The 1037390-nt window shown below is 39.7% G+C and overlaps 1 protein-coding gene, 4 long non-coding RNA genes and 2 other non-coding genes across 20 annotated transcripts; 5 read left to right on the top strand and 2 right to left on the bottom strand.

Moving 5' to 3' along the window:
• Positions 1-19521: 19521 nt before the first annotated feature.
• LOC140848689 (uncharacterized) lies at positions 19522-24269 on the bottom strand. The gene is made up of 3 exons (XR_012129791.1): positions 24191-24269; positions 22327-22455; positions 19522-19734 (listed from the first exon to the last, which is right to left on the bottom strand). It is a non-coding gene; the product is annotated as an uncharacterized lncRNA (long non-coding RNA).
• Positions 24270-45995: 21726 nt separating this feature from the next.
• On the top strand, positions 45996-54966 carry LOC118973529 (uncharacterized). Its single transcript, XR_005062928.2, has 3 exons — positions 45996-46568; positions 47214-47303; positions 49352-54966. It is a non-coding gene; the product is annotated as an uncharacterized lncRNA (long non-coding RNA).
• Positions 54967-105949: 50983 nt separating this feature from the next.
• NFIA (nuclear factor I A) lies at positions 105950-648890 on the bottom strand. 13 transcript variants are annotated; one of them, XM_073234025.1, is made up of 13 exons: positions 648390-648888; positions 446421-446952; positions 439917-439973; positions 276246-276311; positions 226777-226851; positions 210016-210133; positions 203946-204073; positions 181784-181912; positions 179489-179542; positions 162219-162397; positions 159788-159953; positions 142159-142250; positions 105950-113316 (listed from the first exon to the last, which is right to left on the bottom strand). In XM_073234025.1, exons 1-13 carry the CDS (start codon positions 648483-648485, stop codon positions 113299-113301), a joined length of 1710 nt encoding a protein of 569 aa, XP_073090126.1. In that variant the 5' UTR covers positions 648486-648888; the 3' UTR covers positions 105950-113298. The 13 variants fall into 13 exon arrangements, with proteins under 13 accessions (XP_073090126.1, XP_073090131.1, XP_073090130.1 ...); XM_073234030.1 differs by lacking the exon at positions 648390-648888 and adding an exon at positions 457404-457929; XM_073234029.1 differs by lacking the exon at positions 648390-648888 and adding an exon at positions 452270-452717.
• Positions 645567-862991, top strand: LOC108391468 (uncharacterized). 2 transcript variants are annotated; one of them, XR_012130187.1, is made up of 7 exons: positions 645567-645931; positions 748471-748537; positions 776846-776967; positions 855064-855363; positions 855977-856203; positions 859060-862022; positions 862325-862991. It is a non-coding gene; the product is annotated as an uncharacterized lncRNA (long non-coding RNA). The 2 variants fall into 2 exon arrangements; XR_012130186.1 differs by having other exon boundaries at positions 855977-862022.
• LOC118973552 (U6 spliceosomal RNA) lies at positions 718824-718927 on the top strand. Its single transcript, XR_005062957.1, has one exon. It is a non-coding gene; the product is annotated as a U6 spliceosomal RNA (small nuclear RNA).
• Positions 862992-912686: 49695 nt separating the features above from the next.
• LOC140848688 (uncharacterized) lies at positions 912687-916073 on the top strand. Its single transcript, XR_012129790.1, has 3 exons — positions 912687-913133; positions 913563-913647; positions 915940-916073. It is a non-coding gene; the product is annotated as an uncharacterized lncRNA (long non-coding RNA).
• Positions 916074-917971: 1898 nt separating this feature from the next.
• LOC118973551 (U6 spliceosomal RNA) lies at positions 917972-918075 on the top strand. Its single transcript, XR_005062956.1, has one exon. It is a non-coding gene; the product is annotated as a U6 spliceosomal RNA (small nuclear RNA).
• The last annotated feature ends 119315 nt before the right edge of the window (positions 918076-1037390 follow it).

Here is a 1037390-nt window from a genome sequence, read left to right as displayed (position 1 = left end):
TTGTATCATTCAAAATGGGAGATAAACTGTAGTGAGCTGAGAAGTTAATGAAATGAAGCTATATAAACAGCAAATACGGTGTGCCTTTTAAAAGAAGTTTATATACACAGAGGAGAGAGATGAAATGGTAATTATGGGAGAATTCAGAGGAAAGGGACAATTTCTATTTAGACTTAAGAGATTCAAACATTGTTATGGACTGAAGGGGAGGAAAGAGTAGAGAAAAGGGGATTGGTTGAGGATTTAGAATAGGACACTAGTGGAATTAATCATACAAGGTCTAGAGAAGGTGGGAAGGTAGGACTCAAAAGTTAGAGGAATGAAGGTTGGCCCCGAACAGAGAAGCAAGAGGAGCAGGGCTACTGCCAGGACCTTGAATATGCAAGGTATAACAGATGCAAGGACCCTGCCAGATGTAAGACATCAGGCGGCCTGATGATAGATGAACCCATGCCTGGTCAGTCATACAGGAGAGGTTTGTGTAAAGTAGATGACTAATGTGCATGTAGTTTTAGTTTTGTTAGATGAAGAACTTACTCGGGGGCATCTCATCTTGCAAATACTTTATATTGCATGTTGTCAGATAAGTGCTTAGAACAGGTACAATCCAACCTGTATTGTGTGAAATAGGAACACTATTCCACAACCACTCTGAATGCAGCGTTCTTCACTCTTGCACATGTGTGAAATGATCAACATAGATCAGTGGATTGGTCAGGACTCTGCAATTAATCATACAATGTCTGGAGGAGGTGGGAAGGTAGGACTCAAAGTCTGCAGTACTCCACTCCAGCCTAGGTCTTCCACAGAGTCCTTCGTGTCTGCCAGCCAGCAGATCTCCATAACTCTAGCCATAGTTAATGTGGCCCTTTGTAAGCCCCTGAAAAGTAAGTTAGCTTTGATTGGGAAAAAGAATACAACACTGAGATTATAGCCTCATGTCTACCCTTAGGAGTGAATATGATCAGCACAGAGATTTTTAACTAGGTTATGATAAAGACCAAGAGTAGAATAAGTGATTAGGGCAAATGTGACCTGTCTTCACATTTGTCTTTTGCTAGGGCTGCTAGGTGTAAAACTGATGGGACTGGGTCTTCCGAGGTGGCAGCAGAGGGATGGAGGTAGAGCAGACTACTTGAGGGGAGTGGTGATTCAGAGGGAGCTTTGCAAGGGAAAGTAAGGATTTCCAATTTCCTTCTTTTTTGGTCAGTGTTTGGGATCAAGTGGTCAATTGGGTGGACCTTAAGCTGTTCCATACAATCTCACCCTCAGTTCCCCTACACATGTTATCCTAAATAAACCTACAACTCAGTTAAGAATGGTTTGTGTGAATGTCATACAGATGTGCCCCAAATACAGTCTCTGAGCAGCCCTTTTCAGCCAGCAGTTGCCCCAAGCCCTCCCTTTGTGGACAGTCTGCAGCTAACAGTCTGTTGTTAATGTGGTCACATAGGCATGTTCTAATGGTTTATTCTGTAAACAAAGTTGAAAAACAATTTCCTATAATGTGTTAAAAGTTTTGTCTGTGATTCTCCTTTCTCCCTGACACATCCCCTACATGCCAAATGCCATTCACTGCCTCTCTTTGCCAACATCTCTTATTCTTTTACCCACCACATCTAGGGCCCTTCCTCCCTATTTCCCCATTTTTGAGATGAATCCTACCTATGTTCTTTTTTCTCAGGGCTCTGCAAGGTGACTGGCTAGCAAATTTGATTAACTAATGCACAATAAAGTCTCTCTGGGTTCATGCATCATTCCTTGAGGATAACATTTGCATTTTAAATGAAGCTTCTTACATTGTCAAGCTCAGCAAGCAGCTTGTAGATCATCAGGACAAATGCTCTGATTTTACAGAGGTGGCCACTGAGGGGAGCCCCCAGGACTCACTCAAGTTTGCAGGAACAGTAAGGGGCAGAGTCACAGCTGGGGCTGGTTTGAGGTCTAATGCATCTTGCACCATTACAAGTTCTCACAACATGATTTGTTAATGAAATAATTTTCAGCTACTAAGGGAGAAAAATATTTTGAATTGTGTATTTATTTAATATTCAGCTTATGTTTACATACAAATTTGTTACTTCTTCCCTAGAATTCCTATTCTCCCCAGTATTTGTCTCTGCAGTGCACTTAGCACAGAAAACTGCAATTACTTTTATGTCTCCCCAGCTGGACTCTGGGCTTCAAGGACAGGGCGGAGCATTATTTGTCATTGTATCCCAGCACCCAGACCAAGGTAGGGCAGAGTATATTCAATATACATTGCTGAAAAAATGAATGAATAGCAAAGAATCGCCAGGCACGGGGGATTGATTCTGAGGTACCGTGCTTTCATGGTGCTGACAAAGTTATTCTATTGGTGAGGCATCGTTTCTAACATTCTTCAAATCACATTAGATACTCACCTTCCTCCTCTATTTCCTCTTCAGGCTGGTTGCTGCCTTTAAATAATGTTTACTTTTGTGCCATATGACTGTCAGACACTGAAGTCATTACCTTTCTGGTTTCTTCTACTCCATAACATTTATTTTCCTCCTACATTTATCATCTTCCTTTTGCAAGATTGAGAAATGACATACTTAAAGAATACCACATGAATCTGTTCTGATTTTTTTTCTCAGCGAGGGATAAAAAAAGAGCCTTTTGAAGAGCCTTCAAATCAACAGTAATTTCAAATTTTCACAACTTAAAGAGGCAGAACACGAATTGAATTTGACACTTTGAAAAATGCTGTAAACCTCCCAGTAGACAGATGAACATGCTTCCACTTCATGAATGCTTGTTTCATAAGTATTCCATAAATATCAATGTCAGGGTTGTTAAGTAATTAATAGTAACCTATTGAGAAAGTGTTTCTTTTCTACGTGGTTGATTTCCAGTGGGGAGACTAATTAAATATTAAAGACCATAGGAGATGTTTTCTATAATTAACAATTTGTAGCTATATTTACAAATGATGTGGCTACATGCAGAGTGCAATAATAATGTGGGTATGAATCCATTTTTATTCTTGTACATAATATATACACTTTTTTTCAGTCTGGACCTGCTCTGCCCAGGCCTGGCTATACTTACTTTTTACTCTTCACAATTGCCCTTTTAGACTCTTTCCTTCCTATTTCTACCATGATTTGCAGGGCTATCATTCTGTGTTTGTATGCCTGTTTTCTAGTTTTTCTCTTCTGTCATCTCGAGTTATTTCTGTCAGTTCCTATTACTTCTGTTATTTATAGAGTAAACTCATTTTGTGTCTTCAGTATGACTAATCCTCACTTAGCTGTGTGCTTAGACCTTGGGTTTTGGGAGAACGCATATCATGTAAATAGTTATATAATCCTAGTGTTATCTGGGGCATCCTTGTCCCTTAACATCTTCCTAGAACTAACCTGAACCACATTTCACACACCATGGGAAAACCTAATGTCCTCCTAACATTTGTGCAACCCTCAGGGACCTCAGTTTCTTAGTCATCTTGGAATCCAGTCTCATATTTCTACTCAATTTTTATTTTTCATTCTACCTTTTTGCGATTGGTCACACTTCTCTGCTTCACTTTGGTATTGACCCCAAAAGAATTCAAACACACTTTCTTTACCACACACATACATATACATAAATATATATGTAATACATGCATACATATGTGTGTATATGTAATATATGTGTGTGTATATGTATTTTATATATTATATATATATATATATATTTAAATCATCAAAGGCAAACTAAGGTTCAGTAAGACAAATGGGAGATAAACAATAGAGACAGATCAAAAGAAATCATAGAGCAGTCTAGTCATCGATCTGCTTGCCCATTGCTTCCCTTCTCCATACCCTACTTTCCTCCCAAGAACAAAAAGGCTTTTCAAATTCTTTGCAATATCTACACAGAGCAATTTAACCCTCTTCACCCTATTCCAAATCTCCACAACCTCTGGCTTTTCTTTGCAATTATAGGAACTCTGACAAAGCTTAAAATCATTGTGTTTAAGAGCCTACACCACCATATTCTTTGATAATCCCTTCATTCTCTGCTGGGGGATGGGTCATGCCTGGTTGGGCTCTTGCATTATACATAATGTTCAAGCAGAAACCATCAGATACTTTCAATTTTCCTAACCACTCAAGAGCACATGAATAAGGCAGTTCTATTCGTTGCTTTCATTTTTCTTTATCTTTTGCCCTAAAAAATACATCACACTTTTGCTGATTTTCAATTATTGACCTTAAGGAATAATTGAAAGGAAAAAGTTCAGAAGCATCCTTGCTGGCCTTGCTAAATATTTATATGAGTTAAGTAGATTCATGCAGGATTGTTTCTGATGCAAAGAACCTTGAATTGTTTTTAGTATCTAAAATGCTATGACTTTCACGTGTATGTTGAAAGAGGGTTAGATTTGCTGTGTTTAAAAAGGGAGAAATAACTTTGGATAGGACATTTACTTATATATATGGATAAAGTGTTTCAAAATCAAATAAGATTTGCTCATTAAAAGAAAAAAACCCGCTTTTTATTCTCCAAAGAACAAGGAAGGGGATTAATCTACTAACAGGTTAAAAACTCTAGTTCCTTCCATTCAAGACAGAGTCCTCAGTAGCTACACACTTCAGGAGTGGCCCAGCTGATACCTGCAAGAGGGAAAGTCACCCAGGCTCATTCACCCACAGGCACAAAGCTCAAGCACATATAAGTCAAGGTTCCTTTTACATACAAAGTCCGATGTCAGGTGGAGAGCTCTTAAATCTTTTTGTTCAGTGAATTGGACGAGGTATGATGGATTTTCTGATAAGAGCTTTCCTAACTATAGGTTCATTTTAACACTTTGAACTAGGAAAATAAGAGTACAAAATGGAGTCTTTCCAAGTGTTTACAGATTAGTAGACATTTTAGGCACTTGCTAACTAGGAAAATACTGTTTAAGAAGAAACTACATGTTGACACAGGTGATGTGGCTGCTACATCAGGATGCAAGAAGTGGGTGCACTTTTGAACAGCAGACCCTAAACAGTTTTGGGGGCAGAAGGAACTCATTTTACACAGAGGTAACTCCTAAACCTTTTGCTAAGTTATTTTGTTCATCCATGTCATATGTTTTTTTGTAATTAAGGTATCATTGATATACAATCTTCTGAAGATTTCACATGAATATTGTGGTTTCAACATTTACCCATATTATTAAGTCCTCACCCCACCCCATTGCAGTCACTGTCAATCCACGTAGTAAAATGCTATAGTCATTACTTATCTTCTCTGCGCTGTGCTGCCTTCCCCGTGACCTACCTGTACTGTGAGTGCTAATTATAATACCCCTTAATCCCCTTCTCCCTCCCTCCCACACCTACCCTGCCTCACCCCTCCCCTTTGGTAACCTCTATCTAGTCCCTTCTTGGAGTCTGTTGCTGTTCTGTTCCTTCAGTTTTGCTTTGTTGTTGTTTTTTTAAAATTTTTATTAAGGTATTATTGATACACACTCTTATGAAAGTTTCACATGAAAAAACAATGTGGTTACTACATTTACCCATATTATCAGGTCCCCACTCATACCCCAATGCAGTCACTGTCCATCAGTGTAGTAAGATGCCACAGATTCACTATTTGCCTTCTCTGTGCTACACTATTTTCCCCGTGATCCCCCACACCATGTGTACTAAACATAATACCCCTCAATCCCCTTCTCCCTCCCTCCCCACCCGCTCTCCCACACCCCTCCCCTTTGGTAACCACTAGTTCCTTCTTGGAGTCTCTGAGTCTCCTTATATTTTGTTCCTTCAGTTTTGCTTTGTTGTTAGAATCCACAAATGAGTGAAATCATTTGGTACTTGTCTTTTTCCACTTGGTTTATTTCACTGAGCATAAAACCCTCTAGCTTCATCCATGTTGTTGCAAATGGTAGGATTTGTTCTCTTTTTATGGCTGAATAATATTCCATTGCATATAGGTATCACCGCTTCTTTATCCGTTCATCTGTTGATGTACACTTAGGTTGCTTCCATATCTTGGCTACTATAAATAGTGCTAAGATAAACATAGGGGTGCATATGTCTTTTTGAATCGGGGATCTTGTTTTCTTTGAGTAAATTCCTAGGAGTGGAATTCCTGGGTCAAACGGTATTTCTATTTTTAGTTTTTGAGGAACCTCCATGTTGCTTTCCACAATGGTTGAACTAGTTTACATTCCCACCAGCAGTATAGGAGGGTTCCCCTTTCTCCACATCCTCGCCAACATTTGTTGTTGTTTGTCTTTTGGATGGTGGCCATCCTAACTGGTGTGAGGTGATATCTCATTGTGGTTTTAATTTGCATTTCTCTGATGATTAGCGACGTGGAGCATCTTTTCATGTGTCTGTTGGCCATCTGAATTTCTTCTTTGGAGAATTGTCTGTTCATATCCTCCACCCATTTTTTAATCAGGTTATTTGTTTTTTGGGTGTTGACGCATTTGAGTTCTTCATATATTTTAGATGTTAACCCCTTATTGGATACGTCATTTACAAATATATTCTCCCATACTGTAGGATGCCTTTTTGTTCTGCTGATAGTGTCCTTTGTTGTACAGAAGCTTTTTAGTTTGATGTAGTCCCATTTGTTCATTTTTGCTTTTATTTCCCTTGCCTGAGGAGATGTGTTCAGAAAAAGTTGCTCATGTTTATAAAGGGGGTTGTTTTCTTGATATATTTTTCTGCTAGTTCTTTGTTAGTATATAGGAATTCAATAGGTATTAACCAAATTCAATGGGTGCCTTCAGATCTTACTTTATTTCTTTGCTAGTATTAATGCTTTAATCCTTTGCTGTTTATGACACCACTCTTTCCTGGTTCTCTTCCCTACCTCTCTTTCTATTTCTTCTCAGTCAACTCGGTAGCCTCCTCATGGAGGTCCCAGCTTATCTCTGATTAATTTTCCAATTTATTCCTGCAGAGACCAGGTGCTTCCTGGGTGATGACAATAAATTACTGAACTACTTTTTGCCATCCCTCTGGGCTGTGATATTACTTCTGACTTACCCTTTTGGATGGGCTGAAGGTAGGGCATTTTCAGAGACTCCATTTGACATTTCCCACTGTGGTAGATTTTCTTTTTTTTCTTATTTTGTATCATTAATGTACAATTACATGAGCAACATTATGGTTATTAGACTCCCTCCCATTATCAAGTCTCCACCACATACCCAATTATAGTCACTGTCCATCAGCATAGTAAGATGCTGTAGAATCACTACTTGTCTTCTCCGTGTTGCACTGCCCTCCCTGTGCCCTCCCACATACCATGTGTGCTAATTGTAATGCCCCTTTTCCCCCTTTCCCCCTCCCTTCCCACCCATCCTCCCCAGTCCCTTTCCCTTTGGTAACTGTTAGTCCATTCCTGGGTTCTGTGAGTCTGCTGCTGTTTTGTTCCTTCAGTTTATTGTTTGTTCTTATACTCCACAGATGAGTGAAATAATTTGATGCTTGTCTTTCTCCACGTGGCTTATTTTCACTGAGCATAATACCCTCTAGCTCTATCCCTGTTGTTGCAAATGGTAGTATTTATTGTCTTCTTATGGCTGAATAATATACCATTGTGTATATGTACCACCTCTTTTTTATCCATTCATCTACTGATGGACACTCAGGTTGCTTCCATGTCTTGGCTATTGTAAATAGTGCTGTGATAAACATAGAGGTGCATATGTCTTTTTGAAACTGGACTCCTGCATTCTTAGGGTAAATTCTTAGGAGTGGAATTCCTGGGTCAAATGGTATTTCTATTTTTAGTTTTTTGAGGAACCTCCATACTGCTTTCCATAATGGTTGCACTAATTTACATTCCCACCAGTGGTGTAGGAGGGTTCCCCTTTCTCCACATCCTTGCCAACATTTGTTGTTGTTTGTCTTTTGGATGGTGGCCATCCTATCTCGTGTGAGTTGATATCTCATTGTAGTTTTAATTTGCATTTCTCTGATGATTAGTGATGTGGAGCATCTTTTCATGTGCCTGTTGACCATCTGAATTTCTTCTTTGAAGAAGTGTCTGTTTAGATCCTCTGCCCATTTTTTAATTGGATTATTTGCTTTTTGTTTGTTGAGGTGCATGAGCTCTTTATATATTTTGGATGTCAACCCCTTATCGAATATGTCATTTATGAATCTATTTTCCCATACTGTAGGATGTATTTTTGTTCTACTGATGGTGTCCTTTACTGTACAGAAGCTTTTCAGCTTGATATAGTTCCAATTGTTCATTTTTGCTTTTGTTTCCCTTGCCCAGGGAGGTATGTTCATGAAGAAGTTGCTCATGTTTGTGTCCAAGAGATTTTTACCTATGCTTTTTTCTAAAAGTTTTATGGTTTCATGACTTATATTCAGGTCTTTGATCAATTTTGAATTTACTTTTGTGTATGGGGTTAGACAATGATCCAGTTTCATTCTCTTACATGTAGCTGTCCAGTTTTGCCAACACCAGCTGTTGAAGAGGCTGTCATTTCCCCATTGTATGTCCATGGCTCCTTTATCATATATTATTTGACCATATATGTTTGGGTTAATATCTGGAGTCTCTATTCTCTTCCACTGGTCTATAGCTCTGTTCTTGTGCCAGTACCAAATTGTCTTGATTACTGTGGCTTTGTAGTAGAGCTTGAAGTTGGGAAGCGAGATCCTTCCCCCCACTTTATTTTTCCTTCTCATGATTGCTTTGGCTATTTGGGGTCTTTAGTGGTTCCATATGAATTTTAGAACTATTTGCTCCAATTCATTGAAGAATGCTGTTGGTATTTTGATAGGGATTGTATTGAATCAGTAAATTGCTTTAGACAGGATGGCCATTTTGACAATATTAATTCTTCCTAGCCAAGAGCATGGGATGAGTTTCCATTTGTTAGTGTCCTCTTTAATTTCTCTTAAGAGAGTCTTGTAGTTTTCAGGGTATAGGTCTTTCACTTCCTTGGTTAGGTTTATTCCTAGGTATTTTATTCTTTTTGATGCAATTGTGAATGGATTTGTTTTCCTGATTTCTCTTTCTGGAGTTCATTGTTAGTGTATAGGAAAGCAACAGATTTCTGTGTATTAATTTTGTATCCTGCAACTATACTGAATTCAGATATTAGTTCCATTAGTTTTGGAGTGGATTCTTTAGGGTTTTTTTGTGTACAATATCATGTCATCTGCAAATAGCGACAGTTTGACTTCTTATTTACCAATCTGGATGTCTTGTATTTCTTTGTTTTTTTTCTAATTGCCATGGTGAGGACCTCCCATACTATGTTGAATAACACTAGGGAGAGTGGGCATCCCTGTCTTGTTCCTGATCTCAGAAGAAAAGCTTTCAGCTTCTCGCTGTTCAGTATGATGTTGGCTGTGGGTTTATCATATATGGCTTTTATTATGTTGACGTACTTGCCCTCTATACCCATTTTGCTGAGAGTTTTTATCATGAATAGATGTTGAATTTTGTTGAATGCTTTTTCAGCATCTATGGATATGATCATGTGGTTTTTGTCCTTTTTGTTTATGTGGTGGATGATGTTGATGGATTTTTGAATGTTGTACCATCCTTGCATCCCTGGGATGAATCCCACTTGGTCGTGGTAAATGATCCTTTTGATGTATTTTTGAATTTAGTTTGCTAATATTTTGTTGAGTATTTTTGCATCTACATTCATCAGGGATATTGGTCTGTAATTTTCTTTTTTGGTTGGGTCTTTGCCTGGTTTTGGTATTAGGGTGATGTTAGCTTCATAGAATGAGTTTGCGAGTATTCCCTCCTGTTCTATTTTTTGGAAAACTTTAAGGAGAATGGGTATTATGTCTTCTCTAAATGCTTGATAAAATTAAGCAGTGAATCCATATGGCCTGGAAGTTTTGTTCTTGGGTAGTTTTTTGATTACTGCTTCAATTTTGTTGCTGGTAATTGGTTTGCTTAGATTTTGTGTTTCTTCCTTGGTCCATCTTGGAAGGTTGTATTTTTCTAGGAAGTTGTCCATTTCTTCTAGGTTTTCCAGCTTGTCAGCATATAGGTTTTCATAGTATTCTCTAATAATTCTTTGTATTTCTGTGGGGTCCGTTGTGATGTTTCCTTTCTCGTTTCTGATTCTGTTGATGTGTGTTGATTCTCTTTTTCTCTTAATAAGTCTGGGTAGAGGCTTATCTATTTTGTTTATTTTCTCAAAGAACCAGCTCTTGGTTTCATTGATTTTTTCTATTGTTTTGTTCTTCTCAATTTTATTTATTTTTTCTCTGATCTTTATTATGTCCCTCCTGCTGACTTTGGGCCTCATTTTTTCTTTTTTTTCCAATTTCAATAATTGCTAATTTAGACTATTCATTTGGGATTGTTCTTCCTTCTTGAAAAAGGCCTGGATTGCTATATACTTTCTTCTTAGAACTGCCTTTGCTGTGTCCCACCTAAGTTGGGGCATTGTGCTGTTGTTGTCATTTGTCTTCATATATTGCTTGACCTCTGTTTTAATTTGGTCATAGATCCATTGATTATTTAGTAGCATGTTGTTAAACCTCCATGTGCTTGTGAGCCTTTTTGTTTTCTTTGTACAATTTATTTCTAGTTTCATACCTTTGTGATCTGAGAAGTTGGTTGGTAGAATTTCCATCTTTTTGAATTTACTGAGGCTCTTTTTGTGGTCTATTCTGGAACATGTTCCATGTACACTTGAGAAGAATGTGTATTCTGCTGCTTTTGGGTGTAGAGTTCTGTAGATGTCTGTTAGGTCCATCTGTTCTAGTGTGTTGTTCAGTGCCTCTGTGTCCTTACTTATTTTCTGTCTGGTGGATCTGTCATTTGGAGTGAGTGGTGTGTTGAAGTCTCCTAAAATGAATGCATTGCATTCTATTTCCTCCTTTATTTCGGTTAGTATTTGTTTCACATATGTAGGTGTTCCTGTGTTGGGCACATAGATATTTATAATGGTTATATCCTCTTGTTAGACTGACCCCTTTATCATTATGTAATGTCCTTCTGTATCTTTTGTTACTTTCTCTGGTTTGAAGTCTATTTTGTCTGATACTAGTACTGCAACACCTGCTTTTTTCTCCTTGTTGTTTGCATGAAATATCTTTTTCCATCCCTTGACTTTTAGTCTGTGCATGTCTTTGGGTTTGAGGTGAGTCTCTTGTAAGCAGCATATAGATGGGTCTTGCTTTTTTATCCATTCTATTACTCTTTGTCTTTTGATTGGTGCATTCAGTCCATTTACATTTAGGGTGATTATTGAAAGATATGTACTTATTGCCATTGCAGGCCTTGGATTTGTGGTTACCAAAGGTTCAAGTTTAATTTCCTTACTATCTAAGAGTCTAACTTAACTCACTTAGTATGCTGTTGCAAATACAATCTAAGGGTTCTTTTCTGTTTCTCTTCCTTTTTCTTCCTCCTCCATTCTTTATATATTAGGTATCATATTTTGTACTTTTTGTCTATCCCTTGATTGACTTTGGAGATTATTAATTTAATTTTGCATTTGCTTAGTAATTAGCTGTTCTACTTTCTTTACTATGGTTTTATTACCTCTGGTGATAGCTCTTCAACCTTAGGAACACTTCCATCTATAGCAGTCCCTCCAAAATAGACTGTAGAGATGGTTTGTGGGAAGTAAATTCCCTCAGTTTTTGTTTATCTACAAATTGTTTAATCACTCCTTTAAATTTAGATGATAATCTTGCTGGATAACATAATCTTGGTTCCAGGCCCTTCTGCTTCATGGTATTAAATACATCATGCTACTCCCTTCTGGCCTGTAAGGTTTCTGCTGAGAAGTCTGATGTTAGCCTGATGGGCTTTCCTTTGTATGTGATCTTATTTCTGTCTCTGGCTGCTTTTAGCAGTCTGTCCTTATCTTTGATCTTTTCCATTTTAATTACTATGTGTCTTGGTGTTGTCTTCCTTGGGTCCCTTGTTTTGGTAGATCTGTGGATCTCCATGGCCTGAGAGACTATCTCCTTCCCCAGATTGGGGAAGTTTTCAGCAACTACCTCCTCAAAGATACTTTCTATCCCTTTCTCTCTCTCTTCTTCTTCTGGTATCCCTGTAATGTGAATATTGTTCCGCTTGGATTGGTCACACAGTTCTCTCAATATTCTTTCATTCTTGGAGGTCCTTTTTTCTCTCTGTGCCTCAGCTTCTTTGTATTCCTCTTCTCTAATTTTGTATTTCATTTATTGTCTCCTCCACCGTATCCAACCTGCTTTTAATACCCTCCATCATGGTCTTCAACGATTGGATCTCCAACCTGAATTCATTCCTGAGTTCTTGGATATCTTTCTGTACCTCCATTAGCATGTTGATGATTTTTATTTTGAGCTCCCTTTCAAGAAGAGTCATGAGGTCCATATCATTTAAAACTTTCTCTGGAGTTGTATTAATAATTTTACTCTGGACCAGGTTTCTTTGGCATTTCATATTTGTATGTGGCACCCTCTAGTGTCCAGAAGCTCTATTCTGGATCTGTTCAGCCCCTGAAGCAATGTTGGGGGTCACAGGGGAGTGGTATTATTGCCTGGGGAGAGGAAAGAGCTGTTCCCCACTTTCCGGCTGCTGTGCCTGTCTCCACTGCCTGAACCAGTGGGCCAGACACACAGGTATAAGCTTTTGTCCCAGAGCAGCTGGATATGGATTTCTGCTTTCCACAAGCAGCCGGAATCCCAGTCTCCTCAGGAACTATGCCTGTTCCAGCTTTCCAACCCTGTAATCAGAAGAGTATGATGAAAGCACTATGAAATATAGGTTTGTGCTCCCAGAGCAGATCTCCGGAGCTAGGTGTTCAGCAGTCCCAAGCCTTCCACTCCCTCCCTGCTCCATTTCTCTTCCTCCCACTGGTGAGCTGGGGTGGAGGAAGGACTCGGGTCCCACCAAGCCACAGCTCTGGTACTTTACCCCGTTTGGTGAGGTCTGCTCTTTTATGCAGTTGTATGCAGTCTGGTGTCATCCTCTTTCCTGTTGGTCTCTCAGGAGTAGTTTTGCCAACTATATTTTCTAATTGTATCCAGCTTTAGGAGGAAGCCTCTGTCTCTCCTCTCACACTGCCACCTTTAATCTAATTCAGAATCTTGCTTTTTTATCCATTCTGTTATCTGTGTCTTTTGATTGTTGTGTTCAATCCATTTACATTTAGGGTGGTTATTGTAATATATGTACTTATTGCCATTACGGGCTTTAGATTCATCCTTACCAAAGGTTCAAGGGTAGCTTCTTTACTATCTGTCTAACTTAACTCACTTATTAAGCTATTATAAACACAGTCTGGTGACTCTTTATTTCTCTCCCTTCTTATTCCTCCTCCATTCTTTATATATTAGGTGTTTTATTCTGTTCTCTTTTGTGTTTCCTTTGACTGCTTTTGTGAGTAGTTGATTTTATTTTTTGCCTTTAGTTAGTATTTGGTTGGTCTGCTTTCTTTGGTGTGATTTTATTTTTTGTGTGTGACATCTATTTAGCCTTAGGAGTGCTTCCATCTAGAGAAGTCCCTCTAAAATACCCTGTGGAGGTGGTTTGTGGGAGGCAAACTTCCTCAACTTTTGCTTCTCTGGGAATTGTTTAATCCCTCCATCATATTTAAATGATAATCATGCTGGATACATTATTCTTGGTTCAAGGCCCTTCTCTTTCATTGCATTAAATATATCATGCCATTCTCTTCTGGCCTGTAAGGTTTCTGTTGAGAAGTCTGATGATAGCCTGACGGGCTTTCCTTTGTAGGTGACCTTTTTTCTCTCTCTCACTGCCTTTAGTACTCTTTCCTTGTCCTTGATCTTTACCATTTTAATTATTATGTGTCTTGGTGTTGTCCTCTTTGGGTCCCTTGTGGTGGCAGTTCTGTGGTCTTCCACGGTCTGAGAGACTATTTCCTCCCCCAGTTTGGGGAAGTTTTGAGCAATTATTTCTTCAAAGACACTCCCTATCCCTTTTTCTCTCTCTCGTCTTCTTCTGGTACCCCTATAATCCAAATATTGTTCCGTTTGGATTGGCCCACAGTTCTCTTAATATTCTTTCATTCCTGGAGATCCTTTTATCTCTCTCTGCTTCAGCTTCTCTGCATTCCTGTTCTCTGATTTCTATTCCATTAGTGGCCTCTTGGACCTCATCCAGTTTGCTGTTAAGTCCTTCCAGAGATTGTTTTATTTCTGTATTCTCCCTCCCAACTTTATCTGTTAGCTCTTGCATATTTCTCTGCAGCTCCATCAGCATGGTTATGACCTTTATTTTGAATTCTTTTTCAGGAATATTGGTTAGATCTATCACCCCAGGCTCCTTCTTAGGGGTTTTCTGGGTAATTCTGGACTGGATCACATTCTTATGCCTTTCATGGTGATAGAGGTAGTCATAGGCAGTTGGTGCATGTGTTAGCCAGGAGAACAACATCCCTTCCTGCATCTTGCCCTCCTCCACTGTCTGTGCCAGTTACCCGCACACTGGGAGCAGCTTCCAGTTTTATTTCCTGAGCTGTCATGGGTGGGACAGCTGTCAGGGCAACCCAGAGACCTGCAGGGAGTGGCAGGCACACCAGGTGTCATCTCCTGCAAGAATGGCTACCTTTCGTGCCCTGTCCCAGCTTCCTCTGACTGTACTTGGCTGCCATGCACTGGCAGGGCCTCTGAGTTTGGCCCAGGCAGCTGCAGAGGAGGCTCTGGGTGGCCACTGTTGACACAGCTGCTCCCAGGTCCCTCCCCTGCTATGGTAGGGCCGTACTGGATGGGGAATGGACAGGAGGCTGTTTATCGCTGTGAGGGGCTTTGGAGCTGCACTGTTGCCCAGGGGATTAGGGTGCCTAGAGTTCCCCAGGATTCCTAGCTGCTAGGCTGAGTGTGCTGGGATGATTCCACCCAGCTGTGAGGCCCCTGTCCCTTTAAGACTTTCAAAAAATCACTCACTTTTCTTTTGTCCCAGGAGTGCTGGCTGCGGGGATGTGCTTGCAGGTTTTAATGTTCTGTTTCCCTAATATCCAGCACACCATGCAGTGTGTGTCTGTGCTCCCAGTGCGGATGACTAAGGCTGGGTATTTAGCAGTCCTGGGCTCCCACTCTGACTCCTCTCCTCCTGCTGGGGAGTTGGGATGGGGGTGCACTCGGGTCCCGTTGGGCCATGGCTTGTATCTTACCCCCTTCATGAGGTGCTGAGTTCTCACAGATGTAGATGTAGCCTGGCTATTATACTGTATCCTCTGGTCTCTCTTTTAGGAATAGTTGTATTTGTTGTATTTTCAAAATATATGGTTTTGGGAGATTTCTGCTGCCCTACTCATGGTACCATCTTGGCTCCTCCCCCCAGTTCTATGTATTTTGACAAATGTATACAACCATGTAATCACCACCACCAGCACAGAAAATATTTCCCTCACCCCGAAAGTCCCTTTTGCACACAGTATTCTGAATCCTTTACTGGGAACATAAGGTGGTATCACCTGCTTAGATGACTCAGAAATCTTGGATTCAGCAGATTGATCTCAGATACTTTAGATGCAGCCCATCTCAGAAAGAAGTTGCAAGTTCCAGACTCTTATGTTTCTTATAATAATAATTTATAAGCAACATTTATTGAACAGTTAGTGTATGTCAGACCCTATGCCAAGCACTTTAATGGACTATGTATATTATTTAATTTTTATAGCAACACTTTTAAATAAGTATATTGTTATCCCCATCTTATAGATGTAGAATTTGAGGCACAGCTAGTAGGTGACAGAGTGAGATTTGAAAATGGCAGTCTGAGTCTTAACCACTATGTGCGATCTGGGATGAAAATGCACTACACAAATTCTCTCAGTTCATAAATTCTCCACTGGACTTAGTTGTGAGTGGCATTCATCCCCATTGGATTATTGTATGTAGCCCATGTTTTCTTGGTCACAGTGGAAAGGCTCCTGGCATTCAACTCTACTTTGTGATTTTTCATGTGTGTAAATAATAAGAATCTACTAGATAGTCTCCTAGAACCCATTTATTCTATGAGTATTATTACCCTCACCAGCTTTGTGTTAAAAAATCAGTGATATCCTACTGTCTTACGTGATATCCTTACTTGTCTTAAATGAAATCTTACTGAAAGAAGAAAGGTATTTGAAGGCAATGAGCTTCAGGGAATTGTCCGGTGTCTGGGAATATCAAAGTCTTTATGAAATATTCTTGTTGCCTGTGGGTTATGTGAGCCCAAAATGCATGGCACCCTTCCCGTGGGAGTCTCTGCCTTCCCCAACAGAACTGAGATCCTCTCTGAGAACATTTCCTTGACTCTGGCTATCTCACACCAGTACTCTATGCATGGTTCTAAAATATTCCCCTTCAAAAAAGCAAGGAAGAAGCCCAGGATTCCAAGATGAGGTGCTGAGAGCCCACTGCTGAGCACCTGAGCATGTGGGGTTGAATTTTAGGTATACCTGCTAGGAAGGAACAGGTCGTCATGCTAAGAGTCTGCCAAGTTGGATTGGCTCTCTGGAAAACAACTGGACATGGGACTGGTCTTTATTACAGTTTCCACAGACTGAAAAAAGTTGTTTGTACAACAAATGCAACATACAATTTGGTATGGTAACAGTTTTTAGAATTCTGTTTTTGCACAGCGGAACCAGTGCTGATGTGGTCATGGTGGAAATGGAGCCAGTTCTGTTACCCTAAAGTACCTCTCCTAAAGCATGAATCTGAGTAAGCCAGGCCTGACCTTGCCAGGAACAGCCAGCATTATGTGGCTCTTTGGAGAGACTTCCGGGACAAAATGGTCCTAACAACCAGAGCAAAGCCCCAGGCTGTGCAGCAGAGTGTGCATGGCACACCTCGGCTCCAGCGCGCAGTTCAGTAGCAGAGGAAAGCCTCCCAGAGCCCCTCCTTTCTTCCAGTCCAGTGAGAGTTAATCACAGTCATTGTTTTCTAGACAATATCGTGGTGTATGTGGTTCTCGCCTTCCCTCACCACCAAGACATCCTGGACAGACGGAGACACCTCTCTTGTTTGCAGCTCTTCAGCTCTCAGTCAGTGAAGGACGCCAAATGAAACGTCCAAGTTTCCTAATGTTTGAGCCAGATCATGTGAAAACTAAAGAAAATCCATGTTTGCTGGCTTTGGGAACAGGAGTAAGAAAATACTTTCTAAGCTCAAAGGAAGAGACTTACAGAAGTTCCAGACTCCTGGTGAGAAAGTAAAACGTGTAGGTATTTTATTAAAATTGAGGCATTGAGAGACTTTCTATTGGCTGTCATAGTCCATGTGACTATAATGATTTTTTTCCCCTCTTCCCACCATTCTGTGATGAAAAATTAGATTCAGAGCTGCAGAAAAAATTTGAGGGGAAAGACTTATTTGGAGACTACTGTACTATAGAAACCATTTGGATAGTTTTTATATGTATATTTTTCCTAGGAAAATGAAAAACAGATACTTCATTTGTTTGATTCCTTCTAAGGCATGGTGACTCAGGACAGTACAAGAACAGACAAGGCTCCTGCCCTCAGGAGCTCACAAAGGATAAGTGAGGGAGATAGACAATACATTTGTAAACTCAGAAATATATCATGTAATTTCTGACACTGATAAGGCCTTGAGGAAAAATAGAAAGAGAGGTAGAAAATGAATAGGCAAGGTGGTTAGGGGAGGCCTGTAGGAAGAGGAAATATTTGGAGTACTGAAGGACTGGGAGGGGTGAGCCATTCACAGTTCTAGAGGAAGGAGGGTCAAAACTGAGCACAGGGAGGAAGGCAGTGGCGGCTGAGACTAGAAAGGAAGGCAGAGGCCCAGGCCAGGTAGGCTCCTGTTCACTATAATCCCAGTGTTATGGGAAGCCTTTGAGGGACTTTGCTTACTGTCAGCTTATTCTCCACAATTCCAAAAAGAGGAGGAATTTTATCCCTTCATTCGACAGGTATGTATTGAGCAGTGACCTTATATCGGGCTGGCTCCCATGCTTAAAAAGTTGTGACCTCTGTCAACAAATAAGGGGATACAAAAACAACATGAACAACCAGAGCAAAAAGCAGAATGAAGAAAGTTCCAGAAGAGAGGGAAACTACTACTACTACTACTAGTATAGTAAGAGCACCAATTCCAAATATCAGTGCTGATTAATTAATAGGAATGCTGTGTACTCGGTACTGTTCGTGTATTTTTTTGCAAAGACTCAATATCTTATGAACTGTTATTGTTATTCCCTATAAATGAGGAAACTGAAGTTAGGTCAAAAGGCAATTACGCTAAGAAGCTAGAATTTTAATCCAGATTTGCATGATTCTAAAGTACAAGGTTTACCTCCTCAGAGGAAGGAGCTGAGTAACTCAGTATGTATAGCTGCTACTTCTAGAGACAAAATATTTTATCTACTGGAACTGGGTCAGACTGGTTCCAGAATATATTACAACGTTAAACAAGAGTGGCACTATGAAGTTGGGTATTAAGATCTTTTTTTTTGTTTTGAGAGGGCATCTCTCATATTTATTGATCAAATGGTTGTTAACAACAATAAAATTCAGTATAGGGGGGTCAATGCTCAATGTACAATCATTAATCCATCTCAAGCCTAACTCTCGCCAGTCTCCAATCTTCTGAAGCATAACGAACAAGTTCTTACATGGTGAACGAATTCTTACATAGTGAATAAATTCTTAAATGGTGAACAGTACAAGGGCATTCATCACAGAAACTTTCGGTTTTGATCACGCATTATGAACTATAAACAATCAGGTCAAATATGAATATTCGTTTGATTTTTATACTTGATTTATATGTTGATCCCACATTTCTCCCTTTATTATTATTATTATTTTTATTTTTAATAAAATGCTGAAGTGGTAGGTAGATGCAAGATAAAGGTAGAAAACATAGTTTAGTGTTGTAAGAGAGCAATTGTAGATGATCAGGTGTGTGCCTGTAGACTATGTGTTAATCCAAGCTAGACAGGTATTAAGATCTTTTTAAAAAATAATTCTAAATGCAAGGAGAAGAGCCCACAAACGGCTTTTTCCTTCATGTTACAACCTGTAATAATAGTGTTCTGTTTGTTTGTTGCTCATTTTTTCCCGTCTCCCCTACTGCCCAGTAGCTGCCCTAAGGGTGAAAACCAGGTTTGAATGTTCACCATTTTATCTGCAGAGCCTAGCACACTGCCTAGAATGCAGTATGGGCTTAATTAATATTTGTTGACTGACTGAATGAATTAAACCTCATTCCGACTCCTTTTCAAGGCCTGCCTTTACTGCCATGTACCCCTCCAGACAGCATGCAGACATGGCAGAGAGTATAATAAACCTCGGCGGTATTTTGCAATTCATGGCTGACCCAGGCTGACCCTTTATTTAATTAAATCTTTCACTTGTGAATGAATCATTTCTTCCATTAATTAAAATAGGATACACATATGTCTCTGTAAAGTATGTGTCAAAAGAAAGCATTCCACCTAAAATATACAGGAGGCACTGACCACTGTGGCGAGTCATCCATCATAATCTGCTAAAAAGATCGGCTCTGGAATTAGAACCAGCATAATCATCTCTTATGTCCTCAGATATATTAGTTGCAGCTTCTCAGCCAATCTGTCAGCTCCTGTGTTAATAGAAGGAGTAACGCATAGTGTGAAGCTGTAAGAGAACCGTTTATTTGGGAGGACAGAGTGTGCGGCCCCAGCACGCCAGGAATGCCATCATGTCTAATGAGCGCGTGAAGCCAAGCCCTCTGGAGACTTGTATCTTGATTGTGAGCGCTGGAAGGCCGCTGGGATTGCACTGGGACTGTGAGGCCCCTTCGATTCCTCTGGAAGCCAGAATGATAGCTGCAAGAAAACCGACAGTGCTGTTTAAGGGGCAACAGCGAGTTTGTGTTTCCATTCACCCTTCAGTCTCCCCCTGGCAGAAAATAATCCATTTGCAGTCTTTAGCTCCAGTTAACAGTGAACATAGCTAGCTATTGTTTAAAATATTTTGCCTGAGAGTAAGCTATGCATGGCCCAAACTCCAAAGGACTCTATTAAGTACCTAAACATGTTTAAAAATCACCACTAGGGATTCTCCAAACCAGATGAAGAGGAAGGAGGAATAAAGCATTGGGTAACTCAGCTTGAACGTGCCCCAGGTCCTCTAAAACAGCTTCAAATGCCCTGCAAGATTTCAAATACAGCAATTTTTGAAAAAGTAAGAAATTGTAAAGCCTAATTTCTCTACCAGGTGTCTGGCTCTGCCAGGACAGGGATGATAAACACTCTCCCTGCATATTTAGGAGGTTGTTTCAAAAGAGTCCAAGTAATTGCTGAGGCAATTGTGGTATTTGAAGGTGTTTTATTACCATACTTTTATGTCAAATACTAACTGCTCTTGTTTTTTTCCTTCAAATGGATTCTGGAAGGCAGGCACAAAAATGTTGTAAAGATCTTTGCAATTATCAGGGCTATTTCCAATGGTAGAATGAAGTCCCCGAAAGGTGAAGTGACCGTTCCAAGGCTGCAGTGCAGGTTAATGGCAGAGCCGGGACTCCCACCTGTGTCTCCTGCCTCGTAGGCCTGGGCTCTTTCCCAGGTTTCTGTACTGACAGAGAGTCACAGGTAATTTATTCTGGTAGCACAGTGCTAGGTACGCTGCCAGGGCAGGATTAATGTGTTAACACCAACAGAGGAAGAGAGTCAGAATTACTTGGCAGATCTCTCAAGTACTCAGGAAAAAAATTAATAGCTTTTCTTAGACTTCAAGTTGGGTTATTTGCATTATTTCTGAGGTTAGGCTCAGTCATGGTTATCTTCAATTCCTCAGTACTTTTCTCCTGCTGTCAACATTTCTCTGATACATGCATTCTGATTCAGTGGTTTATCTCCTGGGTAGAGATGCATAAAACTGAAAGGAAGAGGTATGTAAGAGATTTAACATTTCGTAGAGATGGACAACAGCATTGGAGAATTGTCTATGTCATGGAGTGCTGATGACGAGCACAGACTCTAGAGTCAGGTTGTCTTGGGTTCAAATGCTCTGTGACCTTTAGATGTGTAATCTAAGATCACTGCTCTTGGGCTTTTTAAATTGCTGAGCCTCAGTTTTCTCTTTTGTAGAATGGGACTTATAGCACCTTCCTTCTGGTATGTCAAGAGGATAAATGTAAAGATCTGATGTTATTCTTGGAGGTCCCATTTATATGTGTAATTTGATGACATAGGAACATATTCAAATAATAATATTAGAACACAGACAATGAACAGAATCAGACTATTGAATTTGCTGGGTATTGATTGAAGCCCTAATGATAGGTCATTTTTGAGAGAAGAGCATCCTTGTGCTATATAGTGATGTTATGCCCTCTCTGCCTGCCTCCTCCTCACACCATCCCAGTTCAGGTGCCCAGTTTCTTGTCTGCACCGTTGCAGCAGGTCTGCTGTCCTGACTCTTTCTCTTGTTCTCTCTCTCCAATCTCATTCAAAGGCACATATTTGGCCCCATCATGCTCTAGCTTAAAAGCCTTCAACGTGTCCTACGGTTTATAGGATAAAGCAGTACCGTCTGGTCCCAGCCCACTACTACAACTCACTCCTACCAGACATCATCTCCACACCACAGGTTCTATTAAAACAGGACGACTCACCATTCCCTCAACACCTCACATACTCACACACCTCTGTGCCTTTGCTCATGTGTTTTTGGCCTGAAATTTTATTTCCCTGCTTCATCACCTACTAAACTCCTGGCCATCCATCAAGGCCCAGCTACAGTCTCGCCTCTTCAGTTACGCCTTCCTGGGCAAAGCTAATACTCCACGCTCTAGGTTTCTTGCCACTTTGTTCCTAGCTCACAAACGGCACCTATGATATCACATTACATTTTGTTGAGTATGTGTCTGTCCCAGCTACGCCTGGACTAGCAGACATTCAAAGCCATTCCTTCTTTCCGTGGCTCTGGCTCTTCTCCCTGCTAAGAACCCCTGCTGCCTAGAGCTGTTTTTAACCAGTGGTGTGGGCAGCCCTCTGAAACCATCTGAGTTGTCACCAGAGTGACACATATTCGCCAATCTTAGCCCAACTATGACTGCCATGAGTGCAGGCCCACGTTCTATGCATCCCTCCACTTCTAGTCCTGAACTAATACCTAGTCCTTAATAAATGTTTGTTAAATATGTGAAGGCAAAGTATGACAGTACTGAACTAGTAGATGTGAATTCTGAGGAACAGTTCTGGGCACCAGCAAGTCTGGGTATGGGGTTAGAGACTCAGACTGTTGACACTTGGCATTAGATCTCATATCCTAGACTCTAGGATACAGAAATGTAAATCCTGTTTGTAAAAGGAGCTCAGATTTAGGAACTTGGTACAAAGTAACTCAGAACTGTTTTACACACACACACATGCACACACACACACAGAGATAGGCTTGCTTAGTAGAAAACATACCTCCCACACACAAGAAACTTCTAATAACGTGGAATTCATCAGCCATGTGATTGGATATTTATCTTCATCCTTCTTCACCAAATATTTCCAAGTGAGTCTTTATATCCAGTTTTATAGGAAAAATATATCCTGTTTTTTATAGTGTAAGTTAACAGGAAAGTAAGATTCACTTTATAAAATTACAATTACTATTATTGTTAATAATAGCAAACATTTATTGGATCCTTGCTATGTACTAGAAACTATCTTAGCTGCTTGGAATGTATTACCACATTAGGTCTACAAAACAGTCCTGTCAGGTTGGTACCATGATTATCTCCACTTTGCAGATGAGGAAATAGAGTCTCAGAGAGGTTAAGTAAATTGCTTACCATTTTACATCTAGCAAATAACAGAAGTGAGATTCAAAACAAGATGTGTCAAATTTCACAAACCATACTCTTAGCCATGTTATATCTCGTGGACCCACGCTGAATTCTGTATTAGCTTTTTCACAGTAATGCTCTGTACCTCAAAACTACCTAAAAATTCAGTGCCTTCAAATGGCAAGCATTTATTCCTCATGCTCAAAGGTCTGCAGATCAACTGTGATTCAGCTGAGTTAGGCTGAGTTCAGCTGGAAAGGTCTGTGGGTTCAGTTTATATTTGCTCCATGTTTTTTATTTTGGAGTCTAGGCTAAAGGGACAGTAGTTACCCAGGGCATCTCATGGCAGGTCACCAGTGCACAAGATCAAAGCAAAAGTGAGAAAGCACATTTAAGGTACATGTCTTGTCCACAACATTTCATCAGCCAAAGCAAATTGCATGGCCAAACCCAATCTATGGGGGAGGGAGATGAAGGCCCCAAGGGGAAATGGAAGGGAGTACATATTTACAAAGTATCACACTGTTCTTTACTTATTTTTTAAAACATCTAGGATACTTAATCCTTTGTGTTTAGGTAGGTATTATTTCATGTTTGCCCCTGTGCAGAGACAAAATTCCCAAGCTACCACTGAGGATTTCAGCCCCCCGAGCCCTATGTAGTTTTATATGGAGTCTAAAATGCTGGCTACTGAACTCTTCAGCATAGCACCATTGCTGTCAGATTGCAGATCCACACTCTTCTCCACCTGATTCTTTGCCAAGTTCATAAAGGTGTTTATGTCTTTTAAAAAACTTTGCAATAAAACTTTGATTTCCTCAAGAGCAATGTATTTGCAGTTCTTGTGAATTTGTTGTGAACAACTCTTATAAAGAATCATAGAATAAGGTCATAGAGTATTAGAACAGCCATAGAGGGCTCTTAGTTTATCCTCCTCATTTTAAAGATAAAGAAACAAATAGTTTTCAGTCTAAACTTCCACTATTGCATACAGTGGGCTACTTTCTCATGTAAAGAAAGCAGTAAGAAAAAAATTTGGGGGCAATCTTTATGTCCTATGGCCATGGCCACGGTAATTCTGTAATGGGTACCTCCATTCAGTTTATTTTATGAGAACCCTCAGATGCTAACTTTATCACTATAACCAACTTCCCCAACTGCCTATGAAAAACAGAATTTAGGTCTTCCCCTTTCTCTTTATAATCTTTTGGCTCTTCTGCTTTTCCAGCAGAGGAAGCTGAGAGACTCCTGGTCACCAGCTCTGGTGTTCTGAGGACATCTAGAATTTTTTTCCACAAAGGAAACAGAGGGAGAGGCACCAAGTCCAGTTTTCCAGAAAGGGAATTACAAATATCTTTCCAGGCCAAACACTTTTGATATTTCTTTAATACTCTCTCCTGTTAGAAGAGTAGATTTAGAATAGAGAGTATAAGGGGGTGACGGGGGGAGCAAAGATTAATAAAATCCAAGGTGAAAAGTATAACTGATTAAATAAATACCTGTTGAAACCTTCTGTGTCAGGCCTGGTGCTAGGTGCTAGGATTATGGCTGAATAAGACAGAAAAAGATCCTGTGCTCTTGATGCCTCCAGTCTAGCCTGGACATGTAATTAAAATGTTATCAAAGCAGAAGTACAACATGCCATGGGAGTGTGTAATGCAGGGTTTAACCTAGTACATATGAGGAGGAGCTGAGAGATAGTCAAAGATCTGCTTGGGAAAAGGATGTTCTCCCAATAAAGCCTTTGCAGGGGCTGGGGTGGAGTGCTTTCCAGGCAGAGGAAAGAGCATGTGCAAAGGCCTGATGGAACTGAGAAATAGCCAAGGAAGCCAGCTCAGCCAGGGAGGGGAGACCAATATGAGACTGGACAGTTCTTCAGGGCCCAGATTGCGTATGGGGCTTATTGGACGAGAGTAAGAGTGTGGATTATTATTCTAAGGGCCAAGAGAAGACATTGAAGCCTTTGAAGTAAGAAAATCACATATGATCATAGGATTTCCATTTTTAAAGGGAGCACTTTGGCTGTACTGTCGAGGACAAATTGGAGGGCAGGGTAAAGAGAATTGGGAAAATGTAAGAAAATTACACAGAACACAAAATAAGAATGCAGAACTGGAGAACCCAAACATCTCATCCCGGTTGGCTGTAAATTGGCTGCAGAGTGAATGACTGGGATGAGTGTGTATCAGTGTGTATATGTGCACATGTGCATGTTTGTAGAGTACACAGAGCATATGAAGGCCCTCTCTTCTTCCTGAACTCACCCCTCAGCTTCTAGATAGCCCAGGAATAAGATCCCTCCTTTGGGGTTTCAAAATGTTTCCAGAACATGCTGGTTAAAGGACAAGAGTGGCATAAGAGTTAAAACTGGAAAATTGGACACATATATTTATCTCTCTTCCTGAAAACCATTAAACACCAAAAACAAAACAGAAAAGAAGAAAACATCAAAACCTCAAAAACTGAAATGCCCTGAAAGACTGGTGATGGACCTGGCAGACTGGGTCAAAAGAGCGCCTGCAGTGGGGAAGCTCCAAAGCAACTTGGGTTACATTTAGAGCAGAGAACTGGCGCAGGAATTAGTGGCACCTGGTACTTCTTGACGGGTGAGTGAAGGTGGGGCTGAAAGAGTGGAGGGGCAGAGGAAGGGTTTTAGAAGTAGGCAGATGTCCCTTGAACACACCCCCTCCCCCTCCATGCAGCCATTCCTCCTTCACCACAGTAAGTGACAGGAGAGATGGTAAACAGGATTTCTGAACTGGAGATGCCAGGGATTTGAGGTAGGGAGGATGCTGTCCTGAACACAGAGGGATATAAGGAGCACTGATGGGCTGACTGAATATTTGGGCTCCATCCTTCTTTCCACACTCAGCTCCCAGGACCCAGCATCCAGCTATGGACTCGTCACACAGGGGACTGAGGAGTCTTCTCTGGGCTTCTGACCAGTCCAAGAGGAAAGGTCTAAAGGGAGGGGTCCCTAGAAACAGTCTAGTCAGTCATTTGGTCTTCAGTGGCAGGTGGGAACAGGTCAGAAGGCTCTGGGAGAGAGCTCAAGAAGATGAAATCAGTAGTTACCAATGTGTTTGAATGTATTAAGAGAGACTTTCATGGAACTGGGGAAGAATTTGGATTTGACTGGTGATAAGTATACTAAAAAACCAAGCAAGTGGAAAGGCAAGCCAATTATTCACTGCAGGCAGGAAAAACATTGAACAAGAAAGAAAAAGTGCTCTGGCTATCTTCCATGACTTAGATATCTACAGTACGAACATAGGCATGGTGATGTAAACCCTGGATTTTGATGTAAATGAATCACACCAACACTGTAGTCAGCCGATGAGATACTGGAAGTGTGGGTGCGTGTGTGAGGGGGAGGAGGGGTGGATCCACAGAGAGCTCAATCCCCATCTTTCACACAAGGAAGCCAATAGGTACCTATCTATCTATAATTGAAAGATCATGTAGCAACATGAATCTATTATTTGGAAATCTGCAGTTAAATATTAACAGAATCAGGAGAGTTGAAAGTAATTTCCTTTGAGAGTGTGCAATGGAGGTGGGGAGCATTGCAAGGCTTGTTGACTCCTGTATTTTATAATAAGCCTTGTAAAACCACTTGACCCCTATATGTGTATGAATGTATAATATTAATTAAAATGAACATTATATTCAAAAAGGAAAATAAAAAAGTAATTATGTGAATACATCCCATTATTGGGTTTTTTGGTACTTCCTCCAATACTACTACAGTACCAAGGACACACAGCTGTTGCTTTATCTGGAATCACGGGTTCAGTTGTGTCCCTCAAAAGATCAGTTGAAGGTCTAACTGAAAGTACTTCACAATGTGACCTTATATGGAGAAATGATCTTGATAGCAATAACCGAGTCAAAGTAAGGTTATCACAATGCGTCCTGATTGTGTATGACTGGCGTCCTTACAATAAGGAGAAGTTTGGACACAGAAACAGACATGGGAAGAGAATCCCATGTGAAGGTGAAGGTGGAGATCAGGTGCTGCATCTACAAGCCAAGGGACTCCAGAGATTGCCAGCAAACCATCAGAAACCCGGAAGGGGCATGGAATAGAGTGTTCCTCATAGGCCTTAGACAGAACCAGCTCTGTAACTCCTTGATCTTGGACTTCCAGCCTCCAGAACTGTGAGATAGAACCTTTCTGTTGTCCACGCCATTGAATCTGTGGTATTTGGTATGGCAGCCCTAGGAAACCAATGCGCATGATATGTGATGGCTCATTTCTGGGCACTCCATGCGCAACAAGACTATGTTTCTGAATCTTCCCATGAAGGAAAGAGAAAAGGAAGGGAGGAAAGCAAAGAGGGAGGAAGGGAAGGAGAGGAGAAGGGCTGCCAAAAGGTGCCTAGATCGACCTTGACCCCAGCTAGGAAACCTGCCTTTGAGCAAGAGCGGTTATACTTCTGTCATTAATTCTTTTATAACTAAAACATATGTATGTGTTGTATTTGTAGTTGAAAAAATAAATTAAGTACAAACATATACACATACCAAAGAAAAATGGAGAGGAAAATTTTTCCTCCTCAGTTCTTCAATATCTCCAAATGGGAGAATAACTAATTGGTAATGTTGAGGTTAATAAAGGATTAAAAATGTTGTATATTAATTTTTTTGTTCTTTTTCCCTAACAAAGTAAAATAACTTCATTGGGGCAGGCTGGCTCTTACTTTTCCTTCAGAACAAACAAAATTGGGGGGACACTGACCCACTTCTTGGGCTTGCTTGGGGACATTTAGAAAACTTTCCAAAGATTGACCCTCAAAGGATAAAAGGTAATTGCTGCCACCTCCATCCAGTTGTCCAGGCTCCTGTCCATGATACACAAACTACATGCAGCCTCTCTGTGGTCCACGAGGTTAAAAGTTATTAACTGAAATCAATGGAAATAAAAAGAATCACATCTGCCTTGGTACACAATTCACTTCTCCAGACGGCTTTGGCCTGCGCGGCAGGGGACACACACACACACACATACACACATACACACTAAGTAACCCTGGGGGAGAGCAGAGGCAGCTGCAGAAGCCAAAAACCTCCCCAGTCCTAATTAAACCTGCCAAGTTTCCAGGCAACACAGCCAAGGAAAAAATCATTTCCAAGCTGAAGACCCCCAGCCCCCAGCCCCTAGTCCAGGAAAGGAAACGGGTCATTTGGTTTAATCAGCCCACGTGCACATTCTCTCTCCCCAGGTTGCCAAGAAGGGGCCTGTACCTAGCAGAGGTATTTGTGTAATCAAAGCTTCTGGAACTTTCCCTGCCAAGGCTACCAATGTGAATAGGCTCCTGAGGTAAAAATGTTCCCCCTGCTGGGGACGGCGCCCTTGAAGTCTACATCAAAATCAAGCCAGGGTCACAGCTGTTGCGGCACCCCATGGCGGAAAACTTGCAAGAAATCCTAGCTTGAACTACTGCTTTGCCTCAAGTCTAGAGGAAACAGGCCCCAGTTGCAAGGTGGGGGTGGGGAGGGGGAGAGAGAGGGAGAAAGGAGGGAGGGAGAGAGAGGGGCAGAGAAGAATATGCTTTCAAAAAGCCAGCCTTTCTAACTAGTACTCTGGGGTGGAAAACAAAGCCACTCCGGAACCTTGCCCCCTTCACCAGGGCAACCCCACCCCAGTCACCGTCACTCATTCCTTTTCTGTGAGCCTCGTGGTCCGGCAGGTTGGCTTTGAGCCACTAGGTGGCAGCAGATTAACTCTTCAAATGCCAGAATGGGCTCAGCAAAGTCAGTAGGGTCAGAACCCTGCAACTGGTCAGGTTTTCTGATTCACTGACACTTGGTTCACTTTTGGCTCAAGGGACTGAAAGATTCTTTGAGAAATTTATGCTCATTTTCAATTCACTTTAACGAATACTAAATACAGTAAGAAGTGAGTATTTTGTTTCCCAGCAACAGCACTAATGGCGGGGCGCCCGCCTTTGGGGATTGTGGGGAATGGAGGCATTAAATGGATGGTATTCCTGTAGCTAACCACCTTGGATGAGCAAAGGAATCAAGACTCTAATTTGCTATAAGTAAAAGAGAAAGACTTACGTAAGTTAAGGGAAAACAGTCTGTGAAGATCATTTTACAAGCTTCTCTGATATGGGAAGCCTTAGGTTTTCAGGGTCAGTATAGCCTAAAATATGAGAGACAACAGAAAAAAGCTTGGCCAGTAGGGGCTTAAATGCTTGCTGTTTAGATGACAAGCAAAACAAATCATTCTCCTCTGTATTCTAGCTTCTACAATGTATCCCCCAATTCTGCCTGTGGAACTTTTGCTACAAATATAAAAATTGGACTAGTGGCTGGAAAGGTGAAATTGATGTACTTTAGAAAGGGGAGAGAGAGCTACCAGCCATAGGAGGAATATATTTAGAAAGGGGGAAGGGAGCTGGGGCTGAGAAGACAAGTGTTCTTGTAGTGGGGTTTAAGAAAGTTTGGAGGAACAGGGAGAAGGGGAAGAATTAGGAGGAGGGAGCTATAAATGTGTGATATATATATGACTAGAGAGATAGGGGAAGGCAATTTTAAGATGTTTTGCTGTGCATTTGGGATTGTCTCTGATGTACTTCAAGAGCCTCACAATTATTTTTATTTCTTGGACTGGAAGGCCTCCCAAGACACAAGCAAGCACCATTGATGGTATCACCCCCTTCCTTTTCCGCCTGTCTAGGTGGTAGGACAGTATTCAGATTGTAATTTCCTTCAGGAAAGCCATCAAAACACAAGTGGTTATTATGTTAATCCTAACATGCAATTTCTCATTCTCGAACGGGCAGCCTCAGAACCTACATTTTACTCTACAATTTCACCATAAGGACAGGAAACTTCACAGCAAGATAACTCTCTGATGATCAAGTAAGTTTGGATGGTGATGTTCTATTGCTTTCTTGAATCATCTACCATACTTATGCTGGGTGCATGGTGGGACTAATAGGTGTTTGATGGAATTGGGGCTCATAGTTCACTTGCCTGGCTTCGTATTTGGGAAAAGAACTGTTAGGTCTTTGAGAACTTTAAATGTTAGGTCTCAGGGTCTTGATCATGCTACCGTCTTTTCCCTGGGCTGGATTCCCCTGACCTCAATCACCCCTTTACCACTGAAGCATGTCTGGGCAGCTTAGCAGATTCCTACTCTAACGTGAAGACTGTTGAGACATTTTGGCCCCTGCAAAACCTGCCCTGACCGCTCACTCACCCTCTTGTACATAAGCCGCTCACTGGTACCGCAGTATAGTTTTCATGTCTACCTCTAACTAGACTGGAGACAAAAATGATCTTTGTATCTTCAATGCCCAGAATAGTGCCTGGCACACAGTGATGTTCAATAAACTGCTGGACAGAGAGCTGTCATATAACTTGTCATTCCATGCTGAGAAAACCCAGTTTTTGAAAACCCATCATTTTCTAAGAACTTAACCTTAAACTCAGAGTGCAGTAGGTGCTAGGGAATTCATCCCTCTATTATAATATGTATTTTCCATTCTTTAAGTGGCCATTTCAAAACAAAGCTTACTGGAATTCACAGAAAGTGGAGGAAAATGCCCCTAAAAGATGACTTTCTGATCATCCAAGCTGTAGGAAGATGGTTCTCAAAGCCTTTGATAATAGAAGTTTCTGTGCCTACAGAAATACTTCTGTTTTTGACAGGGAACACATATTCTCTTTAAAAAAATGTTTCCTTTTTTAGTATAAAAATATTTCCTGCTTACTAAAATTTGCAAAATAGAGAAAAAGCAAAAAAGAACAAGACAGTTTTCAATCAGAATCATGCCATGTAAATAGTGACCCTGTGACATTTTTGGAGTATGAATTACTCACCTACTTATGGAATTTAATAAAAACCAGATGACAGCTCATGCTGTCTGCTAAAATCAGAGTCAGCTTCCACAGAAAATGCATAGGTGGATTTCACAGCTGGTCCTTGCAGCACACATGCAAGGAGCTCCAGTAGGCACACCCTGGTAGGCAGCGCTGGAGAGGGGGCTGTGGCGATTGAGTTACCAGAATGGGTGAAGTAGCATGGTTGGGTGCATGTGCTTGATCCTATGGAGGTTTCTACATTGCCAACCACTTTTCTGTTCTCTTCAAATCTGCCGGAGTTGTGACAAGCCTCAGGCTGCAGTTGCTTCCAGTTCTTATTCGTGCAATTACTGGTCAGTCCTCTCAGGCTGCAGTGATGGTCCTGAAGCCCTTCATAAAAATCAGAGGGCCTCCCTGGCAGCTGCATGAGCTTCACTGCTTGTTTCCTTGACTGAACTTGCCTTGAGCAGCCCTAAGACTTGAATGGACCCTTAGTGGCAACCCTAGCGCTGTCACTCATTAGTGTAAGGGGACAAACAGCTCACCAGAATTGTAAGATCATGGCAGAAAGATGACACTTTGATGAAATTAATAAACAGATAAAGGCAGCTTTCAGACAAAGGAGGGTAGACAATCAGGATGCCTTGTCAGAGCGCTGGCCCTCCTTCATCTGCATGGAATGACCAGCCCCAAGAAAAGCATACACTGACTCCTTGATATTGGAGTGGATATTTACATGTGCATATATATTTGTTTCATTTAATATAAAAAGTATTTCTGGGCACAGAGTGACGAATCAGCTCTGTAAGTAAACAGGGTTTACCTCTTCTCTTTGCCAGGCACCAAGTTCGTTGCTGAGGCCCAACATATACATATGACAGTACAACTGGGGGGGCAACCATGTGCTCATATGGAGGGGAAGGAATTTAATGTTTACTCAATGCTTACTCTGTTAGGCATTGTACTAGGTGTTTTTAAAAAAATGAACACATTTAATATCAATACAGTGTGAATTAGGGGTATTTCTTTCCATTTTACACTAGAAGAAACTGGGCTCGAGAAGCTATTTACTTCCCTAACTCACACTGCTGGAATTTTGAACAAAAACTCAAAACCCACTTCCAAGTCAGCTTGATAGAGCAGCAGGGAGAAGGGTTTTGGCCAGGGTGGGTGGGGTCCGGGAGTGCAACCTCCTGCTAGGCTGCTGTGCCTTGTTTTCTGAGTCAGCCATGACTCAGAAGTGACATGGTCCACAGAGTAACTGCCCATGTCAGCTGCAGCAGGCTGCCTGGAAGTCAGGTGGGGCTGTTCTGCTTTGTAGACCTCCAGCTCTGAGGAGGCACTTAAATCTCTGTTCTTCCAGCTAAGGTTCAGTCTTACGTCCTTCTTCACTGACAATGCAAAGGAGGCAATGGAAGAATTAATCTGATGGGCAGATTCAGATAGACTTGTACTACTATCGGTGGTGTGGCCTCAAGTATGTTTCTTGGTATTTTTGAGCTCATCTGTACAATGGTACAATGGCTACCTTACGGAGTTGTGATGATAATTCAGAGATATTAGAAGTGGTGGCTCACACAGCACATGGAATATTTCAGTACTCAATAAACATTAGCTCTTGCCCCTTCATGGATTTCCAAGCTCCACTAACACAGACTCCACTAACACAACACTGATCCACGTTCTAAAATAATCTCTATTTTTTCTGTGTGTGTTAATCTTTGTCCCCCAACTCATTCCCCTCCCCTCAGTTGGTCTTAAGTTTTTTGAGGGAAAAGACCACGTCATATACTCACACTTTTCAGAGTGTGTGAGCCATGGCAAACATTTTAAAATTTAATTGATTCTCTCTTGCTGACACCACATTCTGACTACTAAGTGATATGCCAGCTGGGGTGTTCTGGAGCCAGCTCATACTGGCTTCTGAGAGCCATGTTAAATTTTCAGGAATGAGCCAGTTGTTAGACTGTGGGTAGCTTAAATTTTGCTATGGTAGGAGTATTTACACCACAGAAATTGACAAACATCACAAATTAGGGCTTTGCTCCCTCTTCACCTCTTCTTCTTGACATGCAGAGAGCCAGTGTGTGCTTGGTTTCTTGACAGTCTGTGCTCTGGTGCATCATCATCTGCAAGAAGCTTCCAGACAATATTTAGCTTGATTTCACCAAAGCAGATGCCTGTATTGTAATTTAAGGTTCCCTATACAGAGAATGGGATTTCCTGCCTTAGAATTGGAAATTTAAAAATCTCACTTTCCCCTTGCTTGCAATGTAGAAGTACCTTCTTCCAATCCAGGAGTATCAACATCCCTGAAAAATGCCATCTGACCCCTTCTGAACACTCTTCAGGATAGGGAGCTCATTTATGTTCCAGGAAGTCTTTCCCACGGAGTGCTCCAAGATTACTCAAAAATTCTTCTTCATAAAGATCCGTTCCTACCTTTCCTATAACTTCCACCAATTGTTCTTGCATCTGCCTGGGTTTTTTTCTCCTTCTTCTTCTTTTCTTTTTTTGCAGCAAAGCAGAATATATTGCATTGAGCTCACTATCAGGTCAGTCTTGGAGCCCCTCTTTGTTAGGCTGTGTGGCCTTCATTTTCCAGCTGTTAAGAACCCTCACCATTGTGGTTACCCAAGAACCGAATAATATATTCTTGATTTGGCCAGTTCAGCACAGTAAAGTGAGACTAATACCTCCTATGATATTTTTCCACAAGTGTATTACACACTTAGTTTGTGTCATACTTAAAAATAAATAAATTCCTTCCAGGGGCATTATTTTCAAGCTGAATCACTTTAGGGCTGTACCTACACAATTCATTTTATGAACTTAACGTTTATGATGGTTATATGTCATATTCTCATTATTGATGCATTATTTTTTGAATACTGATTTTGGTAACCATCACATCGATTTAGTTAATTTAAAATTTTGTGACTTCTCCTATAAGCTTTCCTATAGATATATTTTCAAGACTGAATACAAATATTCAAACAGTTGTGATTTTACCTAGTTACTATTATCCAATACAAGTTTCTGAAATTTGGCTACAAGGATGCCATGAAACATTCTGTCCAATAGTTTTCTGAAATCAGTTTTGTTTATGTAATTCCCTAGATTTGTCAGTCCAGTCACTTAATCAAAAATGGTAGTAAATTCAATGAGATATGTCTTGTTTTAATGAACTTAGCCAGTTTCCTGTAATCATCTACTTGTTTCTTAATTTGCTTATAAATACTGTATTCAATAATTGGGTCTATAATTTTATACTGGAGAAAAAACTTACCCATCAGTAGTTTCTGACAGCCACCTTTTCCTGTTTGTTGAAATTCAAGATGACATCTTCTCAATACATCTTTTGATTCCTCTCCTATTCACTTTGATGTCATATAGGATCCCCAAGTCATGGGAATCTTGCAGGTCCTATTCATATCTTGTTAAATAATTTTTCTGGTCCATTAGCACACTGCCATCCAATAGGAACATGATGCAATCCATGAAGGCCAGCCACTTACATAAGTAAAACATTTCTGATACCATATTTAAAAGTTAAAGAAGAGTTAAAATTAATTATAATGCTATAGCTCTAGATTATTATTTCAACATATAACCTATATTAAAATTATTAAGATATTTTACATTTTTTATATTAAGTTTTCCAAGTCTAGTGTGTTTTACACTCACAGTAAATCTTAATATGTACTAGTCACAGTTCAAGCACTTGGAAGCCACAAGTAGAGAGCCATTATCATATTGAATTGAGCAGGGATAGACTTATACTCATTTCAAGTGCCTGGACATATTGTTGTTGTTATTATTATTATTATGGATTCTTTTATCTTGTACTTCATTCCCATTTTCATGATATTCTTCAACATGAAGATCTTGCCGTCAAGAAGGCAGGAGCTAAATAGAGTGGAGTGGCTCTGCTTTCTCCTTTATTAATATTAACGAGGGTACCTTTTACAGTTAAAAACCATAAAGAAAGCTCGTTACAGGCCACAACATCTCCTAGCACACAGCTCTCCCTAGAACCACAAAATGGGTATGTTACAGGGCCTGGGAGCTAATCCTCTCCAGATGTTGGCAAAGCGAGCAAGACCAAAAGGTGGAAACTGAAATTACTAAGCACTTAATAAGGAGCTGATGGACCCAAGGCTCCAGGGTTGGCTAAGCAATAAGTGGAACACAGAGACCCTGTCTGTTCAGAGGAACTTCAAAGCCCCCTATAAACTGCAGGAAAGGTGAGAGGCAAAAACTCTATGAGAATCCAGCATTCTTGCAAAGTCAAACTGGAGACTAACTGGAGATGCTTCCCTTGGTGTTTAAGAAGAAAACTGAGGGGCAGATCTGGTGAGCAGATGTTGGACTTTTGTTTATGCCTGTTCTTACGTACAGTATGTGTGTTTTGGATATAGGCATTCCTCCAGATAGGCCAAAGGGGACACACCAATTTAAACATTTGGTTAAAACAAATAGAATGAGAAAAGACCTTTTCTGTACTAAGTGTTAGTTACTCTGCACCAAAATCACAGACTTGCTAATGAGACATCCCAGATTCAAAATACGTTGGTTATATTTATCTTCATTTCTTTCTTCCTTTCCTCCCTTCAGTGGTGGAACAAACAGCAGGGAGTCTGGACTAAGACCATAATTAAAGAAGAGGAAGAAAGACTAATTAATCAAATGTGGTATCAGTTGAGAAAGTCTGATAAGTTATCTCTTTGGTCACCAGTTACCTGGCAAGAGAAAGGCTTCTGAGATCCAAGCCTGTTACTCTTCTATTAATTTTTTCCCCCATTGCTCATCCCTGTGACCTGCCAGGTATGTGCTGTTTGCCTTTGATGTCTTTTTTAGGGGTTCAGAGAAAGAATGAAACAATGGCAGCCTGAAAGGAAGACAAGAGAAGTGATCCAAAGTGACCTCATCCCCTAAGTAGAGGCAAGGGAGGACGACTCATTAAATAATTACTAAGGAAGAGAAAAGCAGTCCTGGTGTTAGAAACGGAGGCAAAATCTCATCTTCTCCTTGGAGAATCAACCAAGTGGATCCACCACGTTTTGATTTGTGTTTTTAAGAACAGAATTGTGGAGTAGTCCATTCCGAATATAATGGTTAGTTAAATGCATGGTCCCTCTGAACTGGGGTAGACCTAGGTTTCCAGCTCAGCTACTTAGTAGGTGCGGAAACTTGTAGGTTGTTGAGCCTCTCTTGAGTCTCCGTTTCATCTACTACATACAGGGCATGAAAACAGTACCTCCTTCTTAGGACTATTGTGAGGATTGTATACAAAACTGAGGTATGTATGCAAAATCTTTACTTTTTCTAGCCTAGCTCCTGGCACCAGGTAAGAAAGAACTACTACTACACAAGGTGAGAGCCGATCACTCACCTTCCCAGGCTTCTGTTCAGCTCTCCTCCTGCAGGAAGGCGTTCTTTGGTATTCACAGCCTTTGGCAGCTTGCACATTTTGCAGAACCATTTTTATTCTAACCTCCAAAGGGGATGTTCATCAAGGTTTGTTCCATGTGCTAGTTTTCTTCATACAGAAAAGGGACAGTCTCAACTGTGTAATGTACTTGGTGAGTTTCTTAACTGAGCGTGAGCTGGAAGTGTGGCTCTCAGAAATGGTTTTCTGAGATGGATCATTGGCTAAGGAGCCATGTGTCACCCTGGGCCCATGCTTCCCTGAGTACCCTTGTCAGTACTTTTTAAAAAATGCTCAATTGCTATAATAAAGCATTTCATAAAGTGCTGATCTGACATGAAAAAGATATATGTAAACACTACACAGACAAACACTGTAAGGAGAAACATCTGGATGTCCACTGCTTGTTTCCTGTTGAGAGACTTCGGGAACTTGGGGATTTTAACAGTCGGATAGGGCTAATTTTGGAAATGACTTCACATTTGTACAAGAAAGAAAAGCACACATTTATTATACTTCACTCATCAGATGAGGGAAGTTGGCGGTCAACTTCCCAGGCCTCTCAAAGAACAAAAGGGTTTAAATTGGAAATGGAGCAGAGGTTTTTCCTTCCATTCCACTCTCACTTCTAGGGCACCCCTTCTCCTTCATCATGATTTTGGATGCCTGCATTTCTTCCTTTCCTTCTTACATTTGTTTCCTCTTAGTTTCTAGGCATCTCAACTTTGAATTCAGGCTTTACCACTGACTGACTCATTGATCTTAGACAAATATCTTCATCTATCTAAACCTCAGTTTCCTCTTTTGAAAATAAAATTTATGATAATACTAATAATGACAGTTATGAGTACTCACTCTTGAATTTCACAGGATTGTGTAGATCAAGTCTCCACCCCTTCTGCCAGTTCCCAGAACAGTTCTTTCTTGCTTATATTATCTTTTAATATGAGGCTTCCCTCTTCTCTCCCACAGAAAACTGTGACTCACCCTTTTAGATGCAGCCCAAATATTACTGATGCTGTGAGACATTCTTGTCTCCCTCTCACAGATATTAAAAATAATATTTCAAAGCACATTTAGTAGCATGGGGAATTTTACCACACATCTTTGAGAAAATGCAAGTTATAAAATAATACCATCCAAATCTGGTAAAATATATATATACATATTTACATTTTTTTTTAACAGAATGATAAATGGGGGCTCTTCTATTCTTGGCTCTCAGCTACAGCTGCAAAGCTGAAAGAACCTGCACATTCTAAGGAGGAGATGCTAGGTGAACACCTGCAGATGCTATTAACAGGCAGGCCAGAGTCTTCCTACCCCCCCATCCACCCCCACAAGCCTGCATAAGAGGAGAAATGAAAGTTCAATTTGCTACATCGTAACTTGATACTCGTGAGGTATTGGTTGGATAGGGACTTGTGTGTCATTTTGCCTCCATTGTCCTGAGTTACCCACCTCCCAGGCCCAATGAGAGTAGCTCTGTGAGGACAGGTCCAAGACCCTGGGGCTGCCTACAGGAGGGAATGCTGCCTTTCGGCTCCTTGCTGGCTGCTGACTGAGGTGCAGACACGCCCAGGACCCTGGAGATGCTGCCTCCCAAGCGGAGTAGAGGGAGAACGTTTTAAGGATCTTGGCTGGTACTCATTCTCTACAGGTGGGGGCACGTGTAAACCCGGGGACTCCTACCAGCTTCTTGCCTGAGTGCCCTGAAGGTGGGAGCCCGGAGGAGCAGTTTGCAAGGGCCGAGCTGGAGAAGCGGCAGAGGGCCAGTCTGCCCCCATCGTCAGCACGGAAGGGGTGTCTGGGTTTCCTCAGCCCAAGGGGCTATTTAGGAGAGTAAGGGGATTTAAAGCTCCTTGATGGTCCTGCCAGCAGGAGTGGTGGTAAGCTAAGTGCAGAAGCTGGAGTGTGCGCACTTCGTCGGCGTCCTCAGGGTATCCCGCTATCCGCTCTTCCTACCCGGCAGGGATCTGAGCGTGGTGGCTGCCAGTCTGAGCCTGTGGCGTGAGCCAAGAAACACCTAAAGCAGGAAGAGCAGTGGCCAAGGAAGGATGCTTCTCGCACTTTCCGGCCCTCCCACCCCAGTGCTGGAGAGCCTCTAGGAGGAGGAGGCAGGCCCAGGTGCACAGCTCCTGTGGTTCCTGACCGCCACTCAGGCCTGTGGGAGGTTGCCAACTGGGGGATGTTGGACAGAGCATAAGTTTTAATGGGGAGCAAGATTGAAACTGATTTAGACTCACTGGCACTTGCCATTAAAATGGAAAATGACAGTTTCCTTGTGGACCCATTTTGTTCTCAAGATCCCATTCCTGATGACAGAGTGTGAAGAATAATGCAATCTTTCCACATTTACCCAGCGAGGGGTCCACCGTTGCTGGTTCTCACCGTAACTCAAGAGAAGTTTTCACACCGCCTGGAGTCCTCGGTGTCCTGCAGATGAAGGCGGAGGACGCCCTCAAATCCCCTACAGCAGGAACCCACTTCGGCAGCACCAACCCTAACTTCCAAAGGAGCAGCACATGGGCAAAAGGACAGGTGATGGCACCTGCAGCACAGACCTGAAGGGGACCCGGGAGGAGCTTGCATGGAAAGCCCGCTGACGTCCGTGTCCCGCGCCCCAGGAGCACCGGCCTGCAAGCTGTGCCGACGTTCGCCGCCGGAGCTGCCCCCACTGGCCGCCCCACTCCCACGACCTCCCCTAGCCAGGCCCAGGCAGCCTTCGGGGAGCCTCCCCTGCTGGTGCCCCCGGGTCCAGGGGCACCACAGCCTCTCCCAGAGGTGACTGACGTTAGCCGCTCCGTGTAACCCCGAATCTCCTCTGCGTGTGTGGACTCTGCCGTCCACGCCACAGCAGGTGAGCCCCTGGGGGGTCTGCCGCGGATGAAAGCTCTGCGAGTGCGTGGCACCACCCCTCGTGAACACCCGTGGGAGGCCATGCCTGATCTCTGTTTCCGCAGAGATCTTGAAGACACTGAAAAGGAAGAACAGGCTGCTGAGGAAAATGCCACAACCGAGGACTTTCAGGGTGAAGGGCCTGCTCCAGCTGCTGGGCTCACTGCTACTCACCCCAAGGCTGCAGACTGGTCTGAGGCGCGCTGGTGCCCTGCGCCCGCCCGGCAGCTCCCTACCGGGAACGGGAGCCTCTGCCCATCTCTGAGGGCTGGTCCGCAGCACCCACTGCTCAGGCCACGGCACGGGAGGAGCAACACGGACAGGCTAAAGCTGTTCTTCCGCAGGCTCTTAAATAGAAGATGGAAATAAGACTGACAGAAAGTAGTTTCTTAAAAAAAAAAGGTAATATTTCTAGGTGTAAAACTGTCCCAGATAAAATATTAGGTGGATTCTGTTAGTAGGACTCTGAGGACCACATCTTCCTTCTCAAGTCACTTTACCTTTTCCTTCTTACTTCTGTGACAGCATCTAAATTTAGGCAGACGCTTACCTACCCTCTTCACAGTGGAGCAGAAGTCTGTAGTCCACATACTGCATCCTCATTTCACGGATGAGAAAACAGAGGTTAGGGAGCCTGTAAGGGCATAGAGCTTGCAAGGGGTGGAACTACCTCTGTGAGTGAGCTGAGGTTGATATACACAAATGCAGGACCACCAGGTAAATGGATTAGGCAGTTGACATGTTATCTTAGAAAAATGATGGGTTTGGGTTGAGTGGACGAGGTGTCAGATCTTGACACACTTGTTAAGATATTGTCAGACCCATATAAAACGCACTAGCCTAATATAATTGAGTTGCTCCTGTATTTCTGAAAAATGAACATGGTTCAGTAAGGACATAAGGTTTCCCATGGTTCAAAGCATGATTTGTACTGTTTGTTCCATTTACTTATTCCTCATTTATTTATTACATATCTATTTTGTGTGTTTTACAAATGAAATACTGTTTAAGGCACTAGGGATAAAGAATATAAACAAGACAGCCCCTGCACACATAAAGCTTTTATTCTAAAAAGGAAGGTAAAGAATAAAACGAATATACAACTCACACCTTATTATAGTTCTTGGTAAATGCTATGATGGAGAAATTTATGGTCCCCTGAGACCATAAAATAAAGACATGACCTATTTGGTGGGTCAGAGAATCTTTTCTTGAAGGAATAGCACTGGAGCTAAGCTGTAAAAGATGAATGGAAGCCAGCCAAGGGGAAGGGGAGAGCCGTCAGAACGTTCCAGACTGAATGCAAGCTATTCCCCTGGGGACAGAGCATGGCTCTGCCACAGATGTGAAAAAGTTCCGGGATGACTGGGCATTAGTAGGGTCAATTGTACAAGATTTTAGATGAAGTAGGTATTGGATTCATCCACGGTGTACCAGGCAATGTATGGAGGAATACTGAAGACCTTACTGAGAGTTTCTGGGAGAATCCAGGAATTGGAAGAGGTAGCTGAAATGTAGCTGTATGATTTCAGCATGCTCTCAGTATGATATAACAAAAAAACCCAACTAATGGTATTTAAAACTGAGATTTGCAAACTTTTCTTTAAATTAAAATATCATTGATATACAATTTTATGAAGGTTTCACATGAGCAACATTGTGGTTTCAACATTCACCCATATTATCAAGTACTCACCTCCCCATTGCCATCACTGTCTATCAGTGTAGTAAGATGCTGTATTGTGATTCCCAATTATAGTGCCCCTTCATCCCCTTCTCCTTCCTCAACCCCTTCCCTTTGCTAACTGCTAGTCCCTTCTTGGAGTCTGTGAGTCTGCTACTGTTTTGTTCCTTCAGTTTTACATTAACAAACTTTTACTGTAAAGGGTCAGATAGTAAATATTTTAGGCTTTGCAGGCCGTGCTCTCTCTGTTCCAGTGATTCAGCTGTGCAGGTGTAGCATGAAAGTAGCAATAGACAATATATGAACAAGTGAGCATGCTATGTTCCAACAAGGCTCTATTTATTGGCCCATGGGTTGTAGTTTGTCAGTCCCTGGCAAAAAGTAGCATATTTAAGGTTCACTTAGCAAGAAGTCTAGCTGTGGTGGCTTCAGGGTTGGTTCAGCAATATCCTGGGGGGACTGAGAATTGGTTCTGTGATTCCCTTTATGTTCATGTAAGCAAATAAAACAAACACACCAAGTTATTTTTTATTTTTTAATACAAGTTTATTAAATTCATAGTGAAGGAGATATGTATCAGTGAAGAAGTTCATTGAGAAGTTTCTTTAAGTTGGAATTAGAAGACTGTTACTCTACTGGCCACATTCATATTAAGCATTTGAAATATGTAACACATACATAGATTCTTTTTTTTGCTAAAGTATCCTTGATATATAATCTTATATTGGTTTCACATGTACAGCACAGTGGTTCAACAGTTACCCATATTATTAAATCCTCACTCCCTCTAGTGCACTTCCTATCTGTCAATGTAGAAAGATATTACAGAATCATTGACTATGTTCTCCACACATGCATAGATCTTTTAGCCTGAAATATTGATATTAAAGCATTCTGTATTTGTCCATACAAACACCACTGAGAGTCACTGAGATTATTTCAACCAAGAAACCTGGAGCTTCAGCTACCTGGAGTTACACCTTTCCTAGGAAACTAGTGTATCTTCTCATGTAATACATGGATTGGCTTTCTGAGTTTACTTTCTGTTACTGAACACTAGAGATTTCAGCCAGGATGCAGGATTTCAACTGGATTCTTGCTGACTCTGCTTGGATTTGCTGCACTTTATTTATAGCTGCAGATCAATTTCAAGTTGCAGCTGTTTGTGTCATCCTGGTCCCTGGAGGCCAGATTCCTATGTGTAAACTCTAGGAAGCCTGAAACTCCTGCCCAAGTCAGTCTCTTGGTTGGGGTTTTCTTTTCTTGGCAAACCTCAAGATGTTTAAGTGCCTCCCCATTTCTTCCAGGTTCCTGTACTCATGTAACACTTATTATTGATATTGAATACATGTATTGTTTACTGGATATTGAAATGATAACTGAATTTCAAATATCACTCATGGTCTCACTTGTGGTCACAATATGTGAGGTCAGTCTATTAGCAAGCTATACATTTGGAATTTTAACACCTACCTTGTAGGGTTTTTGTGAATTAGCATTAATTAATGTGAAACACCTACCCCAGTGGTAGAAGGCACTCAGCCAGCCATAGCCACTACTGTTTTTACAATCCATGCATCCTAATGCATTTTCTTAATAACATACCCTGCTCATTACCTCACTTCCCTCCATTGTGTGCTTAAATTCCATTGTTAATTACAGTATCATCACACCCTGGCATAAATTCTCAACTGTCTTGCCTCTTTCTATCCTCATCATATTACTGTAGCAAAACACCCACTGTGTAAACCCTTCTCTACCTGCTCCGTGCCTGCTCCCACACAGCTGAATGTGGCCTGAGAAAACCACACAGCCATGCTCATTGGTCTCCTTTAAATTCATGTTCACTCACTTTAATGCTGCCTGGAAATCATAGTATATTTTCCTAATCCACTCACTTTCCTTCTCTCTTCAACAGTAGTTTATACCTTCTCATGTCCCTTCAGATTGCTACCCTTACTCTGACCCATGAACCTGCTTCCAATGTCACTAAGAAAATAGAAGCACTCAGATGATTGCTCCCACATTCTACCAGCTCCATATACAACCACCTCCCTGCATTTATGCCCATTTCTCCTGGATGAACCCTGACCAAAGACAACTCCTCTGTGCACTAGATCTCATCTCCTCTTGTCTATTTGAGGACATTACTCCAGCAATCTCCCCTTTCTATCCAGCATTATCAAATTTTTCCTCTTTCCATTTGCCTACAAAATTGCTATTGATTTTATCTATTTCCCATTCTTCTCTTGACTCCATTTGTTGCCCAATAAAGCTCCATTTCTTTACTTCCTTTTGCAATAAAACTCCTTAAATGACGTGTTTCCATTTCTTTTGTTCCATTATCTCTTGAGTGTAGTCCAGTCAGGCTGCCGGCACTCCACTCCAGGGAAACTGCTCTTATCAAGGTTAGAGATGACCTCCATTTTCTCAATCCCATGGTCAATTCTCAGGCCTCTTCTTACTTGACCTCTCTGAGGAATTTAACACTCTTTCTTCAACACATTTTCCTGTTTTGTTTTGTTTGTTTTTCTGCTTCCCCATTGGCAGCTCCCTCTCAGCCTTCTTCACTGTTTCTTCTCTTCTCCCTGATCTCTTAATATTCATTAATCTCACTCCTTAGACCTCTGTGTTTTTCTCTCTACACTTTTCTCCTTGTTGCTACCACTGAGTCTCATGGTTTCAAACACTATCTATATATATATCAATGTCTCCCAAGTTTCTATCTCCATTATGGACTTGTCTGCCTTACATCTCCACTGGGTAGTCTAATGGGCATCCCAAACTTAACACTGCCCAATATTTTGAGGTCCTATGCATTCCCCAACACATTTACTGTTATCTTCTCCATTTTAGGAAATTACAGTTTTCTCTTATTTACTTAGGGCAAAAACCTTAGAGTCATTCTGGACTCTATTCTTTTTCTTTCAACCATTTCTGATCCATTGGCAAATCCTATCAACTTTCAATAAAAAAATATCTGGAATCCAACCACTACATGATTAAAACAACTCTTCTCTTTCACCTGGATGTAAGGCAACAGCCTCCCTACTGTTCTTCCTGATCCTATCTTACCCCCACCCCAATTTATTCCCAACAAACAAACAGAATGTTTAAAAAGTCTTTAAGTCAGATCATGTTACTCTTCCTCATTACTCATTTCTTGCTGAAAAAAAAAAGTTAAAGTCCTTACAATGGCACTTAAACCCTACCTCATCACGTCTTGGATTGAGTCTTCTATTACTGTTCTCTCCATTCATTTGAGTCTAAAATGCCACACATACTCCCATTTGGAGGCCTTTGCTCTATCACCCTTGCTGGGAGTGCTCTTCCCTAGAAATACGCTATTCTCGCTCCCTCACTTCCTTCAGGTCTTTCTGTAATCAGTTGCCATCGTATCAGACAGGATGGCTAGGTTATGCTACAATAACAAGCAACCTCAAAACCTTAGTAACTTAAAACACGTCATAGTACACGTCCGTTTTGGGGTTGCTGGGCTCTGCTCCATGTTGTCCTCACTCTAGGTTGCCAGCTGACAGAACAGCCACTATTAGAAAACTGCTGTGGCTGAGGAAAAGAAAGAGCATAAAGAATCATATACTAGCACTTAAAGCTTCCATCCAAAACCCATACATCACTTCTACTACATTTAATCAGCCAAAGCAAATACTGGGCATCTCTGATTCCAGTGTAGCAAGGAAATGCAATCCTATCATGGGCCCAGATGAATAACCAGAAATATTGATGAACAGTACTATAATATTAATGGTTATCACAGTCATCAGCTAACTGAGACCTTCCTGCTATAAAAAATTACATGCCTTCCCAATTCCCCTATATCCTTACCTACTTTATTTCTCTCCTTAGTGTCTTTCACCATGTAAACATACTGTGTATACTACCTGTTAATCTTGTTTGTTTTATATCATTCCCCATTAGGATGTAAACTCCAAGAGAAAAGGGATGTTTGGCGTTTATTCAATGTTGTGTTCCTAGGCCTACAATAGTAACCTGCTATATAGAGGCCTTAGATAAAAACTTGTTGAATAAATGAACAGATGAGAAGAAGGGCACAAGTAGTGATCCATGTAAAATATACAGTGTTTTTCAGTTGCCCAGGCTTGTGATTTGGCTTAAACTAGGGTTGGTATTCATTTACCCAACAAATTTGAGTACGTACCAACGAGTGCAGGGCTGTAAGCATCCAGGAAAACATCCCCACCCTCAAGCATACCGGATTCATGGGAACTTACTACCTTTGGGTTCTGTACTGTTTTTGCCAAATGGAGGAGAAGGAGCAGCTTGACTTTCATGGAAACAGAAGTAATAATCCTCCTTTTCTCAGTTAAGATCTGGCTGAAATAAAGCCTTCTTGTTCAGAAATACTAAAAAATCTCATATGTGACAAGCACACTTCCTAATTTCTCCTTCTTGATCCATTTGCATTTCATCACATGTGCAGGTCCCCCAGAACTTAAACTTCAATAATGAAGCTCCCAGCATCTTAATCTGAGAAGTTTTCATCAGCTTGAGGTCAGCCTCTTTGCACCACGGTCTTCTTTAATGAATCAAAGAATGCATTTCTCATTTGTAATTAAATAGTACCTTAACTAGCTCTGCCTTCCTCTAAAGATTCACATGGAATTCATTTCACACAGAGACAATTACAATCAGCATTGAAGATAGACACTGTAGTGCAGGAATATGGATATTCACCAGCTCCTTGAAGGCAAATCATAAAGGAACTTAGTACAAAAGCTAAAAAAAAGGTTTTAGTCAGTAGAAAAAGAAGTCATAAGATGTAAATACTCAATCCAAGGCTAGTTTGCTTTCCCACTTAGAGATATTGTTGCTGAGTCAATTATTTCCACCAAGATTTTTTTTTTTGAAAAGACCATATCCAGTTATGTAAAATATTTGAGGGAGCTATAAGTACATTTTCTTGTGCTGTGTATATAATTTGCATAGGATTACACACTGTCTTTAGGAAAATTCTGAAGTTAAGATGAAATTAGTGGTATTTCCCTTATGTTTTCCTCAGCTTTTGTGCCTCAGTCTTCATGGCTCCCCACTGCCTGCAGGAAAAGGTGCATGTCCTCCGCCTGGTATGTCTGATCCCGTCCAGTCTGACCCCAGTCCACCTGTTCTGCCATTGCCATCTCTTTTCCTGTTCCCTGCATTATATAATGCATCAGTCACACAGAACTCTCTTGCCTGGGCAGGTTCATTATGGATTCAGTGAGACTGAAAAAATGACAACTGAACATTCTTGGGGTAAAAGGGCTTATATCTGGCTTTATTCTCACGGCAGTAGGCCGAGCACTAGAATCATGTCTGCATTTAGCAGTCTGCAGGTCATTAATCCACCTCTGTCTCTGCCTCTGCCCAGAGCACTGGGCAGAGGTCTGTATCTAGTAACACAGGCAATACTGGCTTATTGCCAATGGGTGTGGAAGCAGTAGCCTAGCAGTAGGCCAATTATACCATCAAGTAGTTTAGGGTCAAGTGAGGATGCTGGCCATAGGAACTTCCATTTTCCGCACAACTACTTATTGTTTTCTAAGAGTGAGAAGTCACTATTAGCTGACTATCCATTAGCCACTTTGCCACTTTCTTCCTTCCTAATAGAACCATGATTTTCTTTCTTCTGGCATTTGTATACCGTATGCTTCAGGGGCCCTCACAAACCTCCAGGGTAAAGGTTTTGATTAGTCTACAGTAGAGCTGGTAGATACAACCCCTTGGTCAGTGACTGGTTTAGGCATGGATATGTGACATAATCCTGGCCAATGAGAAGTAAAGAGAAGCCTGCTAGGGGATTTCTTGGAAAGTTTCTTGCATTAAAAGAGCAGACAGAGCAAGTCAGAGACTCACCTCTTTTCTGCTTCTAGGAAGGCTAATGGAAAGAGGTGATGCCTAGAAGAGCTTCAGCATCATGTAACAATGGCGTGGATGAGATGACAGAATAGAAAGACGGAAAGAACCTGGGATCTTGAAGGGTTACTGTGTCCCCCGGCTTAAGCAATCATCTTAAGTGTCAGGCACTGTGAGCATTTTATATATGTTAACTCACTGAATCATCATAACTCTCTTATGACATGGGTATCTTTATTATTTCCATTTTACAACTGAGCAAACAGAACCAGAGAGGGGTTGAATGTGCCAAGGTCATCCTCTTTTATTTGTTTGTTTTTTTAGCTTTTTATTACAGAAAATTTAAAGTTTATAGTAAAGTAGAGAAAAGTGCAATGAATCCCCACATACCCATCAATCATCCAGTTTAAACAATTAGCAACTAAGGGTCAGTCTCAATTCATCAGTGCCTCTGCCCACTTTTTCTCAGCTCTGCATTATTTTGAAGCAAATCCCAGACCTCATATTTCATTCTGGGTTATATCATGCATGACAAAAACTAAAAGCTACTTTTACTTGGGTCTTCTGTTATAATTAAAACTAATTTCTAAATATTAATAACTTTCTTCTTATAAAAATTTGAAAATGTAGATAAGCTGACAGAAAAATATAAAAATCATCTTCAATATGATTATCTAGCAACAACTATTAATAATTTAGCGTACTTCCTTAAAATATTTTGTGTATGCTTGTTTTGAAATTGAGATAGCATTTTTTGAATATTAGGTTGTGTTTTTTCTGCTTATTATAACCTGAACATTTTCTGTCCTCATTTCAGCCTGCTGACCTTTGGATGTGCAGCTCCCTCTATCCTTCTAGAAACTTGGAGAAGTGCTTGCTTTGCACCTTGTACAACACCTCCACCGTGGTATCTTAATAACATAAAACAATTATCTATTTATCTCTGTCCCTGACTAGAACCAGGGCATACTGCTGGCAGACACTGTGTTTTTTCTTTTTTTAATCCCATGTGACTATATTGTTGTAAGAAACAATCTGACGAAACTCATTATTGTAGGGATGATGTTAAACATGGGGTGGCCTGTATCATGCAGTGTCCCCTTTATAAGGATCCGGTGGAGAAAATTTCTTCTCATTCCAGGGACAGTAAAACCATGTTGTGCCTAAAAAAATAGGTGTTCTTTCTCTGGTGGATGTGGTGAGCCATTGAAATGTTACTTTGTGTGTCTGCATTTGCTTTGATCTCTAGATAGCTCAGAGCTGAAGTCATGGTTCGAACTTTGGAAAAGTGTTAACAGTTTTTCAAAGCATGAACTTTGTCACTAGTTTTATTTCCCCTTCACCATGAATTATTATATTTAAAATGCTCATTTATCATGACAAGACCATTTTTGACATATTAATTCATGGGTTTTCTTCTCTTCTTTCTTCCATGAAAGTAGCTTTCAGGTTCTGTGCCTTCTTGCTTCAGGGGTGATAAGATTATGGTTGACTTCTCTTCCTGGATTTGTTTAGAAAAGTCTAAAGTCTTGAAGAAGGATGATTTAAGGGCCTTGCATGGAGAGAAAGGGCTGAGGAGGGAAACTTGGGAACAGGAGGGTTTCCTCAAGAATGACAGAGATTCCCCAAGTTTCTTTCAATCTGTGGGTTTAGAGGAAGCAGAGGGAAGCCGAGCTTGCAAAAGTGACAAGAGCCCAGGCGGGAAGGGTGGTCAGCCACTTACCCAGTAGGAGTGGGCTCACATTGGAAATTAAGTCTGATATATAGAAAACAAAGAAATACAGTATTTCTTGTGCACCTGAATTTGTGGACTGGTTTCATATTCATGATAGTATACATGAGGCTGGATACAAACAGAAGAAAACCATTGCTATCATAGGAAGAATGTGAGCCTTGGGAACATTCCGATTTTTTCCTTTAGATTTCTCAAATTGCCTACCAACTGTTCTAGCAGCACCAAATTTGCCTGTTTCAATGCATCCTTCACCCAGCTGTCACAGTTGTCTTTTGCAAAGGCAGATAGGTTTGCATCACTCCCCTGCATAAAGTTCTCCATTAAATCCCATTTGCCCCCAGGATAAAGTTCAAGTCTACATGGGCCTTACCATTTGTTTCTTGCTTGCCTCTGTAAGCCTCATCTTCTAAAAACATCCCCCATTCCTGCCCAAACTTGACTCTCAAGCATTGCTGTCCTGCTGGCTATTCTGCAAATGCTCCATCTTCCTCTTCCCTTCTGGTTCTTGTACATGCTCTTCTTGTTGCTCCTATTGCCTTTCCATTGACTGACTCCTACTCTTCGAGAACTCTTCCTGGACATCACTATGGTCCAGGCAGCCTTCTCCAAGTCTTCCCTCTCCAAATGGACATTGGAGAGGTATCTCTGCTCTGTTCCCAGAGCATCCTGAGGTTACACCTTATATCATAAGTCATGTATGTGATATGTCATATATGACTTACACCATATGTCACATATCATAGTGATTTGAACTGCATGTGTCATAGTAAGAACATGGAAACTTGTTTACAATTGAGATTCCAGTATCTGCAGATTTGTTTGACACATGGTAAATTGGTAGCAGGAAGACACTGCAGGGAGTCTAGAGGAAATGAAGAAGTCTGGTACTGTGGTCCACACTTTGCAACAGGGCCCAAGGACAAAGTCTGGAGTCCAATGTGAGGATGTACTCACAAATGGCTGAGGCAGAGACTGCCAAACTCTGCCCCAATACTCATTCTGTTTTCTTTTTAGTGATAAAAACGTCTCCAGGGTTTCAGGTGTTCACGTGGCGACCCAGCCAAAGATTACATTTTCCCAGCTTTCCTTGAAGCTAGGTATAGTTCTGTGACTAAGTCCAGGTCAATAGGATGGAAGTGGAAGTGATGTATGGAAACTTCCAGGTTATCCCTTTAAAGAAAAAGCTGCTTACATTGACTTCCTTTTTCCCTTCCCTGCAGGCTGAAATGCGGAGATGGATGAGGAAACCTTGATTACTGGATGATCCTGTGGAACACAGCTTCCCACCCAGACCAGCAGCTCACCTAGTTTAATTATGCTGCATGAGAATGAAACAAACTTCTGCTATGCATGGCGAAGGTGATCATATAAGTCTTAAGCTATTTTCCAGGTATTCCATCCAGAAAAACACTGTGGGATTTACCAGTGGGTATGGGAACTCGGGAATCATGCCAGAAGGCATGTCCCACAGCAGGCACTGCACAGTGTGTGGCCCCTGCAGGATCCCATGAAGGACTCACTTGGAGCCCATCGGGGACTCAGCATTTAGAGTTTTGCCAGGCGTGGGTACTGACTTCCAAGGAAGCAGGGACCAAGCACCACTTAAATAGAAGAATTTTGCTTTCCTCCCATGACAGAGAGAATGGAAGAAAAGCAGAAGAGAGAAGCACACTCCCTTCTAGTGGACAGTGAGTCTCCTGAGTTAGGAGGAAGATAACTCAGTTGGACATAAGTTTGAACCTTTAAGCCAGATCAAGTATATTATATTACATTCTTTAATATCTGAAAATGACTGTAAAGTTTTACCTAAGATGTCAGTTAGGGGAGGGCAAGTGAGACTCAGCAGAGGTTCTTTAGGGGCAGCCACTGGAAGAAATAATATTGTTTATGTTTGAACTCTACTGAGTTTAGGCCATTCAATAAACTGGTTGCAAACTGAAAAAAACAACACACAAAAATGTTGGAATTGTAAGTCTAACCCTGCTCCTGGCCTAATTTGGCGGTGGCCCTCTTCCCTAGGAAAAGAACAGTTTAAAAAGGGGAAAGGGAGAAAGGTGAAGTGGTAAGAGGTGGGGGTGAATGCTGGAGATCTAGACTTAGAGCCCAAGAGGCGTGAGAGCCAGGGGCAGATGGGCATCACCCGGGGCACATGGCAAAACCCTGCAGGGTATAGAGGGTAATTGCGTCTCCACCACCCAGCATGTTTCCATCTGTGTGAGAGAAGCTCATTGAGAGTAATGCTGTTGGCCTCTTTCTGCCCCTTTATTCACACCTTCCCAGGACAGGTGGAAAAACTTAACTGATTGGTATTTTGGGGAAAAATAAACAGCACCATCAGCTCAATTCCTTGATCCCTTCTGAGAGCTGCCCCGGGGTCCAGGCATTCTACTCGAACTCTGCCTACAAGTGGCTTGGGAAACTGACTCCACCTGGGATACCTGCATGGGGACAGTGGTCCCTAGGACGAGGTAGCAAAGGAAAGGATTAGCATTACTGGGCCCTCCAGTCCACTCCGCAGGGCATTGATGTGGCTGAGTGGGAAAACAGCACACCCTAGACCCAGACACAGCAGCTAGAGGACAGGGAAAGGAGAGATGATTGGAAAGTGGCCCAAATTATATGTGAGACATCCCAGCCCCACCTGGAACCTCCAGAGACGTGCAAAACAAGAAAGTCTGAATAAGCCACGTGTCAGGTGAGGACTGGCATTAGAGCAGATTTAGGGGCTGTGGGGAAGTTGGGGTTCCTGTGGCCAGGATCCTCACTGAATTTAAACCACCTGATGATGTAACTGGCCTGTTGCTAGGCTCCTGCTTCCACACCTTTAGGCAATAAACTATTTATTGCGCTATATAGAGAGCTCGCCCAGTGCTATGGGTGGAGGCAGAGATGCTAGCGCTCCACCTACCATTGAGAAAACAAGCTGGGTTATAAACCCTTTCACCCCAAAGAACATTCTACTGTCATTTCTTTGGTCACACTGAATCCATAGTGAACTTGCCTGGACTGAAACCCCTTGGCAAGACAGGGGCAAACCATAAAGCGACTTATCCCTGCTTCTTTCAACTATGGCAATGAAGGGACAGTAAGGCTGTAATAATCAACTAATACTTGAAAGACCTCCTGCTATGTAAATACTACTATTACAGGGGTTTTGTGAAACTTAGGGGAGAAGCAGCCTAACATCTAAATAAAATACGATTTAGTGAAATGTCAGCTTTTCTTTCTGTCATGGGAGGAAAAAAAAAAAAACCCAGATTTTCTCAGAAGTTTCCACTCAAATTCTTCCCAGTTTTACCCCTCCTGGTTTTATTGATTCTTCAGCTTGGTGGAGAAGGTATGAAATTAGATAAGCTTAAAGGAACCAGCCAGTGAGATTCAACTGCACTACTCAAATCCCAGCGAAGGACTAAAGATTCTTAGGGTGCAGGGTTTGAAGATGCTCATTTCAAACCAGTTTTTAAAAAGTAGAGGTGTAGCTACATTTCACCACTCCTACCAGGCTTCTTTTTTTTTTTCTGGAGAAAATTCTGAATTCAGCACAGTTTTTCTGCTATGTAAGTGTTTCATAATGATATTCGTTCATACAAGTTCTTATTATAACACAGCCAACAAGGGCCAGATTGGTCGTGGTTGAGTCATACCTGCCATTTTGTGGGCTACATCTTTCTAAATAAGTTGGGTCATTGCCTTAATTGGGGTCATGTTGGAGTGGGGGCGGTGCACCGGGTCAGTCAGTCCTTTTCACCCGTGTGGTTCTTTCGGCGTCCTGGGCGCCAAGTGCAGCAAGCCAGAGGAGGCCGGAGCACAGATTTGCTGTGGGAAAAGCAGCAGGCTCCCAAAGCGTCTGATATTGTAGATGACTCAGTGTGTTGACAATAATTTTTCTTAAACTTGGCGTCATTCTCTTCCCTTAGAAGTTGAGAATACTAACCTCAGGGCAGACAGGCTGGAGGACCGGAAATGGCTTTGGAACTGGGAAGTTCTATGCGCAGAGCAGAGCTCTGCCACTCAGCTCGCAGTAACTCTGAGCAGTCATTAGCCCTTCTGGGTCTCGGGTTTCTCATCTGAGAATGGGATAAGAATACTTCAACCACAGATTGATGCTAGCATTCATGAGATTGCATATGTAAAGGCTTAATGGATGTTAGGCACTTGAAAATGGTAGCAAAATGACTTTGATTTCAAAGATAAATAGTAGAAAATCCAAAGCGATTTTCTAAAACAGGCAAGAGAAAATGAGCGCTTTAGAAAGATACAGGTTTGAAAATGTGATGTCAGTCAAGCAGGGACATTAAGGAGGAATGAATTGAACAAAAGCATTAACTATACATCCCACTTTGTACTAAGTGCCACAGAGATTTACTAAGACCAAATAGACATGGCCTCTTCCATGGAGGCTCGCAGGATCCCGTTGGACATATGAGGGCTAAATACACATAAGCCTGAAGCAGTAGGTGAACAGGAGAAGTCAACCAGCAACAAAATCATGGCCTGCCATAGAGCTAATACGCCATAAATGTTTGCCAGGCAAATGGATAGAGCCTCTCTCTAACCAAATAATAGGTTGGGTGGATACAAACCTTTCAGAATGAAGGGATAACTAAGTAGACTTTCTCCCCAGAAAAACAAGTGTGCTGGTGAAAATTAAAAATGATGATTATTTAAAGGCCTGAAAATGGTCCTACAGGCATACAGCAAATGGAGAAAGATTCTAAATCTTGGTAAGAACAGCAAGAGTCTGTGGATTTGAGCCAGAACTCACTCCTTTCCCCCTCTCCCCAGCTTCCTGCTATAGAAGCTCTACTCCAGGCCAGTGCAGCCAAGAAGAGAGGGGCTCCTCTCCCTCCACCACCTGTTTGCAGCTACAGCTTCCCCTGGGGAGAGGCAGGCTGCCATTCTGTATCTCTCCCAGACTCACATTGCAGAAACTCTGTTCTAAGCAGGCATGCCCAAAGGATGGGGTTTCCCTTCCTCACCAAGCTCTAACTCAGGATGCAAGCTCTACTCCAGATGCAGAGGCTGAGCACACTGGAACCCTACTATGCCCATCCAGCGTGCTCTTCGGGTGGAAGTTCCATGCCAGGGGCGGCAAGAAAAGATCAGGGGCTGCTACCTCCCTGCTGCCACCCCCACAACCAGTGCTCACTCAGAGCCATAGAGCAGGGAGAAGCCCTCTGGTAGAAGGCTGTTCCCGGGCTTCTGCCCAGGGAAATGCAGACTGAAGGACTGAAGAGCTCCACAGCTCTGCCCCAGGGACTGACTTCCTCTGGAGCAGTGTGGGGGCCTCTGTACCTAAAGCCATCGTTGATCCTGTAGGAAAGAGAGGAGGCTTGTAGCTCTGTAACTCCATTATAGAAGAAAAATGGCAGAGCAAAAGTTTAGCAGAAAGAAACCAGAGAAAAAGATGAGCTAAGAGGAGCCCTCCCGGGATCGCAGTAAATTCTGGAGTCAGGAAGGATGGTCACATGTGCTAGGTTATGCCTACTCAGGAAAAATTGGAGTGGATGTGAGGCCGACTTGAAAGTGTTACTCACACTGCACATGGCTATTTGTTAATGTTTAGGGCAGGAGCTGTCCTGGCACAAGGGGCTTAAACACAGCTGCTGAGCAAATGCTCACTGGGGACTGCATGGCTCTGACCCTAGGGAGCCAGGTTTACAATGAAAGCACATTCACCCCTGACCACCTGGAAGCCTGCGGGAATGCCCAGACTGCACCCTCTCAAGCGTGATCAGAGAGGGGGCCTCCACACTACATGCCTCACCGAATGTGGGTCAAAAAATGTAAACTCCCTGAATGGTGAGAGAAACATTCAAGCCACCCCAACATCCATTGTCAGAGGGTAAACACCTGGCTAGCATCTTGGGTTTCTAGTCCAGTCCTTTGTTACCTCTCTGGCCAATCCCTTTGGAGTGAGGTTTTATTGGGATTTTTCCCATGGACACTGTCCTTGGGGTCTCCCTGGGCTTCACCCTCAATAGGGGACCCATCCCACTCTCCCCATGGCCTCAGACAGGGAGGAGAAGCCCAGGTGTTACTTCCCGGCGATGGTGTCAGATCTGGAACGGGACCTGTACTGGGGGAAAATGCCTTCTCCTCTCAAGTAGTGCTTCCTTGGAACAAGGGAGAGGGAGCTTATCTCTGAGGTCCCTGGGGCTGCAGTGGCATCAACCATGTCAGTTTGAAGTTTGGAATCGACAAGGGATGGGTGGTGGGAATGGAGACCAGTCAGGAGAGGCCAAGCAAATCAGGACCACCCAAAACACTCTAACCTTCTCTGGAATGTCTCTGAGGGCGGGGGTGAGCTATCAGTGCCAAGCCATCAGGAGCAAAACATGGAGGAAACCAATGTAACAGTGGCCTCTAGAGTGGCGAAATTCTGCCAGTTCAAATGTGGTGATAAGCTCAGGGAGAAACACCTGGGTTCCCTGCGGCTGAGGTGGTACCCCAGCAGCAAATAGACTGACGAGTGGAAATGGGCAGGGAGAGGGGTACACTGTATAGGCTGAAAACATCCTAGTATGTGTTGCTATTTTTGTTTTTCTGCTAATAACAGTGTGGAGAAAGTGAAGGTTCCTGTGGCCAGGATTATCCCCTGGCCCTGGTCAGCTTGCTGTCTACACACATGTGGGCAATATGTTGTTATTGACTCTATATAAAGAGCTCTGCCCAGTGCTCTAGGCTGCCCAGCTGTAGGAGAGCCGAGACTGGCGTGGTGGCAGCGCTGAGGACAGAGACCGAGACAGGGGTGGGGGTGGAGAGGCACAGAGGCAGAGACCGGCTTGCTGCATATGCTTACTTGCTCTAAGGTGGACAGGATTCTTGTGCTTGAACTGACACTGTGGGAATAAAGTTGGGTATCAACCCTTTCACCCCAAAAATGTTCCATTGTCATTTTTTCAGTCTCATCAATTCCATAATGAACTTGTTCAGGGCTGAAACCTGTTGACAAGACAAGCAGACTAGAAGTAAAGGAAGCAAAAGAAAGAAAGAGAGAAGTGAAGGCTGGTAGAACCGGAGGAGCTGTTATCACGTGACATGTACATGTAGGCAGTGAGGAAATTAACAGGGAAACTGAAGACTTAATTCATTCAACAAATATTTTGAGCACCTACTATGTGCCAGCCTCTATTCTGGGTATCTAGGATATATCAGATAAAGATATGTCTGAACAAATCAGAGATCTCTGTCCTCATGAAGCTTATACTCTAGCAAGTTCCTAGTTCTTACAGCAAATGGGTGCATTTAGAATACTGGCATGTGCCTCACAGGTTTTGGTACTTGCTTCAGGCTTCACTACATCACAGCCCATTCAGCACAGTAATAATGATGATAATAATGAAAAGCTGTTCTGAGACCACCACATGGCAAGCGCTGTTCACCTGCTTTCTGTACATTAGCTTCTTTAACTCTCACCAAAACCCTACGGTTATTTTTTTTCCCTTGAACCAGTCACTGTGGCCAAGTGGCAGGTGTGATCTGCTTGGGCGGGCCTGATGCCCGTGACTGCCCTCCCTCCCTTTCACCCTCTGCAGCCCCCTTACCTCTTGTGGGATGAAACAAATGTTTAGGTCCCATCAGTGCCACATAGATTGAGCAGGATAACTGGAATTGGGGGAAGGTTGGCTAGCCCAGGAAGTGATGCTGGGCAGACAAATGCATATCTACCAAGTTACATAATTGACCATTCTAGAAAGGGAGTGGCTTCAGCACTCAAAGTCCGAAATGCAGGACAGAGCAGAATATGACTACTATTAACCCCATTTTAGAAATGAGAAAGCCCAGGCACAAAGAGGGGGTATAACTTGCTCAGGTTCACACACCTAATAAATGATGGAGATGGGATTTTGGTGTGACTCCAGAGCTCATGCTGTAGTCACAGCATTATTCTGATAAAGTAATAAGGGCAATTTTAGTTACAATAGTTCAGGGATTCTAAGAAGCCCATCTTTCCCATTTTAACATCTCTACAATTGGGATGTGTCCTACAAGAGATATAAGAATATGTAGTGTAAGTTTAATTGGCAGCATTTTTTCTTCCTTAGTGGTACATAAAATAATAGTGCATCTCACAAAAAAGTCATGTTAGAGTTGATGAAGCACTGTATTCTTTCAACACAGACTGGTAATGCTTCTGCTCTAAACGAGGCAGCTGTGCTAGGCTCACTGTGCAGGGTGGTGCACAGTGACACAGATACTAATTACCCACAATGCCATGTGAAGTGTGCAGTGCAAGTCACATGCTGGAGGGTGTGGGAATACAGGAGAGGAACCCTAGGGAAGGGGTAGTCAGGGAACCCTTCCCAGAGGGGTAGAAATAGATGGTTAGGGGAAGAAGAGGGGTCTGGTGGGGACAAAGTGGCCTCCATCTTGATGGAGGATAAGCTATAGAGAGTGGTTCAAGATGAGGTTTAAGGTGTTTTGTAGCATTTGATATAATGATGCCTGACGCAGCTGGACTGTAAATGTCATAGTATAAACACAGCAAGCAATAAGGATTACCGTAGGGGACTGTGAGTAGCCATGGCCTCATTGCGTTTGGGAAAATTCCCCTAGGCGCTGGGTGCCTGATGGATTAAACTGCAGCTCAGGGGCTTGGTGGCACACAGAAGGGCAATGTCGAGGGCTTGAACTCTGGGAGTGAGCATCGGCATGCAGAAGAGGAGGTAGGTTTGAAAAAACTTTTAGAGATAAAACTGGACTGGCTTGGCAACTGGATTTGAGAGTGAGGGAGAGAGAAAAGTCAGGGATTTCTTGTTCTGGGTTTGGGCAGTTGGCTGGGTGAGATGCTAACAATAAGGGCAGAGAAGAAAGGAAAAAGAATGGAGTTAGGAAGAAAGATGAGGTGTGATTGTGTGCATGTTGAGTGTGAGGGTTCTTAAAATAAGGAGGTGGCAAATGTAACTAAGTGGAGTACTTGGGTTTGAAGGCAGAGTTAGCAGTCAATGACATCAGGAGTTAGGTAAAACTGTGAGCTCCTTCAGGGCAGGGACATTATTCTGTTTTCCACCTATTTTTAGTGCCGAGTGGAAACTGACACATAATCAATGCTTGATAAATGTTTGCTCTCAGATAAGTGTAATAATTATAATAATCTATGTGTTTCTATAAGAATGTGTATGTGAAAGTATGTCTGATTATTAATGTTCAGATGAGCGATTACAATGCTTTGTATATGCAAGGCGCTGTTTTAAAATCCATGCAGGCATTAACTCTCATTTGCTTCCTACAATGATATACAAGACATGTACTATTACTACCCTATTGTAAAGATAGGAAATCGAGGCAGAGAGCGGTTAACTAGGTTGACTAAGTTTCCAGAGCTAGGAGATGGTAGAACTAGCGTTTAAAGCTAGGTAGTCTGGCTTCAGGATTTGTTCTCTATGCCTTTGGTGTAGACCTTTTGTTTTTGTTTTTAATAAGATTTTCCTTCTTTCAAGAAAAGATTTTCCTTCTTTCAAGAAGGAAGTTTCAGCAGACAAAAGGTTAACATAGTTGTTTGGAAATTTATATATTTTTACTTAGCAAAAGCACTTTCACGTGACAAGATTCACCCTAAACATCACCGACCTTGTGAAATTTTACTTGCCCCATGTCTTTTCTTCCAGAATTAAACTTGCCTTCCTCTGGGCGCCCTCGTATCCTTAGGATGATGGCATTAAGATATTTACCATGCTGTGCTGACTCTTTTCTTTTTCAGCTTCATTCCTTCTTGGGCAGAGACTTTGCATTTTATGCCTTTCTATATCCTCTAATGGCTAACATCATGCATAGTATACGATTAAATACCCAGTGAATATTTGCTAATAGAATGAATGGAGAAAAAATTATTATCTTACTAACATTTGACAAATATGATGTGCTGCAGACAGCACACTTCCTGCTCTCCCTCTGAGCTTCCAGTGCAGCTGCAAAGATGATCACAGAAGGCCCATCCTCCCACTGGGTGCAGACCTTGGATTAAGATGTGTCCATCACAGGTCATCAGCCATAGCCGCCTCCTTGGAGCAACCACAGGGCCTCCACTCACACCAGTTTCCAAGGAGAAGTCCAGAAAGGTGCTCCTCCAGGGTTCCTGGAGAACATTCCACGTGCTTCCCCAAAAGCTGGAGTACAGCATGGATGCCAGTTCAGGTTTCCTGTGCCCATGCCAATATTGGAACTCTCCTGGGAATTCCTTTAATATTTACTATCTCAATTTCTTCTTTTTGATGTAACGGGATCTAGGAATGTTCAAAACACCCTCTTCAACCCCTGTTTTCTAAAGACCTATTTATATTAGTTCTTGCTATGTATTTGCTTAGGAATAAAATCAACATTGGGAATTACTGCAGCATATGGTTAGTGTTTTCTGCAAGGGGTGCGGTATCCATTTCTCCATTATGTGGCGAAAGTGCAGCAGCTGTAATATCTCATTACAGGGCTTCACTTTATTTAATAAAAAAATAGTATTGCTCTACTTAACAAAATTATCCTCATCCACCACCACACCCCCTCCCTGATCCCCCAAAACCTGATCTGTGGTTTCAGTGCCTCTTTGCCATAATAGCGTTAGGTGGTTTGCATGTGATATTAGTTAGCTCCAGAATCTGCTTTCAATTCAGTTGCTTCAGATTGTATTTTCACTGTGAGCTATTAGTCACCAAATGTTGACAAGCATTTGTAAGGATGCCATCTCTCCCTTTGTTTATATGCAAGTGCAGCAACCAAAATGATTTATTTATGCTTTAATTAAAATTTGTGGATAGACCAGTGATTTTTAGCAGTGACTTTTCTAATTTGTGGGCTCCAGAAAGAAAAAAAATCAATAACCTGATACCATTTATGTTTTTATAGTTACCCCCGGGCATTTATAATGCAGACCTGCCACTCACCTGCAGTCTTACTCTGAGGAGAGTGATCCTTGCCACATAAATCTTCCCCAGAGGCCGAGAGGGTCTATATTTCAGAGTCACTTCCCTTCTGTGTCAGCTGTAAGTGAGATGTTACATGCTTTCCATTCTCATGGTTTTCATGGCAAGGCACAAGGTTAAAATTAATATTGAAAGTAAATTGATGGACTGAAAGTTTTATAATACCTGACCTGATATGTAACTACTGCTTAGAATTTTAATAATTTAAGCCCATTGATTTTGGTTCTTGCATATTACTCTCCACTTCGAAAAATGTACCCTATAGGGTCTTTGGAAAGAACATACCCCAAATGCTGAGCTTTTATGGGAACTTAATATATTTGACATAGCAGGTGCATAAATCTCCGTAAAATTGCACCAAGTTAACATATTTACTGGTGCACACAATTTAGTAACTACTTTGTAAAAGTCTAAATAAAGATAGATAAGACAGGTAGATATGGAAAAATAATGAGTAAATGTTCCAATGTGTATTAGCAAGATTAGTTCATTGCCTTCACAAAGCTATCAGCCTAACTGGAAAAGAATTCAGTAATTTTCAAGGTGTTTGGGATAGTTTTAATTGCTGTTTTTCAAAGTCTGGGAAATGAACTCTTTTTGCATTTTCTGCCAAATTCAAATTATCCTCTCCCTAACAGTCAGGGCTGGGGGACAAGGGGGTACTGATGGTAAGGAGGATGGGATGAGAAATATTCAGTTTCACACACCATTTTGGCCCCCTGACATCAAGGCACAAGTAACAGGGAAAAGCTTGGTTTAGTTCAGAAAGTCATTTCAAGAAGGATCCCATTTGGATTTCTACAACTTCCCCTCTTTCAGAACGCATATTTCCCAAGGTCTCTGCAAACACTGACTCACATGTTTGACTTTTCCCTTTTCTCTTGTTCCTCCCCCTTCTCTTAGTTTTTGCAACTCAGCTCTGGGAACATTCAAGTCAGGTTTTCATTGCAGCATGTTGGAAACATCTGGCCATTCAACCAAGAAGACCCCCACCCCTGCTTACCTTTGAAGGACAGAGTTTGTGTCCTTTCCTAGGCGCGGGGTTTTTTAGTGCCTGGAGATCATGGTCCATTTCTTGGGAACTATCATTTATCTATCTCTATCTCTACGTCTATCTCTATGTCTATGTCTATCTCTATCTATCTCTATATAACTATATATATAATTTTAAGCAGCAGAATCTTTTCTTCGGGTGAAATATTATACAGGAGCTCATTTTATAAATCAAATAAGTGTGAAACTACTGCTCTGGTTGAAATGGTGGTTTAAAAATAGATGATGAGGGGGAGGGGCTTGTCCTTCCAATCTGATGTGGTCTATGGGCATCTAAGCAGAACTCCTGGAAAGCAGAGATGGAAACATCACTGAACTAACACTACTTCAGTACCAGTCACAATATCAATATCTGTTAATGTGAGCAAGAAATGAAAAAGCCAACCAAACAAATCTTACGATGGCCTCCCCCCTTCATGAGCAGGTCTCCACTGCTCTCCGCACTGACTCTCTTGCCTTGTATTTCAGATATACTGAATGTCTTTCAATTCCTGGCACAGAGATGGTTCTCCTCTACCTCTAGGCCTTTGAACATGTTCTTTACTCTGCTTGGAAACACTGTGTCCCCTTCCCATTTTACCATCGACTGGCTTGCTCCTACTAACCTTTAACTTAGGTTTCTTTTCTGATGTGAAAGCTTCTCTGACTCTCAGACACTAAGTTGACTATCCTTAAGGTATGTTCTCCTATAATACCAAGTCCTTTCACAGTCAGCACATGACACTCTGAATTGATAGTCTTGTTTAGTTTCTCTTATGCCCATGAACATAGATGCAAAATTCCCAAATGAAATAGTGCAAACCAAGTTGGATTTATTCTAGTAAAAATGTTGACAAAATTCTGTATCTCTTTATGATAACAATGAACAAAAAACCCCAGCAAATTACAAATAAGAACATCCTTAGTCATTTAAAATTTTTCTTTAGAAAAACAAAAACAACCTAAAGGAGATACACTTACAGGTGAAATATTAAAACCTTTTTCCTGAAAGTGGGAATGAAATGCCCTCTGTGAACAACTTTACTTGGCATCATACTGAAGGGTCTAGTCAGTGCACTAAAACAAGAATGAAAGAGGATAAAGACTCTAAAGGCATAAAATTGTCATTATGCACAGACAACCTTATAGTGTACATAGAGAGCCCAAAAGAATCTAAGATAAGCATAATCAAGCAGTTAATTTAATGGTGCTCTGAATGCAAATATATAAGTATCAGTAGACTTTTTGTACCAGCAGCAACTAATTGAAAAATTATATTTCTAAAAGACACCATTTATATTTTTTATGAATGCATATATATATAGAGAGAAGTACAATACTACTTGGCCATAAACATTATTTAGAGAAGTCAAAGACAGGATATACCATGTTCCTGGATTGAAAGAACCAGTATCTATCTATCATCTATCTATCTATCTATCTATCTATCTATCTATCTATCTATCTATCTATCTATCTATCTATCTATATCTATCTATATCTATCATCTATCTATATCTATCTATCATCTATCTATCTATCATCTATCTATCTATCTATCTATCTATCTATCTATCTATCTATCATCTATCTAGTTATCTATCTGTATCTATCATCTATCATCTATCTATATCTATCTATCATCTATCATCTATCATCTATCTATATCTATGTATCTATGTATCTATGTATCTATCTATCTGTCTATCTATCTATATCTATCATCTATCTATCTATCATCTATCCTCCCCAACATGATCAAGAGTTCAATGCAACCTTATTCAGAATCCCAGGAAGTTTTTTTGGAAATTGACAGATGAGTCTAAAATTTATGCAAAAATATAAATTGCCACAAATAGCTAAAATAATTTTGAAGAGAAAAATTTGAGGATTTATACTACCCTATATAAAATTTATTATAAATGTTCAAAGTACACTTGAAAAGAATGTATATTCTATCATTGTTGATTGTAATGTTCCATGTGTATCCCTAGGATATGTTCTTTTACAATATTAAGTCCTTTCATAGTTAGCATAAGAAGTTAAATTTAAAGTCTTGTTTAGTTTCTCTCTTGCCCAAGAACATAGACACAAAATTCCCAAATGAAATGTTGGGTTAATTTTTTCAATCATGTAATTCATTTCTTTTGTACCTTTTCTGATTTTATTTTTGGTCTGCCTCTTATCATTTATTCAGAATGTGTGTTAAATCTCCCACTATGGAATCCATTCAACAATAAATATGCAAGACTTATACTATGAACACTAAAAAATGTAATTAAAAGAAATTAAAGAAGAACTGAATAAATGAAGAGATATTTCATGCTCATGGATTAGGCAATTTAATATTGTTAAAATGGCAATACTCTCCAAATTTGTCTACAGATTCAACACAATTTATATCAACATCTCAGATGGCTTTTCCCCCAGAAATCAATAAACTGATTAAAAAATTCACATAGAAATGTAAGGGCCTCAAATAGCCAAAACAATTTTGAAAAAAGAAGAACAAAGTTGGAAGACTATTCACACTTCCTGATTTTTTAACTTACTACCAAACTGCAGTAATTAAAACAGTGTGGTATTTGAAAAAAGATAGGTATATAAATTAGTGGAATAGAATTGCAAGTCCAGAAATTAACCCTTACATTTATGGTCTATTATTTTTCAGCAGGGGGACCAAGACAATTCAATGGAGAAGAATAGTGTTTTCAAAAAATGGTGCTTGGACAACTGGTAACAACAACAAAAGAATGATGCTGGACCCCTAACCCACATCATATACAAAAATGAACTCAAAAGGCTTTATAGATCTAAATGTAGAAGATGAAACTGAAACACCCTTAAAAGAAGACAGAAGTAAATCTTTGTGACATTGGATTAAGCAATGGTCTTGTGCAAATGACAAAAGTTCAAGTGATAAAAGAAAAAATAGATAAATCAAAGTTAAGCAGATTTTTAAATAGATTCATTAAAATAAAAAAGTTATGTGTTTCAAAGGACACCATCACAAAAGTGAAATTGAAAATATATCTTTGGATACAATGTTGGTTGTATCCAGAATGTGTAAAGAACTCTTTCAACTCAACAATAAAAAGATAAATAACCTACTTTAAAAATAGGCCAAGTATTTGAATAGACATTTCTCCAAAAAATATAAACAATAGCCAATAATTATATGAAAAGATGTTCAACACCATTATCATTAGGGAAATGTAAATAAAAACACAATGAGATATCACTTCACACTTATTAGGATGGATATGAAACACATACACACACACACACACACACACACACACACAGAAAATAACAAGTGTTGTCAAAGATATAAGGAAATTGGGAGCCCCATACATTGCTGGTAGGAATGTAAAATGGTGCAGCCACTATGAGAAACAGTTTGGCAATTCCTCAAAAAGTGAAACATAGTTACTATATGACCCAGAAATTCCACTCCTATACATATACCCAAAGGCATGGAAAACAAGGACTCTAACAGATATTCATACGTCAGTGGTCATTGCAGTATTGTTCACAATAGCCAAAAGGTGGAACAGCCCAAGTGTCCATCAGCCAATGAATGGATAAACAAAATCTGGTGCGTGTGTGTATATATATATATGTATATATATAGCTTTTGTTTTTGAAATGCTTTTTTGATTCAGAGTTGCTGGTTACAGTTTCTATTCTAATATATTTTATTTTAAGAAGTTGTATGTAACTCATTATATTGATTTCACACATCAGTGTGTTGAAGTGACTTGAAGTCCACCACAAATCATTGGAAACCTATAGATTGAAAAACACAGTTATAGAATGTGCCTCCTATCACCCAGTTATTCCAAGTTACCCTGATAACTAGAGTGGTTCCTATAGTGAAAAATCTCCCATAAGCTTGCCCAAATACTAACCACTACTCCCAAGAAGGCCTTTGGAATAGTCATTCAGTCCTCAGCTTCTCAGACTCCATGGGCTGGGTCTGAGCCACCCTAGAAGAGTTACAAGAAAGTTTCTACCCAATAAAGGAACCAGGAATCAAACTGCTCATGCTATCACTCCAAGCACAGGATGAGAAGATGCATATCTAGAGAACAATAACTTATAAAATCATCAACCAACCTTAGCTTTCAGAACATGAGTAGAATTGGCTGGAGGCAGGCTGAGGCAGCTATTAAATTCTTGGGTTTTTAAGCATCTGTTAGTATCTACTCTGCACACATACTTGAGATGAAAAGATAAGATATTCATCTCCACAGCTGATGAGATTCCCATCAATACCTGCTGCGACCTTAACAGTCCTTCCTCTCCCCAAAGCACTGTTGGGTGAACAACTTTGCCTCCATGCCTCTCCTGTTCTATTGTCCAAAGCCACCTTCTGCATGGCCCCATATGTTTGAGTTACTCTAATGCTCTCAGTCAGGCCATAGTCAAGGCTTAGAATACTGGGAACCATTCTTCCATTCATTCAACAAATATTAGTTATGCGTCTATTAATTGTCAGGTACTATTCTAATTTGTGGAGATACAGGTCCTACAGTTGTAAAACCCTATGGAGTAAAAACAACAAATAACAAATAAACAAGCAAATAAATGCCTAATCTGATGTCAGGCTATGAATAAGGGTAACAGGAAAGGGAAACTGAATATGATGGGGATATCTTAGAAAGTGTGGTTCTCTCTGAGGAGGTGAGATATGAGCAAAGATCTCAGTGAGGAGGGAAAATGAATCATGAAAAAACTTGATGGACAACCACTTCCAAACTGAGGAGCAGTTCATACAAAAATCCCCCAACTGGAGCATGCTTGGCACACTCAGAGAAGAGCAAGAAGGCCAGTGAGGCTGAAGCACTGTGAGCAGGAGGGGGGCTCTTAGGAAATTAGGCCAGACAGGTGGTCAGGAGCCTGAGCATAGTGCCAAGGGTCAATTCTGTGTCTTTTAGGTGATTTGAGTAAATAGATTATTAATTTAATGAGTGTGAGTAAATGTTTCTCTTTCTTTTTATATAACTAATATGTCGTTTTATTTCTCTAGAGTTCCTTAATCATTAGTTTAGAAGTCTGAACATAAGCAAGTTTAATTCAAACTACAGCCCTAGGAATAGCATGGGTGTTGGGTCAAATTGGTTTAACATTAAGCCCTATCTGTAAAATGAGGCTATGCAGCTCTGTCCCCACCTGGTTACTGTGAGGATTAAATGACATAATGTATAAAGCAAAGGCATTTAGCACGGTGCCTTGCCCTCAGACAGCACTCAAATTTTAGTTTAGTGTCATTAGAACAAAAGATAGGGAGGGGTGGGAGGCGAGACTCCTCCCGGAGACCAGGATTAGCTCATACGGGGCCTGGCTGGCTTGCTGAATAGATTAGATTCTATCCATAGGAGGAGGCCCTTGGAAGGGTCTTTGAAGAGAAGAGGAGTGCAAATGAGATTATTCAGGAGAGGATGGCTTTGGGGAGGTGGTGCCTGTAGTGGGGTAGGTTGCTAGTGGCCCAGGAGACAGTACCAGCAAGGATGTCACTGCAGTATTTGAGGCGAGAAGTGGTGAGAGCCTGGCCTTGCTCACTGGCAGGAAGGTGGTGGTGGAATTGGGGGAAATGGATTTAAGAGCAGCTCATGGTTCCCAGAGCTGTCTATGCATTGGTGCCATTGAGAAAGCCTCCTCCTCTGCCTAGATTGCTCTTCTCCTGTGTGCCTGCTAGCTCCTTTCTCATCTTGAGATTTTTTTGCCTGGGGAAGCCCTCCATTGCCTGAAAGCAGGCCTTCGATGCCCTTCCTTACGCTCTCTCCATTGTAGCTCCCCAACTCCCCTGGACAGACATTTTTCTTGTGTCTCTCCCCACCTCCCTCCCTGGGAGGACAGCAGGGACTCTGGCCCCCTTTTCTTTGTACTTTTAGTCCCTTAGGGATGCTCAGCCAATGCTGGTTGTTCACATTCACCACGGCACTGTGATTTCCAAACAGAAGTTGATTAAGCCCCGGGAATGTTTCCGTTTTCACTAAGAGCCATTCATCCCTTGTAATTACAAGGTCCCAGGTTTCAAGACCAATCTACATTCTTTTCATTTCAGAGCAGCATGTTTCCCAGAACAATGCTATGTCCTACTGCCCAGACTTCTTAGAATTAAGGTTTATAAGGGGAAGCTGGGTTTGGTGCTCGGTAACCAAGTTACTGTTGTTTGGCCTCAATCTTTGAAAACTTATAATTTATTAATTCTGATATTTATGTTGTGTCCCATCACAGGATGTGCAGAAAACAGAGGCAAGCCTGAGGTTAAGAATGGCCTGGAGAATGATCCTAATAATTAAAGCAGCTCTTCGGGTAACTCCGTGGGCCTTGTTACTCTGGGAGTCTATTGTGTATAAATATAGGTGAACGAATTACCAACCAGGAGTGCCTTTCAGGGAGCTCCAAGAAGACAGTTACTTATAGCACAACCAGTGAGTGGGGAGGAGACAGTATATCAAACCCATAACAAAGAAAAATGTGGAGGCCAGCAATGAGGGGCCCTGTCAGTAGAGCTGGCACAGCCGTTTGCTTTCATTAGAGACATGTGGCTCTCTGCTCAGTTCCAGTGTTCTAGGAGCAAGATGGACTGGGAATGGCAGGAAGAGGCTTTTCAGGTGGGGGAGATAGGGCACACGGCATGGGCAGGCTTTGGAATCAGAAATATTAATACCATTTCTAGTAATAATACTAGCATTAATGACAGTAATAGAAGACACTTATATAGGCCTTACTGTTCATCAGACACTGTTCTAAACATTTTACATATATTTACCCATTTAATTCTCACAGCCACCCTATGGGATAGGTATGATTATTATCTTCATTGTACAGAGGGGGAAACAGGCTTAGAGAGATTAAGGGACATGCCCAAGGTGACATAGGTGGGAAGTGGTGGAGGCAGGAAGCATATCCAGGCAGCCTGACTCCAAACTCACATTTTTTTCTTAACTACTCTGCTAATCAGCTAGTCACTTTGGACAATTCATTTAAGGTCCTTGAATGAAAATTCTCTCCACTATAAAATGAGAATAGTGGTACTCATGTAGCAGGGTTATTTTGAGGGGTCAAACAGTAGGCACTCAATAAATAGTAGAAAAAAATTAGAAAATAGTGTAGTGAAAAGAATCCTGAACCAAAAAAATCTTGTGACAGTTTTTGATTGGAAGCAACAGAAACGGACTGATTGACCTAGGTTGGAAGGGATCTAGGATATCTTAACTTGAGCTCCCCTGCCCTGCAGAAAACCCGCCTCTCAGATGGAGATCTTTCTGCAGGATGTTCACTGGAGAGGGCAACTGGCAATGAATTCGCGAGGGAAGCAGGAAGGGCAGGAGTTGACCTTGATCCCACAGGCCAGCCTCTCAGGGTTGCCCCACGGGAAGCCACGCTGGGGAGGGTGCATAGCCCTGGGAGAGGGAGCACTCCTGCCAAGGGGCAGGTCTTGGGATGAGACTTATCTGGGGCCACCAAGCAAGCAACACTCCCAGCAGCTGCGGGACGAGTGCCTCAGTCCCGGAGGGGCATCTGCACAGTGCCCCAAAGCAGCCACTGGGGAGGTAGTGCACAGAACCGAAGCAAAGCTCAGCAGCTGGGCCTGAGAAGGGAAGAGGCTCCTCTGCACTAGGGAAGCAAGGAGGCAGGAGCCAAGGGAGAGGCTTTCTGGAGTCATAACGTCATTCTGCTGGGTCCTTTCAGTTAACGTTCAAGCCCCAGGCAGAGTCCCCGGACAAGTCTAATGGGTTGCATGCCTACCTGTTGGCCAGGATGGGTGGAGTCTTTGATCAAAAGTTCTAGAGTATTCAGAGTACAATTATAATTAACAGAAGATGAAATAGATACAAGGTGGGCAAAACAACAGATACCTATTACACCTCAAAATCAGGAGACTTAGGGAGAATTCCTGGATAGATTCAGGATTAGTTGCAAAAACCCCTGTCATTTCCATCCTTGTATTCTGCCCTTTTGAAATGTGACTTTAAAGCTCCTCCCATCAAGAGATGGAGACTCTAGATGGGGACACTCTATTCCCCACTGCTTGAGTCTGTGCTGGTCTTGTCCCTTGCTTTTACCAATAGGATACAACAGAAATGATGTTGTACTAGTTCTGAACCTGACCTAAGGAGTCTTCATACTTCCATTCTCTCATGGAGCCCTGCCCTGCTGCCATGTGGGCAGATGTGGATGAGCTGGAGGAGGACAGACTGTGAGGAGCAGGGATGAACCATCTTGATTAAGGCCATCATAGGCCAGCCAACCCCTAGCTGACTGTGCATCTAACCGCACATGCATGAGTGAACCCAGTCGAGCACATGAGCATAGCCCCAAATCTTGATCCACTGAACAATGAGTTAAATATGTGGTCACTGCCACTAAGTATTGGCGTGGTTGGTGACTTAGCAAATGTGAACTGATATGGACTATTAAAACACAGTGTGATGTTAAATAAGGAACATCCCCTCTCTGGGTTTTCCTATCTGAGGAATGAAGGGATTACACACATGAGGATCCTTCCTTAGCATGTGAGATGGGCCAGAAAGGGGGCCAAGCCTTCCAGAAAGCAGAACTTGAAGCTGCTATAGACCTAAACTGCCAGCTTTCTAATGTAGAGGGGCCCCTGCGCTGAGATCTCTTCAGGATCTCTAATAAAGTGTGAAATACCATCAGGTGAGGATGGGAAAGGGACGGAGTTGCTGATGCAGTTATTTTTGATGATCAGTGAGTCGCAGGCTGGAGACCTCTACCACGGTCCCAGATAGCAAGGGTACATGACTGTGCCCCCCATCCTGGTGGCTAAGGAAACCTCATGCCCCACTCCATCTGGCAGTTACTGATGGGGATCACACATGCTTTCTTCCAGGCCAGGTTTTGTCATTCACACTGGTACCGCCTTTCCTGTACATCTGCTTTTCCTTAACTGAAGGCAAGGGGGTAGAGTTGGGGAGACAGTTAATCCCAGATTCCTTGTCATATTCAAATCCAGACTGGCCATTTGCTTCTCAAATGAGGCCTGTGGCCCAGAATGAGCTGGTATGTATGCGTGCATGTGGTTTTTAGTTAGCGAATTAGTTAGTTGGCTTTTGCAGTTTTCCCATTCTTATTAACAATTTGTTAGCTCTTGAAGCATTTATTGAAAACATGTTAGGTACCAGGCATTATATCAGCTGCTTTCATGCATATTACCTTGTGATCATCCCCATTTTCCAAATGAGGAAAAGGAGGCTCAGAGAAGGTAAATAACTTTCCCAAGGCCACACAGATGGTAAGTGGCAGAGCTGGAACCAGTGCCAAGGGTTTTGAAGTCCCATATAAATATTCTTTGTCCTGTTAAGGGCGACCAGCAAGCCCTGGCTTCTGCCTAGGCGGTGTGACCACTCCTACAGAAAGATGTGGGTTTTGTATCCACCAAGCAGAAGCAACAGATAACTTAAAATGAAAGAGAGCTCATCTTCGACCAAAACTCGAGATATTGACATTGTTACAGAACTATAGAACCATAACTTGTGTTTGATAATGTTTCTCCCATGAGAAGACCAGGGATGTATAAAAACCTTAAGGAGGGAGAATGAGGGGCAGGAGGAGGAAGGGGAAGATGGCAAATGCTCCTGACTTGTACTTGTTGAACCAGATGGGGACAGGAGGTGAGGCAGGGAGGGTGTGGGTGGGCAGGCCCTTCTGCTCCACAGCCACCACCTCACTCTGAATCCTGGGCCAGCTCAGAGAAAGAAGAGGGCCAGACTCTCCCCAGGAAATCTGGAAGACCTCCAGGCAGATCCTAATCTGCTGGTTGAGAGGTTGGTTCATGTTCCTGCTTGGTAATTTTCCAGGTATGTAACTTCGAGCATGTTATTTAAATTCCTTGGACCTCTCTTTCTTCAGTTCTAAAGATTAAATTAGATAAATGCATGTAAATTGTCTTAACTTGAACATGCATCAGAGTCACTTGGAGGACTTATTAAAACATAGAGTGCTTAATTATTATAACTTTTTGCCAGGCCCCACCCCAGAGGCCCCAGTCCTAGGGTTTGATTCCATTAGGTCTGGAGTGGACTCATGAATTCACCCTTTGACTAGTTTCCAGGTCAGACTGCTGCTTGCTATTGGTGGGGACCACACTTTGAGTAGCATGGATAGAAGTTAAAGGGCTTTGTAATTTGTAAAGTATATGCCTTAATTAATTTAAATGAAGTAATCCATTCTGTGTTAAAATAATGATGTGTTCATGGGATAAGGTTTATATCTTACCACCTCTGTGCTTTTGGAAGGAAATGCTTTTGTTTCTATGTCAGAGGAGTGATTCCCATGGTCGAAGTTTCAGGAAAGCATCTGGGGACCTGGCAGCCTCTATGACATTACATGGGCATGTATTGCTCTGGCTATGGGCTATCAGTCCCCCAGATATTCCCCTGAGAGAACAGAGGTCATCTGTCATCTCCAGAGAAGCAGATTGACTAAGACACCACTTTGCTGACTGTGGGACTCTTGTCCCTCAAGATGTCCTGTGGAAAATACTTTTCTGTGATTGTATCCCCTTGAGTATATTCTATTTCCTCTTTGAAGATTCACAATACTCACTAATACATAAAGGCTCTGAGAAATCCTGCAGGAAAGAAATCTATTCAACTTTCCTATGGTGGTTAGAAGCACAGGGTCTTGACTGTGGAATCCACTATAGTTGCTGCTAGCCACAAGTAGACAGTTAAATTTAAATAAAATAAAAAATTCCACTCCACTGTCCCACTAGCCACATTTCAAGTATTCAATGGCCACATGTGGCTAGTGTCTATCATTTGAAGAGTGCAGATATAGCATAGTTCCTTCATTACAGAAAGTTCTACTGGGACCAGATGCAGGGTTTCACAACCCATCTGCACCACCTCCCACCTGTGGGAACTCAGACAAGTTCCTTAAGCTCTTGGTGCCCAAGTTTTCTAGCCTACCCATCTACCAAAATGGTATATACCTCAAAAGGTTGTTTAAAGAATTAAACAAGTTAATATATATATATATATATATATATATATATATATATATGGCACTTAGAATAGTGCCTGGCACATTGCAAACCCTCAATAAATATACCTAGTATTATAATTTGTTTGACTTATTGTTTTTAAGCTGACTGTTATGTGGAACTCTTATTTATGTAATACAATTTATTTCATGGAACTAATGTTCTATGGAATATAATTTGGAAAACATTGCCTTATATTTCAAAGCAGGTTTCAAGAAGTCAGGGAAGTTCTTTACATTGCAGTTCTGAATACAGCCACGGAAAGTCCCCAGGAAGAATAACATGACTCCGTAAAAGCTGGTTCAGACTCCTTAGACTACAAGAAATAGAGCCTACTTGAAAATGGCTGCAAAGAAAAAAGGAATTTTTTGGAAGGACTGGTTGGTATCCAAAGAGAAGTTGAACAGCTTGGCTTCAGGCAGGGGAAGGACAAGGTAACTCCAAGACTGTAACGGCAGGAGATGGAGGCCTTTTGTTCCAGAGTTCTGCCAATGACAGTTTTTAGCCCAACTCCAGACTCTGTCTTTCAAGTATAGTTTTTCTATAGAGAGACTCTTACAAGCCCAGTGTGGGTCAGTCACTAAACTCTGGTCCAATCAACTATGGCTGCAGAGGCCTAGTCCATCTGTGTGATGGGGAGGAGGGCAGTTCTCAGAGAAAAGATGTCATCAAGCAACCCAGAGAAGTGACTTGCCCCAGACCTCCCAGATCGCTGACGTGAAGAGCCCTTGTAATTGCTGGGCAAGGCTCCCTGGACTGGAAAACTCACAATATGGATTTTGTCTTGTCCTGCGTGTGCAGCGTAATCCACACTCAACAGGCCTGTTATTGCTTGAAGAGTGTTCATCTACCTTTGGCATATCCAGTAAGGCCACGAAAGTCAGAAAAGAGCATAAGCAGACTGGGAATAACAGCCCCACGTGGTAGCCCATGGTTTATAGACCTTCAAAGAGTGACATGTGCATTTCTCATCAGAGCATCTGAAGATAAGTGGATAGTAGTTGTGACTTCCATTGCACAGAGAAACTGAGGCTCAGAAAAGATAAGTTCATGCATGGAGAAATCAAAGTTTTCTAATAATGCCTCAACTCCCATACCCTGCCACCTCTCAAGGAATGCTCATATTTAGCTTTCTCATGAATATCTCAGTGATCCTGTGATGGAGGCACGATGGAGGTATTATCTTCCTTTTCCTATTGTGATGACATTTTTGAGCAGGGGCAGACCAAACAGCCCAATTTTCTTATTTCACAGATGAGAACATCAAAGGTCAGAGAGAAGGGGCTTGCCCCAAATCACAGTTAGCATGCATCTCTTCATTCACTGGGAGAGAGTTTGCTCGAAGACTTATGTCTAAAGCTATAATGGGCAGCAGGCTAAGTTCACTTAACCAATATTTCTTGAACAATAGCTGTGTGCTGGGTGCAGGGTGTACAACATTCCCCCACCGCCCCTCATCCTTGCTCATTCTACTGGCTGCTGCTGTGCCTCAGACCTCCTGGTACAACCACACCGTGGGACCTTTGCTCGGGTTCTTCTCTTATCATACACATGTATGTATGGATGGATATCCTTATATTTATACCCAGTTAATTATTATTATTCCTTTTTTCAGATGAACAAATTGAGACTCAGAAGCACGCAGTAAATTTTTCAGGTTCACAGAATCAGCAAGGGAATGAGAATGGAAATCCAAGTCTGTCTGCCTCTAAAAAGTTGCTCTTTCAATTATGCTATCATCAGAGAAGCTGTCAGAGCCTCCCAAGCCTTAGAAGTGGCAGCAGTAACTCAGAGATGGCATGTTCCTTTTCTTTTTCAGTTCAGCCCCTCTTGCTGCACAAACCCTCTTTAAAAGGAATAATAGAGACACAGATTCCAAGGGCTGCACAAGCACAGCAGAACCTACGGTGTGGGCCATAATTAATCGAGATGCCAAGTGCCAACTAGCCAGGAAAACGCCAGCATCATAAATCTGTCCCCTGGCTTCTCGCAAGAACTGATGGATGAGGAATTCAGTTTAAATATTTAACAATCAATAATTCAAATACCTATCCAACCATTTGCAAGTTGGCATGTTTATAAATACAAGGACTACACTTTCCTGCATTTTACATGAAACTTACTTAGAGTTGAGTGGAGAGGATAGAAATGCCCCATACCTTATGGGAAATATTGTGGGAGAGGAGTTGGAAATATCCTCCCAGTCTGGGCTCAACTTGAATCTATAAAACCTCCAGCTCCGATGTGTACCATTGCTCATGCCCTCTCATTGCTGGTGAGCATATCAGCTACAGACACCGTGCTGGAAGGCCCAGTTCTGCAGCTGGAGAAAGATGCCAGGGCCTGATGTTTCCATCAGCAGCTCCAGGGATGAACCCTACTTCACAGCCGGCAGGACAATGAATTATTCACCATGAGCTTCCACGATTGCTCTGTCACTAGAATGGGCCATCTCTCAGGCTGTAACTCAACCTCCTTTCTCCTTCCCCACTTCCCCACAGATGGCCAGGAATGAGGCCTGGCTTTGGGAAGACATTCGAGCCTGGTGGCCAGGGGCTGTGAGCCATGTACGTCTGGATGCTGGGTAGGCGTATTGCTGTTTGAATTGAACTGTTTTGAATGAATAAAGTCTAAGTCAGCATTGACAGCAGTGATTTATCTGCACTTCACAATTATTGAATTTAGATGCTCCATCCACTTGCTGATTTATTAAACTGCTCTCCCCTCTGAGGGAGAATCAAAGCGCCTCCTTTGGCTCTAATGGATAGACACTTTGGAAGCACTTAGGCAAGCCACTGTTGATAAGACTTACTATCTAAAAGAACCCAGCCTCATGTTGTCTCTGCAAGGAAATAACATCTATTGTTTGTGTTTCCTTCACAGTCAATAAGTCACCCTTTCCAAAGAAGGGTGGGGCTATTGGCAATTGCCTCTGATGCTGTAGGGGCTGGAAGTGTCAGGCTTGTGCAATGAGCTGCCTGATACATTTGCCTCCTTTCGCCCACACTTCCCAGCTGTGTCTCCTCCCAGCTGCACAGCTCAAGGTTCCCCAGGTTGAGGAGAGACCCACAGCTCTGGCCACCAGCTGCCTATAGTCCCTGTTCACAGATTCTACCTCCCCATGGCTGCCCCTAGAAACAGTTGCAGACATGGGGAGGCTGTATTATCCCTTTCTCAAAACAATGCAGATTCGGAAACCTACCAGTGGGAACAGGGAGGAGAGAGAAATGAATCCAAGCCTGGTATGCCCACCACCCTCCTGGTTGGGAAGGACTATGGCTTCTCTGTGCCACCAATAATTGACAATTCCCAGTGGTGGGTGGCTTAATGAAATTAATGCCAGGAAGAAGCATATCAAGTCTGGAACTTTGGCTCTGCTCTGGGGAAACAAAACTAGCTGATGGGGAAAAAAAAGGGACAGTGCAATGAAAGCCAAGTTCTCCTTGTGGAGGCACCAGCTGTAGGTCTGTCTTGCATTCATGTTTCAAGGGTTATAGAGGACTGGATGAGGCGTAGGTTAGTTATGTTTGAGAGAAGGCAGAGGAAAAACAACACTGATCTAAGCTATGATGAATGAATGTCAGGAGGTATGGCATGTAGAATTTCTAGAAATTTTCATAGTATTGTATGAAAGATACAATAACAGTAATTAACATCTAAACAGTTTGAGATAATTTCAAAGCATATTCATGATCATTTTCACTGAATGGGGCAGTACTGGTCCGATGGGGAATCTGGAGAAAGACTGTTATGGGAGGAGGGAAAGACCTAACATTTAGTTATTAGAAACAAGGTAAGCTATTAACACGTTTAAGAGAAAGCGGACTAGTCAGTAAGACCTTATGGAGAACATCTGGGGTCCTGTGGGCTTGTGGTTTCTCTCAGCGACAGGAAAAAGTCAGTATGGATCATAAATCTTACGGTTGCACATCCAAGTTTTCAGTGTCTTTATTTACCCATTGGCATTGCTGCCTAGAAGGAGCCTCCAGCAGAAGTTCCTTCTCACCTGTGCACCGTGGCTTGGGCTGAAAGCAATCACAATGACTACCCTTACTCTTGCCCAGGAAACATGGGCTTGCTGGGAGCAGGGTGATGAACGTAAACCAAGGGGCTCAAACTCTTTCCAGGAAGTAAATATCATTGGTTCTATCTTTCAAGCAAGCTCACAGAGGCAAAGAGGGGCTGAGTACCCTTCTCAAGGTCATGGATATTATTTCTTGCAGAGCATGATTTTAGTCCATGTGTTGCCATCTTTCTCCCTAGCTCTTTTCCTGTGTCCTACAAAGAGGAGAATCAGGAGCTGGGGTGAAGAGAAGGCCAAGTGGGTCAGACCTGGGGCTCCTGCCTCTAGAGTAACCACGATATTCTCCTCTCTTTCACACATGATGATACAGTCTTAGAGAAAAGACCTTGTGCTATTAAAGGACAACTTGCAGACCACTAAAATAGACAACCTAATTTTCCTTTCTTGATGATTTGACACGAAGATGATATGAAAAATTTGGAGGTTACCTGAATATCTGGTACTTATATATTAGCCATTTTCCACATAAATAATGCCTCTCATTAAATTTATACTAACATAAACTGGAACATCAGGCTCAAACAGACTACTGAATCTTGTATATGACAAGGTTTCAGAAATACTGATTAAATGGAATCAAAGTCTCAAATACATTGGCAACCATATCATGGGTGAAGACCCTGCTGCTTCTCTCAGGGTCAGCCAAGACCAGACGCTTATTTATTTGAAATTCAGTATGAGGGGAGAAGAGGCCAGATTGAGATTGTTACTTCTTGAAGGACAGAAACCTTTCAGCATTTTGGCAATTATTATGGAGAAACCACCCAGGGAGAAGGTAGTTTTAAACACGATTAGGATCCTATTTTAAGGGGAAATCAGAAACTACCCATTTAACGCTAATGTTTGATCTTCTGTGAAACAGGGAAGGGAGAAGCTATTACAAATTTGCTAATACCATCAAAACTTATAAAGTGATAAAATGAGGCTACATCAAGGAAAGGCAGTCATCCCAGGCATGCGGCATGCTAATGGCTGTGAACATATAAGACAGCAGAGAATTATTCTGAAAATCAGTGAAATAGATAGGGCTGTTTAATGGGCACTCCGCCTGGTGACCGGAGAACACTCCTGGTTCTCCACCCATTGGAGTGATCTCCACACCCGGGAACTAGTGTAATTAGGAATTCTATTTGCATTTATTTTTATTTCTTCTATTAAAAATGACTATTCTGTGATTTTCATAATGTCCACAACATACTAGTACAGAAGTACACAAATATAATTTTAAATAAATATGTAGCTGTTTCCATTACCCAAACGCTTGCTATATGAATGCAGGAGCTGAATCAATTCAGATGAGTTACAGGCTGACTGTTTTGTTATCCAAACTCTGACTTCTTGCCATTGGAAACCAAATACATTTGGATAACCTGGTATTCCTCACTATTAAGATACACTATACTGATTCAGATACCAATATATTTAGATAGTGGATTATAATTGTGTGTAATTATGGAAGTGCAAGGGTGTTTTTGTTTTTTAACTAAGATGCACTATCAAAAGAATTTAGGAGACCTCCGTTGCGCTGGTAGGGCTGACTTTGAGTCACAGGCAGAGAGGGCTTGCAAAACCTGAGGTTGTTTCTAACAGCCTGCAACAAAGCAAATGCTTCTTTGTGTTCCCATGTATAATGAAGTTGTATTCTTCTTGAGGATTTGAATTGATTCTGATATCAGTGTATAATGTGGAAATTTCATATAGTCAAAATTCCCATCGAAAATCCCTTAGGAAAATACTATTTCAGAGATTGATGTGTCATCCCTTAGTAAGTGTGCTGTGGTCAGTCTTCCTTCAGTTTGGGAGGGAAAAAAATCACTATTTCTCAACTGAACCACAGCGAAAATACTGGGTTGCACTTTGGGGCCATGTGGTACCAGGAATACTTTAAGTATTTATTTTTAAATATTAGTATCTTTAAATATTAGAATCAAACTCAGTGCAATGGCACAGTTTGTGAGAGGCCATGGAGGAGAGAGGTGACCTGAAAAAGGGCCAGTTCCAGGCTCCCTTTCTCAGGATCCCTGTGAGCTGGACGTGTGGAGTGGAAAAAGAGTGGAATTCCCCCTGCTACTGAAAAGGAAGTCAACTGAGTGTGGTGATGGTTGTCCAACTCTGTGACTATACTAAAAACCATTGAACTGTATACTTTACATGGGAAAATTGCATGGTATGTCAATTATATCTCAATAAAGCAATTTTTTTAAAGCCTATCATCCTAGGCACCCATTTCTAAAGAATAAGTTTCAAGAGATGAGATAAATACTACTCTCAGGCCCAGGTTCCTCTCCTGGGTCCCACACTTTAGAGGTTCCTTTCTTTGGCCCTCCTACAGCAGCCCCCTCCCCACAGGCTGAGTGTCCATGGGGCTGAAGGGGACATGCTCAACAAGATCCCTCACTGCCCCTTATAGGCCATGCAACTGGTACTAGGCACCTTGGAATTGCCTCCCAAATGGCTCCAATCTGCTTTCATGGCTTGTAGAGTCTCTACCTCTCCCAATGACAATGGTCAGGTGAATATATACTCCTATTTTTGAGAGGACTTGGGTAGACTAGGGGCTACTCTTTGCATTTGTAGCCATTATGTGTAGACAGAGCTTGGACATTCAAGTTGGAATGTCCTCATAGTGCAGGACTGACTTGGTGGTAAGAAAAGAAGGGGATTAGTCTTGAGCCAGGGGTCTCTGTTTGTACTCTTGTTCCAGGACCCTCATATATTGGAATATGCCAGCCATAATGGCACAACATCTAAAAGCAGAATAAGTATCAACATACCCTGTTACTTCTTCAATATAAGTTCATTCTTCTTTCTCAGAAGTCCAAAAACAGTGATGGCTAATATGTATTAAATCTGTTAGGTTCTTTTTTATGCATTTAGCATGCATTAACTCATTTCTTTTTTACAATGGGGTATGTACTATTGTCACCTCAACTTTCCTCATGAGAATACAGAAGTTTGCAGAGGTTAATAGTTGAGTCAAAATTTAGTAAGAGGACAATCTGACAAAATCCCACCAAGTCATACCATCTCTCTCTAGGACGCCAAGCTCACAGATAAGATTGTGTGAGCAAGAAACAGGCCTATTTTTTGACATCTAACAATTCTGAGAGTGATACAAAAAGAAAAAATTGTATATCTCCCAGCAGAATTGTTGACTAAGTTCCTTTCACTCAAACAAGACCAGATAGCATAGAATGTGCGTAAGTATTATAATATGAATCACATTTGTAGAGGACATTTTCATTTTCTCTGCAGCCTGAAGCAATGGGTTGTCAGTTATTCCTTCTAAGATTAATCTTTCTGCATCAGAGATGTGGAGATTAAGTGTTCAGGCTATGATGACTTATGCACACATGAATATGATTTTCTATATGTTACTAAGAATTTGGTTCACAAAGCATTCCTTACATCTGAAATCTCAGGGCCATGGTTATTTGAAACTTACTGATGGGCCTAGGGTTGTTTTCTCAAGGTTGTGAAGACCTCCGGATTTACCAGCCTAAACTGGTTTTATAACAGTTGACTCAATTCCAGCCTGGATTCAGTTAAAAGCAATTTATAATAAATGGATATTTGTGAGCATGTCCCATTATTAGGTAGCACCCCCATTCCACAAATGAGGAAACCAAATTTCAGAGAAGTTATATAAATTGTCCAAAGCAGTAAGTAGGGCCAGAAATCAAATCAGTCCCCTGATGCTGCTGAGCTTGTTGGAGTCTGGCATTTTTACAGGTATGAGGCTCTGCCTTTCACAATCATGTGACTTTTGTATATATAATTTTTTTTTCATTTTAAGGTTTTAATTTAATTTATTTTATTATTTTTTTTATTAAGATATCATTGATATACAATATTATGCTCAGGTTTCACATGAGCAACATTGTGGTTACTACATTCCCCCTATTATCAAATCCCCACCACATACCCCATTACAGTCACCGTCCATCAGTGTAGTGAGATGCTATAGAGTCACTACTTGTCCTCTCTGTGCTATACTACCTTCCCTGTGCCCCCACCCCCATATTATGTGCATTAATCATAATGCCCCTTAATCCTCTTATCCCTCCCTCCCCACCCACCCTCCCCAGTCCCTTTCCCTTTGGTAACTGTTAGTCCATTCTTGGGTTCTGTGAGTCTGCTGCTGTTTTGTTCCTTCCGTTTTTGCTTTGTTGTTACATTCCACAGATGAGTGAAATCATTTGGTACTTGTCATGTGACTTTTATATTAACCTAGAGAGTTGAGTATAAATAGGGGCCATCTAGGGGGTACTTCCTCAGCCTCCATTTCTCCATCTTCCTCTCCCAGAAATAGTGCCCCAACCTTCGGAGTGGAGTTCCTTCCTAGCTTAGCTCTCTTCTCTGGAGGGGCTGGCCTCCACTTCATCTCCAGCGACCTTGGTTGGCTTAAGCTGTTCAGCTCTGCCCACTCCAGCCCACCAGGATCTGTCTGGATGGGCATGGGAGCCAGTTGGGCAGGTGAGGTGTGCTGGGCACAGCTGATGGGACTTCCAAGAAAGAAGTTCCCTTTGTCATCCATGGTAACTACTGGAAGAGACCAGCCTTTTCCTTTGGAGCATGTGGTATGTGGAGGAGCAGCCTGAAAACGCTGCTGTCGTTTTTGCTGCCACAAGGGGAAGCAGCCTGGGGAGGGGGCTGACCCCTAGAGGGGGAAGAGTAGAGAGAATGGCAAAAAAAATGGGGAGGGAGGCATGATATTGTGGCCTCTAAATTATATCACGCTTGGACGTGTCATTTTTGTTTTTGGTTGAGTTGATACAGCCTACTATCTCTTGCCACTTTACATATGAGAAACTGAGTCTCAGAGAGTTCAAATAACTTTTCAGGTACCCATAGCTAGAAAGAGCTGTGTGTAGGACTGAAATTCATGTTCCTTTACTTCAAGTCTTGGGCTTTATCAGTGTTTTAGTAGATGCTTTCCCCGAACTTGGGACAGAGCAATACTTTTCTTTTTTACCCAGGAAAAATAAGCAAACACCAACTCCACAGAAGATTAATGGAGAAAAGTCCAGAAGAAATTGAAAAGAACAATAAAGCCATTGTAATGGAGAGTTGTACCAATGCCAGTAGAACCAACAGAACTCGAAATAGCCAATCTTGGGCATTCAAAACGAATTCTATTAGAAATGTTGACTGATTTATTAGAAGACAAGGGAGGACATTTTAAATGATTGTAACTAATAAGGACTTAAGAATAGTTCTATTAAGATGCCAAAATCTGTGGTGCAAAGAAGAAATGTAATAAAAAATAAGTTAAAGCATAAAATATTAACTTTAGAGTAGATCTTAGACATTATTTCATCTTACCTCCCACAAATGGAAAAGTTCCTTCTATTACATCCCTAACAGATGGTCATCCTGCTTCTGTCTGAATACTTCCATTGGTGGAGAGCTCGTTGTCTCATTAGGTAAGCAATTTTGTTTTTATAGTACACTGTAGTCTGATTAAATTAATGAAAAATAAAAAAATACAGATAAGCAAAAACAGTAAGGTTGCAGGATAATTTTTATATTATTATTTTAATTTATCATATATTATATTATATATATTTTTGCTTCTCACCTGTTATCCTATATATCTTCCCATGAATTGGCCGGGGAATACAGCTTGTGCATTGTATGGTTTCTGCTTTGGAAGAGGGGTGGACAAGCAGAATTCAGAGAACAGAGGAAAGGCAGGGCATAAGTAATAGGTTTAGGAATATAGATGTAAAACCAGACTATCTGCCTTCAGAACAAAACAATTCTTAGGTCTGGAGAAAGTAAAAATGCCCCAGGAGAAACATGAAGAGCTTAGACATAGTGGAGTGCCTAGAAATGTGCCCTGTATCCCACCTTTCCTTAGGTTAAGATGGGTGAAAGGGGAGAGCAGAAATTCCAGACAGGTTTGAGGAAGTCAAGAGCCCTCTTCCCTTTTCTGGGGAGAGTCTGTGTAAGAAGGGAAATACACCAGGGTAGAAAGAGCCACACAGATCATCTAGGAAAACAGATCTGCCCTGCAGACTTCCTGTATTCCAGCATGGTAAAGGGTGGAGGGATGTGTCCCAAGCACAGAGAGAGAGAGAGAGAAGGATGTGGTACAGAGTTCTTGCCCACGGGAGGCGGCAGAGTCCATGGGGGCCTGTATGGGCTCCTGATACAAGACCACATAGAAGCTGCAGCATCTCAGTGAGCTGATGGGGATGAATAATGACCAAGGGCCAGGCTTCCCCTGCCTGTCTGCCAACACTATGGTACTATGTAACCCCCTGAAAGGAAACATAACCCCACAATATTGGTCATTTGTCATTCTTTGGTTTCTCAAAACCAAATCCCTTTCTGGGGTTTTGGTGAAAGCCCTAGGGCGAAGCATTCCCTCTCTCCATTACGCCTCCCCTGCTGAAGTGAGCGCACGTGACTTACTAGCTGAATGCTTCTACCGGAAGTCGGACTCAGGGGCGAGTGGAGCAAAGACAGGAGGATGATAAGCCCAGCTTGGCTCTGTTGCTGGCTGTGGCTGACTCCTGGCCAGTTTTTCCCTGCTCCTTATCCTTGCTTGGTTTCTGACAATTTTCCAAACCTGTGAGCTACCCAGCGCCTTCCAATGAATCCCTCTTTTGTGGAAGCTAGTCAGAATGTGCTTCTGTTTATGGCGGTTTCCTAAGGCAGAAACCTGTACCAGCAAGTATGCTACAGGCTCTTCAAATCATAAGAGCTTTAGGATAGAAATCTGGAATTGATCATGGTGCCTCAGTGGGGAGTTAATGACAATGATCAGCTTTTTAAGATTCTGAGATAAGACTCTGGAAGCCCATGGTTCACAGCAGCAGAACATCTTAATTATCACCTGCGGTCATCTGTATCAAATGCTCATGAAAAGCAAGGTTTCCTTCAGGACCCCCACCCACTGTCCTGGAACAATATGAAAGGAGGAGTCCAAGGACTATAGGTTAGAGTGGCTGCCTCTACCGTTCCTAGTTAGCTTCTTAAAAGAGAATGACAGATTTAAACCTCTGAATTTTCAATTTAAAGCATATGTTAATGCCCAGGAACTTACTGTGGAAGCGCCCAGTGAATTTCCAACCTCTGAAAGCCACACAGCTGAGAGAATGGAAAACCAGCTCAAAGTTGGACTCCGAAGTAGATTGAATTGTATCAGTTGAGCTCTCAGCCTTGTCATGCCTCCTACTAGAAAGTTAAGGCACAGACAGAATAAGACTTAGAATGGGGCATGTAGGACGACTCAGAGAACCCACCGCCCCTCCTGTGCCAGCCAAAGCAGCCCTCCTTCTGTTGACTCACTTGGTTTTTTCCTCAGAAATACAGTAACTGCTGTACCCAAAAGAATCACACTGAAAGGAGTCTGTGTTTACCATCTGCATTGCAGCAACCCTCCCTGTCTTCAGGAGCAAACCTAGATTATTCGTGGGGAAGGTGGGTAGTAAAAAGGCAAACCTGGGAGCAGAAGGCATGTTTAGCAAGTAATTTGCAAAACTGCTAATTTATACTTTCGAAGATCTGGGGAATACGTGTAGGAATGGATTCTACAGGCTCTTGACTAAGGACAGAGGAGTATAATCGTCAACTAAGTTGAGTCATTGATACCAATGCACTTAGACTCCAGATTCTGTTGCAAAATCGAGCAGCTGGGAGTAGACACTGTTGTTTGTTCAGTTGCTTGACAGAAATCTGGACTCTTTGGTGGCCAATACAAAACAGAGTTGAGAAGTCAAATTCCTTGATATCAAGTAAAGGAAAGAATCCAAAGACTCAGAGATAGGAATGCTGGCGTGAATTTTTCATGTGCAACTTACCCTTTCACTCCCTAACTGTGTCTCCCAGGAGAGCAGAGCAGACATCTCCCTTGCCAAAGTCTTGAGAAATGGGAACTCCAGTGTCTTTGCCATAGCCACTGCTCTTGGGAGGCTGGGGATCCTGAAGGGAGCTGCAGTTGACATGGGGTTTGGATTCAGTGGGGATGGGAGGAACCCAGGGCAGCAGAGGCCACATAGTAGCTTTTTAATGGCAGAGGTGGGAACTGAAGGGGTAATCATTCCTGCTCCCTCCCTAGGGACACGTGGCTTCAATTCAGCCAATGAGATTTTCCAACCCAGAGCTCTAAATCTTTTATTAGATGTTTCTTTCACAAATATTTTCTCCTAGTCAATGGCTTACCTTCTCATTCTCTTGACAAGTGGAGATTTTGAAAAGTGGAGGTTTTTAATTTTAATGCATTCCAGTTTATCGATTATTCTTTCATGGATTGTGCCTTTGGTGTTATGTCTAAAAAGACCTCACCAATGCCAAGGTCATCTAGGTCTTCTCCTGCATTTTCTTACAGAAGTTTTATCGTTCTATGTTTTGCATTTAGGCTTATGATTCACTTTGAGCTAATTTTTGTGAAGGGTATAAGGTCTGTGTAGAGATTCATGGTTTTATTTGCATGTGGCCATGCAGTTGTTCTAACACCATTTGTTGAAAAGACTATCTTTGTTTCATTGTATTGCCGTGGCTCTCTTGTCAAAGGTCAGTTGACTATATTTATATGAGTCTGTTTCTGAGCTCTCCATTGTGTTCCACTTATTATGTGTCTATTTTTATACCACTACCACTCTGTCTTGATTTTTGTAGACTTAGAGTAAGTCTTGAAGTGGGGTACTATCACTCCTCCACATTTGTTCTTGTTCTTGACCAAGTCAAACAAAAATGACAGATGGTGAGATTATACTGAAGGATCCATAAGTATAGACCCAACTAGTCAACCCTACTTAATTTGACTTTTGATATTTTACCAGTCAGTATGACCAAACCCTTATTATCCCTCCAATTTTATTTGGCTCCATTCTCCCACTCATCCACTAGGCTCCAACCACTTTGGTCTAGTTCAAGTTCCTTAAACTTGTCAAGATTTCCCTCTTCTCACAGCTTTCACACACAATCTCCTCTGCTTTAAATACTCTTCTCTCACTCCAGCCTGGCTAACTCCACTCATCCTTTAGCTTTTAAGTAAAATAGCCCTTTCTTATTAGGTCTTTGCTGTCATGCTCTCCTTTTTCCTCTATCACTCTTATCAGAATGTTAATCACATTTTAACTTGTATATTTTTCCTGTCATGTCTGTGTGTTCATGATCCTCTAGCTTTTATGAGGGGAGGGATCATTTCTGCTTTGTTTCTTGCTGTGTTTGCTGCTCCCTGACTCCTGATAGGGGCTTACCAGAGAGAGTGTGCTCAGAAAATATATGCTATGTGGATGATGCTTCATGTATGCTGTCTTGATTGTTTTTCCTCACTTGTATAATGGGAATATCTTTTCATATCAATAACTAGAAATCTATGAAGTCTTTTTTAATAGCAGCATAGTATTCTACAACAGGGAAGACAATAATAATAATAATAGCTATCTTTACTTGAGCATTACTATTTGCCAGGCCCTGTTTTAAGGACTGATCATATATTAACTCATTTAACCTTCCCTGTGGGGTAGACATTTATATTATTCATATTTTACAAATGTGAACAACACTGAGGCATGGAAAAGTTAAGTAACCTTTCTCTGCCTCTCATAGCCAGTAGTATATGCAGCCAGGACTTGAACCTAGGCATTTCGACTCCACAGATTTTAATCTTATTGTTACATTGCACATAAAATTCATTTTCATTTCACCAATCCCCTCATTGATGTACATATAAGCTGTTTTTGGCTTTGAGCCATTGCAAATACTGGAATTAATTCCCATTGCCTTGAACAATTACCGATTCTATTTGAAAATATTTTCAAATTCCTCACCAGATTGAACATTTTTCCATCAGCAGCGGGAGTATGCTCTCTCCATATCCTTCGTGCTATTTACAAATTGAACAGGAGAAACTGGGCCACCTGATTTAGCAAATAAAAATACGAGGTGCCCACTGAAATTCGAATTTCAGGTAAAAATTAAAAAAATGTCTTTAGTATAAGCATGTCTCATGACACAGTTGAGACACATGCTGCTTAGTGTAAGTATGCCCATGTAACATTTGGGACATATTTAAACTGAAAAGAGTATTCATTGTGTAACTGAAATTTAAAACTGAATTCAAATTTCCATATAACTGGCTGTTCTCTGTTTATCCGGTAATCCTAGGGAGAGAAATATTTCACTTAAATTTATCTGCCTACCTTTCAGGAACAAATCATTACAAAATATATTTATGAACCAGTAGCTAAGTACTGGATCCTTTGATTATAAAAAGGAGTACATAGTCCCTGACATAAACTAGTGTACTGTCTACTGAGGAAAAGATATACTTAAATTTAACAGAAGGTGATAAGCACAATGATAGAGGCACACAAGGTCACCCTTGAGGGACATCTAATGACAAAAGGGGAGGCAAAGAAGGATTCCTAAAGACTCTCTCTTAAAGAATGAATAGAATTTAGCTACCCTAAGGGGTGGTGGAGTATTTCAAGCAGGGCTGTATAATCAAAGCAAAAGCTAGCAGGCAGCTTGTATGTGGAGGCAATCACAGGCATGCTGCTGATAATGATGCTATAGCCCAAAGTTTAAGGGAGGGAATGATAAGAAATGAACTTGGGGATTGAGGTAGAGGCCACATCATGAGTGTGGTTCATTGTATGCATCACGTTACTGAGAAGAACATGATTTCGGGCAGGACGGTGATGGGGCATCCTCATCTCGATTGGCTGCCACTTGCTTCTACGTCTCATTTCTGCCACCTTTTTCATGAACCTTCTCCAGCCATCGTTTAATGGCCTGGGTGCCTCTCCTCAGTGCTGCTTTGTGAACAAACACTGATTATGTGCCACAGATGGATGTCCACTGTCTCCCACACATCACTTTGGCATCTCTGTGTCCTCATTTTCCAATTCCACTTGGGTTTCCCCGAATCGTAAATATTTGCACCTGTCGGTGCTAGAGCAACGATCTCCAGCCAAATCACATTCTCTGTACTACTAAAGTGCATTTTATCTCTGGATGACCTCCATTGCCTTAACCCTACTGTCAGTAGCTTCCCTGCTGCTGAGGGTCCTCTGTTAATTCCATGGCCTGGAATTAACTTTCTTCCCTAGATCCTTGTTATGATCCCCACCAGTCTTCCTGTGGCAGGATGACTTCTGCTTTAGAAAATGGCCAATGTGCATAACTTCTATTCACAACTTCCTGTGGCAGAGTCTCAGGTGCAGGCAGTGTCCTGTTCACCCCAAGAAAACTATTTAGGGTGTCCCATGGCCACCAATTTTGACTTTCTTATCCCCCAATCTTCCTTCCAGAAGAAATATATTAGTCCATCTTCAAGTATGCCTGGCTGCTGACCTGGCTACCACACTTCCCAGCACAAATAATTCTGCTCTAGCTTCAACCCTCCATAAATCCAAGCCCTGCATAGGACCTGAGTGGGTCCCACTCTCAGGCCAAGTCCCTGCTTGCCTCCTCAGCAGCTCTGGATTTGGCAGCCTGCCTTGGCCTCTGTGTCTCTCCAGGGTTGTGAGCTTCTATGGTTTAGTTATAAGAACTTTGAAATCTGAAAACCTGGTTTGAAATCCCAGTCCAGCAGACTTTCATTTTATTATTTAATTTACAAACCCAAGAATCCTATCATGTTTGTGTTACCACCTTCTGTTGACAAATGACAAATGCTGTGGGCATAGAAGGGTTAAATACTTTTCTCAAAATCACTCAGTTAGTAAATGGGACATTCAAACTCTGGCTTCTGTGGTTCCAGAACCCAGATTGTCCCTTTTCCATGGTCTCCACATGCACATGCACAGGCCCAGGAAAAGCCACTTGATGCTTTAGGAGTTTCAGCTTCCTCCTATCTAAAACTGTAAATAACAGGTTAATAAGAGCTATCTTTCAAGACTGTTGTAGAGATTACATGGAATTATGTATATTAGGCACCTAGCCCAGAGAGACAACAGCTGCGGGAGAGATATTTCCTTCCCTCCGTGCTGTGTCCCTCTGGACAGACTCTCCCACTGTCTTTCAAAGGGGCAGCTCTGAGGAAAGACCTGTTGTGTTGGCGAGCCGGCCGGGCAGGAGCTGCTTTTCAGAAGCACGGCTTCTTTTCCACAGCCATCAGTATGAAATGGGCTTAGTCCCGACAGGCACCCAGGAAATGCCCTCTCACAGGTTGGGAAGGATTTCATCAGCAGGATGGCCCAAGACCTGCACCCCGACACCTGGGAGGCAAGGTCTCCACCCACCTGTGGCATCCCAGAAAGTGACTGCTAAAGGGCTCAGCAAAGATTTGGGAAAAAGTCTCTCTTTGGAATTTGGGATAAAGCTTCTTTTTTTGGTATTGCTTATCTCCCCACCCCATCTGAGCATGCCCAGGGCCCTGCTCTGAGTTATGAGGATATAAATCTCCGTCACAAATTTATTGCCATCATTTATCAGCTCCTATTGCTCAATGGCCAAGCAGTTAATTTTAAAATGAAGTGGGGCTGTTTTCATTAATACCCTCGCACTAAATACCTATCAAAACACTCAAAGACAATTAATACCATGTTGCTGAAGTACTGAACCAATAAATATCTCCAGTCTTGGCTTGTCTGGCAGATAAAAGACATTAGACTCATCCCCTATTTTAATAATATTCTCCATTCTCTTCCTCTCCATAGCATCAGAAACATTTACATTTAGGAAAGAGATTAAGTAGCCAGACCAGCCCATAACATGAATTTAAGAGGCTATTGTTTCATGACACTTAAGTAATGACTTCGGGATATAGAGCTAATGACAATATGCCTGAGAAGAAGAGGGAACATTTCTGAGGATGATATATCACCAATACCAAAGCCTTTTGGCCTCAGAGGCTTTCTGGAAAGCAAATGTCTAATGCCTGATGGGGTCTGGAGTCCAGGCTGTTCCAAAGTCTGAAGGAGGGCAGAGAGTTAAAATCTACATCCTCACAGATTCAAAAGCTTTATAGAAAGAATATTCTAGACTGTGACAATTCTGGAACCACATCAGGGATTCATGGCATGTGGTCATTTGTTATTTTATTAAGACGTGGCTTTACACCTTGTATGGAGGCTGTGTGAGGGTGAGTTTTCACTTTGGGGGAAGCCTGGGTTCCCTCACTGCCCGTAGCACCTCACCCAACCATTTTCCCTCAGTTGTTTATTTGCAGGCCTACTGTGTGCTCGCTGCTGTCCCAGCCGCAGGGGTGCAGCACGAGCATTAAAATCTGCAGGGAGCAGCTCATATCTCTTTTATTATTTTCTACATGCCAGCATCATTTACACAACAACTCCTAAGAGGTAATAAAAAAAAAAGTAGGTTTCTTTATGGAAAAGAATCCTGAGAAGAAATCCAGGTGGTGGATTAAAAAAAAATTTTTTTTATTACTTTTCCCCTTCATCTTGCTTAAATAATATATTCACTGTGGCAAAAATTAGAAACAATAGGCAAGCAAACTTAAATAATTAGCTCCTTAAATCCCACCCCCGAGAGATCACCATAGTTAACCTTTGCCTCACACACACACACACACACACACACACACACACACACACGAGCTGTCTTTCCTCTTTCATATGTATGCACTACCTTTTTATAAAGCACGATTATTCTTTGTCTTTCCCCCCCTCTCCTCACACAGGGCTAGACTATCCCATCATTTGATTGTAATAAGCATACTTCTGTAACTAATGGCTGCAGACACGCTCAGGGTTTTACTAACGTGGTTGCATTTGAGGAACAGTTTGAACTATCCCTCCATGTTTGGAGATTGAGGTTATCTTCTCTCCCTTTTTAATTATAAAAACAGTTCTGTTTATCTAGTCATTCTTATTACTACGTCCTGGTGCACACCCCTAATTATTTCCTTGGGATAAATTCATTGAAGTGGAATTTCTAGGTCAATTTAACTGCACATTTTTAAAGTTTTTAACACATGTGGCCAAACTGCACTCAAAATGGTTCCAGTTTATGCTCCCAGAAACTCTTTTTTCCTCTGTCATGTGAAGACAGCAGCTTCTCACAATTGAATTACAGAGAAACAGACCACAGCCCCTCCATCTTATTCCCTCCCTCCATTTATGGCAGCAGAAGCCTCTCTCCTCCTGCCCAGGAACCCTCTTTACCTTGGGCTCTGCACCCCATCCCTCTCCTGGCTTTAGGGCTTTCCCCCTGTTGTCCTCTCTCTCTCTCTCTGTATGCTCTTTCCACAACATTTAAAAATGCTGTCTCTTGCATATTAAAGGAAAAAAGATGTCGTTGGCCTCTGTCGTGGGCCGAATTGTGTCCTTCCAAAACTCCTGTGTTGCAGTACCTCAGAATGTGACTGCATTTGGAGATCGGGCCTGTAAAGAGGTAGTTTAGTTAACATGAGGTCTTTAATGGGGACATAATCTAATCTGACTGGTGTCCTGTGTATCCACAGTAGGATGTGTGTCCACAGAGGGAAGACCACTGAGCACCAGTGAGAGGTGGTCATCTGCATGCCCAGGAGGGAGGCCTCCAAAGGAGTCAAACCTGCTGACACCTTGGCCTTAGGCTTCTAGCCTCAGAACCATGAGAAAATCAATCCCTGTTGTGTCAGCCACCAGTCTGTGGTCTTGTGTTACGGCAGCCTGAGCAAACAGATGCAGCCTCCTTATAGAAAACCTTTCCTGCGGCTGGCCTAATAAAGCCAGACTTCTTGAACAAGGCTGCACTTATCTTCTGCTCCCTTGTCCCGTCTCACTGTTGAGCCCTCTGCAATCTGAGCACTGCCCGCACTTCAACAGACAGCTCCTGCCAAGGCTCCCACCAGCTCCACATACCGATCAGCGCGCCCCATGCCTGGCCCCTAGAGGCCCTGGCCTCGCGTAGTAGGAGTTGCTGCTGCTGTGAAAGTTATTTGAGTAAGAGGTGCCAGCTTAGTCTGCAAAATTAGACCTCAGGCTAATAAGTATGTCCATGCTATTTCTTTATGAACTGTATATCGGTATTTTTCAAGATCTAGGTAGAAGAGGCATTATAAACCGATTTGGAAAAGAGAATAAGCATACACATGATAGACTGTTTGGAAGATACGGTGTGATGTTTTGGCCCGTTTTCTCTAGGTCTTTTTCTTTCTTCTATGCACAGGTTGTTCACCTCTGCTATAGTCTGCAACATATTCTGTCCAAATATTTCGTATCCCTCTTTCTTCCTTTTTGAGCAACATTATAACTCTGTCTTCTCCAGCTATATTCAGGTCATTTAAAAGGAGCATATGGCTAACCAATCTTCCTGATTCTCCTCAGTTTCAAAGAGAGTCAGATGTGGAGCCATTTCTGGGGGTGCCTTGACCTCCATGAGGTTTGAAAGCAAACAGGTCAAGAAGCACCCCCAAGTCTGAGCCTAGTGCGCACCCTGCTCTGGCCCTGCCCCCAGGTGTCCAGGTGTGTGACAGGGCTCCCAAGGAGATGGCGGGGTGACGCACGTTGGGGTGAGTCAGGCAGCAGCCCTTGCAGTGCACACCTGGTGTGGGCACGGGCTTTGGCTGCAGCGGGAAAGTTTCTTTCATCAGCTGGGTGGCTGTTTTCCTCTGGAAGGAGGGACTTGAGGCGATCTTTCAGAGAGCCAGGGAGAGGTGGCGCAAGGCATTTGAGCTGGTTTATGGCACAGAGACACCTGAACTTGCACCAGCAGAGCTGATGTGGCCCTGATGACAAAAGAGGCAGGAATTTGGATCCTGCGTTAGGGTGTGGGTTTTCACACCATATCCTCATGGGCCCCAGGGCCAGAGGGCAGGAGGGTGGGGTGGCAGGAGATGGAGGGACGTCCCCACCAATCCATCAACCACACGGTGCCCCTGAGGACCAGACCTGGCAGGAAGAGGGCAGTCTTGGCCCAGCTGGAACCTCTGCCCCTCTGAAGGCTGCATTCCCAGCAGCATTCCCCCTGCGGCATCCCAGGGTGCTCCTTAGAAGTCCAGCTCTCCTTTTTCCAACCCAAACTGCCCACTTACCCAGGCTCACCTGCTTTTCCATCATGTCTGTATCTTGACCAAATTTCTCCCTTATCTGACTGCGGTTTGACAAAGTTACCAACAGCTCAATAGCTTGTTTGTGGAGTATCTTTCCTGTACCCAGCACTGAGGATACAGAAATGTTTTCTGCCCAGAGTCTAGAGGGAAAGACAGACACATAAGTGGAAAATGCCAATATTAATGGGGAGAGTGCTCCTAGTAGAGGACAGCACAGAGTGCCAGGAGGTTCAAGCACCTGAAGACAGTTTTAAACCCAGTCAATATGCCAGATTCCCAAGTTTCAATCTCTACTTTACCTTTTATTCCCTGTTCTTCAGACATTTAACAACCAACTGCCTACTTGACTTCAATGTCTCACAACCCCCACCTGCTGGGCCACCTCAGATTCATTAGGTGCCACCACTATGTTCTCAGCGTCTACTCTTTCTAAGTGAGGATTTCTCTTTCTTCCTAGCAAGCTCAGCTGTACAATTTCTTAATACTGCATATTTCTAGGATCTCTGGTTGTAAAAGGTGTATGGATTTCAAGGTAGCCTAGACTGCTTTAATTGCTTCATTATATTAATTTCTTAAATTGTGAAGTATAACACAAATAAGTGTTATAGAGAACAAATAAATTATATAGATAAGTGCACAGAATAAAAATCTATAGCTCAGTGATTTATCACAAGCCAACATTCTCCTTCATCCTGTTGATGTGGTGAATTACTTTGACTTTTGAATGCCAAGTCAATCACACATCACTGGATTAAAACCAAGTTGGTTGTGCTCTATGTCCTTTTACTCGAAAGCTGAATTCAGTGTTTATGTTTTGTTTAGGATTTTTGCATTTGTGTTCATGAATAAGCCTGTAATTTCTCTTTCTCGTAATACCCTTGTTAAGTTTTGGTATCAAGGTAAAAGACTTAGAGGGGTCTTTCTTTTTCTATTTCCTAACAGAGTTATGAATGATTAGCATAATTTCTTCCTTAAGTGTTCGGTAGAGGTCACTGTTGGAGATGTTAGGGCTGAAGTTTTCCTGGTGGGAAGGTTCTTAAATTTCTTTCATTTTGATAGGACAGTTCATATTTTGTCTTTTGAGTGTCAGGAATTTTAAGGAATTTCTCCAATATTCATTTGGCCAATAGCTTCTAGCTTATTGGATAAAACTATTTCATAAGCTTCTCTTATTATATTATTTTTAATGACTACCTTATCTGTAGTTACGGCCTCTTTCATTCCTGACATTTTTTGTCATTATTTGTGCGTTTAAGTTCCTCCTTTTTTATGGGTCATTCTCCTCAAAGTATTCAATTTTACTGTTTAAAAAAACCGATTTTTGGCTCTGTTGACCTCTGTTGTAATCTTTGCTTTGGCTCTCACTATTTTTCTTTCTGCTATCTTTCCCTTCTTTATGCTTTCTTTGAACATAATAGTGTTTTTTAAAAAATTGAGTTGGGTCCTTTGTGCATTGACTTCATCCTTTTTTATTTGCTAACATATGCATTCAAAACTATAAAATGTTGTAAAAGTATGGTTTAGTTAAATCCCTTAAGTTTTCAAAAATTTATTTTAAATTTACATGCAGTAAAATGTATTGTTCTTCACTTCCAACATCAGCACTCTCTGGAAGAGTCATACCAGAAGATGATCATCAAAAAACCTCAACAAAGATCCAGGCGATGCTACAGTTGTAGCTGCATTCATCCCACCGGTTCCTGGACTTGCCATGGGAATGAAGAAGGAGATATCTAAGCTGGCCTGTGCATACAGTAAAACAACCAATTTGACTGGATCTATACTGTTGGAACTCAACCAAGAATTAGGAGAAGTGCAAGTTGTAGTGCCCCAAAATCTTACAACTACAAACTATCTACTGTTAAAAGAACATATGGGATGTGAACAGTTCCCAGGAATGGGTTGTTTTAATTTGTCTGATTTCTCTCAGACTGTTCAAGTACAGTTGGACAATATCCATCATATCATAGATAAATTTTCACAAATGCCTAGGGTACCTAACTGGTTTTCTTGGTTTCACTGGAGATGGCTGATAATTATAGGTCTGCTTTGTTTATGTCACCGTATTCCTATTATGTTAATATGTGTGCGTAATTTAATTAGTAGTTTAAAACCTACACATGCTTAAGTTACTCTACAAAAATCTTCCCATGTTTTCTTCCGTCTGCCACCCCTATAGCTTTTCTTCTTCCTTCCTAATTACAACCCTTAAATAGAATTCGTGCCTCATATCGAATTTACCAAGTATCATAATTCTTCCAAGTGGTAAAGATACCTCAAGACAAATGCTGGGCATAGAAGCCACAGGGCATAAATCTGCAAAGAAGTAAAAAGCTAACCCTTTCAAACAATATTGCTTCTCTCTCACTTACCAACTTTATATTTCCCTGTATGGCCCTGGAAGATGACTGGTTAGCCAGAGACGGGTAAGATTCCTCAAGGGAGGAACAACCTAAGACAGTCGCAGGGGGGCCATCAGGTGAGAAATTGGGGATCAACAGAGGTGAGGCTTAGAACCTTACCCCCCCTGTTTTGAGAGAAATCTTCTGCATCCATGGATGTTTTATTGCCCTTGTCTAGCTTGGATTAACACTTAGTCTACAGGCATACACCTGATCATCTACATTTGCTCTCTTACAACACTAAAGTATGTTTTCTACCTTTATCTTGCATCTACCTACCACTTCAGCATTTTATTTAAAAAAAAAAAAAATAAAAAAATAATAATAATAATAAGGGAGAAATGTGGGATTCACATATAAATCAAGTATAAAAATCAAATGAATATTCATATTTGACCTGATTGTTTATAGTTCATAATGTGTGATCAAAACCGAAAGTTTCTGTGATGACTGCCCTTGTACTGTTCACCATGTAAGAACTTATTCACTATGTAAGAATTTGTTCACCATGTAAGAACTTGTTTGCTATGCTTCAGAAGATTGGAGACTGATGAGAATTAGGCTTGGGGTGGATTAATGATTGTGTATTGAGCAGTGAGTCCCCTATACAGAATTTTATTGTTGTTAACAACCATTTGATCAATAAATATGAGAGATGCCTTCTCAAAAAAAAAAAAAGATACTAAAAAAAAAAAAGTATTGTTCTTCATGGATAAAGTGTCTGTTTAAACTTTTGCCTGTTTTTAGTTGGGTTGTTAGTTTTATTATTGTTGGTTTTTAAAAGTTCTTTATATATTCTGAGCACAAGTTCCTTGTCAGGTACATACTTTGAAAATATTTTACCCAGTCTGTGGCTTTTCTTTTCCTTCACTTAACAGTTTCTTTTGACAAGCAAAATATTTAAATTTTCATTTCAATAAAAGCTATTGTATTGTTTTTTTTAATGGGTCATGCCTTTGCTGTTGTATCTAAGAACTCATTGCAAAACTCGTCATAAAGATTTTCTAGTATATCTTATTCTAGAAGTTTTACACATTTAAGTTATACATCTAGTTCAAACATACATGTTTTATTTTGAGTTGCATTTTGTACAATGGGTGAAGTACATTGGGGTTGTTTTCCTTCTTTTTTGCATGTGGATATCTGATTTTCTAGTATCATATGTTGAAAATTTATACATTTTCCATTGAATTGCCCTTGTGGCTTTGTCAAAAATAAGTACTGCATTTGTATGAATCTATTTCTGCATTCTATTCTGTTTCATTGATCACATATCATATTTTTTTGCTAATACTGTGCTGTTTTGATTAATTAGCTTTACAGAAGTCTTGAAATCAGATACTATGAAACCTCCTATTTCTCTCTTTCAAAATTGTTCTGCCTTTTCTAGTCACTTGGCCTTTATGTAAAAATTTGAAATCAGATTGGGGACATCTACAAAAAATTTTGCTGGGATTTTTATTGAGGTTGCATTGACCCTCCAGATTTGGAAAAAACTGACTTTTAAAAAAATTATTAAAATATCATTGATATACAATCTTACATAGGTTTCAATTATACAACACAGTGGTTCACCAGTTACCCATATTAATAAATCCTCACCCCCTCTAGGGTAGTCACTATCTCCTCAATGTAGTAAGATGTTACAGGATCAGAGAATTCACATTTTAACATTATTGAGCATTCCTACCTAAGAGCAGTGTATATCTCTGAATTTATTTAGGTCTTCTCTAATTTTTTCATCAGTATTTTATAATTTTTAGCATACAGATGCTGGACATATTATACTAGACTTGAACTTCAGTATTTTTTTTGGGTGCTGTTGTAAATGGTGCTTTAAAAATTGAATTCCAGTTGTTCATTACTATTACATAGAAATAGAATTTATTTTTTGTATATTGACCATATATCCTGTGATCTGGCTGTTATGGACTTTGTGTCCCACCAAAATGCATATGTTGAAACCCTAGCCCATGCCCAGTGTGGTGGTGTTTGACAGTAATTAAGGTTACATGAGGTCGTGAAGGTGGGACCTTCCTGATGGGATTAATGCCCTTATAAGAAGAGACCCCAGAGGGCCTGGACAAGAACAGCTCATGTGAGTACCCAGAGAGAAGGTGTCCACCTACAAGCAAGAGAAGAGACCTCAGGTGAAACCCACCTTGCTGGCACCTTGTTCTTGGACTTTCAGCCTCTAGAAATGTGAGAAGTAAATTACTGCTATTTAAGTCACCCAGTCATGGTATTTTGTTATAGCAGCTGGAGTAGGCTAATACACTTGCTTATTTCATTTATTAGTTGTAGGAATTTTTTTTATAGATTATTTTAGGCTTCCTTCATAGACAACCATTGGCCTGTGAATACAGTTTTCTTCCATTTTTTAAGGACCAGTATAGTGACATGCTGCACCATACCAGAGCCTAAGACAAAAGGAAAAATCAGTAATACAGACTCTGTCTTATTTAAGATTGTGTTAGCTTATTCCTCATGAGTATTTTCACATTAATTTTTTTATTTAAAAAAACATTTGCACTACAATATTATTTATTTTGATTACTGAGTATTTATGTTTTATGTATGCCTTAGCAAGAGCCTAGCTTGCCATGCCCCAGCCCTGGCCCTTGGTCTACTGAACTCCATCTGGGAGCCAGTGTGTAGGGGTCCCGTTTTTCAGAAGGGCAGAGTAATGAATGGGGAAGTACCCATGGTAGGAATCTCATACCTCCATGCCCCTGGTCTCTAGTCATGACCTTTCCACTTCAGGTTAGCTGATAGGGATTCTCCGCCACCAAGCTTGGTAGCAGCAAATAAATAAATGGATGGCACAGTTTGATTTCCCACCTAAGTCATGAGGAATAACATCTCTGGTTTAAATAAAATAATATTGGTAAACGGCTGGCACACAGTTCTCAGTTTTGGTAACAATCGTTGTTGCTATTTTTATTATTGTTACAAGAGAGTTCACTCATGTTCTTCATGGTTTGTTCTTGCTGCTACAGGAAAGTCAAAACAGTGAGAGGTTTTTGACCTTCCCCCATGCCAAGAAGGGAGTCAGCCTCTGGGTTCCAGGTCAGGGCTCTCTTGACTCAGTCACTAATAGCTGTGGAGGGTCTGCAGCGTCACAGTCAGTATGTGGATGTGTAGGAGATGTAACCCTCTTTCATTCCTGATTCTTCACTTCCACGCTGTCTTCCAGCAGGCAATTCCATCTAGACACTTTTGCATAAATTCAGGCCCATCGGTGATTTCTGTCAAATTTAGGATTATTTGGTTCATGTCCAGTTCAAAACCATTTCTGATATCTTCCTGCCCCCACTCTGAGGTTGGTTCCAACACCGGGAACACTGAGGCAACTGCAGCTGGGCAGCAGTGGGTGAGGGGGTGACTGTTCTAACCTCCCTTGGTCTTGCTGGTGTTGTCAGAAAGGCTGCCACCCCCAAGGTCTCATCTCTCGTGGCAGACTCTGCTTGGGGGTTGCTCTGTCTAGGGGCAGCTTTGGCGGGAAGCCCCTGGGGTGAGTGGCTCACACGGAGGATGCCTTTTCCTCCCTCTCGCTCCTGTGGGTCAGTTCCCAGGCCTGCCTCTCTGTTGTGCATCCTTTTTCCCCAGCAGGTGGCCTCTTGTGGATGGCACACAGGCCCACTCTCCCAATGCCCACGCCCCCATCAGGGAAGGATGGGGTTGCCTCTCTCAAATTGTGCCTCCCTCTTCCCTCAGGACTTTCTCATATTTATTTCCCTACCTCCCCTCCCACAAGTCCCCTCCCCCTTCATCTTTTGGGAAAGGGGGACACAAGATGGGCAAATTCTCAACCCTTCTCTTTCTTCCAGAACTCTGCCTCTCCCTTCTTAGAGCCCATTTATCATTTCTCCCCTGGACAAGGGAGGAAGACAGTTTGGACTATTCAGGAGTCTGTACAGACTGGTTAAGTCAGACAATGGGCGCAGGGTTCTTTGAGCTTCATGTGTGAAAGACAAAGTCTTGGCTTCAGTAATGGGCTCTGTTCATAGTAATCAATTCACTTCCAGCTTAATTTATGGATTTTTCTTTTTTGCGGGGGAGGAGTCATAAGCAATGAATGGCCCCAAGAGAGCAGATGGGAGGACATGTCATTAATGTTGCTGTAATCTCTGTTACAATGCACAGATTATTTTATTACTTTTAATTCAAATGAGCTAATAGTTGTAAAGGAAGCTGTTGGCATAGTGTGTGGCATTTAGTCTTCATGAATGCAGGCCAATGTATAGAGATACTAATTTGAGGTTTGTTCTCATTATTATAATAGATCCAGAAATAAGGAAGATACTCTTGGTTCTCCCATTCCAAGAAGCTGGTAGAACCTCCGTGTTCTGAGTTCCCTTGCCTCAGAGGGTCAGTATCATTTTTTGTATTTCAAGGCCAGGAAACATAGTTGCTAGGCACCCAGGAAGAAGCCTTCTATCCATCTAATTATTGGGAATCCAGCCTCAGGAGTTAAGGAAGAAGGCATAGACTTTTGACGGAACCTCACTCCGTCAAAAGAAAGAAGAAGCCACTCTGCTGTTGTTCTGTTGCCTGGGAGCCTTTGGCCAGAACCATGAAAATGGAGAAAAGCTCCCCATGTTGTAGAGCAGGCTGGCCTCTACACACATCTCCAAAACCTTGGCTAAAGCGTCCAGGCCCAGCTTGGCCTGGAGGTAACAGACTGCCCACTTTATGAAGGGACAAGCTGTGTTTGGCCAACTAATACCTCAGTAGATGCAAAACACATATTAATAGCAGGGGACCCTTTCTTTGTTTCCTGGACTGAGCAAGCTGGGCCATCAGGCTATAGGGAGAAGGCATGAGGAGCCTCATGATGTCTTTCCCTGGCAGAGGCCAGCCCTTTGTTTACTAATGACTTTTTTCACCCTTGTGAACCCCATTTTACAAATGAGCAGTGCTGAGTCTCAGAGATGAAATGGTTAAGATGAATTATCATGTAAAAGTGTTAGAAGCTCAAACCCAGGCCTGTGCAGCCAGTATCAAGGCACCACACTGGACCAACAGTGCAGGTCCTGGGTATTCTTGATCTCAGGAGACCTAAGGTACAAACTACAAGGGGTGGCGGGCCACAGAGTGTGAATCTCTGACTTCCTCTTGCTGTGCATTGGCGAATACTTGGCTTTTTGTGCTATGATGGAGGATTTGCCTGGCTTACCTTCTGGGGAGCTTCCGAAGGACTAGGACTCCACTCACTCTGTGTGTTACACATGGCTCTGTGTCCTCAGGACTCATGCTCCCTACTCAGCCCTCTGCAGACCGTACACTCCCTGTAAATGGTGCTCAGGTTTACCAATGGTTCCTCGATGGTTCATGTATACTGACCACCCATTCTCAAAAGACAAGAATTGTTTAAAAAAATTAGCACATTCAAGGAATGTTAAAATTATTCAGATTTCTCTGATCATTTTGAAAGAAGTTAAGCGTTGTGAGGGGCCTACAAGTCCTAATTATGAGAGTATAAATCTTAAAATGCCACCAAAAGTCCATATGCATAAAAATGCCACCAAAAGTCCATTATATCAGTTGCCAGCACCTCTCTGTCTAACGGATTTCACTCGGCTTTCAGAACTTAGAGGTGAACCCTTGTGGTTCACTCTTACTAGCTGGATGGTTTTAATCTTTCTGTGTTTTATAGTTTCTGGTACTAATAGCATATACCTTCCTGGGTTACCGGGAGGATTAAATAATTAAATGGGTGACCCAATGACACAAGCCAAGCCCCTACTGTTGTGCTGACTCTTGGGCTTCATGGGTGGGCATCTAATCAATGTATAGCAATCATTTATGTCTTTTTGGGAGTGAGGCAAAGGCCTTGTGTGAATATGTTTACCAATCTAAGATTGAGAAACAATAGAGTCTATTAGGTTGGAGAATACTTTAAAGATCTAGGCGAATGGTTTAAAATATAATTTTTTTTAATTTAATTTTTTTGTGTGTATCAGAGTTTGGAGGAGAAACTTTTAAAATTCAGCAAAACTTATTTTAAAACAATAGTTGGTGGGTATTGAGGTTTATCTGATCCTGGGGTATACCAGTTGCTGGCTCCCGGCTGGCCCAGTTCAAGTGCAGCTAGAGCCTGGCTGGGTGGAGAGCAACAGAGGGAAGAAGCGGGGGCTGAAGTGGACTTCTGTCTACAGAGCAGCTGTGTGTGCCAGGGCGGGGAACTACCAGCAAACCAGCACCTTCCAGAATTTGGGTTAGGATTACAGGCGGGATAAATGGCCACATAGACAAATAAATCAAAGGAGCAGGAGAATCCCCATCACTCCTTGCAGGAACCCAGCCAGCTGTCTTTCGGGCGAGGGTTGGGCTCCATTTTTCCCTCCTTCCCCTGATAAACCTCTTAGAGCTCATTCTTGTAATAGTTTGTTAGATCAGGGTCCCCCAGAATGTCCAGGTTGATGACTTTTGAGACTGACATGGGCAGATTATCTGCTTTCATTGATCTGCACTTTGGAGCTAAAGAAGAGTGAAGATGATTCAAACCCTGTTTTCAAAGAATGAAGGATCTTTTGTTCAGCTCTTGTCGGGAAGCAGACAAAGGAAACAGGCTTCACCTGTACCAGGAGAGGGTTGTGTTCAACAGCAGAGAGATTTATCAGGCAGGGAGTATGAAACACTGGGATGAATTATAGTATCTCCTTACCTGGAGATCTTCAAAGTAAGATATACGTTCCCCTGACAGGAGCAGTCAGGAGTGGGGGTGGGGGTGGGATTCCAAGCTGGAGGCAGGGAAATGGACTTAGTGACCTTTGAAGGTTGAGCCCAGCCTTCTGAGTCTAGGATAAACTAAGATGGGAAAATTTATCATTTCGACATTCATCATATGAATAAATCTAAGCCTCTGCTGGAATTTGAGGAGAAAGAAGATTCCAGAAACCTTCTCTGGCTTGACCACTCCATCAAGTCAGGCTTCCAGCAGGAAACTGAGGGCACAGTTAACTCAAGATCTTTTGAGAGGGGTTTAATAAAGAAGATATTTACCAAGGTGTGGGCAAGATGTGGAGAAATTACAAAGGACAGAGCAGTCACCCAAAGCTCCCTCCACCCTATGCCTACAGGGATGAGGGGAGGGAGCAGTGATCAGAACCTAGGAAGAGGAATTAGGGTAGAAAGCCATCTTGAGAGGAGCTGTGACCTTCTGTGGAGGAGAAGCCAGAGGGGACCAGGGGAGAGAGCCACGGAAATAAGCACCGTGACGTCACTGTCCTCCCTCCCACCAGTCTACTGTCAGGCTTCTGATGGGCTGCTCCCAGCTGGAATCCTGAGGTCAAGGAAGCCTATTGATATGGTCCATGCAGATCAGCCTCCTGAGCACAGAGCAGTCTGGAGCAGGGTGGAGAGTAGATCCCAAGGGGCAAGTAAAAGCTGACAGCCACGACCCCGGCTTGCGTCCCCACAGTATGAAGTGCCCTTGATGTACCGAGCACAGTGCTAGGCACTGGAAAGAGGGCAGTGACCCTGACTTGCATTCGGACTGATTTAGAAATGTATTCCACCCCATAAGTCCCTGAAGGTTTGTACCTTAAGGTCACACACAGGTAGTTATTAATACAAGTAAGAAAAGTTACTGAACTCTGAGCCTCAGTATCCTCATCTCTAACGTGGAAATAACAATTGTCTCTCCTTCGTGGGGTTGGGTATGCATCCGAGTGCAGGTGAAGCACTTAGAACAATGTGTGGGGTGACATTAGGGCTCGCTCAGTATGTGTTAGCACTTATCACTGTATTTATCACTATCGATATTTGTATCCTCTAGCCAGTCTCTTGAACTTCTCCTCATCCTTGAACACTGGGATGGTGCAGCCCCTTCCTGTCGCTCCCTCCCCTATTTTCTTCTCCCTCAGGTATCTCCGGTCCCAGATTACCTGGTACATGATGCCTTCCTGGTTCTTGTAAGGCCACAGCGCAATCATTTGGTTTGCATGTCTGTTTCCTCTGCTGGACTCTGTGCTCTTCCGGGATGATCTCAGCTCCACTTACTTCACCAGCCTCTAGTACTCAATGATGTTGGCTGAGTTTGTTTTAAATGACTTTCTATAATGAGATTTTGTAGTTTCACGGAAAAGAGTGTGGGCCAGGCTAGTGTTCAGAATCCATGGTGATGGAAGTGGTGGTAGCAAATGGGCTGGGTGAAGTGATCTTCTGGCCCTTAAGAAGCCAGCCCCATGGCTCCCTACAGCCTGGTTTGAGAGCCCCTTCTCCCTGCCCCAGGACTGACCTCTGCCCGTAAGGGCATACATTTGCAAGGGAAGAGGATACCTACTGAACAAGGACGAAAGACCAGAGAGACTTATCTGAGTTTTCAACCGAAATTACTCATCTCCTTTCAGTTGAAAGAAGCTGGCTTTGTTTTTTGTTTGTTAGCAGCAGGTAGCCAAGGAGAAGGAATTCTTTGTCATTCACTTAGACGCTCCCTTGCCTCCACTGTCCCTGTAGAGAAAAAAGTCAGCTAGGGACAGAGTCAGTGAATGGCTCCTGGAGCACCTTTCACTTTGGCCCAGTTATTTCCCCCACAGCTTGCAGAGTCAGGGCACAAACTTGCTCCATCCCAGAACAGTTGTGAAGCAGCCTTGGGATTCTGTTCCATGGGGTGAATTTCCAGGCTCAGGAATATGCTTCTAATTTAGCAGTAGAAGGTGTTTGTGCCACAAGGATGCAAGACACAAAACTGAGACTGTGGAAAACTCTTCAGGACAAACGACCCAATTCTTCAGCACATAAATAAGGAAAATAGAAGAGAAGGAGGGGGAGCCTCCAGATTTTTAAAGATTTAAGATACATGTAAATCACTCAGTGTATGGACCTTATTTGAATAAACTATTAAAATCATAAGATGCTTGGCAATATTTGAACACTGGTTGATATAGGATGATATTAAGGAATTTCAATATTTGGGGGCATGAAATGGTATTTTGAGTATGTTTTGTAAGTGAGTCTTTGTCTTTCAGAAATGTAGTCTGAAATATTTATGGATGCAATATATGACACCTGAGGTTTGCTTCCAGATAATCTGGAGGTGGTCAAAAGGTCAATAGGGTATGGGGGCAGATAGGAGTTCCTTGTTAGTGATGGCTAGTAGATACACAGGAGTGCACTAATGAAGTCTATTTTGTACACATGGTATTTTTTCACAACAGACAAAAATTTAAATGTGATAGCAAAAATAAATGTACTTCTTGTTAGTTTTACTGGGGCCGCCTGTACTGAACTTGAAGTCTAAACTGACTGTACCAGACAGAAGGTGAATGCAGAAAGGGCTTATGTGTTTCATAGATGAATTAGAAGCTAGTTCATCCCTCATAGATCAAGGGAAGCTCTGTTTTTCCCTAAAGGCTGGTAAGATCTTTACAATTTAGCTGTGTTCTTTTACCAAAGAGCCAGAACATGGAGGGTTAAAACGATGACCAGTATCACTTCTCTTGGCCTACTCTCCCTGCCTGATGAGAAGGATTTCCCTGGTAGTTAACTCTGTTGGGGGAGATCAGAACTAGAACCAGGTGGGACCCTCTAGCTGGGTTCTATTTGGTCTAGCTTAGTGCCTGGTGCTTGCAGTTGTGCTTCCCAGTACATGTGCATCATCTGTATTCACTGAGCCACCGGGCCTCTTTCTCGACTGAGAGGAAGGTATAATAACTTGTTAATATCATATGGCCCATAAATAGTGGATGTGGGACTCACAAGTCAGATGCAAGTCCTCTGGTTTCAAGCCAGGCTTCTTTCCACTGTACACTATTGCTGTCCCAGGCATCATGGTTGCAAGTAATAATAGTTATGTGGATAGTAGATACATTGTATACACTAATTCATTTACCCACATCATATTCTCATAAGGTAAGTACTATTCTTATTCCCACTTTATAGACAGGAACATCGAGGCCCCTAGCATTGCAGAACTAACATGAGAAACTGAAATTTAAGCCCAGTTGTGTCTATTGTAAAACCTTTTACTATATTTTTTTAATGCTATTTCTCCCTACTTGGTTGAGGCAGGTGTTGGATGCAAGTTTTTTCAGAATTTACCTGAATAGAGACTTGGAAATGACATGGAAGATGGTTTATGCCACCAGTGCACTGAAAGATTTTGGAGCCACTTACTTATTTTTGTAGTTACAACATTCGTGTAGCATTTACAATGAATGTGCCAGGCCCCTGCTAACTATATTACCAACATTAACTTACCAAATATTCACAACAGTCCTGTGAGTACTTCAGTGATACCCTTATTATGATCATCTTACCACTGGGGAAACTGAGGCACTTGCCAACACCACAGAGCTATTAAAATAGAGCCAAGATTAAACCCAGGCATTCTTGCACCTCAGTATGCTTTTGATCTCTACGTCACCTTCACCTCTGACCCCTACACAGGACCTGTCCTAGAGTAGGTCAGTAAAGGTGAGGTGTTGACAGGCTTTAATTCCAACTTCTTCACTCCAAATAGTAAAGACGGAAGTGCCTACTCTTGGCCAAAGTAGTAACCGAAAGGTACTAACTGATTCTGCCTAACCTAAACCCTGAGGCACACACATATGACATTGTTCTCTTCACCTGAGTCAGAAATGTGTTTGGGGGACTGCTGATTATACCTTTTTGAGAGCTGCAATAGTAAGCGATAAAATATTAAACTTAATGGGATAAATCACCTATAGCACTTGGCACATAAATAGCTCACTACACAGTAGCAATTAATATCCTTATTAATCTCTCTGATCTGCCCCCTCCTCATGGCCACCATGGCCCCGCGGATGTCCTCACTGATGACTGCAGTAGTGTTCTCACTGGGCATTGCCACTCTGCATACCCCACCTCCTATCCAAAAGCTAAGCTGTAATAATGCTCTCTAGCTTTCCTTCACGGAGGACTATCCACCTGGGATTATGGAACAGGGGCATGGCCTTGTGACATGCTCTGGCCACTGAAATGTGAGTGGAAGTGGTGTCAATCCAGATGGAAGTGTTCAAAGTCAGTGCATGACTTGCTATGTGCCATTTTCCTTTGCGCTAACACATTCAGCAATGGTCCCCATGGTCGCTGCCTGATGGGTCCCAGAACGAGGAAATTCTATACACAGGCCCCAGATAATTCTTGACAGACATGCAAAAATAAGATGTAAACCTTCGTTGTAAACTGCTGACATTTTGGACTTGTGTCACAGCATCAATCTGGCCTAATCTGATTGATAAATGTTTTATGATGCCTTTAGAGGGTAGGACAGAAGTCCCTTATTTTGTTTATTTTGCCCACTAGACTGCATCCTTTTAAGAATAGTTGCCCAGTATTTACTTCCCATCTCTAGCCCCTGGCAGTCTCTGGCACATATGGGTACTCAAAACTAATATATTGCAGCGATCATAGGATGGGAGTTGAATTGAATCCCCCTCTGCCGTTTATTTGTTGTATGACCCTGGGCAAATTAGTGAATCTCTGCCTCAGCTTTCTCATCCGTAAAATGAGGATAAAAATAGTACCTATCTTATAGGGTAAACATATGGCATTTAATGAGGATTAAATAGACTAAGATATGTACGTTGTTTGTTTACTTATTGTCCCCAGTCTCCAAGCCCACCGGTTCCATGCCCCGTTCTGTGAAGTTGGTGGCTTTTTTCACTACATTTTAGACTCCCTTGCTAGATGGTTAGATGGAGCCAGGGAGAGGACACTGGCAGAAGCCTAGGAGTAGGAAGGAAGGGAGAGAAAGGACTTCCTTCCAGCTTCAGTTCTTGTCTGCACCATTACAGCCGCGGAGGATGGACGCTCCCACACCCTCCAGCATCCATGTTCCCGGCACCGGAATGCCTTGCTTCCGCTCAAGCACTAATGCTGTTGGCTGAATCTTCCTCAGTGATCCTAGACCAGCCACCCCACAACCTCTCAGAAGTCTGAGTGACAGCCGTGAGCTGCCCCTGCCCTCATCATGACCCCTCTCAGTAAAGATGCAGATGCCAGCTATGTGGGGCCTCTCCTCGGAGCTCCTCGGTCCTGGGGACTAACCTCCCCCTTTGGTTTTCTCAGCTCCGGCGCTGGCGGCTGTGTCCTACAGTTGATTCCATCTCCACTATTTCAGAGACCCTGTTGGAGCCACTCCTGATTCCTGCTTGGGCCCTAACTGATACAATACCTTCGGCACTTACACCAGTAACAGGTGCACGGTAAGCACTAGGGTGGTGCACGTCCTGTATCTGTCTGTCCAAGTAGGTGAAAAAAACATTGCCCACCGAACCCATGAAGGGTGTGGAGTGTTTGACATCCATCCGGGAGAGTGCAAACTCCACGGTCCGGGAAGACTGTCTTCTGGGGGAACCTCCAATCCACGCTCATAGCTGTCACTCAAGTATGAAGACTCAGGCATGATTTACAGCAAATGATGACACAGTTTCCATAGCATTAGCAATTTTTTATTTTTCCTTTTTTGTTGCATAGGAAATGCAGTACTTGTTTCCAGTAATTGTATTGTAATGTGAGAAGGTGGTAGCACTAATGGTTGAATACAAGAGTTAAACTAATCCACACCAGCTCAAAAAACCTGTGGAGATTTAGTTGAATAAGAATGGACGCCCACAGTGATTCTCAACCAATTACAAATTTTCACAGAACACAGTAAAACTAAAAGGGTAGCTATGAGAGTCAATACAAGCATATGAGAGGCACAGGGGGCCCGGCTCATAAAAACAAACGTCAAACCAAGTTATTAACACGGGGGGTGTCTGGTTTCACAACAGACGTCTAATCATCCCTGGAGGTGTTCAATCCCCTCCCCCCACAAGCTGAAATGACAAACCAAGGTACCTTGAGTGGACAGGTTTCCAAGGGTGGTGGGAAAAGCCCCCAGTGCACTTCGTTCTGGGTAAGAGGTCAGGGCTGTGGGGTGAGGGGATCATGATTTTGCCTTTGAAAGTCTTCCGTAAGGATCTCTTAGGGCCTGATAAAGCTCTGGTTCCAGGGCTAGTCCTAGCTCAGTGGGGACACTCCCACATGCCTTTGCAGTGCAGACACTGGTCTGAGCCCAGGGAGGAAGAACGGAGCTGGCAGCTCTCTCAGATCTCCATCCCATTGCAGCTAGTGTGGCCTTGTCACCTTTGATAGAGATGTTAAAAAAAAAGTGCTAATATATGTATTAAAAAAAAATTTAAGAACAACACAAATAGAATCAAAGGGAAAAAACTCCTGCCATTCTGAGAAGTTGAGCATAAAGACAGTAGGAAAAATGGCCCAATTTATTGGAAACTATTTGTCCTTAAAACCGCCACGGAGATATAGAATTCACATGGCCTGACCCAGTGTTTTCCACTGTGAAGGTGCTGTGGCTAAAGTGGGGGGTGGGGGGGGCACTACCACCATATACTCTTGGGGTACAGACACATTTTGGAAATTGTGTGTTTTGAATGAAAAGCACTGGGATCCTGCAGGGGGAGCTCGTGATGCCTCGCATGTAGGCGGCGCCCTGCTCCCAATGCTGCTGCCTCCCTGTTCACATCCCCCATGGCAGGTGGTCCCCTCACCCTTCTGAGCGCTTCCCTTTCTGCTCCCTACTGCCCCCATCCAGTCATGTAACCAACCCTTTGAGGCAGGAAAAGCAGATGGGTGCTGTTGTAGGGGAAAAATAAAATGAGATGAAACTTACTTAATTTGGGAAGCAAGTAGTTTCAAATTTAGGCCAAAAAAAAAAGTATATTTTTAAAATCCCGTGTTAATAGCAAACTTCTTTTTCTTATGAATCGGGCCCAAAGTTTGTACAGAGTTTTATTTTTGAAGAACATATTGCAACTGTGCATGAAACTAAATAGCCATGTGATTTCTTAAAGATTATTTTTTTTCGTTTTTTTCTCTTTTAATATGAGGAAGTCTGGTGTGAAGATGGATCAAGCATGGGTACCTGGCTGAACATTGTCCATTAAGAACACGCTGCAGGTTCAGCATAGCTTCAGTCGAGGGTCAAGGAAAATGTCCCTCACTTGGAAATGTTCTCAAAGTGTCTTCATAGCAGAGTTCTTGAAATTCAAACAGTCGTTTTGAGACAAAAGTCTTGCCAGGGACTGATTTCTGAAATCAAACAACCCATGCTTGTCCCCTAGGAAGAAAGAAAACAAAAAAACAAAACAAAAACAAAAACACAAGTAATACTGAATTTAAGTACATGTATACCTCCAAAATACTGAAAACAGCCGAAATCAAGAAAAGACAGAATTTGCATTCTCAGTGAAATACCTTTAAACCTAGCCGACAAGAACCAAGTCAGAAAAAAAGACTAACATAACTCTGAGTAATATTCATACAGTTCACTAAGCATTATGGAATAGCATGCATTAATATTGTACGGTTATTTTACATCACCTATACCAGAAGGTCCTGACTGACAGACAGCGAAGGCTACCGGTGTAGAAAAATCTTACTTCAGAAGAGCAATATAATACAGATTTCACAGGCACTACATTTTAATATATCAGGTATTATGCTGGTTTTCTTATAATTCTTTCTGTCCTAAAGCTGGCATTATAACAATGACCAAAAAGGCAAGGATTGAAGTAAACGGAAAGAAGATACCAAAGTTGATATAGTTTTTTCTTCAGATAGATTAGTGCATAGTTCTCATGCAGATAAACACTGCTATGCATTTACACTGTTGGAAAGCAGAGTGAATTGAGCCCAAGTTGTCACATTTGTGTAAATCATTTTGTCAGCCTGTAATAGCACCATGTAATGGATTTGCATTAAACATTAAATTGATTTCAGAATTGGTGACACAGTATTCACTACAGTTAAGTGCTATGGAATAGCTTCAATGTTACCTGCTATATATCAAAGCAATTTTCATCCCACTGTTTTTTTATTGGAAAAAATAAAAGGAAAACATACACGACACTAATTAGACGAATGCACAGCCTTGGACGTGGAGAAGGCAGAGCGGGTTTACTGTCAAACAGTAAGTACATGCATTGACTTCAGGACGACATTGGCCTTGGAAACCAATTTGAACGAAAGCTCTGCCGGTGGGCCGTGCAGCTTTCTGACACTGTCTGGCGACAGGTCTCGGAGGGTGGGTGGTGAGGTGCCACTGAAGCTCTCCTTACATTACCATGCCAGTTGTGTTTTAAATTTGTTCTATGGAGGCCTGCTACCGGGAAAAAAGAGAGAAAGAAAGAAAGAACAGATAAGAGAGAAAGAGAGACAGATACACAGAAAGAAGGAAAGAGTGAGAGAGAGAGAGAGAGACCACCACCACTATGGACAAAGATATTTCCAGAGACATGATGCAAAGTACATTAAATGCCATTCTTAGAAACCCCACCCCCCAAAAACAATCACAAGGGAAAAAATGTCTTTCTTAATGTAAATTTTATAAATACTTCATGATACTGGAACTACAGGATTCCAAGTATATGGGCATGAGTTTGAAGAGTGAAAGACAAACTTTTTGAGATGGGTTTTGCACATTCCTGTGGGCTGACTGAATACCTGACTCTGGAAAGTTTGGGTTCCTTTAACACTTCGACTGTCAGAAAAAGAAAGACAGAAACTTCCGGAAGTGTACCTTGTCGGTAGCCCACACCTGGCTTCCGGGTCGGGGTGGGTAGCACTGATACTAAGTAACTGTCATGCCAGGGTGTGAAGAAACAGAAAGGTGGGTTCAGAACGCAAAGGAAGGAAAAGGCTCTGGGATGAACAGAGTGGGATGAGGAAGGGGGCCTCTGCCCATGAATGATTAGAAAAGGAGTGGCTTGGTGACAGGGGGATGGGCCAGAAAAAAGTATATAGGAAAATGGTAAGACTTAGTGTTTGTGCCTCTGACTTCAATTCCCAAAGAAAAAAATATGGGGAGTTATTTGAGGGACTTATCTTGGCCAATATTGTTAATGCCATTTGATGGAAGAAAAAAAATTCAAATGTGTCTCAGAATCAAGGTTTGGGCCTTCAAATGCTGATAGTCCTCAGTCTGTCTGTCTACACATCCCCCCGGTAGCAAAGTCTTCCTCAAATGTCTTCTCTTGGCTTTAATCTAAAAAGGTAAACACTCATACTGTTGGTGTTTCTTTTTTCCTGCTTGATCACAACTCAACTACAGTTTCCTGCTGCTTTCTGGACAATGAAACATGAACAAAAATGTAACTTAGTGTATTTAATACTTAACCCCTGTTCATTATCACCCTAGACTGCCTCCCTAATGTTTTAAAGCCTTTAAAACATTTTTTTTCCTGCAAATCTGTTCAGAGTTCCCTAATTTTAGCTTCATCAAACTTAATACAACAAAATACCTTCAAAAATACAGCATACCTGTAACGTCCATTTACAATGGTTTTTCAGTAGACCTATACTTCTCAAGCATAGGAATATGCTATACCATTGAGAGAAAAAAAAACTGTATTTAAATACTTACAAAAAAAAAAGGAAACAGGAAAGTTTTAAACTTAAATCCAGTTCCCAAAGTTGCGGGGAGGAGGTGGGGGTGGGGGAAGAAAGAAAAGCAATTCTATGAACGCTGCCTTTTATAATGAACAATCAGAAATTTCACTAGGCTAATTTGACAGAAATTTTTCCTCATTTAAACAACATTACAAAAGTCCTGCATTATAAAATAGGGTAGAATAAATCAGTGTAATCAATAAAACTATACAACAATACAAATTACATATCTTCTGAGTGGGCAGTTTATTCTCTCTCTTTGCAGTCATGACTATAACATGCTCACTAAAAACAACTAAAACTGCCCAACTATTGCTTAGTTTGTTTTGTTTTAAAAAAAGGGTGCAATTTTACTGTATATACAACCAATTTACTGGTAATACCTTGGCTTATCGCAAGGTTCTGACAAAATGTTTGTCTAGGCTTTTTTCCCTTCACTGTGAAGCACTGAAAGCTGCTATTTTTTCTTTTTTTTTCTCTTTTTTCTTTTTTTTTAGTGCACATATGTCATAATAAAGTAATGCCCAGCTAAGTGCTATAGGGGAAGGCAAAGTATGCTGGCTGGCTATAGGAAGTGACACCATATACTGACAATCACACCATACAACAGCGCCAAACGACTATTCAACCACTTATCAGACACATATGAAAATCCAAAATGTTTTATTTTATTTTTTTTTCCTTAAATAGAGATAACCAGTAAACAATTTTCAGAACTTGGAAGTTTAAAAACGTGCATATAAAAATGGGCATTATATACTTTTTATTGAATGTGGATTGACTGCAGTCTGCTAAGAAAAATGGGGTGTGGGAGCTGAAGAAAAAGGAAGTTGTCTTTTTTTTTTTTTAAGGCTTGCTTGTGAAAGGAACAGTTGTAAAAACAAAATTGCTTGAAGCAGGGTCAGCTTAGTGCTTCACAGTTTGACTGCTTCTCTAAGAGGAGCCCTTCCTGCGCACGTGCATTCAAAAATCACAAAAAAGTACAAAGACAAACACCTAAAACACACTGCGTCAAGTGCAGCACCGACTTTGGTCAAATAAAAAAAATAAAAGAAAAATTAATAATCGCTAAGCTTTTCTACACGATATAAGCAGGTATTGCATATTTTCATATATCTGGGGGGGGGGAATAAAGGAAGACTCCAAATAAATTGTAAAATGCAGCAACATCCAAAATACTGATATTCTAAGCGTCTACAGATCTCAGAATAGCACTGCCACTGACCACAGAGGACAATAAAGACTACTGCTATCTGCGGAACGACTAACTCTCTATTTAGTTCTAGATGTTGAAACTGACAATGGCTGACATAAAAGTCACATTTACAAAAAGTGTCTCCAAATGCTTGACTAGGGAAAACCCCCTTTCAATAGAGGAGCATGTGCAACAATTCCACAAATAATCGCTATCCAGGGCAAGGCACATTGATATGGAATTTTTGTTTTCGTGCAAATTAAGGAAAAAAAACAAAACGAAAGTTTCGGGGGAAAGATGAGGAGCAAAGTGTCTTCCCAAGAATTTCAGTTACTTGATTGTATAGGACAGTAGTAGAACCCTTCTGAAGGGCTGAAAAACATAGTTTAAAGGCAAGTGCCTAGAGTAGGGATTACAATATTGTGTCTTAATGCACTCTACTTTATCCTACATTAACTATATAAAAATTAGTTACTAACACTAGAACATGCAGAGACTTTCTCTGGTCAGCAAGGCTTGCTAACCAGAACATATATATATGTATAGTATAGGAAACCTTCTTGAAGTTGCATGGGAAGCAAAGGGGTGCTTCGCTGTCTGGTAGAAAAATCACTTGCACTTTTTTTGTTTTTTTTTTTTGTTGTTCTTGGTATTTTGTGTTTTTTTTTCTTTACATAAGATACAGGACATTTGGGGGTGCAAACTTTTTCTTTTTCCCTAACAAGTACCCTTGAACTGAATGGGTACCAGCATTTGTGTCAGTATTGGTTTCATTATTATTTATCATATTTTTTCCCATAGCCCAGCTCAGGGGCACAAAGGTCTTAAAAATTTCTGGACAATCTCTGGTACAATGAAGTGTCTGATAACTGATAAATCCTATGATGCCGGATACATGTAAAAATTTTCAGACTTGGCATAATCCATTATAGTGACTTCTAGCTTATAAAATTAACAGATACCATGATTTCATTTTAGTTATGTGCTTTGATAACAGAAAATAATTAATTAGCATTTAATGTAGTTAACATATTGTGGTAAAGCACCATTAGATTTGTTTTTTTGTTTTTTTTTAATTTTCCTTCAGTTTTTAAAGGGATACAAGTTTAACAATAAAAAACATAAAAAGCAAAAATAGCTCCCCTTTTTCTTGCAAGGCTGTTTTTTTACCCCAATAATTTAGAGTCCTGGGGTGGAAGGACTTGAAAAACAAAAATAGAATTTTCAACAATCTCTATCTTACAAAGATATTTAGCTATCCAATGAAATTGCACTTTACTCAATTCAAAATTCGATTGTTTTGATTGATTCCTGTCAGTTTCTGTCAAAACAGACCATCTTCCCCATTTCCATGTGAATTTGTGTGTCATTGTTGAAATTGTTGAAAAAAATGTTTTTTTTTTTTTAAATGTAAGTGCAGCATCTCAAAACTTTTAAAAAACTGAATAGTAGTAGTAGTAGTTTGCCATTTTCGGAATTGTTCTGCAACGTGAGTGGATTCACTGTCCTTGCGGGCCATGTTATATATTTAACTGCTGACTGCTGACTGCTGACTGCTGAACCAAACCAAACTAAAAGAAAAAATAAAAAAGGAACATAAACTGCATTTTCTTCTTCCAATATGTTACAGAAAAACATTGCCCTTTGACTGTCCCGTAAGTTATATATTGCAGATCTCAGCTACTACAAAAGATTTAGTTCTCCATGTGCCCCCCAGTTGCTCAAGGAGGCTCATACCTGTGTGGGTAAATTCATGAAATACTGTGAAACAGCCAGGCTCCGTAAGGAAAGTGTGTTACAACGGGAAGTCAGTGAGCAAGGGTAAACCTCCTCTAGCCACATCACCTAATGCTCACGATACCACAGACACACTTCAAATGGTACAAAGCCCAACCATTTCCAGCACCATATGAGAAAATTACAACAGTCCCTAAAGTATTAAAAAAAAAAATCCCAAAGGTTATGGCCATTGCTGTTTGACCATAATGCTTGCTGTTTCCATGTACAAGTTGATTTGATTCTCCCCTTCCACTGACAGTGAAGGTGTAACCGCGCTGGGTTGGGGATGCGTCCATGTTACAGAGTTGAGAAGGGGTCAGGTGGTCTGTCTGGTGGATGGTGGGATGCTGTGACTTTTATCCCAGGTACCAGGACTGGAAGACAAAAGGAAAGTGCCATTAGAGATCCGATTTGGAAAATAACGTACTTCAGAAGTTGCCCTTCCAACGGTGAAATTGGGATCTGTGTTGGAGGGAGGGCAGGTATTCACTGGGAAAAATAAAGGAAGGACCAACAGTAGTTAAGTCTTCAGACACTGAAGCTGATCATACTCGTCTGAAACTGAAATTCAGCATTTTCAGTGGGGTCTGCCAACATTCCGAGTGCGTCTTACAGCATAAAGTATTTATGTCCAATTGAAATGCAAGTTTGTTTTGTGAATTCTCATGGGGTCAGCTATAGGAGGATGGGAAGCTACATCATCTTGTTTTCATTGAAGCTTCAGGGCCTAGCACAGTGCCCAGAACAGAAGGTTCTCATGAAGAAAGAGCTGAATGATTGGAGAGGGGGTGAGGGGAGAAGTTCCACGTGCTGATGAGTGTCTACTCTGACAGCTTTCCCATCTCCTCTTCAGTGAGATGTAGACACTGACGATATTATTGTGACATTCTCTTAACAAGCAGAGATGATCAATAGTGGCATAAGAATAAGCGGATGTACAGCGTGAAAAGTGCTACACCAAGAGTCCTGGGCGATTTTGGACAAGTCACAGCATCTTTCTGATGCTCAATTTCCTCAAATGTACATGAGGTAGATTTTGTGATATACAATGCTCTTTTTGGCTCAATATTTCTAAAATAATATTTTCAAGAACAACATAAAATAATCAGGTGGTACCAGATGTCTATTAGCTACTACGAAGTACAAGGGGGAAAAAAATGACACCACTGTGTAGCCCTTGATCATGCTTTTGTTCGTTCCACATTTATTTAGAGCCTTCTGTATGCCTGTTGGGCCCAGTGACCAGTTCATGAATCCTTAGGTGATCAGCTTTAGGCAATAGTCTTGTGATACATCATTTTATACACTGGCATTTCTTTCTGTGATAGCTAAGCCAAGTAACCAATTACCGTCTAGTATCAGAGTCAGTTTTTCAAGTGAAATAACAAAGTATATGGCTTTTGACAACTTTTCTCTAGAGATATCCTGCTAAATTGTCAGAAAAATCACCAATGTCCTACAAAAGTGAATGCTTCTGCCATCTCTGAGTTTACAGCATTAGACAGGGGTGTACTGGGGTTGATTCAGTCATAGGAGGGCTCATCCATGCCCAAGAGATCCAGTCAGGTAAGGTAAGGACGCATTTGATCACAGGGATCAATGATGAAATGACAGCTACATAGATGTAGGGTTAGGATCTCCTGGTCACACAAGCTGCAATTGATTTCCAGAGGACTTGGAAAACACCTAAGCCTAACCGAAAAACTACTCATCCTGTATAATTTTAGTTGTTATTTTTTGACCACACGCTTTGAGGAACACAATAAAGCCTCTTGTGTTCTGAAAGGAAATCATCCTGGCAAATGCACGTGGCCTAAATCTAATGGGACAAAACAAAAAAGAAGGGGAGAGAATGGAGGAGAGGCAAACTCCAAACTGTATTTTTTGCAGGCTTTTCCTAAGAGCTGACTCTGATCCATGTTCTCCCTTTAAAAAAGATAATTTCAGACGTGAGGTGCAGCAAATAATGATGATGCTTACAATTTCTGCTCTCACACTTTCTGAGTCAGTTGTGAAATTCCAGACTTCTTACATCTGACATTGAGCAGTAAGTTCTCGAAGCTAACGCCTTCCATCCAGTGAGTCAGCAGGGGGAGCAGTTTTCCATACCACAGTTTCTGGACACAACCTCCACTCACTACAAAAAGCTGCAGTGCCTCTGCACTTCTCTTAAAAAGCAAAGCAAAAAAAAAAAGTTTCTTCACACATTTTACTATTCAGTGTGTGCCTTGCAGACAAGGTTACCCCAGAGCAGCTCTGTAATCCTTCACTGAAATAGGCTTTATTGATTGCTCTGGTCTATTGTTCTCTTTTCAAGTCCCCCAAGTTCAAGTTCATCCTGGTGTTACATCATGTCTGGTTGCTAAGAGCAACCAGACAGACCCAGACGTGACTATCATTAGCAAGAAACCCTCCACTCTCCTCCCACCAACCTTGCAGTGGCTCTGACGTAGCAGGCTCACTGCAAACACATTGAAGTATTTATTCTGCCTAATTTATGACCTACACAGCACGCAAGACCCCCACTCCAAAAACCAACACTGTTGTATATTTAATTAATCTGTCTTTCTCTGGCACTTGGGAAAGTTAGACAAAGGACTAATTATTGTGTTGCACTCTCCACACTTTTCTTTTGGGGGGTGGGTATTTGCATGGGAAAGAAAACTACAAGGCCTGGTGTTGCCCCCCACCCTTCCCCTCCCCACCTTTTCTTTTTGCCCTATTGACATTTTGTGAAATACTTTAGCTGCTTAAGGGAATTAGAAAAAAAATGTGATGTGAATGTTACTCCTTCTGAGTTGGTATTCAGTAACACAAATCAACTCATGACATGTTTAAATTTAAATGCTAACCACACACTCTCAGAGTTACTTTAAAGGTTAGTTTTTAATCAATAGAAGTTGCTGACTCTGGGTTTTTGAGCTGCGCACTGCAGCCCTTGGGCTTTTGTCTACCACTAAAGCTTTCAAACTTTTTTTTTCCTTGAGATGATTTTAGCAATGATTTTCAGACACAGAAGGCTATTGTGCTCTGACCAGCAACATGTCAATAGAGGAGCCAGTTGCCCTGTGGTGGGGTGTCAATATGACTCCTGAAGGCATGGGTTGGGGGTCTTTAATAACCCGTGAATAAAACTTAATTAACCCTTTCAGGCCCAAACCAAAACCTATTCTTAAACTTTTTCACTCCTGTAATTTGACTATTAGTACTTATTTCAACATCACACTAATCTTCATGACAATTAACCCAGCTACTTATCCAAAGGCTTTCCAGAAGGGGAAGTCAGTCGGTTAGGGGAGCTACACAGGGATTTGGTGTGTGTGTGTGTGTGTAAAATGAGTGGTCTCTTTGATTAAATCACTTATTTGTAGCGATGGCAGATAGTTATAATAATAAGAATAAATTCATTCATTTTCACCAGATTTTCTCATGTCCGGTATGAAGCTGAAGACACTCCTAATTCTGTAATGATAAGTGTGATAGTTGCACATGTATAAGCCACTTGATTTCTATAAGCTTCCATGAACTACTTACTAATAACTGCAAGTGGACAAGGTAATGTTTGGAAAAGCCCATTTTTCTCTTGTGGTATTTTCCTGAATAATCCATTGTTCAAGCAGTGAAACTTTCGAAACATTGTTTGAAGAATGGTCCTGATCATTTTCTTTTTGAGACATAGAAGAAAAATATGGAAGAAATCTGAGATTTTCAACTGTCGGGGTTGAGTAGCAAATCACTGCGAAAATGTTGCCACATTAAACAGAATTCATTTACAGAGAGTAAAAAAGTTGTCTTCAGACATTTACTGACATAGCTTAGGTTTCCTATGGTTTCTGCCTTCATACTTTATAGCCCCTTAATCTAACCTACTGTATCCAGATGGACTACAAAGGAATGTCTGTCCCTTATCTGCAGTGAGTCTCAATATTACAATACAATATAGGATGATGTTATCTTGAGACATTTACATTAAGGAAGTAAACAGAGCTTTGATCTTTTTTTTCTTCAGGAACTTTCAGCTAGAGTTGTTTGGAGGTCCATAAATCCACACTCCCACAAAGGCCCCGGTTAAGTAAAGTTACTCTCTTGTATTCACAATTTCTACAGTTTGCGATGTACTGGGGGGAGAGGAAGCGGGTGGTGGTGGTGGTGGTAATTGTCCTTTCTCAGTGTTCAAGGTGAAACATCAAAAGAAACCTGCAGTCCAGGACCAGAGCTCAGCTTTCCTTTTCTCCAGTCAAATGAAGTAGTAATCTCATCAGGTTGGAAAGTGCTGACTAAGGATTTAATAAAGTGCCTGCAGATGTGCCGTCTCTAAGGTATTCAACTCATGTAATGCAAAACAGCTCCACACAGAACGTGCTTATAAAATTTCATTTAACCATTGCAGTGCAATTTTTTTCCCACCATTCTCTAAGGAATTTTATCGCACTTCCCGCCCCTTAATTTACAGCTCCATGAAAGTTCGAATCCGGTTCTTCTGGGACTCTGGAATACTCACAGTAGTCAGGTTTATGAACCATAAACAGTATCTATCCGGCTGCATCCTAAACAGGAAGGCTGAACCGGCAGTAGGTGCCTTTGACCATGCCAGGCTCTTTCCTTTTCTTACTCTGCATGGACCGCAATTAGGAAACTGAGGGAAGTTTGGTCATGAGCTTGCCATTGACATGGTTGATGAAGAGACAACTCTTCTGTTAACGACAAACATGCTAGTGCAAAGGACAACTTTTTAAAAAGACCTTTTACATACCCTTTCACTAAGAGGGCAGGATGTATATTTTAACAACAAAAGGAAATACAAGTCTTTTTGAGATAGCTATATTTTACTTTAGCCACCAAAACAGAGGGTGCTTGGGGTGAGGGTGGGGGAGGGGAGGGCGGAACAGACTGTGACGCTGCAGAATCTGTTTTTCAAATTAAGAAGTTAAACAAAAGGCCTCAAGGGCAAAGTTGAACACCGGAAGGAGGTTGTTAATGTGGAATCCAGGCCTGGGCGTGACACTTTGCTTTCTTCTCCAGGCAAGGTGGGTTATTTAAGGACATTCACACCCATAAAACTCAAACATGCCCATCCAGGGAGGCCTCGGCCCCACGCCCCCACAGGCTGACTTGCCAGTCAGCCCCCAGAAAGGACATTGCCAAGCAGTACTGAATGAGTTAGGGTCACCATTTGGACTTCTCTCTTGAGGTGCTGTCTCCACTGGGTCTCACTAATCCAGTTAGTCATTTCTGGCTTCCTGCTTCAGAGCATTTCTTCACTTACTCAACCAGTACCGGGGACCTACTGTGTGCTCAGCACTATGTATGCTAGGCTCTGGGGATATAATGAGTACAGTAAATAGGGTCCCTGCTCTTGAGTTATGCAGAAAGAAGCACTGGATTTTAGACTTCAATACATTTCAAAATATCAGGTACCCTGCTTTTCTCACAGTAGGATCTTTATAACTTATGTCAACTGATGAAGCTGAGGATCCAGCGTCTGTGGGGCCCAGGATTGAGTCCGACTTTTTCTAATGACTAGTTGTGCAGTGTCAAGTAAGTGGGTCCCTGTCCCCAGGCCTCCAGAGGACTGCTGTGAGGGTCATTCTGTATTACGTGAGAGGAAAGCAGTTTTCCACACTGGTTTCTCCTGAAAAAGGTGACATGCTATACACAGGTGTCAGTTATTGGTAACGCCAGCCACAGGCTTTGATCTCTGCAGTCATTTTTCTTGTCTGATTTTGTTAATTAAAGAAAGCCTGTTTTCAATAACACTAAACCAAGACTTGTTTATTGTACAGGAAACTATTAAAACATTAATGGGCCATGATTGGCCCTGCTTACCTTTGTGGCCTTATCTTTCCACTGCTTGTGCTCAACACTTGTGCTGTGTTAAACTTCTTCCAGGTCCCCTAAAGCCAACTGCTTTCTCCCTGCGGGGCCTTGGCACAGGCTGCACCCCTCTCCCTGGCTTTGCTGACACTTGCTGGTCCTCAGGTGCTCAGATGAGCAGTCCCTTCTGCCAAGGGGTCTTTCTCCAGGCCTTTTATCCTGGGGTTTACCTCTCATAGCCAGTGAACTGTCATTACCTGTTTTCTCCCCAAAACTGTCTTCGTGCCTGTGGCATCCCAGCGTCTTGCCCAGTGGCTGGCACTGGATAGGCACTTAATCACTACTGCTGAGTAGAAAAAGGGAGGAAGGAAGAAACAAGCCAACTCCAAGTTTCCCAAAGCCTGTGGCAGTCACCCCAGCAAGACGTTTAGCATGGCTGTGCCACCTCCATGCTCATGTCATGTGTCCTTGTCTCCCCAAATGACAGGTGCTCCTGAGAGAGACACAGGTCTCCAAAAGCTGCCCCAGGCAGCTCTGACTGAAGAGTTGTTGCAAACAGGCCAACTGCATCAGTAGCATGTGCGATGGTTTTGTAACATGGACTGCTGCCTACTTACTACAAGCACAGAGGAGATGTCCAAACCACCGCTCCCTGGAGAGTGACCAGGCTGCTCCCGGCCAAGACCTACGTTTGGTTCAAACCTCAAGACGGGAAAACACTAATCTTTTTACCCAATAAGCCATCCAGCCCCACCTCCAAACCTTGAGAGTACATACACAATCCAATTATTCCAACTGTTGTTCCAAAGTCTGAATCTTTCACTGTGTTCCACTCACCCTAGTGTCTGCCTCACCATCAAGTACATTTTTTTTTTGGTCTCCTGTTATATTTTCATCCAAGTAATTTTACCTCATAAAGGCAAGACTTCTGAGTTAAAAATTGCATGCTGGCCCACTCACACTTGCTGTACAGGCGTAGCAGAGGGCTGTATGCATAGTGGTAAGAAATAGGGCTCTGGAGTCTGAGTTAACAGAATCTGTCATTTAACCAGTACTCTATCATGTGCTAGTGAAATGATCCTAGGCAAGTTAGTTAGCACCCTGAGACTCAGTTTTAAACTCCATAAAATGGGGATAACAACACTATCAGTTTTTCTGGGGATTAGAGGGGCTACTGCCTGGGCAGATGCAAATACAGAAGGCCAGAAACTCAGGGCAAGTAGGTTCTCTAACTGTAAAATGTGTGCAGACCCTTAAGGTCCACGTAAGACCTAAGGAGGACCAGTGCCCCTGGAAAGAAATCTCTTAACACGGCAGATTTCTCTTATTTAATGATACAATTCCTTAGTTAAAAGTAGCAGCTGCATCAGTTCCATTTCCCCAGTTGCAAGAGAAAGTTCTTGAGAAAATAAAAATCTGTCTTTAATTGCAGTATTAAAATCAGAGCAGCGAAACCAACCACACAAAAGGAACTGGCTCAAGTTTATGAAAGGCATTTGGGCCCTTGCCTTGCACGCCTTGGAAGTTGGGGGTGAGGGGGAGAAGGGAGGGGGGAGGGAGGGAGTAGTCAGGCAACCAAGTGGGACAGAAACAATCCTATTTTGGTTTTTTGTTAGGGAATGGCATACTACATAGATCAGAGACTTCTTATAAAATACAAACCCCCACTGTACACAAAGCACAGGAAAATGTGAGGGAAAAAGGGAAAAACTGAAAGCAGCTTAGGGTGTGTTAGCGCTGCTATTCTGTCAGCTTAAAGAGTATTTTATGCTTGATCAACAGCTCTTTTTTATGGTGCTTTTCTTTCATTCATTCAAGACATCAAAGCTGGGCACCACCAGTGTACCTGCCCTTCTGGAGCCACTTGTAAGGGGGTTCTAATGAAGCACGACTCTGGGAGCGGGAGACCCCCATGGACACGGCAGTTCAAAGGGAATATTTCAACAATGATTACATTTTGTAAATCTTTTTATGAAAGAGACAGCTTATTTCCTGCTTTTTCATGAAAAATAGATTCTGTCCATTAAAGTGAGCCCGTGCCACGGAAGCTGCTTGGGATCTGAGGTGCAGCGTGGAGATGAAGGGGACTAGGCCCTGATGAAATCGCCCAGAGTTCCTATCTCTGTGGCCGTGATGGCACGGTCCGAATTCTCTGGGTGGAGCCCAGACAGGGCCCGGGGTGGCTCTGCTGCAGAAAATGCAGTGACCATGGTGTTTCAAGGTTCGTTTTCCAGTGAGGGGGCCCTGTGCTTCCTATTTGCACTTTTGGATTCTACAAAGTCCAACCAAATATCAGAAGGTTCTGGGCAACCCCTTTTACTGCACAGAAGAAAGATGAAAGATTTTAGTTACAGATTCATTAAATGCTATATTTTAATGCCCTGAAATGGGACAAACCCTTTTCCATATGGGAAGTTAGTCATAAAAAAGCTGGGTCTGGCCTGAAGATACAACACAGGCTTTATTATTGGCTGATGTCAGCCCTAAAGGCAAAAAATAAAGTAGCAGCCTAGCCCTTTGTAATTTTTGACTTTCAACATTAAAATAATCTTTCCTGTAGTCTTTTTCTTTCTTTCTTTGCGGTCAGAAGAGTTGAGAGAGTAGGAAAGGAAGAGAGTATGATTTCCTGGGGAGCTATGAAATGAGAAAAAAAAACCTGTATGTGTTCTACACATCAGAGTCCAATTTTAATTAAATGCCTGTTGTCTAACTAGTGCAGACAGCCACACTTGGGGTTGGCCCAAGAGTGGCCCAGGGAGGTAACCTTTCTTGTTTAAAAAGAGAGGCGTGGGAGTGGAGGTCAGAGCTCAGCAGAGCGCGGCCACATTATGATAATCATTCCACTGTGTGCCTCCCCACTCCTGCTCTTCTTCCGAAGCTGAAAGTCTGACTCAGGTTCACAGAGAATCATGTAGACTGAATGTTCGGATTGTGTAGGTAGACGAAGTCTACTAAGGGGCAAACTAAGTGAACAGTCCAGTCATCTCAAAAATTTTCCCAGAGACATTCTGCAATAAAGGACAGAAGATCAGGTACTCTGCCAGAAACAAATGTCCAAACTAAAGTTTTCAGCCAAGGAGCCCTCCAGGCACTGGGTGGCATGTGCCACCTTTGGACATTTCCACTACAGCTGGCACCACCTTGCAAGGCCTCGAGCGCAGGTCTTTGCTTCTTAGTCCTTTAATCCTCCCAGTTTCACTGTCCCGGGTCCTTCCTCCTGTCCTTTCCAGACCTGTTACCTGCCTCCTCCCACCCCTCAAGCCCATCTCCCTCTCCCTCCCTCCCTCTCCACCTGTGTTTGGTCCCCCGCCCTCCCCCAACCGCTGCAGGAATTGGGACAGACTCCTACTCTCTCAAAGGCCAGACATGCTAACAGTCCATCCTAAACCCCTCTGACTGGTTTAGAAAGAAAATGAAGGAGAACACACTCAACTGCCACCACAGCCACCCACTTTGCAGCTGGAACCCAAGTTTCCCTAGTGAGCCAAAGAAACCTGGCTTAGGAGCAGAGTTTGCACAGAATGTGGAGAAGTAGCATCTCACTTCCCAGACTAGGGAGAAAAGAGAAGAGAGTGAGATGCCCTGTGGCAGTGGACTGTGAGTCAGGGACCCTGGTACAAGCCCAGCTCCAACACTAGCCGCCGTGGGCTGCAGGCATCCAAGAGGCCGCTCTGATCATCTTAGGAAGATCCCAGTCCCACATCTACTTTATCTATGGGGGAGCCTGCTCGGTAATGCTACTGGTTCCAGGAGTCATCTTTCTCTCATTCACAGAGTAGCTGTGGTATCAGCAGGGGTAAAACTTCGTATCTCTCACTGAGGTTAGGGGAAGCTTGACTGTGGAAAAAGTCAGACCTGAATTCTAACCTGTGTGATGACAGGGTCCAACCGAACTATGTGCAAAGTAGGCCTCAGTATACCAGTACTCACAGCATTTGGGGAAGGGGAGAACAAACATAAAAAGACAAAGACTCTGAATACTGGCCTAAAGGTAAGCCGCATCACTACGGGAGGCACCTATGTGATCTAGATGGCATGGGACGGGGTCAGGGTTTCATCTGAGCCAATTGCTCTGGATGAAAATGGAATGATTTCCCTGAGCCCAGGCAAAGCTCTATGTGACATCCCTGAAAAGTGTGAACCAGGGACCAGTGAACAATGATTTCCTCCTCCTCCTGAAGATGTGGTTGGATTTAGGGTTTTATGGCAACAAAACTTGTCTTTGTTAAGACGTGACTTGCAAAACAAACCCACAGGGGGGAGATGGCAGTTTCAAATGACAGTACTTTCTTTTTTTAATGCTGAAACAGCAAATGCTTTTTACGTTCAGATTTTATTTCCTTCTAAATTTGTAGATTAAATTTACAACTCAGCAGTATTCATTACTACAAACATTTAGGTTCTTCCTGAATATTTCCAGGGGAGGTGGGCGAGAAGCTTCTTAATGGGGGCATGGTGGGGAGCTGGACTAAGGGGATGATCCCACAGCATTAACAGTCTGTATGGAAGGCCTTAGCAATGATTTGGACACACACATAATCTACATGGCTGGCACAGTTCCTTGGCTGTCCTGTCAGGAATCTGTGCTTCTTGGAGAGAGGTGATATTACTCTAACAGAGAAAATTTAATTCATTTTTACCTCTTTAGTAATGACTTCAGAGATGGCAGAGATTTCACAAGGAGAGATCACTGAAGACAGATTCAATGATGGGTTTAATAAAATCAAGCATGTAAACAAAATCACTTACTTTGTTTTCAGATAAATTCTACTTGGTAGTGCTCTCCCAGTAACAGATTTTTAGGAACAAACTTAGAACTCACAACAGTGCTAATTTGGAAGTTACCCACTTCTCTGATCACTTTATTTTATTTTAATGAAACCAGTTATAGATTGGATGATTGTTATATGTTCATTGGCTCTATTAATATCCTTTTCTCTTGTTAAATTGGCATATGGATAGGAGATCCTATCATTTATTTTGCAAGGATGGTGAGAGATTAAATGACAGATTAACTTTCATCTGGATTCTGCAATCACAAAAATCTTGCAGATATGAGGTCTTGTGCAATCTTAGAGAGTTCAGTTAAAACAAAACTCGAAGATTTTTTTCTTTTTTTTAGAGAAGCGAATTGTCTGTGCTAAAATATGGCTTCCTGTTCTACTGCATCAGCCTTTGTGTGTTACCCTTCAGGAACACGTTTACGAGTTCAAGTTCAGGTTTAAACTAAATAAAACACTCCTCAGGAGTTTATAACTGAGCCTCATTTACATGTGCCCCCTCTGAACTCTGCCGGCCTCAGGATGCTAGTTTCCAAGGGTCGGTGAAGGAATGTTTTACAGTTGGAATCTGTACTGCTTTCTCAGGCATTTCAGCTTGGGCCTGAGCAGCACCAAGCTTTAGTTAGTATTAAAAGTTTCCTCAGATCTACTGTAAAGTCAAAGAGGAAGGAAGATAAGATTGGGGCCAAGAAAATGCTATCTTCTTAATTTTCCCTATAAAACTTTAGAGTGAACAGTTCCAGTTAAAGAGGCGGTACAGATTCTGGATATACATCCTAGAATGACATAGCCATGACTTGGATCTTCCCTGTGTTCATTTTCAGCTCTCTGTGGAAACGGGCAATGCCTACTTATTCTCTTCAGATATACTTTCCTCTAAATGTGAGTTTATCTAGCAAGAAAGTGGGTACAGCAGCAGTAAACCAATGAGGCAACAGCTGAGAGTTACTTCATAGCATCTGTTTACATGGGAGCCGTTCCTTCCTGATAGGTGCGCATACCCAGCACAACTGCAGGTTACCTGGTGCTCCACTTCAGCAGCTGCCTCCCTGCAGGTGAGATGTGATGAGTCAGATAAATAGTTCAAGAATAAGCGCTGCTGTGGGGCGCTCAGAGATGACCTGGTTGAGGGTGGATGGACTGAAGGCCCACAGTGAATGTGGGTCTCAGCTGATGCCTCTAAGAAGGGATTAAGATCAGCTTCCTAGTGTGGTGGTTTTAAGGATGAAATGGAATAACATATGAAAGCGTTTGTTTTTTAACTACAGAGAGCCAATGTTTATTTTTATGGTATTCTTAAATGGAAACACAGAACCCCATCTTTACATGCTAGCTCATGGTCCCTCTTGGCCTAGTGCAATAATGGACATTCATTTTTCTTGAATAAATATAGCAACAGCACAAGTATGCTGGCTATGTACTCTTTTCTCTCAATCCCCTGAATTTAGCCTAGCTCAAATGCTGAAAAGCATTAAGGATTTTCTAAAATCAAATTAAATGTGGATATGCTTCCAAATAAAACCCTTTGCTGTGAAAATATGAAGCTCCTTCTACGGATAAATACATGAGTAGAGGTTGAATCCATTTATCTGATATTCTGAAGAAATGGATGGTAAGCTTTCTTCTTGGGCAGCAGCTCACTGCGACAATGGAGTGGAATCAGGCAGGGCGCACAACCCTAAGAGTGTCTCAACATCGGCCAGGAATGATTGGCCGATTTGCAGAAAGATGATCCCTTGCAGATAAGACAGTCTCTAGTATATTACTGGTCAGTCAGCCCCAAATCACTGAGAATCATGTGTTCCTGCTGTGGTTTATCTTGGTCTCTCTTCTTTCTTTTTCATAGACATCTTTTTCATGACATAGCCATGACTTGGAGAATTTGACTCATTCTGCACTACCTTTTGGACTCTGTTGTTAAAGGTTGCTATAGGAAACAAGTTAAACCTAACGGCCAACATTACCTTTTTTTAAGCAACTCTGGCAAAACGGTGGATGGGAGGAACTCAAAACGTGCAACCGTTTGCAGATTTTTCCTGAGGATTTAATTTATCCATGTGGACCTTAATTTTCTGAAGACAAAATAATTTGATAGTTGACTTGATAGTTCAAGAAGTTTTACATTCGTTAATATGTTGGTAGGTAGATGCAGCTCTCATGTTACTTAATTTATATGCTGAATCTTATGGTAAGACAGTGGCCTCATCCTGTCATTTTCTTTAAGAAACACAGGGTACCCAATTTGTAAATAGCCTCCCTTGATGGAGCTACGCGGAAGACGAAGGATGAAGAGGGCAAGCTATTTCCTAGAAGCAAAGTAAGCACTTGGAGAAGCTGCCTTCTCTCTCCCACTCCTTTAGAGTGTGTCATTCTGTGGTTATCTTACAATGGAGTTTAATTCTGTGCCTGCTTCTTACTCAAAACAAGCAGTTAGGAAGGGGTGCAAAGGGACAGTCCAGATATGACAGCCCTGATCCCAGGGCTGAGGAGCATTAGTGAATTCCATAAGGAGTGTCATTCAGCAGTTCTTGGTTTACAGAGGTCATTGTGATACAAGGCCCTAGGGAAGAGGCAAGCAAATAGCCTTCCAGGAAGATGGTGGGGGTGGGGGAAAGGGGAAGAATGATGTCTTTAGGAGGGTGGGGTGAGGAGAATTTGGTACATCTTTTGACTGACAGGAAAAAAAATTTGGGAAGAGGCCAACTTGGAGATACAGCATGGCACAGACTGGATGGAAATGATGTAATAAACAGCAACATTCAGAGCTACCCACATACTAGAGAGAACCACTGGCAGATATTAAAATCACTATGAGATGTGAAATTATACCTCTCACTGCTTCATTATCACTATATTTCATAATATTTGTCTAGAAAGGCACACAAAGCCTATCAGGTTAAATTAATCCTAATGATCAATTTTAGTTTTATTCTAATTAAACAATTTCAATTTAATTAATGCAAGCATAGAAATTAGTCAAAATTACAAATGTAAATGTTGAACTTTAAATCAAAGGTCCTCCCTACTCCCTGCCTCCTCTAGAAGCACATTAAAGTGTTTGCCTGTGAAAAGTAGATGGGAATTTTAACCTTGTCTGCACATGAAGGACAGAACTTAGAAAAATGTCCAACCAAAAGATATCCAGGAGCACAGAGAGAAGTGGTTTAATATCCACCCACCCCACCCACCCAACCGCCTGAACAGACACACAGTAGCGCACAGCAGTCTATGAAGATTAATTCTACAAGGTGAACTTTTGAGTTACAGGATTTTTTTCCTTAGGGTTCCAGTGCATTTGGGTCAATCTAATGGATATTGAGCTTTTATAAAACACCTTCCTAAAGTAGGAACCATGTACCAACTTCCTAAGCCATATGTTAAATTACCAGTCCCTTCCCTCCCTGCAGACAGATACTCTGCATGTCAGTCCTGCCTTGCATCTGGTTAGCTGTGGGGTCTCACAAGTGTTCCACCTGCCTGGGCTTGGGCTCTCTCATTTGGAGGTGCTGCCTTATTAAAATGATACACATTTTATGCCAAAATGCATGCAAAGTCATATCTGAAAAATGAAGGAGTCTGGAGTAGATAATCTTCAAGGAAATGACCAGCTTCAGGATTCTGTATTTACACAACTTCAAATGGTACTGGCATCTCAGAGTGGATTTCAATGTGGTATGGGGTATATGTGTCCGAGTCATCCTATGAAGACGTTGAAATAACCTTTCTTTTCTCTTAATAAAAACCCAAAGTAGATGGGATCCAGAGCTCCAAAACTTCGAGGAAGAAAAGGGCCTGGCAAATGGAATTTGTTATTTCTAAAGAGAAGAAAGGGAGTGTGTGTGTGTACATGTGGTCTGTGTGCACATGTACACGCACGGGCAAAAATGTGAAATAGAAAAAAACATAAACGCATGTTCAATATTTTGTATTTAAAAAATTTTGCACTGGTGAAACACACTTAATAACAGGTCTGTGCTGTCACAGATTCTTGGTTTTAGAAGATTGTCATAGACAGCCCAAGATTCTATGTTATCACGCTTTTCCACAAAATAGCCACAACCCACCTGGAAGCCTTCATCCATGATCCTCCATCTTGACTTGTTCGTAATTGTATGTGAGAATTATTTGACAGCAATCAATCTATGATCACTGTTTGGGGACATTATAGGAGAACAGCAGACTAATTTTACAATAAAGTTGATTAGTATAATAATTATCATTAAATTTAGTAATGATGGTGGGATTCCCCTTACCTTAGTTAATGACCATGGACGATTCATTTCTTGACTGCCAGTGGTAGAAATAGTTTTTGAAATATTAACTTCTGCCCCATGGGAATGACACTTAGCCCATCACATTTAATTTCTGACCTTCACTGAACAGCATGATCCTAATCCCTTGATTTTATAATCTTAACTAGGAAACATTAAAATATGGATTGACTCCAGTTGGCAGGAATCTTTATGTTCTTTTCACTAAAAAAGCTATAAATCCAATGGTTGACCTTTTATTTCCAGGTCACAAATGACACCCACTCACTTTTGTCCATTCACAGAGGATTTATGTTAGGGTCTACAGGTATAAGCCATGAAAGTTGAACTTTAATGAAATGTCTTTCAAAGATGTGCACTTAACCAAAAATTTCTCACAAAAAATTAGCAGATGGCCTTTTAAAAACAGCTATTATATTCTCTGGTTCATTGCTGGCCTCAACTAAATCTACATTTCACTTTTAGTAAGTTTCTTCTAGTAGTATCATTTTTCTGAGGATACAGGTTAGGCTTGTGTTTGGGATGACAATAGTACCTTAGTTCCCAATTTAGATTTTAACTGAAAGAAGACTTCTGAAATGTTCTCTTTGCCATCACCACAGTTCATCTATCTCCAGCTGAAAAATGTTCACTGTCCTTTTTCACAAAATCAATTGTATTGATGGGAGGCGTTCTGTGATGTCAATCAGGGAAATGTGATTTGATGGGACCCCAAAGCAGGGAGATAAGGGAAGGAATACCAAACCTGCTCGGGTCCACGCCATCTGAGTGAGATCAATGCTTCCCAGAATACCCTTCCTGTCATGTAGCACCCTAACTGTCACAATTAATAATGTAGAAGGAGCTGATTGACTGAAGTCAAGTGCTCTCTGCTGTGTAAACACATAAAGATCTATGAGGCAAAAATAAATAAATAAAAAAGTAGGGAAGGGGAGCAGGAAAGAACAAAACGTCATTTTTATTTTTCATGTGGACACGTTCTCACTTTCCATTCTTCTCTTGTAACAATTACAGTACCAGCCACTCTGACAGAGTCAATAAATTGATCTGGGTCTTGATGCAGTAGCAAAGCAGACTGATCTGGTACACTATTATCTACAATGGAGAGCATGGGGGGTGCACTCGGGTGGCAGAGGGCATGGGGGAGAAGTCAGTAAAGGCAAGTAGGTGTTGCCTGAGATAGGTAATTAATGCTGTACATGGAGCTTCTGGAATAGGTAGATGCATGCGAAGCATGCATGTGTGTGTGTGTGTGTTGGGGATGGACAGAGAAAAAGAAACCTTCAACTTGGCTAAAGGATGCAGCCTAAGTAATACAGTATGCACCACTTATTTAAGTCCCTGTGGTATTTCAGTCACTCACACCAATCTGCAATTCAATGAGGATCACCACCCCATTAGAACTAATCATGTCAGCTGTGTATGTGACAAAATAAACATTCAGAAACTGTGCTCCTAGGTTCATAACTTGTTTTTGCACTGGGATTTTTTTTCTTCTCTCCCTCATCCAGCATAAAGTTTAATAGTTTTTTAATATGAAATTATAAACATACATAGAAACTCTCCTCATGCATTCTTCAGTGTATTTTGTCTCACAACTAGAAACTGCAGCTGTTAGCTGAGCTTTAACTTGCTCCTTGGGAGTATGCTAAGTATGTTCTTAATAAATAAATATCATTCCACTAGCTAATGAGAGAATTAATGGAACAACTTATGGAAAAGGGATGTGGGAGGATGAGGGGAGAACAGCCTCAGCTTAGGGGGAATATTACCAGATTATCTCTGGGGCTTTTGCCATATTAACACTTCTATGTTTCTGCTGGCAATCACACGTCCCTGGTCCTAGAGATGAAAGAGATGCATCCTGCTTTGCCTCTGGTGCTTACAGAGGTTCAGTGCTGAGGGGTGAAAAAGCAGCAGCATGCATCAGCTTTCTATGTGGCAGGGTGGGGTGCTGGGGCCTCTAAATTCTAACCATATTGAATCTTTATAAAACTTTAAGTGGAATGCAGGAATTAATTTATAATTTTATAAATGTGACATCTAAGGGTCAGAAAGGCTGAAAATTACCCCAAAGGTCACTGCACTAGTCTGCTTGGGCTGCCATAACACAATACCATAGACTGGATGGCTTAAACTACAGAGTTTTCTCACAGTTCTGGAGATGGGGAAGTCCACGATCAAGGTTCCAGCTGATGCAGTCTCTGATTTGGTAGCTGAGGGTCCTCGTCCTGGTTGACAGACAGCTGCCCTCCCACTGAGCTCTCACATGACATGACAGGTTCTCTGGTGTCTCTACTCATAAAGACACTAATCTCCTCCTGAGGCTCCATCCTCATTGTGGATAAAATGAGAGTTCCTGTGGCCAGAATTCTCACCTGGCCCTGGCTGACTAGCTCACTACACACCTGTGGGCAATACATGGCTGTTGACTCTATATAAAGAGCTCCGCCCAGTGCTCTGCAGGACATGGTGACAAGGCTGCAAAGCTGCATGAGAGCAGAGGCTCGAGGGGTGGCAGTGCTGAGGACAGAGGCCCAGGGGACGGCTGTGCAGAGAGGCCTGGAGGATGGGCTGTGAGGGACGGCTGTGCAGACAGAGGGGCCCAGAGGCAGAGACTGGCTTGCTGCATACAGTCTCGCTCTGAGTGAATGGGCTTCTAGTGACTGAGCTGCCACCTGGAAATAAAGTTGGATATAACCCTTTCACCCCCAAGAACCTTTTGCTGTCATTTTCTTTGGTACATTGAATCCATGGCGAACTTGCCAGGGGCTGAAACCCATTGGCAAGACACTCATGCACACCTGAATACTTTCCAGAAGCCCCGTCACAAACACCATCACACTGAGGGGTAGGGTTTCAACCTATCAATTTGATGGGGAGTGGAGGGAGAACACCATTCAGCTCAAGAAATCTTACGCTGAGATAAATCAAAATCAGGTCCGTCTGGCTCCAAAGCTTTTGTTTTCTTTGCTACATGACACCCAAGAGAAGAGGGTACCTCATGACCATAGGTCTTAATGCTACTGCTACCTGTGAAATCTTGTACCTAATGAGTGTTAAAGCAAGCTAGGTGAAGGTTTCTTCACACATAGAGATCCCACTGCGCCTCCACCTCTTCCCCACCACCACAGAATAAAGTCCAATTGTCTCACCATTGCATAAAGCCATGGATTTATTTATGATGGATCCTAACTTTCCAGTCTCATTATTCAACATTCTCTGTCATTTACATCCAGATACACCAAATATAGCAGAGTTCTCCAAACACACAGCATTGCTCCTTTGCAGGTGCTATTCCCTTTCTTGGAAGGGAGTATTTTATCCCCCAGGTGTCTGCCTCCTTCAAAATCAGCCCATATGTCATCTTCTCTTGAAAATCTTCTGTGATACCTCTGCTTCTTCCCAGAGTTAATTACCTACCCTCTGTACTACCTGTAGATTATACATACTTCAATTGTTTCACTTACCATACCTTGCTATAATTTGCTTCCTTTTCTCCTGAAGAAATTTGTGAGCAAGATATGTCAGGGATTGGATAATACATATCAACAGTTCTCTTTCAGCCTAGTGTGGTGCCAGGAATATAGCAGGTGTTTGGTAAATTCTGGTTTCTTTTTCCTCCCTAAAATGAATCATATAGCTAATGAGTGGGGAAGACAAGCTAGTTATCCAGGTATTTTGGCTCCTGGTCCAGTGATCCCTCTATTCTACAAAGATGGTCAGTTTTATTCCGACCCTACAATGGTCAGTTTCCTTACTGGATCTTTCTATTGCACTGTCCTCCCATGCCCCCAGTACTATCCCTTACACACACACACACACACACTGGATCTTTCTATTGCACTGTCCTCCCATGCCCCCAGTACTATCCCTTACACACACACACACACACACACACACACACACACACACACACAGAGTCAGAGATCCATGGAAGGGGGATTGTGCTTGAAATGGGCAGAAGCGGTGTGCCAGGCAGGCTGGCCTTACATTACCCTAAACTACTCAAGGCAACAGGAGACAAGACAGCACCTCCTGCCTTGGAAGGCAGCACTGGGGGCTCCCCACATCGTTAGGGCAGTGCGGCAGGGGCCTGAGATTGCCCTGTGCTGAGAACGTTTGTGCCTGGGCTGCAGAACCAATATCCCAACACCTACAGACTGTGGGGAGGGAGGGTGAGGAGCACAGGGCCAGGACAACCTGACCTAACCCAGTGTCTCAGCTCCAACACTGGATCCAGTTTATCACAAGCTCCTGTGATTCATTAGTTAATGTGAAAAGCATTTGGAAATTGAAACGCTAATTAGAAGTGCTAAATTGTTTCATCTCTGCTGTAAAGGAAACAATGTGAAGCCTAAGGAAAAATTCTCATGCAAATATTTTGGGGAGGCATGTGCTGGGAATGTAACTCAATGAATAGGCTCCATTGAAAGGCTATATCCCCAAATGAGGTCACCGATAAGGGAATGTGCCTGTGTCCTCAATAAACAAACAGGAAGGTAAACAAGTGGGTGTGAGAAACGTGAACAGGAAGAATCAGTGAGAACTCACGTGAAATACCACTTTAGACAATAGGTCCCCGGCCTTGAACTTGTGTGTGTCAATAGAACCTTCACGGTCTTAGACTCATTAGAAACCCTGGGAAAACCTGTGTCCAAAAGGAACCTCTCCTAATGTGAATGGTAATTACTCGGAGTGCAGAAACATTTGGTAAGGCAGACTCCCAAGGCATGGGGTTTTCACGTGCAGGGGCTTTGTGAAAAGTGGGAACAGCACCTGTACCTCCTCCTCTCCTCACAGTTCACAAAGCAGGGCCAATCAACTCATTTTCCTGTTCTCTGAACTCTGTTGACTCAAGCTCAGCAAAACCAGGCTCTTTTCTTTTGCAAAGGAAGCATCTGGTTCCAAGTCATAAAAGAGAAACCCAGAACCTATTGGGAACAGTTTGATAAGCACCTGGGAGGGCACAGGGAGGGCACTGTTTCTCTCAGTTCCCCTGCAGTTTCAAAGGCACATGTTCTCCAACTCTGCCTTTTCAGAGTTCTAGTCCACCCGGAGAAGGTGGACCCAGCCCTGTGGGGAAGCTGTACAGAACTCTGGTACTTCTGCCCAAATCCTGGACTCAAATGGAGGGCTGAAATGAGATGAAGCAGTACACACTCACATACAAACACAGTAAATATGTGTCCTAAACTCACAGGGAGCAAGTGTGGAATAAAGGCTCTGGAAGCAGACAAACATCAAGAGATGAAGGAAGTCAGGTGCAGTAATAGGAGTTGAAAAGTACGTGAAACCTATTAGGGAATGGGAACAAGGAATATGGCAGATAGTATAAACAGTTTACTCCCTATTAATTGCCCCTTATTGGGGCAATTTTGTTTAGGGAGGATTACATAACCAGCCCTGGGTAATATCATGATTTAGCCAATCAAAGATAATTCTATGCTAGTTTCCCCAGCATCCTTTGAAGCTTTAGTGCTATGTGATCCACCTTTAGTCAACAAGACCTACATAAAAATTTGCCTACAGGAAACAGGAGAGAAGTATGGCAGGGCCTTTGTTTCTGTGATAGAGGAGGAATAATGGAGTATGGTATGGGCATGATGTCTGGAGCTGCAGCAGCCATTTTGCAATCAGAGGTACAAAGCATAAGGATGAAAAGACAACATGCTGAGGATGGTAAAGCAGAATGTTAGAAGGAGCATGAGCTCCTGCTGGCACCATGGAACAGCTGAAGCAATGCCAACAACCACTCAGATTTTGTATTTTGTGAGAAAAATAACCCTGATTGGCTTAAGCTACATGTAAGTGGGTTTTCTTTCATGAGGTATAATTGTTGCCTTCATGACATAGATGAGGAAACTGAATTTTAGGGTCACATTGTCCAAGATCACTGATGAATGGCACAGTCAGGATGGGAAAACAGGTCTAGCCTACTCTTCAACTCATGACTTTTTCCCTGGTCCTCTCAAAAAATCAGACCATGAGTACCAAGTGTATTTCCCTTAGAACCCTGGAACTTATATTACTCAGAAGCATCATTATCAAGATCGATCTAAGGACTGGAATTTTGATGGCAATTCTGCAGTTGATGCTATGGTGTTCTGACTTCATTGCAAGGTTATCATCAAACTGTTTAACTCTCCTCAGTTCTCCACACAGATTCTCAGCTTCTTTTTGCAAGCTTTCCCCCACTTCATTTTCTGCCCCGTTTTCCCATATCCCAAGGACTAATTTAATGAATACCAGATTTTTTACCCTTCTTCCATGAAATCTAAAATTTCCTGTGAAATATCCCTTTTATTTTACCCTTCTTTGTTGCCACAAATCAGTCTTGATTTTACAGATGCATCTGATTTTAATACTGGAAGAGAGACAAGCAGAAAGGAACCAATATTTATTGAGCACCTATTGTATACCAGATTCCAAGTAGATGCCTTCATTCTTTCAACAATCATCAGTTTGCTTCAACTAAGAGGCTTCCCCAGAACTTCTTGGAGCAAGGCCAAAAACAAACAGCAATGCTAAAACCAAACCAAAATATGTCTAAGGTCACAGGATGGCTGAAGTGTAAGAATGGAGGGACAAAAAAGAGACCCAGAACTGGAACTAACTGACGCTCTCACTTTGTCCAGGAGTGAAGTTTGTGGCTGAGGACGTCTGAAATGTGCTGCCAAGTTAAAACTTGAAAGACAAAGATTCTGTTTATTGAAAAATTTATTTTAAGAGTGTCTCATAGCCTGTCAGTGAGTCAGCTGCCAAGTGCATGTGAAGAGAACGTGTCAAGAACTTACAGGTTGTTGTGGGAGATGGGAAGCTGGGAGAATTCACTCCTACCCACAGTAGTACAGAGGGAGAGGAAGCAGACTGCATGAGTAACTCATCTTGGTGATGTGTTGCTTACAGTTCAACACCTATGACTGGAGCTGAGCAATAAGGGAAAAAATGGCCAGGCACCGCCTTTCCCTCCAGAGTCCAGGTGGGCCCGTCCTTACCACCCTCAGAGATGTTCTCCTTGGGAAGTGTCTTCTTCCCTGGGGCATAATTTAGCTTAGGGAGAAATGGTGCACAGGGGAAGAAGACCTGTGCCCAATTTAATCAGGCTTTGGGGGTACCTTTAGGGCAGATGCTCAGTGAAAGAATCCATGGGGTTATGATCTTGGGTGGGGAAGGTCCTAGTTTGCCAGATGATTGCTTTAAATCCAGCATGTGGCAGGTAGGTTCTACCCATAACCATACAGCAACACAGGAGGATGTGCTGAAAGGCTCACCCAAGACCTTTCCTGACAGGGTACACTGAAGGGGGCATGGAGGACTGTGCAATCAGAAGTGGTTTGTGTCTCAGCTCTACTGACTCCTGGCTATGTGGTTCTGGGGAAGTCACTTGCTCTCTTTAACCCACAGTTTTTAAACCTGTAAAATGAGGATAACAATAATGGATAATGGCTCTGCTTACTTCAAGGGTGACTCTCAGGATCACATGAGAGAAAACTTTGTAATCCAGAAAATACTGTTTAAATGTAAGTTTAGTTATCAACCAAACAATAAAAGCTATTATTTGTGGAGTATTTTGTAGGTGTCAAACATTTATTTTCTCTACACTAACAGAATTTAAGACTCAAAACAACCATAGGAGATTATATATATTTATCACCATTTTGCTGTTAAATAAACCAGCCTAGACAAAGAAAAAAGAAAAAATAGCAAAAAATGAAACACGTATACTGCTTCTAAGTGATGGAATAAAGTTCCAACCAAGACCTGAAAAGAAAGCCCGTGATCTCAGCTGCTCTTCTCTCTGGTCTCTGGGCACAGGCTAGCTGTTCTCACAGATGCAGACTAATATCATTAGTAAAGGTCTTTTTCCCAGGCAGGATGAGAGAATGAGCTCAGTCTTGATTTTACAGATACATGAACTAATAGGAAACCAGGGCAGGTCTTTGAAGAACCAACTGCGGCATCAGTTCTATCCCGCAGGACCCTATTTCTAGGCTCTTGATGTAAGGGGATGAGTCAATCTTAGACCATCTTAAGGAGAAAATGGTCAGTAACCATTCACTATAAACATTTAGGGATGCAGATGGTATTTGAGAAAGAGAGGCATTTGGGAGGCAATCGGGTTCCCATCCTGCCTACCTCATTGCCACCGGACAAATGCTCTCTTCTGAAACCTCAGTTTCCTCATCTATAAAATGGGGACAATAGCCCCACCTCAGAGGCTTCTGAGACTGCAGTGAGGGTGGCATGGAACAGGCACACAGGGGTGCTTAATACAGAGTACTGATTTGACCAATAAGACTTTTAACATTTGTCAAAGTCAGGAGTAGATGGAGTTTTAGCTGCTATTTCTCCCCAGTCTTGAGAGTTTTCAGTTATGTGGGCTTGTAGCTAACATGCTCAAATCCAGATCTAACGGGAAGGGGGAGGATACTTTTTTTTTTTCTCTAAGGAAATCTTAGTTTCCTGCCTTCCTAGTTCCTGCTGCTCCTGGAACTTCTGTGTCATGCCTACCCTCCTATAGGCAGGTGGCACAGGTCAGGGTGGAGAGAGGCCAGGGAATGGCTAACTGCAGGGCGTTCTCAAATGAACTTGGGAATCTGGGTGAGGGCATTACACAATGAGGGGGCATTTCTTGGAAATGAGGGGTAAGGGGACTTCTGGGTGACATGCCTGCAGCAGGAAAGGAATATAATGTTTTCTGTTTGATCCAGAGAAAACAGAACTCCACATGCCTCTCTCCTTAGGATAGGCTAAAGCCTTATCACCCAGCTCATGGGTAAACAGGCAAAAATTAAAAGTATGATAAAAACTCTGTGATCCTGCAGCCTCTTGGGGAAATTGTTATTGCAACTGCATCACTGCATTGCTAATAGTATTCCTCTCTTTCCTCTAGTAGACTCTGAGCGACTTGAGGAGCATGTTCTGTAGGTATTGGGAATGTAGGAAGAAATGACAAATGACTGAAGAAATTACTTTAAGGAATAGTTTTGCACACTGTCTAAGCTTCGGTTTCTCAGGCAAAGCTTCAGGAATATGACACAGAATGGCAATAGCTCCAAATGCCTTCCATATTCATGGTCTTCCCTCATTCTGGGAGCACCCCCACCAATGGTGGACAATGGGTGATTTGCCCATAATTTAGCTCTTCAGAGTCCTCTCTAGATCAGCTGGTTTCCAACACAGCGAAGTGGGTGGCTTGCGCCTATGTTTGCCAATATTGGGAGGCAAAGGCAATCTCTCAGTTTGTGAGTCAGGCAGCTAAAATGATTTATTAAGCAAAGGTTACAGCACCTGTGCCTTTTTGTCAACAAATCAGGCCCATGTCATGCCAAGTGATTCTTCTAATAACCTGAATGGTAATTTGGTTTTAAATAGCATTTCACATGCCACAATTCTGTTGATGCAGAACAGTGATAGATTTGGGTGGTGGGGAAGAAATGCCTGTTTTTAATATTGTTTGCACTCATTTTTCATTTTAAAGAATTAGTCCTCATTGGAGTTCTGCAGGTTAAGCATTTTATTTGAACATTCTGATTAAACTAGAACCTGAATCAAAATGAGTTCTTTGCTCAATCCCCCTGTGTGGGAATTGGTATTTCTATTTATTACCTGATGATGAAATATTAACTTTTTTTCTCTAAATAAATGCCTCCTCTTGATGGTTCTCATTTACAGGGATCATATTAAATTATGGGATACAACTGAAATGGCCATTGGCTTTCTGCTGTTTGAGATGATGGCGTGTGCTTTATTATATTACATCATTCAGTGGGCGTGCAGGGGACATTAATAGTGTCCAAAGTGAAGTAAACACTTTATGCCCCAGACACTTTTCTATATGTTACTATTAACTGTATTGGGATGATGTTGAAAATAAGAGATTTGGGGTGGCACAAGCGGTCATGGTTTCTCAGAATGGATGGGTGTTCTAAAGGCTGTGGGGAGGTGGCCAGCACCCACGTTAGCTGTGAGTGACAAAATGGAGGAGGAGGAGGAAAATGAGAAGCAAATAATGACAGCGGTCGGGGTAGCAGACATGTGAGGTAGAAGAATGGGACAGGTAACTTGGCAGGAATGTTTAAATAGAGCCAAAAGCTGGGGTGAGATATACAATGCAATCGGAAGGCAGTTTGAAAGAAAACTAGCTCAGGGCAAGGCTAAAGAGAAGGCAGTTCTGTCTCAGTGAAGGAGGAATTCTCTGGAGAAAAAAAATAGGCTGGAAAGGAAGGAGGAGGAAAAATGGCTTTCAATTATCCATGTTATCTTTCCCTACCAATCATTACAGATGATGAATAGGTGCAATAAAAGCCAATATTCAATTTTTCCAATTTACATGGAAAGAAGGCCATAATATATAGTTAAGGGGAAGAAACAGCAGGTTACCAAACAGTGTATATAATATGATCTCATTTTTGCAATATACTTGTATGCATAGAAACAGTCTGGATGGATTTATATGGAAATGTTAACAGTAGGACTACAAGTGATTTTTATTATTTTTCCCATCTGTATTTTCCACAATTAACATGTATCATGGTTGTAATAAGAAAAAAGTCATTATTTTTAAACTTCCTTATGAATCATTAAGATTCACCAAATACATGCTGACTACCCACTATGTGCCAGGCATGAGAATTAGTTCTCACAAAGCGGTCAGCACACAATTACAGTGGATTCTGTTGATAAACAGTCCACTTTCTCTGGCTGTTTTACAGAATTTGACTCTTAAAAGATGAAAGGGCCATTAGAGTTTATCTAATGATTACATTTTTTTCAATTGTTGGGAAATACACATAACATAAAAGTTGCCAGCTTAACCATATTTAAGCGGACAGTTTAGTGGTATTTAGTATATTTACATTGTTGTACAACCATCACCACCATCCATCTCCAGAACTCTTTCCATCTTGCAAAACCAAAACTCTATACCATTAAACAGTAACTCTCCATTTCAACCTCTCCCCAGCCCCTGACAACCTCCATTCTGCTTTTGTTTCTATGAATCTGACTACTCTGGGTTCCTCACATAAGAGGAATTTTATAGTATTTGCCCTTTTATGGCTGGTGTATTTCACCTAGCTTAATGTCTTCAAGGTTCATTCATGTTGTGGAATATTGCAGGATTTCCTTTCTTTTTAAGGCTGAATGATTATGTGTTATTAAAATGATACATACACAATAACATGTACTTACAACATTTTATTTTTTTATTTTTCCATTTATCTGTTGATGTACACTTGGGTTGCTTCCACCCTTTGACTCATGAAAAATGCTTAAATGAAAAATGTACATGATGTACAAGTATCTCTTTGAGACCTTGCTTTCAATTCTTTTGCATGTAGTGATTAGACTTTAATGCAATCTCAGATTTAAAAGCAGGGAATATGCCAGTAGTAAGTATCCTGAGAGTTGAGCTTCAGTCTCTGAATGTCTGCTGGGAAAGGTGCTCACCAGCACATGAGACACACAGTGGTTAGAGTACAGGCCTGGAGCCAGACAGAATTGGGTACAAATTCTTGCTCCACTCCTCACTGCTTATGGCCCTGGGAAAATCAACAATCTCTTTAGGTCTCAGCTTCCACATCTATGAAGTAGAGATAATTATACATACCCTACTGGGGGGCTGTAAAGATTAGTTGGATAATGTACCTAAGGCACTTAGTACATAGAAAATACTCAATAAATAGAGGCTATGTACAATCAAATAATTCTTTTTATAAAGAAAGGTCTTATGATAGCTGAAAGCTGCATACTTAAAATGTCTATGCATTAGTTCAAGTTCTATCTGCTAGAAAAAACAGACCATATCTAATCCATTTCCTCTAGGTTGACGCTTCAGGCATTTGAAGAGATTTCCATTGGAAACTGGTCTTTGGGAGGCAAGGAGGCCATTTTATTTTGTAATTGCTTATGAATTTCTGTGCAGGACATCTCTTTTGCATTTATAAAAGCCAAGTATCTACTTGGGTGACTCTTCAAGTTTTGCTTCTCCAAAGGTAGAAAGCAAAATTTTGTTTTCCCAGGAAACATTTCCTGTCATTCAATTAATACAAATTTCATGCCTTATTAACAAAAGTATCAATACAGAAAAAATGCAAGCTTGCCTAGGAAATTACTAATCTGGAGGCCATGTTCAAACTGTTTGAAAAAATGCCTGTAAAAAAATTTCTCTTCTGATAATGTCTTCTCTAAAAGGAGTTTATTTTTTTAAGTATATTCTCATTGTCTATATCTGTATATGTCTAAGTGGTTTCAATGGATACAAAAAGTAATTCCTAATACATTTAAATGGTTGCAGAAAGTAATTCCTATTAAAAAAAAGTTAATACGTGCATCTTAAAATTAAAATAGAGCACATGATTTTTACCTCAGGATATATATATATATATATATATTTTTTTTTTGAAAAAATTATAACTCCATTAGCTCCATTTGGGGATGGTTTTCTTCAAGCCAAATATGGCAGGTGTGTCACTGTGATGAGAAACATTTAAGCTGTTGTCCCTGTAATGCCAAATATTTAACAGAAAAACCCCCAAATTCAGTTCCAGATGCCAATATCAGATCTAAATGACATCATTTATCCAGATGTGTGGAAAATCTGGATTTTAAAGAATTGAATTTTTGTGCTCCACATCATGAAGACTCAGTTTCTGAGTTAAATAAAGTATTTGTGAAACAAAACCATATTGGAATATAACATGGTTTGATTACGGAGAAACACACTGGATGGAACACAGGGCACAATTTCAGGGCTGTGAATCATAGCTTATATAAAAAATACTATGTAAAATACAAATAGGCACTTTCCAAACTGCATTTTTGAGGTTCTTAATGAAGTAACCTGAGTACACTGGCACTTGGAGAAAAGCAATCATCCACTCTAGGGCCATTGTCCCCAGTTCTCCCCTCCCACTGAACTTGAAACACCTGAGCCGAAAGTACACCATGAAATGATGCTCTTCTACTTTAATGCAGTCAAGGTACTTATTCAAGTTCAAATCCACCAGTTAAGTATTTGAAGGCATGGGAAAATAGCAATCAACTTGAACCATTTTATGGGAGGTACTGAATAGGAGATGTTAAGCCCAGAAAACATGTACATGTGTTTCAGGAGAAACAGCAGCAAGTGGGACATTGAAGAGTTAACTTTCTCCCTCCCTTTTTGCTCCTTGTCTCCTCCCAGCTGCCTCCGCTGAGGCTGTACTTTCTGTGACCCTGCATCAGTGTAAGAAAGGCTTCAGATGCTATGCAGTTTAACTAGGGCTGGCGACACAGCAATAAACTAAAACCCTTTACAGAGGGAGGAAACGGACCCAGGAAGGCAAGTCTACCCCGTTAGTGAGCACCTGGTCGCAGTCTTACAAACAAAGATGAGTGGTCATAAATTTGGCATCTGGAGATTACACACCCAGGCATATGCACAGAATATCTTGGGGTTTTTTTTTCTTCCAAACACCGTGCTGAGAACCTCACAGGGAAAATACTTTCTATATGCCAATTATAATAAGATATGTAGGAAGTAGTAAGTCAGAGAGTAGTTTCTTTCAAAATTTCACAAACCTCTGAATATCTCTACAGTCACTACCTTTGAACTCCAAAGGTCTTTTATTGTTTCTCAATTAAGAGCAGCCATTTCAAAACTTTGAAGAGATTTCTTCTCGAACTATAGCAGCACAAAACACAACTACCTATTGTAAAACAAGCCCTAGATGTCCTGATACACTCTTCCCTCAATCACCCACTTCAAAATAAGACGTTATGTTCACATACATGCCCTCCCACCCCCCGCACCTTGCTTCCTAGAGGCCAGCACAGCCAGTAACAAACTCCTCCTATTCTTGCACCAGCACCAGCATTAACAGGGCTCATAAACCCTTTCTGTTCCTTTCTTTTAGAAAGTTTGCCAGGTTCCTGGGGACCTTCAATGAATACAGAAGAGTGGCTGGTTCCCTCATTCCCAGCGTGCACTCTGATATCGTGGGCGACCAGGGCTTTGTGCTTACTTTCCTGTCTGCTTGCACTTAGAGACGCACGGATTCCTAGAACAGGGAACAACACGATCTAGCACTGGGAAACCTTTCTTGTCATTGCAAAAGCAGTACTGGCACAGAAGCCCTCCTCTTCTACCCCCTTAACACAAGAAGCAAAAATTGCAGGCAGAGTTTTTCACGATTTCTGAGGACACATGGGAATATGGCTGTTGGGCCAGGATGGGTGGGGTTGGGAGGAAAGGGGACCGAACAGGGGCTGGGAAATGCAGCCTGTTGTGCCAAAAGACAAGTTACAATGCACCTGATGAATAAAACAAGCTGCACCACATACAGAAAAGATGAGAGCGGCCCACCTGTGTCTGTTGAGGGATATTTACAAAGCTTGGATCCCGTGGTCCAACACTGACGAATCGGTTTGCGGGGGAGGTGCTGGGTGTCGAGTAGGCTGTGAAGGGAAGGGACACATGCGTTCAGGAAGCAGCACGAGATTGCACACACAAACAACACCAAAACACACAGTCTCCGAGCCTACACAGCTGATTAACAAGGAAATGTGCAAACACTGTAGCTAGCAAAGGAATCTGGCTAGCAAGGGCATTTTAGGCAGTCAAAAAAGGGAAAGGGTGTTGGCTTCCAAAGACTGTTGGAATAAAACGATGTCAAATAGGTGCTCAGATGAGCTTTCTTCTTCTATCATACAAATTAGAACATGCAGGACGTTTAAAAAGTACTCTTTCTGACTTAAGTGTGAGTTCTGAGGTCAGAAAGAGCTATCCTAGTCTTTAGAGCACAGGGAGAAAGACATTAGGTAGAAAGGGGAAGAAAGCAGTTCATTTTACAACCTTGCTTTTCATACTATTAAACTCCTAAAAACCCTGGAATGTTGCTCTGCCTTTATAGCTAAATATCAAAGAGGAATCTTTATAGAAGGAAGTAATGGGTTCTACAGAATGCAGGTGGAAAAACATTTAGAATAAGCTGTTTTTATAGGCCTGGTAGAGTGTCTAGAACCTTTGTGATGCACAAAATGTGCTTGAAATATGAACATTTGTGGTCTTCCTATCCTAGAACCCTGCCATTAAGGCACAAAATATCAAAACCCCATGTAAACCAGGATGTCACACTGGAACCTCAGGTACCACACTTGAGTTCACTATCTTTTTCGCATTATGTGGAAGTTTTATTACGTTTTCTTATATTTATATTTAAGAGCTTCACTCTACTTTAACAAGAAAAAAAAATTCAGTGGCTTTGGTGTTTCATTGGCTGATAAATCCAAATGGATCTTTTGTTTTGGTGCCCTACACTTCATCTCTTTACCACAAACTACAAAGATTTATTCACATTATTTCTTGTACTAGAACTTTCATGTAGACTATTGCTTAATTTCAAATTTTTTTTCAATTTAAAATTCCTTAGTAGTACTTGTAAAAGGTCTAAGTTTTTTTGACTAACTCTATATACACACCATCTGAATGATGAAAAGGACTTGCAAATTTTAAAAACACAAATAACTGAGGGAATACCCAATTGCTTTGCCAGATTTTTTTTTCCTCCTTGTTTAACATCATCTACTTCTCTCACTCTGATGTTCAATTTTACAGAGAACTGCTCAGATCTCTTATTTCCCTTGTTAAGCACATCAAGAGATAAAAACTCTACCAATCTGGCCCATATCCTGTTGGTCATCTTTGGTAAGAGCTAAGTCACCCTCAGCGGTCTGTGATGGTCATATAGTTGTGGCTGTTAAACCAGTATGGGACAGAGGATAACATGAGGGTTCTCAGCTGGCTATTAATAAGAAATTTTTGTTGTCTTAGTATTTGTTTTGGAAGAATTTGTCCAATCACAGCTTTATATAAAACAATCTAAATGTATGATGTGTTGTACTGTCGAGCAATGTGAATCTACTGATTTTCTCTCTGGCCCATCCTATGTCAGACTAACTTGATGGATTTGAGAAATCCCTCTGCATGTAGGCATTTGTATGTGCCTCTCACTCACTAGTAGGGTGGAAATTTAATTTTTTAAAAGGTTAGTTAAATACTCTTTATTGGTTACTCCACTAAGCCTACTGTTTTACTTTGATAGGCTTTAAAAAGTCTCAACAGAAAGTTATATATTGAAAATGATGGACAGTATAATTACCTGGTAGTGAATTTGCCTGCTCCTAGGGCACAAAGAGGATGTGGGAGAGAGAAAGAGGAAGCTAGTAGATGAAATAACCTGTTAAACCTGTTAGCAGTTAGGAGAAAAATGTGTCCTTTCATATGTGAATAGGTAGGAGGTTGAGAAGAACAAAAAGGCATGAAGAGTAGGCTAGGTCACTGAGACTCAGAGATGGATGACAGATGCTGAGAGCCGGGCGCTGGGTTTGCTGGTCCTACTAGAAATGTGTGCACTGGCCCACACTGGCCATCACAGGCACACAAACGCTCTCCTATGATATTTTTACTATACCGGTGACATCAGAAACCAGCATGCTGATTAATCCTGGGATATACAGCATTTTTTTTCACTTTTTTCTTTTTTTTTTTTTTCTGCGAAGATAGTTCTCTGTTGACCATAGCAAGTTTACTAAATCTGGACAAGTTTGTATTACATCCCATTCTCTAATTTTTGCCGGACCTAAATTTGCTATTTGAAAGAATGTTTAACATACAAATACTTTAGCTACTCAAAATTACCGAGGCTAACAACTGACTATTTTTCCTTCTTTAATCATGAGACAAATCTTGCAGTCTTGGAACCAGAACATCCCACAAAGCCTTTAAGTGCTCTCACAGGCTACAAAGCTGATCCACAGTTTATTCTGTTTTTTTTTAAAAAGAAAGCAATGGTGAAAGAGGCGGTAAAGTGTTTGTGTTAAAAAAAGAGAAAAGAATATCATAACTGCAAAAGTCTGGGCATCTCTGAGTAACCAAGTTACCAAATGAAACAAATGGTGCCCAGGGAAAATTTATTCTATAGAAAGCTAGCTTCTGGGAAAAAATCAAGGACACAGAAAAAGCAAGGGAAGGAAGAATGAAAGTCTGACTCATCTTCTATTATTGTAGTTACAACAGGCAGAGTGTCACCTATAACAGGATGTAGTACTAGAAGGGATATGACATACGCTGAATTTGATTTTCCCAAAGAAACAGTGGCATAAGGGAGTTACACTATTGAACGAAAACCTCAACTGAAACTTTTTATTAAAATAACCACATATACTACAGTGAATCAGCTATATACATGTACAGTTAAGAACTTTCAGTATGAATATAAAATCGAGTAAAGGGGGCGATGTGGTAATTAATTACATACAACTGCACCTACTATGCTCACATCACATTAATATCTTTCTTAATTATAATTCTTGCCTCATTTATAACAGCAATAGTCAAATGCTGCAGGAAAAGCTTCAAGAAATCATGAAATCCACAAAAGAATTTTCTGGGAAGATTGCTGTAGGCATTTCTGAGGATTCTGGAGGGAAGATTGAGGGGCATTTCATGATTTTCTGATAAGTCAATAGGGAAATCAGTTTGCATATATAATCTCATTGTAAAAGTCTTTATGTCAAATAAGGCTATTAGAAATCACATTATTGATTATTTGGCTGCTTTAAAACAGAAAGTGTTTGCTTTTTTTTAGCAGCCATCTTATTCACATGGCAATACTGCCATGGACCATTTTCCTAACGTTATGGATGAACATTCCTATAAGAAGCTTCCACCAGCTCTTGTTTGCTCTAATGTGATCATATTTTTCTCTTTTCTAATGTATTTCTTCAAAAGTCTCAGTCGGGCCTTAGCCACAGTGATTTTAAAAACTCCATGTGAGGAAACGATTCTATATTCTGAAAACCCCATTCTTCTGGGTTCCCCACTTACACAGGCACTGCTAGGTATCTATCCCTTCATTTAGATGGCACAAGTCCTGCCTCAGGGTAAGGTGAGGGAATGTTTTAAGAACAGGCTTCTCTATAAACAATAGTTTTACAAGGCCTCTAAGGATACTGGGATCCATCTCCAGGGGGACTGTAGGGTGGATAGGTATAGAGGGAGAAATAACCCATTACGGCCGTGCAGGCGTGCCCTGGGAGAACTGAGCCTCCATGTCCTCTGAAGTGGATGTAACTGATTGCCTGCGAGCAAAAGAGAATTCCAACTTTTGTTGTCCCCAAGGTGTCAGGTTTTCTTTTCCTGAAGAGGAATCATGATATTTCCAGATGAATCAGTTTTGATTCTATAGCAGCCTTTACCTAACAGTCCTACCCTGACCACGGTGTTAAGAAGGTGGTCAGATTGTTTTGAATAAAGATGCTTGGAGCTTGTCTGTTTTGGGAAAGAAATATGACCGAAGATAAAGACAGTAAGGTGTTAAAATATCTGTATCAATGCCAGTTGATGTTTCTTTAAGACAAAAACCACATCAGTAAAATCACTCAAATCTGATAAACAGGAATACTGAAAGCAGGCAGAGAGGTCTGAGGTCTAGTTCAAATTTAGCAACCACTGAACTATATATAATCACTGAAAGGGAGAAAAGGGAGAGAATGCAGACGTGTGTCTGTGTGGGTGGGATGTGAGCATGAACACAGGCCTGCCTTCAGACGGAGCCCATCCAGTGCCCTCGGAACGCCCACGGGGAGGCGCTGCCCAGCTGGAGGGCTGGCCCGCCTCTCTGCACGGCTGCCGGCTGCCGGGGGTGACACAGTGAGGCACTGTGGCAGGGAAGAAAGTAGGGGAACCTGGTGAGCTTTGAGTTTCTGAATTTATTTCCAGGTACAGGAAACAACTAAAGGTCCCTAATCCTTGGCCGCCTGGCCTACAACTGACACGAAGTTTGAAGAGAGATTTGTGTTCTGTTTCATCAGAGACTCCAACGGCATGAAAGGAGTGAACACCACTTCTTCATTCTCTTAAGCTCTGCCAAGTCTAACCCCTGAAGTGTATCGAAAAGAGATAATTTAATGTGTTCATATTCATTCCCTTCCTTTGTCTCTATTTCTGTTTGTCTCTGTCTCCCTTTCTGTGCGGGTGTGTGTCTCTCTCTGCCTGTCCTTCTCTCTGTCTCTCTCCTGTCAACACTCACTCTGTGCCAGGCTCTGTACTGAGCATTATGGGAGATACAAAGGTGAGCAGGACACACTGCTGCCCAGGCAGTATTAGAGCCTATGGGGGAGAGAGGAATGCAGAAAATGAAAATAGGAGTGCCTAAAAGTAATATAAATAAAAATCTGTGAGGTATTAAAGGATGGAAAAGTGACATGTGGCGGGAGCACTGAAAAAGCTCTGCAGAGGAGATGGAGATGGCTGGGACAGGCTGTACAAGACGTGTCGGCTGACAAGTTCCGATGAACTGATGGGTCACAGAGCAGCACAGGCAAATGGACAGAAGCAGGAATCAGAGGTGTCAGCTGCTGACGAAAAGGAGAAGAGATGGAAATGCTGCCAATGCCATTTTGCCAAACATCAAGGGAAGGTCACATTTTTAAAGATCAGAGACCTGACTGTTTTAAAATGGAGGGGTAAAGTCTATTGAATTAATTTTTCCTTTAAGAAGAAGAAATAACTTACTGAGTAAACAAAGATATTAAATCTCCATTCTAAACACCATTAAGACAACTGTATATCCTCACACTCTAAACCTTTCCCTTCGTATCTCAAGTATCGACAGGCACTTCATGTGTTCCCTTGTTTTCGGGAACTCAGACGTGTTCAAGTGCGGGGATTACCCTCTAAAAACAACCAGTCAAAACTCCAGTTTTATTCAACATAGACTTACTATGATTCTACCACCTGCCCAGGAATGTCCTAGTTACTGGACAGAAGTCATCAAAATGAGTTCAGGGACGCAGACTTAAACAGATCCCTGGGAGTCAAGTTGTGGTTTCATTAAATGTTTGTCAGTGACACCTGACAGTGAAGGACAAGGGCCTGGAAAGCCTTGGGATGCAAATAGCAACTGTGAGATGACTAAAGACCAATTGAAATCGTTTCTAGAATCGTTTCTTAACTGCACTATCACATGCTATTTTTAAAAAAAGTAGCTCTGTGACCAAACTTTTCATTTCTGAAAAAAAGAAAAATACAGAGATTATCAGAAAATAGACTGGTTAATTTTGAAACGAAACCCATTACAATTAAGCTCATTTAGGAACTTGAACAGTATTATTTCTAATACAAGGTCCCAAAAGAAATGTTAGAGGATACTGGAGTGTTTCTCCTTCAATGAAATCTATTAGTATTGACAAGTTTACAGGGGCTGGGTTAGCATCGTTACTATCATTATACAGCCTTTGCTTACACAAGATCCAGGATTCAGAGATTTAGAAATTCCCATATGAGTGAATGCATGCTGCAGTTTTCATCCAGATGTTTGGAATCTAGAAGATAACTACACTGAATTTTCATTGTTTTGATCACGTCTGTGAATTCTGTTACCTCATTCTATTATCTCTGTAAATCTTTTGTTTCTACAAACAAGTTACCACCACCACCACCAAAAGGATACAGCCCTCAGGGCATGATAGTAAAGCCTACTTATTGCTAGTAAATTATTACAGAACAGCCCACTCACGAGCTTTCTTCCTGAAAAGCTAATGAATTCTAGCTTTAATATATTAGCATTACTTAACATGTATGGTAACAATTTGCATGACATGTCTAATGTGCCAATAGTTCACAAAAATCATGAAAAGAATCAATTTCACTAATGGCTTTGCTCTGCTAGTATTTCTACTTGTATTAGGCATCTTCAGGGAGGTAGGGGCTTCTAGCTCCACCATAATCTGGGGTAAAATGTGCATAAAGGAAGGCATAAGACAATCATATGGGCACTCAGAGAGAAGAGGGTCAGAGCAACTTGTAAACTGAGCATGCTTTGACCTAATGTTATCAAAATCTGTGTGATAAGGAGGCACTTTACAATGCTCCTGCATACAGTCTGTTTCAACTGTCTATAATGTTCTTTTTCATAATAACTTTAAAGGATAAGAATACAGCTTGTGTCAGTTCATTTAAATGTATTTTTGATGGCTAATCCAAATACTATAACTGTCATTTACTTATATGTGTATGCTGTGTGTTGTTCAATTGATAGAACATACTTATTGATCAGAAGCAACAATGTATATGGGTAGGCACAGGTGAAAGTTATATTAAATAGCCACAGGGAATCAACCCTAGATTCAGCTGGGGTTTACTAAAAAAAGAAACTTAGATCAATATATTGGATTGCTCCCTCTTGAAAGGCTTCTGCAGCCTCTCAAAAGGCAGTGTAAATCCGGAAACCTACTTCTGGGAATTTATCCTCAACAAATATTTAAAAGTACAGATAAAGATTTATGCTCCAAGATGTTCATTATGGCATTACTTACAAAAGCAACAAACTGGAGCCAACTTATAAGTTAATGCTTCATTCATACGCTGAAATATTTTGCAGCCACTGAAAACTTTTAAAATAATAATGACATCATGACATGTTTATACTCTAAAATGAATAGTTATTTACAAAACTATATATGTGTATACATAAATACATATATGCACACATATATATTATGATCAACCATGTTTAAAATATGCACCGAAAATGGTTGGAAAGTATGCACAGAAAGTGATTATTTCTGAAGAGAGGGATATAGGTGATTTAAAAATACATTCCAATAATTTTTAATTTTAAATAAAATAAGCAGAAGTGGAACCTGAAAACTCCAAATGATAATTTCATTTTTGTGGCTATGCAATGTAGTAAACAGAAAATGAATTTTAGAACCAGAAAATCCTGGACTGAATCGGTTCAATCTCTTACTAAAAATGTGATCTTGGCAAGCCAGTTAACCTCTCTGAGATTCTTTTTCTATGAAGAGTCCAGCATAATAAATACCACTTACTCCAGTGCACCTATCCCTTTAACTAAGGCCTCACTCTGTGAATGTCTAATGGACTACCCTCTCCACAGAAGCAGTCCAGAGAGTGACCCCTAAGGAGAGGCTCAGCCACCAAGATGGGAAATCCCTGGAATTCCACTGTGCTTTATATTGAAACATTTGAAGAAAAATGATGCCCAAACCATCCAGTCAGGGACTACTGATTCCAATATCTGATTAAGGGTATTCCACCCCAAGATATTTGCCTTCCAACAATTAAAAAGAAATACTCAACCCCCTCATCAAACTCACAAATAATTTGTAAGGGTGTAAATTGGCACAACCTTTCTGAAAAACAATTTGGTAACATGTACCAAGAATATTCATGTTGGTGGTTCTAGTAATTCTAGAAATCTATCCTAATGCAATTATTGAAGTTGGAACAAAATGTATGTTCAAAAATATGCTGGGGCATATAGGTTGGGACAAAAGTTAATGTCCTATAGTAAAGGAATGGGTAAGAATTGTTTAAAATCACATTTCCTAACTTTTTGTGAAATCAGAAATGGTATAGCACACAAAATACTATATTCATTATGGTCACAATCAACTTATATAAATGTGTGTGTGTGCATACACACAAATAAGCACATAAACATGCATTAAGAAAAGAGGAGTGGGGGAGAACCAGGCCAAAATGTTAACAGTAGTTGATTACAGGGGAACAGAAGAGAATTTTCTCTTTTACTGTATGTTTTCTGTTTCCTGCACTGCCATACGTTACCTTTAGAAAGAAAATCCTAAATCTCATCCGTCATTTTTGTCACCTGAAGAAGTAAAAAACTGAGTAAAAAACAAGACCTGGTCATGATAAACCTACATGTTCCCTTTTGTCACTTCTCTGTTCCTCTGTTTTTCATCCAATTCAATGTATCCAAAAATCCATTATTCTTAGAATAATGTTAAAGTTCTTTATAAGTGTCTTAGGATTTCCAGAGGCAAGGTGTACATACAATATTATATACCTCCAAAAAAGTATTATATCCTGGTAGAATACAAAGCACTGGGCTTTGGAGTCCACAGACCCAGTTTGTATCCTGGCTCAGTCTCAATTTCCTCTTTTTAAAATAGGGCTAACAATTCCAGTTTTGCAGACTTATAATAATCATCAGATGCAACTAAGGTAATGCATATAAAAATACCTATCAGACTACATGGTTTTCCATAACTTTCTTTTTCCTTTGCAAAAGGAAAACATAAAAATTGGATTGTAAGCAAGGTAGAAATGTGCTGCAAGAAAAATTGAAAAATTATGATTTAAGATGGCATGTGTATGTTTGTATTCAGTGGGTTACTACAGCAGCACTTGTGTCCAAATAATTGCTACAGAGAATGAATAAACTCACACTAAACTCCATGCTGTATGTGAGGAAAAAAGAATATTGTTCTTCTTCAGAAAAATCATAGGTTTTTGCTATCATACCCAAAGTTTGGGTAGGTACAGGGAAAATCTAGATGTATAAAAATTGCCATGGATTTTATGGAAGACCGCCCCACACCAGCCCCCATATCTGAGTTTTGGTCACTATAACAAATAAGATACAGAGTTTTAGATCATTAGACAAATATTTTTCAAAATGAATAAATCATTATATTTGCTATAAAAGGAGGATTTAAAATTCAATAACATATTTCATTGTCCCTGCATAAAGTGCCCGAGAGCTCTTCCCTGACAAACCAGTTTCTATCTTTCAACATGCAAGCCACTGTGTATAGATATCCTTCCACTCTTCGATAGTAATCTCTTCTATACACACTTCTTAGCACTCCCCTTTGTTGACTTAACATAACTCTGATTATTCCATGAATTCATATAGACTTCTCTCTTTATTTTAAAGGGTTCCCAATATACATCATATTGGTAGATATTTGAGTTATTACCAATGTTTTATTATAATCAATGTTCCCATGAATATTTTATATACATCTTTGTTTACATATCTAACATATTTGTCACTTAGATTTAAAATTTATACACATAAAAATAGGTAAAATAGGTAAAAAAAGCTAAATTGTTTTCTGAAGTGGTTGAACCAATTTACAGTCCTCTAATAGGGCAGGAAAGGGTCTGTTTTCTACACACTTACCAAGACTGGGTCAAGATGCTTGTTGATCTTTGCTAATCTGATGGGTAAAAATATCATTCAAGTTTTATTTTGTCTTTCTTTAATGCTACATGAGTATCTTTCAAATGTTTTTCATTTCTCTATGCTTATACTCTTTTTTTGTCTTTTTATTGGATTGTTGGCCTCTTACTGATTTTTAAAAACTATTTATGTATCAGATAATTTAGTCCTCTGTCATATGTATTATATTCTTCCTACTGTATTGTTTGTCCTTTGACTTTTTATGTTTTTTTCTATGCATAAATTTTTAATACTCTTAGAGTAGAATTTGTCAGTCTTTCCTTTTGTGGATTCTGTTTTGTATTATTTAGAAAGGCCCTCCTCACTACAATATTATCAAAAAATCGTCTGTATTTTCATGCATTATTCTAGGGCTTAACATTTGCATTTTTCTGTTTGTTTTTTGGCTGCAGCTAGAATTTATTTTGTGTGAGGAATTTTCTATTTTTCTGGATGGCTACTCAGTTGTCCCAATATACTGTACTGAATAAACCTTTTCCATCCTAAATTACAAAATGCCACTATTGCCATATACTGAAATATTTTATATATATAGGCCCTTTCTAGTTCAGAATATAAAAAATTGAAATATAATGGGAACAGCAGCAGAGCTGGTAGAGAAATTCAAACTACTGTGGAGACAGAGTGAAGTAAAATAAGTTCCCTGGCGCTAAGTGACATCAGACATTAACTTAAGAATAGGTAAGGATGAGGAGGAAGTTCTTCGGAATTGTTCTGTATCCTATCTGTGGTGTTGGCTGCAAGAATCAATGATGTTATAAAAACTCATAGAACTGTGCACCACAGAATGAATTTTCTTGAATGTAGTTTTTAAAACTAAAAAAAGAAAAAAAAGAATAATGGAGTATTCCAGGCATCAGTAATGAAAGTGTTCTGTAAAAGAAACCACTAATTTTTTGTTTATTCTCTCTTGTAATTACCACTGGGTCTTCTCTGAAGGAGGAAACACAGTCCTTATGTCATCTAAAAAATTATGTAAATATGGTATATCATTCACTGGCTTGCTCTTAATCCAATGACTGATTAAAACTATGTGCTACACACTTTAAAAAAATGTGTTGGTGAAAGGGAGATTATTTGGGTGACAACTCAGAAAGTAATTCTTCAAAGCATTCATCAACTGTCTAAGCTCTGAGGAGCCCTAGAGAATAAAAGAAATCTGCCTTTATCAAAATCTCCCATTTTCCACTTTTTTGCTGTTATTATTTTATCTCCCTCCAAATCTGCCCTCTTCCTTTCCCTGATAATAAGAATTACTCTCAACATAAATCGACTTATGCTAAAGTATAAATGACCACTAACATTTTTTCCTAAATTTCTCCCATAGGGTTTTCACTGCAAAAATATAGAAGCTTTGGGCTAACGCAGATACTCATAGGATGCTATGGCCAAGCGTATTAACTCCAGGTTCAAGGTGGCTGGGTGTGACTCATGATGCTGTTAAACTGGGCTGAGTGACCTTGAGAAAATTACCTCTTTTATGCCTTGTCTTTCTCAATTAGGACAATTTAAGTATTTACTTCATAGGATTATTGAAAGGACTAAAACAAAGTAATATGTATAAAACATTTAAAAAGTGCTTTGACACATTAATAAAAGCTCAATACTTTGTTGTGTTAATAATTTCAGATGCAAGCAGGCAGTTGAGGCTCCCTAGTAACCATGTCCCATTGCTTTGTAATTTGCTCAGTTGCAGTAGAGGCAGTAGAAAGAGCATGGGAAGGTCTGCATTTGAGTCCCTACCAGTCTACTCCAGGAGTATAATCTTGGGATTAGCACAGTAACCTACACTTTCTAATTTTAGTTTCCTTGTCCAGAAAATTCTGACCTCATAGGACTCCTAGGAAGACAGAAAAAGATAATGTGTATGTATAAAGACCTTTTCTAACCAAAAAGCATTGATCATATGTTAATTATTATACTAGAGTGATTCCATCCTGGTCATAGATTATTTTTATATTCTTCGTTAATAGGTTCACAATCATTCATGTAATGAATATATACAAGATTCATCAGATATAAAAATAAATAATAAAGGAAATTGTTATTCCATGCTTCTATTTTAAGAGAATTCTAGTTTTAAAAAATCAGAAGTTCATGGCTAAGAAGGCCTGGGGAAAAATATTTGTAAGTCTTGTATATATTTTTAAATTGAGATCTTGTGTTCTAATTAATTTAAAACAAGAAAAATATGTATGTTTTATCTTCCATCATAATTTAAAAGTGTTTTTTTCTTTCCATTATAACTCTAGGCTAAGATACCAATCTTCAACTTCTTCTTTGGAGAAGTCCGTTTTTATAGTATGATCTTGGTGTCAACCTCTTACATAAAAATTGGATCGCACAATTCAATTAAGAAAAAAAAAGAGTGCATTTTGAATAATCATACCACAAATAGACCCAAACCTACTGAGAGATTTCTCCTACTCTTGGTTTGTTCTCAGGACTCTTAGAAATATCCATTTATTCTATTACATGTTTGACAAGGAGTTCGTTCCCAATTAGTGAAAAGATGCACATGGAAACACTCAGTAAACTGCAAAGAGCTGCTATAGGTAGGATGTTATGATAGTTAGTCTCACCAGTAAGAATCTAGTAGGCATCGCAAACATAATTCGGTCAAACCAGACTTCTGATCCCCATCCCTTGCCCAGAACTGCCCTTTCAGCAGTCCTTCCATCTCAGTTCAGGGAACTCCATCCTTGCAGTTGCTCAGGTCAAAAACTAGGAGTCATCAATGATTTCTCTTATTTTTTTTTTTTCTCAACCCACATCTAAGGTGTCAGCAAATCCTGAAAGCTGCAACCCATCAGCTGTTTCTAGTAAAACACAGGTAGTTACCACTTCTCTGCTTGCCACCTCAGAGTGAATGCCAAGGTCCTTACAATGACTTAGAATAACTTACATTACTTGTCTCACTCCCAACACCCAGTTCCCAAGCTCATCCCCAGCATTTCCTCTCGGACTGTGCCTCCTCCTGGTTCCTCACCCTCACCCTGTTCTCAGCACACCGACCTCTGGGCTGTTCTCAAACATGCCAAGATGCACTGGCTGTTCCTTCTGCTTGGAAAGCTCTTCCCCTAGAGTCTCATGGTTCAACCTCTCACTTCTGTCAGGTCTTTGTGCAAATTTCCCCTTCTCTCATCACCCTCTTTCTAGCTGTATCCCATTTCCACTACTCCCCACCCTCTGAGCTCCATTTTCCTACGCAACTTATGCATCACAAACTTACTTCATTCGTCCCTGGTATATCTCAAATAAGGGCTCCAGACGATCAGGAATTTTTTATTTCTCTCATTTCCTGCTGAATCCTAGCACCCAGTGATTGGTCAATGACTATTGAATTTAGATGATCTTGCTGGGTATCTAAACCCACAAAGGTAGTTGGTTCATCAGCAGGAATGGAACACATCTGTTGTGACTTCCTTTTCCAGGTTATCCCTTCTGTTTGTCATGGTGTCCTAAAGAGGCCTGGTGCAGTTTAATCCATCTTTCTCCAAACAAATTAACAAGAGAGTTCTCTGTGAGAGAGAGCAGAACTGTTATCTCCACCTCCACTCCCTTGTTTTTTAGGCCACTGGTAAGGATTTTTCTCATTCACAGGCAAATTTTTCCTCAAATCTGCCTTACCCCTGTTTTTTTGGCTGCAGATGCAAAGTTGAGTGCTGGTGCCAGAGGCAACTGATCAGCTTAAAAACACATAGTCTGCTTTAGGCTGGCGGCCATTTGTATTTCATTATGAGATGGTATTAAAAATGATGTCTTGGACTCTTCCCTGTATGCAGCACAGCGCACCTGCCGCCCCAGTTCATTTTGGCGTCTGCCTAGGAGAGCAGGTAGTTCAGTCAGGGTAATCCCACTAAGAAGTAAGGGGGGCGAGGTCCAGGAAAGCGGGTGATAGAGGACACCCTTGGCAGGATTTCCTGTTTTATTTTTAAAATCTTATTTTATTGCAAATTATCTCAAGCCACTAAATAGAAAGGCTGTCTCTGGTTAGATGATTAGTGTTCTTAAAAAAGCCTCCCCTTAGGATCTACTGTTGGGATGTTGAACATCTGTACATAATACGCTGTCATGACGTTTCTCCTTGCCAAAGCTGAGCTCTAATAAACGGACAAAGACAAACGGGATCTATCCATCCTGTGGTCTGAATTTCTAAAAAAGCACATAATTTATGAACTCTCTCTCTCTCTCTCTCTCTCTCTCTCTCTCTCTCTATATATATATATATATATATATATATATATATATATATATATTTTGCCCTAAAATTTTTATCCACTGGTAATCTAATTTTAGATATCCTCCCTCCTCCTAAGCTGGTTACTGAAGTTCTACCTTCTCTCACAGACTTAAAACACCAGAATGTAATCCCTACTAAATGGCTTAGTAGTCACCCTCTCTTAAATAATCTTCACCTGAGGCCTCACACCTGGACCTAGTCCACCCAAGTCCACCCTGTAGAACCCGGCAAGTCTTTGCCCCAGGGTTGTCCTACGCATTTGCCAGCTGTCCGCCTCAATAAATCCCACATTTCTTTAGACTAGGGATTAATCATGTCTAAAGACATTGTACACATGTCTAAAGACATGTAGACATGTCTACAGACATTAATCATGTCTGTATTCCAAGCAGTTAACACAGTCCTTAGCACATGGCAGGTGCTCAGTGTATGAAGGCTGAAGCAGTGAATGGAAGAAGGTAGTCATCAAAGATGAATGTTAAGGGAGGGAGAGGTGACTTCTCTCTGATACCTGTTTCCTTCCATACGCTCTTGGCCTCTATTCACACCTCACTTTCTACTTTCTAGATTGTAGAGGTTGGAAGGAGAAACTGGATGTTACTTGTCCTGCCCCTTTGGTGCTGGCAGGGAGCACCCAGCCATCTGGGCTTCCATACCATCAGCAGACCCTGCTTGGGAAGGCCAGTGGGGGTCCAGCACTGCCAGCGACTGGCTGGACTTGACGGAGTAATGTGGAGGTTTAGCATTAGAAAGCACATTTTCCCGAAGTTATAAATCAAATTCTCAATAGCAGAGTTGATTGTCTGATCTTCCATCTGTTTTTTTCTTCTATTTTATTTATTGATTGGTCAAAAAACCAGGGCATGGAAGAGTCTTTTTTTTTCTTGTTAGTGGGGGCAGGGTGGGCAGGGTCCTTAAGTCCTCTCCCATTGTGGACTGGTGGGCTTTGAGATTTTTAATTTCAGAGGCTTCTCTGTGCTATCAATTACAAGTCTCCCAGACTATCACTGTCTTGTTAATAAAGTAGATGATAAGGTGAGATATTGCTGTGAAACAACATATTATTGTGAATTCTGCAACCCCCAGAAAAGCCCAGAAATAAGGGCTAAAACTTATGATGATAAAACCTTTCTACACCATCAGTAGAACATTTTGTTCGGTCTACATTTTTAGAATCCTGCGGTTCAAAAAAATAAACATCGAATTACTTAGATCAAACTTTGGACCTCTCTCTCCTGATACTCTCCTTTTTATAAAGACCCTTGAACACTGCTCTAATGGACATGCAACCATATAAACTGGATCTGCCACAACCCCCTCCACACTTCTCCCCATGTTGAAAGAGTGGTTGAGGCTGAGCACAAGAGGATGACCAGTACTTCCTTACACAAGGCATTTGATTCAGTCTGTGGCATGGAGTCCAGAGGATAGACCCGAAGGCGTTAACTTGATTTAGGGGTTGAGGAGCTTCCACATGTCCTACAGACATATTTCATCATTACCTAGAACCTTTCACTAGCTGAGAGTTTTGGCAGATAATAAATCCTCCAATTTATTTGGTGGTGGTGCTATCATGGCTGACTTCACACCATCCTGTCAAGTAGGTATTACCACTCATATTCTATAGATGAGGAAACTGTAATTTGAGGAGACAGCTCATAATTTGAATGGTAGGGATTTGAGCCCCTATCTTTTAGACTTCAATAGCTGCACATGGCATTTCCACTTGTCCACAGTGCCTCAGAAAGCCCCATCCTTATTACTGCAAAACATACTATGGAGGCATGAGACATGATGGTGGGCGTGAGGATGTGTTTACATGGAATAGGTAGGATTGTACTACAAGGCTTTAAAGGGCTGTGCCCTTGTCCTCTACAGAGGGAGGAGAGGAACAGGAAAGTGGTACACAGAGGCATATACAGGGCACAAGAAGCATGTGGCTACCAACCATAGACCAATATCCCCAGTGACTAGATACAATAGGATTTGGGGATGGTTATTTCTATGGCTGGTTTGCAGATGTTGCATTAATACACAATAAGCAGGACACATCTAGGAGTCTCTACTTCTCAGAAGCTCCTTTTCTAAGCTGAGCTTCAAAGATCCATAGACAAGCCTAATTTTCTCCCTTTGTCACTGGACATCAGGTTTTCTCCTTTGCTGACAAATGTTGAACCACCTCTTACTAAGAGAAGTAGATCTCCCCAGATTGCCCTTGGACCCTCACTCTTTTGCTATAATACCAGAATCCACGCATAATGCCACTCACCTCTATCTGAATTATTATAATAATGGAAGGAATACTAGATAACTCAAAGCTCACCCTCAGACACATGTCCATGAGGGACTCCAGGCATTTTGGATTTAGGTCTCCAGAATTAAATCTAATGAACACAGTGTCAACAGAGGTTCATTTATCCTTTTTGGCCCCTTCCCTTCTGCACCAAACACCATTATGTCCCCAACACTGAAAGTAAGGAACCTGAGAGGCCTGGAATCATCTCTCACTATATTCACCTAAATGGCTGTCCAATCCCAAAGCTTATGTCTACACAACATCCCTCTTGTGGTCCCTCCATTTAACTTTTATAACTGTTGCTCAAGTTCTTGATCTTAACACTTCTTTCCTGTCTACTCTAATCTTTTCCTTGGTAGATTCCTTGCATCTAGTCTCATGTCCTTTGAAAGGACCTTCTCCTTAGGGTCACTGTCACAGTTCCACTCCTTTCCTACACTTGGAGTCCTCTATTAAGCTTTAGGGTAAATGCTCAACACACCCTCTGTCCGGTTAGGTAGTCCATCCACCACCTGGGACCTCTGCCTCTAGTCATCACTCCTTTTTGACATTGTTCCAGGTACTAATAAAAGCCGCATTTGTGTGTTCAAACTATTTCTAGCCCCTTGCCATCTCTAAATTATCAGGAGATATCTGGAGAATTGTTCTCTCTCTAATTTAATAAGCAGTCATTTCTATTATCTAAAAAGGTTTTAGAATTCCATGTTGTCTGTTCACATGTTCTCAGAATATTCAGAGAAAAGCGGAGAGTTCTTTTCTCTTTCCATTCAATTCTACTTTCTATTTCCTCCCCTGCCAAGCCTAGCCACGCGGCTGCCACAGTTACTAGCTTTGATCTTGTGCCAGGTTCTTACTCTTGGTGAATGTTCAACGTACATACCTTTGAATTCTTACTCTGGCCTAAACTGTTCTTTTCTATTTGATGTACAAGGTGTGTAGCCATTACAGGTCATCAAGTACATTTCTCTTTGATTGGAAGTTACTGAAAGGCAGGACTACTCAGAAATATGAAGGACTTTTTAGTAATAAGAATTTATGCAAGTAGATGCTGTTTGATGATATGAGGATGGCATTCAAAGCTACTCAAAAAATATACAAGATCTAATTAATACCTCATATCTTGATTTCAGTCTTGGGCAGGTACCTACACCATGTTACCCACTCAAACACCCAGTCATTTCCACAGCTGGTATAGTTGATGGTCCCCCAGAGGGGTCTCCACCTGAGTCTGGCCTTGGCTCTGCCAACTCATGCTACCACCACGGCTCGGGATCTGTGCCTATTACTGGAGTCTATGCAGTGAGGGACCAAGCTTAGATGAGGTTGAAAGTGCGTAGAGCTTTATCAGTGACCGGCGCTTTGTCCCAGGCATACTTACTTGGTGAGGTGGGGGAGGCTGCACCTCCTTCTGTGGACGTGGCCGGAGGCTTTGTGTCTGGCACTGGCAAAGGCACAGGCCTGGCCATCGGTGGGGGCGGCGGTGGCGGCAACATTGGGGTGGGGAGGAATGGGTTGTGCACTTTGCCTTGGCTGCTCCCGTTGGGCTGTGAGGGTGGGAACAAAACAAAACATGCACAAGAAAAAGAAGAAATGCATCAACCGTTAGCTGCTTCTGAAAACAAAGGATTTACCAGCCAGCTTTTATGTAAATTACTAAATATTCTAGCTGCTTGATTTCTTCCGTAAGAGCATGTGGATGAAGAACTGTTAGGCGGTACTCCAGGCAGGCCACAGAAGCACAGTCCGAGGAACACACATTCAGTGCATTTTAATTTTATCTCGTGAATTACTTTGACCTTATTTGCATCCTGATTCCATAAAGTGATCTGTCAAAATTTTGCTTAGAATGTTTTGTTTCTGTTTTATTTGCTATCTCCCCTATCACTCTCATGATTATTAAATATTTATTTAATATATAAGTGTTTTACAGATTGCAGAATTATTCCATCCTATCTATTTATATAGATATAATGAAGTTTCCTAAATATGCATTTGAGATTTTAAAAAAATATTTTATTTTCACTCTTCAAAGTTGATATTATATAACATTTAATAAATATGTTAAGTGAACATAAAAAATTTCTTTCACATATTGTATAACATCAGGCACGGAAACTTTCGAATTCAGCTGTCAAAATTCTGCTAGGGAAAAATATCACTTCTAATTTTGATTTAAATTATATAAGCATATGCCATAAGAGTCATATTTATTTGGCTGTCTGATGTTAGAACAACCAAATAACAGGTTTTTAACAAAAGAAAGTTTCCTATGAAGAGAGCAATCAAATCCATTTTATTTTCAAATTTCTCAAAATAGTCCCATGAAGAGACCTGCCTTAAACTCTATAAAATGTTGGTCAGAATGCAAAACTGGGCATTTGACAGCTAGAGTGAATGATGTCAGGATTATCTTTAAAAAGTTAGATATTTAGAAGTCAGACGCTTGATGCCCGTGCTCATGTCATTTTTTTCATGGTTTCCCAAGTGGCCTGATTCCAGACTTCAGTGACACTGGACAACAAATAATAACTCATATTTAGGCTATAGTCTCAAATCAAATTGCAGTTGGAGATTCTGTTGTCCTAGGCTTTTAAGTGTAAGCTTAGTAATTCTGCAGAGGCAGTCTCGCTTCCTCATCAGCATTCACTTACATATTTAGTATTGTTCCTTAAAGACTATCTTGTCTGACAATCAGAATGGTATGCTTTCTTGCCAGCAAACTCGCCTGTGTGTTATTTCTGAGTGGGCTAAAAGTCCATAAGTGAATGCTTTAGAATAAGCCAAGCAAATAAATACACAGGCAAAAAGAAAAAAGGCACCATATTGATTTGTTGTCTAGACAGAAACGTATCTGCTAACACATCACCATGCATTAGTCAAAGCTGCCTGTTTTGTCTCAGATATGCAAAATCAGGTATTTCTGCAAGGGGAGAAATCAAGTTACAGAGCAGGGTGATATAACGTTCTACATTAGGCAATAATAATTACAGCTAATCTGTGGCTTCATGTGCAGTTATTAGGAGAAAAAGAAAATCACATTTAGCTTTATGCTAGTCATTATTTACCATTATTATTATTGTTGGCCTGGAGATACAGCTATCCATTGCAAACATTTTGTTCCATATTTGAAATGGAATTTGTGATTTTTAAAAATCACTTCTACATTGGAAGTATTATTTCAAATTATGATTATTTGGTTTATTTGAGAAAAAAATGAAAACATTTCATTTGAAGCTATTGAATGCTGTTTAGCTTTATACAAAGATAAGTGGGAAAGATAACTAGTTGCAGAAATAACAAACTATAATAAACTGTACTTCTAGCATCTTGAGTTCAAGTACTGGTCAACTTGATCTAAAGTGTTAGAAGACTATATTTTTAAAAAATTTCAACTTAGTTGATCTGAAACATCTGTGCTCCCTCATCTCTCTACCTCTCCCTACCACCCCAAATCATTATTTAAAATGATTTGGTCTTTCTATTTTGTTAACTGTGTGAGCCCTAGGGTTGGTATGCGCAAGGTGGAATTATCAGTCCTCAGACCTTAGAAGGTTATAGAGTTCACCCTTGAGATGATTTATATCCATAAACTTGACAGTTGCGAACTTAAGACAAACACTGTTTTTAAACCCTGGCCAATCACTCTTAGAGCAAGTTAACTTTCCCACAATCTAGAATAAATAGGACATTTGCCTGCAGTCAGTCAGCACAACATTAGAGCACAATGTCACATGGCATAAGGTCTTCCCTTGTTATTTTTACATTCAGTTAATATTTCTAAAGGAATTGAAAAAAAGAGGTTTCCTTACATTGAGGAACCCCACCTGTCCAGCCTGCTGACCAGCATCAGGGCAGACAAGTTGGACAAACTCTTTCAGCGTCTCCTGAGGATGATAGCGGATGGCTGGGTGTGAGAAGTAAGGCCCAGGCTGCTGGATGATGGGTGATGTCGGAAAATGAAGAGTCGATGGTGTTGCGTGTGGACTTGCTGTGGAAGAGAAAACATCAGCGTTATGACGAGAAAACCTTGCTTTATCACAGCTTCTAAATCTGGTTCAACTTCCTGTTTTATTTCTTCTCTTGACCCCATTCACAGTATAGCTCGTGTGACTGAATTTAACACAGGATAGGTCTGAAGGATTTTCTTCCTTAAGGCTCTAAGACAAACATGGAGGTTAGATTAGGGTAGGGTTTCAAGCTGTCTTTCTATTTTCAGTGGACATGAGTTATAAAGGCATTAATAATCCTTGTTGAAGCTGAAGATTATTCATTACCTTAAGAGCCTTTTTAATGAAGCAAGCAATAAAAAATGTATTTGGTAGATTAGACCTGATTTAACTGACATTACATATGACAAATTCTAGTTTGCACATATGGATCCTCTTTCATGCTGAGCTATCCACAGACAATAATTCATTGTTAAAGCTCTTATGCCCCTTTCAAGGAAATTTCTAGGGACTAATTCAGGATGAAATTTTTTGAAGTATGTAGTAAATGATCACTTAATGAACCTGTGTAACTTGGGTGCCTCCCTTCATATGGAAGGCTTATGGAGTCTTTTTTTTTTTTGCCATTTGAAAGCCAAATTTAGAAATGCATAAATGTTAGAGCAGGGGGAACCCACAGGATGAGTAGGCAGTGACCTCTGCTATACTGCTGGCCCTCTGCCCATAAAAAGTGATAAAAGACCCAGACAACTATTACTCCCTTATATTTGAACCCTGCTAAATATGATTTGTGCAAGAAGATTACATTAGATTAAAAAACTTATGTGAGGTACTTAATAATCTTTCTGAGAGAACTTTGGCCCTGGAGTTGGAAGGGTGATTGATAAGATCTGCTGGAGGATAAGAGCAGCACATGGGAAGGGTTGAAGATGCTCAAACCAAATTAGGCGAAGATAGCAGCTCTGACTTCTCAAGGAGGGCCGGAGAAAACATCTCCCAAATAAAAGCAGATCAGAGTATTTATCTTTCCTTACTCTTTGCACTTTAAATCTTTAAACTCAAGGAGTCCTTGCAGAGAGAAAACAAAGGAATGTCCACATTTTTGGAGAATAAGAACTTTCCTCAAACCAAGAAGAGGCTCATAAAATTGAAGGGTAATCTAAACATGAAGGCCATGTGTTCCGCCACTCCCCATGGGCATGGCTGAGGACTGTGGAAAAGTATGCACCCCCACTGATCACTGGGGCAGGGGCTGTTGGTTCCCTACTGGATCTTTAAGATTGGGGCATTTTCTCGCCAATGACTGAAATGTCTAGGATTTTGACGTTCAGAATGGCATCTGTAGTTTTTAAAGGCTGGAAATGTGGGTTTGGAGTAGAAGTGACATGTCTTAAAGATGACCTAATGGGACCCTTTCATTCATGCAACCTTTAATTTTTCCAGTAAATATTGCTAGGCTTTGACTCTGAGCTTGGGATACGATATTGAGCCAACACAAAGTTCCTGTCTTCAGCATATAATTGAGAGCATCTGAAACAATAATCCATTCAAACCAGGATTCTTGTCATCTTCTACCTTCATATTTGCTCTTCTCCCAGTCTTTCCCACTTCAGTTAATAGTTTTTCCATCCATTTACTGGCTCACTGTCATATTCCCAGCACAGTGCCTGGCACTTGGTAAATAATTGTTGAATGTACAATGAATGACTTAATACATGAATAGTACAGAAATTAATAAAACAACCTTACAAATAAACATAGACTTCAAATTTTGTGGTTTTTTTTTCACCTATAAAGAACTGGGGAGCTTACAGAAAAACTGCTAAAACTTAGGATTCAAACAATGAAAGTAAATCTTGGAACCCATTATTGTCTCTGATTTAAAATGGCTCTGGTCACCTCTTACTTGACAAATTGTGCCACTGGCTTTAAGGAACCAAATACATTTTTTCATCTAATATGGTATGGCCGTCTGTGCTGGCAGCAGGAAACTATGACCCAGTACCCTGCATCTGAGCGAATAGTTTCTAGGGAGGGATGGAATGTGGCATTTCCCAAACAAGGCTGGGAATGTACTGAGCGTAATGAAATGATGCACTCAACTTCTGCAGCATGTCAAGCACAAAGGTGACAGCTCCATTGTCAAGAGCTCCCGGGAAGTAGACCTGAATGATACAGAGGCAATGCCTCAGGTGCTCAAAGCAAAGTGATGAATGACTGTTAGATTACTGAACTGTGATGGCCGATAGAGGATGCTGCCCGAGGGAAAAAATTCACTTGAGCAAATATCAGGCAGCCAAAAGTTAAAAGAAACTTGATGGAGGAAATAATTCAATAGGATTTTGGAATCCCTCCCTTAATTGTTAGTAAACATCCTGTCAACCCCCTTTTGTTGTTCAACATGTAAAAGTAAATTTGGACCTTAGTTTCTTTATTATATTTTACTAAAAAACCATTTATTGATCTGTTCCTTGTGGCCTAGAATTTATTTTAACACAAACTTAAGAACACACGGTACTATATGGGATTGATTCTATAATGACTGGCTTACAAGGATCAATTAATTCTTAATTAATACCAGGAAATCATTTAGCCTGTAGTTTCAGATTAGACAATTGCTGAGTCTGCATTTCAAAGGGTCATCCTTCACAACCCCTACTTGGATTTTCTGGTTCAGCCACTGGTTAATTATAGAACTGGATATAAATCATTCAAGATCCTCAGCTTTAATTTCTTCAAACGAAAAATAGTTGTGTTACAGACATTGCAAAGTTCTATTTTATATATGCGATTTCTTTTAATAACCTGCTAGTATTACTCTTCTACTGGACAACGAGACCCACCTGGTTCTTCTGTTCTAACGCTCAGACTTCAGCAATCTCTAAATTTGTTTTTCCTTCTTTCCTATTTTGTGTTTTCTCTATTTTACCATGGATTAGATGTTTATGTGTGCCTAAATTTTTGTGTAAGTAGTCTCAAATCATTTTAGAAAGTGTCACTGGGGTTGAATCAATAATTCAATCAGTAGAATTCATGAAATGTATATTGAGATCCCTGATCGGCCCTAGAGAAGAAACTACCATTCTGAGTCTGGCATGGTGCTAATGTAATGCACGAAGAATGGTAGGAGTCCAAATTTTTGATGGAGAAAAACATCTCTTATGGATGTGTGTGTGTGTGTGAGTAGTTGACACAATAAAAAATTACAGCACATTATGTAAATGCATATTTAGATCCTTTAAAATGTGCATTATTTACTTGAGAGTCAATAAAGGCTTTTCTCAAGCGGTTACAGTTTATTGCAGTGCATCCATCTGTAAACATGTTGATGTTCATACAGTTTTGTATATTAAAAGGCACTACAAAACTGGCTGCTTCTGGGGTCTGACACTCTCGGTACCCGAGGCCAGGAGCAACACAGTGTCGGACCACTCCACTCTGGATATGTCTCACTACTGGTTTGCACTTTAATCAGAGACCAGACTTGTTTAGAAGAACTGCTTGGGCTTTTTATAAAAAATACATATAAAATGGGAAAGAAGGAAATTTGATCAGGTTTCTTTGGCTGGAATGGCACTGCCTACATGTTCTAAACAACGTAGCCGCAATTCAAGAAACAGGGAACAAGAATTTCCCAAAGAGTGCAGTGCTCAGTTATTTATTACCAAATGACCATATTACTGGATACTTAAAAAGAAGAAAGCAGGTCAGGCAGGTTGGTTTACATGTTTATAAACCACCTACCCACCCCCAGTTCATTAAAAGATTGTGTGGGTTTTAGTTTGAAAGAGAAAAAGTTAAAAACGCCAACACAACTGAATATGTTTTTTAATGTGAAAATGTTTCCTCTTTTAGAGTAAAATTAAGACCGAGGACAGAGAAGGTCAAGGTTGTTACTGTATTATTCTGTATGTTCACAGACTCATACGCTCCCACAAGTAACCCCTGTGGTCTGCAAGTCCACCATAGGGAGGAGGCCTCATAAGCTCAAAGAAGATGATAACAGGAAGTCATGGCCAGATAGATTTGGAAACTTGTATTTCACTCTTCTGTAAGTCTCAGGAAAGGGAAAGAGATAGAAGGAAGTAATCCCTTCTTACCATTTCCAGTGGTTTTGCCCAAACTTGGCCTCCAAAAATTCTAATAACCCTCCCATATTTTATCTCAAACCAAAATTTCATGAGTTGAAATATGTTATTGTATTTAACCCTGACATTGCTTTATTTGCTTTATTCCTTGTCCACGAACCATTGAAGATTCTTGTATAGTGGACAGAGATTTGAATTCTTTTCATGTTAGCTTTTGCTTTGCAGCACCAGCCCTTAAATCCTAGTTTCTCTTCTGCAGGAGGCTCCGAAGAAGAGCCATTGAGAGAGCAGTGTGAACAATGAAACCTGACCCTCCTTCAGGTGCAGTCGACTCTTAAGACAGCGTTGCAGGCAGCCTTCTTCCCTCACAGAACGAAGGATCACTCCCGAGTCCTGGCATTTGCAAAACTCCACAGTCTTACCATTAATCAATGCTGAGTTAATGGCAACAAGTGAGAGTCCCTGTCAGCACCATTACAAGAAAAAGCTACTCATTTGTCTTTAGCAGAAAGATGTTCCGCAGACAAAAAGAACCATTTCTGCAGAGTAAAAGGTGGCATTGAGAACTCCTGCCTACCCATATTTATAGGTAAAGATTTTAATAAGGCAGACCTCTATAAGGAGAAGAAAGTGGGAGAAAAAGGTCACACTTAAGAAAATAAAGCTTTCCATAAGGCAAAGGGAACTTGAATTATTTGTCAACTACTATGTACTGTGCTTCCTCAGAAATTCAAAACCACAGTGTGTAACTCCATTATAACCTGCCTAAAGCTGAGGAATCTATCTTAGTGGTCCATAGCTATCATTAATAAATCATGCATGAGTCAGACCTGCCATTTATGAAAGCGTAGAAGTTTGGAGTTATGGGATTTAGTTTAACAAAGAAACAAAGAAAGGGGAGTTGGCAATGGTTCTCAAAACTTGAGGAGGTGGAGCCTCTTCTAAGTAATAAACCTTTGACTCAAGGCAAGCCAATGTTTTCAAAACATAAAGGATATACCTTTAACATCACTGAGTTGCAAATCAAAGGACCTGGATTTGTTAAATGAGAGAAATGCATGACATTGCATGATGACTTGATAAACACCAGTAGTTTTATATTATTGCTACCAAAGTAAGTTTATGCTACACATTTCCAAGGTGGTTGATTTATTCTATTGCATTTGAGTTAAGGGGATCTTCAGGTTGAAAATCAAATTACAGTTTCTTCTAGAAAATACAGACCCCTCTACCCGAGAAGAAAAACAGAGAGAAAGACCAAGGTCCTTAAAAATTTTTATTTAGATGAATTTTAGCTACTTCACGACCTTTCTTGTTCAAAGAACCTGGCTTAGTCTAGACCAGGGGCTGACAAACATTTTCTGGAGAAGCCAGAGAGTGAACAGTTTCAACTTTGCAGGCCTCCTGGTCTCTGTTGCAATTACTCAACTCTGCTACAACAGTGCCAGAGTGGCCACAGATATTACAGACACAATGAGTGTGGCAGTGTTACAATAAAATTTTATTTTCAAAAACAGGCAGAATACTGGATTTGACTCACGGGCCATAGTGTGCCAGCCCCTGGTGTAAATCCACATCATTTCTGCTCACTCTCCAAGCACCTGGCATGTTCTGCTTGAGTCGAGCACCTGTAAATCCCTGCTCATTCCACCCCTCCTTACCAAACCAAGACCTTGTTCTAGCCATCCTTTCTGCAGAAGCCTCGCTTTTTTAACCCTTTACAAGCAATCTGCTTGTCTTCTGTATCTCCTCTAACTTGTTGCTCTTTTTCTGTCTACTGGGAGTTTATACATTTTGACCATCTTCACCCATGCTCGCCTGTCCTCCACCCCACCCCAAGCTCTCTGACTGGCCCTCTTAACCATCATTTCATATACCCCTGTCTGTGCTGGTTTCCCATACCTGTGTATGTATCATTTCAAGTTAAACGCATAGTCGAAAAAGTAGAGAGGTACAATATGAGGACCATGGGCTTTGGAGTCAGACATAGATTTAAATTTCAGCTCTTTCACTTACTAGCTATGCTTCATAAGTTTCTGGGCTTATGACTCAGTTTTGCCATCTGTATAATGGGGCTAATAATACTTCATAGATTCATTGTTAGGATCAAACGAGACTATATGTATATGTGTGTATATCTATGTCTGTCTGTCTCTCTCTCTCTCTATCTACCTATCTGGCACACAGTATAGTTTCTGACCATATGCTTGTGATCAATAAATAGCTTCACTTTTTAATAACACTGAAATTTAAAAAAACCTGAAACAAAGGAGCATGATACTACTACTATAGATAAGGAAGGGAATGAGAAATGAATAAATTGAAGTTTGCTCCTCTGTGCTACGACCTGTTCTGATGGTAGAGTATACAGAGAAAAGAATGGTAAGTAAAGAGGAAGAAGTAGCTGTTACAAACTGTTTCTTGGAGAAATGAATACATAAACACTGATGAGAGAGTATGTACTATCGGTATGCATATGACATGAGGGTCTTGAAAAAATTCCATAAACTACAAAATGCAAAGCCAAAGCAGCAATACCAACAATCGGGATCTGATAGTCATAGATGATACCACAGATACAACAGATATAGATACCATAGGTATCATGACCTCTAAAGGCTGTTTTGGCCAAATACACTTTGAATCCCTACCTTTGCTTACATCTCAGGCACTGACACTTAAGCTAGAACTTACTGGCTGTCCCCCTCTAGACTCTCAATTTTTAGTTTAGACCTATAATCCTTGAGCATCCATACTGCCCTCCCCTTCTACCATGCAGACCCCTGCTACTCAGGCACTCTTCTGACCTACCCAGAATCTAAGCACAGCCTCCTCATGACCTCCTCAAACCTAAATATAGTGGAAACCTCCATCATTTCCTTTGAAAGGCCCATTATGTTAGTTATTGAGAGTTGCTTATTAGAGATCTAATACATGCTAAATGTTAAAAAAGAAGTTTTTTAGAAGATTTAGAGTACTTTTAAGGAAAATTTTCTAATTAGATAAAGAGACTTGGGTTTTAGTTTTATTTCTGCCACAACCTGGCTTATAAATGTGAGCAAATTCTCTTTCTTCTAGGCCTTTCATCTGCAAAATGATGAGTTTGAACTACACAATTGCTGAAGCTCATGCAGTTTTAAATTCCAGTGGTATTCAGTCTCTGGGATTACATTTACAAATAACTCAGTACAACTGATTCATAGTAATAACACTGAAATTAAAAAAAAATCTGAAACAAGGGAGCATGTGCCTTTTAAAAGAAATTATTTTTTTACATGTTTCTGAGATAGTAAGTTATAGGGTTTATGAACATTCACTCTCTAAGATGTCTTCATTTTGGGAAGGCTGTAATGTTTAGCGTCTTAGAAGCTCTGAGTATGTTGGTTCAAGCTGTGGGATACTGTCCCAACCTTTTAGGTCCTGAAAGGACTTGAATATACTACATTTGTGTGCTAATTGCCTACGCTGTCATGATGGCTAATGTGGAAAGCATTCAACCACGCAACAACTGTGATTATTGGAAATATGAAGAGTGACTATTTAATAAGCAAAGTTGACAAGAATTTGGTTCCATGAAGGGAACTTGAGCTGCTGAGTAATATGCAAGCAATACTCTGAGACAAGAGATGAAGAATAAAACACAACCCAAAATATCTAAGGAAAAAACCACCACCCACAATAGACTGGATGATAATAGAGGTTAACAGAAATAGGCAGCAAATCCTCTAATCACTTGTCGAAAGAGCACTGGAATTCCAAACTACAGTCCTGCAGAAGAGAACTGCAAAAAGTAAGAAGGGCTGAGTTGCTCTAGCCTGTGACGGATTACCAAGTGCTGGGCCCTGGGCTGTTTGCAGGTCTTTGCTGACATTTAGAAGAAAAAAAGGCAAAAAGTGAGCAAGTAAACAAAAGAATCCCAGACCAACATGGAGGCACAGGTTGATTTGAGGCCTTAGACCTGCCCAACTGTCAGGGATACCTTGCAGGTTAAGGCCCTGTTTCTCAGCAACATGATTACTAAAGCATATGCTACTTTCAATGTAGCCTCCTGAATTCAGTCTATCTTCATGAATTTACCCCATAGGATTTAATGATTTATTCCTACTTTTGGAAGATTTCACAAGGGCATGAAGTATGAGCAAAATCAGCCCTGTGTTTGAAGTCAGGGGATCAAGTTTCTATCCCAGGTTGGGTATCAACTAACTGCATCAGCCTCCCAGGTTCCTCTACTGCAAAATAAAAATTATAAGTCTTGTGTGGGTTTCTGAGCTGGACTACTCTAGGTCTGAAATCATTCATTCCCTATGTTAATCTCTAGGCACAGTTACTTAATGAATCTGGGCTTGCATTTCCTTATCTATAAATTGGGTAATACAGCACTAATTTAAAATATTTCTCTGAGGATTAGAATTCTCTTTCCTCTAGGTCTTTCATCTGTAAAAATTCTAGTAATTCTAGAACATAATGGGTTTACTCATTTTAAGAGTGTGTATTGAGAACCTACTGTGTGTCAGATAGCATGTCAGACTGTGAGTCTAGCAGTCACTTTACTAAGACCTGGAATTGACTTGTGCTCTGCAAGCCTGATCTGCAGGAATGAATCACCTGGGTAGGGAGAAAATCACAGGTTTGCTCGGATCTCCTGCAGTGGTCAGCTCTTAGTTCAGCCTGCCTCGTGGTCGTTCCCCCTTTCCTCTAGAAACACTGCACTCATGTTTTCTTGGGTACCTTCCCTTCCCTCAGCCTCAATCGACATGGTTAGGATGGACTTAACCCTACCCCCAGCTCTGTGGATAGGCATGTACCCAGCACACCAACCAGAAACACCATTCATTCTCTTTTAAATATAAGGATTATTTGAAAAGTGAGCAAATGACCTAAACCAGGCCAATCAGAGCCATGAGCATCCAGAAGTAGGACCTTTCCTAGATCTTTTTAAAAAAAGCCATTCTCTTTCCCTTAAGATTGTTAAATCAGTGGGAATTAAGCTGAGAGCTGCTCACATCAATAGTGCCACAGTCTAAGGAGACTTTGCCTAAAAATCAGGACAGAAGGATCTCACTGAGGTTCACACAGACAGAAGAGCTGAGAGAAAGAAAGAGAGAAATAGATTTCTGAAGGTTTCACGTGAGCCTCTGGATCCAGCTCTACCTGAAGCCATAAACCCCTGGCTTTTCAGTTACATGCACAAATCCATGATTTTCTTTTTGGGAAGTAGAGGGATGGTTAAGCTCTTTGGTTGGGTTTCTTTCACTTTTAAGTATATTTCACTTGAAAGAGTCCTTATTAACCTATCTTCTGCTCATTACTGAGTATGCAGCAACTCAACAACTCTTATAATGGTATTCAGGAATTGGGAGGAGATTCATGAAAATTTAGAGATATTCCTTAGGGATGCCAAGGTTTTCTAAATTCAGATTGCATGCCAGTAAAAGGGACTCATACAAACAGACACAAATAAATTCAAATCCTCACAAATATTCTAAATACCTGTACATACTATTCCTTTCTTGAATTCCCCCTTGTTAATCTCGCCATAGTAATAACTATTTGTTTAATGTCTGTTCTGCTAGACTGTAGGGTCAGACCAGCTTGTCTGGTTTGTTCATTAGGGTCTAGCACAGTGCTTAGCAGATGATAAGTGCCCAATAATTATTTGCTAAACTGACTCTTGTGAACAACAGACTCTGGTAAACAACAGAAGTACCTTTTAGCAAGAGTCATGCCTGAATGGAAGACCAGGCCAACTGACATCTCCACCATGGCTAAGGGCTACCCATCATGGGAAAAGACCACTTGCCCCACTGGGGAGACTCCCCTGTTCTTCCAACTGTGTAAGAATGATGGGATGGGGTAATCAAGCTTGCTTACTTCTCTGAGACCACATCTCTGCTTGTATGCATAGGAGAAACTCACATTCCTTCTGGACCCACAAAAACAAGTAGGAAAAGAGAACTGGGGATGAGGAGGGAGGAATGAAGGGAGAATCCTCTTAGGAGAACCACATACAAAGAAACCAAATAAGGATATGGGGATAAAGGGAATCTGAGAGATAATTAACATTTAGTAACATACTTACTAAGTATCAATTTCACTTCCTCCTCCTAGGAAGGGTGGGAGAAAAAGGCAGGTAAGAGGATAAGTGAATTGCACAAGCATTCACAGATCCCAAGGGGCCGTCAGGATTTGAGCTCAACTGTGGCTCACTCCACACTGCCCATGCTGTTTCCACTGCTCTCTGCTGCTTCCATCTGAATTATTTTTCAGAGGTCAAATGGTTTCTCTCCTTAAAGAATTTTTTGCTCATAGGTCCCTTATTATTGTATTACAACCTGGCACCTCTGATGTTCCTTACATGGGTTTTGCACACAAGAAAAAGGAATTGTTTAGGGGAAAAAAAGCAACCACCATTTCATAAAATGAAATGGCAAATGACGAATGTAAATTTCCTGCAGAAATACACATCTTAAAGACATTTCATACATGTGATTAAATACACTAGTTTCAACAATACAAAGGATGCGGCTTGAAATGGGTGACTCTCTGTGATATTGCAACCATATTAATAGGACTGCACATTCCCATTTCAAATACCAGGGCTTACCCTCCTTTGCCTACATGGATGATAAGCTGATCCTACATAAACAATGTTAAAGCTACAGTTCCACGGTACAGTAATTCACTTAACTTGAACATGATTTATGGTTCTGTCAATAGGGGAGGTTGAAACCCAGCACTGAAGCTTAAATGTGAGCTTCATATTTAAAACAGCAATTAGGGGTGTGTGTGTGTGTGTGTGTGTGTGTTGTATGTTTGTGACAGAAGAAAACATTCTACATAACAAGGAAATATAAGTCTGATATTGACCTTTTTATTCTACTCTGAAAAAAGGAAAATAAAGAATGAAAGAATGAGTCTAAACATGGATTCAACAATCTATGAAGCTAAACCAGAAAGAACGAACTGCTAGGGATTTATCTGACGACGTGATTAATAGTACAAGAGATACCAGGAAGTCTTGGCAATGAGAGGATTTTAAAGACTTCAAAGACACCGGGGCTTCATCGGGTCCGCGTCTGTGGGTCTCTGGTGTGTGTGTGTGGGTCTCTGGTGTGTGTGGGGGTGGGGTGGGGTGGGGAGCGAGGGAGAAAGAGAAGGCGGGGAGATGGGGAGAGGTAGAGAGAGAAAGGGGTAAGAACTCCAAGGAGGAACAGCTTCTTTGACCAGGATGAGTTTAAATCTAGGTCCACGCGGTTGATCACTCTATTCTTCTCTCGGGCACTCACCCTGGGGGCGTTTGCCTCTTTAAGAGATTAAGGAGCCAATTGGTCTGACTGCTCTAACCTGTCCTCCTTGGGACAGCATGTTAACACGATTCTGGCAGAAGAGCTCTCTTTAGAAGTTTGCTTTGGGGATAACAAATTAACCCAGCAGGGTGTCCCACACATCTATCTCAGTCCAAATTATTAGTGTAATAGAGCTTTAGTTATGCATTTATCTAGTAATTATTGAATGGTTACACAGAACCAAGCTGAGCAGCCATGGCCTTTTATGAGGTTTGCTCGGTGGGTGGCCTTAGAGTTAATTTAGGATAGTTTTCCACTAAGCAGTTCACTTGCAGACAAATTAGCTAAACAGCCTTCTCCTTTAAATATTTTCCATGTCATAGTGAAACTCTTTACAATACAATAAAGGTACAGTTTTAATTACACGCTTCCTGACTTTTGTTTAGTTGTAGTTTTAAAACATTTGCTGGCACTGTTTTTTCCTTTAGCTGGGCAGTAATAGCTGGTTGTAAGTATCTGGCTAATGAATTTAATAATTTCCTGAACAGGGACTTAAAGGGCCTTTGCTCAAAAGCTGCTTTTCCTATTTACTATCCAGTTCCTTCAAACCCCATCGGCGATGTTCCCCATCAGGCCGGGTACTGGCACTTGAGCTAACCTTGACCCATGTTCACAAGCCCTCTTCCTTCTCTTTTCAGTGCTCCTCAAAGGTGGTACTTGTTGAGTCTCGATGCCTGCGTGGGAAGATCAGTGCTGGCAGTTCTTATTTTAGAAAGGCAATGTAACGTTTTTTCAAATGACATACTCTGATAATAAACAAACACCTTGGGTCTGTTAGCAGATTATTTCAGCACTTTGTTAGCAACAGGTACTTAATTGCTTCTCATTTTCCTGAGATGATTCAATTGCTCTAAACCAGAAATTAGATTCAGCTCTACTGAAAGGAGCACCAGCAGGTTCTACTCCTGAGTTAAAAGCTCTCCTAAGAGGCAAAAGAGTTTGCAGATACAAGAAAGCTGAAGAAACCAATCACTCGGGTATAGGGGGGGTCTTTGCTCTGGAAGGGAGGGGTGCCATGGGTATGGTAGTGAGGAAGCACCAGGGAATATTCCTTCTTCAGATCTTTAGTTTAGACAGAAGAGTGTTTAATACTACAGGAAATATTCTATAAAAATGGAATCAAATCTGTTTTAGCTCAGTATTTTTCTTAATGCTTATCAGGTAGAAGTCTTACTTAAAAACAAAACAAATATCTATTGAGCACTTATTCAGCATACTATGCATTTCCCAACATGATGCCAAATACATGCACTTGAATATTATATTATCATTACACACAGGGCTTGGAAATAACTCCCTTTTATTCCCAAACTTTCCATGTGCCTTCAACCAAATCCATGCACCCATGTATTTGTGCAACAAATTCTGAGCTGAGTGCTTTCCTTACTCCAGGCATAAGGTGTGGGACACAGGCAGGAACAGTGAAGACGTGGTTCCTGCCCCACCGGGCCCTGCTAGTGATAGCTGTGCCTTCACATTTCACTGCTTTTTCCTTCCTCCTCTATTATTGTCTATGACTCTATGCTCCTCCGACCTTTCCTGGTGACCTCAGCTTCCTGGAAGGTGATCTTAATTCTCATAATTCTCTGCAGTATATTTTTCTTGGCCAAACTGGGAGATACTGTTAACTACAGACCCTCAGATGTTCCACCACTACGGGCAGACTCCCTATTTGGGCCATGAGGATCATGGACTTAGAGTGGTTTATAGAGCATATAAACTTCTGACTACCTCCCCAAACAGAAACCGGCATGAGTCTTTGAAAGCTGCACAATAAATCTCTGGTTTATTTGGCTATTGTTTCAGCATATCTTAAGTATATTTTCAGTATCAGGACAATTTTACTTCCAGACTCCGTGTGTGTGTGTGTGTGTGTGTGTGTGTGTGTGTGTGTGTGTACTTCTGACCCATAAGGAGTGGAGGCTCAAGCCTCATGCTTACATTTTGTGTCTTGATTTCTCAGTACTTGGTTATCTGAAAGCATGACTTGTTTGCTGTTGCTTCATTTTGCATACTTACTTTTAGAAGGTGCTCTATTTGAGAATGGGGGTGAATTGTATGCTTGTATGAACGTCAGCAGCACCAAATACCACAGTAGCTCCCCATCAGGATGCCCCTGTCCTTACCACACACCATGTTCTTCCTATCACAGTAATACAGCTGCTGGTTTTCTAATCTTGTCATCCATCGGGAGGTAAGCACTCTGAGGCCATAATCCAAGCTTCTCTTGTCCACTCTATTGCAACTTACAGAGCACCCTGTACATTGTTAAGTACTTGATAAGTATTTGTGGAAAAATTCCTGTGTCCCCAGATGGTTATGGGGACTGCAAGCTAGTTTCAATATTGAAAAAGCCAAACTGACCCCAAAAATTATTTTTATTTTAAGTGACTGGCATCTCTCAGAAATGCTGCATGACTAGTAGCAAGGATTCATAGGCTAACAAAAAAAAATCAAGTGACTTGTTTATGGCTGTTATTTTTAAAACACTCAGTGTGATATCATGGATTGTATTATGCTTATCAAAAGATCTAAATAGCTATGTTATATCTTATACTAATAAAAAATGTGAAAACAAACTGTTTATATAAATGCAGTTTATTTCTCCCAGTGGGAAAGAGAAAGGTAGAAATGACTAATATATAGGGGAAAAGGCACTGAACTTGAGACTTGATTCCTAGTCTTGACTCTGGCCAGCTCACATTTCTTATCTGTAAGAATAATGTGGAATATGTTGCTAACTGCTAGCCAGCATATTTATCCCCCTATTTACTTACTTAAAAAGCCTTAATTTTATACAGACTGGCAATATGCTCAGCTAAAAATCTTGATTTTCCAGCCTCCCTTGCAGCTAGACATGATCATGTGCCAGAGTTCTGACTATGTTATGTCAGATGCTATAAAAGGTGGCAGAATAAGCCAGCAAGCACTTTCTGGCCTTGCCCTTTCCCTACCTTCTGCTTGGAATGGTGATGTGAAGCAGGAGTGCAGTGGCCACGCTGTGACCATGAGGTTGCAGAGCAAGGATGAATACAGCCCACACAAGTATGGCTAAGAGAAGAAATCTTAACACTTGACGGCGTCATGATGCCGCCATAATGGTCCTGAATCACATACTAGTTTCTGTATGAGAAAAAAATGTGACCTGTTCAGTCAGGCTTTCTATTAGTTGCAGCAAATGCATTCTTAGCTGGTACAGGGAACTAATTAGACCAGAGGATTGTCAGTGTAATTCTGAAATTCTATGGTTCTAGGTGAAACTCAATAAATACTTATTTGTCAATTACTTTGAACCTCCAATGTCTATAGTAAGGGCTCCTCCCCATTTCAAAATCCCCGAAGCACGGACTTGCTGTACTTAGGGCAGAGCATTTAAACTGAGCATTATTCATGACCTCGGATTTTCTTTTCTTTTTTTTTTTGAAAATAGCAAAACTTTAGAGAAACATAAGTTTCAAGAAGACAAACCTCCAAGAAACTCTAAAATAGCATTGACGATTACTACAAATAATTCACAGAAGAGTTAGACCCTTTAAATAGTCAAACTTCCAACTCTTGAAAAGGAAAAGGAACAAAGTTTTCCAGTTATCATGAATTAGATAAATTGTTGTGATTACATAGTTTATTATGGTTAAAATTTTAAATGCTGATAAAACAAAGTTTTTGAAACCCAGTATTTTAGCTCAAAGTGCACAGTAATTGTAATAATGTATAATGACATACAAATCTTTCCTGAAACTTATCTTCCTCACTCCCAAGAATATTTCAAAATGCTTTAACCCCTTTACCTAACTTTACCTACATAACTGGCCAAGTATTATCAGCATGATACAGATGGCCAAACTGAGGCCATAAGGTTGAATGATTTATCAAAGCCATAAAGCAAGCCAATATCACAGAGGGATTCATTGTTAGAGACCACACATCTCTATGTTCATGATGTAAATAGGGAAGTGATTAGAATAGCACAAACTAGGAAAAACCATAGCTTTTAATATCAAAGTTTTGTATATATAAACTTGCAAAAGTTTTCTTTGAATGAAAAGCCATGTTTCTTCCCATCTTGGATGTTCCTTATAAAGAAGTGCTGCATAAACTGTAATGCATCTTTCACACTTAGTTCATCTGAAGCAATGAGAACTTACCAGTGTGGGGGAAGGGATGACTGTCTTTTGTGTACATTTATGTGCATTTTTAGTACTTTTTTTCATTCAACCAACATTTGACCATAAAACCCACTGTGTGAGGCACAATGAAGATAACCAAAAAGTGTAAGTTAGAGATTCTTCCTTTCAGAGATTCCATTCTAGGAGAGCAATGAGACATGTACATTCATTAACAGAGCAAGACGTTGGTGGAGGAAAAGTGCAGAGAGGAAAGGTTACAGGAGTGTGAGGAGTGTGTCATGATGCCTGGGTGGAGCCCAGGAGGTCCGAATCCTCCTCTAGCTGCTCTTGGAATGGGTAGAATGTCCACAGGTGAAGGCAGTTAGGGAAACCATGAGGTTTTTCGAAGCCTGGATAAAAAGGGGTGACTTAATTGTTTGCATGACTTGAGTAATATTTTATTTCCAGGCACTGTGCAAACAACTACAAATACATGATTTCATTTACTCCTTAGATAATACTATTCTCTTGAGGTGGAGATTATGATCTCCAATTTATACCTGAGGAAACTATTGCTTGGAGAAGAAGTAAAGCAATGTGCTAGGTTCACACAGCTGGTGTAAGTGGTGGAGACAGGATTCAAACACTGGTCCATTCGACCCCTGGGCTTTTGCATGTAACCATTATGCTGACTGCCTCCCTTCAAGACCCTATTTTTCTGCTTTTGCTTTGCAGTCTTCAAAGAGAGGTTTTCGCTGTAAAAGATGAACACCAAATTTCCAAATACAGCTTATGTTTGCAATCAAATATAGGGTCATTGTTTTCTCGTGAGGTGACCTTGTTTTGTTGAAGCTCTGTTAAAATATCACCTCTAGCTTGGACACTGAGATATATTACGCAGTTATTGCTCGTAAATGCTGTTTGTCTAGTCAAGGCATTCCCATGAGAAATTTCAAGGAAGGGAGCAGAAATCTTGCAATCTGGGTGCTATTCAGAAGTGAACATACCACGTGCCTCTGAGTAAGAGTGAAGTAAGAGGACTCCTGCCCTTCCTACCGCCCCACTTCATCCATGCCCCAGGACCCTGATAAAGGACACACCTTTCTCTTCTCCCAGGCCCTTTTGAAGTTTGATTATTTTTTGATTGTCCATCTGGCTCTCTAATGATTTACCAGTTTGGGTTGTAACAACTCTTTACAAGAAAAGAGACAAGTGAGGTTGAATTCCCCTTAATGTGCACATCATATTTATTCCGCACTGGCTCCCTCAGTCAGACTGTCTTGCCTTAAATCTGGGTTCATCTTCCTAAAATAACAACTCTTAGTCCTAGATTTGATGCCATTCCAAGCATTAGCTTTCCAACTGGTTCAGAGAAGAATTAAAGGGAATATGGTACTGGTACAAATATTTCTTAGATAACAAGAGTCTGCACACCAACCTTTTAAAAATATCTTAGCCCAAGACTGTCTTATGTTAGCCTATCTCAACTCTATGATTCTTACCAAAAAGATGCCACTGAAGAGTTTCATCTCAACTACTCCAATTCCTTTCATCAGACCACTAAGGGGGGCAGGTGCAATAAGACTGGGTACCTGAGTAGATTTTCCAGAAAGGAGAACCGAGGATGCTGGGAACCATCTTGAATTCTGGTGAAAACAAAGAATCTTTGATATTCCATAATTCTTAGACTAGGCATTCTTCCCTTTTCCTCCTAAACATTTTCATGAATATGAATAGGAGATCAAAACTCATTGTTCTGTAGGCTAAGGAAGTCCTCTCTGGTTCAAGCCAGTGTGTGAGTAGTTTTAGCAAATGTGCTTAACTGTCTAGCACAAAGAAGCTCCCAATCATGGCATCCATGGGTAAATGATAGAATCATTATAATAATTTCTAGAACTATGGTTTTAAGGCAAGATACATGAAAGACACTCAATATTTATTGAATAAATGATAACATATACACATTGTTTTATACTCCTCAAAGATTCTCTACAAATATTGTTTTATTGTAGTTTCAGTATAACAATATGAGATTGGGAGAAAAAGTTCATTCAACAGTGAGACTGTCCCCATTTTATTGGTGAGGACATTACAAAATCCAGAAGGTAAGTGGAAAGGCAAAAGGGCAACTTACCCAGATATCCTGATTGCTAGTATATTGTCCTTCCCAATCCTTATTACTATGCTACACCATGAATGTTTCTTTCTTTTGCTTGGAATGCCCTCCATTCTTGTAAACACCTTACATGATTTGACTTCAATGTTACCTATGCTTTTAAGACTCTTTATTTGATAGAAAGTAGCAAGTAAAAGCACATTTCCCATCCTCTTCTAACTGCTTATTGTCTTGTGTGACTCTCCTGAACTAGATTCTGCTCTATGAGGATAGGAACCACTGAATTCCAGTGACAGGCAGTCAGTATATCCCTGTTTAATGAATGAGCGAACATCCACAGTCCCTTCCTCTGCAGGAATTTTTGCTTTTAACATTTGTTTAGAATTTAGAATATTTTAACCTGACCATAAAAAGATGAGAATCACCACATGCCTTATTTCCCTGAGACCAAAATCTTCTCACTATAAAGGCTTCATATCTCTTATATTTCACTGCACTTTAGATGCTTAATGAATGTTGACTATGAGGAGAATATCATACTACTACCCCACTTGAAGAGACTCATCTGGGACTATATACTCCAATTCAGATGCAAGGTTTTCAGATGAGAACTATATATATATGTATATATATCCTCTCTGAGTATAACATACACGCACATGCACACATGAAATAAAAAGGGACCTTGAGAAAGTTCTGTCAATGATCACAAGATGTTTAAAGATGGAGCAAGTAAGTTTTCATAATTGTGTATATAAAAATTGCTTTGTACAACAGAACACTTATCTTTTCCAATGTGATTTTTGCATGCATGCATTTGGACAGCCCTCTCAATTGCCTTATTTCCCTGAGATACACACAGGGTATTTATAAAGAGGTTCAAATTTGTGGGACTAACACTGAGATTAATACAAGAAATATCAGTTTCCCCAGGCATATGTCAAAGTAGACAACAGGCCATAACTTTCTAGGATGTTTTATGGTACCAGCTAGTAGGTCACAGACCTACCTAAACAAAAATCTGATGGAAGAAAGCAAACGGGGTTACAATTATTCATACTCCTACTGTAGGAGTTTCAAAAACAAACTAATAAATATTTTCATCTTGCAATAAGATCAAGTAAAGTGATTTGCTGACATTCTCTTGAGGTTTAAAGCTTGTCTTTAATGCAAAATACAAATCATATTTCTTGTGGGCACGTTTTAATAATAAACTTAAAAGCACATGAGACAAAAATAATGAAAACATTGCGATGAAAACCAGACAAACTATCTACCACTTCAAAAGGAGTGAATGAAGAGTGCTCGTCAACTCTGTGAAGCAAACAGCTTCAATGTAAAATGCCACATAATGAAATCAGGTTTCAAGGAAGGAGAATCGGCAGAGATGAGAGAATGAAAATAGTGATCACTTGAAAACAGGTAACTGACTACAGGAAAATATATTCACCTAACACACACACACTCACCCCTCTCATACAATATGTAGGACCGATTTGATTGTGGTTCCATTCAAATTACCTCCCACCTCTTTGCAACATTCCATGAGCAGAGAAAGAGGATTGGTCCCTCTTTTGCCTAGGTAAGGATCAAGGATTTGATGCCCAATCTCTTCAGTCCCTAACATTCTAAAACTGTCCCCAGGGATCAGAAATTGGAACACTCACTGCCTTGAGGCGCATTCTAGGGGAGTCCTCATTGCCTCTCGTTTTGCTACGCTGGCCCAAAGGCCATGACCTAACACAAGCAAGGGGCCCGAGGAGCAGCTCACCTCTGGGCCCTGTGATGACGGGTCGGTGATGCTGTGTGAATGCCGTTCCCAGGGAGGAGGTCTGAGAAGGGGAGGGGCTGCTGAAACCGGACTTCTCCGACTTCTTCAGTGTGGTTGGGGATGGCATTCCTGGCAAGAAGGATGCATTGATGAGCACACTTTTATTTCATGGAACAACAGCTTGTGCAACCTAAAAGACAACACTTAAAGAATTAAAAAAAGAAATCAACTTGTGAATGGAAACCCATTTGAAAGTGTTTTGAATTTGTCGCAGAGCAAACAGGTGAGAGATGGACTCCTGGTAAGCCAGCCTATAATTGATTTCAACTTACTCAACTAAATCACAGCTCATGTTGGCCTTACTGCTCTTCTTTAATTATGGAGTGCTGCTTGCCCAGTGTATCCTGAAAGTTGCATGTGCTTTTGGCGTCCAGGACCCTTCCTGAAAGGAGGCCGTAGAAGCACAGGAAGACACCCACTATGACTTCATCTTGCCAGTTACCTTACTTAGGCACCAAGGCACTGGCTTCACATTTTAAATAATTTAGCTACTTTAGCATTTTTAAAACCCTCAACAATGACAACTTAGTTGCTCATCCAATAAATTATTTATAATAGAAAAAAGAGAAAAGATTAAAGTAAAAAAATCCTTAAGTGCCCAACAATTAGGGACTGGTTAAATAAATATGGTAGAGCCAATGCAAATAATGAACAACAACATGGCAAGCTGTTTATTTAACAACACAGAATAAAAACATGGAAAGCAATTAAAAACATGGGATGTTAGGCTATGATGCCATTTAAAAATATATTTCCATTTACACAGAAAGAACTGGGAGGAAATACGCATAAATGGTAACAGTTGCCTCTGTGTGTCGGATTCGGGTGATTTCCATTGCCCCTTTTTGCTCACTTCTCTTTTCTATGATGAATATATATTACTTTTAAGTTAAGAAAATACAATAAAGTGTTTTTTTAAAAATAGTGTTTTTACTATAGTTTCTAAGGTTTCCACAGCATTTCGAACCCAGAAAATGTTTGAGTAAGAAAATAATGGGAAAAGAGTTCCTTGTAATTACTGGATTTATAATGTTCTCAGCAACCATGCTGACATACACAACTGGAGGCACCTATCAGTTTGGTAGGGTGCCAATTAAAATAATGAAAACTTGGAAATAAAAATAAAGGAAATGACTCCTTGTCTCCACACCACAGGACAAATTTGGGCTCTCTTAAGTTTGCAGCACAAAACCGGTCTGCACTCATGTCAAAAGGACCAAATCTCCTTTTACTTATGTATGTGTACATGTGTTGTGTTCTGCCTAGGACCAGAGTAAGCAGGAAAAATCAGTGATAAAAATAATAATGATATTAGCATGTACCTGTTACTGAGTGGCTGCTAACTACTGTGCACTGTGCCAACTGCTCTGTGGCATAGATCTGTTCCGAAATTTAGTGTGGCCTCTGTCTACATATATCTAAATGTCTGTATCTAAATAAACAAATGTCCTGGTTATTTCTGATTACAGATTTCCTTGGTGAGATTCTGCAACACAAGTTTCAGGTGTCACTACAGATTCTATAAGGATGGAGACCATGTCTGCTTTGCCCCGTCCATTTTCAGTTTATCTACCAAAGGGTCTGGAACACAGCAAGTGGTCTGAAAAGACGTTTAAGCTACTTGTACAAGTCTCAGCTTTATTGTGGCTTTACTAATAGATGCTTGGACAGAGCTAAACTTGGGGATTTGACCCCAAGAAAGAAACAAATTGCAAAGTGGTAAGCACATCTGCATAGTCAGACATCAGGACAATATGAAGTGGCATGTGATTTTCCCCCTAACTTGACATATCTGGATCAGATCCATTCTAGATTAATATCTATATGATTTTAATTTAAAAAGAAGTCACTAAGTGACTTTAGCTGTATTTCTTTCCTTGTTGAATCAGTAACCAAAGTCACCCACACCAGTGTTTTAACATTAGGATGGACTGAGGTTTTGGATCAACATTCATTGCAAGCAACCTAACCTAAGGTATAATCATGTAATTACATTAGAGAAGAGAGTTCAAATTAAAAAATTAAGGGAAAGAGTAAGAGTCTACCAAAATGTAAACAAACCTCCCACTTCACTGAAACCTCTTCTGTGCAGATTTTTAGGCTGCCAACCAGTCCACTGATTTAAACTCAGTCAAATGCCGAAAATATGTGTCATTAAATAGAAACAGAATAGAAAATGAAAGTGTCAAAACTTTTAAGATGGCAGAATTTTTTTCAGATAGTAGAATCACTGTTGAAATGCAGTATCTGAACTAAACTTATTAAAGAAAGCAAAAGGTTGGACTCAAGGAAAAGTTATCATTTCTCTGAAAAGTTCATGTGTTCCAACCCATGCCATTCTAAATACTATAGAAATATTGGCATGATTTAAATCCACCATTTATCCTTTTAAAAAGGGAAGTAAAATTTAGGCTCTAACAAGCATCAAGATGATCAAATTGGTAAATGAGTTAAAAAAGCCACACAATCAAATCCTTTTTGAAAGGGTTAAAGAGAGAAGAACCAGTGTCTGTGTGTAAGAACAAGCCAAACTGTGTATAACAATCTTCTAAATTTATCACAGTCAAGTAATATGAGCCCTAAGGCTGTCATGAATCTCAAAATTACTTTGTGTTTTCAATTTTGAAGGACTCACATTGAGCACATTTCCTTATTATATACTTTAATATTTTCTCCATATGCATAATGTATGTTTTGGTTAATTTGCTTCATATACTTAATTGATCAGCTGAAATTTCAAAACATTAGTATACTGCTTTACATTTAAAGGGAGAGAACATTAATCTTGCCTTTTATTTTTGAAATCAAAAGTGTTTTCTGCAGGTTACTTTAAAAATAAACTGCTTGCTAAAATTTCTTTTACCAATTAGCTGCGCACACTGTTACACAATTACTGTACAGAATAATGACTGACTGGCTTTCTCTTAAAGAATCAAAACTTTAATTTCAAAGTGTTTTTTAGAAGTATCAAATTTTTTTAAAAAGATTATAAAGTAATGTTACCTCCTTTTCTGGAACAAACAAAATATTACCGCAAAATTCTTCCCAGTATGTAAAAATAAAGAATTTTATAGAATGGGAAGCAGAAATTTACCATCATGCTTCGTTTCAATGGGACACTTCCTCCTACCAATTGCTATACAAAACCCATTGGTGGTACACAGAACTGGAGATGGAGTTCAAGACACATATTGCCTTATCACTGGTTTTTCTAACCATCAGATTTTCTGAACTTTTCTCCATTTTTCCATTTTTCTTGGCTATCTGAGTCATTTCAAATAGTGTTCAGAGGACAAAGGCAAACATACATGAAATTCTAGTCATTCAGAGACAGATCCCTGGAGGCAGTTGTGAGTGAGAAACCCAAAAGGGAAACCCTGTATGTAGAACCAAACATGTATTGACAAAGATCCCATTAGAGTCATCATTAATATGTGTGGTAGTCAGAATTCTAAGATGGCCCCAAAGTTCCTGGCCCCTGGGGTACATACTTTGTATAGTCTCCTCACCTTGAATGTGGGCAGTACCTGCAAATATAGCAGATGTCATTCTTGTGGTTAGGTAGTTATATTGCAAAAGTGAATGGACTTCTGTAGATGTAATTAAGGTCGCTAAGCAGGTGACTTTGAGGTAAGTAAAGGGTTACTATCTGGGTGGGCCTGGCCTAATCAGGTGAGCCCTTTAAGAGAGAGACTAGAAATCAGAGAGATTTTCCTGCTGGCTTTGAAGAAGTAAGCTGCCATTTTGTAAAAGGGCATGTGAGAGGGTCACATGGTTAGTAACTGCAGGGTTCTGTAGGGTTCAGTGGAGCCTCCAGCTGACAGCCAGCTTTAAGAAAGCTGGACCTTTGTCTTAAAGTTATAAGCAGCTATATTCTGCCAACAATCATGAGAGTTTGCAAGAGGATCCCAAGCTCCAGATAGGAATGCCGCCTGGACAGAATTTTGATTGTAGCCTTGTGAGACCCTAAGCAGAGGGACGGCTAATCTGTGGCTAGACTCTTGACCCATAGAAACTTGAATAACAAATGTGTGTTGTTTTAAGCTAAGTTTTTGGTAATCTGTTATACAGCAATAGTAGCCTAACATGATATTCAAATATAAGACCATTGTCAATGCTAGAAATGTGTGTACTAAGGATGCCTACTGTGCACTAATTACTCTCTAGGATTCCAGAAGTTTCCATTATTTTTAGCAAATTCATCCTAGGTGTGAGGTTTTCTACTTGGCTTACATTCACCCATACAGCTGCTTAGGACAGAGACCAATAAATGGTTATTTCCAATGGTATAAACACTTTTGAAAATTTCTATTTCCCTGTGATTCTTTCAAGAGACATTAGTAACAAAGTCAAATCAAATCATATTTTAAAAATCTCAAAAATAATTACTGGGGTCTCCTATAACAAATCAAGATTTCTTTTGCTAACTTTCTGCTGCAACCTGAAGCTATAGAAAGTAAAAAGGAGATACAGGGGAAAAAAGTAATTTCAACTTGACTCTCTCCCAAATTATGAGATTTACCAAACACTTTGACCAAGAACTTTACAGGGACAGTCATGGAGCAAATGCTGCAGGAATGAGAAGTACAAAGCTGTTCTCTGCTTGAGAAAATTTCTTAAAGGAGATGTTTTAGGAGTCAAGGAGCTACAATATTAATGGGAAGCAGGGGCAAAGGGAGATATTACAATAAACTACATTCTGGTGACAATGGGACGACATGCTGGATTTTTAAAATGGAAAACTGTGACAAGTCTGGGTTCGTGCTTATTGTTGGGAGACTCACTAAAAAATTCAGTATCCTGTGAAAATTATGCCCGGTAAATGCTGCTCTGGACAGCGGGAACTTGTCTGTTGTAGGAGTTTGGGTGCTGTAATACAAGTTGGCAGAGAAGATTCTACTGGTATATCTCTTTCTTCAAGGTATAAAAGTCAAGACCAGAAACTAGTTTCAATAATGTTCATTTATACTCACAATCTGTTTGGAAGAAGCTGTGGAATAAAACAAAGTCTGCACTTTAGTTTTAAAATCCCATATGTGGGCAGGTTAGAGAGGACCATAAAATACACTTAAGTCTGGTTGTTCATATTTGACTTTAGATATTCTCCTGTCCATTGTCACCATTTAGTTCCCAATGACCCATCTTTATTGCTGCTTTGCCATAGCAACTATTATACTAAACCTAAAGGCCACTGGCAGTCTTCATTCATCTATCAGCCTTAAGAGAGCCAGGAGGCTGCTGAAGAGATGGTCATCAAATCTCTGCATATTGATCATTTCCAAAAAACAGCCTAGAAATAATAAAAGCTACAAATTATGGAGTACCTGCTATGTGCTGTGTACTTACAAATATCTCAACTACTTACACTTTCATCTCAGGTAGGTAGGTACTATTATCCTGCCTGTCTATAACTTAATGTCACAGAAACTAGGTATCAAGAGATGTCAAGCAACTTGCTCAAGATCATCCAGCTATTAAGTAGTATTTCAGACCCAGGTCCCTCTGGTCCTAAAGCTTATATGTTTTATAAAACATCACACTCCCTCACAAAGTTTCTCTTGCATAATATAAGAACAGTGTCCTATTTAAGTCAGTAAACTATATTTATAAGTGAAGTCTCACATTTGTTATCTAAAGAAAAAATTCAAAGAAAGGTTGAATCAGCTGCAAAAGATTATGCAAAAAATAAGAAAATTTCTGAAGTATACTAAGAATCATCTTGTCTTACATACAACAGGTTTTTCTTGGCCTTCGTAGGGATCACTTAGGATTTTATTAAGCATACTGAATGTATTATCAGTAATTCTAACAGAACCTCCAAGAAATAAATATTCTAATAGGCTTAGAAGAAGATAATGACCCAGAGATGCTAAGTTGTAAAATAGTAACTATATACATCTAATATTCACAATAGGCCTCTTGCCTAGTCAATGGGTTGTTTTCTCTATAAAACCTTTGGCAGACATAAGCAGAAAGGATCAAAATTCTTCTTTTAAGACTCACTGACATCTTCCAAGCCTAGTTGATAATTATAATACCTCACTTATCCAGAGGTAAAGTCTGATACACACAATTATTTAGAATTCGGTGAGTCTTGACATCAAGAGAGTCCTCTGAGTTAATAAAATCAGCATCAAGATAGTCAACTAAGTAGAGGCATTTAACTCACAGGAAAGTATTAGTCTACAGAAATTAAGAAAAGTATTTCAAGGAAAAGGCTGTGATCAAGCGAGTTGAATGCTATCAAGAGGTCAGGTATAATGAGAATAAATGAGCTCCAGGAGAGTCAGGCACATGGAAGATAAGTGAGAATAGTTTACAAAATCAATGGGAAGTGAAGAAGTAGGGGAAATGGGTGTAGTCAACTCTTTCATGAAATTGGTCTATAGAGGGAAGCAGAAAAGCAGGGTAGTAGCTGTGGGTTGATGGAGGGAAGCAAGGCAGAGCTTTTTGAAGATGAGAGACAGGAAAGTGTGTTTATCTACTGATGGGAAAAGTCCAGCAGTGGGCAGTAAGCAGTGACCCAGACAGAGGATAACCGAGGGAGTGAAGTCCTGCAGAATGTGAGGCCACACCATTAGTACATGGAGGAGCCAGGGTTTGAACTCCAGTGCGCCAGACCTCTTCCTCCTCTCAGTGATTCTCCACCAAGGTGCCCATTTCTGAAAAAGGTTCTGATTATTGATCTACCATACTGATATAAACCAATCATAAGCTGGTTTAGTATAGAGCTTATTAATGATACATATTTTTCTTTAGCCTAAATGCTAACTGCTATTGTAACAGTTCTCTTTAGATTCGGGCATTTCGATTCTCTTACATCTCCAGGTCTAAGAGTAGGTACCCCCAGTCATGGCTGTCCCATCGGTGGTGCCAGCGTCAGTTTCAGTGCCATTTCTCAAGCACGGGATGGAGGTTGAGTACCAGTACAATATTTTGCAAGTCATCTGCCAGAACACATGTATGCTTAGACTCATCTCTTCCAGAGGGAGAGCTATGCAGCACCGCAGCCATCACTCCACAGGCAAGCACAGGACGTCTCTAGGACCTTCCCAGTTGCACCTTGGGATGAGATCGTCTCCAACCATGATGCTAAATAAAGGCTGTGGTGGGACAGATTAACCCCGTGGTTAAAGGACCATTCAGTTCCTGTGGGTATAAATAGATGCTCTTTGACTTGGGGAAGTAGTTCAAGGTACTGCACTCATCTTAGCTTTGTGTTCTAATGATAAAATCCATTAGGGTTCATTCTAATGTAATTTATTATGATTCACAGACTCAACAATAAAAAAAAGTAGAACAGTCTGACTATTTTGACTTTTAACCTTTTTGAGTGAATAAAAACGTTTTAAAATCACTTTTATGATGGAGAGAATAAGATGAGTTAATATATCTTCTGAGGTTTTTCCTTCTTACTCTATAGGCAACCATTTAAAATGAGCTAAAAGGACCCCCAAAAGAATTATCACATCATAAAGAAGTTCAGGTAATTTAAAAGGCTTGCATGTAAGTGATTTCTTCAATTTTTAAAAATGGGAGAATGAAGTAGAAATGATATGGATTATTCAGGAGAAAAGAAACCATGAGTTCTCTAATATATTCCAAATGTTCATTTGTGAGTGAAAATTTACAACCAGAGAGAGTAAAGAATAGACACAAGGAAAATGTTATATCAAAATCTCATTCCTGGGCCAACAATAAACTCTTTTGAGTTTTTAGGGGATTTCTTCTCCTTTCAGGGTAAATACAGACACCCCAGTGTTAGGACTGCAATTCAAAAATTATATTTCATGGTCCATATTATACTTAAAAGTTGGAGATTCCCTACCCATCCCATCCTCCCTCATGCCACCCCATCCTCCCAAGTGTTTATGGAAGGATTGATTTTGGCTCAACAAAGTAATTGCACAGATTCATAGAGGATGGAGAATAAAGAAGAAATTACTGAGAAAATCAAACTATTTCCTTTGTATGAAAAATAAATATAATATAATATAGCATAATGTTTTATTCATTCTGCCTAGATACCCAGCTGAACAGTGAAAAACTCGATCATACGCACGCTGGGTTTTTATCTGCCCTGTCTAATATAGTAGCTACTAGCCATGTGTGGCTACTTAATATTAAATTAATTAAAATTAAATGGATTTTAAAAATGGAGTTGTTCAGCATAACCACACTTGAAGTGCTCAATAGCCATATTTAACTAGCTGCTACTTACGGGACAGTGCAGATACAGAACATTTCCATCCCTGCAGAAAGTTCCATTAGTTCTTGTGTATATACCACCAAACAACCTTTTACTTTTTGGGTTGTGCTGTGGAACAGCAGGTAAAATCTTACATACATATATATGTAATGTGTGTGTGTGTGTGTGTGTGTGTATGCATATATATTTATGTTTATATTACTTTTATACATTTTATATTTGTAAGTTAAAAAAGCAAAATGTATGTACTATACAAATAGAGAATGTATAAAAGGGGAGAAAAAAATGAAAGCCCTTTCTTCCCCATGTCCAAAAAGCCATGGGAGTAGCTCAGTGCTCAAGCTCAGTAAATAACTTAACACATACTTTTCTCCACCTCTAATACGAGTTTCAGTGATATGAAGTTAAGTGCTTATTAAAATATGTTCACTTCTGTCGGTTAAAACTTGCTTGAAAGCTTGGAGTTTAAGGTCCTACTGGTAAAATTTCATATAAGAGATGCATCGTCGTGAAGTTCCATGTTTGGGATATGCTGGCACCAGGGATCTATTAGTCCCAGTGCTCTTTGGATACAAGCAGAGCACCCATCATTTTATTTAAAGTAAAATTGGAAACTGATTGGAACATTTCAGAGGGGGAAAAAGAAATATAATTTTAGGTCTCTTCAAATTGCTTGAACTGTGAAATCAAGTAACGAACACTAGAAAAGGTTCTGTCAGCTAGAATCTAAGCTTAGTGTAGTCAGCATTTTCTTGCTAAACCTTATTACGGCTAAGCATTTGATTTTTCATCTCTGCACTTTGTTTGTCCCCACAAATAAACTACTTTGACCTCCACCCGTTACTCAGTGAAATCTGCTTGCCATTCTTCCATAACGCTATTCTTTGCTTTCAAATGCCTTTGAATCTCTGTGAAAGTAGGAAAATAGAGCTGTGTAATGAACTGAACTGATACCACTTCGTAACTAGGCAGTAATTCATAGTTCAAGCTAGAAGCTACGTAGCAAAAGTAAATGGGGTTTTTTATAAGGCTATGCTTGGGCATGTTGGAAGGGGGCAACACATTTCATCATTTTAATATGAACTTTTTCACAGAAAGAGGCTCCCTCTTGAGCTTTTATTTTATTTTATTTTTATTTTTTTAATTTTTTATTAATGTATGATTGATATACACTCTTATGAAGGTTTCACATGAAAAAACAATGTGGTTACTACATTCACCCATATTATCAAGTCCCCACCCACACCCCAATGCAGTCACTGTCCGTCAGTGCAGCAAGTTGCCAGAGATCCACTATGTGCCTTCTCTGTGATACACTGTTCTCCCTGTGATCCCCCACACCATGTGTACTAAACATAATACCCTCTTGAGCTTTTATTTAATGCAGAAAACTTCTGGCCCTTTCCTTGTAAGAAAACCCTCCCTCTAAAAGAGTCATGCCTTCATTTTAGACAGATGAGCCAACAGGTCCGTTCAAAGCTTAAAAATACTTCATTATTCTGTTATTTTTCTGTATATTCATTATTCTGATATTTTCCAAAACAAAATGAACCACTAACCTCAAATGCAGCTTTATATTGCAAAAGGACCAGTTATCAAATGCAATTAAAACAAAAAGAAAAGGGGAAATAACTGTACATAACTACATGAGTCATTTTCTGAAGCACAATATTTGACAAAATATTTTTTAATATTTATTAAAATATTTTTTATACTGAGGTACGCACAATAAAATGCACAAATCTTAGTGCATAGCTTGATGAATTTTGATATGCATATACAAACCATCCCCCAGATCAAGATATCAACCATTCTCACTATTATTTCCCCTCCTTCACCTATACAAAACAGATTTTTTTAACAGGGACATATCAGAAAAAAATTTCTATGTAAAGCTGCACCTCTCCTGATTAATGCTATACTCAAGAGAAGAAATGGTGCCTGTCTAATTACACTGAATACTTATCTGAGAGGGATATGCAGGGTGTTTCTGTTCACTGTCACTCTTTGTGACAACGTAATGATAGATCCGCTTACTTGTGAGTGCAATTATTAAAAACTGTGCTGTTTTCTTAACTGTCTTCATATCTTGGAAATATTTTATTAAAAATTACTTATCTGACACAAAGGGTAAATTCCTGGCAAAGGTTTTCCTATCAATTAAGTAAATGAGATAGTTCATTCAGTCACAGCCTTTGTTGAATGAATGTCTTATTCCAGTTTGGTGAAATTGATCACCACAATGCTTTTATATTGGAGTTCATGATTCACTCTTTTTTTTCCCCTTGTCTTACTTGTCCAAATCCTAAAGTCTGGTTTTCACTTAAACTAAAAACTGCTCAAGGCCGACATTTTCTCTGGAGTCATGATTTAGCACTTCTCCCTCATATTCACACCTTTTTTTTTTCCCAACACAAGATCCAATTTTATACAGACAACTCCCCACAGAGCCATCAGAATGGCTAGCGATATACCATCGCGTGCAGCTATTTCTACTCATATAATTAACTCTATCCAGCACCTGTTACGAAAAAGTATTTATACAAGATTAAAAACAAAAAACAAACCATGTTGGGTGCTCTAGAAGTAGGCTGGCTACCCTCAAACCAAAGGACTATTTCCATGTGTGTCTAAACAGACAAAACTAGGTTCCTCTCTCTTTTTTTTTTCTTTCACTGACCAGCCCTCAAATGACACCTGTTACCAGCTGAGTTTCTGAATGTGAAAAACAACCAGATATGCATATGGAATGTAAGCTGCTGAACCACTCCCACAAGGGAGTTTATTTCTCTGGCTTTAGTCAACTTAAGACATCTATCAAGTAGTCCAATTAGCAGACTAATGACATTTATAATAAATTATATCTCTGCAAAATCTCCAAATGTGTGATAAGGACATAAATTTGTGACCCAATATAATGATTATGTGTTATAAAGATTTTGTTTTTAAACTAAAGGCCTGTTAAGGCTTCAGTGCTGATGGACAAACTCACAAAAACATCAAGCACATCAAAAGGAGAAAAATGACCAGTTAAGTCTTCTGAGGATAGGATTTCTCTTCTGAAGAGAAAAAAATATTGAGCACAGAAAAAAAAGAACTCTTAAAATTAGAGGCAGATGTTACCACTATGAAGTGATAAATATCAAAGAATGACTGGCCCTGAAAAGCACTTTTACACGTCCCCATACTACTTTTAATCCTTACACATGTATTTTGACATAGAACATTTAAGTGCTGCTGATATCAGGCCCTAAAGAGCATTAAAACACAAGATCTGTTGCATGGCCAGTTTGAGAAACCCTCTCTTTAGTTGGGTTTGCAAAATGGCTGGAAGGCAGATGGCAAATTCTGACTGGCTTTGAGTCCTAAGTAATCATGACATCCTAGAATTCATTTATCCTGGAAGCTAATCACGGCAAAGTGATTTTTGGGTTGGGACAGCTCGTGTGGTAGAGTAATCTGGTGCTATATAGGATGTTCCAGATCAGAAATGGGATATGGGTTGTCATTCCTTGAATTTCTAATGACCTGAGTGCATTTCCACCTATGCAAATGAAAACTTAAACTACCTCTCATTACATACGAAGTGGAAAATCCTGAGAGATTGGAACACTTCTTCAAAATGTTTCTTCAAGAGGTTTGAACCATATTAAAACCCGGAAGGGCTGGAGTATTAGCTGAATGAATCCTGAATGTTCACAGCTGTCTGTAAAGGTTGTTCTCGGCAGTGGGCTGAAGGCACTGGACTACAGCACGGAGTCCTCACTCCAAACAGACCAGAGCACAAGCACCTAAGTAACCCAGTATTTAAACATCTGGGAGTTTCAGAGGGGTTTTTAATTATTAGAAAAGGAGATTGGTAATACTTTACTCTGAAGAGGCAAGTTAGTGAACTCTATTTTAATGGATTCAGTCATTTTACTGCAGTTTAGTTTTTTATCCAATTTAAGAGATGTGTTGAAATGCAGTGACTTTTTTATACCTGAAGTTTTCTATTTGAGAGACACACTCTGTGGCTCAGAGCTGGAGAAAATCCTCTCATTTTAGCACTTGGTATGTTGCTCAGGAATCCATCAGGAAACAATCCCTGATTTACTATGTCGATGTGAGCATTTCTCGTAATCTTCTAGGATGTAATTCACACATCATCTCGAAATGGGTGCCATGCCTTTGATTAATTGATGAGTTTATGATGTATTTGAAGTCCTTGGATGGATAGTTGGACAAATAGGCATCATTGTAATCCTCTGCCAAGCAGGAAAGCAACTGGATGTGCACAGCTGTGTCAGCGGCCACAGTACAGCACGGGCAGAAAAGCTTTCGACTCTGGAGATCTGTGCGGACCAGAAGCTTTCTTACTTCCTTCTCTCCCCTATTCCCCATTTAAAGCCCCTTATTCTGGAGTAGTAAAAAATTACTTTATTAAAAATATTTTGGCTAAAAAAAGATAGGACTTTATTCCCATATAGACCAATGGTGTTATACTTGATTATTTAACATTTAAATAGAATCATCAGTATGTAGGAAAAATATAAACATATGAGGAAGGGAAATAAGTCTACAAATAGTATTATTAGTGATTGGTATCAATTTTTACACATTAAATGTATACACATATGTGCACACATTTATACACATATACACGCACACATCTTAGAACAATGTATGGCCAATAATAAATGCTCAATAAACATTAGCTATTGACTATAAAACACTGATCTACTTAAAATTTCAACAGTATTCCAATGATAAAACATGAATAAATTTATCTTCTTTTGTTAATCAAAGTGTGGCATTACTTGAGTCTATGAAATATCTACATCGTGTTCACAGAATAGAATACAGAAAGTAAGAACACTAAGGAAGTAATTTTTCCCCTTTACATTAGAGGTCGAAACCAGCTTGCATTTGAGTTCTGCAAGTATTTAATAATATTTATAAGATAAGTAAAATTTATTAGATACAGGAAAACCAACACAGCTAACTCCTAGGTAAGTCTGACATCTGTCTATCTTTTATTTCTCCTCTTCCAACTACATTTTCTGGTTATTTTTTCTCTTTGGTGAATGTAATCCCAATTTAGAATAATTTTGTTTTGTCTGAGTCAATATTTGTTTAGAGTCTGCCCAACTATATTACCCACAAGTCAGAACACTGTCTGCTTTAGGAAAGGCAGACCTGAATCCATGGGGGCAGAGAGACACGTTCTGCTGGAGTAGGATGGCACTGCACGTCCTAAGGGTTTCCTAGCATACTGGCTTGCTACATGCTTTTTAGAGATGAAGAAAAGTAAGTCTGATATTATAAAGGGAAGGAAACAGCAACCAACATTTATTGCTGCTCCTTTAATAACAGAAGAGCTGATGAACCAGCTCTTCCAAATAGTCACAGTAGAGGACTGTGGTCTAAGTCAGTGAATAAACTCCTCATCTACATGATTGTTGGCTTCCTTTATACCTTGTATGACAGCCACTGGGTACCTGTTCAACCAGTTCCCCCTCCTTCCCTCACTGGGCTGTAAGCACTTTGAGGGCAAGGTCTGTCTTGGTTTATTTGTTTTTCTCTATCATCCTCTATAGTGTCTTGCATATAAAAGATGGCAGATTTGTACAATGTTTTCAATTTACTTTCACAGTATCTTAAACTCATATAGCATTTCAGAATTTTCAAAGTATTTACCAAAAAATAAGAATATATGATATTTGTATAAATTTTTATGGCTAAGTATACTTTATATATATTAAAAATACTCTATGTCCAGTGCCACATGCAGTACTTGCACACAGCTGGTGCTTAGTAAGTGGGAGCTCCTGTTTTTTGTTATCATCCCATTTGGTCTTTTAACAACTATAAATTAAGAAGGCTGGGTTGTCTTTTTGTCTTCAACATTTACATATGAGGAAATGAAAACTCAGAAGAGTCATATGCTAACAATCCCAGGCTTATTCTTGGCAGAATGCAAGAATTGTAGAGTTTTGATTTTTAATTTGTCCTATTTCTTCTCTATAATACACTCTATTTCTCTCTTATTTTCTCCCTCCCCAGCAAGCCTATGAACATTGTTATGGTGGGAATGAAATTTGCCTTAAAGTTCCTGCTCATACCATGCTACATAAAGCCATACAATATGCCAGCCCATTGCTAACTGAGGCCACAGAGGCTGTGACGGGAATGGGGTAGAGAGGATGATTTCGCTTATAAACCTAAGGTATAAGCTACATCTCTTCCTTTCTTCCTTCTTGAATATTTACATGGTCTTGTTTTCAAACATTAACTCTAAAATTTGGAGATTTGGGTAATTTATTTACTCAGACAAGACTGGCTGAAATGCAGGTCTGTTTTCTTGGGAAACTCTGGGTTCACATAATTGTGCATCTGGGTTTTCTGGTATAACTGGAGTTGCACTCATTCACACAACAAATGTATACAGGGCTCTGAGTCTTGAGCCCTTTGCCCTACTCAGAGGGCAAGATCAGAAATGTGTGGTTTTCATCTTATTATTCATGCAGTTATGCCACAATTATTGAATGGATACCATATGCAGGTACTATGCGAGGCTTCAGGAATATGATAGTAACTTTTTGGACCATATTTTCTCATATATATGTATATCAAACACATACACCCACATACACGAGTATATATGTATGTGTATGAGAGGAGTTTTCTTCTAATAGGTAACCTTTGAGGCTCCAGTTACAATAGGTTGTTACAGGCTCCTTGTTTGGCATTAAAAAAAAGTAATCCTTATAAAGGATGTAAGGACACTTTTGAAGGATGGTTAGAGTACTCGTTTGTAGTTTTCCTGCCATAACTTTTTATTGGGAGAGAATTTCTCTGATAAAGGAGGGTCACCAAAGAACAGGCCCCTTGTTCCTGTACCAATGCTCCCTGGTACACCAGCGTCTAATGAACAGGTGCCAATATTAAAGAGATAATGGCAGAGAATTGTGTCACAGAGTGATGCTTTCCTACTGCTCCACAAATGCATAAGAAAAGTGAAGGAATCGATCCTGTGGCAGTGTTCTGTATTAGAGCAAACTGCGGGAGATTGAATCATTTTCCCTAATATATGCTAGTGCGGCAGAGTGTCCATGATCAGTGTGCCATTGTTACCAGTCCACTGCCTTTTTATTGGCCTTGAGAATGAGCCTCCTCCGATGTGTCTCGACTCTAAGTTTAAGGTGGTAAACTTCCTCCCTCTTACAACTGACGAATGACTGCTGGTGGTCAAATGAGGGCCAGGGGAGGTGGGAATCCAAGGGAGCCTAATATGCAGTTTTTAAAATTACAGTGAATGAATGAACACAAGTCCAAAAATCCAACTGTGGTCCTTGGAGTTGCAACACTGAGCTCTGGTTCTAAATGTCCTGGGCTAGTGGTTGACCAGATGCTTATCAAAATATTCTTCAATAGATGCCTTTTAAAAATGTATTTCTTTACTTACTAACTGTGATAAGAATGGAGAGCATGCTATTGCAGTGCTTAATTTGGACCTTCCAAAGTGAGGATTACTTATACTTAGTCTTCAGGAAGAAGTTTCTCCCTGAAAGTTTTAAAGAAAATGACTATAACTAAACTTGCTACTTATCAAATTTGACCTAAAAACTTTTCACTGAACTAGTTAGAAATTCCAACATCTTGGCTAATGCAACTGTGTCTGTTACTAAAGAGTTACAATCACCATATAATTGTAGGCATGCTATTTATGAATATTTTTCTACATGAGAAAATGAAGCAGCCTATTTTCAGTCACACTACTAAATTTCACTGAGAAGCCTTATAATTTTATGTTGTCACAATGAAAAATTATCTTTACTTCTGCTGAAGCTGACTTATATGTTCCTTATATGACTTAGCACACATGTGACTGATATGTGCTCAGTGTAGGTGAGGTCCAAATGCAGGAAGTGTTGTCACTCAATAATCCCTGAAGCCCACTGGACTCTTGGATGAGTCAATTCTGGGGACACAGACAATCTGAGAAGGTTCACAAGACAGCCACAAAGTACCTTGCAACTTAGGAAGAAAGATATATGAAGAACACTTAAATGTATATTTACTAATGATTAAAAGGCTAAGAGACATCAAGTCTCACTTTCAAGTATGTGAATGTTTTTCACTTGGGTTCCAAACAAAACCCAGCTTCATTGCCACCTTATAAGGAAAGTGTCCCTAATTCTGCAAAGGACTCTTTTACTCCCGCAGTACTTAATCCCATCTTTCAACCACCAGCTGGGGAAGGTCTGTCTCCCTTATTAATTCTAATGGTATCTCACATGATTAGAGAATATTAACTTTTACAAAAGTCTTTGGCACTTGGAGAAGGAGTTCCAGTTCATTATCTCATTTGATTGTTGTAACTTTAAGACAGAGGTAGGGCAGAAACAATAGTTCCCATCTTATAGACAGTGACTGACAACTGAGGAATTTAGTTTGCCTCCAAGGACAGACTTGGCAAGGTCACTTCTGTCCCTACTCTATATGGCACATAGCCACACTCACTAAAGATCTAATGACTTGGCTTGACTTAAATTATACTGATTAGATGTCAGCCATTCTTCATGCATTTCAACTGGAGGAAGATAAGAGAGACAAGAGAATTCTCTTTCTTGTAGTGAGCTATCTAAACATGGGGTGAGTCACTTTATGAGGGCACCATATTCTCTGATCTGTTTGAAAACAGGTTAGATGGCATTAAATGCATTCCTGCCTAAAGTAGGGAGAAAGGTTGGGGAACAAGACACTGAAGTCGAGGTCCCATCTGGACAAAAACTGAGTGGTGAGAACCCACATGAAGGAATAGATCAGTGCTTTTCAATCCCTGATGTGCATAAATAGCACCCAGAGATCTTGTCAAAATTCAGGTGGTCTAGGAAGGGTCTGAAATCCTGCATTTTTAACAAGCTCCTAGGTGGTACCATGTTGCTAGTCCTTGGACCACATTTTGAGTAGCAAGATCAGAACTCACATATGACAGAGACCTTGTTGTGTCTTAGATGGCGGTTCTTTATAGTTGGATAAGACAAAATCTGATCTGGAAATCTGTAAAACTTAGACATAAATCAGGGAGGTGACATAAAACATTTTATAAAAGATTCATTATAGGGATTCCTGATATAAACCTTGTAATAATGAATTATCTTAAAAAACAATAAGCAGTATCTTTTTTTTTTAAAAAAAAAGGCATGATTCACTTAAAGGAATACTGTTTAAGGTAAGGGATACATGTAATTAAGTCTGCTACACTACTACTTATCAAAAAGGACTGTGGTTGAGAATCAGTAATCATTTTGCTTACTATTTGTTAATAAGTGGACTTGACTGAATAACAGCTGACAGATTAAAAATATAGTAAACATCAATTCTGAGAGGTTTATTGGTGGGAAATTACACTTTCAGATTTATTGAAAGCACCCTAAATTCTCTGCTTTATAGGCTTCATTCATTCAGTCAATATTCATCGAGTCCCTGTTATGTGCCGGACACTGGTACAGATGCTGGGTGTACAGCAATAGGAGAGCCAGACTAAGTTGCTCTGCTTGAGGAGAGTATATTCTAGAGGGTGAAGAGACAATAACAGCAGGCAGGGGTGTGAAGAAAGGAAAGCAGGCTTATGATTATAGAATGATGGAGGAGAAACAGCAGCTATTTCAGATCACAGGGAACCTCGCTGATGATGTTTTATTTGCACAAATATCTGAATGCTAAGGATTATGGGCAACAAACCTACTTTGGTAACAGTTAATACTATTTGCTTATATGTGGTGTCCTACATGTATTTAATAATCTACCTTCCTTCTCTTTCCTAGGTGGCGTGACAAGGGTTTGGGATAAAGAGGGTGGGTGAGCTGTCAGGTCTTTCTGATGAGCTATTTTGTTTTTTACTATTATGTTTTCAATTTCAATCCAAGCTCAGGATGTGAGACTGAAAATACAAGCATAAATGTTTATGTAAAAAGAGGTTACTGAGTAAGGAAGACAAAACTCATACTCTGAAATCAGATTTAGGTAAAAATGTGGATTCTGGATCCACAGGTTTACTACCTGTGTGGCCCTGGGCAAGTCACTTAACATCTTATAATTCTCAGTTTTCATTTCTACAGAGACAAGATCATTCTATCTTGCATAAGTAAGGGTAATTTAAAAAACCTGGTGCACAGTAGGTACTCAAACAATTGTAACTATAATTTTTACCATAGATATGAAAGTGCCATGCGTGGTGTTGAGCCAGTGTAGGTGCCTGCCTCTTATTTCCTTCCTATTTATTTGCATGATTAGTTTCTCTGCAATTTTTAATTTGTGCAGATAAACAAGAGTTGATGGTATGTGCATTTTGGCTTGATAGAATTTCATAGGACTCATTTCATCAGTGCATGATTAGCTAGCTTCAAAGCTTCAAATTGCACCCTGTTTTGAGATAACTGGGAAACGAAACTAAGTGGAGGGAACAAATGCAGCATTGTAAGAGAAGCAAAAGTCAGCTTGAGGTTGTCTGATGTTTTTAAACTAACATCATCTTTAATCTTCTATGCCCTTCTTCCCAGATAATAAGAGCTGTGCACTAAAAGTGCTGAGATAAACTAATGGGGAACAGGATACTACAAAAGACGTTTGAAAGAGCCCATGTAATTTACTGCATGTCTGGTTTGTTTTACTTTCCAAAGCCTTCCTGTTGCTCAAGGAAATTTGTCTCTTCTGGCAACCTTCGGCCCTCTTTTGGCTGGGAGTCCTGAAAAAGCATTTGAGGGCAGGTAAACAGATGCAAAGCTCTCTAAGTGAGGAGTAAGTACAGGCCTTGCTTCCTGTGGCACATGTGAGGCACAAAAGTTTCCTTTAGTATTTGTTTGAGAGAATTATCCCAAATGCAGGCAACCCAGAGGCTGCTGGTGCATTCAGAGATACAGAACTCCCAACATGTTCTGATGGTGATTTACATGAGTGAACCACTAAAAGCCTCCTACTCAATGAACTGTACCTCTGGGGAAAAGCCATGCAGGCCCGGATCAGTGTGGGAACAACATAAGGGTGTTCTCTGTGCCAAAAAGGGGATTGGGCTAGATGGAAAATCCCCAAAAAGGACCATCTGGCAGCATAAATTACCCATTTAAAATGGCTGGTGTGAGTTAATGACACCAAAGTCGCCACGGACATGTACAACATCTTTCTGTTGAGTTTTAAGGTCCCCTCAGGCCCCGTTTCAATTATGACTTTCTATGCTGAATATGGCCAAATGTAAATTCATCCTCTGTCCTTGCCCCCCACCCTGCAATGTACCATGGCACTGCATTTATCAGCAGTGAAATAGGGATAGGAAATGGAGAATCAGTCCAGAAATATACATACGTATTTATACACGTATATTTCTTAGAGCAATCCCCTATAATTACACATAATACATGTAGTACAGTTATCCTCCCTCTATATATCTACCACCTCCCCAAAAGGATACAGCCATAAACTTTAGTTATTAAATGACTGCAAGGGATAGAGGTATTCAGATGTTAAAATTTAGGATCATTGGAATCAAAACATGCAGATGCGGATAGAATTATTCTGAATGAGTCGGTTGGTTGGTCAACATCCCTATATTCAACCCACGTCCACTATCCCCAGATATGCCCCAAAGAAATCTACTTAAGGACCCAGAGAACAGTTTCCTGGCGGAGGGGTTTCAGGTCCCTCAACACAATAAAACAGCTTCAATATGTCTAAAACTGCATGAGTCTACTAATCCAGCACAATGTTCCAAACCTATGTATGTGATTCTGATTTTCACTGAAGCAGGTAAACTGGTGAGGACTCTAATGAGCCTTTTTAAAAGGGTTCAACGAAGTCTTACATCTTTTAATTTTTTAACAGCACATAAACTTTTCATTGGCACTGTACTGAGGCTGTGCTGATAATGCAGCAGTGGTAATGCGCTGTCAGCATCTCCCTTTTCATTTTGGCCTGGGTTTACTTCTTAGCCCCTTAGGGTGAACTGGCATGATCATGAGTGTGGAGTGGTGCTGATGGGCGACCTCACAGGATGGGCTGGTGCCACCCCATGTGCGGTGTTGGTAATAATCAGAAAACAGTGATGCCGGAGGCTCGGATCCCCATCCTGTGCTCCCGTACCGCCATATAATGGCCTCTGAGTCTGAGTCCACCCTGACTGTGACTTCCTGGAAATCAAGGAGTCACCGCCTTCCCCTTCACCCTTGAGTTCCCAGAACCAGGCGCAGTGTCTCATCCAAAGTTCCTGATGAAGGCTGCTGAATGAGTGAATGCATGAATGAGTTTAGTGAGAGGATTAGGTAGAAGCAAGGCAAAGTGAAACTTGTGCATTTTAGTAAAGGGAGCAAGATAGAGGACTCAGCCATCGGGCCCTGAGTTTTGTTTTATTTTGAGTTATTATACAGTAAAACTGCTTGGGAGTTGGGGTGAAAGGTGTATGTTCCTATGAACGTTAACACCTGAATAGATTCCTGTAACCACAACTAGTTAGGATACACGATAGCTCCATCACCCCCCAAGATCTCCTTCATGCTATTCCTTTATATTCACACCCTTTGAGGACTGTCTTTTGATATATATATACATATAAGGTAGGAGAGAGAGGAGTTAAGATTTGAAGACAGATAGGGGTTAGTTCAGAGATCTTCCTGGTGATTGCCTGTTCTTTTAGGGAATTACTCGGAGACATGGGTTGGGGAGAATGGTCAGAAAACATTTTTTTCAAACTTACTCTGTGCTAGGTATAATTCTGAGGCGGGTTATAATATGTTACTTAATTTAACACTGAAATAGCTATTGGAATAGCTCCTAGGTGGTGGTAAGTTGCTAGTCCTTGGACCACACTTTGAGTAGCAAGATCAGAACTCACATATAACAGAAACCTTGTCGTGTCTTAGATGGCTCTTCCTTACAGTTGGATAAGACAAAATCTGATCTGGAAATCTGTAAAACTTAGACATAAATCAGGGAGGTGACATAAAACATTTTACAAAAGATTCCTTATAGGGATTCCTGATATAAACCTTGTAATAATGAATTATCTTAAAAAACAATACAGCACTATGTTTTTTATGAAATGGGGACACTTAGGCTCAGAGGGGTTAGGTAATTTGCCCATAATCACACAGCCAGCAGGAGCTGGAGCAGGATTGCATTCTGCCTGTCTACCCCAAAGCCCATGCTCTATCTCCTCTATCCATTTGACTTTACATATTGAGGCGAAGGCACTAGAGAAGATTTCCCCTTGTCCATGTGGAGGTTAGATATTGAGAAACATTTCAAAAAGCTTCTACTATGAGAATTATTCACATTACTCTCAAGACTGCAGAGCCCAAACCAGACCATCCAGGAGGAAAGACAGTCAGTCATGATTTGCTCAGTTCACTAAAGATGGGCATAAATACAGTTGCTCCATTTAAACAGAAAAACAATCATGAGATATCCAGTAATAGGAACAAATTTAAATGTCTCCTCATTTTATAAAAACCCAACTATGAACTGGAGCACAGGGAACTCATTCTCTTTCTAACACTACCAATCTAGTTGAACAAGCTGATAGGTTTTTGTTTAAGGTTAAATAAAAGATGACCCAAAAAAACCAATCCTAAAAGGCAGTCAGTCAAAAACAAAAGCAATGGCAAATGGAACACTGGATTGTAGTGTAGGTGAGACCCTGTCAGTGCCGGAATCCTACACCACTCCCCCAGTTGCGCATGTCAGCTCACCCGCTGCGTTAGACTGCCACCCTCTTATTAAAGCAGCATTCAGGTACAAACAAGTGTTCATGGTGAAGAAAGCAACTGCTTTGAGCTCGCTGTCTCTGCATGGTACGGGCCCCCACGTGCATTTTAGACTTCACGGTGTTGGCCCCGTGCCCATTCCCACCCTGCTTACCTGGCTCCACTTCATGCCAGCCACTGGACTGACTGCCACTTCCCGGGGAGCGCCCTTGGCCTGTGTAAAATGGCTCTTCACCGGGACTGTCCATTTCATCCTCCACAGACTTGAGGCGCTTTGTGGAGCTGAAATAATAAATGGGGATATGTTTAAAAACCACCCAAACCACCTTTCTCTTGGATATTGCATCTCTGGTTGAAAGAAAGCCAAGGGAGGATGCAGTTGGGCAGCCCAGTGTAGTTCTAGGGCTGTTCTTAGGCCCTTGTTGAGTTTACTGAGTCCCTGGATGTGCACCCGAATCTTGGGTCTGTGTTCTAAGTGTCTGGGCTGGATTTTCCCTGTCACTCCCATTGCTGTGGCCCCTGCACCCCATTCCCTCTCCCTCTGAGGAACTGAGTTGGCTCTTGCTCCTGTCTCCACCTGAACTGTAGGCCGTAAGACCACATCTCGCACCTCCTCCAGCTGGGCTGGGACATGGCCATCAGCACTGTTCCCAGAACATCAATCCAGTCCCTTCTGGCACCTCAGAAAGGATAAAAATCAGGGCCCATGACCATTCAAGAAAAGCTTTGATTGCTTTTTTTTTGTCCATATTTTCTCTCATCTTCCCCTCAGACCTGTTCATTCAAAAAATATTCACTGCACGGCTACAGTGGTCCAGGTACTGATGCAGACACCAGAGGAAGGAGTGCGTTGCCCTGTGAGGGCAAGGGACTGGGCTGGAAGAGGAGCCTGGTGATTTCTGATGCTTCCCTCTTTTTATGCCTCCACAGAGATGACCAAAATGAAGTTCTGGATGGTTTTATTTCTGGAGATTTTTTATTTTTGGAGAGGCCTGTTTGAGAAACTTCTAGAATGTATCCCATTTCTTCCAGTGAAGGACTGAATTTTTTCCCCAATGTGAGGCTTCAGGAGTACAAAGGCGGTGAAATGCTACATGTTGCCAACACATTCTAACTGTCTTAATTGATTCTGTCACTAACATGCCACCAGAAGAGGTACATTTCATACCTCACGGGAGTGCTTGTTGGGAAAACTCTTCTTTATATGACAGGGTATAGATGTTTAATGTATTTTCATTTTTCCAGCACTTACTGTGTACCTCCTATGTGCTAGGGGCTGTGCTAAATGCTGGGATATGGAGAGGAATCAGACCAGCCTGTGTCTCTGTGGAGCTCACAGTCTAGTGGATGGAGACAGAGAGGTAAATAGAATTAGAAAAAGAGAAACACAAGTAGTATGATATAGGATGCAGCATATAGGAGATTCCTTGATGGAGGAAGAAAACAGTAATACATCTGGGAGGTCAGGAAACACTTCCCCATGAAGATGGTTTCTGGGAAGAAGATGGTTGTCCATAAGAGTGGGCATCAAGGAGATGGGACAGAAAGAACAAAAGGGCAGAGGTAGGTTGTCATTCAGCTGATGTACCACTCAGGCAGCCATTTTCAATGTTCAAATATTGAAATACTTCTTTACCAATTAGCAAAGTGCCATTAACTCAAGCCCTGCAAGTTTCCCTCAGCCTTGCCACCCCATCTTTGGCTCCAGAACACCCTCATGATTCAAAACGAAAGGGTTAATGTCTGGTGCATCAGGAGCTTTCCAGGACTTGGCCTGAGCACTGTGGCAGGCAGCATCTGCTCTAATTGGTCTGTTCATGTCACGCCAGTTATCGGGTATTTTGAACATCACTCCCAGGAGGGAGGCACATATCAGGCAGAAACAACATCATGCAGAGAAGTGCCAAGTGTTTGGTGTGGCTGAAGCCGAAGGAGGGGCACAGAAAAAGAAGCAGGTAGAGGTTAGAGAAGATACTTTATTTCTGTACTTTATCATAGAAGCAATGGAGACTCCCTGAAAAACTTGTAAACGGGGAGTGATGTCAGAGTCATACTGAGAAGAGTCACTCTGGCAGCTGTGCAGATTGACAGCTGTGGAAAAGCACAGGGAAAAGGAGAGGGTGAAACTTAGAGGCAGGAGACAGGTAAGAGGCTAGCACAGCAATCTGAATAAAAAAAACACTGAGGGCCCAAATTAAGGCAAGAAATTCTATTTATTAAAGTTGGTATTCCAATGTTCTTGGCCTTTAAGTTCTATTCTCATTAAAGCCAGACCACAGGAAACGTTTCTGTAGCATGCTAGCTTAATACCCAAAGGAACCTTAAGAAGTTTATTTAATGTTCTTTGCTTGGCTTTCCTAGAAATTCAATGAAAACGAGCAACTTGAAGAACTCTTCTTTATTTTATGTGGCACTGTATCTTATAGAAATCCTTTGCAAAAGGATATATGCAAAAAAAATTCCTTCTAATACATGAAACCAAAAAAATAAAGTCCCTTTGAGTGAATTTCTATTGTTTCCTTTTTTTAGAAAGCACAGATCATATAATCTAGTGCTTCCTCTTCTTGCTTGGCAGCCAGGAATCTCAGGACTAAATGTAAGACATAACTCTGGGCTCTGGTTCTTGATATTACAATCTCTCTTATCTTTCCATATGGTTTCTCCTTCTACATTTAGTATTAATAATTCTGTTTTAAAACTGAAAGCCTTTTGAAATCATTTTGAAAGTTGGAAGAATACAAACTAGAAACAAAATAAATACTTCCACTATGTTCCCTGGCAAATAAAATGCAAGACTTATATATTCTGATGGGACTGTCGGAAATGTGGGGAAAAACATATTTTCATCTCTGGTGCCTACCACAGAGTCTGGCTAATAGCAAGAACTGTTGATTTGGGCTACTGGCTTAGAATCAGCCCCATGAGTACTTGTGAAAGGGATTCACCCAAGTGTCATGATTCAATGCGACCCAGTCCAAAAGACTGACTTCGTTGCCCATCATTCTCCCTTTATTAATATTGTTCTGAGTTCTAAAGCATTTGGTTTCCTTGGTGTCCTTCACTGAAATGCAAATATTCCCATGCAGTTTCAAATTCTAAAGGTGAAAGAGTCTGTAGTTACTAGCTGACACCTTAGTTGAAAGCAAGGAATTCCAGTGATTGATACAGGATAAATGTCTGGCGGGTAAAGGGGAGAAAAAGATCCAGGAGTGAAGAAAGTTAGAAATGCTAGGATGGACCGGTGGTGTGCTTCCAAGACAAAGTTCACTGACTTTCCAACCTTGACAGTTGCTTTATCTTGGTGAAGTTCCTTCAGATGAAAAAGTAGATTTCATCCTAATTTTACACTATCCATTCTATGATTTTAGAGATGTTTATTATGAAGGGGTTCAGAACCTACAGTTAAATGCCTATTAACCTCCTTTATTATTATTTGTTAATTTAGAAATGAATCAGTCATTGATATTGGTTTCTTGCTCTTGACTTTCTAACGCACTGGTCCTATTCTCCTAGAAACATTTAAGGAACACAGGAAAATGCCAGCAAGATCTTTACGTAAGCTTGAGAATACATACTCTTCTAAGTAAAGACACACCATTTCTTCTTGTGTTCCTAGCAATTCTATCCATAAATTAAGGTAAGACTACTACCTTAATTTCAAATATTTGCTTAATTCCAACTATTAAATCCTAGAAACCTTAGTTTGAACCCAAAAAACTGCAAAATGCCTCTTTCCTGAGTGTTCATAGTACCTTGAACTAAAAATTTCCATTTACTTCTCAGTCTCTACCATTAGATTGTAAACTCCTGTAACTTGACTTTTTATCCACTGAGGACAATATCCTAGTACCTAGGAAAATATCTCTGATAATTAATAAATGTTAGTGGATGAATTGGGAGACTCAGTCACTGTCCTCTAAGGGACTTCCAGGGCTTACTAGTTGGGAGCAGGACCCGGATGTACCTGGAAGATGGTAATAATAATAATTCAACATAGCAAATGCTAAGTACCCAGGAAAAGTAGAGATGCTAGATATGCATTTTTTTGGGCTTCATATTCTATTGCCCCTTACTGAAAGAGTGAGCCCCATTCCATTCCTAAGAGGATTCAGTGTGAAAATAACATGCTTTCTGAAGTTCTGATAGACCAGAATTTGAATATAGACTCTGCCATTTACTATGTCTGGACCTTGGGCAAATTACTAACTTAACTTCTCTGAGCCCTGGGTTGATCCACTGTTAAGTGGCAAAACTCTCTATATTGTAAATTGCTGTGAAGATTAGATTATGTCAGGGATACAAAGCACCTAGTATGGAATATGCCACAAAGCAGGCTGACCAAGTAATATTGGCACAGTGTGAGCAAATATGGATTGGTTGATGAACTTTTTTATATGTAAATCTAGGGTACTCTTCTGGGCATTTTTCTAACCTGTGTACAGATAATTCTGCTGAGTCTATATATCTAATGAATAACTTTAAAAAATCATCCTAGGAGAGCCTAATGAGAGTAAAACAAACATATTACTGACTTATTAGCTACTGCTGCTGTTTATAATTAGCTCCTTATCAGGGTTAGTTATTTGCAGAACACAAGAATGACACTAGCCTTTTAAGTGACATTAATAACCAGGTTTCCATGCAGAGTCACAGGTTTCAGGTTTCAGAACAGAAGGCAACAGAACAGCTGGAGAAGTCTAAAGGATGGGGGTGAGGAGCCCTGTTTGGGACGTCAGCAGTACATGCACAGCACACGCATCAAAAACAAACAGCCCATCAACTCTTAAATGAATCACTGCCCACAAGTGTTTGCAAAGCTTTTTCCTGTTGACTGAGTGCAGTTCTACATGGTGTCTCTCCCATCAGCAAACATCCAAAATTCTCAAAATGTATAAACACCCAAATGTGTTCACAATCTCATTCTTTTATTATAAATGTACTATGGATTTGATACCTTTTCCCCACCCCCCACCCCCCCGTTTCTGAAGAGCTGACACTACAGTGAACTAAAGGGAACATTTAAACAACATGAAAGACGATGGTAGGATTTGGTGGTTATCTCTGGGAACTAACTGTTTCTCTAACTGTCTTCAAGGCATTACTAATGACAAAGCTGACTTTTTTATTTTTAAGTAACAATGATTAAAATACATAAAGTCAAGGCAAGAATGAGTCTATACCAGAGAAAATTTCTATAACCTGGCCTTTATTTTAAAACATAAACTCTAGTACCTGCTTTAGGGAGAATATACCTCTGTCAAAGGTTTTTCTGCAAAGCACACAAATATTAAAGATTGCTCGGCACCATTCTTTTCTTTGCTGTCACAGTCCAGTGCGAAAGCCAATTTGTAACAGAATACTGTGGGTTTAATGCCTGATCCCTTTCCCTCTGGTGCAGGTTATCTAGAGACAACAGGATGTTGCAAAACGCTTCATTTTGACTTTGGCTTTGTGGCCTCAAGGGGACCAAGAACCCTGGAATCGTTATCAGGTTGTGCTCTTCCAGCTTTGCTTTTTTAAAGGTCTCTGGGTGCAGTGGAGCTTATGAGCCCGCCCCACCCCGCCAGAGGACTGCTTTCACTCCTATAACCTCACACCAGGATGTCAAATAGGTTTCATCCCATAGTGTGACTCCAATAGACTGGATTTTGAGACCTTTGGTGGCTCAGTAGGAAAAGAGCCAACACTGAGCTATAACGTCTTCTGTGGGACATGCGGACTGGGACTGATGTCACCATTTTTTTTGCCAAACAAGCCAAGATTCATGCCCTTTTCCCTAGTCAAGCCCTGTTAATTTCCCAAGGACATGCTATGTTCATCTACCCATTCTCCAGGCCTTTGCTCACGCCTTCACCCCACCCAGAGGCCATTTTTTTTTTCCTTTTTGTCTTGCCAACTCCAGCCAAGGTTTACAGCTGAGCACAAGTCACTCTTCTGGGATAGAGCCTTGTTTAACTATTTTTAGCCTATGCTCCACAATTAGCTCACTGTTTTATTACTGTCTGATATATATTTCTCTGTGTATGTGTGTGCATGTGTGTGTAAGATACAGAATATATATATGTATTTTTGCTGCATGTGCATTTGCAAAGAAGTGGCTGAACCCACTTCTTTAGTATTATTTACTACTATAGGCACATTGCAAGGGCCTAGCAAGTCCAGAATTAAAATCAAGGTGTGTAACTATGAAGCATAACCTCTTTAAGAGCCAACAATAAAATTACCTGGTAGAGGATGTGCTGGGTAAAGACCTCCTCATTGCTCCTGGACTCATGCTGTAGTATGAAGAACTTTCCAAATCTGAGAGAGAAAAATTTGGGCCAGTTCCTGCAGCTATTGGTGCTAGAATAAACAACAACAACAAAAAAAGGAACCATCAGTTGCCTTTATTCTGTGAATAAAGGATCAGTGAGATATTTCAGTGTTGCATTTAACACATTTTATTCTTGAATTTATATGTAAGCTTATCCAAAACAATCAGTAATAAACTCTGACCTCAAAAGAATGTTGAAATTAAAAATCATATACACCAGAAAGACACATTTTTTTCCCCTAATACACCTTTTATTTTTTGCCTTTTTGCAATGGTAAATTGCCACCAAGGTTGAACATTCCTGGATGCTTTTAACAAAAATACCTCTATGTTTTTCTCTGAATCTTCTCTTGAATGACCAACCAAAATATTTCCTGGGATTTTCTGACTTTGTCTGATTCTGATAGCTCCTACTCATCTGTACTTGGGAATTTGTCTTAACCTACAAATTCATCTTTCTAGGCTGCCCATTCCCAGTTCCTAACAACGAGATATGTGTGATCCCTCTTCATTCTGAATCAGCTCAGCACCTGTATAGGATTTTAGTTTGCTATTTGTCCCACCTTCTCCTTTAAGGCAGGGTCTTCAAACTATGACCCCCAAGCCAGTTTTCATAAATAAAGTTTTACTGGAACACAGCCACACCCATTCCTTTAGGTATTGTCTCTGTTTCTACACTATGACAGCAGAGACAAGTAGCTGCAACAGGGGAACATGTGGCTCACAAAGCCGAAAATACATATATAGAATTTGCTGACATCGAATTGAAGAGATTGTTAAGGATAACTTGACTGTATGTGATTTTCAGAGCTGACCTTAGTGTGACATGAATTTCCTGTGTTTTTTATGAACTGGAGCCTCCAGATACCTTGTTTACAGTAGTAGCTTAACAATATTTTTGAATGAACAAATAATACCTATAAATCTTGTAAAACAATTCTGTAAAATTAGTGATGCAACTATATTTGTGCAAATCTCTTCTTTTGAAAGATCATGCAAAACGGGAGCAAGAGATGCATATATACTCCTGTACTGAGGCACTGGTTTGAGAGTTAAGCCCAATATATAAGCGGATATACAAATAAATTAAATAAGGGCTAATATCCATACGCAGAGAGGATAATTAGGAATATCATGAACCAGGAATTTCATTCTTTCAACAAATGATTGCTAAGAGTTTGCTATTATTAAGAACTGTGCTGGGTAAGGAAGACACTTAGATAAAAGACATGATGCCTACCCTGAAGGGAAGGATGGCAGGATAATTTCAATACAGTCTGGTAAGTTCTTTGCCAGAGTTATTCCTAAATTGATATGGCTACAAAGAAGTAGGTATTTAACCCAGTTGGGAGTAAGAGGTTTAAGGTTGTAAAAGGGCCTCAGAAAATGTGATACCTGGGAAGAATGTTAAAAGGACAAAGGGGAATCACCCAATAACTTGGTATGATGTGTTATGCAGCACACGGAGAAAGAGTGGAGAGGCAAGGTAAGGTCGTGAGGAGTCTGGTAAGTTTCCTTAAGGAACATGAATTTGAGTCCAGCTGATTTCCAAGCTTGTAAGTTATTAAAGTGCTTATCACTCTACTATCATTGGGGGCAGCTGGGGTTACAGTACCAGCATCTGATATAATCCTTGACACTAGGAGGCAGTTAGCAGGCATTGGTCAAGTGGACTTGATTGCTAGTCAAAGGAGAGCCAATGAAATATGAGAATGCATCATCAAATTTGTCTGTATAACCTAGAAACATCACTCTGTCATGAGGGGAGTTGGTAGGGGCGGGGGTGGCAGTCAAAGATTATAAATCAGTAAAAACATAGAGACCAGTGGAGTCATTTAAATAAGCTAAAACAGAGGTAAGATCTAAATTCAAGGGATGGGGAGAGGAACCTGGTGTAAGTTTTTTAGGAGTTAGAATCAATAAAATGTATTGACTTCTTGAGTGTAATAATAATGGAAAGAGGGAGTGTGGGATGATTCCCAAGATTATTGCTTGGAAAAACTGGGTGAATTGTTGTCATACTAAAACTATGGAATCAAGGAAAGGTATGAGGGGACATAGTAATTTCTACATGTTTATTCTTATAAGTGTGATATAGTAATTTCTAAGAATAAACATAGTTGTTTGATTAATAGCAATGGCTGAACCTTAATCATAATGGCCATTATATAAAAACAGTTCATTGCTAAGAAATGGAAAACTCTGAAATTCACATATCTTTTTTGAAATTCAAACATGTCTCTTAATGACAGGCTGTAATGGAGGAAGAGCCTTTAGCTTGAAAACAAATGGTTAGATTTGACAGTACGTGCAAGCAGAGCTCTAATTAACAATTTTGCTAGTCATTCCTTAATTTTATTTTTATATTAAATTTATTTGCATAATTTCCCCCTTTATTTCATAATATTTTATGTATGACATAGGCCATGGGGATGGGGTGGGGAAGAGATTACTCAAATACGGGCCTGGATCACCCACCATGCCTCTTAGTAGCCTGACATATAATAGGTAGTTGTTCATGTTTGTGCCTCCATGGAGCTTAGAGATTCACACACCTCCCATTAATAAAAGAAGGAGGACAAGGCTGATCAGTACCAAGGATCTCAGTTTAGATTTTCTTCACAAGTTTCGGGATAGGGTTGAGGATCAGCTGGATGGAGCAGCTGCTTCATTCCTGAGCACCAACGATACCCCATGACTCCCACTCCCCCACTCTTGGAAGGAGAAGCAGAGCAAGCTGTGAGTGAGGCAGGCTTGTCTGGACGAGAGGAGAGGTCTGAGACATGATGCCTAATGGGCAGCATCCAGATGCACTTGTATTTAGTACTTTATCTATCACATTCTATGCTAGAAAAATGTCTTTTACCTTGAGCCTCTTTTTAAAATGTCAAGGGAGCTGGAAAAGGTAAAGCAAGAAAAATACACGCATAAATATGGTGTGCCCAACTCTCAGAGAGATTTAAAAAATCATTAAGCCCACAGATATGTTCCCTAACTTGCCCATATATTTATTTCCTGTGAACCACTTAGTACACTGTATTTGTAATTGGGCCAATAGCATGAAGTGGCCTGGCAGCACTGTGATGCTTCCCAAAGCTTCTCTTGGGCCTGTGGTGAGGAATGTCAGGATTTGACATATTGGTTACAAGTGTCTTGGATGTTATAACATCACTGAATTTCTGAAATGAGAATGGGTTTCACAACCTGGGTTAAATAATCCTAATAAAGCACAGACCCAAACTCTGCCTTCTTCAAAGCTGTCTTGTAAGGAAACATCTGCAGCTATCCCATGCAGATCAGCCTAGTGGGAGGGACTTTGATTAGTGATGCTATGACAGCTCAAGGGAAAGCCTCACCCCAGCTGGTAGGGGTCACTATCCAAGTGTCCCTGCAGGGGGTTGGGCTTTCTCAGTGTCTTCTAAGCTGGAGAACAGGAAGACCCTTTGACAGGTAACCAAGAACTCAAAAGGTGGGCTTCTGGCAGGCTTTTCTGAGTACTATGGAGCCATGGTTTGATTAGCTAGGTTTCATAAGTTAGGTTTATATATTACACCTAACTTAATCCTCAAAACAACCTTTTTAGGAAAGCACTTTTTCTAGATGAGAAGGACTAGGCACTGGAATGAGGTTAAATCATTTGTCCTGGGTCACTGAAAGGCAAGATTAAAATTCAAGGATGTCTGACCCCAAAACCTGTGCTTTCTTCCTATGCCACTCTGACTCTAATATGTGATATTTGCCTTCACACCACCCTGACTCTCATATACAATATTTGCCTTCAACTTGAGATGATAAAAAGGCATATAGTGTCTTTTGTCCCCACAAGATTTACAACCAAGTGGAATGATAAAATAATATCTGAATGTCTAATGCAATGTTCAATGTGTTCTATCTCTCTGGATAAATGCAAAAGATGTGTTAGGAAAGTTCAAAGGAGTTAGAGCTCACAGTGGGTTGTGGGGTCAGAAAAAGGTTTGATTCCAGGAGGAGTTGGCACATAATCTAAGCCTTCGAGGATGGTTAGGATTTAAAGAGGCAAAGGAGGAGATAGAACAGGCTTTCTAGGCAAAGGACAGAGTCTGTGCTCATGTTTGGAGGTCGGAAGTAAAGTAAGTGATCTGTGGGATTCATCACAGTTTTCAGAGAGTAAGGGAGTGATAAGATAATTATTGAATCCAAGGAATATTAACATGATAACAGCATACAGAATGTATAAAGGGGACTAAGGTGGATAAATCAGTTGGAAGGTTGACATAGAGGTCCTGGCAAAGGGAATGGGGGTCTGAATCATGCTGTTAAGAAAGAAAATAGAATTTTCACAATAGATATCTCTCACTGTCATCTCTTCCAGGATAGGAAACAAGCAGAGAAGACCTGTTTTCAATTGCACACTATGAAAGGGTATAAACAGCAAATGGTCATATTATCTAACAAATATAAAATGAGTAAGATGTATATAATGCAATGTGCTTCTTAACTAATAATAATGGCAATAAGTTCCTTTTGCACATTAGGGAACTAAGAGTTGTCAAGGGTTAAATGATTTGTCCAGTGTCTGCCCAGGATGTCATGTTGGGCTTCTGAAGCTAAAGACTGACAGCCTACTGGTGTGGTACCGAGATCACGTGGCCAGTGCCAATCAAATGTGGGGATGTTAGGAAGGACTGGACCAGCCACAACACTTCCGGTCTGTTTCATATATTGTGAAACCTGATTTTGCCCCATTTGTACTTGACTATAGGCTTTATCATTCTTAAATTATCTCACACAAAACAGTTTCTACCCAACTAGATTGAGTGCATTTTGAGGGCTGTACAGATCAACATCCTAGGGCATAAAAAAAGTGCTAGTCTGGGCCTGGGAGAGATTGTCTGGGGTCCCAGCTCTGCCAATAACCCTTGGTGCAACAAGTCATTTAAATACTTTGGACTTCATAATTCTAATAATAATTATGACAAAAATGAAAACTCACCATCACCACCTACCACTATGGCCATCACCATCACAATAACAAGGACTGACACTTATGAAGCTTTGTTTATGGGCCAGATGCTGGGCTAAGAGCTTTAAACACATCATCCCATTTAATCCTCCCAACATACTAGAAAGGAACTGAGGCACGAAGAGGTTAAGTAGCTTTCCTAGGTCATGAAGGCAGGAGGGTTACCCCAGATGACCTTTAATCCTACAGATCGCGTAGCCTTCCTCCTTTGTGTTCCCAAGAAGCTCACTAGAGTTTTGTATACACAGTTGGTGATCAATAAATATGCTTTGAATTAAGGAGGATAAATAGTTATCCTCTCTATTTGTCCTCTGCCTCCCAACTTCAAGCAATATAAAATCTATAAATATACTGAAGCGGTGAGGACTGGCTCTTCAACTTGTTTAAGCGGTAATTGCAATTATTCTAACCTACAATTGTTGTGGATCTGTTCCACTGAGTTTTTCTCAAAAGGCTAACTTTTGGGAATTGTCTCTCCAGAGGCTATCACTAAGTCATTTGTGCTCCTACTCCTTTCTTTCCTGTTATGAATAGAACGTAGACTTTGTGTCACTTCTTAATAAATGGTTTGCTATTAAGGGATCATTATAGTAATGTAGGCTATTGGAAGAAAGGGGTTACTTTAGTAGCCAACCCTCTTAATGACCTGCTCTTCTGTACACATTAGTAGTTGGAGAAGGCTGTGGTTATTGAACTTCTGCCATCCACCACAGACAATCTGCTCAGACTTGCATTGTTGGAAAGAGAGGGCAATGGAAAAAAATTTCTATCCAAAATTTGGAGCTACTCTGCCTGGTGGATGACAGTGCACTGAGTTTACAACTTGTTCATCGGGAATTAGCAGAACTGTTAACTAAATGACGAGTGCGGCCAGTCAGCTGCTAATGGCACATATTCTCTGAGAGGCTGCATTCAGTGGAACTCAACAAATATTTATGGAGCACTTGTAATGTGCCAAGCACTGTTGCAGATGCTTGAGACCCATCAGCGCACAAGATAATAAAAGCCCCTGCCCTCGTGGGGCTTACGTTTTGGAGATTAACAGTCAAAGGCGTCCCTTCCTCAAGTTAGCCTGGCAACTAAAGAATGTGGAATTATGACCCATAGGCACCTCCCCTCCCCAAACCCTATAGGATTTAGTGCTCAATTTCCCACTTACAAAATAACTATTAAAAGAAGAGAGAGATGTTTTTCTCTAGATTATATAACTGAATGTACTCACTGGGACTTTGGGAACTTGTACTTTGAGACTGGGGAGAAAAGTCCAAGAACAGCACCCGGTCCTATGGGGCCTGGCACAGTTTAGTGTTGTTTTGCATTCTAGTGGCAAAGATCTTGTAAGAAAGTCCATGTTACTGGCACAAAAGGAGTGAGCATGGGAAAACCCTTGTTCTTCTTTCTATCAAAGGCATAGTTGTGAAATGCAAGATGCGATGATTACACAAGCAAATCTGGAATCATCGTTAAAGGGAATTAACTTGGAAAGTAATTTATGTCAAGAAAATTAAACTCCTTTGTTATCTTCCTTTTACTGTAATATGCTTCCTGAACACTGCCTATGAGAGAAGGCTTTTAGAAGGGCAAAATAAGTATAGCAAAATTAACTCATTTTATCAATTTGTGCTCTCGGACAGAGTTTCCTGACTGTGGCTATGAGGGGCTGTAAAACTGATGAATTTGCATGGAAAAAGAAACCAGTGTAAGTAATTTGTGTAAGAGGTAACACAGACATAGACTGCTATAATTCAGACACCCTGCACATAGTAGCCTGCTACAGTATGAGCAGTTATGGGTTAGAAAAATGGCCACACTGCACTCAGTCTGACTTGAATGAAATCAATCATAAAGGTACTTTCTCTCAGCTCCTATGCCACAGGCTTCAGCAACTCCTTTGCCAAGCAGATTTCTGGTCTGTAAACCATGTGCTGATCTCCTTTTTCAACCCTTCCTTCCTAAAAGGTCTGACCAAATATAAGCTGAGTATGGTTTTCCAAAATGGGCCATGTAAGAAAGGCACTGAATTAAATGAAGATTTCCCTCTATGTGAAAAGGAACTTCCTGCTCTTGGAAGATTTAAGCAATGCTTTTTATGAAATGTAGTATTAAGTGCCAAAAGCCAGCAGAATGTTTTAACCCCATCAAAGGCATCTAAAGCATACAGAGCCCTGTTTCCACACATCCCTATTTTGTGGACACAAGTTAAGGAATATGTGCGTTTGTGGTGGCAGAGGGATAGAAGGAGGTGAATTAGAGGAATTTTTCTTCCTGAAAAAGTGTTTTCCTTGTTTGAATAGGAACAATTCACTGATACCCTCCCCTTCCCCATTCTGAATCATGAGGATGGCTTATCTTTGACAGTTAATTATTGCGAGTTCAATTTGTAAATGAAGGGTATTCAGGTACTTTATTGCCATAAAGAAAACTCAGTCATGGATCTCAGGAAACCTTGATATCTACTCTATAAAGGAAGGAACTTATTTCTGTGTTTTCCTCAGCACACACTGCAGGATGTTCCATGTATTACACACCCAACAAATGTTTATTACATCAAACTAAAGTTATATGACCTTGTTAATGGCCAATGCTAAGAACTGACATTTATTGAGCACCTACTATGTGCCAGGCGTCTCCCTGAATTACCTCATTTCATCCCTGCCATATCCCTAGGGAGCATGGATTTGTTTTTTTTCCTTTACAAATGTGAAAATTAGTGTAAAGTTAAGTAACATGATCAGAATCACAAAGCAAGGTCATAAGAGGGATTTGAACCCAGATATCTCCAGATATATGCCCAAACAAACAGGTAAAGCCCACAGACAGATCTACTCTCCCTCTCTTTGCTTCATCATCAATGACTGGGGAGAGGAATTCAACAAGATTTAAATAGAAAAATATGATCACCTACCACTTACCTAGCAACACTTCTGTCTCATTATCCTCCTCTCACTGCTCTGTGTTTATAGGTCATTAGAGCCAAGTGTCAGCCAGTGCTTCTCTGGATGAAGGGCTGACACTTGGTCTGGAAGAGCCATCCATGCAGGGCTAGCAATGCTGACTGATCTCCTGCATTAGTGGCTTCTGCCTTGGGACTGAAATTGATTTTCTGCATTTTAGAGTATCATCCCATCTTAGCTTTTGGTTGAGGTCAAATGTGGTACTTGTGCACTATCTGATACAGCCTCAGCCATGGGATTAAGTCTTCCCTGACAGGGGATGGATTTGATGGCCTAAGAGGTCTTTTCACAACATGATCTATAAACCAGGGAAGGGCTTCTAAACATAAGCTCCTTAACCAAGAGTGCACTGGAACTTTATGATTATTAGCTCTTAGGAAACCAAACTGTATCAATAGAGCCTCATCCCAACAACCTACATGGCCAGCTGTCTATAGTAATAGTTCTCAATATCTTCACCAAGAACTGTTTGTTGTTTTCTCCTCCATCCATTGAAAAATCCTGGGTATTAATATATACTCTAATCAATCACATACTGGATTAACTCAGTTTCAGTGTTTGACCTAATGTATGGCTTTGCTGAGTGTAGACTTTACCAATTTCACTCCAGACATGCTTACAGGGTCACCAGCAACAGTCTTTCCAACAGAAAGAGTTAACTAGGATAATATATTCCAGCCCAAATCTCATTATCTGTGGTCCTATTGTGGGAAATATAGGATTTCTGCCAGTCTTTGGGAAACCCCTAAAATGCCTTTTAGTTCCCCAGTGTTACCTACTGAATATGAATATCTGCTTTTAAAAGAATTGAAGCTATGAGTGCATAAATAAAGGTTTATTAAAAAACCACATTGTCAGTAATGACCTCCAGCATGCTCCATGTTGCTCATGGGAAATTCTTATGCCCTTAACATAAGAGAAAGCAAACTTTTCAAATACTATAGAACTAAGTGCTACTTTAAAACTCTAATAAAAATAACCAAGTTGTGTTCAAAATGCAAGAACTTGTTCATTATGCTTCAGAAGATTGGAGACTGTTGAGAATTAGGCTTGGGGTTGATTAATGATTGTGCATTGAGTCCCCTATTACATAATTTTATTGTTGTTAGCAACCATTTGATCAATAAATATGAGAGATGCCCTCTCAAAAACAAACAAAAAAAAACAAAACAAAAATAACCAAGTTGTGGCTATCCACTTAAAAAGTTGTTAATCTGTCAGTGTTAAGTTGAGAATTTTAAGACATCTTGTTACCCATTAGCTACCCTGGAACAGAAATTCCCAAAATAATGCAGAAGTACAGGTTTGGGCTGAAAACTTGAGGAATAAGAACTTTCTGGCTTCCTAAAGCAGATGAATTAGAGTTAGTATTGGCATGCTCTTACTCTATCAGAATTATTAATTATGAAGGGGTCACTAGACTGGTCCTTCTAATAAACTCATTTTTAGAACACGAATCTAAAATTCATTCTTCTTAATTTAAACACCCACACAATACATACAGACACATTTTTAATAAATTTGCTGATTTGGTCAGCTCAAGGATCATCTCTGAGCACCTAGTGAAGATCAGGAACAGAGGCTTTAATAATAATCATGGTAGTTATCACTGTTGAGCATCTACTATATGCTAGACACATAGTTGGTATTTAATAAACATTTGTTGATTGAATAAATGATTGTTACCTATGAGGAAAATGCAGCTAAGATTTGGGTTACCGTGACCCAAAGTTATACAGTGGACAAGTGGCAGAGCCAAATCCCCAACTCTATATCTGGGACCACTTTATGATACCATGCTGCCATCTTAAATACATATTTTATATAATATATTATATCAGGACACATAACATGAATTACCTAGAAAAGATTAGAAATAGATGAACATACAAATAGAGATCATGATAACAAATTAGCGCTATATCAAGGCATTACATGTCTGTTTCTCCCTGAGTCAAATCTTTATAGTAAGAATGGTCAGTTTGATAAATTCAGCAGCATCTTCAGCTAAGCACAGAGAACAAAAGGCTGCCTAAATGCTGCCAGGAGAACTCTTTCTGCCAGCTCTAACCAGGAAGGGGGTAGGAGTATGAGCGTAACAGAAAGGCCTGGACCTTCATGGACAACACTGACCAATGGATCTACTGATGTCATAAGCTTGTTCTTACCACAGTTCTAATTTCAGCTGACATAGGGGTCATAACACCACGGCCAGGGCACACATCAAGTACATGGGATATGCACATTTCAATTTATGGGTTAAGAGATGGGACCACTCGTATTTTATATGGCTCTTTTTCTACTGGTGAGGAGAGTAGGATAAGAAAAATCATTTTTGGCCACCCACACTGTGAGCTAGGATCCAGAGGAAAGGGTAGCTTGATGAAAATTTCTATTGCTGCCAGTCCGTTCTGTTAACTGCTGGCGTAACTGTCCAAATATTCACCCTAAATATGTCAAGAAAATTAAAAGAAAAAAATTACATAACAAAACATCCTTTTGAATCAATTCAATTTCAGTACTTATTTTGAACATTTCTTGAATTATAGTAGAGGAAAGCCACTAATTAAGGCAACCACATCTTCCTAAGAGTACAGCAATATTTACTATTATGTCTCTCTATGAGGAGCTGATGAAAACTAGAAAATGAAACATCTGCAATGTCATAATATATTCAGAATAAGGTGGTATAGACAGGCAAGATGGAAACATACACAGGGCCAGTCAGTAGTTTCTATTCTATAACTGAACAGATTTTCTTTAAAACTGCATTTTGGAGGTTGGAATTACGATTTTTTAAAGGGGACTCCCATTTTTGTCTGCTGCACACCATACTCTCACTCTGTTAGAGGTACCATGGACTTCTGCAGATAGAAACGTGTGACGTTCATTTTAAAATTACTAGTAGCGCCTGTTATTGACCATCTAATTATGCCGAGTTCCATTTATAAACATAGCTAACCACTAAGTTTATGGAGACTTTTTGTGCTGCTTTAATAGGATATTGATCGAGAGCATAGTTTGAGTGGACTGCCATTGAATTGTGTAATGGCAAACAAAAGGCAAGGTCACAGCCACTGTTCATGTGAGGGCTGCAGTGTATTTTTTATTATAATCCTTTTGTTTCTTTCTTTAATGCTCAAGTCCAAATGGTTTCTTTTGAAAGAAGAGCTTACTTAATAATATAACCTATTTTTAAAATTAATTTCATGCAGTGATCATAGCTCTCATGTTACTTAACAGAGGAGAACCAACAGGCCACTTGCCTAGAAGAGAAAGTTTCAAACCTATTCCACTTTTACAGAGATCTAAAATCCTGCAGCTATTTAAATGGCACCACAAAGGACTGGATGCCTGGCATCTCTTATCCTATACCAATTTCCTTATGAGTCCTTCTCTGCAAGAACATTTTGTAATAGTCAAGTTTGGGCTTGTTCCTATCAAAGAGCTTCATTTTCTTATTGTCCCTTGGAGCTGAGTTAATTCTGCTGTAGTAGTTCCATCATGTCAGGTTAGAATCCTGCCAACAGTTCTACTAAATAGCTGGCCAGAAAATCCGAGCGTATGGATATGCGTACTCAAAGACAAACAAAGGCCCTTCAGACTTAAAAAAGTTTAAAAATGAACTGCAGTTTGGATCTTAAAGATGATTCTTGTGTGAAAATATAGAAAGAGTGAATATTTCTAAGGCAGAAAACAGCCACTAGGGTGCCACCTCATGCCAGGCTGCAGCATTTGCCCGGCTCCATTCGCTCCCCTTCTCCACTGACAAGCAGCTCAGGAATCCTGCAGCCGCCCAGGCAGCCTAGCTTTGTGGCGGAGCCAGGACAGTTCAGCTGCTGGATTTTAATGGATTCTGCAGCAGGGCAACAGGAACCAGAAATCAGTCTGGGTAGCTGAGAGTGGTTTTTACACCCAAGGACTCTCAGGCTGGCCACAGCGCACTGAGAACCCTGGCTTTTCAAAATTCCAGAGCCATGAAGTCATCGCCAGCCACGAAGTTTACTTAACCCTTGCAGCCAGCTCGGATGTACAAACCACTGCTAGAAACTTAGAACTCGCCAGGCCAGAGTCACAATGGCCTGTGTGTGTTTGTGGTTTTCCTCTTTCCCAGTGAAGTATTTAAAGTTTCAGAGTCACCCACCAACTTCAAGTAAAACAGTCAGCACTTTAGAAGGAAATGGGCAGAAGTAGTGGATTTTTTGAGAGGATTTTCTGGGTTCATACCGGGAAGGATGTTTGGCAGTCTTAAAGCACACACCTTGAGGAAAACATGGATACAGAGTGAACAGGGGGGCGCGCTGACAGAGACGGCTATCGCGGCAGCATCCTTTGGCAGCTGGAAGAGCGGGCTCCTTTTGCAACAACTTCAGGGGAAAGAGACCCATCTGAAAATGCTTCTAGAAGGCTTTGTTTGAAAATGCAGCATCATGTAAGAACCATTTCAACAGATGGTTCCTGTCTCTTTCCTCATGGTTTTACGCTAAAACAACTTTAGTGATTCTGAATCGCACTGTTAGCACTTGTAAACCCCTTCCCCCAAAGCAGAGAAGACTTCTTTCTCTCTGGCACAGAGTCTAGAGGTCTGTATCACTCCCAACCCCAACCCCCAGCCTCCCCCAGAACAAAGTAATAAACAACTAGGAATGACTTTCAGATGGTCCTATCACATGGGGGAAAAGGTAGGGAAAGCACAAATACACATTTACTTTTATGCTACAATACTTCCTTTGCTGCTAAGAGAAACAGAACTCTCATTTCTTACCTATCATGGGCTCTAAATAATGCAAAAAATTAAAAGATACGTAGCCAGGCGAGGGTGAGAGGGGCATGCAGTAGAAGACCACCAGGAGCCCCTGATTTCAACAGGTTCATGCATCTGATCAGCATAATTTAATGTCTCACAACCTTGTTGCTTGACTCTCACCTTTGAATGTGTGAAGCTAAGCCAGCAGCTTTCTCTTGAGTTTCCCTGTCGTTGCCACCCAGTAGTAACACGATTTTAAACAACAAACTTAGCACATAGTTATTTCAGTGAATCCTCATGAGAAAATACTGAAATAGTACCTCCCTCCTCTATTAAATTTAAAAGGAAGAAGACTAAAAACAGAAACTAGCTGGAAACCTGGGGAAAGTAAATATTTATATTAGCATTTTAAATATTGAATATTAAAGATTCATAAAGAGGAAACAATTTCAAGCAAAGGCTACCATTTAGGGGGAAATTTCCAGGCCACATATGTGGTCCTAGTTATGTGGGACTGGGGGGACTGGATGGGGCTGAGATACCCAAGAGGAGGCGAAGAGGGAATGTGCAACACAGTGGAAGAAATTCTAAGACACTGAGGCCACCAAAAACTGCCAGGTAAAGGGCTAAACTATGCAAAGAGTAAAAAGATCACTGGTGGCGAGCATGCAGACATGACGAATTGGAGCACATGTGTTTCTTAGGCAAGTGAGACTATTCTGTATGATACTGTAATAGTGGACACATTTGTCAAAACACATAGAATGTACCCCAATGTGAACTATGGACTTCAGTTAATAATAATGTATCAATCTCAGATCATCTAGTACTAACAAATGCACCACACTAACAAATGATGTTAATGACAGGGGAAACTATATGGGGCAGAGGTTATATTGAAACTCTGTACTTTCTGTTAACCTAAAATTGTTCTAAAAAATGAAGTTTATAAAACTGCTCTAAAAAAACGAAGTTCAGTCATTAAAAAAAAACCTAAAAACAAATCCAGTAAAAAAAATTAATCAAGTATTTTACTTGTTTTGGTTTACATAAAAATAGTTTTAATCTTCTTTTATGCACAAATCAATAATCTAAAAGTTTGTCAACCCTAACAAGAAATGATTATTTAATAAAAGCACAGAATGTTTGTATTCTGTTTGGGTCTATAATGCAGTTACAGGAGAGGTCATGGCAAAAATGTCCGCAGTCAGCTTGTTGAGGACTCCAGAGTTAAAAAGAGCAACTTTCTTAATCTCTTTGAGTGCCATGGTCTCCATCGCCTATAAAAAGGGACAATAACATCAGCCATGGGAGGGCTGAATGAGACCACGCTTACAAAGTGCCCAGCACAAAGCCTGGTACAGGGTGTATATGTAATCAATGCTAGCTACTATAATTTCTAATAGCAGTGTTCATGTTCCTAACAGGACTAACATCACGTGTTTAATAAACTTATGTGCCAGTTAGCTTATTCCTATTTCAAGGTTGCAGAATGCACCCCAGCCCCATCTGTCTGTAGAAAGCATCTGCTGCACCTCGGAATGGATGCTTAGCTCTTCTAGTGTTGGAAAGAGGGCAGTGCTGTAAGGAATGGTTAAGGATTTTGACTCCATCGTGTGGCCCGAGTGTTAAGTCTGTTAGAAAGGTGTGTGGAAACCATTGCTGGGGGATCGTTACCCCAGCAGTCAAGGCAATCTTCTGACATGTACCCTGGAAAACCTGGATGAGAGTCTGCAAGAGGAAGGAGGCAGCTTGGCTAGAAGCTGCAATTGAGCTGACACCGCCCAGTCCCACTCTTGCCAAACCGTTTCAGTCAGCATGAGGCCATGTGTGAGTGGGTCCTAGAGTGATGACACAGCAGTGTGCAGAATCGAAAGGCACTCCAGAGCCAAAGGATGCTCCTGATGCCAGGCATCAGCAACACAACCCCCTCAAAAGCAGGTTCACAATTCACTTGGTAACTATGCTGGCACAGACTGAATGTAGGTCTAATCAAGCTTGGAACTGATAAGCCTTGGCATATAAGACCTTAAACATACAGAAAGCATAACAGGGGCAAGATTCTGGGGATGGTTCTGAGCAGTGTGAGCCTTCTCATACAACCCACAGGCCGTGGAGCACCGATGGCGATGACGGGCACATGTAAGCATTACAGCAGCCAAGGTAGAAGAAAAGGGCCTAGTGCTCCAATCGAATGAGGATTCTCTTCAAGACTATGTTTAGATACCAACAGGGCTCAATGGATGTATTTCCCTGTAATGCCACGATGACAGTTTTACTCTGATACATATGTGTAATAGTCTATGTGACTATTATTATTAAAATTACAAGAAAAATGTGGGATTGTGGTCATTTTTAAAGACCTTAAAAAGTCAACACACACACACAGCCCCGCATGTGTGTGCACATGCTTTATTATTTGTCTGTGGCAAATAACTGGCTAATCAGCTGTGCTGGGGCAGCAACTATCCTCCAAGTTGACAGGTGATCTAGATTTTTCAGTGGTAGTTACTTAAAGAAAGCACACTTCATGACGTAGCAGCAATTTCTCCATCCCTGTTCACAACCTGCTGCTCCTGATGCCTCATTCCTTAGGGTTCCAGCTCCCCTATGCCGAACACCCTCACATCAACCAAGGTCCCCTGACTCCCAGATTTCTAACACTCATAGTTACCTTCCTGCTATTTTCCCTATCATCTAGTCTAACACTGTAAATTTCTTCAAGTTTCAGTCTAAGAATACAGACTCCAGCATTACACAGACTTAGCTTAACCATTTACCCACTGTGTGACTTGGGATAAACAAATTAAATAGACCCATTAACTTAACTCATTTGGATAAATGAGAGTAACTTCTTATCTGACAAGTTTACTGCAAGGATTAATTTATGTAACACACATGCAACCCTAGCACAGTGCCTGGCAGATAATGAATGCTCAATAGTCATTATATTTTCTATCTGTCCCTCAACCCCAGACCCCCTAACCCTGTATCCCTCTTTCTGGATTCTTCAGTCTTCCAGCTATAAGAAAAAAGAACAGACAGCATCTGGGCCTGTGAGAACAGAATGGCATGGCTTGCTTGACCCAACATCTTGTCATGAGATTGACTGGTCTACTTGGTCAATCTTGCAAGACTGTAATGCAGTGAATAGCAGGCATGAACCTGAAATGAAAATTTTTATTTTTACTCCACCTCATTCCACAAAGGATTTGATACAGCTTGAAATCCATGATAATGTAAATTTTATCTGTAAGTGGTATTCTGAAGAAGGTGGGGGGTTAAAAATAAAAATTTTAATATTGGGTATTTACCTTTTCATCTTGTTATTGGGACCTAGAACATTATAGTTATTGTAGGCATGCTTTTAAATAAAAACAAAGATGTTTTTGAGGGAAGGCATCAGTGTGTGTATGTGCATGTCTGTGAGAGAGAAATAGAGGGAGAAAGGGGGAATCCTATACCTTCTCCTTGAACTATCTGTATTATGTCATAGCAAAAATATAATCAGTGACCCCTCCGATCAATGGGACAGGGTGATGACAGGCACTCTTTATTCACTGTTGTTGGTGATTATTGACAAGCTGGTAATGATCACGCTGTACTGTGTCACTCAGGCTGAGGGCATTAGCATTCTTTAAAGGTCAAAGCCAAATTCTTTTAAAATGTAGAATTTCTTAGAAATGAGGGAAGCCTAAGAATTTTTTAAAATCAGGTTCACACCATAAACTAGGGACTATGTGAGATACTCAGGACTTCAGTTCTTTCCCTATACCTCACATGAAGATGTTATTTCATTTTTCCTGATTTAAATTTTTGGCTGTCAAACAAACTGTGTGGTGAAATTCTTCCAATGGGTGAATGAAAAAGGGGTTCTGAAAGCTTATCTATATCTCTAGAAGGCCTAGGCAGAAAGTTAGCAAAGACTCAAGGCAAACCTGTATGAAATCAAAGCAAAGTTATACTTACTCTGTGACACTCTTACTAGCTCGGTCACGCTAAAAACACCTGATGTGACAAAACTGTCCTGGAAGCCCAAATGTCCTGGGGAAACAGAAACAAAAGGAGGAAAGTGTCATAAATAGAGGACATCTGATGACAGAATTCTAACTATTAGTTACAATGTGATTAAAAAATGTGATGTCTAATATCATACTCTGTGCTAGTCCGCGTGTAGGTGGGAGGGTACAGTCATTCAGTGATGTAGATGGCTTTTTATTTGAATCTGGAGGTTATGGAAAGCTACAACACAACAACTGGGTGATTCTCGAAATGGTTAAAAAAAAAATTAACAGGAAATCAGAAACAAAAGATGATTTAAAATAAATGGCTACCTTGGCTGACCTCTGAGACCTTAACAAACGGCATGAAAACAGCCTACCTAAGAATTAGCCAGGATAGCTAAATTCCGTAACAGTTTTTAAACATTATTTTCTAAAGAAACATCTGATCAGGATTGGTGATCCATTCATTCAAATCAAACAAGATTTAAAGATGTTCCCTTCACTTCTAGAGGCACCACAGAGTGACTCTTTAAAAAGCCAGATGAGAAAAAGTGAGCCTCAACCCTCAGAGCACAGGAACAAATTCTTTTGAGCACAGACAGGATTTAGATTTGTTTTGAGAACACAAGCTTTTTGTGAGTGGATGGGTTGATTCTCCCTTTTTTTTTTTTGAGAAAAGATAATAAATCAATGGTTCAAAACAACTTAATCTCTGAATTTTATATTTGCTTCTTTCTTGCTGGATATAATTTCCTTTAAATTACCTGATATTACACCTATTATCAATTGCTTGTTTATTTTAATGGCATATTCAGAAACATAAAACTTATAAATATCAAGGATTACATAATTTATGATATGTTGTTACCCTCTCGACCTCTGAAGTTTTCTGACTCTCTAAATCTCAGGTAGAATCTAGTTGAGAGATCCAGCTATTGGGTTAGTCCGATTGTCACCTGCTTTAAGATTAGAGCCAAAGAAGTTGTTGGTAGAAGAGGTTTTCGAAATAACTATTCTTTGATTAAGAAACACACCTTTAAGGAACGCAACATAAGAAAACAGGGCAATCTGAATATGTAACAAGCAATCCATAAATAAGGTTTTATAGTATTGATAAAAAATAGATTTTGTCCACTACTAAGGAGAAGCAAGTTTACCTACGACATAGTTTATGCACCCATAAATTTATTCAATGTCATGCACATAAACCCATGCAAAAAAATCACCATGTTTTAGAGGATTGTAAATGGACCTACAAATTACTCTTTTTTGTTGTTTGTTGTTACATTGGACTTTTGCATAAGAAAGCTTTTATTTTTTTACTGAGATTTAGAAGAAAATTATCAGTTAATTTTTATATCAAACAAACAATGATATTTTAGATAAATCAGTTCTAGTTTCTAGGATATGCAATAAATATAAATAGATTTTTAACATCAAATGACAAAATTTACTTTGAAGAAGTGCTTCAGAAATTTCACCTCTCAAAACAACCCACACTCAGGTATTCAGTTGACTATTATTTGGTAAGTGCCTGAGGTGTTTCTTGGATTAAGAGAACTGAGAAGTAAAACAGACAAACAAATAAGCAAATAAAAATTCTCTCAAACCGTCTTGGTAAAGGGTATAACATTTCTATTGTGACAACATTAAATCACACTTATCCCACAGATCATAACAGAGGAAATCCAGCCACAATGTACATTACATTTGACTTAAAACACATACAACAATAACAAGGAAATACACAGTTAAAAGGGAAAACCTGGGTTGACCTCCAACTCTTGCTCATCTCTGTCCGCGTTACTTACTTGCGGGCTGATACTTGTCTCAGTTCCCACCTTTGAAATTCCTTATTTTAAGGATGACTAAACATGAATTTCTGTACAGAGGGTATGTGGACACATGTCCTTTCATCCTGCCACCAAAAAAAGCAAGGAATATATTTTGAAAACTACGTTTACTTTGGCACACGGGTTTGGGAGGGCAAAACACCTGCACCGCTCATCCAAATGATCCTCCTCTCTTGTGTACCACCTACACGGTGTTCTTCAGGGTTTGTGCTCATCTCTCCACACACACGTAAAAAAAAATATATCCTAAGTTATATTGTCTGTTTTCACAGGTATCACAGTCTGGACTGTGATATCTGTGAAAACTTGACCGTGAAATAGTTTCATTCACCACTGTATTTAATGTCTGGGACAAAGAAGTTAGCAAGTGAATATTTCTTGAATGAGTGGACGAATGAATCTGTAGGCCAGTGACTCTCAGATCTTTATCTTTTGCCAAGATCTCTCTCTCCTGGGTTCCAAACCCATAAATAAAAAGGTTTATTGGATATTCCTACCAAGATAGCCCACGGGTATCCTCAGACCCAACATGTCTAACATGTCCAAAGCAGAGCTCATTTACTTCTCCTCAAAAAAATCTGTTCTTACTCTTTTACATTCCCTGCTTCAATGAACGATCCACCATTCATCATGTTTTCTATGTTCTGGTGTCATCTCTAACTCCCACCTCTTACAAACACTCACATCTAACTAATCCTCAGGGATTCTGTGTTTTACTATTGACTCCATCCACGTGTGCCTCCATCTTCCCCCATGGCTGTGGCTGCCCCAGTTCTCACCAGCATGTCGGGACAGCCTCCTAACTCTGCTCTCTAGCACCTGTCCTGGCTTCTCCCTCATTCATTCTCCACTTGGCAGCCACAGCTGTCTCACCAACAGGCAAACCTGACGACTCATCATTTATTCAACAAATATTTACTGAGCACCTACCAGATGTCAGGCATTGTGCTAAGGGTTCAAAATATTCAGGCCCTACCTTCAGGGAATTTATAGTTTGGGGTTACAGAAAGCTGTAAACATAAAACAAACAAATTATTTTAAAAATTATAAATGTTATAAATAATATGAAGAAAGAAACAGGAAAAGCTTTAGAAAGGGTGGTCAGGGAAGGTCTCTCTTAGGACCTGACATAGCTGTCTCTAAGGAGACAGCTATGAAAAGAAAGGGAAACAGCTGCATTCAGACAGAGAGGGGTTAGCATGTGCAAAGTTCCTGAGGTAGGAAATACTATGGTATTGGGGAATATGAAATTCATCCAATGTGTTCAGAGCCCACTGTCTAGTCAGAAATCTTGCAGTGGTCCTACAGAAAGTTCAGGGCACACAACTAACTCCTTTCCATGGCATATAACCTCAATATGGCTTCTGTTTTCCCTCCAGGCTCATTTTATACCTCTTATCACTTGCCTCTGGCCCCACCCCTTGGCCTAAGGGAGTCCATGCTCCTCTATGGCTCTGGTTCACACACCCAACCCCCACCCCTGCTTCTCCTCCTGCACTGCCTGGCCTTCCTACTCTTTGCTTGGCCACCTCCTACCTGTCCTTTAGGAATCAGCTTTGTTATCATTTCTATCAAAAGCCTTCCCTGGTTACGCCACCACTGGCAAAGGCTCCTTTTCTCTTTTCTCAATATTGACCTAGTGTCCTATGTACAGCTCTAATCTGAGACTCAGCACTCTGAATTGTAGTTCTGTCTTTTTCTCATATTAGAGTTTGAGTTCTTTGGGAAAGAACATCTCTCTCTGACTCTCCGGGTGCTAACATGGTGCCTGATAGGCAGTCAACACAATAGAGATGCCTCTGAGTAAAACACAACTCAAATGGGACTCAAGTGTGTTAATTTTCCTTTTTATAAAAACATTGGCTGAACTTATTTCTGTCGCTCTCTCACCTCTCTAGCAATATAATCTGAACTAAAATTGAGCCAATGTGCATCTGAAAACTATTAAAATGAACCATCCAAATAGTCCCTCCACACTAAACAGGGCAAGGACGGGAGAGACAGCTCCTTTAGATGGAACTTCCAATCAAGAAGGTACCATCAGGTTCTCTGATGAAAAGTACCCGGGGGGGGAGGTTGTCCTACTGTTCTACTGTGATTAAGGTTCATGTTTTGGGAGACCAAGTAAAAACAGAGATCAAGGGCAGCATTATTTCATGGGTATGATGGGCCAAAAAGAAAAAGTAAAAAAAAAAAAGAGTTTTTTCCCAAGCTTAAACTAGGATCTTGTGTGATTTGAGAAAGTCACTGCAAAAAGAACAATCAGATACTCCCTCCTCTCCTGACAGCCTGCCTCCTAAGGCATATTTCACTAAGACGGTGAAATATATGTGGATATACAATAATCAGAAAAATAAAAAGAGTAGAATGATTTCACAAGTCCTGATGTGACCACCTCTTTAAAGTATTATGAGATTATCAGATTGCCTTGACTAGGTCATGTTTACAATGTGCCCCCAAAGAAAAGTCTGTGTAACTCTAAATGACTATGAAACTGGTTTTGTTCCTTCACTATTTATTTGGAAACTCACTGATGTACTCTAAAAGAAGACAGCAATGAGAAATGAAACTGAAGAAATGACGGAAACAATGACATCGCTAATGTAATTACTAAGCGAACCTGAGAAGATTAGTATTTTGTTCTTACTAACACAAACCAAATCATAAAAATGACTTTCAGGGAAATAACACTAACCTGGGTGTTCTACTTTGTTGCAAGATGAGAGAAAAATGGAAAAGAAAATAAAAAGGTAAATTTAAGTAATTCCGAGTTTAAATGTTAGCATTAAAAGATCCTCAGTTGGAAAGCTGATTAAACATTCCCTAAAGGTCCCAAGATTTACATTTTGAATAGGGCCTCTCAGAAATGAGTGCAAAACACATACTTTTGTTAAGTAAAGTCTTAGATGGAAAGCCAGATTTGGCAATGATCTCTCTCTCCAATTTTGAACTACTGTTCAAGAGCAATTGTATTGGAGATTGAAATGAGGAACAGATCCTTTTTCATTTTATATAAAATGGCTAAAAATGTTCACTCACTGAAGTCTTGTTCAATGAATTCCCAATTAGAGTACAGATTTCAATACCTCGGAGTCAGTCATACTCACGGGGGGGGGAGAGATTAGGTTTTCTAAGAGAGGCAGAAATATAAAAAGCTAAATTCTTTTATGGGTGGTTAGGAAAAGCAGCTCTTACCTCCATGATATCAGCAGTTATTATGGAAAATGCCATTACATGGGAACCAAATCTCATCAGCTGAAGGGACTGAACATCTATCTACCTTTTAATGGGCAGATAAAGAAAAAAGTTTGATTTGCAGAGAGACACATAACCTTGCAGAAATGTTCAGAGGTCGGAGGAAGAAACAGTTGGGAACAAACCATCCAAAGGATCGGTCTTTTAAAGAAAGTTGGAATCTCCTCAAAGCAGAAAATGTATCTGAGGAGGGAAGTTGATACCTGGATGGCATGTTGGTTTGCCCCACTGAGATAGCACAGGGCTCTCAGCTCTAAATGATCAAATCTCGTCTAGCTAACGGATGCAAGCAAACATGTCATTTTATCAAAAAGAACATATCTCTATTCTATTTGCCCCTTGGGAAGTAAAGTTCCATCACCAGTAAAAGACAGGCCAATGCTCGGCCTTCCCATGCATGTGCGTGCGGCCCACCTCATGAGGAAAGGACATCCTCACTTGCCCACCATTTATATTCCACAAGTATTTGGGATTGCTGGCCAGGTGTGGGCCAGCTCTGAAGCCTGAGGACACTGTTCTCACAGAGTTGACACTCCCTTCCTTCTAAAGAAACGCTGGTCTCATCAACACTGCTCCTCCCTAGAATTTCAATTCCTTCCTGGGTGAACTCCCCACAGGTTTATGAGCCATCTGAGCGGGGAGAACATGGCCGGCTCTTTCATTTTCCCCTTGCCTCCTAGGTACATTTCAGGCATTCTCAGTCAGTATCTTTAGGTAGAACTCCCTTCCACTCTACTTGGCCTATGTCATAGCCTCTTCCTACTTATTTGACAGTTGTTTACCTGTCTTAGCTCTGTACTTTTACAACAAATCAGGCAAAGGCAGGGTTGTGTCTCATGATCCTACATTGTCCTCAGGGCCTGGCACAATCCCTGTTCTGGGCATGTAAGAAGTATTTACTCAGTTCAGATGAGTGACTTGAGATACCCTACATTAGTACCCCTTGAGAGCACTGTAAATTACTATTAGCTCACCTCCAGGGATATGTTACTTCTACAATCTTAATTAGGGATATTTTAGAAAATGGATTTTTTGGACTTGGAGTAGAGGTATATTTTTGCTGATCCATTAAGCTCAAATTCTAAAATTTTTTGTCTGAGTTTTGATTATACATTGACTATTTAAATTATCCTGTCATTCTTTGATGAGGTTTGGGATACTATTTTTAGAATTCCTTACATTAAAACAAATGCTAAAAAGTCAGGCATCTATTAAAAAAGAACATAGCAATAAAAATGATACCATTCGTTTGCGTGATCAATCTTTTTGATGGTGGAGGAAATTTCATTTGGAAGTCTGTTTACAGTAAACATTAAAAGATTGGCATACAGAGCTGGACTGACAGTAAGACTGAAGCACTTTTGTATCTAGAAAGTTGTGTCTGAGAATCTGTAAAACCAAGAAATGATATTTGTCAACTAATAATATGGATGAGGTGTTCTGAGATTCAGATGAAAAGGAATGTTATAAATGCATTTGTAATATGGTTATGATTGTCATTCTGGTTTATCATAACACATCAAAGGACTGTCACTCGTATGGGAATAATGTAGTCTTAGCTGAAAAGGAGGATGAGTCAAAAAGAGATTTTAGAAGTATGTGTCATGGGGCTTATGTATTACTGATTCCTTTTTTTGTTGCCCCAAATTTCCCTGACTGGCTCAGGCACCGTTATTCAATACAGGTACCTAATCTGTGTTCTTAGTTTGTTTTGCTCTAGCCATAAAGACAAAGTCAATATTTGATTTATTACTTTCAATCATCAAATTACTGAATGCCTATTATGTAACAAGCACATTCCTAGGTCCTGGAAAGACAAGAAATAACATGAAGCTTTTACTCTCGGGGGCTTACATTCCCAGTTAGGGAAAATGTTTATACCAAGATTTCCAGTAATGTATTGATCTACAACTGGGTCTTTGTATAAGACCTTTCTAGGAAATTAGCAACTAGGGGTGAGTACTGCAATGTCCTCTAGCGCCAGGTCTGCTGGGGTCCTCACATGCCCAGGGCGGACAGCTCCAGAACACACTTCCCAGCTTCTCGTACAGGTAGGAGTGGCCACTACTGGAAAGTGAATGGAAGTGATTCAGTCAACTTCTATCCCACCTGTTTCAAAAAAAAATTTCTGACCTAGACACTTTCTTCCCCTTTTTAAGCTAGAATAGTTTTGACCATTCAGACAAAGACAGTGCCTATGGGATAGGATGGGGCAGAGAAGTAAGACAGAGGGAACCTAAGACCCTGAATGACAGTGTAAAATAGGACCACCCTGATGACTTAACCTGCTCATCTGGAAGAGTAACCAAAAAGAAAAACAGAAGTCAGTGTACTTTACCCATTGTAATTTTGGGGTCTCTTTGTTACAGAAGCCTACTACTTAAATTAACATTAAGTGTCAGACTTCCCCATTAGCATCTAAAGTGCCATAAATTAGCAGCCCACAGGCCAATTCAAGTTTGCAAACATATTTTGCTTGGCTAGCACCGTACTAATTTTTTTGGATATCAATGTTTTCAAACTGGGCTTGAGCTTACAAATGTACCACACTCTCCAACTCTCCAATACTCTTATTGTATTTCATTTATTTAAATGACCTGTAAGGCCCCTGTAGGTACATAAATTTGTGACGCCTGCTAGATACATTCTCTTCAGTTTAATCTACTCACATGTAAGGGAGAGAATGGATAGAAGGCTGGTGTCTTCTGTCTAATAAAAAGCCCACCAGTATTTCATGATTTCTTTGAGAATTAAGTCTAGACTTTTTAGCTAGGTACTTAAAACCCTTCAAAATCTGGTCTCTAGCACTTTTCAGCATTTCAGCAGTATTTCTGAGACTATGCAAATATGCACTATGTTGCAGCTCACATGTCCCACCTGCTATTCTCCAATTACTACTATGTCCCATCCTCCATAGCAGGGTTCATATCAGTGCTTCCCAAAACGTGTTATGTAGAACAGTCCCCTGAAATGCTCCACCACAAATAAAAACAAACATATGAATATATAAATAAGGATTTCCATAGTAAAATAAGTTTGGAAAGCACTATGACATGCACCCTTGGAGAAACGCAAGGAACACTTACATATTAAAGCTTTTGAGAGTTCCTGCAATAAATAAACTTTCTTAATATTATCTAACTCACAATTTCCCAAGTAATTAGACAAGGAAACTATTTGTTTTTGGCAAATACTGTTCTGCAGATACATTGTTCTGTTTCTTTTCCTATTTTCCCCATTTGGTTTACGTACTTATTTGCTGAGAGGGAAGCAGAATCTCTTTGAGCTAATTAACTCTGCTCAGGGATGCTCCACATCTTAACTTGCTATCATTTTAACAAATCTACATTAGAAAAATGGACCAAGCTGGTGAAAGGTATTATAAAGTTAGGCTACCTATCTGAGAAATTTACCCATGGAACCTCTTTCTAGGTAAGTATTCATTTTCATCAAAAGTATAGCTTTCATTTATCCAGTATTTACTATGTGTTGGTCACTCTGCTCAGCACTTGGGACATATTAGCTCTAATTCTTCCTGCAACTCTGTGTAGTTGGCAATATTCTGATTTTACAGAAAATCAAGCTGAAGCTCAGAGGGGTTAAGTGACTTTCCTAAGGTCACAGAGCTAGTGGCAGTTTTAGAACACAGGTTTGTTTAGTTCTCTTTATATAATAAATTATATTGCATTTTCATTCATTGTATATACTACCAGAGACTTGATCATCCAGTCTAAGTCAAAAACCTTGTCACATTTTTTCACCAAAGAAAAATTCTTACAGTTAATAAGGGAAGAGAAGTATTTCATTAAATTAAATTTCCTCAATGATTTTAAATAAGAGGGTTTATTAATTTAAGTTACATGTGATTAAACAATTAAAGGACTATCTAATATATATCAAAACATGTAAATAAAATGTGAAAAAAGATGTTTACATTTAGAAATACTGGATGAGTGACACCATGGAGTGAACTGGATATGAAGTGATGTTAAAGATCATCTAGTAATGGAGTAATTATCATTATGTCATAACAAAGAATTTTAGACTATAAAATACTGAGGTTTGATTTTAAAAAATTCATTTAATATGTTTACCGTCCTATATATTTTCCTCATTTGCCTTGATTTTATCCTCTGAAACAGGCAAAATACATCTAATCTCTCTTCCATTTTGCTACCCTTCAAATAACTGAAGACAGTCCTTCAGCCCCTAATTTTCTCTCCTACAGGTGAAAAATCCTTTTTTTTCAATCTTTAGTCATGTAAACAAATTAATTTCCATTCCCCCATTGCCCCTAAACACTTAGAATCATACATTTATTAGGTCTACAACAAGCAGAATAGGTATTTTGCAGGTGGACCTGACTACAAATTCATTCTGAACAACAATAGAGAAAACTTGCTTTAGGGAATTTTTTTAAAGCACCATAAAAAATATTTTTTAGAGGAGAAAGAAAAAGTTTTGTTTCATGTTAGGAAAAGTAAGTTCCAGTATAAGTAGTATAATAAGATCAGTATAATATAAATATTTTAAAATTAATTTTGTTATTTTTTAACATACTGTGAACCTACAAGTATTTTTTAATTAACCTGGCTTTGAACTAAGAGGATTTTTTTAAGCAATCTCATTGTTTTTATGTTCTGAATCAGTTTTCTCTAAAACTTGGACACTAACATTTGGACAGTAAAAACTAATGTAATAATAGCTTTAGTTTCTGCTTATACACTTTCACATGTACTGGAGAAAAAAAAGGAAACTTATTCTCTGAATACATCAGAAGCTGATTACCTTAAATGAAACAGACATGAAACTGGATCACCTGAGGGCTACCCTGGTTTATGGATGTAAAATAGCAAAAACCCTTAATGCCCATCTTCCTGTTCTTCCTTTTTCAGTGAGAGACCATGTACTGAACTCTGCTTGCTGAACTAACTACCTGAGGACACATGCAGTGACAAGGAAAGATGAGCAGACGCCATATGCGAATATTAAGACACTCATTGCTAATTTTTGTTCTCCAAGCACAGAAAGAAAATCACTGATGAACTGAAGCAATAGATTTTAAAAGAATCCTTGTAATTACTTCTCCAAGACTACAAAAAAAAAAAATTACAGATAGGTAGATGTAGTTTTCCACATACATAATACAATTAGTTAATGTTTAGAACCACAAATACAAAGAGCTTTCAATTGCTTTGCGCAATTCTTGCTCATTTGCCTGGCAATTACTTAGTTACAGACACCATAATTCACAGCATTTATTAAATTACAGAATCTGTATTATACATTTCTGCGGATACTATGGCATGCCACAAATCGGGTGGGCTGCTATACTTTGAAGTTTGCTGGCTTAGCACAAACACAAAGTATTTTAGAAGTACCAGAAAATTCTTTGTGAAATAATAACAGAATGAATTAGACTGTTCAGGCCATGTCGTGTTAGCACAATGGAGGAACACTTTTAAGACTTTAAAGTCATGTAATACAATTCTAGGCTGGATTTTTCTTGTTAAAAAAAGTAGAACGGGAGTGATTGGAAGAGAAAAGGGCCAATATTTGACAACAGAAATCAGCATAACCTTTTAACTGCAGCAGCCATGGGTGACTGCCCTTTGACCTTGAAAGATTATGTGGGATTTCAATGACAACAGCTGGAAGTGAGCATGTGTGAATAGAGAACACAGATCTGAGGCCTGGTACAAAAGACTTCACAATCTTTGCCCAGATCAGAGTGCTGATTAGAAATTGTTTCCTGGTCCTGGCTTAATAGAGTGTGATAATGAAAGGGTTTTTTGGTTTTGTTTTTTTTAAATTCTGCCAGCAAGAAATCATTGGTAGATTTCTCCCATACCCACTCTGCCCTTCAGCCCCTCAAATCTTCTGGACTTTAATATGTAACAGACCCATACTTCCTAAAGATATGGTTAGAAACAAAACTGTTCTACAAGATACAGTTTCTTTAAGTTCCTGTGTTTCTCTTCTAAGTTTTAAAATAACCTCTATTATGGCACTTCACATAAGGTATCTTTATTTTTTGTTTAAGGATCTGTCACACAGACTCACACAACTTAAATGAGAGCTCAATGAAAGTGGGAACTGTATCTCTCTTATCTTTTAAATTCTACCATTTGTACAGTGTATAACATGTGGTAGGTCCTTACTATGTCTGACAAATGAACACAGAAATGAAACATTTATTCTTACCCGCTTTTTAAAAAATACATCTTGAGATATAAAGGTGGATTCCTACACACACATTTAATAATTCCATCTTTTTCTTCAACCAATTGCACATACACATTAGCAATTTTTTAGTTAAGTATCTAATTGTGTTTACCCAACAAGAACAGATGAAAAGGTAATTACTTTCCTTTCAAAGATAAGGTAACTTAACCTAGAGATATAGAGATTAGACTGCCTGGTTAATGTGGTCATTTTGATCCATAAGACCCTCAATGAATGACATCCACTGAGCTAAAATGCACATTAAACTGACACAAATGCAATCTCAAACTCCTGTGTAGGATCCCTGTACTTGCTGACTTTGCTCCGAAACCACCAGAATGATGCACATGATTACTGAAAGGACATCAGGTTATGATTCATTTATGTTGTTTTGGTTTTACCATGCACTCTATCTTACCTTCCATTGCTCCAGATTTTACTAACTCCTCTAGATCTGGATTTTGCTAAGTACTCTAGTTTCTATATAAAATTAGCAATTCCCTAACTTTAGTAGAAGGTGGCCTTTCCTTTATGCAAATAATAACCTGAGTTGGGCAAAAACCGACCTGGCTGTGCAGTATGGGACAAGCAGAGGCTGGTGAAAATGACTTCCAAACCAGACACAGGTCGTCTGCCTACATCCTTCTATAGCAACTCTAGATGTTATTCCAAACAAGCCATGGGACAGATTGTTTTTCAGAACAGACCGAATCCATTTGCTCTTTCAAAATTCTATAAACAGAGTATTAAGGAATTCAATTCCCACAGCAACTATATGAGCTTTGGCTTCAGTTTTATGGGAGTTTCTGCCAAGCTCACATATTTGTAGAACTATTGGTTTAGAGTTTCCTTTGCAACTCAGAGTGGAGAGACCATTGCTTGTGATCTCAGTTCACTTTAAGGACTGGGTCTTGCTGGTGACAGGTATACATGATAAATGTTCCAGAAGGCTGACCTAATTTCCGCTGAAGTGAGTGTTTTGCTAAGAACATTCCCTCAAACTGTCAGCTTGCAACCAAGGATTCAAACCTGCCAGTCAGTGTCCCATTCTTCTTAGAGAGTTATTACCATTGCTTATGAAATTTCACTCAGAGTAAAGCTAATTCTGCCTTACTGATAAAGCTTCTCCAGACTTTTGAATTTAAGTAAGTTATATACCTGCCTTAAAATAGTAGTTCTCAAACCTAATGAGTTTCACAGCTTTTAGTCATTTGTGATCAGAAAAACCAAACACTCTAGGCTAAATATAAATCAAGGTGAACCGGCAATGTATTTGTCTTTTCTTCTGTAAAGGAATCAAAATGGCAACATGTTTACATTTTTTTGCCCTTCAAAAATTATATTTAAGGTATTACTTACATATAATATAATACAGTAGAAGGGATAGTATTATGGAAATTAGAATTCTAAATATCCTAGGCCTCCATTTCCTTATCTGTAAAATGGCACTAATGGGTGTACTTACCTTGTAACTTTATTGTTAGGAATGATGAAATAACACACTTAATGTTCAAAAAATGGTAACCATTTTTATAAATAATAAACATATAATTTATGTTTTAGTCTTGAATCATAGAGGAAATTTTTAAAAGGAAAAAAGGTAGAAATAACAATTTCTTTTGATGTGGAATAGTAAATAATAAAGGTATTCATATAAAAGTTATGTATATAGAAATGTTGATAATATAATTGTGTGCATTTTTTAGTATAAATGAAATTATTTTCTCAAGCAAAGAACACAAAACATTCAAAACAAATCTGTCAGTTCTTAGTGAAATATAACAGCACTAAATTTGCAAATAATTTAAAACAAATTAAGTGTAAATTTTAGGAATATAATTCCCTTATTTTATTATTAAAATATATTTATAATTTCAAAAATGATTTTAAACAAATCTATTCTTTAAATGCACATTGACCATCTATACGGGCCAAGCATTAGCCCAGACACAGAGATACAAATTTTAGTCTTATATTTTTGTGGTGACAACTATTAGATATTCAACTTAGAAACTGACCCTAGATCAATCTTTTTTTTCCAGCAGATCAAGTTTTACTTAGTTTTTCAAGGACAATGTATAAGAATATTTAGAGAAAGAGAGGATGAAAAATGACTTTTTTCAGTTATACTTTATTTTTTAAAAGAACTTGGTTTGCTGAAAATTCTTGCTAGTAACTAAATGTATCTTTCTTGTTCTAGAAAACAGGTATTTAGAAATCTCATTTTGTTTCTCAATATTTTTCAAATGAAAACTACTTAAAACTTTTTAAAATGTGAAAATATTTTGGACGGTATATAAAAATGCATACAAAGAAAGCAATGTTAACATTAAATGTAGAAATATCTTTTTGAAATGAACTACCTTCTAGTTCAGGGCCTTCATACTTCTCCTTATTTCAAGATAAATGGAGAGCCATCAGGAAGCATCATTAAAGAATGGGTCTCAGTTCCTCAGAGCTTTAAATCAATGCTAAAAGAATTTGTCCTTTTAGGCAGAGGAATGATCGACATGTTTCACTTTACTGACTTTGATCATTGAAGCACTTTCTGATGCAGGCCATTTCCTTGATTTTAGGGAACAGAACCATTGTTTGACTCACAGAATGGACAGAGTACATTTCAGAATCAGCTTTAGTTAGGTCAGAGCACTCAAGTTCTCGGCATTTCTGCAGTATTTCTCATCAGGGTTGTCAGCATTTTGAGGAAGAATCCTTCCAATGTTCAGAGCTACCACGTGCATCCTAGGATACTCGGCATCCCAGACCTCCACTACTGAATGCCCCTCCCTGTGACAACTAAAAATGCTCTTCTATATTTCTGAACACCCTTCAAGGGTGTTGCTCAGTGAGAAATACTCTCTAGTGTATAAACACTGTCTTCAGATCTCATTAGGTATTAAATACTACGCAATTTTGCTCACTACCGAACTGGCTTATTGTCTCTATAATGAATGCAAACTCCTATAAGCCAGGGACTGATTATTACAGTTCTTTTGAAATTCCCCTTCATCCTCAGTCATGCCCTCTGCCCTTGCCCCTTACCCAATTATCTATTCATATATCATAGTTAGAACTTGATTTTTAAAAATTAAACTACTGTATGTTTGAACTACTGTTATGTTTTATTTGGCTTTTCTTTTGGTAGCGGGGGGAGGTTCCAGACATATGGTCCATAAATGTAAAGAAGACATTTTGGACATTCCGGAAGTCTTGATTTCAAATATTGGCTCATCAGTCTGTACATGTATGTGAACATGTTAGCCAAATCTCCCTGATCACCTCTTGTTGGTGAGAAGGTATTTTCATCTTTAAATAAACTCCCAACAATCACATAAATAGTATCTTGTTTCTTCATGACAGCATCATTGTACTTAAAAGTCCACAGACTCTACAGAAGTGTGAAATAAAATGTAAAGCTTAAAAATAAATATTCCTTCTGTTTTCTCATCTCAGTGAAATGATGTAGGTGAAGTAAGAAGAGACACAGGGCCAAAAGACGCAAGTGCTGTTGTTAAAACCAAACCAGAAACACTCTGAAAATCGACAGGAAACAATACTAAGCAACAGCAGCCTACATGTTGTCAACCAACAGGAATTCCACAGAGTGCCTTTGTCTTAACTGCTTGTTCAGCCTGAGGGCATCTCCTCCAGCTCGCTCTCATTTTTTTCTCTAGTCTTTCTGACACTTTACTGAACACTTGTCATTCTTCCAAAAGTAGGAGCCAAGAGCAGCTACCCAGCACTAGGCTGCATGGAAGTAGTTCTGCTTTGTGATCACCATGGGACATTCCCTTAGCTCAATTCCCACCTGAACACTAGGAAATACAGAAAATCTATCCAGGTTGTAGGGTAGTCACAGACCAGGTGGGAGCCCTGCGTGCATGCACGTGTATGTGTACAGATATGTGTGTATGTGTAATTCAGTTTACTCTCTCAAAAACCCAGACAGCAGAAAGTACTTCCGTGTGTAGGTGTAAACTGTCAGGGGCATTTGAATAAAACATTTCTCACTACCAGGCATTTCTGGTCTTCAGTGCTGCCATTAGCAACAATGCCACGAGGGGCATGATCTGTGGCTAATGTGAACATGGAGTCTTTCTGGACACAGCTGGTGAAGCCAATGGCATTCTCCTCTATTAGACAGTAAATCACTTTAAAAAGTCAGGAAGCTTGATGGCCAATTTCTGAGGTTCCAAGTACCATCAAAAGACTAAGAGAGAAGTTAAGTGTGGTTGGGATTTTTTTTTAGTGTGCTTTAATTATAAACCTAAAGTTTTCTCTTTGTTTTGTTCATTCAACAAACATTTCTTGATGCCACCCTGTGAGCTAAGTATAATGAACTCAAAACAAATACCAACATACTCCCTGTCCTCAAGGCCTTACCATCTCACAAAAATACCTTTCAAAGAAGAACTTGCAAGACTTGATTCACCCCTGTGAACCCAGTTCACACGTCACTACTTTCTGATATCATGTCTGTTCCCTTAGAGCATCATAGGCCTCTACATTGTAGGGTTAATAAATATTGATGATTGCCTGACAGAAGAAGACAAAAATGTAAGAAACTTACAGGGATCGTCATGGATAATCCTATAGTTGAGGAGCTGGGGACAAGGGAGACAGTACTGTTGTTTGATAAAGGTTTGAAAGGATGATAAGACCAAAATTTGAAGAGTATCAATAAACTTGGATAATATTCTGTAAGTCATTGTTAGGGCTGAATCATAATTTAATATATTACAATTATTAGGGGAATATTTTCTATAGCTTATAATTTATTTTTATAAGTCAGAAATGGTTCTCATTCAATTATTAGCTTTGAGACCCTAAGTGCACTAATTCAACTTTCATTAATTTATCCAAAAAACATTTGTTGAATACCTATTCTATTCCACACACTACAGCAGGCATTGGGGTGTCTGTCTTTGACCTTCCAGCACTTGTAGTCCAACCAGAGAAGCAGGCTAATACGGGCACTTACGGTGCAACAGGATCAGGGTCCCAGTGGCGGAAGCAGGCTTGTAGAGCACAAGGGAGGGCACCAGACTAGTTTGGGAGGGTTAGGGGATGCTTGCTGGAAGAGCAGTGATGTACTACGTAGCCTCTGATGCCCAGCAGGATTAGCACCAGTAAGTGGAGGCAAGTGGCAGTTTCTTTTTGGGTCTAAGAAGAACCATACAGTGCCAATAGCTCATATTTACTGAATGATCACTATGTGCCAGCTATTTTTCTCAGCCTTTTCATGTGTTACTTTGAGGTAGTACTGTTGTGCCCTCATCTTACAGATCAGGCAGTTGAAGCATGGAGAGTCTAAGCAACTAAGTCAGGATCACACAGTTGAGATTGCAACTCAAGCAATCTAACTGAAGAACCCATATTCTTTTTTTTTTTATTTTTTATTAAGGTATGATTGATATACACTCTTATGAAGGTTTCACATGAAAAAACAATGTGGTTACTACATTTACCCATATTATCAAGTCCCCACCCATACCCCAATGCAGTCACTGTCCATCAGTACAGCAAGATGCCAGAGATCCACTATGTCCCTTCTCTGTGATACACTGAAGAACCCATATTCTTAATCATGGCACCATCTGTAATTACATGGATCAGAATGTCTATTCCAGAGGTCCAGGCACTGAGAATGGGCTCTTAGACGATGATATAATTATGAGTACTATTACTGTTAACAGAGTATACATGCAAATCCTTGATCTGCAGATCTAACTACAGTTTTTCCTCCCACATGCTGGGCCCAGTGGATTCTACCCAAATTGAAACTCCAACTTTCCAGTCAAAGGGAAATGTCCCTCACCAAACAACCCTGTGGGAAGGTTATTTCTTCCATATCAGTACCACTAAAACCACGATCTCTCAAAACAATTTGTATCCTCTTAACACCACTTCCCTCCAACCTCTTCCCCATACATATGGTTTTGATCCATCCTTGCCTACTAAAGTTACTGTATTTTTGTTCCTATGTGAAAACTTCAAGCTATATCAATTAATAATAAAGCTATGACTTAACACTCGGGGGACAGCATTATCAAAAATATTTTATTTTTTTGTTCATCAAATGAGACTCTATATAGAATAAATCTCATTGTTAAAGAAGTCTCGATTTGACTTTTTTTTTTTTTTTGCCAAGTCAAAATGTTTAGAAGGGGTCAGCAGTGAATTACAGAGTACTTTTAAGATACTCAATTTGAGAATTCATCTGGCTCTGCCAATCAAATTAGATAATAAAGAATTCTAATAAAGAACAACCTTGGAACAATGCTGATATCTCTGTTTTCATCTGAAAGCCCATTAAGAGATGTGGCCACTGCACTTAAAAAGATCTGGTGTAGATAAAAGATGAGGGAGATTACAAATCTCTTGTTCAGCAATGGTTCACTTCCATGAACACTACTTCCCAATGCCCAAAGTAAAAGCCAATTATATAACCACAGCTATGTTGCAACTTTATACCCACAAGTCTATGTAGCAAGACTTATCATTATCAAATTAGGTTGGCAAATGATATAAAGAGTGCAGGTGTTACTAAACAGAAGAGGTAACCTATGGCTCTCCACACCTCAATAGCAGCCAACCTCTAGAAAGAAGTGGGCAACCTCTAATTCCCTGCAGGCTGAAAGATTCATCTGAGAGGCAGGCAGCATAGGAGAGAGCCTAGGCCTTGCTGCCAGGCAGACAAGCACTCGCATCCAAGCTCTTCTCTACTTAATTACTGACGGCCTTGAACAAGCTATTTGGGGCCTCAATTTCTTATTCTGTTGCTAACGTGAGGATTAAATGAAATAATGCATAAACCCCAGCCCAGTATCTGGCAAAGGCTGTAGACATAGGAGCCCAATGGATTGGGCACCATTTCCTAATATTTCTGATGCTGTGTCTAGTCACCTAAGACTTCAGCAGAATTCCAAAGGGCTCTTCACCATGTATGTAGGGACTTCAAGCATAGAGAGGTGACTGGATTATTCTATAATACTGAAATTTTGCCAGCAGTAAATGCTCATAGAATACTTAAGCACAACAGACTGCAAGGCCCAATAATCTGAAGAGAGCTCTGTACGTGTTTACTAAATGGATTAGTGAGCTATTGATGACATGACATATGTACACTTGGCTTATTAAATTAATGGAATTCAATGCATGTCCTTCTACTTTAATTTAATGGTTCTCAGTTGGGAGTGATTTTGCCCTAAGGTGACATTAGGCCATGACTGGATACATTTTTGGTTTTCACAACTGGGTGGGGGTAGGGAGTGTTTGGGAGGAGGGGGCAGGAGGAGGGGCAGTAGTGCTCCTGGCTTCTAATGGGTACAGACAACAGTACAGCTAATATTCTACAATGCACAAGACAGTGATCCAGAAGAAAGGGTATCCAGCCCAGAGTGTCAGCAGCGCTGAGGTCGAGAAACACTGACCAAATTTTTATTCAGATCCAGCATGGTGTGTGTATGTCGCATATATATTAAATTACTTTCAGAAAATGCAATGCAACACAAACTATATATTGACTATTCATTAATTCATTTCATTGAAACTTACTGACAGCCCACAATATGCCAGGATTGAGTTAGTGCTAGGGGTACAGAGATGAAGACTTGAGAGATGAAGGCAGATATAAGTACCTGCCCGCCAGGAGCTTATACAGGCATGTAGAAGTAGAATCCTCAGGCAAGGGAATCATCACCAAGATGGAGTCATGTATATGGAAGCAACCAAAGTGTTCATCAATAGATGAACAGATAAAGAAGGTGTGGAATGGAATATTATTCAGCCATTAAAAAGAAAGACCTCTTGCCATTTGCAACAACATGGATGAACCTAGGGGGTTATGCTAAGTGAAATAAACTAGTCAAATAAAGACAAATACTGTATGATTTCACTTGTATGTGGAATCTAAAAAAACAAGGCAAAACAAAACAAATTAACAAAACAGAAATAGACTCAAAGACACTGAGAAGTGACTGGTGGTTACCATTGGGGAGGGATGGGATGGGTGGGTAAAATAGGTGAATGGGATAAAGAGGCACAAAACCTCAATCATAATATAAATTAGTCATGGGGGATGAAAGTACGGCATTGAGAATATTGTCAGTAGTTCTGTCACATCTTTCTATGTTGACAGATAGCAACCACGCTAGTTGGGGTGAGCATTTAATAATGTAGATAACAGCTGAATCACTATGTTGTACACTTGAAACCAACATAATATTGTATGTCAACTATGCTTTAATAATAAAAAAGGTTGTGGGGAAAAAGTAAAACGATGTAGTTATGTATGTACAGAGGGCGATGGGGACAAGAGGACACAGCGTCAAGACACATGGGGGTGTCAGGAAGGCCTCACAGAGGTGGAAACACTTGTGTTGATGCTTGAAAGAGGTATTGGAGATTCAGGAGGGGGAAGGAAGGAAGGAAGGAAGGAAGGAAGGAAGGAAGGAAGGAAGGAAGGAAGGAAGGAAGGAAGGAAGGAAGGGAGGGAGGGAGGGAGGGAGGGAGGGAGGGAGGGAGGGAGGGAGGGAGGGAGGGAGGAAGGGAGGGAGGGAGGTGTCTGGGTAAGCATGGGAGGCAGAGAGATGGAGGAAAGAAAGTAAAGGGGAAGAAAGCAGGTGGGCCGTCGGGCCTGGGAGGCTGGAGCTAGGATATGGGAGCCTGGCTGAGGCCTGGGGAGTCCAGCAGCCCCTTTCATAAAGGGACACTACTGGCATTTGGGGCAAGTTACTTCTTTACCAGGCAGGTCTGTCCAGCATTACAAGATAGTTAGCGCCCCTGCCTCCCTCTTCTTCATCCCCCCAACACTAAGGGTAGTAAGATGCCTCCTCCCCAGGCACTGTGACAAGGGGGGGAAGCTTCTACTTACCTCAATACCGCGAAGTACCAGCCCTACCTCTTCCACTCATGATTGGTCAGAGTGTTACAGAGCTCCTGAAGAATATCAAGCTTGCAGTCATGTGGCCAGGCAGAAGGCGAAAATGGCAATTCAAACTGGAAGGAGGTTGAGCCCCTACGTTTCCAGTGGTTTTTTTCCTTCAGATGCACCTCAGTCTTAGCCTTGCTGCCATAGACTTGTTATAGCCTGATACCACATCTATACCACCAGAAAATGTGGCCGCCAGCCCAGCACACTAAAGAGATTTCCAAGACACAAAGAAGCGCTGAATGGATTAACATTTCACCCGAGACACATCTTGACTGAGCAACTCCAACAGGGTCTTCTTTTGTAAAACATCTCTGTCCCCATGAAACTCTCTGGATGTTCTTATGTATTCAAAGCAAATTGATTTAAAAGCAGACTTCCACTTTATTAAAAAGTAAGAAGGAAGAAATTGCTTCTACTTCATGCAATCATTCTGTAGAATAGAAAGGAAGAAGGAAACATCCACCTACATTTCTATCCTTTTGAGGTTTTCTTTCACTCCTTGAACTGTGGAGAACTTATAACCACGTTTTTACATACATAAATCTCCACGTGAATTTTCCTGGTTTTCTCTCATAGTTGAATGCAAGAGAAAGAAAAATATGGAGGAAGAGAGGAGCGAGAATATACCCAGAAACATGAAGTTTTAAGTAAGAAAGATTCACGTATAGGTTTGTGGGTCAGGGAACATTTTAGGTGGGGTTGCGGGGAGGGTGCTCACATTTTGCCCAAAATGAAACATGATGGATAGACACCGAAGAAGGAGATAAAGATTCATGGAGTAAATGTAGGGAAGAATGACTTAGTGGTCTCTCTGTTTAACCCTGATGAAACCCTTTTATGTGGACTCTTTGGCACTGGGCTCCTCATAATTAACATGACATACTGAGTATTAGATCTCAGATGAAAGCAGTAAATGTCTTGTGAGGAAAATTACAGGAATGAAGAGGAAGATGGGGAAGACTATAGAGTATTTACAAAGAGATAAGGAGCATTTATTTTTTTATCTCCTCTGATGGCTGTGCAAGTAGAAAATGGTTTAAGAGCTGGGCCCTGAAGTATGGATTACTAAACAATGGGGTAGATTTCTTACAGCTCCCGCAGAAACTCTGGGTTTGGGGAGCTTCACATCAACATTGACGTACAATCATTCAAAGTAATTAAGTGTGCGCCCTGCTTGGAATAAAGCATAACGTTGCCACCAGGGCTCTTCAATTGCAACAATAACAACATTATCCAGGGAACACCAACAACAATGATTTATTGAAGACTTAGTAGGTACTTGACACTAAAACATCCAAAAATATCTGAGAGTGAGGTGTTCATTTATTTGTTTCCTAAGAAAACTAAGACAGATTTGCTTAAATGATTTAAATGATGTAAACCTAAATAATTCCAAGCCTACCTTCTCCCCACAGGGACACCTGTCTCATTATACCACAGCTTGCCTCTGCGCAAACCTACAACTTACTACCCCCAACAACTCACTAGTATAAGACAGTTCTATTTTATATGTAGTCTTTAAAGCATGAACTCAGATTATACACACCTGGGAGGGAAATCTCATCTCATTCATTAAAAAAATCTGCTTTTTCCTAGAGTGTAACACTCCATGAGACCTCAAGTAATTTCTGTTATCAATGATGATGGTGACGGCCTATGGATTTTTTTTCCATTCATTTAATCCCTTGACTCAGACACGAAAATGGCAAAATGGCAAATCATATGAGAAAGTGCTCTCATTGTTTTGTTAAAGACTGTGACTACCACGTGCTTTCTACTATTACCAGAAAGAAAATGTGACTTCCTTCATCTCTGTCCCTCTCTGCAACATTCATATAGAGATAACCTGGCCACTGCTGCATTTTTCCAGCTTAAAATTCTAGAGCCAATAAGTCCCAAGTACCACCAGGTTATTCTGTTAGACTTGTCCTTCCTCCAGTTCGCTACAGAAGGGGATAATGATCTGCCATAAAGGTAAATTCATTACCACAAGATAGTATCATCATACTCCTACTGCCCATTTTCACAGCAGAGAGCTCTCTCTCTGTGATGCTGTATCACAGCTCTCCAGGGAGCAGTTTCCTACTGACATAATAATAATAATAACAACAACAACTTACATTTATAGGGAAGACAAGACTGCCTATATTTTCTAACTCTTGACAAAGAATAGCTCCCAGTTCTACTTCACATGCATCAGTTATCACCATCACAGGCTCAGGGAAATCTGGAGTCTTCAAGACGCCTGCCAATGGATCTGTGAAAGGTTCATAAAAGTTTAGCTATCACAAACAGGTGACTCAATTGCCAACTTAGTGGGCTGGGGAAACACTCCCCATGGTATTACTCCAGAGCAACTTAATAAAAACACAAAAAGGAAACATGATCACATGGGGGTCTGGGAAATGATTCTTTATGGATTAATGGCTGATTCACTCGGTCATTCAACAGACTTATCCAGGTGACTGATTTTCATTATAGTTTAAAAAAAAATCACGCTCTCTGTTGTGGGATTAATGGTGTGGTTCTTGTTGAATGTATAAGTCCTTCTGTGCTCATGCCCCTCCAACAGAGTTTCTTTCTAAAGACACTGCTTTAGTCTAAAATGGGTAATCTATTCTCAACTAATCACCTCAGTACTTTCTGAACTCCTTCAGTGGGTGGGTACATACGTGTTAGACACGGTAGCTGAAGGCAAGATAAATAAGGAAAGGAGAGCCCTCAGAAAGACACACAGGGGGAGAACGGTTCCTAAACTTAGGCAGAGGATGGCCCCTCTTGACATCCTAAGAGTTCTGCATACCTTGATATGGCAGGATAGATGATGCCTGGATGAACACAGGCTTGGTGGCCCTACAGAATAACTCCCTGTAGGCCTCCTAGGCCAAAGGTGGGCCCTCCACGTTAGTGAGTTTGGGTGGAACAAACGAAGAACCTCCACAAACTAGGGGATGCCGGGGCCAACATCATTTTGGGGGTAACGTAATAATCAATAATAGTGGTAAAGAAGGGGTTGGTGAGGGAAAGAAAGCGCTCTAGATACAACCACTGAGGGGAAAAAAGAAACTCTATGTCAAATCCTATGGTTTCTATTAGAGAACAGTTCAAGGTGTCCAGGGCGCTAGATGAAACAGCCAAAAGGCAAGCAGGGGGAGAGAGACAGAGAGGCAAGAAAATAAACAGGCTGAACAACGAATCCCTGAAATCAGTCAAAAGAGTTTCTTGCTAAGAGAAAGGCAGTCCTCTGCAGCCAGTCTCTGGGCTGGAATTCCAGCTCTCTGCCTTTACAAACAGAGCCTCAGGGTCTTCATCTGCTAAAGGAAACTAACGCCGCCCATCTCAGGGTTGAAAAAGATGCGGGCCCTGAAGGGATGATGGTTGTCCCATTTCCATTCCTGAGAGGAGTCAGTCACCCAGGGTTCGTCTCCAGGATGCGCAGAGGGAGGAATCCTGGTCCTCAAATGCTTACACGGGGACTTGTAAAAACTGTCTGGGTTCTCAGATTATTTGCCTAAAAAGCCTGTGTTTCACCAGTCCACCTGTCACAGACACCAGAGCCAAGGACAGTCTCTGAAGTCTAACCTGCATTCTGTCTGACACTTCTCTTGCTTTCTGCTGCCCCTCTAAAACTCAGAGACTTCTGCAGGGCCAGCCGACGGCCACCTCCTGTGTAGTGGCAGCTCTGGAAGGTACACCTGCCCGGATGCCTCTTGGCGCATGGTAAAGAGTTGCCTCAGAGTTACCCTCTGCTCTGCTAACCACTTCCAAGAACTTCCAGTCATGCCTACTTCGCCACTCTTTCTTATTCCCTCCTTCTTTTCATGTCGCCCTGGCTGTCTGTCTTACTACCTCTCCTTCCTGTTCTCCAAGACTTCTCCATTCACCCCTTGCCTTTTTTTCCTTGTCTGTCCTTCAAAGGGGTTCCTGCTCCTCACTCCCCCATGCCCTCCATGCATCTTAACATCCACAGCATTTCCGCTGTTTACCCCTTTGCCCCTAACTTTACTTTACACTCTGCTATTTTGGTGTGCAGTGGGAATTTTGGTACAGGACCATGTGGTGTCAGACTGGAGAAACCAGTGGAAATCTACTTAAATGTCACTGTGATCAGGATGAGAGTTACCACTGACATTTGAGGAGTAGCCTTGCTCTACTCCTGCTGTGAGGCCAGCACTACAATTACTTCTACTTTCTGATGAGACTAAGTGAGCTCGGCAAAGCTGCACAGTTATTAGTGACTGGTGATGCCACATTCAGCTTTCTGTCCCCTCACCTCTTCCCTCATTTTGCATATCAGGAAGGAAACCAAGGCAGGACCATATTTTAGTTCTCTGTCCTTATTTAATTTCTGTCCTTTTCACAAACTTGTAGACCAGCAGCTCTTTGGAAAGGAATTCACATACTTATTCAAGCTAAAGATGTAAACAAAGGAATATTAGCTAAAATGTAACTAAGGGGTAGTATGCTTTTGCTTGAGAGGACAACCTCAGGCTCACAATGGAGAGAACAGCCTAATGGTACTGCCAGGACCACTTACCGTGATTACCGCAGCAGTGCCCCGATCGGCATCCCTCCCTCCACCATCGGCTCCCATGTTCTGCTCTGTACAGCACAGAGTCCTGTCTCTTCTATGCTCAGATCTTGCCAATGGCATCCAGGCAATTGAGAGTAAAAACCAGAGTCCTTCTTACTCCAGCCTCAGTAGATCTCGGAGTGTGACTCCTGGACTGACAGTGCCGGCATCACTGGGAACCTTGCTCTAAATGCAAACTCCAGAATTTGGAAACTGAGGCTGGTGCCCAGCACTGTGCATCTTAGCAAATCCTCCAAGGGATTCTGATGCTGAGAACTGCTGTCCTGCACCCCTTATCCTCACCCTTTGCCCGAGTCCCCCTCCTTCTACTCGCCTTCTTATGTACTTCATTCCATCCACACTAGTCTTTCCTCAGATACCTGCATGTGCCACTCCCTCAACTCCTTTGGGTCTTTGTTCAAATGTCAACTTCTCAGTTACACGTCTGTGGCATCTTCTTTAAAAGCAAACTACCTCTGACTCCCCACTCTTCTTCTTTTCTTGGTCTTTCTCTACAGCACTTCTCACCATATGACACACCATCCATTTTTCTGACTTATGGTTTGATTCTCTGTCTCCACTAACCAGAATGTACGTTCCTTGGGGGCAGGGATTCACTTCACTCACTGATCTATTCTGGGCAACTAGAAAAGTCTCCAGCACAAAATAGGTGCTCATATACTCATATATTTGTTGAATGTTGAAGGAATGAATGATTACATTTGCCACTTAGTAACCATTGACTTGCACATTGTATTTAACATCTCTGAGCTTCAGTTTCCTCATCAATAAAAAGAGGATTAAGTGAAAGGAAAAGCATACACAGTGTTCAGCTCATTTGTGTAGTAACTGTGATCATCAGAATAGGAAAAAAACCCTTTCATTAGAACCAAATGAAAGGATTGGTTTGAACTTTTTTAAGCATTTTTAAAGTTTGGAGAACATTTATGAAGATAGCTGGGGGGCTAAAATACACTCCCCTTTCTAAGAACAGGTTGTTGGGAAGAGGAATAAATAATCTTTCTATGCTGAAATTGTTTTCCCAAAAGGCAGCATTTTGATGAATTAAGAACAAAGGAATTATAAATGTACAATTTAATTATCCTTCAAAACCAAAATACATATTGAATAGAAAACATATTGAAAACTTCAGTTTGTTTGTAGACGTTTTTTCCAAAATATTGCAATAAAATGTTTGGGAACATCTAATAAAACTAATATGTAGCTGGATTGTCTTGCCCCAAAACTAATTTGTGCTGATTACAGAATAGGTCACAGGTCTGCATGCTTTATTTTTGATGCATTCATTATAGTTGTTACTATGGACAAAGACTAAACACAAAAAATAAAACATCCTGTTGGGGAATGATCTACCCAACACACACATGTTTTCTCTTCTATCATTAGTCTAAGGGGGATTTCCACAAAAATGCAATTCTTAGAAACTAAGCTTTCACTCATCATTGCTGCATATTCCGGCTTAGTCACTGTCCTGGGACCTCCCAGTTGCTCTCTGATGAAATAAATCTGAGGCTGCACACTAAAAAATAACTGTAGCTAGGAATTAGGTATTTGGAGAACAAAACCCTCATTTTGTAGTGTTATGTTTAGCAGTATATTGTGCTGTACAGCACAATAACATATGAAGATGATCACATTCCACCTGGTTTCTCCTATGAACAAATCTTTTCAAGAGTTCCCATCCCAAGTATATAGGACTGGGCTTTCTGCAATGCATAAACAAGGTCAGAAAAGACCTTGATCACTGCATGGGGCAATAGCAGTTGTCAAAATACATACCTTCACACCTACTGTGTTATCACATATGTAAACAACCCCTTTGCTCCTAAACAACCAAAGTGTGTCCACATAATACTATAAATGGGAACATTTTCTCTTAAAGGAGATCTATGGATGAAATTCAGAGATGAGGTCACTGGGCCAGCAGCGACCTAGAGCTGCCAACAAGAACTTGAAGAGGTGGCATTGCTGTTTGCTTTCGTAGGTGACCTGGCTCGGAGAGAACCTTTCACTCCCTTTGAAGAACCCAAAGTTCTTTCCTCCTGGAGAAAGCGCTTTCAGACAAGAGTCTATTGTTAATCACTTTTATCTGGAGAAGAATTAAATCAGTGTATTCTCATTCATTCTCTCAAAAGGCCCTGCATTCTAAATCTCACTTCTTTTTTACCAACAATAAACTTTACCCACTGCTAACAGAATCTTCAAGCATTTGGGAAGATACTTGAGAGGGCATTTTAAAAATACATTTTTAAATAGCCACAAGGGCAAATACCAGTTCTCTCTTCACCCCAGTAAGAATCTTCTTGAAAAGCCTCAGTTTCTACCTTGTGAGGTCAACTCTGCTTGTTTGCTCTGTTAAGTACATGGATCCAGGCTTTAAGAAAATACCAATTCTTAAAAAAAAAAAAAAAAAATCAAAGAGGACTGTCTATGGCCCAGGTTTAATCAAAAGTCTAGCTGTGAGAAATATTTTAAATCATTTGAAGGCTATGAGAACTACCTACTTCTATAGATTCTGTAAAGATTATAATGCAAATTTCTCTGGCTTTTATAAATTTCTTGATGGATTAGAAGCAAGTTACTTTCATGGATCATTAAGAATTATTTTCACTGAGTTAACACATTTGCATTAGGTTCTCAGCTTCTAGTTAGTGGGCCCCAAAAGAAACTATCTTTTAAAATCCTTTTCAAACTTCAAAATCGGCAACAACTTCAAAAACACTGAATGCCACTATATCCTTCAGTGTCCGTCTGTTGAAGTTTTTTATTAAAAATATCAGAACTAAGTGCCAGGAAAAGCTTTCTTCCCTTAAGGAACTGGTATGTATCATTCCATATTTAATGAGAATCACATAATCAATCATGTATGTTTCTCTTTTTCCTTTGGCTGCCAGGAAATTCAGAATCAAACATATCTCATTGTTATTAACTACACAGAACCATATGGCAGAATCTTTGTTCAAATGTTTTCTCTGATTTTACCTTTCTACTTTAACTTATGTATTTCCCAATCCTCATTTTTTAAAGCTTGTTTTAAAAACTCCATTTTACTGTACTTATTATTTGTAAGACATCTATCTGATCTTAATAAAATAAAGGTTTATGTATATAAAAACTATATGCACACACTTTTATATATGATTGCTATAAGATTAGAGTTTTAATAGTATATTTTCATGGGAAATAAATGTAACATGAAAGAACATAATGTTGGTTGTATTGGATTATTTATTGTAGAAAATTATTTCAATAATCTCAACAAATCTCTCTGGGCTACCTACCAATATACAGAAATAAGTGTATCTCACACTGTAACGGCATTTTCTATAATGTTATTTTACCTAAATAACATTATAAATAGTTCTTGGAATCTAATTTCTAAATGGCCTTGTACTAAAAAATTTCAAGCAGGTGTAAATTTTTTTAAAACTCAATATGATTATTACTCATACTCCCATAAACTGGGTGTAGATCTGTTTGAATACCATGTAATTATACTTAGAAGAGGACCTGCAAGACACCCTAGGCAGGAGAAAATGCATAGGAAAGTGTTTGGCAAAACTCTAGGGTATAATAGAAATGTTACCTATAATTGTCATTGCCCATAGCCCATCAAATATGAGATCAGAGATGGACTCCATTTCACTGCTAAGCATGGTAGGAGATGTGGAGTTGGACATAATAAAGGAAAACATTTTTTTCAAGTAATCCTTAGTTCATTCCCTTGTTGCAAGGACAGGGTCTACTAATGAGTTCAAGTTTTTATAAGTGACAGAGTCACTTACTGAGACTCTACAAAACAAGGATACACTCAAGAACCTTCAGTTATATGAAAACTCGTTGATCTCATGAGCGTAGGACTCAGTATCTAATTTTAAAACATTCTTCATTCTGAAGTAAAAACTGAAGAAATGAGAAATATTCTTAGTGAAGTTATTTCTCTGTTCGTTTCTTTCTTTCTGGCTATTAAATCCAACTGAGCTATTCACTCATAATACAGGAAGCACAGAACTATGAAGTTAACTGGCTTGTGTTCCAAACTAAAAGGAGGTTAAAGACACAGCATTGTAATACAAACACAGCTTACAAGTACAGCGTGTGTACCTGCTGTTCTGCCATTTAAACTTTGAGTAGCTGTACAAACAAGTCTATCTTGAGGAAACAGACCGGGTAATTTTCCATTTGGACTGTTTGAGATTTCACCAAGAGCTTCAAATTTGCAGAAGTCTGTGTTGCCATTTTTCTCAAATTCATTATCTATAGTTCTCCCCATTAAGACTTTCCTTTAACAAAATACTTTTCTTTAAGGTTGTGCTTTTTAATGAAAACTTCTATTCTACAGACATAGAGGTTAGAGGTTAAATTTAAAGAAAAATTAAAGAGGTAGTAGTCTCATTTGGGGAATATAAGTTAAAACTCTTTTCTCCACAGCCTAAGACACACCCAGATCAAGCTTTCAAACATTTGGGTCTTTTCAAAGTTCCAAGGAGAATTCAAAAGATTGAAAAGGAAAGTAAAATACTAATCAATGAAAGATCGAGGCAAAATTGCTGTAATCAGTAAATGCTCATAGTGATATGAGGGACCTTTAAAGGCTTTTGACACAGGATGGGAATCTGTAAGAAAACGAAAACTTCAGCACCTAGTATGTAACTAGAGAAAACCATCTTCTCTTAGTGTCTACAAACTCACCGGAACACTTAGGAACACATGTCAAGCAACAGAAAAATGATCTACTAGGCAATTATTATAGATATGCAAGTCCCATTTCATAAGCTTCATTCAGGTTTCAACATTTTCAAAATACCTGTTCCACAAATACAAGTGAGCACTTTTCCAGAGTGATTTTTATAGGGAAGGAAATTAACAGAATCTTAATTCCAAATTAATGCGACCACTTTGAATAAAGGGATTTTCCTCCAATGTGTTCTAGGTTATCAATAACTAAAATATCTAAGTCCAGCTCATTTAAGATGGGCCATAAGGTATCAAAATATCATTTAAAAATCACTAGTTTCCAGTTTTTGAGCACTAGCTATATGCTGAACACTGTGTATTTTCTCATTTAAGACTCTTAACAACCTTGAGGTAGCTGCTGTTATTATTCCAATTTACACAAAAGTGAATCAAGGCTCAGAAAAGAACAGTTACTTATCCAAGATCCAAGTTTTTGGGACTCTGAAATTAATGCCTTTTCCCACACTCTGACTGACTGAGTGATCGTGGGTGGGGGTGGTTAAGACATAAATTCTGATGATAGCAAGTCCTCCGACAAATGTGATACTGATAGGGTCTTTGATTTGCACGGCAAGGATCTCCTGAAAGGGAAGGCTGAGACACCAATGCCCTGGGGGGGATGCTGCGCCTTCCTGTCACGCCTTGTTTTACCTTGCTCAAGTCACACCAGACTGCATGGCTATTTTCCAAGCTCACCGTAAACTTTCAGTCCACACAGCACCTTTGGCGGCTGTGTTTCACTGATCTGGGATATGCTCCCTCTTCTACCTTCCTCACTCTTTGTGAAATCTAACTTCCCACTCCCTGTGCCTGAAGTCTGAATGAAAGCATTCTCTCCTCTACATTCTCAGAGCACTTTGTCTCCTTCTCAGAACACTTAGCATATTTACTCTGCACTATTTTTAGCACCATACATGTCTATCACCTGCAGAAAAATGCATGTCTCTTGAAGGACTGAATCCAAACCATCTCTGTATCACCCGGGTAATTTAAACCACACCTTGAACACAGCAGGCACTCAATAAATGTTTCATGCAGAGTTAAAATAGGAAATGCAAGTTCTACTACTGCAACATTTATATATCGAAGAAAGGACTATTCCCAGAGGAAGTAGGGAGTATTTTCCCTCACTCTTCTTTTTGAAAGGATTTTTCAGACAGGTTATTGCCATTCCAAGGAAGGTAATGGGGCTATTTTTCTGTTTAGGAACCAGTGGTTTAAGTAATGTAGGCTATGGATCAGTGGTTTGCAATGATGGGGCTGGTCGAAAGACAATCACGCTCAGCATTGCTAAGGTTAATGGCATTGCCTCTTATAGGGGAAATATAAAAGTAGAAGACAGGGAAGAAACCAATAAAAACATTTACACACACCTTTAATGGTATGCAGAGTAGAACCCACTTAAATGAATACCAACTAATGAAAACATCTTGAAAAGACACTGATTTTTAGAGAAACCTTTTATTTACAGGTCCTATATTTATAGAGCAAACCTTGTAATTGAATACAGGGTAAAAAAAAAAAAGAATTAAACTAGTAATTGTTGTGATACATTGTGGTTCATATAACTTTCATCAGGCCAGGGAAATGAATGAGCCATTTAACAAAGGAGGCTCCTCTCCACCAATTTCTGTCCCATGTGTCAGATTAGAAATAAGAGCCTCCTCAGTAGGTACCACAAAGCAAAAACACAGTTTTGGGAGTGACTGAACCTTTCTTGTTCTGCACCTCAATACAGGCACAACTGAAGTCTTTTCTGAGAAGGGGAGGTACAAGAATTCGTTTCAACCAGAAAAATGCATAAAAAGGCAAACATATCATAGCCCTCCCAATATATATTGGACATTTCCTATCTAGGAAACATTCTTCTCTTTTTTAACATGAGCGTTCATGTCTTGAAGACACAAGCATTTGTTGGACATGGATTATGAGTGGATAGACATGCAGGCTCAAAAGCAGGGCTAAGAGCTGGAATCACAAGGTGCTCAAAACTTGTTTCTAAAACCTTAGAAATAATTTATCAAGTACTTAAATTCTACACTTAATAGAGCCATCAGTTATGAAAAAGAACACAAACATTTCCTTTACAGACCACCAAATACACCTAAGAATTACTGGAAACAACTGTATTCCTACAACTCTCACCATCAAGAGGAATCTCTCTTTTTTTGCCAAAATAATAGATGCACATGGTTCAAGGCTATTTCATTTCTGAGCTGACTGTCCCAGAAGAAGAAGAGTTGGGTAAAAGCAAACTAGAAGTGGATCTAAGTGCCACTGGGGTGAATACACTAAGTACAAATAAGACAAAAGGCTGGGGACTCAAGGGAGTTCAAGAATGAAGGCAAACAGTGATATATTTACATTCCTTAAATGTAGTCTGGAATATCATTATTAGAAATTATGGGTTTTACTTATTTGTTTGGGCTATTTGAGGTCACTGTGGACACTTTTACATGTATAAAATTCATCTTTGAAAATTTTAGTACCCCAGCTTAGTTCAGAAGAGAGGGTGAGAGTGGCACCAGGGTGAACACAGAAAGAATACCTTTCAGTATCGTCAGGACTGTGTAGACAGTCAGCGTGAGGTGTATGCCGAATGGTACAGTGCGCCCCATAAGCAAGAACATTCATTTTCCATGCAACAGCTCTGTACTCACATTCATTTGAAAATGAGTACTGTTTGCTTGAGAGAAAAAAAAATGTGACATATACTCACTCATTGGTCTCCTAGCATTTTTTAGGGGACCAGGGATGGAAATGAAGGAATTCCTGATGATCTGAAATGATTACAACAGCTCATTTTACATATGGCTTGATTTCCTAGACAGTGCTTTCAGACACACTACCTCACTAAATCCTTACTAAATCCTTGGGAGCCAAAAAGATAAACATCATTAGTCCCATTTCATAGATGAGGAAGCCAAGGCACAGAGAGTATACGCACCTTCCTCAACGTCAGTTGCAACGGTTAAGTAGGGAAGTCTGGGTCTGCATGTTTTAAAGCATTTCACAGTCGGGCAGGGGACAAAGTCAAGGCTCTGGCCCTGATTTCCCTCCCCGCTTCCACCCATGCACTGTCAAAGCTCAAATTAGAGGACTACATTCTTCCTCTCAAAGAACAATTTCTCCCAATAAGAAAAATCATCAAATTCATCACTTCTCAAATCTCACTCACATTCCATACCCTACAAGATAATGAAAAAGAACAGTAAGCAAGAGTGACATCATGCCTTCTATTTATGCTCTTCCAGAAAATGTAGTTTGAGACACTTGTTCAAGTGATGTGAGCAGGCCTTTCTCTTCAAACAGGAACTTGACTAAATGCTGACACAGAGCCCACTTCTACTTTCTTTTTGCTTTCCTTTGCTCTGCTCAACCTCTCACAGAGCAAAGATCCTTTCGGGTCAAAGTCAGCTTTGCTGAATTCAGAGGCCCACTGAATATGTACAACATTATTTATAGTCTTACAAGCAGCAGACTTACATTTATCTACTTTGACTAGTTAGCCCCAGTTCTGCTTCACACGAAATTTTCTGTCAGAGGGCTGCACTCATGAAAGCTGATGGCCATGGGCAGATGAGGATGGTGGTGGGTGGGAAAAATCAAGTCTAGCAAATGTGGAGCCTGAAGTCCTGCTCATCCCAGCCAAGTCCCAGAGAACAACCTTGCCTCCCTCATTGGCAGCAAACTTTTCATGCCTTGCCACAGAAGTTACCTTGGTGCGACTGCTGCTTGCCGGCCTCCAGGTCCCTATCACAGGCTCTTGCCACAGTGTGGTGAGCACTACTCAGGCTGCTTGACTGGCCATTGAAGCATCAAATACAGGAGAAGACGGGCTAGGGATGCCATGCTCTAAGCAGAGGTCCACTGAACAGGGACAACATCATTTATAATCCTACAAGCAGCAGACTTACCTGGAGAGCTCAGGCTGCATGCCCACGACACCAGCCGACAGAGATATCATAAGGCATAAAAGATTAATTTAGTTCTGCATTTACAACAGATGTATTTATCAACACACACTACATGGCGGGCACTGTGCCAAGGAGAAAATGGTGAGTGAGAAAGGATAAACAGTGCTTGCCTTCGTGAAGTTTGTAATCCAACTTATAGTAATGTTGGCCTTTGCAGAAATCACACAAATAATCTAATACTAAAATTGCAATAATTTGATTCAAAGTTCTAAACAAATGACTTTCAAGTAAACTTTAAAATTTGTTGGCCAATTAAGAGAAGGATTTCAATAGCCTTTCAAGTAACTTTCCAATTTCAGTTTATCCTGGGGGAAGAAGTAGTAAGTTTAAGACAAGTTGAGCAATAATGTGGTAGAAAGAATGCTGGAGAAGGGACAGGACATCAGGGGTCTCAGTTCTACTAGTAATCCCAGCGGTGTTTTAGGCAGACAACTTTACTTCTGGGCTTTATCTATCCTGTCCTGTAATTAATGGAACAGTATCTGGCATATAGCAGATGTTTACTAAATAAATATTGGTTGAATGAGTGAATATAATATGTGAAGGCTGAGTGTGAATATTTCTGTAGTTCTCTGTAAACATCAAGAAATTAGAGATAAGAACAGGTGAATATAATATGTGAAGGCTGAGTGTGAATATTTCTGTAGTTCTCTGTAAACATCTAGAAATTAGAGATAAGAACAGTCAAGTAACATAGATTCGTGTAATGTGTTTATGCCGCAGACGACACTGCCCCACTGAACAGTGTCAAGGTGGCTCAGTGGCCAGCAGAAAAATGCAGGACTCTGACTGCTTTTAATACTATTTCATTTCATCCCTCAGGCCTGAATTTTCTAACAACTTACACTCGACAAATGGATTTTTCTGCAATTCCAGCCCAGCAGGCTAGTACTGTGGCTAGCAAATTCACTGGTGCTGTACTAAGCCTTCTTTTCAATATTTACAGAATAAAAGGCAATTTCTGTTTTAGCTTTGAGAGCATCGGATTTTGACAGCTTGGAAATGTCATTCTCAGAGCAAGGACTTTCCACATTCACAGAATTCTGGCTCTAGCTATTCTATAAATGCAAATGCAAATATCCTTGACCGGAAAACCTTGAGCATCATGTTCTAAGAATGTTAGTGAGATTACATGGAGTTCTTTTTAACTGTATTAGTTTCCATCCAACATCTACTAAATTGAATTAGAGTAAAGTGGGAAGGCCTAGGTTCGAAAGGTGGATGCCAAAGAAGTCACATTTTAATTCATCTCCATTTCTCACTTAGGGATGCTTTCTATCTGTCAGCCAGTCAGCAAGCTTCTTTCCAAGGTAAACATGCTGGATGACTGGCTATTCAAGAAATAAACATGTTTGACTTGTGTTGTATTAGAAACTGTTCATAAACACTATGCCTTAGCCAGACAGCTTTACATGGTAGGTCTAATGTTCTTTTTGTTTATGAAGGACCCTGCATCTTCTCTCTCACACATACAAAAACTGCGAATCCCATGTGTTATTTTATCAAGAGTACCAGAATTCACTGATGAGGAAACTACTCCGATGGTATACTTTCTATTAATAAAGGTCACCAAGAACATAAACTAAAGTTCAAAGAAATAAGACATAGTGACACTCCTCTACATTTAGATCTAAACAAGAACAACAAGAGGCTCAGAGAGGAGCTGTTAGAGAGAGAAGAGAGGGCAACTGTGACACGCACAGCGGCCTAAGTGTTTCTAAGAACAGTGCTGCTTAAAATCATGTCAAGTTGTTTGTTTCTTCTGAGACACAGCCTAAGTGCTCCCTCCCCCGCCCCATCCCCTACGACTTCATTACTTACATAATTCTACATGCACATAGTGTAGAAATGTGGGGAAGGGGGGAACCTAACATCTGGGGGACGGGGTGTGGGAGGGAACATTGTATGGCTTAGGAGACTTCCTATCAATTAGACTAACTCAGCAGATGCAGGAACCAAGAACCAGGAGGAACTGTAGCCTGAAAACCCTCCCAGAAATATACATAAGTCCTCGGATCGATTTCCTCAGTGTGTAGAATGGGGGATTTGAGCTAATGCTAAAGGTCAGGAGGCTCTCTAGGTAGTATCTCAGAACATACAAACACCTCAATATTTAAATATCTAATATATTTCATCTATGATCCACTCTCAGCTACTTTTGCCTATTGCATAACTTCTATTATCTTTACCTGCCTCCAGCACGTGCCCCAAACACTAGCTGCCAAGTACCTTCAGTAAAAAAAAAATCACATTTTATGGCTAGTATCTGTTTAAATATTTATCTCTGTTGATAGAATATGTACCCAATGAGCATCGGGGTCTGCATCTCTTTTGTCTTTATATCCCCATTGCCTAACACAAGGATTAACACATATATTAATAAGTACATTAAAGAAAGGATGAATTGGAAGGAGGAGGAATTATCTATAATTATGTATCATATTCCCATCAACAGACTTTAAATTCTTAAAATGGTGGTTACCAGGAGCTGGGGGATCGGGGAATAGAAGCAATGTTAAGGGTACTACACACTTGCAATAAGTGGATAAATAAGTCCTGGAGACTTATGACACAGTACAGTTATTATAGACAACAAAATTGTATTATAAATATTAAACTTGCTAAGAGACTAGGTCTTAATTGTTCATAGCACTATAAGAAATGATAATTATGTGACCAGACAGAAGTCACCTAATGCTACAACGGCAATCATATTGAAATATAAATGTTTCAAATCAATACGCTGTACACAGTAAACTTACACAATGTTAAACTTACAGGAGTTAAAAAAACTTTTAAACTCCTGAGGACAGGATCTATTCAGTTGCTCATTTACTCATTCATTCACTTCAAAAATATTTATTGAGTTTCAGACACTATGTGTGGAACATAATACACACATTAGTTTCTGCCTCAAGGAGTATGTAATTAGAGTAGAGGTCTCCTCAAAACACACATTGGAGGTCAGCATAGAAAACACTGGAACTTCTATGTCTATTTATTTTGCATCTTGTACAAAATACAATGAATTAGTTCTTGATAATACCATCTCCCTCACTTGGTACCTGTGTCAGATAGTCACATGTCACCTACAGTATGTAAGGTATCCTTAAAGAAATGTGGAATAATTATGCAGACCCTCTCTTATTAGTTTCAATTTTAGCATATTGTAACATATTACTGTGTTCACTTGCCAGTGTTCAGTTAAAAAGACTGACAGATTATCTAGTCATAACTATTTTTTTTTATTAAGGAATCATTGATATACACACTTATGAAGGCTTCACATGAAAAACATTGTGGTTACTACATTCACCCATATTATCAAGTTCTCCCCATGCCCCATAGAAGTCACTGTCCATCAGTGTAGTAAGATGCCACAGAGTCATCTAGTCTTAACTAATTAACTACCACCAAATAAGTATATCATCACCATTGCTATTCTCTAACCTCAAGTTTGCGATTTCCCCAGGTAGAGGGGACAGCACACTAGAAAATACACTGAAAACCTACCAATAAAATCGAGATCATTGAAGTTGCAGAGTGCAGAGCCTTCCAAACATGTCAAAGCATGTGGCAATCCACTATTCCTGTTTACTCTCCTCTTGTCCTGGACGCTGAAGCAGTACTTTGTCTGCCACTCACCCGCTGTTGGCCATGGCCATGTGCCTCAGCCTCCTGGAATTTCACTTTGCTCATCCCCTACCACTTAGAATTACTATGACAAACTAAGATGACATAGCCACATGATTTAAATGTCTAGTATATAGTATTATTCAACCATGGTCAGTTTTCTTGCCTCTTTTATTCATTCATAGAAAAAATCCACATAGAAAGAGATTAGAGAGCAGAGCTCAAATATTCCACACAATTATGTATGATCAGGTTATCTTGTTGAGATCTTGTATGCAAAAGTGTGCTTTCCTGGTCAATGTATGTAGAGAAGTGCTGCCCATGTCTCCTCTTTTAGGCTGCTTTTCCCCACTGACTAGCATTAGTAATCTTGTTCAGACAGAACTGAATTGGAGGATATCTCCTGAAAGAATGAATGGAGGAATTTATTATGGAGATGATGGGCAGCCCTGGGCACAACCAGACATTCCTGGCTCTTACTGGCACCTGTTTTTCTCTTCTTCCCCCTCCTTCCATGAGAGAAAGTTAAAGGCTTTCATTTAACTGGTCTATAGCAGAGGCTTCTGTATCTTTTCTCCATTAGGGATATCTTGTAATATTTTCCTCTCATGGAGCCTGTTTCACAAAGTATTTAATTTGCCATCTTTATTAAATAACGGATAATTCATCTCTCCTCACCTTTTATTAAGTGAATCCACTCTAACTGCCAAACAGAATCTCTGTTAAGATAATCATCAAGTTCACAAACACAGAGATGAAAGCAAAAATCTTTAGCCTGTGCAGCTTTTTCAACAGGGAAAAATGCATATAATTTCTTTTATGATATTTACTTTGACCCTCTTCACACGCTACCAGTTGGCAACCACTGGTTGAGAGTGTATATTAGCATGTGCTGATTTCTGCTTATAAGTATTTCATGATCTGAATTTGCAAACGCACCAGAACTCACGGGACATGCATGCTCTGGGCACTGTGACTTTTAGAACTGGCTGATGCTCTGACAACAAGGTGCCTCATTGTCCCCCTCTCCACTGTTAAGGTTCTTACTTATAGTCCAGAGCTGTAAGAATGCATTAAATGGAAAAGTTTTCCATTTGGGCAGCATTTGCAATTTTAAAAGAAGAGATACCTCTCTATGGAGTTAACATGATCTGTGAATGTGGGACGTTTTAGGAATCAGATATCCTAATGAACTTTGTCTTGCTCACTTGAAATGGAGAATTAACCAATTCTTTTAAATAATTCAGAAATCTAAAATCAAAGGGATGAGATACAAGTTTCTACTGTACTGCACAAAAAGTGGACAATGGAAATAAACATTCTATGTCTTCTATAAACCTACACTCCTACATCTTTTGTAATTCAAATACTTTCAACTGTATTGGAATCATAATGTTTTATGCCATCAAACAAGCATAATGGTATCTGGTATAAATACCTTACAACTAATCTCATTTTATACTCTCTACCTCCAGCAGAAAAATTATATGAAAATTTAGTCTATTGTTTAAAAACATCTATTAAGGAACCATACACTCATAATATTTGAGATTGTAGGAAAAAAAGAGTAAAGAATGTTCATAAGAATAATATGAACGTAATTTTGTTCAGAAAAATCTAAAACAAGAAAAAGATGTGTTCAAGATCGCCCCTTAGCATTTGGCTCATGTCCATGAGGCAATGAGGCGGATGAAAGAGACGGTGGGCAACACTTTCTTCAGTATCTACTACGGATTGTTACAAGTTCTGGGTACTTTATACATACACACATGCATATGTTCACACATATAATCTGCACTGTGGCAGTCCTGATAGTGTGAGGACATAATTAAGCCTGTGGATGCCTGAACAAAGCTGAGGCAAATACCTGGGAGGATGAGATAAGGAATAAAGGAAGAGATGACATCCTAGATGAGAGAAAAACACGAGGAAGGAAAAGGAACTAGCATTGTTTAAGCTCAAAACAAAACAGCAACAAAAACACATTTCCTGGGGAGGTGATGACATCCCACCTTATAAATGAGGAAGCACAAGCCCAAGAGTTTAAATTATTTGCTCAAATTTGCATAATCAATAAGTTACAGAAGCAGAGTTTGATTACCATTCTTCCTGTATCTTCCTATAATACAGTGTAATGGTTAAGCAATTAGACTCTGGAGTTAGAGTAAGTTTAAGTACCTTTCTGCCTTCTTGACTGTGGGCAAGCTATTTAAATTCTTTTATGGCTCAGTTTCCTTATATGCAAAATGACCACCCCAATAGTATCTGTCTTCTTAGGGTTGTATTAGGGTTAGCTATGATCAGGAACAAAGAACTCTTCGCCAGTGCCTTACTGTGGCAGCCGTAAAGGTGAGCACTCAGATCCTTGCTGCGGAGAGAGGAACTGCCTGACAATCCCAGCTGCCACCCCTCTGTTCAAAGGTCATGGTCCCTCCAGCTCCCAGCCAATGACAAAGGGGACAGAACAATGCAGACCCATTCCTGTGTGGCAAAGAACTCTTAAACAATAGGTGACTTGGGCTCAAAGACTCTCCCCTGGCCTGTACAAAACTTTCTTCCGAGCTCGCTTCCATCTGGGACTCTTCCTAGCCAATCGTTCTTCTTTCCTTTCTCCTCTCACAGCTATCAGATCAATATTGTGGTCTGAAGACTTTCCCAGCCTGCTCTTGCTCCCACACTTATTATATTCATCGGTTATACCCCAAAAAGGCCCTGCAAATCTAATTCTATCAGGGCACATTCTTCTTGGAGGACCCAAACTAACCTACCAAAACACAGTCAACAATGAATATAAGCTATTACCATGACTATTACTTCCAAAATCATCATTTTTTTCATTGTCTGGTTCTAAAGCCCAATAGAGCTTAACCCTACTTTCTGAAATTACTTTCCTTGCATCTATGAACATCAGTCTTTTTTAAAGTAGGAGGGTTCAAAGATCACACCATGTTCTGCAATATATTCAGACAAGTTTCGTCATACCTAGCAAAATAGTCCTCAAATTACAAATGAAAACATAAGCTTCCTATATAGCACATGAAAAGTATGGTATCTTCTATTTTCAAGTCTACCTGAAATGCCTTTTCTCTGTTTCATCTCTGAATAGTGAACTTCCCCAGTGCTTATTATTTGTCTGGTTTTTTACTTTCATCATCTTTCATGAGGCAAACAGTCTGTGAATAACTGGATCTTGTGACTAGGTATGTTTCTTTTGCGTTTGCTTTGAGGAAGTGACTTACATACTTATTTATTAAGTCCCAACAGCTTACTCAATTAATATCCCACTAATTAAACTTACACACTTAACTTGCATAGGTTGAGTGGCTCTTAACTACTAATACTGTACTTACTGACTGTGTCTTACAAGGGGCTTAATTGTTCCAAGGTAACTACGGAGCTAGGTAGTAGGTACCAGAAGATGCAGGAAGAATGAAACAGAAGCAGTCAGAACTTCAGTACTCTGTGGTACTCTTCCCAGGCTTCATCTTCAGTGAGTTAAATGCCCGTTGTCTGACCCTTTATGATCAGTGAAATCATCACAGACTAACCAGACCTTTTCATGTTGCTATTACTACAGCCTGTGGAACCTCCATGGGACTGTGCAGAGAATTAGGACGGGCTGCCAGATAAAATATGGGACTTGGTTTAGATAAACAATGAATACTCTTTTTGTGTAGTATATCCCATGTAATAATAAAAAATTATTCATTATTTATCTGAAATTCAAATTTAACTTTGTGTCTCATATTTTTATTTGTTCAATCTAGCAATTATTGGAGAGAAAAATTAAACTTCACAGTAAATGTACTTGAGACCTGGGGGCTTATGATCTAAGTGGCATCATGAGATAAGGGATAACCTGAAATCCACAGGTTCAGGGTTCCATTAAATGAAAAAGGAATCGTTTGCACAAGTGGGTGTATGAAGTCAAAAATACCATGCAAATAACTCAGCTTTTACCAATATGTGCATAAGGGAAAACTGGGGATACTAAAAGATGTTGCCATGGCAGATGAGAGAGTCTCTGCCTTTGACTACAAATTAGGTGTTTGTCTACAACTCCATGCTGGACTCTACACTTGCTTTGCTCCAATGAACATTAAGGATCTAATACATTTTAGGGGCTCAAGACATATCTACTGTATCTAGAAATGAATGGATTTTGTATATGTGTTACCCCTGCAGAGCATATTATGGCTTATCAAGGATTTACCAAGCCCTTTCATTGGCCTAAAGGTCCAATATCATTTGACTTCCTCCTAAGCCACCTCCAATTGCTCTCTCCATTCATGTCCCTCAAGCCACACTGACCCTCTTGCTATTCCTCCAACATGCCTCCAGTCTTTAAAATAACTGTTCTCTCTTTCTAGACTAAAGGTCCCTAATATCTCCACAGTTTTCTTCATGTTCTTCAGGTTTTAGCTCAAATGTCAATAGGTCAAAAAAGCCTTTGCTGACCACTCGATGTAAAATAGCACCTGTATCCTCCACTGCTTATCCCCTTATCTTGCTTTATTTTCTTCATAATATTTACTACCACTTAGCATATTACAACATATGTATTGTTTGTCTTTTCCCACCAGAAAGTAAGAGCCATAACAGTTTCTGTATGTTTTGCTCAGTGCAGTGCTGGTTCTTAGAAGGCACTAGATAAACATTTGCTGAATGAATGAATGATACGCCTTGTCCCCTTCCTAGACTATCAGGTCCTCAAGAACAGGATGTTTGATCCACCATTGTATTCCCTCAATGCATTGAGTACATAATACAAATGTACCAGCAGATTCTTAATAACTGTCTGTTGAATTATTCACAAGAAAATTGAGGTACAAATCTTTAAGTGACTTCGACAACTCATTTTCCCTTACCAGATGTTCAGTGTCGGGCTTGTAATGGCAACTCTCCTTTGCTAATTTGACCTGTTCAGAAGCTCTGATTTGGCTTCTCCTTGTTCATCTCTTGAGTTTACAAATGCTGCTTGCTGAGAAGCTCTCTGGTTGCAAAATACCTACAGAGATCTAAGGAAACACTGACTTTCCTTCATGGAGAGATTGTTGGAAGCCTATTCCTATTTTGTTGGGCCACACCACAACATCCTGCACACTTCTGTCTTTGGATATTCGCCATGTGACGCCTGCGGATAAGGCATATGAGACTCCCTTGTTTCCTTTGGATTGAAATCAATTGAGTATAGAAATAAACAGCTGAGATGGGGCAGAGTAATCGGCAGTAAATATTACCCCTCCCCCCACCTCAATTTGAGATATCCCAGTAGATTTCCTTAACGACAAGCTAATGCCAAGGGAACAGAGTTGCCTGGAGCTGAGTAAAACCTGAAGAAGAGAAAAAGAACAAGGAAGCTGTAGGGAGAAAAGGTGCCAAAAATCCTTGCGGCCACATGACTTTTTCTAGCAGACGCCTAATCAATCTGGATTAGTGACTTCAAATCCCCAAATACATTATTTATATTACATTCAGTTTATGAATATTATCCATAAATGGAGAATTCCTTCCAAAAATGTAATATATAGGCTTTAAATCAACAAATTCACACTCAAGTGTCAAATGAGACCCCGTTATTTGTGACAAGGAATGCTCATACACTATTGGTGACCCAGACTGGCCTGATATTCACTATGCTGAATGTTAACTGATGGAGAAGTATGTGGAAGTGACCATAAGAGGTGCATTGCAGGTCCTTTGAAGGCCCTTCTCTGTCAAAGGGTCCTATTAGAGTTGTCCTATCAGGCTTACGTCACAGGGAAAACAGAACAATAACAGATGGAGCTTCTGCCAAACACCAGGTGTACCATCTACCATACTGTGATTTGATGTCAGCTCCTCATTTTTACCTCTTTTTTGAGCCCAATTCACATACTACAAAGATGGCATTGCTTTGGGTTTCTAGAATCAAGTTCTATAGATATATTTATACAATCCCATATAAATCATAAACACTTAAAAAAATCCTTCACTACTTGGAATGTTACATCCAATGGGCACTCAAATGGCTGTCCCTACTGGGACCAGAGTCGCCGGCACAGATGAATTTGAGGACCAGAAAGAAGCCCCTTTATTTCTTCTTTATTCTATCACTATTTGTGTGTGAAGGGTTGGAGGTGGGGTTGCAGGGGAGGGAAAGACATCTGAAATAGATCACTCAGACAGACCATTTTAGAATTTGGAAATCGGGGGAATGGGGGTCTAAAACATGCCCTTTTGGGCTACTGGCCAACCACTTAAAGTCTATACAACTTCATTATCCTCTGAATGTGGACAATAAAATACCCATACTGTCTGAGGTAAAACCACTTCTTTAAAATGACTACCGATGTCCTCTGTTTTTCAGTTGAAAAAGGTCCATAACTACACTGCGCCCTGTGGTAAAGCTCAGTATACTCTGCCCTGCAGGATGCATGTGGGGAAGCCCCCAGCCTCACCTGGGACCTCATCTTTCAAAAGGCAAGATCCAAGAATTTCCTTTGTCTGGAGGCATTTCTGAAGAGCCTCTGCAAACAACAATGGGTCACATCTGCTAACAATATTTAAGAAAGCACAATTCACCTGGTCTCACACTGACATTTTTAAATCAAACCAAAGTCTAGTTCCCTAGTCTCTTAAAGAAGAGGCTAGCTATATCACACTGCTGAAAATTCATCAGTCGGAATTTAATTATACAGATCTGGAAAGCAGAAGGCATTTAGGTTTTAATGTCTCCCTGAGTTGGGACCTTTACATATTTTAGAATATTGATCATTACTGTTATTGCTGCTATTTTGGTGGTCACTCTACTGTGTCTGTCCCTGCAGGGTATTTTGAAAGAACACAGCAGAGAGTAACTGTTGCTAGGTAATTGTAAAAGAAAATCTTGCAAATTATGAAATATTGATAAATTGTATTTACAAGTCAATAGCGCTAGAATGCTCCTGCTTTCCCAACAAAAATGCAAACTATAAGGCTGCTTTGCCTCCAAAATTCCTAAAATGACCCAATTAAAATGACACATTAATCAAAGCAGTTCCTAAAATGGGCAGTCCATCCAGTAGTAAGAGGTAATTCTTCGAGTTTGGAATTATGAATTTTACTTTGCCTTTCCAGTATGTTTTAACATTATAATATTGTAATGTGCCTACTATATATTTGAGGAGGGAGTGAAAAAAAGTTAAAGCAGAGGGCTTGCAATTTTTAAGGACAGTATTATCAGATAAAAGAACGTTTATCCAAAAGAGAAATGGAAATTTATAGCTCTCTTATCTCACTCCCAAATCACAGAGTGAACCCTACATATAAATTTAAGTCAGTAACCTTGGAAGCTATTTCATAAATATTGATATATTCAAAAAGCTCACAGGAATGAGATATTAACTAATGAGAGACTGACAATTGTGGTTGAAAAAAGTACATTCCTTGTTCATCTAACCACATTTAGCAATGATATCTAGTTTAGTGGTACAGTATGGGAATGACATAAATGAAGATGGCGAACATGAGAGCTAGATTCAACCAATACTCCAGGGTGATTTTCAAATTGGCAGGTAGAGCTGGAAATTTTCAAAATCTGGGGCAAGCACAGTGATTAATGGCCTTCCACTGATTGCAAAAGCCCAGCTGAGGCTTTATGTCACCAACATATGTGCAACTACCAAATAAGGAAGAACAAACATGATTAAACCTAAAGAAAATAATCTAAATACCAACTCTGACTTCCTGTTATAAATTTCATTTTCAAAACCACTAAGATGAAGTTATTAGTAATAAGAGTCTGAGCAGGTGATGAGAGACAGTAAATAGAAAAAAAATAAAAGGTGAACACAGCTTTTCCTCTTCTGGCAAGGGAACCTCACATTTTCTTTCTTTCTTTTTTTAAGTAAGGGTGCTTTCACAGTGAGCCCAGTGGGGACTGTGCCTGCCGAGAGCCAGTGCTGAACTATGCTGTTCCCTCAGCCCCTGACTCAGCGTGGCCCTAGAAAAGCGTGACTTGAATCTAAGCAGGAGGGCTGGCACATGAGCTTTCCCCTCATTAATGACTGACCTGATGTGCCACAGAAAGCAAGCTCTGGAGGACTGTTCACCAACCCTGTAAATATCGAGCAGGCATTTCAAATATTCTGTCCCATAAATACTTGTAACAGAGTTAAAGTACCTCCTGGAAATGCACAAAGGTAGTCTGAGTAGATGTTTTAAGTCAAAGTCCAACAAAGAAGGTTAAAACCTTCAGGAGCTCCTGAGAAGCCAGAAAGGGGGTTTCAGTAATTTGCAAAAGGTTTCAACAAATAATACCAGCAGAGAGAACTTTATCAGGATCCCATTCACTATGGTGATCAAGCATAAGCTAACATGATGGTATTCCACATCTTTGATCATACCTACTCATTGGGGTGGGGTGGAGGTACAACTTGATCTACAATGGACATCAGTATAGCCCCTAGCTTTGGCCTCCTAGCATTATCAGTCATATGTGTATATGTATGTCCATGTGTCTGCATACAACTTTCTTTTTATTGTTTTTTTTTTGTTTTTCAGCTTCTCCAGGAATTTGTTTTTTCTTAAAAGCCTCTTAATAAATCAACAGTCAGTGGATACTCAAACAATATTTCAGAAAATGACAACATATATGTGACTTACTAATTTTATTCATTAATCATATAAATACTGGGTACCTACTTAAGTTCAAGGCATAGAGCTATACACTGTGTAAGACTGTTTTAAAAGGAATTTGCCATGAATCGTACCTTAATCAGCTTAACATATTTAATAAGCCATATTCTATTTGGTTTGTGCCAAGGAAAAACTCAGCGAAAACAACATATGTCGAGGTGGAGTCCCTTCCTTTCAGAATCACCTCCTTCTTGAACACTCATTCTGAAGGTTCTAGTGACTCTGAGTCACTTTTCTAGAAAGTCCTCAACTGCTGGGAGGAGGACAGAATGTGAGGAACAGAACTAAACAGTAAAAGAGATGTGGCACTGTGAGGATTATGGGCAGATTTAAGGAGACTTCTGATATTTCAGAACAGAGTAGGTATCTACAAAAGATGTCTCTAAAAGTCTTGGTTTATGTCTGATACCACACTCCTTCCACACCAACGCTCCCAGCTTCTGATCTGTCAAACAGGTATACTCATTACAGATAGGGACTTTAACTGGAGAGTAGTCATGGCTACCTTTTTTGAGTCCTTACTATGAACTAGGCATTATGCTGTTTCATATGCATATTCTCAATTTAATATTCATGAGTATATTCTCTTTGTGTACCTATTTTACTGATAAGAAAACTGAGATGGAGGCAATAGCTTATTCAAAGTTGCCCAGCCATTATTTCATCTGAACTCAGAAGAGTTCTTGTTCAACTCTAGAGAAAGAGTTTGTACTCATTATATTATACCAATTTTGAGTTTTAGCAATTCTGGTATTTTATCTCTGGGCTTCAGATAATTCTTTCAAAATTCCCATCTAATACACTAATTGGACAAAGATTTGTTTCCTTTTACAGTTGAGTCTTAAGAGAGTATGAGAAAAGAAAGCAAAAATTCCACAGAAAAAAACAGGCTAGTTGGACAGGGAAGAAACAGCTGCATCCACTTTAGGTAGAGTTACATGGCCTCATTTATGGTTTTGGATGAAACAGCATGTTACCATTTGTCTATTCATTCTCCATGGTTTACTAGGAAAATACCATTCGTTTCCCATTACCTTTCTCCTCAAGAGCTTGGATAAAAAGAATATTATTTCCCCTTGCATATACATATAAAGAGGGAGTAACGTGGTCCCACTGTATTTGAAGACCAGAGTCTGTCACTTCTTCATCCACCAAGATTCCAAAAGTTCTTAGACTTTTGTTGATACATTTATGAGAGACCTCCCTTTGAAAACAAAAATGAAACAAACAAAAACCTTTCAGGAATTCATCTTCCATAATTTGGGTAGTGAAAGAGTGCTCTTGATCAAAGGAACACCAGAAAGTCGTCTGATACATGTAAAGACCCAGTCCTGAGATCTTCACTTCTTTTCCTTTAGGAATATGTCTTTGGGGAGGAGATAAAATCCTTTTTCAACCAATGACTTCATAGGAGATTGACAAAAGACTGTAGCCCGAGTAGGCCAACCTTCCTCTAGTCTGAGCTTCAGTGCGAGTTATCTACAACAAAGCAGCTTCCACATCTTTTTCTTCGAAATAAATAGAGATTTGAAGCAGAAGTTTGTCTACTAGATATTAATACTTTCTTTCTCTGAACTCACATGATTCCCCCAAAATGACATCGTGAATCCTTGAAGTCGTACCAAGTAATTTGGGGTTAAAAGTGAATTTGGCTAGTATCTCTGAGCCTTTGGCCGAAAAATCCAGGCTTAATCTTGGTTGCTTTTTGGAATGGAAATGCACAATTTCAGTATTACAGACAGCTCCAGAAAGGCATGCCAGGCCTCTCATGCTTTCAGTTTGTATTTGCATGTGAACAGCTTGTCGGCCATTTTATGAAGACAGATGAATCTCGGGCCTGCGAGAGGAGCAGCCAGACCTGAATACGTGAACCACATACCCTTACAGCCCACAAAACTTAAAAAATCAAAATAAAATGAATATCTCTAGGCGCAACTTCAGGCAGATTATGTGTAAGTATAATATACGAAAAAATGGGACATTTAAGGCATCACCTATAAGTCAAGTGGGAAATCAAGAATGAAATGAATCTATAAATATCACTTTAAAATGGCAACAAAAAATAAGATGTAGCTGCTTATGACACTAAAACAAGCCTTCAAGAGGTCTCTCTCTCTCTCTCTTTTTTTTTTAATGCTTGCTTTGAAAAGGCAACTTTGATAAGGAAAATACCACCCAAATGCCAGAATGCAAAGGAATAGCAGGATAGTCCATATTTAATGCTGGAGCCCAGCAATGTTACAAAGAATTTCCCAGGCAGGGGAAATGAAACAAATCCTGGGAAATTAGCATTAGGTTATCTAATGTGGTAATCTCAATCCTCCACCCCACAACACTAACAAAATTCAGTTTACCTATCTATTCCAAAAGATCAGACAGAGATCAAAATGGAAAAATGTACAGAATGAAAGGAAGTGAGACCCAAGCAATGAGGTCATTCTAAGTAGGTAAAAAACAATAGGATTATACTGACAAGAAAAATAACGAGTAATATTGAACAATAGCCAACAATTTTTTAAGTATAAACTTTATGAGTATGCACATATTACCCTATTGACTTCTTCAACAGGTAGGCAATATTATTGCCATACTATTTTAAGGATGAGAAATAAAACTATACTGAGCGAGACTAAATAACCTATTCAATATTACAAAGGTAAGAAACAATAGAGGCAGAATTTGAACACAGGTCTGACACCACACTCTGAGCTTTTTAACCACGATACCATACTCCCCTGAGAGGCCCCTCAAGGTCAAGCATTCCCGTTAGAGCCTTTAGTTCTATCACTAAGGAAGTGTACTTTGGAATTTTATGCTATGATATCTGTAAAAGTACATAATACAATGTTTAGCATATAATAGGTACTATTAGCTCACGTCTCAGTTTTTATTGAAATGATGGCCTTAATCATAAATTCCAACCTATGACAATCTTTTGTACTTGGATTGCATACCACAGATTTAATATTTTACTGGACACTATTATATTCACATATAAAGTGTGCATTCTATGTTAATCAAGTTTCTACACAGAAAGTTTATATAATTACGCAACTGAGGAACTTAATACTGCACGTACTCTGTTTCATTTCAGACAATTTGAAGTGGAACATCTTTCAAAGGCAGAGGTTCTCTCTTAAAGCAATTAGCAAAGGGCTAAGCTCTGAATAGGCCTCAGAAATATTTGTTAGTGACCTTAAATCACTAGTGAAGATCGTGGGGCATTTCCATCTTTAAAATAACTAAAATGAAATGAAAAGGCTAGAGCTTCTAGTTTAGTGCTGTAAATAAAAGTCTAATTGGGTAAATCAAACCCACCTCTCAGAGTAATCAACTTTCTTGGGAATTAAGGTTCTCCTGGCACCATGGTAGTGTTTGGGAGGTGGTGGGGAAGAGAGTTTGGGGCTTCTGAAGAGATCCACGGATCCAGACAACTCCTTGGGTCCTCAAAGATGTTCCTACTGTGGGCTGCCCAGAGGGCAGACCCCCAAATCCTTGTACTTGGCTGGCTGGCTGCTGGCTACTTGGACTCTCAGGGCAGCAGCTGGAGTCCCCAACTAAACTTACCATTTTCTGGCTGGTCCTTAATGTCAGCGTCACTTGGCTGGCTGGGACTTTCAGATTGACTTGAATCTGAAAAACATAAAAATACAGCCAAAAATTACAGGGTCTGTGAGGGAAAGTGGATCAGAGGCACCAAACTTTCTCAAGAGGTTCAGCGTATAAACTAGGAATGAGAACGTTACAGAAGTGACATGATGAATGAAAAAAAAAAAGAAAAGGAAGGGGGGAAGGGAGCAGCAGCAGCCTTTGGAGAGGATGCTCTGTTTTGTTTTCACCTCCAGTGGTGTTTGGCTTGTGCCAGATCAGAATGTGAAACTCTTCAGAAACCATTCCCTCACAGAGAGACCATTTCCAAACTGCTCGACTCCATTATTTATACACTAAAGTCTGATAAAGACTTCATCCTTCATTACACACATCTGAAGCTTGATTCAGAACATAATAAAGTGTCAAAACATATTTTGAAGCTGGTATATAAAAGCAACCCAAACAACAGTAACAAGTTCTGTTGATATTTAGCTCTGTATTTCAGCAACAGACTATGCAGACTAACACCATTAAAGTCTAGCGTCCTAATATTCTAGTGTGTTCGCTTGAAATGACAGGATAACTCAAAGATGTCTTTCTGAAAGGTATGCATTTCCCCTACCTTCTAAGTATTATTTTTCTCTTGTGCTGATGAATTTGGGAGATCCTAACAGGACTTTTTAGAAAAAACAGGTTCTTGAACACCTTTATTGACTTCTGTTTATTTTTTAAATTTTTAAAAAATATTTTCCAACTAAAAAAAAAATTAATTCGATTAATTTAACTTCAATACTAGCATTTAATTTTAAAAGGAGATAAAATTAAATTAAATCAAAAGAATTTCACAGAATTAAAAATACACATACTATGATACAGTTTTTGGAGGAGACAAAAATTCAGGCAAAATATTTCCAGGGGAAACTTTAATGTGAAGCATTTTTTGAGACTTGAAACAGTATATAACATTAGCTAAAAGCAAACAAATACATTATTTCTGGAAAAACCTCTCAATCTATGGAAAGCTTGGATCCTAACTTCACCTTCACTTCACAGGGTTAGAATTGGTTCGCTGAAATTTGACCACATTTCAGCAAGAAGTTCACGCAAGATCAAAAGGTCATGACACTTAACTGTGGTTAAATTAATAATATTACTTCTATTTCAACAGTGTGATAGCATTACCATTGTCTTTCTTGGAAATATTGCAAAAAGAAGTAGCACTCCTAGTGCCCTAGGTCGATAAATGTTATTTTATTATTTTAGAAAGACTCCCTGCTTTTAAGCAAATGAAGATTTTAATTATAGGGAAGTACTATAAAGAAAATGTCTAATTTTAAGTTTTCAGGTTATCTTAACCTGGTGACTGTAGCACAAAAATTCTATGTTGATGGAGAAGTTCAAATAGCAAAAGATGTGAAAACATGTATTTTTATGTAAGTCTGGCAAAAAGATAGCTTTTGTCATCTTATAACAATCGCCATAGTGGAAACACAAAGGGAGCATTACAGGTCAAAAAACTTTAAAGAAATCCTTCAGAATGAACCACAAATTAAAATAAGGCTCTGAAAATTGGAAATGCAAATTTAGATCGAACCATATTTGACATTTTAACTCCATAAATTAGTATTATTTTAATACCAAAAGACTTAAAAATATGGAATGACTATCTCCTCTTTTTTCTAAAGAAAAGACCCTATAATTTTGCCCTTAAAAATTATAAATCAAATACTCTGAGAAGGAATTCAACATGTTTTATGAGAAAGGCTTATCTTTATTATTTTTTGTCCTGGAAAATTTTAAGCCTTTATATCCATAATTAAAATTAAATGAATTATCTAATTTTGTTTTAGAGAAAGTTAATATTCTACCTGATCATGTCCCAAAACAGAAACATAAAATTTTTCCAAATAGAATATTTTCTTCGGAGTAATGCTGGCAAACCTAACTCTTTCTATGACAGCTTAGCTGATGTTCTCCTAGGAGAAACAGCTTTATGATGAGTCACCACTTCTAAACAAATGGAAAACCATTTTTCATCTCAATCAATTGAAATAAACAACAGCAATTACTTTTCTGGTATTTATTAATATTAAGGCAAAAAGGATAAGGAGAGATTTAAAAAAATTTTTAATAATCTAAAAGTGGACTTGCTCTTTTTAGTTTTGTTTTACATTTGGTTCACCACTGTCTTTATAGAACTATCACATGATGACAGAAAACATGATCAGAAACAAGAGAAGGCAATAGGTATGTGCAAAGGAAGTTTAAAATTCCAAACCACAAAAAAGAAGCAAATAAACAGCCAACGTTCGAGCAGCAGGAAAATACTCAGAGCTGGTTTGAAAGGGGCCGCAGAGCTCTTGTGAAAGGTCCGATACAAACACTGGAAGAGGCATCTAGCCAAAGTGAAAACGGAATTTAATTTATCCACTTTTATTCAAAAGCTGGAGACACTGTTATCCATCCGAGGACTACATACTAAAATACACCATCCTGGTAAGGGATAGGCAAAAGCCACAGATCTGTAAGGAAATTCAAATGATCTAAAAACTTCAATAATTACTTTCTATCATGCCATTTAATGCTGTTCCTTTATTTGAACCAGCAAGGAACAAAACTACCCAGTCCCAGGGGCTATTCTATGCTGAGGATGCATGGACGCTTTCTCTGGGGTTGGAAAAAGTTACTGATGTTGTTAGGTATGGAGCCAACCAGAAGACCAGAATTATACATTAATTTCTACCCATTCGTAACTGAGACAAATGGAAGATTTTTCTGAAGCATGTGTGCTGAAACACTTCCATGAAGGTTAACAATTAATTTATTTTTCTCTATTTTTCTACTTCGTAGAGACCTGTCAGAAGCCCATGTAACTTTCTCACTTTTTTGGACAATTATCACATGGTCAGTTGATTACCACCACCTGAAAAAACTACAGACCCCCAGAAAATGAACTTAACTGCATAGAATTGGATGTCATATCTTTTATATCTGGCAGTGACTTTCTCTGGTTCCCTGGTTGAAAGTCACATTTGTGTATTACAATGAAGCGAATGTTATTTAAAGTGTGTTTAAATGATGGAGTTGGAAATGCTATTGAGAGAAAGTACATTAGGATTATCCATTATTTTCCCACCTAGGGATTTGCTTTTTGTTTAAGGAAACTTAGACTTCAACCTTACCTTGAAAAGCAATGTTTCTTTTGGTTTTTAAAAAATTTATGAGCAGAAATTTAAACCTAAAATAGACAGGGTTTGCATAGGGGGCTGAGTTGAGACCTCTTAATTGAACTGGTAACCATCTATCTATGCATTTTTATGGCGCCTACAGCTAAATTGCTGGAGTACTCAAAGATATTTCACTATCAATATAATCACAGGGAAAGGAACAAAATAAATTCTAATGCGTACATATTAGTCTCTGCTCCCGTAAGTTTGTACAATGCAACAACAAAAGCCTTGTGCTGGATTTGCTATTTATCCTTGTATTCAGTTTTCCCCAAACACGATTCTGCTGCCCTTCTACATGGGAACCCTCCTTTTGGGAGAACCCTCCTTTTGGGAGGGTGAAAAATGACAAAATCATGTCAACATGGTAAAACTGATCAGGCAAAAATATAGACATCCATGTATTTTATGTTCTTTAGGCATGAAGCAAAGAAGGAATGTTGCAAACTTTTCCCTGTGCCCAACCTAGAATTAAACTGTCTCCTCTCCAGTACTTCTTTCATTGTACATACACCTCTTATGGTGTGATTTCTATTATGCTGTACTCAGGTGATTTTAAATGATCCCCTGAGAATTTGAGCTCAATAAGAAAAAAGTTCCTTTCTTCCTTTTGTCTTATCCCTAGTCCCTTCCAAGGGTGTCTGGCCCAGTCAACCATTCAGTAACTGCTGACTAAGAGATGGATTTTCACTTGTTCAGCTTTCTCACCAAACCACTGCCAGCGACCGAAGAATATACTAAGTTCACACCTAAAAGGGAATTGCGACCTAGAAAATGAAAAAGGGGGAAGGGGCTGAGAAGGCCTTTATTTCTGCCTGAAGTTCCTCTTCGTGGGACTGGCAAGGGAGAGAGAGGCATATCCCTCTGGTTCATGGATGGGAAATGTTGCATAGTGTTTAGAAGTCACAGACAATCACCTCTTATGATCCCCTGGCCGACACGCCGCAAGACGCTCCTCAGAATAATGAGAGTTGAGGACAGTGTCTGACACATAGGAGGCCCCCAGAAATGTGTACAGGCTAAAATGATGGGACGACAGAGGAACACTTCATGCATTCAAAAAATACAAAGATAAGAGAAATCTGTTATGTCTGATATCCAAAGAGTGCCTCAAAATCCTAACAAGTGCTGTGTGACTAGCTGATAAAGGATGAACAGACGCGCAGGGGATACAGGACCCTTCCCACCGGACGCAAACCAGTGTGATTCCTGTTCACTCAACACGGTATCAACAAAAGTCTATGGACCATAAAAGTACAAATTTTGGATCCACTAGAAAAATCATTTAGCTTAAGTTTCAACCTCCCTACATGCATAATGTTTTGGCTAAAGACTTTGTTGTAATTTTGTGTCCAGTTTTTAATCTCCCAAATTAAAAGGCGATATGAAGGAACCAGAAGGCATCCAGAAACAAAAATGAGTTAGTCGAGTGAAAGAAATGAGGTGGAAATTCTGCCTAAAAAAGTTGAAATTGTTTATAGTGTGAAAAAGAAAAGGCAAAGACAAGAATGAATACTTTCCTGCAAATAAGTGAGGAGTTTGGAGCATTCCTGTGGTAAAAGAAAATAAGGAATAGGGGTGATTATACTCTGAATATAATAAAGTTACAGTCCAGAATTGTTAACCCTTAAGGATGTTCAAATTTTAGGTAAGTTTCTGTTTGTCATGGTTTAGGAAGATGAATTCTTTGCAAAAGACTGAAGCCCAAGAAGACCAAGATTTGTTTCTCTACATCCATGATGTTGTGATAGAAAAAGAATTCCCCTTCTGATTGGTAGTGGGTGGTTTAGAATCACCCTATTTTCATCATCCAGTATCACAGCATGTTTATTATAGTAAGGAAATCTAGAAAATCAAATGGCCATGATAGCTACATTTTGCTTATTTGTCTCATAGCTACAGTTATAAAAGAAATATTAACATTTAGGAATATTGTCTATTGTTTCTAGTATGACCATGGCCTTAAAGACTGAGGTGTGACGAAATTTTTGCAGAACCTTTATTTGAGAATGTATAATGTCAGTGCACAGATGTGCATATATGTATATATAATTTGTAGCTTACATGAAAATACTGATGAAAACAATACCATCAGCTAAATATAACATTATTCATCATGGGCAGAAAACAAACATAAAATTTGTAATACCATCATTAAATCTGGACTACTAAAATTGGTCCATTACTATTAGCATTTCCACAGAATGGATAAAATCCTTTAAGTTCAGTGAATAATCAAGCCAGTCTTAAGTATACAATATGGATCACTTAATAAAAAATTAACATACAATAACCTAGTTTTTAAAACAGATGAGTTTATGCAGTAAGTCACACCATAAAAGTTTTCCATTTAAAAATGGCTTTTTAAATGGGAAGTTTCATCTTTATTGCATTTAAAATACAATAAATATTTGCTCTGAATAACTTTCCCAGTAAGCTAGAATTGAGTGTAGGGACATGTGTGTGTGTGTGCGATAACCGCCGTGATCAAGGAAGCCAAGCAAGTCCTTCTTAGGAAGGGAGATGGGCAGACACGGCAGAGGAATAGCCCTCGTTCCAAAAGGACCAGGCTAGTTTGCACACGTTGGTCCTTGTCAGAGCGCGAAGGCTGTGTTCATGCAGAAGTGACTTGGAAGAGCTCCACCAGACCACCCTGGGGGCTGCCAGCTGCTCGGGAGAGCCACCTCTCAGCCACTCCCGTGTGTCGCATTTTCAGGGCACACTTAAGAGTATTACATAACCTAGGCTTCTACCATTTTTCTTTCTTGAAACTTTTTTAAAAAACACTTTTCTGAAAAAGAATTTGTGAAATATTAAATTTACAGGAATTGGAGTTTTTGGCATTAGTGCTGGTATCAAGGCCCATCTGTTTAGGAGGGACTATGTATGATGACGAGACTGTTTAGGTTGAAGAGTGATTCAGCTGTCTTATCACCTACTCATAAATGTGTTATTTTTCTATGTGCACCAGGAGGTTGCAGAATGATCCAGTTTTAACACGTTGAGAAAAAACAAAATGGCGTAACTATTGTGCTGACAGTAAGGGGGAATCATTTCTAAGCCTTAAAAATTACAAATTCAGTCGCTCTGAAAGTAATGATAAAATGACTCAATCTTTAAATCTTTGGTCTTTGCATGAGGCTGATTTCAGGTAGTGGCTAGCTTTTTCTGTGAAATTATAAATGAAGTCGATGGCAAGAATATGGTCACTATGAAAGACATGCAAGTGTGGTAACTTTGAGTAAGTTTACAATTTCTCCACATCTCCTCTGGCAAGGGTCTGTGACTAAAATAAACTAAAATGTTTAAAATAAACTAAAATCATCTTGAATTTTGTTTTTCCTATAATAGAAGATGTGCTGATATGTGATGGTAACCTGGTGACATCAATTCTGAACCCAAGTTATTGAGTCAACCAGGTCACCTACCCACTCATATATAAACAAGGCCCTGCTTAAAACGCCATAATAACATCATTGCATATCAGAATTGTGCTTAGTTTCCCCCTTTGACTCACTTTTTTCACAAACAAAATTAATTATAACAGTAAGTTCTTGTAGTTCTTAAACAAAGTAATATATAAAGATCACTCATACAGTAATCTATACAACTTAAAGTAAAAATTTTCCCTGTAGGCCTTCATGTTATAAAAATACATGTGTCAAATAAAAACAATTCATAATTGAGTTATAGACTATATGCATTGTTTTAATGTATCTGGATATCTGTAAAGAAATTCATTAAAATAATAAAATGCCCTCTGTTAAGGGCAACCATGCTATTTAAGTTCAAGTAGTACTCTAAGTGTTAGTATTCATAATTCACTATTGAAAGGAGTATAAAGTAGTTAAAAAAAACAGATGTCCTAAAAAAAATCTCAGCTATATAATTTAACCACTCTGGACCTCAGTTTCTTCATCTGTAAAATGGGGACATTAATGGCTACTTTGCCTAACTTAACAGGATTGTTGTGGGGATCAAATAAAATAATGCAAGAAAACCAGGTTTTGAAAGTATAAGGTGCCAAAAAAAGAAATGTATGTTTACCACCACAATATAAATCTTCCTATCCAAATAAGTTTTTGCTTCTTTTTAAAAATCAATCCCTACCCACACATAACATGATTCTGGTATAAAACATCAGCATCACAGACCTGGTTTTAAAGAAAAGGTTCTTAATTCCCTTATACTGGGAAAGAGATTATCTCTGATAATGGAAATGTAAATCTCAGCTTGCCGTTGTTTATTCCAGACAGACATTTGTGTGTTAAGTCTGTTTATCAGGCAACACTTTGTCTAAGCCAGGAAGTAGTCAGTCTTTGTAACAAGATGTATGCAAATGAATTTCCCATGAGTCTCTGCAGCAAATTGTAGCAAAAAAAAAAAAAAAAAAATTTCTCGTTAACTTTACCAGTAAGAAGCCACCTCAGAAGTAGACTAGAGACAGAGAACTATGAGCTAGACAATGCTGATGAGTTTAAATGAGTCCCAAACATGTGCTCACAGTCTGTTGCTCTTTATTCTAAGCAGACTTGGTGCATTACATCTGTTTATCAGACAACACTCCTGTCTGGGTATTCAGGCTTTGTAACCTGTGTGAAAATGAACAGTGACCATAATCCCATGAAATAACCTTTCTGAGGCAAAACTCCAAACCTGCTGTCACTTTAAGCTTAATCTCCACCAACAGAAGTTCCCACAAAAATCTTTGAAACTTTAAAAAAATACATCTAGCTCCAACTTTTTGCCTACCTCCCATCTTAAAAACTTTTCTACGTTCATTCCCCAATAGCATGATAGACTCAGGACAGAATGGTGAATTTTATCTGGCAAATTGGACTTGTAAATAAAAAATTTGCTAACATGCCTTATCTAATGATCAAAACAGAGTTTTTAAAAGAAAATATTTTTCTATCATAAACACGAAAGTATTTATTCTTTAATTCCATTATTATTTACCTTGGGATCCTCTTCTCACTTTATCCTAATATAACCAACTCTTTATTTTAAAAAATCCATACGTAAGGAGTTGAATAGTGTATTCTTTTCCTTTCGTTTTTCTTGTTGCTTTTCTACAGGGTTTGAGAATCTTACCAAAGGAATCGAATTGGTTTAGCTTTCTTCCTAGACAAAATAAACACTTTAGGACTCTACTTGTTTGTATTCTCCTCAGTGGCGCTGTATGCATCAGCAGCTAAAAACAAAGAAACTTTTTAGCTGCTCAGACAAAATGCAGAAGCTTCCCAAACAAGGAGGCAAGGGAGGGGGCACGGAGTGAGGGGAGGGTGGGGGAGGAGAAGTGTGCAGAAAGTCTGACAGTCCATTCAATATAGGGATGATGGCTATAATGCATCCAGGGTCCCCTTGCTAATTAAATATGCATTGGCACAGTTTTGATCGATGCAAGCCATGGATCAGATGACACACCTGCAAAATCTTGAGCCCAGAGCTCCCAGGAAAAGGGAAAATACAGTCTTGTCTCCTTATCTTTGTTTTCAAAGGCTCTCAATTTCTGTGCTTAGATATCTAATTTAATTCTCTCACCCCTCAGCAAACTGGATTAGGGAAGTCAATACTGCCTTTGTGCATCGACAGGAAAACACAGCTTTCCTTTTATTCGATTTAGCTATGACCTTTAGACAAAGATAATGACAACTGTCTAAAAGTAAGGTTAAGGCCTCAAGAAGAGGACCCCGAGAGCTAAGGCTCCCCATGGAATTTTGGGTGACAAGGTGGTGGGGTTTACTGTGACATTTTCCTGCTTGGAAAGGAAAAAAAGGGGGAAAGGGACTTAAGAATTGGTCATGGAGGGAGGGAAGAAGGGATGGGAACGGCGAGAAATCACATCTGAAGAGATTTAAATTCACTAACTAAAGGACCCAACTCAAAAATCAAAGGAATGAGAATGGCATAGTAACAATTTGCTTAAAAAATGCAGACGCCTTAATGAGAAGGTTGAAGATCCTGTGGTTGGGTAAATCAGGAAGTTTGGGGTTTTTCTGTGTCCTTTTTTTTTTGTTTCTCTCCTGAAGCATTTGAGAACACAGGCCCATCAGTGTGTTCATGAGTTCCACCACTGGTGAGAGATACATAACTGGAGATTTTGGACCAACCTGGGATTCTGCAGCATTAGCTATGCGCATACCGCTACTCCTGACCCAACAGAGAAATGACACTGGAACATTTTCCAGTAATAGCACTGCCTCTTTTTAATTTCCTTGTTTTTGGGCATACTCATTTCATTCACTAATTCACTGCACTCATTAATGCATCTCCTATGTGCCTTTCACCCTATATACCTGGAGATACAAAATTGAAAAAGGGAGGGTCTCTGATCTCAAGAAGCTCTCAGGCAAGCAGCATAATTACAGTAAAATCAAGACTCTGTGGCACCTGTCTTGATTAAGTCCTGTCTCCTGGCGAAATTCGTGTACAGCAACATGTTACCATGCACATTTGTAATCTCCTTTATTCTCTTACTATTAGCATAATCAGTAACACTAACTGTAGCCTTATAACAGAATTTACAGTAGCCTGGATACTAACTGCTGGTGGTAATGGTTGGGATTAGGCTTTTCTAGCTAGATATAGGACATTTAAGCAGAGTTCTTTCAAGAGAAATATGGAGCTTTTATCACATAATTAGCATTGTTGGGAATGGTGTAAAATAGCAAAATAGTTTTGAAAAATCAGATATTCCCCTCATAAACAATTTTGTAGATAGCACCAAATGTTAGTCCTAATCCAGCCTAGTGTCCTCCCTTTAACAGATGTGACAGTTCTAACAGAAACAGCCATGGTACGAGTAAAAGAGGTCAGGGATTTGGTATTGGAAAACCTGTGTTTGAATCCCTTCTTTGCAATTGGGCAAATTCCTTTGCTTCTGGGAACTTCAATTTACTCATTTGCCAAATGCCTGACTTTCAAGATTATGAAAACTGAATGGCATCATTTAAAATGCCCTGTAAATTACAGGAGCTATAATTCTCTAACTCTATGCTGCATGGAAGCGGGTTTTCTGAAGTACATAAACTGGTCAAAGAATCCCACTGACTACCTTTATTTCCTGCCTCATTATTTTTATTGCCAGATAGCACAGTATCTGGAACATGTAAGTACTAATAGATGTTTGTTGAAATGGAATTGAAATCAGAAGGTGAAAAAACGGCTTTCAGGAACATGAAATACAACAGGTCCTATCTTGGGAGATGTCAACAGATGTTTTGGGGTGGATTTTCTGGCTGTGGGGAGGTGGTATATTCCACATGGAAAGGAAAGGCCCTGTGAAAGTCCACAGCCTGCTTTCTGGTCCTCAATTCAGGGGCAGAATCAGGAGGGCTGGGTGTTCAGTAATGGTGCATTCCAGCCCTAGAGTTCTAATTTGACACAGACCAATACAATCCATCCAGTTGTTGGTCTTCTGGCTGCAGTCAAGGCTGGGCCTCCCATTTCATCAAAAGGGACTGGAGGCTATTTTATCTGTCACTGATCCTAAGTGCAACTAGAAATAACATGAGTATGATAATCATTTTAAGTCAAAGATGGTCTCTTCTTCCTTTATAAATGACTGCAAATAGTTCACTAAGAGTTGCAAATGTTTATCTTCTAGCGAGTGACTTGGCCAACCCTGACCACAGAGGCCCATAAGCAATATTTTCTGTTTATATCTTGATCCATCATGTCATCCAGAACACCAGAAAACTTTATGTTTTGGGAACTACTGAGTGAGGTATCCTTAGAGAATTTTGTTTAGGTCCTAGGTCCTACCATTTAGGACAATATCTTCTCTTGCTCTCTTTCTCATGAGCTTCCAGTTTCCACATGGACAATAACTTTTCCCCAATAACTTGATTTCTGAACCTACAACAAAGATGCATGAATATAGGGAGTTACCACTTGCTCAACTAAAAAAAGGTCTTCAGACTCCTTATATTATCATAATAAAGCTCAAGTGATATCTGATTCATACGAAATTCACCCAAGCCTTTTGCAAGTAGAACTAATCTTGTATGTTTTGCTTCTATGTCTTTATGATAGATAAAATGATTTAAATGTACTGAATCATTTCACTTCTAGGCGTTTCCATTTGGATTCTATCATGGCTTTCTCCTTGACATATGCAGTGCTAAGTTATTTAAAATTAATTGCAGTACAATATTTTAAAATTTCTTCACATAGTGCTAATCTCAAGTGCTTTGGATGTTTGAGCCACACTTGGAAGCCATCATCAAGTTCTTTATACCATGGAGCAGTTGAACATGCTAAAAAGATTACTCAGTGAACTTTAATCTATAAGCAAAACTATACTGAATTATAAAATTTCATGTGAACTGATACAAATGAGAAAACTGCAAACATCCTACATAACAAGAAAAAAAACAAACCTATATATATAATTAAAACACATGAATTCACTTAGGTAGCTTTGAAATTGGGAAAAGCTTTCAGAAATCCACCATAGATCATGGCGTTCTACACACTTAAACCCAATTAGGTACCAGCTGAGTTTATATGCTCTCCCCTTCATCTAAAGTTCATTTTATCTTTTTTTTTTCCATTTTAGAACACGATCTACATTCTTTTCTGTGGTTATGTTGTGAGGCAGGATAAGCATTTTTCATTTCAGTAACTCAGTATGGATGAGTAATTTGCTTGGTAATAATCCTAAAATTAAATTGTCTTCCATACAATGCCTAGTAATAGTTTGTGTAGGATTAGCCCAATGAACTATATTCAGAATGTGCTTTAAGTAAAGTTTATTTGTCACTTGGATTTATTCCTATTAAAAAAAAATCCTGTTTTCTGAAAAGTCTCTAATACAGGTGCTATTTCAACAGCTTCTCAACAAAGTCTAAGTAGGTGATTAGAACTACTCTGACTCACGTTTCAAAAACTATTTTATCACTAAAGAATTATTCTCAGGAGGAAGAAACTTATTTCCTCCATCAAACATTTATTGATCACCTACTGTGTGCAGAGCATTATGAGCTTTTATGTAGTCCTGAAGTAGTCCATAATGTTGACTAAGCATTCTGCTCATTCAAATCTGCACCATTTATAAGAGTGCACATTGTTTGTTTCTTAAGAATAGCTAATTTCCACTAGTAGTGGTAACCTCGTTTCTCTAAGTTAGAACCCTTTCCAAAGTCTACAGGGATTTCTATAAATACAAAACGGATCATCTGCTTGTTTTATATTCAACAAAAATGACAAATCTCTGGGATCCATGGTTTTTCCAGGTTTTTGGTCATTGGAGGAAGCCAATGTACAAACAAAAGCTTAAAGGGAAGAGGGGACCAGTGTGTAAAACAAAAGCCAGCAGTTCTGCCTGCCAATCATGCCCCTCATTTCCACACGACTTCACCCAAACACCCTACCCCCACTGGGCTTCACAGAACAGTGTTTAAACCCCTGCAGCCCTCACACAGCCAAGGCCCCACCCATGGTAGTGAGTGATTTCAGTATCACCTATATCATTTCAGATGTACCATCTTAAAATAAGCAAACAATAAACAGTAACTAAGTCATTTTGGTTGAAATCTCCGAATGCCCATCCTAAATGCTGATCTGTTTTATTTTTTTATTTTTTGGTATTGGAAAAGATAAAAACAAATTACAAGTGGGAAAAATAACAACAAAAACAAAAGACAGTGGAAAAAAAATAAAGAATGCAGTAACAAAAGAAGCAGTATCATCTGAACAGGGACTGGAAATAGCAGTTCTTTAAATGAGATGAGAATTTTATTCACAGTAGACGTGGGGAAAGTTGTGAGTAAAAATCAGAGTTTATTCAGGGGTTGCAGGTGATACAATACCCTGCATAGCTTCTCTGACTTGCCATGTTAGTACTGGGGATGCATGGAACAATAGCAGCAGAACTTAACGTGGGAATGATGTAAAAGAAAGGATGAAGGGCTTTCTTTCATTTCCTTTGATTCTGGCTATCGCCTCCCAAAACAGTACATAATTTCCTAAGACTTCTCTGTGTAATAACTTTGGGAGAATTCTTTCTTGTTAACATTTACCCAAATGATTTCAAGAAAAATCAGAGTTGGCTTTCATGCTCCATTTGTATTTTTATACTTTTACAACTCATCTAATGATTTCATGATTTCCTTTTCTCCTCTAAATGGAGATCCTGGAAAAAGGGAAAATTTTCTTCAGTCTTGAGTCAACAAAGCCATAAGTCTTTACCATACAAAACAGCCTCATGGCTACACAGTGCAGTCACATATTCTCCCAACTGGCCTTAAAATCAGAGAGCACTTTGTTTTTAACGCTGCCATTTTGGTGTTGTACGAACATGCTTAGAGACTTAAAGACTTCAGGGGAAGACTTTCAACAAGCATATTTGCATGGAATTTCACAAAAACATTAGTCTAAAAGGAAATTTAAAATTAACAGAAAGAGTAACATCTCACCAGTAGTAGATACGGAAATGAATTATTCAAAACTATACAGACACTGATGTCATAATGAATAGCGGCAGGCTCTTAGGAACCTAACTGAGAAAAGCTGGTATTTACACAGTAATTGGAAACAAAACAGAACAAAACAAAAAGATTTCCACGTAAAGCAAATCTACGTTGCTTTTCATAACCTCATCAAAACTCCCAATTGTGGCATTCTCAAGGCACAAACTCTTGATTTCCTTAAGGAGAGAAAGTAGAGAACAATATAAAAAAGTCCCAAGACTCTTCAAGAAGAAATTCATGCAGAACAGCAAATGTTACTCAACATTTTCAAGTAACCATGATATGTCAAACAGGCCACATGACGCAAGTACATTTAAATATAATCTTCTATTTCTATTTAAAAATAAGAAAGATCAGAAATCTGAATCTGGAAAAGCAAAATCTCTTGCAGGTTTAGAAAGCATATACAAAACCTGGCAAAAGAAAAACACTGCTCACTGCCACCATCTGCTTTCTGGCACACTGAGGAAACTTTTACTAACAGCAACATTTTCTTACATTAGAAAATCCACTAATTAGTCTTGTTGTAATAAGAAAAATAACCTTTTGCATGGAAGGCAGAGTGCCAGCTCACTTTTTCTTGTTGACTGCACCTTATGGGTAGGCCTGTAACATTTCCACATGAAGCTTACCTCTGAATTCTCCTCTACTGGAAATACCTTATTATTCTCTGTCTGGTCTAAAGAAAGTATTCACAAATGAGAGATCAAAAGTGTGAGCAAACAAAGAGGAAAAACTTTAAGGTTAATATCCAAAAGAACACCCTGTTCAGAATTAGGCAATCTGGGATTCAGAATCAACTGCTAAAAGCTTGGTCAACCTAGGTCCCTTTTACATCATCCTGAAGGCTATTAAAGTAAAGAAGCTCTAGATTTCCCCTAAAAGTCCTAAATTCTTTAAGTCTAACTCATTTTCTCCTATGGACTGCAAAACCAAGAGACTAATGATTGAAAAAGAGTGAATGGAGTTTCAGATGTCACTGATCAATCTGAAACAATTTTAGAAATTTTGCCATAGGGTGATAAACTACTGCAAATCTAGCAACCAAGGAAATGGAAACTCAACTAAAGTTCCTTAATAGTATGCTCTAATCATTTAGTCAGCTTGTTATGCCACACATAAAACCAACAAATATGTATAGAGCACCTACTGTGTGCCAAGCACTCTTGTGAGCCCTGGAGGCAGAGAGGTGAATGGAAGACCCATGGAGCTCTGTGGCCATCACACGCCTGCATTACAAATTATAGTAAGTCTGCGATCCAGGGGACTGATGTCCATCCTCTGCAGAATTCACAAAGTGCAAGTCACCACACTGCTCAGAACAGGGCAGTACCAGCGCAAGAGAAATGTGGTCCCTGGTGCTTGTGCTCACCACACATTGAAAAATCTGCTTGCAAGTTCCTTGAGAAAATAAAATAAATGGGTACAGATATTTTCTGAAAAACTGTATGCAGAATAGATGTCATGGCCTTAGAAGCAAAGCAAAGCAGAAAACTGAGGCCATGACTGAAAGTAGACACAGCCCTTTTGTGAAATATATCTGAAGCTTATTAAATTGTTCAAACTGGCCCTCTGCCTTGACTGGACAAATTCATTAGTTCAAAAACTCACCTCTTCCATTCTCTTGATTCTTTTCTGTGGGCTCAAACTTACCTAAATTTAAAAACAAAACTGCAACACATGATGACATTGCAAACTCAAAAGTCCCTCTGCCTAAGGAATAAGTGACAGACTATATTGCAAAGCGTAATTAACCCACAGTTTTGCACAAACAGGCCCATACTACTATTCTCAGGTGTATGGCAACAACATGGTGATTGGGCAAATGCCCATTGAGTTTTTTAACCCTCAACTTCCATTAAAATACACTAAAACTGTAACACATCATCCACTGCTCTCTATCAAATATTTGAAAAGATTTTGGTCAATCTGTACAGTTCTGGCTTCACTTTTACCCTCTGTTTTCATCAACATGCTTCTTAGACTTAGAAAATCAACTGCATTCTTGCCCAGTCTGTTAATCACATTTATACAGTGTGGATCCCTGTCCTGAATTTAGAAGGTAAATCAGCATAGAAGAGGATGAAGACAGAACCTTTTCCCTTGCTCTAGGCAGGATTAACCACTCCTTCTCTGGCTCCCAATAGCCTGGTTACTAAGAACAGGGCTCAGCTCCTTTTTCATTTCTCCATGTGTATATTCCCCATCTGCCTTCCCAACAAGTTATAAACCCATGAGGGCACAAAGCTCCTATTTGCCCAAAGAAAGGCTTGCACATAGCAAATGCTCAATAAGTGACCTTGAGTAGAAGAACACAGGCAAGGGAACAGGCTATCCAAGACTTTGAAGCAAGGGCTATCCCAGCAACAGCCTACAGACCTTTTATCTCATAGCATAAATGAAGTCCAGTTAGAAAACATGCTGGATCTTCTAATTAAGGCTGAAATTCCTGTAGGCTTCACATAAGAGAGCAACTTCCCTCAGTCTATCAGAGTCGGGCAAATGTCTACTGCTCACACTAATCCTATTAGATAACATAATATGTGAAATAAAAAACAACAAAAAATAGAAGTTAAAAGGGAAGTGGATTACTCGAATCATGAGACAACTCTGATAATTCTTTGCAAATGTTTTGGGACCAGAATCTTTAAAAACATTTCCTGTTATCTGTAGGGGAAGGAGTAAGGTTAAGCTTACAAATTTTGTCTCATGTCAATCTTTTTAGGTTCTTACTACAGAAAATTCCTGCAATATGTAATGATAGGCTTCTGCATTTGTGTTTTCATAAGTACTAGAGATTCCTTGATATATTTCAGAGAGCAAGAACACCTTGCAAAGGACATGAAGGAGCAGCATAAGCATGTTTGGACTACTGTCAGTAAAGCTGCCGGCACTGAGAAGAGAAAAGCAACACCAAAAAGGTGCGTAAGAAGCTACATTTCGATAATTAAAAATAAGATATGAAAAATTCCTTTTTGGTTTTCATTCTAGCATGCATTTCAGAAGATGGATATTGAAACTGTGTTCAAAATGTTGCAGACTGGAGACCAGGCCTCACCTGCGGCCTGGGCGCCACACCCTGTTTCACTCTGCAGAAGAGCTTTTACCTTGGCTTGCTGTAGGCATAACCTCAGATGCCTCAGATGCTCTTAAATGCTTTTTTTTTTTTTTTAAACCTGGGTTAAAATTGAGAATGCTCTTTCTAATATTGGCCCAAAGTCCTGAAAATGGCATTTTAAAATATATTTACCTTTTATTAGGTACTATGTGCTAACAAACTATATTTAGAATATCCGTGAAGTGATATGATTTTGTACAGATGATAAAACAATTTAATACATACTTTCAAGGCAGGGAAGGACATATCATAAAGGAGGATGAACTACGAATAAAGATTAAGAAAGCAGTATTCAAATAATATCAGAGAGCAAAAAAACACTTCATAAGTAAAAAAACAGAAAATTCATGATGTGGGTCAATTTTTTACCTCTGCACACTTAGACTGTTGCAGAAATTGATGATTAGTAGCTAGCCTTAGGTGGCAGGACAAACAAATTCCTGCCATGTTCCCCAACCTATTCTTCTTTCATTTCTCTGGGTAACTGAGGTAAAATTCTGGTAAGGATATTGGGTTTCCCTCTAGCTGAATAAAAGAACGGACTTTGAGAAATAGAAGTAAAAAGAAATTAATTACTTGCAAATCTGCTAAAATAGATGGACTATAATTTAAAAAACAACTAGTAGTCTCTTAATAACAATCTTGAATGCAGCTCTGAAGTTGGATGGTTTTATTTACCAAATTCATAAAAATGGCGGATCTTTTATCTCGGACACCTTGCAGCTGTCTTCCCAGCCTAGCATGAGCATATGCACACGGTCACACACAAGCAGACACACATCTACTGTTAACCTTCCTCTCTTGACCAAAAAATAAAACACATAAAAATGGGATAATCTCGGTTCAGAGAATTCTTATTTTCTGATTTAAACTGAACACCACCTAGGGACGAATAATGTATGCTAGGTATCTGTGGGGCTACACATACTTCCTACTGGGCTTACATTTGGTTTTCCTAAGGGCAGACTAGTGGCAGCCGTGTCGGTTCACGTGGGCAGTTTGAGTCCCAAGTTCAAAATCAACTACTGAAGGATCTGTATTACCCAAGTTAAGCAACAGAATACCATACTTTCCATTTCTGTGATGTGGAAACTCCATGACGGTAAGAAGTCTATGATCCAATGTGAGGTGCTGAGAAAAAAAGATACACCTTTTCAACTCACTCCAGCAATCGCTAGTCAGGTTCCAAGATGACTAAAGACAAAACTGTCCACCCAAACCAAAACTTCAGTGGCCGGGGCACAGAGCGGAGGGGGAAGGGGGTGGGCGTCTATACTCACTCTTGAATGCAATAAAAATCTACTCTTAAGAGGTTCTGAACCTCCTCAAGTGGTATACCTTTAATGTGAACACATTTCAAATGGTTTACCCATCATAGTAAGAACTGAAATACATATGGTGTGTCTCCTTGGTCTGTCTCCTTTGTTATTCACGTGGTTTCACCTTTCTAAATTTGGACTTCTACCCCATTCTAAAAGGTGAAGATAACATAAGGCACATTGCAAAGATATTTAAAGCAAATCCTATGATATCTATACTTGATAATTTTTCATGGTTTTGTACCAGAAAATCACTACATGTGGAGGATGAAACATTTTTGAAACGCTAGAACACTGAGCCTTCCTTTCAAACAATTCAAAGCCAGGGGCATACTGCTGACGCAGCAACCCTGTGGTCTCAGAGAGACTGTGGGAAATGTCAAATTTATGGTCCTGTGGGTGATTGGTGGATGGTTTTGTGGTGTGTATGGTGTTTTGTTTTGTTTTCTGTGTGCTTTTTCTTCTCTCTTTTGAGCCTTTGACAGAAACAGAGCTCTACAAACTTTCTGGCGACCTCCCAGGAAAACAGAAGGAAGCTGTATCCTGTCCTTCCCCTGGGATCTAATGAAATATACAGCCTCTGGGCTTCTTTCAATTTGGACCTTCAGATTGCTAAGCCAGGGAAAAGGGGATCCTAGCTGTCACAAGCGTCACACACCCGGGGTCACCTGCTGCTCGGGGGTTCTCATGCCAGTTGTTGACATAATAAGCACCCCTTACACTTTAATTACAATTCACAGTGTGCAAACTATGCAATCTGCTTTAAGGCAGACTGTCTTTTAAATCAACACTAAAATTCTATTACTAATATGGCAAGGAAATGTAGCAGGGGAAGGGTGTGTCCAGATGACTAACTACATGCAGATATCTGCCATTTGGGAAAGATATGGGCAACATTTGCCAAAAAACAAAATGGTGTTGCTGCCCTTAATTCCGGGAGCTGGAGCTTTAATCTAACTCCGCTCAGAGACCTCCTCTGTATGAATCGACCACAAAAACGAAATACAATATCTTCATGTGCAGCATTTTTACATTTGTATAACTACTATATATATATTTTTTCCACATGGGGGCTTAGTTATTTTATGTCATATCTTGCCTATCCAACAGGATTTATCAACTGTTAAAGAACAAGGAATTTCTACTTCCCCCATCATCTCCCCCCTCTAAACCCAAGGCAGTGCTAGAGATACTTAACAAACACTTCTAGAGTTGTGTTGACACTCTGTCATTTACTAGATCCTTGTATTTTGCTAACTACAGACCAGGGTAAGCCATATTCTTGCAATCAAAACAAGAAAGGCTATTTTAAAACAGAGCCCATTTAAAACAATATGACAATGCAGGGAGCTGTTTAAGAAGTGCTAACACATAATTACAGTCTACAGTTTTCTCCAAAAACAACAGTGGAAATTAGTTACAATTATATTACAGAGAACTGCTATAAACATAGGTGGGCTAACCTTTGCATGAACTGTCCCAACACTCTGGGATTTACAGTCTCACTTACCATGCCACAAATGACGTAAAATGAAACGCATGAATAAACTCATGCAAAGAACATCTATGTTTAGGAAGTCTGACTCAGACACCTTTGTTGAGCTACAGGTAAGCCCCACTGTAAAAGACCACCCAAACCCACCACCAACACTGGCAACAATAAATAATCAAATAAAATAGAAATCAAAATTTCTAAAAAATAAGTAGATTAAAAAAAAACAACAACCTGTACTTGCTTTATGAAGGATGTATCTGAATTACAAATGCTATCAAGACAGGTCAAATTAACCAACAATTATTCATTGCTTCTTTTTGGTGCCAGGTAATAGTAGATGTCAGGACAAAAAAAACACCACTACCACCACCACCAAAAGACCAAGAGTTTCTCTTGTTTCAGTTTAGTTATACTAACATAGCAAGCAGATGCACCTTCCACTGTCCTTTCAAAATAGCAGTTTCTTGGGAAAAGCTTTCAGTCCTGTGGCTAGTGGATGTTGTCTTCATGAAGACAAACACAGAGGAATTTAATTTTCTTCCTGTTTGAACACTTTCAGTTCTCAGCTGGCTCTCTGCCACCCCAGTTAAACCATTTGATGTCAAAATGCATAAGTCCCGATCTATAAGTACATCCACCCTCAGGGAACAGAGGGCTATGAGAAGCTCAGTTTTACCATGGGTCTCAGCATCAAGCCAACCCCTAACATCTGAACTCTTGCTCCAGTTTTGGCACCGAAAATTTGTGTCATGTTCTCCAACAGCTGAGCTCTACCTTAAGTGTCAGCTCCTGTACCTATGTTAGTCAAGTCCTCTGGCTTGCTTACCTCTGTCATTCCTTACCTGCTTCCAGCCTAGTACAGATTCCAGCCTGAAATCAGACCAGCACCTGGAGCCCTGCTACCTGCTGACAGACTGCTCTGATGATAATCATGTGCTGGACAAATGTCACCGGACCATGAACTCTAGTTCTTGGTTCTGCCAAATTTTAGGGACACTCACCTTCTGCCAGTTAGACCTCCATGCTGTCCATTGCTCCACTAAGCTACCACCCAATGCCTATCATCAGAGCACCTTAACACTCTTCTGGCTGGGCTGAATTTTTTAATGGAACCCCAAAACTAGGCCAACCTTAGAATATCAACTCCCACATAATAATTTCAGGTCTTGGCCCTTTATGAGTCTCATATCCCAAGATATGAACTCCATCTGCCAATTCCCTCTTCTTTCTCTTGGTAGGAAGCAGACAGTACCTCTATAATTCTGAAAATAATATGAACAAGGAATAAAGCAGAGGCACTCTTACCCAATACTGTTGGGGCTCGTGGTTTATTAGTTAACAAACTGGATAAAGATTTTTTATGAAAAATATATACCTTAAAACATTTTAACTTCAAACATGCATGTACACATTCCTTGGCCAGTTTTTTATGTAGAGACAAGGCCTTAACTTTAATGTCTGTTAATTACAGCATCTTTCTTAAATAAATCACACCTCTAATGCACCATGTAAGATTTCTAGTTTTATTTTGTAAAGTACAGGGAGAATCTAAAGATACTTCTAAAATAATTTGAGTACAGAATCCTCATATATTATCAGAAATTTCCCATCTTGCAACAAACACACTTGATCTGACAGCGGTTCTTGAAACTCACCCTTAATGGGTCTCTCCAAAGGACTGGCTTAGTTTCACAGAAATAAAACTTCCTTGTTCATTTCAAAGTTGCATGTCATCAATTCACAGGAATTTGATTACATAATTTTGCTATCTCTATCCACCTTCTAGATGAGACAATATTTAAAGTGATCTCAATGTACTTAAAGAACAATAATTGGACAGCTTAGCTCCTAGCACAGTATTTTTAAATTTTAAACTATGTTTATATTCTGCTATCTTATACAGCTATCAGAATATCACTACTTCCCTTTTGATTTAAATTTGTGATCAATGATTTTTTTTAATTGGAGACATTAATTAAATGAGTTAATGGAAAAAATAATTCCCATTTTAACATCAGTTGGTTTGACAATTGAGAACATTTACAAAGATAATACTGTTGTAGTTTTTAAAATATTTTATTATTTGCAGGTTAATTTAATTATCATTTCTTATGTGATTGTACTTAATTTTTTAACAACAAAAAGCATTAATCTCAACTGTCTCCTTCTTATTAGTTTACTTATTATCAGTTTCAATGTATTACTTATGTACACATGTGATATGATGATGGTGATGGTGGCAGCAATCATTTACTACCTACCGAAAAACAGTAAGAATAGTCAGCACTGAAAGCTAAGTAATTTACATACATTTAACTTTCCCAGCAGCTTCTGTGAAGTAAGAATTATTCTTATTTCAGGTTGAGGGAATTGAGATAGCACCAAGAGAAAAATTGGATCTCAAAAAATGATTGACTCCAGGCTTAGGCTTTCTCACATCAACAAGTTGTATGTGTGGGTTTAAAGTAAACCAAACATCATAGACTTTCTTTTCCAGCGAAAATTTTATTTGCAGATGTGTGCGCGCGTGCGCGCACGCGCACACACACGTTTTCGTAAAATCAATTTCATATGCAAAAGAAAAGTGAGCCAGGACTAAGTTATTAAAAGAAGGCTTTGAAGCAAGGAGCGACGACGTGCAAAGGACATGCCACAGAAGTTTATTTAAACAAAGAACAAGCACAGAGGGATGGAACAAAGGTGAAAATGAGGGAAATGAAAGCTCTCTGTCTTTTGCATCTTTTCTCTCGTGTATGAATTTCTCACACATAAGAAAGACAGAAAGACGTCTGGAACTTATGGAATATATGGAAGTAAAATGAGTTTAATTATAATTCAGTTGAACCAAATCCACACAGATCTGCAGTGAGTTTTTCCATGTTAAACACAATTAGGTTATCCTCTAGCAAGGTCCATAATTTTTAACATAATTCATTATTTGGAAGAAAAAAATGTCAAGGTAATATCTTATAAAATATTTTCATAGTATCTTTTCAATACTATGTTATGATAACAAACTTTTTTACTTGGCTTCAGAAAAGTGATAAAGCCTTTCAATTTACACTCATAAGACTCTACAAAACACTTCAACATAGTGTACATTTCAATAGGCATTGAACTGACATGTCATTTTCTCATAATTTCAAATTTTGTGTAGTCATGTATGCTCACTATAAAAGTTTAAATTCAAATCATGGAAAGAAACTTTATTATATGGCACAGGCCATTTAATTTCTAAACCTGAAACTGTATATAGATGATGGAACTTTGTAATTCAACTGTTAAATTTATACTATCAGAGCTATTCTTAAAAGTAAGGTAATAAATCTTTAGACTGCAATGGACATCTTAACTAAAAGTGAAAAATTTGACCAATCATATCAAAACTATATTTATGACACACACCATCCAGATAATATAGAACTGGCATGGTGCTTGTAGCAATAAATATTCTCTTGTTAGCAAAACAAAGAGCACATTTTAAATTACTCTTGGGAGCAGAAACAGAGTGGCCAGAAAGTTGCAAGTTGCAAGTTGGTCCTCTAGTCTGAAGTTAAAAATGATTTTTGTCTGTTTGCATTTCAAGAGACAGTATTATAAAGTTTTATAAAGACTCTGCTTACAGAAGGCATTATTGCCTTTGCATATAAATGAAAGCACATTCTAGCACTTATATTATTACAAATATTGAAAGTAGCTTCCAGAAGCTTTTAGCAATGTACTCTTTGTCTTGTTTCCAAAGCAGCAATCCAATTAAATGATGATTTTCAGCATTAAAGGACTAGGACAAGGACCTATGTACTGTACCCAGCATCTTACAAACTCTGTGGAAAACAGATTGAAAACTTCTAAATGGTTTCCATGTAGTTGTACTAACCAAACATCATTTACAAGTATTTTCCTAGGAAAGGCGCTGTGTGTTTTTTCTGCCCCTTCTAGTTAAGTGTCCATCCATGATGATTCTAACCTATACTGTGCCTGTTTCCTTGAATTCATCATTTCACTAATGTTTCTTGTGTACTTAAGCTTGTCAAGAGGAACACGATAATGAATATCATTCATTTCTGACACATTTCCTCCACTCCCCCAGCCACACTTCCCATATTAAGCACACACAAGACACTTAATAAATGTGTTGGCCTAATTAATTTTCTTACAGTGTGATTATTTCATTGTTCATCCCAACTATAACATTTGGTTTCCTTCAGAAAAGAATTTATTCATTTATTTGTCATGTTTTTATGTTCTAATTCTTTTCCCACACTTAATTTCATAAATTTAGTTCCTGTAGCCATTTTTTTCCAATCAAAAATATTTATTGGGCATCTTGTATAAGCTGTGTTTTTAAATGGTTTGCATTATAAAGAATAGTAATGAAATTATTAAATACATTATTGTTTTATATCTTTCAGTATGTCTGTCATGTAAGAGACGGATGCCTTCCTTTCAAGATACTTGAATGGATCACTAAATGATCACCCACTTTTCTCTCACAGCTTAGATAAATAATTAAAAGGATATGTACACAGATTGGTTGCATATCTAAGAGTCAGAATCAATTAAAACAAAGTTGTATGAATGCTCTTCCAATAACATATCACTTCAGGGACCATGAAATGCTACCTTTACATTTGCAAAATCACTAAGGTCAGATTAGAGCCTTAATGCTCTTTCTCTATGAGCATTTAGAGTGGGGGAATGCATAGAGATACACTGAAATGGGTGGGGGGGGAGTGGGGCTTTAATTGCCAATTTTTTAGTTACTAATATATTTGTAATTAAGTGGTTTAAAAGTGTCTTACAATACCCCAGAAATGGTCATTGAATATTTATTGAACACACCTAAAGTCAAGTTTCTTGTTTAAGTTGGTATTTAAGTTAGGACTGCAGAATGGGCATCTTATGCAAAAGAACACTTTGTGACTGCTTTGAAATGAACATCTATACACTCTTTGTGAATTATCTCAGAGCTTTCCTATGCAACTGAATGACAGGCTGCAGCTCTGCAGCAAAGGAATACAGGGCCTTAGGAAGATGTCACTACTGAGAAACAAATGATTACAAGGAGAGGTGGTTACTTTTAATTTAGTTCTGTGGCCACGCTCAAGTTTGGGGACTGCAGATAGCATGCAACTCTCCCTCTTGAGAGTGTTTCAGTATTAAGGAGCTGTCTCATTTGTGCATTGAGAAGTTTTGTGCATGAAGCTTTCCAAAATCCACCTCACTCAAGCATCTCATTAAAAGCAGCATCTTGCCTTGTTGGGCACCTAGGTCATAACTGTACTTGCATCCTTACACATCTTACTTCATTTTCAGTTTGAATGGCAGTCTGCCCAGTATAATGGTTAATTGTGCATAAGTTTGATTCTCCAGCTGGAGGGAGAGCTGGTTAAGGTTAGGCCTTTATTTCCCCAGCACTAGGTCAGTGGCTGACACACAAATGCTTGGTAAATGCTGGCTAAATAAGATTTTTCAGAACTTCCTCAGATCAATGTTTGTTATCACCCTACATACATAGCCAGAAATATTTGAAACTCTTGAAGAGGAAATTTAGTCCTTTAAGTGTTCAGAAGTAATGATGAAAGATAACATTCTCACAAAAACACAAAAAGTTCAAAACCAGGAAACAATAAGGGAGGTCATGAGGATACTTATTTTCTCATTTAATAAACATAAGAAAGTTCTCAGGGTCGTGTTGGCAGTAGGCTGTTTTGGGCCCTGAGTTAAATACCCCTTTTCCAAGTTAAAATCATTGCCATGCTGTAAAACAATGATTGCTTCAAGGAGTCCATGGTGACAGCAAGCGCAACACCAAGCCGTATGTGTAGGCACCAAGTCGACACTGCAGTGAAGGGGCCGCGCTGACCAGATGTCAGCAATGGCCTGAGGGCATCCTCTCACCTCCCCCACCCAGGATGCTCCTTCGCCCCCTGCCCATTAAGGGTGGCATCAAGAGCAATTACAGCATGCCCCCAGTGGACTGTGCCAGCCTGGCAGCTGTAACACCTGTCACAGGCGGCACGACATTAACAAAGACCCAGAAAGTAGCTTTAATGAGCTGACCCTGCAACAGACAGAGCCCAGGGTGATGCCGTGTGTGTAGTGACTGCTTCAACGATACTGCTCACTGAGTGACAAAGGACTATTTCAGCAACCATTTACTTTCTAAAGAAAGTAGCACATAGGACTGGGCTAAACACATACATGCTAATGGCCTGGTTTCTCACAGTGCCACCTCTTATCTGGAAATGAAACTGCACTGTCAGCTCCACGTTTTGCCCAGCTGAAAATATTTATCATTATCATTTAGGTGATGAACTGCTGGTGTGTTTTGACACTTTTTTTGTGGCAGGTGAGTAACTTGGGGAGCTGAAGCTCTTGAAGACTTCTCCAGTCGCTTTCCCCAGTGTGCAAAAGGCTACATGTACACACTGGGTGGAATGGATGGATGGATGGATGGATGGATGGATGGATGGACAGACAGATGGAAGGAAGGATAGTTGTGTGAATGTATAAAAATTCCTTAATCTTTATAAAACTTTTTGTGAGACAAATAGCCAAAAAAGCAAAATGGTTCAGAGACTCAAAGAGCTCTCATTTCATTTAACTCTCAACATTAACAGGCAAAGGGAATGATTTCAGGATTCTTGAACACTCAAGGACACTGGCCAAAAAAACAGTCATATAAAATGCTTACTCTATTTAATAAAATCACTAATACTAAGGAATTAAGGTTATTAATGAAGACCTACCGAAGAACCAGTGAGCTAATTCATGGAAAGGATGGAACACATGATGTCTCAGATGGAGTAAGCACTCAGTATGTGATAGTGATGATTATACTTCTGATTAAGGTGATTAATAAGGGAAGTTAGGCTCGTGATTTATAATGTGTTCTCCATGGATCAGTCATCTCATCTTCAAAAGGGATATGATGAACAATGACACAAAGACTGCTGCCATCTGGGGATAGGCCTTCTAAACCTATAGTAGTAGTACTTCCAGGTTATTTTTAATAGCTGATAGGAATCTAAGAAGTCATTTTACTTCAGTCTCCTCATTTTTCAGGAGACTGATGCTTCCAGAGATTAATATACCTGTATCTGAAGTCATGTACCTAGTTGGAAGCCAAGTGACTTAACTAATCAGTGATTCTGTTTCTCTTTTGCATAAAGGGACCAATGATGCCTGGCTCTTATTAACTCACACTATCATAATACATGATAGATCAAGAGACTTAATTTTATGTATTTGGCACAAAGGCTCAGTATAAACTCAGGATAGTATTACTCCTATGAAAAAATATTGATGAAGGTCTCTACTGAAACAATAACCATTACTACTACTATACTTATGTCCTTGATGACTTCATGAGAGATTCTGGGAATATTAATACTTGAAATAGAGTTTCAGTTCCTCTTCTGAAACAGAATTACTACCAGATATTCACAACAGGATAACTATACTAAATACTAAGGAGCTTGTAATTCTACCTTCCAAACTTCCAAAGTTTGTCTTCAAATATTGGACACATAAAGCCACCACTAGAAAACAGTGGGTTTTAATTAAATGCACCAGGCTTAGTTATTTTGATTCTTTGGTGTTCACACAAGGTTTACAGAACTTCACTTAGTTTATGGGGTTCAGACGAGGCTCAAAGTGAACTTCACCTGGAATTTTTCACATGGTTTGAGCATTAACCAGGGATTGATTGAGTGGTTTACAGATCATCCAAGATTCCAAGAATTTCTGTCTTGGAATCTTGCCGTGACCTCAAAGTACTTAAATTCAGAATGAATTTATATCACAAAGTGACTACAGGGCCTTAGTAATTGTGTCTGTTTTCTTATTTTTGCTACTTAAAATGATAATCTGAAGTTTAAGGAAACAAAAAAAGAAAGAAAAATATAAAGAGCTTGAGGTTTACATAATATCATAGTTTACAAAGGGCTTTCATATACATTAACTCGCCTGAATGCTAACCACTGAACTTTGTAGGATGTGATTAGATCCGTTTTTATCCTAATATCTCAGACTCTTCACCTACGTAATTATATATTTTCTAACTAAAATATTTATGAGGACTAATCATCAATTATTAATAGCACTTATTTTGTAAGCAAAGTGTTAAATAAAGTCATTTTATAGCATTTTTTTTCTTGAGGAGCAAAGGCTTGGACCATAATAGGTGGAAAATATTTTTGGCACCCCACAGTTAGGACTTTGAACTTGGAAAATATGCTTTATATTTATGGAAATGTTTTCAGGGGATATCATAATGAAGTTTTACTGTGTAGACCATGTTTAAAGATCTAACAAAATGAATGAATACTCAACAACATAAAAACTACACCCCTCAGTTTAGTTCTGCAAACACAGTTAATTGGATTTTAGGATGGTGTCATAGCTTTACTTAAGAAAAAGCCATCTGAATTTATGGAGTCCAACCAAGTCCTCTTCATATTAATTTATCAAATAACATTTTTGTTTACATTTGAAGATTCAAATTTATCCCAGCCATCTTTCTATATACATGGCGCATATTTGACTTGGAAGAATTTAGTCCAACTTATTTCAATCTAATGAAAGTATTTAAGGAAGGCAGTATTTAAATCTCTAATATATCTTAGACAAGAGCAACTCATCTCTGAGTCCACTTACTGGTGACAATTTAAATCTAGAGAGGTAGAAATAATTTCTTTAGGATTATTCCTTGAGAATTATTAGGTGTGTGAACAAAATACTTTATGTGAGGCAAAATAGTATGGCATTTAAAAGGAGGGGGGTAGTACTCTTTTCTTTGAGGAAAAAAACAGATTTGGGCCCATAGCCAGAATTCATGAATAATCTAAGATTTTTAAACAATCAATTATGAAAAGCACTAGAACACTGTCACATTATTCGAAGGCTCCCTAAAAGTATATAATAACCACCCTTCTGAGGATTTCTGCCCCTAATCCAGGTGACTATAGTGTACTAGATGATCCAAGTCCATAATTATTCTTACAACTCATAAATATATAATTAAACTCACATTCACTCAAAGGGCACACCAGCTAAACCCCAAGCCCACAGTTTCACTGCACACTGGCATTCAGTGAAGGGTAGCCAGCTTCTCTCACCTATCCTGGCAGACCCGGGCCTCTGGCTGTGAAGAAAACCACAATGTGGGGAGGAAAGCCTACGAAAGAATGAAAACAGAAAGTGTCTAAGGCCTTGGCAGAAGGACACTAAATAAAATAGAGAGTGGTGACTCATTTTGGCAGTGAATCCACCTCAACCCCTTCAAAGCCTTTGGCAAGAGCCCTCGGAGGAGACCCCAGCCTTTTGCCAAGCCACAAAACACCACAATTATTATCGCAGCAGTCATCAACAAAACAGATTTTGTAAACTGACTTGTTGGCACATAGATTAAAGAAGCTATAAAAAGGAATAACAGCTGTTTGGGTTGCCCTATGCAGAAAGCTACTATATGGAAAGCAAATTTTATATCTCTATACATACTTGGGTAGACACAAGCAGACACATACACCCCATGTACTGATTAGCCATGTATACTACGTAGGAAAGGGTAAAAAGCCAAATATACTGCTCCGTAAGTTTAAAACACAAACAATCTTTTACATTACCATTCTCACTTTGGAAGGACTAATAGAAAAATTGCCTGAAGACAAGATTTTATACTTCATTAACCTAAAATACAGATTATGTCTAACAGTGGCAAAATGAGTCCATAATTATACTTATAACTCATAACTAGTTTTTCTTAAAATACTAAATTATACTTAGAACTCAAAGTTTTTCTTAAAATACTAAAAAGTACTATGCAATGACATAAGGAAGAACGCTGATGAATTCCTTGGGAATCTGAAAAAATATGTCTTACTCTACCTCTCTAAACATTGCTTGGTTGGCATTTTATACTATAAATTAAAATTTATACAATTTAGAATTACCTCATGGTCCAGGCAACTTGAAAAAAAATCCTACTTGCTTACATATTCATGGATATAAAACCCATTAGGAACAAGATAACAATAGCATATTTTTAAATGATTTAATTTTTACCTTTGCTACATTATTCACCTAAATAAATTGCCAATGAATAATATGTAATAGAAGAGAACAGAAAAAATTGACAGGTAGTAATCAGTACTACTTATACATTCCTAATTTGAAAATTAATAATGTACTCTGATTTATTGTAAAGAGACATGGACTGTGATTTTTAATTTAAAAAGAAAGGTTTTATTCAAGTTCCTTGTCAGTAATTCACAGTAGGATATGTGAGAATTAGCAAGAAAGACTTCTAATGAACTACTTCACATTTGTGGTATCATTTACCATTACCATGTAATCTGTAAATGTGCATTAAGAGACTTGCTATGCAACTTTCATATCACACATTTGTCTAGCTAACCTCTAAATGCCTATGTAGCTCTATATATGCTGAAATTTTCAGAGTTGAAGCATCTTAATAGGCATTGATCTTTTACACTGAAGGATGCAGAGTTCAAAGTTCAGCACTGTCAATAACATTTGGTTTCAACTATTGAATGACTGGGCCTTGGTAGACAATTCCTACTATGAGAGAAAAGATTGGAAATGAGCTTACAAGAGTCTTAGCTACAAACATGTTGGCTAAACTGGAAGATAATATCAGTAAAAAAGGACTGAAAAGTCACGTTTCTCAGCTACCTCTTACAACAGAATATATATACCAAGTGCACATCTTCAAGTATACATATACACCAAGTGTACCACCTAAGAGCTCCATGACTTAACAAATCCTAAAACTGTAGATTTCCAAAAACTCAAACAAATATAGACTGCATTATTATAACAGTATCACTAGCTGATTCCACTACTGACTGACATAAAACAAAACACCACCACCTTCATGACAACCAGCATTCTCGAATAATACTTAAGTATTAAATAAAATGTTTTTTCAACTAAAAATTGTCTTTCGGAATTCAGGTTTTAGTCAGAAAAACCTAGTCCATAGCTGCTTTGAAACAGAAGGCCTATTTAAAGAATTCACTGAGTAAACTACTTGCCTGGAGAAGTTAATTCACCAGTATATTTTTTAAAGTGTCACATAGAGAAAAATTCTAGCAAGTTGTGGAAATATATTCTCTATTAGATCATTCTTCAAAATATCACAGATGCTACAGTTTCTCAACTTAGTTGAATATTAGTTATTTATATCTAATAACCAGAGCACACAATACAAATTGCACAGGGTTTAATTAAAACCCTTTTTTTCCAGGTTTCTCTTTTTATGTTTAAACTATGTTCCCTTATTTTAATTTCCCCATTTTCCCTATCTACCTTGGAGCCCGAGCACATTATGCAGCCAGCACAATGAACTACCGTGCCAGCAGAAGTAGTATGCTCCACCTATCCAAGAATTTTAAAAGCATCCAAGCACACACACACTGTCTCCTGTGTAGCCTGGAGATCCCTATTGAGCACATGCCAAGTGTCTGAAAAGTTGGACCCTGCATCCAGTATTTACACTAAGCTAAAATTCTAATCAGCACTAACAGCAGTATGTTTTAATTCACCCTTATGATTTTATTTCAATCTGCTAAGTAGCACAACTGCCAGAAAGCAATTGCTATAAACTTAAGTAAACAAATGCAAAACTAAAATAAATCTTAAACCTGTTGTATATAAAGTTTGTGCCACTTTAGGCGAGCAGTACAAAAAGGCACAGCCTGGAGTCTTGATTAACACCCTTACCCTTCCAAAGAACTGCCTTGTCTAGTCTTCCCCATGACCCCTTTCTGAAGAACTATTTGGTGCATATTAGATCACATAGAGAAAACGGCCGTGTTACTTTACAGCGGTGTTCTCACCTCCTGTATTCCCCTGAATAGTCTTCTGCCAAGCACGTGAAACAAGTAGTACACGGTGACGGCTTGAATGTCTGGATGACACTACATCCACTCATGCCAAGAAGATGGTGCCAAGTCTTGCATCTTTGGGGCTTTTCTTTCTTTCCTTTTTGGGTGGTAGTTGTGTGGTCGGGGGGTGAGGGTGTGTGGGGCAGAGCGGCCGTGGGGGAATCTGACCAACAAATCCTGAGAAGTTGGTCACCGTTTCGAACCTGCTCCATGTGCTCAGACCTTGGCAGCCATCTTACAGCTTGGCAACCATTTTGGGAATGTGCTTGGCAAGCTCTCAGAATTGCTACGCTGTTTAAATAGAATCTCGTTAAAAATAGTCCACATTACACAATACAACTGATATCAGGTAGTATAACCCTCAACAAATTTTGCCGACCAAACAATTGGTAGCATCTTCACCAAGGTAAATGACATCTCAATTGTCTTAACCTAAATACATCACACTAAAAGCAGCTTAAAATCTGACTCCTTAACCCTTTAGCCGACAAGTTCCTCAAAATCAGTACTGGAGGGGCACCAACGAGTAGGAAAGTGGAAGGCATAAGGGAAGAGATAGCCAAAAACATAACCACAATTTATTAATTTACACTGAAATGTTAATAAGCACATTCAAATTCAAAATATAAAATGTATGGGAGAAGTGCTGTCATCACATGCATGGCATATAACCTAGAAAATGATCTCAAAATTTCAGATTATGTCCCACTTAATGTTTTAGGAGCTCATGGGAACTATCTTAAGGAGCCATGTAGTATGTAGTACAGAGCTCTTCCTTAGAGTAAACTACCTTAAAAAAAAAAAACCCAAACAAACAAAAAACGTAATCTTAAGAACTAGTCTAAAAGCAAACAAAAAGGAAAACTTGTACACAATGACATTTTTTCAAAACCAAGAGTTACGTTTTCCGACAATGCTATTGTAGCCATTCCTCCATAGGTCTCAGTGTTTCTCCTCAATGAGAAGTAAGGTCTGTCCTTAAAAACGTTTCTAGATGGCTACAAATCTGAAATACAAATGATGATTTTGCATTGGTGTGACTCTGGCAGCATTACCAGATTTCTACAGTTTTGTAGAAGGTTCAATTAGCTAAAATGACACTGGATGATAATTTTACCACCATATGGAAAAGGAAAATGACAATCTAATAATCTGAAATATCTTCTCCACTGTAAAATGAATAACATCTTAATATACAATTTAGTACCTTCCCTTCAAAATTATGAATATTTAATACCATATTAGTATCATGGGATGGTTTATGGTAAAAAGGCCATACTATTTATGGTTTTTGTAGAGAAAAATCTAAATGAAATAATCTTTCTATAAATCTACTGTTATAAAGCATAAATACGATAATAACTGAAGAATTTTGAATCTTGTGATGTTAAAAGACAAAAATTTGGTGTCACTAAATGACATTCCTAGCCACATATTCGCTTTTTAAATTTGAATGCAGCTTGGGGCATGATGGGCACCTGGCTTGTATTCTAGTTCCAACTATGACACAAATAATGGCATCTAAAAAAAGGCTAACCCCATGCAATGTTTCCAGTGTTTTTAACACTGCAGTGCTTCTGAAGAACTGAAGCTTTGAATTTCTATTGAAATACAATTCAGCAAGTATTTTATATTTACATATACAATTTCCAAATTACACATAGTGAAACAATTAATTAAACCATGATCAAAACTAGAACATTACAGGGGAAAACATTATGCTGAAATGGATCAGTGTGAAGTCTTAATACTATTAGATGTCTCTGTATTGAATGACAGTATCTGCAGCAGATGACGTAAACGGTGCTAGAATCGCCTGGAATGCATTGATAAATTGCTCTATTGATTCCGTTCTGCTTCACTTACCATAATTATAGCACAGTAATGGAAGACATGAATGACATATTTTTACTAGAGAGGAAAGCCCAGAGTTTGCTTGTTTCTTTATGAGATTATATCAAATCCTTTCAATTAGTACAGTTTGATGGATATCTAACACTGTCTGAAAATAAGAGGCCTGATTCTAGTGTTCTTGCTTAAATATTATTGTTCAAATATTTGACATATATTTCAAGTAAATGTATTTAGCATTTAAAAAATGTAGCATTTCCAACACAATTTTATAGAAACATTTCTTTCCACTTAGAAATTTATTTTTCAAAACTTGAAGACATCTTATAAACAACTTTATCATCTTGTATGCACTGAACATATTAGATGTTACCCTAAAGCTTTTCAAGGATAATTCTAATAAGAGTTATTATACTGAGGAAGAACAAATGTTAAAATGAAAGAGAATATAGGCAAGCAACTTAAAATATTTTTAGAAGAGAATATTCAATAATTTGCCAATGCTGAGAGGTATTTAACAGAAAGGACGCCAATAAAAATTTAAAATTTTTAATAGACATTTATAATAATTACTCATTATCCATAAAAGCCACCATATAGTTTCAAAGAAACAGAAATCTGCATTAAAAACACACAGCACTTTAGCTGACACTAGGCCACTTCCTTCCTGATATCACCATTCCAGAGTATTGCTAAGAAAGGACACCAGGTTTTCCCAGATGGATACATCTAAAATTAAAAGTGTCATTCCAAGTCATGCAAAAGAAATTTGAGCAATTTTGAACAGGATGCAACTGGGTCTTAAAATTTCAGAACAAGGCTTGAATTGCTTTTTGAAATATTCTTTAATGAAAAGTCCTCATTTTATCAGCCTTTACTATTTAGAAGAAAAATACATAAATTGGTAAATTTTTAAGTGAACAATCAGTTCATGGGAAAAAATTGCCCCTAACAACTAAACAGCATACAAATTGATCTGTACTTCCCCTCTCACCTTACAAAGGCCGTCACGGGGAATAAAAAGGAGCACCTTGGCAGCTATCAAACCTTCCCTGACACATTATAATGTCTGAAGCCCAGACACCAAAGGTTTACATCAGAAAAACTCCAGCAGGTAGTGAACAACTCAAAACCAACTATCGACCACACTATTGATTTTTATAGTGGGGAAACCAAGAGAGGAAAGGCACCAGAAAAGATAGAATTTCCCTTTTCTTTTGTCATCCCCAACTTAGTGGGCTGCCAGCCTTTGGTCTTCAGGCTTGAGCCCTCTGAGTTTATGCAGCTAGCCAGGATGTCTGCGTGAGATAATTCAAGCTATAGGCATACGATCTGCAGTGGAAGCTGATTCTCCATTGACTTGCAACATTACCTAACAGACTCAAAAGCACTTCTTGACAGAAGGGTTCAGGAGTAGACAAGGGAACAACTAGAAAAACAAAACATATGATTATCTTTTCAGATGGCATTTGAAGATACATGACTTTGGAGGTTCACAAATTATACTTGACTCGATAACTGATAGGAAGCTAAGCCAATCACATTTGAAACAATGTGTATATTAAGGACAAGGTGTTACAGATAGATTTATCTGGAAATTAGGGGACGACCCACCCACTCTGAAATTCCCAACTAATTACAGAGAAAAGTCCAAGTAATTAAAAAAAAGTAATTTTTCGCTTTCACATAAATTAACACAAAATTGGTTATTTGAGAAGTTGAAAGGTAACAAAGCAAAGTGCTTGCTTTAGCTCCTTGGGGTCTTAATCACAGAATTGTGAATTGGTTGAGGATCATTTACTTGGATCATTATAATCATATCCTACAAGTATTCTGCCACTTAATTTGTGAAATACATGACCACAGACCATGTACATGGAAAGAATTATCAGATGCATTCATTTTACTACTAAATTTAGAGATGGCCCTGAGCCATTTCAAAATAACAACAATAATAATAATGATTAATAACAATGAACTTCCATTCTGACTCACAGATCTATCTCAGGGGGTTTTCCAGCTGTTTGCTAATTAAGTCTCCTACCCCTCCCTTGCTAGCAGATGAGGCACTCACTGGCAGACCAATTTTACACCTGGGAAAGCTGAGGCACAGCCAAGTGTTAAGAATAAACCAAGATCCTTGGGCACACACACAGATGAAATAAGAATGTGGGAAACATACAGAATATTCTACCTTTTGAAATTTGAAACTAAAGGCAGTGACAGGAAAGAAAAAGAAACTTGTGTAACTAATGAAAAAGCAATCTGGCTTAGCTCCTGTTATTTGTCTTGCTAAAAAACAAAACAAAACAAAATGGGTCTTGTGTGTTTGCATTTAGTTATTCTTCCAATGAGGAGAAAAATTAGTTTGAATTTTGGGAATTTTATTTCTAATGTACCTAAGCACAATATTTTGCTCACAATAGAGATTTAGGTATTTATCAATTGGTGGTGAAAACAGTTCATTCTTCTACCATTAATACAACCGAACAAAAATGAGTTTCTCTTATTATTTGTTAGAACACTACTTGGAAACTATAAAAATAAGCAAATATTGGCAAAACTGGGCAGCTACATGCAAGAGAATTAAACTGGATTACTGTCTAACCCCATAGGCAAAAGTAAATTCAAAATGGATCAAAGACCTGAATGTAAGTCATGCAATCATAAAACTCTTAGAAGAAAACATGGGCAAAAATCTTCTAAATATAAACATGAGCAACTTTTTCCTGAACGCATCTCCTCAGTCAAGGGAAACAAAATAAAAAATGAACAAATGGGACTATATCATGCTAAAAAGCTTCTGTGCAGCAAAGGACGTTATCAGTAGAACAAAAAGGCACCCTACAGTATGAGAGAATATATTTGTAAATGACATATCTGACAAGGGGTTAACATCCAAAATATACAAAGAACTCACATGCCTCAACACCCAAAAAGCAAATAACCTGATTAAAAAATAGGCAGAGGGTCTGAACAGACACTTCTCCAAAGAAGAAATTCAGATGGCCAACAGGCACATGAAAAGATGCTCCACATCGCTAATCATGAGGGAAATGAAAATTAAAACCACAGTGAGATATCACCTCACACCAGTTAGGATGGCCAACATCCAAAAGACAAGGAACAACAAATGCTGGCAAGGATGAGAAAGGGGAACCCTCCTACACTGCTGGTGGGAATGTAAATTAGGTCAACCATTGTGGAAAGCAATATGGAGGTTCCTCAAAAAACTAAAAATAGAAATACCATTTGACCCAGGAATTCCACTCCTAGGAATTTACCCAAAGGAAATGAGATCCCAGATTCAAAAAGACATATGCACCCCTATGTTTATCGCAGAACTATTTACAATAGCCAAGAAGTGGAAGCAACCTAAGTGTCCATCAGTAGATGAATGGATAAAGAAGATGTGGTACATATACACAATGGAATATATTCAGCCATAAGAAGAAAACAAATCCTACCATTTGCAACAACATGGATGGAGCAAGAGGGTATTATGCTCAGTGAAATAAGCCAGGTGGAGAAAGACAAGTACCAAATTATTTCACTCATCTGTGGAGCATAAGAACAAAGCAAAAACTGAAGGAACAAAACAGCAGCAGACTCACAGAATCCAAGAATGGACTAACAGTTGCCAAAGGGAAAGGGACTGGGGGGTGGGGGTTAGGAATGGAATGAGAAGGGAAATAAGGGGCATTATGATTAGCACTCATAATATAGCAGGGGGGAGGCATGGGAAGCCAGTATAGCACAGAGAAGACAAATAGTGACTCTATAGCATCTTACTATGCTGATGGACAGTGACTGTAATGGGATATGTGGTGGGGACTTAATAATGGGGGGAATTTAGTAACCACATGTTGCTCATGTAATTGTATATTAATGATACCAAAATTAAAAAAAATTGTTTAAAAAGCATATATTTTACAGAATTGCGAGAATGCTTTTACTTGAAACATGGCTAGGTCAGCCTGAGGGTCTCAATAATATGACATAATATGAATTAGGAATAACCATATCAGTACCTATTTTGAGGGCTAAAGAATGCTTTGAACTCAGTGAGTCATTCATTCATTCAACAGTGGGGATGGTAAGAAGAGACACATCTATGGATTATTCAGCGTGCTAGGTGCTAAGGATATAGCAGTGAATGAAAGAGACAAATCTTCCTGTCCTCTGAGAGTTAATATTAGACTGGAGTTGAGAAGTAGGATTCTAGATACATATTAATTCAACCATGCAACAATTATTAAACCCCTAGACACTGGGATGAAAACACGAAAAAGTCATTGGCTGTGGCTTCAAAGAGTTGTTTTGTTTTCTTTTTCCAAAGGTTAATTTTTTTAAGATTTTCTCATTGATGAAATGCAAGAGTGATGGCCTTTGGGTTGGACATGATGCAAGACACGGGCTCTATCTACCTGTAGTCTATAAAACACACAACCCTTGGTTGTGTCCTTTGCACATCAATGCAACAAATAAATTCAGTGAGTCATTTTAAACTAACTGACAACAGGGAAAAGAAAGAAGTCACACACAAAGAAGAAACTGAATGATCAGAAACCAGAAGGAGGTCCTTTATAGAAAAACTCCTTTCTAATAGCAGTTAAAAACATATCCAAGGTAGACCAGTAGGCCGAGGTGTGGCTTGTTTTTTAGCCCTACAACTTTAAGCTTCCCTATTTCTTTGTTTATGAAACATTTTTGTAGGTGAAGGTCACAATTTTTAGTCTGGATGTGATAAAGTACATTGTGATGACTCACATCAAAGAAAGAAAGTAAAAATTACACACAACACCTGCCTTAAGAGCACAGAGCACACTGTCTATTATTTTGTTCCAGAATATCTTGTGCTAGTTAGGGTTCCAGGGACCCTAACTAGCAGTTCTGTCAAGATACCCCCTCTACTTCACACCTATTTAGCCGAGGAACTCTCTCGAATGATGATTGTGCTTGTCAGTTCTAAAACAGAATAGCTGTTTCCATGCTGACACTGATCTAGAAAAAATTACTTCTCTGCCCCCTTTTCCCACCTTTTTCTTAAAGATGGATATTCTCTGAAATAATAAGTATAGCCTGAATTGGATGCAGATTAACTGGCCATTTCAGGATGCTTTAAATGTATTCTGAAGCAGCATTGGAACATAAGAACAGCCCCAGTGTTCTGTCATGAGGTAGGGGCTAAAGGGAGGGACGAGAAGGTCAGAAACCATATGAATAAAAGAACATCATTCCCTACTATCTATAATCTACAGGGTCAGACACTGAACTATAAAAACAGAGACTACAAAACAGCAAAGTAATCTTCATCTGAGTGGGGGGAACCAGCCCTCTTGCTTTCTTACAGATGAAATAACAAGCTGATACATCTACCTTTTTCATTTTTTAAAATTGCTTGTGATATAGTAGTTTCATTCCTTTATCCACTCAACAGATCCCAGCAATCCTATCTACCATGCCCTTTATCACAAACTGTGACTTCCTTTTGTGGGAAGGGCTTCTTGCTTGAGAGTTGAGTTCTAAAGAGTGTATAAAGGCTTGACTTGGTTCAAGATGGCACACGTCAGAGACGAGGGGGGGACTTAAATCCTGAAACCGGGGAAACCAAAAACAGATGGCACAGCCTTCACAACTGTGTAGAAAGCTGAGGTGGCTGTCACAGTTATGGTTATATTTTCAAGAAAGCATCCTGTTGTGGTCATCTTTAAAAACAAAGAAAGTAAAAATACTTTAATACAAAATGTACTTCTTCTTGTCTTTAATAAAAATCCCAATCTGGAGTGCCAGAAGTCAAAATACATATTCAGTCTTCTTGAATAACTTTTAAGTCATCAGGTCTCTGACCAGTAAAGCAGCACAGCTAAAAAGGTGGGAATATCGGCAGTTTTATGGCATTATGAAAAGCTCAAACTTTTTCGCTTAAAGTGGTTAGATACTGCATCTAGTGCTGGCTATGGGGGCCTCTCTGAGGGAACCAATGCATTGATATGCCACTATTTTTTTAGAGACTACAAAGGGCAAAGTAGCATTGATAGGTATGTAGAGAAAAGAGAACAGATAATTCTAGCTCACAAAAGAGCTGGCAGTAAGAGAACAGAGGAGGCAGACACATGTCCCCATCATGCACAGATGGATCAGCATCAAGCATTCAAAACTGCAGTATAGGGTTACTATCTGAGGGACCACTTTTTATATTAGGTCCCCATGAAACAGGCCCTTAGAGGCACTGGGCATGAGGGCAGCACTCCCTGTCCCCTCCTGTCCACATTGCTTAAAATGAGAGTTAAGAGTTCAAAATTGTTTTTTCACAGCTCTCCATACATCGACCTATGAACTCGCAGTGGAAAATAAAAAACAATTATGCCAAGCAACTGTTGAAACCGACTTAATGGAACTAGACCTGAGGATACAGAAACCTGTGGTCATTCTACTCAGGCTCAGAGAAGTTAAGGAATTTGCTCAAGATCCTAAAGCCCAGGATTCCAACTACCTCAGTCTAGCCATCAATTGAAACATTCATTTGTTTATTCAGACAGCAAGTACTAAGCAGCAGCTATGACACTGCTCCTCTGCCTTTCCCAGCTTCAGTAACTGTGCCTCCACCGGGCTCCTTGAACACCTGGAGCATGTTGCTGCCATAGGACTGTTTTTAAATCCAGTGCATAGCATTGTGATGATCAGCTTATGGAGCTTTCTCCCATCACCTGTAAAGTGTGGTTTCTCAAAGTCTGTGGCCTCCCTGCATCTGAATCACCTGTTGCTTAGAAGTATAGATCTTTGGTTCCCAGCTCAGAGTCTCTGGGTATAAAGGCTTGGGAAATTACTTCCTTAACAATCACCCAAGGGGACTGTTTTACACACAGTAGTTAGAGAATCATTTCTATAAACTCTTTTCTATGCTGCCTTTCATCTTCAAAATCCAATGCATAGCTTAGACATGAAAATGATAGGCACTCTGTCAATGTTTGGGGAAGGAAGGGAAGGAAGGAAAGGGCATTAAAAACAAATCAACAAATAAAAACACCGTCTTAGAGACCAGGGACAACATAAAAGCATTGAATACACTCTCTAGGAGCTTAGAACTCATTTGGTTAAGAGAGTATACACTCAACTAAAAGTTATTATATAATAATGATAAACTTGACATTAATAGTTTAATAATAAACTACAACTAAGGGAGTAGTTGAAAAAACTACTTAAAAAATTGCCAAATGAATTCGTAGGCAAGCAGGGAAAGCAAATGTTCAGAAAAATTAGAGCAAATTTAGGAGTGAGGTTAAGTACACATGGAGAGCTCCTTGGAGATGGGACTAGAGGTGGCTTTTGGAAAGAGAAAAAGATTTACATAAAAAGGAAAGAAAGAATAAAGTATTTTTGCTTAAAACCAGAAAAAAATGAACTAAACTTGAAAGAAACATAATTTAAGAAGAGACACCTATTTCAAGTGCTTTTTTTTAATCTCTGTGCATTAATTTTTGCCACAATTAATGGAAGTAATATTTACAGGCCAGCAAGTTTGAAATATAGTGCCAATAAAAACTTTGACAACTCTGGAAATTTCTAAAATCGGTTCTCTTTAAATTTTTAGCATAGACAGAGCACTGGATGATGTGGTAGATTAAAACATTTTATTGGCATTTAGTTGAGATGACCTGCATAACTCACTTGTGGCTTTACCACTTACAACATGTCATCCCAAACTCATGGAAATAAAACTTTGATGTAAGTTTGCTTTATTATGCTTTATATAAATGTGTACATACATAATATATGTGGCTTAATTTCCCTTTTATTGAAAATGGACCCAGCCCAATCACTCAGAGAAATATCTGCAAACTTGGATAATTAGTGTTTCTGGAGTACTTACAAAATATAAGCACCACCCAAATATCATGCTTCATTATTCAGATATAGCGCATGCATATTTATCTTTACAAATGTACAATATAAGGGGAAAAATTGAAAAATCATAAGTTATTCTGTTTCTTGCTCTTTGTGGACTTACTTTACATTTTCCAAGTTCACTAAATTCCTTCATAGAATATTGAGCCCTGTTTTAAGTACATCAAGAGACTGAAAATCTACGTCCTAGCCTCAAACCCACCACTAATAGCTGGGTGTAATGCTAGTAAAGTCACCGAACTTCTTTGAAACTCAGTTTCCTTATCTATAAAATGGGGATGATAATATTTGGTTTCTCAGGATGAAATACTCTCTTGTTTTTAGCTTGGCCTGGCTGTTACATAAGCACATCTTATGTTTTATACAACCTTTTGAAAGACTGCACTGTTTTATGCCTTTCTGAAAAGCAGTAGCACCAAGTTCATCCTCAGCATATAAAAGAATCTGGATAAATATTTTTAATTGGATATGAATTTTACATAGCTATGATTTTGTGTCATTTATTAGTTTAAATAAAATGTTGTTAAATGATCGTAAATGCCAGCAAGTAAGCTAATGACCTTAACCTAGGCATCTAATAAATAAATGATTAGCACTGACAACATAAACACAAATTACAGCCTAATTCATAAAACTTTATTATTATTTATTCCTGAACAAACATTAAACATCTGTCAAACTTTAGCTGTGACTTAAAATATGTGTACTTACATGTTATGCCCAGTCATTCTTTAGTTCCAAGATGCCGAAGAACTGGGTAATTTTAAAGCAATTGTTACAGAAAACAATTGTATAACCATAAAATTATCTGAGAAACATAAAGCTTCATGAATTTCAAATTGAAGAGATTTTTTGATATTCATTTCAACAAATAATACTGTGCACCTATTATGTTCTAGACACTGTGCTACATGTTAGAGATGCAATGGGCTTCACACTAACGGGGGTTCCAATGGTTACAGCCTAGTGTTGTTAAGTGCAAAGGCAGAAGCATATAATGATGCTAAGGGAACAGGCCAAGTAGGTTGCTAACTTTGCAAGAAGATGTCTGCAGTGATTTTCCAAACAATATAATGCTTACATTGAGTGTTGCAAAAGGACCTAGAGTTTTCCAGGCTATGGAGCCATGTGGATGAAGGAACTAGAGTAAGTGATATTGCCAATGAAGGAACAGGAGGCTGGGCTGAAAGTAATTTTCTCCTATCCTGTCCTCTGACCTGTGAGGCACAAACCTGTCCCCCTCAGTCCCTTGGCACTTCTCCCTTCCCCAACACAGTCTGCACTGTTCTTCACTTTATACAAAAGACACTGTCCAACCAAATAAAGTCAGTTTCTCTAAAATGAAAAAAAAGCATAGTGTATCCAAGTGTGAAAAGCGGGTGGCAGTAATGAAACCAGAGGGGTAAGGAAGGGCCAGATCATGAAGAACCTTGTATGGACTGCTGAGAAATGTGGAATTTATGTGGCAGCTGATGGGAGCCCTTGAAGGAATGTCGGTAAAGGAGTAATAATGCTTTTGTTTTTTGGAAAGATAATTCTTTTTTGGCAGTAGTGTAATGAATGGATGGAAGGGATGGATGATAGGGAAAGAATGGGGCAAAGCGAACAGCCTGCAGAGATAGCCTTGGGTGGAAATAATAAGGGTTTAAAATTAAAGGAAGCCTGAGCTAAGGTGGGAATCAATCTGTACGCTAATAAGAAGGCTGAACTGGCAGAACTTGGGGGTGATAGGAAGCATGGTGAAGAGGAGTAAGAACTTCTGGTTACAAACCAAGAGAAATGTTTAAGGGGTAACCCTATTAGAGGACATTTTTTCCCATTGCTCTAACCCTCATAATTCAGAAACACTTTACAGCAAGCTTTTTCATCAAATTACTGCCAAATTATTTAAGGTTATTCCTAGATTATTTTGTGCTGTTTTTATTTTCCTGAATGAGAGGATTTGTCCATTATAGTTTCTTATTGGAGATGATTGTATGATGGAAATGTATTGCTTTGGGGTATTCCTCTTTTCATCAGATATTCTACCAAATTTTCTTATTAATTCCACATGGTTTTGGTTGAACCCTTTGTTTATCTAAGTAGATAATTCTATCACTTGTAAATAGGGATAATTTTGTCTCTTCTTTTCCAATAGTTGGAACTCTTATTTCTGATTAATATATTATTACACTGGCCAAAATTTCTAGGAGAGCATTAAATAATAATGGTCATAACAGTCCTTTCTGTATTATTCCTGATGTTAGTGAGGATGACTCTAATATTTCCTAATTCCGTGTGATTTCTCCTGTTAATATGACAGATACTTTTATCACATTAAGGATATTGTTCTCCCTTGTTGTTGGTTATCAGAGAGTTTTTAAAAGTCTGAAATCAGTGTTAATTTTATCAAATCTGTTTTTCCCAAAATTATTTTTAATAAGGTTTTTGTGTTGCATCCTAGGTTTTAATAAGAAGTTCAACATTTAAGCAGTTTTCAAGAAAAGGTTGGTTGAAAGGCTAATAAATCAAGGTTGGGAAGGAAGGAAAGACACATGGCTCTTCACTCAATTATATTTTAGTCTTTCAGAGAGCAAGGATGTCTGGTTTAGCACTTCATTTTTGCTTGATAAACTCATCTAGTTTAGTGAAGTCAAGTAAAGAGAATTCTTGAAAACAATACCCAAGGATCTTGCCTAGGACAGCAATGATATTTGGGGGTCTTGGAGTATGGGAAAGTATTTAAGAAATGGGATATAAACTTCACTGCACTGGAAATGCATAACAAATTTTCAAGCATAAAAACAAAAGATATTTCTTTTCCTTAAGAATATATAGTTGAATAGTTGGATGGGGAGTTATACTGGGGGAAATGGCTTAGTAACATTTTTTCAAGAATACCTTTTAAGTGATATGTTCTTTAATTTAGCTCTTTTAATTCAAGAGCTTGTATTATGTAGAGGAATTATGAAATTTTTGATCCAGTAAAAGAATCTTGCAAGGGTTCATTTTATTCTGACCTTAATAATGACTTATTTTAGATGATTCACATAAAACATATTATTTGTTTATTCCAAACATATGTACACATAAATATCATAAATGTAAATGATATATATCATTTGCCTTTATCAAAAAGAGGGGGAGAATTTTTTATTATATTGGGAGAATATTTGTATTCTTGATTATTAATGGGTTATTATAAGGTTCTTTTAAGGTTTTATAAAGAACCTTAAAAAAGTACAAATAATTAAGAGTCTTTCCTTTGCCCAGCATCATTTAACTTATTATTGCATACAAATGTTTTTAAAAGAAAACTGTGGGTCAAAATGAATGAAGAAATAATAAATGCTCAGGAGCAATGACACTTAAGATGGCTACCTAATATAGAAAGCTGAACTCAAAAGATAAAAATATGACTCAGGGAAGATACTATGAATATGGTTGTCAGAGTTCTTTTGGATTTAACATCATGCCAAAGATATTCATATACACATGAAAAAAATCAAACTGAAAGCACAGCATTTCTTTCCAGTACAATCCAGAAAGCAAGCAATGGAATGATACTGCAGAAGTTTTAGAATTTTAGAAATGCCAATGGTTAATCTTACAATTTGTAGAATATAACAGTTTTCCTCTCCAAACATTAATCCTTTTACATTTTGGTCATTATTATTTGAACCATACCATCCATTCCTTTTGAGCATTTTTCTTCAGGGTAAGTGTTCAATACTGAAGCCCAGTCCAAGCCAAGGATGCACAGATGGGTGGTTACAGCTGCGGCTCCTCTGACAGACTGCAAAAACCCGCTGGGACACTTACCCCAGCTCTGTCTACACATCTTGTGAGCTGGTGTAACTCCACCTTGCTCAGGGCATTGTTGAGGGTGTCACAGGACTTTGGCCAAAATGCTACAATCCAAACGGATCTTATTAATGGAATGAAAAATGCCCCCCTCACACATACACACACATGCACACAGATCACATGTTTTTCCTGAAATGACTGACAATTCTAATCAAAAAGAACATTATAATAGTTTTTCTTAAAACCCTCAGAAATAGTGTATTCAGACTCTCTCTTCAGAAGGGTGAATGAGTCAAGTTACTCAATAGGATCCATTCAGACTGATTAAATTGGAATCAAGCCAAAACAGATCTTCAAGATCTGAGAGATAGTGGTCATTGAGCCAGGAAGAGGGAAACAGCATCAATTGAGACTGTACAGACCACAATACTGATGGGAAATAATAAATTGGCCAGTTCCATTATTTATAACAATGAAAAATCCAGGCCTAAATCATCACAGCTTCCTTTATTTAAAACATGGGATAATTAATCTGAGGCATCTGCTTATTATATCATCAAAGTCCATTTAAAGATTTTAGTTGGGAATAAACTTAACTTTTTACACCAAATTTATAGTTACTTATCAGTTATCACACCTACCTTCCAAAAATGATGCGAGATGATACACAAGCATATATTAAATGCACACATACAAACACATGCAAATTTAATGCCTAAAAGAAAAAAATGTGAAGAAAAACAATAGGGGTTAAAAACAAGAAGTTATAGGGGCAAACACCTAAACTGATGTGTTTACTGAAGTTAAAAATTAAATTCTCTCTGAGTTTCTTGGGAGCCAGAGCAAAAAGGGAAACAAGATATTACGCAAATCTTATGGTTTGATTAAAGAAAGAATAGCACCTTCGAGGAGTAAAACTTGCTCTATTATGACTTTTGAAAAGAACCCATCAGTCTTCAAGATTCCATCAACAGCCTTAAATTCGCCTGTTCCACTCAATTCCTGACCCACATTGCCAAAGATTATGAAATCGGGCTTGATAAATAAATTATGAAAGAGCACAACCAATTTCTAAACTAAACAAAACGGGAAAAGCAAATGAACAAACGTTTCCAAACATTTAAAAGTTCAAAGCACCCAAAATAAAAATCGAAACCAGTGGCAAATAAAGTCAACCCAAAGCTCAGCAAATCAGAATCACAAAATCCTGTCACTACAGGCTTGGGAATAAAATGCTGCTTGTCAGTCAAAGTGTCTGTCTATGGCATATGGGTAAAGGTTTCAGTCTGCTATCTCCAGACTCATCTTATGGCACTGGTTCAACACCAGTGAATGGTGCTTTAAACAAAAGGAGAGCTCATTCAAAAAGGGCATTTGTGAGTTACCGGTCAGTGCAGCACTGCAGTTTTTCTGAGTGCAAACTATTGGCCTGGGAGACATGAAGTGCAGCTCCCAAGCCTTTGGAGTTTCCTAAGCAATGAAAAGCAGCCGGAGGTTAAAGCTGGCTGGTCGGAATGGCATACTTGGCTGAATGCACAGCCAGGTGGCTTGGGCATATTGGCAAACAACTGGCAACCTGCCCAATACATATGGCTTAGATTGCTTTGCTCTTCCCATGAAGCTTTCTTAGACTCTTGAGCAAGCATTCGTTTTAGAACAAAATGCATCTGAGTGTTAAATAAAATCTTTTAATAATATCTGTCTGATGTAAAATTCTTTTACCAAAAATAAAAATAAAAAGATGGTGGGGGGTGGTTGCCAAATGCATAAACTAAAGCATTTCTTGTTGTTGAGAGAGACTTAGCAGATCCCTTCTCAACTGTCTTTGGACTCAATTATTTGGGACTTTGATTTTCACAGGGCTAAAATGACCTTTGCAATCCCTGGGAAGTAGGATTAATGTGAAGTTTATGGAAAGCTGCTAAGAGGTCAGGTGACCAGGAATTCTTAATGAATACAGAAAAACACAAAATAAGTAGGGTGACTCAATGAAAATGAACACCAGATACATTTTATCAGGGAACATTATTAAATCTTGATTGACAGATAACACTAAAAGGTGTTAGTATGGTCTATCATGTAAATACATATCTGGAGACTTGTTAAAGCATGGTCTCTAAGCGCTAACTACCGAGGCACATGTTACTTTCCAAGCTTTACCAAGTGGATGTCTAATGTTGATAACATGAGGAAAACTTGAGGTTTATAACCCCAGCTGGTCACTAATCTCCCATAATGCTACTATAGTGCCACATTATATATTCCACAAATACTGTTTTCCTGCTGGAGTTGGATTTTCTTCTGTCACACATGTCTGCTAGGTGTCCGATGTTTCATTCTAGTTTACTGGATATCTTGAAAGTATTAACAACTGATAGCTAATTAGATTATATGAACTATTATCAAAATCCTGTTTCATTTATAATAAATTATAAAGGTATGTTTATGATCTCTCAAAATTGCAAGTCATTTATCTAATAAACTGTGTTAAACCCTCTGGAATTATGATAGTCTACTTGGTAAGAAGATTACAGAATTGGTGTATTATGTGGTTGGTTTTTTGTTTTTGTTTGAAGATTTTTAGCTCTGTAATAACTTAAACACTGAGAAATTCATCCCTCATACTAACAAAGGCTCCAGAGTTAACAAACCTAAAATCTTAAATAGATGCAAACATATATATTATGACAGAAATACAATCATTTGTGCTTATTCAGCAAATACTGAAGATGTCAATCTAGATGAGAACAACAAACTTCTTTCTGGTGATTAAAAAATATATAATTTCCTGTACAGTCACTCTCTTTCCCATGCAAAAAAGATACTAACTACATAAAAAGTCATATAATGGTTTTATATTTAATATTTACTGAGTTTTAGGTTGAAAATCTTCAAATCAATTTCCTGCTGATGGACTTCTTTTTTTTTTCCTCAAAAAAATAGAGGTGATGACATTTTTTGAGAAATGGGCAAATTAAAACAGAAGTAGTCAATGGATTCCTATATCATGAATTCTGAAAATATTTTTTAAAAGTCTGTTTCTTGGTAGGATAACAGAAAAGAGAGCTTCATTAACAACCCTTTCCAATACTCAATATTATGGGGTGAGAGGAAAGGAGACATTTTAAAAATGGACTTCATAGTCATATGAAATGACCTTTATAGCATCACATTGTCACCCTTCTTACCCTCTCCTCTTGATCAGCAAGGAGTACCACTTAGAGCTTTATTAGAACATCTCTTTGCCAACTTGGAATGGCTCCAGGCAAAACTGCCTTCCAAGGACACAGTTTGAAGTACTTAGAGTAAATTGCAATAGACTGGATGGAGGAGGTAGAGCAACAGAATCATGTAGCATTGCTTCTGAGATAAGTCCCCCTCCAGGGGGCACTTGGTACCCAAATAGAGACTGGAAAATACTCATTTTCAAGGGTTCCTGATGAGCAGAAGGGTCAACAGGAAGATAATTTTTACACCAAAAGGGCCTGAAATCCTAAGTTTCTTTACTTAAATGTGGAGAAAAAAAATGAGGGCATAATTCTGCAAAATGTGTTTTGGGGGATCCACAGGGGTTACAAGCAAAAATGGGTTCCACTGACAAATCAATTTGGAAACTCTTTGGCGAAACAAATTCTCAGACCCTTTAATATATTTAATGTGCATTTTACTCTTCAAGAGGGACAACAGTATGCATTTATATTTTAAGTGTATTTCACCAAAAAACACCCTTTTTCCATGGAGCATATATCATAAGATGCAAGTACTGAAAAAATGTACTTTCGTTTGTAGAAACTTGAGGCTTTTAAAACTTAGATTTAAGGACACCAGTTTGAAAACTAATTTGAAGAGCGGAATTCAGGACAATAAACTAACTTGAAATCTTTTTGAAAACCAATTGAAAGTCTTTAACGATTTCTCTATTTTACATACACTATCTAACGGATCTTACTGTTTTATACTTCAATAAATAAAATGCAAGTCTATGTGCAGTAAAAATCTCTCCTCCTCCCAACGAAAGCTCTGATTCAAGCTTTTCTCTTCATATTAGGCAAGAACCATCTGGTAATTTTAAGTGTAGAGGCCAGTTTTCAAACAGGCTGGTTTCTGAATATGGGCTTTAAATTATTTATAACAAAATTTAAAGGTAATTTCCTTTTGTAAGGTTCCTCTGATGAAGGTTTCCTTGGTATCCTTAGGAAACCTCAGAGTAAATGCTCACAGAGTTTAACACTCCTGATGCCCTTGATTTTGGCTACACAGTTGATTTAAAAGATGTGAATTTGAATAAATAGAAATACAGAGGAAGGGGTGGGGGATAATAACCATTATTTTAAATAAAATTACTGCTTACTAGCAAATGAGAAATCCACACACTCAGACAACAAAAAATAGAACCAACAATTCCTGGAATTATGTGGAATCTAAGAAAATAGTCAAAAAGTGATTACAAGAATATTTTTTAAAATACAATTCACAATGTTGATCTTACATTCTACAAATATGTTAAATTTAAAGGGGCGTCCAAGTAAACAATGTCATTTTATATTCTCAATTCTGCTATCGAATTTTAAAAAGTGTAAGTTTGTACAGGTAAAGAGTCAAAATTCAAATTGTATTTCCTCACAGAAATCCAGGGACAGGTTCTGCTGCTCATAGCTGCATGTGGTACCACTCATAAAAGCTAGTTTTAAAAAATGATACAAGACTCTGCTTGGATCACAGCACGTTTTCCTGGTAAACATCTGTTCTGTTTTATTTTTGCTTCTGGACTCTGCCTATTTCCTGCCCAAAGACTAGTCGAATCTAGTGGTAATAAAGGAGTTATTTCTTGGTTCGAACTCTTCAAGAAAATTCCTTTAAATCTTGTAATTTTATTTAACTTAATTTTAAAAGAACTGCTATTAAAAAATTCCAGTTAAAAAGAAAAATTAAACAGTTCTAAAAATAAACAATTTTGGTTAAATAAATACACAGATTTAAAGCATATGGGTAAAAATGAATGTTAGTGTAAACATACGGCAACATTTTTTTCCCTTCAAAAAATCTCAGAGAAGAAACAAAAAAAAGCTATTTGGGTTTAAACTGTGAAGCCATTTTTAATAATTAATCTTTTTTACTCAAGAAAAAACATTTGTATAGCCTCAGAAATCTGTTTTATTTCAGTCTTTGTGTAAAACTGAACATGAGAAGTATATTTATAAAAGAAATACCAGACTTGGAAGTACTTACGTCAATGTAGCATATATATAATAAATGAGAGCTCACTAGAGATATACATATCTTACATACATAATGGTTAAATTCTGCCCTAAAACTTATTCAAAGAAGTTTTCTAATTGAATCAGACTTTAAAGTTTTAAAGAAGCATTATTTCAACATAACAGTGTGTTAGCTACACTTTGGCAAAGTGGGATCTAACTTTTTTACCAGATGTATTACCAACTCTCAAAGCCTACCATTAAAGTTTGTAAGTTTTTAAATATACCACTCTTGGTTAGGGGTTCAGTTCTCTTATCCTAAGTTCAAGGAAGGCTTTGAGGCCTCAAATCTTAAGCTTCCAGTAACATTCACCCCAATATGGGTAACCAGAATTGTATAAATCTGCATTTAACATAGGTTTCGAGAATGAAAACAAACAGGTAGAAAATAGACAAATAAGAAAAGACAAGGTACATAGAAACCAAGCTACCAAGACTCTTTGGGGTGTATTGGAAACCTTAGAAACAAAATGCAAATTACTTCACGTTCTTTGTAACCTGACGCTCTTAGTTGTACATGCAATATTTTACATCCCTTCTGAAGAGAATGTTCTTTGAAGGTATGGCTTCTGCCAACTAAATTAAAAAGACATGAGAAGAAACACGTGAAACTTTACACTTCTCTGTAAAGAAAAAGGGCTCATACTATCCATTTCTAGAGTAAAAATTAAAACAAGCAGATCATTTAAAAACTTATAGTAATGCTGCTTGATATAACTTTCAAAAAAAAGTATCTTGTTTTAGGAAAAATTTTGAATAAAAATGTTGTACTGAGTTCAGAGTGCTTTTGAAGCCCAAAGACCAACTGTTCAGTTTTAACAAACCAACAATGTCTGTTCATTTTGCCCAAATCTTTTTAGCTTAAATATTCACAATGTGCCATTATTACCGAATCATTATCTGCCTTTAGCTCTGACAACAGCATCATACGGGCTATGAAAGGCTCCTTTCTTCTCATGATTAGTCCCTAAAACATTTCCTCATCTTACAGTGCTTTTCAACTTCCCAGAATGCATTGCTCAATTACAGTGCTGAAATTAACTGTATGCCACTCTTATTTATTGAGAAAAGAATAATCAAGTACTCTAAACCATGTCATGGGTTGCCCACAATTTTATATCAAATTTCAAGTAATAAAAATATTAACCCTTTCTGGATGTCAACTTTTAAAATCCACTATTTGTTTACCTTGACTTTTTGGGCTGTGTCTTACAAAAAACGAACAGTGTGGATTTCTAATGGTTTTTATAATAGATCGCTGTTAGAATTAATTCTAAATGTCTATGGGAACGGCTACTTATTCATAAAATAAAGACCTATCTGAAATTTTATAAGTATGTTTTTATCAGCACGAACTTTAAACTTAAGTTCCTTCCTTCTTTACTTAGATTTCCTTCCACTTTTACAAATGCACAGCATGAAACTTCGGCAAATTATCTTTCTAAAAGCAGGAAGCAGAAATAAATAAAAGCCCTGAGATTAAAATGTAGAAATGTCCCAGTTCCACAGTAATTTTGTTTATACCACTAGACAGCACTTCTTTCTCAATAGTAATAGTAATCTTATTAAACAGAGAATGTTAGTAATATTTTTGCATATGCTCTTCAAATAAGTGTGATTCTAGGAGGCATTCTTTTAAACACAACATTATAAATTAAATTTGCCAGTCTTCTAATATCATTAAATTGAGTATTTCTATAATTTGGGGAAGCTATATTCAAAGTAGTTAGCAAATTTAAAAATGGATTACATGTCAAATACTACATTATATATCAAATATAATTAAAGGGTATGCATTGGGTAAACAAGAACAAAAAGGACAGAAAAATGAAAAAGCTGTGATTGTACTCATGCTGCAAAAACTTATATGAAAAAGGATGGGAATATTTAACACATGTGGGTTTGTATTTATTTGTTTTATACCTTCAGCCAGCAGAAGAATGTAAATAAAAACACTTTTTAAACCTCAAAGATACTTACTAACCCCTGCATACATTAATCATTCATACTGCATGATTATTGTTCAGTATTTTCTGCAATAACAAATTGGAGGGTGTGGGGGTTATTGTGGGTTTCAGCAGACCACATTCTATTTAGGCAAAGCCAAGTATTAAAGAAAGGCCTAACTTGCCAAACCAAGATAAATACATGCCATTATTATGATTACATAAAAGCCACTGTTCTCAGCGTTACAATTTCTCTTATAATTGGCACTATTATAATTAAATGGATTCATATGTTTACAATTCTTCTTTGAATTGTAAAGTGATTTAGCAATGATAGTGTCTCTAATTTCTTTTAACTATACTGACAGACTTCACTTAATCAGTGGTCTAAATACCACATTGCCACAATAAATTAGGTAAATACCCAGTAAGGACTGAATTGCTATTGAGTTTAAGTATGTTATAATAAGGTAGCAAGTAACTTCTCCAAAGCCTGCTGCTGGACTAGCCCACAAACCCACAAATTGGAGGGGATGGGGTAAAGTATTCCAATGGCATTTAAGATATTCTATGATGGATACAGAGGCATACAGGCAGGGAAAAACACATGCAAGTACACACACACACACACACACACAAAGTTAAAACCCCACAGGTTTTGAAAACAAGCAAAAAAGATTCTTTTAAAAACATAAATACTAATATTGTGGATTTTGTGGTCCCTCTTCTTGCATAAGACTGAAGAAATTCCTCACTTCTCATGATGGAGACAGAGGCATAAAACATGCCCCCATATTACTGGTGGAAAATGCCAATGGAATATGTCCTGGTTTATCTGCCACCCCCAAATGGAAGCTATTATACTCTGATCTAGTAGTGAAAATAATGTGAGATAATTGGTATCTCCTTAAATTTAAGATAAATGTAAGCTTAAGGCTAGGTTACTCATGCAACATGTCAAAACTACACAGTTAATAAATGTTCAAAAACAGTTTAAAATAATTAAGGTTAGTAGTTTGGAAAATAATTCTTTACAGAGGGTAAAAACTATAAGAAAGTATACAAGGGAGAAACTGATCAATTTCATACCACTTCATTTTCAGTTTTGTCTAAAAAATGTTCTTAAATCACAAGCTAATGTTGCTTTTTTATAAAGATGATTTATAAATACTTAATTGTGGATTGTATTACATAGACATTAATTGCCACATTAATTATAATAGCAAAACTCTGCAAAGACGGTATCAATGCAGAATTGATTTAACAAATAACGTCCCATCCATATTATAAAATAGGATGTAGCCATTAAAATAATGCTATAGGAAAATATATAATGACAGGAAAAGGTGTTTGCAATATAGTTACTAAATTTTTAAGAAGAACTTAAAAAATGTAACATATATTTGGAAGGACTAAATTTTTAAAAAGGATTTTAAAAATATATACATATATTTGGAAGGCTAAACCCCAAAATATAAAAATTTAAATAATGGTTTTCTCTTGGTGATTTTTATTTTCCTTTCTCCTAGGTGATTTTTATTTTTTTCTTTTTATTGGGATGTACGATGCAAATTATGATGATGGCAGATAAATCCTATAATAATAAACAGAAGTAAGTTTTTGTTTCTTTAAAAAAGATATTATGACATAAGACCCTTGTGCTCTAGGCATTTAAATCACTCCTATGAAATTCAATCCTAATAGTAAATATATTTTAGAAATGTTCTCAGTTTTTTATGTGTACTAGTGCTAATAATTCCTTGCTAAACTGTGCTGAACTCCCAAATGCTACGAGGAAGAGAAGTTCAGAGAGACAGTAGATATAGACTGTTATTAGATCACTACCATGAAATTATCTTACAGAAAATTAAGTAGAAGGAAGAGTCTTAAAATTTAAAAACTGCCAAGAAGTAGACTGAGAGCCAGAAAGGTTATGTGACTTTGCCCAATCATCCCTAATTTAGTTAACACTCCTACTTGAAAAGGATATGATTATTAAGCTCAGGTTTGTACTTTCCTCAATGGTTTTCTAAGTAACTTATTTGTAACAGAGTTCATAAGAAGCAAGTAAAGTCAGTCTTACTCAGTAGGAAGTTACAACAAACAAAATATAATAAATGTGCAGAATTAGGACAAAATTGGCTTTTTCACTTTTATGTTCTTTGACATTCTCAGTGATGGATGAGAAACCAAAGCTGTCTGGTTTAGTTTCAAAGTTTCAATGGAGACACCAAATTTCTAGCCAAAATGAAGCAAATCCTTTTAAATCCCTTAAAAACTCAAAATCTTTTGAAAAATTGTCTGAAGACTTAGATGTGGACTTTAGAACACATCAATTCTATTACAGACACTTTACAATGCATGCTAGATGTAAAACTGTAGGGGATCGTGTGGTCAGGAAAAGGTATAGCCCAGACTTGTATTTCTATTTGACATTCATCATTCTGATGCTTGAACACTGACGAAAATTACTGAATTTCCTTGTTCTCTTCCATCTTTTTCCTCTAGATAAAACACAGTCATAATTCTAAAACAATGTCCAGACGTGCACTCTTAAAAGCAATGAAATAATACTTGGAACACAGAACAATGTCTTACACATAATAGCTGTTCAATCCTTAGACACTGGATGAGTAAAGTGAATTAATGAAATTCAAGGGCAAGTCTATAGAAACCCTAAGAACTGCGTAACAGACGAACGAATTCTACCAGGTATCTGAATTGTGCTTAGAACAAAAGTAACCAGCTGACTGAGACGACTAGCACCACTAAAACTGACTTTTCAGTGGTGCTATGACTGTATTATTAACAATGTTTAAGACACAATAGACATGAACATACCCCAGTACAAAAGGGCTAGTGCAGGAGATGTCCAGTAAGGCTGGACAACAGTTCTGATCAAGGAAAAAACAACCCGACCCTCTGACTCACAAGGTTTGATCATGTACATATCATGTTGGGTAACTGAACAACAAACTAAGAATTTGCTAAGACCCTATATTAAAGATTTCCTCAGACTGGCCAGGGCCCAGCTATTTGGCAATATGTGTTGTTCCTAATTTTCCCAGCTGTAACTGGGACACTTTGAGGCAAAAGGCTTCTTGCTGTGGGTTTTCTAACCAGTCTGAATCTTCCATAGATTATCTCCTCTCCTCACTCCCATAGAGGGATGAAGAACGGGTGGACCTAGTCTTTCTGGCAATGGCAGAGCCTGATTAAATCAGTCAATCAATCAATCAATCAATCCCCCAAAAAACTGAGGTTGGTGGTCTAAGATGTATTCCATATACCATGATTCATGAAATGATCATTTTAACATCATACCCTCTCAATACTTAAAAAAAATACATCTTTGACACATGGTATAAAAATATAACACTCTTATTAAATCTTAATATTCACATAGTTTAGAAATTATGTGTAAAACAAATAGCAAGATTAATTGTCTGTCCCTGGCTTTGGCTTACTACAGTGGTAAGGCCAGCTGTGCCTTGCTTCCCATTCCTGAGTGCTCTAAGGCATCACTGTGGGCTTGAGGTTCATAAAGGCCCAGTTTCCTTGGGATAAAACATATAATGAGCTTCTACCTCGACACAGTAAATCTTCAGCAGATATCAGTAGCAACATTTTTTTATTCTTGGACCAAAAAATGCAAGCAGAAGGTCATCATTAGGAGCAATATTAACTTTTGGGGTTCCCTATATCGTTTGGATGTGAGGAAAAAAAAACAGCCCCTCTTCCCAAGGAAATACACATACTCACAAAGAGACATCGCTTCGTGTCAATCAAGTGATTCTCAGATATCCTGAGGTCAGCAAATAGACAGAGGTGTAGAATCGCTATTTCAATCAGAAGACCCCCAGGTGAGCTTAAAAACATACCTTAAAATCATAGAATTTTCAGAGATGCAGGGGCAAAGTGAGAACGCTCAATGCATTACAAAAAAGAGTGGTTCCTCAGTTATTAACTATGTCTCTGCATATTTAGATATGTGTCTTTCTGTTTTAATTACTTAGCAACGAGATAAGTATGTTCGGCAAATGCTACTAGAGTAATGAAATAAATAAAGATCTTCACCAGCTTTCTTCTTAAGCTTTTGCTGCACAAGAAGGAAATCAACATTTATTATGTACCTTCTATATGCCAGGGACTGGGTTAAACAATTTTAGACATTATCTCATTTCTGCTTAATAACAATGCCATAATATAGATATTATCATTACCCTTTGAAGAGTGGAAGAAATTGGGTTAATAGATAATAAACAGCCTGCCTGAAGTCCCAGAGTTTTTAAGTGGCAGAGCACAGATCAAACACAGTGCTGCTCTTAAGCCTTTATTCTGTTACATTTATGAGTTTATAAACCACTGAAGTCAGGTTTATTCTAATTCTATTCTTATTTGGTAAGACCAAGAAACCTTTCCTCTCCAAAGTAAAGGTTAATCATGTATGGGGCTGTGGGGCAGATATTTCATATTCTCCTTTGACCTGTGCCTCCAAAGTTCTATTTCCCAATCTTGCTTGAGCTTTTCCCAACAAGATCCAGCTTAGGTCCTGTGGGAACATCCCTTCCTGACTTTAGCTCAGACACAGATTATTAACCAAAACTTGTACTGAACAGTTCTAAAAACACAGCTAAAAGGTTAAAAATATAGATCACCTGTCCTAACTATAAATTTTATAATTACTTATGTTCTCTTCCAGACATAATTATGCACATTAATATAGTTTATACAATAGATACAAGCTATTTCAAAGTTTAATCAACCTCCTTTCTAAAGAACATACAATTAAACAAAATAGGACAAAAAAGATTATTGCTACACACAGATACCAGAGATAGTACATGAATAATTGTTCCAAACATTTGTCTCAGTGGCAATTAATTCACCTGAGCAATCAATCACATCTTGTTGAATTGACTGGTTTTTTAAAAACCAAACTGAGTATTCAATTCAGCTGAAACAGTGAAACTCTTTCAAGTTTCTAGAGCCAAATGGAACAACTCCCATGTTCCACCATGACATTCCGTCTTCCTGTCACCAGAACAAGAAGCAGATGCCTTTCTTTCAAAGTCCTATACGCACCTTAATACTTTTCTTTTTTTTTTCTTTTTTAGGGATTGTGGAGGTGGTGAGCCCACAGTACTGGCTTGGGCATCCCAAGAAGCTAAAAGTTATTGAAGTTACGTAGATGCATCTTCCAAAGACTAGATGAGGACAGCACTGGATAATATTCCATTATATCCTGATTATTATTACTTCACAGACCTAGAAATGTGAACTACTTATCACCGTGAACTGCATACAGTGATGCTCAATAAAGGCCTGTGCACTCTGATAGAGTAAATGGAAAATGAGCCAAGAAGGTTTAATTGAGCAAATATCACTGTAAGAGTGTACCAGCACCATGCAAAGTTCACAGCCAGCAATATTTCTCCTTGCACTTGGTAATGTCAGCAATTTGGGGAAATTATCAAATTCTTGGCAAATAAGTCATCAAATATTATCAAGGGTTTTCTTTTCCAAGGCAAGATACATGAGTGATGACCACATGTACCTAAGTTTGCATCTTCACGTCCTCCTGGTCCAGCTTACCTGTACAGGTCAGACTAACCTTAGCAGAGCAGAAGGCAGAATTTGATTCTGAGTCACATGGAAAAGGGATGCATAGGTCTTGAAATAGTTCAGACCATCATGTTACCAAAATAAGTTAATAAACGTTATTTTGTAGTGATCTGACTTGTACAGGCAATATAAAATAGAAATCATTGAAAGGTTGGATCTTATCATCCTTGTTCAATTACAGCTTGATAGATGATGAGTTGGTTTATCTCACCTCCCTGATTAAGTTCCTCTTCTACAATGATGATGGGGTGTACTATAAAAGCCTTTTATGTACAGTGGTCATTATTGGAAAGGACCTTATATTAATCACCTACAAAGGAACTAAATTTTTATCAGTGGGGTTAGTCTTCTGATTCCTGATCGAGTCTTTTGATTTTTTTTTTTACCCAGTGCCCTAACGATGGTGGGTAACTTTAAAGCTTCTGTTTTCAGAACAGGGAAACTTGGAACATGCTTATAAAAAATTTACAGCATTACACAATCTGTAATTGTGCAGATATGGTCCCATTAGAATTTTCCAGCTGTGTTACATATAATGGAAATATTCGTATAAATGATATAAAAAAATTTATACCTCAAGTAACAGAACAATCATTTTTTGCAGTTTGGCGTTGTTGAATAATCCATAAAATGTACTTTTTAATTCTCTCCATTAAAAACCCATTTTAAAGTAGTGCTACAAAGTCTGTCTCGATACCATTATTTTTTCAAAGTTAACAGAAATTTATCACTAAGAAACACATAAATTTCAATAAATATTTCACTGCGGGCCAGTTTTTCTGTTGAAGACTCCATACATAGCTGTAATACTATCTGGTGTTAGGAAAGGGAAAAGGTGTATTTCTTAATCTTTGCAGTGCTTTGCAAACTTTATTATAATAATATAGGAGTTAAGTTTGAGGGAGCGAGACGGCTAAGGGAGCTAATACGAGCTAAGGCCTATTTCATAAATGGTGCAGATTGTAACAAGCAATATATGTAACTTCAGTGCCATTTCCTATATTGGCTATGGAAGTATTAAATAAACTCTGCATTTATAAAACATCTTCAGTTCTGCTAGCATATCAATGCCAAGTATGAAATATAAAAGACAGAGCAGTCCTTAGAAAGCTAGGCTTAGCAACAGTGTACTTCAGACAAAAACACAGGATCTGGGGTCAAAGATCTTGTCATATACCTAGATCCAGAAGTAACAGTTTAGTAATTTGGGAAAAATATTTCTTAAATTCTCACAGCATCAATTTTATCATTTATAAAATGGAAGGTTATGCTGATGATAATAATAATACTACTACTAATAATAGCTATTCTTCCTCAGTGAGCAATTATAAAACTCAAATAAGATCATATGTGTGAGGCAGTTTGCAAGCTGTTAACTGATATGCAAATATAATTTATTATTAACCCAACTTTTAACTTCTATCAACTGAACACCACTCCCTAGTTTCTGGTCTCAATTCCCATCATTGAGATCCTATACAAAGTAATGGTAAAACTCTTACTTTCCAGGATTTTGTTTTTTTACTTGCAAGGCTTAGAGTGGAGCACCACTTAACTTAATGTGGTTCTGTCGAAACCAGGAGCAAGTGCCAGCAAGGATGACCCCTACAGAACTGCCCTAGCAGAACATAAGAGGGAAGTCACTTTTGACAACAAGGTGGAATCCTTTCTCTCTGATCCTATCCATGAATTTATATCTTATAAACTACTGTCCACTCAAACCTAGGTGGAGCCATGAAATGGTGTCCTCCACACACCCGTAAGAAAAGAGCAGCCCAATTGTGGCTGACCACCTGCAGGTTTAGGCTTGATTTGGAGGGCTGGGGGGTTGGGTACCTCTAAACTCCCATACTTCCAGTGAAATGTAATGGGGCTTAATTTAAGTCAGGTAGGTCAATAGTTTGACTATCTTTTTCCTGGCATACATCCTTTCTCTGCTAGAGGCATGAAAGCTATAACCAAGTCCCTACACATGCCTGAGGCATCAGCAGGCCCTACTGCTTGACTGGCAGGGAGTGGGCACCATCTGTGTGCAGTGTAAAAGAACAGGGGCAGCCAGAAGCTGAGTAAAGTATACTCTCTGACCATATTCCAAGCCACCCAAACAGCGAGGTTGTTGGTAAATGTTAGAGGGAAAAGAGGATTTCCCTATTCCTTTATGAAACCCTTTATGTATTTGTTACATAAGATAAAGTCCTTTAAAACCATAAGCAGATACTTAAAGTAAATGACAGAAGAAAACTTTATAATATTTCCAAGAAACTGTACTCTAGCACTAACAAATATTCAGCATACAGTTATTTGGTATCAAGTACATTTTCTCTAGGAAAAACTGTGAAATAAGAACAACATAGAGCTGAACTTCTAACTCAGATTCAACTTGGGTAGGAAACTATGCCCATGTCAAAGTGCAGATGTAAATGATTTAACTATCATCAACTTGAGATGAAAATGGGAAAAAAAGAACCCATGCCCACTGAAGTTATGAACACCAGCTAATCCTTGGAAACTAGGATCTGCAGTTCATCCCATGTGAACACAGATCTTCACACCCTTCTTCTCCTGTTGACATTGAAACATTCACACATCAGCAGCAGCAGGCACACTGCACCTCTAACTAAAATAGTACTCAAGTCTGGAACATCCAGACTGATACATTAGTGGACTCAAATGTCAACTGCCCACCATCAGTTTCTAAGGGTCTGAATCAAAACATGTTGGAGGAGCCAGAAGCACTTCATATGCTGTAAATACGTATACACAAACCCACGCTATGTTAAATGTAAAAGTTCATTATCGTTATCCTTGGGGTGATACTTCCTTGATTTTTGTCTTTCTTTTCCTTCTCTTGCACTCACTGAAACTGATCCAACTCCCTGATGCCAGAGAGCATGGCCATGTCAGGGAAAACACCAGAACCGGGGAACCATTAGGCCACGGTGAGCCTCCCCAGATGCTCTTCCAGGTCGCCAATGGAGGGCAGGCCACAGTGTGAAGACAGCCAGGGAAAACTGCACACTTGAGAAGAAAGCTAATGCAGCTGCCAAATTGAAAATAAGTATGGTCGACTTTCAATTATCCCAAGTGGGTTAACCACACGGCTTTCCTTCTTCTCACTGCCCAAACTCAGTCTGGGCTGCAGCCCAGATGCTAAGCAGGGTGGGGGTCTGCAAGGCTGAATGGAGTGTCTGTGTATGAAGGTGTGGTCTCAACTCCACTGAATTGTTAATTTTCTTTTATGAACCTAGCTACAAAGTTCTCTTTGTATAAGAGACAATGGCAATAGATATGAATGAATATTGTTAATAAAAGCTATGGTACATACTCTCTCTTTAACGTTACATAAGATAAAGTCCTTTAAAACCATAAGCAAATACTTCATAAATGAGAGAAGAAAACTTTATAATATTTGTTGATTCATTCCTTCACTCATTCATTTATTCAAAAAACTTTATGGAGTCGTTTCATTTTATCTGTTGGGCACTATCCCAAGCACTCTGGACATAAAATGAAGATAATTCAGTACCTGCATATGGGGCTCACAGTCCCTATTGGATAATAGATACTTACAATTCTCACTTCATGCTTTCTAAATCTAAAATATCCTTTTAGATTAATATTTCACTATCCTCGAAGTAAATGTAATGTCTTGGTAGCTCTATAGACCAGTAAGTTTTAGTGTGTGTTGTGACACAGAAAATTTTTCACTGGAGTAAAATGTGAGATTACAGCAGTAGGTGGAATCTGTCTCTGATGTTCTCTGCCACCTTGTGCCCTTGAACAGTCAGCTTGCTTGTCCTTCTTTAAAAAACAAACTTCTGTTAATCATCACCCTTCCAATCACACACAAACAGACAGCCCCATCCTACAACTACAAATACAACAACCCAATTTGTTCATTCAAATTCACACCATAAGTGTGTTTTATTAATGAAGACTAAACCTCAACCAGGATTTTCCCTTTTTTAAAAACAGGTCCCTGTTCCAAAAATCTCTAATTGATGGAATATGTGGCAGAAAACATATTTAGTTGAGGGGAGTGTTTTCTAGTGTCACTTACTTATTCTAGATATTTATGACCTGCAGTCTAACAGATGTTATTTAAGCCCTCAAAAAACTAGGTTTCTTCATCTATGAAATGGGAATAATGATAAAAATCTAAGACTCAAAACGTTGTTGACAGAATTAAGGGAGCTAATTCATGAAAGCATTTAGCTTGGTATCTGTCTCTTAAAAAATAAGCTGCTACTATTTATCATCACCACCATTTAAATATTATTGCTATTAATTAAACAGTAATTTGGCAGTTCATTTCTGAACTGTAACCAATTACTGATTCAAAAAGCAATGTAACCATGGAACCAAACTGTTCTCAATATTATTAAAGCTTCATAAGATCTCAACAACTGGGAAATATAATTTTATTGTATCATTGTAATCTTATTTTTAAAATGGGTACTATTTTTTTTTAAGTTAACATATATACAAGTCATCACAAAGCCCTAGAATGTAGTAGCTGTGGAGGCAGCAATCATTAGAGGTTATCTTCAGGCTCTTAGAATGAGTATGTATGTATGTATGTATGTATGTATGTATGTATGTATGTATGTATGTATGTGTGTGTGTGTGTGTGTGTGAGAGAGAGAGAGAGAGAGAGAGAGAGAGAGAGAGAGAGAGAGAGAGAGAGAGAGAGAGAGAGAGAGAGAGAGAGAGAGAGAGAGAGAGAAACAGACTGGGGGGATTTCTTTAAAAGAAAGTCACAAACAACCAAGCAATAATTCAGGGAGCACAGTTTAGTTGTTGCTGTTTTTTTTTTTAAAGTTTACTGCTTAACTGCCCAGACACATAAAGAACATTCAAAAGGCTTCTGAACTTATCTGTTTCAGTTCACTCAACCAGGGATATGAGAAAAAGGTTATACTAAGATACCAATAAGCCACAAAAATATACAAACTTCCTTCCTAATACAGGCTACTCCTTGAGATCTATTTCCTTGCCTGAAATTTACTGCTATAAGTACAAAGCATGAAAAATGTGAAATGATGCCAGTTCAGCCATCACTTTGGCCCTGATCCTTTGCTAAATTTATGCATCTCTCTAGCTTGTTTAAATGCCAGAGAGCTGGGCAAACTAGAAGATTATGCTCTTCTACTCAGAAAAGAAGTTTACCTGAGCACTGAATGCAGGTGGAGACAAGAGAGCCATGGGAAAAGGAATAAAAATGTTCACTTTGCAGATGAGAATAACAGATTTGAGATCACCAATCATGAAAGATTATAATGAAATCATAAGTCAATACAAGGGATGTTTGGAAATCTTGTGCATTTCCTAATGTGCATCCACTCCCCAGTCTTTGCCCAACAATGGAGATATACATATTTAAGAGAGAGAGAAAAAAGTATGACTCAGCATGAGAAAAGTCAGAGATGCATGGGCCATACTAGAAAGCATCTATAAATAAAAATATAACTCAATAGAAAATAGTCTCTCATGATTCAGGACTGAGAGATCATACAAAAATTTGTAGATACCAATAATTCTCAATTTTCCCATGTTTTTGTCTCCCCTCCACATTTGAAGTTAATGATAATTTAAGACCTAGCGAGAAGTGCTTAGAGTAGGAAAAGTTACATTCAAAACTTAGACTTGTTGAAATAAATGATTTTTTTTCTGAATACAGGAACACCATGGCACAGCAAAACGGTTGTTATCTTGCCCTTGTACCTACCATACGGGCAACCTAAAGATTGATGTCTTTTGAGTTTGCCTACCTTGCCTTTATAGTCTTTTGCTTGAGGAAAACCACATTTCCTGATCTAGAGATGGGAAAGCCCTGGGCTGAGTAATCCAGGGGTGTTACACCTCTCCTTGTGATTCTGTCATCCTCATTATGTCTACACACTTCCTGGCTACATGTCAAATAACACCTGGCCTCAGGACAAGAGGATCCTTGAGGATCTTACATGTGTATTCATAATCATGAGTATCTACCATAGTGTTTTGCATGAACAGAAAAAAAAATCTGGCGGGAAATACACCAAGATGCTAATGATAGTTATTTTTAGATGGTAGAACTGTACATGATTTCTCTTCCTTCTATTTCTCTTCCTTCTATGTTCTAAATGTCCATAATAATCTCATATTACTTTCTATAATAGAAATCTTTAAACATAAAGACACATACATTAATTTTGAGTCCAAGTGCCTACAGCTTTTTGATCCTTGCCCTCAAAGAGATTATATGGAAAAATGAATTAAAAATAAATAAATAATATACAAAAATCAATTAGGGGAGAGAAAAGTGTTTAACCCTGAGTGGCTAATATGGCCTCTGGCATCTGAATACAAATAACTGTTTGTATAGACAGGCTTAAGTTTCTCAAAAATGAAATATATAGAGTTGACCCTTGAACAACACACAGATTAGCAGCACCAATCCCTCATAAGGGCCCTACCTCATCCATCTGTGAAAAAATACCCCATGTAGTCAGCTTCTGATGCCCCAAAAAACTTAACTACAAATAGCCTAATGTTGACTGAAAACCTTACTGATAATATAAACAATTGACACCTATTTTTTATATTATATGTATTAAGTACTGTATTCTTACAATAAAGTTAGAGAAAAGATGTTTTTCAAATTGTTGCACATCTTTGAACATTTTTTCAATATATCCATTGAAAAAAATCTGCATGTAAGTGGGCACACACTGCTCAAACCTGTGTTGTTCAAGGATCAACTATAAGTCTGACAGACAATGCAGCTCTCTTAAGTATTTCTTTTCCTCTGAAAAATCAACTTCTACTTAATATCATTAGAATGCAATAGACCAATTTCTGACAGAAAAAAAAAAGCTTGCAGTTTTTTAGTTCCAAGTTCCCTTAATTCAGGAATTCCTTGGGGTCCTTTACCCAGGGCTGCTCCAGTGCAGGAAATGCAGGCTGCAGGAAATCCACCCCCCTCGCAGGCTGTACTGGGAATGGTTCCTCTTTCTGGTCCTTTCATTAAAGAGGATATTATTAATATGACCTTCATTCAGGACTTTCTTCTAAACATCATTAAAAAAGTATCTTTCAATTGCCCACTACTTAATCACCAAGAAACCAATCACGTCTGAGCCCTTTTTAAAGTCTTAAATCTTAGACTCTAGATGCATTTATCAAAATTTTAAATCACATTCAATCATAAAGCTTAATGTATATTTTATGAAAATTAACAATGGGAAGAAATACCAGGAGAACTGTGTTAATACAAGAATCATAACAAGCCACTTACTATGTGCAAACCCTGTGCTATAGACCTTACCTGCAGTGTCTCACTTAGTCCTCATACCAACCCATAGGTGACATACTACTGCTACTCCTATTTTACAGACAGCACACTGGACCTTAGAAAAACTAGGGAATCTGTCTAAAGTCACAGAGCACAGCTACAGAGGCAGATCTGGACTCCAAACACCATGATTCCACCAGATCAAAATGCTTCCCTCTGAATGAAAAAAGTGGGAGTTTGGGTCTTTTCAAAACTAAAAAACATAACAAACACAAAGACAGAAAAACCACCAGAATACTCTTTTCCTCTTCATGCTTTTAAAAGACTATATATTTCTCCTTCTCTGCTGAGCTCACTCTCAGCCTGGCGTGAACCATGATGCACTCGGGCAGAGCAGGGCAGAATGACAACTTGGCCAGAACTTGCTTACAGCAGGATGTTCAGGTGCGAGGTCTTACTGGGGTACAAGAGCAAGAGCTCGATCACAACAGTGTGAACAGAAAAAGAGGGATTGTAGGGCAGGCTCTGGAATAGCTAAGTGGTCTCTCTTGGCAAAGCAGTCAAGAAAGAAGACACCTGACCTGCCCCTGCTCTGCCATGGCTCTCCAGGGAGTTCTCACTTTTTAAGAAGTACTTCACACATTGCAGATAGTGCCTCACCTTATCCATTTGTGAAAAGCTGAGCCAGTACATTTACAAGGCATACCATCTATCCATGCTGAGTAAAACTTTTCCACTTCTCTATTTGTTTTCCTCTGCAAAACCCCCAACAAACACTGAAGTGAAATGTGCACATCCCCCCACCCCAAAGTGATAACTCATGGGATGTTAATAACATGGAAGTATGTTCTTGTCTTTTTAAAATTTGTGTGTGAATAAATAAAAGGCCTATGCCTACTGAAAGCAAAAGGAGACAGAAACAGGAAATGCAATGGTGATACCAGAGACGGCTTTTCATTCATGATCACTTTGCTGTTGGTGCCACAGAAGTCCCACTTCATAGACGAGAGGTTCGCAGGAATGCCATCCGGGCACATCTTAACAGTGCCTCTATGGTCAAAGATGAGTGCTCACAGCTACATATTTCCCTGGACTCCTCCCACACCTCCAGGCTATCTACTGAGCTCTCCATGTCCAATGAGCACCCAGGCTTCTTTAATGACAGCTACCAGGTTGGGGAGGGAGGCACATGGCAGTGGAATTTGTACATTTTGTAGGACAGAATCAGGAAGGGAAGGAAAGGAAAACAAGCATATAATTCAGTTTCTGGCTAAACAGTTTAAAATTGCCTTGTGGTCTTGTTTTTGAATTTTTAAATCATAGGGAAAGAACAAATGTGAATATATGTGAAATAGGTCTATTGCTTATCACCCAAGAATAATTTCCCTGTGCCTAGTTAGATCTGAGAAAAATAAAGTGGTTGCTGGTTGAATAGTATAAAACTATAACTGTGTGTAAATACTGAACCTGTGTCAGCACTAAAACCCTGGAATAAACACTGGACCATAAGAGTTCTCTTCAGCTCACTCAACAAACCTCATGATCCTGCCTCTTCTGATAACCAAGTGTTTGAACTCTGCCAGTTTTACAACTTTCTGATTTTCAACTTCCACATTTTCAAAATGAGGAATCCACTGACTAGATCATCTCTAGGGGCTATAAATTTGCATGATTCTAAATTTTCTATTTTTTTATATCATCATTACAATACCTATGAGAAAACCTCACTCTGAGAGTTAACTTATAAGACAGTCTTTTAAATAAACCTTCAGAGAAATTGAAATGCTGTATATCATTTAGGCTAAGCCTTGCTAAAAGTCTTAGGCAACTTAGTATAATATATTAAGAGAACAGACTCAGAGGTTAAGACAAGCTAGGTTCAAATCCCAGTTCTATAATTTCTATACTAGCAGTATGGCCATGGGTAAAGGGCTCACCTCTTTGTGCTTCATTTTCCTCATCTACAGAACAGGGATAATATCCATAAAATAATTCATAGAGTAGCCATTAAGGACCTAAATGAATCAACACCAAAGTAAATTCATAATTGGCAATGGACTTTAATTCAATGACTCTGTCCTTGCACTTTACTGTGCCTTCTCAACTGAGAAAATCACATTTGAGCTAACAGGATACAACCCTGTGCCTGGCACAGTAGGTACTAAGTAAATGTTGTTGAGTGAATGAATGAGCAAGCTCCAAGAAAAAAAAGCTGAATGCTCACCCAGTAGCAGGGTCAGCTGTAGTCCTCAAGTCACCGCCCCTGGTAGGGAAGAAGAGCAGCTGAGTTTGTTCTACTAAGAGAAGGTCAATGTCCAGTCTCCAGATGCTCCATTATCTTCAGTAAATGCATCAGCCCGAGGGGCCATAAGGTAGACTAAGACAGATACAGCATAGTCAAACATCTACAACTAGAAATTAAATCAAACTTTAGTGCATTTCTGCTTGTCTTTCCAAGGAATGAAGGTAATATGAACAAAAGGAAACTCACTTAACAAACCACCTAGTATTACACTGTAAAGGCATTTGTCTTAAAGATAGGTCTTCTTTTGTTTTATGCCTTTGGGCCATTTATATGCATGCTTTAAATCCAAATAGAAGCATGGATCAGACTGACTATAGGAAGTTTTGTGGCTCAGCATAACCTCCTAAGAACTAGGAGTGAATCAGTTCAGCCCAACTAACTTGCAATCCATTCCGGGGATGGCTTCAGTTCCCATCCTTTGAGCCTGTGCCTAAGTAGATAAAATCTTAAGATAATAAACTAATCAGAGGTTCTTCTAGACTAGGTCCACTTCAAGAAGGCCATACTAAAAGCAGAGGTCATTTTGATGCAAACGATCCAGATTCAGAAAGGGCCCTGCTCCAGTTCACCATTTCATAAATTGCTAGGCAGTTGATGGCCAAAAACAAACAAACAAACAAACCTCCTGAATCTGCAGAAGAGGGATTCACAGAAACATCTGTAAAAAAACAACTTTTTCTTTGGTCAAAAATGAGTATTCACAGACCACAACAGAGACACCTTAAAATTTACCCTGAAACATGCAGCCAGATTGTCACACAGTCCAGTTGCAACCTGGCAACTGGCCGTGATTCTGGAGATGTACAGATTCCCCTAAATGTATCCACAGCACTTTATGGCCTAGCTCCTACTACAGTGAATTTCTCCAACTTTTTCCTTTAATTCAGTCCACAATTCTTGAGCATTCACTGTTATAAAGAACTGCCATAAGCACTGAGAAAAGAGAGTCCAGCCTAGAAGACTGATTCTCATACAACTAATTATAAAAGCAAATCAGACTTCACTATCATAAGACAGGGTAAACCATGTGCAATGGGTAAAAGGATGAGGAAGAAGGCTAATCAAGGAAGGCTGGGCAGAGGAGGGAGGAGGTATTACCTGCCTTATTCCACAGAAGATTGGAGGGAGCTTGACTGATGAGCAGGCTTTCACCAGGCCTGGGCACCCCATACAGGAGAACAGGCATTGAAAAGGGGAAGAGGTCAGGTTATGGACAAATGATGTTATCTGTTTTATAAATAAGCAAGGATAGTGAACTGTCCCATATAATTGTATGCTTTAATTTTGACATGTACACTTGAACATTTGAAGTGTTGGCATTCACACGTTCTCCCTATTAATAATATTACAGATAGGTTCAAAGTATTCTTGAACTCACTCTAGTATAAAATTCGCCTGCCTATTAGGTCTTTTCTACCACTTGACTACTTCATTCAGACAGGGCAGGCTTTAACATGTAGCTCATAGAGAAAAGTGAAACCATAGGCATCAATGGATCTCAGAATAAAAAACACATTTTGAAATAAAATAAAGGTTAAGCTTTCATACCCACAGACCTTGCTAGAACAGCAAAAATGTAGGTGTTACAGGAAATCGCTATATTGTGTAATCCCCATTTCACTCTCCAGCAAATTACACTATAATTCAAAATAAGTGAAGCAACAATTGGATGGATGACCAGTTTTTGTTGTTTACATAGTTTAATGCACAAATGTGCAGTTTCCATGACTTTTAGAATGACGTGATTTACATGAATCTTTAACAATAAATAAACTTGCAGTGCTGTATATAGTTAGCATATGGTGAAAGTTTTAAGCAAAACTCTTTCTTCCACTCCCTGCAAGACATTTAAAAAATCTCCCCTATTGAGGTTTTAATTTATACCCTGCTAATTCCCCTCCTGGGCAAATGAAAATTTTTTTGTTTTATAAATAAAATCTAAGGGTGGAAAATAAAATGAAACAAAAAACATGTTCTTTACACATTAATACAAGAATCAGTAACAACTGCATATAGACTTTACAGATATGTATAACTTTGCCATTTTAAAAGTTAGTAATGGATACCACAAACACTTATATTACTAGGTAATGATTTATGGCAATTCCATAGACCTGTTATCTATCATCCTTCTTTAACTACCTGGTATGTCAGAATATCTAGGAAAAGATTAACAGAATTATTTGCAATAAATCCCAAAAACGTATCTCTGAGAAACAGATACAAATCCTTAAACAATGAAGTATTCCTTTGTCAACTTTTTAAAAACCTGCCACATGAATCTTACACATAAGATTCCCTGGAGTCTCAGGGAACGTATTTTGATCAAAGTTAAGTTCATGCCTTTATTGCATCCTCTTTCACCCAATTTCACCATAGTGTTTTCCTTTCCCTTTACCTACTTGGATATTATTTAAAGACTCCTGATAAAGTTTATGACCACAACTGCATTATAAGGAGATAACACCTCAATTCCATATTACCAGAAATAGGAAACACACCATAGAGGCAACATTTTATATCTGAAGTCACAACTGGCACCTATCCTTCTGGAATACCAAAGCTATCAGTGAGTTAGCAATGAGCCAGGTGTGATAACACGTGTCCCAGGCGACAGTCAAGCAGGCATGGAGCTGCAGTTTGATATTGACTAACTGAAGAATGCTCTGGGGTTTGATTTTTAAAAAGGAAATTAGGATTCTCTTGCCCGTGATAGTTGTTGACTAAAATCATCATTAAGAAGTACCAATATCCAAGTATTTTACTGAATACTCTTAATTCAGCAATTGCCACTGGAGCCACCTGACAGTTTTGTTTTGAGCTACATTTCTATTCCCACCTACTACAAACCTTTTACCTGAAATACTTTGTGTGGAAACTCATTAACATGCTCTTGAGAAAGGAGATCACAACATGACTGCCTTCCCTTTGTCTAATGGCACAGGACCTCTCTCTCATAAATTCATTCTAATTAAATTATGCTTCTCAAGGTGCTCCCTCTCATGCAATCCTTATGTAACTGTACCTAATATTTTCTCCACAATTGATATTACATTAAACAGGCTTTTACTACCTGCTATCCTCCTAATGGCTCTTACTCTTCTTTTCTTTTTTTTTTTTTTTTACCTCAAAGGAGGCAGGAATTTGACATCACAAACTCTATTTTAAGTTTGCCTTAAGCTTTCATCAATTTCCTTCTAATTTTCCTAATGCTACATAATATACACAAAGTCTCAAATAAATAACTCTTTGGATACCAGAGAGAGCAGTGCATTTTAAAGCTCAATGAAAAAAAGGAAACAGATCAGTTAATGGATCATGAGCCAGTTTTACTGCAAGGCAGTGATGTTATAGGTAAGAGGATGGATTGATTGAAGTGAGTATAATGAATCTTACAAAAATTTTCAACAATCATTGTATTTCCGCAGATATAGTGAGGATATTGAATCTTCGAACTATCAGGATACGTTTTCATATGATACTTGGGGTTAAAAAGGAAGGCCCAATCAGAGAAAGGATGTGAGATCTTAATACAGATCTTGGCATGTGTTGCAGATTCTCATCAGAATTTTCTATTTTTAAATAAAATGTAGAGGGAGTCATTGTTTTCTTTTTCACACTTTGCTGTGTTTCAGCAACCCTGTGAATACATGGGAGTTTTACAAGAAATGAATAGTTTGTGGTTAAAAATATTATAGATGATAGAATTTCATAACTTTGCTAAGTATGTAAATAACTTGTCTAGAGCCATAATGCCATAATGGAAGCTACTTATATGTGTACTGCTGGCTTCTACTACTGTTACTATCATTGTTAGAAATACTACTATTAACATCATGTACAGTATTAAAATTCTGGGCATTTTTATTTGCATGCTCACTTTTCTTCATCCTTTCTATCATTACTTGAGAATGAGTATATATTTAATTACGTGGCTGTGACAATATACTGTACTGAATATATAAATACTCTAGAGCACTAGTTGAAATAAGTGGATACATCTTATCTATCCAACATGATTGATATTTTTTTAAGGTTTGCAATAATATATTTTTATTTTGGAGATTCCATATACTTTTCAACAGCAGAAACGCCATCGACATGGTCGATGGGCAGTCAAGAGGGTGACTTGTGTTATTTAGTCAGATGCCTTAAAAAGGTCAATGTTTCAATATTAGAATTTTCTGTAGAACTGATCAGTTAATTCTCCTGAAAAGTAACTTCTTTTTCTGTGTCGTGTTAAATATGATAATTAATTTTAGCTAATATCTATTGAGTGCCTCCAATGTTCCAGGAACAACATTCTCAAGTGTTTTACATGGGTTAACTCATAATATTATTATCTTATACAGATGAGGAAACTGAGGCACAGAGAGGTCAAGTGGATTGCTCAAGATTATAATGCTAGCAAAAGGGGAAACTGAGATTTGATCTGGCAAGAGAGTCCACATGAATGCCCATGCTGCCTCCTTGGGGAGGCGCCAGCCTCTTAGGTAATGAGAAAGAACAGCATGTGTACTCCTGTTTCTGTACATCAGTGACACCTTTGCCAATAGCATCTTCATAAAGCTCAATGTCAGAGTTTGTCAGAGATTAAAAGAAATCACAGGCATATTTCACCATGAGACAGTATGTGCCCAACCTGGCTGTAGTTGAAAATACCCTGGCTCATCACCACTGCAAATGGCGACTAGGGTTCAGTATGAAATGAATCACATAATTCTAGCTCAACATTTTGAACTCATGAGCAAAGTTGCTAAGACTACCTGCAAAAGGATACATTTGCAGGTATACCCCATACCTAGGAAGCCAGAATTAGAATGAACCAGAAAAACACTTGTGTTTTCTTCACAGACAAGAAGCAGTATAATATGCACAGCCTCCAAAACAGATCTGGGTTCAGATTTCATTGCTATTACACACTATTAACACACAGGGTATGTTACCTTGGGAAAGCTTCGTAAGCCACAGTACACTCACCTCTGAATCAAGGATGTTGTTGCTATATAGGAGGGGAGGTATGAACATTAAACCAGGTGAGGGAGTTGAATAATTTGCATTTTCCTTAGCATTTTGTGGATAATCAATAAATGGTAGCTATTAATAGATGACATCCCCAACCAGCAGTATGCCTTCCATGCTGGGAACAGAGAGCAGGACTTACTTCCATAGTATTTTGTTGTTATTATTTTCCAGGAGGGCACAAGCTAATCCATTTTTAAAACGTCAAATGTAAACATAAACAATAGTAAAGAGCTATATGTGTGTGTGTGTGTATACATGCACAAAGACAGAATAGTACCAAAGAAATTCATGCACTTATTACCACCACATTCCACTGTCTAATCCTAAAGTATAAATGTTTATTATAATGAACAAGCTTCAATTTTAAAAATGATATACTATGTTTCAGGGACAGTAATATTCATTTTTTCCAATTGAGAAATGAGAGGTATAAACCAAAGTGTAATCTGAATGAGCCATTGGTAAAAGCAACCACATTTCCAATCTTTAGAATTCCAGTCAAGGGCATCAGCCACATTTTCTCCCACAACCTTCTTCTCCCTTATAACAGGGACTATTCTTACTTTAAAATGGGAGATGAGAGAATAAGACAGTGCTGATTTTTAAGTGGGGAAAGGCTGTTCCCCAACCCCTGCCCACGGATGGCAAACATAATACCTAAGAGTGATGGAGGGGGAGGGGCAAGCTGGGGTGGTGAGGTCTCTGCCTTTTAAGCAAGCCAGCCAGCAAACACAAATGCATGCAATTTAAAATTTTAATTAGGGTGCCATGTGCTGGTGACATATGGCGACACACTGACAGCTGGGCGTCCAGGTTCAGGAACAGACCTGGGTTCTGAAGTCACAGTTGGCAGAAGCAAAGTTCTCCGCTTGTGCGCTAGGTGCTAGCATGCCTGGAAAGTGCTCTGCCAACACCACCCCACTAGGCAGCCTGGCCTCCCGGCAGCTCCTGGACGCTGCCTGCTGGGCGACCACGAGTGCAGCTCAGATAGAGAGTGAAGAGAACACAAAGAAGTAAGGGAGATGAAAGCCCCCAGAGCCATTCCCCATTTCAAGCCAGCAAACACTCAAAACAGCATAGCCACTGAGTTTTTGTGACATCTCGGAGACCCTGAGACTTTCCCGCTAGATCGTCCTTGCAGGAGGCGCTCGCTCTGGATCTGTGACAGGACACACATCAGGGAATGGTGATTAAGAACTGTGTGCAACCTACTCCAGCTAAGTCCATAGCGTTAAAGCCCTTACATAAAACCGAATATGATTTAAAAGTCACATTTACATAGATTAGAAGATGAATCATGTTCACAAAGTATCAAGATCGAATAAAAACATTTTAAGACAACTTGTTAAGCATTAAAGGTCACCATGGCTAACTTTTTTCTTCTACTGGACTTTTTTTCTGTGATGAATTAAAGGTTGGTCAGTTTGACCTTTGAAGCTTAAGAAGTTGCCTGAAAATGTCTTAAAATGGGTTAATGAATTGCCTTGCGGCTTCTTCATTCGCTTTTCCTTGTCCCACTTTGCCTACTTAGTCCACAAAGGCAAAATATGAAGTGGAATAGTCCACCCAAGCAAGTCTGCTGTTTCTAGGCACGTGTAGGACCCACAGGTAACAGAATAATAGGAAAGTTTCGTAGTCAAATCACACAACAGAAAGAGAACCATACTTTAGACACTTCTCTACCTACAGACTCCTTCTTGGTTATAAATCTTTGACTGTGAAGAACTACAATAAATGTACATGCCAAATTTTACCATCTACAACTCTGTGGGAAATCTGAATTTCTAGCCAATAAGCAATAAATTTATTCAGGTATATTATAAATATGAGGTCCAAATTCTTATCTCTTCCTTGCATTCCAAATATTGCCATCAAGTCAGCCAGATGACTTTAAGGTGGAGCTATCACTGAAGTAGAAATGCAAAATTCATCAATTTTATTAAAAGCCAACAATTTATGGCTTCCCACTACTCAGTTAAACACATAACCGTCCCTGAAAGTTTTTAAACAGTGTACATATAGGAAATTCTGCTTTATATTTTACTATGAGCATTATTATTTTTGTGTGGAGAAATTGACTTATATCACATTTATTCTACTTCAACTTAATTTTTGGAAAGCAACACAACAAGCTGAAGATTAACAGCAGGCTTCAGACAACACTGCTGCAAGCTGGAAAATACAGACACTACAATTTACACCCTCCACTTGTAAGCCCATTAACTGGTTTGGACAGCAAAAATGCATTCTGCATACAGCTACCCATAAAAAATAAAGCATGCTAATAAAACAAACAAAAAACCATAGTCTCCTATATACTAGCATGAGCTCTTTGAAATAAAATACCACTGGTCAGTCATATTGCCATAAAATTTGCTCTATAATAAGGAATACACTAAAGTGTATCTTTAACAGTAACAGAGAAAACCAAAGGTAAATATTTTCTCAATTCTAGATGTTTTCCAAATTTCCCTTAAACTAGCTTTTAACTGGTTCAAGTGAAGATTCCTTACCTTTTGTAAGAGCCATAGCCATGACCTAGGAGTTCACGAAGCAGTACTGAATACTGCCTTGGGGATGCAAAAATTTTGCCCTGCTACAATTTTCTATACAGTTTATACAGACTTTTTGTCCAAATCAAGTGTTAGGTATTGATTCCCAACCCTAGGTTTTCACTAGCACACACAGTTATAATTTTCTTAAAGTATACCACTATTTCATTTAAAACCTCCCTACAGCACCTACGAACAAACGGAAAACAAGCAAACATACTTTTAATTATTTTTATAAAATTAAAATTTAGAAAAGTGTGAACTACAGAGTTTAAGATGCACTATCCAATCAATATTAGTAGAATCAGACTCCACATGTGGACAAAGTAAAATCTGTCCAGAAAGATCACATCTCTGTTACAGAATAATTCAGTTACTCTGTAAAAAAAAAAAAAAAGGCTCATTTAAAACTGTTAAAAATAGTTGTTTTTTACTGTTTGATTTATACATGAATTTTTTTTCTGACCACATAACTAGGTTAAAAAAAATGAAATTGACTTTCTAGTCTTGAATGTTGGTTTCTGAAATAATATTATAAACAAGTAACATTTAAAAGAAATATTTCTTGTATTTTCAAAAAAAGTCTGTTAACGTAAATTTTCACTGAGTTTTTCACAGAATGGCAATTTACAGAACATTTATGAAAAACAAGTGTCACCTCTGAATAGGTTAACAATGTCAGGGGATAAAAGAATAAATAAATCTAATGCAAAAGTAAAATGTTTAAATACAGCTTAAATACAGAACATGAATAAGGCAGTAAAGCATACTTTAAAATTTCTTAACTTTTAATGACTTTTAAGCAAAAATAAGGAAAAAGTAATGCATAGAAGAGGGCATGCAAGAAAGGTCAGGAGAACAATATTGTTTATTGGAGTAAATTACAGACTAGACCTTGAAACACAAAGAATTCAAGAAAATTAAGGTTTCGGTGAAAGACTTATGGCCCCTTAGGTTGCATTTCACATACAAGTTTTGTGTATTGGTCATTTTTTATGTGGCTAAGATAGTATTATTTACTAGGGGAACATATTCATGATCGCATAAGACCCTGTGATCAGTTTTGCAAAGGAATCTCAGTTGAACAAAATTAACATTCCATAAAATAGAAGAGAAAAAGAAAAATATGCAAATGCATACCTAGAAACCCTGTAGTGTCCATATTGCAGAAAAAGTAAGAATTAGTGGAAAATATTTCAGTATATATTCCTAGCTATCATTATTTCAAATGTGGCAGTTACAGTCAGAAGAGCATATGTGACAAGACATGGTGAGAGAAAGCAGCAGAGGTCTACAGATTGATTTCTCAGAGGGCTACAGAAAAAGAGCCAAGATTTTAAAAAGAGGAAATTGAGAGAAACTTGTTTCAGATTCTGTGCTGTACTTACTTAGGTGTCTCTGAAACCCAAAGGAGCTCTATATAGTCAGAGTACCTGGATTTAATCCAGATATGCTCATTAAACAGTTTTGAGAACTCTAGAAAAATAAGAGCTATGAGCAACTTGTCAATAAGAGGTTAGGAATAGGGCATTTTTAATTAAAAAGAGAAGTGATCAGCATGAAGTAGAGGAAAGGGCACTGAACTCAGATCTGCTTTGCTACTTGATGCACACAGAACTCAAACACAGCACTGCTCCACCCACAAATGATGGTGGAATCAAGGCCACATTTCCTTCCACTTTGAAAATTCTCTCTCTGACTTATTGCTACTTTGACTACCTTATAGGGTTTTTGTGAAAATAAGTTTGTGCAGAAACTATTAAACATTTTTTTTAATATAAGAACTATTATTATGACCTAAAGTTGATGTGAATAAGGCAGGGAAGAATGCCCCAAGTGAAAAAAGGTGTTGAAAATCCAGAAACAACATGGTGCTTATATGACTGATGGCTTCAGAAAATGAAGTGGCTCTCTGTTCACTCAAAAGGAAATCTGACACATCTGAGACATGTTGTCTTTCAGAGGATACATCTTTTGAAATTCTAGAACATAACAAAAAGCACTACTGTCCATGTGACTTTGAGCCAGGTGTTGTGCTAAGCCCTTTATATGACTGATTTAATCAATTCTCAGCACTCTTATGAGGTATGTGCTATTCTGCCATTTTAACAGTGGGGGAAAAATATGACACTTAAGTGTTGAAGGCAAGGTCGGCTAGCTAGTATGGATTTGAACCCAGGTCTCTGACTGACACTAAATTATCTTGTTCATCAAATCATCAAATTAATTATCAAATCAAATCAATCTTGTTAATCTTAACTACCACATTATACTAATGCTGTTCCTCTCTGCACAAGCACTTCCCTTATTTTAATTAAATTCATCAGGCCAATCAGTTAATTGGGTCAAAATGTTAAGTTGACTTTGGATGTATGCAGACAAAGCCCTGAAGAAAAAGGTATGCAAGCCTAAGGAGACATACTCTTAGGAATCTATACCCGAATAATCAGGCCTGTTACAGTAGGCTGTTTGCCTTTGGTATTTCCACTGCAGGCAATAAGAACATTAGTGGGGAAATTTTTAAAGGGAAAATTGGGCAGATTATAAAACAAATGTATTAACCATCAGTAACTTTGGGATATTAACATGTTCACAGCTTGTCCAGTGAATATATCACATTTGTGTATCATCTTTGGTTGAAGCAAACACACAACTGACTACAGATGGTGATACTTCATTGTCCTTTGTCTACCACATCAATAGAGAAAATATTTGCAGAGTAACATTGAAAAGCTCCTACTGTGCATTTTGTCAATAGAGAAGGAATTATTAATTTTGACTATATAGAGAGCCTGCTTTCTGTTATACCAAATTCAGAAGCTACTCTATCTTCCTTTGGATAGGGAGGAGTTGGGGGGGGGGGTCATGGAGGAGAGAGAAGAACACCGGACTGAGTAAGTTCCAGTTGTTCTAGATGTGTGACTCTACCTCAGACTTCTGTAAGTGGAGAGGCTGGAAATGAAAAAGACTTCTCATAGCACTCAGTGATCAAAAGAGAAATACTGGAAGTATTTCTTTACGTATGCTTTTTTCTTACATTTTTCTGCTCAGTTGTATACTCAGTTATTCTGATGAGGAGAAATAGAAATTTTCACAAGCACACAAACATTTAGTAAATTGGTTCAAACCAAACACATGGTCAGCTGCCAACTTTGGTAGGTTTTAGAAGTACATTCAATGATAATAGCCATGTATTTTTCCTGTATCAGAGGATTCTGACAGTGATTGCCAGTTTTGAATTCTATACTAAGCTAATCTGAAAATATTTAATGAAAGACGTTAAGAATCTGAGTATAAAACTTCTCAAGAGTGAAAAACACAAGTGTTCAAATTTTGAAATCCAGGGTAGGGCCAGGTATGTGGTCAAATTCAGAATGCATGATGGAAATGGCCTACACCCCCCTTGAATACCAAATGATACAGGTTACCATTGATTTCCGGAATTTCCTCTTCAGATTAGAAATACTTCTAAAGCTACCTCCCACTTGGTGCTTTAGCACTTCCAGTAAATGAAGTCAAAGTGAAAATATACACAAATCCCTCCTGATTTTGACATTTCAAACCTCAATAAAGGCTCAGTTCCACATGGTGACCTAAAATTAGACAAAGTTTAGTAGACTGAAGAAAGAAAAGGAAGTTTTTTGTTAGATGATTTTTAATATGCTTCAAAGCTTGTTCAGTCCTTTTTTGTAAATTTTCAGACACAGTTTAGAGAAAGGAAAGTCCCCTGCAAGGGCAAGCTAAAGTCCAAACTCTGGTGTTCAGAGGGGTGCTATAATTACTTAGCATTTAAAAGAGAATGAATGGCTTCTTAATGATTTACCAATATTTGTGAACCAAAACAGATCTTGGGTTTGATCAGTGCAATCACCCCATGTGTGTGATAAGAACAGAGAGATACAGAGAGAGAGGGATAGAGAAAAAAGGGTGGGAGAAAGGGATGAAAAGGAGAAAGGGAGGGAAACTGATAGATTTGAAAGTCATGAGACTGTGAAGGGATCCAAATCCAGAAAGATGCACATCACAACACCCGCACAAAGTTTTTCAAAATGGAGCTACTGTCTACACACTAGAAGCTGATGGAATAAAAAACCCTTCAGCATTATCTCCTGCCTAATTGAATTGGTACATGTGTAATGGGAGGAAGCTGTTTCTCAGAACCGAAATAAGTGATGCTGGGAAAAGGAGGAGGCCAGCAAGGCAGGCTAGAGGTACAGAGAATTGGTGGAACAGGCACCCAGAGTCTCTGGAAAGCAAATCCTGTTTAGCCCTTATCCATCCAGGTCACGGTGAAGCCTGTATCATAGCAACTTGCAGCTTTAAAAACTACCATTCATCTGGTCATTAGTTTCTCTTGCTTCTCTTCACTTACTGGTATTTTTGATAGCCAAATCCCTACATGAAAGCAGAGTCTATGAGAATGTTGTCAAATTTCAATAACGCTCAAAGGGTAAAACATCGCCAATCTCCTAATGGTTTGGTCTAACATTCTTTCCGGAGTTACCCAGTAACAGATTAATGTAGCTAAGCATTGTAACATTGAGCTGAAGCACTAAGAAAACATGCCTGAAATTTACAAGTAGGCCTCACTAGTTTGAAAAAAAAAAAAACCGCTTCCCACATTTTCACTGCCATGTTTCTTTATTTATTTATCTTTAATTTATTGCAGTGTCAAAACCCATGTCTGGTCTTGGGAAAATTTTGGCACAAAGTTGGCTTTTTATAGTACCAGATCATTAAAACTACAAAACTTCAATTAAAGTACTGCCAGGAGAGTTTGCTGCTCAGTACCAAAAATGATATAAAGCCCATGATGGGGAAGGGAAGAAAAGGAGTTACTCTTGCAAGGTAGGCACACCTAAGTCACGTGACTAAAATCCTTGGTGCTTGGGCAACCAAAGATAGTCTACATTTTAAATATATAACCCAACTCATTATTCTGAGTCCTGACTTCCCACATATTCAGATTCCAACCTTTGTAACTCTCTTAAGGTCAGAAAATGTTCTGTTTGTTTGTTTTGGTGAATACTAAGTTGGACTCAATCAATTTTACATCAGATGTGTAAATGATGCAATTTGTAACAAATCCTGAGTCAGATTAGCTACCACTCTGCCCTACTTGTGTCTGATTAAATGTAAATCACTTTTTGAGGCATAACTATAAAAATGGGATAAGGTATGTGTGTCCATTTTACAAGCACAAAACCAGAAGCCATGAATTTGGAACTTTAAATTCCAATTCTGACAGCAGCCCTACTGAGGAAAATGACCTGGCCCCTGGGAGTGAGTCCACATTCTGATCCATGCTTAGCCTAATACTGGTATCACAGAAATAAAAAAATATGTGGCAAATGAAGGCATTAACCAACCTCATGGTATTGGGGTGAGAATTAATTAGTCCAAAGTACCATGAATGAAGATGGGACTATTCTGAGTGGAAACAGTGTCATGTGATGATTAAGGAGGTGGTGTCTGGAGTCACCTGACTAGTGCCAATCTCCTGTCAGTAAAATGGGAGATATGACTGTACCTCACTCAAAGGATATTGTGAGGATTAAATAAGATAATTGACACAGAGGCTGAGAACACTGCTGCCACACAGCAGCAATGAATAAATGCTGTCAATATTATTAAAATTCAATAGTATTATAATGACAAACAGCAATATGTGACATTTTCCCTTATCCTAAAACCATACATGTGAACGAGAGTTGCCCCATCCCAGATGTAATCCATACCCAATCAATCCACCACCAAGTATCCGATGGGTGACTGTGTTGAATATTCCTAGCACTCTTGTTGGCCAGCTCTTCTTACACGTAAGAAAACAAGGAAGCCTTTTTTAATAGGGGAAAATTGATTCGGTATAACCAAACATGAGTAGTGAACTTACTGATTTAGATAAATTTACTTGAAAACTGGGGAAGCAACTTAAGGTGTATCTTTGAACCACAATTTAGAGCCTTCTCTTTAAACCTGTACTCCAGGTTCTGAAGCCATGGACTGCCCAGGCAGAGAACAGAAAGAGAAGTAAAGCCCAAGAGCCACTGCCCAAATCTCACATACCTCACCTTCAGGACTCTTGGCCTTGTCTTCCTTGGCTTCCAAATCCAACTCCTTTTCCTCTTGCCCATCCTTGACCTGCTTTGTCCTGGCCACAAAAGACCATCTACCTCCTGACCCCTTATCCTGCCTATACATCCTGACTCTAGGACTTTGAACTGATCACAGATCATCTGTTTGCTCCTTACTATAGCCTGATTGCCTAGCCAGCTGTAATGCCCCAGATATTTGAAAGGCAATGAATTGGCCATTTTTTTAAATATATATCACATGACATCTTCACAATGAGCCTGTTATGAATCTGTTTTATAGATATTACTATCCTTATTTTACAGAAAAGGAAATATACTATATCTAAATTCAATAATTTGCCTCTAGCTGGAATCAGAATACAAGCTTATGCTTGTATTCAAATTTAATTTGAATATATGCTTGTATTCAATTACTATGACTTTAAGTAATTTATTTAACATGGAGAAAACACAAACTAGGTATGGCCTACTAGCAAGAGTTAAAGCAATAACTAAAACTCCCTAATTGTTAAAGAAGGAAGATTTTAGGTACTGAATGATTGATTACTAAAAACAGATTTATATCCATCATAGATGCCCTAGAAGATTAATTACAAAATTCATTTAATAATAATAACAACAATAACCACCACTACAACAATGGCAATGAGTTAAATAATTTGCCTAAAATCAAACAGCTGCAAAGTGGCGGGGCCAGGATTTGAACCCACATTATCAAATTATCCTATTTCAAGACCCAAGAGGAAATGAATAATTCATATGAGGAAAGCAAATTTCTCAAGCTAAAACTTAAAAAAAGAAAGAAACGTCTAGTATCTTGTTTAGTTTCCAATATACATCTTGCTTTGCAATACACCACACAACAGACACTTTTGTTCAACTCAGCAGGGCTATTCATACATTGTAACTCTGTGCTTTTGGGGACTGAGTTCTTCCTTCTCTGAAATCTAGAGATGGGCATGCAAGAAAGCTTCCAGGATAAGCTACCTCTATTTCGGTTAAACAGCGCCACCAGGCCCTCCACCTCTGGGAACACAGAGCCCACCACTACCAGGAGAGCAAGGGAGAGAGGCTCCTTGCTTCCTCCATGCAAGACTGCCTTCTTCCAACCACAGAAGAGGGGGTCCAGTCTACTCTCACAGAGACCCACTTTGACAAAAGGGAAATGGAAAGTGGGCTATGAAGAGCATAACCTGGTTTTTAGCAGGCACAGAACACCACTTCTGTGAAACAGGGGCATCCATAGAGTTCTGAAGTCTTGAAGGAAGGGAAACATTAGACACCTTTTTAAAAATGTGCCCGGGAGAAACAAGAAACAGAGGCAAGATGTGGGAGAGCAATACTTTGCTACTCCTGTAGATAAGGAAAGTCACGGTGGCTAGGCCCGTCTGTGGTACCAAGCCTGTGAGGGGAAGGAACAGATCTTTCCCCGACTGTGCTCTGACACCGCTGAGGGAGTGGGTGGCAATATTGAGTCTAAACGGAGCGCGTCTCCATACCACCACCACAGCTCTTACATTTCCCCAGGAAAACAAACTGCCTCACAGATGCATCGATTTCTGAGTTGAAAGATAAAATGGGAAGAGTAATTTTTAAATTACTAAGGCAGTTATGGCAGTTGGAGAGACAGCTGAGGAATGATGCTAGCAACCTGGATAGCACACCATTTCCACTACAGGGAACCTGCTCCCTTCAGAGGAGGACATCCCAGTAGGGAGGCTGACCTGAGGAGAGGGAATCAGGTGGGGCACAAGGGATCACAGATCTCATTTCAGTGTGGCTAGACAATAAGAACACTAGTTATGCTGAACATTTGTTAAATGCTTACCATATGCTAAGCAATATGCTCAAGCACTCTACCTGAATTATCTCCTGTTATTCTCATCATCATCCCACATGGAAGGTGGACACTATTATAGCTGACATTTTACCAGGAAGGCAGCAAGGGCTAACAGGGCAGACCGGGCTCTTTACAGAATCCCTTTATACGTTATGAAAGCAAAAGCAGAGCACCACGGAATGCCGGGGTGACTAAGCAGGGGTAACACTTCACGTTCTAACCGCAAAAACCCATGCAATTCCAGGATAAACATTTCATCGCTGTGCTACCTTGGGCATGCCACTTAACTTCCCTTTGGCTCAGTTTCGTTCTCTGTAAGATGGGGATGACAATAATAGTACTGCTTCCCAGGGTCACTGAGAGGATTAAATGATGTAATATATGCAAAGCACTCAGAGTCTTGTGAATCAGTAAAAGAATTGTATGGGAGCTAGCTGCTGTAATTTTATTATTATCACTAAGGAACATATGTAACCTGCAGGGCAACTTAATCTTGCTCAAATGCTACTTCCCCTAAAGCACCTCTGCTGTCTGCAGAGAGCTGCTGTCTGCGTCTTTTAATGCTCTGTTCACACATTGTTAGAGCTCTCGGCACAAGGTATTTTAGGTAATTCATGTACAACAGGTAATTTACATATGTCTCCTTCTACTGGCTTGACTATGGAGAGGACTGTTTTGAGCCTACCACATTGTTCCTAATTAATAGCAGCAGTAGCAGTAGTAATAGTTAACATTTTGTGATGAGTTTTACATATGACATCATATACAAACTTTACAATAATCCTGTAAAGTAGAAACTGTTCTGAATCCTTTACAGATGAGGAAACTGAGGTGGAGAGTGGCTGAGTCACCTGCTATAGTTCACGCACCTGAGTCAGCAGGGGAGCCAAGATTCAGGTCCAGGCCAACTGGAGAGCCACAGCTTTGTCTTCCCCGAACCAATGTTCTACTGACTCTCAATGGAGAACTGAAAGCATTTGTCTAACAAGGTATTTTATAATAAAAGCTTTCTGAGTATAGATAACAAAACACAGGATTCTTCAGCAAAATTAAGGTAAATGAAGTATGCACTTTGGAGTCTTCACCTTGCCCAACATTTCATTCCCTATGTGCTTAGTACTGTACAAAAAGTAGACAACAGAGTGGTGAAATGATTCCTGTCATTGTGGGACTGAACACAGGTATAAAATGAGTAGTCAAATCAACATGACCATTTCAGATTGCTAAAAGTGTCAGGGAAAAATATAAATATGAAGGCCAACTTTAGAATGTTTCTCTACAGAGATACCATTTGAAATGAAAGCTGAAGGACAAAAATAAGCCAGCCACAGGAAGAGCTGGGAAAGATGCATTCTAAGCAGCAAACAAGTGGCAAAGGGGTTGGCAGTTTATGAAATTTAAAAGACCACTAAGACACTCAGGAGTCAGCTGTAGAAAGTGAGGCTGGAGAAGGAGACCATGCAGTTTCTGTAGGCCATGGCAACAAGCTCGGATTTTATTCTAAATCCATGGGTAACCATGAAAGGTTTGTAAGCAGAGGAGTGATAAAAATTAATTAAATTATTTCAGGACCAGCCTGGCTGTTGCATGAAGGAGCAAGAATGGAAAAAGAGGGAACACTTGGGAAAACTGAAGTAGTTTGAGTAAGGATGATGGTGGGTGAGATATTATTTTTACACTTTGATTGAAAAATTTCCATACAAAACTGGAGATGTTTTATGCTTACTCAAGTTGTTTATTCAAATTCAACTTCTAGTGTCTTTAGCATTCAAAGAGATCTTAACTACCTTCTTTAATGTCTTCATTGTACATTATGTGGAAAATATACAGTTGAGTGAACCTAACTTGCTAATGTCACACAAGTAATTTATAGTGACCTCACTCAAAGTCAGTGTCAGGGGGGCAAAGGCATAATAAAACATCCAAGTTCATGAAGTTTTTTATTGCTCCTAAAAACCCTGTCAAGATCCCATACTGCGATTTGCAGCCATCCTTAAGATTTGAAAAGTCTTTTCAAAATGCTTAAATCTCATATCAATTCTCTTTGGAATATTAAGTCCAGCATTCAGTTCAGGCACACAGTTGGAGCCTACAGGGTTAAAAGAGTGTAAGTGAAGTCAGGACAGAGAGCTGTGGGTTGCATCTGGTAAAAGTTCATGTAAGTAATTTTAAACGCCTGTTTTCTTTCAGTTCCTTCCTTCATGTTTACGTGCAAATTATACCTTACTCTCTAGGTTGCATTTTGCCATTTTCCTATCGTTTCCCAAAGAAAGCTCCCCAAAGTGACAATGCTTTTAAAAAAGAGCTAGTATGAAGTTCCTCCGAGTTCCTGCTCTCTGTGAGCACGGCTCCTATCACACAATAATGTGTTATTTTGTTGAATTTTGGCATCCATCTAGCTTGTTTGGTCAGAAGCCAAAAAATTAGAGTGTGTCGGTCCACCAGTTTCTCAGCAGAGAAGCTCTCTTCTCACCCAGCGAGTGTGCTGTACCCTTGGCCTTGGGCCAAGAAGGGAAATCCATTTTACATAAAGAATGCACAAAGCTCAAGTGCTCAGAGTTTTTACCTACTAAAATAACTTTATGGACAAATGCCAGTCGGCTAGACACATTCTGCAGGAACATTTGGCATGCAAAGCAAGGTAAAGTGCTCTGCGGAGGTAGCAAGTTTTTTAGAAACAAGGAAATGGCTGTGCGTGCCCTCGTGGCATGTCACGTGGCCTGGCACGGCCGGCGTGATTGGCTGCGGCCGGGTAAATACAGCCGCCATGTAAGGAGCGGAACGTCGCCCTTCGCTGGCTTCTTAAAATGGCGGCCTGAGTCCGCACCAGAAGCAGGCTGAGTCCCCCACTCTTCATTTCCCCCTGAAGTTTTTTTGTTTTTGTTTTTGTTTTTAAATAAACCTTACGGATTTGAGTAGAAACAGATTTCTCACAACTTGCTTCTCCGGCTCAATTTCACAGTTCGGCATACACTCAGGCTCTGTCAAAAGCTTGACAATGTTCCAGGGAAAATATTAACTGTAAACTTTCCAACAGGAATTAAAGGAGCAGGCAGAAAAACGCCCTGTCTTTGGAAAGCACATCCCCGGTTTGCGCCTGTATACGTTTTGGAAAGAAACACATGCAGCCTGAGTTCAAATGACCTCCAGGATGGTCCCACTTCACCATGTCACACAGTGGGAAGGGGGTGGGGGGACATCCTCTTTGGCAAGAAGGCACGGAGGTCTCTCCCTCTCTCAGGCCTGACCAGTTGAACACTGCACACTCTGATGTATAAATATTTGCCTCTGGCTAAAGTTCAAGCAGCCCAGTGTGGCTGCCAGACACAACAGAAAACCAACATCCAAGGGAAAGTGTTTACTGCAGTGGTGGCCAAAGGAGCCACCGCCAGCGAAAGATCACATCTGATTGGCTGGGTCGGCCTGTGGTGTTACCATAAAGCCACTGGCCACTGGCCACGGGGGTGTTCTCACCCTTTCAGTAATGGTTATGTTCACTAATGCACAGCCTTGCCGCAGTTCACACAAGACCAGCAGTCATGCTGATGGTTTTATGTGCGTTTGCCCAGAGTGAGGGGCCTGAGAGAGCCAAACCACCCATATTCCTGCTCCCACTACTGCAAAACAAGTGTTTGCTCTAGAACTACCTAGCAAGGGCCTGTGACCTTTGCACACACTCCCACTTCACAAAGCAACTGGTGTGTCTCAGGTCCAGGGTCTCCTGCACACTTTCCAATTCTCATCCTGAAAATATTTCCTTCAAGATCCTTCTCTTATTCAGTTCCTTTATTCCAATTAGAGATCTTAAGCTTTTGATGGGCAGCTTCTCTTATTTCTGTCTTTTTCAGAACTACAGTGCTGGTAAAATAGCACAATGAGTTCTGGAGAGAGAATTTGAAGGATGCATTGCTTAATTTAAAATATCCTATTGCAGCTACCTATCACAGGTCTCTCTTGCTTATTTTCATGCAGGAATTTCAAAGATGCTTACATTCATCAAATGATGACTGAGGAATTTAATTATAGAGAAGGATCTTGAAGGAAATATTTTCAGAAAAGTTATGAATTCATAGTTTATGCTAAGCATGTAGCTAGCAGGGCAAAGTCTTTTCATGGTTTTTGGTATTCAGGACAGTTTGAATACAATCAAAATAAGTCATAGTATGTTTAAATCATTTGTCATCCACACAACACTTCTGTCTTCATAAACAATAATGCATGAATCAAACTTTTCCTTGGGGTTGGGAATGCAGTGTTTCTGTTTAGTTGAACCAAAAAGTGTATACAGAAAATGGGACAGAAAAATCAAGGAATATGAAGATAAGAACTTATTTTAAGTAAAAGTTTTGATATTACAGAACAATAATTTATGTAAAGCAGGCCAAGCTGTTATGATTTCATCTATTTCAAATAAAATACACATTCGCTTAATTGAAACATTTGTTGTTTGTTGAAAATGAAGATATTGCATCTGTACACAATATAGACCTCTAACCTTTTCAATTTTTCAAGGTCCTGAATCTTGATTGAATTTAGGGTTAAATAAGTTTCTACACTTGAATTTGTTGCAAACTAAAATAATTCACCAACTAATTCCATTTTCAATGCTTGCGAAACTTCAACAAGTACATTGGTCTTGTCCAATCTAATTCTTAACCAAATGTGTCACTAAAGTTGATCTGTGTTTGACCTCAGAAGCCCAGGACTTATAGTATCAAGTTTGGCTTCCAAGAGATCCCAGCGAATCGTGGGCAAGAGGACCACAGAGGAATGTTCTGTTCCCAGCTGTGAAAAGACAGAACTAACTCTGAAATGCTTCCTCCTGCTGCCCTGGCGGACAGAAAGGTCAAGATGGTTAGCTCTTGTAGTCTCAGGGCCAACCGTCAAAACAACATGCATATTAAAAATAGACTGTCTGTAGGCAACCAAAATACAAATGAGGAAGAATTTAAAAGAAAAATAGTTTTAATATATTTAAATTTCACTTCAAGTATTTTAAAGATTGTAACATGAAGCCAAGGAGAAAAAGGACAGAACAATAGTTTTCCCAAGTGCATTAACTTCACAAACTTTGAGTCTTAAAACGTTAAAAACAACTATTCTGACCCATGGATGACACTTTTTCTTAGGAAATTCCTTGGATTCACAAGTAATTCATTGGGAATTACAGCACCAGAGGCAAATTTGCCACTTTTATTTGTTTATATTTTGATAACTGCATTTTTCTCAGCTCAATTTCTATGGAAATAAAAATACTGTTTACTGTCAGAGGAATTTCTTTATCTATCAGTGGGGAATAGAATTGAAATACTATTAAGTTTTTTTGTAAAGCAATGAAATAATCAAGACATTCCAAGATGCTATGATACATCAATTCTATCATAACCATGTAGAAAACTAGGGGCAGCTGCTGTGTTATATATAAGTAGATACTTAAGACTTATCACCAAGCAGCATGTTTAATAAAGTCTGTGGCATTCGTATGATAAAACGTTAAAACATTAATAAAAGTAAACTGGTAATAGAAGTAATTCCATCTCACAGACTCTCACAATGAACAAAAATGTACCTTCTCAATAAAAATAATGCTGGAAATGTAAATATTCCTTTTAAAGCTGCTGAATGCATCACTTTACTAGGAAAGGCTTAGTTATGTTATTTGCAATTCCCTCATTGCACAACAATGTACATTACTGTCTGTAAGCTCTAATTTGGCATGGCGCATCATTAATGACCTGAATGGTGGCTGTTTCACACATACATATTTAATTACAACAGCTGAACAAATTACATATTTATGCTTTATAAAGGGGATTGCCAGTCTAATTCATTTGCTATGCATGCAGGTACAGGACTCCATCTGCACCAGCATCTGCACAACAAGAGCTAACAATTATCCATTGTACAGCCAGGAAGCATATCTGGGGAAACCTGTAAGGGAGGCAGCCGTCTTAACCATTTCACTGCCTAAGGCCTTGTGTTTTTTCCAGGGGTCAAAATCTTTTAAAACAAAAATTGTAGCTCTTACACACTTACCCAGTCATTTATCAGAATTAATCAACCCTCTCATCCATTCTAATTTACAATGGGTTTAGAATGAGAGCAAGAAATAAAGATTCATAAATCCTCTACTACAGTGGGTTTATACTTCCTGTGGCTTCTTCTAATTGAGGCACATTTTCTTAGGAGACCTGCAGTCCAGAATTCAAGCATTGGTCCTTAACAGCCCAGTAACAGTCTGTGCCAAGATGTCAATGGGGCTTGTCTTTAGCCAGGACAGAAGTTAAGCCTTCATTACCACACCCTCTATCACACCATAGGCCTGGGTGCTTATAGAGGATGGGCCTAAAGAACTTCCTTAACAGAAAGCACACTCTGAAGCCCCTTCTGAGAGTCCTAGGATGGCTGCTGAGCCATTCTTATCATCAATACACTTTCCAGCTAAGCCACAACTAAAAGCTACTGTTCCCTCTTTTGGTAATAAAGTTGTATTCACCAGTGCTGCAACCTGATCTTAAATGGCTTCAGGACTTTCGTATGTTTAATTTAATATATCCAACAAGTAATATAAATATCCTGGACCATCACTTCTACTTCAAAACCTAAAGAGGAAGAATTAAGAGTAGCCAATCAATAGTGAGGTTTCCCATTATCATTTAAGGCTCTTGCTAGGCAATAAAGAGGCTCCATGGTGATGGCCCCTAAAAGCTCCTTACGGCGTCTTTGCCTCTTTAGGCCGCAAAATCAAAGCATGAGTCAGAGGTGTGGGTTTTTTAATGTTCCCTCTTGAGTGATGGGAGTTCAAGCCAGGGGCTGGCTGGGTGGGTGAGGTGAAGGAATACAGTCCTGGGCACTGCTCTGGATGCAAGTGGGTACAGTCAGGCCCACGTGCCCTCCTGGGGAGTGTGATTCCTGGGGAGCCAGGGGGTACTGAACAGTGGACATCAAATGTGCTCCCAAGTATCCCTGCAGTTGGTTATGTTGGGGCCAAATTCACATGTGGAGAGAATGCTGATTTGCTTGACATCAGCCACCTGTGGAAGAGTCAGCCTTTGGTCAGAAACCAAACTGCGAGTGAAAGAGATAAAGCCTCTCTGACATCTTCTAAAGGCCTATGGACTATGGGGTTGCAAATCCAAATCGACTTTCACCGGAAGAAAATTTGAATTCCACAGGGAGTTATAAGAAATACAAACTTACTGTGGTGCAGAACTGGGGTGACCAACTCTACATTGGACAGAAACCACACTGAGAAATAGGGCTTAAATTCACCAGTCCTTAATGAACCTACTCCTTCCCCATACTTCCTGGGATCACCTCCCAAATAAACTACTCGCACCCAAGGTTTCAGGGTTTCCTTGTGAGAAAACCCACACTATAAAAACAAGCATCAGCACTATAAGCAATATAAGCTGGGCCTCGGGGTCTGCTAACCATAACCTCATACTAGTATTCTGCCTTGATTAATCTGTTACCAGAATGTTAACACTGGGCGATTCAATAAAGCTGCAGCTTTGCCAGAAGATGCTCACAGAGGCAAAGGCTGAAGACACTTCGTTTTGAATCCTGATTCTGCCATTCTGGTTATCTATTCTTCAGCAAGGTATTTAATCTCAGTGACGATCAACTCCTCATATAAGAAATGAGGATAACGGCTCCTATGTCATGGGAGGATTGGTAGGGGGAAAAAAATAGGGCATTTGTAAAAGCACCTAGCATATAGCTTAGATACATAAAAGTTCATCATTATCATCAATATTGAATTAACCATGAAGCCAAAATGCCAATATGATTTAGACAAATGTTAAAGAGGGAAAAATTCTCTAATGGCAAGATACAAGGTAACAAAGTTTTTCCACTAATGTTTTGTCTGTCCTCTAGCCACCTTTAGTTAACCAAGTGCAATCTGAATGCGTGAGCAAACTCCTTTGCTGGTGTGGGTGATATCACCCTAAAAGTTATGGGTGATACTCAGTACCAGCTCGTTGTAAGTCAATGCCATAGGCACCTCTGCTGACCTTGGCAACTTTCAAAGCACAAAGCCACGCTCTTCTGCACTTCTGCCTTGATCTCCAGCGATCTAGGGGAAGTGGGCACAGGGAATAACTAGGGACCCACGTAAGATAAATGAGCTCTTGTAAGGTGCCATATACCAATTCATGCGCTTGAAGGAAGAGATGAATGGTGCCTTGAAAGAGCTGATTTACTGTCTAAGGGGAAAGTCTCCTATAGATCTTCATTAAGAATGCTAACTTCCCAAGGTTGATTTGCAAGAGTGGCTACTGTGTGGGACAAAAGACAAAAAATAAAGTTTGCAAATGTCAAGGTCTTACAGAACCAATAATAGAGATGGTTTATTAAAGTGCCTCTTTATTCAGGATGGTTTACATTTGAGGAGGGGGATTATGGAATGGGAACCAGCTTAAAACCAAGAGACCTATAAAAAATCAATGGTTTTCCAAAACACATACACAGATGATAGAAAACATTCTTAGTATAAATACTATACTAAATATAACATAACCTTCTTTAATGATTTGAAACATACCTGAGGATCACGGTATAGGGCTAATATCTGCATGCTTCAATTTTCTTGTCTTTAGAATAGTGGCAACAATAGCAAATTTTAAGAATAAGATAATGGACATAACATCACTAGGTAAATGGTGTTATAGGTAATTCTTTTTTTGAAATCAGTTATTATGACTGTCATCAAGAATGCACTAAATACTGTTTAAAATATACATAGAAGACGGAGGAGATGGGGATAACTTGACCCTGTAACATACATTTGAAGTTATTTTGAAACAACTCCTGATAAGCTTCTTTGATTTTTTTTCAAAGAGAGAACTAAATATAGGAATGGCTGAAATATAGTTACTTCTACTTTTGTGGTTTGGATATTCCCAATAATTCCAAGACTTCCCAACAGAGGATTTACAAAGTATGTTTTGCCACAGAAACATAATACAAATATCTCTTGGATAAATGGATTTTAAAATTAGTTTATTATGGTATGATCCTGCAATTATTTTTAAATGCATAGAAGGAAAGAATGGAAGAAGAAAATAGGGGGAGGGAGTCAAAACTAGAGTTAATTTTAATATCCATGTATGTATTTTTTCTAGCTCTTCTACGAAGGAGATATTATTACCTGTTTACAATAAGAAATAGAGTATTTTTAATATCAACACATTTTATATGGAAAAAAACCTTTAAGTGGAAGTAACAATTAAAAGGAAACATCCATGATTGTACTTCTCTCCTATAAAATATCTACTGAGATGAAAGGAGGAACTTGGTAGGGCTGCTTTTATAAAGAAATTTAGAGGCCTTTTTCCATTCACTAATTCATGTCGGAGTTCTCAACCTGCAAAGTTTATGACCTAACTTAAAATAATAACACTTACGATAAAACCAATGGCAACAATTATAGAAAGGATATAGAAGTACGGGGAAAAGCATTAAGTATGGCCCTTCTGGTAGTCCTTGTAGTTTCCACTCTGGGGGACAGAGCAGTTGGCCAAAGGCCTTGAAGGCTGGATAAAGCCTTCGCAGCAGACTTGCCTCCTCGCCGTCCCCATGCTGACCGCTCGCAGTCCCGGTACATATACCCTGTCCCCTCCATCCTCTCTGCTTTTCCTCCTGTGAGCTTCTCATTCTACCTCCTCCCTGAAGCCCTTTGCCTCTTAGTTTCCACTCATCCTCTAAAACTCAGCTTTGAGGAAACCTCTTTCAGAGAGACAGTCTGAACGTCTGCGTTTACTCTAGCTCAAATCAAGTCTTACCACATTCACTCTCCTGTCTCTTCACTGGGCAGTGAGCTAGATGACAGGAACATGGCACATAGTAGGCGTCCACAAATTGTTGAATGACTAAGTAAGGAAATGACTGAGTATTTAACTGTAAGTCAAGGAAGAAACAGAGACACTTGACAGAAGGTAACCCCATGAAGATGTAATTACCCATGAAATAATTCACATAGACTATGATATGTAACAATAAATACATGTGAGAATCCTCTGCATAAGTACTGACCTACTACAATAAGGCTTTCCATCACATAGGTCCTTTTTTTTTTTAATACTGTCTTTAGCATGTGTGAACGGAGATAAGGTATCATGTGGATTTAGAAAAACCATGACTAATACCACTTTGTACTCTCCCGAACAGTGATAATGGTGGGGGTGGAGGGTGGAATTCAGTATGAGTTCTTCCTGTTTCTAGATATGGGACATTCCCCACAATCTTAAAATGATAGTAAACATCAACAAAGAAAGGCTTAGCTTAAAATTCAACAATGAATAATATTCGGGGTGACTGGTCTGTTAATACCCAATAAACAACAAGTCTTGAGACGTATTTTTTGAAACGCTGTACACTGGCATTAGGGAGGAAGCCACACTTCCAAAAGTTGCAATATTTGAACACGTTCTAGCTACAGAGAGTACTCCTCACTGCATGCTAAGGTGACCCTCAAAAAAGCAAATTGTCTCCTGTTGGTGCCCTGTCAAAAGTTCATCCAGACATCCTAACTTTTCCAATTTAAAGCATTATTTCAGCCCCATCAAATGTGGATCAAATGAACATTCTTAAAGACAAGATACGTATTTTCCCTTCTTATTCCCTGGGCACCTAACACAGTGCCTGGCACATCAGAGGTGCTCAAATGTTATTAAATGGAACCAAATCAATCTGCCCTTCCTCTTTATCATGTGGGGTCAAAAGCAGAAATATGCTCCTTTCCTTCTTCTTGGTTTTCAGAGCAAATGGCAGGTGCCTGGCTACTCAGTAGTTTCAGACAACAGAGTAGCAGCTTCATTCACTCACTTCCTCACCCCACCGCCAGACGAAACTTAGGAGTAACAAATTCTTTCAAAAGCTGTGGTGTACCGTATCTCTGTCCTTGCACAAGAGTCGTAATAGACTGTGGAATTCCCCAACCTGTTCCATTAAAAGTCCATTTCATTTTTAGACCACATGGAAAATAAAAGAAACCATCTGCCTCATGAAGTGTGCGTAGGCATGCGTGTCACTTTCAGAGCAGGTAATACTGCCTGGGTAAAGCCTCCCCAACAGCTTTGCAAATGCCCTGGCCTGCTGAGAGCCCATGTGTTTCAAAATCAAGAAAGGCTGGGAACAGTCTCAGGGCAGAGCTTCTATAAGTACATTTAGCCACGGACCTCTCCATCTGCGTAGCGCCCTCACCTCCTACGTTGTCTTTTCCTTTAAGACACCTCACATCTGAGAGGAAAATTAAAGATAATGAAAGCTGAAAGATGTTATAACAAACAGTGCTTAAAGTAGAGAAGATGGCCACTTCCCCCAGCCAGCCCTCTCTCCTTCTGCTCCTCTTATTAGCCCTGACCCCCTCATCAATCTCTACTCACTTTTCCTAACAGAATATGTATTAAGAGTACTGAGTGCTGGTCACTATGCATCCATTACCTCACATAATCCCCTTATGTACCACCCTTATCCCTGCTTGACAGAATAGAAACTGAAGCTGAGAGAAGTTAAACGGCTTGTGCAAGGTCACACAGCTGGAACATGGTGGGGCTGCGCTATCTGGCTACAAATCTGAAGTTCCTTCCATGGCACAGCCTCACCTCTCACAGAAAATGCTTAGGACACTGTCACAGTCCTGCCCAGAGATGTGAGAGAGAGGAAATAAAAGGGGATTAGGAAGAGTGAGGGATTGAGAGCAAATAAAGCAATGTTTTATCAATCGTCCCTTTGAGGCCCCTATAAAGGGAAAAGATTGCTTTTCCAGCTCACACCCCAAACTCAAAGACTAACATGCATTTTGATACCAACGTTTGTACATATAATATATAACTTCCAAGGAACCCACATAAATAAAACTACTTCTCTATCATCTTTGTCATGGATCTGCAGGATGGCTAAGATTATCACCTCTGAAGAAATTAAAAGAGAACTCTCAGACATGGAGAAGTTACGGGACTTGCCCACGATCACACACACTCCGTTCTTTCTCACTGTACTTATTAGCCAGCAGAGCTCTCTTGAATCTGTCTCTCCCAGCAGACTTCTATGTTCCTCCCCAAGAGCTGCCAATTTTTCTTTCCTAGATGAGCAATGAACCTTCCAAGGGTATCAAAACAAACAGTGGAAAGAGCACTGGTCTTTGAGCCAGAATAAAATCTCAGGGACTCGAGTCCCAGGCCTTTCTTTACTGGTTGTGAAACCCTGGGCAGGACTTACAAGAGCTCAGGCTTTGGGCTCCTCATTGGCAATTTGGAGGTAACAGCACCTGCCCGCTCCCCCCTCATGGGGTTGTCCAAAAAAGCAAATGAGAGAATGGATGCGAAGAGTTCCTTATAAAACTGCAAATACTGTACAAATATAAAGGATTATTATTTTTGGATTCAATAGACTTTGTCAATTCAAAGAAGCCCTGTGTAGCTGGATGGTCAAGTTATGCTATAAATAACCAAGAAAAATGTTCTGGTTCCTGAAACAATTTTACCAGCCTGCTTGCTCCCATGAAAGGACACTGGTTGTAAAATGAATTAAATCAGCACTCTTTGCTATCTTCAGGACATAAATTGTTACTAGCTGAGGATAGGTAGGGGAATGGCTATTTTCAAAGGCACACACACAGACCTCTTGCTATAAAAAGCTGACCTTCCCTGGTCTAGAACACAGGGCACAGGGCAAGATGGAAAGCCAAAGGGGTTGCCTGCTGGTTTTACAACAAGAATTATCTAATGTGGACTGCCTTATCTTCAACAATAGTTGAAAGAGCTTGTATACTAAACTCAGCTTTTTGTTAAATACTTCAAGGATGCTAATGGAACCAAAAGATCAACTGCGTTATGCATCAACAGGCTGGCTTTATCCTAAAACCAATTATAAACTTCTAAATACAGCCTGCTTTAAGTATGCATTTAAAAAAACACATCCAACCTTCATGCCATCCATTACCAGCACATATGTGACTCATCTAAAACCCCCTGGCTTCGGGGACCCAGTCCTGTGCCTCTGTGACCATTTGCCTTCGGAATCTCGGCTAGTACAGCAGCATTTCTAATAACTTCTAAAGGTTCCTTTCTCTTTAGGAAGCAGAAATTCGCTGCCAAACACATTGCTTCCATTCACAAGGTTATTTATGGCACTGATAATTGAATTCCGGTCACATGACTAAGGAAGACTGGGTTCAGAGGGAAAAGAACCTAACCGTAATTTCTAGAGAGATCCATAAATTACTGCTTTTCTCCCCTGGAGGTTGAAGTCCTTGAAGCTCTATGGATTCTTCCCTAGCATTTATTCTAAGTTTGGAATAATCAAAGAAATTCCTCTCTCAGCACTCAGTGTCAAAGATCCTAAGGTAAATCCTTTGAAATTACCCTTTGCATCAACTCCTGAGAACCCCTAAGGGGTGCATAGGAAACCCTCCCTCTCTTCAAGAATCCATTGTTGCTGTCTATATCAGAGCACACAGTTCCTAAGGTTAGAGCAGATTAGAATTAAGGGTACATAACCCTATTTCACTGTTCTCTTTCCCCACCAAAAGCACAGAGTCACATCTACACCCACACGAAGACCGACTGCGGGCATGGTGGCCATGTCAAGGTAGATTCTCAGATTCCTTCTCAAATTACGACAACAGGACATGTCTTTCACTTCTTTAAGGAAGGCCTAACAAAAATCCTTCCTAAATAAGGAACTCCTCCTCCTCCCAAATCCTGTATTCAATGTTTTAATAAAGATGGGGATTTAATGACTCAAACCGTTGCCTGCATTACAGATAACATTCACCTCTTACTATCCTTTGGCTCAATCAGAGAAGAAATGTCACTATAGTTACTTTCAAAACATTTTCAAATTATGCTTAAAATAAAAATACAGGGAATAATATCAACCTAGAAGAACATCAAACATTTTCTTTTCCCTCTAAGAAGTGTCCTCTAGAATATATCACATTTCCATTTGCTTGGCTTCTTATGTCAAGTAGATGGGTTAAACAGCATCATCCCACTGTATATTAACACTTTTAGCCTGGAATAAATTTAGCATTTTAGAATGTTTTTCCCACAGGCCCTTTTATTAAACAGTTTCAGAGAACATAATAAACAGTATTTGATAAAAGATAGGGAATAAAAGAAATTGGGAGAGTAAATAAATCTTCCAAGGTTACACAGACAATCTGGAATCCATTCAAAGGCCTTACACTAAGTATGAACACAAGCAGCCATATGCACACGCATGCACGTGCACACACACACACATACACACGTGCACATATCACACAGCAAAGGCAACACTAGGTTAGCAAATTAGGCATTATTTCCTATAGACTTTCTGTCCTTTTGTATTTAGAACGTTTCCCTCTCTATCTTTTTATGAAACTGAAACAGAGTCCAACAGCTGTTTCAAAACAAACAAACAAACAAACAAAGTCTGCTTCTTTAGAAGCTTATCAAGACCAAACACCTTTGTAAGTGCACCATCACTGATGTTGGCACAGCCTGGTGATAAGTGTCCAGCCGTTAGAAAGGCAGGGACGCTATTTTTTTCTCAGCTCAGACTATCTTCTAAAGTTCTAAAGTAATGAAATACATTGTATTACACTCAGTGAAGAACACCACTTTGCAGGGAAGTTGAAAATGTTCCTAATAGTTACACCTGTCACTTAGATGGCAAAAGTGGGTTGAGGAGTAGGGGGAGCATATTCCAGGCAAGAGTTCAGGTTAGGGTAAATCCTAACCATCCAGAAATCCTGCCATGGCTAGAGTACAGGGAAAATGCCAAGTGCTATGAGGAGGCTGTTAGCTGCCTTCCAAGATCATTTACCGGCAAGCTGGGTTTCTGGACTTAATAACATAGGTCTTGGCCATAATTTACCCAAGAGCCCTAAAAGTTCCAGAGGCCATCTCAAGTTTTTACCCACATTTATAGGTGTTCCTCCTCTCCCATCTAGGTAAAAGGGAATTCTGGGACACTGCTATGGATCAGAGCAGCTGTCCAAATGCCACCTACATTTCAGATCCTTCAGGGAGATAAGTGTGAACTTGCTCATTCACTTAACCTTTTTTGGGTCATGCATGCCTTTGGGAACTTGATGAAAGCTGCAGCTGACAGTGTCCAGAAGTTGTGGTCAGAAAGCCATCTATGCATGAGGATCCCTAGGGTAGCTCCACAGGGCAGGACAAGGAGGCCAACACTGTGCCTACTAATACTCAATAAAATTCTGATTGCTTGGCCTATGCTAATTGTTACAATGCCTTCCAAGGTAAACAGCAAACACCCAAAGAGTACAGGGCAGGGAGAGTGGTAAAATCTTCCTTTATATACTACAAAAAATATCAAGGTATAATTGCAAATGGCATAAATAACACTACTTTTATTCAAATCCCAAAGAGAAAAGACAATCTTTGCTGTTCAAATTCAATCAGAATAAAGCTGGCTTAGTAAACTAATTTGACTCAGTGAATCAAGCAGCTACTATGTGCAAGAAGCCAGGATTTGGAAAGGAGGCCAAAGAATCATAGGACTGTTCTATCCATTGGGAATTCAGAGCCAAGCTGGGGAAGGGAAAGACCAAGAGGTTGATGATATCACAGGCCATGTTTTAAGTATTTTGGTTTCTCCAATAAGTAATATATCATCTGGCAAAAGCAAGCATAAACAACTGCTGACCACTGAACACTACAAAGTACACAAACACCTAAAATGCAAGGCAGAGAAAGAATAATACAGAACCTAGCCAAAAAGCAGGTAAGGTAATGGCATTGGAAAAGAGTGACCCCCTTTCCAAGGTTATGACATTCAATTGGGGAGTCCGTAAAAACTTCAGGAAGAAACGGCATTTAAAATGCCGATTGAGAATAGATAGGATACCTTTGGACAGAGATGTGAGGGTAAAAAGAAGGGCATTCCTGGAGGAACAAACTGAGAGAGCACAGTGTGACAAGTGTCCTGGAAATAAACAGCAAGTAATGAAGTCTGACTGGAACACAGGAGAGCACTGGGGACAGCAGGGGAGTGGGGGAGACAAATATTTAGAATCCTCTATTCCATGCTTGTTACACAGCTGGAAAAACCAGGCTTTAGACTGTCTGTGTGGCTTTTTTAAGCTTGCAGCAGCAGGGGAAAAAAACTTGGGAATATTTATCTAAAAGCTTTTAAGATCCACTAAAATTACTTTTCTTTTTTTTTTTTTTAGCTGCTTTAGGGAGGAATCGACTCAATTTTGTAAATAAAAGATCCTCTTAAACAGTTAGAGCTAACAGAGTTGAACAAGTTGCTATTTTATTCATTTAAACTTCCCACAAACAGAGGCTTGATATGAGGAGAAAGAGATTCACAGGTTTGTTCTTTGTTTTATGTAGCTGTGTCTTGTCTCCAACAAAATTATGATAAAGATGGACTTTGTTTTCTAAACAAAGTTGGGGCCTTCCATAAGCAAAGGTAGAAGTCTTGCTGCAAAAAAAAAAAAAAAGAAAGAAAAAAAAGGAAATGCTGATAAGTGGGTAAAAAGAAAACTATTTAACAGCCATTCATAATTAAACTTTCAAAAAAGTCTGATCAAAGCCGTGAGCTTATAGAAATCACCAAGTTTGCCATAGCCAGGGCTTAATTTTTCAACCTCTAGAAAAGAGATACTGAAACCACTATTCTGGAGGCATGAAATAGTCCTAGGGCAACACAAGTATAATGTCATAAATATAAAAAATATAACAGGATAAGTTTTCATTGAGTATCTTCAAGAAACACAGCTGCTCCAAAATTAGACTATTCCATAGTCTCCATGTATCTGCAGTTTGGGAAACTAAAACTATTCCTTAAAGGGATATAAAAAAAAAATATCATTTCAGGCTTATGTAGCTGTATATTATGTTATAAATAATGTTGTTTTATTTTTATTTAACTTTCCCTATCATAAAAATAAAAGTATTATTTACTGCAGTACTTTTCAGGTCTAAACGATTATCTTTTCAACTAAATCTCTCCCTATATGCTTCTATATGTACACACAGAGACAGAACACTTTAGCAGATGTACTTGATATTGAAAAAATAACATAAACACAAATCAATTCTTGTACTTCCACAAACACACTTGTTGTTAAAGGTCTTGCAATCAGTATTTGTACTATCGGTTAAGACCGTAGGTATGTCAGTATGAGTTAATTCTATGACTTTGACTGTTAAAGCCTCTATATTTAACATAAAGGTGCTTGTCAAACTTGGCTTAAAGATGTACATATGAGGTAACACAGGAACCTTTTAGTAAAAGGCCCTGACGATGTTTCCCACAAGCTCCAATCAAAGCCCAGACCTATTAGCCCTCCCACAGCCCTTTGTCTGATCCATCATGTATATGCAAAGTATCAATTAGCATGAAATCTTCATAATTTTATTAAGTTTACATCAAAATCTGGATATGTAGAGAGCATCCAATACTGGAATTTAAGCAACGTTTGTTTAGGATTTTAGCTCTGGGCTTTTCCAGGCACACCCAGAAATCTCCTGGAGATAAGGATAAACTGTGACATGTTTTTGAACGATTGGAGGTAGAGCAAATGAAATTAAAACTAAAAGGATCATAACACCTAAAACCTGCAAATGTTTTAATGGGAGAAAACACCATTTCTGTTCCACAGAAATACAGGATTAATAGTTGCAGATTTGTCCCTTCTACTAAAATACCTTTGCAAACTATTTCAAAAGAATACATGAAGGATTGATTTTTAAACCCATGTAAATTCTTAGAGACAATGCAGACTGACTTAATTATAATCAATAAAATCTACAGACATTGATGCAACCCAGCTGAAACACTGCTACCAAAAAGCATGGCATAAAAATCACTCCATGGCTCCCTTTGTACGCAACAGTGATATGACCTTAATAAATATTTCATTCCTTTCAGTGAATAACCAAGCATCAAGATGGCACATTTTAATAGCTAGGAAATAATATCATAATGATGCTGCTAAGAAAATGCCTCATTTTTATCAAAGTAAACTTACTCCAATTTCTGGTCTTCATTTCCAAAATATACTCCAAATTAGTATAAAACCTGAAGAGTACATTTACTATGTTTTCCATACACTGATAGATGTATCACTTTATGAGGTTTTACAGGGGACCTTTCTCACTACAGCAACACAAGACAAGTCATATAGGAAAAGATGGAAGTTCTTCAAGAATAAGAACATTTTCTTTCTCTGTACACAAAGTAAATGTTCAACAAATATTCTTGGATTAACTGACTTAAGGGAATAGTCGATAGGTCAAGTGACAGCCTATATACAGTGACTACCAGCTTTCTTTCATGAGTTGTAAAGTAGTAGCTAAGAGCCCATATCCTGTAAGTAATTTGGAGTGTTCCTTTGATAAGTACATTATGTGCTTACCTACAGGTAAGTCCATCTGCTACTTGTCTTCTCATTCACTCAAGGTGGGTGATCTTCTGGAGCAGAGCAAAGAGAATGAGTGTGGAACAGACACTGCTGGGTTCAAAGCTCAACTCCAAACTGAACTGACTGTACCTCAGGCAAGGCACTTGGAGGATTTAGAGACTTGGTGGCTTCATCATGGAAACATGTAGAACAATACCCAATTATTAAACTGTTACAAGGATTAAAGAGAGCAAGTTTAATGCACCTGGCACAGTATCTCTCTCACATTATAGAGACACACTAAATAGAACCACACTTTATTTTCCCATACAGATACATCCCTGTTCTTTTCCTTGTCTCTAAAATAGTCCCACATTTCAACTCCACTCTAGATTTTGATAGATTTGAACAGTATTTTTACTTTTAATCCTAAATAGACTATTTAAGGTAGTAGACTGGTTGACATATCTATTTACTCCCTTAAATAATTCTGAAATATTTCTCTCAGCATAGATGCTCTGATAAAAAACAATTTTGCCTTTTACCTCATAGCTTATGGTTACTGAAATACTTAATCATCCTAGTATTATTAGAGATTTCACTAACTGGCTGGGCCTGACAAGGCAATTATATATTGGAATTATATGAATGCTATAAAGGTTTCCATGCTTCTACATGCTTAGGAGCTGGCCAGTTTCAGCCCCTACAGTATATTCCTATATGAAGTAAACTTCAAATTATCTAGAACTGCTGTTTTAGTTTGGTTTGGTTTTTTGAATTTATTTTTAATTAACATCTACATCATGAAAACCTAAATTTATAACCATGAAAAGAAATGATCAGGATCAAATTGACAGAAATATATTCTCTCAATTTATGTACACATCGAAGCTTCCTGAATTTGTCAAGGGTGCTAAAGAATAGCTAACTCAGCAGTAAGCTTCAAAAGGTGTAAGCAAAAATATTACAGATGAGTTAATTGGCTGGAATCAAATAGATATGATTTTCCTTTAGTGCATGCTTTCCTGTGATTAAGAGTTCCTCAAACTTCCATAATCCTTGAGTTTAGTTTACTAAATATATACCTGGTCTGGTAGCATTACAACAACATATGTACATACATATAAAACATGCTTTTAATCAGCTTCAAATGGTTGTTTCTGTAAAGGATTTTGGAAGAGTTTCCCAGTGTTTGAGTTACATATACAAATAAAAAGATTTCTTTCTGATAAAAGTTATCAACAATCAGATGAGAATGATTTATAAAACATAGATTTTCTTTAGAATAAAAATAATTTAAGGGAATTATTGTTTATCCATGAATCTTAAAAAAAGAAAATACGGGGTAATTAAGATATCTTACTATAATGTAGTAGTAAAGAAATAACATTAAATGGTATGTTCTTTTCTATCTTCTCTACTAAAACTCTAAGTAAACTTTTCCAAGATTAAATAAATTCACTTAATGTTCCCTCAACAGTTTGCTCATCATTGCCAATAACCTATGCTATATAATGCAAATGCATTTAATTAAAAAATAAAGCACTGGCCTTCCCCCAAGTGATACTTTTTCCTTTAGAACGCTTAAATCTGGAGATGTCTGATATATTTTGGAGATCACAAGGTCTCCAGACCCTTCAGCTGTATTTCCTGTTGAGTTAGTTGTTGTGTCCCTGGCAAACTCCACAGCCTTTATGACCTCATCATCATTGCCCAGTACAGGGACTGGATGGCTGCATACCCATTTCCCTAAGTCCCTTACAGCAAGCAATCCATTTAACCAGTGAATCATAAGGAGACGTCACCTATGTGATTTCCAGGGAAGTTTTTCCTTCCCTGATAAATGGAACAAATTAGGCTAGCATATACATATGGCAACCATACCATGACAAGAATTACAAAAAAATAAGTTAACAAATAAAGCATGTCAGGGCAAAAAAATGGAGAATGCCTGAATTCTTGCTGGTATAAGTGAGCAAATAAACCAACACTACTACTAGCTCTGGACTTATTGTTATATAAGAAAAATAATCTTTGTTTAGACCACTGTTTCTTGTTTCTTGCAGCCTACAGCATTCTCAAGATAACAGTTGCCATTATTTAAAACATTCTTTGATTCATATACAAATCTGGATTTCCAGATCCTTTTGAAAATGAACCAGGACATGGGCCTTGATTTTCATAAAACACCCAAAACCAACAGGCTAGAGCAAAGGGGCCTTTTCATGAGACACAGTAGCTCTCAACGGGATGTGGGCTCTGTCCACAACCTACTTCATGCCTTTAATTACCTTTCTACCTGCTGAAATGCAGGCATCGGAATTTGAAACCCTAGTATACAGCATACAAAAATATACACTATGCACTATAAAAACAAAGTACCATTATAACCAACAAAATAATTACTTTTTGCTTGCCTAAAATCCAGGTATCTGGCATTGATAATCATGGTCTCACTTATGTAACTATATCTTTCTCACTACTTTTTCAACAGGCACACCAATTGGGTTTTACTTGCATAGCACACCTATACAGAGGGCAGAGAGACACCATGTCAACCAAAAGGCTATATTATATTGGTTAGGACTAAAGACAATGTCATGGTGAAAATGATAATAATAATAGCTGCTATTTACTGAGATTTTATGAGAGTCTAGGCAGTGTGCCAAGTGCTTTACAAATACTATGCCACTTAATCCTGAAAAGAAAAAGTATTAGGTAGGTATGTTCATTTTAAAAATAAAGTGAGTCTCAGGGAAAATAGCTGATCCAAAATCACATAACTAACAAGGAGTAGACAGAAGAATTTGAATCTGTCTTTCTGACTCTGAAACACATACTATTAACCACAAGTTTTACTGATTCACAAAGAAAAGACTAAAAAAATCTGGTATTTTTGAGAAATGTTCCATAAAATTTTCTCAGATCCTACAGCTCATTCCTATGTAACTACATTTTAACATGAATAGTATGTCAAATATTTTATTTTTAATACCCATTAGTATAAGTCTTGATTACGGTATAGGATTTTTTTTTTCTTCAAAAGGCACTTCCTTCTTAAGTATAACTGACCTGGTACAGTAAATTCTCAAGATTCAAAAGTGACTCATTTCCAAGGCTCCACACATTAGCAGTGGGTATTATTCAATCTGAGATTTAAATTTATAATGTACTCTTGATAATGTACTCCCAATACATTTTTCACTTCTCTATCTCTTGAATGACACAGGATAAAAGATCTTTAAGGTATAAATATTTTATATAAACTTTCACTCTGTTTTTCCTCAGCCACTTTCCATTTGCAAACACTAGACATCATGCAAAAAAAAAAAAAAAAGGTTGAAAGAGTTTTATGGATTAGGTGGAGATGGGGGTGGGGCAGAGAACTGCTTATCCATTCTGCTGTGGCAGCAGACACCACAGCTACCGGACTAACGGCCTTGCTGGCTAATCAGAATGTTCCACCTTAAATGGGGTCTGACTCAAAGTACTATTTTCCACAGGGCAGAGGGTGGACCAGAAGGGAACAGATTCCCAGCATCACCTATAGCAGTAAACTAAGTTTGTATATGGCACAGTAATGCCAATGGAACCCTGATACGGGGACACCTCATTCAGCTGGAAGGTTTAGGACACAGCCATTCCTGCTATGCATGATACAGAAGAATGGAGGCACACCAGGATCAGAAGACCCTGAAGAGGCACGTGGGTTTTGGCAAGTCATTTATTATGTCCAAGTCTTTCTTTTCACATTTGTAAACTGAAAAGGGTGCCCTGTCAAAGGTTTTCAAACTATCTGCACAGATCCCCCAGGTCCTTGCTATTCAAACTATGGTTCGTCCGTGTTTGACCTCAGGAGTTTATTAAAATGCATAGTCCCACAGTTTATATTGCTTTGGTAAGGCATCATATTTGCCACTCCTGAAAGTTCTGTCGGAAGTTAAAAGTTAAGCAAGTATGGCCTTTGCACTGTGATAGTTATTGGGCATAAGTAACTCCTGCAGCCTCATAGGAAAGGCCATTTTCTGCCATGTTTCCCAATGAACATCTTGTCTGATAACTGCACACATGGACACATAGCTGCACACAGATATACTATAATTTACTTCCTCTTTTAATACTTATTAACCAATATCCCATTTTATCATAGTCCTCTTTACACATCACACGTGCAAAGAATGAGTTCTTTTCAGATTTCAGAGTGGCAGTGGCATGCCCTCTCAGTCTACAAGCAACTCTAGTCTTTAAAATTCTAATGGTCTTAACAACTGCAGGATTTTTTGTTATCTCAGCATTTCCTCATTTTGCTACTTGCAAAAGAACTCCACAGAGAAAGAAAATAAAAAGTATCTTTGCTTCAGAAAAAAAAAAAAATTGCATAGTCCCAGGCCCCCACCCCTGACCTACAGAAGCATAATGTGCATGTTAACAAGTTTCCCAGGTGATTCCTTATCGCAGGGTTTGCTTCCAATGGGGCTGCTTTTGGAAGAAAGAATAGAAAGGCCAAAGCTAATGGGGGATCCGGGACCCTCATACTTTCTCAACTTAGAAAAATACATATATTTAGTTAAGAAAAGATCTGTTTAAAGAAAATCTGAAACCACTCAATAAAATTATCTATAAGGTTCTTCATAACCACAGATATCCATGTTTTTCTGAATTTGCAAAAGTGCTTTATATCTATCACTTTTAGGACTATTTGTTTCCTACATTAACTCTTTTTTGGGAGAAATCTTCTATAATTTGTAACTACTATTCTTATATACAGAAACATAATTTGATATTTTCTTGAATATATCATTAAGGACATGAGTCACATGAAAGTGTTCCATTATAGTGAATACCCAAAGAACTATTTAGGACTATTAGTATTTAGGATATGCATGTGTATGTGTATGTGCATGCATATAAATAAATAATACATATATGCAAAATAAGTAGGTATATATGCATATATATACATACAGATATATATAGATACACCTGCATATATTATTTCTATATATGCACACACATATACACTGTACATGTACATCTTTATATTTTACATAGATATATACATATGTATGTATCTATATGAGAGAGGGAAGGAAACAGGTGATCTCAGGCTACCATCCATCTCGACCTCGTATCTACTCTACTTCTGACTATGCCTCCATGTCTTCTCTTGCTATTCAGCTGCCAAGTAATGCCTCTTATTTGTTCCCACTTCCCAGACTCAAGCAGCTGTGTGACTTCATTTGCTGCTCTGGAAAGAAAAAACAGATTTGTGTGTAAGTTGTTAGGCTTCACTGGGGATCTCTTCTGAATGTAAAGATCATAAGCTCTAGTATTTCAACTTAATAAATCAATTTGGACAAATGGAGGATGGTTGTGCTTTTCTGTAGTCTTCAGATGTATTATCAAATGCAAAAACAAAAACAAAAACAAAAAACAGAAGTGCAGGCATGTGAAGTCTGTGACTTGAAGAAAAATAGTATTTTACTTTCTCAGGTCTCCTCATAGCACACCAACCTACCTTATGCACTCAGACTGTGATCATCTTTGTGGAAGTGCTTGAGAATTCTGAAAAATGTTAGGTGGTGCCGCATCATGATGACAACCATCAGGGGAACAGGAGAGTAAAGAGGGGAATGGATGAGAACTTCTTCTGCCTGCAAGTTGTGCTCTGTCTTAGTCAGCTTTCATGGGCCACTAAAACAGCCCCAAAGCAGGGATAAGCTAGGAAGATGTAGGTCAATGCATATATATATAATCTGCTCTGACTTTCAGGGAGGCAGGCTTAAACCCCCAGATGTTCATCCTCCCTTCCACGAACTCACTGAATAGACTTGGAGAACATTCCACCTCAATTCTTCTCCTCCTATGAGATAGGACAGTCTCTCTAGATCACACAGGAAGGCATTTCCATGGCTAAACACATAGAGAGAATTCTTAAATATCCCATTTCAAAGTGGGATGACACTTCCGACTGGTTCTCAAAATTTATCATGTATCCGAATCACCTTGAAATCCTTGTTAAAAACCTAAAGAGCTCCACCCCAAAAGTTCCCATTCACTAGGTCTAGGAAGAGACTAGCAATCTGTACATCAGGCAAGCTGCCAAGGGAGGCTGATGTTCCTGGTCTTGCAACCACACTTTGAGATTTCCCTAATCCAGGTCAAGCCCTTATTTTAAAGATAAGAAAATGAGGGACCAGAAGGGTGAAGTGATTTGGCCAAAGGAACATGAGAGGAGCAAGGATTCCAGTCCTCCACTCCTGCCTCACAGTCCACGGTGCGTCCCATCACAGAACAGCTCACACTGATTGGATGGAAGGTATTCAAAGAATGTCTTTATCTATAAACAAAGATCCTCAGTGTCTTATACTTATGCAGACTTTAAAATTTCATCTACATTATCTCATTTGACTCTCATAACAACCTGATGAGGTAGGCAAAGCAAAGACTAACATCCCTGTTTTAGAGATTAGGAAACTGAGATGCAGAGTTGTTTGACAGCATATCGAAAGCCACAAAGTTAGCTCAATGCTGTAATGGATCACTGCTATGCAGGAGGTGGTCTAAGGATCTACAGCATGGATGTCCTAGGAAGCTTACTAGGGATGCAGAATCTCAGGCTGTACCACAGACCTACCGAATCTAAATCTGCAGTTTAACAATATCCCTAGCTGACTCATATGCACATTAAAGCTTGAAAAGCATTGGTATAGACAGGGCTAGAAACCAGGTCATCTGATGCTAAGATCAATGCTTTTTCTCCCCTCTTTTATCTCCCTCTCTGAAAGTACTAGTCGTGTCATATTTTGACATGTCTTCCAACATAACTGATTAAGAAGTTAACTTTCATCAGGTAAAGGGCACTTACAATGTTTTGCCCTTAAAAAAATATTAAACTAGGTTAAATTACCTTTATTACCAGCCTCAGTAATTCCTTTGCAGTCATTTTCTTGACTGATATATAGACCCCTATGAAATGAATCCTCTGAGAAGATGGAAAAAAAAAAAACCAACAAGACAGTGATCAATGGATTCAATTAGTTACAGTATAATTCTACAAAGATGAAAAAAGATCAAGATGCAGTGCAACTTCTCCAGGGTGGCTGAAATACTTTACCCAGAGAGCACACCACTTCTTTCCCACATTCTTCAACTATTAACTTCAGGGAAGCACAAAACATCTGCTCTTAAGACACCTGGGAAAATAACCACAATAAATGCAAGATCCTCACAACTGGAAGTATTTAAATACTGTTTAAATGGTCAAGGCAAGATGACAACTGTATTTCTTCACATACAGGAAGTGTTACACAGACCAATCGCTGTAATGATGGCAGATAAACCCCTCTCGCAACATACAGTCAACCAAGTATTAGCTCAGTGGTTATTTTAAGACCACAGTTTTGAAACATGTATAAAGGTTTCTTTCCTTCAACTTTTTCAATCAATTCTTTCGATTGAGATTCTTTGTTGAACAGAAAGGAAAATGCTGATACAGTGCCCCTGTGAAAAGCTGCTTAATGCAGCATGGCAAAATGTAAATTAAATACAAATGACTTCTTTTAAAATATATCAATCCTAGGCATTCAAATGAGGAAATAAAAATACAAACACACATGGGTTTTTTGCTTGTGCTTTTGTTTGTTTTTGTTCATTTCAGAGTTGCCTTGTGCAAACACATGATTAGTTTATCACAGTAGTAAGACTCCAGTCATTAAAATAATGCTCAGGACACAGAAACAACCATTTATATAATACCTGAGTAGGTCAGCATATTAAAAAGCACCTGTACAATGCAAAAATTATTTTAGTAAAGATGCACATCTATTAGAAGGAATTTTTCTTCCTTAGTTTAAAAATAATGTGATGAATTAATAAAGCTGATCAAGTGATTAATAGAATCTACAATCTTCATCTTATTATTTTCAAAGATGAAAAGGCTTTTCTACCAAGAGCCAACTGTCTCCATTTGCTTACGAATAATAATATCTGATTGACTATGATCTACCTACTCTATCTTAGATAATTTGGCATACCTTTAATTCTCCTTGTATTTCTTTATCAAGATACGCAAAGCTGTTAGTGGTTTATCCCTCTGAAACCTGGGGATTCATGTAAATAACTTTGAACAGTGGGATTGCACATAACAATTTACAGAGCACTGTGGCATAATGCAATTCAAAGTTGTTCTTGATTTAAAATGTTTAAAGTCCAACCACAGTGTCAGTCTGCCCAGAGAAATCTCTTATAAAAGTTTTCACACTCTGTTGGGTTAAGAGACGGTGGGTATTAATCTTATGGCTTCTAAGCCAAGCTTCCTTTCTGTGGTCTGCAGAGAAGCTGTGTGGTTGGTCTGAAGGAGTCCAAAGTCTTTTTTTCTGTGTTAAAACAAGGGAAAGTGGGCCGGTTACAGAGTAAAAGAAAAACCACAGCCAGCTCACTCTGCTGTAGCTTTTCCCTTAAATGTGGCCTAGAGCTACTCTGCTTTCCAAAAAAAGGTTTAATTTAAACCATACACAGTGCTGCAGGCTGCCACGTTTCCAAACTCAACATTCCTTTCTGATCTGTGCACTTCAGAACCAGCATACTCTGTTTCCAATGGTACTCAGATGAGCTTTAATAAATAAAATATCACTGCCCATCCATTACTTAATTTGATAATAATACACCCTTTTTTTCCTTCCTCTATTGACATTATTCTAAGTGCTTATTCGAGTGTGTTGAACTGTTGTAAACATTACCTCTAAAAAATCAGTTCAGGGAAGCAAAAGGGGACTCCAAAGTGATGGAACTTAAGAATTTACAAGTGGTCCAGAGCTCAAGAAAACTACCAGTCTGTGAAGAGGCGGTATAGGCCAAAAATAGCTTATTATCTTCATGTTTAAAAAAAAAATAAAAAAACACTTGTGTGTTTATTCCTTGGCCACTAGAATCTACATTATTATTTAAAATGTCACTAGGAAAGACCACAGTCACCCTAGCTTACAGCTACAAAACAGCCACATGACTAACACGGGTCTCTCTGGTCATCAGTGTGGCTGGTGCTGATGACCACGCTGGCCAGAGAGAACAGAATGAATACGCCACAGTTGGGGTGCTTTACATTTTTGCCTCAATGTATTCATTTGTATGTTCATTAAGAACTCCAGCCCCAGCAGGAAGTCTGGCCCATGGTTGTCAATGTGAGTGGCCATGCTCTACACACTGTCAATTAAAGAGGAAACCCTTTTAAAGCAAACTGAAGTTAAGCTGGTACTTTCTTCAACATCTGATTTACTGCTGCTGTTATCATCCAAGAGGAGGTTTGTTTCAGAACAACGATAGCAGTAGTGACCCTCCTATTTCAGTAGTGAGGGATTTAAACACATTCAGGGCACTATGGACCAGTCAAAAGGTTTCTTTCAACAGAACTATGTATTTTCAGTAGTAAAAAGAAGGTCTTACTGATGGGATAACTGCCAAGATTAGACAATTTTTCAGCCTCACAGTTTAGAGAATATCATTTTAAACTACCTGGTATAATACAAATGTGGCACAATAGATCAATGCAATGAATTCTCTGTAGTCAGTAAAATGCTCTCCCAAATAATGGAATCCATTAATAATGATTACTGTCCCCATGCCTTTGCCACAAAAGTAATGTCCAATGCCACAGCTCAACGGTCTCCGAGAAATACATACAAGTCCCACAATAAGAATGTAATCCCAACATGGCAAATGAGTGCAGATTCCAGTGACAGTACAAATTAAAATAGTCCCTGTTCAAAACTTATTTCGCCTTGTAAAGTACACTTTCCTTATCTGTCAAATGGGGCTTAGAGGAGATGATCTCTTAGGTCCCTTCCAGAGCTATGAATCCTTGAGGTTTTAACGTTTTCTCAAGGGTTTCAAATCTTAATGCATTTACTTCAGGACGTTCCCCAGAACACCAATAACAAGCAGTGCTAATAAGGGTCCATGAAACTTTGCAATGAAACTTTAATTGGGATTGGTCTGGTGGGAAAAGAAAATGTAAGAGAGAAGATTTCAACTTCAGAATTTTAAAGTTGAACATCATTTGTTTCCTGAAACACTAAATGCAACACATTTGGACTGCTGAAACATACAATTTCCTGGAAATGTAGGTAGGTGGCCCAGCATGTATGGACACTAAGAAAGTACACCTTTAAACCCTTAAAAAGAAAAACTCAAAGCTCAAAAATGGATGCCTGTAATGTCCCAGCTAATAAAGATAATATTCATTATTCTGTGACTGATAAATCCTTTGTGTGAATTACTCTCATTTAATTCTCACAACAAGCTACTATTATTCCCAACTTACAAAACTGAGTCTTATGGAAGAAACTGAGTCTTATGGAGACTGAAGTAGTCCCTCCCAGGTGAGATCTGATAAGGAACCAAGACACAGCTAAATTCAAATCAGTTGAACCCCCCAGCCTAAACTAGTGCCACAGTGTGGACACTGCCTCTGGTTAAACTGTACCCAAGGGGTAATCTGGTTAAACCAGGTTATCTTCAAAAGCCCTTTCTTTTTGTGAGATGATGACTATAATAAGTGCTGAAGGTTGGGCCTCAAGATTGGTTTATAAGCGTATTACTTCATGCTATAGAGCTTTATTTGCTTTACTTAAATGTGTGCTTTTAGAGTCTGAATCTACAGTATTCACTAACAGCCTGAGTTGAGACGAAAGAAAGGATTCTCCTAAATTTGGGAATCAAGTATCAAATTGTCTCCCACTCCTTTTAACAAACCTTACAAAACGATCTCAACTAAAGGGAGAAAATGTAACAAAGGGCCTTTGGGGAAACTCATATTAGGAAACACTTTTCCTCCCATCAAATGTAAAACCCAGGTTTTATAGAGACTTCCTTCCTTAAACTGACCAATAAGAAAACCAAAAGACGTGGACTGCTAATGGAGACAAAAACTTACTTGGAGCTCTGAGGGCAAGGGTAGCCAAGCATCTCAAGAAAACTTAGCATTCACCTAGAGTCCTTGGAACTTCATATGTCTAAAAAAGCAGGAAGATCTAGGAGCTATTTTTAGTATATCACAACTTCAAATAGAAACTATACACGTACCTATGAAACAACCGCATAAGCTTGCTAAAACACCACCCAACTCATTACACAAAAACTATTTCTTACTCGTTCTACTGATGGCTCATTTATATCTGTGTGCTCAGTTATAGATGTCTGTTTGCTTTAAAAATGGGAAAACAAATTAATTATTAACCAATGCAGTTTCTCTAGAAGTCAAAAGTTTTTAAAACATGGCATGAAAAGTAATAGTTAAGGTTCTTGTTGATGAAATAATTGGAAGTTAGAGAATTAAAATTGCAGTCAAAAGCATACCCAGATAACCTGAATCTCAGATTTAGACCCTTATAATAACAATAAAATGAAAGATCACATTATAAAGATGTAACTACAGGAATCATGAACACAGACAGACCATGCAGGCAGATGACTAAAGTAGGCTGCTGATGCAATAATAGGGAACGGTGGGGATTATGGCAAACTAGAAAGCCCAGATTTCAGATTTAATGGGGCTTTAAGATTTAAGTGCTTTAAAACACTGTGCTGGTAGCATTCAACTCACAAAACATCAATTTACCAGCCTGAACCCAACAGACTGATTTCACTGATAAGAAAACTTGTTTTGAGAGATGAGGCCTAAATTCACTGCCTGACTTTATTACCCACTTTAAATGACTATCTCAGAACGTGAAAGGAAGTTTCCTGATTCCCATTCTGAGTGCACTTACTGAATAAACCCACTGCTTACACTGGGCTAGGTTCTTTGGTAAAAGCAAGGCTAGAAAGACAATTGATTCAAGATCTCTGTCCTCACTCTCCTTAGGGTAGGAGACACAGACCAGGAAACAAACATTACAAGACAGCATGAACAATCCAAGGATTCTCTCTCTTTTCATAATTGCAGTGAGAACACAGAAGAGGTGAACAGAAGCCACCTTAGGGGGTGCGGTGCTCAAATACTGAAGTGCCCAACCTTTGTAGATATGTACTACCATGTGACATTTCTGGACTTTACAATTTCACCTTTAAAGAAACACATTCTGCAAAAAGGAAAAAAAAAAGTTCTCAGATCATAACACTCTTGTAAAGTCTTAGCCCAAGAAAACTTTAATGGTCCAGTTATAAATCTTCTAAAATGAGAATTTATAATAGAAATCCTGACAGATATTTAATTATGGCAGCACTATAGGGCTTTGTATAATAAAGCCCACATATTTTCAGCTTAGATCATTATTTATAGAATGCCTTGCAAAGGATTTTATTTGCAGGTGCCTGCCTGAATCAGTGAGGTGAAGTTTTACACGAGCAAAGGAAGTGCAAAGTACACTATTTGAAAAAGCAGGGATTTACCTCCTGCGGCTCAGGAGGCCCAGCGACCAGGGCCTTCGGGCAGTGAATGATGGTTTTGACTCCTCTGGTTTGTATAAAAGGTTGAAGTTCAGCCTGGTGTAGTGCAGCATTCCACAAGACCTGCTGCCTCTTTGAGCAGGCGATTAATCTCATGATCGATAGACCATATGATTAGGCACTAATAGCTGATAGGAGGAGAGAATAAACAACCATAAATTTGCTTTGTACCGAGTAATCCAAGTGTAAGCAGGGTCATTTAATGGCCACATTGGGTCATGTTACTTAAGGGGCCATATGGAATAAAAATGGAAGATACGTACATTTTTTAACATGTTCAATTATTATCTCAGGGTTATGGGACCAGGGTGGGGCTATCTGAGCAACACCTATCAGTTTAGTATTCGTTGGTTACAGATGCAAAGGTTTCCAGGTTCTGACTGTGGAGGGCTGGTTGCAGAGAGAATAGTGGGAAAGTCCTATTATTGAAATAATTCCTCTATAAGCACCATTGTCAATCACCCACAGTATAATATGAGTGGCCCTGGGTGGTCTGTCTCATCAGTCTGCCTAACACTGGATTCTGTGCCTAGGGGACAAACTAAAGGGAAGCAGCACTGAGGACGGAGGGTGCTCACTGTGTGTGTCTCTCAATCAAAACAGTTGCTGGACTGTTTAATTTTGCCTTTGCATGCAGATCACTGCTCTGAGCTCCAGGGCTGTTTCTCAGGGTGTCATGAACTTCCAGCATTGGGAATGGTTACAAGACATAAAAGCTGGGATCCAGAAGGTCATAAATCTCATTCTTTCTTTTCTCCTTTTCTCTGGCTTCCTCCCTAAGACTCTGACCTCCTCTATCAGCCCCTTGAAAGGAAGAAATCAATCACCCCCAGACTAAAATGAAAACCTGAGCCTTCCCTACACATTGGATGGTCTTCTCTTGTCTGTGACAAAATTCAAGAAAACCTGCAAAATGTCAATTCCCTCTTCTGTGTGTCCGTCTCTCTGCCCCACCCTGAGCCCTGTTAAGCAAAAAGTCCTTAAGCTCTTGCTATCAATGACCATTTAAAAGGAAAGGAAGACACTTTGTTAGCCTAAAAGGAATGTGCCAGAGAAAGTAATTGTTGTATGAAAAAGAACATCAACTGGTCTTGCTCTGTATTCTCAGCCCCAGAGCAAACTACACAACTCTCTTTTCTTTGAAAACTATCTGGGAAACAAACCCCTCCAATCACCCTCTCCACTGAATTGTTCCTCCCAGACCCCATTCTTTTCATACCCCTCCCTCCTCAGTCTTACTAATATGGCCTTTGTTAATCCACAAGCCTTTATGGAACAACTGTTCACAACTATTCCTTCTAGTCTAATTGTTCAATACTGCTGATAGCCCTTGAGCTGACAGAAGAGTATTCGATCGGCTCTTTGAGAAGAAAGCGGGTGCTCCAGATATCCTGTGGCTTGTTGGAGGGATTTTGTTATTATTCCCAGGAAGCTGGGAACTTCTTTCCCCATTCAAATACAGGCATTATCAGTACCCCTGAAGACGTCTGGTGTGATAAGCAGTTGCTATATCTAAGCCACATGAGAATTTTAAAATTTACCCTGAAATCCTCTTGCCTCACATTTATTAAATGAGTTGTCTCCTGCAGGATCTCTGAGCTAAGACTTTTGGGCCAGGTACAGTGTGCCATAAAAGGATGCCCCGAAATGTCAAATCACAAGGGATGCCCCAAAGTCTAGCCATTTCCATGCTGACACTTTTTGGAACAATAAAAACAGTCCAGCTGAGGCCACCCATATTAGCTCCTGGTCAGGACTAAGTACTTGCCTGGGAAGGAAACAAACCAGATTTCCAGGATAACCGTCCAGTCTGACCTGCTGGGCTCTCAAGGGGGTATGCAGAGCACAGTGATAGAGCTGGCCGAGAACCCGGAGCTGAGCCTATTAGTGGAGTGGAGCTTTTTCTGGCTGTTAGTGGAGTGGAAGAGCCTTCACCCCGGGGAACACAGGTCAGTGCTCTGTCCTCCATATCAGCCTGCCTACTAATATAGGTACTTCTTGAAGATCTTCCTTTTTAACTAGTATCAATTTCTAGCCATCTCTGAAACATCCGGAGCATAGGGAAGACAGTCAGTTCCCTTCTTAAATCAATTTGAATTCTCTCCAGAGGAAAAAAAGGAATTTTCCTTTGTAGGCATACACAGACTGGTTAGATGTCACTCAGCTGTCTCACTCTGATCTTGGTGGTTACCTGTCCTTGTCCTCAATGTGGAGGACTTACAGCTGACCTGGTTCCTAGCAGTGACTGTAGTCAGAATAATCACAACCACTGACTGGACACTGAATTTAGACTAGGACACTTAAAATGTCATTTCTAATTGCCAAATAATCCTGAGTTAATATTGTGTCCCCATTTTACAAGTGAAAAAAACAGAGAGGAAGAAACCCAGAGATGTTAAACAACTTGCCCAACATCACACAGCTTGTCAGCAGCAGAAACAAGATTTGATTTGAATCACATGTATCATAAAGGCTGATTAGTTTTCCAGTAGACGTATGACGTTTTCCTCGTTACTTTAAGAATTTAAGGAAAATACTGCCCCTATAGCTCTCAGGAATCAGGTGGCACCCGTACCAAGTGATGGCCCTTCTGGTTTCCAAGCATGAAAGCAACAATCTCACTCCATTCCAGCGGATACCAGACTTTCATATCATTAAAGCAATCAGAAACAAGACAAGTCAGTCTTAGCAAAAGCACTCGAGTATCGACTGACACTAGGGCTCTGTGGGCAGAAAGGAGTGGAGTGGAAAAGACTTCCTATCTAACAATTTTTTTTTAAATCTTATTACATAGCCAGAAAAACAGAAAAAGAAAAAAGAAAAAAAACTTGATTATTCTTTCATCCTTGGCAAATGCTGGCTGAGTCCCTACTAGGCACCAAACTTTCCTAAATTGAATCAGAAAGGAAATGGTTTGGTCTTTCAAGCTTTTTCTGCCTATCTAGACCCTTTGGTACCAGTTATACTAAAGGCAATTCATCAATGGTTCTCCTTCATTGCCCAGTTTACCCTGATACTGATGCTCTACAAACACAATAGAATCTGCTGATGGCTTGACTATTTCTGTTTCTGTTACTAAAGATTCATGTTTTGCCCATTTCTAAATGGCAAGTACTAATTTAGTAGGGTTTGGGAGCTAAAATCCACATGATTCAAGCATTTGACAGTATTCCCATTCTCCTGAAAAGAAAGTTCAGATACACAGATTTCAATGGTTCCACTAGTCTATAGCTTCCTGCTGTTATCCAAAGGTTCAGAAAGGTATGAAAAATGAACCAGGCCTTCAATCAGATACCAGCAATGATGCCTCCTAAATGTCTTCTAAAAGGTGGTAAGTCATAAAGAACAAGCAGGAATTAGCCAGGCAAAGGAGATAGGGAGGGTGTGGTTAGGGGCAGAGGGAATGAAGATTACAGAGGACCAAAGGCAAGGAGAAAAAAAAAAGGAATATTTAACAAATATCATACTGGGGCTATAAGGTGGGAGTTGGAAGGAAGGACAGAGAGGTAAACAGGGGCCCATATTTTTAAGGGATCTTGCAATAGTGACCATTCATTCATTCTTTTACTTATTTCACAAATGCTAATGAGCACAGTCAATGTACCAGGCATGATGCTAGACCCTGGAGATACCCAGGGGAGTTAGCAATGTCTCAGGATCCTGTTACCACCACTCAAAGATGAGCTGCACCTTATGCGTCTGGTTACTCTTCAACATGTAATGTAAACTGGAACACAAGAAAATACCCTTTGCTTTTCCTAATCCACCTACTAAATTAAACTATTCACACCTGCAGGGAAAGGACTCACTTGCATTGGTTTACAATGAGCATTAGCCAATTCCCTAGGATAATGTTGGACTTTTGCCCACTCATCAATATTAATTGCAACACATATAGATGCAACTCTGTGTTCTCCCATTTCTCCAATTTCAGCCCTCGCACTACGGTACACTCTTAATTCAACTGAAGTTTCAGGGCACACACTTCCGTGCAGCTGGGACCATAAAAATTCACATGGTATCATTAAGCACCACTAGGTGAAAAAAGCAAATGAAAATTACATGCTTTAGAACAACATAGAAGGCCCAAGGTGTATTTACAAGGGAAAAAAAAATCAGCGTGGATGCTGTAAAAAAAGGTAAAATGATTTTCCAACTATACAGGGCTCACGGATTTTTCCACGTGGTAAGATTCTACTTTTAAAAATTGAGATCAAATAAAATATCCCAATTACCACAGACCTGGCTCCATCTGAATAACCATAAAAGTTAGTAGAGCACAGAATCTGTTATTTGATGAGTGACACTAATTTTGGAATTTAAAGATTCACTCAGTCATTCACCTTAATTTACATTATTATTTCCCAATACTAAGAATCTATCTCATTTATAGTAGCTTTATGGTAACCCTAGGAAAGGACAGTGCATAGCTTCAGGATTCTATTCATGTAAAAGAACCACCCACAAGATCCACTGACTCACAACCTGGTCAGGTGTCCTACCGATATGATGCTGGTCCTTCCTGAACCCAGACTAGCTTGACTTTTAACTTCAGTAAATACCTTGTTAAGTGAAATTGAGTAAAATACACATAAAATGATTTTTTTCATCTATGAGAGAAGAGCATCCATTCATATAAACTTTTATCAAATATCTTATGTGTGCCCAGCAGAAGCAGTCCTTTCCTACAAAGAGCACACCATCTAGGGGAAGGAGAGAGGATGTAATGGCAGTGGGCAGCAAGTAAGCCTGAAGAATTACAACAGGAAAGCGGTGGTCATGTAGTCACTTACACACAGAACGCCACACACTTACCAATGGGGAGCATCAAAAAAGCCAAGGGAGGCTTCCTGGGGGAGGGGTTGTTGAGCTGAGTCTTGTATAAAAAACAGGAATGATTAAGGAGGTTATCAGAAATTAGGCATGTATAACTGACTTGGCTAAGTTGGCAATATCTGAATTTTAGAGTGTGCTCTGTTGGGCTGGATTTCATTGAATGGAATAAACTACTCCACAAAACCTGCTTATTAGCCAATGAACCCAAGGACACTGGAATCTCTGACAAAATGTGGTTGGATGAATAATGACATCCCCCCACCCCCCACCACCCCCAGAATGTCCTAATTCAAGATCCTGTGAATATGGCAAAAAGTCTTTCACATATATGATCAAATTAAGGATCCTGAGGTAGGGAGATTATCCTGCATTATTTGGGGAGGCCCAATGATGCAATCACAAGGCTTCTTATAAGAGAGAGGCAGCGGATCAAAGACCTGGGAGGAGAAAGCAGAGACTGGAATGGCATAGCTGTGAGCCAAGGAATGCCCCACCCGCCTCTTGGAAGCTGGAAGGGGCAAGGAACAAGGTTCTCCCCTGGACCCTCCAAAAGGAACCAGCCCTGCTGACACCAGGCTGGTTCGGGGACTTCCCACCTCTGAACTATAAGAAAACAAATGTGTTGTTTTAAAAACCTAAATTTGTGCTAATCTGTTACAGTAGCAATAGGAAACTGTAAGATAGGCCTTGCAGTAATATGAACAGTTAAATTAGCACTGACTTGACCCTACAAATCCCGGGCCTCAGGATATGCCAGAGAGGGAAACAATGACAGCGACAAGGACAGCATTCATTACTGAAGGAGTTAAACATCACACAAAACTTAAAACAGGTGCAAAAGACTACAAATGGTTCAACTTGCTTATCTGACTGAAAGTGAGCAATCATCTAGTGTCCAGGGAATTAAGGTTTGAGTGCCACTGCCATGCCCAGCCCACCCCAGGCTCTGCTTCTGCCGGTGTAACACTACTCCAGAGACGCCTAACCACGCTCCCCCCGCATGAGAAAGAAAGAAACCAAACACCTGGTGGGCAGGGCTTTTTGTCCCATTTGTTCACCCTGTCACCCCAGCACCTAGAATGCTTGACACATAGTAGGTGCTCAATAATATTTCATGAACTAATAGAAGTCTGAATATAAAAGATAACCTAGTTGTGAATAACAACTAAGTCTCTGGTGGATAACGTTTCTTCTGAAAGGTTATCTGATTGGCCAGACTCTGCAGATTTTGAAAAAACATCCTCTTCTAATTGCACTTCTGGTTTTAGCCATACAATGTGACATGTAATAAAAATGGCAAAATAAAGTTTCGGGAAGAAAGTCAGAAAAACCAGGTTATCTGGCAATATGTCAGCTCCATGTTTCTACCACACTTGATAGAAGCAATTCATTTCCTCAAGAGTTGTTCTCCTTGGTTTAGTGCTGAAATGCACAAAACAGGCAAGGGTTTGTTTATCTTAGATTTACTATTAATGCCACCAGCATTTCAAGAATAAAATATCTACAAGCAGATATAGAAGCTCCTTAATTAAATGAAATTTATAGGCATTTGAAATACCTAAAGTTAAGGGCTAGAGCGGAAGACATCATCACTCTTAGACTGATGAAAATTGAGTAACAGCAGTGGCTAAACTGAGGCAGGTTATTACACATTTCCAAAAGGACCTTGTATGTCAGGTAGGCTCTGATGTTGAGCCTCATTATTCCAGTGTCTTCTGCTAGAGATGGACAAATAGTAGGAATTAAATAGCTCTGCAGGCTTTAGGCTAATGGCTAACACAAAGGAAAATAAACATCCATCCATTTTCTCAAAGAACGTTTCCTGAGTACCTACCCTGTGCCAAGCCCAGTGATAAACCCTAGAAACAGAAAAACAATTGCAACTATTTACTGGGCATTTTCTTTGTACCAAGCAACTGTGCTAGGTATGAGGCATGGTCCCATTGCTGTCATCCTCATTTTCACAGTGAGAAAACTAAGGCTTAGAGAGTTTTTGTAATTCTCCCAAGTTCATGTGGCTAGTGCCTGGCAAAGTAACAATCTCTGGGATACATTAGGAGACAACATTTTTCACAGAGCTACCTGCCACAGGAACACAAAATGGTCACGTTAAGTCTTCTAGAAGAGTGGTTCTTGAGCACGCGTCTGAATCACCTAGAGGGCTTGTTTAAAAACAGACTACTGGGCCTCAGCCCATAAGTTTCTGATTCACTGGGGCTGGGGTAGAGACCAAGGATTTGTATTTCCAACAAGTTCCATGTAAGCCTGATGCTGCTGATCGAGGGACCATGTATTGAGAACCACTTATGTATAAATCTGTCATCTCTCTAAGGGCAAGGATTCTGATTTACTTGTTTGTTGTATCTAGAATATCTGGCATATAGTCAATATTCAGAAAATATTTACTGAATGAATCTGCTATGTACTTGAAAGCCAGATAACCAACTTTATTAAAATTGTGCACAAATTTAAGTGTAAATAGGTTCTGACTGCAACCAGGGAGATTATCTCATGATTAAGGGTGTATCTCATTGAATATTGTGACATATCCTTTGGCCACTCAGAGGCATGGCATCGGTGTATGGATACTGTTACCACAAGCATCTCAGTCATAGCGACATGGCCTAACAGAAAGAACATGGAATCAGAGCTCTGCTATACTTACTAAACACAGTCTCTTTATGGCTAATTCTATACAGCTGATTGTCCTGTGGCAAGTTCCTAATGCAGTAAAGCTTAGTTCTCTCTTCCGTAAAATGGGTTCCTGAGAAGATCAGAAATAACATACATGAAGTGTTCAAGTATGTATCTAGCACACAGTATGGCTCTTCAATGGTAGCTATGATTACCGTAATCACAAACATACCTCTGTCAGGGTCATCACAGAAATCTTGATATTCAATAAACATTCACTCAATGATATTTAGCAAATATTTACCATGTTATTCACATGTCTGTGGGACATGTTTGATTCTCAGGGTTAAAAAAAAACCCTCCCTAGATTTCTTGCCACCCCAAAGGGCTTGTTCTAAAATCCTAGGGGGGAAGGGCCCAGAAGAGTGCTCTGGAAGAGCTCCCAGGGCAAGAATCAACAAGAGTTCTGTAAAGAGGTGAAGCCAGGTGTTCCTCCTCTCTGAAGAGGCATAAGAGGGTTGAGTCAACAACCCTACTTGCTCTTGGACCAAACTGTCACCACACAAGTGGGTCTCCTGGCAGGTGTGAATCTGGCAGAAGAGACGCAGTACTGTCTGGTAGCTACACTGAGAGATTCAATCCCAGGCTTTCTCTTAAGCTCCTGGCACATGCGCAGACACCCTTTGTATGCTGGAAGAGTCTGTCTGTGTCCTCCAGTCTTCATACCTGAAATATCAAAGACAACACCAAATGCCCCTCCCTTTGGAAAACACTTCACTGGAAGTTAGTATGTACTACATATGTTTACATCAAGTTCTACCGTTAGGAACACTAAAATCACAAGTAAGGGAACCACACGGCAGAAAGTAACTTTTACAGTTTTATACTCCCATGTTCATTCATAATGTGAAAGACTTAGAAAGGTACCCATTTGGACTCTTGGGAACAGGAAAATCCCAAAACCATAGTTTACTATTTTCAAAGGAGTTTCAATATGGGCAGAAATCAAGAATACTGTTCTTCAGGCTAAGTTTATATCCTGAAATATGCTTCTTGTAAGAAATAATTTTAAAATGTGGAATCTAAAATTAAGCAAAAATAACATACAGTATGTTCAGCTTTGAAATTTGCCGGGACTCAGCCAAGTTTACCATAAACAGAAGGCAGAATTGTCTATTTTTAACTTTACAGCCCTTGGGTGATTAAAATTTTGAGCCATAATAAACAACTTTTTCTTCTTTGCAACATAATTTCTCATTTGAAATTGCAGTCTTTTTAGTTGTTTAGGAGATATGGATTGAGCACTTTATGTTTTTAAATTCTTTCTTAAACGAAATTTCTTGCAGAGACTAAATGCATGCATTAGCATGCCAAAAGCACAGATAAAAAAAAAAAAAAAAGAAAAGGAAAAGAACTCACAGAGGCCCAAAACTAAACTGCCTTCTCCAATTGTAACTCTTGAACAATTAGCATCTTTGGCCGGTTGAGTTTTAGGAGAACCCAGTAACAGATCCCACGGTTCTGCCTTGTATTAGTGGAACCACCACGAACACCTCACCATTACCTAAGCAGATCATTTGGCAATTTGGCATGTTGGCCCATCTATTATGTCAGCAGAAAGTATATCATCCCACCAGGAAAGACAGTTGCATATGCAATAAACCAATAGCCTTTGACACATCAGTTAATTACATCAGTTAGCTGCTATCTCCTGTGCATGATCACAGCACTAATGAAACTATTTTGGTGTGGAAATGAAACAAGTCAAGACAAGCAGATTGGGAAACAGAAGGGATTTAGGGTCATATAGAATGTCATTGTGCTGAGTCACATGGAACTTAACCTTGGCCCCCAAAAAGAATATAAAATTTTTCCCTGTGCTATGAATAATGCTAGTATTCTTTTCCTTTGGCATCACTTAGTACTAAAGAGCTCAAAACTCCTTAGAAATTATCAAGTTTAACAGGATTGCCTACTTACCAAAGCTATTAGCAGAAGAATTATTGGAGATAAGCTGAAGCCCAGTACCATAGGTACTGACTTTGAGTGCAATGGGTTTGCCCCTGTGGGAAAGGGATGATGGAAAAATGGTGCCTGATTTCTGGTTTGGATGACAGGGTGGAGAATGGTGACAACCATTCATTTTGAAACATGGGAAGATGAGCAGATCTGTTGGAAAAATCGGTCAGGCAGAGCAAGATGTTAACTGGGTTCTTATCTCTGGTTTTTCATGTCAAGTGTGGGTTTGAGGCTCCAGAGAAAGACCTAACTCCCACTTTAGTGTTCTAGGGCTAAAGAGAATACCCCACCAGACACTTAAATATTTAAGTTGTCCTTAAGGTCATTCTAACGAATATCTTCTCTAGACTTCATAGCCATGCTTTTCTCAACTGCCTCTCCTATGATAGGATTTGCTGATCCACGAGCATCTGGGTCTCCATTTTGCTGGCGTTCTTTTTAGCATTTTGTACCCAAAACTGGGCAAAAAAATCCAGTTGTGGTCAGACCACAGCCCAACACAGCATTAGCTCTTCAAACAGCAAATGTCACACTGCTGGCCCCTATTAATCTTGTGGTCAACTTACACTCTTGGGTTATTTTCACATGAACTGCTGTCAAATTAGGTTTCCTCCACTGTGCCTTTGTAGAATGAAGTTTCTAGTTCTAAATGAAGGCTGCCCCATTCCTAGCCGATGTTTAACAGAAAATGGGAATTTTCACCCCATTTTCATTTCATTCTTGCCAGTTCTCCCCAACTTTGCCAGTATGCCCAGAAATACAGCCTTTTGGAAAGAGCCTGCTTCTCCATGTGACATTCCAAAAGAATAAAACAGTCTGAAAGTGTGCTTATCCCTTTTATCACACGATTCTCCATATTCCAGGCTATTTTATAAATAGCATTTTTCCCTACAGAAAAGATGTAAAGCCGCTGGGCATGGGGACCTGTACATAGAGAACAACTTAACTTTAGCATTGTAACAATGCAGGTCTACTATAAATTATTTATTTCTTATTTTTGAGTATAAAATTTGTATTTTATAAAGTAAATTTAGATACTTTACATTCCCTGGCCTTCCGGTCTTCCCACTTTCCCCCATCAAAAAACAGAAGAAAACAAAACAAAAAAAACCCCAGCTAGATATTTACCAACATTCTGGAAGCCAGTAAACAATTTAGGTTCTTCTCTGGAGGCAGTGGTAGGGAATGTTGATTGCATGCACTTAGCTATCAGTATGTAACAGGCTGTGTAGCCTTCAGGGCAGAGGTACAGAAAAGTGTAAAGGAGGGAGCTTCACTTAAAACAAAAAAAAAGCACCCTGGCCAATTTTCAGCACTTATCTCAGCCTTGCAGCCCCACTGCCTGGCTGTCTCAGGGTCATATAAGGATTCGGAGCTTATGGAGTGAGTACTCCCAAGGCTTCTGCCTCTGTGGATATCCCTATCATCATTTATTGGGGTATCATTCAAGTTTGGTGGAACCTAATGTCTGCATTTCCACCAGGTCATGGCAGGGCAAGGAGAGTTCATCTTTTCCTGAGTCCTCAAAACATCCTGCAGATTCAACCCACTAGCACATAACAAAATTCTCTTTGTAAAAATCTTTAAGTCAAAAATATGAAAGCAATTATATACCTCTCTGGAAGATGGTAGGCATAGAAACCTGCTTCACCTGATGCTTATCAATGTTAGAAATTAGAATGAACTTAACAGTTAAGCTCATTACACAGTCTTTTAAAGAAGAATGGGAATACATTTGTTTGGGGTAATTTAGGTATATAGCTGTGCCTGAAGGCAGGAGGAAAGACAAGCTCACTTCCCAGCGACTGTAAATTCATTAACAATGTCACCAAGGAAGGCACCAATGACTCAGAGTTGAGACAAGAGAGGATATTATGAAATTTCAAGTTAGGGAGTACTGATTCCTATCAGCTACTAACTCCCCAGACTAGCTTTGGGGGAAGCTACCCTAACTTCTTTATTTCCTGGTCTGTAAAAGAGATACCTGGGAATCTCTAAAGGAAAGAAAAGGTCCCTTTGAATAGCAGCCTCCCAGACTAAGAGTCAAAGGTCAGCCTCCTTGCTCTGCAGAACCAAGAAGCCTCACGGAGCTCTCCCAAGAAATGCCAAGGTGCTTATGTCTCAGTGACCTGACAAGAGGAGCTACAAAGATCAGGTTCTGGACTGTCCTTTGCAAATGGTTCTTCTTTATTTTACCCTCAGTTAACTAAATGAGATAAGAATTATTTCTGTTTTACAGATTAGGAAACCAAGACTCTGAGGGTTTTAAATGACTAATTCTTTATTAGAAAGTGAGAGCCCAGGCTCCACCACAAATCGGTCTGACCACAAAGATTCTTTCCACCTCTAAGGGAGCAGGGGTAAGGCCAGTGTACTTTGAAAATAATTTTTGTTTTACTAAAAATAAACAGAGAATGCTTTTGCTCTTTAGTTCTCTGAGGGGAGAAATTGCCACAACCACTTTTCACTTGTTTGCCATAACCTTCGCTCCACTGAATTTGGCCTCCTTGAGCTGGAAAAAAGAAAATGGGCTAACAGCAAGAACAGAGCACATTTCGTTTTTTTACATGCTAATTACTATGTAAGCCACATCTACCACAACCGCAGAAGATGTGTTTTTCTGAAAAATGCCATCTTTCTTCCTCTAAACAAGCCGGAGGATCATGATCAACTCTGACAAGTCACTGCAGACACTTAGGCTTAAAGCTGTGGGCAACGAAAATACCTATGCCTGAGGCATGTGTCACTGAACACAGGCTCTTTGCCCGGTGGCACAGCTGGAATCATCAGGGGAGCTTTAGGAAATGCCAGTGCCCCACCCCATCCCATCCCATCCTATCCCATCCCAGGTGATGCTAAACATACAGCCAAGGCTGAAAACCACAATCCAAAAGCAATGTAACTGAGGATTAAACACAGCACAGAATAGGTTTATTTGGCATTCCTGCAATAGTGAAAAGGGAGAGAGAACTGTGTATCCCAGTAACTTAAACAGCAAGTCTAATTTTAAAAGTGATACACACATCTGCACTAGCCTGCCACTCAACAGCCCCAGGAGAGAGTACTCTGGAGCCAAGCCAACCCCGAGTTCCAATTCTGACTCTTCCATGGTTACGCACAAGTCACTTAGTCTTTCTCAATCTCTTTTTCCTTGTCTGTCAATAATACCTACCTTGCACACTTGTCTTCAACAATAACTGAGGTAACAAGGTATACAAGATGCTGAGCATGTAGCACTTAATAAATGTTTCAACCTTCTGAAATGTTTCTCCATTTGGCTCCTCTGGGCTTCAAACAATTCACTTATGATGTCTGACTTAACTATTCTTTCCAAAAACTGTAAGCTTCTCCCCTCTAGCATTTTCCCTTAATATGATCTTGATCCATGTGTAGAATATTTGTATTCATAATCCAATTCTCAAACATTCATAGGATAGTTCACTTGAAACCACCTTGAACTAAGTGGAAGTTTCTTTTAAATATGGGGCACCTATTTCTGAGCATGTATTATGTGCCAAGTATTACGCCAAGCATTCTATACATACAATCTAATTTAACTCTTATAAGCCTCTTTAGGAAAATAATTATTTTGCTCACTTTATGTATGACGAAATTGTATTTCACAGAGGAAGTAACTTGCACACACACACACACATACACACAAACACATACACACAAAGAGCTAACAACGAACTTGCTAGAATTTGAACCCAGGCCTGTCAAAACTCCAAAGTCAGACCATAATTGTGCCTCCCGGTATATAAAATGCTTCATGTGTAACGTGTATGTGAATACTTTAAATACAAAGTATTCAAAAAATATTTTGTGCTTGTGTGTACATGCCAAACTTTAAAAGATTTAGGTATAAAATGTATTTTGTACTTAGAACCGCATCATAGAATTAATTTCTAAATCGATATTGAAATTCACCTAATTTCTATGTTTAGCAATTGGTGTTAATTTACCTTTCTTAAGTGTTAGAAAAGGTCTATGACATCTCCCCCCACTCCCCAGCCCTTTTATACTATTCAAGCTTTTTATTAGCCCTAATGTTGATTGCCTTCCCCGGGCATCTACTGGTTTTCATATAATTTGACTCATTAAATCTAAAAAAGAGATGTACTGGGGAGCACCATTTCATCATTTCCTCTTCTACTCCATTCTGTAGACTTTAATGAGGACCGAAACTCCATCTTAACTCAGCTTTACTTTCAGCAAAGATGAACTGTGCTTGTTAAGACAGTCTTCAGTTGTCGGGAAAACCAGCTTTATTAAGGTCATGGAATGTGGAGAGTTTGATTAAAGCTAATCAAGGAAGAAAGCCAGGCCTCAGCTCCCGTGAATCAAGCCTCAGTACAGCATGTTTAACATAACTTAACCTCGCCTATCTGTTAGAAGCAGACGTAAATAAGATTGGGTTTCCAAAAAGAATGCATGGACAAATGTAGGCATATTACATGGTGTAATGTATCTCCTGAGTCAAAGTTGAACAACTCTTTCAATAAGCAGTGTACACTTTAAGACACATGGATGCAAGTGACAGTGGAGGGTTGTCAATAGCCTCTATCATTTAAAAGCAGGCAGGGGAGAATTACTTTTATTTTTTCAGATTTAAAGCATGTACTCTATGGATACATCCAGCCAGTGATGACATGTAGACATCACTGTCTTCATGATCTGAAAGTGAGGCTTCTAGCTCAAACAAGTGTGAGTAACTGTTACTAGCAAATGTAATGGCTAAGACATGTAAATAACCCTAACAATGTTTTGGAAAGCCATTCTAAGTAGGGTTTATAATATTATTTTAGGTTTAAGGAAGTTAAGCAGTTGGGTAACAGGAAGGAATAGTAGGTACCTGGAAATCTGAAGACCTAGGCTAACATCCTGACTCTAATGTAAATGGTCACATGCTTTCCCAAGAGCTCTTGGCCTGGGCTATCAGGGCCTCCATTCTCCCAAGACCAAATCAGAGTAGTTGGGCTAAATGATCTCTTCAGACCTAAAAGCTCTATGATGCTAACTTAAAGTTCTACGACACACACTCTTAAAGTCTACTGCAGGCTTCATACCACTTTCTTCCTAATTTAAAGCAATATGTTGTTACCAAGGGCTACCTTAAGTGGTTACTTGATTCTTATAATTCATAATCTGAATCCAAAAAATAACTGTGGAGGATGAATGACAGTAAAGCTTTAAGGAGTTTTGAAAAAGAAAAATAATTGTTCCGATGATGATGAAAGACCTCTTTTCTCTTTGTTACTACCATCGTAGTTACTTTTTACTTTCTGTCCTTTTCTCTTACAAATGTGCAGCTTCAGGACATATTATTATTATTAAAATACACATACATACACTTCTAAAAAATATTTACAACTAATTCTGTGACACTAATTTTAGACAGATTGTGTTAAGTTCATGATTAACTATCTACAGTATTAACAAACTAATAAGTACTTTAACTTGGTCATCAAAGAATCTTGACATGGTCATATCTAAAAGATTCCAAGTCATATATTGTATCTTGCACAGCTGAAACAGGTAAAAAATTTCATGAGACATATGCACTCAAGATTTTAGAGCTCCACAGATAAAGTGGACGTAAGAGAACAGCAGACCTTGCCTTCCACAATAGACTGACTCACCACCTTTTTCTGATTTACTGGAGGTAATGGAATACAGAGGCTTAGGAGGAACAGAGAGGAGCTGTGCATAATGGGATTTAAATAATCTGATTTTCCTAAGAAAAGAAATTGAGAAGCAAAGAGATAAAGGATTTTCTGTTGTACACACACAACACACACACACTCACACACACTTTAAAGCACCTTGTAGTTTTCAAAGCACTTTTGCTAGGTATCATTTAATCACTATTTTAAAAACAAACAAACAAACAAAATGAAGGCGAGAAAAACAGAAACTTCTGTTTCCAATTTTTAAAAGACCACAGAGCAAAGAAAGTGACTTGGGCAACTTTACACACTTTGTTAATGGCAGCTCTGGAAGTAGACTCCAGGTCTCCTGAATTCTAAGCTAATGCTATATCACTATACAAGACACTGCCTATTCACATTCATTCTTTTCAACTCAACAAATATTTATTAAGTAACAGTTACGTGTCAGGCATTCTTCTAAATGCTAGGAAAACAACACTGAACAAGTCCAATAAGATCCTTTCCCTCCTAAAACATTCTAGGGTGCATATGCATGTATTTAAAATACATATAGTTTAATATATATGGCTTTTCATACACTTTTCTATACCAGCCAGTTTATGAGACTCATTAAAAATTAAGATCATATATAAATATTTATTATTTTTTAAGAACTGCACTCATTAGGTCAACACAGAACAAATAAACACCAGCCAATCCTGCCTCTCCCTTCCTTCTTCATTCTTCCACCCAGCTAGCCTTTTAAAACAATCTAAGTAAATAGCAAAGTAACATCTAGTGGAGTTGCTCACATGCTGAGAAGGAAAAAAAATGGCTATAAAAGTCTTCAGAAAAAGGAGAGGCTCAAAATTATGGCGAGGGCTTTTTTTAAGGCTCACTTTAAGCACACACACACAGGATCTTAAAGAATGCACGTGGACAGCTTGTTTGGAAAAACTTTGTGCTTTTTCCTTCTTCTTTTTAATCTACACAAAGCACAGTCTTAAAAAGCCAGAGGAGGGGGTGTCTGCTCCCCATCTCTAGTTCTGTTGCTGAATGAAAGATCGACAGGAAATTAACACAGTGGTAGGGAGTTTCTTGCCAAGAGTGAACTCTGAAACAAAAGACCCACTATTGTGTAAGAAAATCTGACATCTATACTCTCAGCCATGTTCTAAACTTTAATCCATTAGTATGATCTCTGATTTGTTGTAAATTGTTAACATATATATATCCAGCATGTTATATTACTGCACATCTTCCTAGGTCCTCCAAAAAAAGAGAGTTCAGGTTCTTTGTTCCACCTTTCTCTCCTTGTTTCTCTTTCTAGCCAGCAACAGAGTTAATGAATTCGGCTAGCTTCCTTCTTTCGCCATTTCAAAAGTACACTCCCTTTGAGGTTTACAGGATTCCAATTGCCACCAAGTTACCTGAGATTATGACATGAACCTTTGTTGTTTTGAGCTGATGTTACAGAGAAATGATCATTTCCTGATAAATTTGTGACCCTGACACTGTTGATATTTCCTCATTTCTAACAGCCTTTACAACATTAATACCCTGAGAAGAATACTAAAACATGATGGTGGGAGCCAGCAGTCTTAAGAATTTAAAATCAAGTCAAGTGCTTCAGGTAGAGTCACTGAGTAGGATCCCTTTATGGCAACGAGTTAAAAGAATAGATTATTTTAGGAGTAGTGGTAGATTGTGTTGCTTGACATTCAGTGCTAATCTCTGAGAGAACTGTAGACAGCTTTTCTTGATTCGTTTTTGTGCAAAATGACATTACCAAAGCTGGTCATATCTTCACTGCTGTTATTGAAAAGCAAACTGGGTTTACTTCATTTTTATCAACTGGCTTACATATATTTAATTACCTCTAGAGAATTGTATAAACTTGTGACCTACCAACACAAAATCATGTTCCTCTGCAGTTTAAATAGGTGCCACTAAAGCCTGAAGGAGGAGCAAGTCACCGAAGTATCAGATGTAGAAGTTTTCTGGGCACATTCCAAAAGTCTACATCTGCTTGGCAACAACTCGGAAAAGAGATACAGTTACTCTTTTTACAGTAACATAGCTTTCCCAGGCTTCAATGTATGAAAAACAGCTTGCTCTGTATCAGAAGAAAATCCAACCAGATTTACAAAAATCACATACTCACTATTCTGTCCCATCAACTTAAAAATTACTTCCACACATAAAACCAAAATCATCAATGACATGGTTAATCATATATTGTCCTGTTCATGTGGTCTGAGAGTCCAATGGGAATCTTTTTTCCTTTTTCTTTTTGCAACATAAACACTTAAGCATTTAGTGATAAAATATTAAAAGCATGAGGCTCCAGAACCAGTGAGTACAAGTTGCTGATATAGCACCAGGCACTGAGGAAAGGTGTCAAGTATGTTAAAATATGGCTGTAGCTTAGACATTAGGAGCCCTATTCTTTCCCTAATATGCTTGCCTTGTTCCTACTGTCCACAGTTAAATGTGCATATCAGCACTAAAATGCAGCCCCTTAAAATCTAGGGAGGAAATTCAACACATCTATGTCAATGAACAAAGTAATTGTCACATTTGTTCACCACAAACAACAGATCTAGACACTGTTTTTAATTATAACATTAATTGATCTTTTGTCACCACTAATTACAGTGATAACATCACATTTAGTTACTTTACTAGCAAGAGTCAACTTTGAGTTGCTGGAAAATCCATCAATGGGGAAGAGGCTAAAGTGGACTGAAAAAAGAGAATTTAGGGAAAAAAGTCATATTATTTTTTAAAAAGAATGTTTATCACAGGTATGTTTTTATATTTTAACTGGCCTTGTTTCTTATGAAAACTTCAACTGGTCTCTTTGCGATTAGAGCTTACCCTGCTATTACCTAAAATGTTCCCTCATTGTTGGGAAATTATGAACAAGGAAGAATAGGTTGATGACCGTAAAAGCTACCTTTGTGCCTTGTAAAAAAAAGCCACATGGATCTGTCACAGCCCTCGTCTGTAAGAAATGTAAGGGACTTTAATGGGTATTTTAGTAGAACCACTTAAAATTAAGTGATGAATTGGAATGGGAAAAGTTATTCCAATAAAAGCAAACAAATTAACTAACCTGACCTCGGTCCACATAAAAGATTCATTTTCTTAATGGAAACAAACTCTTTGAGTCTAGCTCAGGTTTAACCACTGAAGTGTATGTGGAACCTAAATTAAGCTATAGAGACAGACGCCTCCAGAAACTCAGGTGTACATGCACAAGTAGGTAAGAGTTCTTACAGCTGCGGGATGCACCGCTGGCATGGTCTGGTATGACCCACTTCTACAATGATTACCACATGAGTCAGAAACCTGTTAAGACCCAATTAACAAAAATGTTGTGCATCACTGATGCATGCTTTGTCCAGAGCTTAATTCCACTGTTTTCCTAAGTAAATTCTGTCTTTTCTATTCATTAACTTCCTCTTCCCCTGGGTACAAGAAGCAACTTCTCTGTTTAAAAAGGTTACAGAAGTTCTGAAAGTTACAGGGCAATGGGTATGTCTTTTGTCCATTACTCTAAAAGACTAAGATAACAGCTGTCTTCTTCACACATTTGGCATCTTTGATGCTGTAAAAACCATGAATCTTACTGATTTTACTAGCAGTCTGAAACATAACATCAATGTAGCCCAAGCAAACTGAAAATGGGTTGGACTTTCCTCTTCTTCCTACCTCAACAACCAGACCTGTTTTAATACAAAGTAGAAGTAATTACTGAGTAAGTCATTCTGGGTGCAGAAGAAAAGCTTAGATTCTAGGCTAGTGGACACCATTCTCAGGTTTTGAAGCAATCAAGGACATTGGCTTTTGGGAGAAGAGAGTCACAGAACGTTTATCATAACAATATAAGAACCATTACACTGGGTCAATTCCCTTGTCTGTCAAGCCAGGCTTCTCACTATAATGGAACCCCCAAGAGACAGCTTGTAGGGAGGCATGGCTATGCGCTTTCACCATCCCTAGCTTCATTAGGGGTCCTTAACATACTCATTATCTCTAAACTCCCATTGGAAAATGTCTCTATTGTGAATTACAGCCAAGAACTCACAACTTCAGATGAGAAAATATGACTTTGGTCTTTCTGTGGGTATACTTCCTTTAATAAAAAATGTCCTTTAAAAACCAAGTTGTATTGATTTATGCTCTTACTCTGTAAGATAACAGCAGATATACATATAATAAACTAATCCTGGGGCAACTGGGCTACTTCATATGGTCTAGAAATGACCTTTATTTAATCTTATACTTTAACATTTAGAAGATTTAAAAAAGAAAAGAAAAAATGCATAGGGACATTTGTTGGAAAGAGTACTGCTGTCCTGAGTGTGTGACCTTGGGAAAGTCACTTCACCATCAACACCTGAGTTTTCTTATCTGGAAAGGGTAGGGGATTATATCAGCTCATGTCTAAAATTCTCTTTTTAGTACATAAAAATCATCAATTTCCCTTTCATGCAGGCCAATGCCCATCTTAAACAACAACATATGAGAGGGTTATGTTAATCAACACTTTTACTGAGACTACATATTTTTTATTTCACACATAATAAAGCTCATCATTTTCAACTGGGCTCCTCACTTCCTTGCAGGTCACATTTCATTATGGTCCATTATTCTGCCTCTTCATTATTAACTAAATTAATTAGGTGCTTAACACAATTGCACTTTTATGCCATTCACCCAAAATACACATGGAATAAAGTTGGCTAAAATAAACAGCCCTGTCCAGAAATATTAAATAACAGGCAGTGTCATCTAAATTATGTCATTCAATTCATAAACCTTAAGAGACAGTATTTGCCACATGCTGGGCTTAGTGCACGGAGTTGTGGACTTGCAAAGGCACCCCGCAACCCCTGCCCTTGAGGAGCTCTCACCCTTCTTAGGAGGCCAGCACTTATTCTGCAATAGGTAAGTGCTGGCTGTATACAGGATATTCATCAATATCCCTCATTTTCAAAGTTTCCTGCAGAGTAAAGGTAAGGTTTTGGTGAATAATACTTGGGCTTATAATTTAAAACAAAGAAAAATGAAAAAGAAATGCAAACTCTTTAATATTTATGTATTTTCCCCCCTTTTAAAGGACTTTTTTTTTCTAACAGCCCACTTGCTACTTAAGAATATTGCAGTCTCTTTTCCACTTTAATGGACATAATTACTGTTTGCAATATACAGGTTATCAAAAGATTGCAGCAAACCCTGCAAAGTTTAATTTTACACAGGCATCTTACATGTCTTCTGGGCAAAATAACATGACCTAGATGATGTTTATGTGAATTTATAGTCACTTGGGAAGCCCTCCTCCAAGAAGCTAGTTAATTCAAACTGAAGGGAGTTCTCTACTTCGAGTAGTTCTTAACTTTTTAAGGGAATGGATTCCTTTAAAATTTTGACAATTGTTACCAGCCCTCTACCCAGAAAAAGTCACAAGTAGTCTAAATTCTGCATTCTATTTCAGAAATGAATACACAGACCACAGCTAACTGGCCCTGTGTGCCCTGTTCACCATTTTCATAATGGTTTGAATGATCGCATATTAACAACTGGTTGATGAATCAGGTAGGGCAGGAGGAAACTAAGGTAACTTCTAACACTCACATTCTTTGAGTCTAGACCTCCAGGGTCCAAGAAGAGCTCCATATGTTGAAAGGTGAATTGCAGTCAACAAGAGGACGTGTGTATGTGTGTGTTTTCATTTTTTTAAAAACCAACGAAGTACGAGATGGCAGAGACCATATGGGCAGCAGTGGTTGTTAACATACCTGCATGAGGAAAGAGAGTTCTATCAACTCTGTGATGTTGCTGAGGTAGAATTAAGACCAAGGAGAGACGTTAATGAGAGGCAGGTTTCATCTAAATAAAGCAAGCATTTTCAAACAATGTATTCTATTAAGACAGGAGAGGCTGCCTTATGAGGAAGGGAACTCTGCTTCAACCTGGGAGGCAGTTTAGTGTAGGGCCAGATGATGAAAGTAGGTTCTAATTTCAGTTTTGCCTTAAGCTACACACATGAGCTGAGGCAAGATTCCTTATGCTTATATAACTTAGTTTCCTCATCTGTAAACTGGAGGTTATAAAGCAGACACACAAGTCAGATGAGATGGCGAGAATGTGCCAACTCCAGTATCTTGCAGATATTCGGCATTCAATGTGAGTTCTTGCCAACTTTCATCCCCACACACACCCCCTCACTTTTCTCTGGAAGTGTTTAAGCAGAGGCTGTTGGGGGTATCACACAGGAGGTTCCTAGAGAGGAAGGCGGTTAGACATGAAGGCCTCTAACATCCTTTAAAGTCTAGGGTTTGGTTAGCAAGACTATTCTTAGGTGATAGCTCTTCTACATAAGGTGTATGAAGTTGAAAATGATTTACTTTCATTTATCTCCCTTCCTCAAGCAGCCACCTGAAAACAGAATGAATGCTCTTATTTTTCTTCTTAGGTATTATATGCTTGCTAGCTTATTCCACTTTATTTCAAAGAATTTTCCATAAGCTCTTAAATGTTTCCATATGACACTATATTCAGCAGGTAACCTGAGTTCATACCATTCCCCAAACACAAGTCCTTATAAAACGTTCCAGGATCTCTTTGTGTGCTCTGAATAGAATTTGTTAGGCTGCCAAATCTTTCCGTCTTCTCCAGATAGCCTTGTCATTCCTTACTTGGTTATCAAATTCTTTTATCAGTGTATTTTAATCAAAGCCTTTCAAAACAGTCCAAGGGTTAGGAAATACCGTAAGGTTTAAATAAAAAAGGCGGGAGGTAAAATATAACAACCAATGGGGAGAAAAGCAAAGGGCTAGTCTCACTTTGCTTCAGGATACAACAGCAGAAGCTACTGTCATCTTAGGAGGAAAAAAAATGCCAGCTCAAATGTCACATGTGAATAAATTATTGGCCTTTGATAAACAACAACAACAAAAAGAGGTATTTCTAGTTTGTTCCTAACCCACAAATTTACACAAGATGTTTCGGTGGGATGGTTTAGAGAGAGGGAATCTCTCTTTTGTCAATAAATCATCATTCACCACTCAAAAATCTTAAAAATAAAATTAAAAATTAAAAAAGGAAGAAAAGTCCCAGGCTCCACCATGCCTCCGAAAGCAGCAGAGATTCACTCCTCTCCTAGTGAGAAGCAGAGATGGTGGGCGCGATCCAGAGTCACAGCTGCTTTGGAAGCTGCTGGGCTCTCCTGTCATTTCAGAAGCCTTGCTGCACACAGACACATTTGAACACGGCCACCTGGATTCCCTCCTTTCATGGCGGGAGGCCAGGTTACAGTGGTTCTATCTGTGGCTGCTCCCCACAAGGAAGAAGGCAGGCCTCCACACAGTGTTAGCCACTACCCTAGATGCAGGTTGATTTTTCAAATAGGGCAATAATGAAAATAATAACACTAGCTGCCTCCTCCCATCCAGCCCCATTTTATAACTAAAGGAAATCATTGTTTCTTTCACTATTATTTTCTTTCAACCATGACAATAAACACTCAGTGAATAACTCATCAGTGGAAAGCTATTCAAAGAATTTTACATTGATAACACTATAAATGTGGAACTCGAAAGAACTTTGCTGATAATTTGTTCTCACTATTCAGTTACCTGGAATGTCTGCTCCTCAGCTGGTCAAAATAGAAAATCCTTATGAAAGATTTGTAACACAAATCTCCCTGTCCAGTCCAGACAGAAGAAATCTTTCCTTCCTTTGTGAGCCTGTATGTCATATGCAACACTCACGATGTTGTTCAGTGATGATGGCTATCACCATTGCAAGACCTTAAACTTCCCGGGAGTAGGACCCCAAGTCTTATTCATGTGTGGATCCATAATGCCTAGCATAATAGTTGGCTCAGAGAAAATTCTCACGGTTGCCTCAAGAAATGATTGCTGAATTAACTTGGACCAAAGGACACTGAAGGGCAAGAAGCTAAAACGACTGGCCAAAGATCACTTGGCTAGACCAAGAACTAAATCCCCCAGCCGTGCATTCTCTATTTATCCACAGGGATGCTCCCATGTTAAAAAAAGATGCTGGTAATGGCTTATTATTTTACTGTCTCTCAAAACCCAACTGTTCTTCCTTCAGCACTGAAACAACTTTTCCTCCAGTAAGGCTCTCAGATTTAAGAAAAAGGAATCTGTTTTGCCTAGTATTAGTTTGATAAAAAGCTGGTAAAACAGAAAGGTTTTACACATGCAAATCTGCCCTTGCACCCAATTGCAATTCTCTTATTTTCCTGATCTATATTCCTGCTCTCCAGATGGACCATCAGCGTTATACCAATGCCAGCAACAGCTTGTGTATTGTTTGTTTAAAACAAAGATGATGGATTAAATATCATATGCAATGTGAGGAAAGAGGTTAAGGCTAATATTCCTGTACTGAAATATATCATAAACCCAGTCTATGTAGCTTTTTCCCCTCAGTGGATTCATATAAATAAAGATTTAATTTTATTTTTCAGACTCATAGGAGGAAGCATGCATTCATCTAGAATATGGAGCCTTTCCATTGCTCCAGATTTATTCTCATTCTAAGGCATCATTACCCTCCAAATTATACAGACTTATGTCATTTCATTGAAACATTCATTCACCCATCACATGCCCAGATCCAACAGTAACACTTTTGTTTTAAAAGTATGCCAAAATGAGCAAACTTGAAATTCTTTCACCTATATTTGAGTACTCTGCAAAATGTCTTTAATCATCTCAAATAAATTCCAACAAAAAAATCTACAATTTCAATGCAAAATATATAAACCAAAGAAACCACAGCAGAGCTCTCTTTTTGTACCCTTGCATAATTATCTGAAGCTGCTCACCAAGCAGCTGCCAGTAGGTGGACTGTGTACCAAACCTGGCCCTACTGTGTGGGATTCCTGCCATAACTATGGATTCTGTCCTACATATTAATATGTCATCTCCATTAGGAAAATGATTTAAGGAGAGGGGGAAAAACACTTGTAGAAGCCAGGATGGAAGAACTGTGCAAAATGCAAAGGTGACTCTACAAAGGGATTCTGACACTAGGATATCATTTAAGTAGATTATCATCAAGAAAAGAACTACTGATTAGGGTCTAGGAGTCCCATGGGGAACACCACTAGAAGAAAAGCCATAGGTGGAGCTCTCTGTCTCCTTCTGGCTACAAGGATATGTGTACTGAGTAGAAAGGAGGCGGCATCTGGAGCAATCACAAATACACAGTCTAATGCTACACACAGTCCAGGCATCGGGTTCTTGACCAAAAACTGTATTACTCTGCCATTTCTATCAACTAGTTAGGTTGAAACTTTAAGGCTGGAATTTGGCCCTCCCCAATTGCACCATGAAGAGAAAATATTTAAAGAAAGGCGTTTTGCAATTCCTATGTTTGGAATGAGTGATAAAACCTGTAATGTTACCAATGCTTTCTAGCTGCCAGTTTGATGACATCCATTTTATATGACAGGACAGAATAGCAGGCAGATTGTATGTCTCATGAGATACACAGCAACACTGTGCAAACTCTAGGATACATGAGAGTTAGTCTGAAACTTTAAAATATGACCCTATGACAACTTGACTGCCAAAAGCATAATTAATCCAGTACCACTGCACTATAACTCTTTCTCCATGTTACAATACCAGATTGCCATTTTCTCTCATTTGTTGGTTATGGGAGAATATTAGCTCATGTGAGACTAACAGACATATACAAGTATTCTGACAAATAAAAGAAGGTATAATAGAGAGCATGTTCCCCTTAGTAATATTTTTAAAAATAGCCACAAATATAGCATGGACAAACAAGCGGATACATTAATAAATTTAACTTTTAAATACTAAAAAGTCCCATCCACAATTAGAGAATATACTTTTTATCTAGGATCTGGAAAGCTAAAATTCGAGTTAAATGAAACCTAAGGTCCCTGACACCTATAACATTCCATTGATTCTTTGAGTCTATTTTTATTTATTTGTTCACTTGAATTTTTTCTTGTCAGGGAAGGTAGTTCTAGCCTCTCTTTAGAGTATCTTTCCACCTACACATATTCCTACTGCAGTCACAGAAGCTGAGCTGAACGCACAGTTATGTAACTTTAAGATCAAAAGAAAATGGAAAAGAGAGTTCTACTCCAGTCCCACGTGGTATCGCCACTGAAGCCCTGCTGGTGAACAGTTCATTTTACCAATATACTAAAGCTGCACTGAAATATTTTCCAACAGATTAAAAATTCTCCTTTCTTTGGATAGATGGCAGGTTTGTGCTGAACGTATATTCACCATTTCCTGCTAATGAGGTAAAAACTGATTCCAGATGAGTAAAAAATGTCTTAGTTTTCACTGAAAATTAATTCCAGGGCAAAAATGTAAGAAAGTTTTTTAGAAAAATCTATAACTCTGTAGATCAATTTCTGGTTTCTTGTTTATAAATGTTACTAGAATTTTTTCTAGAGGAGGGTCAGTTTACTTTCACATTCTAAGCATAAGGTTGCTCATTTCCAGTGAGAATCCAGAGAGAGCCTGTACGTTCTCTTGCCCAGAAGAGAAGACTTTTTTAAAAGAGCAATATATATTACAGCAAAAAATATCACCTGAAAAATAGGAGTTCAAAAAGCCCCAGGGAAAGCAGAGTTAACGATGATCTTTTAATCAACCTTAACTCACACTAGAATATTTAGCTATTGCATCATTTGCAGAACACAAGTCACAGGCTGTCCTCAGTCCACTCCATTGAGTAACAGACAATGTAATGCTTTAAATTCGATTTCTTCATGTCCTAGAGGTCAGCTTAAGAACTTACCATTTGTTTACACATTTACAGTAAATTTATTTGAGGTTTTAAAAACTGGAACCTGGTATTATGGCTAATACATATTGTTAACAAAATATACTACAAGGAACAAATTAGATATCATAAAATGTAAAGCACTGCAGCATTCAAGTTTTAAATCTGATTTGGGCAGTTACAAACTTAAAAGCATCTTCTGCCCTATAACTATGGCTAGTAATTTCCAGTATTTCCATTTTCCTTAAATTTAGAATGAGTTACAGTGTTTAAAAATTAATTTTTTTGTGTAGGAGCCACTTTTCAGTTTGAAATGGATTTAACTACAGGTTGTTAATAACTTCAAAATCCTCAACTGTACAGAGGGTCTGAAATGTGTTACTTGATCATTTTTTAAAAACATTTTCAGTAATGTCCTTTGATACCGAATACAGAAATGACTTTATTACTTTCCCAAAGGCTTCACTCACAAGCTTATCACTCTTTTGATGGCAGCTGTGTGTTACTGAAACCTGTCACTGTCATGGCAGATGTGAAATTAAGTGGACATAAGAATAACACCAATAAAAACGACCAGAGTTTGCATGGAATGCCCAACCCTGCATGGCAACAAACGTTGATTTTGATTCTAACAGTATTTCCAAACAATCCTTAAATCTGGCAGACAGAAAGCATACTAATCACCTAGATAAATGTGTTTCTTCTCCATTCTGGAGAAGTGCCATAAGAATATATCAAGTTTAGAAAGCTTATGTGAGTGGAGCACTGTCCCACTTGGCATTACTTATTGGATTTCATATTATTTTATTAGGTAGTTGGTGCAAACACTATGTAAAAACTCTACAATTAAGTTAATTCATTCTTGCCATCTCACATACTTACAAATACTACAGAACCTACACCAAACCTAAGGCCAAGTACACACCACATGATTTAGGGCAAAGAAATCCAGTTTGACCTTTAGGAGTAAAAAATTTAAAGTGGAGGGGGATATTCCTTTTCTTTGCTCTTGATGATCCAAATAAGCAATCTATATAGATTAGGTTCCCTTTGAGATGTAAGTATACCCTACTTGAAGGGAATGAACTACCAACCCTCTAAATATGCTTTTTCCTTCAGATGTCTATTTTTTTAAAACTATCAAAGTTGACAAGTTTGCAAATAAGATGAGCAGAGGCAAACCTGTTAAAATTCAAAGGCATCAAGCACAAATATCTACTCACCAGGTACAAATTCACTTTATGATTACTAGTGTTTCATTGGAAATTTATATACTCTTATGAAATATATTTCTTTCCCAACAATAAGGCAAGAAAACATCCATAATGAATGTGTATTTCCACAACAAAGATATTCGTCAATAAAGATTAAATGGCTTAAACCTTCAAAACTGGAGAAGGAATTTTTTTAACTTTAGAGAGTTTTAGTCTGAATAGATGCAAAAATTTAGCAAGAAATATCACAAGAGTTATTTCAGCCATACAAACTATTTAATGAGCTCGCAGGCAACCTATGCCAAATAAAAACAAGGGACACAGTGCAACGCCAGCTTCTCTGATTAATGCATCCTTCGCTTACATTTTCATACAGTTTCTCTTAATTAAAGACAAACAAATTTCCTCTCACCAAACTCTTTTAGGCTCAGGTTTACGTTCCAGAGCTACTTCTAAAAGTGTGTATCATTTGTTTTGCTGAGTAACTGAATCGCCTCACACGATAAAGCGTTCATTATGTGGATGGACCTGGTACAAAGGAAGGGCGCTTGGCAGAGGAGCAGAGGCGGGAAAGTTGACCAGCACCATGCCTCTGGGGGTTTGGTAAGCAAGATTTTCTAAGTGTCACTAGGGGGAAAAATACTTAAATAAAAGCAGAAATCATCAAATTATATGTACAAATATTTAAGGTTTCACAAGAAAAGATTACTAATAAAAAAAAAGGCTTATCGATTCTATTTCTTTCAACTGGAGATCACAATTTATCTGAAAATTAACTTGAATAATTTCCTTTCTTTCATGTCCGCACCTTTTTTTTCACCCCCAGAGAATCCTGTGATTTCTTCTTGATCAAAGTGATTTTCCTCATGTCTGGATACCTGTAGCGATTATTTCCTCTACTACTCTTTAGCACTTACCCTCTGGTGCTTAGGGCATGGGGCGTATCCAGCACAGTCTGAAGTCAGACAGACCTGGGTTCAAATGCTACCTTCAGTCCCACTGACTTGCTGGGAGATCTTGTGGCAAGCTGCTCTTCCTCCCGCAAGGAACTTAGTTACCTCTCTTTAGGTCCTTCTGTCCTAGGAAACCATGGCCCAACCACAACGGTCTTCCTTTCTTCAGATCTGGGGTTTTACACACACACACACACACACACACACACACACTTATTCCCACCAAGTTCTCTGTACTTGGTCTTCTCTCTGCTTGGATGTTCGGGGTGAGCAAGGCGATATCCTCCACATCCTCATCTAAAGCAGGTCCCCACATTTATTCTCCATCACTGTGTCTGCTTCCTTTAGCAATCTATCACACTTAGAAATTATTTTGTTTACCTATGCCTCACAGTAACCCTATGAGAACAGGGCTCTATCTGCCTTGTCCATTGGTGCATTTCCAATACCTAGCACAGTGCCTGATATATAATAGGCAGCCAATCATAACTGGCTGAATAAATGAACTATCTAAAACAATGTTAATTGAAAACATCATTACATATCTAATTATTTTCTCTAAAGATTCCCATAAGTGATTATTACTGATTCTGAATTTCTTCACTTTTTCTTAACCTGGGAAGTTTCATAGTTTGTGGCCCAAGGGAAGGTGCCTTGGGGATGGGGTCTACTTTCATTAGAAGATGACAGGCAATTTGAGATAGGGATTACATCATATGCATTAAGCTCAGAGCCTAATACACAGTAGGTATTTAATAAATATATTTGAGAGCATTCATACCCGATAAACCACAATGTATCAGGAAAATGAATTATTAGGTAACTATTATTATTGAAGAACATGATGACTTCCTAAAACATTCAATTTATGTCTAGCAAATAACATGAAATAAAAGGAAAACAAAATTATATAGGTGCTATATCACTACATAAAAGAAAAACTATGCCTACCCATGAATCTACATTTTTTTCTATTCTTAACATTACTGCAGACTTGATAACAAAGGATTAGTATGCACAAAAACTAGTTACTAAATATAAGTAAGACCTTAAACTTTTAGGAGGAAAAATATGGTATTGGGAAAACAGTGAATCCTGTATCACAACCCAGTGATTCATTATAAACATTCTTTTCTCTGGGGCTCATTCTTCCATCACTATGGAGGGATTTATATCCATAACCTCCATTAACATTAATGGACGGTAGCCACATAATTTCACCGGAAGTCCACTAGAGAAATCAGGCCTATAAGAGAAAAAGCTTTCATTTATTAAGTTTATAAAGAATTCCTAATATAATACAAATACCAGTGTCTCTGTTAACTGACATGATGGGTGCAATCATGCTAGAGAAGGTGAAATAAAACAAACAAATTCTGCTATATCCACAAACTAATTCTGCTATATTTAAACTAATTGAAAAAATAAACTAATAAAACAAACTAATCCTGCTATATTTAAACTAATTAAAAAATATAGTTTATGCTTCTAACACCTTCTAGCCCCCTCCACTGTCAGCAAGAGACTACCCTTTGATACTCTACTGCAATTCCAAAAGCAAATCGTATTTTTAAGTATTTTTTATCATCACACAAAAAATCATGTTTTAATATATTCTAACAAAATACATTCATACATGCAAGAAATAAGAAATTTACAAGCCAACACAAGGTCATTACTTAATTTTTAATTAGGTTTCACCTAACAATGGAAAACTAAGTCTTCCTTCATCCATTTAACAAAATGCTCATTTAGAATACTCCATGGCTTAGAAAGCTTCTGAACAGATGTCTAAAATGAGAATTCAAGACTCAGGAAAATATGAAACTCACTTTACTCTGTTCTCAAGTGATCTGATAAACAAACAGCCTCACCCACTGCAGTCATGGTTGATAATTTATTTCTAGAGTCTGATGACTATATGGCAATTCGCTTTGCTGATGAAACACTCTTTATTTGGGTGGGATGCACACAGATACCAACTTAACGAATGTCATTCCCACAAGATAATAGACCATAGAGAAGATGCATGCCAGGCAGTACTGCACTGAAAAACCACTTTTAACCTATCAGAAGATGCCTTAACAACTGACAGTGTTTATCAAATTCACAAAACCTCCTTCCTGCTAGGCAAAGTTCCAGAGTCAAATTTGTTTCTTCATTAAGGTCATCTAAACTCTCTAATGTTCATGTTTTCTGCATCTTTGCAGTCACTAAAAACCCTACCTTTGCAATTATTTATAGCAGCACTGGCAGTGGTAGATATGTACTGTGAAGATATTTTAAATTAACTTAGGGTCTCATTTTTCCACATATAAGGGCTTCCCTCCTCAAATCCATAAGACAATTCTACTGATAACTAAAGAATTCTCCTTCTCCAGTATTATTTTGGGATCTCTAATTTGGGCCTTGCGTTTATATCACAGAACACTGTCACAACTGGGCAGCCCTTATCTGAGCAGAAATGGGCATCAGATTCAAACTGTCTCAGGGGAGAAAAAACGGGACTCCTCAAACCAAGGAAAAAGCAGAAGATACGGCAGAAACGTTTCAGACCACCCTTGGAAGGAAGGCAGAATCTGGCTGCAAGTGAAAGAAGGGGAAGAGCAGGGAGAACTTAAGGTCCTCATCATCCTTTTAGAAGCTCGAAAGTTTTCTATTTTAGTTAAGGTAATGTGAAATTTTAAATGTATACTTGAAGCAAACTCTAACTATGCCAGGGGATAATATGTCAAAGGCACTGTATGTGGACCTTCTCTTTCTTTGGGTCAAGGGCACCTGGAAAATCCTTTCAACTTTGTCAGCCAAGAGGTTTGTGACTTCCCTACAGGTAGCCTAGCTCAATGTTGGTACAAAGTGAGGGGTGGGTGCATATTGAATGATGAGGACAGAAGTGAAAACATTACACACTCAACACACCCTGTGCTCCATTCTCAGCCATGTGCTGTTTCCCAAATACAAGACATACATTCCATCTCCAAGCTCTGTCCCTTCATTTTCCTTGTCAACTTTCAAGGCCCTGCTTTTGTATTATCCCCTTCACAGAAGTCTTTCTCATTCTCCTTAACTCAGAATCAATACTGCCTTCTCTTGGGCCATCTACGCCCTTTTTACTTTATGTATGACATAGCGATAACATGTTTTGCTTCTTCCTCTACTTATCTATGAGCATCTGAAGGGAAAGACAGATTTCCAATTTTCTGTATTATTCTTCTTTAACATATGCCATGGAACCTTATGTCTAATAAATGATTTATATTTGTTGAATGTTTAAAAGCAGTAGTTTCATCTATGCCAATGTATTCTACCTTCCTATCTAAATATAATATAACACCCAATTTTCTCCTGATTATAATATCCAAATTGTGGTGTCTGAGGCCAAATCTTTTCCAGTCTCTATGACACTCTCAGATTACATACTATGAACAAGGTAAATATAGAAAAGTGACAAGAAATGATAAAAGATACCATGTACAAGCCACGTCCAACCTTATCAAAGATAAGCCTTGAAAAGATAAAAAGAAAAGTCCAGAATATTCTCCTGGAAGTAACTCTGACATGCCCTCAACTTCCAATAAAGATCAAATATTGACAATGGAACAATTTGGCCACACTCAAAAGAAACAGAAATATATTCTCTTAAAATCAACTTTTAAAAACATAGATGGGGAAATAATCTGGAAATCATTTTCCTCTGAAAAAAGAAAGAAAATAATGAGGTTTTTTCCATATATATCTTCCTAAAGATATATATATATATATATATATAATTAACCATGATTAAAAATAAAAAGAAATAAAATTTTTAATATACAGAAATGTCTTTCTAACTTCTAAGTACTCAGAATCAGAAACCATTTATTTTTTCAATAGCACCCTTGACATGTCATATATTCAGTTCACTATATTATTCAGGGCAGAGGAAATAAAAAACACTATGTAATTTTGTCCTGAGACAACTATAAAAGTTACTGCTCACTGTCCCTAACTCCACTCTACCCTCTTTTTGAAGGCTCCCTACAAGATTAATCTTGCCAAAATACTTCCTGAAATGTCATATTCCTGTTCAAAATCCTTACATGACTTTTTATTGCCTAAATCCTTAAATTGGCACTCAACACCCTCCTCTACATGAACCTCCATTTGAAGCAAACTTGTTAGCTTTCCTGACCTGGGACAAATCTTGCATATTCCTGATTCTGTGGTTTCACTCATATCTCTTTCCCTTACTCTCCAAGTCTACTAATCCTTACCATCACCCCTCCTCACCAACTAATTTCCAAACAATGCTTCAATCCAGAACTCAAATTTAATTTCATCCAAAAGCCTTCTAGAATGTCCCAATTCCTCATAATTTCTCTTCTAGAAGCTTACAAAACATTCTTACTTGCTATTTATTTATATATATTCCCCCAAAATAATGTATGTTTCATACAAGCAAGGACTACACTGTATATATATGATGGCATCCTTCACCAAACCCAGCACAATGGCTCACATGCTGTGACATTCAATTCGTATTTGAAAATTAACCATTCTAAGACAGTAATTTATAGTCTTTAGATCTTACAAATTTACAAGATCAAATTAAAGAATACATTTCAAGTGACAGCATAACGATTAGATTAGTATAAACTATATATACTATAAACAAATAAAATGCTTTCAAGACATATAATTTAAAAGTAAAACTTTCATTCTAATCTTATCCCTAATCTTGTCACATTTTTGGAACTAATAAAACATTGGGAACACTAACTAAGCAGACTAATTTTAATTCCTCAACCCAAAATTACTATAAAAATTAGCAATGAGAAACCCTAAGTTCTGCCAGTAACATTTTATTTCCATATATGAATGATGTAATTAACGCAAACTCAATGGTAACAACTGCACATGAAACGAATGAATGTTAGACTTACAAAGGAGAGTACAGCAGAGTTTTGTGGGTTAGTATGAAAACTTCATTAATTCACTGTATGCAAATATGTGCCTAATTTCAAATGGGTCTTAGAGAAGGAGATAGTTTACTATACTAAATCACCCCCTAGGAACCTAACTGCATTTGGGTGGCCATTACAAAAGGAGTTTTCTAACTAGAGATGAGACCTAGCCCACCTATAGAAGACTTAGGTAAAAACTACCTTTAACATATACTTAATCCACAACAACAACAAAGGCAAAGATAAGACATTAAAAACACCTGGACAATATAAAAGAGAGCAGCCAATACTTAAAAACTGTAGCTGGCCATAGATAAACTATAGGGACAGTTTACAAATTCCTACACACATGCAGACATGCGTGCACACACACACACACACACACACACACACACACATATTCTCCACCACACTTCTAATGAGTCATGTTACTCTACTACATATAAATGACACTGTATCTTGATTTTAATCCCTTGTTATCATTAATTTAGGAACCAGAGTGTACTGCTTTTCTTTTTTACTTAAAAAGCAAACTAATAATGGGAGATTTTAAAATTTAAGAAAAAAGAAGGGAGAAATACATTCATAAACACACAGAAAGCATTTATTTTTTAAATAGCACAGTTCAACATACTAAAGACATACTCCAAGCTGCCAATTTTTAGAGCATGTTTTTTTAAAAAATCTTTCTATTTTGGACAAATAGGATTAAGCATCTTAGACAATTCTTTGTTGTTTTGACTTCAACAATTTATGCAAATGAGATGTTAATTAGTGTAATTGTAACTTAAATTATGCTTGTGTAAACCTCTCCATTGGTAGAAAAGTGTGGGAATCTACACAACTGGTATTTAAAGTAGCTGTACTAACTCCCTTCTGAAAGCCCAGCATAGCAAGATCACTTTCATGTCTTTACAATTTGTTTTTATGAGGTGATAACATTTTTACAAATACCATCATTTTTGGTTTTTTATATTGTAAGTGACAGTCTGACATTTTACAACTGGCTTATTGAAAACAAGAATTGAGCACTCTAGCAGTAACGGACATTAACTGCTGAATAGAGATTCAGATGCTAATGAGGTGAGAGGGGCTCCAGAAAGTTTTGATAAATGCTACACACACTCTAACTAGCTGTGAATGTGGGTTGACAAAGAACATCTACACCAGGGTTCAATAAAATGTAACCCTTTAAATTAATCATACTGGCAGTATTTAATAGAATGCACACAACAATCTCCTTTTCTGTTGGCTATAAAGCTGGAGAAATGCAAAGTCTCCACAAATGAACGCTCCCACATTTCCCACTCCACATTGCTACTTTCATTTGAACATCTACAGCTGTTTCAAAAGTACTTACTGTAAATAGCAAAGTATAAGCAGATTACAGAGTCTGACTCTTTCACAACATAGAATATTTTTTTCTTCATTTTTATGCCCAACTTTAAATAAAATCTCTTAAGAAAGAAAAAAATTGAATATTTGAGTGCCTGGTACAGAACCCAGTACATAGTAGTTTCTCAATAAATGACAGTTATTGTTATAGGAAAGATCTGGCAACTTATAAAAAGAAAAACCATCTGCTCACACAGGAAAAAATAAGAAAATTCAGGAAGTAAGGCCTTCTGTCTTCAAATTCACAAACTTAAAGTAGGCCTTTGTTCTTCAGGAGCTGTTGGGAAACCTATTTCATAGCTTTTGTGAAGAATTCTTCTTATACAGAAGAAAAATAATAATGTGCTATTAAGTGAAACTATAATGAGTCTTATTATTATAAATGTTAGAGACCCTCAACTTACTTCATTTAATTTTTAATGCTTACACTAATCAAATTCTTCTATTGATTGCAAATCTGTAGATTTCAACAGACTACAGTTCAAGGGATCACCCTTACATTTCTTAAGCAAATGCAGAACATTAACATGTTATTTCTTCTTAAAGTGACAATCCCTAATATCCTTTTTGGTTTTTGCCAATTTTAATCTTGGCAGGAAGCAGAAATCTGTGCACTCAGCAACACTGCAATCTTGCTGGCTGTCAAAATTATGTGTCAGCCAATGCCTGAGTGGTATTCTTGTCATTTCACCATGGTAAGAAACTTATCAGTCTGACATATAAAGCCTCTAAAAGTAGTGATTTATGCCAAAATGTAGATACACTTACCTACCAACTAAATTTTATTTTTATAACTCCCACAATTATTACATAACTTCAACCAATTATATATCCAGATTGTAGTTATAACTTCAAGGATGCTTTAAAAATTTCAAAGAATAATTATGAATTAAATAGCTTTAGATTAAAAGACAACTAAATTTTAAAATATATGCATTTATGCATATTGACACATATGTATACATTGTTAATATGCTTCTCTACAGATACTGTATGTTTTTTTTAAAAAATTCATTTTCTCCCAAATATTCTTCATTGTGAACTACACAATTCTGAACCAACAAACTAATCATTTCTCAATAGACTACATAAAAATTATACCTTTACCCTTCGGTGAACACTGGTTACTCTTTGACTTTTTAAGAGTAAAACTCTCACTTAAAAAAAAAAGTGAACAAGTAGAGAAATGTGTGCTATGGTTTAGAAATGGCCATTTAGCCAAATTGCATACTTGTGCTGTGTCAGCGTCCTGGCAGAGTCATCTCATTCCACCGGTCTAATGGATGGCAATTGAATTTAATTAGCAAAACTCCTTTGACTTAGTTTCATACTGTGCTGAATGTAATGGAATCTCTCCTCTCCCTCTATCCCTCCCTCTCTCTCTCTCTCTCCTTTTCTCTCTTTCTTATATTCAGCTAAAAATGTCCTTAACTGCCATCTACTTTAAGAATATTAAAGGCTATACATTATACTTAAAAGAGATAATACAGTCATCTCCTTCCCCATGACTTAAATTTAGTTACTGCATTATATAACATAAAATAATTAAAAAGATACTTTGATAGTGATACACAGTATAGATTCAATTACCACAATGTATCCATTAAAGGTACTTTTATAGTATGAATAAAATGCAAATCCTCTTTATGGATCAATACCAGAACATAATTCTCTTCTTTCTCCTCAAAAAAGGAAGTTAACTATTATAAATCATCTTCACATGAAAATGGTAAAAAGGTATTCCTTTGAAAGTGTTCTGTTAATCTCAATATATATTAAGAATGTTTCTTTCTCTACTGTATATCTAAATTTCAGCAATATTTGATAACCAATGAAAAGAAGATTTATTGACCAGTTTTATATTCATTTAAATGTCTGACACTAATTCAGAGAACTCTTTCTATTAATTAAATAATCCTTTCTAACTAAAATCAAGCATACACACACACACACACACACACACACGTTCCTAAGGGATTCCAAGTAAATATTACTACCCTGCCTAACTTTTGCCTGGCTGGGCACTCTGAGACAAGTTCCTATGATTGATTATTGTGGTATCTCTGAATCTTTGACTTTGAACCATAACCTTTTTTGCGAACAATGACAGTTGGGAACTACCATTTGCCATCTGTAGAGATGAGGGGGGAAAGGACTTCATGTACATTAATCAACCAATTAAGAACAGACTTAAACAAAACACTAAAGCATAATAAACCCCTGACTGTTTAATAGCTTTCTACTTTTAATAGTTGTCTTTCTGCAGTCTGTTCACAAGATTAGGAGTAATCTGTTCAAGACTTAACAAAAATTGCATGAAGAAAAGGGAAAAAAGTATACCCATCTGAACCAGGCATTTTAAACTGTGACAAATGATACTTATGGATTCTTAAGTTCAAATCAAAATTGAAGAGGTTGATCCACACACCACAGTATAAAAGAATCTCAAGTCAATAGAAAACTTTTGGCACTTGTCTTCAAAAACATCTAAAATGGTTAGTACATAGAAATGAACCTCTTATTTTGAAATTTTAGATGACTACATTCTTAAAAACACCATTTACCCAATAATTTGTACTATACCACTTGACAAAAAGCAATTTGGCAGGAGAATTTGAGGTTTTAATGATCAGTAACATAGAGCAAACCTAGTAAGAAAGACAGGAAAAAATAACAAAACTAGGTAAGGACTTGCTCTTTCTCTGATTAAAACATTATCAGTAAATGTAATATTTAAGTAGTAATAAGGCATTAACAGAGTCTCATTCACAAATAAAAAATAAATAGTAAATCAAGGAAAAAAGCCAAGGATTCCCAGGCTCACAGATTAATTCAACACTGAATTGTAGGTACCAGCAGTACAGTGAGAAGTTTAAGGAAAACAAAGCATAAGATTAGAATAGCAGAAATTGAAATGTTATTGTTTGCTTTTGATATGATTATCTATGCAGTAACCACAAAATAATTTGCAGACAAATTACTGACTGAAAATATGTAAACAGAGCTGGATGTACGATCATCATACAAAAATTAACTGTATTTCTATACTAGAAAAACACAGCTTAAAAATATACTTAAAAGAACACAATTTACAAAAGCAGCTTCACAAAAAATGTTCACAACCTGAGTGAAAAATAATTTATGGAAAGATAACATCTAAATAAATGGAGAGGCATACCATGTTCATAGATGTGGTAAGATCTGATAGGAAAAATATGTCAATTTTCATCAAATTCATCTGTAGATTCAACACATTACTGAAAGAGATCCATACAAGATTTTTCATGAAACTTGACCAAATTATTCTATCACCTCACACCTGTTAGAAGGGCTGTTACCAAAAGAAAAAGACAATAAATAAATGTTGGTGAGGATGTAGAGAAAAGGAAATCCTTGTGTACTGTTGATGGAAATGTAAACTGGTATAACACTATGGAAAACAATATGAAGGTTCCTCAAAATATTAAAAATAGTACTACTATATGACTGGTAGTCAATACAAGATACAATATAACTGGTAGTCAATGCAAAATATGACAATATTTATCCAAAAAAAGCAAAAGCACAAATTCAAAAAGACTTATGTGCCCCCATGTTCACTGCAGTTATTTACAATAGCCAAAGTATGGAAACAAGTGTCCATTAATGGATAAAGGGATAAAGAAATTGTGACATACACACACACACACACAGAGGAATACTATTCAGCCACAAGAAAGAATGAACTCTTGCCATGTGCAACAACATGGATAGACCCTGAGAACATTATGCTAAGTGTTGTAATTTAAATGAAGAAAGACAAATGAACTTTTGTGATCTCTCCTAGATGTGGAATGTAAGGGGGGAAAAAGCACACAGATACAGAGACAGATTGGTGATCGTCAGAAGCTGGAGAGGGGAGGGGTTGGAGGAGACTGGGAGAAATGGCTTGAGGGGGTCAAGAGGTAAAAAGAAATTCAATATTAACAATCTATTTGAAACCACAGCTCTATGGTACATCTTGATAAATATAAAAGGACATTAAAAAAATAAATAAAATATATATGGAATAAAAGTGTCAAGAATAACAAAAAACACCTTTTAAAAAGGTGTGAAGGGTTTGCCCTATCAGGTATCAAGACTAACTATAAGGGCTTAGCAACTGAAAAAACATGCTGTTGGTACAGGGTAAACAAACTGATCACTGGAACAGAATAAAGAATCCAGAAACAAACCCACACAAATATGAAAGCTTAATAAATGATAGAAGTAGCATTGAGGATCATCTGGAGAATAGAGAAACTATTCAATAAACAGAGTGAAACTATTATTCACAGACAAAAAAAATTACATTAGATCCCTCTCTCACACCCTACACAAAAATAACTCCACATGGTGTACAAACTTGGGAGATGAACATTTAAAGATGTATAAAAATATATATATATTTCTAAACTCAGAGCAAAGAAGGATATTTAAAGCACAACACAAAAACACTAACCACAAAACAAAGGAATAATAAACTTTACTATATTATAATTATGATATTTTGTTCTTCAAACATACATAATGAAAAGACAAGCCACATACTATGAAAAGATATTTACAAACACTTAATACAAAGGAGTAGAATTCAAGATATATAAGGAACACTGAACAAACCAAGAAGAAAGAGACAAGTAACAAAATAGAAAAAAAATGAGTAAAAAACATAAGTATTTATTTCACAGACAAGGAAAGATAGTGGCTCTTAGATATAAAAAAATTTGTTTAATTTCATTATTAGTTAAATTAGAAATACAAATTAAGACCATAGTGAAATACCATTTTGTAGTCACCAGAGTGGGAAAAATTAAAAATCTGGCAATCATTAAGTGTTGGAGAGGATATCAATGGGATTTTTTGTATACTGCTACTGCCAGTGAGAGTGTAAACAGGTACAACTACTTAATAAAATAAAATAACATTATTTTTTTTTAAATGTAACATTCATACACGCTGTGATTCCACAATTACACTCTTAAAGTATATACCCTAAAGAAACTCACACACATGCTCTAGAAGACATGTTACCATTTATAAGGCTTGTTAGTAGCAAGAAAATAGAAACATCCCATAGCTCCATCACACAATGGCATATTATGCAAGAGAGAAGAAAAAAATTATGCTACATGCAGCAACATTAGAAACATAATGTTGAGTGAAAATGAAATTTCTAGAAGCATATATATGTATATATAATTTTTGTAAAATTTAGTAACAAGCAAAACTAACAATGTATTTAGTACAGGTATCTGTGATGAAAACATTTCTTTTATAGGAGGGGAATAATAAAGGCAATACTTAAGATAATAGGTGATATCTTCAGGAAACAAGTAAATGCAAGATATTGGTAATGTTCTCTTTCTTGGGTGAAGTGGTAGGTTTATAGGTCTTCATTATTATGTGTTATAACACATATATTCTTACGTTGAAAAATAAAGTGAAAATAAATAAGAAGTCAAACCAACAATGCTTATCAAAACAAAAAGAATTTTTCACAATGACCCTTTCAGCAACAGGCCTGAAAAAGTTTTAAGGAAATACATCTGAATTTCTATTTTGAATTATTTTAATAATGATGTCCCTTTTTCCCCCAAGAAAATAAATGAATAGTCAAATTAAGGGGAGAAAAATCTTCATTCTTTTTTACTTGACTGATGTGAACAATCTGTATTTTAAACCCAAACTCAGCTCCCCATGCAAACAGGAAGGATGCATATAAGTGATATAGGAGGTAGCTCTAGTGTACAGACAGCAGATAGTCCACCTCTCTGTTTTACTTAAAATGCATCAGTCAGTCTTTTAACATTCCATTTCACGTCCTGATTATGCTTGGTTTCAAAGAAACTTTTATTCCTGGGAAGGGGCTAAAAAAGGATGATCCAGGTTTGTTGGAAATAGCTGGTCAGAAAAACATATATACACACACACACACCACATAACATGTATCTTTATATATCATATACATGTGTATATGTATATATACATCTGTATACATACATGAAGAAATCAACAAGGTTGGATTTTTGTGGTTTTGCAGATAGGGGATGATATATAAATATAAAGTTTCCTTCCAATGATAATATTTAATATCGGATTATAGAACAGAATTTCTATGAATAATCTCAAATGTTTTTTAAACCTGACTGAACATGAGTGGCATGCAGCACTCAAAGATGAATTTCACTGAATTGCAGAGTTCCTCATTTCATCACAAGCCCAGTCAGAATTTCACCGCATCCATTTTTGAAGGTACATAGATAGACTATTCTCTAAAAAGGTATTCTACTTCAAAATGCCTTCCCAAGCATGCTGAACTAAGAACTCAAAATAATAATGTCTGTCCATCTAACTATACTTTGCCAGAATGAAGGTGCTCATCTTCTCTCAGATACAAAAGTACAATAAGAGAATTAAGTAATAATTAAATGAGTTAGGATTTCACTGATAAGCATAATAGTGGCTGATATCAAGTTACTCTCTACCAGTCAAGATCCCTCCATTATATGCCGTCTAAACATATACTGCTCACAACCTGAGAGGTGTTCGACCAGTCACACCGAATAGAAGATTAATACTACAAGACAGGCCACGAATTCACTGCTGTAGCATCAACTACATTATGAAGTTAGAAAATAACCAATTTTTCTAAGATGCTATCATTTCATTAAATATCCTTTAGAGATCAATAATATTCTAAGGAAGAGGAAAATTAGAGGGCTTCCTAAATCATGTTCTTGACATTAAACAGTTTTAGTATAATTTTAAGATAGGAAACAGAGATATTTACCTCTTTAATACCTGAATAGTATTTTTGCATTTAAAGATAATCCCAAATTACTGTATAAAAGTCTACAACACTGAATAGATATTTCTACTTCTGAAGATTCTTACTACTTTATAAGCAACTAAGCTATACACTGACCTTTACTTAAATCTTACATTTCAGAAATATTAAAAAAATGCAAGTTTTCTTATTATTTAAGTAGTCATAAAATGTCCCAATCCTAGGAAGTACAATGGAAACTCCCTTGCTTTATACCACTTTGCAAAGGGCAAGCTGGTACACTATCCTCTCTGCAGCTTTGAGATCCAGTTAGAATGTAAGTGAAAAAAAATTACATTCTAGCTTTCATTCCCCACTCAAATATTTTTGGTGACTGCTCACCAAACAAGATGGCCCAAATCTGGTCCCTTTCAGCATTCTATGAAAACACAAAAGAAGACTTATTCTCAGCCCTTTAAAGCAATTTAATTTTCATACAATTTTGTTTTGTTTCTCATTATCTTTAATTTTTTAGTTTTTTTATAAAAAAAGGAAGAAAGAAATGTATATTCCATCAAAATGTTTCCACTATCTTTTGCTGAAACCAGTAGGAGCTTTTAGATATAAAGACAGGGCAAGACAGAAACACTTTACGGGAAAATCTGCAGTGGAATGGTTTTGATAATGAGCATGCCTAGAGAAATAAAATCATGAATGCTGTATGTGCTGGGGGGAAGAAACTCTTATCTTCAGTTGGGTTCTGTTTCCCTTAGAGAGGCTTATGTTACCTACAATCAATAGGTCTCCAATTAAACAAAGAAGATTTACATATGCTGGTGCATTCTGGAGCTAACGAAATTGGTCTAACAGTTTTAATGAGAGTAAAGAACTGGATAGGAAGGGGGAACTGAGGAGTTCACCATACATAATTGGTCCAACTTCTTAATGCTGATCTTTAACTTTACTACTACTACTGCCTTTGGCCTCTCCCAACTTTGGTTAAGTAACCATGCCCAAACAGACCCTATTCAGTGAGGGTAGACATATAAACCTGCAAACATTCAAGAGAGAGAAGGATATGCCTGACAGACACTTTCCCTGCAGAACAAGAGAGTATGTGATCCAAACCAAAAAAAGTATGTGTCGAGCCTGAGGAAAGGGTTCCATTTTTAATCAAGATTGCATTCTTTTAAAACTCAACACAATGAAATGAAAATCCTTAATTTATCCTCCTGGCAGGGTACCTAGCACATAGTAGGTACTTGATAAGGGACTGTGGGTATAAAGGTGATTTCCTCACGTATATGCTGGAACAAAGGCTGTATTGCTCCAACACCTCCAGATCATCTTTTCTAAGTAAACAGTTCAGATAAAAGTTAAGACCAGGATCTTAGATGGGAAAACAAATAGCCTGAACAGTTTTCTATTAAAAAGTCTAGCATCATAAGACCTTTACTTTCAGAAGTATAATTAATTCACATGTCAAAAACCCCTTTAGGTTAATAGGAAACTTTATATTTTGGTGAAGAAACAAAAATCAGTTAACATGACAGGGTAAGGGGGGGAAATCATTCTGACAAAAAAAAAAAAAAAAATTAGGGTTAAATTCAGTCCTGAGGTGAACACCCAAAACCTATATTATGTTACTTAGTTTTAAAATTCATATTATAAACAAAACATTGTTTGTTTTGTTCAACCCAGATTCTCCATTAACAAAGACACTGAGCACATATTGAATGCCAGGTCCTATGTGCCCCTATGGGGGGGTCCACAAAAATGAATATAATGAATATAACCCAGTCCCAGCTTATAAAAAAAAATCACAGCCCAATTTGAAGGCAGATTATTTTAGTGAAATACAGGAAGTGATAATTCTGAGTACTAATCTGTGGCTAACAGGATGCTATAGGACTGTAGGGAAGAAGCCCTTGGCCCAATGCTGGATTGAAAAGAAAACAAAGGTGGGTAAGGACATTCTGAGTAGCAGGAATAACACAAGAAAGGAACAAAAAATACATAAATATACAGCATGGGCATATACTATAATATAAAGTGTGGGTGGAGACTTAGGTGAGACAGGCAGGAAAACAGGTTGCCCCTGTACATTCCATGCACCAAAATTTTCATTTATGTCTTTGCATGTATACTTTCCACTTTTGAGGTTAGTTGTGTTCACTGGTTAACTCAATCCAGAAAGGTGATTTATTCACTTTAATTATTCCTCAATTGTCTAAATACATCTTACCCTTTGCATCTACTATCTTGATTACAAATAAGAACATTCAACAACGCATGGCTCAGTGAAAGGGGCCTTGTCAGAGGCCCGAGTCACTCCACACTTTGTTCCTTAAGTCCTGAAAGTGCTTCTCAGAGTTCATTTCGGCTCCTGCCTCCGAAAGTTCAAGGATCCAAGGCTGATTCATTAGAGTTTATTGAAATATCACTCTGGTGGGAATCTGGCTTTGGGGATTCATTTCAAATTTAAAGACAAGCAATCCTTTTCCCAGATGTTGGACTCAGACAATCAGAATATTCTGAAACAAATCCCTTCTAAATAATGGATTATAAAACAGAAAGGCTGTTAGACTGTAGACTCCTAATTTTAACCTGAATATATATAATTAAAAATATATGGCCTTAATGAAGGCTATCATTAACATGTTCAGTTTTATTCATATTACATGAATAAACAGATTCAAGAACAGAATAAGCCTATATCTGTAAAAATGCTATTCAAAATCATAAGGAAAAAAAGGTGTGCTTGGGGGAGAGAAAGAGAAGCAGTGAATCTAAAGATTAGGAGCAAAAAACAGATTTTCAAATTTGCTAAACTTGGAAATAAGACTCTTAAAGGAAACATCAAGTATTGCTGAAATCATCAGGTATATTCTGATTATTTATATCCAGGTGGCTTATTTAATCTAGAGACAACATGGTTTTCCCTGGATAAATAGAAACACTAATATCCCATGAACTCTATCAAGTTTGCCTCCCTTCTCTTTCTGACTGTAAAACAAAGAAATCTGTCTTGAGTTTCATGATGTCCCACATGGTACTGTGACTAATCTCCAACCATTTTTATTTACAGTGTTCAGAATAAGTTTCTATGACAATCCCATGCCATTCTCAATGTAACACACACATTTTCTGCCTTTTGAAAATAATTACAGAACAAATCACTTTTATGCACTCTATACAAAGAAAAGCACACATATTAATAGCTGGAGAAAGAGATTTCACTTTCAGATTAAACAACAAGAGATAGAGAACAAAAAAAAATTGCAGTGTACATTGTTTCAGACCACCAGCTTTTTGTCGCTGTTGTTTGAATTCCATTGATCAGATATGCAATAGTCCTCCTTCCTATCACCATCTGCACACACTTCCCAAAAGACCCCCACAGCTGTCCCATTAACACACTAATACACACTCACACACGTGGGACCTCTTCTTCCCCACACACATGGGACCTCCTCTTCCCATGCTTTCTATCTGAATGCAATACATATTTGTTTTCGGGTTAACAAGAGAAAAAAAGGCAAAAAGCTTGAGAACTCGGACAATTTTACAATCCATCTCAATGTACAAGTCTTAAGATTGCTAACTTTCTTCGGATACGGAGCAAAATAGAGAATTTAGGTGGCTTTGCTACTGGGACTTGGCTGTGTTTTAGGAACTACTACCAACTGCCAAATGAATTCACCATGGTTTGCTCTCCAAGGCCTTGCCTTCCTTTCTGTTTGTTACTCCCTCATTCTCCTGCTGGTTAGTTTTCCTGTAACTGTTTTCTACTTCAGCATTACTAGAAGGATGTCCATAGAAAAAAGAAATAGAACTTCCTTGTGCACCACCAGCTTTCTTCAGAGAAAACAGGCTACAGTGAACTATTAAATAATGGAAACCACCTGTGCCCTGTCCTGTCTGCTTGGATTTTCTTTCCATTTACATAGATATCTTTTACATAAGAAAAGAAAAAAATGTAATACTTAGTAAAAGTATCATCATATGATAGAATTCCTCCATGTGCACCAACTATACAGTAAAAAGAACACCTGGTTCTGTAGACGTTTAAAACCTCATACAGGGTACCAATTGGAAAGATCCTAATTATAAAACATCAGAAGTTTTTAAGTCCTAAGATGGCATCAACTCATCTCATAGTATTTTCTCCAGTTTGCTTCTTTGGCACCTAGCACAGTGCCTAATAGGTAGTAAGTGTGTAAAAACATGTTTCCTAAACTGAGTCGTCAATAACATGGTAGAAACTGTCAAGAAAGGCAACCGAAATAAATCTCCTGTATCAACACCAACCTTGATGCAAGTGATCATAAGAGGCTTACAACTGCTCTTCAATCTACACAAGAATTTCCCATCTCCAGGGGTCCTGATATGCTCCTGTAAAATGAAGGTTTCCTCTAACTTTCCTTCAAGGTATAAAACCCTGAGTCTATCAACAAACCAGAAAAAGCTCTAGATGCTCACTACTCTTTAAACTTTAGAGAAACCAATGGCTTTCAGCAGTATTGTGTACTTGCAGAGAACACATTTTTACCCTGTCCACAAATTCAGAGGTGGAGTTTAGAGAATCTGATACAGGGGAACACCTTAGAGAAAAAAAACAGGCTACAGAAGGGTGTGACCCAATTACTAACCCAACCACTTACCAACCATGTACCATGGACCCATTACTCAGCTTTTGGGTTTCCGCACCTGCATAAAGGCAATTATAAAAGTCCCCCTACATAAAGTTTAAGGTTTATATGAAAAGCTGAAAAAACAATATATAAAAAAAAGCCAATTTAAATATTACAAAGGTTAGCAACACAAGTCTGGGGTCTGAGGGATCTGGCTTTAATTCTGGCTTAGCCACTTAACACTGGTGCAACCCTGAGTGATTTACTAACTCTTTGAACCTCTGTTACCTGAATAATAGGGGTAACCCATCAACCATCTCTACTGGTGCCCACCACCACCACCACCACCACCCAATATGAAAAAATCAACTTGGAGAAGTCCAAAAGGAAAACAAAATAGAAACAAAGAAACCCACATAAACCAAAGAAACCCATATCCACAATTCAGAAAACCAACAAAATCAATCCTAAGAAATGGCACCCAGATATTGTAAACTTCTTGAAGTGCCCGAAGTGACTAGAGTGTCAGAGAATGCTCTGGAACAAAGCGAAATGCACTGTCCTCACAGCTGCTCTGTCTTCACTTTTAAACAAGGTAATTAGTAATAAAGGACCAAAAATGTGACTCTCTAATGTGACTCTACATTGCTCTCCAATTTGTTTCCCCCAAATCTGCTGTCTCATGACATGGTTCTGCTTACTCAGCATCACCCCAACCCCAGCACCTCCGAGGCTCAACTGCAAATAAAGTAAAAAGCTATGCATAATCATTCTTTATATAGCAAAATTGAAAATGTCTCTCTTTGAAGAATTACAAAGCTTTCTGTCTGAAACCTCTGACCTTTCTAGAGAAATCAGAGTCACTATAGTTTAAAAATGTAGGTGGTAAAAGTACAAAGGCTTACATTTATCCATCTTGCATGTTTGCGGTCTTTTCTGAGAAGAGGGGCAAATATCTTTAGAACAATTAGTTCTTCAACCCTAACATTTCAGACTGCAATATCATTCTCCATTGAACTGTATACATCCTGGACCCAGTGAGATGGTACTTACTGTTTATTTCTATTCCCACTTTACAGAAAATCTAAAATACCTAAGTCCGCCATCTCTTTTTAAAAATAAGACTTTTGTCTATACAGCGAGTGAGCCAAGAAAATAAAAATCCATTTGCATCTTCCTAAAAACTACTGTAATTCTTAATTTGGTGGGGAGGGAGGAACTTTCAAAAGTACACTGAAAAGAAAAAAGAATTCTTAATAAAAGTCCTTGTCACATATTAAGAAGCCATACAATAAAAGTATTGCAGTGACTATCTTTCCCTGACAGGAACATACAACAATAGCTATGCTGTGGAACAGCATCAAGTTACAAAGACTTCATTCTCAGAAGTTACTTGAAACTACTCTACAAAAGAGAACCTCTACCACTGAAAAGAAGGGGAGAAAAAGGCAACTAAATGAATCAGTCAGAAATCTTAGTAACTTAATAATCTTTATAAATATGCATCCATGCAAAAATCTTGCCACAGTCATCCAAAGATGCAGACAAACTTTTGCCAAATTCTTATCCAGAATCCTTGCTTCATCTTAAATGCTTGTAACCCACTTATCTTTAACTTCAATTACTTAATGCTAAAAATATACTCTCAGGTGTATGTTGTTTTCCATCAACATTTTTAATATCTAATATTATTTATGAGTGTATTCAGCCTAAAATATATTGATGAGTTTCCTTGCTAATCTGCTAATTATATCTGAGCCCATGCAGCTCTGTTTAATAGTATGCTATGAAGGTTTACAGGCAGATACACAGTATCTTAATTACTCATTCTGTAGCAAGCTCTTAAAGCTCTCCATTTCTCATTCACTTGGAATGTTTAAAAATGCCATGAAGAAGGGCTTGATGTCATGTCAACACTGAGATCCATCTGTTTGTGGCCTTCTTTTGACTATTCCTTCTGCAGCCAAAATTTTCATGAAAGTTGAGAATTTGTCAACCTAAAGACTTGTAATGTCAGCTCCTTTGAAAGGCAATGGCAAATTTGAGAGTGACAATGATGGGTCCCATACCTACAGTATTCACTTTACAGAGGAGCTTAAAATTAAATAACCAACCCCTTCAACAACATACAGGATTCCGAATGCTTCTAATAGGACGAGAGGGAAGAGGTAGGCATGAAACACTGGATAGTTTCAAGTTTCCCATATTAAGTAATATGTCCCTAATTTTGAAAATTAAGTGAAAATCGACATAGTAGCACTGCAGTTCCTATTATTCACTGACAAGTACCTTTCCCAACCAACAATTACCACTCAGATCAAGCTATATGACTCATCACAGATACATCTTCCCCAAACAGCGTGACCATGTTGCACTATCCAATCATGGGCTGGCAAAATTACAAAACGAAATAAAATCACCCAAACCCTAGCAACAAAGACAACAGCCTGACAATGGCAGATGCTGAACAGGCATAATACAAATTTTTAAAGATATTCATTTTTTAAATATATTTTATTGTTATTTTTATTTCATATCAATTTGTTAACCCATAAAACATTTCAAAAATAGCCATTAAAATATTTACATGACTATATGTGCCATGGAAACTGTTTATGTCTAGAAATTCATTGGTTATGGGGACCACCACACACACTCATCAGGGACATCAAAAGACAGACACTAAGGAACTTGATGAAGAGGACAAACAGCGTATAGTCCTATTCTTTTAATTGAAATTCTTTTTTATTTTCAATTTTATCACTTACCAAACACCTCAGTTTTCCCTCTAAAGCCAGTCACATTTCTATTTTATTCAGTATAAGTTCAGTTCAGCAGCTTATTTTTTAAAATAGACCTCAGAAGAATTAATATTTGTAATTAATTGATGTAGTAGAAGTTATAATTACCAGTCTTTTTTTTTCTATTTACAACTACGACAATTTAGATTTTTGCACCAAAGTCATTAAGAACTAATCTTGCCTAAGTTTAAAGAAATGAAGATAAGGGCATTAAATAAATCCATCAATAAATCAGCTATTTAAGGGCAACAAGATGAAATGTTCTTATTTTCAATTTTTCTCCTTTCTCTTTTAAATTTAAAAACTATTTTTAACTAATAAAATTCCATTTTTGCTTTCCTTTAAATAATAACACATAAGACCATAATAAAAAATATATTTTTGGAGCAAAATAAATCTAAATTGTTAAATCTAATCACTAAGGGAAATTACAAATATGTATTTCTTATGCACATAGAAAATATGTACAAAAATCTACCTAGTTAAATATTATATGCAATTCTTATTTTTAGAATAATGATGGCTTTAATTCCCAATGGCTCTCCAAAGCATCTAGAACCAATTCATCTAAATTTATCTTTTAAAAAAAAATTTTTTTTTTGACCTGGGTCATAATGCTTCTATTCACTAAACTTAAACATTCTAAAAACAAGAAAGAACAAGTCATTCCGGATTTTTTACCTCAACACTGACAAGAACAAGACCATTTCTCTCTGTTATCCAAGTATAGCTTATTCTGTGCTAAGAACTGAACTACACAGTAAAATACCTCCATGGAAAGGATTGGATTGTGACTTTTTATTTCCCTTTGATTCAAGCTAGGTGTATGACACCACTTAAATGACATCCCTTCCCAGACAAAAGGGTATAAAGACAGATAGAAAATGGATCTGAATTTTATTCTTAAGAGCATTGGATTTGGAATCAGAAGGCCTGGGTTTACTCTTGCTCTGCACGAATCACTTGGCCACTCTGATATGTTTTTTTCACCTGTACAAATGGAGAGGGCATTACTTAGTCACAAGAATAAGAAAGATAGAAAAAGAAAGCTTCAATGATAGCAAATCTTAGTATAGTGTTTGCCACAAAATAGACACTCAGTAATACTAAGTTACTTGCCTTCCTTCCTTCCTACCTTTCATGCATCTCTTTTTCTCTGTTCTCAATCGATCTAGGTCCAAAATATTTACCCCTGGAAAAGTATGTGAAAGACATGGAGAGAAATAAGTTTAAAGTTCTTAAAGAACATTAAAGCTATTCTACTTCAGGCTCCAGTTACTAGGATCATCCTAACCCTTTCTGAGTTTGAGATTAGCAATATGTTACATGTTAAAGAAGACCAACACTCACTGAAATACGTAACATAAATGAACTTCTGTCTCTCAATTTTATCTTGTTTAGCTTCTTTTATAAACAAAACAGAGTAAATATCTTCTCTATGGAGTTGCCACAATTTGTCATTTGTAAACTTATTTCACTGCTTCATAAGCCATGTATTTTTAACTATAATATTAATGGGGAGCCTAATTCTCTTAGATAAAATATACTTTCACATTGTGAAATTATCAGAAGAAAACATGAAGCATTGTTTTCTGTTATTTTGAGAAAAATCCTAGGGAAAAACTAATTTCTGTCTTAGCAGCAGCTACAGAATTCTGGTAAATTAGGGGACACTAAAGTTTAGACTAGTAATTTGTATCTTACAGTTGCCTTAATGGGAGACAGCCAAAATGCTGACCCATAAGTTATCCCCTTAAAAAGCAAAATGATAATAATAAACATCACAATATCCCCCTTTAAAAGTTTATGCATACCACAGTGCCCCTAACTGGACCCCTAAAATATAAACAAGACTTTTTGTAAAACTTGTCTTTCTAAAATACTGAATAGAAACTCTAAAAGCCCCAAATAGTCTCTTAGCCTAAAACAAGCTATGTGAAAAATTGTAGTGATTATTAAGTTCTCCACTTGGTATCTCGCTGCTCAGGATCCTTTTACAGTCATTACTTAAACCAAAACACTTTTTAGACCATCTCCATTTGCGATTAAGTTCACGGTTTTATGTTTCTCTTAACAAAGCATGTCAGTTTGTTTATTTGCTTCCTCCTCCACCTGACTTCTTCTTTCCCCTTAGCCCACTTCCCAAGGATTTATAATGTACAGTACATTTAAAAGCAAGATCTAACTTCTAAATAACCATGGGGAAAATCATTGCTGAAGTGATAATAAACTAGTGTTTAGTAAGTACATTGACTTCAATTTGTATTTTGTTTTTTCTATTCCAATCACAAAATTGTTTTCAATAATCTATATTAACATTTGAGAATAATTAGAATTGCTGCTGTTTCTGGGCAAGTTTTAAACACTGAAAGGCTGTTATGCATCCTCTGAAAGCAGCTTGAGGTCTTGACCAAGTGGAACACCCAGTCCTACTGTGTACAGCAGTACCACAAAAAGGCTGTGGCTCCTCCCACACTAGCCCTCAATAGGCTTAAAGTAATGCCATTCATCACTGGGGGGGAAAAGAAGAAAAGGCGAACCCAAGCCAGCAGCTCTGGAAATTTCTTACCAACACTCAAATCTCTTGGCCCTAAATGAGGTGACCTCCGTTCGTAGATTTACTCTAGAACAACTCTTTCTCCCTATTCTTAAGCAGGCTCTGCCTTGAATTTCCATCTCTTTCACCATTCCAGATAAAAGATATTGTTACTACTTTCTAGAGGAAGAATATTGTTACTATCCTCAGGGTACTCAGAGAACATTCAGGATATAAAAGCCATATTTATCTCCTTTGTTGATTGTTAGTGCTGTCTCCTTTGAAGTATTGAAAGATAAATAAAAAGATACGTGAAACTTTTTCTAAAACTGTGTGCATATACCAATAATTTACAACACGACAATCAGCCACAAAATCTACCCTGAATTTAGCGTACGGTTAAAGTTAGAATTTGCAATAGGGTGGTATTTACTCTCTTAATTTTAAATATCATGTATATTAATCTTACTCCTTTTTTCCAATACAGTTATTATAAATCACAGGAACTAACTGCACAACCTTCTACTAGGGAGTTTATTAAGGTATTAAAAAAGTTTAATTATAAAACCTATAGTCTTCAACTGGAGTGTAAACACATACACATGTATGCCTGGCACTGGAATATATTGAACATATTTTATATATGCAGTACTGCCACAAATGACATGGTAAGCTACCTAAAAATTGCAAAATTATCATAATTAATTTGGCCTAAAATCATAAACTATAAAATCTAACATTATTCATTTAAAATATTTCATAGTTATTCTGTATGCAATATAACCTTCAGCAGGTAGTTACACTGTACTTAAAGTATCAGCTTTTTAAAAAAGAAATTATTCCCCATCAGGAAGCAGCACTCTGTGTGCAGTCTACATGTGCACACACATGCACACAAAGCACACACACACTCATACGGACATTCCTAATCTTACACCTGCTCTGAAGCAGTAGGAAGTGAATTCTCAATCTGTCAACATGACCATCTGGTCTATCTGCATATCACGGCTTACTCTATTATTGTATGAAGGAATGGCAAGCACAAAGCCAAAATAAAACTAAAATGCACCTGAATGGGAGACTCTTTCTCTCTGTTGAAATGTAAGAATACGTGGCATTGCAGAGGAAAACGAGCAGTAATGTAAATAATTTTAAATGAGCATTCATGACAGCATAATTAAGTGAACAATATGGTACAGGTAATGTGGTAATCAGTAATGCTGCCAATACAGGTTTACAGAACAGGTACCAGAGTTTGGAGAAACTGCAATAGCTCTTTCAGTGAGTGATGGGAGACTTTTACCACTCGTAGTCCAAACAAAACTAAGTAAAGGGAATAGCAGGGTGACATAGAAGCAATCACTAACTATCCTACCAAACATTACTGCACAAAACCACTCACTTTCTAGACTAACAAATTAACAAGTACTTGTGCTACCATTAGGACAAATTCAATTCGCTCTGTCACTGGCTAATTAACAATTACAGCAAATACCTGACAAATTTTGCTCATTTATTGGTATTTCAAAGTGAACTCTAAGACCACTAAAAATACTTCGATTAGAAAACTTGTCACCTGCGAAAAGTGAGGATGCTCATTGTGGATTTAGTTTTTGGGCCTAATGCCACTTGGAAACTAGCAGAGGCATTAGTTGAATTAAACATAATTCTTTTTGTATAATTTAAGTTTTTTAATATCTCCGCACAGCTACCACAGAGCTTTCATTCTACACCACAGCAGGTCATAGCTATCAAAAATAAATTTTGATGCTATCATCCTGTGGCCTAGATATAGCAACCTACCTCTATTTAAGAGATTAGTCCTTAAAAAGTCTAAACTCTTACAAAATTTAACTAACACAACAGAGAATCTTTCTAGACTCTGATTACATTACCAAAAGTTATACAGAAGCAGCTAAACAAAAAAAAACTCTCCAGAAAGTTCTCGGTTGAGTGCCTACTAATGAACAAAGGTTAACTTTATCTAAAAGGTCAAATGCCTGGTGGCTAAGGTTATGACCTTAACAACTTAAATTGTGACCTTGCCACGTGCCGGGTATATTGTAGATTCTGATACAGATCATCTGGTAAAGACTGGTCATAAATTAGCTTTACTGTTACACGCCCACAAAGAAAACCATGTGCAACAATAACGTAATATCTCCAAGTTGTCATATGATACATATGGAAGGACGACTCACATAGAGACGAAACTGAGGGCATAAAATGGTTTTACTCTTTTATACTTTTAACGAGATGAAATTCTCAGGCTTATGGAATCACTCCGATTTCATTACACTTGTTACTATTTATCAGCCACAAAATTCACATAGTTCTAATGCCACTGGATTTAGAGAAAAAAAAACCTGACATGTCACTTATTTTATTTTAGTGTCTCAATAAGTCAGAACAAATCAGCTCTGCTTTTAAAAAATGACTGATTCTGCATTAGCTTTCAGTATTTACATGTGTGTTCTGAGATTTCAATTTCCTACAAAGAAAAGGCCAAGACATGAGGCAATAATTATTGTACACATTTTTAGAAGGAAACAAGGATCTCATTTTTGGCCATTTAGAGAAAAAAATCACATTTTGGAAAAATAGAAAATAAAACATTTTAAAAGAAAGAGAGATAAAAACCACACTATAGGTGAAAAGGCCACAATGGTTTTGGCATGTTTCTTGAAGCACGTTTCAGAGTCTCTGCCTCCTGCCAATACTGGCAAGTTCTCAAAACTTTTAAGGAGGTAAAAACATTGTTTAGTGTTTACAAATCTTCAGTATTATAGCAGATGCTTGTCAAATCAGTTGCATGTAAGTTGACCAATCTACCTCATATTTGTATTGGCAGCTTCTTTTCCACAAATAACAGGTCTCTAAAGCTCTTAAATCAAATTGAAATATTTTCAGACAAAAGGCCCTTAATATTTTCTTTCACCATGGTTCTGTTATGTGCATAGAGAAGCAGCCATTACTGCACTCCGGTGAAAGCCAATGGCCTAACACTTGGCCAGTATTCAGGCCTAACAAGGGATTCTGGGAAACACCAGGAAAACCAAACAGAAAGGCAGTCTGACCCATGTTGCCATCAATAAATCTTTCATAAGCAATAAGGATGCTAACCCTCCTAAGCAACCTTCTACATATCATTTTATCAACATAACCCTTCAAGTATTGAAACCACCAACAGCTGTGTTAGCTGGAGAATCTGGCACAACAGCACAGTAACAAACTGTCCACTAAAGAGAATACATGTAATGGCAACAGCTAGAAAGGTAGCATGTCTTTAAATCTAAGAGAAATGTTTACATCTAAAGCCTGGAATGGATGCTGCCATGAAAACATAACAGGTATTTCATTTTGATGTTACCTCGTGAGGAAGCACACACCACGATGATGTGCCTCTCCTGTTCACACCCTTAATTTTCAACATTGATCAATTAGAACATTCATTACAATTTATAACTATTCAGTTTTGTAAATGTCGGAAAGATTCAACACAAGATTTTAAAGAGTGTGACCTGAAAGCACTGATAACACTCCTTTTTTTGCACCTTGCCTTTTCCTATCAGAATCTCCATTCTCATATGCGAATAAATGTTTTAAAATTTCAACTTTGCTTTTTCAATAGACAAAGTAACAACAATAGGATGAAAAGGGGGCTTAAAAAGGCTACTTGTTGCTGTTTAGAGGTCATTCGAGACTTGTTGTCTTTTCATTTTTGCTACCCAGAATTGGCCAAACCAACAGGCACTTATAATCAAGTATACATTTTCAAAAACCCAAATATTTGAAACACTTACAGATCACATCCTCTACTAAAATACTCATCTATCCCCTGCCAGCCAGAATGCAAGTGATGATGTGACATGCTTGCAAAGTTAATTTTTCTAGTTTCTTCATAAGGACAGATGGATAACAAAAGTTCTCTTTCTAAAACATATATTGAGAAAAATAATAGAGAATAAAGAGGGTATCAGCTCACATCTATAAAAAACAGCTCACATTTTTAGAATTACATGTTTGCAAAACAGTGTTGATTTTACAGGTAACAACTTCTCTCCCCTTTATGAAAAAAAATACATAGCTACATGAACCCCAAAACAACCTACTGGTAGGATTCAACAACCTTCTTCCTTCCATCTGGCTCAAGTAACTGCCATGAAGGTATAATCTAGCAAGACCGATACGTACATATAAAAAGTCAACAACTTACACAAGACCTGAGCTTTCACATTAACACAATGAGCCTTTTGTCTAAAACAAGAAGGAACGAAGTAGAAATGCATTATTTTAGCCAGTCCCCAAAAGTTTTATCCTGAATGCTACTCGAAATGCTGTCACATGCACAGGTAAAACATGCCTTGAAAATGGCCTTGAAACAATAAAAAATTCTATTACCAATCAAAGCAACTCACTAAATCAGTTATCATTATTGATTTCTTACTGCGTTCATACACTATACAGGTAGGTTACTCTTAAGTTTAACTTTGCCACCAATTGCTTAAGGAGTTGGTTCGTTTTTCTCCCCTTGGCTATCTTAGGCAACACTAAGAAATCCTAAATACAAAGCGACAAAGTTGGCATATTAATGGCATTCTTTTTCCTTCACAAATGATCAGCAATTTGCTAGTAATCTTAAAACCTCTTCTTAATTAGCAGGGGGTTCAAGAGGCCCTAATAGATTACAAACACTCCCAGAAGAAAAGCAACTAAAAATACTGTCTCACTACCAAACTAAATGCTTTTTTTAATTAGATCACTAGTACACTTATCTAGTACTAGGGTTTTTATGAACCATTTCTCTCACCCGTCATGATTTAAACGTACCACATAACTGACACCTTTGATAACACTCCTTGCCAAAAGGACTGAACTTAGTGAGAATTCTCTCAAAGGCATGCTTTTCCACCTGAAATGAAGGTGGCACCTCAGACACTGAGGCTTCTGGTGGTTCCAACTTTGGCCTACCTTTGAAACCACACTGTCTATATGCACGTGGCCTGCAATTTAGGGCGCTCCGGAATGGCCCTACATATACAGAGGACATCAGGAAAGAAACACATACAACAAAGTGGAACGACTTCTCACCATCGCACTTACCTGCTGCATGCACAAAGTATGCCAAATATAAATCGAGTTCCTTAACAGAAACCCCTATGTGATGGGGCTGGACACAGAGCCCTGGATTAGAGCACTGCGGGGACTTTACAAGGCGCTCGCCATCAGTACTTTCAAGCGGAATACCTTTAAATAAAATCACCATAACAAGGTCCAACCTCCAGACTTTATCTGCCTGGCGGAGGCAGTCAATTCTTCGCATCTTGCCTTTCTGGTCTGGGTTGGAAAGAACACAACATGGAGGCTTTTTCCCTGTAACTGTAAGAACAAAATCCTCTCGGTACTCAGGTCGGATATCTTTCCGTAACTTGGCCAGAAGTCGAGATGCCCACTTTTGCTTGACCTCTGGTTTTTCACTGAGCAACTCATCCTTTACTGCTCTCTCTTCTTCTTTTGACATACGCTTTTCATGTTTTTTGAAGTATTTTCGTTTTCGGGCCTGCAAGTTGAACCATGTGTAGGCGAAGGCTCGGACGTGAGGCAGAAGTGCTTCAATGAAAGGATGAAATTCATCCTAGGTAGACGAACAAAAACAAAAGCATAACTATAATGATAACAAAAGGAAACTTTTCTTCAGATGGTCACCTTAAAAAAAAATCCTTATTTCATTTGAAGTTTGATTCAAGCCTTACATTTCCAAAGTCATACACAGGACACCCTATGGGAAGTCTCAGAGGGAAAAAAAAGAAAACTCAGTATCATTTCTCACAATCTCAAAGAAGAAAGTTGTTAAAAAAAATTTTAATGCTCTGATATGTTCACCAAAGTCTACCAGGTCCTATTGTTGTGCCTAGGTCCCAAATCTTTAGATAGTAAGTGAAGTTTAATGAAATGTTTATAACAATATATAATCTTAACCCTATTTCAAGGAAGGCATATCTAATTTGCTCCAGCCCTGACCTCACTGCTTGTAGTGCAGCCAGGGTTCGGCCGCCAGATTGGCAAATCCTAAACATTTAGATGCCAGTCAGTGTTTATAGAAGTCTAGGAGCAAAAATCATCTCCACGATCAATGAAAACAAAGACTTCCCTTCTAAAAATATTACATGTAGACTCTGACCTGTTTCTTAGTCATTTTGGTAAGATCTTAATTCCTTTTTAAGTATTGTAGTTGCACACAATTTCTTTTAGTCAAAAGTCTTAGAAAATTTTGACAGGTTGATATACAAAAGAGAGGAATTTGATATTCAACAGACTAAAATAAAAGATCTATGTCTAAGACATAATTACTGATAATGGAATGAAACAAAAAGAAAAAAAAGGAAAAAACAAAGAAAAGCATACAGGCCAGAGTGAACAGAATGCGCCATTGTGGCCACACTATTGCAACTAAATACATTTAATTTACTAATATGATTGTGAAATGCCTTCAAATAATAATCATCCATAAACACAGAATAATTATTTAGTTTTTGAAAATAATATTTCAGGCTTTTGCTCACAGGGAAACAGAACCTGGTATATTTAATGTTTAAGAAACTACAGGAAAACCCTCCAGTTGGCTCAAAATTCAAATAATTTTAGAATAAAACTGAATTTAAAACATTCACATTTTTCTTCCTGTTTTATTGAAAATGTTTGATTCTTTTACTTGACATTTTCTTAAGAAATATAATTATAAAATTAAAGAAAAATTAAACAGTAACCTCCACAAAGCTTTCTGAGTACATCTAACTTTTGATTAACCAAACCACACTAATCTTACATAACTTCCCTTTGCCGTACAACCCTCAGAAGATAAATTATTTACTTTCAAATAAATGAGGATAAGAAAACCAGAGATATCTGATGACTTTTTTAAAAGGGCATAGGGCAGACAAATATTATAAAATAATTTTTTTTGGTTTGTAATATCCATCTAAGTATATACTTTGGAGGCACAAGTACCAGTACTGTCAAAATATTATTACTATTAAAGTAATTTAAAATTTTTTTAATGTTCAGAAGTAAACTGAGTGGTTAAAATTGGTAACACATTTAACAATAAGGTCTGTTAAATATTGTTAAGTCATAATCATCTGAATACTACATGTGACTGATTTTTAAAGGTAGGTATATATCCATGTAATACATAATAAATCATTTCAATAATTGACATTTGTTTTTTTTCCCTCTCTGAACAAATTTCAGGCTCTGTATTTCAAGTTCAGCTTTGAAAACTGCTCTTTTTCAATAAAGGAATCCGAAAGAAAAGTCAGCTTTTATAACATGTACATTCTTTAAGTGGAGAGGGTACAGAGAAAATTACAAGGATGATATTATTCTTTACTATAAACCATAAGCATTTCTAAATTTCTCATGTTTAAGAATCTTTATTGCCATACTTTAGAAGAAATGGGGCAAGGGGAGGGGGCATTTTTCAAGTTGCAGTTTATCTAATACAGTACATGCCAAACCGCAAAGCATTTAAACATTACTAAATTCTGAGCTCATCCTCGAAGTGCTCTAAAATACATAAATTTTGGGTTTGAAACAGTCCTTCACATTGACTGATTTTCTTATATACACAGGACATGCTAGGGACCAAGGCTCTGTGGTATTATGCAAAGAACTCCTGGAGTCTATCTTAACTACAAAGTGAGCTTTCACCAAAAAAGGATTTCATTTTAAAGTCTCAGCCCCATTTTATAATGCAAAGAACAACTTAGCTCCAAATAATATGGGTGTGAACATGTTATTGTATTTAAAAGCTTTATTAATAATAAGCATTTTAAATAAGCATTGTAATACAGCATTTAAGTGTTCGAAGATTCTCCCAATATACTTCTCATAGAACAGCGAACCGTCTTCATGCGTGTTCAGAAGGATTTTGTTTACCTGCCAACAAAATGCCCATATATCTCATCATAAAATCCTTAAATGAGGCCAACTATGTCAACTAATCATGAAAAATAATCTAAGCCCCCAATTTTGCATCAAAAGTATTCACAACTTACTACTCCCCAATGCTTTTAAGAATGTGCCAATAAAAGGGCACAGTATTTTGTGTAACTTTACTCATGTGCAATATTAAGCGCTAGTGATCTTTCTCAACTCACGGTTAGAAATATTCCAGGTCATCAAAACTAAAAAATACCATTAACTTATAGGAAATGTCCAGATGTAGCATAAATGAGTTTTTTAAAAAAATATGCCCTTATAAATCATGTTGCTGCACATATCGCCATAAGCTATGTAATATTTCAAAATATACAGGAGGAAACAGAATATTTTATGTATATACTCAGTGAGAAAGTTACAGGCCACCAATAAAAATAAACCTGAAAACCTGTTTCAAAAGCAGTATGACTTTGAATCAGCATCTTAAATGTTGATCTGTTTGTTAAGTAAGCCAAGTTGAAGAACCACTGAATGCTGATATTTCTAGAACTACTTCTTTTAAAGTTTCACTATAAATTTCTACTGGGTTATCATTCTATGGTCAGGTAAATGACTTGGTTATGATATGCCTATATGGATTAAAACAAGGTATCTGGCATTTTCTTGATAAAGTTTTTAAAAATTGCATGCCTATATGTAGAGTTTATTTTTCATTTAGACAACTTTTATCACTGTGCTTACTGGACTTTAAGGACCAATAAAATACCTTTTTCTTTTTAAACTGGCTCTAAAGCTTTACAAATATTCTGTAAGTTAAATAAATTGTAAATCAATTTTCAGAAGAACTCATAAAATATATGGCCCTCATTCACTATTTAGTGTACATTTTCTTCACAAACTATTACACTAGGTAAGCATTTCTTTTAGTAATGTTTCCAGAAGAAGGCCTAGTGAGTGTATCAATCACACTGCCAAATACGTTTTTCTAAAAAAACAACTTTCATATTATGATAGTAGCTCATGAACCAAGAGAATCTAACTTTGTTAAATACCTGACTATGCCCTGGGCCTGCATGGATACACAGGTATCTTTATATATACATTACTCCAAAATATAAATCCATCTTTTAAGAGCTCACTTGAGAAGACATTCATGTGTTTGTTAAGGTCCTTTTCCACTATTGCCGCACACTGGTATCATCTACAAGTTCTGTGTGTTGCAAACTTTTGCCAACAAGAACTTCAGCCTTCGAATCTCAGCATTTTCACTGTAGTCATAACTCATTCAAATTATCTTACACTTTGCATCTTATCCATATGCAATTGTGAACCCTGCCAGAAGTGGTTGGAAAAGTTTCATTCCATACTTCCACAAGTTACAAAAATAGGAACTTTGGAAGTTTGTTAGGAAAAAATAAAAAACTTTTACAATCACTAAACGCAACTGCTATCCATTATTAATGCTAGGCCTAAAGCCCAAACAGACTATAAATAAAAGATGCATTTAAGAATCTTCTAAGATAAAATAATCTGTATTATTACTATTAGATATTCCAGTAAGAAGGGATGTCATATGGGAAATAAACCCAGAAACTAGAGTGGAAAGAGAAAACTACTGATACTTTCTAGCCTTCCACAAAGTGATCGGGTTAAACCGTTATCTCCTGCGAAATGAAGGCAAGAAGTGGTAGCAGGTTTAAGGGAGTGGTGAATAAACATTTTATATGAAGCATACAACTTCATGTAGGTGATTAATGGTCAGATCATAATGTACCAAAACAGAATGAAGGCTCACACTTTTTTTTCAAATTTTTTTTTAGAGCACAATCACTTTGACTTAATGCCTTTAACTCAAAGAAAATAAATAATATATCAAAAGGGACCAGATTTGGAGCCATGAAGCAGCAGTATTTTGCCTAGGGGTGGTGCAGACAGGAGAGGGATGGAAAGGGAGGGCACGGAGAGGAGGGGCGGTGAGGCGAGAGAGACCCTCGCCCCGAGTTGAGGAGGAAGGGAAAAGCTGCCCCCGTCCTGCGCGCGGAGCGGCCCGACTAGCGCGGCGCGGCGGCGGCGGCGGCGGCGGCGGGGGGAGCCGCGTCCGGCCAGGGTCGCCGCTCAGGCTTGCGGCCGGGGGCCCAGCTCCGCCCGGCGCTCCGCGGCCCGCGGCCTCCTCCGCTTGCCGCCCTGCGCAGCGTGGGCTCGTCCCGGCACCGAAACTTTCACTCGGGAAAGCGAGCGGGCGGCGGGCGAAGCGGACGCAGGCTCCACCCGGCCCGCGCGGGGGACGCGCGGCCACGCAGTCCCGCTCCGCCGAGCCCAGGGGCCGCCTCGCCGCTGGCCGCCAGCGTCCGCGGGGCGCTGTCCCGACCGGGGACCCGGACGCCGGCCCGCGTCCCTCCCGCGGCCGGACCCCAAAGGCTGACAAACAATAAGCAAAAGTGAGAGTTTGGGGAGGCTGCCGCGGCGCGAGCTCCGCAAGCGGGCCGTGAGCACGGGGACGCGAGTTCTCCCGCACCCGGGGGTCTCAGCCGCCCCGAGCGTGCGGTCTGTGCGGGGGGCTCCGTCGGCGGTCCCCTCCGCGGGAGCCGCGCAACTACAGAAACGGGCTTCCCGGCTGTAGAAACGCTGAGTCCAGATTTCAGCGTGTCATGGGCTGCAGCCCCGCCGGAACACGTGCGGGGCGTCCGCGAACACCGCCGTTCCGCAGTCAATCGCCCCGATATTAATTAACGCATTAATAAGAGGGCGCCATTAGCCATGTGCCCACACAAATGGCCGTGCAAGAGGAATGCACCCGCATGGAAACAAAGTTACTTTCTTAAAGCTGTTTCTACCCCCCCCACCCCAAGAGCACACGCGCACACACACAGAAATACGCGCAGACTCGGGCACACACCAAGACACATGCCCCGGGCCCAGCCCGCGCGACGGTCCCCAACACCCCCTGCCCAGCCCCAGGTTTGCCCCCGCACCCCTGCCCCTCACCCGCTCCGCATCAAACAGCTGCTTACCTGGGTGAGACAGAGCGGAGAATACATAACTGCCGGGCGGTGAGGTGTGCGTGTGCGTCTAGATGTGCGGTTTGGAGGTGTGCGTGAGTGCGGGTGAGAGAGGAGAAAGAGGGAGAGAGGAAGAGAGAGAGACAGAAGGGGGGAGAAAAAAAAATCAAGCCTGCTTCTTGCGTTCACATTTCCAACTCGGCTCAACTGCAGCCAGCCAGCCAGCGCTATTGCCGCTCCATGAGCTGAACTTTAACCCCGCCTAGAGTTTCCCTACACTCCACTATACATGTCTACTGTACGCGGGCGTTAAAGGCATAGCGCACCCTTTCCCGCTCCCGCGCCCGCCCGGCCGGGTGCCCGCGAGCTGCCCGCGCGCCCGCCTCCGCCTCCGCTCTGCACCGCACCGCACGGCCGCCGCCCGCTCGCGCCGCCGCCGGGGGGAGGGGGCGTGGGGGAGGGGGCGTGGGGGAGGGGGCGGCTGCGGCGCCGCGCGGCCAGCCGGGTCCCGAGCCTCCGCGGCCGCTCGCGCTCGCTCCCTCGCTCGCTCCCTCTCGCTCCCTCGCTCGCTGGCTCCCTCGCTCCCTCGCACCACCCCCCGCCCCCGCTTCCCCCGCTCAGCGCATTACTGGGTAACGCAGTGAGGAGCAGTTACAGTCTGTCCTCCCGGGCAGCTATAGGCTGCCACAGGATGTGCTTAAGCAAACAAAACTACTTTTCCTCATCCCCATCCCCCCACCCCCGCCGCAGACCTTCGCGGACCTCGGTGGAGAATTTGGGCAACTTTGCCAGGTTGCCCTGCACTCCCCGCTCACTGTGCGGGCAGGTAGAGAACCCAGGAGAAGGCCGGGGGGCAAATTTGCATGTATGCAAATTTCTTTTAAAAATTAGACCTCCTAGGTAACTTTTTTTTCGCCTCTGAAATGCGGTACGGCTCAAAGCATTGTAATCTCTCCAACGGAGCTTTCTGTGGGAATAGATCGTCGGTAGGGGTAATTATGCACAAAATCCTGCAAACTTTGTGCAGCTTTAGTCCTATGGCATTCAGAAGCGGGGGTAGTGGGGAATAATTTCACACAGAAGATTCACCGAATTTGGAGGGAGGAGGCTTGTCTGGAGAAAGAGAGATGGAGATTAATGAGCGTTCTCCCTCCCAGGACTGTGAAACTAGTGGGTTTGAATACAGACGCCATGGAAAAAGTTCTATCACGTTCAGCACCAACAGTGGCTTAGCTGTGACATCTTTTTCATTTTGGGAGGGGAAAAAAAATGGGATGTCCCCTAAGGGAAGGGAGATACTATGGTCCACAAACGCGTGCCCAGAACTGGACAGTTTTCATTACTATCCCTGTTCAAGGGACACCTCTGGAAGGGTGCCTTTTAAGAATCCCCTCTTTTTCTCTCCCCCAGGTAATAGTTCTTAAAATGGAAAAGAGCTTCCTGCAATTATTTTAGGTTTGCTAAAGTATTGTTTTGGCAGTAAAGGGGGGTGGTTTTTAGGGTTTGGCAAGTTGCCAATAAGCCTGCTTTTCCAGTTTTTTTTAACCTCATATTTTCTCTCTAGGTTCTCCTCCTTGCTGGAGGGTTGGGGGGAATATACCTCCTTACTCCAGGCCCCCATCTCATCTCTTCTTCCTCCTCTCCACCACTCTAGTTTGTAACCTGCTGCATTTGTGAATCCTTCCCAAAATTCCAAAAGGAAAGATGAGTGTGTATCATTTTGAAAGACACTGGCACGGAGACAGGGAAGTCCGCTCTCTGCTCCTTGGTAAAGGTTAGCTACAGAACCTCTGAAAAGAGGTAGCTCCTGTAGGAATGCCCACTCCTCAGGTAAGGGTGAGGTGATGTTTTAAGGTGACTCTCATTCAGATACTCCCCCATCACCCCCTTTTAAAGCAAGGGCAAGAAATATGCTACTGGAAAAAGCAAAACGAACTCCTCTTAAATATTCTGCATCTGTCTAAAGTTATTTTATGTTTGTTCTCCAGTTACTTTATTGCTAAAATAATTCCTGAATACTCAAGAGACCATTTTCACACATCCCGCTCCTAAGTATCCTTGGAAATCTCTCACATAGCTTATTAAGGGGGGAGGGAAAATAAAGATTTAAATCTTTAATGAAATAGTCCTATTTTTCCAAACTAAACAACTGCTTTTCCTTGGGTTCCTGTTGGATTGCAATGGGGAGAAATGTCCTAAAAGCCAAGCCGAGTTACAAAGACAACCTCCCTGGCCACGAAAACCTTTGCTGGGATCTATAACTTCAACTCGCTCCAAGTTTCCTCGATAGAAGTTTCTGGCTGACGGTCCCAACATGTAACTGAGGCACAGTGAGAAGTTATTGTTCCGACTGTGCACTCTCGGGAAGCTCTCTTCCAGAGCAGATTAAAATCTTTCTTTTGGTGTATTAAAAGGTAGACTTCACATCCGCCTCTTTCTAAAAAAGCAGACTCTTACTTTTAATTGACTCTCAAGCACAGAAAAAGAATTTTTTAAAAAGGACTGGCACGTCTCCCTGGTGTATAAAAAATGGGGGGGGAAGTAATTTAATGCTGATATTTCTGCTTTAAAAACTTCTTTTGTTGCAGCAGTGAATGTGCCCGCGATTTCCAGCTTTCTGCGGTTAGCAGTATTATCTTAAGTAACTTTTGGCGCCCTTCGTAAGACTTTTGGATCTGGGACGATTGTTTGCGCCCTCTAGGCAAGGGCTGGATCCAAGTTCAGCACCAAAGCCCTTCACATCCGCTCCTGCTTTCTCTCCTATCTCCGCCAGCTCCCGCTCCCTCCCCCGCGGGAAGGAGGGCGGGGGAAGGCGGGGGAAACACTACAAAGCACATTTCCAACTACAGCCTTTGGAAACATGACTGAGAAAAATACAGTAGAAGAGTTACAGTTACAGAAAGGCTTCTGGTAACTTTCTCTCCAACAGGCATAAATTTACACACACACACAAAGAAACAGATGTTCCTCAAAGGGCAGTCTGGGGGTAAAAAACATTTTCAACTCTCTCCCCTGTTTCCAAGTTGCAAAAGTAAATCCTTGTTCAGAGTTCTTAAAGATACTGAGGCACTCGAGAGAGAGCAGAGATAGAGGGAAGAGACAAGAAAGGATAGTAGAGAGCAGTATAGGAAACAGGTGAAATAGGAAACTAGTTCAGTGCAATCATATAAACGATCCATTGTTAGGAAGGGTAAACCCCTTATTGGAAATAACTGCTCTGATCATTTATTTTGCAAGTGCTAGGAGGCTGCCTTGAAATGGGATTGTCTCTGCGCAAAGGAGTCTCCTGTCATGCTCTCTGCTATCCATATTCTTCCTGGCACAGAGCCCAGCCTTGCATTTACTGTTTTATTTGCAGAAATGTTACCTTGCCAGCTTTAGTGAAATCCTCTTAGATATATAAATTACGTCAATAAGGTTTCACTTATATGTACATCTCAAATACCTCTCATCTCAGAGGTTACTCAATAGGAATATCTTATTAATATGATTTAGATTTTAATGCCCAAAGCAGTGAAGATAAAATTGGGGTTCATAAGTGACAATGCCATTAACTCTGTAGTTCTTACCAAGACTAACTTTGTCACTAGCATTTTCCAACATTTTCCTCCTCTAGTTTTTTGACCTCCTGGTCACCTGTGTGCAGATTTTTCTTATATACATATAATGTTAAATTGAATCATGTTGCTGAACTGAGCATCCAAGTCGATTCTTACATCAAATTTCCAAACTAAATTTGATTAGAAGGCCTAAAGCCTTGGGAAATAGCTGAATGGGAATTTAATCCAAACATGGGAAAGAGCCCATATTATTTTCCATTCACTTCCCAACAGAATTAGGTGTCTACAGTGCTCAGAGGGAAGGAAGAGATGGATGTATTTTAGTCAGAAGCTGCCAGTTACTGTCTCCAAGACAAGCTACTGCAGTTGGTTTCCACTGGATTGGTGTCAAAGACTTGTCCAAAGAGGCCAGACTCCCGCTAAGAGTTAGCAAGTCAGCTATCTTCCACACACACCCTCCACGGGGGTTGTTGTGGAAACAAGAAGAAATGTGAACTTGGCCAGTCTTAATACCTTATTCGCTACTGACCGTATATTTAAACAGCAGAATTCAAGAAAAAACACTTTCTGCCCCTTTTCCTTTCAAATATGTATGAAACAGCTTTCAGTCCACCTGTGTAACATTCTCTTTCCCTTAAAACTGTTGTTAGAGTTCAAGAAGAAAGGTTGCCTATTCCTTCAAAGTACGAAAAGCCAAAGCTTCTAAGACAAAGTAAGAAGTTTTGTAATGCAAAGCTCACTATAGTCCCAGAGCTCAAGCAAGTTAAGTCACACTTTAAAAGTTGAACGCTGCCTTCCACACCAGTTAACAGCTTCTCTGAATTTAAAAATAACAAAGCAAAGTTAAATATTTATCTATCAGAATTTTCTAACTCTTTCCAAAAGTCAATGAAAAAGGCGTACAATTCACGCAAAAATCCCCCAATCGGTTGGAGGTTTGTTTTGTTTTTCTTAAACGCGAAAACTCTTTCCTATTGTGCTTGCTAAATCCGGAAGAGCTCGGAGCTTTGACAGCTTGAACCACACCATCCCCTTCAGAGCCTCAGAGAACTTCAGATCTTCTCTGCCCCGCCCTCTCTGGCGACTGAGAACCATTGTACACCCACGCTTCCTCATGATTGGATAAAGGTTTTGTCAATCTCCCCATGTTATCCCATTGATTAGAGGATCGAATCGTCAATTATTTTCCCGGTCCAGACATTTCTTTTCGGGTTAGGTTGACTGCTGAGGCCAGACGTCTTTTTACAGATCCGAGCACAGGATTTTTTCCCCCTTTCTGGAACGGAGCAAGCGCTAGGAGGAAAAAAGTCTGTCAAGCTCAGCAATTTTTTCAAATCTCGGGAAAAAAAAGGAAACCCAGTCTCTGATGCCCACAGCTAAAAGAAAAAGAAAAGAAAACCATCCACAAAGCTACATGTTTAAAAAAAAACATCACAATAGACATTTACCCAGCAATCACTTAAAACACATGCAAGCTAGAGTAATTTTAAAATCTTATTCATTAAACAAAATCATTCTATCATTATTGTTGTTTATAAAACACATCGCATAAACGCAAAATAGAAAGTTTAAGATGTGCCACGTACCATTGCAATGTAAAAAGAGTACGTGAGAAACTTTAAAATGTTCAGACGAATTGCTTCATTTGCTGTCCCCTTTTTTTTGCATTAAGAAAATATCTAAATAAACTTGGAACCGTTGAAAACCCGGAAGAGATTTTTTTTAAAGCTGTTGGCCAATTGCAGGCTTCTTGGGGAATTTTTTTTTTTTTTTTTTTTTTTTACTCCAAATCAGAAGGCTTTTGCAAATGCAATGCGCGCGCTCTGCCTCTCACTGTCTCTCTCTCTCTCTCTCTCTTCTCTTTTGAAAGCGATTCAACCCGGGCTGCTGGTTCTCAGATTCTCTCTGGTTTTGCCTGGTGTGCTTTGGAGTGTACGAGACTTTGCAGAAGTTGCAATCGATTCGCAGCCCTCTCTCCTCTCCCTATTCCCTTGTTTATTTCCGCAATCGCTGCAATTTGCATAGTAACCACGCACGAGGCGCCGGCTGCTGCCTGCGGAGGGGGCCGGGAGGGGGCTGCGAAAAGGCCTTGCCCCCTTCTCCCCTCCTCCCGTCTCTCTCCCCGCCAGTCTCCTCCTCTCCCACGGCGCGTGGCCAATAGGAGACCCGGCATTCAGCGCAAGCTCCTGTCAGGGCACCGTTGGGAAGAAAAGCCCCTGTGTTACTAGGCCCCGCTCCCGGGATTGTGTTGTTGGCGCGGTAGAAGTTCCCCTGCTTGTGGACCTCTCAGCCTGCACTAGGGCAACGTGAGGATATACTACCTTTGCCTGCGGTTGTGCGAGTTTTGCATGTTTTAAGACTTCAAGTCTGCACACCTGCTTTCTCGGTTTCTTTTTCCATAGCCTCTCGTGAGTTATTAGGCTAGTTCATGATGGTTAGTGAGAGATTTAACCTTTATTTGCACTGGTGTAGACCAAGAGTTAAAGATCCTCTTTGGTGCATTAAATCATGAGAGCGCAAAATGTCACGGAGAACTTGCAGTGAAATAAGGCTCTAGGATCGGAAAGGAAAAGACATTGGCTGTACTCTGGAGATGACTGAACATAAAATTATTAGATGGGTTCTTTCAAGAATAAACCTGCTCCTTTAAAGCAGGAGATTCAGTGAAATTCTAGTTTAATTGCCAAACATCTAATTTGTCGATATCTTTACAAAACCTGGGTTCTGCAAAGTTTAACGCATCACTCCACCTCCCATCCCGCGCCACCTCCACCCCGCCCCCACCACCAGACAAGGGCTGTATTTTGACATTTAAAAGGAGGGGTTTTGAAAGATAGTTATTGGAACATTAAGTCCTTCGTCTCACTGATTCATCTCATTTCATTAACCCAGCCTCTTTAAAACCATTTCAATGTCAACCTTTTATGGGTTTGTTTTAAAAACAAACTAGCCATTGGTGCAGTGGTGGTGCAGGGAAAGACAATTCTAAAGGGAGGGAATGTCTCTTTAAATTCAGGCTATGGTTTTTTAAAATACGTGTTTGCTATTGAATTAGTTAAGCAGTTTAGGACATTTTACCGAAAAACTGAGTTACAGGAAAATGTGTGATTAGCTCACTTGATAAAAATTATTAAGTAAGTCAGGAGGAATAGGAAGCAACCTGGCAGTTGTCTGCTTTTCCTAACCGTCCTTGGTGAAGGTGCCTAATTAATTAATAACAGGAAGTTGCACAGTTAAATTAGAGGTAGAGAAAACTTCTGTATTATTATGAACCAAATATTTGGTTGTAGGCTTGCGTTTTTCAACTAGCTAACTGATGCAGTATTACTGGGAGATACAGACTGTGACTGCCTTTGGTGTTAAATAAGCTTTGCTGTTTTGGTATGCCTCTTATACATTCAGATATTGTCTTGCTCTAGAAAATCTGTGACATGTAACCCTGGCTTCCTCCATTGAGCATCCATTTCCATTTGGCATACTACTTTCACCTAGAAATACACTTGATGGAATGTAGTGGCTAAGAAAAAAGGGAAAAAAATTTAGTAACCAAAAAAGTTCTAGGCAAGTTCTAGGCCTACTTCAGCTGTGAGCTAGGCTCTGTGACCTTGAAATGGTTACATAACAACTGTGAAATAGGACATAAACGTATTGTGCGAATGGAGGACTGTTTTGTCAAGAGCTAAGAGCTTTTGAAGTACACAAGAATTATCAGCTTGTATTGAGTTGCTCTGTAGATACCTTGGTCTGAAAAATACCCAAAGCTAAGCAAGCCAGGCCATGCCAGTAAGTGGTAACAGTGGGTTTTGCATGCATTGTCTGCAGTTCACTAACTCAGTTTAATGTGATAGGTTAGTACCATTTCCAAAGTTATGTTTTAAATCTCCTTGTAACCAAGAATAACATAGTATAGGCTTTGGAGTCCAACTTAGATATTAATATTGGTACTGCTATGTGATTACAGGCAAATTAATCTCTGTAAGCTTTAGGTTCCTCATGTGGAAAATGAAAGATATTCAGAAAATGTATATATATTACCTAGTACATTATGTGTCCTCAATATATGGTAGCTAAAATACTAATAATACTGTTTAATATGTACTATGTTCTAGGTCCATTGGGTGTGCCAAGGGCTGGGGATACAGAGAGTAAGACATTATCCCTCCCTCCAAGAAGCATTTGGTTCAATGGGGAAGACAAAACACCAACTTAAGTATACAAAAAGGGCAGTCAGAAATCAGATGGTAGAATGACTGATTTTGCCTGAAAGTGCAGATAGAGTCACAGAAAGTTAAAAGAGAAGAAATGACATTTGTGTTGGGCCAGAGGATGCATTTGTCAGAGGGACAGGAAAAGAGCAAGGCATTCCTGTCCAAAGAAGTGCAGTGATGTCCGGGTATGCAGTGGGCCAGAGAATGGGAGGTATCCAAACGTGGCTAGCTGCTCTAGTTAGTATTAGCTTATGAGTACCTAGAGATGAATTAGAAAGGAAGGCTGAGGCAAGGTGGTAGAAAACCTTGTGAGCCATTTAAACTTCCCTTGGGGGACTGGTATTTAACCAAAATATATACAAAGTAAGATTTGCAAATGAAAAAGATCATTCTAGCAATGGAGGCAAAGCTAGAAAGAAGTGAAGATGAAGTCCTGAACTATGCAGAGCAGGAATGAGTAAGAGAGAAAGGGTGGAAAGAATAGAAGGTAGGAGGTGAGGAAGGAAGGGGGACCCACATAACTTTTCAGGGACTTTGATCAACAGGAACCAAAGGAATGCAGTTTTTCCATACTCTCCCCAAAGTCCAAATACCTACAATATGTATAAGACCTATATGTGAAAGAACCTTTCCTTACCTTACAAATTGTCACTTCTATATCCTTGAGGCTACCAATATTAAGTAATTCTTAAATAATACCAGTAACAATCATGATAACTTGAATGGATTGAGTGTTTACTCTTTATTGGCTCTTCCAACCCTGTGAATTTGTATTCCAGTAACTTCAGCCCCCACATGCCACCAAAAATCAGCTGCACACTGCATAGGGTGACTTTGGGTTGTCAACCCCCTGAAAGCTTCATGTTTCCAGGTAGCCTGGCTTTATGCCTTGAAAAACGTAGGCTCTTCCAGGAATTCCAGGAATTGGTCTTTGTTGACCCAAATAAAAACTTAAACCTCTTGCAGGGCATTGGTACGGAGACTAGAACATCAGAGTCTTACCTAGACTTTACTATAAGTAATAATCAGTATGATAAAACAATCTCATGGCAACTTTGGATTGTTTTCTCTCCAAAAGTTTATGACTTTTCCCCAACTTGATACAAAATACATTTGATTTCTTTTTAATAAAAAAATCAATTTATTAGACTAAAAGAAGTTCACCCATTTTTCCTGCTGATTTTATTATCAACTTCCTTTTCCAGACTGTCTTCCAGCCTAATCTCTCTTTACCATCCCCTTATCCCAGCCACACTAAATGAGTCACTTTTCTATTTTTATCACTTTCAGAACACACTATACATGTCCAGCCCTCTCATCTCTTGTTTGTGTGATATTTTTCGTGCCCAGAAGTCCCTGAAGTTTTCTCCTTGTTCCACCCATTTTTTTTTCAAGAACCAGTTTAATGCTGCTTTCCAGCTCCCTTAGCAGAAGTGGCTAACCCCACCGGCTTATGCTTATCTCTAGGACAGCCCTTTTCATAACATGTATCAGTTATTGCTTTGTGTGTTCATCAACTAGATATGAGCTCCTTGAAAGTGCAGTGACTTCATTCATCCTTGTATCCCTATAAGCAAGGTGCTATCGTAGAGCCTCAAAAATTAATGTGAATTACTAGATGAACAAATGGCCATCTTTTCTAGCCTTAGACCCTGATGGAATCAGGGTCAGGCGTGTGACTGAAGCAAGACATGGCATTATCACTGGAGGGAGATATAAACAGTAGGACATCAAGTTTGCTTTTTATAGGCCTTCCACACATTTTATTACTTTTAACTCTCCTTCTGGACAGGTAGTCAGACATTGTCATTCTCACCAAAGAAATGAGGAAACCAAGGCTCAGGAAACTATAGGGAGTTATTCATGGTTATTCATGTAGAATGTGGCTGAAGAGAATTCAGTTCATTTAGCATTCATCCCTATGGCACTAACTGTGATGTCTCGCTTAGGAAAGAGTTCAGCCTAAATTTCTTGAACTACCATTTTAATGGTTAGCTGGCTCTAATCATAATCAAAGGTAAACACATGGACCCATGTTATTTATTTATTTATTTAAAGTATCATTGATAGACAGTCTTACGAAGGTTTCAGGATCCATGTTTTATAAAAACTGAACCAGCTTTATTGAGGTACAATTGATACACAAAGAACTGCACATACTAATGGGTACAATTTGATCAGTTCGGACATACACAAACATCCATGGTTCCATCACCACGATCAATGTAAAAGACAAATCCAGTACCTTCCAGAGTTTCCTTATCCCCCACCCACCATGACAAGAACATTTAGCATGAGATCTAGTCTCTTAACAAATCTTAAAGGGCACAATACTATATTGTTGTAGAGGCACTATAGACACTATGTTGCAAAGCTTCCAGAACTTACTCATCTAGCATAGCTGAACTTCACACCTATCTGCATTTCTTTCACCCTGCAGACCCATCCTTCTTATCTTGGACACACACCACAGTTGTGAAGACCAAAGATGATGTCACACAACTGAGCTGTGAGGACCAGAAAGAGGAAATCTTGTTTCTTTACTTAAGTGAAGGTAGCAAAGTATGAGTTTGCAGTTCACAGAAAGAGAGCTCCAAGGGAACTCAGAAGTCTCCAACCACCACACTTTACAGATGCTAAAACTGACACTAGCAGTGCAAAATAGCCAGCTCATGGCCACACCGCTGGTAAAGAATTAACCCCCAGCCCAGTGCCAGTTTCATTCCATCATGCAAAAGATATTTTGCAGGAATGGGAAAGGAGTAAATAACTATCTCCAGTATCAAAGCTGAAAAGAGGCCTGGAAAAGTGAAGAAATACTGTTAGTGAATCTGATAAGAGAAAAAAAACAGTTAATTATCTAACCTGAAGGGATGGCTATAAAATCCAGGCTGGTACCTGAAAGATTTACCCAAATGTGGTCAGAGAGTTAAAGAATAAATTTTAGGAAAAATAAATGAGGGTCAGGGGGAAAACAACAGCTAGAACTGTAACTTGGTGTTAAGAGTTATGAGAGGACCTGGTTCTCTATTCTCTCCTTTTTGTGGTCTTCGGCAGTCCAATCTCTTCCTCTAGCTCCTTCTCTGTAAAATACAAGAATCAGCTTCACTTACTTCTTGAGGTTTTGTGATGATTCAATGAAATCATGAATGTGGAACTATTTGAAAATTTAGATTTCTATTCTGTGAAGGCCTATACTACCAACAATCAATAATAATGCATCACAGAATAAGGAATATGGATATTTAGTTAATCATATTTTTCCTGCCTCTACTCAAAAAGGTTTTGGAGTGGAGATGTGTGTAGATAGACAGGTAGGTAAGAATAATAGATAGATAGATAGATAGATAGATAGATAGATAGATAGATAGATAGATAGATAGAAAGACAGATATACACATACACTCCAAAACCTTTTTGAAGAGGGGCAGAATAAATATGATTAACAAATGAAATATATATATATAGTATATATCTGGTGTGCTTATATGTATTTTTATAGAGAGAAAGAGAGAGAGAGATAGTAGCAGGCTATTAAAAATAAGGTGAAATCAAAGCCAAGATTATATCCAAAATAAATGCAATGAATGTGATGAGGTGCTATAGACTTTCTAGGGTTGACTTGCAATTTTGATTTTGAGTTTCTTAGAAATCAATTTAAACAAGAAAAGGTAAAAACTTATGAAATACACAATATTAATATGATAATATAATTCAAATTCAAACACAGACATTTTGAGGCCTGAAAAAAATTAACACATAACCTCCCACCAGCACCCATACCACCACTGTCTTACACACAAACAGACCAGTCACACTATGACACAGTGAACCACGTACTCAATCCCTGGGTGGGATTCTAGCCAGCATAAGGACATGGGCATGGAAAGTATGGCATCTTCTAAAATGATTCTCTTAGGAACTCCTCAACTATAACCTGAGTGCCCTTAGCTAGTCCTACCAGCACTCCTGATACTGCTAAATTACAATATACCTTGGTGACATCAATGTCTATAGGCCCAGAAAAATCAGCAGCAAAGAAAGGAGAGAACCAGTTGAGGCTGACCCTTTGGACCCTGGGGTTTTTCACACTCACTCTAACATTCCTAAGATCACAATCTACTCCCAAAATATAGTATGGAGAGGAAGGAAACCAGAACTGGAAATGGCATAGACACTTTGAGTTCACACTGCCCTTTCAGTCCCTATCTTTTAGCTCTCCGTCCTCTCCTGACCTCTCTCTTTCCTAAATGTGACTCAAAATGGGGTCAGCAAAGGGAATCCCAGCAAGGAAAGTTATAGAACTGGGGCTGTTGTTGTGTTGGATACACAAGCAGCGACAGGTGGGTGGCTAGCTTCAAAGCCCAAGTAGTAGATGAAGAATCAGGATTCTGAGTCAACCACATTACAGAAAAAAAAAAGCCTGTGTGGGTCAGAGTAGAGGGAGGGCAGAATCTGACACTGTACTGGGAGATCCCTTAAAGAAATGGCAATCTTTTTCTTTTAATTGTAATAAAATATACCTAACATTTACCATTTTAACCATTTTTAAATGCACTGTTCAGTGGCATTAAGTATATTCACATTGTTATGCAGCCATCATGGCTATTTCCAGGACTTTTTCATCATCCCAACCTGAAACTCTTTAAGCAAAAACTTTTAAACCCATTAAACAAAAATTTTCCATTCCCTTCTACCTGCAGCCCCTAGCAACGACCATTCTGTTTTCTGTCTCCATGAATTTGACTACTTTATGGACCTTGTATAAGTGGAATTATTCAGTGTTTGTTCTTTTATGAGGGGTTTATGTCATTGAGCATCAGGTCTTCAAGGTCCATGCATGTTGTGACATGTCCAGGATTTCCTTCCTATTTTAGGCTGAATACTATTCAATTGTGATAATAGACTACATCTTGTTTATCCATTCATCCATTGATGGAAAATTGAGTTGCTTCCACCTTTTGGCTATTATGAATAACGCTGCTATGAACATGGTATATAAATATGTTTGAGTCCTGCTTTCAAAGTTTATGGATATATACTCAGAAGTGGAATTGCTGAATTAGATGGTAATTCTACTTATCATTTTTTGAGGAAGAAAAATAGCAGTTTTAGTTAATCTTTGGAGAAAAAGGTTAAATAAATTCTTTAATCCTTTGTTTCCCTTACGGGTTGATTTCATGAGCATCAGGAATCTTGGATTCTAGTCCTAGTTCTTTTATTAACTGTCTGATCTTTGAAAGTCACTTGAATTACCAGGACCACTCAGTTTCCTCATCTGAAAAACAGTATCTTTAAATCTAGTTGATAGTCAAGGTTCTTTAAAACTCTAAAGGTCTGTATAATTCTGCATATTTCTTTTGGTACATGATGGGTTCATTCACTCAAGTCTTCATTCGTTCATTTTGGAAAGGTTGATGAATGCCAGAGCACATTTTTTTTTCTTAAAGATAAGTTATTCCCTGGGGGAGGAGGAAGCCTGGGGTGACAGCTAAAAGGAGAAGTGTAATGGACTGCAAGCTAGTAGGACGGCAGGTACCAAGAGGAGGCTGAAGAGGTAAATATGGGTTGAAACACTCTGGGCCTAGTAACCAACTTTTAAGATTTTAGAATTTATCCTGACATTAATAGAGAGCTACTGAAGGATTTGGTGGTAACAAGATCAATTTTGTTTAGGAAAAAATCACTCTGAAAAAACAATGTGGAGAATGGATTGTGTGGATTCAAAACAAGTAACCTAACCTTTCTTCATTCTATGATCTCATTTTTCTCCCCTTTGCTTTGAAAATGGGAAAATTAGCCAAGATGTCCCAGAGTCTAACCTGGGACAAAAGACATCTAGATAAAACTTATTTCAGCTTAATAAATAATACTGTACTGTACTTCTTATAATGAAAAATAATCGGCCACCATTTTCCACAAACTGAAACTACTCACCATGTTTGGTAATGTATTAATGTTCTCTGGCCATTAGTTTGCCAATTAGTATTTTAGTACTATGACATTAGAGCAAATTTTTTTTCAAGTTCTGATAAGAGATTATATCCCTTTATTTGCAATGTTAAAAATTAAATATCACATATTAATGTAATACCCTATATTTTATGAGAAAGCTTAAGAAAATTCATATTTGATTAATTTTTCCTTAATTGGGATGCAAGTAGTCTAGTTCTAGCTTTATATAATATTCTTTATATAAATAATGTAATATTATAAAATCATAAAATTATGCAGTGATGTTGTTTTCCTTTTTTAATATACCTCTTACTTTCTTTACTATGAAAGTTATGAGCTGTGCTGCATCAGCAGATTGTATACCTATGAAAATGAATGATCCCTGAAGGACATTATTTTTAATGGCTGAAGAAAAGAAGTTGGTTTCTATCTTGGATCACATGAATGCAGAAATGGGTTGTTTGGAAAAATACTCTAAGTTTTAATGTGCAAGAATAATGCCTTGGTTTACTGCAGATATTAAGATTTATTCAGTCAGTAATGCCTTGTTCAGTAAAGTAATGCTGAAAAAATGGCATTTACATTCAATAAATTTTGCAAGTTTGGCATAGTTTTTACTTTGTGTTTACCAAAGAAAGAAAACCAAAATGAGAGCAAGGAGAACCAATTATAAAGAGTGCTTTTGTTTGGCAATTATGCTTGAAATGGTCAGTGTGTAGTAAGCAGGGCCAGGCTGAGAGCTGAAAAATTAAAGTTCGTAAGGTACTTGCTATGTTTTGGGTGTATTAAAATAAGAAGTGCTTTTTCAAGCAAGAGGCCAAAGAATGGTGTTTCTGGTTTTAACATTATTCCTGTTAGTTTGCTATTCCTCCCAGAAGCTATAAAGTTGACAATAAATCAAACATATTTTAATTTGTCACGAGATAGCAGATAGAAACAAAATTTTCCCAACTGGTCTTCTGCCAAAGTATTCCTACTAGCCCTATTCACTTACAAAATTTATACTCACTATCAAAAATCAAGAAGAAAATTGAACTATCAAATGCATTCAAGTCTGGAAAACATTTACTGACTACTTCTGTAGCCAGGCCCTACAGTAGGTTCTAGGGATGCAATAAGTGGTGATCTGTACTTCAAAGAGGCAAGTGACTCCAGGCAAGGCTGAGTTATCTTATTTGCCAGCAGAAAGGCCAGAGCAGAATAGCCTTCTCCAGGTCAGTAAAAACATACGACATTGTACCAAGTAACAAGGCAAATCCTACCTCACTGCTCTTCCTCCAAATTCCATGATGTATATTTGTAGAACTATCTTCTGAAAGTCTATTTGAACATCAGATTGCAGTAAATCCTGAGTCCTTATGTGACAGTATAATATTTGGGTAAATTCTGAAAATAGGTATGATACTAGCCTTAGAGTATGTTAAAAAATATAACTATTAGTGTTCAATTTAGTTTCTGAAAGTAAAAATTTGAGAAAACAGTTCAATTTTATGTTACAGATAATTGAAAGAAAGATGTTTTGCAACATCTACATCAGGTGCTATTAAAATGCTATGATTATTTTTTTGGTAACATGACCAGGAGAGAGCTTTTCTTAGTAGATAATAACAGTGATACAGACACCTGTTATTTCCCAAGATAAATTTTCTTAATTGGGAAAGGCTTTAAAGGGCTCATACAACTCATCCTCCCTTTTCTTTTTTATTTATAAATTTGAATGTAAAGTATGACTCAAATCCATAGTTTTACAAGTGTCTGTATTATTTTGACATTGCTACTTGATCATCCCAGTTGTTTCAATTTGTTCAAGTCCTTTGCTTTAATTTTTTAAAATGTATTATATAACATAACTGTCTTGATGAGTTTGCTAGTTATTTGTAATAGACTTACTAATAGAGATAAAATAATTGAATAAACTTTGAAGTCCCCCAATCCTCCATTTTTACAGTTTGTGATATGAAAGTTTAACATAATTCTAAATTGAAAATTAAAAAGTACTTCACAGAGAGCATAATACTAATATGAGAAAATCTGAAGTTTTTATTATCATATTTTTTGGTTCTTTAAAAATAAAAACATGATAAATTAAGATGATAATTAATATTTATAGTAATCAGATATTTAATATCAAACAAAATGCCTGTTACTTTAGTTCTAAACAACACCACATAAAGAATTTTACTAAATTTTCCTATAATAAGAAAGCTTAGTTTGTAATTTTTCCCCTTAAAGAAACTTTAATACCACCAAAGTTTTAAAAAGCTAACTCTTTTGCCTGAATAGGGCCTCCATAAATGGCAAATCCTGGTTATGTTGAAGACATCACAAAAATAATTAATTCAGATAAACTTTAGGGGAGCATTTCCTAAGTTTGGAGACCTGCCTAATGGCCAACAAGACTTCTTTATTTGTTAGTTTTTCTTATATTCATATATGAATCAATACATTTTGATTTATCATTTTTATAGTTATAAATCAGATTCATGTCCAACTCTGAGGTGCGGTAATCTGGGTTTTAAGAAAAAAGGACAGTGAAGGTGTTGCTGCCTGGGAGAGTGTGGGTTTCTCTGAGTTGGTAGCCATTTTCCTGTGGACCTAGATGTTAACCTACTTTCATTTGTCTCTACTGTAATGACTGAATTAAAATACCCATCTATCTTCAAGTCATTATAACGTGGAAACTGCACTGTCTACACATCATGGGCTGTGAAACAGCAGCCTAGACACATGACCAACTGAGTATATTTTAAATACTGGAGCAAATGATATGGTTGTTTTTTTATTCATTTGCACTCACTTCTGCTCTGAGACATGCTATTTAAAAAGCTCTATGTGCACTATGTTACATGTTCATATTTAACTGAGCTGGATTTTCACTGTACTGCTGCATCTGGCTTTTTAATTTACCTTGAACAGGAGTATTCTTTCATATCATAGAAACTTCAAGCAGACTTTATCAAGTAAAATTAAGTCAGCTTGGCCTCTTCCTTCCCAATCTCCCCAAGGAAAATGGGGTTCTTAGCCACCCTGCCTCTGGTACCTACAGGTTAGGATTGCAGATAAAGATGGGGACTGCAGAACCCAACCTGGAGGGCTGAATCCTGCTCACTTTCTTCTGGGCAGCTACTCATTTGCATCATTTGCAATCCTCTCTGCGCTTAAACCATTAAAGCTACAAACAAACTTTGGGAAAGTTACATCACTGTAAACAAAGACACAGTTGTTTAAATTATTACTATGCAACACTGTGTCATTACTCACACTTCCACACCACAGTTATCTTCCCAATTTGGCAAACTATAGCTTTGTCGGCAGCTTGTGGAGAAGCAAAAAATCAAGATAAATATATCAGTGCCACCTTTATGAATGAAAAAGGTTTCCCACCTCCTTGAAAAAGACTCAGGTTTTATCCTGCAAACAAAGTGGGACGCCAAAGCTGTCTCCCAGGTCTTTGCAATCCCATATTTTAAATGTAAATAGTCTCTTTGATATGATCCATATGCTCAGTTATAGAGAAGAGTAATACAATAATAAATATGTAAAAGTGAAATTTTGTGCTTTTTTAAAGCTAGCAAGCATCAATACACATTTGGTATTTAATTTGCTAATCAGCCATCCCCCTCAAGAAAAAAAGAAAAGGTGTTTGTAACCTTTTCTAGGTTGTGTCTGTCCCAGGTGATCTACACAGATCTGGTGAGGAGATTGCCCCCACCCCCACCCGACACTGCTATCAACCGCTTCATCGCCTGGTGTTTAAGTAGAAGACAAATCAAACATATTTCCAGACATATTTTTATTAAAAATGTCAACAAGATAAAAAGGATCCGTTTGTAAAAAGAAAAAAAGTAGTTAACTATTTATCAGAAGAAAATAGCGAGACTGAGGACAAATGACCCGCACAGGCGCCTGTGACCATTTTCTCCCTTGGCTTGTCGCAGAGCTGACAGTAGGAGGATGGTGGGGAGGAAGGGATAGAGGAAAGAAAGAGGATTTAAAGCATCATCTCCCTAACTGCAAAGGTCTGGCCTCCCCAGTGCTCAGGAAGCTGTGGTAGCCATTTTTCTTTTTCTTTTTCTTTAAAGAGCGTAAAAGGAAAATAAAACAGAAAAGATGTATCTTCCTGCCTGCACGAAGAGCTCGGCTCCTCCCTCCAAAGGAAAAAAAATTATTAAAAAAAAAATCTCAGGTACAAAACCAATCCACGTGCATCCTGGGAGGCTTCTGCAGTCAACTCCATTGGATTTGCAGAGTTTCACTGAAGGAGACGTGATCTTGAAAAATCAATCCGTGCTCGCGCCCCCGCGCCGCCGCCGCAGCCGCCACAGCCGCCGCAGTGGCCACAAAATTAGCGGCTCCGAGGACATTTTTGCCGCAGTGCACGTCTGCCGTAACCACCGAGCGCTCGGCTGAATAATGGAAGTACAGTGTGGAGACAATCAAGTTGATTTATCACGCAAAATAATTCACTGCTTCAGTCCAGCCCTTGGTCCTGTCGCTTTAAATCACAAACGCGCGTATACACAGATCCATAGGCGCCCACACATGCACGGTTCACGTGTGTTGGGGGGGGGGGTTGGTGGGCGCACGCGCGCAGACCCAAGTACAATAATTCCAGATTACTTCACATATACGAAGGAGGATAAAGGAGCAAAAGGGCCCGTCACCCCAACCCCTACCTCCGCCTTTTTCAATGTGGACAAGTGGCTTGTAATGCAGCTCGGAGCAAAATAAAGTCTGAACAAAACTAGACTGTGAGACTGGCACGTCCCAGAGTGAAAGTGAGTGACGTTAACGCAGATTCTGTAAAGACTCGGATCACTTGCAGGCAAAACTAAAATTCCCTTTTTTATAAAAGAGAGAAAAGAAAATCATTAATTGGGTTCAGATCTAAAATGCTGCTTTTAAAATGCTCGCACATGTTGAAGACTCTGCGACTGTAATTTCTTGGGTAAACATCTGGTGAAGACATTCCAGGAACACATCTGAAAGGAAGAAAGGCGTAAGACAGCCCCTTCTTTATATATCTTGGGTCAAAAAAGGGTTGTTAAACTTTTTTTTTTAAGTGTGCCCTTAGTCAAAATACCTTTAAAGGGTCAATTTGGTTTGGGAGAAGAAAGCTGAACTGGGAGAGGGCATCCTGGGATCCAGCCACTGCATGGTGTGTAAGGTTGAGCTTGTCTTTTTCTATGGACCTTTTCTCATCTGCAAAATTGCAGAGGGTAAATGATATGTTTTCTAAGATCTTCTTTGCACTGCTACTCCAAGACTCTACCTAGGAGGGAATGATGATGGGGGGTAGAGGGTAACAGTTAACATACAGAGAAAAAGAGGTCACATTCTTCAGGTGGCATCAGTTTAAACTGATGGTGATGAAAGTGATGAGTCCAGCATACTTCAGTCCTTAACAATAAAGATTGTTAATTGTCTATATTAAGAGCCGCTACTGTCCCAGCTCTGAAGTATATATAGCATATAACAGGTGTTTTTTTGACAATGACAATGTAATCTTACAATTATATTTTGGGGGGAAAGGGAAAAGATTATTTTCAAGGGTCAGCCAAAAGAATTTTGGGATTGGAACAGTTTTCAATGTTCTGTTTATTTCTAATCTGTATGTGAAATGCACTAAATCACTTGGGTAATTCAGACAAAATAACTTTTTAAGTGGGTAAAAATTCTTCTGTGCTGGGTTGGCTGTCTAGATTGACCAAGTTAACGGGATTAATTACTCCCTGTTTACTTTTTCTGAAAACAACCCCAATGGGGTAGCAGGCAGGAACCTCTGTTTGAAACCCCTCTTATCTGTGTAGTGAGTGGTCAAGAGTTGTGGGTGGTAGAGTTAAACCACTAGCTAGTTTTGACATGCACTGGCTGAGTTATCATAGACAAATTATTTAGTTTAGTTGTGCCTATTTCCCACATTTATAAAATGGGGACCATAATAGCAATGAATTCATAGGGATGTTGTCAGGATAAATGAGTTATCATATTTGAAATGCTTGGAACAGAGCATGGCACATGTACACACAGCTCAATAAAAGTGAGAGGTTATTATTACTCCAGTGTAAATACAGGGAAACTAAGGTTAGATATAATAGAGTGATCTTTGAACTGCTCCTGGATTTCAAGTAAGGCCTCTAAGCACTTTATTTTATCCAGCTTTTATGATGTCAGCTTAAAGCAAGGAGCTCAGCAGTCTTTATTGTTATTAAGAATAGGCCAGAACATTTCCTACCAAAACTCCATTCCCTTACATTCAGTAGTTGAAGCTGGAGAATTCTCCATTTGACAGATGAATGCAAATATATCATATTGGCTCTGTATGTTGAATGCATTTGTATTAATGTGTGTCTTGACTATTCAGGTCAGAGGAAGGTAAGATCTGCTTTGGAGAGAAGTTTCCAAGGCATCAGTTCCTGCCTGTTCCTGTTGTGATACTTTCTTTCCTACACTACTTGTTACCTCAGGCCTAATCACTGTCATTGAATTATGAAGTCAAAACAATCCCAAAACTCTGGCATGCTCCCTTTGTGCCATTATTAGCTTAAAGGGGAAGAGAGAAATTCGGAATTTCTTTCCTCTCTTAGTGACCCCTGCAGTGCAGACTTGAGGGAGATTTTGGAAGGGTCACAGGCATGGAATGCTTAAGGGAGCAATTCAGCTAGCGTTTGCAATTAGGGATTTTGCAGTTAAGCTTTATAGCGGAAGTAGAGATTTAGGTGTTTTTTCCTGAACAAGGTAGACGCTGGCAGGCTTGAGTCACTGCTTGTTGGAAAGTAGTGTCCCATTTCTTTCCTCCTGTGGCACCTGAAGCCCCAGGTGCACTAACTGACCTACCGGGGGCCTGCGAGACCGCCCATTTAGTGCTGGCAGGCCTGGGACGCTCGGGTTGGAGTCTGATACCAAGTTTAGAAGGCTGCGGACGCCGGGGTTAAGTTCTCTGTTAGCCAGAAACCGTCTTGCTTACAGCGCCGGCAGAAGAGTTCATTGGTTCCAAGCGCTAACACGAGCGCTGGAATCCGCTTGAACAATCTGATTAACACGATATCCTATACAAATCAATCAGTAGAAGAGGGTGCGCGGCCTTCCATTCCACCTGCTTGCCTTCCTCGTTTATGGGGCGCAATGAGGTTCAGCGTGTGCGCCTTAAGGGACTCCCACCGCTCTCCATCATCACCACAGGCGCACACCGCTTCTTCTGAACCGGCGCTCTAAGGTGCCGGAAAGGAAACGCAAGGTGCCTATAGTTGAGAACAATTTCGGGAGCCAAAGGTGGGAAACCTGGCGAGTTTCATTTCTCCCGGCGCGCAGCAACTTGGCTCTGAGAAGCCACGGGCGCCTGGCCCCCCGAGCACTCCGGGACCTCCGGCGTCCCGGTGAGGACTTCGCTGGTCACGGTCCCTAACAGCGCGCGGACGCTCCCAGTTTCAGAGGTACTGGGGGCGGGGAGGATTTGAGAGTAAATAATTCAGTTCTACTCTCTCCATCACCACCGACCCAGACGACAGGGATCTCCCACTCCAGGACGTGATGAGGGGCTGGGGCGAGGGCGGGTCTAGGGACCGAGCCGGGGGCGCGGGCGCTGCCCGGCGAGGTCGCGACCGCGAGGCGGCCAGACGAGGCCGCGAGCGCAGCGGCCGGGCGCCGCCCTCTGGCCCCGGAGCTGACCCCGCGCCGCGCCCTGGTCTCGGCAGCCAGCCTGGCGCATCCCTTGGGGAGGGTAGGAGCGACGCGGCAGAACCGACCCTTACTACCCTGGTGGAAGCTGAAACCCGCGGGGCCCCCGAGCGAGTTGTCCAGGAAGGAAGATCAGATGTCCAGCACAACTGAACTTTAGAAGGGGTTCTCTGCATTGGTCCCCCTCTGTAGTGGCGACCTGTGAGAAACTTTTGTCCCCTCCCCTCCGTGTCTTCTTGTCCGGAGAACTTGGCCCAGAAGGCCCAGTTCTCCACATTAATTCGTGGTTCCACCAACTCTATAGCCTCTTCTTTCAGACAAACTTCTAGGGTGTCTTGAAACGAAGAGAACAAGTTCAGTGCTTTTCCTTTCGGAGGGAGTATTGTGTGAAGTTAAAATCTCCTAGGCATTAAAAACCGAACCAAATAACACAACCAAAAACAAAACATGCGGTTTTCATGTGAGTGGATAGTGGAGTCAATCCAAACCTTTCTTGGGCCAGTCCTTTGCTCAGATAGCCGAGTTCCTGAATCTTTCAGGAAAACAGAGCCCCTTTCACACACTTCTGGAGGGAGACTTAGAAAGACTGCAATATATTACCATGTTTAAAACGTTTTGCAGAGGCAAGATGTCCTTAAAGCAACTTGGCCAGCAATACATGGAAAAAAGCAAATCGGCTTATAGAGAGGGGCCACTGAAGAGAAAGAGGGAAAGGCAAGACCCAGCCTCAGTTAAAAACCACAGTTTCCAACTTTTGAACCACAGCCCGGATACTGTGGGGCTGGTGGGATGTAGTGGCTGCCCCTGGAGCTGACAGGTTGCAGACCTCCAGGCTATTTTTCATTGCTTGCTGGAAGTTCCTAGACTTCTGTTGGGGTAGCCCTTCCCCCCTATGCCTAGAGTTAGTCCCCCTGCTCCTTTGTGTTTTCTGGGCATGGGTTTGGACCCTGTATCAGCCTTTCTCCTCACACACTTTAAGTGGATAAGCTCTTGTTTTACAGCTGGCTGTGCGTGGACCTGGGGTAGGAATGTGGGTGCAGGTGAAAGTGTGTATGCCCAGTTTGTTGTCTCACCCCCCAGGCCACTGCTAAGGAATGGGCTCTAACATAGCCTCATCTCCAGAAACTTACCCTGGAGTTTCTTTCTGGGGGGAACCACCACCTTAATTATTTTGCAGTCATGGTTTTTGTGTTTTGTATAATGACTTGAGATAAAAGTTGCAGAGTTTGCTAGTTTTGTGATTTCTCACAAGGTCAAGAGAACTTATGAACATATTAGACGCCATAACTCTGGGGGGAAACCACTGAGAATTTTGCCAGAAAGTGTAGCCTTCCAGTGTCATGACAATGAAGATAAGGACTGCTTTCCCTAAAATAAAAGCATTCAAACAAAAATGCACCATGTCTCAACCATCTCGCTTTGCAAACACAAATGCACCCCCAATTATTTCTGGTACTCTGTGGTTAGCAGGCTATTTTGTAGCACCTTCTCAAACTATCTCTTGGAATGGTGATTCCAACTTTTACAAAGTTTCTTGTTGCTTACCCTGATAAGTCGTGCTTGTGCTGTGAGCAACACAAGCTTGCCTTTGAGCCCTTGACATGCTTTCAACCCTGTACCGGGAGTGTTTTAAAGGCTACATTTTAGTCTTAAGGGATAAAAATATTGCTTTCATCCTAGAGTGCTGGGTGCAAAGTGGCCAAGTTCATAGGAAACCCGATCTCTCAGCTTTGCTAACATGAAGAGAATAGTTTCAACATGCCAGTCCTTGTCTGCTGAAATGCCTGGGTAAGGTACTCAAGACACATGGCAGATGGGTCATGGGTTTCTCCCAAACACTAAGACCCGCCTCCAGCGCCCAGGATGGCTGTTGGAGCTGTTGCGGACACCTGGCGATTTGAAACCTGTTAAGTCGGCTCAGGCCACAGAGAACAAGGGGATCCCCCTTTCCTTTGGGGCTATTCTATGAAGCAAGTGCTAGACCTTTGCAAAAAGGGAGAACGTTGTGCTTAAGTCTGTCCTTTCTTAGGAAGCGCTTGGAGACCAGACCCACCAATATTCTGGGTAAAGTTAAGGCTACCAGAAATGTGCAGTGCATTAGGACTCCGACTTGGGACTCATTGAAGACCAGACTGTTACAGTTAATCTCGCCTCTCTCTTTTTGTTTCCACTGCTCTACTTTTCCATATGTCTCTTAACCTGTCAGTGTTCCTTCCCTTCTAAAGTATGAGTTAATTAACACAGTACGTTATTTTTTTACAAAATAAAGTTGACACTAAATGAATGTTGCAACTAACCTCTCCAGGAGTCTACCAATCTGTTCCCTACACCTCTGCTGCTTGTTCTTAAAATTCACTAAGATAATTCTTTCAAGGCCTTTGAGAAAGCATATAAAACGCTAATTGGAAAAAAAAAAACACCCCACCCCACTATCATGTATTTTGCTTAGATCAAGGGAAAGGATTCCAAGCAAAATAATAAAGTTCATGTCATTTATTTTTTCACTACTCTATTTTCAGTAGCTATTCCTCCTTCACGAAATCACGCAGCTTCCATTCGATTCTACTTCTACTTCTTCGCTCTTGTCTTCAACCAACCCACTCAACACTGAGTCTCACGCAGCGAGACCACAGGGAGTGGAAACTCTCCGAGAGGGGCCTCAGCGTTTCTGCTCCCCGGCTAAAGTGCTCAATTTCAGAAGATCTGAGAAAATGTCTGCTTCAGAAAATATGAATGGAGCAAATCATTTACCTAATTCATTCAAGAGCCTCTATGGGAAGACTTGGGAGGACGATGATCCTCGTAGTGCGGTACTAATGAAACCCCCCTGTTCGCCTCTCTCGGGCCTCGAGGGACGGCAGCGTCCGGTACTAATGAAACCCCACTGTTCGCCTCTCTCGGGCCTCGAGGGACGGCAGCGTCCGTTCGCTCTCTGCAGCTGAGAAACCCTGGCCCGCGGCGGCCCAGGCCCGCCTGCCCAGACCGCCCCGGCCGCGCGCACAGCCCTCGCGGCGACTCCCGACGCCGCCGCCGCCTCTAATCGTGCGCCCCTTCCACCCGCTGTCCTGCAGCGCAGACGCCTCCTCCGGCTTTCCCTTCCTTCCCACCCTCCCCAGTGACTTTTTTCGGGGGTAGAAGGTAAAAACGGGACGTTTCCTCCATCTCAATGCTCACGTCCTCAGCCGTCTCTCACCCGGCTGGACTGGAATAAAATCCGGGAATTGAATTTTGCAGCAAAATCTCGCGTTCCGAAGGAGGGGCCGGAGGGAAGGAAGACCCTGCGGGGAACATGCGGTCCAAAGAAGCCCCCACCCCGCCTCGTTGCTGTCCCGTGGGGAAGATGAAAGCGAAGGGCTCCGGGAGGGGCCGCACCGGGCACCCCCCGAGGGGACGGGGCTTTGGGGAGGAGGAGGCCGAGGCCAGGCAGCGAGTGCGAGGCGGGGGCTTCAGGGCTCGCGGGTAACCCGACCCCCTTTTACAAGCAGGGGCGCTCTTGGTCCTGCAGGTGCACCCCCGCCCCCTTTTAGGCCCCTCAGTGGAAACCGCCTTCCGGCCTAAGTTCGGTCCTTTGAGGCTTTGAACGAGGCCTTTCAGAAGTTTTTAAAGCTGTCCCGCCCCGCCCAGCACACACGGGGTCACAGTCACACTCTTCCCCATCCCTCCACCCCCGCTACAGCTGCTGGCAAAAGGGGGTGCAGGCAGGGAGCGGAGAAGGGTAAGCGCAAGGCTCTGTGATGGAAGCCCCGCCCAGGAGCGGCCGGCTGGGCCTGGAGTGCTTGGAGATCCCGCTCTCGAGCCCCTACCCGAGGAAGCTCAGACTAACCGCTCCCCCACCGCGCAAGCCCTGAGGGGGGAGGGGAGGAGAGGTGGGGAGAATGGGGGGATCGGCCACATTACCAAGGTTCCTGTGCTGAGCTGAAGCCAAGAGACTATTTAAATTGGCCTTCTGGGGAGGCAGCTGGTGACCCGTGTCCTCACCCTCCACGTTCCCCTGAGCGAATCAGGGCGCCACCTACAGACAAGTTCCAGATAGCAGGAGGGAGAAGAGAGGCCTGCTAAGCAAAGCGGAGTTGTGGAAGCAGCGCCCAATTTTGTTCAGAGCCATGTCTCAGCCTCTGAGTCTGAGTTCTGAGCCCCAGAGTTACAGGTCTGTTGGCAGCAGCAAGAGTCCTGAGGGCACTAAGAATGAACTTTGGGAGAGCGGGGAACTGGGGGACTCCAGTACCAAAGAAGTATCTCCTACAGGTCAGCCAATGGGGTGAATCATATTTCCCTGAGAATAGGAGCTGTGCGGTCTTGCATAAGCCACTTAATCTTTCTGAGTCCCTGTTTCCTCATCCTTTAAAAGGGAATAGTGGCACTGCTAACTTCCTTTCCCCCCTTTCAAAAGTTCATGCTCCACCACTTGTTTTTGGGGAAAGCCCTTCATTAGTACATGTTCACTTACACAAACTGGAAGAAATCTGAAGAGGATTTTCATTTTTATCAAAGAAAGCCACCTTCATTAATTACCTTTGCAGCCAGCCTCTAAAGGCAGGGCCCAGCTGCCAAGCCCCTTCCCCCAGAACTGCACTCAGCATGTCAGCGTCAAGCTGCCACAGCTTTTAGCTGTGTCTGTGAGCTTCTGTGCTTCATCGTGGTTTGTTCTATGCACCCATGAGCAAGATGCATCCTAAGGCATCAGAAAAGCCTAAGGGAGATAATTTTTGGTGTCTAGGAATGCTAAAAACATTTTCCATGTAAGTTAATGGAAATTGCTTCTGTGCTTTATGTCATTTCACCTTAGGTATGGTGTCATAGGAATGTTCTTTTGACTAGTGGGGAGAAACCCGTACCTGTCTGAATTAAGTGAGATAATGTAGGTAAGAAACTATGGTTGCCTTGTAAGGAGTATTCATCTATTTCTAATAAAAATACTTAAGTCGTTTATGCTAAGAAATCTAACTTGCAAGACAAGCTAGTTGTTTTCTGTTCCTTAAAGATTACAGCCTTAGAAGAGGGTAGAGGGCTCCAAAGAGGCTTGAGTGTCTGATTAGGTTAGCAAGATAGAAGGGTGGGTTAGTAGAAGTTTTGATAACTACTCTCTAGCTAATCCCCTTCTCATAGACAGATAGTAACATTATATTATATTACATACTTATGGATCACTTGTTGTTACTATTTACTATTACCTCATTTAATTTTTAATTGTTACCACTTTATATGGTATACATTGTCCCCACTTTAAAGATGAAATAAAGACATGGGTGTACAAGGCATAGTTGGTACTTTAAAAATATTTTCCTGCTCCAGCAGATATTTCAGAATCTATAACATCAACTTATTAAGCACTTACTATGTGGTTACTATATTAGGAGTTTTACCTATGAGGTCTCCTGTAATTCTCACACCACCTCTGTGAAGTAGGACTTCAAGTTCCCTCTTCACAGAAGAGGCAACATTGGTTTGGGAAGTTCTGAGTCATTACTTAAAGCTGTACAGAGAAGTGGTGGAGCCGGGTCATGGAAAGCCCAGACCTCTGTTTACATATCTGGGTGCCTTCTGTTGTACCACAATTTAGGATTGTCCCATCTGGTTCCAGGGAACTTTTAAAGTTATTGTTAAAGGTCAGACAGGAGAAGTGGACACCTTAGTGGTTTTGCCACCACTGAGGGTGAGGTAAAGGATAGTGTTTATAGCTTTAAGTAATGGTCGAGTTTACAGCGTTTCTAAAGGCAATATTAATGGTGGAAGAAGGGGGCAAGAGTAGCCCAGTAACAAGTTGATTTATGCTTTTATAAATATGATAACATACATATTTAATGACTGAATCAAACAAATATCATTATAACCATTACAAGGAAAAGTGTGGTATAATGTAGCTATTACCAAATCCTGGCATCTGACCTATAGCCATAGTGCTGTGTTGATTTGGTCATAAAAATTATTTACAAAAAGTATTTTTGTTTATTAAATATTTTTGCTAAATTAATGATTAAGTGGTCTGTATTACATGGTCTGTATCCATGTAATACTAACATTTTATGGTGAAAGGACAGGATTTTTCAGGGAGGAAAATTATACTCCTTTCAATGCTTTTTTTTTCCCATTGTTTAATAGTTACTCATTAGTTTCCCTTCTTCTTCACTACCTAAGAACCAAATCAAACTATCATTCCTACCCAAAACATCTCCTTTAAATGATTGAGAATAAATATGTCAAAAGGCTTGGGACCTAATGGAAGGCTTTGGGTTGGGGTGCTGGATATAAATGTGTGTATCTGACCCTTTCTCCTCTAGGCCCAGCACTATGGCTTGTCAATGCATTATCAAGAGCTCAGACTTTAACTGCATTTTACCTCTAGCTTTTATACACTGAGTATTTCTAATAATATAATAGATTTTCGTTTTGAAACAGATGCCACAGGAGATTCATTAGCAGGAAAATCCCACTGTGAAACTAACACTATAAGTTATCAAATTTAAGGTCAGATAGCTCTGGATTGTCAGCTTTTGGGAACCAGTTGATAATCAGGTAGGAGTGCTTCGTGAAGAAAAACCTCTCGAAACAATACATATTTGTGGAATGTATTTTATGTATTCTACACTGTCCTAGGCACTAGCAGGGACATGAATAAATATAGGAGTATTACTCTTGAAGTTTACATTCGAAGCATTAGTTTGAAACTTCTCTCTCTCTCCCACTCCCCAAGTCCATGCCTTAGTGTTATAATAAAGTGATGGGATTAATTTTCAAAGAGCATATGATCTACCTTAAATATGTTGAGTGGACATACTGCCCTTCTGAAATTACAATCTTCATCCTAGAATTTTAATGTTACCTTATTTCATCATCCTCAGGTATAGTTATATAAATGAATGAATTGAGAAAAGACTTTAGGAAAGATGAGAACTATAGTCTATGGCTTAATTTTACACAGTCACTCACCTACACATTTATGAGACTGCATTGTACTTTGGAGTCACACATTTTATTCTGTGATGCATAATTGTGCTTCTGTGTCATGGAAACATATTGGTCAGCCAAAGTGTGTGTATGAGTGTATATCTGGAGATCTTAGCTGTTTTTTTTTTTTTTTGGTCCCTTTCCCCAAAAGTGAGCAATCCAGGGCTCTTTTTAGTAATTGAAGGGCAGAGCTGGAATCCAATCGATAGGCTACTTTGAAACTCATTAGTGTTTTTCATATCACCTGTGTTCAATTGGAACATTGACCTTCCCAAGTCCCAGCCCCAGAACTTTTCTGAATGTGGGCATCTCCTCAAGTGAATTATGGGTCAGAGGGTTGCCATGTGTAGGCTCAGCTCTGGGAAAGAAGATACTTAATAAAATGAAATGGCTTTTTGCAACAGACAGGTGTGGGGTTGTTTGAGAAGCTGAACTGCTGTTCCTGATCATGGGGAATTGAGTTGTTAGCAAAAGCCATTGGTGAGAGTCTTAACAAACCAATGTTACAAATTACTGGCATTAGATAGGCCAGTCTGATGGGGTAGTTGCTCAGAAAGTCAATGACTAAAAGCTTGTAGCAAAAACAGTATTTAAAAATAATTTAGGTCCTACAAAGGATAGCAGTATAGCATGGACTCCTGCCTGGAGACAACAGAGATGGCTGAATTTAGGCAAGAGGGGCATAACCACTTGTTTATTTGAAGAATCTTTAAAGATACCCTGAAAATAGAGGTCATGCAATGATTTTGAAATAATTGAAAGGGAAGAAGGAGTTATATTAATACTGACTATATTTAGAGTCAAGGACATTGTCTCATTCAACCCTGTGTAATCCTCATATGATTGAGGCATAATTATCCCATTTCACAGAGGGAAACAGAGACTCATAATTACAATTTGCAAGAGGCATAGATGAGATTTAGACAGTCCAGTCTGGACCCAAAGCACATGCTTTCCCTACTTTATCTACTCACTTCCAGGCTCCTTAGCTCTTTCAATCTGGCCTTGATTTACTCATCCAACTTTCTCTACCAACATGAATGGGCTCTTTTTCTTGTCACCATCTTCTCAAACTTTATTATCTGTTTCCTGTGCTGAGCCTACACAGTATAACCTCTGACCTGCAATTCACTTGCAGGGATGTCCAGGTACAGAAGTTCTGAAACTCCAACAGCCAGTTCTAATTTTACCTACCCTATTTGTACACCCAGCCTGGCTGCACTATTTGAACATTTACTCAAACCCATTTATACAGTTTTTGAATTTTACCCTCTAATCAGTTTGCAAATTTCTACTTTCATTCTCAGTAAGTGCGGGTGCCTGGCTCAGTGCTTCACACACTGGGGTCTATCTAGAAATATTTGCTGGTTGCTTGTAAGGCATCCAACCAGCCCTCGCTTCCTCCTACCCCTCCCCCATGCTCCAAAAAAGATCGGTGCAGAAACATGACAAAGGGGAGGGGGGGTCCGGTTCAGCCAGGTTCTTCCCCCTCGGTCCCCTGGCTGTCCCCTTTAGGCCCCGAATATAAAAGGCCAAAGGCGCCTCAGCAGTCAGAGCTCCAGGGGCTACTCCTGGCCTCGGTCCCACAAACCCACGCTAGGGAGCGGTCAGAAGTTCTTTCCCTACACAACTCTTGGAGCTGAACCTAGGCTCTCCTGGCACGCCGAGTGGGAAAGAGGAAACAGTGTGTGCTGTGGTATGTGTTTGCGCTTACACAGGAGATGGTAGCAATGCTTGGGGCACGGTGGGGTGGAGGAAGAACGTTTCCCAGGGAAGACGAGAGCCACACTACTCGCAACTGACGACTCCCAATTCTCCCGAAGAAAGCCGCGGGCCTGGCTCCTTGGTCAGTGTCCCACTTCAACGGCAGCGCGGGGCTGCCGAACCTTTCCGGGATGGCTCGGCCCGTCGGCATTCAGACAGAACCAGCCAACAGAGTTTCAACGGCAGCCACCCGGCAGGGGGAGGCTGAGCAACACCCAGACGCCTCTGCCGGGCTCGCAGGCCTGCTACTCCCGGGAGCCTCGCCGCCGCCGGCCACAGGGCAGGTGCGGGGCTGAGTCGGGCTGCGGTGGCCGGGCCCGACGCCGACCCGCGCCGCGCTCTCGCCCTGACTGGAGCTTTCTTCCCCTTCTGCCTTCAGAGACCAGGCCTCCCTCGCCCTCCCCGCTGGTTCCGCGGAGGGCGCCGCAGGGGGCCCTGTACCCCGGCCGGGGCCGCGCGCGCGCTCCGACCCGCCGGAACCGGTGTCCGCGCGCGCCCGGGAGACGGAGGCTGGCTCCCTATCCCTGCCCCAGCCTCGCTCAACGGTGGGGCCCGCGCACAGACACAGCGGCCGCAGCTGCACGACGCTTTTTAGGGTTGGGCTTCCAGTTTGTCAGCGGGGTGAAAAGTTTATCCGGCCCTGAACGGCTGTACTTTTACCCGGCTGCTGCGAGCGGACACCAGAGGGCGCCGTTCTAATGCGCTTCAGTCGGGCACCCGCGCTCCGGGAGCGGAGGCGCAGGTCCCGCCGGACGCGGTTTCCCCGCGGGGCAGCTGCCCCCTTGCGCAGGCGCCGCGGCGCCCCTGCCCCTTCGCGAGTGGAAAGCGGGTGTGGGGGGTGCTGACTCCGCGTGGCTCAGAAGGCCGTGCAGCGGGGTTCCCCTTTCACTCTTCACGAGAGGCCGTGTAAGGTAGCGGTTCACTCCTTGACTTTTTTTTTTTTTTTTTTAATCCAAAGAGGGTTCTTGGCCGCCTGAGGAGGAATGGCTCCTAACTGAAGCCGTGCCCCCCTCTAACTAAGGAACACGTCTGCAGGCGTTGTTCAATTGCAAACGACTAATTAATTTTCCAGCACTTGTGCAGAATACTTTAAAATGGAAAAATGAAGCTTGATAGTGTGCACCTGCCACTAATGTACGGTGCACGGTAACTTCCCCTCATTAGAGAGATGACTGGGGTTGAGAACAAGTCATATAGTGAAAATCACTTCAACACGTGCCTGTTCATATGCATAAACTCCTGTGTACCAGATGGCAAAATATAATGACATCTTAAACAGCTAATTGCATAAACCTTGTAATGCAGATAATTGCTGTACCAAAGTAGGAGTTAATAATTTCCCACTGTATTGCCTGGCTTCAGAGTAATCCTTAAGGAAAGTTGTGACAATTCTAACACACTAAAGTTCACCAAGCGGTAATTAAAACTAGCACTTAAATCATTTGACTTTCAAACCCTTAATTATGATTCGGAAGAACTGCTTTGTGGAAATGCAGAATTTATGGATAGTTGTGTGATAACATTTAATGCCTCTGTTTCATCAAGTTTTCTTTCATGGGTCTCATATAATGTAATATTGTAGGAAGTCAATGGGGATTAATCCATTCTCTAAAATTAATCCAATAGCAGCAGCTTTTGCATTTTGGGGCATGAGTAGTTAAACTTCACTCCCAGTTGCATGTGTTGATTCTTTTCAACTTACATTTATTTACAGAGCCCCCACTATAATAACTCACTCTAAGCCTTACCGTGTGCCTGCCATTGTTCTAAGCACTTTACAGGTATTATCTCATTTAATCTTCAAAAGAGCCATCTGAAACATGTATTAACATCCCCATTGTGCAGATGAAAAAGCCCAGGCACAGAGATGCTTAGTAATTTGCTCAAAGTCAGCTGCAAGTCATTGATTCAAACTCAAGACAATTTGGCTCCGGAGCCCCTGCTATTTACTGCCGCCTGGGCTGAATCATGGCCTTAGTATTACAATTATTTCCTACTAGTTTATTTTGTAATAAAAATTAGAAATAAAACTAAAATAACATAACTGGAGTTATAAAAGGCAGTTGGCAGACAGATATCTTTGTTGATTTTTAACTTATCAGCTGATGTCATAATATATTTCAGAAACAGGTATCTGCTATTTCTGTAGGGTAGACCTATAACAGTAAATAAGCCAAGACAAGTAAAACTTTGAAACTCAGTTTTGATTAGATCAAGCTCTAGTTTAAAAAGTACATACAACGTAGTGTTTCTACTCCTCCATCTTCTAAAGGACTAAGATTGGGTTTTGACACCTTAATGAGGATGTACAATAATGACCATAGAACAAAATCCTCTTTATAAAATATATAGTGAAGCATGTATTATGGCTTTGTTCTCCATGTTAATATTGTAGAGGTTTCCTTTCCTCCGTTTGAGTAGACATATGCGATGTAAAATGAGAGATGCCAGCTTTTTCCCTTGTATGGTGGCCACAGCATCTGAAATCCCACTAGTAGAGATTCCTTTCTGTGAGTTAAGTCCCATCTCCTCTGGGTTGCTGCTTCTAAGATCCTTAATTTAGTGGGAAGCTAAATTAAGGAATTAAGATCCTTAATTTAATGTCTAGAAATCAGGAGACTGGCATTCTCATTCTAGTTTGTCTATGAACTTGCAGTATAACCTTAGACAAGTCACTGTATCTCCCTGAAATTTAGTTCATTTGCCATAAAAAGAAAGGACTTGGCTTGTGGTTACTTACATCCCTCCCAGTTTTATCAGTCTAGAATGATATTCAGCTTCATCCCACTATCACCTTAGTGGGAACGATATTTCCCACTAAGTCCTGAATTTGGGGGAATGAGTGGAAAAATGTCTATAGGGGGAGAAAAGGCTTAATTTAAGGTAACATTTTTCCAGGTGCAGTGCTCAGGGTATAAGGAGAAATAAGACATAGTCCCTGAAATCTTGAGTTCTTAATGTAGCAGGTGACACTGATGAGTAAGCAGAGGAGTACAGTGTACAGTGACAGGGGCTGTGATAGAGAGGAACACAAAATAGCATCCTATGTCAGGCTGTGGGAGTCAGGGGAGATTTCCTAGCAGAGGTGACACCAGAGCTGAATTTTGAAGGATAAATCAGTTGAGAGTGAATAAAAGGAAATTCCACATGAAGGACACTATATTCATGGTATAGAGGAAAAGAGAAAGTATGGCTCTATCTGGGAATTGAGAGGGGGTCAGTATTCTGGCTGTTAAGGTGTAAGATCAGAGAAGAGAAAGTCTAGGCAAGAGAAGTCGGCACAGGTCAGATCTTGAAAGGCCTTGTTAAGGAGTTTGGACTTTACTTTGTTAGTACAGGGGAATTCAAAACAGAGTTTGTCTATTTTAGAGGGTTGCTTAGGTATAATGTTAATTTCTGAGTTACCAGAAAGAAATTTTCTACTCATTTACTTTGTCTGCCTTTTAAAAGCATGTATATGGGTACCAACCAGAAGGACGAGCCCTGTGGCGGCCACTGGAGGGCCAGAAGTCAGTTGTCATCCCTGATGATCCTCCGTACACCAGCTTTTGTATAGCCTGTATCCTGCCATCCCCCTAGAGGAAATGACTGTCTCTAGTACTAAGCTCCTAAATCTCTCCAGTCCCCAAGCCAATGGCTTATTTTACACACTAAAGAAGAAATCAAACTCACAATGATGGCAAAAAGCAGGACAGAGAATATTTAGAATGCTTTTTTAATTGTTTTAAAATGGCAAATCTCACCTATGTTGGTAAGGAAATATTTGCTCAGAAGTTCGAATCTGATTTTAGGAGTGAACAGTACTGCTCTCAAACACTGTTGATAGAAGTGTGCATTGCTAATGCTCTTTTGGAGGACATTTTGGCAATATATATAATGCCTTGTGTGTTTTGACAACTCCACTTCTAAGAACTTATCCTAAGGAAAAAAAAAATCAACAACTGTTTGACAAGATAATATTTGTGACAGTGGTTTTATAATGTTGACTAGTTGAAAAAACTTTGATAGCCAATTCTAGAGAATTCTTTGAATGAATTATGGTATACACATACTCTAGAGAACCATGAAGGTATCAAGGTATTGTGATATATTAAATGAATATATTCTATTATAAAATAAGTATCGTGTGATCTCACTTTTGGTAAAAATGTACATATGCATAGAAAACTACGAGGGAATATGTTTCAGAATGGTAAGATTATAACTGATTTTAATTTTCTTCCTCTTATGTTTATATTGTCTACATTTTTGAAAGTGGGAATATATAAATTTCATAATAAGAAAAGCAATCAGAATAAGAAAGTATACTAGGAAAGTAAATTATTATTATTTACTTTCCTCCTGATTTTATCATAACAAATAAAATAGGCTTGTATGTCTCTGTAGTAACGGTAGACAAGACGATTTGGTCTGATCATCTTGCTGAGGACAATGAGAAAAGCTAATAAAAATGTAAAAATAACTGCCTTAAGACCTTGCAGAACTAACAAGGTGGTGGAGAAAGACTTGGCTAGGATCTAGAGAGTGAAGCCAAGAGGTAAGCTCAGCAGTTGGGCCTATGTTCCCTCTCGGGATTGCTGTCCGTGCTAGAGAGGGCACCTGAGTGCTGGAACCAAGGAGGGAGAAGCTGGAGATCAGGAGCTGCCAGGTGGGGAATCCCAGGTTACAACTTTGAAGGGTCTGAATCCTGGGAGTATAGGTGAACAAGAAGTATAGAGGCCCAGCAGGGACTAAGACCAGCTCTGAATCACCTTTATATTGGATTGAAGTGATTACAGCATGAGGGCAGAGACAAATATAAATCCTCTCTGGGGGATTTACAGTCATCCTAGGCCTCAAATTAATTCTATAAACAAATTCTCAATTGCAATGATAATCATGTAATAAAAGAAAACAAGTAGGCATATGAAGAGAGAAGATGGACAAATGAAAACTAACAAAACTAATAGGCAACAGAAATACACCCATGAGGGTTTCAGATACAGGAATTTTTTAAAAATTTTATTTTGGTATCATTAATCTACAATTACATGAAGGACCTTATGTTTACTAGGCTCCCCCTTCACCAAGTTTCCCCCATATCCCCGTTCACAGTCACTGTCCATCAACATAGTAAGATGCTGTAAAATCACTACTTGTCTTCTCTGTGTTGCACAGTCGTCCCCATGCCCCCCCCACACTATACATGCTAATTAGATACAGGAATTTTGACACACAAGCTTTAAAATTACTATGCATAGCATATTTATGAGACTTACCAAGCATGAAAACACAGAAAAGTTGAAGGAAAGGAGAGGAAAAATATACATAATACACGTTCTAGCCTGTGCTTTATAAATGGAACAACAAAGCCTGGATGACAGCACATCTGCTTACAACATGGTTTACAGAATATTTTAAGCCCACTGTTGAGACCTACTGCTCAGAAAAAAATTGCTTTCAAAATATTACTGCTCACTGACATTGTACTGGGTCACCCCAGAGCTCGGATGGAGATGTACAATGAGATAAATGTTGTATTCATACCTGCTAACACAACATCCATTCTACAGCCCACAGGTGAAGGAGTTATTTTAACTCTAAGTCTTATTATTTAAAAAATACATTTTGTAAGGCTACAGCTTCCTTAGATAGTGATTCCTCTGATGGATCTGGGCAAAGTCGATTGAAAACCTGGAAAGGATTCACCATTCCAGATGCCATTAAGAACATTAGTGATTCATGGGAAGAGGTCAAAATGTCAACATTACCAGGAGTTTGGAAGAAGTTGATTCAACCCTCCTGGATGATTTTGAGGGGTTCAAGACTTCAGTGGAGGAAATAACTGCAGATGTGGTGGGAATAGAGAACTAGAATTAGAAGTAGAGCCTCAAGATGTGACAGAGTTGCTGCAATGCCATAATAAAACTTCAATGGATGAGGAGTTGCTTCTTATGGATGAGCCAAGAAAGTGGTTTCTTGGAATAAAATCTACTCCTGGTGAAGATGCTATGACAATTGTTGAAATGAAAACAAAGGATTCAAAATATTACATAAACTTAGTAGATAAAGCAGCAGCAGGTTCGAGAGAATTGACTCCAGTTTTGAAAGAAGTTCTATTGTGATAAAATGCTATAGAGAAATGCTGCCCATTTCCTCACACATAAACATTCATAAGTTACAGAGAAATTATTCATGAAAGAAAAGTCAATTGATAGGGCAGACTTCACTGTTGTCTTATTTTAAGAAATTGCCGTAGCAGCCCCCAGCCTTCAGCAACCCCCACTGATCAGTCAGCAGCCATCAACAATGAGGCAACACTGCCAGCAAAAAGATTATAACTCACTGCAAATTCAGATGGTTAACATTTTTTTAGCAATTAAGTTTTTAAAAATTAAGGTTTGTATGTCTTTTTAGACATGATGCCATTGCATACTTAATAAATTACATCTAATGTCAACATAACTTTTAGGTATACTGGAAAACCAAAAAATTAATTGAACTGTTTATTCCATTAGCCACTTGATTGTAATGGCAAAAGACACATTTTTTCCTAAGTATATGCACAACTTCTAGACCATATAGAATCAAAACCTTTTTGAAAATGTTCCCTCCATGCTATTAAACTAGAAATCAATAATAAAAAGATAACTGGAAAATGCCAAAATATATAGAAATTAATAAGTGTAGTTCAAAGTTCCATAGTTCAAAGAAGAAATAGCAATCAGAATAAGAAAATAATTTAAGCTGAAAAATAATGAAAATATGTGTAAAGACTTGTAGGACACAACTGAAGCCATGCTGTGAGGGAAATCTGTAGCTTTAGGTGCTTATATTAGAAAAGAAGAAAGGCTGAAAATCAATGAGCTAATATCTACTTCAATAATTTAGAGATAGAGCTACAAATTAAACTAAAATAAGATAGAAGGTAGGAAACAAAGAGCAGAAACAAATGAAATAGAAAACAAATATAGAGTAGAAAGTATCAATAAATCCAAGTTAATTTGAAAAGGCTAATAAAGTTGACAAATTCTTCATGAGGCTAATCAAGGACAAAAAGAAAATAGAAATACCAGCAACCAACATCATAAATAAGGGAACATGATTACAGATACTTCACACATTAGAAAAAATTTAATGAAAGGAAGGTATCAAATAGCTTTATGCAAATACATTTGAACATTTGCATGAAATAGGTAAAATTCCTGAAAAATAAAACTTAGCAAAATAGACAAAAGTAGAAACAGAAAGTGTGACTAATTTGATAAATTATTAGAGACATTGAATCCATACTTAAAAACCATTTTACAAAGAAAATCTAGAATTAGATTGCTTCCTTAGCAAATTCTACCTGTCATCGGAAGAAGATATATTGCCCATCTTCCAAAAGCTCTTGCAGGGAATAGAAAAAGGGAGAATTTGATTTTTGAGGTCAGTATGACTTTAATACCAAAATTTGATGAGGACAGTTTAAGAAAATAAAATGACATGCCTACCTCTTTCATGAATATAAATGTAAAACTTCTAACAAAATATTAGGAGATAAAATTCAGCAATATGTAAAAAGATGATAAGTTATGACCAATTTGGATTTATTTCATAAATGCAAGGTTGGTTTGATATTCAAAACTCAACAAATATACTGCATTCACTAAGCACAGGAGGCAAATCATGTGGTCACTTAAATACATGCAGAAAAAGGATCTGACAAATTCAAAATCCATTTGTGATATTAAAAAACCCCTAGTGTGTTAGGAATACAAGGGAACTTCCTTAAACACAAAAAGAGTAGCTTCCAAAAACCAACAGCAAACACCATACTTAAAGGTAAAATGCTAAAAGCTCTGAGATTGTGGGCACACACAAGGATGACTATTACCACTTCTATTCAATATCTTACTAAGCCTAGCTAGTGTAGCAAGGCAGCAAAAGAAATAAATGTGTAATGATTGGAAGGGAAAAAATGAACTCTCATTACTTGTATATGATATGATTGGGTATGTAGAAAATCCAAAATATGTATGAATTATTGGAATTAATAAGTGATATTAGCAGATTACTGGATACTAAATCAACATATAAAAAGCATTGCATTTCTATATACCAGCCTCAAACAATTATAAAATGAAAATTTTAAAATATGTTCCTGTTACTAGTAACAAAACTTTCAAATACTCAGGCATAAACCTCAAGAAAATAATAACTGCATAAAAACTATCTAGATAAAAAGAGGGATATGCCATGTTTGTATATCATGTTTGTATATAATATTGTATTGTAATACAATATTATAAATGTTATTTTCTCCAAAGTGATCCATAGATTCAGTGTATTCCCAATCAAAATCTCAACAGGAATTTTAAAATGGATTGAAGATTATTCTAAGTGCCTATTAATGCAAATGGCCAAGAATAACCAAGACACTTGATGGAGAACTGTTCAAAGATTTGCTCTACTGGGTATGAAGACTGTAGAAACTGATATTTGTCACTTGAATAAAAAGACAGAATATGTGTCTCAGAAAGAGACCTATGCATACGTGGACACTTGATTTAAAACAAAAAGCAGTCTTTCCCCAAACTGGGTCAGCTGGCTATCCTTATGGGAAAAATGAAATGATTTACTGCTTTACACTAGACCCAAAACCAAGAAACAAACAAATAAATTTGAGGTGGCTGTAGTTCTAAAAGTGAAAAATAAAACACTGAAGCCTCTAGAAGATAATATAGCACATTGTCACACTCTTGGGAAAAGGGAAATTATTTTAAGCTGGGCACAATAAAGCCAAACTTTAAAAAGAAATATTTCTTTAATGGATTCCATAAAATTAAGAACGTTTCCACTGAAGACACCATTAGGAGAGTAGAAAGGAAGCCACCAAATCAGAGAGGATATTTGTAATATATATAACAGATAAAGCTTTTGTCCACAATAGATGAAAATAACCCTTATAATTTAAAAAAGAAAATGATGAATCTGACACAAAGCCCTGAATAGGCACTTTGTAAGAGCAAATATTCAAATGATCAAAAAATACATAAAAGATGCCCATTAGTCAACAGGGAATAAAAATTAAAACCACAATAAAATATCCCACACACTTTAGAAAGGCTAAAATTACTAGACTACAAAACCAATTTTTGGTGAGAACATGGAGCAACTGACGTTCTCACACACTGCTGGTGGACATGAAATTAATGCAACTGCTACATTATCTATTAATGTGGGACATAAGAATACCCATGACCCAACAGGTTCTCTCTAGGCACAGATTAAACAGAAATGTGTACTCTAAGAAATGTGTGTAAGACAGTAGCAACATTATTCAATCTAGCTAAAAATTGGTAACAATCTAAATAGCCATTACCCATGGATTGGATAAATAAAACTGTCATATAGTCACACTTTTTAATACTACACAACAATGAAAAATGAATGAGTTACAATTATCCACAGCAAAATCAATCGAACTCACAAACATAATATTGATCAAAAAAAGCCAAACAGAAAAGAATGTAGAGCATATGATTCAATCTATATAAAGTTCCAGAAAGGAAAATAAACAAATCAAAACTAAGCTGTAGTGCTTAGGGATACACTTAGGTGATAAAATTATAAAGGAGAGCAAGGATATGATATTCTTAAAAGTGAGGATTGGGAGGGTACAACAGAAAGAGGTTTGTAGGAGACTAATCATGTTCTATTTCTTGACCTGGGGGGTGGTATCACACATGTTCACTTTGGAGAAATTGTTGAACTGTATATGTATATCTTATATATATTTTATTAGTAATGTGCTTTAGATATATATGTTTTATTTCATAAAATAAGATTAAAGAAAAGGTGGAGTCACAGGCACACAGTTTACAAGGTGAGAGATGATGCTGAGCATTCAGATTGTGCCAAAAATTCTAAGAAATTCACATTGAAGGCAATGTTTGTCAGGATGGCTTCCCAATCACCACATGCTTCACTTGTGGCCAATAGACATCACCAATAGATTGTGCCTCATTCTCCCACAGAGCCCACCCAGCCATTCTCAATCAATCTGACTAACTTGACATGGAAATTCCAATCTATTTTCCACCCATTGTCTATGTATCCTGACTTTACATATATAGTAAAATAATCATACCAGTTTGTGTATGAACCCAGCTTGGCAGACCCCCTGAAGCTCACTATATCTTCACTTGTCTAAAGAAATTGTGTATAAAATTCACAGAGGTAAAAAGTTGATTATGCAGATGAGGGAGTAACTGAATAATGGTTGCGGAGAGTTTGCTAAGAGCGATGGAAAGATCTGGAAACAGTGGTGATGGTTGCACAACAGTGTCAATTTAATTAATGTCACTTAATTATATACTTAAAAAAAAAGAAATTGTGTGCATAAAATTAATTGCAGCTCACAGACTCAGGAACCTAAACTAAGAACTCCAAAGCATATTCTATCCTTGGAAAATAAGACTGAACATACCCATAGTAAGCATGACTTACAGTTCTCCTGAGAAGAGTGGAACACATTTTATTTATTTTATCAAAAGATAAAACTAGGCAGCAGAACAAATAGGCACCCTACAGTATGGGAGAATATATTTGTAAATGACTGATCTGGTAAGGGAGAAGAGTCTGTTCATCCAAAATTTATTAAAAACTCACATGCCTCAATGTGCCCAAAACAAATAGCCGATTAAAAAATGGGTGGAGGGTATGAACAGACACTTCTCCAAAGAAGAAATTCGGATGGACAACAGGCTCATGAAAAGATGCTCCACATTGCTAATTATCAGGGAAATGCAAATTAAAACCATAATGAGATACTGCGTCACACCAGTTAGGATGGCCAACATCCAAAAGACGAGAAACAACAAATGCTGGTGAAGATGCAGAGAAAGGGGAACCTTCCTACACTGTTAGTGGGAATGTAAATTAGTTCAACCACTGTGGAAAGCAACATGGAGTTTCCTAAAAAAACTAAAAATAGAAATACCATTTGATCTAGTAATTCCACTCCTAGGAATTTATCTGAAGAAAACAAGATCTCTGATTCAAAAAGACATATGCACCCCTATGTTTATCACAGCACTATTTGCAATAGTCAAGATAAGGAAGCAACCTAAGTGTCCATCAATGGATGAATGGATAAAGAAGGTGGTACATATACACAATAGAATGTTATTCAGACATAAAAAGAGAAGTCCTGCCATTTGCAACAACATGGATGGAGCTAGAGGGTATTATGCTCAGTGAAATAAGCCAGGTGGAGAAAGACAAGTACCAAATGATTTCACTCATTTATGGAGTATAACAACAAAGCAAAACTGAAGGAACCAAACAGCAGCAGACTCACAGACTCCGAGAAGGGACTAGCAGTTACCAAAGGGCAGGGGTTGGTAAGGGTGGGTGGAGAGGGAGGGAGGAGGGGACTCAGGGGCACTATAATTGCCAATCACAATATAGGTAGGTCACAGAGAAGGCAGTGTAGCACAGAGAAGACAAGTAATGACTCTAGAGCATCTTACTACTCTGATAGACAGTTACTGCAATGGTAGGGGTGGGACTTGATAAAATGAGCGAATGTTGAAACCACAATGTTGTTCATGTGAAATCTTCATAAGATTGTATATCAATGATATTTTGATAAAAACAAAACAGAACTAGGCACTCCTCTAGTCACATAGCACAAAGAGAGAACATTATAAATACGATCCCTACCCTCATGGCATTTCCCTCCTAGTCTTCCAGCCCCCTCACTCTGTGTGCCCTTTTCTCTGGTTAGAACCCTCTCTCTCCCACTGCTAATGTTGGTCATTCATTGCTGCTGCCTCCATTCAATTCATTAAGGATTTGCGCACTACCTTCTTGGTTCTTACAACTCTACAAGATGGCATGAGGGACATAGTGGGAACTGAGCCATAGTTTCAGCCTTCAGTGCCCTTCCATGAATCGAAGGATCACAGATACAGTACACATGAATAAGGCAAACATATAACAGTATGTGGTGGTTAAGAGGCAAACTGCCTCTGGGATGGAGAAGAAGTGCTGTAGGATTTAGAAGGCAGGAGGGATTGGTGAAAGTTGAGGTGGATAGGAAGACTTCATGGGCAGAGTCCTTCATTTTACTATTTATTATAGTTTATAAACTATTAATATAGTTTACTATTATTAATATAAAATCCAGTCTTCTCAAGTAGTGACTCTATAGCATCTTACTATGCCGATAGACAGGGACTACAATGGGTGGGGGGACTTGATAATATGAGTGAAGGTTGAAACCACAATGCTGTTCATATGAAACCTTCATAGGATTGTATATCAATGATACCTTAATTTAAAAAGAAAATAAATAAATAAAAATCCAGTCCTCTAACATGGCTCAGGGGCTTTGTGACCTTAGCACATGACAGTCTCTCCACTCCACTCCTGGTCTGGCCAATCCATGCTTGACCTTCACATTTGACTCAGACACCACTTCCTTTAGGAAGTCTTCCTGACTTCTTACCACCCAGTATAGTTATGTGTCTTCCTCTCGTTCTCCCTTATTGTCTCTCAAGTAGCATTTATTATATGATGCAGATCAGTTTAATTGTTCATTTTTCTCAATTCTAGCAACCCCAGCCCAAATGCACAGTGATTTTTACTTAAAAGATAATCAATAAATATTTATTGACTATCAAGACAATAAATAATAGAGGTTAAGTAAGTATATGAAAAGGTACATCAAACGTGGTGATAATAACACCAGTGCATCTGCCCGAATGTGGCACCTTGGAGATTATTAGGAGAAGGATGGGACAGTATTTTTTTTTAAATTTTTTATTAAGGTATGATTGATTTACACTCTTATGAAGGTTTCACATGAAAAAACAATGTGGTTACTACATTTATCCATATTATCAAGTCCCCACCTATACCCCAATGCAGTCACTGACCATCAGTGCAGCAAGATGCCACAGATCCACTATGTGCCTTCTCTGTGCTACACTGTTCTCCTGATCCCCCACACCATGTGTACTAAACATAATACCCCTCAATCCCCTTCTCCCTCCCTCCCCACCTGCCCTCCCACACCCCTCCTCTTTGGTAACCACTAGTTCATTTTTGGAGTCTCTTGAGTCTGCTGCTATTTTGTTCCTTCAGTTTTGCTTCATTGTTATACTCCACAAATGAGGAAAATCATTTGGCATTTGTCTTTCTCTGCCTGGCTTATTTCACTGAGCATAATGTCCTCCAGCTCCATCCATATTATTGCAAATGGTAGGATTTGTTTCTTTCTTATGGTCGAATAGTATTCCATTGTGTATATGTACCACATTTCTTTATCCATTCATCTACTGATGGACACTTAGGTTGCTTCCATAGCTTGGCTATTGTAAAAAGTGCTGCAATAAACATAGGGGTGCATATGTCTTTTTGAATCTGAGAAGTTATATCCTTTGGGTAAATTCCAAGGAGTGGGATTCCTGGGTCAAATGGTATTTCTATTTTTAGTTTTTTGAGAAACCTCCATATTATTTTCCACAATGGTTGAACTAGCTTACATTCCCACCAGCAGTATAGGAGGGTTCCCTTTCTCTGCATCCTCGCCAGCATTTGTTGTTCTTAGTCTTTCTGATGCTGGCCATCCTTACTGGTGTGAGGTGATATCTCATTGTGGTTTTAATTTGCATTTCCCTGATGATTAGTGATGTGGAGCATCTTTTCATGTGTCTGCTGGCCATCTGAATTTCTTCTTTGGAGAACTGTGGGACAGTATTTTCAATGGTGCATTCTGGGGTCAATTCTAGGGACTAAATTCTCATCCTCATGCTCAGTCCAGTACTATACTTCTTCCTAAAAAAAGTCCCTCCTATCATACCATCTATACTTGGTTTTGTGCAATTCAACATTTCTATCAATTATTTGCATGAGGAATGGATGTTTTATTTAATAAAATCTATAGATGACAGAAAGCTGGGAGGAATAGCTAATACCACAGATGATAGAATCCAGATTTAAAATATTCTTGACAAGCTACAACATTGGTCCAAAACCACAAGATGAAATCCCACAGGGATATATATGCAAAGTTCTGTATTGGATAAAAAAAATCAATATTGCACAAATATACAAGCCTAGCATTATATCAGTAGAGTAGAAAAGTATTAAGGAGTTGTAGCTGATCATTAGAGGAAGTTCCAGGCATCAGCAAGAAACCTTCCCTTCACCAAACTTAAGTTACAGAACCATCACAAAATGGATTAGATTAGACATATGGCAAAGCAGAGAAACTGGAAACACAAATGGAATTTGATGTCAATGGCTGGTATTATGTTCAAAAAGAGAAGGTGTCAGTGAGAAGGGGAATTGATTGGTCAGCATTAAACATAGAAAGTGAAGAGCCAGTGTGGATGGATTCGTACCGTGTTAGAGCGTAAGACCCTTTCACTGTGGTGTAGTCTGCTGGGGTGAGCCAGCCTTCTGGGCTTTAAAGCCAAGTTTGCAAAGCACTAATTATGACACGTTTAGCAAATTACTAATGCTTTGGCAATTCTCATCGATAAAATGGGTAGAATGTCAGATGTCTACTTCTGGAGTCCTGCATATTAAAATAGTGTGTGATGGTGCTTGGCCCTTAGCCAGGGCTCAATACATGTTAGTTATTATGATCATTTTCACCACTGTAGGCAGATACACTGACTTTTTTAGTTTCTACATTCCTCTTTTGTGAGATTCCACAGATGTTTTTTTTCCCACAAAATCTGCTTCATTTTTGGAGAGCTGAGAAAAACAAAAAATCGAATTCCTAAATGTTTGTTCCTGGAACTACAGTCATTGTTAAAAAAGAAAAAATTTCTATATAACTATGTTGAAAAGATGATAGTGGAATATTTCATTAATTCATAAAAATCTATACTCTAAAAATGACACAGACAAACTGAAATACATCCAGCTGCCATGGCCTAAAATAGCTAAGAACTAAGAATGCTGAAGGGAGCCATATAGTTGTCTTTAAGTCCTGAAGATGCCCAGGTGGAAGAGGACACACAGCTTGCTCAGCTCCATGCAAGGGGAGCCTTGCCGGTATTGAATGGAGCTGCCTCAGTGCACAGGGAGCTCCCATCCCTGACTGCACATACTGCAGGCCCCGGACAGGAAGGCCAGGGAAGAGTAGCCTTTTGGGCCTTTCTGTAAGTTTGGGCATAGGTAAATAACTTTATCAGCCATTATATCTTTTAAGTCCTCTTGAAAATCTTGAGAAATAAAGAGTATCTAGAACTCAGTATTTGGCCTCTAAATCCAGTATTTTTAAAAAGTGTGTTATGAGGTCACAGGGATCAGAATCACTCACCTGAGGTGTTTATTAAACATCCAGGTACCTAGGACACATTTTAGAGACTCTGATTCAGTAAATCTGGAATAGGGCCCAGGAAACTGCATTGGTCTAGTGGAAGGTGCTTTCAGCTCTTCTACTAAAATTTCTGCTACTAAATATAACTTACATCAATAATTTATAATTATTGGTAATTCCAATCATGTGCCAGACCTGTAGGTCCCTTTTAATTGGAGCTTATAGCTAGTGGAAGGACACATTTGGTCAATGAGCAGGCCAATTATCATCAAGAATGATATTAGACAGTGAGAAGAGCTCTGCTGAGAATGAAATAAGGTGCTATGCAGAGTGACTGGGGGCTCTCCCGGACTGGGGCACCTGTCTCAGAAGGCGATGTTAAGCTGAGAGCTCAGTGATGAGGCCAGCGTGCAGAAGGCAGGGGCACAGCATTCCAGCCAAGGAGCTGTCTAGTGCCAAGGCCCTATGGGGAGATTGTGCCTCTTGTGGTTGAGGAATAGAAACCGGGCATTGTGGCTGGAGCATCCTCAGTGAGGGGAAAGTCAGAATCAGGTCAGACAGGTTGACAGTGCCCAGATCACACATAGCTTTGATCTTATTTTAAGTGGGGTGGGAAGCCATTAGCGAGTTTAAGCCAGGGAGTAAATAAACTGATTTACATTTTAGAAAGGTCCCTCTTGTTGTTGTGCGGAAGCTATAGGTGTGTGACACCTAGCTATTAAATATACCATCACTAGCCCTGGAGAGAACTCACTTCTTATGGGTTTCTCTGTTAATACCTATACAGCATTTTATAGTTTACAAAGCATTTTTGTGTATGTATTTCAACTGACCTTCTAAAAAGTATCCTAGGGGACTCCTCTTCTTATAATTCTGATATTACTGATGGAGGAACTGAGATTTACAAAGAATGAAATTCTTCTTAGGCCACATATCTTTTAAGGGTAGACACTTGAAAATGAGATTTTACATAAAAATCCAGATGTTTTTGCTTTAAAAAAAAGAAGATGTGTTCCCATTGAATCCACATTGCTCATGGAGACAGTGGGCTGGAGCTGCTGAGGGGTAGCTCCTTAGGATGAGAGCTGTCCCCTTCTGTCCCACTACACCGGTTTACTTCCATCTTTGTGTTACCTGCCAACCCCTGGATGTGTCTGAATTCTGGACTCCTGCTCTCGGGTGGTCTCAGCCTGCTCCCCTGGTACCTCCTCAAGTGCCATTTTTCTCTTGTCCCATCAAACCTGTTTCCAGAAAGAGAAAGAGAGAGGGAGCCTTGTTCCCCCTAGTCAGGGAACTGTGGCTTATTCCCTGAAGACTTAGCCCGTGCAACCTGTGCAACATAGAAATTTCTTTGTTGTATGTGCTTTAGCTTAGAAATTTATGCAAAAGTGGCCTTCACTCTAAAACATGGCTACTTGAGATACTGATGCACCAGGAAAAAAATTATCCACATTATTCTCTAGGTGGCTGGGAAACCCCCAAAGAGTATATGTAAAATTTTATGTTTTTGTGTATTTCTCAAGGGTTCCGGTTCATGTTCATAACTTTATTTAGACTGTCAAAGGGATTCATCTTCCAAAGAATGTTATTTCTGGTATGGGGATTAAGGGTTAGCCTGCACAGTGTCAGATCCCAGCTGGGACCCTAATTAATGCTGAAGTTCCCCAAGTTTGGGACCCTAGGTTTCCTCATTGAAAAAACGGATGTAATAGGCTTATATAGCATTGATTAAAAGTGCTTAGCTCAGTGTTCCCAGCACATAGGAGCCATCCACCAAATGGCAGGAGTTTCTGTTGTCACTGCTGCTGCTGGACCCGCCTTCTCCCATGACATCTAAGTGCCTGCTATGCATGGAATTGTGTCCATAGATTATTCCCTGGAGACTTAGTCCGTGTAACCTGTGCAACATAGAAATTTGTTGCACCCCTCTGTTTCCTAGAGTGACTGTATTTGGAGGTAGGGCTTTTAGGAGATAAATGAAGTTAGTTGAGGTCATAAGGATGAGATCCAGATCTGACGGGACTGGTGGCCCTGTAAGAAGAGGAGGACAGAGTGACCTCTCTCTTTATGCACAGGCACTAGGGAAAGGCGACATGAGCTGGGCAAGCCAGCATGTTGACCTCAGGCTTCCCACCTCCAGAACTTCAAGAAAATTTTATGTTGTGTAAGCCACCTAGCCTACAGCATTTTGTTACAGTAGCCTGAGCCAGGACATTGCCTGACCACCTTCTTTCCCTAGCCAGTTTCTTCTGGAGCAGGGATGACAGGAGTTGCCCTGTGGCCGTCCCAAGGGGCAAGGTAGGTTTGGAGTGAGCCTTGCTGCTGTGCGGTCTCGGATTCATGGTGCCTGAAGCGTCTTCATGCTCACCAAGATGCAGCTTTCTTTAATGGCTGGTGGGCAGGCCTGTGCACACACCCAGGCATGCCCCTGCTGACCAGAGTACCACCATCCATCCTTCTGAAGAGGCAGTGTGATTTAATGAGTATGGGTGTGGGTTCCAGAGTCACCCTGGTTCTGAATCCAGGTCAGTACTCACCTTCTGTGTGAACTTGGACAAGCTACTTAACCCCTTTGGGCTTTAGTTGCCTCATCTGCAAAATGGTGTTAATAGTGTGCCTATGTAAAAAGGCCACTATCAAGATTCAATGATTTAATACATGGAAAGTGCTTGGAACAGTGCTTGGCACATAGTAAGCCCTACACAGGCTAGCTAGTATTACAGTTACTTGAATTGGACTCTCACCCAACTTTGGCTGACCCCCTCCCCTAATGGTTTTAGACTTTATCCTATTAGAGCAGCTACTTGCTGGAGTGTTAGACCAGCGGGATGTATCAGGTGCTTGATGTTGACTATCACCTCCCTTGGAGACTCCAGCCATTGGAGCACATTCACTAAACTTGAACCCTTTGTTACTTGAATGTTGAATTACTTTTCCTTATAATGCAATGCCCTACCTAACCCAAATAATAAGATAAAGGTGTGAAATTAATGTTGACAACTTGAGGCTTTTCTCTGTTCCTAAGTAACAATAAAGGAGAGGTACTGTTTAGGAGAAGTACAATAATACCTCTATAGAAGGGCTCATCTCCCAGCAGGGCTTATGCATCATTCTGACTGATGGGAGTGGAGGGGGAGGAATAGAATTCAGGGACTCCCAGATGTGGTGGTTAAGGATCAAAATCATTTGTGGAACTTATTACCAACATGGATCCATGGATTCTGCAACCTGAGCTGCTTCTGGTTCAGTAGATCAGGGGTAAGGTGTGGAAAACTATATTTTTTAATCCCTCGGGTAATTCTAATGCAGCTGTTTAATTGACCTTTTTTGAGAACTACTTGGCCAGATGTTCTTTCAAGGTCCTTTTTAGCCTTCAGCATCTAAGATTCTAGAGTGAATATAAAGACTGGGGCAGATAAGGACTCACTTAGAACAAGGTTCTGCTTCCTCAAAGCATCTCCTAGGTCAGTACCTGGCTGGCAAAACCACACCTAGGTATGCTTATGTTTTGTCTAGATTTTCATCTAAGCATGGTGCTAGGTATCTCTAGTTTACAGTGACCAAAGGATTAGCAGTGCAAGTGTAAGAAAATGGAATCACATAGTAAGTTATCACAGCTCAATTTGCAAAGAGTCATTCTCCAAAGGCTTTAACCATGCATTCCAGGAAGGGTTTCTGGAATGGTGGTCCTACTTAATTTGCTTTAAATTACCTTCTCGGCAAAATGGATAGCTGACACCTGTGGCAACATTTATTTGCAAGAATGAATGGTCTGTGATGGCTAAGATGTTCCAGGTACTAACTAGAATTTCAGAGTAGTGGGAACAAGAAGCATCCTTTTAGGGAAGACTTAAATCTTAGAAATGACTGCTTAGGAGATAAAATGCCATCCTCATGTACTCAGTGAAGACAGTTTGGGATTCATTGAGGAAGCTAGTTAGTGTCAAGGAGGCTGTGGCCTGCTCTGTAAAAGGCATTTCCCCTTTGACGAGAGTTTAATTTGGCCTTGCAAAGTGTCTGAAGTGCAGGAATTTAATTTGTTTGACAGAGCAAGCCCAAAGCACCTCCTGTAATAGTGTGCCGCAGGGTTTTGTGAGTCTTACCACATGTTCGGCATAGTCTGGGAGTCTGTATTAAATAAGCTTCAAGTCAAAACACTAGTGTGCCAAAGGTCTGTTTAATTAAAAGACACAAACCTCTCTCCTCTGAGCTGGGCAGAGGGACATAAAGGAGTGAGCCATTCACCATCCCATCCCAAGGAGCACCTTGCCCTTTTCTGTGAAAGGCCAAGATTCCTTGGGGCAGGCAGGTAGGAATCAGTCAGTGGGTCCTGGGATGTCTGGGGTTCCTGGCCTCCTGTAACATTCTCTACCTTTCATCAGCTCTGGCTGTCTGCCACAATATCAGTTATCTCTAGCTGAGACAGTAATGATCTGGGTTACCACTTCTTTCATGTTATGTTTTAACAAACCAGAATTAGGAAACTGCAAAATTCACACACTTTGACATCCTGTGCATTAATATCCAACTGATCATAAATCAACCACATCCATCAAGTTTTTCTGCCTCCAGCATGTTATGTGACCATGTTTTAACAATGTATTTAATATGCCCCCATCTGAGTGTTGTGCTACTTACTTCTGTGTTACCTGCTTAAGTTATTCTATTCCTTTTAAAGATGTAATAGGAGATGAGAAAGGAGGCTAGGTCTAATTTGAAATACTTATATGGCTCTTTTTTTGGGATTGTAAACTCTGCATTTCTATTTCTCAAGGCAGGGCCCAATCTTCCCTTTCCACCTCATTTCCAGCCATTTTCCCCTTGTTCTCTTTTCTATGCTTCAGATGAGTTCCTTCATCTAAGCTCCTTCTTGAGTTCCTTCAACACTTGATATATTCTCCTGTGCCAGGACCTTTGAAAGAGGGATCTCTCTACTGAGAAATGCCCCCCTTTTTGCTGGTCCTTATATACCCAAAGTTGTTTCACTAGTTTCTTTGTTCATTCATTCATTCAACAAATATTTATTGTCTAAATGTGTCAAACACTTGAGTGAATGAAACTGATTTAAAAACCCTCATAGAACTTACATTCTAGTTAGGAGTAGTACTCAGATAAAAAAATAACAATCAGGGGGCGTGAGCCAAGATGGCGGCGTGAGTAGAGCAGTGGAAATCTCCTCCCAAAAACACATAGAGCTATGAAAATATAACAAAGAAAAATCTTCCTAAAATAGAGACCACAGGACACAGGACAACATCCAGACCACATCCACACCTGCAAGAACCCAGCGCCTTGTGAAGGGGGTAAGATACAAGCCCCAGCCCGGCGGGACCCGAGCGCCCCTCCCCCCGGCTCCCGGCGGGTGGAGAGAAACCGGAGCAGTTTTTTTTTTTTGGCGAGCGCTTTTTGGAAGCCTTAGAGGGACGGGCCCCCGTTGCTGGGGAGGCAGGGTGGCGGGACCGGTGAGGAGGTGCCTGGGAACGGCGCCGGAGGACAAAGAATATCCCGCGTTTCTCCCTGCGAGACCTGGGGGCGGGTGCCTGAGACCGGTGCCTGAGGACGGAGGAGGTCGCGCGTTTTTCCCCTTTTTTTTTTTTCTCTTTTTGGCGAGCGCTTTTTGGAAGCCTTGAAGGGACGGGGACCCCAGTGCTAGGGAGGCACGGTGGCGGGACTGGTGAGCGGGTGGCTGGGACCGGCGCCTGAGGACAAAGAATATCCCCCGTTTTTCCCTGCGGGACCGGTGGGCGGGTGCCTGAGACCGGCACTTGAGGACAGAGGAAATCGCGCGTTTTTCCCCTTTTTTTTTTCTCTTTTCTGCGAGTGCTTTTTGGAAGCCTAAAAGGGACAGGGACCCCGGTGCTAGGGAGGCAGGGCGGCGGGACTGGTGAGCGGGTGCCTGGGACCGGCACCTGAGGACAAAGAATATCCCGCATTTTTCCCTGTGGGACCGGTGGGTGGGTGCCTGAGACCAGCACCTGAGGACGGAAGAAATCGCGCGTTTTTCCCCTTTTTTTTCTCTCTTTTTGCCAAGTGCTTTTTGGAAGCCTTGAAGGGACAGGGACCCCGGTGCTAGGGAGGCAGGGCGGCGGGACTGGTGAGCGGGTGCGTGGGACCAGTGCCTGAGGACCAAGAATATTGAGCGTTCCTTCCCTGCGGGACCGGTGGGTGGGTGCTTTTTGGAAGCCTTGAAAGGACAGGGACCCTGGTGCTAGGGAGACAGGGCAGCAGGACCAGTGCGCGGGTGCCTGGGACCGGCACCTGAGGAAAAAAAAAAAAAAATCGCGTGTTTTTTCTTTTTTTTTTCCTTTCTGTTCCCTCTCTCATTGTTGCTGTTGTTGTTTTGGTTTGGAGAGTGCTTTTTGGAAATCTTAAAGGGGCAGGACAGGTCACTTAGACCAGAAGCAGGGAATCTGGGGATCTCTGGGCACTCTAACCCCCTGGGCAGCAGGGAGCACAGAGGCCCCTTACGGAGATAAATAGTCTCCTGGCTGCTCCCCCTCTAACGGGGCTCCACCATTTTGGAGGAACAGCCCCAGCCAGGCCAAGCCCACAGCAACAGTGGAGATAAACCCCAAAGCAACTGGGCAGGAAGCAGAAGCCCTGTCTGCGCACAGCTGCCCAGCACAAGCCACTAGAGGTCGCTATTCTCCCAGGAAAAGGCTACAAACCAACAAGAAGGGAAGCTCTTCCAGCGGTCACTTGTACCAGCTCTGCAGACTATCTCTATCACCATGAAAAGGCAAAACTACAGGCAGACAAAGATCACAGAGACAACACCTGAGAAGGAGACAGACCTAACTAGTCCTCCTGAAAAAGAATTCAAAATAAAAATCATGAACATGCTGACAGAGATGCAGAAAAAAATGCAAGAGCAATGGGATGAGATGCAGAGAAAAATGCAAGAGCAGTGGGATGAGATGCAGAGAAAAATGCAAGAGCAGTGGGATGAAGTCCGGAAGGAGATCACAGATGTCAGGAAAGAGATCACAGAAGTGAAACAATCCCTGGAAGGATTTATAAGCAGAATGGATAAGATGCAAGAGGCCATTGAAGGAATAGAAGCCAGAGAACAGGAACGTATAGAAGCTGACATAGAGAGAGATAAAAGGATCTCCAGGAATGAAACAACACTAAGAGAAATATGTGACCAATACAAAAGGAAAAACATTCGTATTATAGGGATACCAGAAGAGGAAGAAAGAGGAAAAGGGATAGAAAGTGTCTTTGAAGAAATAATTGCTGAAAACTTCCCCAAACTGGGGGAGGAAATAATCGAACAGACCATGGAATTATACAGAACCCCCAACAGAAAGGATCCAAGGAGGACAACACCAAGACACATAATAATTAAAATGGCAAGGATCAAGGACAAGGAAAGAGTTTTAAAGGCAGCTAGAGAGAAAAAGGTCACCTATAAAGGAAAACCAATCAGGCTAACATCAGACTTCTCAACAGAAACCCTACAGGCCAGAAGAGAATGGCATGATATACTTAATGCAATGAAACAGAAGGGCCTTGAACCAAGGATACTGTATCCAGCACGACTATCATTTAAATATGATGGTGGGATCAAACAATTCCCAGACAAGCAAAAGCTGAGGGAATTTGCTTCCCACAAACCACCTCTACAGGGCATCCTACAGGGACTGCTCTAGATGGGAGCACCCCTAAAAAGAGCACAGAACAAAACACACAACATATGAAGAAGGGAGGAGGAGGAATAAGAAGGGAGAGAAGAAAAGACTCTCCAGACAGTGTATATAACAGCTCAATAAGCGAGCTAAGTTAGGCAGTAAGATACTAAAGAAGCTAACCTTGAACCTTTGGTAACCACGAATCTAAAGCCTGCAATGGCAATAAGTACATATCTTTCAATAGTCACCCTAAATGTAAATGGACTTAATGCACCAATCAAAAGACATAGAGTAATAGAATGGATAAAAAAGCAAGACCCATCTATATGCTGCTTACAAGAAACTCACCTTAAACCCAAAGATAAGCATAGACTAAAAGTCAAGGGATGGAAAAACATATTTCAGGCAAACAACAGTGAGAAGAAAGCAGGGGTTGCAGTACTAATATCAGACAAAATAGACTTCAAAACAAAGAAAGTAACAAGAGATAAAGAAGGCCACTACATAATGATAAAGGGCTTAGTCCAACAAGAGGATATAACCATTCTAAATATATATGCACCCAATACAGGAGCACCAGCATATGTGAAGCAAATACTAACAGAACTAAAGAGGGAAATAGACTGCAATGCATTCATTGTAGGAGACTTCAACACACCACTCACCCCAAAGGATAGATCCACCGGGCAGAAAATAAGTAAAGACACACAGGCACTGAACAACACACTAGAACAGATGGACCTAATAGACATCTATAGAACTTTACATCCAAAAGCAACAGGATATACATTCTTCTCAAGTGCACATGGAACATTCTCCAGAATAGACCACATACTAGCTCACAAAAAGAGCCTCAGTAAATTCCACAATATTGAAATTCTACCAACCAATTTTTCAGACCACAAAGGTATGAAAGTAGAAATAAATTCTACAAAGAAAACAAAAAGGCTCACAAACACATGGAGGCTTCACAACATGCTACTAAATAATCAATGGATCAATGAACAAATCAAAATAGAGATCAAGGAATATATAGAAACAAATGACAACAACAACACTAAGCCCCAACTTCTGTGGGATGCAGCGAAAGCAGTCTTAAGAGGAAAGTATATAGCAATCCAGGCACACTTGAAGAAGGAAGAACAATCCCAAATGAATAGTCTAACATCACAATTATTAAAACTGGAAAAAGAAGAACAAATGAGGCCTAAAGTCAGCAGAAGGAGGGACATAATAAAGATCAGAGAAGAAATAAACAAAATTGAGAAGAATAAAACAATAGCAAAAATCAACGAAACCAAGAGCTGGTTCTTTGAGAAAATAAACAAAATAGATAAGCCTCTAGCCCAACTTATTAAGAGAAAAAGAGAGTCAACACAAATCAACATAATCAGAAATGAGAATGGAAAAATCACGACAGACTCCACAGAAATACAAAGAATTATTAAAGACTACTATGAAAACCTATATGCCAACAAGCTGGAAAACCTAGAAGAAATGGACAACTTCCTAGAAAAATACAACCTCCCAAGACTGACCAAGGAAGAAACACAAAAGTTAAACAAACCAATTACAAGCAAAGAAATTGAAACAGTAATCAAAAAACTACCCAAGAACAAAACCCCGGGGCCGGACGGATTTACCTCGGAATTTTATCAGACACACAGAGAAGACATAATACCCATTCTCCTTAAAGTGTTCCACAAAATAGAAGAAGAGGGAATACTCCCAAACTCATTCTATGAAGCCAACATCACCCTAATACCAAAACCAGGCAAAGACCCCACCAAAAAAGAAAATTACAGACCAATATCCCTGATGAACGTAGATGCAAAAATACTCAATAAAATATTAGCAAACAGAATTCAACAGTATATCAAAAGGATCATACACCATGACCAAGTGGGGTTCATCCCAGGGATGCAAGGATGGTACAACATTCGAAAATCCATCAACATCATCCACCACATCAACAAAAAGAAAGACAAAAACCACATGATCATCTCCATAGATGCTGAAAAAGCATTTGACAAAATTCAACATCCATTCATGATAAAAACTCTCAGCAAAATGGGAATAGAGGGCAAGTACCTCAACATAATAAAGGCCATATATGATAAACCCACAGCCAGCATTATACTGAACAGCGAGAAGCTGAAAGCATTTCCACTGAGATCGGGAACCAGACAGGGATGCCCACTCTCCCCACTGTTATTTAACATAGTACTGGAGGTCCTAGCCACGGCAATCAGACAAAACAAAGAAATACAAGGAATCCAGATTGGTAAAGAAGAAGTTAAACTGTCACTATTTGCAGATGATATGATACTGTACATAAAAAACCCTAAAGACTCCACTCCAAAACTACTAGAACTGATATCGGAATACAGCAAAGTTGCAGGATACAAAATCAACACACAGAAATCTGTAGCTTTCCTATACACTAACAACGAATCAATAGAAAGAGAAATCAGGAAAACAATTCCATTCACCATTGCATCAAAAAGAATAAAATACCTAGGAATAAACCTAACCAAGGAAGTGAAAGACTTATACTCTGAAAACTACAAGTCACTCTTAAGAGAAATTAAAGGGGACACTAATAAATGGAAACTCATCCCATGCTCATGGCTAGGAAGAATTAATATCGTCAAAATGGCCATCCTGCCGAAAGCAATATACAAATTTGATGCAATCCCTCTCAAATTACCAGCAACATTCTTCAATGAATTGGAACAAATAATTCAAAAATTCATATGGAAACACCAAAGACCCCGAATAGCCAAAGCAATCCTGAAAAAGAAGAATAAAGTAGGGGGGATCTCACTCCCCAACTTCAAGCTCTACTACAAAGCCATAGTAATCAAGACAATTTGGTACTGGCACAAGAACAGAGCCATAGACCAGTGGAACAGATTAGAGACCCCAGAAATTAACCCAAACATATATGGTCAATTAATATTTGATAAAGGAGCCATGGACATACAATGGCAAAATGACAGTCTCTTCAACAGATGGTGCTGGCAAAACTGGACAGCTACATGTAGGAGAATGAAACTGGACCATTGTCTAACCCCATATACAAAGGTAAACTCAAAATGGATCAAAGACCTGAATGTAAGTCACGAAACCATTAAACTCTTGGAAAAAAACATAGGCAAAAACCTCTTAGACATAAACATGAGTGATCTCTTCTTGAACATATCTCCCCGGGCAAGGAAAACAACAGCAAAAATGAGCAAGTGGGACTACATTAAGCTGAAAAGCTTCTGTACAGCGAAAGACACCATCAATAGAACAAAAAGGAACCCTACAGTATGGGAGAATATATTTGAAAATGACAGATCTGATAAAGGCTTGACGTCCAGAATATATAAAGAGCTCACACGCCTCAACAAACAAAAAACAAATAACCCAATTAAAAAATGGGCAGAGGAACTGAACAGACAGTTCTCCAAAAAAGAAATACAGATGGCCAAGAGACACATGAAAAGATGCTCCACATCGCTAATTATCAGAGAAATGCAAATTAAAACTACAATGAGGTATCACCTCACACCAGTAAGGATAGCTGCCATCCAAAAGACAAACAACAACAAATGTTGGCGAGGCTGTGGAGAAAGGGGAACCCTCCTACACTGCTGGTGGGAATGTAAATTAGTTCAACCATTGTGGAAAGCAGTATGGAGGTGCATCAAAATGCTCAAAACAGACCTACCATTTGACCCAGGAATTCCACTCCTAGGAATTTACCCTAAGAACGCAGCAATCAAGTTTGAGAAAGACAGATGCACTCCTATGTTTATCGCAGCACTATTTACAATAGCCAAGAATTGGAAGCAACCTAAATGTCCATCTGTAGATGAATGGATAAAGAAGATGTGGTACATATACACAATGGAATACTACTCAGCCATAAGAAGTGGAAAAATCCAACCATTTGCAGCAACATGGATGGAGCTGGAGAGTATTATGCTCAGTGAAATAAGCCAAGCGGAGAAAGAGAAATACCAAATGATTTCACTCATCTGAGGAGTATAGGAACAAAGGAAAAACTGAAGGAACAAAACAGCAGCAGAATTACAGAACCCAAAAATGGACTAACAGGTACCAAAGGGAAAGGAACTGGGGAGGATGGGTGGGCAGGGAGGGATAAGGGGGGGGAAGAAGAAGGGGGGTATTAAGATTAGCATGCATGGGGGGGAGGGAGAAAGGGGAGGGTGGGCTGCACAACACAGAGAGGACAAGTAGTGACTCTACAACATTTTGCTAAGCTGATGGATAGTAACCGTAATGTGGTTGTTAGGGGGGACCTGATATAGGGGAGAGCATAGTAAACATAGTATTCTTCAGGTAAGTGTAGATTAAAAATTTAAAAAAAAAAAAAAGAAAGAAAGAAAGAAAAGGGGGATTACTCCTTAACAGGATAAAACTATTGGTAAATCAAAGATCAACGCATGCTTTAAATATCCTTAATGTTGATCACTTAAAGGGTGTCAGATGATCAGCTATGGAGGTACTCTTTTCTGATAATATTCCTTTCTCTTAATTAAAAAAAAAAAAAAAAGCAGTTACTGTGTGCTGACCTCCAATGAGTTCTGCACAGTGGTATAGAGGGCATGTCAAAGTGTGGGCAAAGGGTCTATTTGTTTCTACGCAGAAGATCAAGGCCTAGCTTGGATACCCAGAAAATGAACTAAGATACGATATGAGGAGGAGCTTCCGGCATCAGCACTCTCTGGAGGACTCGTGCCGGGGGATGATCATCAAAAAGCCTCCACAGGGATCCGGACGATGCTGCGGTTGTGGCTGCATCCAGCCCACCATCTCCTGGACTTGCCATGAGAAGGAGGAGGGAGATGTCTAGGCTGGCATGTGCATACAGTGAGACAACGAATTTGACTGGATCTGTACTGTTGGAACTCAACCAGGAGTTGGGAGGGGTGCAAGTTGTAGCACCCCAAAATCTCATGACTATAGACTATCTATGGTTAAAAGAACATATGGGATGTGAACAGATCCCAGAAATGGGCTGCTTTAATTTGTCTGATGGTTCAAGTACAGTTGGAAAATATCCATCATATCATAGATAAATTTTCACAAATGCCTAGGGTGCCTAAATGGTTTTCTTGGCTTCACTGGAGATGGCTGGTAATTATAGATTTGCTTTGTTTATGTCACCGTATTCCTATTATGTCAATATGTGTGTGCAAATTAGTTAGTAGTTTAAAACCTATACATACTTAAGGTACTATACAAGAAGATATGTCAAAGAAATAATCAATCCTCCCAAGTTTCCTTCATATGCTACATCTATAGCTTTTCTTCTTCCTTCCTAATTACAAACTTTAAATAGAATTCATGCCTCATATCGAATTTACCGAGTATCATAATTCCTCCAGGTGGTAAAGATACCTCGAGACAAGTGCTGGGCATAGAAGCCACAGGGCATAAATCTGCAAAGAAGTAAAAAGCTAACCTTTGCAAACAATATGGCTTCTCTCTCACTTACCAACTTTACATTTCCCTGTATGGCCCCGGAAGATGACTGGTTAGCCAGAGACGGGTAAGATTCCTCAAGGGAGGAACAACCTAAGACAGGCACAGTCGCAGGGGGGCCATCAGGTGAGAATTTGGGGATCAACAGAGGTGAGGCTCAGAACCTCACCCCCCCTGCTTTGAGAGAAATCTTCTGCATCCGTGGATGTCTTGCTGCCCTTGTCTAGCCTGGATTAATACTTAGTCCATAGGCACACACCTGATCATCTGATCATCTACATTTGCCTTCTTACAGCACTAAACTATGTTTTCTACCTTTATCTTGCATCTACCTACCACTTCAGCATTTTATTAAAAATAAAAATAATAATAATAATAGGAGAAATGTGGGATCAACATATAAATCAAGTACAAAAATCAAATGAATATTCATATTTGACCTGATGGTTTATAGGTCATATTGCATGATCAAAACCGAAAGTTTCTGTGATGACTGCCCTTGTACTGTTCACCATGTAAGAATTTATTCACTCTGTAAGAATTCGTTCACCATGTAAGAACTTGTTCGTTATGCTTCAGAAGATTGGAGACTGACGAGAATTAGGCTTGAGATGGATTAATGATTGTACATTGAGCATTGACCCCCCTATACTGAATTTTATTGTTGTTAACAACCATTTGATCAATAAATATGAGAGATGCCCTCTCAAAAAAAAAATAAAAATAAAAAAATAAACCAATGTTACCCACCATAAAAAAAAAAAAAAAAAAAAAAATAACAATCATAAATAAGTAATTAAATGTTAGAAAATGATAATTTGTATGGAAAAGTAGAAAGGAGTAAGGTATGTGAAATGTGCTTGCAATTTTTAAAAGGATGGAAGAGAAGTTTTTACTGATGTGATGGAATTTTAAATAATTCTCAAGTGTCTTTAGAATTTAGCTCAATTAACTTTGGGGCTGTTTTCCAGACTAGATCTATCAGTGAGTCTTTGAATGTCTGACCAGGTCACCCTCTATTGCACACTCTCATAATTCTCAAAACTTTTCATTCATAAGCTCTTAGCACCATTTGTAATCATTTATTCATCTTGTTAATTATTATTATTTTTTAAATTGAAGTATCGTTGATATACAATCTTATCTTGGTTTCAAATAATACAACACAGTGCTTCAACAGTTACCCATATTATTAAATCCTCACCCCCTCTAGTGCAGTTACTGTCTGTTAACATAGGAAGATGTTACAGAATCATTGGCTATATTTTCCATGCTGTACTGCTATCCCTATGACCAGCCTACATTATAACTGAAAATTTTTGTGTCCCTTTATCCCCCTCTCCCTCCCCACCCACCCCCAAACCCTCCCCTGGGATAACCACAAGTCACTTCTTAGTGTCTGTGAGTCTACTGCTCTTTTGTTCATTCTGTTTTGCTTGATTTTTATATTCCACAAAAAAGTGAAGTCATATGGTATTTTTCTTTCCCTGCCTGGCTTATTTCACTCAGCATAATACCCTCTAGTTCCATTCATGTTGTTGCAAAGGGTAGGATTTTTTTAAATGGCTGAATAATATTCCGTTGTATATATGTACCACCTCTTCTTTATCCGTTCACCTACTGATGGATACTTAGGTTGCTTCCATATATTGGCTATTATAAATAATGTGGCATAAACATAGGGGTACATATATTTTTTGAATTAGGGATTTTGTTTTCTTCAGGTAAATTCCTAGAAGTGGAATTACTGGGTTGAACAGTATTTCTATTTTTAGTTTTATGAGGAACCTCCATACTGCTTTGCATGGTGGCTACACCAATTAACGTTCTCAGCATCTGGTTAATTTTTAAAGAATGTCCTGCCCACTATATTATAAGCTCTATAATGAAGACAAGGATAAGATCATTTTTGATGACTTCTCCAACTCCAAAGCTAGCTTAAAACAAGTGCTCAATATAAATTTTCTGAATGAACCTGTTCAATATGGATAAAGCTGTACATTCAGGTTACATTAAGAGAACCAATTGACAAAATGAATAATGAATGAACAATAGGAATGATAATAAAGTCCTTTTTTATAAATTGCAAGGATCTATAAACATGCAGGCACTATTATTTCTGTGGATAAAAGATCCTCTTATGTCAGCATGGTTCTGTGTTCATTGATATTGAATGAGCTGGAATCACCTTTATGGAGGTGATGTTATTTAGTGGATTTAAGAGTACGGGTGCTGAAACCAGACCACCTAGGTTGATTCTTAGTTCTGTCTCTTAGCTTACAACTTCACTGTACCTCTACCTTCTCATCAGTAAAATGGGATGACAGTGGTACAAACCTCACAGAGATGTTATAGGGTTAAAAGAGTTAATATGCCTAAGGTGTTTAGCAGAAGGCCTGGCATATAGTAAGTACTCAATAGGTATTATAATGATTATAGTTGTTATTATCTGCCAAATTTTCAACTATAATCCAGGAATTTGTCTATTGACTGAAATCTTTTTTCCCAGAGATGAACAAACTGTTAATTTCTAGTTCTGTGATGTTTCCTTTAACATAAGTGAAAGAGTAAGGATGACTCTTTCAGGTCCCATCCTGCAGGTTTTAGTATCTGCTCTAGTTCATCGATGACTTTTGTTTTATCTTGGTGGTCCATTTCCAGTCATCTTGGTTGATGAAAGTTATTGATGGCTGAGAAAACTGAGTGCAAATCCTGCTTCTGCCACTTACTGGTGGAAAGGCCACTGCAAGATATTAAATTCGTTGAGGTTACACTCTCATCTTTAAAATGGGACTCATAATTTCTCCCTCATGGGGCTGCTGGGAGGACAGAGTGAGATAATGTCCATGAAGGGCAGCTCAGAGAGGAGTTCTACAAATACTAGTTCTGCCTCCCTTGCCCTTTGCTCAGGAACAAATCTGCATTTTAAAAGAAACCTTCTGGAGACACAATGACACTGTGGTTTGTGATGAAGCTTCTGACAAGCGTTGTAAATCAGGAAGCCAAAGTCAACACAGTTGGAACTCACCACACATGCCCTGAAATGATTCATATTACTGGCATAGATGAGTGCAACAGTATTCATTAGTTGTCCTATAATCAGGCAGAAATGGTTATTTAAAAAATATTCCTTTTAATGTCAGAAATGTATCAGTTTATATAGAACTAACTAGCTCACTAGAAGTGTCATATCAAATATATTTTGTGGACTGCAGAAAATTTTACAAAACAACTTCTTATTGTTGATTAACAACTATTAGTTAGGAATATTTGATAGCATAATAGACAGAGGAACTAAGGAGAATCTTTCTGAATGCTCAAAGTTATTGCTTGATAATTGTAATTAGGTATTGCCCCTGGGTTGTGTGTGTGTTTGTGGTTGGGACAAAAATGAAAATAAGTCCAAAACATTCTCTTCACATGCATAAAGGCTCTAGATTTTCTTTTTTCTCTCTGGACAATTTTGCTAACCCTAGCTGATGATTTTCACCATTGTTCATTTGCAAAATATACTTTTCAATGTCACAGTAAAACTCTTCAAATTATGTTCCACTTCAAAAGAACTAGTTTTAGTTTCAAAATATTGTTTTTCCCTGTGTTTGGGTTTTTGATCAACAAAAGTTTATCAAGTCACCGCTGTGCAAGTGGCAAGCTCCCAGAATGACTTTTCCAATGCCTTGGTGTTCCAGATGTTGGATAAATGGGAAATCTATGAATTTGAATTTAAAGCAGATTTAAAATTATGTGTGAACATGAACTGAGCACTTAGAAGGCAACATGCTGTTCACAACTGGTAGTGCAGGATTGGGAGGTTTATTTTCTACTTATTGGCTTAAAATATGAAATCTGAATGTGAAGAGGACTTGCCTACCTGTCCTTAGGGAATCGTCATGCCAAAGCTACTCACTCTGATTTATCTGACATTCTTTGCTTGGTGGATGCTTAAGCCATTCACACTGTTCTAGTCAGTGCCTTTGATAGCACTTCATGGTCTATAAAATCAAACTTGGCATTCAAGGCTGTTCATGGCATGGATTCTGTGTACTTTTCTAGGCCTATTTCCTTTTGCTCCTTTGCTAGTTCCTAATGGTCCAGCTTTTTGCTCTTCCTCCTCATATTCTTGGCCAAGCATTGCTTTGTTAACTGAAGAATATTTTATCCCCTCAGTTTTTCTGGGAGGTAGTTATTGTTATCCCCACTTTATAGATAAAGATTCTGAGGCTCAGAAATACTAAGTGACTTGTTCAAATTCATGGATGAGTGAGCACATGGATGAGTTATTTATTACGTGAACTCAGGTCTCTAACTTCAAAGCCAATGTGGAAAGGGCTCTTTCTATTATATTATGATGCTTAAAATGCCTCAACACTGTCTCATTCTGCACCCTTCCTCCATGTAGTGGCAGAATAATGCCAACCCCTACCCCCAACTTCCAAGATGTTTGTATCACAATTCTTGGAATGTGTGAATATGTTCCTTTACATGGCAAAGGGGAATTAAGGTTGCAGATCAGCTGACTTTAGGATGGCAAGGTGATCCTGGATTACCCAAGTGACCCAATGTAATAATGAAAGTCCTTAAAAGTAGAAAAGGGGGGCTGAAGAAGAGAGTTAGAGAAGGAGAAACGACAATAGACCAATGGTAAGAGGCAAGCAGTGTTGCTGACTTTGGAGGTAGAGTAAGGGACCAGGATGCTAGGGCTCTAGGTGGCCTCTAGACACTGGAAAAGGTGAGAAAATAGAAAAAATTCTCTTCTAGAGCCTCTGGAAGGAAATACCAGAAAAAGATGTTACCCTGCAAACACCTTGATTTTTAATGTAGTGAGATTCATGTTGGACTTCTAACCTGCAGAACTGTAAGATAATAAGTTTATGTTATTTTAACAGACCAAAGTTTTGGTAATTTGTTATAGCAGCAATGGGAAACTAATACAGTCCATGTAGCATTAATTTTCTGCATATTTCAGCTGTCTCTATGTCCTGTCCAGGGCTGAAACTCACCATTCTGACCAGCTCCCTTCATTTTCAGAACCTACTCTTGGGGTAGCTATGCAGTTGACCTTGATTAATTCTACTGTCCTAGACAGAGCTGACAGAAGCTGTCTAAACCAAGCTCCTTATCTCAGAGAGATTGAATGACTTCTCCAAGGTCACATAAATAGCAGTGACAGGGCAAGAGCTCAAATCCATAGCTTTTAACTTCCGCTTCTAACAGTTTACGAGGAAAACTTATTTAAAAACATCAACAATTTTTAGGGAGCAGTGCTCTGAGATTTATTTATCTATTGAAGCATAGTTGATATACAATATTATATTGGTTTCAGATGCACAACATAGTGACTTGATAATTGTATACATTGATAATTATATACATTACCAAATGCTCACCATGGTAAGTGTAATTTCCTCGTTACCATACCAAGATATTACAACACAGTTGGTTATATTCTCTATGTTGTACTTCCATTCCTATGACTAATTTATTTTATAATTTGAAGTTTGTATCTCTTTATCTCCTTCACCTATTTCACCCATCCCCTCCATCCTGCTCCCCTAGGGTAACCAACAGGCTGTTGTCAGTATTTATGTGTCTATTTCTTTTGTTTGTTTTGTTTCTTAGAGTCCACATATAAGTGAAATCATTTGGTATTTGTCTTTCTCTGTCTGACTTACTTAGTACAACACATGGATTTGACAGTTATCCACTTTATTAAATGCTCACCCCAACTAGTTTAGTTATCATTTGTCAGCATAGAAAGATGTTACAGAATTATTGAATATATTTTCTATGCTGCATTTTCATCCCTGTGACTAATTTATATTATGATTGAGATTTTGTGCCTCTTTATCCCCTTCACCTATTCTACCCACCCATTCCAACCCCTCCTCCATGGTAACCACCAGTCACTTCTTAGTGTCTATGAGTCGATTGCTGTTTTGTTCATTTTGTTTCGATTTTAGATAATCATAGGACATTTGTCTTTTTCTGCCTGGCTTATTTCACAGCATAATACCCTCTAGGTCTATCTATGTTGTGGCAAATAGCAAGATTTCTTTCTTTCTTTTTTTTGGCTGAATAGTATTCCATTGTGCATATGGACCATATCTTTTTTACCCATTCAACTAGTAATGGACACTTTGGCTGCTTTCATATCTTGGCTATCATAAATAATGCAATAATAAACATAGAAGAGCACATATCTTTGAATCAGTGATTTTGTTTCCTTTGGGTAAATTCCCCAAAGTGGAATTACTGGTGGATGTGTGGTATTTCCATTGTTAGTTTCTTGAGGAACCTCTCAGGTTTAGTTATTAATTGTTCATATAAGAATTTCCAGATCTACAATACAGATTGAATCCTTGGAAATCACACTAAATAAGTCAATGAAAAAAAACCTGTGACCACTGGAATTAACCTATCCACTACCATCTTGTTTACTCTTTCATTCAACCAATAGTGTATACTAGGTAGTGTGCTAAGTACTGAGAATTAAAAGTGAGTAAAACACAGTCATTGGCCATCAGAAACTCTTAAGTTTGGTGGGACTAGGGGAATAGCCAGGGTTGGGGGAACAGATTTAATAAATGGGATTTGCAATGCCTTGTGATACGTGATCTGAAGAAGTGAAGTGAAGAAACAGAATTACTAGGCAACTGGGAGCAAAGGGCTTCAGTCAAGTCTCGGGCTTCTGGATGAGGCAATGCCTTGGCTGAGTTTTGAAGCAGGAGTAGGAGTTAGCTCATGGAGAAGCAGAGATCATTTCAACCTGAAGGAACGGTAGGATTGGACCAGACACGTTAGTTAAATAAACCATAGATGTTTGCTGTTCTCTACCAAAGACTTCAAAGTCAACTCAAAGAGTTGTTTGATAATTCATTAAGTTACAGAATGGTCCAGCTTCATTTGTGAAGGAGGGCCCAGCCTCAGCTAGTCAGTGTGTAGTGTAGAGGAGCAGAAAGAACTACTAGGCATGGGTATGAATTTTGACACTGCACCTTCCTAGGCGTATCAACTTTAAGAGTGTCCCTTTGTGCCTTAGTGCTCTTGTTTCTGAAATAGGAAAATAAACCCTTCCTTTGTAGGGTTGATGGGAAGACTAAAGCAATGCAGGTGAAAGCATTTGTGGTCGAGTGTTATGTAAAGGCAGCTATTATTCTCAGGCTTAAGGAGAGGGCTCAGATACTCTCAGATACTGGCTATGTCCTATTTTCTTGTTAGCATTGTGTTGCTCCACAGTTCTTTCCAGTCTGCAGAGAATTCTAATCTGAATCCAGGTGTTTCTCACTGCTGGTCGATAGCAGGTTGGGGAAAGTGGGGCTAGAGATCTGGCTTCAGCTAGAAGCATGAAGTCTACTGTGCTGTAGTCCATTTCCCATACAGCTGCTGGGGTCATCTTTCTGAAGCTTAAAGCTGACCGTACCTAAAATCAGAAAGCTTTCTGGTCTCCTGCTCCCTCTCTAGTGTTTGACTAGCTGCTCCTCCACCTCATACACTCTGTGCTTTAGCTGCTCCTTTCTTCCTCGTGGGGATATATCTGCTCTGCTGGTTATATTGCCTGGAATGCCCTTACTCTACCTTGTCTGCTATACTCCTATCCCCTTTAAAACCCAACTCATTTCACTCTGTGAAGCCTTCCCTAACTTCTCCCTGAGTCAGCCCTGCCCTCCTTATGGTTACCATGGTATTTGATACAGATCTCTTAGTTCATTGTGCATATTGCACTAAATTAAGTATTTATTCCTCTACTTCCTGCATCAGATTGGGTGCTCCTGGAGAGCAGTTTTGTGTATTATTCATCTCTGTATTTCTAGCATATAATAGGGACTCAACAAATGTTTGTTGAATGACTGATTGACTAAGTGAATGAAAGGCAGACATGTCTTCAGAATTTTCTAGCAGCTAACTCTTTTAAAAAGGTTGGATAGGGAGTTCTATAAGTAATTACACTATCACACTCTGTAACGGATTGGTATTAGACGGGGAATGACAATATGTCCAAAATGTAATGAATTAAAACCTTGCTTTGGCATATCCTCTTTCAGAAATGGGGGCAGTCTTTCAAGTGACTTGAAAAATAGGCTTCAGTAAAAGTGTAAGAAAATATATGCAATTACACTCAATCAATAAAGTTGTCCTTGAATAATGTCTACATTTAAAGGAGTTTAATTAAATTATGAAAAAGGCCTTTCTGATTTAACTGTCAGTCTGCTTTATCATGTTTGTACATGAGCTCTGCAGAGAGTTTTCTTTGAAGATTTCCAGACGCCCCCAGCCAACACAAGATACAGAGAAGTATCAACACATTGCTTAAAAGGGGAACATCTTGTAGGTGAGTTTGAGAAAGCAGGGAAGCCAAAGCAATTTGTCCTGGTAGGCTGACAGAAGTAGAAATTCTGCAAAATGCTTTTTTCCTCCTCATTCATTCATTTAGAAAATATTTACTCAGCACCAACTATATGTCAGAGACTGCACTAATGACATGCTGGCAATGCACTGGAGTGGAAAAAACAGATAACCAAACACACACACACACACACACACACACACACACACATATATATATATATATAAATTATGCTTATTATGTTTATGCTTTCCCTAAACCCTGAATGCCCTATCTTCTTTGTTTCTATAAATTCAATGTACTTGAAATAAACAGGAGGTAAGAAATAATATATGTGTGTCAGACATTGTGCCAGGTACTGGAGACACCAATTCTTCAAGAAGCTTATAGCTCCAGTGAGGGAAACAGACACTTGAACAACAACAAAAAATAATGCAGCATGAAAAGTTTAGTGATAAACACAGTCACTGCCAGAGGAACATGATATCATGGAACTTCTTCCTCCCATCTGCACAGGTACAAGCACTGGGCATGGGATTGGTAGAAATGGAATAATATTGGCAACAATTTTTCCTAAGGAGAGCTAGCTTTGAATGGAGCTCTGCACCTCTGTCTACCTTCTGTCTGATGAAAGCAGAAGAAGGGAGAGGTTGGGCAGATGAGAGAGAAAATCTGCTACAATTGGGAGCTCATGGACAGAGCGGAGGAGCTGCCCAGAGGCAGTGGTCCTGAAACTGCATTCAGGAACAAACCCTACAGGAGAGGTCAGAGCCCAACTGTTCCATCACACTCTGTCACTCCAAGGTGTCCCAGGCCGAAGAGACTGCTGTCAAAGGCAGCAACAGAGCCAGTAATGGCTTAGGGGTGCTCAGTTAAAATTTTATATTTGAAATATATTTAATTTCACTGATTTTATTTAAAACATTCTAAATACCAACAGTATCATTTTCCTTTGAGACTGTAATCACTAGCTTGAGCTCACAACTAGCAGTCACTGGAAGAATTCAGATTGCAGACACATTTTGCTGTTTAAGCAGATTTTAAAGTTTTAGAATGAAACTGCCTTTGTAGGTGGAGCAGACTTTCTCTGTTTCCCATTGTTCTGAATACTCTCTGTCGGCTGCTATTGTTGCATGGATTCCTGCCTGGCCTGGATGGCAGCTGAGGTTGCAACCTCTCATCTAGGTTGACCCCCTTCATGTCTCAGACAAGGAAGATATGATTTGGAGGGAAAAGTGACTATAATACAGCAGAACTAGGTCTGGTATCTCAGGGTCTCCTACCTCATCGGGCTTTTTGCCTGACTACCTCTCAAGAAGCACTTGGTGAGTATAGTGTGCCTGGGCTTCAGGAAGCAGCCATCCCAAGGGGCCTTCAGCAAGGGAAAAATCTCTGTTAGCACCCATTAATGCAGGTAATGGGGCTCAGGAGGTAATGGGACTGTGGAGACATTAAAATGTCAAGGTCTCTGCAATCTACACAACTGTTTGACCTTGACCCTGAGATACGTGGTGGGCTACTCTGCATAGGATGGGAGTACCCCTGTCTGCCTTTATGGTGCCACGCAGGTGAGGGAGAGCTGGGTGTCTATGGAATGGAACTCAGGGCAGGGTTTGGCTGGAGAGAACACATCACTGCAGAAAACCCCCTGAGCCAGGGTCACTTTAAAATGCCTATTTGCAAACTCAGATGTGGATGGGTGGGGGAAGATTATGCATTAGGGCTTATCTCTCCTTTTCAGCTGGGTTTCTGTTGTCCCCAGGCCCCTGTGGTGGGGGCCGACAAAGGCGCTGACCTTTCTGCTTGGCAGGTTTGATCGGCCTGTTCTCATTTTCACCACTCTTGAGGAGTGTGCCTGGGGACCGTGGTGGGGTGAGGGGAGGTGGAATAAATTTGATCAGAAGTCAGATGAGAAAAAGAGGTCAAATCCACAAATCTAAACATGAGCTTACAAAATATAGACTAACTGGTTGGCCCTAACTATTTGAGTAAGCCAGGCCAACCAGTTAGGAGGGATATTCTTCTGGGAGGAAACTAATAAACAGCCTTTTCCCCAGTGCCAAAGCAGACCCTTTCCTTGGGGCATTAAGTTCAACTAACACAGAATGTTCTCAGCTGGCCTATGCACTGCCATTAGCCATAGAGGGGTGTGTGTCCCTGGACAGGATTTCTAAGGTTGTGACTCCCTGAAATTAAGGGCAAAATCTAGAGATTTCCTACCTACATGGGTGTCCTGAAAGGTGATACGGAATCAGCCCATGTGCTGTCACATTTCTCAGAGGGTCCTGGGAAGACTGTCACCTATTTTGCAGAGACCTGATAAGTCACTGCTGGTCTTCTCCTTCAGCCCCACCACACCTGCATTCAAGAAGAGCTCGAGGGTGTCCCCCCACCCCTATAAAAAGGCCTGGATATTTAAGCTCACACTCTCACTCTCATGTTGACAGCTTCTGAGGCAGCCTCTGTTGTTAAGAGCTCTGGCTTGGAGTATGGAGACCTAGATTCTATCCCAGTGACATTTTTGCCCTCTCTATAGAGATGTCTCAGTGTTTACCTTACTAGATTAACAAAGGACCTTCTAGTTTCAAAAAATGGTAAAGAACCCTTGTCCTAGGCTATGCCATTATTAAGGGAAGAAATGAGGTCACATATATAAATCTTTGTTTTATAGGACCTTTGCCTCGTGTAACACATGGTTGGTGCATGGCAAAGAATTCTTGAGTAGATTTACAGAGTGCTAATTGCAGAGCATAATATTATTACACTGTGCCAACAAGAAAACAAGTAAGACATATGCTTCACCCACAAAGAACTTAAAATTTAATGGGGGAAATATACAAATAAGGAGTTCCCTATCCAGAAGGAAGGGAAGATAACTCTCTGTTGAGTGGAAGAGCATGAGCAAGGGTATGGAGACCAACCATTTGTCCTGACATTGCCCTTCTGCATGGACATCTCTTTGACTTACTAATGAAGAAATAGCACAAACCTTGCACTTTGAATTTCTCATTTCCTAGCAGAACTAGGACAGGCCACAGGTAACACGTCTTATATACCTGGGCTCAGGCCCACTTGCTGTTCCCTAGAAATAGTCACTCAGCCACTTGACCTACTCCTGGGGATCAGATTCACTCTGGGGAAAAGTTTTTCAGATGTCTTTTAGAGTTTATTTTTGAAAGATGGTCCACCTGGTGCCTGCTCCCCCACTCTGGATGGAGGCCAGAGGATGACAGCAGCATGAACTCGCTGTGGATAACAAGTCCTCTGTTATGACTGGGAGCGTTTGCAATGCTATAAATAACTCTATCAATATTGTGATAATGGCACTTTAAAGAGGTCTATTTTACAAGTGCTGAATGTAAGAGAGACCGCAGCTGCGCTCATTAATTCTGAAGTGTGCCTCCCTCTATGTATGACTTGCAGGTGTAACAATAGGCATGTTGACTCAATGGAAGTCTAGATAATGTTTAGATTAAGAAAAAGGTTAGAGTAACATTGTTAGTTTTTCCATTGTGTTTGGCATAATGAAAACAAATTTTAATAGCTTAATTGGAAATGGAGAAAAAAAGGGCAAAACATAACTTTGTTATGGATTTCAGAGGCTTTCAAATAGCTCCTCCCCCCTCAAGAGCAAGTATCATAATTGACAGCAGTAGATCTTTTGATAATTAATTGCAGTAAATTATCACTTGGCACAAAGAAGGCATAATTGTAATTAATTTGCAACCTTCCCAGCATAACACTGAATTAGAAATGGCACTGCCGTCATTTTTCCAAGGGAGAGAGTGGAGGGGAAGAACAGTGCAGCCTCATTCTTTGATGTGCAGAGTTTTTACGCTAGCCCTGGTTGTAATTTTTCTGATATGATCATGACATCTCTGTGACTCTCTTGGGTTAGGGGTGTTTAATTTAGATTGTGATTGTTGGCTCTGGGCTAGGATAGTTAACAAGAGGAGTCCCCTGTGGAGTTCTGCCATGGCTTCCCATCACTTTAGGCTCCAGTACTTAACCTCAGCACCTTTCTGTATTTGTCCCATTGACCCAGCATGCTGAAAGACCCAGTTAATTCAGATAAAAGGTATTGTTTCAGTTCAAAATATTATTACACTTTTAATTGAATTAACTAAGAAAGATTTTTCCCTACCTCTTTTTCCAGTGCATCTTTCTTTTGGGGTGATGTAAATCATTATTAAGAATCTTTGCCATGGTTTAGTTTTTTTTTTAATTGAAGTATCATTGATATATAATCTTATATTGGTTTCAAATGTACAACACAGTGGTTCAACAGGTACCCATATTATTAAATCTTCATCCCCTCTAGTGCGGTTACTACCTATCAACGAAGAAAGATGTTACAGAATCACCCACTATTTTCTCTGCCATAGTTTGATTTTATAGTGATTGCCACAGATCAAGGTTCAATCTAATTGCCCAACAATTAATTAGAAACAGAAATGATGAATAAGAACTATTTTCACTGGATTCTAGGGAGCTGTTTATATTTCACTGGAGTGCCTGGAAGAACAAATCATTAAGCTATAAAAGATTACATCTGGGTCAGAATTCACATCAAGTGGATTCATTAAGCCAAACAGTGGCCCAGAGATTACTGCCACGGTGTGCCATGCTGCTGACCAAAGGCTTCGAGGGGCCGCCGACTCTTCCTTGTCTTGCTACGTATGTCACCTGAGAGAGTGGGAGGGTCATAATTCTGACAATAGGGCAAGATATTGTTCTGAGTAGTGGTTGGTCATAAAAAGAAGATAAAGATCATGGTCCTATTTTAAGAAGATCCATATAACAAAACTAAGTTTTATTAAATTATTTTGGACACTTTTTGAAGTTCTCCTTAGTCCCATTGTTATAAATGCTGAAATAAGGGGAATTTATAGCCAGAGCCCTTCACCACTGCTGCCCTGCCAATGAACTCAGGCTTGACCTGTATGTAACACATTCTCTGGGGGTTAACAAATCATTTGATCTTCATGCAAGTTTCCTTTCTCAAAAAGCAACGCCTTAAGTAACCCCTGCTACCCTGCACCTCGCCAATAACTCCCTCCAGTTGGGTTGAATTAGTCATGATAGTTTAGCTGTGTGAGCTAATATTCACAAGTGCTGGAGTTCAAACAACCCAACATAATTCACAGAAGACTTCAGACTGAACTCAAACCTTAGCCCTTGTTGCCAAAGGTTCTGAAATTTATTTTACTGAACTCCCTATATGAAGACTTGATGCATAAGGGTGCACAGACACCACCTACCAACACTGTTTGGTGCCCATGAATCTGGGACATTAGAATCTTCACTGGGCACAGAATTCCGATTTTCTGATCTACAACTGAAACAAGATTTCCATGGAGGCAAATGGAGGGAAGAAATTCTGACAGGCTCTTGTTTGAAAAAGGAAGTAGAGGTCTGTGTATTCTCATAAGAGTAGAACTAAGGTTCTTGAAGAGAGGCTTTAGAGAGGTAGGTTTCTGCTTAAGGAAGAATCATGTTAACGTTTGTAGTTGTCTGAGAGACAAAAAGATCCCCATTGCATGAAGAGCTGTAAGTAGAGACTGGAGGTCGGTAGGTAGGGAGGGTGAAAGAGACTTTGGTATGGGATTTGGGAGGAGAAATTAAAGGCTTGAGACTACATGCTTCTAAAGGTCTTTTCTAACTTAGAAAATTTTAATAGATATTTGATTGCATGACCTATGAAAGTAAGTTAAAATGAAAGATAAATACTGAAGCCCAGGAATTTTTCTATGCTATGGAGGGTGGGGTGGGGTGGGTAGTGCTCTGTGGGTGAGGGTATAGCCCAAAGTGGAGGGCCTTACGAGCTAGTCTCCAGTTCTTTGGGCAGAATCATGGATAAATTCATAATTAAGCTGAAGGTCATTCATTCATCCATTCATTCATGCAAGAAAGGTTTCTGTAGCATCCCAATGTGCCAGGCCCTAGTGTCCCGCTGCTCTGGAATTATTCAGGTATAAGTCCTGCCCCCGGGCTGTTCTTGGTCAGGCTGGCCAGTATGCCTTGATATTTTAGTATTTTTATTTCTCATTCTGACTAGTATCCAAATGAAAGAAAATACATTAGCTAATGAGAAAAAAAAGAGAAGCAAAACTTTCTGAATCCTATATAAGGTTCAGCTTGGTCATAAAAGCCTGGTCTGGCTCCTGCCTACTTGCCTTGCTGACCTCATCTCAGGACTCTCTCCCTCTGGCCACACAGACCTTACTTTCTTCCACTTCTTTAAATACTCTCTATTTTTTCCTGTGGTAAGGTCTCCTCTCATGCTGTGCTCTGGCCTTCTGCGGCCCACATCTTTTATTTCTCAAAGGTAACTTCCTTAAGCCAGTCTTTCCTGCTTCACAAATCCAAAACAGCCACTCCCACCACTGACTGTTTTCCAGGCATCTTGTAGATATAGCACTTAATAATAGTTTAAAAACATTTGAATTTATTAAAAAATTGAAATGTGATTCCACTGTTTGTGGAATTCCTGAAACAGCAACTGAATCACAGTTTGAAATTCTGTGATATAGAAGATTGGGCTAAAATGCATGGCACCTCTAAGAAGATATCAAATTAAAAAAATATAATAATAATAATAAATTAGATATATGTTAGGTTTACATGTATTTTAACACATATTTCTTTTCTGTTCCTCCAAACAGACTTGTATGGCAGGCATTCATTTCTCTCCCATTTCACAGATAAATTGTTAGAGGCTGCAGAGCTGGTAAGTGGAAGAAGTGGCCTGAGAAATCAGACTTCCTGACTGGTTCCAGATTCATTTTGTTCATGCTGTCAATCTCTTCCTTCAGTGTGTTTTACATTTAAATCAAGGTATACATACATAACCAAGCACTTAATATGGGCATTGATTTTTTTCTTTCCACTTCTTTTTATCCTCTTCTTTCATCTGAAATTTCTCAGACTCTAGTCTCCTGGGGTGCAACCAGGCAAAGTTGGGGCAATGGAGGAGAACTGGGGTAAGCTCTGTGACTGGTCTAGTTAGGAGTGAGCATATTCCTATAGTCTGTTGGAACTAGAAGGGGATTTTTTTGTTTGGTGAGCTTTTAAACCATGCTCTGTGGAGCTTTGAAGTTAGTACTGCACTTTTGCATAACTCCAGATGGGCACTTCCACCTGGCATTCTATGTGAAGGGTGCCCCTGCAGCACCATGTGTCTGTGGTGGCTTAGGGACCCCTATGGTCCCCTTTATTTTATTCCCACCAGCTCTGCTTTGATCTCTTTTGTATATTGAGCTTCTGAATAAAGTTTTACTTGAAGAAAGGGTTCTGCTCCTTAAAACAGAAGCCCTTGAGACCTTATTATTTAATGATGTACCAGCTGAGGCCTGGTAGCAGAGTGACCTATTCATGGTCGTACAAGCAGAGAAGAGCAGAGTTGAGGCTTGCATACAAACATCTGGAGTCAAGGCTACCACTGTGATCTCTACCCTGGGCTGCCGGTCTAGAGGTATGGCTGATTAGAGAGACGTTAGAGTGGGTAGTGAATCTGGGCTGCCTATTGGAAGAAATCTCATGAAATGGAGAGATAAAGGTTGGGATGCTTCAAACTAGCCACACTCTGGGGCCCTACCTGCCTTGATTAGACATGTGTATTCCTTTGATCCTCCCTGAAAATAAAAACACCCTCCCCTCATCCCAGCTACCTGCTAATCCCTCTCCACCTCTACCCTGATGTCTTAGGAAAGCCTTTTCTCCTTTAACTTTGAGAATTGGAGATGAACACCGAGGTCTTTTTTATTTCCCATAATTTCTGGGTGTACAGTTTCCTCATATTCTCTGGTTTTGACCTGATTTAAACCTCTTACCTGGCAGTACCTGTGTCTGTCTGTAGGATGTTTCAACAGCTCAGATGATCTCTTTCAAAGAATGAGAATGTTTGTTATTCCTGTTGTTCTTGATCACTAGTATTAATGAAAAGGTTAAATACTAGGAGAACCTGTTTTATGTTTTTTACCTTGGAGTGAAACAGTCATTCTCTCTTGATCTCACGACTTCACCTAACCCAGGGGCCCTAGGAGAGCTGGTGGGATTGGGCTAAAGAAAGATTTCTGGTAGTATTCAAAGCCAGGCAAGCACAAAAATACTAAACAGAAAGAAAGTTACTCTCAATGTGTTTAGCTTGTAGTCAGAGTCAGCAAATGCTACCTGTGTGAATTAACGACTATTACTCTATCTTAACTCCCCGAATTCCCTGATGGTGCCAGCAAGATCTGTGTTTCTATAGTGTTAGATGTGCTGGCTGGGAAATATATAAATTGGACATCAGATGGTACCTCCCTATCCATTAAAGTGGAAACAGGGCAGATTCAAATGTCCATTTCATGGAGTTTGCGAGAACTGTACCCTCCATAAGATCATGAGCCTTGCTTGGAACCTTCTGTTCTTCTGGTTAACTTCTGGCTTTGGGCTACAGTTTTAATTTAATCACCTCCCTTTGTGGATTTTCTTGCCACTCTGCTCATGTGTCTGATTCCCCATCACACCAACAGAGATGTGAACTCAGCTCTTTCTCCTGATTTCTGCTAGGAAACCCACCTACAACAGGCACTTCGGTATACAGAAGGCTTTCCTGAAAGTGAAAAATGGGATGGATTTTGACTACAGCAACACAGATAACTTAAAAATTTCATATTAGGCATTTTTGATTCTAAAATCTCTGTAGTCAATTTGACAAATTGGACTCCAGCATTCTGCTGGTAGCAGAGCCCTTTAAACCCTCATCTCCCTCCTGTCCACTCCCTCACCTCTAGCAAACAAAACAAAACAAAGTCATTCCTATTTCCTCATGCAGTAAAGTTGAGCTCTCTTAAGGCTTTTACCCCCAAAATTCAGGCCTAAATTCACCCCAGTCTTTAGCAGAACAAAAGACCTTTCATGGAACAAGATGCCACTCTGCTTAGAAATAAAAAAATGTGAGCAAAAAGCGCCCTTGGTTCCATGTAGAATCAATGTGGGGTAGGGACCGTGAGAAAAGGCCTTTGGTGGGGGTTGGCTGGCACGGGGTACCCTGGTTCCCAAGAAAAAAGGCTTTCAGACATGACAAGGAGGGCCAAAGGGTGTGGGGTCTCTGTGAGGCCTTTGCAGGCAAATTGGCTTCCTTTTGCCTACTCTGCATTCCAGGCTGCTGTCACCATTTGCTCTTTGGAAAGGGGACCGCAGAGCAACGTGCCCTGCCTAGAAATGACAAGCTCATGAAGCCTTGGTGGAGACTGGGGATGGCTGCCGAGCAGCAGGGACATCCTAATGATGTCTCTGCCCAGAGCCTGTAGCCTGGTCAACCCTGATTATTGTCACTAATGTGAATGAGTATGATTCTATGCTGTATTCCTCAAGAGAGGGGAGTTTGAAAGACAGGTGACAGATGTATAGTAGAATGGCCAGGGCGAGTGCAAGAAGCAGCTAGGGCTCATGGGATGTACAGAGGTTGGGTCAGGAGGTGCTGTCCTGCTCCTGGTCCTGCCTCATACTTGCTGAGTGACCTTGGGTAAGTCATGACTCACCCTCTGGCCTCAGTTCTCTTACTGTAAAATGAGGGGTCTTGGTTTACAAAGTATGTTCCTCAGGAATTCTGTGAGGCTTTGCATGCGGGTAGAGAGGTGAGGGAACAAGAGGTTCCCATCAGAGCAGCTCCAGTTTTTCCTGTTTTATTGCTAGTGGTGCTAAGATATTCTTTGCATAAAGCATTTGTCCATAAAAGAACTGAAAACTACTGCTCTAAAGGATGGCTACCTATAGCCTCTTCTACAGAGCTGACATTACACAATTCTAGATGGAGGCATGGAAGAAGAATGGATGCTGGGAAAGACGCAAGCATAAGAAAAAGAGATTCCTGCTACAAATAAATCCCTAGCCAATCTCTCTTCATCAGTTCCGAAAGTTTAAAGATTTAAAATCTGCTTCTTTTTTTTTTAAACTGCAGTTCTCAGCAAATAAAGACTACTTTAAGTTATTCAGGTTTGTTACATCCACAAATCATTCATACAGTACATTCTAAATAAAAAACTAATAACTCTCTTTGCAAGAAGTGTCCCTTCCAGAGGCCGTGTATAAGGCATTAACCTGCACTGGGAGAAAATAATACTAGTGATTTCCAAATTACACTTATTTTAGGAAATAACTTAAATAAATGAATTTGGCCAAATGTAGCCTGCTTATTTCCTCTGCACTGAAATGCAGAGGTAATATTTTTCTGCCAGCAAGTATTGGAAACAAAATAATTTAGAGCCATACTTAAAGAACATTTTAGAATCTTTTACAAAATTAGTTTAGTTACATTTCCAAAGACTTTTGCTTTTTGTAGGCTCAGAAAGAGTTGGGGAAGGGTTGGGATAGAGAGGCTGGAAGAGGGACCCCAGGCTATGGGCTCAGGGCTCCAAATTCAGAGACTTTAGCGTTCACCTAAGGAACCCCCTGCCACTGCCCCTCAAATCCATCAATCTCTGCTTGTCACATTCCTGCCAGGGGCTCACCCTGCCTTCAACGGACCCCTACCAAGAATGGTCCACAGTCTATTTTGTTTTCTGATAGATAGATTTAGTTACTGGGAAATGCCTGGCACAGAGTAATTAACAATGTTTGTGATTTAATGCAAATATTCTACCCTCTGGTTTTCACCCACTGGTCCTGGTCAGCCCTCTGAGGACAACCTTCCTTCAAAGGTGATCCACAAGAGTCTGTTCCGGAGAGATGTTTGAGGCATGCTGATTGGAGGGGTGGGCAGAGCCAGGGATACACTCTTTCTCCTGCCTTGGATGGTGCTGAGAGGCAGGGCTAGCTTGGCGTATAGCTCAGGTCGGAAAAGCAGAGGTCAGATGAAACATCCAAGACTGAATCAGGCAGTGGGGGCAAGGACATAGGACATGGGCTGTGGCCTGGAAGCTGGAATCTATTTCTGGTCCTTGCTCGGAATGCCCCTAAAGGCTTGGTGGTGAACAGGTATTCAGTGTGTCTGAGCTTCTGTTTCCTCATTTGTAAAGTGAGGTTAACAGTGGTCACTGTACAGGCTAGTAGAGGAGATTTAGCCCAGGAACACATTTTGAGCACCTGCTGTTTTACCCAGAACTCTGTGATCTCCCTGCCTTTAAAGAGTTAACAGTCTGAAGAGGAAGCAGACAAGTAAACAGATGAGAGTACTGTAGTGTGGAAAGTGCTGCAGCGAGAGTGCGAACACAGTGCTGCTAGACTGCAGAGCAGGAGCCTTAACCCAGCCAGAGAGGCGGGTGTGGGTCAGAGCTGACTTCCTGGAGGACAGAGAGATGAAGTGAGGGTTGTGATCTGTGCTGGGAGGAGATAAAAACCAAAGCAATAGATAGGGTCAAGATCATGAGGACCTTTGTATAATATGCTAAGAACCTAGGTTTCCTTCTGGGCGATGGGGAGCCATGGAGAGGTTTGATGTAGTGATAAAGTTTGCTGGTATATTGGAAAGCACCTGGCACATAGGAGAGTCTCAGTTGATATTCATTTAAAAATTCTGAGCTGAGATCATTCCCATCCCCCAGGAGAGCCTCTGCATTTCTTTGCTTTATGCATATGAAGAAATTCATGCTAAAAGAGAGTTAACACTGTAAAAAGAGCACTGAACCAAGAGTTAGGAGACATGAGTTAGCTCAGACTCCACTATTTACTGTCTGCATGATCTGGGGAAATTCACTTACTATTTTTGATGCTCAGTGTCCTGATCTCTAAACTGGGATAAACAGCACCCACCCTATCTACTGAGAGTGCTGTGAAGGGTAACTGGCTGTGTCAGTATCAGAGGTTTATGTTGTATTTTTTTGTGGCTCCCCAGAGGATGCTGGGAATTGAAGGTCATAGGACAGGGAAGGAGCATGCAGGAAAGGGTGTGAAAACAGTTTGGGAGGGGGTAAATACATATCTTCCTTTACTTTGTCAACCTGTACCTCCCAAGCGAGTGAAATGTACGCTGTGTGCAGCTTGAGATGGCTGAGTAGAGTGGCTGAGGGCGGAAATAGCCCTGCTGATTTATGAGCAGGAGGCAGATTTGCTTTAATATCGCAACACAAGAGAGTCAGGTCTCTTAAATAATACGGCCCACAGATTTACGGCTGTGCTGCGTGTTCGCTTCGCTGCTGTCTCTGACCAAGGATGGTGCTTTACTCTGGAAAGGCTGCAGTCAGCAACTTCCGAGACACTGGGAAATAGCCAGTCCACTGGGTCAGCTGTTTTCAGCGGGGCCCCCCTCCCTCCCACACTTCGTTATGTGTTGTCAGGACTCAGGGGACCCTCCCAGCATGCCTGGGGCTGGTTTGGGTCTTGTGAAGCCAGAGGTGTAGCAGGGAGAAAGGGCTGGTGCTTGTAGGATGCTCTCAGGGCAATCCCAGGAGCGCCAATATTACCTCTACCCATGTCCATTGGTGTAGGCAAATGGGGTGAGGATGGCTGTCCCCTTGGACCTTTTGAAAAAATGCAAGTATCTCAGGAAGGGTGGGAGGGACACAATAAGTCACTGGTTCCTTAATAATAATTAGATAGCACTTATTGAAACCCAGGCACTATTCTCAGTGCCTTACGATTATTGTCTACTTAAATTTTCACAACATCCTTCTGAGGTAAGTCTGTTATTATCTCCATTGTATACCTGAGGAAATTCAGGTAAGTGCATGAGGTAAGTAACAGGGCCAGTGAGAGGCAGAGACAGAGTGTGAATCTGGCTCCATTGTCTGTGTTCATAACCACTATGCCATAAGCAAGAACATAGCACCAATTACAATCACTCTGAACATTCACCGAGTACTACACGCTAGGCATTTTACTACATGCTTTTTACACATCTCATGTCATCCTCCCACAACCCTGTGAGGTACTACTGTTATCATCCCCATTTTATAGAAGAGAAAGCTGAGCATACAACTTGCCGTAGATCACATAGGTAGCAGGCGGCACAGTTGGGATTTAAACTAAAACAGTCTGACTCAAGAGCTTGTTTGTTAAATGTCAATGTGGTGACTGAATTTCTTTCCTTATACTTCTAGGAGAAGAAGTGATTAAAAGAGGGAGAATGCTGTTCAGGGTAAATGTGGTAATAAAGCCATACCCACTGTAGTGTTGGCTAGGGCTGTCCCTGTTGGTCCTGCCAGTAGTAAGCCCATTCCAGGGTTGGTGGGCACAGGCTAGCTGAGCCACCACGGGAACTACACAATGTAATGAGTGGCCAGGCTCCTGTTACCCTTTTGTTCTTGTCAACAGGGGTGATTTGCCTTCTCTTACATCCTCCGCCCCTCCTCATAGTTCAAGAGCTCTCTTGGCTATCGAAAGTCATTCCTCTCTTGGGGTCTTTGGCCTGGTCCTTGAGTCCTGTCCCACCTTTTTTCCTCCTTTCTGTTACCTGAGTCTATGACTTCTTCCATGTACTTAAGCATCTTTTTTGATACCTGTCCGAGTCCCACGTCCCGTAAGACCAGCCCCCACTCTGCTTTCTCCAGCCTCCCAAATGCTGGAGGTTTGACTCAGAGCTCCAGGCCTGTGAATGTGGCTTGCTCAATACCTGCTCTCAAACGTTCTTCTTATTGATGGAACACCTGTTTCCATTCTTTCATTCATTGGGTGCCTGTGACAGAGCTGAGAGAGCACCTACCCTATGCCTAGTGCTGTGTTAGATGCTGGCACCACAGGAACGCACAAGAAGCTGACCCTGCCAGCCCAGTGGGGATAAAGCAATGAGCTGCTAGAGGACAGTGAATGAAGTGGTGGGACAGTGTGAGCATGTGGCAGGAGAAGCAGAGAGGAGATCTTCAACCACATGGGGTGTGTGCAAGTGTGTGGAATGGGGGTGAAGGGGCAGGGGGGGATGGAGAAAGATTCAGTGTCACACAGCTGACTGCTGAATGTTGAGGGAATGAGTAAAGGGGAGTGGGCTCAGCGTTCTGCACAGAGGAAATAGCGAATGTGAAGGTTCTCAAGTGTGGAACAGCATGACCAGTTGGGTAACTCTTAGCAGGCTGGTATGGCTAGAGACAGGGTACACAGGAAGGGACCCAGGAGGGCATGGGATCCATAACTGGAATGTAGGTGAGAGAGCGGGGTGGGCCTTGTGCACTGAGCTAGGAATTCAGAAGTTTGATGGAGAGCCAATAGGAGACTGGCATGCTCATTGTCACCTTTCAACATTGCCCACTCAGTGGTCCATGGCTTGCTGAGATGAGACGTGAACTTCTGCTCAACCCTCCTGTTCTCTCTGAATGTCCCGTATTGTTGTTCTCTGTGTACTCCAGACAAGCTGTGTCCTACCCTTTCTGAGGCACTCCGCCTGGCTGGGCTTTGCTTCTGTGGCCCACTCCTTCCGGGCATGCTGAGGGACAGCAAGGGACCATGGAGGCAGGCCCCAAGAGAGTGGGGGAGAAAAGTTCCGATGCATGCTGGGAAAGGTAAGGAAGCGCCCGCTGTGAGGATGTTGTGGGCCAGTGCAAGGATTTTATGCTCACATGGAGATGGACAGCCACTGGAAGGTTTAAGCACAGACATGACGCAATCTGATTAACGTTTTAGTAGGACCATGTCAGCTGCAGTGTTGAAAAACCCTGTAGACTGGCAAGAATGAAGCAGGGTTACTAGTTGGGAGGCTGTTGCCTAATTCAGATGAGAGGGGATGGCAGCTTGGGTGAGGGGGCGAGCAGTGGAGATGGCTGGCCTCTGGGCATGTTTAGGAAGTAGAGGTAATAGAATTTCCTGCTGTGTTGGGTATGGGTTGTGAGAAAAGAGGGGAGCAAAGCGCGGCTCCCAAATCTGTGGTCTATGTGAGTGGAATGACAGGGCTCCGGCTACCTGAGATGGGCAAGACACCTGAATCACAACCTGTCTGTCAGTGTCCCTAGCCATACTGTGTAAGTGTGGCAGGACAAGGAGACCGCAGGAGAGACCCAGGAGATAGCAGCAGCACTGGGAGTGGCTGTCTGGCTTGTAGCTCCCAGAGCTGGGTCTTAGGTTTGGAATTTCACTACAGAAAACCTTCATTTCTGGAAAATACAAGTAAGTAATACATAAGCCACTTAAGTCTATTGTCCATACTTAGATATTTCTGAGCACAGCATGTTGCCTCTGAAACCCTATTGTATCTCTCAGAAGGTGCTGTCTTCTCTTACCTCTTGCTAAATAACAGGATTTACTGTAGTCTCTTGTGTTAAGCTTAAATCAGGCTTGGTGATGTTGACATTTTGCTAAGCAGGAACTCTGGTACAGGAACTCAGTAATGAATAGGTCTCTCCAGAAGCCTGGTGTATTTAATAACTGCCAGGTTATCCCCAAGTGATTTTCGTGGGAGTGGATCTAAAATTGCCTATCAGTCCAAATGAAGTATGCCACAATTTCCCCTGCTTTCCAGTTACTTTTTAATTTCAGCACCACCTGCTCCTAGTTTCACCAGGGCTGACTCTGCCAGCTTCATCATTAAGGGTTTTGTCTTTCTGTGATGTGTAACTCATCATGTCATGGGCCTGTCCCTGCTCAGTGGCAAAAAGAAGTATTTGCTAATGTATCAACATCTCTGGCCTGAAAGGCATAAAATGTGCTGCCCCTCTTATATCCAGACCAGACTTTGAACCTATTGGCAAAAGCATACCACATCATTATATTGTGAGTGTGAATTATTCTTGGTGTTAGGATGGTATATGGAAAAAGAGGGAGAGTTTGGTGTCAGAAAAACTGGGCTCAAATCCTAGCTTTATAACTTCCTACGCTGGTGACTTTAGCTAAGTTAGTTATGTTAATTCTGTGCTTTGAGTCTCCTCAGCTGTAACACAGGCATGGTAATGCCCCATGGGATTGCCATAAGCACTAGGACAGTATATGGGAAGCATGAGGGCTGGCTTGGAACATGGTGGTCTCCTGGTTCACGTTAGTCGCCTCCCACTGCCTTATGGGTGTAGTTTCACGAGTTCCCTCATCTGTAAAATGGGGATACATTGAGCATCACTAGAGGTCAAGAGCTCCAACTTTGGCACCTGGGTACTAGGGTCAAGTCTCTTGCTAGTTGTGTGATCTTGGGAAATTATTTAATCTCCTTGTACTCAGTTCCTCACTTGAAAAATAGACATAATAATAGGTTTCAAAAGATGGCTGTAGGGATTGGGCAATTAATTAATTCCTGGAAAAGCACTTGAACCAGTGCTGGACACAGAGTAAGCCCTCTGCAAAACATTAGCTATCATTCTCTACGGTCCCTTATCCATCAAGGAGATCAGCTTAGTTTGTAGTTAATAAGCCCCTACATCAACTTTGTTAGGTCAACTCTGATACTTGATTTCACTTGAATAACATAATCCTGGGAAGCAGGAGAAGAGCTTTTTATTTATTTTTAACTAGCATTTAACATATGGGAAACTGAGACACAGAGTAGTGAGTTGAATTGTTTAGGTCACAGACTAAGTTAGTGGCAAAGCCCAAGTCAGACCCTGTCTCCTCAACCCCTGTTTCAACTCTGCCCTCTGGATGATACTGACTCCCATCCCCAGCTGGGTGGTGGTGCATGCGGGCCAAGTCCTTGGAGCAGTGCGGAGTCTGGTGGCCAGTGTAACTCTTAAATCTATGACCCTATCCTCATTTGGAGTGACAGAATCACTACACATTCATTGAGCATCTTCTTGTGTCAGGAGCTTTACATATATTATCTTGTGAAATGACCACCCATTCTTTATGTCCTTGATAATCATATAAAAAAGAGTTTGCTAACAGGAACATGCTTAACAACTCTAATCTTCTAATATTTTTGAGATATAATTCACATACCTTAAAATTCAATATTTCAAAGTGTGTAATTTAGTGGGTTTTAGTATATTCACAAGGTTGTGCAACTATCACCTCAATCTAATTCCCGAACATTTTCATCATCCCCCTGAGAAAGCTTGTAGCCATTAGAAGTCATTCAGCCCCCTGGTAATCATTTACCTACTTTCTGTCTGTGTGGGGTATCTACTCTTGACTTTTCATATAAATGGAATCCTGCAAGATGAGGCCTTTCTGAGTGTGGCCTTCTCTGATACTACCTAGTTGTCAAACTTTCTCCCTTCCCCCACTTGTCACTATCTAACATATGACTTTATAATGTGCCTGTGTCTGTCTCCTCCATTTGAACACATGCCTCATGAGTTTTGTTCATAGCCTTAGTGTCTAGAGCAGCCTGGCACATAGTAGATGTGTGATAAATTTTTCTTGAATGAAAGGCAAACTGAGCGTATGTGGTTCCATTCCTAATCCCTGCTCATTTTCTTTTTCTGAAGTTCTGTTCTCAGGATGCACACAATCTTTGTTCCCATGCATGCTAAATTTTTAGGTAGCTATTCATTATCTCTGTCCTGCCAAGTTTATTTGCCATGGAGCTAACAGGCATCCCTTACATCTCAGCTTCAATGTGAACTCTTTAGTGGTGCCTTCCCTGGCTACCCTTCCAGAGTAGATCGCCCTCACTGAAGTTACTCTCTTGAGCCGTATCCTTTTGCTTTCTTTCTTCATGGGGCTTGTATTTGCTCAGTTACTTGTTTGCTTTGTACTGTAGATTCTCTTATTACAGCCAAACAATCTGTACCAAAGAACTGTACCAGGCCCTTGGAGACCTGATATGGCCATTGCACCCAAATAGTCTCTAGTATAATGGAGGGGCAGAGGAAACAAGACAGAGAGACATCACTGCAGCAGAATTCTGAGGTGTAGAAGCCAAGACAGGAAACATTTGTTGTTCATACCAACTAAGCTAAATTCACTTACATCTGAAGGAAAGCATAAAACACAGCTCTGCCATGGACTCACTACATAATCTGCTTCCATGTCTATAAGTGTAAAAATAACAATGGCACCTGCCCTATTGGGATAAGGATGAAATGAAACCGTATATATGGAAGAAAAACCACAGAGCGCTGTGATTAGGTAAGATTTGCATTGGTTTGCAATGCTTGGTGTTGAAAACAAAATCTTGTTATTTCAAGGAGAATTTGATTCTTTCCCTTCCTGTTATTGGTACTGCCAGCTTAGTATGTATTTGTAGGTTCTTGTGGCTGCGAGCCAGGCTGGTTATGAAGGCACAGTGGTGCAAAGCTTCCTCTCTTTCCCCACCCTATAGGCACCCTTGCCCTGGAGCTTGCCTGACCTCTTGGATAGCTGACCCAAATGTGTCCCTTGTCAGAACCAGGAGTGCAGGCCTGCCGGTAAGCTCTGCACAAATTGGGAAGAGCCAATAGAACAAAGTAACTGAGGCCAAACAAGAGTGCATGCTGCTCTGGAGGGCCCATAGGTGGGCACACAGATTGGCGAAATCAGGCACTTTGCCCAACCTTGGTGCAAGAGGTTCCAGAGGATAGTTTGCAAATTCAGACAACATTATTTGGTAGTCTGTTCAGTATCTAAACAGTCTCATAAGTGAGATCAAGTTTTCTTTTCATTTTTGCAAATATTGAGCACTTATTCCACGTCAGGCTTTCTTCTAGGAACTGGGGTTACAATAAAGAAAATATACAAAGATCCTTGTTCTCATGTAACACATGTGGTAGTGTGGGAGACAGACAAAAAATATCACAAGTAAATTAGGTGGCCACGATGCAGCTTTAAATAGAGTAGTCAGGGACAGTGAAACTCAAGTAAAGAGTAGAAGATGGGTGAATAACCAGGCATACATCTGAGCGAAGGGCTGTGGAGGGCATGAGAAGGGCCCGAGCGAGGCTCAGGGTGGGGAGTGTGTGCTGCGGGCTTGAGGAGCCCCAGGGTGTGTCTTGGGGAGTGTGAGCAAGGTGAAGAGTGGTGGGAGATGTCAGGGAGGAGGTGGGCACCTGGTCGGATCATGTAGGGCCCTGTGGAGAGTCCTGAGACTGGCTTCTACTCACATGACAGGGGTGCCATAACGGGAAGGTTTGATCAGCAGAGTAGCGTGACATGTTTAAAGGATCATGACTAGATGCTGGGCAGAGAGTGGATTACGGAGGAGGAGGCAGGCGTGGGAAAGAGGATTACTGGGGAATTATTCCAATATGGATGGAAAGTGATGCTGGATTGGACCCTGATGGGGGGGCAGTGGAGCAGGTAAGAAGTAGACAGATTCTCAGTGTGTTAGGAAAACAGGATTTTCTCCAAATTATTGTTGATTAAGCAGAGTTAACGTGCTTAAGAAAACTATTTCTTTTGTGGATTAAAAAAAACCCATTTCAGTATATTATTTCATGGGATCCTAGGAAGATCTTGTGTTGGAGGAGGGGCTGGCGGCTCCATGCCCACCACCATGTGGTAAAGCAGTTCTCCTGGGTCACCCAGCATGGGGGTCCACTGAACTGGGGCCCCCAGCAACTCAGACTCTGGCTCCTTTTCCAGTCTCTCTTTCCTGCTGGTGGCCTTTGGATCTGAGTTGTCATTAGATCTCACTCCTTTCTAGTTTCTGAGCTCCTGCTGGACTTCACCATCTTTAAGGACCTCACTTGTATCCACCCAAACCTCGAAAGGCAGCGACTCCACAAGGACAAACGGGCGTCAACAAAGACTTCCCGGCTCCCAGGCCCTGCATGCCTCCCTTCCCCTTCACCTCCCTCTCAGTTCTCTCCCCCTCTGATACTGTTGGTCTGGACTGAATTCAATTATTTCTCCCACTCTCATTACAGTCTGACCAAGATTTATGAGTTGATAATTGTCTGCAAGTAAGACCACAAAGTATCATTTGTGTTTGGAGCTAACCTTCCTGGTGACCTTTAGGATTAAAGGCAAAATGAAAAGTGTGATTTCTGCAGAGCCGAACAGGGTAATGTGATCCCACTCGGCTAATAATCCAAAGCCTTGGATTTCCCTGGTCGAGGACACATTAAAGCTGGCACAAAGGGAGACAACTGATCCTGCAGGTTCATGTCACAGATTAATTTTTTGAAGGTGCCACAGCCTCCCACTCTTGCTTTTGGGTGGATTCTGAGTGACATTTTCCAAACAGGATGATGACAACAGCTCACACCTTTAAGGCCTTTATTGGATTATTTTTTACAGGCTATTTAAAAACACTTTCTTGAGAAGCCCTAATTGAAAACAGACATCTCTCCTCATCTGAGTTAGTAAACGGAGCATCACAGACGGTGAGAAAAAAATGAATTAATGGAAACTTTCCCAGGTGGGTGGGTGAGACCTGATGGCTCCCTTCCCTGAAGTACTGCATGCACAATAAGGGCCCTTCCTCATAGCTCTTCCTCACGTTCCCCCAGCATGCAACGGCAGAGAAAACACTGCTAGAGACTCAGCAGAAAGCTTCCAGCCAGCTTGAAATATTTGTGAGACATTTGTGGTTTCCTCCTAGGGATGTGCAATACTGTGTCATTGTGTGTTAGAAGGCCGCTTCCTAAGGGAAGAGGGGCAGCTGGCCTGTGTCCCATGCAGTGAATCATAAAATGAGAAGGCCTATTAAATATGAAATGGTGACAGTTCACAACAGCTTCCCTCTGCTCCAGCAGCTCTTATGTTCAGTTCAATGCATATTTATTGTATCAGGCACTGTGCTAGGTCCTCTGGAAAAAATTTCTGTGAATCATTAAGGAACTCACAGGCTGAAACTCCCCTCAGAGGCAAGCAAGGACCCAGGACTCTGCTCAGGTTGGGGTTAGGCCCTGCTTGGGCTGACTCACAGTCGGAACTGGCCTTGGGGCGAGGGGATCTAAATCACTGTCCCTGGAGAAAGGAGACTCAGGAAGCATGGACCGCTCACAGTGTCAGAGAAGAGGGGCAGTTGGGCGGGGAACTGAAAGAGTAAACACTGGAGCTTCATGAAGGCACAGAGACTATTTGTCTTTTGCTCTGTGCACTCACTGTACATCCGGTTCACCAAAAGCTACGATCCACCATTGCTTAGCTTAACCATCCTCCCTCTCCCCTCAGAGACAATGGGTGGTGATCTCTCTGAACACATATAGTATTTTGGACCAAGTATTTGAATACAGTCTGGGAAACATGTATTCATCCCATGTTGAAGTGTTTCCTCATGTATATTGTTTGTTTTCCATTTAGCGTTTTTAATCAGCCTAACACACACATGTATCATACTGCTTCACAGGCACAACCATAGGCTCTGAAGCTAGGCTGTGTGTCCCATCTGTAAAATGGGAATGAAGCCTGTAAAGCCCTTAAAACAGTACCTAGTCTATGTTAAGTGCTCCATAATGACTATGAAGTGCTTGTAAATAATGATTCATTAGTTCATTCAAGATTATTCATGAACAAATAAAAGCAATACAGTCTCTCAGATAATTGAGGCACATTCCAAAAACCTCTTCCTTCTCTTGTTCCTGCCCTGTTCTCTTTGTTCTCTTTCTGAACAAAAAGACTGTGGGACTTGGTCTCATATCAGCTCCCCTCTACACCTTCTCTGTAGCCTGGTGTTAGTACTCTGTCTAATCTGTGTCTGGCCTTCAGCTCCCTTTAAATGCTGGCTTGGCCTGCACCTCTAGCTCTTGCCATTCCAGATGGCTCCTGCTAAGCTCTCAGCTCACATCTGGCCTCTTGAATCCGTACCCTGTCACTTGTGCCCAGTCCTCTGTCCAAGAGAGATCTATCCAGTGGGGCACTAGAATGCGCTGCAACCACTAGTGAAAGCCTATTGTTAACAGTTGTGGAATTTTGCAAGCTGGTTGTTAAACACAGCCACTAAAACTTAAATTACATCAATTTGCAATCAAATAAATATTTAAACAGAGTTAGTAAGTACAAAAAATCCATTGCTTCCAAATGATTTTATTACATTTTACTATGATCTATACTCAAGGTTATTATATCTATTGTAACTGTATGGGAGAAGTACTATGTAATGGTGGGTTATTGTGCATCTTTTCCCAACCCTCCGTTCTAAGATGTCATGTTGGTGACATGAAATTGGTCATAGTGGGAATACTTACACCATGGCAATTGGAGGGAGCTACAAATTAGAACTTCTTTTTTTCCCAGAAGAGTTGGTTGTTAAATGCTGACCAGCACACCATGGGGTCTAGTTCTCCCAGTGCAGATATTGAGACAGCTCAGACCCTTGATGTAATAGTTATCACACTGTTTGCAATTACTGGTATATCATTTGTGTCTTTTACTGCTCTGTGACCAGGTTGAGGAGGGGGACCAACATCTATTTATTTTTGGAACACATTCTTCCTCTCCCCATGCTGCCCTGCCCCCAGCCTATTCATAGAATGAAAATTTGAGTATGGATTTATGAGAAGGTGGCCTCTGGTAACATCTGCCAACCTTTCCTGGTCCTTTCCCTTGATCTCACAGGGTGATAATGGGAGAAAGGGTACATGGCAGCAAGGGCTGTAACCTCATCCTCATCACCATGACCAGAGGGAGCTGGTTTTCAGTTGGGGTGGAGTTCTTCAGGACACTTGGTGGCTAATCTTCTGCACCAACACATCTTGTGCCAGGAAGTTTTTACCAGCAATAATTATCTTTTCAAAATGGAATAGTGTGTGTGTGTGTGTGTGTGTGTGCGTGCATGTGCACATGCACATGTGCTGTGTGGAGAGGAAGAAGGTTCACATTGTTAGACTATAAGAAGGAGGTGGTGAGTGGCAAGAGGGTGGCTGCTTAAATTATTATTTAAGGACACTAAACACGTCCCAAAGTTAGAAGAGCTTTTGGTGATCAGACTATTAATAGAAATGTTTGTATTCAAGGCCTTTGCCTTGAATTTGATGCCTGTGTTGGAATGTCTAAGTGGTACATACCAGCTACTTGTAACTGGGAATTATGGCCAAGCCCACAGAATAATACATAGCCCAGGGCTTGTTACATTCATAGGTTTCGTATAATGATAACTAGTTAACACTTTTCAAAGAGTCCTAGGAAACAGACCATATGAACCTTTACATTTAAAACTCAACTTCACACATTTTATAATTAAACTGCCTTCCAAGTGACTTATAACCTGGAATTTTTCTTCTTTCCTAATAGACTGCCTTGGCATCTTTTAGGACTTGGCTGTTAACCTAGGTGTCTGCCTTTGGGAAATAGTCCTGAGTTCTGGAGAATAAAAAGCCTTTGCTTGTGCTTATGCAAAAGCAAAGCCTCACATGGGAGACCCTGGCTGCTTCAGTCCCCCTGTAACCTGAAACCTGTGGTTAGGTAAGTCTGTTGGGAACATCACTGGCTAAAGTTTCTGACTCTGTGCACAGTAAGACTCCACCAGAGATGGGACTGCACTTCAGCTGAAAAGTCATCTCCTAATATGCAGTTTGGGACAACTGGGATCTGTAGGGCAATTGATCTGAATTTGTTTAAAAAATTGCCTCAAACAACATGTTGGAGCCTTTCTTTCTAAAACATTCATTTTAATCATGTAGCTACAAGGTTGTGGAACACCTTCTGTATATGAGGTCTCCTCAGTAAATCAGAACCATGCCCTAAACACCTTCATGGAAATTAATGCACATTTACGATTAATTCTATTTAAAGTAATCATAATGCTAGCTAAGAGTTCTTGGAGTGTTCCTATAAGCCAGGCATACTCTAAGAATTTAGTATGTACAATCTCATTTAGTCCTGTATGAGCTGGGTGTTATTATTACCATCCCCGTTTTTATCAACTAAGAAAATCAAGCTTAGAGAGGTTAAGTAACTTGCCCAAGTTCACACAGCTGAGGTCAACTTTGAACCTAGAGGAGGGCAAGTTGAGAGGGTAGAGAGTGGGTCTGGGAGAGGAAAGGAAGATATCTGGCACAAGATACATCGCCTACCGATGGGCAGGCACTCTTTCTGGTTCTATGCTCAGTTCTATGTACATACACTTGGATGTACTGGGTTACCATGTAAAATGTATTTGTTACTGTGGGTAATAGTAGAAAAACAAGTTTGAAGAACATGTTAAAAGGAACAGGGTCTCACAAGTGTTCAGGCAAGGAATTGACTAGGTACCTAGGTTAGACGTACCACTTAGGATGAGCAACTCTGGCTCTTTGTGTAAGTGAACTGTGACTATGGCCAGGCAGGTGAGTCAAGTCCAGCTGCTGGCTGAGTTCCTCCCAGTCATGGAAATAGTATCCATTGTGCATTTAAAAAATCTGGCCTATTCTATTCTACTGAGAGGCAGGATGGCACGGGCAGTGTGAGCATGGACTCTGGATAGGTTCTGAGCAAGGTCTCTAACTTTTGTCTGCCTCAGTTTCCTCATTTGTATAATGAGGGATAAGGATAGTACAGGCCCTGTGAGTTTGTTGTGAGGATTAACTGAGTCTAAATATTTAAGCCTCTAGGCCAGGGCTCAATACATGTTGCCTAATGAAATTTTGAAATTAACATAGATACGGCAATGTTGCAATTATGGATTCATCTATTCATTGTTCATTCAAAAGCTCTTCAAAGCTATTTACTAAATACCCATTGTGCATCTGGAACATTGCCAGGCCTGGAGATACAGGCCAGTAGGGGAGACAAAGGATGATGCTATATAAATAATAAAAATAAATTAATTATAAAGACCATTGATATTTATGTAGGGTGATGTCCCCACTAGACTATTAGCTCCATGAAGACATGAATTTTTTTGTTTGTTGTTTTTATTCACTGCTGTTTACTAGCAATTAAAGCAGTGGATAATGATGATAATAATAATAATAAGTAAATATTTATTGCTAGATAAATATGCCATTAATAATAAATAAATATTTATTGCTAGATAAATATTTGTGATTCTAAATAGATGTATTGGCAACAAAACACCTGAGTTCACAACAACAATCCTATGAGGTACAAACTTGTCATATCCCTATTTTAGCAATGAGATAGGTGAGCCCTTAAGTCATTCAACTAGTAAGAGGCAAAGCTGGGATTTGAACTGCAAGCAGCCTGATGCTTACTGCGATTCAAACGACAGTGCTTTGATGACCTACATTTGTTCCCACAGCTTTGCACATGGGGCACGGCTGCTGCTCAGAGAAGGTCTGCTGTGTGTCCCATGTTTGTACCTGAACTACCATGATGGGGTGAATCCCAACACAATCTGACTTTGGATTCTCTGCCATCTTTTTGTACATATCCTCTTTCCAAACATTCCAATTAATCAAACAACTTTCTAGGCATTTACCATGTGCCAGCACCGTGCTAGGAGCTGTGGGAAAGACGGAAAAATGAGATGAACTTTGTGCTTTCAAATTCCATGGACTCCAGCTGAGCAGAAGGGACCTCTGATCAAGGTAGGATCACTAAAGACACAGGTATTTGCACTGAGCTGTAGGAGCTCTGTGGCAGAGAGGCCATTGCATCAGGCAGTTGGTGAAGGCCTGAGGTGGCGCTTGTGTTAGACACTAGACAACAGGCCTCCAAATGGAGTCACTTACAGTAAGCCTTGTCGACAGACCAAGACTAGATTTAACTATACCTTTGGCTCTCCCAGAAATGGAATCTTAAATCCGCTGAATTTTGTTTTTTAACACTAGGAATCACAAATCTCCCAAAGCACCACGAGGTGTATGAAACCGCATCTTGGCATGACACCATCAAACCCCTCTCTTCTTCTTGGCCGTTGGTCTCTCCTGCTCAAGAGGCCCCATATCACTTCTGGACAGGTTGGCCATATTGAAAGGTTCAGCTGGGATCTGCCTTTTTTCGGTGGGTTTTGGTTAAACTAAGAATTAGAGGAGTGGATGAGGAGCTTCAAGGGAGGGAGAAGCCTCAAGGAGCAGATAGCATGTGGCAGCTGGCAGTGAACACTCCCGATTGAGAAGTGGATTTCCCAGATGATAGTAAATGTGAGCTAATGGCTCTGCTAAGCCTGGTGCCCTTGAGAAAGAACCCTTATGGATGTTTTCCTTCTTATTGCACACACTAATTTCTCCACCAAAATCACAAGTCCCAAAGGCTGATATCTGCTGAGAAACTGTTTCCTCGGAGACCAGTTTCTGCCTGTGAGCTCATTTGGAGTTTGGACTGTGCTGCTGAGAGGACTGGGAGATCCTACCTCTCCTTGATTCCCTGCCTCCCTGAACAATGGACAGAGCTGTGCCTGCTCCTTTATAAGTCTGAGAAGCCCCTTCATGTCTCTGGCCCCAGGTCTGCCCTCCACTGGGTGGGGCACTCATCGAGATGTCTTCTCCCTTCATGAACCCTGGGAAGCCCCAGCTGTGCTTTGAACAAGCTGCCGAGTGACTTGTTTTGGTTGGTGGGGGCCGGCCCACCAGTCATCGGGCCCTGTGATTGATGCAGGGCCTGTGCTCGGGGTTATGTGAACTCAGGGTGTTTTCAAGGGGAAAGTTTTGGTCATAAGGCAAAGCCTAGCCAGATTTGAGATAAGTGTGAAAAACACATTACAAAAGGAAATAGACTTGAAGTTTCCTGACAAGGGAAACATTTAACCCTCTGTTTAAGGAGTGTGAGAAGCACTCAGGCAGAAATCATGTACCTCTGAGTGCACACGTCCCTGCTGGAGAGAAGGGCTGTGCGTGTGCAACAGAAAGCGTATGAGTGTGTGGTGTGGCTGCGTACATGTGTAAGAGGCAGGAAAGAGAGAGAGAGAGATGGGGGGGGGAGGGAGGGAGGGAGAGAGAGAGAGAGACTGAACGTGCCTGGGGAAGGCAGGGATATTAATCATGCTAAAAGCAATCTGGCCCCACGGGAATTTATAAGGATCCAACTAAAATCAATGGGAAGTTTTATGAGACAATTTTCTTCTCCCTGGCTCTGGGGATTGTTTGAACTCTCATCGAGCTTAGGGCGGGGCTGGCTCAGAGCTCCTCCAATTCTCACACCTGTGCATGAGACAATGTGCATTTTCCATGTTAGCAGCTCCGAGCTGACTAGTCTCAAAGGGCTGCCATGGAGGGGGGCCCTGGCCTCCTGACTGCCTGGCCCTCTAGCTCAGAGCTGCAGCATCTCACTGGAGGCAGATGTGTGAGGAGGAGGGGTGCAGAGGTGGGAGGTTGGTGCACCTCGTGGTGTCCAGATAACGCGAGAGGCCCGCAAGAAGCACACGGGCCTAGGGGCCACATTTAGCCTCAGTGGTTTCCCACTGGTTTCAGAATATAGTCCAGATACCCCAGGATGGCTGGTTCTCACCTACCTTTCCTTTCTCTTTCCCACCCAAGCACCCTTCACTTCAGTAGAGCGATGCCATGCACCACACATACCCAGGACAGGCTGCACTTTCATTATTCTGCGCTCCTACTGAGGTCATTCCCTGAGCCCGCAGGGCGTACTGCTCGTTTCGGTTTCTCAGCCTGATATGGGTCTTCTAATTTAAACAGGATTAATTATGAGCTATTTCAAATTTCCATCCATAACAGTACAGAAATTGTCTACTAGAAACTCATATGCCCATCACCCAGCTTTATGAGATGCTGACATTTGCTGAGCCCTTTTTCCACTCCACAGAGAAAAGTGCCATGGTGAAGTTGGTATGAAATTAATCTCAATGCACTTTTACTATATTTAAATGTGTCCACAAATAATACAAAGCATTATTTATGTGGCTTTTATATTTTGCATAGCTGAATTAATCTGCCCATGTCCTTCGGGGAGCCATTTGGCAATACCCGGTAAGAAACATGCACCCGTGATATCACTTGTAATTGTCTACGATAGGGAAAGATCTCACATGTGACCAAAGAATGTACAGGGATAGTCCATGTAGTAGTGCAGAAGTAATAACAGATTAATTGTCCCTTAGTAGGTAAATGCGGGTATGTTGTGACTTAATAAAACGAAATGCCATAAACTAGTTAAATAAAATCAGCATACCTTATAAATATAATATTAGGTTAGAAAAAAAGCAAGTTGTAAAATTGCTTATTTTTCACGGTGAGGTTAAAAAGGTAATCTTTCTCTTGCATGAAGTGTTCTCTGAAAAAGTCCATCCAAATGAAATTACTTATTCTTTCTTTTCCCATAGAACTTTATAACTTCTTTTTTGTTTTTTAAGAATTACTTCTTAACCCTCCTTTTCTACCATATGTACACTGTGAACTTCTTAAATGCAGAAGTTGGGTTTTAGTCATCTTTGTCTCCCCACTGTCTTAGCCTGAGAGCTTGCTTATAGTTGGTGCTCAGTTAATAGTTGTGCAGAGAGACAAATGCACATACATGTGCTTCCAAACAGTTCCACAAATTTCATGACTTTCTCATTTCATGAGACCTTTATTATCTCTCTGTTTCTGTTGAGAAAATTGCAGTACATCCATTCAAATGACTTGCCCTTGACCAATGAGGGCAGTGATGGATAGGAATCCATACCTGTCTGTGTTGTCATCTTCCATGCACTAAACTTCTTTGCATTAGACTTTAAGGAAGTGGGATGATTTAAATTTTATGTCACTTGCCTGATGTGTTTGGGAGAGACGGTGGAAGTCTCCCTTGGAATCGGTAAAGCAATATACAAAGAGCCTTAGAGATAGAGTGAGAAAATGGAGCCCAGAGACGGAGAGTGATTTCATTTCAACTCAGCATAATTGAATAAATGTATTTGAATGTTCATAATGTGCCAGGAAATTGCTTAAGGTCACTCAGGTAGAGAAAAATGGAGAAATCACTGAGGAGGTGCCTAGTAGAGCACTGGCACAGAGCAGGTTCCAGTAAAAGTCAATTCTCTTTCCTTCTTTAAGTGCAGAATCAGGACTAGAACCCAGATCTCCAGATTCTAAGTCCAGCATCTTTTCAACCTCATCACAGTCATCCAGAGGAGAATGAATCTGTAGGGAGATCATGCCTGTAATACCCTTGCTGGTAAAAAATGAAACCATGGATTTTCTGACAGCTCTTTCTGCTCTGTCACTTCAGCCCCCATCTCATTTTATGCTCACATGGCCATTACTCTCTATTAGCATACTAATAAATGTTTATGAGAATATACTGTATAAACTATAAACTTTTACATATTATTAATTAACCTCATACACTGGATTGGGAGCTTCTGAAACATTTACTGACTTGTAAAACAGGAGAGTGGCATAAAGGGAGTCATGTCTGCAAAACTGGTCTTTATCTGCTCTATCTGGAGGAAGGCGTGCCTTCTCATTTGTGTGTCTTTTAAGTGCAAGCCACAGACAGCATTGCATTTAAGTACAGTAGACTGGGCCTTGCCTCTTCCCAGCTATGACCCTGGGTGAGTTTTCTAACCTCTAAAAAGTCCAGTTTCTTTGTCTGCAAAAATGGGAACAATAATAATACCTATGTATGGGCTGCTTGGCAGAGGGCACATACCCAATAAATGTAAACCAAATGAAGTTGAACCAATGCAGAACCAGAGTGGAAATGTCTGGAAGTCAGAGTTCTCTTTGTTAATGATGAAAAAACTGATGATAGGGGTTTCCAAGAGTTGATGGCCCATGTTCCAATGTGGTCAGCAGTGGGTTCTCACTGGAAGTATGCAAGGAGAAGCTGGACCAAGGGATGTCTCCTTGGGATGGGAGGGTGCAATACAGAAGGCTTCTTCTCTTTCTGTAATCTAAGGATAATCTATGACTCTGATTTTTTAAGGCCAGATAGAAGACAAAATGGGGACTGGTAACTCAGGAGTCATAGATTCCAGTTTTAACTTAGTTGCTAACTAGTCACACAATGTACTTAGATTCAAGACCCTTAAATGCTCTCTGTTCTTTTATCTAGAAAGTCGCTACACAAATTCGGTTTGGTGTCGGAAGACAGAATGACTAAGAAAGCACTTTTAATAATGTAAAGTTGATCTTTAACAATGAAGTCTGTTTCACTCTCTTTCATGTTCAGAGTTGAACATCCCTGCACTCAGTCTGGAATGCTGCCCACACCTCATGGGAAGAGAGCCCTCAAGGAGCTTGCTTTCTAATGGAGAAGTAAACTACAGACGTACCCTGGAACAAAGTTCAAGGAAACTGATTCTGAGATTCAGCCTTCAAGGGGGCATCCTCTTTGTGAATGTTGCCACTTTCAGGGCAGGAAAAGATTCATCCTCTCTGCTCTCCTCCAGTCAAAGGAATGATAGGAGGCCACCTTCTAAGCTGTTGGTGGTCACCTTTCTTGATGGCCAGGCTATCGTTGGTTTTGTGTGTTTCTCTGCCCTAGACACATTCCAATGGAGTATACAATCGCAACTGACTCTTGGGTTTTGTCACAAGGTGGCTATATGCAAAAGACTAGGGAGATGATTCAAAGCTTATAGAGATGTGTAAGTTCTCAGAGGCTAGCAGGTACTTTCCAAGGAGGAAGAGAATGCCTCTTATAAATACAATTACTATTGATTACTGTCAGATTCTTTTATCTGATTCCTGCCCATTGGGCCCTCTTGTCGCTACAAGTTCTCTCTTGCCGTCTGCCTCATATTACCTCTAGAAGGGCCTCTTAGATGAGTCCTGTGGAATCCTCCTGATCCCTGAACAGCCTGTAGGTGTTGGGAAAGCATGCGGAAGAACACTTGAAATCTCGACAGTAAATAAACCATTTTACGATTATGACCTAAGTGGAAGGAAGGGCCACATGCCTTTGACGCTCCATCTCAGAAGGGTGGTGACAACAGCAAGGTTGGCTAATCTCTGTGCAGCTGCTTAGCAACCAGAGGCTTTGAGTAGTTCCCAACTGGGAAGTGTATGCAAGGGACATGTGTAGCTTTTGCACCAGCATTTCCCTTTGCATTTGGTAACAGATTCCATTTTTGCTTTAGGAGAACTGTCCCTCTTTCTTTCTCAGTCCTGTACTTTTGGATGCCCCAGGGTGGAGCACTTGACATAAGCATAAATCAGAATATTAGTTCCATCTTCTACAGGGATGGGCACACGGTCCAGTTCATTCCAGTGAGAGAGTTGCAGGCTTCTGGAAGAATCTACAGGAGGAGACAGGGCTAGGTGGTGTGATGTTTGTGTGAAGCCGCTTTTGGTAGAGAAAGAGACTACCATGTGAGCCTGAGATTTGAGTCATGGCAGGAGGAGCAAAGACAGGATTTGCATCTGGGTGACATCCAAGCCTGAATCAAGCTGTGCCTGAAGCCCATGTCTATTTACAGACTTTGCAAGATATACCCTTTTCTAGCTTGAGACAGTTTAGGTTGGTTTTTCTGTCATTTGCATCCAAAATATTTCTAATGTGGTATAGTATGTGATGATTTACTACATTTTTCCAACTTGTCTAAATAATAATGTATTAAATTATTTAATTATCTTGCAAAGTTTCAAGGTCAGCTTTATGATAGTGTTCTAAAAATAAGGAAACTGAGTCTCACAGAGAACAGGTGACTCACCTGAAGGAACAAGCTGGTAAGTGGTTGGCATAGGCCAAGAACCCAGTGCTTCTGACTCCAGTGACTGCTAAGACATATTTTCCCCCAACCAGATGCTTATGGAAAGCAAATATAAGTGGAATGCAAAGGAAACCATAGGCAATGCTGATTACCATGATATGTTATTTGCTGAGAAATTTCATCTAAAATATACAGTTACATCCAAAATTCAAAGACCCTCAATCACGTTTTCTTTGGCTATTGCCTTGGTCCATCAGGCCTTCATCATTTCTCACCAACTTGATTCCAGTACTTTTCTAGATGATCTTTCTGCCTCTAGCTTCATTCTCTTACTATCCATTCTCCACTATACAGTGGACTCATTTTTCTAAAAGTAAATTAGATATAGCATTGCTTGCTTACAAGCCCCCAGCCACTCCCATAGCTTTTAAGATAAAGTGCAAATACAATTTAGCACACAATATATTTTATGGTCTGATTCCTATGTATCCCTTCAGCTTCGTCTACCCTATTCCTCTAGTCATTATGAGAGATCTATGGTTCTGTAAATGCTGGTTCACTGCTCTGCCTTTCGGTCTGCTATTCTTGCTGCACAGAACCCACATCCTTTTTTGCCTGGCAAACCCTCCTTATTCTTAAAATCACCTTCATCCTCCAGATGTTTTTCCTCTGGGAAGCCTTCTGTGATCCATCAGACTGATCTGGATGTTTCTTCTCATGCCCCCACTGAACAGTGAACATGTCTCATCATGGTGTATACCATGCCACTGTGCGCCCTACAGTATGGGCAACAGTTGTCCCCCATTCAATTTTACATCAAGGGACCTAGCAGACTGCCCTACAGAAGATATGTAATAGGTGTTTGTTGCATGGATTTCAAAAAGGAAAGAAGGAAAGAAAAAGGGAGGAAATATGAAAGAAGAGAGCAGTAATTTCTCTTGTTTGCTTGACACTTTTCTTTAAAATATACACAGATGTTATAAATTTTCTTTTATTAAATTCAGATAGTGTGTTCTTCATGGCTTTAATATTTGAATCAGTCGCTTTGTATTTGCTTTCGTTGTATGGGTTTTTTAAAAGAAAAGTTTCACAGTGTTCCAAATTAACTAAGCAATGCTTGTTTTTCTGTGATCTTAAAACACATAGGAAACATTGCATGATAAGGAGGGGGAGAAACGTGGTGAAGGTTTTGTGGAAGGTAAGGAGAAAGTAGAGATGGGGAGGCAGAGAGCTGGGGGTCTCAGAGTCCCCTTACTGGCTGAAGTCTTCAGCAGCATGAAATGATTTATATGAGAAATCTCAGAGCAGCTCACTTCAGCCTCTGCAGACAGAAGTGTCGCCTCCCAAAGGGTCAAGTTTGGGATCTTGTGCTCACTGAGTCTGACAGTTGGTAAAGAATCTTGTCTCCAAGGGTCTGTCTTAAGTTTGTCCCCAGAAGGTTCCAGGGGCTATGGTGTTTTTTCCTTGGCTTTATGCACCTTCTTCTAATTATATTTGCCTGCTGTTTCCTGCAAGTATTAGGTATGCATGAGTTGTGCAGGGGTGTTCCTTGTTGGGTCTATTATTCTATGAGACAGAGCCTTCATCATTAACTCCCATCTATTCACAGAAAGTTTATCTTCCATCTCTGATTTGAGAAATTTATTCCTCATAAGAGGGAATTTATACTGGCCCTGAAGTGCACAAGGAGTTTTGCCAGGCTGATTTCTGATTGGGATACCTCAGTGAGCCATCCCTCCATCCAGTAATAATTTCCTGAAGTCCTATGCTGGTCCATGTACGTCTGTAGGAGCAGTAGGAGAGATGCTTGCCTGAGCCAGAGTGGGGATCACTGGGAGGGAGGGGCAGGAAAGTCTTCCTGGAGGAGTAGATGCCTGAGATGAATGAGAGTGAGCTAGGCTGGTGGGTGGGGAGGGGAGATAGTTGTTCCAGGCAGATGGACCAACCTGGGTGAGGTGCACAGAGATAAGAGAGAACGTGGTGAGTTTCAGGAACTGCAAGCAGAACAAATATTTACTGAGCACCTTTCTTGTGCCAGGAGCTGTTCTGGGATCTTCTGGAATGAGCTTTGCTATATAACTACTAAAGCAAAGGCCTAGTGCTGTGATATTTACTAAGCATTATTCTCAATGGAATGTTTAATAAGGAATTTAGATGTCGATGGTAGAGGCGATGGAGAAGCATGATGGAGGAAGACTAAACTTATTGTCTGCTATGTGCGAGAAATGTTACATTCAAATCCACTGTGATGTTCCATGGACTGCTATATGGACAACCCTCATTCGAGAAAAAAGGTAAAGAAATGAAGTCTTCGACAAGGAAAGCAAATATACACCATCAGCTTTTGGGACTAAAAAAGTCCATAATCTTTCCATCTACTCTCCTGTCACCAAAGCAGATCTTCTCCCTGACTAATGGCTCTAAGGATTGTGATCTCCCTCCTTTCCCTAGAGCATTGAAAACACATCTCAGTCATGCAAGCTATGGATATAGGGAGTCTTTTCTGAAAGCAAGGCCTCTAAAAAGGGAGACTGGATAGAAAGTGGATATCAGGAAGTTGTGTCAGTTTGAGCCAGCTTTAACTATCAAGGCCCATCTTAAATCCTCCCTCCTTTGATAAGTTTTCCCTGATAACCCCAGGCCTCTCTCTCTCTTTCTCAGAAATTACTGTCTGTATGACATATTTAGCAACTACTCATGTTTGGCCCTGTGCCAGCTCTTCTTTCGCCTCAAACTGCTGTTTCACTCCGGCCTTATAGTTAATCTTGGTGTGTGTATGTTTTTTTTACCCCAATTAGACTATAAGTACCTGGAGGGCAGTCCTTATTATCAATGTATTCTAAATCCTCCCTTCTCTCTCCTATCCATCACAGTGCTGGCTTAGCAAAAGTTGTACCAACAGGGCTCCTTTGGAGAGAATCCTCTCTTCTGCTTTTGCAGTAGATGAGAGCATCCCTCAAGTAGAAGCCTTCAGAGGCTCTTAGGAGGTGTTTTCATCAAGACTAACATAACTGCATCCCTTGCATTTACCTAACAGTTTATGCTCTGTGTACACATACATCTTGTAGGATTCACAGGGAAGCATGTATGATTCCTGTTTTATAAATTGAGAAAATTGAGACTCAGAAGTTACTTGATGTGTTCAAGGTCACAGAGTTATTTTGTCATTGAGCTAGGACTGGACCTGATCTGTCTGAGGATCTCATCCATCAAATCAACTGTGTCAACCTAAAAGCACAATATGTGTGAGGCACAGAGAGCATGGAGATGCTTTAGCCTGGCTCCGGTACGGCAGTGTATGTACAGCACTGTGTGATACTTGTGGGGGCCAGGCCCTGCTTAAAATGCTTTACTTAGGGCAATTCATTTACTTCTCATAACAACTCCACAAGAAAGTATATCTATTATCCTCATTTTTACATGGAGAAATGGAGGCATAAAGCAGTTAAATAGAGCTGGGGTTGAAATGCAGGCAGGCTAGGTCAGAGACCTTTCTCTAGTTGCTGCACCACTCTGCCTGTAGGCTCGGAGGCTACAGGGGAGAGAAGTGATGCTGAGTGACAAAGAAAGGCATTATTGCCTCATGCCACCAGGTCATTACTGTGTGGGTTCAAAACTTGCCCCAGCACTTACAGCTGCTTGACTGTGGGCAAGTATTTTATTTGTTTGTGCTTTAGTGTTTCATCAGCAAAATGGGATTTTAACATTAACTACCTCACAGTTAGAGAGTTGTAAACATTGAATGTGTGTGTATTTGTGGTGTGAGTGTGCATCTGTATGCGTAGCTTAGAAAAATCCCTGGACCTGAAGTTAGTATAACATGAGTGAATGTTATCGTTACATTACAGGGAGGCTGTGATGTACATGGACTAATTTTCAGATTCATAGCACAGGCAAGTGTTATACATTTTCAGAAGGGGGAGAATTTATTTTCAGTGGAAATGGTCAGGCCAGGTTTCAGTGAAGAGGTGAGAAGATGTCAACTGGATAGAACAAAAAACTGGGGGCTGAAGGGACTTCAGCATTTATGTAATCCAATGGCTTTATCTCATAGAGGAGATCTAGGATCACAGCAGAGAGGTGCCTTCTCCATGTTCAATCCAGTGAGTTGGGGGCAGGTCTTCAACTAAAACCCAGGTCTCATCTCTAGATTTGTTCACTGTACTGTTCTGCCACTAAGCAATGCCTGTCTGACTCATGCTGGGCCAGGAAGAGTAGGGACCATGCTTCCTCAACCTGTCCTGGTGCTGCCTCTGGTGACCAGGTCCAGTCTGAGTGTGTAAGCTGCCTTCTCTCTGCCATCCCTTTGGGAGGAATGCCATGGAGCCACACATTTGAGAGCGATGGGAAAGACCTTTCACAGAAGCAAGGGACCTGAGAGTCCATGCCCATACGTTGTCTCTGAATAAAAACAACTAACATTTATTAAGCACCTATGGTGTCAGGTGCTACTTAAATTTCTCATTCATCTCCACACTAATCTTATACATTCAGTTCTTTAACTTCCTTTATAGAGATAAAAAAAATAAAGGTTTAGTTGTGTGGTATCTTAGTTTCAGTAGATTTTTTCCAGGTTTCTCAGTAAGAAAATGATTGAACTGGGATTAAACAATGGTGTGTTAGACCCCAAGTGCATATTCTAACCTGGGGGCAGAATACTGGCTGCATCCAATTAAGTACTCCTGCCTGGAGCACTACTGAGGAAAGATTGACAGAAAGGTTCTGAATTTTGTTGGCAAGAATACTGTGGCCTGTTGGCAGTGTCTACCACGGGTGAGAGAATAGGGATTGGCAACACTACATGTGCATTTCCTATTGGGTACAGCTAACACCAGCCTGTACTACCTCTCTGGAGCTCTAGAGTACAGAGTGAGGCTGTCAGTGAGAGGACTCAGCTCTTTGGAGAGGGCTAATAACATCTTGGCTTGCTTTATCCATCCATCCATCCATCTATCCCCCATCTGTCTGTCCATCCGTCCCTCCATCTCTCTATCCAACAAACCTTTATTGAGAGTGTGCTCCATGTAAGGCACTGTGTCTGGTGCTCCTGGCCTCAGAGAATTGAGTGGCATCTCCTTGAAGGGTATTGTTGGGATTGCGTTAAGGGAGAAGATTAATGAGGAAATGGTTTACGTAGAAATTGGGCATTTGGGGAGACCATGCAGAGAATTATGCAGGTTACCCCCCCACTCCTGCTTTTTTGGTTGCAGATGAGTGCCCAGCTGGCCAGCTGACCACTGGCACAGTCTGGCTCTTTGTGTGAAAACCAGTGGGACCCCATATGTGCTGCTCCCAGATGTGGTCTTGGTAGCAGCACTTTCCAAGCAGGAGGGTCTGTCATGGTGCTGCCTGCCAAATCTTGTTCAGGGAACTGAGGCCACTTGGCCAGCTGAACCAGGCTCTGTGCCATGTAGAACACTGTCTCGCTACAGAAATCAGGCTGGGGGCAGCAGGGAAGGGCAAGATCTTGAGATGTGTGTGTGTGTGTATGTGTGTGTGTGTGTGTGTGTGTGTGTGTGCGCGCGTGCATGCGCACGTGTGTTTAAGCTGGGATGTAGCCCTTTCTCGCTGCACTCTGTACTTGAAATACTTCACTCGGTGGGAGACAAAGAGGCTTTGTGTGCTCTTCAGTTCTCTGTGCTGACTGTGATATACATCCAGGAAAAACACAGCTCAGAGCCACGACATTGCCCCAGGTTCAAACCCAAAATGCAATTTGCAGTGCATTTAGAAATGATAAAGGATGGGTGGCAGGACCCAGAGGAAAACCAGTGCAACCCAATGGACCTTAAGGAGATTTGAGGGCAGTGATTTGATTTTTCAGGTGAGATCTTTAAGAAAATCTTGTCAGATTCTTCGTATCTTCATGTACAGAAAAATCGGTATTGAGTCTGCATTTCATTGTCTGTCTGGCAAAGGTAAGGTCTAATTTACATTTTCCTTGGAGATGATTATTTTTATATTTAGAGTGTGTGTCTGGAAGAGGGACAGGGAGGCAGCTTGTCAGATGTTTTTCTTTCCTTTTTAAGCCTCACCTGCTCTTAAGAGCAACTTGCACTTTGTCAGCTGCAGAATAATGCCTGGCATTCAGACTAGTGTTTTAGATATAATTGAATTGCTGGGGTACGTTAAACATTGCAGGGTTTAAAGCTAAGAAATAATTTAATGATATGGCTTTTAGGATTGTTAATTAGCACTGTCTGTATGAACATGTAACAATAACACCACCTACCGTAAAAGCGAATGTTCTACACTTCAGAACACATTTCTTTAGGGCTTCCTGCAGAGAGGCAGTCGTTAACTCTTTTTTTGACAAACACCTTTAGACATGTTCTATAGGGCCATGAATTCACCCATCTGGCCAATCCTGATTCCTCTTCTACATTTATCCATGAAGCAAGCTGGCAAACAGGGAAACAGAAAGAACTGTGAGCTCAGCTCTCCACAGTGGCACTGAGTGATGAGGAGATAGGTGATGGCCTTTCCCTGCAAAGCTTTGAGACACCGTTACTCCGGAGCCCAGAAAGAGGTTCAGGCAAGGATATGGGGATATTGGGAACCTTGCGCCCTGTTGGTGGCAGTGCAAAATGATGCACCACTATGGAAAACAGTTTAGGGGCTCCTCAAGCAACTAAAAATAGAACTACTGTCTAACCCAGCAATCCCACTTTTGGGTATTTTTCCCAAAGAATTGAAATCAAGATCTCAAAGAGATATTATCACTTTCGTGCTCATTGCAGCATTATCCACAATATCCAATATGTGGAAACAACCTAAGTGTCCACTGACAGATGAATGAACAAAGAAAACATGGCATAGACATATACTATTAGCCTGGAATATTATTCAGCCTTAAAAAAGAAGGAAATTCTGCCATATGTGGCAACATGAAGGAACCTGGAGGACCCTATGCTAAGTGAAATAAGCCAGTCACAGAAGGGCAAATACTGCATGATTCCATATGTATGTGGTACCTAAAACAGTCAAATTCATAGAATCAAAGAGAGGCATAGTTGCTGCTGGGGGCTGGGGGAGAGGTGAAAGAGACTGACTAATCAGAGGCCATAACGTTTCACTTAAGGAAAATGAGTAAGTTCCAGAGATCTGCTGTACAACATTGTACCTATAATCAATGACATGGTTTTTTACACTTAAAAATGTGTTGAGGGTAGATGCTTTAGTCTGGCTCCGGTTAAGTGTTCTCAGCACAGTTGAAAAAGAAGTGGTGGGATCAGGTCATGAGAGGAGAGGCCATGGGTCACTGCCCTACCTGCCTTGCAGAGGAAGCGGCCAGTGGCTGATTTCTGCACCTGAGTTGAGGGGGGTGAGTCTGAGCCCAGAGTTTGGAGGAGGCCCATGTGTGCAGTACCATTGCTTTCTTTGGCTTATTGTGACTAGAGGCTGTTGATAATGAAGGAGTGGGGGTTTCCCACGGTTTCTTCCATTTACATTATAACGACCAAATGCCTTTTTAAATCATCCACCCTTCTCTTAAGTCACAAGTGTCTTTCTCTTCTGAAGACGCTTCTCTCCTTCAGTGAGTTAAAAGCAGCAGCCTTCAGGTGTCTGAACACTAGATTGTGCCTTATCCTCTATTCAGCTGACCTTCCTGTGGCAGCATTCTGGGCTGGGCATCTCCAATGAGAACTCCTCCTTGCAGACCTCCAGTCCCAGCACCCTGCTCTCCGACCACTCCTTGTATCCTTGCAACTCTCTCCCTCCTTTCCTCCTGCAGCCTCATCTGGCCTCTAGTCCAGAGACGGCAAACCCCTGGCATGGCTATGGCCACGCTTTCTGTGCCCATGGAAAACGTTCCTGACTCTTCATGACACTCTTTCCTATTGAGTACAGAGGTATCTTTGGAATCCTTCCCCACTAGGATTCTGTCCACTGGAGTTGACACCTGAGATGGAAACTATTTACCATTCCAGCTCCAATGATATGACCATTTTCTTTCAGTCCATCAGGTTAGACTCTGATCATCTGAACTCTTCACAGCAGCCCAGGTCCCTCGCACACATATGTGGTGTGTCTGCCCAGTGCCGTGTTCCCTCCACTCGTGCCCAGACTACTCATCGCTGTCTATTTTGCATCACTCTATGGAATTCATGCCATGACACATCTGCCTTTTACTTGCCCTTTATTAGTGTCTTCTTATGCTGTCAAAGCAGCTTTCCAGAGCGTGACCTGCCATGACCCCTAGGCCACTCCCCCTCCACCCCTCAGCTGTGAACCACTCCTCCTCAGGGAAGCTGGCCTCAGTGGCTGTTCAGCCTGCTCCCCCGCCCCCCACCTGCACCTCCTGCTTGAGAGTCCTTGGAATTATTCTGCCTAGAAGACTGTGTCTTTCCTAGTCTTTGTCCTGAGATGTTCACTTTTCTTTCACACCCAGGGGAACCTCATCTGCTTGTAAAGCCTTCCTTGGCTAACTGTCTCTCACAACTGACTTGGATGTTCCCTCCTCTGTTTCCCACTGCATCTTCTCCCTACGTGGGTTACATGATTTCTCCCTGGGAACTGGCAGCTCTCTCCTTTCTAGTCTGATTTCATTCCAGACACTAATAATCTCTGGAATGTGGCAAGAATTCAAGTTAGATACATGGAGTAAATGAATGGGTGAATTGAAGGAATAGAGGCGGAGAGTCGATTTCACCCATATCCCAGAGTTGATCATCCCCTCATCCTTCCTGTTCAAGTTCTTGTCTGAACTTCTGTTTTTCAATACTTATCACTCTCCTTGGTTTTAGTTATCTATACACACCCCTTATCATCCCTCCCGCACCGCAGGCTCCTTAAGCTCTTATCCGGATCCAAATCAACTATGTGTCTCCCCAAACATATACATAGCATATCACACATGTTGTTTTTTTTTATAACATTTGTTGAATGAATAATTAAGTTATAATTAAGTTATTATGTCTTTATCTTTCTTTGCTCAGAATAAGAACTGAATGTACATTTATTGAATTAAACTGAAGTTAACCTTTTGTCACAGAAATACCTAAATATCCAAAAAGGCCTAAAACTGGACTGAAATGTAAAATCCATGAGGGCAGGGAAAGTGTGCCTCTCTTGTTTCTAAACTGTTCATAGCGGAATGATGGATGGATGGAAGGTGCTCAGTACGTATTTGTTAGTGTCATGCTGAACACCCTTTATCCTATCCTCCTGAAGGAAAAAAGCAAACCCAAGCAGCTGGGAGAAATCCTAGTACCATTTTTCATGAAGGTCCCCAGAACTGACAGCGTTTTTCCTCTGAATACAATTAACCAACCAAAAATCAGGAGGGGCAGTTGTCATAAGATCATAACTCCCTTCACTTGTTTGTTGAACAAAATTCCTTTTGATTTAGGCTAGAGTTAGATACATTTTTTTAATCCTGAGGCTCTGACATGGTGTTTGGGTTTTCAGAATCACTAGTTCAGACTGACAGACACATTATCTCTCCTGCTTAAACACTTTCCTGAATAGATGGAGTCTGGTGTCCTTACGTGCAAATGTATTCCCACATGGGACAGTGGCCATACTTCAGCTGCAGTGATGGAGTGGGCAGTGCTCTGTCAGATCAATTATGTACAAGGCCCGTTTTCTCTAGGGTTCCCTCAATTTTTTTTTTCTCCTGACAGGTCACCTTGCCCAACCTTCTGTCTCCTGGAGTCAGACCAGCAGACAAATGCATGTCACCTGCTGTCTTCCCTCCTGAGAACATGACACAAAGGAACGCTTCCCTGTCACATTCTTCATTATCCTTCAGATTAATTTCCCCTGGTTTCTAGAATGGGTACTTAAACCTGTTGGTGGTAGACAGACCTTCCTCATGTTTTCATCGACCTGCCATGAGGGAAACCAGCGTTCCTTAGTTGCTTCCAAATACGTGAAGTGGTGCCTCATGGTGACCTCGAGTTTCTCCTAGTTCACCTCACTTCTTATTTTTTTCTGAGGTAGCTGTCACTTTGACTACAGTAAACAGGACAAACCGTCATTGGGGTTGGCTCAGAAAAGCAGGGAATTCTCTGCCAGTGGCTTTTCTCTTCTGTGTGGGCCACTGTAAGCAGTGGTCAGTCAGGGGAGTTGTTTGGCTTCCTGGCTGGCATTGTCTTTTGTGAAACTTCATAAAATCCTCTCCAGGGGCAGTCAACGGAGATGACGGCATCACATTCTGTTATTTTGGTGGAGTTTTCATAGTCTAACTTGGCAGAAGCCCGTCAAAACATAATGAGAGTGGCTGGCAGGGGGCCCTGTCCAGGGTGTCAAAAAAGTAGCAGCCCATGTCTGTTTACAAAAGGGCAGGGTGGCAAGTGAGCTCAGCTCTTCCCTCAAAATATTTTCGGGTTGTGTCCACTTTTCCACCTCTCCTGCTTATGTTGAATTTGAGCCAACATTATTGCTCCAGCTGGGCTCCTGAAATGGCCTCCCCACTGGTTTCCCTGCATCCTCTTAGCCCCCTTGCAAACAACAGCCAAAATTATGTTTTTAAAATGCTTCAAACCCTTTCATACCTTCTTCTCTTGCTTAGAATAAAATCCAGTTCCTTAGGATGGCCTACCAGGCCCTGGGAGACCCACTACCTTCCTTCTCGATGTCATCTTTCCCCTCCACTCCCTCCCTCCATGCACCCTGATCATAGGGGCATCTTCCTCTTCTATGGGGGCACCAGGGCCCCTGCTGCTCTATGGTCTCTGTACTGGCTCTTTTGCTTGCCTAGAATGCTTTTCAATGAGACATTTGCATGGTTAGAACCTTCTTGTCACTGAGGCTTCAGCTCACAAACCTCTTTCTCAGGTGATACCTACCTGACTGCCCAATATAAAGTAGACATGTCCTCCCTGCCCAGTTTATTTTCTTTATTATCTCATCTCTACCAGGACTTTTCTTGTTAATCTTATTTGTGCCTCATTTAGAGTGAGCTGCCCCCAAAATAGTGTCATTCCTATGCTCATCACTGTATCTTCTCAGCTTAGAAACATATTTGAGATGAACTAGGAGCCCAATAAACATTTGTTGAATATTTGAATGAATGGGTGCATTCCCTCCCTGAGTCCTTTGTCTGCTGAGATTGCCCAGCTACACTTTTTGTTTATCCTTTCTTGAAGAAAGATGTAAGATGTAGTTGATTAGAGCTTGGGATCTGGAATCTGATAATGCTGCATTCAAGCTCTCATCTGGCCATATACTAACTGAGTGACTCTTCAAGTCTCAGTCAACTCATCTGTATAATGGTGATAATAATAGTAGGGCAACCTCTAATTTGGTTACAAAGACCAAATGGCATAATATTTTATTGGTATCTGACATATAGAAATTGCTCAATAAAAATTAAAATTTGCTTAACTTATGCAGGCTGGATTGAAATCAAAGCCTTGGGAGGAAAAAGAGATACCTTTCAAGTCCTATTTCCAAGAGGAAATTTTCAGGTACTGGCTTTTTTGCCGGAGAGTCCTAGGTTCCAATCCCAGCTCCACCATTTAAGAGTCACCTCATCAATTTCTTCCCTTGTAGTGTGGACAAACTATACATTGCTTGTAAGGTTGAGGTAAGGGTTAGAGATAATACCTAAAACATGCTAAGCTGGTGCCTGGTCTGGGCTGAGGAAGTGGCAGCCACTTTGCCCTTCCTGGCTTCCTGGGTAGCTGGCTGGCAGTGTGTGAAGGAAGAGAAGGCAAGCAGACAATCTGGCCATCTGCGGAAACTCTTCATGAGTACTTCTGATAAGCATGAGCCCAGGGGCTGTTTCATCTGACTTCCTCTTACTCACTTTCCTGTCCGCTGGCAGTCACCAGGCTGGACGCCTTGTGTGGCCCCTCACTGGTGGGCCAGGATGTTTTATTTCCCCTCAGTCCTTTCCAATGAAAAGCACTCACATCCAGTAAATCTTTCCTTTGCTTTTATTAAAGTGCTTGATGTTGGTTATTGAGGTCTGTTCCCAACTATGTGAGAATCAATAAGGTGATCCACTTAATCACTTCAGCAATCAAAGAGCTGTTTTCTTAGTTTGCACTCTGGCCAGTACCCACAGAATACCCACGGCTTATCGCCCTCATGTGGTGGAGCAGCACAGAGGCGTCCCCCTTCAGATCCTCTCTCCCCCATGGCCTCAGGGAGTCCCAAGTCCTCTGAGCCAGCCTGCTCTCCGGCTGTGTTTGGCAGGATAATGACCAACTGTGTGCTTCTGGAAGTACTCCTTGACATTATGGGCTGTGGACAGTCAATACCTGATTACAGATGGTCTTGTTTTGGCCAATGTGTTTTTGTCCACTCTGTGCAGCTGCTTAGAATGAGAGTTACTCTGTCCCTACACAGCAAAGCCTTTCTCCCACTTCACAATTCAAATTCCACTTTACTGGAAAGCCTTCAGCTCCTCGGGGGAGACTCAGTCATTTGCTTCTTGTAATGTTTTGCACATAGGTCTACTCTAAGGCATGCTGCATCAAATCTGGGTTCTGCTCTGTTTGGTGGCCAGTCTGTGGTCTTCTTAAGGGCAGGACTGTGTCTTAGCCATCTCTGTGTCATCAGGTCCCACCCTAATGCCCAGCACACAGTAAGAGTCAGTTGTGTTCGTTGGAAGGAAGGAAGGAAGAAAAGGAAGGAATCAATTATGTTATATAGTCCTGAAAATTAGCGTAGGTTCAAGTCCTGGCATTGCCAATAATTGCTGGGTGACCTTAGGCAAGATATATAATCTATTTCAGCCTCAATTTCCTTATCTGTCAATTAAGTAGGTAATCCCTCAAATTCTATCCAGCTGAAACATTTTGTAATCTTACAGCTTCTAAGCCTGTGGTTCTCAACTCTTTCCGAGTTAAACCACTTTATGTAACAAATATTTTGAAATCCCGTCTGCCAACACGAAATGAAATGTTCCCATAGTATAACCTACCTCCAGTTAGTAAAAAAAGAATATTCTAACATGATATAAAAGGAAAATAATTTATGATAAATGTATTCCTTTATGTATAAGCATCACTAGGACCCCACTAGAAAACAAAACAAAGGAGTCAGATGCTTGACGTCCACAAGAATCACTTTGACATGTTGTTGTCATTAATTCATACGGTCTAAACAAACAGCATGCAAACTTTCCAGAACTGACAGAGTAGTCAGTCACATTCTGGAAAATTCAGGATATGTAAAACAAAGGTAGCTTTTAAGCTCATGTAATTATAAATAGGCTTTTCACCTATGCAAATATCTAGTGGGACATTCAAAATTTCTTTAGGAAGCAGGAAGACCCTTCCTAGTGCGGGGCTGCCACCGACACTGAGGATCTCTAGAATCTTTGGCTCACGCCCACTGCCTACCAGCAGGGCCTCCCATCACTGTAGGAACTAAGAACCTTGCCACCCACCAATATCTAAAATGCTGTCTATAGGATGGTACCATTCCCACCAATGTATTGGCTTCACAGTCACATGATCTGTGTGGTTGCACAGGTCCTCCTGTTAGAAGGTCTCTGTGCTTGGTTTAATGCTTTATTGTTGCTGTCTTATAATTCTTAATGATTTTTGAACAAGGGGCCCTGCATTTTCATTTTGCACAGGGTGCTGCAAATTATGTAGTCAGCCCTCCTACGTATCCTGATGAGATTCCTAGATTCCTAAGTATCTGAAAGATGTTTAGTGTTCAAATGCTTGTCCTGCTTTGCCTACCAGCACTTTCTCTTAAATAGATTATCCCTAATTATTTTTATTTATTTTTTGCTGATTGATTTGTTCATTCATTCAGCCAATGCATATTGAACTTCTATCACATACCAGGTAGACTCCTCTGGAGTTAGAAGACCTGAATTCTAATCCTGCAGGAGCCCACAGATCCTTGAGTTCTTTTTCTCTAACATGGTGTAATTATGAAGTCTCCTTAAGTACTATGCAGAATAACCATGAAAGCAAAACATATAGTATATTTGGAAGTAAATAGTACCTTAGGACACAAATGCCAATTGCTAATTTTATTATCATTCTGCCCTCCAATTCTAGAGTGACATTTCCTTCTTTTTTTTCAGTACGGTATCATGGAACATGCCATTTGACAGGGCACCAAATATTAACTTTCCTATGAAAATCAGGATATGAGAGGATAATTGGATTCAGCAAAATTTATCAATTTGGGTTTCACTAGTTTGGAATCTATGATAACTTATAAAATAATTGTACCAAAAAAAATCCCATTAAATTCAGTTAATCACAGAATGGTGGACATTTTGGGCTGAAAGGGACTTCGAAGAATTATCCAGTGTTGAAATCTGCTGTAACATCTGTATTGAGTACTCATAGAGCTTGCTTTAGATAGCTCCTGTGATGTGTGCTGTGGAAACATGTGCTAAGAACATTTAAAAAAGCAATTTAGCAGCTTTCGTATGCTAATTACAAATTATTCTTATCTACTCATTAAAGCAGGGCAGGGCAGCCTGCCTTCTACTTGGCAACACTTATTTGTAGTTGTGTTTTATAGTAACAAAACTGCTCAGAAAAGGCTACTTATAATTCACGCTTTTTGCTAATTCAGCTCAGCCCTAAGCAATTAATTTTTTATTAGTAAGGTACTACCATAGTAAGAAGAAATAAAAAATATGAGGGCCAACTTTAAAAGTGGTTATGATAGAACCCACTGGGATACAGTTAATTGGCTCAGTGATTATTCTGCAGCAACAACTTGTGCTTTGGAAGAAGGTAAAATCTGGCCTCGCTCTGATTTGTCCGAGTTATGGGCTAAGTCACAGTATGAGCCAGGCACAGTGCTGTCCAGGATATGGTGTCACGTCCAAGACACTGTCATTGGTGGGAAGAGAAGAGACGCTGTTTTTGGAGACTGGAGTACTTTGTGGTGCTTTTATTATAGTAAACTTGATAGGAGCCAAATTATTGTATGGATTACTGGCTGTATATGGTTTATAGCTGAGTCTGAAAATTAATACTTTTTGATAACATTAAGGAAATGGAATATTTTATTTAGATAGATTTTCTAAGCAAACCTATTTATATGCACATGAATGAGTGTGTACGCTTCTGCACATGCGTGTGTGAATATTTATGTTATGAAGCATGAGGAGGTCAAATGGTCATGCCCTTTGATAATACCAGGTGGGTGGGCTGTTTTATAGTGTTGGAGGGACTCAAGCAAACAGAATGTCACTCTTAGTGCCCAAAGGGGTGTGAAACCCTCCTCCTGCTGCTGCTGCTCACAGAATGTGGAAACTGTGTAGCAGCCTGAAAAATGGAGGGCAAGCCGGTTTAGATTAGAGAGACAGGGAACTGCAGCAGAATATTGAGGACAGTTCAGAGCCTGTTGGAGGGAATAGAGTTTTCCCAAGGAATAAATTATTTATCACTTAGGACATAGTGTTCAAAGGCTGAGCTCTACAAAACTGTATGGGCAAAGACTAAGACTTCTTCTAAGGAAGCTGAGGCAGGAAGTGAGTGTTCCTGTTAAAGAGCGTGGGATGAGGGCATGGGGGCCCCAGGACAGACAGACTGTTCTATAGCCTCATGGCTCCCAGTGGTCTTCAGAGCCTGGTCTGCAAACCACCTGCCTTAGTCTCACTGCAGAGCTGGAACCTCCTTAATAATGCTAATTCCTCAGCTCCATTTCAAGTTTGCTGCATCAGGAATATGTATTTTTTAACAAGCTTCCTGGATGATTGTTAGTCACAGTGACGACAGAGAATGGAACTGAACAAGTTTTGGTTTAATGTCTGTCTCCTCTCAAGAATATGTGTCCCATGAGAACAGAAGATCATGTCTTGTTTCCCAGTGTATTTCTGGCACCTCGTTAAGGCCATCGACCATAAGCAATACTCAATAAATAGTTTTGGAATAAGTAAATGAATGAATGACTAAACTGATATCATAGCCCACTAGATATCTTATATAGTTCTTTGGAGTTTCGTTGTAAAGCCAACAGATTCTAGTTCTTATTGCAGAATGGGATAAGACATAATCAACAAAATGCATTTAAGGTTTTCTTTTTTTTTTAAAATCGTGCCTTGAAAAACTTTAAAGCATTGCTCTATACTGATATCCTGGGTAGGCAGATTCTTCCTGAATATCACGGCGAAGATTTTGGCACTCAGAGTGGGGGCCACCAGGTGTGTGTGGTGCCCCTTATAGAATTCCTCCTTAATGAAGTTTGTTTTTGTCTCTGCTGTGTATCACCCATTAGTGCGAGAGGTATTTCAATGGACTATGTCTGAATTTACAGGTAAAACCCGGAGGACAGAGTTCAGACAGCACACGTCATATTGTGGTGGTTTGACCATCTTTCAGCTCCCTCCCTGTTACATAACCTAGGGACGCAGTGGGGCTGCAACCCAACCCCGAGGCCTTCTTCCCCACACAGAGCTTGTTTCATAAAACCCACTCAGGCCCTTCTTCTCAAGTTCTTCATACACTTTTCACCAGATAAAAGAAATCATTCATATCTAACAAAGGGTCTTGGATTCCTCAGATAGTTTCCATTATAAGTTTTTGGCACTGCTATTACCCTCAGCTCAAGTTACCTTTCTGATCCCTCTTCTTTCATCTGCTGAAAATTGATTATTTCCTTATTAGCTTGAAGCCGTTACTGTTCACTGGAAGCAGCCTCTGTATGAACAATGCTACCTCTGGAATACTGATGAAGGTCCAGGGCTGCTCAGGAACTTGGCCTTAAAGCAAACTTTCCTGAGGGAGGGATGGTAGGTGGTGCACTTTCTGGCAAGGGCTAATTATCACCAGAAAACTTGCTAGACCTGTGTCTTGAGAAGGTTGAGCCCTGCCAGCTGGGAAACTACAGCAAAATAGTTGCTGGGGACCCCTAGGATTCTGAGGCGATGCCTCATGGGCCTGTTCCCCTGAGGGTGCCTGAGCCTAGGGGATGTGGCGAGGAGACCCAGAAGGTGGGTCTCCAAGTCCTTCATCCTCTGCTTCAGAGTCTTGCTTTGAACTATTTCATCACTGCAATTCTGCTTCTTAGTTTGTCTGAAAAAATGACTCCATTCCCAAATATGTTACAAATCACTCTCACAGATAATCTCAAATTTGAAACAATTCCTGAGGTTCTTAACCAGGGTCTGTGGGTATTATTTAAGGATCTGTGAATTTGTGTAGAAAAAACTTTGTACTTTTATGTTTAGTAATCTATAACTGAAATTTATCATTTTTATTATTTATGATTACAAGCAAGTCGCAGTTGTGTTAGCAAAACTCTATGTCATCAATAGAAACCACAGATGTTTCCATATTGCATTGCAGTTGTTGAAGATATCTTGAACCATTATGTATATTTACCATTATTTTGAATTTCTGGTAGTCATTGATCCTCCCAATAGAGCTTCCTTTTTGATGCATTAATAAGGAAGCACTTCTATTACCATAGTACAGTTATAAAAATATTTTGATAGCTAGATTTCAATACTATTAGTGTCTTTGGTTGTTCATTGCCTTTTCTCTGATGCATTAAAAAAATATTCCGATGTGAGGGTCAGAGGCTTTACCAGACTGTTAAATGGGTCCACAGCACAAAAAAGGTTAAGAACCCCCGAAAGCAAGTTGGTCAGAGGTCCGGGTTTGAGTTCCAGCTGTTACTTGTTAGCAAAAGAGCAATTCAGGAGCTTCTTCTCCTTAAAGGGAAATAGCAGCTACTCTGTGGGCTTGCTGGGAGGGGTAAGTAAGTAGCACAGCTCTTCCCATCTTCAGCTTCCTCACCTCACTTCTTTCATGCAAACATGCATAAGTTTTCCTTCTAAAATAAAATCCTAATGATGCTACCCCACCCCTGCCTATAGGATTTTGTCTAGCTCGTCAGCATGGCATAAGGGACCCTAGCCCACTTCAGCCACAAAGAACTTGTGGCCATTTCCTTGCCACATCATCCATTTCTTTCCATTCGCCCTTTGCGCAGTCAGTTGCTTGTGCTTGTAATGTCTGTTTCATCTTTTCCTTCCAGAAAATGCCTACTCAGATTGTGGCGCCCATCTCTGAAGCTTGCCCTGTTCTTTCCTCCACTGTGCTCCCAAGGTCTTGCTCTGTTCCTTTATGGTAACAGTTCACACATGTTATATGAATTGATTTTTTCCATGTTTGGTTCTCTCACTCTCTATTATATGGTGATGTTTTTCAAGATTGGGATGGGGAGTTGTATTAGGGAGGAAGCTTGCAAAGGGAAGAAGTTTGAAAAGACATGCCGATATTACAATTGCATTGATTTGATTTGATTTGATTTTGATATTCCATATACCATAGAGGACTTGAGATTTTTATGTGAATCTGAAACACACGTAAATGGTATTTACAAAAAGTTGAGAAACATTTGTCTACTTAAGGAAATGAAGAGCAAAAAAACTCAAGGATGACCATACATGCGTTAAGCTCTGGAGAAGCACAGAGGAGGAGCCTTAGCTAGAGACCGTCGTCTTCCTTGAGACGTGTCTGTTTGTTTTCTCCTCCTGGAATGAACTCACAGTAAGTAAAGCCTTCACCTTTCTCCTTCCCTTTCAACTGCACAGAGTTCCCAAGGGAAGAGCAGGCCAGCCGGGCCAGTGCAGGCACAAGGAGGCGATAGAGTCTTCTCTCCTGCCCTGCTGTTGGTAGCACACCCTGGGCTTGTAGAGGTGAAACTCTGGCCAGAGAAGTCACTGGTGGGGCTATTCCATCCACTCATCCGTCCACCCAGCTGGAGATTCTAAAATCCCCACAACTGAGGGGAGAGGGACCATGGTAGACCTGTCAGGGGGAGTGAGTAAGCTGTGCACTGTGGCAGTAGGCGGGAGAGGCGGCCTGAACCTGGAGGGCAGCCACCCTAGGCCCTTTGCTGTGCATAGTCCAGTGCCTCAAACCTTGTGACAAAGGGAGTTAGGTGTTCACATTTTATAGATGGAGGAAGTGAAGCTCAGAAAAGCTTTGTGAGTTGCTCAAATTTCAGTGGTGGTGTTGGGATTTGAACCCAGGTCAATACAACTCCACACTCATGTTCTTTCTACTCCTCCAAACTGTCTGACAGCATAGGTAATAGCCCCACATCCTTGTGCAACCTATGGTCTTCACCGTTCAAGTGACCCGATTTCCTACAAAAAGCCTAGTAAAATATGTTTATTCATCTTTAGCTTTTGCTTTGGATAAACAAAGGGCAACAGGAATGTATTTATAATAACTAATGTTTTACTAGTTTATTAAACACTGTCACATAATCATCTTCTTTGACTCTCCTGCCCCCAGTTTATAAACGAAGAAGTTGAAGTACAAAGTGGTTAAGTGATTTGCCCAAGGGGGAGATTTGTTCAGTCATAAAGATGGGCCTGAACTTCTTCTGCTTTGCATTCTGACTGGAAAGGCAGAAAACATACGCTCCAGGGGGAGATCGCACTAAATTTCATGTCAGATTGTCCTCTTGCTAATTTAATCCTGTCATTCCTAGTTACAGCCCTTCGGAAAGCCACCACCAATCCTTTCTCTTCTGATATTTTTATGCTAAAAATGTCCCCTGTACAAACCACCTCACTTTTCCCAAGCAGCGCGCTCAGCGGTGTCCCCTGAAGAGTACCCTGCACAGCCTGCACCCCATCCCCCAGGTGCTCTGGCTTCCCTTCTGGTTGGGATTTGTTCAGCACCTCGCAGTACAGGAGGGAACAAGGAGGGAAGCAGTTATCTTTGTGGACATAGGACCTCCCGGACCCTTTGTCCGTGTGGTCGTGTCCCAATTAGAGTGGAGCGCTCCCCAAATGGGGAGGATTATTTAAGTTTTGTCAATGCTGTCCTCCAAAAGCCACTTGATATAAATGTTTCATGGCTAGCCTCTGTGAGGCCAGGGCTGGAACATTCAGCTGTGAGGGTGTTTATATTTGTGGAACTCTCTTGAACATTTGCTGTGGGTTTCCAACAGCTGCTAGGCTGAAGCTCTGGGGATCTGAAGATCATGAATATTCAGGTGAAGCCACCAGAATGAACAGCCGTTAATAGAATAAATGCCTAAACAGTTGTGTAAGGCTTATTAAGACCTATTGGGGCCGAGATAATAAATTCCCACTCTGACATGTTGCAACTACTGTCGCTTAAACACTTTGGACCACCTCTTCTGAACTGAAGGAGAAAATGATGTTAGTGCTCTGCGCGAACACAAAGAAACACCTGGAGGCCTTGGCAAGGGGATGAGATTTGGCAGAGATCTTTCTGTGTACGGGCGCATCCTCAGGAAAATGATGGGCTGTTTATTGTTCATGTTGTCGGGGTTATCTCCACCGACTCCAGGCTGCAGTGGGCATTGCTATTGCACTGGAGAAAAATCTGCCCCGACTCCATCGGACCGCCTGGACATGACCTGAGAGTCACTCAGCTCTCTGGGGTACTGAGCCTTGCTGTCAGCACCCTTAGCCCCAGCCCCTGGGGCCTGGGGCCTCTCTCTCTTTCAGCTTCCAACGCGGTATCGGAGGGACCAAATACACACTAACCTTAGGCCCTTTACCCTTCTACTCCATAAACCATAGCGGGAACACCAAGTTAAGATTGCAAATGTACAAAGTGACCTTTCTGAGTGGCAACACCTGGTGTGTTAAAAAGTCCATTGCAGGCTGGCTTTGAAATGTGCATGCTGCAAATATGGGGAATGTGAGAGAGTGGAGAGGAGCTGTTTTCTCCTTTGGATGTTAGCTGTCACACTGTGTCAGACTGAGTCAAACTGCTCAGTTCTGGCAGTCCGAGTCACACAGCATTAACCAAGAGGACACGGAGGAACTCACTCAGGTTCGCACCTAGAGGCAGACTCAGTAATACTAGACCAGAAACCTGCTGTCAGTTCAGATGAATGCCATTTGACTTCAAATAAAAGGCCCTAACTTCATTAAGGGAGCTTGTATGTGCAAGGCCACACTGGCTGCTGCAGAGCTGTCAGGGAGAGCTCCCCCCACCAGTCATGTTCACTCATGACCGCACCTCCGAAGGCACCACGGCTTCTGTGTGAGACTCTGAGTCATCAGAATTTTGGAAAATACGTAACAAAGTAACGTGCATTTACCAGCGTGGCCTGGCAGGGGTGGGAGATTTTAGGGTGATGCAGATGAATCAAAGCCTAAGGGACCCCAGTGAGTTATTTCACTTCTCTGAACGGGAGTCACCTCATCTGTGACACAGGCATTGTTCTACCTATTCCCAAGCTTATTCTGAGAATTAAAACATGCAAGCCACCTGGCCAAGAAACTGCCCCCAGAAGTTGCTCTGTGAGTATTGTTTATTCATTCATTCAACAGTTATTCAGAGGGTGCTTATGTCCCCTTCTCCCCATTCCTGCCACCTAGAACACAAACAGGGGTGGGTTTAAAAAATTCCCTTGCAAAGTAGAGATCAGCTGCTGTCTTAGGCCATTTCAGATGCTTCCATGCTTTTAACACACTGGATAAATTAGCAATCAACGTAAAAGCCAGGCTTTCAAATGAAAGGGGGCAAAATTGCACGTGCTCCTTCTGCCAGCCCTCCATACTCCACTCGCCGTCAATTATGGATGACCTGGTTATCAATATAAGAACTAAATCTGTTTCAGAACCTTTTGTGTCATGGTCAAAATTCCAGAGGAAGAACAGATGGAATAAATTAATTAGTCAAGGCATGCCTAACTGGAAGGACATTTCTTTCCAAGGGTGGCCAAAGGGTAAGGGGAACGTGCAAGGAACAAGGTAGCAGAAGTGCCTCAGAGAGCCTGGGAGCTCGGACAGGGCATCAGTCTGTATCTTGAATCAAGTTGTATAGTTTTGTTTGCATTAACAAATAAAGGAGGAGGGGTCTGATAGTCGTTGTTCTTCCAGAGATGGGTCAGAACATGACCCCAGAAATCTGTCCAAATGGTAAAACTCTTCCAGAAGCAGGGGTAGGAAGCCTTTCCCTTCACATACTTCTCAGTAGAGTTGAGACAGACAATTGTCTATAATGACACCTCCTAGCAGGAGTTTGCACAGGGTTGGTTAGTATGTTGAGGAAGCTGCTGGCAAAACCTGCTTGCTGGGCCAACAGCAGGGGCCTGGCTGTTTTGAGATCAGATCATAATACCATTTCTTTTTCCTTCTTTCTTGCCCCTCCCATGAGTTAAGTCATGTCATCACCTCTCTGCTTTCCCTGCCTGGTACCCCCCAATATTGACCATCACTTCCTTGGTTCTGATTTGAAGGGTTGCACCCCAGGATGGAGATCTCTGGGGATACCATTTTGTTATTTTCATCACATAACTAGTGTGCACTCTGGGCAAACCCATACAGAGGAGAAGACCCCAGGGCCCCAACTGTGGATGTGACACGTTGACTATACCTGCCCTGTCACCCTAGATCTCTTTGTCATGGGAAGCTACTCTACCATTTCTCTTACCCTCTGAACCTGAACAAACAGTAAACAACACATGCTTTTTATTCCAGTTCTGGAATAGAGGAGCTGTTTCCAATGAAGCCCATGCCAAGTAGAGTCCCTCTTTTTCCAAGAGTTTTTGGGAATGAGTGATTTTATTTTCATCTAAGAAGCAGGAAAAACAAAATGCAAAAGGGAGGTAGCTTCATAGCCAATCAATGCGGGAAGGGACCTGAGAGATGATCGAGCCCAGCCTGCCAATGCAGGTGAGGAAACGTGGGCCTCAGAGGTTAAATAAGACCCTAAGACCCTGATGTTAGGGAGGTCAGGTGGGAGCTGAGGCCACAGCTGCAAATAATAATAAGGGTCAATTACAGCTCCTGAGAACTTTGTTTTAGGGGCATGTGTCCTCTCATGACTCCTTAAGAACTCTCTCTTACTCAGGTGAGGAAGCAAAGGCTTGGGGCAGTGGGGTAACACCCAAGGGCACTCAGAGAGCAAGTGGCCTACCCCCGACTCACATGTGTCTTGCTTTGGTTCCAGAGCTGAGTGCTTCAACACTACTCATCCTAGCCTGCATCCCACCGACCCCCACTTGCAAGTGGAGTCTGTGATTCCGGCAGGGAACTGGGGCATCCATGCTTTCAAGTGGCAAAAATTGGATAAACACTTTCCACGATAAGTTACTAAAGCAGAGCCGGTGGGAGTGGGGAAGTGAGCACACGGATCTCCTGTCCTGAACTTTTAGCAAGGGAGCCTAAGCCGCTTGCTTAATCTCTTGCCATCTCTGACTCAAAAAAACTTATTTTGCAGTGTGGTTTTTAAAATCTGTTCCAGATGTGACTAGAGGCTGGCGAGCAAGTCTCTGGGCATGAGGAAGGTGGGCCATTGGAGTGCTGGCACCCAGGGCTGGCTCAGGAAGTGGGTCTATCAGCTGAAAAGGTAACAGGCTTCCTTTTGCCTCTGGCCAGAGGAAACGCTGGCGCTGGCAGGAGGGGGAGGGCTGCAGCTGCCTGGAGCTGGGTGGCTGGGGAGGAGGGCACAGCTCCTGAAGGGCAAGCGGTTTCTGTTTCCCTGCAGTGTGGCCGAGGTTGCGTGACTTTGGGAGTCAGCTAGGTTTGGGTCTGTACTTTATCAGCTCTAGCTGGTAAGTAGCTTAATTCCTCTGAGCCTCAGTATACTCCTCTGTAAAATGGAAATTGGTACCTGCCTCATAGGGCTGTTTTGAGAATTGGGGAGAAAGTGTGCAAAGAATCTGAGGCAGGAAATATTGGCTATTAGGTTTTTGTTTTGGGGCAGGAACAATAATTAAATCAATAGCTTTTAGAAGCTTCTCTCTCTCTGACTCTCTCCTTTTGCCCCAAAGTTCTTGAGTTTTTAGAGATTGGATCCCAAGGAATAGTTTTAGGTTTCCTGCTTGGGGCTAGTGGTTATGGGAGGGGAAGGAGTCTAGAGAGGGTGTGTGGAGGAGGAGGGAAGAGGCAGCAACATAGGAAAAGGGACTTTGGGAGAACCTGAGAGACTTCCATGAATGAATTAGAGGAGGTTTTGCTCTATCATGAAATGGAAACCTCACACTCCACCTCCATTAGGGAGTGTTTGGTCAAAGCCTGTGTTACACATGGATGCTTTGGGTGCATGGTTTGTGGCGCCCACTGATAACAGGCATCAGGAGAAGAATGGCTCATAGAATGGCTCAGTTAACTTGCAATTGCTCTCTAGGATCTGTGTGTAGGGCAGGCTTACTCTGTCTTCTCTGCATATTGTGCAGTGTGACAAACTGAGGGGACCTGTGTGGGAGTAGCCATCAGCTAGGCCACTGAACTGACTTGCTTTGGAATTCAAAGCACTTTTTCTCTCAGTAACCTCTGTGAATGGGGTGGAATTGGTAGTGGTATATATGGGTGAAGGTGCCAAAGTTCAATTTGGGGCCCTTGAATCTGGAACCTTTAAAAATTTCAAGGCAAGGGCAGTATATTTTAGGCGTCTTTCTCAGTGGTAGACGTAGTGTTTGGGGGAAAGAGAAGGAAGAACTTCACAGGGGCTGATGGACGTCCTATTTGTCTGATAGTGATGGTAACCAACGGACCTTGTTCTCTAGGTGTCTTGGAAGAAGCTCTGCTCAGGGCAGGGAGTGGATAGAGGGAGTACAGGACTGGAGTCTTGGCTCTGCCACTCTCCTTGTGACTGTCCCCAAGTCCTTCAGCCTCTCAGGTCCCTCTACTTTAGAGTGGAATCAATCAATAATGGCCAACAAAAGGCTCTTGGGAAGATCAAATAGGTTGTCAGGAAAGCACATTGCAAACTATAAAATGCTACACAAATACACAGTCTGATAGAAATAAGACAAAGCTCCGGGCTTTAACTTGGCTCTGATGCTTTCTACTTAGGGGACCTTGGCACCTCCTGTTACCTCTCTGAGCCTCAGTTTCTCTCAAGGACAAGGGCAGCAATACTGACACTCTGGGCTGTTTTGAGGGCCTGAAGGGTAACATTGGCGAGAGTGTTTCATAAACTCTGCGGTGCTGTGAATGTAAAGGTTTACTGCAATTGCTTTTACTGCTTAGGAATTTTAGTATTGATCTCATGTAGATTAAAGAAAAAGAAAATGGAGCCCTTATATTAAACACCACATAGGACATAGAACTTTTTAATGCCCTGTAACACTCATTTCCAGTAAGAGGAAGAAGGTGAGCCTTTCTGAAATGAAACACTCTTCCAAACAGTTTTATTTGAACTTAATTTTACTATGTGGCTAGCGTGGACAGAGTTCTTCTGTGGGTAATACATGACTCACCCCTCAAGCTTTTCCAACAACAGAGAAAACTTACAGCTATTTGATTTTCTCCATAAAGAGTTATTAGCAGTAATAATCGCAGAGAATATTAGGTTAGGTGCTGTGGTCCCTGTTCTCAGGGAGGCCCAGGCTTGAGTACCGTAAATATATCATGAGAACTCACTGGCTAAACAAAACAGATGCAGAGACCTGGGGCTCCCTGCCCTGACTGTGGCTGCTTCACTGAGCTGGCCCACCAGCAACCTGGCTCGCTCATCCCAGGCTGGGGGCTACCGGCCTGAACTGATGTGACCTGCTGGTCAGCAGGCCCTGCAAGGCCCTAAACTCAACGCGTCCCCAACCAAACACAGCACCTCTTCCTTCAGTCTGCTCCTCCCTGTTAATTCCCTGTCTGGTTATCCACACTGTCATCTCCCTAGTCCCAGAGACTCAAGATCTCAGCAGCACAATCAACACCACCCTCTCTTTCCAAGGCCAGTCAGGGCTGGACTACTGAGGAGGAAAATCACTTTGCCAATGTTTGCCATTTGTTATTAAACCTACTGTCCCATTTCAGACCCTTATTATTCTCATGTGGACCATGTCAGTTTTGCTTGCCTTCATTCCTCTTACCTATTTCTAGTTATTCTGCCCACTTTTGATGTGTCCTTCTATACAGCCCACTCTCTACCCATATGCCACGTTGATTTTCTGGAAGTGCAGCTCTGTGCATCCCACTCCCGTGCTCATAAGCCTTCCATGGCTCCCTATTGCCTATAGAATAATGTTTACATTCCTTGGCCTGGCCTTCTAGGCCCACCATAATCTGGTCCTTTTCGGTGACCCTCTTACCTTGTCCCTTAGGTACACCCAACACCTGTTCTTTCCTAGGCACTCAGTTTCCTCTTCCCTTCCTTTGTTCATGCAATTTTCTTCACATATCAGACCTCTGCTCACCAGCCCAGGAGACCCAAAACTGGTATCTGTTCCAGGACACAGTCCTTTAGCTGGAGGTGAATGTCTTTTTAACCTATATGCCCACAGAACAGTCTGCAACTAATGTGTTAGACCTTATAGCAGACATGATACCATGAAATATAAGTTTACAGGTAGGGGGCAGCACTAATGACACTTTCTCACCTTGGAACTCCCTTTAAAGTATTTTATCCCCTATTCTCTTCCGTAGAATCTCATTCTTTCCCTGTAAAACATTCAACAACATTTATAAAAATTTTGTATTTGTATATATGTTTATTGCTTAATAATTGCCTTACTTACTGCATTGCAAGCTCCCTTTGGGCATGGACCCTGCCAGTTTGTTTCTGTCTATCAACAGGGCTCAACAAAAGTGCTTGGCTCATTGTACATGTTAAATAAAGAACAGGTAAGTAAATAAACAAACAAACAAACAAAGGAAATGTATGCAACCCTACCTAGATTTTCAACTTCTTGAGGGTATCTTTGCATTTCACCATTCTGCTCATCACAGTCCTTCTGCTAGTAAGTGCTCCCCCAGCGATACCTGAACTGGACTTGAAGTTTAGGTCTTCATTTCTTTCTGTTGAGTAAGGAAACTACGGTGGCTGACTTGCTGGTTTGGATTTGTTTGTGAAAGAAAAGTGAGGGAGAAGTCTGCAGTTAGTCTTTGCTCGCTTCCTAGAAGATTTCCGTATTTCCCCGAGCATACGTCTCTGTAGAGAGCCTTTTCATGGTAAAGCAGATCAACAAACTGGAAGTTAGCAGCAGAAAGATAACACATTTCTGACAGGAGTCTATTTATACTGCTATTGTCAGGGGTGACCATGTTGATTTAAAAAAGACCTTTAGCCTCACTTCTAGTGTTTACACATGAAAATGTTGTCAGGCATGGATTCTGACATTTCAACACATGAATGTAACATGTAAATTTATGTGTGTGTTCATATTGTGTCTGACCCATAACTTTAATGAGGACAGGACATGATGTATTTGGGAATTCATTGATCAAATTGTTCAATCGTTCATCTGTTTGCTTATTTTATTGTTCTTTCATGTTTCCCCTCGCTTGCTCATTTGGCAGTGCCAGGGTGGTAACCGTGGGCTTCATAGAGTGAGGACTGTAAGCAAAAGCACAAGATGTTCCAGAAACAGTGTTAGGTGAGAACTTCGTGTGCTTAAAGGAATCACAAAAGGCTTCATGCAGAAGTCAATGGGAAAAAAATGATTCTTCCCTTGACGAATAAAGGGAAAATGGAATTTCCATTCAGTAATAATTTTATATCGATCTTCCTTATTGGGTCCATTTGGTCCTTAAATCATATTGAGTGTGTGTGTGTGTGTCTATAAGACTATGTATCCATTATGTATGTGTGTATGTATATAGCAACTAGTGATGTCTAAATTCTGGTTGTGAAAGAGAAATGGAAGAAATTAAAATTTCTGTCTTTCAAAATCCATTATTTGCAAAAGAATAATCCTTTGTAAGACTGTAGGACTCATTGTTCAAATAATCTACTGAGAGGAAGGCTGGTATGTAGTCATATGAAAACCGATGGGTGGCTGGGGTGGGAGGCCCAGCACGGGTCGTCCCACCTTCCCTCTCCAAAGAGCATCTCATATCTTGAGTTACATAATGAAGAACCCAGGGACTTAAATCATTATCTCTGTTGTCTCTATTTTATTTTTTTCTTTAATTTGTTTTATTTACGAGATACATATGATTAATATAGCAAGAAGCAATCAAAACATGACAGGCTGTGCACATTTCTTTCCATGTGTAAGGTCCCCTCACATACACAAGAATCTGCTAAAATACAGGTGAAGAAAGAGTTGGCATGTGTTAAAGTCTCTAAACTTGCAAGCAGGGTCATCCAAAGGGTCTTCTGGAAAATTTGGCTCAGATCACAGAGAGAGTGAACAGATTCCTAATGCGACCCCAGGTATGTCTGAAATAGTGTGTAAGATGATGAAGGGAGGACCCATATGCCCACCATTAGGATAATAAAATGCTGTGTAAGTCTAATGGAAGGAAGGCTTCTGTTTACCTCTTGTGTGACTGCATTCCGCCTGCCCTCGCCACACCCCCTGTCTACGCTGTCCCCTGAGTAATCACTCTTCTGGTTTCAAGGTGATTACCTTCAGCCTACAAAAATTTCCTAAAGGCCATAGGGTATAATTTGGTTTGTATGAACTTTTGATTCAGTTACTCAGCAAGGAGAATTTCCAGGGATTTTGGATTTTCTGTCTTGGATTATCACCAAGTTTCTTTTTTATTAGCTGATCTGACCCGCTGCAGGTAATTTAAACTTGTATTTAAGTAGGTGGTTTCAACTTGAGAATGTTGTTCCACAGAGACCATGGTCAAGCTCCTCATTAATTCAGTCCACTTATTGTGAATAGCAATAAGATTATTAGGACTAGGATGATTTGAAAATTGAAAACTGGGTTATTAATCTTGGGGGAAGGCTAATGAAGAGAAATTCTGGAGCATGATTGCCATCCAAGTATTTCAGGGACTCTTATTCTCCTTTATACTCCTGACACCTAATTGGTCATTGAATGTTCTCAGTTCCACTTCTTAAAAATCTCTCAGCTCTATGCCTCTCTCTTCCTCACATATACAGTGCCTTTGTATATTCAGGTCTTTATCATCCTGGCCTGTTCTGTTGTAATAATTGTTAACCCATTTCATGGTTCTGCTCTCTCCTCTCTAATTCCAGTCTTTTTATAGAACCCAGAAAGATCTTTCTAAAATGCCAGTAGGAGAAGCTTATTTCAGTTTTCTTAACACACTTCAATGGTTCCCCATGGCCTTCAGGATAAGAATCCAGGCTTCATAGCTGGGGTTCCTGCCTATTTTTTGTGTTTGTTAAGAGATTGGCATAAGACTTCTATGTGACTCCAAAGAGTAGAAGTTTGATAGTGAGGAAGGTTATCTGAGGGACCCATTCTAGTCCTATGACTTACGAGCAGGAGGCTCAGTACTGTTCATTTCTTTAGCCAAAAGAACTCAGGCTTGGCAGCATGATGAGTATTCCCTTCCCAGTGGGTAGATAGTTTTCAAAACACAGTTTGTGGGCCACCTGGGAAGCACCTGCTGCGGGGTCACCTGAAGTGCATGTAAGTATCGCAGGGTCCCTAAGTCCCGCTGTACACTAGCTGAATCAGAATTTCTGGGATGGCTCCAGGAATCTGCAATTTCACTTGCTTTCTACTTGTTTTCTGTGGACACTAGAAAGGTTCAACAATGCCTGGGCTATTCTAGAAGGGTAGTGATTATCCATCCTATTACTGTGGAAGATCTAGAAAAGATTGGGCAACCTAGATTGGGCAACAGTTAGCATGTGTCTGGCTTTCCACTGTACCCTCTAAAGAGTACTTGAACAGTACAGTATTGGCAGTCAGGAAAACTGGCTGAAAGAAATGAGTGGGTTCAAAGGCTTGTTCACACAAAATTAGATAAAAACATGTTAAGTGATGTTGAATATTTGTTCTTTATCTATATACTTAGGAAAGACTGAATGATTTATATAAGCCAACAATCAGATCTGGTTATCTTTTTGAACTTGAAATTCTCTTTATGTTTGCAAATAACATCGTAGATACGAAGTCACTGAATTTCTCCTCTAACATTTTTATAAAAGTTGCATTTTTTTGAGCATTACAAAATCCCAATAAAGGGGAATCCCCTGAAGTTCACTTGAAGTTGACCTGGGAAAGGGAAAATGGGGCTTGAAATTGAGGAACCACAGTTATAACAACCTTAATCAATTTGCAAAACACTCACCAGGAAGAAATATGTAAAGATACATAAACATGGCACACACAATATAAACAATTTATTACATGTGGCAGAAAGTATCTTTAGGGAGGGGAATGCAGGGGCTTGTTCCCCCCTCTTTGGCATGTTTTATCTTTTGAATTTACAGAGCATTGGCATTTCCAAGGATACTATTCAGATCACTTTGACACTTTCCTGCCTGGGATCTTCGTTTCCAATCAGTAGAAATAGCAGCAGTGGGAAAATCAGGAGATCCTTGTCAGCCTGGGAATCCCTTTCCAAACTAAACTGGAAGGATTTCCAAACCCTTATTTTTGGAATTTTTAGCAGCGATCATGGATTCCTCCAAGGATGCATTTTTTTTTTGTCTAGTGAGCAGGTAATCATTTTTACCCATTTGGTTTTAATTCTATGTCTCTCTTTTCTATTGATTTGGATGTTTAAAGGAGACGATTAAAGTGCTGTCACCCAGCTAATGATCAACTGACCTTCAAAGATATGTGAAGTATTGATGAATATTAACCTCCCGGTATCTTACCTCTTTCACTTAATGGGGGAACACTCTGTATAGTGGGTTGAATGGTGGCCCCCCCAAATATATATATATATACACAGACCCTGCGTATGTAAACTTATTTGGAAAGAGAGTCTTCGCAATTGTAATTAATTTAAAGATCTCAAGGTGAGATACCCCTGGATTATCTGGGGAGGACTGAATCTGGTGACAAGTGTCCCTAGAAGAGGAGAAAACAGACGCAGAGGAGAGAGTGACATGAAGGTGCAGGCAGAGACTGGAGTGATGTGTCTGCTGGCCAAGGAGCATCAGGGGTTGCTGGCAACTACCAGAAGCTAGGAAAGAGGCATGGGATCATTTCTCCCGCAGAGCCTACAGATGTGCTGACACTGTGATTTCAGACTTCTGGCCTGCAGAACTGTGAAGAGTACATTTCTGTTGTTTTAAGCCACATTTTGTGGTAATTTGTTACGGCCACCCTAGGAAACGAATATACCGTACTTTACGGCCACCCCAGTCTGCTGTAAGGCTAGCCTTATCCTGCTAGAGTGTTCTGCAGGCTCCTACTCTTAAGTCTATGCATGGCAACTGGACTTTGAGAACAATCATGGGCTGGGGGTGGAGAAAATTGAAAAATAGCTAACATTTGTTGGTCAGTTATTACTTGTCAGGTGTGTGTGCTAAGAGAGTTAGGTGCATTATCTTATTCAATCTTCACAGCAGATCTCTGAAGAGATTATCTTCTTCCATTTAAGAAACAGGGGCTTAGAGGATTTACCTAGTACATGCTCAGGCAATTACGGTGTTGAGAGCAGGACTGAGCTCTGAACCTGGGTCACTCTCACTCCAAAGTCTATTCTCCAAATAATTCAAAATCCCAGGGAGGACAGAGACCCTGGAGGGCGAGAGCTACACTAAGTAGAGCTTTGACATCACAAAGGCTTTCCTGGAGATCTGTATGACTTCTTGGATTCTAGAAATCCCTCTACTTTAGAAGGGGATGATGAACTAACTTATGAAAGGACTCCCAGGATTAGTGACTCAAATCTAATGTTTAATTCCTCAAACAGCATTATGAAAAATTATTATTAGCACTGTTACCAATTACTTCAAGTCATGGGATATTGAGGTTGCTCATGAATGGAGGAACCCACCAATATTAAATTTCAGGATCTATTTAGTTTGTGAATTGTTTTGCATTGCAAATGCATCTTTGCATTAGAGAAAAATATTGGTGAATAGCCCTCTGATCTCTGATTAGGAAGGATTTTTGAAGTTTAGAATTACTGGAAGGGATCACAAAGGAAAATTTGGATAGGTTTGACTACATAAAGAATAACTAACATCTGTATATCAAGAAGTCTTTTAAACACAATTAAAGGGCAAACAAACATCTGGAAAAACACTTGACCAAATATGAAGAAAGACTTAGTAGCCTTGATATATAAAGATGTCACACATATTGAGAAGACAGAATTATTCCCAGTGGATAAATGAAGCAAGGGAAGAGTGAGGTACATTATGGTATATTCATATGATAAGACATTAAGGAACCATCTAAATGATGCTTAGAAAGGGTGTTCAACCTCAGGAAGGTTCTTATTTATAAAACACTAAATTCACACAGCAAGCTATAAGACATGTTCAACGTATTAATGGAAGGTAACATTTATTCAGGGTTTCTTGTGCACCAAGCCCTGTCCTGAATGCTCTCTAAGCCTTATCTCATGGAGTCCCCAAAACGACCTAATGAGATATGTACTACAACCATTTCCATTTTATATTTGAGGAATGTAAGGCTCAGAGAGGTTGAATAACTTGCTCAGTGTCATCCAGTAAATTCATAACATAGCTGAGATTCAAATCCAGATCTGTCTGTCTAGTTGTAACTCTTCTCGTTTCCGATGGCTTACTACACTGTAAGTCATTTGCTGCTGGGATCTGGCCTTTTTATCTTTGTACTTCTCATAATACCTTATAAATATAATGTTTACTGAACTGTGGTGGGGAGAGTCACTTATTAAGAGACTAATTCTTATAATCAGACAGATCGGGTGGCCCTGATCAATGTAACTGCTCTCACCTTCTGTTTTCTGCCATAGGAAATTGTGGTGAGGAATAAGTGAAGTGTGCATGCTTAGCACAGTACCTAGCACATACCATGTGTTCAGGAAAAGGTACGTGATATTAAATTGAATGGTGTCACATCTCTTTGTATAAGGAAAAATATTACCTGAACAATTGGCGCTAACAATTTTCTCAGAGAGGAAACTGTCTTTGGAAACATAACCTTGATGATTCACTATGGGTATCTGAGGTCAGAGCATATGAGTGTTACAAGCCCAACATCCAGTAATACCCAACCTGCTCCCCACTCCCCCAAAAGGGGGAATGGCTCAAATAGTTACATTTGAGAAATAAGATTTTTTTTTTTTTCCTGAGAGGGAAGAGAAGAGAAGAGGATGACAAAGCGGAGAGAGGTGAGGCTGAGATATTGCAAAGGAAATGAATGAATTATTGAAAGGCTGAGTGAAGTTCCAGTGAAATCCTCTGCAGGTGAGATGCTCCAAACTTTGACATTTAATACTTAGCATGATGTGCTACTGGGACATCACACCTCCCTTCCCCTCCACAGTCTCCCTGCTTCCCCTCCTCAGCCTCCTCTCCCTCCCCTCCACAGCCCCAGTGATTTCTTCTGAAAATCTGCAACTCACAGAAGCTCTGCATGAACTTTGACATAAGTAGAAATGACCTCTTTCATGACCAGATGCACACAGGCCTGTGCAGAGATGGTGCTTACAAAGGAGCCTGGAGACCCGGGGGGCCACGAGAACACACACCCTTGCAAGAATCCTCAGAAACCTGCCTACTCAACAGAGCAGGCAGCAGGGGCTCACACGGGTCAGATGGAGCCGGGGGCCCTAGAGCCATCTTGTTTACATCAGATGCCTTACTGCCCCTGGCACATGATAAATGTTCAGCAGAAATTTGTTGAATGACACCAAGGAGAACAGAAAAACAGCACATCTATGTGGTTCAGACTCTAATTATATAGGAAGTCACAGAAGGGAGAGACACATGAGTTAGGGAAAGAAAACGGGGGAGGCTTTGTTCAGAGGTGTCACCTTGGCTGCCTTGGAGAGCTGATCCAACAGTCGGTTTTGCTGTTGTCAGCGGGTTGATTGGAACACATGAATGGAGGGTCTTGGTGCAGCCAGGTAGCTCTGTGCCCTGCTAGCATGTAGTATTTGCTATTTGGGACCCTTCTGGGTCCACTTGGATATTACTACATGTAGTCAGAAAAGGACATGCTGATGCCACCAAGAGGACCAGTGAGCTCACCTGGGAGGGGTGCAGGCCACACCTGAATCCAGGTGCAGGCCATCTGGGCGTGAGTGAAGAGGAGGGGGATTTCTGAGCCCTTGTGTGTTCAGAGAGGATGGGATTTAGCCACAGAATGGTCCATTTGCCCGTTGCCTAGGAAAGGGCACCTTGGACACCTCTCAGTTGGAAGATATTATCTCCAGATGGAGTCCTCTGCCTACTGGCAAAGTCAACAGCATTATTTGGTAATATTTTGATGTGCTATTTATATGGAAAGGGGCTTTATTGACATATCTTTCACATCATGCACATGGAATTTTAACTTTTCTTTCTGAAAGGGACTGTAGTGATGAAGCTGACAGGCCCTGGAAAGGCGTTAGGGACGAACATATCGGCCAGGCATGGGCTCGTGCCCAGCACCATGTGTCCTACAACACCGTGTGTCCTAGCTGGGGCGCCCAGGCTGAGGCTTGATTTGCATTCAGGCTGTGTCCCTGGTTGGTGAAGCTGGACCTGCTTGTCATCCTGAGGGATCTGGCCAAAGCCTCAGATGAGGAGTGCCAGGGAATGGGAAAACCCTGCAGAGGGCAGGGATGGGAGCAGAGCGCTTGGTAGAATTACCCAGGGGTTTCATGTCATGCATTTGCCTGTTCATCATCTCCATTTGAGAAACAGCAGCTTAAGGAAAGCAAGAAAAGAGGTTCACATTATTTTAGCGACCCCTGAAAAGGCTTGCACATCTCTGCTCAGAAATGTGTGCCTTCTCTCCATGCAGCATTTGCTTTAAGCAGTTGCTGCCCCACACAGCGGCAAGTTCATTTACCCATTCTCTCTCCTCACTCGCTCTTGCTCTCTCTCGTGAAATCACTTTAGTCAGCACAAATTTGGAGGCAGACCCAAACCCAGTAATAGCATATCTCATGCTGCTCTCAATTTTCTGCCAGAAGAACATTTTGGGACACAAAGTCCTTTGTCTATTTTCAGAAGCTCGAGATTCAATGACATTACATGAATGACTACAACACTATAGTGTGTTCTGCACCGTTTCAAATTGTAACCTAAAAAGGGGAAGAACTTGGATCTCAGCCAGAGCGTAATGATTTCAGTTCTTAAGAAAATCTAGCAACCATTACACCACATTCAATATTTTCTTGCTGTGGAAATTTAAGAATCGACTCTAATCAAATAGCAACCCCACCACCCCATCCTACATTTTGCTATGGTTCCTGTTACTAGCAGGCCTCCCACGTCTGTTTTGGCTTAAAAAAATAAATAAGTTTACAATATGTTTTTAAAAATTGGGCTGAATCAGACAATTGTATACTTTAGAAAACGAAGGCAAAATGTAAAACAGGCTAATCATGATTCCAAATTCAATCTTCAGGGCCCTAATTGATCCCATCCCAAAGGTAACATTCTATCTTAATTGACATGCTGAGATGGTTACAATTATGTAAAATAAAACTGGGCCTGTTGGAGAGTCCATGCTTTCTTGGTGAGCAGGGGATGGCCAGTTTTTATAATAGTTGATTGCAAAAGGATGCAACCACTTTGCTCATATTTCCTATTTTGGTTTGGCCCTTGTACACATGCAAGCAGGGCCCCCTCCCTTTCAATGAAGTATGGACAGCAAGGAGAATTTGATGCCATTATATTTTCTTTGAGGTTGAGGGAGGCATGATAGAAAGGGTCACTATTTTCCATGTCCATTTTCTAAGTCATTTAAAAAAGAGAGAGAGTGGATGAAATTGACCATTTTCGTATTTGTTGGCAGGGTGATTTTTCTGGGCAATTGTGACCACACGCACAGGCTTGTGCTCAGCCTTGATAGGAAACAGATGGCAGCAAGTGGGTGCAGAGCATGAGATCACATGAAGCTGGGCCCATGGGGTGGCCCCACAGCCCTTCCGGGATTTGGCAGAATCTGAACAATGATGCCCATCAGGAGCCCTCACCCTCCCTCACCCCCACCATAGCCCTTCTGCCTTTCTGCCGGGAGCACCCTGAATGGGAGGCCAGGCCCCCCTGGGGCAATGCTGGATGCTGAGGAGGCAGGAAGGCAGGAGGCCTGTTTATGCAGTCAGGAGAGGCAGAGGCCCCTTCGAGGGGATGGAGCACCTGTGCCTCTTGGCATCTTGCCTCCCTGGATGGGTGAACCAAGTGAGCCCTGTGCATGGTGATTAGTACTAATCACCCTCCTCCCAGCAACGCCAGCCACGGGGGGCCTTCCGATGGCCTCTCTGCCTTGCTCACTCTCTACCTCCCAGGAATGTCAGTCTGTCAGCATCCCCACTGGTCCTGATTTAGTTGAGAGCCTCAAGTCTCTTCTGTATTGTTGCTGGCCTCGGTGCTTCCAATCTTGCTGCCTTTAATTCACATTGTAGCTGGAGTAATACTGTTCTTACTATGTGACTTTCTTGTTTAAGCCCTTCCATGTCCTCAAGTGACTCCGAATGGAATGCAATGTTATTACTGATTTGGGTAGTTGTTTGTTTAATACTTCTTTGGATGCCCATTTACTCCTGGACCCATGGCATCTAGCACAGTGCCAGGCACCATATGAAATTCTGTGGATTAAATAGAAATGTCCTCCTTGAGTTCCTAGGCAGACTGTCCCACTCACAGGGCACTACGTAAGTGTGCTCATACAGTTTTTCCTTGGCTGTAGTCAACATTTGTCACCCACTCAAGGCCCACACAGAGAAAACACATAGCAAAAGCACGCTGGACCAACGGAGCAGGCAGACATAGCTGCTCAAGAAGGACCTTGGATAGCAATGGCCAGATAAGCAAACAACATTATATTTGGCTGTTGCTCTTTGTAGACTCTCCAGACCTCAGGGCTGCATAGTCTTAAGTCACCTTGTTCAATAGACTGATTTTCGAGGAGAGGAAATGGAACCCTGGAGAGATTATGATTTCCTGATGACCAGGACTCAGTTATGGGCAGGGCTGATATGAGAACCAGGGCTTCCGGCTGGAGTGTCTTGTCCTGCACTGGGCAGGAGCCCCAGGTTGCTCAGGAAATAAGCAAAATCCCTCCTTGGCACTTCTTTAATTCCATTTCACGGTTACATCCCTCCTCCCATTCATTTCCTATTTTTATGTTATTTGTGGTCAACGACCCCATGGAGAGCCCTGTTCTTGAGCAAAATAGCCTGGGACAAAGGAGGGTCTAGGTCAAGCTGGTGTCAGAAAGACCTGGGCTCAAATCCAAGCTCTGCTACTTCTTTGTCTTACGAACTTGAGCAACTGACCTGGCTTTCCGAGCCTCAGTTTCCTCATGGTAACAACCTCACAGAAGGTAGGATGAGAAAATACATGAAAAGCCCCACCAACAAATGTGCTCTTACATTCACGGAAGCTTACTAAATACTCAGTGCTCTTCCTTCCCACTCTTCTCATACTGCATCGAACCTCACCTCTCCGGAGTTTCTGTGCCAGACTCTCCACCAGGTTATTTCTACCACTGTATTTCCCCCCCTTTTTTTTCTCCCTCTGGACATGTATCCCAGAGTGACTTGTGCATTTAAATAGGATCTTTCTGGAATAATTTGTAATAGTTTTGATTATTAGGTAGTGTGCAATATAAAATACATACTCTAAAATATCTTACATGTTTCTATTATATAAAAAATAAAAACATGTTTTGTAAAAAAATAAGTAAAATACCAGGGTCAGTAGCTGAAGTAGAAAGAATGTATCCTTTGGAATCAGATGTGGTTTTGAATCCCCATGTCCCAAACTACCAGTGACATATCCTTGGGAATACTACTATAACCTTTGAAGGCTTTAGTTCTCTCTCCTAAGGGACATGTAATTGATGATTTCCACCTCCCAAACACATATGTAGATAAAATGCAATAATGGCCCCATGCCTGGTACACAGGAGGTGCTCAGGAAAATGCTAGCCCCTTCCTACCACCTGGTACAGTCTGGGGCCATGGGATATAATCCTAACAATTACTTGTTGAATTATATTGAATTTCTAAACTCTAAAGGATTGAATTTAAGGTCGGGTATGGCGGAGGAGAGGAGGGGAGTTCACCAACAAATGTGCTCCTGGTATTATGTGCTGAGAAGTGGAGATTCTGGATACTGGATACATTCAGTGAGCAACTGTGATCCCTTGGTGGCCTCACAGTGTAAGTATCAGCAGAACATGCACATTTCACAGTGAACAACAAGATAATGTGATCTAGACTAACAGCACAAATATACTCCAACCAAAAGGTTCTTGTGATGGAGAAGAAGGAATTTTACTTTTGAGTGGGGCTGGTAGAACATTCTTTCCAGGAGGCGCTAGGGTGTGAGGTCGGCCTTGCAGGGAAGGGCCTCAGAGTTCAGAGAAGGCCACATTGGTGGGAAGGCAGAAAGGACAGGCTCACTTGCAGTCTCCTAAAATACATCTTACAGTTCATGTGGAGGCAGATTGGTCTTAAACTGCTGAAGTATGGCTGACAGGAAATGCCCATGATTGACTTCACTAGTGTGGTTATTTCTAATCCCAAATATCTTAGGTATCATTTTTTTAAATTCCATCATGTTGGTCATAGTATTACTAAAGGAAGGATTTACCAAATAGCATCAGAATAGGAAAGCTATTGGTGGGTGGACCCCACAATTCTAGCACTTGCTTTGTTCTCATTCTTTCATTCATATTTTAAGCTTATTATATGCCAGGTATTGTATTTAGCCAGTGGCACATCAAAGGCAAGTGGTATCCACAGCTAAGTTAATGTATCTGTGCTCTCTCTCTCTCCACCCCTTCAGTCCATGTTGTTCTAGAATTTTCAATAGTACCTTTTTGTTGGCACCACATACTGGTGTCAGAGACATATGTCTCCCCGTCTCCCTCCCTGTATGTTTGTGTTTGGCACTGTGGATACCACAGTGATGCCCAAGACATAATCATGCTTTCAGTTTTACTGTCCTGTGCATCAGTCAGTGAGCACAGAGAAAATCACAGTAGAGTCCGTGCTGTGAGAGATGTAACCATGAAGTGATTTGAGCCAAAAGAAAAGAGAATTTAAACTTGATTGTGGTGCTTGGAAGACTTCTTGGAGGAAGAGGCAGCTGAGATGGAGCCTGGAGGATAATTCCAAGAGACATACAGGTGAAGGGGAGGTCTGTTGTGTGCTTGGCAGTGATGAGCAAGAGAAAGTTCCTTCTCTCAAGGAGATAATGTCAGGCAGAGGGAACAGCATGTACAAAGATCCAGAGGTATGTTTAGGGAAATAAATCAGTATGGCTAGAACCTAGAGTCAAAGGGCTCAGGGGGAACCAAGGAGAAGATGGCTTGGTGAAAGATAGAACAGAGGGTAAACTTTGCCCTGAGGACAGTATAGAGACCTTGAAGAGTTTTAAGAAAGAGAGTGACCTGATCACATTTTCCTTTTAGAAAAACAACTGGTTACAGAAATGAAAAGTCACTCTGGCTATGGGAATGAAAATGAATCAGAGGGAGGAAAACTGTGCAACTTTTCAAAAATTAGTCAACCTCCCCGAGCCTCAGTTTCTTCATCTGTAAAATGGGGTAATGCCCATCTAATAGGACTGCTGTGACATTAAGTAAGGCAAAATAAGTCAAATGGGCCTAGCATTACCTAGCCCTGTGGGCTCTTCATGTTCCAAGATGACTAGTTTTTAAGAACCTCAAGTGTCAAATTGGTTTCAGGGAGCAGCTCTGGGAGAAGAACTCAGGTGGGGCTGGACTGGCCAGGTTACAGATTGAGGTTTCAGTGTACCTTTGGTTCCGAATAGACAGTCAACCTTTGGTTCCGAATAGAGCTAATAATGGTTGCTACGTGTCTAAGTATTATTGCTGGAGTAGAAGTGTGGTGGTGGGGTGGAGGGGGATAAAAATTGCTACTTTGAGATGAACAGGATTTCTGTCAAAGCCTTTGTCTTGGACATACTTTCATGGATGTGTTTGGTCATAAAGAGCCATGGTGGCACAGCCAGGGGAGAAGAGTGCTTGGAAAGACACGAAGAGAGATGTGAATGGATATAAAATAAACAGGAATGTGTGGGTTTTGGAGCACATGGAAAAGAGGAATCTAGGGAGAGAGAGGGGGAAATCAATGGCATAGGGCCAGGGATTCTGAGGAGAAGGTAAGCAAGTGAGAAATTCCCAGTGGCAGGTACGGCTGAGACATTTCAGGAATAGGAATATCTAATTGCATAATAGTGACTTTTAGGTTATCTTCTATGTATTTTGTAACCATCCCTGTTCTCCACACTTACCCACTTTATCCCCATTTCAAGTATGTTACCTGTTCATTCTCACACCCATACATTCATCCACCCATCCACCTGTCCATTCATCCTCTATCTATCTAGCCTTCCATAATTTCCATCACTTTCATTCATTTCTGGAGACCAAATTTACAAAAAATCCCAAAAAACCCCAGGAAATCCTGTCCTTTTAGAATTCCCATTAAAAAGTGTAGAACTTCAGACATTTTTGGCCTCTGTGGATAAAATGAAGGTTCCTGTGGCCTGGATTCTCACCTGGCCCTGGTTGGCTAGCTCACTACACACATGTGGGCAATATGTTGTTATTGACTCTATATAAAGAGCTCTGCCCAGTGCTCTGGGTGACACAGTGGCACAGCTGCAAGGCTGCAGGAAAGCAGAGCAGAGGCTGGAGTGGTGGCAGCACTGAGGACAGAGGCCCAGAGGCAGAGACTGTCTTGCTGCAGGCAGACTTGCTCTGAGTGGACGGGATTCTAGTGATTGACCTGCCACCGTGGAAATAAAGTTGGGTATAACCCTTTCACCCTAAGAACCTTCTACTGTCATTTCTTTGGTCACAAGGAATCCATAGTGAACTTTCCTGGGGCTGAAACTCATTGGCAAGACAGTCTCTTTTCTTGTTTTATTGAAGAATTTCCAAACAGTCACCTGTAGTGCCAACAGGACCATTCTGAACCAGTGTGGCCAGCTTCTCCCTCTGTGATTTGTGATCTTTGGAACTGTGGATCATATGGGATTTGGGACTTTAGGATTTAATTAGAATTTATTTTCATCATTTTTAGAAGCTATTGAATAACATACACTACATTTCAAATCCTCTTAGTTTGACCTGAAACTCTTGTGTTGTTCCCTTAACTATTCTGAGTGGCAGAGACACTGGGAGACGTAGTCTTCAGCCATTAAAAGAAAATGAACAGATTTTTTTTTGAAAGAATCACACTTGTATTTACTATCTACCTTAATTTCATCCAAAAACTATTTGGATAGATGGCTTCTACTTGACTGGCAAGTTACTGAGGCTCCCAACCTGGCTTTGAGCATGTTATGGTGAACAGACCATTGTATTACAACCCTGTGAAGCTGCAGGTTGAAAGTAGATTGAGGCCATGCTTCTGGACTGGGCTTCAGAATGGAGAAATCCATCATGTGGCAGAGTCTGGGGTTATCTCATAAAGAGAGAGGCAAACCTTAGCAAGGCCATGCGGAGAGAACCACCTGGAAGCCTTAATGATCAGCTTGGTTTCCTGTGCCTGCAGTCCACTAATCCTCCAGGTGCAGCCAATTTATCTGCACCTGTGGGCTCAGCCTTGCCTCAGAATCTGGATTCAATCCTCTCCCTATATAAGGGGAGTTCAAGGAATCCTGGGCCATTAGTTCAATCAACTGAATGACTAGTTCCCCCAAATTCATATTTGCATCTGAGTTCCCTGGTTTTTCTAGGGCTTATCCCTTTCTGACCTCCTGGTGCTATGTCTAAAGTCCAATTTCCTGGGAACCTGTTTTCCAATCCCCCCATGCAGACCATCCACATAGTTGGATATTGCCAGTGCTGTTGAGAGACACTGTTAAAACCAGGATGTCATTTATAGCTGAAGCTTCCAAATGCTGGTGGCTACCCTGCCTACATTTTTCCTATTTCAAACATCTTCTTCATTTGTCTCCTTTAACTGGGGTTTGTCTGATCTCTAGATGTGGGTCCATTTTTGTCTCTTTATTTGGAAACTTCTATGAGTCAGTATGAATACAAGATGAATACGACATACCATCTTTCCTCTGGGGGTTCTGAGCCTGGCAGAGAAGACGGACATGGAAGCAAACAATCCTACTCAGTGGATGAAATATATGCAAAATGTCAGCAAAGAACAAGGAAGGGTGTCCTACTCCTGGGGTGGGTCAGAGATGGCTTCACAGGGGAGAATATTTAAGCCTTGAAGGATGGGGTGGATAAAGCAAAGGTACTTATGGCCAGGATCCTCACCTGAACCTAAACTACTTGATGATCTAACTGGCCTGCTGCTAGGCTACTGCTTCCACACCCATAGGCAATAAGCTATTATTGACTGAGTCACTCTGTAAAGAGCTCTGCCCAGTGCTCTGTGCAGAGTGGGAGATGAAGGAGGATTACAGACCTGCAGACTGTTGGAAGCAGATGTAATTCTAGTGCTTGATGTATTGCTGGGAGAACAAGCTGGGTAATAAACCCTTTCACCCCAAGAATGTTCCATCATCATTCCTCGGTCTCACTGAATCCATAGTGAACTGCCTGGGGCTGAAACCCATCAGCAGGACAGATGGGTAGGAGCTGGCTGCATAGAAAAGCTAGATGAACATAAAAGTGCAGGAGCAATCAAAAGCACACATATGTTTGAGGGTACTTCCAGCAATCTGAGAAGGCTGACGTATGGGTGGGTGGAAGGTGAGGTTAGTGACCTGGGCATTGGCCAGACCAGTAATGACTCTATGTACAGCAATCATAATGACTTTGGCAGTGGTAAGAGTAGAGAAGGATGTTGTTAATAACCCCAAATTGGGTAAAAATGACTAGTAGGTCAGTGTTTCCCAAGCTCTGGAAAGGCAAGACCCTACTTTACTAATTTTGTTACTCTATCATGGCACCTGGTGTAAAGCAGGTGCTCAATTAATCATGTTAAACTAAATTTAGGTTTTTCTCTTTGGTGCTTAGCCCTCTGTTAGTAGGCCTGCTGGTTTCTTTTGATATTAAAAATAACCTTCCTTTGAAAATAGCAATGCTCTTTGGGAAGAAGGATGGCTATTGAATTACATTTGTTTTTTGTTTTGGTCTGCACTGAACATTTTGTTGTAATAAATCTTAGTCTTAAAATCAGGAAACAACAAAAATTTTTTTAAAAGTACATGCTTAGTTCTCCCTTTAAGCAATTTTATAGATAGAAAGAATGGAAGGTTGAGGGGATAAGCTTCCATGGTGACTCAGATATATAGTCCCCTATTTGGCAAGGAAGGATGGAGAGAAAGGTTGAGGCCTTTGGATCTAACATTTCCAAATACTGAGGCCAGCATAGCACCTGGCATGACATGGCATGCAGTAAATGTTCTATAAGTACCTGTTGAATGAGTGAATATCAGGGAAGTTGTTGAAACTCATTCATTTCCTCCTCTGTGAATTCTGAGAATTCCTCCTATGCCTGCCCAGGTCACTCCCTAGATTGGGAAGCCAGTTAGCAGAGTCAGAGGCCTGGGCTCGACCCTGGGGTCAGTCTCACCAGGTCCTGTAGGGTCCTCAGCCAATCAGGGCACTGCATTGCCACAGATTGCACACATGTTGCTTTCCATGCATGGTTTTGTTGTTTGGAGCATAAGGGTGCCTTGAACAGATCTCGACTGCATGTAAGAAAAGTAACTTTGAAAAAAGAAAAACAAAAAAAAAAGCAAAACCTCACACACTAGCACCCTCCCTGCCGGCCCTGTTGTGATTTTGCACCTAGGGTGCATTTTAATTGATGAAATGTGCTACACAGCCCAACCAAATTGAAAAGTAACAACCTTCACTTACCATTTGGAGATGTGACGGAAGTGCCAGGAGTTAAACTCTGAGGACTAAATGAAATAACAGAAGCTCCCTATCCTCTCTTGAAGAAGCTCATTAGTTTTTGCTTTCTCACATTCTGTTTGCTGTGGCCTGCAGCCAAAAATGGCGATGGCAAAGATAATAAGGGAGAGTTAAAAATATGTGCAGAGTAGCTGGGCTGTGTGGGACCCCAGACAGCTGGGGCAGTGGCTCAGGTAGGGAGAAGCTGGGAGGGGGATGGGAGGGGAAGGAGGAGGGGGAAGGAAGGGGACACCCACACAGAGGTATCCACAGGGAGATGGGGAGGCAGAGGCAGGGCAAGAGAGAAACAGAGAGGGACAGAAACACAGAGCGCCTGGGAGACAGTGCGCACACACTCAGAGGCAGAAGTGTTTGCAAGGGTGGAGGGGTGGGGGGCAGGAGGAAGTGAGGGAGGGAGGGGGGCAGGGGGAGACTGAGGACTTGGGAGATTGAATGTGCTCTGAGCAAATACCAATTGGGGTAGGTTCAAAGTCAAGGCCATGGTCTGGGGAGCAGCAAGGGAAGGGTCAAACACGTCATATTGCTCCCTCTACACGTAGTGCCCACGGCATTTAGACATAAGGAAAAGTGGACTTAATGGGAATTTCAAAGGCACAAGAATGGACAAGCAGGTCCCAAATGTGGCCGGCCTGGCAACAGCCCTAGTCCCCTAGTCTAAAAAATCTCCAAAGTTACAGAGAGCAGTCCCTCCTGTTCCAACCCCCATTTATCAGATAAACTGGGGGTCCCCTGGAGCTCACCCATTTATCACTTAATCCCTGTATCTCCAGGCCTAATGCTGCACCTGTACAGAGCAGAGACTTGCTAACTAAGTGCCAGGTCACACCACATACCATGGCACCACCTCCTCCCAGCCAGCTGCTCCTTGATGCCACAGAGCAAGTCCCTGAGTATCTACTCTGTGCCAGGCGCTGGTGACCGGCACAGTCCCATTCCCCAAAGACCTTCCAGTTCACGGGAAGACAGACTGAAACATCAGTGCCATCGCCGCAGGCCAAGCCCGGGGGGCCCAGCCAGCTGCATCTTCTGGCGGCCTTGTTACATGGACAAGTCTGACAAATGCCACAGTGTGCAGGCAGACTTGGGTCTGAAGGGAAATGTCAGAGAGCAAAAAAAGAAAAGGGAAAATAAAAGAAGCTAGCATTTACTCTTGTGCCAGGCACTGTCACATATGTTATTCGACTGAATTTACACAGTAACCCTGTCAGGGGGCTATTTTTATCCTCAGTTGTTTTTTGTTTTTGTTTTTGTTTTGCAGATAAGGAAAGGGAAATTCAGAGAGGTTAAGGAAGCAGCCCCAAGTCCCTCAGCTACCCGCTAGTGGAGACAGACTCACTAGCCTGGATTTGTCTTTCTCCTGCCCCAGTTTCCTTCTGAGGCCTTGTGAAATTCATCATCCTCTGGGTAGACAAAGGGCGGGCATTCACATTGAGGCAGCCCCAAAACACAGCCAGGCTCTGGCTGCACCCACCCCTCCATAAATGTATTTTTCAACAATGAGGTTTTCTCTGCAAGTTAGTGATTTTATGGCTTTCAGCAAAAATCTGTGACACCAGATGTTAAATGCAGCAGGAGAAAGTTATTTTCATCACTGGTGAAATCTTGCACAGTGCACTGAGTCTGGTCACATATCTGACTTCAGGCAACATGTGATCTGATTTCTGCTCACAGAAAGAGTTTCAGCAAGGGCTGACAGAGACATGAGCGGCTGTTGGGCCTCTGGGTGTTGGGAAAGGGGGCAGTCTGTGACTTCTCTTGTGACTTGACTGGTAAACAACACCTGGCCTATCTGTGGGACCAGACCCCTCAGCCAGAAGCCCCACAATTACTTGCTGGGGCCTTGACAACAGCACTTTTGGAACTTGTCCACACCGAGGCCATCATTCTCCCACATCCTTGCTGGTTGTCTCATATCATAGCATATCCTCCTCTATTTCACTTCTGTCTTCTCTTTTCACTCCCACCAATGTGTTCAGTGCTGTGGAGGTTGCTGGGCCAACCCTAATGGAAATAGCAACTGTCAGGTTGAAGCACATGAGATTGCTGTTTTTTTTTTCTTTTCTTGCAGATAAACAGTAGCCAAATATTGGCAATTGAACATCATTCATGCTATTATATTGACAACCTCAATAGCACATCTGTAGTGGTTTTTTCATTGTAAATTGGGGTGCCATTGGTACCAGGTTATAGGGTTGCTGGAAGCTTAAACTAGATAATGGTTTTAAAGACACCAAGGGCATTGCTTGGGACATAGCCAGTGCCCAGTAAGTGGAAACCTGTTTTAGGAATTGTCCAGAATCCTTCCTCCATTTGCCCACAAATAGAGTCTTGCCCCAAACTCTTGCTTGATGCAACTTTAGTCTGCCTGATACCCTTGCCCAGCTGCCAGGCTCCCATCACCAAAGACTCTATCTCAGCCCCTCAGACTCCCCTGAGTGCCCGCCTGCCTGCCCTTGCCTGGATTTATCCTGGGGCAGAATCAGTGTCGTCAGCTCCTGCTTGCACTGAGTTATGAGGGTCTTAGTTTGTATTTAGAAGAAATGAGACAGCAGCGTCTCCTGGGATCCCCCTTGATGGCTCAGGCTAGGCACTTCTGTAAATTTAGAAAACATGATGTTTGGTCTTAGACTCAGAATGGAGTAGGATTTCAGGACAGATTTCCATTAGCCTGGCTTTGAGAAAACAGTGTGTGGGCAGGGCCAGTTTATTCATTTTCAGCAAAAAAACAAAGCTGCCCAAGGGATAGGAAGACTTGGGTCAGAACATGATCTCCCTGTGGGAACTCTGCAGGGAAATTCTATGGGATATTTGGTGAAGAGCGGATCTGAGCAAAGGAGGCCAATTATCTTGAGGGACGGTAAGGCCTGATGAATCCTCTGTGCACAGCCGAGCACCCCTCTCCAGCGGCTGGCTGGAGTCCGTGGTTACTCACTGACTTTCTCTGCAGCAGAGCAGAAGCACAGCTGTTTTTTCCCTTCAGGGCTTTTTCCCCCTCTCCACTATGACCCCTGCCTCTTGGTGAACACCATCTTCCATCACACACTGAAATGTTATTTGATACTATTAACTAGCTATTAGTTTCCTGAAATATAATTAATCTGTTTTGCTTTCCTGAGATTATCTGAATCATATTCAGTCTAATGCAGTTCAATATGGCAAATGTTTATTGTATACCTACTATATGCCAAGCCTGCCTAAGAGTGTCCAGGTCATATTAAATTCAGTCTCTTCAATTCAGTTTAACTTGACAAGTATTTATTAAGTGAGGCCCTGTCCTAGATCCCAGGGCTGTAGTGGTAGACAGTCCTTACACAGACCTTATTCTGTCCTTTAGTTAGGGGAATTAGGCAGGTAAATAAGCAATCACAAAACAGTGTAGAAGGGTTAAGACAGGGAAGTACAAAGCCATGGGAATCAGAGGAAAGAGATATGAGCTACATTTCTGGGAGGGCTTCCCAGAAGAAGTGACATCTGCTTGGGGCCTGAAAGATCAATAAGAGTAGAGGAAAAGTGTGTACAGGAGTTTGTGTTGTGTCTCTGTGTTTTAGTGTGTATTTGTTTATGAACTAGTGCTTGTGTATGTTTATACATGTACAGATGTATGCATGACTGTGCACATGTGTGTGTATATGCTTGTGTGTGCACATGTACATATATATTTGTATATCTGTGTTTTTGTGTGCATGTGTGAGTGTGTATGTATGCAGGTGGGTATTGGGTATGTATGTGTTTGCACATGCATGTATATGTGTGTGTTTGTGTGCATGTGTGTGGATGTGTGGGGCAGAGTGGAGACAGATTTAGGAGAGTTACCAGAAATGAGGCCAGGAAAGTGCCCAGGGACGAGAGACCATAAGGTCTTGTAGCCTATTTAAGGAGTTAGGGCTTTGTCCTCACAGCAAGGAGAAGCTACTGACAAGTTTTAAGCAGGTCATGAAGCAAATCCTATTTGGGGTTTAGGAAGATCACTGACTATAGTGAAGGCATTGGGGGATTTCCAATATTCTCTACTAATATTTTTGTAGATATATGTCTCGATTTCTGCTTACATATGATTAAAATTTCCCCACAAATTACAGGTTTTCTAGTTTATGTCATCCTTTATTTCCAAGTGTCTGATGGTTTAGGGTGGAGGCTGGGAAACACTCTTTGTCACCCCATGAATAAAGTATATCCTTATTCCCTCTCTCTTCCTGCCTGGTGTTGCTAGAAATGAACCATAATGCCTCACACCTGAGCCTAGTAATAAACTACAGGAATAATGCCCACACAGAAAAAAGGTCTTCCCATTAGTGTTAAAACACTTCTTTTTTGAGGAAGAAAAAAGGCCATAAAGATGACTTTAAAAATCAGAATTACTGACTCTTTATTTGGCTCTTCAGGCCCCTGAATGATTTCTGTGTTATGGAGGAGCCCAATGTGTGAGTGACAGAGCCGTCACTGATCACTTCATTAATGGAAAGGCTCCGGGGAAGGACAGAGATAATCCTGTTAGGGAAACCAGCATGTCCTAATTGACTTAGAAATAGTAGTAGTGGGAGCAGGGGCCTCCATTTCTTCTCCACCACTTGCTCTCAGCAGATGAGGAAGCAGAGCTCTCCAGCTCTCCTGTGGCTAGGCCTTCCTTCACCCACAGGAGGAGTGGGGACCTGCCGCCGGCCGGCATGCACCATCACCTGCCCATTTGGGGCTTTCACAGGGAGGTGGGCGAAGGAGGCAGAATGGGACTTCATGATACTCATGGGTTTAACACATGGAGGAATGCTTTGTCTAAATTTCCCATCTTTTGCCACTTCTTAGCCATTAAAAAGTACACTTATTTGTGTGCTTGATGTATGTGGATAACAAAGGGTACAGCTCCTGATGCGGCTAGTTCTCTGCAACTCTGGAAAACAGGTCAATTTGCCCTTGTGATTCCTCAGCCTCCTTGGCTGTGTGGGCCTCCATCTGTGGGCTTCTCTTCCTTCCACCCGTTAGTTACCTTTATGGATCTTCCTCCTTCCCTCCCTCCTTCCTTCTTTCCTTCTTTCCTTCCTTCCTCTTTCGTAAGCCTCCTTTTAGGAAAGTTTAGTAACTTGCAACTTAAACTCACTCCATAAACATTTCTAGAGTGCCAACGATGATCTATTACAGTGGGGGCTGAAAAATGGGAAAGAAACCATACCTTTGAATGCAAGCCACAAATAGTTATTCCACAACACAGAGTGTTCTGAGGGTCCTAACAGAGCAGGAGAAGGCATTTTTATTCAGTAAGCTACAACTAAGGCCAGCCACTTCCCACGCATTTCTTTTAATCCTTATGAAAACGTTGTAAAGTAGGAATTTTAATTCCTATTGTATTCATGAGAGGGTGAGATTCAGGGGAAGTAAATAACTTGTTCAAAGTCACAAAGTTCTGCTATGACTACAGGCCCATTTGACTCCAAAACTCATGTTTATTTTACTAGCGTTTCAAAGTATAGAGAGAATACATCTAGCTTTTGGTGAGGGAAAGGGACTACCAGGAAAGATTTCATAGAGGAGATGAGCACTGAAGAGTAGTATACTGTTTTAATATTGAAAGATTGGGATTTCACAGTGACATAAGCTTTTTAATCAGAGAGAGAGGGAACATACAGGAAACTTTTCACATGCATATTAAATGAGAGAAAGTATCAAATAGAGACTTCAGCTCTGCAAAATTGGGTTTCTGGACTGAATCAAGACATATTAGGGGAGAAAACAGGCTTTGAAAGTCACAAACTGGATTCAAACCACAGCTTCACCACTTATTCGCTTGTGCAAGATTTTTGGCAAAAATAACTACTCTGAGGCTCAGCTTCCACATCATTAAATGGAACTAGTAATATCTGTGAAAATTAAATGTGCATATGTTTATAACATGCCTGGTGCATGGTAGGCGCTCAATAGATGTTAGCAACTCTTAAGATAAACACCTCCTTGTTTATCTTGGAGTCCAAGTCACCCAGGTGGGTCAGGAGAAAGAAATGAGAAAATTCTCAGACTCACCCTGGGCGTGGGTGATGGCTCTCTGAAGCAAACATTGCTCCTTCTACCAACACACCACTTGGCCATGTCTGGGAATGGAACTATTTCCACCTCTTATTGTATAGTGAATAAAAGCTTTTACAGGCTTCAGTTTCCTAAGAAGGCAGTTTTCAAGGCGCTTATTATCTCTGGTTCTTGCTCAGATGCTTGTTCCTCCTTGCACCCATGTTATCACGTGGAAATGGGAGAACGCTCTGGTCCGTTGTGGCCAATTTGGTATGTGCAGCAGAAGGCCTGTGACGATACAAGAAATCTGAGGAAATGGGTCTGTGGAACACAGGAAGATGCAGTCTCATAAAAATCCTGTACTGTAGTGCCTGGAGTACAAGGTCTTGGGCCAAAGGGTCAGTGCAGTGAAAGCTGGGGCAAGCTCTGTGAAGCCGCAGAAATGAAATGTTACTGTGGGGATCAATTTCTTTACCCCAATACCACAAAACTGCCAGGAGAACAATTCTTCACAATATAGCCAAACCAGACTGTGTGCTGCCCAAGACCATCCCCTGGCCTTCGTTTTTTACTGGGGCTTATGTCCGTGATTTACCTCCTCCACACTCTCCTGACTTCGTCTCCTATACTCTTCCCTCCGTTTGCCCTGCTTTTAGTCTCTCTGCTTTCCTAGAATATTTCAGTCCTGCTCCTGCCTTAGGGCCTTTGCTATGGCTTTTCCTTCTGCCTAGAATGTTCTTTCCCGACCACACTGTTTAATAGTGCTGCCTCATGTTCTGGCACTTCTCTCTCCCTTACTGGCTTAATTATTTCCATAACACTTTTTACTCCGTTGTAATGTTCATTAGTTAAGGTATAACTTAGTTGTAATTCAAATTAAGTTAGAATGCTATTCCAACAGTGTTCTTGGTTGAATGATATCCCCCCCAACAGCTCCCCACCAATTCGTATGTTGGAGTCCTAGCCCCCACTACCTTAGAATATGACCTGATTTGGAGAGGGGGTCTTCACAGGGGTAATCAGGTTAAAATGAAGTCATTAGGATGGGTCTGACCCAATATGACTGGGTTCCTTACAAAAAGGGAAAATGTAAAAAGTATATGTAGAGACGCACACAGAGGAAAGAGGCTCTGAGGAGACACAGATGGCGGCCTTCTGTGAGCCACGGGGAGGGCCTGGGACCCATCTTCCCCTCACAGCCCTCAGGAGGAACCAGCATGGCCAGCACCTTGATCTCAACTTCTAGCCTTGACAGGAGAGAGACATTTCTGTTGCCTAAGCCACCCAACTTGTAGTACTTTGTCCTGGCAGCCCTAGCAAACTAATACATATTCTATGAAATTTACTTTTTCCAAATTACTGCTTATCTCTTCCTGCTAGAACATAAGCTCCACAAGGCAGAGATTTTCTTTGGTTTTGCTCACTGCTATGGGCCCAGGACCCGAACAATGCTTGCCTTATAGTAGCTTTTCCTTGACATATGTTTGTCAAGTAAATCTATCAGAAGACACAGAGTTAATAACTATTTTCTAAGTGCTCATCTTAAGAATGAGATTGGCAAGAGTAGGTCTCTGCCACTCTTTGCTTGATCTCTGCAAGGGTGAGGATCCTCGGCTGCAGGTACTTAGCTTCCCTTCCAGCAGGTGTCAGAAACCTGAGCCATCCTTTAGACGACCTTTAAGGATGAGGAGGGAGCAGCCCTCATCAGTGCTCAGAGAGAACAGTTAGCACAGATGGAGCAGTTAGCACAGAACTTGGGCCCCAGTTACACCAGACGGCGCTGCACTGAGCATGAATAAGGTCTGATGGCCTAATACGCTGTCCTGTGGTGAGGCTGTGCTGGGGAGAGGTGACCAATAATATTCTCTTGATGGTTAGTTTGGCAGGGGTAGGCAGTGCTGGAGGTAGAGTCAAGGTATGCTAGGCAGGGGCTCATGTCTCAAGTGAAAATTCTGGGCTCCCAAGCAACTTTCAAAAGAAGATCCACCTTCCCTTTTTGCTGACTCCTGTATCAAACAGTTCTCTGGACACAAAAAATGTCCTCTTTCTGTTCATTGGCTCTTGTCTCATATTGACCTGATTGAAGCACTAGTAAAACAGCTTTCATTGAACACCTACTACATGGCAGGTGCTATTACAGCAAGAGGAGACAAAGGTTAGAGGCATGTTAGAGAGCTGATAGGAAGATGGAATTAAGTGAAATCAAGTTAAATGATAAAGAATGCAAAGTGCTCCATGTAAGGTCTGGCTTAGAGTGGGACTTGAAGAATGCAAATTTCCTTTCTTTGGACTTCATGGGGGTAACAACCTGGGGTGGAGGGCAGAGCATATTGAAGACAGGCAGGATGATTTCTGGTGTCTCATGGTAGCAAAGACAGTTATGTGTCACAGGGTTTCAGAGTATGGAGATGTTGTGAGGGCTGAAGTGGTAAAGGGGACAGGAGGGGGCCCTGTGGTTGAGAAGAATTCTGGTAATAGGAGATGGATGGAGGTGTTTTTCACTGGGGCTGAAGTCTATGTAAGTCATAGGGACAAGGGCACAGCTTGGGGAAGAAATGTGTGAGTCTGGGATGCCACCAGCGTAAAGCCTGGGACCCGGTGAAGGGAGGCAGACTCTGTGCTATGGACTTTGTGTGCCCTATTTCTTTGCCTTTATGAGCTGAGTTCAATTATCATGTCCACTTTATTGCTGAGAAGATAAAGGCCCAGAGTGGGAAATAACCTGAACAAGGTTTCACAGGCTGTAGAAGGCAAAATGGGACCCATTTTTGGCCTGTTTGATTCCAAAGTTTATACCTTCACACAGGAACCAAACTCTCTCCTCCATTATTTCTCACTGTCAGTTGCTGCCTCCTTTCTACCCAGTGTTCTCCCAGGATATGGGAATACAGTTCCCTTAGCAATGGAATTCCCTCTGTGGAGTGCAAAGCACTTTTTAAGGTGTCACTTCATATTCCTTCACATTGTCTCTCTGTCAGATGCTTGCACCTTCACTGAGACTAAACAAATGTCCATGAGTATGTATTAGTGTCTTAGGGCTGCTGTAACAAAACCACAAACTGGATGGATTCAAACAACAGAAATTCATTATCTCACAGTTCTGGAGGATGTAAGTCCAAGATTAAGGTGTTGGCAGGGCCATGCTCCTTCTACCACCTGCAGAGGAGAATCCCTCCTGGATGCTTCCTCCCTTCTGGTACCATCCTTGGCATTCTTTGGTTTGCAGCTCTACCCCTCCAATCTCTGTCTCTGTCTTCAGAGACATTTTGAAGACACACATTTGCCCTGTGTGTCTCTGTATTTGTATGGCATTTTCCTCTTCTTACAAGGACACCTGTCAGGTTGGATTAGTGGCCATCCCAAGGACCTCATCTTAACTTGATTGCATCTGTAAAGGTCTTTCCATATAATGTCACATTCAGAAGCACTGGGGGTTAGGACTTCAACATACAATTTGGGGGAACACAATTCAACCCACAACAGAGTACCTTTGTCAAGGAGCCCACTGATGGCTGGGTCCTTAAATTTGAATAAGTTTTGACTTTTTAAACTCTCAGCACTTTTTTAGTAGTAAGTCTGCTCTCTCCCAAATTCTCCATGTTCTTTCTTACCTCCTTGCTTCTGTTTACCTAATTCATGATTGGGGTTATTCTCTTCCATTTTCTGTGCTGGAATCTTTATCTTTAAGCCCAGCTGCCTCTGAAAATCATCCTCCTCAACCCTAGCCCTACTGGCTGTTCTTTCCCTAAATCCCATGACAATTAGAATTGTACTGTAGTTAGGTTAACCGTGTTATAGTTCACTAATCCCTGCTCGCTCTTTGGCCTTTTTTGCCTAACTAACTTAAAAGCTTCTGATTCTCAGATCTAGAGGCCAATCAGGACTGTGTTGCTGCAGGGTTTGCTTAGGGTCTTTAGCACATTGTAACTCCCCATGAAGCCTTGCTGGGGGAATGATACTCATTTGTTTCAGATTCCAGTTGGACATCAGGGTCACTTGGAATAATGTGACCACCCAGTCTAGTGACACGGAGGGCTGAGTAGTGATGTGGTATGGCTTATACTTACAGGAAGCCAAGCTGGGCCAAGCCCCGCGTTCACTACTCTTTCTCCTTCTGTAAGATTTGACTCATCTGGATATTTGCCTTAACTTTCCACTTGACTTAGCCTGTGCCCACCCAGCCAGAATTGTTAGAGGCTTGGCTAATCTGAGGACTGGTAGACTGGAAGCTGAAGTGATTACAGAACAGAGCAGGCCGAAGAGGATAATCTAAGGCCCCTTTGTTCCAGGTGTCCTCAGAGAGGCTTGGGTCCTGGGGAATCACATTGTAGGCTCTGCTTCTGGGGAGCTGAATGCTCCTCTCTCCTCCCCAAAGGCTGGCAGGAGCCCCGAACACTATCATTCTGTCCCTGACAGTTGTTTACCTCACTGACAGCACATCTTCTGTAGGGCCCTGGTGTTTCCTCCTCCTTCCTATGCACTTTTGAGACTTTCTGGGGATGGCAGTGGGACAGGGTTGAACAGAGTGGGTGCTCTCTTCTCTTTATTCAATGGAAGTGATGGTCCCAATGTTTATGATACCCAGGGAAGTTGGCAAGAAATTGAAATCTGAGAATTTTAGATCAGATGGTTTTGCCCAAATACATCTTGTTTGCGCAGAGGAAAACTGAGACATCAAGAAATGACCCTATGTGCTAAAGATGACGTGACAAATCACATTGCGACTCAGGTGTTCTCTGATCCAGACCAGGAATTGTCTGCTCTCCCAGGTTGCCTGGGTAATCGTGGAGCCAGGGACCCAGACAGGGATTCTGGCCCATGAAAGGAGTATGGGGCAAGGTTTTCCTCCGCATGCAGGATTAAATCCACTTGAGCTGGTCTTTCTGCTCATGTCTCCAGCCTCAGTGTGTACCTTTCTTCCCCTTGTTATCAAGATGCTAGCCATCCTGGCCTTCTCTCATTCCCAAGTCTCTTCCCACCTCTGACCCTTCATGCATGCTCTTCCCAATCTGAAGTGATCTTCTGTCCACACTCCACCTGTAGAATGCCAACTCATTCTTTAAGTCTTGGCTTAAATGTCATTTTCTTAGAGCAGCTTTCCTTGAGCTCTGTCATCTAAATAACACTCAAGCATTAACTGCTGTCATAGGACTATGCATTTACTTTCATAGATTTGTCTGTTTATTTGAAGTTTTTGCCCCCCTACCTCACCTACATGGTAAGGCTTACAAGGGTAGGGGCCATAGCTTCCTTGGTAACTACTATATAATATGGGCCAGGCCCATAGTAGGCTTTCAGTACAAATTTGCTAAATGAATGAATGAAGGAATGAAGTAAAAGACTGGTTTTTGGATACAGGAGGCCCAACCCGCCCATCTGTGAGAGCGTTGTTATTGCAAACATGTTATAGAGAACCTACCAAATCACTTTTGACGCAGACCTATAATATGGGTCCTATTATACTCAAGCTTTCATACAAGGTGAGAGGCTCAGAGAGGACAAGGAGCTTGCCTAAGGCCACCCATACTGCAAATGGCCAACGCTGAGCTGGAAGGCAAGTTTGTCTGGCTTTGAAGTTGAATTTTTTTCATTATTTTATGGTGCTTCCATTGTATACCGAAACTTTCTCTGTATATCAGAAATGTCATGATGTTCCCTTTGCATATCAGACGGTTCTTCAGCTTTTCCAAGATTGCATAGTGGAGTGGCAACGTCTCAGCAAAACTTGGCTGACTCTCAAATCAGAGATCTGCATCCCAGCTCCACACTCAGGACACCTCTTGGGAATGTACTTCTTTGGGGTCACAAGGCTCCTGGGGTACAGACTAGCAGAGCCCTGGGCCATGTGGGGTAAGAAAGAGGCCTTTACAACATCATTTACCATGAATCCTGTTTTTATTTTACCCCTGGTAACTGAGAACAAAGCTCATTTCACCAAAATGTTCTGGTGCCAGGGGCCCCAATGAAACTCCCGTTTTCAATCATTTGCACATAGTTAAGTGGAGACAGTTAAAACACCCTAATCACTGAGCGGGTGGGTCCTGCTGACACCTGTAAGGCATTTGGTGCAGTGCAGGAAGTAATGCTTCCTTTCCAGTTTACATCACCATTTAATCTAATTATTCCTTCCAGTTTAGCTTTCACATAGTCCATCAAAGAAGAGATTGCTCATTTCCTTGCGAAACTGTATACATCCACTGTAATGCTATTTCTTGCCTCTCGTAAGTAATGTGAGATTTCCTAACCTTCTCCCCCTACTGTATTCTCTGGTTAATGTATAAACTTGGAAGAAGTTTCTTGACAGAGAAGTCAAGAAGGTCTCGCCTATGGGAATAGCATTTACATTTCAGATAATTTGAGAACTCAAAGGGGTCTTTCACATCATCCATAGTAAGTCCCTCATTTTTAAGTGAGAAAACTGAGGCCCAGAGAGGGGAAGCGAATCCCTTGGCGACCTCTTCCTGAGCTCCTGCTAGGAGTCAGACTCCAGGAGAAAGCAGCCCTTTTCCCTGAACCAAGCCCCTACCCTCATGGAACTTGTGTCCAGAGGGGAAGAGAGAAATGACTGCAATGGAAAAGCACGAATCCCAAAGGCACAAAGCAATGTGGAAAAGAAGGACAGGTTTTTAAAAATGGAAGAGTCCTTGAGTAAGTGATGCTTAAACTGAACCATAAAGAATAAAAAATATTTTGCTAAGTGGAGAGTGAAGAAAGAGCGTTCCAGCTGAATAGCATGTGGTTGGGGCAGTGGAGGGATATCTGGAACAGCTGGGACAGGTTGATGAGGAGATAATGCAGTTGAAGAAGAACGTTAGTCTGGCGGGGCCAGTCTATGGCAGAACCTGCTAAGAACATCTTGAGGTCATGAATGGATATTGTGTTTGCCCCCCTAAATCTGTTCTGCACCCTTCTGTACTGGTGGGTCCTGGTGACACCTGTAATAACACCTGTAATGGAAAGTGCACTCAGTCCTGTGTCCAGGAGGCTGAGTTCTACAAGCTACTTTGACGGGGCACCCTTTCCCTTTGACTTCTGGTTGGGTTTGGCCAGTAGGAGGAACCAGCAGAGACTGGAGAATATGAGGGGAGAGGTCGGGTATGCATTCCCTGGGCTGCTTCCCTGCCGGGTGGTGGGCTGGCAGAAAGTTGTGTCATGGAAGGCCACAGTCCCTTCTTAGGTGGTCGTCTCCTGCAGGTTTCCCTCCACATGTCCCTGTAGGTGAGGGGCAGTAATAGCTCTCTGCTCCTGCTGATTTCAGATCACTTCTCATCTCTTGTTAGTCTCACCCTACCTGGCCCAATTCGTGGTAAACAGTCCCTTCACCAAACTTTCTTCGATATCTCCATCTGAGTTTTCCATCTGCTTCCTGCAGGACCCTTGAAAAAGGGCTCCAGCTCTAAAGGGCAGCCTTACTCTGATGTCAGAGTAAGCACATCAATGATGCGCCTCAGTGGCTCTAACTGATGAGAATCAGATCAAGGGAGAGGCAGCTGGGGGCCTAGCAGGAGACCCTCTGAGGCCCCATGAAAAGTGCACATGCAGAACAAAGTATCTTCTACCCCCTGCCAGGCCCAGAGATCTTAGAGCCATCTTATGAAAATACCGATCAAGGAAGAACTTTCTTAAACCCTCCTTTAGTTCCAGAAGTAAAAATAAGCAAGCTTAGGGTAGAGATGGAGAGAGAGAAGCACAAAACCAGGTGCACCCACTTTGTGAAGGTATACCACCCTTCCTTAGGAGCCAGCCGAGAAACTTGAAGTACTGATTGATAGATTCTCTTCTCAAAGTTGAGTTATTATTGCCCAAGTGTTGTCAGAAAAGTCATAGGATTGCCTGAGTTTTCAACCTCAGGAAAATGACTAGTACTACCCCCACCAAACAACTTTATAGGGATTGTTGGAAATTAAACACCCACAGTTGCTTTCAGGAACATTCTCCATGAGGTCCTCTGTTCAACATACTCATTTTATAACGTTAGGAGATACTGCAAGCTAAAATGCTCCTGCGAATTTATACATCACCTATTTCACTTTAGTGAACTTGCTTGACCATGAAACTCGTTTTGATGAACCTCTATGGAACCAATGTTTCCTGCAAGATATTTTGGAAAGGATACTAAATATGCAAGTAAGTAACTAAGTAAATAAAATACCAAAAAATATTTTCTTCCAGGGAGGACATTAAAATGGCTGGTTAGAGCTGCTATCATGAAGCTGTCTATCCCAAAGCACAATTTTAGACTAGCAAAATGGTTGTAAATAAAAAATTGATGTTCAGACCAGGAAGTTATAAAAAGTCATCAGAGAACACTTGGCATGCCTGACATGTTATATAAATGGTCAGTCACACTAATGATAGCGACACTTTGTATTCCTTTAATGAGCTCTGGGACCCTACAGCTCATGGAGAGTCCCAGGTGGGGCCCAGTGGACATTAATGAGAGAGGGTGTTAATAGAATAATGCATATTTGTCTATCATACAGTGGTCATCAAGATGAAATACTGTGGACTTTTCATTTATAAAGTGATGTCAGAATTTTATAACTAATTTAAAATACTTGCTACAACCATAGCAATAAAGCAATAAATGAAAACTAGGAAGAAAAGCAACACCAGGCAAAAATTTACCCTAAAGAGGCTTGAAATTTACCCTGGTTTGAAGGATGATGGGCCTGACCAAGCAGGCCCTTTTAGACCCCTCATGGAGCCACTCAGACTTCCATTCTTTATATTATTTTCCCCAAGAAGTCAAATATTGAGGCTTGTGGGTGCTAGTGTAGCAGCTATCACATAGAAGGTGTCATGAACTACTTGCTGAATGAATGACTCAGCCAGCACCTTCCTCTTATGAATAGGACACAAGTACTAGCATAGGAGTTCTGTCCTTTCTCTCTGCTTTGCTCCATGCTAGGTATTTTATAGACATTTAATCTACACTTCATCCCGTTCTGTCTGAGGCAGAGGTTATGACTCTTACTGCATGGATAAGAGGACAGGACCAGAGAGGTCACATGGCTGGTGAATGACAGAGAGGGGCTTACCACCCCAATGTAACACTCAGTAAAGTGCACCTGTTCTTGGGTTTGTGGGACTGTTCCACATTTAGCATGAGCCAACATCCATAAAGCATAGAGGAGACCCTTGTCACCTTCCTAAAAAGCTTTGAAGATGGGAGTTTTGGGCTCAGTAGTTCTGACCACTTTAGGAAAGCAAGTATAATAATATCAGTGGATGTTTCCAAGGGTGTGAGGTTACAAGATGCTGGAAAGGAGACATTAGAACTGAGAGAACAAAGTTAAGAGAGGATGATCCATATTCCAATATTTGACAGCATTTTGGAATTTACCTCTGGTGTCTTTTCACCTCCATTTATTGTCTTCAGAATCCAAAGAGCTAGACATTTAATGGTGGGATTCTAGTCACTGCAGTACGCAACAGAGACATTGTTTTGGGTGTCAGATCATACAGGAGCCCCAACTTCCTTCTTATGAGCATAGTCTTTAGCATTCCTGTAAGGTTGGCAAGTTTGTTATCCCATTCAGTAAAAGCCTCAATTCCTGTGGTCTAATCTTATTTCACAAAAGCACACCTCCAGGCTTGGAGGGCCAAGCCAAGCCAAAGTAGGGGTCAACCATATTCTTCTGTGACCTTTAGGCCTGGGAATTCCTTAGCTCTTGGAGAATGCTATCATTTGTGTTTTGTTCCCTTACCCAAGTATACTGGGAATGTTTCGTTCGGTGAAGCTTATTAATGAGATCCTGTTTACAGTCTCTCCACACCATGCTGATCTCCTCTCTTATTATTCCCACCCCTCCCACCCCGCATTCTGTCCTGCCAGGAGGGCTTCCCCATGACCCTTGAGTGTGCTTACTTCAAGCATGCTGCATCTCATGCTTTGCACTGGTCTTCCCTCCTGTGCCCCAGACACCCATATGGTTTATCACTCATCTCCCCTAGCACCTTACTCGAATGTCAACTTTCCAGACTCAGCATTCCTGACCACCCATTTAAAATCGAACCCTTCCCTCACTTAGTACTCCCTTAACCCCTCCCTAACTGCTGTATCTGCTGCACTCAGAACTCAGCCCTCCGCTTCAGTTTCAGACCCCTGCTGTGGTGGCCATAATGCTTTCTTGGGTCTTGCATCGATATAGCAGAATGAGGCAAGGTACTCAATAAATTCTTTAAATGAATTAATGAATTAATGCTTTACTGGGCTTTTCTGTGGCTACTCAAAATTGTGAAATGTGGGGCTGCTCTTCCTGCTCAAACACCTTCCATCTGTAGCCAGCTCCTTCCTGCTGGTTCGTTTGAGCCAGGCCCTCTGGCCACCAGAGGCAAGAAGGAAGATAGGCTTCATTAAGTGTAGTGAAAATGGAGGAATGGTTGTATATTTTGAATCAATATTTTCCTACTTCAAATACTTTGATAAATCCCTTTTCATTCCAAATAAGGCTGACCAAAAAGAACCAACGCTCATAGTTGAGCTTGGTCTTCAATGTGGAGTCACAACCTAAGTCAGTCTTCATTCTTACAAATACTTTGTAGTCAAGAAGATGGCTTCTGGAGCCAGCAAATTTGGCTTTAGATCCTTGTTCTCCTGCACATCAGCTAGTTGGTCTTGGGTACATTACAAGCCATCTCAGTGCCCCATCCTCTCATCAGCAAAGAGAGGATGATAATATCTATTCCATGGGGTGGTGGTGAGGATTAACCAGCCTCACATGTAACCAGCACCTAGCGCAGCGCAGAGTGTTAGCGATTGTCCTTCTTACTCATCAGATAAGAACACTGCTATCTTCTTGCTGAGTGTACGTGGAGGCAGTGCAGCCCTCCTGCCTCCGCCGCTCAGCTCTCCACTTCAGTTTCAGACCCCTGCTCTGGTGGGCATGATGCTTTCTTGGGTCTTGCATCGATGTAGCAGAATGAGGCAAGGAGACAGGCATGCCCATTAAATGCCAGTTACTTAAAACAACCCTCCGGCTGACCCAGCTGAGCCCCCGTGGTCATTCCTGCCCTCTGGCATCCCTTTGCCTGGGTAGCAGTGGCTGCCTGTGCCTGCTGGCTGGAGGGAAGACCACATTCGGCACTCTTGCCAAGTCACCGGGGAGAGGCAGACTGGTGCCTTGCCCAGCCCTGTGACACAGGAGCCTGTTGCCCCAAAGAAGATAATTTTCTTGTCACTAGGCCTGAAATCTTCACTCAAAGTCATCTTCAAACTGGTGTTCTGAAACAGGGCCAAGTCCCCAAGCCTGAGTTTCTAGGCTGGGGATGGGGTGTGCCCTAAAACGCACCTTTCTAAGAAAAAGGAAGAACAATACAGCTTGCCAAGGAGAATTAAGTGTCACTCTCATTTCCATCCCCTGCCTTCTTTTATTTTGGATGGCTATTTGGATGTAGACAGGAAGCTTCAGAGTCTGGCAAAAACAGGAAAAATAAAATGAAAATAAAAAAAATCCCTACCTCCCTGAGGAGACATTTGAAGAACAGTCAAGCCAAGGCAGTTTGAATGCCAGGAAAGCCATGTTCTGAGCTAGTCAGAGTGTGGACACGATGGGCAAGCTTTGGGCAGCTGCACAGCTACTGAGCAGCTTTCTATTCAAACCCATTCTGGCGGAGGGGAAATGTTCTTTCTTTCCTTCTTTCATCACTTTTTTTTTTTTTTTTGGAAAAAAATAAAACACCATGAAAGATCCAGAGACATACTGATGTCACGGAGAGGGGAGACCCAGGTCAAAATCAAAAGTAGGTTTCAGGGGAACCTTCCCACCCCCACCCCACCCCACCCCAGCCGACAATAAAAGCTTCGCTCTAAAAGGCAGTGCAGACAATGGATCAGATGCCAAACCATGTGAAGTGCCCAGAGGCAACTCCAAAACACCCGGCCCACCAGCGGGTGGAGGCTGCCAAGGAGCCAGATGCTGCGGCTTTAAGAATATCTTCAGCTGCTGGCGTCTGCAGTTGCAGGCTGCTGCCTCAGAGAAGGAGCAGGCAGGCACGGCCAGCCGGGCAGGCGGCCGCAAGCGGTGGGCACGTAATGGAGAGTGCCTCTAACCGCGGGGCTGCCCATTTGGCCTTGTTAAATCACCCCCAGCATATGGTGAGAGACATCTGCCCAGGATTTGGACCTCACGGACTGGAAGAGGAGAGCTCAACACAAACAGTCTGAGGCCTGAGTGACTGGATGCAGCTGGGAAGGCGTTTCTAGGGCCAAGGGCCTCATTTCACATAGGAGCCAGAATTCTGAGAAAGCAGGGACTGGCTCAAGGTCACGCAACAGTCTACTGTTAAGAATGATTCACTTCATTTCTTTGAGCCTCTGTTTATTTTTCTGTGAAATGGGGTAAACATATACCTTCCCGGCTTGTTGTGAGGGTTAGATGAGATAATTTAAGTGAATGGCCCCTGTTTAATGCATTTCAGTTGAATAGAATTCTCAGTCTTCCAGTTATAAAGTTCAAAACCAGCCACTGCCATGTTATGTTTTCAAGAGGCATCAGAGAAAAGATCCAGTACTTTCCTAAAGCATCCTTAGGCCTGGCACTGGATGAAATACGCTGATGTGGGAACTGCATCCTTTTGACTACTGTTAAGATGCAGCTTCACTTCCATGGATAAAAAATTTGAACTGTGGGAGTTTTATGCTTGAGGTTAAGTTTCTTTTTTATGGCTGGTAGGGAGTATGTGCTTGTGGGAAGGCTTAAAAAAATAGGAAAACCAGGAGGGGAGCCAACATCTTTGTTAGAAAGCAGCTTTTTGCTTCTCAGAGTCATTTAGCTTCCCTCTACCTCAAACCTCAACTTCAAATACCAAAACTATGGTTTTCTTTTTCTATTTTTTTTCTTTTTTTTAGCCTTCCAGGTAACACTATTGGATTATCTTTATACCACTACCCTCCCATTTAAAAAAGCCACTACTAAGGAAATTCTAAAGTAGGGTAATGGCCCAGCCTGGAATGTAGTGGGAAATATACTCCCAAAGTGGTATTAAACAAGGAGACATTCCCACAGAAATCCTTGTGGACACTGGCCATGCATGCATGCCTGAGGTACTGGAGGTACACCGCTTTTTCCCCCTTGCATGTGGACACTTCATAAATACCTCTGAAGAATGTGACATATCCTTGGAAGTATCCAAAATCTTTCCCAGATCAACTCTAAAGACTTTCCGTTATAGTACCAATATTACTCTTAATTCACTACAGAGGATATTCGTGGCTGCCTTACCAGCCTTTGTTTTTGCCTGTTTCCAATCCCAGCAGCTTTGAATTGCCTATTAGTGGTCTCAGGGATCTGGGTTCCATTGGGTTAATTCAGACAGTGTCTTCTGTCATAGGACCATAGTTTTGGTTTAAGGATTGGTCAAAGGAGCTACATGAATCCAATACAGAGTGACTTGTTTTTTTCTTGGTAATTCTGGGACTCTTTTTTGTTAGATATGAATGAGGAAGCCATTCAGGAGGATTTCTGCCTTAGGATGCCAAGGAAGGCAGAGTTGAGGAACTGGGAGAGTGTGAGCTGCTGGATCAAGCCGTGACTGAAGGCAATGTTATCTTTGAATTTTTCAATCATAAGAGGCTTTTATAATTTATATTTTATTTGCATATTTATTTTATTTATATGTATAACATTCATATTATATTTGTATTTTAAGCCTGTTTGAATCATGTTTTCCCTATTTGGCCACTTAAAATGTCCAGATGTGCTCAGGAAGTCCTAAGAAGTTGTACTTAAGGACATTTGGCCTTGGCTTCTCTTTAATTGTCAATTAGGACTTACAGTCTTTTTGGTCGGCCACATATGTTACATGACAAAGCAATTAGAGCTGAGGCCTAAGCATGCAGATCTTGCTCTTGCAGCCTGAAAAGATAGTCTTTCTGGATGGGGAATGAGGTTAAAAGGGCCCAGTCCTCATCTGCCATCAGAGAATACTGTTTGGACCTTCAATTTTTCACTTGAACTGACAAGGGGGTTGTATCAGATTAGCATTTGTGAAACTTAAGTCATTTATTGGTAATCCTTATACTTTTTCCATATCCACCTGTGCTATCGTTAAATTAACCCAGTTCCCTTAATCTTATAAATCATTTAGGAGTAAAATAAAATGTGTATCATGATAGAAAGTGGAAAAGTCCACTTTAACATGCATTTAAATAAGCACTTCATTGCTAACATAAAAAAGTTTGTGTACCTTCTTAAATTACCTTTCATGTAATCCACTGGGAAAGTAACTGTTTTTTGGGACTAAGCTATTTTGTTGTAGCTGTGTTAGATGCAAATTTCATTTTGTAATGTCTTTTTAACTATTTTGAAAATTGAAATAAATATCCACGAATATACTTAAGTCTGTGTGTATGTATATTATATTTACATTGGGAACCACCAACATAATTATTTGAGCTGCTAGGTTCCTAATTTTTTGTATGAGCTCATAGGAAAACTTCAACAATCTCTGTAGATATATTTACTTTTATTTTAAAAATCCAAATCTTAATCCATGAAAAGGCAAATAAAACACAAATGGGCAATAACTCCACTGTCCACAGACTACCCTTGATGTTAAAAAAGATAAAATACATGTCTGTACCTATATGCTAATTTCTTTTAAATGTGTTATTGATTAAATGAGTATTGTAGCTCTGCAATTGTCCTTCTGGAATTCAGACTTTTAACCTAAAATTGTATGAATGAGTCACAGGAACCCCAAATAAATGCCAGGTAAATATATCAACCAGTTGCTCTGGCTAATCGTTTCATCAAACTGTACCATTTTGATTCAGAAACTTGCGAACTTGAGACATGCTTATCTCTGTGAATTGTATAATAGGAAATGCTCGTGTAAGTTTGGGGCTTCTCATGTCTGATTTTCGTATTTATGTCAAAGAATATAGAGAACCATTGTAAGTGTTCTTACTGGTTCAACTCTGGAACTGAAATGTCTCGCTCTGCTGTCCAGATTAAATGAAGAGTGTCTTGAGATTTCAAGTCAAGCTGTTAACAAAAAACAAACAAAAAGCCCACAGATGTTACCACTTTCACTACTTATCAGTGGACTCAGGATTTTCATAAGGCTATGTCTTCCAAACAAAATACCCAAATAAGGACAATATTGAGGTTATGATTACAAATGTCATCCATCATTCCAAAATCAAATGTTGGAGTTAACCTGAGAAAACTCATAACTATTTGTGTGGAACTTAAAGAAGTACATGTCATCAACTTGAAATTATGAAACAATCCTTTGTCAGTACAATAGCAATATATTCATGCACATATACACACACACGTATACATACACACATTCATTCTGAAAGCCAGTGATCTGTAGGATGTTCTTCCAGTTCTAAAAATAAAGTCCTCATTGCCTTTTGGGCTGAATTAACCTTGAAGTCATAGTTGCGAAAAAGAATAAGAAAATGACAGGTAACGTTTTTATAGTGCTTTTCAGATTCATAAAATGCTTTAACTTGAAGGATTTAAAGCCTGAACCCTAATCTTACCTTTTCTGTGAAGCTTTCTCTCACTACCCCAGGCAATGTTAAGCCCTTCTCCTTTAGGCCCCCAGGGCTCTTGTTTTATAAAGTGGCACTGTCCAATGACACATTTTAGAATTACTACTTTACATGCTGTCTCTGCCCCTGGATTATGAATGCCTCAAAGGGACAAACAGTATCTTGCTCATCTTTGTATTTTCAGTACCTAATCTGGTACAGAGTATTTGTTTAATACATGCTTGGATGCTTAAATGAATGAATGATTTTGTGGGAGCCAATTGAAAAACTGAGCCCTGAGTGATTATTATTATTTTCTTTTTCATCAGCTCAGCGCATGTCTTCCCCGTCAGGAATATTTATTAAGTAACAGCATATGTTGTCCTCATCAAGGAATATTTATTAAGCAACAAATTTGCACATAAAATTTGGCAAGGTACCACTTCTTCTGACATCCATTCTCTCTTCTCAGTCTTGACTATTCAAGTTCATGTCCTCCAAAGCTTTTCCTGGGTCTATTTCCTTGAACTCTTATTAACACACATCTGACCCATTCATACCTCTGGGCCTCTGCTCATATGTTTCTCTCCACCTGGAACACCTTTCCTCATCATCATTTCTGCACGTTCATTGTCACCTGTACTCAAATCCTTCCTGATGGTTTCTTACGTTTCCATCCTAGCTGGCTGCAATGGAGTTCAGATATGCCATCTCCCCAGTGAAACATACATATCACTCTTCTACTGTGTGCCACAGTTACTTATAAACAAGCCTTCTGTACTCTTATGGATTTTGTTCTTTTCAAGAGAAGAATTTGTACTGAATCATTTCTGTGTCTATCCAGACAGCCAAAGCCTATAATGGATGCTGCAAAAATATTTAGTGAAAGCATAATTTGTATATTTCCTATAGTTCATTCTGCCTCTGTCTGAAACAACTTGTAAGATAGTCACTGTCAGCACTGGAATCCTAGAATCTTGAAACAAGGTTACCCCTCCTACCAAGAAAACAAAAGGAAATTATTCCTACTTTTCTTGACTTTTACATATTATCAGCTGTGTATTCCTAAGTTGTTTATTACTTAGTTTTTCCAACTCCCTAGTTTTCCTTTTGTAATCATGGTTAATAGTATATAAATAAAGAATGAAATCATCTAATATACATAAAGGGCCTGGTACACAGCAAAGGCTGAGTAGATGGTCACTAACTGGTCATTGTTATTGCCAAAAGATGCTGTAGAAATATCTTATGTGTATTGGAAATTAAAAGACATGTGAATAGAGGACGAAGTTAAAGCTATTTCATGTTTGATGAAGCAGTCTCTCCCAATGGAGTACTCCCTGAGGGTGGGTTCTCTGCCTCTTCTGTCTCTGTATACCTAGCACTTGACACAACACTTGGTACAACAAGGGATGTATTAAGGTTTTCAGATGGAACCATATGCATTTATTGATTAACAATAACCTTGGTATACTGAATGTTCACTTGGTGACTGGTAGTATCTTAGATCCTTTACAAATTCTCAATACTCCATACAGCATCCCTGTTAGAAATATACAGAAATACTATTCTGGGGCATACGCCATGTATCTAGCCTGTGGTCACACAGTAAGTGGCAGACTCATGATTAAGATGCAGGTCTGATTCTAAAGACCATTCTCTTACTCACTGCTATGACCCCTGCAAGACTGACCCACACTGTTAGAAGGCTTACTTTAGGCCCTGAACTAAGGAGGTGGCAGAAGTGATGATGTATGACAGAGAAGGAAGCAGCAGGCCATTGACATTGGTGACTGATTCCTTGAAGAGGGGAATAAGGGTGTGGGCATGGGGGAGGAAACCTTATAATCACAAAGGGATTAATGATAGAGGCCAGGCTGCCCGGTTTCTAGTACCACACACCTCCCACCACCCCAGGTCCATGCCAGCTTTCCTCTAGGCTCCCTACTAGGCCCTGACCAAAGTCAGCACTGGTTCAGTGCAAGGCAGGCTAAGCTGGACCGGCAGCGCTAGTTGGGTACTTGGCCCTGCCCCAGGCGGGTATGGAAAGTGGCTGTTGGCTCTTGTAAAAATCCTTGGTCCAGGCTGGTTTTTCCACAAAGAGAAATTCACCGCCCTGAAGAAATGCTATCGCCTGTTCCCTGTGCCAAACTCGAGGAAAATCAAGTCGTGAGACTTTCTCCTCTGCCTGGGTGAAATGACAGATAGCAAAAGAGCTTTCAGTTTCCTCTACCCCAAAAAAGTCTGCCAGAGATATAAATATTTAAAAACAGGAGCTAGACTGAGAGGGTTAGCTTTCACTGTGTCTTCTTTGGCAAGTGTTGGGTCCACCCACCAGATATCATTTTATTCTGTGTAATGGAATGGCAGTTCTGGGTCGCATGGCCCAACTTCTGACACACTGTGTGGAAAAAAATGACTGTGACCCTTGTAAACTATTTTTGTAGTTGGAAACAGACACAGACCCAGGTTGTGAATGCCAGATTGAACATGACTATGAGAGATTTAAGTGTTTTTTTTTTTCCTGCTGTTCCCTTATTTTTATCTCCTGTTAAGAAGTCCTCTCTCTAATTTCTGTCCGGTAGGATAACTTCTTTCACTTGTCACACAGGATTTATTTATTTGTTTTTAACTGTTCTCATCTCAAATTGGTTAAACAAAGTACTGGTCTATAAAAGTGTACAGTCTGAATTTCTTTGTTTCTCTCACATGGCTGCCCCCAAAACTGTAGCTACAGAAGACTGTTCAAAGTTATTAATTTTTCTTTTTCATATAGAGAAGTGGGTGCCAATCTCCATGACATTATCTAGGTTTGAATCATCACAAACGACCTTCACAGTCTAGGTCTTCATAATTTTAGGTGGATTAGAAAGGGAACTAATGAGGATTTTGAAACAAGCTTTGGACTAAAACTCTCATCACGCAAATCCATTGAAAAAATCCCATAATATTAAAGCGCAATTAACCTGATCCCCAGTCCCCACCCTCCTGTATCTGATTCATTTTATTTCCCCTTATTCTGCTTTCTTCACACAACAAAATAACAACAACACAGTGGGTATTTTTCTCTATTATTCATCAGATTCCACAGTTCTGTTCTTTCTTTCTTTTTTTTTTTTTTTTTTGTTCTAAATTGCTCTGTCCTCAGAATCCTTTTTAATATGGTTTAGGACTCACAAGAGTTAATAGGCGAGAGAGGGGGAGGAACCCACTTGTTTTCAGCCTGGAGCCTGTCACCTTTTCTTGGCAATTACACTGCTAATGGCTGGGTCCCAAGCAAAGTGGCAAAGAATATCTCTTCTCACGTTCCCAACTCACAGTGCATTCCCAAATACCAGATGGTGTTTTTGGAATCCATTTCACTATGTTTGATATGACAATACTTTTGTATAATGTTAAATTATATATAACTATTGCAAATAGCTGAGATCAGAACAACTAAGAAGCGGAAAATTAGACACAAGAAGGAAAGATAGAAACTAAAGACTGTGGACTTTCATCTGCCCCCATTGTGTTCTGTTTCCCTTGGATTTTCTTTTAATCTGAAGAGGATTGGCAGGAGGGGCCTGGGGTGCAGGGGCAGGGAGGGGGGTGGAAAAGCATGGGGGAAGAGGAGGAGGGAAAAGCAGGGCTGCTGTGTTGTGGCAATGAAATTACATCAAATTGGGATCCTCTCCCTGCTAGAGTTTGGTACACATCATGAAAAAGTTGCCAGACGTTTCGAGAGCAGCATCATTTCGTTTCAATGGCCAAAAACTCAAAATAAACCAAAGAAGACTGCTAAAGCCCCACGCTCAACCCTTTTGGAAACTGTGTGTTTTTATTCTTTGGGGAGGGACAAGCATATGAATTACCAGATCTGAAAACCTCAGTCATTGCCTCAGGAACCATTAGAAGGACAGTGAGACAGAAAACAAATGCTGACTCAAAATGGCACAAAGGAATTCCATGGAAACAGTTGAGAGACTTTTCCTAGTTTGGGACATGTGGATATAATGATTTGATTTCTAAAACAGAGATGCAACCGGACCCTTGCATTATAAATATCTCAAAGAATCCACCTTTGAAAAAACATGGGTAACACCAATGGGGCCAGTATTTCTACCCCAGATGGCCAAATGGGGTAAACATACCACCTAATTTAAATTTTCTGGCTACTTGACAGTAGGCAACCTCTTGTCCTCTTTCCTCAAGCTTCAAACAGGCCTTATCTGCACATTGCAGGACTTATTGATTTCAGCCCAGAGTGAACACATTACAGCCAAGTGATAAATTGCTTAAAATTATTCTTAAATGAAAACGCTGGAAACCTCCGATGCCGCTTCCTGAATGGAGGGTAGGCAGGACAATTTCCAAACTGCCTGTATCACAGATTCTTCCAGCCGATTGATTTCTTCTTCATCAGCTACGTCACTAGCCTTCAGGGCCGATCGTCACAAGCCAGGATGTACCCGTTCCTGCTGCTCCGGTTTTATGTGGCGGGTGAGTTGTTTCTCCAACCACTGCCTCGTTCCAGGCCACCCCTTCCCTCAACAGCCACCCCTCCCCCGCCTCGCCCCCTTTCTCCCCCAGCATATAGCCAAACCGTCCTGCCCGGAAGGTCCTACAGCTCCAGTGTCTACTACATAATTCACAATAACTTGTAGTAATGCAATTTAAGAGTCCTTTGAACAGGCAGCGACGGTAGAATGTATAGCCCATCTTTCTTTGTCATCTGAGAAAAGCGGCCCCGTGCAGAGCTGCTGGTTGCTGAGTGACGCTTTGTTGTCTGCACCAGACACGGCACCAGCTGCACTGGCAGGTAGCCGACGTGCAAGGAGATAGCTGCCAAGCTATGCTACACAAAGGGAGCTGTGCCAGAGAGAAAGGGACCTTTGCGTGTGATGCACTTTGACCCCCAAACCAGCATGGATCCCATATTCATCCCTTCCAGACAATTGCATCTTTCATTCCACCACAAACTATGATTAGAAAGGGGCCATTTGTGATCAGGGTTGGTTAGCTCATAAACTCCCAGCAATGGGCTTACTGCGTTTTTCTTCTTGTTTTAACAGTGACAATATTTTCCTTAATCTGGGGTAGGAAGAGATGAGCAATTCAGCAAGGGAAAAATGTAAAAACAAAACGGTAACCCAGCCAATGGTGTGGGGCAGGGATTCAGGGAAAGCAAGAAGCATGTAGACAATGACCATACGGTGCTTAAAAAGTCAAACGGAAGTTGATCTCTCACCTGATCGTGGGGAAGCTTCCCGCAAGGAGATCAATAGAACTGTGCATTTTAAAGGAAGTTGCCAACTTATTCAACACCGCTATATAATACTTCTTTCATTCCACCAGCTAAGCTTTTGTTTGGTCAACTTAGATTAATGGGAAACTAACAGCTTGTATTTGAACATGTCCTCGCAAGTTCACTTTTGTTCTTCTTTGAAAAACATAAGCAATCTTTGGAAAACGCCTTCTACATCAGAACTTATGAAAAGAAGCCTTAAGCCTTAAGTAAGGACCACCTCAAAGTCACGGCAACCTTTCTGAACCTAACTCTTGGCTATCTTGTCTGGTGGGCAGAGAAATTGGTTGTCAGTGTTATGTACCCACCGCAACAGCATACCCGAGTGCACCTAAGAAACGTTCCCACAGCAGCCTAAATATAATGAATGGGAGTTTCACATTCTATGTCTTTCTAGAAAACAAGGAGGCATGCAGTGTACGTGTGGGTATACACTCTGAGAACTTTTCCAGCGGCAGAGGTATTTCTGAGACAGTCTGCTTTGATGTGTCTCTCTGTGGAAGGCACCGCTCCGCGGAGGCGGGGATAAAGCAGCTAACTGCAGGCCAGCCTGGAGGAGCCGCACCTGACCTCAGGCTCCCATGTGAGGCCGTCTGTTCTTTATTTTCACCCTGTATGAAGCTAATGGAATTTGCAGTTGATTAACCTCAAATCGGGAGAGGAGATCCAGTCTGGGATGGTGGCTAGCAGGGTTAAGACTACTTGTACTTCTTAAGCAAGGCACACAGCAGCAAGTGTTCTCACACAAAAGTAGGGACCAAGAGAAATGGGTATGAGAGGGGAAGCCCCTCCGGTTCAGGCACAGCCAGCAGGCCTGGAGGTAGACTGGGCTGCCCCCCAGAAAATGCTGGTGTCTAGATGGCTAATTAAACCAGGAATCAGAATTTTTTTTTTGTAATCCCTAACCCATGCAGGCTTTACTCTGGAGAGGCAGCAGTGCAGTAGTTAAAGCACGAGTGCTAGAGCTAGACTGCCTGTTTTTGGATCTTGATTCCCTTACTTACTGGCTGTGTGACTTTGAGCAAGTTACTGAACTTCTCTGGGCCTCAATCTCATCTGTGAAATAGGAATGATCATAGTAATCAGGGACTGCTTATGAAGTCTAAGTGAATCAATATTTGTAAAGTACTTACAGAACAGTGCCTGGCCCATTGTAAGTTTCATGTATTTCCTTAAAGGTACACAGAGTTTTTTTCAGGAAAATGTGCAGATGTATATATTTTCTATCAGAGTCACCACTTTTATTCATATTGCATCAAGAGAAATCAGCTATTACTTCGGCTTCTAAACACAAAAGACAATAGTGTAGATATCCTGATATTCTGTTTGGCTAAAAACAATTTACAAAACGAACTCTCATGTTTAAAACAGAAAGAGAGCAAGTACAAGACATAGGGTTGCTCCTTATTGTTCTGCGTCAGACAGTAAAGGTTGCGTTTCGGAGGGGAAGCTTCCACATATGGTATATTTAGTGCATGAAATGTGGCAGTTGGATTCCTGTGTGTGTGTTTTTTTTAAATTGTCATATAAACAAATAATTCCAAACATATTTCTTCTTTGTGGATTTGTTTCTATTTTGCAAATTGTTTCAGGCATCAATAAACAGGATTACACAAATGTGCCTACAACTGCAGAACTCATTTAGTTTAGCAAGTGCTTCTCACATATTCATTTACTCAACAATGCTACTTTCAAGTCATGTCAACATTACTCCATTTCTGCCTCATGACTAATACAGTGTTACTTAAACCCATTTCACATCCAAGGAACACCACCAACCTTTTTGGTTTGTACCACCTGGTTTCTAATTAAAATCACATTGAGAAAGGCCTTCTGCAGAAGAATAGGTTCTTCCATAGCATGCTTAACGGGTTCTCAATAAGGCTTTAAAATATAAAATCACTAACATAAAAGCTCATTATAGGAAAAAAGCAAAAAGTGAAAAACATATTAGACCAATTAAGAGGCTGTGAGTGAGAGGCATATGGGTAACCAGTGATTTCATGGTCCACTCTTTCTATAAAGGAGGGTGAAAATAATTTTTCACTTTAAAGTGACTTCGCCAGTGTCAAAATATTCACAATCAGATCTACAATATCCGTGGTTGATAAAACGAAGGAGAAACACATCCTGGAGTCCCTCATCTTCAGCATAACAATAAGAGAACCTGTTATTTTGTGTGTTGAGTCAGAGATTTTGAAACACTCAACCCCTTTAACTACGGCAACAGCAAAACAATACCCGTTATTCACTCAATTTTCTTGAGCTAAAAAAGGCGAATGATAACAACATATGCTCTAAATGTGACCCATGCAGTTTAGCTTTAAGGCAAAATAAGATAAAAGTCAGCATTGCACACAGAGTTTAAACAGAAACATACGTATCTATACACTTTCTTTCCCTCTCCATATGTTACCCTGTGGTGGGAATTATAATACTGTGCATCACACCTTTCACTCAAGATTCTCAGTCCCCTCTCAGAAAAGAACACAAACCCATATACCAGCCCTGGGAAGCAGGTGGTGAGTATTATTATGACCACTTTACAAATGAAGACACTTAGTGTTGCCGACTTCTGGTTGATTAAACTCAAGGTGCTGGCATTCTTTATGGAAGCGTGTGTGTGTTCTCCCCTGTCTTTCTTCTAAAATTTTTATTTTAATGTCAATACAAGTGCATTGTAGCACTCAAAATGCTGAAGGCTCAGTGATGGCATTGTAAAAGGATTTGACTCCTTCCACTGCCTTTTTCTCATCCTTGGAACTGCCAAATATAACAGTGGAGGTTAAGAGTAATGAGTTCAAGCTTTCTTCTGTGTATCTCTTTTGGCTAGAGCTTGGAACACTAACAATAAAAGTCCCAACCCAGGGAAGGGAGTTTCTGAATTGGACATATTTACTACCAAGAGTAAAACTTGGACAGTTTAGAATTGAAACTGACAAGTAGCTCCCCCTGTCATCCAAATTCTTGGGCTGTGGGTGGGAAAGTCGACTTGGACAGCTTTCCCAAGCAGCCCTAACACTAAATCGAGCACAGATAGGTGTGTTTTGCAGCAGAGTTATCCAGGACAAAGTTCTAGTTAAAGTTCTCAGCTGTTACATTTTAACCCAAGTATGCCTCCTTGAAGAACCTGGATCACGTTGGTGCCCACACAGAGGCTCCAGGGAACAGGCTTCCCAGTGAAGACACAGATCTAAAGTCAGCCAGCTCAGCCCAGCCTGCGGATTTCCTTGAGAATCATTAACTTCCTGCCAGGTTCATGTCCTCTGAAGTAGAGCTTCAATTTGTTACAACTGGTCTTGTGTAGGCGACATCCTTTCTGAATTTGATACAATGGATTCTCGGGGAAAGAAAGTTTTTAGAATTATAAAAACAGTTTTGCTTCTCAGGTCCATGTGTGTAAGGGAGAAATGCTCGTTTTACTGAAGTCACATTTATAAAAATGTATGTCTACAGGAGGCTATTCTTATATTCCCGATGAGACCCAGCATGATATGAAATACATAGAGACACTGGATGGGCTTTCAGAAGTCCTTGGCTTTTTATTTTCAGGAAGATTACATATAGCAGTAGGAAAAAACCCTGCATGAATCAGAGCTCCCTCCTTTCTCCTGCCAAAAATAAAAACAAAACTAAGACAGAAATGCCTTAAAACAAAGGAGTAGGGGATAGATTTATCTAATAATAATAGTGGCTAACACTTTCAAGGGTTTATTATGCACCAGGAGCTGTGCTAAGCACTTTATAAGCTCCTACCCTGTAAAAATTCTGAGAAAACAGAGGCTAAGTGACTTTAGGTAATTTCCTCAAGGTCACACAGGAAATGCTTTTGGATGCTAGATCTGTTTGTCTCCAGAGACCATGCTCTTACTTATTGCTTGCACTGCCCAAGACAAAATATTATTTATATGGATTACTATGTCCTAATTAAAATAGGATAAGAATGAGGTAGCAAATAGAAGAGTTACTTGTACAATCTTTTATGAAGAACTGCTGGGCTGGATAATTATGCACAACACACGACAGTCCTACGTTGCTTTTGTTCCTCTGGATTGATCTCATCTCATCAAACTTTTGCCAAGTCCTAACAGACTCTATCATTACTGCCTTTGTCTGTTCAGTAGTTAGGACAGTGCTGGTCATAAGTACATATTTAATAAAACTATTGAATGAATGAACAAATGGAATGACTTTAAGTTCTCTGAAAAACACTTTGACCTGTCAATGTATTATTGGTGGTAGCTTTTAAAATAATGGCTAGTTTTCCCAGGCATCAAGCCAGCCTTCCAGTGCCCTCTAATCTGTGTATGCTCATGGCACACAAATGTAATGGTATCAGCCTGGTAAACTATGGTGAAGTCTAGGAATAGTGGTGCATGGTGACATCAGGGAAAGGCATGCTGTTAGAAGCTAGAGGAAGAACTCAAAAGAGACTTTCTGCTCATTTAGAAAAGGTAGCAGTGAGTGAAGGAAATTCTGGAGAGGAGGCAAACTCCTGATTCAAAATCTATACCAATAAGCACAGGAAAGATGCTGACCTTCATGAATCATTAGAAAAAGGCATATCAAACCACACCAAGATACTACTTCATATCATTTGTTAAAGTATCATGAAAGATAGACCTGTCCTGTTATCAAAAAATAAAAAAAACACAAAAAAACAGATGTAGGCGGGGATGTGGAGAAATTGGAACTCTTGTGCATTACTTGTGGGAAGGTAAATTGATATAACCACTGTGGAAGTCAGTATAGTGGTTCATCAAGAAATTAAAAATAGAAATACCATATGATCCAGCAATTCCACTTCTAGGTACAACCAAAAGAACTGAAAGCAGGGTCTTGAATAGCTATTTCTGTACCCATGTTCCCATCAGCATTATTCACAGTATTCAAAAGGTGCAAACAATCCAGCGGTCCACTGACAGATAAATGGATAAATAAATGTAGTATATACATTTAGAATATTATTCAGCTTTGAAAAGAAAGGAAATTCTGACAAAGGTTACAACATGGATAAACCTTGACAACATTATGTTATGTGAAATAAACAAGAAACAAAAGGAAAAACATTGTATGATTCCATTTATATGAGGTCCCTAGAAAAGTCAAATTCATAAAGACAGAAAATAAAATGGTGCTTCCTAGGCACTTGGGGCAGGAGGAATGGGGAGTTATTGCTTAATGGGAGTGAAGTTTTAGATGAAAGAGTTTTGGAGATGGTTATTGGTGATGGTTGCACCACAGCGTGAATGTACTTTGTGCCACTAAATTGTAACTCAAGAAAGGTTAAGACAATGTTTATCTTAGGTGTATTTTACCACTTTTCCATTTTTGTGTTATGAGTTTTTAAATAAAAAAGATCCTCCAGGTCAGTGGGTAGTAGGCTGGCTGTGTAAAATGACTGTAAAGTTGGGACTGGCATACTCTTTCACGATACTTTAACAAATTTCCTGAGCCCACCATCACCATAAAAGTGTGCCTGGTGAGGGTGCTGATGGCCCCTTGGCAAGCTGCCAGGAATGGGGAAGTGAGTGGCAGATGCACGGTCCCAGGGGTGTGGTGTTTCCTGAGCCTGTTGGTAGGTACCACCATCTGGCACACAGGGCTGAGGGTTCCCAATCTCTGCTCTGAACATCTTTTGAATCTGAGTGGGTCTGGGGGTGTTGAGCTTAAAGTACCTAACTGATGACCTGGCTCCCTTTCACGAGTGCCTTTGACTCTTACCATGATTTCTAAGCCAGACAGAGAAATACCTTTTGTTCCAGGTTGACGTAAAGGACATGACCTTAGGCTAGTTCCTCCCCAGTCGTAATGTGGGCGTTAATACAGGACTTTGGAATCAGATGCCTAATGCTTTTTTGAAGAGGTAAATTAACTCCTTTCATGGTAAGTGGTACCTAGCATGATTGTTTCAGAATCAAGAGAATTTAAAAATCCAGAGCAAAGAACTGAGTTTTGTTTACTTTAGACCTAAAGTATTAGGATTTGAAATCACATGGGTAATGATACTAATCTCTTCCTGTTTGTATTGTTTTCAACATTTTATAGCACTGCTTTCACATATCCATGACAGCCACAAATATCCTCACAATAAACCCGAGGAGGAGGCAAGACAGAAATTTTGTCCAGTCCTGGGGATATGGCTAAAAATTCCTTAAGACCAGAGCCTGTGTCTTGTTTGTCATTGTGTCCTCAGTACGTGGCCTTTTCACTCCAACTTAGAACATAATAGGGTTTCTGTAAGTTCATATTGAATAACTCAATGAATGAATGGAAAACTTTCAGTTAATTCCTTAAGATTCTATTGTGGGGGCTAGAATGCTTTCTGATTTCTTTCTTTGTAATAGCACCTTGATACAAATAGCAGTTTTTCCATGCCAAATTCCTTCTGGAAAATCTGTCCACCTGTAAGGTTAAATACATCTTAGCCAACCAGCCACTAGCTTGGTGGGCTGAATGCCTCAGTGGTTTCCCCTTAAGTAAAAGATGTACATCCTGATTGGAAGCTGGCAAGGTAACAGAGCTCCTATCAGATCCCTCCATGCCACCCTGCACCTCACAACCCCTCCTCTCATACCGAGCTCTCTGGTCGCCTGGCTTCTGTCACCCTTTCATGTCCCTGTCAGGTGATTCCTTGCATGCCTTCTAGACTAGCTGCTTCAGGCCAGACTCTTTATCACATGGTTTTTCTATTGTTATCTTATCAGGCAATCCCACTCCTATTCCATCCTTCCAGGCCTGCCTGCTGGGTCCTGAGCCTTCGGTAGCTGGGCACTCCCTACCCCCCAACCCCCCATGCACGGTGAGCTGCTTCTCTTATTCCCTTTCTCTCTAGCACAGTCTGTTCTGTTTCCTATTAGGGGAGCGTGCATTTTAAATGTCTCAGCAGCGTCTGTCTCTGAAGCCACAGTTCCCATGCTCCTCCCCATCCCCCCATTCCTCTTCCCAAGTCAGACACTAGAGTGGGGAGCATCAATTTACAGTTTCTGGCCAGATACCAGATGTGCTGGGTAGAAGCAAATTGTCATAGAAAAAAACGTTTGTAATTTCAGATAAAGATCAACGCTAAAGTGGTAAGGATGGAAAGGAACAAAAAAAGCTGCAGTTTGTATAGTTATTACAATTGATAATGGTCCCAAGCAGTCCCCCACTCCTGCCCTAATCTGGGTGGAAGTGATTATAAAGTTTCTCTCTGAAGCTTTGCCATTGGACAGTTTCCATCCTGACCTGATGTGCCATGGTAACACCGGGGGCTGGGAAGGATTTTGTTAGATAATGGTGAAAAGTGATGGGTAATATTTCTAGGAGAAACCTTTGTTTCAGTGAAAGATGTCACAGATTCTTAGGGATGGAAGAGAGAAGGTACCACCAAGGTGATCTAATCTAACCTAATTTTGGAGCCTCATCTAAAGTAACTTGCCCAAGGTCACACAGCAAGACTGAGAAATGTTGCCTATGAAATTGTTCTTGGAGAATCATAAAACAAAATAGTACATTCAAGACACTATGAAATTCAGTAGTCAACAGAAAGGCTTAACTCCAACTGGTCACACATACTCCTAACCGACCGAACCACATTTTTTTTTGTTCTCCAGGTAATAAGGAATTAGTGTTTTGCAGAATATAATTTCAAAAAAAGTCTGGCTGGTTATCCATGTACCTGGTTATCTATGCTACCAGGAACTGGGGGACAGGAACAATATTCTGTGATATTAAAAGTGCTTTGGAGGTAAGATAAGAGAATCAGTGGGTGGGTCTTTGAGAAGTGAAATGGGTGGTTTTGGAGCCTCTGCCTCTGTTTTCCAATTGCTTCTCCCTATTTCTGGTGGTATTCTCTCTCCTGTCCCAGTGGGTGCGTGGGGGGTGAGTGAGCCAACCTAAGCACTACATTTGCTCAGTCAACCCTGGGACTCCACTGAGACCCAAGAAAGAAGGCTGATGATTCAGAGAACAAAGTCACTCATATGGTGAGGGACATGCTCCCCACAGGTGGCATTTTAGCCATGTGATAGTTTTCAGTAGAAAGGATTTGGAGTCTGCACCTCAGACTATAGTAAGTGACGGCCTGTCCCACCTATGTGTGATGATTGAGAAAAGAATGTGAGTAAGATAAAATGGCATCTTATTTAGTTTTCTCTGTCATGGACTCAAAGGGAAAGAGGTAGGCAGGCAAATAGGTCAAATAGAGTAACTGCCCCTATTTTCAGGAGGGGAAGTTTTGAGCACCTTAAACTCCTCAGAACTCTGATCCATAGGGAAGCTGTGGCACAAGCCTCCAGTCCATGTGGACGATGGTAAAGGAGAGGAACAAAAAGTGTTTAGGAAGGAGAATGATGCGGTGATATGGAGTTCTGAGTCACTAATATCAAAACACACCACATACGACATATGAATAAATGAAGGAAGGAAAAAACGAATGACTGCTACGTCTGCTACTGTACCACAGCATGTAAAATACAGCATAGTAGGGCAGGGAGGAGTTGTACCAGCAGTCTGAGTAGATGAGTGAGTTCAAATCTTATAAGTTTGTACAGAGACTATGTGAGCTTGAATTCCTATTTGTGAATCTTATTTCAAGTTAGCCCACTGCAGCCTCCATTTAATCCCCAGGACCTGTTGTACCAAGAGAATTCATTCAGGAGCAAAATAACACCTGACTATTCTGAACTAAATTAAGTGAAATGTGCATTTTCCCCTTGCTTTTTGATTATTGTAATAGAAGAATAAGAAACCATAAGAACAAAAATTGAAATCAGTGTTTTTCTCAAAAATGTTACATGGTATATCAAAGTTAACTAGGCAGATGTTTCAAAGCCTATCTTCTTGCCACCGCCCCCCATCCTCATCTGAATCTGGGGCCATGAGCACGTGTTGAGGGAAATCCTCAGCTCCCACATGTGCTGATGATGCCCTATTTTAGAACCACTTCTACAGGGTTTTTCTCCACCAGTTTAGGTTCAAAGGAAAGACCATGGGGTTTGGGACGACACTTGGGGGAGTTTGTGACATGGGGCAATTTATTCACTCTTTGAAGCCTCAGTTCTTTTGTCTGGAGAATGGGGTTAACAATACCTACATTTAAAAAAGTGTGTAGGTCAGTATGTTTGAAAATTTCAGGTCAGTGACTGGCACATAGTATAGTGCTCAATAAATCAAAGTCCTCCTGACTCTGAGGCTAAAGTCATAAACTTACAGTGACCATGAGCTCTGCAAATCCCCAGGCATTAAATGAAGATTCAGCCTAATGCCCTATTGAGGCAGAAATGTATGCTATTATATTTAACAAGGAATCTTAGTTTCCAGAATGGAAGCCCAAAGAGTCTTTGGGTTAACTCTTAGCTAACTAGAAAATAAAATCAAGTAGACCAACTCTTCTCCCAAAATACTGATGGATTGAGATATTTTTGTAGATATTGAGAAGTACTTAGAGGATTAATCAAAGGGAACAATTTGGCTCAGGAAAGGCAAAAGGTCTATAAATAATATTAAAATTCTCCACACTGAACCTTTTCCAAACATAGAGTGTGCCCTTCTTTTTATAAAAGTCAACATTTTACAGGTTCAACTTTCAAAGCTAATACATTTATGGGTGGGACAGGTGGGTGGGGAAGGATGTTCACTTAAAAAATAAACTCAACTCTTCATTTCTTTTTCACAGCACCCTCCTTAGAGACCTTATAATCGGTTGGTTGATTTAAAGACTTTGAGCAGTACAAGTGGATAGAGCACAGAAACTTACAAGATAAACTACTACTCATGAATGCCAATTGAAAAGGAAGCATTTCCTTGGTGTTCTCTACCCTCCACCTACCCCACCAGCTCATCTCTTACTAAGCCCTTCAACTCTTGCTCTAATTGTATTGGATGGATCACACTGGATTCTCTTTCCACTCTTATTTCATCTTGATGCTTCTACAGGTTCTGTTTACTTCTCTGACCTGTTCCCACTGCTGTCTGGTGGATTTCTATTTGTGCTTTAAGACTCAGCTCAGATCCACTTCTTAAAGTGTTCTCTGATAGTCCCCAGACCCGGTTTTTTATTTCTTTTTATCATCCCATGCAAACCTCTCTCATTCCAGTTACTGCACTGCACTGTAATGATCTGTTCTCTTCTCCATGTCTCCAACTAGAAGGTACCTGGCATATCAAAATCATTCACTAAATTCACTTATTCTACAAGTATTTATTAAGCATCTACTATGTGCCAGGCACTTTTCTAGATACAGGAGATCTAGCAATGAAGGAAACATATGCTCCTGACTTCCCAAAGCTTCTATTTTAGTAGGGATAGACAGACACTAAATGAATGGTGAAAAACGCAAGGGAGAAAAATAAAACTGGTAAGGAATAAGGTTCATGTATATACAATAAGTGATCTGGCCAGAGTGGTCAGGGAAGGCACCTGTCAGGTGACATCTGAACAGGCACCTCAAAGAATTAAGGAAACACACACACTCTGGATATCTGGAAGAAAAATATTCCAGGCAGCAGTAAAGGCAAGTGCAAAGGCCCTGAGGCAGTGTGTGTTATTGTCTGATGGCAGAACAACAAGGAGGCTGGTGTGGCTGTGCAGAGGAGTGAGTGGGAAATGTACCTGGACATTAGGCCCATCAGAGAGGGTATGTGGCATGCTCAGCTGGCCTCTGTGCCCACATGTCTCAGTTCCTTCCCATCCAATTCCACACAGCTACCAGGGCAACTGTTAACAATGTGACTCTCATCATATCACTGTCCTGTTTAAAATTTTGGCACGATTCCTCATCACTTACAGAACATCTTCCCATGCCACAAACACACTTCTTGCAGGCCTGTCATGCCCTGAACATGCCTCATGCTGGCCACACTGAACAAAGGCCCCTTCAAGACACCAATCTGTTTGCATTATCTGGAGCTTTGGCTTGTTGCTTTTCCTCTGAGTCATGGCCTCTACCACCAAGGCAAATCACATAACTTGATCAACCTTCAAAATTCAGCACTAATTGTCACTTATTCTGGGAAGTGTTCTGCACACTGAACTTTCTTTTAACTCTTTCCCATTCTTATACTTACTCAAGAGCCAAGCCTAGAACCACGTGAGACCCAAACCTCAACCCTCCCCTCCCACATCCTGACCTAATCCAGCTCCAGCTACAGGGCTAACCTGATCTGAAACCTAGCTTGGACTCTGGGGGAGGTGGTGTGCGAAGTCAATGTTCCAGTGCTGAGCTCACGTTCAGTGGGAGGTGTGGCAGCAGAGGCCCCCAGGGGCTCTTCAGAGTGGGCAACAGCTGCTGGGTTAGCAGGGCCTGCAGCTTCTCCAGCTTGAGGGAAATCCATCTATATCTCTTATTCATTATCTGTGTACATTTGGTAAGTTACTAAATCTCTTTGCATCTCAATGAAATCATCCATAGAAGAAAGAAAAAATTAAATTCCAATGAATATAATTCAAATACCAACGAAGCCAGTAGGTCCTGAGAAGGTTGGCTATGACGCTGGACTTACTCTGAGGCCTTAGTTTCTTCATATGCCTCCCAGGGGGCGCTACTCCTGGTGAGCAAAGGCTCTTCTATGTTAGAAACCTAGTACATTTTATTTGGCTATAATGTTATTCTTGACACTTGGTATAATACCTTATTCTAAAGAAGAGGATTGTAATCTTCATTCCTTATGTTTAGGTAGAATTTTGAAGTAAAACAGTTTATTTTCTGATATTTAAATTCTAACAAGCCCCAGCAATACAATGATCAAAGCAATAAAACAAAAACAAATTAGTGAAATACCTTAAGGTTTTGACATGAATAGTAGGGAGCCTATATATTAATCTGGGAGAAAACTGTTTTATTTGTAATGTTTAGGACATAGCGTGTGATAGCCCCACACTGGGGATATACTTATTAAAATCTTCTTAGTAATGATTTATAGTTAGCTCCTTTAGGTTGTGCATACTACTTGTTGGGGTTATTTCTAAGTGTTTTATGATTTTGTTTGTGTTACTGTTGGGAATGGAGTCATTTTCCATTATGTCTTTTACTGGCCATTGTTGTATACAATTAATCTGTGGCCATTACTTCAGTAATCTTTCTTATAAATTTCAATTGTTTTTCATTTAGTCTTTTTGAATTTTCTAAGCATTTGATCAGGTCACCTGAAAATAACACCACTTTTGTCTTCCTTCATTAATTATACTTTGTATTTCTGTTTCATAGCTTATGAGTTGGTCAGAATTTCCAGGACAACATTAAACAATAAGGATTATTCTGGGCATCCTTACATTGTTACTAATTTTAATGGGAATACTTGTTTTTCTGTTGAATATGACGTTAACTATTCCTTGTTAAGATTTTCTAGCTTTGTTGCATGAGGCCAAAAGAGAAAGCTTGTGGGATTTCCATTTTTGAAATTTATTGATGTGTGTGTTCATGCGTCCATGACTTGCATGACATAATATATTTTCATAGAGGTTTTATGAATGCTTTTAAAGATGGTATATTCTGTGTTTGTACAGGTCAACACTATCTAGTAGCCTTAATATTATTAATTATATGTATTTAAATTCCCCATATCATTATTTCTGGCTTGTCTAATTGAACTACAAACCATGGACAAATCTACATTTTGATTACATATACAAACTGAGTGCTTGTCAGTTTCTCCTCAGTTTTCTAACCACTTTTGCTTTATATCATTTGATATTAGGTTAACTGCTGCATAAAGGGATTATCAGTACATTAGCTTCAGTTGCTATTATTCAGTTTATAAACATAAGTGATGTAAGCAAGCTATGTTTCCCTATTTAATTACTTTTGCCTTGAAACCTACTTTGCCAGAAATTAATAGTCTCTCCTATTTTTAATTTTATTCTATTTAATGACTTTTTGTCCTTACTTTTATTTTTAATGTGAACGCTTTTGTTTTAGGCATGTCTCTTGGAGGCAGCAGATACTTGGATTTAACTTTTTTACTCTAGTCTGAGTATATTTATTTCCTGATAATGGGATTTAACTGCTTATATTTACCGTCATATATACGGCTTTGTGGTGTAACATCTGTCATTCTGTTCCATGCAATTTATTTTCTTTTTGATTTTTTGCTGTTTCTTCTGCTTGGGGATTTGCATATATGGAATGTTGTGTTTATTGTTTGTTTCCTTAGTAATTGAGAAGGTATATACCCTCTTTTCAACTTAACTTTCAATTTCCAAAGGCCAGACTTTGGTTTTTATTTTTCTAATTATCAGAGTCAACAATTACATAGAATTTTAGGATCTCTTCTATGTGAGATAAGGCATTTTGTGAATTTTTACTTCTTTCCTCTCCAGTTATGTAGATAACCTTGTCTCTCCTTTCCGAACAGTGGGCTGAGCTTCCTGTGGATCCCTCAGTGATCTTTGCTTGGAAAAGAGTAAACTTGGCTCAGTTAATGGATGTCTTACGCATATTCCCTTTTCTTTTCTTCCCCCTCTAGTTCAGAAAGTTGTTATTTTTTTCCTGTCATGTCTTTGATTGCTTCCGTTCAACTGTTTTGTTTCCTTGGGAAACACCTTTGTAATCCTTGAATTGGATCTTCAGTTTCTAGGACGGGTGTCATTCTCTGTCCCGTGAGCTTTACAGTTCATATAATCTGTGTGTCTCTAGCAGAGTGATGGAAAGTATGACTTTGAAGTCACTGCATAGATTTGCAGTGCCACTTCTGCTCTGGGGCAGATTTCATACTGCTACTTGTCTTGAATTACAACCTTATTTTGTCAATCTCATTTACAATTTATCTTCTGGTTTTTATTTCATCATGTATTTCTTTCTAAAAGCTTTCTACTCTTGTTTCAGAGAATAGAAATTTTTCTGTTTTTTTTCTTACTCTCTCTATACTTTAGGATTTTCAGGTGTTGTCTTCCTCTGAGTCTCTATTTACTCTTCTTTAGCAGCATTTAATGGTTTCTATTTTTCTATGTTCTTTTTATTTACTCATCTTCAAGTGGCAGAGACAACTATGTGGATTTGTTTTTCTTTCATGGAAGGTATGTAGATTGCTCCTGGTCCCCCCTTGCTCTCCCATTGGGTTCTGGTAAAATCCTCTTCCCAGATCTGTATTTATATATTAGATTGATGTCCTGGCCTGATTTCCAGTGTCAGTAGCATCTTGCTATTCTGATAGTCTGAGATAAGAATTTTCTCTTATCCTAATGTCTGACTCCCTATTATCAGAGCAGAAAGAGTGCATAAAACTACAATTCCCGGCATGCAAGGACACCATGACTTTATTTCTTCTCCCTGCCTTTTGGGTTTTACTTGTGGGACTGCACTTCAGTGGATGCACAGTGTCATCTCCAGCTTCCCTCCCACCACTACTCAGTTGTTTTGTGGTTAGTTGCTTTATCTGAATGAGTATAGAAATATTAGTGGCAGAACAGGAATGGTGATTTCCACATGTTGGAGAATCTGTGTTTTTAAATTAGTAGAAACACAGTGTAGAAGTGATGAAAGATCATCCTTCCTATTTCAGAGATAAAGTGTCATAGCAGTCCTGGGCCACCAATTGTACATTTCTTTTCAATATCATGGACATATAGTTAGTGGAATTTCCTATCAGAATGAATGGTCAGTGGGTCAATTCTTAGTACTTTGAATTGTCAGTATTTTTAAGAAGTCTTGTCTTCTTTGGTAACTTAAGTTTTGGAACATTGGAAAAGGTTCCCTTAGGGACTCTTAATTAGAAGCCCTTTTGAACCAGAGGTTTCCAATCTTTCCATTGACTCAGCACTGAGAAGGTGCCTAAAGGGACTTAATTATTACACTTTCCAGAAGGTTTTGGTGATGTAACTTTGAGCCCTGGATCCCAATGATAGCTTTGTGGTTGTAATTTTCCATGTTGAAAAATAATAATATGATTAATAACTAATGTAAATTTTAAACATCAAACCTTAATATAACAGCACTTAATATTAGTCAGTATAGCTAGGTGTTTTGGACCAGAGTTCAAATCTTGAATCAGTCACTTACTGGCTTTTTGAACCAACTTTAGGTAAATTACTTAACATCTCAGCTTCTGATCTATAAAATTGAAATATTTCATAGGGTTTTGTGGGAACAAAGTAATAAAAGGCAAGTAAAGTATTGATAGGGGGCCTGGCACATGGGTGTGCTCAATGCATATTATCTATCATTAATATTTTTAATATTATTATTGAATATACTCTTTTAGTTTCTTAACAGTTTTCTTGAATAAGGAGGTACTGTTATTATTTTTCATTTGGCCTGCAATAACAGATAAACTCATGAGTTAGTTGTACCCGGGCTATGGTTCTATCTCCCATGGGTGTGAGAGGTCACTGATATTCCAAGAAAACTGTTCAGTAAAGGCTGTCAAGCTGAGTTGAACATATGACAATTCCAAGATATATGTAGAAAGCATACATATAATTCAGCATGAATTTAAATGACACAAGAATTCTCCTACAGACCTCTGACTAATTGTCTCAGGAAGTGGAATTTATATCTTGAGAAAGGAGTACATTTGCTTGGATGAAATTATGTCACAAAATGTGTGACTTACATGGCATGGAATGAGGCTCTTGTTAGTGGGATGTTCTTTGATAAATTCTGTTTCTAGAAGGTATCTTAGCCACATGGCCCTTGCCCAAACTGAGGTGACAGGGCAAGTTAAACCAAGACATTAGGTGAGCAACTTCTCTGATCTTAAATACAAATATACCATCTTGGAGGAATGAATCTCTTAGATATTCCTTAACCGACTTGCTATATAGCTTCCTAGGCCCCTCAATATTGAACTCCTACAAAGTAACAGCTAAAGTGATAAAGATGATGATGACGATGACAACAGAAGCAATTACAGTCTTTTGTGGCACCATGATTTGTCCCACTTTACAGATGAACAGATCAGGGAATCTGCCTGGGGTCATACTGAATGGAAGTTACTGAGGAAGGATTCCATATAGGCATTCTCATCCTAGAATGTCTGTTGTTGTTTTTCTTTTTATGAACATGCCATATTGGCCCATATATTTTTGTATCGTTTAATTTTTCAGTGATATTTTGTAGTTTCCAGTATATAGTGGCTAGCATTTTTTAACTTTTAAAACTTATTTAAAAATAATTGTAGGCTTATAAAGAGTTACAGAGATACTACAGAGCTCCCAACATACCCATAACTAAGCTTTGCCTAATGTTAACATCACGGTACATTTATCAAGACTAAGAATATTAACATTGGTAAATATTATTAACTTCAACTACAGTAGAATGTCTGATTAAACTATACTAATTTCCTCTCCATTTACACACTCATGCAGGTACCTCCAATTATTAACTACTTGAAGCCACTGTTGAGTACGTGTGTTGAACCACACTCTGATTCTCTCCGTAAGGTCCACCCTGAAGAGGAGATAGAGAAAAAGCCATGCGAATTTTGGTTTGATATGTTTCTTGAGAGCCTGGGTTTCTTAGCGTTGTCACTAATGATGGCTTACACAACTACTACACTTCATAATTTTCAGATAAGCTTTTCCACTTGCTGACTTATTTGATTCTCAAAATGGCCCTGTAAACCAGTGAGGATGATAGTATTATTTTAAAGATGATGAACCTGACAACCAGAGGATTAGGGGGATTAAAAGGCCATAGAGATTAATAGAGGAAGATTTAGGATTAGAAGAGTGACAGTAATAATAAACTATTTGCTGAATATTTACTGTATTCCAAGCACCATGCTAATCACATCAATGGCATTAGCTCATTGAACCCTCAACAGTCAAGTCAAAGATGTGAAACCACATGGCCAAGAGTCACTCCTAGTACATGACGGAGGAGAATTCAAACCCAGGTTGAGGGTCTTAGCTCTTAATTTAAGTCTCTACTTCTCTTCTTTTACTAGGGAGAAGTGAGTTTCCTTTAAAGGACGTATAAAGGAGATGTTATCCACTTATAAATACCTTTCTGTATGTAGAAAATATTAATTTTGATAATAATGACCACTATCTCCTTGTTTTCTATGGCAGGCACTGTACTTTCCATTTGCTCATTGAATTAGTAAGTATTACCTTGCCACCTACTATGTGCCAGGCACTGTTCTGGATGCAGGAAAACACAGATGAACAAAACATTCTTTTCATGGAGCTTATGGTCTTTAGGGAGAAACAGAAAGTAATCAAATAATCACACACGTTTGCAACTATAAACAGGGCTAACTAAGCACCCTGCAGGAAAGTCCGGAGTGCTCTGAAAGTCTGTCAGTAGGGTTCTCTGACCTAGTCTGGGGACAGGGAAAGCTTCTGACAGAGCCACTTTTTATTAAAAATGGTGGATAGGGAAGTGTTAACTACAAGAGAGGAATGTATTCTAGGGAAAGGAGAAGAATGTATGTGGGATCTGAGATTTTGGGGATGTTGAGGAACTAAAACTAAGGTTAACCAGCTTGAGTATGTTTAGGGAGAAGAATGTTCCCAGACAGGCTGAAAGAGGCACAATATGCAGGCCTCATTAAGGATTTTCTCTTTATCTAAGAGAAAGGTTAATCCATTGAAATGATAGATTACTTGTGTTTGAGAAGATCCTTTAGCCTTAGGTGTGAAGCATAAATTGCAGGGATTGAAGATGGATGCAGTGAGACCAGTTAGGAGGCTACTGCAGAAATGAGGGCTGGACAAGATGGTAGCTTGGGTTGGGGGAGTGTGGTAGAGATGACAAAAGGTTGATGGATTTAGGAATTCTTTAGGAAATGATTTCCACAGCATTTATTTTGAATTAGGTATGGGGAGTAAACAAGGGGAAGGTGTTAGAGTACCGCCCAGGTTTCTGGCTTTTGCAATGTGCAGTTTCATTTAATTTTCACAGTAGCACTATGAGGATTATATTTCAATATGCACATTTCATGAGACCCATTCAAAATGTTTCCAGTCACTGTCCATGGTCACACAGCAGGACTCGCTCAAGTCTGCCTGAATGTGAACTTTGTGTTTTTGATGGCTTTGCTGCATTGGGCACTGCGAAGAACCTGCATGGGCCATTGTAGGGAGGGGAAGGTTAAAACCAGCAGCTAAGGGCAGAATTTAATGAAGGAAATGGCCATCACTCAGCTTTGAAAATATGCTCATTGTCAAAGCTCAAGCCCTCACGACATCCATGTGTGTTTGCAGCTTGTGCAACTGCTGCTTCCTGAGATCAATGATAACTCGACTGATAATATGTTCAGTGATGATTTTGTTGAATACCATTTTTATAAATAAATAATATATGTTCATTGTAGCAAAATGAAAAAAAAATGTACATTAGAGCAGAAAGAAAAACAATGAAAATCTCCTGTAATCCTTTCTGGGTGGGACTGGGAGGGTTACTTGCTTTTAATTAAACAATGCCATGCCCTGTGGTTAACCACCGTGGGTATTTAGTAGAAAGATCACGAGAGGCCCTAGTTCTGGATGCAGGCTTCGTGATGATTTAGACTTTGGGGGAAGTTTAGGCTCTGGGGCTCTAGTAAAATGGAGTGAAACTTTGCCTGCACTTAATTGTCATAGTCTTTTTGGGAGCCTGGGTCCGAGTGTGACAGAGCCAGGCATGCTGGTGCCGTTACAGTGTGGGAGCGAAAGCACAGCTTTAGAGCTTCTCAAACTACTGACTGGCTTCCGCACCTTTGCTTGGTTTCCTCATCGGTGGAGGGGAGATAATGATGTATGTTGGTCCCCCAGGGGTGTTTTGAGGATTAGCTCACCTGTGTGCAGAGCGCTTGGTAGGGCCAGTGCCCACACACAGCGAGTGGTCGACACGCGGTGGTCAAAGATCTCACAAATACACGGCAGGGCAGCAGTCTGCTGACTGATCTCAGGAGCCTGGAAGCTCACGCTCAGGGGAAGCAGAGCAGGGAAGACCCACAGACCCTAAGTGCTCCCATGCTCCCACTTCTCCAGCTGAGCTGCACGAAACCACTTTTTTAGGGTAGTTGCCAGGCTAGACACTGGAGATGTAAAGAAGTGTAAAACCTTGACTTTATTCTTAAGGAACAAGCACCATAGAGGGGTTGGAGAGTAAACAGAAAAAGCACAGTGTAATCGAACCAGTGTTGGATTACTATGAGTAAAGGGCTGTGGGGCCGGAAGTGGGGACCTAGGAAGGCTTCACAGAGAAGGCCTGGGCCTGGCAGGAGGGTAAAATTCGCAGGATGAAGAAAACGGGCATGAACACCAGCCTGTGTGCTAGTGTAGAATCCCTTTGTGGAACTCAAAGCCCGCAAGGCCCTACGGATGCCAAAGCCCCTTTGAGAAATCTGGCTAGAGGAGGGGGACTGCGGTGGGCAGCTGAGGCTCAGCAAGGCAGGTCTCTGCCTCCACCAAGACCCCTTCTCTGCGTCCTCACCACGTCCCCCAGGACCTCCCAGCTTCCCTTTCTGCTGCTGTCTTTCCCCTTGAGGGCCCCTTTCCCTTTTTAGATACCAGGTCCTCTGCCTCCCATCTCCCACCCACAAAAGCCTGCCGGGAGGAAAGGCTCAGACGTGGACAGATGAACCTGTGGCGATGCCTCTGTGGTTTGGGTCGACGTGGCCCCTTTCCCGGGGTAGTTGCATTTAAGTGCCTTGGTTTTTGGGGAATGGAACAGTTTGATGCTGGAATCCCACTATATCTTCTGATCGATGCTATATGCTCACTAGCTTTAGGCCCTGGGTAGCAGATGTGTTTTGTTTGATTACTACAGTTTTGTTTTCACCGTTGTTCAGTGGTAAATAGGTATCACTCTCCAGTTCATCACAGGCCCCACCACTTCCCACTAAGTGTTTTTATATCCTCATTGTCTCACACTTGGCTGACCTGCCTGGTCTGAACATACTGTGTATGTGGCCCCTTGTGCTAAGCTGTGCTATTTCTTGACTTCTCAGTTGAGAAATTACATCAGCCCCTTCTACAGTAATCTTTCCCCTTCATTTCTTTGCATTTTTTCCTGTCTTATGCACTTCTACCAATAATATTGTAGACACTTGGACCCCAGCGTTGGACAATATACTACAAGTGCTCAAGGATTCCCTTCTATTGACTAGGAGGGAGTACAGATTGTAGCACCTACTATCAGGTTGTTTATCACTTTTCTCTTAAAGTAAAACACAACAAAACAATTGGTGATGATTTAAATAAATTCTTAAATGAATAGATGAAATCAATTATTTAGCCCACAATGTTTATCTTTTCAACATTTGAAGAGAGCTGATCCAGTGCAAAGCATTTCATTAGCAGAACTAAGTCATACATCTGGGAGGGAGATGGTAGATGTGGAATATCTGAGGATGGGAAAGCAGGTGGGACCATCCTGGGAAGGGAGTGTTCTCATTTTCAAGATGGGCCCATGCTTTGTCTGCCCCTAGGTCATGGGAGAAGATAGTGCACATAATGTGGTATCTGCTGAGGTCACATTTATTGAGTGTCTGATTCAGCTTACAAGTGCCAGCTCTCCCCTGTGCCTCCCCCATACACATGACACTGTGGAGGGCTGCTCTGTCTGGAATTATGCATCCCCACCTCTGACTTGGTCATATTCCCAATTACCATTCATTTCAAAACAGTCAGTGGGACAATAGTGTGTGTGCATCAAGGATCACAAAAGGAGCTTGGATTATGAGGAATAAAAAATCTGCCCAACATGTGGCACCATTAAAGAGCTCTGGCTGAGACCTACTGTTTTTAGTCAGCAGTTGTCTGGAAAATAGATGTTTACTTGTAGTGAGTGTATTAAGATCATTGCCATTAGGCAATATATATCCTGCATTGTGTCTTCTCTTACAGGACACTATGTTGGAAGAAACCTTTAGTTAGTAATTCCTACGATGGTGAAAAATATTAAATAGCAATAATATGGACATTTCTGCTGAGAGAGAGAGAGGTAGAGGGAGAGGTGGGGAGAGAGAGAGAGAGAGAGAGAGAGAGAGAGAGAGAGAGAGCAGGAACCTTTCTTAGAAAGGATGACCTTTTAAAAATGGTATGTTCCATTGAAAACTACAAGTGAAATATTTGTAGATAAAGATTTAATTACTTACAGGAAAGAAGTGTCCCTAATATTCAGCAAGAACTTAAGCACTTTGGGTTTCCCTTAACCATCCATCTTCTGATGAAAAGGTGTATTTTAATACTGCTAGGGACATCCTTTGCACCAGACTCTGTCATGTCTCTCATGAGTTTCTTCACTCAGTGATAATACAAAACATTTCTGTTGTGTAATAATAATTTGTTTTGCATAACTCTTTCAGAGCAAGGATTGGGTGTCATAACACCAGTGTCCTATCTTGCTTTGATCCAGTGTGATTTTTCTGTCTCTGTTTTCTTAGCAAACAGACTTGTGCCCTCACAATACCATTGTATGAATGGGAAAATCCTAATCCTGTGAAGTTCTGAGTATCATTGAATTCTAGAACTAAAAGAACCAGCAAGTTTGGCCAAAATTAAGCCAGTGGACACTGCAGTCTAAGCAGCTCATTCTAGGTATGCGCACACCTGTGGGCAATATGTTACCTTTTCTAAGCCTTGGTTCCCTTGTAGTAAAGTGGGACAATGATGCTTACTTCATAGGTTTATGGTGAGGACTAAGTGAAAAAAAAAAAAAAGCAAAGGACCTAGTATAGATTCTAGCAGATAGTTTGTGCTCGATCAGTGTTAGCTGCTAGGATGAAATACTCAGTTACGTACAGAGAGGTTGGCTTCCTAGAGCTTTTAAAACTTGAATAACGGCAGCTGGCAGAAGCAGCAGCTGATGATCTGTCCTCTGGACTTCAGAGGGTCTCACATGTGTTTGGTGAATAACAGACTACCAGAATGAGCTCCTGAATTTAGACTCCCAGATCTAGTAGCTAACTCTAGAGTCTAACCAACTCTTTGCCAGATCACACACTCCACTTTTCCTTATCTTCTCACTTTCTCAGCAGAACTCACCATTTCAGTTAGAAGCAGGAAAACTGTTACACATTATTGTAGAGCTCTCTTAAGCCAAATCAACAAAAACTGATTGAGGGCAAGATAGGTGAGCAGATTGAGGTCAGGAAAAATAATTCTCAGCATGGTTTCCAGAACAGAGCTCTGCCAATACATATGATGTGGTAAAACTCTAGGACAGTGGTTTGTTTTTACTATTTATTTTCAGTTTCAAGTAATCGAATGGTATGAGATGAATCCTTACCCTCTTGTCCTGATTTACTATTTCATTCCTTGCCAAGCACGCATTTTGCAATATGTGCTCACCTGGAACATTCAAACCTGCTGTCACAATAAGAAAGATTCCTTTCTCGGTTGGTGCCAAGGGAATCTCAAAATGGCATTGGAAATCTCTTGGATTTACTCTCTCACGCCTTATGGGGCATCTTTAGTCACTCAAAAACATGAGCGTTTCCAATTCCAAGCAGAGCTGAGGAGGGATGGACTGTGTAAAGGCTATCGCCATTTATTTCTCATTTCCAGAACACTCCATCTTGCCTTCTCCCTTATAGTATTTTCTTGTTTGCTTGGTTTCACAGAACTGTTTCAATAAGAAAGTTTCAAGAATATCCTGGGATTACAGTCTTTGAGTGACCTTTCATGCCCATAGTATAAGCCCCTTTGGTTTAAAACTATCCCACTTAAAAGCATCTACTTATAACTACCAGCTGCTGGTTCTTTTCTCTTCATACTCATGAATGCACACACAGACACATAGTATGCACATGTATACACACACACACTCCCACACATGCACTGTGTATATGTAAACATCCAGAAGGAAAAAGACATTATAAAAATTGTCCTGTTGAGTTTGTAATCCAGCATGAGTTACTGAGTGCTGATAAGTAAAGGAAGTTCAACCAGACAGTTTAATCCTCCAATTTCCTGTCTTCTAATCAGCCCCTGATTCTTTGGGTTTTAAATCAGAAACATTCCTGACAATATTCAGGGCAGGTGAAGGAAAATCAACTAGAAAATAAGTAAGGACAGGCATTTATTTTACTGTCTAAAGTTCACAGGAGAAATATGAGCATAATAACAGGAAATCAAGATTTTTAAAAAGATAATAGAAGTACATAGGCTAGCTTAAGTAACCAATCACATTTCTGAATGAAGTACATTTGAAACATAATTTGATTTAAAGAAAGAAAGTAGTAACATAGTTTAGGGTATTTGCTTCTCCCTAAGTATAGTAAATAGTAATTTAAAAGATGTTGAATAGCCTAACCCAAAAGAAAATGATAAGGACAACTGCTTAATGTATATGGGAAAAAAAACATTGTTTCATTCAGATTTTGCTTGCAATCGATAGTTTTTAATACTGTGAGAAAATGATATTTGAAATGTACGGAAACCTTTGAAGTTAATGCATGTTCTTAGAAATTCATATGGTCATGCATATTTTTAATGGTGGATAAAAATAAGACAATTGTGCATCTAAAAAGCACAGGTAGAGTGTGTAAAAGTTTAAAATAGAATATGTATAAATATATTTATCATGGGGACTTTCTTTTGGGAATATACTGAATTTCAAGAATGTGACACGATTTGTTATTTACTGAACTCCCCTTATTTTGATTCTTTTCATTTATAGCTTCTGTAGTGATTTTTGTGTTGTTTTAATCATTCTCATGAAAGAGCTAGTGCAAATGCATATAAAAATCTTCATTAGTCAATGTCTTCAACGGAATATTCAAGATAATCATTAACAAAAGTTTTTCAGTTGAGAATGAACATCTTAAAAATTGAAATGGTAAATACAACTTAAGATGTGAATCCAAGCAAATAACAACAAAAGGTTTGCATGAAATATGAGTTCCTAGTTTTTGTCTGCAGCAGTTAGGGCTGTCAATCATTTGGGGAGCAGGTTAGAGTTGAGAGTTTTTTTCGAATAGTTGAACACAGTAAGACAGTATTTCACAAAAATACCTTGTTAATTCATATACAGTGTGGACTTAAAAAAAAAAGCATTTACATTATAAGCCATAGCATATCCTTCCTGCCCAAGTGTTTTCCTGATATGCAAAGTTGGAGTTGTAAATATTTAGATTAAGTGATGGGTATTTCTTGATTGAAAAATTATATGGCAATTTCCAAAGTGAATGCTTCCAAAATAAGTGTTTGGGAAACTAGCATGGAGTGAGGGGGGGTGGTGCTGGCAGGATGATTTAATAGCCTACAGTTCATAGTCATTATGAACTTTTAAAATTAGATCACAGAAGCAAAACAGTGTACTTTGTAATTCACATAAAAATAGTCCCATAATATCTTGTCATCAGTAAATCTTGTCATTAAGAAGAGGAGAATGTTTATTTTGCCTTCATTTTAATGCAATGTGGGTGGAATGGAGATAATTCCACCAGACAGAATTATATTTTGAAGCATATACATGCATCCAGGGTGCTTCCCTTTCATTTGGAGTGGAGGAAAATTTCACGAGGGGTTTCTTTAGTTTTATATGCCTAAAGGTTTCAAATAGAGATGTCACAGAATAGCTAGATTAAGTTGATATGTAATATCTATTTCTTGATTTGCATGATTAAAGCATTAGAGAAGTGGCTCAGATATCAAAAGATTTCTCATAAGTGGCAGCGCCAAAGGTAATTACTGTTAAAATGTACATGCTTGTGCCCTGGCCGCTTGGTAGCTCCTAAGCTGTTTACAACTCCTTAGGTTGGAATGAAAGTTTTCATTTGACTTTGGGATATCAAGTCCCTTTCCCACTCCATTTTGATATCAAAAGTGTATTTAACATTGCTTATATCCTATGACTTTCAAGATGACAACTTCAACCAAAAAAAATGATAGAAAATAGAGAAGGCCCTTTGGAATATTTCACATTTGAAAACAACTGTTAAACAAAAGTAGCCTTTTAAAGACAAAGCTGAATTTTATACTTAAACAAAACCCACTTAATTTAATCTACTGACTGACTCCAGTTAGTTATCAAAAAGTGCAGTTGAAATCCTACTGTAAGCTGGATGCTTTATGAGAGGGGGTGGGGATAGAGAGGGAAAGAGGGGAAAGAGGAGAGAGGTTGCTAGTTTCAGTCTTTTATTAACCAGTTTCATTGTAGTGGGTCTTTATTATTTGCAAAAATAAAAACGATCTGGGGCTCTATCCATTCTCACCTACAATTTTGGAGTAGGTAATGGCTGTCTACAACCTGGTCCAACATATGCCCCCAAACTAAAACAAACAAACTCATTTGCCATACAAATTGTTTACGATTCATTAAAAAGCAAAATTGCATATCCCGGTGCTGGCAGCTGAGGCCGAGCCTCCACGGGCGGAGGGGGCATTCACTGAGTTGCCTTTGTATGCTGGCAGGACCAAGCCGGAGGTTCCCACTATGCAGCCTGGAGTCTGTGCAGCCAGATGACGCATGAGGTAATTTTAAAGCTTTATTTGCCTTTAGTGTGAAACTCAGATCTTGTACTGTCCTTTGGTTAAAGAAGCCTATCAGCCAGAGGCGTGTGTAAATTTTCTTTTTAGTTGGGGAAAAGTGTTTGGGGTAGTGGGGCAGGGGTATGGACGGAGAGCAAGCAAATGCTATTCAAGGAAAGAGAAGAGCAAAGGGAAAATGTGAAATTTGTCTTATTTTAATTAATCCTTTCCCTTTTCATCAAAGGCCTCAGTTTCCCATCAATAATAGGAAATTTACATTCAAATCATTTGAAACTGGCAGATCTAAAATGCTGTGGTATGCCGTCACCTTTGAAGGAAATAAAAAAATCAATTTTGTTTTCTCGATGGTAACTTCTATAACTTCTTTAAAGAGCACTGTGATTTCTCACCCCTTTACAAAGCTAAGATCTAGAAGCAATGAAGTTGAGAGAAACTTCCCATAGTATGCAGCCTAAACAGCAGCCTGTGAGCTTACAGCAATGTTTATTTTTAGTCAACTGCATTGCTAAATATTTCCACCACTTTATATTTTATCTTCCCGGCAGTAAAACATCTGTAAAATAATTTTAAATGAAAAGCAACTTCCAAGTAAACTTTACAAAAAATAAATGACAGTTTTCCAAGTTAAAAAAAGAGGAGCATTTGGTGATCTTTGCAAGAAAAAAAAAAGATGACACAATTTGCCATAAAAAGTAACAGTCTATAAAATCTACGAACTCTTGAAATGTAGGAAGTAGAATGTCACCCAGAATATGACATCAGTGCAGTCTTTTTTAAAGCTTACAACTTAGCTTAGAAAATAATAGCTAAACCAATCATTATATTCATTTCTAGTATTTAACAAGCTGCATAAGGTGGAGCAATAGGCAACATCATAACATACAAGTAAACCTTGTTCTTGCTGGCAGAAACTCTAATGGGAAAATAAATGCCCTGAGTAAAAGTTCAGGATCTAAGTGGCTAGTCTACTGCTAATTTAATTAACCAAAAGCAGCAAGTAACATTGTCCTGAAATCACTGATCAAGTTTCTAATGTCTAGTTAAGAAATTGCAAGTTAAAACACACATGTACACACATACCCACAACCACCTTAACTCAAGAGTCCTTAGGATGGACACACTGCATTTCAAGAAGCAGCCGAATAGAATCCTGCGGTAGTTCACTTTTAATAGCCTCTCAGTCCTCAGAATTCCTAAAACTTGCCAAAATGATACCACCATTGGTCCAAGGAGGGAAAAGGAGAACTCTTTCCGCCGATTGCACAATGAAACCGACCATGTCCCGTCTTGTAATTCCATTCGCCAGCCTCCCCCTTCAACACTACTCTCTCTCTCTCTTTTTTTCTTAAACTGATATCTATGTGAAATGAGCTGAAGTTCACGGTCCAGTTAGGAACGGATAATACATTCATTGTCCCGGCAGCAAACATTTTTTTCACTCCCTGGAAGAATTCACGCTTGCCGCAAGAATAATAATTACGGAAAACTAGAAATGCACTGCTAACGAATTAATCCTTAACGGACACCATCCTAACGAGGGCAGTAATGATTTGAGGACTCTCTTCCTCACAGGACTTGCCTCTCCCGTGACAATAAGCTATTGTGCATCCTCCCAACTCACTCTACCTCTTATAGATCCACGGTGTCAAAGGTTGTCTGGCCTGGTTGACCATGACATGTGAGTTAACTCATTCTGCGGCTGCATGGTAGAACTTTATTAAAACTTTATTTGTGCCCAGAATAATTAAAAGATAGGGTGTGTGGGTCTTTTTCACTCAGAGCTAGACTTCCTAAGTGACTAGCGTCCTGCTCTGACATAAAGAAATGGGGAAAAGTTAGATCAGAGCTATGGGTCCCCGAATGGAAATGGAGTGGGGACCCAGACTTCTCTCAAAGGTGACTTCAGGCAGTCCAGTTAATGGGAAAGGACCAGAATTCACCCAGGGCTTGCTTCTCCCCAGTGCCCAACACAGGTCCTCAGAAATACGCAGCCAAGGAAAAGCCATGTACCCCATAGCTCCTAAAAACAAAAGTAAAGGGGATGTGAAGCTAGAGAGACAGAGAGCAAAACCTGAAGGCCAGGACAAATGCTTCATTTTGTTACCCCAAGACCGGCTTGGCTAAAATACCCACCTCCACCTTAAAACTTCTGATATTCTGTAAAAAAAATAAAAACAAAACAAAACAAAACAGAAAAAACCCCACAACTCCCAAACCCTGCCCCATGGGAAACCAGGGCAAGCATTTCTGGGAACTCAAGTCGCAGAGTGGCAGAGAGGATGGCAAGAGGAAGCAGTGTGAGGCCGCCTCACTGAAGAGTGTGAAAAAAATCAAATGTGAATTTGATGAATGTGAGGTCTGGGACATTTTGTCAAAGAGGGAGGGAAAGTAGAAAAGGGAAAAAAAAAAAAAAAAAAAGCAGCCCCGGCTGCCAACTCACCATCCACCAAGTTCTGGCCGAGATGTCGTAGCAGAGCTGCCATTTGATGGAGCCGTCGGAAGCTTTCCCTGCCATTACGCTGTCAGCAAGCTTCATCTGATGCTAACTCACGGGAGATAAGACACCTAATTGAGAAAACATTTGCAGTGGCATGTGGGGCAACATGTAGTCCGGTCCATACCATATGGAATCATGGGTAAAAAAAAAATCTCCTTGACAATGAACCAATCTCTCACAGACCCGGTGGCAAGGTGAAGTGGAGATGAGAAGTCGTCTGCTCCTAGCACTGTCTTCTCTCTCCTTGTTCAAAAACAAGAGCCCACTGCTACACATCAAAGAGAGGCGGTTAAAATTAGGGCTTCATCACTCAGATGATTTTGGTCTGCAAGGTTTTGCCTTTCCTTCCAACAACCAATCCCCCCTCTTTTTTTTTTTTAAGGAGAATAAAGAGATTTAATAGGACAAAGGCAGGTAGTGGACTGCGGAGGGAGATCGCCACAGGCTATTAGCCTAAAATTTCTGCTTGACAGATGGAACTGCTTAGAGACTATCATGCGATGTTTTGGGCTTTTTTTTTCCTACCCCCCTCCTTCGACTTTAAGTCTGATTCAGTATCTGTTTTTCACAGCCACTTTGCTCAAGAACGTGAGCTGTGCATTAAAAAAAAATGTTTAGTTCACTTTTCCTGTCTTACACATCTTGCTGGAAGCAAAGCGAACAGTCTACAACCAAATCTGGGAACAGCTGAACAGGTTTTCCAAGAAGTTAAAAAAAAAAATTCTGGGAAGAAATATTTCTCCTTCCTTGCCTTATTTTTTAAAAATTATTTCGTTAGTTAAGTTTGGTTGTGGGAGAACATAAACATGAGATGACAGCACTCACATTCCTTGATTTTTGGTTCGGCTGACATTATATTTAGATGTTTTTTTATGTGAGGAAATGTATTACTGGTATTTCACAAGTTCTAACCTAGGCTAGGCTAGGAGTTTTCTCTATTTTTTGGTGTCCTTTTCTTTCTCTTTCTTTTTTTTTTTTTAATTAATTCTGGGCTTTTCCAGTCTGTAAATAAAGTGATCAGTCATTACCAATTCAGTTTAACACAATTCAGGCTAAACTTGACATGAATGCTTCCTTATTCAGGGAAAATCACATCTGATTTCCTTACTATAACCAAACCATCTTCCTCACAGGGGTTTTAAACCACACGTACTCTGTTTAGCAGGAAAAAATAAACCACAGCATGGACCTACCAATAAGAACGGCTGTAGAAATGATTTTTTTTTCTAAGTGAGAAGAAGTCCAGGCAACTGCTGAATTTCAAGTCATTTTACTTCAGGAGTAAGAGGGAAGAAGAAGTAGAGAGAATGCCCTGTATTTGTTATATGTTATTCTTTCAAATCATGTGAAATTAGGAACTGCAGAAATACTTTTGTAAGAGCAGTGTACCAAATACATCCTCATTTTTATTCTGAATGTAAGTGATTCTTTGATCCCCAAGAACTTAGCAGGGACATTAGAGTTCCCTACACACAGCCTTCCATGCAGGTACTCTAGAGCACGGGAGAACCTTTCTATGGCCTTTTTTGGGGTGGTTGAATTGCGATCATTAAAAAGTTGTACATGTACGGCCCAACTATCCAGCCGATTTTTTTTCTAATCACATTTCGACTGAATAGTATTTAGTTGAACTTCTTCGGGACAACTTTTAAGTCCTAAAGAGGTTAAATCTGGTGGCTTCTGCTTTCCTATTTCTGACCCCTTCCTTTGTAGGGGTTACTTTAACCCCTTAGCATCAGGTAAATAGTTGTTTTGACAAAAATGATTTCAGTCAAGGAAATTTTACACAGTTGCCTCTGAAGTGTTTTATAACATAAAGCATGATGCAGACTGCTTCTACAGAACGAATTACAAATACGGTAAAGAAAACATTTTTTTCTTTCTCATCATGCATTGTAACAGGATTTCTTCCAATAATAGGGGGGTAGGTGGTAGTATCGTAGCAGCATCTTTGTGCTCTTTGTTACCCTGGCATGACCTCTCTTTTTGGAAAAGGAGCATGCAGGAGCACAGGAAACGTTGTTACCTTCAGTGTACATAAGCGATGGACCTTCTGTTCGGGATCTTTTCCTGAACTTCCAGCCAAAACGTTTGTTGCCTTGTGCAACTGCAGCATCATGAAAATAGCCTAGTTATTCCTTGGTTTACCATTGAGAGAAGGAAAGGGGAGCAAACTGGAAATCCTATATACAAGGTACAATAGTGTAAGTCAGGAATAAGTAAGAGGGAAAAGGGAAAAGGGAAAAGGGAAAAAGAAATGAAGCAGCATTTTTGTCTTTGAATCAACCTCTGATTTCATTTCATCCTTTCCTACTTGCCTCTGACAAGGACACAGAAAAAAAATTTCCTTGCTGCAGTCTCTTCAGCATTTCTCCCACGGTGTAAAGGCCCACGGACATTTGGACCCCTGGGCCCACAGCTTGACAATTTCTGAGGTTGCCCCGTAGCAGCCTCTTGAAGTGGGAGGTGTCTCCTATCTGAGCCGCTGCGTTTCTGAGCCTCAGAACACTCTATGCAGTCCATTATTTATGAATGAATGGGGCATAAGGTAAACTAGAGTCCCGATTTCACTCTGCAAATGCTGGAATATCCAGGAAGATTTTTACAGGAGTTTTGAACAAAGAAATGAGAAGTATTATTGGATAATGGTGTTTTAAATCCAGAACAATTAGGTGCATTTAACTTTATCATTGTTCTCTAAGAGGCTCGTGGAAGCTGCCCTTTCCCATATAGCAATCAGTCTTTTCACAATGTGGCCTGTTGTTAATAGCCTTAAAACAAGATTAAATAAAACATGTTAAATATTGCAATTATTGTGGGAAATAAAATTATTTGGTGAGCATAATGGGGAGCAATTCAAGCATTTAACATGATCCAGGAAATGCTACTCCAAACAATTGCATTTGCTTTATGCATTCTTCCTCTTTGATTGCTGACAGATGCCTTTTTGGAAACAAACATCTAAATGGTTTGCTTTCAGTCAGGAAAAAAAAAAAACAGAAAACGGCTACATGTTTTGAATTTAACTCTTGTCATTTGAATCCTTCTTCCCACTGCACGTGAATGAATATGAGGCATAGACAGCACTCTCATCAAAAACTAAGCCCATCCGGATTCAGACTTTCTTGCTTCCTTTGAACATGTTTTATAAGAAGTGGGAATCCCCTTAACTATGAAGCCAAATGATGGTTTAAACTGCTGGGCTTGGTATGAGGAAGATGGCCAGTGATGCTGCGGGAAAGGGAATTGTTTTCTCAGAGTATGAAGCCTCCAGTCAAGAGCAAGTCACCTGCTAGCCTCTTTGTGGCTGCTGTGGCCAACGCTCCCCTAATCAGCTCCCCACTTTGTTTAATGTGAAGAACCCAGGATCACTGAGAGGACGGGAGGGTCCCAGCTGTGTCTCTGCCACAGTGTGCTTGGACATGCCTGAAGACTGCTGCCATCAGGTGTGCGATACCAAGGAAAAGTTTGGGTTTTTGTCATATGTTGCAAAAAGGCAGCATGAAATGAAATATTAATGATTTTCAGAGGCTGGATACTAGAGTGGTTGAGAACATTGTTTCTGAAGTCCAATTGCCCTTGCCCCGGCCTGGTTGGTTACTGTGAGATCATTCCCAGGTTATTTACCCTCTCTGATTCCCTATGTCCTAATCAGGAAAATTTTATAAAATGTGTACTTAATATACATACACACACACACACACACACACACACACACACACATGCACACACACACACACACAAATATGTAAATACATGATTGTATATACAGATATGGATAGAGTTTGTTAGTAGCAAAACTAGGCATACAGTCTTTAGTTTCTGACATGTAATGGGTGTTCCAAGTTGTTTTTTTTTTTTTGTTATTGATGCTTTGTTATTACTCCTCTGTTGAGGGAAACATCCTTTCTTCCCCTTTTGGTCCTAACCTGGGAGGCTGGGTTAGGTCTTCCGTCTGTTCTTCCATAATAACCTGTGCCTTGCTCCACCCTAGCTCTTAGCACCCTCTCCTGGAATATGCCTTCTAGTCGACCTTCCCTCCTGCACCTTGAGACTGTTGAGAGTAAGGGCTGTGTCTTCCTTGTCTTAGTAGCTTTGAGGTCAAGCTCAGTGCTGAGCAAACAGCAGGGGCTCCCTAAATGGTGAGGAAAATACAGTAAAAGATAGTAAATGAAATTTGATTACATTCTTTCTATATTTACACAGCCTTTTCATTTACCTTGGCTCAAACTATTGCCCCTTCTAGTACATCATCTGTCTTCCCAAATTAATTCCCCTTTTCCAGACTCCAGTCCACAGTGATTCCTAACACCTCTGAATTCCTGTTGCCTTCCTTATCAGTATCATTCACTGGTACTTCACATAGATCAACTACAATATTATTTATCTTTAAGGTGCATATGCCATTCATTCATTCATTCACCCATATAATCAACTTTTGCAATGTAAGCAACTACATTATTTTTCCTCTTTCTTTTCAAGCTTTGTTTCTAGGGCCTGGAAATTTCAAACTCTAGAAGAGCGACTTGATTTTGAATACAATATATAATAACAGCTAACACATTGACTGTGTGCTCTTAGCCAGGTACTGTTCTAAGATCTTATTTATTTATTTATTTTAGATAGATTCTGAATTTAGAGATGGAAGGATTCAAGCCTAGGAATTATGACTCTAGAGATTCAGCACTCTGGTGTTACATCCTAAACCATCAAAGGAGGGAAATGACAGGATTCAGCAGGCATGTTTTAAGGTACTTTCAGGTATGATATGTCATTAAACCTTCACAATAAACTTAGGAGGTTGATATTATTATTTTCAATTTATAGGCAGGGTCAAAAGGTAAGAGTCTTGCCTAAAAACACATACTAAGAAAGAAGAGCAAAGATTCAACTTCTGTCTATTTGGTAAAAAGCCCATGCTTTTCCTACTCTCAGAAGGTTTTTAAAAATTTCTTTTGTAGAGTTGGATGTTGGATGCTGGGCTTCATGAATATGTATCACCTTAAATCTCCAAACACTTGAAAATCATAAAATTAGAAATGTACACTATTGCTGAAGTTCTAGAGAGAAGTTCAGCCTGTATTGAGGAAGGATAACCTACTATTAATACCTATGTCTTTTCTCTAACCTTGATCAGGTGGAAAAATCTTAAAGTGGGGTTTAGGACATCACTGTCTAACCCTGAAAAGGAGTGTGTATTTCACACAAAAGCGTTGGGATAAGAGGAAGAATCGACATAAAATGATAAACATCTAGTTGCTCCAAAGCCCAGAAAAATGCTAAGGTCTTTGGTGGGAGATTTATCCCTTCTAATGGAAGTAGCAAAGTCTTCTGCACAGGTACATGTCACTATTATGCATGAGTGGGGTGACAAGAAAAACAGTGTCCCAACTCATCTGGCATGGTTTTCTCACTGTATGGCAGAAGCAAATGCTACAAAGCTGAAAAGGGCAAAATTGAAGAAAATACCAGAGGGTCCAGACAGCCCCATCCATTTTAATGATATGCACAGATTTATGATCCCAGGTATGTGTGTGTGTGTGTGTGTGTGTGTGTGTGTATGTATTTTGTTGTTGTTGAGAAAAATATTGGTAATTTTTTTCAGCAGCAATTCACCCGCCATGCCCTGCAAAGAATTAGTTTTCTTCTTAGCAGCAGCCCTTGTGCCTTATTTCCACTTAGAAATTCTTTGACTTTTACTTTCTCTGCATTTTCTCTTAACCAGCTGCTACCCAAGATTGGACTCAACTCTCTGCCCCTTGTTAAAAAGGAAAGAAAGAAAAAAATGCACACAACGCAGTCCTCTAATAAGTATATTCACAACTTCTATGCAAGGCGTTTAGGAAAACTAAAAGGTTAATATATTCTAGCTAGATGTTGGGTATAGAATGTCAGATCTGTCAAATTTCATTATAACTTACTGCTCATTGAAAAAGATTTGATTTCTTTTGCCACTGTCCTACTATGTTCAAGGCACAGACGGCCAGCAGCAGCCCACTGAAGACCACAGGCTGCCAGTGAGCGGGCTCGAGTGGGAAACCAGCCGCAAGCACCATCTGTTCCCGATTTCTAGCTGAGCCAACATGTGCAGTGAAGTGCATTCCATTCACCAGACCAGCTTCTCCCCTGCTCAAGTTATTAGTGTTACAAGTGAAATTATCTTTTCCAAACAGCAGGGGAGCTATAATCCTTATGGAACAGGACCTTAAAACACACACACACACACACACACACACACACACACACACACGTATGCACATACAAAGCACACACTCACATGCACACACACATACGACATTCAGACAGCTTTTGCTGAAGTTGTGTGGAAGGCTGCTTGTAAATTTAGTTACTGCCTTCATGGGGTTTATAAAGTATGTTTTATTAAGCATGATAACCTCTGAGGCAGTAGTGTATACATTGGCCTCGTTTAGTCTAATTGAATGATCAAATATCTTTAGGATGCTTTTTGTGGGCATGGCTAAAAATGACAAGATGGATGTATTTAAACCGTCTTAAAATGCAATGACTTTCAGATGCATGATGAGTTTTTAGGAATAATCAGTGGGAGCCCTTGCTGGGCTGGTTGCAGTAAACCAATCTCACGCAATGGGCAGTGCTGAGGCTGGTTGGCCAACTCTTGAATCCCAAAGGGGCCAAAAAACTAGTGTCACCGTGTAAGTTGAGGGACTGTAATAAGCTACATATTTGTCATTTGGGATTGATCTGTTTGTCTCAAGATCGATCATTTTAAGAAAAATTTGGAGATGAAGTGGCCAGGCTGATTGTGTGATAGTGCAATAAAAATAGCAGGAGAAGACAGGAGGTCTTTATGTTATAAACAGATATTTAGTAACAGGTGCTTGCCACCATGCTAGGTGCTCAGGATACAAATAGGAAAGACAGGGCCCTCCCCTCAGGGAGCAGACTAAGGCTCAGGTGCAGTGGACCCACGGTGGAGGGGTTCCAGTCCTGGTTCTTCGACATGCTCCATGTATGACTCTATAGGCTTCATCTGTAAAACGGAGATGCAAATGGTGGACTTGCAGGGAGTATTGTGAGAGTTAAATGAACTAACATACATAAAATGACAAAAGCCAGTGAAGGAACGTGCAGGTGCTCGATGTAAGTTGGTTTTCATCTACCTCTAGTTCGTTCCTGAATACTCAGGATCCTTACAAACTGTTGCATGCCCTTGCAGCAGGTTTCTCCTTTGTGGATGAGTGGCACTGAGTCCAGGGGGGCTGCCTTGGCTGCTGGATCCCCGTGCATGTCAGCCAACCTCAGACCACAGGAAGGTACCACCCCAAGTCATGATGATTAGGCACCTCATGTGTGCTTTTTGGCATAGTGAAGGAGAGACTGATTTTTCCAAAAATGAACCCTTTCTTCCCTTTCAAAACAGAGATCGCATAAATTCATGTAAACCGAGGAGAGGGAAGAAATACAACAATGCCTCTTATTTTGTAGATTAAAAAAATGAGAAGGAGAGAACTACTTGGAATCACCCTGCAAGGTAGAGGCCAGGTACCCTAAGATTCAGTGCGTCTGTTTGCCGCTGTACAACTGTTTCATATGTTCGAAGAGCTATGCTCTGAATTTGTGATTCACTTGGATTCTGATGCACATGAGACCCTGCTGCTGCCTCTGCCAACTGGATTGTCCGCCTGGCAGCTGGGTCAGTGTGCTGTACTCACGCTCACAGACATGGAGGTGTCTAGCAGAGTCCCTTACTGGATTGGCAGGAAAGCGAAACCAGTGCCCCAGGTACATTCCCTGAAAGCGACCTTTGAGACTTGTGTGAGACTTGTGGAGATTTGTTTGCAAGAATTTTACTGGGGTAAGTGTCAGGATCAACTCCTGCAAAGAAGTAGAAAAATAAGAGAAGAGGATTGGGTAGAAGAAGTTAGAATTCACACAGTCCCAAGGAAGGCCTGGCTAGTCCCACAGGGAACCCGGAGCTGGGACGGCCTTGCAGAACTGTTCTGGACTGTCAAGGAGGCTGGGGCCTTGGTACCCTCACAATAACTGACCAGTCATTGATGTGGGCCATCTCAGAGAATAAGAGATTTTGGGGTATACAGGTCTTTCAGACAAAGACAAAAATCCAGAAGGGTTATCAGCTGAGAGCTGGAGGCTCAAATGTTCCCAGTAGCTGAAAGGCATCTGCACGGTGTACTACAGGTTCACCTGACCTTGGAGAAATCACACGGCTTATGTGACGACACCTACCAAATTAGGGGCACACTTGGGCCTGAAATTCAGGCACCCCAGTGCAGAGCTCTATTCATTTCCCAAACAGCTGGGAGAAGCTTCGTACCCTATCGAGCAGAATCTACCTGGTATATCCAGGAGCACCCTTCTCACTGAGAAACAACAGGGGCGGGGAGAGGAAGCCAGGGCCGTGAGGACCCCCTTGGCCATCTCTCGGTTTTTTCTCCAGCTGCCCATGGGCAGGCATCTTCACCGGCACATACCAGCATTTGGGGAATGAACTAAAGAGACATTTGGAATGTAACTTTAGACCCATGCAGTCAGATCTCTGAACCTCCAAAGAGTCTCTTGGAAGGAGCATTTGCCAGCCTCTCCCTGGTGCATTCCACCAAGGGAGAAGAGGACTTGGGGGAGAGGAGGGGGCAGCAAAGGCAGCAGTGGAGTGAAAAGTTGGTTTTTCTTAGTCCTTGTATTATCATCTCAAAGAATCTCGTACAGCACCTGATCAAGAAGAGGAAAAAAAGAAAAAGAAACACCTAAATCGGAAGGATTAATGGTGTGGGATGATTAAGCCTTTTGCTTCAAAGGAGAGCTTTGGAGGACAAATCCAAGCTCCCATAATCTCTTAAAAAAAGCAAATTTGTTTGGAGCCGAAAGAAGGCTTTTAGGAATCTACTCCCGTTTTTCACCTCTGGATCTTAATTTCTTTTTCTTTTCTTTTTTCAGTTGGATTCTGTTATTTGCTATAACATCTAAAAAATGTATAAAGATATAATATATTTAGAAGTCATCTTGATTTTCAAGCTGTTGCCACATCTACATTCCACTGGCAGAAAACATGATGTGATGAATTGGAAATCCACAGGGCACACCAAATCTCTAAGCTGGTACCCTGTCCTTGGATCTTGATAGGACAAATCCGAGAGACTTGTTTCTGCCTTGCTTTCCACTGTCCCAACACAAATAGGTAACCACATTTATAGGGGATCATGGACTGCCCCTCATGAGAAGCAGAAATAGAGTTTCCACATCCACTGTGGGACATTTCCTTTCCACTTCTCTCTGAATGGTTCGGCGTAGGCTCCTCCCCTACTCTCTCATCCTTCCATATCCCATTCAGGACCTGTATGCACAGCTGAAAGCTTCTTTCATTTGTCTCCTGCCCCTTGCCCACTTCTTCTCTCCCTCTGGTCCTTCCTTCCAACATTTATTGAGCTCCTCTTATATGCCTAACACTGTGCCAGTTACTAAGCAGCTTTGATGATCAAGACAGAAACCTGCTTTCAAGGCACTTGTCCTCAGAGCAGATATGCAAGCTTGTTTTACTGCATTGTGATGGGCACCATGATGCAAACCTATAGGGTGCCGAGGGACAACAGGGAAAGGGCACCCAACTTAGGATGGGGTGGTGGTAGGGCTGGGCTGGTTGTATTTCCAGCCACAAATAACAGCAAAGTCTGGCCTAAAGTATGACAAAGCATATGACAGATAAAGGCAGATTTTGAGAAGGGGGATGGTGACAGGAGTTCTGTAGTCCAAACAGTAACCCAGCAAAGGCCTGAGGGAGCACCTGGTAACCCGAAAATATTCACATGTGCCTGGAGAGTTACACGTTACTGACCATCACAATGCTCTCTGTACATGGATCTGCAGCCCACTGTCTGTTTTTATATGGCCCATATGCTAAAACAGTTTTTAGCTTTCAAATATTTGGTAAAAAAATGAAAGGAAGAATAATATATTCTACCACATAAAAAGTGATAAGAAATTCAAATTTCAATATCCATAATAAAGTTTTATTGGATGTGGGTGTGCTCCTTTGTTCACATGTTCTTACGGGTGCGTTCACACTGCAGCAATAGAGCACAGTAGTTATGATGGAGACTGTATGGCCTGAAAAGCCTAAATATTTACGATCTGGCCCTTTACAGAAAAATGCCTGCTGACCCCTGATCTAGTGGATGGGGCTTAGGGCTTGGGGTCCAGCAGGCTTGGATTCAGATCCTGAGTCTTCAACTTCTGGTGGTGTGATGTTCTGCAAATTTCTTAAACTGTCTGTGGGTCAGTTTTCTCACTTGAAAAATGGTACTAATACTTCATGGGCTTATGAAGATTGAAGGAGATACTGTCTTAGAAAGCTTCTGGGAATAGTAAATGCTGAAATAAAATTATTTATTAAAAATAGTTAATGACAGTTTCAGCCATTTTGAGCTATTAATAACATTTGTGATAAGATAAATATGATAACGTTGTGAACTGCCATGCTCATTGCCAGAATGACTGCTTTGGGAATTATCAGTTAGAAAAGCAATTTTCTGTTAATAGATAAATGGGGAAAGATAAAGTCATATTTGTGAGTGAGAAGAGAAAGCTGTGAGGGAGCAGAGACAAGCTGTTGCCAGAACTCCTCAAATAAGATGATAATTACAGCTCAGATTGACCGAGCGCCTGCTATGACATGCTGCTGAGTACTCACATGCATCGTCTCAGATGATCTTTGTTTCAGCTGCTATGAGGTAGCAACTAGTGTCATCAACCAAGCCTCAGATGAGGAGACTAAGATTTAGAGAAGTTAAGGAAGTTAATCCAAGCCACACAGCCAGTAGGATTTAAATTATGACTTGACCTTGGAATGGTCTGATGCCAGTTTCTATCTTAACCAATGTGCTTTTGGAAACATCTTCTGATGACAAGCAGCAACCTCAGTATCAGGATCTAGAGCTATTCCTGGTGGCTGGCACATGGGAGCATCACACCAAGGTCTGCAGAAATGCCCATGTAGGAAAATGCCATTGCAACTGCCTAAATTCATTCCAGGGTCACTTTCTCAGAGCTTCTCATGAGACCCACAACCAAGTTGCTCCCTGATTTGGTCCTATGAGGGGTGGTCCTGCATGGAATCTGTTCCTTGGGGATAGGGGTATAGGTATGGCCGTTCTGGCAGCAGGCAAAAGGGAGTGAGTTTGGCTGTGAGACTAGGATAAAGTGTTGTGATTAATAAATAAGATCTGTTTGGTTTTTAGGTGTTACTTGTTGACATGGGAATATGCTTACAAACTCTTCTACGGTAAACCAAACCCACACGACTGGTCTGAGTTTGGTAATAATGTGTGCATATGTATGTATTTTGGAAATAATCTGTATATACATATGTGTTTTCAAAAAGATGGGAAAGGAATATGCTACAACATTCAGTGGTTGTCTGCCTCTGGGTTGAGGGAATAATGATGAATATTTTATTATTTATCTATACTTTCTGAAATTTGAAAACATAATTTATGTAATTGTGCATAAGTAATAAAATATATAAGTGCTGTGGAACTATGTATCAAGAAAGTTAAAAATCTTCAAATTCTTTAATGCTATACTTTCACCTTGGCACACTATCATGAGTGTGGATCAACCGTTATGTACACAGATATGTGTTCATTTTAGCATTATTTGAAATAGCGAAAAAATTTTAAAAAGTGTTCTGCATGGCACAGCTACTTCAAAGCGTATTATGTAGCCATGAAAGAAAATGTTGTTTACAAATAGAAAATGCTTATGTTATAATGTTGTGAGTAAAGCAGATACAAAATTGAGCATAGAATGAGCACAGTTCAGTGAAAACTCAACAATCTATTCATTAAAAGACAGAAAGAAAACACATTCAAGTGTTAACGGTTGTGTATATAATTGGTGGGATTATAAATTTTTCTCCCTTTTCTGCTTCTCTGTGATTTCAAAAGTTCCTTTGATGAATGGATATTATTTCTATAATGGAAACAAGTAGGCATTTAAAAACTATTAAATATGGAAATCTGTGTTGACTGGTGATTAGTCTTAAAAATACTCACTCTCTCCACAGCCCATTGCTTGAACCTTCATCCATGTTGCTTGCCTCTTTGATTAGCTGGATATTTCCCAGGTTAGCGATGAGAAGTTTAATGAGAATGTGAAGAGCACCAAGCTGGGAGCCAGGACATGTGAATTTTAGCCAGGGCTATGCCACTAACTCACTGCATACTCTTGAGGGAAACCTTTTTCCTCCTGGGACCTCAGTTTCCTCTATGCAGTGAGGGGAGCTGAAATCTCTCTCCAGCCCCCCTCAACACAAATAGTTCTACTTTTATAGTTTTCTTACTGAGTTTTCTGAAAACCTGTAAGTGAAGGATGATTCCAGTGTTAAAGTTTCAAAAGCACTAGACTGGACAACTTAGATTGTCTATGTCTAAATCATTAACTGCCTTCAGAGTGTAGCTGCTGTTCATATCACTTAAAATGTTTTTTTTTATTGTGGTAAAATACATATAATATGAAATCTATATTCTTAACACTTTTTTAAGTGTACAGTGCTGTATTGTTAATTACATGCACGTTGTTGTACAGCAGATCTCTAGACATTGTTCATCTTGCATGACTGAAACTCTATACTCATTGAATAATTCCCCATTTCCCTTAACCCTGGCAACCATCATCCTACTTTCTGTTTCTAAGAGTCTGACTACTTTAGAAACCTCACGTGAGTGGAATCATGCAGTATTTATCTTTCTGTCACAGACTTGTTTTACTTAGCATGATGGCCTGAACGTGCATCCATATTATAGCATATGACAGGATTTCCTTCTTTTTTAAGGTTGAGTGATATTTATTTGTATGTGTATTTTACATTTCTTTTATTCATTCATTTGTTGGTGGACATTTAGGTTGTTTCCACCTCTTGGTATTATGAGTATATTGCTGCAGTGAACATGGGGGTGCAAATATCTCTTCAAGATCCTGATTTCAATTCTTTTGACTAAATACCCAGAAGTGGGGTTGCTAGACCACATGTTATTCCCATTTTTAACTTTTTGAGGCAACTCCATTCTATTTTCCATAGCAGCTGTATCACTTTACATTCCTACCAGCTTTGTGGTTTTATGTTTGTTTGTTGTTTGTTTTTTATAATGCCCATCCTAACAAGTGTGAGGTGATATCTCATTGGGGTTTTGATTTGCATTTCTCTGATGATTAGTGATGTTGAGTATCTTTTCATACAGCTGTTGGCCATTTGTATGTCTTTGTCTATTTAACTCCTTTGCTCATTTTTCAATCAGATTGCTTGTTTCTTTCTGTTTGTTATTGAGATGTACGACATAGTTGAACATATTTTGGATATTAACCTTTTGAAAGAATTATAGCTTGCAAATATTTTCCCCTATTCTGTAGGTTGCTTTTTCACTCTGTTGATTGCTTTCTTTTAATTTGGTATAGTCTCACTTGTCTATTTTGACTTTTATTGCCTGGCTTTGTTGTCATGTCTAAGAAATCATTGCCAATACCTATGTCATGAAGTTTTCCCCTATATTTCCTTTTAGGAATTTTACAGTTTTAGGTCTTACATTTAAGCCTTTACACCATTTTGAGTGGATTTTCGTATGTGGTGTAAGGTAAGGGTCCAATTTCATGCTTTTGCATGTAGATATCCATTTATACCAATGCAATTTGTTGTAGAGACTGTCTTTTCCCCGTTGTGTAGTTTTGGTGCCTTTGTTGAAGATCATTTGGCTCCATATTCCTGGATTTATTTCTGGCTTTCTGATGTGTTCCATTGGTCTTTATGTCTCTCCTTAGTCTCTCCTTATACCAGTACCATACTGTTTTGATTACTATATTTTTGTAATATGTCTTAAAGTCAGAAAATATGAAGCCTCCAGCTTTGTTATACTTTATCAAGAATCAAGATTATTTTGGCTATTTGGGATCTTCTTTATAGGATTGTTTCCTTCTATTTTTACAAAATAGCCACTGGGATTTTCTGGGGTTGCATTTTCTCTGGCTTGTGCATGTAATTCCCCAATTTGAGAGGTTTGCTACTTTTTTCAGGAGCTTGTAGTTTTTTGGTTCCTCTGGTGTCTGTCTGTGGTATTACAAGTTCTCTAGCACTGTCACAAGTCACTGAACTCTTGTCATCTGCGGTCGCTGGGTATCCAAGATATGCCAGTTCCATAAGCACTTTGAGCCAGGCACGAGAGAAACCAGTTCTTCAGGCAGACCTTGGAAAAGTTAGAACATTGGACATACATTTCACTCTTCTTTTTCCTTCCCAGTAGAGAATACTTGAATTGGGCTTTTCCTCTTGACTACAAACTGTGCCAGCTTGGGGAAGGGGTTGATGTACTTGAAATGAAATGATTTTTCTTACCCATTTTAATGTAGCTGTTCTTGGCTTTGAGACTGCCTGGCATATTGCAACTTGCTAACTGATTTAGGGAGTTCTCATAGAGGCTTATTGGATCATATATGTTGTTGTTAAGTCAAAGAGGGATGCTGGGGCTTCCTATTCTGTATCTTGCTCATGTCACTTTTTCATATCTCTCAAATAATGAGAAATGAAAGCTTACTCACACTATACTCATATGTACAAAGATACATACCTCCCACCTCCTGATTTCCCTACCTCTGGTCCCCTTCTTATTTCTTTAAACTTTCCACCAAAGTACCCTTTCCCTCAGTATTGTCCAGCCAGTGACCTCTGAGGTTTCATGAGTAGATTTGGTACCACCTGTAGACCCAAGCCATAGGGACCCCCTCTCTGGGCTTTGCATTGGAGGGCTATGCATGTCACAACACAAAAAGATTTGTTCAAGAACACATGGGTGCCACTGTTGCTCAGGATCTATTGTTGAGGGTTGACACACACCTTAAACTCTATACATCTGCATTCATGACTAACACCTTCCAGACCTCAAGGAAAAACTTTAGGTCTTTTGCTGTATGTCTTCAAAACATGCTTTAAAGTCTTGGGATGTGCATTGCCAATATCTAAGATAGTCTCCAATTCAGAATGTGGGGAATATTTTTTTCGTTTATAGTTTTATTGAGATTTGATTGAGATATAACATCATATAAGTTTAAGGTATATAACATGGTGATCTGATATACGTATATATTGAGACATATTCAATATATTAAAATGAATACCCCAATAAGTTTAATTAACATCCATAACTTCACATAGTTAAAAATATTTTTTCTTTGTGGTAATAACTTTTAAAATCTACCCTTTTAGCAACTTTTAAATATATGATACAGTATTATTAACTATAGTTATCATCCTATACATTATATCTTCACAACTTACCTATTTTATAGCTAGAAGTTTGTATCTTTTGATGTTCACCAATTTCATTCACCCTTGACCCCTCATCTCTGTCAACCACCAATCTATTCTCTGTTTCTATGAGTTTGGTCTTTTTAGATTTCTCATATAATTCAGATCATGCACTATTTGTATTTCTGTGACTTATTTTGCTTAACATATGCCTTTAATGTCCATCTATGTTGTCCCAAATGGCAGGATTTCCTTCCTTTTTATGGTTGACTAGTGTCTCATTGTATTTATATGTACCACATCTTCTTCATCTATGTATCCATTGATGGACACTTAGGTTGCTTCCATTTTTGACTATTGTAAAAAATGCTGCAATGAACATGGGGGGGTGCAGATTTCTCTTTGGGATACTGATTTCATTTCCTTCAGATATATACCCAGAAGTGAAATTGCTTGATAATATGTTAATTCTATTTTTAATTTTTTTTCATAGCCTCCACACAGTTTTTCCAAAGTGGCTGCACTAATTTACCTTCCCACCAATAGTATACAAGTGTTCCCTTTTCTCCACATTTTTATCTCTTCTATTTTTGATAATAGCCATTCTAAAAGGTGTGAGGAAGTTTCTCACTGAGGTTTTGATTTGCATTTCCTTCATGATTATGATGTTGAGCACCTTTTCATGTACCTTCGGCGATTGGAATATCATCTTTGGAAAAAGATCTATTTGGATACTCTGCCTATTTTTAATTGGATTACTTGTGGGGTTCTTTTGCTACTGAGTTGTATGAGTTCTTTTTATATATGTCAGATATTATCCCCTTATTGGATGTGTGGTGTGCAAACACTTTCTCCCATTTAGAGGGTGTCTTTCTTTTTGTTGATTGTTTCTTTTGCTCTGCAGAACAGAATAGTTAGTCTGTAGGGAATATTTGCACAGCAGAAGCACTTAGATAAAAGAAGTGGCAACTGGTCAAATATTAGTCAACTTGTCAAAGCTTTCTTTTCAGATAGCTTGAATGTGATAGATTTTTACTCAATAAAGAATCATTTCCCAGTAGTGTAGAAGGTCCTTTTTCTTACATCTCTGTCTTCCAATGGGGTTTCAAGAACAAATCAACTAGTGTGGTATTTGTAAGAATTGCATGTGGCAGATGAAGAATATTTTGTAATACTTAAAATTTGTATCACTTTTAAATATGTTTATTGATAGGTCTAAAAACTAATACATATAAAGTATGACATTCATTCTTCACTATATGGCTGTAGATAGTGTTTAAAAAGTGGTAAAAGTAGTAGTACAAATGATAATTCATGCACTGAAATTAATATAGGTTGTAAAGTTTTCTTTGATATTTCATCATATGCAATCCCATTATAATGTTTGAATATTACATCTAAAATTTACAAATCTTTTGAAGTATTGCTATAATGACAATTCCAATTGCTACTGCTCTAAAGAGTGAAGTTTCTCTAAATTGGAATTTAACAGAAATTATCTGGGAAGTGTAGTGACTTAGGAATGACTGTATAATTTGCTATTAAAGGAACAAAACTTTGTGTGTCAATCTTAATTATACTAGCATAACTAAAGATTTTGCCAAAATAAGGAAAGGAAAATAAACTTTGTGGAATCAGGGTGCAACAACTTATAAATTATGTATACTTTTACTTTAATACTTAACAAACATGGATCACTGATCAGTAGAACACCCAGACATACACAATAACAATTAAATTCTGTTATCTTTGATATCTTGCTTATTTCCAGTCACATAAAACCATAGCTCTACATGTATTTTTAGATTTTTGTGTCTATTAAAATATACTTGTCAAGGTAGGGATATAGAATACATTTTACTTAATACTTTACTAGCTGGATCAATCATGAATTTCAGGTATTTAGACACATAGTACATGGGTCTGTAGTACTCTTGGTCTGAAACCACAATGTTTGGTCCTGGCCTGAGGAGGTTATAGTATGATAACCAACGCTTTCTGGGCCACTGTGGCACATGGAATATGGATGAGCACGTGTATTGCAGCATGAAGATGCACTCCAGCAGCCCGCTGATCGTGACTGTGGAGCTGTGTGAGGAGTCCTCTAGAAGCAGAGTGCTCAGTTCAAGGAAGGTGAATGGGGGCAGGAGACTGGGCTGAGGTTCCTGGCATGGCATCTTCAGGTTGTGAAGCATCTGATCCTTTTGTTCTCATGATTCTTGTTCTTTGGTCAGGCAAGTTGTAGAAAGACAAATCTAATCATGCCAGCCCATGCAGAGTTTCACCACTGTTTAAAATACTGGCTTAGAGAAAGTTGGGTATTCATATCAATTCACATTTTCAAAATAAATTTCAACATTACTTTTGTCAATAAAATAAATGAGAGCTCTCAGAATCTTTGTGATTTTAACTTTGGCACTTTTTTGAACAGTTCTAAAAATAGTTTGGATTTTTTATCACTTAATTTCGAAAAGATAAAATTTCTTCTTCTTAGTAATTATTAAGAATTTAAAGAGATTGTTAGTTTAAAAATCTTGATCAAGAATGCATGTAATTATTTCAAGCATAAAACACCTGATAATGAGGATTTAGTTATAAATGCAAACTCCAGTCTCACATTATAATTTATGAATATAATTTTGAGTGTTCTATGTATTCTTAATTTATATTTATTTATAATATTTCTGAATTTGCATAACAATTATCCAATAATGAAGAGGTGTTTTCTAAAACTAAGCCCCATATTTCCATGTAACAAGCCTCTAAATCTCCAATTTATTCCACTGTGCCTTACAAATAGTCAATTTCTATGTGGGCCATGACATAAAAAAATGATTAAATTGCTGTTTTATCTGACGAACAACCATGGCTGCTCTTCGAACTTACCAGAGTTGTTTACAAAGTACTCAGCCTGGCCCACTCACTTAATTAATCTTGTTGGGATGAGGGTTAGAAATTGAGTGTCTTCTTTGTTCTAGGAGTAGATCTGAGTATTAAGGTGGCCAGGAGAACTTGGAAAACACACATGCTTTATCTCCACCTCTAGCCGCTGAGTCAAGCTACCTGAACCATGGGATCTGAGCATCACATTTTTTCAAAGATAACCACTGTTTGAGGTGGTGCACTGTCCTTTCCTTCCATTGGCAATAAGCGCATTGCTCAGCCTTCCAGTAGAAGACTACAACATGAGGAACTTAACAACATTGGTTTAAGGTTTACAAAACATAATGTGCATTATAACCAATGATTTGGGACTTGGGTCGTAAAACATTTAGGTACATTGAAAGCCCTCTTCTAAGTGATGCCTTTTGCATGATCCTGGTGGATCCTGATGACCTGAACAGTGTTTTCAGTTCTGGCTATACATTAGAATCACCTAGTGAGCTTAAAAAAAGAAAAAAAAAGATGAAAACAAACAAACAAGGCCTCACTTGTTTGGGCCTCACTCCAGACCAATTAGGTCAGAATCTCCAGGGATGGAATCTATATATTGCCTGTTTGTTTTTTTTTTAAGCTCCTCAGATTATTTTACTGAGTAGCCGAGTTTGGTAACAATTGGCTTAAAGGAAAAGTGCAGGATTTGATTTCCAATTACTTCCCTGCTCCTGTTTCTTGAGTCACACTGATCTACCCATGTACAGCATCCATACCCATTCCTAAATCGATGACTGGTTCTCATCGATTGCACAATTCTGCCTCGTTTTGTAAGTCATCTCCACCTTCATCATCCGGCTAATGACTTACCCTGCAGAGCCTTTCGTTATTGCCCCAGTGACTGCTTCTTCTGCAATTTCCTCTCACCTTACCTCATATTCCTGGGAGAGCAGGAGCAGTACTTTATCTATCTTTACATCCCACTGCAAGTGGCGTTTACCCACAGCAGGTAGGGAATGTTTGCTGGTGCTGACTATGCTTTCCTTAGGGAAGGTGGACAGTGAAGAACTGAAGGAACTAAACTCTACTTCATCTCTCTCTTTTCTCCTTACATTTGTGGCATCTTTAGAGTGAAGACAAGAGTCCAGGCTACAGAAGATGGATCTCATATTGTCAGGGTTTTCTAGTTCACCATCCTTATTCCACTTCCATGCCATGGTGAGAAGATGTCAGGTCAGGCACAATGTTTATTTTAAGGACAAATAGCTTAAGCGAAAATCATTGCCCTGGTGGGGGCCTGGAATGGACCATAGCTTGGAAAAATGCCTCTTGTTTCTAGATCTCTTTTGACATCTTCTAAGCATTTCTTTATGTTCCCTTACTTGGAAAAAGAATCTTAACTATATACCAAAGCTCATGTGACACATTTTGATATTCATTCCTTCTTCTCTTCATAACTTATTTGTTTAGAACCTTGTGTGCTGGCCCTGTGAGGCCTCTGTAGGGCCTGTCTGCTAGCTAAGTACCTACAACTTTCTGAGCTGGGATCTAAAGAGTAATAGAATAGTAGTTCCTTATAAAGTTTTTTCCACTGTTTTATGTTAAAATCATTTAAATTTATTATGAAACACTTTAACTAAATTGTGCAGGCTAAGCACATTTAGAAAAATAAAACTTTTGTCTAAAATAAAAAATACAATTTTTGCAAATGTTTAAGAATGCAAGGTAAATAGGTCCTTATTCATGCAAACACAGAACTATAAATATAAGGTACCTGCACAAACGATTTGTGTTGTGCCACTAATGCATATTGCAGACCCCTGTAATATGTCCATTTCAACACTAAATATTTAAATTCTCCCTAAAGATGCCAACAAGTTGCTAACTCATGGAAATTTCATTCCATCCTAAAACCTTACAACAGTTCCAAGTATACTAGTACACAATTTTCAGTAGTGATATTGAAGTCTCTATACACAGTGACAGTGGCTGAAGAAGGGTTTAGTTCATTTTGTACACTTATAAATTATTCACCAGTTCTGCCAGAGTTATTGAATTTACATTCATATATTCAAGTAATATCTCATTTTATGAGCACTTGCCCATGGCTGAAATAACAAAAGTCTCATGAAAACAAATCTGAGTCACTGGTCTTTGCTTTACAGTGTTCCCGAGAAGTAAACCTCATTTTATTTTAATTTATTTTTTTTTATTGGAAGGTAGTTGATGTACAATATTATACTGGTTTCAAATGCAAACATGGTGACTCAATAATTATATATATTACTAAATGGTCATACAGTGTTGCCCCTTTTACCATACCAATATATTGCAATATTATTGGTTATATTCTCTGTGTTGTAGTATATCTCATTTAAAAATTGTCACTTCGATCTCTAGATTTTTTTTTTTAAGATTCTGGGCCTGGGACTCAGGCAAAACACATTGAAATTCCAAAAAAACTTTAAAGGGAATTTACACAAAACTAGACTTGAAGTCTGAGCAAAGCAACATTGCACCCAGCTTCTGATGCTATTGTTGGCTTGCATAAAGAGTATTGGTAGTTTTTTCCTGTGTACTACTCTTTCTACCTTTAGGAAGCCGTTCTCCTGCAGTGTATTCCCTTGGAGGAACATGAAAATGGTGCTCTACTACCCCTGGCTAGAGATGAAAAGGCAGCTCACATTAATCCAATTCCAATCTTACTCCTGGGAATTCAAATACTGAGTAGATTTATGGAGGGATGAAAAATGGACCTAATTCATTGTATAGGCAGTACCCGAAGACACCATCCTACTGCTTGGTTTTCCAAAGAAGCTATGGTTTCTGATGTTCCAAAGTTTTGTTCTTAATATTTTCCTCAGACACTATGTCTTTTCATATCTTTCCATATATTCCTTTTTTTTTTTATAGACTGAGCCTTATGTTACATTGAGTTTGTTTGTGATGTTTGCAAGCCAAGAGCCCTAACAGAACTTGGAATTTCTGAGATAATCAGAGGTTCATAGAGATTTAAAAAAAATCTAGACTATACCCAAGAGATCATTTAGCCCAACCTTCTCATTTTACAGATAAAGAAATAGAAGCGTGTAACAGGTAGCTCACTTGTCCATGGCCATATAGACATCTGGTGGCAGAGCAGGAAACAAAACTGGATTTGTTTGGTTCTACCACTGTGCATTATTGGGGTTAAATTGATCGTTTTTAAAGGTACAAGAGAACTTAAAGGACAGTCTGGTGCATTTACCTAATTTAAATAATGTATCATTACCATCTTACAGGTGAGCTGAGACTACAAACATTTGTGGCTTGCCTGGTCTGGTCTTGTAAATATCAGATGGTTTTGCTTTAAAATGCATGCCTATTCAGATTTTCTTCTGGGGAGCTCTCTCTCCCAAATGCTAAGTCCATGTGGTTCTAGTAGGACTGACCCTGCTCCCGGGGACAGATACACGAACCCGGTCTGGCTAATCAAAATGCTGCATTTCTCTGGCCGTAGTTACTGCTGATCATATGGCTAAAACGATGACATGGAAGCCAATGAGCATAAGCTCTAAGACTTTTGCTAGAAATATTGAGAAAGAGAATTTCTTCTACCACTGATGGATAAATGAGTGTTCCAACAGGAGAGAGATGACACATTCAAATTAGATGATTCAAGGAAGGTCTGTTTACAAAGGAACTTTTAAAGGAGAGTACTACAAGAGATACTCCAGTATCCCGAGGCTAGTAAGAATGGAAGAGCTGTGGCTGTGAGCTAACGAGATGTGGAGAAGGAGTGGCTATGAATACTCAAGAGAGAGAGTCAGGTAGAATAGATCGCTTTGGTCATGGGACACAAACGAGCCAAGGGGACCTTTAGTGAGGGAATCAGCTGAGCCAGTACCTTGCCCTATTCTCTTTCTTCCCTCCTGCCATGGTTTACCATTGGCCAAATCCAGCCAAAAGCTGTAGGACACCAGAATCTTTTGATGTAGTCCATGAAAGACAGCCTTCCAGTGTACAGGGCAGGGTGGGTAAGGGTAGACAGTGAGTGTGAAGGGGCAAATGGAGGGTGTCTGTGTAAGTGGAGATACTAAACTGTTAAGACAAAAAATTTTTATTTAGGAAATGTCTCCTTTTTTCAGCTTTCTTAAGGTATAATTGACAAGTAAAATTGTAAGTTCTATAGAGTGACATGATGATTTGATACATGCATGCATTATGAAAAGATTCCCCCCATGGAGTTAATGAACACATCCATCACCTCACATATTTGCCTCCCCCTTACTTTTTTGGTGAAAACATGTAAGTTTTACTCTCTCAGAAAATTTTAATTATATAATACAGTGTTATCAATTATAGTCACCATGTTATGCATCAGATCCTCAGAACTTATTCATCCTATAACTGAAAGATTATACCCTCTTACTAACCTCTCCCTATTTTCCCCACCTCCCAGTCCCTGGAAGATACTGCTCTATACTCTGTTTCTATGAATTTGACTTAAAAAAAATATTCCATGGATAAGTGATACAATGAAGTATTTGTCTTTCTCTGTCAGGATTATTTTACTTAACATAATGCTTTCTACATTGATCCATGCTGTCACAAATGACAGGATTTTCTTCTTTTTTAGGGCTGGATAACATTCTATTATGAATATATACATATAAAGGATATATATATATTTTATATACATAAATATAAAATATTTAATAAAGTATATATAATATATCCTATATATCTATATATACTATGTATATATACATATACACACAGATACATATATATATATATATATATATAGTATTTTTTTAATCCATGATCCATTGACAGACACTTAAATTGCTTCCTTATGTTGACTATTATGAATAAAGCTTCAGTGAAGAGAGGAGTAGAGCTATCTCTTTGAGAAAATGGTTTTGTTTCCTTTGGATACATCCCCAGAAGTGGGATTGCTGGATCATATGGTAGTTCCATTTTAAATTTCTTGAAGAACCTCCATATTGTTTACTAGTTTACATTCCCAGCAACAATGTATACTTATTCTCTTGGGATGGATTTTTATGGCCATATTTTTTTGCCTCTGCATATGGAGTTTATGACTGAGATTTAAGACAACTCCAAAGAAAGTAAAGTTAATCAATGGTGACACAGATGACTATAGCATCTCTTGAGTCCTAGATTTAGATATGCCTGAAAATTCTGTCACTAGCTGTTTTTCCTCCTTGAAACAATAACTCCCTTTTATGCTTAAGACAGCTTGAATTGGGGTTAGTTCCCTTGCAGCTGATAAAAATCCTAGCCAATACATAGATGGGTTCACATAGCTGCTAACTACACTGAAAGTGGATTGAAAGCTCCATCATTAGGCCTGGGGAAGCATTAAGCATTTTGTTCAGCTACTCATTGAGTGATTAAATTCCTTGATCACCACACTTCACTAGAACACCTCTAAATGGTGAGGGGCTTGCTGGTTAACCAGTCATCTTTCCTTCTTCCTAGAGAAAAATTGTTAATTAGTTACTTCTTAATGTGAGTCAAAATCTATCTGCAATAGTGTTTCCAAATTCCCAAGTGATATTAATTTTTAGGACTAGGGAGCACCCAATTGGAAATTCCAGGAGTTCTCAGAAACCCTCGAATTCTTAAGTGAATGTTGGATTTTTCCAACAGTATCATATTCTTTATTCATTATTACATATCTGAAAAGCTTTTTAATAAATAAGAGTTATAATAGTATTTGCAAAGAACAAAGTCTAAACTGAACATTCAAACCCTGGAAAACACCAGCAAAAAAAATTCAAATAATTCAAATACTGGATAATTCAACTAACAACATTCAGCTCTCCTAGTAAGATTAACAGCACTACACAAAATCACAATCACATGTCAAAATTCTCAATTTAGGAACTTATTTTGCTTCCAGAATTGTCTTTATTTTTTTTTTGGTGTACCAATCAGGTTTTATAAAGTTTATATACTAAGTGCATAAAATCAATAATTATTTTATTTTCAAGACTCACTCACCACTAGCAGAAAACAAGGTCACAAATACTTGTAACACATTCTCAGCTATAAGCAAACTAATTGTTAGGTCATGACCACTCCTTTCCTACATGCTCATTTCCTGGTTCCCAGAAATGCTGACAGTTTCTGCTCTTGCTTTCACCTTGATACCTGTCACTTCCTTTGAACCATAACAGCTTTATGGTGGTGGTTTAACTTTAATTCTTGCAGGTAAAATACAGTACTCATTCCCATTTTCTTGATTTCTTGACAGGTTCACTTGACATTTAAAATTTGAAAAGGATAATGTTTTTTCAAGAAATGTCAGGAAGGAATATCAACATGGAAAAACAGTAGTATACATATGCAGTGTCTACTAATTGATTCGTGGTCAGCTCCTTTAGGCTGGGTGAAACAAATCTACGTCTCTAACAGCTAGCCTTTCATGAAATTAGAGTTAAATCTCATGTTTCTGCTTGTGTGTTCTTTCCTAGAAAAAGCAATCTTATTTCGAACCATGTTCTTTGATGCTCTTCAGTCCCTTCACCATCCTTTACAGGGAGGTAGAATTGCTTCTATGGCAAAAGGTGCTCAGAAGAATTGGAGTTCAAGGTCTTCAGCTTCAGTGGATTCTGCTCATATGCATCATCCCTATTTCAAGAGTCTTACTCCTTCCCATTCAATACCTTAACTTTAACATAAGACCTTATGAGCTTCTGTGTTGTAATTCAGCTACATTTGGGATTAGGTTTTTGGTTTGGTTTTCTGAAATCTTGACCTGTGGCTACAAGAGGTAATGGATTCTTTTACTGTATCATTGAAACTTTCTGGTTCTTTAATCAAATTTGAACAAGGAATTTAAAGCCCCAACCTCATCATTTTCTCCCCAAGTTCTCCATCACTGTTAAGAACAATCTACCAACTCCTTATTTCTACTAAAATGTTCTCTGGCGGTGGCTAGTTGGTCACTCAAGGACTTCTCTTCTATACGCACTTGATTCCAGGTATTACAGATGGTAATTTAGGAAACGATTTTTCCACTTTGTGCTGTGGATGATGAACATTGTCCCTTTTACACTGGTATGTTGGGTCATTAATGCCCTTTAACTAAAGTGGGAGAACCTGGGCCATGGGTTAGGGGAGAGAGAGGCATAAGGTGCAAAATTTAAAGAGGCAGTTGAGAGTGAGTACCTTCTTAACATTTGCATCTTAGATAACTTGCCTCACTCTAGTTCCTGTACTCCAAATAACCAATTCCAGATGGCCATCTCTAAGGTTTTAGTCCCCTGCAATCATTTCAGCTTTCCACTGATGCACAACAAGTCATCTACAAAATAAGCCATTTACTTATTCATGATTCTGTGGACTGGGCTCATCCATGTGATGACTAGGCTCAGTCATGAATTTGAAGTTGGTTGGTTTGTTTTCTAGGGAGTTGCTGGTCTAGGTGTGCTCATGTGTGTATCTGCAACTCAACTGGAATTCAACTGAAATTGCTGCAACAGTTGGGTTGACTTTCACCTCTTGCATGGTCTCTCTTACCATGTGGCGTTTCATCATCAAGGAGGTTAGGCTGGGCTGTCGGTAAAGGGGGCAGTGTTCTAAGAGAAAAAAAATAGAAGTAGTACAAGCACAAGGGTGAGAGCAGAAACACAAAGACATCACACAGTATCACTTCCTTTGCTTCCTATTGTCAAAGCAAGTCACAACCATGGCCGTCCCACATGAGAGGTGGGGACGTAGGCTCTCTGTCTTGATTGTGGGAACTTCAAAGACTGTTGTTATTTTTACACCCTCCACCTTCACCCCACAGTATATCTTCTGGTCACATTTATTTACATTCTTCCCACATACAAAGTAGATTAATCTTCTCCTTACGGGATGAGAAACCTCAAAACATTATGACATTATGGTGAAGGCTTGAAGTCATTATCCCACTATCTGCCTCAGGTCTAGATGGAGATGAATTTCCTCTAATGCAGCTTCTTGAGGGGTGGCTGCTTTTGATTCAGAGAACTATTAATTAAAAGACAAGGCATCCATCTCTCACATATGTAGCATACAATGTTGAGAAAGGGGAAGTATAACTGTGAAGACCCATTCAGAAGGGGAAGGACTGGAAGGTCAATAATGGTTGCTGATCCACAGAAACCTGAGATCTAGTGAGGCTTGTTATCAGAGCTCCCTAGATAGGGCATGTGCATTAACTAGGTTCAGTTCTGTTCCTGAGTGTGCTTCTCCAGCCCACAGCTCTCTTTTGCTCTTGACTCTTCTGTTTTGATAGAGCTCCCTGAGTGCTTTCTTTTCTTGATAAGAGCTGGCTTGTGTTTTCAGCTAAGTATACTATCAGCCTACTGTCTGCCTAAAGAAAGTTTAGGACCCCAAAGGGGTCTTTTCAATTTGAATGGTTTCTATTCACTTTGGTCCAGTTTGGTCGTGCTTCAGTTAGTACAAGTTTATTAAAATGTCTGTGAGTTTCTATGAATCTTACTGGGGTTCTGTTCATGTCCAAAAGCCCTATCAATAAATCTTTTTGAAAAATACTTCTCTTTACCTTATGCTGCAAGTCGGACTGTTATGCGCAATACCCTTAAAATTTTTAACTCTGTTTTGCTTACTGAGAAGACCTGTTAGTCACTGATTTAAATTTTTCTGAGGCCTTAATAAAGCATCTTATAGCCATATGTTTAATTCAATCTTTACTCTGAGGCTGATTCCTATTTTGAAAGCTTTTGCTGGCTGTAAAGACTAGGGAGTGTATACTAATTTTATTTTCTAACTCAGCAAATCTTAAGTTGCATATGTATAACACACACACATAAGTATTTGCTCATAGCCATCTGATTTGCATATGTCATTAAAAAATAATTCTGCTTGAAAACTGGATAAGTCTCTTTTTAGCTCATATTGTTCTTCCTGCAACTTATTGTATGTAGAAAAAATATACTGGTTGACAGTTTCAACATTCTGCTTGGAAATGTTTTTAGGCAGATCCAAAAGTTTATTGGGTACATTTTCTATCTTCCAAATTACCCCATGTGATGGATTTGCCAGTTATTTCACCACTACATAATTTGGATTGCTCCTTATCTGGCCTCTAATAACAATTTACTCATTTCTCTTTTAGCCTCTACAGTGTTCTAGTTGCCCTTCCAACTTCTGCTCACTGCCCAGGATCAAAGGCAATACCACGTATTTTAGGTCTTATGCTATGGCAGCTTTTGACTTCTGTGTGGACTTTTCTGCATCTGTCAGGAGGTAGTCAGGGGAGCAGAGCTCTTGTGAGTATTTGGATAAGGGATTGAGTAAGAGAATTAGACCTGACACATTGTGGAAGGAGATGATGATGTGAGGTTCTAAAAGAAGGGCTAAAGTGTCAGAGAAATACATCACTAACCCATCTTTTTGAATGATTGATACAGATGGGCAACTTATAGCTTGCATGGGTATCTGGTAAGTCAAGCATGTCCAGATGCTGAAGTGGAGCAGTGAGGGAGCAGCTCATGGTGAATAAAGATGATGGGAAGTTGTTCATCAGAGTAGCTACTGTCCTTGTGGGTCTGCTGTCAAGTATTTGGTGGTGAGCCTGGGGCTGCTGCTATTCAACAGAGCCTGTGGTATGGGAGAAGGGCAAGACATGTGTAGGAGAAGAGTGAAGACAAGCTGGAAACCACTGGGGAAGCTGTGTCTGTCTGTTCCTGCCAAACATAAGCCTTTAGACAGTTATGGTTACCATTGCACTTCTGTCACTCAAATCTTACACAAGTTTCTCTTTCGGCTAACTCTAACTCAGAATCAAACACAGAAGGGAATCCTGGGAAGCCAAGTTCCCAGTATAACTAAATTGACAACAGAACAATCCAGCGTAAACTCATTTCTAGCTTATGCCATGAATAGTTATTAACATGCACACACAATTCAAAAATTTTGATACTCGCCTTTTATTTTTTTCCAACTGTGTAGTCATTTCCCCTTTTTTGATTGTCTATACATAAATTTAATATTGCTCATGTTTCCCACTCGAGAAAAATTAATGCCCCTTATAAGAGCATTGCTTAAATAGCCCATCAATTTTAATAGCACCATCAGTGGATTTCTGAGCACTATGCACAGTCTGTGATACCATTTAATTCTGGGCCCACAAATGAGAATGCCAGAGATACTTACCCTATGTTGAGTAAGAATTTCCTTCTCTGATTTCTACTGGGAGAAATCTGTGCCTGTTTTGTTGTACCCAGTTCCTCCTTTGACATAAAGTATACCAGGGAATTTAATCATTTTCCCACTATCTTTCTTGTGCTGAAAGTTCAGTCTGGACTGAAGAACTTCCAATTCCAAGGAGCAATGTCAGAGACTTATAGGGCCTGAAAGGGCCTCAGAGAGCATCTAGTATAATCCTTGGATTTCATGGCTGAGGAAACTACAGACCAGGGTGACACAGAAACACTGTAAAGGAGGAATTATTATTTCATTTTACAAATAAGGAAAGACAGGATTATAAAAGTTAAGCAAATGGCCCCAAACCATACAACCAGTTGGTGGTAGGGCTGGGCTGAAGTCCACGCGTGTCTGCTTCAAGTGGTCTTTTAACAATTTCGTTTGAATCCTGGGCTGTCATTTCATGCCTCATGATGTGCAGGAGCTGTGTTTTGTGTATTGCAAAGGATCAGCCCATGAGCCCTAACTTAGGGATGGCAGGAGTGCAGGGGAGCATCTGGGAAGTGTTTACTTTCCTCTCTAGTACAGCCCTTCCCCTTCTGAAAAACTTCGGCAGAGTTAACCATCTAATGGCTGATGTGAATAGTAACTATGCTGGCTGCTGAATTATTTTCATCTAGGGTCCCTCCTGTGCTAGCTGTTATTTCAATATCATGGTGGCCTATTTTCTTTCTTATTTTTTTGTGTGCCTGTATTTGAAAAGACTATTTAAGGTCTCTCTTAGGCAAATTTGATTCTAGTCAGTTCAGCAAGTCCCTTAAAAAACTCTTCCAGAATTCACAATTTGAAGTTACTATGTCTTTCATGAAAATAGCATATCTCATCTTTTATTGTAATGATTCAATCAATTCCTGTCTATAGCTCAGACTATGGATGCCTTTCTGGCAGGGATTCTGTTTTTCCATTTTTACCTACTTCCCCAGAGCTAAGACAATGCCTGACCCAAAATGTGTGTTAACAAATATTTATCAGTGTGACTAGACATAAAGGACACACTCAGTTGGAGTCAGTCTGGTGAATATAATAAATATAGTAGTATACTCATTCTTAGGGGAAGTATGCTGTTAGAACATCCCCATTCTACAGATGAAGAGATTGAGACCATAGTTGAAATGAACTACTCAAAACCACAGAGTTATATTTTAGCAGAATTGAGACTGGAATTTAGGGTGGATTCTTATCTTATAGAGCTTTCTACAGCAACTGTGGTTTTCAAAACTTTTTTAGCTATAAAAATTTTTGTTGAAATAAAATGTTATCCTACCCACTACATCAAATTGTTAGAAGTAGAACTTCTCTGATTGTTACTGGTGGTGTTGGCAGGGGATAAAAAAGCAGATAGAAGGTTCTGTAGCTGGGCCTGCTGCTCCCACCCACTCTATCCTCTACCCCCGGGCCTTGGGGTCTCCAACCCTTGCAATGGTTCCGTGGAATACAGTTTTAAAAACTTTGTGCCACACTCTGCTCCCTTGCTTTCTCCTTTAGCTCTATAAGTAGCTAAATAAATTCACAAAGGAACAAAACAAAGTCCTAGCCACATCCACTGCCCACAGCCCCTCCCCTAAGCAGGAAGTTTTGCCCACTTGGTAACCCCAGTGGGGATCAGAGGAGTGAGTGTCATTGTCAGCCCAGCACTACAGAGTGCCCATTCTTGCTCTTTGAGCACAGGCAGCAGAATCAGGCGGGTCTCCCCTGGCACATCTGCAGGGCTGCATCTCACAGGAAGCAGTGCAGCTCTCCGGAGATAAGTTTCACTGGGGAACAAAGAGGGATTCTGTTCACTGCCTCAAGAACGATGTATTGGACCTGGACTCAGCTTTTCGATTCACGTAGCTGGAGACAGGGCAGAAGTGACCCAATATGCCCCTTTTTCCTTCTGAAATCAGGCAGAGTGGCATCCTCTCTTGCCCCCCAGAGAGACTGAGAAAGCACTCTGTCCCCTTTTCTGTACCAGCTTTTTCTTCTACCCCCCACCTCACTCTCTGAAATCAAGCTTGCATATTTATAAGTGTGCTTATTTCACACATTTCTCCTGCTCTGGGGAATCTGGGCAGTTCAGCATGTTGACAGTAAGATGGTCCAAAGTGTGGAATCCATTGTTAAAGATCTTTGAACCCGGTAGTTCCAGCAAAGTACCGCAGTGTCCCAGGTGAGAGCTCTTTCATTCATGAGGCAGCACAGACAGAGTTGGGTTTGATGTTCAGGTTCCCTTGGATGAGATATTTGATTTTGACCTTGAACAAATTTCTGACTTCTCTGTCTCTGACTTTCCTCATCTGCAAAATGGGAGTAATGATACCCCTTACTCCCAGTTTCAAGATGAAAAACTGAGTCCCAGAGAGGCAGAATGTTTTGCCAAATGTCCCACAGCAAGTTAGTGCCCAGGATACCTGGGTGAGGCTAATTATGTGCCCACAGGGGGCTGGATGGCTTCTACAGCAAATGTCTGACTCTCAGCTTTGTCTCCATTCCAGCTTCCCAGGCACACATCTGAGCACATTCGACTTTCCAGAAGTTGTACATTTCCTGTGAGATAATGAAGTGTGGTATGGAGGCAGGCAGGATTTATATGGCCATTAAATGTAGTTTGGTATCAAAAATATGATTGCATTATTCACTGTGGCATAGCAAAGATCACCTCTGCCCTCTTGCTTTTGGCTGGATCAGCAGATAGAGACCATGATTAAGGAAACACTGTCAAATATTTCTTTATAGTTTAATTCTCCACTGCCTGGAATGCCCTTGCCTTTGGGAAAAGTGGCAAAATAAACACGACTATTTTTTTTTTTTACTGGTTCTGTCCTTCCTGCCTTTGGGGACTGATTTAGGGCCTCACGTGGGCTCTGGTGGTTGACTGTCATCTTTGATGTGTTGCATGCGGGAATGGGTCGGCTAAGTAGGTACTGAGAATCTCCATTCAAAGCAAACCAAAGGCCTTTTGGCAGCTAGGCAAGTCCTGAGAAGGGGAGATCACCGCTCCCTGAAGCAGCCCGTTTCATTTCCGGAATTCTTTCATTGTTAGAAGCAAATACTTCCTAACAATCAGAAAAGTTCCGTGATGGGTTGGGTCAAATGCGGGTTATGAGCTCTTAGTCTCAGACAGTGGTTGAGCATAAACTGAATGTTACCTGTTCAGGGAAGCTGTCAGCGGGATTCCTGCATGGAGATTAGTCGGTTCTAAGTTTAGATATTAATTCTGCCACTTCATTCTCTAAACCCTGAGTCTTAGTTTCCTCATATGTAAAATGGGGCTAACAGTGCACACCTCACTGTGTTGGTCAGGGGATAAAATGAGGTGGTCTGTAAAAAATGCCTGGCACATGATAGGTCCTCAGGAAATGCTGTTCTCTGCTTGTTCACCCCTTGAGTGACACAGGTATCCAATATTTAGAAGAGTAAACACCTTTACCAAAGGAAGAAAATTTGTCTTCAGAAGAGAATTCTGGTACAATGGGAAACAGGTCGGGAAATAATTTTGGGAATATGAGCACCTATGTGTGAGTACAGCTTCCGTATTGGAGAATGATCCATCTCAATGTTCTAGGTCAAGGAGTGTCGTGTGAAGTTCAGGAGAGTGTCAGTGGTCCAGAGAGTCTGAGTCTTTGTTCAGAGACTGGGGTGTTTGTATCACCACTGACGCTGATACCATGGACAGGGTTTAGATTAGATGGGTGGGGTGTGCAGAGTGATGAGAGGCAAAGGTCCAGGTTCTTGTGAACTTAGTAAAGTGAAGTCTTCTGCTTTCTCAGGGAGAACATCTATCTTTGGTCTTCTTGCCTTACAACACTCTCCAAAGGAAATTTCATATTGCCCTGTGCCTTTTCTGCTAACCCGTGAGCTGCATGAATGCAGCAACAGCAGCCTATTTCCCTTTGTACTTCTCGCCCAGCCTATTCCCCTTTGTACTTCTCGCCATTAGCACAGCGCTTGATCCAGAGGCACTCAGGGAAGCTTTGCTCAGCTGCTCTGAAGGTTAGGAGTATGAGCTATAGTGTTAAACTGTCTGGGTTTGCATCCTGGACTTTCCACTTGCTACATAACTGTGAATAGGTTAGTCACTTAACCTTGTAATGTCACTGTTTCCTTATCTATAAGCTGGAGATAATAATTGGAGGAGGTATATTTCAGTGAGAGGTAAGGAAGAATTTTTAATGAGGGAGTGGGGGGTATCTGAAGGCTGAATAGGCTGATGTAAAAAGTTGTGTTATAGTAATTAAAACAGTGTGGTAAAGACGTAAGGATAGACATATAGATCAATGGAATAGAATTAAGAGTCCAGATGTAAACCCGTATACATATGGTCAATTGATGTTTGACAAGGTTGTTATGACCTTTTAATGGGGAGAAAATAGTCTTTTCAACAAATAGTGCAAACAACTGGATATCCATATGTGAAAGAAAGAAATTTGACCCTTACCTTATATCATATACAAAAATTAACTCAAAATGGATCAAAATTACAAAATTATTAGAGGAAAACTAGGGTAATCATGACTTTGGCTTTGGCAATGGCTCCTTAGAAATCACTCCAAGAGCACAATCAACAACAAAAAATAGATAAATAGAACTTCAGCAAAATGACAAACTATCACATCAGACACCATTAAAAGATTGAAAAGACAGAATGGGAAAAAATATTTGGAAATCACTTGCCTGACAAGGGTCCAGTATCCATAAGATATAAAGAATTCTTACAACTCAACAACAAACAGATTAACAGCCTCTTCAAAAAGTGGGCAAATGACTTAAATAGACATTTATCCAAGAAGATATATAAATGGCCACCAAACACATGAAAAGATGCTCAATGTTATTAATTATTGGGGAAATGCAAATCAAAAGCATAAGTTACCACTTCACACCCATCAGGATGGCTATAATTAAAAATAACAGAAAATAGAAAGTGTTGATGAAGATATGGAGAAACTGGAACCTTCATACACTGCTGGTGGGAATGTAAAATGGTGTAGCCACTATGCAAGACAGTCTGGTGGTTCCTCACTAAGTTGAACAGAATTACTATATGAACCAGCAATTCTACTCCTAGGTATGTGTGTATACCTGGGAGTAGAATTGCTACTATATATATATATATATATATATATATATATATATATATATATATATATATATATATATATAATACATACATATGTATATATATGTTACTATATATAATAATTATTATATTGTAATATATGATTACTATATATAAAATATATAATTATTATATATATACATATATATAATAATTATATATATAATTGAAATACAGATGTTCAAAAACTGTGTATAAGAATATGCGCAGCAGTGCTCTTCAAAATAGCTAAGAAGTAGAAATAACACACACAGCCATCAACTGACCAACAGCTAGGTAAGATGTGGTATAGCCATGCATTTGCATATCATTCAGCCATAAAAAGGAATGAAGTACTGACATATGCTGCCACATTGGTGAACCTTGAAAATATACTGAGTGAAAAGGGTCAGACACAAAAGTCCTGTATTGTAGGATTCCATTTATATGAATTGTGCAGAATAGACAGATCATGGAGACAGAAAGCTGGTTGGTAGCTGTGGGTAAGGGGACTAGAGAGTGACTGCTTAATGGTTGTGGGCTTAATGATTGTGTTAATGGTTGTACAACCTTGTGAATGTACCAAATGCCACTAAACTGTATGATTTAAAATGGTTAAAATGGTAAATGTTATGTAATGTGTATTTTGACATTAGAAAATAAGGTAATACAATTCCTTTTGTAGCAGTATATAAACAAAAACTGAAAAACCTGCTCTGGGGATGACATCCAGGGAACGCCACAGGGCAATGAAGGCAAGATGACTTCAAAGGATGTCAGTGGGCTGTGAGTGAGCAGGAGCCCTGCAGGTGGGTTGAGGTGACAGGGGAACCAGTGCGTCATATCCTGGCTCCATGACCCGCTCTGGGGCTCATCTGTAATGTGAGGACAATAATTACAGGGTTGCTGGGAGGATTTATGGTGAGAGCACAATGCCTGACACAGTGGAAGTGCTCCCTTTCCGGTTTGCGGATTCTATAATTCCTTAAAGGTACATTCCAAATAATCAAAAATACATTTGCAAGATAATCAAGGAGTGTTTTGAATGCTATGGAAGGCTCACAGAAATCAGGATAATATGAAGGCAGATCCTTCCTTTCCTAACTTCTCTCAAGGAAACCTGTTGCCACCAGACCCGTTTTCCCAGCCTCGAAGGATTTTTGTTCCTTATGTCTGTCTTTGCTCCATTTTCTTCTGCATCCATCTCTGAATGAGAGTGAAATGAAATCAAGCTGTGTCATGCCAGTGAAGAGAACACTTTCTTAATTCTTTCTCAGTTGTTTTTTGGGAAATGTCTGCACATGTAGCTTCCTTTTGGGTCCCAGCCTTCCCTGTGTTACAGGGAATGTTGGTCACCTTCACTTACTCAATTGTTTCCATAAAGATTTCCAAAGCTGAGATGAGTACTTCCATAGGCCTGTGGCATTTTCATAACACTTGTACTCCTGGATTTATTTGAAACCTACAATGGAAACTCAAGACATAGGCATTCCTTGACATCTAAAAACCCTATTTACAAAGGTCAAAATGTGCAAAGGTAAAAAATCCATGGAAGTTTGGCCCATGCCAGGCAGCAGATGGAGAAAAACTCCCTCTCCTGTGGGCCTTGGAGAGGGAGTGAGAGTATAAACTGTCACTGGTCTTGTCTTCTTACTGTGGACGCAGTGGCTGAAGAAGTAGTGGAGGCTATAGGGTGGTGGGGGAAGAGACGGGTTCTCAAGAGCCCTACGTCTTCATAGACAAATGCATCAAGGTCAAATATTCCAGAGCCTGGAATTTGGAAATCAGAACTGGATTAGAAATCTAGCTCTATGTTTTAAAGATTATCTTTTATAACTGTATTACCCTGAGTAGATTCTGTACTGCTCTGGGTTTCAGATTCTTCACCAACAAAACGGATACTAAATGTATTTATCATGGGGGTCATATCAAGGGTTGAATGAGATATAATATGCAACAAAGCGCCAATAACAGCCGTTTGTTAGGTGCTTACTACATTCCTGGAACTGGTCTATGCATTTTGATGTAATAATTTATTTAATAACAACAATACTAAGACTACTGTGCTGTGTTAATTCCTATTGGACAGATGTGGGAACTGAGGATGGAATAAAGGAAGTACCTTGTGTAGTGTTCAGAGTTATGTGGTGATTGGAGGCAGGAGTCAGACCTAATTAATTGGGCCCTACTGTCCATGCTATTAAATATAAAGCTATTTTGCCGTCTCAGATATGCTTTTCTTTGCACAAAGGCTGAATTCTCACTATCATACAGCTTTCAAAAACAGTTGTTGCCAGGAGAGAAAGGTAGCTGAGCAGTGTTTCCTAGATCCCTCGGGCCTCGCCTCGGTGCTGAAGCGCTGCCATCACCTTCAGGCTCTGCTTGGCTCCCGAGGGTCCTGGCAGGCATACAACTTTTGTTCACAATATTGTTGTGATGGGAAAATGCATTTGATGTTCCAGAGGATAGGTTCACATACGGGTGTCTCTCACTAGTACTTGCAGTAATGGTGGTGGTGGTGTAGTAATTTTCCTCACTCTTGGTGAAGGCCAATATGCTGAACATCTCTTTTTGCTTTCTTAAAATGTTCTGTGAAACGGATAGTGAAATGGAAAACTGGTTTGGGTTTTCTTCTCTGAAAGCAGAAAACAATGTAATTAGCAGGAAATTTACCCATAATCTTGATCTTCAAAATCTTCCGTCCTTTCATTCCATTAAGATTGCCTCTTTTTTTAAAGGAAGGAAAAAAAATGCATAAATAGCCAGCTACTAAATTCTCTTTAATGACTGAAGCTAATAAGAAATGGCTCTGGTATTTCACCCAGCCTCTTAAATAATGGCTCTGTTGTTTTGATCTCCGAAGTGTAAAGGAAGCTTTATATTCAGAGATGGGCGTCCCTGTCTCAAGTACCTGAGAGACTTCATTATGTATTTGAAAACCATTTTACAATGTCCCTTCCCAGAGTGTGAGGCTACTGATGCTTTGATGTGGTTAAGTAATTTAGTATAATCACATAATTGATTAAATTAGATTTCAGCTTCCTTGAAAATTTTTGAAGACTATGCCCATGAAATGAGTGTATCCCCAATCTTGTAGCACTGTGAGCATTTCCTATTTTTCTATTTTTATTTTTCCACAGTAAAATACTGGTAAAGAAGGCAGAAGACTACTTCTCTTAATCTTGAGAAGAAGCAAAGGAGAAATTGCCACATCCTGTTCTCAAGTGTCCATGCCTGAATGGGAGAAAAGAAATGAGTATCCAGAAAAAGGAGGGAGGGATTTTCTAAGATACAGAGGAAGAAGCTGTTTTATTTTCCATAAATTCCATGTTATATGGTGGCAGGCAGGAGGGGGGCCAAGAATAAAGACTTCTCAAGGGATTGTAAAGAGGCAGAACTGAGTTTTAATCTTGATTCTACAATTTCCTTGTTTTGTTAATCTTCCTGAACCTGTTCTCTAACCTGTGGAATTGGAACCATTATATTAGCATTGAACTGGTACTGTGAGATTAAATGAGATGATGCAGGTAAAATGTCTGTCAGAATTTCTGGCAGAGTCAATGCTTAATAAATCATTGTTCCTTTCCTCTGATCTCAAATTAGTCAGTTAACAAATATATATTAAGTTTTTAATTTGAAACTTACAATGAATTGGGTACTGGACACTACATTGAATAAAACATAAACTATCTACTTTACGTCTCCAATTTGATACTTTGGCATCACTCAAACTCAAAATATCCCCAAATGAACTCATAATCTTTACCTTTGCCGGTATTTTCTGGCTTAACAAGTGGCATCCTCTTCACTGGCTGTTCACAAAAGAAACTAGGAATCATCTGTGAAACCTCTACCCTTCACTCCTTATAACCAATTCATCACCAAGTCCTGTCAGTCTTCTTCTAAAGTGTTTTCAAATCCATTAATTTCACAGAAACGTCCCCTGTTTTAGTTGTTAGCCATGTCCAAGTAATTGTTACCTCTCTCCTGAATCACAATGACAGTCCTGTCCACTTCATTCACCCTTGTCCTTCTCCACTCTGTTCTTTACAGAGGAGGCTTTTATAAATTCAAGTCTTATGTTATTTCCCTGCTCAAATACCTTTAATGATTTCCTTGTTGGTCTGGCTGCTGTGTGTAAAATGAAGTGGAGGAAATAAGAGGGCAATTGTTAGGAGACATTAAAGACCAAGGACATTAAAAGGTGAAGAGATAAGGATATCCCAGGAAAGGGGAGGAACATCACGGGCAAAGGATGGAGTGTGGGTTAACAGGGGTAAGCAGAATGGGAGACAAAGTTGGAGAAATAGCGTAGGACTCTGAAAATTATTCTGGAGGCTGATATATAAGGAGCTTATGAGCATCTTTAGAGTGATGACTATTAATGTCTTCGCTGTGGACCACTTACTATATATATTCCCACTTCTCAACTCTCTAATATTTTAATACTAATAACCTGAGTTACTTCAATTCCTAGTAAAAAATATGACCTTGTATGTATTCTTTAATATTCAAGAGAATGCCCAATGATCTCAAAATAACTCCACAATTATCTTATGCTTTGTTATTTTTTGTTTGTTCTCTCTGATACTTTGTTACCCTTTTCTTATTTTCTTATGGATTATGTGTCTATCCTTTTAAAATTAAGTTTTAATGTTTCTCCTGGCTTTTTAGTTATACTCCTTCTCTTTGCAATATATTTTTAGTGGTTGCTCTAGGAATTAAAATATACTCCTTACTTTTAATATTAATATTTTACCACTTCACACAAAATGTAAAAATGTTACAACTATGTAGATCCATTTCCCCTACTGCTTGCTAGCCAATAGGCTGTGGTTTTCATACATATTTTATAATTCCCACAAGATAATATTATAATTTTTTGCTTTAAACCATCATATAAAAAGAAATTAAAAGGAAAACAGTCTTTTATATTTAAGCAGGAATTTAATACTTCCAACAATCTTCACTGCCCTGAAGACTGAGTTTCTAAATTATTGCTTGCCTTTGGTCAAAAGCACTTTTTTGAGACTTCTTAAAAGGTGACAGATTCTTTTGGCTTCCTTTTATCTAAAAATGTCTTTATTTCATCCTCATTCTTAAAGGATGTTGTGCTAGGTTAAGATTTTGGGTTGACAGTCTCTTTTAACATTTTGAGAATGTTGGTACCTTGTCTGGCCTCCACGATGATGGATGAGAAATCAGGAATCATCTGAATCACTCCTCTCAAGTATACATGTGTCCTTTTTCTTTGATTGCTTTCAAGATGATGTCATCTTTGGTTATTGGTAGTTTATGATATGCATAGGTATGATTTTCTTCATATTATTCTGCTTGGAGTTCACTGAGCTTCTTGAATCTGTAAATTTATGTCTTTCATAAAGTTGGGAAATTTTAGTTATTATATTTCCGAATCTTTTTTTCGGCTCCTTTTGTCTCCTTCTGAAACTCAAATAATATATGTTAGGCAATTTGATATTGTCTTATAGGTTCTCAAGGCTTTATTTTTTTCTGTCTTTTATCTCTTTCTTTTTCAGATTAGGTATTTTCTATCTACTAGTTGGCTGACTCTGCTATATTCTCTGCTCTGCTATTAAATCCATACTGTGAATTTAAAAATTTCAGATAATGTATTTTCAGTTCTAGGATTTTCTTTTGTTTCTTTTTTCTATTAATTTTCTGAGATTTTATACTTTTCATGCATTAGGACCACATTTTCTTTTATATCACTGGGCATAGTTATAATAACTGTTTAATATTCTTTCCTTCTAATTCTAAATTCTGGGTCATCTTGGGGTGGTTTCTTCTGATTATGTTTTCTCTTAAGTATGGATCACATTTTCCTGTTTCTTTGTATGTTGAGTGATTTTGGATTGTATCTTGGACATTGTTAGTGCTATGTTGTGCAGATTATTCCTCTGAAGAGTGCTCATTTTTTGTTCTGACAGAATGTTAAATTTATTGGGCTCAAACTGAAAAATCTGTCCCTTTGGAATCTTTCAAAATTTCAATTCAATTATTCTTATTTTAGGTTCTAATAATCTGCTCCATGTACACATGCATGACTCAGAGGTTAGTCAGAGATTTGGGCAGAGTTTATACAAATATTTTGGGGTTTCCTACTCTGATTCTCTCCTTTTTGAGACCCCCATGCACATTTTACAGCTGCTAGGTTACAGTGAATGTTGTTTCCTAGTTTGCAGGACAAAAAGAGCAGGGTTTCTACTGGTGTTTTAGTTATTTAGTGGTGCCAACTGGGGCCTGCCCTCAGGGTTAATAAAATAGAAGAGTGAAACTTACTCTGCTGTTCTTTTCTTTCCAGAATCTCTTGCTTTTTTTTTTTTTTTTTACTTCAGATAGTTGTTTCTTCATATTTTGTCTAGAGCATGTATTTATCTGCAGGACGGCTGATTCAGTTGGAGCTTCTTTAGCCATGCTGACAGTAGAACCCTATTGTGTCAAATTTTGAATGCCTGAAATTCACAGACAACATCAACCGTTATCATGCATCAAAAAAATTGTAACATACTCATCTGCTTTATCAACAGAGTATGGATAACTCATTTTGAATCATAATTTTTGCATGCCAAAGTATAGTATTAGACCATTAGATAAAATATGCACATACCTATCATTTACATATTTCATGGTTAACCAAATAATGCATAACAAATAAAATATTTCTGCTAATATCATAGTGAATGGTCATTACAAAGAAAGAATGGAAGAAATAAAACCATGATCAACACAAAGCAATACTGGTGATGCAATAACTAAGTTTCCACCCTATGGATCTACTTGAGATACAACAGGAACTGTGCAACATAGGAAACATTTTGAGAAAGTAAAAATTCTTAGTAGAAATTCACCATCTACTTAGTAGAAAATGGAATCCGCATTCTGGGGAGACCTTAGTAATACATTAATTTTGTTTATGAATAATAAATTTTGTAATCTTTAATATCTTACTTAGTAGATATCTTTAATAAGTTGAAGATTGATGGAATTTTTGCACCCTTAGGAACTACAGAAAATATGTGAATTTTGAAGACTTTCTAGGAGACAGTTATTTGGCCACTGGCCTGTCTCTGTCTTGGGAAACTCAGGGCACTGAAGTATTTTCTCTGTTGTATGTCTTCATTGTTCTTGGCCAAGGAGGTGAGATGAGTCAGGAGGCTGCTCCCCTTGCGCAGGACTGAGAATTAAAGTGGGTGGGGTCAGGCACATTCTGTTCTGACTTATGCTCACTTCTTGTTGTGTGCTTCCAGCAAGTCTTTCCAGGAATTTGGAATAGTAAGAACTGAGGATAGTATGCGAGACTGCAGTAAAAGTAGGCAAAAAGGATAAAATTGGAGAAAAGGAGAAATTTCACATAGGCATTAGAGTCAACTGCATATTTAAATCCAACCTTATCATATGCCTGTGTGAACTTCACAAGTTACTTAAGCCTGCCTAGTCTCATTTTCTTATCTGCAATATGGGGATAGTAATGAGAGGATCCATCTAAGGAGTTATTCTTGGGACTAAATGAGATAATGTGTGTAAAGCACATTATGAGACTGAGAACAGAGGCCACTTTCGTCTTGCTATTTTCAGGAATCTCCCAGTTGTTTGATACTATGTCTGACACATGGTAGGTGCTCAATAAATTTCTGATAATTAAATCAATGAATAAATAGTATAGTACCTGAAACATAAAATTCATAATAAATGGGTGTTTTTTCTCTTTCCAACCAACTGGTGATGGAGTAGGAGGGATAGAATTTGGGTGGGCACTGATAGAGTTCATTTGACAGATGCCAGAGGAACTTGGCTATCATTCAAAACTCAGGACAGGAAGCAGCTGGCAGTAGATATCAGGAGTGCAGATGACAGACCCAGACCTATGGGGCTGGCCCCAGGCAATACTGTGATAAATGGTCATCATTATTATTTTTATAGCACCTTGCATGAGTATGTTTCATGTCTTTCAAAGCACTTTTTACACCTATGATTTTGCTTGTTTTTGGACAGGCCTGAAAGAAAGGCATTCATGGACTCTAGTGATATAATTACGTGTCAAATGTTATATTTGTGTGTATACACATATACAGTATATAGATAAATGTAAATATATATGTATGTGTATTTACAAATTATTTATATGTGTAAATACACATACTTATATCTATATCTATCTATATAGATATGGCACCTGACATATACTTCATTTGTATTTGCCTGCCAGTCCTTTTAAGTATGCACGGGATTGAAATCAGAGAACCTGAAGTGATTTGCTTCTAATAACTGAGCAACTCACTTATAGTTTATGGGAGTATTTCCTTATCCTGAATCCTGGTTCTCACTCTTGACTATAAAATCTGGAAGAGATCCTTAGCTGCTCTGTGCCTTTGTTTCCTTATCTGCAAAATGTAGATAATGGTATATACCTAATAAAGTCATTCATTCACTTTTAAGTGCCTACTGAATACCAGACTATGTTCTAGATGCTTGTGGGAACATTGTTGTATAAATGAAATGGAGGTGATTATAAGGTTGAAAGGAGTTAATACATCCGGAAGAGTGCCTGTAATAAAATAAGCAACCAAAAAAAGGTGTTGTCTTAAAAATGAACAAATAGTATATCCTATGGCCTAAGTCAGCCTGGATTTTATTATGTGTAAAGGTGACTGTTATAATTGAGAATATTTCTAAATTTCTTCTCACAAATCCTGGCTTTTAAGACTAAGGGCCTGCTATAAAGATTCAAGAGTCAGCTTCAAGTTGACAAAAGATCCATGGTTTTGTCGATTCCTGGGTTCATCTTTCTTGCTTAGCCTTAATTGTAGAAAGGCTGTCAGAGAATGTGATTCTCAGAGCAAATCAATTTAAAGGGGAAAATGAGAAATACATTGGATTAATATCATATCTATTGTAGGAGGCATGTCATGAATGTTTAATAACAAATTATTTCTAATTATTTCTTTCAGAAATTCCAAAAAATGACCTAATCAGAAAGCTTCCTTCAAGTAAATGACATTCTAGTCATAGGACCCTTGGGCAATCTAGTTTCTTGTAGATGGGGATCATTGAGTGTATGTAAATATTCATAGAAAACCATAAAACATATACTATGAAGGCTGATAGTCTGAATAAAATTAAATAGTCTGAATAAAATTAAATTGTCCTTGGAAATAGTCATCTTTCTTCAGTGGAGAACCCAGAAAATTGACTAAGACTGTGTTAGAGAGACAGAAATTTCCAGGTTTTGGGATCCTCAGCAAATGGATTTCCCCCCCTATTTCTCCAGGTACTCCTGCAAGCAGAGTTAAAGTCAACATTTTGGGATTTTTCTTCAATAAAATCTGAAAGTTTCTGAACAATTTAATATTTAAATGTTGAAAGATGCATTTGATTGTTTTCAACAGTGGGAGTTTAAGGGTCTAATCTAGTATGTGTGCAGTGATGATGAACTTAAGTGTGTTCCTGGTAAACACTGTTGGTTATCTTGCACAGCAGGAGCTTTTGTGACCTATCTGTTTTACTGGAATGCCATTAAATTGTGTAAATGACTCTCAGCCTGAAGGCCTGGCACTGACCTGGTTGGTAGGCCTGGTGCTGCAGGAAGAAGTTTCTCACTCAGAGATGAAATTCTTGGCAGTTTAGCACATTTAGGCTAGATTTGAGCAGGAAATTGGTGTAACAAGTAAAAGAAGTCTCTGTATACTTCGAAACTGGAATATGGTTCTGAGATTGGGAGAACAGTAGAGACCAATGAAGACCAGTAGGTTCAGAATATGTGTGGTGTTATCATACATTTATATGTAGTTGACATTTGAGTTTTTGTTGGCCTTCATGGAACTACTTTAACTTGGTACCTGGGAGGGTGAACTACATTTAATGATCTAGGTGTGAAATGGACACAATGGCAATTTTGCTTATTTAAAGATTGTCCATTCCATTATTCTTTACCATCTCTAAAAACCAAGTTTCAAGCTGGGAACCTCATGATGAAATTAACATATTTGCTTTTAAGATCTTGCTTTCACCTATGCATTGTATTTATTTAAAAACAAACAAACAAAGAAACATGAAATCCATTCCCCAGTCCCAACTGGCTGTGGAAAGCAAAGCCATTGTGAACACCTGTGAGTAATGCCTTACACACGAAAGCCTCTGATTAGAATGATAGAAAAATTCTTTTCTTCCACTCTTGTAGGAAAATAAGTCTAGTGTAGGATGCTTTGAATGATTTCATGCAAATTAGCCATTGAAATCAGAGTGGGTGGGACCACAATCCTGCAGCATAGATAAAACAATGCTTCTCAAATCTGGTTAACAGTCCAAATCACCAGTGAACTAATTAAAATGCAGACGTCAGACCACACTCACTGAAATAGTGTCTCTTGGTGTGAGAGACTCCTAAATTGTAGTTTGAATTTCCCTCATATGTTGATCTGAGGCCGAGAAATGTTTAGGAACTATCGGGATAGTGCCTCAAACTGATTTCTCTTTGAGTTTTTCCAACTTGGTCTCTACTTCAGTTAAAAAAAAGAAAAGAATTTTGTACCCCTTTATCCCCATTACTTTCCCCACCCACTCACCCCAACCTCTCCACCATGGTAACCACCAGTCTGAGCCTTGGAAGGGTGGGTGAGAGTGGAAGTGTGGAGGGAATGTATATTAAAGTACAGATTCTGGGCTTCACTCCAGTCCTGGTGAATCTGCATTTCTAACAAATGCATCAGGTGATTTTTTTTTCATTAAGACTATTTTTTTGCAGCAGTTTTAGGTTTATAATAAAATTGAAAGGAAGGTTTGGAGATTTCCCATATACCTCCTGCTCCCCACACTCATAGTCTCCCCCATCATCATCCCCACCGAAGTGGCACATTTGTTACAACTGATGAACCTACATCGACATGTAATTATCACCCAAAGTTCATAACTTACATTGTGGCTCACTCTTGGTGTTGTTACATTCCGTGGGTTTGAACAAATGCATAATGATATACATCCATCTTATGGTATCAATCAGAGTATTTTCACTGACTTACAATCCTCTGTGCTCCATCTGTTTGTCCCTCCCCACCTTCTTAACCCCTGGCAACCACTTATCTTTTTACTGTCTTCATCGTTTTCTCTTTCAGAATGTCATATAGGTGGAATCATATAGTATGTGGCCTTTTCAGATTAGCTTCTTTCACTTAGTCATATACACTTAAGGTTCTTCTATGTCTTTTTTAATGAATTTGTGAACTTGAGAGCTAATTTTTTTTAATGCTGAATAATATTCCATTATTGTGCCACAATTTATTCATTCCGCTACTGAAGGATGTCTTGCCAAATCAAGTTTTGGCAGTTATGAATAAAGCCACTATGACATTCATGTGCAGGTTTTTTGTGTGGACGTAAGTTTCAACTCCTTTGGATAAATACCCAGGAACAAAACTGCTGGATTGTATGGTAAAAGTATACTCAGTTTTGTAAGAAACTGCCAAACTGCTTTCTAAAGTGGCTGTGCCATTTTGCATTTCCACCAACAATGAATGAGAGTTCCTGTTGTTCCACATCCTCATTCAGCATTTGTTGTTGTCAGTATTGTAGGTTTTGGTCATCCTTTTGGGTGTGTAGTGGTATCTTATTATTATTTTATCGGCATTTTTTTGAGATATGATGTGGAACACCTTTTCATAGACTTATTTGCCATCTGTATATCTTCTTTGCTGAAGTGTCTGTTAGGTCTTTAGTCCATTTTTTAATTAGGTTTTCTTTTTTTTAATTGAAATATAGTTGAAATACAGTCTTATATTGATTTCAAGTATACAACACAGTAGCTCACCAGTTACCCACATTATTAAATCCTCACCCCTACTAGTGAGGTAACTATCTGTCAACACAGAAAGATGTTACAGAATCACTGGCTATATTCTCCATGCTGTACTAACATTCCTGTGACCAACTTATATTATGATTGAGAATTTTGTACCCCTTTATCCCTATTACTTTCCCCACCCACCCACCCCAACCCCTCCACCATGGTAACCACCAGTCACTTCTCAGTGTTTGTGAGTCTACTGATGTTTTGTTCATTTTGTTTTGTTTTGTTTTCACATCCCACAAATAAGTGAAATCATATGGTATTTGTCTTTCTCTAGCTGGCTTATTTCACTAAGCATAATACCCTCTAGGTCCACCCATGTTGTTGCAAATGGCAGGATTTCTTTCTTTTTTATGGTTGACTAGTACTCCATTGTATATATGTACCACATCTTCTTTATCCATTCATCTATTGATGGAGACTTTGGTTGCTTCCATATCTTAGCTATTGTAAATATTGTGTCAATAAACATAGGAGTGCATATGTCTTTTTGAATCAGGGATTTTGTTCTCTTCGGGTAAATTTCTGGGAGTGGAATTAGTTGTTTGTTTTCTTTCTGTAGAGTTTTAAGTGTTCTTTGTGTATTTTGTATCAGTCCTTTATCAGATGTGTCTTGTACAAATATTTTCTCCCAGTTTGTGACTTGTCTTCTCATTCTCTTAATCAGGTGATTCTTAAGTCAAGAGAGTTTGAAAATTACTATTGTATACTCTCCCATCAATGGACAGCAGATGGAGGAGATTTTCATTATTTAAATTGACCCTAACAATCAGTGAGGTGTCTCAGCCAGAGAAAAGGGAAAGGGAGCTAGCTATATGGAAACCTACTGAATCCCAGGCAAGGTACTTGGCAATTTATCAGTATAATCTCATTTGTTTCTTGATAAACACGTTACGAAATAGATATTAGGATAGTCTCATAGAGGACCTTATTTGAGGATCAACAGTTAGAAAAAGCCAAACTAAGATAGAAACTTGAGTGTAATTGACCTTACAGTCTCATGCCTGACTATACCATGCCAAATTGCCAGTAAATCTATACTGAACTATGTGTAAGTCAGAAGAACTAAACTTTAATCCCCACTCTGATAGCAATTATCTCTGTAGTGTTAGCTACGTCTCTGGGCCTCAGCTTGCTCACTTTTTATAGCCTAAATATTACGTAAGGATATAGCTCTATTTTTTTATAGTGGTCTCTCTTCTTAAATATCTAATAAAACACTGGACCAGAGCACAAACATCCATGGGAATTGAGCTTGGTATGTGAGGGTCATACGTTCTCTTATAAATAACTGTCTGAAGTCAGTATTTAAGTGTTTAAAAAGAATTCTATTTCCCTCACATGTGCAGGCAACCTGAGACAGAAATCCAGTGTGTTGAAGACATATTAGTATTATTTATTTACTTATGTAATTTAGAATGCTCCTGGTCACCTGCCTTCAAAGTAGGGCCATATATATTAACACCAACAGAATCTCTAGAGACTTATTCAGAGAAAGTAGAAAAATAAAAATAGTCTCACATTTGCTATGACTATTTACCTTCTACATTCCCAGATAAATGATGTGTAACCTTTGGGACCCTCTGTGCACCAGTGAAGGTTAAGGACATTTTTTTCTAGATGCTTGGTCTATTTATAATGCAGGTTGCCTCATTCTAGAAGCAAACACCTCTGGGAAACATTAGCAGTGGCATCTAGGCAGCCAGGAGATTTTTGGTGGCTCTTAAAGTCATCCATACCTGTCCTTACAGGACAGGGAGTGACTGAAGCCGCACCCCGACATTCATATTTCCATGACCTTCCATTTGACTAGACTTCTCTGAATGATTTCCTAAGGTTCCAGCTCATGTGGCTCTGTCCTGTGGCCTCTCCAGAGGTAACTTTCATATCGAGGTTTTCCCAAGGATCTTGGCTTGGCTTCCTTTTCATCCCTTTGCATCCTGGTTTCCTTAGCAGTGGCCTCAGGGTGCTTGTCCATGGCCAGAATCTGGCATCAGTACTTCAGTGGTGGCTGACTGTGTCAGTCAGTCACCCTTCCACAGATCCCCAACTTCTGCAAGATAGGAGGGACAAAGGCTTTAACAGGGACTTGGTGACACCACATTGGTTTGCCAGGAATGATCTTTGCTTACTTCCTTATCCCTGCATAAGTATTAATAACATTCTTTTTCACCTCCAACTGAAACAGTCCTGGCTTGAATCATTAATTATATGGATGTTCCATATATAATGTTCTTTTTCCCATCAGAAGTCCTCCTGTCATGTCACACCAGTGTCCAAAAGACACAAAATTACACTTGAAATAAAAGGCCGCCTGTGATGAATGTTCATATATTATGGAGGTTTCCAAAACAGAGCTGCATTCTAGCACAGACCCTGGTGCACCACAGGCATAAATAAATAGAAGTTACCATATTGTATCATATTATTAAATATGGTCGTTTGTCACATTACTGGGGTTAATATGGATAGGAAACCATGGGGAGTCAGCCCAGCATCGCATCTGCACAACCCACAACATATAAGCTCTGTGTTAAAGGGTGCTAACTTTCCAGTTTGAAGGGAAGCCCTAAACTTCTCTAACTTAACCTTTCCATTTTCTATTGCTTGATTGCTTTGCTTACCAGTTTTGTCTCCCATTTTCAGATTAAGAGAAGTAAGCATTAAGATGACAGAAAATGCTGTTGTGGAAAAGAAAGAACCGAGAGGGCTGGATGCAGTGAGTGTTTACAGCTGCAGCAGTCCAAGGTGAAGGAGGAGGGATAGCACTTAAGAAGAATGCCTGTTAAGATTTCACGAATGATGATAATCTTCAACAAAGAAGCAGGATTCAGGCTGAAGAGGATGGGAATGATTGGGGGAAGCTCTAAAAGTCCTTTTTTGTTTGAGATGTCTGGCTCCAGGGAAGGCCTCTGAGTTTCAGATGATGCAGGGAAAGTGCTCTCCCCTCTTGGGCCCAAAGGAAGTGTACGCTCTTTGAGGCGGCCAGATTCCAGGTCTTGGAATGAATGGTAAGCCTTGGAGCAATCACATGTCCTCTGCTAGGAATGCATTCCTGAGGATTTGTGGTCTCCCCATCTGGGCTGCAGGTGATGGAGTGGGATTAGCTCAGGGAGGAGGAAAAGGCTAAGAGGGGATTCGAGACCCTAGGCTTGGCAGGAGCTTTAGCTGGATTAACACGAAGGCTGCAGTCATGGCCGGGCAGAGGCATTTTGAAATCCCAGCAGCAGCACTCTTGGGTCCACTCTGGGGCAGGCGGTAGGGGTCTGAACAATAGTAGAAGAGCACCTGAGTTTGGAAGTGAAGGACAGCAGAAAACATCTTAAGCAGCAGATATCAGAGGAGCCATGCCGAAATACATAGACAAGAGCAAGGATGAAGGACAAGGAGTTGGTCATAAACACACAGACATGTCTTGGCATGAAATTAGCTGCTAAGTACTTGAGGGAAGATTGGAATCTGTAACCCCTTAAATATGTGAAACAACTTGTAAATAAAGGTCCAGGTCTCTAAATAGCCTAACCCAGAAGTGGCTGGTTTAGAGAAGGCTGTACTTAAAAGCTGGCTTCAAGTCTAGGGTCCACTAGTCACTTCTTATGTGTTTCTGGACATGCTCCATTTTGCTTCCACTTCTGCACTTAAAAAAATCAAACTCTGGGTCTATGCTGTGGTGCTTTGTAATATGGTAGCCACATATGATTACTTAAATTTACATTTAAATTAATTAAATTAAAAACTCAGTTCTTCAGTCACACTAGTCACATTTCAAGTGGTCAACGGCTGCAGGTGGTTAATAGCTACCACATTGGACAGGACAGATATGGGAGACATCCATCATTCCAGAGCATTCTTTTGAACAGTGTTGCCTAGATTATCTCTAAGGCACCAGCCTGGATTTTCTCTAGGTCAGTCTGGGAACTATAAAGAAAACTATGGTGTGTGTATATGAGGGAAGAAGTGTTCTATTTCTGCATGACACACAATTCCTCTGTGAGCAATGAAGCTCCTGTGGGGCTGGTGGAGACTTTCTCAGAGTTGAACTATGGTCGAGGGTTCTGCCCACACCTGCTGTCTCCCCTCCCCTTTCACAGGTATCAGATGTGCATGGCAGCAATGCCTACTGCTTCTCCTCCTCCCTTTATCCTTTACAGGCATTGTCTTCAATAATCACTTGCATTTCTTTCTTTCTTTTTTTGAGGGCCCCACACTTCCTTTAAAAAATTTTTTTATTAAAGTATCATTGATATACAATCTTATGATGGTTTCACATATACAACACAGTGATTTCAACATTCACCCATATTATCAGGTCCTCATCCCTTCTACTGCGGTCATTGTCTATCAGCGTGATGTTATAGTCATTATTTGTCTTCTCCATGCTGTACTGCCTTCCCTGTGACCTACCTATATTGTGATTGTGAATTATATCACTTGCATTTCTAATTTCATCTTGGCATCTGCATTTTGGAGGGCCTGGACTGACATGTGAGGGAAGGTTCTTCAGGACAGATGGTTAGGACCACCAAAGAATAGGGCTGTGTAATATGGTCTGAGCAGGCAGCCAGGCCTGTCTGATTCTGATTTATCTCAGAGTCCTTCCCAGCTCTCCCAGCCATAAGTTGCTGGAGACACCTTATGAAAGATTTCTTGTCCTTCACCTTTCTAGTCTCTGTCTTCTGGGTCCTCTAACTCTGTCCTGCCTATTTTCTTGGAGCAGACTCTACAATGTGGAGGTCATGTGTGATCTCTGACCACTCTTAAGCTTAATATTTTTGATTCTACTTTTATTCAAGGCCCACTCTTACTCTGGATAAAGCTCCTGATTCTCCTTTTCTCTGACCTCTATGGTGTCAGCCACCTGGCTCATTCCCAGCCTTGAGTTTTTGAACACCTGGCTCATTCCCAGCCTTGAGTTTTTGAACCCCAGCCTGGGCAAATCAGTAGTCATCTCTTGCTTAGATGGGAAGGTAGACAAGACTGCACATGAAACTCAGTGCAGGAAGGTGGGATATTCTAAGAGTTGGAAGTCAGATACGCCATGCCTGGGAGTCTAGCTGAGTTGCAGAAGGATGCCCAGAGCGTGCAGACCAGTCAGTAGGATTCTGTGACAGTCCTCGAGTCTCTCTGGAGTAGAGGCTTGGAAAATAAGAAAAGCTCCTAAGAGGGTGATGGTGGAATATAAAATATCTTGCATTCACTTACTCTATCCTTTTAATATTGGACAAGCATTTGTGCTATGCTAGGACCTATGCTTGCTGGGGACAGAAATATGAATCAACAGAGTCTCTTTCCCTGGGTGTTCATGGTTTAGACTTCAGAACTTGAAACAGGAATTCAGGAACTCTATCTGAGGTAGAAAACCAGCCTTAGAACAGGAAGAAAACATCCTATGCAAACTCTGCACAACAGGGCATTGACTCTGAGACCTAAGAAGTGTGGCTCTGGGGCTCCTCAAGCTCTCATATCTCAGAAGTTCTGGGGTTTGAATGTGAGGCTCAAGTAGCTCCGGCTGGGAGAAGAAAAGAGCAGCAGAAGCTGGGATCCAGGAAGAGTCCAACACTGACCTCCTAGATAGAGACTTCATAGATTTCAGGCTGCTATGGCCTCAGAGTGGCATTCAAGCTGTTGGAGGAATCACAGAAGTGCTCACTGGGCTTCTGATTATAATTCATTATTCCATAACAGGTAGTGTTTGTAGGTCTCTTCTGTTTGAAGTATTTGCCAATTGAAATATAAAGAATCCATCCAGACAAATAACTTGCACTATTGGCAGGTGTAAAAGCATATAATAGGCACATGTAACAGAGACCAAAGATAATAGAGTTGTGTGTGAGATAGACATTGAACTGTCTGTAATATACATGTTCTGCTGCTAGTGTGACTTTGCTTTATGATCATATGAAGAAAGGACCCAGGCCTCTTCTCTCCTATTGCTCTTACATTCCTACATGATGTTCTCAACCACATGGTCCAAGATTGCTTACTGCTATGCCTGGATTCGACCCAGAAGGAAGGGGTAGAGGAGAAGGGGTGAACGTGCCTTTCCCTATTAAAGTAACACACACATCACTTATACTCAGATCCCACTGGTCAAAATTTACTCTCAGGGTCCCTGGAAGAGGCTATATGCCAGGGTGAAGACAATGAATATAGGGTATCATTTCCTTCAGTACTGCTTAGTTTATAGAGCATGGCCCATTTCCAGCACCGCCCTAGGTGGGGTTTTTAAACCTTCTTTTTGCCATCTCCATCCCTCAGACTTACCTCTGTTAAAGTTTTTTCCACCATGGATTGTAACTCTGTTTGTTTGTATCTGTGAACTTCTTGCCAAGCAGAAACTATTCATAACTACTATGTGCCAAGCCTGACACAAAGCATATGCTCAAAACACCAGATATCTGGCTCAGTCAATGCTTGGTGAACAGACGAAATCCTTTAGAAATGAAATGTTACATGAAAATCCCTGCATGAAAAGAGACATTCAACTAAAGGCACCTTTTTTCACCTGTGAGGACAGGTGAGGCTTGTACATTAATTTTTTTCAAAAATTTTTAAAGATGATTTAGAAAAAGAAATCTACTCACACTGGTTTGATTTACTGAAGGAATGACTAAATAGGTACCGAAATTAGGCATGGCATTCTCAGAGGCAAAGGTCACTGTGAATTTCGGCCTAAGGCCGCCCTAAGCCAGTAGCTCACTCCACTCCTCCGTGGATAGGAACTGGACAACTTTTTGGGCTTTGTTACACCAAGTGGAAGTAGCGTTCTGTCCCACTCCTCCACATCAAAGCAGCCCTGGGAGCAGGGAGGAGTGTTACTGTGGCATTTCACTCAGGAAAGTAAGAATAATGATGCTATTCATGGCATTAACTGCAAAAAACTATTATAAAGTATGTGAATGTCTTATAATCATGAGAAGACAACTAATACTTTGGAGCTCCAACTATGCCAGGCACTTAGCGACCCTCATTGTCTTGAATCTTCTTGGCTTTCTATGAAAATGGTAATTTGAATCCCCATTTTACAGATGGGAATCATCTCCAAGAGAGAAAATGAGGTGCCTGATTATAGTGCCCGGGTTGAAACTGGGATCTGCCTGTCCAAAAGCCTGTGCTCTTTCCATGACGTCAAGTGACCATCCTTTACAGTCCTGGACTACTTAACGAGAAAAGTGCCTTCATAATATTAAGCCTCTTGGCCTTGACAATAGTTCTGTGAGGTGTGGGAGGCTGCGATTTTGGTTCTCATTTTGCAGATGATGAACAGAGGTTCACCGATTAGCAGACTTGCTGCATTCACATTTGAACTTATGTGACAGCCAGAACCAGCTCTCAAGTCTAGAACTCTTTTGCCCTACCCACACCCACCCTGAGCAGACACTGTGTAGTTGCCAGGAGTATCAAAAAGAAGTTGATTTCTTAAAGATATCAAGTACTGTCATAATGGAGTCCAGGAGAGGTGACCTCATCTTGATTTTCCCAGGAGTTCCCTAGTTTAAACACAGGAAGTCTTGCAACTTGGGAATACCGTTGGCCCTGGACAAACTGGGAGGGCTGGTTCCCCTGGCCAGGTAGATTTTCTTGAATTTCATAGAAATCAATAATTTTCTTTGACAGTGTCATGTCAAGACAACAGCATCATTGTAACACTAGATTTTTGGATAATAATATAATCATTATTGGCTCAAACTTGTTTATTAAAAAACATTAATTCCAGCAGGGAATTCCAGTATCTCAGATTCAAGAACTTGCTGCAGCTGAGCTGCGTCTTATGAATGTGCTTCTGTCCCATGAGTCCTCATTGTAGAGCCCAAACTACTCTACCTCATCTGTGTATTTAGCCATCTGTGGTCCTCAAGGTTTATTGTCCATAGAATCACATACACAGCTTGTTAAAATGAAGATTGTCCCAAACCTAGAGATTCTGATTTAGTGGGGCTGGGGTTTGACTGTGAATTTGTACCTTTAACATGATACCAGGTGAAGATAATGCTGCCAGTTTGTGGTACACTTTGAACAGCACTTAGTTCAGCGGTTCCTGAAGTGGGGTTCAGGGTGCTCCATTGGAGTGTGGGAAGAAAGCTGAACATTTATGCATATTTTTTGAAATTTAAAAAATTTGTCATTTTTCCATAGTAAATAGGGTAATGTATTATTAGTACAGTAGTATACATAAATAATTTACATGTAAATAAACATACATTATTAGGGGTGCATGTCAAAAAGATCTTGATAGAGTTGGCCAAATAACTTCTGCAATAGGACACCTGTTTTCTCCAACAGGACAACTATTCTCCAACAGGACTCCTGCATCACCTCTAGGCATCTGAACCTGCACCATGTAGGGAGACAAGGATTGTGTATTCAATAGGCTGCCCAGGTAATTCTTATTCACATTTAAATTTGAGAGCCCTGATCTGAATTCATTCTCTGTGCTAGTGGTCTCAAGGTGTGTCCCAAAGCAGTAACATTATCAGGAAATTTGTTAGAAATGCAAATTTTCTGACTCACGCCAGACACTGGGGGTCCTGTGTGGCAATCTGTGGTTTAATAGCCCTCCAGGAGGTTTTGATGCCTGATAAAGTTTAAGAAACCCTGCTTTCCACAGGAGATCTTTAAGGAGTCTTAGAGCTAGTGACTCAATAGCAATCAATTAGTCGAGTCCCACTGTGTCTGACTGTTTAACTTGCAGACAGGTCTCTCTTGACACCTGAGTTCCCTGAGAAAATGAATTCCTAGCTGTTTTTTTCTGCCATAGTATCAGAGATGAACAAACTATATCATAGTCTAAGCCTCAGTGAATTTCAGTGTTTTGATCTGTAAAATGGGCGAGTCCTAATATCTTGATTGTGAAGATCCAATGAGACAACTGGTGAGGAAGGGATCTTGCTGACGTTGAAGAACTATGAAAAGAGTATTTAATTTTAAATTTTGAGCTCTGTTTGAATCTCCATGTCATAGGGTTTGTTCATCCCTCTCATCCAGTTCACCTCTGATCCATTCCCACTCGCAATGTCTTCTAGTGACAATAATAGCTACCATTTACTGGCTGCCAAGTGCCACTTTGCTACTGCTTTACACACTTTATTTCTAATCCTCACCAATTTGGTACTCCCATTTTACAGATGAGGAAACTGAGATTCAAAGAGTTTATATATATTTCCTAATAAATAGCAGAGCTTGGATTTAACTCAAGGTTGTCTGACTACAAAACCCATATGTCTTGAATCACAGCACATTAAATCCTTCTGGTCTTATCATTAGAGAGTCGACCTTTGTGTCCCTTTTGGGCCCCAAGTACCCTTAGGGTAGCTTGTCTCCCCAGCTGGCCCTGAACCCTGGTTTCAGGACAGCCTGAACCCTGGTTTAGGCACTGCTGCAAGGGGCTGGCAATATCTTGCTGGAGTCAGATGAGGTCAGAGGCACATGAGAGTCCCTAAGTATCACTGCTTCACCTCAAAGCAGTTGTATTTCTGGTTTTGCCTCAAGCCCCATCTGAAAGTCTAGCTTTTAAATATTATGGCTTTCTGTTTTCAGCACACTCTCACGCAGGCTGCCTTAGGAGTCTGTCCTGTTTGCTTCCTTATCTTCTCAGGATTACTTCTCTTAAATCCCTTAAAGCAGTGAATTGCATGCTGCAGGAGCTGGTGGGTGCCTAGCCAATAGCCGTTCCCCTTCTCCTTGTTGCAAGAATGATTTGTTCAGCTGCCCACTTCTTTCACGCGTGGCTCAGGGGAAACCACCCACCACAAAGCAGGAGAAAATGATGACCGTCTATACATGTCAGCTCTATCCCTCTTGCCAGGCTTTGGTTTTGGATGGGCATATTACACGGTAATGGCCAATGGCTGAGACGAGGTCTCCTAGGGGCTTCTGGGAAAAAGTTTTCATTGACAAAGAGACATACAAGAAGCTGTTTCCCTGTTTACTTTGCTGCTTGATGTCACTCTACATGTGGATTCTTTGAACTAAATGTTGTGTCTCTATAAAGATCTGGCACATGGCAATACTAATGTGCTGGGAATGGAAAGAAGCTGAGTTTTTGCAACAGTATCGAACCATTGTGTAAACCATTCTTTAAAGAGTTCTACTGTCTTAGTCTGTTCAGGCTGCTCTAACAAAATACCACAGACTGGGTAGCTTGTGAACAACCAAAATGTATTGTTCAGTTCTAGAAGCTGGAAAGTCCAAGATCAAGGCGCCAGCACAGTCACGTTCGTTGAGGGCCCATTGCCTGCTTCTCACTGTGTCCTCATGTGGTGGAAGGAGATAAGGTCTCTTGGGAGCCTCTTTTATAAGGCAGTAACCCCATTCATGAGGGCTCCTCCCTCATGGCTTATGAACACCCAAAGCCCCCATGCCCTAATACCATCATCTTTGAAGGGTAGGATTTCAACACCTGAATTTGGGGGGAACACAAACATTCAAATCATAGCACCTACCTTGAACTTCTTATTTTGTGAGATAATAAAACCTCCTGAGGTGTAAATTCATGTTTTGAATTGGGGTTTATATTTTTATTATTTGCAGCCAACAGCATTCTAACTGACACCTTTAAACTGTCGTTTTTCTTTCTGTCTCTACACTGGAAGATAGGCATGTTTTTCTTGTTTAAAGTTATATACTCAGCACCTAGTATGGTAGTCAATGCACAGCAGGTACTCATGAAATGTTTGTTGACTGAGTGAATGAGAGCTCTGTTAGGGAAACCCAGTGAAAGTGGAAGTATGGCACTCTCACTTGTGAGGCAGCTTGCAATCAAAGCTTGAGGACACACTGTGTGTGGGCGAATAAAAGTTTCTGCTGCATAATCCTCACTTGGAGTTAGAGTAGAATCCTTGAATGTTAGAGCAGAAAAGGGTCTTGGCTACAGCTATCCCAAACTACTTTTTTTTAAGATGATGAAGAGGGGCCCCAAAAGACAAGTAACTTGTTTAAGGCAGCTGTTATGGACTAAATGTGTGTGTTCCCCCCAAACTCAGATGTTGAAGCCCTGAACCCTAATGTGACTATATTTGGAGATAGGGTAAAGTTAAATGAGGTCGTAAAGGTGGAGTACTGACCTGGTAGGATTGGTGTCCTTATAAGAAGAGATATCAGAGAGCCCTCTTTTTCTGTCCACCATGTGAGGACACTAGTGGCCCTCTCTAGAAGCCATACCAGCCAGTACTGTGCTCTTAGAATTCCCAGCTCCAGAGCTGTGCAAACTACATCCCTGTTGTTGAAGCCACCCAGTCTGTGGTATTTTGTTACAGCAGCTGGAGTAGACTGAGTCTCACCTATATATTTCTGGGCTCTGTTCCTTTAAGGCAGCACAACCCTCAAGTGCCGTGGTACTTGCAGTGTGACTGGGCATATCACACCTACTTACTGAGCTTCTTTCTAACAGAGGTAGCAGAGGAGTAATGATTGCTGTTTTCTCATATCCTAGGTCCATGGTAAAGACAGCCACTGCATCAGATGTGGAAGCTTTCCAAATTACACAGGTCCAAGCAGATTCATTTTACTATTATACTAGATACCAAATACATGTGCATTGAGCTGAAATGAGGGAAAGAGCAATAACTAGGGTGCTAAGGGCCTTGGTGGTGGGTTTGAAGGGAACATAAAAAGGAGGGGATGCAAATGGAAAAGGAGGATAAAGAAAGGATGTTGGAATGCAAAATGGTTAGTTTTGGGGAGCTGGCTGTGTCAGGCACTGTTCTAGATGTACGTATCTATTCTTCTGTATATCATCACATTAATCTAGAAAAACAGGTGGTTTGATTTTTACCAGTGAAGAAACCGAGGCTGCGAGAAGAGCACTGGGTTCTTGAAGTACCGGGTGGCCAAGCAGACTTTGTAGCTTCATCACTGGGTTCAGCATCCATACTCTTTCTGCCACATGACAGGCCACTCTATAAACTTGAAGACATCTCTCTGGACGATGCAGTCCAAGGCCCTTCTACCTCTAGCACACTAAGCTCCTATTTTCCCACAGGTCCTGCCCTGACTGAGCAGTGGGACTGTGCCAGTCAAGGTGGCTCGGAGAGTGAAGGTTCAGAGGTCATTGTGTGGGTGATCACAGTGACCAGCCACAGCAACTTCCTGCCCCATTAGCTTGGTCCATGCCCATCTAGGCAGGATAATTCTTCGTTTTTGTTCCGGTGCCTAGGCCATGTGATTTGCTTGCACTTCAGTTGTGTTTGGTCTACAAATCTGTGCTCTGGGATGAGCGCACAGGAACTAGTCTGTGTGGTTCCAAGTCAGACAAGCCTGGTTCTACCCCTGGGCACTTAATGGCCTTGTGCAAGTTTCTTTTAGGTCTCAGTTTACCCACCTGCAGCATGGGGATACTGCCTTACTTGTAAGATTGTTGTATATAGTGATGTTAATGTAATTTTCCAATATAGTACTTACTCAAAAAATGATAGCCATTCCTTAAATTCATCTATAGAAAGAGAAAAATTCATATACTTTTTCTTTCTTCTTATTAGTATTTCAGATCCTTCAAGTTCAGTTATTATCATTTTTTTTCTTTCCCCATACCTTTCTCACTTCTCAAATTAGCCTCTATTTCCCACAGTTGTAATTCTGATAGGTCCTTTTCTTCATTTTCTCTGTGTTGCCCTCCCAGTTCTTAAAGAATCCCTCCAAATGGATCATTTTGTTCCCGGCCTCCCTGTCTCTCTTCTCCTTCCCTTTCCCCGGGCTCCTCTGTCCATTCTGTAACAGGGACCTTTTCAGCCCAGATTTCTTATATGTGGTCATATAGACAGTTGTGTTTTCCTGAATTTGTTTCCAGCTCCATCCAGTGCCAATCTAACTCCAGGAATTTTTGAGGTCAAAACATTTGGCTGTGGAAGTGTCTCCTCATGGCATCTGTTGAGGTGCATCTGGATTCTGCAGTCAACAGTCTTTGAAACCCTACAATGCATCTGGTAGAAAACGTTTTTGGCCAAGAAGGAGCTCAATTATCTATGCACTTTTTCCCCAAACTCTTTTTCAATCTGTTAAAAACATCCAGATTTCTTAAGTTCCATTTAGAATGCAAAACCATAACTGCTAGAGAACTCTGATAGTAAAAACCTTTGCTGCCTCCCCATTGCCTATAGAATAGATGCTGAAGCACCATCCAAGCCATTAAGGCCCTCAGACTCCAGCCCCACAGACAGCCTTTAATCAGGGGTTCTTAATCTGGGGTTTAGGATCCCTTGAAGTTCTAAGCAGAATTGTTTCTATGTACTTTTTTTTTTTTTCTGGATAGAAAGTCAAAAGCTTTCATCAGTTTCTCAAAAAGGTCCAGAAATCAAAATGATTAAGTGCCGACCGATACATTAGGCTTACACTTGAATTAAGTAACTGGAATATCACACTCTCACTTTCATGGCCTTAATTCAGAACCTCTTACCCTGCGGGGCCCCTACCTACCAGGCCTATGTTTTGCACCTTTCGCTCTCCTGCTTGCTGGCCTATCTCCCTTGTTTCCTCTATATCACATTTCCCTGAGCTTCAAAGCAAACCATTGGTTTTACTTTCCTGATAATGACTTAGTTTGTCATTAATGATAATTTCCTGATAATGTCTTAGTTTGGCTTCCCTTCAGAAGCAGACCCAAAGACTAAGTGAGATGTAAATAATACATTTTGGGGATGATCCTAGGAAATCTCAGCAAGGGAATAGAGAAGTAAGACAGGTAGCAAAGGAAGCTGATAGGAATCATTATTAAGCAATTTAAGCATAATGGGCAGCTGGAGCCTAATCCTGCTAGACAGCACATGCCTACGGTTTCCCTATCTGAGATAAGTGAGGAGGGGTGTTTATCTACCATTAATCATTGTTTGTGGAAGAGGAAGAGGCTTGTTCAGAAATGGTGCATAATGAGGGGTACAGGTGAGGCCCCAACATTGTCTACCATGTGACCTGAGTTCTACTTGATTTACCTTCTTCCTCTGATTACCTGGCCTTTAAAAAAAATTAATTTGTTTATATATATTTTTAAAGTGAAGTAGAGTTGATATCCAATATTATATTAGTTTCAGTAAGCAACATAGTGATTCAGCAGTTACATACATTATTAAATCCTCACCCAACTAGTACAGTTAGGATCTGTCAACATAGGAAGATATTATGAGAATCATTGCGTTATCCATGCTGTATACTATCTCCATGACCAACAGTTAAATTTTGTGCTTCTTTATTCCTGTACCCTCCCCACCCCAGCCTCTCCCCCATGGTAACCACCAGTCACTTCTCAGTGTCTGTGAGTCTACTGCTGTTTTCTTCATTTTGTTTTGTTTTATTTTGTTTTTAGATTCCACAAATAAGTGAAATTATATGGTATTTGTCTTTCCCTGCCTGGCTTATTTCACTTAGCATAATACCTTCTAGATCCATCCATGTTGTCACAAATGGCAGGATTTCTTTCTTTTTTATGGCTGAATAATATTATATTGCATGTATACATCACATCTTTTTTATCCATTCATCTATTGATGGACACTGATGTTTCCATATCTTTGCTTTTAGGAGCTCAGGCTAAACACCCTTCCCAGTCCAGCCAAGTCTTTGGCCCACCTCTCTTTAAAGGAGGCACTCTTATGTTTACTGCACCAGACCTCTCAACCAATATTGAGACATGAACAATATTGTCTTGTTTCTATCTGATTTCTCATTTTGTGTCCTTTGCCTAGGATGTCCCTGTCTCCTGCTGAAGACTGAGTGATAATTCATGGCCAAGATTAATTTTTCTCATTTCCATAAAGCCTTCACAGATCCACCTAAGTTAGAATCAAACTGTCCTCACTTTGTCCCTTAACATTTCAGGTTTCCTTCTGTGAAATTGGTAAAGCATCATGCATGGATGTACTGTCTCCTTTTCTAGGAAGTAAAGTCCTCATGTGAGGGATTGATTTATTCACCTTTGTGACTCAGAGATTAATAAAATGCTTGGCACACAGTAGGTATTTGAAAAAATTTTGCTGAGATGAAGTTCACTGTATCCAAGAATATAGTTCTTGACCACATCATGCCATTGGGTATGGACTGTTTTATTTGGCCTCTGAAATCTGAGCTATTGTGGTATCTTTATCTTCAGTTGCCTTTTTGGAAATCAGTGCTTTAGGACTGACTAAAATTATCCTACAGAGAAATGTGTTAATTAATGTAATAAATTAATGTGATAAATATTTACTAAGTACTAACTATATTCTAAGCATTGGAAATACCTGAGTGCACTTTAAGGAACTCTCAGTCTTACTTTACCACTTCCTGGTCATGTGAACTTGGTCAAGGAAATTCATCATCTGCTGCCTCAGTTTCCTCTAAGGGGGTTAGATTCAGTAGCTTTTTAGGGGTCTGGTTCTAACTCTGTGATGCTCAGAGACATTCTTACTGATAATGATAATTTTCTTTAACTTTTTCAGCTCCTGCTTCTCCCTTCTCAACACTAAACCAGAACTCCTACTGTTGGAACCATAATGTGTAGCCTGTATTTTGTATTTATAATTTTGGAGCAGTGCCTGTAACTGTTCTGTGTATACATAGAAGTCTTTTCTCTATGACCAGATTACAAACTCATTACTAAAGTTTCCAAATTGGAAACTCATTACTAAAGACAGAATGTGTGCCCTGGATTGGGTTATTACGAAATAATGAGAGATGAATGAAAATCATTTGAGTAGTTTCCGGCCCACCTAATAATTCTTACTCAGCCTCCAAGGCTCAGCTCAGATGTATCTTCAGGAAACCACTGGGCATTCAGGTTGGGTTAGGTGCCCATGCAGTGGTGCTCTAGCATCTGGTGCTTCTCATTTTATGTTAAAACGATTTGCTCAGCAATGAGCTGAGATGGTCAGCTCATTGAGGTCAGGGCTGTACTGTGTTTGACTTTTGCTTGATTGGAGTGTTTGATATAAGGAAGGTTCTGTCACAGTTTGTGAGTGGAATTGAATTCACAAGTACATGTTTCTTGTTTTGGAAGGCAAATCCATGGTAATTCCAGAGGTGGGTGATTTCCCAGCAGGCCTTCCTCCGCTACCTCCCTCGCCTCATCCATTCAGGCTTTCATTACCTTCCTCGATTAATTTGTAGAACAGTTAGATACAACTCTAATGAAGCCAAAAAAAACCCTGCAGTGCTTCTGGAGGATTGTTGTACTCATGTAGCTACTAGGGATAATTGTTTACTCAGGTTCTCATGTTATCTTATCTTCCTTTGTATGGAGAAGGAGATGCTTTTTGCCTTCTGGAGGGTGAGAGAGGCTCCAAGTTATTTAAGTTAGTTGATGTAAATATTTGGTGAATAGAGTAGTCGTGAATGTGCCATGTCTGTTTTCTGCGAGGTATTGGTAGTTTTAGAAAACTATTGGATGAATTTTTAACTCTTGATGTACCCTTAACCATTTTTACGGACTTTTCCATATATTTCCTTTTATTTTAATTTATTTTCAATGGATTTTTTTTTGCCTTCAAACATTTTGGTGCTGTATTATCAGAACACAGCTTCAAGAGTTCACAGGTGTGTCCAGGCCTTACCTATATGAAAAGATGAGAATAGGTGTCTTTTCCACAGTGGCAGATATCCAGGGCTAAGGAGTGTGAATCAGCTACCCAGGGCAGCCATAAGCAAGGTAGCTGGTGGAGAAAAGCAGAGCAATCCATGTTAACAGCAGCCTGGCTTCTAGACTATGAAGACACAGAGTAAGTGGAATTGTGAGTGAAGATAGGATGCAAACATGGAAAGTTAAAAAAGTTAAAAGTTATTGACTAGAACACCCTAGGTCAGAACAGTATGAGATGTGAGTTATAGAAAACAGAAAGTGGTTAAAGAATGGAATTGCAGAGTGGGAATAAGCCAACACGATCCATTTAGCTGATGCCTCTTGTATAATAATAGACACAGGTGCAGATCCTGAAAGAAATTCCAGTAGTCTGGACAGAGGATACAGACAAAAGGCCCCTATTAATATGATTTTGCCTTCACCCTATAGCACTTGCAATCCCGGAGACTTTTCCAGAGTAGGATTCTACTATCTGCGGAGAGAGTAAATGTCTCAGACAGTCATGCCTTTTATGATTTCCCTCCAACATGTATTTCCTATTTATTTGGATTTTACTTAAAAAAAAAAAAGAAGTCAACCCACAGACCTGCTATGCCTGTACTTCTCCTGTGTGGTATGTGAGGCTGTGGGATAGCTATGAAAAGTCAAATAAGAAACAGGTGCCTCAGCCCTGGAAACAAGAGAGAGCAAGACCAAATTGATTCCAGTACCATGCAAGAGACACCCCCTCCTGCAATTCAAATCTAAATGCTGCCTCTGCAGCCACCATCCCTCTTTTTGTGGCTTCAATCCTGCCACACATATGCCACATGTTAGGAACAGCAGCACCAACAGGAAAAGAATGGTTTCCATGCAATCCAGCTCACGGCTCCTCTTTTTCCTTTCATACTCATGCTGGCGTATTCACCCGAAGAATAAAGGCACTCTTTCAGCCCAGATGGACCACATGCCATATTGCTTTTTAAGATTTAAATTCCTTACTCACAAAATGGCTGCTAAAAGACAACTGACCCCTAACTCATTCATTGCAACCTTGGTGAACTATCTACTGAAATCAACTCTAATGAGCTATTAATAAAAGGTATACGTTGAAACCTAATTACTGAAAATCATGTACTGAAACCCCAAACTCTTAGTTCAGTAAGTTTCTCTGGTTTTGTAATGGAAGCAAAAGAAATGGAAAATTTAGTAGTGTCCAAAGTGGTCCAACCCATACATTTCAAAGCTGACAGTGTTAGCACTGTGAGGACAACAGACATGGTTTAAACATTGTTCCTGGCCTCAAGGAGCTCACATTCTCGTGAGAGAGATATTCAAGGGCACTATCTACTGATCCATTATGATTAATTCTATTCCTTTTGGAAGTGTGGATTAAACATTTTCACATCGCAATCCCATTTATTGCAGTGAGGTCTTTCCTCTCAACCAAGTCACTACTGTGATTGAGTCAAAGATTCCAAGGAACTTGAACTAAATTCAAGGGGTCAGTCTGGATAACCATTGCCCTGCAGAGAAAGAATAAGAAGTTCTGAGCCATGGTCTCACGGGCCTGTTCTCTGCTGCAGTTGGTGTTGTCCCTCAAAATCAGGCTCTTCGTTGGTCTGACCATTGCAGTAAGTCCTGCAGAGATCCAGACAAAGTCACAGAGACCTGTTTGCTGAGAGATGAGGCAGTCAAGTTCCAGGAGCAACTGAAAGTGAAGACTGGCTCCCACACCTATTGCTGTTGGTGGCTAAAAGGGCATAAAGCTGTCTTTGGTTTGGAGTTTACAGAACTGAGAAGGTGGTGTTTTTGATGTGTTTTCTAAATTAACGTTTAAGAGTCTCAATTTGATGGGCATGGGGGATGGAATTCCTGGGCACTTTTTACAAAGCTAGAGATACTGGAGAGGGTGCAGAGCTGAGGGAGACAGAAGTTCAGTTTTGGTCATGTTCTTTCAGGGGCCCCTGTGAGACATCTGAGAGCAGATTTGAGTAGGCACTTGGATATAAAGGGCTGGAGCTACAAGAATGGCCAGGCTAGGGATACAAATTTGTGTGTCATTATCATATGATTATTCATCCTACACTGTAGATGAGGTTAAATAACTTGCTGGAGTCTCCTATATCTTACATGGTCTCTCTGTTTCTCTGTCCTCCCCACCTTATCGTTCCCATATACCTCTGTGCCTAGAGTCTTGTTCATAGGAGATGCTCAGTAAATATTTTCATATGCCAAAGACTCTCTTAGATAGACACCTCAGACTCACTTAAAATTTCCTGGCGACTCTGGTTATTCAGAAAAGTATGTTTTGAGAATGTGAGCTTTCTGATGGTTGTACTCTGGGAGACAACAGACAAGGAAACACGTGGTATGACTGCTAATTGCATTTACTGGACCACACGCCTTCCCTGGATCTCAGAGGAATACATGTTTCCAAGAAATATGGGGTTTGTCTGGGGTCCAAGGGCACTTAGACAATGGAGAAAACAAGTCCCTCAGGTTGTGGTTAATGTCTCTGCCTGTCTCAAAACCTAACTTACTATTGCCTTATTTCTGTCCAAATAACTAGGAGGACTTCAGGATACTTCTTGTTAGATTTATGTACACAATTTAAGGTATTTTTTTTTCTCTTAGCTTGGGTGCGTAACTCCCTTTCTAGGGTTTTTGGTGTTCTTAATGTGAATGAGATATGGCGGTCTGGACTAGAAGACTGAAGACCAGGCTCTGTATGTTGCTTCTGAACCTTAAAATCATATGACCTTGGGCAAGTGATTCTAATCAAGTTCAGTTTTCTTTACTCATAACAGGGGATTAGCATTACCCGCTTTCTAGGGTGGTTGTAGGTTCAGTGTAATGCCAGTGTGAAAGTACGCACTACATAGGCACTAAAAAATATTTGGCAGGTGTTAGCGAAGCACACTTCTCCAAGTCTTCTGGGGGCTTGAGATTTTTGCCCATTTTCAGATGAGGAAATCCTCTCATCCCACACTATACCACATTTGTAGATAAATGAAGCTATTCTGCTGAACTACCCCAGGAATAATATTTTAAACCACTGTAATTGATGCAAATTGCTTTGTCTCTCCAGAATAGCCACTTATTTGGGGACAAATTTCTCTAGCTCTAGTGATATGTTGTGGTGGAGGCTGCTTATCATAGATGCTGCCTTTGGCCAGAGGAACTGGCCCCTGACTGAGGCCGTTCATAGCCCTCCAGTCACTTAACCATAGTCATTAACCCAAGAATGTGCACAGTGACCAACCAGGCCAATGTCTTCAGTTTAAATGCATGTGGATTTGGGGACAGACAAGTTTGCTTTCCTGCCCATACTGGGGAGAAGCAGAGGCAACAAGTGGAGAGTGTTCCAATGACAACGTGAGTTTCTGGACTATTGTCCTTGAGGCCAACTTCAGTTCTGCTCTTCCCAGTTTCATGAACCAACTGATTCTCTTTTTCACTTATACTGACATGTTTGGGGTTTCTCACTTGTAGCCATCATGATTGTTCCAGTGATCTATTATTGTATGACAAACTGCCTCCAAACTTAGTGACATAAAGCAACCACTACAGATTATGTCATGGATTCTGTGAGTCGGGCATTCACACAAGGTACCATGGGGATGGTGTCTGTCTACTCCACAATGTCTAAAGTGTCAGCTGAGAAGACCTGAAGAGCTGGGGTGACCCAAATACCTCAAATGCTGGGACTACCAATGGGACCAAAGGTCCTATTACTAAGATGGGTGGCTCCTTCACACACACTGTGGTACCTGGGTTGGGATGACTCCAAGACTGAAACTGTTGCTTAGAGAACCACTGTGTGGCTTCTTCATGTAGCTGAGGCTTCTCAGAGCATGGTGCCTGGGTTTTAAGAGAGAGTTTCCAAGAAGAAGCAATATTCAAACATAACCAGGTGAAGTGGCATGACTATTTATGACTAAGACTCTTAGGTCACATAGTATCACTTCTGACTTTGTTGGTAGAAGCAATCACGAAATGGTGACACAGACACCACTACTTGATAGGAGGAATCTCAAAGAATTTAAGGAGCATTAAAAATACAAACAAGCATGCATGCATAATGATCTTAATTAATACATCTCTCTTCCCTTTTCTGTATTCAGGCTCATTATTCTAGTTCCTCCTTCCATTCAGTCCTTACTCTGATGCCTCCAAAGCTTACCTACCCAGGAAGCTCTCTTTGACCTTCCTTATTTTACTCAGAAATCCATTTTAATCCTTTGTAAAAGGCAAAAATTTGATTTACATTAAAGATAAACAAGATTTATCCTTATTAATCGTTGTCTCCTTGACGCTGGTAATGGTTACATCTAGTATAATCTTAGGCACATCTATGCATCACACAGCCATAGATGTTGAAAGCTGAAAGGGATGTGAGGAATTATTAGTTGATATTCTTAATTTTACAGATTCAGTTCAAAAGACCTTTATTAAATTTAACTCTATGCCAGACATGTGTTAAGTACAGAGGATACAAAGTTGAAGTAATTGTACAAAGTTGAGCAAAGTGTATAGAATTTTTATAAAAGAAATTTTTAATCCAGGGAAACATTTCCTAAAGCATCTTCTCAAAAGTTGGGTTCCACAGATATTAAGTATTTAATGAAGAAAAAGTTATGTTATAAAATACTTGAGAAATGCAGGGTTCAATAAAAATAAACATGCTTTTTATTGTAAGATTTTTAGGACCCTTTATGTGCATCTGTTAACCTTGAACAAATGTTTGTCAAGAGGTCATTGGATGAACATGCACTGTGCATCTCCAAGGTGAATTTCTCTGACCTTATTACTCCTTTCCTTCAAACTTGCACCAGACCTGTATTACCGTAGAAAACTCTAAATCCCCCATTCATTAGATTGGGCCTTAAATGCTGCCTGCCAGAAGCATACCTCTTTTTGGCAATCAAGAATAAGACTAGTTACCATTTGCCAAGGAACTTCCTTTGGCAAGGTCCTATGTTAAAATATTCTCAATACTTTATATTAGGTTGAACCACATCAGGTTACCATTTTTGCAGGTCAAAGCACTTAAATATTGGCAATTGTGTGCTTCCACCTAATATCACTTAATCTTTATAATGCTTCTATTAGTTAAAACTTAGCTGAGCCAGAACAAGGCACACGGGCACTGCGACAGCTGAATAACTGTGTTCTTTCAAATAGAACATCCTTCAGTCTCTAGCACTTACAGAGAGACTGAGTCTGGTATGCAGGAGAAGACAAAGGGGATTCCTGTCCGCCATGCCAGCTATTCCTCTATTTCACAGAACAATTAAACTCTGGCCTAAAATTTCGTTAAGTACTCTGCCCAAACAAAGTCTTACATTAATCAGACACCCTTGTCCTTAGAAGGTAGTTTAACAAGTATTTATTGTTACTTAATACTGCCCTCCCCCTATGAGCAATTGATTGAAATATTTCTTCTAGCCACGTATTTTACTCTTTGTGGAAGAAGTTCTGGAAAATACTATTTCATCCTACTTGATTTCATTTTCAATGATGTTTTGATGCAGCATGTATAGCTGCTTGGAAGACTTGATAGATCACCTGGTTCTGGGTATACTCTCCCCATTTTTCAGATGAGGAGCTCAGGGTTCAAACAGGTTAATGAACTTGTTAAAGGTCACACCAACAGTATGTGCTAGCACTGGGATTTGAACTCTAATCTGGATGACTCCACATTCAGTTGTCTTAATCACTGCAGGGTTCAGCTCTGGCTGCTCTCAGGCATAGTTTCCATAGGTAAGTTGGCAAAAACATGGTGCTGAAGAGCATGGCCAGCGTGGACTTGGATCTTCTTTGCCACTTACTAGTTGTGTATAAAGGGGTAAATAACCTCTCTGTTTCAGTTTCCTCATTTGTAAAATGGAGATAAAGGTGTTGTGAAGATTCAATGACTTGAAAACACTAGCTATTACTATCATTTATATTCCCTAGACCCATACAGCTAATTTCTATCTTTCTTTCCCCTGCCACTGGCTTGTGTTGTGTATGTCCTGGGTTTGAATTTACTTAATTTGGAGCCAGCCTGCTTAAGAGCCCACAGAATATGTGTTCACATCCCCCTTTCCAACTGGAACTGATTCCCAGCAATTCTAAATGGCCAATATTAGGGGATTAGATGGCACAAATTAAACAGTCACAAATAATCCCCAAGTGTCAGATATTTAGATTGTGCCAAACTTTTACAGTTATAAACACAAAGAGCAGGGACAATTTGAGGAAAATGAAATAGAAAATTTAAAACACCAGGAGACTGAATATATAAACAGACAATGGCCAAGCCCCACATGACAAGAGGACTCTGACCTACAAGTTCTGCAGTGAGCAGCCTGGGAAGGTGAACCGTATGTCTGCAGCAATCTGCCCAGGACTTGGTCAATGACCACCAGCTTCCCGACTCGGTGCCCCACTTCCAGCTCAGAACCAATCAGAGAAAGCCAAATATGTTCCCCAAACTGATCACACAAAATGCCTTCCTTCTATTTAGCCTGACTGCAGCTTCCCCAGGCCAACAGCCTCCAGTTAAAGCACACCTGAAGCCTTATCTTTTTTGTCCTGCTAAAAAAGACTTCCTACCATCCTGCCTGGCTTTGAGTCTTTACCAAATGCAAATGATGGATACTAACTCCTTGCTATCACAAGCTCTGAATAAATAGCCTTGGCCTGTTCTCATTTTGATAGTCTTTGTTTATTTCCACAGTTGCTCTGGTGGTGCCACTGAGATATAGCCTACGCTACCATGGATCACAGCCCTTGACCAGGTGTGGCAGCCACAGAGGCCCCTTGTGCCTCACTGCTCACAGCTCACAGAGTCAATACCCAGTGGCAAGGGAGCACTGGGTCTAAACTCTCTTCTCTTGTTCAGTTTCCTGGCTATCTATTCTTAGGTTAGTCACCTGCTTTTGTTACTAGTTCCTATTTGTTCAGCATCCTTTGTGGAATCAGGCCAATCCTTTTCATCCCTTTTGTTCTCCTTCGTGCTATTGCAGAGGCCCTGGGAGCCCTGTAGTTGGAGCCACCCTCAGATACTGGTGAATTTGCTGTTCTCACCAGAGCAGGATCTATGCAAACTTCGCTGTGGGTCATTAATGAAACTGGATAAGGTTCTGCTTCCGTCCAGACTTTGTCCTAAGAGCTTAGCTTTGATCCAGACAGTCTGCTCTGTTTTGCTTCCTCCCGAGTGGTACTGTCTGCATTTGGAGCCAACTGACTCTCCTGTTGGGGTCCCAAGACACAAAATGCATAAGCATAACTTTTGACTGGCTATTGCCAGCCCTCCTGGGGGCGTTTAAGTATAAGTCCTCTCCAAGTCTCTGAAGAAACTCGTATCTTATATATTCTCATTAGAATTCCACTTCTTTTCACTTATTTCCTTAAATGGCATAACTTATACAGGATGATTGGGGCTTTCAGTGGCCACTCTAGGGAAGGATGAACTTGAATAAAATTGTTCATTTTAGAGATGTTTTGGAAAATAAAAGGAATTAAGATGTCTTAGGCCCAGTGGGGAGCATTTTGTTTGTTTGATTGGGATCCCAAGGCCTTCAAAGAAAATTCTGATTGAAAGAATTGCTTTATTGAAAAAATGTTTTGGACAAGGATAATGAGTAATTTGACAAACCTAAGTAACAGTATATTATACTCATTTTCCCTAACAAGCCATCCCCTTCCTTGTCTTCCAGTTGTCCTCACATGTCCAGCTCTCCTCTTTATTATTCATATCTGTCTTCTTCTGAACCTCTGTTGACTCTTCTCACATCTTCATCTGAACGAGGTGCCCTACCTTTTCCCAAGGATTATCTCAAAGACCTCAAACTGTCAATTACCTCTAACCACCCATCTTGCCAATGAGCCAGACTTGCAGGCTACAGTCGAACTAGAGCTATGAACCCAATCTGAATGAACAGCTATAGTTAAGGATTTCTCTAAACCCAGACATGGTTAGCAATTATTTGTGGAGGAATTTAAAATTGTTTTGAGTACATTCAGTCCAGGGCTACCTGACTTATATCAACTTTAACACGTTGGTTGGAACCTTAGGAGCTAAATCCTGGTTGGCAAAGGAATTTTACTGACCCAGAAAGAGGCCTATAAGATCTTTTATCAGCAATAAACCTGAGGGTAAAGAAATGCCTGGGAAGTAGGGTATAGTCTCCTAGAAGTCATACCTTAAACATTTCCAGTAATATTGATTGGATCATTATTTAGTCATGCAAACAGAGAAAAGATGACAATATAGGAGATTTTGGAATAGACCATGAAGTAACTTCTGATAATATATGTGAATTAAAGAAGGCCCTGACATAGAGCAGCCCTTTCATTGGAGACCTATAAGAAAACAGAAATTAGAATGGGAAATAGTCCTGAACTGTAACACCTGGTAGGGCATTTTGAAAGGGCTCAAGAACAAAGTGTGACAGGACCCCAAATAAATGTATGATCCTGCAGATCAAACAGATCAGCCTATTGACAATGATGCCTATAGAAATTGTAAACACCAGGAACAATGGGAAAAAGATCATTCCATCTTAGAAAAGAAAAAGCAGGACAAACAATATAGAGAAGATTAGCCTGGCCCCTGTAACAAGGATGACACACAAATTCATGAAGTGTGTTCCATAGTTTTTAACTATACATGTTGTGGTGAGCATTTTGTAATGTATATAACTGTTGAATCACTGCTGTACACCTGAGCCTAATATAATACTGTACATCAACTATACTTCAATAAAAAAATAAAAATTCAAAAAAAAAGAACAAACCAAGACAAAGTGAAGTTCCTCAGTTCAGATCCATGAAGGTGCTCCAAGGAATGAAAAACTACCTAATATTCTGCCTTCGTCTTCAACATGAAAGGCAAATTAACTATAAATATAAAAGCCAACATCAGCAACTGCAGGCAAATATGTATGCTGCTCTTTCTACATTAAACTCTGCCACCTTTGATCAACCTCTTCCTTGGAGTAAACAACAACACAGGTAGTAGGTATTTCAAATAAATCACAGGTTCCCTATCTCCTAGCCCTTAACTAAAACTCTTAGACCCTAAGCTCAAAAACATTCCATTCTGCTCTGTGGTACTATCCTTGTAAGTTTGGCAAGAAGAAGTAAAAACAAGTTTACTTTGCAAGTGAAATTGTAATAGGAAATACACACCAGAGGGACAATTTCTTGAGGTTCCAGAGGTCTCCACCTTTCATTATCATGTTTATTTGCTTTCGGTATATCTTCATCCTCTCCATTATAATTGATGTATATCCCAGATAAAGATTTTGACAGTCTATGAATTAAAAATTCAACTGACACAGGAAAAATAATTGGTACAGAGCCTATTAAAGTTCAGATAGATCTTACCAAACTGTTACCCAAACTTCCCCAACATCCCTTGAACCCAGAGCAAAGGAAGGACTCAAACCTATAGTTGAAGTCTTTTTATCCAAAGGCTTTCTGATAGTGTGAACTAAGTATTGTAACATTTCTGTCTTTCCAGTAAGGCAGCCAAATAGATGAAGATACTGGCTTTTCAAGTTCTCAGGGACATCAACAAAATTGTAATTCCTTGATTTTTGGTAATACCTAACTCAATTATCACACACTTTATGTGAATCATTATTTAAAAAAAACTCTGACAGGTGTTATTAAAAACTCAAAACTACACTGCCCTTAGCATATAAATCTTCTGGAAAGATTAAATAAGCAATGACATCCTTAGATTAATAATCCTTAAGTAGATAATTAGCATAATTATAACAACTTTCAGTAGATGTTGGCCAAAGGTACTTCTGCTAGCCCTTAGGGTCATTCAGTCTGTTCCCGTGAGGACGCATCAATCATCTTAGTAACAGCAAGTGGAAGGCCCATGAATTTAGGGATTTCACTTCTGATATTAGTCTCTGCCCTGTTGCATGAAGATGTGGCAAAGTGGTACAAGGGACTCATGTGTTATTCCCAGTTATTTCACCAGTAGTTTAAAGCCTCCTTCCCACATTTACCTAAACAGTGATTTTTAACTAGGATATTTCATCTACTGGGAGAGAGACAGCAGAAAAACTGCTCTTGAGCTTCATCAGAACATACTTAAACAGTAAATACAGTGCTGAAACTCCAGGTCATTAATCCTTTAGTTTCACAACTAAAGAAGCAATGCAGAATTCCACACCATTGGAAGGCTACCCAAAAACCTCCAAAAGGATTTTCCTGGACCCTCTAGAAACAGCTGATCTTTGGAAGTAGACATCTGATGGAAGACTTTCAGAAAATCTAATGACCTTAGGCAATGGACAGGTACCACCTAAGATGTTGGACCAATATTTATGTATATTTCCTGTTTTGTTTTTTATCTAATTGCTTATCATCACTTACCTTCTCATTTTCTATAGAGTCTTGATTAATGTCCACTTAAAATGGCTCCTTTTCTCTTTCCATTACTCTTTATGATAATTGTTAGGTCAGAACATACTCAAACACCATTTTTCAATTACCCCAAACAAAGCTCTGCCTCCTACCTTAAACAATTATGAATATGCCATCCATCATCATACTGCCATGATAAAAACCTTAGAGCAATTGTGGTCTCTTCAAACAAGACCATAAGGAATTGCAGGTGATTGCATTTCCTTTTGCACCTACATGGACAAATGTCTTTAAATAAATCAATGGATGGTTTTACTAGTGTCCCTCTTTCCTAGAAAAAGAGTAAATTATTACAATTTACTGTAACATATCAGAATTTGGATAATATGATTTTGAATTCTACAACATTAACACAGTCAAATACTTGCAACTAGGAGAGACTAATAAATATACAAATATGTAATCCAGCTAAAGTAAGGCCTTGGTTATGACCTTTTTTCCCTGAACAACTTTTTTCCCTGAATGTCCATGTATCCCTACTATGTACCTGAGGCCAGGACATCCTGAATTTCTTTGCCTCAAACTAATATCTCATGCCCATTAGGAGTAGTATTCTGAGACTTATCAATACACAGGGACCCTAAATCTATAAATCATCAAAGCTAGAAATTGCAACTCTGATGTGAGTTCTACATGGAGCTCATTCTTGATTATACAGGCTTTTGACTTGGGGAAATTAGTTATTCATTATTTATGTGAACAATACAAGTAACATTTCCAAAGGTGAGAATCATACAAATAGAAAAGTCTCAGAAAGATACTACTAACTCTAGAAGTTATTAATAGTATCATTCTTGTCCTAGATAGAATACAGATTGGTCTCAACTTGTTGGCATGATTAGTAATGGACAATTGCATTGCTCTAGATTTTTCCAGTCATGGTGGTACATATGTCATTGTGAATAGTCTTTGCTCCCTTAGATCAATGGAACAGTAAAGGTAAAGCAGGCTATACTTAACCCTGAAGAAAAAGTGACTTCTCACTTCTGTCAGTCCTCACAGTCTATGGGATTTGTTTCTCTTTGCCTGGATTGGGCAATTGGAATTCCTGGTTCTAACCATCTTAAAGGGACTATTAATTGTTTTTGTTGTTGTAATAGAAGTTATAAAGCTGGTCCATTGCATTTTGCACAGAGCTGTAAGAGCTTCTGTGCAGGGACTCATCAAATGAGCACCATAACAATATGACAATAAAAAGGACAAAAAGATCTTGTGTTGCAGTTGACTCTAGAGAAAACTAGACGATCCTGCATCAGGAAGATCTGGATCTCTTGTCTTCCTTGAGTTAATCAATGGCGTGCAGGTTACAGAATGATCAAAAAGAGGACCAAGGGACTGAATATACAAATGCGCAAGGCCAGATCATATATGACAATAGGACCTGACCCAAAGCTGTAAACATTTGTACTTGGAAGCTTAGATCAGGGATCAGCAAAATTTTTCTGTGAAGGGCCAGATATTAAATATTTTAGACTTTGTGGGCCATACAGCCTCTGTAGCAACTAAAGCACTCATATGCAATAGTAAACATGTGGACATGGCTGCATTACAATAAACCTTTATTTGTAAAATTAGGTGGTGGGCTCATTTGGATGGCTGACTGTATTTACTGATTCTTGGTTTACTTCTTTGTAAGTGAGAAATCTTCCCCTTTCTTTAATAAGAGGAGAACAAGGAAGGAAGTTAACAATGATTGAGTTCATACCATGAACTAAACACTGTATTCAGAGCTTTTATATCCATCGTATCATTTAACCCCACAATTTTATCTATGCTAAAGAAAAGAAAATGGCATTTTAGAAAGTTGAAATAGATTGTCCACAATGACATGGCTTGTGGGAAGCAGAACCCCCTGACTCCAAAGGGCTCTTTCTTCCCCTTCACCTCGGCTTCCTTTATTTCCCCCACATGCTTCTGCAGAATCTCTGGCCATGCTTGCTTCTGACTCTATGGTAACAACAACAAAAGAAATAACAATAGCAGTAAAACTTCATTGAGTGATGTATTTATGATACATATATGCTAACTTATATTAAATAAAAATACATTTAATCTCCACAAAAATCCCATTAAGTCTATTTCCCCTGTTTCACTGATAGGAAACACCAACTTCACAAAACTAGACATTGGCAAGTTCAGCAAAGTACCCCCATTTCCCAACTCCTAATGTCATAACTAGGACTTTGTTTCCTGGTCAACATTTGTTTAATTAACACAGGGGAACATTTTATTCTCTCTGGACCTCTTCAAGTACAGCTGCCAAGTCAGTTCTGACCAACAGAAGTAGATGAGACTGGATTAACATTTTTGGAGGGAATATCAAGTTCAGTGCAATGAAATCCTGTTCAAGCAATATGAATTGGTGTCCAGGAAATAGCAGCAACTCTGGTGCTTTGTCAACAACTTGGCAATCAGGCTGAAGGCCACCTGGATTCCTCTTTAAGGAGTTCCCCAAATGAAAATCAGCTTCTCAGAACATCTGACCCTTAGATCACCCAAAGTTCTGGGCAGGAAGAAGCCACTGTTTTTGGCTGACATTTCCCAAAATACAAATGCAGTTTCTCAAGGGTAGGAAATCATTTTATTTTCTTAAGCTGTCTACTGAAGGAGAGAGAATTCAGGATCTTCCTGATGCTACTGTGAACTCTTCAGACTTTTACTTTTGCCACATTATTTTGGGTGGTTTTCTGGTTTGACCTGAGGTGAGCTTCTGAGGAGAAGTGGGCCTGCCTCCCAGTCTCTCCCTGGGCCTCCCCTCCCATTTGGTTGCCTGTGCTAACAGAATGTTCGCGGCTGCAGAGCAGGCTTGGGGTGAAACTTTCAGTGGGACTGGTCTAATAAGGAACGTGCTGTGTGAGCCCAACACTGCTTGACTCTGTCAGGACCTGCCCTTGTATCCTCAGATGCTGAAATGCCACTAAGAGAGGCAAAGAAAGGAGAGGAGACCAGGGCAGGGAGAGGAAGGGAGGGAAGAGAAGGGAAGAGAAGAGACATATCTACTGCTTATGTCTGTAGGTGCTGGTTCATACCTGTACCTTAGATACAAATGAGCCTTTGAAAGCAAGTATCTAGAATTTCTGCCTGTATAAGAAGATGCCAATTTATCCTCCAATAAGATCCATGCTGAGTAGCCAACAAAATGACTGATGTCCATGACAGTCTCCTGCCCAAAGTCTTGGCCTCACAGACTCTTGGTTTCCAAGGAACCCTATAGCAGCATTCTCTTGGGAGGACACTCTGAGTTCTGAACCTTCACTGCATCTTTGACCCCTCAGAGCCCTTCCCTCCAATAACGGGCTTGATGTGTAACCCCCAGCACCCTGGCATCTATGTCCTAGAGGTCTGAGTGGTCATCCAGATCAATGCTTCCAAGCATGCTCTAGGGAGCCATGGAGCTTCCTCGGACACCTCCAGGAGTGAAGGCTCCTTCCTCTCTTCACCTCCCTCTGCCTCCACACACAGCCTGTTTCAATTTGGAGCAGCTCCACTTTAAGCTGCTTTGCATATTGGGCTTCTGTTCTTTTGAAGGAGGATTAGAGGGCTAAGAAATGTTTGATTGTAACTGGTGTAGCCTAAGCCCCTCTATGTGTCTCATCCATCTTTATAACCCTGGTGCCTACAACAGAATCTGGCATAATAGAGGTGCTTAATAAATATTTACAAATGGAAACAAATAAATATTTCATACCTTTGTCCATTCATCTATTTACTGGAGAAACACTTGTTCAACTCCTGTTGGGCCATTAGGACTATTTGCCCATACCTTCTGTGACCCCAGTGACTGCCAGTCTTCAGTTAGCCAGTGTGCATGGATAGAAAGTATCCCTTTCTTTCCCCATGACACTGTCTCTGTGCAACCTGTGAACAGAATAAAAGTAAGGTAATATTAATAGGAACAAACATTATTTTTTGGCTTTACTCCCATTCTGTTATTGCACATTTCTTCTCCTTTGCTAACCTCATTTCTCTTTGAGACATGCTCTGTTGTAAGCTTCGTTTCCTTACTAACACACAAGGTAGAAATGGTGGGGAGAGCTTTTCACTGTGAAGATTACAGAGCTTTAATAGAATATATATCTGGAAATGCTTTGAGAAAAGGAAACCACTCTTCAGGGGTCAGAGGTTGGTATTAAGTAGGGCTGCCTGCCAGCCAGCTGGGTACTTGTGAGAAATTTAGGATGCCAGGGAGAAAATGTTCACCCAGAATAATTCATGCTGTGGCTAAAAAGGCACTTTGCGGTTAAGTCTCGGCCAAATCTTAGTGTTCTCCACAGGGACAAGCCACAGCTTGTTGCCAGTGTCTGTATTTGGTATTAGTATCATTCTGCCTGCTGTTGGAGCTACACTGTGGCCCTCTGCTTTGTTCAACTAACGTTAAAAGAGTACCTTTAAATGTTTTATTCATTCGTGCAGTCATTCACCCATTCATTCATTCACTGCTTCATTCAACGAATACTTATGGAGCTCCCACTGTGTACTGAGAGTAGGGCAATACATAAACAGTCAAGAATCCTTGCCCTTTTGGAGTTTGTGCTCCATTGATGGCCACACACAAGGGAAAAGAGAGAGAAGGATGGGGAAATATGTGGGATGTCATATGGTGTTAAGGGCTGAGGAGAAAAACAGAAGCAGGGAAGGGAGACAGGGAGTGTTGGAGGGATGGAATCACCATTTTGGTTAACATGGCCTGGGGAGGAAACACCTCAACACAAAGATAACAGAAACTCTATGGTTTGGGTATTGGTTCTGTTTTATAGATGAAGCACTTTTGCTCAGAAAGCTGATGTGACTTGGTTGAGGCCACACAGGAATTAGTGACTGAGTAGGTATTTGAACACAGATCTGTGAGACCTTAAGTCCAGGCTCTTTCTACAATGCTACACTGTCCACATTTTTTCATCAGTAAATCATGGGACTGGGCTAAGCCAAGACATATAGAATCCTTCCTTTCTGGTTTTAGCACACCTGGTGGCAGTGGTCTTTTCTGAGAAGTATAGAGCATTCTTAACTGTGATAATATCAGAAATGACTGGTGTTATATTGCCTACTCTCCTGCTCACTTTGGAGTCATTATTTCTGGTTAGAGATTTGGCCTAAAAGTTAGACCCAATATTGAAGGACACAAAGTCACGAAGACACAATACTTAAAAGTGAAAATGGAAGGAACTTCAGCTGCTATGTGATGCTATTCAAACGTACCAATACGGGAAACATCAGTATTTAAGGTAAAAAATTATTTAGATTTTTTAAACAATACTCATGAAGATCCTAGAAAAGTAATGCTAAAGAAATTTGAATACATGGGATGCCAGAGAATTCTGGAAGGGGGTCCACACAATCAGGCTGTGGATGAGGCAGGAGAGTTCTGGGAGCCAGTGAGTCCGGGAAGGCCTGATGTGAGAGGCATGCTGCTACCATTAGCGCCTCAGGGCAGAGCCTACAGAATTAGACACTGGATCTTGTAGCTAAATCGCAGCATGAGGGCAGAGACTGTCTTTTAATTCTCCTCTGTTGTAAAGCCAGGCATAGTGCCTGGTACTTAATTGATATTTCAGTAAATGTTTAATGAGTGTATAATGATAAGGACATCTGAGATCATGTAATACAAGGAATGGATGCTGGAATTGGGAGTATGTATCGCTCTGTCCACATTCCTTCATCTACTCCTGAACTTCACTCCTGCTCTCTAGGAGTACCTGTGTATTAGTTTTCTAGGATTGTGATGACAAATACCACAGACTGGGAGGCTTATTTCTTACAGTCATGGAGGCTGCAAACCCAGGATCCAGGAGTCAGCAGGGTTGTTCGGCAAAGGCCTTTCTCCTTGGCTTGTGGATGGCCATTGTGGATAAAATGAGAGTTCCTGTGGCCAGGATTCTCAGCTGGCCCTGGCTGACTAGCTCACTGCACACCTGTGGGCAATACATGGCTGTTGACTCTATAAAAAGAGCTCCGCCCAGCACTCTGGGCACGACACGGTGGCAGGGCTGCAAGGCTGCGGGAGAGCAGAGCAGAGGCTGGAGTGGTGGCAGTGCTGAGGACAGAGGCCCAGAGGACGGCGGCTGTGTGGGACGGCTGTGCAGGCAAAGAGGCCCAGAGGACGGCTATGAGGACAGAGGGGCCCAGAGGCAGAGACCGGCTTGCTGCACGCAGACTCGCTCTGAATGAACAGGATTTTAGTGACTGACCTGCCACCTGGAAATAAAGTTGGGTATAACCCTTTCACCCCAAGAACGTTTTGCTGTCATTTTCTTTGGTCACACTGAGTCCATAGTGAACTTGCCGGGGGCTGAAACCCATTGGCAAGACAGCCATCTTCTCCCTGAGTCTTCGCATGGCCTTCCCCATGAGCCTGTGTCCTAATTCCCTCTTCTGGTAAGTACAAAGTCATACTGGATTAGGGCCCACCCATATGACCTCATAAACTGTATACCACTTTAAAGGTACCATCTCCAACTACAGCCACAGTCTGAGGTACTGGAAGTTAGGACTTCACATGTGGATTGAATACCCTACCAACCTCTGAACAAATTACCTGTGCATACGTCCTCCTCTCAGTCCTGCTTTGCAAAGGATCATCAGCTGAGCTACGGCACTGTTAAATCCGCTTCCCCCTCTTATCTCACTGTGCATACCTACAGTTTATCTACCTATCTAACTACTGTTCTTTTTTTTTGTTGTTATTAGTGGTTGTGGAGTGTGTGTGTATGTGTATGTGTGTTTGCATGTGTGTGTGTGAAATTGCATTCAAATAGAAGATCTGGTCATTTCTTCAAGAAAATTCTCTTAAAATTATAATAGTGTATAGAAAGGAATAGACCTTTCTTTCATGCCTGATGTTTAAGCAGCCTTAATTATCTAGTGCTTTCAACAATGCTCTGCTGATTTCTGAGCCGTTATAGTTTAGGTAAGCCCCATTGAAGGCTGTACCAACCCCTTCTGAGCTTTCTCACGACTAAGTAATTATGACTTGATTGATGGAAAAGTAAGCACACCTTGATTGCTTATGTAATTTTGAATTAATTACATTACTTCCAGATCTGTATGTTGTTGAGGAAGGTGCTTATCAACTGATCCTAATTAATGTATAACAACTTCATGATATACATAGAAGCTTTAAACACTGAAGGTGTTATAGCTCCCAAGGTTCAGCTCATTTATTCATTCAACAAATATTTATGGAAGCTTTAATATATGGAAGGTGCTGTGGGAGTTAGTGTGTAAGGCGGGGAATGCATAACACATGGTGCCTCTGACCTAAGATGGGAATGGCAGGCGCCTATATATAATCACAACGTGAAATGGCAATATACAGAAAAGCTGATGTAGCTTTCTGTTGTGATCTTCAATTTTACCAGTCCAACTAGGAAAATAAAACCACTTGGAGGGAATTTCATGTAGGGAATTGGTTACAAGGGTATAGAGAAATCATAAGCTAGAACTTGTAGCTAAATTCCAGCCATGAGGGCAGGGACTGTAAGGGGGGGTCAGGCAACCCAAAGATCAGCAGCAGCGAGAAGCTTCTATGCCCATAGTTTTGGGATCCAGGGCAGGTGAGGCTTTCTGCAGCCCAGGGGTGGACGTCACCAGAGAAAGTGTGGCCACAGCTGGCCTTCCAGTGGGTTCTGTAGCTCTGGAAATGATGTGGCTCTTGAGCACAGGGTGGGGTGGTGCTCTGGCCTCCCCCTTCCTTTGCCCTCTAGTCTCGTCAAGACCCCTCCTGGGAACTGCAGGCTGGGGCGGTGAGCCCTGCTGTGATGTGGAGCAGCGGAAGGGTGGAGAATGGTTCCGACAGCGGGCTAGCCTAAACCTTGCACTGAACTCTAGGATTTATTGCTGTCTGATACACGTTACCCTTAAATGTGGAGAAAATGTTTTCGTTATACAGAAACCACATATAAAGCCTGCTCTTTGTGAGGGAACTGTCAGTATGTGTGTGTGTGGAGGTGGGGGGTCTGGGGTGCACACCTGGGGAGGGTGAGAGTGGGATTCAGTGGGATGCTTGCCTGGAAGAAAAGGGAAAGAGAGGCTCCTTCCGAGGAGTGAATTGAATGGGACATGCTTACGGCAAGCTGGCTACCATCAAGGTAAGGTGTGGAAAGGGGGAGAGGGGGTTGGACCTTACTTCATGATTAAGCTTACGTGGGTATCCAATAATACAGAAGTGTGAAAATACAGCCTTATGGGGAAGCACTGAGCAGTGGTTAATCTATTGACTAATTAATTCAACAAACATCTATTAAAAACCATCTATGGACCAGGTTGAGGGTCAGATGCTAGTGATAATATGATGTGCAAAAATAGACTTGCTTCTGGCCATATAGATTTTATAGACTAGTGGGTGAGAAAGATGTCTATTTTTCAAATGATCACAAATAAGAAAAAGTACTAACTGTGATAAATGCAGTAAAGGGAGAGTGCAGGGAATTATAATGATATATTGTAGGGGGGATGCTGATCTGGCCTGGGAGGTCAGGGGAGGCTTCCTAGAAGAGGAAACAAGTGATCTGAGATTTTTAAGTATCACAGGAGAAGGATTAAAAAGGATGAGGAGAAGAGTGGGAAAGTGTTCCAAGGACAAAGGAAAGTCATGCAAAGGCCCTGGGGTGGGAGGGAGTATTTCAGTGAGATGGGCTGTAGTGGTAAGTAGAATCACTTGATGGAGTTTTTCAAACAGGTTAGTCAACTGTAGTCAAGAGGACCTATGTGTCACACCTTTCTATAACCTTCCAACCCTACAGTTACATGAGTTACAGCATTTAGTTGCTTGCTGACTTTGGGTTCAATCCAGTGAGATATAACTTGAGAGATAAAAGAACAGCAAGAAACAGGTGTTTTAGTGCATTGAACATATCATGCCAGGAAGTTGGATAAGCATATATGACAGTATATATAATTAGGAACTATAATAAGGAATCTAGATCTTGGATTGGAAGTCAAGGAAGAAAGCAGAGTGGGACAGGGCTTCCTGTTGTTGTCATGTCTCGTCATCAGACAGCTGGAATTTTTCACCCTGCAGGAGGGAGTCTGAGTAAAGAGAATTCTTGGCAGCCAGCAGATAATCTCTGCATCAACTGTCAGATGTGTCATTCTTAGGAGGGAGCAAGGACATGAGGGGGTTACCCTGCTGCTTAGTACCAGGTCCTTCATACATATTGTCTCAGTCTTCATATCAACTATGTGAAATGGTAAGTATTATTGTTCCTATTTTATAGACAAGGAACCTTAGTGATTTCGATAGCATGCCCATGGTCACACATTTAGACAGTGGCCAACATGGGGTTAGAACCCAGTTCTGTCTTGTTTTAAACTCAATGCTTCTACATTACACTAGGCTTTTTTCTTCCCTGGTGTGCTTGGTTTTCTTGCTTTATTCTCTGTACCACATTGTATGTTCTTAATAAGGGAGGGAGATGAAAGAGTGGGAAAGGGAGCAATTTTTTATTTTGGAAAATCTGCTGCTCACCAAGCAATATGCTCGCTAATTTCATAGAATATTTCATTTAATGTTCACCAGAAACTGCATGCTATATGTCATTGTCTCCATTTTACTGGTAGGGAAACTAAGTATTGAGTCTAAGATATTTCATCTAGCAGGGTTGCAGAGCTGGGATTGTAGGACCCTTGAGTCTAAATTCTGTGCTCTTTCCAGCCCCTCACATTCATCTCTGGGAACTCTTAAGTCATTGTTGTAAGTGCACTGTTATATGCCTTCTGATGTTCAATAATATGTATTGATGTATTTACTTTATAAAGAAACATTTCTTGTGTACCATTTTTGTGCTGGACAGTGTAGTAAACACAGAGAGTGTAAATGAATTCTTTTAATTCCTTTTTTGTCTTATAGTCAATACCAAATTGTGTGTGTGACATTTAATTGTTCTTATACTATTTCTTGGATTTTACTTAATGGATATTAGAACTTGAAGGGATCTTAAAGATCTAGTCAATGTTTTAATGCTTTAAAATATTCTTGTAATCAGGATGCAAAAATTCCAAATAAAACATTAGCTAGCAGAATCCAGCAACATATTAAAGAATACTACACTCTGAGGAAGAAGAGCTATTTCAGGATTATAAGGATGAATCAATATACAGGCATATATTAATATAATTTTTCATACTAATAGATTTAATGAAGAAATTTCTATGATCCTTCCCAGAGATAATGAAAGGTAATTGAATAATATAATATCACATATATTTTATGTATATACAAATTATATATGCATATATAATACATGATATAGATGTATAAATGCAGTCATACACTTGTCTACATGCATAACACACACACTCACACACACACACACACACACACACACACACACACACATACACACATGCTTCTGAAATTCCACAAAAGACAAGCTGAACAAATAGAAAGGCATAAACAAAGTTCATGGATAGGGAGACTCGATCTAATAAAGACACAATTCTCCCCCCTATTAACTTACAAATTGAATTTTAATAAAAATAGCAAAAGACCTCTAAAAAGTTCTTATGGAAAAAACCATAAATAAGAATAGCCAGAAAACACAGAAAAAGAGGAGCAATGATGGAGCCTCTGTTCTTGAAAATATTATAGCATATCAGAATACTAATAAATCAGTGAGGTATTGGCTTGAAAAGAACAGAAAGTCCAAATTCAAATATACATAGAAAAAAGTTAGCAACTAGAATCAGTGTGTGTGTGTGTGTGTGTGTGTGTGTGTATGTGTGTGGAGTGGAGAGGGAATAGACCAGTCCATACAGTAATAACTAGGTAACCATTTGGAAAATAATTGGGTTCATATTCACACTGTATCTTAAGATAAATTCCAAATGGGTCAAAGATTTAAAAGTAAAAAATAAAATTATAAAAGTAGTAGAAGATAACATGTAAGAATTATTTTATTACCCAGGAATGGGAAAAAATATTTTCAATTATTATACAAAATACAAAAGCAGAGAGAAAGGGATTCATAAATCTCATTTACACATTTAAAAAGTCTGTATGCAAAAAATGCTATAAGTGGAGTCAAAAGACAAATGACCCTCGACAAAATAGCAGTAGTTTACCTCAAAGGGGTCATCCCTTTAATCTATAAATAGCTCTTACAAATCAATAGAGAAAAGATCATTGACCCACTAGAAAAATGAGCAAAAGATATGCATAGACAGGTCATAGAAAAGGAAAATCCAAAACTAAAGACTTATAAAAGGAAGAGTCGCTTAACTTTTTGCATACTAAGGAATATGAAAATTTAAATTACACTCATATACCATTTTCACCCAACAAATTGTCAAAAATTCACTTTTGACAATGCCCCATGTTGCCAAGTTTGTGTGGAAACACTCTCACAGTGGGAGGTAAACTGGTACAGTTTGAACAATATCAAACAAAATTACAAATACATCTATCCTTTGAACCTACAATTCCACTTCCAGGAAATTATACTATGGCTGTATTTGCTCTTATGAAAAGTGACATATGTAATGTTATTAGTCACAGCAAAGGACTAGAAACAACAAAGTATTCATAAAAGAAGACTAGTTAAATGGAATTATGCAGCTGATATGTGGCCTTTAGGAATCAATGTGGAAAAATCCCCAAGTTGCATTCTTAAATGAAAATGTCAGGATGTAGAACAGCATGTATGGTATGAAAAGAAAATACAAAAGAAGTATAAATGCTTATATTTGCTACTACGCTCCTTAAAAATATCTCTGAAAGGACACACAATGACCTAATGATAGTGACAACTTTTTCTGTTCTTTTTCTTGTGGAGAAAAGTGTACTGGGGTATGTGGGGGATTTGAATAGGAGAAATATTTCCATTTGATATGTTTTTCTACTGTATGAGTTTTGAAATGTGTATAATACATTAAATCTTTTTGAAACCCAGCTCCTACAAAATATGTGAATGAACAGACCTTACATTTTAAGGGATTTTTTAGGGGGAAAAAAGGGGTGAAGTTTGGAAAGCCAACCCAGAGGCCCATCCAATGAACCCTCCCCACTTCTCAATGATCTCTAGAGTACCATTCTGAAATTCTGGTACCGCAGGGGCAGTTTGAAAACCAGCTTCTAAGAATCCAAGAATTAGTGTATAGAGAGTATCTCAAATAGGCCTAGCACATAATCATTATCTTGGCAAATGTTAACGTTAAAAGACTTTTATATTTTCCATGTGGGCAAACTGCATCCCACAGAAGCAGTCAATGAGATTTTAAGATCCTCTTTTAAATCTCTTATATGGTGCTTATCAATGTCTTGACACATAGTAGATATTCCACAAGCATATGGTGATGGATTGACCTCATCTTATGGTATTGTCACTGATTAATAAAGGTCATATTGTTGGTGGAGGCATATGGACATGACGGTAAGAGATATCAAAATATAGTAGCTTGTCCTGTTGTGGACCTGTGGAGCTTTACCTCCTGAGAGAAGAATGTTCAGCAGACAATGCGAAATTACAACCCATGGAGGCAACGTGGCATAAGGGAAAGTGCACAGAATTTGGGGTCACAAGATCTAGCTCAGACTCATGATTCATCACCGAACAGCCTAGTAGGTCCTGGGTGGATCTTTTCACCTGTTTCAATCATTGACCACATCTCTACAATATCCGTCCTCCTTTCTTCTTGGGCTGTTGCAAACTTGAAAGATTTAATTAGATTTGAAAGCATTTTGAGACCATAAAGTAGCATAGAAGTGTGTGGCACAATACATGACAACTTCATACTGCATAATGCATCATGTCTCCATGCATAAATGGTGGAGGATTTGTGGCTGGTGAGGACAGTGTTAAATGTACAGAGCAACCCAAGGAGAGACTTGCTTGGTATAAGGGGAGACCCAGGACTGATGGTAGGCACTTAACAGCATGTTCCAATTACAGCATTTAAATCTAATTGCATACTCTGTTAATCTCTGTCAGTGCGGCATCATTTAATATCATCACGGCAGCCTCTAATATCATAAGCAATGTGAGCTGAGCTGAGACTATTGAAAAAGTTCAGTCCCAGGTCTTCATATCCCCTTTAATTCTCTCTGTCAATTATGCTGCAGCCGAGAGTTCAAATAAAGGTCTTGGGATCCAGGGTTGCAGCTACCTTTTTGAAGTGAAGTCTCCTATAAATACACAGATTGTATCAGGAGTTTCATTCCTTGCCATGGTTATTTCTGACGGGTTAGTTTCAGTGACTAGTCCCTGGGGTATAACTTACTATAGGATTATTTCAAACAAATACTGTAAATACAGTCTGTTCCATAGATTATAGTCCTGGAAATAATGTTATATCACTTGCACATTTATTTTCCTTCCCTCCCCAACCCCTTGGCTCCAGTAAGTTTGATGGGAAAAAAAACCCAGACACTTACTTAGCTCAGTTCTTTGCACATAGCAAGCTTTTTATCTTTGCTTATTTGTGTCATAAATGATTAGCATGAAACCTTTGGTCACAGACTTAAGATTTTAAAATGTAACTCTTGAATCATCAATTTAGGAATCAAATATAAAAATCAAATTTAGGAATACCATCAAACTGTGTTTTAATCTAGTAATTAAGAATCATTTATTCAATCAACAAACACGAGATGAGTGAGTGCTTCCTGTGTCAACATTGTGCGGGAGCTCTGGCTGAGCAATTATGTTCTTTCTGAAAGAAACCTGGGCTCCAATTCCAGCCCCATGTTTTACAAGGCATATGCTTAGGTGATTTTCCAATCTTCTTTAAATCCAAGCTTACTTTTTTGCAATATTTTTGCTTCCCTCGAAGCTCTGTTTGGAGGATTAAATGAGATATTGTATGTAAAGTACAGAGTACAGTTTTGGGCACTTGACTTTGACATGTTTAGTTTTTGCTTAGTGTGTGGATAGTTATAATCTATCAGCCAAAGGGCTAAGCCCCTTCCACAAAGTATTGATTCATTTAATGTTCCTGGCAGCCTTACAGTTAGATTTCACTATATTCCCATTTTATAGTTGAGGAGAATGAGACACAGAGAAAGTGTTTTGTCTGTGGTACCACTGCTGGGAGGTGGGGAGCAGGAATTTAAACCCAGGAAATTGGAATCCACAGGTGTGTTCTCTAAGGCCACAGTAAGCCTTCAAGGGCTTTTCTTCAAATCTTTCTGGGAGATGAGATTTACCAGAAGCAATGCAGTTTTCTCACCTGAAAAATAGGCATAATAATAGAGTCGGTATTTAGAATAGTGCATGGCAGATAGTGAGCAGTATATTCCTCATGTGTTGTTATTATTATTTGTGGGCTTTCAGTATTTGCCCATGATTTGGCTCCTTGAATTGGGTGTTCCCCTTTCTGGAGGTATCTGAGATGAGGTTACTCACTTGAAATACATGAGGTTTGCAATCTCCTTCACCTGGAATTTCTGCAGTGGATAGGAGTCCCAGAGATGGAGACTAGGGGAGAGGGAGACAGCAGGATCAGCCCACAAGGCAGAGAGCACGGGGCAGGCTCTGCAGGGGGAGCAGTGAGAAGCAGCATCCGGTAAGTGATGGGACGCCCTGCAACTCCTAATCGAGGTGAAGGCATGGCCTCCTCCCCTTCTGTTTCATACTCCTGAAGAGGAAATGAACTGACTCCACCTTGGCCAAGGTCACACCCCGGGCCACAGAGCTGGGCAGGATTGCTGTATCATTCTACGTAGTCTTTCTTTTGGAAGCTCCACCCAAGATCATTTCAAACATGTTGAAATGCAGCCACATCCTCTATTTCGTATAATTATAAATAACCGTATGAGTTGAATTGTAGTCTTGTAGCCCACAAAATGTTACATTTATGTAAGTACCTAATTCAACATTAATTCATTTTGATTTGCAGTTTTGGAGTCAAATCTACATCTCTATATATTTTATGTATGCAGATCCCAGGCCCTGAGCTCACAGTCCCTAAAGCATTAAGCAGTCTTGGCACTGGTGGTTGGGAGCAGATGATTTGGTCAAAACAAAAAATTGGTTGTAATGACTATCTTTCTTTCCATTGATTTCTTTTTGGAAACTTTGTTCAGATTCTGGGTGGTTGGGGTTTCTCATGCATGAGAGGGGAGAAAGGTCACAGGCCCTTGCTTTTCTTCTTTTGGGATTGCTTTTCTCTCTGGTTGGTGAGGTAAGATTGTCTGGGGATTCCTCTCCCTGAGGGGGTGAGATTCTACCTCCAAAGGCATCATGGGTCAGGATGGGGCTTGGTCAAAGGAACCTGGAAATGGGTGTTTAGGGTTCAGGTCTGATGCCTGAGTGGCGAAAAAGATTCTGGAAGTGTCCCATGTGCCTCAGTCCAGATAGCTGGGGGGTAGTTAATAATGGTGTGACCTTCAGAAGGGGTTATCGGGATGATAGATTGGAAGCTGTAGGACCATGGATTCCAGTTGAAAATCCAGCAAACTCCAGTGATCTTCATTGTTAAGACTAGCAGAATGTTTGCCAAAGATATCTGTCTTTGTTCTATGGGGGCCCAGAACCATCTTGGCGGTTGATGTGAGTCACTTAATTTCTGGCATCCTAGAAACAGAGACCTTTCCCTTGGGAAGATCTCCATGAGGTGGCCACTTTTCTTACCTTAACCAGGGTAAGCCCTGTAGGAGCTTGGTGAAATGTCTTAAAACTTAAAACTTCCACGTTTGCTATTTTGGTGACCCTTTATCTGCTTCTTGGCAGGGACAAGCAATAAAAACCCTTATAATAAAAAGGGCTAATGAGCTTGCCTTCCAGGAAGCAACATATGTTTAAAAAGATACTTAATATAAGCCAACTGAGAGGTACTTATGGGAAGGCAAAGGTGGGCCTATCAAATGGGGGCAGGTTTCAGATGGGGAGCGAGGGTAGTGATAAAGAACTCAGCGTTCTTAATTAAATCAATGTGTGTTTGGATTTACTTCAGAACTTATTAGCTGTGTGATGCTGAGGAAATGGTTTAACCAAACCCAATGTCCCTATCTGTAATATAGGTCTAATTATTTTTGAGACATAATTCCCATAAAATGCTTGTCATAGTGCTTGGTACACATAGAAATGTAACACAGGGAAGGAAACTAATGTGGAGAAAGCTCATAGCTGGCCACAAAAGTTATCTCACATTCTAAAGTCAGGGAAATACCCGCTACAATGCTCAGCCTTGGCCACATAGGTTTTGCAAAGCATGGCATTCCAAAGAAGCTATATGACAACATCCCCTAGCTACCCAACCACTGCCCCTTGTCAATCAAATAAATCCATGTGTGTGTATGTGTGTGTGTGTGGAGAAGTTATTTTGGAGAAAGAGCTTAATGGAAGTTGTTTTCCTTTTCCCTCTCTAATTAAATTCTTGGAGATTCTCAAGAAGGGAAAAGTGATAGCTCATTCACCAGATGAATGTTTGCTGGATTTAAGACATATCCCCCGGGTCCTGGAGTTTGGAGACCTAAGTGGTGCAGAATATTGCAAAGAGGCAAAGACCATCCTGCCTGTTATTGTGGGTTCTCAAGAACAGTGGGAAACCTCACATCCTTGTTCAGGCCTTCAGTTAGGGATGATGAGTGTAAGGAAGTGGGTCGTCTGCCAGTTTGTCAGAGACTTCTGCTGGTACCAAGCTGTGGGCTGCAGTCAGACTGAAGATGTCCCTGAGTGTCTTGCGAGTTCCCTGCATCAGGCCAGGTCTGTGCAGTTAGTGCTCGCCTATCTCAGGCCTCGAGAAGAAAAGCGGTGGGAGAGGAAAGAGAAAGGCCTGGAACTCGTGAGTGTGCTCCTCACAGTCTCCTGGGAAGCAGACAGCTCCCTACTCCACCCCCACCGCCCCCACTGCTGCCATGTTAGCTAGTCCATGAGGCAGGGAGGAGAAATAAAAAGCACAAAAGCATGAGCACGTATGGTCAGGGATGAGCAGGCCATGCTCCTTTCCTTTCACAGCAGCCCCTGCAGCCACTTAATGGAAGACACAGGACAGAAGATGGTCTTCTTGTGCAGGATTGAGTGTTGACCCAAAATGAATGAGAGGATCAGTCCCCAAACTGCTGACCCAGGTTCAATTATTGGAAGGACCATGATATTGTCAAATGGTTGTCCAGCACCTTGAAGGTCCCTAAACCATTCCCAGCTCCACCTCTCCACAGACATGTGGTGGTGGTATTTACAAAAGCAATCAGCATATAACTGAGAGATATAAAAAGATGGGAAAGGAGTATAACAGGTAAGCAGGGAGTGCTATGGGTACCCAATCAGAAAGTGAGGACTAAGCTTATGCAGGATGTGTGTGTGTGCTGGTACAGATGTTGATTAATCACTCTCTAGAAAGAAAAGCCCCGATCTGAGTGCCAATTTCTGTAGTGTAAGTACTGCTCCCATGGCTCTCAGCATGAAGTCACAAAATGAAGAGTTGAGAAGAAATGTGCAAAATCAGCTCTAGCAAACTCATTGCCACTGCCTCCAGCACACCAGTGTGTGTGTGTGTGTGTGTGTGTGTGTGTGTGTGTGTGTGTGTGTGTGTGTGTGTGTGATAGAGAAAGGGAGAGTGAGTAAGTGCATCAGAGAAGGCTTTCTGCTTTCTGGGACCCCTGATCTAAGTCTGAAAGGATGAGTAGGAAGTAACCAGGCAAAGAAAGTTAGGAAGGACATTCCAGGTGGAGGAATAGAATGAGGGAAGGAAGAAGGCTGAAAATAGCATGACTTGTAAGGACAGATAGTTCAGTACACTTTCTGGTGGCTTCTGATGCTCAGCATGTGTTCAATTCTATTTTTTTAATTTTTGTTACAAATGACATGGTTATTAAATTAACTCAAATTGTCACCACATTTAAATCTATTCATTTTATTGATTCATCATTCATTTGTCAAACACAACAAACACTTATGAGAGCTTACTTGTGTCTGTTAGGAACTACAGATTTAAAGATGAGAAGAGCAGAGTACTTTTCTCAAAACTCTCAGAGTGTGGTTGGCAGCAGAACATAACCAGGTACATGTAACCCAGCATGGCGAGCTCACTGGTTAAAGAATGCCTACGTTATTAGGTGTTGTGGCAGGCTACGGTAATGGATTCCAAAGATATTCACATCCTAATGCCTAGAACCCTTGAAATAAGTCACCTTACATGACAAAAAGGACTTTGCAGGTGTGATTAAGGACCTTGAAATGGGCAGATTATCCTCTTATCTGGGTGAGGCTTAAAAGTAATCACAGAAAGCGCTGATGTAAAGACAAAAAACAGAGTAGAGAGAAGATGCTATCCTGCTGGCTTTGAAGACTGAAGAAGGGCCGTGAGCCAGGGAATGTCAGGAGACCTGAGACCCTGCAGAAGGAATGCGGACCTGTCACAAGCTGATTTGGGATGAGTTAAACTGATTTAGGACCTCTGACCTTCAGACTGTAATTTGTGTTGTTTTAAGCCATTGACTTTGTGGTAACTTGTCACTGCAGCTGTAGGAAACTAATACAGGGGTGTTAAAGGAAACGATGTAGCAGTGATTAAGAGTCTTGATTGTGATTCAGATGCTCTTTTACTATCATGGCCTTATCTCTTGATAGTTACATAACTTCGTGCAAGTTACCAACTGCTTCAGACCTCAGTTTCCTCGTCTGTAAAATGAGGTAACTATCCTACTTCATAGATTTAGAGAGTGCTGTGAACTTACTTACATATTTTCTTTTGTACTGAGTTCATAGTGAACGATCTTTAAATTACACTTTTCTTTTAGACTATCAAGTTTCTTTCTTCTTTCTGCTCCCTTGATGTAGCTACTCATCTCCTAGGTTGGTGACTATAACTGAGTAAGTTGAGAATTAAATAGGTTTTTGTGATCTGGCCTGGACAAATGGCTACCATTTTCAATGTTACTTTTATGGACAAATATGATCTTAAGTTGGAAAAACCCAGTCCTTCAGATATTTTAGAACTACAGAACGATTTTAATTTTGAGTACTGTCTCTTCTCTCTTGGTCATGGGCACTCACATTTGATCAGCCAGTAAAAGAGTTAAGAGTTGTGCATCTTTCCATCTCCCTGCCAACCCCTTATTCCCACCCCACCAAAAAAACTCCTATTTCATATACTCTGTCTTGGCCTGAATATTATTCTCTACTCCATAACTCAGAGTTGGCCTGTCAGTCCCCTCACTGAGCAGGAGCAGCTGAACAGCTGTGAAAACAATGGAGGAACCAAGGAGGGCTCTGATTAGTGGGGGAAGTTGGGGAAATCTGGGACCCACCAGGCCCATCTCCCATGTCAGTGCACAGCCTGTGGAATCGGGGTATCCCATGGCCCCGCCCAGCCTTGGCAGGCCTGCCTCCAAGCTGGACTCCCATCATTGGCGCTGCTCTAACTCTCTGGCACCCTCTATTCAGAAACGGGTTTTTCTTTTCTTTTCTTATTGCCTCTGAGTCTTCAGGACTGTTGCATAAACATAGTGTTGCTAGGCAGCCCTCAAGCCTCTTTTCATCCTGGATCCCAGGAAATTCTGTCCAGGCAAATTCACTGGAGTGTCCTTACAGCTGGTATTGTCCACTGAGCCAGCTCTTTTCTCTGGCCCCATTCTTTGGCGAGCCCTCCAGCATCTGCCTTGTACATTTGATTTTCTTGATCAAGTTTAGAGATCAAGTTTAGCAAGCCCCCTCCCTACCCGACACGTCCCCTGCTATTAAGTGTCCCTTACTCTGTGGGATGTGCATACATAAGTCTAATGTAATCATAGCCCTTTGCAAGTCAACACAGATTACCGGAGAACAAAGACTTTTGCTTACTGCTCTGCTGAACCACCCGGTGACCTCCCAACAGCATTCTCCTTTTTCCCGCCACTTTTTCCTTTAAGCTGTAGAACTACCAGTCACTTTTTCAAATGTCCTCCTGCTGTGGCTTCCGAGTGCCCACCCTCTTCTGGTTTTCCTTTCACCTAAGTAACAGTCTTTCTTTGATGCCCCACCTCATGTTTCCCTTCCTAGACGGCAGCTGTGTTTCAATCACGTTTATGACCCCAACAGCCAGCACACAACTGGGTACACCTCAGTTCATAAGCATTTGCAGGGCAAAGACATGATGACATTATTTAAAAGCACTCTCCTTAATTTTTCCCCCCTTTGAAATATAATTTTTAAAAATATTAAGAGCCTGATGTTGGTTTAATATTTCCTTTTCTGGATTGAATCATCACTCTAATTATTCTTAGTTCTCTTTTGGTCAAAATAATCTACATATATTATAAATGTTGATATTTATTAAACATAAAATTAGAATTTCATTGGAAAAGCATCTCTCAATGAGAAGAATGAATTTTTTCACATAGTTTATGTATCGGTAGATGAATACCACTTATTTTTAGAATGACAGAGGCTTCCCAATGAATTCTATTCCAGTTTCCTGTTTTTTAAAAATATTTTATATTATTGGAAACTTCAAATATGCATTAACTAGAGAGATTAGTATAATGTAATATCATTTGCCTCTTTTTATGGTTGCCTACAAATTGTACTTTCTAGCTACATGTAAGCTATCTAGCATGTGTTAAGATTGCTTAGTCAACTTTGAGTGACTGCTTTAAACATCTGTCTGTATTTGACTTCATTGTTATACACAAAATGCTATTCTTCTATGTATTAGGCTGTAGGAATGCTGGTTATATATATAACCCATGTGGTATCACATCTTCTTGGGCACCATGGCAGATTTACCAATCAGAGTATTGTTTTCTGTTCAGCCTTGACACAGCTCAAAACCCAGCAGTCCAGGCAACTACAAATCAATCAGAGGGAGTATGGAAGCCGAAATTAATTTTATGACCTTGTATTTTTTTTAAAAAGAATGGAATCTTTATGATTTTTGTAAATATGGTACATAATAAGAATTAACATTAAACAATATTGAAAAGTTTGTGGAGGAAAGTAAAATCGCACCCTCAGTTCTTCCATCCACCTATGTATTAGTGTTGTACATTTTAGAGAGTATTATTTTATACACTTCTCTTTGCAAATAAAGAGATAAAGCTAAGTACAAATAAGTTCATAAAAATGGGATCATTATATGCATATACTTTTTACAAACTATATTTTTGCTTGAATCAAATGGAAGAGAAGAACAGGTGGAATTGCTGAACTTGAGTGTTTCTTAATAAGAAGAGATATTTATTCTAAAAGATTCCTCCAAAGTTAAGAAAAACATTCTAAAAAAATTAAGGGGAGGAGAGAAATTGCTTTTAAATTACATGTTTCAAACTGGGCAGTATCTATAGTGCCTTTTTTGAAATATGAGAACATGAGATAATCTATGTCTCCACATCCCCTCCTCACACGTCCCATTTTTTTCTTAGTGAAATGATTGTACATCACTGGAATTCAGAATATTAATATTGTAATTTGGCAGCTATAATTCTCACAGTTGTTTAATCTGAATTCAATATGCAAATCCACCCAGTGCTCACCAGCAGCCTTTTTGCCACGGCTTTGCCATGAAAGAGTTTGTTTACTTTGAAGCATCGATGATTTGCTGTATTTTGTTATCAGGTCCCTTTTTCACGAAAGGCTCATAGGTGTTGTTTTTGAGTTTTTAATGTGTTTGAGAAGATTCTCATCTCTACGTCCTAACAATTCTGTGATCCAGACAACAAAATGCTGCTGTTTCTTTGCAGAGTCACTTGAGAATGGCCTGTGTCTCCAGGGTTTAGGTGTTTCTTAGAATCCTGCCTGAGGTCTGGAAGGACAAACCCTTTGCTCACAGTCATTTCCCGGTCACCTTGCCTGTCTCCAATCCCTTTCTCCTTTTGGCCCAGCCAAATCCCTCTTCTTTCTTTATCATGTAGATCATAATTCTGGCCTTGGTCCATTTCTGTAAAATTTAATTTCTAAAGCACCTGCTCTGGAAAGATCTTGTTTCTCACCAAATTTCTTCTTTCTTACTCACAAGGAAAATGCATTCTGTCCTTGGCTCCTCTGAAAATTGAAGTAAATTATGTTTCTAAGCCTTTCTGCAGATTTTGCTACTTATTCCATTAAGGTTTTCCTTGTCATCTCTCTCCCTTCCTTCTTAGCCCAGTGTTTCCTCAGCTCAGAAATAGCTGCTTGCTTTGAGCATTCTTGATTGTATCTAAGAATGAGGTGCTTATCAGAGACATATCCCCCTACAGCTCAGATATACTGACTGGTTCAAAGTCTGATAAGTCATTAGTGACATCTAATTTGGTTTCTGTCTTTAATTTGCCGCTAAACTAAATGGCAGGGGCAGCTGTAATAACCTTTTTTATTAGCATGGTACAAATACAAAATTTAAAAATTTTCTGTGATGCCTGGTTTGTGATTCTAATGGGGAAGACAGGCAACAATTATACTACAGTGTGAGCATTGCTTTGGGTGAGAGGTGTGATAATGGGAAAAGATGGTTAATGTGTTTAAGGGCCTCAGGGAAGACTTTACAAAAGATTTTGCATTTGAAGGGAGACTTGAAGATCAAGTTAGAGCAGGTCAGGAAGGCAAGCCCTCTAGAGCAGAGAAGACAAAATGCACAAAGGAGTGGCAGCAAGGAAAAGCATGAAGGGCTGTGGGAACAGAAATAGCTTAGTACAGCCTGCAAGGAGGAGAGTTGGAATCTATGGCCGATGAGGTAGATGGAGCTGTGTACATCATATAGAAAAGGTTTAATCTTAGGTGGGAGAAGGAAAGACAGTATAATTTTGAAAGGCAGAGATTTGATATGATCAGATTTGCATGTCACGGAAGTCATTCCGCCAAGAAGCAGGCTGTCATCAGAGCGTGAGCCTAGAGGTAGAGAGACAAGGTCTACTGTAAGTGTAAGGTGAGAGACACTAGGCACAGTGTGGGCCTGGCCAATGAGAAAGGCAGTGGATGTGGGTGACGAGGGGCCCCTGTGAGATTTCTCAGATGATCTTAAAGACAGACAGCAAGTCTTTGTAGAAAGAATCAACTGACCTGGCACAATGCTGGATCTGTCTCTCACTGGCCATGTGATCCTGGTAGAATCACTAAATAACTTTGGACCCAATTTCCTCACCAGTATATGGGACAAAAATCTTGACTCAAAATTGTTGTGAATAATATATGTAAAGCTCTTGAGAGAATGCCTGGTGCCCAGACACCCTTCAAATTGAGTTAGCTGTGCCCATGCCCACCCTCCTCACCATAAAATGTTTTTTGACTCTGGGAATAGTTACACCATCAACTCTCTGAACAGTGGGCAAAAATTCTGTATTTTGACTTACCCTAGTACCCACCTTGTATTACTAAATAGTTCAGACAGTGAGTCAGGAATATAAATAAAAATCAACTGAACCCTAGCTGAGTAAGCTTTGCTTAAGACATCTGATCAGTCACAGGATGAATGGTACTTCAAGCAAATAACCTCTGCAGCTTCTTGGGCCTGGTACCCATGTGAAGCGTAGGGTGGGAAGTATAGTGCTCTGTAAACCATCATTATTATACAGCTCCTAGTTCTGATACTTCCAACTACCACTGATTGAGTATCTAATATGTACCAGGCATTGTGTGCCATTTAACATGGCATACGATGTTTATTGACTTACATTATATCACTTTGGTCTCACAACAAACTTATGAGGTAGGAATTGTTCATTATTTTGCAGATAAGAATATTGAAGCTAAAGCTCTGTAAATAACTTGCTCAGGTTTACTTATTAATTCTGGGAAAAAAATGTATCAGTTAGCTTTTGCTTAATAACAAACCACCCTGAAATGTAGTGGCTTCAAATAACTTTTACAACTTCTTATGAGTCCAAGAATCAATAGGGTATTTTTGATGCTCTGGGTCAGCCTTGGCTGATATCAGCTGGGCTTGCTTTTGCATCTGTGGTCAGATGGAGGACCGACTCATCCTAGATGTCCTCTCCAGTGGCCTCTCTGGCTGTTGGCCAGTTGGTGACTGGAGCAGTGAGAGTGACCACGCCTTGCCAACTAGCAGACCAGCATGGGCTTGTTCGTGCAGCAGACAAGGAGCAGTCCAAGTCCAAGAGCAAATTTGAGCAGACATTTGAGATCCAGACTCAAAATATTGCTTCTTCTCTAGCCTTTTGGGCCAAAGGAACACAAGGCCAATTCGGAGAAAAGGATGGAGAAGTAGATTCCACTCTTGTTGGAAGAAATGCAAAGCACTGTGGCTATTTCTGTTATGTACCAAACACCCTCGGTGTGACTTTGGGCTCTGAAGCCTGTGATCCTGCAGTGGAGGATATTATTTTTATCCTTGCTTTATTGATGAAAAAAACCCCAAGGTTCAAAGACACTAAACAACTTGCTCAAAGTCACTTGACTAGTTAGTACCTGAACCAGGCTGAATGAAGCCAGTGAATTTTTGCTGGACCTGGTTGGTGACATTCAGGGTTCAGAGTCTATGAGATGTTAGAGCCATTCACTCTTGGGGGTGGAAGGAACCTCAGAGGTTGTCTGGCCCATTAGCTGATAGAATTTTGAATTTCATAGGTCACTATAATTCAAAAGGCATTTTCGCAACCAACACAGATTTGTCAAACTGCTTTTATTTTTTTTGCCAAGTCAAGGCCATCTTCTATCATCCTCGTTTCATTAAAAAAAGGAAAATTTCAACACCAAAAAGCAATAATTTTGTAATAAAGAGAATCTAATTAATTCAGCTTTGTGGAAAACTTACTATTTTGTCATTCATTTTGCCCATTTTGCTGTTGGTCTGCTAAGTCCTTACACTGGAGCATACAGAAAGCACTCATTGAGCTCACTCTTTTCATTATTAGTACTCAGATGCCCTCTAAAACATTCCTAACATATGGTCTTCAGTCTTGTCTGCATTCTTATTTCTAGTGACAGAATTCACTGTTTTCTGAAGTTCTCTTCATCTTTAGAAATCTTTGTAAAAGAATATTCACATGTTATAGTGAACCCAATCTTTCTCTCAGTGACATCTACCCATTAGCTGAAGTTCATCTTTTGGTGCTCAACTACAAAAGTTGAGTGCCCTGAGGTGTTTGACAACAGCCCAGTTGAGTTGTCATTAATGATTTGTCATTAACCCCAGTCCCTTTTGTCTTCACTTGCATAGCACTGACTTTGAACGTCCTCTACTCTTGTCCCACTTTCAGGCTCCATCCAGTTTGACTGCATCTGCCTCCATGTGGATATAGAAGTCAGTTATGTCTCTGGGTTCAGCCTGATTGCTGTAGTAAATTATTAGATCATCCATTTTCTCTTTCTACATATGATTCTTCACCTAGTGAGGTTTAAGGTCACACTAGCTTTTGCAGGAATTCGTATCCAGGTGTTGACTCAAGGCTCAAGTTGAAGCCTCAATTTCTGTATGAATAAAATGTGAGCACTGTAGAACTGTTTTAAAGGCTCCATAGGTACTCAACAAAACGGAATACAACTTCAGTAGCATTTAAAGAGTATCTATCACGGACTAGGCCCTGTGATAGGTGCTAGGATGCTAAAGAAGAAAAGATGGTTGCTATTCCAAGGAGTCAAGGTCCAGATGGTAAAACGGAAATGCAAAAATATCATTACCACGAGATTATCAGGTTTTTTGGGTGGTGTATACCAAGTGAGATAGGAGAATGGGAAAAGCAGCATCAATGCCTCATTGTGAGGTTCAGGGAAGGCTTTGTAGAGAATGTAGCATCTGAACCAAGACCTGGAGAGTGATTAAGAGTTGCTAGGTAGGCCTGATCTCTCTCCCTTGGGGCAAGTACTACATCATATAGGTTAAACAGCACAGGCTTTTGGGACAAGACCATCAGAATTCCAGTGATGGCCCTGCCTCGCAGGTTAAACCCCCATATCTCAGCTTCCTTCTGAAAGGCATTATTGTTCCCCTCTCTTCATTGGTGTGAGGACTAAATAAGACAGTATGCATAAAGTTTTTGGCATAATCCTAGTGCATAATGTGGTAACTATTCTCAGTTCAAATGACCTAAGGTGACTAAAGTTCTAAGCCCTCCTCTCCTGATGAAGGACACTCTTTAACTTCTTTTACCTTTGTCTTCTGCCTGGTGCAATGAAGAGTGTACACCCGGGATGCATCCTCAGCTGTCAGGATTCTAAGAGAATGACTTGATGGAGAACACATGGGTGGGCCAAGGGGCCACAGCATTCAGGAGTGCTGCCAGCTGCTGCAGCGCCTTGTCTGAGGCAGTCAGGTTCGCCTTTCTCTTCTAAAATGTAATCACTGGAAAACCAACCCAGTGTTTAAAAATTTCTTTCAATTTCAATATAAAGAATAGTCACAAGAATAAGAATAGCCCTAAAGGGGAGCCATGCACCCTTTATGCAGATTCTCCTATTAACATTATGCTCCATTTGCTTTATCATTTCCTCTCTCTTCCCCTATCAGACACACACACACACACACACACACACACACACACACACACACACACACACACACACACACATTTTTTTCTGAAACACTTGAGAGTAAGCTTTTACCCTAAATATTACCGTGTCTGTTTGCTAGGAACAATGGTATTCTCTTACATAATCACAATGTGGTATCCACTTCAGTAAACACTGGTATAATACTTTGATATGATCTACTATCCTTATTCCAACTTTGTCAACTGACCCAGTAATACCCTTCATAGCATTTTTTATCACTGTTACAGGATGCAAAAGTCAAAACTGTGTAAAACGCTATACCCAGGGAGTGTTACTTCTAACCTTGCCTGCTCGCTGTTTCCTCACTCTTGTAGAAAACCAACTTAATTGTTTTCTGGTTTAGCCTCTTTTAGTGGTAAAGACAGGCAGAGATTTGTATGTTTTCTTATTCTCCTTTTATCTTACACAAAGTAGCATATTTATACATTGTTTTACATTCTCTTTTTTTTTTCACTTAACAGTAGTTCCTGGGAATCACTCCATGTCAGTGTATGGTGACCCTCGTTCATTTTTACAGCAGCCTGGTGCTCTAGTGGGCCAGGCTATGGTTTATTCAACTGGCCTCCTAGGCATGAACATGTAGGTAGTTTCCAATGTTTTTGCAAATCAAAATGATGCTGCATTGAGTAGCCTTTTATATAAATATGGTTTCACCTGAAGCCTCAGTTTCTGTAGGAATAAAATGTGAGCACTGTAGAGCTGTTATCTGAAGAAGTTCTCTTCATCTTTAGAAATCTGTGGAAAAAAATATTCACATGTTATAGTGAACCCAAATCCTTCTCCCAGTGACATCTATCCATTAGCTGAAGTTCATCTTTTGAAGGTATCAACACCTGGATATGATTTCCTTTACATTGAAATTGAAATATTGAAATCAATATAAATTATTAGAGGCATATATGTGGGTAAATTTCTTGAAGTGATATTGCTGGATGGAGGGGTAAATACATATGTGGTTTTGTTATATTCTGTCAAATTGTCCTCTGCAATGTCATTTTGCATTCCCACCAGTAAGACGGTGCCTGAGAAACCCAACATGTTGACTTTTATTCTCACATGATGATATATCAAAAGGGATTCAGGAAGCAGGAGAGAATGAAGATCAGAATCAGGTGCTGCATGGAGTAGAAGATAGGGCGCCCAACACAAAATCAACTCATGAAATGCTTTTTCAGACACTTGGACACCTTCTGCTCAAGGGCAGAGCAGTCTGACTTAATTTTTCCCTCTAGAGCTAGGCATCTCTAGTAAGAGAGCTTTACAAGGTATCTAGTACATAGCAGATGACCTATAGATATGACTGAATGCATGAAGGAATGAATTGACAAAAATCAGCACTGCCCACAGGAATAAATAAACCTGGCTAGGAGATCATTTTGAAGGAACACATCTCACCTCTTCTTCTCCCCTTCCCTCCTAGACAGATGCTTCCTTGTACAGCCGTTCCTGGAGACTAAGCAGTTTGAAGTTTCCAAAGATGAAAACACGTAAGCAGTCCTTGCATCAGGAGATGGGGCTGCACAGAGGCCCATTGTCTGCAGGGACACAGCGAGCTCTGTGCTGGAAGGGGAGTGTCCCCCACCGCAGCCTGGTCTTTTCAGCCTGAGCATTGCCTTTTCTCTATGGAATGTAATATTCTACCCGTGCCCTCTGAGTGGCATTGTGTAGTAGCCGGGTCAGCAGTTGGGGTGGGGGGCACAGACAGGGAAATGATCTCTATACAGGCAACCCAATAAGTCAGAGGCAGCCCCAGAGGGCACAGCCAGGACAGGGCTGAATGAATGCTTTGTGCAGGTTTGGTGGCAGTGGCTGGAGAAGCACCTTCCTCTTGCAACTCACCTGGTGGCTGAACAAAGAGCCCTTTCAGGTCTCAAGCCCCACAGCAAACATTGCGCAGGTGATAGATCTGCTTTCCTGACCTGCAATGGACCCTGGATCGCAATTCTGCCTGGCATTTCTTGTGGGTTGCCACTAGGCCCCTTTCTCCCTCCAGGAGTACAACAGAACTAACCCACGAGGAGAAGAGGCACCTGTTCTGAGGCCAGTGGGTCACTGCAGCTCTGAGGACTTCATTTCAGAGTCACAGGGGAGCAGGCCCAGTTCATCCAGGTTTCTGCTGACTCTTGGCATGGTCCACACTAGCAAGCACTTTTTGTCTGGCCCTCAGTGTTTATAAAATTCCTTTCTCATCTGAGCTCCAGGATGGTTTTGAGGGGTCAATGGGACAACTTCTACACAAGACAAAATGGAGCCACAATGAGCTCAAGTGAGTCCAGAATGGTGGAGTCTTCTGATTCTGGATTCAGAGTTCTTTCTAAGACACTATTATCCACAGTATCATAGGAATTAGTGTGATGGCAGGGGTAAAATACTACATAACATTATTTTGGGCTTTGCTCTGGCTACTAGCCAGACATCAAAGAGCAACAACTATTTTCTCCTCCCTTAGCATAAGAGCCAAACCTGTGTGTTGTGAGTTTGGGTTCTTTGTCTAAGGGATTGTTAATAGTTTTATGCGTCAGGGTTGAAAACAGAAATTGTGAAGCACCTGCAAAAAGACAATCATGACTCTTTTTGGGCTTATAAACTCGTGGAGAGAAGCTGGTGCTGGGGTTCAAGAAACAGAAAGGGTTAATTCAGAAGTGGAGGGCTGGATCTCCTTTCCTCTGATGGAGACAGGGTTAGTTAGGATTTAGGATGAGTGATTGAGATCCGTGACTTATGTGTACAAAGCACCAAATCTGGGGAGATGTCTGTGAGAGGGACGTGGAGCCTTCTGGAGCAGGCGCTGGCTCTGTGGCTGGGTCCGTGTCCAGTGAGAGGACTACTGGGGGAGCATCTCTGAGCCCACCTGGAGCACCATCACCTGCTAGATGGTGGAGGACTGCTTGTCCAGTAGTATCTCGTACAGAATGGATATAACTAAGGATGTGAACACCATGCAGTCATCCTTATTTGGTGGATACCCTATAATCTTTGCTGATTATTTTTAGGAAAGGAAGGAAATACCCCCTCAAAAGTGACTGAAATTGAATCCTGCTTGCCTCTACCAAGTAGGAACTCAGAGCCAAATTTAATTGGTTTAAAGGAAAAGAAACAATTTACTCATTCATTCATTCAGTCAACAATATTTATGGAGTCATTACTGTGATTCGGTATGATCTCATAGAATGTCAGTATGTCCTTCACTGGAAATCTGGAACAAAATTTGATTAAAACAGATTATTTTGATATTTGGCCTCTAAAATGGGTCTGTTTTCTCTGTCATGCTTCTTCATGAATCATTTGCTGCAGTGTTTGCATAAATCCTCCTCTTCCTTTAAAATATGGCTCAAATACCTTCTTTTCCACAGATACTTATTCTCCTACCAACCCATAAATTAAGGTGTAGTTGGGTCTCAGCTTGAGCACGGGCCGTGTCTGCTCACAGATCCAGGCATGTCTGAAAGTGTCTGGAAAACTGCAGACACATGCCTGATGGAACTCTATTTTGGGGATATCGAGAAGCCTCCTGTGAAAGAAATCATGATGTTTCCACTTGTGGGATCCAGACAGGCACATCTCAGCATGTCTGGAGAACCAGTAGAGTGACATCAGGCTTTAGGGAGGGGGTAGGAGAGTCCCAAGAACACACTACCCTCTGGTGAGAAGGAATCCCACTTGAAGATCTTCGGAGAGTAACAAGCTTTACGTTCAGGGGCCAGAGAGAGAGCGCTCCGAGTACAGTGCGGTGTCTGCCGTCTGAGTTTGCCTCCTAACTTGCCGTCTTGCTGAAGGCTCTTTTGAAGGCTGGGTCTTGGGAGCACAGTGTCACCATATACAAAAAAAGAAATAACCACTTTGTTTAATCTCTGCAATCTTGGGGGTAAAACATAAAATTTAATAATCCCCTCTCCCAGCCCCTCTGCTCATTCTTGGGGATTTACACAAAAAGAGTAGAAATATTCTCCACCCTTTGACCATAAAATTGTACTGGAGCATTAGCACATTGAAGTCATTGAAAGTGAGGCCTGGCCAAGCAGAGGAAGAACAGCCACCCTTCGTCTAGGTCTTGAGCATGGTGGTGCCTCGCGTCCAGGTATAGAACTTTGCATGAGTGGACTTGCTCAGGAGTGGGATCTGTCTGTTGATCCAGAAATTACTTGAAGAAGTCTTGAAGGTGGTTAGTGTTAGTCCCATGCGAACAAAATGCTACAGAATATTTGGTTGTTGAGGTAAATGTGATCCAGGAGCAGAAAGTGTGGGTGGAGGAATGATGGGGACAAGGCTGAGGAGGGCAGCAGGGGAAGATCATGGACAACCTCATTACAAGTCTAAGGCAGCTCAAATTCATCATGAACACTGAGATGAGATTGTGTCTTAGAAATTTACATTTGGAGGCTGGTAGGCGACTGATTGGAGATGGGCAAAATTGAAAGAGGGAAAACTAATAACTTGATATAATTCTCAATATTTCTAGGGCTGTTTCCAGCCATAGGCTACGCCCAGTTCAGGAAGTGGCAGTATTTTCTCCTCTATGTCCTCTATTTGAATGAGCTAACTGCCCAGGAAACAAGGTGAAAACTTAGTCTTGATGTTTCCATCTTCAATTCTCTTTTGATGACTCAGTTTTCAAATTATCAAAGGAGCCTTTAACTTAAAGGCATTTGTTGAAGAATTCTTCATTTTATGAATCTTCTTAATAATCAAAGGTTTTGTCTCAAAAACTAATCTCTGCCTTTATTATAGACTTCTGGGAGATCTGACAATTCTGGGACAACAGTTAATAAAAAACTGAATGAAATCTGATCCCTCCAGTTGGGCTCTCACTCCTCCCATATTTATTGCTCTAAATTAAAAAGAATACTCCCTTGCTTAAAAATTCTGTTTGCTTTTTAGTGCATATAGTAATATTTACCAACCCTTATCTCTCACTTGACCCCTGCCCCATCACATTACTCATACACCACCCCTAAATTGCTTGACCCTTGCCCATCAGAGCTCATGGTTCACTACGGCCAAACATCGTGGTCATGGAAGAGGTGATAAATCATGTAGTTGGAAAATTTTCACATAGAAATGTTGCTATTTCTAGAAGGGGTGATAATCACCAGCCTTACAGGATAGAGGCCTATTTGACCCTTTGCTTCATTCACACCTGCCTTCAGGATTCACCTACACTGACCTTTAGAAAAGCAAAATATTTATTTGATCACCTTTTCTGTACTATGCATAGGAATTTTATGTGTGTGTTAGTGGAAGAAAATTTATATGGGAGTGCAAACACAGGGAATTATTGTAAACAAGTTTATAATTGTTATATGTGGTCATCCACCTGAAATGCCATTCAGGTCATCAGAGAATGCTTTTCTTTGGGGCATGGTGAAGATCAACAGAGCTATGAATGACAGGCTGATGGATCCTAATGACAGAGTGGGAAGGTGGGTTGCCATGGGTGATTATAGTGACATAATGATGGAATTGCTGTTAACTGATGAGTTTATTAGAGTTCTAGCTATTTATATGTTTTATGACTGACAAGTATTTGAATATATTGAATTGAAATTGAACCATTATAATATTATCTTTTTAAAAGATAATTGAGCTCTTTAGCAGTTTACATAACTAAACATTAAGAACATCATTAATCTGGAAAACAATCAGAGCTGCAAAATTTCAGTTAAGGGGATATAGTCATTCTTTTTTTTTGAAAGTGAGGTATTTATTTATTTATTAAGGTATGATTGATATACATACACTCTTCTGAAGGTTTCACATGAAAAACAATATGATTACTACATTTACCCATATTATCAAGTCCCCACCCATACCCCAATGCAGTCACTGTCTTTCAGTGTAGTAAGATGCCACAGATCCATTATGTGCCTTCTCTGTGCTACACTGTTCTCCCGGTGATCCCCCACACCATGTGTACTAAACATGATACCCCTCAATCCCCTTCTCCCTCTCCATCGACCTTCCCACACCCCTCCCCTTTGGTAACCACTAGTTCATTCTTGGAGTCTTTTACTCTGCTGCTATTTTGTTCCTTCAGTTTTGCTTCATTGTTATACTCCACAAATGAGGGAAATCATTTGGCATTTGTCTTTCTCTACCTGGCTTATTTCACTGAGCATAATGTCCTCCAGCTCCATCCATGTTGTTGCAAATGGTAGGATTTTTTTCTTTCTTATGGCTGAATAGTATTCCATTGTGTATATGTACTATATCTTCTTTATCCATTCATCTACTGATGGACACTTAGGTTACTTCCATAGCTTAGCTATTGTAAAAAGTGCTGTGATAAACAAAGGGGTGCATATGTCTTTTTGAATCTGAGAAGTTGTATTCTTTGGGTAAATTCCAAGGAGTGGGATTCCAGGTCAAATGGTATTTCTATTTTAGTTTTTCTGAGGAACCTCCATATTGCTTTCCACAATGGTTGAACTAGCTTACATTCCCACCAGCAGTGTAGGAGGGTTCCCCTTTCTCCACATCCTCGCCAGCATTTGTTGTTCTCTGTCTTTTCAATGCTGGCCATCCTTACTGGTATGAGGTGATATCTCATTGTGGTTTTAATTTGCATTCTCCTAATGATTAGCGACGTGGAGCATCTTTTCATGTGTCTTTTGGCCATCTGAATTTCTTCTTTGGAGAACTGTCTCTTCATATCCTCTTCCCATTTGTTAATCGGGTTATTTGCCTTTTGGGTGTTGAGGTGTGTAAGTTCTTTATATATTTTGGATGTTAATCCCTTGTCAGATATGTCATTTACAAATATATTCTCCCACAGTGTAGGATGCTTTTTTGTTCCGTTGATGGTGTCCTTTGCTGTACAGAAACTTTTTAGTTTGATGTAGTCCCATGAGTTAATTTTTGCTTTTGTTTCCCTTTCTCAAGGAGATGCATTCAGGAAGAAGTTGCTTATGCTTATATTCAGGAGATGTTTGCCTATGTTGTCTTCTAAGAGTTTTATGGTTTCATGACTTACATTCAAGTCTTTAATCCATTTCCAGTTTACTTTTGTGTATGGGGTTAAACAAAAATCCAGTTTCATTCTCTTGCATGTAGCTGTCCAGTTTTGCCAACATCAGCTGTTGAGGCTGCCATTTCCCCATTGTATATCTATGGCTCCTTTATCATATATTAATTGACCATACATGGTTGGGTTTATATCAGGGCTCTCTAGTATGTTCCATTGGTCTATGGGTCTGTTCTTATGCCAGAACTAAATTGTCTTGATTACTGTGGCTTTGTAGTAGAGCTTGAAGTTGGGGAGCGAGGTCCCCTCCACTTTATTCTTCCTTCTCAGAATTGCTTTGGCTACTCGAGGTCTTTTGTGGTTCCAGATGAATTTTAGAAAAATTTTCTCTAGTTCATTGAATTGGTATTTTGATAGGAATTGCATTGAATCTGTAGATTGCTTTAGGCAGGATGGTCATTTGGACAATATTAATTCTTCCTATCCATGAGCATGGGATGAGCTTCCATTTATTGGTATCTTCTTTAATTTCACTTAAGAGTGTCTTGTAGTTTTCAGGGTATAGGTCTTTCAGTTCCTTGGTTAGGTTTATTCCTAGGTATTTTATTCTTTTTGATACAACTGTGAATGGAATTGTTTTGCTGATTTCTCTCTCTGCTAGTTCATTGTTAGTGTATAGGAATGCCACAAATTTCTGTGTATTAATTTTGGATCCTGCAACTTTGCTGAGTTCAGATATTAGATCTAGTAGTTTTGGAGTGGATTCTTTAGGGTTTTTTTATATACAATATCATGTCATCTGCAAACAGGGACAGTTTAACTTCTTCCTTGCCAGTCTGGATGCCTTTTATTTCTTTGTGTATATTCATTCTTTTTTAATATGCCTTGTTCCAAAGCATGGAAGGCTTAATAAAGGTGAACTTAAAGTTAATCAACTGATGAACAAATCCATGAAATGTGAATTTTTATTCTCCATATTAAAGTTTGCCCAAATAGCCAACCTTCTTATTCCTCTAAGAGTGACTTTAAATATTAGAAAAATAAATAAATGTTAAATAAATAAAGGAAGAAACATGGAAATTTAGTCAGCTGATTTACAGTCATGTGGTTTTTCAGAACCCTTTCCCCAGCCAGGACTGTTCATGTGAAGGAAGGTTCAACCCTCCATAGGGCTTCAAATCTTTTTCTACCCAAACACCCTATTTCTTCAGAGATGGCTTAACATTTCTTGGTTAAACCATGGTTGAGGACTGTTCATTTCTTAGTCCTGGAAAAGAATTTCCTCTGTCTTCAATTTTATTTGCACAGAAAGTGGTTAAAATGGGACAATGCCATTTTTTACCCTGAATGGTGACTGCCAGCTATTAAAATGCTAATTTACAAAAAAAAAGTACAAAAAAACCAAATAGAAGAGCCAAAGACAGCTAGGAAACAAGAGGAATGAAGTCTACTGAGTGATTAATCATTTGATTAACCAGGTAAGTCTCTGGCACATTACTAATTAGCTCGCTTACAAAGCCCCGGACTGAGCAGCCCCTGTTTGATTAAAGAGGTGCCGAGCCATTCAAACCCTGATGCTTGAGCTTCTTTCATAAAACAAAATGCGACTTTCATGCTAAGCTCATCTCTTTAATCCAGCTGTGGTTTCTCAGGCCTCTGACACTCAGGCCTAGGCACATAAATCAAAGAGTAGAAAATGTCCTTGTGAATGTTCAGAGACTATGAATTATATTTTAGGAATCTTATTTTTTTTTTCTTATTTAAAGAGATGGTTTAAATTCTGTGGTTCAAGTAACTACCTGTTGACTGTCTTGAAGCTGCTGCCTTTTTCTGGCCCTTTGGTAAGTTGGAAGCATTGGTGAGATTCTGCCCCAGCAGGAGTGTATAAATCTGTTCTCATTCCATGCTATTTCCCTAGGAGGATTTAGGAGTTCAAAAAAGATATTTGGAATTAATAATAAAGGAGTCTGCTTGAAAATATACTCCAAGCCTATTTCTTTTTGATTAAGTTTTTCTCTTCTTGGCCATGTTAATGCACACACTGCCTCTGCCCCTCTTGCCGCCTCCGTCCCCTCAACCAAAAAATGGAATACCCATCTTCTTTGTGGTACTATATCAGAGTGATCCTGACTGCTTCAAGAATAGGGAGGTATAGTGGATTCGACTGCTCCCTGATTCTAGTTTGGATCCTCATACAGGATCTTTGCCTCTTTACTTTTAAGCTTGCTTAAAATGACTGAATGCTTCCCCAGGCTATGTGCTGTATCAGTGAGTTCAGCAGCAACATTAGTCTCCCATGTAACTGTTGCCAGAATAAAAAAACAAAAAACAAAAAACAGTAAAATTGTTGGCCTGATCAGCTGAACTATAGGGTTAAAGCCAAAGCCAAATTCTATCCCATGATGTCCCAGGTTGATCACATCATGGCTAAATACCATCTCCCTGTGGGTGTCATATTTTGAAGAAGCATTGATTAAAGAGATTTCATCTAGTGAAAAGCCAGGAAGAAGAGAATCGTGTAGGGAAATCTTGTCATGAGGAGAATAGCTAAGAAACTGGAGAAAAGACTGGGGTGGATACGGGGTGGAGGAACATTGCACCTGTCTTTAAATAGCTGAAAGGTATCATGTTGAATAGTATAAAGTCTGTCTTGCCCATATTGTGTCCTCAACACATAGCACATGCATGGTAACGAGCAACCATAAACAATGATCACCATTTTTTGAGCATACACTATGTGCCAGTCATTGTAGTAGTGTTTTGCTTACCTTATCTCAATTAGAAATTATTCTTATCTCCAAGTAGTAGTTGGGGAAACTCAGGCTCTGAAAGATTCAGAAACTTATCTAAAGTCACATAATAAATATCTAAGCTAGAATTCAAGCTGGGTCTGTCTCCAGGGACTCAGAACTTCTCTCCATTGTACTCTGCCTCTCAAGACACCTCTCCTGATGCTACAATGAGGATGATGTTATTGGGGTCTAGGGTAGGTCTTCAGAGATCAAATTCTACCACTTTAATCTTTTCCTTTGTGGATGAGGAATTGGTGTTTGAGGAACAGGGGTTTCATAGCCAGTATGTTTCAGAGTCAGGATTGAAAACATGCCTGTCTTTGCACAAAATCCAACCTTTTGACCAGTATGTTCTACCATCTCCCTGGTACAAATAACCTCAAGACATGCTTGTTCTAGTTTGACCTGGATGAAATATTGCTATTTCAAGTGTGAATCTCGGTTACACCTTCCTTCTTCTGCTTCATTTCTGAACACTGAGAATTCTCTTCGCCTCTGTGTTTGAATACCTGATTTGCCCTCGTATGGTGCTCGGTTCCTCTGTGGATCCTCCATCTGCCCTGCTCTGGCTGACCTTCCTCCCTAATGGGATGAGGATACTATAACCTAAGTTTATGAAGTGCTTTGTGTTATGGAGATATTAAACACAGTGCTGAGACTTAGCTTCACGTCATTTAAATACTCCTTGTGGCAATCTCATGAATGGAACTATTATTGTCTACATTTCATAGATTAGTGATCAGTATCTCAGAGGGGTTAGGTAAGTTTTCCCAAGGTTATACAGCTCATTAATTAAAGTCCAATTCAGCCTAATAATAATAAAAATAACAATAATACACATGTTCGTTCTTCTCCCTGCATGCTGGGAGTTCTTTCCACACTTCCCACCTTCACTTGCCAACGTTTTCCTTCTTGCCCTGCAAAGAGCATGGATAGCCTCTAGTTCAGCAGAGCATCACCCAAAAATATCATCTTCATCATCATCAGGTCAAGTTGAAAATAATGTAAACTATAAGCAAAAATGTAAATTCCTCTGTTTTTAGACATAGGAATTCATTACAAAGTACAGAGACTGATGCTTACAAAAATGAAGTGAATTTCTCATGGTCATTCATCTTGTAAGCTAGAAGACTTTCCTTGATTTTAGGGTCTTAAAGATTGGATGGCATATATTTTTAAGCAGGAGCAGATGGGTAATTCAGATGTAAGTGGGAAAGGAATAGACAAAGATGGGAAAGTGCTTAAGAAATCTACAAAAGGTAGTGAATGGTTGTAGAAATGTCTTGAAAGTCTTAGTAAGGCATAACTAAAAATGCTTGGTGATATTACACTGTCTGTGCAGCCATGCGTGGGTAGACAGAGCAGCCCTTTTAAGTTCAGAGGAGCTTAATTTAAGCAGACCCTTATGATTAAGAAAATGTAAAAATTAAGGTGAGTACTCATCTAGGGTCCTAAGAGAGGACTGTAACTGGACTTGAGTGAATGTGGGCACATGTGTGTGACTTCCTGAAAGCTGTATTCCTTAGTTCCTTTTACATATGGAATCTTCAGGCAGGGGTAGATCAGTTTTTGCCTGCTAAGATAGAGGAGAAGGTACCCAAACATCTGTTTTGCATGATGTGAAGGTAGGACACCTGACCAGGTAGACAGGGGTGGACCTGGTCAAGGTGTGCTGGCAGGGAAAGACTCCAAATAACACAATGACCACAAAGAGTAACTTACTTGGAGCAGAGAGAATTCAATGCCTCCCAGATTTATATATCCAGCCTCTCTTTCCTAAAACCCAGACTTTTATAGCCATCCTGACATCTCCATTAATAGTAATTAATACAAATAATTTCTCAATTCTCTCTGTTCAAAATCCTCCACTGGTTCCCTACCTTGCTCAGAGTAAAAGTCTAAGTTTTTGCATGGCCTCCCAGGCCGCTTATGCCCTGGCCCTGCCAGAGCTCTTGTTCCTCGTTTCTGCTATTCTCTATTTGGTTCTCTCTGCTCCAGCCACCCTGGCCCTTGATGTCTCTCAGCAGTGACAGGCACACTGTGATGGCAGGGCTTTTTCATTTACTTTTCTCTTGGCCTCGAATTCTCTTATCTCTAGATAGTAACACTGCTTGTCTCCTTAGTGCATTCAGATCTCAGACACCACTTCTTCAGGAAGGTCTCCTGCAAGCCACCCCTTTAGAATAGGCCGGACTCTCCCTCACTGCCCTCCACCTTGATACTTTATCTCTGTGCCTTGTTTCGTTTTCCTTCTTTGCAGGTATCAATCACCACCTGACATTGTCTCTCTCTGTTTTATTTTTTGTTCATTTGTTTGTTTTCTGTCTTCCTCAATTAGAAATATGAGCTACTATGTAACTTTTGCCTAGAATATACAGTTCTAGTGGACACCTACTAGGCACTTGTAAGTATTTTTAAATGAATGAATAAAATAGAGCATCTAGGCATATGACCTTACTCAACCTAAGGGTCTAAGCAATTGTGATGACTTCTGCCTCAAGAGAGGGAAGGGGGAGCTGGTGGTAGACTCATGTCTGTCATATCTCACAAGCCCAGCCTTCAATAGTGACTCCATGTGGTATGAGAGACCATGTCAGCAGAGGGCTGGCTTTAGACCCTCCAGTTTTCTCTCAGTCTGGCATTTCCAAGTAGGGCTGAGTAAACCCCAGGGGTCTTGAATAATTCTAGGTGGTATGTTTTTGAAATTTTAATTCAATATGTGTTGTGATAAGGTAATATATTCATTCACATGGCTTAAAATGCAAAAGTAACATAAGGTACAGTGAGGGATCCCTTTCACTTCTGCCCTTTGTCACCCAGAATCGCTCCTCAGATGTATCCAGTGTTACTAGTTTTTCTGTATGGCCTTCTGAAAATACTTTATGCAAGTTTTAACAAATATATAGACCTGTGTATTTTTTCCTCTTACTTATTTTGTGAAAAATAGATTTTTATACATATTCTTCTCTATTTTGCTTGTACTTTTCAAAAAAAAGATGAAACGTACAGTAAAAGTGCAGAAATGTTGTGTACGGTGTGATACATTTCTCTTCCAATATACACCAATGTAGTCACATTCCAAATCAAGATCTGTATTTCTAGCATTTCAACATTTCCCTTGTGTGTCTTCCCCTGAGATCACTGCTATTCTCACTTTTATCTTCATCTATTAGTTTCCCCTGGTCTCTACAGACATCTGAATGGAAATACATAGTATGTGGTATTCTCTTTCTGTTTCACTCAAGATTGTATACTCTCTTATATAAAAAAATATATATTAAAAAAATATATTTATATATATATTATCTCATAAAGGACATCAAGAATTTTCTCAGCCTCACTTGTGATGACATGGTATTCCACTGTGAGAATGCACCAGGCTTATGAAGCCACTCTATACTGATGTAGACAGAGGTTGCCATAAAATAAGCACATATGCAGGTGTATCTGTTCATTGAATGAAGTGGAATTGCTGGGTGACAGGGATGTACCTAGTTATTTTCAAAGGTGCTTCCAATCTGTCCTTCTGTAATGTTTGTAGCGATGAACAATTCCAACAACATCGAAGAGGGTGTGTTTCCTTACCATTTCAGTGTGTTTTTGGACTATGCACAATTGCCAATTTTTAAGACAGAAGTGGCATCTCGGTATATTTTCTCATTAAGAGTGAGATTGAACATCATTTCTTAAAGACCCATTTACATTCTTCTGAAAATCATGCATATATAATTTATCCATTTCCAATGGGATTAATGATATTTTCTCTTATTGCTTTTTGTATACCCTTTACATCTTAGGAAAATTACCCTTTGATGTGGTATGAGTTGCAAATATGTTTTCTCAAATATTTCATTTGTCTTCTATTTTTTTAGTCAGTCATAAATATTTTGTTGTTTTGTGGTCAAACTCATCAATTTGTTTAAACTACAGTTTTGTGTTGTTCTTTGAAAAGGCTTCCCTACTCCTAGGTTGTTAAAATAAATCATATATTTTTCTTCTAGTCTTTTATAGTTTCCTTTCAAATTATTAAAATTTCAGTACTTTTAGACTTCCTTTGTGTGTAAGTTATAGGGATTCAATTTTTTTTTCCAAATTGTACCTATCACACTAATTGTTTATGCACTTAGCCAGTTTTCTCAAAACTGGAATGTCACATATGATATACTAAATTCCTCTATGCATTTGAGTTTATTTCATAATTTGGCATTGTTCTACTGATACGTATGCCAGTCTAAATTATTGTGGCTTTACTATGTTTTAATATCTGGAAGGCTTATAAGTAGGGGCATGTTCAATGTGGATATACTGTTTTTCCTTCTGATAATGGCAGCACGCCCCATAGCAATTAATTATAGTAACAAAAGAGATATGGCTATATTGGCATAACAAATGTGGGGAGCAGAACACAGTAGCTAGAGAAAAATAAAAGTAGCAATGAGAGGGACCTTAGACTAAGATTCCAAAGGACATTCCTATCGCCCCCACAGCCCTAGGACACATACACACTAAGTGAATTGCTTGTCTGGAGCAGTTTGCCCAGAGGAGTGTCATGGTAACTCGACAGTGATAGGTTAGAGCTTGATTGTGAAGAATCTCCCTTTCAGCCCAGTCTCCTATAAATGATAATGTAAATAACAGATTTTATAATTCTACTTTCTTAGTGATTTGGAACTTAATTTCATTTTAACTTAGGATTTCTAAAATTTTTTTACTGAAAAATGTTTATTGACTGTGCATCTATTAGAATGGCCAAAATCAGTAACACTGACAGCACCAAATGCCAAAGAAGATGTGGAACAACATAAATTCATTCATTGCTGGGGGGTGGAAATGTATTTAAGGTTTCTCCATGTATTTTCATGGCTTGATTTCTTTTACAACAGTGCATTGACCTTAAAAAACAGTTTGGCTGTTACAAAAATAAACATACTCTTCCCATATGATCCAGCAGTCATGTTCCTTGGTATGCACCCAAAGCAGTTAAAAACTTACACCCATACAAAAACCTTTACCCAGATGTTTATAGAAGCTTTATTCATAATTGCCAAAACTTGAAGGAACAAAGATGTCCTTCAGCAGGTAAATTATTAAATAATCTGTGGTGCATCCAGACAATGGGATATTATTTGTAAAAGAAAGGAGCTATCAAGCCATGAAAATACATGGAGAAACCTTAAATGCAACTACCCAGTAGGAAAGGGAAATCTGAGAAGGCTACATGCTATATGATTCCAACTATATGACATTATGGGCAAGGCAAAACTGTGGCAATAGTGAAGAAATCTGTGGTTGCCAGTTAGGTGTGAAGGAGGGACTAGACAGAGCATGGAAGATCTTTAGGGCAATGAAGTTATTCTGTATGATGCTATAACAGTGGATACATGATATTATACATTTGCTGAACCCCTTAGAATGTACACCACGAAGACTGAACTCTAATGTAAACTGTAGACTTGGGATCATAGTGATGTGTCAGTGCGGGTTCACTGGTTGTTAATGTATGCACCACTCTGGTGCGGGTTAACAGTGGGGGAGATTGTGAATATTTGGGGGCAGGAGGTATATTGGAAATATCTGTACCTTCTCTCAATTTTGGTATAAACCCAAAGCTGCTCTAAAAAATAAGCCTATTAAAGAATGTTTAAAAATTCTTGCACATCCATTGTATTTGAGGTACTTTAAAGGTAGTTTGGATTAAATGATAGTTCCTGCCATCATGAATATTGGGACTGCCAACCTAAAGGTTGTGTGACGTCTGATGAAAGAGTCTTAGAAATTCTTAGGGAAGCAGAGAGGGTTGGAAGGGCTTCAGTGCCAGTCAGGTGTGGATCAAATTCTGATGACACAACTTAAAAAGCATGACTGGGCATATTTTTGAGACTCATTTGCTCAATTGCAAGGAGATAAAAATATTTCTCTTGTAATGTTATTCTGAGGATTAAATGGTAAATGTAAAGGACATGAGGTAGCACCTGACACTTAGTAGGTGCTTACTGGATAGTGGGTCCTTCCTGCTGCTTTCATGTGCCATTCCACTTGGGAAACCAGAGGGCAAGCAAGCTCAGAGAGGGCCAGAGGATGCCTCCTAAACACGTAACCTGCATGCCTCTAGAGAGAGCTTGCCTGGCCTCCACAATTCTTCCCAGAATCTTCCCATATTGCACATGTTCTTTGCAGTCTATTAGACACAGACTAAACATTCATCCTCTGATTCGTGTACCTTTCCTTGAGTTTCTCATGTTTATTCTCTCTTCTTTCCCTTGGCTGAAACCTTGGATTTATAAGAAATTTCTCACGTGAAATGCTCTTCTTTTTAACTAGGAAAGGAGATGCTTTTGACAACTGCACATCATTATGATATTTATACTCCATATAACATTCTTAACATCTGCTGCTTTGTCAGTTTCCCAAGGCCCAACTGGCTAATAATATGACAGGCTGTACAAAATCTCCTGTGTCTGGTTTGATGCACAGCTCGGCTTTTGGGGGACCTGCTGGAGGCCAGAGCCGAGTATTCATTTCAGCATGAACAGAGACTAAAATTATGCGACCCAGACAGGAAACGTGTGCCATTCCCTACGACTCAGACTGGACTACATCCCTTTTTCTTTGTTCCTCCAGCTCCTTATGAGTTTGTCCCTGAACAGGTAGTGTTGGACAGTGATTAATTCTTGTGGGCTTTGGAATCTGACCACTGAGTTCAGAGTCAAGTACTATCATGAAGAATCTGTGTTCAATTGCTTATCTGCTCTGTGCCTTAGCTTTCTCATCTGTAAAATGGGCTTAATAGAAGTATTTGTCTCATACGATTGATGTGAGTGAGGTGTGAATGAATTCATGCATTAGAAGACTTGTGCCAGGTACTATTCTAAGTAGGTATTAATTCATCTGCTCCTTGCAGCAACCAGAGGAAGCAGGTGCTGTTATTCAGAGCACCCCAAAATGCTTGATATGCTTTTCTATGTCAAATCACTTATCACGTTGAATTGTAAGGTATGGTTGTCTCTACCCCACTAACCTAGGAGGTTCTGATGGCAGCAAATGTGTCTTGTTTACTGTTGTATCACTGGAACCAAGCACTGGGCTTACACATAATATATGTTCAATATTTATTTACCAAATAAACAACATGGATGGATGGAACTTGAAGGTGTTAAGTCGGAGAGAGACAAATACTTTGATATCATATACATATAAAATCTCAAAAAGCCAAACTGACAAAATAAGAATGGTGGATACCAGGGCTGAGGTGGGTGGAGTTTGGGGAGATGTTTAAGTATACAAACTGCAATAGTAGATAAATAAGTTCTGGAGATCTAAGTGCAGCATAGTGATTACAGTCAACCATACTGTATTATGACCTTCAATGTTGCTAAGAGACTAGATCTTAGTTGTTCTCTCCACAAAAAAGAAAATAATCATGTGATGTGATAAAGGTGTTAGCTAATCCTATGGTGATGATCATATTGTAATATGTAAATGTACCAAATCAATACGTTGTACACCCTAAACTTATACAATGTTATATGCCAATTATATCTCAGTTAAAAAATTTATACAATGAACCAATGGATAAAATATCAGTCTGGTCCATTGACTCAGTAATTGTGTGGGGACTGAGGTAGTATGGTGTGAATAGGCAGAGAAATGTTTCTATAGAGAATGTGCAGTTCATGCCCTGAATAACCCAAGGGCTACCGTTCACATAGACTGTATGCAGCAGCAGCTCTGAAAAGGACATTCTTAAAGACCATGAAGAAATTATCTTTTCCATATGAATAATAGTTTCTTCCTAAGAGTTGAATTGATGTCAATGACTAAAATCACTGAAATACTTAAAAATTGGTATTTAAGGAAAAACAATTTATAATGTGGTAAGAATCAGACATGTGACATGTGTGATTTTTTTTTTCTTCTTAATCATCTAAAATTTGGACTTGGACTTAGGGGAAATGCTGGAATGGGGGGCAGGGTTGTGTCTAAGTGGTGTAACTAAACTCTAATACCGGTACTGATCCTTTTATTCCTCTCCCATGTTTTTGCTCTTGCCTCAAGAGAAAATAATGTCTCAGACCATCTCTCCCCTTCTTCCAAGATCTCTCTACATCGGTGTAACCACAGGGGGAATATCCCAGGGCAAAATACCTTTGAAACCAAAGTCAGTCAAAGGGAGAAATAAAGTGGGAGAAACCCGTTTATTTCTTACAAGCACTTTCCCGCTTCTGCTCTCCCAAGTCTCTTGCGACCCGGCTGCAGAAGAAGAGGCCCCCATCCAACCTCTCTGGTCCAGATAACCCCTTTCTCACCCTCATAATTACCTGTTGATATGGAGATGGACTACTTCTTTCCACTCCTTGGAAATATTTATTGTGTGGAGATGAACTAAAGCCAGGAGAGAGAATTTCTGGAAATACTGCAATTTTACCCATAATCAGCATGGGAGAAAATGTTCTGATAGAATATATCCAAAGGCTCAGTCTCTACTTTGCATTTTCTGCCATCGTGTAGCCATTACACCCTCGCAGGGCCTGGTCCAAACTGTTAGGCTGTCTGTCTTCTCTCTCAGCATCTTGGTGAATACATCAGGTGAGCTCTGCTTTGCACATGTGGCCATTTTAGATACAGTCAGAAGTGGGAAGCCCTCCTTACACCTACCAGCCCCAGCCATGTACTTCACCCCATCTTATTAGAGAAATCTGAATTGGTCAGTCACTTACTTGGTTTCTTTTCTACAACTTTTCTTTGTATACACAGCTTCCTGAGTTAAGAATCCCCAAGGGGAGAGGTGCTGAGTGTTACCATGTAAGAAACAAGATGCCACCCTCAAACCACCAAACGCCATGAGAGGTGGAATGTATGGAAGTTATAGACTCAGGTTCTAGAATCAGAAAGGCCTGCACTGAGCCTATGATTAATTACTCTGTGGCTTGGGGATGTGTCTTAATCCTTCTGGCCTGAATTTCTTCACTGTAACAAGGGAAGCAAGTCTGAGCCCATCACACAGGGTTTTTGTGTGGTACTGCCTGAGAAGACTTACTTTAACAAGCGCCTGTAGGAAGCAGCAGTACATGCTAAGTAAAATCATTTTACTTAGTTTCCAGTATTGAACATAATGAAGAATATCTGCAGCCATGCAGCATATTTTTACTCCAAAGAGTAAAATTAAATTAAATTAAGTAAAATAAATTAAATTCAATTAAAGTTAGCTTGCTCTCAAAACAGGGCATTGAGCTAGATGTCAATTTTATTATTGCTTTTTTCTTTCCAACAGGTGGACCACTTCTACATACTTACCTTTATTTCCCACTGCTCTTTAACTTCTGTTTCTACTCTTTCCCAGGAATATGCTATGTTGACTCAGACCTCTATTGGCTTAATAGACATTCTACTGCTCAGGACACCCTTCCTTTTTTCTCCACTTCACCTTCCCCAAGTTTTCCAGGAAACGTTTTGCAATCTGTTCCCCCTTAATTCCTTTAGTGCTTATTCCCAATATTATTATTGATTAATACTATCTGACATTGTTCAACAAATCACAAGCCAGTTCAGTTGTTAATTTAGTGAGTAGAGGAATCATGATGCTGATTTCTGTCGTGTGTTGGAACGAATCTGGCATTTGGAAGTACAAAATGAGGTTTCTTTTAATGACTTATCATTAGTAACAAGTAGAGTATAGCCACATTTTCTTCATATTATATTAGGGTTTAGTCTCTCTGTGAATTGATGTGTGTGTTTTAGGGATAAACTAATAACCTGTTCTCAGTGGAATAGAAATCTGTAACCCGGTTTTGTATCCATTTTATAGTTTCTATTTTGGAAAATATGCTTCTTAAGCTTTACCTCTGAAACTCAAGGCTTTTCATTGTTAAAAAGATTATGTTCATATTGTATACCTACAATTTATTTAGTAGAATTACTTCCATGAGCTAAGGAAGCTTAGCTGGGAGTAATAGGTGAAAACTGAGGAAACCAAAGGACAATGAATGATCTTTTTATAATGCATGTTCCAAATCATTCAGAACAGGCCTTTTTGGCTGTAGAGTTGTGTAACAGACAAAAATATGGACATTTATGACTTGGACCAGTGGCAAACTCTGCACTTAGATGGGGGACCCAGTAGTAAAGAGCCTGAGGGGCTTTCCTAAGATGAGAAACTGCTCTAGGATGTTTAGGACAGCACGGGCTTATTGCTGCTTATCTCTGGTCAAAATCAGCTTTGCGTTTGCCTTATTAGTAGCGCTCTTTGAAGGTGTGTGTCATTTCATTTCACACAGGTGAACTTTCTAGTGTTTTGTGAACTTGAGCAGTGTTCCTGCAGTTCTTTGTGGATTGATGTGCCTTCTAAAATGGTGCCGGTAGCATAGAGATGTGCCTGGACCTTAACTGGCTCAATATCAACACCAGGCTTCATTCTCCCAAATTTTTATCTCAGTTGGAAGACAATTCGAGAGCCACAGCAGTGAGCTCATGGGAAAATGGAGGTCAGACAATGACTACGGAGCAAGGCTGAAGCTTCCCTTGTTCAAAAGTGGCAGGTACTGGGTATGAAGGTTAAATAAAATGAACAAAGACCAATGTTTTCCTCGCCATCATAGAGTCAGCACTTCAAGATCCTGGGGGCACACTTAGGAGGGCCAACTAAATCAGAATTTCAGGGTTAGGAAAGGTTCCTAAAGAAAATGGCATTCAGACTGAGATGGAGAGGATAAGTGAGAACTAGTCTAGGGAAGTTGGGTGTGGAGGACTCTGGGCAGCACGTGTACCATCTCAAAGGGAGAGAAAGAGTGCTGGGGAATTAGCAAGTCATTTGTAATGACTAGGACTGAGTGAGGGAAAGCAGTGTCTTTACGTGAGAATCCAGTCATTGGCGGGAGTTAGGTCAGAGAGGGTCTTGCTAGCAATTATGAGAGTGGGTTTTCTAATGAGGGTAATGGAGAATCACTAAGGGGTTTTTAATAAGGGTGGTGACAGGAGGGTATTTTTTGTAGAATAACCTTTGGGACAATAGTATGAAGTGTGGTTAGAGAAAGAAAGTCAAGAGGCAATGAGACCACTTAGGAAGTTATTTCAATAAAGTTGCCAGGAGATGGTGATGACTCACACAAACTTGACTAAGTGCTCTTAGGGAAGGAGAATGGTAGATGGATTCTAGAGATCTTTCAGAGGTTTAATGTATGGAGTTTCATGATTTATTGGATAAAAGGAGTGGAAAGGGGTGAGACCCCTAGGTTTGAGTAATTGAGTGATGGGGGTGTCATTAATTAAGGTAAGAAGAAAGGAGCATGCTTATGGGAAAGAAAATAAATTCACTTTTGGACACAGTCTATCCAAGCAAGACGAAAACCAGGAGATACTGATGCAGGAGCTGAGGGAAGAAGGCTGCTCTAGAGGGAAGAAATGGTCACCAGTATAAATGCTGCCAAAAAGTCAAATAAAAAAGAAATAGGTTAGAAAAGTCTACCAAGGAGATAACAGGTTTCAGTTAGAAAAAATGTTAGAATAATAAAGCAGATTAAAGATGTAAAAGAGTGAAGTTTCCATGGTGAAGAGTTTCCAGTGCAGAGGTCTGGAAGAGAGGGGAGCAGTAGAAATAAAATAGCAACATCAGAAAGAATAACTTGGAGTGTGCTTGGCCAGTGTTACTAAATTTAATACTCTCAACTATCCATGAAATTGGCACTCTTATAAGGTCTCTTTTATAGATGAGAAAACTGAGGTTCTGAGAGGTTAAATGCATTTACCTAGAAAGTGACAGAACCAGGATTTGAATACTGATGCATATGGCTCAGAGTCCTGCTCATAACCACGGGCCAGGCTGCTGCTTAGATATGATGCACCAAACACCATGAAGAGTAGAATATAGGAGATAACAGATGTCTACAGACTTGGGTCTTAGAGAGTTTGATTCTGTGACTTGGCATCATTTGGGACCCCTTGCTGGTTACCTTTGGATTGGGTTCAGCCATAGAGAGACTGGTGGGCAGGAGGAGAGAGAAGTCTCTCTTGTGTCCCTATGTGGCGATAACTATGCCTCTGCATACTGTCTCCTCCTTCAGGGCTCCAGTCCTCACTGATCTCTGGGAGAAGCCTTTACTTGGCAGTGGAATTGAGGGACTTGACCTCTGAAAAGAATCAGGAGACCCTGGTTTTATTCCACCCTCTCACTCACCAACGCTGTGGCCTTGAGCAAAGACGCGCCACCTTGCTGGGCTGCTATAGGGAATAAAAGGAGATTATGTGTGTGAAAACTGCACAGAGAGGGCCCTCAAAAGGTGCTTATGGCTGAATCTGTGGTCAGCTAGCATGGATCTTGAGAAAAAAACAACACTCACAGGGGAAATGTGCGAAGGGGTAGTAACTGCTTCCAGCTGTTGCTGGCTTCTTGGTACCTCACTATCCCTTGTTCATTCTCTTAATTCTACCCATACCTTTCTAAGTAGGGACTTCAATAGAATCTTCCCATTTAAATCATCTGGAACTGAATTATATCTCCTGTGTTGACACTGAATGATACAAACAGCAGCCAAAGGGTAATGGGGACATGAGGACTGAAAGATTTAACTGGCAGCAAAGCCCATATACTCCATCACCATCCATAACTGATGAGCGTTATAACACTCAAGTGTTGGTGGCACTTCACAATTTATAAAGTGCTCATTTAAGTTACATCATTTGAGTCATAATCTCAAAGAATAAATGCTATTATTTACACTTTGGACAAGCAAACTGAGGCTTAGAAAAGTCAGTTTGTCAAAGGTGTCCTAGTTGACAGAGCTCAGCTTCTGCACCCCGGCCTCCTGAGACCAAGACCAGCATTCTTTTGGCTGTGCCTTCGTCTGCTTCCATTAGTTAGTGAGATGACAGGATACCTTTTCTGTATAAAGCCTCCTGCAGTAGGAAGCCAAAGAATGTCTAAATCATGTCAGGAATCCCCAGAGACTCCATGCATTTCACACGTAGCTAGATTCACATGAAGCAGAACTTGCCTCCACCTCCTGGGACCTGTCTTATGTGTGCAGGTTGAGGAAGACTAATAAGGTGTGCCACCTGCACCAACAGTATCGGTATAAAATGGGAACTGATAAGTGAACGGTCTCTGGGACCTGAAAATGACTGGACAAAGTACTAAAAATTACCCCGCAATGCCAAGAGATCATGCTGATGATTTCATTGGGTTTGTTCCTTGGGTCTGCAGCCTTTCTCCAACATATTGGACATTTCCCCTGTGAGTGTTGTTTATTTCTCAAGATCCATGCTAGCTGACTGCAGATTCAGCCATATGCACCTTTTGAGGGCCTTCTCTGTGCAGTTTTCACATGCGTGATCTCCTCTGATTCCCTATAGCAGCCCAGCAAGGTGGTGCATCTTTGCTCAAGGCCACAGCACTGGTTAGTGAAAGGGTGAAATAAAGCCAAGGTCTCCTGATTCCTTTCAGAGGACAAGTCCCTCAATTCCACTGCCACAGGTTAGAAACTAGTTCCTGCACTTTCTTCCTCTTTATTTTTATTTATTTTATTTTTATTGAATTATAATTGACATACATTATCCTATTAGTTTCAGGTGTACAAGCTAGTGATTTGATATTTTTTATACATTACAAAAATGCTCACCCTAATAGGTCCAGTTACCATCTGTCAACATGCAGCTATTACAATATTACTGATTATATTTTCTGTGCTGTACATTACAGCCCTGGGACTTATTTATTTTATAACTGGAAGTTGGTACCTCTTAATTTCTTCTTCACCTATTGTGTCTATACCCCCAACGCCTCTCCCTTCTGGCAACCACCAGTTTGTTATCTGTATCTAGGACTCTTTCTTTTTTGTTTTGTTTTTTGATTCTTCATAAAAGTGAAAACGTATGGTATTTATCTTTGATTTATTTCACTAAGCATAATACCCTCTAGATCTACCCATGTTGCGGCAAAGGCAAGATTGCAAAGACAAATGCCATTCCTTTTAGTAATATACTCCATTGTGTGTGTGTGTGTGTGTATACATATATATGTATATACACATATATGTACATATATCACATTTTGTTTATCTATTAATCTATCAATAGACACTTAGGTTGCTTCCATAACTTGGCTATTGTAAGTAATACTGCAATGAACATAGGGATATATCTATATATCCATGTATCTCTGCATCTCTATATACATCTTCAAATTAGTGCTTTTGTGGAATTGCTGGATTGTATGGTAATTAGTTCTATTTTTAATTTTTTGAAGAGACTCCATACTGTTTTCCACAGTGGCTGCACCAATTTACATTTCTACCAACAATTAGGAGGGCTCCTCCCTTTCCTCTACATCCTTGCCAAACTTGTTATTTCTTGTCTTCTTGATAATAGCCATTCTGGAAGGTATAAGGTGGTATCTCATAGTGGCCTTGATTTGCATTTCCCTGATGATTAGTGGAGCTTCTTTTCATGTGCCTGTTGGCCATCTATATTTCTTCTTTGGAAAAATGCCTGTTTGGGTCCTTTGTCCATTTTTTAATCAGTTGTTGTTGTTGTTGAGTTGTGTGAGTTCTTTATATATTTTGGATATAAACCTTTTAATCAGACACTTCATTTGTGAGTATCTCCTCCCATTCAGTAGGTCGCCTTTTTGTTTTGTTGATGGGTTCCTCCACAGTGCAAAAGCTTTTGTTTGATGTAGTCCCATTTATTTCTGTTTTTGTTGCTCTTGTCTCAGGAGAGACACCCCCCCCCCAAAAAAATGTCTCTAAGACTGATGTCAAAGACCCTACTGCTATATTTCTTCTAGGAGTTTCATGGTTTCAAGTCTTACATTTAAGTCTTTAACCCATTTTGTGTTTATTTGTGTAACAAGAAAGTGGTCCAGTTTCATTCTTTTGATTGTAGTTGTCCAGCTTTCTCAATACCATGTATTGAAGAAACTATCTTTCTTTCCCTCTATTTTCCTTTCCTGAGATATGACCACAAGAAACTTAAAAAAGAATCAAGTCCATGGAGTTGAATTTGTTGAATCAGTCTAGGGTTGTGTGGGAGGTATTCTGCTGAATAAGGGAATAGGACAAGGAGCATGGAGATTATGTTGTCTAGAACCCAAATCTTCCTCTTGTCATTGCCTAGATGCTAGAGAGAAAGGAAGAGATCTGAACTTGTTTTCTCAATTGAGGGAATAGACTTGGAAGACCTTTCCACTAATAGTAGCCCCTGAGAAGTTGTGTTTTAATCCAGTGCTCTGGCCTGAGCAGAATCACTCCCCAGAAGTTACTGTGACAATGGCGATCAATATATACTAGCCATTGTTCTTTTTATTATTGTTTGTTGCCTTAGTTGTTTAAACAGTTTACCAGCATCAGGGTTTACATCCTTCTTAAGAACTTTATGTTTCATCCAGACAGTCATTCTTGATGGAAGTCTTCAGTCTTCAAGTGTGACAATAACAGCCTGAACTCAGTAATGACGATGGAGATGTAGAGGAGACTGTTGAATAAACTCCTAGACCTTAGTTGAAGCCTTCTCAGTTTGACTCAAACTTATGTTCTTGCCATATGATCTGCTTATGATTCTCCTCCATGCACACTATTACAGTTGCATCAAATTATTTAAGCTCCTTGAACACACCATACATACCTTCATGTGTCTGTGGGTTTTCCTGCAATCAACTTCCATGTTTTTCCATTTGAGGAATGTGTTTTCTCTGGACCCTTCCCTGGTCCCTACTGCTCTGGAGCTGATCACTCCTTTTTCTGTGCTCCACAGGTTGACTCTTACCTTTAGTCAAGGGCTTGCCACTTTACAGAAAGCAAACCTTTTGCATTCCCAACACTCTGATAAACTCTTCTTGAGGGAGATGGCTGTTCCAAAGTGGGCACTCAGTGGTATTTATGCCTGAGTAAGGGACTGAATCCTCATTCTCTGCTGAAAATTCTAGGATTTGATCATCTGTGGATCCTCACAAAGCATTCCAGATTGTGGTTACATAACGGCAATTTATATCTTTGCTTTCAGAGAGGACCAAGCTTTGGCTGGATGCCTAACAATATAGTGGACATAAATTAACAGGGGAGCAATTTACAGTCTGTCATGTCTTATTGCTTAATGAATTTGTCAAAAATCATATTACTCTGAAAATTATGACACCTGGGGTCCATGGGGCTTATGTCTTTTAAGAGCAAGGTTGTTCCAGCCTCACTCAAGCAAAACTGCCTCACGACTTTCCTCTTTTGAATGTGGACACCAGAATCTCTAAGCATTTCTATTTATTTATCAAATCTCTGTTGACTTTCACTTTGCATTAGGACTAACAGGGATGACCTTGGGCACTTTGCAAATCCTGAACCCCAGTCTACCTGCTGTCAGAGCCAAATAGGATTTAGGAGTTCTCTTAAACTCCTGATTCTATGCTAATATGATGTCATCCATTTCTGGCTAATGCTCACCCCAGACTTTATTACTCATTTTTCAAACAAAGCCAAAGGCTTGTCCTCTGTTATGAGGGCATCAAGCAGGGCCCTCTTTTTTTCTCCACCCTGACTTCTCTCTCTCCTTCTTCCTCACATTCTCTTCCTCTTTCCCGATCCATTTGCTCCCCAAAGGTCTCCCACCCTTTGTCTCCCTCTCTTTCTTAGGATATGTATGAGTTCTTTAAGTGATGCCATTCCTGAGGGTAAAGAGTCAGATAGATTTGGGTTTTCCTATGCATTACTTTCCTCATTTGTAAAATGGGATTAATAACAGCTAACTCACTGGGCTAGTGTGTGGATTACAGTGCCTGAGATCCATCCATCCATCCATCCATCTATCCATCCACCCAAAATTTACTCATTCACTTTGTAAACATTTGAGTACCTGTAAAGGTCATGCACAGGGCTGGGCATTTTGACTACGTAGCTGAACTGTGGACTCTAATGTGAAGGGCCCTGGAATCTACTGGAAAGATGGACAAATTAAAGATAACTAAAATCTAAGGTGGGTAGTTTACTGACTGAGACATGCTCAAACAGGACAACCATTTCACAGTGATGTTCACAGGGCTCCCGGGAGGTGTGTGGAGGGCTGCCAGGATTCTCTTCTGGGGGCAGGCTGCCCTTAGGTTTGAGGCCAGAGTTAACGCTCAGAAATGATGATGGCCCTGTTGGTGCAAGCAGCAGACCTGGCGATAGTAGATCTGATTATCATCGTCATCTTTCTCCGTCAGTTTCTCTTTCTCTGCTTCTCTTTCAATTCTGCACATCTCTCTGTTTTTTACCTTTTATCTCTGCATTTCTCCTTTCACTCCCTGTCTTGTAATTCTTTGGGGAGCATGTAACTATGGATTAACTGATGGCTGATTAAAACACAATTCGATCTTTTTTTACGTGTTTTTCCTAAGGAAAAATTGCCCCAGTGGCACCTGAACATATGGAAGAGCCACGGCTGGGTTGCAAACCAGTGGGGGCTGCCCCATGGAGGTGGCAGATGCCCCCAGGCAGCTCCCTGGCTCATCCTGTGATCTGCCTCGTTGGCCAAATGGAAGCAGGCCAGCCACCTAACAGTTAACTGTGATTCTTTTTCCCCCATATCATTTCAGTCTCTTTGTTCCAAGCAACCAACGAGCTAATGGCTGGCGAATTTATTATGACCCATTGTTTGGCTTGTGGAATAAACCAATTCTTCCCCTTTCTATGTTCTGACTCTCCCCTTTGTCTGCAATTTTATTTTGTGGTTCTTTTTGTACACATCCAACACATGCTGAGGTTGTTGAAAAGCACAAATTACACAGGATTCAATTTGCATATCTATTGAGGGTCCAATCCCAGAGTCCTTAGTCAGGCAAAATGCCCGTTGACTCCTACCTACTTTACTCTGGTCCCTGTTGGCACCCAAACCGGCAGGCTGCCCCTCTGCTGCCTCCAGCAGACCTGGTAAATGGCCTTCACGAATGGTTTAAGCAGAGTCACACCACAGAGGACAACGAGTTGGGCTTTCGCAAAGTTCCAACAAAGTCACTCAGAGGATCTTAGTGGTCAAGGTGGAGAAAGAGATGCCAGATGACCGCAAAGTGCAGTCAATTTATTACTGGTGTGACTGGAAAGTACAGGCACTGGAGTCACACATGTTACATGGAATCCCTGCCCTGACAATTATTTGTTTAAAAAAAATTAACCTTTTTATTTTGGGAGAGTTGTACATTCACGTGTAGTTAAGAAACAGTACAAAGAGATCTCATGTACCTTATACCCAGTTTTTCCCATCATTTACCTTTGACCTTGGGCAAATTATTTGAGCTAGCTGAATCTCATTTTGTCCATCTGTAAATGGGAGTACTAATAGTACACACCACATCAAACTGCTTTGAAGATCATCTGAAATAACATCGATGAGACAACCTTATACAATACTGTCCTCAATAAATATTCTCCTCAGAACTAAACTGTGGTAGCCACGTGATTCTATTTAATGGAGGAATATTATCCTGGAGAGAGTCTCTAGCAGGGTATTCATAGTTTTGGTTTAAATCCTGTAATGAAAAAGAGCATATTTTGTAGAGCTTGATATAAAAATGATATGCTTTTTTATGGAAGATTTTAAAAATATAGAATAACATAAATGTTATCCTAACACCCCGTTAAAATTATTGCAAAGTTTGTTGTGTATGTTTCACAGTTATATTTTAAAGAACAAAAAATGTGATCATACTCCTTACATTTTTGTAACCATTAAAAACTGTAGCCGTCTATTTTAGAGCTGCATGGTGTTATGCAGCAAGGAATACCACATTTTCATGTAGTCTTTGGGTACCAGTGTCTTGCTGCTGGGGAATCACTCCCTTTCCTTTCTTCTCCTCCTTCAACTTCAATTCTTCTTCCTCTCCTCCTTTTTCCCTCTTTTTACTACTTAAAGAGAAATCTGTATTAAATATCTTTGTAGACAGGCCTTTGCAGCCTATTTCCTCAGAGTCCATTTCAAGGAGTGAATATTTATGGGTCAAAGGGTCTGCACATTATACGGCTTTTGAAACAGTACACCACATTATTATTAGTTACTTAGATCAGTGATTTCTTAATCAGGGTGTATATCAAAATTATCTAGGGAGCTTTTCAAGCTGATTCTTCCTCAGGCTCGCCTCTGGGTGATTTGTATTCTAGGGATCTGGCACTTTTAAAATGCTCTCAGGGGATTCTCAAATGCACATCTGGTTGGGTACCACTGGCTGAGAGGAAGACACGAGGTAACATGTTGACAAAATCTTCAAATGACAGGAGGCTGGAAAGAATTAATTAATTGGGTGATAATATCAGTTTCCCCAAAGATGTCCATATGCTGGAATGATGGAGGAATGTGTGGAGGGGACTTAATTATATGGGACACCTTCTGGAAGCCCCACACTGTGTCACCGCAGCACAGAGGTCATCTAAATGGTTGCAATAACATAGGCAGAATTCATTCTCCTATTTTACAGGTGAGGAAATTGAAACTCGGGGACTTAACTCACCTGGTCAAGGCCAATATTTCCAGAGCCCGGTTTTGGGCACAAATCTTATCTCCAAATCCTATGATCTTATTTATTTATTTTTCTATACTATAAATATTCATTGGTGAACTTAAGAGGAATCAATACAAAAGAATGAACTTGGACCCTCAAATCACACATGAACACCATTAGGAGATACATTTTATCTAAAGCATCTGTGAAAAAGATTTAAAGTAGCATTCTCAAAGTACAGTCCTGAAATCACCAACCCTGGAATTATTGGTGGGGCAGATTGTTAAAGATGTAGATTCTTCAGCTCCACCCTAGAATTAGGTGTCCTGCCCTACTGAATTAGGATCTCTGAGTGAGACTCAGAAATCTGGATTTCTAGCAAACACCCAGGTGATTTGCATGTACTAAAGTTTAAGAAAGAGTGGTTAGGAGTTTTAATTAAATTTGGGTTTAATATAAATTGATAGAGTAATATTTCTGAAAACAGGAAGAAATCTTAATGTGAGCCAAATTTACATTGATCAGGGAGCAAACATACCTGCACTGTTGATGTCACTTTTGAGCAACTCATCTTATGGATATTTCAAACTTTCAGTGTGCGTGGAGAAGAGTAACCAACGTGGCGGATGTACTTGAAACCGCTGAGGGACCTGTGGCCACTCGTCCTGGAAGAGAGAAAACGTGTGCCCCAAAGAGCACTGTGATCATCCGGGTCCAGTTAAGTGATGATATTTACCATTTAGTATATATCAGAACTCAACTTCTAGGAATATCAGAATTAGACATTAAATTCAAATTGCCAATCCTAGATTCCTGCTTCTAATTATTGTGCTCACGTACTTTTCTATATGTTGACTGAATGAACTAGTCAGTTAAAAGGGCTTATAGAATAACTGTTTTTATCAGCATCTATCTCTTTTGCTAGTGAGAATGTTTACTGTCAGTTTTTTTTTAAAGTCTAGATTGGGGTAGGCCTTAAAAAATATATGTATAAGTCCTTCACTTAAAACTCAAAGGAAGGTCAGTCAAATATTTCTAAAACAACCCAGAAAAAGCATGGATCATAATAGAAAAGATTGATAGATTGAACTTCATTAAAATTAAGGATTTCTGTTCATTAAAAACCCCATTAAGAGAGTGAATATGCAAATCACACACTTACATGTGTGCAATGCATAGCCTTGGAAGAACTTATATCCAGAATAAATGAACAATTCCTCCAAGTCAACCAAACCAAAAAAGACAAACAACATAACTAAAAAAGTGAGCCAAACACTTGAACAGTTATTTCATAAAGCAGGATAAACAAATGACTGACAAAGATCTGAAAAGTCATCGAACATCATTGCTTGTCAGTGACATGTAAATGAAAACCACAGAAGTATATCAGTATACACCCATCAAATTGGCTATAGTGGCTTCATAAAGTGTTGGTGACAATGTAGACCTCTTATACATTGCTGGTTGAAATGTAAATTGGTATAAATGCATTGGAAAACTGACTGGCAATATATACTGATAAACATATGTTTATCTTAAGATCCTCTTAGTTATTATACATCCCAGATAAATGAGTATATATGTACACCAAAAGACATGTAAAAAAGTGTTCATGCAGCAGCTTTACTCATTACAGTGAAATCAAACAACTCAAATGTCCATTGGCAGTAGAAAACATACATATATTGTGGTAAGCTCATATGATGGAAAACTACACAACAATAAAAAGGTAGCATACTGTTACACACAATTTCATGGATGGATCTCTAGACATAATGAGTGGAAGAAGCCTGACTTAAAATACTGCAAACTGTATGATTCCATTTTGTGAAGGTCGAGAATAAACAAAACTAACGGATGGTGATAATAGTCAGAAAGTGGTTATCTCTGGAGAAGGGTAGTAGGTATTAATTGGGAAGGGACATGCAGGAATCTTCAAGTATTGGAATTGTTCTATATAATGAACTATGTTGTTGTTCTAAGGACACACACACACACACACACACACACACACACACACACACACACCCCATTCATGCATTTGTAACCTAAGATTTAGGACTTTGCTATGAAACTTCAATAAGAGTAATAAAATACAAAAGAAGGAAACCAGTATTTTGGTACACTAATATAAGCTAGATACTATAATGGGTGCTCTAACAACAGTTAAGACTATTTATTAAACACCAAAGACTCTTAAGTTTATTATTGCTTCTAAACGCCACAGTAATCCTATGAGACAGGCATTGGGATCTTACAAAAAAGGGAACAATGACTCAGGCTCACTCACTTCCCCATGGTCTGTGATGGTAAGATTCAGAAGTAATTTTGTAATACTCTAAATGTACTCCTGTAGACTTTAAATTTCTTGGAGGATGCAAACATGTCTGTTTAATTCACTTCTGTATCTCTAGCATCTGGCACAGAGTCTTACATATATTAGGTATCCAATAAATAGAGTTGGGTTGAATGAATGAATAAATGGTCATATTCTTTCACCTCTACCAGGTAAGGTCCCTTTCTGCTTATGATGTCAACATTAGTGAGATCAAAATGGTTTTTTTTTTCATATTTAGTTGGTGTGTCAATTTTAATCTAAAGAGCAGCTCAGAACCAGGAATGCTCATGGAATGAGAATGTCATGGGGATTCCAGTCAATCTTGAAGTGTCTTGAATTGGTAGCTTTTCTCCCCTGCCTCACCTCTCACCAGCCCCATGAACCTTATTAAAAGAGCTTCCTGTTCATAAGCACTTATACCTATCCTGTATGGCCTCAGTGATGGACTTGGCCCAGAGCCAGTATGCAGATGCATTAGCCCTGCATGTTGGCAGTATTTTGAATATCACCCTAACTTGGGACCAAAGGACAATGAGCTTCTTGGAAGGATTGATCACTGTTTTACACAAGGAAGAATTCCTAAAATTCAAAGATGACACAAACTGATTCCTGCAGTAGCTGAGCTCCTGTCAATGGGGATGTCAAGTTTTTGGACAAGTTCTTGTAGATGCTATGAAGAAGATTTGAATATCAGTTGAGAGTATGGACATGATTAATGATTTTCAAACTATTTGTTTACTGTGAGTGGCAGAAGCTTTCTGAATGGAAATCTTAGGTGGAGACCCAATCTATGAAAGGGACAAAAGAGCTGCTAAAACGGGATGTCAGAGCTTCCTTCTTACCCTCCCCTGCAGACTCTGGTGGGGCAGCTGGCAACATGAGGACGGGGGAGCTCATGTTCTGCTGAGCAGGGTGGTAGAGTCCTTCGTCTCTGCAACAGTCTGTTGAAGGCTTTCTCTAGCAGGAGGAAGGGCTGTGGCTATAACATGGGACTAATGGCAGCTCCCTCCCACCACTGCAGGGCACTGAAGATTTCATCTCAGGCTGTCTGTCCTCAGTGTGCTTTTGTCAGTTAAATAATGTTGTGGTGTTGGAGCGGGACCTTCACTATGGCCCTGATAGAGAGTGCTGCCACGCTCACCGCCTCCTTTCCCGTTAGTGTCAGTGTGGAAGAACAGACCGAGCCTGGGCTTCGGCATCAGGAGAGCTGGGTTTGGCCTCAGGTTTGCAATTAGCCATCTAGTTACAGCAGGACTCACAATCTCTCTGAAGTGTTTTATTCATCGGCAAAATAGTGATTGCTGTGGCTGCCCTGTTTCCTCACAGTATTGCTCAGAGAGATGAATGAAAAAAAGGCAATAAAAATGATAGAACCATAAAACCTATAAAGTGGTTCCATATAGTAGATTAAGGAAATATATACAGTTGACCCTTGAACAACATGGGGGTTAAGGGTGCTGATCCTCTGAGCAGTCAAAACTCCAATTACAGATTTTGACTTCTCCAAAAATTAACTACGAATAACCTACTGATGACTGGAAGCCTTATGGGTGACATAAATAGTTGATTAACACATATTTTTATGTTATATATATTATATGTTATTTTTTTGGAATAAAGTAAGCTACAGAAAATAAGTTTTTTTTCAAATTGTCACAAATCTCCAAAACATTTTCTAATGTATTTATTTTAAAAATCCGCTTAGGAGTGGACTTACATTGTTCAAACCTGTGTTGTTCAAGGGTTGACTGTATTTAAATATCTATGTTGTTTGCAAACTCAGCAAAAATGTTGTGAATTACGCTGAGCTCAAGTATAACAGAACAGATTATACTGGTAGGAAGGATGGGGACAAACAGCTATAACAGTAATTGCTTGTCCCTCTACACAGGCCCTATTCTCTACCTTATAGGGTTATCGTGAGGAATGAGTGAGTGTGTAAGGAAGGACCATGAATGTGCCAAACTTGGCTTAAATGCACTGATTATTATATTCATACCACAGTCTTTGAGGAATAGCTATTGGAAGCCCCTGCTTTGAGTTGAGGAAACTGAAGTCCAGAAAATGTAAGCATCCTGCCCACAGCTGCCCTTGGCAGCTCCATGTGAGCAGAATTGTTACACTAGGCAATGTGATGGGAAAGGGGATTATGTTCTTCTGTGAGGTCACTGGTGAAAAAAGGTACCATGATTTAGGTCATGTGGAGAGTCAAGGAGGGTCTCAGGGACACAAAAGTTGTCTGATAAATGCCACACAGCTCTGGCATGACGTTATGGCAAGATTAGTCTTGTCTCACGTGCATTTATGGAATTCCTGCTCTGAATACATACTCAGAATAGCCACTGGAGAGACAGCCAATAACACAGGGTTCCCACTTTTACAGTGGTCTCAATGCTTGTACAAATAGTTTACATTTATATTTTCTTGCTTGGCCTTACTTCTTCTCTTCTCTCAGCCCATAAAACACCACCAAGAGAGTTTGGATGTCCTTCCTCCCTTTATTCTCACTCACCATTTGCCACCTTTTTAGTAACAATTTCTTGTGTATTTACTCTATGCCAGACTTTGTGTCTCCCACTTTATGTCAACCATCTAATACAGTCTTCATAAAAACACTATGGGATGCTTTATTACCCCATTTAAAAAATAGATCTGGGAAGCAATTTGTAATTTGTTCAAAATAACATGTCATAATGTCCAGTACGTGTCTGAGTTGGTTTTCAAGCCTGAGCCTTTGGACTTCAGGTACATCACACTTCACTTTGTACGTCTCTTCTGCATGCATATATGTTTGCTACTGACATTGATAATCTCTCTGGTAGATGGCAGGAATAAAAAGCTAACAGCTCCTGGAAGCCATATTTTAAGAGCATCAAAGTGCTATCTATGTGAGAATTATAAGTAAAGGTCCTATGTCTTGGAATTATTTGTCATGTAGGCAAATGTAGGAATGGCTAATTACAGGCTATCATCATTAAGAGCCTGTAGAGTTAGAAAAATTAGATTTGAGTCTTGACTCTATCATTTAGTTGATGTGTGACCTTCAAAATGTTATTTAATTCTAGTAATCTTCATCTGTATAATGAGAGTCTTCTCCCTACACCTTGACCTGTCCATACCCTTAGTCTCTCTTCCTTATGGAATTGCTCCATTCAGGGGAGTGTCAAGACTTTATGAAAATCTGGGCAAGAAATAGCTGGGCATGCTGTCCTCTTTCCTCTTGGGAGGAAGCAGGGACACTCTCCCTGATGACTTTCTGTCCTGCTTAGGCCTGCTGTGAGTGTGAGGGGAGCACGCCCCCCCAGGCTGGCTGTGCTGCGACTGAGCCTCAGTGGCCAGGATTCTGTTTTCAGTGCTGGGAAAGCCACTTGGTTCTCATGCTTACATCCTCCAGCCTATTAGCATAGGCACTAAAGATGAACTTTCCAATTTCATCTGCTGCTCTTTCACTTCCTTCTCAATGTGTTCAGCATCAGGAGGAGAAGAGGAGTGCTATTTATTGTAGGCTCCTTTAGAGATCCCTGAACAAGCACTTTTCAGTTAATTTGGCAATAATTTATTAAACAAGTCAAATGAGACCCATATTGCAAGGGGCTGGTAAGACTAGACTGACAAAGGCTTACAGTGATGTGGGGGAAGCAGGACTTATACCTGGGAAGCCCACAGCCCCACAGGACAGCAAGCTTGGGGGAAGATAGAGGAGTCTGGGAGGGCTGGAGCTGGTGGGGCAGGGTGCACCGAGATGGTTCTGGGAAGGTGGGCAGGACTGGGTAGTTGAATACTTGACAGGCTTTCCGGAGAGCAAGAGATACAGTATGAGCTTCAGGGAAATGGCTGGGCTCTGGAGTCTAAGAGACTTTGATTACTGCTCAAAGCAAATGTGGACTCGGATGGGGGTGGAGTCCTCAGTTTTGTCATTTATTCACTGAATGAATTTGGGCAAGTGAATTCCCCTCTCTAACTGTGGTTTCATCATCCTTAAAATGAGGACAATAATTTTGCCTTTGCCACGAAGTTGTGAGATCTTCATGACACAATGGATGGAAGGCATTAGTTAGCTCAATGCCTAACACACAGTGAAAACTTAATACACTTATTTGTTATATCTGAAGAGTAAATTAAAGTGCATTTAAATGAAGTAACTTGCCTGTAGTTAGCGAGGGTTGTCTTTGCCTTCCACAAATCATGATCAGAATTTTTTGACCTCTGAAAACAAAATACCCTAATTTTTAAATGGATAAAGTCATTATTCAGTAGACCCCAGTTCAGCCTTTAACATGTAGTTGTGACATTCTTTAAGCTCTGGTCATTCTTCAGTTATTTATTTTCACTAAATTTTTAATAAAAGAAATGTAAATATAGAACCGGCATGTCCAAATTATAGTTCTGATGTTTTGTACCCATTACTACATGGAAATTTTAAATATTAAAGAACAGGGTTACTAGGGAGGACTTTATGAAATCAAGTTTTGCTAGAGGTTTCATCTGCCTCAATTTCTTATTATAGGTTCTCTATCAAAGTCCTATTTCCTGGCAGTAACTAAATTGCTTATTATTTTTGTGTGCTTTGGAATACTGAAATATAGCTAATGGGTGAAATAGCCTTGCCCTTAGATAGTTTGCAAGTAGCAGAAAAACAAACATTCCACAGGAAACAATGCACAGTTCTTGACAAGCAATCAGAACCATTTCTGCAACGGGAAGAACACCACGCTGCCCTTTCATTTGTGTCACACTGGTGACAGTGGTGGACAGTCCAGGCCACCCACTTGGTGGCCTTTGCCATCTGTACACAGAGGACTTTCAGATCTAGACCTGCAGCCTGGGACTCTTGTCTGCCTTCCACACTTGCCCAGCTCCTTGCTGGGCTTTTCCACCATATTTCAGGTGCCTTGATTAACATGCTCCTGAACAAACTTGGTTTTTTCTCCCAACATCTGTTCTTCCTCTTCCCAGCAAGTAGATGGCATGACTAACCATCCAGTATCCAACTAAGCCAGAATCACTCTTGGGAGTCACTCTTGCCCGCATAGTATTAGTGATTTTAGTATTAGTAGTTAAGAACACAGGCTCAAGTGGAAAATTATCCATTCACTAGTTGTGGGACCGTGGGTAAGTGACTTAACCTCTCTGTGTCATATTTACCTTATCCGTAATATAAGGATGATAGTCATTCTGACCTAATAGGTTTGGTGTGATGATTAAATACGTTAATATTTCTAAGTCCTCAGAACAGTGCTTGGTATATAGTAAATGTTACATAAATATTTGTTAAATAACTACATCACACATAGCATTTGCTGAAAGGCCATTCAATTCGCACATTCCTCTCCGTCTCCACGGAGGCTGCCGTAGTTCAGACTAAATCCTCTGGAATAATGCAGCGATCTCCGCTTTCTCAGCAAGGCCCTGCCTCCAGGCTTGTTGCCCCTCCCATTTGTTCTCCCTGTGGCAGGCAGAGTGATGCCTACCGGATGCAGAGCTGGACGTGCTTCTCATTGTCTACAACTTCGAGGTACTCCTCATTGTCTTACCCAGGCTACCTTGGCTCTGGGTAGTCTGGCCCCTGCCCGCGTCTCCAGCAGCCATGCTCTCTCCTTGTCACTCCATGTACTATGCATTACAAACTAACTGTTTCCCTAGGCCTGTCTTCTTTGCTCTGCTCGTTGCTCATGGAAAGCCCCTCTCTGCCTCACTCGCCTTCAGATTCAGTATTAAGCATCCTCTTGCTGAAGACTCCCTGACTTTTCCACCAGGAAGAATTCCTTTCCTTGTGCTTCCCCTATGTAGAGGGTTATCATGGCACAATGATTCTTCATTTGTATTTATTTGTGTGCACATCTATCTCCATAATCAAAATGTGGGCTCCTGAGGGCATGGAATATTTCTCTGCCTCTCTGTCTCACATTTAATTTTAATTAATAGTTTTTTGTTTTATTCCAGTACCTTTCACAATGTCTGACACAGGGTAGATGCTCAATCAACATGCCTTGAGTGAATGAAGAAATAAGCTGACTGGCATCTTGTTGGTCTTTAGCCTAACCCCTAATTTTGTAAATGAGAAAGTGGACCTCAGAGAAGATTGCTAACTTGTTCTAGGTCACCCAGCAGGGCAGTGTTACAGTCTGGATGAAAACCAACTGCATAGCATTTCCCATTACTAGCATTCCCTCAATTATTTAAGGCCCTTTTGGATCAATTACACAATTTTAAATTCTTGATAGAGGAAGTTAAGTGCTCCCTAGCCCCAGTCTCCTAATATATTCCCATTAGAAAGGACTCTCTTGATATCCTGGATTCTGACCCTGTGGTCAGGAGTATTAGCGAAATCTCCAAATCACTAAGGGTTTCTAGGGCACGGATATGACTTATCTACTCTCCAGGCACTGAAAGTGACCCTTACTCTTCAGCATTTTAATTGGGTTTGGGGTTGGTGCAGCAGACTGCTTCCTGAGGTTTAAATGTGAGAGCTCCTTTAAGTAGAATTATTATGTTGTTCTTGAGAAACTGTGTGTGTGTGTGTGTGTGTGTGTGTGTGTGTGTGTGTGTGTGTGAGTGTGAGTGTGGGTGTTGTATGTGGTGTGCAAGGAGGTTCAGAGGGGAGAATTTGGGGATACCCTGAGTTTTGCATTCCAGTTGAAAAGTCATCAGAAAAGAGTAAGGTCAACTCTGAATCCTGCCAAGTTTGCCTTCAGTGCTGAGGAATGAAATGAGGTAATGTACTTTATGAACTGTGAAGAGCTACAGAATGTGAGGCATTTTTAGAATCGTTGATTTATGGAAAAGGGAGTCCTTTAGAAATGATGTAGCCCTCCCACTTCCTCATTTCACAGAGAGGGTAAGTGACTTCCCCAAGGTCATAGCTGGAAGGTAGCAAAGCTGTTCCTTGCTTTCTCTGCATCCCATAGCCCAGCTCTCTCCACAGGCCCTCTACAGTCTTGTCAACTTTTATTTGAGTAGACTGGACTATCCCTCCTCTGTGCTTTTACACATGCTGCTCCCAGAGCTGGGCTTCCTCCTCATTCATGGCTCCTAGGATATTTCTTCATCCTGTGAGATTCTGCCTCATCTGACAGCTCTCTAGGCTCCTAGCACTGTATTTCTAACGCTGATCACAATATAAAACATGCAGGAGATATATAGACACTCCCTTAAAGACACTTACAGTGAGCTATTTCCACTTCAGAGAGGACCCCTTGAGCACAAGTCTCACACCCATAACTGTGATTCCATCTGGAGATGCCTTCTGTGGTGAGAGATGGGGCTGGGACACAGAGAAGGTCCTCTCAGACACATGATCCCGGACCTCTTCAAATAACACCTTGCTGGCCATGAACTACTCTTCTAATAGTTAGTTAGGGAGTTTATAGGAAGTAGTTCTCTCAGGACCCTGAAACAGCCTGCAATATATGTCAGGAGAATGTTTGCTTCTTTTCAGAGAGAGATGAAGGTGCAGAGAGGCAGATTTTGAATTAGTTCAAGAAAGCCTTCCCTATCAGTTAGGGCTCATCAACGTCCTTCATTCAATGGCAGAGTTTCTGTACCATCTCAGGTATTGCACTTTTGGGTCCTGATCCTATCATGTGAAGAAGAGAATTTTTTCCTGTAGTCCTCCAGAGGTGTGTTATTTTAATCAAGATTGGAATGACTAAATGAAGGTTTCTTGAAATTCTAAAAAATTGGTCCTAATTGTGACATGAGTGTATATATGTGCGTGAGCATGGAGAGAGCATTGAATATAGATATATCATTTAGTTTTTCCTATCTCCTTCATGTTTTCCTTCCACTGATAATTCTAAATCTCAGTTTCTAAGCTAGATGTTGGAGGCACAGATTAAAAGATGAATAAAATTTGGACACTGCTTTCAATTTGCTCAGCTTTGTGGGAAGTGAGAAATGGGGGATAAAAGCCTTTCCATCTCTTTCAGCTCTCAGTTGCTTCAGTGTCTCAGTCTGTCCCTAACAAAACATTCATTTCCTTCTCACCTTTAATGAATTCCCATATCCATATATTTCCTGCAGTCCCTTTACTGAACTTACAGAATATGTCTGTCAGTCCCAGAAAGAAATAAATGGCATATGCAAACTGGGTGATCAGAGAAGAACTGAGCAAAGGATTCATTTATAAAGGTGTGGCTAAGGTGTAGGAGCCACAAGGATAAGGCAGTGTCCTGGGGCTATTAACAGCTTGCTATTTTTACCCTTGTGTGAGGGTTAAAAGGAGGGAGCAGTCAACAGAATCTAGAGATATAGAAAATGGTATGGAGAGGGCCACTTGGCAGGAGCTGTGACCTTCTGCCAAGGATGCCTGAGATACTGCACAGGGGGAAGCTGGAGCTGACTCTTCCATCTCCGATCTATGGACTCCCTCTATTGCTCAACACAAATGGAAGTCATGGAGAGAGCTCTTTGATGGAGCCCATGTAAGTCAGGCTCCGAGGGCATGGAAGTTGGTGACAGCAGGATGGGGGTGGATCTGTGGGAACAAATTGGGGATAGACAGTTCATTGTATTAGATAAAGTAAGCCTCCAGTCCTGCAAAGACATGGTGGTCAGGGACCCTCTCTGATCCACGCACCCATATGCATCCTCTCATCCCTCCAAGTTTATGAGAATTTACAGGGGTCAGGTGTTGTAGGAAACACATCATCTACTTTGTTTTCTTATTTCAACATCAAAATCATGCCTCAAAGTAGAAGAAAAGACAAAAATGAGAACAAAATCTCAAAAATGATAATAAAAATCTCTCTGGTTTGGAACCTCTGTGGAAGGTACACGTAGCATGCTGAGTTCCTGAGCAGTCTGAGCACCTTTGCTCTGGGCACTTCACTGGGCTAGCATCTTCAGGAGACACACTCTCCCCTGCCTGGACACCCTTTTGCAATCATCTGCTTGCCCAGCTATGATTCTTCACCCCTGACTCCGGTGGGTTTTCTCTTCTGGGAATCCTTTATAGACCATCCTGGCTGTGGTGTGTCCCCCCTCTTACGCTCCCTGTGTGCACTGGCCTCACTGCTCATGTAGCACCAATCGTATTGAATTTAACCATCTTGATTGTTGTCCCCATGAGGCTGTTAGGTCTTTAAGATGAGGGGTCATTTCTCTTTCACTTATAAGTCTGTGAAAAGCAGTGTCTGCCATGGACTAGGGCTCAGTGAGTATTTCTCAACTGAATGATTGAAAAATAAGGACTTTGTCTGTAACTAAAATGATCAGGTGAGGGAGAACTAGGGAAATAAAGTACAGAATATCTTTATTCCTCAATGTTTCAGAAACATTCAAAACTCAGGAAACCTAGTAAGTTCTGTAACTCCATACATCAAAGTGATGTCATGAAAATCCCACTGTTATCACTCATGAGAACACCAGCCCATTGCAGTTAATGGAAATAAATGTACCATTTAGTACTTTAAATCATGAAGCAACATAACTGCCTTCTATTTGCACTGACCTTCTGGTGCCCTCATTATTTTCTCACTGCGGATGTTGGTGCCTGATCTTGTTGAATCAGCATGAAGGGGTGCATCCAAAAGGCACAGAAGAGGTGCAGAGAGGTGGGGAGTGGGGAAGAAGGAATCTGGGACTGGCCTGAGGAGTGAAGGACCACCCATGATTCCTCCCCCATGATCTGCGTGCCCCCTCATAACAGCTCCTCAGATAGTGCATGTGATGCTTCACACCTCCCATGGGCCCACAAGCACCCTGAGGGTTAGACCACATTTAATTAATCTCTTGGTCCTCAGTACCCAGCATAGTATGTTGGATGTAGGAGGTTCTCAGTGTGTACACTATGCAAATGACTGATGAGTGAGTGTATAAAAGATTAAAGAAAGGACTAGGCTCTTTCTAGCCTCCCCCACCAATTCAGTATGGCTGAAAGGGTGAGAGAGGGATTTAGGACTCTGTGAGGAAGACGATGATTGCATTTGGGGGAACACCCAAATGCACAAAGCATCTTTTGTTTTTCTGGTGCTCTCCCCTTTCTCTCCAACAGTTCCCTTGCTCACTGTGCTGATATCTGTCACTGTAAGATCTGGCCCCATAAGCACCAGATCCATTTGCTTCAATGTGACATTCTCATCGCTTTGCACAGAGCTTGCACAGAGCTGTAGCTCAATGAGTATTTTTAATAATCTTAGAATCTCTCTCTGGAGTTTTATTCCTTTCATAGTTGGTCCCCCCACCCACCTTCCTTGCCCCCACCTCCAATGCTGAGTACACACCTTGAGCCACCTCTCCCCATGGATCTTCTAAAATGAAATAGGAAGGGCAAGCTCTAACGTGAAGCTTTCCGTTTTAGAGACAAGGAAATTGAAGGGAAAAAGACTTGTCTAAAGTCATAAAAGTTAGTCTCAGACTTGGCATTAGAAAATGAAGCTCTTGCCTCCTTTGTTTACCCTCATATTATGACCCCAAAGTTGAGAAATTCATTGGTCAGAGAAAAGGTTATCCGGAAGCTCAATGTGTAAAAGATGAAGTCAGTGCTATTTTTGGTTAGATTAGCAGTGGAGAAACTCTCCCCAAAGCTCAAACACAGAGAGGCTCCTGGGGAGCTAATAGGAGCACAGTTTGAAAACCATCGATGTAACAGGGTGTGTGTCTTTATGCAAAGCCTTCCGGTGAGGATGAAGGGAAGATCAAATGAGACCGGGCTCTTATCCGCAGCTTTGTGTGAGCCTACATGGTGGCAGAGGTGGACTAGTCATGCCTAGTGGGGAATCACAAGGATGGGGAGGCATGCTAACGTGGGGGCAGAGGCTCAGCCTCAAGGCTCAGAGCTGCCAGTTACCAAGGGCAAAGCTGTCCTGTTTGAAACATCGAATTCAGCCTTTGGATTTCTTCAAGATATAAATGAAGCTTCATAATATCAATGGTGAACAAGCTATTTGTCATCTAAAGCTAATTCAGGAAATAAAAAATGTTTAAGTTTCACTTATTTAAAACATCAAAGTAAAAGTAACTTTATTGAGTTCTTTGGGAAAATTGTGTTTTTATAACCTATATTGCCTTCTTTATTAAATAGGAGACTTTCACTGAGAAATGTGAAAGCTTTCTAAGCCACTAAGACTAAATCTTGGCATACTTGAGACATGGCAATAGAGACACGTTTGTAATATTCCATCCTAAAATTGTAGAGGATTTAGTATTCACACTGTTCACACACATTACTTTAATTCATTAATGAAAAACCCTGCAGTGTAGATATAACTGATGGGGAGACAGAGAAGTAGAGTGATTTTCTCCAAGTTGTTCAATAAGTTTGCCACAGAGTGGGACCCAAAGTAGTAAAGGTCAGCTAATTCAAAGTTTCCTAACTATATATAAATGAAGGAAGATGGCTATAATAAATAAACTTCTAGGTCTCAATGCTTTACAATATAAATTTTTTTTCCTGGTAATCTATAAGTCCAACTTGCATGCTTGTGTTTGGTGGGTATGTTCTGAGCAGTGATCCAAGGAGCCATTTGTGGTTCTAGTCTTAAACATACACCTTCAGGTTACCTGAAGGTCAGCTCCACTGCATTCAGCTGGAACGGGAAAAGCACATGGCAGACTGCATGGATAAATGTTTTTATGGAACAAGTTGGAAAATGACTCACACCTCCTTCCATTGGCCCTAATGCAATCACATGCCCATTCCTGACCACAGGTGGGCTGGGAATGTACTCTCATAGTGTGCCTGGTAAAGAAAGGGACATGATGATCTGCCATGTTGGTATTGTGAGCAGGCGGAGGACTAGGGCTGGGTCTTTCTCATCTCTCTGGGTTGCATGTTGTTTTGCATATGAATAATATGTGTTGAGAATCTTCCTATCAGCTTTCCCTTTCTCTGCTGTTGTTGTAGTGTCTTCTTTCTATTGGTGGGATGCAGTGTAAGATCCTAATTGCTCTTCTTCTGGTAGTATCCCTCCCCTGCCATTCATTAGGATACAGTTGGGACAGCTGTATTATTGAAGATAACCTTGCTCTGGTAGACATGGCTGACTGGTACAAGAATAGGTATGACTGCAAGCTGAACTGGATAGAATCCGTCATTGAAGCCTCCTCTGGGACTTTTTAAGTTGTACACTTCTCTGGAGGTAGAATCTGTGCAATATGAAGCTCAGGAGCTGCTGGTCATGTTCTCCACTTTGCAGCAGAAGGCAGTCTGCAGTGACAGACAAGGAAACCAACGGTGTAAAACCAGGCAGGTGTAGAAGGGATGAGAGAAGTCCTTATGGTTCATGTCCCTGATTCCAGTTGCTCCAAGGGCCAACTACAAACACACATTCCTGAAGTTTGGTTGAACACTTCCACCTATGTGAGATAACGCTGCCAATAATTCTTTGCCAGGGCTAGTCTAGTTGGGTATATGTCCAAAGCCAACACCAAGAGTTTGACAGCACATGATCATGCGGTTAACAGCACAGGGTGAGTTCTAGCAGGACTGCTGCCCGGCAGAAGGACTTTCTCACCTCAGTAGGATGCAGTGAGCTCATTCCTCACTCTGCAGGGCCTTGCTGTGAGTTCATTCCCCACTCTGCAGGCCTTGCAGTCCCCTCCTGTGGGCCTCCCATGGGAGGATATTGTGCCTGAAGGTTCTAAGAGAATTTTCTCTGTGGTTGTATGGTAGGCTCTCCTTTTCTATTTCCTCTGCCTCGTGTCACCTGAATGTTTTTTTCCAAGTAGATTGAAGGTCTTATGGGAAGGCAGGTGAGCCAATGTAGTCCCTGATTCTGGGGCTACTCATATCCACACCAGATGATCCGGGAGATCCCTTCCTACTCTGAACCTTGTACAAGTGGTACATATGCTCTGTGGGTGGAAAATAATTGTTTCTGAAGTGCCTTCACTTTCACAAATGGACTACCCCGTACATTTCTCTTTTAAGCCTATAAGGGAATAAAATGGTGTATCACACAACTTGGTAGCCTGCTTACTTTTAGGATGCTGTTTTCTCATTTGTAAAATTAGTGACTAGTGAGGATTACATTATATTAATGTATGCAAAACACCCAGCACAGGGACAGGAACCTGCTAAGTGTGAGTTTCTCCCTCACACCTCACACGACCTACTTCTACACTCAGGGTCCTGAGCAGTGGAGGGAGCTTAAGACAAAAGGAATACAGTCATTTTGTCCAAATTCTCTCAGGAACTACCTCCTCAACCACCAACCCCTCCCTTTGACCCTCCCCTCCTTCCTCCCTCCACACACCTGCATTTCCCCCTCCTCTCCAGGGCAGTGACCTTGCTTCTTCCACAGACCCTCTCTCCCCGCTCCCTGACCTCTCCCCTCCTCTACCAGCCCCAGCTGCTGGTGTGGCTGGCTGTTCAGATGCTATTGATTTTGTTCTATGAAAGATTGCTCAATTCATTTTCTCCACTGCGGCCCAGCGCCAGGCCTCAGGGTAGGCCCTGCAGTGACTGAGCTGATTATGTGCACTGCTTCCCCTAAAGGACTGTAACCACATTCCCCCTCTATGCCCAGGCAGGGTAAGACAGTGATGGTGAACAAGATACATTAACTCTAAAGAGCTCAACATAGAGAAGTGGGCCCTGACTTACTCATTTCCTATTTAAAAGGCCTAGCACAAGATCAGGCACCAAGACAGTGTTAATAATGTTTGTTAGCATTAAATGAATCTCTTTTCTTAGATTTCCAACATTCTGGGCACACAGGGAGGGTCTCCACTGACTTCTGATTGCCTCTAGCAGTGTTCCATGGCCCTGGATGCGCATCAGAATCACCTGGGGTCATTAAAAAAAAACCTTGGCTGGGCCTTACTCAAGATCAGTTAACCTGGAACCGCTGGCAGCCTGGCCTGAGCATTGGCATTTTCTAAGATCTCAAAGGGTGACTCTGATATGCTTCCACCATGGACAGACCAGGTCCCTAGCTCAGCACTCAAGGTCCCTGTGAATCCTCTCCTGCCCTGTTTCCAGCCTCATCTTCTACTTTATTCTACACACTCAAAGTTCCAGGTCTGCAATATTCTAGTTCTTTCCCCCTGGACATCACTATGCCTTTGTCTCTGCTGTTTCTCCTTCAAGGACGTCCCTTCTCTAGCTTCTCTTCCTGTCAAGCTCCTACTCATCCTTTAAGACTCAGATCAAATGCCACCTCCTCTGAAAAGTTTTTCCCACTTTTTCAAGAAACCAGAGGTCCAGATATTCACCTCTGCATCATGTTCTCTTTTCTGAATGGTTTTGGCCTCATACCTCCAGTTTTCCTGGGTTTAGTTTCTTCTGCTCTCTGACTGGCCCCTCCTGCCTCATAGTCCAGGTGGAACTGTCACTTGAAATTATACTCCAGTTCTGTTCTTGGGCATGGCTGTTTGGGGTCTTCTTTGGCTCTAAGCTTTGAAGTCCACTTGCTGCCCACATGCCCCCATCCTTTTTCAGCTTCCAGAGCTCCTGTGTGGGTGCAGTGGCTGGACCCTACATCTTTGGGAGAGGCATTTGAGTACAAATTGCACTGGGTAACAATGGCCACTCAACAGATTTGTTGAGTGTTTACTGCATGCCATGTTAAGGTGCTTCACTGCATGATCTCACATAACCCTTCACTGTTGAATCATGAGCTTAAAGACCTTAAATGAATTGTCCAAAGGCAAATGGGCAGGAATAGGCAAACTGGGATTTCCCTGGATCTAACAGTCTCTAACACCCACATATTTCCTGCCTTTGTGATACTTCAATGCTTCTCTGCATTCAGTTTGTAACTCTGTTGTTATGTTCTCAGTGTTGTATGATAATTTATTGGTTGGGGTGTCTTGACTACCTCTTTAAACCATGACCTTCTGAAGGTCTTGGATCGAGGTGTTCAAGTCTATATTCTCAGCATTTAGCACATTTCCTGGCATGAAACAGAGAAGCAGTAAATGCTTGTGGCTTGAATAAATAAATGCCCACTGTGGCCTTCAGGAAGACCAGAAGGGAAAAGGAGACAGAACGATCTAGACCACAGTCTGACCAAAGAGTCCCTTCTCCTGCTGCCCTGCTTCGGGGGCTCCCTGCTATGCAGGGAAGGCAGGTGGGTGGAGGAGTAGGGGCAGCCGGCCTAGGGCCCCTTTCCCTGGTCCCCTTGAAACCCAGCGTCTGTCCTGTCCTATCACCCAGCAGCAAGAGAACATTTGTTCCCCGAAGGGTGGGCACTGTGCCAGCAGCAGGTGGTGGCCTGTCCACTGGGAGGGATGGAGCCAGCAGGCGGGAGCACTGATGTGTGCCAGAGACAAGACGCTGCAAGTCTGCTTGCGGCACGGTGGTGACAGCAGCTGGGACGAGGTTGCAAGTCACTATTCTGTAACCATTAAAAACCACTTGCTGTCCCTTTCATAATAATAAATTAAAATATCACTCCAAATTGTGCTGGTTTCAGAGAACAAAAAGAAAAAAAATACCCAAAAGATATGAAAGAGTAACAAGAAAGAAACCACCAAACACTACTGGACCATGTGCTATCAGTTGGATTGTCTATAAAATTGATAGTTTTCATGGTAATTATAAAAGAGCTTTATGGCTGCATCTCAAGATGTAACTTTTTATTTCCTTATGGAAAGAGAAGAACAACCTACAATCAACCAACAGCTACACGTTTGGAAACTAGAAGAAGAGAAGGAGAGTAGAGGCAATGTATTTCTGTCTGATTAGTTAGTTGCTCAAAGAACTTAAGTGTTATCACCAGACAAACCATCAGTATCTCTCAACCATCCTAAAACACAAACACACTTGATGCTGGCAGGATCGGAGTGGAAGCCTGTGCAGCTCACCCCAGTGGTTCCATGTGCTTTCAGCTTCTGCAGGCCATTTTTAATGTATTGACCAGATAAAGTGGCTTGGAGCCCTCCTTCTGTCTACAGTAGGCAGCCCAGTGACCCCCTGAATATCTAAGGGATTTCATGACATAGTTCCTTCTGATCTCTCATAGCCTCTTGCCGTGCATTTTGGCTTCTTGATCAACCAGCTCACACTTGGCTTCTGGCGGCTGCCCCAGCTGCGGCTCCACACTGCCCCATTCATTGACAGTTTCTTCTTCATTCTCCAAAGCATTGGTGACAGAAGGCAGCTAGATATAGCAGACTTTTACTAAACATTTAAAGATGATTACAGGGATCATAGCACAGAACAAGAACCAGCCTAAGATAGACACTGGCTTACTAGAGGTCTCAAAAACTGCCAGCCTCCCTGCCCACAGGGGAAGCCTCGCTTGCTGGTTGGCGTTCAGGTCCTGCTTACAGACTTACAGACACATTTCAGTAGACCGCAACCCCAAGTTTCCTGTTGCTTTATGCCCAGAGCAGGTCGGCTCTCTCTCTCTCTCTTTCTTTCTGGTGAAAGTTCTTTCCCATCCAGCACAACACAGGAGTTCTTGCTATGTATAAACTTTCTATTTATTTTTAAATAAGCACTAAACAGTTTCTGAATTTTATTCTAAAAGAGATAAAAATCTATATTTTATCATGTGAAGAGAGGGAATCTGATTGGGTAAGTGTGACACCAGATTCTTACTATGTAATATTACTACTACTATCATTAAAATTACCATTACTATAAACAGTAACATATTGGACAGTCTTGTTCACCCTTAGCTTAGAAGCTGTATTCATGCTCAGGCCTTGATCCTAGTCATCTGGGGTGGATAGCAGCACAGCACCATGGCTGCCACAGGAATATCATACACAATAATCTCTTTGGAGTGATTTCCTTAAAAAGCGGCTGTAAGTACGGCAAATATTACCATTTTCAGCCTATACTACAGTATAGTGAATCTGGGTCTTTGAGTTAAAGGGATGGCACTAATATCCTGGCAGTGGGCTCCACAGTTTGCTTAATCAATGGAAGGGGGAAAATTACTCGGTGGCATAAAGGCCCTCTTCCACACTTGAAATCAGACTAAATATGTGAGATTATTATGAAGTCTTGTTCCCAAGGGATCACTATGTTGCATACTTGGAACCATATAATATTATATATCAATTATACTTCAATAGAAAAAATAAGTTCTTTAAGTAATGGCAATAGACAGCAGGATTTTGCATACTCCATTTTAGAAACTATGGAAACTGGCAGAACACATGGCAGATAGTGGGCACACAACTTGCTAAGTGAGCAAATGGAACTCATGGCATCTCCTGTCATTATTCCCGCACCCTGGAATGCTTTCCTTAAATATCACTTGCACACACACACACACACACACACACACACACACACAAAAAGCTGTTCCTCTTGTTTAATTTCTACTTATTCCTATACTTTTTCACCCCCTGTAATCTGTCATAATATTTATTAATTTTGCTCCTTGTACTCCATGTGATGATATTTGCAACAGTATTGTTTAAATATGTGCATGTGTTTGTAACTGTGAAGATCTACATTACACTCTGCACTTTTGCTTACCTGAGGGGAGGCCATGCCTTTGGTGCTGATGGCTGTCTTCCCAGTGCATAGCTGAGCACCTAGAACAGAGCAGGCACTAATGGTAGAGACAGAGTAACTCTCACCAAGTCCCTTTCCTCTTCCTCATGGGCATGAGCCAGGCTACATTTCCTAGTCTCATTTGCTGCTAAATTGCTATTTGATGGAGTTTCAGCCAATAGAATGTGAGAAGAAATAATCAATGCCACTAACTTGCCCCTTTTCTTACAACCTTCCATGGGGTATATTCCATACTCTTTCTTCCTACCACTGGCTTGTGGAAGACAATCACAGTGATTTTGGAAGCCACACCTGAAGATAGTAGAGCCACAAGATGGTAGAAACCTGGACCCCTGGGCCCTTGCTAAGAATAAAGCTATCACCAGTCAGGATGATCTGTTTTGGCCTATAGTTGAGGGGCAGACTTTTATTGTCTTTGTGCCTTTATACAGTCTGGAGATTGTCACAGTGGCTAGCATTGCCTCAACACTGTTGTGTTGTGTTAACAACATTAACCCAGCACTCATCTTTGTGCGTGTGGAATTAAGAGATGTATAAAGAGAAGCAGATGTCTAGATATAGATCATGTCATAAATGTTGAGGCTTGCCATATTATTCCAATCTTTAAGGCACTAAAAGACAAGTGATTCCATGGGTAAGAATGAGGTGGTGTTCCAGCAATCTAACATTCCCTTGCATCCTTGCAATAAATCTCTTGGACGGAAGTTAACAGAGGCCTTTTTCTTCTTTGTACCAGTAAAAATCCTCTCTTTTCTAAGACACCTACTTTTTCCAGTTACTTTATACTGAATGTTTATGTTTCCCACAAATTCACATGTTGAAACCTAACCCCTGATGTGATAATAGTAAGAGATGGGCCTTTGGGAGGTGAGAAGGTTAGGAGGGTAGAGCCCTTACAAATGACATTAATGACCCTATAAAACACAGCAGAGAGCTCCCTTGCCTCTTCCTCCATGTGAGAACACAATTAGAAGCAGGTCCTCACCAGACACTGAATCCACTAGCACCTTGATCTTGGAATTTCTAGCCTCTAGAACTGTTAAAAATAAGTTTCTATTGTTTATAAGCCACTCAGTCTTTGCTATTTTGTTACAGTAGCCCAAGCATGTTATGACACCAGGGCTTTCACTCCCAAATGAATGACCTTCCCTTCTTTCTGGTGCCATTGAAAAATACATCTTGTGAGGCATTAATGATCTTTTGAAACCAACTTATATTAAGGAATAAACTTTTTTCTGTTTTATTTTCATACAGAGGCTATGCATTTTTAGGGAGAATGGAAAAATTGGTCTCTACTGAAATTTCAGGAGTAAAATGAAATGACAATTATTATGCAGTGACAGGCAGCTTACATCCATCATTCCATCATGCTAAACTATTTGCTATACTCTACTTAGAATGGCAGCTTAGAATAGCAGGGAAGAATGATTATGGGGTCTAATCTACCAGTAAACACATAGAAAGGCCACCAGCCTTGGACTTCAACCTCTGAACTTCTTTCGTTGAAGGAAAATAATTCCTAACTGAAGTAGGTGCCAGTGTTTTCCTATGACAATGTGCTACCTCCAGAATAAGTTACGGGGCCAGGAGGACTGTAGAAATGCTTGGTTGTGGGTTCAGTGTGACACCACTGTTAAGAGATAAGGCAGTCTGGCAACTGAAAAACATTTTACTCCACCCGGAACCTTCTGTCTCTGAGGGGTGGAACTGGTAAAGAAGGCCAGACTTGTGGGACCAAAAGAATATTCCATGTTCTAACTTGCATCCCCCATTTCCAGGCAAAAGAACTAACAACTCAGCCCACCCAATATATTAGGACATTAAAGGACCATTTATTGCTGTGAATGAGCTAGACAGAGTAAAGCATGTTACTTCTCAACCCAAGTTTAGGTAAGGCTGAGATGAATATGGCATCCTGGCTGCCTCCACGAATCCTGGGCTGTTGCCTCCCTGACTCACTCTCACCATCTGCGGACTGCCTACCTGACTGACAGAGGGTCTTAGTTCCCTAGGGTTAGAGCCTAACCCTGCATTCAAAGATGGTTAGTTGGGATTCAAGGCCATAATATTCTCCCAGCCCCCTTTCCTACATAAATTCAGACAGACTTCCTTGATCCATAACTCAGACATCTACCTGACAATGGTCTATCCCTTCTTTGAAGCCCCCAAATCTGTTCTCTACAAGGAGATTTACTTTCCTTTGGCTATTACTTGTTTGTTTATGCTATGCTTCATGAGATCCTATCTTAAAACTCTGGGCCCTGTTCATCTCTATATCTCCAGAGCTCAGCAGGAGCTTGACACACAGAAGGTGCCCAGTAAGTATGTGTTGACTACATAAATGACGTGGTAATTTGGAAAACTGGCTTCATTTTGGAGAAAGACCAACTCCTGCTGCTCTGATTAATTTCTCTGCTACTGGTTGGCTCTAGCTTATGGCCACATACCCAAAGCTACCCAGGGCTGGGTCAGGTGATAGCTATAGATCCTTCCCAACTGAGGGAGTGGGAGGGTGGAAAGTACAAAGCAATAAAACCCAGAGGGAAAGAAGAAACTGCACATTACCAGACATTGTGGGTAGTGGATGTTTCTCCTAAAGGTAAATTGAGCTTGAAGAACACTGACCTCAGAAAGTTGTTAACTTTGAAAGGGACTAAAGAGAGAAAAAAAGACTCTTCAAATCCAAGATTCTGACATAGATTGAGCAAAACACAGTCACTAAATCCTAATAATAATGTATCACTAGTAATTGTATCTACTATGATAAGGACAAGAGTTGTTACCAATACAACCTCCTTTGTCACCATTTTCACCACCACTGTTTGAACACCTGTTATCTGAACTTGATGATTTTACTAATACCACCTCATTTAATACTCACAATAAACTGAGAGAGGGAGAGAAAACCATTATCTCCATTGTACAGGTCAAACTGAGGTCGAGGAAGGTTAAAGTGGCAGAGATAATACTATTTGCTTACCATGGAAATGCCTTTGCATTCACCCACAGACAGATGACACTTGCCAGTCTCCATTGCAGGTAGATTGGGTCCTGAGCTGTGTTCTGGCCAATGGAATGTGGGCTGAGTGATAGAAGCAGCTTTCAAGGCTAGTGCTTAAAATCATCCTGCACCAGCGTCCAACTCTTTCCTGCCCTTCTGTGGTGACCTTGGAGGCCTCTACCCCAGATGGTGTCACTGCGAGATGGAGAAGGGCTCCAACTGACCCTGGGCTGAGACATAACCAACAGAGAGAAGATAAGTAGTGATTTTATAGGATCTTACTACACTGATGGACAGTGACTAATGGGGTATGTGGGGGGGACTTGGTGAAGGGGGGAGTCTAGTAAACATAATGTTCCTCCAAACCTCCCCCCCAAAGTAACGTTTTATTATGCTGGAGCAACTGAGATCTTGGGGCTTTTCTCCTACTGTAACAGCCTCTCCTATGCTAATTGATTTAAACCTCACAAAACCAGTAGTTGAGAAAGCTGCTGTTTAAGTTTTAAAAGTTATTTGATGTTTATAGGGGGTTCTGCTAGATCCAGTTTGTGCACTGCCCCCTATTTCCTTGGCCGTAGTTTTCTGCTTGATCCTACTGATGGCCCTCTAGGGAGATCACCAAACAACAACTGTATTATGCATTCAAGTGAGGAGGCTTTGATCTTGTGTCCCGTGGCCGCCCTTGTGGCAGAGCTGAGCTGTCGTGGTGCTCTGCCTGTTTCCAGTCCCTCGTATCACCACAATGGCTCCCATTCTGGAGCCTCCCTATCACTGAGGTGGGAAACCCCATGGGGCCCTGGGGTTCACTGTGACTCGCACAGGCTGGCTCACTGTTAGGGCAGAAGGGGTACAGGCTGCCCACATACAGGCTCTGTTCTCTAGAGAACCCAGCCCAGGACATAAAACCTCATGTCAGGCCAAGAGTACACTAGCCTACTTAAATTTAGATATTTGAGCTTCCTGACAAAAATGAATATACTTATGGAGATAATGGATTGAATAGTTTTAATAATACTTATCTATTTTTCTTCAAATTATGAAAGTCATATGTTTGTAGAGAAAAATCAGAAAATACAGCCTTTGGTATTAATGAACTCATTTTCTCTCTTCCTCTCTGCCTTTCCACATCACTCACCCTCTATTCCAAATATTTATTCCTCTTATTAATGAGGGAAAGCTCTGATATTCACTCCCAAAAAGGCACAAGGGAATTTCTACACTGCCTTTTCCAGGGAGGCATCCAGTCTCTAAAAATACTAACCACCAGAACTGGAGCAGGAACCCGCAGGACCTCTGGGCTGAAGATCCCAGCTGGCAAGGGAGACAATGTACCATTGACCCACCTGGCCTGTGCTCAGGTTGTATTCCAGAGGGAAGCATGTGCACACACGGATGTTTGTATATTGCCGAGTGAGCACTGAGGGGCAAACGGCAAGAGAGAAATGAGGCAGTTTTGCCGAGTCATCATTTCCCTTTGCTCTTGTTTTCCAGTGAGCTCTCGTCGAGCCAGAAACAGAGCTGTGGGACATGGCTAATGTCACAGCCACAGGAGGCCTCTTCTTTCAAAGTGTGCATGGAGCCCTTTATCAGAGGAGCTGGGTCCACATAGACTCACATCCTTGTCTTTTCATGACTACAGGGGTCTTTGAAAGATATTGTTTGGAAATAAATGCAGAGGTTTGGCAAAGCTGCCAGATCCCAGACCTTCACCTTTTAAATCGCATTAGTAATGGTGGTATGTGTGGTTGCTGGATGAAATGGACTTGAAATATCATCAGGAAGGAAAAAGAAATCAAAACATGTTTCCTTCCAGTAGCTCACTCTGAAAGCAGGGATAAAAAGCCCAGAGATAAGAGGGGGTCAAATCTGGGTTGTATGTTAACAGCAGTGAATGAACAAGAGCAAAAAAATGATTCCTGATCCACAGAACTTGAGGGACTAGGGAGGTCTGATCAGATGACCAAGAGGAGTCTAGGCAGAAGGCAGATTTCTCACAGCCCAGCCATCCTGAGCTCAAAGCAACCGAAGTGGACTCTTGAGAGCTGGTGGGGGGACCTGAGGAGGGGCTGGAGGGGCACGGGACGGAGAGGTGTGCAGGCTGGCGGCTGGGTGCGGGCCTTAGCTTAAGTCCTCAAGCCTTCGCAGCTCATGATTTGACTTTTCTTATCTTGCTATTGGGTTTGGAGACCCAGAGTTCTTTTATAAGAAACCCTCAAGATGGAGTGGCTACTTGTGTTTTTTCAGTTCAGTTCTTTGGGTGGTAAGATACAGAGTATCACCCACATCACTGGAGGAAGCACGTGTGCTTTAGGGGCACACGCGGCTGGAAACGGAGGAGTCGGGAACCCAGGCGGCTCTCGCGACGTGCTCGGTTCCCTCGTGCGGGCCTCGTGGCCTTTCCGACTCTCTCGGAACGCTCTCCTGCCTGTGAGCATACCCGCTGCCTTCTCCCTTTGCTACCACCTGGGCTTCTCAGTGTCTGCTTTGTCTTTGCCTCGCTCTTGGCTTGCTGTGATGATTCTGATTCTGACTCCACCTTTAAGCTGCAGTTCCAAATGCTGACTCAGTGCATCCTCTTGGCATTCCTTTTCCAGCCTCCTGAGAAAGAATGTCTGTCTGTCTGTCTTTAGGCCCACCAACTGTAGTCAAATAGTATAATCGTGCAATACACAACAGTCGCCTAGGCAGCAGAGGCTGAAGGCTGGACAGTTTCACTTGGAAGAGGATCTGGGTGAAAAAATACAACAAATCACTAACTCCTCCAGTGCAACAGGCAAGCTGGATTCTCAGTAGGAATGCGCACTGGCTGGCTTTGGATGGAGGTGTGATCAGACTGCATTCACCTTTGGGTAACCAGTGTGGTCTGGATCAGGCATGGCAGAAGCAGCAAGAACAGCTGGAAGAGAAGGAGCCAGGATGTGTCAACAACAATCTATGTGCCCTGTACTTACAAAGAAGTATAATATTTTTGTAGTTAGAAGAACCAGCTATGGGGAAATTAGTTAAATTCACCAAAAGTCAGTTTTCTCTGCAGTAAAATAATAATACCTACCTCACTATGCAGCCATGAGGATTAGGTCAGAGAGTATGTGTGAAAGTAAATGGCACATTTTAATGTTTGCTGGTGGGACAGTATGCTGTGGGTTAAGAACATGCTTAGGCTCTAAAGGTAAACGAGTTTAATTCAGACTCACTAGTCACTAATTGGGCAATCTTGAACATGTCAGTCAACCTTTCTGGAGCTGGATTTGTTATTTGGCGAGATTAATAGTGAATGGCGTAAAGATTATTATCCATAAATATTTGGCATTATTAATATTTATTTCATATTGAAATAATTATGTGTAGGAGCCTGTCGGTAGATAATAGGAGTCAGGAATTTCTTGGATCATGGGGAGAAAACATACATAGGCAGGAAGGAGCGATCTGTTTGGAGAACAAAGAGGGGCCCAGTGGAGCAGAGTGAGATCACTGGGCAGATGCAAAGACCGGCAAGAGCCATGTCATAAAGTACCAGTGTAGCAGCGTTGGTACCCAGAGTCTGGGATTGGGAAGATGTGGGGCAGAGTCAGCCCAGCAGAGGTCTGTCTCCAAACTTTCACCCTTCTAAATCTCAGATCTGAGCATGTGACTCCCCAAATAGAGCTCTCCATGTCTCCCAATACCTACAGAATAAAGTGCAAACCCCTCAGAATGGCATTCAAGGCCCTCACCATCATTCCAAGACTCATCTGAGTGCCACGGCAGTGCTGCTGAAACAGTTCTCCCATTACAGCCACTTTATTTCACCAGCTGTAGAGTCAAAGCCTTAAGAAGGGGAAAGAGGCAGATGGAGACTGGGTGATGTACCCAGACCTCGGCTGCCAGGCATCTGGGGAAGGGAAAACCTCCACTTCCATCTCTCAGGAAAGTATGAGACATGGATCATCTTTTCCATATTCCAAATATAAATGGTGCTGTCTTTTCCAAGGATGCTTATATTTGTATAAAGCAGGAAGTTTTTACCACATTATAGTGAATTCACAAATATTTTGACCTGTTTCCTATTTGCCTTTATAAATGAATAAAAATGTTATTTTACATCTGATTCACATGCAGTATTATTGATAGAAATAATCAAAATAGCAGAAAATTGTCAATGGCTAAAACTTTACATAGTTCAATGTGTTACAGGTGAAAAATGTGTAAAACTGAAAAATGTAAAAATCAATTGAGGAACTAGTTTTTGGATTCAACAAAACCATCAAAAGCTAAAACTAGATATGGTCAAAAATTTGCCAAAATATTGATAAGTGAATGTCATCATTTATACAAAATTTAACTTAGAAATGCAATGTTCAGTTGAGAAATTAGACTTTGTGGGGATAATGACCCCAAAGGAAACTTACTATAGCAAAAGCTATTATCATTTAGTGTGATATGGGAAAAAGAAAGATGAATGAAATCCTTATTATAAAATGTGCATGGAAAACAGTGGCTATTCATGAAAATCATTTTAGTAAGATAGAAATAAAGATGGGAAATATCACTAAATTGAAAATTAGCCAAATAATCAAAATGATTTAATCATACCAGAGAAATATATTTTTTTCCTTAGGGAAAACTCACATATTGGCATATTTCTGGGGACATATTTTCATTTATGAATATTTTGTTTGAATAATTTCAGGGTTACTACATTTTGATTGAATTGAGCAATTGTCAGTCAGAAATTCAACTACTCATTTATTGACAATAGAACTATAAAACTACTTATTAGAAAAACAACTTTTGGCTGAAGTATTTCTCTGAACCCAAGATAAAAGGTAGGGATTTATTCATTTCTTCTGAGTTGATGACTAGATTCTGGGAGCAAGCTGCCATGCAATGTGCTCCTGACATGAGAGAGCTCCCCCTGGGGAGAATCGCACTGTCTCTCTGTGCTACCTGGAATCTTACAGAGAAGCCTTCCTTCTTCACAGGTACTGGATGGTCAGCAACCACTTACAGCTCAGACAGAGCTTTCTGGGGGGTGTCAAGGAGTCCCCACCCTCATACTTTCTTTTGTCATATCCTCAAATAATTACTCCCCTCTGTTGCCAGGACCATGCCTAGGACTAAGGGATCCTGGGTGTCTGATCCCACAGCTGGCAATGTGGTGCCATGCATATGATGTAGGACCCTACCATTTAGAAGAAGGACATAGGGTATCTCCTCAGTGTATGCCTACTTTGATCTATTTCTGCATCCATTTTGCAACCTCTAAAATCATTTCTTGGGATCTCTTTGTAAATGCTTCGTTGAGACATTGAACACAGTGAAGGGAACAGATGTGGTGGGCCAACCTCAGGGGTTTGTAATCCAAGTCAGAAGGACAGACAGTGTGAACACAGATGAGCGCTCAGGCATAACCTGCAAGCCAGGACACAGGTGTGACAGTTGGGATTGACACAGTGCTGGAACCGAGGCCGAGCCCCTCCCTTTACATAGGATGCTTCTTTGTTACCACAGGGTTCCCTCTAGGGCTCTTTTAAACAGCTGGCTCTCTTTGTGCCTTTCTAATCAGATCTGATTTACAAAAATGTCTTGAAAACAACTTATGCAGGAGCATATTGACTGTATACAGCTTGTGACATTGGTATAGGGAGATGTAGCCAATAACGAAATGTGAACTTGTATTTACATTATAAACTATCTGGGGACCTCCTCCCATTGTGCATAAATATCAAAAACCTGGTTCATTTCTGTGTCTAGCTGAACACCTGGCAAGTTGTAGATGGTCAACCACTATTTATTAAACAAATGAATGGATTAAAAACAAAATACCTACCCCATTCAAAGGTAAGATAGATAAAACTCATTTCCGTTTTCTACTTTTTCTTTCTTTCCCACTCTTCCCATACCTCCCTCTCCCCTTCCTCCTTTACCTTCTCTTAAGCCTTCTTTCTCTTCCTCTTCTTAACATTTATCATTTTACTTAGTATGTGATTTATTTTGGCATATGGTAGAAGGTGAGCCTTTACATATTTTTCCCTGGGTATTAATAAATTCCCCAATGACATTTACTAAATAGTCTTTTCTTGCCCATTAACTTATGCTTCTTCAGGATAGGGTCTCTGGGTTACTAATCTTTGTCTCCAGTATTTGCTACAGGACATAGAACATATACTGTCATCTTATTGGGTTTATGGGGTATTTGTGTTGGCCCACTTAGCACTTGTTACAGGCTGAATTGTGTCCCTGCAAGATTCATATGTTGAATCCTGGTACCTCAGAGTGTGACTGTGTTTGGAGATAAAGTCTTAAAAGAGGTAAGGAAGTTAAAACGAAGTCTTTTGAATGGACCCTGAACCAATATGACTACTTTCTTTATAAGAAGAGGAAATGAGGAAAGATAAGTATGCATATAGAGGAAAAGTCATGTGATGACACAGAGAGAGGATGGCCATCCACAAGCCAAGGAGAGAGGCTTCAGAAGAATCCAACCTTGATCACTTTGACTTCAGACTCCTACCCTCCAGAACTGTGACAACAAATTTCTGCTGTTTAGGCCATCTAGTCTAGGGTGCTTTGTTATGACACCCTAGGAAACTAACATAGCACCTATCAAATTAATATATTTTTATATTAGGATCTGTTTGTGGATTATCTACTGTATTATTTTGATCTATCTGTGCATTTTACCAAATTATTGCATCATTTTAAATATGTAACATATGCATAGGAAAAAGACAAAGGAAATATAGCAAAATGTTAACCGTGTTATCTCTGAGTGTGGGATTTGGGGTTAATGTATTGTTTCTTTGTATATTTCAATATTTTCTGGATTCTCTATAATGGGCATGAGTTATTCTTCTAAGTAAGGTAAGAAGCTATTTAAACTCATATAAAGTTGTTAGTGTGTTTATAAGTGGTGACCTAACTATGATACACAGGTGAGGTTTGTGTGTAGATGAGTTTTGCAGTCTCTGATGCTCCTTATCTATTTTTGAATTGCTGTAGCTTAGGCTTATTCTATAAAGATGTTTGTTTCTGAAAATGATGATTTTTTTGCATAATCTTCCCCTTTTTTTTTGTCTCTTTATTGTACAATCGCAATAAGAAGGCATTGTTCACATGAAGTGGCATAGTTCCTACTTCTATTCCTGTCACTGGCAGCATTATTTGCAAGTGATAAGAAATTTTTTTTAGCCTCTTCTAGTTTCCACACTTCCGCTTATTGTATTTCATTAAAACTAGTTTAGAAATGCAAGGCATATAATTAGATTGAGAAATATGCTATTGATTTAGTTTTCCATTATGATGTTATCACATGTACAAAAAAAAGTCATTTGGTACAGTTGTTATGATTAACACCACAAAAGAGATCTATCACATCAGACTTAGTGTTCAGTACCTGATGCAGGGTAAAATATGAAAGAAAGGGGTTAATCTGCTTTTATTAGAGCTGTATATGTCAGGTATCCATAAATGCCTATAGGCTAATAACTTCAACTGAATCTTTAGTAGACAAGAGGTTTTTCAGGAAGTCATTTCAAATAAAAGCAAATCAATACTTAAACACTCCATTTTTAAGGTTGCTTAGTAGATAATAACCCCTTGCCAGCTCTGCACTGCACAAAATGCACACGGCAGCTCTCTCTGGCAGAGAGGAAGGGCAAAGAGCATGGATTTGGAAGTAAGACAGAAGGGGGTCAAATCACAGTCCCATTTCTGTCTAGGAGAATGTGGGACCACTATTTAATAAGTATATACCATGAGCCAGGCTTTTAGAGATGTTATTTCAATCAGTCCCTACCAAGCCTTTAAGTTACCGGCCCAAACTCAGAGCTGCTAATTGACAGGATTTTAGTTCCTTTCACCCCCAAACGTCTATGCACTTCCTGCAGTAGTACTCTTTTTCCTTTGGGTAATTGATCTTGAACAAGTTATTAAATGTTTTTGAGCCTCATTTGTTTTCTCATTTGCTAAACAAGGATACTAATATTCCTTCATAAAGTGTTTTTTGATTATTGAGTTAATATATATATAATATCTGTATAAAACTGAGCATCCTGCTTAGCACATAATGTCAGTAAATGCACTTACCCTTTCCCTCTGGTAACCTGGGGTAACCTGGGGGTTATACCAGTTTGGAGGAGAGATATTGCTATTACTCACCCTTTCATACACAGGTCAGGAAAATGCAAGTCTAAGAAATCATGATTTCTGATATAGAAAGATTTTGTTCTTTAGAATAGTCTCATATGTGTGCTGCTCCCATACATGCACAGCTTTCCCCATTACCAGCATCCCCCACCAGAGTGCTACATCTGTTTATAGCTGATGAACCTACACTGATACAGCACTATCAACTAGAGTCCATAGCTTAATTAGGGTTCCTCTTAGTGTTGTACATTCTGTGGGTTTGGGCAAATTTATGACATGTATCTACCACTATAGTGTTACATAAAGTAATGTTTCACTGCCAAAGAAGTCCCCTGGGCATTGCCTATTTATCCTTCCCTCCCCACTAACTCCTGTCAACCTCTCATCTTTTTATTGTCTCTACAGTTTTGACTTTTCTAGACAGTCATATTATTGAAGTCATACCAAAATGTAGCCTTTTCAGATTGACTTCTTTCATAGTAATAATATGTACTTAAGTTTCCTCCATGTGTTTTCATGGCTTGATAGCTCATGTCTTTTTAGCACTGCATAATATCCCATTGTCTGGACGTGCCACAGTTTATCAGACTCTGACAGGTATCAGAGTCAGCATTCAAGTGCAGTCAAACTCTAATATGATGCTTTTGTCATCAATAAATTAACTTATCTTCTGTTTTATGCCAATGGATAAATTAAGGAATAAATCTTATAAGAGAATCCCAGATGCTTCATAATTCAGCAGGAGGAGAAGGAACAAACTTCTTCAACAATTACCTTTGTGTTTTTCCCCAGCTGTATTAATAAAGAGTTGATATATAACACTGCATAAATTTAAGATGTATAATATGTTTATCTCATACACACATGTTTTATTAAATAATTACCACAATAAGATTAGTTAACACATCTGTTACCTCACATACTTACCATTTTTTGGTGTGTGTGGTGAGAAAAATTAAGATCTACTTTCTAAGCAACTTTCAAGTGTATAATATAGCGTGGTTAATTATAGTCACCATGCTGTACATTAGACCCCACAATTTATTCATCTTAAAACTGGAAGTTTGTGCCCTGTGACCAAAATCTCATTTTCTCAACTATCCAGTCCTGGGAAACCACCATTCTACGTTTTGTTTCTGTAAGTTTGGCTCTTTTGTCTTCCTCTGCCTTATTTTGTTTGCCCTCAAGGTACATCCATGTTTAAAATGCAGGATTTCCTTCCTTTTTAAGGCTTAATTCCATTGTATATATGCACAACATTTTCTTTATCCACTCACCCATTGATAGACACCAAGGTTGCTTCCATACCTTGACTATTGTGAATATGCTACAATGAACATGGGTGTGGGTATCTCTTTGAGATAGTGATGTCATTATCTTTGGATATATATATATATATATATATATATATATATACACACACCCAAAAATGGAATTGTTGGATCATATGGCAGTCCCAGTTTTAATTTTTTGAGGAACCTTCATACTGTTTTCCATAGAGGCTGTACCAATTAACATTCCCACCTATAGTGTCTCCACATCCTCATGAACACTTGCCTTTTTGCTAAAAGCTTTTTTAGCAGGGCTGAGGTGATTTCTCATTGTGATTTTGACTTGCATATCCCTGATGATTACTGATGTTGAGAATTTTTTCATTTACCTGTTTACCTGCTGTTCATTTGCATGTCTTCTTTGGAAAAATGTCTGTTCAGGTCCTCTGCCCATTTTAAAATCAATTTTTTTATTGAGTTGAATGAGATCCTTATATACTTTGTATATTAACTGTTTATCAGATATATGTTTTGCAGATAGTTTCCCCCATTCTGTAGGTTGTCATTCCATTTTGCTAATTTTTTCTTTTGTTGTGCAGAAGGTTTTTGGTATTCTGTAGTCCCATTTGCTTATCTTTGCTTCTGTAGCTTGTGTTTTTGATGTCATATCCAAAGAAGTCATTGCCAAGACCATTGTCAGGGAGCTTTTTTCCTATATATTCTTCCAGGACTTTTAGTTTCAGGTCTTACCTTTAAGCCTTTAATCCATTTTGAGTTAATGTTTGTGTATGATGTAAAATAAGGGTCCAATTCATTCTTTCACATGTGGATATCCAATTTTCCCAGCACCCATTTATTGAAGACACTATCCTTTCCTCATCGGTTCCCTTTTAAAATATTGTTAGGGTCCAGGACTCCGGGGTTTCCCAGAGAACAAGACACACGGACACGGAGATGAAAATCTAAGCAAAGTCTTTATTCAGCCAGCAAGCTGGGGTCGACAGCACTTCCCCTGACATACAGGCCGAGTCCGAGTTGCCAACCCCGAAGCAACTTTGGGTACTAATTATATAGGATCTTCACAGCCGTTCCACTAAAGCCCGTGCAGTTCTGCAACTAATAGGTTTAAAACACACTTCTATATTGTAACCAATGGGAAACATTGTAACCTTTTTAGGGAACCCGCCAGTTGCCTGCCCGCTTCAATTGTTATCTCTTGCTTACCCAAGCATGTCTACTTGACTTATCACGGGTTACATCCCCAGGCGTTCCCAGGCTGTTGCCCACTTCTAGTTATCTAACTTAGGGTAGGCGCATTTCTCAGAAGCCTCAGGTAATTTACACAAGAAAAGACTGGGTGGCTCTCGCTCTAGGCAGTCAGGTTAAGTGTCATTAGTTCTTTTTACTGACTTGATGCTCTCTGCACTCCGTTACATTTCCCCTCTTTTCTTGATCAGACTAAGGAATCTTCTGCAGCGGTGTCTAGGGCCTGATATTTTTGGTGAAGGACCAGAAGTTGGACGGTGTCAAACCTCTCCTGCACAAACTTAAGCAGCCTGTTTATTATACACGGGCTGATGGTAAGCAAAAACAGCAAGATGACCAGTGGCCCTGCAACGGCCGAGAGGAGGGTAGCAAACCATGGCTTGTGCTTGAACCAAGACTCAAACCAGCTTTCGCTGCTGCTGCTTTCATATTCTTTACGCCGCCTGTCAAGATCTTTTTTTAGTTTGGCTAAGGAATCTCTGACTGCACCTGTCTTATCTACATAGAAACAGCATTCTTCTTTTAGGGCTGCGCATAGCCCACCTTCTTTTAAGAATAAGAGGTCCAGGCCTCTTCGGTTCTGTAGGACCACCTCTGACAAGGAGGTGAGGGATTGCTCCAGGTCTGATATTGACTGTCGGAGTTGTTCTAGGTCCCTGTTGACTGCCAGCCTCAGGGCTGTGAGCCCTTTTTTCTGCATCACAAGGGCTGCGACCCCAGTGCCTGCCCCTGCTATCCCTAGGGAGAAGAGGGTCCCAATGGTCAGGGCGGTAACAACCTCCCTCTTGTTCCGGTTGGGGCTCGGCCTTTCTTCCCAATAAGAAAGGAGAGATTCATGAGAATGATACATTAGGCGAGGTAGAATGGCCACCAGCACACAAAACTCACTGTTAGCATTGAACACAGAGGTGCATAGGGCCAGAGTGAGGCCTGTCTTTGAGCAGAGCCACCAGCCCGAAGAGGGTATAATCTACTTTCCCTGCTCCCACCTAGTGTTATTATAGGAGGAGCATAACTGGCTCTGGGTCATTGGGACTGTGCCTACACACGTACCAACGACTGAGACTTGAGCGATTGTAAGTCCCCACGGTCTCCCGTCCCAGTAAGTGGGATGGGAGTTGTTGATAGTGTAGGAGCCATTTATCCCGATTGCCTCATAGAAGGGGGGTGAACTTTGGTAGCATAGCCAACAGGGATCAGTGAGGGAGGAAGTGGTGTGGTTAAGAGTCTCTACTACTGCTTGCACCATTTCCCACATGGGATTATCTAACCCGGAGGGAGTGTGCTGGGCCCATAACCCAGAGGTCAATGGACCCGGTACTCTCGTGGGCTCTGGAGCAAGCGTTCTGGTCGGCATTTTCTCATCCTTTTTGCTCAGGCCCTTGTCCTGGATTGAAGGTTTCTGGGGATTTATAACCGGGTTGGGACCTACGGCGGCGGTGGGAGTTGACACAGTTAATTTAATGATGAGGGTCGAGCCGGCATGCCCCCCATATTTATACTACACCATTCCCCACGTTAGTCCGTTTATCCAGCGCGATACCTCAGTGTTTTTGCCCGTCTCGGTGAATTGAACTCTTACCCAATCCTGGTCCGTTTTGTCACAAGCCTTGGTTTTGTAAAGGGTCATAGGCTGGTGACGAGGGATGCCCTTGTTGACATAAGTAAATTTGACAGAATCGATTTTTGTAACTGCCCATCTCCAATCCCCATCGTTCGAGGTTACACAGTCCCAGCTGGCACAAAAGAAATCATGCCCCCCCTGCCGACAGTGCCTTCCTTTACCTGTTCCTGGGCAAGCATAAAACCCATGGGAGTGAGCCAAATTTGGAGGGATGGATCGGTAAATGGGGTTGATCTGCCGAAAGCAGAAATACAGGTCAGGCCACCAGGTTCCGATTGGCGCACTGTGTTGTGTGGAGTTGATGACTTCCCCATTGTCGCTATCAATCAGCATCCAGGTCAGGTTCCTTGGTTGATGGGGGTTGGTGCCTCTGATCCCCTACAGATGTGGCTCCCGTGAAGATCCATACTAAGGAGCTTATTAGGAGGATCTCTTTCATCTTCGGCTTAAGTGTAGTTTTAGGGGATTGGCAGGATGCTGCTGCACCTTCTACTCTTCTTTTCGGTTCCTTGGATCGTTACGAGGTAGGATCCGAACGTGGGTGTGGTGCACCCATGGAGCGATACCATCAACCTTGAGAGCAGTGGGGGTGGTAAACAATACAACGTAAGGTCCTTTCCACCTGGGCTCGAGAGTCCTCACTTGGTGTCTTTTGACCCATACCATATCCCCTTGGGACTATGCCATGTTCCAGGCTCGGAATTTTCCTGCCCTCGTAATATGCTCTGATCAGGGGCCAGATTTCCTGCTGCACTTTAGCAAGAGCTTGCAACACATTCAGATAGTCAGGGGACGGGTCCTCTGCACTGGGAAGCTGCACTCACCAGGTTATGGGTGGAGGGGCCCCATACATTATCTCAAATGGAGTTAAACTATGTACATAGGGGGAGTTCCGAGCGTGGAAGATAGCTAAGGGAAGGAGGGTCACCCAGTCCCCGCCAGTCTCTAATACCAATTTAGAAAGGGTCTCCTTCAGGGTCCGATTCATTCTTTCTACCTGCCCAGAGCTTTGTGGGTTATAAGTACAATGTAACTTCCAATCTACTCCCAAAGCTAGGGCTAGTCCTTGCAGGATTTTGCTAACGAAAGCCGGGCCATTATCGGAACCTATTACTTCAGGGACCCCATATCTGGGGATGATTTCCTCAATTAATCTTTTTGCTACTACCTGGCTAGTCTCATGCTTGGTTGGAAAGGCCTCCACCCACCCAGAGAAAGTATCTACCATAACCAGCAAATACTTGTATCCATACTTCTCTGGTTTTATTTCTGTGAAGTCTATTTCCCAATTCCTCCCTGGAGCCCTCCCCCTTTCCCAGGTACCTGCCGGGTGCAGCCCTCTTGGGGCTGGTCTTAGCATTGCACAGCTACTGCATTCTTTCGTGATCTGATGAGCTGCCTCATTCTGGTGGGGAAACACCAACTGCGCGGACTAGAAAAGGCTGAGAAGCTTTTTCTAGCCTAGATGGGTGGACTTATGCAGATTAGCAAGCATATACTGCCCCAATGCTTCTGGCAGGATCAACCTACCTTCTTGGTCCCTAGTCCAATTTCCTTCCTCAAACACTTTCCCCGAGACTTGTTTCTTAATCCACTCAAGATCCTGGGGGGAATACTCAGGTTTGGGTGGCAAGGTGGGCAGTTCAGGTATGGGTATTTCGAGGGCTGCAAGTACAAGGGAGTCTGAGAGGGCTGCCCTCTTAGCTTCCGCATCAGCATGGCTGTTGCCAATGGCCTCAGGTGTCTTCTTTGATTGGTGGCCCGGTACATGTATAACTGCTACCGCTTTGGGTTTTTCAACAGCAGCTAGTAGTCTTTGGACTTCTTGCAGATTCCTCAGTCCCTTCCCTTCTGCAGAATGGAATCTTCTTTCTCGGTAGATGGCACCGTGGACATGGACAGTGCCAAAGGCATATCTGCTATCTGTGTAAATGTTGGCCCGCTTGCCTTCTGCTCTTTCCAGGGCCTCACTGAGAGCAATAAGTTCCACCTTCTGTGCTGAGGTGCCAGGGGGCAGAGCTGCGCTCCAGACAACTTCCCCTTCATGGGTTACTACTGCTGCCCTGCTCTCCTGACCCCCTCCTGCACAAAGCTGCTCCCATCCGTATACCAATTTAGCTCACAGTTTGGTAACGGTGTGTCTTTCAGGTCTGCTTGCACCTGGATAATTTTGGAAAGGATGTCTCTACAGTCATGGATGGGGGTCGTCAGATCTGGGTCCGGCAGAAGGGTGGCAGGATTTAGGGTTACCGGGTCAGAGAAGGTGATTCGTGGAGAATCTAGTAGGAGCCCTTGGTAGTGGGTGAGTCTTGCGTTCGTCATCCATTTTCCTGGAGGATGCTTGAGGATCCCCTCTATGGTATGTGGGGCTGTTACTCTCAGGTTCTGGCCAAAAGTCAGCTTGTCTGCCTCCTTTACCAGTAGAGCGATAGCTGCTAGGATACGCAGACAAGGTGGCCACCTGGAGGCCACTGGGTCTAGCCGCTTGGACAAATAGGCCACAGGTCTTTTCCATGGGCCCAGCTGCTGAGCCAGGACTCCTTTAGCCACTCCCTTCTTTTCATCTATAAACAGGATAAAGGGTTTTTCTGGGTCTGGCAGAGATAGGGCGGGGGCCCGGAGGAGCGCTTCTTTTAGTCTGTCAAAAGCCTCTTGTTGTTCCTGAGTCCATTGCCAGCCTGGCCCTTCTTTGGTCACTTCATATAGCGGTCGGGCTATTTCTGCATACCCTGGAATCCAGAGCCTGCAAAACCCGGCTGAGCCAAGAAATTCTCTCACTCCCCGGGGTGAGGAAGGGACGGAGATAGTCAGGACAGTTTGTTTCGTGGCCTGCGTTAGCCACCTGGCCCCATTAGATATTTTGTACCCCAAGTAGACTACTGACTTCTGACAGATGTGGGCTTTCTTGGCACTGGCTCAATATCCCAGTTTGCCCAGTTTAGCCAGCAAGTTCCCCGTGGCTTCTTTGCACTCTTCACGGGTTTCCATGGCCAGCAACAGGTCATCTACATACTGCAGCAGTGTCACACGGGGGTGGCTCCTGTGAAAGGGCTCCAGGTCCTGGCTTAGGGCTTCATTGAATAAGGTGGGAGATTTCTTGAAGCCCTGTGGTAGTCTAGTCCAGGTAAGCTGCCCTTTTCTTCCCCTCCCTGGCTCTTGCCAGTCAAAGGCAAACAAAGGCTGACTAACTTCAGAGAGTGGGATACTAAAGAAGGCATCTTTCAGGTCCAGAGTAGTATACCACACATGCGTGGGTGGCAGGTGGCTGAGTAGGGTGTAAGGGTTGGGCACTGTAGGATGGATGTCTTCTACCCTCTCATTGACTTTTTGCAAGTCCTGCACTGGTCTGTAATCTCTACTGCCAGGCTTCCTCACTGGAAGCAGGGGCGTATTCCATGAAGATTGGCAGGTTTTAAGGATTCCTGTCTCCAACAGTCTATGCATATGGGGTGCTATCCCTTTCCTAGCCTCTTCTGGCATTGGATATTGCCGGACCCGGATGGGTAGAGCCGCGGCTTTGAGTTGAACAACGACCAGCAATAGGTGTTTAGCAAGACCAATTCCTCCGGTCTCGGCCCATGTGGAAGGGAACCCCTGCAACCAAGAGTCCATTTCTCTCTGGCCCCCCTTTTCTTGATCTGCCTGAAATAGACGATGTTTGTCGGCCAGGGACAGAGTTAACACATGCGCCGGTTGTAGGGGCTGCCCTTCTTTGTCCATGATTTTTATCCCTTCGGGTTCAAAATGAATGCACGCCCCAACCTTGGTTAGTAAGTCTCTACCTAACAATGGTGCGGAGCTCTCAGGTATGACCAGAAATGAGTGAGTGACCTGATGCCTTCCTAGGTCCACTTTTCTGCTAGTGGTCCAGGCACATTTCTTGGACCCTGTCGCTCCCTGGACTATACTTGTGCGTCCTGGGTTCAGGGGACCATGGGCCTGGTTAAGAACTGAATATTGTGCCCCAGTATCTACCATGAATCCAATGGGAGTCCCCTCCATGCACAGGGTTATTCAGGACTCGAGGAGGGGTGCTGAGCCCCATCCCCGTCAATCCTCCTCTCCTAGGTGCAGGGTCTTAACAGGGTTCCCTCTTCCTTGTTCCCTCCTTTGGGGGCACTCCCTCTTCCAATGTCCATATCTCTTACACAGGGCACATTGATCTCATACTAGTCAGGATTGGCGGGGTTCTGTTCCTCGAGGTGGCCTAGGGCCCTCCTTCACCCCGGCCGGGAATATCCTGGCCATCTCCTCCCTCTGCTTCTTGTTCTCCCTCTTCTGAAATTCTCTGTCTTCCTATTTTTCTCCTGCATTACCCATTTCTCTTTCCTCAGCCTTTCCTCTCTATCCTCCGGAGTTTCCCTAGCATTGAAGACTTTCTCCGCCTGCTGCAGCAGTTCCCTAATAGAGATCTCCCCCAGGTCCTCCCGCTTGTGAAGTTTTCTCCGGATATCGAGGGCTGCCTGGTTGATGAATGAGAGGACTACAGCTGATCTATGTTCCTCTGCTTCTGGGTTTATGGGGGTATACTGCCTGTAAGCGTCAAACAGCCTTTCCAGATACGCGGCTGGGCTTTGCATTTCCCCCTGAACAATAGTTTTTACCTTAGCCAGGTTAGTGTGCCATCTGGCAGCCACCCGGAGACTGGTCATCAGAGTCTGACAGTAGACCCGGAGACGCTCCCTACCTTCTGCAGTCCCGAAGTCTCAATCTGGGTGCATAAGTGGGAACACCTCATCGATGATGGGCTGGAGGGTAATAGGTCTTCCATTCTCTCCGAGGACATTTTTCCTGGCCTCATTGAGGATACGCTCTCGCTCTTCCGTCGTGAAGAGAGTGCGGAGCAATTGCTGGCAGTTGTCCCATGTGGGACGATGGGTAAACATCATGGACTCCACTAGACCTATAAGATACTTGGGGTCCTCTGAGAAGGGAGGGTTCTGAGTCCTCCAATTATAGAGGTCACTAGATGAAAAGGGCTAATATTGATATTGTTGAGCGATGCCTGTACTGATGGCACGCACAGGCAGAACCGGCACTGCTCCTTCTGAGGTGGAGGAGGGAGCCTCCCCTTCTTGTTCCCTGGCCCCCTGAGGCCTTAACTGCATTCCTCCTGTTCTACCTGGTGCCCGGTGTGGGGCCAGGGCGGGGGAGTGTGGGGAAGCTCTTTCCAGCTTCCTGCCTCCCTCTGCTGAAGAGTCTGGGGAAGCTGCGGCTGCCTGGTTCCCGCTGGGTTCCCCAGCCTCGTTTTCTATCCTCCCGGCAGCTTCACCCCTCTCCTCCGCATACGGGGGTGGCTGCTCAATCGGCAGAAGGGGGTAGAGAGGAGAACTGTTGGGGAGGACAGGTGACGCACTCGGGTGCACAGGATTTCTGGCCCTGCGATCAGACGGCTTTAATTTTTCCTGAGCAACTAGGACGGAGGTCTTTAGTGGGTCGGCATGAGGTTTCCCCACCAAAAAGGGCCTCAGCCAGGACGGAGGATTCTCGGCTAGATTTTCCCAGACCAAGATATAAGGGAGTTGGTCAGGGTGGCCCTCAGGGTCTGGTCAGTAGATAATGGTTTTGACTTTGCCAATAAGGTCCAGGGAAAGAGACTCCTGGGTCGGCCAGCCTACTCCAAAGGAAGGCCACTCGACCAAGCAAAAGGTGTCGAGCTTACCCTTCTTGATGCCAAAGCTCATATTTAAGGCCTGTTCCTTGACCTTCGGGAAATGGGAAAGGATCAGACTCTTAGGAGTAGCCTGAGTCTGACCCATAGAGAGAAAGAAGAAGAAAAAGAATATGAGGGAGACAAAGGCGAAGGATGAAGATGCCACTTCAAACAAGATGACTGTTGTATGTGCTTGTGAACGGGTGCCTGTCGTTGTACAGTTTTTCTTCTGTGGGGGACATGAATTTATCTGGGATTCGCGGCTGTGACCCCCTTATCCTGTCACGGGAGTCTTCTAGTGGCGGGCGCCCTAATGGCTCTTAATTGCCCGACCCGTGCCCGCGGGGAATGATGTAGTGGCAGAAAGGAGGAACGGAGAGAGCAGGAGAACCTTAGAACAAGGAAACTTAAAATGAGAAGCACACAAAAAAATATAAACCGAAACCAAAACACAATAAAACAATCAATGATAACACCAAGCACACACACCACATCTGATCGCACTCGTTTGGACCGGTCCTTCTTTCACTCTGGTGCACACCACCCTCACCACTTTCAGGATCCTCAAAAACTCTCGTGATTCTCCCGAAAGGCATACATTTGGACTGCTGCAGGGTGATGAGCTGGATTCTTTCCTCCTCGGGCGCCAGGTTCCTGCCGATCGGACTTGCTTTCCTAAGGCCAAGTCACTCAGACCCTAAGGCCAGGATTAGTCACCTGGACTTCACCCATATTCATGGGGGATATGGGCCTGAAGTTTTATTTTCTCATAGTTTCATCTTCTGGCTTTGATATCAAGATAATGTTGGCCTTATAAAATGAGTTTTGGAGTGTTTTTGTCAATTTTTTTGGAAGAGCTTGAGAAGGATTGGCAGAAGTTCTTATTTAAATGTTTGCTAGAATTCACCAGTGAAGATATGTCAGTATTTACTTAATATAGTTAGATGTATATTATTTACAATTGTTATATTATATTGATGAATTGACCTCTTTATCATCATATAATGACCTTCTTTTTCCCTTTTAATAGTTTCCCTTTTTATAAACTCTCTTTTATGTGACATAAAAATAAGAACATCTGCTCTATGTTTTTTTTTCCATTTTCTTGGAATATCTTTTTACATCCCTTAACTTTGACTTATAAGTGTTTTAAAGCTGAAGTGAGCCTTCTGTAGGCAACATATAGTTGGATCTTGATTTTTTTATCCATTTAGCCACTGTATGTGTTTTTATTAGAGAATTTAATCCATTTACATTTAAAGTAATTATTAACAGGTAAGGAGTTACTAGCCATCTTCTTAATTGTTTTATGGATGTTTAGTGGTTCCTTATTGCTTTCTTTCTCTCCTGCTGTCTTCCTTTGTGAATTGAAGACTTTCTTTAGTGGTATGCTTTGATTTCTCCGCTTTTTCTTTTGGGTATCTACTATAAGTTTTTGCTTTGTAGTTACCAGGAAGCTTTCATAAAATATCTTATAGTTATAGCAGTCTATTTTAAGCTGATGATAACTTAACTTCAGTCACATACAAAACTATCCTTTTACTCCTCCTTCTGCATTTTATGGTTTTAATGTTACAATTTACTTCTTTTTATAGTGTGCATCCATTAACAAGTTGTTGTAGCTATAGTTATTTTTAACAGTTCTCTCAATCTTTATACTGTAGTTAAGTAATTAACCCACTACAATATTATTGTACAAGAGTATTCTGAATTTGACTACTTACCTTTACTAGTGCATTTTATATTTTCATATAAATATATGAAATATATTTTTCATGTTACTAATCAGCATTCTTTCATTTTAGCTTGAAGAACTTCTTTCATCATTTTATGTAAGGCATATGTCTAGTATTGATAAATTTCCTCAGCTTTTGTTTATCTTGAAAACTCTTCATCTCTCCTTAATGTCTGAAGGACAACTTTTCTGGGTAAAGTACTCTTATTTGGGAGTTTTATTTTCTTTCAGTACTTTGAATATATCATGCTACTATCTCATTGCTTGCAATGTTTCTGCTGAGAAATTGGCCTTAAGTGGCATTTGTTATAAAGATTGTTTTTCTCTTGCTGCTTTTAAAATTATTTTTTTGTCTTTGATTTTAGGCAGTTTTATTATAATATGTATTGAAGATCTCTTTAGGTTGAATTTGTTTGGGGGTCTATGAGTTTCATGAATTTGGATGTCAAATCTCTTTCTAGATTTGTGAAGTTTTCATCCATTAGTTATATAAACTTTCTGCATCCTTCCCCATTTCTTTCCTTTGTTACCCTTTTCCCCCTTTCTTCTGAGACTCCCCAGATGCACAGATTATTTCTTTTCAAGTTATCTTATAGTTCCTATAAGCTCTTTTCACTCATTTTCATTCTTTTTTCTTCTCTTCTGACAGGATAATTTCAAATGAACTGTCTTCTACCTCATAGATTCTTTGTTGTACTTGATCTGATGCTGATGCTCTCTACTGCATTATTTTCATTCCATTCATGGTATTCTTCAACTCCAGAATTTCTGTTTTATTCTTTTCTTATGATTTCTACTTCTCTTCTAAACCTCATTTTGCATATGTATTGTTTTCCTGATTTTGTTGAATTGTCATTGTTCCCTGAGCCCACTGAGCTTCCTTAAATAACTATTTTGAATTCTTAATCAGGAAATGGAAGACCTCCATTTCTTTGAGGTTGGTTACTGGAAAGTTATGTTCCTTTGATATATCATGTTTTCTTGATTTTTCATTTTCCCTTAGTCTTTGCATTTGAAGAAGCAGTCACCTACTCCAGTCTTTATTGACTGGTATCAGGAGAGAAATATCTTCCATTAGCCCTATTAGGGATTCTGGGGCTTCCTCAGACCTTTCAATATACCTGCTCCATTCTTCTTGTTCCCTTTTCTGGGGGAATTCTTTCAATTGTATGCCTTCTTTTTATCCTGTAGAGTCAGGTCAGGTGCTGACACTCTCCTGTTTTCTTTCCCTCAGGCAGTGCTGAATGCTCGTTTGTGCAGAATTGGCTGACTTTTTGTGCCTTCTCAGTAGCTGTTTGCAAAGGCTTGCTCTCTTGTTCTCAAGGACATGCACAAAAAGCCAACCATGGGGTAGGATGTGTATAGGTGACGCACACAGAGAATTGGGGTTACCCATGGGTCAGTTGGGGGAATCCAAATGTGAAGTGACCCACTGGTTCATGAGCAGGCTTCCTTATGGAGTCTGTGATACAGTTAGTAGTATATATATCCCTTTGATGTCCTCTGAGAGGCCTGACTGTTGTTCTTCCAGCCACTCCCTGCTCCCCAGTTGTGTAGCACACCTCAGTATTCTGGAAGTGGCAAGAAGAAAGTGAATGTTTTTGGTAGCATCCTGTACATCTAGAGAAGGCAAATTCACTTGCCTTTGTGGGAGAAATCATGGGCCTAGGGGGTCCCTCTTGGAACTAAACAATGCTACTTTGGGGGAGGGGGTGATGCAGATACAGTGAAACTGTTCCTCTAATCCTGTCCAATATCATATTTTCCCCTCAAGTAGTGTGCTAAAATTTCTTGCTAGGCTACCAGGCCTCTATAAAGTCATTCTTATTCTTGGGTGATTGTCAAATCAGTGCTTACTGTGGGTAAGATGGTGGAACACTCCTATTTCACCATTTTGATGATGTCACTCTCTAACAATCACCTTTAATTTTGTGGCAGAGCTACAGGTTTTACATTAAGTTGTGTGGCATTCCTTGGGACTGAAAATATTTTACCTCTGAGAAGGATGTTAGAGACTGAATTGTGTCTCTCCACCTATTGATATTTTGAAGCTCTAACCCCAAATGTAACTATGTTTGTAGATAGGGCCTGCAGGTAGGTAAGTAAGGTTAAATGAGATCATGAGGGTGGAGTGCTAATCCAGTGAGGACTGGTGCCCTGAGAAGAGGTAAAGACACCAGCAGAATGCATAGAGAAAAGGCCGTGTGAGGACACCATGAGAAGGCAGCCATTTGCAAGCCAAGGAGACAGGCCTCAGGAGAAACCAACCCCACCAGCACCTTGATCTTGGATTTCCACCCTCAAGAACTGTGAGAAGATACATCTATGTTGTTGAAGCTGCCCAGTCTGTGGTGTTTTGTTATGGCAGCACTAGAAGATTAAAACAGGTGACATTTGGCCTTTTTTACCTTTATGGAGGCTCCAAATCATAATAGATATGTTCTCAAAAGTTTCGATAATTCATGCCTTTAGTAATGGTAAATATTCATATTTATTTAAAGAAACTTTTGTTGCATAGATTATATTAAATTGTTGGGATTCAAAAGAAGGATATCTTTTCATACCATAGAAAAGATTGGAGAATGGGAGACCTGAAAAATGAATAGGTAAGTGGGAAAAAGTGCTGCAAAGAAAGTCTCAGTTTTTTTTTCTTTCTGACACTAAATGTGAACCTGATACATTTGTTCTTTTGCACATTAGCATGAGCGGCAGCAGGGCCACAACCACATCCTGAGGGCCTTTGAGAGGAAAGAAAATGTGTGTGAATCATTTAATTAGCAAGAGAATCACACATTCTCAAAAAACACATTAAAGAAATTGAAAATAGATAAGAGTATAGAATTAATTGAACTCTAGCTCTGTGCCATGCAAGACACTAAGTCATTTATTGAGTTTTATTTTTAGAGTTTTTATAATGAATTATAGTATTTTATTAATTAGCACAATTCTAACTGTTGCAACAAATGCCAGTATGTTAGTGGATGAACGTAGGAGAAACTTGCTTTTTGATCACGTTTTTACAAACCAGCGTTCCTGTTTATAGAGAGTCATTCTTCCATGTGGTGATTTGGCAATCAAAACTTGCCAGTTCTACTTTTTGCTCAATTATCCTCCAGGGCCTTCCACCAGGAAGAAAGGGAAGGAGAGCGGAGAGAAAGGCTGCTTCACCACTTGGGTTCATATGTACTTCTTACATTTCGTTGGTTTCTGATGACTATTTGGAATGCTTCCCAGTTTACTCACCATGATTACTTTCATTTTATGCAGGCGAGTCAGAATAAACTTTTATCATGTTACATCACTGATATGTTGGACTCTCTTTGCTATAGTGGCTACAGTTACTCTAACAAATCCACATGGACTCATCTAGAAGCAAAAGAAGATAGGAGATATGATCCCTGATCATGCAACCACTTCTCAATGAAAACTGTTCCAATTCTTTGGAAATAAGAATATAGCTTCTGGTTCTTCAGTTAGCTGATTCTGCCCAACAACTTTTACAGTACCTGACATTATTGAATGAATAAATGGCCCATAATTAAATTGATGCATATTTAGGAGAGGTTCCATGCAAGTTGATGCAGCTGTTCAAGACTAGCCACAGTATTTTTCATAAACATGTTATTTATGTATGTTATTTCATTTAACTCCAGTGATAATCCAGTGAGTTAGGTTTCATTTTATTGCACTCATTTATTTGTATGTTGGTCTTCATTCTTGAACTGTGAGCTTCTTGTTGTCAGGATTAGTGTTCAACTTTTTCCAAGATCACTGGTGCCTAGCACAGTGCATGGCATATAGTAAGGACTCAGTGTCTATTGACTAAATGCATGGACAGGTGGATGGCTAGATACTGGTTAGTATTTACAAGGCCAAATGCATGTCATGGGACTTCTATGTCAGAAATGAGGAGCACAGTGGAATGGGAGAAGGGTTTGGGAAGTAGACCTGTGTGTTAGGTGCAGGGTAGCAGCTAGATACTAGACAGTGCGGTGATCTTCAGTGGGAGAAGTTCCCATCCATAAATTCAAGCATAAACCAGAGACATGTGGTTTGGTGCTCGAGTCCAAGTAAGGGATGAGTAGGTTCTCCAGGCTTAAGGGATCTGGGAGTTGTCCTTCAGATTTTCTAAGCAGGTACTTGTGAATCTGTTGGGATAGTCATTTCATCTACCAAAGATGCTGATTTAGTAAAAACCATGCATTTAAAATGTTTGATTATGTAAGATTGAAGAGTAATCAGAATTTTCTAATGTCAGCACTTTTTTAAAAAAACATCAGACGCACCGATTTAAGTTAGTCTTCCTCTTCAGTCTGGTTCCTCTCATCATCAGTCTTTGTAGGTGCTCTGTTTGTTTTGTTATATTTTAGCATTTTTTCCCTTAATTCTTTACCCTACCTCTACTATTTCTTCCCTCTCCATGAGTGCTATACAAACGATATATTTGGTATATGCCCCTTCTAAGTCATCTGCCACACAAAAGGTAGTAGAGTACACTGTTTAAGAAAGTAGGCATTGGAATCTGGGTTCAACTCCTCACCTGTCTGTGTGACCTTAGGAAAGCTGCATGTTTAACCTCTCTGTGTCTCAGCTTCATTTGTGCATGATTATTTGATGGGTGAAAAGATGAATGTGTATATAGCATAAAATTGATGTCTTGTGTAAAGTAAGTGCTTGTAAACCCTTGAAAATGTACATATTGTTTGTGCTTTAAATGAATATATTTATAAATCAATAAATATATTTAGTTTGCTTTCATTGCTGTTAAGGTCTATGGATTTTGATAAATGCATAGTGGCATTGTGATAAAAAAAACTGATATCTACCCTCAACACATTTTTAGGTATACAGTACAGTATTGTTAACTATATGCACATTGTTGTAGAGAAAATCTTTAGAACTGTTGGATCTTGCATGACTGAAAGTCTATACCCTTGGGAAGCAGTGACTCCCTTTTTCCTTCCTCTCCAGCCATTGGCAAACACCATTTTACTTACTGCTTCTTTGAGTCTGACTGCTGTATACCTCATATAAGTGGATTCATGTAGTACTTGTCCTTTTGTGACTGGCTTTTTTCACTTAACATAAATGTTTATGAGGTTCATCCATGTTATAGCATATGACAGAATTTCCTTATTTTTTAAGGTTTAATAATATTTCATTGTATATTTATATTATTTTTTTCTTATCCATTCATCCTTGATGGACATTTACATTGTTTCCAACTTTTGGCTATTGTGAATTGTGCTGCCATGAACGTGGGAGTGCAAATATCTCTTCAAGGTCTTGTTTTCAATTCTTTGGATAAATATAGCAAAGTGGGATTGCTGGATCATATGGCAGTTCCATTTTTAGTTTTTGAGAAAATTCCATACTGTTTTTCACGGTAACTGCAACATTTTACAATCCCATCAACAGTGTGCAAAAGTTTCATTTTTATTACATCCTTACCAATACTTGTTATTTTTTCTATCTCTTTCTCTTTTCATAATGACCACCCTAACTATTGTGAGGTGATCTTTCATTGTGAGTCTGATTTGCATTTCCCTGGTGATCACTGATGTTGAGTATCTTTTCATATACCTGTTGGCCATTTGCATGCCTTCTTTAGAGAAACGTCTATTCAACTCCTTTGCCCATTTTTTAAAAAACTTATTTTTGTTTTTTGTTTTGATATTGGGTTTTACTTTTTATAGCTTATTTCATTTGATTTCAGTCTTCCTTATTTTTAAATAAATGTATTCAGAGCCCAAATTTTCCTTTAAATAAGGCATACCTCATTTTAATGTGCTTCACTTTATTGTCATCACGGATATTGTTATTTTTACAAATTAAAGGTTCTTGGCAACTCTGAATTAATCAAGTCTGTTGCTCCATTTTTCCAACAGCATTTGCTCATTCATTGTATTTGTGTCACATTTTGGTAATTCTCACAATATTTCAAACTTTTGTTATTATATTTGAATTCCTATAATCTCATGGTTAAATTTTAATGGATGAAGAGTTGCTTCTAATGGATGAGCAAAGAAAGTGGTTAATTGAGATGAAATCTACTGGTGAAGGTACTGTGAAGATGATTGAAATAATAAGAGATTTAGAATATTACATAAACTTAGTTGATAAAGCAGTGGCGGGTTTTAAGAGAACTGACTCCCAATTTTGAAAGAAGTTCTATTGTGGGTAAAATGATATCAAACAGCATTGCAAGCTACAGAGAAATTGTTCATGAAAGTAGAGTCAATTGATGACTTCATTGTTGTCTTAAGAAATTGTCACCACCACTTCAACCTTCTGCAATAAGCACTCTCATCAGTCAGCTGCCATCAACATTGAGGTGAGCAAAAAGACTATGACTCATTGAAAGTTCAGATGATAGTTAGTATTTTTTGGCAATAAAATATTTTTAAATTAAGGTATTATATTACATTATTTTTAGACATGACTCTATTGCACACTTAATAGACTACAGTATAATATAAATATAACTTTTAGATGCACAATTTTTTGGAGACCAAAAAATTCATTTGATTTACTTTATTGTGATATTTGTTTTATTGCAGTGGTCTGAAACCAAACCTATAATGTCTCTAGGGTATATGTGTACTGCTATAATTTTATCTCATAAATTTTGTTGTATAGTTCTTTTATTGTCTTTCAGATACAATTTTAATAATTTCTTTCTGACTGAATTTTAACCCATAGATTACTACTTAGTAGTAGTATTTAAATTATTACATATATGGGATATGAAAGTTATCCTTTTGTAATTTATTTATGATATTATAGTATAACAATTGGAAAACATAGTTTTCACCATTTTGACTCTGTTTCTTACTGAGCTTTCAGTTTGTCTGAATTCTATGAATGTTCCAAGCATACTTGAAAAAAATATATAATCTTCAATTAATCAGTCTGGAGCTTTCTTTCTATATTTTTTCAGTGTTAATCATGTGGTTCAGATAGTTGTAGTGTTTACATTTTTGCTTATATTTTTAGTTTCTGTTATAAAGACATTAACATTTACAACTTGTGTCATGTGAGTTGATTTTTATAGTCTGAGGCTGTTATTAGGTGCAGATGTATTTATGATTGATATATATTCCTACTCTATAACATTGCTTTACATCAATTTTTCTTTTTGTTTTAAATTCTATTTTGTCTCATATTAAATTTGATGCTCGAGCATTTTTTTCTTGGTATAAATTTCCATCTGTTTATTTTTAACTTTGTTTCTCTTTAGTTTAAATCTATCTTTTATTCAGCATATTACTAGATTTAAAAAAATGAGAATATCTTTGAATTAGTGTATGCTATTTTTATTATTATAAATAATGTCAAGGTTCATTTCTACCATATTATTTATATTTCCCAATAGGTATATTTTCTTTTCTTTTCTTTTCTTTCTTTCTTTCTTTCTTTCTTTCTTTCTTTCTTTCTTTCTTTCTTTCTTTCTTTCTTTCTTTCTTTCTTTCTTCCTTCCTTCCTTCCTTCCTTCCTTCCTTCCTTCCTTCCTTCCTTCCTTCCTTCCTTCCTTCCTTTCTTTCTTTCTTTCTTTCTTTCTTTTCTTTCTTCTCTTTTTCTTTCTTTCACTCTCCTATTCTTCCTACTTCCTCTTCTTTATTATTAATTCCCTTTATTAAGTTTGTATTTTCTTACACCAGTTCAGAAGTTGGGTGATATTCATCCTTATATATAAACAATAAGTCAGATAGATACAAACTTTGTTTTAAGTTCTTTTCCTTCAAAATAAAAATATTACATCATTTTCTTTTTATACTCCATGTAGGTATTGAAAGTTTTCATATTAGTTTGATTCTTCTCCCACTTTAGCTGAATTCCTTAAACTCTCTGGAATTAATTTATTTTTCTCTGAGAATTGGGTATTTTGGATATTCTTTTAAGTATGTGTAGGCATTTAAATGTCTGTTCTGTGTTGAACTCTATGATTCCTTTTCTTCTGAAGTGTTGCATAATTTTTTGGGGGGCAAATTATCAGTCATTGTTCTTCAAGTGTTTTTCGTTTATTTAATTTCTCTCACTCTGTATTGACTACCATTAAATACTGACACCTCTACATCTCTCTCTTGTATCTCTTAACTTTTTATTTCTTTTTATTTGAAATTTCTTAATATCTTCTGGGATGATTTTTTTTGGATCATTTGGCCAAATAAATCACTCTTGATTCTATATTCTATTATTCAGCCTCTCCACTGGGTTCTTTATTACAGCAATAAATTTCTTTTACCCAATAAATTCCAGGGATTATTTTTACCCTTGTTTATTTCTGATTTGTTTTCCATTATGCTTCCCTTTCTCACTGAAAATATTTAATTATACTCCAAAAAATTGTTCTGTTTGTTTCATTTATTCTGTTGCTACTTTCAGTATCACTGGCAGGTGGATCAGACCAAACCCGTTGTTTGCTTTGGCTGTGGCTTTTTGACAGCCCAATGTTGATGGCAGCCTACTGATCAGAGTGCTTATTGCAGAAGGTTGAAGTGGTGGTGACAACAATGAAGACAACAATGAAGAGACTGAAGAAGTGAAGTTTGCCTCATCAATTGATTCTACTGTCATGAACAATTTCTCTGTAGCTTGCAATGCTGTTTGACATCACTTTACCCACAATATAACGTCTTTCAAAATTGGGAGTCAATCTTCTTAAAACCTGCCACTGCTTTATCAACTAAGTTTATCTACTGATATCATTGTCCCATAATTTGTCCCATGAGCTAATATTTCCTTGGAACTCTTACTTTGGTTACCAGTGTGTATCTAGAAGAAGGCTGATATCTGAGCTCTTGCATGTGATTTTCCAAATAATCTTCTTTTGGACTAGTGATGGGAGAGTATCTGGAGCTGCAATGCAGTCTTAACCAGTGCCTGTTTGCAACTCTTTCCTGCCATAACTATAGAGCCTTACCCTTAGGGTATCTTCTAAGCATTACTATTTTCTGACAGCTGTCACTCTGTGCTTTGTTACTTAGCACAAGGATAGGTCATGGAAAGGAGATGAAGAAATGAGATCGTGAATTTAAGAAAATAAAACAGAGAGAACTTTGATGGGACAGATTGATTATAGCTCCAGTATCACCTGGCAGGTAGACCAGATCAAACCCATTGCTTGCTTTGGCTGTCACTTTTTCACAGCCCAATATGCTAGTCAGCCTCTCGTGGGAGTCTGTGAACCTTGTTTTCTATCTATAATCAATCAATCTATCTATCTATCTATCTATCTATCTATCTATCTATCTATCTATCTATCTATCTATCTATCTAGTTATCTGGCGATCTAACTATCTGGCTATCTAATAATCTAATTAGTCTGTTTGAGAGATTGAGAGTAATTATCTTTTGCTAGCTCCTAGAAACCCTGGCTAGAACACTATGTGCTTTAACCTTTTAAAATGTAATAACTTTAGGAATTAACTAGAACATACACTCCCTGGGCCTGTCAGCTCAATGAAACTTTATATATGAAGTAAAATATTAAAATGTAATACTTTTCAAGCTATAACAGAAAAAAACTGAATTTGTGAATCTGTTGGGAAATGATGATTTTGATTAAGCTGGAAAACATTAGAAAGGAGGTTTTAGGAGCAAACGTTACCTTGGAACCAAGTGTCATACACACCTTTCCCCTCGTGAGTACAAGTGCTTGTTTCCAGTGGGGCCTCTGCTTCCCCAAGGAAGGAGAAATGGGGAAGATGTTTTAAAGGGTTTAGCTGTTTATTTTATTTATTTATCTCTTGGTTGTTTTTCCTAATTGGAGAAACCCCTGTCTGATTAATGAACAATTTCTGGCTCCGTTTCAGAATCAGGCTGCAGCGCATTTGCTATTTGCTATTTGAGAGATGTACAACATGTTCACAGTGAATTCTCTGACTGAAAACAGTAGAGTTCAAATAGTCAATTAATTCACACAGTGAATGGATTGAAGCCCAGAATCGTGTGTCTTGTGGAGGCCTTTTTACTCCACCTGCCAAAAGATACCTGTTTATAAATGCAGTACTACTATGGCAGTTTCAACCTGGTGTGATTTTCTTCCTCTGGTGTTATGGTTGATCTCAGATAACCGAGTCACATTTTACTTACTTTTCACACATTCTTTCTTGCACCCCCTCTCTCCCAATAATTCAGTCCTTTCTTCCTGCTTTAACAGAAATGATCTTCTCACCTTCATTTTCTCATTTCCTCCCTCACTTCCACCTACTTCTTTTCTCCCCCTGCGTGCTTCCTTCCTTCTCCCCCCCAAATCTTCTTCAAGTTCTCACTTGCCGTGCTCTCCTTTCTTATCTCACTCACCCTTGTCCTACTTCCTTCTTTTTCCCCCTCCCTTCCCTCGTTCAGCCTCCTCAGCTGAGGACCCTGAAAGCGCTCTCCTACAGCCTCAGGAGCCCAGTCTTGGTGGGCGCATGGGGCATCTCATTCTCCTGTGCCTCTGTTTCCGTGATCTCCTTTTGGTGGGTGTCTGAGGGGAACACACAGCTGTGAGTGCTCATTCCACCTTGGCTCTCACCGAACTTAACTATGTTTCTTGGCCCTGAATCTACAACTGGTTTTCTGCTATTTGATTTTTTTTTTACATTCAGTTCCTCTTTTTTTTTCTCCTCCAGGTCCATACCATATGCAAGCCCTGGCTTAACTCAGCCTGCTTGGCTAGTGATCAAACATCTCTTTTGAAGTCTCATTTTTTATTTTGGATGTTGTTCTTGATCAGACAAAACAACAATAAAAAAACCAGTCTCATATTATGAAAGGCTTGGTAACCAGGATTCTGAATAAGTCTTATTCTGACTTCAAGCCTAACAAGCTGCCTGGAGATTCCTGTAGCTGTGCCTTCCCATGAGATTGCATATCAATGCACCCCTTGTGTACACCTGGTCCAGGCTCCACCTGACTTTGCCAGGTCCTCCCCAGCACTCTATGTTGATACCCTAATAGAAACTACCAAATAAGATGCTCTGGTCATTCCTGTGTCAGCACAGCCCTATTTTCCTCCTTTACCAAATCATCCCATTTGTATTCCTCCCACCGTCTCCCCACTTCACCCTCTCCCCACTTCCAGTCCTGCATATTTCCTCCTCTTTCAGCAGAAAGATGGACCAGAATTTGAAGCAGGAGAATGATTTACCCCTCCTTTCTTAAAATATGATTTTCTTTAGGCCTTTTGACCAATCTTTATTTTCTTCCTACCCCTTAATTCTTTTCTTTTTAGTATTGCTTGCAAACATCTCATCTCTACTTGACCTTTAAAATTAGAGTTCACGAGACCTTGGAGCCAGCCCTCTTTTCATACCCTTTTTTGTACTGATCTCATCCATTCCTATTGTTTCATAAGCCATCTTACTGGTAGTTTGCCTAGTGATCTTCATAGTACATCTAGTTTTGTTCATTCTGTATGCTTAATGTTAATGGATCTAGTTCTCAAATTAGTAAATTGAGTATCGTCCTTGGATGTTGTTGTTATGCACAGGGTTGGCAGTATTTCCCTGTAAAGCATAAAACACTAACTACTAATGGCTAACATTTGCTAAGAAAAATCTGTATTTCAGGAACTCCTTTAAGCTTTTTGTATGCCTCCTTCAGTGAATCATCACAGCTTCGTATTAGCAGACACTGCATTTGATAGATGAGGCAACATGCTAAACAACAACGTGTTAGTCACAGTTTTGATTTGCAAGACAAAGAAACAGACTGTCTGATTTAGGAAAAAGAATTTTATTAAGACAATTGTCAGGTTGATTGGAAAATTGGGTTCAGAGGATACCCACCAAGAACACTACCCAAAATCAGCTCCAGGAAACTGGTTCATAAAGGAAAATGTTGCTGCTATCAGCACAGAACTAGTGATTTAGAGGGATGGGAGACCAACATTAGAGCTGGGATGGTATTTTGCAATGGTGACCTCTACCAAAGGATTCTCCATGGCCCTACTGCCTGTTACAAACTTTTAATCTCAAACCCATGGTGGATGCTGCTGATTGACAGCTTCAAATGCTCAATCTCTGTCTGCTGAGGAGGCTATAAAAACAAGCATCCAGTTTCTTTGGTTTCTATGCTGAGAATTAGGCTATGCTCTAACCGAGCTGATAGGATAGAAAATACTCCAAACATGAGGAACCAATTTAGGTGACAGGTAGTTAGAAAGAGTGGCAAATGCCCACTGGAAGACTTTGCCCAAAGGCACAGTGCTGAGGTGTCAAAGGAGGGTTTGCTAGAATCCAGGAGAGGACGGCTCTGCCTTGCTGCCTCCTAGGCCAGAAATGGGAGCTGGTAGAGAAAACTTTCAGAGGAAAAGCATGGAATCCTAAAACACAAGTGTTGGAAGACTCCTTAGAGGCATCTAGACTGGAATTCACTGTAGACTCCACTCCTCACCCCCTCCAGACATACTGTCTTCATTAAACCATGTTTGGCAAATGCTGTTCCGGCAGACTGGCTCAGTGCTACCTGACTTTCACCCCTGCTTCCTAATCTTGGCATCTGAGCTTCTGATTTGGCATCTCTTAGATTTCTCAGCTTTGGCTTGTGTTGCCTTTGGCTTCTGTTACTGTTTCCTGCTAGATAACATTCTTTTCTTGTAAGTACACGTGTTTTTGAAACAAACATACAGTGAACTTCTCTTATCTCTGAGACTCTTTCACATATATTATTTCATTTATCTTATTAATCCTTACAAAAAAATTGAAAGGGAGGCCCTACCATAGCCATGTTGCCAATAAAGACACACTGAGGTTTAGAGAGATTAACCAATTTGCCCAAATTGCCATTACAATATAGTAATTTGATATCTGTATATATTATGAAATGTTCACCAATAAGTCTAATTAATATACATCACCATACATAGTTACAATTTCTTTTCTTGTGATGAGAATTTAAAAAATTTACTATCTTGGCAACTTTCAAGTATACAGGAGAGCACTATTAACTATAGTCACCATGCTGTGTACTCTTTATCCCCATGATATCTATTTTATAACTGGAAGTTTGTACCTTTCTATGATCTTTACCCATTTTGTACATCCCTCACCCCCAAGAGCCTCTGGTTACCACCAATCTGTTCTCTGTAAGTTCATTTTTGTTTTATTTTTAGATTCCACATATAAGTGAGATCATGCTATATTTTTCTCTCTATTTGGGTTATTTCATTTGGCATGATGTCCTCATGTTCTATCCTTGTTGTTGCAAATGGCAAGATTTCCATCTTTTTATGGCTGAATAATATTCCATTGTATATATAGGTCACTTTTTTTTTTTTTAACCAATCATCTATTGATGGACACTTAAGTTGCTTCCATGTCTTGGCTATTGTGAATAATGCTGCAGTGAACATGGGGGTGTATATATATTTTTGAATTTTCATTTTAAATACCCAGAAGTAGAATTGCTGGATCATATAGTAGTTCTATGTTTAATTTTTGAGGAAACACCAAACTGTTTTCCGTAACGGCTGCACCAATTTATATTTCTACCAGCAGTGCACAGGGTTCCCTTTTCTTACATCCTACTCAATGCTTACAATTTCTCATCTTTTTGATAATAGTCATTTTAATTGGTGTGAAGTGTATCCTATTGAGGTTTTGATTTGCATTTCCTTGATGATCAGTGATGTTGAGCACCTTTTCATGTACTTGTTGACCATCTATATGTCTTCTTTGGAAAAATGTCTGATTTCTGCAGTTAGACCAACAATTTTGAAAATGATCCACACTGGAGGACTTACTCTCCTTATTTCAAGACTTACAATAATGTAGACAGGGTAGTACTGGTTTAAAGAGAACAAATACATCAATGAAACAGAATAGATAGTCAAGAAATAGACCTATGTTATATGTCAATTAATATTCAACAAAAATTCTAAAGCAATCAGTGGGGAAAGACGGTCAGTTTTGAAAATTGTGTTGGAGGAACTAGAAATCCAGACAGAAAAAAAAAAACTCTTAATTGATACCACACAAAAAATTAACTCAAAGTAGATCATAGAACTACGTGTAATAGCTAAAACTTAGAACATCTAGAGGTAAGCATAGGAGAAAAATATTTGCAAATTTGAGGTAGGGAAAGATTTCTTAACTAAGGACTCCCCAAATTTAAAACCATGAAAAGAGATGAATCATACATCATCAAAATTAAAAACAACTGTTCTTTGAAGACTGTTGAGAAAATGAAGAAGCAAGCCACAAATTGGGAAAACAAATTTAATAATATATATATATATATATATATATATATATATATATATATATATATATATATATATCTGTTAAAGGACTGGTATTTACAATATGTAACAAACTTCTACAGCTTAATAATAGGAAGGAAGACAACCCAATTAAAAATAGGCAAATGATGTAAACATATACTTCATCAAAGAAGATACATGAATTGCCAATAAGCACATGAAAAGATTCTCAACATCATTAATTATTTGGAAAATGCAGTTTAAAACCAAAATGAAATACCACTGCCTCTGCATTAGAATGACTACAATTAAAAAGACTACAAGATCAAGTGTTGGTAAGGATTTGAAACAACTGAATATCTAACATGTTGCTGACAGAACATAAAATGGCACAACCACTTTGGAAAACAACTTGGTCATTTTTATAAAATTGTACATATAATACAACACAATCTGCTCCTAGTTACTTACCCCAAAGAAATGAAAAAGAAAAACATATGTCTCCACAAGCTGTGTAAGGGAATGTTCACAGCAGCTTTATTGGTAATTAAGCTGAAAACAGTTTAAATGTTCATCCCTGGGGAATTACATAAATAATATTGTGATACAGCCACATAAGGAGCAGTACTCAGCAATTAAAAAGGATGAAATACTTTTAAATACATGACATGGGTGAATCTCAGAAACATTATATTGAATGATAGAAGCCAGACACAAAAGTGCATATACTGTATAATTCCATTCATACAAAATTCTAGAAAATTCAAATTACTCTATAGTAACAGAAAGCAGATCAGTGGTTGCCTAAGACAAAGGGTTGATTGGGATTGAACATAAAGAAGAATGAGGGAGCGTTTCTTGAGGGTTGCAAATAAATATTCTATTTCTTCATTGTTATGATGCTTACCTGGGTGATTGCATTTATCAAAACATATTAAGCTGTATACTTTTAAATGGATATATATTTTATTACATATAAATTATACCTCAGTAAAGTTGATTATTAAAAATACAGTCAAGAAAGAGACATTTAAAGGTAATTCAAAGCAAAATGCATTTGAATGAATCAGACAGAATTGATATCTCTGGATATCTGAGTTTAACAGAGAAAATACCTGTGCAATATATTTGAATTTGTTTTGCAGGTTAGTAAAAAGTAAAAGCATATTAGACTGTTATTTTTAAAAGTAAACATACACAAAAATAAATTAATATAAAATTTAGTACCCAAGTCCTTAAACAAAGAATATTTACTTCTACAAATATCCAAGTCATCAATCTCAGTTTTTCAATCAATGTGAAATATGGGTCAGGTTTTAGATGATCTTGAATAACTGAAGAGTTTCAAGACTTTTTTTTAAAATTTTATTTTGGTCTCATTAATCTACAATTACATGAAGAGCATTATGTTTACTAGACTCCCCCCTTCACCAAGTCCCCCCCACATACTCCTTCACAGTCACCGTCCATCAGTGTAGTAAGATGCTGTAAAATCACTACTTGTCTTTTCTGTGTTGCACAGACCTCCCTGTGCCCCCCCACTATACATGCTAATTGTAATGCCCCCTTTCTTTTTCCCCGCCCTTATCCCTCCCTTCCCACCCATCCTCCCCAGTCCCTTTCCCTTTGGTAACTATTGGTCCATTCTTGGGTTCTGTGATTCTGCTGCTGTTTTGTTCCTTCAGTTTTCCTTTGTTCTTATACTCCACATATGAGTGAAATCATTCGGTACTTGTCTTTCTCCACCTGACTTATTTCACTGAGCATAATACACTCTAGCTCCATCCATGTTGTTGCAAATGGTAGGATCTGTTTTTTTCTTATGGCTGAGTAATATTCCATTGTGTATATGTACCACCTCTTCTTTATCGATTCATCTACTGATGGACATTTAGGTTGCTTCTGTATCTTGGCTATTATAAATAGTGCAGCGATAAACATAGGGGTGCATCTGTCTTTTTCAAACTGCAGTGCTGCATTCTTAGGGTAAATTCCTAGAAGTGAAATTCCTGGGTCAAATGGTATTTCTATTTTGAGCATTCTGAGGAACCTCCATATTGCTTTCCACATGGTTGAACTAATTTACATTCCCACCAGCAGTGTAGGAGGGTTCCCCTTTCTCCACAACCTCGCCAACATTTGTTGTTGTTTGTTTTTTTGATGATGGCGATCCTTACTGGTGTGAGGTGATATCTCATTGTGGTTTTAATTTGCATTCCTCTGATGACAAGCGACGTGGAGCATCTTTTCATGTGTCTGTTGGCCATCTGAATTTCTTCTTTAGAGAAGTGTCTATTCAGCTCCTCTGCCCATTTTTAATTGGATTATTTGCTTTTTGTTTGTTGAGGCGTGTGAGCTCTTTATATATTTTGGATGTCAACCCTTTATCGGATCTGTCATTTTCGAATATATTCTCCCATACTGTAGGATACCTTTTTGTTCTGTTGATGGTGTCCTTTGCTGTACAGAAGCTTTTAAGTTTGATATAGTCCCACTTGTTCATTAATGCTTTTGTTTCCCTTTCCTGGGGAGATATGTTCATGAAGAAGTCACTCATGTTTATGTCCATGAGATTTTTGCCTATGTTTTTTTATAAGAGTTTTATGGTTTCATGACTTACATTCAGGTCTTTGATCCATTTTGAATTTACTTTTGTGTATAGGGTTAGACAGTGATCCAGTTTCATTCTCTTACATGTAGCTGTCCAGTTTTGCCAGCACCATCTGTTGAAGAGATTGTCATTTCCCCATTGTATGTCCATAGCTCCTTTATCATATATTAATTGGCCATATATGTTTAGGTTAATGTTTGGAGTCTCTATTCTGTTCCACTGGTCTGTGGCTCTATTCTTGTGCCAGTACCAAATTGTCTTGATTACTGTGGCTTTGTAGTAGAGTGTGAAGTTGGGGAGTGAGATCCTCTCACTTTATTCTTCCTTCTAAGGATTGCTTTGGGTATTTGGGGTCTTTGGTGGTTCCATATGAATTTTAGAACTATTTGTTCCAGTTCGTTGAAGAATGCTATTGGTAATTTGATAGGGATTGCATCGAATCTGTATATTGCTTTGGGCAGGATGGCCGTTTTGATGATATTAATTCTTCCTAGCCAGGAGCATAGGATGAGTTTCTATTTATTAGTGTCCTCTTTAATTTCTCTTAAGAGTGTCTTGTAGTTTTCAGGGTATAGGTCTTTCACTTCCTTGGTTAGGTTTATTCCTAAGTATTTTATTCTTTTTGATGCTATTGTGAATGGAATTGTTTTCCTGATTTCTCTTTCTATTAATTCATTGTTTATGTATAGGAAAGCCACAGATTTCTGTGGTTAATTTTGTATCCTGCTACTTTGCTGAATTCCGATATTAGTTCTAGTAGTTTTGCAGTGGAGTCTTTAGGTTTTTTTATGTACAATATCATGTCATCTGCAAATTGTGACGGTTTGACTTCTTCTTTACCAATCTGGATTCCTTGTATTTCTTTGTTTTGTCTGATTGCCGTGGCTAGGACCTCCAGTACTATGTTGAATAACAGTGGGGAGAGTGGGCATCCCTGTCTTGTTTCCGATCTCAAAGGAAAAGCTTTCAGCCTCTCACTGTTCAGTATGATGTTAGCTGTGGGTTTATCATATATGGCCTTTATTATGTTGAGGTACTTGCCCTCTATACCCATTTTGCTGAGAGTTTTTATCATGAATGGATGTTGAATTTTGTCATATGCTTTTTTAGCATCTATGGAGATGATCATGTGGTTTTTGTCTTTCTTTTTGTTGATGTGGTGGATGATGTTGATGGATTTTTGAACGTTGTAACATACTTGCATCCCTGGGATGAATCCCACTTGGTCATGGTATATGATCCTTTTGATGTATTTTTGAATTTGGTTTGCTAATATTTTGTTGAGTATTTTTGCATCTACGTTCATCAGGGATATTGGTTTGTAGTTTTCTTTTTTGGTGGGGTCTTGCCTGGTTTTGGTTTTAGGGTGATGTTGTCTTCATAGAATGAGTTTGGGAGTATTCCCTCCTCTTCTATTTTTTTGGAAAACTTTAAGGAGAATGGGTATTATGTCTTCTTTGTATGTCTGATAAAATTCCGAAGTAAATCCATCTGGCCCGGGGGTTTTGTTCTTGGGTAGTTTTTTGATTACCGCTTCAATTTTGTTGCTGGTAATTGGTCTGTTTAGATTTTCTGTTTCTTTCTGGGTCAGTCTTGGAAGGCTGTATTTTTCTTGGTAGTTGTCCATTTCTCCAGCCTGTTAGCATACAGGTTTTCATAGTATTCTCTTATAATTCTTTGTATTTCTGTGGGGTCCATCATAATTTTTCCTTTCTCATTTCTGATTCTATTGATGTGTGTTGACTCTCTTTTTCTCTTAATAAGTCTGGCTAGAAGCTTATCTATTTTGTTTATTTTCTTGAAGAATCAGCTCTTGGTTTCATTGATTTCTTCTATTGTTTTATTCTTCTCAATTTTATTTGTTTCTTCTCTGATCTTTATTATGTCCCTCCATGTGCTGACCTTAGGCCTCATTTGTTCTTCTTTTTCCAATTTCGATAATTGTGACATTAGACTATTCATTTGGGTTTGTTCTTCCTTCTTTAAATATGGCTGGATTTTATATACTTTCCTCTTCAGACTGCCTTTGCTGCTTCCCACAGAAGTTGGGGCTTTGTGTTGTTGTCATTTGTTTCCATATATTGCTGGATCTCCATTTTAATTTGGTCATTGATCCATTGATTATTTAGGAGCGTGTTGTTAAGCCTCCATGTGTTTGTGAGCCTTTTTTGCTTTCTTTGTACAATTGATTTCTAGTTTTATACCTTTGTGGTCTGAAAAGTTGGTTGGTAGGATTTCAATCTTTTGGAATTTACTGAGGTTCTTTTTGTGGCCTAGTATGTGGTCTATTCTGAAGAATGTTCCATGTATACTTGAGAAGAATGTGTATCCTGTTGCTTTCAGATGTAGAGTTCTATAGATGTCTATTAGGTCCATCTGTTCTAGTGCGTTGTTCAGTGCCTCTGTATCCTTACTTATTTTCTGTCTGGTGGATCCGTCCTTTGGAGTGAGTGATGTGTTAAAGTCTCCCAAAATGAATGCATTGCATTCTATTTCCTCCTTTAATTCTGTTAGTATATGTTTATAATGGTTATATCCTCTTGTTGGACTGAGCCCTTTATCATTATGTAGTGTCCTTCTTTATCTGTTTTTACTTTCTTTGTTTTGAAGTCTATTTTGTCTGATACTAGTATTGCAACACCTGCTTTTTTCTCTCTGTTGTTTGCATGAAATATCTTTTCCCATCCCTTGACTTTTAGTCTGTGCATGTCTTTGGGTTTGAGATGAGTCTCTTGTAAGCAGCATATAGATGGGTCTTGCTTTTTTATCCATTCTATTACTCTGTGTCTTTTGATTGGTGCATTCAGTCCATTTACATTTAGGGTGATTATTGAAAGATAGGTACTTATTGCCATTGCAGGCCTTAGATTTGTAGTTACCAAAGGTTCAAGGTTAACTTTTTTACTACCTTACTGTCTAACTTAACTCACTTATTGAGCTATTATAAATACAGTCTGATGATTATTTCTCTTCCTTCTTATTCCTCCTCCTCCATTCTTCATATGTTGGGTGTTTTGTTCTGTGCTCTTTTTAGAAGTGCTCCCATCTAGAGCAGTCCCTGTAAGATGCCCTGTAGAGGTGGTTTGTGGGAGGCAAATTCCCTCAACTTTTGCTTGTCTGGAAATTGTTTAATCCCTTCTTCATATTTAAATGATAATTGTGTTGGATACAGTATCCTTGGTTCAAGGCCCTTCTGTTTCATTGCATTAAATATATCATGTCATTCTCTTCTGGCCTGTAAGGTTTCTGTTGAGAAGTCTGATGATAGCCTGATGGGTTTTCCTTTGTAGGTGACCTTTTTTCTCTCTCTGGCTGCCTTTAGTACTCTGTCCTTGTCCTTGATCTTTGCCATTTTAATTATTATGTGTGTTGGTGTTGTCCTCTTTGGGCCCCTTCTCTCAGGAGTTCTGTGTGCTTCCATAGTCTGAGCAACTATTTCCTCCCCCAGTTCGGGGAAGTTCTCAGCAATTATTTCTTCAAAGACACTTTCTATCCCTTTTTCTCTCTCTTTTTCTTCTGGTTCCCCTATAATGCGATATTATTCCTTTGGATTGGTCACACAGTTCTCTTAATATTGTTTCATTCCTGGAGATACTTTTTATCTCTCTCTGTGTCAGCTTCTATGTGTTCCTGTTCTTTGGTTTCTATTCCATCAATGGCCTCTTGCATCTTATCCATTCTGCTTATAAATCCTTCCAGAGTTTGTTTCACTTCTGTAATCTTCCTCCAGACATCATCCTTTAGCTCTTTTATATTTCTCTGCAGCTCTATCAGCATGTTTATGATTTTTATTTTGAATTCTTTTTCAGGGAGACTGGTTAGGTCTTTCTCTGCAGATCCTCTCTCAGGGGTTGTCTGAACTATCTTGGATTGGACTAAATTTTTTTGCCTTTTCATGGTGATAGCAGTGGCTGTAGGCAGGTTGCGGGTGTGTCAGCTGGGAGAAGAAAGTCCTTTCCTGCTTGCTGGATACCTTGCCCTTCTCCGCTGCCTGTGTCGGTTACCTGCACTCCTGGAGCAGCCACCGGGTTAATCCCCTAAACTGCTGTGGGCGGGGTCTCTGTCAGAGCAGCACCGAGCCCTGCGGGGAGTGGCAGACACGCCAGGTGCACTCCTCCACAATAGTGGCACCCCTGCCAGGCAGCTGTGTGCCAGCAGCAACTTTGGGTCTGGCCCGGGCCGCTGTGCATTGAGCTGGGATTCTGGTCAGCTGCTGGGAACACAGCTGCTCCCTCTGGCACCACTGCAGGTGCACGTGGGCCTCTCCTGCGCAGACCTCTCCTGAGCTCCTCTGGCGTCACTGCTGCCAGCGCGCATGGGCTGCACCCTGCTTGTTTGCACTAGTTACTCCTGGTCCCCTCTGGCGTCGCCAGTGCACATGAGCCACTCCTGGTCCTGTCTGGCGCCACTGCCCCCGGTGCACACTGCCACTCTCCCACTACTGGGCCCATGTGTCGGGGTCCGCGCCAGTTGGAGGAACGACTGGCAAGCTGCTTAGTGCGGTGAGAGGCTTCAGAGCTGTGCTGCCACCCCGGGGTTTAGGGTGCCTAAAGTTCCCTGGAATTCCCAGCTGCTGGCTAAGTGTGCCGGGATGGCTTTGTCCAGCTGTGAGGTCCCTGTCTCTTTAAGACTTGCAGAAAGCACTCACTTTTCTTTTATCTCAGGGGTGCCAGTTGCGGGGACCTGCCCACACATTTTGCTTTTCCGTTTCTCTAATATCCAGCACCCCGTGCACCTTGTGTTTGTGTTCCAGGTGCGAATTTCTAGAGCTGGTTGTTTAGCAGTCCCGGGCTTTCACTCCCTCCCCGTTCCGACTCCTTTCTTCCCGCCGGGTTTTGGGGTGGGGAGCGTTTAGGTCCCGCCTGGCCGTTGCTTGTATCTTACCCCCTTCGTGTGATGTTGAATTCTCGCAGATGTAGATGTATCCTGGCTGTTGTACTGCATCCACTGGTGTCTCTTTCAGGAATAGTTGTATTTATTGTATTTTCATAAATATATATGTTTTGGGGAGGAGATTTCCACTGAACTACTCACGCTGCCATCTTCCCGTGATCCCCCCTCAAGACGTTTTATAAAATATTTTTTTGTGTGTGGCAGTGGGCAGAAAAAAACTGTGGTCTAGGTCATATTGAAAAATATCACATAGGTGAAAATACATTGCATGGTTTTCTATAGCAGTGGGACCTATTGTTAAGAAAGAAAATGACCACTTTCAAAGTTTCTATTTCTATTTGAGTCCCACAATTCTCAGCCTGAATACTGAGCTGAGACCTCCAGACCTTTGAGATCTGATGAAGAAAATGGAAAGCATGCCTCACAGGAGTTATCTTCATGCAGGGAAGGATTAGTCAGTCCCTGGAACACAACTGTACAAACAGTTGTTTAACACTATTGTTTTTCTTAGCCTCTGAAATTTCCAACTTGAACTTATAAGCACACTGGTGTATTGAGAGATGTTTATAGGTATTTCACTCTAAAAAGAAAACAAAATAAAATGACAACCAAACACAGGGATTAAAAAAAATGAAATGTATCTTTTATTACTTTATAGCTCTCTCAAAGCATTTGATTTACTAATATGAATTATTATTCAAGACGGATGTAGATACAGTGTAGCATTTTCCAGGCTTATCTGACCACAGAACACCCCCCTTTTTTTTTTTGCCAAACCCATAAAAACATCTCAAATATGTGTTATGGGAACAGTTTAGGAAACATTATTGTATCCTATTTGCTTCTTAACTTTTCTCTTAGCATCCATCAAGGATATTGAAAAGATATGTCCATATTCAACTTCTCCTGGTTCTCATTCAGTCTCTTTTCTCAAATGACCAAAATCTCATGCTGAATTGGTTTCAGACATCCGATAGGAGAAAACATATAATTTCCCTACAGTACTGCAGCAATCACACAACAGTCTGGATCTGATTAGTCCATCCAGGGCCACAGCCTCTGCAGGGCTGGGCCAGGGCTCTGGGTATTTCAAACAGTCATTATTCTGAGGTAGAGTTCAGTCTCATCAGGGCCCGGCCAACTCTGCACCTCAGAATCTCAGCCTACTCATGTGGCACTCTGTCCCTCCTGGCCCCCACTATAGAACTCCATTGGAAGGGGATCTGGGCACCCAGCACCTCATGAAGGGCCCTGGTGTTTGTCCTCTTGCAGCACAAATCTTCCATGAGGGACTGAGCACCCCTGAATGTGCACACTGGATTCCATTTTTGCCTAATGATCATTTCTAATGTTCTGTGGTGCTTATGGCCCATGAGGTAGAGATAATCAGCCTCCTTAATGATGAAGCAACCAAAACTTAGAGAGATTCAAGGATTTTTCCAAGGTCTTAGAATGGCAGAACTGGTACCCAAACCCAGATAGAGATGGCCTCAAAGACTGTGCAGGTCCTCACTCTTTTTTTGTCACCTGGTGCCAGATATGTGTGCCCAGCTGGCTTTTGGGTCCTGGTTTGAGAGAGAACTCTCTTTCCTCTTTCTATTGGAATGCTTCATAGTATACTTTAGAGTGTCTTTATTTTTCTTTTCTTTTATTCCCTTTTTAAAAAGGACAATATCCAAGAAATTTCTTTAAGGCTACCTCACATCATCCCTGATTTAAATTGTAAGTGAAGAAACCTTTTGAGAGCTGGCAATTATTTTCAGCACCATGTTAAGACGCGGCCTCCAAAGTTGGTGTGAGAGATTGAGGTCCCCAAGCACATCTTCTGAACGTGGATAAAACATTCCCCTGTTATACAGTGTGAACAGAATTCTCTTACAATCCCTACATACTGTTTCTCACATATTCTAAAATTTAACAAAGTAATTTCTCTATTGGATGGCAACTAGCATTACCCTCAGGATAAAAACAGTGTCTGCCCAGAACTTTTTGCATGTTGTCATAACTTAGTTTATTTTTATTCTTAACAATAATAATAATAATATTATTATTATTATTATTGTTATTATTTCTGATGGTATGAACGAATACATTCTTTATCTTCTTCTAGGTCAGAAATTTTTGCTGCTAATCAGATCCCTCTGAGTATTTGACATCGAGTTTTGGTTCCCATGCCATATCCTTAGAAAAAAATGCTTTAATTTGATCATGAAAATTAGTGTTTGAATACATTTTTTGGACTTCAGGCATCTAGTTATTTAAATGGACTCAGGTAGTATAAATCAGACTTCTTGACATTCCAGAGTCTTCAGGGGTCCGTGGCTTCTGCCAAGTGCTCACTCAGTTCTATACTTGGCCTTAACTAAGTCAGCGCCAACACACCAGATCTTTAGAATTATATGCATGGTCATAGGATTTCAATAAAGAATATTCCAGCATGAGGCAGAGTGCTTACGTCTGTAACCTGCTTTTGAACAAACTTTTCTCTATCATTCTTTTATGGAAAACTATATCGTTTTTATAGATCTTGGTCTTTTGCAATCATACAGGCTTCTATTTGTTGAGGGGCTTTTTGTATCAGATATTATAAATTTCTTTTATTCTCAGAGTATACCTACAAGGCAGGTATCATCAATTCCATTTATAGATGAGGAAACTGTGACTAAAACAATAAGTGATGTACTCCTTAACTGCTATTAAGTGATATAACTAAGGAATAAATTAGGATTTGTCATACACATACAGTAAAGATTTATTCTAACGTAAACTGAGAATTTACTATATTGTAACCACTATTCTCTTGGGTTGAATCACATGAAATTGCTGATCTTTCACCTACAAAATAGCAATTTCATATGATTTAACCTAGTATTTGTCTCATTTGATAGTAATAATAGCTTTAAAAAGCAACTGCTATTAATGTCATTTTGTAAAAGAGGAAGTTGAAGCTTAACTAGGTTGTATAATATGTATGGGGTAAAATAGTCAATGATTGGTGTGCCTTTTTTTCCTTCTATGAAACAATCCTTCTTCACCATGAACTGGTGACTCTGATGAAGTGCTGTGACACTTTTATGGTCCCCAGTGGTGGAAATTCTGAGTTTCTTAGTTCATTGACATCACTCAGTATATTGAGCACATGCAGTGCACGCCAATCATATATATTCAACCTTTGAAGGAACAGTGAGGTGGGAAATTAATGTAGGTAGTCCAGATTGGGGTTTTAAAAAAACCCAAAGGTATCTGAGATAGATTTTCTTCAGAGCCTACATAGGCATATCTTGAGGACTGTTCTAGAATATTGAGAAACTTGTTATTGGAACAGTATGAAGCTTTTCAAACTTTCTTTTTCTAAAGTAACTACATTCTTTGGATAATGTAGGTTCCAGTGTGTTTGTTAAATAGTCACTTTTACTGTTCTCTCTGTCTGAATGCCCAGTTCTATGCATAAGCTTTTTTAAAATCTTAGGTGAGTCACCTTCTCCGTAAGGCTCCTCCAGTTTTTTCCAGCTGTAAATGAACTGTCCCTCATTTTGGTTCTCTTTGCATTTTGTTTTCACTTTTTGTATGTCACCCATCACCTTCTCTCCTAAATTATATTTATTCATTCATCCATCCATTTATCATTTACTAAACATCTATAAAGCTCTAGTCACTGTTACAGGCCCTGAGGATATAAAGATGAAAAGACACAGTTCCTCCTCAAAGGCAGAGAAACAGTTAAGTCAACAGACTATTTCAATACAACTGTCATTCTCTGCAGCTCAACACATCTGAAAAGTGCATTTCCTATTAGTCCTAGTTGTTCATGATGGCTGGGATTCTGGGGGATGATGTGGAGTGGTAGGAGATGTGCTCCCCTCACCCAGGAATGGAGATGATGGGGAATGCAGGAAGCACATCTCTCCAGTCCAGCCATCTCTGTTGGGCATCAGCATGAGAGGTTAGCACAGGTGTTAGTGCCGCAGTAGGGAGGTGTGTTCACCCCTTACGTGGAGCCTCCATGGGGGTGTGGGGAGACTTCTGGGAATTGACTTTGGAGTTAAATCATAAACATGAGTTCACTACTGCATGTGTGTGCCGATATGTTAAAGGACAAGGTGAGCAAGAATTGAGAGGTCAGAAGCGAGTGCTACCCAGATTAGGGCATTTTTAGAAAGTCATGCTTAATGGTTAGGAGAATGGGAATATGTATGTGTTTTATATCCACCATTAGCCTGTGATCTGAGGGCAAAGGTTTTATCCCTGTCCATTTCCTGGGATGCCAGACTCCTAGAGCATCATTCTAGAAGCTTTGGAATTACACTGCAATTGTAACACCTCTTGTCTTTCTTCTGTGTTGGCCAGCTTACAGGGCAGTGAATTTCAGGGGGATGTTGCCAGTTCTTGAGGTGTACTGGGGAGAGAGATGTAGTTATGAGAGAGGCTCTGTTTGGACGAAATAAACGAGTCTAAATCCATTATCATAAGGACACTCAAATATAGCTTCTTCCTCTGAATCGTATTTGTTCCTGTTTACTTTCTTGAGGCACCGAGCTGGGCTGCATTTGCCATTTAGGCATAATTACTATTTTATTATTTTTTTTTCACAGTTAAGTGGAGCATTTGAGCACAGCTGAATCGCTGGGAGCTTTGGTGGAAGAAATCTACTAGTGGGATGGCTTGAAACAATACACAAAAGGCCCCTGCGTGTGGTCTGCCCTCCACGCTTTCAACGTCCTTATGTGGAACAATAAATCTCCAAGTCAGCTAGAAGGCAGAGACTCCCAGCCAACGAGAGGAGAGCTGCATTTTTATCTTTTATTCATTGGCAGGAACATTAGCTGTAGGAGGTATTCAAATCACACTTTTATTTAAACAAACACAGCTGGATCTCTGCCTCTTAATATAGCAATTCTCTAATGAAAAATAACAACATAGTATTTATCTCTTTTCTTTTGTGTGACTCTCAATTTGCTAAAATTAGGCAGACTTCAATCCCATACAGAACTGGCATGTTTTCGTGACCAGAGCTCATCCCAACTAACTGCAAAATTATAACGGGGATATAATTATAGGAGGGCATGTGAAATACACATCCTTCTGCTGCTGTAAGCTATATGGGGTTATACAATTATGTTGTAATAACATCATTTATCTTAAAGGAGTCAGACAGCTGACTTCATTTATTTAACTTGAGCACTCCAATTATGTGCTGTGTCAGTTTAACATAAATGCTTTGCCCAAAGAACGCAGTACAATAGTAATGGTAATAATAATAGTAATAACATGCATTTGTATAGCACTCTATGGAGCACAATGCATTTTTACAATTGTGATCTTGCTGGGGCTGCATAGCTGTTCTGTAAGGCAAGTATCCAGGCCTGTGATTCCGTAGGCCTCATTTTACTGGTGAGCAAACTGAGGTTCACAGAAGTGAAGTGGGGTTCTCAGCATCACATTTAGTAAGAGTTTAAGACTCGGGTTTCCCAATTTGACCTGGGATCCTTCTGCTGCTCTCACCCATAGTACCAGATTCTGCACAGCACGATACCCTCATTCTCATCTCTTACCCCTATTCTACTTCACAACCACCATTAAAGGCATGCAGAACAAATCTGTGCTGGTGGGAATCATAGGTATTAATTCTGTGACTTGGGCAAATTAAATTAATACTGTATATCCTAGATTCCTTGTCAGAAGAAAGAGATAATAGTACTTACTGGACAGAGGAACAGAGTTGTTATAAGGGTTAAATAAGATAATGCTTGTAAGTACATGAGTAGGTGCTGGGAAAGTGAGTTTATTTTCTTTTGCTGCAGGACAAGAAAAAAATTCTTTCATTTTACACATGTTGAAATTGCTGGATGTTTGCCTTGACTCACTGGCCCAACTCACCAAGCTGGTGTCAGGGCAGTGACTGAACTTCACATCCTCTTCTTTCCAACCGACTTGTCATTATTTTTAATCATATTGTAATTATTTAAATGGTCTCCATCATTTTTCAGTTCCTTTCCAGTTTCTTTTTTACAAAATCCATTTGCTTAAATATCCAAAGATGGAATGAAATACTTGTCTTTTATTTGAACTAAAATCTTTAGATTCTTTGCCTGAATGGAAGAAACCACAGGTGTGGCAAGGGCAGAGTTTGGAGTCAGGAAGCTGTGTTGATGGCAGTGGTTATTAGCTATGAGAATTTAGGCCAATTCTCTGATTTGTCTCAGCCTAGGTGTGCTTATTGATAAATATTATTTCATTCTGACCTTCCTGAAAGGACATCTAAAGTACATATTGTTTCTAGGAGAGAAGAAAAAACTTGTAAAATAGTAGATTTGGTTCACCTCATGCTAGGCACGGTTAACACGTTGTTCAACAAACACTGTCACATGTGACCCCATAGGATGATATGTTTTCTGTTTTACAGAGAAGGACATGGAGATTAAAAGAATTTTCAAAGAGTTATTATAGTTATATTTGGGTGAGTTTTACCTAATGGTGTGGGTGACTTAATTTTCAAATTTTCTGAGTGACTTAGAAATTAAATTGGTGAAGATGGGTGGGTTCTTTTTGTATGCCTCTAATTTATAAAGTCCAAAGTTTTATAAACTTTATAATGGTTCTTAAAGGAACCATCAAAGATACGGTTTCTGTAACATTAGTGTTTCTAACTAGGTCAGCAAGAATGGGGTTTCTTAACTCAGGAAAACTTTACTTAGCGAAGGCATTTCAAATGTCTCACCTAATCCAGCCTGAGCCTAGGGTCTCAGGTACTTTTACGTGGGTAGATGGAGGCACAGAAAGATAAAATGAATTAGGAAAAAATAGAAGAAGCTTTTACATCTATGTCAATGTTTTTTTTCTTTCATCCTTTCTCCCTACCCTCTTCAATTCATAGATTTAATTTGCTATCATTTGAGTTTAAAAAAATTTAAAAAGGCCTGTACTTTCACTGCTTTCTAGGAGCTTGCAATGCATTAGGGGGAACATCAAATGAGAAAGCATTACAATGCGATGAGATTGCTGTGAGAGAGATGAGCATTAGGTGTAATGTTGGTTCGAAGGTGGGGGCTGTCAATTCTACTTGGAGGCTGGAGTCAGGGAGCCTGCCCAGATGAGGCATCCCTTGAGCCGAGTTTTTTCTAGATGCTTTTAATTGTAAGTGACAGAAAGCCTATATAAATGATTTCATCTCAGAGCAGCTATTATTATAAAGACACCAGGTGGTTTTACAGTAATCAAGGATAGCAACATGGCAGGATCCAAGGAAAAAGTGGATCCGTTTATTTGAACATTAATAAGATATCTCTTTGACTTTCATCTCTGTTTTACTGCTGCTGTAGACTGGCTGTCTCTGTCTCTTGGTGTCTTTAGCAGGAAGTATTATCACTGACACTTCCAAAGTTTTGCATCTTATAGCTTCAGACATTGGAAAGAAGCTTTTTCAATGAACTGTCCACATTCCAGAGTTTTGATGCTAAAATTTCTGGGGAAGGAATTCATTGGTTCACTCTAGGCCAGTCAGATGTAGCTATGGGAAAGAATTACTAAATAATAGGAAGCTTCCACAGGAGCTTTATCAGGAATTGAAAGAGGCAGCTCTGAAAAGAGGGTAAGTAGAATCAGGCTACTGATCTCATAGATGGGTGGTCCTTAAAATGTGGTCCTGAGGATCTCAAGGACCTTTAAGGGGCTTCATGGAGTCAAAATTACTTTCTTAATAATCCTAAGACTTTATTTGCATTTTTTTTACTATGTTGACATCTGAACTGATATTACAAAAGCAATAGTAGGTAAACTTACTGATAAATTAATGGGAACCAAATAGTGGCAGCAATCTCTAAGCTTGTCATTGTATTCTTTAGCAACTTGCACTCACAGCTTAAAATGCCAATTTAATTTAGAATGCTCTTCAATAAAGAGTAAAACCATAATTTTATTAACTATTAACCCATTTACATGCCTTTTAATATCTATGTGCCAAGTTAGTTATGCCATAAATTATTGTGTTGCATAGTGAAATAAAAAGTCTGCCTTGAGGAAAAGTAGTTGCATAATTGTTTGAGTTGCGAGCTGAACTAGCTGCTTTTTTTCATGGAATATAATTTTTACTTGGCAGAGTAGCTTGCTGAAAAACTATGTTCACACTTGGGTGTTGGGCAGACAAATTTGTAAACAAAGTAAGTCTATTACTCCAGAGAAAACAATTAACATTATTTGTTGCCAATGACAAAATCTGAATCTTTAGATAAAAATCAGAATTTTGGAAAATGTGTATTCATTACTGTGAACTTGATAGTTCCTAACAATGACTTTTCTGGTGATATCTGTAGTGATAGTAACAAAAGTGATTTCTTGTTATTGAAGAGTCTATGTATCAACATTTAGAAAAATCAATGTGGCTAAGCCAATATTTTTCATATACCTATGTCTTCATGCTACAAAGACCATGGGTAAAAAAATCCATTCAAGATTGACTAAGTGTATAAAAAGCTCATTAGTATGGTTTCAGCTTCTACACTGCAGCTAACCTTAAAGCAGTTTCTACTTGCTGAGTTTTTACATAGATTCAGAGAATAATATCCCCCAAATTCTCCAAATTTTCTTAATATACTTTAGCCAACACAACTTATCAAAATAGATTGAATGCAGACACAGATATGAAAAATCTTTTAAGCCAGGAAAGTCTTCCATTAAGCCAGACACTGGAGGAATTTGTGGAAATGTAAAACAATACTATACTTCTCATTCATTTTTTGAAAATACAGTCATTTTTCATAAAATATTTTGTATGTGTTAGCATTCATTCTTTTTGTAAATGAATTAATATGTTGATATTAAAAATTATTCCCAAAACTTCTAAATGGTAAATATTAATAGATATAACTAACATAAGCCAGTGGTTTTGCAGTCCTCAATAATATTTCAGGGTAGATTCTGACTCTGAGACCAAAATGTTTGATAACTGTTGCCATAGATACCCACTACAGTCTTTAAATATGGACAGGAGCAAGTAAGGTAGGTGAGAATGGAAGAATGTTCCTATGGAAAGACAAAAAGGCATGCAGTGGTGTGACACATTCAGGACCTTAAGGAGAGATGCAGATGGAAAATGGAGTATGTGGAATAGATTAGGGAGAGATAAGGTTGAAGAAGAAAAATTCTCTGACAGGCAATCTGGAGCCTTCAAAAGACTTCAAGTAAAGAAATGATGTGATTGGACTTGGGTTTAGACAGGACACCTTTTTGGCAGTGGGAAAAATGGGTAGGTGCCATAGATAAAATGTATGTGTTCCCCAAATTCATGTGTTGAAATTCTAACCCCCAAGGTAATAGGAGGTGGGCCCTTTGGGAGGTGCTTAGGCTATGAGGGTGGACCCTTTATAAATGGGATTAGTGCCCTTGTCAAAAAGGCACCAAGAGATCCTTTCCCCCTTCCATCATGTGAAGAGACAGCAAAAAGGTGCTATCTATGAATGGAAGTGGTTCATTATAGGAAGTGGTCTTAGCAGACACTGAGTCTACTGGCCTTGATGTTGGACTTTCCAGACTCTAGAATTGTGAGAAATAAATGTTTGTTGGTTTTTAAGCCACCTAGTCTATGGAATTTTGTTAAAGAAGCTGGAGCTGATTAAGACAGTAGGCAACAGGGTGGAGTGAGGGGTTGGCAAAACTAGACAGGGAAACAAGTTAGGAAGTTGTGGCAATAGTTCAGCACAGAAAAGATAAGGAACCAAATTAAGGCAATGGTGGTAGGAATGGGAAGGAAGGGGTATGTTGTTGAGATTTTTAGGAAACAGAATTGAAAACAATGTCTTGAGGGAGGTTGTGCAGAGTAGATTTCATAGCTGCAGTCCCATAAAAGGTGGGAGGTTAGGCTAGATAATATGTCTAGGATTCTTTAACATGGACTGTTCCCTAGTAAATACCTTAAGGAAGTAGCATGTAAATTCCAGGTTCCCAAGGTTTGTTTTTGCACAGTTGCAGTATCAGTTAAGATTAGATTCAGTTGTACATAATAGGAAATTCAAAACAATAGTGTCTTAAACAAGAGAGGTGTTGTCTCTTATACAAGACACTCAGCCCATTTTTTACTTCAATACTGTTAGCACATTGTTTTCATTCTTAAGGTTACCTCACTGTCCAAGATGGCTGCTGGAACAATATCACATCTGCATTCCAGGCTGGTGGCAAGGAAGAAGCAGGGCAGGAAGAAAGGGCTATGGGCATTTGTGAAAGTTCAGTAGACTATGAGGATTAATTAAGATTCTTGACAAATAAAATAGCATAATGTGAAATACATTTTAGAAATTTGGCTTCCTTTGGCAGCTTTCCTGCTTTGTACTTTCTTCTCGTTATCCAGGTCTTTTAAAATTAACCACTCAGCTGCAAGAAGTCTAGGAAATGCTGTCTTTAAGCTAGATTCATTGATAAATATCTCAAATAATTTCAGGGTTCATTCTTTTACCCTGAAAAGAATGGAGGGGGGCAAAGAATGAAATGAAAGGAGGGGCGCAAATGTTTATTGGATGACATCCAGCAATTTCTGCCATGCAACAATGTTGTTACCCAGAATTCTTTATCCTTCCCTTTTATCATGAGATCTTCTGAGAGTGGGAAGGATACCTACTTTTTATTTGGAGGTCTTTTATCTGGCAACCCCAGGTTTCCATAACATTACATGAGAACTGAGAATAAAATAAATGAGTCTATACTGTAGTATAGTACTGGACTATAGTATAGTCTATAGTACTTTTATCTCTTAACTGATTGTCCTATTTATTTGCATATTTCACTCCAATTCTCCCTACACACTGTGGCAAGATTAATGTTCCTAAAATATATTTCACATCATGCAATTTGGTCAAGAATCTTAGTTAATCTTCATAGCCTACTAAATATTCACAAATGCCCACAAAGCATTCAAAGTCCTCTTGCAATTTTACCAAAAACAACATTTCCACACATATTTCCCATGCTTAGACAAATGGGACTGAACCCCCTTTGGGAAATCTAATCTCTGTGGGTTTGTTCATGTAGCTTCACTTTTTAAAATTCTAGTTGTGCACCTATGTGAGCCAGTGAAACCTACAGGATTTCTTGAATTCCAGTCCCTTCTCAACACTGTCCTTTGATGAAACATCATAAGACCCAACTATGTATGTATCACATTCCACATTTCATGCTTAATGAGCATGTTCCTCCAAAAAATGTTCAACCATTCATAATATTCTTAGGGAAGGTAAGGGCGCTTAGAAGTACAAGAGTCTGGGCATGTGTGTAAGGTTACCCTTACACTTCTTACACAAAATTCTACATTATGTTCTTAGCCTGAGTCCTACACCTACTAAGTGAATAATTTTTGTTGTTGTTATTGTGTTGTTGTTCACTGCTCTTATTGGGTCTTCCTTTGACCTTACTCTTAACAACACAAATGCTTTTTGATTTGAATGAAGGCATGTCAGCATCATTTGCACACACACTATTACTCTTTTATCTAGTATACATAATTAACCTTACGTACTACCCATCAACAGAAATGAAAGTCCTTGGAGGATTATCAAGTGCCAAGGGCTTCTTATTAATATGGAAAACTTTATGTTCACATTAACACACTGATGCTCTCATCTGCTCTGGCCTCCTTTGAAAAGCGACAGGTTACTCAAGCCTTTGAAAACATACTTTTCATTATTGATTCCTACCAGCTGCCATTGCAATTGTGTTGTGAGAACACAGCAGACCAGAATTAGGACACCTGAAAACTCTTCTTTGCCTTTGCCCAAATATCCACAGTAAGGTGTAGTATAAATTGTGCAGGCAGTTGCTTCAGAGACTGTTTCAACAGTTGTACCATATAATTTGTAGTACATTGACAGATGCTACATAGCACTATTAAAAGTTATATTTTGAATCTGAATTTCCTCATCAATATATGGAAAATAGCATCTATAGCATAATTTGCTTTTCACCCTGGCAATAATCCTTTAAGAAAGGCATTTCCTGTTAATTACCATCATTTAAAAGGTTCAGATATGTTAAATAATTTACTCAGCATTGTTTTCTAACTCAAGTTAGGTAAATGTCCATTCTGAGATTCCATTCTCTCTTTCTTGGTTTCAGTTTTTATTATCTATAAATGTATAGTAATGATCCTATATCAATTTGGAGCACTAAATGAGCTAAAAGATGTGAAGAATTCTGGTACATGGTAGGTGCTCACTAGGGACTGTTCTTGAGAAATGCAGATCCATCCTTTATCAGTCTAGATTTTCCTCATCGTTCAGCAGCAGCTAGTCCCATTAGTTGCCTAGTGGGATAAACAGGCCTTCATCCCTGATAGGAATGATCCCTTAACCCTTAGGCAGTTAAGGGATCTTAACCTTTAAGGGATCTTGTTGGGTTATGTTTACTGTCATTACCCATCAACGATTATTACTTAGCATGGAAATATTTAAAGACCCTTCAGTGTATTTCTCAAGTTCTATATATGGTCTTTCTTCCCTGCTGCCCTCATCATGTAGTAACTGTTTTCTTTGCTTATTCATCCACTGGAAGGATATGGCTAAAGTAGCTGGGTCAGTCACAGTGTTTGTGACTTTCCATTATTGAGTTCCTTGGTGGATGTGTATCCCATCTCCAAGAACATTTGGGATGGGAAGCAAAATTCTGTAAGTGGGTCCCTGGATGTGAGGAGCCATACCTACTTTCACTTCTTCATACTTGACCTAGGTACTCTAGCTGTTGAGATACAATGTCATGTATTGTTTTTTGACTCAATGCATATTCCATGTTCTGGGAGTTGGCAAGCAAGGCAAGGTGATGTTATTCATTATTCATTGCTTTATAAATGCCACAAATATGTGTCCCAGATCTCTCAGGAGTTGGGTACACTTGGCCTCATGAAACATTTCCAGTCAGGTTATACAAAGATCCCAGGCCTCAGAACATTCCAGAAGAAATGAGAAAGAGAGAGATTTCATTTTCTTGGCTTGCTCCAATTTCCTTGATATCATTGGTTTAAGTTAACCTCATTAGGAATTAACACATGCACACTTTAAGGTTGTGTCATCATTCCCTGACTGACACATTATTATTATTAGCAGTACAATATTATTAGTACTGTTTTATAGTCATTATTATCTCTATGTTGGGAGAAAAAGGGGTATACAAATTTACATATATATCTATATAGCTCTCTCTCTCTGTCATCTATCATAGTAAATACAGTGACAAATATACTTAATGGGAATCTCAGACACTGAGCAGGAAGAATTCATCCCCTTGGGGGGCAGAAGAGGCTAGGAAAAGAGAAGAGGGCTTGCCTGGAAAGTAAATTTCAGTCATGCAAACAGCATGAACAAAGACTCTGAGTCAAGTTGGAGCATGGAATGTGCAGGAAAGCAGTTTGGTACTATTGAAACATGAGACTTAAGGCAAGACTTTCAAGTCAAGTAGGGGCAATATCATATAGAGATATATACTTCTATTAAGAACCTTGAAATCAATTGAAATACTGATAGCCTACCGAGTTGTTATCCTTCATTTGCATAATGGGAATAATAACAATACCTACCTCACAGTTGTTTGTTAGTCAGGTAGCAAGTGTTCAGTGAATGTCAGCCATTAATAAAGGGCAAGGAGCCATGAAGCATTTCCAGGGACAGAATGACATGGTCAGATTTATGACACTGGCATAGAGAATGGATTGGAGTAGGTGAGAGTGAGAAGTAGAGAGATGAGTTATTTGCTGATATGATGATGTAATAACCCAAGGGGTGATGGTGGCCTATACTAGGCTAGAGTCAATGGGAAAATAAAGGAAATATTTAAAAGTCAAAGTGTATGATAGGTCGGTAATTGATTGAGAGGTAATTGATTGGAAGTGGTGGATAAGGGAGAGGGTAGACTCAAAGATCACATCCAGGTTTCTGGCTTGGGTGACTCTGTAGCTGTGATGAAATGAAATAAGATAGGAAATACAAAAATAAAAAAGAAGAGAGCAGAGAGTTTTAAGATGTAGTTATCAATAGTGCTGATTTGAAAAGGGCCAGTAAAGAAAAGGAACAAAATGCATCCATTGTGTTTGTATTAGTGATATTATGATAGTGCGCTCAGGGAAGCAGCTGTTATTATTATCTCTTCTTTACAGAGGGAAAAACTGAGGTTCTGAGATGTGAAAATCCCTTAAGGTTATGTAGCTGGTTGGGTTCAGCATCCAGTGGGGGGTATTCATTCACTAAAAATTGCAGCAATAACAACAAAACTCTTACTAAGTGGTTTTCATGCAGTGGGCACTGTTCTACAAACTGGGAACCTAAAGAATAATGCACAGGTCCTGCCTTCCAGAGCTCATGGTTTGGGGAGCCAGGTAAAGAAACAACTGTGAATTTAGAACAGAGCTGTGTTCAGAGTGCCAGGGCAGTGGATACAGAGAAGGGTGCATGCCTCCCAGTGGTGAAGCCATTCATCTGAAAGCTAGGAGTGGAGGTGAGAATGAGAAGGAAATCTAAGGAACTATTTGAAGATGCTCCGAGATGTGGGGAATGAAATTTTGCTCCCTGGATGAGTGAACTTACTAAGCTGAAAAAACTTTAGCCTTATTTAGATGTTATCTGTGGAAACTGGTGGAAAGTTTTTGAGGGTGTTTGATGAGTGAACCTGAGAAGCGAGAGGTTTACTTGGTACAGAGAATGCTATTTTTTTCTTTACAGGATTTCCTGGACATAGGGTGTTTGTTGAAGCCAAGTGAACTATGAAGCCAAGGAAAGACGGAATAGAATACTGGCTGTCCAGTCATAAGGACAGTGAAAAGGAAGACCATAGCAGCTCATGTGGCTCCATGTCAAAGAGCCCCAAAAGGAGAGTGATGGCAAGAGGGTGGAGGTGTCCAGGAGACTGCCAAGCATGGAGGGAGACATCCACCTAGAGAGGACGGCTGGGGAATGTTCTACTGCTGTGGCTGAAGGAGACATTGCTGTCCCTTTCTGAGGTGTTCTTCAGAGGTGTAAGAGGTGAGGAAGAAGTCAAATGCCACTCCAAAAGAGCCCACAATGTACCCATCTACATAAAGTTCACTGTGTTCTCCACCTATTAGGTGTGAGTGGTGTGGGCAGCTTGCTTAGCCTTGTTATCGCAGTTTCTTCACCAGTAAAGTGGGATTATAGTCATAGTTGATCTCATAGGTACTGCAAGTATTAGATGAGTTAGTACATGGAAAGTGCTTAGAACTGTGTCTTTCACATTCTGCATTTCCTCAGTTCTCAGAGGCCATTGGCTGTTGCATTCACCATTCTTTTATGTACCACTTAGAAAAAAAATGCTTACAATTAAACTGTGATACATTATCGATTATAAACTACACTGCAGTTCAGAAAATATTGGAATATGAAAGAACATATTTTAGAGTTTGTGAAGTCTGGTAGTGAGTACTCAAGAAGCATTTCATCATTATAATTATACTTATTATTTATTATACTTGTTATTATTATTATTTGTGGAAAGATGCACCAGACAAAATCAGTGTAAGGCCATAGATGGGATCCCTTTACATTTATTATCAAATGTGATGAGTTATATATGACACCTACTTCCTCTCTTTTTCTTTGTGTTCTTACCAAACCCAAGAATAATTAAACCTGGAAGAGGGAAGAGAAGAGTATGCATTCAGGGCTCCCTTCAGTGGTTGTGCATATTGTGTCCTGGACAACCATGGGCAGAGCGGGTCTTACAGTGACTGTATGAATCTTGCTCCCTGGAGTTAAGCATTCCATATTCTGCATGGAGCTATGCCATTTCCCTGCATGGATTACACAGCCCAGGCTACCCAGCTTCATCTCTGACCTCCTACTCTGGTATGTAAGATCACAGCGCAAGGTTTAGTTGGGAAAAGGAGAAGAGGTAAGTTTCAAATCAGTTTTGAAATTAAAGACTTAAGCTGTACATTGTCATGAAAAATGATTAGAAATGAAAATCTCCCAAGATGTTGTAAAGAAACTGGAAAGGGTGATTTATCAGAATGAAGTTGAAGGTGTTAATGGAAAAAAAGTTAAAAATAGTCATGTTTTCACCACATCATATTGAGAATCTTCAATGATTTGGCTATGTAAAATGGAAAATAATATATGGCTTCTGACCTAGAGGAACCTCCACCCCTAAAAGAAACAGACAAGTAACCATTAGCTAAGTGTTAGTGGAGAGGAGAGTTGTAGAAGATACAGGGAAGAGACAGGTATTAGTTCTGCAGTGAGATGTCTTTGAGGTTGATGTTTAACCAGTGTAAAACATGATAAGTGGAACCCAAAACCATGTCTGATTTCTGTAAATGGTAAAAGAAGATACTTTTGAAGAGGAGTCTATTGGTAACCTGTGTTTTATGGGCTGAAAACTCATGACCCCCAAATCCGAATGTTGAAGCCTTAACCTTCAATGCAATTGTATTTGGAGAGAAGGTCTGTGATGAGATGATAAAGGTTAAATCAAGTCCTAAGCATGGGGCCCTAAACTGATAGGACTGGTGTCCTTATAAGAAGAGGACGGATGACACCAGAGAACGCTCTTTCTGCACTCAGAGGAAAGGCCATGTGAGAACAGAGGTGACAGGGAGAGAACTTCTATCAGAACTCAAACCCTGCTGGACTTACTCCGGGACTTCCAGTCTTTAGAACTGTGAGAAAATAAATTTTTGTTATATAAGCCACACAATCTATGGTATTTTGTTACAGCAGCCAGGAGAAACTAATACATTTTGTTTTCTGGCTCCATTCAACTAATTCCAATCCACAATTATAATTCTGATCCATAGTTCCCCAACCTTACAGAAGAGTTTAGCTTTTGCTTTGTTTTTTATTCACCAAATTTTATTAGATTCTCACAACAGTTCAGTAAAAGGAAGTTATTTCTCCTCTTTTACAAAAGAAAAATCCTGAGGCTCAAAGGATTTCAGCTAGTAAGCTGGTTTAAGTTCACTGCTGTTTCAACTCAAATATAAATACTGTTTCAAAGTCGGGGCAAGGGTCAGGAACTTGGCAACCCTAATTCATAACAACTGCAACTCTCTTCAGCTATATGCTAAGTGATATCACAGCAAAAAATAAAACATTTTTTTTTAAGAAAAGCAAAGGTTTTAGAGATTTAGCAACTCTTTGAAGCCTTACTACCATAAAGTTGTTGACTTTTTTGGAAGGCGGGAAGGTAGGGAGAAGCATTTATCATAGTGACTGAAAAGAATAATTGCAGAATATATTTGATCTATCTTCTATTCAGACTATTCTTTCCAAGGATGTGTTTTCCAAGTAGTTATACTAAGACTTCAATTAAGAGCCTTATCAGGTATGCTAATGCCTCAGCTGCAATTTGGAAAAGCAATTATTAGAGTGTAAAGGCAGCTTCAAAACCATCAAGCAATCATAGTCAGTCATGGTGTTGAAGCGAAAACAGCAGAGATAGGCATTTGGAACTATTACCTGGAAACTCTTGTTCAGATTGATTTGGGAATCCAATTTCTACAGCAGAAAAGAGAACTTCGTTTCCGGAGGGTCCTCCCACCTGTCAGATTACCGATCATCTCCACACCAACCCACAGTCCATCTTAGCCCCCGTGCGTCTTACTCACAGAATCCCAGCAGGGTCCTTACGCATTCTGTGAGAACACAATTCTACAGAGACTTTTCTCTAGCCCTCTCCTACTACATTTTTTCTTGCCTTTCTTCAAACTGTATTTAACATTAATTTGTCACCTGGATTGGTTATTGATCACACTGGAGCACACTGAGGAACTTGCTAAGAGGTTCTACTCTTTAAAAACTTATCTTGCTTCAATTTACAAAGGACTTCAGTGGGTCTGAGCTACCTGAGTAAAAGGCTTTAAGGAAACACAGGCTTGTCCTGAGAACAGTAAGCCCTGTGTCAGCATTTTCCAGGTGAAAATGAATACAGCTCCTTATAGTTATGCTGCCATATGCAATTTAAGAAATATATTCCTTACACAATCTTAGTTTTTTACCTTTTCCTTCCCTCTTCCCTCTCTCTCTTCCTCCCTACTTCCTTTCCTCTTTCCATCCTTCCTTTCCTATTTTCCCTTTTCCTTTCTTTCCCAATCTTTTCTTCTGCAAACATTTAATGACTGCTTGGCACTGTGCCAAGAACAATGTGAATTCAGAACTAAGACTGTTAGTTTTAAAGGGCTCAATGTTTGTGGGATTGAAAACAAATAAAGAGGTGATTCTAATTTAGATTGATAAAGACTATAAGAGCAAAACGTTTCATAGATAAGAAGCCTCTAACCCCAAGAGAGCAGGACACTAGGGTGAGACTGAGGTTAGGAAAGGTTTTCTGCAAAAGGTGACCCCTGAGCTAGTCCTGAAAGGAGGAATTAAATTCAGATAAGGGACAAAGGGGAGTAAGAGTTTTCTAGGAAAAGGGACCAATAATGCAAAAGATTGCAGATAATATGTTTGCTTTGGGGAAAATACAAATAGTTAGGTATAGCTGGTATGAGGGTTGGGGGATGGGAAAAGGGGTTAAGTTAAAGGTCAGACAATGGGAGTACAAGGGTCTGGTCGGATAGGTAGTGGTGAAATCATAAAAGCTCCTGTGGACCACATAAAGGAGTCTAGATTGAATCTTGAAGGGAATGGATTGTTCTAAGAGAAGTGTTGCAGTCTGTTTAAACTCTAATTAGATTTTTAAGTCCCTTGTCTGCCTCCCAGATCCAGCCAGACGTTCCGGGTGTTGCTGCATCCTCACACTTCACCTGACCTATACTCCGCTGTTGCTTTGCAGAAAGTAGGAGAGTAGTCGCTGAGTCAGCCCTGCAGGGAGGAGCGTGTAAGGAACATGGATTATTCATGGGGCCTGTGCACTGTTCCAGGTGCAGTCATGATTGCCATGGACTGGGACCATTTGTAATGCAGAGGCATAGCAAGAAAATCCATTTTCTCATTTTCAGAGCCAATTTTGTCTCCATGCTCCTGCCCATGTTACAAATTTAGGCTAATAAAGTGAAACAGGAGGCAGAAATGCAAAATGGAATTTCTGATGACTGTTTGCAAAAGGAATTTTTAGATGCCAATTTGTAAACTCCTTTATTTGGAAAGAAACGATTCAGAGAATACATCTTGAGGTCTTGTGGTATAAAACAATGGAAAATGAATTTTGAACTGACACATCGGATCTTGAGTTCTGTGACCTTGGGCATTTCAGCTAGCTTCTCTGCACCATAATTTCTGTATATGTAAAATATGGGTAACAATGCTATGGGAGGCAGAAATATTAGTCCTAATTCTTCAACTATTCCTGTATCCTTGACCTTTACCTTATGACTGCAGTTGCACCCACAAAAGGAAAATCTAGTGGGATATATATTTTCCTGTTCTTTTGCTTTGAGTTTAATTATAAGATTTACTTTGGCCAATAGGATATGGAGGGGGATTTGCAGTGTGATAATCTTAAGAGTTATCACATGGCTCTCTTTCCTCTTGCACTTCTGCTATTTCCCAGAGAAGGACTTCCTGAAGATTTTTAAGCCTCTTCATCTTTGGCTCTAGTGAAGCAATTTACACCCAGTCCACAGGAAAGAATAAGGCCCAGTAGGAACTGCAGCTTGAATCAGAGATATTAAGTTGTGCCCCAGTTGATCCACAGACATGTTAATTAGAAGGAATAATTTTTACTTTAAGCCACTGAGTTTTATGGTGACTTGTTATGCAGCATGTGGGTAAAATTGTAATAATTCCAGACTATCTCCCCTGGCTTTAGTATATCTGCATATCAACAGGCACTCAGGGGTGGAGAGAAGTATGGCTTTAGGGCATTTGCATCATTCCTCATGGGTGGAGAGAAGTTCATCTCCATAACAATGGGTAATTACCTGGGCAACAGAGGGCTTATCTGTACCTGAGAGGTGAGGGGAAGGGCCAGTTTTGCTTCTGCAGGAGCAGGAAAGAGAGGGCCCTGGACTGCAGTTTGTAAGTAATAAATGGATTTTAAACTTTATTTCTACCTTTGACTGATATAGGTTTTTAGAGGTATTTTGCCCCAGGATTTCCTCTCCCCAGACTTACACAGGAATAGCTAACTGATGCAAACACTGTGCTAGGTTGCTTCTAAAATGGCTCCCAATGATCCCTTCTTCATGATAGTCACCCCCTTGTGTAATCTCCTCTTTTCATTTTTTAATGCTACATATATATGAATGTATATATGTATATATTTTAATTGTTCTATTTGTTTTTATTTTTATTTTTATTAAGGTATCATTAATATACAGTCTTATGTTCAGGTTTCACATGAGCAACATTGTGGTTACTACATTCCCCCCTATTATCAAGTTCCCACCACATACTCCATTACAGTCACTGTCCATCAGCATAATAAGATGCTATAGAGTCACTACTTCTCTTCTCTGTGCTATACTGCCTTCCCTGTGCCCCACCTATATTATGTGTGCTAATTATAATACCTCTTAACCCTCCTCTTATCCCTCCCTTCCCACCCACTCTCCCTAACCCCTTTCCCTTTGGTACCTGTTAGTCCATTCTTGGATTCTGTGAGTCTGCTGCTGTTTTGTTCCTTCAGTTTTTTCTTTGTTCTTATGCTCCACAGATGACTGAAATCATTTGGTACTTATCTTTCTCCACCTGGCTTATTTCACTGAGCATAATATCCTCTAGTTCCATCCATGTTCTTGCAAATGGTAGGATGTTTTCTTCTTATGGCTAAATAATATTCCATTGTGTATATGTACCACATCTTCTTTATCCAGTCATCTCCTGATGGACACTTAGGTTGCTTCCATGTCTTGGGTATTGTAAATAGTGCTGCAGTAAACATAGGGGTGCATATGTCTTTTTGAATATGGGATCCTGTTCTCTTAGGGTAAATTCTTAGGAGTGGAATTCCTGGGTTAAATGGTATTTCTATTTTTAGTTTTTTGAGGAACCTCCATTTTGAATTCCACAATGGTTGAACTAATGTACATTCCCACTAGCAGTGTAGGAGGGTTCCCCTTTCTCCACATCCTCTCCAGCATTTGTTGTTGCTTGTCTTTTAGATGTTGGCCATCCAAACTGTTGGCCATCTGAATTTCTTCCTTGGAGAAGTGTCTGTTTAGATCCTTTGCCCATTCTTTCATTGGGTTATTTGCTTTTCTGAATGTTGAGGTATGTGAGGTTTTTATATATTTTGGATGTTAACCCCTTATCTGATATGTCATTTATGAATATATTCTCCCATATTGTAGGATGCCTTTTTGTTCTACTGATGGTGTCCTTTGCTGTACAGAAGCTTTTTAGTTTGATATAGTTCCACATGTTTATTTTTGTTTTTGTTTCCCTTGCCCGAGGAGATATGTTCAGGAAAAAGTTGCTTATGTTTATATTCAAGAGAGTTTTGCCTAGTTTTCTTCTAAGAGTTTTATGGTTTCATGACTTACATTCAAGTCTTTGATTTATGTAATCTTCTCTCTTTGTATGTGGGCTAGATCTCATGATTTAGTGATTTGCCTTTAATTTACAGAAAGTGGCAAGATTGATGGGCTGTTACTCCTGAGAGTAGGTTATAAAGGACTATGACTTCCATATTGCTGACACTTTCTCTCACTCTCCCTGTTTACTCACTCTGAAGAAGAAATCTGCTTGTGGAGAAAGCCTCATGGACAGGACCTGGCTAACAGGTAGGTGGAACAGGTCACAAAAGTCTATGAGGTACTAATTCCTGCTGATAAACATGTTGTAAGTATGACAACAGATCCATCCCCAGCTGAGCCTTCAGATGAGACTGCAGCCTAAGACTTGATTACAGCCTTGTGAGACATGCTGAAAGAAAAGACACAGCTATACCTCAGTCAGACCCATGACCCTAAGATAGTCTTTTAAATCACTTAATTTTAGGGTAATTTGTTAAGTAACAAATACATTTGCCTGGGGGTTTCCTGGGAAGTATAAATGAAATTGCATATTTGCTTGTCATACGGAGGAACTGGAACCCTGAAGATGTTCATCTCCTAATTCTAGGAAATTTACATGGTAAAAGGGACTTTTCAGATGTGATGAGCTCTACAGACCTTAAGATGGGCAGATTTCCATAGGTTAGCCACTTGCCCTGATCTAATCACAGGTCCTTAAAAGTGGAGAATATTTTCCAGCTGTGATAAGAGAGAAAGAGAGATGGGACAGTGGAAGAAATGTCAGAGAGCTGGAAAGTGAGAAGGACTACACCTGTGGCTGCTGACTTGGAAGACAGAGAAAGTGGACCAAGAGCTAAGGAATACAGGTGGCCTCCATGAACTGAAAAAGACAAAGCCACAGATTCTCCCCTAGAGCCTCCAGAATGGAATACAGCCATGTTCACACCTTGATTTTAGCCCACTGAGACCCATACTGGAGTATGTCATTCAGAACTGTAAGGTAATAAATTTATGTTGTTCTAAGCACTCAGTTTGTGGTAATTTGTTACAGCAGCAATAGGCAATATAGGCAATAAATACATAGAGCAACCTAACTGGGCTTAAGGAATATGGAGTCCCTTCTTTTTTTCTTTCTCTCCTTAATCACTTTTGAAACAAATGGATTTAACTCTATTTATATATAGTTTATATATAAATGTCATAACATTATTTGAGGGTTTAGAGCAATGCACATAGTAAGCAGTCAAAAGTTAGCTATTATCATCATCCTGGTTGCTACTGTTATTGTTATTGTTGTTTAGAATCTTTTGTTTTGGTTCTGTGTTCCACTAGGAAATAGAGTGTTATTTATTCCACAGAGAACCTATGAGATAGGCAGCAGTGAAAAGCACTGGACATAGAATTTTTTTTTTCCCTAGGAATCCCAGTGCTCAAATTAAAGACTTTCTTCAAAAAGTTTAGGATCATTTGTTATAAACTTGTATTTTCCTGAAAAATAGTCACAGTTTGAGGCATTTATTCTTATTGCTAAGAAGAAGTCCCAGGACATGATAACTGTCCTTAGATATCTCATGGACTGCCATATGGAAGCAGGAACAGATTTTTTTCTTTCTGTATGACCTCTTTGGATAGAAAGGGCAATGGGTAGAAGGTTCAGAGAAACAGAAGAATCACCGAAGCTACACAGAACCCCAAGACCCTTACAAGGAGACTTGTGAAGTTTGAAGAGCAAAAAATCAAAGTATGTAATGCTATCACAGATATGGTGGAATGTACGCTTTCAATTCCCAAGAAGACATATTGATTCTATAATTTAGCCTCATGAAATAATTGAAGATAAAGAAAAAGGTATATGCAATTATTATTTTTTTATTGTAGCATTAGTTATTATAGCCAAAAAAAATAAAACAATAAAAAAGAAAAGATCCTAACTGCCCATTGTCTATAAAGAGAGATGGAATCAAATTAACACACATCCACTTACAGGGGAACTATACAGATATTAAATATGATTCAATGTGAAAAACTTACATGACATAGAAAATATGGCATTATTTTAAAGGCAAATAATTAGCATAAGGAACTGTATATTTAGTAAGATAGTAGTTATATAAAACAAAATATTAAAGCATGCTCAGAGGGTAGAAGAACTATAAAGAAATATCTGTCTCACTAACAATATTTTCTTTTGTGAGAGGAACTATTGAGTAATTTGCTTTCTTCACTCTTTACACTTCCATTTTTTCAACATATTTTCATAATGTGTAAACATTTCTTTTGGATTGAAAATATAATACAGTTTTCTTAAAAAAAAGTAGATAAAAAGTACTTTCAGAATTATTTTTCTCCATACATTTTTATTGTCCCCAAGGAGCTTCAGAGACTCCACTGTGTTCACACATACACCCACTTGAAAAACTCACTGTGCAAATTATTTGAAATAATTAACCATTTACTTACACAAGCGAATATAAATATCAAAAGAATTTCCATCCTTATCAAGTACTTACCAAGTATGAGATAGGAGCGTAAATAATGAAGTCTTTCACTCCCTGTTGAAGGGTACAAGTAGACTATTAAATCCCATTTCCTGAGTGTTTACTATATGCCAGACACTTTCTATATACTATTTCATTTATCCTTCCAACTGACATACAAATTAAGTATTATATTCTCAATGCCAAGGTAAATAAATTAATTAAAGCTTACCTAAGGCTGCTCAAATAGGAAACTGTGCAGACAGGAGTATAAACCATGTGCATTTATTTCCAAAGCCTATGTCCTTCTCACTTACCGATGCCACTCATACAAAGAATAGGTAATGCATCATTTTTCTCTCCTCTGATGAAACTGTTAGCTTTGTCTTGTTATTCTCATTTCTCTGTTATGTCATAGTCTTTTATGGCTCCTTTGGCAGTTCTACAGTGGATCAGGCCCAATCACCTTGAAGGTGGATATTGTTTTCAAGGTGTTAGGATTTCTCCAGTATTTTGCTCTCCTGGCCCATTTTCCTCAATATAGTATTCATAATGCAGATATTCTCCACCCTCCTTTTAATTTTATTGGAAAGGAGTTTATGAAACATTACTTCCTATGGGACAGTGATCCATGTGATTCTAGCAGATTGCTTGTAGCTGACAGAGCCAGGGATGGGTGCCTGGCTCAAGGACAGATGACAGCCTAGCATAACAGATCAGGCCACAGGCATGTTAATCACCAACGAACCAACTATGTTTGAGCTCAGCAAACTTGAGTAGGGTACATAGAGAGACAGTGATTAGTAGTGAGGGCAGAAAGCATAGTAAATGAAAAAGGGAGTCACTAGAAATTTGAGGTGATGGGAGACATCAGTACCAAACTGTGAGTAAACAAGGAAGAGGACTAGCTGGGAATTTGTAGGTAGCTGCAGAAGAATGAGTGACAGGAGACATGGTAACGACAGATATCAGAGAGAGACAGTGGACATTTACTGCTGATGCAGCCGCAAAGGCTAGTCACGGGAATGGTCTCCCAGATCTTGAGCAATGCTCTATCTACCTGAGGCTGGGATCTGCAGCAATTAAAACCAAGTTCTCTGCATATTCTTAAACAAACAAAAGATCCAAATAAACAAAAAAATGTACTAATATTATATTTAGTATGTGTTTATTTCTGGCCATTTGAAAAAGCCTACTCATCAACTTACATCTGATGAATGGTGTAGCGTCTCTCATAAAGCCCAGAAGGCCAACTACAGTTAAAGGATGGGTAGCTAATAATGCATGGCCAGGAGAGTTCCCATCAAAGCCTCTAATTCTGGAATCATCTTGCTCAGGGAAGAGAGGGAAGGAGAAACACTGAGAATAGCACTGGTTTTCAATTTTTTTCTAAACCTCAGACTTTCTTATTTGTTGTTTGTCATTAATACAGTGAACAATTGATGCAGGTAATTGGGCGAATACCTCAGATTATAGTCCCATCTGTTTGCCAGAAAGGCTTGGTGATGTGGTGATGTGGTGCGGAGGAATACAGGACTGGGGTTTTGAAAACTGAAAGTTACATCCTATTTATGTCCATTAACTGTGATTCCTGGCAAGTTACTAAGCTTTCTGGATTTCAATTTTCTTCATCCATTACAATGATTATAATAATAGTTCCTGTCTTCCTAACCTGTAGGATTGCTCTGCAAGTTAAAAAAAGATAATGAATTTGAAAGCAAAAAGTAATTTAAAGCGGTAGTGTTTTTTTACCATCAATAAGGACCCACTGCTTTTAAACCAGTTTCTGAATTTGAAGAATTTTAGTGGAAAGTGCTTAGATTGACAACCTCAACTGGGCAGGTCTCAAATAGAGACCTCAGAGAAACCTCTGGATCATTTGCTCGAAGGGCTCCATCAATTTCCCTAGGCACTGACCAGGAGCTGGAAGTGGCATTTGGAAAAGAATAACATTTGAAAGCCATTTTCTATGGTGTGTGGTTTGCTAATGATCTTGTCTGTCTTCTATTAAACATTTCACAGACAAGGAAAGGGCGTCAAACAGTCACTGCAGACCTGCCTTTAACAACAGTAACAGCCACTCCTGGGTGCAGGGCAGGAAAGAGGGTTGTTTCTTTTATGTTAATGAAAGAAAGATAAAGGCCTTTATTTGAACAGCCATCCCAAGAGTAACTGTGGTCCACATATAGTCTGTGTTTTTGGTTGTGGGGTCAACTCATCTTTAACCACCTACCCATGAAATCCCACCTTAAATGCCAATGCCATTGGAAGTCTTCCCTGTTCAATCTCTTTGCCCTTTTAAATTTCTCTTTGATTTACCTGTTCTTCCTTTATGGCACTTAGCACATTTTGCTTTGAATTTCATATAGTTCTGGGCAGACTTCATTTCTATCACTAGACCACCATGTTGCATGAAGGTAAGCAAGCTCTGTTTCTGATTCATCTTTTTTGCTCCAGAATGCCGAACTTACTACCTGGCACATAGAAGTTCCTCAGAAAATGATCAATGAACAAAGGAGTATAAACCCACAACAAATAGGAAAACAGAACAGGCAGAATCTACTTCAGAACAGAGTTTATTTTGAAATAATAAAGTCTACAAACCAGCTCTTGGAAGTCTAGAACTTCATTTCCCATACAGAATATAAATGGTAAGTAGGTTCTCATATCTTTCTCTCTTGGGCTAAAAACATTCCAGTTTTTGTACCCATTTCTCTTGTCCTCTTACCACCAAAGCCTCTTTTCTTTTTCTTGAATTATGTTTTCAACTCTTTCTTGAAAAGCTCCAAAAATTAGCTTAACCCTCTAGACATAATCTCTTGGCTTAGTGCTCTTTGGATAAAGTGGTGTTTATGAATTGCCACCTAATTCTCCTCTTTGGCTTCCCCCAGGCTGACACTCCCATGCCGTACTGGGCCAAAAGATCTTTCTACCATATGATTTGGCTTTGCTTTAATTTGCCAAACTAAAACAGCCTTGGCCTCAACCTTTCCTTTCAGTTAAGGGAACACCTTCTTGTTTCAGTCACTGATGTTTCAAATTTGCTCCAATTCATATATCAAGTATTAGTAAAATAACACCTACTATCTGTTGAACACTTGTATACCAGCCATGGTGCTAAGATCTTTGTACAGTGTTTTATTTAATAACATTTTTGAATTTTAATAAGAAGAAACTAATTCTTGGACAGGTTAAAGGAACTATTTCAACTCACTTATATAGTTAGGGATATAGCCAGTCTTCATAGACTTGTCTGCCTCCAAAGTCCTATTTTAATCACCATGCTAGTTTATAGGAGAATGCCAATACTCTTTTGGATGTGGGGTAAGAAAGGGGTTAAGAGAATTGGATAGAGGTGATGCTTTGGGGTCTGACAGGACTGGATTGCAATCTAAATGTTTTGATTTCCTACTACTGAGATCCTGGACACCTGATTTCATCTCAATGAACCTGTTTCCTATACAAATAAATAGAGACAACTAAAATCACTCCCTTATGAATAGTGAGTGAGATCATCTATTTGAAGGGTCTAGGTCTTTGGTTGAAGGGTCTAGGTCATTATTCAGCAAATAATTCATTTTTCTTCTTTCAGTCTTTTTCTTTTGCTCCCCTCTTTACTTGAAGTGTGGAGAACATAAATGCCTGTTTCCTGGTACAAATAGGGCCACTCCCTTTCACTCTTCAGTAGGTCCCTCTTTTGACATAATGCATTTTATAATATGGTCATGCTTTGGATGACGGTAGTATTCTCCTTGCCTTCATTCTCTGCATCCAGTGGAATATTTCTAATTGCAAATATGATTACATCTCTTCTCTGCTTAAAATTCCTTTCCTCATTGCTCTACAGATAAAATCCAGTGCCATCTTAGTGATGTGTTAGGCTTTTGATGATCTGAGCCTGTGGCATCTGTATCCTCCTCTCATACTCACCCTAGACTTATACTCTAAATGCTGTTTATAGCAACTACCTATGGTTCCTTCAGACATCTATGCTATTTCTTCTGTGCATTTGCAAATGCCTTCCTGTGTCTGAATATTTTTCACTTTGGTATTCATATTTATCATTTTCTTTGTTTTCTACTGTTAGGACTCTTTGTAAGAGCAGGGAATCCTCCACTTTGAGATACGATGTGGGACAGACTGTTCTACTGCATAGGGGATGAAAGGGGATGAAATATTATATACTACATTACAAACCCCTTTGTGCCTCAGACAGAGGCATAGGATCGAGGCTCTGCCAATCAGTATTGGCACAGGAGCTTGTGACACAGGAGGGAAGGCACAGGTATTACCACTTATTTTCTGACACAGGCAGCAGTGACTCAACTTCAAGGCCAAACAGCCTGAGTCCAAACCTCTCTACTTTGATTATTTGTTGTAGAGTCTTATACAAGCTATATAACTTTTCTTTACATCAGTTTCTTCATCTGTACAATGATAACAATAGTGCCTATTTCAGAGAGTGCTTGGAAGAATTAAACATAGATGACATATGATTGAAACAATGCCTGGCCCATAGGACATGCTCACAAATGCTAGGTCTTATTACTGGTATTGTTGCTAATAGTAATAAAATAGCAATAACAGTAAACTGCAGTTTACTACAGTTTTTGTTTCTGTTTTGTAGTTTTGTAGCATCAGATTTTGCATCTAGAAATTGTGACCAATGCATTTTTCTCTGGCAAGGCTAATTTGGACTTAATGCTTAATGTCTGTGTTGAGATTTTCTTTCTCCCAGAACCTTTCCTAAACCTGCTGCCTCATTAGAGTTCACTGTTCTGGACTCACATACTTTTCTTATTAGTAGCAGAGCACCTACCGCACTTCATTTAAATGCCGGGTACTTGTCATTCTCCCCAACTAGAACACAAACTTCTAGGCCGTGCTGGCCACATCCTCAACCTGGTATCCCTAGAGCATAGCTTAGGCAGTATCTTGGCACCTTGTAGGTGTTCCATAAACATTTACTGGATGGATGAGCAAATACCTTGCCACCCTCTGAGATCCTGCAATGGGAGAGTCAGCCAAGCAGGGGAGTCATTGACTTCTATTCACATGCTCCAGCTCTTCCCGTGGGTTCTCTCTCTATGGCCCCATTTAATGTCACAATAAGACTGCGACAATCAACATTCATATTTGTACTGATGATCCTGGAATGTCCTTGACAATCTCAAGAGAGTCGCAATCAATATGTTTCTTTGCTACAGTGCTCCTGCCTTTTAGTTTTGGTTTATGAAATGGAACTCTCCCCAGAGATTTCATCCCAATTAGTGCTATTGTGCTTCCCTTAAAGAGTGTTTTATAAAGTCAGGTGTATGCAAAGCAGCCCTCCAGATCAAGGAGCCAACTGTGCCGTAAGAAGAAACTAGGTGCTTGTATTTGCCTTTCTCTGAGTCAGTGACCTGAGGAAATACCATGCTGTCTTCTAACCAAATAGAGTTATGTGCTGTTCTTCTATTCAGGGCTGAGCGCCCACATCTTGCCTTTCTATACGTTATGATCTCAGCTTCCTGTGATTCCTCACTGTTTGAAGCTCAAAGCCTAATAACTTAGCAGGGCCTTCAAGGCCTCTCACAAACTGGGATCCATTTACTTTCCAGTTTTATCTCCTACCATTCCCTATCAGATCCCCTAATCATTCATTCATTCCTTTCGTATCTTTAATAACAATTTATAGGCTGTGATGTGGACATGGTAGTAGTTCTCATAGCACTGCAGTCTGCTGGGAGAGGCAGACATTTAACAAATGATATAAGATAAAATAAGAAGTGAAGTTATACTGAGTACCTTGAAGTTAAATTATAACAGGGGGCTGAGAATGGTAGGAGACTGTGTGACTATGTGATAGAGGGATCCTGATCATTGAAGAGTTCTTGCAAGTTAAGATTCCTTCAGAAGGCCCTTTAGAAGTTTATTGACTCCAGCATTGTTTTGTGTCATTGCTGAATCAATAGGGGTAAGCACCAGACCCAGGACAGAGTAGGCTTGCAATAAATATTAATCAAAGAAATGTGTGAATGAAAAAATTGACATTGATAAAGAATAAATTATTTTGCACACTGTACAATAACCAATTTCCATTTCCCATTCTTAGGTAACAGTTGACAAAAGCACACACACAGAGGCACACACACACTTCTGACAGCAAATATTAATATATTAATTAGTACTTTGCAGCTTACAATGCTTTTTTATGCAACATCTCAGTCGATTGGACATAAACTCATTAACACAGGGAGATAAAATTATTTTTATTTATAGGAAACTGAGCCTACGAAAAAGTTGCCCAAGTTAACACATCTAGAAAGTGATAGAAACAAATATAGTACTTTGGTCTTTTGGCTACAAGTCTGGGGCCTCATTCTTCTTTATTTACAAAGAATTAAGGGTGGGATGACTTCAATAACACAAGAATAAGCATTGCAAATCAACACTCTCCTGGATAAAATATTAAACAACATCTGCGTGATGAACTAGGAATGCTATCAATGCAGTGAAGAATCACAGGGTCAGACTTGGGAGAAGGAAACCCAGAGAGGTGAGCTCCTGTCATCCAGGAACATCTGCCGCTCAGGCTGAGGCAGCTGAGAGGTCGGGTGTGAGGTCCGAGCTCACCATGGATGGGAAGCTCTGGAAATCACTGGTGCTTTGAGCTAGGGGCTCAAAGGCCTCCACTCAAGATGGGACAGCCCCTGAAATAGACTCAGTCACCGTAAATGGCCTGAGGTGACTTTTCCGTGCTAGTGCCCTAGTCACTGACAGAGGCAAATCTCAATGCTCCTTGGGGCAGGAAACAATTATTTCAATAATTAACTTTTTTTTTCACATAAGCCATTCAGAATTCAATAAAAAAGTAAACTGAAGGGAATCATTCTGGGATAAGTTAAATTTCATCTCTCAAATATCATTCTGTTCATGGCATTGGCTTTATATTGGGGCCATTAAAGGACTAAGGAGGAGACTGGAATGTTTGGGTGCATTTTCTAGAGAGAAAATTCTGGAACCTACATGAAAGTTTGTTCAGTTGAGTGATCTTAACCAGCTTCCACTTAATCAATTGGCTAGATTAACCAACTTGTAAGATAAAATGCTGGTCCTCTTCCTCTCTGTAAAGCATTCTATGTCTACAGCAGTTCAATGTCTATAGCAGGTTTGTGCCCAGTAAGCACTACTCTAGTATTCTCATATATTTCTGCTCCAATCAGTGAATTGTGTGGTTGCAGATAATAACTTGTGTTAGTTGGCAAGTCATTTATACCAATTAGAGTTCTTCCTATAGATATATAATTTGGGTACATACTATGTAACATAATAAACTATTAATTGGGAAGAACAGTTTTTGTTATAATGAAAGTATGCTGAATGCTTTAGAAAAACTCAGTAGACATGTTTGCCAAACAGTTACACCAAATAAGGTATGAGCAAGAGAATTGGAATGATTGGGGAAAATTGAAAAATTTTCTAAGGATTCTGTTTTAGATTATTTTTTAAATATTTTGAAGTTTTTATTTAGTTGTATATCACATATGGAGGTAATGGATACTTCCTCTTTTGGAAATTACATTTTGGCATAAATGATTGGAACTTTGATCTGTGAAAGACTGGCTTATGAAAAAAGGTTTATTACACATATAATGCTATTTCTATTAATCAATAACATGGAGTCAAGGGAAATACTTCCATTTAACAATATATTCTACAAGATTATATTGCTATATCATAATATCATTGTATTTATAATAATAATATTACATTATTAATGTTATGTTCTATTATTCATGTATTATTAAAATAATGCTGTAACACCCTATTAATATTAGCTAATAATGGCAAAATAATAAGTAATACATTCAGTTTTTTCAGCAATTCCATATGTGAAAGTCCTGTGTCCTTAATTACCAGGCTAAGGCTTTTTGTAGAGTAGGCACCAAGATTACATAATGAATAAGTAAATCACTATGTAGCCTTTCAGTATCACAATTATTTTTTTCAGATATCATTCAAATTTGTCAACATCAACAAAACAACACAATAGTTCTAGGTGTGCTCTCACCAGCAGTAGCCTCGTTTTCTCACAAAACTGACCCTTATGGCATTTGTCAAATTTATAAATCTATTTTCATACAAGCTGTTCTTCTTCTAGCTCATCTCTGGGATGTGTGAAATTGATTTTTACAACTTCAGTATAAGAGTCTGTATTGACTAACTTATTCATTTACTAATCCCACAAATATTTATTGAGTACCTACTATGTGTTGGATATTGGCCTAATGTATGAATTGCCACTTTATTCATTTTGGCCTACTCATTAAATTGTCTGAGTTATTTTGAGCTCTTGAGTCTATCATTGAAAATATTAGCCATTTCTACCAGATGTTTGTCACCCGCAAATTTTGCAAATAAGCTGTCATATAATTATTCAAGTCACTGAGGGACTATATGGAACAGGATTGGGCCAGATAAAGAAGATAGCAGAAACCAGGAGAATGTTCCTTCTAGGCTGTCAAATTCCTATTCTTATTCAGCAAGGGTAGGATATGGAACAAATCTGACAAGGCAGGATTTCAGACGACCAGTATGATTAAGTGATGGTGTGATACCTCTTGGCAATATTTGAGGCTTTCCAAGAAAATACAAGAGGAAGTTTTATCCCAAAGAGGAAAAGGTCGATGCTCAAAGGGCATCTGAAAAAGAAGCACTAGGAATATAACCAATACGGGGAGAAGAACCAGTGAAAGTCATACATTAAGTTCATAGAGGCAGAAGGTAAGTTTTTAGGAATTCCCTAGGGAAACAGTAGGTGACTATGATGGATTTTTTGGGGGGCCACCTAGTGTGGCTGTGCTAAGCAGTTTTCATGGGCATGAAGCTAAATGGAAAAAAGGTTGATATCAATCTACATATCATTCCATGGTTATACTGATAATCTGGTTGGGTTCTTAACTTTATCCCAGTTAGTGGAAAAGAGTATGAATTACTTGCAAGAGTAGGTTTACCTAACCCTCAAACTAAGGAAAGGCTAACTGGCCATTATATTACCTTCCAGTGACAACCTGGAGTTGTAGAAAGAGAACTGACACTTCCTGGCCGAAAGGTGAAGGGCTTTTCTGATGCTGTCAGCTGGCACCTGGTCCAGAAGTCCTTTGTTCTGAGGTCCTGGATTTCTTCAATATCAGGAGTTTCTCTGTCCTGGTGGGAGAATGCAGAGCTCTCATTGCCTTAAACCTAAGATACGGGCACATGGTGCAAGTGAGGAAAGTTCTAAATTGCACTAGTTTAACAAATACTTACTAACCACTGATTGCAGTCCAGGCACTCTTGTAAATGGAGTACATCAGTGAGAAAATAGAGAGCTGTGTCTTCATGAAGATATTATTCTAGCAAAGAGAAATAGATAATGAACACTGAAACCAATCAATAAGTAAATTAGGTAGTTTCTTAGAAGTTCAAGATTAAAATGGGAAAAAAATCAAAGCAAAAGTGTAAGAGACATGCAAGTTTCATGGGGTGGGTGGAAAAACTATTGTATTAATTAAAGTGATTAAAGGGGTCCTGAGTGAGAAGGTGAGATTTGCATAAAGTCTTAAGAGAGGTGAGGAACTGAATCATGTGGATATTGGAGTGAAAAGAATTCCAGGCAGAAAGAATAGAGTAAATACTCTGAGGTAGGATGAGTCTGGCAAAGAGTAATAGCAAGGAGCAATCAGGGATGGGGGAATGGTAAGCAGGATGGAGAATTAATGGAGGACTGGGTCACAGTGCACTAGGGAGGCATTCTAAGACTTTCAGTTTTACTCTGACTGGCATAGCTCTTGGTGTGTTTTGAACAATGGAATGAAATGATCTGACTGAAGTTTGGTAAGAATCACTTTAACACTTATATTGAGAACATACTGCAGGGAAGCAAATAGGAAGACCTATTAGGAAATGGTTGTGAAACTTCAGGGGAAAGATTTCCATGCTTTGGACTGGGATGGCAGCAGTAACAAGCACCATCTGGATTGCAGACGGATTTTGAAAACAGATCTAAAAGGATTTCTTGGCAGATTGGGTGTTGCATAAGAGAAGAAGTGATATCAAGAATGACTATAAGGGTTTTGCCTTAGAGACTGGAAGAAGTTGCTAGAAGATGAGATGAGAAAAGATGTGGATGGAGCAAGTTTCAGAGGAATAACAGTTGAGTTTTCGAAACAGTAATTTTGAGATGTCTACTGGACATCCAAGGGGAGATGCTGAGCAAGCAATTGGAGTTTGGACTTCAGGAGAGAGGTCTGGGCTGGAGATAAAACTTGACGTGTCAAAATATAGATGGCATTTAAAACCATGAGACTGGACAGGTTCCATAGGGCAGTGAGTGTGTATAAAGAAAAGAAGATCAAAAAGGACCGGTTCCTGGGCCACTCCAATGGTTAGACAAGGAAAAAGGAGTGAAGGAGACTGACAATGAGCAGCTAGAGATGTCACTGTCCTGGACGTCAGCAAGGACTGGTAGTGCATGTGGAGTGTTGTTGATGGGCCAAAAAAGATGAAGACAGAGAAGGGAAACTTGAGCAATGTGGAGATGAATGGTGACCTTCTGGAGCACAGTGTTTTCTTTACCATGGAGAGCTAGCTTTCCTGTTTTCCTGAAGCTGTTTTCTCATCGTTAAGGGGGAAAGAGGTAACCTGCTTTTTATCTCTTGCATTTTATTTCGGGTGGGCCTTCTGGGAGGACTTAGCACTATATTGGAATCTTCTACCTCTCCACTCCATGTTTCTGAAGGTGCAGAACTGTCCAGTCCTTAAAGATAATATTTCTCTGATTCTTGACATTTGGTCTAGCGCTGCACTGCATTGACATACCCGTACTTGGATGTTGTCCCTGAGGCAGCTAGTTTCATTCCACAGATTTGCCATTTTCAAAAACTCTTCCCTCTTATCACTGTCTCTCTTTATTCCCAGAAAAACTGGGGCAACTGACCTAGTGGTCATGGCAACAAAGAGTTAACATCAATAATTATAGTTGTATTACCAACTATTGTTCAATATTATAGCTAATCCTCACTGCCTCTTCTTATTGTCATCGATTTTGCTATGTGGCTTGAGACTTTAGTATATGACAGATTTTGTGACATTTTGCTACTTGTCAGAGACGATGTTACATACCACTTTGACTTTACGGTGGTGTTCTGAGGTTTGTCTGGTAGAATTTTTTCTGAGTGAATCCATGATGGCTCCATGCAATCACCTTGCTTTTCCCACATGCTAACAAGAAATCTTTCCTGCTCATCTCTCTTGCCAAGGATAAAGTCATACTTACACAACTTAATTTCTGGGATTAGCTATTTACCGCCTTTTAGAATTAGACCAGATTTAGCCTATCATTGATGTTCTGGCATATCTCCAGTTCCCCACAAATTACTCATGTATGGATTTGAAAAAAAAATTGCACAGTTTTTCATAAACTTTTGGAATTCAGAGTTGGCAAAAAAAAATTCATTTTTGAGTGAAAAAAGGATTTTTCTAGTAGGAAAGAAGAGAGGATGGTTTTCTGAGGAACGTTACTATATTTATAAAATAAACTGTTTTTAGAGATGAGTTAGAGATGATACATTTATCAAATTTTTGCATTTAGTATTTCCATTCTAATCCATTAAACATTTAATTTTCTTATGCAAACTACACATAAAGCCCCATGATTTTTAGTGATGATCTAGCTGTAAAAGTGTGGAGTAAAGTCTTTTCTGGACATTGTATAGTTTATTGGAAAGATTGTAGTTTTAGATCAAATATCTGAAATTCTGGCTCTGCACCGACAAATTTTGTAACTTTGGAGATCACATCAATTCTTGTTAATAGGGGTGATTATGCATGCACCCCCTGGGTTGTTGCCTTTTATTAATTCAACAAAGCTTTTGAGTACCTGTTATAAACCAGGCATCGTGCTGGACACTGAGGATGCAAAGATGAAAGAAATATAACCCCTACTCTAGCAAATCACTGTCTCAGAAATAGATGTGTAAACACACTAATAAAATATACTATAGTCTTTCTGTAATAGAAGAATTCTTTTGGAAATATATCATTTTCATATACATGATAGATTTTGGGACTTGAGTCTATGAAACAATTCTGGATTCTCCTCCTATTTAAAGGTCTTTAAATATATTAAGAATTAAAAACTACTAATGACTTAGCTGCTAGGTGGGCATGGAAAGCATAAATTAAATCTAAGCTTTGGGCTGCATTAGAACATCTTTTGAGTTAGGAAGTCACTGATGAAGCAAAAATCTCTAGTCTTTAGTGGACATGAAGCAAGCCAAAAAGGCAACCACAATTATATAAGATAACTTGAAAGGATGATATAATATTTGCCCTAATAGGTTTTCCTTCTTGAACTCCTGGAAGTCTTAGAACTAAGTGAAGAAATCAAGTGGATATCAAGATCAAGAACATATATCCTGAAATCAGAATGCCAGTATTTGATTCTGTAGCTGTCCTTACTAACTTTATAAACTTAGGGAATTTACTTAAATTCTCTGTATACCCTCTATTTCACTATTTGTAAAATAGGGAGAGAGGTAAGGTTGTTATGGGGACAGAGAATAGTGCCTGGAACATAATAATTACTATAAAGGTGTTTGCTTTTATGGTAGTATTAGTTACTAGCAATAATATTGAAAATTGAAAGTCCTAATCATGAACTTAGTATTTTTGAGTCAAAGAATTTGTATCCAAGTTCTAGGCAGTAAAACATATAAAGAAAAGACTTTTAAGTTGCAAAGATATGAAATTTGGAAATTAAACTCACATTATTTTCAATTGATATGATCATCTACATTGAAAATTCAAAAGCATTTACAGACAACATATAGGAAAAAAATAAAAGACTTTATCACAGTAGCTACATAAATATAAAAATTCCATGGTATTTATATATGCCAAAATAAATATCATCCTCTGTTGTGTAATGAAATACCTATGAGACCTTGAGCAGGTAATTTCATTTCTCTGGGCTTGTTATTTTATCTGTTTTTTTAGTCTATTTCTGTGAACTGTGGCCATTTTACTTTGCTCTGGTCTTTTTTAATTTGAATATATGATGGATCATCAGATTTTCTGCCTTATTTCCCCTTTCCAGTGGTGTTTTTCAAAAACATATGCTCTGACATTTGCTAAGTGTGACACATTATTTTATGTGGCACTTTTGATATACTTCCTTGCCTCCTCTGAGTTTATGACCTAGTAACAACAGAAATATTAATGATACCTAGCATTTTCTTAGCTCATCGAAGTTAACAGAATGCCTTCATTCATAAGATGAAATATTTCATGAGCATATAACAAGTACATAAATAATGTAAATACTATAGGGAATGTAATAAATAGCATGAATACCATGCACAATGTATTAAGCTCAACAAAAGAGGGAGAAACCGAATGGTATTTGGGAGAACTTCAGTTAACATTGGCTGACAGGCCACATGTTTACTTCTCTTTTCTTACTCGACTTTAATAAAGGCATCATTAAGAATTAAATAAAAATAACAAGCTGTCAGCCCATTAGGATCATGATTTATTCTGCATTGTTTACTTACGTATCCGCAGACCCTAGATAAGTGTCTGGTGCCAAAATAAATATCTTTGGCAAAAAAAAACCTATTAGGACAAAACACTTAATAAATGTTAGTTGCATGAATGAGTGAATGAGCAACAAAAACAAATGAGGGGAGGCCATCAGGAGATGGTATATATCAACTAATTTAAGAAAGACAATGCTAGTGGAAAAGTCCATTTCCAGTTATACACAGATTAGATAACCTAATTGACCCTCCTGCTGAAAATAACTAGTAGGCTAAGTAAACTAACTGGCTAGTGAGAAAGGAGGCCAAACCAGTGTGAAAATAGAGATGCAGAAAGATAAGCATAGACTGCATACTACTTTTGCTCTGAAGGTACGGGGTGAATACTGATAACCTTACTTTGTATTGCTTTGAAAGGCACCATGAACAATAAGAGGTCAAACCTATGGGCTAAGACCTCTAATATAAGCCTAAGAACTCCTTTTCTTATTACTGAGGATAACTCCCAGTGCACCCTTTGGTTAAGTCTGAACTTCCTACCCCTGATATAATATTTGGACAAACAGGTTAAACTTTAACTCCTGCAAATTTTGGAATTAAGGGAAGAAATCAAGATCAAGAATATTTATCCTGAAACCAAATGCTATTAAAAATTTAGACAGATAAATAAATATAATATTGTATTGCAATTTATCCATGTATTGTGGAAACATTTCTTCCTAGTCCTGGTCCCATATTTTTCTCTAAGTAGAAAGCTTCACCCCTTCCAATTCCATTAGGCTCTTTCCTTTGTCTTACTGAACATATTTGCTGACCACACCATCGGAATATGAGTTACTTTGATAGCAGAGAGAAGATATTACTTACCTTTATGATTTCATCTTACCTGTATTATGGGCTGAAAGTGTATGTCCCCTCCCCAAATTGATATGTTGAAATCCCAACCACCAGTGTGACAGAGGTGGAGACTTTGGGAAAAATTGGGTTTAGATGAAGTTATGGTTAAGTCCTCATGATGGTATTAGTGTCCTTATAAGAAGAGATCAGCAAGCTAGTGCGGTGTTCCCACCATGTGAAGCCACAAGAAGTCTGGAAGCCAGGAAGAGGGCTCCCACCAGGAACCAAATCACGCTGGGCTTACAATTCTACCTCCAGAACTGTGAGGAAAGAACTTCTGCTGCTTAAGCCACATAGTCTTCAGTATTCTGTTAGAGCAGCCTGCGCAGACAGAAACTCCCTCTCCACCCTGTTCTGCTAATAGCATACACATGGATGTATAGCTAGCAGTGTTAAATATGTAAGCAAATTTGACATGAACCCATTAAAAAATGGCCTCTTTTAGATTCCTAGACAATATATAATCCTGTGCTAGAAATCCCCTGGTAACAGAAAACACACTAGAATATAAGTTTTAAAAATCTTTAAACAGTTTGCTTTTTTGTAAGTAGTTTAAACCATCTTTATCTCCACGCAAATTTATGTCCTCTTATATTGACTAGATTATTTTCTATTCAGAGATTTACAGAGGATATTCACCTAACATTGGTGCAAGAGCTAAACTAGAATTAACTAGCTATTACTGTACTCCATTCCTGCTCATTTCCCACTAGTATTCTAACAACTAGTAAGGCAGGCCTCAGCTCACACATATCAACTAATCTTTGCACTATCCTGTGAGGTTGGTGATGGTATCCTCATTTTTCATTTGAAGAAACTAGAGCACAAGGAGTTAAAAGTAACTATAATTATAATGATAATCAGAAGGGCATTTAGATTTTGAATTACATGTTTTATTCCATATCATTTCCTTTGCTTTTTATGTGCTTAACCTATGTAAAAAATAAAAGCCAGAGGAACCTATATTTACAGGATGAATGGCCAAATAGGAATCCATATGCTCAGTTATAATCAGGTCCAGATGGTTAGTGCTCTGAGCTACTAGAGACCCCATTTGATGCCCCAGTTACCTTACCATCATCACGATTAGGATGGGCATCAGCCGACACTTAATAAAGGAGACAGCATAATTTGGTGGAAAGAACATGGGCTTTGAAATCTGTCCTGGAGTCAGTTTTCAGCTGTGCCACTTAGTAGCTGCAAGATGTAGAACAGTGAAGAGTTAACTCCTCTGAATCTCCCTTGGTATGTGTAAAATGTGAATATCAGTAATATCCATCTTATGTGGGATAAATGACATAATAAATGGGAAAGCGTCTCTGATTGTCATTGACACAGAGCAGGTACATTGTAGGCAGTCAATAAATATTAGTTGAATCTGAATCATAGTGTCATGCACTAACACAAATTAGTGTAAAATTCTCTCTCTCCCTCATTGGAATTTGCAAGTTAAACTGGGGAGACCCAGAAGAATGACAGCATAAAGGCAACAAGGAACGAGTGCAGGTGAAGGAAATCATGACACGTCAGGAGGAGGAGATTCTGGGGAGCTTGGACAATCAGGATGACTGGCTTCTCTTAGGATCAAGCTTCTGAAGAAAGACAAACTCTTATTTAGATAGACAGGGAAGAGGGGGCATGTGTGTGGTGGAAAAGGAAAAACGACTAATAAGAGAAATGTGTATGGTTGTGTATGGACAGAAGAGTCAATCATGAGTGGAGCAAAGATCCTGTAAGAGGTTGGTATGTTGTGCTGTAGAGTATACAAAATCTTTTGCCGCATTTGAGTCTTTCCTTAGACTTAAGAGAAGGACAGGACAAATTCCACTGCCTCCTTTTAAAGAATAGATAATGATGAAATAGGAACTCTGAGAGATGAAGTTATTTGGCTAAGGTAACACCTCTCCTGTATAGCTGAGTGGGTCCTCAAACTCTGACAGGGAAGGGGTAAGACTAGAGAAGTTAGAGAAAAATTTGTGACTTTGAATTACAATCTTAGGAATTTGGAATTTTTATTTTGCAAGCATAGGAAAACCACAAAAGCTTATGACCAAAGTACATGGTCAAAGTAATATTTTTAAAATTTGTCTGATAGCAAGACTTGGGGTATATGACTATTCCTCAGACAAGACAGCTTTCATCTAGACTCTATCTCTTCAAGACCATTGTCCAAATGTATTTTAGACCAAAGAGGGCTCTGTTCTTCATGCCATCCTGGAGAAAGCCCTCTTAATCAGGGAAATGGTGCTATTAGCACACTGGCAGCCTTTTCTGTTCAGCATTTTAAGTTGTTAATTCAATTTATTACTGGATAAAATATCTGTGTAAATCAATCCAGTTTGCAAAACTCACAGTCTCATGAAAAAATGTTGGGGAGAGAAAGATCATATGCATGACTAAGCTATATTTTAATTTAAGCAAATCTTCTGATTAAATCATAAAGGGAATAAAAATGGCATAACAGCAACACCATAGCTCACTGAACTGGGGTCATGTTCCTCTTCCCAGACAGTGCAATGATGCTTTGGGTTTTGGGGAAAGACTGAAGTTTTGGAGCAGGTCAGATCTGGGTTCAAATCCTGATCATATGCTCCAAGAGGTCAAGAACATTTTTCCCACTGTTGTAATCCCAACACCTACAAAAGTGTCTGACTCAGTGTAGGTATTGTACAGATCTTCACCAAAATTCAGTGAGATGAGAGCTCAGCCCTACCACCTACCAACTGGAAAACATTGGATTAGTGTTTTTGCCTTACCATGCCTTCATTTCTCATCTGTGAAATAGAGATGTTTATAGAATCATTGTAAGGGTTAGCAATACTGAAAGTAAACAAGAATGGAATGGTTTAGATACTTATTCCTGAACAAAGGTCATAACCTAGGGTTTCCCAATCATGTGTTTCCCAACATGCTTTGCTGGGTTGAGGCACTATCCTAAAGGGCCCTACTTGAGCCAGACATTATTTAGATTTATATCCTCAGTATTAGCAGACTACTTTTACTAATAGGTGCTCAATTATGGAAATCAAATTTTCCAGAGTGGCAAACCTTTGAACCGAATTATTCCTAATTAGCAATTAGTTCTTTTAGGAAGATGATGTGTGCTACATAATGGACACATTTTTATTATTGTTATTATGGTTTTATGATCTTTTCTACAAAGAGATATTGGATTCCTTTATCTTACCTTTTAATTCCTACAACAAAATCCCTTCTAAATATTTCCATTTTGAAGATGAGGAAATAGATTTGGAAAAATCAAGTAACGAACTCATAGTCACACCTTAAATAAACGGCAAAGCAGACATTTGAACCAGGACTTTGGGGTTCAAAGCCACTGTCCTTTATAGAGGTATTCCCTATACATTTGTTGATTGCATTAATGGGCAAAGACCAATCATACTTAGCTTTAACTTTTCCTCAGCCACAAGATGTTCTTTTAGCTCCCACCATGAAGATATTAAAAACAAGAAATCTGGCTTTGGTTCAGTTGCTAAAAGCATGTGTAGTCTGGAACTGTTAGGTTTTTGTTAGACTATTCATAGGTATGTATCAGTCTTAAAAGAGCAAGGGCATTCTTTTGATTTATTAAGAATGCAAGGGCATTCTTTCTTCCTTCCACCAAAAGAAAGAGAGATGCAATAAAATATAATGCAAAGGCCAAGGTAAAGGGACGATGAATTTAATGTTCCTAATGGCAGTAGCTAACATTTATTATGTACCAATTATGTAACAGGCCTTGTGCTATGTGTTTTACATACATTATTTCACTGTGGCCATCTGAGGGCATACTGTTACCCACAAGTTATAATTAAGAAACTGCTCAGAACTCTCCTGGCTTCATGTTTCACTCAGGGTGTTGCCCAATGTTCTCAGTGTGGCTCACAAAGCCCCCCATCTCCAATTTGATAATCATAAATTTTGTGTAGGAAACACAATACTATGAGTGAGATTAACACCTGTAACATCGGCACTACTGCAGATATCGGGATGCAATGGACTTGCACAGGAATATTATGGTCTCTGTGCTCCTTCCTGATGGAGGAAACCTACTTCAGTTCAGGCGTCAGCCATGAGAGAGAATCAGCAGGGTCAAACCTTCCCATCTCTGTGACATTTTTTGAGAAAACGCTGCAAAAAAGGGGTAGAGCATTGCCCTCACATGGCACAAAATACAGAGAGAAAATGGGCAATGGTACCACCAGAAAAGCAAAGGCCTTTCCCAGGGAATGAATACTAAGTTGCAGTCACAGTTTGGGGCATAAATGAGGATACAGACTTCCTTAAGGATACTTTGATTAAACAATAATAAAATGGAAAGTGACTGGTTAAAATGGAAAGTGAGTGGTTGTAGAGACAAGGGCTTTCCTATGGCCTTACAAGAGGCATGAAGATGCCCCACTTCCTCCAGGACATCAGTTTTGCCTTCAAGTGGATCCATTTACCCTTTGGAGAAGTTACTTGCTAATCTGGGAGCTGGCATTCTGGGTGAAGACTGATCTGAACCCAGTTACTCTGATTTGTTTGATGACCATGGAGAAGACGGTGGGAGAAATGGAGAAGTGGAGCTTCTCAGCACTCGTCATGGGAGGGCGCTTCCCTCACCCTCCACTGCATCAGTGAGAGCAGTGGATCCATAGGCTGAGCTCCACAAAACCTCCCTGTGCAGTGACCATGGACTCTGTCCAGGCAGCCATCACTCCTGGGTATGGCCTTACTTACACAGCTCTCTACCCATATCCATACCCACTCCTAAGAGGTAGAAAACAAGTTTGCATAACAAACTGTTTAAACATTCAGTTTTAATCCACCTTCAAGGCACTCTTTGTCCTTGGCAGTTCTAATGGTTAGTGACCCCTTCAAAATCAACATCATTTGTCAAATCAAATTAGGCTTGTTACTAACTGCTAGGAAGTGACATTCATCTTTTCGATGCTTTTAAACCAGTCTGAGGTAAAAGTTCTCTTATGGAATTGGGCTTGGTATGCTGAATGAGTCACTTTCTCAATGAGGCACTTGTCAGAAAAATAGGAGACTTAGCTAGAAGGTAAATATTGTTGGGTCACTTGAAATGTATGCAGATTTGACATTTCCCTTCTGATTAGCATGTCTACACATTAAGATTTTTTTGTATGTCACATCGGATGGGTCAGATGCCAGGGTAATGTCAGTGAACACTTGATAGAAAATTTATTTTGCTCCTGATGAAGGAAATGAAAAGACTAGGAGAAATTTAAGGTGGGAACCTCATTTGGGGCTACACATGAAATGTATAGGGGGTCTTCAGAATAAAAATACAATGCTCGAAAGGGAAGCAATGTACTATGTGCCAGTTTATTATATATATTACACATAATATTATATATTAAATATATTAAATGACAGGCATAATGTAAACAGATAAGAAAAGAGCAGGGCTGCAATTTTAAACTTATACCTGTTTGATGCCAAGGTTTATGGTTTTCTACTGCAGCATGCTACCTCTTCAAGATGTAAAATATTCAACCTAGCCCAGACAGGAAGCCTTCACTGAAAGTATGAAGTAATGCCTAGCATTCTGGCTCTGACTCTAGTTTGTAAATGTAAAGTCAGAAACTCAGAGCATTTCCTGGTCCAGTCTGTTGCTTTTATCAATGATAAATAACCTTCCTCTACTAAAACACTTCCTGTGACCAAGAGCTCACTATTTCACCATTCATCCATGTCCATGTTCCCGTACAATCTTTCCTCATATACCAACAGCTCTACTTACGGCCTTATCATGCTTAAATGATAATCGCATCTGCATTTAATTTTTAATTATGACTTTAGAGTCTTTACTCTGTTAATGACTGGCTTTGTCTTTCATTTATTATATAATTTGATCACCACATAAACCAATAGGATACGTCCTGTTGCCATTCCTACTTCAGAGAAGAACTTGAACTTTAAGTAACTTGCCTAAGACACATAACTAACAGTAGTAGGTCTAAGTAGTATGTTACCTTCCAGTTTCAAACTTTTCCTTAATGCAGTGGCAATTTGCAGCCTATAATGCCCATTGAGAGCATTATCAGGGGAGATAATGCAACTTTAACCTTCAGTTTGAACTTGGCTTTCTTATCTTAACTTCTTATTTCCTGCTGCTAAAATCTTATAAAATATAGCACCTGTCTAAGAATAATGAAAAAATGACCAGATAAATCCAGGCTTTCACTATTATCTGTGCACAAAGGTTAGCACTAGAGACCTTTCTCATACTTCACATCATATGTTAGATCAGGGTGGTAAACTAAGGCCCACAAGCCAAATCCTGTTCATTTTCTGGTTTTTGAAAAAAAGTGTTTTTGGAATACAGGCATGTTCATTCATTTACATATTGTCTATGGCTGTTTTCTCAATATAAGAAGGGAGTTGAGTTGTAAGGATAGAGACTATATAACTCACAAAACCTAAAATATTTACTCTCTGATTCTTTAGAAAAAGTTTGCAGACTCCTGTATTAGGACTCCTGTATAAATCTTTCATGTCACCTATAGAAAAGGTATACAAAGGGAATGACAGAATATCATGGGGTGGCATGTATACTATCTGAGAAATTGCAAAGTAATAGCCAAAATATTGGTGTGAGCTGGAGAACCAAGGCACAGAAATGTTACCCATACCGTATTTTAGTTCAAGCCCTCTACTATTAACACATGGGTTCTGAAATGGATCGTCCAAGTCTTGCTGAAGTGCCAGAGGGTATTAACTTTATTCACTATCCTGACCCTGCCCTTAAAGGAACGATTCTCCACCTCAGATTCACCTGGGGAGATTAACAAAAAATATACACACAGATTATTGCACCAAGGATAGAAATCTGAGATCTACTGGGTCAAAAACACTTAGAATGAAACCAGGACATTCATATTTTCAAAATGTTTTATTATCAAGCAGAAAATGTCTGGATAGGATTGCCACAAACAACTACTAATAGATCTACTTAATCTTTCTGTAAGCACTTGACGATAATTGCCTTTCCCATGGCTTTACATATCATCTACATGCCAATAACTTGACCTTGACCTTTCTCTGAGCTGCAGACATAGTTATTTCACTATCTACTTGGTATTTCCACTTGGTATCTCAAACTTCACCTGACTTTCCCTAAACTTAATTTTCTACCAAAGACAGCTCCATCACAGTTAATGGCACTAATATTCAGTTCCTTAGACTCAAATTCTAAATGTTTTCATGATTTTTTTTTTACCAATCCCTCACTCATAAGTCCAAAATATATCCTGATTCTGTCTACCTCTCCCTATTCTCTCTGCTACCACACTAGGCCAAGACACTACCATCTCTCACCGGGACCACCAGAAGACATCCAGTCTTTTCTCCCTGATGGGATTTTTGAACTCTTAAAATCTACATTCTCTACATTGTAGTTAGAGTGATCTTTCTAAGATTATGTCAAGCCACTTTCCTGCTTAAAGCCCTTCAATGATGTTCTACTACATTTAAAAAACAAGGCAAACTTCTTATTCTGTCTTGTAAATTCTACATGTGCTATTTATCGACAGAATCAATATCACTTTTCTCCTGTCATTCATGGTAGCCTCATGAGGTTTTTTTCTATTTCCTGAACAGAAAGTCCACTCATTTCCCAGGGACTTCGCACTTGCTATTCCTTAAACCTAGAAACTTTTTCACGTCCAGCTCTTCCCTGTCATGTAGGATTCAGCTCAGAGAAGACATTCTAAAGAAACCACTTTAAAGCAATATATTACTTTTATTGAATCATTTTGTTTTCTTTTCCATATAACTCTTATCTATATGAAATTGCCATGTTTATTTGTTTTCTTATTATCCATCTTTTTGCAATAGAATACAAGGTCCAGAACAATACCCAAGTGCCCAGAACAATGTTAGATGCATAATTGTTGCTTAACAAATATTTGTTAAATGAATGACTACTCTTTTTCTTCCATATTCTTTCAAATACTTAGCAAAGTATACTATGTGAATACAGTGTGAGTTCATTCATTATAATCTGTTCTGTGGTCACAAACAATCTATTATAACCAAGTTGCTATAACTTTCTCAGAGCAGAAGCTGGTCTTCACCATTTTTGAAAGCTTCCTATGCATTTAGTGCAATATTGTGTACATAGTGGGTATTGAATAAATGTTGATGAATGGACTATCTAATGGGCTTTTGGCTCCATACATCAAGATTTTCTTGAAAGACAGATAATTATTTCTACTTTCTATCTGACATTTTAATATAACTGGTTGTGGTCATTATCTTTTGGAATTGTATCCTAGTCAATTCCTCCAAAAAAAGAGAAGAAAATAAGGCAAAATTACCCTGTGAGCAATCCACAATTGGATTTGCATTAAAAAATTGCTGAATGAGCACTCCTGCCTGATGGCCAAATGAAATTAATCTTTCTCATAACTCAAGGTCTCATCTATTTGGAGAGAGGGGGTTGAGCTCAAGGAGGACAGCAGGCTTCTAGATGGTAAAAGTCCTCTCTCTCATCATTTATATTTATATGGTGTCCACAATGTTCTCTCACTATGCTAGCCATTGGGAAAGTAAAGATGGTTAAGATATTGTCCCTACTCTTGAGGACCTCTTTATCTCCAATTACGAGATCCAGATCCCTGCCCAGCCTTCACAGTGCTTCTTGGAAGTATCCCAAATCCCTGATGGAGGGATGGGTCAGATGTCCATGTTAATAATTTATTCTCTCATCTAGATACAGCTGTTTGTCTGTGGGTCTGCCCTAGCAGAGTCAGTTCCTTTCTTAAAAGTTTAGATTAAAGGAACAAATACTGAGGGAGTTGTCCCTGAGTTTTGTAATGGTAGAACGATGTCCATGAATTCCTGAGGCTCTGGTCCCTGGAAAGACCTCACTCCTGACCTCCTGAGACCTGATTAATCATTTTTGTTTTCCAGTTTCAATCAGACCATAAGAGAATTTGAATAGGCTTCTCTTTCTTGCAGCAAAATATCTGTAAGAAACAGTTATGTAGATGAAGACACATATAAACTAAAACTATAATTCAGGCATTTAATTTTTCTAGGCCTGTTTCCTCATTATAGAATTGAAGTTATAAAATATCTACCCCCAGAGTTTTAGTTCAAATTCAACACATATATTTTTAGTACCTTATTATCTGTCATTTTCTGACCATCTTTCACAGGCAGCATTCTGGATGAATTACAACCACCTTGTAGGATAGATATTACTGTTTCCTCATTACCTCAGGGAGATAAACTGTTTCATATAGGTAGATATAAAAGAACTGATATTTGAAATCATATCTGTTAGACATGAAACCCAGTGCTGCCTCCCCAAACCACAGCTGTTCAATGATAAGCAAATGAGAATTTTTAAACTAATAGTGCCTTTAACTAAAAAATGTATGCATACTAGTCATTGCTCCTTAGTGGGCAAACTCATTGTCTGCTGTTAAAAAACAAAAATTCAACAGATAAATCTGGAGTTCTCATTGGCTTTATTAGGCAATTCATGAATTAGCAGCATCCTATCTAGCAATTCGAAAGGTGCTTCAAGGAGTTGCACAAAATGGAAGGTTTTTATAGAAAGGAGGGTGGAGCAAGGAAGTTATTAGCAAAAAAAGAAAGGTTTCTGCCAGGACACCTTCTTTTTGGGGGAGGGAAGAGCAGATTACCTTGCTAGGGCTGATCAGGAATTTCAGATTAACTGTTAAAGATCACATTTCTGGAATAGTGTAACAGGCCTAGAAAAATTAAATGCCTGAATTACAGGTTTTAGTTTCTATGTCTCCTCATCTACATAATTGTTTTGCTGCAAGAAACAGAAGCCTATTCAAATTCTCTTATGGTCCAATTGAAATTGGAAACAATGGTTACTATGGTAATTAAGTTTAGGTTTGCTCTCATGGGGGGCAGATGTTTCCATTTTGGTCTTCCTGTTTTCTTTTTTACACTACTGAACTCCCACCTCCTCTTACTCGAGGGCTTCTGTCACTCAAGTGCCCCGTGTCCTCTTGGTCTTACTTCTTGTTATTGACAAAATGCTTCTGTATACTTTGGGGTTCCACCTGTTCTACCTCACAAAGCATCAGTGTGTTGGAAGTCCTCACTGACGACCTATACAAATTGGTCTTTTTATGGCATTCTAGTGTATTAGAGTCTTGCTAAGACCATAAAAACTTACTTGAGTAATTGGTTTATCCTAAAGCATAAAAGAGTTTTATTAGCTCATTTTATTGTCCTTACATTGTATATTACCTTTTAAACAGAGGTTCCTTAGAGTCTCAGTTACTTACTCCAGCATTTTTTAAAGCTGTTCTTAGGAATGTTAGTACAAGGAGATGTATCATGAAAACAGAAGTTTTGAGAACCTATGTTGACATACTAAAGGCACTAAGGAATCCTGCAGATTTAAAATAACAACAAAACATTAGCTTTTCTAATTTAAGGATTCTCCTTTGCATGCAGATTCTCTTTTTGTGGATCACCTATTAATGTCTCATATAATTAGCATTATGCCAAACTCACTTTGGGAAACTGAGCCTTAATAAAAAACTGGAAATTCTGGCACTACACTTACTGGATGAGAGATTTTGTAAGAGTAGAATCATATGAATATACTGCTCGAAATACAACACATTGTCATTATTGTAAGAGGTTTTATGGGACTTGAAGATTATACAGTTGGTGGGAGACTCTCTAAGGAAAAGAGAAGAAAATTATGAATGAAGATTATTATATTTTGGGGATGACTTGTGTAAGTGAAGAGCCCTACAGCTTAAGCTTCATCACCTTTATCATCAATCTACAAAAGAGTGGCCTTTTTCAAATTAGTGTAAACGCAGCCTGACCTGTTTCCATGCAATAAATGAAAGAATAATGGACTAGGTAACTGAAGTAAGATAGAGCAGGGAAATGGAACAAGGGTCATGCCATTATAAAATCTATTTAGCCTATGAAAAAGGCCCAGCTTATTCCTTAATTTAACCTATATGCTATTCTTCCTATTCTTCCAAACCCTTAATTAAGTAAGTTTGTAACCAGGACAAGAAATAGACCTCTGGAGTGTAAATGAACCTACAAGGATAAAGAATGCTGAGCTATGAATCAGTATTGTCACCTAAATAAACTTATTCTTAAGACAAACTTCAAATAAATTATTAATCACCTGCATACATCATGCCTTATACCGATTCCTACTCAAAAGACCCAATAAAACCCCAAGCCCTAAAGCCTTAAGCACCTCCTCTCTGAGGTTACCCGTTCTGAGAGTGTGTTGTCTTATCAAATTAATTTTCTTGCTGCATAAGCCTATTGTACTTTGTCTCTGAACTCTTTTTCACCAATGACAAGAACTCACTGATCTCCACATCCAGTGGTTAAGTGTCTTTGTCACTTTGCTGTTTCACTCAGCTTTCTAATCTTAAATGCAATTCTTTTTCTCTCTCCCTGTTTTATTTCATACCATAGGGAAACAGTTGAGGAAACCTCTGAGTAGGGAGAGGCTTACATGTTACATCACTTGGGTGACCTGGATGGAACTGCAGCCCTTGTTCTTTAGCAACCTGCCCAAAAAGTCTCCTCTCCTTGCTTTGGGAAGTGCCCAGAACATAATCTCACTCCATTCAGTGCTCCATGGCTCCTCCAAATTCTGGGGTAGTAGGGTTATAATTCCCACACTGTGCAGATCAAATGGACACTGGATACCAGGTGACCCTGGCTTTAGGAGTTTGCAGGGGATTTACCCCATGCTGAGCAGGAGTTCAATGAACTTTCCTTTTTTCCTCTGTTCTTCCTTGTTCTCTACTGCCTGCATGGCTGCTGACATTCTCTACTACTAGTCTTGCTTTAATGAATTTCTTTCTTCCTCCCATTTGTTTGACCTGATTGTGAGTTCTTTCCCTATCAGAGTCAAGAGCCCTCCCCCACGGGAGTTGAGGTTTCTCCTAGCACAGGGAGAGAGCTCCCCAGAAGTGACTACCTGGCAACAAAAGGGTACTTGACTGGAATTGCTCACTTTCCTCCCATTTACTGGATTTTATGAAATTGAGTAAGTCACTTAATTTCTTAATATCATGGGCTTTATTTTTAAAATGGGGGCAATAATGGTCCTATTGATGATGATTCATTTTGAAGAAGTAGTTAATGGGGAAGCATTAAAAAAATAGCCATGTAGCTCTATATAGATACAGATTATGACCTTTGTGAAAATGCTTTAATTCTAAGTACTACACATATGTTAACAATCATTAATACTGTTACTTACATGTAAAACAAAAACCCAAATCTGGACTCAAGGAAAGACTTCTTTAGAAAGAATATTGCAACAAGGAAAGTGAAAGTATTGCAATAGAGAGAATGCTTTGACCATAAGATCTGCAAGCATTTCAGACAGAAAACTGATTTTCTTGTAGAGGGAGGTATAAACACTGCCAAGATAAGCTGATTCTCAGGAGGGGCCACTAAAGAGGGGCTGTTCCAAGTTCCATGCTCAGTGGTGGGCCAAAGTCCAGAGACCTGGGAAAGAAAGAACCCTGAGTAGAGCTACGGGCATTTTGTCCAGATTCATAGGCAGAAAGAAACAGTTCAGCTAACCATGTGTGAGAGAAAGAATGGGAATTCGGAGGGTCTGAGGCTTGTTATAGCAAACAAAGAGGTCATCTATGAGTCACATGTAAGTCATACAGGAAAGGGTGGTTCTTTGCAGGAAGCCATTTTGGGGAATTTAAAAGAGGCTAAGAGGATTTCTTGACCATTGCTATTTTCCAGAAGCACAAAGCTTAGGTAACGTTCACATTGACAAACATTATTATTTGTATTTTTTTTTGTGTGTGCCTGATTAGTCGTTCTAACTATCTTTGGGCAGGTTGCTTAATCTTTCAGACTTTCAGTTTTCTCATCATCAGCAATATGGGTGTAATTATGTTACCAGGCCACAGCCCGGTTCTGAACCTAAGTTTGGCTGCTCATCGCTGGAAAGGCCAAAACTTGAGAGACAAGTACTGGTAAAAAGAAAGGTTGTTTTATTCAGGAAGCCAGCAACCTGGGAAGATAGAGGACTAGCTTTTCCAAGACCATCTCCCAAGTTTGATTCAGAGCAGGAGCCCTTGAAAGGGGAAATTCATAGAGACGGGAAGGGGCTTGCAGTGGATCGATGGCTGGAGGGCAGACTTGCTGGCCTCAGGGAGACTGTGTGCTCTCAACTGCCTGAGTATGGAATGCCCTTGTCTGTAGGGGCCCCAGGCGAAATCCCTGCAATCAGAAAGGGCTGGTTAGAGGGCAAGATGGAGAGAACTTCTAAACTGTTTCAAAATGGAGTGAGTTAGGCTTTTGTTAGAGCCGCTAACAATCATAATAGTAACATTTAGTTCACCCGGACGCTGTAAAGCTTGAATGAGCTAATGCCAATACCAGTGCCTCGTAGCTATAAACATTGTAGCAATGTTATTTATTATTTTTCATTAGCATTATTAGTGGCTCCATTGGGCTGTATCTTCTCCTCTTCTTTTTCTTCCACTTTAGTAAGGCCACATCTCACCTGCTGCAGCAAAAGGAGGAAGGCATCAGGTATTTATAAAATAAATATTTGGAGCCTGACACAGGGCTACTCAGCACAGTAAGATCCCAAGACGTGTATTCAGTGTCCCCGTGCTACAAATGAGGAAACTGAAGCTCAGCAAGGGTCGTGAGCTTAAGTCATCTATGAATCACATGTAAGTCATACAGGAAAGGGTGGTTCTTTGCAGGAAGCCATTTTGGGGAATTCACGCAGTTCACAAGGAGATAACACAGACCTGAAATTGTTTGAGTGGACTCTGTTTCTCCCCAGGTTCAAGAAACTGAGATTGTCACGTGCGCAAAACAGCCCACTTTTATTGCAGGAATATGGAAGAGAGATGGAGAAAGAGGTACTTTGAACAAGTCAAAGAAAAAGATAAAGAGGAGAGAGAGAGAGAGAGAAAGGAAAGAAAAAGATAAAGGGGGGGGAGAGAGAGAGAGAGAAAGAAAGGAAAAAACCCCTATCAAGCCCATATTGCATGTTGGCTGCCAGCAATGTTTCTTTAAAAAATAAAATAAAAATGTTTGGTTGTAGATTTTTATCTCCCTTTTGGAGAGATACAGGAATTGCAAAGAGAGTGCCAGACAGCTCTAGCATATGCTTATTTTTCTAACTCAATGTGGGCAGCCTTTCTTAAACGTTTTGTATAAATATATTTATTCTCCCACTGAGACCTTGCCTGCCAGGTTCAGGAACAACTGAGTAAGCAGATGAGTTATAAACGGAGGGAAGAAAAGGAGGGATTGCCAGGGAAATGCTGATGGCCCCTTTATTCCAGCTGAGTACATTGCCCCGCATAATAAATTAGTGGCTGATGCGTTGATGATAAATTTATAGCAGTTTTCATATTCAAAGTAAAAGACATTTCACTCTGTCTTTACTGGAGATGTAGTCGGGGAAGCAAGGAAATGTTGACATCCGGTGGGCAAGACTGAAAAAACACACACACACACAAAAAGCCTTTGGTGCACAACCCACATTTGCAAGCTGTCTACATTTCTTGTATTGGCCTCAGCTTTGACAAATGTAAAAAAGTCACTAATATTTTGACACTCTCCCTGCCCAAGTCTGATACCAGCTGGCTGCGAAGCCACATACTCATTGTTCTGCTGGATTTTAAAGACTGGGTCCCAGCCAAAGGACTGGACTGGATCCATTCATTCATTTTCAAGATTGAAGTTGCAGCTTAACTGTAATGACCATTTCTCAACTCAATCTGGAAACCCCTTCCAAACCCAACAGATGCCTGAGAGGCAAATGCGCATTTGGACTGGAAACCACTCTCTCAGATAAAGAAACAAAAGGTGATCTTTGAATCTGAAAACAATTCCTTGTTTTCAATACAACTAATATTCTGTATATTGATTATGTCTTACTCCAATTTTTCTAAACATGCTCATGCTTTAGAATCTTTGTAAAAATGTTTATTTTACCATTGTAAGTGAAAATGAAAATTTAAATTGCAGATAGAGTATGACAACAATTATGGAAAAATATGCCCAGAAAAAAAAATTGGAAGAAAACACCCAAAATGTCCAAAACATTAACAGGGGGTATCTTTAAGGTTACGGTGAATTTTTTCTTTCTACTTTTATATAGTTTTCATCTATAATACATTTTAAATTTGTAATTGAGGGAAGAAAGAATAAACTGTTTCTTTGAAAACATGTTCTGTTTCTTTTACCCTTACTGTATTTTCAACTGTGATGACCATATTGTTCTAGTAATCATAAGCAACTAGTGTTAAAGTGTGCTCCCGCCATGGAAAATAAAACCACTCTATAATCTATTAAAAAAATACCTTTGCTTTCTATTTTTTAAAAACACCCCCCTGCTGTGTGTTCCTGCTGTCCATTTTTTTCCAGTCACTTAATAATTGGAGATGTTAACTCTGATGACTTGCAAATTTTCCACTTAAATTTATTTTCAGGTAAGCAGATGCTCAGGAAAAGTGCCATCACTGGGCTGTAGGAGAAAGGGAGTTTATAATTTGATCCTGAAATCATTTAAGGGGATTATTCCCAAGATGTGAGGAGATGCCTATGTTTTTCAGTGTCAGAGTAATCTTTGAGAAAAACTTGTATTACTATTTTAACATAAATATAATTCACTGTGTCCTTCTATGTGCCAGATTCTTTATGAAAGACCTATATGTACTATTTCATGTAACCTCAGACAACTTTATAAACTATGCAACCTCATTACATGCACTTCAGTTGAGGGAACTGATACTTTGATGAATTAAAAATTTAAATCTAAATCAGTTTGATTTTAGCCCATGCGTTGCTTATCCTTAAGCTATTGTGTTTTGCTGTCAGAAAGATTTGCCTTTTGATCTCAGTGCCTCCTCTTAAAGGCTGGTGACTCCAGCCAGGCACTGTGTTTCTTTAAGTCCTGGTTTCCAGTCAGTGAAATGGGGATAGTAAAGTCAAAGACATAGGGCAGTTGCAATTACTGTAGTTAATGCCATTAGCATTGACTGGAGAAAACCCCTCTGGTTCCAGGGCATCTCTTCCGAATGAAAGCTACTGAAAATGAACACAGAGATAGGCATCTTTGGAAATGTTTCTTTATCCTGCCTGTACAAACTTGACATTTCTTCACAGCCTGTAGCCATATTCAACTCTCTGGCTCACACTGCACTGATTAAAAAAATGGATTGCCAGCAGTCATCTGTGATTGTCTGCCACAGAAGTACTGCTCTTCTCTTCCTCCACCCAACTGTCCATGCACTATTCATGAGTTCTACAATATTTCAAACTTTAATTTCCACAGATTAATTCTCACTCATTATTCGCCATATGAACCTTCACAGGAGAATTCTACTGGATGCTCTTCCATCCTGAGGCAGGGAAGGGCAATGTCGAATTGTTTTCTGATTTCAAGTGGAAAACAAACTAATTATGTGGAAATATGATAATAGATTGTGCTGCAGGGACCAGTCCTCTGCAGGCTCCAAAATGTTTGCTTCTGATCAGCTCCTTGTGTTATTTCTTCCTGGAGGAACTGCCCTTTCATAATGCATCAACATTATTGACTGGCCTGTGATTCCTTACTTGGAGTTAAAATAATTTGCATAATTATGTATTACTTCTGTCTGGTAGAAACAAACAAGATGTTCAGGTGCTAATGATTAAGCAGGCAGCAGTAACTGCTGGGAAAAACAGCATTAGTAAAGTCCAAAAAGCAACAAATAGTAGCCTTTCTCTTTGACATCTTTTACCATCTTCCTTTGACCTCACTCTCTATTCTCCTTGGCCATAGGCATTGTTATTTTTCTGTCTCTCCAAGCTTAGGAGGTGGCCTGGGCTAGGTATATATTCCAAATCTGTTAAACTATAAAGCATCCTTAGGGTATGAATATTCATACTTGTTCATGTTTGTTCAGGTCATTTCTTCTGCTTGGAGTGTCTTCCTTCTCTAGCAGAAAGTGTCTCATCCTTCAAAATCCAGCTCAGATGCTGCTCTCCTTTTGATGTCTCCCAACTTTCGCATTTAGAATGCATTGTTCTCTGAGTGGACAAATATCAAATGAGCATGGTTGGTGCTTAGTAAATTCATTCTCATTCATTTGCTTGACACTTGATCCGTACAGTTTGTTTGCTCTATTCTAGGCATTTAAGATAGAGTGAACAAATAAGAGAACAGTAAAACCTCCTTTCTTTCAGTTCTTCAGTGCCTCTCTTCCCTGTAGAAATTCATTAACTCTATTTAGCAATTATTTATTCTGCCTTGTAGTATACCTGGTGAACAGGGTCATAGCTTACTTAATCTCTGTAACTCCATGACCAGGTACACAGTAAGTGCTAAATCAGTGTCTGTTGTATGAATTAAAGTTTCAGGAAAGTGGATTGTGCTATTTGATGAATTACATCAGGGATGCAAATGGCATACCATATTTGCCAGTTCCATATGATTTGTAGTGGCTGCATGAAGTGCTGAGAAAAGGATTTTTTGAGGTTGCATATGCTTAGCAGAAAACTTTTCTGTGATTGATTAGTCATGTCTGCAATGGAAATATTAATGGGGAATAGTAAACGACATATTATGTATTTGCATTCTTGCTTTAGAGATTTAACCTTGGACATCTTCAAGAGACTCAATGGGTATATATGTATGTGTGTTTTATGAGTGGAGTTGGTAAATTTATCAGGTTTTCTGCAATTCAGGTGTTAAACAGATTATGATCTACTAAAAAGGTTGCAATCTTGTGATTTTAAACATTAAAAACCCTTGAAATGAAACAGTTTGATTTACTTTTATGGAAGTAATAAGATCTGCTGTTATTGGGCTAGGCACCATACATACATTATCCCATTTAATTTGTCACAGCAACACTGCACATTAGGTCATTGTAATCCATTTTACAGATGTAGAAACTGAAGCTCAGAAACTTGATCAGGATGTAAAGGCTGTGAACAGAAAATCCAAAATTCAGGTTCAGTTTGTCCCGACTTCACTGTTCATGCTTTTTGTTCACTCTCTCCAATACAAACTGTCATTTAGTTGCAGTATAAAGCATATTGCTTTGTACTTCTAGAAAGAAGCCACTTTGACCTAGTGGATAATGAGCCAAACACAGGCGAGGCATTCCAGTGATCATGGTCTTGGTGGGCTCAGAGGAGTGGGACCCTGTGCGAGGGTGTGGTGCAGACAGATTGAAAGGGAAAGCGGTTTCAAATGGAAAGAGGACGAATGGAAAAGAACTCCTTTTGTTGAATGTGGTTTGCATGCCAAGCATTGTGTTACATGCTAAATGAACTTCAAGTTCTTTTAGAAGAGCATTACTGGCTCCATTTCTCAGAATAACAAGATATAGGCTCATTAATTCCATTAATGACAAGAGAGGGATATGGTTTATTTTACTTGCTCAGTATGTATCCCTAATTCAATATTGCATCTCCTGACTGGCACAGATTAGAATCTAAACAAACAAATAACTACATAGCAATATATATTTCTGTGACAGCTAATAAGTAAACCAGATTTTCACTCTGAGTCTGTTCAACAGCAATGACTATGCTATTCCTATCATGCCAGGCTGCCCTCGGGAAGTTTAAAATGTGCTTGAGACTTTGAAACCAGTTCCATTTTTCAAGGATAACTTCTTATACAGCTGCCTCAATGCAGCTGGTTCTTTGGGAAAAATGTTTATAAGAAGGCTTGGCAGGTTTCTTGGACATTAAATATCTCTTACAAAATAATATTTTGATGGATTACATGTAAATGAATCAGAAACATATGGCTTCCATTTCCTTTAGAATGCACACATGGAATGTTTTTAATGTGTTTCGCAAAATGGATTTTCCTGAATGCCACCTCCACATGCTCCTCCCCTTTCATCCCCCAGTGCATTATATCCAACAGGACTGGAAGATCTTCTAAGAATTCCACAAAAATCTCCTTCCATCTCTGTTCTGACTCTACAATCATACATAGGTCAATTTCCCTTTTATGTCCAATAGCAGAGGCAGCTGCTATTCAGTAAAGCATGCCAGTAGTCTACCTAGGGCGCTCCTAGAACATGAGTCTTTCATCACGACAGATACCTATTTACCTATTTTGGCGATGCTGAGCACTCAAACAAAGAGACTTCCTCTTCATGTATCCAGTGTTAGGTCATGTAAACTTTATCATAAATGTGTACATATTTTGAGCCTTTTGAAAAAAAGAGACTTTGTGCCTTGGGGCATTTCATCTGAAAAATCCACTGGACTGGGCACAATCAGATATTTATTTAGAACAGATAAAAGCTATTATGTAGCCTTTGGAGTATGAAATGCAAGGGTAATAACAACATACACACTGGTGCAGTTGCAGAACAGACTAATGACCAACTGGAACACAGAGAAAGTTATGAGTGTCCTGTCAGGCTTTTGAAGAGCTTTTTATAGCCATTGTCAAAAGCCGGTGTCTGAATTACAATAGTTGACCTTAATATTCAACTTAGGTCAATTGAAAAAGTGAGGTATCTATAGTTAATGATTTATTATACAAGGGTTATTGTAACATTCAAACATCTGTAAGTTGGAAAGAACAGGGTAGGGCAGAAAATATGATTTTATTCAAATTACAAAAGTGGTAACTTCAAAAGAAAGTAAAGTGTATATCGATTTCACCTAATTCTGTAGACATCACAAACTCACATGCCTCTGGGATTTCAAGGTACATGAGTGAACACAGTTAAGATGGAAGGGCTTGTTGGAGGCTGTGAGAAGCAGCATTGAGCATAAATCCCCCCATAACATATGTATGGAAATTCATAATTTTTAAATCACTACCTGCATTTATCTTTGAATCAATAGACATATCTTTGCATACCTAGTTTTTAACCTCTGTGACCAGTCCCTTGCAGGCAGATCTTTTTCTCTTACATCCACAAACATTCCCTCTCCTTTCCACCCTCATGTACTTCAATATGTCTTGGTCTACAAATATAATGACCAGACTGGCAGCAGGGGCTTGGTCTGCATTTACTCTTGAGAAAATTTGCCAGTAGTGAAGTTCTGCCAGATTCACTGTCAACCCTCTTTCCTTCTTCTTGTCTTTCTCTCCTCTCAAGTAATTTCTATTTTCAGAAAAAGAATCTAATTCTGTTCAAAGCAATATGATTTATACCCAAGAAAGGAAGTCTAGATTGGAAGCAAGAAAGAAAGTACCACAGTTTTGTTTTCAGTTTGGAGGGACAAGGCTAGAATGTAAAAGAGAGCAAGAGGAAGGGCCAGTAATAACCGAGGTGGAGAAACAGAGCAGGGGACAGGCGTGGGCAGGCTGCCTCTAGGGATGATGGGGAAGCTCTGTGGCTGCAGTGGTAGAGACAGCAGCTTTATTTGGGAACGCAGTATATGTGGGGCTTCCAACTGGGAAGCCCCTAGTGGGGAGTTGGTCTAGGGTAAAGCACCTCCTAGAGGGGTGGGGCCTTCCCCAGAATTGGGGAAGATTGGAGACCCCGGAAGCTGCAGAATTAGTCCTCCCTCAGAGAGAAGACTGCTTAGAGACCCTGAGTGGCCCTGTAGCAGCTGGCGTTATAAGCTCTCTTTTTGTAGAGATGGTGGAAAGTGTTAATGAGAAGAGAAAGAAGATCTTTGAGGAGAGAGAGAGAGGGTTATTATTGAGGAGAAAGAGAGACTTTGGCAGGAGAGAGACACACTTGAGCATCACTTGGAGGAGCTGGGTGATGACCTATGGGATACCCTTAAGGAAGAGAGACAGTTATTGAGAGGACAGGTTGCGTTCCTGGAAAATTTCTTTGCAGCAGTGAGGGAGAGTCTGCTTTGCAGAAGGTCACAGGGGAGGAGTTGGAAAGAGCGGTGCCTTCAGCACCGGAGATGGTGGAGGCGTCCGGGAAGTATGAGGGGGTGGGGCTGAGGGCCCATCTGTTGCAAAGCCACCACCTGAGGAACAAGCCTCTCCTGTATTAAAGGCCTGCCCTGTTGTAATTGCCTATTGATATTTAGATGAACCACTTCTCTCCATCCCTTGAAACGCCTGTTGATATGCAAATGTACAAAAGCCAGGCAAGAGATTCTGGAAATATTACAATTTTACCCACAGCCCACCCCTCCAGAAATCTTGGCTCACAATCTACTCGTTCCTCTTCTTCCGCAATGTCCCCTGTGCAAGAAAACTGGAGCATTGTAACCAGGCTAATAACATAAAATAACAGCAGCAATAAAATCATGATAACCCTCCAGCTGGAGGCTTCAGCTAGGATCAAAGTCCTAGGCAAATTAAATCCATAGCTCGCCCATTCCACAAGTAGTCAGTAGCTGAATAGGTAGAGAGTTCAGAGCAATCATCACATGGCAGCTGCAGCCAATGGGTGCATCCAGGCTGCAAGGACTGTTGAAGAAAATAACCTTATACATGTTTTAATGACACCAGCATAGGCAAATCTTGTCCATCAGGTAGGATGCATGCACGAGAGTGGTCCTGTGATAGGACAGTGGCATTGAATTGAATGTATGTGTCCTCATAAAAGTCACACACTGAATCCCTAATCACCAAATGTGATGGTCATAGGACATGGAGTCTTTGTGAGAGATTTAGGCTCAGATGAGGTCATGAGGGTGGCAGTTCCCCAGCAACCCCATGATAGGATTAGTGTCTTTGTAAGAAAAGAAAGAGATGCTGGAGATTTCTTTCTCCACCATGTAAAGATACAGGAAAAAGTCAGACAAATTCAAGTCAGGAATAGAACCTTTATTGGTCTGGGACTTCCTAACCTCCAGAACAGTGAGAAATAAATATCTATCGTTTAAGCTTCCTGGTCAATGGTGTTTCGTTAGAGTAGCCTGATATGACTATAATATGAATATAAAATATGTTTATAGAATATAAAATTATAGAATGTAATATTATAGAATATAAAATCTCTTTATGCTTCTAAAATAGAAAATTTCATCAGAGAAGAAAATCTACACAAATAAGTAAATAGAAAGTCTACAGTGAAGAATATAAGTACTAAAATAAGAAGTTATTTTATTGACACAAAAGGAGAGAAAGTAAATAACTGGAAGAAAAGTTCTAAGAAAATGCGAAGCACAGAGATAAAAAAGGCTGGAAAATATGGAAAAGAGCACAAAGGAATATAGAACATGTATAAAAGGTCACATATGACCTAGTAGGACAGGGAGAAGATAGAGGAAAAGGAATATTTAAAGAATTATGCATTAAGAATTGTCAGAAACCTACAAAAGACAACAAGCCACAGAAATTGAAGAAATCTATAAAACTCAAGAAATATCAATACCAAGACTTTTTTTGATAAGTGTTTCATGTACACTTCATAGCAAACTACTGAAAATGCAAAGATAAAAAAAAATTTAACTCAGACAAAAAAATACATATCGCCTTCAAAGGAATGATGAGATTGACTGCTGATTTTTGAAAAAAATTTATTCAAGTATAACTGAAGTACACTATGTGACACATTTTTAAAGTGTATAATTAGATCACTTTTGGCATACATATATACCAGTGAAACCTTCATCACAATAAAGATTCTAAATATTTCTGTCACTCCTAAAAGTTCCTTGCATGCTTTTGTAACCCAATTATCTCTCTACCCCATTCCCAAGCAACTGATAAGTATTCTGTCACTATAGATATTATATATTCTACAATTTTTTACATGGATAGAAAACAAACAGTAACCTGGCTTCTTTTACTTAGCATAGAAATTTTGAGATGCATTCATGTTGCATGTATAGTTAATCCTTTTTTTTGATGAGTGTGTTTCATTGTGCAGTTATTCCAGTTTGCTTATTCATTCACCTGTTGATGGGCATTTAGACTATTTTCAGCTTTGCCTTTTAAAGATAAAGCTGCTATGAATATTTGTGTAAAAGTCTCTGTGTGAACATGTTTTTGGTTCTCTTGGGTAAATACTTAGCAGTAAATTGGTTGGGCTGTATTGTAGGTATATGTATACATTTTTAAGAAACTGTCAAACTGTTTTCTAAGGTGGTTGTACCATTTTCTATTTCCAGTAATAGTGAAGCAAAGTTCTATCTGTTGTACATTATCACCAATACTTGATAAGGCTAGTTTTAAGGAAAATCTTCGTCTTTTGAATAGGTTTGTAGTTTAGTATATGGTTTTAATTTGAGTATCCTAGATACCTAATGATTATGAGAATGTTTTTAAATGACTACTGACAATATATCTTCATTCATAAAGTGTTTTTTTAAATCACTGCCCATTTTCTTAATGGGTTGTTAGTTTTATTATTGATTTGTAAAAATTCATTAAATATTCTTGATAGAAATCCTTTCATATTTGTGTTGAAAGTATTTTATCACAGTTTGTAACTTGTCCTTTGGTTTGTTTTATGAGATATTTTGAAGAGTAAAACTTCTAAATTTTGGTGAAGTTTAAGTATTTTATCACAGTTTGTAACTTGTCCTTTGGTTTGTTTTATGAGATATTTTGAAGAGTAAAACTTCTAAATTTTGGTGAAGTTTGATTTATCATTTCTTACTTTTGTGGATCATCTCATATTGTTAATTTTCTAAGAAAACTTGCCTTTCCCCTGGGTTGCAAAGATTTTCTCCTATGCTTTATTTTAGAAATTTTATAGTTTTAGGTTTTACATTTAGTTCTGTTATCTATTTTGTGTATGAAAAAAGTAAGAGTTGATGTTTATTTCTATGGGTACCTAGTTGATCTAGCACCATTTGTTGACATGACTTTCCATTCCTCATTGAATTGCCTTGACATCTTTGTGAGAAATCCATTGACCATATATGTGTAGATCTATATCTGTATTTAATATTCTGTTACCTTGATCTATATATCAGTATTTTAGCCAATGCCAAACTGTTTTGAATATTGAAACTTTGCAGTAAGTCTTGAAGTCATGTAAGAACAGAGTTCCCCCCAACTGGGTTCTTCATTTTCAAAGTTGTTTTGGCTATTCTAGTTCCTTTGCATGTCCACAAAAATATTAGAATTAGTTTACTGATTTCTACAAAAGAAGCCTGCTGAAATTTTGATAAGAACTGAGTTGAGTACACAGACCAGTTTGATAAGAATTAACTGATGGAAGAAACTAGAAAATAATGGAGTGACATTTTTATAGCATTAAGAGAAAATGATGGCCAATGTAGAATTATAATCACAATGAAAATGTCCTTCCAAAATAAAGGCAAAATTATGGCATTTTCAAATAAATCTACTGAGATTATTCATTGCCATTGTTACCAAAAGGAAACAATAAAGTGAATTATTCAGGCAAAAGGAAAATGATCCCAGATGGAAGTATGGAAGTGCAAAATGGAATAAAAAGTAATGGTAAGGGTAAATATGTGTGGTTAGTCTAAAAAGCAATAATAATTGCTTACTACTTTAACATATATTAGAATTGAAGTCTAGAACAAGTAGCACAAAAAGTAGGACAAGAAAGAATTAAGTTGAAGTGCTCTAAAGTTCTTGAATTGCCTATTAAGTGATAAAAGTACTAATTTATAGAAGAATCTGATAAGATACATTTGTCATCAGCAGGACAACCATAAGGAAGAAAACACACTAATAGAGAAGAAAGATGATGTACTAAAAGAATACACCATAAATCCAAAGTAGACAATGTAAAGAGAAAAAAATGCAAAAGATCAGGAAATAAATAGGAGGATTTTAACCCAAATATATCACTAAGCACATTGTAACAGTAAATGTAACCAGAAAACAATATTCCAATGTAAAGTTGAAGTGTATCAAGCTAGATAGTCAACTTTAGGGTGTTTATAAAATATGTACCTTAATATGAGGACTCAGAAAGTTTGAAGTTGAAAGTATAGGAAAAAGATGGACCATGCAAATATTTATCATAAGAATTCTGGTATAGCTGTATTAATATCAGACAAATATGTAAGGCAAAAAGTATTGATAGAGATAAACAGAGATTTTTTCATAGCTATCTAGAGGGATGGGGTAAATCCTCCAGTAAGATATCACAATTTAAATTTGTATATACCTAATAACATGGCCTCAAAAACATATGAACCAGAAACTAACAGACATGGAAGAAGTAGTCAGAGTCACAATTACAGTGGGAAATTTTTAATACACACTTCTTATTAAATAATAGAGGAAGCAGACAAAAACCCAGCAGGTATAGAGAATAAATATATGGTATAGTTATAACTATTACTTTAATGACTTATAGAATACACTGCAGAGTCCATGCCTCAGCAAGGAATATTCCTAATGGTTCCAACTAAGAGGCCGCTGCCACAGTCAATCAGCCAGTATTGATAAGAGAATTTTATCTGATTGTTGCAGGTTTACTTTCATCATAGTCTCAACCCAGTGGGAGGCTGGTGGTAATATTGTGGCATCTGTGTTTGGTGCAGAGTCAAGACACAGTCCCTTAAGACTTTATGGGAGCTTGGAGATGACTACAAATGATCTCTAAGATCGCATAATGGTAATAGGTTATAGGAAGTATTAATGTCAAGTCTCATGTTTCATTTGGGACAAAGTGTTAACTAAAGGCTGCATAATGCAAAGAGCATGGGCTTGGGAGTCAGACACACTTGGTTCACTTTCCAGAACCACCACAGCCTAATTGTGATGTCAAGGCAACTACTTAACCTTTCTGATGCTTTGTGCCTTAATCATGAAATGCAGATAAATTAGCTGTAATGAGAACTTGCTGAGGGACAGGCAAGTCAGAAAGGGTTGGGCTTTAGGATATGCTAGACCAGCCTAGTAAAGATACTTGTTGAGATTAAAGATAAACATGGTGCTTTTTCTCATCTTAAAATTCTAATGCCTTGAGATCAGCAATCTGACATTTTCAGCCAATCCACTGCAGATGTAGCAGAAGTAGCAAATTAGAGTATATTTATATAGTTATTGAAAATATTTCAGAACATGGAAAGAAATGAAAGGGAAAATTCAGGGTTAGATATTAAAGTTCTTGTTAGATATGAGTTCTCTGGAGGTCAGCAAATGACAATTAGATGAGGTCTGGATATTGTAGTTGAGTTAATGTGGACATTTAGTCTCCTTTAATAAGCAACAATCTCTCATACATCTGTGCCTTCGCCCATACCAGCCACTCTGCTGAGAATGCTTTTTCTCCTTTTCTATTTGATTAACACCTATGTATACTTCAAAAATAACTGTACACATAGTTACCAGATGAATGTGGTACTTATGTACAGCACATTACATATACTTCCCTGAGTGTGCCAGTCAGGACTCACGGTTGCAAGTGATAGAAACCCACCAACTTAAGCAAAACAGAGCCTTTAATGGCTCATGGAAGAGAGATGGTTCTTGTCAGGGATCTGTCCCGCAGGGTCTCAAGGCTTTGCCTTTATTTCTGTTGGCTTCAGTCCTATGCTAGCTTTGCTGCCAGCAGCTCCAGACTTACATACTTCTGCTTCAGCAACCCTAGTGGAAAAGAGCTCTTCTTTTCCATTCACTCCAGAAGTTCTGGGGCCAGTTTGGGTCATGTGTACATCATTGAACCAATCTCTGTGGGATAAGACCAGGTCCTGGGTCTGCCCTGGAGCCCAGTGGAGATTTCACCCTTCATGATTATTGTTTATTTGCTTGCATTTCCCCACTGTACTGACAGCTTCACAGGAGTTCACAGAGGTGTGTAGAGGTGGCAGAGAGATGTGGTCAGGTCTGGTTAGCTGGGTAGGGGCAGGTGATGCAGTGGTTCAGGAAATAATCTGGAGTCAGATGCCTAGGGCACAATTTAGGACCTGCCACTGACTGGCTCTGTCAGCCTGGGCCAATCATTTCCTCTTTCTGAGCCTCTTTCCTCATCTCTACAATAGGAATAATAACAGGTGGTAGTGACTATTAAATGAACTAATATATGCAGAGTGCTTAGGATAATGCCTGGGATTTTTATACATATATATGTAATTATGCACATACAAACACATACATATATGTACATGCACACACATATATAATCTTATATGATTTCTAAAATAATTTTCTTAACATACTTTTCTTTGATCTCAAATAGTTCCTGGCACATGGTATATGATTGTATGTTTTTAATGAATAGATATTATTTGCTCTTCCTGACTGTTCTATGAATTTAGTGCTGTGATTCCCAACTTACAGATGAAGAAAAGGGAAAAATAAAGAGGTTAAGTAACTTGACCATACAGCTACTGATTATTTCAGCTGGGATTGATTTTATGTCTTTCTGACTGCAGAGTTAGGACTCATAGACACCCCATTGGTCAGCTTAAAACAGTTTTGCTATTATCTCTTCTGGGGGCATTTCCTTAGAGCTGCCTCCCAAGGTGAGGGAGGTTCCCTTCCCTGTATTTCCCCCATTTGCCTGTGGGTACCTGAGGGCAGGGTGTGTGTCCTGCTCCCCTTTGAATCTCTAGTTTCTATCACTTTGGTAGTAACTAACTGACTTAATTGTTAGTTACATAAATGAATATTAAACAATGAACTGGAAGTTTTCTGGGAGTATGAAGAGTAAATGAATCCCTCCTCTTATATGAGGAAGATGGCTTGTGGAAGATGTTTCCTTTTGGGCAGATAATTACGGAGGAAGTAGTGTCACATGCCTTTGCTCACAGTGGAGAAGGTGGGTGGATGGCCATGTAGCGGAACTAGCCAAGGAATCAGCTGGCACGACCTGTAGAGAGTCTGAAACCCAGGTCTTCACTTTACAAACAAGGATGCAGCTGCTCAGAGAGGGGAAGGGCTTCCCCCTTAGTCATCCGACCTGGCACGGACCAAGTGAGGACCCAGGCTTCCGAGACCCCGTTACAGATTCTTCCCACTGTCTCGTATGATGAACAGTTGGGCTGAATCAAGCAGCCCAGGGGAAATAAGGAGCCACTGGCCTTATGGAAAGCATTTGAAAATGAAAATACATTAAACATTTAGCAAATGAAGAAAAATGCCCTAAAAAGTACAGCAGGAAAAGAGACAGGGAAAAATTTATTAACTTAATATATATGATGCTGAGGCCAACCTGGTGCTGGGTCTACCTTTGGAGCAGGAAAGAAATTCTCAGCTGCTGTGGAGTAGAATAGATCACTTTGCTACTCTGAAAGAAATGCAGGCAGATAACAAATCATTGTGAACTGCCCCCAGACTCTACAGACCCCAAGACTCTCTTTCCCCTGGAGTAGAGGCTAAATGCTTGCTAAGTGCGGACGCACTCCGGCCCTGCCTGGTGATGTGGAAAGAACATAAGCCACTGGGTCTCCCACCTCGACGTTACCATTCATTAGGTTTGTGGCACTGGGTAATCTACTCACTTATCCTTTCTAAACTGGCTTTTCCTCACTTATAGAATGGGGCATTTAATCTTTAAATAAAGGGCTGGTAAGGATTAAATGGGATAGACTATGTGAAATTCCTGGGACAAGGTAGGCATTCAGCAAGTGGCAATTATTGTTATTACTTCAAAGATGATGGTACCCATATACAGAAGGGGAACCATTTGCCTTGAAAGTAAACCAGTAAATGAAACAAAAGAAGTTTGGGGTCACTATATTTTCTATAATTCTTTTTCTTTTTCCACTAAAGGTTCTTTTGTGTAGAAGGAAGGGGAGGCACTTGCCATGATGGCTTTATATAGGACATTTTATTTTCTATCTGATGTGAAAAGGGATCCCTCGAGGTCAGAGTGAGATCAAGAATTTACAGAGGGAATTGATATTTTGGTTATACACTTTTAAAAAAGTGTTAATTAGTTTATGCAAATATACCTCTCCTTTAATTTTCTAAGATACTGGAAATGGCATATTAGAAGTAGTAGGTTCACTCAAAGCTGTAGAGAAGAAAAGGAGAAAGACCATGAAAAACAGCAGCAGAATAATAAAAACGCAGCATTCTGGGCCACTTTGTGGTGAAATGGCCAAATATATTTAATTAGCTCCTTAAGGCTAATCAAATTGTGCAATTGTTGATGTCCATACAGATTTTCTTAAATCACCAATTAAAACATCTACCTGTCTCCATGCTGTAAGGACAAGAGATATATATTTCATGAAAAAGCAAAGCAAGGGAGAAACAGTTTCATGTCAATGAGGGATAATGTGGTCAACCATGTAGCTGTTGGCACATGGACACCTGGGTTTCCACTTTCATAGGTGATAGGGTCTGGACAGGAGCACCATCTTTTTGAGTAAGCTAATCTGCCATCTCAGAGAGACCTAGGTTTCATTTTACTTAGACTACAAGCACTTTCTGGAGGACACGTCAGCAAGCCACAACCCCACCTTTCCCCTGACCCATCCCCTCAAAAGCCCGCCAAAAAACCTTGCCATAAAAAGCCTTTTAGCTTGTAAGAGGTGCCTTCTTTATTCTGCTTGCTGGAACAGAGGGGTCCCTCTCAGGTTTAGCAATAGACCTGCTTTGACTGTTGAATTTGCGTCCCTCCTTTTCATTTTAACAGGTATTATGGCTTCACAGAAATCGCCATCCTCTTTGCTTTAGTCTCATCTTGGGAAATAACAAGATAAAGTAAGGATCAAGAATTAAAAGACCTAAGTTCTTTGTTGGAATTCTGGTTGCAAATAGATATAATCACATGTTCAAAGTGAAATGGTTATATTTTAATTGAAATATAGTTGGTATACAATATTATATTGGTTTTAGGTGCACAACACAATTATTTGACAATTATGTACATCTCAAAATGCTCACCATGGTAGTATAGTTGCCATCTATGAACAGATAGATATTACAATATTATTGACTATATTTCCTATGCTGTACTTTCATCCCTGTGACTATATTTTGTATAATTGTTTGTGCCTCTCTATCCCCATCACATGTTTCACCCACCTCCCCAGCCCCTCCCCATGGTGACCACCAGTCTGTTCTCTGCATGACCACATGGATGGACCTAGGAGGTGTAATGCTAAGTGCAGTAAGTCAGATGGAGACCAGCAAACACCATATAACTTCACTTGTATGTGGAATCTGAAAACAAAACAAATGAACAAGTAAAACAGAAACGGACTCATTAAAATATATATGTATTAATTAATATCCTAACTAACATGGTCACTGGAGCAACTCACAGAACCAAATTTCTGAAATCATACTAAGGCTCAAGTAAACTAGAACCAGCGGCTTGAATGCCACCAGGACTCTCTCTCTTTCATAGCTTTCGTCTGCAGGTCTTTTCATGTTCTCTTTCTCCTCCCCTCTTCTTTCTTGCTCTCTCTCCACACTGGTCTCTAATCCTCTGGTGCTCATGCTGAGAAATGGGCAGCATCAGGTTGAAGTAAGTGAGGCAACTTGGGCCCCAAATTCAGTGAGGTCCCTGCAAGAGCTGACTACTGAGTTTTGTGTCCTGGGTGCCTTGTCTGCCCTACCCCATCCCTACCCTGCTGGAAATCATGATGCCAAAACCAACCAAAATTTTAAAAATCTGTTTCTGTCACTTTTCTTTCTTGGCCCCAACCCAGAACTTCTCAGGGAAGGTACATCTTGAATCAGTTTGAGTCAGTGTGCACCACAGGTCAACTCACTGTGGCCAAGGAATTGGCGTATATTTCATGGTGGGAATCACGATGCCCATTTGGATGAGGTTGGGGAGGTGGGAAGAGGAAAAGCTCCCGGGAAAGAGGACCTAGGCAGAGTGTACTGATACTGCTCCATGCACTGGGTCATTTGTTGCCTGCTATTGGTGCTGTAGTGGGCTAAATGGTGGCTTCCCAAAAGATATGTCTTCATTCTTTACCCCTAGAACCTGTGAATGTCACTTTATTTGGAAAAAAATGTCTTTGTGGATGCAATTAAGTTAAGGATCTTGAGATGAGATCATCCCGGGTTATTCAGGTAGGTCCTAAGGATAATGGCAAGTGTCCTTCTAAGAGTCGTGCAGAGGAGAGACAAAAAGAGAGGAGGAGGTAAAGATAGAAGCACAGATGGAATTGTTACCAGCTGAGATGCTGTTTTCTCCAGGATTGTGTCTCAGAGGTGGCAAAGAATGAAGCTAGCAGACAAGAATATGGAGCAACCAACAAAGTTTTTAATGAGGAGTGAAAAGGAAAGAAAAAGACTTCCACTAATAGGCAGGGGTTCCAAGGACGGATGCCACTAGGGCTATAATGTCTAGGGTTTATATGCACAAAAATGGAGGAAATTGCATGATTGGCTGGGGCTTGTGGCTATGGCTGAACTAGGATCAAAGGAAAACTCGCTTTTTTCTTGGGCTTAATTTTCCCATATGTCTGGGATGAGGCTTCTTATTTACTGCAAAGCCTTGACCCTGACTATAGCTTCCCGAGGCCTTGAGCCCTATCTGCCTGCATCCCAGTAACAACTGCCTCAGAACGATGCACCCACAAGCTAAGGAATGGCTGGGCTCACCAGAAGCTGAAAGGGCAAGGAACAGATTTTCCCCTGGAGCCTGAGAGGGAGGGAGTGTGGTCCTGTCAGTATCTTGATAGTAGACTTCTGGCACTGAGAACTGTGAGAGAATATATTTCTGTAGTTTCAAACCACCAAGTCTGTGTTAACTTGTTACGGCAGCCCTAGGAAACTAATACAGGAACAAAATAAGAAATCTTGAGCAATCAAGGCTTCCGTGGCTCTCAGAGGAGGATATATAGCAGTGATTAAGAGCATGGGCTCTGGAGTCAGGCTCATAGGGTTTGGATACTGATTCTACAGTTTCATAGATAGCATCTTGGGTAATTGCTTAACCTCCCTGGACTGCAATTCCTCATTACTAAAATGGGGAATAATATTAGTTAGTTCATATAGAGCCTGGAACAGTGCCGAGCATATACTATGTACTTACTGGGAACCATGGTTCTTCATGTGTAAATTTGGGGTGATCATTATAGCTCCCCTGCCCATCCCTTCATGTTGTTGGGACGAATCATGGAGAGAGTAAACATGAATTCCATTTAAGTCAAATGACCTACATGTACCAAGAAATGGAGCAGGAAATGCAGGGGGGAAATAAAATCAGTTAAATAAGTGTATGACCTGGAGGAGTTCATAGTCCTGTTACAGACTGAACTGTGTTGCCCCAAAATTCACATGTTGAAGCACTCACCCCCAATGTGACCGTGTTAGGAGAAAAGGCCTTTAAGGAGGTAGCTAAGATGAAATGAAATCATAAGTGTGGGGCCCTAACCTGATAGGACTGGTGTCCTTATTATAAGACACACCTGGAGAACTCTCTCTACGTGAGCAGAGAGGAGAGGCCGTGTGAGGACAAAGTGAGAGGCGGTCCTCACCAGAAACCAATCCTATTGGCATCTTGATCTTGGGCTTCCAGCCTCCAGAATTGTGGGAAATAAATTTCTATTGTTTATACAACCAAGTCTGTGGTATTTTGTTATGACAGCTCTTGCAGACTAACACAGTCCATTAGTGGAAATTATAATGCGATCCATATTATAATTATTGTACTTCACCACTATTAATACTAACAGCCAGTTCTTCCAACCAGTGTTGTTTCTATGGAATTAAAAAGGATGCCTCCAAGGTAAAGACTTTCTTTGTTTTGCTCTTTGACTCTAAGAAGTTTGTGCAAACACACAGTGGAATTCAGGAAATTCGACAGCTCCAAGTCAAATGCTCCTTTGAGGGATGTAAGCAGGAAAGAGATTAGAATAAAACAAAATTTTTGCTTCCTACTCAGGGAGACCCTTTGCCTTTGTAAAATATGTTTACTTCAATTCTTCTCTCCCCTATATTTTTACCTTCATTTTGGAAATCTTCTAAAATTAAAGAAGATAGTTTTCCTCTAATATGGATGAAAATGAATTTAAGGCAGAATACTATTCACTTTCTAGAAGAGGTAATTATTTTTTCTTCCACATGTTAGACAAAGGCCATTCTTCAGATGTCCCCACCAGTAAAATTTCTGCTCATCTCTCAAGTGCACTAAAATGTTACCTCTTCCAGGAAGCCTTCTCTGACTCACTTCTCCCAAGTTAGAATTAATTAAGCCCTCCTCCCTCTGTGTCTTCCATGTGTCACATTATGACTTGGGATAGACATATCTCACTAGATTCTGAGATCTTCAAAGTCAAGGGCAGTTACCTTTAGTCCTGACTCATTCCTCCTCCCACAGCCAGTGGGGTGCCCATACTTAGAAGAACTTCAATACATGAATTGAAAGGAGTCTCACCTATTCCTATTAACACCCCGCCCCCACCCTGACCATTGCTGTTTGAAATTTCTGTGTGTCTTTTGGTGTAATCTGTGTTTACCATATGACAAGGGAACAGTAAGAGTGACATGTTTAAAAGTAAAAAAAAAGAAAAAAACTGGTATGTCATCTTGACCACTCTAATCAGGTGCATCTTTACCGTGATAGACTCACCCTCAACACCCCATTGCTGGAAGCTATTTAAAACCACCAGTGGGCAGTCTAGCTGTGCCTGTGGCCACCACCTCAGCCCCTTTGATGGGCTCCTCATCTTAGCACTGTTCTGGCTTCATAGGCCTGGTATCCAATTTCCCATCCCATCTCTGCCTCTTGAGCACAATGACTAACTTGGCTTTCCTGGTTTTGACTAAGAGCACTGATGTTTCCTCTGTCAGTCTACCAGGGTTTTAGACCTCAGCAACTGTGCACTGCATGCTAGAAAAGTGGTTTTCAAAGCGTGGTTCCCTGACCAGTGGCAGGAGCATTCCCTGGGATATTTAGATGCACAAATGGTATGATCCCCTCCCCAGTGGCTAACTCAGAAGCCCTGTGGCCTGGAGGTCATGCCTAGCAATCTGGGTTCTGACAGCCTTCCAGGGAATTCTCAGGACTCTAAAATTTGAGAAGAGCACTGTAGAAAGTTCACCTAATTTCAGGTTCTCAACTCTCCACTCTGTTGGTATACTGTCCGTTTTGCAAGGTGACTTTTGTGATTTAGTAAGTCCTCAAGTCCACCAGGTTCAGGTGGAAGGTGCTAAATAAACAGTCTCGGTCTGAACCTAATAGCCCTGTGTTAAAACTGTGAGTCTGAGGAACCACAATTTTGCTTCACAGGGCCTTCTATTCACATGGGCTTCTGAGCACCTGCTTCACAAGATGGCAACACTCCCACCCGCACCGTGACAAGCTCCCCGTCACCTGGCACATATGCCGCTCTGAGTCTCATCACACCTTGGAGAAGAAACACATGGGCCCATATGTCAGTTGAAGTGTTTATATATACTCTTTTATACAGAAAGGGGAAATATGTTTCACAATCAATGTTTGCATACTTTGGAGCAGATTTTTTTAAGAGAGAAAGAGAAAGACAGAAACTTTGGCTGGAGCTACTTGCAGCTTTGTTCCTTTGTAGTGTTCTCATCACCCAACCTTGGAAAGAGCCTGCATGTTCCCTGGGAAGGAACTGTGCTGAATCTGGGTCGCTGGGGGCAGAGCAAGGGTGGACTGTGCTAGTTGAGACCGTCAGGATGGGGAGTCAAGGAATTAGAGGTAAGAACTCTCAGAACCTAGGCAGCGAAACCAGAGAGCCAGGAGCTGGCAGGATACAGGAGAGATGTCATAAATAATTTGGGAGGTTGCTGGATGATTGCCAAAGTGTCTGCAGCATGCTTTATTTGGCATTTAATGTATATAATGGGGATGGATTGCTTTTAGGAACAATAAAGAATGTTTATTAAACTAATTGAGACTCAATAAGAATAATCATCATAATGGAGATGATAGTGATAGTATGTGACATAATAAACTGATATGCTTTTTTTTCTCAAATTTTTTGTGCACATCTATTTAACCCTGTGACTTTCTCCCATTCAGGTTCAGAAATAAACAAGTATAGCTGCAAAGGTGGGCTGTCAGTGGAGAAAACGAGGAGCAAATAAATAAATAAAGTTTTTGTTTCTCATGTTTTCAAAACAACAGGTTTAGGTGTAACAGAGAAAGACTTGGGAGAAGACGAGGTCAAGAGGACTTGGCTCCAACCCTTCCTCTCCAGCCAAGCCCCCAGGTACATGAGATAAATAACGATTGTCCAAGCGAGGGAGTAAGAAAGCATTTTGAGGATGTAGAATACAGAAGGTAGGCCATGGGAGGCCATAGAAGTTCTGTTCTGGCCCCCATCCTCCCCAACCATGATAAGAATAGAAACCATAGAACCCTCAGATCATGTGGGGGTAAGGGTAGAAGAAACTCATGCTACCTCTTGCTGTAACTCTGAGAGAGAGTGGATTCCTGGACGGCCCCCCTAGTCCTAAGGCATAGAAACTGTATAGGGTGTAAAATTATGCCAACTTTGGTGCTAGATTCTCTAAATATATTTTCTGAAAACAACCCTGTATAATTAGACTTCTTTTAAAGAGGAAGAACTGAGATTAAGTAGCAGGTCCATGATTGCCCAGCAAGTATGTAGGAGGGGTGGCAAACAAATTCAGCAAAGTAGCAGATGGAGAAAAGAAATACATGGTAACCTTCAGAGCTCTGCTTCCACGACAACTTATGTGAACATGGACAAAACCCTCAATCCTTCCTCATCTATAAAAATATGGATTTTGGCTACTTCATAGGGCCCTTGAGAGGATAAGCAAAATGGGGTACTTAGTATTTATCCTGTTTGGAGTTTTCTGCGATTCTGGGATCTGTGGTTTGATGCTGTTTGCTATTTTTTGCAAAATTCTTGGCCTTTATTCTTTCAAATATTTTTTCTTTATCACTATCTTTCTCTTCTCCTTCTAGGGCTCCAATTACACATATGCTAAACTTTTTGATATTGTCTTATAGCTTTTGGTTGCTCTGTATTGACTTTCTGTTTGTATTTTATTTGTTTTAACTTTTTTTCTCCTTGTGTTTCAGTTTGGTTAATTTCTAATTGATGTCTTCAGATTCACAGATTCTTCCTTGGTTATATCAAATTTAATGATAAGCCTTTCAAAGGAATTCTTTATCTCCAATGCTGTCATTGTTATTGCTCCTGTTGTTATTTGCCTGTGATGATTTCCACCTCTGCTAGAGTGGCCCACTAATGTTCATATGTTTCCTGCCTTTTTCACTATATTCTTTACATACTGACCATTGGTTTTAAAGTCAAACACTTCACTCCTTTCTGATTTTGGTACTGTTGAATTATCTCTTCTTTTAACAATGGGTTGTTATCTTTGTGTCTTTGTAAATTTTCTTCTTTTATCAAATGCCAGATATCTGGGGTAGAATAATAGGGACTCCAGTAAATGCCATTTACTCCTGGAAATGGGCACACAATTTGTCAGGCCAGTAACGTGGGAGTTTCAGAAAATCTAGTGTGGAGCTGAGTGGGGCTTGGGCTTTGTGACTGCTTTCCTTCAAAGCACCCCAGGCTTTCCTCTGAAAATGCCCTGTGCTTGGGGTGGAGTTGTAGTGCTGGTGGGTTTTTCTCAATATACATACTTCATCCTCATTTTCGTTTTTCCTTGAGGCATGTGCTGCAAGGGCAGGTTCATTACCCATGGCTTTCTGCCTTCCTCAGTGGTGTGTTTTTGTTGCTTGTTTTTTCTGTGCGTAAGGCTAATGAAATGAGGGCAGAGGGATTTTTCTTTTGCCTGATTTAAGCTCAGCCGTAGGAAGATGCTGTGGGCCTGGGCCTCCCTTTCCTTTCTGCAGACCTAAGTAAACCTGGACATTATCTGTATCCTGAGTAACTAATGCCTTTCACACAGTGTTATGGCTTTAACTGTTTTCCCCCAAAAAGGTATCTTGAAGTCCTGCCCCCCAGTACCTGACAATGTAATCTTATTTTGAAATGGGGTCTTTACGGAGGTAATCAAGTTCAAATGCAGTCATTAGAGTGGGTGCTAATCCAATATGACTGGTGTTCTTATGAAGAGGGGATATTTGGACACAGGGGAAGACAGAGGGAATGTGATGTGAAGACAAGAGGGAGAAGACAGCCGTGTGACTGCAGTGACACATCTACAAGCCAAGGACTGCCAGCAGACACCAGAAGCTAGAATCGTCAAGCAAGAATTCTCCCTTAGACCCATTAGAGAGAGCATGGCCCTGTGTATGCCTTTATTTCAGACTTCAGTCTCCAGATCTCTCTATTATTTCAAGCTCCCCATTTCTTTGGTACTTTGTTACAGCAGGCCTAGGATAGATTTTGGTACCAGGAAGTGGGGTGCTGCTCTAACAAATACCTAAAAAAATGTGGAAGCAGTTTTGGGATTGATAATGAGTAGAGGATGGAAGAGTTTTGAGGCAATTGATAGAAAAGTACTCAATTTCCTTGAAGAGATTATTGGTGGAATATGAATGTTAATGTTGCTTCTAGGTAAGTCTCAGGTGGAAACGAGGAAGATGTTATGAGAAACTGGAAGAAAGGCTCTTCTTGTGAAGATTTTCTCTTTCTTCTGTCTTTCAAGTCCACTCCTGAATTTGGCTATAATGCAGCTGCACATTACCCCCAATAAAGCTCTTGTTCATCAAATCCATTTGAGTGTCTCCTTCTTAGAGGGCCTAAACTGGAAAAAAATGTGGTATTGAGAGTGTTTTGAAAAATCAGAGGCTTGGGAACTGGCTTCCTCAGTAACTGCCTGGCCAGGAAGACTCATCCTGAGTGGAATTTGTAGGTGGGGGAAGCAGACAGTTTCTGACACAAGACTGACCCACAGTCACTGATTATTTCACCAGTATGGACTTGGGAAGACATCCTAATGGAAGAGAATGCCCAGGTCACGTGGGCCTGGCTTCTGGTGTTTAAGTACTGCCACCTAAAGCAATATGGGCTCAATTATGCTCAGGACTTTCACAAGCCCAGCTCCAAGGCCACTCCTGCTATCAGCTTTGGCCTGATTACAGGGCCACTACTGCACTTTTTAGTGATCTCAATGTCCCTCTCACCAGGGCATTACTGATGCTCATCAGGCTATCCTTGAGGTCCAGGCTGCAGTGCAAGCAACCCAGGTGCTTGTGCAGACTCTGTGGAATTGTGTCAGTGGTGGGAAAAGACATAGTATAGAGTTACAGTAAACCCTATTGGGAGAACCAGAGTATAGACCCCTGAGGTTCTGGAGCAAGGTCATGCCATCTGCAACGGATAATTATATGCCTTTTGGGAAAGAGCTATGCTACTGAGTCCTAGCAGACACAGAAGCTTTGCTCATGGGGCTTGAAAAGAACACGCACCTGGAACTACCCATTATGGGCTGGATTATGTCAGAGTCACCAATTTTAAGTCAGATAGGGCCACAAGTAGTCCATTATAAGATGAAAACGATACATTTCGGATTGATCTAAAGTGTGTGAATGATAAAGAGTAAGGGAATAAGTAGGCGGTGTGAGACTACAGATCACTATGCAAATATCTGAAAACTCCAAGAGGAAAATGGGAAAGAAGGAGGAGGAGTAGGAAAAGCCTCACACTCCAGTTGAATTTGAGAAAATATTGGCTAGACTGATGGGAAGTCTGTAAGCAAAAGTTGCCAATTAAAGGCATCTCATGTCAAGTGGGAGTGACCTGGCTCTGGTACCCGCCACTGAGCTTAGTCGTTGGCTGGGAGTAGACTGGCAAAAGCTTTGGCTCGGTATGAACACTTCACTGGATCCAAGGCAGGCTGGCTGGAGGCTGCCAGTCAACCATGCTTCTCAGAGAAAGTTCTTGGGGATAGAGACCTAGGTGGTGCTCCTCTATTGCTGTCACATCTACTTGGTTGAGGAAGTTGATTTTCCCTTCATTCTCTTCTCTAAGTTACACTGCACACTCCTTCTGCAGAGTCCTAACACATGTTATTCCCTCTGCTTGGAACACTCTTTACCTCCTTTCCCTCCACCACTCAATGGAATTATCAGATCACAGCTCAAATATCACTCCTCCAGAGGCTTTCTTTGAACTTCCAGACATTGAATTCCTTACATGACTTCACAACTTGCTGTGCTTCTTAACCAAGGTATTCATCAAGGTTTGTAATTACACATAATAAAATGATTTTTTTAATGTCCTTACTCATCTGTAAGCGTTGTCTTTCCTATTTTTTATCCCCAAATCCCCAATACCTATCAAGTGCTTGGCATATAGAATGCATTTAATGTGTGTTAAATGAATAAGTGAATTAATGACTTAATGACAATTGTTTTAATTTCAACCATTTTTTTAAAATAAATGAGAAACTCTGAGAGCTTTAGGTTCATACATGTGGCTATAAATTACCATCACCCTATATATAGATGAAAATACAGAACATTCAAGTAATTGATGCCAGGAAGTTAGAGTTTATGAAATATAAATTATATTTCATATTATAGAGTTTATTATTATATTATTCATAGTATATATTTCATAATATAGTTTCAAACTATATATTTTTTTGGTGCTTGCTTCAACAGCACAAAAACTGGAAGGATACCAAGAAGATTAGCATGGACTCTGCACAAGAATGACACACAAATTTGTAACGCAGTCCATATAAAAAAAATTCTTTTGGATCTTTTCTTTTTCGATAAGAAAAGTATCGACTTTTAAAAATTTTGCATGTTTGGTCTCCTGGTCTTCAAGACTTTATAAATGGGTATTCAAGTAAAATTCTAATAGTAAAAATGATAATATCATCATAATTAATCACTATTTATTATGGGCCATATATTGTACTAAGTCTCCTTATGCACTACTTTGCTAAATAGTCTCCATATACTATGTTGGGTATGATTATTTTGCAGATGAGGGAATTAGCCCTTAGAGAAGTTCCATATTTGCTCAAGGTCTCAGACATAGCATTTTGTGGGTCTAAGTTTAGATCCATCACATCAATCTGATTCCAATGACCATGGCTTTATTCACAATCCTGTAACTGCTTACATTTTGAATTTTTTTACCCAAATTCTGAATGTTTAATTTCTCTCTTGGAGCTTAAATAAAGAACCTTGAAAACTTCTCTAATTCGAGCCTGGATTCAAATCAAATTTGAGCCTCAGATACTCTTCAAGGTCAAAATTTTCCTTATGAGCACTAAACACCAGTCCCCCACAACTGCCACCACCCACTTTTCCACCTGGCTATCTTTTTTGTTTATTCTTTAGTTACAATATGAGGCCCAAGGCCAAACTTAGTGCTTGAATTCCTACATCCCTCCATTTCCCTGATTCTCTTTTTCAGTGATGATGGCGAGCAGAGGTGCCTTCTGCAGTTCCCCTTTTTAATGAATGTCACCACCATTCTCCCAAGCATCCAGTTTGAGAGCTCAAAGCTACTCATTTCTTTCTTGAATGATAATTAATGTGAGTTTCAAGTCCAGGGCCCTTTCTGCTGTCCAGACAATCTGTCCTATAGGAAAGGTTTATTAATGAGATTAACCCATTTACTAACTTTCCATTAATACAGCGTTCATTTCCACAAGGTGCCAGGCTATATGTAGAAAAACTCCAAGCCATAAACTGGTTACACTTCATGATATGACTTCTGTGTTTTAGAAAGAAATTTTTGAAGTTCGAATTCTTCCTTTTTCACATGGAAATCAGAGCCAGTATGTTGTCTGAGGCCATAGTCCCTTGAAGGATCACAGACCTTGCTGGCAGAGGAAAATAAACCCCAACTGTTGGAACTACAAACCATCTGTCTTGAGCTACTTCACATTTTGTCAAAAATTATCAATATAGTTGGAAAATAGCTGTGACCAACTAATATTACTAAAATGTAAAGTATGATTAAATGGAATAGTCAGACTGTTTATTCAGAGACAAAATATATATCCTTTGAAATTTTGGAAGAAGGCTAAGAGTTATGGAGGATATTCATATTGCAAAGTTATTACAGAATATTTGATGGTTTGTTGGAAGAAAATGGATTTATGTACAAATGTTTTATAGATACAAAATCTTAGTTTCCTACACTAGAACTGTAATTGAATTTAGAGACCATTTAACCGAACTCCTTTGTTTCAGTGAGAAGAATGAGACCAAGAGTGGTTAAATGGGTTGTCTGAGATCATAAAGTACTGAGAGAAGATGGTACTTAAATCTCTCTATAGTAGTGCCCCCTTTTCCATTGGGGATGCATTTCAAGACCCCTAGTGGGTGCCTAAAGCCATGGACAGCACTGAACCCTGTATATACTATGCTTTTCCTATACATACATATCTATGATAAAGTATAATTTATAAACTAGGCACCATAAGAAATTAACAATAATAATAACTAATAATAAAATAGAAGAATTATAACACTATGCTGCAATAAAAGTGATGTGAATATGGTCTCTCTCTCTCAAAATACCTTATTGTACTGTGCTCACTCACCCTTCTCATGATGAAGATGATGCTATGAGATGATAAAATGCTTATGTGATGAGATGAAGAGAGGTGAATGACACCGGCACTGTGACATGGCATTAGGCTGCTGACCTGATGATAAGCCAGAAGGAAGGTCACTTGCTTCTGGACAGTGGTTGACTATGGGTAACTGAAACGATGGAAGGAAAACCACAGGTTTGGAAGGTCTGCTGTATATGAAAAAAGAGAGTTGGACTATTATTATTATTATTACTATTATTGCTAGTACAAATATCTCTAATTTATTTGATGCTTTTGATTTTGAAAACTTTATATTTATTAACTTATTTTATCTACACAATGAATCTAAATGTTAAATATTATCACTGCCATTGTCCAGATGAAGAACTGAGGCTTGTGAAGGTTAAGGAACTTGCAACATGGACTCTATACAAACATAGAGAATGATATATATATATATATGCACACACACACACACATACACACACACACATATATATGTTTATATATATATATATGAAATCCAAAAAAACAAAACAAATGAGCAAACAAACATACAAAAACAAAAACAAACCCAGAAACAGGCTCATCAATACAGAGAACATACTGGTGGGTGTCAGGGGAAGGAGTTTGGGAATAGGCAAAATAGGTGATGGGGAACAAGAGGTACAAACTTCTAGTTATAACATAAATAAGTCATGAAGATACAAAATACAGCATAGGAAATATAGTCAATAATATTGTAATAACTTTGTATAGTGATTCAAGTTAATTATACCTATCGTGAGCATTTCATAATGTATATAATAAATGTTGAATTTCAATACCTGAAACTAATATAATATTTTGTTATGTATACTTCAATAAAAATATAAATAACTAAACAAAACACAAATGAGAAAGAAGCAAAGGCTTTTCCTGGAATTAGAAGGCCATCTAATAAACGAAGGAATGATAGAATTAGAAAAAGCACTATTTGGCAAGCATCATAGTATTCGTTAATTAAGGGAAGAATCATAAATAGATGATAAAACTCGTGGTGAAAACTTGATGGGACTCAGATATTTACCAAGGCCCAAAAGTTTTGTGCTGTAAGAAAATTATTGATTACAAATGAAAAAATAGTAATTTTGCAGTGGAGCAACCTAGCAGATACTATCTTAACCAATGACTAAAGTCAGTATGTATGTAAATAGGACAGATAACATCATGCTCCTTTTGACCTCATGCACTGAAAAAGACAGAACATCAGCTTTGGAGTATTCCTGTCAAAAATTTATAACCTGAAACTAATCATAAGAAAACTCAAAGATGAGGGGCATTCTAAAATATATCAGACTTGTTCCCAACAAAAGTGTCAATGTCATAAAAGACGAAGATTTGAGTACAACATGCAATTCAGGGTTTTCTTCTGATATAAAGGACAAGTGGAGAAATGCAAACCCAATCTGAAGGTTAGATGATAGAATCTGATCAATGTTAATTTCCTGGTTTTACAATTGTACTATGGTTGTGTAACAGAATGTCCTTGTTTTTAGAAAATACATACTGGGTTGTTAATGGTATTCATGTCTATAACTTAGTTTCAAAGAGTTCATAAAAATGAGTATGTGTATGTGAATGACAAAACAAATGTGAAAATGTGTCAGCATTTAAAGATTCTGGGAGAAGGTAGGGGAATTCTTTGCACTATTCTTGAAAATTTTCTTTAGATCTATAATCACATTGGGAAGAGGCCAATAGAAAAAGAAAAGAAAGTTGTAACAATTCACATCCTCAAGTCTGGGACACCAGCCTAGGCCTGCCGGAGTTCAAAGGCATGCTCTTCAGCCTGGAGCATCAGAAGATGTGTTAAGCTTCCATGGCTGCCTTGTACGGCCTCATCATGACAGAGGGGCTCTTACTTCAACCATGAACCTGCAACATAGTACTGAGGCAAGGAGTTCTTTTTACTTAGATTTATATCTCTCATGTAATTTCACTAACAATGACTCTTACCTTCATCAGTCAGTGCAGGTCACATGTTAAGTCTTGAATCTATTAGTTATCTTCTGTGAATCTCAGTTTCCTCATCCAAAAGAGGATATAATAATACTTCCATCATAGATTGCTGTGAGTATTAAATATAATCATGAGGAGAAAATACCTATATTTTTAAAACATGATGGTCTTTCAAAATTATGTTTTCCTTTTCCTTTGGAATCTACCATGACATATAGGTTAGATAGAGAGGGTCCAGGGAATTGACTGGATGATGACCAAAGCATTTCTAAGGTAAGAATAAACTATATTAAATTGCCCTCCAGCTTTCTAGTTCAGTAGGAATGCCTAGGTATCCTTTTTGCTCCTGGTGTTGCAGGAGGCAGGTGAGCTGAGTTCACATGGTAGCAAAGTAATGACATGGTAGCAGAGGGTGCCTCCTTCTAACATCTCTTTATGCTGATGTTGCACATCTATAGGATGCAAGACAAGGACAAGAACCTGTTCTCTAATAGCATTTCTGAGTCAAGAACTTCTACAAAACACCTTAAGGGGCAACAGGCCTGCCTTTGAAAAAGGACTATTGGGTTTGGAATTTGAGATAATAAAAAAACATATAAAACATATATTCTGCAGTGAAATAAACTGACAAATGAATGGTATATTGGAGCATGCCCTTAAAAGTCATTTATACAAAACTACATGCTTTAGAGCTAAGAAAGGCAGACCCAAGAGGGCAAATGACTTGGTTATGATCGAAGAGTTATTTAGTGGAAAAAAGGATGAGATTGGTTCTGTTGACTTTCAGACAATAGAACCACCACAGAAAGGTGGTTTTGTGATTCTTGGTACCTTGGTCAGTATTTCTAAACCACTGAAAGTGAGTGGCAAGATTACTGTATCTCCTGTCTGCAGTGTACTGGGCTAGATATACAAGACAAACTACCATTTAAAAAAAAAACCTAGATGGATAAAATATTAAATAAAAAATTTTAATACTTCATTGAAGTGGCAAGAAAATAAGGACTCATAAAAGGCCAAAAGAACAAAAAGTTAAAGCAGGAATCCAGGAAATGAAGTTAGTAAAACTTTAAAAGAAAAATAAAGGAAATTACAAAAGATGTTGTTCATTAATGCTGATCATCGAACATTTCTCACTCTCTGACTTCTTGGCACACAGTAAGGTTGTACTTCCTAGATCGCTATGTGCACAATTCTGACCAGTGACATTGAGTGAAACTGACATGCGCTTCTTCTGGGCTAAGCATTTAATTCTCATTGAGACCCTCCAGTACCTTCTTTACTTTTTCCTAGGATGATTGGCAATATTCTACATGGTGTCTTCTTTGTCAATCTAGGTCCTGTAGTTAAATTGACAAGCTACAGAGATGGAGCCAATTTTTGTAGGACATGTGGTAGAAGTAAAAAAAAAACACAGTCAAAAATCAAAACCAACAAGCTTTGTTTTGTAAAGCACTAGGATTTCCCTTTGTAACTACAGCATATCATAGCCTACCCTAACACAGAAATGATAATATGAATGATGTTAGTGGCAATAGAAATAATAGTAGCCAACATTAATGTAACTGTTAATATGTACTGGGTGATTTTCTAAGTGCTTTGCATAGGTCAGTCAGTGATCTCAAAATATATAATATATCATGGATGGTAAGGTTTTCCCAGACTGAGAGGTGGTTTAATGTAAAACAAATAAGCATAAATTCATTATGTTTGCATATGATTAAAAAAGAAAAATTCATGACCTTCTAAATGGGTATAAAAGAAGTATTTACTAAAATTCAATATCCATGAACAAAAGTTAGAAACAGAAAGAACATTTAATAGAGAGAAATATTAAAATATATACAAGACAAAAATGCTCACTATCACCACCTCCTTTCAGTGATTTCCTGGAAGTCCAAGACTGCCAGGAAAGCCATGAAGTTAGAAAAGGAAAACACGTCATTATTCATGCATACGCTGATTATTTCCATGTAAAATGCAAAGACTATATTAATTAATTACTAGATTTGAAGAGGGAATTTTGCAGTGTTGATAAAAACATTATTTTCTTATAAAATTCAATTGCCTTTCTTTACATAAGCAATGTTAGAAATTTTAATATTAAAAATGATATAATTTACAATAACAAAATATTATCTGCCCACATACATACATATAAGAGGAGGTCTAAGAAATGTTTTTAAAACTCAAAGGAAAAATTATAAAACTTTATTTAAAAGCATTAAAGAAGATCTAGACCAATGGGAAAGTATACCATGTTATGAATAGACTCTAAATTTAAAACTACGATGTTTTCTTAAATTTATCTCCTGTGAAAATCTTACTAAGGCTTTTGTGCAACTTGACAAATTGATTCTAAAATTCTAAATTGACTGAAACATTTTTATGAAGGAGGTAAGTCTAAGAAAAACCAAAACACCACTGAGGGAAGCAGAAAGTGGGGGACACGACATAATTGTTATTAAGATCCTTATATAAAGCAGTAATAAATAAAAGTATAGTGTAGGTTTGGGGACAAATAGCCAATTAAATTAGAATAGAAATAGCAGAAATAGACTTACAAATATATGGAAACTTGACATAACAAAACATGCAGTGCAGGTCATTGGGTAAAGAAGACACAATGATACTGGATAAAACAAAATCTATGTTGGAAAAACTTAAGCTGAATTTCTGTCTCTACATATACAAAAGTCAGTCCCAGTTAGAAACTCAAATTTGAAAAAACATTAAATTTTAGAAGATAATAAAGAATATTGATGCGACCTTGGGGTGGAGAAAGATTTTTTAAGATACAAAAGCATGTACATAAATGTAAGTTTTTATGTAGTTAACCATTTGACAAGGTATACCATTTTGTGTATGCTAGAATGGCAGAAATGTAAAGATCTGCTAATATCAAGTTTTGGTAAGAATGTAGAATAAAACAACTCACATGGCTGTTGGGGATTATTTATATTTTACAACCTATTTGGAAAACAATTTAGAATTCTCTCCTAACTTGAAAATATACCTTACCTGACAAAGAAGCAATTCCTCTCCTGGACTTTGACTTTGGAGAAATTCCTACACATGTGCATAAAGAGTCAAGCACAGGTATACTCATTAACTTCTAAGAGCCAAAAGGGGAACAAAAACAAAAACAAAAACAACAAAAACTAAAATTATGTACCACATCGTGGTAATGTAGTTTTTCTCCAGTTGGATGGTGATTATTTCATTTACTTTTTTAACTTTCACATTTGTTAGAAATACTCAGAGCAATTGTGTTTTAATTTACCTCTATATCTTCCATTCAAGTGCTGATTTTCACTGAGCAAAGTTTTGTCCTATTAAGAAGTCATGCTAAATAATATTTCTCATCTAGTATTTATTCAAGAATTCAGATGAATGATGATCTGTTTTAGATTCAGCAAATTTATCTTTTATTCAAAGTTATGTGTCTTTGGCAACTTAGAAACAATAAATTTCCATTCCCTGTGAATTGAAAGCAATATAATAGAACTGCGTTGGAAATGGAATCGGGAATTACTGGGGATTCCAATGTGCCCTTTTTGGTGAAATTTCTCCTCATTCTCATTGGCCCTTTTCCACTCAGCCCTGCACCACACCAGTTCTCGGACTAATAACAGTTGCTACCAGCACTGTCCTTTACCACATCCATCAGTGAGTGATTGATCACTAAGATTCCCAAATCAATGGATTTGCAATCAGATGACATGAATTTATGGCTTTGACTATTCACCTCCTTCCTACCTATGTGACTTAAACAAAATTTATCAGGTGGAGTAGCAAGAGGTGGAAACTCAGTGATCAGAAAGAGAAGAAAACCTAACAGACATTTTCTAGATTCCTATACTGAACACCATGGCAGGCAGAATAATGACCGCCCAAAGATGGCCATGGTTTGATCCATGAAACTGGTGAAGATGTTACCTTACATAGCAAATGGGACTTCATAAATATGATTATTGATCTTGAAATAGGAAGATTATCATGGATTATCAAGTGGACCCAATGTAATTACAAAGTTTGGGAGGTAGGAGAAATCAGAGTGATGGCTTTGCTGGAAGAGGTCCGTGAGCCAAGTAATGAGGACAGCCTTGAGAAGCTGGCGAAAGCAAGAAGTGAACCCACCCCGAGAGCCCCACAAGGAATGCAGTCCTGCTAATGCCTTCATGTTAGCCAGCTAAGAGCCATTTTTGAATCTTTAATTTCCAGCACTGTAAGGTAATAAATTTGTGCTGTTTAACCCACTAAGTCTGTGGTAATGTGTCATGAAGGCAATAGGAAGCAAACGTTGACATCTTTTATGAGTTCCTGAAGTCCCTGTGGGCTCTGTCTTTTGCCCCGCAGCTGTAGTGACCAGCACTGCCTAGCTTTGTGCAGCTGCAGCCAGGGGCACCTCTTTCTCTGTATGTATCTCGCTGATTCTCTGATGGCTGCAGGAACTCCCTGACATACACAACCTGGAAATAAACATCCTAGAGCTATCCTTGACTAGTCAGGGGATGGTTGCAGATGAATAAATACTTTCTCCTTTTTTCTTTTATCAAATAGTTCTAAGTCGCATTTCATAACACTCCAGGGAAAGAAGGTCAAACTCCAGTCAACTGCACTAGAGCCCAATTTGGTAACACCCTTGTAGTGGTTTCCCTTATTCACAGTTCTTTTCCCTGGACGGACCTTCATCCTGCTCCCAGAGATCACTTCTGGAATACAACATATGCATGTGTCAGGTTCTGATCTCAGAGGGTCCCAGACTAAGAAGAAGATATACACTATGCTGATTGCTTTATCTTCATTTGCTCACTTAATTAAAATATCCACCCAAGAAGATATTTATTCATACCTCCATGATTTTATACATAAAGTATCTCTAACTCAGGAACTAATAATTTGCAGAAGTTAAGTCAAATAACACAACAAGCAATTGATGAAACCTGGATTTATCTTCCAAGTCACAAGTCAGGCTGGTTGCAAAACCTCTACACTTTCTGATATTCTACATGCATGCTCAACTGCTGTTGGGAGAGGTTAAGTGAGAACATACGTGTGAGATTCTTGGTATCATTAGTTCTCAAACAAAACCCTTCAATCTGTAGAATTTATTTCCTGTCTTCAGGAAGGGAAAAAACTACACACTCCACTTTTCTCTTGGAGAAACATGGAAAAATTCATCTGAGACCAAATCTCAAGTTCTGTGCTTCTTAGAATGTTTTGTTGCTATGGAAAAGAAACTTGGAAGAATTTATATCTGTCCAAAACACTGTAGAGGGAAAACAGAAATCAGTCGATCACATTATGCCCCAAAAGCAGAAGAGCAGCCAAATCTGATTGCCTTGCACATTTAAGTGCAGCGAAATTCTGGGAATTGGGATCATCTGTCACTTCAGACTTGTCATATTCTGTTGAAATTAAATATATAGTCTTATTTGCAAAGTTCTCTTGTGGAAAGAGTCTTAAAAATGTACATAACCTCTGTACCAGTAATTCCATTAGGAATTTATCTAACCCAGAATCGAAAATGCAGGAAAAGATCTACATGTTGGATGCTTATGGTAGTATTCTTTACAGTTATGAAAATTGGAAGCAGCCAAAGTCTCCAAAAACAGGCTAATGGTCAAGCAATATAATACAGTAATGTGTGAAATGTAACAATTGAATATTCAAAATATTTCATATGGGAAATTATTCATGGTATATTTGGTTAACTATGTTTCTTTAATTGTTGGGGTCTTAGGTGATTCTAATTTTCTTAAAAGTTTTTTATCTTTTCTGAATTTTTTATATCTTTAGCAATAATATAACTAGTAAAAATAAAAGTTTTTAAAAGTGTTTATTCTGTTTTTTTCTCAAGAGCAAAATTATGTATCAGCAACATTTCTTCAGGAATCCTAAAAAAGTATTATTAAACCATTTGACACAGATATTTGAGTCTGCCTACTTAACAAACAGAGGAAGGAAAGGGAAGTCATATAATACAGCCAAGCACATATAGACATTGTTCTATAAATAAAAAGTACATATGGCTAATGCCTGAAGAAATCCACAATCCCATTAGCAATTGGTAAAATGCAAATCACCACCATAATTAGATACTATTTTTTTAATCTATTTGATTGACAAAATATAAGAAGCCTGACAATAATTATTGCAGAGTATATGGATCATCAGGATTTCTCATAATTTTATATATGATTTTATAAACTGTGTTCATAAATTGTTATAATCACTTTGTAAAGGCAACTTGACATTTTCCTGTAAAGTTAAATATTTATGTAACTTACAATTCAGCAATTTTACTCCCAGATATATACTCAAAAGAATGTGGAAGTATCCATGGTAGTATTATTCATAAGAGCAAAAACAGAAAACTGAAAATTACCCAAATTTTTGTGAATAGATCAATAGTTAAATGAATTGTAGTATATTCAAAATATGGAATATTTAGCAGTGAAAATTAAGGAACTGCAGCTATACAAAATAGTGTGGATAAATATTAGCAATATAATTTGAATTAAGAAAATCAAGTTCCAAAAGACTACATGGCAATTTTAGTATAAAGTTTAATTAGGAAAAAAAATGACCAAACTTTACTAATTATAAAATAACAAAGGATAATAAACACAAAATTCAAATTAAAGATAATTTAGTGTAGAGTGATTAAATCAGGAGCTGGTGAGAAGAGACGGAGCATGGAGATATAATCAGTAGATGACAATATTTTAGATGTAGGAGTGAATGATGGGGTCATGGGGACTAGTCTTATTGTTAAGAAATGAACACATACATGCAACAATATGGAACATGCATGATCTAGTGATGTGTGATAAACCTAAGGATATAATTAATCTCATTTTGTGTACCCAAGGTTTATTTAAATAAAAGGGCAGCTCCAAGGAATAAATTTATAAGCACATGACTCCCCAAATTCCACTTAGTTGAAAGTAATGCATTAGAATTGAAACTAGAAGACAGGAGTTGATTTTTTGTCTCCTATTTATTTCCCATGGGACCCTGGACAAGAATTCTCTGTCTCAGTCTTTTCATCTTCCTCATCTGGAAAATGAGACTAAGGATAGCTGTCCTTACAGAGCTGTGTGGTTATCTTGGGATTCAAAAGAGACTATATGTATATATGAGCTCACTGTGTAAATTATAAATAGATGCACAGACAAACATGGATACACATATGCACACATACATACAGATATAGTTGATGATGAAAATTAAGGAATAATCATGCCATTATAGCAAGGAACATTTACAGAATGTGTGCAGTGTCCCAGGCATGGACCTAGTCCAGCTGCAGAGCTGTACATATAGCTGGTAACTGTATAAAAATTAATAAATGTCCATATAGGGATATGATCAAAGTGTTGTTTAGGCACAGAAGAAAGAAGAAGAGAGTGAATTAGAGATGAGCTTACAGGAGATAAAACTGTGGTGGGTCTTCATCGCTAATTATCAGAGAAATGCAAATTAAAACCACAATGAGGTATCACCTCACACCAGTAAGGATGGCTACCATCCAAAAGACAAACAACAACAAATGTTGGTGAGGTTGTGGAGAAAGGGGAACCCTCCTACACTGCTTGTGGGAATGTAAATTAGTTCAACCATTGTGGAAAGCAGTATGGAGGTTCCTCAAAATGCTCAAAATAGACTTACCATTTGACCCAGGAATTCCACTCCTAGGAATTTACCCTAAAATGCAGCACTCAAGTTTGAAAAAGACAGATGCACCCCTATGTTTATCGCAGCACTATTTACAATAGCCAAGAATTGGAAGCAACCTAAGTGTCCATCAGTAGATGAATGGATAAAGAAGATGTGGTACATATACACAAAGGAATATTACTCAGCCATAAGAAGAAAACAAATCCTACCATTTGCAACAACATGGATGGAGCTAGAGCGTATTATGCTCAGTGAAATAAGCCAAGCGGAGAAAGAGAAATACCAAATGATTTCACTCATCTGTGGAGTATAAGAACAAAGGAAAAACTGAAGGAACAAAACAGCAGCAGAATCACAGAACCCAACAATGAATTAACAGGTACCAAAGGGAAAGGGACTGGGGAGGATGGGTGAGTAGGGAGGGATAAGGGAGGGGGAAGAAGAAAGGGGTTATTATGATTAGTATGCATAATGGGAGGGGTGGGAGAAAGGGGAGGGCTGTACAACAGAGAAGACAAGTAGTGATTCTACAACATCTTGCTATGCTGATGGACAGTGACTGTAAAGGGGTTTGTGGGGGGACCTGGAATAGGGGAGAGCCTAGTAAACATAATATTCTTCATGTAATTGTAGATTAATGATAAAAAAAAGAAAGAAAAGGGGATTACTCCCTGATAGGATAAAACTAACTGTAAATTAACGATTAATGCATGCTTTAAATATCCTTAATTTTGATCATTTAAAGGGTGTCAGATGATCAGCTATGGAAATACATTTTTCTGATAATATTCCTTTCTCTTAAAAAAAAAAGCAGTTCCTGTGTGGTGATCTCCAATAAGTTCTTCACAATGGCATAAAGGGCATATCAAAGTGTGGGCAAAGGGTTTGTTTGTGTTTATACAGGGGATCAAAGCCCAATGTGGCTACACAGAAAACGAATTAAGATACAATATGAAGAACTTCGAACATCAACATTCTCTGGAAGAGTCATTCCAGAAGATGATCATCAAAAACTTCAATAAAGATCCTAGTGCTGTTGCAGTTGTAGCTGCATTCATCCCACCGGTTCCTAGACTTGCCATTGAAATGAAGAAGGAGACATCTAAGCTGGCCTGTGTATACAGTAAAACAACAAATTTGACTGAATCTATACTGTCAGAACTCAATTAGGAGAAGTGCAAGTTGCAGCACTCCAAAATCTTGTGACTATAGACTATCTACTGTTAAAAGAACATATGGGATGTGAACAGTTCCCAGGAATAGGTTGTTTTAATTTGTCTGATTTTTCTCAAACTATTCAAATTCAGTTAGACAATATCCATCAGATCATTGATAAGTTTTCACAAATGCCTAGGGTGCCTAACTGGTTTTTTTGGTTTCACTGAAGATGACTTGTAATTGTAGGTCTGCTTTGGTTATGTAGCTGTATTCCTATTATGTTAATGTGTGTACGCAATTTAATTAGTAGTTTAAAACCTATACATGCTTATGTTACTCTACAAGAAGATATGTCAAAGAAATAATCAATCTTCCCATGTTTTCTTCTGCCTGCTACTTCTATAGCTTTTCTTCTTCCTTCCTAATTACAACCCTTAAGTAGGATCGTAAATTACCAAGTATCATAATTCTTCCAGTGGTAAAGATACCTCAAGACAAATGCTGGGCATAGAAGCCATAGGGCATAAGTCTGCAGAGAAGTAAAAAGCTAACCTTTTCAAACAATATTGCTTCTCTCTCACTTACCAACTCTACATTTCCCTGTATGGCCCCAGAAGATGATTGGTTAGCTAGAGACGGGTAAGATTCCTCAAGGGAGGAACAACCTAAGACAGGCACAGACGCAGGGGGGCCATCAGGTGAGAAATTGGGGATCAACAGAGGTGAGGCTTAGAACCTCACCCCCCCTGTTTTGAGAGAAATCTTCTGCATCTGTGGATGTTTTGTTGCCCTTGTCTAGCTTGGATTAACACATAGTCTACAGGCACACACCTGATCATCTACATTTGCCCTCTTACAGCACTAAACTATGTTTTCTACCTTTATCTTGCATCTACTTACCACTTCAGCATTTTATTAAAAAAAAAAAAAATAATAATAATAATAAGGGAGAAATGTGGTATTCACATATAAATCAAGTATAAAAATCAAGTGAATATTCATATTTGACCTGATTGTTTATAGTTCATAATGCGTGATCAAAACCGAATGTTTCTGTGATGACTGCCCTTGCACTGTTCACCATGTAAGAACTTATTCACTATGTAAGAATTTGTTCACCATGTAAGAACTTGTTCGTTATGCTTCAGAAGATTGGAGACTGTTGAGAATTAAGCTTGGGGTTGATTAATGATAGTACATTGAGTCCCCTATACAGAATTTTATTGTTGTTAACAACCATTTGATCAATAAAAATGAGAGATGCCCTCTCAAAAAAAAAAAAATAGAAAACCTAAAATTGTCAAAGGCATTAAATTAGGACTTCATATTATGTTCTCAAAAATATCAATCCCAGATGGTTTAAATGGTTAATTTTTGCAGTCTTACAAAGCATACTCCCTGTTTTATACACATTTTTTTTTCCAGATGGTAGAAAGATATGGATCATTGCGACCTCCATTTTGATCTAGTATAAACTTGCTTTATCTCTCTGGGCTGTATTCTGACTAATCTCCTTGGTTCCAATTTTGATTGCAAATTCTCCCTGTATTAAATCTGCACTTTTACCTTAAAAAAAAAAAACAAAAACAAATGAAAAGACTACGCTGATGGGTGGTCACTGTAATGGGGTATGTGGTGGGGACTTGATAATGGGGGGAGTCTAGTAACCATAATGTTGCTCATGTATTTGTACATTAATGATACCAAAATTAAAAAAAAAACAGAATGTGGTGGGTCTTGAAGGATAGGTAGCTTACCAACAGAGAAGACAGGAAGGCATTCCAGGTGGCTTGACAGCATGTAGTTTAGGTGGGTTTAGGAAATGCTTGGTTTTTGGAGTTGCAGGGACAGTAGGCTGCAACCAAGTGAAATTCAGCTGGTTACATAGAAGAGACCAGAGCTCTAATTCCTGAAAGTAAAGGAATTTTATTACACCTGTCATTGATTTATTAAAAAGAGCACATTGAATTTAATTTCTCCTAATCCAAATCTTTTTCCAACTATTCATAAAGGTCCTTCCTAGAAAATAAGTTAATTACTGAAATGTATTGTGCTTTCTGACTCTAAGGAGCTATGAAATCCATTCATAATTAATTTTCAGAAAGAAAAATATTTTACAAATAATCTGAATACCATTTGTGTTATCACTGTGAGATCATTTCCTTCATATGGAGAATAAACTTCAGGACTCTCTCAACTCCACCCAATTCATTAAAACTTGCGTTGATTCTTAAGAAACATACTAAAATTTTCCTTCACTCCAAATTCCCCATCAAACTTACTCTTTAAATTAGCCCCAGATCTTACCTTGTATTTATAAAACTCTGAGAAAACCACAGGACGCACATTATTTGGAGATCTTTCATTCATGAGCCTAAAAAAGTGCTCCAACTAATAGCAACCAAAGAGGATTATGGTACTTGCTACTTGATGAGTAGGGCCTTTTAATGCCTCATTTTATTTGTAATGTTGGACAAAGATGACTGTTATCTTGTATACTAGAATCCCGTAGTTTGGAGGCTTAATTACTTTAAAAGAAGAGTGATGTGTCCCATGGTGTTAAAGATGACAGGTGTCATTCAAAATAGTTGTCACCAAATTTTCAATTCTATTATTATTTTTTCTCTGTAGGCTCAAAGTGGCTATTTCTTGTGATTCAGATGGCTTCACCTTGACGGAGAAAGTGAATATCTTCCAGAAGAGTGCAATAAATCATAGAGCTAATTCAGGGTCTTTTCAGTGAATCTAGGGCTTCATCTGGTGGATTGGAAGATCAGTGCTGCTTAGATGACAGTTAGAGAAATGACAGGTGGGTGAGTACCTTTCCTCATAAATGTTATCATTTCCTGTGCTTTCTCCTTTGTCCATATTCTAATCTCACTTTGAATGCTTTTTGTGGGTTATCTTATCTACTTCCGCAATTATAAATATCATCTCTTAAGTAATTATTTCTAAATTTCTTCCTCTGCCCTTAGCTCCAAATCCGTATATCTAAATTTGCACATCAGTTTGAATGCCCCCAAAGCTTCTTAGTCTTACCATTTTCGGAACAACACTCATCTCTCCTGTCTTTCTCCCAACTTGCTCTTCAATCTGTATTCCAATATTTTCTTCATTACCTCCAAACATGTAGTTTGTTTGAAACCTGGGATTATCCTTGACCCCCTCCTTTCACAGACCGGTTTCCAAGTCTTGGAGATGGTTATTCCTAAGTACTTAAAAAATATGTTCCTTTATATTTATTCCCACCATCACTTCCTTAGGTCTGGCCTTTTTTATTCCATGTTCCTATTACTATAATGTCCTCTTAAATAATTTCCTGCTTTTTCCCTCTTCATATTCTACTCTTTCCCTCCTCAGTTATGCTTCGTATACCTGTAGGAATGCACTCTATCTAAACTGAAAATATAAATATGTCTCTTGTTTAAAATCTTTCAATGATTTCATATTGTCTTGATGAAAAATCAATTATACATTTTAGCATGGCATACAATAGGCCGTCTTAGTCCGGCTAATTATCAATTCAGGGCTAGGTCTTGCTTCACATCCTAAGACCTAAGCACACTGAACGACTGGCAATTCCCTCAATTTGCTGTACTCTTTTTCCTCAGTGACTTGGAATGGTCCTTTTGCCTGAAGCATCTTTCCCCTTCTTTCCATTTGTCATATTCCTCCCCTTTCTTTAAGAGACAGTTCAGGCTGCATCTGATTTTAGATCCTTTCCCTTGTACCTGGAGAGAAAGAATTAACCATTTGATCCTTCTCTGTGTCCACAGATTTCTGCACTCTTCTGTAGAATCCATCATAAAGGTTGGCTTTTATTTATTCACGTTTATGTTCCCCATTAATTATGAGCATTTTAAGAACAGAGGACATGTTTTATCCATCCTGTTCCTAGTACCCTATTCAGTGTCTGACCCAGAATGGGAGTCTAGTAAATGTTAGTTCTGTAGTTAAATGGATTTCTTGAAGAAACAAAATAAGAGACATAAAATATGTAATTTTCTCTCTCCTGTCCTCATTCAGTGGAAGGATTAAATTCTTGCCAGGACGATGGTGGAATGCCCATATTCTTTATGAAAAACTCCACTTCTCCATTGTCAGAGTTAGTGTTCTGCTCTATAGCCACAACTAGACAATGACACAGAGGGAAACAGTCCAAGATCAATACTGTTTGAAAGGCTCATTTACTTACCTCTGAATTCACCACTTGCCTGAGATCAAAACTGTGGAAAGAGATGGAGCTGAGACTTAAATCCAGTCCAATCTGAGTTGTGCCAAGCATACCGTGCTCTTTCATCCAGTTTCTGTTCCAACGTGAGTTAAATGCTGGACCTACATTTCTTTCCCTACAACCATGGAGGCTCTATTACTAATCTCTTTTGATCAAATACAAGGATATGCATCTTAGTCAAAACAAGCAATAATTTGCAGCCTAAATTCCTGCTTAATAAAGAAATCTCTCTCTCAAAGAAGGAACAAAGTATGCAAAGACATAGCTCTGCTAAAATGAACATTCAATTTGCATTGCAAAATAGCGCATTTATCCATTTAGTCTAAAACATATGCATTCAGGTTATTCCACTATTTTCTCAAGAAGAGGGATGGTCGTGGGGTGGAGTGGGGTGGAGAATAGTTATGTTACATTTGCATAATTAAGTACATATATACAGATGATTCTTCCCACAACAAAGGAATGATATGTTTCAAAATTTAATTAAAATACTTACCATTTGTAAAAGAAACTCTCTGATAGTACTTTTTAAACGTTTCCACTTGTTGAGGTTTTAAACAAAAAAAAATCTTAGTCAAAGTAATCCAGAACAAATGAATGAATGAAAAAAAACCAATAATACCATAACAATAGTAGTCATTGTAACAACAAAAAAGTCTTAAGAATAATAACAATAATAATAATAATATCAAATAGAACTAGCCAAGTTTAGTTTTAACATTATAAGTTTACAAGTTTATTTATAAGATTTTCATATATGTTTATCTTTTTAATCCTCACTTTTTGTGATAGATACAATTATTGTCCCCATTTACAGATATCTTAAAGAAGATGTTATTTAAGGTAATCTTTGAGATGTAGAGATGAAGTTACTTGCCTATAGTCACAGAACAGTAAATGGTAGAGCAGGGATTCAAATTCTGGAAGTCTGGTCTCAGAATCTATGTTCTTAACCACTACAGTAATGGCTGAATGAATGGTAAATATGATACCATATTATAAAACTTATGTATATGTGTATGCATGTGCTCAGTCATCATATTTGTATACACATAGATGCACATGTATATGCATACACTACATATAGAACATTTTCACATGTGTTATACTCATATACATAGAGAATGGAGACATACATATTTATGTATACATACACAAATATGAAAATATACAATATGTGGTAAATAGAAAATAGAAATACATCAATAGCTTTAGTAACTCTTCCTACAAAAACCCAATTGGGCCTCCCAAACCCAACAATATGAAAACGTGAAAAAAATTTCCCTTACAATTATATTTAGTAAATGTTTTCCAAGAAGTATAGTTTAATCACTTCAGGGAAGCAGAACTTTCTAAGGCTGCAGCCAAGTTAAACTTTAGAAAATTGTTTTTGTAATGTTTACCCAGTGAGATCATATTTTCATTGCCCTGATGAAATACAGGTGCAAAATCTAAATACATCAGCCCCTATAGTGTATTTCCTGCTGAGTTCCTTTCTTAGCATTGCTGAAAGACTTCCACCTCTTTTTATTCTACGTCTGTCCTTCACCCCAGAATTTACTGGACTCATGTGATTCTAGTAATATCCACTGGAAGGAATAACAGAAGGAAAATAATATTTACTGAAAGCCTACTATGTGCCAGTAACTTCAACAAGCATTATTTTTCTAGTTGACTCAATGACACTATGTAGTGTGCATTATTTTTATAGGAGAAACCCGGTTCCAGAAAAGTTAAGCAACATACTCAGGAAAACAAAGCTATTAAGTGGTGAAGCCAGAAACTTGTGGTGTTCTCTTACAGTCACAGCAGAAAGAATGGAAGCATAGAATTACAAAATACCAATGTCAGAAGGGACTTTATTTATCCCACTGTAATTATTTGTTTACTATGAACTGTAGGGAAATGAATAATTTTACTCATGTTTGAATCTCCAGCCATGTGCATTGTGCTGACACAGAATATGCACTGGATAGCTATTTTTAAAAATTAATTTAAAAATATATTACAATATCCAAGGGCTAACATGTGTCGAACATTTTGCTATCTTTGTCATTTACTTTCTCTCCTTTAATGGACTCTTAGTACAGCTTCCTAATGTTGCACTTGAGGGAACTGAAGTCCAGAAAGGTAAAGCAGTTTATCCAATGACACCCAATGAGTTTGGAAGTGACCATTTGGAATTAGTGTTCTTTGCACACCACAGGAAATAATTCTGCATTATTGGTACATTTGTATTTAGATAATTTGAACTGAACCAAACAGAAAAGAAAACTATCAATTCCTTGCCCATCTAAATTGCCACTGTCAGTTCACAGACCAGATGGAAAGAATGTTTACTCTTTATAGTGCTAGGAGGGTGAGGTATCATTTTTGTTTTCATAAGCAGGGTGGCAACATCCTCTAGCCTGGAGTTCATGTTCCTGTGCTGAAGACCAGACCTGCGAGCCATGAACCAGATTAACAGCCTCTGGTGGTGATTCAGACCCATAAATCCCCACATAGAAGATAAAATCTTTTTTGCCTCTTAATTCAATCACATACTCAACTGGCAACCTTGCATATCAAAATGGGAATCCTGGGAGGCTATTTGAATATTCAGATCAACAGAAGCTAATTAGCATTAACTTGCAGCCCTCCTGAACTGATTGGCAGCACAGCTGTGGGGACCCAACAAAACATGCTGAGTAGCACGTTTGTCAGGCCACCTGCCACTTGGCGGAATCCAAAATAGTGTAAACCACCATGCCACGATAACTTGGTGACCTTAGTTTGAGAAGAGTAGGGAACAGACGTATTTGGATCATGCAGTAATTAGTACTGCCTTTACCTGACACGCATTCAACAATAGGCTTCATGGCAGTACCTTCTTCATCTGACACGTTGACATCTTAATTGAGATTGACGGCTTTGTCCTAAGGCTACCAGTTCTCCGTAAAGTTTGCGGTCTTATTCAGAGTTGCTACAGGCCACAGGCATTGAGATTCTGATATGATTTAATTTCCTTTTTTCTTATATCAAGGGCACATTTTAGGAATAAACACAAAAGCCATTAAGGCAAGGACAGGCAGTGTAGGAGCCAGAGACATGCTGAGGGAACTTACATAAGTTACCCAACTTCCTAAGCCTCAGCCTTCTTATCTGAATTGTAGCATCTTATGGAGTTACTTTGAACATTGAATGAGTCAATGCATGAAAAGCCCCAGCACAAAGTTGGGTTTCAATAAGTGCCAGCCACTGTTCTTTTTATAGTAATTAACACACATACACACATAATAACAATGAGGACAATTGCTAACATTTATTGAGAAATTACTGTATTTCAAACACTGTTTTAAATATTGTATACATATGATCTTATATAATCTTCACAAGCTCAGGAGATAAGTACTACTAACATCTCAAATTTAAAATGTGAAAAATAACTAAGGCTTGGGGAGGTCTAGAAACATCCACAAAGCCAACCTTGAATTAAGCATTTTTTGTCTTCTGGAAGATTTTAGATGACACAAATAATAGTTACATTTTGCACTTGGGTTGTGCTTCATTCTTAATAGAGAATTGAGCTTCCTATTTAGAAAGCCTGTAGGTGAAAAATTAATAACCCCTTGGTTGTAGAAAAGATGCATACATCAAGTACAAGAGGAAATTATTAGGTTTCAACATGAAGTCTTCTGAGATCCATCCCAAATCTTAGACACTCTAATTGACATATTTATTACACTTTTATGGTAGTTAAATTGAAAAGTTATCTGAAGTTCTTTTCTTTTTCCGTTCCTGTAGGTAAGGTAGGTGAATTAATAGCAGTTCAATTTTCACACAATTCTAACCGTGGAGAGCAGGGTTGAATGTTCTGAACTTTGAGGGGATAATCACTCTCTTTGGGACTTGGCAATATCACTTCCACTGATCTCTTCATGCAGATGTTCTGAAGTATTGCAGATTTACTTTTGTTGGAGTTTCAGTTGTTTATGAAAATCCACATTCCTGACAGTGGTCCATTAGTGGAACTTCTGCAAGTGCCTGCTAGAGTAAGTTCGCTGTGCCAGGAATTCTCTTAGTCACTTTCTCTCCATCCCTCACTACCATGTCTGGTACCCCCTGCTACCTTTACACGTGGCTTATGAAATTTGTTAAAAGTATATTACACTTGGAGTAGATAAAACACCAACTCTGAGATAGCCAAATAGCTTTCAGCTTGTATCTTGGCTCTGATCTATTGGTAATGCAGCTGGAACACTGGAGGAGATGGCTTTGAAGCCCCATTCTAGCTTACCAGGAAAGAGTAAGAATGAGATCACTGGACTATGACCCAAGTAAATGTCATTTCTACTCTGCTTAACCAGTGACAACTTTCTTAAAGTAGGTTTAAACTGGAGAGTGGCAGGTGAAGAGGGCATGAGGGCATTCTATACCAGGAAGGGAAAATAGTCAGGAAGATAAAGAGGGCAATTGGAGCTGGGGTGCCCTTATTGATATTGTCAAATAAGGAAGCAAAAAATAAGCAACTAATATTTTGAAAGCATTTCTGCAATGTTTAAGGAGCTGTAGCATATACTATTACAGTCAATCATTTGAGAGATGAAAAAACTGAACACTTATTGTTGTATAGGATGACAGAACTAGCAAATGATGGTGACAAGATTAGAGTCCAGTTCTCACTTATGCTTATGTTCATGCTCTCTTCACTAAACAATTCCATCTCTTAGCCTAGAATGCAAGAGATGTGTTGGTTAAGGATAGGAGAAGCAATATGGAAGACTACAATGTGATACAGAGGGTTCTAATCCTCTCTCTGTTATCAGTGACCCTGGACAAGTCACTTATCTTAGTAATATTAAAAGCTACATTTTATGGAGTGAGGGCATACAATAAGCACTCAGTATAATTGCTTGTTTAATTCTTTCACTTCTCTATGAGGGAGATGTCACTAACTTTATTTTACAGTTAAGGGTCTGGAAGGTTAAATCACATTTCCAAGAAATTTCTGGTGAGTATCTGGGCTACAAGTCCAGGTCTCTCAAGCTCCAAACCCCAGCTCTTAACAGTTCTATCATGGAACCTCAATTGTAAAATAATAGTTTTCAGAATAAATGAATACTTAAGTGAAATCATTGCTATGAGAGGTGAATTTTAAAAGGGGAAATAGAGATTCATGGGACTGATGAGAAGGGTATTGTATTAGTAAGGAAGAGAACGGAAGGTGCTCGGTAAAGGAGGAAAACTCGAATATATCTAAAGTGTCCATACATAGTGTACAATGATTAACTCTGAGGCCATCTTCCCCTCTGCCCAATGTCCTTGAGATTTTGACTAACGATGCACAGGAGTATCAACTCTCAAACTCAATCTTGGTTCTTTGATGAAGGCTCCCTGTCTTGTCAGCTTTGGCTGCTATAACCAAATACCATAAACTAGGTAGCTTATCAACAACCAGCTCTTCAGCCACTTCTTATGAGGGCACTAATGCCATTCATGAAAGTCCCACCTTTGTGACTAATCACCTTCCAAAGCCCACCTCCAAATACCATCACATTGGGATTGGTGTGTCAGCATATGACTTTTGGGGGCACACAAACGTTAAGCCCATAGCATTCTCCTCTTGTAGGGTCTTCGGGGTGTTGTCTGGGTAAGCCAGACTCTGCTCTCACTCCCTAAGAGGGTGAATGGAGAAGTAGAGGGAGAAAGAATCACGGTTAAAGTAACCAGGGTTTTCTGGTTTAACGTGAAGCCACCACTGGGTCCACTGAGAGGAACCTGACAAGCGTCTGAACCCAGAGGGAGAGGGAAGGGAATCATGAAGCCTGGGAGATCCCTATTTTATGCAGGAAAAACAACATTCAGAATGGACTCTGGGATTTTCAAGTCTTATTAGGTGTCAATTTACTTGTCTGGGCCAAATTTTGTATTTTTGAAATGCTTTATCAGTGGAGGACAAAAAAGGAAAAAGAAAAAAAAAAAAAGAAGAGGCATGGTAGTGGAGAGAAGATGGGTGAAAGGAAGATACGCAGGGGCCTCCAGTTTGACACCAGGTACACCAGCTCTGCCCAGACTCCATATAGTTAAACTGGCCTTCCCTGATGCTGTGATTGAACTGTGCTCCCCCAAATTCACATGTTAAAGCCCTTACCCATGAGTGTGACAACATCTGGAGATAAGGTCTTCAGGACGTAACGTATGAAGGTGGGGCCCTAATCTGATAGGATTTTGGCTTTTTAAGAAGGGAGACAGAGCTCTCTCTCCACCTTGTGAGGACACAGGAAGAAGGCAGCAATTGGCTAGCCAGGAAGAGAGTTTCACCAGAACCCAACCATGTTGGGATTTTGATCTCAGGCTTCTAACTTCTACAACTGTGAAAAAATAAATTTCTGTTGTTTAAGCCACCTGTCTATAGTATTTTGCTAAGGCGTCCCAAGCTGACTAATGCTTCCAGAACACACTATGGGACTTCCTTTCAGGGATCCACCCAGCCTACTACCTCTGGGGGAACACAGGGCATGCTGGGAGAACAAGGCTCTAGGGCGACAGCCCTGGGGGTGCTCTTACTCAGTCCTAAGTTTCAGAAAAAATAATAGCCATCAGTTCTGAGCACCAAGTACCTGACCTAAGACTTGCCATTTAGATCTCCCCAGAACCCTGGGAAATAGTGTAATTATCCATTCGGCAGGAGGAGGAAACTGAGGTGCCAAGGGGAAGCAGACCCCCGAAGGCCCACTGTCTAGTATGTTCCAAGCTTCAAAAGAAACCAGACTGTCTAAAACATTTGGTTCTACGAAGGAAAGTTTTATTTAACTCTCTGTATTAAGCTTTAAGGGTAAAGACAAAAGAGCCTGCATCATGTAGTGAATTAATAAGACATGATCCCTCGGAGGAGGGGTTATAACACTGTGTGTTTGGTGTTGGGAGCTACATTTGGAGTTGGAAGTGCAGAGAGAGATGGTCAAGCTTGCAGAGTATAAGAAGTATCTTTATAGTGTCCGTGACAAAGGGCTATGCGCTTGCCGGTGACCTCGTCGGAAGGACCATTGTGGCAACAAAGGCCTTCACTGTGGCCTGTCAGGAATCCTTCAAATTGAGACTCCAAATACAGTCCTTAGTTTTCTGGAATCCTGATTTTAAATTCCCCCTCAGATATACCTCACTGTGCAATCCATTATCAGCATCTTTCTAGCACGTGCCTGTTGTGCTTTCTCCCCGTGCAGGGCCACACCTGAGACCCAGTCGCTCCTCGTACTCTACTTCTGACTGACAGCACGATGTCAACAACATTCTCTGGTATTATTTACTCCTAGGGAGAATCTTGGACTTGGCGAATTTTTATACAGACTTTTGAAATCCAAGAGTTCCAAAATGGGTGCATGAGGGCAGAATGGAACTGAAAGCCTTTGGCTAATACAGAACTCTTTTTTTAAAAAAAATCAGCTTTATTGAGTTAAAATTTATCTATCATAAAATTAGCCCATATTAACTGAACTATTTATTGGTTTTTTAATGAATTTACAAAGTGTGCAACCATCCACATGCTCCAAGTTTAGAACATTTCTATCAATTTCCACAAAAACCCTAGTGGCCACTTGCAGTCACTCCTGAGTCCCATTCTCCACCCCAGGAAACCATCTTTTTCTGTCTCTGTAACTTCACCTTTTCTGGATGTTTCTTATAAACATAATCATATAATATGTAGCCTGGCTTCTTTTACTTACCATATGTTTTTGAGATTCATTCTTGTGTAGCATATGTGAGCGTTTTGTTCCTTTTTATTACCAAATAGTATTCTAAAAATGAGTGGATATACCATTTTGTTTATCCATTGCCCAGTTGAAGAATGTTTGAGTTGTCTCTACTTTTTCTCTATTATGAATAATACAGCTATCAACTGCTATTTACATACAAGTCTGAGTAGACATACATTTTCATTTCTCTTTCACAGATGCCAAACAGTGAAATTACTGGGTCATATGGTATGCTTGACACTTAAAGAAACTGTCACACTATTTTCCGAAGTGACTGCATCATTTAGCATTGCAGTTTCCAGTTTTTCCACTTTCACAATAATACTTGTTATGATCTATTTCTGATTATCCCCATTCTAGTGGGTTTGAAGTGATATCTCATAATGGTTTTAATTCCTATTTCCCTAAGTCATAATGATGTTGAGCATCTTTCCATGGGTTTATTGGGCATTCATATATCTTCTTAGGCAAAATGCCTATTCAAATATTTTGTGCATTTTGAAACTGGTTTATTAATTTTCTTTACTATTGAGGTGTAAGAATTCTTTTATTCTGGTTACAAACTCACTATCAGATATGTGATTTGCAAATATCTTCTCCTAACCTGTGACTTATCCTTTTCATTCTCTTGGTGTTGTCTTTTGAAGTATGAAAGTCTTTAAATTTGATAGTCTAATTTGTTATTTTTATCTTTTAGCCCTTAAGCTTTTGTTGCCATATCTAAGAAATATTTACTTACACAATGTCCCATAAATTCATTCCTATGTTTTCTTCACAGATTTTTAAAAAATACTTTAGCCCTTATATTTAAGTCTAAGATCATTTTGAGTTAACTTTTGTATGGAGTGAAGTAAGGGGACAAATTCATTCTTTAGCATATAGATATCCAATTATCTCAATGCCATTTCTCCAAACGACAGTTCTTTCCATGTTAAATTGTCTTGACACCTTTGTCAAAAAAATCAATTAACCATAAATAGAAAGGTTTACTTCCAGACTGTCAATTTTATTCCATTGATCTATATGAAATCCTTACTCCAATGTCACAGTCTTCATTATTGTAGCTTTATAGTAAGTCTGTTTTTTCCCCTGCTCTGATATCATTTTGAGATTGCAAAAGGAGATATTTTAGGACTCCACTGATCCAAATAATAGGTGAACCAAGCCATGGAGTACATCTTATTTCAACATTGAATCCTTCCATAGTCCTTGGCATATGCATATGCATAAATAGAAGGAAATTTATCTTTCCACATATGTCATTCCTTTTTTCTTCTATTTGCTTTTTTTTTTTTATTTCTCAGCTTAAAGATCTCCAAAGATTTCTAAGCTAATCAGGTTTCACATGAAAAATAGAACTATTGCTAGATTTATTAGAGATTGAACTATTGCTAGATATTATTAGTGATTAAACAATCACCTTCCACCCAACGGATGATTTCAGTGCTCCTAGGATACCGAGAGGCACTTAGGCCGTCTTTCTGGTTTTATTGCTCCTGAGTATTCAGCAGATGACACTTAGCTGTTTAGTTGACTTCTTATTTTGGAGATGCCTTTAAGGTTTGGTGTCAAACAGCTAGGCTGACTGTACAATTTTAAAGTATTCAAATATAAGTATTACAAGATGTTCATTTACTTCTTTGGTCATTCAGGAGATAAATACAGAACATTTACTATGTGTCAGTCCCTGCACTGGAAACTGGGGATTAAAAGATGAAGATGTGATCTCTTTCTTCAAGAAGCTTCCGATGCAATTGGGCAGGAGAAACAGAGAGGCTCCAACATGCTGTGCTGAGCGCTATATTAGAGGAATTAATTACGTGCTCTGGGAAGTAGAAGTAAAAAATGTTGCCTGGGGGTTGGGAAGCATGTTTATTTTGTTGCTCTGCATACTCTTCCATCACTGGAAGCCCTGAGGACAATTTTTACACATGCTCATTTAGCAAGATTATATTTGTAAAATATTTACTGCCCTCAGATTATAAGGGAAACAATTCATATGCCATAGCAGGCAGGACATGAAGCACCAGTCTAACACTGGATTAATACCTTCAAAGTATTTACAATCATCACTGTGAAATGACCTAGAAAGATGCTCATTACTTTGTGACAAGGGATGAAAATTGAAGCGTGAGGACAAACAACTGTTTCATCTGATCAAAAATATCTTGTTCCCAATTTGCTGGTGTTAAGAAAGTCCTTTCTTTTGCCTCTTCTCTTTTTTTTCTCCCCCTCCCTCATTCTTTCCATTCACTTTCAACTATTTTTTGAGCACTTAGACCCTGTACTAGGTACTGAGAATTCAAAAGGCTGAAATGGTTTAGTAGGGGAGACAAAGAAATAAATCAACTCTATTCACGGGACACATGCTGTAACAGAAGAGCACACAGTATGTTGGGGATGCTTCAACAAACAGTAATGACATCTGCCTCAGGGGAATCCAGCAAGACTTCCAAGAGGAGGTGGTATTTGAACAGGGTAATGACAGGGATACATTGTCTGTTTCATAAGTAAGGTCTTACTTAATGACCTACTTAGTGTCTGGACAATTGTAGTCATCTACGCAATTATAAGTTGTCTTAATAAGAATAATATACAATTATAAATTAGAATTCTATTCCTGAAATCTATACATTTACTATGAAAATTATTTCATGTACTTGTTCAATTGATTGATGCTTCTTGAAAATAAATTCAATGAAATTGGGATTAACATTGATGAATGAGCTAATTGATGAAGGAGATTAAGACATAAATTTTCATTTATAAAATAAACAAGTCACAGAGATATAATGTACAACAGAAGGAATATGGCCAATGATATTGTCATAACTTTGTATAGTGACAGATAGTAACTAGACTTATCACGGAGATCATTTCATAATACATAAAAACATCATAATACACCTGAAACTAATAGGATCCTGTATGTCAACTGTACTCCAATAAAAGAAAAATACCTGTAGTTAACTTACCAGCACTTGTATTTTGCAAATTGCTATCTTACCTATGATTGGGAATTTGGGATTTGACATGTAGTATAAAATCACTACATGTACATTTTTCCATATTGCTATGCTGTGATATGAGGGAATCTGAAATGTTTTATCATAAATAAGCTTAAAATTTATCTTAACATAGTTTTTACATATTATTCTATTTGCTATTTGTTATTTCTATTTATTATTTATTTAATATTTACATGACCACAGTCATACCGTAAGCACTCCATGGTGGATTGTATATTTTGCTCAGCATTGTTTGAGTCTGGGATCCACCCATATTTGTGTACATAGTGGAAACTGTTCACTCATTCAATTATGTAAACATACTACAATTCTTCTCGTGCTACCTTTGGTGGGCTGCCTGTAGGCTTTAACTTATAATCAAGAAAGGAAAGAAAACTAACACTTATGGAACTATGTGCCATGTGATTTCTTCACAATATGGGTGATACTGAAGGAATTCTGCTAAGTACTAGGCATTGTTCTAAGTGCTTTACATAGATGAATTCACTCATCACAACTCTCTTATAAAACAAGTGATGCTATTATCATCATCCCAATTTCCAGATTGAGAACTGAGGCGAGATTAAATTCTTGGGCCAGGGACACATGTAAAAATTGCATGACCTGGGATTTGAGGGCAGGCAGTCTATATTTAGAGGACACGATCTTAATTTTGCTATATTGTCTCTGCATGAACAAGCCATTACACTGAACCTCATTTAATTACTACTGATAGATGTGTTGTCCGTTTTATAGTTCAGTGAGCATATGTATAGAGAGTTAATTTGTCCAGTGGACAAGAATCAAATCTGCCACTCTGATCTCTGTTTCCTACTTTTGAATCTTCTATTTCTAAGACTTTTTTTCTTTCACTTTTTCTTTTAAAACAATTGTAGATTCACAGGGAGTCTCAAAGACAGAACAAAGAGGACTCATGCCCTCTTTGCCTAGTCTTCTCAGTCATTCTTCTCACTTTGTGTAACTAAAGATCACTTCCAAAACCAAGAAAATTGATGTTGGTGTAGTCCACAGACCACACCTGACTTTATAATGGCTTCTAACTACTCCAAAAGTGCTGACACACAGAATGAGATAATTAGTTCTCTTTTCTGTGGATAAAGGGGAAATTACTTTAAAAGAACCAAAAGAGTACTGTGATTCTAGGAATCAAACCTTTAGACTTAAAGAAAAGTGGGTAGGCAGGGGTGAAATATGTATTAATGGGTAGAACTTGTCATCAAAATGTTCTAATACAGTGTAACCCTATTACATACTAAAATTTAGTTCCATAAAAGGAGACGAGTTCAATTGTGAATCTGTAAGAATACAGGCTTAAGTCATCTTCAGTGTATGAAAGCAGTATATATGTAAGACATTATAGAATGAGATTCCAGATTCTGAAACATATTGCAGGAGTATTGCCTGTCTAGTATCCCTTGGAAAATTGATGACTGGTCTTTTTCTAAAAGTTTTCCATTCAACATTCAGTCCCTAGCATTTTGCTCTGAATCATTATAACTCTAAAAATCTTTTCATGGAATTCACTAGAAACTTAGATTCGTTGCTCAGAAATAAGTGTGAAACCACTTAGCCTGTAAGGCAAGAGAGACCTGTATTTGCCCTTGCTGGGTGATAAAGCAATCTCCCCCAGGTCCTCCAATAGCTACAGCTGCATGAGAATGAGAATTGTGATATGCTCACAAAAATAAATCTTCGTAGATTTCCCAAGGTAGAAGACTGAGACCAGTCCTACTCTCCTTCCAAATCTGAAAACCAAATTCTTGCCTCTGTTTAATCCAGAGCCCATGCTGTTCTGCCCAGTCCATCCATGTATTTATTTATTACATATACAGAGCACCTTTCATATAAAGCAACATCTTCATCAGAGCTGGCTCCTGAAGGAACAATTGATCACAGGGATGCCGTGGAGCCACAGGGCAAGTGGAGTATCAAATGCTCGATCATATTAGAAACAGCAACAGCTTCCCAGGACCTTTACTATGGAGATGCTTGTTTCACTTTTTTTCTTATTTTAGCATGGTTACTTTAGGAAATTTCTAAAATCTTGCAAGAGGTGAAATTCCTCAATTTCTTTATTGTAACATATCCACAGCCCTAAGCAATGATTCCTTCACTACTAACTTGTCACAACCCGATAACAAATTAAAGTAGGAAAAGTTTCTTATTTGCCAGTTTAAACAAAACAGGAGAAAAACAGAAACGTCTCTGGTTACTGGAACTGAGCTTTGGCAAATCTGCAGACATTTTGATTTGTAGATATATCTTTCGATCTTTCCAAGCTGTGTCATACCTCTGTGCCCCAGCACACTCCAGAAAACATTAGGAAAAGTTCAAAACCTTGAAAACACATTGCACTTTATTTTTGCCTTTGGGAATGCAGGCTCTCTAATCCATATGATGACAGTTAAGAAACATTAACATAGAGCTGTTCTCCCATCTTGACTTCACAACACACTAACACATTTCTTCACAGTGGATAAACACGAAAGTGCTTTAAATCGTTTCCGGAAGAGGCTGAGGGGACAGGTGAAGAAGTATCATAGGTGAAAGAGCATTAAGCTGTGTGAGGAAACTTGACTTCTAGCCTTGATCTACCATTATTTGCTGTGTGACTCTGGACAATTCATTTGCTATCTCTGGCCCTTAGTTTCCTTCTCTATACAACAGAGTAGAAATCCTAGATGATCTCTTAGGTCATTTCCCTACCCAGCTTTCTAGGATACTCAAATATGATTCTGGAAGTTCTGGCAAAGATAAAGTGTCTGATAGAATTAAACCTTATGGTCAATTTTTCACATTTCCTTTACAAATGAAGCACAATTCAATTCAGCCAATATTCAAAACAAACTTGTGGCATGTATTAATTACATACCTACCATATGCCAAGTGCCATGCTAGGTGACTCAAATGTAAGTATAAAAAAGAAATACACAGGCCCTTCAGTGAAAGAGAACTTATAGTCTGGGGAGATAGACAGAAATTTAATGAAAAAATATATAAATGTTTAATTAATTACAATTGTGATAAAGGTCTGAGAGAAGATTACAGGATGTAATTGAGAGCTTATGATGGGATTTGGCTGTCTAGGCCAGGTGCCTGTTTTGTTGGCATCTGTTAAAAATTCTCTTAGTTATTCCCAAGGAGCATATTTCTCTCACACATTTGTTTTAGGAACTCTCAAAGAAAACACAGGCCTACCGTTTATAAAGCATCCTTCACAGCATTCTTTATACCCTGAAACAGTGCATGTGAGCAGGAAACCATGTCCTAACAAGAGCCACATGAAGTCACGGCAGGTGCTTCCACGGTAACACGCGATATCAACAGGGTTCCTGGGGTTACTTTGGTGCCATTGGTCCTGGACTATCTTTTCAAAGATGCTGTAGAGTGAAAAGTCTTGAGTAGATTTCTTTATGGCCTCTGAAGACAGAGATAGTACTGTGAAGTAAAGACAGGCAGGCTTAAGGTCCAGTGTAATAACGATAATGCTCCCCTGCTCCCTGGAGAAAGGGGAGGCACTTTTCATGTCCATTTTTAAACGGTTTGGGTTCTCTAGGCTTAGGGTTTGCCTGCTGTGCCACATCCACTGTGTCAATCCACATGTGCAGGTAGCATTTGGCCCTCTTCCTGCCACACTGTGGGAAATGGGGTTTGGGTAAAATGAAAAATTGCTGATACTCTGGCTGCTGATACCACTGTGAATAATAAACTGTCCTTTGTCTACTGTCTTCATATAGCATCCATGAAATAGTGGCAGGCTAACTTTGTAATTTGCAAATAAGGTAAAATCTTAAACCCTTTGAAGTTCTTGATAGTAGCTAATAGAGATGTGAGAATGTGAATTTTATTGTTCTATTTGTTTTATAATGGCAAATACTGAAACATACATATATCTATCATGTAAGTCCTGGTTGAGACAAACAACTGTGTCTTGGAAGAACTCATGATTTCTGTTTTAAGAAGAAGTTCCTTTTGTGCCTCTTTCTACCCTTCATCTACTTCACCCCAAATCTCAATCATAATATAAACCAGTCATGGGGATGTAAGCATAGTATACAAAATATAGTCAATAATTCTGTAACATCTGTCTATGTTGACAGATAGTAACTGTACAAACTAGTTGAGGTGAGCACAAGTAATGCAGATAACTGTCAAATCACTCTTTGTATACTTAAAACCAATATAATATTGTATATCAACAGTCTTCAATGAATTTAAAAAGTTCCTCTTGTAGAAGGGATTGCCTATTTATTTCAGTAATAATGATAGTATTAAATATTATGTAAATATATATTACTAAATATAAATAATTAAAACATCTTATCTATGAGCATATATTATTGTATTAGCACCACGCAAAGCATTTTATATACATCACTTCTTTTAATTCTCTGAAAAAACAATGAAGTAGGACACACCAATGCTCATGCTTCTGACGACCATACCAATGTCTCTTCTGCTCTTGTTAATAGGCTCTTTGGTCATTCCATTCCTAATGGATGTGGTTACTCTAATTCTCACCTTATCCATGTCAAATAGCTGTAGCCTTTGGGGTCACATCATTTCTAGAGTAATCCAGGATTCAAGATGAAACTCCATGGGACCATTTTCCTCCTCTGACTGACAGTCTGTAGGGGGACATGCCCTCTGTCAACATGCACAGAGACCAGAAAGTCAACTCCCTGTGCTAGGACAGACATCATTTAACATTGATTTTTGTCCTTAATCCTTAATAACCTCAAGCCAAAACATAAGTCTATATACATCATCCCAGGCAAACCAGAGTTCCTCTTTCTCAAGACTCATTACTTGTAGTTGACAGGGGAGTAAAAGTATTGTTCTGAAGCCAACTATATTTTGGGTTAATTTCTTGATTGTAAGTGTAGATAGTACTAATGATCAGTGTATCTACCAATTGCCACAAACTGGGTTAGGTGCAACACAGAATCTCAGTTACACAATGACCCCCCCAAATGCAATAATTTCACAAGGATTAAGCAAACTGCAGGATAGGATAAATAACAGAACATAGTCATTAAAAGCTTTGGTTATGGAATCAGGCTAGATATGGATTCAAATTCTGGCTGTACCTTCTGCTAGTTTTGATGGCCCAGTTGCTAAGCTTCAGTTTCCTATTGTATAAAGGGAATAACAATAGTACCTACTAAAGCTATTATGAGGATTTAATAAGATAATGCTCGCATAAACTTTGAATAATAAGTACCCCATATCTGCTGTTGATGTTAATCCCAATTTAAGGTAAAAAGTGAGTGAGGAATAGCCTGTGAAATGAACTCAGGATAGGGTTACCAGATAAAATATAGGTCACACAGTTAACACTGAATTTGGGGTAAAAAAATGAATATTCTTTTAGTGTAAATAAGTTCTAAATATTGCATGGGGAATACTTATGCTAAAAATACTCATTTTTCTGACATTCAAATTTAACTGAACATGTTTTATTTCTGAAATCTGATAACCCTAACTCAAGGTTAATTAGTCCCAAAGCCCATGCTCTGTACACTGTACAGCATTAAAGAAAAATTGGTTATTTCATACTGTCCACATTGTCTCCATTTTCTCTCATAAATCCCTATTTCCCATGTTTCTCATTATTCTTTAGCAGTCATTGTGAAGTAGTGGAGACCAGGGAGATGTGAAGAAATTCAAATCATACAATATTATTGTTAGCAGCCCTGGCAGAGTTTAAGGAAATAGAAGAAGCTGGATTAAGTGATAAAAAAGTGTCAGGTGCTAATTTTGTTTGGGAAGCTTGCCTTGAATCCTCCATGCTGGGTTAATTAGCTGCTTCTGTGCTCCATGCTCAGAAACATCCCTCAACCAGAATACTCATCACACTTTACCATCAAGGTTCTCAAAGATGGACAATCATCAGGATTACCTGGAGAGCTTGTGAAACCAGAGATTGTGGGACCCCACTCTCGTAGATTCTGATTCAGTAGGTTAGACCTTGGGAATTTGCATTCTATCCAGCTTCTGAGTGATGCTATTACTGTTAGTTGAGGGGCCATATTTTGAGGTCAGTTTACTTCTTTGTCCTTTGCCTAGATGGTTTGATTCTAATGTTAGCTTCCTAAAAGTCAATTTTCCAAGAGTCAGTTCACTAAAGATCAGCTCACCCATTCATTGCAAACTTGTTCTCAGTAAGTGTGTTTGGTGTGTTCCTGTCCTGTCTTTGTTCTGCCCATGTTCCTGCCCTAACATTGACCCTGAAAAAAATAGATGACTGTGGTGAAGTCACCTAGGCTCTGTATTGGTCAGACAGGGTCTCTGTGGCTGGCCCAGAGCTGGAGGCACAGGGTAGGGCAGGAACAAAATAAGTAGTCGAGCATATATGCACCCACCAGACGCAAGTTAAAATAGCACTCCCCACCCCCCACAAACACACCCACATTAAAGCACATCCAGTCACCTACATAATGGCGGAAGCAAAAGTAAAATAGAAATATTCCTTTTTGTTTTTTTCATTTGGTGAACTGGCCTTTCATTGATTTAATCTCTTATGGTATGAATTAACATATGGACACTTTTTGTTGTTCTCATATTACCATTTAACAATTTGACTTTGATCTCTTCTCGGTGCAGGAACTGTGTCTTGCCTATGTACCCACATAACATTAAACAATATGTAACACAACCAAGCACTTAATAATTTTTGTCTAATTATTGAATAAATGAATTTATAGAGCTCAATTAGCCATGATGTTCTTGAATCTTATGACTGATGTAGCAGTAACATTCAAATACCAAATTGGAAGGAAATTAGCAGTTTTTCCAGTAAGATGAGCCAAAAAGTGATCATCATAGATTTAATGCATTTTCTCCAAATGAAAAGCATGTCTCCAGAGGGTACTTTCTGTTCTTTGAGACAGTGACTCAGTTAAATTCTGATTTTTCTTCTGGCATCAATTCTTTCACTGATTTGAAGTGCAAAGATTTTATAGGAGTTCGAAATAGAATTGGAAAAAAGAAGTCAAAATCTGGTTGTCTACATTATTACCCTACCTCCTGAAACTATAGAAATGTGGATCTTTCTGCTGAGCTGGAAAACTTTTGGTTGTAATAGAAGACGTGTCAAGGAAATGCTAATGATCCCCATTCATTTTAGGGAAGCTTTAATAACACAGAGATGAAAATATGGAGGATAGAATGGCTATGTTTCTGTGTGCCACAAAACAGGAATTTCTTTTAGCTGTTCCTCTATAGTTAGGAAGTATGTATTGTATAGTCTGGAAATGTTCCAAAAATGAATATCCTTCTCAAAGTCATCTGACATCATAGAATATCATAATTGGCAGGGAACTGAAATATTACATGGTTAAAACACACACACTTGAAATAGATTATACTTTTAATTATTTTATATTATTGTTAACTATTTTTCTGTCAGGAGGCAGGGAGTTCACTATTTAACAAATCACTTACACAAGAGGTTTAATTGCAATAAACTTCCTCCTTGTTCTGGCTAAATCCAATTTTACTAATACTGCTGAATATTGATATTAGTTGATTTATTCACTTATTTATCTTAGTATGTACAATATAAACATTTTCTGACCTAGGGATGGGATACAAAGTTGGTGAAGTATAGTTTTTGCTTTCAAAGATCTTATAACTGAGTGGGAAATGAAACAACATGAAAAGAAAAATTACACTATGGTGAAAGATTGATCCAAAGTATGGTGAGCACATAGGAGAAGTAGTCCCAAAATCAGCGTTGGGGGTTAGGGAAGGAAGGCATCATGAAATAGGTAATGCTTTAATTGTTATTTAAGGATAAGTTTCATTGTAGGCAGGGAAACAGCATGTGCAAAGGCTAAGATACTAAGGAAGATCACTCTGTGTTTGGGAGCCTAGGTCATGCACATGTATGTTGGGGACGGGGAGAAAGGGAATCTAAAGGTGGAGAGGGTTGCAGGCATGGCCAGATGTGGAGTGGGACATACACACAGGACAGAGTATTCAAATGAATCTTTTACCTTGTTGGAGGTACTGAAAAGTTTTAAGCCAGGAGAAGCAGCAGCATCTTATTTTCATGTGATAAACGAAATAACTGACAAATGAAAGATAATTTTGGCCACACCTAGTAGGATGCATTAATATGAGATAAGAGCAGATAGATAAGAGAGAAGCTTATTGTAATTTTCCAGATCATTCTAGAAAAAAAGAGTGGAATGGAGAAGAGGGAATAGATTTGAGAGGTATTTATTGACAAGTATTCAAAATAATTGACAGGAATTAGTGGCTAATTGTTTTTGAAGAAAAAGGGAGATGGAGCAGTATGTCATATGAATTCAAGTTTTGTGACTTAGACCCTTATGCCTCTCCAACCAGCAGCACTGGCATCATCAGGGAGCTTGTTAAACGTGCAGATTCTTGGGCCTTACTCCAGACCTAGTGAATCAGAATCTGCATTTTAACTGGATTCCCAGGTGATGCTTTTGCATGTCAAGTGTGAGAAGCACTAACTGATGCAACAGGGTGGGCAAGAATGCCATGCATTGAAGCACAAAATCCTGGAGGAAAACATAGTAGGTTCTTTGGGTGGATGGTTTGTTCAGAGTGGGAGGAGAGAGGGGATTACTTCAGTTGAGGCATACTGAAGAGTTTGAGCTGTCTGCAGAAGACCCAGCTGAAAAAGCCCTTGTGTATAGGACTCTAGAGCTCAGGATGGATACCATCCTAGCAAACATCAGATCGTAGGGAAGAGTGGAAATTATATGATTAGAAGAGATTGTCCAAGAATGTAGGCAGACTAGAAACCAATTACCCTCTGATACTGATTTTAGAGCCCTAATCATTGGAAAGAACACATATTCAGACTAGTTTCTTCAATGTGAATCATTTGAGAACATATTTGAGGTAGTCTGTCCCCAAAATGGCCTCAAACAATCTTCCCTTCCTTATGTGTGCATGCTGCAACTTACATCAAGAGCTGAGACTTATTTTCTTTCTCTTTGACACTGAACTGTCCTTGAGACTTGCTTTGACAAAGAGAAGGCTTCAGATGTGACATTCAAGCACTTCCAAGCTCAGGCCTGAAGAAGATGAACATCTTTTACATCCTTTCTCTTGGAAGCCCAAACAACATGGAGAGGCCATGTGCAACAGAACAGAGGCCCTGTAGTCAATGTTCCCAGCTGAGCTCCCAGCTGACAGCCAGCCCTAGTGCCAGACATGTGAGCACCCCATTTTTGATGTTCCAGCCCAGTGAGGCCCAGATGAGCACAGCCCTAGCTGACATCCCATGAAATAGAATTGCCAAGCTGAACTGTGTTCAGTCAACCCACAGAGTCATGATTTATAATAAGATGGTTGTCACTTTACACAATTAAGCATTATAATGGTTTGTTATACAGCAAAAAATAATAGAAATAATATCTCTCCTCACAATCTTTTTAACAATCTTATATTTGTACAGTTAATTAGACATAGGGCAGATCTCTATTTGAAGATTAATGAAAATCATGCTTGCATGTTGGTATGTGATGGACAAAGAGAAAAAAATGATTTAATTGGCAATACTTATTACTTATAATTAAATAACTTTTGATACAATTAGTTGATTTTGTCCCCCAATTGTCTTTTCTTCTCCTTTCACCTTCCCCTTCCTGTTGTTAATGCTTTAGTTCAGTCTATTATCATCTGGTACCTGGATACAGTGAGGATCTTTATATACCTTTAATATTGCTGGTTCAGTTCATCCCCCTTAATGCCAACAGAGCAATCTTCCTAAAAATGTTTTGAACAAAGATGCTAGTGTTGTATCATTCACTATAGAACCAATAGATTAACTCACTCACTTATTCATTTATGCTCCCTTTCAAAATATGAAGGTTGTACATTATTTTAGTTGAGTAATTTTCCAGTCCCATGTCCCTCCATGAGCTTCCTCTTTCCCCATGGTGATTTTTGATTCTGTTCTCCACATCTTTGGCATGAACTTGCAGACCTCCATGCATTTTCCCAGCCTTTATCATTCTTCTCCCTTCTCACTCTATTCTTCTATGGTAATGTATTCATCCTTCAAATGCAACCTCCTTGGTTAAGATTTTTCTATACAACTATTCAGAGCTAAAGACCACTTCTTTTGAATCAAGTGCCTTTTTTAGCCATTTTCACCAATTGGAAGCATCACATTATGTATGTACTGTGTTAAATACTTTGCACACAGTGTCTCCTAATCCATGAAGCAAACAAAAACACAGCACAAAAACTAGAGTTAGTGTTACTAAATCCATTTCATAGATAAGAAAACTGAGACCCGGGGGATTATGTAACTTTCCCAAGGCCCTGGAGTTGTTAAGCTGCAGCGATAGAATTCTAGTCCAGGGTTGTCTGACTCAAATAGCTAAAATCTAAGCACCAAATTATGTTGTCTTTTTCTATTAGCTTCATTTGTATCCTAAGCCATCATTAAAGATCCATCTTCTACTAGACCTTAAGCTCCTTGAGAGAGAGAGAATTCTTGCAACCAACTTCTGCACCTAGCCAGGCGCTCACTATTTCTTCGTTGCGTGATTTGCTAAATTGATGTAGTTTGATTCAGGTTAGTAAAGTATACCATTTTAGGGAACTTTCTATATTCCTTGCATAGTCTGAGTTGCCAAGGGGGAGAGAGAAGAAAAACATCCCAGTGTTCCCTACCTTAAAGCTTATAATAAAACTGGAAAGGGAAGTCAAATGTTATGACCACCCTTCCAGCACAGATGGAGTTAAAAACAAAAGCGTTCTAACAAAGTTCCTTTTCCAGTTAATCACTCTCTGTGCAAGCATTTCTCTAACACATTTTGTATTCCTTCCATGCTAATGGGGACCAGTGTTTCCAAAGTTGATAGCATTGCGACAGCAGGTGTTACCCAAGAAGGGAGGGGATGAAAGCACTTGCTGCATAGTAGAGCTAAGAATAGACAATTTATTCACCTGGCACTCACTGAATTAACATACAGGATGAGCTCATTGTTTTGGCAATCGGTGTGCTGCTACTCGTAGGGAATAAGGAAATCACAGGCTCGTTCTATTTCACACTCCCCGGCTGCCTGTCCTCCATCCTCACACACCCTCTTCCTCCACGCCAGTCTAAGTACCAGCAATGACAGCTTTGCTAATGTGTGGAGTAGACTGTAAATTACCAATAGAAAGAGAACATTTTGGGTAGGATACAGAAACACTGAAAACAAGAATACTTCAAGAGTTCTCCACTGTCTTTACCCCCTGCCCCAGGTTCTACTCACCTCAATGAGAAGACGTAATTTCCAGTTCTTCTCCCTATGGAAAATATCCAACAACAATAGTTTATATGGCTTCAGTGATGTTTCATGAACCTATAGAGGATCCAAGGACTTCCTACTCATAACCATAGTCTTGGAGGATTAAAAAAAGATTTCTTTGTACCGCGTAAGAGGCCCTTCTCTTTTCATTCTATGCCTTAACCCCTTGTTCTAAGTCTTTTCTGACTGTATGTTTTCCTTCACTTCATGCCCTAGCAATTTCTGGGCTTTTTGATAATTCATGGAACTTTGTGGCCTCTCGTGCTTCAGTGCATTTGCATTTTCTGAACTCTTCAGGTATAAATACTTATGTATGCATGTAAGTATGCATACATACCACACCAGCCTTCAAGGCCTGGTTCAAGCACGATGTCTTCTGAAATCCTTTCCCACATTCCAGGCCAATTTAGGCTTTTCTTTCTGTATAGTCCTATTAAATCATATAGAAATGACCATTAGATTGCACTGTAGTTGCTAGTCTATGTCCTCACTTAACAGTATTTCTTAAGGGTAGGGACCTTGTTTATATATTTTTGTGTTCCCATGACCTAATATGTAAAAAAAATTCTAAACTTTCTGTTTAATAAATGGCTGTCATGTAGCTCTCTATTTCTATAGCTTTGTGGATTCTGTTTTCAGATCACTTGGATTGATAACCCAGCTCTGCCACTTAATTGAGTTGTGTGGTGTTAAGCAGGCCACACACCCCTGCATCTTCTGTGACTACATGCCCAACAAGGTCCAGATCTTTGTGCCTTACTGAAGATACAAACTCCTGCAGAGGACATTGAATTGGCTGAATTTAAGTCACCTGGTGCCTTCTGATTAATCTGGGCAAGGAGAGGAAGATTTGCAGTAGGAGGCAGCTATTTCCTCCAAGACATGACTTGGGAGATTCTGCAAAAATGAGATATGAATGCAAATAGCGGTGGTTGTTAGGGGCTGGGGACAAAGAAGAATGGGGGGTTGCTTAATGTGTAAAGTTTCAGTTTTGCAAGATGAATAGTTCTGGAGATGGATGGTGGTGATGGTTGCAAACAATGTGAATGTACTTAATGCCACTGAACTGTGTGCTTAAAAATGCTTAAGATGATAAATTTTGTGTTATGTGTATTTCACTGTAATTGAAAAAGATTAAAAAAGATAATCAAGTGAAAGAAAATAATGTAACTAGGAAAGAGGATAATAATAGCTAAAGCATGGTAAGTGTCTGTAAGAGGGCCCAAGAAAAATGCTTAGAAATCACTTTCAACTCTGGAGGCAACAGGAGTATTTTGCTCCTGTGTGGCTTTGGGAAAGTTACTTTACCTCTCTGAGGCAGAGTAAGACCAGACTGTTACTGATAACCATTGTTCTGTTTCTGCTGCCTGACCTTCTGTAGCTCTTCCAGTTTCTATTTGTCTTCCATCCAGGTCTGCTCTTCCAGTAGGAGGAGCCCCTAATAAATTTTCAGTAAATTCCTTTTCTGCTTAAGAGTCTGTTCCTTTTGCATGTAACCAAGAACCCTGAGTAATAACAGACTTTTACTTAAACAAGTAAAGAGAATGAGAAAGCCTGGGAGAGATACTAAAGGAAAAGACATTATAAATTAGATTTGGGACCTTTATGAAGTTGTCTCATCACCTGTAGAGAATTTTCTCTAACATTCTCTTTTAGTTATTCCTTGGAAGAGCTGAAGTTTTATTTAAATAAAATTTGTATACATCATCCTTCAAGATTCATCACCTTTCCAAATTTTCACACTCTCTCATGCCTTTCTTGACATCTTCCACCACTGTGATGCTTTTCTGACATCTCCCATTACCCTCTTAGAAGACATCAAATTTGTCATTAATTCTGTTTACTGGTCTGTGTCCCTGACTCAACTGTGATTTCCATGAGAAAACAGATTGTATATTATACATGTGGATACCCCAGCACCTAGGAAGTTTCTAGAACCTAGTATGTCAGTAATAAAAGAATTAGCGGATGAGGAGGAAAGTGAGCAGAAGAGTAAATGAATTGCTGAGTATAATCAGTTTGGTCTGGAGAACTCGACTGGATTCTTTTCACCTCTCCGTTGATTTCCCTTTCCCCCTCAAGCTTTCTGGATTCAGACCCTCTTTTTGAAGTCCCATTACCACAGTCAACATTTGCACCATGGCTAATAAATTAGCATCACTTTGAAAACAAAAATGATTCCATTTTGCACTTGGAATGTGGTCTGTGAATTAGAAAGGGCAGGGGTGTTACTTGCCCTGAGGCCTGGAAAGTCTCTTGGTGTTTTATTAGGTAATGATTTCTGTTTTTACTGCATGTGCTGGTCACTAACTAGCCCCTGGGAACCTGAATGAATGCCAAGGGAAAAAAAGAAAACAGCAAGTTCCTGGCTACCTAGGGACCAAATAACCTCCTCACTAAGAGGTATCTGCTATTGAAATTAGAGGCATCTATAATTGTAATTCTGAGCATGGACTTCTTAAAGGGAAAAAGTCAAGCAGAAATAGGTCAGTGTTCATGACTTGGCTGGAAGCTATTGGTACCAGGTTCCCTTCCTGCTGGTCCTGATTGTGGGAAAAGTCCTAGAAATGAAGGAAATAGATCTGTTTCTCATGATGACTCTTAGTTTAAAAACATGTATTTCACAGGGGCAAACAGAAAATAAATTCTCTTTTCAATCATGTGTGAGGTTCAGAAAAGCAGCACTAATTTTTCAGGAACTTGGGCAGGAGGTGGGGCATGATCTGATGGTACAGTCATGGTCTTCTTACATCTTAAAACCCATATTGGGCTCGTATGAGTCAATCATCCCTTCTGTATGTCGGAAACCAGAAAAGCTCTGTGTAGTGGACCATGGTATAGTGGAGCATGGTGTAGTGGCCAGACCATTAAAGTTAGAAGATTTGGGTGTAGCTCCTATCACTATCTTTCACAGATAGGTGACCCTAAATAAGACAGTTATTACCTCTGAGCTTTGGTTTCATGAACTGCAAATCTAGGATGTTGATGGCTGTCCTACTTAGCTACCTACCAGCCTGTGCTCTTAAAAGTCACAGAGGGTGCAAAAATCTGTCAAAGTATTTGGTAGAGAGAAAGCAAGCCTTCAAGTGGAAGAAATGACAAGGATATGCTGGAGGAGAGGAAAGGCTGTTTTTCCCTTTGCTCCCCAGTTGACCTAACCACCTCCAGAAAACCAAAAGTGTTGAGCAGAGAAACAAACCCAAGCTTTGAAATCAGTTAAGGGATCTATCTTCTTTGAACCTCAATTCCCCCATTTGGCAAATAGAACCCCTACCTTAACAGGGTTCCGAGGGGGTTAGGTGAAAAAATAGAGTAACACTATGTCTGAAACTTCTCTCTCTTCTTTTAACTGTTAGGATTTTAAGGGGGGTGGAACAAGGGGAACTGATAAAAATGGTGGAAATTCTGCTATGTGTTACCCATGGTCTCTGTAGACATTTGCCCAATTGATGTGACTGTTACTGGTAATGGAATACTGAGAGGGGATTCTCTGACACATCAGATATGTAGCCCCCCACCCTAAAAACATTCTCCGTGAGAAAAAATAGTAAGATCAACAATGAATTAGCACATAGATATACAAAGTCACCTAAAAGAAGTAACAATTCTCAGGGTGAAGGCCCTGGCTCTAACCTCATTGAAGATATTCACATAGTTAAAGTAAGTCCTCCCATCCCCCAGATTTAAGGAAATTGATCAGATGGTAGAGAAAAAAGGCAGGGGGAAAGGAGGTTTATGTAGGTGACCAGTGGCCAAGCCCATTTTAGCTTTGTTCTCTAATTAAAAATTCATTGAGAATGACTGCAAGGTCATTGGTAAGCTCATGCCTAGCTGGGGGAGGGCTAGGTTAGCTTTATAGCAGGCAGCTCAGTGTAGTGATAAATAGCACTGCTGTGTGGTAACAGACAGAGGTTTTAATCTTGGCTTTGGCGTTTACTAGCAGGTTTCCCTTGGCCAGGCTATTTAATCTATATAGTCTTCAGTTTTCTAATCTGCAAAATGGGGATAATATTATATGCAATTCATAGGGTTGTTATGAAGATTAGATGCCAGAATATATGTGAAATCCTTAGTATAGTGATTTACACTTAGAAGGTGCTCAAATGTTAGCCTCTTAAACTGTTATTCAGGCTTGTTTACATTAAACACTAGTACCATTCAGTTAACACTTTTTTGGTCTGATTGTCTGCTTTTGAACAAACTTCTTGACTTTCTCAGGTTGGTCTGGCTATAAAGAGGAAATACAATGATTATTGTTATGGTTTACATGACAATTACACTTCTCATTATAAATTTAAAAATCGCCATTGTGGCTTACCTATCATTTTCTCTGCTCACTTTCTGTCATTTCATTCGAGGCTAATACCTGTAGTCACATAGGGTTTTCAAACATCAGATTTCTGAGTTTATACAAGTCATATCCTGATCTGTGTTGAATGCACCATGGAAAGCAACTCTTAATAGGCTTTGTGGAGGTCAGAAAGATGACAGCTCATGGCTACACCCCAGTAGAACTGTGGGTGCCATCAATGAGCAATTCAGAATGGGAAATTCGGTGGTGGTGTCATAGTCTCACCTGGTTGGTTCAGGAACTTTAGCTCATTAGTTCATTAGACTGAATTCTAAAAAAAGTGTTTCTCAACCCTTAACATGCATCAAAATCACCTTGTGAAAGCTCAGATTACTGAGCCACACCCTCAGTTTCTGCGATTCAGTAGTTGTGGGGGTGGAGCCCAAAATTTGTACTTCCAAGAAATTCTCAAGTGATGCTCATGCTTCTCGTCTGGTGACCACATTGTGAGAATCGCTGCTCTAACGTATAACATCTAAGTGAATATCCATTTCAGGATAACCTTTTTTTAAAAATATAAAAACATTTGTTGAGTATCTGCCTTGTTCAGGCACCATGCTGGGCTTCAGGTATACAAGAATAAGCACTTATTAGGAGACAAATAAATAAACCAGAATGCTAGTAACTGGAAAAATTAAACTAACAAGCCAATTAAATTACTTCAAATTCTCCTCTCAAGGAAAATTTATACGGGAATTCAATTGCTCTGAGCAGTTTGTTTGGAAACTCTGATGTTAGGCACACGGATGTTGAATAATATTAATGAGCAGGGCTGAAATAGGGAAGGAATGCTTTGTTTTTCTATCTGCTTTGACTTTCAACCTTTCCTATCTTGCTTATTCCCCAAAAGGAGTTTTTAGTCTCATTAGTCAGATTGGGTCCCTACATGATAAAAAGTTGTGTATGTATGGCTGCGTTTCCGTTCCTATATTTTCCTTCCATGCATTTGGATGGACCAGGTAAGGCAGTAAAGCAAGACTTGCTTCCTGAGGACACATCCTGACCCCTTGATTTTTGGCTAAAAGGATGAAAAAAAACTTGTTGCCTTTGAGCATATAGAGAATGTTCCAACCCACCATCACCAGGGCTTTATATTGGGTGATTTTGAGAATTGTCTTGGTTTATCACTGCATAGTAACGTGTTTCCCAGTATACCATTAATTTAAAAAAAATAGTCTTTGATTTTTAGAGCAGTTTTAGGTTCACAGAAAAACTAAGCAGAAAGTGTAGAGAGTTCCCATATTTCCTCTGCCCCAACACAGACAAAGCCTCCTTTACTGTTAACATCCTGCCCCAGCATGGTACATCTGTTATAGTGGGTGAACCTACATTAACACTTCATTACCTCCTAAAGTCCATAGTTTCATTAGGATTACTCTTGGTGATGTACTTTCTATGGGTTTGAACAAATGTATAATGGCAAATACCCACAATTATATTATTATACAAAGTAGCTTCACTGCCTGGAAAATCCTCTCTCCCTAACTCTTGGAAACCACTGATCTTTCTAGTGCTTCCATAGTTTTGCCTTTTCCAGAATGTTATAGAGATTAGAGATTGAATCATCACCGTTAATTTGTATATGTTCAAATGCTTCAAGAGCATTGTGGGTGATTTTCAGGAAATACTGTAAGCATCTTTGTATACCTTAGACAAACAACATCTACTGAAAAACATCTTCACAAAGGGGAAAGATCCACTAGGCCATATCCCAAGACCCTACTGAAGAAGATATACTGCCAATTTCTTATGCACAGGTGAAAGTGCCTTTAGACTCTGCAGAATACCAGCTTTCCGTTAGTCCATCCTTCCTTGTGATCAAAGAAGGGATATCAAAATGATGGTGAGTACTTCAACAATGGTTACAGATCTCAGAGGAGGCTATCTGTGTTCCTGTCCAAGCTTGGAGAGTCCCCGCAATGGACACTATTTTTATTAGAGTGACCCTTGAGAAACTGAGACTTGAGGACATCCCTTAGACTTTAAGGGATGTGCTTAATCCCTTAAACACCTAATAAACCTTACTAAACACCTAGGATGATGTTTAATAATTTTGGTGTCATGGTCTCATTACTAGTGTTATAACATTACAAAATCTCTCCTAAAAGACATGTGTATCCACACAAGTTTCCATAACAGGTCAGGTACTTCACTGAAACCTGATGGTCACTGGCCCAATGCAAAAAAAAAAATGTAAAACAAAACAAACAGATTTTTTAAAAAAACCAAAAGACCAATACCTGTTTTTGAATAGATGATATTGTCTAATTCAATGGGGTTGTGATTGACCATCAATCAATTTGGCTGCCATGCCCTGTTAGAATAGATGGGTGAATGGCTGTCTTGGTGCAGTTTGAAGGTCAAAAGCGTTCATCAAGTCATAAAACACATCCTTGGTGTTAACTGAAACGGTCAACCTCAGGTCTCTGAACTGATGTGTGTTAGAGTCCAGTTACTGAAATTCCTAACCATGCCAGAAACTTTTCAAGTGATTTTTTAACATAAGTATTTCTTCAAATACTTGTTCTTGGAAATACATGAGTCCTCTTACTACAGGGCAATATTTCCATAATATAGTTAATTAAATTTCTGCTTTTCTTGTTTCCTATAGTTCTAGGAAAATTGAGATGCTCTAGACATATGTATTAGACTCAGGTTTTCTCCCAGAACTTCTCAGCCATCTCTCATAGGGGCCAACTTTTATGTAGGTCTTTCATTCAACATATACTCACTGAGGGTCAATTCAGTGCCAGGTACTGTGCTAGATCCTTGGGGTACAATGACAGAACAAGCTGAGATACTAGAAACAGCGTGGAGTGTAGACCCAATAAATAAAAATCCAAATCCTACTTAATGGAATTTATTGTTTTTGACCTTTAGTCAAATTATTTAGTGTCTGTCTTTGAACCTAAGTTTCACCATCTGAAATAAAATACCTGAAATTTTAGGGTGACTGTGAAGATTATATTGCAGTGTCTGAACTGACCCATTTTATATTGGATTTCGGGGGTTTCCTGTTTTGAAAGTAACGTTTTTTCATATCTTGTACCCACCAACAGGAAAGTACTGCAAAATTGTTGTGAACATCAATTATTGCTGTTAAAACATGGTTCCCACATTTATTTCAGGCTTTTTCTTCCTTCCTTCCAGTGCCTGCACTTTAGGGCAGAGTAGGACCCTTTGCCTACTATTACAAGAAAATAAATCTTTTGCCAAGAATTTAGTTCTGATGTGCTTGGCACAGCAAAACAACAGAGAGAGAAATGAATGGTCATTGCAATTATAAATGGGTTAACATTCCACTGTGCTACAGAAGAAAAGATTTCAGGCAAGGTTGCAAGGAGAGATTGGGGGCGGGGTAGTGTACAGCTGAGTCCATTCAAACATAAGAACAAACCCTCTAAGAATGACTACAGAATGAAACACCTGCCACCCAGTTCTTCACATAAAAGTTTGGCAGAAATACAGTGGGTAATTTGGAACAACTTTTATATTCCAAGTTAAAGGAACTGAATAAGAAAACTCCACAGATGAATTCCTGAGAATGGGCTTTTGTAAATTCAACTGCTATTTAAAACCAAGAGAGCAGAAGTCAGAGGTCAGAGCTCATTTTTTACATTTGCATCTCCAAAGTACGTTTTCCTTTTGCATAGAGATTTAGTTTGGCCACTTGAAAAATTACAAAATCCTGTTGGAACCCTGACATTTCAATGCTCTGCTCTCCTCTTTTCTCAGCTGTTGGCAACACAATCCCAAACTATTGGCTGAGCTCTTCCCAGTACCTGGGGCCATTATTTCTCTCTCCTTCCCTCTCTTCCTTCTACCTCCTCCATCTTTCTCTCCTTTTCTTCCTTCATCCCTTTTGTCCTCTATGTTTTCTTTTTTTTAATTTTATATTTTGAGTATAATTTCATACAATAAAATGCACAGATATCAGATGTGCAATCCAATCAGCTTTGATAAATGTAATTACCTGTGTAACCCAGATACCTATCAAGTTACAGAACATTCCCATCATCTTAGATAGCTCTCTTGTGCTTAGTCCAAATCTATCCCAATTTCCCCAAGTAATGATAACTGGTGTTTTCATTTCTTTCACCATAGATTAGCTTTAGTGATACTAGAAATTTAGATAACTAGAACCATATATATGTGTGTGTCTATATATATATAGACATACACATACACTCTTTATATTTGGCTTATGTTATTTTTAGAATTCATTTGCCTTGTTGCATGTATTAGTAACGTGCTCTGTTTTATTGCTAAATAGTTTTATAATGTATAAACATGCCACAACATATTGACCCTTTCTCTTATTAATGAATATTTGGGTAGTTTTCAGTTTTGTGATACTGTGAATAAAGCTGTTGTGAATATTACCATTTTTAAAATCAATCCTATTGTAAATTATATTCTTTACAATTTTGTTTCAAATACTTGTTGCTAGCATATGCTGACAATAAATTATATCTATCCTGAGATTTCTTGTATTTACTTATTAATTATTATAGTTGCTTTGTAGATTTCTGAGGATTTTCTATGTAAATAATTATGTTATCTGTCAATGAAGAGTTTTCATTTCTTTCATTCCCCAGGGCAATATTGAATAGAAATGGTGAAAGCCAGTACCCTTGTCTTGCTCCCTGTCTCAGAGGAAATGATTCAGTCTTTCACTACTAAGTGTGATCATATTTATGCCTTTTCTATAGAGGCCATTTATCAAGTTTAAGAAGTTTCTATATTTTCTAAGTATGTTAAAGGTTTTTCTAAATTGTGAACTAGAATTGAATTTAGTTAAAAGCTAGACTTGTATCCATTGAGATCATCATAAAAATTTTCTTTTTTATGCAGTCTCAGTATTGTGATTTACAGTGATTGATTTTTTTTTTTGAGAGGGCATCTCTCATATTTATTGATCAAATGGTTGTTAACAACAATAAAATTCTGTGTAGGGGAGTCAATGCTCAATGCACAATCATTAATCCACCCCAAGCCTAATTTTCATCAGTCTCCAATCTTCTGAAGCATAACGAACAAGTTCTTACATGGTGAACAAATTCTTACATAGTGAATAAGTTCTTACATGGTGAACAGTGCAAGGGCAGTCCTCACAGAAACTTTCAGTTTTGATCACGCATTATGAACTATAAACAATCAGGTCAAATATGAATATTCATTTGATTTTTATACTTGATTTATATGTGGATCCCACATTTCTCCCTTTATTATTATTATTATTATTATTATTATTATTATTATTATTAATAAAATGCTGAACTGGTAGGTAGATGCAAGATAAAGGTAGAAAGCATGGTTTAGTGTTGTAAGAGAACAAATGTAGATGATCAGGTGTGTGCCTGTAGACTATGTGTTAATCCAAGCTGGACAAGGGCAATAAAACATCCACAAATGCAGAAGATTTCTCTCAAAACAGGGGGGTTGAGGTTCTAAGCCTCACCTCTGTTGATTCCCAATTTCTCACCTGGTGGCCACCCTGTGACTGTGCCTGTCTTAGGATGTTCATCCCTTGAGGAATCTTACCTGTCTCTGGCTAACCAGTCATCTTCCGGGGCCATACAGGGAAATGTAAAGTTGGTAAGTGAGACAGAGGCCATATTGTTTGAAAAGGTTAGCTTTTTACTTATTTGCAGATTTATGCCCTGTGGCTTCTATGCCCAGCATTTGCCTTGAGGTACCTTTACCACTTGGAGGAATTAAGATACTCGGTAAATTCGATATGAGGCAGGAATTCTATTTAATGGTTGTAATTAGGAAGGAAGAAGAAAAGCTATAGAAGTAGCAGGCGGAAGAAAACATGGGAAGATTGATTATTTCTTTGACATATCTTCTTGTAGAGTAACTTAAGCATGTATAGGTTTTAAACTACTAATTAAATTGTGCACACACATTAACATAATAGGAATACAGTTACATAACCAAAGCAGATCTATAATTACCAGCCATCTCCAGTGAAACCAAGAAAACCAGTTAGGCATCCTAGGCATTTGTGAAAATTTATCTATGATATGATGGATATTGTCCAACTGTACTTGAACAGTCTGAGAGAAATCAGACAAATTAAAACAACCCATTCCTGGGAACTGTTCACATCCCATATGTTCTTTTAACAGTAGATAGTCTGTAGTTGTACGATTTTGGAACGCTACAACTTGCACTTCTCCTAATTCTTGGTTGAGTTCTGACAGTATAGATCCAGTCAAATTTGTTGTTTTACTGTATGCACAGGCCAGCTTAGATATCTCCTTCTTCATTCCCATGGCAAGCAAGTCCAGGAACTGGTGGGATGAATGCAGCTACAGCTGTAGCAGCACCTGGATCTTTGTTGAGTTTTTTTGATGATCATCTTCTGGAATGACTCTTCCAGAGAATGCTGATGTTGGAACTTCTTCTTCATATTGTACCTTAGTTCATTTTCTGGGTAGCCAAATTAGGCTTTGATCCTCTGTATAAACACAAACAGATCCTTTGCCCACACTTTGATATGCCCTTTATATCATTGTGTAGGACTCATTGGAGGTCACCACACAGGAACTGCTTTTTTTTTTTAAGAGAAAGAAATATTATCAGAAAAATGTACCTCCATAGCCAAACATCTGACACCCTTTAAGTAATCAAAATTAAGGATATTTAAAGCATGCATTAATCATTGATTTACAGTTAGTTTTATCCTATCAGGAGATAATCTCTCTTTTCTTACTTTCTTTTTTTTTGTTATCATTAATCTACACTTACATAAAGAATATTATGTTTACTAGGCTCTCCCCTATTCCAGGTCCCCCCTATAAACCCCTTTACAGTCACTGTCCATCAGCATCAAAAAATGTTGTAGAATCACTACTTGTATTCTCTGTGTTTACAGCCCTCCCCTTTCTCCCACTGCCCCCATTATGCATGCTAATCTTAATACCCCTCTTCTTCTTCCCCCACCTTATCTCTCCCTACCCACCCATCCTCCCCAGTCCCTTTCCCTTTGGTACCTGTTAGTCTATTCTTGGGTTCTGTGATTCCGTTGCTGTGTTGTTCCTTCAGTTTTTCCTTTGTTCTTATACTCCACAGATGAGTGAAATCATTTGGTATTTCTCTTTTTCTGCTTGGCTTATTTCACTGAGCATAATACCCTCCAGCTCCATCCATGTTGCTGCAAATGGTAGGATTTGCCCTCTTCTTATGGCTGAGTAGTATTCCATTGTGTATATGTACCACATCTTCTTTATCCATTCATCTATCTATGGACATTTAGTTTGCTTCCAATTCTTGGCTATTGTAAATAGTGCTGCGATAAACATAGGGGTGCATCTGTCTTTCTCAAACTTGATTGCTGTGTTCTTAGGGTAAATTCCTAGGAGTGGAATTCCTGGGTCAAATGGCAAGTCTGTGTTGAGCATTTTGATGAACCTCCATACTGCTTTCCACAATGGTTGAACTAATTTACATTTCCACCAGCAGTGTAGGAGGGTTCCCCTTTCTCCACAGCCTCGCCAACATTTGTTGTTGTTTGTCTTTTGGATGGCAGCCATCCTTACTGGTGTGAGGTGATACCTCATTGTAGTTTTAATTTGCATTTCTCTGATAATTAGCGATGTGGAGCATCTTTTCATGTGTCTGTTGGCCATCTTTATTTCTTTTTTGGAGAACTGTCTATTCAGTTCCTCTGCCCATTTTTTAATTGGGTTATTTGTTTTTTGTATGTTGAGGCATGTGAGCTCTTTATATATTTTGGATGTCAAGCCTTTATCGGATCTGTCATTTTCAAATATATTCTCCCATACTGTAGGGTTTCTTTTTGTTCTATTGATGGTGTCTTTTGCTGTACAGAAGCTTTTCAGCTTGATATAGTCCCACCTGTTCATTTTTGCTGTTGTTTTCCTTGCCCGGGGAGATATGTTCAAGAAGAGGTCACTCATGTTTATGTCTAAGAGGTTTTTGCCTGTTTTTTTCCAAGAGTTTAATGGTTTCATGACTTACATTCAGGTCTTTGATCCATTTTGAGTTTACTTTTGTATATGGGGTTAGACAATGGTCCAGTTTCATTCTCCTACATGTAGCTGTCCAGTTTTGCCAGCACCATCTGTTGAAGAGATTGTCATTTCCCCATTGTATGTCCATGACTCCTTTATCAAATATTAATTGACCATATATGTTTGGGTTAATGTCTGGAGTCTCTAATCTGTTCCACTGGTCTGTGGCTCTGTTCTTGTGCCAGTACCAAATTGTCTTGATTACTATGGCTTTGTAGTAGAGCTTGAAGTTGGGGAGTGAGATCCCCCCTCCTTTATTATTCTTTTTTAGGATTGCTTTGGCTATTCGGGGTCTTTGGTGTTTCCATATGAAATTTTGAATTATTTGTTCCAGTTCATTGAAGAATGTTGCTGATAGTTTGATAGGGATTGCATCAAATCTGTATATTGCTTTGGGCAGGATGGCCATTTTGACGATATTAATTCTTCTTAGCCACGAGCATGGGATGAGTTTCCATTTGTTAGTGTCCCCTTTAATTTCTCTTAAGAGTGACTTGTAGTTTTCAGAGTATAAGTTTTTCACTTCTTTGATTAGGTTTATTCCTAGGTATTTTATTCTTTTTGATGCAATTGTGAATGGAGTTGTTTTCCTGATTTCTCTTTCTGTTGGTTCATTGTTAGTGTATAGGAAACACAGATTTCTGTGTGTTAATTTTGTATCCTGCAATTTTGCTGTATTCCGATATCAGTTCTAGTAGTTTTGGGGTGGAGTCTTTAGGGTTTTTTATGTACAATATCATGTCATCTGCAAATAGTGACAGTTTAACTTCTTCTTTACCAATCTGGATTCCTTGTATTTCTTTGTTTTGTCTGATTGCCATGGCTAGGACCTCCAGTACTATGTTAAATAACAGTGGGGAGAGTGGGCATCCCTGTCTAGTTCCCGATCTCAGAGGAAAAGCTTTCAGCTTCTTGCTGTTCAGTATGATGTTGGCTGTGGGTTTATCATAAATGGCCTTTATTATGTTGAGGTACTTGCCCTCTATTCCCATTTTGCTGAGAGTTTTTATCATGAATGGATGTTGAATTTTGTCATATGCTTTTTCAGCATGTATGGAGATGATCATGTGGTTTTTGTCCTTCTTTTTGTTGATGTGGTGGATGATGTTGATGGATTTTTTAATGTTGTACCATCCTTGCATCCCTGGGATGAATCCCACTTGGTCAAGGTGTATGATCCTTTTGATATGATTTTTAATTCGGTTTGCTAATATTTTACTGAGTATTTTTGCATCTACATTCATCAGGGATATTGGACTATAATTTTCTTTTTTGGTGGGGTCTTTGCCTGGTTTTGGTATTAGGGTGATGTTGGCTTCATAGAATAAGTTTGGGGGTATTCCCTCCTCTTCTATTTTTTGGAAAACTTTAAGGAGAATGGGTATTATGTCTTCTCTGTGTGTCTGATAAAATTCTGAGGTTAATACGTCCGGCCCGGGGGTTTTGTTCTTGGGTAGTTTTTTGATTACTGCTTCAATTTTATTGCTGGTAATTGGTCTGTTTAGATGTTCTGTTTCTTTCTGGGTCAGTCTTGGAAGGTTGTATTTTTCTAGGAAGTTGTCCATTTTTCCTAGGTTTTCCAGCTTGTTAGCATATAGGTTTCCATAGTACTCTCTAATAATTCTTTGTATTTCTGTGGGGTCCGTCGTGATTTTTCCTTTCTCGTTTCTGATTCTGTTCATTTGTGTTGACTCTCTTTTCCTCTTAATAAGTCTGCTTAGAGGCTTATCTATTTTGTTTATTTTCTCGAAGAACCAGCTCTTGGATTCATTGATTTTTTCTATTGTTCTGTTCTTCTCAATTTTACTTATTTCTTCTCTGATCTTTGTTATGTCCCTCCTTCTGCTGACTTTAGGCCTCATTTGTTCTTCTTTTTCCAATTTCGATAATTGTGACATTAGAGCATTCATTTGGGATTGTTCTTCCTTCTTTAAATATGCCTGGATTGCTATATACTTTCCTCTTAAGACTGCTTTTGATGTATCCCACAGTAGTTGGGGCTTTGTGTTGTTGTTGTCATTTGTTTCCATATATTGCTGCATCTCCATTTTGATTTGGTCATTGATCCATTGATTATTTAGGAGCATGTTGTTAAGCCTCCATGTGTTTGTGAGCCTTTTTGCTTTCTTTGTACAGTTTATTTCTAGTTTTATGCCTTTGTGGTCTGAAAAGTTGGTTAGTAGGATTTCAATCTTTTGGAATTTACTGAGGCTCTTTTTGTGGCCTAGTTATGTGGTCTATTCTGGAGAATGTTCCATGTGCACTTGAGAAGAATGTGTATCCTGTTGCTTTTGGATGTAGCGTTCTGTAGATGTCTATTAGGTCCATCTGTTCTAGTGTGTTGTTCAGTGCCTCTGTGTCCTTACTTATTTCCTGTCTGGTGGATCTGTCCTTTGGAGTGAGTGGTGTGTTGAAGTGTCCCAGAATGAATGCATTGCATTCTATTTCCTCCTTTAGTTCTGTTAGTATTTGTTTCAGATATGTTGGTGCTCCTGTATTGAGTGCATATATATTTATAATGGTTATATCCTCTTGTTGGACTGGGCCCTTTATCATTATGTAATGCCCTTCTTTATCTTTTGTTACTTTATTTATTTTGAAGTCTGTTTTGTCTGATACTAGAATTGCAACACCTGCTTTTTTCTCTCTGTTGTTTGCATGAAGTATCTTTTTCCATCCCTTGACTTTAAGTCTGTGCATGTCTTTGGTTTTAAGGTGAGTCTCTTGTAAGCAGCATATGGATGGATCTTGCTTTTTTATCTATTCTGTTACTCTGTGTCTTTTGATTGGTGCATTCAGTCCATTTACTTTTAGGGTGATTATTGAAAGGCATGTTCTTATTGCCATTGCAGGCTTTAAGTTTGTGGTTACCAAAGGTTCAGGGTTAGCTTCTTTACTATCTTACTGTCTAATTTAACTCACTTGTTGAGCTATTATAATCACGGTCTGATGATTCTTTATTTCTCTCCCTTCTTATTCCTCCTCCTCCCTTCTTCATATGTTGGGTGTTTTGTTCTGTGCTCTTTTTAGGAGTGCTCCCATCTAAAGCAGTCCCTGTAAGATGCCCTGTAGTGGTGGTTTGTGGGAGGCAAATCCCCTCAACTTTTGCTTGTCTGGGAATTGTTTAATCCCTCCTTCATATTTAAATGATATTCGTGCTGGATACAGTAGTCTTGGTTCGAGGCCCTTCTGTTTCTTTGCATTAAGTATATCATGCCATTCTCTTCTGGCCTGTAGGGTTTCTGTTGAGACGTCTGATGATAGCCTGATGGGTTTTCCTTTGTAGGTAACCTTTTTTTCCTCTCTGGATGCCTTTAATACTTTGTCCTTGTCTTTGATCTTTGCCATTTTAATTATTATGTGTCTTGGTGTTGCCCTCCTTGGATCCCTTGTCATGGGAGTTCTGTGTACCTCTGTGGTCTGAGAGGCCATTTCCTCCCCTAGTTTGGGGAAATTTTCAACAATTATTTCTTCAAAGACACTTTCTATCCCTTTTTCTCTCTCTTCTTCTTCTGGTACCCCTATAATGTGGATATTGTTCCATTTCAATTGGTCACTCAGCTCTCTTAAGATTCTTTCATTCCTGGAGATCCTTTTATCTCTCTCTGCATCAGCTTCTCTGCGTTCCTGTTCTCTGTTTTCTAGTCCGTTAATGGTCTCTTGCATCTCATCCATTCTGTTTTGAAGTCCTTCCAGAGCTTGTTTTATTTCTGTATTCTCTTTCCTTAGTTTTTGCATATTTCTCTGCAAGTCCATCAGGATGGTTATGAGTTTTGTTTTGAATTCTTTTTCAGAAAGACTGGTTAAATCTATCTCCCCAGGTTCCTTCTCAGGGGAAGATGTAGTAGATGCCAAAGCTGTCTGGGTTAGTCTTGTCTGGATTATATTTTTTTGCCTTTTCATGTTGATAGGCACTATTGACTGTCAGCTGGGGAGGCCAAACTTTCCACTTGCTACTGGCCTTTCTTTACTGGGAAAACTGTGACCCCTAGTGGCTTGTGTTGGGTAATTGCGTGTAGACTGGGTCTTTGTGTCTTGCCCGGCCGTTATGGAGGAGCCTCCCTTTCTGAGGGCGTGGCCAGCCTTAGACTGCTTCTCTGCTTTTGCTGCGCCTGGAGGGGTAATGGACAGGGGGCTGTTTGGCTGTTTACCCCCATGAGGGGTCTCAGAGCTGTTGCCCAGGGGATTAGTGTGCCTGATTTTCCCTGTAATTTCCAGGTACTGGACTGTGACCTGTGTTGTTTCCGTCTAGCTGTTGCGTCCCTGTCCCTTTAAGATTTTCAAAAAGCACTTGCTTTTCTTTGTCACAGGGGCATCAGCTTCAGGACCCACTCAGAGGTCTTGCTGCCATCTTTCCCTAGTTTCCAGCCCTCCATGCATGCACTGTGTCTGCACTCTGGTGCGGATGGCTAGCACTGGGTGTTTAGCAGTCCTGGGCTCCCTCTCCCTCCCTGCTCCAACTCCTCTCCTCCCGCCAGGAGCTGGGGGAAGGTGTGCTCAGGTCCCGCTGGGCCAGAGCTTGTATCTTACCCCTTTCATCAAGCGCTGGGCTCTCGCACGTGTGAATGTAGTCTGGCTGTTGTCCTGTGTCTTCTGGTCTCTCTTTTAGGATTAGTTGTATTTGTTGTATTTTGAAAAATATATATGTTTTTGGGAGGAGATTCCCACTGTCCTACTCACACCGCCATGTTGGCTTCACCTCTACAGTGACTGATTTTTAACTGTTAAACTAACCTTGCATTCCTGGGATGAGCACCTCTTTTTCTCATGATGTGTCAAGACTTTTCAATTTTGCCTGATCCAATCTGCTAATAGTTTGTAATGATTTTTTGTGCCTGTACTCATGAGGAATATTGGTTTGTAACTTTGTTTCTTATAATGTATTTGTCTGGTTTAAATATCAGGTTTATGACAGCCAAATAAAATTAGTCAGTAAGGTTCCATTTTTTTCTTTTCTTTTTAATTAAAGAGATCTCTAAAAATTTTTAATGAAAAGACTCACATTATTTCTTCCTGAAAAGCTTGATAAGATACTGTAGTGAGATGACCTGAACCTGGTGTTCCTTGTGGGCAAATTTTTGTTAATGAATTTAATTTATCTAATAAACTATTTTTACTTTCAATATCTTCTTATATAGGTTTTGATTATTTCCAGGAATTTGTACATGATTTCCAAGTTGTCAGATTTATTGGCATACATTTATTAATAATAATTCCTTATTAATTTTTTTTAATCTGTGGGGATTGTATTAATGGAGTAAGAGCATCTTTCATCTGTGATATTGATAATTTACCCTTTCTCACTCTTCTAATTTAATTCCTCTTGAATCTGATCATTCTAACTAGGATCAAATGTATAGATATTTTCAAGAAACTAAAGTTTCATTTTGCTGATTTGTTCTATAGTCCATCTACTTTTTATATAATTAATTTTGTTCATATCTTTATTATTTCCAGCCTGCTACTTATTTAGATTTTCTTTTTTTAAATCTTTATCTTTTTAAGTAGATCTTCAGGTTTTTAATTTTACAGCTATGCTCTAACATAGTATTTAAAGGTATGTTTCCCTTTAAACAATGCTATAGCTGCATGCTATAATTTTTGATATATTCTCATTTCATTATAGCAGAATTCAAAATATTTTCCAAATTATTTTGGGATTTTTTTTCTTTGATTCATGGATAATTCAGAATTATGTTGTTTAATTTCCAAGTGTTTCAGGAATTTTCAGACTGGCCATAAAACAAATATCAATATATCTAACAATATTGAAAAAATATGGAGGATGTTCTCTGATTAAAATTAAGAAATAACTCACAAGAGGAGGGTTTTTGGTTTTTTTTTGGTCTCTTTACTTTACAAGTACTGAGAAATAAGTTTTAAAATCTCCAACTATAATCATGGATTAACTTATTTCTTATTTTTGTTCTTTGAAGTTTTGTTTGATTTATTTTGAAGCTCTTGTTACTAGGCACATGCATATATAATATTGCTGTGTCCTTTTGATGAATGGACACTTTTCTCATAATAAAATATCTCCCTTCACTCTAATAATACTCCTTGTCCTAAAGTCTTCCTGATTATTAATGCAGCCAATCCAGTTTTAAGTTAGTGTTTATATGATATATCTTTATTATACCTTTACACTATCTGTGTCTTTATATTTTCAGTGTATTTCTTGAAGACAATATTTACTAGGCTCTTGCTTTTCATATAGTCTGATAACATAACTCTTTTAATGGGGGTATTTGGTTCATTTATGTATATGGTAATTGTTGAGATGATTGGGTTTAAATATCTCATGATATGTTTTCTAGTAGTCCCATTTCTTCTTGTTCCCTTTTTTATTTTTACTGATTTTCCTGCTTTCTTACAGAGTAATTAAGTGTATTTTAGGATTGCATTTTATCTTCATTATTGGCTTTTTAGCTACACCTCTTTAATTTTAGTTGTTTTTCAAGGATTTCCAATATATCACTTGATATATAATACAAAATAATTTTGTACTTGGTTCATTGCATCATTTGCACTATTTTTTCCATACACTTTATTTTTATAATTATTATAAACCCCACAATACATTGTCATAATTTTTGATTAGCTGGTCACTAATCTTTTAAAACATTAAAAAATGAGAATAATATTTTTTACATTTACCCACATAATAACCATTTCTAATGTTCCTTTGTATAGATATGAATTTCCAAATGTTAATTTCTCTCAGCTGAACTGTTTCTTTAATGGTTTTCACTGTGCTTGCTTACTGGTGGTGGATTCTTTCAAGTATTGATGGTCTGAAATGTTTTAATTTCATGTTTTATTTTTAAGGGATATAAACTTAATCTTAGGTATGGGATCCTGAGATATATCTTGTGCTGTTTAAGGACAAACAGCTCTTTGTCAAGCTCCTCTAAGGACACTCTCCAAGCTCAATAGAGGCACACCATGTCGTGCACGACAGGAGCTCACACTTCCTTTGATTGATGAAGTCCCAAGCTTTTGCAACTTTAATACAACTTTATTACGACTGTTATTTGACCTAGTCTTTACCCAAGTTGTGTAGTGCTATTAGCTAGTTGTTTCAACTGTATCTCATTCTTCAGTATTTATTCATGCCATGATTAGTAAAAGCTTTTTGAATTTCTGATATGTGTGAGATCTAATGCAAATTGCCTAAGGCAATATATTAGCAATAGCATGGTAAAACCAAACACACACCATTGGACTTGAAAGTAGATCTTGGTGCTGGTCCCAAATCTTTTAATAATTACTTTTAGGTTAGTCCCTGAGCATCGCTGAGCCTTGGTTTACTCGTTGTTTGTTCATCTGTAAAATGAAGATAATACATATTTCACAAGGTCATTGTGGAACTAACTAATGACATAGGAAAGTGCCAAACCCATTACCTTAACTCAATCAATCATTGCTGAATCTGAATGATTCGCATGAACGTGATGCTAAAATGCCAAAAGAGTTGCTTACATAGAAGGTGTCAAGATGAATTATAACATATTGACTGCACTACTATTCAGACGCAAATAAGTTCTGGGTGTTTAGAGAGTGGATTTAGGGAAAGCTAAAAGGATTTGAAAAATGCTGGTTTTAAATAAGACCCTGGTAGGGTGGGGATGTAAAATGATGATGCTGAAAAAAGTTTTAAAATGTCTCATCCAATTAATTTTAATTCCATTCAACTTGATTTTGAGTTCCTTCTAAGAACTAAATTCTAATAATTCAGTAATTAATAAATAATTAAATAAACTACTCCATCAAGGAACTCATAGTTTAGTGAGAAACAAATAAAGGGTATTTAGTTAGTCAATATAATATTTTGTTTAGATGTGCAGACTCTGTCATGAAACTCCCTGATTTAGAATTTTTACTACCACACTTTCTAGTTATAGGACACTTCACAAACTGCTTTACTTTATTAGGAGTATTTATCAAGATATGCTAGAAACTGTTAAAGACAAAATCTCAGGAGCTTAACACCAAAAGTTTATTTCTTGCTTTTGTAAAATCCAAATGATGCTGTGGGTCAGGTGGGGTGGGGAAGCTGAGCTCCACATTGCCACTCAAGGGTGCACGGTGAATGATGACTTTCCAGGGCATTGACAATCAGCTAACAGATGGGAAGAAGAGAAGGTGGAGGATCTCACCAGAGGTTTCTATGGGTCAGGTCTGGAAGGAGAGAGCATCATATTCACTTATATTCTATTGGCAAGAACTGTAAGAGAGACAGAGAGATGTAGCCCAAAGGTGTGCTTAGGCAGAAAGCAGAATAGATCAGTAAATAGTTAGCTAGTCTCTTGGCTATACTGCCTCAGTTTTCACATGCGTAAATTTAAAAAAAAAAGTTTCCATCACAGAGAGTTCTTATAGGAGTTCAGTGAAATAATACATTCAAAGTGTTTAGCCTAGTGCCTGGCTCCTGATATGTACTTCTTAAATGTCTTAAATGTCAGCTGTCACTACTGTAAGTACTTGACAACGGTAAATGGTGGATTCAGCAAAGGCGAAAGGTGGACTCAAAGGCAAATACAAAGGAAGGTGTTATCAGCTGAGACTAGGATATCAGGAAAGACTAAACGGGTTGATGGGCTGTGACTGTCTGTAGGTGCTGCTTCTTCAAATCACCAGATGAAATACACAAAACTTCAAGTGCAGTTATGTATCTCCAGGGCAGCAGCATCGCCAACCATTTATTTCCCTAGAGAACCTTCCTCCTGCATTTTTGCTCCATTGTCGCCCCAGGATGAGGGGAAAAAATTGCTAATGTTGAGAAGACCTTTTCTGAGAGGAAGCAAATTTTGATCATGGTGGCCTACATGCTTATGAAAATGTTGAACTTACTTGTGTTGTGATTCAACCTGCAACATTCGTATAGCAGGTATGATATTCTCCAGATGCAAAACTTGTGTTTTATTGTTCTTGTTATGTAAGGCCCCATTTTATCTTTTGGCAGTAGGTGCAATCTCAGTCTATTTCATGTAAATTTAGTCATTTCAGGTTTAATTTAATCTATTTAGGATTTCCTTCTCTCTCCTTGTCCTCTAAGATGATATCTAAATTCTGAGGGTGCTTATAGAGCATCCTGGCATTGGGAGGATCATCTGAGTCCTTCTGGCTACCAAGAGTCCACCTGCAGTGTGTATATACGCAGTCCTGCCTGTTTATTTGCTACAGCCCTCCATCCTGGCATCTGCTGGATTAGGGGAATTACATGTTCCTGTGTACCTAGGACAGTCCTGGTTACAGCGACTGTCCTGGCATCTTACCCAGTTACTGTCTCCTTTCACTCTCCAAGTCGCCAAAGTTTGGGAAATAACTTATGTAGCCATTCTAGCTGAGAGTCTGCATTGCCACATGGCCTCTAGTTAGAAGTTTGTGGCCACTTCCTATTCAAAGTCTACTTGTCCTGACCTTGATACCCATTAAAGTCCACCCCATCTCAAACTTGCCCCACTTAATAGGGACATAGGAAAATTTAGCTGCTTTCCTATTCCATTCCACTCTGCTGCAGGGCCAGGGGTCCCTACATATCAAGGACCCAGGATTTCTCAGCTCTGGAAACTCCATGAAGTCATTTCCACTTTTCCAAGTCACTTTATTTTTGTCAAGCTTCTACTTTTCAGTGTTCCAGGTTAAAGTGATTCAAATCCATGTTCTCTTGGATTCTCAACCTTTTGGAGCACATGGGAACAAAGGTGAAATGTACCTCTGAGTGAGGCCCCTATTCAGTGATGTCATTAGCATTAATCTCTTATTTCCTCTCCAAACCTTCCCTCACCTCCCCTGTCTCAAGAGAGGGGCAGGAACTGCCTTCACAGAGAAGCCTTACTTATAAGAGATGAAAATCAAATGGAATTTTTTCAATTACAATCAAAGCAAATATCAAACCCCAAGGCAAACAACCCAAATGATATTTGTATTTAGGGGAAGGAGATTCCTTGTTTGGTTGAAAGTAAGGAAAGATGGATTTAAAAAATTTTCATGGAGAAAGTAGTAATCAACCTTAAAGTAAATTTGGTCTGGGTTTTGGTAGCTGGTAAGTAAGGTATTCTTGTTTTTCTGTGAGTAGATTCACGGTTGTGGGAAACAGAATATTTGTTCAAATAAAGGGACATAGAGGGTAAGGCTGAGAAATTAGGGATATGGAGTTTTGATTGAGATACATCTCAGTTTAAATTGTACCTCTACAGTTTATCAGCTCTGTGACTTTGATAACTTACTTTACCACTATAAGCCTCAGTTTCTTCATTTTTAATTGGAGATTCTAACCTTTATCTTGTGGATTATTTTTAAAATGAAGCAGCTAATGAATATAAACCATGTAGAATATGCTTGGTAAGTAATAACTATTGTTTTTGTAATTAGTAGTGAATAGTGAAAAATAGTTCTGTTAATAGTTAAATACATGTATTAGTAGGAGGATAGGGCAAAATGATTTATTTTAGTTTTATTTAGTTTCTGAGTCCTAACATTACTTTGGTTATGCATCTAGATCTGCTCATCTTCCAGGGCATGGTGGTTCAGAGTTCTGATGGGAACCAATTTTTCTGAACATGAGCCACAGGACATTGTGCCTGTCACTGATCTGTCATCATTATCTTCTCAGCAGGAGAGATGAGAGGGCTGTTAGGTGAAACTTAGATCACTTTCCAGATAAACTCTAAATGATATTTATTCTTCCAGGTGTTTCTTAATTGACCAACCAATGCCTGCAATCAGATCTCAGTGTGTTTTGGAGAAAGGGTTAAAAAAGTTCTCTCTTGTGAGTGTGAAAGACAAGATCATTGGCGTATGTAACACAGCCCTGGTTTCTAGATCAGTGTTTGGTGTTAGGAAACCTGGCTTTCTTGAGTAGTGCACAACCTTTGCTGCTGTTAAGCCTGGTTTACATCACACCCCTGCTACTCTGGGGCTTGGAAATCCATATAATAAAAATACCTGTCTTAGTGATTTGCTGAAAAGGTTAATACACGTATTAAAATATACAATTTTTCTCATTGCCTGGCCAATAGTAAATGTTCAAGGAATCATGGTTGTTATAATAATAGTCATCATTAGCTAAGAAGCAGCAGAATCTACACGATTTTTGGAATAATGTGACGTGGCATCAAATTTCTCCTAGACACTCACCACGCTTCTTTAATTCACATTTGTTTTATCTGTAGTGTAATGATAAAGATGGCACTCCATGAGATGTTGTGTATATAGTGAAAATAATAGTTTCTGAGTCCCTGCTTTGGGTCAGATTCTTCTCCCCATCTGTTTTACTTTGACAATGATGGTAAGAAGTGAAGCTCATTATCCACCGTGAGAGACTGGGTGGAAATGGTAGAACCAGGATTTCAATCCATGAGATGACATGTGAAAATACACAAGTAAGTTACATAAAGTGTCCCACACAGGGCTGGCAATAGTCAGCACACTGAATCGTCATGCTAGTTAAGAGAATTTTATACTCAGTTTCTTCTATTGACTAGAGGTCCAGAGTTGTGAAGGAAAGTTGAGAGTTTGCCCTTTTCTGGTGCACGAAGGCCTTGGCTTTCCTGCCACCTGGCAGTATGTGACTCAGGCTCCAGGCCTGGGTTTCGGATGTGCCTTCCTGAGGGCACGTATCAGGGCTTCAGACCAGCCCTGCTCTTCCAGCTCTTTTCTCTTTTGATCCAGATGCATTTGGTTGTCTCTCTGGGTCCCTTGGCCAGAGTCCCAGTCAGTGACCTTGCTCTGCTTCTGCCCAGGTCACCCCTTTCTCTGAAGGGTGATTGGGTGTTCCTGCTCACACCGGCTCTGGTCAGATGCCAGGTTCTCTGCTGCCTCCACATATTTCCAGTGTTTCTTCTCGACCTTGACTTTCCTATGGCTGCAGGAATTGTTGGGTCTGGTATGAGGCCCTGGTTCTATCCTTCCCTAACAGTGAATCCTTGCCAAGTTACTTAACCTCACTGAGTCCTAAAATAATATATTATTTCACCACTAACTACGATGTTTATTTTATTTAAAGTCACCTCCAGACAAAACTGAAGGTGAAGTTCATCTCAGCCACTTTCCCTTTCTGTCTCAACAAATGCCTGGTCTCAACCTTCTCTCTGCTGCTGTGCTGGGCTGCGCCTGGTGTCTCCCAGACGTGGCTTACCTGATGAGGAAAACCCTGGGCTTACCCCGTGACATCTCTTCATTTTCCATTCCATGTTTATATATACTGCTAGTGTTTTATCACCTCAAACACTTGCTGGCTTGGAAAAGCCTTGCAGGAGTTATTTTTACTGTAATATCACACACCATCCAAGTGATCATTTGAGGTCCCCAAATCGAGCTTATCCTGACCCTTTTGGCTTCGTCACCATCAGCATTCAGTCAATAAGCAACTGCATCTGTCAGGATTGCCTGGGATGGAATTTAACAAAGGCCCCACATGGTAGATTACCCAAAGTGGGGTTCACTTTTCTCAGTACCAGGGAGTTTAGGAGTGAGCTATCAGATGCAAGTGACAGTGTGGCCTGAGTCACCAAAGATCGAAGCTCCTTCCGGCTTCCTGCTCTTCCCTCCTTTGTGCGTGTTGTCTTTCTTACAATCACAGAATGGGAAGAAACTGGGGGGGCTGTGAACAGAAGACAGGGATCGGCTGAGTCTTTCCCTTCCTACCAGAGAAGCAGTAGCTTTTGCAGAAGGTGCCCTCCACAGGTGGTCCTTTGCCCCTTACCACTGGCCAAGACTACATCACATGACATTCTCCAACTTCAAAGAATGATAGAGGAGTTATTTTAACTCCTTGCTGTCTGCTTTAAAATTGGGGTTATATAAATAAGGAAGAACAGGGAGATCATTGTGAGGGGGAGCTTGAAATGCTTGCCACATCCCACTGTACCAATTTTATTTCCTCAATATTTCCTTGCATTTTTATGTCCTCTCCTTTTCTATTGTTCTCCTCACTGCTTGACTAGATGGTTAGAATCACCTAAGTAGGTCGCTCTCTATCCCACCTCTACTCTTTAAAAATTTGTTTTCCACCTATTGCAAGTTGTCTGAAATGGAGGACTAACCCACCAGCCCCCTGTTATCTCCTGTAACCTCCTCACATCTCCAGTGGCTCCTTCTGACTTGCAAGACAGAATTCACATTCCTGAGCATGCCATCCAAAGCCTCCATGTTCTGGCTCCAAGTACTTTTCTCTTCCCTTCTGTGCATCCTGTTCCCTGCGCCGGGCTTCTCACTCACTGACCCAGAGATACTGGGGGTTCTTGCCTCTGCACAGCTCTGTGCAGCAGTAAAAGTAATGTTGCTTCCTACTTTCTTCTAGTTTTTCCTTTTTCAAGAGGCATCGCCCTCCCCTGAGCCATTTCTCTCACTATCTGCACTGGCAAGGAGCATATCTCATGTGCAGGACAGGCTCCATAATTCATAGGGCCCAGTGCAAAATGTAAGGCCTCTTGTTAAAAAATTATTAAGAATTTCAAGTCAGTAACAGCAGAACGTTAAACCAAACAGGAGCCCAGTAAGTGCGGGGCTCTGTAAGACCACACAAATCGTATGCCCTTGAAGTTGGTCAGGCTGCTGTGCCCCACGGCCCTCATGCTTCCTGTGCTGTAACTGTTGGTTGACCTGTATGCCTCCTGCACTAGACTGTGAGCCCCTTGAGGATGGTGACTGGGACATAGTCATCCTTGCATTACAGATAGTAGCACATGCATATAGGAAACAGACTACACCAGATTTTGTTTTACTTCCCCCTTATCAAATAAATGACAGAGCATTGTCAAAGGCCTGTTCCTATGGGCTTCCTTTCCACCACCCCCTCACTTACGGTGGAGTGGATTAAAGGTCAGGAAAAAGAATCAGCTCCTTTCATGGAGGCTCCTGCCTGTGGGACACGTTCCAGTAATTTTGCATGGGTTGCACTCCCTGAACTCAGGTTGAGCAGCATGTGTAGGAACTTTGCGTGTTTTTAGGCCTGGTTTCGTGACAAACAGCGTAGCTATTGAGCAAGTACTTCTAAAAAATGAGAACAGATTGTGAAAACCAGTGCAAATTGCAGGAATTAAATACGGTGGTAACAGCAGGAGCGTAACAGGCGAGGAAGGAGGACAATTGCAGGAGTGTGAGTCCTGCCGAGATGTGTACACAGGCTCTGTGCAGCTGCAAGCTGGGTGTTTCTTTGATTTCCCTTTGTGTGACGTCATGGAAGGAGCACGGGCCCCGCATGTGGAGGTCTCTGCTTGTGTCCTGCTTGCATTGCTCTCTAGCTAGCTGCTCCTAGGAAAAATGCTGACCTTTCTTAGTTTTGTAGATTCCTCATATATAAAATCAAGACAATAATACTGTAAGTGGAATGCTTATATTAATAAAATAAGCTAAGCAGCATAGCATTGTACAGAACAGAAAGTGTTCTCCATTCTATATATTTTGATTACTCATTTGAACTACAAGTTACTTGAGCTCACATGACATTCTTCCACTAATTTTCCAATTCCCATTCACTGAGAATTCTAACTGTGGCTCATGGCTGTTTGGCTCTGTTCTGATCTGCATCCCTCATGCTCACACAAGTGAGGAGGGTCAATAAGACTGTAAAAACGTTTAGAGATAGACAGACTTGATAGTATTATTTATAAAAAAGTGTACTATGGGACATGTAGTTGAATGTCACTAATGGTCAGTTTTCTCATATGCTTTAGCAAGAATTTTTTTAAGGTTATTGTTAAGTTTTTATGAAATAATACTTATAAAACCCAAATACAATGGAGTAAATAGCCAGTAGAAAGTGCTTAAGGAGAACTAGCCTTGTTCTCTCATGCAGCACCAGTTGATCCTGCACTAGAGTGGCTGCTGGGAGGAATGAGTTCTAGTCTCTGTTGGCTCTCCTGTATCTGCGGAACATCAGACACGCTATTCTAAGTATTTAGGTTTGTAGGCCAAACAAGGTAATCTATAAAACGCTGTCCCCATATCAGCCCTAATACACCAGCTAACATTTAATTATTAAAATAGCCACACACCTAAGGTACTATCATGATCTCTACGTCACAGATGAGGAAAATAGGCTTAGGGAGATAGAATGAGATCCAGAGAGAGAAAATGATCAAGCTGTTCACCTGAGCCACCTGCCTCCACAGTCCTTGTACTTCAACTCGTGGAGTCACCTGAAGACAGGATTCCTGGGTCTGTAACCCTTCACTTTTCTTTCTGTTTTTGAACACCTGTCTATGAGCCAAGGCTTCTGGAACCTCCAAATGGTTCCCTGTGCCCTCAGCAAACATAACAAATATGTATCTTTCTAGAAAACTAAAAAAGAGGATAGGCATAGCTGTGGAAGAGCTGGTTGGTCTTCGTGCCCAGGAATGGCATCTACCTCTCTTCTCTTTCTAAATCTAGTTACAATTTGACTGTGTAGTGCTTTGTCACTGCCAGGAGTCTGTGCCCACGACAGCACCAAATCCAGAGGTAGTCTCATCCCAAAGGGGGCTCTGGGGGCTGATTACTGGGGACTGCAAAGGCAGTTGGGAAGGGTGTCTATGGTTTTTGCCCTCTTGGCATCTATTACCTCTTTCTTTTGCCACCGTGCTATGATTTACTTTTGGAGAAATACTGCCCTCCACTCTTAGTCCATGAGATGTGATGAGCACTGAGCTCATATGCTGGCTCTGCACATGAGCACATGGACTGGGTCAGGGCTAGCAGACCCAGCCATTCCGGAGAGTTTTGCTAAAACTGTTGAGGAATAAGGTTCTATTTTTTTTGAGAGAAAAACCTTTTTCTGTGGGATTCTTAGCTGTTAGAATATGCACCTGGGGCTGCTAATTGCCCTCTTGCCTGCCCACCTGATCAAGAATGAAGAAAGCACAGAGGAAAGCAGAGCCAATGGAAAGAAAAGGGATATATTCTGATGTTGTTTGAGTACATAGATCCAACTGTACCTGAAACCAGCACTCCATGAGCCATCCACCCCCTAGTTTTTGTTTAAGCCACTTTATATGGCATTTCTATTATTAACAACCCAAAGATGGCTAATGCATAAAAAAGGAATGGGTGTACATTCCTTTCATGAGTAAGGGAAGACACCTAATTATATTTTTTTCCAAATGCGCTTCTAACCACATTGTACCATTGAATCCAATTACTCATCGTGAACCCGTGACAGGCAGGACCTGTGAGGGTGTCATCTTACATGGAAAAAAGGACTTTGCAGAAGTAAGTCAAGAATCTTGAGATGGGAAATGATCCTGGTTTATTCCGATGGATCCATTATAATCACAAGGGTGCTCAAAAGAAGGATGCAGGGGAGTCAGAGTCAGGAGGAGCCGTGAGAGCTGAAGCACAGGGCAGAGTGATGAGATGGCTGGCTTTGAGCGTGGAGGAAAGAATGTGAGAAGCTTTAGATGCTAGAAGGGGCAAGGAAATGTTTTCCTCTAGAACATTCAGAAAGGAATGTTGTCCTGCCAACACCTTGATTTTAGCCTAGTGAAACCCACTTTGGACTTCTGGACTACAGAACTGTAAGATAAGGCATTGTGTTGTTTTAAGCTACTAAGTTTGTGGTAATTAGTTACAGCAGCTCTAGGCACGTGATATACAGCTCATTTACCTACCTAATGCTTATCTTTCAAAATAATATGAGTAATGACTATCAATTATGGAGGACTGAGCATGTGCCTACAAATGTTTTTTTTTTTTTGTCATAGTGTATTTTGTATCTTCATAACAGCTCCGAGAAAGATAAGGATACGCCCCCGACAGCATTGGCCACAGCACGCTCTCATGTCACTCAGTGTGTCCATTGCATTCCTTTGGGCTGCGAGTAATAGGGAAAAAATAGAATTGACTTAAAAAATACTTTACCTTATGTAATAAGAATTTTGAACATAGGGAGTTTCCAGGGTTTATTAAATCAGTAGCTCAGTGATCTGACCAGAGACTCGTGCTGGCTTTTGCTCTCAGCTGTCTCTTCATGATTTCAAGTCCACAGCAGGTTCAAACACTACCACTTCCCTCAGCAGCCAGAGGCACAAATGGGAAGCTTCTCTTCATCCATGTGTGTTAATTTTAAGAACAAATAATCTTTCCTTTAAGTCCTTCCACCTGAACTTCCTTTTTCTGGCATAATTTTACTCTACATTGCTTTTCTAAAAAGCATAATTACCTTTTACATTGAACAAAAAGTATAATTTGGTATTCTAGGGCTTTATCAAGGTTTCATCATCCTTTTTAAAAGACACCGTCATTGACGGCAACACTGCTCATGGAATCTGAGTTGTCAGTATAACATGCTTGCATTAGTTTGCATTCATATCTGTTTCATTCACTGTGAACCCATGCATAGATATAAACAAACTACTATTTTATTACATATTCAAATCTAGTCATGCCTGAGAAGCAATTTTATATTAAATATATAATATTTTATTGTAAGTTACTTTTATTTCTCCCTTATGGTCAAGACTTTACTGATATGTTTATATGATAATATATGATACAGATATATATACAGATGCACACATATGTATATATGTGGGGGATTGGTTATAATATCTATGTATTTTATTTCAGAGTAATAAAGGAGGCATTATAAAATATCTGTTATAAAAAGAGAGGTTTTGACAGGATTAAGAATGACTGCCATAACTCTTCATACATTTTAACATTTCAAGATTATATTTCTTCAATTTTTGGGACTTTACAGACATATTCCTTCTGTGTAGATGATCCTTTCCTGCTTGTCTGCATGATAAATTCCTTCTTGCACTCTGTTTTCTAATATAACTGTGTCTACTTACATTGTAGGACTCATCATAAGGCATCATAATAATGTGTGAATGTCTTTCTCTGTAGCAATTTCCAATGGCTGCTGTAAAAAATTACTAAAACCTCAGTAGCTTAAAAAAACCAAACATATTTCTTATCTCACAATTCTGGGTCAGAAGTCTGGCATGGGTCTCACTGGGCAAAAATCAAGGTGAACAGTGCTGTGCTCCTTTCTGGAGGAACCATTTCCTTGGTTCCTTGCCTCACATTCAGGTTCTACTTTCACAAAACACAAGAACACATGCAAAATATTTCAGCAGAGTTCTTTGCCATTTCCGTCTGAGGGCTTACCAGAACGGCCATAATGCCCATATTTCTACCAGCGTTCTCTTCATGATTATTTACATCTTCTTTACGAAGATGGAAGCTTTCCCTTCAACTCTCTTCTTTCTGAGCTCCCACTAGAATCACCCGAACAGCCATACTTTCAGCAGACACCTCAAAACTGCTCCAGCCTCTACCCATTACCTAGTTTCAAAGCCACTTCCATATTTTTTAAGTATTTGTTATAGCAGCACCCTCCTTCTAGGTCCCAAAAATCTGTGTTAGTCAGCTCAGGCTTTCTTAACAGAATATTTTAGACTAGATAGCTGAAACAGTGCACATTTATTTTCTCTGGTCTGGAGACTAGAAGTCCATGATCAAGGTGTCATCAAGTTTGGTTTCCAATGAGAGCTCTCTTCCCGGCTAGCAGACAGCCACCTTCTGGCTGTCAGTGCCTGGGGCATGGAGATCAGGAGAGAGAGGTCTCTCTCTCTCTCTCTTCCTATTCCTATAAGGCCACTAATCCAGTCATGAAGATCCCACCCTCATGAGTTAGTCTAATCCTAATTACCTCCCAAGTGCCCCATCCCTAAATACCAACACGTTGGAGACTGAGCATCAACATATGAATTTGGGGGACACAAACATTCAGTCCATAGAGATCACCTGTGACAAAGCAAGTATAGTGAAATGTTCATTGTAGAATTTAAGTGGTGAAAATATGGGTAGTCACAGTAAAAGTCTCTTTCAACTTTTCTGTATGTTTGAGACTTTTAATAAGATGTTGGGGAAAATATTAATCCAGGTTTCTGCACAGCAAACCACCTCTATAAATAGTTGTTGAGAGATGGGTAAATTTAGTAGAAATCTGCTTGCCAGTCATCTCTGAGGTTATGATGGAGATCAGGACGATCGGTCTTTTTCGTGTTTCTGATGCACTGATGCTTTTCTAGAAAGCATTATGCAATATGATCCACACTCCATTTGGAGGTGCTTATACACCGAAGGAGCAGTTGCTGGCGCAAACATGGTGATTAGAAGCCTGTGCAACCAGTCCCAGCAATCTGGGCTATTGTTGAATGTGGGTTATAAAGCAGCAGGTGTCTTGTTGTCTGAGAAGTCTTCTGGGAGCCTTAAGGTTACTGTGCATTACAGAGGATGGATTTTACTCAGTTATGTATATGATATTCAGATGGAAAGAGAATGAGTGGGAGGTTATTTCTGTGATTTTGAAGTCCAACTATAAACATTAAATTATATGGTTTGTTTATGACCATGTCTAAAAAAGTAAATAAACTCTTTGGCAGGGAATAAGCCAGCAATTACTTCATGTAGTCATTTAACAAGAACTGTCTTAGCATCTATTATGGGCTAGGCCCTGGGTTAGGTACTGTGATATATGTGGAGATAAACTGGTGACAGGCTGTGGTGAGGGTCACCCACATTAACCTCTTGGGATATCTCCAGACCTACAGCTCTCTTCTGCACCCCCAAGCAATGGAATGATCATAGGGACTAGCACACTTTCTGACAGGTATAACCTTTGGTCCACCTAATGACTCACTCAGATGTAAGGTCATGTTAAGAAGAGGTCTGGAAGTGGCATCCTGGTAATTGCCTTTGCCTTTGGAAGGACCCGTGTAACAAGGGGAGTGCCAGCCAGCAGAATGTCTGGAGTGAATATTTATATCAGCTGCAGATAACAGATGGGAGAAATGCAAAAATAATAAAAATGGCCTCAGTTTTTTAACCCAGCATTGCCCAATAGAGGATCACCTAGGGATTTAGCCTGAGGATGTTGCTAAGAATAAAAAAGGGACATTTTCCTGGAGTGTCCTTTATACAGTATGTATTCCTGAAAGACTAGAGTCTCTATAGGGGGAACTGTCCTAAGAGTCAAAGACTCAAATCTCTGCTCATCTTTTCTCAGGAGATATATCTCATGCTTAACTCAAAAAGCTGAAATTTTAAAAGGGGAAATAAGGTATGCACCTCCATAATGATCCTAATTACTCTTTGTTGTAATAATAGTAAATATTATTTTACATTCCTGTCTTCTTTACCAGGTTTTGAACCATCAAGATCAGGAACGATTATTCATCTTTCTATTCCCAGTACCTAGTACAGTGGCACACTGTAGCTAAATAAATACTTATGAATGAATAAAATAAATAATTAATATGTAGTTGTTATGGACTGAATGTTTGTGTCTTCCCTAAATTCATATATTGAAACCCACACCCCCAGTGTGGCTATATTTGGAGATGGGGTCTCTAAAGTTGTCAATAAAGTTAAATGAGGTCATAAGGGTGGGGCCCTGAACTGATACAATTAGTGTCTTTATTAGAAGAGACTCCAGAGAGCTTGCTCTCTCTTTGTACAGACCCACGGAAGAAAAGGCCATGCAAGCACATAGTGAGAAAGTGGCTATAAACCAGGAAGGGAAGCTGAATCAGCCAGCACCTTGATCTTTGACTTTGAGACTCCAAAACTGTGAGAAAAGAAATGTCTATTGTTTAAGGCATCCAGTCTATTGTATATTGTTATGGTAGCCTGGGCTTACTAATACAGTGGTCTTATAAAACTGCAGAAAATGCTAGAGTATTTGAGATACTCTAGATAAAGACATCAGTTCTGGGTAAGGGAAGGTGGATCATGTTAATGAGGAAGTAGCATCAGAAAGCCTTGAAACATGAAAAATGCTTTTTCACTGAGGCATAACGTGAGGAACAAAGCAGAGGGAGGAGACACAGGACAGAAAATCAGATGACAAAAAAGAGATGACATGTCTGAAAACAGTGTTTGAGAATTTCAATCCTGGATAATAATTTTATGCCTAGCAAGGGCCTTTGAGTTTAGTTTCATAGGTATCAGAGAGCAATCTAAGTTTGAGCAGAGATATTAATGTGGCCAGAGCAATGTTTTGAGAGGAGTGGTTTCCATGTTCAGTGCTGCTGTCTGAGGGTAACTGACATACGGCATGACCTCACAATTCATAGTCCCAACAGGATAACACTATCCTGTATATAATACATCAGTCCCCAAATTTGTATGTGATCCTCACATAGTTACAGTTGAGTCATTGCTCACATCACTGCCAGTACAAAGGCTACCTTGGGGCCAGCTCTTATCCAAGCAACTTATCCACCCCCAGTCACAAGGAACCCAGTGCAGGAGGAAACAGTAGCTCAGGAACCTCCTTCAATTTACCACTGGATTTATTTCCCATTCTTTTGTAATCTCTTCCTTAGAGCAGTAAATTCTGAGCTCACAGGGCTTTGCATTTAATTCCAGTATTTGGATTCTGAGAGCTTTTAATACCTGTGGACTTGGCAGTTGCAGAGAGCAAAATGCATCCCCATTAATCAGAACTGGACTGAGTTATGTTATACAAACCATAGATTTCTATAAGAAAATTAAAAGGCAATATCACTTCACTTCTGTTAAATGTTTTCTTATGATTCAGGGGGAGAAATGGGACACTCTATATTGTGTCTAGTGATGCTGCCAAAAATATATCACCAAGAGACACAGCAAATGAATGTATAAATAGGAATTGCTCAGAAAGGGTTAGTCATAAATCACTGAATGCGCTGGAACCCAGCTTCTTCTTTTGTGTTGCTTAAAATGTGAAATGTTACTGGTGACTACTCAAAAAAACAATTTGATTTTTGTACAGTTGCATTAAAAGGTTGTGGGAAATAGGGAAGTAATATTTCCCTAGGTGGAATCAAAAGCAAGATAAGAAATTTTCTGGTGACTCCAGGAGCACATAAACTATTTTGAAAAAATGGAATGGAGTTTGTTAAAGAATAGCAATGGTAAGGTTTCTAGAACATGAGTTTTCATCTTGAATATTTAGAAATCTGAAGTATGGTGATGGGCTGGCTTTGGGTCAAAATGCACTATAATAAGTTGGACTGAGGCAGCAGCAATAACTATGGGACTTCTCTGTCCGGGTCCTGCCCAGGACCCTCTTCTAGAAAACCTATCTCCTTATTTAAAAAAAAAACTGCTTTATGATGTCCTGAGTTATAATCCAAGTAATTATTTTTTTCTTAGGGGAAACAAAGAAACCAAGTTGCTGTTTGTTTTAAATATATTAAAGTGGAAAATGGGAAACTATGGCTAAAAGACACTAACACCTTCCTAGATAGAAGTGCTAAGCATTTAATTCATGCTGAATAGATACTTATATTTTTTCTTACATGTCATATGCATATTATGCCAGTTATCTTTTTGATTAAAAGCAGCACATTTCCTTTAGATTAAGAACACAGTGGTTAAGATTGCTACTTTCATTTTCTCAAAATGTCTGAAGAGGTTTTATGTGTAATGACTTTGCTCAATCATCAAACCATGTACATAATCCCTTAGAAGACATTCAAGAGTGAGTTGAGAAGGCCCAAGGCATTGAATATGATTCCCAAAGTGCCATAACTTCCCAATGGCCCATGTTTTGAATTAGTTTTTGCTGTGTAATAAACTACCCTGAAACTTATTTATTAGTTCACAATTCTGCGGCATTGGCAGCTTAGTCTGGGCTCAGCTGGGTGGTTCTTTTGCATGTCCTCTATAGGCTCATTCATGTGGCTGTAGTCAGCTAGAGGGCTGGTTGTAGTGAGCGTGTTGGTCCCAGATGGCCTCACTCACATTTCTGGAGTTTGGCTGGGGTAATAGAAGCACCTGGAATGCATGTTTCTAACATCTGGTAGGCTAGTCCTGGCTTCTCATGGTAGCTGGATTCCAAAAACAGCAAGAGAGAGCAAACTCCGGTACGCAAGCACTTTCCAAGCTTCATTGTCATCATGTTTGCTAACATCCCATCAGCCAGACAAGTCTCATGGCTAAGTCCAGATTCAAAGGGTGCTAAAATAGACTCCAAACCCAGTGTGATTTGGCTTTACTTTTTTAAAGTTTTGCTGAAAACAGTATTAGCAATCTCAACTCCTCTGCTCTTGAAGGAAGTTGCCACAAAATATTGTGTTATGGTGCATGTGTGTGTGTGTGTGTGTGTGATTTGGCCAATCTATCATATCAGACTTTTTCTTTAATGATATGATGCCAGTGGTGTGTATATGTATCCCTCCTCTTCTCCTATTTAAGAGCTATGTGAGTTTGGGAAGTTTCTTTAGCCTCTTCATTGTCTTAGAGGACTGAGAAGAGTATGTATCTCCTAGTTTATTTTGAAAACTGAGTGAGTTAACATTTGTAAGGTTTGGAAAAATGCCTGGAGCACAGTGTGCACTCAGTAAATATTAGCTATTATCAGTTTTAGTCCTGTACGTCTATAGTTTCCTATTACTGCTGTAACAAATCACCACAGACTTAGTGGCTTAAAACAACATAAATTTATTGTCTCATATTTCTCGAGGTCACTAGGTGACCTTTGGGTTTTATTGGGCTAAAATCAACATGTCAGCAGTATTTTGTTAATATTTTTCCTCACCTTTTTTCAGCTTCTAGAGATTGCATACATTCTTTGGCTCACAGGACCATTTTTCATCTTCAAAGCCATTGTTAGCCGGCAGAGTCTTTCTCACATCACATCACTCTGACCTCAGCATTGTCACATATTCTTCTCAAACCCCAATCCTGCTTCCCTCTTTCACTTATAAGGATCCTTGGGATTACATTGTGCTCACCTGAATAACCTCAAATAAGCTTCCCATCTCAAGATGCAAAGTTTAATCACATCTGCAAAGTCCCTTTTCCCATGTAGGGTGACACAGTCACAGGTCCAGGTATTAGGACATAGACATTTTAGGGGGGCCATTATTCTGATTGTCCAAATATTCTCCATTCTAGGACTTGGAGCATTCACCCATGTAGAGAAATATATTGGGAAGGTTTTGCTCAGCCATGACTATTTCGTGAATTGTTCTATTCTAATGAGAAGATTCTGCTCTGGACAACTTGGGAATATCTCTTTCCACTGTAAACAGCCAAGAGGAAAAAGGTGTTTTTAGTGATGAGAAAAGACAGGGTTCTCTACCACCTATCAGAGAAGTGTGATGGAGAAAATCATATATTCACCAAACCCTATGTATTTTTCATCTGACATTCAGCTACATTTTATTTTCATCCCTGTTACCTCTAAGTGTGGTCATGGGGCAAGTTTTCACCAGTGCAATGAGAGTGGCAGTGATCTGTGACATGTGGGATAAGGCAGTTAGGAGCAGCTGTGTCTTCCTCATGGTAACTCCTTTGTTGGGTGGATGCATGTAGAGGGCACACCGGAAGACGCCGAAACCTTAGGGACCATCAGGACACGAGAGAGAAGGACTCTGGGCTCAAGCAGTTACCCAAACCTGAGTCTGCAGAAAGACCCTGCATTCTCAGCCTTGAAGCCTTAGTGAACAGGGATATGGTTTGTGCTCCATCTTGACCTCATTCATTTCCTTCTCACATCTGGACAGCAATCAGAGACATTAGATATTTTGCTGGACTATACTATGATTTGGATTAGGGAATACTGAAAAGGGGTGGTTGGTATTTACTTTATCATGCTTCTGAACAGCATACTCTGCACAGCATTGCAAAACACAAAAAGTTAGAAGGTCTACTAATAATCACCTCAACTATAACCATAGAGTTTCAGTGACTTTTTCTCAATTTTTCTAGTGAAAACTAAAATTGAATTTTTCAAGCTACAGTGAAACCGGGACTTGAATCAAATGCAGCACTGACCTCGGTGCTCAGCATAGTGTCCAGTGTATCAGGAGACTTGTGAGGTGTCACACAAATGAATGGATGACTGATGCATGCATCCCAATGTCCAGCTCAATACCACCTTCTCCATGGAAGAAGGGCCTTTTCTTAAAAGCTCCCATTTCAAATTAGCCTCCCCCTTTCTCTCCCTCTTCCTAAAAGATGCTATTGATCCTTTATATAGCATTTAACAAAATCTGCCTACAATATTAATTTGCAGGCATCTATCTAGTCCCAGGTGACAAATAGATTTTATTTCATGTGTCAGATTAGATTGATTGGTGGTAATGCCTGGATTACAATGTGGAAGTGGAGTATGAGATCTTGTCCAGCTCAGTAGCATAAACAATAATGTCTGCCCTGGGAAAAGGTTTAGGAAGTAATGGACACATGCCATGTGTTTGGCTATCCTAGTCCATTGTTTATTAGAATTCAAATTTCTTTAGAATATAGAACAATGGCTTCTTGTTCTTTGTAACCTGCATGGTACTGAGAAGAATATCTTGTATAAAATAAATGGATTTTTAATAAGTAGTTGTTGAGTTAAACTGAAATGAAATTCACATAATACTGGATCTACAAGTTCCATAAAACCTGAACCTTCCATCAAACTTTCCCCATTTATTTTCCTCTCTCCATATATTTTAAGATTTTTTAAAGAGTATTCTGAATCCCTACATTAAGTATAAATTGTTGTTAATAAGTTATTAACAATGGATCTCTTGGAAATATTTACCTCAAAATGTTTATTAACTTTCTCTTTGCTAGTCTTTATATCATATAAGGATATTCAAACTCGTATAGCTTTTCTACAAGAGTTTAACAGAATTAATAATCTGAAAGATTAACATAGTATACGAACTAGGAGCCTTGCCTGCCAGACATATTCATTTAAAGCTGTATCTTCCAAAAAATAAATACATAGAAAGAAAGAAAGAAAAGAAAAAAAAAGGAAAGAAAGGAAAGATGTGGCAGATATGAGACAGAGAAAATGAAAATATCAACTCATGCTGCTTTCAACACCAATGAAGAACTTTCTAAAAAAAAAACTGACAAAATGTGAGGTACTAGCCAGATTTACTGTCTAGTATATTTTAAAAAAATCAAAATAGATGGGCTTCTGCTCTGGTATCCAATTTACATGCTCTCTTGGGGAAAATGTGAATTATTGGCCAGGGAGCTCTCTCTAAATAATTACTTTACAAGGAAAGGAACTGACTTGGAAGCCCATGGCTGTTGGGGGAAATACGCTATAATGATATAAAGTATATACTGGCTCTTCACTTAAAAGCAAGAGTATAGAAGAAGCTGGAATGCATTATCTGGGGTGTTCAGGAATTTTAAATGGTGCTTAAGCACTGAGATTTAACTCATACCTGCCTTTGAAGGTTAGATCCCTGGGACCATTTCTGTAGTCCAAATTCGGTCCTCAGGGCATCTGTGAAGATGGCACTGTGGCTTTGGTCCTCCATGTGCAACAGCCTATTAAATACTTTGCCCTAGATGTCCCAGGGGCAAACTTAGCCTGCATAGCACACAGCTCAACCCTTCCAGGAAACCTATTTCTCCCTTTTCCTGTGCCCCATTTCTATTAATGGGCTTACCCCTTTAGAAGCTCAGTAAGCCATTGTCTTACCTAGAGAGCAGGATCTCTAGAGCCTGCCAGACTAAAATTTAAGACTCACTTCTGCCACTTAATAAGTGGACTTTGTGTAAGGTACTTACCCCTCTAGGCTTTAGTTTTTGAATCTATAAAATGGGAAGAATATCTCATAGATTGGTCATACAGGATTTCAATGATTTAGTGAATGTGAAGCACTTAATACTATACTTATATGTCTCAGTAAAATTTAAGTACAACTGATAAATGTTACCATTATATGTACTTCTGTTATTAATACTGCCACCACTATACTTCCTGTCCCCTCTTTCCCATAGCCGTTACTCTCAGACAAGACCTAGGACCTTGCCTAGGATCTTATACTGTGCTCCTCTCTGGTCTCCAGCCTCAAGGCTATTGCTCCATGCATTTTTTCATATTGTTTTCACTCTTATCTTGCTGGTGTTTAAGTCTGACCATATCATCTGCCATCCAAGAAGCTTCCGTGCTTTCCCGAGGCACATGTCTCCTGTTCCTCAGCTTCTGAGAGTCCCCAAAGTAGGAGAGGACATTCCACAGAAAACTGTACTTCTTTGTACTTGGTGCTGCCTCAGCAAAGTTTCACTAAGAAAAATTTCAGGTACTTGAAAAAATAAAAATCAATTATACTCAGGGTCAAATCTCAGCCCCTTGAGAAGAATAGAGACATAAGCCAAAGTCAAAAAATAAAATCATACCCTTCTCCTAGGAGTGGAAGTGTGTGTGTGTGGGTGTGGGTGTGTGTGTATTGGGGAGTAGTAATAATAAATTACACATTAAAAACACAGACTACTGCTTTGGGGTGCATTTTTTGCCCATTGCGCCCAGGAGATCCCAAAGGTTAAGGCAAAAGAAATGGGTTAAATCTTTAAGCAAGAGCCAAAAAATGTCTTCAAACATCACATATTCAGCCTAAGTTACAAGGGTAGGATTGTAGGCCAAAGCCCTATGGTAATAAATGATTTAAATGTCACTGGGGTTCTGGGCCTATTACGTCTCTTTCAGGTGACTTCAGTGCTGGTAGCAACTAGTTGGGGACTCACAATTTCGGAGTCCAAGTCAGGTGCAAGCAACAAAGGCATTTTCTTAATTTAGTTCAGAAAATAGTCCTGGAGCACTTCCTTTCTGGCAGCCACAGCATGTGGCCTGGGAAATTAAGATAAGGAAGGGTCAATCTTTGTCCTTGAAGCATTAAAAACTTATAGGGGAGATAGACACATAAATAATAAAGATAAAGCATGAAGAGTACTTTAAGAGAGGACCATATAAATTTCCATAAAAACATAGATGAGAGAGCAATTAATTCTGTCTATGGGGAAGGTTATACACACATTTCCAGGAAAATTAATCAAAATGCACGAAGACAGAGGAGGGAAAATGCAGAGTGTCTGAGAAGATAGAGGAGACATACATGTGTGGATGGGTACTTCAGGCAGGGCAGTGGGGGCAGAGAGGTTGGCTAAAAATTAAAAAGGAATGCTTTAATTAGCCAAACCAGGTTGCCTTGCATTGTGTGTTAAGTTTCTCCCTTATTCTGAGGGGTTGTCTGGGCTCTTTGCTCTGGCCCAGCTAATCTTGTTATTAGCTATGCGAGTTTTGGACAATTTTATGTGGCAAGTGGTGTGGCCATATCTACATCTTTGAAGATAATACTGGTGGCAGAGTGGGCATGAACTGAGGGACTGCTTAGAAGGTTTTTGTACTGACTTGAATGAGGTGCGAAAGGCCTCGCTAAGGGACGTAATAGTGGGCAGCAAGAAGGAGAGTGATGGGAGAGAAGTTTCAGAGGTGTCATGGCAAAGACTTGGTCATTGATTGGCTATGAGAACTACTCAAGAACAGTTCTGAGATTTTTAATGTGGACAGTCAGGTTGAGTGGATGAAGATAATTTAAACTACAGGGGAAACACAGACAAATAAGCAAAGTTCAGGGAGGAAGATGATGATTTTGCATATATTGAACTTGATGAGATTTTGTGTACCTTCTTATCAGAAATATTGGCTGGGCAGGAGGTAATGGGAAACAAGGAAGAAGATTAAGAATGTAGAGTTAATGTAAAGGTGATTGTCATAAAGGAGGCCCGTGGAAGGATGGGGATGATGCAGTTCCACTGAAGGAGTAAGTAGGGCGAGAAGGGAAGTGACTATGGTCATTTAAGGATGGGCATTGTTTCTCTGCTCCTTTCATAATCGTCCCTTGGCCTGGAATTCCATTCCTGGCTTCTTGCATCTCTCCATTGACTTGGCATACATGTTGAATTTCATGCAATATTTTATTTCAAAAGAAGTTATAGCTATTTTGTAAAAATTCTGTGAAAAGCCTATTTCCCTGTCTCCTATGAAAGGGCTGGTAAACTCCTGTGTGGTAGGTTTGGAACAGGACATAAATCGAGCCATGATTCCCACACAGGCACAGTTTAAATGGGCCATATCCACAGGCAACACCATTAAAAATATGCAAATGGTGCCAGGTACAAAGAAGAGCATAGTGTGAACACACAAACGGCAATTCACTGGTTTGCTGTGCATGAAATACAGTCATCAGGCAGCTCTGCCATCTGCTCAGAGGTAACTTTTCCACAAACCCGCCCAACACTGGAGAACAATGGAAATGGAGGCAGTGGCTGGGCTGGTTTTTCTTTAGACAAAAGACCAATTCTCAGATCTGCCAAAGAGAGAGGCTGCCCTCCTGCAAATGGCTGGGGCTGGAGCTGCCCCCTTTACCCACCCTCAGGAAACTCCAGGTGCCTGCAGGGACCTTTAGAAATGGGGGTCTTCACATCTGAGAAAAGGAGGCCTCTTCAGGAGGGGAGGTGTCTTCTAAGGACATCAAGTCAATAAAGGGAAATCAAGGGCAACACCTCTAATAACTCAAGATCTGATAAACACCTCTCGAGAGGCTAGAATACCCATGTCGCTGTGGCACCAGGCCTTAACCCAGTACTCTAACCAGTCTTGCATTTGGGGGTTTGAAAGAAGCTGGTGCTTATTTGCAAATGAATGGCATACTTTGAAAAACAGCCAAATACCAAATCCAAAGCAAGCAAACATCTACCTCTTCCTAATGGTGCTGGACGGGGCCAAGAGGTAGGAGAGCCACGCAATGGTATTTCAAGTGTCTCTTGCCAAAAGCCACAGGCTTTTCTCTCTCATTTATTTTAAGTTACCCTCTCTAACCTCACCCCATAGTTCAGATTGCCAAAGCCCTTAAGTTCTAGCAGTCTGCTTTCCTTTTCTCACACCCTTCTAAAATATTCTGTGGTGTTTGATCTAATGCCAAAGATTGACCACTGGGGAAATTTGGAAATGGAGCCACTCAGTGTTCTGTAACCAAAAGGGAAGGAGGGAATATGTAATTTCAACAGTGTTGCCTATGTAAACTATTTCATCTGGTTATTGTGGAATCTCTGTACTTCCAGAGAAATGAATAAATGTATAAAGGAAAAAGAATAAAGTAGCATCCCCAAATCCAATCTGTAGTACAATTATCCATTGTTGCCATTTAGTCATGTTTTCTTGCAGTCATTTTAATCTTTGTTTCTAAAGTAGTTCAGATATACTATATAATATATATATATAGTTCAGATATAACTATTGTTATTTCCTTTATCTATATGCACTTTCCCAAATATTTAAAAAGACAACTAATTATTTGCATGTTATTCTTACAACAGTTACATGTTTCCGTTTTGTAGATGATTGTATAGATAGGATCCAGAGAGGCTAGAAGACTCCCTATGTCACACAGATAATGGATAATCAGGTTGAAATATGAACCTAGGTTCGCTGCTTTCATGAACATAGCTGCAAAATGTTGTTGCTGGAATTGTTCAGAAGGCTAAACAGTTCAAATTTCAACTGGCATGTTGATGGATAAAGTAGCCTGAAAAGATTAGTATCCAGAGCTGTAAAACTTCAGTAATAAAGCTTTGGCTTCTTTGACCCCTGACAACTTTGCTCTAGACGAGTAATCCAAACTTTCCTAAAAGAACTAATCCACCTTGTCAGATCCTCAGTTTCCCACCCATGAGTTGCAGAAATGCCTGTACTGGTGGTTTCTGATGCAAACTGAATGCAAGGTTACATTTCATCTTGAAATTAGGTAGAAAATAGCTAGTGGGTTTTATGAATAGAAATATGTTGCCCTTGTTTTATGAGCTGTTTAATTAGTACAACCATAATTTTAGATCTTGTTATTTTTTTCATCTGCTAGTACGGTTGATGTGATTTTGATAACTTTCATCTTTGTTGTTTGTTTGCCAAATACTTGTTTTCATGGACTTAATGCAAAATTAACAATGGATTTCAAAATCATAAATAGAATTGACTTATTTATTTTTCAAAAGTAAAAGTGCTTCCAGACCATGACAAGATGTCCCATTTCCAAATTCCAGTCAAGTCTACATTTGTGTAATTGAGTTATGACTCGGCAATAGCTAACTTTTATGATGGGAAATTCAGAAACCACCTTTCTGTATCATGTATCATGTATATATTTTTCAGAGAAAAGGTAATTACCTATTTCCTTCCTGGAATATCACAGGGGTTCTCATCACCACTCATTACAACTGTTGAAAACCACTGATGAGACCATAAGCACTTCCAAACCCTTTTCCTATTCTGACTCTAAGTCTCTCCATCGAAGTTCTCAGCTGCAGCCGAAAATGTGGCTCTTTTATCATTCATTACCTAATTCATGCCTGCTAGAAAAGGTGGTCTCTCCACAACAAACTCTCATTTGGACAGAATACAGCAAAATAGGGATATCGAGGCACTTTACCTTCTTGTTTTCCTCTCATTATGATTCCATAAACTAGTTTAGGAATACATTAGTCCCAGGAGGATTAGTTCATTCAAATTCTGTTCCAGATAAAATAAATCAAGCATGTGCCTGTAGCTTGTAACCATTTTGTCTCACTTTTTAAACCTGACTCAATTTAGCTCTATGAGCAAAGTATCACACATAAATTCATATATAACAGATTACCCACCTAATATAAAAATAAAGCTTAATTAATTTTTCTAATTATAAAATAATAAATTTTACTGTAGAATGCTTGACTGTAGAATGCTGTAGAAAAATTAAAATAAGATAATCAATCCTGGCATCCATTAAAAATCTGCTCATATTTTCATGTATTTACTTGTAGTTTGGTATGTTTGTGTTTCTGTGTGTGCATGTTTGAACTCATACTGCATATATATTCATTTTATATCCTGTTCTTTCACATAGCAGTATCATATAAGTATATTTATATCTTTAGAATGCACACGTAATTTTTGTGGCTTAATCAAGTGCATAATTTACTTGGCTATTTTCTCCTATTATTGGCTAGTTAAGTTAGATTTGGACATTTAACTATAAATGAGATCTTGTTAATTTAGAATTAAATAAAGGAACTATTAAATGTTTATAATCAGATTTGTTTATGTCTATGAAAAATCAGAGAATATCCCTTGGTTTAGCAAAATGTAAGAAAATACACACTTGATTGACAGAATCCTTTGTTACATGCTGGTTTTGATAATTGTCCCTGTCAGGAGATAATGGCTAAAAAATGGATTTAAAATCAAAATTGTCTTGGATTCTGATCTTGGTCAGATGTTGATCCTCAAAATATTAGTTATGTGACCTTAGACAGGTTATTAAAGTTCTCCAAGCTTCTGAATCTTTTTCCACAAAACAGTTGGTAATACCTATTTGATAGAGGAGTTGTGATGATTAATGATAAGGCATGAAATAGGGCTTATAGTTAGGAGTGGTGTACAAGACAGAAACATAAGCAATACAAAACAGTGTCCTTAGAGCAAAAGGTAGGATGAATATAGGGTCTTATGGGGCTAGACAAGAGAGACCTTAACTCAAACAGGAAGGACAGGGGAAGGGTTCAGATGAGGAAAGGTTACTTGATGGGTAAGTAGGAGCCAGGAGTAATAATGGAGTTACTTGTGTTCCAAAGGGCCAAAGAGAAGCAAGAAACAATTTCTTAAGGAGAGTACTTAGAAAAAGAGGCATAGGATATGCATTCAGAAATAGGTGCCTTGGGGTAGTTTGAGTGGACATCATTGCAGTATTTAATAATCTATAGAGATCATGGCTCCATGTATAGTCTACTTGATGGAACCATTTTGATCTCCTCTGTGGCTCCTGTATAGAAGTAGAAGAAATATTTTTACTCATAGTCCTAAGACCAGAATATAGCTAGTTTCATATTCTGGTATTTCAAGGATGTTTTCCTATACATGATTGTTTTAATATGATTTGATCATTTTGTTTATGTAATTAAGCATCTTTGTTTTGCGACTTCATATTTACTAGAAACATCATCCTGTTTTGTCAACCCTTTAAAAATATCATTTTTCATGATTACACAATAGACAATTATAGAGATTTACCATAATGTATTTAAGTCTCCTATTTAACTTCAAAGTCTGTTACAATTATTTTGTAGTATTAACAGTGTTACGGGAAAAATATTTACCATCCTTATCATATTTTCTCTTAAATCCTTAGGGTAGATACTAAGGACCCAAATCACTTGGTTAGTGGAACAGAAGATTGTATTCAATTCCTCTGTGGCCCTGTCTCACATCCCCTCTGCTCCGTTTCTCATTACATCTGTGGCTGAGAGGGTCCTTCCTGTGGACATGTCAACTTATTTTGTGCTGACAGTGTCTCACCTTAAAAGGACTGCATACCTTTGCTTTTCTTCCCACAAACCAGATGCTCCTTTGACTTGTACACATTTGAGGCCCAACAATATTGGGGAGTGAGCAACCCCAAAGGTTAAAACTTGACCAGAGGTTTGCAATAGGCTAATGTCACAATAAATGTGCCCATGACTTCTGGACAGACAATTTAGGATAGCATTCTGCATGCTTCTCGGGAAGTTCTGACAGAATTGATTCTCCCATCTCCCGCAGTGGTAACCTTGCCACAGCACCACCTCCAGTCTGGCTTTCCTGCTTTCCCCGTCTCACTCTGCCCAGTCTCTCATGCTTCTTCCCTGGAATCACTTTGCTGCATATGAGTTTTTTTTCAAGCTCCACTTTTGGGGAAACCCAATGTATGATAAACATTTTTAAGGATCATAATGCATACATGTTATAAAAGTGTTTCCCAAAATGTTCACCATTCCTTCCACATAGCTTTATCCTAGTTAAATATGATTTATTAACCTTCCCTGAAGGTGAAGTTTCTAAATTAAGACTATAGTCTGGATAATAGTTGAACAATAAGCACCTGTTTACTCCAGCTAAGTACCAAAAAGAACCACTGATTTGTCCTTTTAAAGCTGAGTTGTATCTCATCTCTAAGAACAATATGAGCCAGGACAAGTACTGCATTAGAAGCTCCTCCCCCACCAGGGTACGATGCCTGCAAAGAGTTTGTGGCCATATGCCCACAGTCCCATGCCTGGAGGAAAAAATAACATAGTGTCTTTGCAAATATAGGGGCCCAATAACCTGACCTGCCATCTGCTTTGAGTTTTTCAATCTTTCATTCCATTCCTGGCCCTGCTTCATTCCCGGAGGCCAGAATCCCACACAAGACCCAACACAGTTCCTTGGGCCTTGTTCCTTTTACACGTGGCCAGGTTGGTTCCAAGAACTACCTTCTGGTAGCAGTCTGCTTCTAGAATTCCTAGCAGTATTTCATCCATACCTTCCTAACCAAGGATTTCTGCTAACTTCTAACTCAGGACCCCTTCTGTTACTATCATCAGTTTGATTGGAATTGTAGTCATCTATATGAAATACATTACCTAAGCACCAATGTGGAAGACTCTTTAAAAAGAAGTTGAAAGAATGCAACACAGACAAAGATGGAATAGAGATATGAAAATCTGGATGAAAAATTAAGTTTGGAGAGTCCAAGAGTGAAGATTCTTGGATCCCAGCATGAAATCCCTTTGGTGTGCACTTTATCACTTAGATGTCTGGCTTTCTCCATCAAAGTTCACTTAGGTTTGATGGTAAGAAGCACAAGCTGCATGTTTCTAGGGGTGTCTAAAATGCCCTAGGTTAAGACAATTCCTAGGGGATGGCCACAAGTTACCTTACACTTCATATTTTACTGAGTAAAAGACCATACTTAGCTCACACCTTATCATTTACAGCCAAGATAAATAATCTTAATTTTTCCACACCTCCATCATTCATTCATTCATTTAAGAGCTGCTCAGGAGAACATAAAGTGCCACATTCTTTATGAAGATGTCTCTCAACTGGCAGCACTTTATTTAACTGCAGGCATGCATCCTTGCTGGGACTTGACCACACCGTTTTATTCATCATCAGGACTTGAAACTGTTTCTTTATCTAGAAATCCTACTCTTGCCTTGTACATACTATACAATTTTCTTGTGTACTTTAGAGTCAGCAGTATTATTTATTCTTGCAATGTTACCTCGAGTCCATACCATACATCACAGCTTGCAAATATATTTACTTTCTCCTTGATTGCTTTCATCTAATTTTTTTTCCAGCTTCTTTTCCTCCGGTGAGTAATGAACTGGAAAAAGAGACAGTTTCAGTTGTCATTCTGTCCTGGGTAATCCCAAACTCATGGTGCTCCCTGCGCTCACTACCATTAATCCATTTATTCTGCAAGTATTTATTGAATGTTTTGCCAGACAGAATACAGCAGTGAAGAAAATAAAGGTGGTCCCTGTTCTCACAGAACTTATGATCAACTCTAGACATTTTTAACTTTGGGTTTAGGAGGGATGTTAATCTAATTATGGCACCAAGCAGAAGTCCGGAGGGGAGTTGGGAAGCAGCATTTAAACTTGGGAACACAACAAGGAGTCCTCATCCTCCTAAGCACATGGACAAACTGCCAAGGGATTGATAAACTCCAGTTGAGATGTAGGCAGAACATGAAGGTTTCTAATCACGTCAGGGAGAAAGAATAGTTTTTTCCCTATCTCTGTGACCTAGGGCAATCACCTCATCACACTGCATCTCCTTTGTCTCAAGGGTAAAATGAGGACGATAATAATTCTTTTTTCATAGAATTGTGAGTATTGAAGGATTAGATACATGTGAAATGCTCAGGACAGTAAAGGGCACTTAATTAACAAGTGCTCAGAAACATTAGCTAGTGGTGTTATTGATGCAATAAGGAGAATTGAGAGGTCAAAATTTTGGATTTTGGATTCAGAAATGCAGTTAGCATCTATGAGTTTTGTTTAGACATAACATGATATTGGCTCTGTAGCTCAGCTAAAGGATAAGCTGAGTCCTGGTGTGAGAGGATGAGAGCCTGAGTAGTAGCAGTTCAGAGGATGGGCAAGGTAAGTGTTAGGAAGGTGCTGAGAGAAAAAGGGCACCTAGCCCAGAGACGTTAAGTAAGACCTCCTAGGAGAGGTGGCATATGAATTGAGTATCAGAGAATATGGAGGATTTAGCCATCAAGAGAGGGAGACTCTAACTATTAGGAGAAGTGCAAGGTGTTTGAGGGATGGCAAATAATTTATTCTAGTTGGTGTATAGAGTATATTTTGAATAATGGTGAAAGAAGGTACTAAAGAGGAAAACAAAGGCCATAAATGTAGAGCCTTCTTTAAAAATTACTAGTTTAGTGGAGGCAACTAATGATAACAGTACCCTGCCATTAATGGATTAAATGATAGAAGTCTATCTTGATAATTTAACAGTTTAATATAGATATTCTACAAGTGATCTTCCATTCAGTGACCGAGGAACCCTGGATCCCTCAATGTCATTGCTCCATCATCTTAGATACCTAAATTATTGAAGTCTTCCACTAAATCCTTCCATCTAGGCTGGAGACACAGGGAAGATTGAGAGTATGCAGGGTCATGTGGAAGGTTTTTATAGCTAGGTGTGCTATAAACTCGGCCACAACTCGTTCACATGGCCACAACTGATTGCATGGGAGGCTGAGAAATGTAGTCATCCTATGTCTCCAGGAGGACAAGAAACAAGTTTTGATAAGCACATAGTACTCTCACTGACAACAATGTATTTATTTATTGGAAAATGACAGAGAGACTAAAACTGTATGGGTTAGGGCTGTGGGCTTTAGAATCAGACAAAACTAATCTTAAATCCTGCTTCTGTCATTTACCAAATCTTAAGTAAATTACTGAGCTTCTCTGACTTCCAGTTTTCTCATATATAAAGTTGAAATAGCAGTAGTACACATCTCATAAACTTTAGACTAAAAATGATTTCATATAACTACCAGTTTATTGAATGTTTTCCATATTCTAAGATGGGTCTTAGGGATATATTATTTCACCTGCTATGCTCAAAAACTCAGAATCAATAACTTCTGGGGCTCAAAGATGAGCCAATAACAATAACTGGGAGAGTACAGGAAGGAAGGATTTACAAAGGGTCCTACTTTGACTCTTGTACATAAAGGTGGAGTGTGAATTGCCAGATTTGCATGGACAAAAGGTCCCTCCAGACAGAGGGAAAGGCACATATGTATTCATTAATTTAATTAATTCATTCAACAAATATTAATTGAATACCAGCTATGTGTCAATCACAGTTCTAGACACTGGGGATTCAGGAATAAACAAACTGGACAACACATTTGCCAACACATGGAACTTATGTACTAATGCGGAGGACAAAAAAGAAGCTAATAAATATAAACTGTCAACTACTGGTAAGTGTTAAGAAAAAAAAGAGTATCATTTGTGTATAAGTGAACTGATATAGAAGAAGATCATGGTAGCCTCTGGAAGAAAAAGTGCAAGTTACAAAGTCATATGAATAAATAAAATCCTATAATTAAGGATATATATTTATTTGTATGAGCATGGAAAAAACTAAGTAATGTACACCAGCTTGTTAACAATAGTTATCTCAGGGGCTAGAGTTGGTGAAGGGTAGAGGGACAGAGTGTTAAGTTTTTAAAAAATATTCTCAAGTAATTTTAATAGTAAAGTAAATCCAGTCATTAAAAAGCCCTGCCTGTGATATGAGCCTACTGATGGTCCATCTCCCACAAAAGTAAGCCATCAGTAGTCTTATTTATAAGAGCAAGTAAGCAGATGAGGACACAGTAGGGTTAAAGTTATGGTCCCGAATGTGTCCTTATCATCCTAGCCATCAGCAGTCATGCTGACCTGAGCTAAACCACTTGGACTAGTGTAAGCCGTTTTGGAAGGTGAAGATGAGTGGTTAGTGCCTCTACCTCCTCCTTGTCTTTTGCGCTCAACAAGTAGGCCTGTTTTATTATCTTAAGGGCCTGAAATCAGCAATGTTCAACTTGCCCCTTGTTATTTAAGTTGGACTTGGATCTCTGCACTTAATTTCAGACAATACACTGCACATAAAAAAGTAAAAATCAAGAGCTCTGATTCCAAAGCATAACAGAAATATATCAGGTTTGGGGCTCAATTCATGTTTAGCACCTTTGAGAACTTAAACTTTACCTTTAAAAAAACATTATAGTACACATGGTAAAATGTAGTTGTGAGGGTAAAATGAGATTATGTAAGAGCCAAGTGAGAATAGAGCACACACTAAAGGTGGCTGACACTTATTGAACACTCACTATATGCCAGGCTAAGTACTTGACAAGAGCCAGGATGCTTATTAAATGAGATATACAGTGGTTAAGTAATCAGGATTCTAACTTACATGGGGGTCAGACTACACCATGTTTTACTGCTTCCCATATAATTAGCAAGGCACTATATACCTAGCTGTTGTTGATTTTATACTGTTCTCATTATTGCAGCATCATTCTAAACCAAACACATCTATTGTGCTTAGATCCCACAGATTTTGGTCTCTTTGGAGACCATCCTTGTTCTGTCAACCATCCCTTCCCTCCAGCTGTGACAGGGCAATCAGTAATAGAGACGACAAACCTAGGAACAAGACGTGTTACAGGCACTTTACAATGTTCTCTCTTAACCAACATCATAACCATATGAATGAGGAACGGTTCCTCCATTTCTCAGACAGGGCAGCTGCGAGTCATAGAGTTCAATGGCAAGGCCAGAGTCACAAAGCCAGCCATTGCATCTCATTCTAATTCCCATGAGCTTTTCGAGTATTCACAGACTTCTGTGTTTAGAATGCCATTCCTAGAGATAAATATACACTAACCCTGTATTTCCCAGACTGTGTGCAGAGGTATCCAGGGCTGCAGCTAACTCAGAAAGGGACTGTTTAAAATTTCAAGAAAAACTCAGTGACACTCAGCATCTTTCAGAGACCGTATGAACTACTAGTTCAAGATAGTTGATCATACCACAGTTTTTGATGTCATAGCTTTGCAAAACAAGAAGTTTTATTAAACACAAGCTCCAGGTGTGTGGAAGGTATATGGGAACCCTCCGTATTTTATGCTTAATTTTGCTGTAATCCTGTAACTGCTTTTAAAAATAAAATCTATTAAAACAAAAACAAGCACCACATGAAAATCAGTGTGAAACAAGAGGTGAGAGTGTTGATACCTGGTCTCATTCCAAAGTTTGAGAAGTTATGCAGAGCCCGAGAGGTACACATTTCCCATTAGTAATTGTGGTTTATAAAAGTGAAATAAGATATTATGTTTCTTCATATATATGTTTATAATAAATATAATTTTTCGAACAAGTACTAAGTAGTTGGGATGTGAATACTTATTAAGCTGTTCTAACTATTTAATAAACAGAGTTGTGGTAGTTCTTTTGGCTGTGAAAAAAATTACTGTGGATAAAAGACTCCATGTATCAAAACATTTGGGAAGCTTCCCTATTTGGCTGTATTAAACCCTTCCAGGACTAAAAATCTGTGTGACATGTTTTCTTTAATCTTGCTGTCCTGTTTGAATTTGTATTTTGAATATTTATTACTGCCATTTTAAAAGCAAAGCCACTAGTGTCATTCACTCTGGGAATGACACATAGTCTATTATATATCACTCCTTTTGCTTGTCCATACAATCATGCCTTAATTTTATGTTTTAACTCATAATTATTTTTGTACTTTCCTATTTTCTACTCTACGTTATATACTTGAAGACACAGATGTCTTATGCTCTTGCTCATGTGTGTGCATATCTTATACCTAAATTTGTTTCTAAGCATAGGAAAAAACTAGATGGATATAGTTTATTATATCCTATTAATTATGACTACCTCTAGGGGAGTTATTTTAGATACATTTTAAGTGGTCAGATTATGAATGGTTATAATTTAGTTTCTGCATGTTTTTTTCAAATAGTTTTTAAAGACACTTTGATTGGTAAACATAGTTCGTGTAAAGCACCCTATTGCCCTTTGCACAGACAGATGTGGAAACTGCTTCTGGAACAAAGATTTAGGATGGCTTTCTAAGAATTGTTCTTGGAAATCAAGCCAAATTTTATTCATCAGCGTCTGAATGCCAGGCCTGGTGCTACCTGCTTTGTTTACTCTCACAACTGTCTCAGGAAGGTATTATTGTCTTTATTTTATAATAAAGAAATGGCAGTTCAGAACTCTTAGAGTCCTACCTGAAGACTTAAAGTTTTAAAACTTACACTCAAGCCAGTCACAAAACCCATATATTGAATAATTCCGTTTATGTACAATGTCTGAACTAGAGACAAGAAAGTAGAATTGTGCTTGTCTGGGCCTATGATTATGTGTCAGTGTGGGAGTGACCAAGGAATGAATAGTTGTGCCTGCTAATAGGTATAGGTTTCTTTTGGGGGATAGACCTGGGGATTGTACTAAAATCCAGTGAATTATATACTATAAAAAGTTGATTTTTATGGTATGTAGATTATATCTTAATAAAGCTATTTGAAAGAAAAGATACAAACTCAAGCTCTCCATTGTTTAAGCCTCAAGGACAATTTCAAAAGTGTCTAATGAACCTTCATGTTACAACTTAATCCAAATAATTCAGAAGGACCCCAGGAAATACTTACAGGCAATAAAGTCTACCTAAAAGAAGTATGTCTAGTGGGACTGTCTAATCCTCTTTTGAAAAGTATCATAGCACCTCCTAAAAATATCATTAGAAATTGGAATGTTTGAGTGCAGTGAGGCCATAAAAAGGGTGTTATTCAAGTCAGTGCATCCCACATCTAGCATGAGGAATGCCCACTCAACAAATGTTTGCATATTTGAACATATATCAGTGACATTCAGTCATGATAGTTGTTCTGGGAAGAAGAACCCTTTTTTAGAAAGAATGTCATATTTTCCTGAGAGAGTTTGAAGGAGGCATGTTACCCATTTTTGTTTTTAACCCACTCTTTGGGTTCCAAGTAAGTTACTGGGAATCTTTATTGTCATTACTGTTTAATTACCATGGAACCTCTAATCCAGGCCAGAAATTCCTCACTGCCCACATTTCTTTCTACTTCAGAATGCGTATCTAATAGCAACCAATTACTTTTCCTATTTTCTCACTCGGAATCTGTTTGGGGAGCTGGGAATTGCTATCTAACAAAATCGGTAACATCTGTGACGAAGGGCAGCCGAGTGGGGAGAGTTAGCAGGCTAGACAGATTTCCTGCCCAGTCCGGCTCTTTTCCTCCGCAGAGATTGCTCTGGGACAGTTAGTCTGTAAGGCCTCCTCTGACTTTTCTAACGTCTTTCTACCCCTTCCCACCTGCCCTTTTTCTCTGAGATGGAGAAAGAGTTTTGTGCTTAAGAGGTCAAGTAACTTACAGGAACCATTCCAGCCTTCTGAAAGTTTCCGTTTCAAACACATGGAAAACAACTCTGAAGGAACAGCCCCTATTCTGTGTGGCTTCCAGGGATGGCTTTGATTTTCATGTTGGCACGCATCTCACACTCACTATTTTAACTGGCCCTCTGAGAAGCTGGGCTCAAGGCCTGAACACTAGTGCCTCTTCACATTTGGACATAACAGAGCTACTGGTGGGTTTGGAGCTTCTGAAGATTAGAAACCACATTCATTCTTACATCCATCTTTCTGCTACATGCATAAGTCTTCTATCCTATTAAGAAGCACAATTTTCTTCTTGGAAAGCATAGCCAAGATGGAATGGTGTTGGATGATTTTAAGAAAACAAGGGAAAGGAAATGATCCTTTAGAATTTATTAAATAATTTGTTTTGGATTATTTTCCCTTATTTTATTATTATTATTATTTTTAAAAAGCCTATTTTGTGTTCTTTGGCTCAACTGATACCTTGATACAGCTGCGATTTTCAGAAAGGGCAAGTTCAAGGGTGAAAAAGATGGTTTTGCTTTGGGGGAACTAATTTTGTTGTTGTTAAACTGCTTCTCTGCTCTTTAGAACAGACAACAAAAGTGTCATTATCTGGTTTAGGGAGCCGCTGATAAATTATTCACATCACTGATAATGACTCTGACCCTTCCTGGGAAATGCTGTGACTTATTTTTCTTCCTTGTAAAAGATGAAATCCCTTTTGTAGATATTTCTGGCACACCTGCATGCTTGAGGCAATCAGGTGTGATGCATTTTGACACACATCCCTTTCCCCCCATCCCCCAGGCTATGGTTTTAAAATACAAGTCTCTGGATATTTGGCCAGAGATTGAGACATGAGTGAATGAGGTTGAGAGAGAGGAAAGTCATCCATAAACTACCTATGACTAAGGATCTGATGCCATGGATCACTTTAACATCTGCATTGATAGTTGTAGGTGTGCATGACTTTGAAACTGGAGAAACATTAGGAGCTCAGGCAATGTTAATAAGGAGAATAAGCTACTGAGGTGAAACTCAATGAAGACTCTTTACTGAGAGCCTCCTCTATACTGAATACTCGGTGTACATCATCTCATTTAGTTCTCATAACAGTCTTATTTTGTTAATGAGGAAACTGAGTCTCAAACTCAAAGATTAATTCTTTTCGCTGTCATTTAGTTAGTGGTAAAACTAAAAATTGAATCAAGAATGTAACTCCAAACCCTATGCTGTTAACCACACACCTGTTTCTTAAGTCCTACTATGGTGCAAGGAGGATGCTAAGTGGTGGAGTAAAAAGGCAAGGCAGTCATTGCTTCTGGAGTTTACATTTTAAACTCATCTTTCATTACATTGCTGATTCACTGGAAGGAACATTCTGAGGGCCCATCCTGTGTCGATGTCTGTGCTGTGCAGGGTCTGCTCTGGTGACTCTGTTTTCAGGAACAAACTTTGGGACATGCCATCTGACATGTACTTTGAATGATGAGTTGGGATAAATGGGATGTTTTGGTACTGCGTGTGAAGAGGGAATATACGGCTGGTGGGGGAGCCAGCTAGCAAGAGAAAAGAAGCTATTGAAAATGCAAGAATGAGTGTCTGAGGGTTTTCACTGTGAAAATGAGGCCAGGTCCAGATGAGATGGATGTTGTGACTCTCTGGTAGTGCCCTGCAGAAAACAAACTTCGTTTGGAGCCAAGATGGGCCAGCAGAGTAGCTGGAGGACAGTAGAAGCTAAAGCTCTGCCAATGACTTTTGTTGGTGAAAAAGTCCAGGCACTCACTTCTCTGCCTGGAACATCTGTGGAGAGGTGTGAAGTTAGGCTTATTACAGTCCTCCCCATGCCAAGTGGCTGGAAATGACCATATCTATTCTACTGGAGCATTGTGTGTGATCTAACAGGCAAAATATTTGTAGAGAAACTGTTGGCAAATTAACCTTCATGAATATGAATTGTTTCTACCCTTTAATAGTGGAAAACTTTCCCTCATTGTCAAGAACATGTTCGGGTTCCAGTTTCCAACTCTGACTCTTCTGTGGCTTTTCTTGGCAGAGGAAGCCACAACTGTCACTCAATAAGAGGTCTTTCCTTCCCCGCCTCTGCTGCATAGTGTGTTGTTAGTCAAACTGCTCTTTTCAACAGGATGTAGGATATCAGGAGGGAAATATTTCTCTCTCTCCACAAAGAAGGTAGAGAAATGATGATAAAATATTTGAAAGCATTTGTCTAATAAATCACAAGAGGCAATTGGAGGAGAGGCAAGTTTGCTATAAGTCAAAGATAGGCAAGTTCAGTCTGAGGTCTTCCTTGTAAGGCTAGGTCTCTTCAAGGAATTTGTTCAACTCATTAGACTTTGATTGATCACCCATGCTGTCCACTGTGCACCGTAACAAGTGTCAATTAGGATAGGCTATGTTATGCTGCAGTAAGAAACATCCTCATATCTCAATGGATTTAAACCTAATGTTTATTTCACACCCAAGGTACATGTTCAATACAAGTCAACAGCAGACCTTTGCTCATCTTAAAATGGAGATAAGGCAGGTTTCTGTGGGAAAGGAAATTAATGTATATGAATATCCCAGCATATGTTAATGCTCAACAAGGAGCTGCTCTTGTGGGAAGTTCCTTTGCACTTTAAGAGGCTATCCAAAGAAGTAATTATTCTGAGACAAGTCTTTCCATCTTCATGGGGTGTTGTGTGAAATACTTTAAGCCTCAAAAGACTATTGCTTTGACGAACTGGGCTGATAACCCTGTAGCTTAGCAAACATCATGCAAGTGAGTAGAACACAGGCATATGAAAGGCATGAGCACCCTTCACTTTGTTTGGGCAAAAGGCACATCTCTCCATCTTCTCCAGCTTTATAGAACAGATCAGGAGTCCCACAGTGCTTCATTTCCTCCAGCCATGCCTGATATCAAATACTTGCCTGCCTTTGTTGCTTTCAGAAATAATTAGGTGTTGAAAGCTCTGACTAGAAGGATTAGAGATATGAATAACAACTTGACAGATCAAATCAAATACATTCTGATTTGATTACATTACGAAGTCAATTATTATTTCTTGTCACATTAATTATGGCAAGAGTTATAAATGTGTCTTCCAATAACTCCCTAACTAAATCATAATGGCCACATCCCAGTGGTGAATCTGTGTAAGATCAGGTGTACATATTTGTGTCAAAAGTGGAAGATGGCTGGGAAGAAGGGAAAGATTTTTATATTGATTTATTTATTAAATATTATTAAGCACCCTCTTTGTGTTAGATATTGAACTTAGTCATAGATGTTGAGGGAATAAAATAAAAGATTCAGCCCCTACAGGAGCTCATAGTTTCAAGGGTAAGGCAAGTCTGTCAACAGACAAGTCCATTTTAAGATGCAGAAAGGAGGTGAAAGGCATAGTGAAAGAGTGAGAGAGGCTTAATTCTGATGGTGTACTCAGAGAGCTCTTTATACAGGATTTTCTGTTTGGATCTCATGTTACCTTGCATCAGTTCTACCTAGAAACTGGCTAGAAAATATTTTGCTGAACAGGAATAAATGACCCAGGAACAGAGTGAAAGAATGCATTGAGGTCTACAGATCAATCACATTGTCACTCTGCCCCCAACAATACATACACCCAAAGTTTTCAAAGTTGAATGAAAACATAAAGGGTTATTTTGGTGTATGAGTGTGCTTGTATTGAGTTTGAGGGTCCCTCCCACGGCTAAACACATCTTGCTATCTTAGCTCATTTAACTCTCATATGCTCTTCTTTAAGCAGATAATATTCTATTATTTGAAAATAGGATATTGAGAACTGCTAGGGTTGAATAACTTGCCACAGTCACAGAGCTGGTATATGGCAGCACTAAGACTCAGACTTGGTTATCGCTGATTTCAAAGATACTCCATTTTAATTATGGAACAGTTTAAAAATGTGGATACTACTTTTCCCAGTGTGGGTCACAGCAAGTAAGTGACTTGCTCAAGATCATAAAGCAGCTTTAGTGGCAGAGCTGGAATTTGGATTCCAAACACAGAACTTTAAGTAACTTTATTCTCTTTTCAAACTATGCATTAAGCCATAGCGTGTGGTTCTGGGCATCTTGTAATCTGATAGGTATGATACAAAGTGAGTGATGCAAAACAGGCCTAAGTTTTGAGAAAAACAAACTGCTCTTTCTAGATGTTTTTCAGGAATTCAACCATAATGTCAAATTCTAAATGCTAATTTTACTTTCTTATTTAATGGAGAAAAGTGGGGTAAAGAGAAAGGACTCAAGCACTCTGCTGAGAAAAACAATAATTATTACAACAACAGCTGCCATGTGTTCTGCATATATTTTAAAGCACCATAGCATTTCCATGGATTGACATGTTTAATCTCCGTAACAACCCTAGCGAGGAGGTTCCATTATGATTCTCACCCTATGGAAGTGGAAACTGAGGAGCTGTGAGGTTTAATCTTTAGCCCTGGGTCCCAAAATGAAAAAGTGGCAACAGTCATCGTACAAATTCTCATGCTCATTCTTTACAAATGTTCTCTCATTTAACACTGGATGTAATCATATGAAATCTTCCCATTGCCATTTTCCAGATGAGGAAACTGAGGCTCTGAGAAGGAGAATGAAAAGGTCACCAAGAGCAAGTGGCAAAGATAGGATTTTAAACCCATGACTCTGAGTTTCTTTGGGGTACTGGTAGCCTGTTAGACCAGAAGTCTATTTTGAAAAGTACAGTTGGTTATCAACAAGATCTTCATGAGATCCATATGGCATGGTGGAAACATAAAGGCTGGCTGCTCTTGAATCTATTAGTCATAGCTTGAGTAAATCTACTTCTCAGTCTTGTATCATCTGTAGCTCCTTTTAACTCTTGACTAAAGATTTCAACCATGGGGTAAGTCCCACCTGTTATCTGAATTATCCTTAACCAAATCAGACCATGTCATAGAAACCTCATACCCACCAACAGGTTCAAACTAGAATTTATCTTATTCCTTTTAAAAGGTAGCTGTAGAATAGGCACAGCAGCCTACAGCCTGTAAATAAAAACTCTAGAGTTAACTGTACGGGCTCAAGTTTTGGTTTAGTTCATTTCTATTTGCATGACCTTGGGCAAAATATTGATCCTCTCTGGGATGCACATTTTCTGGTGCTTATCATAGTTAAGGGTGAAGTCCCACCTCTAGTCATGGTCTCAAAGCTGTAGATGACCCCCAGACCACTCAGAGATCAGCATTCACTACCTAATCCATTCTGGCACCCTTCTAAACCTTTCTTTCTTTGCACCTAGACCAGTAGCTGGCACATTGGGTCACACAAAATTTTCCCTCTGGTATCATGATGGGGCCATCCTCATGACTTTAAGAATTTGCAGATTTCTGATCTCCATGGATATCAGAATGAGAGAGGACAAAGCCTGACTTTTCACACCTCACAGACCACCCTCCCACTGGCTTTTGTTGCATGTGCCCAAAGAAGATGCAATACCACCGCCGCTCTGCTTTACCCTGCTTTCCTCCCCTTTCTCAGCACCTGCCCAAGATTCAGTATCAATTGCTGTTGATGTATATGAGTTATATGTCACTTAAAGTATGTCAACAACCAGTCCAAAGGATGTTTTCTAGAGTTGCATCCTTGGACCTCTCTCACCCAGTATTTTCTATCTCTTGGTAAGATTCTGAAAGATTGAGCCTAAGGTTTGATGAGATATTTTAAGGTAAATTAATGTAATTGATATAGTCAGAATTTGAATGGGAACTGAATTTACCTTCCTATTTTAGGATCTCATTTTCTGTGATTCTACTTACTGGGGTTTTCTGGGAATAAGTTATTTTATTTATAAAATAAAATTATAAACCCTTCTTGTCTGAAGTTAAGAGATCACTAAAAATGATGTCCCAAGATTCCATCCACTTCTAAGATACATTACTATGGGACTGGTAGTTTCACATTTTGTGGTTTGTAATGATGGCTGTTGGCCCAACCTGCTCCCAAATTCAGGATTATGCAGCAAATCCTCACTCACTCTTTACTATTTACATAATTAGTCCTTACAGAATTTATTTTGCTCTAATTTCTCAGACTTTATAGACTAATTTTGTATTTTGCCAGAAGTCAAAGATCTTTCTAATAATCTGTACTCAATTGGAAAACAGAGCTTCCTATATGTGATGGCTGACACAATTTGGTCCAAATGGTTGATGCCACAGGCAAAAATATCCCAAGATTGTTCACTTGAAAATTATGACTTTTTTTCAGGATTTTACATTGCATTATTTGTTTTATGGACTATTCAGTATGCATTGCACCAACACTAATTACTGCACTAATAAGTCAGTGTGTTACTAAGATGTTTTGCCACTGTAATTATAGCCACATGTTGTTGTCCTCCTCAAATAGTCCAGGCTTAATTGCATCATTTTTCAGGAGAATTTATGTGGTACAGCTTAATTCAAAATTAGTACATGAATAAATGAAGTGCAAACTATTTTCTGCACTGACTCACATAGTGCAGAATAAATGTTCTAGAGAGGAGAGTAGTCAAGCTTTCTTGCTCCCAGTTGTCTGTGGTAATTTCCACAATGAGCCTGTAGTGGTGATTTATGGAATGAAGGTCACAAAATGGCAGATGAATCCGGGTGGATCTGTAGAAGCAGTGTTGTGCAAGGTGCTGGGCGCACAGGGTTCAGGCTGCCATTCACCTGTCATATGGCTCTTGCTCTTTCAGACGGGGCCTCAATTTCCTCATCGAAAAATTGAGCAAGTTGTTCAAATGATCTCTGGTTCTCTCTGGCTCTTTCATGTAATAATAGTTTACTTCTACTAGTATAGTTCTCTGAAAGTAATATGAAAAGTCTGCCTGTCCTGAAGGGGATTATTATTCACTCCCATGCTAGAAATTAACAGTGATGCCTGAAATAGAGATAAACCCAGGTCATTTTCTTTTCACACTAAAGACACATGACATTTATTACAAAAAGTAAAAAATTCAAAACAAAAGACTTCTTTCTACTTCATTAAAAACAATTAAAATGGAATGTCCAAAAACAAATGAAATTGCCAAATGGGCCTGAAATCTCAGTGGTACCTTTTAGTAAACATAGGTCATTTAAATCCTACAAGCCACCCCCATTCCCAAGATTAGCTTATGTAACACTACCTTATCCTTTCATTGTTTATTTTTTTTCCTCCCTTCTCTTCCTTTTTCCTTTCCTTCCCACTTATAAAATTGGCCTTGTGTTCATGGGTATCTGGTGTTACTATCCTGGTCTTTGAAAGTTGACCTCCCTCTGCTGTTAGACTTGTATGTTGGATTGGAAGAAAGGTCATCATTTTATGCCTCCTATCCTCTACACTTAAATTGTTCTTTAGACTGCAGTGTTAAGTTCTAATACTTTTAACTAAATTTTGTTGGCTGTAGGGTGGTGTAGAACATGGCCTCTCTCTTCCACAGAACACTCAGACAGAGGAGCAGGCTGTGGTTAGACGAGTCAGAGTAACAGTTCCTGCCCAAGAGCTCCTGCTAACCACTCATGAGGACTGAATGGAAAGATAAAAAGGACAAGAAAAAGAGAAGTTAACTATCAAGAGCCAAATGCTGTCGATGGCTTCATATTGTGTCTTGCTTCTACCCCATTCAGGAAAATCTCTGAAACTTGGTTTCCTCATCTGTAAATTAGTAATCATCTCACTCTCAGGATTAAGTGAATAATGTATAAAGCATGGGTCTCACAGACCCTTTAAAACTTGTTGTTTTTCTATGTTCTTAAAGGCAAACTAATACATATGCACATTAATTTCTTCTTTCAAAAATATATTCCAAAACCCTTTTAAATGCTAGCCAGGGTATTAGGCACTGCAGATATAGCAATAAAAAGACATTCTCTTATCCTGAGGAGCAGAGGGGCTAGATTAAAATAGTATAAAATATCTTTATTGGTTACAGATTTATCCTATAATATCAGGAAAGAGAAGTGTTGGTATGCATTGTGAGTATCTAACATTCTTGGCTTAAAGCAATGGTTTTCAATCAGGGGTGATTTAGTCCCCCAGGGGACATTTGACAATATCTGGAAGCATTTTTGTTTGTCACCACTGGGGTGGGGGGTACCACTGGCATCTAGTGGATAAAAGCTAAGGATACCGTTAAACATCCTACAGGACACAGAACATCCTCTGCACCAACAAGCAATTATTTGGCCCAAAATGTTGATAGTTTTGAGGTTAAGAAATCTTGGTCTAAGTAAATATTACCCATTATGCTACTGTAAGAGTTTATATGGGAAGAGAGAGTATGAGACAAAGCTCTGGCAACAGCAGTAGTAAGAAATGAGCATAGGGGAGAGAATGAAATCATAAAAAATAAGAGAAAAATTACTCAGTTGATTGGAAATGGGGGTGTACTGAGTGAGAGGAATCGAGGATGGGTCTAAGAATTACACGTTGAAAGATGAGAATGGTGATGACAATGTTAGTGATATATTGGTCACAGGGGGAAGAAGTGATGGATTTGGTTTTTAATATGTTGAGTTGATGACAGGAAAACCAGATGGACACATCCAGGAGGAGTCAGGGATGGGACTGGGGGACAGTTTGGGCTACTGGTAACCCAAGGGGTGGGAGGCTTTGGAAGTATATTTGAAGATGTGAGAGTAGATTGCCTCTTTAGACAGCCTCTCTGCACACAGCACACACACAATGAAAAGAAATGCCACATAAGCGGTGGTTTTGGCGGCTAAAGAACTTGGATATTTCCCATCCCCCTACCCCTGCCCTCAAAGAATTGCAACTTCTTATTCCTTTCTACACCCACATTTGCTCCCTTCCAGGCTAAATTTCTTTGAAGTTAATGGGTACAATAGACTGGGAGATGTGGGTATGGAGTGGAATCTGTCCCACACTTCTTCAATTTCCATTAAATTACATGGGTCTTGGAAGATAAAAGGGAAAGATCTGGGGGCAAAACACATTTTAGGTTTCATTGAACCACATTTTGGGTTTCCTAATGCAGAGCTTGGGCATTCAATTCATGAAGCCAGACTGTGAAGCAAATCATTTCAGGGCTGGAACCAGTCGTATGGGACTGGGACCTACAAGACCAAGGTCAGGGGCTGTGAGTCTCCCTTCATCATGAAAGAATGAGCAATTGCATTTTATGAGTGTTTCCATTATTTTGAGATTAGAAATTTACTATGGATGAGACAAGAATACAAATAAACTTGTCTTCCTGACTTGTTACCTTTCATTCTTCCCTCCTCCTTTTATTTATTTTTTTAACTTCCTTTAACAAACATTACATGTTGACTCCAGACCATTCTTCAAGGCTTCAAAGATAGAAAGCTGACATTTTTTGGCCGTCAAAGCAATTTTGCATTTTGCTGTTATCTGGTCCTTACGGCCATTTTCCAAGAGGCAGTCCAGGTACCGCTATGCTTTTTTCTCATGCAATTTTGGCCTCAGAAGGGTTGTATCTTCCTTAAAGTTAGGGAGCCAGTTAGTTATATTCTCAAGACTAGAAGCCAAGTCTCCTGATTTGCTGATCTGAGTGACAGTAGCAAAGGGAACTTTAAAAGCGATCTGTAAGATTTGAGAAAATTTACTACAAACCACAAGCATGTCATGAGGAGCAGATGGTGGGAAAATAAGGTTTGTGACTGGGTTGATTAGTTACATGAGATTCCTCTGGGCCTGGTGTCCTCATCTGTAAAATGGGAGTGAAAGATGAAGTAAGTGGCTTTCAAACTGATTTTTGAACAGCTAACACCTGTTTTCAAGTGAAACACTCTTTAGAACCTTGATATATAAAACAGAACAAAGTGGATCAGATTTGACTGAAAGGGCAGCAGGGACCCCAGAAAAGTCCTGCCTGGCCCCTTGCCCTACCACCCACATTTTACCACCAGTGGCCGCTTGGGCACTTGTAAGTCTTAGGATCCTGCGGAAGGCCCTGTGAAATCCCGTCGGCGCCATCTGCCTGACCCAATGTCCTGTGCTTCTGGTCATGATCTTCCTCTGCCTAGAATGAGCATCGCTTTCAGACCCATCATTTCGTGTCACAGCTGAGGAAACTGATGGCATGGTGAGTCAGGCAAATTTCCCAAGATTATTCAGTTAATGTCATATGGCTCTAAGGCCTAGGTTCTTTGTGCTTCTTGGAGTTGCCTCCAAAGGATCTGAAATTTCCTGCCTGTACGGAAAGGAAGTCCTGGTCGCTAGCTGTGATGTGTGGGATCTAAGGCCTGCTTGCCCTTTCTGCTCTGTGAAGGAAAAGACTGTCTGTCATCCCCAGTTGTGCACGTCATGACATGCCAGCCTGTCATGTTGTTTTAGCCATTATATATAAATCCACTGAAAAAAATCTTTGGGCCCTTATATCAGGCCTGAATTATATGGTTATGTCAAAGTAGAGAAGGAGGGATGGGAGATTTTATTCATTCATTCACTTGTTCATTCAACAATGTTCTATATGCTAGGTATTCTATATTGCTAGTTACTGGCAATGTGGAAGTGAGCACAAGAAATATGGTCCCCGCCCTTATGAAGCTTATAGTCCAGAGGTAGAAATGAAAGATTAATCCAATTATTATTTGTGTAACAACAAACTGATAAGTAATAAGATGGAGAGATTTTGTTCCTATGAGAATACAGAACACCTAAACAAACTTGGAAGAGCAGAAAAAGTCTTCCTGAGAAGGTGGCATTTGTGAAGAGGTAAAAGAAAGAGGGTGAATTAAAGACTGAGTTACAAAGTGTAATGGGGAGAGGAAACAGCAGGAGCATGGGGAAAGAGACACATGTGGCTGGCAGGGGAGAATGACATGTAGATGGCTTGAGGTAGGCTGGAGAGAGAGTCTAATCTATTGAGTCTCTGATAGGCTGTGTGAATGGCCTGGATTTTATTCTGAGTGTAGTAGGGAACCACCAAAAAGTTGCCAACAGAAGGTGACAGGCTCAGATTAGGGTTTTAAAAAGACCACATTGGCTGCTGCCCGGAGAGTAAGGCACAGGCCTAAAATATTTCTGGATCCTTGCTGTCTTAAAATTTATCAAAAACCACCAGGCAGATTTTCAGAAACAAATAGTATTTGATCTAAGGTTTGATGAAGCATAATAAAAGTAACTTTCTGCACTTGAAAAGATGACATATGTGTTTATTTAACTGAAAAAAATAGACCTGATTTAAAAACTGGGGTCATTAGCTTTGTGATATCAGACTTCTCTGTGTCTCAGTTTCCACATCTGTGAAAAAAGGAAGGGAAAAGAGGTAACAGTGTCTGCCTTACAGAAATGTTGTAATATAAAACAATGTTTAAGAAGGGCAAGACCCCCCACAACTGAATATTAATTCAGTACATATTAGCAATTTCTGTACAATTTAAGTTTTAAGTTCTAGGCTGATAATTCTTTAGTTTATAAATGAACTAAAGAGCTGCCTGACACCCAGATGTTTAAGTAATAAACCTAAACAGATGACTAAATATCACTTATTGAACTGAACAATGACAGTTGATATAGGTATGTTAACAGGTGCCTAATTGTCATTTCCTACCTGAGAAACACGTTCCCAAGAGCAGTCTGCTGCAGAAGGTTTCCGAGGCTGTGCAGGTGAAGCCTCTCCTTGAATACCTCTCCTAGAAGTGCCGAGTGCATATTTTGGCAATCTGAACCCAAAGTGCCCCACACTTTAGCAAGATCCAAAGCCAGAGCCTCTTTTGAAAAAACAACCAATGTAGCTTAAAGCTTGAGTCTTGTGCTGACCCAGAAGACAGCCAGCCAATACTCATTTGGCAGTGGGAGCACCCAGCCAGTCAAAGCCAAAAGGCTATCGCCTTATTCAAAGCAGGGTGTCAGCCATCACATCCTAGCCCTTCTGGGAAGGATGCTCTTGGTGCTCTACCTGGATCCCCTTTCCTGAGCCAACACACCCAGCCACTGGTGCTGGATGTACTGGGGGCTAACAGCACAGAGCTGTCCCCTTGCCTGGAGAAATGTTCTTGGTGCCAAGGATGCTGTGCTCCCTCCTACCCTGGGGAAAGACTAGAAAATGAATGATTGACATGGAGCTGCAGTAGTCTGGCCCCTTGTCTGAAGGTGGCGATAACTCCATGGTGTAATTCATGCTCCAGAGCTTGCTGTACAATCAGACAGAAGCTAGTCTTCAGTTAAGGGCGCGTCCTTACTTTCCCCTGGCACCTCACCAGCCCATGACTACCCTGGTCCTCACACTTCCCTTCTCCTGAGACTACATCCTTCAATAAATTATTTGCATAAGATTCTCCATATCAAACTGTTTGTAGAACTCAGTCACCTTCAAAACTTTGAATTGTCCTAGGGAACCTCTCATGGAGTCATAGTTAAAAGCAAGAACTGCTGGGTCAGACAGATGTGAGTCTGGATCTAAGCTCCATCATTGGCTGGGTGACCTTGGAAATGTGTCTTCACCTCTCTGAATATCAATCTCTCCATGGTTAAAAATGAGATGAATGGATTTTCAAAGTACTGTTAGAAGGGGTAACAGTTTGAAAAGTGCTTGGTTTTTCAAATTTCCCAGTATGCTGCTTTACACAATAAATGGTGGGGTTTTTTTGTATTTTTCATCCATTTATTCAAGAAACCCCTACCTGTCACCTGCTTTGTGCCAGGAATTGTGTTTGGTCTGGAGATATAGGCCAGTCCTAGGCAGATCAGCAAAGGTGAGGAGGGAGTGAGCTATATCCTACAGTGGTGACACTGAGCGAGGGTGACCAACTAAGCTTAGTAGATATGGGAATGGTATTGATGAGGAAACAATGTGAATGTTCATGTTTCTATGATCACATACTTTCTGAGAAAAAAAATTATTAGTAAGCCAGATGAGAGGATGACTCACTAGCAACCCTAAGACAGTAAAATACACCAGAGAGACAGTTACAGATTTATTCCACTGGAGCTAGGTATTTAAATTTCAAAGGAGAGTAAAACTGGAATCTCTTTGTTTGCATTCCAAAAGATTGTAATAATCTTGGAACTCTGGTCTCTCTCCCCTCCTGAAAAAGGACCCTGGACACATGGAAGGGGCTGCTCTGCAGTGCTTCTAATATAAGTTTCCAGATCCATAATTTTGGGAACTTCTCTCTTTATATGCAATGTGACAATCAGATTCATCGCTTTGCCCTGAGGAGCAAATGGGGCAAAAGAAACTAATGCAGTTATTGCTGCTAGTAGCAATAAGCCTGGTGTACGATCTACAGACCTAATGCTTGCTTCTGGAATAAATTAGGTAAACACGGATGTTCAAAATTTATCAATGATGTAAGTTATTAAATTAAAAAAATCACAAGTAGTTTATTGACATAAGTCATGAAGAATGAATTGGGATTACCAGGTGGGAGTAAAGATATTCCAGGCAGAGAAAGTGAAATGCACTAAAAGATGGATATATGAAAAGATGGGTATATGAAAACAAAATTTGGTGATACTATAAATATACAATCATTTCAACTGCTTATTGTTTAGGATCTGTGTTCATTTCCCATTATGCCAGGCCCACCTCCTTTTTTTGCTTTTGTATAGTTTGGCTATACTAGTGATGTCTCAGTGGTATCTTATTTTAGAGAGGAAAATATGAAGTAAGTATTAACATTATGTCTTGAAATATCATAGAGGCTAGAATTTTTTTTTCTTATGTGTCAAAAGCACTGTGAATTGAAATAGAGAAGTTTTGCTCACTCAAGGGATGTGAAAAGCTGGGGAGGTGCCAACTTGCACACATTCATGGACTGGAGTGACTTGGTCCACCCAGCCCCAGTAAAGGGAGATCAGCATCTACAGAAACAAAGAAAGTAATTCAGGGGAGAAATATCAGGGATCATGTGCAGCACAAGGATGGAAGAAACCCCATTTATGTCCTGTGTCATTTTCTCCATCCCAGGCCTCATTGTAGTTGCCCAGGGATGGGGTTTTGCAGGGAATATTTCTGTGGTTAAGAGCTTTGAGGTATTTAATATCATATTTGGAAAGCTTTCTCAAGTTCACTTTAAATGAAAAACATTAACTTCATGATATAAGAGGATAGGAGGCTTTACTCTTCGAATAATATCATTTTTGGAATACACATACAGAGGTATGGTATTGGCAGGTACAATCATAGAGATGCCAGAAGAAAATCTCTTACCACAATAATAATAATAGTGATAATAATGTCTTTCATCTAAGTAGCACTTTAAGGGTAAAAATAATGCCACAAACATGGTCTCATTTGATTCTCCTATAGCCTTTTGAGGAAGGCAACCTGAAATTATGAGAAAAGTAGGGGTTCTGGAATGGACAAACCTGGGTCCATATCCAGGCTCTTCTGCCCTGTTATCTTCAGCTAATTTCCTAAGCTCTTTAGAACTCTCTTTCCTCATCCATAAAGACAGAAAATAAACACCTTGCACTTGACTGGAAGATTTGACCACAGATGCAGAAATCACTTGACACAGGCTAGCATAATAGGTTCTGAATAACTTAATTTTGTTAGGTGCAGATGGATTATGATAGCCTGTTTAATTTTTTTTTTCCGGGAAAGAAAATGAAAACTTAAAAGAGATGTGACAATACTAAGGTCACACAAATACAAAATAATTAGTTTAAAACCAAGCTTTTACATCTTTGAGATAAGCCCTTCCCATGACTCTGTGCTATAAAATGATCCTGGTTGTGTCTGTATTTTTAAATCTATATTTTGTGTCTATATTTGGGGGCAAAGAAAGTGAATTTGTAAGATGAAACTGGAATGTCGAATAAAGCCCAGCCCCACCAAACATGGCCACATGTCCCCCCTGGGGACATCCTATTCCCCAGAACCTATAAATATATAACCGCACATGGCTGAATGAACTTTGCAGATGTTAATAAGTTCAGAATCTTGAGATGAGTGATTATCCTGGACTCTCTGGTAGACCAGATATTTTCACAAGGGTCTTTCTAAGAGGAAGGTAGGAGGTCAGAGAGGAGATAAGATACTGGATTATCTTGTAAGATGCTGCTGGCTTTGAAGACGGAGGAAGAGGCCACAAGCCACAGAATGTAGGCAGCCTGTAAACTTGGAAAGGAAAAGGCAAAAGACTTTCTCCTAGAGCCTCCAGAGGAACACAGCCCTGCTGACTAATTTTTAACTTCTGACCTTCAGAACTACAAATAAATTTGTTGTTTTAAGCCACTAAGTTTGTGGTGATTTGTTATAGCTGCAGTGGGAAACTATTACAGAGCCCAGTAGAAAGTTTTAACCTGGAGAATAATGGGCAGAAGTGGACTTCTTCCCATTCTATATGCAGAATCAAATCTGCACATAGATTAACAGTGACTGAAGTTTCAAAAGTAAATGTCCAATACCACCTCTTCCTGCTACTTTCTAACACAATTCCAGGAAAATTGCCTTGCCTGTAAGATGATCATTTCCCCCAACTGTAAAATGGAAATGATTAAATGGATGGTAGAGAACTAAATTAAAGAACTAAGATTAAATTATAACTAATTACAGAACTAAGTTAAAGTGTTCTGTGGATCATGATATACAATATTAAAGTCTGTCATTAGCACATATGTGAAGTTTAGAGTTAGTCTAGCTAGTTAACCTATGGATTAAAAGATACTCTAAAGAATTGTAGAGATAAAATTACATCAGAGAGATTTTAGTCTCCCCAAAGAAATGGTTTTAAAATATTTCTACTTTATGATTCAGTGGGTTCATGTAGGCATATGTAACTCCAAATATACTGAAGTGATTACTAGAATTATAGACTCATAGGATCTCTCATTGGAATGAAGTTTTAAGGACGCTGATCCAATTATTTGGTGAATGCCTACATCTCCTGTTAGGCATTTGAATAAGAGGTTTATGAGGAAAAAAGACCTCTCATTTGTGTGGCATGTTTGAATATCTACTGGCTCTTCACAGACACTGGATTATTTGAGTCTCACCACAACCCTTTGAAAAATACTGGGCCCATATCAGTGACCTTCTTTGTTAAGAAGATGCATATGCAGAAAGATAAAGCTTCTAACCAAAAGTTACCTAATTGGCTAAAATCATTTGAGGTCATTTATGCATAACTCCTTTTGAAGCCTGGTTGAACTGTGTTTCATGGAAGCCTGGTGTTCTAAATAAGAGCTGCGTACTGTTCTTGGGGATAGGGAATCAATGCTGAACAAACACGCATAGTCCTTGTCATCATGGAGTTCACAGTCCAGTGGAGAAGGCAGATAATTAAACACATACAGTACTATGTGGTAATTAAAGGTGAATGAATCCAATACATGACAGGAGGAATAGCAGGGGAGGAAAGCCTCAACTCCTGCAAATCTGGCTTTAAGAGGCCACCTTGAGACATGGGGCTGCCATATCAATCAGTTATTGGATGCCAGGTAAATGCTGGTAGAATGAGGAAAATCACCTCTTAAAGATGACTCCCCATTCAGGAAGGATGATGCTCTGGATAAAGAAGCAGCAGTGGGTCATTAGAAACCAAGCCTCACAGAGCTATGTGGGAGCTCTGCCCATGCATGGAATCTGGACAGGTTGGCCACAGGGAGCTTCCATACTCCGACTTCCCTCACTGGCTCAACCCAACTTCAGCGAGCCAAGCAGTCAACAGGGATGTGCCTCCCAGTCATACAAATGCAAACAAGAAACGGATTCCAAATATCTAGAAACTGAGCTCAGGACAGACTTTGTGTTCAGGCCTGGATACCACACTTTCAGAGGGATGTGAATACAAATTAGACTGATTATAACAAAATGGAAATTTTCAACCAAAGTCCACCGAGATGAAAGAATTAGTGATATTCATCTGAAAGAAGTGAATTGTCAAGGAGACAGAAAAGAATTTTTTTTGTACACTTCCTCCAAGGCTGTCATGTTTGAGTGGTCTTGTTCTGGGTGGCCCTGCAGGTAACTAGACCAAAGACAAGAAAATAAAGACCTAGATTTCTGCTCAGTCTTGGGAAGCACTTTCTCATAGTCATTGAAATCTTAAAAAAGATCAGGCTACCTACCATATGAAGAAGTAGGTGCCCCATGCCTGAATACATATGCAAATTAGGCTTGGGAGCTTATAGGGATGATACAAATATGAAACACATGATAGGATTAGACCAGACCATGTGGCCTTTCAGGCCTGAGTCTATTATTCTAGTATGCAGCCCAATCTAGCATATTCTAATATGCAAATAGTAACCAGCTTACATGGGTAAATGTGTGTAGAAGCCAGAGAGGTGCTTAGGTTTGGGAAGGAACCATGTTTGGAAAAAGCTTTGTTTTGCCAAGACAAAAAAGAAAAGGGTAAGAACACAGCACAGGTGTAAAAATAATTTTGGTGGGGATATAGAATGGAGGCAAGGAGAGAAAAGAAATTTAATTGACCTAGGAAATCCTACTGTCTCAGATCAATTTAATAGAATCCTCAGTGATCAATCCAAGCAGGACCCCACAGATCATTTATTTAGGTTATTTTTCAATATATGAATATAAAAGCCAGCTAACTTAAAATTATGACATATAGCTTCACTAATTCTTAAAAATGTGCACTTGTTTGTGGCAACTCTGAATTACATAAACTTATGGACTTTATTTACGTTGCTCATAGAAGAATGATAACCTAGAGTCCAGAAGCCCTGAAAATCACATAGTTCAACCCCCTGTATTGATTACTCCCTCTGCAAATGGTAGCCTAGCCCCTGCTCGCACACTCACACAGCAGGGCTATCCCTGCTGGCTGAGGCAGAGGGGCTCCAACTGCAGGGTCAGGCTGGTCTTCCTGCCAGCCTCATTTATCACTCCAGATTCTACCTTCTATTCGAGAATATCCTTTGGTTCTGTCAGGATGTTTTTTAGGCTGCAAATAACAGGCAGCACTTCTCAACATAGCTTAGACACTAAGGACAATTATTATTTATCCTAAGAGCAGTCCTGAGGTGGAGCAGGCCCTCCTGTTGGTTATTTCAGTGGCTCAACAATGCCATCAAGATCCAGATTCTTTCCATCTCTTAGCTGCCCCATCCTCAGAGCTGTTGTACTCTCAGACTGGTCACAAGAGGTCTCCCCCAGCCCATGCCTTACAACCAGACATAACCCAATGCAGAGGAAAAGGGTGACTTTTTGTGGAAAGTGCAGAATCCTATTCTAGAAGCAACCCCAACAGACCTTCCCTTTCATTTCATTGGTCAGAGTTAGAATTGCTGTGAGTGTCTTAGACCAATGACTGGGGAAGAATGGACATAAAGAAGTCAAAGTCATGGGCCCTCTTTCGTTTCTCCCAATTCTCCTGTGTCCCCACTGTACACAGATGGGTTTAGGAAAGGAGAGTGTGTATGGAATGAGGTAAAGGGAAAAGTAATTACTTAAGGTATCTTTCTGTAATTCAAGTACCAAAAGTCACTTCTTTACTTGGAAGTATTTAGTGCATATTGGATATGGTGTCAAAGTTTGGACTTTAGCTAATGGAGTCCTACCTACTATTCAAGTTTGATTTCTAGTTCTCCTCTTCAGTTGCTGGATGATGTTGGATAAGTTACTTAACCTCTCTGTGCTTCTCTTTCCTCATTTAAGAAGCAGGACTAATAATTTGTACCTATTTCAAAAAAATGTTCCAAGGATGAGTGCATAAACACATGCTAAAGTGCATAGAATATTCCCTGCTTGTTACAAAACATTAAAAAGTGCATTATTATTAAATTGTCTTTGCCTTTTTGGAGAACTAGCTTTTAAAAACAACCCCTCTCATTCTCATTATCTCTCTAATAAAATAAGGGTACTATTACCAGTACATTTCCTTCAGAGTGATTGTAAGGATTAAGTTAAATATACATAAATCACCTGCACTAAGTTCATGTTTGATAATTTCCCAGAGAGCATGATTCAGTGGGACAAACACGAACTTTGAAATCTGATAGTTAAATCAAGTTCAAGTCCTAGCACAATACCCTATTGGGGCAACAAGTTACTCCTGTCTGACTCCCAGTTTCCTCGTATATGAAATGGAGAAAACAATTTCTCTTTCTCAAGTGTGTTCTGAAGGTTGAGTGATATCATACACCTAAGGTGATGTCTTGGTGGCACACAGTGGGGCTAATCAAATACATCAGGTGAAGTGCAGGTTTGCTCATACTTAAGTGAGGGTTTTATCAACTCTCTTGCTGAGCACCTCCCTTGCTCCATCGCTATGCTAGCCTCAGTGAGGGGCAGTGAAACACAGAAGACATGGCAGATACACGCTCACAGTGGAGGCCTTAGTGCTAAACTGTGTCATGGGGAGCTTTGCAGCTGTTCTGGCTGAATATGCCCAAGGAACCCCCCCCACCCCATCTGCAGGCATGTTTGCACAGGTTTTAAGAACTCTTTACCATGTGAGTTTAGTAGTAAACATCAAAGAAGTATTTTTATTTCTTCACTTTTAGCACGACCGCCAGAGTTCTCTCAAACCATAGCCTGTATGAAATTCAACCCAGTTTCTGTGGGGTCAGTAGCTGCATGTACATGTGGTCTTCCACAGAACACCATTTTCTACCTTCTTTTGAATAATTCCATGGAAGTGTGGGAATATCTGGACAGGTCCCAGCCCCTGGCTGTCACTTCTCTGTCTCCCCACCCACAGATGGTGACAGGTCACGGGCGGGGCCTGCCTGGTAGCCATGCAGCCCTCTGCTCCTGTTACAGGGCCCTGCGCACTCAGGCTTTCTCGTCACCTCATCTCAGAAGAGAAAGAAACACACTGCAGAAAGCTCGTCTTCTGCCTGAAGCCAGTTACTGAAGATGGTAAGATGGGAGAGTGGCAGAGCCAGAAAAAGAAGCCGCCTTGACTCTGCCAAGCACATGCTTCTGCTGCCAATTGCAACTCTTTGTGTGTAGACAGCCTGTGCGGCAGACTAGGACCCACTTCAAGCATCTGCCTGGGGCTCTTTCCCAGTATAGTTTATTGCTCTCCATCCCACCCTTGAGGATATCACCTCCCCGATTCCCTCCCAGGCCTCTGTGACAGCTTCCTGTCAAGTGACTCTCCCCCACAAGCCTTTCTTGACAAATCTCAGAGATGCAACAGCTGGTCACCCTTCAAGACTTCCACATGTCTCTGTTGCCATTTATGCAGATTTCTTTCTTCTTTATTGATTTTTTTCCTATTTTTCCTCTTCTTTTTTGTATCAACTAACAGTTTACGTTCTCTTGTATTGCTCAGCTCTCTCTATTTAAAGTCCCTACCTTGTGGCAAGTTCTGCACATATGGACCTTCCAATTATAAAGCTATAAGGAACAATAACAGATACTAACTCCTTTCTGTTTCCATTCTGTTCTACTGTTCAAAAAGTTTTGCACAGTTATACTACAACTTGTCTCTGAGTTATGTACCTGATGCAGGGTACTTCTAAATTTTTATGGAAGTTTGAATTGCTTCAAAATAATAATTATAATGTATATCTATTTAAAAAAAGAAAACCAGGCATCCATGCAGCTACCATCAAACTTACAAAATAGAATATATGCAGCACCTCTGAGCTCCTGCAAACTAGTCCTCCTCTCAGGACCCCTCCCTGATTCCCTGACATCACAGCCATCTGGATCTTGGGTTGATCATTACCTTACTCTTCTTTGTAGTTTTGTCACATACCACGTATCCCTAAAAAACATAGCATTTAGTTGTGCTTACTTTGAAGATGGAAGGTTTATAAAATGATACCATTACCTCTTCTCAAACTGTGCTATTTAATGTGATGGCCACTAGCCACTACTGAGCACTTTAAAAAAAAGTGGCTAATCCAAATTGCAATGTCCAATACATATAAAATGCACACCAGATTTTAAGGATTTTACCCAAAAAAGTAATGTCATATACATCAATATTTTTTATGTTGGTCATGTGCTGAAATAATAACTGTGAATATATTAGGTTGAATGAAATACACTATTAAAATCAATTTCATCTGTTCTTTATGTTTTTGATATGGCAAGTAGACATTTAAAAATTGAATATGTATCTGACATCATATTTCTATTGGACAGAGCTAGTCTCAAACTCTTATTTTTGCCTAGTGCCTTCTTTGTGAGATTCACCCATAGTAGCGGTGGTAGCAGTATTCACTGTGTGTTATATTGCATTTTCTTCTTTCATACTGTTGTTGTTAGACCTTTGGATTTGTTCCATACTTTCCCCAGTTACAAACAATTCTATTCAAGTGGGCAAGAGTTTCCTAGGGTACTGATAGGTGTTGGGGTTTGCACCTTTTCATCTTACCAGATACACAAAATTGTTTGATGAACAGGTTGTGCCATTTTGCCTCCTACCAGCAGAGTAGAATTCTCATGCTCACAATCAACATTTTTTTTTCTGTTAAGGGCAAGATAAAGTTGAATTTTTCAGTAAAAAAAAAAAAATTGTGTTTTCTGTAAAACCAAGTATTTTGGCCTGATATGGCTAGTCTGAAGAGAGCCCCTAAGTTTATGTTGATTAGGGGATATAGCATGGGTGGGCTTTAGCACCAAGTGGTAGAATTGAGCACCTGTTCTGTATGAAAGACTAATAGTCTTTTTTACATTTTTCATTTAAGTATGTAGAAAAAAAATGTTGGCTCATGGGTTGTATAACACCAGGTAGAAGGCTAGGTTTGGACCATGGCCTGGAGTTTACCAACCTTTGCTTTATCTACATCATTGTCAACAGTTGATATTGTAAGATTTTAAATTTAGCCAATCTTATGGGTACAAAGCAATGTTTCACTGTGGTTTTCATTTATATTACCCTGATCACTAATAAGGATGAGCGTCCTCTCACTGGCCTATTGGCCTGCCATGTTTCTTTTTCTGTGAAATGCTGGCTTAATTCTATTGCCCAGTTTTATTGGTCTGGTATCATTTTACAGACAATGAAACTGACCTTGCCTGAGAGGAGGGACTACAAAATGTTCAAGATCACACAGCTGGGAAGGAATAGAGCATGGACCCAGAGCATGGACCTAAATTAGAATGTCTTTCATGCTCTCATAAAAACAACAAACAAAGCCTAACAGTGTTATAATGATTTATATGCTTATATAATATCACTCAGGTAAGTATCTTTTCTTCTTGGCTTCTAATGATTTCATAATGCATGTCTGCATGAGGGTAGCAACTTTTCGTGAGTGAGATTTGCTTGAAGGCCATCACATTGTTGATACTGTGTAGCTGAGTTCTCAGTGCTGATTTCACAGAGTGTCTCATCTGTTCTCTCTTTCTCCCTAATCATGAGCACCTAATTATACTTTGTTCAGTTGAAAAGGTTGACTTCCCAGGCTGCCTTGCAGCTTGTGGTGGCCATGTGACATACATGTAAGTCCATTAAGTGGACCTTCTGGGAAGGTTATTGTTCTCCTAATAAGAGGGGATAGATTCAGCTGACTAGCTTTTTGGTCTTCTCTCTACTTCTGCCTGGACTTTATCCTCAGTGTCCAACAGTACAGTAGCTATCTTGCAGTCATGGAAGTTAAAAAGATTCTGGGTTCTTAGTGACTTCCCTAACCACCTGCACCAATCTGGGACTACCTGAAGATGTCATATGATTGGAGAAAAATAAAACCTCTCACCATTTAAATAAGTTACTGTACTCAGATTTCTGCCAAAGTAGCTAACATCATCAAACTGATGATGCAGACTTTACAGGTCCCAGCCCCTGTCTATCTCGTATTTGAATCACTTATATCCTGAAAATAATTTTTCAGGAAAAAAAAAGATAAATTCCAGAGAAGACATACCATAGGAAATCATTTAAAAATTGTTTAAGAATATTGTATATTTCAGAAAAACTTTTCTCATTTCCTCAACAACATTTCATTCTGTAAAAATTGAGGTGCTCTCACACCAGTAAAGATCACCACCATCCAAAAGACAAACAACAAATGTTGGTGAGGTTGTGGAGAAAGGGGAACTCTCCTACACTGCTGATGGGAATGTAAACTAGTTCAACCATTGTGGAAAGCAGTATGAAGGTTTCTCAAAAAACTCAAAATAGAAATACCATTTGACCCAGGAATTCCACTCCTAGGAATTTACCCTAAGAATACAGCAGCCCAATTTTAAAAAGACATATGCACCCCTATGTTTATTGCAGCACTATTTACAATAGCCAAGAAATGGAAGCAACCTAAGTGTCCATCAGTAGATGAATAGATAAAGAAGACGTGGTACATATACACAATGGAATATTATTCAGACATGAGAAGAAAACAAATCCTACCATTTGCAAAAAACATGGATGGAGCTAGAGGGTATTATGCTCAGTGAAATAAGCCAGGCAGAGAAAGACAAGTACCAAATGATTTCACTCATATGTGGAGTATAAGAACAAAGAAAAACTGAAGGAACAAAAACAGCAGCAGAATCACAGAACCCAAGAATGGACTGACAGTTACCAAAGGGAAAGAGACTGGGGAGGATGGGTGGGAAAGGAGGGACAAGGATGGGGAGAAAGAAAGGGGGCCTTACGATTAGCATGTGTAATGTCGGGGGAGGCACGGAGAGGGCTGTGCAACACTGAAAAGCAAGTAGTGATTCTACAGCATCTTACTATGCAGATGGACAGTGACTGTAATGGGGCTTGTTGGGGGGACTTGGTGAAGGGGGGAGTCTGGTAAACATAACGTTCCTCATGTAATTATAGATTAATGATACCAAAATAAAAAAAATTGAGGTGCTAAGCTACAACAGAAAAGAACAGCTGCTTTGTTCCTTGTCTTCATTTAACTATCAAATGAAATAAAGACTGAAATAAAAGTGTCCTAGTATCTGGGGTAAGGTGCTGGTCACCATCTAAAATCACAAAAGGACAGTTAGTGTGGTATGGGAGGAAAAGCATGTGATTTTGAGGTTGACTAGACAGAGCTGTATTCAAATTTTGACTGTGCCATTTACTACTGGTTTGGTCTTTGACTTTCTGGGTTTTATTTAGTCACCTATAAAGTAAGGGTAATAAGCTGTTTTCATAAAACAGAACCATTCTAAGGATTAAATGCCTTTTCAGCATCTAGGACTTTCTTTAGATCCCTTCTTCTGAGTGTGATTTTGGTAAAATAAACATATAATGAATAAAAGAATAATAATTTGTAGACATAAGGCAACATGAAACATGAATTGCAAATAATTGTATCCTTGATAGCTGAATTATTATTATTCAATTATATTATTATCAATATAGAAATATTGATAAAATTAAAGAAATAAATTTTTCTTTATAAAATAAGGAAATAAATATTGATTATTCTTTAGCCTTAACTGTTGCTTAGAAAACTATTATAACTCCCCTCCACAAACCCGTACCTCCAGAGTTTACCCCAGTAAGTCCCACTCATTCTTCTAGTCTCAGCATTATGTCCCTCCCTCAAGGATGTCTTGTCTGATGGCTTTCTTTGTTTTTTGCTTACTCCTGATTTGCCTTTTAACTTCTTGTATTGTAATCATCTGCTTACTTGCTTCTTCTTTCCCTAGACTGGGAGCTGCTTGAAGGCAGAGGTGTGTTTACCTCATCATCTTATCCACCATACCCAGCCCTGCTTCTGAAGTAGTTGATGTTTAACAAGTACTTCCGAATGAATGAATGAGTGAGTGAGCCAGTGAGTGAATGAGTGACTTTTACATACTGGGTATTGTCCAGTCCATTTGTATGTAAGGTTAATCCAAGTAGATTGTCACCAAAGAACTTCAAATATAGTCTCTTGCACTGTAAACTGACTCAAGGAACTGATATAACTGAAAACAGTTGGATTGCATGAAGCCAGGGAAAAACAGAGACAAGGAGTAAGAAAGCATCTGTGCCCCTCTATCCCTCCAGCATCTCTCATGGGAGGGAGAGATCTTATTCAGAGACATGAAGGACACTGGAAACCTAGAATCTAGGATTTGAAAATTCCTTTCATTGAAAAGCAGTATTTCTGAGGCCTAATAATCACACATTATGGAATAAATGAGCACTTTGTGGATGACTAACCCTGATGCTTGATCCATATATTAATGCAATATTTATGTGAATAACATAAAAACAATATAAAGTAAAAATATTAAGTAAAGTAATGTAAAAACAATATAAAGTAAAAATAAACTATATTTATATACTTACAAAAATAAAAATGAAGTGAGTTTGTTTCAACTTAATATTATATGAATGTACATTAACAGATTGTTTCACATTTAAATTTTTGATGATTTTATAGGCAATAATTTTCTCACAATGTCCTCTACCAGAATCCTAAGCAGAATAACCCTATAAACAAAGGTGCCCTGGAGACGCCCCCTCCATCCTGGTTGCCCAAAGACCCTTCTGATTTAGTTAAAGACTAAGAACTGATCATGCACAAGAAACCACTAAGAATCCCTGATAAATATATGCTGTTAAGAAAATTCAGAGGAAGAAAAATATATGACATACTTGGTATCCTTCAAATCTAGAGGAATAAAAATGGGACTAGTACATTAATAAGAAAAAGGGCTAGGATATATCGTACCTTTCAAAAGAAATTTCTACTGGATTAAAGAGCTAGATATAATATAAAAATAAAATCATAAAACAAAAGCAAATAGAGCTGATTTGTAAAATTCATGTCAATGGTGAAAGGCTTTCTAGCTTAAAAATAGTTTATTCAGGAATAAGAATAGAATAATGAAAAAGCATAGTGAATCCAGAAAGGTCCCAAATAAATGTGAATTTAAAAAATTAAGAAGGATGGCAGTTCAAGACAGTCTTAGAAAAGAGTTTTGGAGGAGAGTTATATTTAAATCTCCACATTATTTATTTTGCAAAAATTAATTCTAAATATATACATATAAAATACATACATACCAAAATATAAAAGTGTTGGAGAAAAAATGGGCATTTTTATTTAGTCTTAGATTACTCAGTAACATTTAGTAACTTAGAGGAGGGAAGACTATTCTAATTATGACATTCCAATTATTAAAAATTGAGATGTTAATCTGATTCTATATAGATGAAAAACAAGTTCACATAGAAATAAGTATCATAAACAAATTAAAAGATAACTGAGGAATTTTTTTCGACACATAAGACAAAATGCTAGTTACTCCACCACACATTCTTACAAATAAAAACAGAACAATTCAATTTTAAAAAATGATCAAAGGACATGATTCTGCAGTTTTCAGAATTAAAAAAAAAGAGAGAGAGAAAATTCTAAATGGCCTTAAAAATCTATTAATAGATGCTCAATCACACACATATTAGAGGCATGCAAATTAAAGCAAGATAACTTATTTTAACTACTGAATTAACAAAGAATGAGAAGCTCAAGATACCAGTATAGGCTAAAGAGTAGGGAGACATTTACTCAGCAATGTAGAAGTAAAATTGGTGTGATCAGAGGAAAGGGCAATTTGGCAATTCCTATTCAATTTTAAAATGCATGCATATTTTTTGACTCAGTAATTCCATTTTTAGAAATCTTAACTACAGATGTACAGATGTGTTCACACACATGTAAAATATATATTTACAAGGATGTTTACTGCAATTTGGCATGAAATAGACTATGACTGATAACAATGAAAATGTCCATGAATAAAATTAATTGTGGTACTTACTTGGAATAAAGTATTATGGGATGTTATTATGCAATAATATCATGGAATATTATACTGCCATTAAAAGGAGATTTTAAAATGTAAACAGACACCTCTATTGTGCTTACTATATTCCATTTAATCATGATAACAGTTTAATGAAGTGGGTATTATACTATCTTTATTTTATGAATAAAGAAACTGAGGTGTTGATAGGTTAAATAATATGCCAAGTTTGTACAACTAATACATGTTGATGCTGGTATTCAACTCAGGCAAGCTGGTTCTAGAGTATGTGCTACTATCCACAAAGTATGCTGCCTATGACAATTATAATGCTAATTTATACTTTTTTTTA

Source organism: Manis javanica, chromosome 4 (genome assembly GCF_040802235.1).
Source record: "Manis javanica isolate MJ-LG chromosome 4, MJ_LKY, whole genome shotgun sequence".
Classification (NCBI taxonomy): domain Eukaryota; kingdom Metazoa; phylum Chordata; class Mammalia; order Pholidota; family Manidae; genus Manis; species Manis javanica.
This window is presented reverse-complemented; position numbering and strand designations above follow the sequence as displayed.

Bases quoted from the DNA above. Each gene is read 5' to 3' on its own strand.
- NFIA (XM_073234025.1), bottom strand. From the start codon at position 648,485: ATGAAGCTTGCTGACAGCGTAATGGCAGGGAAAGCTTCCGACGGCTCC. The intron at 446,953-648,389 runs GTGAGTTGGCAG...TCGTCTACCTAG, and splicing joins CGGCCAGAACTTGGTGGATG to GATGAATTTCATCCTTTCAT. The intron at 162,398-179,488 runs GTACCCAGTCTT...TCTCTTCCACAG, and splicing joins TTTCTGGAAAATCTACTCAG to CAAGTCCACACGCAACACCA.